Genomic DNA, 1,132,461 nt, shown 5'->3' with positions numbered 1-1,132,461 from the left:
TAAATCTTACAGCTTTTTTTTTTTTTTTAAGGTTTTGATTAATTTCTAAGACTCCTCCCCTTTCCACCTGTGTTATAAACAGCAATGTTGTTCTTACATGGATACTTTATCTTTTCCTCATCTCTGAGGTTATTAGTAATAACTTCAAAGGTTTGTTTGCAAGATGTTAATTACTTTCCTGTTGCTTGGGCTTCTGCCTTTCATATTATCAGTTTCCCTCAAATGTTTGGTGATCTTTGGCTCATATTTAGGAGTGGACAATTTAAAAGCTAATTGGATGTTGTGAATTGGGCTAGGGCTTGTTAACTTTGGGGTTTACTATTGAGTGATTAGACTGTGTCATTTTATTAGGAACGCCTTGATAATCTCTCTCCCCCCTCCCCTTTCCTAAACTGGTCAGATTCACCAGAAGTCTTTGTCCACTTTCCTACCTGAAGGGTAAAAAACCTGGCTGCCAGTGTTTTGAGATTCCAGTGAGGGAAGACAGCTGAAGGTTCTGAATAAGTACTTTGCTCTATGCCTATTGAGTACAAAGACCACCTTTTCTTATCCACTTCAGGTAATCCCTAGTTTTCTGCCAGGAATGTAGGGTTCTCTATCAGTACAGAGGAACTTGGGGTTTAACTGCTTGTCAAACAGACTTTGAACCAAGCCTCTTAGTCCTTTTACCTCTTTTTTTTTTTTTTTTTAAAGATTATATGTATTTTGACAGACATGAGAGAGGGAACACAAGCAAGGGGAGTGGGAGAGGGAGAAGCAGGCTTCCCGCTGAGCAGGGAGCCCAACGCGGGGCTCCGTCCCAGGACCCCGGGATCATGACCTGAGCTGAAGGCAGATGCTTAACAACTGAGCCACCCAAGTACCCCTTTTTACCTCTATTTTTAAAGGTACCTGAGCTGTCAATTGCTGGGCCTTTGGGAGGTTCTGTGGTACAGTGAGATACCCTCATTGCTGATAGCATATTTGGTTTTCTTGTCTGTCGAGCCCATTACCACTTGTTCATAAGCTTTGCAGTTTCCAAGATTCTGTTGCTGTTGTCTCCTCTCCCATTCTTTGTCCTCATGGTTTTTAAATATCCGTGCCGTCCGCCACCCCCCCCCCCCCCCCAGCTTTTTAAAGTACTGGGTTTTATTAGGATTTCAGAAGGGACTAGAAGTGATACGGTCTATTTTTTAACAGCCTTTTTTTATTTGCGTGGGGGTGGATGGTGAAGCAAGGTTTGGGGGAACATAAAAGGGCAGGTAAATTAAAATACAGGTAGTATTCCAGAACGTACCTTCCAGAATTTGGCCAACAAAGTAAATTTCACAAGTTTGCTAGTTTATTATAGAATGAATTTGTTTATTGACGGACAGTGTTAGGTAGCTTTGATTTAAATTCACCAGTTTTGTAGACTTACCAGAGCTATCAATCCCACTTCTTTTCAAGTAATGTGTGAGCTTCCTTGGTTTGATGTTCTAGTTCAAGTTTTAATCTCTTTTGCTTTACTAGATGTATGCTACCAGGTGAGTTATAATCTCTTGGGGTTTTGGGTTTGTCTTTTATTCCTTTCTTCACCTTCAATGAGTTTTATAAGGTTGCAAGTTTTGTTTACTACGTTACTATTTCCACACTGGGTTGGCAGTTGCTTCATTGTTATGTACAAGTTAGAATACATTATGTGGTGCTTCTGTCCAGGTGTCATTCATGCTGAGATAATTTGAAAGGTGGTTTCATTAATACTAGGATCCAAGTTATTAGACCTTTGCATTCTATATGTGCTTCTGTTTTTTTACTGCTTGAAAAAGTTCTTTGAAATTGTTATCTTGTACTTTAAAAAGTACTTTAGGGTCTTGAGGTATTGGGAATTTTGAAAACCAGAACTGAACCCACTATCTACCACAGCATTTGTTTTGGTTCTGAAATGCATAGTTTTATTTGGTTTGGGGTCAGATTAACCTGAAATGTCAAAATTTAGGTCCATATATAATATACTAACACATCTCAGTAAATTTCTTTGGGAGCATTTTACTTAATGTAATTTATCAGCATTTTAACATTTAAGCATGACTCCAAACTATTCATGAAAACTGATATTTACTATCGACTTTTGACAGGCTGAGAGTGCATTCTTTTCCCTTCTTCACTGCTGACCATGTTTGAGAGTCCAGCCTGAAATTTCCACAGCTAAAATGATTCTGGCAAGATTGAATATCCACTTCCGCAAATTGAATCAGCCTGGCTTATTAATTGCGGTTAGTTGCCTATAATCTGGTAAATTGGGGAAGGGTTGATTATAATCCTCCTCATTTCAAAGAGGCCTGCAGCCCATTTATATCAGAATCAGAATTGTTTGGGACTGTTGCCTGGGAACTTGTGTATCACAACCCCCCTCCAAGTGCTCTTAGCTACACTAAAGTTTTACATATTGTCCCTTGAAGATGGTTAAATGCTGTTTCATAAGGATTTTTTGTTTTTACTTTTATCTCGTGTAAAGACAAAGGTGCATGTTCCATAAAAACACCACTCAAGTCTTTGTCATGAACTCCTAAGTCTAGCTTGAAAAAAAAATTGGAAAGACTTTATATCCTAGTGAGTGTACAAGATGACAGTGAGCAGTACTGTACCAAGTGGGGTAAGGGATGCAGGAGTAGCAGTAGCCTGGGAACATGGCCAGTTGGTTTTATGAGTTTTAAATTCTCTACAGGCATTATGCTCTCATTGCATATTGCCCCTTTTTGGTTTGTCACTGATGTCACTCATCTATTCCTTTATGAATTTATAATTAGCAACTCTGAAATTGTCTTGTGGTGTGGTTACATACTGCCCCACTGTCCTTAGTATCTTTTAGGTTCTCCAGTAATTCCAGCAGCCTCCCATTTTGAATGGCTGTAGTATGGTAGCCTTAGGTAATGACTGGTATCCAAGGGACTATGCAATTTAGGAAGACCAAGCAGTGGGTAACTGCTAAGTGTTAATTTTCCCCAGTAAGCCCTGTAAATTTGGGGGGGAAGAAGTGCTCTAAGGGCATGAAAAAAGGACCTTACAAAATTGTGCTACTTTTAAAAGGTGAGGCTTCATAGGAATTAGATCCTAAGTAAGAGCAAGGTGTTAAGAGCAGTTCAAATCCGTTACTTCAGTGGTCACGAGAGGACTTGTTTAAAGTCTTCAGAGAAAGTACAGATAGATAGACGCATTAATTCATTAAACGGTAGAGGTTATTGGATTTTTTAAATTCTATTTTGAGAAACAAGTCACTTGGTAGGAAGATAGTTTACTTCAAGGTTAATTGGTGTACATTTTATTTTGTAATTGGATAGGCTATATTCTGTTTGCACTTTAGAATCTGAATGCAAGGTTACTTTTCTGGATCTTTTATTTCTCTCAGAAATAAAATATTGGAAGAAACTTAAGAGGTCTGTTAATGCCATTACCTAAAAGCGACATTTAACATGTCATGGAAGCTATGGTTGGAATAAGTACTCGAGAAAAAGAATTCTATAATTGCCCTTTTTTTGGTTGTATGGATGGCCTTGGGTTACACAGGGATTAATCAGATTTTAGAAGACACTTGCCAATCTCACTGATGAAGTGGAACCCTTTAAAAAAAAATTGGAAGATGGCTCTATTACAGTATAGTTAAATTGGCTAAGGCAATAAAACTTTGAAATGCTCAGAAATTTGTTGTACTCTGCTTCTACAATCATTGATATATAAAGCATGCTACTACTAGTCAATTAGTTTTATGTATTAAGACCTATCAGCATGTCTTTTTTTAGTACTTGGTTGACTTGATTTTAAACTAACATGATGTTCTCTGTACCACTTAACATTTTCAAGACCTTCCCCAGCAAATTCTGTTAGAACCAAGTGTTTCCATTTCTAGAAGCCTATTTTTAGTCTTCATATTAAGTTTATAGGGGGCTTTAGTGGGGTTTTAATTTGCACTAAATTTTCTTTTCTGGAAGATTATGTTCAAATTATAATGTAGTGCACTTGTCTTACAATTAAACTCTTAAAGCACTCATGCATTTTTTGCACTGTCTTTTTCTTTTCTTTTTTTAAATTTAAGCTTTCCCCTCTTGGGTGAATACCTTGGAATAACAAGTCTTATTTTCTTAGTTGAAAAGGTAAGACAACTGTCATGTTTAAAATGTCATAACAATGTTAAATGTTGGGATTCTTTTGAAAGTTAGAGTAGGCATAAGGGTCAAATAGTGTTTTAAGTTGAAGAGTCACTGAATTTAATGGAACAAAAAGGTAATTTCGAGTTTTCTCCAGAATGTTCATGAGGAAGAATAGTGAGAGTAGGAAGATTCTTTATGGAGATGTTCAGTCTCTCTGGCCTCTACTGGGTTTGCTGTCAAATGTGAGGCCACTGAAAGTGCTGGTAGGCATCTACTATATATGCAGACGTGTATATTTTTCAGAGGATGGCAAATTGAGTTAGATGTGTAAAGTAGCACTAATGTTAGCCAAGGTGTTCATACTCAGTGTAAATACAGAGGAAGCCTAACAAAGCATTGTTTCACTATTCCATTTCCTAGGTGTCCCTTGAGAACTTTTTGAGGAATATGGGTCAAGTCTTATTCCTGGCCTGCCAAAAGAGAGGTTGCCATTATGGCAGGTCATGGTGTGGTGTCGAGCAGGTCTGCTCCGCCACAGATGACCTGTCTATAACCAGCTTGTGATTTGCCTTTTTGTTCTAAAAATCAGGCCAAATTAAATAATGGGCTTTGTTATTTTAATCTCTGCCGTGATTCTGTAATGAGATAATAAATTTTAAAACAAGTTAAAATAATCCTTTTTCAGATTTATTAAAATGTGTGAGACATTCTATCTCGCAGACTTAAAACAATTTCTAGTTTAATATATTGAGTGGAATCAATGATTTCAAATGAATGTTTCTGAGGTCCAGCTCTGTCAGTTGCCCTGTGATGTTGGGCAAATAAAATTTAACTTCTCCAAGCATCAGTTTTTCAACTGAAAATTCTGTCTTCCTCAGGTATGGGTGTTATGATAGGCATGTGAAAGTGCTTGGGGTTAGTGGTTCTCAGCTTTATTGTGAGATTAAGCACACACTTTGAGGCCATATCCCAGCCTTAAGTTGATTCTTCAGGCGGTAGATCCCAGGGATCTATATTACTTAGGTAAATCTGATGATTTAGGGTTGAAAACCAAAGCTTCATATTTATTGCTATGACTGTTGAAGAGTTTCGGAAATCATGTATATGAAAAGGTATCAAGTATTAACACCTATATGTGCTGGGCAGTTATGAGGAGTATATGACCAGTCTTGGGATAGACACAGCTGTCCACCATGATGGGATGAGTGCCCTTTTTAAAGTTTGCCTGGGCATCTGCTAGGACTCCCCACATTTGCTTCTATAACTCTTCTGGGCTTCCTGAGATGAGCAGAAAGTAGGCTAAAACAGTCTGGATTACAGAATAGCGTGATACCCTTTATAGAGATAAGAAATAAGATCACATAAGCGTTTTTGTGGGGAAAGGAGGAAGAATAGTTGAGTTTTGGGATTTAAAATTTAAGGTGTTTGCATGATATCCAAGTGGGGGTATCCAGTAGAGAGTTGGAAAACGGTTTGGAATTCAGAAGAGGTTATTTGCTGGAGAAGGCAATGTCAGGGGAGTAAATAGAAGCACCCTAGAGAGTGTGGGAAACGAAGAGAACCACAGGCTGAGCGCTGCTGCAGGCCATTTGATGGATGAGTGTCTTGGTGTAGTCCCCCTGCACCCCCACAGCAAGTGGTGTCTTCATTTGTTGATCCTGTTTCCTTTTACTAGCCCAGTGGAATCAGGCAAGTGACACTGCTTGTCCTACAGTTTTCTTAACTGTAAAATGGAAATAATAGTCCCTACTTCAGGGTTGTTGTGAGAATTAAATTTAAGAATCTCTCTAAAGGGGCGCCTGGGTGGCTCAGTCGTTAAGCGTCGGCCTTCGGCTCAGGTCATGATCGCAGGGTCCTGGGATCGAGCCCCGCATCAGGCTCCTGCTCCGCGGGAAGCCTGCTTCTCCCTCTCCCACTCCCCCTGCTTGTGTTCCCTCTCTCGCTGTGTCTCTCTGTCAAATAAAATCTTAAAAAAAAAAAAATCTCTATAAAGTACTTAAACAGCTATTGGCACATATTAAGTGCTCAATCATGTAACTTAACTGTTGACTGCCTTTACCTATTGAGATAAATTCAATTTCTAGTAAGATTCAATTACTATCCCACTTACGACCCATGAAATCTTCCTCAGTGACTGGAGCTGGTGTTGACCATTATCTTGAATTTATTGTCTGCCATGCAGTGTACCACTTAAGTAGAAATTGTTGTTTTAATGTGTTTGATTTTTATTGGTCTTGCCTCAACTGTAATGTAAGCTTCCTTTGGGATTAGGTCCATTTCTTATACTTCTGTATATAGCCACTAATTTCTCAAACATCAGTTGTCTCTATCAATGTGGTGACTTACAATAAATCCTAATGTTTTAGAATTGTTTTGGTGCAGAGTAGGAGCTGAACAATATTTGAATGCAGAATTAAATGAAAAGTCTAAGATTGCCTTAATATTTGTCTCTTTCTACTCAGGTATTTTCTGACAAAGGTAGTACAAATAGCAGGTAAACGCTCCTTATTAAACAAGTGCTTTTCTTCTTCCTAACTCTTAAGTTCTAAGACTGCTTAGGAAAACAGGCATTATGTGGAACTTAACTGCCTGGAACCAGGGTGATAGCCTGTGCTTTATTTAAGTGTGCTACAAGTGGAGAGGAGCTTGTCACATGTTCTTCATTTTTTAGGCTCCTGGGTGTTGGCATCCTAATATGTAAAATTGGGGAGGGGGTAGATTAGGTGATCCTTAAGTTCATGTCTTCTAGCAATAAATATGCTAGTACTCACTTGCAATCAGGAAATGTATATATTAAAGATTTCATTTATTTGAGAGAGCATGCATCAGTGGGGGGAGGAGCAGAGGTAGAGGGAGAAGCAGGCTCCCTGACTCGTGGCTCCATCCCAGGACCCTGAGATCATGACCTAAGCTGAAGGCAGACACTTAACCGACTGAGCCACCCAGGCACCCCACAAATACATTGTTTTATACATAACTATAAATCACAGGAATGTTAGGAGACACATTTATATAGTCCTCAAAAATAACAGCAGCAAAATACATGACAATTCCTCTTCTCACATTCCTGTCTCTCCCCACCCTTCCCAGAACAATCTACCAACCTACAAAAAGCAAAAATACTCATGTCTTGTGTTTTATCTGGCCCACAATTAAGGCGTCGATAATATACTTTGAATTAAAGATACGGGTTTCATATATACCACAGCCAGTACTTGAATAAAATTTTCAGCTTTCTAGCTAGGTGACCCTGAACATGTCATTTAGCTTGGCTATTTTCTCATCTGCAAAATAAAGATACTATGAACATTTACATAGCAACTGTTCTTTGTGCTTTACATTATACTTAATAGTTTTTACCTCTTTATGTCATTGTAAAATTAATGCACTCCTTGCTCAAAGCACTTAGTACATTATGTCAGAGTACATACTCAATATATCACCTATTTTTTTCCCTTGGATATAAATTACACAAACTCCAAAGTTTCTAACATTTAAAATCTTTTAAAAAGTATTTTGTGTGAATGGAAAGGTGATACTGTGCTGGAGGAACAAGCTTGGTGCCTAATTAAAATGCTGATACTTGAGGGGCGCCTGGGTGGCTCAGTTAAACGTCTGCCTTCGGTGCAGGTCATGATCCTGGGGCCCTGGGATGGAGCCCTGTGTCAGGCTCCTTGCTTGGCTGGGGGTCTGCTTCTCCCTCTCCCATCTACCTGCCACTTCCCCTGCTTGTGCTCTCTCTGTCAAATAAATAAAAAAAAAACGTGGATACTTGATCATTATCAGAATTAAAATGAGTTATCTAGCAGACAGGAACCCCTGTTCTTTTATTCTTCCCTATGGATCACTAAATTTTATTTTATTTTTAATTTTAATTTTTTAAAGATTTTATTTGAGAGAGAGAAAGAGAGCACATGAGAGGGGGGAGGGTCAGACGGAGAAGCAGACTCTCTGCTGAGCAGGGAGCCTGATGGAAGACTCGATCCTGGGACTCCCAGGATCATGACCTGAGCCGAAGGCAGTCGCTTAACTAACTGAGCCACCTAGGCGCCCCTTTAATTTTATTTTTTTAAAAGATTATTTATCTGAGAGGAGAGAGAGCACTGGGTGGGGCAGAGGGAAAGGGAGAAGCAGAGCCTGATATGGGGCTTGATCCTAGGACCCCAAGATCATGACCTGAGCTGAATGCAGATGCTTAACCAACTAAGCCACCCAGCCACCCCTTTAAATGATTTTTTCTTTTTAAGATTTTATTTGACAGCGAGCACAAGTAGGGGGAGCATCAGACAGAGGGAGAGGGAGAAGCAGGCTCCCTACCGAGCAGGGAGCCGGATGCGGGGGTCTCCATCCCAGGACCCTAGGATCATGACCTGAGCCGAAGGAACTCATGAAGCCTTGTTAACAACTGCAAAGTTGGATGCTTTAGTTATTAGAAATCTTAGTGATTTGAGGTTACTGGATGAAGTGTATCATGTGGAAAAAAAAAAAGGCTGTTAGGGTGGTAAAATAGGACCAGTGATTTATTAGGGAAATAATACAGCTTCCTAATTTAAAATTTTTTACACAATGAAGTGTCTAGTATAAAACAATGGCTTGAGTTGTCATTTCAAATGAAAGAATAGAAGAGGTGAATGTCTATTTCTGTACTGTGTACTCATGTTAAGACTCCTATTTCTAAGGGAATTATAAGTTCACAGTCATTTTTCTTCTAAGGAGCAAGATAATAGAGATTTAATCAATGTCACAAATGCAATAATTTTTTCCTATTAAGTAATAGTTAACACTTAGATAGCACTTACTGTGTGTTAGATATAGTTCTATGCAGTATTATTATTAGCTCCATTTTACAGATGAGGAGACAGGGGCACAGGTTAAATAACTTGTCCAAAGTCACCTAGCTGGTATGTGGCCGAGTGGAGTTAAAACTTCAGTGGTCTGATTCCATGGTTTGTGCTCTTAATCTTAACAAAGGGAAGAGAGGCTGGGGAAGTAGCTGGAGCAGTGGGAAAAAACAAATGGGATTACAGAAATGGAAGAGGTACAAGGACAAGAGTCAATAAGGCACACTGAAGGGACGAGGAAAAATGTCCAACCCCCTCTTCCTCCAGTCTTCTTACCACCAGAGAATGCTTTCATAATTGTTGGTTGTGGAATTCTATGTTTACACATAACCATTTATTGGTAACTGCTGGGCATGGGGAGAAAAAGGGTTAGGTTGGTATTACATTTGTACTTAAAAGAATGATGATAATTGAAAGGAGAATTACCACAGTGAGGATTATGATCTTTCTGAAGTGTTTCCACCATATTCTCCTCCTAAGAATCTTTCTTGTTTTTTGGGATTCTTTGGCCTGAAATAAAAATAAACACAAATGTAATGTTTTCTTTCTGTATCTCGATTAATGGGCACACCCCAATACTTCTCAGAGCTGTCTAAAAGAACAGATTTAGCTTGGTTTTGACCAATCCCAGAGTCTCAATAAGTCTGAACAGCTTTTATAATATGCACCAAGATTCCAGGTGCCTTCCTGTGTTCAGCTGTACTTTTATTAGTTTTATTAACTCCATAACCTTGACCAAGTTACTAACTCTTTGCGCTTCAGCTTCCTCATCTTCACTTGATTTTACTTAAATCCCTTACAACCCTATTTAAAATTGCTACCCCCCATGGGGAGCCTGGGTAGCTCAGTTGGTTAAGCAACCGACTCTTGATTTCAGCTCAGGTCATGATCTCAGGGTCATGAAATGAAGCCCCACGTCGGGCTCTGTGCTCAGCACGGAGTCTGCTTGAGATTCTCCTGCTCCCTCTCCCTCTGCCCCCCCCGGACTCTCTCTAAAAAAAATTAATTAAAAAAATTGCTACCCCCATCTCCATCCCAGAAAAATAATACTCCCCATTATTTTTCTCTGAAGTACTTATCTCTTACCTAGCATTATTTAATTTTTTTTTTTTTTTTTAAGAGAGGGAGAGAGAATCTTAAGCAGGCTCTGCTTTCAGTGTGGAGCCTGACATGGGGCTCGATACCATGACCCTAAGATCATGACCTGAACTGAAATCAAGAGTTGGATGCTTACCGACTGAGTCACCCAGGTGCTCCACGTTATGTAAATTTTACTTTTTGTTTGTCGAGAATGTAAGCTCCATGAAGGCAGGGGTTTTGGTATGTTTCACTCACTGCTATATTATCAACAGTGCTTAACATAGAACATTCTTCTGTTTCTCTTTAGCACCTGTATGTTGCTATTGAGAAATGTGGTGCTATTCTAATTGCCAAGCCTTTGTTTTTTCTCTCTCTGAAAACATTTAAAATCTCTCTTCCTTTTTGATGTTCTTTAATTTCAGGATTACATGCCCTGCTATGGTCCTTGTTTTGTTCATTCAATCTGGAAACTCATGTTACTTAGTTCTAGGAATGTTTCTTGTATGACTCTGATTTTCTTTCCTTTGATGCCTTCGTGTTCTTTTTCTGAAACTCCTGTTATTCATATGTTGGATCTCTTAGACTGAGTCACTGTCTTCCTTATCTGTCCTCTCTCTCTTTTTGCTCTCCTTTCTGAGAGAATATCTCAACTTTATATTAGAATAAGTCCATTGAATTTTAAATTTTTACTATGGTTTTAATTTCCAAAATATCTCTTTTCTATGAATAAGCTTTCATATAGCTTTTTATTCTTGTTTCAGGGATGTATTACTGTTATTTCTCTGTAGACAGATGTTGGAGTGGTCACCGTAGTCAAAATATAGATATTCAGGGTAAGACTTTTCACTTAATCCATCTGATTTTAATATGCTGGTCACTCTGGCCTCAACCGCACCTGGTGTCTGAGTTTAGAGCCTCTCTGATCTATTGTCTTTATTTTTTTAATTAATTAATTCATTATTTTTTAAAGATTTTATTTATTTGACAGAGACACAGCGAGAGAGGGAACACAAGCAGGGGGAGTGGGAGAGGGAGAAGCAGGCCCCCCGCCGAGCAGAGAGCCTGATGCGGGGCTCGATCCCAGGACCCTGGGATCATGACCTGAGCCGAAGGCAGATGCCTAATGACTGAGCCACCCAGGCGCCCCTGATCTATTGTCTTTAGATAATAACATTTATTATCCTTTGTCAGGGATAAGGAGAGGAAGCAACATGGCTGTAAAAAGTAGGGAAAGGGCTCTACAGGTAACATGTTCCTTTTAAAGACTTTATACCCAGTCTCTTCTTCCTAGACTTATACTGCATGCCTACTTTTACAAGTACCATGTATCTCCAATTTCTTTTTTTTTTTTTTTCAAAGATTTTATTTATTTGAGAGAGACACAGCAAGAGAGGGAACACAAGCAGGGGGAGTGGGAGAGGGAGAAGCAGGTTTCCCGCCGAGCAGGGAGCCTGATGCGGGGCTCGATCCCAGGACACTAGGATCATGACCTGAGCCGAAGGCAGACGCCCAACGACTGAGCCACCCAGGCGCCCCTATATCTCCAATTTCTGATCCTTTCCAAGTCTATGGCCCAGATCGGCTTGCATCTTAATGTCTTCTGCTACAAACTTATGTTTTGAGTTTTCTGCTCTACTGAGGCTAACAAGTACTCGTACTCCATTTTGTAGCTTCCAAAATTGTTGACATTTCTTACCTGTTGTCTTTTCTCTTTTTTTATTTTAACTTATTTATTTCATCTTAGAGAGTGTGAGCGCGGGGAGGGGCAGAGGGAGAGAGATAGGGAAAGAATCCCAAGCAAACTCCCAGCAGAGTGGAGTCTGTCGCAGGGCTCAATCCCACCACCCTGAGACCATGACCTGAGCTGAAATCAAGAGAAGCTTAATTGACTGAGCCACCCAGGCGCCCCTCTCTTGTTTTTTATCCTAGTGTTTTATACATTAAAATTCCTAATTATTGCTTTACCTATCATTTTATTAGAGTTTTGAGAGTATACCAAGATAAATGTACCTGTTTAATCTGCCCAATTATAATCCATGACCCATATCTACCTGTAGGCTGACTGAGAGAAAGCTTATTGGCCTAGTTTTTATTAAAAAGCCAAATGTGCTTCCTAAGAACATTCAGTAGAGTCTTTTACATAAAGACCAAGGGAAAAGAGAGAACTAATTTTACTAGGCAAAAAATTGAGGTTTTAGTGAGAATGATTATGTGTTATCTGTGTGAAAATATTGTGAGAAAAACTAAAATACTTCAATCAAATATATTTTATTGAGCTGCTTCTATTCAACTGGCTTCAAAGAGGAAGTCATTTTTTCTTCATGTAATCATGTATGCATAAAAGTGAAATTTGTTTGGAAGGTAAGGCAGTAAAGTGAAATAAAACCTCTTAAAAATTTTTTTTTGCCATATTTTCATGGTATTTAGATGATGCCACTTTCCTCATAAGACAGATATATAATCTGGGACACCTGGGTGGCTCAGATGGTTAAGTGTCTGCCTTTGGCTCAGGTCATGATCTCCAGGTCCTGGGCTCCCTGCTCAGTGGGGGGTCTGCTTCTCCCTCTCCTTCGGCCTCTCCCCCTGCTTGTGCACGCTCTCTCAAATGAATAAATAAAATCTGAAAAAAAAAAAGACATATAATTTAATAAAAATTAATAGATCTAGCAATATGGTGGATTAGGGAACCCTGTAACCCTCCTGCCACTATTACTACTCAGAAGTGCTAGATAAAATATAACAAGCAAACTTAAATTCATACCTGAATTTGGAAGAAAGTAAGAGTAAGGGCTGGTGCAGGAACCTAGGAAAGCAGTGAAAAATTGCACTTATAGTGCAGCTCCTCTGTATTTGGGAGGGTGAGAATGTTGGCTTCTGTTGTCCAGGGCTTGGGGTTTCACTGCTCATAGGCATAGCAGGCTAAGCTCTGGGCTTACATGAGGAGAGCAATGGAACTGTACTGAATTTACATCCTTCCTGTTAACTAAGCTCAAAACTTTGGAGTCTTCCTTAACTCTTTCTCATTACACAATCTGTCGGCAATTCCAATTTGCCCCACCTTCAGAGTATCCAGAATCCAACCACTTCTCACCACTTGTACTGCAGTAAATATTCATTTAATGTTACTTATACCTTTACCACTTTCTTTGCTCTTTAATTTTTTGCTGAAATTCAGACTTTTCCTCTGAGGTAATTTTCTAACTACCAAAAAACTTTTAGAATTCCCTTTAGTGCAGATGGGACAAAGACAGCCAAATATCCCCTGAAGACTTGAGTTCCCCTTCCATAATGTAGAATTGTTGCTAGCAAGAGACTCTCCAATCGCAGGCCACATTTCTTAGGCTCCTCACCCCACCCTATGTTGTGTCCCTCTCTGCCTCTTGCACTTATGCAAAGCTATAAGACTAATTCTTACCAATAGGTTGCGAGTAGAAGTGATGGGGTTCACTTTGGGTCTCAAGTGTATATAAGCAAATGTGCTTCCTCCACTCCCTGTTTAACCATCTGCCACCTGAAATTGAAAGACTCTGAGGCCCAAGGCAATGGCAGAGTCACAAAATGGAAAAAGCTTGGGTTCCTGGATTACCATGTGAAAGTATGCCCACCGAAAAACTGTCTTGGACTGTTATACAACCAGGAAATAAACCTCTATTTAGTTAAAACACTGAAAACCGAGGTATGTTGGTACAGCTAGTGTTTCTCTAATATTTCAATTGGTAGTAGGATGAGATGTTGTTATTACAAGAATCTAAAACATGTGGCATTGGTTTAACCATCAGGATAGGTAAACCTGTGAAGAAACTATTAGGGCAGTATCTTTCACAGAAAGATAAAGACCTATGCTCTTCAGAATAAAATATTTGATAGTTTTACTATCTCCTGTGACAACTTGGAAAGTAAACAAATTGCCTATTGACTCTCACTTTGGAAGAAAATGTTGGAAAACAGAATGATAGTGGTGTGAGTTCTCTTTACTGGCTGCATTTGTCATGGTACCAAATGGCTGATTTGCAAGAAGAAATGAAAAAGGAATAGAGAGGGTGCCGAAATGCGGAACACTGTAGTACAAGTGGTGAGGGTGCTGAAACATTGGATAAGCTGATGTTTTTCTGGTCCAAACAGTAGGAAATGAGATTGAAAAGGTGTGTAATGGCAAATGCCCCTTAAGATTCTACACTCCCTCAATTGCACCCCCCAAACCTATTAAAACATGGGCAAAGGACTTGAATAGACTTTCTTCAAAGAAGATCTATAAATGGCCAATAAGCATGTGAAAAGATGCTCAACATCATTAATCATTGAGGAAATGCAAATCAAAATGAGATGCTAACAGAAAAAGAAAATGAATGCTAGTTCATACCCAGTAGGATGGCTATAATTAAAAAAAAGGAAAAGAACAAGTGTTGGAGAGTATGTGGAGAAATCGGAACCCTCTTACACTACTTGTGGGTACTTGTGGGTACCCTCTTACATTATTAGGTTCAACCACTGTGGAAAATAGTTTGGAAGTTACCTCAAAAAGTTAAACACGGAATTAGCATATGACCTAGCAATTCCATTCCTATGTATACATACAGAGGAATTGAAAAGAAGTTTTCAAACAAAAGTTTGTACACGAATGTTCAGGGCAGCATTACTCACAATAGCCAAAAGGCAGAAATAACCCAAATGTCCACCAACTGATGGATAAACAAGTAGAGGTATATCCATACAATGGAATATTATTCAGCCACAAAAAGGAATGAATTACTGATGCATACTATAACATGGATGAAGCTTGAAAATATCATGCTAAATGAAAGAAGCCAGACACAAAACATCATAGACTGTATGATTCCATTTATATGAGATAGCAAGAATAGGTAAATCCATAGAGACAGAAAGCAAATTAGTGGTTCCTAGGGGCTGGGGAATAATTGATTAATGGGTATGAGGTATGAGGTTTCATTTTGGGGATGAAAATGTTTTGGAACTAGTAAGGTGTTGGGTATACAACAATTAGAAAAAAAAAAAAAGATTCTGGGGCGCCTGGGTGGCTCAGTCAGTTAAGCACCTGCCTTCGGCTCAGGTCATGATCCCAGAGTCCTGGGATCGAGTCCCGCATCCAGCTCCCTGCTCAGCAGGGAGTCTGCTTCTCCCTCTGCTCCTCCCCCAGCTCCTTCTCTCTCTAAAGAAATAAAAAAAATCTTTAAAAAAAAAAAGATTCTTCCCTGCAGTAGAGATCAAATTAAGGGTATAATAAGGTACCTATCCAAGCCTTATGGCCTCAAGGTAGTTGTCTTTAAATTGAGAGGGAGGCATGAGGGCAAGGAAGCAAAGAAATAACCAGGTTTCAGAATATTGTCCAGAAAAGAACTTTATATGTGGCTACAGGCATTGGAAAGAACTAGAGACAAAAAGATTAGAAATCATCAATCATCAATTTTGAACAGAATTATAAATAAACCAAAATCTGGTCCTTTGAAAAGACAAAAAAAAAACTTGATTGAAACATTAAGAGAATTGGGGCGCCTGGGTGGCTCAGATGGTTGAGGGTATGCCTTCGGCTCGGGTTGTGATCTCCAGGTCCTGGGATCGAGTCCCGCATCTGGCTTCCTGCTCAGCGGGGAGTCTGCTTCTCCCTCTCCCTCTGCCCCTCCCCCTGCTTGTGCTCTCTCTGTCTCTCTCTCTCTCAAATGAATAAATAAAATATTTTAAAAAATTAAGAGAATTTAGGAATGAGGAAATTAAACCAACCATAGGCACAAGATAGACTATAAAAATTATATAAGAATACAACCTCACATGGCATGTAGTATACAGCTTTTATACATTGCTAGAGTCAGTCTTTTGAGGCAACAAAGGTAAAATTATAAAACTGAATCCTACAACACACACAAACATTTAATGTGCAATTTATCATATTAACAGGTTTAAGAAGAAAAATCATTATCTCAACGTAAAAATAACATTTGATACAATTCAACCCCCTTTCATGATAAAATTTCTTAGCAAATGAGGAATAGAAAGGAAGTTGTATAACTTGTTAAAAAGTATCAAAATCTGAATGTAAATTTAATACTTAATTGGGAATCATTAGAAATAACCATTTCAAATTGGGAACAAAACAAGTATTTCAGATATCAACATTTCTATTCAACATTTTCCTGGCATTGCTAGCTAACATAGTAAGACAAGCAAAAAAATAATAATAATAAAATAAATTAAATAAATAAATAAATAAATAAAATAAAATAAGTAAAATAGGGGAACCTAGCTGGTTCAGTTGGTAAAGCATATGACTCTTGATCTTGGCATTGTGAGTTCGAGGGCCATGTTGGGTGTAGAAATTACTTAAAAATATCTTTAAAAAAGAAATATATATTGGAAAGGATGAAAAAATACAGTCATTATTTATATATGATAAAATTTCAATGTAGAAAATGCAAAGAAATGCATAGATAAACAATTTTATCATGAAAAAGTTCACTAAGATTTAGGATACAAAATCAGTATGCAAAAATTGATTGTGTTTCTATTAATCAAAAAAAGCTTTTGAAAGAGACCTAGAAAAATGAAGAGACAGCATGTTCAGAGGCGGGAAAACAGTATTTTAAAGATGTCAATCCTCCTCCGATTAATGTAATTCCAACTAACATCCCAACAATTTGTGTGTGTGAGTGTAACTTGAGATGTAGATTCTAAACTTCACTGAAAGAGAAAGTAAGACTTGCCAACACAATTTTCCAAAAGTAGAAAGTATCTTGCACTATAAGATATTAAGGCTTCTTATAAAACCACAGTAACTAAAACAGTATAGTGCTGGTCCAAGGATAAAGAAATAGACCAGTAGAATAGAATACGTATATATAAATTAAAAGAATGAAAACATGAAAACATGATATATGATAGGTTGACATTTCAAACCAAATGGGAAAGGCTGAGCTATTCAATAAATGGTGTTTGGGCAAATCGGTTTTTTGAAAAGAAAATAATAAAATTTTGATTACTATCTCATACTATGTGCAAAAATAAAATTCCAGATGTTTTAAAGATCCATGTTTAAGGGGTGCCTGGGTGGCCTAGTCGGCTAAACACCTGCCTTCAGCTCAGGTCATGATCCCAGGGTCCTGGGATTGAGCCCCAAGTCTTGCTCCCTGCTCCTGCCTTTTCTTGCTATTTCTGTTGCTATCTGTCTCTCTCAAATAAATAAATAAAATCTTAAAAAAAAAATCCATGTTTAAGGAGCAGAATTTAAAAATTTTAGGAAACAATATGAGTATCTTTATAACCTGGGGAGAGGAAGGAGTTCTTCTTTTAACATATTTTTATTCCCTTATTCATTATCTATTCAAACGTTTGGCAACTATTTTTTTTTTTAGAGAGAGAGCTTGCATGCCAGTTGGGGGGGAGGGGCAAAGGGAGAGGGAAAGAGAGAACCTTAAGCAGGCTCCAAGCCCAGCAGTCTGACGTGGGGTTCGACTTCACAATCCTGAGATCATGACCTCAGCTGAAATCAAGAGTCAGATGCTTAACCGACTGAGCCACCCAGGTGCCCCATATTATTTAGTTTAAACTAAAAAGTAGACATGTGGCTTAAAAATTATACCAATAAAGGGGTGCCTAGCTGGCTTAGGCAGAAGAGCATGGAACTCTTGATCTCAGGGGGGTGAGTTTGAGCCCCACGTTGAGTGTAGAGATTACTTAAATAGATAAATAAACTTAAAATTATGCCAATAAGGCAAACGTGAACAACAAAAACATGGCAAAGAGGATATATTTTTGCTTCTAGTTTGAGTACTCCATCTGCCATATTTAGAGATAAATAGTAATTGTAATCTGATCTGACTTTTAATCACAAATTACTATCATTAAAATACATTATTGTTAATATTTTTCTTAATCAGAGAGGAACAGCTTTCATCTTCTTAAAAAACCAAATTAGCTAATATTTTATTTCATCTTCATCCCATTCTTTTAATTTCTATTTTTCTGTGTGCTTTATTAAAATGTTATTATAGAAGAATATATAATATAGATATATATATTTAAATGCATTCTCAAGAATATTTTACAAATAAGTATGCATGATCAAAAAACTTTACAGATCATTGTCTTAGAAATAGTTTTGCAGGGTGCCTGGGTAGCTCAGACAGTTGGGTGTCTGACTTCCGTTGACTCAGTCATTATCTTGGGGTCCCTAAGATCTAGCAGGGTCAGGCCCTGCCATCAGTGGCCAATTTGCTTGTCCCTTCGTCTGCCCCTCCCCTGTGCGCGTATGCTCTCCCTCTCTCTCAAATAAATAAAATCTAAAAAAAAAAATGGTTTTGCAAAAGTGTACCAAGAGACATGAATGAGAGTGTTCAAGGCAGTATTGTTCATAATAAAGTTGGAATCTACATTAATATTTATTAAAAGGAGAAAAGATAAGTACACTGTTTACTTAAATAGTAATGATATGCTGTCAGAAATTAAATTGATAAATTAGAGCTAAGTGTGTCCAAATGAATATATTTCATAAACATAATGTTGAACTAAAAACTCAGGTTTTAGTTCATTATATGTACATTATAAAGTCACAAATATAAAGTTAAAAATGCAAACCAAGAATGTAGATACATATGTACCTACAGATATATACCAGAGGAATCAAAGCATGCATACAAATGATTCATACAAATTCATGAGAGTGGTTCTTCTGGTGCGGGAATGGAATGGGCTTGGGAAAGGTACACAGAGAAGTTATTCATATGTCTTTTAAAAACAAAGGCCCCTATCAAATATGGCAAAATATTAGGTCAGATAAAGTAGGCTGATGATTACAAGGGCATTAGATGTATTATTCTGAAAACTTTTTCATATGCTTGAAATAAATTTTCATAAGAAAATAGTTTTGATTCCCAACTATGGCCTCTGACCATGTAGTATTTAAATACTATAACATGCTTCCTTTTCTTAAAAAAAATTTTATTTAAGTAATCTCTACACCCAAAATGGGGCTCAAACTCACGACCCTGAGATCAAGAGACATATGCTCTTCCGACTGAGCCAGCAGGTGCCCCTGTACATGCTTCCTAATACAACAGAATGAGTTAATATTGATTGTGGAATTTTAGAACTGCCATTTCAAAATGCTTTGTAAGAATGTAATGTCAGTTCTCCACCGTTTGGCTGTTACGCTTTATCCATCTATTGTGACACTTAACCCACACTTAATATTGCAGTTGTTTATATAAATCTGTTTTCTGCAGTAGATTAAACTGTGGCAAACATCTTATATTCTTTTATTCCTGAAGATGACCAACATATTATTTTGTACATAATAGGCCCCTGAAGAACACTTTTTAATAAATATTGAATGAATCTAAATGGCTTGGACAGTATTATCTGAGCTCTTGTGTTATAACTTTCATAAAATACAAATGCAATCTTAGACAATCATTTACTTTATTGATTCTCCTTTGTAGATAATATAAACTGATGTGACCTTATCTTTTTTCTGCTATAAAAATGATGTAAAGGATTGCTTTGCTCAAATAAATAGTATTAATTTAACTAAGGCTGAGGGCTTGTTTGCTAGAGTTGTATGTAACTATTCATCATTATATTCTTAATTCTTCATATAGAGCCTGGTAGACAATAGGTCCTCAAAAGATATTTGTTGAATAAATCAATAAATAAAAGTTGCAGGGATGGCAGAGATGAGAGAGTGATAAACTCAGTCTGGGCAATGGGGAGATGATCCTTGAGTTGGGTTTTGATGAGTGAGTAGAAGTTTTCGAGGGCAAGGAAAAAGAGAGGGAACAGCATGTTTAAAGGTGTGAAATAACGCAGCACGTATTTTGGAGGCCTACAAATAGTTCGGTATTTTTTGAGATTTATAAATCTTAAGATTGTGATCTCTTGGCAATATGACTAGAAATATAGTCCAAAGAAAGCTCATTATGTTAGGGGGGTTGGACTCTACCCTGTGTGGACAAAGGTGAGCCATGGGAGGGTTTAAGGAGGCTATATATAGATAAGGGTGCCTGGGTGGCTCAGTCCCTTAAGCACCCAATTCTTGATTTTGGCTCAGATCATTATCTCATGGTTGTGAGATCGAACCCTGTGTCAGGCTCTGTGCTCAGTCGGGAGTCTGCTTGAGACTTCTCTCCCTCTGCCCCTTCCCCTGCTCTCTTGTGTGCTCTCTCTCTCTAAAAATAAATACAGACATCTTAAAAAAAAATAGAGAAGGCTATATATAATACTCCTAATTGCATTTTACTTTATCTTATTAAATTTTTTTAAATTATTGAAGCATAGTTGGCATGCGATGTCATATTAGTTTCAGGTGTACAACATGGTGATTCTACAATTGTGTACATTATTCAGTGCTCACCATGATAAGTGTAGCCACTATCAATCAGCATACAACATCATCACATTGACTATATTCCCTATGTTGTACTTTTCATCTCTGTGATTTTTTTTTAGAGGGAGGGAGGGGAAGGAGCAAGGGGGAGAGAGAAAGAGAGAATCTTTTTATTTTTTTATTTTTCTTTAAAGATTTTATTTATTCATTTGAGAGAGAATGAGATAGAGAGAGAGCATGAGAGGGGGGAGGGTCAGAGGGAGAAGCAGAGTCCCCGCTGAGCAGGGAGCCCGATGCGGGACTCGATCCCGGGACTCCAGGATCATGACCTGAGCCGAAGGCAGTCGCTTAACCAACTGAGCCACCCAGGCACCCGAGAGAGAGAATCTTAAGCAGGCTCCACCTCACAACCCTAAGATCATGACCGAGCCAAAATCAAGAGTCGGTTGCTTAACGAACTGTCCACCCAGGCACCCCTCTGTGATTTATTTTATAAATGGTAGTTTGTACCTCTTATGCCCTTCACTTATTTTATTTTAAGATCTTATTTATTTATTTATTTGAGAGAAATAGAGAGAGAGAGCAGGGAGAGGAACAGAGGGGGAGGAACAAAGAGGGGGAAAGAATCTCAAGCAGACTCTGCACTAAGCATGAGCCCTACGTGGGGCTTGATTTCACGACCCTGAGATCAAGACCTGAGCCAAAACCAACAGTGGGTTGCTTTAACCAACTGAGCCACCCAGGTGCCCCTCCCCCTCACCTATTTTGTCTGCTCTTCCCAAACCCTCCCCTCTGGCAACGACCAGTTTGTTCTTTGCATTTATGAGTCTGTTTCTGTTTTGTTTGTTTGTTCATTTGTTTTATTTTTTAGATTCCACATATAAGCTATAGTAATCAAAACAGAATGGTATTGGCACAAAAATAGACACATGGATCAATGGAACAGGATAGAGCGCCCAGAAATAAACCCATGCTTATATGGTCAATTAATCTATGACAAAGGAGGCATGAATATACAATGGGGAAAGGACAGTCTCCAATAAACAGTGTTGGGAAAATTAGCTATATTCAAAAGAATGAAATTGAACCACTGTCTTACACCATGCACTCAAAATGGATTAAAGACCTAAATGTGAGACCTGAAACCATAAAACTCCTAAAAAAAAAATGGGAAATAATTTCTTGGATATTGGCTTTAGCAACCTATTTATGGATATGTCTCCTTAGGCAAGGAAAACAAAAGCAAACATAAACTATTGGGACTATGCCAAAGTAAAAAAACTTTGCATAGGAAAGGAAACCATGATACTTGCATTTTTAAAGAATAGTCTAGTTTCAGTGTGGAGGATGACTAGAGTAGACTAGAACTAAAAATAGGGAGAACAATTAAATAGAGGGAAGACAATAGTTAGACAAGAAATAATAGAGTGTGGTGTGACATAGTGAGTGGTACTGGAATGAGCAGAAGGTGGAATTTAGCCATTCTGTGGAATATTATCCAGCAATGAAAAGGAATAAAATACTAACACACACAACAACATGAATATCAAAAAATTATTATAAGTCAAGAAGTCAGACACAATATGTATTGTATAATTTTATTTATATGAAATTCTAGAAAAGGCAACTCTATAGTGACAGAAAACAGATCAGTTGTAGGCTGGGGTCAGGGTAGGGGAAGTCAACTGCAAAGGACAGTAGGAAGATTTTAAGATGAAAGAGCTACTCTATAACTTAATTGTGGTTACACAATTGTACACAAGTACCACAATTCATCAAACTCTATACTTAAAGTGGGTGAATATTATTTTACGTAAATAATATCTTAATAAGTTGTTTCTAAAAGTGAAAAAACAAGGCCAAGAACAAAAAAGATTTAGGAGGTAGAATCAGTAGAACTTGGTGAGTAAAAAGTATGTGCATATTTTGTTTTACATGGTGGCTGTGTTTCTAGAAAAGATTTGTAAAAATAAAATTTAAAATGCTCTAAGGTGGTCTAAGGTAATTAACTATTCAAACCTTACTGATTGCTTTAAAAATATTTTCTAATAGAGAGTTTTGAACATATACAAAAGTTGACAGAATGGTATAATGAACCCCTATATACTCAACATCCAGGTTTTTTTAAAAAAGATTTTATTTATTTATTTGAAAGAGAGAGAGCACAAGCTGGAGGGGGTGCTGAGAGAGAGGGAGAAGCAGACTCCCTGCTGAGCAGGGAGCCCAACTCCGGGTTCTATCCCAGGACCCCAGGATCATGACCTGAGCCAAAGGCAGACGCTCAACTCACTGAGCCACCCAGGCACACTCAACATCCAGTTTTAACAGTTATCAATTTATGGCCAATTTTGTTTCATTTATACCCCATTCTACTCCTGAACTATTCTGAAGCTAATCTCAGACATTATATAAATTCACTCAAAATATTTTAATATGTATCTCTAATAAGTAATGACTCTTTAAAGCATAACTATAATACCACTATCATAACTAGAAATTAGTAATACTCCTTAAGGTCATCTAATATCCAGTCAGAGTTCAAATACCTAATTATCTCATGAAGTTGCAAATTTTCATTTTTATAGTTTGAGTCAAATTCCAAATAAGGGCCACACATTGCAATTGATACACCTTCTAAACCCATGTTTTGGTAAGTTCTCCCTCTTTTTTTTTTTTCCCTTGCAATTTATTTGTTGACTAACCTGTCTGTTTCTTAATGTAAGAAATATATCTGTTATGCAAATAACCACCTACTACTTTAATGGACTTTTAATTTTCATTGTTTTATAATTTAAAAAAATACTTTAGTTGCATTCCAATAATTTTTTGATAAAGCTATAGTTTGGCAACATAGGATTATCTCACAGTATCCTGGTATGTATTTGCTTTTGGCCATTTGTTTTGAGCACTATTTAGATATCAAGACAGGTTAGCATTACTTACAGTTGTTTGGAGGTCATTGGTTCTATCAGTGAAGATATTCAATCTGTTTTCGCTTTCCAAAATTTCATCAATATTTTGGGACATAATCTTTTTTACATCAGTTACTTGACTCCTCAGTGTAGATATTGAGCTATCATCTTGATTTTTATTGTATTTCATCTATATAGAAGTGAAATATAATACAAATATTTTCTATAATTAAAATCTATTACAATATATTGTACAAATTGAACAAAAGTGTCAAAGGTACATTTCACTTGTTTTTCAGCATAAGGAATCAACTAAGCTTCAGATTGTCCCACCTTAATCTTGCTAAGAAAAGGTGGGGGGGATGGAGGGGAGAGTGATATTTCAATGTATTCAATCAGTGGTGGAAGTCTTTTTTTTTTTTTAAGTTGTTTATTTATAGATTTATATAGATTTTTAAAGAGAAGTTTTAGGGTCACAGTAAAATTGAGTGGAAAGTACAGAGTCCTCACATACCCTTATCCCCTCCACCCCCTGACTCCCCAGCTCCCTATCAACATCCCACACTAGAGTGGTACATTGGCTACCATGGATGACCCTCCGTTGATGTATCATTATCACCCAAAGTGCATAGTTTACTTTACGGTTCACTGTTGGTGCTGTACATTCCCTTGGTTTGGACAAATGTATAATGACATGTATTCACCATTACAGTAGCATACAGAACAGTTTCACTGCCCTTAAAATCCTCTGTGCTCCACCTATTCATGCCTCCCTTCTCCCTAAGCCCTAGTAGCAATTGGTCTTTTTACTGTCACCATGGCTTTGTCTTTTCCAGAATGTCATATAGTTGGAATCAAGTAGCCTTTTCATATTGGCTTTTTTCACTTAGTAATATGCATTTAAGATTCCCCCATATCTTTTCATGGCTTGCTTGCTCATTTCTTTTTAGTGTTGAATGACAGTCAATTGTTTGGATGTACCACAGTTTATCCATTTACCTATGGAAAGACATCTTGGTTGCTTCCATGCTTCGGCAATTATCAATAAAGCTGCTATAACACTTGTATGCAGGTTTTTGTGTGGACATAATTTTTCAACTTCTGTGAATACCAAGGGTGTGATTGCTGCATTGTATGTTAAGAGTATGGTTAGTTTTGTAAGAAACTGTCAAACTGTCTTCCAAAGTGACTGTTCCGTTTTGCATTCCCATCAGCAGTGAATATGAGTTCCTATTGCCCCACCTCCTTGTCAGTATTAGGTGTTGTCAGTGTGAATTTTGGCCTTTCTAATAGGTATGTAGGGGGTATCTTATTGCTGTTTTAATTTGCAATTCCCTAATGATGTATGATCATCTTTTCGTGTTTATTTGCCACCTTCTTTGCTCTTCTTTGGTGAGGCATCTATTCAGGTCAGTGGCCCATTTATTTTAAAGACTTTATTTTTTTAAGTAATCTCTACATCCAACATGGGGCTCAAACCTACAACCCCAAGATCAAGAGTCGTGTGCTCTACTGACTGAGCCAGCCAGGTGCCCGTTTGGCCCATTTTTTGATCAGATTGTTTATCATTGAATTGTTGAGTTTTCAGAGTTCTTTGTGTATTTTGGATAACCAATGTGTCTTTTGCAAATATTTTCTCCCGGTCTGTAGTTTTATCAGATGTGTCTTTTGCAAATATTTTTTTCCAGTCCATGGCTTGTCTTCTCATTCTCTTGACAGTTTTTTGATCCAGTCTGACAATCTCTGTCTCTTAATTGCTATATTTAGACCATTAACTTTTAAAATGATTATTGATATAGTTGGACTAATATCTACCATATTTGTTACTGTTTTCCATTCATTGTTCTTGGCCTTTGTTCCTATTTTTGTCTTCTACTTTATCCATATTAACAAAAATGATCTCTACAATAGAGTGTTATATTAAAAAAGTAAGCTGCAGCTGCAGAACAATAGCAAATAATAACTTATTGAACACTTAATATGTGCCAGGTACTGTTTTAAGCACTTCACACATATTAACTCTTTTGATTCCCAAGCCACCATTTTCTAAAGAAGAAAACTGAGGGGTCCCTGACTGGTGCAGTTGCTAGAGTGCTTGACTCTTGATCTCAGGGTCTTGAGTTCAAGCTCCATGTTGGGTGTGGAGCCTACTTAAAATTAAAAAAGAAAAAAAGAAAAGAAAACTGAGACTGAAAGTAATAAGGTACCCAAATTGTTACACAACAAGGACAGACTCAAGCTCCAGAGATTAAGCCTTTACCCACTGCATTAATGACCTCAGTTTTGCGAATTTAAAAGGTATGTATAAACTTATGTTACATATATTATAAACATACATGCATATAAAATGTATATTCACATATATTTATTTATATGCATATTTATATATAAATAATTCTGGGAGGTTATGCACTAGGTTGTCTGTTAAGAGTGCTCACTTCAGGGGTTTGATTGAGATTGTAGGAGATATTCATATTTTGCTTTATATATTTTGTGTTATTTTACTTTATTAATGAGCATTAGTTTTTAAATAAAAATAATATTAAAACCCCCTGCTCTTTGGCAATTGATCAAATCCACCTTTAAAAAAAAATAAGATCTTTTTTTTTTTTTAAGATTTTATTTATTTATTTGAGAGGTTGAGCAAGCGAGAGAGAGAGAGAGAGCACGAGTGGGAGGAAGGGCATAGGGAGAGAGAGAAGCAGACTCCCTCCTGGGCAGCAGCCCGCCACAGGGCTCAATCTCGGGACCCTGGGATCATGACCTGAGCCCAAGGCAGACACTCAACTGGCTGAACCACCCGGGCGCCCCTCAAATCCATCTTAAACAGAACTCTGATCTTGCTGGTTATTGGACCATGCAATTTACAATTGATGTTCTGTGAGGAGCTCACTAGGTAAATGTAGAAAAGAAGAGGTTGCTAGTTGAATTGTGTCCCTCCAAAAAGATATGTTCAATTCCTAACGCCAGATAGTTGTGAATGTGACCTTACCTGGAAATAAGGTCTTTGCAGATATAATCAAGTTAAGATCAATGGTTAATTTTTTATTTTTCTTTTCCTTTTTTTCTCTTTCTCTCCTTTTAAAAAATGCTTAATCTTTTTTAACCTAAGGGAATCATTTAAGTTTTGTTAAGATAATGTATTCATAGTCCATTCATTGGTGTTAAGCTTCTACACACACACACACACACACACACACACACACACAACACGTATTTAAATTTCTCAAAACTATTTTTATTTTGTTAACTAGTGTATAAGAAATTCAATAACTTTTATAAAATTTTCTACAGATTTAATGCTCACCAGGTTAGCTTATAAATGTTAAACAGAAATTTCTTTGATGTCAGATGTGTTAACTGCTTAAAATGTGCATATTTTCATACGGTAACTAGTTTTCAGGGAGCTATGTCAATAATATATTTTGGCTGTGTTGAATATGCAGAATTCTTCACAAGAAAATTTATGAATTTAATATAAAAACATCTATCCTTAATTATTTTTCAGGCATTGTGGTGGACACACCCTATGGTGACCCCCCAATGCATCACATTCTTGAAACAAACCCCCAAGTATGACTTGCTTCTAATTAATAACAAAGGTGATGGGATGTCACTCTTGTGATTATGTCACATTATATAAAATTTAGTAAACTGGGGGAGCCAGGGTGGCTCAGTTGTTAAGCATCTGCCTTCGGCTCAGGTCATGATCTCAGGGTCCTGGGATCGAGGCCCGCATCGGGCTCCCTGCTGGGCGGGAAGCCTGCTTCTCCCTCTCCCACTCCCCCTGCTTGTGTTCCCTCTCTTGCTGTGTCTCTCTCTGTCAAATAAATAAATAAAATCTTAGAAAAAAAAAGAACGGAAATTTATAAAAAAAAAAATTTAGTAAACTGGAGTAGAGAGATTCCTCTGCTGGCCTTGAGAAGCAAGCAGCCATATTGAGGATGGCAAAGTGGCAAGGAACTATTTTCAGTCTCTAGGATTTGAGGTTGTCCCCTGGCCAACAGCCAACAAAAAGCTGCATCCCTGGAACAGCTATAAGGAAATGAATCCTGCAACAGGTTCTAAATGAGCCTGGAAGCCGAATCTTCCCGAGCTTCCAGATGAGAACATAGGCTGGCCTACGACACTCACCGCAGCTTTGTGAGACCTAAGAAGAGAACCTGTTAAGTGGGGCCTGGATTCCTGACCCACACAAACTATGAGACGATAAGTGTGTGCTGTTTTAGGCTGCTAATTTGTAGGATTTGTTAGATACATAATAGAAAACTAAAGCAGGTATACCTTAAAATATTCCATATTTTATTATGGAAAAGTTCAAACATATACAAATGCAAAGTGAATAATATAATCAATCCTTAAGTACTCATCACTTAGTATCAACACATAGCCAATCTTGTTTCATCTGTACTACTACTGATTACCCTTTCCCCAAATGCATTATTTCAAAGCAAATCCCAGACATTATATTATTTTAATCTGTAAATGCCTTAGTTTGTATCTCTAAAAGATATGGCCTCATTTTTCTTAAAAATGAAACCACAACATCATTATCACATCTACAAAAATTCCTTAACATCATCAAACATCCAGTGTGTGTACAAATTTATCAAAAACAAATCATAGTTGGTTTTTTTTTTAACATTTATTTTATTGATCCAGGAACCAAAGTCCACATTTAGTTGATATGTGTAAGTCTCTTTTAATCTATGAGTTCTCCTTAACTTTTCCCCTGTTGCAATTTATTTGTTGAAGAAATTGGATTATTTGTCTTGTAGATTTTCTCATATTCTGGATTTTGCTGATTGCATTGCTGTGGTATCATTTAATTGGTCACTGATCTCTCTATTTCCTGCAAACTGGTAGTTAGATATAAAGGTTTGGTCATATTCAGGTTTGATGTTTTGGGCAAGTATACTTCAGATGTGTGCTGTATACTACTCATTGTGTAACAGTAGGAAACATAACTAATGATTGATCATCTCCTTATTGTGACCTTAGGAATAATCAATGGGTTTAGGTGTTTTGAGCCCCTTTCATCTGTTATGAAGTTCCTCACAGCTTTTCACCTAATTTTTTCAGTCATTGATGATGACTGCTTAGATACATTATTTCATCAGGGATTATAAAATAGTGAAATTTATCACCTCTTCTTTGTTTATTAGCTGGAATACTTCTATAAAGACCAAAAAAACATTTTCTCTATCAACTACTTGTTTTCTTTGAGGTACAGTTCATATGGGAAAGTCAGAATAAATGGTTGAGTCTTTTCTTTATTTATTGGTTTTTGGAGTGTTGAGGTGGATCCTTAGTATCTTCCAGATTGACTGATGAGGGATTATTTTGTCTTTGATAGTATCTAGGAACTCATGGAATTTAACATATTTGATGCGTTACAATCCACTGCAGTTATTATTCTTTTCGATGTTCAAGTTACTCCATTACTGACCAGTGTTAGCCTCTTTAAGTTGGCTCCTGAAGTCTTTTGCCATGAGCACAGTGAACTTTGATAGCTTCCTTGTTTCTGGCATGACAAAATGTTTCTGGCTTCTATGTTTCCTGCCTGATATCTGCAATCAGGCCCGGTTCGTTTTAGTGTAAAATGGTATTTAGAGACTATAATCTAGATGCTAAGGGGGCACACTGCTTGTGGGTTGCTCATTATTTCTAAAGTTTTTCAGTAGATAGGCTAGGAAATACTTTTTTTTTTTTTAAGAGAAAATATATCATGTAATATATTTTTGATGAAAAAATTTTTGGGGTGCCTGGCTGGCTCAGTCAGTGGAGCATGTAACTCTTGATCTCAGGGGGTCATGAATTTGAGCCCCACATTGGGTGTAGAGATTACTTAAAAAAAAATCTTTAAAAAAAAGAAAAAATTTCAATATTTAAGTTTCAATTAAAAATTTCACAATATGATTTTCTCTTAAAAATATTTAATTTTCAATTAAAAGTTAGGATTATAAGGTTTTACTTAATTCTTTGACCTTATATTTGCAACTCTTGCTGAAAATCTTGATGCCTAATGACATTAACTTTCTTACTCAAAGTAATATATCTATATAAACCAATTTTAGAATAGCAACACCAATGTTATCACTAACAATGTGACACTTGAAAATAAATACTTTAAGATTTATTTTTAGTTCTTTTGTCATTAGGGTATAATCTCACTAGGAATATACAATCAGATTATTGTGTTTTAAAGTCACTTGAAAGAAATTTTCACTGTCTTTCAAGTCATCAACTCAATACACAATTAGGTTCTTGTTTTTTTTTTCTTTTGAGTTTTAGGGATTACTTTTTAAAATTAAAAAAATTATTATGGTAAGATATACATAACAAAGTTTATAATTATAATGATTTTTAACTTAATAGTTCAGTGGCATTAAGTATATTCACAATGTTGGGCAATTATCACCACCACCATCTCCAGAACATCTTCCCAAACTGAAACTCTATACTATTAAACACTAATTCCTCCTCATCCCTTTTCCCCAGGCTCTGGCAACAACCCTTCTACTTTTTGTCTTTATAACTCTGACTACTTAGGTATTTCATATACGTGGAATCACACAGTATTTGTCCTCTTCTGACTGTCTTATTTCACTCTATGGACAATTTTTTAAATATTTAATTTTATAATTTTATATAATTTTATTTTTTATTTTATAATTATGTAAAATATTTACATTGTTCCAAAGTCAAATCTGCAAAACAAGTTTCATTCAGAGAGGCCTAGTTTCTATTCCTGTCCCCTATCCCTATATAGGCAACCATTAAAATGTTTTTGGTTTATCCTTTTCTTGCTCCCACCCCCCCTTGTTTTTTACTATAAGCGAACAAATATGTGTATTTGTATTTATTCCCTCTTTCTTAAATGGTTGCAAATAAGAATGGTAAACAATAGTATACCATACATACTTTATCTATCTTGCTTTATTCTCTTATCTGTATATCAAGAATATCATTCTTTATCATTATATAAAAATAGAAGTTCTCTGTTCTCACTCATCTTTTAAGCTCTTATCTCCTAATTCCATACTGTTTTGTCAGCTGTAATACAATGTTTAGGAGTATAGTTGAAGGTTACATACCATATACTTTCCTAATACTTGTTGAAAATCTGCAGCAACTGCATTTGAAGGAGAAAAATGTTCTTGCGACATCAAAGGATTTCTCAGAAAAGTATCACTAACCTGGGGACATTAATGGAAATATTTAACCTATTTAGATAATTTCAACTGGAGAATTACAGAGTTCATTTGAAGCAAAGTCTGGCAGAAATGTGAAATAAAAGAATATTCTATTTCCACACTATTTCTAGCTTTTTGGTGGCAGGGTGTCCTTTCCAATCAAAGATGCAGTATGTAGGACAACTGTGCTTGCCCGTTCTTCTCCACTGCTGTAGTACAGATCACAATCTCATACAGTGAGACCGCAAATAGCACTTTGAGTCTTTGGTATGTCTGAGGACTTGAGGGGAAGAGCAGATGCTCACCTCTGGCGGACAGAGAGAGATGGGATTCCATGATATTTTCTAAATAAGTGTTTTTCATTTTGCCCTCTTCCTCCTCCCTTCAAAATCCATTCAACAATGACGAAACAATCCCAACTGAATGTCATGGTACTATCTTTCAAACCCTTATTTTATTTTTTTCTTTTTCCAAACCCTTATGGTTGTTAGAGGACATTTCAAAGTCTCAAGAAGGAATTCTTGCAATTGTTTGTACTCAATATTGTATTCCCCAGAAATAGTGGTAAAATGTATGTGGTTAGCAATTTGGTATCTGGTTTTGGAAAGGTGGTAAAGTTCGGATGTTTTGTCATAGTAGCAGAGAGGGAGAAAAATTAGAGTATAGTCACTTAAATTGCTAACAGTGTTTAGCGTCTAGACTCTAGCACTTATCAAGGTGTATCTGAAGAGTGAATTTCAATATTAGTCCTTATAATCCTTGATTCTATATGTGGTTACAGTTTGAGTTGTGTTAAGTAAGACAGTACACTAACAAATATATGCATGATTCATGAATATGACTGAAAATAACTGTTAGTCACTATAGTATTGCTGACTGATTTTTCCATTAATATTTTTTACTTATTTATTTATTTAAGAAAAGATCTATTTACTTATTTTAGAGAGAGCATGCACAAATGGGGGGGAGGGGCAGAGAGAGAATCCCAAGAAGACTCCCCACTGAGCAAGGGAGCCTGAGGTGGGGCTTGATCCCATGACCCTGAGATCATGACCTGAGCCAAAATCAGGAATTGGATGCTTAACTGACTGAGCCACCCAGGCACCCCTATTTGTAAATTAAATACACATGCTATTGAAATGGTATACTAAATATTAGTAAAGTTTAATTTCTCTCTTATTTTTAAAGAACAAGATAAATACTGAGAGAGAGTCTAATAGATCTGTGTGGGTAGTCTTTGCAGACCTTGCTTTAGGGTCTGGAGAAGTGTGGAAACAGGGCAGATGAAGGATAGGGGTAAGAAATCTCTGAAGGTCAAAAAAAAAAAAAGAAATCTCTGAAGGTCATTAAGGCTCTGTTTTATAGACAAATGAGTGATCTGCTTTCAGTTAGTGACACAACTACGAACACACTATAAAATAGAGACCTCATAATTTCAATAAGTGAAAAGGTCCTTAAAGTAGTATAAGAAATTACTTACATTTTTAAGAAATGCAGATGGTGTTATGGTATCCAAGGCATTGTCTGTGGCACATAGGTAAGTGATTCCATCAATAAAGAGAGTATGGTAGACAAAGCTTTGAAAAGAATACATTCATTTACATGATAACATTGAAGAAATTAAGTACCCTCACAGAGAATCTACTTTTTTTTTCAAGCTCTCAGTAGTAGTATACAAGCTGTATAGATAACTTTTTATAATGAGAATTAGAAATCTTTCATATATGTGAAAAATTAAATTATGTTAAATAAAGACTATAAAATTAGAATATGTATTTAAAACTTCATCAATAAAAATGAAATACAATAAAGAGAAAACTCTATCCATCTATTTATCTATCTATATTTAAAATGGCTTTGAGGGGCGCCTGGGTGGCTCAGTCGTTAAGCGTCTGCCTTCGGCTCAGGTCATGATCCCAGGGTCCTGGGATCGAGCCCCGCGTCGGGCTCCCTGCTCAGTGGAAAGCCTGCTTCTCCCTCTCCCACTCCCCCTGCTTGTGTTCCCTCTCTCGCTGTGTCTCTCTCTGTCAAATAAATAAATAAAATCTTAAAAAAAAAAAAATAAAATGGCTTTGATAGGGGCACCTGGGTGGCTCAGTCAGTTAAGTGTCTGCCTCCAGCTCTGGTCATGATCCCGGGGTCCTGGGATTGAGCCCCATGACGGGTTCCCTGCTTGGCAGGGAGTCTGCTTCTCCCTCTGCCCCGGCCCCCCACTTGTGCTCTCTCTCTCTCAAATAAATAAATAAAATCTTTAAAAAATGGCTTTGATAGATAATTACTCATTCCAAGACTGAATAAAGATTCTCATCAAATAGAAAATGCTATGTTCACTGATTTTTACTATCCTTATATCTTTAGGTAGACATATTTAATTTTGGTACTTCTTGGCTTTCTAGTATGATAGATTAGAATTTAAAAGTTGTAAACTGCCAATACTAAATATTCTGAGGAACAGGATGAACTGGGGAGGGGGAAATTAAACTCCCCTATAGTATGTGAAAGTGTATCTTAGCTGACCTTTTGTGCCTTCTCAGAGTCACATGTTAGGAAGCTAGAAGATTCTTGGAAAGTGCCTCCATCTTTACTGCACAACAATCCAGAAAATTTAAAAATATGGCAAAAAAAACCACAGTTGCTTGTTGCCTAGACTTTTAATCTAGTCATTCTGAACACTCTATATCCAAATGGTTAGCAGGCAATAGACCTGGTCAAATGCTAAATTGGATATACACAAAAATGACAAATCTCAGAAACAGGGAGAAAAGATAATCCCAGAGGCAGAAAATTTAAAGTATGTGCCCGCCCTTTCCATGTAAATCCTTCATATCATATGAATACATTATGCTACAAATATTTTTAATGATGATATTGATACACATAATCTCTACTTGAAAATATTTTTATTTTGGGAGGAGTCTTTGTTGAAAAAGAGTTGCTAATTCTATCATCTCTCTGAAAGGTATATATGTGATTTGAAGTAAATTGATATTGGATGTGAGGAAAGAAATATTTTAAATTTATGCTTAGTATGTTATTAGTGAGTAACATTCAGAAACCATCTTTAAAAGTTAGAAAACTTGAATACCCGATGTCCAGGATACACTGTAATTAACAAAGGCAAGATGAGGAAAACTGTGTATGAGGTACTACCATTTATCTATCATTCTCATACGCTCCCTGAAGGGAAATGCACATATATGCATGTGTCTCTTACAGAAAAGAAAAGAAAAGAGAAGAAAAAGAAAATGACAAACTGAAAACTTTGTCAAAATGGTTATCTGTCTATGGGGGAAGGGAGAACAGTGTGGAGAGGAAAGGAATGAAAATCAGACTTCTTTTTTTGGGGGGGGGAATTAGACTTCTTAAAAAAAGTTGTTTTCTCATTTTGACTTTGGAACCACATGCATGTTTTGCATAATTATAAAAGCTATTAAATCAAACTCTAAGAGAGAAATTCTTGAAAATTAAAAAAAAATGACAAAAATGAACCTCACTTTGTATGGAGGAACCCAGACAAGAGATGATGGTGGCGTGGTTCCCATGGTAGGGCTGGAGGCGGTCGGATTCTGGATATTTGGAAGGGAAGGCAACAGGATTTGCTGATGGATTGGGTTTGGATGTCAAAGAGACAAAAGTCGAGGATCACAAAGGTTTCAGGCCTGAGGAACTGGAAAAGTGATATGTGCAAGACTGTAGGGGGTGCTTGGTTTTGGACATAAGTTTGAGTTCCCCATCAGACATCCAACAGAGATGCAGAATAGGCAGTTGGATATATGAATCAGGAATTCAGGAAGAGATCTTCAAAAGATTCAAATTAGAATGCATAATATAGGAAAGCAAATAGTAGATGAGAAAAGAATCTCCTTTTGAAATCATGCTGGCTAATAAGTGAGAACAAAACTAGAATATCACCATTTTGCACTCCCCAGTCAATAAATGGCTCTAGGGTATCGGCAAGGAATAGCACTGGCTGCTAGCATGTCAAAAGGAGACAGAAGTAGACACATGTACCATCTGATGGAAAAAAACACCTATAGTCTTGTGGAAGGGATCCAGCCTGTGGATCCTGCTGCATGAAACATGGTGAACTGCATTCTGCAGTCAGCAAAACCAGAGAGTGGGAAACTATACTCTACAGGTTCTTCAATGATAAACTGTAAGGAAAGGAAAGGGATGGAGGGGGAAAATATAGATTAAAGAGATGTAAAAGACACTGAAAGAAAAAAACTGCGTGGGATTAGGCTCTTGTGTCTGAGGTTGCGTATTTAGGTGCTGAGGCAGTGAAGGCCCAGGGTAAGTGACTGCTATAGGGGCTGGAATGGTGGGGAAGAGGGATGAAGCTTGTGGATGGGACAGGACGCATGGTGGGGCGTTTCGGGGATGGCTGGCAGGATTCCATATTTTTGGCTTAGGTGGTAGCTGCAGTTGGTGGGGAGGTTTCCTTGTAAAGCTTCATAAAGCTATACTTTCACTTGATGTGGTTTTTGTATTTTGTTTTATTCTACAATATAAAGGTTAAAACAAACCTGCTCTTAAAAAGAAAAATGATGAGTCTAGAAGTAATAGATGCTCTTATTTCCCACCTGTTCTTTTACTAACAAAATGGTGTCAAGACTGGTGTAGGCCATACCATGTAGTGTCCCAAGTACAGCTTAGAGTGGTCCTATTAAAGATTTTTCAAGTGGAAGTTTCCTTTTTCATTAATGAAATATTTTGGGTATACTAAAGAAGTTTGGAGAATAAGATAACAAGAATACTTCAGACCTACCATCTGGGTAAAATGTTACAGATACAATTCATGTCCCATGGCTACCCTTTCCCAACTTCATTTTTTCTCCCTTCCCTTTGCAGAGGTAACCACTATCTTGAATTTGGTGTTAATTATTCTCATTTGATCTTACCTTTTACATATGGAAGTTCTCCTTTTTGAGGGTTCAACTGAGAGTACGTGCAACTAACCTTGTTTTCCTTCATGTCATTACTATTGTTAAAAAACAAGCAGTCTTTTATGAGAATAGACCTTACCTTCCCATCTGCATTATGGTCTTTGGCTCAGCTCTAAGAAGCACTAGTTTAAGCACTGTTGCCGCTGCTTCCTAAAAATAAATTACCAGCATTTACTTTGTGGAACACTGTAGTGTCTTTACTTAATCCTCTCCCTAAATTTACCAATGGTCTGAATGGTTTATTAAAGAGCAAGTGTTCACTAGGAGAACTAATGGGTAGTTAGTCAATGTGTGGTAAGAGGTAAGTTATGAAATAAGTCATTTGAATCTGAAGAAAAATATGAAAATTACACAAATATACATATACTTGTGTGTATACTTATATGTGTGCAAATCCAGGTTGCACTAATCAGTCTTATTCTTAGAGTCACATCTTACATCTGGCTTTAAGGCTGGGAAGCACTATCTAATCAAACATCTTTTCAGTGACTTCTAGTCACTGAAACTATACCTAAAAATGTTGATGGATTAAAAGTACTCAGCCTTTGGGGCGCCTGGGTGGCTCACGGTTGAGTGTCCAACTCTTGATTTCGGTTCAGGTCATGATCTCAGGGTCACGAGATTGAGCTTTGTGCTGAGCGGTGCGAGTCGGGGTTCCATGCTCAGCGGGGAGTCTGCTTGAGATTTTCTCTCTCCCTTGGTCCCTCCCCTATGTGTGCTCTCTCTCTCTCTAAAATAAAAATAAATCTTAAAAAAAAAGCATTCAGCCCTTATTCTCTGAATATCCTAAGCTTTCTCTTTTTCTTTCTTACTTTCTTTCTCTTTCTTTCTTTTTCATTCTTCATTTTGATTAAGATAACAATTTTTATTCAATATTATTCACTGATTTCTTTCTATGAAACAAATAATTGTCAAGGTCTCTTATTTCTGTTTCTTGTAAGGCTCATCCTCTGGGGAAAAATGTGCAAGGTGTTGACGATTATTCAGAATATCTTAAATATGGTTAATTGTATGGAGTCCTATTAATTTACTTTAGAAGTGTGAAAGGAACCTGAAAGTTACCTAGGAAGACTTGAATAGCCATATTCCTTTTTTTTTTTTTTTTTAAGATTTATTTATTTATTTGAGAGAGAGCAAGAGAGCGAGAGGGAGCGAGCACATGTGTTTGGGGGTGGGTGAAGGGGCAGGGGGAGAGAATCTGAAGCAGATGCCCCACTGAGCACGAGCCCCACGTGGGGCTTGATCTCACAACCCATGAGATTTGATCTCCCTCTCCTTCCTTCTCTGAGAGAGAGTGAGAGCGGAGAGAGATAGAGAAAGCGCATGAGCGGGGAGGGGCAGAGGAAGAGGAGAAAGAATCTGAAGCACACTCTGCATTGAGTGTGGAGCCCGAGGCAGGACTCGATCCCACAACCTCTAGACCTGAGCCGGAACCAAGTCAGACGCTTCCCAATAGCCTACATATGCTGAAAGTCTTCCCTGTTCTGAAAAATGAGACCCCTTCCTGCACCATGCTTCTTCAGCTTTCACCCCATCTCACTCCCTTTCTAAATTCTTAGAATGTCTAACTTCACTCTCCTGACTTCCTCATCTCCCATTCAGTTGGCCTCAAGCAATCTGGTTTCTGCCTCTACCACTTCTTCCAAACTGCTACCTGTAAGGTCACCAATCATCCTTTTTTTCTTTTTTTTTTTTTAAGATTTTAATTTATTTTATTTGAGAGAGAGAGAGTATGAGCAAGACAGAGAGCAGGAGCAGGTGGGAGACGGAGAGGGAGAAGCAGACTCCCCACTGAGCAGGGAGCCCGATGTGGGGCTCGATCCCAGGACCCCAAGATCATAACCTGAGGCGAAGGCAGAGCCACCCAGGTACCCCCACCAATCTTCTAATTGTAGAGTCCAATGAGCACCTTTTAGATCTTGTTCAACTTCTTTGGGGCATGAAACATTCTCGTAACTTTCTTCTCTTGGCTTTCAGGACACCACTGCTCTCATTTGGGGTCCCACTTCTCTAACCTGCTCCTAAACAGTGTTCTGCCTTTTGGTCCTCTTCTCTCCTCACTCTCATACTTTTCTTTTCTACCCTCTTCTACTGGCTTCAACTGTTAGCCATGACCCTCTGAGTGCTACCTATTGGTCCTACCTATTGGACATTTTGTTGACTTAAATCTTTTGGGAATAAGGTGGAGGAAGAAAGACACAGATTGGCCACTTCCAAGAGGCAGCAAAATTCAACCTGTCCCAAACTATACTCTCCTCCCTTGCATTCCCTCTGACTTCCTCCCTCACAGTCCTGCTCCTCCATCTGTAGTTTCAATCTGGTTTAATGCCACCTAAGAAAAAAATTGACAAATTATCATGTCGTACACCTTAAATTTATACACCGTCATATGTGAATTATGTCTTAATAATTCTGGGGAAACAAGATTGAAAAAAAATTGAGAATCATTCTGGGCATGACCCAGTTCCCTTAGTTTTACAATCTCTTTAGGATCTGACCCCTCCTTTCCATCTGCACCCTCACTGCCCTTTGCTCACACCCTTCAATCTCCTACAGAATCTACAACAATGCCATCCTAACTGGTTCTCTCTCCTCCAATTCACCTTCCATATTATAACCAAACCAAGTTTTCCAAAGATGAATCGGATCCTGCTATTCCTCTATTTAATTGCTCTCCAGTTTCCCTACAATAAGAAAACAAACAGTATAGGACTCTTCATTAATTATCCTCTGTCCGCTTTCTTGACCTAATCTTTAGCCCTACATACTGTGACTCTGTGTTCTAGCCACACTGAGGTTCTTGGGGTTCCCCAAACACACTGAGCTGTTCCATCTGAGTGGAGTCCCCATTTCTCTTTCCTGTCTCAGGCTAAGACTAACTCTTATAAGGCTTCCAAGCCAACCACCCTAATGTCACCTCTGCTGTGGTCAGCAAGCAGCCACCATCCTGAATGCTACAGGAGCACTCTCAACGTATCTCCACTGGAAGGCGTTTACACTGTAGGACAAACTGTATACAGCCCTTGGTCATAAAGAGACAACGAGCTCATCAAGGGGCAGCTGCAGGTCCCGTCTTTTCTTCATTGCTGCATCCCCTACACCTTTACCCCGGGATGATGCAACTAACACATGTTCAATAAATGTGTGCTGAACTGAAAGTCATTTCTCCTCAGGGGAGTTAAAATATTTAAGGATCTCCTCCAAAGGGGTCGCGTGCACCACCAACCCTAACCCCTAGGCGGCGCACGTGCGGCCCCGCGGTCGGGATTCACCCGCTCGCAGGCTTCGCGGCTCACAGAAGCTAGCCTCTCGCGGGGCGGGGCCTCTCGCCCCCGCGGCCTGCTCCCGACCGCCCGGCGGCGCCGCGTCCTGAGGGGCGGGCCCGGCAGGCGCCACCGTTGAAGAGGCGGGGCCTGCCGAGGTCGGGGTCAGGACCCCGGGGTACCTGATAGGAGCCGCCGGTCAGGGCCAGCTCCGCTAGGACCGCTCGGCCATTAGCAATACAGCTGTAGGTGATCGTCATGGTGGGCGGGCCAGTGAAGGAAAGGCTTCGGCCGGACTTAACCGCCTGGGACAGCCTCGGGGCAATGGCTGGCGCCGGGCTCTGGGCGGTGCTTGCGCAGGCGCGAGGAGCGATTGATTGGCAGGGAGGGAGGCGGGGCCATCCCTGGCTTGGACTGAGCCTATGATGAGACCGGGCGGGGTTTCGGGAAAAACTGGCTTTGGGTGAGTGAAACCTTTCTCCTTCCTGGTTATTCTTAAAATCCATCGCTAGTTGAATGCCTGCATAAAATGTGCTATGTTCAGCCTTAAAAAGGAAGAAAATTCTGACACATGCTAGACCATGGATGAACCTAGAAGACTTTATGCTAAGTGAATAAGCCAGTCATAAAAGAGCAAATATTATATGATTACACTTACATGAGGTACGTAGAGTAGTCAGATTTATAGAGACAAATTAGAATAGTGATTTTAGGGGTGAGGGGTAGAGGGGGGAGGGGGAGGGAGGAGTGGGGAGTTAGTGTGAAATGGGTACAGAGTTTCAGTTGGGGAAGATGAAAAAGTTCTGGAAATGGATAGTGATAATTATTACACAATGAATATACTTAATACCACAGAATTGTACACTTAAACATGTACAGTTAAAATGGTAAATTTTATGTTATGACTATTTAACCACAATCATAAAAATTAAAAATTTTTAACCCATAAAAAAAGTCATTTGGTGAGAGCCAGTGTACTTCACAGTACTACCTACCTACACTTCATTCATAGCCTAGAATGTGAAAAGTATAGACCTTGATTTAAAATGAAATTCATCCATTAACTCAGCAAGTGTTTGTTGAACTCTCACAGTGCGGGGATGCCAGGATGCAGGCCCTGGGCCCTGGCTCTGAGGGGTTCTTTCTGGAAGTGGTTACAGAGGCATGTGCAGACAGACGCCAATCCCAAGTGGTACGTGTGGGCTGTGGTGGAAAGATAAACTAAGTTGCGGAAGCTGGAGTGGAGGCTGCTAATTCTCCTTGGGGGAGGGAGCAAAGCTTTCAGTTCCCCCTGATGTAGGACGGGTTGGAATTCTTTAAGTGGGGAGGAAGGCTGGGACACTCTAAGCAGAGGGAACAGCTTCTGTAAAGGCTGGAGAGCAGGCAGGTGGGGGTTTAGGGAATGGATGTGAGTGAGTGTGGCAGAGGAAAGGTGTGTGGTAGAGTGGGTAGGAGATGAGAGGGGGAGGGGTGGTCGAATGACTTGTCATCCTGGATCTTGAGTTCCTCGACAAGAATTTTTAAAAATACAAGCTTCGATAAGTGTATATATTCTCATTAGCAGGGTGTCGTGGTAGAGTGAAAAGAAGTCAAACTTGGATTAAATATAGGCATTGCCACGTACTCTGCGCCCTTACTATAACTTAACCTGAGACTCAGTTTCCTAATCTATAAAATGGGGATAGTCGCCAAATTTAAATTAAGTCGTCATGCAAAATACTTAGCATGCCGCAGATAAGCAATTGCACCCTCAGTGTGATAAATACATTAATGAGAATTACTTTCTTGCTCCTGGTGGTATAACTCTAAAGGAAAAACAGTCGATGTCCTTCTGGGGTGATTGGCAGAGGTGAAGACGGGTAGTCAGTGGAGTTTATTTTAACCCAGTGCAATCAAATTGGATTTGACAAGCAAGTAGCAAAACTTGACTGTAGCTCCTGAGAAAAATGCTTTGTTGAATCATGTATCCTCCTGTATAAAGGAAATCTTTAGTGTGCCTTAGCAGCTTAAAGAGACTGTCGTGTGTTACAGGTGGGGTCACTGAATTAAGAGCACTGGTCACATTGTTTATATAATGTGGGAAAGTGAAATATGTTAATTCTGAGGTAATGGGTTGGAATATTCTTGCTCATGATAAAAATAAGCTGAATAAACTTGGCCACATGGCGGCACCCCTTGTGTTTAGTAACTAGTGGAGCCGAAAGAGACTGGGCAATGAAATCCTGAGCTGTAGGAATGACAACAAGCATCTGAGAGTTGGAAGGGTGTATATGGGGCCTCCCCCATCTTGGTCTCACCTTGTCACGTTAAAACAATCCTGTAAAGCAGGCATGATGGGTTCATTCTGCACAGCCCACACATTTAGACCTACAGAAATGTAAAACTTAAGTGATACCACAACTCTCTCTTTGAGTCCCATTTTACCTGATATCTGAGGATTAATCTAGTCAATGCCAGGTTTCCTCAGTTAACTCAGGATTTACCCCTTCCCCTGTTTCTATATGGCGTAGGGGTGGTGTCTGTGTGTGTGGGGAGATCTGACTTGTGATGGTCATCTCTTTAAGGTGGCACCTGCTGCTAATGTTTGTTTTCTGTCTTTGGTCATCAGTTCACACACTCCCCTTGGAAACTCAAGGCCCCTTCGGGCACTCTCGTTCTCTCAGCCACTTTTGTAGCCCTCTTGAGGGGAGGAAAACTTTCCCCTGCCCCCTCATGCCATTCTGAGGCCGTGGAGGCTCGAGAGGCTGTCTCAGGCCTCTGGCCAACACGGCACGCTGCCACCCCTCCTGTCGTGCTGTTACTTTGTTGTCATGTGGGGAGCAGCTCTTAGACCTTACCTACCTGGGCAGCAAGCCCTTGGATTCCCAATTAACTGAGAGTCTTCTCATCACCACATTCTATCACCCCTCCCCTTCCAGCGGGGACTCTGGCTAATTGGCTTGCTTCCTTCAGACTCTGCCCTCCTGCAGCCTGTGGACACTCCAGCAAGTCTAGGAGGGGAACCTCCTACCACCCCGGGCATTCTTCCCAATTTATGGCATTAATGTTGGCTTCTGCGGTCCCAAACCTTTTCTTTTCATATACTCTCTCTTCAGGGACTTGCTAAAACCTCTTTGGAAACTTTTAAGAGGAGAGAATCTTTTCCTTCTTTGCCTGCTCTTCTGCCTCGGTCCCTCCCCGCCCTCTTTGTTGTCTATTTTTATGCAGAGAATAACAATGACAACTGCAGCAGGTAATATAAAACATCGCAGGCATTTTTAGCTCTTCCTTGATAGTTTGACAAAACCTTGAGGGCGGAGCACAATGAGCGGTGAGAAGCTTGATCCGTGGGAAGGAGAAATGGGACTACTGTCCATTTCTTTTAACACAAGCTTTTAGACTTCATGACTACTTTCACTGACTAGCGAATCTACTGTCATTGCTTTATACAGGTTAGCATCACAGACGGGAAAGTCACCAGGATTTGAATCATCCAATTTCTTAGGTCACTGCAGAGTTTGTAAATATTCCACAAGCTGGGGAGCATCAAGCATTCACTGATTCAGAATGCTCCTTCTTTAGTATTGAAGTTCTCCTCTGAAGGACTCCTCTTTTACTCACTGTTGTTCTTCAAAATGAGAATATTTATATATATTTTTCTTATGGCATGTAATTGCTGTAGTAATTCAAACAATACAGCAGTAAAAGTCTCTTTATTTTTACCAACCCATAAAAAACCCACTAATCATCATCATCATCTAATTTATTTTTGACTATTTTGATACATTTTTATATTTAACATTAACGGATACATGCATACTATTTTTTCGGAAATCTGTTGTTTTGTTTTTAAATTAAGATATTGCTTTCTTTGACTATCACATATATTTCAAATAGTTTCCTCTGAGATTTATCATTTTCCTTTTCTTTCTGGTGGCTATTCTTTTTTTTAAAAAAATATTTATTTATTTGACAGAGAGAGAGAACACAAGCAGGCAGAGCGGCAGGCAGAGGGAGAGGGAGAAGCAGGCTTCCTGCTGAGCAGGGAGCCCGGTGCGGGGCTCGATCCCAGGACCCCGGGATCATGACCTGAGCCGAAGGCAGACGCTTAACTGACTGAGCCACCCAAGCACCCCTTTTCTTTTTCTTTTTTCTTTTTTTTCACCCCTTTTCTGGTGGCTATTCTTTTGCAGACATTTTTGTTTCTTACTTAGTGAACCATGTCCCTACTTTTTATTATGATGTTGGAACTTAGTGGCATGTTAGGCAAGGCTTCCTTTCCTATTCCCATATGGAAATACTTCTTTAATGGTCACTTTGGTTTAAATCTTTAATCCAACTGGAAGTTGTTTTTTTTGTCTCTTGTGAGGGAGAAGTATGTGTTTTTCCTAATGTATTGCCAGTTGTTTCAAGCCACGTACTTGAAGTGCCACTTTTGCTATAAACTAAATTCTTCCACAACGTTGTTAATTGGATTTTAGAGTTGATTAACACATCTGTTTCTGTGCTGATATCACAGTGATTCAATAACTGTAGCTTGAATTGCTTTAAGTCGAACAAATGGGAAAGAGTTAATATATTTGCAGTATTGAGTCTTCTCATCCAGGAACATGGGTTGACTTTCTAGTTATTCTTTATTATATCTTCCTATAAAAGCGCTGTAAGTTTCTTCATAAAGGTTTGCCAATTTTTAAAATCTTTATTCTAGGGTATTTTGGCTGTTCTTGTTTATTTATTTATTTATTTATTTTTAAGGATTTTATTTATTAGAGAGAGAGAGAATACCCAGGGGGAGTGGGAGAGGGAGAAGCAGACTCCCTGCTGAGCAGGGAGCCTGATGCGGGGCTCGATCCCAGGACCCTTGGATCATGACCCGAGCCGAAGGCAGACACTTAACCGACTGAGTGACCCAGGCATCCCTTGGCGGTTCTTGTTTATGGATTTTGTTCCGCATTTTGTCTTCAAATTGGCTGTTTCTGGCATATACCAGCCAGGCGCCCCTGTTTCTAGCATACAGAAAATCTGTTGGCTGTGATGTGTGGTTGTCGAGCGCAATGGCCAAGAAAGAATTCTTGAGATGTTGTCTGATGCAACTTAGTAAGTTTATCTAAGTAGCGTGGGGACAGGAAAGGTGGGCAGAAAGGGCTGCACTTTTGCTGTATGAAGCTGGTGGTTATATGCTTAGTGCTCAGGGGGGAAGGGACATGCAGGCGGTATTAGATCAGAAATGTCTTCTTTGAATTTCTACTTGTAAAACTACTTCCACAAGATTTCTCTGGTGCTTATCATTCAGTTCAATATTAACTATCAGTGAGATACCCAAGCAGTCATGAGTCCCTTTCAGGATGTAGCAACCGGCACATATTTGATCCTTATCGGAACTATGCAGGTCAGCCTTGTGGGCTAAAGTTGAACATTTTTCTGCTTCTATCCCTCATCAGCTATATTTAATTTATTTTACATATAGCCCCTGCTCCATAATATTGTAAACTCCTAAAGGCCAGGGGCTTCACGTACAGCACATAGTGCTACCCTCCATGTGACCAGGAGGTAGGATACTATTGTTGGCTCTCATATTAGGCTTTTCCATTATATTCAGAGGCCAAGTGGAGGGGAACCTCAGGTCGCAATATTTGTGAAAACTAGATAATGATTGAAGATAGTGTAGTGGGAGGAGATTGAAGGGACTTTGGAGTCAAGCGGACCTGGACTGTAATGCTGACTTTGCCACTTTTTAGTTGTGTGATCTTGGCATTTCTGAACCTTAGTTTCTTTCTTGGCTCATCTCTGAACTTAATTCAGAAAATGAGCTTGGGGCGCCTGGGTGTCTCAGTCGGTTGAGCGTTTGACTCTTGGTTTCGGCTCACATCATGATCTCAGGGTTGTGAGATCGAGCCCACGTCAGGTTCCATGCTCAGTGCGGAGTCTTCTTGTCCCTCTCCCTCTGCTCCCCCCCCCTCAAATAAATAAGTACGTAAATAAAATATTAAAAGAAAATGAGCTAACATACATAAAGCATATTATGATGGGCCCCCAGTAGGTGTTCCAGTGTGGATGGCCGTTATGATCATTATGAGTCCGTACTGTCATGGAACCAGATGTATCCATTAAGATGCACATTTAAGAAAGCACAGCCTAGCCTATGTGAGCTGCCCCTCTACAGAGTCAGTGAACATATTTGAATCACCATTCAAGGCACATGATACAGAAGTCTTCTAAAATTCTTCCTTTTGAGAAATGTGTTATCTCTTGGGCTCTCCTCTATAATAAGTTTCCCAAGAACAGAGGTCAAATATTACTGATTTTTTTTTTTTTAAGATTTTATTTATTTTTGACACAGAGAGAGTGTACAAGCAGGGGAAGCAGCAGGTAGAGGGAGAGGGAGAAGCAGGCTTCCCAGAGCGGGGAGCTCGACGCAGGGCTTGATCCAAGGACTCTGGGATCATGACCTGAGCCGAAGGCAGACGCCTAACCGTCTGAACCACCCAGGCGCCCCATTACCGATCTTTTTATCTCTAGCACCTCATGCAGTGGTGGACAAATTTTGGTGAATGTATTTCATAGTATGAAGCACAATAATTTATTTAACCATTTGCCTACCTTCATTTTGTTGTTGTTGTTGCTAATACAAAAGATGCTGGAGTCTCATCTTTGCTAGGAAGCGTAGCCAGGTTTAAGAGAGGGTATGTAGAGGCAGACATCTCTGCAGGCCACCCAAACGGAACTGTTCTAGTCTAGTTGGTTTTAAATCTAACTGCTGTGTCGTGGCCAGCAGAGGGAGCACAGAGCACAGCTTTGAAGGAGAAAGCAGGTGCAGTTACTGGGGGAGAATGAAAATGGCCAGTCAGGATTTTACAGAGGAAGGAAGTGAGAGCTAGGAAGAAGGTCATTCCTCATTTTTGTTCTCTTCGCCCTGTTCTCTTTGGTAACTCATTCAGCCCCGCCAGGCCTCTTCTCATCTTTTCTTTTGCCCCTTGCTTAGGAGCTTTTCATAGCCCTTCCCTTTCCTCTGGTTAATTACACAGGAAGACCCACAAGTGCCCTCATGTTCTCCAGGCTAGTTTCTCTTTTAGTCAGCTCAGTTACTTAGCTCAGATTCAGGGGATGGACATTGGTGAGGGTCCCAGAAAAACACGGAGGAACCCAGGTGCCTTGATTCACAATTCCCTCTGAATAAAGCCATTTGGGGGGACTGAAAGGGCTGGGGTTGGATTCCTCTCTGCATGAGGAATTGGAGAGGCAAATGAGGACTGGACAGAATGGTTGTAGGGAGTGGGGTTTCTAGAGAGTGGGGAGAGGGACACTTCCTGCTTTATTGTCTTGCATAAACAGATCTATGGCAGGTGCAGAATCACATGTGACGTAACCGCAACCACAAAGAAGCTAATATAGGCCAGTGTTACAGTTTTTTCTGTGGAATACTAAGATGTTGGTAGATATTAAGTGAGAATAAGTCTGTGATCAAATAAGTGTGTGGAAGCTGTTAAAAAATTGAACAGATTTCTCTACTGTGGGAGTTCTTAGATCCTTTAGCAGGCTAATAAATACGGTTTGTGAATCTCTGGTAAAAGGGGGATATTATATGTATGTGGGATTTCCCAAACTTATGTGAACTGAACATTTTTAACAGATGGCATCTATGGGATGAGTATTTCATGAATCCCATTTTGGAAAGTGCTGAAATAGACTTGTCTAATGTTCAAGAAATTAGGTAATTACTCCATGAGATACAGCCATGAAGGATTTTCAAAAGGACACTGTTTCCTTCAGAGATCTCCTATGACTTCCCATTCTCACTGAAGGAGGTGTGGAGGAATGAGTGGACCGGTTAAGGAAGGAATAGCAGAATCTCAAGTGGGGCTTTCTGAAGTCTCTCATGTCCCTCCCTTCTGCACCCCCACCAGAGATTCTGATACCATTCTCACCACCTCATCCCCATAGTTGAGGATCTCTTGAATTGTGAGCCACTTCTGTGACTGGGAGTGATCGCCTCTCTCAGGTGTATTGGAGGAGGAGATAAAATGGTTGTGAACTGTTGTCTTCCAAGTCAAGTACAAAATTCTCTGCCTGTTGTTTAAGGTTTGCCATTGTCTTCCCCAACCCCATATCTCCCTAACTTTAACCTTCTTCTTCTCCCCACATCAATCACCGCCATAGCCAAGTTAGTCTGCTCACTAATCTGAGATCGTATTATGGTGATTCCAGGCTGGGAGCTTTTGTTCGTATAATTTCCCCCACATTCTCCTAATTCTTCTTCCATCCTTCGAAACCCAGGTGAAGGCCTTCAGAGATCACCAGCTCTCCCACTTATTTTTTTTTACGGTATGCGTTTCAGCCATTAATGACATACAGCTAATTCTTTGTTCACAAGTCTGTTGGGTTTAAAAAGTTTTAACCCAACTGTTTGGAATGTAGAGCACGTTTCTCTGCAGAAATATTGTAACTGAGTCAAGGTGTATTTGAAATAGAAATAGTAGAAAACAATCTTTAGTAATTAAACAAAATAGCAACTCTAGTGATTAAACAAACCTGGAATCAATAAGATTGAATTAGCTCACTCCCATTCATCTTGGTCCTGGTGTTTAAGGAAGAGCAGGTTTAATTAAAGGAGGATAGAGAGGTGTTGGAAATTAGAGGATATTCTGAATGGGCCTTATGGGGCAATTTCACAGAAGACACAAGGCTTTTTGTTACGTCTTTATTACTTCCCAACTCCTCACTCTGCATTTCCATGATGTGGTGTCTGGCTGCTAGTGCTTTTGTACTTAGCCATAGTTTGGGTTATTTGGCTTAAAAAAGGTTATGGGAGAATGTCAGAAAAAATGGGAGAACAAAGGACCTCCAAAAATATTCCCCTTCATAAAAGCAATGAAAAAAAGGCATCTTTTTTTGAATTTATTTTGTAACATACAATTGTTGAATCACTGTGTTGTATAGCGGAAACTAATATATGTCATCTGTACTTTAAAAAAATTCAGAATTAAATGTTTAGAAATCTAGACGTTAACCAAAGGCTTACTAACCTAAGGATCATTTAAGTGGCTGAATCTTAGTAAGAATAGTGAGCTCTGTGGCATTTTAACTTATTCTAATCCCACCCCCCCACTTTCCAGTTATGCAGTAGTCTTTTTTTTTTTTTTTAAAGATTTTATTCATTTATTTGACAGAGAGAGACACAGCAAGAGAGGGAACACAAGCAAGGGGAGCGGGAGGGGAGAAGCAGGCTTCCCGCTGAACAGGAAGCCTGACGCGGGGCTCCATCCCAGGACCCTGGGATCATGACCTGAGCCGAAGGCAGACGCCCAATGACTGAGCCACCCAGGCGCCCCTATGCAGTAGTCTTAATAACAGTTCATATTCCTGGGGGCAACTTGGCAGCCACCCGAGAGGGTAGAATGAATTTGGAACTCTTTCAAAGCCCCATTCTCATAGAATTGTCATTATCTGATCTGTCTAGTGGTTCTTCAGAAGAGTTCACTTACGAGGCTGACTCAGAGCTCACTCAATGCTAAAAACCTTCTCCTCCCACAGGGGACATTGTCAAAACAATTATAGGCAAGGGTTTCAACTTGCAGATGCTATAGGTGATGGGTAACAGTTGGGAAAACAGTAGACTAAACCAAAAGCTTAAAAGGAATAGCTGGTGAATGCACTCTCCGTAAGGACTTTGAAAAGTTCTGACATATTTCTGGTAATCTAGAAGTCCATGTTATATGAAAGAGTTCTGAGCATGCTTGGGAAAGATGTGAGAAGGCTCTAAGCTCTCATGTCTGATTGACCTTGAGATTTTATGCAAGTAGGAAGTGAAGGCTGAGGTGGAATTATAAATTGAGGTTTTTTTTTTTATGATTTATTTATTTATTTTAGAGAGAGAAAGAGCACAAGTGGGGGGGCAGAGAGAGGGAGAGAGAATCTCACGCAGACTCTGCACTGAGCGCAGAGCCTGACTTGGGGCTCGATCCCATGACCCTGAGATCATGACCTGAGCCAAAACCAAGAGTTGGACACTTAACTGACTGCACCACCCAGACATCCCATGGACAGAGTTTTAAAGGCATGCTCTAACACTTACACAGAGCTGCTCACAGCAAAGCCTGGGAGATTGATTAGTTCCAGCTAATATTTAAGGATATTTCTGTCCAGTCATTAGTTGACCAATAAGCTAACTGAGACACTAACATGACAAAGAATGTAGACTTTACAGAATTAGTTCAGAAAAGTCACTGAACAAACTGTTACTATAACAAGTGGCAACAACAATAAACTCTGTAGGTGGGGATGTTGGATCTGATTGTCAGAGTTGTCACAGTATATTATTTTAAATGTCTAGTTCTTAACAAAAAATCATGAGACATACATGGAAACAAGAAAATATGTTCCATAAAAGGAAAAAAGCAATCAATAGAAATTGTTCCTAAGGAACCCCAGATGTTGGACTTACAAGACAAAGACTTTATTTATTTATTTATTTGTTTGTTTATTTATTTTAAGATTTATTTATTTGAGAGAGAGACAGAGAGAGTGCAGGGGGAGGAGCAGAGGGAAAGGAAGAGAATCTCAAGCAGACTCCCCACTGAGCATGGAGCCTGGCGTGGGGCTTGATCTCAGGACCCTGAGATCATAACCTGAGCTGAATCCAAGAGTCAGACACTCAACCAACTGAGCCATCCAGGTGCCTCCCAAGACAAAGAGTTTAAATCAGCTGTTTTAAATATTCCAAAGAACTAAAGCAAACCCTATCTAAAGAATTAATGTGTGATAGTGACATTTCACTAAATAGAGAATATCAATAAAGAGATAGACATTATGAAAAGGAAACAAATATAAATTTTGGCATTTAAAGTACAAAACTGAAATGAAAAAAGAGAATCACTTAGAGGACCTCAACAGCAGTTGAAGATGCAGAAAAAAGAATCAGGGAACTTGAAGACAGATATGCTGATATTATTCAGTCTGGGGAACAGAATGAAAAAAACAATGAACAAAAGTGAACAAAGCCTCACAAACCAGTGGGACACCAACAAATGTTACCAACATAAGCATAATGGAAGTCCCAGAGGAGAGGAGAGCAAGAAAAGGGAGAGAAAGTACATGAAGAAATAATGGCTGCAAACTTCACAAATTTGATGAAAAATATTCATCTACACATCCAGGAAGTTAAAGAAACTCCACATAGGGTAAACTCAAAGAGATCCACTCCTAGACATATGGTAATGAAACTGTTGAAAGTTGAAGGCAAAGATAGAATCTTGAAAATAGCAGGAGAGAAGGGACTCATTACATATATAGGAACTCCAATAACATTAACAGCTGATTTCTTATCAAAAGCCAGAGGAGCCAGAAGACAGTTGAATGACATATTCAAAATGCTGAAGGAAAGAAAGAAAGAAGAAAGAAAAAAAAAAGGAAGAAAAAAACACCACTGTCAACCACAAATTCAGTATCTGGCAAGGAGAAATTAAAACACTGCCAGATAAACAGGAACTGAGAGGGTTCATCATTAGCAGATCTGCCTTGTAAGAAAAACTAAATAAAAGAACATTATATAGTAATTCAAATCCACATGAAGAAATAAAGAACACCAGTAAACACGTAGTTAAATTTAAATGATAATATAAATGTAGTTTTTCTTTGTTACTCCTTCCCCCATATCTGATTTAAAAGACAAACTGCATAAAGCTATAACTATAAATGTATGTTGATGAGCACACAATGTTTACAGATACAGTTTATGATAATAACAGCATAGAGGAGTAGTGAGGAATGGAGTTACTTAGAGCAGTTTTTAAAATATACTATTGAAATCAAGTTGGTATTAATCAGGACCAGATTGCTATAAATTTAGATGTTACTGGTAATCACCAGGGCAACCAGTAAGAAACAAACTAAAAAATATATAATAAAAGAATTGACAAGGGAGTTAAGATGGTACACCAGAAAATATTTAACACAAAAGGCTGTATCAGAGGAATCAAGGAACCAAAAAAGTCAGATATGTAGGAAACAAATAGCAAAATGGGAGATGTAAATCTTATCAGTAATTAAATATAAATGGATTATACTCCAATTAAAAGGCTGATATTGGTAGGATGAATTAAAAAACATGATCCAACTGTATGCTGTCTGCAGGAGACTCACTTTAGATTAAAAGGACACAAATAGTTTGAAAGTAAAAGGATGGAAAAAGATATACTTTGCAAATAGCAATCAAAGAGGTGGTATAGGTATACTAATGTGAGACAAATAGACTCTGAGACAAAAAACGTTACTAGAGACAAAGAGGATGTTTTATAATTCATCAGGAAGACATACACATCTGCACATAATAACAGAGTGTCCCATTATATGAATTTAAAGCTCCCAGAAAGGAGTTTTGAAGGAAAAAAAAAATAAAAAATAATAGTTGGGACTTTACTGCCCCACTTTCAATAATAGGTAGAATAAATAGGCAGATAATCAACAAGGAGATAGAAGAATTGTATAACACTATACACCAACCAGACTAATAGACAACACAGATTCTTCTCAAGTGCACATGGAACATTCTACAGGATAGACCATATATTGGGCCATAGAAAAAGCCTCAGTAAGTTTGAAAGGATTGAAATCGTTACAAAATATGTTCTATAACTACAAATCAATAAAATTAGAAATCCATAACAAAAGGAATTTTGGAAAATTCAAAATATATGAAAATTAAATAACACATTCCTAAATTAACCAGTGGGTCAAAGTAGAAATCACGAGTAATTCATCTATACTTTCAGATAAATCAAAGTGAAAATACAGTGTGCCAAAATGTAGGATATAGCTAAAAAAAGTCCTTAGAGGGAAATTATTTATAGAGGCAAGAATCCCAAATACAAATTCTATAAATTGATTGATAGATAAGTGCAGAAGACTATTTGAGGCATGTGCTCATGTGATAGCAGAGAAGCAGGAATAAATCAACTCAATCAGGCAAGCTCCTTCCAAGCCTCTGCTTGTGTTACATCTGCTAATTTCCTGTTGGCCAAAATAAATTACATGACAGTGTCAAGGGGAGGGCACGATGGTGGGAGGGCCTTGGTGCTCTCACTATTATACTTCCCTATAATGTTGCTTGTTTCTGTTTCCCTCTTTTTGAAGTAGGTATAGAATTATAAAAACCCAAGATAAAAGCAGTGAAAGCCATGTTGCTTTCATTGTTCAAGATCTGTGGTTGTGAATTAATACTTAGCATTAGTTCATATGTTAAAAAACTGCTTTAACTGTGTATTCTAATCATTGTGGTGTCATGGAGGAAATATTTACTTGTTATACATTCCCTAATCAGCAATGTCGGTTCTGTTCAGATGCCATTGTTTAAAAGGTCCTGGAAAATGATTCTTTGATACGGCTTATCTTTTGAGGGTGTCCATCTTGAATTAGAGAGTCCTGCTGGGGCTCTATTAATTAGCCCAGAATTAATAATCAGTCCTTCACTAACCTGTGAAGTTGGAGGGTAGAATTGGAAAAAGCCTGAATATTATATCACATAAACTAATTTTTGTATTGTCCACTTGGTGGTGGAGTTGTTTTTAGAAAGCAGTGTAAAGAGTAATGAATTAAGTAAAAGAGAAACAGAGTCTCATGAATTTCTTACTATGAGAAAAATGCAGCATACATTTTTAGTAGGTATTTTTCTAGGCAGTAGCATTACCTTTATTAAAGTATATAAGAGATAATGTAATCCAGGGTAGGTATGTTCATATAATAGGTTTTTTTTGGTTTTTGTTTTTGTTTTCCTAAAGAGTTGTGATAATTCCAGTTCCCAGTATATCAGATGAAGCTACTTGCTTACTGGTTAGAGTTCAGTGCTCAAAAATATAGATTTTACAAATTGTCTTAATTTGGGTAATCCTAAACACCATCTTTTCTTTCTTTTTTTTTTTAAGATTTTATTTATTTGAGAGACAGAGAGTGAGAGAGAGAGAGTGTGAGCAGGGTGAGGAGTAGAGTGAGAAGCAGACTCTCTGCTGAGCAGGGAGCCTGATGTGGGCTCGATTCTGGGTCTCTGGGATCATGACCTGAGCAGAAGGCAGATGCTTAACTGAGCCACCCACAAACCCTCTTTTTTGTTTTTTAATTTAGAAAAATCCTTGTATAAAGTACTCCTTATATAATGTTATCTAAGTCCCTCCTACTCACTGGCATCACTTGGACTTGGGAGCTTATTAAAAATGCAGAATCTTGGCCCTCACCTCAGACCTCCTGAATCAGACTGCAGTTAGGTTTTTTGCATGCACTGTAAGGTGCACTGTTCTCCCTTGGTCAGATGCCAGCAGTGGATGTGAGGTACAAAGGGAAGAGAAGTAGGACAGGTATCAGGACTGGAATCATTTAACAGATAGTCACAGATTTATTCTGAACCTTTAATTGCTTTTTTGAAGCCGTCCTGAAATGCTCATGCTCTAGTGTTGGAGACTGTAAACATGAAGCTACCTCACGTTCTTTTAGATTCTAAAAGAAAGAAAGCAGAGTTAGGTCAGTCATTCACACACTCCTCAATCCATCATTAAAATATGGGAGATTCCGGAGACTGGTGCTCTAATCTGGCCAAGCCAGTAACTGATGGTGTCATATTTGGCAAGACATGAATCTCTTAGTTTTTAGCTTCTTTATCTGAAAACTGAGGTGGTTGGGCAGGTTTATCCTTTTCAGTTTTTCTAAAAATGCTATGGTTTTGGGTATAGTCAGGGCTGATGTTCAGCTGGTAAACCCAGGTAGCCCTGTACCTGTCTTTAGCCTGGCATCGGTTCTGAGTGGCTGGTGCTGGTGCCCTGCTGGTTGTTACATAGTTTGCTCCTGTTAACTGATGACTGGAGGGGAGCTAAGTACCAGGGACTTTTAGGGACTAAGTGTTATCACTGTAGGTTCCCGAATCCTTGCATGTCATGGATTCAGAGACCTGTAAGTATAGGCCTGAGGTATAAGAAAGCTGAACCCAGCAGTGCAGGGAGTGGGAAGTACACGGGCTTTGGTGTCAGTCTTGGGTTTGAATCCTAGTTTGGCTGTATGGGCTTAAGTACATTACCTAAACTCACTTGGTATCAGTTTTGTTTCTTAGCCGAAAAATAGGATTAATATAATAATATGTACCCCACAGTACAATTATGAGGAATTAATAAGATGATTGATGTAGAGAATCTGGTAAATAATAGATGCTCAAGAAATGTTAGTTTGCTTTTTCACTTATGTATCCATAACAGAATGACTTGTACATACAAGTCTTCTGGAAACCTCTGTAATGTGATATACTGAATGAACAGAAGTACTATGTACCTTTATAATAATAAAAGAAGATGGGGCGCCTGGGTGGTGGCTCAGTTGGTGAAGTGACCGATTCCTAATTTCGGCTCAGGTCATGATCTCAGGGTCGTGAGGTCAAGCCCTGTATCGGGCTTTGCGCTGGGTGTGGAGCCTGCTTGAGATTCTCTCTCTCCCTCTGCCCCTCCCCTGCCCCTCCACACACTCTTGCACTTTCTCTCTCTCTCTTAAAAAAAAAAAATCTTTAAAAAATAATGAAAGAAGATAGCTAACTTTGAGGGCAATTCTAATAATTCCAATTGGGAAGGGGGAGTTTATAACTCCACCTGGGGCTCTTGCTGAAAATCAAAGATGATTTTCTTCTTTAGGCCAGTGGCCTTTAAACTTTTTTGCTTGCATGTCCTCTCTCAAACTTTTGAAACAAACAAACAAAACCAGCCATGTTCTCCACATACATTTTTAAGTTCACATCTAAAATTTTTCATCATAAGTTTAGATAGTTGCCAAAGATGCAATTTCTGGTGTACTATAAATATTACCATTTAAAAATAAAACTGTTGTTTATCTTTCTTAGATTTCACATATTTAAAGTTTGTAAAGAAGCATGCTGGGAAATTCCAACCTGCAAGGAGGACCATTCTGTATTTTTACAATTCTTATTAGTTAATGAGAAACAGCTTGGTGAGGACTTGTTTTCCTTAGTGTCTCATTCTGTGCCCTGGGTGCTTATTTAGTTTCATTTCAAGAAGAGAAGGTGAAAAATTACATATTGCTTCTGACAGTTCAACATTGCATCTTTGAATAAAAGGGAGAGTGGCAAAATTTTTCTTAAAGGGCCCATAGTAAATATTTCAGACTTGGAGGATCACACAGTCTGTGTGACAACTATCCAACTCTCGCTTATAGTACAAAAGCACAGACAATACCCGAACGGACAGGGCTGTGTTCCAGTGAAGTTACTTCCCCAATTTTTTTTTTTTTTAAAGATTTTATTTATTTATTTGAGAGAGAGAGAATGAGAGACAGAGAACATGAGAGGGAGGAGGGTCAGAGGGAGAAGCAGACTCCCCGCCGAGCAGGGAGCCCGATGCGGGACTCGATCCTGGGACTCCAGGATCATGACCCGAGCCGAAGGCAGTTGCTTAACCAACTGAGCCACCCAGGCGCCCAGTTACTTCCCCAATTAACAGTCACTCCCTTCACCCCCACACCAGCCCTAGGAAGTGAGGTGAGGCATCTCTGTAGATTTGCCCAGGGTGATTCTGTAAGAACGTAATTCTTTGTATTAAATTCCTTTCTACTTAAAAGGCCCTGAGGGGCTTCTGTTTCTTTTCTAAAAATTTATTTATTTATTTATTTATTTATTTATTTATTTATTTATTTTAAAGTAATCTCTACACCCAGTGTAGGGCTCGAACTCACAACCCCAAGATCAAGAATCGCATGCTCCACTGACTGAGCCAACCAGGTGCCCCCAGGGGCATCTGTTTCTTTCACTGAACCCTGACTGGTTCAGTCAGAGTTAAAGGAGAAAGATGAAGGATGTAACATTTTTAACTTTTAAAGAGGAGCTTGTTTATTAATGTGTGATAAATGGGTATGAAATTACTATGATATTTAGATTCACTTGTGTACATTTAAAAATATCAATACTTACAGCATACCAAAAATTATTTCCTTTGAAAATATTTATAATTATGGTGATAAAATTAGATATTTCATTTAAAACAGTGCAAGATACATTGTTTACAAAGTTGCTGGGGGGGTGAGGTGCCAGCAAAGGAGTCTGAAGTTTTGTGTTAGGCTGGGCATCATTATCTCTAGGATGTTCTTTTTTTTTTTTTTTAAGGATTTTATTTATTTATTTGACAGAGAGAGACACAGCGAGACAGGGAACACAAGCAGGGGTAGCGGGAGAGGAAGAAGCAGGCTTCCTGCCGAGCAGGGAGCCCAGGACCCTGGGATCATGACCTGAGCCGAAGGCAGACGCTTAATGACTGAGCCACCCAGTCGCCCCTAGGATGTTCTTTGAAACTAAGGCTTTGACTATACTTTTTGGCTTCAGTCTTTAAAAAAAGTTTACCAGCTTTTTCAGATCATTTTGTTTGATTCCTTAGATGACAAAGCAACATGCATTTATTACTTAAAACTTTTGAACAAAACAGATGTGATGGTCCTACTTTTAACCACACTTTCTAGAGGTTAATCATAATTAACAGATTTTTATCCTTTGAGATCTTTCTCTGACACAGGAGCTGTAAGAGAAACTTACTCGGTACATTCGATGATCTCTTGAGGTGCCTCCCAGCATCTAAGACTTAAATACAAATTCAGTGCTTTTCACTGAGTTCTCTTTAAATTCCTAAGACAGTGCCCTACCTCTGATGCTTAATGAATCTTTGTTGATACTGACCTAAATGATTCAAAGCCTGACAAGGAGCTGAAAAGCAGATCATCTAAGATGTGAGTCTGAAGTGCACATCTTTATGTGTGGCAAAGATCCTGTGCAGAATCAGTGTTTTGCTTTTGTTTTTGTAATTGTGAAGATTTTATTCACCTTTTAAACAAGTGGATATCTATTATACAAAAATAACAAATGTCTTTTTTCTCTAGTATGATGTTCTAGGTCTGAACAAAATGAAGTGATTCCTCATGCTGTATCAGTAAAGATTAATACTAATAATACCTGACATTTAGAATTGCTTTGTATTTTTTTAACTGCTTTGTATTTTTTTTAATTGCTTTGTATTTTATGAAGTACTTTGAGATGTATTTTATTTAATTATTTGAGATGTATTTTATTGGACCCTAGTGAGGCAGACTTAGGAGGGATTATACCCATCTTAGAGATGAGTAAATGGAGACTAAGAGAGGTTCATCAGCTTACTCAAGGTCACACAGTTAGTGGTGGAACTTGAACTAAAACATTTTGACTTTAATGTTCTTTTCCCCACACAAAACATTGCCCAACAATTGCCTTTATTAAGTGAGAATTTGAGTTAAGATGACTTTGGGGGGTAATTATGGGATGGCTGGCATATACTTATTTAATTTTCACTTACTGTTGCACAACTTTCTCATCTCGGAAGCTAAGTGACAGTTTAGCACTGTTAATATAACTCGGTAAGTTAGTTGTGGCCTGAGGAGGGTGCTCTTCTTCAATTCAAGGTTTGAGAATTGATGTTAAATTTAGTTTATAACTTTACATATTGATTAAATAAATGAGTGTGAGCTTGATTATATTTATCTTGGATCAAATATACATATATATATATATATATATATATATATATATATATATATATGTATTACCTCTTCAAAGAACTGGAATCTTGTCTTTTTCCCTTACTTTGAATATACCGTAGATATAAAAGAATAAAGAAACTTCCAAAAAGGAGATTGATTTAACTCTGATTCTGGAGGGAGGGTGTGATGGGGGAAATGAGGCTGGATCAAACCAGCACTGAGAAGATGGTCAGCAGCTGGTGAAACTCCTTAAAGGAGCCCTTCTGACTCTTTTCCTCCGACCCAGTCCTCACAGAGCAGACATCACATAAATTGGATTCTCTTGTGTGGGCACTCAGTTTTTGGATTAGCCTATCTAACCATTTGGCTAACACCAAAAATTATGAAGTTTACATTTGTTTTTCTTGATTTACTGGTGGAAAAAATTAATCTTTTTTAATCCAAGCTGCCCATTTATGGACTGACTTGGGTAATACGTTTTCCTGGCCGGGCCAGCTTCCCCTCCCTGCACTTGCCACTGTCATGCATGCACACACATCCTCAGGTCTCTTTTGAGCAGGTGCTGCCCCATCCACCCAAGCCTGGGAGGCCCTAGACAGATAGGAACATCATGTGGTCTGTCGACCCAATGATCACTCTCACTGTCTGGCCCCTAGACAAGACATTAGTTTATTAAAACCCATTATACTGTGGCACATTTAATTCCTTAAATTACATAGTGTCAGGCAGCAGTGACCCTGCCACTTCCTAGCCTAGAAACTCTGAGCGAGTTACCTAACCTTTGGGTTTCAGTTTCCTCACTTGCAGAATGGGGCTAATAATGGTACCTACCTTAGAGTTATGGTTGTGGGGATTTCAAGATGCTGTAGAAAAACTGCTAGCATATGGCCTGATGAATGCTTAGTATTATTAACTACACTTGGGTATATGCCCTAAACTTAGGGGGTAGGGTTTTTTGGGGGGAGGGAGTACAGGACTAGTAATAATAATAATTTTAGGAACAATAAATTGAAATAGGGACCAAAGAAAGATTCCTATAAACTCATAAGCAGGAACTTAACAATAGGAACTTAAGGGGGAAAGATTCAAGGCTCACAAAGGAAATTAGTGGTCATTTTGAGAGATAGTGTCCTGGGTACGAGTGGCGGTAAAGGGGGCTCAGGTTAGAATTAGAGATCTATCAACTCCTTCCCTAGTCATCTAACAGGAAGGATGCCTCAGTGTTAAACATCTCCAGGGTAATGGCTGGAGCAGCTCAAGTAAAGGAATATCAGTACTTGCATTATACCCAGGAAGACAGAGGGAGGAAAAATGTGTAAATTGGCCCTGGAAATGATGAAATTCAACAGTGTTTCATTGCATGTCTATCCCATTTATCCCCTCAGTGTTCAGCTCCTTCAGAGTTTATTTTTATATAGTTGAAATAATGTATGTGCTAATTATTTTTTTTTTAGTCAAGAAATATCTCTTGTTTGGAGATCTCAAATATTTTTGGCTTGGCACACTTTTTATAGCAATGGATTATTGAGTTCTTAACAGAGCATTTGAAGTGATATATTTAGTGTGATATGATTTTTGTTGCTGAAAAATAGAGGATTCTCCCAATATATATACAACATTCAGGTGATTTTCTCTTTCTTATCATCATTTAAATTTGTGTTTTAAACTTACCCTCATCTTCCTTCTCTGTTTTCAACTGCTGCAGAGAAAGGATGAAATGGAATTGATGTGAAGAAGACTTCCCTGAGAAGGGGGCATCTATTAGAGATATAGGATGCCTAGTGGACTCAAGAAAAGATGCCAAAGTGTGTATTTCTGTGTATGTGTGGGAGATAGGCTGAGGATGGTTATGTAAAAGGAAGGGTGTGGTCAACCTAGAAGAATTAAACTTTAGTTATCTATTTTAAATGACATTCTTGATTCCAGAATCTTAATTAAGTAGACTGTAGTAGCCAGGCTAGGCTAAGCTGTTCTGTGGAACAGATAAACCTGAAAATCTCAGGGGCTTACCACAGCAAAGGTTTATTTCTCTTTTATATCACAGGCTGATGTAGGTTGGGTAGCTCCCCTGCTTGGCTCTCCTCCAAAAGGTGACTCAGGAGTCCAAGTTGTTTTTCTTTCACAACTCTGATGTCTTGGAGTACTTGGTTACCACTGCATGGATGGGAGAGAGAATGTGGATAAGGTACATCCTTTTTGGATTAGAAGTGACACATCACTTCAGCTCATATTCCATTGTTAAGAATTAGTGACATGACATGGAACATTCACCAGAATAGATCACATATTAGGCCACAAAACAAGTCTCAACAAATTTAAAGAGATTGAAGTTGTACCATGCATCTTTTCCAACCACAAATAGAAATCAACCACAAGGGGTGCCTGGGTGGCTCAGTCATTAAGCGTCTGTCTTTGGCTCAGGTCATGATCTCAGGGTCCTGGGATTGAGCCCCACATTGGGCTCCCTGCTCAGCGGGAAGCCTGCTTCTCCCTCTCCCACTCCCCCTGCTTCTGTTCTCTCTCTTGCTGTCTCTCTCTCTGTCAAATAAATAAAGAAATAATCTTAAAAAAAAAAAAAAAGAAATCAACCACAAGAAAAAATCTGGAAAGAACACAAATACATGGAGGTTAAATAACATGTTACTAAACAATGAATAGGTCAAGCAAGAAATCAAAGAGGAGAAATATCAACTGACACAGATGATTATCAGGAATGAAATTGAAAAAGTAATTAAAAAAAGTCCCAACAAACAAAAGTCCAGTGAAGTGAAGATAGCTTCACAGGTGAATTCTACCAAACATTTAAAGAAGAGTTAATACCTGTTTTTCTCAATCTATTTCAAAAAATAAAAGAAGGAAAGCTTCCAAATTCATTCTGTGAAACCAGCATCACCCTGATAAAGACAGTACAAAACCAGATAAAGACAGTACAAAAAAAGAGAACTACAGGCCAATATCTCTGATGAACATAGATGCAAAAATCCTCAACACAATATTAGCAAACTGAATCCAACAATACATTAAAAAAACCATTCACCACGCTCAAGTGAGATTTATTCTTGGGATGCAAGTGTGGCTTGATATTTGCAAATCAATCAGTGTGATCACATCAATAAGAGAAAGGATAAAAATTGTATGATCATCTCAATAGATGCAGAAAAAGCATTTGACAAAATATGACATCCATTCATGATAAAAACCCCCAACAAAGAAAGTTTAGAGGTAACAAACCTCAACTAACAAAGGCCAAATATGAAAAATTCACAACTAACATCATACTCAATGGTGAAAAACTGAGAGCTTTTCTTCTAAGATAAGGAACAAGACAAGGATGTCCATGCTCACCACTTTTATTGAACATAGTACTGGAACTATTAGTCACAGCAAAAAGACAAGAAAAAGAAATAAAAGGCATCCAAATTGGTAAGGAACAAGTCAAACTTTCACAATTTGCAGATGACATGATACTGTATGTAGAAAACCCTAAAGGCTCCACCAAAAAACTACTAGAACTGATAAATGAACTCAGTAAAGTTGCAGGATACAAAATCAATATACAGAAATCTGTTGCATTTCTATACACTAATAATGAAGTAGCAGGAAGAGAAATTAAGAAAACAATCCCATTTACAATTGCACCAAAAATGATAAAATACCTAGGAATAAACTTAACCAAGGTAGTGAAAGACCTGTACTCTGAAAACTATAAAATGTTGATGAAAGAAATTAAAGGTGATACAAATGGAAAGATATTCCATGCTCATAGATTGGAAGAACTAATATTGAAGTGTCCATACTACCAAAGCCATCTACAGATTGAATGAAATCCCTATCAAAATACCAACAGCATTTTTCACAGAATTAGAACAAATAATCTTAAAATTTGTATGGAACCACAAAAGACCCTGAATAGCCAAAGCAATCCTGAAAAAGAAGAACAAAAGTGGAAATATCACAATACCAGTTTTTAAAATATACTACAAAGCTGTAGTAATCAAAACAGTATGGTACTGGCACGAAAATAGACACATGGATCAGTGGAACAGAACAGAGAGCCCAGAAATAAACCCATGATTATATGACCAATTAGTTTTTGATAAAGGAGGCAAGAATATGCAATGGGAGAAGACAGTCTCTTCAACAAATGGTGCTGGGAAAACTGGACAGCTACATGCAAAAGAGTAAAACTGAACACCATACAGAAAAATAAACTCAAAATGGATTAAAGACTTAAACAAGAGACCTGAAACCATAACAATCCTAGAAGAGTGCTCAGGCAGTATTTTTTCTGACATTGGCTGTAGCAACATTTTTCTAGATATGTCTCCAGAGGCAAAGGAAACAAAAGCAAAAATAAACCGGGACTACATCAAAATAAAAAGCATCTGCACAGCAAAAGAAACCATCAACAAAACTAAAAGACAACCTATTGAATGGGAGAAGATATTTGTAAATGACATATCTGATAAAGAGTTAGTGTCCAAAACATATAAAGAACTTATACAACTCAACATCAGAAAACCCAAGTAATCCAATTAAAAATGGGCCAAAGACATGAACAGACTTTCTCCAAAGAAGATATCCAGATGGCCAAGAGACATATGAAAAGATGCTCAACATCACTCATCATCAGGAAAATGCAAATCAAAACCACTATGAGATTACCTCACACCTGTCAGAATGGCTAAAATAAAAAACACAAGAAACAATAAGTGTTGGTGAGGATTTAGAGAAAAAGGAACCCCCGTGCATTGTTGGTGGGAATGCAAGTTGGTGGAGTGTGGAAAACATAATGGAGGTTCCTCAAAAAATTAAAAATAGAACTACCATATGATCCAGTAATTCTACTACTGGGTATTTACCTAAAGAATACAAAAACATTAATATGAAAAGATATATACACCCCTATGTTTATTGCAGCATTATTTACAATAACCAAATTATGGAAGCAACCCCTGTATTCATCAATAGATGAATGGATAAAGAAGGTGTGGTGTATATATATGTATAATGGAATATTACTCCGTCATAAAAAAGAATGAAATCTTGCCATTTGCAACAACATGGATGGAAGTAGAGAGTATAATGCCAAATGAAATAAGTCAGAGAAAGACAAATACCATATGACCTTACTCATGTGTGGAATTTAAGAAACAAAACAAATGAACAAAGAAAAAAAGAGACAAACCAAAGAACAGACTCTTAACTATAGAGAACAAACTGATGGTCGCCAGAGGGGAGGTGGTGGGGGTCTGGATGAAATAGGTGAATAGAATTAGGGGTAAACTTACCATGATGAAGACTGAGTAAATGTATAGAATTGTTGAATCACTATATTGTACCCCCTAAACTAATGTAACACCATATGTTAACTGTTAAGTGGAATTAAAAAAAAAAAGAGTAACAACTTGACACAGTTCAGGGACTAAAATATAGTTTTTTTTTAAAGATTTTATTTATTTATTTGAGAGAGAGAGACAGAGAGCACACAAGCAGGGGGAGGGGCAGAGGGAGAAGATGAGGGAGAAGCAGACTCCTGGCTGAGCAGGGAGCCCGATGTGGGGCTCAATCCCAGGACCCTGAGACCATGACCTGAGCCAAAGTGAGATGCTTAACTGATTGAGCCACCCAGGTGCCCTGGGACTAAACGATAGTTTTAAGTAAAGTAGTGGCAGCTACAAATTTTCCCATTTAAAAAAAAAATTAGTGACACAATCCCACTGGGATTTATGGGGGCTGGGAAATAGGAGCACATGGATATTTGGTGAAGCATCAACAATTTTTGTTACAGACACACTGTGCCTCCATTATGTTATTCTGTGTCCTTTATCTTTTCATGGTTAATATCTCATGGAATTAACATCAGGAAAAGGTTTTCTCATTCAGAAGAGTTGGTATACCTTTCTCCCTCTCTCTCTCTCTTTGTAGTTGGGAACTTTAAATTTAATGCTGATGTTTACCTGAGCTCAGATTTTTGGTGGCATCATCTATTCTGTTCCTATGCTGGGTTTCTAAAATCATTTTATGACTTTATTTTTAACTGACCTATTGTATTTGTCTTTATTCTAAGTTGCCACCCTCCTTCCTAGTTATAGCTGTTATATTGATAAGGATGTTTTTGCTGCAACAGAAAAGCCAACTAATAGTTCAAGCAATAAAGTCTTTATTATCTGACATGACAGGCCTGGCAGTTCAAGGCTTGATTAAATTGGATGGTACAACAATATCATAGAGGACCATGTATACTTTATTTTACTCTTCTGCAAACCTCAGTGTTCGGCAGTGTCCCCTCCTTGTTGTGAAGAGCTTAGTAGTTCTAGATGTCACATGCCATGGTAGACCTTGGTCAGGCCTAGGTATTGGGATGCAGGGGACAGATGATGCTCACAGATTGCTTATGATGTGATTGTAGCATAGTGCCGTTAGGCAGGCATCATGCCTACTTATTATATAATAATGTGTTATATAACCTGTGGAAAATGTTGCACACAATGCTGGTGGCAGCATAAGAAATTGTATCCAGAGTTGGACGTTAGATCCGGGCAAATGGCTTGTTGAAAAAAGTCATGTGAAGAAATCATGTTGGTGTATCAGGTGACATGTTTGGCAGGGGGTGGTGGTTATAGAAATGGTGAGGAGTAGCTGGATTCTGGATATAGTTAGAAGGACTTGCTGATGGGTTGGATGGGAGGAGTGAGAGAGACAGAGATGTTGGGAACGGCTCCAAGTTTTTGGCCTGAACAATGGGAGGAATGGAGCTGCCATTTATTGAGATGGGGAATACTGGAAGAGTTTGGTGGTGGTTCATAAAATAAAATGTTAGGTTGTTAGCAACTGGTGGTAGGATGCTAAGGAGTCTGGACTGGGGCAGAGAGAGAGAGCTGGAATCGGAGCAGTGCCCCAGGTCCTAGGCCCTAGACAGGTAGGGAAGATATCTGGCATGAGCAAGGACTCCTGGGTGCTGGAGCCCCTTCTTCATGTTCTAGGCCATGTTCACCTCCAGGTGTCATTGGATACAAGTGTTGAATTTACAAAAAGCTCTATTACCCATTATTCCACTCAGCCCTCAGGAGAGCCCTGTAATGTGGGGACTGCTCTTATGCCCGTGGCCAAAGACTGGAAAACAATCTCAGACAAGTTGTTATTCATGGATTCATGTAACAAACATTTATTATGTGCTGGCTGTATGTCAGGAAATAAACCCCAGCTCTCCTGATTCAAGGCCAGTATTCTTTCCACATATCTACGTCAATATGTTGATTCTGACTTCCTTCTCCTCTGAATTTTGCCTCCCAAATATTCCTCTTCTGTTGTGGTTTTGTAATGTCTACAAATTCTTTAATACTTCTAATTCCCTTCTTCATGAATTTGGGCTGGTTCACTTCTAATGAATTAGAATGAAGCAGAAGTGATGGTGTATAAATAGAGACCATGTTGAGAAAGAGACAGCAACTTCCGTATGAAAAGGGCCACAGAGTGAAGAACTGAATGAAGCCTCTGGCCAAGACACATGTCAGTGAACTTGTAGTCAGATCCTCTAGTCCTTTCCAAGCCTTCAGATGAGTCTGTAGCCCTAGCCTACATCTTGCCTGCAACCTCACAGCTAGAGCCATCTCAATAAGCTGTGCTTGGATTTCTGATTCTTGGACACTGTGTGAGAGAATAAATATTTGTTCTTTTTTTCAATTAGATTTTTGAAAAATACTGAAAAATAAAGAAGGGAATAAAGACAATCTGTAATTTCATAGAATAATATCTATTCCTGGAAAAATTCCAATAGTATAAAAAGGAAAAATTAAAAGAAAACTCTCCTTCTCCCATCCCTGATCTCTATTTCTTTTTTTCCCCAGTTTTATTTAGATGTAAGTGACTTATAACATTGTTATTAGTCCGAGGGATACAATATAATGATTTGATGTATGTATTCATTGTGAAATGTTTGCCACAATAAGTTTAGTTAACATCCGTCACCCCTAATCTCTAGTTCTTCACCCCAAGGTGACCAAGTTCAATCTTTTTTTTTTTTTTTTTATTATTCATGAAAGTCAGAGAGAAAGAGAGAGAGAGGCAGAGGCAGAGGGAGAAGCAGGCTCCCCGCCTAGCAGGTAGCCCAATGCGGGACTCGATCCCAGGACCCTGGGATCATGACCTGAGCCGAAGGCAGACGCTTAACCGTCTGAGCCACCCAGGCGCCCCCCAAGGTGACCAAGTTATTCTTCTAGAAAATTTTCATGCATATGCAATATAATGTGTAAATCCTTTTGAGATGTTCACAAAAAGATCACATTACACTCTTGAAAAACAATATATTTTGAAGATGTCTTCATATTAGTACTTACACATCCATCTTATTCTTAATGGGTTTCCTATTATTTGAATGTACCATATTTCTTTTAATCATCTCTGTATATGGGTATTCAGGATATTTCCCATTTTTTTCTGTTATAAAAATATTGTGATGAATATTTTCATGCTTTTGTTGAGTACCCTCAGGTGAATTCCTAGTGTTCTAATTCTGACATCAAAGGGTATGTGCATTTAAAGTTGATACTGTCCACCTGCTCCACAATCTTTGCCCCCAGTTTACACTGACAAAGTATGAGAATGCAATTTCCCCACAAACCTGTGCATATCTTTGATAGTAAACATCTTGTACTATTTTTTGGCCATTTATTTTTCTTCTTTTGAGAATTGCTAGTGCCTAGTAGAGTATTTATCATATAATCTGTAACATAATAATAGCAATCTCTAGCATTTTCTGAGCCTTCTTATACTTTACATATATTTTAATACTTACAAAGACCCTATGAAGTTGGTATGTTATTAGGATGCTTATGACTGGTGACAAAACCGAGTCAGGGAGGTTAAATAAAGTGCTAAGGCCCAGGAGTGCCTGGCTCACTCACTCGGTAGAGCATGGGACTCTTGATCTCAGGGTCGTGACTTCAAGCCCCATGTTTACTTAAAACAGAAAAAAAAAATGCTAAAAGTCACACAACTAGAAAGGGTGGAGTCAGGATGCAAATTATATTGAATCTAAAAAAATAAATAGTTGTTGAATGATGAATGAATGATCATTTTTCTTCCTTTGGTCATTTTTCTTTTTTTTTAAAGATTTTATTTATTTGACAGAGAGAGACATACCGAGAGAGGGAACACAAGCAGGAGGAGTGGGAGAGGGAGAAGGAGGCTTCCCGCAGAGCAGGGAGCCCAGTGCGGGGCTCGATCCCAGGACCCTGGGACCATGACCTGAGCTGAAGGCAGACACTTAACAACTGAGCCACCCAGGCGGCCCCCTTTGGTCATTTTTCTATTGAGTTGTTTTTCTTTTTTATTGGTAGGAGCTCTTTATATATTATGAATATTAACTCCATTTCTAGTCTATGTATTACAAATATTCTCCTCAGTCTGTTACTTCTCTGTAACCTATTTATTTGCCATATTTTGGTATTCATTTCTTGTTCACATTAGAAAACCCCAAAGCAGTAGTTGAAAATATTACCCCAGGTATTGTTGTTAAAATTTGTACTGGCCATTTGAGAAAAGTAGTAGTAATTTGGGTATACAGAGGAACTATGATGTGGGTAATATAAGGTCTCACTAAGTTAATTTAAATATGAAAAATAACCTCAAGGGAATTAGTTGCTTTGTTCACATTGAGGTACTTTAAATTACAATTCCCCTTTAGGCATACTTATAATTGAAAAAGAAGGAGTTGGGGGTGTTCATGTATATTAGATTGACATTAGGGGAAATGAATTTTTACTTCATCTGCAACAAATGAATCCTAATCAGTTAAGTGGCTCTGGGCTAAAGGAACTATAGTGACTTCCTTCTCTCATTTTGTTTCCACTTTTTGAAGTGCCCTTTTTGGTCCTTCGAAATTCTCCCCATCCTGCTGGCTGATTGACTTGTCATTTCCCTTGAGGCCTTTCTAACCTTTCTCTGATCCCCTGGAGCATTTGACTCGGCGACTAAGTGTCAGATACCTCTCTAGCTGTCAGAGCCCCACATTTGTTTAGGTGTCCTCAGGGATGTGATCATGCTCTAGCTTCCGAGGTCGAATCAGAACTGGTCAAAGCCTAAGTATTCTCAGACTTGAGCATGCATCACTTTCACCTGGGGGTAGGGGGCTTGTTAAACATTGCTGAGACCCATTCCCGGAGTATATGATTCAGTGGGTCTGGGGTGGGGCATTCCTAACAAGCTTTGAGGTAATGCTGATGGTTCAAGGACCGTACTTGGAGAATCACTGGTCTAAGCCAGTCATGACAATCCAAAATCCTTTGTGCATGATTGATTTAGGTATATTATTCTTGATTTTCTCGATTGTGCCATTCCGACTATCACACCTGGAAAGGGACACAAAAGTAATTTTTCGGTGATAGCTCTCAATACGTATTGTGTAAAATATCACTATTATATATGATTTCTGTGCTTTTGTTACTAAAGATTGTGCCCCTAATACAGACCCAAGTATGTAAATATACAAGAGGCATAAACATGTAGTTGTAGCTCTGCAATTCAGGCTCACTGGGTTTGTGGAGGGGTCTGGTACGCCGGCTGGGATATCAGAGTAGCTTGTGTTTGAATTACGCTTTTCCTGTGTTGTGCTGCTTGAACTTGGACAAGTGATTTAATTTCTTGGTCTTTGATTTTCTCATCTGTAAAATAGGGGGATGATCATTCTGGTCTTACGGAGTTGTGAGTATTAATAATAATGTTTGCAATGCGCCTGTCATATAGTAGACACTCAAGAAAAGGTGGTAAGTATTGTTATTGTTATTTGGCCATTTTCCAGGGTTTCTAGGTTAGTAGCAACTCGGTTCTTTGTTACTCAGGCCCTACCAGTAGGCTCCTAGTAGTCACATTCTTAGTTAAGACTGTATGCTTACTGGATTACTCTGGTCCCTTCTGTCATTCCCATGGCACCTAGCTATATAGTGGACCAGCACTGTAACTGGGAGTAGAGCGGATGTAGCTTTGTCCCTCACTTTCTGGGCCTCTGTGTCTCAGTGAATATTGCCACTTCTAAATGGTAAAAATATAACTAAGTGCCAGATAATCCCTGGCTCCTTTTTAGCTGATCAAAAGAAGGATATTCTCTGAATTACTTATTGAAGCCTAACCATTCAATATTATTCCTAGTCACCTGTGAAATTTATTCAAGAATATAGGAAGATGTTGTCAAAGGGTGGCCTTTGTAAATTTTTCTTTTTCTTTTTCAATATAGACTCAATGACGACTGCTGAGCATAAGCCAGAAGCCAAAGGCTATAGAACTTATTATTATTCCTCAAGCCTCTTGGACTTTAACTAAATATTAAGAAAATTGAAAATTGAAATAAGCCATGATGAAGTCACCATTTTTCCTAATGTACTTCTACATTTGGTACATTTAGTCAATAATGTTTGATAATATTCATGTGACTACCTTATGCATTATTACTAGCTATTCATTTAAAATCTAATTTATCTGGAGGGCAAGAGTTTACTCTATTTTTGTGAAAACTCTGACTCCACCAGCCATTAGAACTTTTCAAATGCAGATTTTCGCTGCACTTGTAACTACTTCAAAGTTGACTTCCAAATCTGTGCGAGTGGTACTATGGAAACCTTTTAGACTGTGCATGGGTCACATAATTATAAATTACACCTCTTGCTCATTTTGATGCTTTTAATATTCTTTAACAAAACTTGAAAGGCCAGGGAAAATGCTTCACAGGGGAAAAGCAGTACAGTAATTTTATTTTCTCTTTATTGGATCAATGCAATTTATTTTTATCTTTTAAAGTGTCAGTTCCTCAAATTGTCAACCGCTCCCCCCCACCAAAATCAGTCTTGAAATAAAACAGAATTCCAAAACTGGTCTTTGTTCCAGGTTTTCTAAGGATAATCAGATTGTAAGTATAGTTTCTAATCAATTTTCACATCATTAGAAGCCACACATATTAAACCGGTTTGGATTTTCTGTGATTATCACTCAAACTTATTTACTAATTATTTCTCTAAATAGCAAGATAAATCTCCACTCAGTCTTTCCCCCTGCAATAGTCCCATAAGAAATCATTTTGCCATTAGCCTGGCAGTGTTCCCAAAGCACAACAGTGTGCTGGCAGTCTGCAGCGTGGCCTCAAGGGGGACATCAGATGTTGGTTCAAATGTGACTTTCATGATCTTGATCCCACATCTGAAAGTCAAGATGCAGTGTGTCTCTGTGAAGGTGGTGCTGAAAAGGAGCGTTCTGTCTCTGTCAGCCCATCAGCCTCTGGGGAAGTGCAATCTAAAAGCCATCAGTGGACTCCTGGGCATTTCTTTTAATCTGGGTCTTTCTTAGGGCCTTGAAATATGGTGGGAACAACCAATTTAAAACAAGCAAATGCTAATCATGCAGCAGCCAGCTGTAGGAGCAGCTCTCATCTGGGGATTTAAAAACACTTTGCAAAACATAAGTCATTAATCTTCACAGTGGCCCTCTGGAGTCCTAGACATCCATCACCACCCATCTTTGCCACTAGGAAATCTGAGCTTTCACAGGCACAGTGTAAGGCTGCACCCAGGGTCCCAGGTGGGTCCTGTAATACAAACTGTGATCTGATTATCAAGCTCTGGCATCGATCTGGTGAGAAGGCACAGTGGGCCTGTGGGGAGATGGGGCTGATGTGATGGGGCCCAGTCTGGGGCTGTGGAAATGCTGGCATCATCTGGACCTCACCCCAAGTGAGGCCATGTGTTACCTGAGTTAATGTTAAAGGCAAAAGACTGGGATGTTATGTCTGGCTTTAGTCCTTTCCTTTCACTGATCATTTCTCTTCTTACAGGTTCATCTTTCTTTTTCCTTTCCTTTCCTTTCCTTTCCTTTTCTTTTCTTTTCTTTTCTTTTCTTTCCTTTCCTTTCCTTTCCTTTCCTTTCCTTTCCTTTCCTTTCCTTTCCTTTCCTTTCCTTTCCCTTTTCCTTTTCTTTTCTTTTCTTTTCTTTTCTTTTCTTTTTTTAGAGAGGGAGGTGGGAGGGTGAAGAGGGAGAGCAAGAGAGAGAATCCCATGCAGCTCCATGCCCAGCATGGGGCCCGATGCGGGGCTGGATCTCACTACCCTGAGATCATGACCTGAGCTGAAATCAAGAGTCAGACGCTTAACCGACTGAACCACCCAGACGCCCCAGTCCCTCTTTGTTATATTCACTCTCTTAATTAGATTTCTCATGTCTAAGATCATAGATTCACACCGTTTTAGAACACAAAGATACATCAGAAATAAACCACTTTTAATCTGTCCATAAAATTTTGAAAATCAGGGCAGGGGTATAAAATTATTGGCAGTGAAAGTGTAGGCATTAGGGAAGAGCTCTGTTCCTGTTGCTTTACTTTTCCCCCTGAAAATTTCTGGCCCATGGCAGTTGCTTAGTAAATGTTTTTTGAATGCATGTATGAATGAATAAGACCACATTGCGGGTAAGGGTTGGAAAGAAAGTACTGTGGCAGTGGTAATTGTTCAGATATTACTCAGGTGAGGCTCAGAGATTTACTAGGTCACCTTTTCTGGTTGCTATCCTGGTGGTTGGGAACCTTTAATCTATTTAAGACCCTAATTTATAGAACAAATTTATAGAACAGAAGAGATCACAGAGAATTTAAGTGACATACCTCAACTTTCATAATTCTTAAAAACATAGTCATATAGTAAAATATGAGAAATCTCTGGATTCTTTCCTACTTGTGTAGAACCTAAAAGCAATTGGCATAATGTCTTGATAAGTGAGGTAAAGTCCTGGTCTGTCACTTCTCTGAGACTGGCCAAGGTCAACTTAATTCTAATGACCAGTTGTTTCTTCATCTGTAAAATGCTAATAATGATACTAACCTTACAGGGTCATTGTGAGGATTAGTAAGATAATGAATGTGAGAATACTGAGTAGATGGTGGAGTGTTATATTAAGAAGTAGGTATTTTTTTTTTAAAGATTTTATTTATTTGACAGAGAGAGACGCAGCGAGAGCAGGAACACAAGCAGGGGGAGTGGGAGAGGGAGAAGCAGGCCTCCCGCAGAGCAGGGAGCCCGACCTGGGGCTCCATCCCAGGACCCTGGGATCATGACCTGAGCCAAAGGCAGACGCTTAACGACTGAGCCACCCAGGCACCCCAAGAAGTAGGTATTTTGTCACTGTATTTGAATATAGGGTTCTTATTGCAATTTTTTTTCTGAGTTACTGAATTACATATAGCAACTTATTCATAGTGACTCATTAGACTTCCAGACACATCGGATTGTTGTTAAGCAGAAGGGTTTATTATCTAGAAAGGAATGTTGTAAATAAGTCTGCTAATGTCAACCATTCCAAACAAAGAACAATTAGATATTGCATCACTGACAGTGTTGAAATGAAAATATTAGAAAAGATGTTGCAGGAAGTTTATTGGAGGCTTCTTGTGTGTGAGAGAGACGGGAGTGGGCAAGGAGAGGGTGAGAGAGTGTGTGTGAGTGTTGTAAACCATATGTTGTGATACACAGTTAGGTAGAAACACTGAAGACAACATTTGGGCCTCAAAGCTTTCAAAAAAGGCTTTGTCTTGACATAGATATGTAAACATGCATCTACCCCTCTACTCACCAGCAGCCCCACTCCGTAATCCTGTATATATGGCAGTCACTTGGTTGTCTACTCAATACATATTTTCTTCCACCTCCTCCCTTCTAGGAAGGCCCATCCCTCTTGAATGAAGCTAAAAATGTCAGATTCTCATTTTCTCAGTGTATTTGCAGCTAATGGTATCCAAGTGACCCAGCTCTGGTCAATGAGACACAAGAGAAGTCTCCTGGGATAGGAAGGATTTTTCTCCGCTAGAGAGATTTGTATGTGGAGGCCATTTCTTTCTCTCTTCCGGTGTTCTGCACTGTGGTGTGAGGACATGATAGTTGTAGTTGCTGCAGCCATTACACCACCATGAGGCAACCAACCAGAGGATGAAAATCCAGTGTGTTGAGTTTATCAGAGCAAAAGGGTGGGAAGAACCTGGGCCCTGGATGACATCACTGAGCTGCTGGACCACTTCTTGAACAGTATGCCTTCAGACTTATTACTTGAAATGATTATATGCCTTTGTTGCTTAAAGCACTCTAAGTTGGGCATTCTGTTCATTGCAGTCATTAGTATGCAGATACACTCTTAATTCTGCTCTCTCTTCTTTGTACCAGGAAGAACTGAGGGCACCCGCAATATAGTAGGAGTAAAGAAATTTGAAATAGGTGAAAAATAAAAAATAAAAAAAAGGATGGAAAAGAAAGATGGAATGAGGACAAAAGGTATGCCATGAAATTCCATATATTTTCTAGAAGAGTGCTAACATTTTATTTTGTGGTAAATGAAACATTGTTAGAACACAATATCCAGTGGTTTCTCCTAGACGTTTGTTGAATGACTAAATAAGAGTACAACCCCACCTTGGGAAGGAGCTTCCTCCTGCTCTCCTCCCTTCTTCTGAGTGTGAAGATTTTAGCATGGAGAATCAGGGAAGTCGGTGAACAGGCATTAAGACTGAGGTCCTAAGGTGCCACCATCAATTGGTTTTCTGACTCTTTTGGCCACTCTGACAGAAAGAGAAAAGGAATTTTTTCACAGAGCTGTGTAAGGCTGAGAATATTAGAAATACATCCTCGGATCCCAATTCTGTGACTCTATTAAAAAATTACAAAACATTGGAAGTGTTATCAGTATAAAATTTGTAATGGCAATGACTGGAAAGAACTTAAATGCTAACTTAAAAGGATGGGGGAATAGTATGGTCAATTGTGGCTTATCTCTTTAATGGAATGTTATATAGCTAGTTTTTATTTATACACTTCTACCCATATTTAAATTTTCAAACAACAACAATAACATACTCCTGCCTCAGATGATACAACTATCTCTCAGTCCAGTGGAAACACACTCTCTCTCCCAGAAAAGAGAGATCTAGCATCCCATCAGTCAATGTAACCATTTCTGGGGTATGTTTTTTTCTCCTCCTTGCCTGCTTTGTTGGACTGAGCTTATAGAACTGTATTAATCACCATCCTTGGTTCAGATATACTTTCATCTTTGGTTCTGAGTGATGTTCAGACCTCTCTTAATAAAGTCAGAATCGCAACTTGATATCCTAAAACCTAAAAAACACATTATAAAGTTTATCACATTGGGACACTTAGATGGCTCAGTTGGTTAAGCGTCTGCTTTTGGCTCAGGTCATGATCTCAGGGCCCTGGGACTGAGTCTCACATTGGGCTCCCTGCTCAGTGGGGGGGGGGGGGGGGTCTCCTTCTCCCTCTGCGCCCTCCCCCATGCTCTCTCTCAAATAAATAAATAAAACCTAAAAAATTTTTATCACATCAACATACCTTGTATAAAATAGGGAAAAGGTAGATGGAAAAATGTAGAGATAAAATAAGGAAAATATATAGATGGTTACTACAATTTTCGTTTATGTACCTGACTATAAGATTAGGGTTGGTATTTATAACTTCTTTTTTCTACTACCCATTCTGTATTCCCTTTGCTCTCAGCTAGTACCTCAGTGGGTTGTGGTTTTTTTACCTGGTGGGTGACCCAAGCATTCACTCCTATTGAGTGTGAGCCTTTGTTCTGAGTATATTGGGTGGCTAAGTCTTCTATGAATTTTTACAAACGGACAGAGCGGACAGAGCGGTACTAGGAGCCACCATCTCTCAGGTTCCAGACTTTCTCTCCCTAGCCCCATTGGCTGCTTCTGATCCCAGAGGGTCTACTGTCTTCAGCCCTTGCTTGTCACTAGATTTTTTGTTTCTGAGTCACAGATTTGCTTATTTTACTTATGAGTGTAACTATACTTTAATGGTTGATGACTATGCTTTTGAAAAGGAGGTGGGCGGGGCTTAACTCTGCTCTACCACTCTGACATACTGTGGTGCCCCTCCTGATGCCCTTTTTAGGGCTGTGGCACACCCCTCTGGCCCCCGACTGCTGGGAATATGGGCTGCCAAAGGTTCACCGCTGTGTCCTTCACCTGGCACCTTTGCTGCAGGAAACTGCCTTGCCCAATGTCGTGCCTCGTCTTGGCTGATGTGGGTGTATGAAGGCCTATCCCCTTGCCTTAGCTCGGAGGAACTCTGAAGGGCTGTCTCGGCTCCAGAGCACCCCACAGGGTTAGGCGTCACCTTAATGGCCTCATCTTAATTAGATTACATCTGTAAACACCCTATTTCCAAATAAGGTCATATTCACAGGCATTGCAGGGTTAGGACTTCAACATATCTTTTTGGAGGGACACAATTTAACCTATAACAGATATGGTTGTGTAATATCTTTAATTATATATAAAAAATTAAAAAAAACCTTTATAGGTTTTAAGGCCTTTCATAAGAATTGCTAAATTGATATCTTTTTTAAAAAAGATTTATTTATTTAAGTAATCTCTACACCCAACGTGGGGCTCAAACTCACAACCCCAAGATCAAGAGTCACACGCTCTTCTGACTGAGCCAGCCAGGTGCCCCTAAATTGATTTCTAAAATGATTCTATCACTGTATACAGTTACCAGAAGGGTATGAGAGTATATTTTTCTTTTTTCCTTTCCTTCCTTCCTTTCTTTCTTTCTTCCTTCCTTCCTTCCTTCCTTTCTTCCTTTCTTTCTTTCTTTCTTTCTTTCTTTCTTTCTTTCTTTCTTTCCTTTTTTTCTTTCAGGGAGAGAGAAAGGTGGGGGAAGGGGCAGACTGAGGGAGAGAGAGTCTCAAACAGACTCCACACTCAGTGTGGAGCCCCATGTGGGGCTTGATCTCACAACCCTGAAATCATGACCTGAACTGAAATCAAGAGTTGGATGCTCAGGGCGCCTGGGTGGCTCAGTCATTAAGCGTCTGCCTTCGGCTCAGGTCATGATCCCAGGGTCCTGGGATCGAGCCCCCCATTGGGCTCCCTGCTTGGCGGGAAGCCTGCTTCTCCCTCTCTCACTCCCCCTGCTCGTGTTCCCTCTCTCGCTGTGTCTCTCTGTCAAATAAATAAAATCTTAAAAAAAAAAAAGAGTTGGACACTCAACCGACTGAGCCACCCAGGCGCCCCTGAGAGTGCGTTTTTCTTTTTCTTTTTCTTTTTTTTAAAGATTTTATTTATTTATTTATCAAAGAGAGAGAGAGAGAGCACACAAGCTGGGGGGAGTGGCAGGCAGAGGCAGAGGGAGAAGCAGACTCCCCATGGAGCAGGAAGCCCGACGTGGGGCTCGATCCCAGGACCCCGTGATCATGACTGAGCCAAAGGCAGTCGCTTAAATGACTGAGCCACCTAGGCATCCCAAGAGTGCATTTTTCTAATATTGGGTTGTTTCCTGGAAAGAATTTTGTCAATTTGATAGGCAAAATGATGCTTGCTTTCTTTAATTTGTATTTATTTAATTACCAATGGATGAAAGTATTTTCATATGTTTATCATCTTTCTTTATGTGCGTGTAAATGTGTATGCATATACACACGTATACATCTAGTGTGCTGTGTGTAAATGTGTAAGTTGCCTCTTATGTCCTTTGCCCAAATTTTTCTTGGCATGTTAAAATTTTTCTATATAATATAATTCAAATACTTTATCTCGTTTGTCATTTGCCTTTTAATTTTGTTCATGGAGTCTTTTGATATATTCAGTCAAATTTAATAATTGTTTCTTTTGTGGTTTCTGTTATGCTTGGGGAGGCCTTATCTGACTCTAGGGGAGAGGAACTTTGATGGGAGGTGGGGTCATCTCTGGGGGGAGGCAAAAGGGAGTATACAGAGAGAAAGGTTGATTAAGCCTGCGGCTAACTCCAGCATCCTGACAAAGGCCCTGGAATTGTGTCTTCTACCTCCTTCATTTTACAGATGAAGGAGCAGAGGTCCAGGGAGAATAAGAAATAAGATTGAAGCAGTAGATTACAAAGTCTCCTAATAACAGCATTATCCATAAAGGGATATATTACATTTTCAGAAAAAATAATTAATTTAGTGTTGGTAAAAAGAAAAAAAATCCTTTTGTTTTCTTCTTATATGCTTATGTTGCACACCACATCGAAATAAAGAATTTGAAATGCCCCTGAAAGCTGATTACATCTTTACACATAGAATTGATGGTTCTAATTTCTTTTTATTGATTGTGTAGCATTTTATAAAAGCTGTATGGATGTCATGGTGCTTACCCAAAGCAAACTCACCACAGTGGTCATCATCCGTCCATAACTGTTAACAGCATCTACAAATAAACTGGAGCTTCTGGAAACCAAAGAGGAAGAACAGCCTGCATGGTATTCAATATCTGGTAGTTTGTCTTGTTGGCTCAAGGACTAGAAACAAACAGCAAATAACAGAATATTCCAGAAGCAGGCCTTGCGTCTATGAGGTGGGATGGAGGGCTGCCAGATTTAACAAATAAAAATATAGGACACCCAGTTCAATTTGAGTTTCACATAAACAATGAATGATTTTATAGTTAAGTGTGTCCCAGGTAAAGCATAGGATGTAACTAAAAAAATTATTCATTGTTTATCTGAAATTGAAATTTAATGAGGCATCCTGCATTTTATCTGGCAACCTTAGCAAGCAGGACCTTTTGTTATACATATTAAGTACTAAACCCATTGCATGCATGGATGAGCCTGGTTCTATATCACTGCAATTACAGTGGTTGAATGAAGAAGGTACTTTCAAGGAAAAGTTCACCAGAAATCTCACATTGATGTGAAAATTAGCAATAAGAAGCAAAGATACTGTGTTAGAGTCTCACGGCTGGCATAACAAAATACCACAAACTGGTGACTCAAAATAACAGAAACTTATTGTGTCACAGTTCTGGAGGCTGGAAGTCTAAAATCAGTGTGTTGGCCAGGGCCCTGCTCCCTCTGAAATCTGCAGGGGAATCCTTACTTGCCTCTTCCTAGCTTCTGGTAGCTCGCCAACAATTCCTGGCGTTCCTTGGTTTGCAGCTACATTACCTCTGTCAGTTTCTGCTGCTGTCACGTGGCATTTCCCTGGATGTCTCCATCTTCACATGGCGTTTTCCTTTCATAAGGAAACCAGTCATCTTGGGTTAGGCGTCACCTTAATGACCTCATCTTAATTTGATTACATCTGTAAACACCCTATTTCCAAATAAGGTCATATTCACAGGCGTTGCGGGGTTAGGACTTCAACATATCTTTTTGGAGGGACACAATTTAACCTATAACAGATATGGTTGTGTAATATCTTTAATTATATATAAAAAATAAAAACTAACTGTATTCATCTTATTATTTGCTAATTCTAGGTACAGATACTGACTGGGCAATCAGCTCCTATTCAGTTGTTCTCTACTGGAAAGATTTTCATTTTTAAAAGAACAAATAGAAGTTTTTATGTGAGATCCTAGGATTTAGGCTTACACCTTTGGCCTGTAGCCCAAACTTGTTAGATGTTAGACGGAGGAAGCTCTGGGGATTGCAGAAGTTCATGTTTCCTTGAACATAAGGTGGAATGTGGTTTAAAACAAAAATAATAGTCATTGCCGTGGACTCTCAGGTGTGATGGTCAAGTGGAGACCCCTTCTGCAGTCCCAGAGGGACCCCTCATAGCCACGTCAGTGACTTCTAGTGCAGTTATCCCAAAAAGAGAGGAGGAGATATTATAAAACCTTCAGAAACTTTTGCTTTCAAAACTTGTAAAGCATTTTGATTTTAAAGTGCTTTGGAGGGGTCTTTAGACTACACAATCAGAGCAACTCCTTAGTGGCAGACAAGTTATAAAGGAGAACCTAAATGAGCAGCAGAGATGGCCAAATAATACTTGAGTTTAAGTTATGATATCAGCAACACGGTATAGTTAATCCAAGGCTAGAGCAGTTCAGTTTTCTAATTCAGAGTAAGTCAAGGAAAGGAAGACATTTGAATATATTTATTCTTGGTTAGATGATATGACAGCGTTGAAGAAAAATTAAGAAAATTACTCTAACCTCAGAAACCTTATACAAATATGTTCATTTCTGCACCTTTCTACTCCTTTTGTAATACAGTGACATACTGTTATAACGTTGGTGTTTCCCTATGGTAAAATAAAGCATATTTTTGTAACTTAAAAATATATCCTTTGAAAATGAAGGTCACCCCCCCCTTTAAAAGATTTTATTTATCTATTTGTCAGAAAGAGAGAGCACAAGCAGGGGGAATGGCAGGTAGAGGGAGAAGCAGGCTCCTCGCTGAGCAAGGAGCTCGATGCGGGACTCGATCCCAGGACCTTGGGATCATGACCTGAGCCGAAGGCAGACACTTAACCTACTCAGCCACCCTGGTGTCCCAAGGCCACTCAACTTTAAAAGACATCTTCTACTTGGGCCTGTTATGTAGAAAAAAAGATTACAATAAAAATGTTAGGAAATTGTTTGACATGGTAAATAAGGTTGGTCATGACAGGAGACTTTCTTGTTGGGGACAGTTGCAGACTGAGTGTCTTACCTGTAAACTTGTGATTCAGGTTTACAAATGTTTCACTCCACAAATTTAAGTCTAGATATGAAAGGTTTTATTTCCCATGACTTTCTGGTGCTCATTTGGAATGGGAGGAACTACTTAAAAAAAAAGATTTATTTACCTTTTAGAGAGAGAGCGTGAGGTGGGGAGGGGCAGAAGGAGAGGGAGAGAAATCTTCAAGCAGACTCCATGCTGAATGCAGAGCCCAGTAAGGGGCTAGATCCTAGGACTCTGAGATCATGACCTCAGCCAAAATCAAGAGTCAGACACCCAACTGACTTAGCCAGCCACGCACCTTAGGAGGAACTACTTTTTGAAATAGGTTAATCTCTGATATGTTAATCTTTTTCACTGTGTGTTCTTAGGCAATATCTGTTAGTTGCTAACACAGACTTTCTCTGAAAGCTTTCACTCTGTAACCAGAGTGATGTATTTTCTTGGCAAATCCTGACCCATTAGACCTGTAGATGCTGGGATATTCCAAGATAGGAAGGGCCTTGATTGGGTGTAGGTAGACTTACAGAGTGATTGGGGAGCTTCTTCTGCATTTGTTCTTGGCCACATTTTAAAGATGAACCATTGTTAAGGGAGAAATAAAACTTCCACTATTTGCAGATTACATGACACTATATACAGAAAACCCTAAAGACTCCACCAAGAAACTACTAGAACTGATAAATGAATTCAGCAAAGTTGCAGGATACAAAATTAATAGAAATCTGTTGCATTTCTATACACTAATAATGAAGTAGCAGGAAGAGAAATTAAGAAAACAGTCCCATTTACAATTGCACCAAAAATGATAAAATACCTAGGAATAAACTTAACCTAGGAATAAACTTAACCAGTTGCACCAAAAATGATAAAATACCTAGAAATAAACTTAACAGTACTTAGCTGTACTCTAAAAACTATAAAACATTGGTGAAAGAAATTGAAGATGATACAAAGAAATGGGAAGATAGTCCATGTTCATGGATTGGAAGAACCAATATTGTTAAATTGCCCATACTACGCAAAGCAATCTACAAATTGAATGCAATTGCTATCAAAATACCAACAACATTTTTCACAGAACTAGAACAAATAATCCTAAAATTTGTATGGAACCACAGAAGACCCCAAATGGCCAAAGCAATCTTGAGAAAGAAGAACAAGTTGGAGGTATCAAAATCCCAGATTTTGAAGCTGTAGTCGTCAAGACAGTATGGTACTGGCACAAAAAATAGACACATAGATCAATGGAAAAGAGTAGAGCCCAGAAATAAACCCGTACTTAGATGGTCAATTAATCCATGACAAAGGAAGCAAGAATATATGATGGGGAAAAGACAGTCTCTTCAATAAATGGTGCTGGGAAAACTGGAGAGCTATATGTAAAAGAGTGAAACTGGACCACTTTCTCACACCATACAGAAAAATACACTCAAAATGGATAAAAGACCTAAATATGAGACCTGAAATCATAAAATTCCTACAAGAAAACATAAGCAGTAATTTCTTTGACACTGGTCATAGAAACATTTTTCTAGATATGTCTCCTCAGGAAAGGGAAACAGAAGCAAAATTAAACTGTTGGGACTACATCAAAATAAACAGCTTTTGCACAGCAAAGGGAACAATCAACAAAACAAAAAGGCAATCTACTGAATGGCAGAAGAGATTTGCAAATGATATATCCAATAAAGTGTTAATATCCAAAATATGATAAGAACTTATACAACTCAACACCAAAAAACCCCAAATAATCTGATTAAAAATGGGCAGAGGACCTGAGCGGATTTTTTTTTTTTTAAAGAAAACATATAGATGGCCAACAGACCCATGAAAAGGAGCGCAACATCACTAGTCCTCAGAGAAATGCAAATCAAAAACACAATGAGATATAATCTTACACCTGTCAGAATGGCTAGAATCAAAAAGAGAAGAAATAACAGGTGTTGGTGAAGATGTGGGGAAAAAGGAACCTTTGTGCACTGTTGGTGGGAATGCAAGTTGGTGCAGCCACTATGGAAAACAGTATGGAGTTTCCTCAAAATATTAAAAAGAGAAATACCATATGATCCAGTAATTCCGCTACTGGGTATTTACCCAAAGAAAATGAAAACACTAATTCAAAAAGATATATGCACTTTTATGTTTATTGCAACATTATTTACAGTAGCCAAGATATGGAAGCAACCCATGTATTCATCAACAGATGAATGAATAAAGATGATGTGGTATAAATATACAATGAAATATTACTCAGCTGTAAGGGAGGATGAGATTTTGCCATTTGCAACGATATGGATGGACTTAGAAGGTATAATGCTAAGTGAAATAAGTTAGAGAAAGTCAGATACAATATGATTTCACTCATATGTGGAATTTAAGAAGTAAAACAAGTGAACAAAGAAAAAAATAGACAAAAAACACTTTTTTGCCCCTCAGAACTAGAATTTATTTAAATTCTAGTTAGTTAACATATAGTGTAATACTGGTTTTAGGAGTAGAATTTAGTGATTCATCCCTTACATATAACATTCAGTGCTCAACACAGCAAGTACCCTCCTCAATACCCATCACCCGTTTAGCCCATCCCCTGCCCACCTCCCCTCCAGCAACCCTCAGTTTGTTCTGGGTAGTTAAGAGTCTCTTATGGTTTGCTTCCCTCTCTTTTTCCCCCCTCCCCTTATGTTCATCTGTTTTGTTTCTTAAATTACACATATGAGTGAAGTCTTATGATATTTGTCTTCCTCTGACTGACTTATTTCACTTAACATAATACACTGTAGCTCTATCCATGTTGTTGCAAATGACAAGATTTCATTCTTTTTGATGACTAAGTAATATTCCATCATATATATAGGTACACACACACACACACACACACACACACATATACAGACACACACCACATTTCTTTATCCATTCATCAGTTGATGGACATTTGGGCTCTTTCCGTAATTTGGCTATTGTTGATAATGCTGCTATAAACATTGGGGTGCATGTGCCCCTTTGAATCAGTATTTTTGTATCCTTTGAGTAAATACCTAGTAGTGCAACTGCAAGAACCTAGAATAGTTCTATTTTTAACTTTTTGAGAAACCTTCATATTGTTTTCCACAGTGGTTGCACCAGTTTGCATTCCCACCAACAGTGCTAGAGGGTTCCCCTCTCTCTGCATCCTCACCAACATGTTGTTGCCTGTGTTGTTAATTTTAGCCATTCTGACAGGTGTGAGGTGGTATCTCATCATGGTTTTGATTTGTATTTCCCTGATGATGAGTGCTATTGAGCATCTTTTCATTGTCTGTTGGCCATCTGGTTGTCTTCTTCAGAAAAATGTCTGTTCATGTCTTCTGTCCATTTCTTAATTGGATTATTTGTTTTTGGGGTGTTGAGTTTGATAAGGTCTTTGTAGATTTTAGATATGAACCCTTTACCAGATATGTCATTTGCATATATCTTCTCCCATTCCATAGACTGCCTTTTAGTTTTGTTGATGGTTTCCTTTGCTGTGCAGAAGCTTTTTATCTTGACAAATTCCCAATATTTCATTTCTGCTTTTGTTTCCCTTGCCTTAAGAGACATATCTAGAAAAATGTTGCTATGGTCAGTGTCAGAGACATTACTGCCTGTGCTCTCTTGTAGGATTTTTATGGTTTTATGTCTTACATTTAGGCTTTCATCCATTTTTTAAAAGATTTTATTTATTCATTTATTTATTTATTTTTATTTTTATTATTTTTTTATTAACATATAATGTATTATTTTTTTCAGGGGTACAGGTCTGTGATTCATCAGTCTTACACAATTCACAGTGCTCACCATAACACATACCCTCCCCAATGTCCATCACCCAGCCACCCCATCCCTCCCACCCCCCTCCACTCCAGCAACCCTCCCAGTTTGTTTCCTGAGATTAAGAGTCTCTTATGGTTTGTCTCCCTCTCTAGTTTCATCTTGTTTCATTTTCCCCTCCCTTCCCCTATGATCCTCTATCTTGTTTCTCAAATTCCTCATATCAGTGAGATCATATGATACTTGCCTTTCTCTGAATGACTTATTTCGCTTAGCATAATACCCTCTAGTTCCATCCACGTCATTGCAAATGGCAAGATTTTGTTTTTTTAATGGCTGCATAATATTCCATTGTATATATATACAACATCTTCTTTATCCATTCATCTGTTGATGGACATCTAGGCTCTTTCCATAGTTTGGCTATTGTGGACATTGCTGCTATAAACATTGGGGTGCATGTACCCCTTTGGATCACTTATTTATTCATTCAGAGAGAGAGTGAGAGAGAGCAAGAGAGCAGGTGGGGGAGGGGCAGAGGGAGAGGGCGAGAAAATTTCAAGCAGACTCCACGCTGAGCATGGAGCCCAACATAGGGCTCAATCCCACGACCCTGAGATTATGACCCAAGCTGAAATCAAGAGTTGGACGCTTAATCAACTGAGCCACCCAGTCACCCTGGTCTTTCATCCATTTTGAATTTATTTTTGGGTATGGTGTAAGAAAGTCGTCCAGTTTCATTCTTTTGCACTTCGCTGTTCAGTTTTCCCAACACCATTTGTTGAAGAGACTGTTTTTTTTCCATTATATATTTTTTCCTACTTTGTCAGAGATTAGTTGACCATATAGCTGTGGGTCCATTTCTGGGTTTTCTATTCTGTTCCATTGATCTATTTGTGCCAGTATCATACTGTCTTGGTGACTACAACTTTGTAATATAGCTTGAAGTCTGGAATTGTGATGCCTCCAGCTTTGTTTTTCTTTTTCAAGATTGCTTAGGCTGTTTAGAATATTTTGTGGGTCCATACAAGTTTTAAGATTGTTTGTTATAGCTCTGTGAAAGATGCTGGTGGTATTTTGGTAGGGATTGCATTAAGTGTATAGATTGCTTTGGGTAGTAGAGACATAAAAAACAGACTCTTAAACACAGAGAAAACACTGGTGGTTGCCAGAGGGAAGGTGGGTGGGGGGATGGGTGAAATAGGTGAAGGGGATTAAAGAGTGCACTTATCATGATGAGCACTGGGTAACGTATAGAATTGTTGAATCGTTATACTGAAACTAATACAACACTGTATGTTAATTATACTTCCATTAAAAATGTTAAAAAAAGAAAGTTGAACCCCCTACCATCATTTACTTCCTCTGCTTCATCTTTTCTGGTGCCTGAAATCTAGTACCATACCTCCTGTATGTCTATCTCACCCTGGTCCACGTTCAGAGCCAGTCCTCCCTGAAGCAGGACATGTGTGGTATCAGGTCCCTCACTCTGTACTTAGCACTAGCCATTTTCCTACACCTGAGATTAGGTATACTGGGTTTCATGCTCCAGTGACTCCTGGTCTCCAACACTCTCCCTATGCTTCATCCTCTCCATCCTGTATGTGCCAGCGACCTGTTCTGGCTGTCAGCTCTGGTGCCTATTAACTTGCTTTGTTCCTGCTAAGCCTTCTCCTAGAAGCTACAACCTTGCCTCTGCTTCTGGGGTGGGTAACATGGGCTCTGGTTTGCCTTTGACAAATGTTATCATGTCAGTCCATAATCTTTCTTGACCCTGGATTTACAGCTGCTATTTTCTACCCAGTGATGAGTAGCTTCCCCCAGTCTTCTCTTGGACTTTCTTTGTGGATCTTTGTTTCTCCACTGAAGTTCTTTCCATTGTTCCCAGCCCACATTGTTTTGCTGGCTAGATCTTTTCAGGCAACTGTCCTAACCTGGTTCTGAGGCACATCTGTGGTATCCTACTCCGCTTCCTCTCTACTTGTTCTGTGCTGCTGGGAAACCCCATCTGTCTGATACTGAGTTCTGAGACATAAAAAGATGGGCCCACTATTTCTGAACCATTTGTGGATTTTTGTCTTGAGAATGTTTGCACATCCTAATATTGGGTCTTCCTAAGTTCCCTCCATTTCTGCATTATCTATTCAGAACTGTGGTAAAGACAACTGGTAGGACATGATCAAAAAGTATTTGTTGATTAATGAGTGCATGAATGAATGAATGAATTAAAAAATCCAAAGCTCAGGAAGGATATCTGGTTACTCAGAGTAGATAGTAGAAGAGCTGGAATTCAAAGCCAGTTCTGCTTGACTTCAGTGCCCATAGGAAAACACCCAGTGACAGCTAATTGATGTAGTGGGAGAAATACTCATAATTCTCTCCCTAGGCAGGGAGAGTTAAAGAGGAGACATTGATAGGTTTTAACCTTTTTCCATGGCTTCTAGTTTATTGATTGTGCCTCGGAATGTTGACTGTGAGCTGTTGTACTGCTACAGTGCCTGAGATTATGTTGGAGGAATGGCAGCTGCTTTGTGTGTGAGCCAGGCTACATGTATTGCTTCTCGATAGCAGTGAAACTGAAGCGTTCTCTTGAGAGACCCCTGGGAGGAGAAAAGAGCCAAATGGGGATTTGAGACTTGATCATCCTGTGGTTATGTTGTAACAGGAGGCACCCATATACCCAAACAGTGGGTCTGATGATTTGTGGTCATGTGTCAGGGCAGACTTGGAATAGGGATGTTTTTTCTTATCCTGGGAGGGTTTCAGGAAGGTGTTTGAAGGCTCCTACATAGGCTTCCATGCTTGAGATATTCTGTGCAGATGTGCTTAATCTGTTGTGTGCTTTTTCTTTTTGTGTGTGTGTGTACCGTGGGTCCTTTTGGCATCAGAAGAATGCGTTTGAATGCATAAAATGAAATATATAGGATTACAGGGAAAACACATTTTATTGAAATCCAGTTATCACAACATAAAGGTCTAATAACTGCTTTTGAAGTGGTCATGTGTACAAATGAAATGGCAAGGACTCAGCAGCTAGGAAAATATCTGGGATTTCTGTTGGTGACAAATTCACGGATGCTGCGGATACTGCAGTGGTTGGTGCCCTCCCTGTATTATAATGGAAGGAACCTAAGTTAGAGGTTTGTGGGGGGAGAAAAGGTAATTGTTTTCTAATCCAAGTTCACAATGCCCTAGGTGAAGAACCCTTCCTCTTTGGGCAGGAGGACACACTGGCTGGAAGGCAGCCAAGACAGAGCCAGTCCGCTGGGCCTCCTCATAGGTGGCAGACAGATCTATAAGGCAATTACGGCATGACAATCGAGCCCAGATTCATCACTTCACCTCTTTATGTATCACTTTCTTCTGTGTCACTGAATGCGATACGCTGGCTCCATCTTTACCCAAAGGTTAAATGTAGTGATCTATGTCAAATAAAATATGGCACATGCCTTCAGGTCCCTAGAAGCAAAGTCAATATTTAGTAGGTGTAATTTCATCCAGACAGATGTAGGGAAAATTAAATGGGAGAGATCAGTTTTCATTATTCATGATTCTTTCTTTACCCAGTTTTTTTTTTTTTTTCTCTTTGATGCCCTTCCTAATAAATATTGCCTCTTGATGATAATTTCCAGGACCAAAATGAGAAAAACCTGGATTAATTCCATTTCCTCCTTCAGTAAAATGGTTTACCATATTATTATTAATAATTTAATAAAATTTCTTTGTTAGTTGGAAGATACTGAAAAAAAACCCCAAAAAGTCAAAAAAAAAAAAAAAAGGAAATATCACCTTCAATTCCTCAGCTGTTTTTGGGAGCTGCATAAAGTAAGACATGGTAGTCATCCTGTTCTCTGCACCCCTCCCCACAAGATATGCACAGTTAATAGTGTGGGCTTAAAATTTTTTTTCAACTTTTCCCAGCCTGGTATGTGTGTGTGTGTGTGTGTGTGTGTGTGTGTGTGTGTGTGTGTGTGTGTGTGCATGCTTGTGTTTTTGTGTGTGTTCATATTTATGTGTGTTTGTGTATATGTGTGTATTTTATGGATCATTGGGACCAGCTGTGGTAACTCTCCTGCTTTCTATCTGGGGTCCTTTTCTGTATCATTTCTTTGGCAAGATCAGTGTTTTTAGAGGTGACACTCTCTTCTAGTCCATGTGGTCCTTGGGGTTGGTCACTGAGCACTGCTCTCCCCTGACATAAGGATGAAAACTGGCACCCGAGCCTGGTGAGCTCTAAGGATTGATTAGTTAGGAACAGGGATTTCTAGGATATTCTCTAGGTTGGTTCACTCGACAATCTTTCAACATCTGCTTCCTTTGCTGTCCTTTGCCATGGAGTTTGGAATGCTAAAGTTTCCTAGATCCCTTTGCGGTGGGGGTGGGCATGGGACACGGTTCTGCCAGTAAGAAATAGACAGGTCTACTGAGAGTTTTGGGGGGGCTTTGCTTTTTCCTGATACACACACTGCTGCTGCTTTCTTCTCACACCGTCCCCAGGGGTGTGTTAGTTGGAGCAGCAGGTGCCGCCTTTGGACCACGAGGAAGACTGACAGAACATCAGTGCCTGTGACTTGAAGCCAGCAGGCTGTCTGCTTTGGGGACTTAGTGTGGTGTGAGGGACAAACCTAAAACTCTGACGTGTTGGAACTAATGTTATTTGGGGTTTCTGTCACTTGCCTCTAAATGCAAACCCTAATCAGTTCAGCATGTGTCTCAAGCTGGCACAGTCCGTTCCCTCTCGGACTTTTCATGGGAGCTAAAAGGGAAGACAGCCTCTGTCCTCTAGCATTGCTCCGTTGGAAGGGTGGCAGTCTGGGTGTTCAGGGGCCTCTTCAGCTGCCCTGGAAAAAGCGTTTATCTGAAGAACAAAAGGAGTGACACACTTGGGAGAGGACAGCAGAGCCTGATGACATCCTTTGAGTTCCTAAATCCAGTCATGTCTAAAGCTTGGAGCTCCGGGTTTATAATAACGTTTTTGTTTTGCCCTGTATGTTTAGTTATGTTTCTAATTATTTTTAGATTTTTTTCCTCTCACTTGTGACCAAGAATCTGCAAATGACTCATTCTCCTATACTCCCATGTGTACCTCTATTCCACAGAGACATCCATGCTTAGTAGTTCGATGTATGTCCTCCAAGATACTGTGCACACACACACACACACAGCGTATATACATATAGGTAGTTTTCAAACAGAAATGGCATCATGCTTTATGTATTTTTATGTATCTTAACACATTTTGAATCTTTGCATTTTAGCATATATGGATCTACTTCATTCTTTTTACCAGACACATAATATTTCATGGAATGGTTTTAACAAAAAAAATTTTTAATCGTTATTTCTCTTGATGGACATTTAGATTATTTTCATATTTCTTTGATTATAAACAGTACTGTGTTTATCTTGGGGGGAGGGGTGCAGAGAACAGGATGACTACCATGTCTTACTTTATGCAGCTCCCAAAAACAGCTGAGGAATTGAAGGTGATTTTTCCTCCATCTCCTCACAAGTACTTTCTGTTTTCTGTTGTTGTTGTTGTTTTTTATAATAGCCATCCTTATGGGTGTGAAGTGGTATCTCATAGTACTTTTTAATCAGCTTTTCTACATATAAGGTGGGGTGGTCATTTGTGACATAAATTATAAGGGATTTTTTTTTAAACTCAAAACTACTGATGTTCATAAATGGCTTTCTTTCAAAAACTAGAGTGAATTTAACACAATTTCTTTAATAACATCTGCTTCATTTACTTGCGTTCCACTGTGCTTTCCTGAGCGGGAAAGTAAAAGGTAGAAGTACATTTTGTGCATCAGGAATTAAGTATAACCTGCACAGTGAGTCATCTGAGTCCATTTCACGGGCATGGGACTGAGCCAGATGTTAGCGAAGCAGATGAGTAAAACAAGATCTCTCATCGTCTGTTGTAGGTTTACAGATGGGAAGATTTTTTTTGTTTTTAATGCCATTCATGGAATTTGATGGAATAAAGTGGCCAACTATTTCCAAGACATAGCAAGACATTTATATTGGACATGTCTTTATACTGCTCTCAGAGTCCTTGGAGTCACCTCCTTCTGAAGGAGCTGCCTTCCTCCTGACTCTGCCACCTTTGCTGGTTCCTTTGCTTCCTGGAGTCTGAGGTTAGGTCCTGGATATCTCTGTCTTCACACCCCAAATGCTGAGCCCCACCTGCATGAAGTTAGTCTTTTACTTCTGCGCTTGGATACTCAGACCATGGGATGTGGCCTCTTGAGTGAGTCCTGGGGGCTGGATGGTGGGCCCTGAGGGACCTTGATCGAAAGGGCACCGGAAATAGTAGGGAACTGGGCACATAAGTTCTCCTCCTTTCTCCCTTCCTTGGACTGCTCCGGGGTCGTTACTTCTTGTAATCAGTTACAGAGAAGCCCCACGTGCCAAGTGAACCGTCTGGCGGCCTGACCCGTTGTGTCTCTGCAGATTGTTGTAAGGCGATCGGTGGTCAGCAGGTGGCGCTGTGTTGCATTGCTTGGTTCCTTTCCCCACTTCTCCCTGTCCAATTCCCCTAAACCGTTTTGGACTTGCAACTTCCGAATAAAGTATCAGCACTTTAATTCCCACCGCTGGTTCTGCTTCCTGGAGGAATCGGGCTGAGACGTCACTTAATGGATATTTTGTGCTGAATTGTTCTGAGCTACCAGACCTTTTAACTCTGGATGGTTATAAAACTCAGTGAATTCTGGTATTTTCAAAAATGCTTTTTTTCAAAGCAGTTCAAACTAAGGTCCCGTTTCTCCTTGGTATGAAGCTGTGATTATTGAAGTTTAGTGAAAATTCTTATTAGAAAAATCAGAGGACAACTATTATCATATATGATTATCTTTTACTGATCATACATGTAATACATGTTCATTGCAGATGTATCAGAAGATAAAGGGAAGTGATAGTAATCCTAACACAGAGACTCTAGTTGGTTGATATCTTTCCAGCCTGTTTCCTATATATGTGTATGTACATTTGTATGTATATGTGTGTATGCATCTGTATACCTTTTTACAGAAATGGGACAGTTTAAACAGTCTGTTCTATTTTGAAACCAGTGTTTTGTACTCAGTCTGTTATGAACATAATTCCATGCCATTAGTTCTACAACATTGTTCTTTTTTGCCTGGCTACATAACATAACAGTCCATTAACGTTATAGGATGCTCTAATATTAAGTAGATTCTTGTGGGAATCACATAGAGAAGAATCTTTTTCTTTTTTTTATTTTATTATGTTATGTTAATCACCATACATTACATCATTAGTTTTTGATGTAGTGATCCATGATTCATTGTTTGCGTATAACACCCAGTGCTCCATGCAGAACGTGCCCTCTTTAATACCCATCACCAGGCTAACCCATCCCCCCACCCCCTCCCATCTAGAACCCTCAGTTTGTTTCTCAGAGTCCATAGTCTCTCATGGTTCGTCTCCCCCTCCGATTCCCCCCCTTCATTTTACCCTTCCTACTATCTTCTTTTTTTTTAAATATAATATATTATTTGTTTCAGAGGTACAGATCTGTGATTCAACAGTCTTACACAATTCACAGTGCTCACCACAGCAGAATCTTTTTTTTAAAGATTTTATTTATTTAGGGGCACCTGGGTGGCTCAGTCGGTTAAGCATCTGCCTTCGGCTCAGGTCATGATCCCGGGGTCCTGGGATCGAGCCCCACATCGGGCTCCCTGCTCCTCGGGAAGCCTGCTTCTCCCGCTGCCACTCCCCCTGCTTCTGTTCCCTCTCTTGCTGTGTCTCTCTCTGTCAAATAAATACATAAAATCTTAAAAAAAAAGATCTTATTTATTTAGTTGAGAAGGAGAGCACAGAGGTAGAGGGAAAAACCATGCGGGGCTCGATCCCAGGACCCAGAGATCATGACCTGATCCAAAGGCAGACACTTAACTGACTGAGCCACCCAGGCATCCCTAGAAGAATCTTTTTAAAAGTTCTAGAGGGGAGGAGGGTGGGAGGATGGGTTAGCCTGGTGATGGGTATTAAAGAGGGCACATATTGAATGGAGCACTGGGTGTTATATGCAAACAGTGAATCATGGAACACTACATCAAAAACTAATGATGTAATGTATGGTGATTAACATAACATAATAAAATAAAAACAATTTAAAAAAAGTTCTTAGTGAGCTCTAAACCACTATGCTAATGTAAATTATAATAATTATTATTTGCTGAACTAGAAAGTTGAAGACCTTCCTTTGTGGTTATGTTTTTCTGCTTAATCTCTCACTATAACCTTTGTCTTTTCTGAGTAATCTGTTCAGGAGGGGTTAAAATAATATTAACCGAAGTCAGTGAAACTTTCTGTGCTTTGGGGCAAGGAATTTGAATTCTGTTGTCCTGAAGAAAACTCATGAAAGGCACTCTATGAGTTTTTAAGGCATCATTTCTCTTTCGAGGGCTGGTGAAGCAGATTAAACAATGAGCTTGCTCTGTATGACTTCTTTATGCATGCTCAACTTTTTACATACCTAATAAGAAATGCATGACCACTACATACTATTAGTGGGCAGACGTGCAGTGAAATCTCAGACATGTCAACCCTTTCTGACACCGCCTAGTGACTTTTGCTGTGTAAAGAATAATGGCACCTGGAGGGGTTGTAATAATGAGCAATTTCTTTCTTTTTTTTATTTAAATTCAATTAGCCAACACATCATTAGTTTGAGATGTAGTATTCAACAATTCATCAGTTGCGTATAACACCCAGTGTAATGAGCAACTTCTTTATCAATAATAGATAGAACTGGTCAGTGCCAAGGTCCAAATTGTTAGGTAAATTGGGCACAAATCTCTGGTGTTCACTGGCATTTCTCCATGATTATCAGAGAGTAGTTTCACTTTCTGGATGAATGGAAACCTGGACAGGTAATTTATGAGTGTCTCCTAAGGGATATCCTTTGCCTGGTGGTGGATGTCATCCTTTGCCTGATCGTGGTGTCTGGGTTTGCTTGGGGATTGGTAGGATGTTGGGCCTTGTATGTTGAAATAATTTGTAGTTAGGAAGTTGTTGAACACTTGCATCTTTACATTGCTCAGAAAGAAGCTAAGGCACACACACACACAGGCCAAATAATATAAGACACTTTCCTTTGGCAGCTGGAGACAAGGTTCATTTTATTCAAGTCTTTGGCCGTGGTGTTTGTGATATTCAAGGCATTTTCCAACCTTGAAGATCCTTTGGGGGTTTTACCTGAGTCAGAAAAATTTCAGTAAAAAGAACAAAGCATTTTCTTCAAGTGTAAAAAACTTCTGATTTGGGCCCAGAAAAATGTGGATTGGTCTCTAGCAGAGCATTCTTTTTTCCAGGCAGGTTTAGTAATGATGAATGTTTTATTTATAATGTTTGCCAGAGAAATAAATCCAAGGCTGTTGCTTCAGAAATCTGTCTAAGGAATCAAAGAGAGGGGATCCTTCCCTGATTTGGGAAAGGCACTGTTCATTGTTGTAGCCGAAGGAGACTTAGGAACACCTTTGGGGTGCTTTGGGCCCACTTCACTTTCCAGGCTGCTCACGAAATGGTCTTATCCCTGCTCATCTTTATTGCCCTCCCCACCTTAATTAGATTACATATTGGAGAAATAATGTTTAACTGCAATTAAACGTCTAGAAGTTTACTCTGAAAAATATTTATAATAGTCCTCTAATCAACTTGCAATGTGGTAATAAAGCAAGGGAATCGTGAAACTGACACAAATTGTTTAAATATTTTTAATAGTACTGTTTAGAGTTTTGGATTCTTGTTGCTTGTCAAAATACAGATCTACCTCCTGTGGTGCTTATAATGTTTGCTTTTCTTATTTATCAATTAAGCACTTTTGTGTTTGCCTTATTGGAAGTTTTTTTTTTTTTTTTTTTTTGAGGAAGTGTAGCGCTCTTTGTTTATCATTGGTTAAGATGTTGGACTCGACTCTAGATCTACCTCCCAAAAAATAGATTCTAACTATGATTTGCATTTATTCTTCTGTGACATTTGACAGAGTTCTCATTAGCAAAGCTGGCCTTTGTTTGATTCCAGTAGCTGTTTCTAAGTGATTTCTTGATACTCCTTTTCTTTTGGGTTTTGGAGAATGCCATGTCCCTGCTGTGTGATGTCACTCAGCCCATTAGCATGTGACCTGGAGGAGACATTCCCAGGAGGGGATTTAAAGGGAGGAAGGGCCATGAAGACACAGTATCAACTCTGCCATCATTGCCCCTCATCTTTCATCCAATGAACCCCTCCTATTATTCTCAGAGACTTCATGTTCTTCTCTGTTTCCACCTTGGCTTTCACATAGCTGTTCCCTGGCTACCCTTTTTTGGTCCACCTGTGGACAGGTAAGTAACCCCATCAAGAATCTACTGTTTTTAGGAGACCAAAGGAAAGACATTATTTCTTTTTTCTCTTCAGCAGTGTGGAGATTCTGCCCCCATTTTGTTCTTGATTAAGGAGAAGTGATGGCCCAGGATGTCCTGTTCTTCAGAGCTGTTCTCCTTCAGAGACCTAACTGTGCTTTAATTGTGGTTAGTATCATGCTAGGCACATGGGAGTTGCTCAAAACTATTTCTTAAATTGTTAAAAATAACATTCAATGTTTGTGGGGTAGTTCTATAAGCTGGGCACTATTTTAAGTGATTTCTATGAATTAGTGCATTTAACAAATAAAAGGTGTTCTGAAAGATAACAGAAGAAAATGCTTCTGAATTTGATAGACATTAATCTGGTCCATATTTTTTTGTCTTTGAACTCTATAAGGTTTATGAGAAATGGCATGTAGAAAATTACCTGTGATAGTTATTAAAACAATTTAATACTATATTTATTTAACTAAATGTCTCTAAAATACTACCATTTTAACATGTAATCAACATAAGGTTATTAATTATATGTTTCACACTTTTTATGTGAAATCTTCTAATCTGGTAGATATTTTACTGAAATTTCTGGATATGTTCAAACTCACTTTTGGGTTTACCAAGAAATATTTACTGAATGCAGCTACTCAGCTCTGTAAACTTTTTTTTTTTTTTATTATGTTATGTTAATCACCATACATTACATCATTAGTTTTTGATGTAGTGTTCCATGATTCATTATTTGCATATAACCCCCAGTGCTCCATGCAGAACGTGCCCTCTTTAATACCCATCACCAGGCTAACCCATCCCCCACCCCCCTCCCCTCTAGAACCCTCAGTTTGTTTTTCAGAGTCCATTGTTTCTCATGGTTCATTTCCCCCTCCAATTTCCCCCCCTTCATTCTTCCCCTCCTGCTATCATCTTCTTCTTCTTCTTTTTTTTAACATATAATGTATTATTTGTTTCAGAGGTACAGGCCTGTGATTCAACAGTCTTGCACAATTCACAGCACTCACCATAGCACATACCCTCCCCAATGTCTATCACCCAGCCGCCCCAACCCTCCCACCCCCCACCACTCCAGCAGCCCTCAGTTTGTTTCCTGAGATTAAGAATTCCTCATATCAGTGAGGTCATATGATACATGTCTTCCTGTGATTGACTTATTTCGCACAGCATAACACTCTCCAGTTCTATCCACATTGTTGCAAATGGCAAGATTTCATTCTTTTTGATGGCTGCATATTATTCCACTGTATATATATACCACATCTTCTTTATCCATTCATCTGTAAATGGACATCTTGGCTCTTTCCACAGTTTGGCTATTGTGGACATTGCTGCTATAAACATCGGGGTGCATGTACCCCTTCAGATCCGTACATTTGTATCTTTGGGGTAAATACCCAGTAGTGTAATTGCTGGATCGTATGGTAGCTCTATTTTCAACTTTTTGAAGAACCTCCATACTGTTTTCCAGAGTGGCTGCACCAGCTTGCATTTCCACCAACAGTGTAGGAGGGTTCCCCTTTCTCCACATCCCCGCCAACATCTGTTGTTTCCTGACTTGTTAATTTTAGCCATTCTGACTGGGTGGTATCTCATTGAGGTTTTGATTTGGATTTCCCTGATGCCAAGTGATGTTGAGCACTTATTCATGTGTCTGTTGGCCATTTGGATGTCTTCTTTGGAAAAATGTCTGTTCATGTCTTCTGCCCATTTCTTGATTGGATCATTTGTTCTTTGGGTATTGAGTTTGATAAGTTCTTTATAGATTTTGGATACTAGCCCTTTATCTGATATGTCATTTGCAAATATCTTCTCCCATTCTGTCAGTTGTCTTTTGGTTTTGTTGACTGTTTCTTTTGCTGTGCAAAAGCTTTTTACTTTGATGAGGTCCCAATAGTTCATTTTTGCCCTTGCTTCCGTTGCCTTCAGCGATGTTTCTAGGAAGAAGTTGCTGTGGCTGAGGTCGAAGAGGTTGCTGCCTGTGTTCTCCTTTAGGATTTTGATGGACTCCTGTCTCACATTTAGGTCTTTCAACCATTTTGAGTCTATTTTTCTGTGTGGTGTAAGCAAATGGTCCAGTTTCATTCTTCTGCATGTGGCTGTCCAATTTTCCCAACACCATTTGTTGAAGAGACTGTCTTTTTTCCATTGGACATTCTTTCCTGCTTTTTCGAAGATTAGTTGACCATAGAGTTAAGGGTCCATTTCTGGGCTCTGTATTCTGTTCCATTGATCTATGTGTCTGTTTTTGTGCCAGTACCATACTGTCTTGATGATGACAGCTTTGTAATAGAGCTTGAAGTCCGGAATTGTGATGCCACCAGCTTTGCTTTTCTTTTTCAACATTCCTCTGGCTATTCGGGGTCTTTTCTGGTTCCACACAAATTTTAGAATTATTTGTTTCATTTCTTTGAAAAAAGTGGATGGTATTTTGATGGGGATTGCATTGAATGTGTAGATTGCTCTAGGTAGCTTTGACATCTTCACAATATTTGTTCTTCCAATCCATGAGCATGGAACGTTTTTCCATTTCTTTGTGTCTTCCTCAATTTCTTTCATGAGTATTTTATAGTTTTCTGAGTACAGATTCTTTGCCTCTTTGGTTAGATTTATTCCTAGGTATCTTATGGTTTTGGGTGCAATTATAAATGGGATCAACTCCTTAATTTCTCTTTCTTCTGTCTTGTTGTTGGTGTATAGAAATGCACTGATTTCTGTGCATTGGTTTTATATCCTTCCACTTTACTGAATTCCTGTATGAGTTCTAGCAGTTTTGGGGTGGAGTCTTTTGGGTTTTCCACATAAAGTATCATATCATCTGCAAACAGTGAGAGTTTGACTTCTTTGCGGATTTGGATGCCTTTTATTTCTTTTTGTTGTCTGATTGCTGTGGCTAGGACTTCTAGTACTATGTTGAGTAGCAGTGGTGATAGTGGACATCCCTGCCGTGTTCCTGACCTTAGGGGCAGAGCTCTCAGTTTTTCCCCATTGAGAATGATATTCACTGTGGGTTTTTCATAGATGGCTTTTATGATATTGAGGTATGTACCCTCTATCCCTATACTCTGAAGAGTTTTGATCAAGAAAGGATGCTGTACTTTGTCAAATGCTTTTTCTGCATCTATTGAGAGGATCATATGGTTCTTGTTCTTCCTTTTATTAATGTATTGTATCACATTAATTGATTTGTGGATGTTGAACCAACCTTGCAGCCCAGCCACTTGGTCGTGGTGAATAATCTTTTCATTGTACTGTTGGATCCTATTGGCTAGTATTTTGGTGAGAATTTTTGCATCCATGTTCATCAGGGATATTGGTCTGTAATTCTCCTTTTTGATGGGGTCTTTGGTTTGGGGATCAAGGTAATGGTGACCTCATAAAATGAGTTTGGAAGTTTTCCTTCCATTTCTATTTTTTGGAACAGTTTCAGAAGAATAGGTATTAATTCTTCTTTAAATGTTTGGTAGAATTCCCCTGGGAAGCCATCTGGCCCTGGGCTTTTGTTTGTTGGGAGATTTTTGATTACTGCTTCAATTTCCTTAATGGTTATAGGTCTGTTCAGGTTTTCTATTGCTTCCTGGTTCAGTTTCGGTAGTTGATACTTCTCTAGGAATGCATCCATTTCTTCCAGATTATCTAAGTTGCTGGCATATTGTTGCTCATAATATGTTCTTATAATAGTTTGTATTTCTTTGGTGTTGGTTGTGATTTCTCCCCTTTCATTCATGATTTTATTTATTTAGGTCATTTCTCTTTTCTTTTTGATAAGTCTGGCCTGGGGTTTATCAATCTTATTAATTCTTTCAAAGAACCAGCTCCTAGTTTCGTTGATCTGTTCTACTGTTCTTTTGGTTTCTATTTCATTGATTTCTGCTCTGATCTTTATTATTTCTCTTCTCCTGCTGGGTTTAGGCTTTATTTGCTGTTCTTTCTCCAGCTCCTTTAGGTGTAGGGTTAGGTTGTGTACTTGAGACCTTTCTTGTTTCTTGAGAAAGGCTTGTATTGCTATATACTTTCCTCTTAGGACCGCCTTTACTGTATCCCAAAGATTTTGAACAGTTATGTTTTCATTTTCATTTGTTTCCATGAATTTTTTTAATTCTTCTTTAATTTCCTGGTTGACCCATTCATTCTTTAGTAGGATGCTCTTTAGCCTCCTACTAAAGGCTTGTATTTGAGTTCTTTCTGACTTTCCTCTTGTGATTGAGTTCTAGTTTCAAAGCATTGTGGTCTGAAAATATGCAGGGAATGATCTCAATCTTTTGGTACCAGGTGAGACCTGATTTGTGACCTAGGATGTGATCTATTCTGGAGAATGTTCCATGGGCACTAGAGAAGAATGTGTATTCTGTTGCTTTGGGATGGAATGTTCTGAATATATCTGTGAAGTCCATTTGGTCCAGTGTGTCATTTAAAGTCTTTATTTCCTTGTTGATCTTTTGCTTAGATGATCTGTCCATTTCAGTGAGGGGGGTGTTAAAGTCCTCCACTATTATTGTATTGTTGTCGATGTGTTTCTTTGATTTTGTTATTAATTGGCTTATATAATTGGCTGCTCCCATGTTAGGGGCATAGATATTTACAATTGTTAGGTCTTCTTGTTGGATAGACCCTTTAAGTAGGATATAGTGTCCTTCCTCATCTCTTATTACAGTCTTTGGTTTAAAATCTAATTTGTCTGATATAAGGATTGCCACCCCAGCTTTCTTTTGGTGTCCATTAGCATGGTAAATGGTTTTCCACCCCTTCACTTTCAATCTGGGGGTGTCTTTGGGTCTAAAATGAGTCTCTTGCAGACAGCATATCGATGGGTCTTGTTTTTTCATCCAATCTGATACCCTGTGTCTTTTGATTGGGGCATTTAGCCCATTTACATTCAGGGTAACTATTGAAAGACATGAATTTAGTGCCATTGTATTGCCTGTAAGGTGACTGTTACTGTATATTGTCTGTGTTGGTTTTAGGCTCTCTCTTTGCATAGAGGACCCCTTTCAATATTTCTTGTAGGGCTGGTTTCGTGTTTGCAAATTCTTTTAGTTTTTGTTTGTCCTGGAAGCTTTTTATCTCTCCTTCTATTTTCAGTGACAGCCTAGCTGGATATAGTATTCTTGGCTGCACAGTTTTCTCATTTAGTGCTCTGAATATATCATGCCAGTCCTTTCTGGCCTGCCAGGTCTCTGTGGATAGGTCTGTTGCCAATCTAATGTTTCTACCATTGTAGATTACATATCTCTTCTCCCGAGCTGCTTTCAGGATTTTCTCTTTGTCTCTGAGACTCGTAAGTTTTACTATTAGATGTTGGGGTGTTGACTTATTTTTATTGATTTTGAGGGGGGTTCTCTGTGCCTCTGGATTTTGATGCCTGTTTCCTTCCCCAAATTAGGGAAGTTCTCTGCTATAATTTGCTCCAATATACCTTCTGCCCCTCTCTCTCTTTCTTCTTCTTCTGGGATCCCAATTATTCTAATGTTGTTTCGTCTTATGGTGTCGCTTATCTCTCGAATTCTGCCCTTGTGATCCAGTAGTTGTTTATCTCTCTTTTTCTCAGCTTCTTTATTCTCCATCATTTGGTCTTCTATATCACAAATTCTCTCTTCTGCCTCATTTATCCTAGCAGTTAGAGCCGCCATTTTTGATTGCCCCTCATTAATAGCCTTTTTGATTTCGACTTGGTTAGATTTTAGTTCTTTTATTTCTCCAGAAAGGGTTTCTCTAATAACTTCCATGCTTTTTTCAAGCCCAGCTAGTATCTTTAAAATCATCATTCTGAACTCTAGTTCCGACGTCGTACTAATGTCTGTATTGATTAGGTCCCTGGCAGTCGGTACTGCCTCTTGTTCTTTTTGTTGAGGTGATTTTTTCCATCTTGTCATTTTGTCCAGAGGAGAATAGATGAATGAGAGAACAAAATGCTAACAGGGTAACAACGTACCCAGAAAATATACACTAGACAAATCAGAAAAGACCTGAAACCGGGGGAAAAGAAAGGGAAAGAAAGAAAAAAGAAAAAGAAAAAAAGGAAAGAAAAAGAAAAAGATAAAAACAAACAAAAACAAAACAAAATAAAAAAAACAGAATATGATCAAATATGATCAGGCTGGTGCATAGATCAGTGCCACACACTAGATTTTGGGCGTATTTTGGTCTGTTAGAAGAAAGTACCTCCCAAAATTTTAAAGAAAGAAAAACTTATATATGTACAAAAATAAGGGTTAATACGATGAAGGGATGGAATATGACTGTAAAGATGAAAATTATAAAAGATTTTATAAAAGGAATTGATAAGATAAGAGGTTGGTTGAAAAAAGAAAGAAGAGGATTAAAAAAAAAGGGAGAGAATGTGATCAGGCAGGAGACTAGAACAAAGCCATACACTAGAGATTTAGGGTATATTTTGATCTGTTAGAAGAAAGTGTATCCCAAAATTTTAAAGAGAGAACCAAGTTATATATATATATATATATACCAAAAATAAGGGTAACTACTATGAAGGGATAGAATATGACTCTAAAAATGAAAAATAAAAAATATTTTTTAAAAAAGGGATTGATAAGATGTTCGTTGAAAAAGGGAAAAAGAAAAATTCAAAAAAAAAAAGAAAAGACAGTTAAAAAAAAAATTAACTTTGAAAGACTAAAGAAGCATGGGGAAAAAGCCATGAATTCTATGTGCAGTATTCCGGTAGCGCTGGAGTTCTGCCGTTCTCATTGATTGGTAAACTTGGTCTCGGCTGGATGTTCTTGCTGATCTTCTGGGGGAGGAGCCTGTTGCTGTGGTTCCCAGATGTCTTTGCAGGAGGCGGAATTGCCCCGCCCTTGCCGGTCCGGGCTAAGTAATCTGCTTGGGTTTGCTCTCGGGAGCTTTTGTTCCCTGCAAGCTTTCCATACAGCTTTGGAGGCCGAGAGTGAAAATGGTGGCCTCCCAATCTCTGCCCCAGAGGAGCCGAGAACTCGGGGCCCCAGTCCTCAGTGAACCCCCAGAGAAAAGCAGTCAGTCACTCCCATCTCCCCGGTCTCCGGCCGCAGTCCGTGCTCACCCAGCCTGTGACCGAGTGTTTCTGTCTCTGGCACATGACCCGGTGTGGAGTCTCCAAACCCAGCAGATCCCTGCAGTGCGCTCCTGCGCCGCTCCTCCCAGGGAGGAAGGGGAGTCTCCCCGGATCTGCCGCTTGTTGGGTCCCTGCTGGAGGAGCAGTGGCCCGACTGTGCCGCGGATCACGGTTTATGGAAACCCTGAGCTGAGAGCCCGCGCCTCGGCTCCGTCTCTGCAGCCGGCTTCCCCGCTCCGATACCTGGGAGCTCTGCCGCACTCAGGCACCCACGGTCTTCCTGTGACCCTGAGGGTCCTGGGACCACACTGTCCCGCGAGGGTCCCACCCCCCACTTAGCCACTGGAGCGATGTCCCTCAGCGAAGCCAACTTCTAAAAGTTCCGATTTTGTGCTCCGAGGCTCTATCACTTGCCAGAAGCAGCCAACGGAGGCCCCTCCCCCGCCGTCTATCCTCCCGAATATTGCCTCGGATTCACTTCTCCACATGTCCTACCTTCCAGAAAGTGGTCGCTTTTCTGTTCAGAGAGTTGCTGCTCTTCTTTTCTTCGATCTCCTGTTGAGTTTGTAGGTGTTCAGAATGGTTTGATCCCTATCCAGCTGAATTCCTGGTACCAGGCGAAATCCAGGTCTCCTACTCCTCTGCCATCTTGCTCCGCCTCCCTCTGTAAACTTTTCACTCTTTATTTCTGTGCTTTTGAAACAAGGTGTTTAAATAATCTCAGGGATCTGAGGAAACAGTAAAGAAATTTCTATCTCTCTTTTCTCATATTTTTTTGTTTGTTTTTAGAGGTGGGAGGGGCAGAGGGAGAGGGAGAGAGAATCCTAAGCAGGCTCCACACCCACCAGGCTCCATCTCATGACCCTGAGATTATGACCTGAGCCAAAATGGAGATTCAGACACTTAACTGAGCCACCGAGGCGCCCCTCTCTTTTCTCATATTTGATAGAGTGGTTGGATATTTGGAAGTTTGGAAGTTTTTATTGTAAACCAAAATTATTAAGTCTTAATAGTACTTTCTTATATGTGTTTGAAAAATGGATGTTATAGTTTTATGCCACAGAAGTTTGTATAATAATAAACTCTTAATGGATTGTTTTGTGATGCATTACACTATTTTCCCTGAGAATTCTTTTGCGGGGAGAAAATGTCTATCCTGCATATTATAAAAATAGGTCAGGTGTATTAATAAACAGCATGGCAGTGCCTTTTACATCTTTGTCATAGTTCAGGACCTTTAACTTAAGATCTCAATAAATGTTTGTTGAATAAAGATAATTTGGAAAACAGGCAAAAAATCATCCCATATTCTCATCAATAAACATATCCACTATTAGCATTTATGGGTATTTCATTCCAGATCTTTTTTTCCCCAAGGATAATGAGCAAGCTTCCATGTTATTATTATAATTTTTGTAACCATCATTTCAACTATGTTTTTTCAAAATGGAAATATCTTCATATCTTTCTTCTCATTATAATATGAAAGAAATAAAAAATTCAAACCTTAAGAAATGCATTAAGTGCAAAATAAAAATTCTTTATAGTTTTACTTTCCAGAGATAACGTGTTTAATAGTTTTATCTGTCATTTGAAACACCTACTTATTATTCCATTTAGTGGGTATAATTTACTCAGGATTTTAGTTTACTTAGGTTTTTCATTATTATTGGATATTTAAGGGTTTTCTTCCAATTTTAGCTATTATAAGTAATACTCCAGTGAATATCTTCACACATAAAGCTTTCCCCATATTTATTTCTTGGAGATAAATTTTTCAAAATGGAATTATTGGATCAAAAGCTGTGAATGAACTTAAGGCCTATGAAAAAATATTTTCAAATGCTTTCAAAATGGTTGTGCCAATTTACATTTTCGACAAGGTCAAAAGGTTGAAACCTGGTGTAAAAATACCAGGTTCACAACACCAGTGCCAGAGTAGAATATTATCATTCAGCAAAGTACTTGCTAATATCATGAGAAAAATAGCACTTCCCTGTGGTTTTATTTTGCATTTCTTAAATTTCTATTGGAATGTTTCCCCATATTTGTTTACTAGTTGCATTTTCTTTTGTGGATTGTCTATTTATATTATTAGGCTATCAGAGTTGTGAGTTTCCCCTTGTTGTATATATGAACCCTGTAAATTGTAATGAGAAGGATCATTTATCTACTATATAACCTAATTTTTTTCTTGATGTATGCCTTTTTTTTTTTTAAAGATTTTATTTATTTATTTGACAGAGAGAGACAGCGAGAGAGGGAACACAAGCAGGGGGAGTGGGAGAGGGAGAAGCAGGCTCCCCACTGAGCCGGGAGCCCTATGCGGGGCTCGATCCCAGGACCCTGAGATCATGACCTGAGCTGAAGGCAGACGCTTAACAACTGAGCCACCCAGGTGCCCCACGATGTATGCCTTTTAATGTTGATTTTTTTTTATTAACATGGAGAAATTTCCAAAGTTTTGGGTTATAAAGGTGTTGATCTTTTGTTTCTTCTGTTGCTTTTGAGCTTAGGAATTCTTTCTCCCTCCAAAGGGTTTATAGCTTTTCTCTGCTATGAGTTTTAACTACTTAACTTTTTGACCCATCTGGATATTTTTTAGTTATGGCAAGAAAGGAAGTTCTCTGGTTTGTTTTTCAATTCTTTTTATTAAAAATTTTTTTAAAAAAGATTTTATTTATTCATTTTACTTGAGGGAGAGAGAGAGGAGGGGCAGAGGGAGAAGAAGAGACTCTCAAGCAGACTCCATGCTGCACATGGAGTCCAACATGGGGCTCAGTCCCACAACCCCGAGATCATGACCCAAGCTGAAACCAGGAGTCAGATGCTCAACAGACTGAGCCACCCAGGCGCCCCTTGTTTTTCAATTTTTTATCACATTTCCTCAACATTTATTAAATAATTCTTCCCTCTCTGCTGTTTTATGATTACTCCAATATCATACTTTCAATTTTTAAGTACCAAAAATTGGTACCAAAAATTAGATAAGGTCCAATTCTGAGTTTTTTATTTGAATCTGGGCATGTGTGCCTTTTACTTATTTGCTTATGTATTACATGATTTTACCTACCTTAATTTTATAGTTGATTCAGCACATATTTATTGAGAGCTCACATGTATTAAGATCAGTAACTGACTAATAACATTTCTTTTATGCCTTTTTATTTGATATTCTTACCTGCTTACCCTTTCTGATGAATTTTAGAATATTTAAAGTCTTCATAATCCTGTTGGAATTTTAAATACAAATATAAATTTTGGAAGTTTTGATATTTTTACAATAATTTTCCCATTCTTATTTAAATCTTATTCTATAAGTAAAGATTTGTGTTTTTTCATACTATGCATATTTCTCATGGAAATTTTCCCTTTTTAATTTTTGTTATTTCTATAGTAAACAAAATGTATTTTAAAATTATATTATCTAATGGACTAGTATTAGGAATGTTGTTGATTTAAAGAAATATTTATGTTATATCTGGCCATTTTCCTAAACTCTTTTCTTAGTTCTACTAGTTTTTAGAATTTTCTCTTTGGATATCAAGGTGGTCACTCATCTGCAAAAAATGATAATTTTGTCTTTTTCTTTCCTGCATTTATTATTTTTATTTTTAAAAAACAAATAAGATGAAATATAGGTGATAGAAAGCTTCCTTGCTTTGTGCTTTATTTTTTTAAAGCTTTTATTTATTTGAGAGAGAGAAAGAGAGGGGGGAGAGGGGCAGGAGAGAGTTCCCAAGCCGACTCCCCACTGAGTGCAGAGCCTGGGACCCAGGGCTTGATTCCAGGACTCATGAGATCATGAGCAGAAACCAAGAGTGGGGCACTCAGCTGACTGAGCCACCCAGGAGCCCCTGTGCTTAATTTTAATATTATGCCTGTAGAATTTCTCTTAAGCCTGAAGCTGGTTGATGGTTTGATATAAAAATTAGCTTCTATTTATTGGGTGCTTATCATGTACCAGGTGCTGTGCTTTGTATAGATGAGGTCAGTAGTGGTGTTAGTTGACCCTGGGTCTGTTAAAGTTTCCCCTCTTTTCTTTCTTATTTTTAAGCTATTACAAAATCAGGAATGGAGGTTAATTTCATCAAATGCCTTTCTGGCATCTGGTGATTTTTATTTGTTGATGTAATGATGTTATAAATGTATGTTTGATCCTTTGTATAAATTTGTATTTTTTTCTTATTGAAAGAATTTGAACAGCTTCCAATTATTCATATATGAGGATAAAAAATAGATGACAAGTTGGGGCAGATGATTAAATGGAGCATTATCTTATGGATTTTTTTGTTTAGCTTTTTGTTATATTATATTAATAAATTTCTCAGGATTGGGCCATTCTTACTTTCCCTGTTTAATTCTATTTGGTTGCCTTAGAAGATATTTTGTTGAATTCTATTTGCAAACATTTTATTTGTAATTTCACTTACACTCTTAGTTGAACATTTTCAAAAGTCTCCTTTCTTTCCCTCTCCCCTTCTTTTCCTCTTTTCCTTTAAAAATGTTGTGCTATTTCTGTAAGATTTTGGCATTAGGGCTATATTTGCTTTTCTAGAATTAATTAGGTTGTTTTCCATTTCTTTATGTTTTGGAGCTGGATCTATTTATTTAATATAACACTCTCCATTCCTAAAAATTTGAAAGCCTTCACTTATAGAACAGTGTGAGCTAGGAACATAAGCATTCTGGTAAATAAGACAAGAAAAAGTGTGAGAAGATAGATACATATTTTTATTCCTTGAAAATGTCTGCCTTTCTTTGTAAGTTAATTTCCCTTCTCAAATAAGAATGATAACAAGGACCCTTGTACTTTTGAGATGAATGTAATATTTTAAACTGGAGTTTTCCTGCTGCCATAATTACATTTGCTGCCTGTCAGTTCAGACTTGATGGTCTGTTGACATTAGTGGACCCTGCAAAGCTTCTTGTTTGTTTATTATTCTATTCTTGTTCTGCCCAGGTGACAAATCCACGTATTTTCTTCTTGGTTGGCATCTTGTTTAGAGCATTTTATTGTAATGACCCTCGGGGCTCCTCAGAAGGTGCAATGTCCTTCTCCTTTGTGAGAAAGCGTGGTGCAAATTCTGGGAGCACGGGCTACTTTGGAGATAGACGGATTTGACTTTCCAAGCCCACCCCACCACTTAGTAACTGTTGACTTTCCTAAGCCTCATTTTCTTCATCTGTAAAGTGGGAACAGAAACAAACCTTAAGACATTGGTTTCACTAGAAAATACTTTTAAAATGCTGAGCGTAGATTCTGACACCCAGTAAATAGCCAGTGGTGGCTCTTCTTATTTGATGCTTTATGTTCGTTGCCTCTTTATACCAATAGTGTCAAATGTGTTCAGAGACGTAAAAAGTGCTAACTTTTTAATTTAAAAATGAGCTTTATTGAAATATAATTTACATAAGATGCAATGCTTCCATAAGTTTTGACAAATGTATACATTTCCATCTGCCCGAATGGTCCCCATGAGCTCCTTCCAAATCAGTCCCATCTGCCCACTTCGGTTCTAGGCAACCACTGATCTGCTTTCTATCATTATAGATTAAATTTGTCTTCTGTAGAGTTTCATGAGAATGGACTTATGCAGTAGGCACTCTTTTACACTAGTTTTTTTGTTTTGTTTTGCTTTTTTCCAGAGTAGTGTTTTAGAGATTCAACTATGTTGTTGCATGGAACAGTTTTTTTTTTTTTAAGTTCCATTTGGGTTGTTTTCAGTTTTTGGCTATTATGAATAAAGCTGCTATAAACATCCATGTAACAATTTTTAAAAATGAGTGTGTACCTATGTTTTCTTTTCAAGAGGTTTTTGGGAGAGGAATTCCTGAGTCACATGGTCAGTGTATGTTAAACTTTCTAAGAAATTGTCAGTTTATCAAAGTGGCTGTACATTGTTTTACATTTCTAACAGCAATGTCTGAGAATTCCAGATGTTCCACATCCTAACTTATATTTAATATTGTCAGTTTTAAAAATTTCAGCCATTTGAGTAGGGAAGTAGTGGTATCTCATTGTGGTGTTAATTGCGTTTCCTTTGTGACTAAAGACATGGAGCATCTTTACAAATGGATTTTGGCCTTCCATGCATCTCCTTTTGTGAAATTTCTGTTCAAATATTCTGCCCATTTCAGCTGGCTTATTTATCTTCTTTTTATTGAGTTATAAGAGTTCTTATATATTTTGGAGGTAAGTCCTTTATCTCAGATATATGCATTTTGAATATTTTCTTCTAGAATATTTTGTGTTTTGGTTTATGATCCATTTCAAATTAATTTCTGTGACTAGTGAAGATTAAGGTTCACTTTTTCCCATGTGGGTATCCAAGCACCATTTGTTATTGAACATAGATTGGCCATATATGGATGGGTATTTTTTGGTACTCTCTGTTCTGTTCCATTGATCTGTATGTCTGTATTTTTGCCAGCACTACTCCGATTACTATAACATTATATTAAATTTTTAAATCAGGTAGCATGGATGCTTTGTTCTTCTTTTTCAAAAATTTTTTGGCTATTCTGAGTTCTTTACATTTCCATATACATTTTAGAGCCTGCCTGTCAGTTTATACAGTGAAATCTGCTGGCATTTTGATTGATATTATGAGGAACCTATAGATCAGTTTAGTGAGAATTGACATCTTATCAGTATTGAATCTTCTGACCATGCATGCAGATGATATGTTTCAGGTATTTTGTCTCAGCAATGTTTTATTGTTTTCAGTGTAGGCCTTGCACACATTTTAAAATAATGGTCCATAAGTACTTAATATTTTTGATTCTGTTATAAGTGATATTGCTTTTTAACTCTAATTTCTAATTATTTCTAGGATATAAAAATACAATTGATTTTTCAGTATTGCCATTGTATCCTGCTATCTTCCTAAATTCACTTACTATTTCTAGTAGCTTTTATCTAGATTCCTCAGGATTTTCTATGTATATGAGCATATTATGTCTATTAATAATGGTAATTGCATTTCTTTTTTTCCCAATCTGCATGCTTTTATTTCCTTTTTTAAAAAATTTTTTACCTTATTGCATTGGCTAGGACTTTTAGCAAAATATTTAATAAGTGGTGAGAGAAGGAATTCTTGTTTCTTTTTTTTTCTTTTTAAAGATTTTATTTATTTATTTATTTATTTATTTATTTATTTGGGGGAGAGAGAGAGAGAGTGAGCAGGAGGGAGAGGGAGAGAGAACGTGAAGCAGACTCCGCGCTGAGCACAGAGTGCGACGTAGGGCTTGATTCCATGACCCTGAGATCATGACCTGAGCTGAAACCAAGAGTTGGATGCTTAACTAACTAAGCCCCCTAGGTGCCCTAGGAATTCTTATTTCTGATTTTGGAGGAAAAGTATCCAGTCTTTCGCCAGTAAGTATGTTAACTATAGGTTTTTCTATATCAGCTGAAGAAGTTCCATTCTATTCCTAGCTTGCTGAGGGTTTAACATGAATGGATTTTGATTTTTGTCAAAAAATGAGATGGTCATATTGTATTCATTTATTTTTTTTGCTAATATAGTGAATTACATTGATTGGTTTTCTAATGTTAAACTTCTCATTTCTGGGACAAACAAAAAGCCATTTCTGGGATGCTATTTGATCATGGTATTTTACTCTTTTTACATATTGTTGGATTTAATTCTGCTGAACTAAATACCAATTATTTCATAAAGGTGGGTGCAGATCACATAGGATTTCATGTAGCATTAATTCTGTTAAAAGAGATAATGAGATGCTAGGTATAAGGTAGAGCAAATGTTTCTCTGAAACTAAGACTGTAGCCATCAAGGATAGTAGGTGATGTGTTTTATTGCCGTAGTATTAACTGACACTAAACCAAAGCTTTCTGTTTTACAGAAAAGTCTTTAGAAATGTAGAAAAATTCATGGTGAATAAAGTTTTGTAAGAATTTTCATTCCTTATATTTTTGTTGAGGTTGTCAGTTGATGTTCCTGCTAGTGAGCTATAGAAAGCTTTACAAATGGACTTCAATTATTCTACATGCCTTGAGAGCTGACAAATACGATAGCATAGACATTTTACATGGACTCTGCAGTCCAATGTCAAGGCCTTTGTTCCCAACAGAATTTAAGTAACATAAACAAAGAAAGGGCATGGGGGAATGAAAATATGCAGAACCAAGTCCTTAGGAGTAAATCAGTTTTGAGTGATGGTCCAGGGTTATGCTTGTGATGCTACTGAGGATAATTCTGGATTGTATTATCTGAGGCTATACCTGTAAAGTGATCTTTAAGGTTGTCGTCAGATTTGTCACAAAGGAATCCCTTTCTCTGGTAAAAAATAAAGTTCTTACCGGAGCATCAAGGGCTAATGTATTGGGAGCTCTTAAAAAATATATAAGAAAAACATCCCTTAGATTTACACTGAGGTGTGCACAGTCTTCTTTTGAGAGAACCATAGTCCTTTCTCAAGGACCTCTATATTCTTCTGGTGCCCACTTACAGAAAGAGAGAACCATTCCAAGTATTAATCCAGGAGGCAATCTTGCAATAAAAAATCAGCATGAATATTAGTTCCTTTATGTATGAGATTCAGGAGTTCTGTTCTAGTTTGAGGACTTCTTGAAAACAAGATCTGCACACAGCTCTGTGTCTACTACATTGTAGGGGCTCAGGAAATTTTTGTTTAAAGACTAGGTGGATATTTTGGGAAACCTGGGTGGCTCAGTTGGTTAAGCATCTGCCTTTGGCTCAGGTCATGATCCCAGGGTCCTGGGATCAAGTCCCACATTAGGTTCCTTGCTTAGCAGGGAGCCTGCTTCTCCCTCTGCCTGCCGCTCCCCCTGCTTGTGCACGCTCATTCTCTCTCTCTTTCACAAATAAATAAATAAAATCTTAAAAAAAATATGTGGCTATTTCAATGAAAGAATGTACTTTCTAATACGACCAAAAGTTACAATGTCAAAACTGCCTGTATTCCGTAACTACAATAGTCCAATTCCTGGGTTATAGATTTTTAATATCTGAGGAACATTAACTTTTTATTGATTGAAGAATATTAGGTAAATGAAGACAAGAGGGGTTTGATGCCAGAGGTTTGACTTTGTAAAGAAATCACCATTGGTGTGGACCAGCAGAATCAGCATTTCTTAAAAACTGAGAAATGCAAATTCTCAGGCCCTCATCCTGGCTTCCACTGAATCAGAAACTCTGGAAGTAGGGTGCAATCATTGGTGTTTTAATAAGCCCTCAGGTGAGCCTGATGCATGCCGGGGTTTGAGAACATTGGTAAGGGCAGGGGTTCTCAACCATGGCTGTAAAGGATAGACTCATCTGAGGAGCTTCTAAAATGTACTGATGGTTGGGTCCCACCCTAGATCAATTAAATCAGAATTTCTGAGAATTGAGGTCTGGACATTGATATTTGTTAAAATTCTCAAACTGAGTTTATTGTTCAGTCAGGAATGAGAACCACTGATACAGGACACTGGTTTTATTTTGTTGTTTGTTGTTTGGTTTTTATTTTTTTATTGAAGAAAAATCTTACATACAGAAAAGCACATAAATCAGAAGTGTGCATCTTGATAAATTATCACAAGGTGAACATACCTGTGTAACCAACACCTGGGCTAAGACATAGACCATTACCTGCACCTCTTCAGTCCCCTTGAGCTCCCCCTAATCATTAGCCTCTCCCATGTCCTCTCATGTAACCACTATTCCAACTCCTCACACTACTGATGAGTTTTGTAGGATGTTATTTTTTTTAAACATGGTCTGCATCACTGACATTAGAATCATCTGACATTCTTGTTGAAATACAGATCCCCACCCCACCCACCAGAACTTCTAAATCAAAATCTTTAGGGATGGGAGTATGGATTTTTTTTTAGTGGGGAGAGGGACAGAAGGAGAGGGAGAGAGAGAATCTTAAGCACGCTCTACGCCCAGCACAGAGCCTGACTTGGGGTTCAGTCTCATAACCCTGAGATCATGACCTGAGCCGAAATCAAGAGTTGGACGCTTAACCGACTGAGCCACCCGGGTGCCCTGAGAGTATGGATTTTTAACAAATTCTACATTTGTTCTTTGCACTAAAATTTGAGAAATGTTAAAACAGTCATTGCTATCACTTACTGTGAATCTTCTATGTGCTAAAACTATTCTAAGTGTTCTTCATATATTCATCTCATTTAACTCTTACATCAACACTCTGAGATAGATCCTGTTATCATTCTCATTTTTTCAGATAATTAAACTGAGGCTCATTGAACTAAATGACTTGCCCAAGGTTAGACAGCTGGTGTGAACCAGACTCAGTCTCCAGAGTCTGTATGTGCTACCACTCGCTTATTTTGTTTCTAGTAGGGAAACTAGGTGAAAAACGTAGATGCATCGGAATAACACTGCCCCATCTCTGATATTTTTTTTAAATTATTTTTTATTTATTTTATTATTTATTTTTATTTTTTTAAAAATTTTATTATGTTATGTTAGTCACCATACAATACATCATTAGTTTTTGATGTGGTGATCCACGATCCATTGTTTTCGTATAACACCCAGTGCTCCATGCAGTACGTGCCCTCCTTAATACCCATCACCGGGCTAACCAATCCCCCCACCCCCCTCCCCTCTAAAACCCTGTTTGTTTCTCAGGTCCATAGTCTCTCATGGTTCATCTCTCCCTCCAATTCCCCCGCCCATTTTATTATTTTTTATTTTTAAGTAGGTTTCATGCCCAGCCTGGAGCCCAGTGTGGGGCTTGAACTCACGACCCTGAAATCAAGACCTGAGCTGAGATCAAGAATCGGATGCTTAACTGAGCCACCCAGGTGCTCCTATAATCTTTTTTTAATAACTGATCTGGAATTAGGACACATTCCAAATTTCTTTGAGGACCACTTGTTTATTCCATTTCTTTTGGTATTCTTTCATACATCATTCAAAATTCCCACATGAAGAAAGAGTCATTTGAGAACAGAAATTATTGTTAAAGTTTTAGCGACTTAATGTACTACCTCTCTAAGTGGTTTCTGAAACAATGAATCTATTTAATGCAAAAAAATGAAGTTTGAATGGAGGAATTTTAGGCAATAGTAGATGGGTCATTTTCAGTAGATGGGTCAAAATGGGTATGTTTGAGGGGTTGGGCCCACATTAGAATTCACAGACTATTTCTTTTGTAGGTGAGTGATTGTATAATACACCTGCTGGTCTGTTTGGTGAGATTGTCTGTTAGGTAGGAATTGTATTCTCATTCATATTGAAATTTATAAAGCATACAACAGCTGAAACTCTTAGTTTCATCTTTTTAGTACAAGGGTTGACAAATTACAGACTCTATGCCCAGGTCTAGTCCTTGAGCTATGAGTGGTTTTTACATTTTTAAATGTAAAATTAAAAAAAGAAAGAATTGAGGACGTTGTTTCTTGGCTTGTAAAGCCTAAAAATGTTTCCTTTCTGGGCTTTTATTGAAAGTTTACTGACTCCTGGTTTGGGAGATAATTCTGACATTGCAAGTTATGCCAAAGAAAAGGAGTGCAGTCATATTGTTTAGGACATATAAACTTTATTGAATTAAGATGTATTTGTTGGATGGGTATTGTGTGTGTGTGTGTGTGTGTGTGTGTGTGTGTGTGTATAAGCTGAAGGTCTGGGATCCTCTGCTTAGTTGTGTTTGAGCATAACCCAATGTGGCAGCCCCCAGGTTCTGATGATGTCCTGCTTATTGAAATCAGTAAGCAGGGATGCCTGGGTTGCTCAGTTGGTTAAGCATCTGCCTTCGGCTCAGGTCATGATCCTGGGGTCCTGGGATTGAGTCCCGCATCAGGTTCCTTGCTCAGCGGGAAGCCTGCTTCTCCCTCTCCTTCTGCCTGCCACTCCCCCTGCTTGTGCTCTCTCTCTCTGACAAATAAATAAATAAATCAATCTAAAAAAATGAAATCAATAAGCATTTGATAACTATTATCAAGTGCAGCTTAAGATTTTTTAAAAAAGGTTTTATTTATTTATTTGACAGAGAGAGACACAGTGAGAGAGGGAACACAAGCAGGGGGAGTGGCAGAGGGAGAGGGAGAAGCAGGCTTCCTGCCAAGCAGGGAGCCCGACGTGGGGCTCGATCCCAGGACCCTGGAATCATGACCTGAGCTGAAGGCAGATGCTTAACGACTGAGCCACTCAGGTACCCCAAAGTGCAGCTTAAGATTTAATTATAATCTCTCAGATAAGTTTGGATCTTGTTGGGAGAAATGAACTCCTAAATCTGTTTTCCTAAACTCCCTACATTACTGATTACCTTCTCAACCTCAGACATTGGTTTCTAAGTGCTTTACATTACTTTGTTTAATCCGCCCAGCTTCTCTGTAAGGAATTATTAACTTCCTTTTACAGATGAAGAAATGTGAGACAGACTTTGCTTAGGGCTCTGGCTCTGATTCCTTAAAGTGAGATATAGGGACGAGGGACCAAAACAGGTGTAGCTAGAAACACAGAGGAAATCTCCACACTGAATAATAAGCCAAGAAAGCATTATTATCCAAATGTTGAATTCATCTATAAATAGGAAATCTCTTTTTTTTTTTCCTGGAATGTGCAAGCAAATTAAAAAACATCCTTTATGCACAGCAGGACTTCCGAACAGATGCACACATTGCTGCTTGCTGCTCAGTTTTCAGTGTGTTGTGCAGGCCGCGGCGACGGGCCAGCGCTATATGCAGGTTGGAATAGAAAACTGCCCAAGTGCCTGAATTCTCTATAGCAACAACATGGGATTCAGGAATTTGAGGCAAGAGCCTTCCTTCCATTCTCCACTCCTTTCTGGCTACTCACTGATGCTTGAAATGCATTTAACAAGGGACAAAGGCTCTGAGTCATTAATTTAAGAAATACTTCCTAGCAGCCACTCCTGAGGGCTCTCATACCATTCTGTGTGTCTTAATCCTGGTACTTGTCACGCTGTATAGACGGGGACTGTCAGTTATATTTCTATAGATAGCATCCAGTACAGTCTCAGGCCTAAAACAAGTGGATTATTAAATATCTGTTGAATGAATAAAAGTTACACTTATACTTTGGTATAAATGACTCATATCCGAATCTTTCCTGACAGCTGGTTTTGACAGATCTGGGGGAGGAAGGGGCTCCAGGAGAGGAGGAAAGAACCAGAGGGAGGAGGCTGAGAATGCTAAAGAAACCTCATCTCCTTCAAAATTTCCCAGGCAGCCAACCCAAACTTGGCTAGCTGAGGATGGAGCTGCTTGAGAGACATGGGCGAAAACCTGTACACTTGCTCTCTTTTTTTTAAGATTTTATTTACTTGTCAGAGAGAGAGAGCACAAGCAGGGTGAGGAGCAGAGGGAGAAGCAGGCTTCCCACTGAGCAGGGAGCCCAATGCGGGGCTAGATCCCAGGACCCTGGGACCATGACCTGAGCAGAAGGCAGACGCTTAACTGACTGAGCCACCCAGGTGTCCCTGTATACTTGCTCTAATGCAAAATGAGAACTGGTGGGGACAGTCACTGTGAGCATTTCCTTTCATGCCCAAAGTGCATAGCAAGCGACCTAGAACTATAACCGTGTGATGTAGTGAAGCCATCTTTCGGACATTGAGTCTTAGCACAGTACTTCGGTTTTGTTGTTGGCGAGACTTTTTTCTTCTGTGACATGGTTTTAGGGTTTGACATTAGCGATTATGCACGTCACTAACTTAATCTGCAGTTCCCAGGGGACATGTCGTGGGATAATGCTGTCCCATATTTAGCAGGCTGGAGTTAGTGACATCGTCCAAAGCTGACCAGAAGTGCTGGACCAGAAATGCCAGTACTCACTGTTCCAGGGAGCAGTCCTCAGCCAAAGGCTGGTGGGCTTGCTTCTCTAGTAGGATGACCTGAGCATGTGTATTTTATCCTGTTTCCCAGTTTCCCCATGGGTTGAAACTCCAGTCACCCCCCAGTGGTAGCTAGCTTGCCATAACACCTTTGTTGGCTTCTTTCTCTTCCCTCTCTCATTTCCTGCTCACCCATTGGAGGTAGAGCTTTCTGTGACTCCCAAGGAAACTTCTTGTACACCGGTGGTTGCCACAGGATCTGTTTCTGGGTAACCTATGCGAAGGCAATGGGTTTTGCTCATTCCAAAGTACACTCTAGTATCGCATGGTCATCACTTACAAACTGCTGGGTTTGTTTTATTTTGTGTTGTCTTTGGTGAGGGTTGGGAGAAGTGTGGGGTAGAGGTACAGGGATGAGGATGTATGAGCTTCCGTTGACACTTGATTTCCCTGGCTCAGTGTGGACTGTTAACTCGTCAGTGTTGAGAGGGTGAGAGTCCTTATTGTCTACTCGTAATTGCATCATTTGGGGAAATCTCCTCTGCTTCAAATAGACGTGTTTTTTTGTTGTTGTTGTTGTGTGTTTGTTTGTTTGTTTTAATGATCAGTCTATTCATCAGTTTTTGCAAAGCTGATGTCGATGGCCTTGCTCAGGAGCACTTCCTCAGAAAAGCCCAGATGAGAAAAGCCATTGAGCTTCCGTTTCAATCAGGTACCAACACCCCTTTGCCCTTGTCCTCATGCACTTCATTTTCCTCACCCGGGCAGTGTGGAACACATACCTGCATGTGGCAGAGCATTGAGGTAAGATGTAAGGAGTGATGCTGCTCTGCTCGGTGCCGCGTGTCACCTGGAGCTGCGAGCTTAGGCAGCCTGGGACATAATAAGACAGCAGTGTCGGAGTATTATGAACATGTCAGGATGATGAATTTACTTTAACAATATCACCATTGGCAGTGCATGTAATGCACTGTATCTCAGCCTGTCATTTTCCATGGTCATGTATTGTGTGGAATCAAGGTATTTTTTTTTTTTTTCTTTTGGTATTGAGTGATGCTTGTAATGGTGGTGGTAAGAAAAGCAGAAGTGGATAATGATTTTTGGATAGCCTTGTTTGAGTTAACTGTTGTTGCCAGAAGACAAGGGGCTGGGTGTGTGTGTGTGTGTGAGAGAGAGAGAGAGAGAGAGAGAGAGAGAGAGAAGTGTGGGATTGGAAATTGGGAGAAGGTGAAAAGGGGTGAAAGCAAGATTATTATTAAAGCATTTAAGTCCTGGGGTAAAGTCTTTGTTAGGCCATCCAGGAAAAGTTATGCAACATAAAATTTATCTGTACTCCCCTCTCAGGGTGTACAAACATGGGGTGGGAAATGGGCAGCTTTTATTTGCAGCCCCTACCGGGGTTGGAATATCAACTTGGAAAACGATTTAGCATCTCAGGCTTTTCTCCATTGCTTTCAACTGCGCCATGAGCCCCCACTCACCCTGTGGCTGCTGGTCACTTCCTGGGACTCTGAGACACACGTCATTGAGAGACTGCTGCTTCTCTGCATAGGGACAAGCAGAGAGTTTGATAGAGATGAGGCATCCTTCCCATTTCCTGCCATATTCCCTTCTTCTTCTCTATCTTGCCTGCACCTCACAGAGGGTTGTATTAGTGTACATGACTTTCTTTGCTGGAAGGTTGGGGGACAATTAAATGAAATGAAAAGGTAGGAGTTGCAAATTTAAATCTGTGTGGTAAATATTACCTTTTGGAAGATCTGAGAGGAAGAAATGCAAGAAATGAAATCCTTCACAGGAGAGTGCCTGTAGTAAGCTGAAAAATAGTCACACAAAAATATTAGGTCCTAACCCCTGGAACCTGTGAATGTTACCTTATAAAGAAAAAGTCTTTGCAGATGTGACTGGATTAGGGATTTTGATAAAAGGAGATTATCTGGATTATCCGGGTGGGCCTTAAATCTAGTCACCAGTGTCCTTCTAAGAGAGAAGCCGAAGGAGATTATGCCTATATAGGAGAAGGGGGTGTGAAGGTGGAGGCAGAGACTGGAGGGATGTGGCTCTAAGCGAAGGGATGTTGACAGCCACCAGAAGCTGGAAGAGGCAAGGAAACTGATGGAATTCTTTTATGGGCATGCTCTTGTCCTCAGAATTATTCCTGATTCTTATAGTTCCTTCTTCTAACTCCGCCCCCCCCTCCCCGAATATCTCCAGGCCTTGTTTGGGAAGCCCCATATCTTTCTAGGAACTGTTCCTCTTCCCTCCTTCCTCTGGGAGTCTGTTTCAACAAGTCTGAGTGGTGGGGCCCAAAGTGATGGCACCCCATCATGGGAGATGTCATCATAGATCTGAATGCAATAGAACTATCTAGATGGAGGTCAGATGGGGATGGGGACTGTGGTACCCCGAGTCTCACACTGTGTTCCAGACTGGACAGGGCTCTCCCTTTTGTGTCCTCTTTAAGATCTCACCACCAGAGTTGAGTTGCTCCTATTTCTTCTCCCAAATTTACACACACACACACACACACACACACACACACACACACTCCTTTTATGGTCAAACATGAATTCCAAGAGACAGTGCAGTCTAGACCCATCAGAAGGAAAAATATCCCTAACTGCCTCATAATTTGGAAGGTGTGGTGCTACCCATTGAGTCAGTCCACTACACTTATGCCAAGGAGTGTTGGTTCTTTTCCTTCATTCTCCCTTTTAAATTGTTCCCATTAGGATCTGCTGGGAACAAGTAGAGGGTATAGCGCTGGACCAGTTGGCTCTTGATGGCTGTCTCCTTAATTACCCAAAGATACATATTCATATAATTGCCTTGATAAGGGCTCAAAGTTTTATTCTAGTTTCTCTATGGCAGAAGGGAGGTGAGTAATGTAACACTGTGTATCAACTATACTTCGATAAATAAAAAGAAAGAAAAACAATAAGGGAGGCAAGTGATTTATGTTTCCATTCACTCAGTTGAATGTTGAACTGTGGGAGTCAGTTCAGAGGGGCTGGGAGAGAAGAATTAGTCTCATTAAAGGAACAGAAAGAGGAAGGTCTGGTTTGCTTAGGGGTTGTGTTGACAGTTGGCTGATCATTGGTGAGATTTAAGAGAGGGCTAGAATCTCTCTTACCTTCTCCCCAGGGTGCAATTGTACTAACTTCCCTTTCTCTTTGATTTGAAATTCTTACCACTAACAAGAGCTTATTATACTACAAAGGGAGGTGTTGTCTCCAGAAATCTGGTTTTCTGAAAAGCAAAATGGAGCCCTAGTTGGGCTGTTCTTCTGGAGTTCTCTCCCAGAACATATCAGCTATGCTTGAGAGTTTCTTTCTCTTGACATGTCTGCCAATATTGTTAGACATTTTAAGCTTTTGCCAGACTTTCAAATATGAAATAGTATCTTACTCTGGTTTTAATTTGCTTTGTCCTTGGTTATTAGTGAGCTTAAACATCTTCTCATAGGCTTATCAGCCATTACATTTTTTTCTTCTATAAATTCCTTGCTTAATAGCCTTTGTCTTTTTTCTATTTGTTCAGTTTAGGTTTCTCATGTTGATTTATATGATTCAAGATAATTGATGTTGAAATGTCTTAGATTTGATATTATTATGAGGATGTGTGAGCTTCTGTTCACATGGATGTTCCTGACTGTAGCCCCCCTCACTAGAAGACCAAGTAGCCCCTGCCCATAGATGAGACACCACTGTGAAAATCCTAGAATGTGGGAGTGAGCCTGAAGTACTCCCGTGGGCAAGAGAGACCGAGACAGGCCACATGAGACGTTTAAGAGGAGCAGCTACACTTGACAGCATTGCCCTGCCCCAGGCCGGCACAGCACCACACCAAGAGGGTGCCCCAGGGCCTGTGGTTTCTCCTGTAGGAAAAAGAGAACCCAAGGTGGACTTCCCATTCTCCAGCATTACAAGGTGCATCCTGGGAGGCTCATTGGGCCTACCCTGTCTTACCTCACAGGGATCCCTGGGGTTTGTAGCCCCTCCTGAGCTCAGAGTCCAGCCAGTGGCACAGGCTGAGGCCCTCCCAAGAGATTGTGGAGCATGCCCACAGCCCTGCTCCACTGTGGGATCCAGCCAGAGGCCTGCACTGTTAGAGAACACAGATTAGAGGTGATTGCAGGATCAGCTAGTGTCCCCTGCCCCCCGACCACAGTATGCAGCCAGCAGGCCTGCCCCGCCAGGGAGCCCGCTCAGCAGCCCCCCTTGAATCATGTATGGAACCACCAAAGACCTTTAATAGCCAAAGATATCTTGAGAAAGAACAAAGCATGTGTGTGTGGGGGGGGAAGGGGTAGAGGGAGAGAATCTCTTGAGCAGATTTCCCACTGAGCAGGAGCCCTAGGTGGGGCTCAACCCCACAACCCATGAGATAATGACCTGAGCGGAAACCAAAAGTTGGATGCTCAACCGACTGAGCCATCCAGGCACCCCAATCATTTTTCAATAGGCCTTGCTTTGGATTATCCTTTGGCTTAAGGGAATATTGTAGTTGATTTGATCATCTATCCAGGCCACTCAATTTTTCTCCATATCAGCAATAAGGCTGTTTGCTTTCTGTCATTCATGTGTTCATTGGAATAGCACTTGTAGTTTCCTTCAATAACTTGTCCTTTGCATTTACCATTTGAGTAACTGTTTCAAGAGGTCTAGCTTATGGCTTATCTTGGCTTTTGATATGCCTTCCTCACTAAGCTTAATCATTTCTAGCTTTTGATTTAAAGTTGAGAGACTTGTGACTCTTCCTTTCGCTTGAACACTTAGAGGCCATTGTAGGGTTGTTCATTGGCTTAACACCAATATTGTTGTGTCTCAGGGAATAGGGAGGCCTAAGGGGGTGGGTGGGGAAGGGCAGTTGGTGGAGCAGTCAGAGCACACACAACATTTATCAATTAAGCTTTCTGTCTTATGTCCCCAGTTACAGTAGTAACATCAAAGATCACTGATCACAGATCACCATAACAAATATAATAACGGAAAAGTTTGAAATATTATGAGAATTACCAAAATGTGACCCAGGGACACAAATGGCATTGGAAAAATGGTGTCAATTAGGCATGCTTGAGGCAGGACTGCACAGACCTTTAAATTGTAAAAAACGCAGTATCTGAAGTGCAATAAAAAGAGGTAAGCCTGTATATGTGTGTGTATACATGTGTATATATGTATGTGTGTGTGTGTATATATATAATACCATATATAAAGTGTCCTTTGACCTGTTTATTTCTGCTATAATACTGTTATAATAATTAGAGCTTAACAACACTAAGCCTTGATATAGAAGAGTAAAATTCCCCTCTTCTACCTTCTTCAGAATTGACCTATCTTTGACTCTTCACCATATTTTTGCATGATTTGGCATAACTGAGAACATAGGTGTATAATTTCATAACCTGCCATTTTTCATGTAACTTGATAACAGATTTTAAAATTTTCTTAAGACTTTTGCCAAATTTTGTTTAAGATAGCTCATACTGTTCCCCTGTGTGATGCATCATATTTTATTTAGCCATTCCTGTATTGCTGGACATCTAGTTTATTTCCATGTTTTCTTATAAACGATAACACCGTGCTGAACATTTTTATGCATAAAGGTTTTTCCATCTTCAGGATGATTACATTAGAATATATTCTGGGAAATGGAATACAGTTGGGAGCCCCTGGGGGGCACAGTCGGTTGAGCATCAGACTTTTGGTTTTGGCGCAGGTTGTGATCTTGGGTTCTTGGGATCCGAGCCCTACGTTGACCTCCTCAGAACAGAGTCTGCTTAGGGCTTTCTCTCCCTCTCCCTCTGCCCTTCCCTCCTGCTCTCTCTCTCTTTCTCTCTCCCTCTCAAATAAATAAATCTTAAAAAAAAATAATTTTGCCTCTAGCTGGTCCTGAAGAGGTAATTTTCTAGAGATACTACGCAATATTCCTTAATATTGAAGAAGAAATGGGCTTGCAATAATTGTTTGCATGGAGATGGCATTGAAGGAGGGAAGGAAGAGGGGCTTCAAGAAACTAATCCCAAAGTGGCTCTTTTGATTTGGTGTCAGGAATAAGGATATTTCTGTTGGCTTCACTAATGGTAGCCTCATTTCTTCCTCATATTCCCTGATTTCATATACAGATTTTAGAATATAGTGGCTTTCTGACAGATTATTTAAATCCCAGTGAGGTGAAACAGTATTCGGATTGTTTATAATGACTATCATCAGTGGCAAATTAGTTCAGCCTGTCTCAGTTCATTCTCTCTGACAGCTTCATGTTTATTTCACACCATAGATGCTGAAAAAGAAAACACATATAAAGGAGAACTTGTTTTATTGTCATTTAATTATATGAATAATAACACAATCAAGAATGTGTTTAGGACCCTGACCTAGCCACAAAAGGAAAGTGGACCTGAAAGACCACGCCAGTTAGACCTTTTTAGTAAGTTTGGTTTACTATTTTTGTTTCCTACATAATAGTGTCTTTTTTTATTGAATTCTGTCAAATTGATATTTTTCTAGAAATGGAAATTTAAGAAATAGACAAGTCATGGTAACTGCAAATCATCCATGATTGTTTGACCTTTGGAATGTACTGTATGGGATAACCATGTCTTCTGGCCACAAGTTTGACAAATGATACACTTTTACCAATTATTGCAATTAAAAAGGGTAAGAATACATTGTCTCCAGAACTCATTCATCTTGCATAATTGAAACTTTGTCACCTTTGATCAACATCTCCCATTTCCCCTTCTCCTGGCAACCACCATTCCACTCTCTGCTTCTGTGAGGTTGACTATTTTAGATTCAACATATAAATGAGATCATGCAATATTTGTCCTTCTGTATCTGCCTTATTTCACTTAGCATGATACCTTCTAGGTTCATCCATGTTGTTGCAAATGGCAGGGTTTTCTTCTTTTTTAAAGGCCGAATAACATTTCATTATTATATATACCACATTTTCTTTGTTCATTCATCCATTGGTGGATATTCAGATTTTTTTTTCATATCTTGGCTATTGTGACTGCTGCTGCAATGAACAATGGAGTATGGATATCCTTTCGAGATAGTGATTTCATTTCCTTCAGATATATATCCAGAACTGGGATTGCTGGGCCATATGGTAGTTCTATTTTTATTTTTTTAAGGAACCTCCATATTGTTTTCCATAGTAGTTGCACCAATTTACCTTCCCACCAACAGTGTGCAAGAGTTCCCTTTTCTCCAGATCCTCACCAACACTTGTTATCTCTTGTTCTTTTGATAAAGCCATTCTAACAGGTGTGAGGTGTTGTCTCATTAGAACAGCGTGGTAACTGCCATTAACATACTGTACTTTGTTAAGAAGGTAGATTCTTAAGTGTTCTCACCATTTTAGTTCTCACTAAAAAAAAAGAAAAAGAAGGAAGGAATGAGGTAACTATGAAGTGATGGATATGTTAATTAGCTGGATTGTGGTGATCATTTCACAATGTATACAATGTTTTGATATCAAACCATCAAGTTGTATACCTTAAACGTATACAATTCCTATGTGTCAATTATACCTTGGTAAAGGTGAAAAAATTTTAAAACTCAAAGTAAGAAAAGGTTAATAATTTTAATATACCCACAGATTTGCCTCTTGATGATCTCCTTGGGTACTTCCCTCTCTAGGAGTTATTCCAACAGATGTTTAGTTCTAGGTCTGTCTCACCCTTTCTAGGTGGTATCTTTGATTAATGCAAAGTAATGTTGGTCTTTGTATAAACAGAACACAATAAGAAAGAGAAATCTACTCATAGAAAGCATTGACAGTTTTCTTCCAAAAATCTGGTTCCACTAAGAGAATGTGGGTGTCTACCTGGGGCAAGACATTCACCAACACAGGAAAACAACCATTTACCAAACCCATTTGCACGAGAGGAATCGCAGTGAAGGGCTGCCTACATCAAAGACTGTCTGGGTTTGTCACCTGGCACCACTAGCATACCAGCTGTATGATCTTAATCAAGTTTCTTAATCTTTCTGTCCCTCAGTTTCCTCATCTGTAAAATGAGGTTGTAAAGATGAAATGAGTTAACATGTCTAAATTACTTGCACATGTAAGTACTTAGCAAATGTTGGCTATTATTATGAGTATCTGGAACCCTGAGCAAAGTCCATAGGCAGCGAATACATTGGGTCTCAGGGAGACTTCTTGGTCCTCCGTCTATTCCGAACATTCTAGAATTAGTGCCACAGGTTGCGCTCCCTAGAAGCAGCCTCTGAGATTAGCAGGTTAATTAGGGACTCTTCATGAGATCATCATCTGTGGAAGGGAATAAAATGGAGGTTGGGCAGAGGTGGTTTTTGTTTTCCCAATTAGATCTTGACTGATACATACCTTCTCCCTCCTCCAATTAGCAAGAAAACTCCATGAAGCCAGGGGCTCTGTTTGTTTTTGCTCATGGAGGTATTACTTGGAAGTGGCACAGAGACTGGAAGAAATTTCAACAGCACTGCAACCCTTCTCAGTCCTGGACTCATTGGTAGTCCCTGTCACCATCCAGACTTTTCTGTGAAATCTCAGATGCCAACATAACACATTCTTTTTTTTTTTTAATTATTTTATTATGTTATGTTAGTCACCATACAATACATCATTAGTTTTTGATGTGGTGATCCACGATCCATTGTTTTCATATAACACCCAATGCTCCATGCAGCACATGCCCTCCTTAATACCTATCACCGGGCTAACTCATCCCTCCTACACCCCTCCTCTCTAAAACCCTGTTTGTTTCTCAGAGTCCATAGTCTCTCATGGTTCATCTCTCCCTCTGATTCCCCCCCCTTCATTTTTCACTTCCTTCTCCTAATGTCCTCCATGCTATTCCTTATGTTCCACAAATAAGTGAAACCATATGATAATTGACTTTCTCTGCTTGACTTATTTCACTTAGCATAATCTCCTCCAGTCCCATCCATGTTGATGTAAAAGTTGGGTATTCATCCTTTCTGATGGCTGAGTAATATTCCATTGTATATATGGACCATATCTTCTTTATCCATTCATCTGTTGAAGGGCATCTCGGCTTTTTCCACAGTTTGGCTATTGCCGACATTGCTGCTATGAACATTGGGGCGCATATGGCTCTTCTTTTCACTACATCTGTGTCTTTGGGGTAAATACCCAGGAGTGCAATTGCTGGGTCATAGGGTAGCTCTATTTTTAATTTTTTGAGGAACCTCCACACTTCTCTGAAGAAGACATACAAATGGCTAACAGACACATGAAAAAATGTTCATCATCATTAGCCATCAGGGAAATTCAAATCAAAAGCACACTGAGATACCACCTTACACCAGTTAGAATGGCAAAAATGGACAGGGAAAGTAACAACAAATGTTGTAGAGGTTGTGGAGAAAGGGGAATCCTCTTACACTGTTGGTAGGAATGCAAGTTGGTACAGCCACTTTGGAAAACATAACATATTCTGATGACAATTTCCATCTTTCTAACTCTCACTCCTTTACTTCCGCTGCAGTTCAAAAGCAGATAGGAAATGCAGAAACAGAATTTATAGCTCTGTTTTTTAGTAGTAACCTTTAATTGGAAGTAATATAATACTGTGTATCTCTTCTCTGTTCCTGCCCTCTCTTCCTCCTGCCTTCCTTCCTTGCATCTCCCTCTTCCTCCTCCTTTTCCCCCTCCCCTTTATTTCGCCATGGCTGCCTGGAGGCCTAAAGCCAAATCTTTCACCTGAATACGGTGCTTGTGTTAATCACCCATTTATTTTATTAAATACAGATTTATTTACATGGCTACTAGAGACGCCAAGATGAGTAAGATGTGACACCTGCCCTCCATGAACGCTAATAGAAGAAACAGACATGTGAGTACACATGCTGTAATAAAACCAAGTGTAGGAGTTCTATTGGAATGCAGTAGAAGGTCTGACTAATTCTGTGGGAGCATAGGTAAGCTATCACAGAAGGTTTGCGTCTTGAAGGATGAACAGAATTTTTTCAGGCAGACAGGGAGAGGAAAGGCATTCTCAGTAGAGACAGCAAGAGCAGAAGCATCAAGGACTAGGAGAGTTTCTGGGCCTTTAGATAGGCTGCAAAGCTTGGGCTTAGAGTGCTATGTGGAGTGGGGCCCATCTCAGTGGGTAAGGTGGGCAAACCAGATCATAAGGGCCCTAGAATTTTCCCAAGGAGTTCAGCCATCACACTGTGGTGATGACAAAACCTCTGAAGGGTTGAAGTAGGTGAACACCATGATATAATTTGCATTTTATACAGATAGTGTAAGTGGATCGGAGAGGTCTGAGATCAGAGGCTCTCACAGTTATTTAGGTAAGAAATGATGCCTGGCATAAGGGATGGTTGTGGGCTTGGAGATAAGGATATAGATTAACATATTTAAGAAGATAAAACTGATAGGAGTTGTGGGTAAGAGTGAAGATTCTACCAGGCTGCCTGGGTTTGAATCTTGGATCCTCCTCCTAGTAGCTGTGTGACCTTAAGTTATACTTAAGCTTGGTGTTTCAGTTTTTTCCTCATACCCTATGGTGAAGATTAAATTACTTAATATAGTTAAAACCCCCAACAACCTAGAGAGGTATTGGCATGTAGGAAATTACACTGGGTGAGGCAGGGATGGAATTAGGATGACACCAGCTTTTGGCTTGGATGACAAGATAAATGGTAGTCCTATTAATTTAGGAAAACAGAAGGAATAGCATTTTGGAAGCAGGGCTGCTTGAATTTAGTTATGGATTTCCACATTTCAGAGGACCGCAACTGTAAATTGTGAACTGATCTAAGCCAGTTTGGTTTTGCATACTATTAGGTTCTTTTTGGTTGGTAATAGCAAGGACCCCCAAATCTAAGATGGATGATGGTCAGCTATTCTAAAGACTGATATCAGGTAACATTGATGGCAAGTTTTAGAGCAATTTCTGCCATACACACAGGCTTTTATATTTAAGGTGAGCATTTATTAGCAAGCAGGCACAAAATAATTAACATACACTGTTTTATAAGGTTGATAGAGTCATTGTCCTCTGTCCTATTAGCTGTCACAATGACATCTTCATGAAAGGTTCAGCTGTGGCTGGAGAGAGGACTGTTTAGGTATAAAATCTCAAGAATTATCCATAAAGAGGGGCGCCTGGGTGGCTCAGTCGTTAAGCGTCTGCCTTCGGCTCAGGTCGTGATCCCAGGGTCCTGGGATCGAGCCCCGCGTCGGGCTTCCTGCTCGGTGGGAAGCCTGCTCCTCCCTCTCCCACTCCCCCTGCTTGTGTTCCCTCTCTCGCTGTGTCTCTCTCTGTCAAAGAAATAAATAAAATCTTTAAAAAAAAAAAAAAGAATTATCCATAAAGATTCACACTATAGGTTCTGCTATCTTCCTACACTCTATCCTTGTGAGGGAGGAGAGTGTCTTGAATGTATTTTATTCAACAAATATCAATGAAATACCACTAATTTCTCCATCGAGAGCTTATTTCTACCATCCTCTGGCCTATTCTCTTTACCAGTGAAACTCATTTTTTAAACATTCATGATGTTAATTAGTAAACCTCTGGTGTTGATAGAAGATAAAGATTAATGGAAACACATGTAATAGTTGCACCTGGAGCTGGGCTTCTTGATTAGCGCATGAGCTGACCACCCCTGGGATATGGATTCCTGATTGGGTGAACTGATAATACTGAAGGTATTACTTAAATTTACTAATGCAAATATATGTAGGTAACACTGTCTATACTGAGGCGCTTTAAAGTACAAATATCATAGTTTAAATTCAATAGGCAAGAAGATGTATGTAAGTCTGGGGGTTAGGGGAAAAATCTGAATTGGAAACATATTTTTGGCAGTCTTATGGTTGGCATATTTATTCCCCCTCTCTCTTATTTTTTCAACACTGCTTTCCTCTTCTCATTCCTATTTCATGAACTATTTCTTATGTATCTTTATCCTTCCCTGTAAGTCACTTTAAATCCTTTCTTGAACATTGGGGTGTATAAATACCAATAAATAAGACTCCCCCCCTTCATATCACTTGTTTTAAATTTCTACTAAGAACTATTTCTTCTGCAACTGACTTTTAAAACTATGTGCAAGATATTTATTGTCCCTCTTACTTTTGTCACTTTCTTTAAGTTACCTCAAATTTTAGGTCAATTTCAGATTTGGACATACACACACACAATTTCAGATTTGGACATTTTTTGTTGTTGTTGTTTCAAACCACGTTTATTTTGCTGCTCCTTTTGGAAATACCTCACAGTAATGAAACTGATACACTTTGCCATTCAATAGAGAAAAGCAAGGTTTTACTCTTCATATTTTTAGGCAAGACCATAAACCTTAAATTTTTTATTTCTTCCTTCACATAAATGACTCTCTCCCCAATTGTTAGTCCTCAATTTAAATGTCACCTTGAGTTCCATGGTGATGATATTTTTATATTACATACTGGAAGGAGCAATAAATATTTTGAATTAGTGATATTTTAACGGATATTTTCTTTTATAAGCTTGAAAAATTTTTAGAAATCATTTTATATAACAAACAGAAAAGTGAACAAATCGTAAGTATTTGGCCCCCCAAATTATCACAAAATAAACATAACCATGTCAAAAAATAGAACATCACCAGTACCTCCAAAGCCCCTCTTTTATCTCCTCCATATCAGTAGCTCCCCTTTCTGCTAGAAACATTGTGTACAAGTGTTGGTATGAACATATGCTTTCATTTCTCTTTAGTAAATACCTGGAGTAGAGTGGCTGGGTTATTATTTTAGGTGTATGTTTAACTTGAAGAAAGTGACAAACTGTTTTCCAAAGTGGTTATACCATGTTGTATTCCCACCAGCAGTGTATGAGAATTCCAGTTGCTCTACATTTTCTCCAACACTTGTATTTTGGGTTCCTGGACCCAATTTCAACATGAGATGGGGATAGTTTCCACCAAGCAATTCTTGCACTCTAGCTGGGTGTCCTATGATTCAACTTAATTCTGACACTGTTTACTTGGAGATAGTGTCAGAATCTGCAGGTTCAGTCTTCCAAGACTGCCTCTCTCTGGCTTCAGATGCCATTCACAAGCCCAGGTTGTTACCTGTGCTTCTCACCCACTGGTTATAGACTGGGGGTTTCAACACCTCCCTCCAGGGGCTGGATTAATTTACTATAGGAGCTCCCAGAATTCGGAGAAACATTTTACTTACTAGATTACTGATTTATCATAAAAGGCTAGAACTCGGGAATAGCCAGATGGGAGAGATGCACAGGGCAAGGTGTGGGGAAAGGACACAGAGTGTCCATGTCCTCCCCACGTATGCTTCTCTCCCCATATCTCCACATGTTCACCAGCCTGGAAGATTTCTGAATCCTGTCGTTTTGGGTTCTCACGGAGGCTTCATTGCATAGGTATGATTGATTAAATCATTGGCTATTGGCGGTTGATTCAGTCTCCAGACTCTCTCCCTGCTTCCCTCCATCACAGGGGTGGGGCTGAAAGTTCCAATCCTCTAATTACCTGGTTGGTTCTCCTGACAACCAACCCCCATCCTTAGGTCTAAAAGTCACCTCATTAACATAACGGAAGACACCTTTATTACTTTCATTACTTAGAAATTCTAAGGGTTTTAGAAGCTCTGTGCTACAACAGGGCACAAAGACCAAATATATATTTCTTATAAATCACAGTGTCACAACTTAGTATGGACAGTCTTAAGTTTTTGACATTCTGGTGTATGTGTAGTGGTATTTCAACGTGGTTTTAATCTCATTGTGGTATCTTGTCAGAGCTATCAGCTAAGGAGCTAGCTTAGGAACAAGGGTTTGTAGAGTTTGGGTGCTGCCCTCCAGGGTATTATATACACATGAAATCAACAGCTGATATAGCACAATGACCCTAAATGATGGATTGGTCTTTTTTTTTTTTTTTTTTTTTTGCCATCAGTTCCAGTGACTAGTTTGTGGGATTTGTGCATCTTATCCCCACAGCCTTAGGGTCTGCCACAATTAGGGGTATTATTCCAAGGACTGATTCAGGGTTAGGAACACTTTTGCCAGAGACACAGTATGGGTTCTACTAAATTTTGCAGAACGATGATGCGGGGTCCTTTGTAGTAGAGTAAGTGCTATATTAGTGGGGAATGCCTAGTGCAAGCTTTTGAGACTGTCCCCTTCCCCTTGGTCAAGATGGTAAATCAAAAGCAGTTTCACATCTTGGGCATGAGGGAAAAAATTAATGCCACCATTAAAAACCCTAAAGGATAAAAGGGCGATGGCTCCCATCATATTTCTGTTTAATTCACCAGTTTGTTCTCTACAACAACCAGATGGATCCTGATGGATGACAATAGGCAAACCATCACAAATTAACCAAGTTGTATCTCTAGTTGCAACTGCTGTGCCAGATATTGCATCTTTTCTAGAGCAGGTTAACAGAGCTTTAGATACTTGATATTTGATGACCAGTGATCTGGCCAATGTTCTTTTAGTTTTTCTCAGGGAGAATTAGTAGTAATTTGCATGCACATGGGATAGACATCAGAATGGTCTTGACTCAGGAATACGTTAATTCTCCCAATGTTTAGTCATAATATAATCCAAAGAGATCTGGTCCATCTGGGTACTCGTAGAACATCATATTGATCCACTGTATCAGTGACATCAGTTAGTTTTGCTGGATGAGCAATAAGTGGCAAGAACTTTGAAAGCCTTAGTAAGACATATGTGCACCAGAGGATGGGAGATAAACTTCATGGAGAGTCAGACATCTGCCACATCCGTAAAGTTTTATGGAGTTTTTTTTTTTTTTTTTTTAAGATTTTATTTATTTGAGAGAGAGAGAATGAGAGAGAGCGAGTACATGAGAGGGGGGAGGGTCAGAGGGAGAAGCAGACTCCCTGCCGAGCAGGGAGCCCGATGCGGGACTCGATCCAGGGACTCCAGGATCATGACCTGAGCCGAAGGCAGTCGCTTAACCAACTGAGCCACCCAGGCGCCCAACATCCGTAAAGTTTTAAAAAAGTCTTATGGTCTGTGCCATGCCAGGGAATTCTCTCCAAAGTAAAGGACACGTTATTACAATCTCTACCTTCTACCACTATGCAGCAGCTTAGGTCTTCTTTATGTTGGGGAGGCAGAATATTCTTCACCTAGGAATACTGCTTTGACCCATTTGTTGAGTCACACTGAAGGATTCCAGCTTTGAGTGTGGCCCAGGGCAGAAAAGAGCTCTTCAGAAGGTTCTAGATGTGGTGCAAGGAACCTGACACTTGATGGATTACTGATGAGTCTACCCAACTCATGATTTGGTGGACCTGACAGAATCTAGGTCCAGGATGGGCAACTCTGGCTGCATGCTCACATGACGTAGATGGAACATCTGACTATAGCACATCATATGACCATGAGGTATGAACCGAGTGAGAGGTACCGGTGCAACAGTGGTAGATGACATGGATGTTTGGGCCACCTACTCATGTAGCTTATTTGTGCCCTCTGGCCTGGTTCATGGGCTGATTCCAGATGTACCATTGCCACCTTATGATGGATTATAGTTGGTCCTGACCGACCCAGTGTGTACTTCATGGAGAGTTCATTATGACCAGCTGATGAAGAAGGAAAGAGGCTGAATTTGGTCCATAGATGGTTTAGTTCATTATGTGAGTGTAAGCCAAAAACGGACTGCAGCTAAACCATAGACCCACGTGGGATGACCCAGAAAGATAGCAGTGAGAAGAAATCATCCTAATTGGCAGAGCTTTGGTCAGTGTCTCTGATTATTCAATTTGTGTGGAAAAAAAAGTGACCCGAGGTAAGCCTACAGACTCACAGGCAATGGAGAATGGCTTGGATGATTGGTCAGGGGCCTAGAGAATAAATAATGGAAGACAAGACAAGACTCTCTGGAGAAGAGGCATATAAATGGATCTATGGGACTGGGTGTAAAGTGCTGTCAGAAAGCATCCTCAATGATGAGACACTCAACAGCCCCATAGAATCAGTTGACATCTGCCAATTTCTGCCATTGACTATCCCAGTGCTGGAACAATTGGGATCATGAACAGAGTAGCCAGTGTAGCAGGGATGGAGATTATATGTGAGCCCAACTGCATGGACTCCCACTTAACAAGGCAGACTTAATTACTGTCGCTGATGAATGTCCACTCTTCCATCAGCAGCGATAACATTGAGTCCCCAGTACAGCACCATCCCCTGAGGAAGGCAACCAGCCATTTGGTGAAGAATTGACTACATTGGATGTCTTCTATCTTGACCAAAATTGACATATATTTCAGGCATGAGATTTGAGATTTGAGATTTGAGATTTCTTTCATACATTCAGGTGTTTAGCCAGCACCACTATCTGAGTTCTAAGGAACCTACTCTACAGAACAGGAGGTAAGGCAGTGACCACATGACCCTTGGATCTATTGGTCATTTAAATATTGCATTAGCCAGAAGCTGCCTGTCACACAGTGGGATGAAATGGTCTTTTGAAGGTGCAGTTAATGCACCAGCATGGAAATGATATCCAATGAGAATGGGGTAGACTCTTGAATTTTCTATATATACAATATGTAAATTAGAATCTTCAGTGAAATATTGAACAGAATTGGTAAGATTTAGCATTTCTTCTCTCTCCTAATCTCAGAAGAAAATCTTTTAGAATTTTACTATTAAGTTTGATGTTTGCTGTTTTACTTTATATACATTTATAAAGTTAAGGAAGTTTTTTTATAATTCTAGCTTGCTAAGAGTTAAAAAAATTTAATCATGAATTGGTGTTGAATTTTTTTTTTTAAGATTTTATTTATGTATTTGAGAGAGAGAATGAGAGAGAGAGAGCATGAGAGGGGGGAGGGTCAGAAGGAGAAGCAGACTCCCTGCTGAGCAGGGAGCCTGATGCGGGACTCGATCCTGGGACTCCAGGATCATGACCTGAGCCGAAGGCAGTCGCTTAACCAACTGAGCCACCCAGGTGCCCCATTGGTGTTGAATTTTATCAATGCTTTTGCTGATTAAGAAGATCATATGATTTTTCTCTTTTATGCTGTTAATATAGTGAATTATATTATTGCTTTTTAAATTTAAGCTTACCCTGAATTCTTGAGGTAAACCCTATGCTGTACCTTTCATCTCCATGACTTATTCATTCCATAACTGCAAGCCTGTATCTCCCACTCCCCTTCACCCATTTTGCCCATCATCCTCCCCTCCTTCCCTCTGCCAACCACCATTTTGTTCTCTGTATTTATAGGTCTGATTCTGCTTTTTGTATGTTTATTCATTTGGTTTTTTTTTTTTTTTTAGATTCCACATATAAGTGAAATCATATGGTATTTGTCTTTCTCAGTCTGACTTATTTCACTTAGCTTAATACCTTCTAGGTCTATCCATATTGTTGCAAATGGCAAAATCTTATCCTTTCTTATGGCTGAGTAATATTGTTTTATACCACACCTTCTTTATCCATTCAGCTATCAGTGGACACTTGGGTTGCTTCCCTATCTTGGCTATTGTAAATAATGGTGCAATAAACCTAGGGGTACGTATATATTTTCCAAATTAATGTTTTCATTTTCTTTGGGTAAGTACCCAGTAGTGGAATTATTGGATCATATGGTATTTCTATTTTTAATTTTTTGAGAAACCTCCATACTGTTTTCCACAGTGGCTGCACCAATTTACATTCCCACCAACAGTGCATGAGGGTTCTTTTTTCTCCACATCCTCACCAACACTTGTTTCTTGTCTTTTTGATTCTGGCCATTCTGACAGGTGTAAGGTGATATCTCATTGTGGTTTTAATTTGCATTTCCCTGAGGACTAGTGATGTTGAGCATCTTTTCATGTGTCTGTTAGCCATTTGTATGTCTTCTTTGGAGAAATGTCTGTTCAGGTCTCTGCCCATTTTTAAATTTTATTTTTTTTGAGTGTTTAGTTGTTCTTCACATATTTTGGATATTAGCCCCTTATTGGACATATCGTTTGCAAATATCTTTTGCCATTCAGTAGGTTGCCTTTTCGTTTTGTTGATGATTTCCTCAGCTGTGCAGAAGCTTTTTATTCTGATGTAGTCCCAATAGTTTATTTTTGCTTTGTTTCCTTACCTAGGAGACATATCCAGGAAAATGTTTCTATGGCTAATATCAAAGCAATTACTGCCTATGTTGTTTTCTAAGAATTTTCTGGTTTCAGGTCTCACATTTAGGTCTTTAATCTATTTTGAGTTTATTTTTGTGTATGGTGTAAGAAAGTGGCCAGTTTCATTCTTTTGCATGTAACTGTCCAGTTTTCCCAACACCATTTACTGAAGAGATTGTCTTTTCCCATTGTATATTCTTGCCTCTTTTGCCATGGATTAATTGACCATATAAGTGTGGATTTATAGTTTGGACAATTTTTGACTTATCTTCCAATTCATTAATTCTCTTTTTGACTATGTCTTGGATGCTGTTTAATACATAAAATCTTTTTTCTTAAGTTTGCTTTTTGGGGCAAAATAGTTGTATTAAAGAATCTGATAATGAGGCCCCTATGATCCTGCCTTAAACATCTTCCAGTGTACCAGGTGTGTGATTGTCAAAGATTTTGTAATCATGAGGGGAATAACTAATAAAGATATTTTAAGGAATGGTCTCATTCAGCTTCCATAATAATGCTATTTTTCCTATGTTTAAAATAATTCATCAAATTAATAGCTCCTACTTGAAATATTTTTGCTCACTGGCAGTCAGTTCCAATATTCTTCTGACCCATCCCTCTCTCTCTGTCTTTATCTCTCTTTTATTCTTTTTCTTGCTTACAAAGTTTGCAGCCCAAAATATCTTCACAAGCCTGTAGAAAATCATGAAACAAAGTTTTCATAAAATTGCTTCTGAAAAAAAAAGTTTGTCTTTTATATTTATTTGTTTAATTTCAGTAAAATTAATGTATAATGTTATATACAGTGTTTCAGGTGTACAATATAGTGATTCAACAATTCTATACATCACTCAGTGCTCATCACAATAAGTGTACTCTTAATCCCCTTCACCTATTTCACCCACTTCCCCCCAACCCCACCCTCAACCTCCTTTCTGGTAACTACCAGTTAGTTCTTTATATTTAAGAGTCTGTTTTTTCATTTATCTCCTTTTTTTCTTTGTTCATTTGCTTTGTTTCTTAAATTCCACATATAACACATAAAATCTTTAATTTTAATTATTTTATTTAAAAATTTTATAATTCTCCTTTGGTTCTCTTTCATAAATTCTGGTTCTCTTCCCAAATTAAGAATCTTGTCTTTTATAGCCTTGAACATATTACATATAGTTATATTAAAGTGTGTGTCGGTTAACTCTATGGAGAGTCTGGAGACCCTCTCTAGTAGGTCTGTATTTGATTGCTATTTACTTCTGTTTTTAGTCATATTGTCTTGTCATCTCATGTCCCTTAGCTATTTTGATTAAGTGCCGAAGGTTATGGAAAACTACAGCTAATTTGTAGTTCTGGATATTACCTTCCTCTCAGGGAGAATTTATATTTGCTTTTATGGAGGCTAGGTACACTGGAGATCCCAGATCTTCTTAATTCAATCAGCATTTAAAATGAAAGGAGGTTGAGCTTCAGCCTTTGTCGGGGGTGGTCTGCTTTCAGTTTACCCTTACTCAGAGTGGGTAGGTCCTCAAGGTTCTCAACTCCATGTCTGGAGGGATGGGGGGGGGGCGGATTTATCAATCACCACTCACTTCCCAGTTGGTTCTGAATTCTAGTTTTTGTCCTCTTGGCCCTATGAGTTTGTTAAAACCTCTGATCAGTTTCTCAGCCTCTCAGCTGCTTCTAGTGGAACATTGACACATTTCTCTGGTAGAAAAGTGGCTTCAAATCCAGGCTTTCTTCTTGGGTTTCCTTATTCTTCTGGACCATGGCTATGTAATTCTTTACTGCCCTATTATCTGTGCCTTCAAACATTTAGAAAGTATTTGTTCATCTTTTCAAGTCATTCTTAACAATAAGTTTTGTCTAAATCATCCAATCTGCATCAGTGAAAGTAAAACCCTTTTTAAATATGCCTTTAATACTCAAGGGACTGTATTCTTGCTACTCAAGAATTTCTGTAGGAAGTGCAAGTGAATGCTTTAAATTAAGATGAGATTATTACTTTAAATTGGCTTGAGTTTGATTAAAAAGATATGCCTGTTTATAAAATAATGAATTTTCATGATTGAACTATATATCACCTTTTTATATCCCCAGTTCCCTTTCAAATTTGTGCCAATCATAGGCAAAGTAACCCAAAATACTTTTCCCTAGTCCTTTTTAACACATCTGAGATAGGATGTTAAATGAAATAGGGCTTATGAACTGAGTAAGCTGGGATCAGGACACCATGCTTTGTAAATTTAAATCTTGTATTTTTTCATCTCATTTGGAAATTAGCTCAAACTTCTTTGATCTGGGGATGAACAACGTGGATTTTAGTTTTATATATATTCGAGTCAGAATATTAAGGAGGAAAGAGCATTGCTCTGAAAGTCAGAGTGTTGACAACAAGGTAGAATTGGAGTAAGAGACTCTTTCAGCAAGAGATAGATGGGAAGGAAGAGGAAATAAACAGGCTACCCACACCCTTACCACTCCTCACTCAGAAATGTTCCTTCCAGAGCTTGTTTTTGCTCCCTCATTATAAAGGTTGGTCATTTTTTTTTTTTTAAAGATTTTATTTATTTATTTGACAGAGAGAGAGACAGCGAGAGCAGGAACACAAGCAGGGGGAGTGGGAGAGGGAGAAGCAGGCTTCCCGCCGAACAGGGAGCCCGATGCGGGACTCGATCCCAGGACCCTGGGATCATGACCTGAGCCGAAGGCAGACGCCCAGCGACTGAGCCACCCAGGCGCCCTAAAGGTTGGTCATTTTTGTGCAGTTTCTCTCATTCAGTAGACAGAGCTCACTGTGGATTATAAGATCATTACTTATCATCATTATATCCTATTACTATATTATCATCACTTATTAGTTGTATTATCCTAGCCATGTATTGTACCACAGTGTACTACCAACCCTAGGGAAATTGAGCTGATTTTATTTTTCCCGATTTGCTGTACCTAGCACACTTGGTGTTTGATGACTGGGGAAACAGTTATGTGTAGACAGCATCAATTCCCTGGAGATGTATGAGCAACCCAGAAGTCATTTTTTTTCCCCACATACATAACTAGACTGACAAATGACTGGGTAAATGGCAGGGAAGTAAAATGAAATTTTCGAAGTGGACTCCAATAGAAGAATTTTAATGTCACAGCTTATCACAATATGGATATATCAACTATGATATTTGGACAAATATGGTTAGAAAGAAAAACAACATGATTTCTTCTTTTATGGGGCAGAAAATGCACTCAGTGTTTTTTTTCCATTTAGTAATATCTGTGGTTTCTTTTCGAGGAAGTATTTCTGTATTAATGATGTGTGTGTATGCATGCAGACTTACACATTACTTCTGATTACACTGGTTACTTATGGCTTTTCATATGTAGGTTATTATCATTTTGTAGTTTATATATGCACATTATATTGAATATTTCTTTAGTGTCGATGAGAAAATAAATCATTGGTATGAGAAAACACTGGCATTACAAGGTATTCATCTGGAATTATTCAACCTTTCAGAAGCAAATGAGAAAGATTATAGGATTAGACCAAATCCAGGATTTCTTTTCCTCTCTGCCCATCTGTATTCATTATGGTTGAAAGATAGACAAATGAAACTATTGGTAGCTCAGTCTTTAAAGCTTTATTACAATTTAAAAGCATTAAAAAAGAGAGAAAATGGAAAAATCTTATCAAAGGCTGGAAATGATCATCATACTGAATAGTTGAATTTTCCAGCTTAATGACGGTGAAGAATGAAGATAGGTGTTGTAAAGATATGACTTCATTATTGCTATCACTCAGTACTCCCAATTCCAAAGAATTGAGCACAGAGCTTCTAAAAGCCTCTGTCAGCATATAGAACTGACAGTTGGACACATTACTGGAGGAAATGGAATGGGTCAGTGATTTTCAATTCTATATAAACGGCAAGCCCACAGCCTTGGCTAAAACACCAGAATCCGAGACTTCTCTGGACTGTTGCTGTGGTTATTGTTATGTTTCTTGGACCCTAGGAATTTTGATCAAGAAAAGGGAAAGATATGAGAGCACAAAGCTGCCACGTGAATGCAGAGGATATTGTCAGTTTTCTCCCAGTATCTATTTTTCTGCCCTTTCCCCAAAGTAACTTCCTTTTAGTCAAGGAATCCACCTTGGCCAACACTGCTTATGGACTCCAGGGGCAGCTGAGCCCATTTCCAGTTCCAGGGGGTTCTTGATTAGTGTAAGAGTAATTCTGTCCCTACTGTCATAGTGATTGATTCTGGAATAGACATGTGGCACAATAACAGATGCTTGCTGGGGACCTTGGGTAGAATATTTTCTTTGACTTTAAGAGAGGGCACCAGATATCTTTTCCTCTGGACGTGTTTATGATGTTAGTCTTGGAATTACTGCAGCCAACGTTGAAGCAGAGACATGGAAAGAGAATAAAGAGAATCAAAGAGAAATGGACAAAGACCCTGATCCAGTCATCTCTGGCCACTGCTTGGAGAGCTGTGAGATAAAAATGTCCTTAATTGTTCATGAAATTTAAGTGAGCTTTTTCTGGCAGCCAAGATTATTCCTACTGATAGAGAAAGGAGATCCACTTCAAGCCCTGGTGGTTCCTCATCCAGACGACCACCCACAGGGTCTGTTTCAGGGATCCCTTGGCCAATTTGATCTTATAGGAGGGTCATAGAGATGCTCTCCTCTGGTCCAGAGCTATTTTTAAATTTCACATTTTGTGGTCCTGCTCTCCAAATTCTTTGGTTTGTAAGTCTAGAGCCCTCCTCCAAAGGCCACCCCTGCTGGGATGGATCTTTTGGATGCAGCCTGATCCAGTACCCTCATCTTGGGCCCAGAAGTGCCTGCCATGGTCACTCCAGGCTGTGGAGAACATTTCAAAATGTTCTTCTCTCTGGTAGTCCATCATCTCCAACAAAAAATCTAATGAAAAGATTTGTCTGTGGGAGATGCATCCTTATGCCTGGCTTCTCTAATTTCCCATGCAGCTTTAGTTTTTAGACTAATTTTGGTCCAGGCATGCATCAGTTTTGAGAAGGCCAGTTGAATCCTTATCAGCTAAAAGTGGAAGCTACTGTGATAGAAGCAATTTGGCAATGGAAAGGCTTGGTCAGGTGTGAAAATAAAGCTGGTACCCTATATGATCTCTAACTAAGCCCAGTAAGAATAGCTGGCTTGTATTTCAAGGGTACAATATCTGTTGTGGGGGCCACTACATAATACAGACAGACTTTTACAGTGAGGCATCTGTGATGTGCATGGTGTATAATATCGTGTGTCTGTAATCAGATAGGTAAGTTTTGCACTTCTGTGTAAATAGAACTGTCAAATCAAGACCAGGAGAAAGTGTTTGAGCAGGAGTTGGCGACCCCCCAGTCAGGAATGATGGGGCAGAGATCACTGTCCTAAGAGATTTACCTATTGAGGTAGCTTCTAATTTTAGAAGCCCATGATTCTGTGAAATTGCCTTTCTCTCTATATATTGAGAATATATATATACTCTCAATAAATTGAGAATTTATTTGATGCATATATTGCAGGTCACTATGCATATAGGGCCAGTGTGTCACACAGTGAGCTTAGGGTGACTACAAAGAATGACATTTTATTCTTTGGAGGCTCTAAGTGAAAGTGACATGAATCCCCACCACGTTCATATCTGTACTCATGAAATTTTGTTGAGAATTCCTCTGAGAGAGAACGTCTCAGTATCGAGTCAGTTTTGTGGCCTTGAGCTAAGACAGTTGACGAGACATCTTATAATAAGAATAAAAGGGCAAGATGCCCTAAGGGCTTCACATACATTTATATCAGAATGCTGTGAAGGAAAATCAATGTTTTGCTTCTAGCAGTGAAAATCCAAACCTCGCCAAATTACTAGGGATGAACACTTTATTTTCAAACACCAGAGAGGGGGAACCTCCTCCCCATCCCCACCAAGTTGAATAGATGTTTCACCATGGCTCTGGATGTAACATGGTGTGGTAGGCATGGCCGTGACCCTGGTTTGGAACTACAATGACCTCATTCCTCCTTCCATCCAAATCTTTCTTCGAAATGACCTCAGCGAAGCCTTTCCCGATCACTCCATCTAATATTTCACTCTACTCCATATTTCATTTCCTCTTTCCCTGCATCATGTTTCCTTAACACTTGTCTTGCCCAGAAGCGGGATCATAGAGAAGGATTTGAGCACAAGTGGTTGAAATGGGGGGATGAAGGCCAGTGGGGTGTGGGAGAGTGAAAATGGGAAGGGTAGGAAGCCAGACAGGGTGCAGCAGTGAGCAGGTCACTGCTGTGGGCAGCTGGGACCCAGTCCTGCTGGGGCCTCTGGGAGACTGCACCCACGCGCCTTGGAGGATGTCTGAGGCATCAGCAAGTCAGCCTGTTTACCCACCAGTTCTCATCAGTGGGTGGTTGGGAGCTGCTGTGGGGTGGTGGTGGTGGTTGGGACTCTAACTTCCCAGCGGTTCCTGTCTCTGCGCTTGGGCAGGTGTCCTCCAGCTGCCAGAGAAAGCCCCCAGCTTTGCCGAGGCTTCCAGTAGGAGCACTGGCATCAGGGCAGGTGGGAACAGAGTTCAAGGGAATCTGAGAAGGGCACTGATAACATCCACTGAGAACTTGTTACTCTCTACTGGACTCCATATTTTCCTTGTTTATCTTTTTTTGTCTGTTTCCCACTGTAACGTAAACTTCATGAAGACAGGGACTTTCTCTGTTTTGCTCACTGAATGGCACTGGAAACATGGTTTCTGAGTTGTTCATTGAACATTTAACAACACCAATTAGTGCCTGTCTGAACCCTGTACTGCTCTCATCTCTCTTGACACTCTGATCTCCAAGGGGCTGTGTAGATCCCCACAGTCTTTATGTATACTCCTTTGCCTATGCTGAGTCAAGATTAAGAATTATAAAGGGACGATGATACTTTGACAAACACAGTTGTTGTTGTAATGCATATTTTTGGTAACTAAATGAATAACTGTGACAGCATGAACTGCTAGATTAGAGAAAGATCAACAGGGGGTGGAAGAGAAAATGAGAACAACAGATTAGAGCTTACTCCAACCCCAGCTTCCACAGACAGCCTCCTTGCTAACTGGATCTGGACATGTGGAACCCCAAATCCAAAGCCTATCTCTGGCTGACAGAAGGGTTCAGGTCTCATAATCAAGAAAGATGCTTTTGCTTTGGACTCCATGCTTCAGTCAATACAGACTTAGATCTGCCAAATGGCACAGATGACTCACTGAGTGTGTAATCAGCAACTATTCCAGAGCATTTTTTAAACATGTACAACTGTTAAATTACATCATACCTGCCCTGAACTTTTTTCCTGCCACTCTAAACCTAAGTTTAGAATAGTTACATATATTTTTAAAGATTTTATTTATTTGTGTGACAGAGAGAGAGAGTGAGAGAGCACAAGCAAGGGGGACCAGAGGCAGAGGCAGAGGGAGAAACAGGCTCCCTGCTCAGCAGGGAGCCCAGTGCGGGACTTGATCCCAGGACCCTGGGATCAGGACCTGAGCTGAAGGCAGACGCTTAACTGACTGAGCCACCCAGGTACCCCTAGAATAGTTATCTTAAAATATTTGGCTCATCTTTGTAGCCCATCATTGGGCTCTCTCTGAATCCCAGTTTTATCCCTTCCAGCTTCCTGGTATTTCTCAATTTAACAAACCAGTGTTTAGCTCTCACTTATCTGCTCTGTCCTTTTACTCTTCTCCATCGAATGCTCACTCCCACCCACCCCTGCCCTTTCCAACACACGATACATGTGATTACTATTCTTTTTTTTTTTTATTATGTTATGTTAATCACCATACATTACATCATTGGTTTTTGATGTAGTGTCCCATGATTCATTGTTTGCGTATAACACCCAGTGCTCCATGCAGTAGGTGCCCTCTTTAATACCCATCACCGGGCTAACCCATCCCCCCACTCCCCTCCCCTCTAGAACCCTCAGTTTGTTTCTCAGAGTCCATAGTCTCTCATGGTTCATCTCCCCCTCCGATTTCCCCCCCTTCATTTTTCCCTTCCTGCTATCTTCTTCTTCTTTTTTTTTTTTTTTAACATATAATGTATTATTTGTTTCAGAGGTATGGGTCTGTGATTCAACAGTCTTACACAATTCACAGTGCTCACCATAGCACATACCCTCCCCCCATGACTATCCCCCAGCCACCCCATCCCTCCCACACCCCACCACTCCAGCAACCCTCAGTTTGTTTCCTGAGATTAAGAATTCTTCATATCAGTGAGATCCTATGATACTTGTCTTTCTCTGATTGACTTATTTCCGAGTGAGCAAATCTGCCACGTCTTAAGGTCACTTGTGGGTCTACCAAAAGCCATGTTGGTGTTGCCTAAGACTTTGGCTTTTCCTTCCCTAGAAGTACAAGCCAATGGACAAACCATGTGGTTGTGCAAACACTAAAAAATAGAGAAAAAGCTTTTACATTATGTTAAAAAATTAGGTACAACAAAACGTACATTTTTATCTCTGAGCTCCCTTGGTATTTCATAAAGGTTTTCTCTCAAGTAAAACAATGAGCTTGCTGGTGTGATGAATTAGCAGATGCCTCCTTTGGCGTGAAGTATTCCTGTGTTGCAAATCACTGATTTTATTAGATGGCACCTCTAGCAGCGGTCTAATGCTGCCTCATGAAAAATCCATAACAATTCAATCTAATTTTAATGATTCTGGAAAATAATAGTACGTATTTGAGAACAGCCCACTTGCTCATATTCCCACCTTCCTGTCATGTCTGTTAAAGTGAATGTGATTCATGGACTTTTGTGGCTATTTTTTTTTTTTTTTAACAATGTATGAACCCAACTCAGTTTATCTTTATCTTCACACATCCTTGCTCCCCCTCAGCGTATTTCTCACGTCTTGCATATGTTTACAGCTTGTTTATTTATTCATTTGGTTTCTAAGCTCATCAGAGGAAGATCAAAACTAATTCAGTTAAACATTTAAACCCATTATGACCCTTGTTCACAGAAAAAGTACACATAATGGCTTACTTTTTTGTTTTAGAGAATTACTGAAAATAACCGTACCTAAGACTCTTCAGACATATAATTAGAGAGCAGGAGGGGTTTCTAAGATAAGCAGAAAATTGATGAGGGCCAATCTAGGAGTAGACTGTAACTCTGTCCTATTTGCCTTTTAATTTCATTTGTTTACTTATGTGTAAATCTTTATTCATGTGACACCTTCATTGTGTGAAGTCATGCTGTTTTCCTGTCAGTGCACATCCTCTGGGAATACACAAGAGCTTGATGTGTAGTCTCAAATAGGTCACTCACTCTCTCTCTTTTTTTTTTTTTGAATATGGTTATAGTAATTTATCTTCCAGAGGCACAATATTGGAAAAGAACAGGACACTACTGTATTTTTGTATGTTCTAATTTGTACGTGTTAGCACTACTGTCTATCCATTAGTTAGACTGTACACAACCTTCAAATATCTCAAGGTAAGAGAGAATATGTTATTTCTTGACTTCCACGGTTGTTTAAATTCGTTTTGTGGATATGCATAGTTATCAGATTCTGTTCTTTGCATTATTTTTCCTGTAAAGATCATCATTTACCAACAGCAAAGATTTAGTTTGCTAATAAAATGTTAGTCTGTACCTATGTTTCTATTCCTATTTTCTGGTACGTATGCTTTTAGTATGATATATTTTTATTGGTGTACAATTTCAGCAATATGAGGACTGTTGATATTATTCCTTTGTTTTATTACATTTTAATGGTTTTAACCACCATTTGTTGTCTGCTGCTCTTAAGAAATCTATTCTTTAATAGATACACAATACTTTGAAAATAAGTGGTAACAAGAATTTCCTGAAAGAAAAGCAAAGTACTGAAATAATGTTAGAAGTCTGTTCGGTTGCCCCAGTTTTCCTAGTTAGAATAGAGTAGTCTGGAGAGGTACAGATTGAAATAAATGCAAGGTTTATTTGTTGGCTTTGCTATGTGCGTGTGCACACCCGTGTAGACGCCTTTGCCCGACCCACCATTTGTGGAGGTTAGGGAGGTCACATTCTGTTATCTGACATACTACGTAAATAGTCCTTCTCAGAACATTGGTGATCATCCCTGGAGGTGCTTATCATTTCATGGGTCAGATTCCATCTATATTTCTAGTCCTATATTCCTGAACTTTAAAGCCAAAAATACATGTCTTATCCTATTGTCCCTCAGGTTAGTAGAAAGTTAACATACAAAAAGGTAAGAGAGCCTAGCCTAGACAGCCTGTTTATCTAGAAAACTACTGATTTGGATCATACCATATAAAATCTACCTTCAAAAACCCAAAGGAGAAAGAAATAACTTAATACAAATTTTGGCTGATTTTTCCCTGTGGCAAATGTAAGTGTCAATGAACCATTCACAAATTCTCCAACAGAATCACAGAATGTTTGCTTTTAAGTGGATTTCATTAAGTATAAAATATCTTACTGGAGTCCTTTTTTTCCCCCCTCCAGAAACACCTACTAGTGGGTAGGCTGTGGAATAGCTGACCATTTATCTTTTTCAGACCATGTCAATCTTGATACTCCGGCACATACAACATATAGGTTCGGTGTCTCTAATTACTAAGACAATCCTTGATTGGTCTTGAACAAGGTGGGCTTTATTGTGGTAGGCCTAGACTCATGAACTGGTGGGTGTAGAATTACTGGTGCAGTGGTAGGTTCTGTATCCAGGACGCTTGGAGTAATGCTTGGGTTGTCAAGCAGAGCTGTACTTTGGGTGTACGCATGCTTTAATGCAGACACAGTGCCTTATCGGGACGGTTATTTCTTTTACATCATGACTAATACCAGCATATTGAATTGCCCTCTTCTTGACCACTTTTCCAAATGCTCTCTCTTGGCCTTCCAACCCTACTGCCAAGACACTTAAGTCACCGGGACATAAAAATAAGATAGAAGAAATCCAATTGTCCAGAAAGTATTAAAGAAGATCTCTAGAACATGTGGGGAAGTTTCTCTGGTTTGGCCCAACTCCTCTCCCTTCCCTCTGGACTCTGGCAGTCTTCCTTACAGCTCTGATGGCTCCTACATCATGAGGAGCCCGGCTGGGGAGAGAGTTTGCACCATGTACTCACTGTCTCTTTTTTTTCTCCACTTGTCCTCAGCTTCTGAAGTTCCCCACAGTATCAGAGTAGTGGGTCTATGATGCTACAGTATGGAGAAAACGTTTAACATTGTTCCAAGTGATGTATGACACCACAAGATAAATTTGGTACAGTTCCTCAAAGGTCAACCTATTATTTCTTAAAGCTCTGCAATTTAGGTTGGGTTCACTGGGGTGGCTCTGCTGCTCCACATGTGACTGCTGGAGCTGGAATATTTATTTATTTATTTAATTATTTGAGAGAGAGAGAGAGAGAGAGAGCGTGCAGGCAAGCAGGGGGAGGGGCAAAGGAAGAGAGAATCTGAAGAAGACTCCCCGCTGAGCATGGAGCCCAATGTGGGGCTTGATCTCAGGACCCTGAGATCATGACCTGAGTGGAAACCAAGAGTGGAACACTTAACTGAGTGAGCCACACAGGTGCCCTGAAGCTGGGGTATTTACGGTGACTTCTTTACTCACATGTCTGGTGCCTCAGCTGCAAGGGCTGCAAGAGCTGGGGCAGGCTAGCCAGGCAGCTCTCTTTCTTTCCACACAGTCTCTCCATTAGGGTAGTGAGACCTTTTTATGTGGTGGCTCAGGGCACCAAGAGGACAAACCTCACTGTGGAATCACTTATCAAATTTCTGCTTGCATCATAGTTGCTAATGTCCCATTGAACAAAATAAGTCACATGGCCCAGCTCAGAGTCAAGGAGAAAAGGGCTTGAAGGCCAAAGGCATGATTCATTGAGGGTTGCCAACTTAACAGTCTACCCCATGGAGTAATATGCCAAATTTACATGAATTTTAACGATGAAACTGGTGATTTCAAGATAACATGTCTTTATGGTGGGCCAGCACTCATGCACCCTGGATAATGCATTTACTTTTTTCTGTTGCTGAGAACTGACCCAACCCAGTTTGGTGTGCACAACTATTAGGTTCTTTTTGGTGTATCTTGGGAGATATTAATGGATAGAGGTAAAGAGGGTTAGTTACTATCTCGTAACCTTGTATCAGGTTATTAGGAAAGCAAGTCTCAGAGCAAATTCTGCCACTCACATAGACCTTTCTATAGGCAGGCACAACATCATCCTAAACCACTTCTGCAAATATCATTTAGGGGTCTCACCCAGGGCTCCACTCCTAAGGACAAAGGTTCCAGGGCTCCCTAGAGTCTTCCCTCCTTTTCCTTTTTTGCAGTCATGGAGAGTGTCTATAAAATATTATAGCCAATTCATATTTCTCCACTGCCACTGATTTCCCAAATGAAAGCCTCATTTTTATCAATTAACAAGCCACTAATTCCACCCATGAAGACCCACTCCTAACATGATGCTGATTAGGAAGCCTCTGTCAGTGAAGAGAGAAAACAGTGCCTGAAGACCTTTTAGTCATTACCTCTGGTGCATGACTTTTCTAATAAAATTTAGCTCATCATCTCCAGGCTGTGGATTTCTGATTAGGGCAGCATCCTGCCCCAAGAGTGCAACTGTGACCGACACACGCTCTCTATACTAGAGAATATTGAAGTATAGGTGCCATACATGCACCTTAGAGGGTGCTTCAGTGAAAACATTTGAGAAGCCTTCAGCAGAGTATAGGAAATTAAGCCCTTGAGGATTATACTTTGTCAGTTCATTGCTTCTGGGAACAGCCACATCATACTTCTCAGGTAACTGTTTCTAAAAGTAATCTAAGGGGGCACCGGGTGGCTTCGTCGGATGAGCATTGGACTCTTGATTTTGGCTCAGGTCATGATCTCAGTCAGGGTCATGAGATCAAGCCCCACATCCAGCTCTGTGTATTTTTATTATCTATTTTCAAACATACACAAAAGTAGAAGCTCTACCCATCACACAGATTCAGTGATTATTAATCTACGGCCAAACTGTTATCTCTTCTTCACTTTTCTCCCCTGCTCTCCACCCAGCTGCCTGATTTTAAAGTAAGTCTCAGATATCATGTCATTTCATCTGTAAATACTTCAGCGTATATTTCTAACTACAGATAAGAATTTTCCTGTTAGCATAAGCATAATACTACTAATATACCTAAAAGGTGAACAGTTCCTCAGTATTCACTCAGCGTTCAGATTTCTCTGAATCCTAAATGTCAATCATGGGTTTGTTTGGTTCAGGATTCAAACAAGGCCCACAGATTACATTTGGTTAATATGTGCCTTGGGTCCTATATTTCTTGCGGTAGACCCAGAATAGGGTTTTCCAATGTCAATACATTGACAATTTGGACTGGATAGTTATTTGCAATAGGGGACTGTCGTATGCACTGTAGGGTATCTTAGCATTCTTTACCTCTACCTACTAGATGCCAATAGCACCAGACCCCTGTGTGACAGCCAGAAATGTCTCCAAACATTGCCTCATGTCCTCTAGGTATAAAATTGCCTCAGTTGATATGAGGAATTCTTAATCTCAGGAAACAAACTGAGGGTTGCTGGAGTGGGGGGTGGGTGGGAGGGATGGGGTGGCTGGGGGATAGACGCTGGGGAGGGATGTGCTATGGTGAGCGCTGTGAATTGTGCAAGACTGTTGAATCACAGGCCTGTACTCTGAAACAAATAATGCAATATATGTTAAGAAAAAAAAAAAGAAGAAGATAGCAGGAGGGGAAGAATGAAGGGGGGGAAATCGGAGGAGGAGATGAACCATGAGAGATGATGGACTCTGAAAAACAAACTGAGGGTTCTAGAGGGGAGGGGGTTAGCCCAGTGATGGGTATTAAAGAGGGCACGTTCTGCATGGAGCACTGAGTGTTATATGCAAACAATGAATCATGGAACACTACATCAAAAACTAATGATGTAATGTATGGTGATTAATATAACAATAAAAAAATTAAAAAAAAATTGCCTCAGTTGAGAGCCACCGATCTAGCATTCGTGTTTAACTTTCTGACAAAAATATTTCACAGTTGATATTATATATTTGTTATTGCATCACATCACAAAGCATACAATAATTGGTTATTTCTCTTTTTGATTAGTGGGTCCATGTGTTGTCTACCTGATTTATCCATGTTAAAATTTCTCATTTACTTTCACCCAAGAATTTTAATGGCCATTGATGATCATTACCTAGATCCATTGTTTTATTAGGGATTACAAAATGGGGATTTTATAATTTTATCATTCTCTTTACATTTATTAGTTGGGATTCTAGTATAAAGAAGAATGTTTCCTTATCAATGATTTGATTACCCTATAAATGAAGAAACACTATCCCTCTACTCACAACACTTCTGACACCAAATGTGTGGGTTTTCCACCAAGCAATTCTCCACCTACAGGTTAAGGGTTCAGTCTCACAAGACTGCCCCCTATTTCTAATGCCAGTTGCAAGTCCCATGTTGTCACCTGTGTTTTTGACCCACTGACTATAAATTGGGGATTCCTGTGGCCCCCTCCTTGGGTTCAGTAACTTGCTAGAGCAATGCACAGAACTCAGGGAATCACTTTACTTACTAGATTTATAAAAGGTACACTCAGGGGGCCCTGGGTGGCTCAGTCGTTAAGCGTCTGCCTTCGGCTCAGGTCATGATCCCAGGGTCCTGGGATCGAGCCCCACATCGGGCTCCCTGCTCAGCGGGAAGGTTGCTTCTCCCTCTCCCACTCCCCCTGCTTGTGTTCCTGCTCTTGCTATCTCTCTCTCTGTCAAATAAATAAATAATAAATAAATAAATACATAAATAACATTAAAAAAAAAAAAGGTACACTCAGGAACAGCCAAATGGAAGAGATACATAGGGCAAGGTATTGAGAAGGGGCACAGAGCTTCCATACTCTCTGGGTGCACCACCTGCCTGAGAGCTCTCCAAACCCTGTTGTTTAGGGTTTTTAATGGAGGTTCCATTACATTGATTAAATGATTGGCCATTCGTGATTGAGCTCAACCCCTTGCCCCCCTTCCCTTGTAGGTCTGTGGTTGGGACTGAAGGTTCCAATCCTCTAATTACATGGTTGGTTCCTCTGCCAACCAGCCCCCAACCTCCAGGAGTGACCATTAGCATAAAATCAGGTATGGTTAAAAGGGACTGTAATGAATCACAAAAGATGCTTCTCTCACTCTTTATCACTGAGAAAATTATAAGGGTTTTAGATGCTCTGTGCCAGGAACTGGGGATGAAGACCAATTATATATTTCTCATTATTTTACAACGTTATGCTCCACCCCCTGGTCTTTGGACACATATCTCTTATAGTAAAATGCTCATAAAAGTCAAAAGATACTGGCACATTACTAGAATCTATTTAGTCATTAATAATTGCCCAGTCCATCATCATATGGTATGAAATTGTCTCCCAGGGAGAGGCCACTCAGGTTCGCAGGCTTTCATTCAATCTTGTCAGATTCCAAAAGTGGGAGTGGTCTCAGGAATATATGTTCTTCATTTGCTTTTTTCACTTAACAATGTATCTTGAAGAATATTCTACAGCAGGGTTTATCAATAGCAGCACTATGGATCAGATGATTCTTTGTTTGGGGGACAGTTGTGTGTATTATAGGATGTTTAGCATCCCTAGCCTCTACTCACCTGGCACCAGTCGCACCTCTGTCTGCCATTAGACAGTTGAAAATGTCTCCAGACATTGTCGAATATCCCTTTGGGGTGGGTGGGGGGGAACAAAATCCATAGCTGAGAACCAGTGCTTTTTAACAATATTGAGAGCTTTCTCATTTCTTTTTTTAAATTTTATTATGTTGTGTTAATCACCGTACATTACATCATTAGTTTTTGATGTGGTGTTCCATTTTATGACAACATTATACTCCATTTTGTGAATATACCATAGTTTATTCAAGCAGCATCCTATGGTTGGGCATTTAGGTTGTTTCTAGTCTTTCACTAGTACTAAATGTGCTACAGTGAATGGTGTTATGCCTACATCATTTCATGTTTTTGCTAGTCTATTTTTGATAGTATTCCTAGAAGTGGGATTGCTAGGTCAATGGATAAATGTGTGCATGTAACCTATCTAGATATTGCTCACATTCCCCTCCTTGGGGATTCTACTATTTTTCATTTCCTACAGCAAGGCATGGGAGTGCATGTTTTTCCATAGCCTCACCATAGAGCATGTTACATATTTGGGATTTTGCTCATATGTTTAAGAGACATTTGCTTTTCTTTTTCTGCAAATGTTATCATTTGCCCATTTTTCTATGGGTATTTCCATCCTTTAGAATCATTCAGACTTCTGTATATATGGAAAATAGTAATGCTTTATGAGTGTTATATGTTGCAAATCTGCCTTCCTCCCTCTTTTGATTTTGCTTATGTTTTTTGCATGCAAAATTTTCTATTTTTATGTGGTCAAATTTATCTTTTTTTATTTATTGCTTCTAGATTTTAAGTCAAAGAAAAGTTTTCTCCATTTTCAGGTTATAAAAGAATGACCTATGTTTTCTCTTAATACTTACATATGTCTGTGTTTAACATTTAGATCCATTTGGAGTTTATTCTGGTGTGCCGTATAAGGAATAGTTTCAGTTTTCTATTTTTCCATATAGCTGACCAGCTGTCCGTTAGATAGTCCATTTCTTCCATCCTGATTTGAGATTGTGCCAACAATCTGAATTCCATATTCAGCTTGGCATATTTTTGGATTTTTCATTTCTTTTTCTCTTGGTCTATCTATCAATTCATGTGCCTACACTGAAGGCTTTATAATGTGTTTTAATACCTGGTAGGGCTATCCCCCTACCCTACTGTTTTGTTGTCGTTGTTTTGTTAAATTCACAAAATCACTTAGGGACAACTGACATTTTCATGGTGCTGAGTTTTTCTATCCAAAAATATGGCATGTCTTTCCATTTGTTCAAGCCCACTTCTGTGTCTTTCAGGAATATTTTATAGTCTATAAACATTTTGGCCACCATACAGTGTGAAGAGGAAGGTTGTCCTTCCATCTCACACACAACTCCCAGGGCACATTTATGTTTTGATTTTTTTTTTTTAAAGATTTTATTGATTTATTTAACAGAGAGACACAGCGAGAGAGGGAACACAAGCAGGGGGAGTGGGAGAGGGAGAAGCAGGCTTCTTGCTGAGCAGGGAGCCCGATGCAGGGCTCGATCCCAAGACCCCGGGATCATGACCCAAGCCGAAGGCAGATGCCCAGCGACTGAGCCATCCAGGAGCCCCCACATTTATGTTTTGAGACTCATCCTTTCATTTTTGTTGCCATGATCATTTAAACCTGATTCCACCTTTCTAAAAATTTGGGAGGTCTGGGGCGCCTGGGTGGCTCAGTCGTTAAGCATCTGCCTTCAGCTCAGGTCATGATCCCAGGGTCCTGGGATCGAGCCCCAAGTCAGGCTCCCTGCTCGGCGGGAAGCCTGCTTCTCCCTCTCCCACTCCCCCTGCTTGTGTTCCTGCTCTCGCTACCTCTCTCTCTCTGTCAAATAAATAAAATCTTTAAAAAAAAAAATTGGGGAGGTCTGGAGAAGAATTGCATATAGAAAGAATATAGGCTTTGGAGTTAGACTGCCTTTGGTTTGAATTTGGATCTATCATTCCTCAGTTCTGTGATTGTGAGCAAGTCCTTACTGGCAAAATAGAGATTTTTACCTCTTGTAGTAATAAAGATCGAAAGAGATAACACACGTAAAGCAGCGAGCACAGTGTCTGGCATGAGTAAGAGCTCAATTTCAGGGGTCTCTGTTACTTATTGGGGGGCACTTAATTTTCCCAGTAGCTATCCTGGTCATGAACAATTTTCCAGTATAGAATTGAAAACCGTACTATGGTCTTCTGTGTGTTTGAAACATAGGTGTCTCCTACATTACATATACATTTTAAAAAAAAATCCATCCATCTTCTCTCTATGTTAATTTCATTGGTGCTTGGCAATACCATGCTGTTTGGAGCTTTTCCTCTTTTCCCATGAGTTGGCGTTTTTTTAGACTTGACATTTTGTCTCATTTTTACAAAATGCTGGAATAACCTGCAAGTCGTCATAGAAGTTTCACTCATCTGAACAGTGATGGATCATCTTTTCTAGGAAGCCATCAATCAACAGCAGCTAACAAGAATATGGAGTGGGGCAGGAGTGGGAGGGGGCCTGAAGGTCACTTTACTTGGTTCACTGACTACTTGCTGTGAACCCTTTTGATTGATGTTGTGGAAATTTTTGCTGATTGCATCACTATTTCAGGACAGCATTGACTTGCTTTCCCCGAGCAGATTCCTGATTTTAGTTGAGAATCAGTATTCTGAGCTTTTGAAATTTCATGCAGACGGCAACATTAATTGAGCATTGTGCAACAGAGCTAAAAGTCCGTACAAGGCCCAGTGGTAGCCTATCCCAGGCTGGATATCTGAGTATCTTAGGCCCAGCCACACTCTGAGGACATGTGCCTGACTGGTCCACTTAGCGATTCAAAGAAGATGGGCTGGTGAGTGCTCAGCTACCAAGGAGTGCTGGTTCATTGGGGAAGGGTCATCATGGGGAAACTGAGGAAGGGAGCAAGAGTGAAGTTGGGATCCTTTATTGGAGAATGGGGAATGAAATTTGGTGCTGTGGCCAACAGAGCAAGAAGAGGCAGTCTTGTAGTCCTAAAGCCTTGATTGAAAGCTGTAGAAGCTGAGCAGATGGTGGGGCAGGAGTTAGGCCAAGGTCACAGGCAAATAGCCAGCATTTCTCTTGGGCGACGGGTTGTGCTGACAGAGTGTGAGGTATAGTGCCGCCTTTTTCAAAGGGCAGCCCAGACATCCCTGGGAATCAAGCCAGTGAGCAGTGGCCCCTCATCTTAAAGGGACCCTATCCTTGGGTCGAAGAGTTTCTGTGCCTGCAGCTAACAGGCTCAGCACTCTGTAAGTAAAACTGCTGTACACAGCAGGGACAGAATCATATTAATAATAATAGTACTTTTATTTATTTAGTGCTTTTAATGCTTCAGAGCATTTTCTCCTGTTTTACCACACAAGTATAAATGCTGCCCCTTTCCTATGAAGAGGATGCTAATGGCTTCTAATTAGCTCTTGTCCTTGGCATTTGTTTTCCCAGAAGTGTTTATGGACTTGGGCTGCTTAGACCACAGTTTTTGGTCTTCTGGTAAACCACGGGAGTTAGAAGTGTCAGAGTAAAACTAGGTATTGTCTATATACACATTTCTGTGTGAGATATGCACACACACACACACACACACACACACACTCATTTACTTCTTCAACTATAAATTCCTATTGTGCACCCATTAGGTAGCAGGCACTGCTTTGGTGCTATAGATGTACAAATATTTCTATGTTAAAGATATATCTATGTGTTTATTATGCCATAATATCACCTCTTATCCAGAGTTCAGACTGATGGCAGCCTCAACCATTCAGAACATAAGTTGGAAAAAGACAATGAGAGAGGCTTGAAGCTGCATACTGGTGAGGACTTTATTCTGTAGGAAAGACAGAATTGCCCTCAGGCAGTTGCTCAGAACAACTGTGTGTATAAGGCAGCAGATGATAGCAGCAGGACTCACTGACCTCATGAGAAATGATAGCTGACAGCTGAGGGAGGAGACAGAACTCTCGAAAGCAGAATAATTTCTTTTGAATTCTCCCTAGTTCTTTGGTACAATGGTCCGAGGCTATTTAGTTTAGGAGTAAGCAACCACAAGGGCCACAGTAACTTTTGAGGGCAGTATTGCATTAAATAGCACCGTACTTGATGTTCATAATGCTACTAGTTCATATTTGCATAGCTTTTTTTTTTTTTTTAAAGATTTTATTTATTTGAGAGAGAGAGAGCACGAGCAGGGGAGGGGCAGAGGGAGAGGGACAAGGAGACTCCCTGCTGAAAAGGGAGCCTGATGTGGGGCTCAATCCCAGGACCCTGAGATCATGACTTGAACCAAAGGCAGATCCTTAAGTGACTGAGCCACCAAGGCACCCCAGCTTTTTTTTTTTTTTTAACACCTGTCTTTATATTACATGGTCTTATTGAGTCAAGGCAAACCCCCTATGGCAGCATGTATCAGAATCACCTGGAGGGTTTGTTAAAACAGATTGCTAGACCCCACCCCTAGAGTTTCTGATTCAGTAGGTCTGGGAGGGGGTCCCCAAATCTGCCTAACAAGTTACCATATTTTGGTGCCCCTGGTGGCACAGTTGGTTGAGTGGCCAACTCTTGGTTTTGGCTCAGCTCATAATCTCAGGGTCGTGAGATTGAGCTCCACGTCAGGCTCCACGCCCAGCACAGAGTCTGCGATGTGATCTTCCTCTCCCTCTGCCCCCCCTCAAATATTTGAGAGAGAGGGGGAGAGAGAGAGTGAGTGCACACAAGCGGGGAGGGGCAGAGGGAGAAGGAGAAAGAATCTGAAACAGACTCTGCATTGAGTGCGGAGCCTGAGGTGGGGCTTGATCCCACAACTGGGAGATCACAACCTGAGCCGGAACCAAGAGTCTGTCGCTCGACCAACTGAATCATCCAGGCCCCCCATAAATAAATCTTTTTAAAAAAACAACAGCAAGTCCCCATATGTTGATCATGTTGCTGGTACAAGCCACACTTTGAGAACCACCACCCTATGGGGTATGTTTGGCCTCTTGTATTATTATTGTCTCTATTTTACAAGGGGAGGAAATAGGATTTCAGAGAAGCTGACTTACTTAACCAAGGTCAGAGTTTAATTTAGGTGTTCTGAGAATAAGCCACATATTTTTCAACTATGTGCTATGTTGTCACAGATTTTTTTTCTTAAGAATTAAGAGAGGGTTTAGTACATTTTAGATTTTCATCAAAATGCTTGGAATTATGGGCACCTGGGTGGCTCAGTTGTTTAGACTTCTGCCTTTGGCTCAAGTCATGTCTCGGGGTCCTGGGATCAAGCCCTGAATCAGGCTCCCTGCTCAGTGGGGAGTCTGCATTTTCCTCTCCTTCTGCTGCCCCCCCCCCAATTCATGCGTGCTCTTTTTCTCTCAAATAAATAAATAAAATCTTTAAAAAAATGTTTGGAATTAAAATATTGCTATTCTGGCTATTATTAAAAAGACAAGAATAAGAACTGGTGAATATGCAGAGGAAAGGGAACCTTGGTGTTCTGTTGGTGGGAATGTAAATTAGTACAGTCATTGTGGAAAACCGTGTGGAGGTTCCTCAAAAAATTAAAAATAGAACTATTGTATGATACAGCAGTCCCACTTCTGGGTACGTACCCAAAGGAAATGAAATCAGGATTTCCAAGAGATATCTGCATCCCTATGTTCCTTGCAGCATTATTCCAAGATATGGAAATAATTTAAGTGTCTATCAATGGATGAATGGATAAAGAAGATGTGAGATGTGAGATTATGTGTGTGTGTATATATATATATGTATATATATATATGTTATAGATATATGAGAGGAGATCTGAAATGTTCTCAACACACACACACCCATACACACACACAGAGAATTATGTGATATGATGGATGTGTTATTATTGTGGTAATCACTTTACAGTATATAAGAATCAGTCATCATGTTGTATGCCTTAAACTTACACAATGTTATGTGCTAGTTATATCTCAATAAACCTGGGGGAGAACACTGCCATTCTAGTTTATTAGAAAATTTATGTATTATGGCATATATTGTTTCCTTGACAATGTTGGATGGGGTTTTTGGTGTGTCCAGCCTCCATAACACTTAGAACATTTAAATAAATGCTAAGAAACTAGGATGAGTAGTTGGAAAAGGAATACAAGGAAGTGGGTTTTTGGATTGACTGGGGCAGGTGCACATCCTTTGGAAAAGAGGCGTGAAAGAGTGGGAAAGCATGAGATTTTAGTAGACCAGAAGGAAGTTAGTCTTTTAGGATCATTTCCCTGCATAGATAGTTAACCTGGAATGCTTGTATTAACTTTGACTTGATGTTGTTCTTGGTGTCTGCAATGGTCTTTTCTAACTGAACAAGCATTTTATTTCCAGGCTTGGAATTTCTAAAGAAAAATCTATTCTGTTCATGTTTATGTGCCCATTTTCCTTCTCTGTGAGTGAGTTTTTTTTAAAGTAGGCTCTACACTGGCATGGAGCCCAATATGGGGCTTGAACTCAGGACCCTGAGATAAAGGCCTGAGTTGAGATTGAGAGTTCACTGCTTAATCGATTGAGCCACCCAGGTGCCCTCTGTGAGTGATTTTCTATGAACCTCTTTGTCCCAAGTCCTTTCTGAATCGCAGAATTATGATGAAGCCTCCTAAGAAAGAATCTCTAAAACCACCTTAGGCAAAATTCAGGAATCCTCCACGTCCTTTCATTTCAAGACTAATGCAGAGAATTGACACTAGTCTCTCAGGCCTTCTGGCTGTATCAGCAGGATTCAGTCAGGAAAACAAAGCCACTATAGGTATTTAAAACAGTAAGGGATTTTTTTTGAAAGATTTATTTATTTATTTATGAGAGAGAGTGCGCACACCTGAGGGGAGGAGGGGCAGAGGGGGTGGGAGAGAATCTGAAGCAGACTCTACACTGAGCCCAGAGCAGATGAGGGGCTTGATCTCATGTCCATGAGATCACCGCCCTGAGATCATGACCTGAGCTGAAACCAAGAGTCGGATGCTTAGCCAACTGCACCACCCAGGCGCCCCTAAAACATGAAGAGATTTCATCCTGGGATTGTGGTGCTTAAGAAGCCATGGGAAAAGCTGGAGGAGTGGAAATTGTGGATCCTACCATTCGCTTCAGGTTCACTGCCACGGAGAAGTGGAGAGCTGCTCCCACCCAGAATCAGGAGCCTGCAGACAGTGTGGCTGGTGGCCTCACAGCTTCTCTCAGCTCCGAGTGGCTGAAATGACAGGAAAACTAAGAGGCTTTTGCAAAGACACATCTGGGAAACTCACATAGCCATCTGCCAGTGCTGCCAGAGAAAGAAGAATGTCTGCATCCTCTCTTCTACCTCCTGAATCTTGCGCAATCTCATTGTTGAACCCTAAGACATCGGGTTTAACTTGTTAAACAGGATCCGCTTGGAAAGTAAGGTTTGTGGCACTCCGCAGATGTGGCTGTGGCCTCTTCCTCAAATTACCAACTAGGGGTGGTTACATGGAGTCTTGGTTTCCAAAGAAGTCTTCATATTTTCGAGGAATGCATTATTTAAGCAGGTGAATAATATTTAATTTTTAATAATTAATCTTTTAATAATAATTTTTAAATATTTAATAATATTTAAATATTTAATAATATTTAATTTTTTAATTTAAGGAGGTTAAAGAATGGTTCTACAAGCTAGCCAAATGTTTTCAGAAGCGACAGTAATCAAAACAGTGTTGAATTGACTGCCTTACTAGGAATAGGTAGAATTAGGCAGTCATATCTTTGAAAGTCAATAGGAAAGTTCAGAAAGAGTCCAAATATAAAAAATATTTAATATAGGATAAAGAAGGCCATTATTTTTATTCCAAGTGCTTGATTTACTTTCCATGAAATATCATTCCTTTGTTGGGTTCCCAGTATCCTTCTTTTGCATTAATTACCTCAAGTTTCTTCTCATCATTTTCATTCTTGTCCTTTTATGGTTAGTGCTTTTCACATTTGTCCTCCACAGATACAGCTTCATTATCTCACCCATTGTAATTCCATGAATAAGTGCCACATATGGTTTCCGGCAAGACCCAATGGCATTGTTCAGCATATATTCTTCTCTAAAGAAATCTTGAGCTATCTTCTGGTTTGCCTTTCCAGCTTCGGAGATCGCTCTGATATCACCCCCAGCACAGAAAGCCTTTCCACCAGCTCCTTTTATAATGATCAGGAAAGTTTCAGGATCTTGTTCCCAGTTCTTTAGCTGTGGATAAATGTGCCGAATCATACTAACATTCAGTGCATTTAGGAACTTTGGTCTGTTTAGTGTTATCGCTCCTGCACTTTTATATGAAAAAGAAATGAGAGTGCTGGAGACTTTCTACTTGCAAATAGTCTTTTCAGTTTTCCCTGACCATTAGTATTTGCAATCTGAAATGAATATACTAAGCATCCATACATGTTTGCTAAGGCTGCCATAATGAATACACAGACTGGGGGGTTCAAACAACAAATTTATTTTCTCACAGTCTGGAGGCTACAAGTCTGAGATCAAGGTGTCAGCAGAGTGGGCTCCTTCTGAGGACAATCTTCTCCTTGTGTCTTCACATGTTCCTCCCTTTGTCCAAATTTCCTCTTCTTATAAGGACACTAGTCATATTGGATCAGGGCCCACCCTAATACTTCATTTTAACTTAATTACCTTTGTAAAGATCCTCTCAATGTGGAGTCACATTCTCAGATACCAGGGATTCTTTAACCTATGAATTTTGGAGGGGACACAATTCAGTCCATAAGGGCAGAAGTGTGCCTATCTATTCAGATGTTCTTTGGTTCTGTAACCACACAGTGGCTCATGTAAGTGGTATTTAAGTTCTTCTGAGTTAAGGACTCCTTTGAGAATGAATAGTAGGGGTCCTCTACCCAGAGAAATGCACACTCAATTTCACATCAACTACCTCTTCACCCTACCTATGGACCCTGAAGCTAATAGAATCCTGGGTTCAGATGCTATTAAAACTACGAAATCAGGGAATTCAGTGATCAAATCCATCAGACTAGTTGTCTGGAAGTCACAAATCTTAGGAAGGTTCACCGGTACGAATTACAATTTTAGATTTTTCACCTAACTGTTTATAGTCCATTGGCTATAAACTTGACAATGCAAGGAATTGAAAGTAGCTCCGTAAAATCATCACTGTAGTGACATCAACTCCCAAGTGCATGCCGGGAACTGTCCTGAAAAACAGGGGCAGTTCTCTTGGTTTCCAAAGAAGTCTCCTGATACCAGATTTTAAGCACAGATCCATAGTAAGATTAGCCAGGCCTGCTCTCAGGCAGTCCCTGGGTATGGGTCTGTTAAGAATGAGATGGACTCCACCTGCTCCATGGGGCACTTCCTGCGGAGCTGTGGTCAGCTTTGGCTAATCAGTGGATGGGAGGACCACACACTTATTTTGTTGACTTCCTACTTGGGGACTTCTTCCATCTAGAACCTGAACTCTTCTGGAGATTGAGGCTCAAAAGGAACTTAATTATTCCTTGAAGCTGAGTCTGATTTCCAAGGGTTAGCCCTCTAACCGGCCCTGAAAATGAGTAGGATTATATACCTTTAGTCTTGTTATTGTTTGTAAATAAAGAAAAGGGAAAAATCCAAGCCAGCATTTATAGAAATGAGCTTGAGATGGGCCCTATACCAGGTGCACAGAGCTTTCTATAGAATGCATGGACTTGAATGGATGTTTAGGCCTGGTGCAGAGAATATTTTGATGATCCAGTTTTTTTCTGGTACATTATATAAATATATTAATCTGAGGCCAGTTACTAGTTTTTGTGTTGTTAGCATGGCACTTTGTCAGGGTTTGTGTCAGGAAGAAAATTGATATTTGGGTGCATTCTATTTCTGAAACATTAAATAGTTCTCTCTAGCTTTTGTTTTACAGTTCATTTAGATTTAACTCCATTATCAAAACAAAATTCAAAATGCTTATTCAAGAATACAGTGAAACTGGGAATCACATAAAATTCTACATTATATAGCTACACTAAAACTGTACACAAGCCAAAAATAGAGTGAAGGAAAAAAAGCTTACTTATCTATCAAAAATTCTTTAATTAAATTATAAAATTTTAATGTTTCTTTAGTTTCTCATAAGTGCATTTTTTTGTCCTTTTATGCAGTTTTGAACCTATATTGTTACAAGTATGTTTTTCCTGGAAATTAACTGACATACTAAAAATTATTAACAAAATCTAATTTTACTTAAAACATTGATTCAATAATATGAAATAAGTCTATTAATATATTCAACAAACTTGTTTATTTATTTATTATTTTTTGTGGCAAACTTGTTTAAAGAAAGAAATTTAGAGATCCTATGCTTTGATAAATTAAAGGTCAGTATTAATATTTTTATTTCCTTTCCCAAATATGGAAGCTCTTTTGATGTACCATTTGGTTTTATGTTACTTAATTGACCTTCAATTGTCTGTGCAACATGGGTAAGGAAAATCATGAATATAAAAAACTCATTTTTTTTTTTCCAGAAAGACCCTTGAGGAAAGGTTTATGGGTTAGATATTATATGAAATAAATCTCAAAACAGATACTAAAAAATGGTTTAAATTACTTGTAAACAATGATCAACTTTTGACCTTAGTAATGGTGATAGAATTTACAGTTTTGGCCACAGATGGCAAGAATTCCTTAGAAATGATTTTCTTTTTAACCCAACTCAGATTTTATTCAGATTTCACCAGCTTTTCCACAAATGTTCTTTTTCTGTTCTGGGAGCCAGTTCAAGATAACACATTGCATTTCGAATGCATTTTATTTTATCAAGTGATTTCTGTTGTTCCCATATTGTATAATGATTTCCAAACAGTAGAAATTCTGACCATTCTGTGTGTGTGTTTATGTATCTTTCTTGTCCTCTATGACAGAATGGCAAAAGCAATCTTATGTGACTTGGAATCAAATTGACCTGAGTTTTAATCCTAATTTGGCTACTTAATTTTGGGGCCCTGGTGGCGTCACCCTAAACTCTAAACTTCATCCATGAAATAGAAATAATAATTACCATAACACCTATCTCACTGAGATGGTAAGACTAAATGTGAATATACAATGAACTGTAGTAGTGATTGTTGGTATTTTTATTACTCACCGTCTAATAAAGATACTAAAGAAAAGAGAATTATCTGGTGAGCAGATGGTCAAGGATGATTTTTAAAAAACACGAGGAGGGGCAGTGGCAGAGAAAATCACAACTTGACAAACCAACTCTGAAATAATCAGGAATCAATTGTTCAGTAAAATTAAGAAGATTTTCTGTTTCTTGCCAGCATATTTATATCAAAATGTGTAACATGGGGCCAGTTTTGTTACTTGGCATGTTCCTGGCCATTTGTAAAGAAAATGTTGAACAGCTGTTGATCTGGGAGGCAGATGGATGGATGACATTTATGAATTGTATTTTTCAGATGGAGAAACTGAGGCACCAAGTGTGGTTAATTGTTTTTCCCAAGCTTCCACATCTATGAAACATCAAATTTGAAAGTACAGTTCATGAATATCGTCTGCCTTCCAGCTATCCGCACTGCGGAAAGAAATTGCCAATGGATGAGATGGTAAAAATGGGGGGCTTTCTCTAAGGGGGACCAGCTGAAGAGTCGTGCTTTTGTGTCTGGCACAGATGGTACAGATGGTCCACTGGTAGTGCCTACCAGGGCTTTCCTCCCCTGCAGCCACCCACCCTCAAGTGACAGCTTTCTGCATCTTCTTGTCTAATTAAACCACCAACAGAGAATGCCAGTTATCTGCTTGCATGACACCTCTGAATATTAAGTAGCTTTTGTAATTAATTATTTTTTGAAAGGCTTGATCCTCCATAATTAAGTAAATCTTTGTGAATTAATAATAGGTTAGCATGGTCTCTGGACTAAAAACACCATGAGCAACAACTTGGCAGCGAGGGAAGAAGGTTGCACCTACTACAGTGTGTCTGTTGATCAAACCTTGATGATCTGAATGCTCCCGGTACTCACATCATGATGTGTTTCTTCTTTTCTCTATCTTCTTGTGCACCCAAGTGGAACCAATTGTTTCTGCACAGAGTAAGATATAAAAATGCAGATTCGCTTAAATAACTTATTGCCCAACAAGGCAGTCTGTGTTGTACACGAAAATATGCCGCAAGCAGCTGTCTGCCTCGTGTTGCCCTCTGGGTTATGACTGTGATGCTGTTTAGTAACTCTTGTGTCTTTTTGTGCTGGAGGCGACACTGAGACCCGATAATGGATGCTGGCAAGATCTTGAGAGCAAGGGCGTGGAAGGAACGCCTTTAATCAGGCGGTCAGGTTCTTCCATGATGAGCTGGTGGGGTGTGACCGAGCTGGCCCACCCCAGAGGACAATCCAGTATGCCCCCACTGTTTAGGGGAGGCTGCTCTTTTACCCTTGAGAAGCCAGGCAGCTGGGGAAGCAGGATACCCATTGCTGGGGGATATCCTGCCTCTGGGGTCTGGTGTCATGATTTTGCTTATTCGGTGGAGGCTGTTTAATCTAAGTCTGTAGGGGTCTAGGTTGTTGGCTGGCAAACCTGGATTGGACGGGTGTTCAGCCAGGAGCAATGGGGGGGAAGGGTGACGGGCGGAGTTAGGTGAGCAAAAATGGTCCTGCTCTTTCCTTTCACCGCAGCTCACTCCCTTTACTTCCCCCTTCTTTCCCTGTCTTTCCCCTTATCCACTTGTCCTGCTTGTGCGTTTTTATTGTAGTGGTTGGCACGAGTATTGTCTTGCTTAGATTTCAGCTGTGAGAATAACAGGATCATGCCTCAGCATTATAAAATTTCAGATCTGGAAGCTTGTCTTGGGGGTTCTGGACCAGCCGCGGAGAGTCGTGAATCTAAAAGATTCTGGAAGGATTTCAGGGTTTCTCCTACGGGTTTGACTTTTGATTAGATGAACCTAGCAGTGCTGTTTGGCTTAGATGTAAGGGTAATGGTTCTAATGATAGTTATCATCATCATAATTAATATACATTATATGATGCATACTCTATTGTACCTTGTCTTTGATATTTTAGTTAATTTTTTTCCAAAGATTTATTTATTTATTTTAGAGAGCGAGAGAACATGAGCAAGAGGGGCAGAGGGAGAGGGAGAGAGAATCCCAAGCAGACTCCACACTGAAAGGGGAGCCCGATGTTGGGCTCGACCTCACGACCCTGAGATCACCACCTGAGCTGAAACTGAGTCCGACGCTCAACCAACTGCGTCGCCTAGGCGCCCCTTTAGTTAATTTTTTAATAGGTGATATAGCTGCATAGTTCACGATGCAAAAATTAAAAGAGATGCTTAGTAAAAATTCCCCCTTTCCCCTCCACTGGGTTACCACCAAAGAAATAAATAACGGTTTTCCGTTTATTATATATCCTCCCTGAGGTTCTTATGCATAAGTTAGAAAATATAAATACATATCGTCCCCCCTCCCCGTCTCATGGCACAAGCAAGAACACATTATCGGTACTTCATGTGTTGTCTTTACTTAATCCTCACAGCAGTCCGACCTGGTTTTACAATTAGAATTCAGCTGTAGCTGAGTAACTTGCTCAGGGCAGCGTAGCAGGGCGGTGGAGCTGGGATAACCCTGACCGTCTGGCTTGATCCGCGGTGATCTTCATCACTAGGCCGCCCTGCCTCGCTGCAGCTGCTGTGGACGGGGCAAGCTTCCTGCTGATTTGCGCAGGCTCCCTGGGGGCTCAGGCGGTGCTGCCTCCGACCCACAGACTCCAGGCAACGGTTAGGGAATGCGGCAAAACTTACTCCACTCTGCATCCGGTGGCTTTTCTTTTCCCTTCCTTCCTTCCTTCCTTCCTTCCTTCCTTCCTTCCTTCCTTCCTTCCTTCCTTCCTTCCTTCCTTCCTTCCTTCCTTCCTTCCTTCCTTCCTTCCTTCCTTCCTTCCTTCCTTCCTTCCTTCCTTCCTTCCTTCCTTCCTTCCTTCCTTCCTTCCTTCCTTCCTTCCTTCCTTCCTTCCTTCCTTCCTTCCTTCCTTCCTTCCTTCCTTCCTTCCTTCCTTCCTTCCTTCCTTCCTTCCTTCCTTCCTTCCTTCCTTCCTTCCTTCCTTCCTTCCTTCCTTCCTTCCTTCCTTCCTTCCTTCCCTTTCCTTTCTCTTTCTTTTCTTTTCTTTTCTTTCTCTTTCTTCCTTTTCTTTCCTTTCTTTTCTTTCTTTTCTTTTCTTTCTTTTCTTTCTTTCTTTTCTTTTCTTTCTTTTCTTTCCTTTCCTCTCTTTCTTTCTTTTTCTTTTCTTTTTCTTTCTTTCTTTCCTTCCTTCCTTCCTTTCTTTTTTTCTTTCTTTCTTTCTTTTTCTCTTTCTTTCTTTTTCTTTCTTTCTTTTCTTTCTTTCTTTCTTCTTTCCTTTTCTTTTCTCTTCCTTCTTTCTTTTTCTTTCTTTCTTGCTTGCTTGCTTGCTTTCTAAGATTTTATTTATGTATTTGAGAGAGTGAGAGAGAGAGAGATTGAGAGAATGAGTGGGGGGAGGGGCAGAGGGAGAAGCAGACTCCCTGCTGCAGGGAGCCCCATGCAGGGTTCCATCCCAGGACCCTGGGATCATGACCTCAGCCAAAGGCAGACGCTTAACCGACTGAGCCACCAAGGAACCCTCTTTCTTTTTTTTAAATGAAAGAATCATTTCTAAAAAATTGTAGTCAAATATATATAACATAAAATTTACCATCCTAACCATTTCTAAGTATACAATTCAGTGGCATTAAGTACATTTACATTATTGTGAAACCAATCTCCAGAATTTTTTTCATCTTCGTAAGCTGAAACTCTGTACCCATTAAACCATAACTCCCCACTCCCTGCTTCTGCAGCCCCCGGTAACCTCTCTTCTACTTTCTGTCTCTATGAGTTTGACTACTCTAGTTACCTAATGTAAGTGGAATGGTGCTGTATTTGTCTTTTTGTGATTGGCTTATTTCACTTAGCATAGTGTCATTAAACCTATGTCTGAATTTCATTACTTTTTAAGGCTGAATAACATTCCATTATGTCTATACCGTATCATGTTTATTCATTTGTTTGTTGGTGGACACTGAAGTTGCTTCCACTTTTGGCTATCATGAATAATGCTGCTATGAACACAGGTGTACTAATATCTGTTTGTGAGTCTGCTTCAATTCTTTGGGTACATACCCAAAAGTGGAATTGCTGGATCATATGTAGTTCTATTTTTAATTTTTTGAGGAACTGTCGTACTATTTTCCTAGTGGCTGCATCATTTTACATTCCCACCAGCAATGCACAAAGGTGCACTTTATATCCTCACCAATATTTGTTATTTTTTTAATTTTTAAAAATATTTATTTATTTAAGATTTTATTTATTTATTTGAAACAGAGTGATTTTTTTTAAAGATTTTATTTATTTATTTGACAGAGAGAGACACAGTAATAGAGGGAACACAAGCAGGGGGAGTAGGAGAGGGAGAAGCAGGCTTCCCAAGGAGCAGGGAGCCCGATGCGGGGCTCCATCCCAGGACCCTGGGATCACGACCGGAGCCGAAGGCAGACGCTTAACGACTGAGCCACCCAGGTGCCCCATAAAGAGAGAGAGTGATTGAGAGGGAGAGGGAGAGAGAATCAGAAGCAGATTCTGCACTGAGCACAGCCTGATGCAGGATCTCGATCCCACAACCTTGAGACCATGACCTGAACTGAAACCAGGAGTCAGACACTTAACCGACTAAGCCACCCAGGTGCCCCTGTTTGTTTTTTGTTTGTTTGTTTTTTTAAATGGTAACCATCCTATGGGTGTGAGGTGGCATTTCTTTTATAACATGCCATTAAACGCATTCCTTAATTCTTGGATGGGGCCCATCTGCCACAGAATCCAGAGTTCTTACCTGAGGTCCCTCTTGCTGGGACGGGGGGTGGGGGGGGTGGGAGGGTGGTATGGAAGGAGTGACTAGCCTGGAGGCCAAGAAAAGCTGGTGGCTCAGCTCAGAATACCTGGTCAGACCTCTCCACCCACCTGGGTTCTTGGTGACTTCCCTTTGTGCTTTAGGGTGACTGCATCTTCTTGCTGCTTATCAAGAAAGATTTTCTTGACCTTTGCCAAAAAAGACAGGATGGGCTCCCAGAATGCAGAGAAGCCTTTCCCATCTTGTAAGTTTCTCACATACTTCATTCTTCTTGGATGGCTGCTCGCTTTGTTAAAGTGGAAGACCTTTTAAACCTAGTAACATTTTCATTCAATAAACCAAGTCATTGCAAGACAGGTCCGCCTTTCACATTGACATCAACCTTTGTTTTATCCTCTTTGAGAAGAAGATGGGAATGTTTCTCCCACAGTGTAATATTGCAGGATACATCATATATGGTGCAGACTCCCCAGGTGAGTGATGCAGTTTGGCAATTTAGGTGAGCCATTTTTTCCCATCTCCAATCTTTTTTCCATTTCCAGCCTTGGGCTCTGTGGAGGTATTTCTTGGGAATGATTAGGCACCTTTAATCACTCAGGACCCAGGCGTGGTCTCAGAGCTATACCAGAGTGAGGTATTTGTCTGAGAGTACCACTGTCACCCCTACCTCTAATGAAAGGCTTAACTGCCACTAGGAAGGAGGTGGAACACTTTCATTTCATGCTGTAATCCATTCTCAAACTGTGTACTCTATGTTCCTGAATATAGCCACTTAAAAGAATGGTACTCCAAGGCGTCTGGGTGGTTCAGATGGTTATGTGTCTGCCTTCGGCTCAGGCCATGATCCCAGGGACCTGGGATCGAGCTCCACATTGGGCTCCCTGCTCAGCGGGGAGTCTGCTTCTCCCTCTCCCTCTGCCCCTTTCCCCCATTTGTTCTCGCTCTCTCTGAAATAAATAAATAAAATCTTAAAAAAATAATAAAATTAAAAAAAAGTGATACTCTTTTTAATGACAAAAGCAAATATATCTTCAAAGCAGAAAACTTGGAAAGTGAAGAAAAACACAGCACTATAAACCTTGTAGTGCAAGGGATTATAACATAGATATTATTTTACATACAGCCCACTCATTGGCTTAAAAGATTGTATAATTGTCCTACACTAACAAGTATTTTTTCACTGTATAACTTTTAGTAATAATATTCATGGCATCGTATGGATATGCTGTACTTCATTAAAAATTCCTTTATTGTTGAAAGTTTAGACAATATCCTTTTTGGCTGTTGTGAATTTTCATGAACATCTCGGTACATATATGTGAAAATTACACTATTTTTAAATGCTATTTTTGGAAAGATGTACAGGAAGGTCTGTTTTATTATTGGTGACCCTGATTCCATAGGGAAGTGAGTTGACAGTGTAGAGACAAATATTGATAAAAGGGAGTAGAAAGAGAGTACCTTGCCTCTGAATTAAGTTGAAGCCTATCTGGGCACTGACACCAACTCCAGAGAACTTAGAACAAACTCAACATCATTATTGCCAATTTCATTTGACAGTCAACGTTCTAAGATGTTCAGGATGCTCTTTTTTCTCTCTCTTCTTCCTGTTTGTGGTCCCAATTAGTGGAACCCTTGGCAGTATATCTCTAACAAGCAGCCATACTCTCAAAATGTAGATCTAATGCCTTTTTTTAAAAAGATTTTATTTATTTATTTGACAGAGAGAGAGAGAGAGAGAGCGAACAAGCAGGGGGCGCAGCAGAGGGAGAAGCAGGGTCCCTGCTGAGCAGGGAGCCCGATGCAGGCCTCGATCCCAGGACCCTGGGATCATGACCTGAGCCAGCCAGGTGCCCTGCCAGCACACATATTTCTGGTAATTTTGCAGCATTTCAGTAAGACTTAAATTTGGAAAAGATGTATCTTATTTATTAATTTTTCCCCCCTTCCTTTCACATCCATCAAATTCACAGTCATTATTAATGGGAGAAGAAAATTCCTCAGGTTTTGTGTTTGGGAAAAAGGGAGGGATGACTGGTGAGAATAAGGAGATGAAAGACATTTATGAACTAATTTTATGGAAATTAAATCTGAGGATTTGAAAGAAAAAGAAAAAATCAGAAATAAAATAACAAACGGCCATGTAGCTATTACCCAGAATTAATGTCTGTCGACAAATTCTTAGATTTGATCTTTTGATATATGAAATAAAATCCTACAGACAGAGCACTCAGGATCTCTCTCGACAAGATGGCAGGGCCTCTGGTCCTCCCTGTTCTTGATGCTTGTTTAAATCAGCAATCACACAGCAGCTGATCTTCAACCCAAGCAACACCGAATGGGTGAACGTGGACAGGTGCCATGGGGAAACATCGCTGGGAAGCATCCAACGAGCATGGTGATGAACTAAGTGTCGAAAGCAGAACACACCTTACCTGTGTGTGGACAGTCACCCTAACGGGGTCAGGAAGCTACTAATTGAATTCCAGGTGGTAAAACTTCCGTGAACAAACCCTTAGGGAACATAGATTTTCCTATGATACAGCCCTTAGCATTTAAATGTCTCCAAAATTTGTGGAGATTGAATGGCTTGTGTAAAAAGATTTGGAATTCATGATGAATTCATAAATAACTCCTGATATTCCCAAACAAGTTTCTCCCCCTTCTTCCCTGTTCCAGTAAATCTGCTGAATCACATGAGTTGGAATCTGGAAATCTTGAATTCTCCTTACCTGACACACACAATTGACTTAACCTTTTATGGGATCGTTCCAATCCATGCCTTCCTCTTTATGCTGGCTTCTCCTGTCCATATTTGGAATCTCATCAGTTCTGGGTTGGATTATTATGGAAGTCTCCTAGCTGGCCTTGATACCCTTAATCTTGCTCCATAGCCACTGCCGTACCCCACCTCACATGCACGATTTGCATGAGCATCAGTGCAGGTGTTCCTAAAATGCAAATCTGGCCTTTCCTTCTTAGAAAAAACTCATTGGCAGTTCCTCACTGCTCATAAAATAAGTTCAAGCACCTCCATGGACATTCAAGCTCTCCCCATCCTGGCCTCTGGCTTTTGGCTTCATAGGGCACCTCTCCAGGCTTCATACTTTATATTCCAGTCATGCCGAACTGATTGTATATCCCCATGCCAAATATTTCCCACCGCCATACCTTTGATCATGCCTCTTCCTTGTCTTGAAATATGATCGTTGCTCCTACTATTTCGATTGGCTAACTCCTGCTCATACTTCGAGACTGCACATTGCTGTCTTCTCCTTGAGGAAATCTTCCACAGTTTTTTACAGCAAGGCTGTCTGTCTGTTTTTATGTCTGTCCCTCCTATTCTGGTGTGAACTCCAAATCCTATTAAACTCTGCATTCCAGCGTTGCACGTAGTAGCTGCACTTAGTCAATGCTCATAAAATTTGGTTGAGTACCAGATCAGTTTCACTGGGAAAGAGGTTGACCTACTATTCAGAACACCAGCTGGGTGACCCAACCTAAGCAGTGTGTGGACCACATGTAGCTGGACAGAACCTCGGTGACAATAGCTGGGGCATCTGGAAAACGGGCATGTCACCTTCGTGGTCTTCTCTCTAAGAAAGAGGCAGAGGCCTGGGCACCAGGTTTGTTTTGAGTCTTTGTTGGCTGTCTGAGAGCCTCATGGGCTCACACAAGCTAGATCACTGGAGCTGGGAAAGACTGTGGACTTCATGTCATTGGGCAAGGGGAAGGGAAAGGTGAAGGTGGTCGATGAGACAAGATGTCATTGAGCATTGCAGGAATGCACAAAAACGATAGCAGATTTTGCATGGAAGGGACTGATCAGAAGACATCTTCCTCTTCCTTTTTCTTTTCCATTCTTCTCTCTCATTCACTTTCCTTTTTATTTCTCATTCTGCTTCTTCCTCCGCCTCTTCCCTTTAGTTTTGGCAGACATATATTTTATGTCCCAAATGACCTTTCAAAAGTAGTGGCACGCAAAGAGAAAAAGGTAGAGAAAAACCTGTAGAATTACAAAATAAATTTGGGCTCAAAAGGAGGATTGAAATTAAAGAGATGACAAGTAAAGTGGTTCATTCATTAAGTTGGGCATCACCAGCTTTAAAATCAGTTGTAAATCAAGTACTTGCATTATGCAAGGCATATGGCCTTGGTGCATAAATCTTGTAACATTATTGCTGCTGAAATAAAGTGCAAGCTCAAAATGCTGGGTTATGAACCAAAATCAGAAAATATATGGTGTTCGGTGTTATGGTACAAAGCTTAATCTCCCTCAGTGCTGTCAATCACGCGTAAAGTACTGTGTTTCTTTGGTCATTTGTGGATCAGAATTTGCATACAGTATTTATGACTTCTTATGAATAGTTTGAGAGGCTAAAGACGAATACTACGCTTCAGAGTATTTATATCACAGGTAAAACCACCAGTGCTAGAATAAGACCACAGCAGAATTTCCATGCTACTGGATTTATGGTGTTTTTGCTTGAAGGAGTGATTAGTTGAAAATATGTCTGCAGGTCAGGACATCATTTCAGCCTCTCTACTAGTTGTTTCTCACAATGTGGGCCTTTGACCTGTATTAGAATAAGCTGAGGTGCTTGTTTTGGTCTAGATTCCTGGGCTCCCCGTCAGGTCGACAAGATCAGAATACCAAAGAGGGGGTGCCAGGGTTCTGCAGTTTGGCTAAAAGCCATTAGTCCCCATTTTATGTGGCATGCTATGTCACAAAAGTGATGTTAATCTCCGAGCAGCATGGACTTAAGTGATGAAACATCACGTAAGCTCCCAGTCATGTTGGATGGAAGATGTGGTTAGCTGTCAGAAATTGTGGAATTGGAGTCAGAAATTGTAGGCCACAGTCCTCATGTTACACACATGGCAAAGCTGGTGAACTTTGGGGGGCTGACCTCAATGTGGGGGAGCAAGGGCCCCTGGGTGGTGGTGGGAAACCCTTTGAGATGACAAAGCAGTGGTTGGAACAGTGACCGTGACCTTGGAGGGGCCCCTGCCAGAGGTTATTAACCACAATTGTATTTGGCCGCCTGACTCATGCATGGGAGGTTTTTTTGAGGGTATAATCCAAACCGCGCAGGGAAGTGGTCTGCTTTGGGAGGCTGTGAATTGCATCCAAGCCACAGCCAAGTTCATCTGCTGCTCTGTACAGCTCCTGAGCCTTCAGCCAGCCAGCCCTTCTGGCACTGCGGTGAAGCAGGCCTGCAGGAAAGCTTTGGAGCCAGATGCATGGGCGGCATTTCTACTGTATCTTACTGCATGGAACAGAAAGTCAGATCATGATCCTTCTTAATGGCTTTCAACCCATTTGATGGGATCCCAGAAATTTTAAACATTTTCCTGCCTTGATCCACTCCCACTCTGATAACCTAGAATATCGCTATATCCATTATATTATTTCTGTCTCTAACAATATAATTCCTAATAAAGAATGTCATTGAAAATGGACCCTCCATTTTATTCAATAGAAGCATTAGTGTCAGCAGTATTCTCACATGACATCTTAGAAAAGGATATTAGATTTTTTCCAAGAATTTTTCAGGTTACTCTAGCATCTGGAGTATGTGAACATTCACTACTAATTCTAAAAGCTGTTACTTCTCTATTACACCCCCCAGATTCACCATTATCAGACTGAGGGGGTTGTGACTCACTTGTTTTGGCTCTGAGCATTCCTGTCTGGAGAGACAAGGTAGAACATTTGCAGTGCCTCTAAGGACATGAAAATGTCACCGCTCTGACCTCCCAGAGAGCCCAGCAGCTCTGCCCTGTATCAGTCTAGGTTAGAACCTCCCTACAGACCACAGGATTGTCATGCCTGTCACACATTTCTGTGGACTCTAGCAGGGCTGCCCACACTTTAGCTGAGAGAGAGGAGAGAACAAGAGAGCAAAAGTCCTCTAACTCAAAGTTTCTGATAGTCTTACCCATTGGTTCCTGGCTTCTTTTTTGTTCGTTTATTCATTTTTTTTTAACATTCCACTTATCGGTGGAATCATACAGTATTTGTCTTTCGCAGTCTGACTTATTTCACTTAGCATAGTACCCTTTGGTTCCATCCATGTTTTTGCAGATGGCATGATCTCATATTTTTTTGGCTGCATCATATTCCATTATATATACACACCACGTTTTCCTTATCCATTCGTCTGTTGATGGACACTTAGGTTGCTTCCATATATCTTGGGTATTATAAATAGTGCCACAATAAACATAGCAATGCATATATCTTCCCAAGTTAGTGTTTCCATTTTCTTTGGGTAAATACTGGGCGGGGGGGAGGAGGGGGTGGGGAGAGGAGAAAGAAAGAAAGAGAGCAAAGGTCTTCTAACTTAGAGTTTCTGATAGTCTTACCCCTTGGTTCCTGGCTTCTTGCTTTCATCTCTGACCTTCCAGACTGTAGACCTTGTGTGGCTAGAGCTATGACACCCGCCAGTGGCTCCCAGCCTTAGCTGACCTCTCTGGGACACACCCCTTGTAAGACTGATTCTTATAGCCTCATCTCCTGTGCTTGCCTCTCTCATCAATAGTAGCTGTCAGATCCCCACCTGGCAAAGTAGGCCAAGGGTAACAACTCCTCCTGGCTCTCTGGATTCTTTTCCACCAGAATCTAGAATTTACCCAGGCCGGACCTGAGCTCTGTGTGGGCAGGTACTATGTTGATCTGCTCACTTCTGTATTTCCTGCGTAGCTAGTACTCAATAAATGCTGGCCAAATGTTGAATGATGCTGTATATAGACTTTGACATTTTATTTTATTTTAATTTATTTTTTAAAAAATATTTTATCTATCTATTTATTTATTTATTCATTTATTTATTTAAGTGTAGGGGAGAGCAAGCATGAGCAGGGAGAGGAGCAGAGGGAGAGGTAGAAGCAGACTCTGCACTGGGCGTGGAACCCCACGTGGGCTTGATCTGAAGACCGTTGCTTAACCAGCTGAGCCACGCAGGCAACCCTAGAGTTCAACATTTTTTAAAAGATTTTATTTATTTATTTATTTATTTATTTATTTATTTATTTATTTGAGAGACAGAGTGAGCACAAGTGGGGGAACGGGACAAAGGGAGAAGCAGAATCCCTGCTGAGCAGGGAGCGCGATGTGGGGCTTGATTCCACGCCCCTGGAATCATGACCCGAGCCAAAGGCAGACGCTTAACTGACTGAGCCACCTAGGCACCCCTAGAGTTTGACATTTTAAGAAGTAAATATGTGTTATGGGATTGGGAACCCAGAAGGAAAATTATTTGAATAAAGAACATAAATACTGCAATTCTCCTTCTCATGTTCACAATAATTCCTGTAGTTCTCTCTGTTATCAAGAGATCCTTCCTATATTCTTCTCAGCTCTTAGGAGGAACAGCTAAAAATTGCTTTGCTATTCCGAAATACTGACATAATGGGATTTCTCTCCTGTTATATGAACTGTACACAGTACATAGAAGGGCAAAACCCTTTCCAAATCAGGGGCTAAAATCTAAGAGAGACCACTGTAATTAGTTCCTGACTCTGAAACAAATGTTTTTCTTCTCCTCCCTATTAAATTCAAATATCGTATGAGCCAACTATTCTGCCAAAAAATTCTGTTTTAAAAATTGAGGTGTAACTGACATATAACATTATATTAGCTTTAAAAAAAAAAAAACAACATTATATTAGCTTGAAGTGTACACCATAATGATTCAGTATTTGTATATATTGTGATATGATCACCACAGTAAGTCTAGTTAAAATCCATCACCAACATAGTTAAACAAGTTTTTTTCTTGTTAAGAAGAAAAATCACTTATGATCCTACTACCTTAACTAAATCAACTGCTTACCTCTGTGATTCCTCAAATTGGCATATTAGTGTCTTATCTGAATTAAAGCCTGAGTTGAACCAGCACGATGCTAATTCATCCTTTTATTTATTTTTTTTAAACTCTGACTTGGCTTGCCTTCTTGGAGATCACTGCAGCTTGTCAAATGACCGCCTGGGGCTGATATCACTATGAAAAATTTGCATCGTCCATTCTCTTAGAAAATTTATTTTTCCTAAATGAAGGAACTAGAAAAACAAACAGACTCTTAAAACAAAGGCAAACTCTGGATAAGAACATATGTTTTTGCATAGATTTTAAAAGAGCTGAATGTACTTCGAGATGTAATGAGCCCAGTGAACTCTTAAGTTGGTCCATGGTGTGTGTGTGAGGAGGAAAGATGGACAGAAAGGGGATTCTAATATCTGACCTGAGGACCGCTCCAAGGGGTCAACAGCATGGTAGTGATTAGTACTGGTACAGAGTTGTAAGTTTTCAAGTGTTTCCTCCTCTGAGTCTCTCAGCAATCTTACAATGTAGTTGGATAGGCAAGAGCATTCACTAACTGCCTCTTCTACATAAGAAATGGATGCTCTCTTCAATAAAAAATTAAGGGGAAAAAAATAAAGAAATGGATGTTCAGAATGTGGCTAAACCTCACTCAGCAAGTAAGTGGCAGAGTTGAGAAGCAAACCTAGGTCTTTTGACCATAAATCTTACTCCTTTCCAACACCACCTTCTGGAATAGTTCTTCCGGAGCTAAGAACAGGCCAACTAATCTACTGTGCTCTGCATTGCCTGAAGGCTGGGGTTGATGTGAGATACTTGCTTTTCGTGCAGTTTTATTTTTGGTTTCTTCTCCTAATATTTATTCAGGATGATTTCCCCAGCGTACAGTTGCTAATGAGGTCCAAATTCCTGAATAAATATTGGAATTTTACCTACCTGGAGTTCATTCAAATAAACTAATATCTTTGATATAAACATAAGCCAAAGCTTCGATAAAGAGACATTTGAAACATGCTCAGGGGGTTTGGTTTTCATTCTTTAGTTGCTCTCGACCTGGGTAGTTGGGTTTAAATAGTGCCATAAATTGTACTGTCTCTGACAGAGAGTGGAATGGAAGCTTCATGACATTGCCAAAATATTTGGTCTCCTTTTAAATTTCTCATTGTTTGTTAGTTTTGCTTCTTTTCTGGAGGAAGAGACATTAAAACACATTTACTCCATAGATAATTCTTGATTGTATTTGTCCACAATCCATTACCTGAAATTCTGAATTCCAAAAAACTCTGAAAATCCTATTTTTTAAAAATTAAGTTATGCAAACTTATTTGGTGAAAATACCCAGATCTAAATTGATAGAAGTTTAGGCTTATTTATCCCAGTTAATGTGGATATTGATGTGTTTGCTTCAGGAATAGTAATATAAGGTGCTCCCCAGATCCCATTTGGTGTATTCCTAATAACAGTTGCATAAAATCTGAAAAATTCTGAATTCTGAAATGCGTCTAGCCCCAAGGGTTTCAGATAAGGGACTGTAAATCTCTTTTAAAGAAGAGAAGAAGGACATTCTGTGAATAACCCAGAATAATGGAGAAACACAAGCGGTGATTAGAGTACTTTTCATTCACATTAGTGCCCTCCCTGATGGAAGATTCCATATCTTCATGCTGTTGAATTCATGCACACCCAAGTGATTGATTTTCTTTGGCAAATGAAATGGGAGCAGAAGAAATGAGTCATTTCCAGGCAAAGCTTGAAGAGGCAACGGGTAGCTCTCCATTCTCTCTCTCTTCTTCTTCTTCTTCTTCTTCTTTTTTTTTTTTAAAGATTTTATTTATTTATTTGACAGAGAAAACACGTGCATGTGCAAGCAGGGGGAGAGGCAGACAGAGAGAGAAGGAGGCAGAGGGAGAGGGAGAGGGAGAAGCAGGCTCCTGGCTGAGCAGGGAGCCCGATGTGGGGTTCGATCCCAGGACCCTGGGATCATGACCTGAGCCAAAGGCAGACGCTTCACCAACTGAGCCACCCAAGTGCCCCTCTCTCTTTCTTCTGCTATGAGCTCAGCAATGTTGCAGCTGCTGAAGGCTCAAGGCCATCAGCTTGGGTTCCGGCGAAGCCTAGCACGGAGCTGTGGCAGGACATGCCATCTGGAGATGGAATGTGAAAGAGAAAGAAACCTTCGTGGCTGAAGGCTCTGGGGTATTAACCTAGTCTGTCTCCACCGACATGTGCAAAATCAGTGCCCTCTGGGATGGAACTGTCCATTCCTATAACATCTGTGGGCACCGACCATTAATGACCAACAGTCAGTATCCTGCCGGGGTTCCCAGGTCAGCTATGTGGATGAAGAGTGAAGAAGGAGATACTGAGTCAGGCCTGGCCTGTTAAACTGCTGTGCTTTTCCCCCCACCCCAGTGTTGGTTTCCATGTGTGGACCCAAAGCCAAATATCTGCTGACTTTAAGTATCTAAACACATTCTTGGGCATTAACACACATATTTTCTTACTTCACTGGATATAACAAATGATATCAGTAATTCATCCTTATTAGAATAAATCAACACGAAGTATATAAAGAAAAAGTTTATTCTCTTTTTCTCTCCTTCTAATGGGTGTATCCTTCTATACCTTTTCCTGTGCTAGGCAAATATATATAGATACATAAGGTCACTTTTTTTTTATTTAAAGATTTTATTTATTTATTCATGAGAGACAGAGAGAGAGAGAGAGAGAGGCAGAGGGAGAAGCAGGCTCCCAAGATGCAGGGAGCCCAATGCGGGACTCGATCCCAGGACCCTGGGATCATGACCTGAGCCAAAGGCAGACGCTTAACCATCTGAGCCACCCAGGCTCCCCATAAGGTCACTTTTTAACATTATCTTACTATGAACATTACTCTGCCAAGAACATCCATTCCATTCAGTTATGAGCTCTAACTAGACAAGGAATTCTTTTATTATTAGCTTCTTTTATTGAGTGCTTACTATGTCCAAATCACTCTTGCAGATACTTTATTTAATCCCTTTGTCAACCCTTTGAGGTAGGTGCTGTTATCATTAGCATTTTCCATTTGAGAAAATGGAGGCCTAGATAAATGGAGTAATTTGTGAGAGTCACGCAGATTAGACCTGGTAGAATGAGAAACTCAGGCGGTCTGATTCTACACTCTGTGCTCCTAAATTCTGTGCTATATCACTTCTCTCATTGCAGAATAGTCCATGAATGAATGGACAATAATTTACTCAATCATCCCCCTATTGATGGGGATTGAGAAGATTCCCATTTGCTCCTCCTCTTATTTGGCTACTGCCAACAATGTTGACATAAACAACATTGATATATACATACCGATACTGTTTTTATCTGTTGAAAAATATCCCATGTTAATTTCTTCCTGTGCTAATTTGGGAGAACCCAGCCAACTCTGGCAGTCTCAGTCCTGGTTCCAAAGATCAGTTAGGAATTCTTGCTTCAGGGGCACCTGGGTGGCTCAGTCGTTAAGCGTCTGCCTTCCGCTCAGGTCATGATCCCAGGGTCCTGGGATCCAGCCCCGCGTCGGGCTCCTTGCTCAGTGGGAAGTCTGCTTCTCCCTCTCCCGCTCCCCCTGCTTGTGTTCCCTCTCTCACTGTGTCTCTCTCTGTCAAATAAATAAATAAAATCTAAAAAAGAAAAAAAAAAAGGAATTCTTGCTTCACCCTCCCTCCACATATCTCTCTAACACAGGGCCGACTGGAGAGGCCTGTTTAAGTCAACGCAAGTTAACATTTAGAAACAAGAGGAAGTGAACTGTAAGGGATTATCTTCTCCTAGATGTGTCAGATGCAATCACACGGCATAGATTTATGAAGCGGAGTGAAATATTTGTTTTGATTGCTCACTGATTAAGAATACACTCCGATGCACAATCTTGACAGACATCTAGGGCAACTACCCTTACTTTAAGAATCTGGGTCAGGTTTGCCCAACTTCTTCTAATTCAGCAGTCTCATTTCATTAATGGATTATGCAAAGAAACCTCGGTTGGGTCTACACAATTGGCTGCTTCATCTTTGGTATTTAATGTTGCAGGACCTCAGCAGTCGCCAGTGTTACTGTCCATTGATTTGTGATGACTTCTTCCTCGTTGTTTAGTATAGAGTTGGAAAAGCGCTTAGCTGGGGAGTTTATGGAAAATGGACATACTGTATGAAAAGTGACATATAATTTAATACTAAAATAATTCACTAAGATATTTGAGGTGTCAGACTAACCCCCATATGTTGGAGATGCTTAAAAATGAGGCTTTGCAAAAACCTGAAAATTATTTAAATGGAAATGGTTAAAAATCTCAAGAGGTATGTTGAAAAAATTTAATCTAGAAGCACTGCAGGGCAGGTATTTATCAACAGGTTGCTACAGTGTGCTAACATATGAAATTGAACAGTGAAACAGATAAAGTAAACTATCCAGTGAAATGCAGAGAAGAAACTGGGGGGATCTCATGTTTGTGGCTGAGTAATGTATTTCTGTGTGGGGTAAGGGGTGGGGGTGGATAAGCATTTGGTCTCCTTTAAATTTTTTTTTTTTAAGGACCATGTAGGCTTTAGGGTAACCAATAGTCACTCTATACAGTATGTTATATATATATATATATATATATATATATATATATATATATATTTAAGATTTTATTTATTCATTTGACAGAGAGAGAGACAGCGGGGAGTCGGAGAGAGAGAAGCAGGCTCCCTGCTGAGCAGGGAGTCCAATGTGGGGCTCGATCCCAGCACCCTAGGATCATGACCTGAACCGAAGGCAGATGCTTAACCGACTGAGCCACCCAGGCGCCCAATACAGTATATGTTTGAAAGAAATGCATTCAAGACCTTAAAGATTGATGTTTGTGGGGCACCTGGGTGGCTCAGTAGGTTGAGCCTCCCACTCTTGGTTTCGGCTCTGGTCATGATCTCAGGGTCGTGAAATCGAGCCCTGGGTCTGACTCTACGCTCAGTGGGGAGTATGCTTAAGATTCTCTCCCTCTCTCTCTGCCCCTCCCCTCCCCTCCCCTCCCTCTAAAATAAATAAATCTTTTTTTTTTTTTAAATGAATGTTTGCCTAGGTAAGAACTTCTGCTTCAAAAGGAAAGCCTCACCTCATCTCTGTCCTGAAGTGTTCATTTGTCTTTCTCTCCTTAGCAGCCTTCTCCCTTTCTGCTTGCATTTCTGTGGATGTAGAGAAGGGCACAGGAGCATTTTGGTAGGAAGCCTCACCCTGAAGCTTATGGTTTACAGGCCTCAATCCATTTTTTATGCTGTTCATGCAAGGGTGGGAAATGTGGCAGATATTTTCACCATCCCACATTTTCTTGAATACTACTCTTCACCAGTGAGAGCCTGTTCCTACAACCGTGGTACTGATTAAGATGCTAATTTCACCAGCAGAGCTCTATTTCTGAACTCTATACTCACTAGCAAATGCACAGGTGAGGACCAAGATATGAATACCTGAGTGCGAGTAGCAGAGTCCCTGTGGTATGTGGGCTTTCACCCAAAGACTGGGGGTTCCTGATTAGGACACCTGACTGCCCCTTGAGTAAAGCTTAAGCCAACGAACACATTATTGTGTTCCATCATCTGTACTGAAGATTTTAAAGTAAATCATAGACATTTAACTGTGAAGGACTTATCCAAGGCCTTAAACTCAGCTGCTGTCCATCTTATTTCTATCTCTCTATATTCATTCAGATTTTGCCTTTTGCCACATACTTATTTCCATTTCTGGCTCAGCTCCTGCCCCAGGCTTGCTCGGGATGACGGTTCTCTTTTTATACCCTAAGTGTATGGAAGTGGATCATTACTTTTTTGAGTAACCATGGAGGTTACCTTATTTACTTTCGCCATTGTGCTAGGTGCAGTGTTTTGGCCTTAAAGATGTAAAGCTCTGCTAGAAGAGAAAAAAAGTGGCAAATTTCTCCTTGGTGTGGAATGCTTTACACCTTAGTCCTTTAGGGCTCTGTTTCCTTTCACCTGTCAAGTGCGGGATTTGGACTTTCCCCTTGAGCTCTGTGACTCGGAGATGGTCTTCCTTGACCTAGTAGTTACACCGGAGGCTAAGTCTGCAGCAGCCTTTGTGAGGCAAAGCCTTGGAACAGGGTCTGCATTTTAAAGGGCTTGCTGATTGGGTATAGGTCTTTTTCCTTAGGACTGTGAATCCAAGAACTCTGGGCATTGCTATTTGATAACCCAGCCAGCCCTGTTCCTGTAATGACTAACAGATGTGTATGGTGATAGTGCCAAGATTCTGCCATAGGTGGGGCATCTTTTAGACCAGGGGGTGCATCAGGGGGAGAATCCATGGGATTCGACTGCCTTGCTTCAATTTTTGTGCAATCACTGGCCAAAAACACATGAAGATGTGTCACAATCTTCCCATGTTTGCTTTTAAATTGAGTTCTGCCCTCTGTGTAGGTTGCATAATTTGTTCAAGGCAGTGGACTCTGCCTCTGAATATTGAGAGTTATTTGAGAAGGAATAATGGGCTGGTGTTGGTGTCTGTATTTACTCTCAATTTAAATATTATTTTATAATTTTTTTGTTTCAATGTCCATTTCTTCTTTAATGGTAGTTATTCTTCATTACACAGAAATTCAATATAGTGAAACTTGAAAGAAGAATTTATAGGTATAGGTATCTTTTCAATATATGGTACCTGTTCACTGAATTCAATGAATTGCAGATCTCTTGGCTGGTATTCTAATAAAAGGACTTTGTTATTTGTTCATTTGTTGCTATATTCCACTGTTGGTTTCTCTCTCTGTTCTTTCTTCTTCAGTTCCCATGATTTTATTCACCTCCAAAAGGGAGTTTAGACCATGTGCTTGGGTACTTCCTGAGCCTTCTATTATTCCCTAGGACATATGGGGAAGAAGGATTGGCAGAAATTGGCTGCTTTTCCAGCCCAATTTCTTTTTCCTGGATAGTGTAGTTTAATTCTTTGCTTTTCCTTTAAGCCATCAAGCCATCAGGTCAAGTAAAGAAAAAAATCAAGCATACTTAGAGTCATAGTTGATTTTTCTTAATTTATTAGAAAGTAAAAATTTAAGGACATAATATTATATTTTTCTATAGTCTTAAAGTGTGATTTTTATTGTGTTTTTTGCCGAATTTTCTCTCTCCCCACCTCCTACCATTATCCTTTGGACAAATATACCTTTCTATGCCTCTTCTTGTGACTCTGACGAAATTTCATGATGCAATGATTCTTCTTTAAATTCATGTTTGGTCAGTCTGTTTCCTTTTTCAGAGCCACTCTTCAGCTTTTCCTACCTTGTTCTGTGCCCTGGCAGTTGGACAACTTCAGCAGGCTACCTCATCCTCTGGCTCTAGGTTGATTTGGCCAGTGGAAACGTTGGCGGGGACCAGAGGGAGGGAGGGGCCTGTGCGTTCATCACCCCTCCCTTCTCTTTGTAATGTCCAGTGCATTGGCTGCATTTCTGGACAGACTTATGTTTTCTGTGAACTGTCCCTCTCCACACCGTTTCTTTGTTTCCAAATTCCAGCAGCCCCCTTGCCCTTTCAGGCTTATGGGTATTAACAGAGACCACCAATAACCAACTGCATTGTCCCTTGAGGTTTCCTGCCTCCTGCCCGCCCCACTGTAGACAGGCCCTTTGTTAAACTTTCCTCAAGTTATTCCATTGGAATATACCATCTGTGTCTTGCTGGGGCCCTGGCAGATAGGATAATATAATAAATGCCTGTATTACTAGGAGGCAGTATGGTATAGTGGTCATCTTCCATTTGGCATGAGACTGATTTGGGTTTGAATACATTCCCATCACTTGTTAACTGGGAATTATTTAATCACTCTGAGCCTCAGCTTTCTCAAATTTACAGTGGGGATAGGGGTACCTGGGTGGCACAGTCAGCTAAGTGACTGACTCCTGGTTTTGGCTCAGGTCTGATCTCAGGGTTGTGAGATCGAGCCCCGTGTTGCACTTAGAGTGGCATCTGCTTAAGACTCTCTCTCTAAAATAAATGTTTAAAAAGAAATAAAGTGGGGATAATATTACCTACTTCACAGAATTGTTATAAGAATATGTATGAGTATTCCAAAATGTTAATTGTCATATTAGTTTAAATAAATAAAAATATATATGTATATATATAATGTTTTAGTTTCCCCTCAACTTACACTGAATAACTCCCTCACTGATGAGGTGAGCAGTTACCAAGCAGTGGTGTTTAGTTCCTCTACACTTTGTGTTGCTGATCTTCGAGTTTCAAGTTCTATGGATCTCCTCTTCCCTTGTGCCCCACGAGTTCCTGCTTATCTAAAGGACACTTTGTCTCACACCAATGGTCCTGGCTGCTCTCATCATCTTAACTCCAATCTGTGGAATTTTCAGATCTTTCTTCTTCAAATGGCGAGTGCTAGACACAGGGGGTCCCTGGTGACGTGAAAGTCTTCTGCAGGTGGGCGGGCGGGCGTCTTAGCCCCGAGCTGTAGGCTGCTGACTGCTCAGATGCTATGCATCCTTGGGTTAATCCAACTGCTTTCTAGGGTCATCATTTCTGGTTTCCGTCTGCTTTAAACCATATCTCTAAAATGTTATGAGAGCACCAGCTAAGCCCAGAGAGGTGTTGCAAGGATTAGCTAATTGATTATTTTAAATGCTTTGAAGCTGGCAGAGAGTTTAGTAGGAAGGACAGGCTAAATACTTTTTGCAGGCTCAGTGGGAGGACAAAGTGTACCCAATGACTCTTCTAATTTGTTTTGGTGTCTAGTAACTTGCTTATCGTGTCACATGTCCCATTAAAATGAATTATATATGTTCTTGCATTTAAAACATGACCTGGGGAAATGTTCTAAGATAAAAAGAGGTGTTTGGAAAATACATAAAGCTTTTGTCAAATGGAGTTTCAGTTACTGAAACCACCTGTGTTTTTCTGACTTGAGAGAAGCCCTGTGAAGTGTGTTTTAGTAATGTTTGTTTTTAAGGGCCTGCTGTGTATCAGGGCGGGATATGGTCACCATGGTTCCCAGCCTCAAAGTTCCATAGGCTGGAAGAGGAGACAGACACCCAGTGAGACCCTTTAAAGTGTGCGACAGGGGCTAACATGGATGAAATATACAGGGTACAGAAGGACAAAATCAGGTGGTAATTAGCTCACTCTGGGGGCAATTAGGAAAGGTTCATAAAGGAGGAGAGGCTTGAGTTGGGTTTTAAGGGTAAGAGAAGTTTGCCACATGGCAAAGGGGTGAAGGACATTGCAGGCAGAGGGAACAGCTTGTGAAAAGTCTCTCTTTCTCTCCGGGTTTTATTCAAACATCTTCAAGAGTTTATACTCTCTCTGTATCTAGCTCTATCTTATTCTTCGCACCTAGTAGATACTCAGTTAGTACTTGTAAATGGAGAGTCGGTGGTAGGATTATAGGCAGTGATTTCAATTTTATTCATTAGGATTTTCTTTAATTTTAAAATTTTCTACAGTAAACATGTCTTTCTTTGGTAGGAAGACTATACTAAAATATTCAGAGAATGGCTATCAGAATCTGTGGCTACATTGGAGTTGAAGATTGTTGTAGTCAAAGAGCTCATTGAACTTTGGGCTTTGGGGACTGTTAGCCTGGTGGGGCAAAGGTTTGAGACTGGGGGGGGTGGTGGTTATCACTGGAGATGAAGCTGGAATGCTAGGTTGGGGCTCAGAAATTTGGACTTTATGTTGCAGACAATGGGAAACCATTGAATTTATTAGGCAGGAAAATGCCATATTAAGAACCCTCTGGCAGCCGCTGTAGAGCATGAGCAGGCTATGGAGAGACTGGAGGAAAAGTGACCAATTGTGACACTTTGATAATGCATGTGGAAAGTATTGGAAGTTCCATGTCTGGGTAAGGTTGGGGAGAAGATAATCAATTTGGTTTTAGATAGGATAAGTTTGAATTATCTGTAGGAAGGCCAGTAAGTGGAACTGCCTGCAGGGAGGAGTCGGCACCTAAAATATTCCTGATTCCAGAGACCTCAGAGACTCGGAGGAGACGAGGCTCCTTGGAAGCCCCAGGGAGGCAGTGAGGAGCATGCGCAGCATGGTCAGAAAGGCAAGAGAAAAACAGAAGAAAATGGTGCTGGAAAAATCATGAGGAAAGGAGGGAGAGGTGATTCAGAAATGAGCAAATTATCTAGTCAGGATATTTTCCTTTCTCTTCCTCCCTGCCTTCAGGTTTCTGCTCAAAAGACATCTCTTCAGAGATGCCTTCCAGACCACCTACCTAAAGCAGCATCCTCCTTCTCTCCATATCACCTTCCCAGAGTCCTGGTTTATAATGCAGGTTTTACTATTATTCAGGGGTGATGAGGCCAACAGATCAGGAGATGATTGCCATTGTCAAGACAGTTTGTTACTCACAGTTCCCAAGAAGAGGGGTCACACCATGCCCTGCAGGGCCGCATGGGGAAGCCCTGGGGTCAGTCAGGAGGCAGGGCGAGAGGGGGAATCATGGGCGAGAGACATTGCTGTGGTTTCCATGGCAAGGAAGAGGAAAGGCAGGATAGGCAGGTTTAGGATTGGCCAGTTTCAATAATTTTGGTGGGCTCTCAACATTGGGGCTGTCCCTAGTTGTCTGGTACCTGGCTGTGGGGTGATTAGGGCAGGGGTGGTGACCTGAGTTAGGTGGTTGGGATATGGGCTTGGATTGGTTGGTATGCATATGAGAGATTCACAGGAAGGCAGGTTATTTAGTATCTCTAGGAATTGGCTAGCTATGAAAGGGGTAGTTTCCTTGGAGTCAGTAAGACCTGGGGTTAGGGGTGGGGCTGGGGAGGGAAAGTCCAGAAGGGAAGGGGGTGACTGGTTGGCTCATTAGGTACAGCATGCGACTCTTGATCTTGGGGTCATGAGTTTGATCCCCATGTTGGGGGTAGCATTTACTTAAAAAACAAACAAAAAACATCAGAATAAAAACACAGGCTAATACAAGCACTGCCTGACATTATATGGCATGTTTATTTGTTGGTGGAGCAGTGCCGGGGTTGGGACAAGGGTGAGATGAGTGGGGCATTCACCTTGGGCACAAAATGAAAGAGGGGGTGCCAAAAACACTCAGTAATTAAGGTGAATCATATGTTAATATGTTTAAAAAATCAAAATGAGTGGAGGAGGAGCAAGATGGCGGTGGAGTAGGAGACCTAAATTTCGCCTGGTCCCAGGAATTCAGCTAGATAGGGATCAAACCATTCTGAACACCTACGAACTCAACAGGAGATCAAAGAAAAGAAGAGCAGCAACTCTCTGAACAGAAAAGCGACCACTTTCTGGAAGGTAGGACGTGCGGAGGAGTGAATCCAAGGCGATATTCGGGAGGATAGACGGCGGGGGAGGGGGCCTCCGTTGGCTGCTACTGGCAAGTGATAGAGCCGTGGAGCACAAAATCGGAAATTTTAGAAGTCCGCTCCGCTGAGGGACGTCGCTCCAGTGGCTAAGCGGGGGGGTGGGACCCTCGCTGGGACAGTGTGGTCTCAGGACCCTCGGGGTCACAGAAGGACCGGGGGTGCCTGAGTGTGGCAGAGTTCCCAGGTATCAGAGTGGGGAAGCTGGCTGCAGAGACAGAGTCTAGGCGCGGGCTCTCAGCTCGGGGTTTCCATAAACCGTGATCTGTGGCACAGCCGGGCCACTGCTCCTCCAGCAGGGACCCAACAAGCGGCAGATCCGGGGAGACTCTCCTTCCTCCCCCGGGAGGAGCGGCGCGGGAGCGCACTGTAGGACTCTGCTGGGTTTGGAGACTCCACATGGGGTCGGGTGCCAGAGATAGAAACGCTCGGTCACAGGCCGGTTGAGCACGGAGTGCGGCCGGAGACCAGGGAGACGGGAGTGACTGACTGCTTTTCTCTTGGGGCTCACTGAGGAGCGGGGCCTGAGTTATCGGCTCCTCCAGGGCGGAGACTGGGAGGCCGCCATTTTCACTCTCGGCCTCCAAAGCTGTAGGGACAGCTTGCAGGGAACAAAAGCTCCGGAGAGCAAACCAAGCAGATTACTTAGCCCAGACCCAGCAAGGGCGGGGCAATTCCGCCTCCGGCAAAGACATTTGGGAACCACGGCAACAGGCCCCTCCCCAAGAAGATCAGCAAGAACAGCCAGCCAAGACCAAGTTTACCGATCAATGAGAACGGCAGAACTCCAGCGGTAGGGGAATACTGCACATAGAATTCATGGTTTTTTCCCCAGGATTCTTTAGTCTTTCAAAGTTATTATTTTTTTTTATTTTCTTTTCCTTGTTTTTTTTGAGTTTTTCTTTTTCCCTTTTTCAACCAACATCTTATCAATCCCTTTTTGAAAAATATTTTTTATTTTTCATTTTTAGAGTCATATTCTATCCCTTCATAGTATTAACCTTATTTTTGGTATATATATATATATATACATATATATATAAGTTGTTCTCGCTTTAAAATTTGGGGATACAGTTTCTTCTAACAGACCAAAATATGCCCTAAATCTCTAGTGTATGGCTTTGTTCTAGTCTCCTGCCTGATCACATTCTCTCCCTTTTTTTTTTTTTAATTTCTCTTCTTTCTTTTTTCAACCAACCTCTTATCAATTGCTTTTATAAAATCTTTTATAATTTTCATCTTTACAGTCATATTCCATCCTTTTGTATTTACCTTTATTTTTGTACATATATAAGTTCTTCTTTCTTTAAAATTTTGGGAGGCACTTTCCTCTAAAAGACCAAAATACACCCAAAATCTAGTGTGTGGCACTGATCTATTCACCAGCCTGATCATATTTGATCATATCCTTTTTTTCTTTTTCTTTTCTTTCCCTTTCTTTTCCCCGGGTTTTGGGTCTCTTCTGATTTGTTTAGTGTATATTTTTCTGGGGTCGTTGTTACCCTGTTAGCATTTTGATCTCTCATTCATCTATTCTCCTCTGGACAAAATGACAAGATGGAAAAACTTACCTCAAAAAAAAAGAACAAGAGGCAATACCGACTGCCAGGGACCTAATCTATACGGACATTAGTAAAATGTCGGAACTAGAGTTCAGAATGACGATTATAAAGATACTAGCTGGGCTTGGAAAAAGCATGGAAGATACTAGAGAAATGCTTTCTGGAGAAATAAAAGAACTAAAATCTAACCGAGTTGAAATCAAAAAGGCTATTAATGAGGTGCCATAAAAAATGGAGGCTCTAACTGCTAGGATAAATGAGGCAGAAGAGAGAATTTGTGATATAGAAGACCAAATGATGGAGAATAAAGAAGCTGAGAAAAAGAGAGAGAAACAACTACTAGATCACGAGGGCAGAATTCGAGAGCTAAGTGATACCACAAGATGAAACAATATTAGAATAATTGGGATGCCAGAAAAAGAAGAAAGAGAGAGAGGGGCAGAAGGTATATTGGAGCAAATTATAGCAGAGAACTTCCCTAATTTGGGGAAGGAAACAGGCATCAAAATCCAGGAGGCACAGACCCCCCCCCTCAAAATCAATAAAAATAGGTCAACACCCCAACATGTAATAGTAAAACTTACCAGTCTCAGAGACAAAGAGAAAATCCTGAAAGCAGCTTGGGACAAGAGGTCTGTAACCTACAATGGTAGAAACATCAGATTGGCAACAGACCTATCCACAGAGACCTGGCAGGCCAGAAAGGACTGGCATGATATATTCAGAGCCCTAAATGAGAAAACTGTGCAGCCAAGAATACTATATCCAGCTAGGCTGTCATTGAAAATAGAAGGAGAGATAAAAAGCTTCCAGGACAAACAAAAACTAAAAGAATTTGCAAACACGAAACCAGCCCTACAAGAAATATTGAAAGGGGTCCTCTATGCAAAGAGAGAGCCTAAAACCAACACAGACAATATACAGTAACAGTCACCTTACAGGCAATACAGTGGCACTAAATTCATGTCTTTCAATAGTTACCCTGAATGTAAATGGGCTAAATGCCCCAATCAAAAGACAGAGGGTATCAGATTGGATAAAAAAACAAGACCCATCAATATGCTGTCTGCAAGAGACTCATTTTAGACCCAAAGACACCTCCAGATTGAAAGTGAGGGGGTGGAAAACCATTTACCATGCTAATGGACACCAAAAGAAAGCTGGGGTGGCAATCCTTGTATGAGACAAATTAGATTTTAAACCAAAGATTGTAATAAGAGATGAGGAAGGACACTATATCCTACTTAAAGGGTCTATCCAACAAGAAGATCTAACAATTGTAAATATCTATGCCCCTAACATGGGAGCAGCCAACTATATAAGCTAATTAATAACAAAATCAAAGAAATACATTGATAGCAATACAATAATAGTAGGGGACTTTAACACCCCCCTCCCTGAAATGGACAGATCATCTAAGCAAAAGATCAACAAGGAAATAAAGACTTTAAATGACACACTGGACCAAATGGACTTCACAGATATATTCAGAACATTCCATCCCAAAGCAACAGAATACACATTCTTCTCTAGTGCCCATGGAACATTCTCCAGAATAGATCACATCCTAGGTCATAAATCAGGTCTCACCGGTACCAAAAGATTGGGATCATTCCCTGCATATTTTTGGACTACAATGCTTTGAAACTAAAACTCAATCACAAGAGGAAAGTCAGAAAGAACTCAAATACATGGAGGCTAAAGAGCATCCTACTAAAGAATGAATGGGTCAACCAGGAAATTAAAGAAGAATTAAAAAAATTCATGGAAACAAATGAAAATGAAAACACAACTGTTCCAAATCTTTGGGATACAGCAAAGGCGGTCCTAAGAGGAAAGTATATAGCAATACAAGCCTTTCTCAAGAAACAAGAAAGGTCTCAAATACACAACCTAACCCTACACCTAAAGAAGCTGGAGAAAGAAGAGCAAATAAAGCCTAAACCCAGCAGGAGAAGAGAAATAATAAAGATCAGAGCAGAAATCAATGAAATAGAAACCAAAAGAACAGTAGAACAGATCAACAAAACTAGGAGCTGGTTCTTTGAAAGAATTAATAAGATTGATATACCCGAAGCAGTAATCAAAAATCTCCCAACAGACAAGAGCCCAGGGCCAGATGGCTTCCCAGGGGAATTCTACCAAACATTTCAAGAAGAATTAATACCTATTCTTCTGAAACTGTTCCAAAAAATAGAAATGAAAGGAAAACTCCCAAACTCATTTTATGAGGCCAGCATTACCTTGATCCCAAAATCAGACAAAGACCCCATCAAAAAGGATAATTACAGGCCAATATCCCTGATGAACATGGATGCAAAAATTCTCACCAAAATACTAGCCAATAGGATCCAACAGTACATTAAAAGGATTATTCACCATGACCAAGTGGGATTTATCCTGGGCTTCAAGGTTGGTTCAACATCCACAAATCAATCAATGTGAAACAATACATTAATAAAAGAAAGAACAAGAACCATATGATCCTCTCAATAGATGCAGAAAAAGCATTTGACAAAGTACAGCATCCTTTCTTGATTAAAACTCTTCACAGTGTAGGGATAGAGGGTACATACCTCAATATCATAAAAGCCATCTATGAAAAACCCACAGCGAATATCATTCTCAGTGGGGAAAAACTGAAAGCTTTCCCCCTAAGGTCAGGAATATGGCAGGGATGTCCACTACCACCACTGCTATTCAACATAGTATTAGAAGTCCTAGCCTCAGCAATCAGACAACAAAAAGAAATAAAAGACATCCGAATCGGCAAAGAAGAAGTCAAACTCTCACTGTTTGCAGATGATATGATACTTTATGTGGAAAACCCAAAAGACTCCACCCCAAAACTGCTAGAACTCATACAGGAATTCAGTAAAGTGGCAGGATATAAAATCAAGGCACAGAAATCAGTGGCATTCCTATACACCAACAACAAGACAGAAGAAAGAGAAATTAAGGAGTCGATCCCATTTTAATTGCACCCAAAACCATAAGATACTTAGGAATAAGTCTAACCAAAGAGGCAAAGAATCTGTACTCAGAAAACTATAAGATATTCATGAAAGAAATTGAGGAAGACACAAAGAAATGGAAAAACGTTCCATGCTCATGGATTGGAAGAACAAATATTGTGAAGATGTCAATGCTACCTAGAGTAATCTACACATTTAATGCAATCCCTATCAAAATACCATCCACTTTTTTCAAAGAAATAGAACAAATAATCCTAAAATTTGTATGGAACCCGAAATGTCCCCGAATAGCCAGAGGAATGTTGAGAAAGAAAAGCAAAGCTGGTGGCATCACAATTCCGGACTTCAAGCTCTATTACAAAGCTGTCATCATCAAGACAGTATGGTACTGGCACAAAAACAGACACATAGATCAATGGAACAGAATACAGAGCCCAGAAATGGACCCTCAATTCTATGGTCAACTAATCTTCGACAAAGCAGGAAAGAATGTCCAATGGAAAAAATTCTCTTCAACAAATAGTGTTGGGAATATGGGACAGCCACATGCAGAAGAATGAAACTGGACCATTTGCTTACACCACACACAAAAATAGACTCAAAATGGATGAAAGACCTCAATGTGAGACAGGAGTCCATCAAAATCCTAGAGGAGAACACAGGCAGCAACCTCTTTTACCTCAGCCGCAGCAACTTCTTCCTAGAAACATCACCAAAGGCAAGGGAAGCAAGGGCAAAAATGAACTATTGGGACTTCATCAAGATAAAAAGCTTTTGCACAGCAAAAGAAACAATCAACAAAACCAAAAGATAACCGACAGAATGGGAGAAGATATTTGCAAATGACATATCAGATAAAGGGCTAGTATCCAAAATCTATAAAGAACTTATGAAACTCAACACCCAAAGAACAAATAATCCAATCAAGAAATGGGCAGAAGACATGAACAGACATTTTTCCAAAGAAGACCTCCAAATGGCCAACAGACACATGAAAAAGTGCTCAACATCGCTTGGCATCAGGGAAATCCAAATCAAAACCTCAATGAGATACCACCTCACACCAGTCAGAATGGCTAAAATTAACAAGTCAGGAAACTGACAGATGGTGGTGAGGATGCGGACAAAGGGGAACCCTCCTACACTGTTGGTGGGAATGCAAGCTGGTGCAGCCACTCTGGAAAACAGTATGGAGGTTCCTCAAAAAGTTGAAAATAGAGCTACCCTATGACCCAGCAATTGCACTACTGGGTATTTACCCCAAAGATACATTTGTATCTGATACATTGTATTCAGATACATCTGAAGGGGTACGTGTACCCCAATGTTTATAGCAACAATGTCCACAATAGCCAAACTATGGAAAAAGCCAAGATGTCCATCAACACATGCATGGATAAAGAAGATGTGGTATATATATACAATGGAATATTATGCAGCCATCAAAAAAACCCGAAATCTTGCCATTTGCAACGATGTGGATGGAACTAGAGGGTATTATGCTAAGCGAAATAAGTCAATCAGAGAAAGACATGTATCATATGACCTCACTGATATGAGGAATTCATAATCTCAGGGAACAAACTGAGGGTTGCTGGAGTGGTGGGGGGTGGGAGGGATGGGGTGCCTGGGTGATAGACATTGGGGAGGGTATGTGCTATGGTGAGCGCTGTGAATTGTATAAGACTGTACCTGTACCTCTGAAACAAATAATACACTATATGTTAAAAAAAAAAGAAGAAGATAGTAGGAAGGGAAAAATGAAGGGGGGGAAATTGGAGGGGGAGATGAACCATGAGAGACTATGGACTCTGAGAAACAAACTGAGGGTTCTGTGGGGGGGGGATGGGTCAGCCTGGTGATGGGTCTTGAAGAGGGCATGTATTGAATGGAGCACTAGGTGTTATACGCAAACAATGAGTCATGGAACACTACATCAAAAAAATAAATAGGAAAAAGATCAAAATGAGTGCAAAAATGTACATGATGAACAAAATACCAACATTTTAAGTAAAGACATGATCAGTAACAATGCTTTGCTGAGCCATATTGGAGCCTGAAAAAAAGGACAAATCAGTAATATGGATCCTTTTTGATTTTTAAAACTATTGCATTAAAATTATTAGGCCTTAAAAAGGAAAGAAATTCTGACACATTGCTACAACATGGATGAACCTTGAGGCGAAGTGAAATAAGCTGGTCACAAAAGACAAATATTATATCATTCCATTTACGTAAAATATTTAGAGTAAGAATAGTTGAAATCAGAGACAGAGTAGAATGGTGATTGCCAGGGGCTGGGGGAACACAGGAACAGGAAGTTATTGTTAAATGGGTATAGAGTGTCAGTTGGGAAGATGAAAACACTCTAGAGATGGATGGTGTTAATGGTTAAACAACACTACGAATGCATTTAATACTGCTTACCGTACACTTCAAAATGGTGGAGATGGTAGATATTATGTGTATTTTATCACAGTTAAAAAAAAAAGGAAAACAACCATGATTGCCTTAAAATATTGCTTATCTTTTTTTTAAGATTTTATTTATTTGACAAAGAGAGACAAAGTGAGAGAAGGAACACAAACAGGGGGAGTGAGAGGGGGGAAGCAGACTCTCCACTGAGCAGGGAGCCTGATGCGAGGCTCGATCCCAGGACCCCAGGATCATGACCTGAGCCGAGGGCAGTCGCTTAACCGACTGAGCCACCCAGGCGCCCCCAAAGTATTGCTTATCTTGATCACTGAATTTTTTGGCTGCCCCTCACATTTTGCACCCTCCTCACCCACGTGCTGGCTCTGCGAGCACTGTGGGAGGAGCTGGGCGTACTGAAGAAGGGCAGGGAATCAGGAGCTGAGGTTTGGCTGTCCTCCTTCAGAGGAGATGCGCCTTTTCCATTTACTGGTTTAGAACCATTTAGTTTAAGTGAGAAGAGGAATTGTATCCCTTAAGAACGTTTTTGACTGCAAATAAGAGAATACTATGGCTTAAGCAAATAATGGTTTATTTTTCCCACACTTGAAAAAATCTGGACGTGACCACTGCTGGGGTTGGTTCAGCGATAGTGTGGTTGCATCTAATATGTCTCTGGTTTTTGTTTAAGTTTGTTTGCTTGTTTATTTTAGGGGAAGGAGCAGCACCATATGCATCAGTCCTTTCCATCAAGGAAGAGCAAACCTTTTCAGAAACACACCTTCCAATAACTTCTTAAGCCTTGCTGCTTAATTCTGAGTCAAATGGCACTCTGCCCCCCACCCCCCCAGCTGCAAAGCGGGCTGAGAAAGCAAAGGACGGGACTAGTAAACTAAACTTGTAAGACTGACTAGGACCAATCCTGATCCATTGCCTATGTTTGGGCATAGTGACCTTTGCACAAGATTGGAGTTCTGTTAGCAAGGAAGCAAGAAGGGAAATGAACATTGCATAGGTAGTTAACACAGGGTCCTTGCCTATTGACATCCTTCCACAGAAACAAGGATATTGGTACATTGGCATATTTACATATTTTTCCTTTTTGCAAATATAGTAAGCATTTTCTTCACTGTACTGTGTGGTGTCTAGTCCGTTGGTTTTTATGAGCTTGAAGCCCTGAGCTATTAAAGGGTAAGCCTATGGTACTGCTGGGGGATCCATCCCTCCAACCTGAGGAGTGATTAACACAGAAGCATTAAAAACATAGCCCCTTTTCTTTTTAAATGATATAGGATTGGCTGAGTGTTTAATTCTTTACTCCTGCTGGGCCTTTTGTCCAGTGTCCTCACCTCATCATTGGAGACAGATGACTTTCCTGGGGTGGTGAGCCAGGGAAACAGATCATTACATTTTTCTCTTTAACTATATACTGGATAAGCAATCCATTATTTATCGATTTAGAAAAATTCTTTTTTTTTTTTTTTTAAAGATTTTATTCATTTGAGAGAGCAGAAGCAGAGAGTGGCAGGCAGAGGGAGAGGTAGGCTCTCCACTGAGCCAAGAGCTCGATGTGGGACTTGATCCCAGGACCCTGGGATCATGACCTGAGCTGAAGGCAGCCACTTAACCAACTGAGCCACCCAGGTGCCCTGATTTAGAAAAATTCTTTTTTTTTTTTTAAAGATTTCATTTATTTGACAGAGAGATACACAGCGAGAGGGGAACACAAGCAGGGGGAGTGGGAGAGGGAGAAGCAGGCTTCCTGCGAGCAGCGAGCCTGACGTGGGGCTCGATCCCAGGACCCTGGGATCAGGACCCGAGCCAAAGGCAGACGCTTAACGACTGAGCCACCCAGGCGCCCCTAGAAAAATTCTTGTCTTAGATTTAAGATCCAGCTGAATGGGATAGAGATGTCTGAAGTTCTTATAAGATCTCATTAAAAAACAGATTATACAAATTCCATGGTCTAGATGTCCCAAGCTCAAACTCCCCAAATAATTTAATATGGAAGAAATAGATTCACTAAAACTGGAAGGAAAAAAGGAAAGGAGAAAACGTCCTGAAGAAGTTAACAGGTAAGTTGAGAGGTGTGTGCAGGAAAAGGGGTCCCTGCCTGGGTGATGGTGGAAGGAAGGGTCGATGTTGATGATGCGGAAGCAAGCACCTTGGGTCTCCATATTGGTGTTGATTGCCACTTGCTTCTCCACCTTTTTTCCCTCTGCCTTCTGGAGTCGCAGTAGATCCAGAGCCCCCGTTCCTGGTTCCCATGGTTGCCTTCTCTAATAAGTTTGCAGGGGAGGCTCTTCATTTTATGCACATATCAGAGCTGTAAGGTGTACCATGTTTTACTACAGATCCCTAAAGCTAGATGGGCCCTAAAGAAGCAACTTAGTCTAGAATTTCTTGCTTTCTCCTTTGAAAGATCCGTGCAGAGATGGACGATGTCTTTAGATGAATAAAGACGATTTGGCAGGGCTGATCCTAACTACATTCATTGTAAACTAAACTTGAAAGCCCTGATAAATACATAAATGCATATGGTAGCTTTCTAGGCAATGTACAAAGAAAGAGGCCGAGACCTATCTTCTGTGTACTTAAAATCTAAGATGAAAAATAAAGTGTAGAATAATAGATAGGAGTGGCTGTTCTAGTTCTTGTCTACAGTGCACAGACTTTATGTTGCTGTTATTGTTATTATTGGGAGTGAGAAATGGAACAACCATCTCACCATTTCTGCAGTGACAACCTCAGAAAGGCTTGCCTCTTACTGAGAACCTTTCTTTGCTTCCATTGACCCTCCGATTAAGAAATCAGCCAACTTGGAGCCCCACCTGTAAGTCATAAAAAAATGGACACTCACTTTCCCCAACGAGACACTATTTCAGAATTTGTGTGTTCTCTCTTGCCTCAGTAATTCAATACAACTCAAAATGAAAGCTTGCTTATATCCTTACAAGGGTTTTTCCATTTAGATAAGTTTAAAAAATGGATCTTTTGAGGGTCTGGAGGAGGGTTGTGGTTGAGGGTGAATACCGGAGCAAGTCCACTGAAGTTCATATTCAGTTGGGATCTGCTGACCAGGCAGCATGGTGGGGTGCTTTTGCAGTCCCAGCCTTCCTCCATTGGGGCACCTTCTTCTCCAGGTTCTCCCCAGTGTCCCCAAGGGAGCTTCTTCCAGGACCTTTTTCATAGAGTTTTACAATTCCTTGAAGAAGTACCTGTAGGATGATCAAAGGCCTGGATGCCAAGGTACTCTGAGCTACAGAGGACCCTTAACATATCTGGGGATCGTTCCTAGAGATGTTCAAGAATCCCCAGATTCACAAATATCTCTGTAGCATGTAAGTCCCCTACAAAATGGATATTTTTGTCACTGGCTGGAGCAGTCGCTGAAATAGTTTCAGGATTCCTTTCCCCACTGTTTCCATGTAGAGCATATTGTGGACTCTTTTGAGTCCTAGATCCACGTTCATTGCCAAATTTAACATCCTGCCCTTTAATGTATCCAAAATTCCCATGGGAATGCCAGCCTTGTTCTGATACCTCTGGGGAGTCCTCAGGGAATTTCAAATTATGCTCCAGATACTAGGTGTCTTTCATTCATCTTGCTGTATTTACTCTGATGCTACAAGATGGCCCCTTTCCCATCCCGTGACAACTGTTCTGGCCCACTGGGGCAATGTTCCTTTTGCTGCTTATCCTGAGAGTGGCTCTTATGTGGCCGGTGTCCACTGAGGGCATGCTGAAGCCCCTGTCTCTGTTGCTGACGCTAGCCAATACCAGTGCCTGGGATGCCAATGCCCAGAAGGTATGGGGTCCTGTTAGCCGTCCCAGGAATGTGGGTTTCCAGGCCACAGAGCTGCCAGCACCAATGCGGGAATGCCTTGTTTCAGAGATTACAACTGCGGGTTTTTTCTCCCCCAAGCACCCTTCCTTTTTAAGCCAAGCTAAAGTACAAAGTGAGTCAAGAGAGAAGAAGAGTCAGAAACCCTTGAAACATAAAAATGTATAAGAGGAAAGTTAAGAGGTCAATTTAGGCAATGTGGAAGGTCTGATGGTTTTTATAATTACTATATTTATATTATTACAAACTCGGAGGAGTTTATTGCTTCTTTGATTTAAAAAAGTAATTGTATTTTATACTGTGGTTCAACTCTAAAGCCAGTGTGTAAAAAAAATTTGAACATACCCAAAGTCACTCTGGAAATTCCCTTAAGTTGCTCCTGGACTAAGTATTGGTGGCCATATTTACACGGGACGATGAAGACCGATATATTATCTTTCCATAAATTGGACACAGTCGGTTTTCCCACTGTCATTGAAACAAACCCTTATTTCAGTCGAAAAGTAGTTGACTTGGGTTTAGAGGCCATGTTGTATCAGAAATATAGATCTTTAAATACTAAAATCCTGTGGAATTCAGTAAGATGTTCATGCTATGAGAGGTTAAACGCTGAAGTGGACTAAGGGGAAAATGTGGCGTTCATTATACCCGTTTTTTTAACAAGTGAAGTGGAAATACAGGGAGGTCAGGTGACTTGCACAGTTAGAAAGAGGCAGAGCTGGGATTAGAACTCAGGGAGTCTGGCTCTAGTGCTCTTGCTCTTAATTGCTTTGCTTTACACTTTTAACCATAATTGCACAATTTAAATGATCTTTTCTCTCCCCTTTTTCACTTTGGGCAGGGTGGAATTTATCACTTTAAGTGTTTTTAATGATGTGACTCCATTGTACTTTCTTGCTATAGCAAAAGTTCAAGCTACACTGAAAGGCATAATGTATCCAAAGAGATGATGTTCTGTGCTCTTGCCCTTAGGTAGAACCAGTGTTAACAGTTTGTGCATTTTTCCCCAGGATCTCTTTAGTCCTGTCTCACACACCCCGAATTTCTTTTACGCATGCACTCACACACATATTTTTTGAAACACATACTTTAGTTTAATTTCCTTTTCCACTTATCAATGCCATAGACATCTTCCTATGACAGAATATAAAATCCCACCTCCTCCTTTTAAGAGCTGCTTTAGTAGGTACCTATTATTTCACTTCATGAATAATCCATAATTTATGTTTGTCTATTCCCTTCCTGTTGGATACTCAGGTTTAGAAAAATTTTTGCCGGGTTTTTACGATTAGAAATTCTGTGGCAAACATGCTCGTGTGTTCTCTTAGTATTTTGTGGGTTTATTTTTTAGCTTTAAATCTTTAATCCACATGGAATTTATTTTGTGCAAGAGGTGAGGTGGGGATTATAGTGATCTCTTGACTTTCCTCATTCAAATGATTACCCACCTGAAGAGACTCAGTCTTCAGACACCCAGGTAAACACGTTGCATCTGTTATAGAAATACATTAAAAATTGTAATAAGGGGCATCTCTTTGGTGGGAAGTAGTCAGCAGCATGTTGAGGAGGGTGGCAAGAAGCAGCAGGCTCTACCAGGATGGACTAGAGCACGGAGCTCTGCTTTCAGGTTGGAATGCTGCATTTTAATTAGCAATATTACTCCCAAATGTTTAGCCGCAACAGTGGGGGGAATAGAGATCCCTGCTTGCTCATCATAATTCAGAACCTGCACATCAGAGTGTCTAATTAGATCTTCTCTGTCTTGAAAGGTCAGCCAATAAAATCGTCATGTTGTGTCATTCAAGGTCTAGAAGTTACTCTGCTATAAGCTTGATGGATTTTTTTTTTTTTTAAGTTAAAAATTGCCTGTTCGTGTCTAGTGTCTTTTAGCAATCTTTGCCGGACTGAGATTCTGGCAGGCCATCATGCAAAAGATCTTAGACATCTTTCAGCCACTTAGAACAATTCTTGTCCTTTCTCTTATTTTTCTTTATCACTTTGGACACTATGCTGCTGAAGACCTCTCTATCATAAGCGGTTTGGTGTATTTTCCTATTCCCAAGGAAAACAACATTCAATTAAATTTTTGTTTTGGGACTTGGCTTCTATAATTGAAATTATTTGAAATTCTGTAATTTCAATTAATTCCATGGGAAAAAAAAAACACCCCAAATAAGCTGTGTTCTTCTGGAAATATTATCATCACACAGAAATTAATGGAGCTAGATTGTCTCAGTTTTATTAGTTGGCTGTAAGTGAAGTAAGTTAAGGTGCTACCTTAATTCTTTTAAGCCACTAGGATCTTAATTAGAATTCTGTATGGGGTGACAAGTTCAGGGGGGGAAATGTGAATTATGGGCAACCCTTCTATATGACAGTTGCTGCTATCTCACTCTACTTAGCCCCTATGAGAGGGGCTGCCTCCTCTGGATGCTCAGAGGTACTGGGCTCTCAGCCTAAGGTTCTGAGACTAGGGGAGGGGTGTTCAAAGCTAAAAATGATCATGACTCCTATTTCAGTTATACTATGGGTTAAGTTAGCTTTTGTGGGGGCTCTCAAGAAAATCTTATTATTACAGATAATGATATTTTCCAAAGTGTGGTTGCATCAGAATCACCTGGTATTTAATCAAAACGCTGCTTACTGGATTCCATCCCAGAATCAGAATCTCTGGTGGTAGAGCTCAGGGATCTATTTTTAACAAGCCTCCTCTGTGACTCCTTCGTGCATTAAAGTTTGAGAACAGTTGATTTATAACATTACTTCTATGGGAAAAATGTACTCCCAGATCCAACCAATTGTCTTCAAAGTGTACCTTTGGAATTTAGCGTGGAGATACATTGGGGCTTGCCTGTGTGCGTTATCAGTGGTCTGGATGACAATCATTTTAAAAGTATAGAGCTAACAACTGGTGAGTAGATTATGGATCAGAGTATTCAGATTAATTACGTTCTAATATAATATATATATAAATATAATATATATATAAATATAATATATATAAATACTTATGTATATGATATATAAGTCTCCCTCCCTGGGACTATATGAAGACAGAACTCCTGCAGAGTTAAAGCACAGAACAGGGGTAGTAGGTGAAGGGACAGGAATAGTTTAAGCATCTGTACCCAGACATCAGCTGGTTACTCTGCCCCTGGAGATTTGGAGAAGCAGGGCTCAAACCCTGGAACCATCCCCTGGATGGTTGCCAATACCATTCCCAAGATTCCTGCAAATCCTGGGGGACTTGGCTCCCAGGGTGACTTCTGGGGAATCCCTTTTTTCTGCTCTGCGTCTTGGAATGGTCCTTTATCTCTGTCCCGTATGGCAGGCCCTTTCTTCTTGATCCCTCCAGCCACAAAGTGTTTCATTCACCAGAATCTTTACTAGAGGATTGTGGAACCAAAGGCAGGAGTCACCTCGCCACATCACACATCACAGAATATAACTTAACAATCATGTGTTAAACATTCCTGTCCTTAGAGGGGTTTTTGGCTACACATCACAAGGGTATGTGTTCCTGGTCAAATCACTTCCTGTTGGAAGCCCAGCCTCTCTCCGTCTGGCTGGCTTCTCTGTCTCCTTTGTCTCAGCCATTTCTCCATGCTTGCTCTCAGGAGCTCCAATTCTCCTCACTCTTTTATTCAGAAAATGTCAACACTCTCAGCCTCACACCCCAGGACAACCTTGGCATGTGCAACACCAACCAAGGTGCTTGGCTGAGCAAGAGGGCCCCCCAGTCTTTTCTTTCAAAGAATTCATCCTCCTTCGAATACAATTTTGGGATTAACTAGACTTTCCCTAAGATCTATTATTTATTTCTTCCATAGAAAAATTAATTCTGTCTAGGCTCTCCTGAACGCATAAAAGCTGAGAAAGAATCTTTTCTTCCTACATCATTAAAGAATCTTTTTTGTTGCGAGATTCTCATCCGGAAAACGTTAAGCAGGAATTTTATAAGGTTTTAAAAGCCAGGGCACTCCAGTGTGCTCCCATTAGTTAGCCTCATCAGTCTTTACAACACTTTTGCTAACGTGTTTAGGAAGAGACTGTTCATATTTGTAGCCAAATAAATGAGAGCAGAACCATTTCCCATTTGCCAGCAGAAAGAGTGATACCAACTGCAGGTGAGTGGCATCTGCAAGGCCACTCAGGGCATTCTGCGTCATAAATCCTATTTTGAGACTAAAGCAACAGTCAAATTGTTTACAGGTCAGTGTGCCTTCTTGCTCGCTTGTCTCTTGGATATATCTGAGAGCTTTCTGCTTTGCTTGAAATGGAAATTCATTTCCCAGATGAGAGATCATTTTATTTAGTGCTCTTATTTTCTTGGTAAGTATTCTGAATTTTTTCCCTATTAATTTCTATTTTTATGCGCAGTGATTCTCAATTGGTGAGAAAATTATGATCTCATAATCTCTTTTCCTTGTACTTGCTGAATGATTAGCCTCATTTGCTGAGTGAGTTGCACTTCACGGTGGAGAAATGATGACTCTCCCGACTCTGGCTAAGCATGTCGGCTTGATGGCTTTGACCTTTTCCATGAAAACAAGGGAGGTGAAATGATGTGACATGTGTGTAAATTGTCACTCAGATGGGGTTATTTTGGCGAACAGCTCAAAATACATGCTTTGCCGAACTCATGGAAGGTACAAGTAGAGTGTTTGGTGTTTGGGGTTTTCTAAGGCATCTGAGTGTCTTGTAATGTTTAGGCAACGGGGGACAAATATCCTGATTGGCCATTAAATAGAAACAATAAATTTACAACCTGAGTCACAAGCCGCATGGATGACTGCATTACAGATTTCCCAGAAAAGCCCTGTTCTCGAATGGTGCAGTGAAACCCGCTTCCTCTGCCCCATTGTAGATCTCGCTTCCACTGCACTTAATTGGGATAACTGACAAATTTAGATTCAGAGCATTTCAGGAACTCCAAGGGATATATAAATATCTCACCAAATCCATTTAAATTGTATTATGGATTTGGTCAGGGGGCTCACTGTAGTAATTTGCAGGTGTGACCGATATTAACTTATAAATTTCCCATGACTGGTCCTTTGTTGATTTCAGGCCTCCCCCCCCCCACCCGTTTGGTAATGATAGCTCAGCAAGCATATTTTACCTCCCCTCTCTGCAGGCCTTTTATTGCTTTGAGACATGCCCATCTCTCTCTCTCTCTCTCTCAGTGTTTGTGTGTTTGTGTGCGTGCATGTTTTTAATAGTAATGAATGAGACGGTATTTCCCACTGGAGCATATTCATATGAGCTTGTGGAGCCATTTCTTACTAGGCATATTTCTCTCTTCACTTGGTTGTGCTTTTCGTGAGGGGGATTTGGACTCTGACTGGACAAGCAATGGCAAAACAATAGAGACACATGCTCTAACAATCTGTACAGTATTACACTTGGCCGATGATCCTGTGATATGATTTGTAGTAATCACCATCCGGGTGGGTTTGAAGTCTAGCATAATAATCCTAAGGTGTTGCTGTAATGGAGCTGATAAATTTACATGTGGGTGAAAATGAGTGGTTTTTAAAGTTCTTTTTCTTTTTCATGACTGAAAATGAGATTCTCATTCCCTGACATTAGAACATGATCTTTTTATCATTTTTTTTTTTTTCCTATCACTAAAATAGTTTACTATACTGTGTAGGGTTGAATTTCTCACTGGTTAGTTTTGACTCATTTCAGAGACTTGAAAGAACGAATTGTGCCTGCAAACATGTAAGATTTTTTAAGATAAAACTGCTTGGCTTCTGTTATTAGTAATTATTGTCCTCAGCTAACATATCTCTGTTTGAATGGAGATCTTTAGGGTATTCCTTATTGCAGTTAGATTTAAACCATTTTTAAATTAATTTAAGTTACATTTATTTATAACCAACTTTAATTTTTCACCTTTATTGAGGTATGATTGACAAAGTGTATATATTTAGGTTGTACAATGTGATGTTTTGATGGTATGCAATATGATGATTTAATATATATGTACCTTGTGAAATGGTTATTGCAATCAAGCTAATTAACACATCCATCACCTCACATAGTTACTTTCTTTTTTCTTTTTTCAATTTGGGCCATTTTGGCGGTAAAATGAATCAGCAGTAGCATGGTCCTGTACGTTTGAATGTCTTTTTTGTTAATAATGAAGAAGAAAGACATTTCTAATGTTCAGTATTGTTTTTTGTTTTTTGTTTTTAATAGAGATTTTATTTATTTATTTGACAGAGAGAGACACAGCGAGAGAGGGAACACAAGTGGGGGAGAGGGAGAAGCAGGCTTCCCGCTGAGCAGGGAGCCTGATGCGGGACTCGATCGCAGGACCCTGAGATCATGACCTGAGCCGAAGGCAGACGCTTAATGACTGAGCCACCCAGGCGCCCCCTAATGTTCAGTATTGTTGATGAGCATTAAGATGGGCATAAAACCTATCTTAATGAGATAAGCATTAAAATAAGGATAAAACTTCTCATAATAATAATGGCCATGGGTACCTGGCTGACTCAGTCCGTAAAGCATGCAACTCTTGATCTTAGGGTTGTGAGTTCGAGCCCCATGTTGGGTGTAGAGATTACTCAAAAATAAAAGCTTAAAAAAATAATGGCCATTATGTAGCAAATAGTTAATACTAAGAACTTATTATTTGACAGTCAGTAATCTAAGTGCTTTATGTATGTATGCACTCATTTAATCTGTACAATAACTCTTTGAGGTAGATTTTTATTATCCCAATCTAAAAATGAGAAACCAAAGGACAGAGAGATTAATTAAGTTGTCTGAAGTCACACAGCCAGGAAGCCACAGAATCAAGGTTTGACCCTAGGTAGAATTGTCAGATTCAGAGGGAAACACACACACACACACACACACACGATACCCATGCCATACTTGCCTTCTTTTTGCAATAATTGGGACGTAATTACACTAAAAAATTATTCATTGTTTATCTGAAATTCAAATTTAAATAAATGCTTTGTGTTTTATCTGGCAAACCTAAATCTAAATTGTCTAGTTTCAGAGCCCATGTTCTTAACCTTCATGCTACTTCTGTCTAAAACCCAGGCTTACCTGATGAATGTTGACTTTGCACATCTTAGGTCAATTCTTTTCTATATCTACTCAAGCTTTCATTGTTCAAGAATGTTCGTCTTCCTAGGTAGGACTTACTATCTATAATAGTGAAAATATTTAAGTTAGCAAAAATGTACTTTTCATTTATTCTATGTTCAACATTGTGTCCAAGATTAATGAGACATGGTTTTGCCCCAGAAGAGCTCACAACCCAGGAAATAAGATGGGTATGTAAAAAGTTAGTCCTATTACTGTATCATAGTAGCTTTGTCGGACTATGAGCTGTTTAGTCTCCTAGGAAGTTTGGGGAAAGCGTACAGAGTAGGGAACATCTGAATTGGTCCTTGAAGGATGAACAAGAGTTCATCAGGGAAAGACACTAGGAAGGAAATAACATGAGAAAAGGCAAAGTTACGTGAAAGTGCATGGTGGAATAATTTTCTTTTCAAGTAGGCTCCCCGCCAAGCATGGGGCTTGAACTCATGACCCTGAGATCAAGACCTGAGCTGAGATCAAGGGTTGGATGCTTAACCGATTGAGCCACCCAAGTACCCCTGGAATAATTTTTTTTAATGTAAGGTCCATGTGTTCTGCCTAATTGTGGGTGATAATTGGAGAGCAGGATATGACCACAAGGACTTCAATGCTATATTCAGAAGAAATTTTATCCTGGATAGCTGGGAGCCACTGAAGATTTTGAAATGGAAAAGTGACATGATCAGAGATGTGTTTTAAAAAACATAACTCTGGGGGTGCCTGGGTGGCTCAGTCGTTAAGCGTCTGCCTTCGGCTCAGGTCATGGTCCCAGGGTCCTGGGATCGAGCCCCGCATCGGGCTCCCCGCTTGGCGGGAAACCTGCTTCTCCCTCTCCCACTCCCCCTGCTTGTGTTCCCTATCTCACTGTGTCTCTATCTGTCAAATAAGTAAATAAAATCTTAAAACAAACAAACAAACAAACAAAAAAACATAACTCTGGTAGCAGTGAGACAGACGGACTGGAGAGGAAAGGCTGTGGATCATGCATTTGGAAAGTACAGCTGTGGTGTGGACATGCAGGTGTGTCCTGGAAGTGGGTGAGTTTGCTCAGGAGAGTATGCAGACAAGGGGAAGGGAGGGCAACTACCTGGGGAACACTGACATTTAGTTTGGGGGCAGGACGGGAGAAACCAGAAAAAAGAATAAGAAGAGCAGTCAGAGAGTGAGAAGGAGAAGCAAGAACTAGCAACATTATGAAGACCAAGGCACAAGATAATGTGGGGAGTACGATGGGTTCCTCGACGATGTCAAATAGTATGCCAGTAGAGATGATGCCATTGGATGGGACAACTGGGCCATTTTTATTTCCTTTTTAAAAAATCTCAACTTTAATGGGCCATTTTTGAACGTCATATTGATCACCTCTTCTCTGTGGTGGTCTGAATGTGGTATTTGCTACAGGACTTAAATGCTCTGAGTTGCCTTCAAGCTGACATTCTGTAAGGGTCTATTTTATTTATGTGATGCTCCGGATTCTGAAATTCTGAATTATTGTGCATAAAAGAAGAAAAAAAAATTACTTGGGAAATATTATGGTCTAATACCAATGCAGAATACTTCAAGGTATAAGGACTTTGGCTATTTCTCAGTGACATTAGAGGAGACTTGCCCCCCCCCCCCCCAGTGTTGATGGAATTCAGTTAGCTAATCCACTTTACTGGATCTCTGCCTGTTTGCTCCTCCAGATCCTCTCTTTGTTTTTCTCTGGGCCCAGGAAGTTGGCCAGTAAGTACTGCCTTAAGGAGATCCCCTTGCCTTCTGGCTTCTTGGTTGGGTTTGATGAGTGGGGGGAACTGATAGGACATTTGAGAGAGGGAGGAGAGGGAGTCCTGGTTCCTCCCTGCTGGGTCACCATAGGTTGGCTGCTTCCCTCTCTTGAAGGCCATAGCTCCAGAGTCAGGCATGGCCCTTCCCAGAGCTCTTCTCCCTGGGTTCTGATAAACCCATGCCTTATCCTTGCCTTTTTAGGCCCTGGGTGGTAATCTCTCTCCCCTCAAACTCCTCTCCCTATGTTACTAGCTCCAGTGTATAGTTCTATCCCTTACTGGTTTCCCTAAACTTTAGGTCTGCTCCTAATGGCCCAATATGAGTGTGGCATCTATTTCCTGCTAAGACCCTAACTGATACAAGTATGGACCCTCTTTTCAGAACAGGATGTAGGGCCTGGTACTAACTCTTGAGACCTAAAGAAGGAAACTGCACACTCCCTGATAGAGATGGTGCTTCCTTAGGTCATTCATGTTGAATATTGGTTGTTTTTTCTTTTGGGAGAGGAGAGTAGTTGTCATAAGTCATCAGAGGACCTCTGCTGGATTTAGATACTATACTGGAGAAATGAACAGCTCTATACCTGTGTGTAAGTTCTAGAATGTTTTTAGGGTCTGTGGCCTAACATGGTACTGGGCAGATTAACCAAATGCTTAATCCAGTGCCGTCTGGAGTCTTTGTCAGACTACATTAGCTTGTAAATGTTATTTTGCTACAGGTGAAATGGAATAAGAGAAAAAGTGAAATACAAATGGAAGGCAGTTCAGGATGTTTCAGGGTATGACAAACCTGGGAAGGAAAACAAGTAGCATAAGCATAAGTATGGAAGGAAAAGATCTGGATTTATGTTATCAATAAAATAAAGGTATTGTATGAAACTAGACACCAATTCATTTCATCATGTGATATTAGAATTACAGAGGGATTATATAATGTAGGAAACAAATACATGTGAAAAAATTTCAAACTGTACCATCCTATATAAATGGAATTTATTACAATAATAATTCTACTTTTCAATATTATTCCATTATTAGGATACTCTGTCTCTAGTCCTACTTTCCAACTTTTATTCTTCTAAGGAAAAATGTGAGGACCATTTTTTGATCAGGATGGTTTAAATTTAATCTTATTTGTTGCAAAGACTTTATGATCTCCTTACATTTGTAAGTTGACCTTACAATCATGTGCTTTTGTGAGATGTTGAACATACTACAGGGGAACATCTTTAGCTCTGGAAAGGAATTCTGAAATATATTCTAAACATCGCATTTTGATGATGGTAATGATAATTTTGGAATGTTCTGGATGAGAGTATCGGAACATATTGTGAATAGAATAAGCAACAGAGGTCTGACCTGGGTAGAGAGGGTCAAGTAAAAATGATCCCACTGGCATCTTAAATGCAGGTAGGCCTCAAAGGCATGTCCACTGCTACACGTGTTTTAGTAGAGCTTCGTTACACTTCGTTACCCACCACGTGGTGGAAAAGGAAGTAGAAGCTGTTTTGAGTCTGAGTTCCAGAGCTAGACTGCACAAAACTGCTAGAATCCAGGCCTCCCAACATTCACTTTTGTGATAGGTTACCCAGCTTTCGCTCTGGAATTCTAAAACTCTAATGGGAAACTTTGCAAGCATGTTGAAGGAGAAAGAAGCCAAAGAGCCTGGGGTGCTCTGTAGTCAGTCTCTTAAAATTTTGTGACTTGCTGCTGGTGAGAAAGAGTTAATTTGACTACAAAGCCACCATAAGGTTATAATCATCTGAGAACCATGTAATTGGAATCCAAACCAGTGTTATAATTAACAGATACAGCAGGATCCCTATCCAAGGGGCAGGATAGATGTTGAATTCAGAGAATGTAGGCTGACTTATATAGTGTCCTCTCTCCTTAGCTTGTTTTCTTGATAATTTTTGCCATCAATTCCGCCATCATTGTGTTTGATAAGATGACTCTTACTATTCTAAAATTCTTCAAATGATCAAACCTTTATTTTGACCTTTCTTTGGAAAGTGTTTGTAAACAAACAGCTCCAAGGCCCAGATGAATAATCGTGCTCAATTGTAAAATTTAATGCAGTGAAACTAACAATTATAGCAACACACTGCCATCTGACTCAAGTTAATCAATAGTGTCCTAGTTGCAGTTATACTCGAGAATCATGACAGTGGCAAATTTACTGCTGCAAACTTGAACTGTGAAGAATGAATACCGATGGCATATTGTCCTATTGATGTGGCTCTGGTTACCCAGCTGGAGTAAGGAAGGAGGCTCTAGTGCATTTCTTATGGCTCATGCAAATTAGCAGATAGTTGTGGGAATAAAGTTCTCTTCTTGATCTATGGCAGGAGATAGCTAGTCTGCAAGAGTTCATTTCAGACTGTAATTAGTTTATTCATTAAGGTTGGGGAATTCAGTGACACAGCTGCATGAGGTACCATTGAAAGCTACCTGAACATATGGCAGAAGGATAATGCAAATTTAGTTCCTGAAAGAAAAAGGCAAAATGGTACAGCTTTGTGCTTTTATTTTACATACCACAGTGATTCTCTGAAGGGGGGTGGTGAGTTGATTACACTCCAAACCTCCTCATATACATTGACTTTAGATGGGGGGGTATTTATTTTTCTGCAATGTTACATATAGTACATATAAATATATATAACACATCCCAACACACATCCCTAGACATCTAGATACATACACAGATGACTGAATGCTGCTCTTTGGTCCCTAGCAAGAAGGACTAACACCTATACCTACTGATAATGTTTCTGTCTCCCTTTTTGTGTTTGGAATTAATTATCAATATAACAAAGCTTTAAGTCTGAATAGAGATACACATACAGAGGTGAAATAAAACTATTGCTTATGTCAGACTTCTGTAAGACTTATGTATATACATACATTCATATAAAATTCACCTTTACTTGTGGAATGCAAGCATTTGGATAGAAGAGATTCTCTTAAGTCTGGTTTGTTTTGTTTTGTTTGTTTGGTACCGTAAAGACTAATCTGACTTCAGACATACCCAGGATTATATAAGGTTTAAAATCCATATAGCACTTGACTTACAGAAGCCAATGCCTATAATTCAAGTAGGTTATGAAAGAATCAAATTTGCATTGTTAGGAAGTAAGCCCAGTGGGTTGAAAAAATTGACTGGAGGAAAGCAAAAGTCGATTTGAACCATTACACCAAACCATTCTTACTTACGTCTCTCTCTCTATTCTTCATATGCCACTGATAAGCATTCTAAATGAAAATGTTATTGAAGTCAAAGCATTCAACCAGAGAAACAAGCAGGTGTGGGATTGTGACAGATCCCTCATACCTTTGTTCCTGGCAACTGATTTACTCCACAATTAGTGCCAGAAGCTATTTATTGACTACATCATGGGCTCATAACACTAAGGTCTCTTCTTCTTGTGACTCTCAATCCAAACTGATGGATAACACAGATAACAAAGTTCTTCTGTCAAAACCCTTACATGTTGAATTAGGAAGGAACACACAAGAATGCACAATAAGAGGATACTAGTGATTTTTCCTTGGGTGTCTGATTATAAGGGAGCTTTATGGCCTATTTTGTAGTTTTCTGTATTGTATCAATTTTTTTAAAGTGTGTGTGTGTGTGTGTGTGTGTGTGTGTGTGTGTGTGTGTGTATGTTGCTTTCAGAATAATTGAAAGTCTTTCATTTTCAGGAATATAAATTCACTTCTGTGGAGAACCTAATGTCTGTGGTTTGTGGCTCTGAGAGGTGGTGGAGAGAGGCAGGTGGTTGTGGGTAAGCAGGCAGAAAGGGGCCAACCACAGCTGTAAGTGATAGCTCAGGGAGATGTTAGGGACCAGGGTGAGGACGGGATCTGAAACTCATATGCCCGTCAGCAGCAAATTCAGCCAAGGAATGGGTCGAATTAATTGGACATGTTAAGAATCAAGTGATGATAAAATTGAGGTGTTGGGCTGGTGGCATAATCCAGTATCTAGTCTGATGGTGGCAAATGAGAGCTGAAATGAGATGAATCAGGAATCAGATGGTACAGTGCTGGAATCAGGAGACCCTCCTGCAGAAGGCAGCCTTCCAACTCATCATTCCCCAAAACTTTCGTATCTTTAGGTAAAATAATGCCCATAACAGAGAGAAGCCTCCTCAAATGTACATAAGAAGAGGCAAGTGGAAACACTTGGGTGGATTAGGGAGTATAGACCTTGACCACCCCCCTGCATTCACAGTCCCTGGTGTTAACCTCATGAGAGGAGAAACAGCAGAGTTCTGCACCTCCTGGGTCACAGTAATTTAGCTGGGTTGTGTTGTGGGTTCAGAGTCTAGACTGTTCTGTCTTTCTCACTGGGGGATGGTGGAAGCTCTTCCTCCCCAGAAAATGTTTCTATTGACTGATTCCTGATTACTCAATCCTCTATTGATGTTTTGTCTAGGGAGAAGAAATAAAAGTTACAGTCTCTGCCTTTGGGAATTTTGTAGCCCTTTTGAGGAGACAAGAGATATAATCGTTCATTCGTTTTTACATTCACTCACTCGCTATGCTAGATGCTATGTCTATGACAATAAATGAGGTCCATACATCCTTGCCTTCATGAAGATTATAGTCGAATGAATTACTTAAACGAGGCAAACCTTCTCTTTTACTTGCCTGCTCCAAATGCCCTACCTTCTTGCTTAAATCACTCTTTATTTTGCAAATGCAGAATAGAATAAAATTAAACAAGGCCTGGTAGTATTAAAGCTTTGTTAATTTTCCAAGATGCTTTCAGCACATTTACTAGTGTCTGTTGAAGAATTGTGATAATTAAAATTTAGCTATACTAATTAAAACAAGTGAATAAAGTCTGTTTAATGTCCTTTTCTCACATTTTTAATTTCCTTTTTGCTTACTCCTGACTTCGCAGAATTGTGTAATCCTCACTGGAGTTTTCCTGTCATTAGGGAAATTTATGAAGTTATGTAGTTCAGGAAACCTGAAGGAATTATATAACAGTAATATTTGAATAAATGTAGGCTCCTTTGGGTCAACTCCTTTAAATCAATGAATTTAAGCTGATATGTATTCTGAAAGTCAACCTTTCAGAAGAAAATCTGACCAATGTTTATTATTTTAATATGCTAAGGATAAAACTGAGTGCCCATATGCTTCCCCAAATCTCCTCAGAAATCAAGAGCTGTATTTGTGATGTGAAATCAGCTACATAAAAACTACACAGAAAGCAGATAGGAGGGAGGGAATTATACAAACTACTAATAGGGATTGTCTCTGGGTGCTGAGATCATGAGGTTTTTGTTTATTCGTTTACATCTTTTCTATATTCCTAAGTTTCAATTTTAGCATGTAGGATATTTTGGGAAGAACAATAATGGTCAAGTGGTAACTGCTTTCATGGGTTGAGATTTCTGCCACACCTAGGACTTTTCTTTCAAAGGCAGGTCTCAACTTCCTTTCAAACAACTTGGGATGGAGGCATCTATTGGTTCATTTTGTTTTATAAATTGTTTTATTTGTTTCTTTGGAACACTAACTCGCCAGGTCTTATAGAGTTAGTTTGATTCAATGGAGAGCTCAGCTTCATCTCTTTAATTTAGGTCAACTCGGAAAAATATAGTGCTGCCTTGTGATTTAGTGTAATATCGATGATGATAATAATAAATAATGTCTCTACAAAGTGTGGAATCATAGACATGGCGGAGTTTTAAGGGAAATCAGATTTCCACCTGTCAGTATAATTTCTGGCCGCACTCCCCACTCCCAGAAGAGGAGAAAATTGGTAAGTTGTTCCAAATGAAATGAGAGAAAGGGTTCAGGCCTGGCTTCATGAGAGTGGGATGAAGATTCAGGCTAAAAGTGTATCGGTGAAGAGTCTGGGCTTTAGAATCTAGGAACTGGTTTCAGTTCCTAGCTCCCTCACTGGATAGCTGTGTGACATTTGACAAATTATTTAACCTCTCTGAGCTTCCTCACCTGTGAAACATGGACCTTTCAAGGTTGCTCTGCCCCTGTACTGTGCATAAAATGTTTACCATGGTGCTTGGCACATGTAGCTAGTTTTGGAACAGGAGAAAGATGCCTATAGGTGGAAAAGGCCGCAGGTAGCTTAATATCCCTGACTACCTAATTTAAGAAAATCAACCTTTCTCAAGAACGATTGCCAACTCTGAGAGGAAGTTATGAACTTTTGTAAAACAGGGAGTATTACAAAGCACTACTGGGATTTAGAATTTTGTTAACGACGCCGAATGGCTCCGCAAGCGAGGAATGAGTGCTGTGGCCCACACGCCAATTAACTTCACCCCTCATTAGTAATGTGTGCCTGCAGACATTATTTCTTTTGCTCTATCTTATCTCACTAGGATGCCATCCAAGAGAACACTTAAATAAAAATCCAGTTGTCAAGTCTTGCTGTTAGCTGAGCGAGTGTAGAGTAAACACCATTAAGGTTAAATGTATTACACTAACCCCAGTTGAATGAGCGACAAGAAGACCAAGAAGTACTCCATCTAAGCTGAGGAACAGCCAATGTAAATGACAAAATGGAACCTTCTAAACTTAGACCTGGGCTTAATTAGGGGTGTTGGGCATTCTTACCTGAAATCACAAGAGGAAAACTGTTTCAAAATTGCTTCATTTGGTCCTGTTGATTACTTGTGATTATTCTTCGTACTCAAGATGACGACTGAGGATATTTTATATCCTGTTCTTCCCCCTTCTCCTTTTTCGTTCTCATCAAGAATGATTTACTGAGCATCTATTATGACCAAAACACCAAGCTAGATTTTGAGAGAGCCAAAAGTATAAGATAGAATTGCTGCCTTCCTCATCAGTTTAGGCAGCTTGGTTACAAAGAGGGGGCAGAACAACCACAGTCAAAGGTAGTTTTTGATGATGAATGGCAGATGAGTTTCTATATAAAATATGCTGTGTTGACAGGTTCGTAAAAATAGATTGGGCTTTCAGTTCCCTCCACCTCTAATAGGTGATAACACTTTATTTACCTTCAATTTTCCCAGATCACAGCTGGTACTGCCTTGATCTACCTTTTCTCCAGGCAGTAACATTCCAAGGTATCATCTGGAAGTTGAGAGCCATGCTCCGTTAACACTAATGAGTGACTTATGGTTAAATCCTCATGGATCATGCTGAACATCTCCCTGTAGATATTGGTTCACATTTCATTTCGGTGGGCATCACACCAGCCTGCACTGAAATTGCTTGCATCATTTAACCTGAAAGGGTGTCCAACAAACCTATGATTTATGGTTTGGAAAGTATTCAGCTTAGTCCAGGCTATTATTGAAAATTTCCTGGTTTCTTGGTTACAGTTTCACGTTTAGGCCAAATATAATTATAAATTTCCAGGCCCTCCTTGCTTCCCGTAGGACTTGGGTCAAGATACTTTACATGTGGAATAATAGGACTTTAAAATGACTGTTCTAACAATAATAGAGTTATATAAATTTACTTCTGAAAGCTAGAGGTTTAAGTTAAACATCCATGACAATTGAGTTGCCAGACTATATATTGTTGTCATTGTAATGATTTGTAAAATAACCATCAGATTCACAGGCATGTGGGTGAGCAATTTTTAAAATTTTAAAATTTTAAAATTTAAATTTTCACTTTCCTGAAAAACCCAAGGGAATGACAAAAAAAAAAAAAAAATCAGATTTCTATTTCCTACATATCCCTGACTAGTGTTTATATTGATTGTATCTATCTTGATTGCAAATTTAATGTCAGGAAACATTGTTGAGATGTGTAAGTCAAGGTTAATAAGAAGGTGTTCTGTTACATGATTTAGTCATGAGCCACAGCTTGAGGCCTCACCCTTTCACCACTAATGAGTCTCCTCCAGATTATCCTCTAAAGCTGCAAGATTCTGAACCTTTGAACTTCTCGGGAGGGCGTGGGCGGATTCTTTGTGCTTGTGTGTTTGCCCTTTTGTTTGGGGGAACTGGTCCTCACCAGCATTTCCTAACAAATCGAGTCCCTGTTGTAGTCTGGCTGTTAGATTGGGAGCCATTAATAATTGGCAATTTGTAGCTGTCATAACGATGTGGGGGATTTTCCAGATGGCTTTTCCCTTTCTCTTGAGAGGGACTGAGACTTCTGTTTATTCTCTTTGATGGGGCTTTAATCAAGCCGACAATGGTCTTGGCCCCTGACCCTGGTTGGGACAGGACCCGGTTGTCTCATCTCTGGTCTGGGGACAGGCCTGTGTCTTGTTTTCCCTAGGACAGGCTCATATGCTTTGCAGAGTTCTGGCTTTCTGATAAGGGGCAACTTCGGGAGGGTGGGAGTCGGGCGTGTAAGGATGGAGGTGGTAGAAGTACTGGGGTGTTGTGATTGTAAAGTTGAAAAGAAAAAAAACAAGGGAAGAAATGCCCATGTGATTTTTCAAAATAAGGAAACCAGTTGTTAAGGGAGCAAAAAGTAGGAAGATGAGAATATCATGTTTCCTTTGGGCCTAGCTCTATGCTGCTCACAGGTGACGCACTTAATACAAGTTTAGTAACACAATGGTAGTTTCTGCTCTTAAGTTTTATAGCAGATAATCTTCTTAGCTCTAACTTTGTTCCCCTTCTTGTCCCACCATACCTCCCACCCAACCTTAAGAAAAAAAAGAAAAAAAATGGAATTTGCTGTCAAGTTTTATAGCTGATGTAACCTGAGCAGCATTATGCCTCAGCGTGGGATTGGTGGTAGTTGGGAAGCATTGTTCCCGTGAAACCGAGGAATGTTCCAGCGTCAAGCTTCTTTCCACCTCATAGTTCTTGTGCTTGGACTGCCCTTTGACGCTGAGCCTGTTTTCTGGGCCTCCACTTAACCATGACCTCCTTACATACTTCCCCTGACCTGGTCCAGGTGAATGAGCTCCTCTCCTCCCTGCCCTACCATATAGCCTCTCTTTCCTCCCTCTACTTTCTTCTTCCTCATGGCACTCATCACCCGCTGGGTAACTGCTTATTGTCTGCCTCTCCCATCAGAAGGAAATCTCCATGAGGGCAGAGCCTGTCTCTTAACTGCTCTACACTCCCCGGTGGATTCAGCTTAGGTTCTGCATGTAGAACCCGAGCCTCTATAAAAATGCAGCTCTGCTCCGCTTGTTGAATTCCCATGGATGCTGAATTCTGAGATGTATAGCTGTTCACATTTTAACATTTCTGAAATCAGGATACATATTTAAAATATACGTTTAATTAGATAGTGGTTACCACTCATCAAAGCCGCGACTAAATTAATGTACATCTTATGATGAAATGTGCCTTAGAGTCACGAACATTGTTGTAGACAGAATGCTCCCCTCCGCGCCCCAGAGATGTCCCACAACTTGTGATTATGTCACCTTATATGGCATAAAGGGGACTCCGCAGATGTGATTCAGTGAAGGATTTTAAGATTGGTTATCCTGGATTATTCAGGTTGGCCCAATGTAATCACAAGGGTCTTTGTGAGAGGGAGGCAGGAAGGTCAAAGTCAGAGAGGAAGATTTCATGATGGAAGCAGAAGTCAGAGAGCTACGGGACTGCAGGTGGGAATGCAGACTCTAGAAGCTGGAAAAGGCAAGGAAATGCCTTCTCCTCTAGAGCCTCCAAAAGGAAGACAGCCCTGCCAACCATTTTAGGCTTCCACCTCCAGAACTATACCATAATACAAATTTGTATTGTTCTAAACCACTAAATTTGTGTTGACTTACTCTAGCAGCCCTAGGAAACTAATACAGGTGTGTTATTATAGGCAATGACCTGGATTACATTCTGGAACTTTGTACTGTCCAGCTTTGCAATCCTCCCGGGCTTTGCTAACATATGTCATTGCCTCTGTCTTTCTGGTAAGAAAATATCATTTCAGGAGCTAGACAGGGTGCACTTGTGGGATCTTTCGATGCCATTTCACAGTTGCCAGTGCTCCACACATATCCCTTTGACCTACTCCAGATGTCCCCTGCAGATAGTTCTTCTATTAGAGTGACCAGTCATCTCAGTTTGCCAGGACTTAGGGGGTTCCCAGGATGCAGGAGTTTCCACACTAACACCAGGACATTCGCGGGTGAGGTGGGCGGGTTGTTCACTCTATCTGCATGCGGGACGTCTACCTGCAGGTGATGAGTACGTTCTCTGGCCATAGGCCCCTCCTCATCTTCATACAAGGTGGGAGTTAACACTACAGAAACATCTTGCAAACAACGGGGGTGAGAACTGATGGCTATGTGTCCAACTTCCCTGCCTCTCAGTGGGAACATTCTAAGGCATGTTTCATGCAGTCACCCAGAGGGTCCCCTCCAGGATTGACCCTGATTGTCTCCTGTGCTCATTGGTGACCCTCTTATTGACTTGCCTTGCTACCTTGTCTTCAACCCTCACCAAGCTTCTTTTTTTTTAAATTTTATTTTATTATGTTGTGTTAATCACCATAGATTACATCATTAGTTTTTGATGTAGTGTTCCATGATTCATTGTTTGTGTATAACACCCAGTGCTCCATTCAATACGTGCCCTCTTTAATACCCATCACCAGGCTAACCCATCCTCCCACCCCCTCCCTTCTAGAACCCTCAGTTTGTTTCTCAGAGTCCATAGTCTCTCATGGTTCATCTCCCCCTCCGATTCCCCCCTTCATTTTTCCCTTCCTACTATCTTCTTTTTTTTTAACATGTAATGTATTATTCTTTTCAGAGGTACAGGTCTGTGATTCAATGGTCTTACACAATTCACAGCGCTCACCATAGCACATACCCTCCCCAATGTCTATCACCCAGCCACCCCATCCCTCCCACCCCCCACCACTCCAGCAACCCTCAGTTTGTTTCCTGAGATTAAGAATTCCTCATATCAGTGAGGTCATATGATACATGTCTTTCTCTGATTGACTTATTTCGCTCAGCATAATACCCTCCAGTTCCATCCACGTTGTTGCAAATGGCAAGATTTCATTCCTTTTGATGGCTGCATAATATTCCATTGTATATATATACCACCTCTTCTTCATCCATTCATCTGTTGATGGACATCTTTGCTTTTTCCATAGTTTGGCTATTGTGGACATTGCTGCTATAAACATCGGGGTGCATGTACCCCTTCGGATCCCTACATTTGTATCTTTGGCAACCCTCACCAAGCTTCTTGGATTACTTCCCAAACAAAGTTTTTATACCCAGTCCTTGCCTCAGGATCTGCTTTTGGATGAGCTCAAACTGGGACATCAGCCTACACTCAGTAGTCTAATGTGATAAAAGTCCCAAATCCTTGACATGGTCCCAAACATCTGCACCCTGTCTTCCCCTCTAGCTTCATCCCTGCTTCCCTTTCTCTTGCTCACTAATATCCAACCACACTAGAATCTGATCTGTTCCAAATTCCTTCCTCACATAGGTCCTTTGCACTTGCTCCTCCTGCCTGAATGCTCCTAAGTTGTGTTTGTTCTTTAGGTCCCCAAACAAATGTCACTTCCTCATGGAGGTTTCCCTGGCCCTCCAGGCTATGAATGTTTGCCCTGACCCTCTTGCACTTTTCCTCATGGTGCTTACTACAAATAAAATGAGTTAATTATTTTATTGGAGGATGATTATTTGTTTATATGTGGGTCTTGCAAAGGACTCGAGCACACTAGTATATGGTATGGATGTAAGGTAGGGTTGGTGAGAGGATCACAGACAGAAGTGTCAGTGTCATCATGTGTCCCTGTCCTTTGGCCAGCTCGCTCAGATGTGTGCTGGGTGAAGCACAGCTGGACAAACAGTGGTGAGTGCTCTGGGAGAAGGGCCCTGCTGTATGCCGCTGTACATATTTATAAGGTCACTGGGAGGAGACAGTGGACATCTAGTCAACATGTCATAGTGGAAGCTTCCTGGACAGGGAGATGGCCTAAGTATACCACAGCTTAGCTAGAACCATCAGCCCAATTTTTAAGTGGAAAGCCCTCATCAGTTAAAAAAAAAAAAAGTTGAGGCCATACTTTCCATATATTTATTGATGTTTATACACATATCACTGTCAAGCTAAATGTCAAATAGTAGAGAAGCTGAATTTCTTTTTTGAGATAATCATAAACAAAAATAAAAATAAAGTAAACGAACATAGAGACAGACACTTAAAAATAGAAGCTGTAAGATTTCTTTGCTCACCCTATAGATCATTTTCTGTGGGCCCTGAGGTGCACACACCTCTCAGTCGAGATTACTGCCTGCTTAGAGCAGTGCTTTCCTGAGCAAACAAGTCCGCTCTGGGGAGCTGGTTAAGGCACAGACTCTGATTCAGTAGGTCTGGGTGGGGCCTGGAACGCTGCATTTCTAACTCGCTCCCAGATGAAGTCAATGGAATTGGTTTGTGAACCATACTTTGAGTAACCTGGCTCTAAAGCAGCTTGTCACCCAAATACTCATAAGCCACTGAGCTTTATTTACTTATTTATAGAGAGGGAGAGAGGGTATGGAAGGGCAGAGGGAGAGGGAGAGAGAGAAGCCCAAGCAGGCTCCACAGCTTGCATGGAGCCCGACTTGGGGCTCGATCTCATGACTCTGAGATCGTGACCTGAACCAAGATCAAGAGTCGGCGCTTAACTGACTGAACCAGGCGCCCCGAGCCACTGAGCTTTTGATGCTCAGGTTAAAAGAGGAATACAGCATATTCTATTATTTTGGAATGATTTTCTCATCTCGTGCTTTGCTATTTCCAGGCAGAATCGGAGGAGCATGTGTGACCTTCACCACATTGTTGAATGATTGCCCATCAGAAGATTTAAAGAGTAAAGGACTACTGGGCAAGGTAAAAGTTTGTTGACTTCATTTCTCCTGGCCTTTAAAATCTAATTATCTGTTCTTATTCCTGCAAAGAGATGGCAAAAACATAGCAAGCCCCATAAACAGGCTCTATGCTGGGTGCTTTTCACGTGCCATTTCATTTCATATCTGCCTCCAATGGCAGAAACCAGTCTGAATACAAAGACGTCCACTGTGTGTGCATGTGTGCGTGTGTGAGAGCGAGAGACAGAGAGACACAGATGGAGAGAGAGAGAGAGAGAGAGATGGAGACACAGAGAGAGAGATGGAGAGAGAGAGAGAGAGATGGAGAGAGAGACAGAGAGAGAGACACACAGAGAGAGAGATGGAGAGAGAGACACAGAGAGAGATGGAGAGAACACAGAGAGACAGAGAGACACAGAGAGAGACACAGAGAGAGACAGAGACAGAGAGAAACAGAGATGGAGAGAGAGAGAGAGATGGAGAGAGACACAGAGAGAGAGACAGAGATGGAGAGAGAGATACAGAGAGAGACACAGAGAGACAGAGAGACACAGAGATGGAGAGAGAGAGAGATGGAGATGGAGAGAGAGACACAGAGAGAGAGAGACAAAGAGAAAGATGGAGAGAGAGACACAGAGAGAGATGGAGACACAGAGAGACACAGAGAGAGAGACACAGAGAGAGAGAGACAAAGAGAAAGATGGAGAGAGAGACACAGAGAGAGATGGAGAGAGACACAGAGAGACACAGAGAGAGAGACACAGAGAGAGACAGAGACAGAGAGAAACAGAGAGAGAGAGAGACAGGCAGACAGACAGACTCAGCCTTCTGACCCTCTCTGCCTGAGCTGTAATGAGGGATGGGGCAAACCATTCAAGCTCCCCGTGCTTGAGGATGCAGTGAGGATTTCCCAGCTAGTGACAGAATCTGAGTGATTTGTAGGCAGTTGTGTGCTGATTGTCTTGCCCTCTAGGCATGAGCTGTGTTATATCAGGAGGGTGAGAGGGTTTCAATAGATTTAATATTCCTTGTATGAGCTTCAACCATCTGCCCGCCAGCTCTCAGTGTGAGCATAATATATGTTTCCAGAATCAAACACAAAGCCTGTTTTTTTTTTTTTCCCCCTCTTTTTCAACCCCCTTTCAGAGTTTTTTGGTTTGGATCATTTGTGTTTTCCTTATCTTTTGGGGGAGGTTACTAGGGGCACCCTCTCTACAATTATATTTTCTTTTGTTTGCTGATGCCTCTGGCATGTTTTAATAAATGGTTTCTCCTTTCCTGATCACCATGTACCCTCTACAGACCTATATCCTTGAGATAAATAAGGATCTATGAACACTTTCGATGCACCCATGAGGTGGCTGGGCTTAAACTGCGACCATTTCCAGTGGGTGCCGATTAGACCCTGGACATCTGCAGATTCTTCCCTGGCTAAATCTAAGTCCTGTTTTCCGAAGGGATGAAACTTGAACCTCTTTCCTCTCTCAAGGGAACTCTTGTGACTGTTGCTGGGCCTGTCCTAGTATCTGTAGCTCATTGTAGGACTAAAGTTATTTGGTGTAGGACCAAAGTTATTTGGCTGTTGGGTGTCTTTGACCTGGAACCCTTGTGTCATTTAAGGTAATTGGCATATGGGAATCTTTTTTTAAAAAAAGATTTTATTTATTTATTTGAGAGAGAGAGGACAAGCACAAGCAGGGGGAACAGCAGAGGGAGAGGGAAAAGGCTCCCCACTGAGCGGGGAGCCCGATGCTCCATCCCAGGACCCTGGGATCATGACCTGAGCCGAAGACAGATGCTTAATGGATTGAGCCACCCATGTGCCCCTGCATTTGGGAATCTTAAACTCTGAAATGGATGAAAATAAGTTAAGCCAATCAAGCCAAGTTCTCAACTTAAAATCTCACTTAAGTTGGAGAAATTTAGCAGGAGATTGGGAAAGCTCTTTAAATTATATGCAGTTTGGGTGGGAACCCATTGGGACTCTCCTAGCATTACTCAACAAGCAAGTGTTGGGCATGGGTGACTCACAGAGAGTGAACTTGGAATGTTCTCTCTGGTGTGGGTTTGAGGGCATCGGGGTCAAAATTCTTCAGTTCTGCTCATTTTTATTTAGTCAGAAAAATTTGCATGTTTTTAGATGAGACAGTGTATATTTAAAAACTGCTTCCTTTTAAAACTCATTTCGCATTCAGTTTTCCCTACAGGGGGAGCTGAAAGAGTCCAATCCCTTGCTGCTCTTCTAGTCTAATGATGATGGGATGTAGGGGAAGGTTGTGGGCTCTGGAGGACTGCCTGGATGCCTGGCCAAGCTCCATGTCTTTCTAGCTATGTGACCTTTGGAAGGTAATAAGTATCTCTGTGCTGTATTTTCCTCATTGATAAAGTAGGGATTAGGATTGTGTTCCCCGGAGGAGTGGATAAAATGATCAAATATAATAATGTATAGTAATATATGCAAAGTGCCTAGCACAGAGCCTCTCACCTAGTCATGTTGGCCGTTGTTACTGTCATTAGCCCAGAAACGAAGGGTAGAGAAAAGTGGACATGTGGCTTCTGCATCATGGCTTGTGCTGCTTGGCTGTGGAAAGATGTCTGAAACACACCTCTGCCCATGGAGAGTTGAGAGGTCAAGGCTGATACGGGAAGGAACAGAGAAGATAGAAGCAGTGTTTTTTTCAAAAAGCTTTGGTTTAAGTATGTGGCTGTTATAGATTTGGTCTGACGTTGAGTCATTTTTGAACTGTATTGGTTGTGGGGCTGATGGAGCCCGAGGGGTGACCTTGTCCGGAACTCTTTAATCTTGCTGAGTGTCTAATGCAGAGCAGATCTGGGCCTCTGTGGAGAGTTAGAACTGAAGCAGCCTTTAGTGGGATGGTGTGCTTCTCTCCGAGAGCAGACCGCCTGTCCTCTCCCTTGTCCCCGCTGTCTTTCATCTGGACTTTCACAGACGTAGGCCACACCAGTTGGGATGGTGGACCAGTCCAAGGAGGGTATGAAGCAGTGGAATGCCAAAATAGCATTTGCCTCAAGCCCTTTCGGGGGAAGCTTTTGGATCTTTAGCTTTCTAGCAGATCCCATGGAGGATTCCTTCCTATGGAGGATCCAGGCTCTCACATGGTTAGCTCCATCCCTGCAGCAGCTCTGCATTTTAGGGCTGGCTCCCTTTCTCTGCTCCTTTGAGGCCACCATTGCTTCCTGGCTGGTCCGACTGCCTGGTGGAAGCTACAGTCCTACTCGCTGCCACCCACTGATGCACTTGGCTGACTCAGGGCTCCATATTGATGCCCCACTTTTTTCTGAGGTGAACTTTGGTTCTCTACCCTTGAGCGGAGTGGTTCCTAAGGGTATGGCATAGCCTTGATGCCACCGTGGGTTTTGTCATTGTTATGTAGTATCAGTCCTCTCATTTGTCATTGGTGTTGACCTAGGCACTCCCGCAGTCACCAGCACCATGATGAGCCAGACCCTTTCCCACAAGCACAGTGACTCTTATGTTAAGTCCCAACCTCGGGGGAGGTGTAGCTTATTCTCTTAGCTTCTTATCACACCTATAATATTGCAACTTTCCCATTTATTGATTCAATTTCTCCAGGCTGCACCTCTCTTGAGACTCATAATACTAAGTTCCCTGCAGGGCTGAGTTGGAAGCTGATTGATATCACACTGAATGACTTAACCCCTTAAACAGACTAACTTCCTTTTGTGTTGAGCATCAGCCAATTATACTGACCTAAACCTTGAATCTTTCCCATGTTAGAATAGGTCTCCCTCCCCTCTCAGACAGCCAGGGCAGGGCTGGGAGGGTCAGAGTATTTCTTTGCTCATTAAAGAGCCTCTGGCCATCAGCTTCAAATATCCTGCAAAGACTCTTTCAGGGAGTCCCGTTACAGCTTTTCAAATAAATAAACCTGGGCCACTAATTGTGCCAGGACTGAAACCCCAAATTCCTGCATCAGGAGAGTAAGCTTGGCTGTGATGTGGGAGGGTACCTCAAAGACATGACGCTGGGCTCTTTTCCCTAACCTCCATCCCACAATCTGTCTCTCCCTTCTTGTCTTCTTTTGTTTTATACCTAGCTCAAAGAGTAGTGTTATTTTTCAGGCAAAATCTCATCAGTGATTTAGAGAAGATGTGGCGTTTCACACAATGGGCACCGAGGAAGTGAGTCAGTGGAGCGTGTAGGCTATCCGGAGGTCGAGAATCTGGGCCCTGCTCTGCCAATATGCTAGCTGTGTAAACTAGGGCAAAAGCCTTAACCTCTCGGTGCCTCTGATTCTGTAAGGTGCAGTGAGGGGACAGGGATGTGGTGGATTGGACTAAATTCTTAAAACCACTCTCTCTTTGATGGAAGCGGGCTTGTAGCAACTAGTGATGGAAATGGCCTAGTGCGCATCAGGCTTTCCCTCCGCTTCTTCTCGATAAGGCAGAATGGGGGCCCAGACAGAAGCCACATGCTTGCTTGTTGTACCAAGAAAGAAGTGAGGCAAATATGAAGTTTAAATCAATAACAGTACTTGAACACGGAAGATGGAACTATTTTCCTCCAAATTGTTTTGATTGCTGCCGGTAGCTACTGTTTGGTATAAAATCCATTCAGATCATCAAGAGCCCAAGGAGCATATAGTGCATGAAAAGATGGTGTAATTGGCACCATTGTAACTCTGTACGGTGTGTGATCTTAGCGGGAGGAGGGAGGATTGTAGGAAAACTTGTAATCTAATTTTCTTTGTTGTAAAATAGAATGTTACCATTGTATTCCTGCGGAATAATAATTATAACATCGACAAATAGAGCGCCTTTCTCAGGAGGTGCTTAAAGAGCTCAATAGACATTCATTCAGCCTTGTAAACACAGTGAAACCTGGCTTGCTTGCATTTCTCTCGACTGAAAATTCCTATTAGCCAGCATCTCCCCTCATCCGTCCTACTGGGATAAACGACGTTTATGCTGGTGAGCCTCACGCCGTGAGAGACACGGAAGCGCCTTCTGCCTCATCAAAGAATTAGGAAACCTTCAGGAGAGTTGCAGTGTTAATTGCAATTTGTGACAGCCTAATTTTTTGAAAAGTGGTAATTCATGTGTTGCATAGATGATAATTAGTCAGGATAGTTGATTAATCAGACTGCTCTATTTTTTGACCATACCAAAGTACAGTATTTATAGTAACTGCAATACCGGCTCTCCCTGAGAGCCAAGAAGGAAGCGGGGTAAACTGAAGTAGTATTATTTCTTTGATTATTATTATTTTTTATTGAGGTATAGCTGACACGCAACATTATATTAGTTTCAGGTGTACAACATAATGATTTGATATTTGTCTATATTGCAAAATGATCCCCACAATAAGTCTAGTTAACATCCATCACCACACTAGGTACAGAATATTTTTTTCCTTGTGATGAGAACTTTTAAGACTTACTACTCTTGTAGCAACTTTCAATTATTCAATACAGTATTATCAACTAGAGTTGCCATGCTGTATGTTATATCCTCATGACTTATTTCCTTTATAGATGGAAGTTTGTACATGTTGACCCCTTTCACCGTTTTTTTTAAGATTTTATTTATTTATTTGAGAGAGGGGGCGAGGCGGGGCAGAGGGAGAGGGAGAGAATCCCCAGTAGACTCCACGCTCTGAGCGCAGAGCCCAACGAGGGGCTTGATCTCACAACCCTGAGATCATGACCTGAGCCGAAATCAAGAGTCAGTCACTCAACCAACTGAGCTACAGCTGCCCGTCCCTCTTCACCTTTGCCAACTGCTCCCCCCATGGCCTCTGGCAACTACCAATGTGTTGTGTGTACCTATGAGCTTGTTTTAGTTTTAGTTTTTTTGTTTTTTTAAGATTCCACATGTAAGTGGATCATACAGTATTTGTCTTTCTCTGTCTTATTTCACCTAGCATAATGCCCTCAAGGTACATCCATGTTGTCACAAATGGCAAAATTTCATTCTTTCTTATGGCTGAATAATATTCTTCTGTGTGTGTGTGTGTGTGTGTGTGTGTGTGTGTGTGTGTGTGTATCACATTTTCTTTATCTATTCATCCATCAGTGGAGAAAGTAGTATTCTTTATGGCTTGGCAGGCATACATTATTACTTACTCTGGATAAATGACAATTTCCAGAGCTTTATTCTTCAACTTCTACATTAGTTCCTTTCTTTTTTTAAAACACAAGATTTTATTTATTGATTTAGTTATTTACAGCACAAGTGGGGGGGGCGCAGAGGGAGAGGGAGAGGGAATTTCCAAGTAGACTCTGCACTGAATGCAGGGCCCGATGTAGAGCTCGATCCCACAACCCTGAGATCATGACCTGAGCTGAGACCAGAGTCCAGTGCTTAACCAATGAGCCATGTAGGTGCCCTCAACTTGTACATTAGTTTCTAAACTAAATGAGAAGAGAAAATAGGTAAGCTATAAAAATAGGTTATATGTGCTCCTTATGACTTTGCCATCCTCAGGGTCACGGCTATTATTGATAACCAGCCTGTTAGCTTTTACAATAAAGGTGAGTGTCTTTAAAATTGAATTTTGGATGATATTTAGTAAAGTCTCTTTACAAACAGATTCCTTAAGGAGAGTATCAGTGCAGTATATTTAGCTGTGTTAATTGGTCTATTGCAAATGTTTTACTAAAGGGATAAGATCTTAAATCAGTTAAGATTAACTCGATAACTTTTTTAAATGTCCAAGTTCTCCATGATGAGATTAAGAAAAAAAGTATTAGAATGGATGTTGTGCTCAGGTTCACTGAAAAGAATAGAAAATTCAGGAATGTTTAAAGAAGAAAGAAAATAAAAATTATCTATTATTTTGTCACCCCGAGAGAACTATTATTGCCTTTTGGTATATCTCCTCCCATTTTCTTCTGATGTATGCATGGAAACATTTTACAAAATTAGTGCATACTACACATACTGTATGCTGTCCCCCACCAACATTATATAAAGGACATTTTCGAGGTCAGTGAATAGTCTTTAAAAATACACTTTATGCCGACTATATTTAAGAACCATAATATGTCAAACCAATCTCCTGTTGCTAGATGTTAGAAGATTTACAAATTTTGGCTTTATAATGCTGCAACAAGTATCTTTGCTCATTTATTTGTTTTGTTTTGTTTTGTTTTTTTTTTAAAGATTTTATTTATTTATTTGAGAGAGAGAATGAGATAGAGAGAGCATGAGAGGGGGGAGGGGCAGAGGGAGAAGCAGACTCCCCGCTGAGCAGGGAGCCCGATGTGGGACTCGATCCCAGGACTCCAGGATCATGACCTGAGCCGAAGGCAGTCGCTTAACCAACTGAGCCACCCAGGCGCCCTTGCTCATTTATTTGTCCATCCATCCATTCATTCAATCAGTTTTTATTGAGTACAGAGTGCCAGGTGATGGGCCAGGAATTGAGGATGTATCGTTAATCATAACCCTTCTAATAGTTAACATTTATTACTATTACTATTGACTAGGTACTTTATTAGTATTAGTATATTAATTATTGTATCTAGAGTTTTTGCTGTAAGCCTCTTTGCCGTAGACATCTTTGCTGTAAACATGTTCACGGAAAACATTTTTTGCCATATAACTCATTGGCCGTTAGGCAGTTGTGCCATAAAAGATAAAAAAATAACTGGTTGACAGTTTGATTTGATTTCTCCATTGACACAGTACTGTCATTTTTATATCATATAAACAACCTTCATAACGGTCTATACAGTGGTGTGGGGTTTTGAACCCACATTTCCCATAGAATTTAGGAACATCTATCAGCAGGCATGTGACAATATGTCAAGACCAAATAAACACTGTGATACAAAGCTCAGTTACAATGTACATCCTAGTATTTGGAAACTGATACCTCTCTCAATGAAGGAAGAAATTTTAGCAAATAAAGAAAGAATGTGATGCTGAATGAGAAGATGAAATAAATGTATACTACTATGAATGAAATACTTTAAAGAAGTGCTTAGTTAGGTACAAGCCACAAAGTAAAATCAATTATTTGCACAGTATTGCCATGAATCTACACTATATACATTTTGAATGTATTCAAATATTTTGTATTTTGCAACAAAGTCTTTTTAATTTTGTTATTCTTTTTCATGTTTCCTTATTTCTTGTTTAATGAATACCCCTCTTTTATTTTTCATGATTTTAATCTTTTATGGCAATATTGCCTTATGGCCCCTGGGTCATGCAGCAAAAATGCTGGCGGTAAAGATGCTTATGGTGACACTACCTAGAACCGTTAATTATATGAACGTATGTTAGTATCATCATCATTCTAATAAGTTAGTATAATAGTAGTAACTAATTAAATTCTTATGAGGTAGCTTTATCATCCCTACTTTCCAGATAAGGAGATGGAGGCTTACGGAATCGTCGTGGCTTGCCCAGAGTCACTCACCTGGTACTTGGCAGAGCCAGAGTTCAGCCTTAGGCAGGCCAACTCCAGTCCTGCTCTTTTAACCATGATGATTACTGTGCCAGTAAAAAAGACACTTGCCCCTATGGACATGAAACAATTTTAAGTGCAATACTCTTGAGTGATTCTCTGATTATTTTTTAGGATAAATTCTAGAAATAGAAATACTGAGTCAAAGTATATGAATAACCCTTTTCGTGAACAATGCTATGGTCAAGGTCCTAAATGGGGGAGGACCAGAGATGACAATAATTTATTTATTTCCTTTTTTTTTTCTTCTTGGTCCTGGGTGTCTGCTGTTATGCTTCTAGCTAGGTAGCTAGGTAGACAGCAGAAAATTGGCGTGGTAGTGACTCAGGCCTGGGTAGGCCCTGGAGAGAGTCTGGGCAATGCTCTTGCTATCAAGGCTGGGTCAGTGGGACTGCTCTTCAGAAATGTTTATTTCCTCTTGACACTGCAAGATTCAACATGGCAGAGGGGAGGTGCCACGGGGAGGAAGAGCTCATTAAAGGAATGAGTCTAGACCACAAGTGAAATCTATAGCCCCTTAAGATGAATATCATCACAAGAAAATGCCTCTGCTCACTAAAAATCACCAGTTCAGTTAAAGACTTTCTTAATTTAGTACAGCTTCCCTCACACCTAGACCATAAAGTACTCACCTTCAGCAAGTGACTCTCTGTAACTATTCCTTCTGCCACTCATTATTGGCACAGTCTTCCTCAAGTCCCCCGTCCCCAGATGAACAGTACCTGTCCTTTGTCAGCTTTCTGTGATGCAGTACCACGTCATAGTAAAAGCACACTTGATTGGGTGTGATTCCTGTCTCCTGTCTCCAGGTTTGATTCCTGTCTCTGCTATTAACTTGTTGGTCGTGTGGTGTTGGACAGTCTTTTTTTTTTTTTTATTTAAATTCAATTAGCCAACATATAGAACACCTTTTGTTTCTGATATAATGTTCAATGATTCATTAGTTGTGTATAACACCCAGTGCTCATCCCATCATGTGCCCTCCTTAATGCCCATCACCCAGTTACCCCATCCCCCTACCCACCTCCCTTCTGTAACCCTCAGTATGTTTCCCGGAGTGAAGAGTCTCATATGGTTTTTCTCCCTCTCTTATTTCTTCCCCTTCAGTGAACAATGAGTAAAATGATATGATAACTGACTTTCTCTGATTGACTTATTTCACTTAGCATAATCCCCTCCAGTTCCATCCATGTCGATGCAAACGGTGGGTATTCATCCTTTCTGATGGCTGAGTAATATTCCATTGTATATATGAACCACATCTTCTTTATCCATTCATCTGTTGAAGGGCATCTCGGCTCTTTCCACAGTTTGGCTGTTGCGGACATTGCTGCTATGAACATTGGGGTGCATATGGCCCTTCTTTTCACTACATCTGTGTCTTTGGGGTAAACACCCAGTAGTGCAATTGCTGGGTCGTAGGGTAGCTCTATTTTTAACTTTTTGAGGAACCTCCATACTGTTTTCCAGAGTGGCTGCACCAGCTTGCATTCCCACCAACAGTGTAGGAGGGTTCCCCTTTCCCCACATAGAAGTATAGTTGACACACACTGGTACATTAGTTTCAGGTGTACGACACAGTGATTTGACACGTCTATATGTCATACTATGCTCACCGCTAGTGTAACTGCCATCTGTCACCATGTAACACTATTACAATACCATTGACTATATCCCCTATGCTGTACCTTGTTCCCATGACTTATTTATTCCATAACTGGAAGCCTGTACCTCCCATTCCCTTTCACTCATTTTGCCATCTTCTGGCAACCATCAGTTTGTTCTTGGTTTATTTGTGCTTTTGTTAGTTCATTCATTAGTTTTTTTCCATTCCACATATAAGTGAAATAATATGATATCTGTCTTTCTCTGTCTGACTTATTTTACTTAGTGTAATACCCTCTAGATCCATCCATATTGTCTCAAATGGCAAGATCTTATCCCTTTTTTATGGCTGACTAATATTCCACTGTGTGTGTGTGTGTGTGTGTGTGTGTGTGTGTGTGTGATTTTCTTTATCCATTCAGCTATCAATAGACACTTGGGTTGCTTCCATATCTTGGCTATTGTAAATAATCCTGCAATAAATATAGGGGTGCATATATTTTTTTGAATTGGTGTTTTCATTTTCTTTGGGTAAATACCCAATACTGGATCATTTGGTATTTCTATTTTTAATTTTTTAAGGAACCTGCATACTGTTTTCCACAGAGGCTGCACCAATTTACATTCCCACTAAGAGTGCACAAGGGTTCCTTTCTTCCACATCATCACTGACATGGACAATCTTTCTGATTCACAGTATATTCCCTTAAGATAATACAGAGTTGTAATGACAATCAAATGTAGTGCCATGGGCAGAAAAAAATAACAGCTAGCCTTTATTGAGTTCTTACTGTAAGTATAATGAAACAAAACACTGTTCTAAGGATTTAAAATGCATACATTTACTTATTCTTCAAAATAGTCTGTGGTAATCTGGATTCTAGATACCTCTCATGGCTTTCACCCATGGTGTTACTTCTGTGATTATGTTATTTGATGTGACAAAAGCGACTTAGAAGGCGTGATTACATGATTGATCAGTTGACCTGTTGATAGGAAGATTATCTAGGTGGGCCTGGATATTATAATCATATAATCACATGAACCCCTTTAAAGCCAAAAGTTTTCTCTGGTGTTGGCTAAAGAAGTCAGAGAGATTCGAAGCATGAGAAGGGCTCACCTCAATTGCTGCTTTAAAGATGGGGTCACATGAAAAGAAGCCTGGACAGCCTCTTGGAGCCGAGGATGGGGCCTGGGCTGACAACCAACAAGGAAGCAAGGACCTCAGACCTACAGCTATCAGGAACTGGGTTTGGAAGTGGATTCTTCTCAGGGCCCCTAGGTAAGAGCCCAGGTGGCTGCATATTGGCTTCAGCCTTGTGAGATCCTACATACATAACCTGGTTGAGCCCACCCACAGAACCGTGACATAATAAATGGGTGTTGTTTTAAGATGCTAAGTTGTGACAGCAATAGAAAACAAATACAAACCACATGCAGTAGCTACCTTTATTATTTGCCCAATTTGCAGATGCCCAAACTGAAGCACAGAGAAGCAAAGTCACTTTTCGGAAGTCTCACAGCTATTAAATATCAGAAGTGGGATTTAGGGGCGCCTGGGTGGCTCATTCGGTTAGGCGTTTGCCTTTGGCTCAGGTCATGATCCCAGGGTCCTGGGATCCAGTCCGGCTCTCTGCTCAGTGGGGAGCCTGCTTCTCCCTCTCCTCCGCTTTCATTCTGTCTCTTGCTATCCCTGTCCCTCTCTCTCTCTCAAATAAAATAAAATCTTAAAAAAAAAAAGAAGTGGGATTTAGTAGTCTATCCCCAGAGCCCATGCTCTAACCCAGTGACACAGTGCCTGAGACATTTGTAGGTACTCAGTGCATATTAGTTTCCCTTCTCTTTTCTGTTTAGTGTAGTGCACGAGGCACCTAGCTGCCACATTTCTTGATTTGCTGATGGGGGTTAGCTAGTGCTGTGCCAGTGGGTTCTGGATAAAGATAGAATACTTGAAGCATTAGTTTTACTCATAGGAGTAGGTCTTTTTATACTGTAATGAACCGGAATATTTCATAGGCTAAAATGAAAAAAAGACAAAACCAGAGATTTCATAGATAATTTGTTTTTGATAATCTCTTTACTGTGGAAGATATTTGACTGAAAAACTCGGAGAAGCATTGAGCTGATATATATTCCAACTAATTAGTTTAACACTTTTCCTTCCCATTTTATTTCCTGAATTCACAGTAACTTTGCTGTATCAGCTAGAATTCTGGAATGCGAATCCGGAAATCTAGACCAGCTATGCATCACCATCCATCCAGCTATCCATCTTCTTCTACTCATTCAGTCAAGCAAGATTTACAGAGTGCTTCTCTAATGCCTGGGGTGTCTCTAGTACAAGGTCGCTTGTGAAGTAAGGCAGACTTTTCTAGTTCTGCTCCCTTGCATATAAAATTAGGTGATTTGACAAACTTTCTTTAGGGTCTCTTTCTATGGCCAATCTAACGCTTTCACAGTTCTTGTATGACCTGACTTCTGGATTTGACAAGGTAGGGCAATGTTTCTCCAGATCCGGCCTAGGCACCACCTACATCACAGTCTCCTGGGATGCCTAATAAAAAAGCAGATCCTGAGGTTGCCCCAAACCTTCTGAATCAGAAACACTGGGAATGGGGGCCCAGGACTTCTGATTTTAAACAAGCTCTCCAGGTCTTTCTTATGTACATTAAAGTTTGAGATGTGCCGCTCTAGGGATGCAACGTAGGCCTTGTGTCCTAAAAGTTATCTCCCTCATTAAAAGACAATAGGTCTGGGAAGAAAAACAGGGCCACACCTGTCTGTGTCTGTCTCCGGCTTGACCATCCTTTCCCACCCTAACCCCTCACCCCAGCCAGGGTCAGGGAGGGAGCTGTGACTGTGATTATGGAGCTTATCTGGCCCAGCCTCTGTGCCTACAGAGTCACCTCTCCCCTTCTGGGGCACACTTGTGCCTGCTCCATTCAATAACAGGGGTTAATGTGAGGAGAGGAGTGGGAGTCTCTCCTCCCAGGCTCTGGAGCCTTTTCCCTTTCCCAAAGGGAGGGTGGGGGAAAAGCCGGTGGGGGCGCCCCCTGGGCCGCTCGCGCCTCTCAGCGGCAACTCGCCGGGGTCAGTCCGCGGCCCGAGGCAGCCGCCTTTCCCACCTCGGTTCGCGCCCAGGAGAGGGAAACTGGGGAACTGGGTCATCCTGGCCCGCCTCCCCGAGCGGACCCTCCCCGCCGTCGCCTCCCGCTGTCCAGCCGGGCGGTGTCGCCGGGGTGGCGGTGCCCGCGGCTGGGCCGGGCGGGTGCCTGCGCCGCGGCGCTCTGTCCGCTCGCTGCCCTTGCCCGCGCGCTCCGCCGTCCTGCGGAGCCGTTGGCCCTCCCGCCACCCCCTCGGCGGGGCCCTTCCCTTTACTATGGTAATGGTGACATTCAGCGGGAAAGGCTAGCGCGGACCGCAGCGCCCGGCTCCCGCGGCGCGGGAGGCTGGGTCGGCGGAGCGGGCGGCGGCGGCCCAGCAGCAGGCGCTCGCCCGGGCCCCGGCCCCCCCCGCCCCCTCCCCCTACAGGCCCTCCGCCCCGCCCCCCATCCCCGGTCGCCGCGGGGCAGCCCCCGAGCCCCGGCCTCTCTGGCCCGCGGGCTGCTGCGCGCGAGCCCCGGCCGCCGCTCCGGGTCCCGCGCGGGGCGAGGACGCATCGGGCGCTTCGGGAGGGAGCCTGCCTCAGCGCTCGTATATGGCAAAGTTTCTCGCCGAGCTCCTGGGCTGCACGTTGCCGAGCAAGGGCGCCTCTCCCATGTTTGAGGTAGGTGGAGGGTGTGTCCCCGCAGCCGCGGGCGTCCGCGGTGGCGGGGCGGCGAGCCCCGAGCGGGGCCCTGGGGTCCCCAGGAGTTGACAAGTGGGTGCAGTCTCACTTGCCGGCTTTCCACCTGGAAGTCTGGGGTGGGGCAGGGCGAGGATGGCGAGGAGGAGACCTGAAGCCCGGGAGCCTGAATTCTCGCCTCCTGGACCTCAGTGAATCTGTTTTCTTCTTCCTTGCTTGACGGGCGAGCACGTTTTCTGTCAATCTGGACAGAGTTTTGCGAGTTGCTCTTTACCTAAAATGCCAGGAATGTCTGAAAATGAGCAGTATCCTGCAGTCCCTTTTTGCTGCTTCGTTCTCCCCTCTTTTAATCCGAAAAAACAAACACATAAACCCAAACGGTAAAAATCTTTAGATCAGAAGGTTTCTGTCTTTCTGCCTCCTCCTAGTCCCTTCCCCCAACCTCCAGCACACTCCAAACTCCACTGAAGTTAACTCATTTCTTCTGTGAGCGAGCTACATTGCGGATGGGAAGGGTTACAATGGGATTTGCCGACCCCGGCGGACGCATCCGCAATTCTGAAGGCAGGTACATCTGATTGCTCACACCTGACCGAGGTGGCAGTGATGGGGTACGCATCTCTGCACGCAGTCGTTTACGGGAAGGCTGGCTGGCTTGTCCTACTGAGGAGTGGTGGCAGCAACTGTTTAATGGGAAACCTCTATTGGCTGCTCGGTAGGGACAGCTTCACACGGTGTGCACAGCAACCCCCCTTCCCCTTACCTCTGCAGTGGCAACAGTGTATCCTTTGTCTCTATCTACCCAACAGACTGCCTGACAACTAGGCCTGGACCACAGGGCAGTGGCCCCAGCCGTGGCCAGGTTAACCAGCCTTGCGTGTTCTCGCAGGGCACTCCTCACTCCGTCCTCGAGCCTGACAACTCTTCCTGGCAGCCTCAGGGCTACTCCAGGGGCTACCTGGGCCCTCTCCGTCTGCAGTTTCCTGACTGGCCAGGGAGAGCAGAATTTGAGAGCAAATTCTCTCCCCCATTCTCTCCTGGGTGTGAAAGCTTGTCCTTCAGCAAGACAACTCTTCAGGCTGCAAACTCTCAGGCTCTTCCCTGGCTGCTTGTGAGTCTCTTCTCCGCTTTGCAACTGCAGGCGCTCTTACCTTCTGAGGGCCTGTGGTCACATTGCTTTGATTTTAGATCTCAGATTGCCCAACCCATTATCTCTGCTGTGGGAAAGCAAGGAGATCTCAATAGTAAGTGATGAAGTGCAGCTGGGAAAACGAGAGCAGATTGGGAGAAGCCAGACTGAAATGCCTGGGTGCTTGGGGGCCTGAAATCTAAAAAAATAATGAAAAGCCTGAAAAAGTAAAGTTTTCCAGGCCTGCAGCTAAAATCAGCTGTCTCCTTTGGCCTGTTACATCTCTGCTCATTTCCTTCTCTGTGATGTAAATGTTAGGTAGCATTTGGGGGTCATCCCAGAGAGGTGAGATGCTCGTTTAAAATTTTCTCTCTGGCTTTTTCTTCATTGTATTTGGATTTTTATTTTTATTTATTTTTTTAAAAGATTTTATTTTTAAGTAATTTCTATATCCAACGTAAGGTTTGAACTCACACCCAGAAGATCAAGAGTTGTATGCTCTACCAACAAAGCCAGCCAGGCATCCCCTGGATTTTTGTTTTTAAATTTCAAACCCACACCAAGTCATTTTGTTGTATGTACTGACTTTTGGTGTTCTATTCCTGTCTGTTTTATCCTCCAGCCAGTAGATGCCCCACCTTGATTTCTTAGAATAATTGGCTCTCAATCATTGCTGGTTGGAGGGTGGCTTAAAAAGTAGTCAGAGACATACTTAGACAATTAAGAAAATGGGTGGCTGTTTTGTCTTTGAAGAGCTCCTGGAAAAGGGAATTCCCTCAGTCCTTGGTAACTCCATTTATCTTGCTTTGTGTTATTTTCTACCCATCTGGGGGCAGGAGCCACTGTAGTCTCTGCTTTCTCCTTTCTACAGATGATTGATCCAGTGTTGGCTGAATCACCCCACCAGATATCACTTTTAATCAGTGTTGCTGGAAGAGTTAAGAGATATCCCTTCCCTACCTATGGGGGAAAATCTGCCCAAAGAGGTGAATAACTGAGTCAGGAATGTGTTTTGAGATTGCTTTCTTCTCAGGCAACCCATTCTTACTCATAAATGAAGAGGCATTTGTTGCACTCTCTATATTTGGGAGGGAGAGAAATGTGTAAGAAAGATATTCTTAAACCTTTCTAAATATTCACTTCCCAAAAGTGAAAGTGCTAGGACATGAGAAAATCTAGGCAGCTTTTCATTTCCACCAAATGCTCTAATTCTAACTTTGGAGGCTACCTTTAGTTTCAGGGAGATCAAGAGAAGAGATGGAGATTTTCATCATGAATGGCCTTTGGTTTCATTTTGGTTAGGGGGGTGGCCACGAATGTGCTTTCTTCCGACACAGGCCAGTTTGGTGTGCACAGAGGAGATTCTGCCTGAAAGAATACTGAATCCCGACTGGACCTCTCGCGTGTTTGCAGTTGTCTGACAAGGGAGATCGGGTGACAGGTTGTGGGAGAACACAGGGGCAGAGAGTCACTGTGGTTGGAAAACAGGTCCAGTGCGTACCTTGCTGTGTCATCTTCAGAGACGAAGGACAGATGGTGCACATTTGAAACCCAGAGTGTCTTCATGATCATTTTGTTAATCTTCCCTCTACGTTTTCTTAGTATTTCAGTTTACAAACCAAGTCCTTGAGAAACAATTTTAAAATTTCAAGAAATAATGAAAGGCTAGTAAGTTTACCTCAGTCATGGCAGTGCCCCGAGCATTGGGCTAGATTTTTGGAATATCGTTTGTGCGTCACCAAGGCAGAGCTTCCGCAGGAAGAGTGGGCTTTCTGTATGTTCTGCTGTCTAGAGAAGTAGGACATTCTAAGCATAGAACGGTGGTTTCAGACCTTGCAGGTCCTACTTACATGTGTCCTGTATGCTCAGACGGATGGAGGTCTGGCCCCGACATCCATTCCTGCCCCTGTCAGCTCTGATGTATTATGAACCTGCCCCCCACCTCAGCCTCAGCATTGCTTTGCACTGTGCCTTCCTGAGAGTCAGTGATGGGGTCTGGTTTCACAGCAGAAAGAGGCAGGAGAATTATATAGTCAGAGGCGACTACGTTTTCTCCTTCCAGGCCCCCTTCCCTCAGTCTGCAAACTTGCATTTTTAATGCTGCCATCCTTTATCATCTCACCTGGAGGGGCACATTTCAGGAGCCACATCCACTGGGCAGAACACATCTGGCTGTCCAGAAAAGGGGTGTTCAATTCCATGCCCCTGTTTCTGGACGTGGTCTCCTCTAGAATTGTCACACTTCATTTATGTTCTACTTATTTCCACATTCTGTTTTCTGTCTCTACCACTATTGCTGCCTAACTGTGACTATAGCTTTATTTTAATTTATACATAATACAATAATGTCATTTATTGTCCACTCTGGTAGGCATTGTTCTAAGGGCATAACATATGCAGTCTCAGCTCTCTTCCCAATGGGTTCCCGATATAGGTGTTAACAACCATGCTTCACAGATGAGAAAATCAGGGTTTACAGAGTTTAAGTAATTTGGTTAGGGTCACTCTAGTAATGTGTGCTAGAGTGAGGATACCAAGTTCACCTACCTTCTTCAACTATGGTTACTTGGTATTTGGCGTTTTGTTTTTTTGTTTTCTACCTCAGCTTTATTCCTAGTTATACTCTTTCTCTTTGGAAATAGGAAAGGTAAACACCCGAATTCTTCCATTCTTTCTCCTTCACTGTGTTACCATTGGGATGGCATGAGTACCTTACTCCTGGAATGTTCAATCAAAGGCTGATTGAACTCAGAGGAATTATTAAGGGAAGGATTCAAGTTCAATCACCATGACCCTTTACAGAGAGCTTCCACTTATGAAGCATTTCCTGCATGTTTTCTGTTTTATTCTCCAAGGACACTATGAGGTTAAGTTGTATTGTCAACCCTGTTTTAGAAGTGAGGAAGCCAGGGCTCAGGGTCATTACCTGAATTGTCCAAGGTTATGTCCATCCCTATGATGGATCCAATCTTGGAGGTAAATCCTGGACTCCGATTCCACAGTGCTTTGCCAGCCAGCTGCACTGACTTACCTGATCTTGTCCTGGCCTCTGGTTGCTGCCTCATCTACTCTATCTTTGGGACCATTGCCAAAGCAATTTTCCTTAATAGCCCAACTCACCACAGTGTCCATTTATATACCCCCAATTCTTCGGTGGTTTGCCACTGCATGCAGATGCAGTAGCGGATGTGGTTCCTCTTGACAGTGTGGTCACTACCTAAATTTCTTGTCCAGTCTTTCCTTCCTCTTATTATATTCCTGGTACTCCAGCAACTTTTGTCTATGCCTGTTTCTTGATCATGTCCTCTTACTGTTAAGCTGTTGGCTCTGCCTGGAGTGTTCTTCCCCTAAATCATCTTTTGAGTTTTCCTCTTCCTGCAAGATTCAGCTCAGATCCCCCCTCCAGACCCAGCCCCTTGGACCCAGCCAGCCCTCTACTTCAGGCCCACTGAATACTATTGGTGTGTTTCTATAGGAGACCTATGGTGGCTTTCTCTTGTAACTTCTCTGTGCTTCAGTTTTTGGTCTTCAATGGGGATGATAGCAGTGCCGAACGCAGGGTGACGAGGGTTAAATGAGCTAATGCTTGGAAAGTGCTTAGAATAGTGCTCAGGGCATGGTCATGGCTGAGCTCCTTGCCTGTGTGTCTCTGACCTCTTCAGGCTCAAGAACTAAGTGTTTTTTCTTTCCACAGCACCCAGCAGAGTATTGTATACATCATTTTGCCTCACATAAGTAACTGATGGATCAGATGGATCTTCCAACTCTGAAGGTTCATGATTTTCCTTGCTCTTTAACTATTTGTTGTTTTTCTGAAGTTCCAATTTAACCAGCACTCTGTATTTTTATTTGCTAAATCTGGCAACCCTATCTTATCTTCCCCCGCCCCCTCAGAACCCAGCCCCTAGAGTCCAGTCCTACTCAGTTGTAGAAGCCTTGTCCCCATCTTTCCCGCATAATGGCCCCTATTGTGATAGAGATCCTGTCCCAGGCCAAGGGAACTAGCTATTGGGAATTACAGTCGGGCAACCCTCTGTCCCACTGCCTCACTAGTATGGAAAGGCTAGTGGAAATGTGAGCAAGCTTTCCTCTGCAAGTGTCAGGTCTGTGACTGAGAGAGGTGTATCACTGGCATCCTATTTATTTGTTCTTCATGTGTTCACCAGTTCACGCACTCACTCATTCATTTAACAAGTGTTATTAAACCCTGGCTTTGTGTTAGGCACCCCATGAAAGCCTTGCTAAAAGACATGCAAACTGTTTTAACTGTGACCCACAGTAAGAAATATATTTTACACTGCAATCCTGAATGCACAGAGCTATTTATACCTATAATATTGAAATTAAGTTTCAAGAATAATACTTTTACTTATGACAGGGGATGTTCTTTGATCTTTGCAATTCTGTTCTTTCCGTTCCATTTCTTCCATTCTATTAAGAATTAACCAGGGAAAGACCCATTGAATTGATTTCATGAGTTGTGACTCATAATTTGAAAAGCACTGCTATATAGGATGGTAAGATTCTATTTTTACAGAACAATTGGCATTACCTCATTATCCCAGTACTATACTTACACATTATTACACCATACTCTAGGAGATTTTTTGTGGTCTACATGGGAAGCCAATCACCATGAATAACATTATTTTTTGGGAGAAAATATTTTCAGGGTGTCAAACAACTAACTTACCAAATAACCTTTGATAAATATTCTGCCTCTAAATTGGGTAAAAGTTTTGACATGTTACCTGAGCCCATTTTATGATACGCTTTTTATTTAGAACATTGTAGTTGGATTTCAATTTATTTCTCTTTGCATCTACTAACAACAAATGTGCTCCATGGGCTGAATGACTCCTCAGGCTACATTTGTGGATCTTTCCAGCTTTATATTTTAATTGACCCCAACTCTGCTCTCTTGAAAGAACTTATACTTTCAAGCAGTTTTTTCCCCCTTCTAATTTGCCTGGTAGAGATCTTGATTTTGTCTATTACAGTGAGCCCCTTTGTTTAAATGAATCTTACATGCTCTCATCCACTTGGTCATTCTGATGGGCTTCAAGCATCTAAAGAAAGAGCCGAGTGGTCAGGCTGTTTTGAAAGCAAATAATTTGGATGAGGAAGGCTGTAGCTTCAGTGATTGGATGTCGGTGCATGATCAGAAGGGAGAAGTTTACTTTGAGAATAATAGCTCCTGTTGCCACAGCTGGGCTTTCGATGAGGGTCATTTGAATTTTAAGCTAATGGATACTGAGTTTGTCTTGTAAATTCACAATTCAGTTTGTTTGAGGGCCAATTGGATTGCTCTCTCACATCTGAGCCATTGTATACGCACAGGCAACTCTACTTACCTTTTGTGTTGGCTGCTTTTAAACTCTGCTTGTGGTCCTAAATGCATGCATTTCATTTATAGGAATATTTGGTCCCATTATGATTACATCTGTCTAATGGCTTCTTGCTGAGAAACCATTACATGATTTTTTCCTTTTTGTATTTTGGTAAGTAAAGGCTGGTGTTTCCTATCTGTCAAATGGCCAGTGCTGGCTGCATGTCACAAGGAACAGGAAAAGAGCTTCACTCTTTGATTTATTTCCTTCGGTTTAGTTCTTTGCAATTTGTGATAGTATTCTTGTACATTATGAATTTCTCTACTTCACAGGTCTTTGATAAAATACAGTAGGTCTAGTAGTGACACTTATATTTAAGAAGTTCTACCTGCTTGGGGTTACCTATAGAAGTAGCCCATAAATAAAATGACAACTTTTGTTTACCTGAATTTCGTGATGAGTAAGGACTGTGTTTTCTACCCTTGGAGAATCTTAAATGTATTTTAGGCCTGTTTCTCCAAATGCCTATAATATAGTAAGTATTCTGTATCCCTTTCAAACCTCTACATTTTCAAAGCGAAATAGAGGACTCCTCACCCTCCCTGGGCCCACCTGGAACCTCCTCCTTTCCAACTCCATTGTCAGCCAAAAGCACCACACACCTTTTTACCTAGAGTAGCTCTTTGGTACCATTTTTACTTTCTTCCTTTTCTTTTTTCTTCATGAACAATCTGTCAGTGACTCCCGCAGATTCTTTCTTGGACTTAGACCTTTCTTTTTATCCCTATTAGTTTTTGTCCACTGATCTGACAAACATTTATTGAATATGTACCATGACCAAGGAGCAGTAGGGTCTGGAGGGGATTTCACCATAAGTAATAATTGGTTTGCTTCTTTCAAGTCTTCCTCTTTTCCCCTTTTCCTGAATATGCTGCTAGTGTACTACAATGGCTTTTCATTGTCACCTTCCCACGCAAGAGTCTGTCTATGTCACTTTCTATTTCCAAAGGCTCAAGTCTTTAAATTCTGTCTGGGTTATTTCTAAGGTATTCTCTTAAATGTCTTACTCTGCCTAGCTAACTTTATTTCCTGCCATTAATTTTCTTCAGGGATCCTCACAGGTCACATACAAATTCTTGCCCCATGCCTTTGTTTATGCTACTTGCTTATCCTTTAATATGATGACCTTTCTTCATTTTTTCCATTCTTCCTAACTAAACCCTGCCAGAGCCATGGTAAAGATCCAGCCCATCATGAAGGCTTCTCCAATTATGGGAAAGAGGCTAAGAGTACACAGGCTGGAGATTCAGATATTTGGCTTCCAATCCTGGCTCTTTCAATTCGTATCTATATGACCTTAAATAAAATAGTTCTTTGTGTCTCGCTTTTATTTTCTGTAAAATTGGAATGATAATAGTAACTATGTCATTGAGTTGTTATGAAGATTAAATAAGATAATTCAAATAAAATACTAAGCCTAGTGTTTGGCATGTAGTTAATTGACAAATAGTATAATGATGATGATGATAATGATGATAATTATATACTTTCACCTTGATCCCGATACCCTGGGGTGTCTCTCTTCTTTGACTATCTTAGGACATACCTTTTACTTTTCTGAATTCTCCACAGTGCTGAGCACAACATAGGTGCTCAATCAGTGCTCATTAACTTTGAAAACATGCCATATGCTGTTTTAGCAAAATCTGGGAACCAATTTATTTCTGAATATATTTACTTGTATTTTATGGAAATGCGACAGCCACTGTCCTTTAGTGACTTGTCCCCCAATCGATGGGATGTGTCTTGATGCTAGCTAACTTGGGCTGCGGTTGTACAAATGTTGATAATGTACTTTTACATACAACTCTGGCAGAAGTAGTACTTGACAAATGTGCCAATTATAAATTCCATTTAAATGAAATTCAACCATAGATTGCAATATAATTAAACACAGAGTATTTTTTATTTTTCAGTTGGTTTGCAAACATGCGTCCTCAAAATAAGTCAAGTGAAGCAAATCCATGCTATAAGTCAAGATTTTATTCATCAGACTTTTATGTTGCATGCTGTTGGTGGAGAATTCTGGCTGGAAGTCAGATTAGATTATTCCAAAATTAATTTACTCCAAAGAACACTTACCCAGTGGGCTTTCTTATCATATTTCCAGTGGGAAAGAGGGAGTAATGATGCCCTGCTTCTCTGGAAACTCTGTTGGATGGCCTGAAAGCATGGAAATTTACTTTCATGGAGATTATTTGAACTTGGCTGGAAGCCAAGTGAGGGAGCCTACAGAGAGGTGCATGGGGCTGAAAGCTAGAGGGTGGCAGCATTATGAATTGCAAAGAACCTACACCAGGAGTCTTAAGATCTGGATTCTGAGCCTGGCTCATCTCCTCACTGGCTGAATGCTATTAGGGGAAATCTCCTTACCTTTCTGAGCGTCAATTTTTGTAGCTTTAAAATGAAAGTAACAATATTCGATTTGCTTTATTCACAGAAATGATGTGAGGCTCCAGAATGGTAATAAATGTGAAAGTCCTTTATAAAATGTCAAGCATTATACAAATGTGAATTGCTATTTCTGATACTGTGATGGAGAGCACAGAAACATAAGGTGCATACTTGGCATCCCAGGCATGCGAGGATCTGTTGGTGAATGGACTGTCGAGGACGGTATGGATGGTAAGGAATAGAAATGCTTCCATTTGAAAGCTAGAGAAGGAAATAGGAAGCAGTCATAATTTACAACTAGAGCTTTAACCCCTGGGCAGTAAGTCCTGGAATCTACTTGTATCTAGAGATTTCCTTAAAGAAAAAAGCACTTGCTCAGGACGAAACTTAACTGAGTTTATGAGGGAAATTCTATCAAGATGTGGGGAGGGTGGGAGCAGATAGCAGTGGCAGGAGGCAAATTGCAAGGAGGGTTTGCTGGGCTCTGAAGAGGGTCTGAGAGTCTAGGATTATAGATTGCAGAAACATACAGTGGCTGTTGCTTGAACTCCCTCCCCTTTCCTTCTGTCCCCTGAGCCTGGCTACTACGTGTCAGAAAAAAGAACTTGGCCCCACAGCAGGATCATCCTATATTGTTTCAGAGAGTAGAACTCAGAGAAGGGAACCCTTTCCATGCAAGGGGAGCACTGATGGCCTGGGCAGAGCAATAATGGGTAGTCTCCTAGAGGAGCCTTTCAGGCTTATGGGCAACCTGGAGCCAGCAGGTCCTATGGTTGCCTGGACTGGTTTGAGAGCTCACATGATGTAATTTCCCCCCGAGGACACCTACCAATACCAAAGAAGGAGGGATCTTTGGAAGAGAATCTGATGTTCTCAGGGTGGAGTTGGGTTTATGTGGCCAGCAAAATTTGGGTATGTGATAAGATGATTTCATTTGAAACCATATTTAGGTACAGAATATTGGTCCACATACTCCTTCTTAATCAGTGTCCTTCTTTCCTATTCCATTCTTCAATTAATATAGGCCTTTTGTGAAATCTAATTCCCCAGGCCTTTTTTTTTTTGGTCCAACAATCTATTCTTGGTGTTCATTTTAACCAAATTTCATATGTGTTAAAATGTGTTGTATGTCCGTTAGGAGAAAGAAGGGTGGTGTGGGAGAGCTCAGATGCACATACAGAGCCACACATAGACAGGAAGACACACGGACAGACTGACACACAGCAATTTGCTTCTGCAATGGCCATGATGATTAAACCACATGACCAGTGGTTAAAATGCATCCAGAAATCTCATTGATTTTATTTACCACCTATGCTCCAAAACCTTAAATGTGCTATGTACGTACATGAGACTGAGGGTGTGGGACACTTTTCAGGGGCTCACAAATCAAACTTCCTTTTCTTTTGAGTTTCTCTTTTGCCTCCTTCCTCTCTTCTAGTTTAGGAAGGTCCTTTCTAAGAATCTGTGACATAGCTGTGTGCGATTTTCATTTTCTCTATCTCACTCTGCAAATAGAAACTGATTTCATTTTTTCTCATGTATAAAGAAATAGTGCATCTGATTTTACAGGCCAGAAAGAAATGATTGGAAAGCATCCAGCCAGGCCCTGGGGAACCCCCTAAAATTATCCTCTACCTTATGGACTGTCCAGATTGTTTGTATGTGTGGCTAGGGAAGAGGGGACAGGGAAGTGGGATTTGGGAAATAAAATTTTCTCATGCCCAGATGCTGTGAGTGAGTCAGATGGCTGGGTGAGTACCCTGATGCCTCCAGTGATTTTAGGAGTTCATTTGCTCAGTGCCAGGTTTGGATGTCCAAGCAGCTGGGCGGACCCTCTGGGGTTCCTAGTTAATTCATCTCCCTCTCTGCACGTTGTATGGACTTCCCTTATGTGCGAATACTTCCTAGATAAATAAAGGAATTTCTTTAGGGTTGCATCCTTGATTTGGAATTGCTGTGGGTTAGAGTGGCTAAGAAATATACTCTCACTTAGCAGAGTTGATGGATAATGGACAATAAAAACAGTTCTTTTGAATTTGCCAAAACACCTTACATACGTAATTTTATTAGAAATGGAAAAACAGTAGGGGATTATTTTACTCTATTTACAGATGGAAAAACTAGGGAACAGGGAATTAAGAAATACTAGCTCTGGAAAACAGCTTGGGTCTAAAAATTGTCTAACCAAACTTTCACATCATAAAAATAATTTATCACCTTTCCTATGTATGATTTCCTCCTTCAAAGAATTAAGAAGATAGCACTCTAAAAAATACCACCAATTTAAGGGCATCTGGGTGGCTCAGTTAAATGTCTGCCTTTGGCTAGGTCATGATCTCAGAGTCCTGGGATGGAGCCCCACGGTGGGCTCCCTGCTCAGTGGGGAGTCTGTTTCTCCCTCCCCCTCTGCTCCTCTCCCCTGCTCATGCTCTCTCTCTCTCTCTCTCAAATAAATAAATAAATAAATAAATAAATAAATAAATACAATCTTTAAAAAAATACCACCAATTGAAATCATTACTATGAAATTCTTTGCAAAATCACAAAGTGGTACCAAAAACTATAATGTATCTTACCTCAAATACAGTTTGGAACAATGTAGAGTATGCCTAAATACCATAAAATATTATTATTTAAATGGAAAATTAGGGGCTCAGTGGGTAGAGCATGGGACTCTTGATCTCAGGGTCGTGAGTTTGAGCCCCATGTTGGGCATAGAGTTTACTTAAAAAATAATAATAAAATAAAATAAATGAAAAACTAATTCCATCATTAGTAAAGTTTCTTCCCATTTCTGGCCTTGAAGATGAATATGATAACAAATGGGAGCAACTTTATCTCTTTCCAAAATCATTTTCAAGCCCTTCCTTGTCCCACAAAATTAGCATAAATCCCACCTGCTATTTCTAACTATCCCCATCTCTTCCTTCAATTTCCTTAGATCACTGGATGAAGAGTAACCCAAGCTGTGAGCTATAAAGAATAATTAGATTTTTCTCTCTCAACAAACCATTCCCACGGTACAGCATGTTGGGGTGATGGCCCAGGATTTTATGTTATGGGGTCTCCTATCCTGCTGGTGGCAGAGAGTGTTATCAGTAGAAGCGAATAATCAACAAATTTTGTGGCACAGTGCTTTCTAGATTTGGAAGCACCTTGATTGAATCCTCTGAATGGTTCTTAAAGTATTATCATCCCCACTTGACAGACTTAGAAGCTGAGGTTCAGAGAGGAAAAGTGAATGCCCCCAGATAACCACAGCCAGAGAACAATGGAACTAGGACTTCAGCTCTAGGTCTTCTGTTCCCAAGCTCCCCCACTCTTTCTAGGGCAACCTGGGTGTGAGCTGTGATGCCCTCACCAATGTAAGGGAGCAAGCAAACCTCATATGCATTAGTCATCTCAATAATGACTCCAGTGTGACCAAGGCAAAAGTTGGTGTCCACTCCCTGTATCTTTAGTGATATTAAAGGCTGCCTTTTTTTTTTTTTAAATGAGATACATACAACATTATATTAGTTTCAGGTGTACAACGAAGTGATTTGATATTTTTCTATATTGTGAAATGATCACCACAATAAGTCTAGTTAACATCTGTCATGCAAAGTTACAGAATGTATTTTTTCCTTGTTATGAGAAATTGTAAGATTTATTCTTTTAGTAACTTTCAGGTATGCATTACAATTATTAGCTATGGTCACCACACTATGGACAGTACATCCCAGGGTTTATTTATTTTATAACTGAAAGTTTGTATTTGTTTGACCACTTTTATCCATTTTGTCCACCCCGACCTCCCATCTCTGGCAATCACCCATCTGTTCTCTGTATCTATGAATCCATGAGCTTCTTGCTTCTTTCTTTTTCTTTTTCTTCTTCTCCTTCTCCTCCTCCTCCTCCTCCTTCTTCTTTTTGTTTCCACACGTAAGTGGGATGATATGGTATTTGTCTTTCTCTGTCTCTGACCTATTTCACTTAGTATAGTGTCTCCAAGGTCCATCTATGTTGGACAAATAGCACAATTTCATTCTTTTATATGGCTGAATATACATCACATTGTCTTTGTCCATTTGACTGTCGATGGACACTTAAGTTGTTTCCGTATTTTGGCTATTGTAAATAATGTTGTGGTGAACATGGGAGTGCAAATGTTTTTTTGAGTTAGTGTTTTTGTTTTTTTTTGTTTTTTTTGATAAGTACCCCAAACTGGAATTGCTGGGTCATTTGGTAGTTCTACTTTAAATTTTTTGAGGAACCTCCATACTGTTTCCTGTAGTGGCTGCACCTATTTCTTGTCTTTTGGATAATATGCTGCCCTTTAATGATTATCTTCTAGAGTGTAAGCTGAATCTTTACTCTGTCACTCATCATTTATTATTTGTGTGACCATAGGCAAGTTACTTAACTTCTCTAAGCTCAGTGTCTTCATCTATAAAGTGAAGACAGTAATTGTTATAAGGGTTAAATGAGAAAATACGTGTAAAATGTTAAGTACTATGCCTGACACATAATTAACATTAGATGTCACCTTTCTTCTTATTTTTCCACTTCGTAACATTTTAGCATCATTGCTCTTGTATTAATTATTTGGAGGTGGGGTCAATTTTGAGTAGACGTGATGCGTGTGGGGAAGCCTCCACTACAGAAAGCACCGGTAGTGTACTTGGTCTCTGGCCCACAGGAAAAGCAAATTAGATGCCACAGCACTAGTGAGGATAAAAGATTGGTTCAATTTCTATCTTTCTTGGGTAGATAAACCAGTGTGTACTTTTCTTTCTGAAGTCTCTTGCCCATAACATACTGTGCTATGCTGATTACTCATTAAACAAGTATTTATTTAATCCCAGTTATGTGTCCTATATGTGTGCTTGGTGCTGTAAGGATTACAAAAGGAAGAAGGCGTAGTCTCTGCCCCGAGTGTACTTGAGGAGGCTTGATTTCTAAGCACAAAAACAGAGGACTATTCTGAACTGGGTGTGTGGTGGAAAACCAGTGTGCCTATTCTAGGGAAAAGATTTCACAGACTAACTCTTCCCAGCATGCTTCCAAGTGCTGTGACAACCCCTTAAAATATTTGTCAAAAGAAGTAGTCAATTTCAGAAGAAATTCTGCTTTTCCAGATTGATGCTATAAATAGGCAGAATAAGTTATCTGTGTCTTACAACTTTTTAAGACACAGCAATGATTAAAAATGGTAAAAAGTTGGCATTATGTCTGGGTCTGGGGTCACATCAAAACCTTTTAGAATTTGTGTCTCATTATTGGATTTTTTTGATTTTTGTTTTGTAGTGGCTTAGGCAAGTTACTTTCTGCATGTGTAAAATGCTCTAAATAAAAATATCTCACTAGGCTGTTCTGCAGATTACATGAGATATGATGTAAAAGCACTAGGCATAGCACATGGTAGCAAGTATCCAATTAGCAGTAGTTTTCTTTCTACATTGATGGATATGCTCCTTGCCTTTTCTAAACTAGAGGTTTAAATGAAGTCCTCCTTTTGAAGCTCCTCCTCCTGTTAGCCACTTTTATTCTCCTATCCCCTGGAGCCTTTCGATATTGTGTGCAGCTCAGCACGGCTTTACATGCACAGCCCATGAAAGAGTTAATAATGCTGTGCTCCAACCTTTCTAGTTTGCTGGAGCTACTTAATCAGAGAAATCATTGTGGCTCTTTTCATGCAACTCATTGATGTCCAAAGCTACTAATTAGAGAGAAGGAGTATAGAAAATCAATCTTTACTAACATTGACATTTCTTCCAATTTAAGCAATTGGTTTGCTTGCATTCTTTGTGAAAACCTGTTGAGATCTAAAATTATCCCAGATGACTACATTAGAGAGTTCTAATAGGTTTAGTATTAGAATAAAGATTATTTGAACATTAAATACATAGAATTTGGAAGGGATCCAGCATATTACATGAGCTCACTAGACAAGTAGTTTGTATTCATGACACCATTAAAGAAGTCTCCTGTCAAGTTGGGGGGCAGTATAACTCTTTGAGAATGTAGCCTAATTAGAGGGAAGAGGTTTGTGTTCAGTATTTCCCTTCACACCTCTAGTTCTTGATCTTTCTCCACTCTACTCTAGGAAGCCAACCTGTATGAAATACATCCACAGGGTTCTCTTGGCCTCAGCTTCTAATTGGGTTTAGTCAATGGGAGACATTGGTCAGAGACTGGAAGGAGTGGAGATTGTGAGGGCAAGGCATTTATTACCTCAACTCCCTATTTGCAAGGTCACCTTGGGCTGGCTGTGTCCTTCTACCTAAGATCACATCTCCTGTGATTCTCTCCCTATAGCCTGTCTGTCTTCAACTTCCTGCAACTCTCCCTTCTCTTGCTACTTTGTGTGTGTGGGGTGGGTGGGTAATGGGGCATGTTACCAGTCCCAAGATACTGTATCATGCCTTGTGGTTTTTCTTATACCCTTCTTGTATCTTTGCAAATAGTCAAAATTTTACTGAGCTTTCCTTAAATTACCCAATTTGAATATGTCATCTGTTTCCTATTAGAACTTCAAATGATAGAGAACAATAGCAACTTCTTGAAAGATCAGAGTGACCGCTTGAATTACTGGTTTGTAACAAATTCTGCCAATTCATAAAAATGCTGTGTGCCTCATTACATATTCAGGTAAAAGTGGATGAATTCACAAGAATGGTGTATAATGATGTGGCTTGTGTTGGTTGTGTTTTGTGGTTAAATAGAACGTCATTTGGCTCGAATGAGGATAGTATTAGAAGTTTAGTAAATGCCAGTGTCTTCAAAGAGTTAGAGATGGAGTGGGATGCTGAATGAATTGCATCTTAACTTCTTAACTTGCACGTGAGGAATCTGAATCACCAAGAAGTTAGATGAGTTACCCAAGGTCAGAAAATTAGTATGTGGCAAAGCTGGGTCTTGAGCCACGTCTTGCGACTCTAAGGTTGTTTTAGTGCTTCAAATGGTGGAAAGAGTTAAATTTAGTTTTCGTTATGCAAAATACATGGATTTGACTTTAATTGGTCAGCTTGCAATGAACTGGAAATGTACTCTGGTGTGGTGGTGTGGGTTTGATTTGTTTTTAAATAGGAAATTAAGTGCAAGTAAGGAATTTCAGTTTACAATAACCCATCTGTCACATCGACTTAGCCAAATAGAACAATGTTATGAAGATGTTAACATTGTTTTAGAACTTGTTTATTCATAAGGGATTTTTTTTTTTGCTGTATAGTACTTTTAATTTCAGAAAATATGATTTATACTATTGCTGAGTGATGAATTATAAAAATACTCAGAAAAAAATGCTAAACTCTTTTAGTATTTTATTATTAAAAGAGTTTTGGGGAAACTGGTCTCTCACTGTTTTATACTAGAAAAATATTTTATTTTCTATTGTGTATGTGGTGTATGTACCCTGAGAATTGGAATAGTTGTTACATGGAAGGTGTCAGTGTTTCTGCCCTTAAGATAGTAACAGCCTAATGCAAGAGATATGGGATAGAGAGTATATCCAAATTGGAAAATAAACAGTGTAAAATTTCTGTCTAAGCCAACTGTTAGGAGGACCTACAAGATAATACCTTCAATTAAAGTATAAATCCCTGAAGTCCAGGGTAAAAACTTAACATTTCTTTCATAGCATCTTCTACCTATTTACATGGTAGGCAGGGAAAATGATACTTAGTAAATATTTGACAAATAAATAAATGAAATCACAAAAGGTGTTCTTGTAGTATTTAAGGAGTAAGAAGGGAGTTTGGTCTAATCTGTTTTTTTATCCAGTTCATAGTTGCAAGGCTAGATGGTTGGGAGTATTACTTTACTATATATGTTGTGTGTGAGTGTGGCGACGTTTTTTTCTATTTAGGTTTGCATATAGAAAAATTAGATCGTCAACTCAATATTATCCCTTTAATAAATTAAGAAGTGGAACTGTTTAGGTAAACAAATCAATGACAGGTTGATTTAAATCAATTTTACTATGAAACATCATCAATTTTCTCGCACATAAAATCTTGAAAATTAAGAAATATAAGCAGTTTATTGGCTTCAGTTTTTGCGCTTTGATACTGATCCATGAAAACAGTGACTAACACCAGCCAAATGTATTAGTTTTCCTTGCACTTTTGAAATGCAGTAAGGTGGTCTTTGCTCTAATTATGTTTTCCTTGATAATGCTGCACATTACTGTATTACCTGCATATTTTAGAATTTTGAACTATCAAATTTGCCTCTGTGTAATGCAAATATGTGCCATTCCCTTTAAAAACATAAATGGGTCCTTGTTTTTTTAATATCAAGATAGGCTCAGTTATCTTTTGAAAGGTGGAGCTCTCAGAGAGGCAGATCTGTTGGAAAGGTAATGGTCAACTCTGTGCTTATCCAGACGGAAGATTGTATTTTGATACTGACATTTCCTCCAAAAAGGAAGTTAAATAGGAAGTTACACCGTGGTCCTCTAGAGAGAGTACGCAGTGCTCCTTTATTACTTATTCTATCAAATTAGTTTTCTTCCTCATTCGACCCCAAGGTGGAGGAATACAAACATGAGAGGCTGCAGGACTCACACTGAGCCGTATCTCTGAGTGGGTGGATCCTTAGTACGCATGTGTCTGTCCCTTTTTCCTTCTTCCTTCCTTCGAGCATGCTAAGGCAGGGAAAACTCCTACTTGTGAAAACACACGGCTAACTCTCTCTTTTCTCTTTTTCTCTATTTCCCTTCTATATTGTGAGAGTAGAAAGCTGTTCCTCAGATGAGGTTCAACAAGCTATTTTGCTGTCTCTAGATTCACTCTTCATTCCACAATGCAACAAATGTGGAGTTACTGTCCTAACAAGAAGATCAGTATTAGACAGTGAGAAGAACTATGTTTATTTCTTCACTGTTGTATCCCCAGAACATAGAGATAGCAGTCTTGTAGAACTAAAACACAAATGAATAAATGCATAAAACCACACTCTACCTTTTCCGTAAATCTTCCTCTTCCCCCATAATCAGGGAAACTTGAAAAACATTTTACTCCATGAGTGTACATACCAAAGGATGTAAAATACTTCTTTGATGGATTTCTTTCTCCTTTCCCTTTGGTCTTGAAGGCTTGCAGATTTGACTTTCATATTAACCTGACTTCATTTGCTTTCAAATATTGAGGGTGGATAGAAAGGATGTTAGCATCACCTAATATGATTTGTCCTTCTTTGTGGAAGGCCCTGGACCCTAAAATATTTTAGGATAACATTGGTTGTAAATTCTAAGATCTGTTATGATAGAAACTTTAACATTGTTTAAATTGGTTAAAAATATTGGTATGTGTCTGGCATTTTTAATTTAAATAGTTGAAACTTTATTGTTTTTAAGTTACAGTATCATTCAATTGAAGAACACAGAAGTGTAAAATGTAATGTAGTTTTATTTACTTTTTTGGTAATTGTTTTGTTTGTCCATTTAGATTTTTTGATTTTTTAAAATAAATCTTCAACCACAATTAATTGGAACATTTAGATAATAAGTATAGAGATTTTCTTCACAAGGCAAATTGTTTCCGTTATATTCTATGATGTTATAATTTTGAAGGGTGGTTACAAAAAATGAAAATGGAAAATGTACTTATTAACTTTATCTTATCATTAACTTTAAATATTAAACTATCCATGAACTTTTGCTACAATTTTTAAAACAACATAATTGGCTTTTGTGCTTGAGTCAGTGTCTTTTTCCTACTGGTTGTGACTTTCCAAAGCTTTCAGTAAAGCTTTCTGTCTTGTTTTAGACATAGTTGCAAAATGATGGTGATGTGAGAAATTTCTAGACTCATCCCTCCATTTTCAATGAAAAATTATAGAGAGTTGAACTCATTTACCTAATTTGCTACAGCTTGTAATGACTTATCCGGACAAGTATCCATGTGTTTTTTCCACTTTCCTGGAAAACCAGGCTTCAAATCTAGAGAACCCCAGTAGAGTTAAATGCATAAAACTCTGGAGTTCAGTTTGAAAAAGCAGTTTCTGTATTGTGAGTCTTCATAAACCCTTTGGATGCAGGGACGTATGTAAGTATTTTTTTTTCCTTGTTGGGTACACTGATGAGATTTCATCAGCTTGTAACAACCCTACTGGTGAGGGCCATACATCCTATTTGGAAAAACAAAACAAAACAACAAAACATTCTGAATTATTCCTCGGCTTTGAGTCTTTTGAAGGCCTTCTTAAAAATCTGATTTTGGAGTACTTTCCAAATGTGAACAGCTACCTCATTATCTTAGCATAATGAGATAATGTTAATTTAACTATTTAAATTCAGTGTCCTTGCATGGTCTTAAAAAAAAAAAATTTGGGAAAGGCAGCAAGATTTGGAGGAATAAATCTTGAGACAACTAGGAAAAAAAATTCAAGATAAAATATGAGCCACCCTTGAAAATTATTCCTAGAAGAATTTTATCTGGTAAGGCTTTATTTCCCTTCCTAGTAGTTTGAGATGCTACTTTCTTTGTTCTTGCATGTTGGATTGCTAATTTTATTTTCTCCATAACTTTTGTCTTGGTTTTACTGTCTTTAGGAAACATTTGAAATCTGTTTTGGTACTTCCTTCGAAAAAATTAATAAGATTATTATTATTTTTTTAATTTTATTATGTTATGTTAGTCACCATACAATACATCATTAGTTTTTGATGTGGTGATCCACGATCCATTGTTTTCGTATAACACCCAGTGCTCCATGCAGTACGTGCCGTCCTTAATACCCATCACCGGGCTGACCAATCCCCCCTTGCCCCTCCTCTCTAAAACCCTGTTTGTTTCTCAGAATCCATAGTCTCTCATGGTTCATCTCTCCCTCCAATTCCCCCCCCCCCATTTTTCCCTTCCTTCTCCTAATGTCCTCCATGCTATTCCTTATGTTCCACAAATAAGTGAAACCATATGATAATTGACTTTCTCTGCTTGACTTATTTCACTTAGCATAATCTCCTCCAGTCCCATCCATGTTGATGTAAAAGTTGGGTATTCATCCTTTCTGATGGCTGAGTAATATTCCATTGTATATATGGACCATATCTTCTTTATCCATTCATCTGTTGAAGGGCATCTTGGCTCTTTCCACAGTTTGGCTATTGCGGACATTGCTGCTATGAACATTGGGGTGCATATGGCCCTTCTTTTCACTACATCTGTGTCTTTGGGGTAAATACCCAGGAGTGCAATTGCTGGGTCATAGGGTAGCTCTATTTTTAAATTTTTGAGGACCCTTCACACTGTTTTCCAAAGTGGCTGTACCAACTTGCATTCCCACCAACAATGTAAGAAGGTTCCCCTTTCTCCACAACCTCTCCAACATTTGTTGTTTCTTTCCCTGTCCATTTTTGCCATTCTAACTGGTGTAAGGTGGTATCTCAGTGTGGTTTTGATTTGAATTTCCCTGATGGCTGATGATGATGAACATTTTTCCATGTGTCTGTTAGCCATTTGTATGTCTTCTTCAGAGAAGTGTCTTTTCATATCTTCTGCCCACTTTTTGACTTGATTATTTGTCATTTGCAAATATCTTCTCCCATTCCGTGGGTTGCCTCTTTGTTTTGTTGACTGTTTCCTTTGCTATGCAGAAGCTTTTTATCTTGATGAAGTCCCAAAAGTTCATTTTTGCTTTTGTTTCACTAGCTTTTGGAGATGTATCTTGAAAGAAGTTGCTGTGGCCGATGTCAAAGAGGTTACTGCCTATGTTCTCCTCTAGGGTTTTGATGAATTCCTGTCTCACATTGAGGTCTTTCATCCACTTTGAGTTTATCTTTGTGAATGGTGTTAGAGAATGGTCGAGTTTCATTCTTCTGCATGTGGCTGTCCAATTTTCCCAGCACCATTTATTGAAGAGACTGTCTTTTTTCCATTGCATGTTTTTTCCTGCTTTGTCAAAGATTATTTGACCTTAGAGTTGAGGGTCCGTATCTGGGTTCTCTATTCTGTTCCATTGGTCTGTATGTCTGTTTTTGTGCCAGTACCATGCTGTCTTGGTGATCACAGCTTTGTAATATAGCTTGAAATCGGGCAACATGATGCTCCCAGCTTTGTTTTTCTTTTTCAACATTTTCTTGGCGATTCGGGGTCTTTTCTGATTCCATACAAATTTTAAGGTTGTTTGTTCCAGCACTTTGAAAAATGTCATTGGAATTTTGATCAGGATGGCATTGAAGGTATAGATTGCTCTGGGTAGCATAGACATTTTAACAATGTTTATTCTTCCGATCCATGAGCATGGAATATTTTTCCATGTTTTTGTGTCTTCTTCAATTTCTTTCATGAGTGTTCTGTAGTTCCTAGAGTATAGATCCTTTACCTCTTTGGTTAGGTTTATTCCGAGGTATCTTATGGTTTTTGGTGCTATTGTAAATGGAATCGTTTCTCTAATTTCTCTTTCTACAGTTGCATTGTTAGTATATAAGAAAGCAACTGATTTCTGTGCATTGATTTTGTATCCTGCCACATTACTGAATTGCTGTATGAGTTCTAGTAATTTGGGTGGAGTCTTTTGGGTTTTCCACATAAAGTATCATGTTGTCTGCGAAAAGAGAGAGAGTTTGACTTCTTCTTTGCCAATTTGAATACCTTTTATTTCTTTTTGTTGTCTGATTGCTGTTGCTAGGACTTCTAGTACTATGTTGAACAATAGTGGTGAGAGTAGGCATCCTTGACGTGTTCCTGATCTTAAGGGAAAGGCTCTCAGCTTTTCCGCATTGAGGATGATATTCGCTGTGGGTTTTTCATAGATGGATTTTATGAACTTGAGGAATGTTCCCTCTATCCCTATACTCTGAAGAGTTTTAATCAGGAAAAGATGTTGTATTTTGTCGAATGCTTTTTCTGCATCAATTGAGAGGACCATATGGTTCTTCTCCCTCCTCTTATTAATGTGTTCTATCACATTGATTGATTTGCGAATGTTGAACCACCCTTGCATCCCAGGGATAAATCCCACTTGGTCGTGGTGGATGATCCTTTTAATGTATTGTTGGATCCTATTAGCTAGGATTTTGTTGAGGATTTTGGAATCCATATTCATCAGGGATATCGGTCTGAAATTCTCCTTTTTGATGGGGTCTTTACCTGGTTTGGGGATTAAGGTAATGCTGGCCTCATAGAATGAGTTTGGAAGTTTTCCTTCTGTTTCTATTTTTTGAAACAGCTTCAGTAGAATAAGTATTACTTCTTCTTTGAATGTTTGGTAGAATTCCCCAGGGAATCCATCAGGCCCTGGACTCTTGTTTTTTGGGAGGTTTTTGATCACTGCTTCGATCTCGTTACTGGTTGTTGGCCTATTCAGGTTGTCAATTTCTTCCTGTTTCAGTCTTGGCAGCTTATAGGTTTCCAGGAAGGCCTCCATTTCATCCAGATTGCTCAGTTTATTGGCATATAGTGTTGATCATAATTTCTAATAATTGTTTCTATTTCCTTGGTGTTAGTCATGATCTCTCCCCTTTCATTCATAATTTTATTAATTTGGGTCCTTTCTCTTTTCTTTTGGATAAGTCTGGCCAGTGGTTTATCGATCTTATTAATTCTTTCAAAGAACCAACTTCTAGTTTTGTTGATCTGATCTACTGTGTTTCTGGTTTCTAATTCATTGATTTCTGCTCTAATTTTAATTATTTCTCTTCTAATGCGTGGCTTAGGCATCATTTGTTGCTTTTTCTCTAGTTCTTTAAGGTGTAGAGTTAGTTGGTGAATTTGGGACTTTTCTATTTTTTTGAGTGAGGCTTGGATGGCTATGTATTTCCCCCTTAGGACCGCCTTTGCAGTATCCCATAGGTTTTGGACTGATGTGTTTTCATTCTCATTGATTTCTATGAATTGTTTAAGTTCTTTGATTTCCTGGTTGACCCAAACATTCTTGAGCAGAGTGGTCTTTAGCTTCCAAGTGTTTGAATTGCTGCCAAATTTTTTCTTGTGATTGAGTTCCAGTTTTAAAGCATTGTGGTCTGAGAATATGCAGGGAATAATCTCAGTCTTTTGGTATCTGTTGAGACCTGATTTGTGACCCAGTATGTGGTCTATTCTGGAGAAAGTTCCATGTGCGCTCGAGAAGAATGAGTATTCTGTTGTTTTAGGGTGGAATGTTCTGTCAATATCTATGAGGTCCAGGGCGCCTGGGTGGCTCAGTTGGTTAAGCGACTGCCTTCGGCTCAGGTCATGATCCTGGAGTCCTGGGATCGAGTCCCGCATCGGGCTACCTGCCCAGCAGGGAGTCTGCTTCTCCCTCTCCCGCTCCCCGCTCTTGTGCTCTTTCTCTCTCTCACTCTCTCTCTCAAATAAATAAATAAAATCTTTAAAAAAAAAAAAATCTATGAGGTCCATCTGGTCCAATGTATCATTCAAAGCTCTTGTTTCCTTGTTGATTTTCTGCTTAGATGATCTGTCCATTGCTGAGAGTGGAGTAGTGAGGTCTCCTACAATTAACGTATTGTTATCAGTATGACTCTTTATTTTGGTTAACAGTTGGCTTATGTAGACGGCTGCTCCCATGTTGGGGGCATAGATATTTACAATTGTTAGATCTTGTTGGATAGACCCTTTAAGAATGATATAGTGTCCTTCTGTGTCTCTAATTACAGACTTTAGTGTAAAATCTAATTTGTCTGATATAAGAATTGCTACCCCAGCTTTCTTTTGAGGTCCGCTGGCATGGAAGATGGATCTCCATCCCTTCACTTTCAGTCTGGATGTATCTTTAGGTGCAAAATGAGTCTCTTGTAAGCAGCATATGGATGGGTCCTGTCTTTTTATCCAATCTGCAACCCTGTGCCGTTTTATGGGAGCATTTAGGCCATTCACGTTGAGAGTGATTATTGAAAGATATGAATTAATTGTCATCATGTTGCCTGTGAAGACGTTGTTTTTATAGATTGTCCCTGTAAATTTCTGTTGTATATCACTCTTGGGGTCTTTCTCCTTTTATAGAACCCCCCTTAATATTTCTTGCAGGGCCAGCTTAGTGGTCACATACTCTTTCAGTTTCTGCCAGTCGTGGAAGCTCTGCAGCTCTCCATCCATTCTAAATGAAAGCCTTGCCAGATAAAGTATTCTTGACTGCATGTTCTTCTCGTTTAGTACCCTGAATATGTCTTGCCAGGTCTCTGTGGATAGGTCTGACGTTATTCTGATGTTCCTCCCTCTGTACATAAGGAATCTCTTCCCCCAACTGCCCTTAAGATGGTTTCCTTGGTTCTAAGATTTGCAAGTTTTACTATTACATGCTGGAGTGTTGGCCTGTTTTCCTTGATCTTGGGAGGGGTCCTCTCTGCCTCTAGGACAGGAATGTTTGTTTCATTCCCCAGATTAGGGAAGTTCTCAGCTACGATTCTCAAATACATCTTCTAGTCCTCTCTCTCTCTCCACTCCCTCCAGGATTCCAATTATTCTGACATTGGAATGCTTCACGGTGTCACTTATTTCTCTGATTCTATTTTCATGGATTCTGAGTTGTTTTTCCCTGGCCTCCTCTTTTCCCTTTTTATCTATTATATTGTCTTCCAGGTCGCTTATTCGTTCTTCTGCCTCACTTACCTTAGCTGTTAGATTATCTAGATTGGATTGGATCTCATTGATAGCATTTTAGAGTTCTGCCAATTCACCTTTCATTTCTGCCCTTAGAGACTCTATGTTGCCATTAATTGATTTCTCCATTCTAGCCATTGTCTTCACAATTGCTAGCCTGAATTCCATCTCCGACATCTTGGTTATATCTGCATCCATTTGTAAATCTGCAGCATAAGTCATAATCCCTGAGTCTTTTCTATTTTGGGGGTTCCTTCTCCTAGTCATTCTGTTGATGGGTGTTTGAGGGAATGTATAGAGTCCTAATTATTGACCAGAACCCAAGCAAGATGCACCTGTTTTCTTGGGACCTTAGGGTTGCTGGCTTCTTGTTTTCCCAGCCTGTCTTCTGCGGGAGGGGCCTGCCCTGCTGTTACTCAGGCAACCCTGTTTGGGCGGAGTTGCCCTACCCCCCTGTGGCGGGGGATGGGCTCAGCGGGAATCAGTTTTTGGGGCTTTTGTTCTCTGGCGGCTTTCCCTGTCGGCTTTCCATGTCTCTTCCGCGAGTCAGAGCAGAAGAGACTGTTTCCAACCCTCTGCCTCAGAGCAGAGAGACCGCAGTCTGTTCTTCAGTGAGCTCTCCAGGTCACACCGTCTCCATTTCTGTCCGTGCAGCTATAAACTGCAGCGTCCTGGGTTGTGCGCCCCTCTGCAGTGCTCCCAGTCCTGCCTCCACGTCGGAGCGCGTCTCTGCCCTTTGTGCTTCTAAAACCGCCAGCCGCTCCCAGTTCACCCACACGACCCGGCCACTCTGGCTTTCTGCCCTAGGGGCTACAGTTCGCAGGCACGACCCTGCCACTCCAGGTGTCCGTCCTGGGGGCTGCAGTTCACAGGCGCGACCCCGCCGCTCCGGGTTCCCGCCCCAGGGGCTGCCCTAAAGTCCTTTCCCCGCCGCTACCGGTCTGCGAGTCTGTGCCCTGTCTGCAGCACGCGAGGCTGTTGCTCACCGGCGGTGTAGGATCCCCACGGCCAGGCACCCTCCTGCTGCTGTTTATCCTCCGATATCTGCCGGCGGAATCACGGCTCTCCGCGTCGTACCTCAAAACCAACCGCCTGCGGAATTCTGTTTGTAGAGATCCAGATCTTCTTACATCTCAGGCTGGTTTCGTGGGTGCTCAGAGTGGTCTGGTAGATATCCAGCTCAATTCCAGGGACCAGTTAAAATAGGGTCCCCTACTCCTCCGCCATCTTTCCTTCTCCCCAATAAGATTATTTTTAGAATATAAGGAAATTAAAAGAAATGTAAACCTTTGTCTTCCAAATGTATCTGTTGGGAAAAGAGCAACCCCCTCAAGAAAACCCCACAAAAATATCCCCCAAAACCAAAAAAACCCGTCTTTTAAGCTACACCTGTATATTCATTGTATGTGCATACTATTTACTCCTAACTGTATTAGGAAAAAATGAATTCATGACATTCTCCTGGCTTGTCCTTTTTATCTTGTACTATGGATTGTTTAAAAATGAACACTCATTTTTATAAAGCATTATTGTGCTACAATTGACATACAGTAATTTGCTATTAATGTGTACAGTTGCTCTAAGTATATAACTTGATAGGTTTTGACATATGCATATACATATGAAATGGTCATAATCGGGATAATGAACATATCCATCACTCCCAAAAGCTTTCTTGTATTCTTTTATAATCTTCCCACTTGTCCCCAGCAACCACTGATTTGTCTTCTGTCTTTAAGTGTTAGTTTGCATTTTCTGGAGTTTTGCATCAAAGAAAAATATTTACATCTTTTTTTTTTTAATTTTCTTTGATCTCTGTGTTGGTTTCTATGCATTATGTAAAACAGCCAACTCTCCATCTTGAAGGAATGGCCTCATGTAGGAGATGGAACCTTACTATCAACTCTGTAGCTCTTGGTTGTCTCTCAAACCTTGGTGATGGTCCAAGCAGCCTACTTTATTTTTAGTGGCTCCCAGTAGTTAAACATGTGCCAAGACTTGTTATTTTCCTAAAGGGGAGGATCTCCATCAGCACCTAGATTTAGGCTGACTGGAAGCTAGACCCTTAGGCAGCAGCTTTTAAAGTATGCAAATATACCTCTTTCGGGGGAAAACACCCAGAGATTGGTGTTTCTGTGTATTCTTTCTGTGTTGAGAGTTTTACTCATTTTTGTCTTGCTTGTCTATCATTATTTTGTGATCAATCCATGTTATTGTGTGTATCAATAGTTCATTCTGTATTTTTTTGAGAGTATTTTATTGTATGGATATGCTGAAACTGGTTTATTCATTCACCTGTCAGTGGGCATTTAGATTGTTTATAGTTTTTTGGCTCTTAAAATAAAGTTGCTGTGAATATTCATGGACAAGTAGACATACACTTTTATTTCTCTTGGGTTATGCTTAGAAGTGGAATCGCTGGATCATTTGGTAGGTGTATGCTTATTGTTTAAGAAACTGCCAAACTGTTCTCCAAAGTGGTTGGCTGGTTTTACATTTCCATTAGCAGTGTATGAGTGTTTCAGTTCCTCTATATTTTCATTAGCACTTGGTATGTTAGCCCTTGTAATTTTATCCACTCTAATAGGTGTGTAGAGGTATCTCATGTGGCTTTAATTTATATTTTGCTAATGACTAATGATGTTGAACATCCTATCATGGGCTTATTTGCCATTCATATATCTTCTTTGGTGAAATGTCTGTTTAAATCATTTGCCCATTTTGATATTTTTCTTAATAAGTTTTGAGAGTTCTTTATTTATTTTTGATACAGTTATTTTATCAGATAAATGATTTGCAAGTATTTTCTCCCACTCTGTGGCTTATCTTTTCCTCCTCTTAGCGGTTCTTTTGACAAGAAGAAGTTTTTAATTTTTATGAAGTTCAATTTACCGTTTTCCCTTTTATTGATCATGCATTTGGTGTATCTAGGAAATATTTAATCCAAGGTCACAAAGACTTTTCTCCTATATTTTCTTGTAGAATTTCTGTTTTACATTTTACATTTAGGTCATTGATCCATTTTGAGTTACTTTTTGCACATAGTGTGAGGCATAGACCAAAGTTCTTTTTTTTTTTATGTACAGATATGCAATTATTCCCACCATTTGTTGAAAGATGATCCTTTCTCCACCAAATTGCTTTAAAAATTTTTTTTAAAGATTTATTTATTCCCTTTTTTTTAGAGAGAGTGAGAGAGAGAGAGAGAGCATGAGCAGGAGGGGCAGAGGGAGAGGGAGAGAGAATCCCAAGCGGACTCCACACTGAGCATAGAGCCTGACATTGGGCTTGATCTCATGACCCTGAGATCATGACCTGAGCTGAAAACAGGAGTAGGGCACTTAATTGACTGTGCCACCTACGTGCCCCCAAATTGCTTTTTTATCTTTGTTAAAAATCAGTTGTCTATGAAAACACTCTGTACTTCCTTTTTTTTTTTTTAATTTAAGATTTTATTTATTTATTTGACAGAGAGAGAGCACAAGCAGGGGAAGTGGCAGAGGGATAGGGAGAAACAAACTCCCCACTGAGCAGGGAGCCTGACACGGGGCTCGATCCCAGGACGCTGGGATCATGACTGGAGCCGAAGGCAGACACCTAACCAACTGAGCCACCCAGGTGCCCCAACACTCTGTACTTTCTACTCAATTTTACTGTAAACCTATATCTGCTCTAAAAAATAAACTCTTTAAAAGAAGAAGAGGCATCTGGGGTCATCTTTCATCAGATTTATCCCTGAGTATTTAATATTTTTAATGTTACTGTAAATTGCATTGTTTTTTGAATTTTAATTTCTTTTTTTTCTTTTTTTTTTTTTTAAGTAGGCTCCATGCCCAGTGTGGAGCCCAACATGGGGCTTGAACTCATGACTCTGAGATCAAGGCTTGAGCTGAAATCAAGAGTCAGATGCTCAACCAACTGAGCCACCAGGCACCCCTTGAATTTTAATTTCTAATTGTTCATTGGGAATATATAAAAATACAGTTGGTTTTGTATGTTGATCTTTGATCCTGCAACATTGTAAACCTTACTTTTTAGTTCCAGTTGCTTTTCTGTAGATTCTATTTTATTTTCTATGTAAGCAATCATATTGACATATTTTTCTTTTATTACTTTAAAGATATTGCTTCATTGTCTTCTCCTGTACCTTGTTGCCCATGGGAAATCTGCTGTCACCCTTATATTTGTTCCTGTCTATGTAATGTGTCTTTGTTTCCCTGGCTGCTTTAAATTTTTTTCTTTTTATCATTGTTTAGAATAATTTGATTATGGTGTGTATTGGTGTCATTTTCTTATATTTCTTGTGCTTGAGGTTAATGAGCTTTTTGGTTCTGTGGGTTAATATTTTCATCAAATATTTATTCAAAAAATTTTTTAATTTCCTGCCTCCTCGTCTTCAGGACTCCAATATATGCATGGTAGTCCTCTCAAAATTGTTCCACAGCTCATTGATTTTCCATTTATTTCTAAAATTCTTTTTTCCCTTTATGTTTCATTTTGGAAAGTTTCTATTAGTATGTCTTCAATTTAATAATATTTTCTTCTATATACTTAATCTACCATTAATCACTTCTAGTGAATTTTTCCTTTTAGACATTGCAGTTTTCATTTCTAAAAGTTTAGTTTGGGTCTTTTTCATGTCTTCCCTGTCTCTACTAAGTTATTGAAAATATGAAATATAATTGTAACTACTATAATGTCCTTCTAACATTTGTGTCAGTTCTGGGCCAGTTTTCATTGATTGATTTTTTTCCCCATTAAGATTTGTATTTTCCTGCTTCCTTGCATGCTTGATAATCTTTGACTGGATGCCAGACATTGCCTTTTTGAGTGCTGGACATTTTTGGATTTCCATAACTATTTTTGTGCTTTATTATTTAAAAAAATTTGTTAGGGTGACCTCGAAGTGTGTTTAGTCTCGGGCTAATTATTCCTCACTTCTGAGGCAACACTCTTCCAAGCACCCTACTCAGTGACTCATGCATTATGATGTCTCCTCACCTGCTTTGTGGGAACAGGCACTATTCCCAGTCCTAGGTGAGCTCTATGTACTGTTCTTTCTAATCCTCTCAGGTTGTTCTTTCCCCAGCTTCAGCTCATTTTCTCACATTCATGTTCAAATCAGTTCCCTGCTGAATTTTTTTAGAGAGATCCTCTGAGGATCTCTGGAGTTCTATTTCTGTGCAAGTTTTTCCTTTTTGGTACTCTGTTGTACAAATTTCAGTAGCCTTGGTCTCCCCAGACTCTCAGCTCTGTCCTTTCATCTCAGGGAGTCAGCTGGATTTCCCCTGGATTCCCTCTCTCTGGGCTGCAGCCTGGAAACTCTCTCAAGGCAGGTATGTATACTGGCACAAATGGGGGCTTCACCTTATTTCTTGTTTCCCAGGGAGCACTGTGCTTTATTGCTTGCTATCCAGTGTGTTGAAAACCATTGTTTTTATGTATTTTGTTGGTTGGTTGGTTGGTTTTTGGTGGTTTCAGGTAGGAGGGTAAATCTGGTCTCTGTTACTTCAAATACTCTTGAAGAAATAATTATATGCTAAACAATGTGCTGCATGCAATAAGTATAGCTGTAGGAATTAAGTAAAAGTAGAAGTAATTTCCAGAGTGATAGGAGAAAAGTGCATGGAAAAAGGGAATGAACTGGTATTCGAAGGTTAAGTAGGATTTGGATATATACAGTGGGAGTATCCTGTCCCTGCGGTCAGAAAGAGTCCTTCTTTTGTCACAAAAGACCTATGGAGACGTGAATGAACAAAACCTCTGTTGTTGGCTATTTTAAGGTACCAGTCTACCTATTTACCTCAAGGAATTCTTTTTGCTTATCTGTATCTTTTAGATGGAAACTATTAAGAGATACAGTGAAATACAAAGCTTGGTCATTTTAGAATGTGTTGTTTGTTAATATAATACCAGGTTTTAATTTTCAACATCATCTTATTTTACTATATGAGTTTTTATTGTAAATAATAAACAGATGTTACATAAATAGGCTTTGAATCAAGCAGATCTGGATTTGAATTCTGGCTCTGTCATTTATTAACTGTGTCCTTAGACCGGTTACTTCTCTTAGTTTCAGTTTCTTCATCTTTTTTTTTTTTTTTTAAGATTTTGTTTATTTATTTGACGGAGACACAGTGAGAGAGGGAACACAAGCAGGAGGAGTGGGAGAGGGAGAAGCAGGCTTCCCCCTGAGCAGGGAGCGTGATGCAGAGCTTGATTCCAGGACCCTGGGATCATGACCTGAGCTGAAGGCAGACGCTTAACGACTGAGCCACCCAGGTGCCCCTCAGTTTCTTCATCTTGAAAATGGGGATAATGGTGGTTGTTGTTGGGATTAAGTGAGATCATTCATATAAAGTACCTGGAACAAAGCCTGGCAATGACTGAACCCTCAATAAATGATTGGTGCCATTATGTTATATTATGAAGCAGAATGGCAGTCACATGAAGCTATTTTGTGGCATTCAGCCTTCTGACATAAAATTGTTTTTTTCCTCGTCAACTCTTATAGCTTAAAAAACTATATTTAAGTGTACCATTCCTCTGTTCATTTCTTAAGCTTCATTTTATTTAGTATTCTCAGTCTTTGCCTACATGATAATAGACATCTGAGTAAAATTTGAAAAAGCATTAGATTTGGATGACTGGGTTCATCTTAATAGCCATGCTGGATTGACCAGATGACCTTGACCAAGTTAACTCTATTTATGTGTGTTTCTCTTCCCCACTTTTTACCTGGATTGTTTCTTTTTTCGTCTCTGTTATCCCTGTCCTGTTCAAGTTGGCATCTTTTTCCAACAGTTTATCCTCTGTGGGTTTCATTCTGGGAGGGAGCTTTGGCTGGTTGATTTTGAGAGTTTGTAGGGACCCAGCTCCCTCAGCCCCTTCAGACCTTACTGAAAACCTCTTGCACTATAAATAGGAATGCCCTGAGTTCTGAGTTTCAGCCACTGTCCTCACACTGATCCACTGTGCTTTCCAGTAAGCACTTGTTGACAATTTTTGGGTTTTCCTATTCTCAGATTCATCAGATATACCCTTTGCTTTTTTCTCTCTCCTCCTACATGGCATAACAAATGGGTCTTGTGGCTGCTCGTGGTTTACCCCCATCCACTCAAATTTTCAGGTTCCTGGGGAAATCTTATCATTTAATTGTCACCATTTGATGTTAATATTGCTCATGAGTTTTTGGTTTTGTTCTCCTAGTTGCTCTGTTTTTATGGGGGGCCTTTGGGGGAGATTTAAAAACTACATCGTGGCTGCCATCATAGTCCCAGAATTCCTCCCCATCAGTCTATTTTTCACATTTATCTCTTCATTTGAGATATAGCCAACAGTTTTCTGGAAGCTTTGACCTAAAGGTTAATGAAATGGAAACTAGATTGTGATAAAAGAAACTAGCTTAGCTGGAGGTAGCTTGCTGGTGGGATTCTTTTAATGCAGACATTTAATTTTTCTGGATATGTCTATCTGTGGCTTAGGATACATTACCTCCTTATTATTTAATTTGCAAATATGATGACAGTGTATATATATCATTTTTATGCATTTCAGATATGCCACATGTCAATTTCTGTTCTTCTGCCCTATAAACATGAGAATTGCTCAAAAATTTCTGATATAGCACCATTACTTAAAATTCAGGTATTGGTTTTATTCAATATCACCAGAATTATAAAGGAATTTTACTTTTGCCGTGTTGAACACTTTTTAAAAAAGTCTTCTTGGTGAGCTGAGTTTGCTTTCTTTTCTTTCCCTGATCTCTTATTCTTCTTTGTCTTAAAAATCATTTGGGTTGGAAATGTAGGAGGTAAAAAGATTTTTTTTTTAGTGTTTTTATTGGTTTCATATGTAGAGAGTGTCAATTAAACCAATCCAATTTCTTTTGGAACTTTGCCCTCTTTTTTTTTGAGGAAATTAATCACTGCAGAAATAAACATGTCATCTGGTCATTTCCAACCTTATGGATTTTTGTTCAAGTTTAAAATTGATTAGAAGTAGTGCTGGTAGTGGTCTGGGGTGACTGAGAGAGGAAGGAAGCAGAATTAATTATCCCCCCAAATCTATCCCACTCCAAGGGCATTTTCTGCAGAATCATTATTGTGAGTGTATTGTTAGACCATGAAATGTGAATGTATTAGCAATTTTACCTGATTCACAGGAGAGGAAAATAGGAATCTGAGAAATTTTTTAAAGTCCTGGCAAATATAATTAATCCCCAAAGTTCCTTCTTGTGTTCTATGTTCTGCTGTAGAGAAAGCTGAACTTTTAACAGCAGTAATCACTAATGACTTATATTTGCCTTACAATAACCATTTTCACTTAATCTTCAGAGAGATTCAGAAAGTCCTCATTTTGGAAACTGTAGAAGTTACTATTGATCACATACATTTTTGTGTATAAGCACACTTCAATGTAGTCGGATGATTTGCAGCAAGAAGAGGTATTCTCCTCATCTGACCTCACCTCTTTGTCCCCAGTACAGCCCATCTGCTCCTCTCTTGAGTCTTGCTGAGTGTGGTACCCAGTTTAGGACTGTTTAATCCCTAGTTACCCACTGTTGCCAGGCTATTGTCTCCTGTCTGAAAGACCTCTCAACATTAGCTGTGTTAGTAAGAATTAATCTTTCCATTCTTATCTTGCTCAAAACTCAAATTCTGCAGGAAGTCTTCTATTAAATGCTATTTATTCCCTCTGATGGTAGCCATTGGGCAACATCCCCTCAGCACATATATATTTTATTTGAATGGTAATGCTTCTCACTGCACTTAATATAGCTTCCAATCCAAACTGAGCTCTTAATAAACAACTATTAACCAACTAACCTATCACCTTTCCTTGTAGCAGAACCAGTAAGTAAGCCTCATATATCAAAATTCTGTATTTATTCAGGTTTTGAGTATTTGAGGGTAATACAAATGATTTATGGAAACAAAAGAGGATGAGTTTAGATGAATTGGGTGTTATACTAGAATTTGGTTATTTGCATACCACCTCTTAAATATAGTATGTAGTAATAACTCTATAAATGTATTTTGAATGATAAAACCAGCTACTAGTTAGCTAATTTAGCTACTAGCTATTTTTACTAAAAACTGCTACTATGGATTACTGTGTACCAGGCACTCTGCTAAAGAAACTGGATTATTTTGTCTAGTCTTACCAATATTTGGAGGTTTGTACTACTCTTATACTTATTTCATGGGTGGTGACCTTGGTGCTTAAAGAAGCTAGATAACTTGCCCAAGATCACCTGGGTAATAAATGGCAGAGATGTGGTTTTATTACAGGCGGTCTGCACCTAGAAATTTTGTTTTTAACCACTCCATTCAACTCTTAATGCCAAGAATAAGAACACCATGATGAATCATCTTTTTTCCTTGTCCATTTTATCATACCTGGGCAGATTTAAATGGTCCAGAGCAGTGTTTTACAAAAACTTTTTCCAGACAATCTGCCTCAGAATCATTGTATCATATAACCAGTTCATTGATTAAGCATGGCATGTGGGATGCAGATTACAGCTTTAGTTTTTTCTCCCACTCTTCTGGTTTTATTCAGAGGTCTGCTCCATAGCAATTCTTGCTTTAGGACTGCTTATTATTTCCTTGTACAGATGAAGCATTCAATGTCATGGAACTGGTTTGAAACATTTCTTTTGTAAATTCTGCACATGGAAGGGGAGGGTAAATGGGTGTGTTTTACACTCACTTTGATATCTGTCATATTGGTGCCTGTGCAGAATATCTTCATTTTGCCCCTCTAGACCCACTCCCCATTTCTATCCATCCTCTTGTGTGGCCCCGGAGAGTGATATATAATGACTTCACAAAGGGGCTCCCTTGCCTTCTGGCTCCCTCTTGAGTTTGGACAATGAGGAGTTTGGGAAGAAGCCAGGAAGAAGGGGGGAACATGGGGTTGGGTTAGTAATTCCTTGGCTCCCTCTCTACTGGATTTTTTGGGGGCTGCCTGCATCCTTCAACAAAGGCCATAGCTTTTGTCAAGCAGTTCTCTCTACCTGACTCTTCCTTCTGGTTCTGGTGACAGCTCTCTTCCCTTGTCTTTCTGGGTCTAATGACGTTGACTGGTGCCTTACTGCGGTGAGACCTGAGGCTCTGCATTACCCCTTGTCATTTCACTGCACTCTGCCCTCACCTTTCGTAAATACTCCCTTTATTAAACTTTCCTCACGTTACCCAGCTTCAGTGTGCCGTCTGTTTCCTGCTGGTATCCTATTTGATATGACACCCTAGTTGAAACTGATATAGAGATGCTGTCATTTTAACATCCTGTTACATGCATTAAAAATAGAGATTCCTTGGACCCTTACTTGACTTACTGAATCACAGTCTCTGGTGGTGGGAGCATCTGGGATTCTTGTTTTTAACAAGCATCTCTGATGATTCTACTGCTCACTAAAGATTCAGATTTAACAGAAGTCTAACATCAATTCAGGAAGTAGAAATCAAGTTTTAGTGAGTCCCAACCATGGAGATTTAACCATTTTGCCAGCCTAGAAGGCTTACTGAGTTCAAATTGACAAGGTTCTTTGAGATTCAGTAATCGAGAAATACTGTGTTCATACAATCCATGGAGCATTTGTGTGGGTTTTTTTTTAAATTTTCTCTAAAATTTGGCTTAATTCTTTTAAGTGAATTGATTGATATTTTTGACTGTCATACATAGCTCCTGTGCATGGTTATTTTTTATACTTTTCTTGAGATTATAGACATGGACTACTAGTATCTGTACAAGTTAATTGTTGGCCTAATACCATTTTTTTGTTACTACTTCAACAAACAGTGTTTGAAATAACTACTACTGCTACTTGCTTTCTAGGACATCTTTTTAAAGGGAGAGTTTTGGAATTACTCTTAATAGAGATGTGGCAGGCATAATAATGGCCCGCCAAAAATGTCCATGTCCTAATCCCTGGAACCTATGAATGTGTTAGGTTACCTGGCAAAGAGGAATTAAAATTGTAGATGAAATTAAATTTGCTAATCACATGACCTAGAGATGCTGAGATTGTCCTGGAATATCCAGCTGGTCTTAATGTAATCACAAGGGTCCTTCATGGTAGAAGAGGGAACAGAAATCAGAGCAATGTGATCAGAGAAGGACTAGACTTGTTGGCTTTGAAGATGAAAAGGAACTAGGAGCCAAGGATTGAAGACTTCCTCTAGAAGCTGGAAAAGAAAGGAAATGGATTCTCCCCTAAAGCTTCTGGGAAGGAGCACAGCTCTTCTGACACCTGAATTTTAGCTTCAGTGAGACCCATGTTGGACTTCCAACCTACAGAAATGTAGGTAATACATTTATATTGTTTTAAGCCACTAAATTGGTGGTATTTTATCACAACAATAGAAAACTGATACAAAGGGTTAAGGGAATAGTAAATCAATACTTTAACTGGGGTCATTTACCCTGCAAACCCTTGAAGTATGGAAAGGCTGTAATTGCCATGTTTGAATGTTTGAAAATTTAATTCAGTCCTTTGGAGCTTTAGTGGGTGACATCATGACTTTTTGATATTTTAATTATGAGGTTGGCATGGGAGCAAATTGCACACCGAGAGTGAGAACTGGGAACCTGTGGTGCATTATTGGACCCATTCTAAGCCAGGCTTGACTGTGTAGAATGTAGCTGACTTTCTGTGAATAGCAGGCCAGCCCCCAGGGATGATAGTTCCATAGAGACCCTGTTTTTTTGTGTCTCTGGGAACCTGTTAGCCCATCACTGAGCTGGTAGAGAGGCTGGGCAAGGAGCAAGAGCACTTGTGTCTGATTTTCTTTCTTATCTTTTCCATTTTCTATTGTATTTTTTATTTTACTTATTATCTTCCAATTCTCATATTGAAAATTTTTTATTTTCTATCATTTTTAATTCCCAAGAACTAATTTTTGATTTCTGAATGATGATAAGGACTCCCTCCTTGACCAAACTTTAGTTGGGCTCTGCTGAAATCTCTTTTTGGGGATGGCTTTCTTTGGCCTGCCAGCTCAGTTTTAGCAGGAATCCTGCTAAACCAGTTTAGCGAGAATTCCTCCCACCCCCAATGCTTGATATCCAGTGAAGTTCCTCAGCCTCCTGTCTTCCATACCTAACAAATTTCCTTTTAGTATTCCATCTGAAATTTCCATCTGATGACTCCCTCAATTCAGCCTGTTGGCTACAAATCCCCAGCAGTCCCTACTGTATTCAGAGTTGAGCTCAGTCTCTCTCCCTTACTTGAAATAGTCTTGAATCCCTATTGCAATCATCTTGAATAAAGTCTTCCTTGCCTGTTTAATTTGTCCAGTGCAGTTTCTCTTGGATAATCCTTCTTTTATATAGACTCTTTCTCTTATTTCTTTCAGTTCAGTATCTTCTTTTATCAATCAGAGAACATTAGTGATGGTTTTTTTTAAAACCTTTTCTCTGCATTTTTTTCTATAAATTTTGAGTTTTTTTTTTTTTGAAAAAATTTTTCTGTTTTTCACATTGAAGAATGAGGCACTAAAATTCTGATTGGAAGTCCTGTGTGTGATTTGTGAACTGAATGGCTTTAGTGTAGGATGAATGGGCCAGGCCCTTTCATTGCCCCTGCCCCGTCCTGCAATTCCCCATGGACACCATGGCTCCTTTCTCTGGGGCTGGTGTTCGTCCAGAGAGAAATTTCCCAAACTCTTGCCTGTTGGGAGAGAGAGAAGTATAAAGCTAGCTATGTGAGTTCTGGCAGCAAAAGTGAACGAGAAGCTGAGAATCTCATCTTTCAATATATGGTTTTTATGTACCCCACCTATTTTTGTGTCATATCCCTTATTCTCTGTGTCCCTGGTGGCCCCTAGTTCACAACCTCCCAGATCGAGTCTCCTCAGGGTAGGGAGCTTATCGAGAGATCTCATACAATCTTAGGCAGACTCCTAGCCAATCTTCCTGTTTAACCCTGCCCAATTTCCCACTCTTTTGGAGGTACTTAGTAACTCTAATTACCAAGTCTTTTCAACATTCTGAGGAAGTAATTGGTTGGTTCCTTGGTTTCTTTCACTACCAGTTTAGGGTTAAATTTTCCTCAGGTCTGCTAAGTCAGTAGCACTTGTCTGTCTGCTTTCCATTCTCCAATATTTTGTTTTTGTCTTTTCCTAAATTTTTTTTTCCACTTTCCTAAAAGTGGAGTATGAGAAGGTGTTCAGTGCATCATGTTTAACTGGAAGTAAATGCGTACATTTTAGAAAGGTTTTCAAGATATTAGCTAATTATCTCCTGGTTTCTTCTCAGTCAGTGAGAAATTCAATTCACATTAACATTCCAGTCCCTCCCAGCAAACTCAGAATTAATAAATGGTGATGGAACTATTGATTTATTATGTAAATAGGTACACTATGTTTGCTTGACACTTTTTAAAGGGTATAAAGCAGCACTGTATTAAATAAATCCAACTGAAGGAAAATAATTCACAATGGAGAATAAATTACATAAGTGGAAACTACCTCACCCACCATATTGCATTAGAGCTGAGGATTATCTCAGTAATCACTTAACAATAGGGGTCCGTATTGATTTTAACTGCTAATTATGTCAGGGATGTGCCCCCAAGTTAGAATTTTAAATTTAATTCTGTGTAATCTGAAAGTACTCCCTGAACTCTGAGTTGTAATTTAAACAGAAAAAAATTATAGAACACAGCAGAACAACAAATCTGACTAGCTTATCCCACATGCACTGATTAAGAACTTTTCATCATCTTTTATCATGGCAGGGTCTGGCCTTGTATTTTCAACCAAGGAGTTATAAACTGGGATATTTATGGCTAATCCTAGTGGAATAAAGCTCCCAACAAACTCAGAATTAATAAATGACAATAGAACTATTCCATGGAACTAAGCCATTAAGATTGGATATTTCCCTTGTTTGTCCAGGGCATTTGAGTGAAAAATAAAAACCTGATTAGAATTTAAGGAGATGTAAACAAAATAAAGAATCAGGCATAAATATGGAAGATATAATGAATTCCTATTTGGTAAAATCCAGGACTCCTCTTTCTGTGGAATAATGCCTCAAATCTCTGCCCTCCTTTTAAAGGATATAGAAGCAAACACTGATGACAGCTTTTTCTCAAAGCCAGGAATGATTCTTGGATCAATCTTCATCGGTTCTTCATTTACATAAATTAAGTTTGGTAGTGGCTGAGGTTTTTGAGAAATGTTTTAGGTCATTATTGATCAGCTCAGCTACCCAAAGGACTCTGTTTAGAGTAGGGTCTTGAAGTGTCATATGAATAGTACATTTTCTTGGATGTTTGAATCCAGCACAGGGTTTAAAATATCTTGTGAGTAGATAGATATGAATTTTTGGCTGTCAAGGAGATGTGGAAGATTAGCTGAATTGATTCCCACTTCACTTCATTCCAAACTCATGTTATAATGTTCCAGAACCTTCCCAAATTTTAAAAAATGCTTCTTATTGAAAGCATAGTTCAATGACTTGATGCCAGGTGGTAAGGAGATTCAATTTCTAAAGAATCCTCTGGCACAGTTATGTTTTGATGACTAAGGTAACCTTTAAAAATATTTTTTCGGTAAGCCTCTTTTACCTGTAAAAGATTTATGTTCAGATACTCTTTTAACAAAGCCAAAAAGTTTTCCATACAAGGAAAGATAGGTTTTCATGCTATGTCTTTAGTTTCAATTTACAATGAAAGAGACTTAAAATTTTTTTTCTCAGACTACCTTTGCCAAATATCCAGCTAGACTATTGTATTATTAATATTTCAGTCTGCAAGTATGTATTAATTGAATGTCTTAACATGTCCTGGGCTACAGAAAACATGTTTTCTTGTTTAATTTTATGAAAGCACCTACCACAGTGCCTATCACTTGGGAGATGCCTAATGAACATTTTCTGGACTTCAGTACCTGTTAAATTTGTTGACCGCCCACTTAAAATAAAAGGTCTTCAGAAATAAAATATTAAACAGGACTTAAGCCTTTTAGGCAATTGAAGATGAAGAAATGTTCAAATCATAATGTTAAAGTAAATAAATTACCTATGACTTACCCATAGGCAGAGTTGATATTTAATTAGTATCAGACAAAAATATAAACTATACCAGTTGGTGTATTGCCACTGCTCTGAGCACCTCTCCTCTGGGTGCCTTCAGCACCCTGGACCTCCCTACAATGCAGCAATTAAAGAGTCAAAGCCTGGAAGACTGGATGTCCGGGGGTCGGGTGTCAAGTTGGGGGGTATCTTCAGGGTTTGCAGTTGATTCTGATTGGTCCATGTGTAGGATACATTGTTATTAAATATCTTGGCTATCACCCTTCTCCACTCACCAGGTGATTTTTGCTTAGGGAATGCAAATAAATTTTAATATTAGCTGGATGCAGATTTTGTCAGTAAGCAAATCAGTTTTTTTTGTGGGGACGGGTTAGAACACAGCATTTCTCAAGCTCTCTTTGATGGAAATATTTTTCATTCACTTGCAAAATACTGCATTGGACAAAGTTGTGCCTATTTCTTTGGGGTAGGACTTTTCAGAGCCTTTAATATATGGCTTTCCATGTTAAATCTCTCGGAAAGGGATATCTCTCTTTCCCATACTTATTTTAGTAAGGAACCCTTTTTTCCTCTATGGAACACTGATTGAGTTCCATTGATACAATGTGTACTAAACTCAATATTTAGAATAGCCCTTGCTTCTCCTCATAGATGTTAAAAAAATTAGCACTGTTCACTCTTTGAATGATCAACTTTCTTTTTTTTTTTTTAAAGATTTTATTTATTTGACACAGAGAGACACAATGAGAGAGGGAACACAAGCAGGGGGAGTGGGAGAGAGAGAAGCAGGCTTCCCGCGGAGCAGGGGAGCCCGATGAGGGGCTCGATCCCAGGACCCTGGGATCATGACCTGAGCCGAAGGCAGACGCTAAATGACTGAGCCACCCAGGCGCCCTGAATTATCAATTTTCTGGCAAGGCAGAAGAAAAGTTAGATTTGACTATTGTTTCAGTCAGGCCAGGCTAGGTTAGGTCATATTGAAGGAACACATAACTCCCAAATCTCAGTGGTTTAACAGAGTAGTTGCTCATGAAAAAGCTGCTGTGGTTTGAGACACTGTCCTTCTTCTGGTCGTGGCCCAGGCTTTGGGCTGCTTTTTCCTTATGTCAGGGAGCAGATGGGATATTTGGTGAATTCTACTGTCTTTACCAAAACTATACTGCAAAAGTCAGGATTATGTAGTTTCATATGTGAATTGTCCTTCATTTTTATTTTAATAAACAAATAATAATAAGAAGCTACATGTTTTTTACCTTCCTCCAAAAGTTGATTTTACTACTCTGCAGATTTGCCATTAACAAGTATCAGTAGGCTTTCTTATCTCATCCTTAGAGTGTATACCATTTTTACCATTACGTGTTCAGGTATTTAGCTCAAGTTTTAAAATATTCAACCTACGCTGTAAATATACCGAATTGAGAGTTTGGTTATCAGATTTCTCTGCTTTTTGGCATCTTGTTTACATATCGACGTTCATTTTAGTGTTTCTTATTCTTGTGTCTCTTTGGTTAATTTGCGTGTAGATACTCAAATAAGAACTCAACATTTTTTCTTAAACATCAAAATTACTGCCTTTTACCATGATTATTTCCTAAAAGACACTTGCCAGATGAGAAATCTTCCCTGATTTTGTCACATCTGCTAGTCTCAGTTGAAGAGATATTCTGGTCTTTGTTGTCAAGAGGATAGTGCAAAAAATATTAACACCACAGAACTTCACAAGAGCAGCTCAACATGGTGTCCTGTGGCGCCTGGTCTAAATCAATTGTTATTAATTTTTCAGTTTTGTGAGTAGCACATCCACTCACATTTGTTCAGATGTTAATAAAGCCTCCAGTGTTACCTTGACCTCTCAAGACTCTGCATGACATGACAGCCTTGATAACGAAATGAAAACCTGGACTCAGGTTAACCCTGAGTGCTTTTACGCGAGGATTGACAGAGTGAAAAGTTGCAGAAAAGCATGAGAAGACAAAAAAGGGTATGAACTAGGTGTAGTAAACTGGGAGGAAACAAGCCCTGTTTGTTCAGATTCCTCTGACGTCCCTCCATCTTAGAAATAAAGATGTTCTTTCCCTTCCAGTAGAGTGAACCTACCACCCACATGAAGGTTTTATGACCTTCTTCAGGGGAAAGAAAGTCCTTCCTGCACACGACGTTTGTCAACTTTCTTCAGCCTAAAATATTTTGAGGTGCCATGTCTTGAACTGTATCAATGTTCTGTGTAAATGTGCTAGAAAGTTCAGTGGGTCCAGCTGTACCTGATACTTTCCTTTCTTGGGTGCTCTTACTTTTTCTTCCCAAGTTTTCCCAAGCAGGTATGGCCTTTGCTAATTTAAGAAATTCATGATGAGCAAACACTGGGCAGCAGATATACTCATACCCAATCAGTAGTATTTTCTTCAGGTCTTTGAATCCTGTGCTTTGAGAAAATAATTTTTCCTACAGAAAAGTTGGAGATGGAGTTTAGAGTCTTCAGCCTTTTCGATCTTTAAAATAAAAACATTTAAAAAAATTTAAATTAAAAAGCAATATGTGCTTGCTGTAATAATATTAGAAATGACAGATAAAGAAACCATCTTCTCTTAACGCTACCACTCTCCTACACAAAAGTAACTATTGTCATCAGATCTGTATATATTATAGTGCTTTATGACCTTTTTAATAAAGGTATAAATAATTTTTCAAGGTTGTAATAATAGCATAGGCACAATTCCATGTTTTCTTTTGCTTTTATGTTTTATGGATTCTTTTCCATGCTTTTTACATAATTTTTATTTGCTGTCGAACATTTTACTGAGTTGACATACCATTATTCGAAATTAAATTATTGTTAGGAGAAACAGATTTTTTGAGACTCACTTTCCCGTCTATCCTTTTGGTTTGAGCAGAGTTCTAGAATATTACAGGTCATCCTCCTTTCCACCTGGGGCATGTGCTCACCATCCTTAATGTTCCTGTTTTCCCTTGAATACTCGAAATATATATTTTTTAAGGATTTTATTTATTTGAGAGAGAGAGAGAGTACAAGCAGGGGGAGGGGCAGAGGGAGAGGGAGAAGCAGGCTTCCGCTGAGCAGGGAGCCCGATGTGGGGCTTGATCCCAGGACCCTGGGATCATGACCTGAACTGAAGGCAGACGCTTAACTGACTGAGCCACCCAGACACCCTTTGAAATATATTTTTTTCATCTAGGCATATGAGTAATATTAGAATTTTATTTGGAAAGAAATAGTAAGGAAAAGAAGTATTCTCTGAGGAAGCTCTTTTTGGATAGGGTTGAAGGCAGGGTTTTTCATTTTATCTGACATTTGATTCCAAATGAGAATCGAAGGAACTGCACTGTATTTTAACTGCAGAGTTGTGCATATATATGTCTGAGGAACTTTTTGAAACAGAAAATGATCACCAAAGCCTTGAACCAATTCATTAGAGTGTGTGTACTTATTTAAGCATGTTCTTGGGCCCTCTGCATTCAGACAGCCTGATTTGTACTATATGCCATTCTTTTCCATGCTTTGCCTATCAGAGATGATGCCTTCCCCCTCCTCCCCCCCCACTGTTGCTGCCGCCTCTGCCTGGGATTATGCAGATTCTGGCTTAAACCTCTTTATTCTTTTCTGCAAGTGCACAGCACGATGGGCTTCATTTCTGCGAGTAAATGATAATGGATTTCAGCTTTCACCAATGACGTTTGGAAACTACATGTCTTACATAAGATGTGTGCCACACAATAAAAATGGTCACCCTGTTCCAACGATGTGAAATGTAAATAAAAAAGGAGTCCTGTAAATCTTAAAACAAATCTTAAAACAAAGGTGTGTGTGGGGGTCCTAATTATTTTAATGGAGCCAATTTTATGATTTTTCAAGCTGGATATAAAGGACAATCTTACCGATAATGGGTACTTGGGATAATCAAGGGAAGGCTCTTGGAAAGGGTTTAATTTATTCTGTCAGATATTCAAGGCTATAAAACATTGCAACAAATCAAAGCCATCATTTGAGAAATAACAAAGATTAAAAGCCAGCATTGGCTACCATAAGCTTGTGTCCTTCTTGCCCTTTAATTTGAGTACCACATAAAGCATACTTATCATTGATTAGCATTTATTTCTATCTCATTGGGTGTACAGTCCTTTTTCATGCGTTAGATGTAAGGGGACACAACTTCTTGTCTAAAATAACTGAGTATCTATCTTTTGTTTACAGAGATGAACAAAATGTGTGAAGGGTGTGAAGAAAGAGTTTTGATAAATTGGTCAGGCCTGGGCTTTATGGCTGCAGTCCATGGAGGAAGGAGAGGCAAGGCCACAGAAAAGGGCCCATGGGGCCAGGGCACTTGAAAAGAGCGGAGGTATTTCACTAAAGAGCAATGACCTTGAGGATAGGGTTACTGAAACCTCAAATCCCAGTTTTCGTTCTTGAGGCCAAGAAAGCTTTGCCTTATTGCTTTATTCTCATTTTCCTTATTCCCACTAAAGGGAATTTGCTCATTCCCTACCATCAGAGAATGGGCATCAGTTTCCTGCCTTTATGAAAACACCTTTTATTGAGCTTCTCACTCCCATGCTATTTATTTTGCAAGAGAAAGAGGGGGCTTTTCTGCTCCAAATGCCCAGGGAGGACCCTTCCTCATTTCATATTCCTGAATCATCTGGGCCCTTGCTCTTGGAGTATTGACCTGTGCAGTGACACCTCCACCTCTGTGTAATACGTCTTTCAAGTGAGAAGGCTCTTCTGGTCAATACTGAATCAGTTTGCTCTGGCAGTCTAATTGAATGCCTCCCTCAGACAAATGGGTCACCGGGGGAAAGGGTAAAACCTTGATATGCAGATCAGAATTGAAGCCCCAGAGAAAGCGGTTTTAAAAATGTATACTCCTCTTGAGAAGTAGCCTCTGTAACGAAAGCAGTGCTAGTTATTTGCTCAGCAAAATGAACATAAATCAATCTGTTTGCATCCTTCTTTTTATTTGTACTACTTTTTACTTTAACTTGATCCCTGCAGAGAGAGAGAGATTGAGAGAGAGAGAGAGAGAGAGAGAAAGACCCAAAATCCAGAATGAGACTAGGATGAGAAATTTCTTGCCTTAAAATTTTGGTTATGTAGATTTCTTTTTCAGAATGACACACCATTTCCATTTGACAAATTACACTGATGTTTAAATTATTTGATATCCTTAGTATTCATAACATACAGCTTTTTCCTAAGATGAGCTTGTTTTTTCTCTGTGTTCCCTTGGGCGTTTAAGGGAAGAAATGGGCAGGAAACTGCAGTGAGAGCTCAGCATTGTTTTAGCTTCTTTCTAATAACTTTCTCCTAGTCCTTACTCCTGCCCTATGAGAAGTAATGATCCCTGATTTACAGAGGAGGAAACTCGGAGAGTCTGGGTAACTTGCCCCAGGTAATTTAGTTGCTTATCTGTGTGAACCAGACTCTGGTGTCTCCAAGGCCAATGCTTCTTTTCCTATGGGGTTAGATTTTGATACCACTTTTTAAAGTGGTATATTGGGGATAGCTCCTTTTATTCATCTTTCTACCTGAATGATGCAAAAATGTACACATACTCTGTGTATTAGTTTCCTGTTGCCGTTGTAACAAATTCCCGTAAACTTAGTGGCTTTAAACAAAACAGATTTATTATATTTCAGTTCTGGAGATCAGAAGTCCCAAAATGTGTCTCACTGGGCTAACATCAAGGTGCCAGCAGGCTTGCATTCCTTTCTGGACTCTGTAAGAGAGGATATGCTTTCTTGACTCTTCCAGGTCTAGAAGCTGCCCTTATGCCTTGGCGCATGGCTCCTTCCTTCATCTTCACCACCAGCAATGGCCAGTTGAGTCTTTGTCATGTTGCATCACTCTGACTTCTGCTTCTGTCATTGCTGTGATTGTACTGGGCCCTACTGGATAATCCAGGATAATCTTCACATCTCGAGGTCAACTGATTAGCAATCTTAATTCCATCAGCAACTTTAATTCCCCTTTGCTGTGTAACCTGACGGTAGTCCCAGGTTCAGGAGAGTAGAACATGGACATCTTTGGGGGACCATTATTCTGACTACCATATGAAATCTTTTAACACACTAATACACTTGTGAGAGACCCAGGATTTGAAGTCAGCTTGCCTGATTTAAGTCGTAACCCCTCGCTTTCTCACTGTATGATTCGGGTCAAGTCAATTACATTCTCTATGCCTTGGCATCCTCATCTGTAAAACAAGAGCAATAATTTGTTGTGGAGATTGAGATGATGTATACAAAGTGCTCAGTGTGTGCCAGCATACTGCATACAGTAGACATCCAATAAATGTTGGCTATTATTATTTACAAAACATTACATGCATGCATGGTGCTTTGTGTTGCACAAAGGTTTCACAGATATTATTTTGTTAGATTTCAAACCATGCTGTGGCACGTATTGTTAATATATTTCGTTTATTGTGAACTTACTTTATTGTTTTTTAAAGATTTATTTATTTTAGAGAGAGAGATTTGGGGGGAGGGGCAAAGGGAGAGGGAGAGAGAGAATCTCAAGCAGACTCTGTGCTGAGTGAGAAGTTGGATGCGGGGCTCTATCTCTTGACCCTGAGATCATGACCTGAGCATAAATCAAGAGCTGGGCACTTAACTGACTGAGCCACCCAGGTGCCTCTATTGTGAACTTATTTTAAAATCAAAGCTGTAATTGGTTTAAAAAAATGTGGTCTTTAAAGGCAACTTATGGCGGAAATCCACCATATTAATACTTTGTCATAATTATTTAATTTTTAAATACTTCTAAATTTTTACCTTTATACATTCTATAGTTATCTGTAAACTTCTAGAGAGTAGGGACAGTGTTTTTGTTCCTTCTGTAGACACTGGCTTGAACATAATTAACATATAAGGAGTGCAAGTAAATGCCTGAAGGAATCCAAGTAGGCTGACATGGCTAGAGGTGAGGGCATAGGCTGGGAAATGGTGAGGCTTTGCATTCTCTCACTTCTTTTACTACATTGAAACTCTCCTAGTGGGTCTCTTAACCTTGATGTGTTTAAATCTTTTCAACTCAGTGAGGACACGGCAACTTATTAAGAGCTGACTTGATCAATTCAGTGAATTTGGCTTTAGCCATGTGCAAGTAACAGAAAACTGGTCTCAACTTGCCTAAATCAATGAGGTGTTTATTAGCTCATGTAACTGAGAAGTCACAGAGTTAGGTCAGGCTCCAGGTCAGGCTGGAGCCAGTGGTTCACTGATACCATCATTTTGTCTCAACCTTTCTCTTCTCTGTTTTTGTTAGGACTGCTTTAGCCTAAGACTGGCCTCCCTTGTGGTTGTAAGACAGCTGCTAGCCGTTTCTAGGGGCTCCTTGCTTCCTTATGTCCTGCAGGAGGAGACAGTACAACTCTCAGTAGTAGGCACAGAAGAGTAAAGAACTATCTTTCTTAGAAGCCTTCAGGAAGCAGTTCTCACATCTCATTGGCTTAGATGGAATCTCAGCCTCTTGCATCATCCCTGAACCAATCCTAGCGGCCATGGGAGAGTTGCATGGTGAGGAGAGTTGCATGGTGAGGAGAGAGGTGGATTCTGAGTAGCCAAACACAGCAAATATGAAAACAGCTCAGCACATCTGGGGGCATAAAAGAAGAAACTCTTCTTCTTTTCACTTTCTTCCCTCATTTTCATTCAGGGAATGAAATCTGGCTAAGTTGGGGGTCCCAGTCCCTTATACCTTTATAAGCAGGTCTCTTTAATCATCCTTCTTGGTCATCGTCTTGTTAATTTATGGAGCATTTCCTAACGGTTTTGTTGTAGAGATTTGCTTTTAAAGTGCTTAATACCTCGTTTATTTATTTACAAGGATTTATCATACATCAAAATCATGCCAGCTGCCCTTCTAAGCCCTGGGGATTCAGAAGTGAACAAAACGCAACCCCAAACTTTAAGGATATTACCACCAAATAGAACCTCTGAACCGCCAGGATCCTTGGTTAGCTTCAAGGGTTAATTCGCATCAGATTCTCAGTATGTTTATTATTGTGTCAAGAAAGTTGAGTCTTTGTATTTGTACACGAGTAGAAAGAACCCACTCACTTATCTCAGAGGGAGCAATTTTGGAAAGGACTCAAGTAATCTGGATGAAAGGTGCATAACCAGTAACGGAGATTGACACAATTTAAACTTCTCGTATTAAAGTCATAAACATAGGGTGGCTGGGAGGTGGGACAGAGTGATTGGGAGTGGAATGTAGAATGAGGTGGTGGCCTGAAGTGCATTCCATGGGGGCCTGGTGTGAACTGAATTGAAAATGGTTTGAAACCATGCAGTTACATCACAGTTCATGACCTCTATTGGGAGGCCCTAGAGAGGAAACTGGGATCGAATCTGTCAATTAAAGTCCTATTTTCTCTGCAAGAAGTAGGTCCTTTGGGTCATCCTGAGAGCTTCCACTGATGATGAACTTCACGTTTTAACTGCTTTTTCTCTAAATAACTACCTCCCTAGGGTGGAAGGTGCAGATCCCTTGGTGCATACAAAACTTACTTAAGCCATGAATTGACTTCCTGTAGGTCAGTACAGGAAATCCCACAGGGCAAGGGTCTAGGCTGGGGGCAAGGACTGGAGTTAAACCAAGTTGCTTAAACCGTATCCACTCATGTGGTTGCCATTTTCTCTCCCTTTTGTAATGTTTCAGTGCTAGACGAACAGAGGAAGCCTAATTATATGGAAACACATTTGGGTGTTACAATCAAATAAATTTCAAAGAAAAATAAGATGACTGACATTAATGGTATTTTTAGTAGTTATTATACATGTGACAATTAGTCATGATGCTATTTTCTGCCATTTATTCTAATTAGTATTACTTTGACATAGTTGGACCAGTTTTGCATTTTCCCTTTGCTTTGTTAGTTTTTCAGTATCCATAATTAGCAGTAGGGCTTGTTGGGATCCTTGAAGGGGGTCTCTGAGATAACATCCTCCATCTTGCCTGAGGGCTAAGAAAGGTGAGAAGTAAGACAACAGAATAAAACAGATGAGAGTTCAAAATACTACCTTTATCATTCATAAATGCTCAGTTGGAGGATATATTTAATCATACTTTCCCACTCGGTTGTCGGCTGTGCTGGACCAAGGCTGACTCTCTGTGAGTGGGGGAGGGGATTCGAGATAGGGAGTTTTAGGGGATGACTTGGGGCTGCCCTGGAGAAACAGCCAAAAAAAAAACACCCGATGAAATAAAAGGGAAGAATTGAACTGAGCATGTCCAGTTTATTCTTCCAAATTCATCCATCAGACAGGTCACTCCCACAGACAGGTCATGGGTGTTAACACTAAATGAGCTCCCTTCATCAAGAGTAAGAGAAGTGTTCCCTTTAACTGAATGAACAGTTTTTGTAGATGTTTTATGCAGTTTAATTCTCTATTTATATACTGACTCAATTCTACTCTCAACCAGAGACAAGTTCTTGGATTCAAAACAACCACAGGACTTCTTTTCTTCTGTCATCCCCTCTTCTGCCTCATCCTTATCCTAATAGACTAAATCTGGCCCCTGGGCTCAGGCTTCTTGAGGTCCTCCTCTATATTTATTTAAATTATTTAATTATATTAAATCTCATGTTTAATCGTACTCAGTAGGCTTGTAGCTTGTCATGTACCTGTCATTTTATATTCATTATCCCATTTAATCTACAACAAACCTGGGGAAGAAGATATTCTCATTTCTAGATGCAGAAACTCTCAGAGAGGGTAATTCATCTAAGGCTAAAGAGAGAATAAGTAGTGAAAATAGGATCCAAACCTGCATCTCTGCACTCTAAAGCTGAGAGAAACTGATAACTCCAAGTCTTAGCGCATAGTGATGAATAGGTTTGAATTGGAGATGAAATGTATCCGCCCTGACCTGTGAAATGAGCAAGTTCACATAGGTCTTTGATAGAGGTGAGTATGGGAAAGAGCGTAGTTGGGAAACTGACTCTCTGAAAAGCTGGAGAGAAGGTAAGAGAAAACTAACTTACAATTTTTTTTTTAAAAGATTTTAAGTAATCTCGGGGCGCCTGGGTGGCTCAGTTGGTTAAGCGACTGCCTTCGGCTCAGGTCATGATCCTGGAGTCCCTGGATCGAGTCCCGCATCGGGCTCCCTGCTCAGCAGGGAGTCTGCTTCTCCCTCTGACCCTCCCCCCTCTCATGTGCTTGCTCTCTCACATTCTCTCTCTCTCAAATAAATAAATAAAATCTTTAAAAAAAAAAAAAAAAAAGATTTTAAGTAATCTCTACACCTGATGTGGAGCTTGAACTCACAACCCCTAGATTAAGAGTTGCACGCTCCACTGACTGAGCCAGCCAGGTGCCCCACTTACATTTTTAGTTTGATTCTACATGGAGAGAAGTTAAAGCTGGGCAGGCTTCAGGATTAGTTTTTCTAGCTTTCCTGCACACATGGACTTGGGAAAGGCTTGATTTCCCTTTGGGTGGGAGCCCAGGGGCGGAGAGATGGTCAGATGTGTATACAGTTGAGCTGTTTGTTGACCTACTGTTCTCAGACAGGCACCTGTTCTCAGCTGTTGGCTCCCAAAGGTGTCCTTTCTCCTAAGACGCCTCTTCCCCTTCCTCCTCACTTTCTTCAGTCCAGGAAGCTGGCAGAAGTGGAGTGCATGGCAACCTGCACTGTTGAGAACTCTTATGGCTCCATGGACAACAAGAGCTTCTCTGTTGTTGATGGAGGAGAAAGAAAAGAAAGTGTGTATTCTATTTTTTTTTTCTTGGGGGGTGTGGGCAGTTATGCCCATGCATTCCTGTTTCTGAGGATCCATGGTTTCTTGACCATCTTTGACTCTGGAGCAGGATGTTTTCCTTCATTTTCTTCTTGGTGGATAATGCCATAAACCTGTCTTATTTTCTTCTTTGGAAGTGGTGTGTGCCCCCACCCCCAAACCACTAATCTAAATATTAAGACAACCGGTCATTCACACTCCATCTACCTATAGCAGTGCACTAGAAATAGTCCTCAGGTTTACTGTACCATGTGCACAACAACTTGCTTTTTGATTCAGGAGAAACTTGCAAGCATAAAAACCAGGGATGGTGTGCTGGTACATTTCTAATGACTAGTTTTCTTTTTTCTCACTTTTTGGATACATAATAAGAATAATGAACATCTCACCCAGAATGATGGGCAAAACCCTAAGCCTGTGGTGTGTGACTGACTATTTGGCTGAGACTTGTAGGATCTAGCTGTGATTTATTGGCCTATTATGTGGTGTGGGATTGAGTTACATTGCCAAATCCTTAATTCTAAGAGGGGTGGCAAAAAGAGATTTGAGAACATTATTAGTAATGTTTCTGAAATATTTAGGGTTTCTCATAGCAGGGTATCATATTGCCAGATTCTGGTACATTGGTAATTCTAATTGGCCTTTGTAGATTTACTCATTTCTCCTACTAATACTAAAAAACAAAATAAGTGGAAAAAAAAAAGCAATAAAAATCCATTCTCTTCATTTCCACACTGCTGAAGGAGACTATACAGTAAGTACTCTAGGAAATTTAACTTGATTTTAAATTCTATCAATAAATGTGAAAAAGAAAAGAAAACACGTTTGATTGATTTCTCTCACTTTGCATCCATCTCCTTTACAAACAAACTGGAAACAATGACACGATTCTATTCCGTCGATTTCCTTCTTGGTTGGGATGATGAAGGAGTTCATCAGTCATTTCTTTAAATTGTGTCTTTGAGATATCTGTGTTGTTCATGGAGTACTTAAGAGTTTTGTCCTTGAATTGATTGCCAAGCAGGGACTCATTTAAAGACTTCAATAGAAATATGTAACCCACATATCCTTGAGTTTGGCAAGACCACTGAAAAAGTGCTCACAGGTTATATACAATCTATTTTCCTATAAGGCACCTTAATGCCATGTCATAGATTGAAATGGGCAAGGTGATTCTGGCCAAGAACATATAGATTGTTAAAGCTAGCCAGGGATGGAGAAATTTGGTTTATGTTTAGCTTGAAGGTGTCACCAAAGAGTAGTTTGTCTCAATTTTCTTTGTGGAATTGCAAAGAGTTATATGTGGTTAGCAAAAGTTGAGGGAGAATCCTTTAGCTTGGCAAAAGGTACACTCATCACCTTTTCTATTAATAATAGCTCATTTTTTTTTTTTAAGATTTTATTTATTTGACAGAGAGAGACACAGCAAGAGAGGGAACACAAGCAGGGGGAGTGGGAGAGGGAGAAGCAGGCTTCCTGCTGAGCAGGGAGCCCGATGCAGGGCTCAATCCCAGGACTCTGGGATCATGACCTGAGCCGAAGGCAGACGCTTAATGACTGAGCCACCCAGGTGCCCCAATAGCTCATATTTTTTGAGAGCTAACTATAGGCTAGCCCTTGTGCTAAATGCAGTTATGGTATACTGGGAAATGTTAAACAATCCCTCTCAAAAAAACCTCCAAAACCAAAAAAAAAAAAAAAACCAACAACAACAACGAACAAACAGTTTTCATGTTTGGCATCTGCCAATTTGGCGTAAATATTCTCACTATGGCCAGTTGCAAGCCATAATGTGATGTTATTGAAAGGGGAATTGGGAAGAAATGCTACTAATTGGCTCTCATGAACCAATAAGAGTGAACTTCAGCATATCACTGGCTAAATATTTTATTTGTACTGAACTCTCACAACGTCTCTATGGTTTAGGTGTTGTAACAGTCTCATTTCAAAGTTGAGAACACTGAAGCACTGAGAGGTGAGTTAACTCACCCATGTTACATGGCTAGTAAGTAGGGTAGCCAGGATGTGCGCAGGGCAGTCTGGCTCCAGAACATGTGCTCTTCACCGCAGTTCCATATTACCTGCCACCCATGTAGTGGTTTTACCTCCAGGTCAGAAACTTGGTAGGAGGAGTATTGTTTAGGAATACATGGTTGTTGAGTGTAAAAATTATAAAGTGGAAAATACTGCATTAATCTGTAAGTTTATATCTATGTAAGTTCATCTCTATGAATTACTTACAATAATGGCAATGAGAGGCCATCAGTTGGGGGCTAAAATAGTGCCCACATGGGGAAATATCTTTAAGAGTCAGTGAAAACCATCCCACAGCAGGGTGTTTGAGTAGAAAGATGAAGGATGGGGAGACCATGTGGATGGATGATGACAACAGGTTAAGGCTCTGTCAGCAGGGCCTGATAATGTCGGCCCCACTGGCTGGGCACAGGATGTTTGCAGATTAGGTTACAATTACAGTGCTGATTGTATCATTTTACTGGTTTCACATACTTGTAGGAGAGTGTCTCAGTCTTCCTATTTTTGAATATATTTAATTTCACCGATGGTAACCCATTTCTAGCATCTGTTATGCCAATTAAAAGCTGCTAATTTCACCAATGAAAACCATTTTCAACATTTATTAAGCCAATTGTGAAAACCTCTGGTGTTGATCAGAGGCAAGGATAGCTGAAGGTTTGTAGTAGTTGCCTCTGGTTAAGTAAATAGTGGTTGACAACCCCTGGAGTATGAATTTCCATTTAGGGCAACTGTAGTTACAGTGTAGTTTAAACTAACAATATATAATACCATACTGAAACCAAATAGGATTTGTGAGGGGCATATCCTTTGTCCCAAGATATTTAAGTATTTTGAATGTTCTTTCTAATCCCAGGGCATCGTTACTCCTTCCCTCTCAAGAGTGTCTCCAAGATTACAGAGACAAAACTACAGCTTTTTTTCTCTGTGGTGCAAGATTACAAACAAGGGCAGAATGTACTGTTGTAAATAGACAGGAATGGAGACCGTCTGGTTTGATAGAAATACACTTGCAGTCATTGTGATGGGTTAAACCATAGAACTTTCTAAAGGGATAGATACCCATTTTTCTGGCATGTAAACTTTGTTTCCCTAAGAAATGAACTGAAAGAAATACTAGAAAAATGTAGAAAATAAATTCCCAGAAACCTCTATGTAGTTCCTTGTTTTTCATTTCTTTGAAATTCAGTGTGGTAAATATTGCTTATGACTTGAAGACCAAATGAAATGCATGGTAACTTGAAACTCTACCTACCATTGAGTCTGTTTTGTTTTTTTTTCCTGGTAATTTCGTGTGTCAATTTCAGACAAATTGATGGCTTGTCCCATTAAGGTGAAAAAGATAAATAAAGAGAATAGACAATTACCCTTCCTAACCAACCTGCAAAATAAAATATTTATGGAAACTAGAGCTCTTAATTAGTCAGGGGCCATGGAAAAATGAGTTTATGAAAGGCCACTTGAAAATTAGGATTGCAAACACATCTGAATTTTTACATTGTTCAGGGTAGATCCTAATTGGGATCTCAAATAACTCAATGATAAAAATCAGTTCCTTAGGAGGGATTAGATATGAGGTGATGATTTTGTTGATACCTGTGTCCTAGAGAAGAGGGCTCAAAATCTGATGTGCAATATTTTAAAGACAGATTTGAATGGATGGGTTGTTATCTTTCATGGTGGGCCACTTATGCCTAGAATAATTCTATACTTTCCGGCTGTTACATCTTTGAATATATTTCTCCTATCTGCATTGTCTTATCCTTGCTCTCTCCCTGACTTCTCCAATTTGAACTATGGTGTGTGTGTGTGTGTGTGTGTGTGTGTGTGTGTGTGTGTAGGTATGTGTGTGTTAAGTCTGGGATTTCTTCAATGGTAGGTAAGGGAAGTCAGGGAGGAGACTTGGATTTGGATCTGGATCCATTCCAGGTCTTTGTGGTGGGTTTAGAAGGACAGATCCAACTGTAAAGTGCTGGGAAGTAGGTAGGTGTGACACGTTAAAATGGTACCTGGTGACGAAGGTAATTAAAAGGTAATGGCCCATGAAACATGGATAAGAAGGATGCAGCCCTTGTACCCACCAGGCCTCCCCTTCGATGCCAAGGATAGCCGTCACTAACTGATTGTGACATCCTTTCCTCTAGAAACTGGACGTGGCCTTGGACTTCTTTTAAACAAAGTGTTCTAGGCAGCCAGTACACTTAAATGAATGATATTTGTGCTCTAACTGGGTGACTCATCGGGGGGATAACAAATCACAGATCAGGCAGTATCTGGAACAGACGTCAGACAGGCCACAGACATTTAGGAACAGGCTGTTAGCTACTAACCAGGATGGAACTCCAGTCCTTTGAAGAGTGACGAGCAAAGCACTTTGTGAAGGGACTGGGATGTGGGCAGGTCACCAAAATGGGGAACATGACAGAATCCTAGAACTAGATCATCAAGTGGGGACCAGGGTTCAGGAAGAAAGAAAAGTCCTGTTATCAGGACTGGGGGAACAAGGTTGAAGCTGCGTTAACTGCCAGGACAGCTTTCTGTTGTTCCCCGGAACACTGGGACAGAAAGGGGAGGCTGGAAAACAATCCGGCCTGCTTACTGGGCACCTGTACTTCATGTTTTTGGATTTACACATTGGGCACCTGCTGTGTACCTGGGACTATCTGATGCTTTACAGACCTGATCTTATTTCAGAGGCATTCTATAATTCCTTCTGCCTAAGAGTAGATTTATTCCTGGGCTGGCTCCAGGCCAAGCTGCAGAGGCCTAGGGTCAGGCCAGAGCCATCACCTGCCACCTACTCTCATTACTTGTCTTTTAAAATCCCCAGCTAAATTTTAAGCTCTTGAGGGAAGACACGGGACCTACTGCTTCTTTGTATTCTCCCCAGGGTCCTACTTGCCTTAGGTACTCAGTAAATATTTATTAATTGATTGCTATGTCCTGGTACGTGCAGCATCTGCTTTAGAAGGAACATATTTCTGGGGACTGTGTCTCAAAGCAGATCTCTTTGAGACCAAATCCTAACTGTCCTTGCACCATGTGGTCTTGTGTGGTCGCTGAATGAGCAAGTAACAGCAGTAAGCAATGACGTCTGGGTCTAAATATGCTGTAAGTGACTGGTCAGAATTCACTCAGTGGGATGCTCTCCACATTGAACCTCTATGTGAGGAAGAGTCTGGGCTGAAAACTGTGAAAGCCAGAAAGGAAACACAGTCCTGAATTCTTACAGCCTCTCTAAATTGGGACTTCACAAGTCCCAGGGTATGTCCTCCAACCCCCTGTTCACCTCAGCATGCCTTTTGAGCTGAGATTCCCGTAATACTTACCTGTGACTCTGAGTCAAGCCCAAGAGAGTTTATGTTAAAATACAGCCAGTGTCTGGAAGATTTAAATTAAACCAGTTCAGTCCTCTGTTTTGCAAAATGAAGATTATGACACTCCTGGGCATCTGGGTGATGCAGTCTGTTAAGCATCTGACTCTTGATATTACCTGAGGTCTTGATCTCAGGGTTGTGAGTTCAAGCCCTGTGTTGTGTGAAGCCTACTTAAAAAAAAAAAAAAAAAGATTATGACACTCTTTCTGTTAGGGCAGTCAGGTTAAGCTCGGTATGGCAAAATAGTTTGAGAAGAAACTTGTGTCCAAGTAAAAAGTAGCTAATCCTAAAGACAGGCCCAATCAGCCTTTCTTAATATGGGCCACCCTTCTTTAGATATTTGTGGTGGATGCTGAGACATGCAGGGGAAACTACATGGGCTTTGGGGGTAGGTTGTATTTTTATTTTGTCATTTACATATTTGGGTAAGTTAATAAACCTCTCTGATTCCTGGTTTCTTCATCTCTAAAATGAGGATAACAATGCCTGCGTGCACAACTTTTATAAGGATTTAAGAGAATGCTCACAGACTGTGCAGCATGTAGTAGATGCCCAATAAAGTGTGGATGTTATTACTAAACTTTTGATCGGTTTTTGGAAAGTAGGAGATGAACCCATTCTTACATGTTTTTATTCTTTACTGATTTCTCCTTTATCCAATAAACAGACCAACAAACCAACAAAATACAGAATCATGGTGATGTATCGCTCTTTTTGGTATCTTTATTCATTGGACATGGAAATATTTGTCATTTATTATTTTATCACTCAGGTAACACATACCATAATGTATGTGTAAATGCAAAAACATGAAGTACATGCTTATAGTTAGAGCATTTAATACAGACCATTAGGAAATTCAGGATAGAGAGACGAGGGCAAGGTGAATCTTTGATGTACAGATGCTATTGAAAGAAGCAAATATGAATTCCAAAATGCAGATATTGAGGATGTCTCCCTACTACAACCCCATCTCTGTCACATTCTTCCTTCAAAATTATACTTTTGGGTATGTAGTTGTAGCTGTCAGTCATCGTTCAGTCATAAGTGATATACTTATTTAGGAGTGGTCTCTTACATCTGTTAGGCAGCCAAGGCAGATCAGTGAGAGGTACTGAGGCAGTTCTAACCCATTAACATCTTGGTACACATTCTTTTTTTTTAGAGAGAGAGAGAGAGAGAGAGAGAGAGGGCATGCACACTGGGGTGGGGGGTAGGGGGGATGGGCAGACAGAGAGGGAGAGAGAATCCCAGGCAGGCTCCACACCCAGCATGGAGCCCAGTGCAGGGCTTGATCTCATGACCCTGAGATCATAACCTGAGCTGAAATCAAGAGTTGGACACTTAACTGACTGAGCCATCCAGGCACCCCCACATTTTTAATTTAAAGAAAAACATAAATGCAGGATAAAAGGGGGCTTGCTATGTTGCATGTATGTGTGTGTGGCCCTAGTCACTATAGAACTGTTTAATATTCTGTGAAAATATTTTTACAAGCTCAGTTCCAGTTACTATAATCATGACAATAATTTTTCACACCCTGGCACCTATTAAATTAGCAACCACGTTCTTTTCTTGAGCCATTATTCAAATGGATTCTGTCTGCATTCAAATTAATCTCAAGATCATAGAAATTAACAATGGGAAAGGTACATTAAATCACCTAGTCCATTTGTTTGCTAGGGGAGAGGAGAATTGATCTTTACATCATAATCTCTAGTGCTTTGTCCAGTCTGTTTTAAATGCCTTGAATAAGTGTTATTCTGATTCTGGGTGGTCATCTCATCAAATTCCAGGGGAAATTCTTTTTCACAGTCTACTGGAATATATATGGATTTTCTGATGCTTTGCAATTTGCCAGTGCTCAGAGCTGCCAGGAATCAGGCAATGAATTTTCTAGAGTATGAGCGTGCACGTGTGTGTGTGTGTGTGTGTGCGTGCACGCGCATGTGCGCATTGAAGAGAGTTGGGTAGATCATGTGAGAGGGAGAGAAAGACAAAAAGAGGGCAACTTGAGAAGGATGATACATTTGATAATATTTGAAATCTGACAGTTGTTTGCCTTTACTTAGTAATGCCGTGTGGCTTGGGGAATTGAAGGGAGAAGTAGGCATAGTCACTAAGCCAGGGGAGGCAATGAAAAATGTGGGTGGGTCTGATACCAATTTGCGTGGTAATTAATGAAATTTTGTGAGGTCAGTCATCTAAAAGCCAATGAAAAAATTCTTTATCTTAAGGTTATACTTTATTAATCTTACATGTGGATAGTTTAACTTATAGGCTCTAAAGTAGAAAGTCTGATTTTGGGCATTCTAATGTTAGCTATTTTTCTTTCTTTACAAATTCAGTTGCAGCATTCTGATTAGAAGATAGATAGATAGATGACAGACAGAAAGACGACAGATAGGTAAAATAGGCATCTATATTTGCCATCCAGCTCAGGAAACAGAACATTGTTAGTGCAATGAATCCTTCCTTGATTGTTGTTTTATTTAACTCAAATGAGACGGAAGGCCTGAATCAAACACTTTGTAAATGTTAGGGCACAACAAAACTAAACCAAATTTTATGATCTTATTACAACATATTCATTATTCAAATTAAGCACGCTTAGTAGAAGCCAGAGAGGGAGTTGGTACACTAGAACGGACATGAAAAGCATGAGGGTCCCTTCTTCCAGAGTCTCGTGGGAATATAAGGATCATCAAGGGCTTTAAATTCATTCACCCTCTGTTGTGCTGCCTGAATTTCCACTTGAACATCCAGGACAAGTATTTGTTCAACTCCTGCTTGAATACCTTCTGTGGTGAAAAAAATCATTAGCATGCCCGGCTTCAGTAATAATGGCTTGAAGTTCTTATTTCCTTTAGGCCCAAACCCTGCATCCTCAACATGGCCCCCCATGGATCCTACACTTAAGGGCCCATACAGAACTAATCTCTTACAACAGCTCCTCACACATTTTAACACCATTGTCATTCCCCTTCATTCAACCCTCTGGTGTTTCCACCCCAGTTTCTTAAGCTAATTCACTCCTTCCCAGACACTGTCACCCCCTCTGCTTGGTTTGCACCTGTCTTTTTTTTTTTTTTTTTTTAAGATTTTATTTATTTATTTGACAGAGAGAGACACAGCGAGAGAGGGAACACAAGCAGGGGGAGTGGGAGAGGGAGAAGCAGGCTTCCTATGGAGCAGGGAGCCCGATGCGGGGCTCGATCCCAGGACCCTGGGATCATGACCTGAGCGGAAGGCAGACGCTTAGCGACTGAGCCACCCAGGCGCCCCTGCACTTGACTGTCTTAAGTGGTGGCTCCAGGCAAATCCATTCTGCACAATCTTCCTGAAATATGTGCCTTCAGTGCCTGAGACATAATGGGGGCTTAATATGTACCTGGTAAATGGATGAACATAGCCTAGTCAGTCCTGCAGCACATTTATCTAGTACTGTAAACCTCAGCCTACAAAAACAAATTCTCTTCACTATCTCCCATCTCGTTCTCTTCTTGAATCTCAGTCCTCATTAGAAGAAAAGGTGAAAACACCACCTTTGCTTCCAAGTCCTTCAGCCTCTCAGGAACTGATCCATCTTTTTTGATAAGCCAAACACACAGCAAGAACTACTTCAAGCCTTCCTCTCTTCCACCTGGTCTTCGAAAAAAGGAAACCAGCTTGTATTTAACAGATACAGAATTCTCTCAATGCCAGCTAAAATGTATTGAATCTGCACTATGCACCAACTACGGAGCCCTCCTATGGCCTTTAGAGGACATGGAATCGGAATCACAGCCCCGGGGTGGTGGTTCTACTCAGGCTACTGGTTTAAGAGAGGTCCTTGTGCAAAGTAGGAAAACGGGCCCCCCGCTGGTGGGCTCACAGACAAGCCCTCTTAGTCCCTGTCCTCTTGGCGGCCCTATTCCCTCCTCCACTGACCACCTTTGTGGGCTCACACTCAGACAAGCCAGCAAATCAGATGCCTGATAATAGATAAAACTCTTGGAAACTCTTGCTGGTTAAAGGATGATTTTAGGAAAAGAAAGAAACCAAATGCTCAGAATTATTTTAAGGGGAACGAGCCAAATGAATTTGTTTAAATTTGGCCCTGCCTGCCAGCCAAACCCCCTTTGCTCAGACACGTGCGATTTTACACAGAAACATCTTACCAGAGCCCTTAAAGGACGAGGCAGGCTTATAATTTGAAAGTGGACTGGCTGTAGCTCCTGAGGCTGGGGAGTCCACCAGGACACCAAGACGGGATCACCAGTCCTGCCCCTGAAGTGGCGCTGCTCAGACAGAAGGTGGAGGAGCCAGCCCAGCAGGCTGCCTGCTGCTTGAGGATCCCAGATACTTGTCTGGAGATGAAAAGCTGAGCTCCTAAGGAAGTGGAGAGTGCTGGAAGAAAGAATTAGCACATCCCTCCCAGGGAGGCCAAATGTTAGATCAATCACGCCTTCTAGCCACTGCGGGGACTGCGGAGAATGAGATGTTAATTTATGCACATTGCCATCAGGAGACTGGGAAGCAAGTTTTGTAATCTGCCTGATTCTCAAGCTGACAGAGCTGCCGCTCCGTCATCTTTGGGCTCCAGTCAGGGGCAAAGCCCACTGGAGTGGCTGCCTATGGGATCAGCAGACCAGGCCCTGTTTCCTATCTTTCTTTCTTCCCCTCACTCCCCGCTATTTCTTTCTTCTTTCTCCCTGTACAAGCCTGACATGCTCTGGTGGTAGGATAATAAGGAAAACTTTGCGTCCATATAGAACAATTCGTGACTGACCGGAAATGCTTTTCTACAATTGCAAGGAAACAGTGAGTGAGTGAAGAAGAAATAGGTTTATTTCATGTGGTTTTGAAGAGGCCATTTGGAACCATGGAAAATAACACCCAGCTCTGCAAAACCGGAAAGTTGACCTTACAGTTTGTTTATGACTTTTTTTTTTTCCTCAAGAAAAGCCTACAATCTGTCTTTTTTGGGGAGGGTGTTGGAGAAGAGGTAATGCAACCATCAGCCAGAAAACCAGAGTTCACCCCCAGCAATATGAGTAATTGGAAGTTCTTAAGTGGAAATTGGCATGGTTACAGATGACATAACATTTGTTGTTGTACAGTGGGATGTCCCCAGAGGCATAGATAGCTTTAATGGTTCCCATCCCAGAGCTTTTATGAGCCCAGGAATAAACTGTATTTTGTAGTATCTTTGTGGAAGGTGCCCCGGATAGCAACAGAGATATGTTTAATAAAGTTCTCTTTCCAGACAGAGCCGGAAGGCTCACGGAGCAATGCTTTATACTGCATTACAAGTGTGATATGCCAAAGTTAATTTCCATTTGCTTTTTGTTTGTGTTCTGTCACATACAGGACACCCTGTAGGATTTAGCTGTGTGCTTGACCTTGATGAAGTTCTCTCTTCAATTTCTGATTTATTTCCTCATCTCTGTGAGTGTTTCTTACTCAGAGGTGCTGGGAGAGAAGATTACATGGCTGGACTTTTGAAGAGGAGAATGGGAAGTGTTCTTGGTCTAGTGTGTGGCAAGGTCAGACCGAGCAGACCAAGTGAGGGGACTCCTTCCAGTGGAGTCTCTGAGGCTGAGGGCTCCTGCCGACCTTGAAGAGCTTGGACAAATGTTATGGCTGTGGGTCATGGAGGAGAGGTTTGCATCATTCTTTCTGAGGCTGGTTGGTTCTTGATGTCCATCTGCCGTGGTTCACTGATTATTCGCGGAATCACAGATGAAAAGCCCATTCTCAAGGGGCTGTCTTTGCACCATGTGCAAATTCGTATTTGCTGACTTCTAAGCCTTCTACAGCCCATGTTTCAGTAGAAATCATCTTTGAGTGTACTGTATCCATTTTTAACGTGCACTTGTTTTCTCAGTAAGGTGTTTTACACAGTGCGCTGGCACAGCCGTGAAAACGTTCCTGGATTTTGAGGAGAGCCACCTCCTTCCATGGCTCCACCCTGGGCACAGGCTTCGGCAAGGACGGGTCCCTCTGTGAGTCCAGACACCGTGCCTTTCACTTTTCCCCACTCTCTCTGCATTGCTGCAGCCATCACCATATTGGCTTTTTTATCTCACCGAGATGGCTACGCTCTGGGCTTTCTGCCACTCTGGTCTCCACGGCTTCATCTGTCCCGGCTACATTTCATGACTTATCCTTCGCTCAGCATTCTGCTAAAAACAGGCAAAGAGATCTCTGTTCTTACTGAGCTCATATTCTAGCTGGGAGAGAAAGAGTTAAAAAAAATAAGTAAAAAAGAAAAGCAAGCAACATATATGTATGTGAACATATATGGGTGTGCGAGTGCAAGGTTTGATCTTGTGATCCTGTGCTGCCCTTCTGAAGAGCTCTGCCAGGAAGCCGCAGAACCAGGCTTCCTTATCTTTCTGGGAGTTCTATTACTAACCCCCATAGAAATTGAGTAAAGGGGGAAATTGTGCTGAAGATGGACAGCTGGTTCAGTAATGGCGCAGAAACAGACCCAGTATAGTAACCTGAGAATCTGGGCCTTTGACTTCATCCAAATCCCTGTATTTGATTTGAGTTGATTGACCTAATTAATGGTAGCACTGAAATGTTGCACTCATTACTACTTACTTCCAAAAGAAATGGACGTACAGATAAAAAAATCTATGTGGTACTTTGCCATTTAAACAAAATGTTCGTAAACGTAATCTCATTTTACCCTCATAAGGGTCTTGGGTGACAGACACAGCAGATGGCATCCTCACCGTGATAATATCGTACCCATAAATTCCAGTCCTGCTGTGTTTCCCTGAGCAAGTTACTTAAATCCTCAAAGCCCGTTTCTTCATCTCTAAGATGGGGACACTACTACTTATCTTGCACAGTTCTGGTGAGGTTTTAATGAAAAAATGTAGATGAGGTACCTTGGTAATGCCCGACGTGTCGTGAGAATGCTACGTGACAGCTATTGTTATAATATTGCTGTTTGCAGTTGAGAACAGGTTCACAGAGCCAGCTGCCTGACAGAAACTGGTCAACCTGAGTCGCTGGCACAGCGTCCTCTTAATAAAAAGATATCGCTTTTGAGAAATCTCTTCATTATTTAAAAGGTAAAGTAAAAAAAAAAAAGTAAAGGCTGAGCGCCTTTTTCAGGGCCCCCAGCTGGCTCCCCAAGCGAGGGCAAGGCTGGGGGCTGGAAGTGAGGACCTCCTCCAGCAGCAGGAGAACACTTAGGTAGCAGGAATGGAGGCGGTGGCCCTGGGAGGGGTCATGTTTCTCTTTTTGGAAGGAAATGTGATGAGAGGTAAAATGGATATATAGCCTCAGGTTAATTTGCATATCTTCCATATCTGTTTCCTCTCGAATCAAATTTTCCACTTTGTTTTTTAAATAAATACATAAAAATGGTTCCGCCACTTATTTGCTGTAGTTAGGGCTGTGGTCTAATCTCCCTGTGGCTGTTTCCCCACTGTAATGAGAGACCCACATCAGGAATAATGTAAGGGGGCTCCTGGCTGGCTCAGTCAGTAGAGCATGGGACTCTTGATCTCAGGGTCCTGAGTTCAAGCCCCATTTGGGTGTAGACCTTACTTAAAAAAAAAAAGGAATAGCGTGAGGAATAAATGAGTGTATGCCAAGCATTTAGCATAGTTCTTGACGTATCCATTTTAAAGGCTCAAAAAGTGTTAGCTATCATCATCATCATCATTGTTTTAAAAAGTGATGGTAAAATCTTATGGCTAGGATATTTCAATATATTCCAAGTTAGAAACACATGAGCTGATCACTTGGGTTAGAGATTTATTTCATTCCAATTTAAAGATAGAAACAAAACATTTATTGAGCCTCTCTGTACATCAGGCCCTCTGCTGAGAGTTCACCTATGCATCGCTGACTTGATCCTGGTGGGAAGCCCATGTACTGCTAAGGCAGAAACTAATATTATTCCCATTTGTTGTGTGTGGAAACTGAGGCTCAGAGAGAATAAAGGATTCTCAAAGTCATTCAGCTAATAAAAGGCAAATGAGACTAAAATCCAGGTTTTCTGACTTAATGCCTAATGCTTTCTCTACAGTCATTCTCCCCTGACCTGCTTTTGCCCATCTCTGCTGATGACCGTGCTTTCCCCGAATTCTGGCTTGGCGTAATGGCAACCCAAATTCCCGTGCTTGGAGTCTTCAGGATCGGCTTTCACTCTCTTGCCTTACAAAGACTTTTAATGCTTGAAAAGTTTTTTTTTTCCTTTACATTTAAAATTTCCTGTCTTGTAGTGTCCCAAATCCACAAATTCAGTGTTTTACATCCTATATCTCATTAAAGAATTGGATGATGGCTATATTGAGTAATCTTCAGGGTTTATGCTGAGTAACTTGAACAAGGTCATATTAAGAAGATAAATTCAGAGCTGGTGGCTGTACCTACCATCTGTGGGAAAGACTCGGAGCATCATAGTGTTTATGTGTGTTTCAGTCAATGAATGAAAATTTGCCAAGTTGCTCAGTTGATTGTAGCCAAAGAGTCAGTAGGATAATGTTTCTTTACAAAATGAAAACTTAGTTTCGTTTGACTTTTGGCCTGGTTTTAGCGTCATTCTTGCCTTTTCCCCTTTGCGGGGGCACTGCTTCATCTGCTCTAATCTCCATTGCCCTGGTGTTTCTGACGATCCACTTGAATGAATATTGCAGAGCCCCAAACAGGTCCAGCAGCAGTCAAGGCTTGCATGCACTAGGCTGCATGGTTACATGGGCTGCAGAAATGCAGTAGCCTAAAGGGGGCTCCATGTCACTTGTGTCCTGAGAGGGATGGGGTTAACCCCTCCCTTCCCCTAGTCATAGACTGAAGGCAGACAACTACTTAGTAATCTGGACATGTCTAGTCTGTTCCCATGGAGAGAAAATGCGAAGGGTTAGATATATAAGTGAGTCTTTAATATATTCACCCATTCATCAAAAATTTATTAAGGCCTCTTGTGTGTTTCTCTCCAGAATGTAAGCTCCCAATATCCAGCATGGTGCCTTACATGATGATTTTCTGTTGAATGAATGACTCAATGAGTAGAGGACAAACACTGTGCCGTGGGAGCATGTAAAAGGCAGACTCAATTCCTCAGAGATGAGTCTGGGAGGAAGAGATATGCAAGAAGAGATGAAGGGCAAGGAGACATTGGCCATGAAGTAAAGAAATGTGCTTTTGCAGATCTGAATCCAGCAGTGCCATTTTGTCCAGAGTCCTCATCATAAGAGAGGACAGAAGGTGGCAAGGATGGGCACAGCCAAGCACAGAGAGACATTTCAGAGTAAGAGGTATTAGCAACACAGGGATAGAACTGGGCGTGGGGAAACAGGGAGCTTGGTCTATTTTTTATTTTTTTATTCAACAAATATTTAACTAACACTAACTATGTGCTGGCGCTTGTTTAGCACTTACTATTCTGTGTGCTTTATAAATTCATCTTTGGGGCGCCTGGGTGGTTTAGTTGGTGAAGCGTCTGCCTTTGGCCCAGGTCATGATCTCAGGGTCCTGGGATAGAGTCCCAAGCCCGCAGGAGTCTGCTTCTCCCTCTCCCTCTGTCCCTCCCACCCCTGCTCGTGCTCTTCCTCTCTCTCTCAAATAAATAAAATCTTAAAAAAATAATAAAGTCATCTTCATAACAAAACTATTATTCCCATTTTACACATGGGACACTGAGGCACAAAGAAATTAAATAACTTACCCAAGGTAAGTGGTAGATAGATAGAGCCAGGATCCAAACCCAGACAGCCCAGTGACAGGGCTCATTTTCTTAATCTCATCACCATACTAACTCTTGTTGATAAGCAAAAAAGCTGATCAGAGATCTGGTCTTTCAGGACAGGAAAGGTACAGCTAACAGCTGCCCTCCTAGAGGCTGTCTTAATACAAGGGGAAGGAGGCTTTCTGTACTGAAACAGATAGATACTTGGCTTGGTGATAATACGGGAACTTATATTTCTGTTGCATTTAAAAGAGGAAAAGGTTCTTCTTCACCTTTCTGACCTTTGCTATTGTGTGTGAAGAGGAGGAATTGGGGTGGGTGTTGGGGAGAGGGAGGGAGAGACAAAGAGAATGGGAATATAAATGGGGGGAATTCTAGTTCAGCATTTTGGGTATTCAGCCAGACTCTGTTCATTCCCAGAAGGTGATCACTGCCAAAGCTGGCTCCTATGTGCCCAAATCCACTTATTACCAAGTCTGGACTGTTAACTTTTGTTCTACATTGCCTCAGACACAACCAGAATCTCCAAATAAATTATTTTTCATTGTATTGTGGTAAGGACACTTAACACGAGATCTGTCCTCTTAATTAATCTTTAAGTGTATGGTGCAGTATTGTTAATTACAGGCACAGTGCCGTGCAGCAGGCAGGTTTCTAGAACTTGCTCAACTTGTGTAATTGAAACTTCATGCCCGTCGAACAGAATCTCCCTGTTTCTCCCTCCTCCAGCCCCTGGCAGCCACTACCCAAATAATATTAAGGTGTCTGAAATGGTAGTGAGCAGAGTCTGGTGCAGAGATAATTTGAGGTTTCCTTCTCCAAATTACCTGGACAAAACTTTGATGCAAAGTTTCAGCAGACATAGTTGTAATTAGTACCCAAAAGAAAGTGTTTGTGTATTTCTGATACTTCTAGAAAGACATTAAAACAATTTCTATGTTTAGATTTAAAAAAAAACTGATGGCGGATTTTTCTTATGAACTTTTCCACATGGCGCTCTTCTGGTGTCCTACGTTTGCCAGTGAATATAATGCCTCTAATTGGGGTCAGGAGGAATTCCATGAAAGGCCAGTATCGATAAGATTCATGATATGAGACAGTTGATGGGGCACTGGTAATTCAGATTTGCTAGGCTGGATTGACAGAAATGACTTGGTGAAAACAGCATGTAGCTATTGTTTCCAATAGATTTTGCTTCTAAGCAGTATTTAGTGAGTAGTCCCTACAGCCAATTGTATATTGGCTTCTGGACCCAGGAGCTCAGGCTCATTTTTCTCTCCCTAAAAGCACTATCATTTTCAGAGGGCGGAGCACGTTAGAAACCTGTTCCTGGGGCTGCTTTGTCAGGAGAGGGAGATAGAGTAAGAGGCTGTCGGGAACAAAGACATCCTTGACAATGGTGATTTATCTTGCTACCTGCAACATGCCCTTTGGTTTGATAGCTGCCTGGGCTGGCTGGGATTATTTATCTTGAGCACACACTGATATATGGAAGTGTGCTCCTGGCAGGCTTCCTTCCTTTCTTCCCTTCCTGCCTGGCTGGTCTCCTCCATTCATTCTTCCATATCAGAGGGCTGTCAGCCAGCGTGGTCCTGGGGAACTAGAGGGGAGGGCAAGTGCCTAGAAATATCTTAGGAGAAATGATCTTCTTTGCAAGCAGAACTTGATCTGGTTTCTTTTTTTCCTGTCAGTGAAGCCTTGGGAAATCAGATGCCTGGGAGCTCAAGCTCCTAGCAGGTGCAAGGAATGTGGGACTGTGCGTCTCTCCAGCAGTGATCTTATTTAAGCAGACCCTCTCTCATCTTCTGCCTTCTTAAAGAAAGGCTTCCTTCCTTTCACTCTGCTGCTTGGGCTTGTTCCGGGTGATGCTAACACGTGACAGTGGCAGAAGAACCTCTAGCAGCAGCTCTCCTCCATTTGTGCCTCAGAAAATGCTGCTCCCTCTGTTAAGAATCTTGCCTCCCCTTTACCCTTGACTTCTCCCGCTGGTTGTTTACACATTCAGCTCAGGCGTGACCTTTTCTCAGCATCGCCTGCCCAGTTTCCCATCTTAGATGGTGCAGGGAGTTTTTTAGGGCACTGAGAAGCTGGAGAAAGAGTTATTATCCAAGGTTTCTGGGCATTGCCTCGGATATCTTCCCCGGCTCCCAACACAAGTCTACAGCACGTGTAACACACACACACACACACACACACACACACGCTCTGCTCCCCCAAAGAGAATGTGGTCATATCCTATTGGTTTAGTTCACAAATCAGGCAAGCCTTGTGCCTGCGAGTGGAATCAGACTCGCAAGAAATGGAAGTTGTTCTCAAAAGACTTTTAGCTGCGAAGAGTTTAATGAAGCCACTATTTCCTGTATGGTGGGTGAGTGAAAGAGCCAACACAGGGTAAAATACTGAAGGACTAATGACAGCAGGAAGGGGCGAGGCTCAGGAATAAAGCTAGTGGGGCACGGAGAGAGATGGTGCTGACCCATGGGAGCTGGGGCCGCAGAGAAATGCAGCCTCTACTGGAAGCCTAGTGAGGCAGGGACGAGGTGGGAGAAATTCATCTGTCCTCTAAGACAGAAGAGGCAGAAGGAAGCGTGGATGTTGAATCCATTGAGGGCACCCTTGTGGGGCACAGACCAAGGCAGAGAAGCTGTGGAGAGTACAGGATCGGGGTGGGGGGAGGAATACAGGGGAGGCTGTGGTGGGGCATACGTGGAAAATAGCCAGCATATGAACATTCCTTTTGTTCTTTGAGCCCCTTTGGCAGTCTGGAAAGCTCACAGATCCCTTTTCAAAATAATGTTCCTAAATACAAAAGTATAGACATAGGATGACAAAGGAAACCAATTATATTGAAATAAATATCAATACAATAATATATATGCTGATTAACACATGAGACTAAGAAAATCTAGTGGCCGATCTAACGATTGCCGAACTTTCTAAATAACGATAAATGTAAATGATATTTTAAGACAACTGTAACAGTTGAAATGAATATGGAAATATCTGTGATGTTTTTAATGGATGATAAATTCTTAGGTTCTTCTAACCCTTCCATACTTTGTTGTTTACATTTCTAATTGAGGGAAATGCTAGATTTCAGTTGAATAGAGTTTAGTGATATCGATCAATACATAATTTTCCCTATCTAAGTTTACAGACCTCTGAATTCTATCCAAGGGTTCCTTAGGGGTCTGAAGATCCCGGGTTAAGAACACTTGCCTTAGATATAAGGGCTGGAATGTTAAGTTCTAGTGGAGTGGTGTAAGCCTGAGTTTGAGAGGACAGCGGTAGAGCCAGGATCCAGCTTCTTAACAGGAACAAGATCTTCCCCGTGCAGTGTCCCAGGGCCCTAAAATTCCATGCTAAGACTGATGCATTTGCTCATTTCTCTGGTCAGCAGAGACCTCTGTAAGTAGTATATCCTTGGCTATGCTAGAATGTAAACTTCATGAGCACATGAATTTTTAGTAACTTCTTAATGAAGTATTATATGTGTGTGTGTGTATTCATGAAGTGTATGGCTTGATGAATTTTCATAAACTGAACATACTGGTATAAGCAGAACCTGGATCATTACCAGCATCCCAGAAGCCTCCCTCAGGTCCCCTTCCTGGCACCCCATTTCCCCTAAAGGTAGCCATTATCCCGCTTCCTAACAACATAGTTTTGCCTGTTTTTGTTCTTTTTATAAGCAGAATAATGCTCTATATACTCTTTTGTGTCTGGCTTCTTTCTCACAACATTTTACTTGTAAGATTCACCCATATTGTTCCATGTAGGTGTAGATTATTCATTCTCGTTGCTGTATAGTATCCCATTGTGTGAATATACCATAATTCATCCATTCTGCTGTTAACGGGGATTTGGATAATTTTGTGTTTTTGGCTTACGTGGATAATATTTGTTATAGACATTCTAATACATGCCTTTGGTGAACATACTGAACTATTTCTGTTGTGTATATAATTAGGAGTGGAATTGCAAGGTTATGGATCTGAGTATGTTCAGCTTCAGTAGATATTGTCGGTTTTCAAAGTGATTGTGATGGTTTATGCTTCTACCAGTTCCCATTGCTCCAAATCCTTACCAACCTATAGCATTCTCTTTTTCATTTTAGTCATTCTGGTGGTTGTATAGTGATAGCCCATTGTGATTTTAATTGGCATTTTCCTGGTGACTAAGGAAGAGTGTACCTTTTCACTCAGGTATTAGCCATTTGGATATCCTCTTAATGAAGTATCTGTGCAAGTTTTTGTCCATTTTTCTAATAATGTCTGTCTTTAGACATCTTGAGCAAATTAGTTAATCACTCTCAGTTTCCTCATTTGCCAAATTAGGATATTAATAGAACCAACTCATTGGTGGTGGCATGAGGATTAAGAGAGATAGGCATATAAAATTTTTAGCCTAGTGCCTGCTGCCTGGCCTGTGGTAAGTGCTCAATACTTTGTGATGGTTATTATTAGTTAATCACTAATACACTGCACATCATGGATACTCCATCTATGTTTCTTGCATAACTGAATTTTAAACATATCACTGTAACAGCATTGTAATCTGTTAATACTGGCTGCATCTGAGTGGGAAGCTCAGTGGCTTGGGGATGGGATGAAGGAAACTTATGTTTATTCTCTTTGATCTTTGTACTACGTGAATGTATTTCTTATTAAAAACATAAAGGTAATGTCCAAAAAGCATAGCTGGAATAGAAATGGAAGTAATCTGGCGTTAGGTTGAACTATGAGTTCTATTACCTGTGTTGCCACAGGTATGCCCAGAAAGTGTGTGGAGAATGGGCATGTTGTGTGGGTGGTAGAAGGGGGAAACCTTTCAAAGAAACAGATTTGGTTAGGAAGGTGTGATGTCAATATATTAATGTAAAAGTTATGGATAGGAAGGAGAAGTAAATTATTCACATAGTATTAGTATTTGAGGATTCCCAGAGTTTAATGAGATGGGTTATAAATTTAATGTTGGGAAATAAAAACATTTCAGAAGACAGAAGTGAAATGAATAGAATGCTTTAGTCATGTCCAGTCCAGCCTCTCAAAGTCCCAGGAAGTTTGAAAGGAAATATTTTGGTCCAGGTTTCCTGAGGATGGAGGTACACATCTATGAGTCTCTTGGGGCTTTGTTATGTAAAAAAAGGCACTTGTCTCTCTTAGTGAATTTTATGTTGCATTTATCCAAGATAAGTCACCTTTGATTGATCTAGAAGTAGCAAAACTCTGTGTATGTTTTACAATTATTATTGTTAATACTGATAATGTCTTAATTTGCATAATGTACTATTAAATACATGTTCTTATCTGCTCTCCACACTAACTCCTGAGGAGGATAGCTCCATTTTATGGAAGAACTGAGTCGCAGAGGGGCTAATGGGAATGTGGGAGCCAGGACTAAAAGCTAGTTTAGTAATGGAAAAAACCCAAAGTATAATCCACATGGTGAGGAAGAGCATTGATGAGATGTGTGAATGGAGAATAGTGACTGGAGAATAATGAGAATAATGAATGGAGATGTTTGAAGTGGAGAGTTCAGTGACTGCCACCATGTGGGGGAGGATTGTCATGTCCTGTCATGTGCTATTCCTCTAGACTGTGTCAATTCTGAGCTTTGATGATGTCCCAGAACAATGGCTTTGAACCAATATTCAGTTTAGTGACTTTTCACATGGTTCTTCTTTCTGTTTAGATGGTATAAGTCCAGGTATTTGGATTTACCTAGACTTACTGAATAGACCTGGGAAACAGCTTCAGTGTCACCTAGAACAACCTCCTTGTAATTTTATAAGTGAGGAAACTAAGACCCAGAGAGGCAAAGTGACTTGTCCAATATCACAAAGCTGGCTGATGTAGAGGATTGCATGAAATAAACTGGAGGAGAATAAGAGGGCACAGTTGACTTTCATCAGGGAAGATTTTCTATAGAAGTTGATTAAGCTGAGTTTTAAGGGAGGTGAAAATTCTAGTAGGACTGTGGAAAGAGAAGGATTGCTTTCTGGACCAGCAAGAATTGTACCTATCTAGCTGTTGGATAATGATGGCAGATAGTGGCCACAGGGTTCTTGTAGCTATGGACCCATAAGGTCTTCAGACATAGCACTCACTGATACACCTTCAACTTCATACCTTAATCCTGAACCAGTGCCGAAAATAGAAACTCATTCTAAAAGGACATGGCATATATAGCAGGCAGAATACTAAGATGCCCCCCAAGATTCCTGCCCCTCCCTTTTATATATTCTTTTTATACAGTCTTTATAATCTCCTCCCGTTTGAGTATGGACAGGTCTGTGAATGTGATGGAATTCACTCCTATGATTGGGTTGCATTACATGACAAAGATGAAAGAATTTTGCAGGTATAATCTCATATCAGCTGATTTTGAGTGAATCAAAAGGGATATTATCCTGGATAGCCCTGTCTTAATCAATGAGAGTTATTCAGAGGACTTGGAGATTCAAAGTAATAGAGATTCTCCTTCTAGCTCTGAAGTAAGCCTCTGTGTTGTGAGAGACCTACATGGCTAGGGCCTGGGACAGCTCCCTTAGGAGCTGAGAGCAACCTCTGGCTGCAGCCAGCAAGAAAACAGGGACTTCAGTCCTACAATTATAAGGAAGTGAATTTTGCTCACCACCTGAATGAACTTGGAATAAGACCCCAAGCTCCTGATGAGACCACAAGCCCAGCTGACGCCCTAAGACCTGGTGAGACTCTGAGCAGAGGACCCAGTTAGGCTGTGCCTAGACTTCGAACATAAACTGTGAGATGATACATTTTTGTTGTTTAAAAAAAAATTTCCTATCTAGGTAGGTACCACTTTTTGGAATGTCTCCAAGTCCAGGAGCATAAATTCAGGCAAGAACATCTCTTTGGGGGATACTTTATTTATTCTTGGGTGTCAGGGCTGATGCGTTTTCATAGTATAACCTATTAATTATACAGGCCAGTAGCGATTCAGAGAACTGGCTTATAATTTTTGTGAATCATTCTGCAGAGAAATAGTTTTCTAGGGAGTCAAATCAAGCTTTGTTATGAAGCTTTACTTTAGAGAAGATAATATTCCTGGAAGCCTACCAGAGATTCCAAATAGGTCTTATCCTCCTGGATATAGGATTTCTTTATATTGAGCAAAATCTTTGCTTGCTTGAAGAAAAGAGTCTTTCTGATGTATGAGGAAGCACACTGGTGTTTTTCTTCTCTGTTGCTTTATTTTCTAGACTACCTCTTAATTCTTTCCTGATGAAACAGGGAAGACCAAACAGCATTCATTTCTATTTGGTGCAAAGCTTCCCAGCAGAAGAGGACTTAGACCTTTGGAAGGGACTGGCCTCTTTCTTCCCATGAGACAAAACATCTTTGTTGCATGGGGCTCTCTTAATCACCTGCATTTCTGGTGGTTCCCTTGCTGCACGGCTTCTGTTCCACAGTTTTGGGCCCATCTGTCATGAGGGGAAAGAGTAGGGTTGGCAAAGTTCTTGCTCAGGAAGAGCCACTTGGTGGAATTTACTTGCGACACTTCTAGTACACAAATTCTTTATTTCAACTCTCAGTCATGGCTGAATACTTGTAAAGAAAAGATTGTTCTAATAATTTCCAGCTGTATCCTCCAGATTACTCTAGATTTTGTGACTCTTCAGCCCAAATCAAATGGCTGAAAGGGGTGCATGTGTGGCTCAGTTAGTTAAGCATCTGACTCTTGATTTCGGCTCAGGTCATGGTCTCAGGGTCGTGAGATTGAGCCCGTGTGGGGCTTCACACTCAGCGTGGAGTCTGCTGGAGGCTCTCTCTCCCTCTTCCTCTGCCCCTCTCCCTGCTCCCATGTACGTACACTCTCTCTCTAAAATAAATAAATAAAATCTTAAAAAAAATGGCTGACAAACTTCCTACTTTGTGTGTAGCACAGAAGGAGGCTTTAAGAAATCATGTCTATTATCAAGGGAGCCCTAAAATGTGGGGGTGCTATTTGTTTCTACAGCACAGACTGTCCAGGTTCCCCTAAGAGTAGCAAGCAATGAGGGGCAAAGGGAGAAGCGAGAACATCACATCACCTCTGAGGAAAAATGCCAGATCAGTTCAAATGCCTTTGAAATTCAGAAATAAGTCTCTGACTGGGAGTCCTTGTAAAGTGACTCAGGAAAGCAGAAAGAATGCTGGACCAGGATTCCATTCTTTGCTGTTACCAACTGATTGTGTAACCTTGGCCAATTCATAGAATTGTTCTAAGCCTCAGTGTCCTTAGGTTTAAGAGTGGGTCTTTCTGTTAGAGTTCTTGGTCTACAAGGAGCAGAAACTAGCTGTCACCACCTTAAGCAGAAAAAGATTGTTTGGAAGGTGCTGGGTGGCTCATGGAACCTGCAGAGGCTTGAGATCCAGGCTGGGAAAGGGCAGGAAACAGAGCAGGTCTGACTGAAGTCTGTGGAGCAGGACCACCTGCTGCAGTGGTGAACGTGCTCAGCCCTGGCGGGTTCCTGAGGCATAGTTCTTTCCCATGTTATTACAGACAGTCCTGGGCTGGTTTAGAGGCTTCACAATCATTGCAGACCCTCCTGGGGAGTCCCTAGCTTTTGGTTTCTCACTTAGTGCAGAACTTGGGATTCATAATATGAATATTTAGTTTAAAAGAAAAAAAGTGATTGGCATTCCTAGTCTTTCTCTTTCTCTTCTGGAACAGTTTCTCTTCTGGAATATATGCTTTATTCAACAGAGTTTTGATTTGATTGAAATTAATATACTTGCTACCAACCCAAAGCTTGAAATGTTTAATACAGTTTTAATTTTATCATTTAATAATGTAAGTAAGGTGAAGCAGACTCTAGGCTTGACATACTTGATATTTCAATCTAACTTTGCAAAACAATTTACTAGGCAAGAAAATCATTTGCTATGCTTTCTCAGGTCTATCTGGATATGTTGTAAGGCAGTAATGAGCATTCCTAAAAGGGGCAAAATACATGTTTGAAATTGCATTTTTATTTTCTATTTTATTGAAATAGATTCTCTAGGTCAAAGACCTTTCAACTTATGTTTTCACTGTACTGGCCATATATTTAGCCATAGTTACCATAGGAATTATGATTTAGAAAATATTTATATGGAAATACACTGCCACTGAATATATCAGAGCCTTTTCCTTGCTATTCTGAAAGTCAGATGGAACTCAATTTAGAGAAGTACCGTTTTAAGGAACCAAATTTCATGCCATTCATTCAGTTCAGTGCATTTTAATCACTTGGAAGTTTAACCATTTCAGATCTTTCTTTCTTTCTTTCTTTCTTTCTTTCTTTCTTTCTTTCTTTCTTTCTTTCTTTCTTTCTTTCTTTCTTTCTTTCTTTCTTTCTTTCTTTCTTTCTTTCTTTCTTTCTTTCTTTCTTTCTTTCTTTCTTTCTTTCTTTCTTTCTTTTTTGTGTGTGTGTGAGAGAGAGAGAGCGTGAGCATGCACATGTTGCTGGGGTTGGGGGGGTAATGTGGAGGGGAAGGAGCAGAGGGAGAGTGAGAGAGAATCTCAAGCAGGCTCCACACTGAGCTCGGAGTCTGATGTGGGACTCAATCCCACGACTCTGAGATCATTACCTGAGTTGAAATCAAGAGTCAAATGCTTAACTGACTGAGCCACCCAGGTGCCCACAGATCTTTTTCTTAATCTAAAAATGACTAAGAATATTTGTGTGCTGCTGCAGGGATATTTTTCATCCACATAATCAGATATTTTAATCAGCAAATATTAAGTAAACACCAAGTACTGAACTTGCGTGGGTTTTTTTCATGCTAGGAGATGGGTGAGGATCGCAAGAAAGAGTCTCAATCTTGATTTTACAGCCAAGTTTAGGAGACCATGCTTTATCTGTGTTTCTCTGTATCTAGCACTCTCAAGGAGCACTACCCTTCCAATTACCAGTGACAAGGGTGAGCTGTGGAAATGGGGTTCTGTTGTTTTCCCATCAGATCCTCCAGGGAGTGTCTCCCATAGGCACATACTGCCATATGATGGAGAGCCCACAAAATCCCCATGGGAAGAATGCGTCAGAGGTGGCTAGCTGTACCCCAAAGTTCATGCTCCCCTTTCTACAGTACATACTTGTCTCTAAGTAGCTACCCAGCTGGGGCTAAGTTTCCCAGCCCTTCTTGCATATAAAGGTGGCCAAGTAACTATTTCTCACTAATAGAACATGAATGGAAATGATGTGTGTTACTTCCTGGCCACAGTGTTTAAGAAGTAGGGATGCTTCCTCCATGTTTCTTTCCTCCTCTGCTAGCTGGTTGCAGATGACTACACTTGGGCATGGTGGAGCCGAAGGATGGAACCACTGTGAGGAGTGCCACCTGTCAGGAGCATCTACCTTGTATTCTTACCTGAGCAAGAAATAAATTTTTATTGTGCTTGAATTTTTGCACATCTGTACATCTATTTGTTATATCAACCAGCGTTATCCTATTATAGGAAATGGATTCCGGTGGGTAATCTTTGATTCCTACTATTTTCTGTTTATTGTATCTTTGAAACGCTTTGTCAGTCTGAACTTAGAGTGGAAAGAGACCAGTCTCATTTCCTGTGCTTGTCATATCTACAGGAGGACACAACTATATGATTAAAATATTGACATACTGCAGATTTACAAATCACCTTCCTAAATTCTTCTCCCCAAATGTTCACCCGCTGAGAGACAGTATGGCATAGTGGTTAAGTGTGTAGGCTGTGGAACCAGAACACCTGGGTATCAATATTGCCTCTGTTGCTTACAATTTTTGTGAACTTAGGCAAATTGCTTAACCTTTCTGTGTCCCTGTCTCTGCATCTGAAAGATAGGAGTAATAATACTACCTATCTCAGAGGGTTATGAGAATTCAGTGAATTACAGTAATCCCTTTTTATCCATATGTTCCAAGACCTCCACTAGATGCCTGAAACTGCAGATAGTCCTGAACCCTATATATATATTTTTCCTATATAGACGTACATATGATAAAGTTTAATTTATAAGTTTGGCACAGTAAGAGATTCACAATAATAACCAATAATAAAATAGAATAATTATAACAATATACTGTAATAAAAGTTATGTGACTGTGGCCTTTCTCCTTTTCTTTCTCTCAAAATCTTATCGCACTGTACTCACGCTTCTTCTTGTGATGATGTGAGATGATAAAATGCCTACATGACGCGATGAAGTGAGGTGGATGATGTAGGCATCGTGACGTAGCTTTACGCTGCTGCTGACCTTCTGTTGATATGTCGGAAGGAGGATCATCTGCTTCCAGATCGTGGTTGACAGCAGGTGACTGAAACTGCGGATAAAGGCCGGGTTGGGGGCAGTGGGGAGTACTGTGGTACGGCTGAGCGCTCACGGTGTTTTCCGGCTTGTAGTAAGCACACAATAAATGTAATTTCTTGTAATTTTTCAAGGACTTATAGTTGTGGTTTAGCCTAGGACGTCTAAGGACATTTGCATTTGTGTTTAGTTCTTTCATGTTAACATCAGGAGAATCCAGGAGGCTTTTACATGAATGGGTGATGTCATTGTTAATGGGACAGAGGCAAATCTAACATTAAATAATGAGCTGCAAACACTAGCGAACTTGTGGATTAGAAGATCTAAAAACATGATGATGATGATAGTTTACACTTTATAGTGCTTATATGTGTCAGGTGTTGTTTTAACTTCACATATATTAGCTTATTTAATCATCACAATGACCCTGTGAAGCAGGTATAATCATTTTCCCTATTTTACACATGGGGAAGTTGAGGCACAGCAGGGTTAAATTACCCCAGGTCACACAACTAGTAAGTGGCAGAGTTGTTGCTTCCAATTCTAGTAGTCTGGCTGCAGAAGCCATATGTGAGAAACTCCTGCTCATCTTTAGCACCTAGTCAAGGGGCCCCTCTTTTGTGAGTCTTCCCTGGTCTCTTCACGGGGGTTGTTCACTGCTTTCTATGCCAGCTAACAATATCTTGGACTGTTTTGATTGCAGCTAGAACCATGCTGTGTTGTAGTTATTTGTTCATGTTTCTCTGAAGTCCTTGTGCACATAGACTAGACTAATGCTTCTCAAACATCAATGTGCCAATAAATTGCCTGGGGTTACTTTTAAAACACAGATTCCAATATAGTAGGTGTGATAGTTAATTTTGTGTGTCAACTTGACTGGGCCATGGGCTATCTGAATATGTGGTCAGGCACCATTTCTGGGTGTGTCTGTGAGGGTGTGATGAACATTTAATTAATTAATTAATTAATTATTTTATTTTTGTTATTATGTTCAGTTAGCCAGCATATAGTACATCATAAGTTTTTGATGTAGTGTTCAACGATTCATTAGTTGCATATAGGGTGTGATTAACATTTAAATCGGTAGACTGAGTGAAGCAGAATGCCCTCCCTAATGCAGGTGGGCCTCACCCAATCAGTTGAAGGCCTAAATAGAACAAAAAGGCTGACCCTTCCCTAAGCAACAGAGAATTCTTCCTGTCTAACTGCCTTTAAACTTGGCTTCTTCCTGCCTCTGACTTGAACTGAAACATCAGCTCTTCTTGGATCTCAAGCCTGCCACCCTTGGACTAGAACTAAACCATTGGCTCTCCAGTTTGCCAACTCATGTTGTAGATATTGGGACTTGTCAGTGTCCATAACTCTGTTAGCCAATTCCTTATAAGTTTCTTTATGTGCGTGTCTATATATTTATATCCCTATCACCTATATTTGTATCTATCTCCTATTGGATCTGTTTTTCTGAAGAACCCTAACTAAGACAGTAGGTCTGGGGTGGGAACTGAGATTCTGCATTTCTAAGAAGTTTCCAGATGATGCTGTTGCTCCTAGGTAGTGGACCACATTTTGAGAACCAAAGACAAGACTGTCATGCTCACCTTTCTATCCTTGGTTTCTAATACAGAGTGGGCACCCAGAAAATTTCTTTTGAATATTTTGAATGAAGTTTTCTTACCAGGTGGAAGATTCTCTAAAAGGAAATTCAAGGAAATGGTGATAAGAAGTGATTTCGAAAACTGTAACTTCAACTTTAATAAAGTCCAAACTTGACCTAAATTAAGAGAAAAGAGAAAGGAAAATCAGAAAAATGACAAATTGTAAGAGCTAACATCAAGAAATGGAAAGTAAGATTAATGAGACTGATTGGGACCAATGGAATCTATCAGGGGTTATGCATAGAAATGATGAAATTAGTTTTAGCACTTGTGGTTTTAATAGCATGGATTTGAAACTATGCACTGCCTGTGTATCTTAATGTTATATAAAATTTAGTTCCACACATTCATGCATCAAAAGTCATTATAATCATCTGTAAGGATGATAATGTATCCATGAAGTTTGAGCCTGATAACCTTCAGTTAGTTTCATGGGTCATTATTTTCTGCTCTGGAGATGGTGTGGCTCATTGGCTGTGTTTCCTCTTGAAACTTTGCTCCTGAAGTTTGGTTACACTATAATCAACTCAACAATTCAGAGTTTAATTTTTGTATGGTGAGTGTTGACAACATGTTTCATCACTGACTTTGCTTGTTTTCTCTTAGTAACTAAGGCGTATGTACCAGATTTGTAAACCTGTGACTCTTAAGATTAAAATTAACTCAGGAGGCAGATATAAAATAAAAATGCTAAAACAACAACAAAGGAAGACAGTAGGAGTAAGACACACACACACAGACATATACATACAATCTAAGATGCTGTTAATTATAAGATATATCACTAAGGTACATACTGGTAAAATTGAAAAAAAAAGCACTATAATATATTATTATGTTATAATGTCACATTATTAGATAATAATATGCATCCTCATTTCAGAGGTGTTAATTTGTGAAAATCTACATTTTAGTATTTCTGAAATACATTGTGTATTTATGTATACATGTGTATATTGTGGATATATAAACAAATACATATATTTATTTATACATACCCACTTAGATGTTGAAGACCAAACTCTGTATGGGAGGCTGCAGATACTCTGTACAGAATGTGCAGAAAATGTGTTTTCTCTGGTTCTCTAAAGCTAGAATATGAGATCACTAGTGATATTTTTAAGCCCATTCATTCATTCATTCATTCAAAGTAGGCTCCATGTCCAATGCGGGGCTCAAAATCACAACCCTGAGATCAGGAGTTGCATGCTCACTGAATGAGCCAGCCAGGCACCCCTTAAGCTTATTTTAGATGTTGGGAATGATTGAAATAGAATCCCACTGTAATGTTCCTAGGGCTTAAGCTATTTCAAGCTTTAAAAATAATACTTACTTTGACCTGTGAAATTAGTTAGTAAAGAGAATTTTAATTCAGATAAAAGCTATTTGGTTATCCATATGAAATATATGCTCTATGATAGGTCTTCATGCTATCTTGTTTTTTTTTTTTTTTTTTTTTTTGCCAGATATTTTAGTACAGATTTGCTGCTTTTTAAAATCTTATTTGATCTGAGGTCTCCCTCTGACTGACCCTGTTAATCAAACCAAATTGCCAAGGCTTTCACTGGTGTGACCTTGGTTAAAATTGCAGGGCAGGTTCAGAATTGCTTCATACATACAGAACTCCCAAAAGTTCAATAATGATCTTTAGGGTATGTGGACTTTGTGACAAGTGGCATGGAGTTTATGTGAGAAACAATTAAAACTGCATCAATACTCACTAATGTCTTGCACCGGGGGATCAGAATTGTGAAAAAGCTATGAACCCCAGGAGCATGATGGATACTGTAGGGCAACCACAGTTGTCATGGAAAAACTAATGATCGTTATTTTTCGTGGATGAAACTTTCCCACTGCCAATAAAACCTTTCAAATGCGTGGACGTGTGTCCCTCAGGAAACATGTTTGGGCATTGCTAAAATCTGTTTTCTCTCTTTCCTCTCCCCGAAGTCCCTTTAAGATATTGATTATTTAATGTTGAGCCTTGTTTTATTTCATGTTGATTTCTGTTGATATCTTACATTTGAACTAAGAAAGCTAGCTCACTGCTAAAGCAGGAGATAGAAGAGGATCATTAAGGAACTACCAAGTTGGCAAGACTATAGGGGGTTCATTTTCAGGACCGTGGGCATTCTTCAAGATACTATGATGTGAAGTAAAGTGGTTTTTTTTTTTTTTTTTTGTCTTGAAAAAAGAACCAATACGATTTCCATAATGATAGAGATGTAATATGCTTGCAGTTAACAGTGATTGAATGTTTCCTGTGAGCGGGGCACTGGCAACAATCCTATGAGGTAGATTCTGTTACCAGACTGGTTTTACAGATGAAGACACTGAAGCAGAGAGGTGTTGATAACTTTTCTGAGGATCAGTCAAGGTCCTGGAAAGAAACAGATTCAAATTGGGTAACTGGAGGAGAGTTTATTACAAGGATTATTTACAAGAGTATTGGCAGGGTTTAGAGAAAACTACACAGAGTTAGCAACATCAGAAGCCATTTCCACCCCTAGAATTGAGGGGATGGGGGAATGGAGCAGTTCCTGGATCCAAAGCTATATGGAGAGGATTGCCTGAAAGGACTGTAGATTTAGGGAGATATGTGTTATCAGGCTCAAAGACTCCGCAGGAAAGGAGCTGGGGAATAGATACTCAACCTCACTCTCCTGCTCTTGGATATCCTTCTGGTGCCTTCCATGTCTGAATCCCTCCGGAAAGCCAGAGGGCAGAAAAGCGCACTGATACAGTCCTTAAGGTTCAGCCTTCTGGGGCACAGGGGAAGAAGGACTATGGTCTAATTCCAGCACCAAGGCTCCTAACCCCTGCCTCATGCCAGGTGCCCTCAGCTTGCCTTCAGAATGAATCTAGGATTTAAAAAAACTCCATAGAGATGTCTTAGCAGCCCCGAACATCATTTACTCATTCTTTACTGTTCACTTAAAATTTCATTAAACTTCCATTTCTAGTATTACAGAGTTCTGGAAGAACATCTTATCTCTCTTTTCCTGGATTGCATGAAGTTCAGATTTATCTTTGGTTCTTAGTGACTATGTGTTTTGTTATTTCACTATCTCTGTGTGGAGTGTTCTTTTATTGATGGAAGTGATTCTCCAATAATTATTTTAGTTGAGAAGAATAAGTTCTTATCTTAAAGTGATCTTTAAGCCAGGTAGATTTGGAAGTATTTTGCTGTGTCAAGAAAGTATCTGTTTCCAAAAAAGACAAGAAAATTGCCTTTTAGTGTATGTGTCAAAAAGCCAAATTGTCTGGAGAAAATAATCCTCCTTGTGAACAGGCAGATAAATGAATAAATGGTTATGTTTTTATACTGAAATGTAGTTATTTCCAGATACCTGATTCATAAGGATTAATTATATACTTGTATTTTCCAAAGTCTCTTTGAATTATACATAACAATGGTATAATAAACTTCTAACTTCTTATTTAAATATTTCACAGTTTCTTTCAAAAATCATTGATGTGCTATAGTGCCTTAAATAGAAATTAACAGATTCCATTTCCCATTTTTATTTTCACTTGCTACAAGATATATTTTGGAAATATATTAGACTCTAATCAGCTACAGTGATTTTTATTTTTATTTTTTTATTGTTGAAAAAAATATAATGAGGAATTTATATGTTAAAATGGGTTGGTATTGTGGTATTGTGGTATGATGTTTTGATCAGAGCAAGCTATTCTTTGTAGGGAGTAGGGAGCCCCAGGTTAATCAGGAGTCTACATCCATGGGGTATGTGGTAGTCACAGAGCTTAACATGGCTACTCTTGACCCTGGTGGACAGTCAGTTTAATGAATATCCTGCTTAATGGTAGTGATAACTAATATTTGTATATGGCTTTAAAACTTAGAGTACTTTTACACATGTACATTATTTGGTCAAATCTTCATTCTTATGAAGAAGTTATTTCTTTATCAACAAAATACAAACAAGGAAACTCAGGATTAGTTTCACAGTTGTGAATGGTAAAATAAGAATCCAAACAAGTTTTCTGACTTCTGAGTTTGAATCTTTTTCTGATTGTCTAATGCTGGCTTGTAAAGTATCACCAGCCCAACCAATTGACCAGACAGAGCTGAAGTTATTGCTTACCGTGGTGAAAGAGAACACTACCTTGGCAGCACCTTGGCAGTGTCTTGGAGGGGGAAAACAAGGTGGGATTTCATTGGGAATTGGAAGTTTGGTTTAAAATGAGTGAACTTGGTTAGGATTGAGAAAGGGTGGCAGTATAACAGTTTAGGATTGGTGAAAACAGCAATGTGATGGCGTCCAAGAATGTTGATATTTATTTTTTATAATTTTAATTTTTTTTTAGAGAGAGAGTATGCACATACATGTGGTGAGGGAGGGGCAAAGAGAGAGAGGGAGAGAGAGAATCTTAAGCAGCTCTGTGCAGGGTTTGATCTCACAACCCTGAGATCATGACCTGAGCTGAAATGAAGAGTTGGACGCTTAACTGACTGAGCCACCCAGCATCCCAAGAATGATGATACTTATTGAAGAGTTGATGATCTTTTGGGAAATTCTTGTGATTAACAATCAAGTTACTTGCTGCCTAAGTAGTTGTCTCCTGGGACAGTAAAGTAATACTAATGAAAATGATGGTATAGTAGTCATGTTAGTGTGGATGGCTCTGTGTGTGTGTGTGTGTGTTTGTAAGTAACTTCAAAGTAGTACTTTGGTGTCCAAACTGTGAATGGAGGTAGATGATTTAGGTTCCCAGTGTTCCCCTTGAATCGGAATGCAGTTATTTCCACAGATACCTGATTCCATAGATTAGCTTCAGCCTGAACTGAAGGAGAGATCACTTATGTCTGAGGGTGTGATCAGTCCAGATCTTCCCCAGTGTTTGAGGTGTCACAATTGTATATCAAGTATCTGGGGGTATTACCTTTGTAAATATCAAGTTTTCCTACTCTTTTGCTCAGTGATCATTTGTTAGAACATTTGATGGGACAGAATGCACAGCAGCACTTAAGACTCTGGAGATCACATATCTGAATACCTTGGCACAAATACTAAGAGAAGGATTATGATCAGAGTTTGCAGTCTGCTTCTCAGCCAGAAGTCCACGATGCCCAGATTAAACCAAGAGATTAGATCCCATACCAAATATGAAGAGCCCGCAGAACTGGGTGTGGTTATTCGCCACATTAACTATTTTCTTTGCTTCCTGGATTTTTTAGTGCTATTAAAGATTTAAGAGTGGTCTGTGGGGGATATAAATACAAAATTCTTCCTCTAGAATAGCACAAGTCCCCTCCAGAGGCCAATAATATATCTCAGGCAGCTCTATTCTAAACCACTGACCACTCTGTTCAATTTGTTCCAAATTCTTGGTACTATTGTCTAACTTTCCTGCAAGTCTCTGAACCATGGCATCTAGGATGCTTCTTACTTTTTTTTTTTTTTAAGATTTTATTTATTTATTTGGGAGAGAGAGAGAGCGAGCGAGCACGAGTGGGATGAGGGGCAGAGGGAGAAGCAGGCTCCCCGACGAGCAGGGAGCTCAATGCGGGGCACGATCCCAGGACCCTGGGATCATGACCTGAGCCAACGGCAGACGCCTAACTGACTGAGCCACCCAGGCACCCCTGGATTTTCATATACATGTTGATAATTATTTGGGAAATGGAATTGGCAGTTGGGGAGGTGTTAGAAGGGGCAGTAAAGTACCCTCCAGACTGAGAAGGCACTTTGAAACCAAAAGATGAAGCAGGCCACTCTATACTGTTTACACAGAGTTTTGTTCAAGGTACTGATGGGGGGATTGGCTGGCGATGATCCAGGTGCTATGCATCTATTCTCTGCACAGTTCAGACCTTAATCCACAGCTTTTACAGAGTGAGGGGCATTGTGGTAAAGTCAAAGGGTAGTTACCTTAAGTGGCACCGTCTATGTGCCAGAGGGAAGCCCAGAACAAGCCTTTCTGTGTTCCAGTTAGTGCATACATTAACCTCCAAGGCCCTGAGGGAGGTTATTGCACGGACATAAACAAGATGGAGTCAGTGTTGTCAGCACTCCTATGTTCCACCCCTGACATCTTTATGACTCATACAGTCTTTATACACCATTCTTCTGCAATGACCCTAGAGCCAGATATCAGGAGGGGACTTGCATCCTTATGCCACAGCAACAATATAAACAGCAACATGAGATTAACATACCTACAAGACAAAAGACTTAGAACTATGGTTCCTCAGTGAGCTGGTAAAGAGGTCCTTTCTGCAGACCTGGCCATCAGAGCAACTGTGAACTTCAGTATAAGTGGTGGGCTGTGACAGGAAGATGTTTCCTGATGCAGCAGGAAGGAACATCAGCAATGTGAGGCTAGGAGTGATAAGATAAATATTTTATGGGCAATAAATATGGCAAATCTTCATTTAGCAACAACATGGTAGTGGTTTGGTTCCCATGAGCCAGTGCCAACCCTGGACTGTCACCATTCCTCATTCTTGAAGGATAGGGGCAGCGACTGCTCTAGCTATTTCTAGCTGAAAAGGGGCATAGATCAGGATTTGAGGAATGAAACTGCCTTGCATCTAATTGCACATATTCTCTAGTACCAAGTTGAGCCCCCATCCTTTAGAGGCTTTATTTTATTTTATTTTTTTATTTTTAAAGATTTATTTATTTGAGAGAGTGTGTGCACGGTGAGGGGGCGGGGCAGAGGGAGAGAGAGAAAATCTCAAGCAAACACCCCACTGAATGCAGAGCCTGACATGGGGCTCGATCTGACAACCCTGAGATCATGACCTGAGTCGAAATTAAGAGTCAGGCACTTAACCAACTGAGCCCCGCAGGCGCCCCCAGAGCCATTGTTTTAGAACTCCCATGTATAGTCATAGACAGCAGCTTTTCCACATTTCACAATGAGGTAAATTAGATCAGTTCAGTTTAACAGTGGTCTCAGGAGCTGGTCCTGCAGGAGAGCATTCAGTCAGGCTTATAGTGTGAAAACCATCAGGCAGAAAGTTAGCCAGATATGCAAGGAAACCAGAAGAATTCAGGATCCAGCCTGGTTTTATACGTAAACAATAAACATTCAAGGACAATTAATCAGAACTAGAATCTAACACCCATAAAGGTGTGTCACTGAAACATTTTTTTTTTCCTCTCTGAAGCCACCCTCATTTCTGTCAAAAGGAACCAAATTAAGACTACGTTGTTTGTAAAACAAGTCCAGTTTTAACAAACTTGGCCTAATTATTTACCTAAATGCAGGAAGAATAGTGACTGGCCATGTAGGTTCTTTTAAATCTGCTTTGCTGGAACTTTTCATAATGAATTTCAGATTGAGCCTTTAACAGCCTTTCAAGGTTAAGAGCCAAGCCGAACACTTGCCATTAGACTCATCTGCAATACCTGCATATTTGGGTTATTTCCTCTCTTCTCAAGGTCCCCAAAGTATCCTGAGCTTCCTGAGCCTGCCAGGAGGTGATCTTCTTTACTCACCTGGTAAGGCTCCTGGCAACCCTGTGAGCAAGACGCCAGGCCAGTTTTTTTCCAAGGGGCTTCGCTGGCCTCATAAAGTAAATCTTAGCTCCTTAAAGCTGTCTGGTCATATTTGAGTCTATGTACATTTCTCTTCAGTATGACATTTCAGTCAAAGCCTTGGTAATATAACCAGTGTTTTTATTTATTTATTTTTATTTTTATTTTTATTTTTTTTATTTGCGAGAGAGAGAATGAGAGAGAGCACGAGAGGGAGGAGGGTCAGAGGGAGAAGCAGACTCCCCGCTGAGCAGGGAGCCCGAAGCGGGACTCGATCCCGGGACTCCAGGATCATGACCTGAGCCGAAGGCAGTCGCCCAACCAACTGAGCCACCCAGGCGCCCATAACCAGTGTTTTTAATGATGTCATGTTACAAGGAGAAGAGATTCTTACTGAACTTACACAAATAACTATAATTGATTTCCCTTTTGACGGATTCTTTTGGTTTCTCTTAAGTCAGCCATTATAGCAGCTGCTGTAGCAATGGGTTGATTAATCATAGGTGCAAGAACAGATACTTAAGTCCTGTACCATGCCCTGGGGGCTGACTGTAAGAAAGGGTCTTTAATCCCTTGGCTTCCTACAATTATAACACCCAAGTTGCTGTATCTTTTTAGCCCTTTTGCTTCCCTACAGTTTTGGATAGGATATCTAACAATTTCTTAGGCATGTGGGGGGCATCCTCATACTCACGCACCGGTCTGAAATGCTCAAGAAACCTGGCCATCGGGGCGCCTGGGTGGCTCAGTCGGTTAAGTATCTGCCTTTGGCTCAGGTCATGATCCTTGGGTCCCGGGATCAAGCCCTGAGCCCTGCATCAGGCTTTCTGCTCAGCGGGGAGTCTGCTTGTCCCTCTCCCACTACCCCTCCCCCTTGCTCATGCTCTCTCTCCCTCTTTCTTTCTCTCAAATGAAGAATAAAATCTTAAAAAAAAAAAAAAAAAAAAAGAAAGAAACCTGGCTGAGTCTCCCCTCACAGAGGTAGCCAGCCAGCTGAGGATTTCTTCTACAGACAATGGGCTTCACCCCATGGACAATGAGATTTCCCCCAAGGATGGTGGGCTTTCCCCTAACATGGCCCTTTTACGCATGCTTGTTTCATTTCGGTCTCCTGGCTGGCTCACCAGTTGTTAGAAAGTGGAAGAGGGATAGTAAAGTATCCTCCAGACTGAGAAGGCACTTTGAGACTAAAAATCAAAGCAAGCCACTCCATGCCATTTACACAGAATTTTATTCAGGGTAACTTACTGATAGGAGGGATCCAATAGACGATGATCCAGGGGCTATACAGCTATTCTCTGCAAAGTCTGGACCTTCATCCACAGCTTTTATACCGCAAGGGGCATTATGGTGAGGTCAAGGGTAGTTATCTGAAGTGGCACCATCTATGTGTTAGAGGAAAGCTCAGAACAAGCCTTCCTGCATTCTGGTTAGGGCATCGACTAACCTCCAAGGGTCCCGGGACACATAGCCCTGAGGGAGGACATTGCATGGACATGAACACGATGGAGGACCAAAGATGGAGTCAGTGTTGTCAGCACTCCCACAGGAGGGAAAAGAGAGATCAAATGAAGGGCATAGGAAGGTATAAGATGTTTTCATAATGCAGCACTGAATCATAGAAAGGAAACTGAGGCCTTCGGACAGCATCTCTATCATTTAGGACATAGCCCATATAAAGCAATCTTTTGAGCCACATCAGAGTATCTTGCTATATTTTGATGTGATCTTAGATGAAAGTATCTTGGCTGAGTTATAGCTGGAGAACCTTGTGTATTTAAGAGTTGGCTGAAGAAATATCATGAGGGCGTATGAAGATTACATCCTAGCTAACAGTCACCACCACCACCACTACTACCACCACCTTGACAACTACCATTTCTTGTCTGCTTGCTCTATGCCAGGAAATGTGCTAAATGATTATGGCATTTTCTCATTTAACCCTTATAACAACCCTAGGAAGTAGCTATTAATAGTACTCTCCTTTTCCAGATGAAGAAATCAAGGCTGAGAACTTAAAAGCTGGGCTTGGAAAGCTTAGGTAGCATGGTCAAGGACGTGCAAACAGAAATATGGTGGTGCTCATGCTTGAAGACAGGTCTCTCTGACTCAGCAAGATATTTTAATAGAATTCCAATTTGAGCATCTAAGTAATTGTGGGAGTAATTGTGAGAGTAGCCTCTATGAGACTTGAAAGTGAATGTCAATAATTTGGCATGGTCAACAGGATCCCTAAACTCCTAGCATGTCTGCCATGGTGTCATAGGCAGACCTTATGGGAAAAGGGAGGTTTTAAATATATAATTGGGAATTTCCATTCAGTGGCTAAAATTCCTCTGGGAGTCCTTTATTTTATTTATTTATTTTTTTTAAAAGATTATTTATTTATTTATTTGACAGAGAGAGACACAGTGAAAGAGGGAACACAAGCAGAGGGAGTGGGAGAGGGAGAAGCAGGCTTCCCGTGGAGCAGGGAGCCCGATGCGGGGCTTGATCCCAGGACCCTGAGATCACGACCTGAGCTGAAAGCAGACGCTTAACGACTGAGCCACCCAGGCGCTCCTCTCTGGGAGTCCTTTAAAGAGCTGATGTCTAAATGGAGAGGAATGAAGGACAGTTGTGACCCCAGAGCCAAGTCAAAGTATTTTTAATCCAGGAAAAGTAGAATCATCTTTTAGGCCTTTGGAATAGATCCACAAGCAGAATTTGTAGGCAGTGATGGACGTGTATCAGTCCTAAGAAACTGCAGGGAGGTGGAAGTAGAGGTCTCCTGATACTGAGCTTTATACGGTTGGAGGAACCCAAATTGAAGTTTTATAAGGGTAAGTAGCAGAGCAGGGGATATATTTCACACCATCAGGAATTTATTCTATCTCAGGGGTCTGTGAGCTCTTTTTCTGAACTATATGGGAATGACTCTTAGGAAAAGACCCTCTTGTGAAGAACATAAGGTTGTTTTTACCAGATACTTTTAGAGTCTACACTTCCTGTGTATTTCTATCATCTTGAGAGTTAGAAGGGGAAACTGAAGTAGTGGGAGCACTACTGGCCATAGCATTTTATGTCATCTGTCGTTTTAAGGAAACATAGGTTTTATTATTTGGTACTCATCTTATATTCTCCAACTAATTAAACAGGATAATTAGAAGATCAATATCTGCATTCCAAAGAATCCTGTAATTTAAAGAAAAGATTCACAGTATAATTTTTTTACATAGAGTTAATCTCTGGGCATTAAAGTACACATTTGTATGGCATTAATTAATTCAAAATGACTAGGGAGAAAGGAACATAAATGTGAAGAGTTAGGAGCCATTCTAGTTGGAGATCAGTCAGAAATGAAGGTACACATCTCTTAAGGCAAAATGTGAGACAATAGGGAAACCAGATTTGATTTACAAAAATTCTATTCACAGACATATCTTCTTAAGCATACTTGGGCTGGTTTTGCTGGTAATGCTGTTGCTGACCACCCCTCTTCATCTTGGTGTTTTTATGTGGCTGATTCCACAAACTGTTGTCAGGAATGGGAAGTCAGCTTTCAGTGACAGTACTACAAGGATCCCTTCCTTGGATAGGAAGGCTGCCCCTAAGAAAGTCACAGATTTGTTATATCCTTTTATAATTTCAAGTCAGCATTCAGTATTGACAACCTGTATGGTAGAAAAATAATGGTGCCCCACTTATATATAATCCGTATGTGGGAAATTTCTGCATAGGGTTCTCTATAGAGAAGTTCAGTGTTGTATTTGTAACTTTGTATTTCTTATATTTTATTCATTTATAAGTAATACAGAGGCTATCCATGACCTCATTTCTTTTTACTACAATCACCCCATTTAGATCATTAAAATATATGACCATAGAATGAGAAATGGAATTGACCCCCACATTTTTGAACCTCCTTTGCTTAGTGTCACAAAGGAAGACATTAAAAACAAAAAGATAAAGGTGGAAATATTTTTCACTGTTTAAAAATTAGGTGAAATAACTCACCATTAAAGTAGGTAGTCATTGATTTACCAAACATTGTATTCAAAAGACAATCTGCCTATTTGACTCCCCCCTGAGATGCCTCATAAACATACCCTAAATGGAACTCTACATTTTCTTCTCTGAACCTATCCCCCCATTTCCACAAGCGGTGCCCCTATTCACCCAACTGTTCATGCTGGAACTCTATGAATTGTTCCTGATACACCTCACACACATTCTACAAGCAAGTCCTGTTGACACATACACATAAGCAAGTCTTACTGATTTCAAAATGTCTTGAATCCGTCTGCTTTATCCATGGACATTGCCATTTTCTTAGTTTTGTTCACCTGAACTACTGCATTAGTATACTAACTGGCCTCTTGTCTTTGACTTGTGTCTCCTGTCATCCATTATCCACCCAGAGATAAGAATGATTTAAAAAAATACTTATCAGACCATTTCTGCCCGTGGGTTATAATTCATCAATAGCTTCCCATTGTACTTGGGGCAAAGTCCAGAATCCTTATAATGGGCTACAAAGTTTGCATGATATGACTTCTGCCTCCCTCTTCAACCACTCAGTTTTTTCTTCAGTTTTTATTCTTTAGCCAACACTGATCAGTTTGTTGAACACACTGTGTATTCTTTGACTTAGGGCTCTGCTGCATCTCTGCATGCCTAGTATTCACATGGCTCTCTGCTTTCCATCCTGTAGGTCTTGGCTCAAATGTCACCTCTTCATAAGAGCCTTGTCTCAAAGGTTTCTCTTGTTATTCTCTGTCTCAGTTTCTTGCTTGTTTCATTTATAACACATAATACAAATTTGTAATTTTTAAATATTTATTTGTCTGTTTGCTTATGTATTTCTCTCTTCTCATCCTGTATATAAACTCCATGAGAACAGAGACAGTTACTCTTAAACGAGTTCCTTGCTCAGTGTCTTGTACACAGTAGGTAACAGAAAATAGTTGTTGAGTGAATCATCTTAGGAATCACTGTCTCACAGAAATGTTAGAAATAATAGTTGATTTTCTAGGCACCCCATAAAAGCTTACTTATTTCAAGGATGTAATTCATCCATGGCTCTAGGATTAGCAGCTTGAGTTATGGGTTCTATAGATTCATAGAAGGGCCTATGAAGTGGGATTCAGGAAAAGGAGAAGGAATACTTTGCTCTTATTTTCTTACATATAGATTTAGCTGTAGGCAAATTATGAAACTGAGAGTTTGTCTTCAGCATCTTTATACTTCCTTTCCTGCAGCCTTTTTAATTTTATTTCAGCTGTTGTAAGGGACAGAGGTCCATTCAGGAAAAGCCAAGAAAAGGGAGATCAGATAAAGGGTAACCAGGGACAGGAACTAGATTTCACAGAAATAGGAACCGGGAAGCCGCTGAGACATATAAGATATCCCCAGATGGTATGACTGACAAAGTGAGAGGAGAGTAAGGGCAGAGTAGAGATAGAGGACAAGGGAAGAGATTCAGGAGAACAGAAGTGGTTAGCAGTGTCAGGAGCTGCAGAATGGTAAGGTAAGATGAAGACTGCAATTTGGAATTTATGGATTAGGAATCCCAGGAAGAGAGAGTGAAAAAGTGTGAGGCTATGGGTCTGTGGCTGCACGTGGATGCTATGTCTGAAAGGTAGAGCTTGATGGGCAAGAGGTACCTACATTGGACCAGACAAATAAGGAGGGTTCTGGCTATTATTCAAAGAAGTCTGGACTTTGCCCCACAGGCAGTGGGGAGCCATTGAAGACAATTTGGCATTATGAGTGGGGTATAGAGTTAGGTGGCAGTGGGGAGCCATTGAAGACAATTTGGCATTATGAGTGGGATATAGACTTAGGTGGCTGTGGGGGGTTCTGGGATACAGAGTAGCAGGAAATCACCTTCCAGTTTCACCTAGAGCTGACACTGCACAAAGTAGTCTCATTTAAGTCAGTTTGAATACTTTGTTAGCAGCTCTTGGAAAAGGTTTATTGAAGGAGATTGAAACTCTTGGCTTAAATGAAGGTTCTGGATTATTTATGGATTTAATTTATCCCTGTGATCCATGTCCCCAGTTGACACAGGCTATCAAGAGTTAGCTGCATTCTTTTCTCCTTGAAAAAGTGGGAAGAATATTTAATCATAACTGAGTTGCACTAATACAGATTTTAATAAAACTGGGCTGAGCCAGGACTGGGAAGTTGCATAAGCGATTGGAGAGTGAATGGTCCTCTGGGTGCACTCTGTGCACTGGCATAATTCTTAGGACTGAAATATAGTATTTAATCCAAAGAGCTCACAGGGTTTTCATAAATGCAGTTTAATTTAAAGTCCATGCAAACACATGCAGTACATAAGCAGGATTTTCTGAGAATTTTAAGCCTCCCTATGACTTGGATAAAACTTAAAAGAAAATTTGTGATAAATTTGATAGCATGCTCATTTAAATTAGTTTACCTTCCGTGGAAATCAAGGTCAAGACTCTTGACTGAATCCCTCTCTCACTTTTACATACTCAACCTTTCTTTGAGGATAAGTGAGAGGGCCTGAAGAATATTGCCATCTGGAGCTTAAAGATCATGTTGTATAGCTTCTCCATTTTGCAACAAGGAAACTGAGGGTCAAAGAGGAGATATGACTTGTCCAAGGTGCCTAACTGTTTCATGCCAGAGCTAGGAAAAGAACTGAGGTTAGGGTACTTGCTATAGGGCAGAACGTACATTACTACTAATGCTAGCAATAAAAAAGCAGCACGAGTAAAATCCTACCAACTCTCCTAACTCCGCTCTAGATATATTTAACCCTGCCAGAGTTTTCTTTCCAAAAACGCCATTCCTACCATGTAAAAGTCTTCAATGGCTCCCCACTGCCTATGGGGCAAAGTCCAGACTTCTTTGAATAATAGCCAGAACCCTCCCTATTTCTCTGGTCCAGTGTAGCCACCTCTTGCCTCTCAAGCTCTACCTTTCAGATATAGCATCCACATGCAGTCGCAGACTCATGTTCTTATACTTTTTCACTCTCTTCTTGGGATTCCTAACCTTCTCCCAGTGCTTAACAATGCTCATTTATCTTCTAGACTCAGCCTGGGCACCACCACCTCACAGAAGCCTCCCTACACCTTCTCCTTTTGTGCTCCCATTTGAGGAGGTTGCATTTCTGTTAGAACATGTGCCACATTGGTGGTCATTTATTTGTATGTATGACCATTCCACTAGGGGATCCTTGAGTTCAGAGAAAATATCTTACCATTTTTACATCCTGAGTGCTCAGTGCTTGGAATGTATAGGTGCTCAGTAAATGCTTATGGGATTGAACAACCACAACAAAAAGTTCAGATAGTTGTGAGCCCCTAGTAGGAAATTTAGGTACGATTATCCTTGAGCCCTTACCAGTTTGAAATTGCCCCCTACTCTGTCCACTGCTTTCATCTGTTCTCTATTAACTTTATGGAGAATTTGGTTGACTTGCTATTCCCTGGGGATACTGTCTGCATTTATTGCTCCCATTGTGTCCTGGTCAGTGACATTGTCCTTGCTTGGCAAGCCCATCCTCCTTGTTTCTTTAGAAGTTACTGACTACCTATATGTTGATATTGTACTGAGCTCTTTACCTGTCTAAATAGGACGCCACTCTTCAGGCTCCCCAAGTCTTACTCACACTCGTGTCTTCTTCTGACCAATGGTCTCAGCCCTCTGTACTGTTAGCACTTCCCATAGGTACTGCGTAGTTGATATGTAATAATATATACTACTTTCTATGGCTTTTTCATTCTAGGCATATTGTGCACCCACCCAACTAAAGTGTAGGACTCATGAGGGTAGGAACTGTATCTTCAGCTCCTAACTCTAGGAAGTACCTTAATAAATGTTAGCCAAGGATTGAGAGGACTAGGGGAAATATTTTCTAGTGAAACTCTGTAATTTTTTTCAATGTAGCTTTTATTTTATATTTTAAGTATTTTGCTTAAATGTTTCTTTTGCTACATAGATTCCAGCAGAGGATGGTCTAGTATCAGTTAATATTAAGTTTTTCACTGAGTACCCACCACTGTCTAGGAGCTGTGTTTATTTTTATTTTTTATTGAGATATAATTGACAAACAACATTATATTTGTTTCAGGTGTACAGTATAATGATTTGATATTTGTATATATTTTGAAATAATCACTACCATAAGTCCAGTTAACATATATCACCATACATCGAGAGGGGAGGAGCAAGATGGCGGAGGAGTAGGAGACCTAAATTTCATCTGGTCCCAGGAATTCAGCTAGATAGGGATCAAACCATTCTGAACACCTACGAACTCAACAAGAGATCGAAGAAAAGAATAGCAGCAACTCTCTGGACAGAAAAGCGACCACTTTCTGGAAGGTCTCTTCTGATTTTTTAGTGTATGTTTTTCTGGGGTAGTTGTTACCCTGTTAGCATTTTGTTCTCTCATTCATCTATTCTTCTCTGGACAAAATGACAAGATGGAAAAAATCACCTCAAAAAAAAAGATCAAGAGGCAGTACTGACTGCCAGGGACCTAATCAATACAGACATTAGTACAATGTTGGAACTAGAGTTCAGAATGACGATTTTAAAGATATTAGCTGGGCTTGGAAAAAGCATGGAAGATATTAGAGAAACCCTTACTGGAGAAATAAAAGAACTAAAATCTAACCAAGTCGAACTCAAAAAGGCTATTAATGAGGTGCAATTAAAAATGGAGGCTCTAAGTGCTAGGATAAATGAGGCAGAAGAGAAAATTAGTGATATAGAAGACCAAATGATGGAAAATATAGAAGCTGAGAAAAAGAGATAAACAACTACTGGATCATGAAGGCAGAATTCGAGAGATAAGTGATACCATAAGATGAAACAATATTAGAATAATTGGGATCCCAGAAGAAGAAGAAAGAGAGAGAGGGGCAGAAGGTGTATTGGAGCAAATTATAGCGAGAACTTCCCTAATTTGGGGAAGGAAACAGGCATCAAAATCCAGGAGGCACAGAGAACCCCTGTCAAAATCAATAAAAATAGGTCAACACCCCGACATCTAATAGTAAAACTTATGAGTCTCAGAGACAAAGAGAAAATCCTGAAAGCAGCTCGGGACAAGAGATCTGTAACCTACAATGGTAGAAACATCAGATTGGCAACAGACCTATCCACAGAGACCTGGCAGGCCAGAAAGGACTGGCATGATATATTCAGAGCACTAAATGAGAAAAATATGCAGCCAAAAATACTATATCCAGCTAGGCTATCATTGAAAATAGGAGAGATAAAAAGCTTCCAGGACAAACAAAAACTAAAGGAATTAGCAAACACGAAACCAGCCCCACAAGAAATATTGAAAGGGGTCCTCTAAGCAAAGAGAGAGCCTAAAAGTAACATAGACCAGAAAGGAACACAGACAATATACAGTAACAGTCACCTTACAGGCAATACAGTGGCACTAAATTCCTATCTTTCAGTAGTTACCCTGAATGTAAATGGGCTAAATGCCCCAATCAAAAGACACAGGGTATCAGATTGGATTAAAAAAACAAGACCCATCGATATGCTGTCTGCAAGAGACTCATTTTAGACCCAAAGACACCCCCAGATTGAAAGTGAGGGGGTGGAAAACCATTTACCATGCTAATGGACACCAAAAGAAAGCTGGGGTGGCAATCCTTGTATCAGACAAATTAGATTTTAAACCAAAGACTATAATAAGAGATGAGGAAGGGCACTATATCATACTTAAAGGGTCTATCCAACAAGAAGATCTAACAATTGTAAATATCTATGCCACTAAATTGGGAGCAGCCAATTATATAAGCCAATTAATAACAAAAGCAAAGAAACACATCGACAACAATACAATAATAGTGGGGGACTTCAACACCCCCCCCTCATGAAATGGACAGATCATCTAAGCAAAAGATCAGCAAGGAAATAAAGATTTTAAATGACACACAGGGTATCAGATCGGATTAAAAAAACAAGACCCATCGATATGCTGTCTGCAAGAGACTCATTTTAGACCCAAAGACACCCCAGATTGAAAGTGAGGGTGTGGAAAACCATTTACCATGCTAATGGACACCAAAAGAAAACTGGGGTGGCAATCCTTATATCAGACAAATTAGATTTTAAACCAAAGACTATAATAAGAGATGATACTTTATGTGGAAAACCCAAAAGACTCCACCCAAAAACTGCTAGAACTCATACAGGAATTCATTAAAGTGGCAGGATATAAAATCAATGCACAGAAATCAGTGGCATACCTATACACCAACAACAGGACAGAAGAAAGAGAAATTAAGCAGTTGATGCCATTTACAATTGCACCCAAACCATAAGACACCTAGGAATAAATCTATACTTTATACTTTATAGATTTTATAGAGAAAATAAATCTATAATATATATAATAAATCTAACCAAAGAGGCAAAGAATCTGTACTCAGAAAACTATAAAATACTCATGAAAGAAATTGAGGAAGACACAAAGAAATGGAAAAACGTTCCATGCTCATGGATTGGAAGAACAAATATTGTGAAGATGTCAATGCTACCTAGAGCAATCTACACATTCAGTGCAATCCCTATCAAAATACCATCCACTTTTTTCAAAGAAATGGAACAAATAATCCTAAAATTTGTATGGAACCAGAAAAGACCCCGAATAGCCAGAGGAATGTTGAAAAAGAAAAGCAAAGCCCGTGGCATCACAATTCCGGACTTTAAGCTCTCTTACAAAGCTGTCATCATCAAGACAGTATGGGACTGGCACAAAAACAGACACATAGATCAGTGGAACAGAATAGAGAGCCCAGAAATGGACCCTCAACTCTATGGTCAACTAATCTTCGACAAAGCAGGAAAGAATATCCAATGGAAAAAAGTCAGTCTCTTCAACAAATGGTGTTGGGAAAATTGGACAGCCACATGCAGAAGAATGAAACTGGACCATTTCCTTACACCACACACAAAAATAGACTCAAACTGGTTGAAAGATGTAAATGTGGGACAGGAGTCCATCAAAATCCTAGAGGAGAACACAGGCAGCAACCTCTTCGACCTCAGCCACAGCAACTTCTTCCTAGAAACATCACCGAAGGCAAGGGAAGCAAGGGCCAAAATGAACTATTGGGACTTCATCAAGATAAAAAGCTTTTGCACAACAAAAGAAACAGTCAACAAAACCAAGAGACAACCGACAGAATGGGAGAAGATGTTTGCAAATGACATATCAGATAAAGGGCTAGTATCCAAAATCTATAAAGAACTTATCAAACTCAACACCCAAAGAACAAACGATCCAATCAAGAAATGGGCAGATGACATGAACAGACATTTTTCCAAAGAAGACATCCAAATGGCCAACAGACACATGAAAAAGTGCTCAACATCGCTCGACATCAGGGAAATCCAAATCAAAACCTCATTGAGATACCACCTCACACCAGTCAGAATGGCTAAAATTAACAAGTCAGGAAACGATGGATGTTGGCGGGGATGCGGAGAAAGGGGAACTCTCCTACACTGTTGGTGGGAATGCAAGCTTGTGCAGCCACTCTGGAAAACAGTATGGAGGTTCCTCAAAAAGTGAAAATAGAGCTACCATACGACCCAGCAATTACATTACTCGGTATTTACCTCAAAGATACAAATGTAGGGATCCGAAGGAGTATGTGCACCCCGATGTTTATAGCAGCAATGTCCACAATAGCCAAACTATGGAAAGAGCCAAGATGTCCATTTACAGATGAATGGATAAAGAAGAGGTGGTATATATATACAATGGAGTATTATGCAGCCATCAAAAGGAATGAAATCTTGCCATTTGCAACGACGTGGTTGGAACTGGAGGGTATTATGCTGAGCGAAATAAGTCAATCAGAGAAAGACTTGTATCATATGACCTTACTGATATGAGGAATTCTTAATCTCAGGAAACAAACTGAGTGTTGCTGGAGTGGTGGGAGGGATGGGGTGGCTGGGTGATAGACATTGGGGAGGGTATGTGCTATGGTGAGCGCTGTGAATTGTATAAGACTGTTGAATCACAGACCTGTACCTCTGAAACAAATAATACATTATATGTTAAAAAAAAAAAAAAAAAAGAAGAAGATAGCAGGTAGGGAAAAATGAAGGGGGGGAAATCGGAGGGGGAGACTAACCATGAGAGACTATGGACTCTGAGAAACAAACTGAGGGTTCTAGAGGGGTGGGGGGATTGGTTAACCTGGTGATGGGTATTAAAGAGGGCACGTACTGAATGGAACACTGGGTGTTACATGGAAACAATGAATCATGGAACACTACATCAAAAACTAATGATGTAATGTATGGTGATTAACGTAACATAATAAAAAAAACACACACACAAAAAACAACATATATCACCATACATCGTTACAGTTTTTTTTCTTGTAATGAAAACTTTTCAAGATCTACTCTCTTAGCATCTTTCAAATATGCAGTACATTATTATTAACTATAGTCATTATGTTGTACATTACATCCCATGAGTTATTTTATAGTTGGAAGTTTGTATTTTTTAACCACCTTCACCCATTCTCCCCATCGACTCTGGCAACCATTAATCTGTTCTCTGTATTTGTGAGCTCTGGGTTTTATTTATTTATTTTTTGTTTCCTTTTGTTTAGATTCCACATATAATAGTGAGATCATGCAGTATTTATCTTTCTGTGTTTGACTTATTTCACTTAGTGTAATACCCTCAAGGTCCATCCATGTTGTTACAAATGGCAGGGTTTCCTTCTTTTTTATCGCTGAATAATATTACTATATATCTATATATATGACATTTTCTTTATTCATTTAGACTCTGTGATTTTGCTACTGGAACCAGCTCAGTGTGTTTGTGATGATGCTATGTGTGGAGGCAGGTCAGGCTGGCTGTGCTCAGGGATTCTGGAATTGAAGAGTGACTTTTGGAAGCCTTATTGCCTGAGTTCATTAAAAGTAAATATCTCCCAGGTGGGAAGACTAGATCATGTAAAGATTTCCTCAAATTGCAGTGATTTATAGACTTAATACAAGAGCAATTAAAATCTGATTGGGATAGAGAAAAGAGTTTTTCTGAAAGAATAAATAGAATTTACAAAGGAGATTCTGTAAAAGTATATTTGAGAGTCTATTTCTATCAGATTTTAAAGCAAAAAGAGCTATAATAGTTAAAATATTTTAGTACTCATCCACAGATTGAGAAATACATTATTCTTTTGTGGTTTTATGTATGTGTGTATATTTCATATGATGCATATGTAAAAAATGCCTATAAGTAGTATCATCCTGCTGTCAGTCTTTGCTGGAGCTAGGGGTGGAAAAGCCTTAAATATGCCTTTCCCTGTTCCTTCCCCAGGGACAGCAGGAAAAGAAACTGGATTATCCTGAAAGAAAGGCATTGGGAAGTATTTCACAAAACCTTGGCCCTTTCACATAAAAATTTTTTTAACTGTATGATTCCAGAGATAACATAAAAACAGTGACAAAGGGCAGATTTTTTTCCCCTATAAATATTGTTGAAATGACTAGTTAGCAATTTGGAGGAAAAATCAGTCTAAACCATCTAATAAGATAAATACCAAGTGAAAAGCATAAAGATCAAAGCATAGTCCCGCATGAAGAAAACAATTTCAAGATTTATCATACTCTAGAGGGGATATACTTCACAATGCTTGGGGTTTAGGCAGGGCTTAATGGTGACTTCATAGCCCATGAAGGCCTATAGTAATTGTAGTGATTCTGTCCAGTACCGTGTCCCTAACAGCATCTGGCACAGAGTAGGTTCAGTAACTACTTGTAGAATGTGGGGATGCATGGATGTTTGAGTGAATGTGTAGACTCTTCGGTCTGATAAGCTGTGAGAGTTCTCTGTGTTCTTGTTCATGCTTTGGCTCCCTGAACCCTGGAGAGAAGAAATTGAAAAGACCTCCCAGGGCCATCAGGCACTATTTCTGACACTTGAGGGCTGTGCTATTCTTTATGTTCAGTGGGATGAAGGTACAGACAAGGATGAGAGCCTGGAACCATAGAGAAAAAATAAAGCTCTTTCAAGGATGTAGGATGGGGGATGGGTTGATGGGGACAGGAGGTGAATTTCTAAATGCTCTTTAAGTAATCACAATCCTGTCTTGTGGTGGCAAATAAAATGATGGCCTCTCCTGCACCATGTCACTTTCTCTAGCTACAAAGTAGCTAATAGAGAGTTGCAAACTGAAAAAGGAGTTCCTTCTTTTGGAGTTTTGTTAATTTTATAACTGCTTGATTACCGGGATCAATAGACCGGCTGCACTATAGTAATGGCTTGTTTACTTGTCTGACTTCCTTCCTGAAGGCTGGCCTTTGTCTGATTCACCACTGTATCCTCAGCATTAAGCCTATGCCTGTTTTAGAATAGAAACTTGAAAACGTGTCAAATGAATGAATAAGTGCCTACTGTGTGCTTTCAGGGAGCTGTAAATGAAGACCTGTAAGACACAACCCTTGCCTTGGAATTTATCATGTGAAAATATCTGGTCTTTATTAGTGTTTTCCTTGTGGCATTGCGTTTTTAGAGAATGTTCAGTATTAGGCTTCTACACGTTAATTAGCTTTGGAGACATACGGATCCAGAATACATTATTGTCATTTGTCTCGGCCTTATTCGTTCACTGAGTTCATCGTTGTTTTATCTTGAGCACAGCTCCTTTTTCCCTTCTCTACTGTAGAGTTATTAATAGTAATCGGAGCTTCCCAGCGTCAGTCAGCAGGATGCCTGAAAGGGATGTTCAAAAGAGATAGGAAGGATTCATCTCCCAAGTAATTTGTATGCCAGGGAGTACCACTCCTTAGAAATCCTGTTCTTTGTAGCTGACATGGTTCACGAGAGGGCTGGCGTGGAGCAGTGAGCCACGGCAGACAGGGTAGACAGGAAGAAACTGGAGCGTACAGCTACAGCCCTTCTCCCCTACCCCGGGGCTGAACAGGTGCTAAGGGGCCAGGTAGAGGCAAGAGCTCTCTGTGGGAAGAAAGAACAAGGCAGGTAGGCAGACCAGAGCACCCAGGTGGTGACAGGGCAGTCCTGGAAGAGGGTCTAAATGCAGAAAGCAGACAGCAAAGCGTATGGGAGATGATTAAATGTCGTGGTTGAGAAGGGCAGCTTTTGAAAGCAACCCAGGTGTCCAACAATGGATGAATGGATAAGCAAAATGTGGTGTATGCATACAGCAGAATATTACTCAGCCTTAAAAAGGAAGGCAGTCCTGACACGTGCCGCAGCATAGATGAACCCCGCCGACATTACGGCAAACGAGATGAGGCAGTCACAAAAGGACGGATGCTGCATGACTCCACTTATATGAGGTTCCTAGATCAGTCAAATTCAGAGACAGAGTAGAATGATGGTTGCCAGGGGCTGGGGGGAGTGGGGAATGGGGACTTGTTTAATGGGGACAGAGTTTCAGATTTGCAAGATGAAAAGTTCCAGAGACTGGTTGAGTAACAATGTGAATGCAGTTAACATTACTGAACTGTACACTTAAAAATGGGTGATATGGTCAATTTTATGTTATGTGTATTTTGCCACAATTGAAAATTAAAAAAAAAAAAATCAGAGATGATGTGAAAGGAAAAGAGAAAGGCATCTTTGAAGACAGGCTGGTCTGAGTTCAAATCCTGGCACAGACACTGACCAGATGGGTGTCTTTGGCAAATCAGGTAACCTCTTTGAGCTTTGGTTTTCTTTCTAATATGGGAGTGACAATTATAGTACCTATACTCTTGGCTTCTTGTGAGGATTAAGTGAGATACTGTATGTAAAGCGCACGGCACTTAGAAGAGCACAGTAGTGTGAGTTTTCACCACGATTGTCGGGAGAATACGTAACACTTCCAAATATGCAAGCAGGTGGCTTGCCTTAGGATGTCTGTGTGCATTCTAAGGTCATAGAGTTCCAGATATCCAGCTTCAGATTGAAGGACATGACCTCAGTGTGTAGTGGGGCCTGTAAAGAGCAAGGTATAGCCTCATGCCAGCGTCAGCAAGTGTTTATGGAGTACATGCAAGTAGCCAGGGGCTGCTTAAAGCATAGGAATACAAAGATGTGATCCTGCGCACAGTATGGTGGATATGTTGTTATTAAGGTGAGAATCCAGTTATTTGAGTTGGGATACAGGATAGGGACTTAGTATTAGGTGTATTTCTGATGCCCAGTCAGTCATTGGAATTATGGCACACAATGTAAGAATTGGATTAACAGCTAGAGTAACTCTATGTATTAAGACTTTTCCAATTGCCAGTGACAGAAATCCCAACTCAACCTAGCTTGAGCATAAAATTTAATTGATTGCTTTACAAATGAAAAGGTAGTAGTATACATGACTTAAGGCATGGTTGGACCCAGATGTTCTAATGATGTTGGAAATCTGTCTCTGGGCAACTCTTGACTCTGCTTTCCCCTGTATTGGTGTCATCCTTAGACAGTTCTCCATGATGGTAGTGATATAGCCACTAAGGCTCCTTGGTTTATATTCTATCAACTTAACGCTCCTTCTTCCTCTTTCTTTTCCTTCCCCCCCCCTTCTTTTCCTCTCTCTTCCTGAACTGTTTCATCCAAAAAGCCAGTAAGTGGAATTTAGCAAGCTAGGGGTCTTTGCTGGGGGCAGGGTGGGAAGCTGTGGTGGCACAGAGCAGAGTGTTCGAGCCCATTGAGGGTGAGAAGGGTGTCCACGTGGGAGTGATGAATCCCATGTGGGGTAAGGAGGACATTCCAGCAGGAGGGTGGGCTTTGCAGGGCATCAGAGTCCAAGGTTGGGGGTAACCAGAGCATCCAGGGAGAAGGGCTGCTCAGTGTATTGTGTCAAAGCCTGTGTGAGGTGAGGAGAGTATTCATCCAGTACAGGTTGTTGGAGACCAGGCAGGATGAGGAGAATGCCCACAGTGGAGGGCCTGACACGGAGTGCAAGTGGGGTGAGGAGGGTGCCCATGAAAGAAGATATCTCAGAACGAGGTGTCAGAGCCTGAAAAAGGTGAGGAGGCTCTTCCTGTGGGGTGGAGGGCTTGGGAAGAGGTGTCCGAGCCCAGATGTGGTGTGGAGGGCTTTCACAGGGGAGCCAGGTTCTCAATGTGAGAGATATGTGTTACAGATAGGCAAGGGAGAAAAATAAAAGCAACCCTGTCAGACTGGATTGGAATTTGACTGTTGCTGTCTTTCTCTATGATAAGTAGGTAGTTATAGATAGATAGATGGAGAAATAAATATAAATGTAAATGTGTATGTATACGCAGTAGTGGTGTGTGTGTATGTATATACGTATATATATTTTTATCAGTATCTACCTACCTACCCACCTACCTACCTACCTATGTTTCTAGATACCATTCTTCACTAAAAGAAGCCTGGGGAAATGGATGATTGTGGGGCTGGGGCAGGGAAGGCACAAGATGAGCCTGGAATATTTTGTACATGAAAGCAAGGAAGGGCTAGAGAATGAGAGGGATCTGCCAGAAGGACTCAGGGGCAGTGTAAAGGGCTCCCCCTGGCCACACATGGGACGATGTGAGCTTCAAAATAAACAATGATAATAACAGGTTAATGCCCACTAAATTAAACCAGGGAACCGTGAGTTCCAAGTGACACAAACTGAAAGTTGATGACTATGAAGAATGGATATATGTGTAGTGTCACTGCAAAATACTAATTACAGAGAGAAAGGAATGGGGGGTGATATCTGCTAACGGAAGACTGAAGTGCTGGTGCTGGAGATGTCCCACAGTCCCTCCAGATCCACTCTCTACTTTCTTCTTCCTGCTATTCACCGGGAGGCTGATCTCTACAGACCCTCACTCCCTTGTGTTCTGGTTTCCACTTGGGTTTGCAATGATCAGCGGCAGCAGGTGATGGGAAGGTGAAGGGCTAAGTTGTCTGGCTCCTTGCTGGCTGGGCTGTAGTCTGGCAGTGGTGGGCTTCAGCACAGCCCTCTCTGATGTCTGCAGCTCTCCCTGATGGTGCAAAACCCTCCCCTGGGCCCTGTGGGGCCAGTGGTGATAATCACTTGCTACTGCTGTTAGCCTGGGGTGAGTCCCCATCCCTTACTAGTTTCCCTTAATCCTGTCTACACCTCTGTACAACATCCCTTCGTTAAACCCTCTTCAGGGTGCTCCCTGTTTCCTCCCTGAGCCTGACTGATACGGGGTTATAGCACTAATAGCAGAAAGAAGGGCAAAACAGTAACGGCAGATGTCCACAGCAACTGATGCTGATCGGCCACTGCTCCCCGATTAGAACATCCAGTCATCTCCCCCACAGGCAGGATTGGGTCCACAGCTGTCAAATGACCCAAGGTGTGGAAAGAGAATAAAATCAGAGTGGCAGTTCATTGACCAGAGAGGCATTTCGTCCCAGTCTTTTACACAGATACTCCTCTAAAAAGGAAGGACTCCTTACATTTATGTTGGAGAGTCAGATACTTTTCCTCACCTTCAGTCAAGGAGGTGGTAGCCCTATGTTATGAAAGAGTCACCGTTCAGAATGTCCTAGGCCTTTTGAATTAAACTGGCTTTGTGATTTCTTCCAAAGATGATCGAGTAAAAAAACAACCCAGAGGTCAGGGGATTATCTTCTTTCAAGACCGTGCAGTCTTGACTGCACCATTATCACTAGAAAAGTCATAAGTGGCAAACATTCTTATTTCTGGAAACTTTCCATTTCAGCCACTTCTTCTTGTGTTGTTCTGGAAAGCAAGCACAGACGAGGACACGAAGTAGACTTTCCTCATGTCACATCAGCTCAGAGGTGTCCCTTGTTCCAGTCTCTGAACATGGGGTGACACTTCTGAGTACAGCCTGCTAAAAGAGCAGGCAAGTACTCCCATGAATTATTGGGTTGCTAAGCACCCCATTTGCAGAGTGATCCCGTTAAATTACCCTGCAGCTCCAATTACAGGAACTCAGACCAGAGTCCATATTTAAGAGTGCTCCCTTGTCGGTTTCATCCTGGGGCTTAAATTGAATTCTTAATGTTAGTAGAGCAAATTAAAACATTTCCTAATTCTGCTAGAGGTAGCAGAAGAATCATATACTGGGGCCCCCTTCCCAATGTGGGCAGGGAAAATAGGTCATATTTGCTAAGAAGGGTCACTTAAATTCCCTTTTGGTTTCCATTAAAGTCCCGCATGCAATGTCCTCAGTCACAGCTGCAAACTTAGATGCCAGAGTGCTCATTTTCATAAATAGTCACATTCACCCCTCACTGTTTTCAACTTTGCAGTAACTTTCTAGAACACACTGTTTTAATTAACACTGACTTATCCGAGTTAAGGTCAGAATTCCAGATAGGCTGGAATAATTTGATTGTAGAAGAAGATTCTGGATTTCTTTTATAAAGCTTTTTCCTGCTGTTGCCTCTTTTTTAGTGTATGGGTATGTGTGTGGGGGTGGAGGGTTAGCCTTATTAGGTAGGCTATTTTCATTTAAGTGTCTTGAAGTTTATAATAAAATACCATGCAGGTGGTCCCCAAGTTAGGCACGCCTAATGTGCCTAACTTGTGAATCTGTTTTGCATTTGTAGTGCCCATTGCATAATAACCTTTCCCCAACCCACCTCACCGCAAAACTCCTCTCCTCTTCTTCCCTTCTTGCCATTTGCTGGCTCCAAAGAACAATCCTGGGGTTCTTGGCCACTGATGCCAGCTCAAGTACGAGTTGGATAAATTTCTGATCTACCATGTCTTTTCCTTGACATCCTTTCTTCCTCTTGAAGCAATTACTCATGCAATACAGTTTCTGTGTGTCCTGTGATTTTCATTGCTCTGAACTCTGCTAATGCTTTCTCAGGCAATTTTCTCATATAAATGGTATAGTGTTTAAGACCATGAATCAGACCGACAAGTTCAGGAGTTGGTTCTACCACATATCAGCAATATGACTTTGCTTTCTATGCCTCAGTCTTCTGACCTATAAAATTGAGATAATAATATAATTATACTTATTTCTTAGCCCTGTTATGAGTATCTTGTAAAACATAAGTTGGACAGTATGGTGGGGACACATTGTAAGTGCTCAAAAACGTGATTTGTTGCTGTGTGTTATTTTTATTTTAGTTTCTTCTTTATTTTTCTTTCTTGCTCTATTCTCTCTTTTCTGATTTTTACTCAGGTGTTTGAGAAAAACAAGTTTTTCCCCCTTTTGGTTATCTCCCCCCATTTCTGTGTTTTTCAAGCTGGGGCACAGGCAACAACAAGCAATAGTCCCTAAAGAGGGCTGGCCTGGGCGAACTCTACTTTGTTCTTCTGCTACTCTTCACCACTTACTAGTCCTGAGTGAGCCCCATTCATAGCTGCTGAAGATCAGAGAAATGCCGGGGATGCACTTAAATCAAGAAAAGCGAAACAATCTGCTTGGGTGGGGAAGGTGAGGGCATCAGATATATTAGCAGTGAATACCGTATCTTAAAATTTCTAACAAGGCTCTTCAGAATTCTGGGATTTCTACCTTAGTCCCCATCCTCTTCAAATTAAATCTGCTTTTGGATTCATACAATTTTTCAAGATAATGTTAATGGAAAAAACAAAATGGTTTCTTAATTGATTTTATTATTTTTCTTATTTGTATAATTGTTACTATTGTGATAGTATATTTTTTTATTGAAATTGCATAGCATCTTAGTTATATTCAACATTAAATAGGCCTTTGTGTTGTAGTCTATAAAATTATTTCTATGGGGAAAATGAGTTTTAAGTCCTTAATACCTAACTAATGAAAGAAATTTTTAGAAGGTTACAAGTTTGTAAATGGAGGACCGCATGTATAGTATAATATGTGTAATGCAGGTGATCTTTTACTAGGCCCAACCACCATTCTGTCTAGATAAGACATTTACCAGGGGAGATGCAAGAACTCATTTAATGTCAAATGAAAATGTTATTTCTCTGGAATTGGATTGGCTTTTATATTAGTCAGGGTTCTCCAGAGAAGTAGAACCAATAGGATATAAACACACACACACACACACACAGACAGAGAGAGAGAGAGAGAGAGAGAGAGAGAGAGATTGACTTATTAAAGAAATTGGCTCATGCAGTTTTGGAATCCAAAAAATCCCACGATCTGCTATCTGCAAGATGGAAAACCAGGAAAGCTGGTGATAGAGGTGAGTTCAGGTTTGAAGGCCCAAGAACTGGGGGACCACTGGTGGAAGGTCTGAGAACCATGGCTCCAGTGTCTGAGGACACAAAACGATGGATATCCCAGCTCACGAAAAGAGACATAATTTGTCCTTCCTTCTCCTTTTTGTTTTATTTGGGTGCCCAAAGGATTGGAAGATGCCCCCTCCCCCTCCCACTGGTGAGGGTGGATCTCTTCTCAGTCAACTGAATGAAATGCTAATCTCTTCTACAAATACCCACACAGATACACCCAGAAATAATATTTTACCAGCTATCTGGACATCTCCTAGCCCTGTCAAATTGACACGTAAAATTAAACATCACAACTTTTAATCAATCCCCTTTGTAAGTGGAAGTCTTATCCTTTAGTTCAGGTTTACTCTCATGACTGAGTTGAGTATGAAGGCTATAATCATGGAGGTGTATTGCATTGAATATGATATTGAAACCCAATTTCTAAATTCCTAAAAATATAAACAAACACAGAATTTGTTTGCTCATGTTTTTAAATTGGAGAGGTTGAAGAACTGTTGCAGATTTACTTTTGGACTAGTTTGAGTAATTTACCAACATTCAGCCTGTTTCCATTATCCTTGCCCACCCACTGGTTCAATCAAATTAAGAATTTTAACACCAGGCATTTAAAAGGGAAAGGAAAAAGAGATTCATGCATTTGGATTCTTCAAAGAGAAAATGAGAGAGAATTCATGCCAATTTCTGTATTTTCTTACTTCTCATCCCAAGTTACTGCTGTCCTTGGCAGGCAAGTCATCCTCAAATTGTAGATTGTGTACCATATATCTATTTGAATTCCCTGGGGTGCTCATTAACATGCACAGTCCTGGGGGCCACCCAGACTTTCTGAGTTGGAATTTCTGGAGTTGGGGTTTGGCAAATTGCATGGTTAACAGTCCCCAAAATGGTCTTTATGAACTCTGAGGTTTGAGAACCACTGATGCAGACATTCTGCCTTAGGATGTATATGGTTGACAATGAATGTGATGTTAATGACCCCTTTTGAGTCAGGATTTGGTTTTGCTGGACCTCCATTTTTTAGATTTTTGTCATCTTCCTTGTCTTTACATGGTTTGCTCTGTTCATGAGTGTTGTCTGTGTCTTAATCTATTCTTCTTATAAGTACCTCAGTCATATAGGATTAGGGCCCACCCACTGAACGTCATTTTATCTGATTTACCTCTTTAAAGGCCCTGTCTCCAAATACAGTCACATTCTAAGGCACTGAGAGTTGGGACTTCAACATGTGAATTTGGAGGGAGGCAATTCAGCCCATAATAGTCTAGATGGATTTCAAAACACTATATAAATAAGTGTAAGATGAACACTACCGATTTATGATCAAGTTCCCTCCCCATTCTGGCTCCTGGCCATTGGAAGGAAGCTTATTGCTGATTAGTCTCTATGTCTCCCTCCTCTAAGGCAGCAGGAAGAAGGTGGGGACAATGACAACTTGCTTTTCCTTGGCTCTCTTCCTCTGAAGCTCCATTTCCTTGACTGTAGGAGAGTCTAATTACTATTGACTCAGCTGCTTTAATGACTGAGAATGGTGGTTTTTGAAGGAAATATGAAGCCAAAAGTCTCTTCATAAGTAATTCTAAGATGGCCTTTCCTTTTATTTTTTTTTTTTTTAACTGGACGACATCTGCACTGATCGTGCAAGAGCAGTGGTGGCTGAAACTGTGGGTGCCTCAGCAGGAATTGAGGCGGTGGCACCAAGCTGTACCTGTAGTCATTATATGCCTGCCCCACTGTGCATTTCACCGAAGGAAAGAAAATGCCAGTTCCCCTTAAAAATGCCCTTGCTGGTAAAAATGATTAGGTTTGCTAAATTTCAACCTTTGAGTATCCCTTTTTTTAGTAATATAGATGACAAATGGGAGGTATGCATAAAAGCACTTCTGCACACAAACTTGTGGTGGCTATTTTGAAGAAAAGCAGGATTATAGGATTGAATTGTGAGCCAAATTAGCCTCTTTTTTTTACCCCCATGAAATACCATTTTAACTTCAAAGAACAAGTGATAGATGAACTGTGGTTATTCAGACTCATGTAGCTGGCAGACGTGTTCACAGAAATGAATGAAGTGAGCCTGTCACTTTGTGAAAAGCGACTGACAGTGTTTGTTGCCCATGATAGAATTCAAGCTTTCAAGTGAAAATTGGAATTTTGGAAAACTTCTATCTGTTACTGTGAACGTGATAGCTTACCAACATTTGAAGATTTTTCTAGTGAGGTTGGTGATTAACAAATGTGATTTTTTTTCATATTATGTAATGAAATGTGTCAATATTTGGGAAGCCAGCATAATTCATGGAACCACTATTTGCCAAATGACCAATGCATGATGCTACAAAATCATGTGTGTGTGTGGGGGGGGAAGATCTATTCAAAGTGTGAGGTAGACCAACACATTTTTATGTAGCAGTTTATTATGATTTCAGATTCTCATTGCAACCAACATTTAAGAAACTCTAATTGTCAAGTTTTGCCATATTATCAGAGAAGAACATTCACAATTATCTGAAAGGATTATTACAAATGCTCTTTCCCTTTTCAACCACATATCTCAGTGAGGCTGAGTTTTCATTTACTTCAACCAAAATATATCGAAGTAGATTAAATGCAGAAGCAAATATGAGGATCTAGCTGTCTTCTATATAAACTAAACATTAGAGATTTGCAAAAATATAAAAACATGCCATTTTCTGACTAATTTTTTGTGTTTAGGGATATATATGAAAAACATAAATGTATTTTATGTAACATGGAATGGGTTTATCATTGCTATTTTAAAATGAATTGATAAATACCTATTTAGAAAAATTTCTCAGTTCCAATTTCTAATACAACGTATACCTATGCATATAACCCAATTAAAAAAGGCTTTTTGGGAGCCCCAGTAATTTTTAAGAGTGTAAAGGGATCCTGAGATCCAATAGTTTGAGGATACCGAATTAGACATTTTTCTAGCTGTGTTGTGGTAATTGGTTTAGAGTTAACTTTGATTCATGGTACACTTGGAAACAAATATATTCACTATCTGAATGCTAAACATAGTTTGACTTTTGCTTTTTTCTCATTGGGAGAAAAATCATATTGGTATTCTATACCAAACTATGCTCATGCATAGAGTAATGCCTGTTTTACCTTTCCTAATTCCAAATAAGGTTAGATAATCATGAACAAATTGGAAAACAAAAAGCCTTCTATATAAACTAATGTTTTTGAGAGCTTTGTTTCAGTCTAATGAAGATGTATTGAAATTAGCAGAGATTAAATTCTGCCCTATAGAAATGCAGTGGGAAATCTTGCCATAAATGTGCTTTTTTCCTCATTCTGCTCCTATTTTGTCTTTTTCCATTTTACAGAGCCTTTGTTTCCCTCTTCTCCTTCTCATCTTTCTTTCAGACCTTTTCTTTTATTCATTTCTCCCCCTTTTCCCTCTGTCTTATTATAGCTGGAGGTAATTTCTCCTGTGCTGCAGTGTGTGGTTTCTGCGGTGTCCTCTAAGAAAGCTGCTGAATCAGTAAGTATGAGCAAGGCATTGACAAAGCGTAGGTGCGTCTTTACATTCTCAGCTCTAGGACTTCAGCAGTCTTCTGTTCCGTATGTAAAATTCAACACTGGAGTCTATAGCTGTGCTTCCATTCTTAGATTTCTGGAGGCTGTGAAGGAAAGATAGGGAAAAGGATTTTAACTTAAGACTTCCGCCTTCTAGAAGAAATGACTTCAAAATAGGTCCTACTGTATACTGTGTTCTTCATAGATTTCTTTCTCATTTTTCCTCTAGTCCAAAAGTCACTCCCGAGTTGGCCTGAAATCAAGCACGAAGCAAAAGGTATGTTTTCTTCCCCTCTACATTGTTCCTTTAAAATATCATTATTTTGGCGGATGCTTTTATTTTTTTCAAAGAGAATGACTTGTTTTGGGAAGGTAAGGATACTCCCAGAAATAAGGCATTTTGGGATTTTCATTTACTTTGCTTCTACAATAGCAAAACTGAAATGGGAGAAGAAATCCTTGAAATGAAATGGAACGAGAGAGATTCTGGAAACCCAGTGACAGAAGCTGAGAATTTCCCAGGGCTTACGAGCAATTCTGAAAGCAAGGTCAGAAGATAATGTACCAGATTCAGTTCTCTTATTTTTTAAGCCCTTTACTTTTTAAGTAAAGGAATTTGCTTCTATCTCAGTTCCTGTTTTCACTAAACTTTATTCTCTCAGGATCTGCTATGGAGAATGACCCTCACCTATGACCCATGGTGAATTGGCTAAAACATGAGCTCTGAGTTAGAAAGAATTGGTTTCAATTCCTGGTTCTGTTACTTTACTAGCTATGTGACCTTGGACATATTTGTACCAAGAAGTTGATTGTACCTACTAGAGTAGTATATTTTAAGGATAAAATGGGATGAGATAACATTTGTGACAACACTTATATCCTAATGCCTAGCACAAAATAGGCACTTCATTTTTAAAATCCTATATTATTTCATTGGTCCTTTAGATACACAGAACAATAGAAAATTTGAAATTCCAAAATCTTAATCCCCAGATAGACACAGACACACACGCACACATTTACATATATTTAAATTATGTTAATTCCTGGTGACACACAGGGCAGTGATATAAATAGATTTATTAGAATTTGGAGAAGCTCCTGTTAAAAAATTATTATTCTTTTTTTTTTTTAAAGATTTTATTTATTTATTTGACAGAGAGAGACACAGCGAGAGAGGAAACACAAGCAGGGGGAGTGGGAGAGGGAGAAGCAGGCTTCCCGCTGAGGAGGGAGCCCAATGCAGGGCTCGATCCCAGGACCCTGGGACCATGACCTGAACCGAGGGCAGACGCTTAACGACTGAGCCACCCAGGCGCCCCAAAAAATTATTATTCTAATGTCGATGTTTGAGCCTGTTGGAGTACTTGCCTAACCTTTTAGGATAATGGACGTATTAACTAGGAATACCTTTCTTGATGTCAATTGTTAGAGAAAAAAACACTTCAAGAATGCAAAGCATCTAAGAGGTGCTTAAGGAGTTTAAAAGAGGTAACATCTGTGAAAGCTCTAAGCCCAGTGCCTAAGAACATAGGAGCTATTTTTATTAGCGGAACATCATATTGTTTGGGAAGAAGATGGGCAGACACGGGTTCCAGCCCCGCTTCAAACTTACCAGCTCATAACAGCGAACACCCGTAGAGCAAACACTGCTCCAGGAACAGTTATGAGCACTTATTTATTTATTTTATTTTTTTTTTTTTAAAAGATTTTTATTTACTTAACACAGAGAGAGAGAGGGAGAGAGCAAGCACAAGCAGGGGGAGCAGCAGAGGGAGAGGGAGAAGCAGGCTTCCCGCTGAGCAGGGAGCCCGATGTGGGGCTCAATCCCAGGACCCCGGGATCATGACCTGAGCCGAAGGCAGATGCTTAACCGACTGAGCCATCCAGGCGCCCCTATGAGCACTTATTTAATCCTCTCTATAGCCCTCTGACATAGGTGTGCCTGTGTCCCCAGGGTCTGTCGGCAGAATGAAATTACACCAATAATTTAAACAGAGGCAATTTAATGTGAAGAACTGTTAACTAGTTGTAAAGTTAACTAGGTAACGGAAAGAGTCAGAAGCATATGGGCGGGTGTAGCAATTACCAGGAAGCAGGTCTCACCCCCAGGGCTGAGGGATCAAGGGAAAGAGATGGGATTATGAAAACTTCTTAGATACTTCGAGGAAGGGCCCCAACTGAGGCGTTGAAATTCAGACGTCTGAAGAGAGGGTGCCGGCCAGCACGCTGTGAGGCAGATTCTGCACGTGCCCGCGATGTACAGCTTGGATTTGGGGGCTCTGCAGGAAGGAGAGAAGGGTGGTGGTGCTGAGGTGAGGCCCAGAGGAAGCACGCCTGGAGGAACAAGTTCCTTCTTGTTCCCCCGGCTCTGCAGCCCCTCTAGCGCTTCACAACTAAGCAGAAGCCAGCTGACTACGCAGGAATGTGTCTCTCAGAGTCCCAGGCCTAGATCACAGAGCAGGTGACAGAAAGATGGGTTTGGAGATGAGAGATAGTAATTTAGCAACTGGTACAATTCTTAGCTCCCTTTCTAGATGAGGAAACTGAGACAGATGTGTTAAGCTCTGTTTGCCCAGTGCTATGGTCTGACTATTTGTGTGCCCTCAAATTCAAATCCTAGCTCTTACAGGTGATGGTATTAGGAGGTGGGACCTTTGGGAGGTTCTTGGGTCCTGAGGGCAGAGCCCTCATGAATAGGATTAATGCTTTTATGGAAGAGACCCCACGGAGCTTCCTTAGTCCGTGACAGTGAGATGTGTGCAACCCCCACCTGACCATGTTGGCACCCTGATGTGAGGCTTCCGGCCTCCAGAACCGTGAGAAATAAATTCTGTTGTTCATAAGCTACTTGGTCTGTTGTTTTTTGTTATAGCCACCCGAATGTACTAAGACACCCATCTAGGGTGAGGCAGGGTCAGAAATGAAGCCCAGCCAACCTGGCTCCAAAGTTTATGCTCTTAACCTCTTGAACAAGTGACCAGACACAGGGACTGAGTGGGAGAGATTGGGAGGCAGCAGCACTGGGAAGTTCCTAGGCCCCTGGCGGGAGGTCATAAGATGTTTGTGTGCAGGGATGTGAGAGTTAAGGGCTCCAGGCCGGGTGCTCTCATGCTCTATGGGCCCTTTTGCTCTTGCATGGTCGATAGATTGGGAGACAGGACCTGGCACAGGCAGGGCCTTAGAGCCTTAGAAATCGCTAACCGAGAAAGGATCAGGACCCTCCCGTGTAAATCAGGCTGTTTTTATGCTTTATTTCCTCTCTGTGTTTACTTTCTGTTTGCTTAAAAGTGCCAAGTATCCTGGTATTCCCAAAGAACTGAGGGAATGGCTTTATATATGAGTTTTGGTCAGAACTTTAAGGGGAAGCTGACCTGCAGGCTAGCATGGTAGCTGTTCATTTGGCAAATGAATATTCTATTGCCCCAGTGTAGAATTTCAGTGAGCGAGTCTGAAATAAATAGAAAGCTCTTTTGTCCCCTTTCCACAAAACTTACCTTCTACTCCCCAAGTATCTTTTCAAGATTCATAATCATATTGGTAGTAAAAATAACATACAATCAATGTTCTGGTTGCTTTGCAAATATTCAGTGGTTGCACTGCTTTCATTCGATTTTATTTATTTATTTATTTATTTATTTATTTTTAAATATTTTATTAATTTATTTGACAGAGAGAGAGGTAGCGAGAGCAGGAACACAAGCAGGGGGAGTGGGAGCGGGAGAAGCAGGCTTCCTGCTGGGCAGGGAGCCTGATGTGGGGCTTGATCCCAGGGCCCTGGGATCATGACCTGAGCCGAAGGCAGACGCTTAACGACTGAGCCACCCAGGTGCCCCTTCATTCGATTTTAATCAGAAAGAAAATTGAACTGCCAAAGCCTACAGTAACGGAGTGTTTTAAGTATTCTGTCTCCTGCCCAAACATTTCTCTGGTGTTCAGAGATCTTAAGTTTACAACGTATATCCTTTCTTCTATTAAAACCATCTTTTCAGATCTGATAAATAAATTCACAGTAAGTTACACTTGAATTATATGGCTTAAAGTCTAATCTCTCCTAAGAGTGTTTGCATTTTAATAGGTGACAGAGCTAATGAAAGGGTGGAATTTCTGGCATTAGCAAGCAGGGGACAATTTTGGGTTGGTAGAAAGATCTTATCCTTTCTCCTAAAATGATATCGTTTACCTGTAAGATCGATTCTGGAGGAAATATTAACTGATTAGATGACCTAGGGTCACGAATGTATCTAGTGGGTAGGGAGTCAGTGCTCCAATTTGAAGCACCGAGGTTGGCATTTTGCTACTCAGCCCATGATCATCTCCTTCCTCCCACTCCATTCCCTGCCAACTTCCTTATTAATGAGTGTAATATCCCTTTTTCCCATGCAACTATAAGCTCTCCTCCAAACAAAAATTGTGTTTTGTTAATATTTGTGCCTTTCCTCTACCCCCTTCTTTGTGGCACCTAATATCTGAGAGCTTCCTAAATGTTGATAAGTGTATTGAAAAAACAGCCCATACTCTAAACCGTGTTATGGACAATAATAGAGCCCAGTATTAGTCTCAGGTCCCTGGAGAAGTAGCTTATAGTTTTTCCTGCTAAAGACTAAAAAAGGCTCTTGCACATTTCCTGTGGTATTATTTTCATTTTCTAACTCTACCGTTAGTCTCCATCAGCAGTGTTCTTTTGCCCTTCTGCACCCTCCATTCAATTCCCGCCCCCCATGCACAGCCTCTGCCACTATCAGCATCCTGCCCCAGACTGGTACATCTGTTACACTGATGAACCTACACTGATGCTTCATTATCACCTGAAGTCCATAGTTTACATTAGGGTTTACTCTTGGTGTTTAACATTCTGTGGGTTTCAAACAGTGTATGACATGCATCTGCCATTATAGTATTATACCCAATAGTTTCACTGTCCTAAAAGTCCTCTGTGCTTCCCCTGTTCTAGTCTCTGCTCCCAACCTCTGGCAGCTACTGATCTTTTCAGTCTCCACTGTTTTGCCCTGTCCAGAATGTCCCATTGTTGGAATCATACAATATGTAGCCTTTTCAGACTGGCTTCTTTCACTTTATAATATGCATTTAATGTTCTTCCATGTCTTTTCATGTCCTGATAGCTTATTTGATTTTAGCGCTGAACACCAGTAGTCCATTGTCTGGATGTACCACAGTTTGTTTATCCATTCATCTACTGAAGGACACTTGGTTGCTTCCAAGGTTTGGCAATTACGAATAAAGCTGCTATGAACATTCATGTGTGGGTTTTTGCATGAACAAATTGTCTTCCATTCATTTGGATAAATACCGAGGAGTGTGATTGCTGGATCAGTTTTTCTTTTTTCTTTTCTTCCTCCCAAATGACTCACAGCCTTTGCTTGATTGTCTTCAAATTTCTATATCAATTTGTGTGTTTTCTCAAGTGTCCTTCCTGTTCTTGGCTGTGTATTTCCTGCATGGAGCCTCCTGAGTCCCTGAGAATGATCTATGCCCCACTTGGAAGAATGTAAGGAAAGAGACACACTATGTAACAATAGTACAAAGAAGTTTTTAATGGAATAGCTAGATTTGGGCAAGTTAAGAAGTAAAAACCAGAAGATGAGCGTCTTAAGAGTTAAAATTCTGTCTGCTCATGTGTTTCCGCTGGCATCAGAGAGAGTCATTTGGGCCCTTTACATAGCTGTGAGGATCTGAACAATGAATCTAGCTTAAGGGACATTAAAAGTCACTGCTTTCTAGTAGTGGCAATTCCCCTTGAAGGTCCTGGCAGGAGATGGAAAGGAAATCAGACTCCTTGAAGTGGAGTCCATATTATCTTTCATCTGTGTTATCTTTTCATGGCCTATGAAAGATGCCCAGTGGCTTTCTGGAAGATGCAGCCCAAATGAAAAATGACAAAACAAGCAAGATGAATTTAAAAGAGATGGAGATCATCTCTATAGAGTACAACAATAGGGATTCTAAGAGAGCCTACTATTTTTTCCAGAAAAACAAAAACAAAAGTAAAAGACACCTGAATTAGCATTTCTATGTTTTGCTTTTTAAAAATGCTATTTTACTTTTCTAGAAAGAGGGAAGTTTTTCAGACAAATATTGTTCAAAGGATCAATGGCTGTGAATCACACACACTGACAGTAACTTTTACAGTTATCTCATTTCTGAATTGTATCCTTAAAAGACCCGGAAGGACAAACTGGGCATTTCAGCAATGTAGGTCAAATTCTATTGCCATGAGCTCCAGGGGACTGTCTGTCCAGTGCTTTTTCCCCCTCTTGGACTTTTGTTATATTGAATAGTATTTGGAAAATAGGAGCCTTAGGCTGTGGCTCTGAAAGTGTGTCATGGACTTTTAATGTGATGGCATTTATTAAATGGGTATTAGAGTCATTTCACTTTTCATCTTATTCCTTTTTTCCCCCCTTGCCTTGGTTGAGAGCAATCTAAGTCTAACCAAAGTTTGTAGTCCCTCCATGTCTCAGTCCTCTGTGGCTCAGGCCAAAGGTCTCCTTCATTCCTGTCTTCTCTCCCTTAATTTTCCAATACCCTGAGACATTCCAAAGATAGAATGCATGCTCAGACTTGCTAAAGTTATAGCCTAGTATCTCTAACTCAAAAGAGTTGGCTTTAAGGGTGGTTTAGGCCTATAATTTTAAGCATTCATTTAATCAAAGAACAAATGTATTTGTATAAAGGCTATGGGAGATGAGGCCCGACCTGGATTGCTCAAAGCCTCTGCCATATATTTCTGGAGCAAATGAGAAATAATAATGCCTCCAAGTACAGCTCTCCTTGTTAAATGTTAAATATGGTCACTGCCCAATTCCTCTGTGGTTCTCTGAATTTCAGTAGGTCTCTTCAAGCTGGTCCTCTAATGGGCTTTTCTAGCCTGAATTCAACCCAGTGTTTCAGGATGACAGTCTCTCTACAAGGGACTACCAATGAGCTTAAACCTGGAAGCAGGAGGAGACTATGTGGGGGTTATACTGGGAAATGTCATAAAGGGTCCATAAAGCAATCCAAATGCAATGCAATTTCTTCTCTTAATTGAAGGGAATATGACCTCTGAAAAATTCATGGCACTTCATCTCAGAATTGGTCTGGATACCCTTGTGTCCAGACTGTTCTGGAGTAAAAACTTTGATTTTGTATCCACAGCTTTCTCTAAGTGGTCTTTTATTTTAGATTAACTGAAACAAAGAAGGTATTTTGATTTGTATAAATTTAAAATCTTCCATGGTCCAGAAATGCTCTAGATAGGATTTCAGAAGGAAAAAATGAAGATGTATCTCTGTTTCCTCTTTTCTTATAACAAAGACAATTCTCTATGCAGAGATTGGGTATTCACAGTTCTGTATGTTTTGTTTTGTCCATTTAAGTGATTTTTTTTATTTGAGCATAGTTAGCACACAATGTTACATTAGTTTCAGGTGTACGACTCAGTGATCTGACAAGTTTATACCTGATGCTATGTTCACTACGAGTGTAGCTACCATCTGTACCGTTAACATCGCTATCACAATGTTATTTACTGTATTCCTTATGTTCTGCTTTTTATTCCCATGACTTATTCATTCCAAACCTGGACTCCTGTACCTCCCAATCCCCTTCACCCATTTTTCTCAACCCTCTACCCACCTCACCTCTGGAAACCATCAGTTTTTTTCTCTGTATTTATAGCTCTGATTCTGCTTTTTGTTTGCTTATTCATTTTTTTTTTTAAGATTCCATTTGTGAGTGGAATCATATGGTATTTGTCTTTCTCGATCTGACTTATTTCACTTAGCATTATACCCTCTAGGTCCATCATGTTTTGTCTGGGAAACTCTCTCCTTCAAATCTGAATGATAACCTTCTGAGTATGTTTGGTTGTAGGTTTTTCCCTTTCAGCACTTTGAATATATCATGCCACTCTCTTCTGGCTTGCAAAGTTTCTGCTAAAAAGTCACCTGGTAGCCTTACAGGTTTTCCCTTCTAGGTAACTTTTTGTCTTTTGATGCTTTTAAGATTCTCCCTTTATCTTAATCTTTGACATTTTAATTCTTATGTGCCATGGTGTACCACCTTGGGTTTATCCTGTTTGGAACTCTCTGTGCTTCTTGGACTTGGACGTCTATTTTCCTTCCTAGGTTAGGGAAGTTTTCAGTTATTTTTTCATCAAATAAATTTCCTACACATCTCTCTCTCCTTCTTATCCTGGGACCCCTATAATGCAAATGTTTGTTTGCTTGATGTTGTTCAAGAGATCTCTTAATCTAGCCTCATTTTAAAAAATTCTTTTCTCTTTTTGCTGTTCAGCTTGTGTGCTTTCCATTACCCTGTCTTCCAGATCACTGATATGTTCTTCTGAATCCTCTAATCTACTGTTGATTCCCTCTAGTGTTGTTTTTTAATTTCAGTTATTGTATTCTTCAACTCTGATTCTTTTTTTTTAGTATTTTCTGTCTCTTTATTGACGTTCTCACTGAGTTCTTTCATTCTTTTCTCCAGCCCAGTGAGTATCTTTACGATCATTACTTTAAATTCTTTATCAGGCATATTGCTTATCTCTGTTTCATTTCATTCTTTTACTGAGGTTTTCTTCTTTCTTTTGGTTCATAGTCTTCTGTCTCCTCATTTTGCTTGATTTTCTGTGTTTGTTTCTATGGGTTAGGCAAAACTGCTACTTCTCCTCAAGTTGAAGGAATGGTCTTACATATGGTGACCTTATGCAGACTGTGGTTGCTTGGTGACTTGCTGGCTGGCTGCAGCTTGGCTGTATTTGCTAGTTACTTTTTTAAACCATGACTTTTTACAGGGAGAATAAAGAAAAAAAATAATAAAAGTAAAAAGATAATAAAAGAAGAAAAAAGAGAACAAGAAAGAAAAGAACAAAACCAAAAAGAAAAAAAATTAAAAATTAAAAAGATAAATTAAAAAGTAAAAATAAAAAAAACCCCACAAAAAATCCCATAAAACCATGGCTTGTTTCTGTGCCCCAGCACCACAGGATGGCTGGTGGGCCTTGTGCTTGCTGAGGTTGCAAACTTTCTGTGACAATTTGACCCACAAGTTATAGCCTCAGGACCCTGCAATTATGGCATCTGAATGCCCCCCTTATGATGGCCAGACCCTGACCAGTCTGGGCTTTTGAGGTAGAGGCAGAGAGAGTGTTCCTGCAGTTCCTTGGCCCTTTTAAACTGTGACTTTTTTCTGTGCCTCAGCACGTCTAGGGCTGGGTGGGCTTGTGAATAAAATTGCAAGCTAACTGAGAGGACTAGACTCCCCTGTTATGGTGTCTGGACCCTGCTCCAGTCTAGCTTTTTTTTTTTTTTTTTAATATTTTATTTCTTTATTTCTTTATTAGAGAGAGAGACCATGTGTATGAGAGCTGGGAGGGAGGCAGAGGGAGAGAGAGGATGAGAGAGAGAGAGAAAGAGAGAAGCAGACTTCCTGCTGAGTGCAGAGCCTGAAGCAGGGCTTGATCCCATGACCCTGAGATCATGACCTGAGGTGAAATTGAGAGTCAGACGCTTAACTGACTGAGCCACCCAGGCACCCGCTTTGGTCTAGGCTTTTAAATCAGGGTGGGAATATAAACCATGTCATTCTCCCTCTGACCTAGAGAGCTTTCCTGCAGCTCCTCCATTTCTTGGCAGAGTTTGTGTTGTCTCTTTTATGTGCTAGTTGCTATTTTAAATCATGGGTTTTTTTTTTCTGTGCCCAAGGACAGAGGGATCTATGCCTGGTCCCTCAATACTATCTCCCCCACTGCTGTTGGTAGCATTGGGAGTGGGGGTTCCCTTTTTTACTGTCTCTATCTCTCTTGCTATTCTCTTGTTGTTCTCCTTGTCTTTGGCTTGTTTAGTAGCTGTTTAGTCAGCCCTCAGTTCTTCTTCAAAAGGAATTGTTCTATTAATAGGTGTAATTTGGTGTGTTCTGCAGAGGAGGTGAGTTCAGGTTCTTTCTATGTTGCCATCTTGGACTGGAACTCCATTTGAGTGACTTTTAAAAATACTGAACCAATATTTTTAAATATGTTTTTACATAAATACCTGGATTTGGGGTTTGTTTTAAAATATTGGAATATCTGGAAAGTTAGCATGGATTTCCAAATGACAGTAATCAACCCTAGCTGAACAACCACCCTCCTCTGAACAGGGCAAGGCACCTCCAGTTCACCACATTCCTCACTTTTCCCCATTGTCTTCCTGATACTCTACACCTTATGCCTGTTATCGTTTTCATGGCCCTGAGAGATATTTGAGTTTTTGACCTCTATTCTATGGGATATTATACTACTTCTATTTTTGAGGCATTTTAAGTCCTTATATAGATATTTTAGCTGAGATCAACCCCAGCTGTCTTCTTATGAACACATTCTATTTAGCAAATTTATTAATTGGGGTTCAAGTTCTCTTAGTAACATGTTAGACTTTAGCAAAGAATTATTTTAAACTGTTTTTTTTTTTTTCAGTTTAAACAGAATTTTTTCTAATGTATTATGATATTTAAGACTTTTTGGTAAAAGATAATTCAGTTTCATAAATCTTGCATTTCCTATCAGACCCTTGACTTACAGAATAGTAGTTCTGCATTCTGTTTAAGCTAAGAATAATTATCCTTAAAAATGGAACTAAAGACAGGAATCTGATACATGAATATCCTAGCTTCCTACATAATGATGTAATTCAAAGTCCAGACATTATTCGAAACATGAATATTGCAAACAAATATATTCTCAAACATCAATAACCTGATCACAAGACAAACCAATATAGGGATAAAATAGGAGGGAGAAATACAATAGGCAACAAAAAGAGGAGTCGCAAGGAAAATCTGGACATTAAAATGCAAATGATCAGATTCTGGGAGGCTGCTGCCTGAGCTGATGGTTCCAGAATCACAGCATCACTGTCATGACCAGGTCTAGATCTAGGAAGTGATGAGCAAGGTAGATACAAAGTTTAAGAGGGTGCTAAAAAACTTAGTAATCATGATAAATACTTTAAGGCATGATTTTAAAAAATTTACTGCAATATTTTATAAATAAAATTAATGCCAAAAAATCGATGATGTATAAAATGATCTTGTTGGCCAATAGGCTAAAATTTGGCCAGCATTTAGGAATACTTAGCCTATGCCAGGTATGGAGCTAAGTACTTTTCAAGCTTTTTTTTTTTTTTAAATTTTATTATGTTATGTTAGTCACCATACAATATATCATCAGTTTTTGATGTAGTGATCCAAGATCCATTGTTTTCGTATAACACCCAGTGCTCCATGCAGTACGTGCCCTCCTTAATACCCATCACCGGGCCAACCAACCCCCCCTCCCCCCTCCCCTCTAAAACCCCGTTTGTTTCTCAGGTCCATAGTCTCTCATGGTTCATCTCTCCCTCCAATTCCCCCCCCCCCACATTTTTCCCTTCCTTCTCCTAATGTCCTCCATGTTATTCCTTATGTTCCACAAATAAGTGAAACCATATGATAATTGACTTTCTCTGCTTGACTTATTTCACTTAGCATAATCTCCTCCAGTCCCATCCATGTTGATGTAAAAGTTGGGTATTCATCTTTTCTGATGGCTGAGTAATATTCCATTGTATATATGGACCACATCTTCTTTATCCATTCATCTGTTGAAGGGCATCTCGGCTCTTCCCACAGTTTGGCTATTGCAGACATTGCTGCTATGAACATTGGGGTGCATATGGCCCTTCTTTTCACTACATCTGTGTCTTTGGGGTAAATACCCAGCAGTGCAATTGCTGGGTCATAGGGTAACTCTATTTTTAAATTTTTGAGGAACCTCCACACTGTTTTCCAAAGTGGCTGTACCAACTTGCATTCCCACCAACAGTGTAAGAAGGTTCCCCTTTCTCCACAACCTCTCCAACATTTGTTGTTTCTTTCCCTGTCCATTTTCCCCATTCTAACTGGTGTAAGGTGGTATCTCAGTGTGGTTTTGATTTGGATTTCCCTGATGGCTAATGATGATGAACATTTTTCCATGTGTCTGTTAGCCATTTGTAGGTCTTCTTCAGAGAAGTGTCTTTTCATATCTTCTGCCCACTTTTTGACTTGATTATTTGTTTTTTGGGTGTTGAGTTTGAGAAGTTCTCTATAGATCTTGGATACCAGCCCTTCATCTGTAGTGTCATTTGCAAATATCTTCTCCCATTCTGTGGGTTGCCTCTTTGTTTTGTTGACCGTTTCCTTTGCTGTGCAGAAGCTTTTTATCTTGATGAAGTCCCAAGAGTTCATTTTTGCTTTTGTTTCACTAGCTTTTGGAGATGTATCTTGAAGGAAGTTGCTGTGGCCGATGTCAAAGAGGTTACTGCTTATGTTCTCCTCTAGGATTTAGATGGATTCCTGTCTCACACTGAGGTCTTTCATCCACCTTTTCAAGCTTTTTAAAAAAGTTTGATATACAGAACAACTTCATGAAATAAATTCTATTATTTCCCATCCTTCTTTCCATTTTGCATCTGAGAAAACTGAGGCTTAAAGATGTTGAGTGACTTGCCCAGGTCAGAGCTAATAACTGATGGAGCCAGGATTCAGGTAGCTTGACTCCAGAAACTGCTTGTGTCCATGGTACTATGGGATGGCTCAGCCCACAGTTAGATCATTAAGTTCTGCAGATATTGAAGTGAGTCCACTATCCTGGTATTCTTACTGGATTAGGGATAGGTTCATGACCTCAGAGCAGTCGTGTATAGACTGGCCTGGAGGAGCTGAATTTAATTTGATGGGAAGACACAGATTATTGGTTTTCCTATACTAGATGGTTTCTGTTCCACCCAGTGTTAGGAGAGGTGGGGGAGAGTGAGAAGGAGGAAGAGAGGTGGCAGGGGAAAGAGAGAGAGAGAATCAGGAAATACTTATGCACACACAGAGAGAAAGAAACCTAAAGACAGTGAGACCAGGCCAATGAACAAATAACTATTGTTGGTAGAGGCAAGAGTAAAAGGAAGAGACTGTTTCACCATAAAGCTCAAGCCCAGAATGGAGAGCAAGGGTTCCCTGGCACTGAAAATGCGCCCATGTAACTCAGCCCCAGAGCTGAGTGAAATGGTGCTTCAGTCTCTGGGAGCATGTCTGAAGTCACTCCAGCCTATTTTCGGTTTCCTTACTGTGTCTTCTTCCCCTGTCCTCTACGTATCAATAGTTTAGTAGATATCCAAAGGTATTCACCATAACCCGAAATAGCAGGCCCTCGTTCCCAGTTTCACAGGTCTCTCTTCCCAGTCTGAATTGCCCTGTCCTCTGGTCCTTTTGCTGCCTTCACCCTGTTCCTGGCCATCTCTTGCTGGCTTTACACTACACTATAAGAGTGCTCATCAGTGGAGCCTCGTTTCTCCTCTTGTGATCCTTCATGAAACTGTGAAGAGCCCAGTTGTCTGCGATCCTTTGCCGACTCTCCAAGTGCTCCCTTACGTGTCACTTTGCCCGGGTCCACAGGGCAGGAGGCAGCGGGCCAGGAGCTGAGAGGGCTGGCCAAGAAGGGTACGGTATCTGAGGGGTAAGAAAGAAGTTCAGTTAAATTTCTGGTACGCTACAAGCACATCTGTTGACTATAGTGGCATAATTCTGATGGAATATTTACCTTCAACTGTAGACTTGCTGCTGATGCCGCAGCCAGATTTCAAAGACATATGGTAGATTTTCCAGGAGCACTGCATTCACTAAAAATAATAATTAACCCTCTAAATCAGGGGTTCTCAGTCCTCCCAAATCCAACAACCCCTTTGGCAGTAAATATATAACAAACATTTTGTAATGATTCCTTTAGTATTTGTATGGACAATATAACCTATTTACACATACTTTAAAAATGCTATAATTGTATAAGAAGAAATAAAAGAAAAGTGAATTAAGTTAATAAATGAAGTAAATATAAATTCTTGGGCAGGACCATGCCAGACACATAGAAAGCTGTCAGATATTTTTACCTCTTTTTAGAATCATTGAGAATGGGACGGTGAATAACACAGTCTGATTGCTTTTATATTAGCCACTCAAGCCCCATGAACAATGTTATAGTCAGTGACATGATTTCCCAAAATGGTAACTGTGGTAAACAGAATAATGGCCTTTCCAAGGATGTTCAGGTCTCAGTTTCTAGAAACTGAATATGTTAGCTTACATGGCATATTTTGCAGATATGATTAAGTTAAGGATCTTGAGATAGAGTGGTTATATCCTTGTAGGCCCAATGTGTTTGCCATGGTCCTTATAAGAGAGAGACAGGAGTGTCAGAGTCAGAGAAGATGTGACAATGGAAAAAGAGGTTGGAGTGGTGCAGGGCCATGAGCCAGGGAGTGTGGGCAGCCTCTAGAAGTCAGAAAAGGCAAGGAAAGGGATTCTCCCCAAAACCTTCAGAAGGAACATAGACTTGATGACCCATTTCAGACTTCCGACCTCTAAAATGATCAGATAATAAATACGTATTGTTTTAAGCCACTAAGTTTGTGGTGATTTCTTACAGCAGCAAAAGGAAACTAATATAGTGATGAACTCTTGCAAAATTCCAAATTATCGAAGTTTAATCTTTATAAAATTTATATGATAGCTTTCTTCCTGGGAAATTTACTGAATAGTCAAAGTGTACAAAAATATTTTGTGATTACATGTAAAATGGAGCTCGACTGTAGACGGAAATAATTATAAATCGGGTTTTTACTGTTTTGCCAGGCTTTCTGTTTTCTCACTCTTCAGTTTTGTCTCTGCTCTCATCCACTTGCAGTTCTGGCTCACTTTTTGTTTAGTTTCCACCTTGTTTTGAGTCTCTTTGCCTTGTGACTTCACCTTCCCTTTGCAGAATAGCCCTTCAAGATGTTTCCACAAACATGGTTCCCTCTCTAAGACTGCCAGCTCTTAAAATTCTTGTTTGAGGAACATACTTTTTCTTCAACCTAGAATGACCTTCTGCCTGCAGTCTCTAGGTTTGACTGATGCCTAGTGATCCTTCAGAATTTGATACCATCATTTCCAAGCAGCTTTTTTGTCTTCCACTGTCATGGGTAGATCATTCTCTTGGGTTTTCATTGGTCCCTGAACTTATTTATCTTTTATCTATCATCTATTTTTTAAATTTTAATAACCAGATATTGTGCTAAGCACTTTAGATATCTTTTGTCATTTATATCATGTATCAATCCTATAGGTTAGTTATTTTTTAAATTTCTATTTTGCAGGTGGGAAAACAGACTCAGAGAGTAAATATTTAAAATCTAAATATTAAAGTTCTTGTTCATAGAGTCCTTTATATTCACAGAAGATTAAATTTCAGTGGATTATATTTGAAAGGATTAAAAGTTTACAACTTTTTACTCATTAGTTATCATTTATTATACCTGTATATATACAGAGAAGTTTCCAGGCTATGCCCCAGGCTTTTCAGGATGCTTGCCTTTGAAGTGAGTGAATGGTTTGTTTTATACATTTGTGGTATTTGGATTTTTTACAGTGGTCAGTTAGTTGCGTCAAATTTATTTGGCTTTCATATATAAAATCTAAATAAAAATTTAAAAAATAAAAGTTTGTATTGGTAGTTTAAAACTTCACTAGGTCAATTACACACACACACATATATATTTTTCATGTGTAAATACAAATTTAATTCATTCAAAAATTAATTTGTTCTATACTTGCTTATTGAGTGTCACTATGAACCAGGTTCTGTTATAGGCACTGGGGATAAGGCAGTGAGTAAGAAAGACTGTGGAACTCATATTCTAGTGGGGAGTATATTCAACACTACATCAGGTCCACAGTACTAAGAAGAGAAAAAAAGTAGCATAAGGTGATAGAAAGTGGTAGGAAGTTCTCTATTACATAGTCAAAGAAGGCTTCTCTGAGGAGCTGTTTTATAAGCTTGGGCCTGAATGAAATAAGGGAGAAAGCCATGTCAATATCTGGTGAAATGTGTTCCAGAATGTAATTTGCAATTTTTATCTAATAGTTTGGGTTTTATTTTGAAATTAGACTTAATTATATGAGAAGTGTTTTTTTTAAAGATTTATTTACTTGAGAGAGAGGGTGGGGGAGCAGCAGAAGGAGAGAGAGAGAGAGAGAGTCCCAAGCAGACTCTCTGCTGAGCATGGAGGCTGCCATGGGGCTTGATCCCAGGACCCTGAGACCATGACCGCAGCCGAAACCAAGAATCTGGTGCTTAACTGATTGTGCCACCCAGGTGCCCCAAGACTTCTTTTTTTATGGTGAAAAAATTTAGTCACTGGACTCAGTTTGGATGATCCCAATTTTGTTGGCAACATCCAAAGCATCATAATCAGGAACCAGGTGAACACAGGCCTTCTCTCCATGGGCCTAATCAGGGTGTTGACCTTGGCCATGTCAGTGTCATAGAGCTTCTGCACAGACTGATCTGGTACTTGTTGGCCTTGATATCCACAATGAACACAAGTGTATTGCTGTCTTCTATTTTCTTCATGGCTGACTCGGTAGTCAGGGGGAACTTGATGATGATGATGGCATAGTGGTCAAGCTTGTTTCTCCCGGGGGCACTCTTTCCAGGACATTTGGGCTGCCTTTGGAGATGCAATGTCTTGGGCCATTGGAATATGGGTGATGTGTGGATCTTCTTCTTCTTTTTTTTTTTTTTTTGTGACTGTGGACACTTTTCAGCACTGCTTTCTTGGCCTTCAAAGTCTTTGCTTTGGCTTTGGGAGTGGCAGGGGCTTCCTTCTTTGCCTTTGGCACCATCTTTGTGAAAAGGCTGTATGAAAAGTAGTTATTGAGCATGTGCTAAATGCTTGGTGGGTGAGGTGGACTGCTGGATAACAGGGAAATGTGAGGTCTGACCTTGGCCACCTAGGTGATGACCTTGATGGGAACTGAGAACAACATATATAAAAATATCAAATGGAAACAGTATACAATTATTTGGTGTTAAATTGTGTGACACAGATTCTAGGTTTGGGGGGACCCTGTTGGGTCTTACACTTCCCGAAGTAAGAGTATAATTTTGCTAGATTTAAAGATTTTAAAGACAAGTCCATAGACTGAAGCAAGAAGGTGAAAAAAATGTTCTTTAATGGAACTTTGGTTCTCATTCCTTTGGGATTTACTTCTTTTAGGAGCTATTTATGGAGTCTGTGAAATATGATTCTAACTGGGGATAGGAAATGATCAGGAATCCAGAAAATCGGTTTGCAGTCTGTGGTATCCTGAATAGTGGGAGCTTTCCGTGGACCCAGACTCCTGAGTCACTGAAGTATGGTAGGAAGGGTGACATGCATTCTTTTTTTCCTACTTCTCTTCCCCATCACTCCTCTGTGCTATGAACAAGTGAAAGTTGTTCTCTTGATTTAGACTTATAATCAAATTGATACCATCCATTCTCTAGCACAGAGCTCTTGATAATACCCCTCATTTGGGGCTCTCAAGAAATGATTTGTGACTCAAATAGGAATATGCTAATAGTATTTATGCTAGTGGGATTATGACATTTTTGGTATTTTCCAAGTTTTCTGCTTTCCACAAATCCCACTCATTCATAGTATGGTTTCTGATTATACTTGAGTTTCTGATTACATTACCTTTGAAATTAAAAAAAAAAAACATGAAAAAAATAATTCAAAGAAATCATTTGGATTTATTACATTAATGAGTGCTTGTTCAGTTTGCACAATAGATTTTCTTTGTTAAATTTAATTTTTTGCTTCAAAGATTTTATGCTTGAATCAACTTTTTCTTTTGTTTTAATGATGAGTATTATTACAAGCAGGAATTATAATACCTAGTGTGTACACTATGATTCTCACCCCAATGTGTTGAATCACAGATCTGTACCTCTGAAACAAATAATACAATATATGTTAAAAAAAAAAAAAAAGAAAGAAAGAAGATAGCAGGAGGGGAAGAATGAAGGGGGGGGAATCGGAGGGGGAGACAAACCATGAGAGACAATGGACTCTGAAAAACAAACTGAGGGTTCTAGAGGGGAGGGGGTGGGAGGAGGGGTTAGCCTGGTGATGGGTATTAAAGAGGGCACATTCTGCATGGAGCACTGGGTGTTATATGCAAACAATGAATCATGGAACGCTACATCAAAAACTAATGATGTAATGTATGGTGATTAACATAACATAATAATAAAAAAATGCTAATACCTAAAAAAAATAAAAATAAAAATAAAAATAAAATAAAAAGATTCTCACCCCAAAATATATAAGCATATTTTTAAATTCAGTAACCCCTTAAGCTTAAGCCTACATTGAAGAGAGGCATCAAATATTTACATTTTATAGAAAGGCTTGGAGGCTAGGTGACTAAAACAACAACAACAAACCAGTTACATTTGCAAAGCTGCCTGGTCTCTTCCTAAAGCTGTTCCAAAGGATGCTAGTGAGAAGGTTTTCTGAGATATATGTAAGCACTGCTACAAACCTGAGTTGGAAGGCTTTCCCTGTGGTTTTGATTAATAATTTCATTAGCTGAAAAATCAAAAACTATATTCCCCCTTGTTTTGTTCTCTGGTGTTAGAATTCCAGGCAATGATCTTGACGAGCTGCCTCTCACATGGGGGCCTTTGATTGTTTAGGAAGAGCTTTGTTGCTCTGTGTGCATGTCAATGCGCTGGCTCTGGTCCTGTTATCTGCGTGTGCCTTCCTTGCTCATCTTCTGCTCTGCTCCCTGTGACAGGGGATCAAAACTGCCAGGCTCCTTCTTGTCCGTTGGTCAACCAATGGTTGGCAAGAGGGTTAGAGGGTGGAAGGATCAGGACCCCAAGGGGACTTTCAGGGGACCTGAAAGCTCCTGCCTCCTTTCATGATCCCTCCAGCTTAGGGTTGGTCGTGGCTTTCTGCTGTTGCCAATCTCTGTGCTGTCTTGCTTTTCTGTTGGGTTTCTCAACCCCTCTTCCATTACCTGTGCCGCCAATTTTCTGTTACTGAAGTCTCTGTTTTAGGTATGTAAAGTGGTTTCTGATTTCCTAGTGAGACTCTGAGTTATACAGCTCTCAGTTCTCAGGGATGATTGCCAACAGAACAAACCATTGTCTTTGTGAGAATTTTCAGAAAATTCAGGTTTATAAAATTTACCTTATTTTAGATCTTAAGAAGGAGAATAATATGGGAAAACTGAGATAATAGCTTCATCATTTTATAGGCAGGTACTTCTGAGCTGATGAATTATTTTATATACTGCTATAAAATGAGACATGTTAATTGCATTGACCTGTGAGTTTCTTTATTGTCCACCTTAGATTAGTAACATTTCATAATTAGCAAATGATATAATGTGGTATAAAGTGAAGCCACCAAAATATATTGATTGAATTATTTAAAAGTTTATACCTAAAAATACAATATCTGTGTCCTTATTTGAGGCAGACACTCTCCTTAGTAGCATACTATAAGATAGACTGGGAAATAAGTTTATATGATTTTTCTAAGATGGAGGGGAAATGTCTATCCAACATTAACAAGTAAGGGGCTAGTATGTAGTGATGAGTAAGGGGCTAGCATTTTTTTAACCGTGCAGAGTCTGCAATGGGGAATCCACTGGAGTAGGAATCATAAAACACAGATTTTACCTTAGGTGGGGGTCACTAGAGACGGGATGGGCAAGTGATTTATTGAGCAAGGGCTCTATAAGAAGTGAGGGAACAGGACAGGGCAGGGGAAGAAGATAAGCATAGATGTGTTTCAGCTCATGTCTAGCCTTGATCTGATTGCATGGGGAACTCGGGAGGATGAATGACTCCACAGAGAAGTCTCACGTTGAGACGGGGTGGCTGAACTTTGGTTCGTTCAGTCATTCACTGTGGTGGCTCCTGGGTGGGGTGTAAGTACATAAATTCCACAGAGGGCAGTTCTCTGGAGGAAGGTGTAGCTATGAGCTCTTAGCGGCAACACCTGCAGCTGCTGAGGGATAGGAAAACTGACCTAATAAAGGAGCTATATATGGATGCCCCCAGCATCTACTGTAAGTATCAATACACAGCACCCTGTTTCCACCACTTATAAAGCCTTTGGCACCAGACAAGACATATAACCTCTCCAAGCCTCAGGTTCCTTATCTGTTTAAAAAATGAGGGGTGCCTGGGTGGCTCATTCCTTAAGCATCTGCCTTTGTCTCAGGTCATGATCCCAGGGTCCTGGATTGAGCCCCACATGGGGCTCTCTGCTCCATGGGAAGCCTGCTTCTCCCTCTCCCACTCCCCCTGCTTGTGTTCCCTCTCTCGCTGTGTCTCTCTCTGTCAAATAAATAAATAAAATCTTTAAAAAAAATGAAAAGACAGGGAACAACAACAATCCCATCACTTTCCCTCATAAATGTGCTTTGAAAGAAATAAAGTGCTCTGGAATATTTTCTTAAGTAGCTAGTCTATTGCGGAGACAGCAATGCAGGGTTATAAAGCTAGTTTAAAATGCCAGTTTAAACATGATCGTAGTCTTCCCTTGGATGCCTCTGAAAACATAGCCTGCAATGAGGACTTGGGTGAAGGTCGTTTATTTTGGAGATGATCCTAGCAGGCAGGAGTGAGGGAGTGGGGAGGGAGAGACAGAGATGGAGAAAAAGCTAATATACAGGGTGCCGCCGAGGTCCCTGCAGCAGAGTGAGGCAGGCTCAGTCATGCACGCTAGGGGCAAGTTGTTATCAGCAGGCAGCAAGTGAAGGCATGAGTGGCACTGTTCACCCCAGCGCCAAAAATGTTCTGTCTGCTATACCACGCTCTTGGTGCTGCTCAGATCCACAGATCTTCTGCATTAATTCTCTTCTGTCACTGATTCTTCAAAGACTAGGCTGACCCCTGCCTCTATCAATGCAACCAGCTTTAGTCCCTTTTGCTGCAGCTGATTTTGAGGCCAGCAATTGATATCCATCATCTCTCTCTTCCACTATCCATTCTAGACTTCCCTTATCCTCAACCAGCATTTCCGAGGATGCCTGCTCAGTAGGTGACCCAGACCCTCACCCCTGGGGGCATCTAAACCTGGGTTGACTGGCTTCCTTCAATTGCCTGTTCCCTGTGATCAGTGGACACAGAAACACCAGGAGATACCTCAATGCATCCCCAGATATCCAGACTTAGTCATCCTTTTATCCATTGTGTAGCAGTGACTCTATCTCCTCAGGATTATCCCCATCAGTTTCTCTGCCAATACAGAAACTCCATTCTTTGCCTTGATCCTCTGGCATGAAGAGCCTGAGTGATGAGGTGGATTTACAGCTTTAGGCTCAGTGTCTCATGGAGAAGTATTGTCCTCCAGGAACCAGGACCTCTATTCTAGAAAAGATTAAAGTTGTGGAAACAAGAAATCCAAGTTAAGCAGCTGTATCACTGGGAGTGATGATGAGAGGAGTCAACCAAAGCTTGTACCTGTTGGTACCCTGACCTTTGTTTTCTAGCTTTGGGGTACACAGCACATGTAATGGCTATTGTTTCAAAGCATATAATGAATCCTGGAGAATAGTATCTCAACCCTGCAGGTTGTAGACATGAATTGATGCCATATTTGAGCAAATATGAGGCTATTCTAATATTCTAATAGGCAGGGTCCTTCTGGGTGATGCAAAGTACAATAGGACCTGTGGATCCTGGGGTTATGCATCCACTGTTGCATCTTCTCTAGGAGAGTGGTGGTCACCACAAAGTGAATCTAATTCACACAAATGTTTACCCCAGCCATGGCTGAGATCAGAGGTAAGCCTAGAATAATGTCAGTCAGGGCACCAGGTGTTTGCTACAGTTACTATCACAGATCTTTTGTGACGTTCCTCCTTGCATGGGCTAAGGACTGTATTCCCAGGAAGTGCACAAACACTAGCTCTGCTCTCCTTATCTTCTCTCCTGTTCACCTAGTCACTCAGGAAACAGTGCATAACTGTTCCAGAACTGTGCCAGGTTCTATGTTAGAGACACAAATATGAGTAAGTTTCTGTCCTTTGGAAACTCACTACCTAGCACAGGAAATTGATATATAAATAGTGAACTATATTGTGTAATGGATGCTTTTTAATCTAGTGAGTACAAAAAAAGAGAGTAATTCATTTTGCCTGGAGAAGTCAAGAAAGACTTCATAGAGGAGGTGATATTTGTGTTGACCATTATAAGATGGATATGAGTTTTCAAAAGAGGCATTGGTAGACCGAAGTGATGCTGGGTAGAGAAAGGGCACAAGCGAAGGTACCAAGACACAAGGAAACACGCACAATTAGGGAATGACAGGAGCTTTAGGGACTAAAGCAAAGGGTATGATGTTGGGGTGGGAAGGAGGGAGCTAGAGAGGGGCAGAATGTGAGGAGAAAGCAAAGATTGAACCAGGTCAAATGGAAAGGCCCTGAATTACATTCTAAGGAAGTTGGACCTGACATCTCCAACATAGATGATATGGGTGTATAGGCCATGCAGTCAGCACAGTGGAAATGTTAAATTGGGATGTGAATGGGTAGACAAGACAGTGTTGTGGTGAAGCTCTCAAAGGCTGTGCCATAGCACTGCCAGAAGGCTGGAGCTGGAAGGAGCCTTACTCGCTATTGTAGAAAGTGTTTCAGATGAAATCCTACAATGGAAGTCATCATGGCCTAGTAACTAAGTCAGAGCTACTCTGAAGCAATGAAGATGGTGGGGTCAGGAGAATCTGAAGGGAAGGGGCCCACAGACCTAACTAAATGTTCCCTTGCTCTTTTTGTTTACCAGGTAAAAAGATGAATAGTTATGTGAAATCATGTGTGATTTATCCTGGGTTAGAACACAAATCTTTGAGAATCTGAAACCCTTTCTCCTTATGGTTATATTCTTCAGATGTCAAAATGTTATGGACATAATCTCAAATGACATGTGTGAAATTTTGTTTCATAAAATATTGAGTGTTAATAAGAGTCTAGTCAATGTGGGCTCTTCTTACTATTTCAATTAACTAAGCATGCAAACAAGTATGTTTTAGAAGCAGGTACGGGGAATTGTGAGTGAGAAATGGAACAAGAATGTGCTGAGTCCCTGCTTGGATGGGGCCTGGGGAAGGGAAAGGGGAATCCCTAGTGGTGGGAAATTTGTCAGAAGTTGTCTATGACATGCTACATTCCCTTTTTCTGATTTTATTCCAATGTCAAAATTAAGCCTGGAAAATCAGCAAAGACTTGGAACAGTGGGTGGGAGTGGGGTTGGAGGCAAATTATAAATATCTCCTTGTTGTTCTGAGCTCTCATCTTTTGCCCTATGGTGACATCTATCTTCTTAATTTGATCCCTAAACTAGTTGTCTCCATTGGATGAGAGGAGCAAAGTGGGGAGGAGAAAGAGAGAAGAGGAAACATGCCCATGAGTGGGGATAGTAAGACACACGGGCCTGCTAGAATTACCTATCGGATTTTTTCAAACTACCCATGGCTCTTCTTCCACTAGTAGGAATGTTAATAATCCTCCTCTGTGGAAGAGGGGAGATGATTAGTGAGCCTAAGTTACAACAGAGCATGTCCTATCCTTTAGGCATGCTAGGGAGAAAAGAGGTTCAGAACTCTTGATTTAACCATTGCTTTTGCTTTATCCTTCTGATCAATTCTGGGAGAATCCTTTCTAATTTCATATTCTTCATGATATCAGAAAATTGGTAGCTCCTGGTATTTATTTATTATGGTCCTTAGAGTTTATAATTAATCCTAATTAATGATAGCATGATAAAAACATAAATATCACTGCTAAGAGTCTTAGGCTCATATGCTAGAGAGTGCAGGACAAATGTCTGCATTTCTTTCATGTTTTAGCAATGGGGAATGGAGTAAGAGGGAGGAAGTTTCCTATGTGTTTATTGTGATACCCTGTCATAAAGACATTCGCAGTGTTCTGAGTCACTTTTAAACACAATTATGAGTACTAATGATGTGAAAAAAAGAGACAGACCACAAAGAGCTTTGTATTTTGGTAATTTGTGGGCCATAAGGATGGATGAGGGGAGAAGATTTAATACTTTAGAACCAAATCTTTTAAATAAAATAAGTTTAGTACAAATACATAGCTTGGTTCCATTAATAGAAAAGGTTTTTTATTTCCTCAGTGTATTTTAGAAATATTTAAGTCATGAAAAGAAAGGGCACAGGGTTAACTGTATTGTAATTTTATTCTTTTTTTTTTTTTTTGCTTTAAAAAATTTATCACACAAATACATGCACGTGGTTTTAAAAGTCAAATGATGGTGAAAGGCTTATGTAGAAAAAAATAGCAGTCATCTGTGCCCTCCCTCAGTGCCATTCTCCAGAGGCAGTTAACTGCTTGCAACTCATTCCTGTGCCACAGCTTCCTATTTCATGAATTTCAGAATTTTCAGTCTCATACCCTATCTTCTCACCTCCTATATCCTTTCACAAAAGCTATTTCACAAGTTTTGGTTAACTTCATGTTCATCTTTTTTATTATTTTTTCCAGGTAAATACTATTTTTCACTGAGCCGAATAGGCTATGATACATTTACTTTATTTTATAACCCGTTTTCTTTTTTCTTTCTTTCTTTCTTTCTTTTTTTTTTTTTAAATAGGCTTCATGCCAGCATGGAGCCCATTGTGGTGCCTGAACTCCCGACCTGAGATCAAGACCTGAGCTGAGATCAAGAGTCGGATGCTTAACCGACTGAGCCACCCAGGCGCCCCTTTTTCTCTTTTTTAAAAAATTGAAGTATCATTAACATGCAGCATTATATTAGCTCCAGGTGTACAGTATAATGATTCAACACTTCTCTACATTACTCAGTGCTCGACAAGATAAGTGTACTTTCAATTCCCTTTGTCTATTTGTTTTATAACCTTTTATTTTTCCTGGAATTTACGATTGCCTCATTCATTGTTTTTATCTGCTTCACTGCCTTCAGACCTTTGGCCCAACTCTTCCCATACCCTCCAGCAGCTTTCTAAAATGTCATTCTTAAGTTTTTTTCTCAGAGTCAAGCCTATCAAACAATCTGTCATATCCTGCTCTCTTTTTAAAAAGACATCTTGGGTAGCCTCAGTCACTCTGCTCCACCCTGGAGTGGTTGCTCCCTGGACCTGCTGCATATTTGCCATCCTTTGCCTAATTCACTTTGCTTCTCTCTCCTGTGACAAGGATTTATGTCATTTTCTTTCTTGTTTTTTTTTTTTCTTAGTCCTCCTTGGCTTCCTGAAAAGCCATTGGAGGTAAATTTTCTGAGACTTTACATATTTGAAAATATTTACTCTACTTTGACACTTGATAGTTTGGCTAAATCTAGAATCCTTGGTTGCAAATTATTTTCTTTGGAAATTGGGAAGCTGTTACTCTGTTGACTTCTAGCTTATACTGTTGCTTTTGAGAAGATGGATGCTTTTCTTACTTCTGTTCCTTTGCCCTCGACCAGTTTTTCCTTGCTGGAAACTTTAAGATCTCTTTATCTCTGGTGTTCTCAAATTTTACAATGCTATCTTCAGTATGGGTTTCTTTTTCACTCATTTTGCTATGTCTTTTAAGCAAGAAATTCATGTCCTTCAGTTCTAGCAAATTTCCTTGAATTGTTTATTTGAGAATTTCTTCATCAATGATTTCTCTGCTCTCTCTTTTTGGAACCCTTATTGGCTGGATTGAACCTCTACCTTCTGAAGATTTTGTCCTATTTTCCATCTTTTTGTCCTTTTGTCCTACTTTCTGGGTGAATTCCCTGACCTAATCTTGCTGTTCTCTCACTGTTTCTTATTTTTAAATTTTAGCAATATTTTTAATATCTAGAAGAATTTTCTTTTTTATGTTTATTTTTATAATATGCTTTCAGTGCATCGCTGTAGTCTCTTCCTCCACCAGTAGAGATGCTAATAAGCACCTTTGAGGAGAGAAAGGGGCTTTTAAACCTCTTTGCCCTGAGTATGTCATGTCCCTTGGGCACATTGGGAGAAAAGCTTATAACCCCTGAGAATACTGAATAGAGTGCCTTTGTAGTTTTTTTTATTTTCTTACCACATTTTATCTGTTTCTTCTGAGTTTTTAAAAATTTTCTCATCATTTGTTTGCTTGTTTAACTTAGTATTGCAGACTTTCCTCAAATGCCTGGAGTCTGTACCTGTCCATTCATGTTTATGAGTGAATCTTTAGAAAGCTGATTGGAAGTTCTGTGTCTGTTCATTGGACTTTTCAACTGATGGCTTCACTGTGGGGTCATTATGATGACATGGGTCTTTCATTGTGGACCTTCAAATGTCAGAATCTGTAGTATTTTGTCTGGGGGTGGTTCAGTTTTTCTAGAGAAGTTTCCTTCAATTTTCTGGATGTTGTCTCTGTTCAGTCTGCAGAATTTCACTTAATCTCCCTGTTTTCATTTGCATGCCTCACCTCTGCTTTCCCTTTTACCTCTTGTCTTTGAGTCTGGACCCTCATTTTCTCCTGCAGCAGTGGAAGAGGAGTAGTCAGATGCAGCTTTATCCCACCTTCTGAGGAACTTGCGCTCCTAGCCTGTGGATTCTGTAGGTATTTTTAATTTGCTTCTCATCATTATCTTCCTTTATAAGCACTTAGATGTATTCTTCCTTCTCTCTGGCAAGTCATTTACTTCTCTGTTGCTTTCTGCCATCTTATAATTTAGTTCAGGATTAAAATTGTCTCATAGTCTGATCAGAGATTCAATTCCTATTTCTGATTTTTACTTCCTTGAGTATTAGGGTGATTTTTAAAATGAGAGAGGTCGAACCATCTTGAAACTGAAACTCCAGCAGTAATCACTTTAATTATAATGGAGAATAATTGGGGGTGGCTAAATAAGTTGCTGAATGGAAAGACTTTTTTTTCTCTTAAATTTCTCTTTCGCTAAAAGCTGAAACACTGGTCTTATGAGAACTTCTTTTTCTTAAATTTGTGAAAGTGGATGGGGAATCAATGAAAGTGATTGATTATGCCTGAAAATCACATTGCAGCATCTTTGCCATCATTGATAGTGTGAGAATTTCTTCCTTTTCATACAAATTCATGTTTTCAGATCACACCAAGGTTAGAATACAATGGGAGGAAATTGCAAATTTTCCAGGTGGTCTGTAGTACTCTGCATTTTTGCACAGAAATCCCAAGTATAATCTTAACCTGTGGGAAAAATGCTCAGTATTCTGGTGTCATCAAACTGATGCATCATGTTTAAAGTAACAGAGAGAATAGGAAGAAGAGTCTAATGGCTCGATCAGTTTGGGAGAAAGATGTGAAATTGTTTCCTGAGAAGAGTGGTTTTGTGGGAGTGATACAAACAGGAACTAGGTTATGGTTCATCAGAGAAGACAGTTGATGATAATTGATACTGAACATTCACTGCGTGGCAGGGCCTATGCTTGGAAATGCTTTCCATTGAATCCTCATGATGACCCTTGTGGAAAATACAGTTACCTTTACTTCACAGGTTGGGAAGCAGAGATTGAAGTGGCTTGCCTAAATTTACACAGACCCAGGATTCAATCCCTGGCAGTCTGCCCCTGGAGCCTCTGCTACTACCGTAGTTTGTAGTGGTGAAGAGGCCATAATGACAATATAAAAAAGGGGCGCAGTGGGTATAGACAAAGGAGACCTCCAGTGTGGACAAGGGAGGCAGCCTGTATTGATGACATTGAAGGAAACTGTGCCCCAGGGTCTTGCGAGTATTGCTGGGATGAGGGCGTGAGGAAAGGAACTGGGTAAACATTTGCTTTTGTTTGAGCGTGTACCTCCCAGCACCCCTCCACCAATTAGGAGAGTTGTCTTGAAGGATGCTGCCTCAGCTTCTGAAAAGAAGACCCCAGGACACGCATTAATGAGAAGAGGGGAGTCGCAGCTGACAGAAAAATAAAGCTCTCAGTGGGAAACCTGAGCCCCCAGTAAGGCCTGGAGCTTGTTGACTGAGCAGCGAGAGATCCCCCTCTCCCCACTAGTGGGCTCCCCCCCTCACTCGATAGCCTCCCTGCTGCATCTTGGAAGAGCCCTCTCTCCCCTTATGACTTGCCTTATATGGGACAGTTAATGAGCATTGCGATGACAGGAGACACCTCTCCATATTGTTCAAGCTTGGGTTTGTGACCAGACAGTTTGCCATTGCCCTCCTGGTTCCATTAGAGGAGAAGTGCCTTTTCAGCAGTTTGCAAAATTAGGTTGTGAAAGCAAAGGGCACAGAGTTAACTGCGTCACATCTTTCATTTATTTAGTCAATTGCTTTTGGGAGAAGCATGGATTTAGAAGGGAGGGCTGTTTTGTTCTAAGATGTAATCCCTCTCTAGTCAGTATTAAGATACTCATTAGAATTACTTGGGACAAGAGTGCCAGGATTCTGTTACCTACTAATTTAATACAAAAGGAAATCCCTTAGAGTTTTCTTCTATGTAACCTATTTTGATTCTAAGAGGAAGGTGTTATTATTCCCTTTTTGAAGATCAGGAGACTGAGGCTCAGGGATGTCTTTGCAAGCGCTATGCCCAAGGCTGTGTAGGGTTGAAACAGATGTGGAGCTAAGATTGACTTGTTCATGATCCTGGCTCTTTCCTCAGCACCATGTTGAGTTGCCTGTTGCTTAAAGTTTGCTAAAGCCAATAACTCCTTAAGGCTTTAAAAGACTTCCTCTCACAAGGCTCCAGGAGATCATCTGGGAAGTCAGTCAGTTGCTCATTAGACATTTCTTTTTTGATTATAAAAGTGCTCACTGCCTTTCTAGGCATATGGAGAAAAAAATCAGGTCATGTTTTCTGTCTTCAAGACATTTTCAGTCACATTGGAAGATAGTAAACAAAATACTTAGGGAACAATTAAATTCTTAACTGCTACTAAATGGTAAATGCGGAGCTGCTCAAAAAAGGGGAGGAGATGGTGTAGGCTGGAATACTTGGGGAATGGAGAGGGTGGTATGTGAGTGGATGTGGAGGGGTGGGTAAGGATGGAAGGAGGGATGAGGCATAGAAAGGCAAGAAAAGGTTTCTCCTACCAATGGAAACAAAATTAGAATATTCAAGGGACTATTCTGGGTTAGCTTTAGAGTCTGGGGTAATGGTGTAATGGTGGAGGGAGTGAGGAATATACAAATGTGCAGATACCCATTTGTTTGATCTCTTTTGCTCTACTTGGTTTTCTTCCTCTCACAAGACTGCATAATTTAAAGTGAGACCAAGAAAGAAAAAAACCCACTTTTTCTTGCACCTATATTTATTGTATTTCTTAATGTATCCATTTTACCAAATAGTTTTTGAAGGCAGAGGACAAAAGTGGCCAGCACTCGAAAAATTATTTTTAGGAGAGTTACTAGTAATTGCTAAATATATTATCTGACTTTAAATTCTAGCCACCTCATTCCACAAAATTGATTTCAGAGATTTTATTTTTTTTTCTAAAACAGGTCTCTATGTTTATCAGAATATCTACCTGGGAAGAATTTGTATTAATGTAATAAATTTAGAAAAGATAAATAAAAATAAGACTGCCATGTAAATGTCAGTGCCTACACAGGGGAGAAACTCCAGAAATGAGGCAAGCAGAGCCAGTCACTCCCCCCTCAGTATTTCCATAGTGTTAATGAATCATCTCTCTTCTTCACTACACCATGAGCCCCTAGAAAGAAGAGACTATGTCACATGCATCTTTACATCCCCAGCCTCTAGTATGTACCCAGCTAGGAGAGGTTACTTAAACTTTACATTCATTTAGTTGAATGAATAAATGAATATATAAAGGGAAATCTGGCTTTCATCCTATGTACTAATTAGGGTAATGCTAGCTGCTACAATAAGTAGGCCCCTAAACTTCATTGGCTTTGTGCAACAGAACTGTAGTTATTATTCATAAAAGTCTAATGTGGTACCCATGATTGATGGGTGACTTTCCTTTATTTGGTGATTCAGAAGTCTGGGCTCCTTCTAGCTCATGACTCTGCTTTCCACTGGGGCCTCAGAGCCCACTATAAATGCTGGGCAGAAGGGAAGAGAGCATAGGAGGGTACAAACAACATACATCACTTGTGTTGACATTCATTTAACTAGAACTAGCCACATGACCTTACCTAGGAACAAGGAGGGCAGGAACATGTGGTCCCTGGCTGGGCAGCTTTCTCAAAGAGACTCAACACCCATCATCATGGATGAGAAAAATATGAATTTTAGTGGAGAGTTGGCCATCTCTACCACATTGGACCTTTAGCACTTCCTGCTTTATGTTCTCAGGCAAGTTTATAGCCTCTCTAGGTCTCAGTTCCTTACTTGCAAATGGGTATAATAGATTTATCCTGTATGATTGCTGTAAATATTAAATGACACATGTATTTGATGTAGCTGGTAGTAGTGCTTAATATATAGGGGCTATTATAATATTGTTACTTCAATTCAATGAAGATATTGTGTTAACATTTTCCTTTAACCATGATCAGGGCACATACGGATCTAGGGCAACCCAAGGAGAACATGTAGTCTCATGTCTTAAGGTAGAGGAAGAGGTGGAGACTTTTAGATTAATAACTCCTACAGGGGCCATGGCATACACTAAGGCTAGGGTAACATATGGTATCTGTTTGGTAGTGTGGACTTTAGATATAAAGGGGAATTTTTTTTCTTGAAAACCTACTGCAGATGTGCTAAGAGAAGTTAGATATTGTCAGTGTGAAAGGTGATTGTCTTGCAGATTCTCACCCCATCCTAGTAGAGCTAGATGGAATGGGATTATTACAGGCTTATCCCACAGACCAAGGAGAATAAGAGGCAGGACCCTGGGGAAAAGAGAACAAGGGAGTGTAAGGACTCAGGGCAATGGGGAGACAAGAGAAGGGAAGTGGAGCTGGGGTGGGCCCCTTAGATCTCGCCTCATTTCCTAGTTGCTGGGAGTGTATTGGCTGCTGAGGGCTCACAGCTGAGTCCTCTCCCAGAGATTGCCCTTGGTTGTAGGAAGTGCCTAGTCTCAGGTTACAACCCCTCATACTCAAGGTGGCACTACCAAGACCCATTGCAGAGTCTCTGAAGGGCCATCCCAGGCTTCTACTTCACAGCAGGGTCAGCTGAAGCCTTGGTTGCAACCGAGTTCAACTTCTCCTTCTGCTCAGTTCTGCCCAGTTCCCACACCCTTAACAGCTATGGTTCCCAGCCTGCTGCTAGGAAGGTTCCTACACAGGGCTTGCCATCTCAGAATCTGTTTCCCGGGAACTGGACTTAGGAGAGAAGAGAAGGAAAGGGAAGGGAAAGGAAGAAGAGCAAAGGAAGGGGAGAGGACCCACAGGAGAGGGAATTTTTGCTTGTGGATCCGTCTTAGGCAGCACTTCCTGAAGGTGTCAATATAAAAAGCCTCCTTCCTGTTTACTTCTGGGAAAACTCAATGTTGTTAAACAATATGACTCCAACTTCAAGTAAAGGACTCTATACATTCTTTTAGACTCCCTCCGTATGCTTGCCCAGATATCAGTGAGTTTGTTTAATAATGGATTGCTCTGCTTACCTTCCACTGTCAATGGCCAGTACTGGTGTTATATAGTAATTCTGCATGCAGAATGTGCTTTTTACAAAATCTGTTTTCTCCCTCCCTCCCTGCTCCCCACCAAACATAGACTAACTTACCAAATTCCGCTCTGAACAGAACAATAGCGTACCTTCTATATTCATGTGTTAGCAGAAAGGAGGAAAAATTTACTTATGGCTTCTATAGTGAAGGGCTTTCACCAAGAGGGCTTATGCTGCTTTTTATTCCTGCCAATAGGCTATAGAAGTGGGTTTTATGGACTTCTGTGCCAAGCACACAGTGGGCCTGCAAAATGGATTTTATTTTTATTTATTTATTTAGACAGAGAACACCTGAGGGGGGAGGGGCAGAGGGAGGGGGGAGAGAGACTCTCAAGCAGACTCCCCACTGAGTGTGGAACTGACGTGGGGCTCCATCTCACAACGCGGAGATCATGACTGAGCCGAAATCAAGAGTCAGACACTTAACCCATTGAGCCACACAGGCGCCCTGCAAAATATGTTTTAAAATGAATTGCACAGAGTCTGTAATCAGTGTGACCTCACTAGGTGGGGTGAAAAGAATTCTCTGGAATGCTCACCCCCTGAGGCTGCCATTCACCTTTGGGCATTCTCAGCCTTTATCTATTTGCTGGCTTTTCATGTACTTACTCCATAACAGAGCTCCCACTTCAAGGATACTGTGAATATTCTAAAATTTTCCTCAATTGTAATGAGTTTTGTTTCCTTTATGGGTGGGTTTGCCACCATGAGATTCAATTTCCCCGGTAGAAGTGTGTGCTCTGGGCTCCCTTGTGTGATTAATTCAGAGGAAGCATTTATCTGTTGTGATCTAAATGTGTATTTGTTTTACCCTTAGCCAACAAGACAATTACAAATGTTGTCTTTCCTGGAACTATAGGCTTGGAAATGCGGTTGTCACAGTGAAAGCTGCAAAGCATATGAGTTCCAGGCTCTGTGCTGACACTTGACTAGCCGAATACATGCAGGAGCCAGAAAGTGGAAAATTTTTTTCCTGGAGATGATGAATGCTTTTCTGCCCCACAGAATTGGCAATGGGCTTTACTTGGGCCTGAATCTGACCCAGAGTTGTCCCTGGAAGCGTGCAGAATGACATGTACACTTGCCTAACTTCCCTACCACACAACATGCCTGTGGGCACTCTGAGAATATTGTGTGGAAGTGCCTTCTTCCTCCTGCCATAGGGTCCTTGTTGACTCCAAAAGCTCTGATGGGTCCCAGCATTTGGGACAGACTCTGAGTGGAACTTGAACAAGTGGCTCATTCTCTATTCCAGAGCTAGGTTAGGGCTGATGCTCACATGGGGAAAACTCAAGGATGGAGCATCTGCATTGCAATCCTGGAGAAGGTGGAGCCCACTGGACCATAAATCCATCTCTCGCACCTATTTGTCTAAAACCCATTAGTCTTCTGCTGTCACACGCTGAACATTCATTCATAATAAATACTTTTCTGCCCATAGTTCTAAAGACGGAGATGATGATGAAAATATGCTGATAACTGTGCCATCTTTGTTATTAAAACTGAAAAAAAATATGACTTAGGTGGTGCCCTTCCTAGTGACAAGCCTGAGTATCTGATGCTATCTTGTGATGGTTCCTTAGGGAGCAGTTATATGTCATTATCTTATAACTGTCACTCTAATGTGCTGAAGGGAAGCTTTATTGTCATTTGCATATTCTGAAAGTTTATTGAATTTTAAGAGATGTGTGCCTGCGAAATAACTTGTCTGGATATATTTAGGAATTTGGATTTTTTTTTTTTTCCGTTTGGAACTGCCAAGTCTGGCTGCTATCTAATCATTTATTTAGTATAGCTTTATGTGGATTTAGTCCAAGTGCTTGAGATTTAAAAAGGTATGAGCCATGATTCCTGTACATAGTAAAATGAGGGAGTCATACCTGTAAGCAAGTAGTTGGAGCCCTGAACCCTCCGTGGAGCTAGGTATCAAGTGCTCTGAGAGTAGTGAGGAAGGAAGAAGGAGGAGCCAACCAAGTCAAGCTGGGATACATTCACAGTGGAAATGGCATTGGAACTGGGTTTTAAAGAAGTAGGAGTTTGGAAGACAGGGAAGGTAGTGAAGATCACCCCAGACAAAGGGCAAAGCAGGAAGAGGCAAGGTGATACAACTCAGTGGGGAATGCTTGTGGATTTGAAAATTGTCTGGGGGCAAAAAGGCACATAGAAATTGTGAAAAGCTCTGTGTGATAGTCTGAAGGATTTGAAATTTAGGTGGAGCCTTGGAGGCTTTCAGGCAGGAGAATGAGGATGAGAGTGAGCAGCAGGCAAATACTGCACAGAGGGTGAGTAAGATGAGAATTGAGGTGAGGCAGAAAATGGATGAGCCAAGGGCCCTGGTAACCTTGGAGGGAGCAGCTTCAGTGGCGTGGTGCCGGTGGAACCCGGCCGCAAGAAATTACAGAGTAGGTTGCAGGTCAGGGATGGTAGCCATAAAGGGAAGGGGAGAGTGTGGGATGGTGGGTAGAGGATAAAGGATGGTGAGGGAAGATGTATTTTTTAGAATGTTGAAGATTTGGGGAGACAGTTCACCATTTTTATGAACTATTTGCTATTTGTATGTTCTTCTGGACTTCAACATGTTTGACTCCCCTGAAATCCCCAGGGAGAAATGAGTGTTGCTTAGACTTTCTTCTTGGCTTCCAAAATACTCTAGAAAACTTGGCTGCTTACGTATTTGCTTTCCCTTATTAGACCGTAAGTGGTTTGAAGGCAGGGATTGTGTTTTATTAATATTTGTATTCCTCATACCTTATACTTAGTAGGTTTTCAGTTGGGGCTTATTGAAGAGAGACTGAATGATGACCTAAATGTGACAGGTTGAAGGGAAGGAAACCATGGACATGGAGAGGTTGAAGATAACAGAGAGAAAGGAGATATTGGTAAGAGGAATTTTCAGAAGGTAGGCAGGGATAGATTCCCCCAGAACAGAGGTCAGCAAACTTTTCTGTACAGGGCTGGAGAGTAAGTATTTTAGGTTTTGTGAGCCAGGTACTGTTACTCAACTCTGCCATCATAGTATGAGAGGAAGCATACACAATAGGTAAAAGAATGGGTGTGGCTGTGTTCCAGTAAGGGTTTGCTTATAAAAACAGGCCTTGACCCATGCTCTAGGAGAGCTAGAAGGGGAGAGAGACTGGCACTAGCTTGCAAGGTAGAGGAAACTTACACAGAGAAGATGGGGGAAGGGATAGAAGTTGAAGTAGTTGATATAAGAAAGGCTATGTTAAGAGAGGAATGGGGCAGAAGTGGGTACAGAGTTTTAAGATGAATGGAAGGCATTCCAAAACAGTTCTCTGAAGAATGTTACTGGAAATACACTGGGAAAATCTTCGGGCAGCAGTGGAACCAGGTATAGAGTTGATACCATGGTCTCAATAAGCGTGGTTATGTGAATTTTGCCACTTTAATAGGAGTGTTCACTTTACTTTTCCCTCAGCTTAGTGTGCACCTGAGTGCTATGCCCTAATAAGGGTAGAGACTTCCTTCCAGGTTTTGGAACATTAGCACTGATCCGTGTGTCATGTAAAGGCCAGGGGAATTAATGAATGGCATCTCCTGCTGCGGGCAGGATGCTGAGTGCTGACAGCAAAGTAGTAGCTTGCTTGGGTTTGTCATTTCTTATGCTGGGGTTAGGAACCCACCATTTTATGAACCCAGAGTTCTTCTTTTCCAGGCGATCTGGGACCTCCAATTTTTTGACCCTTAGACATAAAGATTTTTCTATATCCCATCTCAGGGAATAGAACATTCCACTCGCCCACCTTATCAAGAGAAGCTACTAGGATAATCTTCAAGTCATCCCTATACCTTCTCTTTTTTTGACCTATAAATGTCCATTACATTTGCAATACCAGATATTTGCACTAACTGACTATTTTTCTACTGGTGATTACCCTGATTTTCTCTTCAGAGATATGAAGTTTTTCACCAAAACAAAAATAAAAACAAAAACAAAAAACCCAAATACCAAAAAACAAAACCCGGTAATTATAATAAGAACCACAGAAGCATAATCCCTGGCAGGTAATCTGTGGTGTTTGCTGTGAACTGCTATTTGGGGCCTCTATTCAAAGCTCCCTCTAGTATGCTCTCCACTATAGGAGAGGCCAGAAGGTTAAAACCTTTGGAGATTATCTTCCAGGTATGATCTGGGTTCCTCCTCTGGGACCACAGATAAGTGACTTGATGTAGAAAAGGGAGCAAGAGGCAAGGTGTGAGGGTCCCCCTTCCTGATTACATTGGCTTTTGCAGCCGTTGGGCTCGCCCGTGCTGGTGGAGGAGGCTTGGTTCCATCAGCAGGTCTCTGATGGGCTGTGTTTCAGCACGGGCAACAGAAGCTCTTTAGGTCACAACAGAGGCTGTGTGATTATGGGAGCTGTTCTTGGAAGCCTAGTCTATCTCTCCATTGCTTCTACTGAATTTGCTAAGAACCTAATACCTGGCAATAAAACATATATATATATATATATATGTATATGTATGTATGTATGTGTATGTATGTATATATATGTGTATATATGTGTATGTATATATACATGTGTATATATGTATGTATATATATATGTAATACTATATACATATACAATATACATATACAATATATGTAAACCAGCTGTAGTAGTGTCTGTTGTCCGCAACTGGACCTAAACTGATGCAGCCTCCCAACAGGCCTGCAGGCTGGGCTAGGAAGTCAAGGAAGAGATGGCTGCATTTTGTTAGGCTTGATGGTGAGGGAATAGATTGAGCACAGAGCAGGAGCCAGGACCCAAACGCATATTGAGACAGGGAAGCCAGGTGGAGACTGAGAACTTGGAGGGCAGGGAAGCCTCCCGGTACTGGGGGTCTTCATGAAGGTAAGGGCTGCTTTCACTGCTGTAAACAGGTGAGGTACATCTTGGCATCCATGAGGAAAATGCCAATATTTGTATGGATCTCCCGATATACTGTGAATGCAGTGACATTTAAATTTGATCACAGTGTAGTAACGCATGACTGAAAAATTAAATGAACCTCTCTTGGACATTTAGTAAAGATTTTTGTGTGTGATGATGATGCACAGAGAACAGTAAAACTGCAGTGAGATGCACACACTAGGCTATTGCTGAGTTCACTCACCAAGTTCACTGTCAAGGAGCTGGTAGATCTCTGCATGTCATGGCCCTTTAGGGGTTACTTGCAAATAGTGAAACCACAAATACTTACATGTTTTATGTGTTAGTTGTAGGCTTGTTTCTTAGTCAAACTAATAGATTAGTAGTAAGTAGGCCAGCTAAATCTTTACTTTGCTTTTTAAGCACTTCATATGTTGATAAAAATCTTGTGATTATTTAAAAAAATTTTTTTTAATTAACATATAATGTATTATTTGTTTCAGGGGTACAGATCTGTGATTCATCAGTCTTACACAATTCACAGTGCTCACTATAGCACATACCCTCCCCAGTGTCCATCACCCAGCCACCGCATCCCTCCCAGCCCCTCCACTCCAGGAACCCTGGTTGAGACCCTCCACTCCAGGAACCCTCAGTTTGTTTCCTGAGATTAAGAGTCTCTTATGGTTTGTCTCCCTCTCTGGTTTCATCTTGTTTCATTTTTCCCTCCCTTCCCCTATGATCCTCTGTCTTGTTTCTCAAATTCCTCATATCAGTGACATCATATGATACTTGCCTTTCTCTGATTGACTTATTTCACTTAGCATAATACCCTCTAGTTCCATCCATGTCATTGCAAATGGCAAGATTTCATTTTTTTGATGGCTGCATAATATTCCATTGTATATATATACCACTTCTTCTTTATCCATTCATCTGTTGATGGACATCTAGGCTCTTTCCATAGTTTGGCTCTTGCGGACATTGCTGCTATAAACATTGGGGTGCATGTGACCCTTTGGATCACTACATTTGTATCTTTAGGGTAAATACCCAGTAGTGCAATTGCTGGGTCGTAGGGTAGCTCTATTTTCAACTTTTTGAGGAACATCCATACTGTTTTCCAGAGTGGCTGCACCAGCTTGCATTCCCACCAACAGTGTAGGAGGGTTCCCCTTTCTCCACATTTTTGCCAACATCTGTCATTTCCTGACTTGTTAATTTTAGCCATTCTGACTGGTGTGAGGTGGTATCTCATTGAGGTTTTGGTTTGATTTCCTTGATGCTGAGTGATGTTGAGCACTTTTTCATGTGTCTGTTGGCCATTTGGATGTCTTCTTTGCAGAAATGTCTGTTCATGTCTTCTGCCCATTTCTTGATTGGATTCTTTGTTCTTTGGGTGTTGAGTTTGATAAGTTCTTTATAGATTTTGGATACTAGCCCTTTATCTGATATGTCATTTGCAAATATCTTCTCCCATTCTGTCAGTTGTCTTTTGGTTTTATTGACTGTTTCCTTTGCTGTGCAAAAGCTTTTTATCTTGCTGAAGTTCCAATAGTTCATTTTTGCCCTTGCTTTCCTTGCCTTTGGCGATGTTTCTAGGAAGAAGTTGCTGCGGCTGAGGTCGAAGAGGTTGCTGCCTGTGTTCTCCTCAGGATTTTGATGGACTCCTGTCTCACATTTAGGGCTTTCATCCATTTTGAGTCTATTTTTGTGTGTGGTGTAAGGAAATGGTCCAGTTTCATTCTTCTGCATGTGGCTGTCCCATTTTCCCAACACCATTTGTTGAAGAGACTGTCTTTTTGCCATTGGACATTCTTTCCTGCTTTGTCGAAGATTAGTTGACTAAAGAGTTAAGGGTCCATTTCTGAGCTCTCTATTCTGTTCCACTGATCTATGTGTCTGTTTTTGTGCCAGTACCATATGTCTTGATGATGACAGCTTTGTAAAGAGCTTGAAGTCCCGAATTGTGATGCTACCGGCTTTTCTTTTTCAACATTCCTCTGGCTATTTGGTATCTTTTCTGGTTCCATACAAATTTTAGGATTATTTGTTCCATTTCTTTGAAAAAAGTTGATGGTATCTACACATTTAATGTGTTTACTAATTAACACATTAAATGTGTAGATTGCTGTAGGTAGCATAGACATTTTCACAATATTTGTTCTTCCAATCCATGATCATGGAACGTTTTTCCATTTCTTTGTGTCTTCATCAATTTCTTTCATGAGTATTTCATAGTTTTCTGAGTACAGATCCTTTGCCTCTTTGGTTAGATTTATTCCTAGGTGTCTTATGGTTTTGGGTGCAATTGTAAATGGGATCGACTCCTTAATTTCTCTTTCTTATGTTTTGTTGTTGGTGTATAGAAATGCAACTGATTTCTGTGCATTGATTTTATATCCTGCCACTTTACTGAATTCCTGTATGAGTTCTAGCAGTTTTGGGGTGGAGTCTTTTGGGTTTTCCACATAAAGTATATCATCTGCAAAAAGTGAGAGTTTCACTTCTTCTTTGCCAATTTGGATGCCTTTTATTTCTTTTTGTTGTCTGATTGCTGAGGCTAGGACTTCTAATACTATGTTGAACAGCAGTGGTGATAGTGGACATCCTTGCCGTGTTCCTGACCTTAGGGGAAAAGCTCTCAGTTTTCCCCTATTGTGTATGATATTTGCTGTGGGTTTTTCGTAGATGGCTTTTATGATATTGAGGTATGTGCCCTCTATCCCTACACTCTGAGGAGTTTTAGTCAAGAAAGGATGCTATACTTTGTCAAATGCTTTTTCTCCATCTATTGAGAGGATCATATGGTTCTTGTTTTTTCTTTTATTAATGTATTGTATCACATTGATTGATTTGCGGATGTTGGACCAACCTTGCAGCCCAGGAATAAATCCCACTTGGTCATGGTGAATAATCCTTTTAATGTACTGTTGGATCCTATCGGCTAGTATTTTGGTGAAAATTTTTGCATCCATGTTCATAGGGATATTGGTCTGTAATTCTCCTTTTTGATGGGGTCTTTGTCTGGTTTTGGGATCAAGGTAATGCTGGCCTCATAAAATGAGTTTGGAAGTTTTCCTTCCATTTCTATTCTTTGAAACAGCTTCAGAAGAGAAGGTGTTACTTCTTTAAATATTTGGTAGAATTCTGCTGGGAAGCCATCTGGCCCTGGGCTCTTGTTTGTTGGGAGATTTTTGATTACTGCTTCAATTTCCTTAGTGGTTATGTGTCTGTTCAGGTTTTCTATTTCTTCCTGGTTCAGTTTTGGTAGTTTATATGTCTCTAGGAATGCATCCATTTCTTCCAGATTATCTAATTTGCTGGCATAGAGTTGCTCATAATATGTTCTTATAATTGTTTGTATTTCTTTGGTGTTGGTTGTGATCTCTCCTCTTTCATTCTTTATTTTATTTTTTTGCATCCTTTCTCTTTTCTTTTTGATAAGTCTGGCCAGGGGTTTGTCAATCTTATTAATTGTTTCAAAGAACCAGCTCCTAGTTTCGTTGATCTGTTCTACTGTTCTTTTGGTTTCTATTTTACTGATTTCTGCTCTGATCTTTATTATTTCTCATCTCCTGCTGGGTTTAGGGTTTATTTGCTGTTCTTTCTCCAGCTCCTTTAGGTGTAGGGTTAGGTTGTATATTTGAGACCTTTCTTGTTTCTTGAGAAAGGCTGTATTGCTATATACTTTCCTCTTAGGACCGCCTTTGCTGCATCCCAAAGATTTTGAACAGTTCGGTTTTCATTTTCATTTGTTTCCATGAATTTTTTTTAATTCTTCTTTAATTTCCTGGTTGACCCATTCATTCTTTAGTAGGATGCTCTTTAGCCTCCATGTATTTGAGTTCTTTCTGACTTTCCTCTTGTGATTGAGTTCTAGTTTCAAAGATGTGGTCCAAAAATATGCAGGGAATGATCCTAATCTTTTGGTAGTGGTTGAGACCTGATTTGTGACCCAGGATGTGATGTATTCTGGAAAATGTTCCATGTGCACTAGGGAAGAATGTGTATTCTGTTGCCTTGGGATCAAATGTTCTGAATGCTCTTGGTAGCTTTTGTTTCCTGCAAGCCCTCCGTACAGCTTTGGAGGATGAGAGTGAAAATGGCAGCCTCCCAGTCTCTGCCCCAGAGGAACCAAGAACTCGGGGCCCCACTCCTCAGTGAGCCCCCAGAGAAAAGCAGTCAATCACTCCTGTCTCCCCCGTCTCCGGCTGCACTCCGTGCTCACCTGGCCCATGACCAAGCATTTCTACCTCTGGCACATGACTCTGTTTGGAGTCTCCAAATCCAGCAGATTCCTGCAGTATGCTCCTGTGCCACTCCTCTTGGAGGGAGGAAGGGGAGTCTCCCCGGATCTGCCGCTTGTTGGGTCCCTGCTGGAAGAGCAGTGGCCTGACTGTGCCGCGGATCATGGTTTATGGCAACCCCGAGCTGAGAGCCCACTCCTCGGCTGTCATTGCAGCCAGCTTCCATGCTCCATACCTGGGAGCCCTGCCGCACTCAGGCACCCCGGTCTTTCTGTGACCCCGAGGGTTCTGAGACCACACTGTCCCAGCGAGTGTTCCACCCCCTGCTTAGCCACGAGAGCCACATCCCTCAGTATAGCAGACTTCTAAAAGTTCCGATTTTGTGCTCCGCTGCTCTATCACTTGCCGGTAGCCAGCTAACAGAGGCTCCCTCCCCCTGAGGTCTGTCTTTCCGTATATCGCCTCAGATTCACTTCTCTGCACATTCTACCTTCCAGAAAGTGGTCGCTTTTCTGTTCATAGAGGTGCTGCTATTCTTTTCTTCGATTTCCTGTTGAGTTTGTAGGTGTTCTGAATGGTTTGATAACTTTCTAGCTGAATTCCTGGGACCAGATGAAATTTAGGTCTCCTACTCCTCTGCCATCTTGCTCCTCCCCCTCGAATCTTGTGATTATTTAATGAATACCTGATAACTGAATTATCAGCCATTCAAATGTGATTGAGAACTTAAGAGTCTGTAGATAAAAAATGAAATCATCTTATCATTAATGTCTCATTTATAAATCCCTTACCTGGTATCTCATGCGAGATTCTCTGATTTCCCTTAAAGTTTCCCTCATTTATAACTAACAAAGACCTGGGTTTTTTTGACAGCAAATATTTTAATGGAGTTTGGTCAGATGGCTGGAAAGCAGATATATTGTTTCTGTCCTTCCAGTTGTTTTTCATATTTGGATAATTTGTTAGAGATCACAAACCAAAGGCTGATGGTGGCTGCAAATGTGTTTTGTTTGCATGACTGTCATAAAATGTTTGAATTCGTTGCCAACAATAAAGCTCAAGAAATCTTACCAGAAAACCCAGGTCTCCCAGCGACATGGATGCTCATCTTGGCTGGAGCAGAGTAGCTGCTCTCCTGACAGGAGGCACATGGCCGGCCCCCTCCAGGCAGTCCCAGCCAGACTTCCCTCATTTGTATTGGCAGCCCAACTCCTGTGAGCATTTAAGTTTATGACCGTGTAATCGCTTATGATTGAATAAATAAAAGTTGTCACCTAGAACTGGAATGTGGGGTCTTCTGGGAAAAAAAATCAATGATGTTAAGAATATTTAGCCATTGGTCATAAAAATTGTATTTGTAGTATAAATTTCCTTGTGAAAAAAATTATTTGGATTATGAAGATTGACCAAGTAATTCCTATACTACACTGTCATTAGCCTCCTTATCTAGCATCCATTGAGTACTCCTCTTGCTAAGTTCTTATTTACACAACTTGGAAGATATTTTTGCAACCATGGTATTTATCTGTCTGGTCCCTCTTTGTGATCCTCTTAGATAGCTCATTTATTCTATTGTTTAGGATTATCTATCTTTGCCATATTCCTGGGGGAGCTGGTTCTGCTCTGTTTCGTTCTCTTTCCTCCAGTGCCTTGTTCTGTGCACTAACACCTATATCATCTTTTTTCTCCTTTAGTGTGAAAAATGTATCACTCAGTAATGAAGTGTATGCCTAGAGAATGAACATAGACCCATAGTCACTGCTTTGATAAAACATACACAGAAAGCCCTATAGCTACTTTAGTATATATCAAGGAGTTAAATTTATTCATTTATTCATTCAGTTATTCACTCAGCAGATACTTCTTGAACACCTAATGTGTGCCTGATGTTTCTAGATCTTAAGGATGCTATCGAAGCAATATCGAGCCACATTCTAGGGGGGAGACAGGCACTAAACAAATATCTGATAGTGTCTTGTGCCAGAGCCATGAAGAACAATGATGGAGGGGAGTGATGGAGTCCTGGGGATGCTATCCTTGATAGTCAGGCAAGTACAGCCTCTCTGAAGAGGTGACATTTGAGCAGAGATGGCAATGGAGCAAAGGGACGAGTCCTGTGGATGTTTGTTGGAAGCTTTGCTGGCTGTTAGAACAGGCCTTGCAAAGGCCCTGAGAAAGGAGTGTTCTTGATTTGCTGCTGGGAGAGCCTGAGGCTGCTGGGATGGAGTACCTGAGGGAAAAGGTAGGAAAGGTCCAGGTTCAGGTCAAGTGGGCTTCTGAGGCTATGGAAAGGAATTTGGGTTTTATTTTAATTGTGATGGGAAATGTATGGAAGTTCTGTTGCTTGTTTTTAAGATGGGAGACTCTTGAGCATCCATCTATACTCCGATGAAAGGAGCTGGCCTGGGATAGTGCCTGATCAGCAGTGGGTTCATTCCGGCATCAAGTTCAGGTTCCACACAGCTGAGGTGGTACACAGAACTTGGCTGTAACTATGGCCACCTGTTGCTTGGCCAGTGCCCCTGGGCTCCTCCTTCTCTCCCCAACCCTCTCCTATTGGTGCAAGGAATTCTCTGCAGAGTGTAGCACAATGCAAAAGCGGTGCGTGCAGGCTTGTACATTCCTGATTTGTGGTGTACCCGCATCGGTGTTCATTTGAGTCTTCTGGGAGAACATGGATTCCAGGAACAATGATCCCCATACTTTCTGACTACGTGATCTCCCCAATATGAATATCTGAATGTTCACTCAGGGACGCATTTGTGCTTATTGGAACTGGCAGCAGAAGCCCTGGGTGCGCGGCAGCTTGCTGTTCGAAATCCTCCAGGTGCACGTTTGGATGGATGTGCGTTTAGTCAGGTGCATCCGTTAGAAGGGATAATTTTGATAGACAAACTAATTTGTAATACCCCATTGACCAAATGACAAAAGCACTCACTTTCCCATACTCCAAAGTACCTCAGTAATTACTTAACTGTTTGGCATTATCATTCTCATGTTAAAGACCTTATTACTTTTCCTCTTGTAGCCACTGCTGGAAGGGCACTGATTTATCTGTTTTTCTAGTAGAGAGGGTGATCCACCATTGAGTTCTAACTAAAGCCCACTGATAATAAGTGTTCTTCTTGTCAAAAGTTAATTTTTATCCTAGGTTAGAAAAACTATTTTCTAACTTAGTTACATTATTATGTAACTATTATTACATTATTATGTAACTATTATTACATTATTACAGTATTATCTTGTCCCTGTTTTCGCTTTGGTGTGATTTTAACTCAAAGTAATAAATACTACAGCACGACTCAAAATAGTACATCATCTACTGCTCTGCCCCTTGCTCTCTATACCCCAGGACCCTGGCTCTTTTGTTGCCAGCTTCAGTTTTTGAACTTGCTGTTCTCTGCCTTGAACACTCTTCAGAGGAGATCTTCTAGAACTTGGTCACTTAATTTAGTTTTGGAAATCATCATTAGTAAAGGGGCCATTTTAAGTACTTCATTTTTTTTTTTTTCTTTTTAAGTTGAAGCAAATAGTGAATTTGAGTTGGTCACTTAATTTCTCTGTCCTCAAGTGCTTTCTCTCTAGGAGGAGGTGGTTGGTCTAAATGTATTTGTGTGTGTGTGTGTGTGTGTGTGTGTGTGTATGTGTGTGAAAGAGGGGGGGAGATTGGGATATACCTTCCAGTCAGAGCAGATCTGCGGATATCTTCAGTTTCACTTTCCCTCCCCCGCTTCCTACTTCTATCCTTTTAGTGATCTGTAGAGCATCAGATGGAGAACTTGACTTTCTGAGGAGAATGATGACCACATTCTGTTTGAAGAGAGCAGTCCAATGTTCTGGTCCACAGAAAGAATACCAACTGATGTGTTAGTTAGATTGAAAAAAATAGCGTGTGAACTCTTACACTGGGTCAGGCTGTCTGTGCTTTACCTCATCAACTCACATAATCCTAACAACAACTTGATAAGATGAAAGTGGTGCAATTGTCCCCATTTAAAGTCGTGAAAACCAAGGCCCGAAGGGGGTAACTGCTTTGTCAAGTTCTCATTTACAGAGTGGAGGAGCTGAGCTTCCAACGCAGGCAGTCTGGCCTCAGGACCTGAGCACTTCATGATTTCTGAGGGAGAACCTTGCCAACTTACTAATATCGATTAGAGAGAAATATGTATTAAATGTGGGTGAAAGGCAGTTGTAGATGCTTCCGTGGGACTCATTTGAAAGGCAAAAGTGTGACATACTGAATTTTGAGCTGAGTGATCAACCTTTATTTATTTATTTCAAGGCTCCTATTAAACCTTTTGTTATGCAAAGCTGCTAATGTGATTTTCCAATGCAAGAACTGTCTGGATGATGAACAAGTTGTATATATTATTCACTGTAACTACTACTAACAAGTAGAATAACTTGAGACTGTTAAAATTGTTCTCAAGCCCCCTTCAGGCGGTCATTAGCATGCAAGCGCAGGCGGCTCAACTGCCTTTCCACAGCTTGGTGAGGGCAAGGGAAGGAGGGAGTGAGAAGGAACCAGATGTGTGCTTAACACCCTCTACATGTGAGGCCTGCGCTGGATGTCTTACATACATTATCTTATTTAATCTTCACAACACGACCATGAGGTAGTATCGGTCCCTTCCATTTCACAAAAGAGGAAAACCCAGGTTCGGAACCTTTAAGTACTTGCTTGCTCTGAATCTCCCAACTAACTGCTAACTGACAGAGGCAGGATTGAAACCTGGTTTAGTTGATCTCAAAACTCACTCCCATTTTGCACTTTGGGGAGTAACTGGGAGGTGCATGTGGTGATATGTTTAAAATATTAGAAATATGGATTTCAGGTCAACCTATTTACTTAAAAAATAGATATTTCCCCATCTTATTAAAATGATGCTGTTCTCACTGACTTCCAGCTCAGATTTGTTGACAACCTTAATATAAGTAAATTAAAAAAAAATGGTTTCCAAAGACATTACTGATTAAAAACAAAAGTAGTGAACAGTTGGTTTATGTGTAGTCAGGCACCTTATCTACTGCATCTCCAGTCCTGGTAAATCATCCGTTTGTTCACTTTATGTGGGGGAGAGGTTGGCTTTGCTCTGGAGGTAGTTAAAGTTATAACTACATACATATGTCTCCAGCCATCTCCTTAACAGCCTTAACACGGCTGGTGTGCATTGATCTGTGCTGTAAACACGCTTGGCAGGAAATCCACCCAAGTCTTCATTCTAGTGATTTGCTTCACTGGATGCAGTTGCCCTAATGCTGGCGGATTCTCCCAATTAAAAAACCCATGCCGATTTTACCTATCCTTGCTCTTGGCTTCTACAAAGACCTAAGAGACTGATCCAAACAGGTCAGCCTAGCCATCCCTGTGAAGTGGAATTTCTTGACATATTTCTAGATGTGTTGAAGGCAAAGCCTGCAAAGGAGAGGTCAATCCCTTTTTTACTAAAAATGCATAATATTTTTCACATTCCAAAAGGAAGGCAGCTGAACCTCTCAGTCACTATGGAAGCATGTGGCTTTCTGCATTTTGCAAAGTGGCTTTTGTAGCCTTTAATGAGGCAGCAGCCCCAGAAATTGCTAGGGAATCAGCATATTTCCCACATTCCCAGTTTAAGTGGTTTCTCCTTTTTAAAATTAAGGGCCTTCTGGAAGTCCTCAAAACAACCCATTATTATGCTGCAACTTCTGGTGGCCTTTCTTAAATAGGTAATCTGAAAGTTAGTAACTGGAGGACTCATTTTTGAATGTAGAGTCATCAAAGCTTACGGGGTGATCATTCTAATTTGAATAACCCTTGCAGTGTCTGGTGCAGAATCAGAAGGGAGGCCAGTAGTGTCTCCCGCACCTCTCCCTAGCCAGACCTTCTTAAAATCCTCCAGTTATTCTCCAGTGACAGTATTTTTCAGCTTCCTGAGGCAGCCAGCAAAACTCTGATGTAAAAGGATTTGTCATTTTGATTCTAGTCGAAATGAAGCGTTTTGTACAGTACACGAAAAAATATAGAAGTCTTTTCAGTGGATGAACAGCCTATTATCCCTAGCCAAACTACTGTGTTTTATGTCTGTCTGAGAATTACTGATTACAGCGACAGCACAGGCAGGAAGCCACGAAGCCGCTGCTGAATTGTCATGGCCTGGAAATGGATGGGAGCTTTATTTTTTTAAGTACTTCCACTCGGTGCCATAGTCTCCATTTTTGGAAGTACAAATGAGCTCTTTGGTTAGAAATCCTGAGGGTAAAAGGCAGCTACATAAATGGAGGAGACATTCTCGGACTGCGAGGTTGGTTTTGGAGCTGGCCGGGAGTGATGGATAACCGATCCATTCCACTGGTGACAAAGCCTGCCTCTTTGAAACCTGTTTACTTCTGTAGGATGATCCATCAGCCTTTTCCCAGCAGCATCTGTGATGGCCAGTTTGAGAGGAAGATCAGTATCTTTGATGGCAAATGTGTCTACATTTTGGCAAGAACATAGAACAGTCTTTTGTGGAGCCTTACTCTAGCGTCAGTATTCAGATACCGCGACCACCGAGGTTTGAACTTGCCTTTTCTGCCTTTTGGGTATAAAAACCCTCCGGGAGAGGGAGAGAGGAGAAATGTAATCACAGAAAGGGTTGTTGGCTGTGTTGAGGGATTTGTAGTCATCCTAAGCCACGTCAAGCACTTTTTGTTCTTGGACTCAGTGCCCAAGGCTTGGGCGTGTGGCTCGTGTGGTCACACAGGATGGGGTCTCAGAAGAGCCCCATGCTTGCTTCAGTGCTCTGCTCTTACCTTCTTGAAGTTCTTAATGATTTCTGAGCAAGGAGTACTTCATCTTTATTTTGCACTAAGCTCCACAAATTATGTAGCTGGTCCTACTTGTAGTTTAGTCTTAAAAAGAGGCAAATAGGGACTTTGACCAAATATTTCTATCTCTTGTTTATTACCAATTGAGATTGTTTTCCTTTTTGATTTTTTGTTCTGTTTTTTTTTTTTCTTTTTTTTTCCCTTCTGTTTCTTCCACACAGGGAGGAAATTTGTATGATGTATAGTTAAGAGATAGACTGAGCTGAGGTCGTTCTTCATTTACTTGCTGTGTGACCTTGGGCAAGTAATTTTATTTCTTTAAGCCTTAGTTTAATTACTCGTAAAATGGAAGTGATAACAGCATCTAACTCATAGGATGGTTGTAAGGATTAAATCAGATAATGCCTATAAAGCTTTTAGCATAGCACCTGGCAATGGTAAGCACTCTGTAAATAAGAACTGTCAATTTTATCTTTTATTGATTTTCTCCAACATTTTATTATGAAAATTTTCAAATATATAGAACAGTTAAAGAATTTTATGGTGAACACCCATACCCACATCTTAGATTCTCCCATTAACATTTCATTATATTTGCTTCATCTTCCATCTCTCCATCTCTCTATCCATCCACCGATCTGTCTTATTTTTGTGATGAATTTCTAAGTAAGTTGCAGACATGAGTACACTTCCCCTAAACATTTCAGCAAGTAAATCATAAACTAGAATCTATTATTTGTTTACATTTTTTTTCTTTTGAGGTAATACACATAGAGTGAAATGCTCAAATCTTAAGTATATATTCACTGAGTGTTGACAAATATTTGTACTTGTTTAACCCAAATCCCTATTAAATTATAGAACATATCATTACCCAAAAAGTACCCTCATGCTCCTTCCTCATCAATCCCTACTCCCATCCTCCACCTCCAGAGGCAACTATTGTTTTTTTTAAAACTTAGATTAGTTTTGCCTGTTATGTAACTTTATATAAATGCAATCACACAGCATATATTCTTGTATAAGGCTTTTTGCACTCAACATAATGTTTTGGAGATTTATTCATGTTAGTGTTTATTTGTTTGTCTTGTTGAGAACTATTCCATGTATGACTATACCCTAGTTTGTTTAACCATTCTCCTACTAAGGGACATCTGGGCTGTTTATAGGTTTTGGCTATTATGATAAAGCTACTATGAATATTCCTATAGAAATTTTTTTTTTTTGTGGAATTACTAGGTCAGAGAGGAGTTATACATTTAGTTTTAAAAGAAACTGCCATAAATTATCCCCAAATGGCTGTACCCAGTAGTGTGCTTTATCAACTGGCTCTCCAAGAAAGAAGAAAAATGAAAGAGGAGGAGGAGGAGAAAGAGAGGAGGGAGAAGAGGAAAAAGAAGGAGGAGGAGGAGAGAGAGAGGGGGAGGAGGAGAGGGAGGGAGAGGAGGAGGAGGAGGAGGAGGAGGAGAGGACCACCCATAACAATGAGCACAAAGCTGCCAATTCCATGGTGTAAATACTACCATGGCCAATTTCAAGCTACCAGTGTGAAATCATTGAAGGCTAAATGGCAAGAGACGTGCACGATTGGTTCTCATGGGCCAGTGCAAGCTAGCTCCTGCATACCACTGGATGTACTCTTTTATATTCCCACCGACACAGTACATGACTTTCAGTTGTTCAACATCCTTGTCAACATTTGGTATTTTCAGTCTTTTTAGTTTCAGTCATCTTGATGGATATAAAATGTCATCTCATTGGGCTTTTTAATTGGCATTTCTCTGATGAGAGTGCAGATGTGTTTACTGGCCTTCCATAAAACTGCTTTAATGATGGATCTGTTGAAATCTTACCCATTTTTTATTGGGAAGATTTGTCTAAGAAACATTAATCTACCTCCAAATGTTGAAGATATTTCCTACCTTTTGTTGTAAAAGCTTTATTATTTAACTTTTTTGATAAGCATGCAATCCATTTCAAATTAATTTTTGTATTTGGTGTGAATTAGAGGTCAAAGTTCACTTTTTTGTGTATGGATATCCAGTCATTATAGCAACATTTACTCTGACTTTTCTTTCCCAATTAAATTGTATTCATCAAAAATTAAAGGAGTGTTTCTGTTTCTTGTCTCTATTCTGTTACAGTGATTAGTTTGTTGATTACCATGCCAGTGAGGTGTCTTGATTGCCTGAGCTTAATAATAGTCTTAAAGTCAGGTAGTGTAAATCCTCCAACTTTATTCTTTTTAAGATTGCTTTGGATATTCTAGATCCATTACATGCATCATATTTTCCACAAATTTTAGTCTGAGAACATAGCAAATAACTTTTTTATAACAACCTGTCCACTTCTAGAAGTTAAAAATTCCTTTTAAGCATTTAACGTTTTATATTTTATATTTTATAAATACTAAGCACCCAATCAGCAGTTCTCCAACACTATAGTAAAACGTTGTCATTATTACTTTATTTCATGCAAAGAGTAACTGGGGCAAAGGGTTACTTAATAAATGCCATATGGCTGTTCGGTAAGATAGGAATCAGTGTTTCTGCCTTTAGAGACAGTGAATTCCGTTAAATCATGCTGCCTGAAGCAAACAGTGTCAGTTCTTAATAAAAGACGGATGCTAGATTTTCTAGTGGTCTGCCATCAGGTAGAAGTTTCAGACTATTTCTGAAGAATAAATATGTGCCATTAATATTGGCTATTTTCAGTGACCTTTTTTGATTTATATAAGATCAGAAGGAATTCTGATTCCAAACACCATTCCTAGTCCATGTTGGAATCCCTATTGAGAAATGTTAGAATTTAAGGGAGCCAATTAATCACACTCCCCTTCCTTTTAAATTCTGAACCACTTGAGGAAGATATATAGAAGTTAGGTAAGAATCAAACATTAACTCTAATGCTTGCAAAGTTAGTTAGAGTCACGTGGTCAAAGTAGGCTTCCTGTTTCTTTTCTCCTGGGTTCAGCCCACTGCCCAGATACAGACTATGAGCTGGATAATGGGAGTTTTTTCCACCCCATAGAGTCCGCATCTGTCCTGGGAGCATTCCTACACAGAGGAGGCAGGAGTGAGGAGAAGAATGCATACGATCTGTGGATCTGTGTACAGGCAGCTCTGAAAGGGAGAGTCTGGAGAGAGCCTTGGCTAAACATGGGTGTTGAATCTCTCCTCTGCACATGGGGGAGAACATAAAAGGGTGAGAAGAGAAGGCAGAGCAGATGATTTCCCCTAAAAGGAGAGAGATGGGCCCAAGGCAGGAGTGTTGGAGGAAGAATCTCTGCTTGGCCCTTTCAGCATGGGAAACCCACTTCTCAGGGCAGCCTCCTTATTTTTAAACATCTCCTCTTGTGATAGAGTTCTTCCTTATTTTAAGTTGAAGCTGCCTCTTTGAAGTGTTACCTTTTGGTCCTAGTTCAGTTCTCCTGACACTCATGGAATACATCTACATGTTGTTTCAGCAGAGTTGAAGTACTCTGAGATGCTTGTTGTTCTATCTTTGTTCCTTGGCCCATGTCTAGTAGTTCTGAACTTTCTCAAATTGTGAAATGTACACCGTGTGTTTTTATCTGCCCAGCATCCTTTCCTCCATTCTCTCTTCTTCTGGTAACAGCCCTACAGTTTTTCTTTAGGGAACCCCCCTTTTTTCTGCCTGAGCTATTTAAATGGGATGGGTTTGAACACTGTCTCTCTCCAGTCCAATTGTCTCTAGTTCCAGGAGTGGGTAATTGATTCCATGGCCGGTCAGTGGATTTGAAATCACCAAAGTCAAGAACTCGTAAGAACTTTCACTTCTAAGGGAATAGTTGCATGCCTAGAATATTTATCTTCTGGTATACTGCAACATCAAAGCATTATGGATATTTAACAAATATTTTATTGATGCCAAGGTTAGCATCCCATCCATTTTCAGGAAGAAATGAACACTAACTAAATATTTCTTTAGCTTCATTGACTTGCTATCATTGGAGTGACCTCCAGAATGGCTGGAGAGTTGTTGGCAAATTATATCTGGATCCTCTGCCCCTTGATTGCGTGCAGATCTCTATGAATATGCAGGCAGGGCCCTTTCTGCTGGGCGAGGTTGCCTCTGTGAAACTGTTCTATTCCATAAAATAAAATGAAGTCATCTATACTTCCCTTTGGATTTCTATAATGTACAATGAATGATGAAGTTTTTTATTTTACCCTTTTTATTTTCCATAATTAAGAATGAAATTTATTTGGTGAACTGTACTGGCTACTTAGTGTTCCTACATTACCCACGGTAATTGTTACTCAGAGCTAGTTCTTTATTGCCTGCATTTAAAGGTCTATTTTTCTTTTCTTGTGGTTTCTTGGCTTTGCTCTTGGCAGGGATGACAAATTAATAGGCATCAGGTACTAAAAGTATTTGCAATTAAAGCAAAGTGGTAATAAAGGTCACCTGTTCCAAGAAAACTTTTCTTTAAAAAAAAAAAACTGCTTAAATCAATGCACATTATGTATAGATGGTTGTCTTTGCTGCAACCCCTTTTCCACAATCAGGTTTTAAATATTTTTTTCTGCTAATTTAAAATGGATAAGAATTGCAAATGTTCATCTTTACCTTGATTGTTGTCATTTGTATTTTGAACTAGATCTCTCTGTTATAAACAAAATGAGACAGAAATAATGACACCTGTTTTAGCTTCATCCCATTCATTTATTCAAGAAATATTAATTGAGTACTTCTTATGTACTTGTAGCTGGGGATGTAAAGACTCAAGGCTACAGACTGTCCCCTTGAGGTGTCATGGTCTAGTAGAGAGAGATGGAGAGAGGGTAATTGCCAAGCAATGTGATTAATTCAACAACAGAGGAATGTTGGAAATACAAGGGAGGCTATGATTAATTCCATCTTTAAAGGTAGAATGGATAGTCTTTAGGAAAGAGATGTAATTTAAGGGATGAGTAGAAGTTCTTTCTGAAAGTATGGGAGAAGTGGGAGAAGACCGTGTCAGGTGGAGGGAGGAGCCTGTGCAAAGCAAGGCAGAGTCAAACAATCTTTCTCATTTTGAGAATACAAGCAATTTTATGTTTCTGAAATATAAAGTCTGAGGTAGGAGATCTGGAAGTCTAGGCTGGGGTATTATGCATGAAAGAACCTATATTTTTCCTGTTTTGAATTTTATCCTTTGGGGATAAGAGGATTTTTTTAAAGCAGGATAATGGCATGATTACCATTATATTTGATAAGATCTCTCTGGAAGCCATCTATGAGTAGATGTTCCTTGCTAATTTTAATGGAGCATACAGTCAGCAGCCAAACATTTTTGATAATTTGGGTCTAGGAAAGCATAAATAATTGAAATCCTTGAGTGAAAATTATTTGGCATAAGTAAAAAATAGGTATCAGTCCCATTCCACTGTCACTAAGTAACTGTGTGACTTTGAGAAAGTCATTTAACTTCTCTTGGTCTTGGTTTCCTTTTGTTCCCTCATCTGACTGATGAATAGATTCTCTAAAGTCCCTTCCACTGCTAATATTTTATGGGTGTCACCCAGTGGATTTAGTTTGCTTCCTAACCTTACCATGTAAGAGAGCTTAAGTGTCTTATTCTACCAACACAGGATAGGGCCTGTTATATTTTCTAGGGATAGTTTACTTTTATTAATGAACACTTGCTGGGCTTCTTTTAGGATGGTTTGCACTTTGATTAATATGAAACTTCATATCCTGGGTTCCAGATAAAAGTTTAAAAATCTGAGAAGATTGAAGGCAGAAATCATGTTTTATTTATCCTTGTATGTCTGCTCTCCTGTCGTGGATTTTCTTTCTAAAGAATTACCTGGCAGAAATTTTGGGGGGCCCTTTTAATTGGCTTTCTCCTTGCTTATTGTATTTTCTATGCATCTACTTTTCTTAGTTTGAGGCATTCTTTTTCATTTATCTCAAAGGTTATAGATTCCACAGAAAAGGCAGGAAAATAGCTGTTTTGTGTCACTGGAATGGGTTGAAGAGTAGGCATTTCCTTGTAATGTTTTTCATCCAAAGTCAGAATAATATGGTGTCAAAATAGTTGTCTCTAAGTATAGGAATTAGCCAGTGCAAATGATCTCAGAGAACCTAATCTTGGAAATATTTTATCCTATGCTTTAGAGTTTGTGATAATTCAGTTATCAGCACAAGGATTAGAATATATTCATGGTCAGATTGAGTCTTTTCGCCTTTATGATACCAATTCTGATGTAAAATACTTGACTTTTGATGTAAGTGATACTTCTGCTTTTCAGTACCAATGCAGAAGGGAAATGATTTGCTGTATGAAGGCAGAAAATTGAGAGTCCTAGAAGGTACTTAAATACCATTTTAAAATGACCACAATGATAAAAGAATTACAACATTTTCTATCACATTTATACTTTTTGAGTATGTGGTTAATTCAGTTTTCTGAGAGCTTGACGTTAAAATACCTAGAAAATCATACTATTGTGAAGTTCACATTCAGTACCCTCACTGTTCATTTCAGAAGGTGTTTACATAAAGCTTAAAGAAAGAAAACAACCACGACTTCTCTCTCCCTGTCTTCATGCAGATTTGCATGGTTTGCATATTATTTGCATAATTTAATGTTAACATGAACAGAATCTTCAATCTTTGCAACTTTCTCACCAGTGTCTTTAAGTCTTTTCTTTTTCCTCTCATTATTTAAACTGTGTTTCTTGATTACATTTACTTGCTCTTTAGTTTCTTGGATAAAATACCTGTAGTTGCAGGAAATTCAATCCTTACTTTGTCTGATAGTATTCTTTTTATCTGTGGAAGTTTCAGTGATCAGTTTGCTTTGGAGTGGCTGGTTTTCTCATTGTCATAGGCATTTGGGTATATATCTGCTAACTGAAGTATAAGACACAGTGTGATTGGCTTCATTCATGTAGAAGAATAATGGCTTCCATTTAGGAAAGACATGTACTGTATCTTAACAGCATGAGTCAGCAGAATATGGCAGTTAACAACATGGGTACCAGATCCCAACTGCCTGGATGTGAACCTAAACTCTGCCACTTATTTGCTATATAAGCTTATTTAATCCTCCTTTGCCTCACGAGTGATAAGAAACTGTTATCTATCTAAATAGGTATTTGTTTAGATAATAAACTATATCAAATAGAGTTTGTTGTGAAAATTAAATTAATTCATTTAGAAAACATAGATCAAAGTGTTAAGAAATTTAGCTATTATTATTATTTGAGGTCCTGCTCATTCCTTTTCAACTTGGTACCAGAAAGGGGTATAGGAAGAGAAATCTGAAAAGTCTGTATTTTTTAATGTTAAGAAGGGCCCTATACAGTTAAATGTAACTCTGTAAAGTTGAGCTGCTTTTTAAGTTAATCTCTGCACTTTGTCAATTAAAAATAAGCAAAACAAAAACAAAAAACTAACTCAACAAAGCAAAAAACTGCCCGAATACCTGCATTGAAAAGTGCCAAAACAATTTAAAATTTTAACTTTCTCAAAAATGCTTTAAAAATGCCCATAGCCGGGCGCCTGGGTGGCTCAGTTGGTTAAGCGACTGCCTTCGGCTCAGGTCATGATCCTGGAGACCCAGGATCGAGTCCAGCATCAGGCTCCCTGCTCAGCGGGGAGTCTGCTTCTCCCTCTGACCCTCCCCCCTCTCATGTGCTCTCTCTCTCTCAAATAAATAAATAAAATCTTTAAAAAAGAAAAAATGCCCATAGCCTCCTTTATACAATGGAAAGCAGGAAATAAATAAGAAGTTTGGTTTATGTGAAGCACAGGGCTCAAGGAGAAGGCAGGGCTCATGGGGAAAAGTGATGTTTAATTTAGGCGTGCTGAGTTTGTATGTCTGTAAATCATCCAGATGAAGAGATCTAAGAGGATTTTATATGAGTTTGGAATAGTAGTAAGTCTATGAATTGAAATAAAGATTTAGGAGTTTTGGGCAACTGAAAGAACAGAAGTTGTTTGGAGAAATGGAATAATATAAACGGATGGGCAGATGATTATTGTCATAGAGCATGATATAACAGTTTAGGATTTTAGAAGTAGAGCAGTTCTGACTTATGAAAACCTTTAGGGTGAGAAAATTGAAATTAAGAGGATTCAAAAGAATGTAAATTTTCACTTTTATAATCACATTTGAAATGATTTGCTGTTTGCAGAATTCTTACTATTTATTTAAAGATTTTATTTATTTATTTGAGAGAGAGAGAGAGAGTGTGTGTGAGAGAGAGAGCACAAGCAGGGGGAGCTGCAGAGGGAGAGGGAGAAGCAGATTCCCCTGCCGAACAGGGAGCCTGAAGCGGGGCTCGATCCCAGGACTGTGGGATCATGACCTGGGCCAAAGGCAGACGCTTAACAGACTGAGCCACCCAGGTGCCCCTGCATAAAAATAATGAAGGCTATTATAAGGGAACTGGATTAGAGGTCTGAATATCATCTTTTCTAGCTGCCCTGCCTAGTTTCTCATACAACTTAGTCTCTGGTAGAAAGTAGCTATTCTTAGGCTCATATAAGCTTTGGCTTTTTAAAAAAACTTCTCTAAAGGTGGGAATGAGGTTCAATAATTTGGCACCTTTAAACTTCTCTATGTGCAAAATAAGTTGCCAGCAGCGATATAATGAAAATATTTGATATTAGCTATCAAAAGTGAATGTTAAGGGGTGCCTGGGTGGCTCAGTTGGTTAAGTGTCTGCCTTTGGCTCAGGTCATGGTCCCAGGGTCTTGGGATCGAGCCCCACATCGGGCTCCTTGCTCAGCGGGGAGTCTGCTTTTGCCTCTCCTTCTGCCTCGCTGCTCATGCTCTCTCTCTCGTGCTCTCTTGCTCTCTCTCAAATATTATTTCTCAAATAAAAAATAAAATCTAAAAAAAAGTAAATGTTAAGTGTCCCAATGTAGGGAAGGTAATTGACCAAGACAGGTGTGAACATGGCTTAACTATAAATGAGACTAAGGTCTTCTGAGGGCTTCTTCTAAGTTCTGCTTCTACTCATGGTGAAGTTCGCTTGGGTTATATATAGATAACTTGGGTACCTGATTGTTATCCCCTTGAGGATGTGAAGGGACTTTATGCTACTTGGATTCTTCATAGACTCTATGTGCTGTTTTGTTCTCAGGCCTCCCAGAGGGTCTGGCTTTCACCCACTCCCCTACTTCACTTTGCACAGTTTTACAGTGATGCCCTATAGGTGTTATATTGTATTCACCTCTCTGAAGTCTTTTGGAGCAGTAATGGTTTAATGCTATTTTTTAAAAAGATTTTATTTATTTGAGAGAGAGAGAGCAAGAGCACGAGTGGGGGGAGTTGCAGAGGGAGAGGGAGAAGTAGACTTCCCTCTGAGCAGGGAGCCTGACATGGGGCTTGATCCCAGGACCCCGAGATCATGACCTGAACCAAAGGCAGACGTATAACCGACTGAGCCACCCAGGCGCCCCTAACCCTATTTTTGAAAGTAGTTCTTACTGATCTGTAAATTTATGTGTTGATTATATCAAGATGATTTTGACCATGATCAACTATTTTAAATCCTTAACCAGCCATTTCTCCAAAGTTAAGGAGCGTAAAGATACATATATACATACACAAAAATGCTAGACAAATGCATTCTCCTTGTTACTCTCTGAGGTTTTAGGTCACAAACCATCCTGTTGTCCCCAGATCTTCCGGATGGGAGTAAATATGATACCTTTTTCCAAAGCAGGTCTGACTGAAAACATGGTCTATTACTTCCCCAGCCTCCTTCTTGGGTTTTACTCTGTACTATTGTATCCATCTTGGTGGTCAGGGGAAGCAAGGAAAGAGGAGGACATGCCTCTAGCCGGCTTAGCACAGAAGGACTAAGGCAGTTTTTATGGAACTCATTTATCTTGGGTTTAACCCTACTTTCTGCTTGCCTTTCTAAAGAAGAGATGTGAAGGTGATGAAGGAAGATGAGTAAAAGAAGGAGGTGAAGAATGGTACTCCTGCTGTGGGGCATCCAACAGGAAGAAGACAGGAGAGATAATCCTAAAAGAAGTTAGGATTCTAAATTACCACATCAGCCTGAAGGCAGACCTTTAACCTTTGTCATACCCCAAACTTCACCTTTTATAACCCAACAGTATCCTTGTCTCTACCATCCCCATTACATGCTCTTCTTGGGAGTGGAAGTAGGAAAATGGAGGAGAGCCTTGGGCTCCTTCTAGAGATCAGCATTTCTTTATTTGTTCATTCAACACATATTAATGTACATTGAGTAGTTTTTTGTGTAGTCATTATTCTAGACACTGTGTGCAAATATGTGGCGAAAGAGAGATTGAGAGAAATTGAAATTTTGATTGTCTCTGTATTTATACAGAATAAAAAATCTGAGTCACTCTGATATAGTTAATCTTCCCTATGCACAAGTGTAATATATTTTGGGTAGTTTCTATACCACCAGCCTAGGAGATTTTAGAGTCTTTTACTCTTTTCCTCCTATATATTTTGAAAGAATTTATTAATATATTGTATTTGATTACTAAAGATTGGGAAATTATCCAGGTCTATTTTCATTCCAAGTTAAGAAGTTGTTTGGGAGATATACCAATTTATTGTCTTGGCAGATTGTTTAAACTGGCTCTATGGTTTTTAGTCTTCTGAAAGCCAGGGTGAAGAGTGCCAGGTTATTTGGCAAGAATTCTGTCCCACTGTGCAGTCAGACAGACATATGTTGAGCTGTGGAATAAACCCAAACCTTTTCTTGGACTAGGGACTTATGGACCCTCTGAGGATGTAGGTCATGGTCACTATCATATATTGAAGAACTTGATATTGAAAATCTTCCAGTGCATAGCAAAGATGGTAAACCTGTGGCTTTCTGTTGGGAGTAGACAAGAGCCATTCTGACTGAATGTGGAGTTTCTGGACTGCTGGTAAATTAGCTAGAGATTACCAACACAGGGATGTCCCCATGCTGATATTTGGCCAGAGAAGCTTGGCACCAAAGAAGGCCTTCTTGGCCAGCCCCTGTGAACAAACTGGCCTAGAGTCTGACAATGGGAGTTGATAATAATCCAAGGCTAAGGTAAGGTACATCTTTTGGAGAACATATGAAGTCCTGTTTTTACTTCTTTTCATAATTAATTTTTCTATAGTTATAATTGAATAATAATTTCTTTATTCATTTCTCTCTTAATACATTTGTATTCAACTGATCTGTTCTATTATACTTTCTAAGTGAAATTATCAGTTATTTCTAAAGAGAGAATTGGTATAGTGTTCCGTTTGTTTTCAGTTAAGTTTAAGAAGTTAAACTGTATCTTTGGACAGTTTAGGAGGTTACATACAGAAGTGTATGTACGGTGGGGTTTGGAAACCTCTTCCTAAGTACTAGGAGTAAAGAATCTCATAGGAATAACTGAATGTAAAAACATGAAATTAGTGACCAAATCTGCCATCTTATAACAAGTTTCTTGCCCCTGTAGTGAACTTCTCTGTAAAGATGGAGAACTTGAACAGCAACAGGTTGCTCCCTTTACTTAACTAATTAAAAATTCTTGATCCCTCCTTGGTGAAGTGGGGAGATTTCCAACAAGAGAGCAAAGTTTGCAATGTTGGCATGGAATGTGGGAAGCTGGACAGCTCCATCACCCAGATCAACCTGGTTCAATCTTTTTGCTACCTGTTCCATGTTTTAATAGATTAGTGTCTCTCTTGAGTACATATTTATTTAATCATTCACTCACATTTGGCTTTCTTTCTCTGGGTCTTCATTTTTGTCTTGTTTATCTCAGGTTTTCATGGTATTGAATTATATAGAGACATGACTCTCATGTGTCTTGTTTAATTTTTTCTCGTTATAAATTCTGTTCTCTCTAGTAGAGATCAATGAATTTTGCTCTACATTTCAAATGACAATAGCTTTTATTTCTTATTAACTAGCCATGAGCTTTATGACACAGGTGTACTCTTGTAAATTATGTCCTCGTTTCAATATCTGCCTATACTACTATGTTGAAATACGATTAACTCTGAATTAGTATGATTGCCTATTTTCAGGCAATGCATTCTTGAAAATGTGCATGAAAGATGATCCGTGGACTTCAAAATTTCAAGATGTCATGGGGTGGGGTGAGGAGCTAGTGCTAGAGAGCTGAAATATATTCTAAAATCCTAATCACTCCTACCCTTTTAGATACTATTTCATTTATTTCTATTTATTTATTTATTTATTCCATTTGTTTATTTCTATTTATCTTATTTCATGTTACGTTCTTTATTTTTTCCCCATTGAACATACAACTGACAAGCTTAAGTCTTTTTTTTTTTTTTTTTTAAGATTTTATTTATTTATTTGACAGAGAGAGACATAGCAAGAGAGGGAACACAAGCAGGGAGAGTGGAAGAGGGAGAAGCAGGTTTCCTGCTGAGCAGGGAGCCCGATGCGGGGCTCGATCCCAGGACCCTGGGATCATGACCTGAGCTGAAGGCAGGTGCTTAACGACTGAGCCACCCAGGTGCCCCGAGAAGCTTAAGTCTTATCATTTCCTGATTGAAGTTGGGATTTGTCTCTTTTGATAAAGCTAAAGTTTGCTTTTTTTTAAATCCAAAAACATGATATTTATCTCCATTGATTCTTCTTTTATGAATTTCATTGAAGTTCAGTAGTTTAATTTATATGGGTCAGACATATTTCTTGTTAAGTTTATTCTTAGAAATTTATCTATTCATGTAATTTTTGGAATATAAGAAATCTATTGACTTTTCTACTTTGCTAAATTCTTTTATGAGTTCCTAGAACTATTTTTCCTAAGCAGACATGTGATCAGCAAACAATGATATTTTTGTCTTTGTTTCCAATATTTATTGTTTTCATATTGCATTGGCTTTTAGTATAACATTAAACAGTAGTTACAGTGGGCATTTTACCTTTGTTTTTTGTATCATGATTTGATTTCTTGTTATTAATTTTAGCATATGAGTGAATTGGTTTTTGTTGCATTTTGGTTAAAAATGGGGCAAAAAATAGAAATGAAATACTTAAATAATTGCACATAAAAGATACTACAACAGAGGCAAAGATAGTGTCACTGCTGGAATTGAACTGGTGGTCAGCTAGCAGCTTTGTCATACAATGGGCTGAAGTTGTCCCTGGGCAGTTTATGTTCAAAAGTCTACTTTAGGATAGGAAAGATTTTTTTTTGGATATATTTGTGAAAGTGTGGGTTGTATCAAAGTTCAAAGTTACAAATATGACATCTTCATATAATAAATACGGCTGTGATTGTTAAAAACATGGTCCAAAATTAAAAAAAAAAAAAAACATTGATTGCTGGGATTAGACCACTGATGATCAGAAATCATAGAGGGTACAACTCCCCTCCTCAATACCTCATAAACCATGGTTGGACCATGGTTTTCTGGTAGTCTATGAATTTAGACCAAAGTATGTAGAAGTATAAAATAAGGAAGGCATTGAATAAGAAGAATATGCATCCCCGGAGAATTAAACTGCTTTTGTGCAATTAAATTATGGGGATCTTTAAATTAGATGCAATTACTTAGAAATACAGATAACCAAGCATCAAAGTACTCTCTATTACAAAAAAAAAAAAGCATCTCATGATAGTAAAAAAGCAAAATCTAGAAATACTAACAGATAATTTTGTAGAAATTTAGTTGTAGTTTTAAACCTTTTTCTCCCTCAAATGGATATAGGTTTTGTTTTTGTTTTTGTTTTTTTGGCAAACTGTAATGCAAAAGTAACTCTTTGGAAGAGGTTTGACTGAAAAATCCCTCTGAGATGTCTTTAGTGGATCAATGGAAAAACAAATGCGTCTGTAGTAGGTCTGGGCATCATGGCTCCTAGCTAGCCTGGTGCCCAAACGGCAGTCATCAGCATTCCTTATGACATCTCCAAAGATGTGTGATGACCTCTGGCTTGGTCAAAGCCACTGTTCTTCTCTTAGGGTGTCTGATTTGGAGGGTGTGACAGAACAAGAAGATATGTTTCCGGGTAGGTTCCCCCCCAACCTTTGACCCCATTAATTCTTTTTGTACATTTGGTGCTCCGGTCAAACTAGATTAGTAGCTGTTCCCCAACACCAGCACCATTCTTCACACCTCTGAGCCTTTGCTCTTGTCTGTTACATCTGTCCGAAATTTCTTTTCTAACTTTTTCATCTGTCTTACTCCAAACCAGTATTGAAAGGCTAGTTGATTTTGAGTAGATGAAGCAGGAAATTGTAACATTTCCTCACTTGTCTCCTCTTCTCTCTTTCCACTCCTTTGCCACCAACCAAACACAAAACCAACAAAATCAAATTGTCTCTGAGTTTCCGTAGAGCTGTTTGCTTCTTTGTTACATTCTAGTTTGTACAGCAATTATTGTACACTTTGATATCTCTAGCAAATTATAAACTCATCAAGGAAGAAAAAAAAGTATCTTATTCATTCATTTATTCATTGTGTATTCTCTGCCTTCTCCCTCTTCACTTTTCACTGTAATGTGCATATAGTAAATATTCAAATAAATATTATTTTGAAGATAAATTTCATCATTACAATGAAATAAGATCAATGTACATGGCATGCATCATTTAAAACTCTCTGAAAAGGGAAGTTAAATAAAAGAAGGTAAAAGAGTCAAGGGACTTTTTCTTTTTTTTTTTTTTTTTTAAAGTTTTTAATTTTAATTCCAATATAATTAACGTATAGTATTATATTAGTTTCAGGGGTACAATATAGTGATTCAAGAATTCTATACATTACTCAGTGCTCATCATGGTAAGTACACTCTTTGATCTCCATCACCCATTTCCCCCCTCCCCCACCCACCTTTCCTCTGCTAACCACCAGTTTGTTCTCTATAGTTAAGAGTCTGTTTCCTGATTTCTCTCCATCTCTCTCTTTTTCCCCTTTGCTCATTTGTTTTGTTTCTTAAATTCCACATGAGTGAAATCATATGGTATTTATCTTTTTCTGGCTGACTTATTTTGCCTAGCATTATATTCTCTAGTTCCATCCATGTTGTTGAAATGGCAAGATTTCATTCTTTTTTTTATAGCTGAATAATATTCTATTACACACACACACACACACACCCTTTACCTTCTTTATCCTTTCATCTGTTGATGGATACTTGGGCTGCTTCCATAATTTGGCTATTGTAAATAATGCTACAATTTGCAGGGGTGCATATATATCTTTTTGAATTTGTGTTTTTGTATTGTTTGGGTAAATACCCAATAATGGAATTACTGGATCATATAGTAATTCAGTATTTAATGTTCAGAGGAACCTCCATACTGTTTCCCACACTAGCTGCACCAGTTTGCAATCCACCATCAGTGCATGAGGGTTCCTTTTTCTCCACATCCTAGCCAACACTTGTTGTTTCTTGTAGTTTTGGTTTTAGCCATTCTGGTAGGCATGAGGTGATATTTCATTGTAGTTTTGATTTGCATTTCCCTGATGATTAGTGTTGTTGAGCATCTTGCATCTTTTTATGTGTCTGTTGGACATCTGTATGTCTTTTTTGGAGAAATGTCTGTTCATGTCTTCTGTCCATTTTTAAATTGGATTCTTTGTTTTTTGGGTGTTGAGAGGGACTCTTTCTTGAAAGTCTTTTAAACCAAAATTATGATGGTAGTATACTTAGTAGAATAGTAAAATGACTCTTCTTTGGCTATCTTATGTCAGATTTCCTGGAAACACACTCTGACATGGAGATTTGTGTACAAGGAATTTACGGGGGAATGTGAGATGGGACTAGCACCCGTGGAAGGAAGGCAGGAAGGAAGCAGGACTGGGCAGTTCCAACATAGGCCTCAGATGGTCCCCTGGAGAGCTCTGGAGTGAGCTCTTGAGTCAAAAGTGCCAAGTCTTTATACCACCATGTTGACCCTTATTGGAAAAGGGTTGGCGACCTTGGCCTAGATGACATTTTTTGGCTGAAGGTAATGACTAGAGAGTGACTCAGCTGAGAGCTATTGCTGCCAACATTCCCAGCAGCTGGGGGAGTGAGTGCCTCAGTTCTGAAGAGGGAATCTGGATGACATACCATGGCACTGATTATTTCTGTACCAACAGGATTGGGATACTGGTTAGATTAATTTAAAAACTCAGTTAAAGAGGGGAATTATAAAAAACAATACATATATCCACAAATACTTTGTTTCAACTTAAAATATATCAATGTGTATTTATTTGCCCATCTTTTAATTACAGGAATAAAGCCTTTATTTGAGCACAGACTCTCTGTGCTCAAACATCTGGTTGATGTTTTATATCTTTCACAAATGACATAAAATCATTGTGTAAAAAATTTAGAGATACTTGTGAATTGTCTTTTTATACATAATTTGAAAGCAATATTTTTAGTGATATGCCTTTATTATGTCTTAGTTTTAAAATTTGATTTTATATTTTATCATAGTCTAAATGCACATATATTTCAAAGTATCACATAGTTCTATAAACCTTATAATTAAAAACAGCACCCCTCCCCACCTTTGAGTCTACTTTCCATAGGCAACCACTTTAACTCTTTTTTTAATCTGGATTTACCTCCACACACCTACCTCTATGTTTATATTGTTATTTTTGTCTTGATTTTTCAGTTTAGATAGTTTCCATTGATGTTTGCTGTAGAAACTGATGATTTAGTTTTCTTATATCCTTACTATATCTGACTCCCTGGCCCCATTCTTCAACAAACACTCTCCACCTTGTCTCCCAAGTGTGGTTATATTCTAAAAATTGTGGTTTATATTACTGAGCCTATGCTATTATCATTATACCTGTGGTTTATGTTACTCAGCCTGTGTTACTATTATAGCTAAACCATATGGTATGTTATGATTGCATTTACTTTTCTATGTAACTTTTATGGTTTTTTTTTTTTTTTGAGTTAGTAATTAGTACCAGAAGCTCTCTATGCTTCAATCTTTTCAGCTGTAAAATGGGGAAAATAACTGTACCCACCTCATTGGGTAGTCACAACTATATAAGTGTTAATTACTAGTTTTCATTGACTTTTTTTAAATGTATCAGTCCCTAATTCATGTCAAACTGACAACTGTAAATATCCTTTTAATACACTTCACCACGTATTAAGTGCTCAATGAATAACTGTTGAAAGATATGCATAGCTAATACTTTAATCTGCACTTTATGGACAGCAAAATAATTTAATTGAGGGAACAATACTTTCAGAATTGGGAGGCCTTGTTCAAGGCCTGGATCTGCCTCTACCTAGCTGTATGACCTTGGGCTAGCATATTTGATCACGGTTTTATAATCTGCAAATGAGAGAATTGGATTAGATAATCCCTAGGGTATATTCTAACTCTATAATTCTATTAATGAAATAAAGGATATGCAGAGAATACCAAACTCTGTACAATATAAGATTGCAATGATATTAACTGCTACTACTTCTAGAAGAAAACCTCCAGAAGAGATTTTAATAACCTGTCAGGCAAGATTATGGAGGCATCACGCACACTGTGGATAAAGGAGAATTTTGCTTAGTCATTCTGTCCCAGCAATTGTCCTACCCCTTTGGGACACCTGGTTGTAATTTGAGGGAGCCACCACTAAATGTCGCTATAGGTTACATAACAGTGGTCAGGAGAGCTCTAAGTGTCCCTCTACAAGCCACAGAGCTACTACCATGTAGTCTCCGTGCAGATTTAGAATTACGTACTTAATACTTAAACTCAAACATAAGGAAACCCTAAGATGGAAATTAACTATGATTTTAAAAAGCAGATGGTTAAACCTTCTCAAATGCCCTTTACTTCTTCCATTTGCCTTTTCCCTCAGAGGCGGTTTCTGTATATCTAGTTACTGGTGTAAATTGGGTAAGCTGGTATTTAAAGGAACTCCCAACTGAACAATTGCTTGACACTTTGGCCTATACATTCATGATTTTTTTCTCTTCAAGATAAAGGCAGTAAGCCACAGAAGGAAATATGGAATTTTCTGTTTCCTGGTTCTTGCTTCTGTTGTATCTCCGAGCTTATCTGGAATCCTAGGCACTTAACTGTATTTCATTGATTTTATGAAAATATGTGCATATTTTAACATTAATATTTTCATATTTTAACATTTCTGAAATTTTAACGCTTTAATCAATGGCAACATATAATTAGTGGCATTTTTTCTTTTTTAGTGATGTCTTATGTAATAAAATACTGTATCTGCTATTATGGTATACCCATCTTAATTTATTAGTTTAGTGCTATGTCAAAAATTGTTTGATAGATAAACTTCCTTTTCTATTCTAAATTTTTAAAAAAGGCTCAGAGTGGGGGCGCCTTGGTGGCTCAGTCGGTTAAGTGTTTGCCTTCAGCTCAGGTCACCATCTGATCTCAGGGTCCTGGGATGGAGCCCTGCATTGGGCTCCCTGCTCAGTGGGGAGTCTGCTTCTCCCTCTCCCTTTACCCCTCCTCCCCTGCTCATGTTCTCTCTCTCTCACGCTCTCTGTCTTTCTCTCTCTCAAATAAATAAATAAAATCTTTAGAAAAAAAAAAGGCTCAGAGTAGAAGAGAAAACAATATTTACTGAATATCCACCAGGTGTCTGAGCTAAGTGCATATATGATCATATTTAATCCTCACCATGCTGTGAAGTGGGTTTTTTTTTTTTTTGTTTTCGTTATACAGTCAGGGAAACTTTACATTTTAGAGTGAAGGAGGCCCAGAAAGTTCAGTAACTTGTACAGAGTCATGCTGTTACAATGGGTCACTATTCAAGGCAGTGTATTTATGTATTTTGACTACAAGTCTTATACTTCTACTACCATATTAATTACACTGATATTTTGCGGTACACTGCTTCTCTTTAACAGCCCATAGCACCCAGCTCTCTTTGAACAATGTACAGTTGTCCTTTCGTAGCCCTTTAAAAATGTTGAGATGTCCAGTTAAACAGTATAGAAATGGTATTGCTGAACTCCAGCCTTAATTCTTTGTGATCAAAAGGATGGAGTGAGACTTGATGTCCCTGAGATGTGAATCGTTTCTCTGTTGTGCCATGGGCTTCCTAGAGTAAACAGTGTCCCTGCAGCTTGGGGTACAGCACAACTCACTCAGGGCATTTGGATTTCCTTCATCTTCTGGCAGACCACTCTAGGAAATGGTTTTCAAAATGCCTTGGGGGGGGAAAAAAAAGGCTTCTAACTTAGAGGAAGCTGGTTTATCTGTTTTAGAATATGGTTTCAATCAGATTTCACAAGTGTCCTGGAGATCCAGTCTGTATGTGTGGTTGATGGGAAGGATTTAATTGGTCTTCCTTAACTTCCCAAGGGGCAAGGCTGAGGAACCAAGCAAATTTCTTTCAAAGGTCTTTGTTGTAATAGTCCCTTGTATGCAAATGACACTCACTGGTAAAGTCAGAAAGGACAAGAGAACAAAGGCAGTTTATTGGTCATCATTGTGTTTGCACAGGCCCGGGGTGGCTAATTTTTCAATTTCCTGCAGCTCTTAGAAAATGCTGAAATACATTCTCTTCTAATTCCTCACCTCATGTCCTGAAGGCCATTTGTTGTCTATAGCCTGTACTTATGTTTCCCATTTCTAATCCTCTTTATTTCAAGTTCTCCTCATTTGTGAATCTAAAAACAAAACATTAGCAATCTGTTGGAAGTACTGTTCCATTCATTTGTCTAGGAATTTGTCATTAAAATATTCCTTTTATATCAGCAACTTGGGGTCTTACGATGATAAATAATCTTTTGTCCTATTTTGCAATGATTTCCCAAATAGAGGGCATATGACTATAGTATGTACAGGATGTAGGAGCCAAAAATTCAAGATTGCTAAGAGATGAGTTGATCACAATTTGCTTAAAGTTTCCGTGGCTTAAAGAGATTACTATTTGCTGAAGCAATTTTGAAATGTTGTGTTTAACTTTCCATCTCTTAAAGGAGGTAATGACTCATATGCTATCTGGGTGAAACCCATTGGATAAAACCCATTTTCACCCATTCAGAGCCATCCATCCATCCATCTTTCTAGTGATGGCTCTGGGAAGGAAGGCCAAGTGACAGCCATGAGGCTTTTCATTTTGTTTCACGTTCTTGAATCTTCCCTTGAAACCAATGAGTTATATGGGTATATGTGGCAAAAGACGAGAAACAAACTGAGGGTTCTAGAGGGGAGGGGGGTGGGGGGATGGGTTAGCCTGGTGATGGGTATTAAAGAGGGCATGTACTGCATGGAGGACAGGGTGTTATACGCAAACAATGAATCATGGAACACTACATCAAAAACTAATGATGATGGTGATTAATATAAAAAAAAAAAAAAGAATAGAAGTTACCCAGTATCTTCCTAAATACTAAAGTCAGGGGCATATTTCAAACCTATGTGCTCTCTTGACTGAATTTCACTCATTTATTTAATCATTGATCTCTTCAGTTATTCAACAAATATTTATTGAGCACTACCTATGTTTCATGCACTGTGCCATATGCTGTCACTGACATAGTTCCTGCCTTTGGGGAAGTAATATTCTGTGAGGGGTGCAGACAAGTAGACAGTTAAAGTGTACTGTGATAAGCAGTCTCACAGGGATTAGTATGGTATGAGGTGGGAGTATAGAGAATGGGATTCTAGTTCTGATTTGGAAGATCAGGGAGAGTTTCTTTGAGGAAGTGCTCTCCTAGGTTTCTTTTAGGAAGTGCTATTCTATGATAACACTCTGGCTCTTCTCCTCCTCTGACTGCTTTTTCTTAATTTCTTTAGTTGGTTCTTCTTTCTCTTCATCTTAATAAATATCAAAAATTGTCCCAATTCCTTATTTCTTATAATCACACATTTTCCTAGGCACTCTCAATTATAACTTGGTTTCAACTATTATAAACGGTTGGTGCCTAACTATAACTAGTCTTAGACTATTAAGAAGAAAGCTTTATGACTTGAGAGTTTCCTGTAGATGAATCAATAGAATGTGATGGGTAAGGAAGAGAGACGAGTCAAAAAGACATTGAGATTTGTGGTTGAAAGAGGGAATATGATGGTCTCACCATTAAGCAATATATGAACAATTAGTGACAGTTTTTCAGGAGGGGAATACAATGTGTTCAGTTTTGGACAACTCAAGTTGGAGATGCCTGTGGGACATTCCAGTGCAGATATTTAATACACAGTAGATATTTAATAAAATAATGAATTTGAAGCTTGGGGGGGATCAGGGATGAACACACACATTTAGAATGATCATCATATACTACTAGTTGAAGCCATAGAAGTAGATGGATTATGTTCATATTCAATAAATTAAAAAAAAAATCTCCATACCAGCCATTGTGACATTTAGAATAGGAATATGAATATGGCATGGCCTCTGCTTCCAAAGAAGGGGCAGGGGCATAATCAGATAAGTGCAATATAGTGGGGTGAAGGTTATTGTAGAAATATGTACAAAGTTCAGAAGTGGCACAAAGTAAAAAGAGATCACACAGGAAGAAAAGAAGACATATAGAAGAGAAGAAAACTAGGGTCAGAACTCAGTAGAACTTCTCCAAAGAATATGGAAGCTTCACAGATTTGCTTATCATCTCTCAAGGCCCATGTCACATCTCATTCATCAATATCCTCCCAGCAGAACCCAGCCTAATGCCTGCAACATAAGTGCTCAGTAATGTTTGTTGAATAAATGGGCCCAGGGCAGTTGGAAAGAACTGAAAATAAAAATGAAGCATGGGATTTCCCCAAGCCCTGGGGAACACTTTAATCATCTCTTATTAGCCTTTCACTTGGAGAGCTTGTGCAGGTGGAACTCAAAATAAACTCTCTGAAGAAATGAAGATGCAGCAATTTAGAACGAGGACAAGGACTGCATCTGGCAGTGCTCTAATTATGAAATGTGCTTATGGCAAGCTAGATCTTTTTACTTCTGGTGTACAGTAAAATTGTGTAGCCATTGGTTTTTTGGTCAAACCATCACTTACAGTGTCTGAGATAATGGTGCATCACCTTTCATTTATTAATGACAGTGTTGGGCTTTTAAACAGGAACCCATCACATTGGGCCTTGCACCCTCTATTATTGTTGTGTGTCCATTTAAGTGATTTGTAATAGTCAGTGATTATGAAAATGTCTTTCTTTTTTGACCTTCTTCCTCCCTTCCTCCCCACCCTCAAATTTACACATCAGTAATTCATCAGCTTGGATTACAAATTAACATAGTTGGTTTCCTTTTCTTTTTCTTTTTTTAAAGATGGATATATTTAGGTATATATTAGTACACGGAATTACCATGAAAAAGAGAAAGAATAACATTGTGTTAAAGCCTTATGATAAAAGATATCCCCACCACTCTGCTAGTCAGAACCCCTCCAAAGATTGAGCACCTTCAACTTCATTGCCCGAGGCTGGTACCAATTTAATCCCCATCTTTCCTGAGAAGTTTGAAGGAGGGAATCTTATCATTAAGCACCTACAACTAGGCTTGAGACTAATATACTTCATAGCATAAGTCATTATCCATCTAGTTTAACCAGGAGCATGAAGATTTGCCAGTTTATAATAACCCAAAGATTATTCAAGGGTGGAAAGGCCAATCCCTCCTCCCTGCTCCCAGCCACTTGCTATTGTAGAGTCCAGGCTTCAAGTAACTTTGTAGCTTTTTCCTTCTTTCCCATTCACCATTATTGGCTTAGTGGCACAGAGATAGCCCTATAAATGGGTATTTGTGAAGTCTGTAGAATAAGTGTGGCTGGAGACAGAGCTGGAGAAGAAGTCCTGAGTTCTCAGAAATAATAATAATAGTACTCTTTATTGAGCACATATCCTCTTAAATTCTTACAAAATACTCTAGGGTAAATGGTCTCATTCCCATTTTACAGATAAGGAATTTAGGCTCAGAGAACTTAAGTGATGAGCCCCAATCCCTATACAATGGGCAGAGCTAGGATTTGGGCCCATTCCCTTTCCATTAAGCTGCCCTGCTCCCAAGAGGGACATCTCTGGCCTCATCATGCTTTTATGTAAGAGTCTTTTAGAAGGTGTCACGTTGCTAAGAGATGTGTAATAACCATGGTTTTCTTCTCTGTTCTTAGGAAGGCAGGTGGTGATGTTCCAGGGTGGAGGTGGGAATGGGGAGGAATGCAACAGGGAGGATGAGAGTATGAATATTGGTAGCAGCCAGTAGTCGGCTGAGGATGTGGATTCTCTTCTGTTCACTTCATTCATGAGTATGAGGAGTCAGGAACTGAGAATAAGTTTAGTGACAACACTTATCCCTACATCCAGGAAATACACAGTCTTAGGAATGAAGGATATTGGAATAATTAATTTGGAGTAAAAAATCCTTTCTAAGGATTTATGACCATGGTGAATTATGTTAGTAATTTGGAAAGGTATGCTCTCGGCTCCTCAAGGGCATAACTCAGTTCCAGGGAAGTCTACAGCCCTATGCAGTGTGAGAAAATGTATTTCCTCCTGTGAACTATTTTCTTTGTTCTTTGGTGCTCTCTTTGGCTTTACCTTGTGCCAGACCTGAAAATCTGGAGCTGTCAGCTCAAGTCCAGTCCCCGCAGAGCACAGTGGCAATGTTCCAATTCCTTATGGTAGATGATTCTGCATGGAGGGTAATATTTATGGCTTTGTTAACTGTTGGCACTATAGAAATGGGCTCAAGATGGCCAGAGGAGCTTTAGTGGATGATGAATGTTTGTTTAGAGTGATAATCTAGGGAACCGAGTTACAGTACAGCCTCCCAGCAGCAAACTGTCCTAGTCCAGAACGTTCCCTAGAAGAAGAAATTCATGGTTCAGCGGTAGCCCAGGGTCAAATATGACCAAAGATGATGACCATTTGCCTTGGACTTGCTGTTTACCTCAGAAAGTCCATTTTCTGACAGCTTTGTGTGTGGTATGCATCTCCTTGTCCACTTCCCTGATATATCTGAAGATGTGGGTGATTGAAGGGGCTTATATCTTTGCTTCCACCCTGCCCTGGCCCCATGACTCAGTCAGTTGATCATCACCCTGACCTTAGTGTTAATATTTATTTCTGAAGAGTAAGACAGAGTAAATATATCCAAGTATCAATACCATTATATATACAAAGTATTTTGAAGTATACGATTTTCATCTTATTCTCATAATAACCTTCTATGTGGGTAGGGAAAAGTCTATTATGTTCTCTTTTTTAAAATTTATTTTTAGGGGCGCCTGGGTGGCGTTAAGTGTCTGCCTTCAGCTCAGGTCATGATCTCAGGGTCCTGGGATCGAGCTCCGCGTCGGGCTCCTGGCTCAGTGGGGAGCCTGCTTCTCCCTCTCCCTCTGCCTCTCCCCCTGCTCATGCTCTCTCTCTCTCTGTATCTCTGTATCTCAAATGAATAAATAAAAAAATCTTAAAAAAAATTATCTTTATTTTTTTTAGAGATTTATTTATTTATTTGAGAGAGAGAGAGAGAGCGTGTGCAAGTGGGGGAAGAGACAGAGGGAGAGAATACCTAAGCAGCCTCCCGCTGAGTGCAGAGCCTGACATGGGGCTTGATCTCATGACCCATGAGATCAGGACCTGAGCTGAAATCAAGAGTTAGATGCTTAACCGACTGAGCCACCCAGGTGCCCTATTATATTCTCTTGAAGATGGAAGCCAGTGATTTAATCACAGTTATGAAAATAGTAATCAGTGGAATCAGGACTAGAGTCAGGTGTTTTTGATTCCTAGATCTGTGCCCAGAGGCAGACAAACTATTGCTTGCAGGATAAATCTGGCCCACTGCCTGTTTTTGAACAGCCTGCAAGCTAAGAGTGGTTTTCACATTTTTAAGTAGTTGAAAAAAAAGCAAAAGAAGAATATTTCATGACACATGAAAATTCTATGTAATTCAAATTTCAGTGTCTGTAAAATAAAGTTATTTTGTAACACAGCCATCCTTATTCATTTATATATTTTCTATGACTTCCTTCATGCTACATTGATGCAGTTGAGTTGTGACAGAGACTTTTTGGCTCCCAAAGTCTAAAATATTTACTATCTGCCCCTCCATAGGAATGGCTTGTCAATCACTGTTACAGTTGATTAGTACGGAGAGATACTGGTTATGTACTATGGTATTAAAATGCTAGGGCTACTATAAAAAGCATAAACTGGGTGGCTTAAAACAACAGAAGTTTATTGCGTCACAGTTCTAGAGGCTAGAAGTTCAAAATCGACGGGTCAGCAGGGCTGTGTTCTCTCCGAGACTGTGGGTAGAATCCTTCCTTGCCTGTCCCTAGCTTCGGGTGGTGGCCAGCAATCCTCAGGGTTCCCTTGTTTGCATCTTCATCCATCCAGTCTCTGCCTCCATCATCACATGGCCGTCTTTACCTCATCATCCCTCTGTGTCCAAATATCCCCCCCTTTTTAAAAAAAGATTTATTTATTTCTTTGACAGAGAGAGAGCACACAAGCAGAGGGAGCAGCAGGGAGAAGTAGGCTCCCTGAAAAGCAGGGAACCCGATGTGGGGCTCAATCCCAGGACCCTGGGATCATGACCTGAGCCAAAGGCAGACACTTAACTGACTGAGCCACCCAGGTGCTCCTGAATTTCCCCACTTTTTATAAGAACACCAGTCATATTGGATTAGGACTCACCCTAATGGCTTCATCTTAACTGGATCATCTATAAAGGCCGTATTTCCAAATACGGTCACATTCACAGGTACCAGGGGTTAGGACATCAGCATCTCTTTTTGGGGGACACAATTCAACTCATAACACTTTTCCTACTCTAGAATATTGTCCCCACGTTAGGATTACTCTTCCTTCTTTCCCTGTCTAAATCCCTTTGTTCCTCCTTCCCCACTTCTTCCTTTTTCCTCCCCCTTGCCTCCCTCACCTTATTCACTATACATTCAACAAACATTTACGAAGTCCCTACTGAGTCCTCATTCTTATGCCCATTACTGTGCTAAAGTATAGGGTACAAAGATGATAAAGAGTTGGCCTCTGGCCTCGATGAGCTTACACTACAGTATGGATCAAGTTCTATCAAGGTGTTTATCATAAGGGACAGTAGAGATTACAGTCAAGATTTAGAGGGATCTTAAGGATCTAAATTCCCAAATACTGAGTAATAATCTTTCAAAACAATTGATGTACTCCTGGTATTTAAAGTATCATAGCTACTGACATGAAAATTATAGAGGCTAATAGACGTAGAATTTTAGTGTAGCGTTTCTTTATTATTCTTTTAAAGTCAAAATGTTCAGAAATATTCTGCTCCTCTCATTTGTCTCAGTTCCTTCAATCCCTCTTCCCTTTAGCTCCTACCAGGTCAGATTAGGATATTCTGCGCTGGGAAGAACAATGGGATGACCCTGATTAGGGGCATCTAGCCTTGTTATATTAAGTTGATGGCTTTAAGGAGACCTGGTCTGCAGCTTTGAGAGAGGAAGCTTGACACCACTCAGTGGGTGTCATTTGTCCCAAAATGTTGTATTTTGTTGTGTCTTCATTGAGGCTCTTTGTTCCTCTGCTCTCTCCTCCTGGCACTGATTGGCCATGTTCATATATTGTCATGAAGCGCATGATGTCCCAGAGTGCACCATCTCCCTCCATCTCATAGAATCCTCCTGGTTAGGGTCAGGGGCGTGAGGGTGCAGCCAAGGGAGAGAGTCTGTCCTCTTCATGGCAATTCTGGTGGGGGATGTTTGTGGCAGCAGCCTTGGGTCCCATCATTTTTTACTTCTGTGCTCTTTGTAAGCTGTGGAATTCCTTCTGCTCTCTGCACAGTCAGAGCTTCCGACTGGTTATCTGCCCCAAAGATGCTAACCTGGTGAAACATCGAAGATCCACTCCCTGCAGGAAAGGGAACTGGTACTAAAAAGTAACACCTTTTCTCCAGTGTCATTCTCTTCCTAGAGTTGGCGGTTGCTGCCAACCTTATCTTTGTATTTGGACTTTATATATACATTTCTCAGCTTCTCTTCCACCTAGCCCTTTTAAGGGAGATCTAAAAAAATATCTTTTATATAATTCAGAATGAATGCAAAGGCTCATTAGCTTTTATAAAGGGTGCTGAGTAAGAAAAAAATTAGTGTTTATTAGTAAAGAAACTTTGACATTGATATTGTCAGACTAGAGCAACCTCACTTTGTCAGTTTTTAAATGAATTTCTTACTGTACTTTGATGATCCCAGAGTACAGTTCCCATAGCACAGTTCTACCCCAGAAATACTTCTGAAGACCAGTGACCGGAGTCTCGGTTTGACTACTTTCTAGTTAAGAAAACTTAGGCAAGTCACTTAACCTTTCTGTTTCTTGGTGTCCTACAATGAGATTAATAACACTACATTATAGTTTTGTTTGGAAGTTGAAGTGAAACAATGTATGTCAAGGGGCTTTAGAGATTGGAAGTTTTATGTAAGTATCAGAAGGCATTAGTATTGTCACTAATTAAAATTATACTTATGGAAATTCAAAGACACTTTTTCCTTTCTTGTGAGGTCATAAAAGGAATAGTTATCAGTGCTGTTAACTTCCTTTGGGTATAGATGAGACCACTGATTTTTTTTTTTTTGACCTTTTTATTGTTATGTTAATCACCATACATTACATCGTTTTTGATGTAGTGTTCCATGATTCATTGTTTGTGCATAACACCCAGTGCTCCATGCAGAACATGCCCTCTTTAATACCCATCACCAGGCTAACCCATCCTCCCACCCCCCTCCCCTCTAGAACCCTCAGTTTGTTTTTCAGAGTCCATCGTCTCTCATGGTTCATCTCCCCCTCCGATTTCCCCCCCTTCATTCTTCCCCTCCTACTATCTTTTTTTTTTCTTAACATATATTGCATTATTTGTTTCAGAGGTACAGATCTATGATTCAACAGTCTTGCACAATTCACAGCGCTCACCATAGCACATACCCTCCCCAATGTCTATCACCCAGCCACCCCATCCCTCCCACCCCACCCCCCACTCCAGCAACCCTCAGTTTGTTGAGACCACTGATTCTTAAGGGATGGTTCCCAGATCAGGAGCATCAACCTTACCTGAGAATGTGTTAGAAATGCAAATTGTTGGGCCCCACCCCGTACCCTCTACATGAGAAACTCTGGGAGGTGGGGCCCAGCAACCTGTTTAACAAGACCTTCAGGTGATTCTCATGCCACTAATGTTTGAGACCCACTGGCTTAGATAAAGTTATGCCCAGCTGGCTATGTGTAAGCTCTGATTTTGCTGATTTTTTTTAAAATCTGGCTTTCCTTTCAGACATGGAAGGGATTCTGAAAAAACATAAATGTGTGCACCTAAGATTGAGTTGCCACCATTAGTTGACTTCCCACAACATGCCTACCAGCTAGGTGTCCCATTTTCAGCATTGACATAGATCTTAGGATTGGAGGTTCCTGAAGCATCACCTTTGTTAGACACAAATTTGTCAGATCTTGGCAGGGACCCAGTGAGGGGTTTTTAAGGTGCTCCCTCTCATGTGGGATAATAAAAATGGAATGAAATGCCTATAAACTATTTAGGGAAATTCAATAGAGCTGCACTGAGTGTGATTCCTATTTTTGCTATCCCTGAATATCAGGTGTTATCTTCCTTTAAGCAGTCTTTAGTCTTCCACACATGAACACCCACCTATTAATGAGCCTGGGCCCCACTCCTGAGGTGCTCTGCCAGGTGTCAGAAAAAGCCAAGTGCCCTATTGTACACCTGTATTTTCCCGTCCTGTCCTACAACTGCAGCTATATGCCGTAGCTGTCACGACAGACAGGTGGTCGGTAGTTACTTGGGTAAAGTGAAAACCAGAGCTGTAAACTTAATTAAGCTGGAGGAGGGAAGGTGGTGGGGAAAACATTAGGGAAATCATGGTGCTATTGTGTTGAGCCACAAGGGCAGAGGCACATGGAAGGTGTTTAAATAGTATTGAATGAATGAATGAGGAATGAATGAATGAGGAATGAATTTTGTGTTTTGGGAGCTAACCTGCCTATTTAACTTAAGAGCATCTATCTTATCCCAAATGAGCAGACATTATGCCTTGATTGAATGAACTATTAGATATGTTTAGTTTTAAATGCAGACATAAATAGATTTGATCTTTCCATGGTTCGAATTTCCTCCCATCAGCTTTCCCTTAATTATCCACAAGTGTTCCAAACCTTCATTAGCTAAATAGGATGCAGATGATGGTCATTAGTCTGGGATATAAATCCTGCTGGCACATTCAATGGCTTTTCACTTGGTTAATTGAAATTTGCAGTATTCATGGACTACAAGAAAACACTGTAATTTTATCATTTATTCAGGGGTATAATTTTTTTCCTTTAGCTTGTTGTGTTTTATAATCATGCACTTAAAAAATATGAATGCCACACTTTGCCTGGAGGGATGCCACTATTTTCAGTGTACATGTATCAATACTAGCTTGCTAAAGCATGAAGACCAAATGGAAATTTATACTTTGTCTAGAAATCCTAAAATTGGCCGACTGTAATGTCTAAGAAAGCATCCAAGTAGTGTGCACTTTTGGGACCCATCGATTCATGTGTAAATGACTTCCAAATTGTTAGTAATATGAATAAGTCTAGTTCTGACATCTACCAATGAGTAAGAAGTCATCCACTGTGTCTGTGTGGTACAAATGGTGGGTATCAGATGGAGATGCCTTATGCAGGCATCATTCCTTTAAATGGTGCTTAGCTTTCAACTGTATTTGACCATTTATCAAAACTAGCTGGCCTGTTTGGTGGTGTCTGGCTGGGCGTGAAACACACACATACACATATACAGACATACACACACATAAAGGAACAACTGATGCTTGAAATAAAATTTTGTAACATTACCATCTATCTCAGAGATTCAGTTTCTGAATTCCTTAATTTTTATAATCCAGTACTTAAGCAATTCTCTTGCACCTGACTTTGTTCCAATTTAATCAAGTAAGCATCATAGGTTTGCTGTTTTTAAAATATAAATCTTAGTTGTAGACATTACATGGACGAAATAAGCTCAGTAGAGTTAGAATCTATCTGTTTCTGTTTTTTTTTTCTAAACCTAATTTAGTGGGACTGAGACAACATTGTAATCACTCTCAGAGGTAAACTCTCTCTTAAAAAGGAGTGTAGAACATATGGAGTCTCTTTTCAGTGCTCATTTTGCAAACCACTCCCACCAGTGAGAATGGGATAAGCAGCTGCCCTTCTGGAATCTGTTTCTGTAGGCTGGACTAGTTGAGCAGTCAATTGCTGATCCTCCATTTAGGTTCTCAGACCAAGGCCTTATCATTGCCAGTTTTTCATCCCAAGTCACTCTTCCTTCTGGGTTGCTTTTGCCTTTCTGCCCACTTGGAATATTTCTATAAATGATCATTAATGTTAATTTAAGGACGTTGTGTTTAACCACCTCATCTTCTAAATAGACCATTATTTAGTATCTCTCAAAATCAGATGTAGAGACATTTTATAAGTTATGCTTTTGTGGATCACCTGTAAAGCTCTCTCTAGCTCTGGAGGTAATCAAGAGCTGACCATGTTACTCAGTCAAATGTTCTTTCCTCAGAGGATGGAGGGAAGAAGTAGGCAGTATACTCATTGATTTCTAAAAGATGTGTCTGATAAAATCAGGCCAATTTTCTTCAAATTAGCCAGGTTATCATGACCTAAAAGGACATGAATATGGGTTTCTTCATTTCATAATGAAGAATTCAAGACCTTATGGCCAGTTACCCATCTTAAGCTCACAAGAGGTCTGTTAAAAAGGGACATTAGACCCAAGCACCTAGACTCCTGAGCAAGTGGCCCATTTGTTTATCTGTTTAGAGATTCTATCATAAAAGACCAGCAAACTTCTAAGTTCTAATAAGAGATCATGTTCAACTAGAGTTAAGTCGGTCACAACCAGTATCTGCCCTTGGCAAAGTGTGTCAAAGTAAAGTATATTGTAGTGGCCACAGCAGTGCTCCACACAGATGTCCCTGTTTCTAGGAGTGCAGCTGGCTGTCTACTCTCAGCTGTCCACCCTCTCAGGAAATTGCCCTTGGCTGAAAATAGTCATCTTGCCCAGGGTCATGCCCCCCTTCCAGGGCAGCTCTTAGCTCCACCCCAGCTGGGGACAAGTCTACCCCAGTTCAGGGCTCCCTGTTTGGTGGACTGAGACCTTTGTTGAGTTTTACCAGGGCCCACCTTCTTCCTGTGCTTGGTCCTGAACGCTTCCCTTTCCTTCCACAAGTGGAGTTCCTGAGAGCAGTCCCTAATAAACCTCCTGTATGCTAACCTCCATCTCACAGTCTGCTTTTTAGGGAGCCTGATGTGACCTATGTTTTTAGATCTTTTCCCATCACCATGAGTGTCCAGTGTCTTTTTTATGTAAGTCTTCATTTCTCTCCCATCAAAATCTGTTTTTGAAATTTTTAGAAAACTTAAAAAACCCAAAGTCAAAAATCTGCTTGTAGAAAAAGATCTGATACACTCATTCCTTCTAAGGTGTAACAGACCAATAATTATAATACATGAAATTTTCAATTGCCCCCTTTGCATTGACTCTTATACCCTAGCATCCCTTGAGGTTTTGTCTATGATGATTCAAAGCCTGTTGTGAAAAGCAGGGCTCTAATAAGTGAAATTTCAGGTATCAGTATATAAATGGACAACAGTAGGGCCTCACCTTTCTAGATTCATTTGGCAAATTGCTACAACTTCTATGTATAATACTGTTCACCCCATGCTGGTCACCTTGCCAACAGAGTTAGAAGTCAGTGCTCTAAAAAGTCATTGTGCACCATTGTACTTGCACTCCTTTGACAAATGCAGCATCACGCAAACTTTGGTGGAGGAGACTCATTAGGGGTTTCCTCTTTAGTAGAAAAATATTGATGCAACAGTCAAGAAGGTCACAGTGTGGGTAAGTCACCATGTTTTGAGCCTTTCATTTCCAGTAATTAAAGTGAACATGTTATTGGAAGGTTTAGAAAGCCCACCCAAAGTCATTTACAATAGCTCTAATTAGGAAACTGGAATGCCAGTTTCTTTCGATGGGAACGAAATGAGACCAACGGAGCGTATAAGTAAAATCCCCTTAGAAAATGGCCAAATTAAGGATACAGACTCTCATTGACCCATGCCATACTTCTTTCATACTCATTCCAGGTACTGAGATTTCACTGTACATTTGTCCTTTAGCTCAAGTGAGTGGTTCCTTTCTACAAATATAACATTTAGAGCTACTTGTATTAATTTTTTAGTGAAGCCAGTTTCACCCATCTCTGACTCATTTCTCCTCCAAACATATTTCTCAGGTCACCTGAGATTATTCTTGAAGGTTGAATGGTATTGTTTAATCTCGAAGATCATTTCCCCTGGGGCTAGAGCACTAATATCTGAATTCTTAGACATGTTCCTTAATTTACTGTCCCTAGTGGTATATCTTAAACTTACTTAAAAATGCAATTAGTGTCTCTCAAGTTGCCCCCACATGGAATCTTCAGTAGCTAGAATTTGGGTCCTCTCCAGATTTTGACTTTTCAACTTCTGTTCCCTGTTAAAAATTTAGTTACACTGGTCAAGGAATCAGGGTCATTTCCATGACTAGCTCTTCTTGAGTTTAGACCAGTGCTTCTCAATGGGGGGTGAATTGCCCCCTCCAGGGGACTCCTGGAAATATCTGGAGACATTTTTGGTTGTCAGGACTGGGGTCAGGGGGTGGAGCGTACTACTGAAATCTGGTAGGTAGAGGTCAGGGATGCCGCACAGCACAGCACACTCCCATCCCCACAGCAAAGAATCATCCAGTCCAAAATGTTCATAGGTGACATTGAAAAATCGATAACCAAACCAAGCAGATAATAGACAACAGAAATATACTGAATAGAAACTGTATTTTACTACTTTTTGGGCGTCTTTTATTTCTCATTCTCCTCTCTCCCTAGGCTTTACTTTGTAATGTTATTATATGTGAGGCTGCTTTTCTGGCACTGCGCTTCCAAAGCAGTGTTTTGGGACAAGGACTGCAATTTCACCTGATGCCGTTTCTTTTCTTTTCTTTTTTTTGCATCTGTTTAGTGCATATTTATTGGATACCTTTTTTCATGGAAGGCACTGGGCTAGATAATGGGGCTACAGGAATGACCAAGTCTTGTGGGGTCTGTATCTTCACGGATCAGGAATCTGAGTGTGAACATTGAGGCCTCTCTCATAACATGGTGCTCATGTATATAAATACATAAATACAAAGAAAGATCATAAGGAAGGCATTTGATGGAAAGATTGCAGGTGGGGTGGTTCAGTAGCACGTTGAGAGCTACTGTTTCTCTTTCTTTGGCTTTTCTCTCTCCTTACTGGTTCAGTCTTTGAATAGCAAGCAAGAATCTGTCCTTCTAGTCACAAGGAATATGGAAACAAGAGAACCTAAGATATACCTGGCAACAGCAAAGAACAAGACAGCATGGAACTTCAAGAATATATCCACTCCTGTCAACACGGGCTGTTATTTGTCAGGGTTGAAATTAGGTCAGTGGGTTTAATTATGGTAAGAAGAATGAGTCACAGGCCCTCATTCTCTTTGAGCAAAGATGGCTGTTTTTTTATGGGAGCCATTTTTTTTCTTTTTCCTGATAATTCTGTTATGTTTGATTTTGTGAACTTTTTATCTTGCCCTTCTTTTTTCACTTTTGCTTTTCCTCTTTTCTTCTACCACTTAAAATTCTTCCCTTCTTTCACTTTTCCACTTTTTTTTAGAGGTTTTATTTATTCATTTGAGAGAAGAGAAAGAGATTGAGAGAGAATGCACACAAGCTGGGGGGGGGGGAAGAGCAGAGGGAGAAGCAGGCTCTCTGCTGAGCAGGGAGCCTGATGCAGGCCTCCATCCCAGGACTGTGGGGTCATGACCTGAGCAGAAGGCAGATACTTAAACCAACTGAGCCACCCACGCGTCCCATCCCTTTTCTACTTTTAATTCAAACTTTCTAGATAACTTTTAAACCTTCTCTCACAAACAAAATAAAAACACAAAAACTGCCGGCAAACCGTATTTCAAGATCACACCAATCTAAACCTTGAATTTATTTTTTTCATTAAATATGCTTTTTTGTATGTATATCCACATCTGTGTTTTCTGTCCTTTAATGCTGCATATTACTTTGGATCAGAATATATGCTGGCTCAGATTTTTAACTATCTCTAGTGCTTGTCCCAAAACAAAACAAAATCCTGGGAGGGGGGTAGACATTTTTATGTTATGCAAGGAGAGAGTGTGAGAAAATTTATGTAGATTACATCTTCAAGCCATACCAATATCTTTATTTATTTTACATTTCTTTTGTTTTTTGACCCTATTCAACCAAAATAAAATTATCAGTATAAATATGTATATGTGTATGTACACACATACATAATATATATGTATATATTGCATATATATTTACATATACATACAAATGTTTATTGCAGCATAGTTTGTAATGGCAGACAAGAATAAACAAACAAAAAGCAATAATAAAAGAACCCAAACGTGGAAACTACCAAATGTCCATCCATAAAGGAAAGCATACATATAAATATGGTATATCTCTATTATGGAATGTCATGTGGCTATTGAGAAGAATGAGCCAATCTATATGAGCTGACCTGGAAAGGTGCCGATACTATATTCTTAAATAGGATGATATGATCTCAAGAAGAAAAGAAATTTCTATATGTGCATATGCAATATAATGCAGATAATATATGTCATGTAATTACATATAATGTGATATGTATTTGAATAAACAGAGAAAGTGTGGAAAGATGAACACAGAATTTTTTTTGAGGGTGAGTGAGAGAGAGCGCACACATATGCGTGCGAGCAGAGGGGATGGGGGAGAGGGAGAAAGAGAATCTTAAGCAGGCTCCGTGCCCAGGGCAGAGCCCAACGCGGGGCTCCATCTCATGACCCTGAGATCATGACCTGAGCTGAAATTAAGAGTTAGGTGCTTAACCGACTGAGCCACCCAGGCATCCCGGATGAACACAAATTTTTATTATTGATTACCTCAAGAGGATAAGTTAGAAAGGAGATTGTCTCATTAAGAATATATATTTTGTAATTAAAGAAAAAGTAGACAGGTTTACTGAAAAAAAAATGTCAATACCATTTATGTGGTTGATCGTAGACATTTAACTCTTCATAGGATAGTCCAAAAGGAGCAAACTTGCATATAAATCCCAACTGGCCTTGCATGCTAAAGTGCCTTTTTAGTCGTTCATGAGGCCAGGAAAATAAACAAAAAAATATATAAAAAGTAAATCGTGTGGAGAGCAAGTGTGTTAAAGAAAATAGGGATCAGATGACAAGATCTGGTACCGCTGTTCAGACTCACAAATCTCTTAAATGGGGAGAAGCTCCCCTTCATCACTCAGGCTCATAATAGGTTTCATTTGAATGGTTTGGCATTTGACATTATGCACATATCTCTTCAAGTGAAAGAGAGAGTGTACCATGTGTGGGTGAGAAGGTGGGTTCTAAGGTCAGACTTCTTGGCTTTGATTACTCACCTCTTTCCAAGGTATGTGATTTTTGACAATTAACCGAATTGTGCTGTAGGTACCTAGTTCGTGAAACAAAGATAAGTAAGAGTCCTTATGTCACTCTGTCGTTGTTGGCCCATAATGAATATTCCAACTTGGGTAGGGTGGTTGGTAGTGGGAGTACTGAAGGGCAGGCATTTTTTAAAATCCAGGGAAATCAATGGGGTCATAAGAAGTGTTGCCCACCATGGATTAGAAATTAACAAGGCAGAGTCAATATCATTACACTTTGATGATTCTAATGTGTCACCCACTTTCTGTTTCGTAGACCACCATTTTCAGCACATTGGCCAGCGAAAAGTCCTTATCTGACTGCAAAAAGGTAAGTCAGCCTCCAAAATTTCCAACTTGTTGTCAGAGTACTAAATGGCTTCAGAGTTGATGACATGCAGTTGAAAAGCTACGGATCAATGAGAATGTTCCGGTGACATGTTGTAGCTCTCTTTCTTCAGAGATGGAAATTTGAATGGTTTTCTTTAAGGATGTGGAAAACTCTGTTATCATTTGACAGCATTTTGTTATCAAGCAGCTCTGGTTGCATATATTTATTTCTATCTCACTATCATCTGACATTTTATTCTGCAAGATGAGCATCAAGGGAGTCTGGGACAAGCTGCATTGCAGGCATCTATATCCTTGTTTCCAAATTTAAATGTAATAAACCTAAACTCAACACAATATAAAAATGATTTTGTATTTTGAAAGCTGATCATATAGCATAAAAATCTGGTTTGGATTCACTACAGTCCAGTTTGAGAAGCTGTCATGCTTTGCAAAAGGATTAGCCTCGCTAGCATCTGATGGCAGACGTCCCTGTAATGGATCTTGTCTGGAGACTGACTGCTATAGCCGTAGCTGCATGTCTAATTCCTGGCCTTCGCAGTCCAGGAGACTCTTTTATCTGCCTCTTTAATCTCAGGTTTAACTAGGTCTTCTCCTTTTTGAGGGGAAAGAAGCGATTTCACAGTCTGAACAACGCAAATAAATTCTTTGACACTATCTATTGATATGGAAAACCAGGTGCATAAAGAGTTGACCCGTGCCTCATATATTAGTAACTTGGCATTTCTTAGGGTTTTATAGCATGGCATTGTTTTGCTGTGCTGTTTCCATTTCTGAATTTGCTTGATATGGAAAAAGGTAGCTGGGATCTTCATCTTTAAAGGTGATGTGAGGGTCCACTATTCTGAATGCCATCCATTTCATTATCTTGGTAGTTTTTTATTGCCTATTAAATCCCCATCTTGACTGAGTTCTGGTCTGCGCTGTCTGAGATTGAGGTGCATGTTGTATTCTTAACATTACAGATCCTAGAAAATGGACTTCAGGGGTTCTCTATTCTCACCTTTTTCCCAGAGTGGGACTGCTCTTGATACCATGTATAGAAGGACTTCTAGCCTCTACCTGGATACTCTATTAACAGGGAACCCAATGACCCTGACTGTTCACTAGTGAGACAAATCAAAGCATTAGAAAGTTCTTCATTTTATTGAGCCAGGATCTGTTTCCTTTTGATTTCTGCCTGATGTTTAAAGTATGAAGCCAGTTAATATGCTTTCTTCTGAATCTTCTCCCCAGCTCACTCCTGGGCTAATGATTTTCCTTCTTTATTTCTAGTAGAATATTGTTATAATTGATTTCCAGAAGTGTGGGCTGCTGGTTGCTGGCTATTTGGTTTCAATACTTGGCTCTCCCACTTACTACTTATGTGACTCTGGTCACATAAGCTATCTGTGCCTCACTTTTATCACTGTAGAATGGGGATAGTAATTGTACCTACTTCATATGATAGATGAGTTAATATATATAAAGTGCTTAGAACAGTGCTCAATACATAATCAATGCTATGTTAGGTATTATTATTCCTTCTAGACTAGGTTATACTTTTTTTTTTTTTGCATACTCTTTGTTACCAATGTCAAAAATTATGTATTGTTCTTCAGGTGGTCAGTTTGGCAAAAACACTTCAAGACTTTACTCTTCATTCAGGAGCTTTCTTTACATACTTGGTGTATGCCAGGTACAACGTAAGAATGGGCTATGATGAAAGGACAAGCTGTAGGCTTTCTTCAGTGTAACACTAATATTCTACTAATACAGTGTAAGATGGCATCAGTTTCTCTTTATCAGCCATGTTCCTCTGTGGGCCCTGTGAAATTTGAAGTACTTGCACATGCTCTTAAGACATTTTCACATGACCTGCTATTAAAACATGATTTTCTTTTATATTTATGTAAATGAGTCTTTGAGTATGAATATAGGCCATTATATTTATTTTATTCATTTTTACAATTTGATCAATTGAGATAATTTATAAACCCAGTTCTGTTATCCAACTTATTTACTACCTCTCTCAGTTCTTGTCATGCACAAAGTAGAGTAGCATAGTCAGTCTCTATGACTCAATTTGATTCATCCAGCACAGTTACCAAGTGATCACTGAGCACCTGCTATGTGACATGAACTGAAATATTATGGTGAACAAGTCACATATGACCTTTTCCCTCATAGAACATATGGGTAGTCATTGGACAAGTAAAATTGTGATGGATGATATGATTCTTTTTTTAAGTTGGGAGGTTATAAGATCTTACATGAAGGGAACCTAACCTAATCTAGGGGTCAGAAAAACTTTCCTGAAGAAGTGGCCTTGGGGCGCCTGGGTGGCTCAGTCGGTTAAGCAGCTGCCTTCGGCTCGGGTCATGATCCCAGGGTACTGGGATCGAGCCCCGCTTCGGGCTCCCTGCTCGGCGGAGAGCCTGCTTCTCCCTCTCCCTCTGTCTGCCGCTCTGCCTACTTGTGCTCTCTCTCCCTCTCTGTTAAATAAATAAAAATCTTAAAAAAAAAAAAAAGAAGTGGCCTTCACGCAGATATCCAAAGAATGAATGGGGTTTGGCCACATGAAGACAAGGTGGAGGCAGGGAAACACCAAGTATGAAAATCTGGAGAGGTAGAGAACTATAAAATGTTCAGAATGTCTGAAAATTGCAACTTGAAATAGAGAATGATAAACAGTGAGACAAAAAAGAAAAAAAAAAAGCCTGATCATGGAGGGGCTTGTAAAACCAGAATTTGGATTTATTTTAAGGGTAACAAGAAATTTTTACTTGGGAAGGTAGGTGTATGTGACTTGATATGATTTTTATTTTAAAATCATTTGGTTGCTGAAGAACAGAAGAAGCAAGATATCAGACACGAAGTCTAGGTCTAAGGCTATAATCTAGACAAGAGATGGTAGTGGCCAGGATTAGAATAATAGCATTGAAGATCAAGAGATATTTGAGTGATAAGATCAACACAATATGACAATAGTTTGGATATATGGTAGAGGAAATAGCTAAGGATGATTCCTTGATTTCTGGCATGGGCAACTGGCAGAATAGGGTGCCTTTTTCTTTCTTTTCTTTTTTTAAAATTTTTTATTGTTATGTTAATCACCATACATTACATCATTAGTTTTAGATGCAGTGTTCCATGATTCATTGTTTGGGCATAACACCCAGTGTTCCATTAGCGTGCAATTTTCTTAGGTAATAGGGTCAGGGAGGAAGTTGATGAGTTCAGATTGGTACATGTTAGGTTTGTAGTGTTTGTAAGATCTCCCAGCAAAGATGACTAGCAGGGATCTGGGCATGTTGATTTATAACTCAGGATAGCGTTCTAGGATAGAAATATGAATATGGGAGAAATACACATATAGAGAATGGTTGACAGAGTGTGAATGGACAAGATTGCCCAGGGAATGTGTGGAGTGGAAATGAAGAGTGTTTATAAGAATCTGAGAGTATTGGTATATAAGGCCTGGGAGAAGACTATTTCCTGTGAAGGAAAGTGAGAAGATAGGGCCATAGATGTTGGAAGAAATCAGAAGGATGTAGTGTCACAGAAATCAAATCAATAAAAAAGTGAGTCATTAAAAAGGAGGTTGTCACTTGTATCAAAACTTTTGCTGGGAGGTTAAGTAAAATTAGGACTGAAAAGCATCCACTCGGTTTATCAATATTGTAGGTCATTATTGGTTTTAGTGAGATACAAGTGATGGGTGCAGAAGCCAGGTTACAGTGGGTTTAAGATTGAGTGAGGAAGGAAATAGAAATGGTAGGCTAGTCTTTAAAGGAATGTGTTGCAAAAGGAAGGAAAGAAATGAGTAGTTAGTGGGGGCTATTGGGTTGAGGGAGGGTCTCTTAAGTTGGGGTAGATTTGGGCAAGTGTGTTTAAATGCTAGAAAGAAGACAATAGAAAGGCAAGGAGATGCCAAAGCACAGCATTAACCTTAGATAGATGGAGGGACACATCTTGCTATAGAATATCAGGGAAGGAAGAAAGGATAGAACTCATATTATATGAAAGCAGGGTAGACAACTCTGGTCAACTCATCCACTTTTTTTGTTTAATTTTTTGATGGGGAGGTAGGATTATTATTCAACCAGCTTTGAGTCTATATAGCTATACTATTTCAACAATATTTATTTAACCTACAGACATTCCCCTACAATATTTTGCATAGATAGTACCATGTACATAATCAACAATCTCTGGGCAGTCTTGCCTATTCAGATGGGGTCTATTTTAAGAAAATTACTCTCAAATCTGTGTCTCAAGTAATGAAATCTCTTCTGAACCCTAGATCTGTGTTGCTGATTAACTAGAGGTCTTTTCCACTTTGTTGTCCCACAGACCATGTCTTAGTGTAAATAAAGATATGTATTCTCTTTTACACATATTCTCTCCCATCCTGAGCCTTCTTCTCTTATATTCACCACTCCAGTCAATGGCTTTACCATTCCAAGCTAGAAATGTCAGTGTCATCCTTGATTTCTCTTGTTTCTTTACTTCCCACATCCAACTAGCTATCAAATTCTGTAAATTCCATTTTGAGATGTCCCTAGAATCTCTCCATCATCTTTTTCCTTACCTTCTTATTCCTCCTTTGGAAGGTTGTAACAACTCCCTCCTTGCTCTTTTCTTATACCAAGTCTTTTCTTCTTCATTCCATTTTCCAAAACACTACCAGAGTTACTTTCCAGAAAACAAACAACAAACACAACTGTTCATGTCAAATCTTATTTAAAAGCATCTAAGGGATTCAAGTTTTATTCAGAATAGACCCCATACTCCTCTGCATAACTCAACAAGTCATTCCCATTATCTTCAGCCTTATCTTCTGGTATTTTACTAGGTGCTGGAGTCTAGAGGTCTTGAGCAGACTGCTCCTGAATGCAAAACTTTTTGATAACTTTGTGCCCCTGTACAAACTGTTTCTTCTTCTTGAATGTTATCTTCCCTTTCTGTCTGCTTGAAAGCTTAGTCTTCTACGGAGAGACCCCTCACATTGTCGTTTCCTTTTCAAAGACTTTCTTGGTTTCTCCAGGAAAGATGAGTGGTTTCACCTGGAGTTCATAATGTTTTGTACTTACACCAAGGTATAACACCTAACAACAACCACAAAACTTGTCAAGTGTTTACTGTATTCTCAGCCCTGTGAAAAGTACTTTACGTGGATCCCCTTATTCAATTTTTATAACAGCCCTCTGAGGTAAGTAAAATTATTACTACCATTTACAGATAAAGAATTTGAGGCCTAGTGACATTAAAGAACTTGCTCGAGGATACACCAGTAGTAGGTGTTGGAGCCAGGATGTGAATCCAGGCAGTCTGACATACCATTGCTTTAGTGTTTTGCTACTTCTTTCTGCCATTGGATTCTAAATACTTATTTATCGGTTCAGCTTTCCCTTAAACTATTATCTCTTGGAGGGGAAGAACAATAATGGATTCTGTTAGGAATAATAATACCTCCCTGGTAGTAAGGGCTCATAGAAGTTTATTGAATGGATTTGCTGAATACATGATTGTCCATTAATGTAATATCATTCTGGGGCCATTTTGTTAAAAAAAGCAGGGTTTTTTTTTTTTTTTTTTTCTTTTCCTGGGAGTTGAGAAAAGGATACTTATATTCAGGGTTTATTTTTGAAGGCAATTTCTGCAATAAAATAAGGTGTTAATGGATAGCTGGGTGGGAGGGGGGCATGGATTGAAGTGTTTAGTTTAGTGAAAGATAGCAAATATCCTACTTCCTAAACACTACTTTACAGAGTTGTAAGAATCCCTGTTCTTATTTTCAGCCAAAGACCAGTTCACTTTTTAATTTGCAGAACCTAAAAGCATCTAGGAGATATGTGTGAATTCATTCATTCATTCATGATTATTTATTGGGTGCCTCTTATTGCAAGGCAGTTATTACTGTTAATATGTTATAGAGGAAAAATGGATATGCCAAGATATGAAGTGACTTACTCTAGGGCACATATTAAACTCCAAGTAGACTCTTAGAAGATAGGCCTAATTCATGTCTTCTCATTTCTTTCCTCTATAACCTCTCCACCCTACATTATTTAACTTAAGTTGACTCATGGGGAGATGTGTACTGAGGGATGAGCAGCAGAGAAAGATCTTCAAGCATGTTCCATGTCTCCTGCTACCTGTTTTATGCTCATTGATATTTATATCTTTGTGTCTTGATACTTTTAAATCTCTCAGTGCAAGATATTCAGATCCAGATGTGTCAACTCAGCTTTTTTTGTGTAGGGACATTCTGTCATAGCACTATTGGACTTCCAGTACTTTAATTTGAAGTAATGGACAAAACATATATCCTTGCCCCTTCTCGGAGGCTCTTGGCTCTGACCCTGACTCCCACCCCTGGGGCACAGGTCAGAGATAGGTTAGGGGTGATGGACAGGTGAGGGTGATGGATGGGGCAAGGGTAAGGGATAAAATGAATCCCAGGGATGGGTTAAAGGTCAGAGATTTCTGTTTCACAAATTACTTGGAAATGAAAAATAGGCATTTTTCGGTTTGGTGTCAAAATGACCTGCTTTATCCTGTTGTAACTTTCATCTGTATATGGTAACCTAGAATCTCAGCCCAAATCCCTGTCTGTTGTCATAAAAATAGGTTCCTCAGGTTGGAGAGTTTATTTTAAAAATTTAGCCATTTTGATGGTTTATTGTAACATTTTGGTTGGGAGGTGCTCCATTTCTCTCTCTGTATGTCCCTCTGTTCTCTCTCCCTGGACTTCTGATATCTTAACTCATGTCAATGACAACTTCTTTCTTTTTTAAAATATTTATTTATTTATTTGAGAGAGAGACACACAGAGGGGGAGGAGAGGAAAAGGAATCCCAGTCAGACTCTGCACTGAGTGCAGAGCCCCACACGAGGCTTGGTCTTAGGACCCATGAGACCTTGACCTGAGCTAAAAGCAAGAGTCAGATGCTCAACTGACTGAGCCACACAGGCAGCCCTCAGTGACAACTTTTAAAAATAGTATCTTTAGGAAATGTATCCCTATCATATAGAAAGTATTGGTTTTAGAGGCGCCTGGGTGGCTCAGTCGGTTAAGCATCTGCCTTTGGCTCAGGTCATGATCCCAGGGTCCTGGGATCGAGCCCCACGTTGGGCTCCCTGCTGAGGGCTTCTCCCTGTCCCTCTGCCCCCCACTCATGCTTGCTCTCTCTCTCTAGTGCTCTCCCTCTCTCAAATAAATAAATAAAATCTTTTAAAAAAAAGTATTGGTTTTAGAATATATGGAAACCTAAAGGAAATCTATCTGTTGGTGGCAGTAATTTATAGGATTATTTGTGGTTGTGTTGACGGTGCTACCTATTCTACCCACCCTTGGCTTTGACTTGGGTGCTCTCCACTATTACCAATGATGTATCAGTGTGCAGAGCATGTGCCCACATCATCTCTGAGCCTACTGTGTGGTATTTTTATTTTTAATAGACATAGGTGATGCTTCACTACCTTCATTCTTCCTTTAGGAAGAGATGATTAAGAATCTAGAATGTAATGGGCTATTGGAAAATTTAAGTTTTTCATCAGGGTTGATGAATAGGTCTCTGGGTAAACACAGCCCAAGATAGTAATATCAGCAGTTAAGATATTTACTCACAGTTGGTTCCTCAGCCTTTTGAAGCTATATTGTATCTGGCTTCCTCTTTCAAAGATTAAGACTTAATGTCTAGACGTGTTCACTGACCTACACAAAGCTGGCTGGGCAGAGTCCCATGACTCTCAGCTTCTTGGCAGAATTTCTGGGCTGGTAGGTCATGGTGGCTTCTTCCCATGCCCTGAGAAAGGACGTAAAGACCAGACCAACCCTGTCAGCATTGAAGACATTCCTCTGACTTCCCCTCCCCACCCCTGAAAGACAGAAACCCATGTTCTGGAGCAGTCACAGTGAAGGGTATTATTTCAAGTAAATTTGAACACTGTTCACTTTTTAAATAGATTTTTTTGGAAGCTAGGAAGGTTCGTTTTTGGCAGAGTGCTGTTTTTGCTGACTTGATGTAGTGCTCTCTGCTGGATAAAGGGTGATATATATATTTGCAAATTTCTATCCTTTTTTTCATATGTGCCAACACAGGCCACTAATTTATGGGAGGGACAATTGTTTCTCTTTGAACACAGGGGAAGCACTTCAGCCCTTCCTCTTTCCTTGCCTTCCTGCCTCGCCCTGCCTCACTCTCCCAGCCAAGAAAGAGCTCTTAGCACTGATTTGCAATATTTGGGATAAGATAGATGTTTCTGGATTCCATACACTCTTCTTTCATCTCTTATTGTCTGGTTTTGATTTTTATTGTTACATTTTTTCCAATCCTACTCTCCTGAGATGCATTATGGGGCAGGGGTTAAGAGCACAGGCTCTGGAGACCAATTTCTGTGACTGGAGTCCACGCTCCACTACCCATCAGCTCTACAACTTTGTCCAAATTACTCAGCTTCTCTGTGCCTCACTTGTCTCGTGTATAAAATGAGACAAGTCATGGTATCAACCTATAGAACTGCTGTTAAGGATGAATAGATGGATCCATGTAAAATTCTTAGAGCAGTGTCTCAGTAAGAGATGTTCATTATTCCATCCCTGTGCAGAGAATAAATTTGAACCTTGGTAGCTTGAGTCTCACTTTATTTTTTTCTCTAAAAGAGCAACAACACCAAGGAAAGTACATCAGTGGACTTGGGCTAAAATGCACATTTGCAAAAATGTAAGCTGTTTGCCCTGGAGAAATACCCTGGTATGGGTCTCTAATTCTTAGTAATTCTAATTTCTAATAATGAGAATGCACTCAAGTTCAATATTGTTATGGGTTTCAGCTCTGTAAGAGCAAAACATTTCTTAATAAATGAAACATAACACCTTCCTAATAGTACGGTGAGTATACTTTTCTGTACCTCCAGCACCTGACACAATTTTAAGCCCATGGTAGACATTTAATAGTGTTTGTTAATTCATAAACTTGGCGTAGGATCATTCCACCAAAAGCTTCCAGCAGAAGGCTCAAAATGAAAAAGAAAGGAAGGTGGAGAACCTACTCTTTGTATGTCTTCTTATGCCAGCACCTAGAATATACACAGGCAGGTAAAAATACCTTATTACTTGCTTGGAGGTACAGAATAAAATATAAAATATCCTGTCCCTCAAATAAATGTATATCCATTGCCTTTTCTAAATGTTAATATATGGGTTTCTTTTGCCCATTAGCCTATATTTGCCTCTTTTTTTTTTTATAGATACAACCTAACATCGGGCATTTTTGCAACCATAATTTCTAGCCTGTGCATCTCAATAACTTTCATAAATTTCTATTTCTTTTTTATTCTTCTTTTTTCATTTTCTTCATTTCCCTATTTAACTTTCTCTACTCCCTCCTTCCTTCCTTCCTTTTTTCTTTCCTTGACCTAATATATCAGGTAACAAGGTATAAGTTATAAGTTGTGTCCATTTCCCCTAGACCCAATTAATTTACTATTTAATACATATTGAAAGCCTCCCATGATTATTTGGAGGATAAAGGACAGAAGAATCCTTGTCATGAATGAGCTCATAGTTTAGGGGGTGGGCAATACTATACTTGGATAAATCACAATAGGGCAAGTTCTGTATGCTTTGGTAGCAGAGAAAAGGCTGTGAGTAACCTTACCTGGGAGAGCCACTAATCTGGTCAGTGTCCCCATCTCATTCTTCTCTCATCAGGACAACACTGAAATGCACCTCTGGGTTCTATCTGCTTGGTGGCCAGGACTATTTATGTTTTGAGTCAGAGGTTGAAGGATGGTCTTTTCAAAGACTTGCCTGCCCCATGGAAATTAGTGGGATAAGTCTCCAATGTTGCTTGCATTTTAAATATTGTTGCAGGAGATCATGTGCTCTGTCCTGCTTCTGGGGTTGAGCCTAAATTTAATGATCTTTAAAATCACAGACCGTGCAGGCTTGTGGAACTGCCTACATATGTTGAAAAAAAATGATGCTTCTGGTGTGGAATTGCAAGATAAGCAGAGAACCCAGTAAATGACTCAGTGGGAGTTTTCCCCAAGGGAAGGATAAAGAAAAGAGTGTACTGTTTTTTGGCAAAGGAAACTGGCACTTAACATGATTATTGCAACTCTGGGCACTTGGGTTTTCCCACTGGGGAGATCAAACGTGATAACAGCAGAGCTGTTCTTCCAAAGCCGAACCTTCATGAGCTCTAATCTCCAGCTGAGATGTCAAATGGCCAATGTCCCTGGCAAGAAGAGCCTTTTAATTAATTAGAGCCTTGAGCTGGCAGCTTGCTGCAAAAGCACCTGAACATGGTTGCCGGTGAAAAGAGCTGCGGAGGGCTGCTTCCAGTGACTTGTTGCTCTCCCGAAGCCTGCCTCAAGTGTCTCCCTGTCTCCATAGGAAAGACAGGTGCTATGTCCTCCTGAGGAGGGGTCTCTTTCCACTTGGTGTTCTTTAGAGAGAGGTTTCTGGCCAAGTCTTTCCTCTCCTGCAGTCCCAGAGGTGGGACAAAGACAAAAAGGAAAGTGTTGTTTCCCATTTCTGTTTGGAGAGTCACAAAGGCCGGCATCTGGAGGAAGCAGAAGATGTCTAATGAAAGGTTGCACTGTGGCTGAATCAGAGCTTGTCATCTTGCATAATGGAAATCTGGAAATCCCAAGGTTATTCAAGCAGGAAAAGGTCTTGAGGCTGGTCTGGTGTCATCAAAGGTAATCTGGCTGTTTGAGAGCACCCTGTTATCTCTTAAGGGGCTTTGAGTCTTAGTCGTCAAAAGCAGTGCTGCCAGGTGTCTCAGAGGAAGCATCCTGCAGGTTTGCAAATGTTTTGTGTGCCCCTGTTGTGCGGCCAGGCAGCACCTTCTGCTCAGGTTGCTACAGGGCTGCCCTTTGGAAAACTCTTTTCGGTTTACTTATAAAAGGCAGAGATATGCTGGAGGACAGAGCTCTGTTCACCGTTCCTTGCAGAGATGTGCTGAGGTACAAATCACATGGTCATAATGAGGACCACTGACTGTGTAGCTTTCTGTCCTGCTCCAACCTGAGCATCTGGCTTTCTTCCTTTGGTTTTAGTCTTAATCGTGATAGGGGAAATGCTTTGTGTGAACATTTCCTCAGTGCTCTTCCAGGCTCTCTAAAGCTTTTAAAAAATCTTTTGGTCCTCTGAAAGAATGTGACAATGTACTTTTACACATCAAATGGAGTTATTATTTATTTATTGGTAAACGTAGGCTAGGTAACATGTAGAATATTTATAGCATCACATGATATAATTTCTAGTTTTATGTAAGTACTAAATGACTCTGGAGCCAAACTGCCCAAATAAAAGGCTGCCTGCAGCATTAACTCTGTGATGCTCAAGTTATTAAGCCCCTCTGTGCCACACTTTGCTCTTTTCTTTTTTCTTTTTTTTTTGGAGAAATTATTTGTACTTTAATAGTTTAGAAAGGTCTAGTGAGCGAAAGTCAATGACAAGCTTCCACACTGTGCTCAAGGACAGCCAGAAAAGCATTTCATGCAACATATTACTATTATAAGTCAGACTGAAATCCAGAGTTAACATGGGCTTTGTTTTCAAACTAGAAAACATAAAAACATAAATGCAAAATTAAAATATTATGTTCCTGAGTGCCTCAGTTAGCAAAGTATAGTATTACTTAAGATTTAGATGGGGGAGTGATCAACTAAGGACATGGTTATTAAAGCCTTGAGAGTAAATATAAAGCCTTGGACAGACTGAAAAGAGCAAGGTGAGAAACCAGGTGAAAAGAGAAATTTTGGGAGCACTGCTTTTTTAGGGATCAAACAAAACAACAGACACAAAAGGAGACAAAGCTAATGAGCCAGTAGAGAGGGTTCCGAGAGTTTGACGATGTTGAGAAAGGAGGAATCAATTGGTGCAGGAATGTCTTGGAGATGGAGAGGAAAGGGTGCTGGCCACGGGAGCCAGAGCACAAAGTGCAGAAATAAACCTTGACTAGAAGGAGAAGCACCTCACCTGCACAGAGAACATTTCAGTATGAATGGATTTGGGTGTAGCAGTTCTTCATTTTTAAAATGAAGATAATAAAAGTACCCACCTCAAGAAGTTACTGCCCCGTGATGACATCAAACTCAAATCCCATCAGAGTCTACATCATTTCTGGAACTAGTTTCTCTTGATCTAGAGACAAATCTGTCTACCCCCTCCACAGCAAATTATCTCCCCGTCTGCGCACACACGCAACAGATCATGGTGAGACAGAAGGGAGATAACCACATTGCTTCCTACCACCAGAAAGGGGAAACAGACTCAGCAGCTGCTGGTTGTGTGATCCTGACATCTCTGTGGCCCCTTATCTTGAAGGGTGGGCCTTGCTTCTCTTTCTAGGGGATGATTTCCCAGGCCTCTGGCTCTGCCTCTGAGAGGCTATTCTTTTATTGTTATCTTCTTTGGCCACAAGTGCAGGTGGCATTACAGAAAATGCCCTCACCAAGCTGTGAGCACAGACACCAACATTGAATACTGTATCTTGCCTGATCTTAGCACCCACCTGCTGACATAGACAACTTAATTCTTGGCCATGTTTCTCTCACCATGTGTTTTTGGAAGTTCCTAAGAGTTTTTCACATGGATTTCTCAGGTTTCCTAATGGAGGCCGGCTAACTGGTCACCTGAGGGAAGTTTGTCTTTGCTCTGGCTGTCAGCTTTCCATGAAAACACTGCTCACCTGTCAGCCTGGTCCACAGGCGGGCACCACTGCTGCGTAGCTCTGCTCCATAACCCTGCAGGGTGCTGCTCTTCTTCAGTGATAAAATTGGAGAGCGCCCCTTTCCACAGGTCTGCAAAGAACTTGGGCTCTCAGGCCTCAGAGCAGCACTCCTTGTTTTTAGAGTTCCACAGAGTCTTTCATGGACACAGTGTCTTCAACTTCAGATCTTACCACTCCCCACTGAGGCACAGGACCTGTTCCTAAATCTAGGAGGAAAGGTATAGGCCATAGCATATCCTCCACTGTGCTCATTCACCCCTTTCTTGTCTATATCTTTCCTTTCTCCTGAAAGGAAAAATTTGCACCAAATTTTCTGCCTCCCCATTTACCCAAATACAGCTCCTGTGTCTTAGTCCATTAACGTATGTGCTCAGATGGTCCCAGCTCAGTTTCATAAATAGGGGATCTTAGAATCCTAATCTGGACAGCTAGGATGTGCTGATAGTCTACTTCTCCAAGCTGGTGGGTAGCTCAAAGTCTTTGCTCACAAGACTTCTAGTTCTAGAAAAGTGTGAAGGTTAATTAACCAAAATGTTCGTCTTTTTGTTCCTCCAGACACCAATCAGTTGCTAGAGGAAATCCATGTTTATGTTTCTAATGCGCTCTATCTCTGTAATGTGCATTTCAGCAGTGTCTGGATTTAAAGGATTGAGAAAGCCAGAGTGTCTGTAGATTCTTATCTTGACCTCCATTCATAAACAGAGGAAGCTAGATCACTTATTGAACCACCCATTCAACATCCTTAGAACCAAGCTTGCTACCTCATCATTTTAAAAGTTAAATCACTATGTTGTACACCTGAAGCTAATGTAACAAATGTGTCTAGTATACTCAAAACAACAAATAATAAACAAACAAACAGATAAAAGTTGGCTTTTGTTTGCAGACAAACTATTTCTAGTGGAATCAGTGACTATCAGGCAAAGTCATGACCTGGTCAGAAAACCTGCTGGTTTGGCTTCAACTTAATGTTATTTTATTGCCATTTGTAACTGTGAAGTAAAAAGACAAAACAAAACAAAACAAAACAATTATATTTTCTTTTTAAATCAATCTTTTCTTTTCCTTTCTTTTCTTCTCTTTCAATTCTAGTATAGTTAATATACAGTGTCATATTAGTTTCAGATGTACAATCTGGTGATTTAACAATTTTTTACATTAGTTAGTGCTCTTCATGACAAGTGTACTCTTTTTTTTTTAAGTATTCTTTTTTTTATTATGTTATGTTAATCACCATACATTACATCATTAGTTTTTGATGTAGTGTTCCATGATTTATTTTTTGCGTATAACACCCAGTGCTCCATGCAGTACGTGCCGTCTTTAATACCTATCACCAGGCTAACCCATCCCCCGACCCCCCTCCCCTCTAGAACCCTCAGTTTGTTTCTCAGAATCCATAGTCTCTCGTGGTTCATCTCCCCCTCTGATTTCCTCCCCTTCATTCTTCTCTTCCTGCTATCTTCTTCTTCTTCTTCTTTTTTTTTTTTAACATATAATGTATTATTTGTTTCAGAGGTACAGGTCTGTGATTCATCAGTCTTACACAATTCACAGCACTCACCATAGCACATATCCTCCCCAGTGTCTATCCCCCAGCCACCCCACCCCTCCCATCCCCCACCACTCCAGCAACCCTCAGTTTGTTTCCTGAGATTAAGAATTCCTCATATCAGTGAGGTCATATGATACATGTCTTTCTCTGATTGACTTATTTCGCTCAGCATAATACCCTCCAGTTCCATCCATGTTGTTGCAAACGGCAAGATTTCATTCCTTTTGATGGCTGCATAATATTCCATGGTATATATATACCACTTCTTCTTTAACCATTCATCTGTCGATGGACATCTTGGCTCTTTCCATAGTTTGGCTATTGTGGACATTGCTGCTATAAACATTGGGGTGCATGTACCCCTTCGGATCCCTACATTTGTATCTTTGGGATAAATACCCATTAGTGCAATTGCTGGATCGTATGGTAGCTCTAATTTCAACTTTTTGAGGAACATCCATACTGTTTTCCAGAGTGGCTGCACCAGCTTGCGTTCCCATCAACAGTGTAGGAGGGATCCCCTTTCTCTGCATCCTCTCCAACATCTGTCATTTCCTGACTTGTTAATTTTAGCCATTCTGACTGGTATGAGGTGGTATCTCACTGAGGTTTTGATTTGGATTTCCCTGATGCCGAGCGATGTTGAGCACTTTTTCATGTGTCTGTTGGCCATTTGGATGTCTTCTTTGGAAAAATGTCTGTTCATGTCATCTGCCCATTTCTTGATTGGATCATTTGTTCTTTGGGTGTTGAGTTTAATAAGTTCTTTATAGATTTTGGATACTAGCCCTTTATCTGATATATCATTTGCAAATATCTTCTCCCATTCTGTCGGTTATCTTTTGGTTTTGTTGATTGTTTCTTTTGCTGCCAAAGCTTTTTATCTTGATGAAGTCCCATAGTTCATTTTTGCCCTTGCTTTCCTTGCCTTTGGCGATGTTTCTAGGAAGAAGTTGCTGCGGCTGAGGTCGAAGAGGTTGCTGCCTGTGTTCTCCTCAGGATTTTGATGGACTCCTGTCTCACATATAGGTCTTTCAACCATTTGGAGTCTATTTTTGTGTGTGGTGTAAGGAAATGGTCCAGTTTCATTCTTCTGCATGTGGCTGTCCCATTTTCCCAACACCATTTGTTGAAGAGACTGTCTTTTTTCCATTGGACATTCTTTCCTGCTTTGTCGAAGATTAGTTGACCAAAGAGTTGAGGGTCCATTTCTGAGCTCTCTATTCTGTTCCACTGATCTATGTGTCTGTTTTTGTGCCAGTCCCATACTGTCTTGATGATGACAGCTTTGTAATAGAGCTTGAAGTCCAGAATTGTGATGCCACCAGCTTTGCTTTTCTTTTTCAACATTCCTCTGGCTATTCGGGGTCTTTTCTGGTTCCACACAAATTTTAGGATTATTTGCTCCATTTCTTTGAAAACAATGGATGGTATTTTGATAGGGATTGCATTGAATGTGTAGATTGGTCTAGGTAGCATTGACATCTTCACAGTATTTGTTCTTCCAATCCATGAGCATGGAACGTTTTTCCATTTCTTTGTGTCTTCCTCAATTTCTTTCATGAGTATTCTATAGTTTTCTGAGTACAGATTCTTTGCCTCTTTGGTTAGATTTATTCCTAGGTATCTTATGGTTTTGGGTGCAATTGTAAATGGGATCGACTCCTTAATTTTTCTTTCTTCTGTCTTGTGTTGGTGTGTAGGTATGCCACTGATTTCTGTGCATTGATTTTATATCCTGCCACTTTACTGAATTCCTGTATGAGTTCTAGCAGTTTTGGGGTGGAGTCTTTTGGGTTTTCCACATAAAGTATCATATCATCTGCAAAGAGTGAGAGTTTGACTTCTTCTTTGCCAATTTGGATGCCTTTTATTTCTTTTTGTTGTCTGATTGCTGTGGCTAGGACTTCTAATACTATGTTGAATAGCAGTGGTGATAGTGGACATCCCTGCCGTGTTCCTGACCTTAGGGGGAAAGCTTTCAGTTTTTCCCCATTGAGATGATATTTGCTGTGGGTTTTTCATAGATGGCTTTTATGATATTGAGGTATGTACCCTCTATGCCTACACTGTGAAGAGTTTTGATCAAGAAAGGATGCTGTACTTTGTCAAATGCTTTTTCTCCATCTATTGAGAGGATCATATGGTTCTTGTTCTTTCTTTTATTAATGTATTATATCACATTGATTGATTTGCAGATGTTGAACCAATCTTGCAGCCTAGGGATAAATCCCACTTGGTGGTGGTGAATAATCCTTTTAATGTACTCTTGGATCCTATTGGCTAGTATTTTGGTGAGAATTTTTGCATCCATCTTCATAGGGATATTGGTCTGTAATTCTCCTTTTTGATGGGGTCTTTGTCTGGTTTTGGGATCAAGGTAATGGTGGCCTCATAAAATGAGTTTGGAAGTTTTTCTTCCATTTCTATTTTTTAGAACAGTTTCAGAAGAATAGGTATTAATTCTTCTTTAAATGTTTGGTAGAGGGGCGCCTGGGTGGCTCAGATGGTTAAGCGTCTGCCTTTGGCTCAGGTCATGATCCCAGGGTCCTGGGATCGAGTCCCGCATCGGGCTCCCTGCTAGGCGGGGAGCCTGCTTCTCCCTCTGCCGCTGCCTCTCTCTATCTCTCTCTCTGACTCTCATGAATAAATAAATAAAACAAAAAAAATTTTTAAATGTTTGGTAGAATTCCACTGGGAAGTTATCTGGCCCTGGGCTCTTGTTTGTTGGGAGATTTTTGATTACTGCTTCAATATCCTTAGTGGTTATAGGTCTGTTCAGGTTTTCTATTTCTTCCTGGTTCAGTTTTGGTAGTTGATACATCTCTAGGAATGCATCCATTTCTTCCAGATTATCTAATTTGCTGGCATAGAGTTGCTCATAATATGTTCTTATAATTGTTTGTATTTCTTTGGTGTTGGTTGTGATCTCTCCTCTTTCATTCATGATTTTATTTATTTGGGTCCTTTCTCTTTTGTTTTTGATAAGTCTGGCCAGGGGTTTATCAATCTTATTAATTCTCTCAAAGAACCAGCTCCTAGTTTCGTTGATCTGTTCTACTGTTCTTTTGGTTTCTATTTCATTGATTTCTGCTCTGATTTTTATTATTTCTCATCTCCTGCTGGGTTTAGGCTTTATTTGCTGTTCTTTCTCCAGCTCGTTTAGGTGTAGGGTTAGGTTGTGTATTTGAGACCTTTCTTGTTTCTTGAGAAAGGCTTGTATTGCTATATAGTTCCCTCTTAGGACTGCCTTTGCTGCATCCCAAAGATTTTGAACAGTTGTGTTTTCATTTTCATTTGTTTCCATGAACTTTTTAAATTCTTCTTTAATTTCCTGGTTGACCCATTCATTCTTTAGTAGGATGCTCTTTAGCCTCCATGTATTTGAGTTCTTTCTGACTTTCCTCTTGTGACTGAGTTCTACTTTCAAAGCATTGTGGTCTGAAAATATACAGGGAATGATCCCAATCTTTTGGTACTGGTTGAGACCTAATTTGTAACCTAGGATGTGATCTATTCTGGAGAATGTTCCATGGGCACTAGAGAAGAATGTGTATTCTGTTGCTTTGGGATGGAATGTTCTGAATATATCTGTGAAGTCCATTTGGTCCAATATGTCATTTAAAGACTTTATTTCCTTGCTGATCTTTTGCTTAGATGCTCTGTCCATTTCAGTGAGGAGGGTGTTAAAGTCCCCCACTACTATTGTATTGTTGTTGATGTGTTTCTTTGATTTTGTTATTAATTGGCTTATATAATTGGCTGCTCCCAATTTAGGGGCATAGATATTTACAATTGTTAGATCTTCTTGTTGGATAGACCCTTTAAGTTGGATATAGTGTCCTTCCTCATCTCTTATTACAGTCTTTGGTTTAAAATCTAATTTGTCTGATATAAGGATTGCCACCCAGCTTTCTTTTGGTGTCCATTAGCATGGTAAATGGTTTTCCACCCCCTCACTTTCAATCTGGGGGTATCTTTGGATCTAAAATGAGTCTCTTGCAGACAGCATATCGATGGGTCTTGTTTTTTTATCCAATCTGATAGCCTGTGTCTTTTGATTGGGGCATTTAGCCCATTTACATTCAGGGTAACTATCAAAAAATATGAATTTAGTGCCATTGTATTGCCTGTAAGGTAACTGTTAATCTGTATTATCTCTGTTCCTTTCTGGTCTATGTTACTTTTAGGCTCTCTCTTTGCTTAGAGGACCCCTTTCAATATTTCACGTAGGGCTGGTTTCGTGTTTGCAAATTCTTTTAGTTTTTGTTTGTCCTGGAAGCTTTTTATTTCTCCTTCTATTTTCAATGACAGCCTAGCTGGATATAGTATTCTTGGCTGCATATTTTTCTCATTTAGTGCTCTGAATATATCATGCCAGTCCTTTCTGGCCTGCCAGGATAGGTCTGTTGCCAATCTAATGTTTCTGCCATTGTAGGTTACAGATACCTTGTCCCGAGCTGCTTTCAGGATTTTCTCTTTGTCTCTGAGACTCGTAAGTTTTACTATTAGATGTCGGGGTGTTGACCTATTTTTATTGATTTTGACGGGGGTTCTCTGTGCCTCCTGGATTTTGATGCCTGTTTCCTTTCTCAAATTAGGGAGGTTCTCTGCTATAATTTGCTCCAATATACCTTCTGCCCCCCTCTCTTTTTCTTATTCTTCTGGGATACCAATTATTGTAATATTGTTTCGTCTTTTGGTATCACTTAGCTCTCGAATTCTGCCCTCGCAATCCAGTAGTTGTTTATCTCTCTTTTTCTCAGCTTCTTTATTTTCCATCATTTGGTCCTCTATATCACAAATTCTATCTTCTGCCTCATTTATCCTAGCAGTTAGTGCCCCCATTTTTGATTGCACCTCATTAATAGCCTTTTTCATTTCGACTTGTTTAGATTTTAGTTCTTTTATTTCTCCATAAAGGGTTTCTCTAATATCTTCCATGCTTTTTTCAAGCCCAGCTAGTATCTTTAAAATCATCATTCTGAACTCTAGTTCCGACATCTTACTAATGTCTGTATTGATTAGGTCCCTGGCAGTCAGTACTGCCTGTTCTTCTCTTTTTTGAGGTGATTTTTTCCATCTTGTCATTTTGTCCAGCGGAGAATAGATGAATGAGAGGACAAAATGCTAACAGGGTAATAACGTCCCCAGAAAATATACACTAAACAAATCAGAACACACCTGAAACTGGGGGAAAAGAAAGGGAAAGAAAGAAAAAAGAAAAAAAAGAAAAAGAAAAAGATAAAAACAAACAAACAAAAAAACAGAATATGATCAAATATGATCAGGCTGGTGCATAGATCAGTGGCACATACTGGATTTTGGGCGTATTTTGGCCTGTAGAAGAAAGTGCCTCCCAAAATTTTAAAGAAAGAAAAACTTATATATGTAGAAAAATAAGGGTTAATATGATGAAGGGATGGAATATGACTGTAAAGATGAAAATTATAAACGATTTTATAAAAGGAATTGATAAGATAAGAAGTTGGTTGGAAAAAGAAAGAAGAGGATTTAAAAAAAAAAAAGCAAGAGAATGTGATAAGGCAGGAGACTAGAACAAAGCCATACACTAGAGATTTAGGGTGTATTTTGGTCTGTTAGAAGAAACTGTATCCCAAAATTTTAAAGAGAGAACAACTTATATATATATATATATATACCAAAAATAAGGTTAATACTATGAAGGGATAGAATATGACTCTAAAAATGAAAAATAAAAAATATTTTTAAAAAAAGGGATTGATAAGATGTTGGTTGAAAAAGGGAAAAAGAAAAATTCAAAAAAAAAAGAAAAAAAAAGAAAGTTAAAAAAAAATTAACTTTGAAAGACTAAAGAATCATGGGAAAAAAGCCATGAATTCTATGTGCAGTATTCCCCTAGCACTGGAGTTCTGCCATTCTCATTGATTGGTAAGGCAAGTGTACTCTTAATCCCATTTACCTATTTACCCATCCCCCACCCACCTTCCCTCTGGTAACCCACCTCCCCTCTGGTAACCATCAGTTTGTTCTCTATAGTTAAGAGTCTGTTTTTTGGTTTGTCGCTTTTTTTTCTTTGTTCTTTTGTTTCTTAATTCTGCATATGAATGAAATCATATGCTATTAGTCTTTCTCTGACTTATTTCACTTGGCATTATATCCTTTAGATCCACACATGTTGTTGCAAATGGCAAGATTTCATTCTTTTTTATGGCTGAGTAGTATTCAATTGTGTGAATTCAATTGTATTCAATAGTATTCAATTCCTCAATTCAAAGTAGTATACCACATCTTTATCCATTCATCTATGGATGGAAACTTGAGCTGTTTCCCTAATTTGGCTACTGTAAATAATGCTGCAATAAACAAGGGTACATATATCTTTTCCAATTAGTGTTTTTGTATTTTTTGGGTAAATATCCAGTAGTGTGATTACTGGATCATAGGGTAGTTGCATTTTTAATTTTTTGAGGAACTTCCATACTATTTTCCACAGTGGCTGTACCAGTTTGCATTCTCACCAACTATGCAAGAGGGTTCCATTTTTTCTACATCCTCACCAACACTTGTTTCTTGTCTTTTTGATTTTAGCCATTCTGACAGGTGTAAGGTGATATCTCATTGTGGTTTTGATTTACATTTCCCTGATTAGTGATATTGAACATCTTTTTATGTGTCTGTTGGCCATCTGTATGTCTGCTTTGGAGAGATGGTTGTTCATGTTTTCTGCCCATTTTAATCAGATTAGTTTTTAAATTTTTTAAAAAGATTTTATTTATTTGAGAAAGAGAGAGCATGAGTTGGGGGGAGGAGCAGAGAGAGAGGGACAAGCAGACTTCCTGCTGAGCATGGAGCCTGACGGGGGCTCCATCTCAGGACCCCAAGATCATGACCTGAGCTGAAGTCAGACACTTAACTGATTGAGTCACCCAGGCACCCCTGGTTTTTCTTTTTCTTTTTTCTTATTCTCTCTTTTTCTTTCCTTCCACTTTATTTCTTCTTCTTCTTCTTCTTCTTCTTCTTCTTCTTCTTCTTCTTCTTCTTCTTCTTCCTTCTTCTTCTTCTTCTTCTCCTTCTTCTCCTTCTTCTTCTCGTGTTGAGATTTATCAGTTCTTTATATATTTTGGATACTAACCCTTTATTGGATGCCATTTGCAAATATCTTCTCCCATTCCATAAATGGCCTGTTAGTTTCGTTGATTGTTTACTTTGCTGTGCAGAAGCTTTTTATTTTGATGTAGTTCCAATAGTTTATTTTTGCTTTTGTTTCCCTTGCCGCAGGAGACATATTTAGGAAAACGTTGCTATGGCTGATGTCAGAGAAGTTAATGCCTGTGCTCTCTTTGAGGATTGTTATGGTTTCAGGTCTCACATTTAGGTCTCACATTAGGTCCATTTTGAGTTTATTTTTGTGTATGGTGTAAGAAAGTGGTCCAGTTTCATTCTTTTGCACGTAGCTGTCCAGTTTTCCCTCCACTATTTGTTGAAGAGACTCTTTTTCCCATTGCATGTTCTTGCCTCCTTTGTAGTAATTGACCATATAATCATGGATTTATTTCTTGGCTCTCTAGTCTTGTCCTTTGATCTATGTGTCTGTTTTTGTGCCAGTACCATACTGTCTTGATTACTACACCTCTGTAGTATATTTTGAAATCTGAGATTGTGATACCTCCAACTTTGTTCTTTTTCAAGATTGCTTTGGCTAGTTAGAGTTTTTTGTGGTTCCATATAAATTTTAGGATTTATTTATTTATTTAATTTTTTGTTCTGTGAGAAATGCTTTTGGTATTTTGATAGGGACTGCATTAAATCTGTAGATTGCTTTGGGTAATATAGATTCTTTAACAATATTTGTTCTTTCTATCCATACATGTGGAATATCTTTCCATTTGTGTCATCATCAGTTTCTTTCATCAATATTTTATAGTTTTCATAGTACAGGTCTTTCACCTCTTAGTTAAGTTTATTCCTAGATATGTTATTATTTTCAGTGTAATTGTAAATGGTATTGTTGTCTTAATTTCTTTTTCTGGTCCTTCATTATTAGCGTATAGAAATGCAACAGATTTCTGTATAGTGATTTCGTATCCTGTGACCTTACTGAATTCATATATCAGTTCTAATAGTTTTTTGGTGTAACCTGTAGGGTAGTATCATGTCATCTGCAAATAGTGAAAGTTTTACTTGTTCCTTACCAATTTGGATGCCTTTTATTTCTTTTTCTTGTCTTTTTGTTCTGGCTAGGATTTCCAGTACTATGTTGAATAAAAGTGGTGATAGTGGGCATCCTTTTCTGTTCCTGATCTTAGAGGAAAAGCTCAGTTTTTCACCATTGAGGATGATATTAGCTGTGGGTTTTTCATATATGGCCTTTATTATGTTAAGGTATGTTTTCTCTAAACCTACTTTGTTGATGGTTTTTATCATGAATGGATGTTGTGCTTTTTCAAATGTTTTTCTGCATCTATTGAAATGATCATATGGTTGTTATACTTTTTCTTGTTGATATGATGTATCACAGTGATTGATTTATGAATTTTGAACCATCCTTGCATCCCAGGAATAAATCCCACTTGATTATGGTGAATTATTTTTTTAGTGTATTGTTGGATTTGATTTCTTAATATTTTGCTGAGGATTTTTGCATATGTTCATCAGAGATATTGGCCTGTAGTTCTCTCTTTTTTCTTTATCTGGTTTTGGTATCAGGGTGATGCTGGTTTCATAGAATGAATTTAGAAGCTTTCTTTCCTCTTATATCTTTTGGAAAACTTTGAGGAGAATAGGTATTAACTTTTCTTCAAATGTTTGGTAGAATTCACCTGTGAAACTGTCTGGTCCTGGACTTTTGTTTGTCAGGACTTTTTTGATTACTGATTCAATTTTATTCCTGCTAATCAGTCTGTTCAAATTTTCTCTTTCTTCCTGATTCAATTTTGGGAGGTTATATGTTTCTAGGAGTTTATCCATTTCTTCTAGATTGTCCAGTTTGTTAGCATAGAATTTTTTCTTAATATTCTCTTATAATCCTTTGTACTTCTGTGGTGTTCATATTAGTTGATAGTTCTCTTCTTTCATTTTGATTTTGTTTATTTGAGTTCTCTCTCTTTTTTTTTCTTTGATGAATCTGGCTAAAGGTTTATTGATTTTATTGATCTTTTCAAAGAACCAGCTCCTGGTTTCATTGATCAGTTCTATCGTTTCTTTCTTTCTTTCTTTCCTTCCTTCCTTCCTTCCTTCAGTTTCTATTTCATTTATTTCTGCTCTAATCTTTATTATTTCCTTCCTTTTACTGGTTGGGATTTTGTTTGTTCTTTTCTTAGCTTCTTTAGGTGTAAGTTTAGGTTGTTTATTTGAGATTTTTCTTGCTTCTTGAGGTAGGCCAGCTATAAACTTCCATCTTAGGACAGCTTCTGCTGCATCCCAAAACTTTCAGACAATTGTGTATTCATTTTATTTTGTCTCCATATATTTTTTGTTTTCCTCTTTTATGTCTTGGTTGACCCACTCATTGTTTAGTAGCATGTTACTTAACCTCCATGTATTTGTGGTTTTCCAGATTTTTCCTTGTGGTTGATTTCTATTTTCATAAAGTTGTGGTCAGAAAAGTTGTATGATATGACTTCAGTCTTTTTGAATTTGTTGAGACTTGTTCTGTGGCCTAATATGTGATCTATTCTGAAGAATATTCCCTGTGCACCTGGAAAGAATATGTATTCTACTGTGTTAGGATAGAGTATTCTGAATATATCTGTTAGGTCCATCTGGTCCAATGTGTCATTCAAAGCCACTCTTTCCTTGTTGATTTTCTGTTTAGATGATCTGTCCATTAATGTAAGGGGGGTGTTAAAGTCCCCTATTGTTGTTCTGTTGCTACTGATTATTTCCTTTATGTTTGTAATTAGCTGCTTTATGTATTTGGGTGCTCCCATGTAGGGTGCATAAATATTTATAATTATTATATCTATTTGTGAGATTGTCCTCTTTATGATTATATAGTGTTCTTCTTTGTCATTTGTTACAGTCTTTGTTTTAATGTTTATTTTGTCTGATATAAGCATTGCTACCTTGGCTTTCTTTTCACAGCCATTTGCATGATAAGTGTTTCTCCATCCCTTCACTTTCTTTTTTTTAATTATTTTTTAAAATTTTTAAAAGATTTTATTTATTTATTTGACAGAGAGAGATAGAGAGAGCACAAGCAGGGGGAGTGGCAGGCAGAGGGAGAGGGAGAAGCAGGCTTCGCGCAGAGCAGGGGAGCCCAATGTGGGAATCAATCCCAGGACCCTGGGATCATGACCTGAGCTGAAGGCAGCCACTTAACCAACTGAGCCACCCAGGCGCCCCCATCCCTTCACTTTCAGTCTGCATGTGTGCAAGCGTCTTTAGGTCTGAAATGAGTCTCTTGTAGGCAGCATATTATTTTTTTTATGCATTCCATCTCCCTATGTCTTTTGATTGGAGCATTTAGTCTATTTACATTCAAAGTAATTATTGATAGGTATTTATAGCCATTTTGTTACTTGTCTTATAGTTGTTTTGTCGTTCTTCTTTCTTCCTTTCTTCCTGTGCTGTCTTCTCTCACAATAAATTGGCTTTCTTTAGTGATATACTTGGATTCCTCTCTCTTTATTTATTTATTTGTTTTTCATTTAAAAGACAGTTTTATTATAAAATAAAACATAGATACAGAAAAAGCAAAAGCTCGATGAATTAAGTTGAATATTCTTGTAACTAACATGCAGATCAAGAAATAGAACCCTACCAAGCACTCAGGAGCTTCTCTTTGTGTCTTGACCAATCATTACCCTTCTCTGTTCCTCAAAGTATCCACTATCCTGATGGTTATAGTAATCACCTACTTGTATTTTATAACGTGATTACCCAAATGTGCATCTCTAGACAATATTGTTTAGTTTGGCTCACTAAAATTTTTATATTTGTTTTGAGTTTCCTTTAATATTAGAAGCTATTATCAACTATACTCTTAGCTTTATGTTCCCATACTAAGTGCTTGGTGGTTGTCAGCTCTTCCTTTTTTTTTTTTTTTTTAATTATTTTATGTTAGTCACCATACAGTACATCATTAGTTTTTGATGTACTGTTCCATGATTCATTGTTTGTGTATAATACCTCCAAAAATTAAAAATAGAGCTACCCTATGACCCAGCAATTGCACTACTGGGTATTTACCCCAAAGATACAGATGTAGTAAAAAGAAGGGTCATATGCATCCCAATGTTCATAGCAGCAATGTCCACAATAACCAAACTGTGGAAAGAGCCGAGATGCCCTTCAGTAGACGAATGGATAAAGAAGATGTGGTCCATATATACAATGGAATATTACTCAGCCATCAGAAAGGATGAATACCCAACTTTTGCATCAACATGGATGGGACTGGAGGAGATTATGCTAAGTGAAATAAGTCAAGCAGAGAAAGTCAATTATCATATGGTTTCACTTATTTGTGGAACATAAGTAATAACATGGAGGACATTAGGAGAAGGAAGGGAAAAATGAAGGGGGGGGAATTAGAGGGGGAGACAAACCATGAGAGACTATGGACTCCAAGAAACAAACTGAGGGTTTTAGAGGGGGGTTGTGGGGGGATGGGTTAGTCCAGTGAGGGGTATTAAGGAGGGCATGTATTGCATGGAGCACTGGGTGTTATACATAAACAGTGAATCATGGAACACTACATCTCTTTATTTTTTACATATCTAGTACTGGTTTTAGATTTGTCATTACCATTAGGTTTGTATATAACATCTTCTGCATATAGCAGTGTATATTAAGTTGATGGTCATTTAAGTTTGAACCCATTCTTTAATTTTAATTTTCTCCTCCCCCATGTTTTAGGTATTTAGTGTCATATATTACATCCTTTTTTTTTTTATGAAGCCCTTGACTGATTTTTATAGATATAATTTTACTGCTTTTGTACTTCCTACTTTTCTTATTCCTACTTACGGTCTTTCCTTTCCACTCAAAGAGTCTCCTTTAACATTCCTGTAGGGCTGGTTTAGGAGTGATGAATTCCTTTAACTTTTGTCTGGGAAACTCTTTATTTCTCCTTCTATTCTGAATAATAACCTTGCTGGATAGAGTATTCATGACTACAGATTTTTTTTCTTTCAGCACTTTGTATGTATCATGCCCCACTCTCTTCTGGCCTGCAAAGTTTCTGCTGAAAAATCAGCCTTATAGGATTTCCCTTTGTATGTAACTTTTTTTTTCTCTTGTTGTTTTTAAAATTCTTTTTTTATTACTACTTTTTGCCATTTTAATTATTACATATCTTGGTGTGGACTTCCTTGTGTTGATTTTGTTGGGGGCTCTCTGTGCCTCCTGGATCTGGATTTCTGTTTCCTTACCCAGATTCAGGAGGTTTTCAGCAATATTTCTGCCCCCTTTCCTCTCTTTTCCCCTGGGATCCCTATAATGTGAATGTTATTGCATTTTATGGTGGTGTTGAGTTCCCTTAGTCTATTTTCATTTATTATTATTATTTTTTCTCTCTCTTGTTCAGCTTGAATGCTTACTCATCCTTCAGGTTACTGATTCATTCTTCTGCTTCCTCTTGTCTACTATTTATTCTACCTAGTATATTTTTAATTTTAGTTATTGAGTTCTTCATCTCTAATTGTTTCTTATTTTCTATCTCTTTGTTGAAGGTCTCACTGAGGTCCTCCACTCTTTTCTCAAGTCCACTGAGCATCTTTATGACCATTACTTTAGATTCTCTTTCAGACATATCACTTATCTCTGTTTCATTTAGGTCTTTTGCTGTGATTTTGTCCTGTTTTTTAATTTGGGACATATTCCTCTGTCCTCATTTTGTCTATTTGTCTGTGTCTGTTTTGTGTGTGTTAGGAAAGTCATCTACATCTTCTGCTCTTGAGAGTAGTGGCTTTATGAAGAAGAGTTCCTGTAGTGCCCTGAAGTGCAGTGTTCCTTGTTCACCAGAGTCTGGCACTTCAGGGGATTCTCCTATGTATGTTGCATGCACCCTACTGTTGTGGCTGAGCCACTTTTGCCTTTGGTCCAGTTGTCTGCAGTGGCTCTCTTTGCCTGTTGTGGGCAGTATTTGGTCCCTGTGTTGTTAGTGGGCTAGTCTCCGGCTGCCTTGGGTTTGAGTTGAGTCAGATCAGGTATTTGCCAGAGATGCAGTAGCACCAAACTGTAGGGCCCTTTCCCTATTTTGTCCCCTGAGAAGCTTTTGTTGGTGTGTAGGGCCTGTAGTCAGACCAGATGTCTGCCCCCAGCCCACTGCTGGGGCTGCAGTCAGACTGGTATCTGTGGCTGTCTTCCGTTCTCCCTGGGACAGGATTGGTACTGTCCTTGTCAGGGCTGCTTGCACACTGCCAGACTTGTGACACTGCTTTGGATGTGCTCCAGCCAAAGGCATATTAGAGGGAGCAGGACCTCAGGAGAACACAGAGGCCAGGTGTGTGGTGCCAGCAAGGTCCATGCTGGTCTGCTGTGGGAGGGAACCTTCAGCTACCTGGGAAAACTCCTGCAGAGGCTAGCTGGGTTGGAGTGGGTGGATGTGTGGAAGTGTGTGGGGGCAGGGAAGACGTTAGCAAGCCAGGTGGAGAGTGTTGGCATTGGTTCCTACCGGTGTCCATGTATCTAGGCTGTTTTGTTCTTAGAGAAATCTCCCAAAGATCCCTCCCTTCCAGCATATGCTCCGAGATTAGTAAATAAATCTCCTTCTTGTATATCCCATGTGTTTTTTAAACTGCTGCTTCTATGCTGTATCTCTGTGGGGTTGTTTGTTGTGGTGTCTCTTTAAAGGCAGGACTCAGTTTCCATCACCCTCCCAGTTCTCCAGGAGCTGAGCCCACTGATTTTTAAAGTTCTAGGTGTTAAGTTCCTCTGATTGTAAGAACTTGTGAAGTTTTCAAACTCTGGTTTTCAAAGCCGAATGTTATGGGGATTTGTCATCCCTGTGTGCATTCCCCATGCCTGGGGTGCTTGGTGAGGGGGTCTATTCCTCTGCACTCTCTGTGCCCACCATGTTCTTCCCTCCTGTGGACAGTCCCAGGAGTCTGTTTAGCTCCCAACCTTGTCTCCACCCTTCCTACCCTCTTTGACATGGCCTCTTCTCTACATTTAGCTATGGAGAATCTGTTCTGCCAGTCTTTGGGCCATTTTCTAGGTTATTTACACTAATGTGGATGTTATCTAGTTCTATCTCTTGGGTGGAGGTGAGTTTAGGATCCTCCTACTCTGCCATCTTCCCCATAAAAGAAGAAAAAAGTATTTTAAGATGAAAGAATAGGTGTAAGTCCAGGAATAAAGGAAACTGAAATAGGATTGATTCTACAAAAATTAGCTGTATGTGCTCTTGGAAAATAATATTGATTGATTCGAGGGAGATTATTCGAGTTAGCATGATATTGTGAAAAGACCTAGATCTTAGATTTGGTTTCATCATGGATTTGTGTGGTTTGGGGGCAATATCTTAATTTCAGCATCTATTTCCTCATTTGACGAATGGTTATAATAGCATTTAGGCCCAATATAAAAAGTGTTTTTGTGGATTAACTGCACCTGCTGGAATGGCATGAATGTGGTTCTCTGGCATGAGGGTAGAGAAGAGAAAAAGAAGAAGGGGTGGAAAAAGAAGACCATGTTTGATTTTTGTAAAGTCCATGGGAGGACAGAAGGAGATTTAAAAAATTACAGTTTTTGTGAAGGGAAGAAGAGAGAGGAAAGGTTCAATTGGGGGAAATTTGTTGTGCTGTTTCATGCTCTACTAATGAGAAAAGCTGGGGGCGGGGTGCCCCTCTTCATGAATCAAACTGTGACAAACCCTGTGTACTGTTGGCTCTTCAAAGGCAGGGAACCACAATGATGTTTCTGTTCTTCCTAACACATCCAGACTGGACTCTAGAACAGAGCTAGTTTTTAATAAATACCTGTTGATTGATGGATAAATGAATGAATGGATCCAAGGTATAAATTAACCACATGAGGATACAAAGCAATCTCCAGATAAATGCTTTTTGCATGAATGAATAAGTGAACACACAACTCATACTCGATGATTGTATAATTAGGTTAATTTGAAAACTATAAAGTATACAAATAGGTGGGTACAAAATAGTTTAAGTGCAAAACTCCAGTGAAACAGCAGGTAGACTGTTTTTAACCCTTGCCACTAGTGCCGCTGCTAATAGGGATGGTTAGGAGTGTGTTCATATGATAAAGGAAGTGACCATGTAGATGCAGTTTGGGGACTTCCAAGTAAAAAAGGAATTTCTTTTGTATTTTCAGTATGAAGATTTGTCTTCCAAAACCTAGAGCAATTTTTAAAACCCCTATGGCCACAGTGATACAGACAGTGTTTGCAACTTATACGTTGGAAAAGAACAGTGGCCCCTGTAAAATTGGGTGAATTTGTAGACATGTTCAGAGCTGTGTTAATAAGGTATTTAAAAGACTGACCGTGAAGCATTTGCCAAAAATTTAGACTTTAAAGAACTGTAAACCCACCAGGGCCTTCTTTTTTCACTGTTGATGCTCTGTTTACATTTGATGCATGAGTGAGTGAATCAAGGGAAATTTGATCAAAACCTCTTGAACCTTCTTTTCTTCTGTTTAGCTTGCTAAAACACTAACTCCTAGAAAAACTGGGCAAATAGCAGATTGAGTAGGTGGAAGATTGTGATATATAACAGCTCCATTCACAGATATGTTTAGGACTTGGCATGGAAGGATGTGGTTATCTTCAGGCCTGGACAAGTTTTTCCCTGCTAGCTGAAGGTTCATGTTATGCCATTTTGCTTTTATGAAGGATCTACATTAGTGTCTTTCTTTTTGCTAAGCAAAGGAAATTAGAAGAGGATTTTCACTTTTACAAAATGGTAATTGCTTCTTCTCTTTATACCATTTTGGGCTTAGAATAGGTTTTAGAGTAACACTCTACTTTTGATAGTGGAGGAAAATTATTTTCATTTAAGAACAAAGAAGAATTTTAGCTAGTATAGGGAACAACCAAAGATAAGCAGCATATTATAGATATGAGTCAGGAAATCATTTCAGTAAGAATATGCAGTCATGAGATGTGTTTTTAGGGGTAAAGAATGAGAATATTTGAATTTCTTGGGTGACCTCAGGGGAAGGGTATTTTTAATGCAAATTGACAAGAGTTTGCCAACATCAGGTAGAGACAAGTACCAAAAGCCTTGCTGGCCTTAGGGTCTTAGAATAAGAGAGAAAGAGGAGCAATAACACTGGTAATGCCACACCACTTGAATTGGTTGAGCTCTCTTACACTTCTGTGTCCTTAGATATGCTTCTGTTCCTTTTACTTTTCCCCCCTCCTCTGCCAGGAAAGCTCTTCGTTAGGACTCTGGTCACCTGTTACCTCTGTGTCAGAGCTTTCGGTGACTCTCCAAGCTGTTTCTGTTCTTCATTCCCAGCACATTGGACATTTGTTTTGTTTTTACAGTACTCATTCATATATGTTTATTGAGCACCTACAATGTGCCAAGCACTGGGATGAACAAGGTGAAATTGTTTGTCAGGGGTTCACAGTCCAGTAAAGGAAATAACATTTGCAGTAGACTAACTAGAAGAACGCTATGGAAGATGTGCTGTGGAAGACAACTTGGTGGGGAGTGGGGCATAATCAGACCGTTTCAGAAAAACTTAGGTAAATATGGGGAGGCTAGAGGTGCCTGTGGGTACATTTCTAGTGTTGTCAGTAGTTCAGTATGTAACTACCCCATGTTCAATTCTTCGAATTAAACTGACACACCTGACACATGACAGATGGCATTAAAGAAAACTGCATGGAACCCTGGCCAACCCCATCCCATTTGCTTCCATGTTTGATCCAGACATGTTTGCTTTATTGCTCACTGTCATCTTCCAGATTCTAAATTCCTGACTCCGTAACTCCACTGAGATAGAAATCCACCTCTAGGGCCCTCCTTGGCTTGCCAACACTTCCTGGTCCTTCTTTCCTACACTGCTGCTAGTTCAACTTTCTCACCCAGCCCTGGTCTCTTCCAAGTCTTTCACTCCTCTTTTGGCCCGAACACCACAGGTGGACACCCCCTCCTGGTTCCTCAGCTGGTACCACAATCCTCCTGGGAGGTTGGGCTTTCTGTCACCCATCACCCAGTTACTGCTGCTACCTTTTTCTGTCTGCACCTGGGAAACAGGCCTGGGTGAGAAGACATGGATGTGGGCACAGGGGGAGCAGATGGCTGTGCTGAGGGGCACAGAGCCCAAAGAGGTAAATTAAGGAGGCAGAGTGGTTGTATGCTCCTGCTCTTGAGGTTAGAAGCTAAGGCAGAGGTTATACATACTCCCTGTGCCTTAGAAACACCTGAGGACAATGAGTAAAACTAGAGATTCCTAAGCGCATTTCCCCTCCCTGAGATTCTGAATCAATTGTTCTGGCAGATGGCCTGGGCACTGACAAATTTTGAAGCTCTCTGGAGGATTCTAGTGTGCAGCCAGAGTTGAAAACCACCGAGCTAAGGGTGTGAGTGGGTTTCCATCTCCAAGTTCTTTTTCTTGTGAATTGGCCCTGGTTAAGTGGACTGAGTTTGCTACCTAACCCAATCTCCCCCAAGCTATGGATACTGCTCCCAGGTCCCCACTGCTGGAGGTCTAGAAAGCGGTGGCACTTCCCTCACTGATCTTTGTTTTACACCACCCCTAATGTGGCCTCAGTGCTGTCATTGGTTGTAGAACTAGAGCTTGAACTAGACTTGGATGTCTTTGATATGCCCTACGCTCAAGTCATGAGCTGTTTCTTGAAAACCATCCTCACGTGGGTTTTAGAGATTGACGACTAGAAATCACCTATCTAAATACTTGGAAATTCCTGAATAGGTGCTGCCATTTTCTTTGTGCAGTGCCTCATTATTTTTTTATGTAGTGCTTCTCAACACAGGCACATGTCAGAGTCACTCTGGGGGAATTGGTCTAGATACACATACCCAACCTGACCAGCTCTCCCAAGCAGAATATTTGGTCTGTGAGTAGATCCATAATAGCATTTTTGCATACTTGGTCAGGAAAAACTTCTTAGATTCCCAGATAACTCTAATAGTCCAGACTCTGATTGATTTTCTGCTAAAAGTGATTGAGTTGGAACCAACATGATTTGAACGTTACCTGGAAGACATCATCATATATTTGAACTTTCAATATGAAAAGTGTATCCATTTATGATGGCAACTGCTAGGCTAGCTGCCCACCAAATCTATTCATCCCTTCTTCCAAGGGGAGACTAGATCTATTCTTAATCCACAAGGACTGATAGACTGCTATTTTGAAGGGTTTCATCATGGATCTGCCCCCCTCCCATGGCCACAATGAAGACTGTTACCCTTTCCGAGATGGCAGAACACAGAGCACATAACAGTTAGCTGTACTCTGTTCATTAGGGAAATTCCTGCCTTTGTAATTAATATAAAACTTGACCCTTTAATTCCACATATCAGTTTATGTCATGAATCTAGAAGACACAGTTCAAAATCCTGCTTGTTCAGAACCATCCATCTTCTGATCTTTGTCCTTACACTAATAGTCCAATGAAATATAATGTGGCTCCTTCTATATAGAACCTTACATTCCATGTATCTCAACACTGCTCAATTTATGTATAATTATTTACAAATTTCCTCCATACAGAAAACCCTACAGATTCTCCCCCTATTTTTTTTTACTGCACCTCCATTATTACCACAACCTCAATATCTGGCAGGTATCTAGAAAAGTTATCAGTTACTTAAGATATGTAAGACACCCTTTTCTATGTCAAGAAGTAATTCAGTGCTAATTCTTATAGGCTCTGAGCATCAGAAAAACAAACTGAAAGAAAGAAACCTTATATTCCCAGTACAAATACAGAACCTGTCCCAGACAAAATATGGAGGACTATTCTTTAGAACTATTTAAAATCAACAGAAATAATGGCATTCCGTTTTCACTGTCCTGTGCCTGTGGACCCACCCTGGCTTTCACTGTTTCCTGTAACATTTGCCCCTCAGAAATTCTGCTCCCACCTCCACCTCCAGCCCCTACCACCCATTCTTGATGTAGCTCTCAGAGCCTAAGGTAGAGAAGCAGAATATATGCGCATGGACTTCACCACCACAGAGACCAAGAGTGTCTTCCAGTACCTGATTCCAGGGATTGCTATGGGCCTCAACCCACAACTCATCTCACCATTTCCTTAGTCATGCTAGTGTGTGCAACCCAGCAAATCCAGGGTGGCCTCAAGACCTACTGCCATGTAAGCAGTAGTTGTAGTTGGCATGTATCAACTTTCACCTAACCTTTAAAAATGGAACCAACTATGAGCAAAATCTGCAAAGGCTACTTGGTAGTGTTCAGGACTTCCACTGGCACCCTCCTCTTTGATTCTGACCACTTGTCCTCACTCTATTTCCAAAGTCAGCCTCATATCTGATTTCAACAACCACCTGCACCCCTTTCCAGATTGGTCATGCTTTTTACCTCTCCCATCAGGATTTTGGACTTCTACTCTCCTCTATGTCTTTTGGTTTAGCTTACCCGCACCCCCCACTTGCCTTAGTCATCCAGGCTGCAATAATGAAAATATCAAAGACTGGGTGGCTTAATAAAAAACATTTATTTCTCACAGTTCTGGAGGCTGGGAAATCTAAGATCAAGGCACTGGCAGATTTGGTGCCTAGTGCAGGCTGCTTCCTGGTTCAGAGACAGCCATCTTCATGCATTTCTTCCTCAAAATATATCTAAAATAGAAAAATTATTTAAGGGCATATATCTTTTTGCCTTATAAGAATGACAGTTTGGGGGAAGAATTTAATCTACATCTTGAGAAAAAAATGGTAGGGCTCAAAGCAACCAATGTCTGATATATGAAGCTGACTGTTTATAAACTGGCCAGAATATGGGATCGAAGCACAACGTTCAAATGGAGTTTATAATGTGGTCATAAAATGATGAAGCTGATTAATGGAATTAGTAATAGTTACACGCTACAACAAATAACAATAGCTATGAAATCTAAGTTGAATACCTTTTGAAACTGCAGCCACAGCAACAACTAATTATTTTTTCCCAAAAACCTGGGGAAAGTTGACAGGTAAAATTTTGAATATATTAGAATCCCTATTAGAATGATGAAGAGAAGGGGTAATCAGCTTATAAAATGAAAGTGGACAAGTCAGGTGACACTGAGGAAAAGCTGTGAAGCTAGAAAGTTTCATTGTGGAGCTCTCTCATGGGTAAGAAAAGTGATTAAAAATGGGAAAAGTGCAAACAAAGCTAAGGCATCAAAAATGAAGAAACAAAATGTTTAACGGCAGACATGGTAGCTCAGGGAGTGAATAGCTCAATCAAGTTTTGAAGAGTATAAGCATTCTAAGGCTTACAGATTCACTGTTGTGCCATACAAAACTTTTTGAAGACTGTGTGGGAGAACCTTTGGCAAATAAGATGAAGGAGGGAAGAAAAGAATATCAAAGACTAAAAGAGATACTAGAAATTGGAGGCCACCACCATTACTGAAAATATATTATAGTAGATTTTCCCTGTAGGACTACCTGCATTGGTCAGCTAGGTCAACAAAGGGCATGTCACAGTGTGTTGTAATATAGCATATGGGGTAGGGAGAACATGAAGGAAAATCCCAGAACATTCCAAAGGAAAAGGTAAATAGGATGTATGTTATATTTGAATTAATGATAAGCTTTTGTTTGATCCAACAAACTATGATTATTTTTCTTTAAGACCATGCAAAAATATACAATGCTAATAAGATGTGTTGAAAGGTCTTTAAATTATTCTAAGGCCATGTGGCCAGCATATGTGACTATTTCTAAAATCATTGATTAGAAAGGGTAGGAAATGAAAGCACTAGGGAAATGAAAAATGGTACCCCATACATGGCTTTATTCTGTGCATAGTCTGTTAATAATCTCTGTATTAGTAGGGTTCACCCAGAGAAGCAGAACAAGTAGGACACATATATTAAGAGATATATTTCAAGGAATTGGTTGCACAATTGTGGGGCTGGCCAGGCAAGTCCAAAATTACTATGGCAAGCTCTCAGGAAAGGAAGCTAGAACTCCCAGGCAGGGGCTGAAGCTGCCATCCACGGGTAGAATTTCTTCGTCTGGGAAGCCTTTAGTTCTGCTCTTAAGGCCTTTCAACTGATTGATTCAGGCCCACACAGATGATCTAGGATGAACTGCCTTAAAGTCAACTGATTATAGACTTTAATGACATCTACAAAATACCTCCATGGTAATAGCTAGATTACTGTTTGATTGAATGACTGGATTTTTTTTAAATTTATTTTTTTATTAAAAAAATTTTTTTTATTATTATATTATGTTAATCACTATACATTACATCATTAGTTTTTGATGTAGTGTTCCATGATTCATTGTTTGCGCACAACACCCAGTGCTCCATGCAGAACATGCCCTCCTTAATACCCATCACCAGGCTAACCCATCCCCCCACCCCCCTCCCCTCTAGAACCCTCAGTTTGTTAGCCTGGCCAAGTTGACACATCAAGAGACTATCAAACTCTCTTAAGAAAATTTGGCATGAATGAGCTGTTAAGTGAAAAGGGATAAAATTGTAGGAGCTCAGTCAGGGAGCATGCTGGTCACTTATTCTGACAATAAAAGAAAGGGAGAATGCATTTAAAATATATGACTGGAATATGAGAAATGCTGGATGGTGCAAAGTCATTAAATCACTCACTTCATCATTCACTTACCCACGTACTTCATTAAACAGTTGTTTCTAGCTAATGTACGAGACACTGAGTTTATAACAATATGGCACAACTTCTTCCAATAAGTAGGTCCCAGGCTGGTGAGAGAGATACAAAAGTAGAAAGACATTTATAAGATGTGTGTTCTTCAGATTATAGAAGTGTGTATATGCTATGGGAACAAGCAAGGTGAGCGATGAGGATGGGTAGACAAATCAAAATGAGCTTGCATTGAAGGTGTAAATGGTGATAGACTAGTGAGAATTCTAGACATATATGAGGAGAGGATGAATAAAGAAAATGGGAATAGAATAAAGAGAGTAAAAAAGTTACAAGCACGGAGGGTAGCATTTCTTATGCTAATTTTCCTCTTACATATTCATGATGTATATCTCCCTGAAAGAGTATGTGTGATCCCACCAGCAATAATGAAGATCCTTTTATGGCCTGTGGAAAAGTAGCACAATCTCAGAGGGCAGCTGTGTATCTGCTACACTAGGGGGAAAAGAACATGCTGTATAGAATTTTTTCTCACCTCAGGTTTACTGAATTTCAACTTTAAGAAACCTGAAGATAAGAGTGATGGTTGAGTGTATGGGTAACTGAAATACCAGATGTCTGAGTCGGCTCAAAAGCCTTCACTGGAGAGAAGTGATTTTTATAGTGAATATATCTATCCCCAAATGTACCAGTTTATGTTTCCTCCTTTTCCCCTCTGCCCTTCCAAAATAGATCCCCACTGTATTAATTTGGACTCTTGGTTGCAAGTAACAGAAATTAATTCAAACAGACTGAACAAAAAATGATTATTTGTGAGAATGCAGGAGTAAATCATAGAACCAAGGGTGGGCAGGTAGTCAGATCTCAGAAAGGGACTGGACCTGGAATTTTCACCCTGTCTCTCCTTCTATTTTTTCTGCTCATTAACTTCATTCTCTTTGGGGACCAGTGGTCTTTGGTCTCTGGTCCACAAGGTGGAATATCTGCTACATCGAGGATTATCTGCTCCAGAGTTAACAATTATAGCTGAAACACCACACACAGACACTTTCCCACTTCCACATCTGATTGGCTGAGTTTGGATCAGGTATCTGACCTGTTTAATCAGGTATGGCTCAGGGCTGCACCTAGAGAGACCATGAGGTCTATAATAGGAGAGATGGGTCATGCACTAGTTAAACCTCTCCAGGGAAGCACATGAAAAGAGAAAGGAGATGTGGAGGACATTTTACCCTTCTAGTATCCCTGTGAACTTGATTCCTATCCTTATTCTTTTTCATCCTGACCTATGGGTGGGTCTTATTTTCATAGCCGTAGAAAATTATGATGCCCGAGATCCATAGTGAAATAAATCTTCAGGAAACAACAGCCAGTGTGCTTCATTCATTTTTCCATTTTAGTAAAACCACAGTAACACACTGAATTAAACAGCTACCCTTCCTTTTCTTCGCTTCAGTCCACCTATGCCAGGAATTAAGAAACAAAAACCCAGTAGATCATTCTGTCTTCACTTAACTCCTTCTATGTGCTTAGTTTTGTGGGGATCAATATCAGGGATACAGAGGAAGCATAAGACATGGATCTTGCAAAAAAAAAAAGAAAGAAAAAAGGCTTATTATCTATTGGAAGAATAGAAGGGAAGTTTGAGAATAAAGCTGCATTATATCAGATATGTTTTCTAATATAACATGTTACTATGATATATATAATATCACAAAGTACTAGAGGAATAAAATACTTGGTCACTGTCCTCCCTGGGCCTCATGTTACCTGCCAGGGCAGCTCGGCTCAGAGAGGGGAAAAGCACCCCCTGCCCCTTTGCACCCTGTCTCCTTCTTGAGGGAGAGAAGAGAAAGGCTGGTGTTACAAGCCCTGAGAAATGCCTAGCTGGGGAGAAGGTGAACATGAATACTGAAATATTTCTGAACCTGTCTAGTGGTTTTTGAAATCAAATTTATTACACTTCTCTCTCCATTATGCCATACTGCCTCTCCATAGATGTATAAGTGATTGTAATTGCTCTATTTTTCTGAGCTTTAGCCCTAGTAATAGTCTTACAATGATAATATATTTTACATGGTAATACCCTAATAAGAATACTCCATGTAAGATTAGGTGAATTGTATTTAACAAATTTAATTTTAAAAAGCCAACAGGAAAAACTACATCCCAATGAGATTAAACACTGACTTAAGTCCTCAAAGGGGGAAATTGCTAGGTTAATTTTGCCTTTTATCACTGCTCCACTCCCTATTCCCAGAGGGCTTTGCAGCTGCTGTCAGGGCCTGCACCCCAGAGCCTCTGAAGCACCTGTTGGCTCCTGGGTGATCGGCAGTGAACTTCAAAGGGAGTTTTTCCACTGTTATTACCTATCTGTCAAGGAACCTTATAAAGATCAGTTAAGTTAACCTGGTGATGGGTATTAAAGCGGGCATGTACTGAATGGAGCACTGGGTGTTATACGCAAACCATGAATCATGGAACACTACATCAAAAACTAATGATGTAATGTATGGTGATTAACATAACATAATAAAATTAAAAAAAAAAATAAGCCAGAAAAAAAAAAAAAAGATCAGTTAAAATTTAAGTGAATGAATTTAGAGGTTTGTGGGGGAAAGGCTATCTAAAGGTTTAAAAATAATGTAGTATCTCCTGACCCTGGATAATTTTCTCCGTCTTTAATAAATAGTCCAATGGAGCAAAATCTCTATTTGTTTTTGACAGGAAGGGGCTGTGTAATTTTTCAGTGTATCAGCAGTTTCAGAAGCTTGGTTTTATAAAAAAAATTGTCTCAAAAATACCATGAAATTCTTAAAGCTAGATTTGAATTTTGAAAGCAAACCTGTCACATCATACTTTTAGGGAGATGGAATGGAATCTCCTTCAGAAATTGTACCACAAAGGGATATGCCTCTGATTGTGGTTGCTTCAAGGTGTGAAGGAAGAAACTTCTGTTGCAAGGACTCACTGGGAAGACAGCCACAGTTTGATTATAACAAATACAAATAGGAAATATAATTCCCCTCTTGTCTGTAATTGTACTCAGTGTAGTACATAGGATATTCTGCTTGAGGTTACAATGGTTAAATTTTTTAAAAAGATTTATTTATTTATTTGAGAGAGAGAGAGTGAGAGAGAGAGTGTGGGAGGGGGAGGGGCTGAGGGAGAGGGAGAGAGTCTTAAGCAGACTTGCAGGGCTCGATCTCATGACCTTGAGATCACAACCTGAGCTAAAACCAAGAGTAGGATGCTTAACTAATTGTGCCATCCAGGCATGATGGTTAATTTTATTTGTCAACTTGTTGGGCCCAGCTGCCCAGATATGTGGTCAAACATGATCCTGAATGTCTCTGTGAGGGTGGTTTTGAATAAGATTAACATTTAAATTGGTAGACTCTGAGTAAAGCAGATTGCCCTCCATAATGTGGGTGAGACTCATCTAATCATCTGAAGGCCTGGACAGAAATGGACTGGCCTAGCCCTAGCAACAGGGAATTCTGGAGCAGATGGCCTTTGGACTTGAATTGCAATGTGGCTCTTCCTCGAGTCTCTAGCCTGCAAACACCCGCTGCAGATTTTGGACTTAGCAGCCTTCATTATTGCATGAACCAAATCCTTAAAATAAATCTCTCTCTCTCCCTCTCTTTCTCACACACACATGCACACACATACACCTCCTGTTGGTCTATTTCTCTGGGGAACCCATTAATACGGAGATTGAGTTCCATTATTTAAAAAAAAAGGAAAAAAAAAGCTCCCTTTAAGAGTAATTCCCTTTAAGAATTTATTTAAATGATATAGACCCTATTACTTCCTTTAAAACACTACCTCTTGAATGTACAAGTTTATAAATCATTTAAAAGGTGCCTTATTTAAGCAAGCACTTAATGAATTGGAACAAAAGCTGTAATAAGAAGTAAATTATGTGGGACACATTTTAACAAGTATTAGATTGTGAACTCATGGAAGACAAGGTCATTTGCATCGTATTGAGTTCAATCTCTGATCTATCGTATTGAACCTTACAAAATTGCCGATATTTGAGTGTGTCTGACCTATTAAAAAAAGTAATTGGGTATGGCTCAATCCAGTACAATTATATCATATATTTTTATATGATAATGGCCAGAAAAGAGTACATCCAGATTCTTTCCCCATATAAATAGTTTCCTTCATTTAGAATCAGTTTTTGTTTGTTTGTTTATTTGTTTTAGGGCCAGTAAAGTAAGTATAAGATGGAGGTAATCAAATACCTTATGTGAAGAATACACAAACTTGGGCACTATGATTGCTTCTTCTAAATATTTTTCACCAAATCCTGAGAGTTCAGCTCTTTCTTGAGTATCCTGCTACACTCCTGGAACCATAGATACAATCATAGATACATAGATACATAGATTGTATCTATGGAATTATCAGATTGTATCTATAAGTCACAATTCCAAGCAAGTGAACTGGCTACATGCCAAGTGTTCATGCTGATGCTACTGAAGTGCTAGTTGATGTGCAGTGTATCTCTTAAATGGTATTGATAAATCTGCACAAGAAGAATTTATGACATCTCTAGTGAGCCCTAGTAGGGCAAGACCCATAGCTGTATAATACCTTACCAGTTTAGAAAGCTCATTTTCCTTTCATCTTCACACAAACATTGTAGAATGCATTGTCTTCCCCATATTTATATGGAGAAGATGCAGCCTAGAGAGCCAAACTCACTTGCTGAGGTTACGTAACTTAATGGAAGGAGCTGGAACTCTAAATTACTCCAGACACTGTTGCTTTACCACCTAGAGATTGATTTCCAGCTTTCCTGCAACTTACTTTTCTCCTTCCAATTCCGTTCTGCCCATTTTGTGTATTAGCTCAGTACTGGACTTCACGCTGCTTATGCAGCAGGATTCTATGAACATTTTCAAGGCTGTTTCCAAGGAAAATCTTAGCAGTTCCCTGCTGCATTCTGGTGAATGGTCTCGACTGTGTTTGGGCTTGCTCTTGTTCCAAAATGCAGTGCTGTCTTAGGAAACTGTCCATAAAGTGTGTGCACTTTGAAAGCATAGCCATCTACATGCAGTAGAGCTGAAAACGTGGCGTCAGAGCGTTGGCTGGTTAAAATACAACCTCACTTGCTGAGTGCATTCAAAGAAAAGACAGCATCAGGACACCCATGTAGCTGCTGTATAGTAAGCTGAGTTTAGAAACCGTGGAAAATGTGGGAGGAAAATTTTTTGAGGGATTTTTAAAGGCTCTGCCTCAACTGCTGGAGAACAAAAGGGAATACGTGGGAAATATGCAGCCATAGACCAGCCTGGCTGTTAACTACTGTGAACGGAAGAGTCCTTTACCAGCGAAGGTGCAGAGGGATGATTAGTTTCAGAGAACACGCCCTGGAGGGGCGAGAGCTATACCTACTCTGATTTGTGTCTACCTGAGGACAGTGCATTGGACCCAGACACTTGGATTAGGAGAGAAAAATGGTCAAAATGAGCAGAATGTTCTTTGTGGTCACAGAATAACACTGACTCTCTAGTTAAGGCAAAATTATCCATCTCTTTCAATATGTGTTAGCATCCTTGCTTGTGTCTTCTTCTCTTTGGAGGGAGAAAATTGTAGTTCTCTTTTGCTATTCTATCTGAATAGAAGACTGACTTCACCACCGCATAAACTCATAGGGTTTGTGACTATATCTTCAAGTTTAGTTTACAATTTCCCTCATCATAGATTTTCTTTCTTGTGAATTTATTTTTCAGTCTTTTGCCTAGATATTTATAGTTGCTTCCTACTTTCTGGCTTAGCGCCACAGGGGCAATCCTGGCACGAAACAGACATTAGCAGATGAGAATACAAGATCAATCTCTTATCTTACTAATTACCACCCGTTCCTGCTGACAAAAGCTTCAGGTCTTAAAGAGAAAACAAACAACTTACCTGAAAAGCTGAGGTAAGATATGGGTGTAATTTCACTTGGCTGCGTGCACTCTGTCAGAGGAATTATCAGTGCTGACTTTCTGGTTGGTATAACTTAACCAGCAGCCAAGGTAAAAAGTCGCTTCTGGCCTTAAATCATAGCTAGTAAATTGAGCCTCAGTATCCCCATCTGTAAAATTGGGATAATGAAAGCTACTTTATTGTGTTTGAAGATCAAATGAGATAATGAATGAAAAATGCTTTGTGAGCTGTAAAGTACTATAAGAGCTTTAGCTATGTTGATGATGATGGATATGATTCTGGGAAGTTAGTCTCTACACTGTCAATTTTAAGTTGCCCTTTTATTTTTTTGTTCTCTTTAGATGAATGAACTTGTTTATAGGTATTGCGATAAGAACACACACACACACACACACACACACACACACACACACACCCCACACACAATTCTCTGTATATTTCTTTCTGAGAATTGCCAAGAGATTGGTTTTAAAAATGACTGCGTAGAATTTTGAGAGAGGTTGGCAAACTATGGCCCACAGATGAAATCTGGCCAGCTGCCTGTTTTTGTAAATAAAGTTTTATTGGAACACAGTCTGCCCATTTGTTTACAAATTGGCTATGGCTTCTTTTAAGCTATAGCAGCAGAGTTGGTTTCTTGCGATAGACTGTATGGCCCGAGAAGCCTAAAATATTCAGTCTGGTCCTTTACAGAAAATGTTTGGTGACACCTGAATTAGATAAAAGGATTTGGCAAAATAAAAGAAATTTTAATATCTTAGTATGAACATATCCTTTAATATCCCCAGTGGCTCATTGAAATGGACATTTTGATACACTGATGGTGACAAAGTAAATTGGGGTAGCCTTTCTAAAGGGCAGTTTGGCAATATGTATCAAGAGTTTGAAAAATTCTCACCTAATTTTAGTCACTGAATGCCAATACAGTGAATATTAACAGTATTTACTTTTGAGATGTGAAACTTCAAATGATTTTAAAAGCAAACAAAAAGCTCTTCTAATTTAAAAATTCCCTGCTGTCATTTGAGAATCTTCATAAGAACCAAATAAAAATATAAACATACCAATTTACATGATGTTTTGGGGAAAATAAGCTCTTAGTTCAATGCCATTTTAGTAGTTATTGCTTATGGAGCTAGGGCAAGAAGCATTTTGGTATGTGGATAGGCAGCTTGCATTTTATTTTGCAAATTTAGAAACTTTTTAGGTTTCCTTTAAGTCAAGCAGGTCCTGAGTTCCAAGTCCCTCTATGTACCTTCCTATCCAATGTTTCTTCTCCTCTTGTTATTGATAAACACACACACTCACATAAACACACAAACTCGTAAGGAAAATCCAATGTTAGTAAGAAAAATATTGTTATTTCAACTTCTCTTTTGCTAGGTCAATTAATTTCATGTGGAAAGTTCTTGTGTTTAGCCAGCAGTCTCTTCCTTGGTAGAGAAGAATTACAGTGGCTGAATATATTTTTGTAAAGATTCAGTAAAAAAATGTTTCTGGTAGAACAGTGAAAGTTGCAATAGCAAAATTTTGCCCTCAGAAGGAAAATGTAAAAGAAATGAAATACAAGTTTAGTGCCCTTGCTATGGTTTAAAAATGATTTTATCCCAGAATCTATTTGCATTTATTATTCTTTTATGTCTTCATTTGTGTCTTACATTCTTCCTCCAGGGATGAATGCATCAGAGAAAGTGGTAACTCCTGGCAACCAGGCACTGTGTAAGAGGAGCAAACTAATTGGAGGTGTACTTAATATATATATATATGTATATATATATATTTTTTTTTGGTGAGAAAACCTTGTGGAAATGATTTCCCTTTTCCCTATTTCCATAATTCACAAGTAATGCACTGTGGAATGTCAAAATGAAAGTGCTGTGAGATATACTACTAGTGGATGGAACCTAGTTAACAACTTTGGAGGTTCAGTTTCAAGGCTGTGTAACTGTAGTAGAAGGTCTGGGGTCTTCTACTTACATAACGCAAAAGCTGGATGAGTGCTTATTAAAAGGGTGTGTTTTCTGACACTTAGAGGTGCAGTTTTGGTGATTACAAAGTGACTTTTGCTTTAAGAAAGAGTCAATAACCAAGCTCATGGAAAAAAATAGACTGTGTATTCTGTATATCTATTGATTGAGATAAGCATGCATGCACAAATATGATTTATAGGTAGACATGCTGCTGGGTATTGATGGAGTGCTACTTTTTTGGAAGGACTAGATGCCCTGATGAAAAATTCTAAAAGAGACCTGTTTTTTCCCCCCCATTTAAATACACAAACATGCTACAAGGTGTGTTTCAGTATGGAAATGGAATGAGTGTTGTTTCTACTTCTACTGTTAAATATTTTCTTCTGAAAAATAGAAAAGCTTGACAAACTGATTACTAAATCTAAGAATATAGACAAAAGCATGAAAAAGTTAGGACATAGGGGAAAGGGCTCATTGTACTTCTCTCCCAAGAACAAGACTTGGTGACAACTCCTCTCAAAGAAAAAGAAACCATTAAATCTTTCAGGATTAGACTTAATGGTGATTCTCTGCATTTGTAGAATGTACTGCCTTCATTCCAAAGACTTAGCACATGGTGGCTTTGTTGATTGCACTTTGCCCTGTGAATTACTAGCAGACCAGATTTTACCACAGGGGGGGAAATATTATATTTGGAAGGGTGTATTTGTGATGTGTGTGTGTATGTATTATGATACATATGTACATGTGTATACATATGCATGTATATATAGCGTACATATATATGTTCACATACATGCTGCAGAATTATTTGCAATAGCAGAAAACCTGAGAAACAAGCAACTCCAATGTGTATCTATGTTTGTGTAATAATGTTCTCATTTCAAAGTGTCAAGGTTTATCCAAGAGATAGTTTTGTTTTGTTCTATATGCTTCTCTGCATTTGAAAATACCCACATTATTTTTTTTCACATTTTTTTATGTTATGTTAATCACTATACATTACATCATTAGTTTCTGATGTAGTGTTCCATGATTCATTTTTTGTGTATAACACTCAGTGCTCCATGTAGTATGTGCCCTCCTTAATACCCATCACTGGGCTAACCCATCCCCCCACCCCCCCTCCCCTCTAGAACCCTCAGTTTGTTTCTCAGAGTCCATAGTCTCTCATGGTTTGTCTCCCCCTTCGATTCCCCCCCTTCATTCTTCCCCTCCTGCTATCTTCTTCTTTTTTTTTTTTTTTACATATAATGTATTATTTATTTCAGAGGTACCTGTACATCATTAGTTTTTGATGTAGTGTTCCATGATTCATTGTTTGCACTTGAAAATACCCACATTATTAAAAACAGTATTTGTTAGCTATAATGTCAGCTGACAGCCTTTTTAGCTATCCAGAATAGTAAGGGAATTTTAAGATTTAAAATTTATGTTGCTTTTTGTTCTACAGTTAATAATGAAGTCAGGTGGCACCTAGCGCCATCCCCAGCCCGTTAGTCATTTCCAGTACCCACGCCGCCCCCTGCAGAGAGGAAGCCAGGCGAGGATGCTCTCTGCGGCTGTGTGCGACACACGCGTACTTCCCCACCGCAGTCGCAGTTATAATTTCACTTCCTGACAATGCACACAGCGGACCCGATCTAACAGCCAGTAGTTTGATAATTGAAAACATCGGGACTCCTAGTTCAGGGTTTAAATTTCTAGTGGCTTCAAATTCCATGCTCAAGAAAGCCCAGATATCACCCCTCTCACACAGAAGAAACCAGAAAAAAGTGAAGAGATCGAGAAACATCCAGGGGGATCCAGATATCTGTATTATCACCTGTAGTATCTGATTTTTAAATTTGATGTAGATGGGATGTCTTCAGTAAGTACATAAGTATAGCTTTCATCAGTATATAAACATTTATTTGAAATAATGTGAGACAAATCAGGGGGATATCAGTAATACCACTAACTTAGAGGCTTGTGATTTAGATTACTTTGGAGTTAGCCCTCTTTTGGTTCATCCCTGGAATTAATATTGTCAGACAGAGTAACCCCAAATCCACTTACATTAGATAAAAGGAGGGAATTATTGTTGGAAAAAAAAAATGAGATTGAATGCATTGGAGGGGATAACAGATGCGTTTGAATTTACTAGCGTCCCCCTCCCCCAAGGCGGCACATTTCAGTGCCAAGAGAGATCTTCTCAGCCATGATTTCTTCTGCTGGGGGAAAGTGAGAGTGTGTCACTGGGTGCCTAGCTTCTCCAGCTGTGTAGGATGTTGCCAAAGAGGCTCATTTCTCTCTCGCCTCATCCAGAATACTAGGTCATGTGCTGAATGACTGGGGGGTGGGAAGAGGCTGGAAGAGTGGCAGATAGGATTCTCAGAGGGCATTAAAGGGATGTGGATCCTACTAATTGCATCATGGACTCCATCAAGAAGCCCTCCCACAAGCTGCTGGGCATATCTCGCCCACAAATCTCTCCAGTTGGCCCAGAGGCACTCCCCAGCATGCTATGTGCCCCATTCCCACACCCCCTCACCCTGTGGCTGCCTTTCTGTGCACACTCCTGATGGTGGTGAGCGTGAGCTATGGCAGATGGCTAGTGAGCATGCATAGACATAGATGCCCAACAGGTACACGAAAACATCACTAATCATCAGGGAAATGCAAATCAAGATCAAAATGAGTTATCTATCACCTCACACCTGTTAGATTGGCTATAAATCAAAAGAGATGAAAGATAAGTGTTGGCAGGGATGTGGAGAAAAGGAAACCTTTGTGCATTGTTGATGGGAATGTAAATTAATACAGCCACTATGGAAAAATTAAAAATAGAACTATTATGTGATACAGCAGTCATACTTTTGGATATTTATCTAAAGGAAGTGAAATCAGGATGTTGAAGACATATCTGAACCCCTATGTTCATTGCAGCGCATTATTTACCATATCCAAGATATGGAAACAACCGAAGAATCCATTGATGGATGAATGGATAAAGAAAATGTGGCGTATATAATGAATGGAATATTATTTAGCCACGGGAAAGAAGGAAACCCTACCATTGCAACAACATGGATGGACCTTGAGGGCATTATACATTTTTACAGACAGAGAAAGATAAATACTGTATGGTATTACTTATTTGTGGCATCTAAAAAAGCCAAACACATAGAAATGGAGAGTAGAATGGTGGTTGCCAGGGCTGGAGGGTGGGTGAAATGGGGAGATACCGGTCAAAGAGTACAAACTTCCAGTTATAAGATAAGTCCTGGAGATCTAATGTGCAGCATGGTAATTATAATTAATAATACTGTGTTATATACTTGAAAGTTGTTAATAGCATAGATCTTAAATGTGCTCACCACTAAAAAGCAATGGTAATCATTTAAGTTAATGGTTTTGTTAGCTAACCCTCCTATGGTAACCATTTCACAACAGAGAAGTGTATCAAATCAACACATTGGACACCTTAAACTTATACATTATACATCAGTTATATTTCAATAAAGCTGGAAAAAAGAAAGTCAGAAGAAGTTAATTATGAACATAGAGATTATATCTTACTATGCATATTCATTACTTTGAGGAAGGGAAGAAACCCCCAACTATAGTATAGTTAATCCCAGTGGGATATTTGGCTTTTAAGACCAATAGTGATGTAATCAGGGGCTCAACATTACTTTAAAGCATGGTACGGACTATGGACTCTGAGAAACAAACTGAGGGTTCTTTTGTGTGTGTGTGTGTGTGTGTGTGTGTGTGTGTGTACTTTCCTTCCAGATGATAATTTATTGTGACGCTAGAGAATTCAAGGTTGCAGTAAATGGTGTACACAGCCTGGAGTACAAACACAGGTTTAAAGAGCTTAGCGATATTGACATGCTGGAAATTGATGGAGATACTCACTTACTGGAAGTAAGGGGCTGGTAGCTGATATGCTTGCTACAAAAACTGAAATACAAAATGGCTTATGTAACACTGGCCTTGTTAAAATGCATCTATTATATTTGTGTATATATATATTGTTAAAATGAGCTTGCATAACATGAAGTCCTACTAGGTGTTCTCAGTCCTTGCCACTCAGTGTGGCTTTGTCTAGCACAGAATAAGGACATTTGAGGCAACAGGTAACTTAGTCATTATTCAGGACTTTCTGTTCTCTCTCCCACTCTGAGGGGGTGGGGAGATGGGTTAGCCTGGTGATGGGTATTAAAGAGGGCATGTTCTGCATGGAGCACTGGGTGTTATACGCAAACAATGAATCATGGAACACTACATCAAAACCTAATGATGGGGGGGCGGAGCAAGATGGTGGAGGAGTAGGAGACCTGGATTTCGTCTCCTCCCAGGAATTCAGCTGGATAGGGATCAAACCATTCTGAATACCTACAAACTCAACAGGAGATCGAAGAAAAGAATAGCAACAACTCTCTGAACAGAAAAGCGACCACTTTCTGGAAGGTAGGACGTGCGGAGAAGTGAATCCGAGGCAATATTCGGGAGGATAGATGGCGGGAGAGGGGCCCCCGTCAGCTGCTTCTGGCAAGTGATAGAGCCGCGGAGCACAAAATCGGAACTTTTAGAAGTTGGCTCCGCTGAGGGACGTCACTCCGGTGGCAAAGACATTTGGGAACCACGGCAACAGGCCCCTCCCCCAGAAGATCAGCGAGAACAGCCAGCCAAGACCAAGTTTACCGATCAATGAGAACGGCAGAACTCCAGCGCTAGGGGAATACTGCACATAGAATCCATGGCTTTTTTACCATGATTCTTTAGTCTTTCAAAGTTAATTTTTTTTTTAACTGTCTTTTTTCCTTTTTCTTCTTTTTTTTTAATTTTTCTTTTTCCCTTTTTCAACCAACATCTTATCAATCCCTTTTTTAAAAAACATTTTTATTTTTCATTTTTAGAGTCATATTCTATCTCTTCATAGTAGTTACCTGTATTTTTGGCATATAGATATAAGTTGTTCTCTCTTTAAAATTTTGAGATAGTTTCTTCTAACAGATCAAAATATACCCTAAATCTCTAGTGTATGGTTTTTTTCTACTCCCCTGCCTGATCACATTCTCTCCCTTTTTTTTTCTTTTTTTTTAAATCCTCTTCTTTCTTTTTTCAAACAACTTATCAATTCTTTTTATAAAATTTTTTATAATTTCCATCTTTACATTCATATTCCATCCCTTCATCATATCAACCCTTATTTTTGTACATATATAAGTTTTTCTTTCTTTAAAATTTTGGGAGGCACTTTCTTCTAACAGACCAAAATACACCCAAAATCTAGTGTGTGGCACTGATCTATATACCAGCCTGATCATATTTGATCACATTCTGTTTTTTTTTGTTTTGTTTTGTTCTGTTTTTGTTTGTTTTTATCTTTATCTTTTTCTTTTTCTTTTTCTTTTTTCTCTCTTTCCCTTTCTTTTCCCACTGCTTCAGGTCTTTTCTGATTTGTTTAGAGTATATTTTCTGGGGATGTTGTTACCCTGCTAGCATTTTGTTCTCTCATTCATCTATTCTCCTCTGCACAAAATGACAAGACGGAAAAAATCACCTCAACAAAAAGAACCAGAGGTAGTACCGACTGCCAGGGACCTACTCAATACGGACATTAGTACGATGTCAGATCTAGAGTTCAGAATCATCACTTTAAAGATACTAGCTGGGCTTGAAAAAAGCATGGAAATTATTAGAGAAACCCTTTCTGGAGAAGTAAAAGAACTAAAATCTAACCAAGTAGAAATCAAAAAGGCTATTAATGAGGTGCAATCAAATATGGGGGCGCTAACTGCTAGGATAAATGAGGCAGAAGAGAGAATCAGTGATATAGAAGACCAAATGATGGAAAATAAAGAAGCTGAGAAAAAGAGAGATAAACAACTACTGGATCACGAGGGCAGAATTCGAGAGATAAGCGATACCATAATGTCCACAATAGCCAAACTGTGGAAAGAGCCATGATGTCCATTGACAGATGAATGGATAAAGAAGAGGTGGTATATATATACAATGGAATATTATGCAGCCATCAAAAGGAATGAGATCTTGCCATTTGCAACGATGTGGATGGAACTGGAGGGTATTATGCTGAGCGAAATAAGTCAAACAGAGAGACATGTATCATATGACCTCACTGATATGAGGAATTCTTAATCTCAGGAAACAAACTGAGGGTTGCTGGAGTGGGGAGTGGGGTGGGAGGGATGGGGTGACTGGGTGATGGACACTGGGGAGGGTATGTGCTCTGGTGAGTGCTGTGAATTGTGCAGGACTGTTGAATCTCAGATCTGTACCTCTGAAACGATGCAATATATGTTAAAAAAAAAAAAGAAGAAGGTAGCAGGAGGGGAAGAATGAAGGGGGGGAAATCGGAGGGGTAGACAAACCATGAGAGACGATGGACTCTGAAAAACAAACTGAGGGTTCTAGAGGGGAGGGGGGTGGGAGGATGGGTTAGCCTGGTGATGGGTATTGAGGAGGGCACGTTCTGCATGGAGCGCTGGGTGTTATACGCAAATAATGAATCATGGAACACTACATCTAAAACTAATGATGTAATGTATGGGGATTAACATAACAATAAAGAAATTAAAAAAAAAGACTATATGGGATGCACTGGAACAGAATATGTCTATTTCCCTGAGTAAGTGAAACAACCAGGAAAGAAAAAAAAACAACAACAACAACAAAACAAAACAAAAGAAAACCTAATGATGTAATGTATGCTGATTAACATAACATAATAAAAAAAATAAAGGATGGTATTGGTTAGAGATTGGAGGACATATGTAAAGTTTATTTTTATCAGAGAAATGATTAAAATTTTATAGACACTGGATCCTTTTCTGAATGGAACTTTGTAATCAGCCCTTTGCATAACAGTTCAACTAATAAGCTGCCTAGGGTTCTAGGTGAATTTCTTTTTTCTTTTCCAGAATTATTTCAAAGCTCATTCTAACTAGGAAGCTCCGATCTATGACAAATTCCGTTAAGTAATTTTTTCAGGTATGAGGTCCTCTAAATGGACTCAAAGTATAGTTTAGACAGTAAATGATAGAATATTAAAGCTATAGAATCATCACTTTTCTAAATATACTTTCCAAATATTATTCCATGTTCCCTCTTAAAAAATGCATATTTGAGTTTTTTGGTCCAGTATTTTACATGAAGAAACAAGTGGGTTTCAGGCTTAACTTTGTTACTAAGGGAAGCAGAAAGGTACAGAAGTTATGATTACAATAGTTTGGGGTCAGAGAATCTTGAGATTTAATTCTGACTTTGCTGCATGACAATTTCTTTACCTTTCTGAGTCTCGATTTTCTTCTTACTGAACATCGGAAATACTTTCTAGATAGTGTTATTGCAAATGCTAATGAGATAATATTGGTAAAGGACTTATTCCGGAATCAGGTGTATAGCAAATGTGTATAAATGTGTGTTTGTTTAAATTGTTGTTACTTTTAACTATTATTATACATTTTTACTATTATACAGAAAAAAATATCAAATTCTATGCAAGATTGTTGCATAGAACAATCTTATTGATTTCTGATTCTGTGTATTTATTTATGGACCAAGCTATGTGAACCTAGTTTTTTTCTTGGTAAGTTAAGTGACTGTTTTAACTGTTGCTTGAACCTCATCAGGTGCCATCTTTTCAGATGTTTCTGCATTTACCCTGAAATTGTAAAGATATTGTCCATTAAATCACTGAGTGATCCCTGCTCCCTCCTTACATGGGAATTTTCTATCCAAGTTTGGTTCTAGGAAAAGCTTTATCTCCCTTGGGAAAGTAGTGTGTTTCCTCTTCTCAGATCAAAATGATTTATGTGACTTATCACTTTTTCTCTTAGTCTTGTTTGTCAGGAAGATTATAGTTGTTCTTTTCACTCAATCACAGCCACTTGACTTCTTGTTATAATTTGAATATTTACTTTTCTTCTCCTGTTTACCATTAAAAATGTTAGCTAATTAATTTATTTTGTCTTCCTTTTATCAACTGTTTCATATCCTTTCAGGAAAGAGGTGAAGCAGAAATGTATATATTTATATGTGTATATATGTATATGCAGATATATGTATATATACATATCTTCATACAGAAATATTTTCTTGTTAACTTTTATTTGAAAGTTTGACACCTAAGTTTAAATTTTGTTATTAGCAACTTCTTTAATCTGACTAGTGCTTTCTTTCCCCTTTGTTCACTTCCTTCACATGTTTGTCCAACACATATTTCTTGGTGCCCAGTATGCTGCATTTTTAAGTGGGGAAGACTCTAGGGAGATGAATAAAATGGTCATTGATGAGCTATGTCTTACTAGGGGGTATGAACTCTTGAAAGGAAGAGTGGGCCTAATGAGATCAGAGTTGCTTTCCATAAAAAAAAAAAAAAAAATTGAAGTTTGAGTAACTTGCTAATTCTGATGTAAAATAATAGGTAGGCTAAGGCCTGGGCTTTTTTCTGATATTATCACTGAATCTAATGCAATTCCACTAGTTTGCCCACAGCCTCAGGTGAAATTGGTTTTGCTGTTCTTTATCTTGGTGTCTTTTCTGCCATAGCTACACATAAGATCCTTTCATATCTGCAGGGAGAGAGAATGAGTTTTGTTTTGTCACGTCCCTGACTGTGCTCTTAGAGACAGGGAGAAAATATGGCTTAAGAGCCCCTGGTTGTTGAATCCCATTTTCTTGTCATTTTGTAGTACACGCTTGGGGTATTTCTCAGGACAACTTAACTATCCTTGCTTAATGTTGTCATATTTTCCTCCTTGTGGTTGTTTAAGGCAACAAGAGGCCTTTTATCCTATTTCATGAGGAAGTGCAATGTATTATTAATCATGATTACTTTATTCATAAGTCAACACTGCCTTAGCAGAGCCTGGATCACACCAAGGATAACTCTTCCTGTGTGAAAGGATGCTTTCATGTCATGGGCCTCTTTAGGGATGTTTCTTTTCATCTCAGAGAATGTTTTTTGACTTTAACATAATGGTACATTTTATTTAGGAAAGCTGCTCCCCTGTGTTAGGGATAATGTTACTCATTTTGGACTTATTTTCTCAATGCCTATTAAACTGCCATTATGAGTTTTATACCATGTTGGGATCTGGACTGAATGTAACCAGTATTTAGTACCTTAAAACTGTAGTGAAGTCTGGAAGTAAGAATATAAGGTAGTTTGTAGGTATATAATTTTTTTGGTCATCTTTCAAGCTTTGATTCTAACACTGGATTTGGGAGGGGTTTTATGAATTTGGTATAGACTCTGTTATTGAAGTTGTGGTGGCCAATGGTCCCAGTTTTTAGCACTAAAATTCCTAGGTCCCAGAAGCTTCTCAGTCTCAGGCAAACTAGGAGCGTTGGTCACACTAAATTTGAAGCTCAGACAGAAATGATACCATAATATGACCATAAAGTGGTTTGGACTCTAGGATCTTAATTTCTAGTAAGGCTATCTTAAACACAGCATTCTGTTTGCATGGAAATTACACCTACTTATTAGCTTAATTGAAGATGGTTTGTTTTAAGGAGTGTTATGAAAATCAAAGAAAAAATGAGCAACCAGCTCCAGGAGAGGTGAGACTTGGGTGGCTCTGAGGACTTCAGCAACTTAAGTTCAAGGAATTTTAATCTGGTATTCTGCCATTAATATAAGCTAGCTCTCAACTCCCTTAGACTCTGTGCCCCATACTTCAAATATTTGAGAACAAGAATCTCAATGGCTCAACAGTGTCTAAGGATTGGTTCCTCTTAGTTCTTGTGTCCAGATGTGGTCTATTTAGCAGTGGCTCAGGGCCCCAGTAGAGATCATTGCAACTGACTATCTAGCATCCATCCCACCCCAGCTGATCACTGTACTTCCATTCCCCTCACCTGTAGTTTGGTTAGGAATGGACATGTTACCCAATTCTGGTCAATGATACCTAAAGGAATATTCTGGAGCACTTCTGGAAATGATTCATAAATCCTCAGAATGAGGTACAATGTCCTCTGCATACTGTTCTGTCTACCTGTGTTGCCTGGAATGATGGCAGCCATCTTGTTGGTGGCCTGATTATGAGAGGAATACAAGAAGGGCAGAAAAAAAGAGACAAGTCCTGAGTCTTTGATGACATCTTTTTTTTTTTTTTTTAAAGATTTTATTTATTTATTTGAGAGAGAGCGAGTACATGAGAGGGGGGAGGGTCAGAGGGAGAAGCAGACTCCCTGCCGAGCAGGGAGCCCGATGCGGGACTCGATCCAGGGACTCCAGGATCATGACCTGAGCCGAAGGCAGTCGCTTAACCAACTGAGCCACCCAGGCGCCCTTTGATGACATCTTTGAGTCAGTGAATTAACCCAGAGTGTGCCCTAACTCTGGACTTCCTTTAATTAGAAAGTTAAGAAATTCTTCGTTTAAGTCATTTGACAAGTGTATAATGTAGCATGTATTCTAGGGTGTATAATGTATCCTGTATTCTAGGGTGTATAATGTGTCCCAGGGTAATAATAATGCATCATCATCAATCATCCTTCTCTTCCTCATCATACATCCTAACACACACCAACTGGGTCAGGTGGTAGGAGCTGGTAGGGCTGCTCCTTTGGGTGGAATATATTCTTTAAGAAAGCATGAGAGGAAAGAAAATGAGGGATATTACTTCCACATGCATAAACCATAGATATGCTGCATCTTCTCTTCTTTTGAACCTCTGCCTTAATAACTTGATTCCTGTTTTGAGTGTGCTAGATACATCTTCCCTCTTACCTTAAAGAGAATAAAAGATCCTACATCCTTTTACTTACAAATGCAGTGGCTCTAGTCATAATCTAAGAAGGACCCCAATAAGCAATGAGCTCTGCTATCTATTAGTTCCCAGAAGGAAGGAATGAAAGATAACTCAAAAATAGAGTCATCATAGGAGAGTAGACATCTAATATTGACTGGATTATAATTAACTTATTCAGGAAAGTATCTTGTTTGGTTATTCAGGATATACTTTAGAAGCAGTTCATTTTGTTATTTTTGAATTTTTAAAAAAATTTTATTATGTTATGTTAGTCATCATGTTATGTTAGTCATCATTAGTTTTTGACATAGTGATCCACAGAAGCAATCCATTTTGGAGTATGTACAAGAAAGCTTCATTGTTCAAGGTAAACATTTTACAGGTCTGTGTATATATATATATATATACACACATTTTACAGATTATATATATATATACACACACACACACACATATATAAATAAAATGGCCAAGCTAGGCATTTGAATAATATCTATTTTTATAATTGTTCAGGCTTAAAATTTTGCCATGTTTGTGTTAGTGAGCTCTGCATGTTATGATTGTTGATACATCTGTGAGTTAAACTGGAAGAATCTTGGGTTTTCCCATGGGAAGAGGGAAGCTCCTTGAGAAGGAAGGTTTAAGCATATGGACAGAGCTGGCTTCACAGATATGTGACCTATACAATTACATAGGACCCCACCTTCAGAAGGGCCTTGTACTTAATTTAATATTCTGCTATATAGTAATCTGGAAGTTCTTAATAACTATTTTTTTCATTTTTTCCACCTGTTTTTTACCTACCATTTTTTCTATTTTATTTTTATTTTTTTCATCATGGTGAGTGTACTTTTTAATTCCTATCACCTATTTTACCCATCCCCCCACTCACCTCCCCTCTGGTAACCATCAGTTTGTTCTCTATAGTTAAGAGTGTGTTTCTTGGTGTGTGTGTGTGTGTGTGTGTGTTTCCTTTTTTTTCCTTTGCTTGTTTGTTTTGTTTCTTAAATTCCACATATGAGTGAGATCATCTGATATTTGTCTTTCTCTGACTTATTTCACTTAGCATTATATTCTCTAGCTCCATCCATGTCATAGCAAATGGCAAGACTTCATTCTTTTTTATGGCTGAGTAATATTCCATTGTATATATATACCACTTCTTTATCCATTCCTCTATTGACGGTCACTTGTGCTAATTCCATAGTTTGGTTGTTGTAAATACTGCTGCAGTAAACATAGGGGTGCATGTATCCCTTTGAATTAATGTTTTTGTAGGGTAAATGCTGATTTACCCTACACACACCAGTAGTATGATTCCTGGATCACAGAGTGTTCTATTTTTAATGTTTTGAGGAACCTCCATACTATTTTCCACAGTGGCTGCACAAATTTGCATTCCTACCAATAGTGCGTGAGGGTTCCTTTTTCTCCACAACCTCACCAACACTTGTTTCTTGTGTTTTTGATTTTAGTCATTCTGACAGGTGTGAGATGATATCTCATTGTGGTTTTTATTTGCATTTCCCTGGTGATGAGTGATGCTGAGCATCTTTTCATGTGTCTGTTGGCCAGCTGGATGTCTTCTTTGGAGAAATATCTATTCATTTGTTCTGCTATTATTAGTCAGATTATTTGTTTTTTGGTGTTGAGTTTTATAAGTTCTTCATATATTTTGGATACTAACCCTTTATTAGATATGCCATTTGCAAATATCTTCTCCCAATCAGTGGGTAGCCTGTTAGTTTTGTTGATTGTTTCCTTTACTGTGCAGAAGCTTTTTTATTTTGATGTAGTCCCAATAGTTTATTTTTGCTTTTGTTTCCCTTGTCTCTGGAAATATGTCTAGTAAGAAGTTGCTATGGCTGATGTCAAAGAAGTTACTGCCTGTGTTCTCTTCTAGGATTTTTATGGTTTCAGGTCTCACATTTAGGTCTTTAATCCATTTTGAGTTTATTTTTGTGTGTGGTGTAAGAAAGTGGTCCAGTTTCATTCTTTTGCACGTAGCTGTCCAGTTTTTCCAACGCTGTTTGTTGAAAAGACTGTCTTTTTCCTGTTGCACGTTCTTGCTTCCTTTGTCGAAGATTAATTGACCATGTAATCATGGGTTTATTTCTGGAGTCTCTATTCTATTCTATTCATTTATGTGTCTATTTTTGTGTCAGTACTGTTTTGACTACTACAGCTTTGTAATATGACTTGAAGTCCAGAATTGTGTTGCCTTCAGCTTTGCTTTTCTTTTTAAAGATTGCTTTGGCTAATCATGGAACACTACATCAAAAACTAATGATGTAATGTATGGTGATTAACATAGCATAATAAAAAATAAAATGGTTAAAAGTTGGAAAAATGCTTGCTAAAAAACAAAACAAAACAAAACAAAAAGATTGCTTTGGCTATTTGATCTTTTGTGGTTCCATACAGATTTTAGAATTGTTTGTTCTAGTTCTGTGAAGAATGCTGTTTATATTTTGATAGAAATTGCATTAAATGTGTAGATTGCTTTGGGTCATATTGACATTTTAACAATATTTGTTCTTCCAATCCATGAGTATGGAATGTCTTTCCATTGCCTTGTATTTATTTTATCAGTATTTTATAGTTTTCAGAGTACAGATCTTTCACCACTTTAAGTTTATTTCTAGATATTTTATTAGTTTTGGTGAATTGTTTTCCTAATTTCACAGATTTCCGCACATTGTGTATCCTGCGATTTTACTGAATTCATTTATTAGTTCTAGCAGTTTTTTGGTGGAGTCATTAGGGTTTTCTATATATAATGTCATGCCATCTGCAAATAGTGAGTTTTACTTCTTCCTTACCAGTTTGGATACCTTTATTTCTTTATGTTGTCTAATTACTGTGGCTAGGACTTCCAGTACTGTTGAATATAAGTGGGAGAGTGGACATCTTTGTCTACTTCCTGACAGGGGGTAAAAGCTCTCAGTTTTTCGTCATTGAGTATGATGTTGGCTGTAGGTTTTTCATATAAGGCCTTTATTGTGTTCCCTCTAGATCTACTTAGCAGAGGGTTTGTTTTTTTTTTTAAATCATGAATGGATGTTGTATGTGGTCAAATGCTTTTTCAGCATCTATTCAAATGATCATACAGGTTTTATCCTTTCTCTTATTGATGTGACATATCACATTGATTGTTTTATGAATATTAAACCACTCCTGCACCCTAGGAATAAATCCCACTTGACCATGTGTATGCTTTTTTTTTTTTTTTTTTAAGATTTTATTTATTTATTTGAGAGAGAGAGAGAGAAAACACAAGCAGGGGGAGGGGCAGAAGGAGAGGGAGAAGCAGGCTCCTTGCTGAGCAGGGAGCCTGATATGGGGCTTGATCCGAGGACCTTGGGATCAAGACCTGAACCAAAGGCAGACACTTAACCAACTGAGCCACCCAGGTGCCCCAGTTTTTTTTTTTAACCTATTGTTGCATTCAGTTTGCTAATGTTTTGTTGAGGATATTTGCATCTATATTCATGAGCGATATTGGCCTCTAGTTCTCTTTTTTGTGGTGTCTTTATCTGGTTTTGGTATCAGGGTGATACTGGACTCAGAATGAATTTGGAAGTTTTCCTTCCTCTTGTATATTTTGGAATTGTTTAAGAAGAATGGGTATTAACTCTTATTTAAATGTTTGGTAGAATTTTCCTGTGAAGCTGTCTGGTCCTGGACTTTTGTTTTTTGGGAATTTTTTATTACTGATTCAGAAATTCTTAATAATTGTAAACAAGGGGCTTCACAGTTTATTTTGTCTGGATTTCTGCATATGACACTACACTTATCTAGATCTGGTAGCACTAAATAGTTCTGATCAAGGAATAGAATATTGAACACACAGCCCTTTGTTCTTATCAAAAGCTCATAAGACAGCATTTGTAGAGATTGGTTGAAAAATCTGTGGCCTTTCCACTTCTCTAAATATGCTAAAATCAATTTCTGGATTAGGCCACTGATCTCAGTGCCTGGACTTCATCATTTGTTGCTCTCACCACCCCTCACCCTCTGGCCCCAATTGCTTTATTGAATTGTTCTTTAGTGGTGAACCCTCATATTGAAGGATGTCTTTTAAAAGTCCACATGGCACTCATTATTGTATTTACTGGAAAGATATTGTTGAAGATGTTGTTTATAACATTATGCACTATCTATATTATGGGGATCAATGAAAGATGTTTCTTTTTGTTCTCAGTACCAAGAAAGCTTTTCGTGGCCCATTTAACTGGTTTATCTCCAGGATATGAAATGATATGGTTGTGTTTTCCTGTTGTCTTGGTTGCTAGAAAGCTTAGAAACAAGTAGCAAATGACTAAATGCACAAACCTCATCATTTGCATATTGTCTGGTAATTTCATCTTTGCTTTCATCTTATCTTCCACACCTCATTCTCTCTCTACCTTCATTCTCTCACCCACTTACTTTTTTTTCAATAGCAATCCATTTTTGTCAAAGCATGTGCAATATGCTTTAAATTCCTCTGAAATATGGTGAATAATAGCTATATAACAAAAATTATTTCTTGTATATGTTTCCTCTGTTGTATATGCACTATTTTTTCACCTGGGAACATATAAGGAAAACATTTTCAAAGGGTGGCAGGTTTTGAGAGGTAAAGAACAATGACAGAGTTTTGTGTTTTGTTTTTTTTGTTGTTGTTTTGTTTTCACTACTTGAGATACAAAGAAGTCATTTTAAAATGGTGTTAATGAAAGAAATTATAAGGAAAATATTTGGTGAAAATAAAATATGACTTTGAAATAGACTCTTTGTCTGAAATTCAGTTGTATTTGAGTTTTATTTCATGGTGACTCTTGACAGATCTCTCCATCTCCTCATGCCTCATTCTCATCTCTGAAAAGTAGATAAAAACATACCATATATTTCCAAATATTTAGAAGTATTTATTATTACCAGAGTTAAAAGAAAGCAGAATTGCCTTTACTATAGGTATTTCTGTAAGCACAAAGAATTCATTATTGTTGGTATTTTTCATAAAGCTACTTTCATTTCAGTCTATTTTTTATAGGGCTTTTTTTTTTGGCAGAGAGTGGAAGATTGCTAATATACTGGATGTAAAGTAAGTTTAGGAAGAAATATGTGAAATTATGTAGCTTTGTTTTCTCATTTCAAACTTGCATTGTCATGTTTTTCCTATGACATTTTTGACCCAATAATTAATTTAATATTCATTTACAATTGTTTATCAAGGACCTACTATGTACCAGTTATTGTTCTAGATGATGAGACTACAGCAGTGAACAAAAAGAACCCTTATTCCCCGGTGCTTATGTTCTAGTGATTTACTACAAATCATCTTCATGTATTTTTCAAGTAAATGTCCCTTTTCCAGTACTATATTTTATTTTCTTATTGGCATGTTAAAATCACATCTGCCTGAGATATAACATCTACCAGTGTTCTGGGTTTTCCTCCTCTTTCTATTTTTACTGATCAAATAGCTGGAAGTTTCACTTGATTTGCTAGTGAACTACATATTTTACTGATTATAGGGGTTATGTGATGTGCTTGATTTGGGCTAATTTACATAATTTCCTGATTAAGCTACATATTAGCCTTTTGACCTTTGCACTCCTTCGAAGTGCAGAGAATAATTAGGCTGCACAATTTGATAGAAAGAATTCACATCTGCTAAAAAAAAATTGTTTTCCTCAATTAGCAGACATTTCTGATAATATATAGATTTTCTTTCAGGCTAATTATGAATAAGTTATTTTCATTCTGTCAGGAACTGCACCATTGAGAACATTGCCCATATTTGAACAAACAAACAAACACCTATGCCACTTCTTCCAAGCAAGTAGAAAAAAAAATCAAGGCATTTGACAATGGAGGGCAGCAACTTTTTCGTCCCGATAATGTCCTTGCTTTACCACTTAGAAGGAAACAAAAAGGGTGAAGCTATTTGCAAAAGCATATGAGTTTGCAGTTAGCACTCAAATGAAAATGAAGTACAAGGCCTAGTTAGGTGAAGATTTGAAATTTCTTTTCTGGAAGGAATAACATTTAAATATTCAAGTCACTTCTCAGACTAGATGGAGAAAAGCCACCTCGAACTAGCTTTGTCCTGAGGATAATTATCCTGGAGGAAAGGAATAACATGACCTTTTTTGGTAAGGCTCCTCTGTCAAGGAGACTTTAAGCTATGATCCTGTGTTTTTTTGAGGCTCACTGTTATTAGCAGCTTTCTGGTGGTTACGATAGCTCTAAGATGTCACTCTCCCTTCCTAGCTCAAAGAAACTCATCATGAGGAAAAGAGAAATCTCGACTTCTCATTGCTGCTTCAACATCAGGACATTTAAGTCTAAGTTGGCATTGTTTTAGGAACAAAGGCAACAGCTATGTTACTGTAGCTAAAGAACAAAAACATTGGCAGTCAAGGGGGGTTAACCTTGAGGAAACAGAATCTCGTTTCCTTGGTAGATCAGCTTGGCCTGCACAAGGATCTGAGCCAGCTCAGGAGCCACAAAACAATGGGCAAAATCCTTTGGGGCTATGTGTGAATTTTTAGCAGTGATTTTGTGTGGCAGTTACAAGAGCAACAACAGAAATGAAAATCACTGGTGAGCTGAACAGACTCCAATTTTCTCAATGCTAAGAATCTGCAATAAGGGTTTTTAGGAAGCTTCCAAGGATCTTGAACAACTCTGAGGTGAGGGGGAAACCTCTTAAAAGGGGAAACTCTCTCTTAATTTGCACACTGGAGTGAGTGGTGGATGCTAGAGGTGGATATTTTTAAATATGAAAAATAAGAGAAATGAAGTGGAATAATCTAATTACATACATAATGTTAGTCCATGTCAAGATGTTTGCAAGTGGATTGACTGTGACTGCTTTTCTAAAGCAACACAAGACAGTTGTGGACCCTCTAACAAGGAGCATTTCATTTAAGCAGCCCTTGTGGATCCCTTGGTGAAATAACTAGTCGGTCTTTCCAGTAGTTAATGTGAGTGGTATCATTTCAATTTAAAGTGTTCCCCCTTGACTATGTCTATGAATCTTTGAGTAGGCCTCTTACTGTTGGAGAAAGTCTATGCATAGTTTTAAATTCAAGACTGTTCTATAATCTTACAATTCCTCTTGAGCCAGGGAAAAAGGAGTGAATTTTGTCTCCTTTCAAAAACTACCTCAAATCACTTCAGTCACTTTTCTATTCTTTACGCATAGAAATAGTTTTCTTACAACCTGAGAGGGACTTTATTTGGTTCTCTTGGCCAAAGAAGTGTCATCATAGGGCTTTAGAACGGAGTTTAGTTTTTATCCTCCCAACATTCCAGTAGACGCTCTGATTATTCTTCCTGTGTTAAGACTGGTTATAATGCCCATGGGCCCCTGCAAAGCTCTCCATGGGCACATTGCACTACAGTGTTTCGGCAGAGTGTAAGAATGGGTTTCTCATATATCTAAAATATGTCCTAGGGCGCCTGGGTGGCTCAGTTGGTTAAGCGACTGCCTTCGGCTCAGGTCATGATCCTGGAGTCCCAGGATCGAGTCCCGCATCGGGCTCCCTGCTCAGCGGGGAGTCTGCTTCTCCCTCTGGCCCTCCCCCTCTCATGTGCTCTCTCTCTCTCTCAAATAAATAAATAAAATCTTTAAAAAAATAAAAAAAAAAAAATAAAATATGTCCTAGAGCATTTTATCTTTTCCAGTTCAGGAACTGTATGTAGTATTTTAAATGTTCAACATTTAATGGCCATGAAAATCTATGGCAGGAGTAACAGGTCTGACATTGCCCTAGCACAGTACCTGGCACATGACAGATACACAATCCACACCTGTTGAGAAAAATGAATGAAAAACTGCTCGCTTATTAAGAACATATGATCTATTTGGAAGGGAAGGGACAGATTAGCAATAAACTGGTAAGTCACTGTCACATTTGCTAACTTACAAAGAATCTGCATAAAATCCCATGGAATAACTAAAAGAATCCCAGTTAGTGATACTTAGACCAAGCATGTGGTCCGTTAACATCCCTGCAGTCTGTCTGATTTGTGAACATAAGGCAAGGTTATCTAATCACAGAAACTAATCACAGCCATTGCTCAGGAAGAAGGATTTTACTCCTTTGGACTTCTAGTAAATTTTGAAGGCTCTCAAGTCAGGGGGCAGCAGAAACCTGAAATTTATATTGCACTTTCTGTAACCCCAATGTGCAAGATTAAATTAAATGATCTCAGTAGGCCCTAAAAAACCCCAGGTTACCCATACACATTATTCATATAACTACTTTTTTTTTTTTCATATAACCACTTTAATGATGTCTAAGAGGATAGAAAGAGAATTTCTCAAGGCACCAGCTAATTATAAGCACAATAACTTTGGTTTGAAAGTGGTAATGTTGAGCCAGAGATAACAAATGTACAAGCATTTAATGCCTTCAAAACAGGTTTAGACTCTACTTACTGTTTAACACCTTCTGTATAAAAAAAGCATGACTAAGCTTTCTCCTTAAATTAGAAGCTTCGCCATGAATAAAAAGGCACCCAACTCAGGTAATGATTCCAAACCACCAGTTGGTGAACCGGCTGCCTTAAAATAAGCTGGTGGAAGTTGCCAAAAAATTTATTTTGGGGCCACACTTTTGGAATTATGACTTGGTAGGGCCCACCTATGTGTGTGTCTTCAAAGGTTTTTAATTCTGGTGACATTATTGGTTCAGATGATTAGAGAAACCTTTCCTGATATACATCTAAAAAATGCCCAGTAAGATGGTTAAAATAAAAAATCTCACTCTCTCTCTCATACATTTTATAAGTAGCTGAGTTGGAGGCAGAATAATGGAATTCTTTGGGTTCAGGTGTGATAGGAAGTTTGACTTCATAGAATTAAGCAACGTGCCAAACCTGGCACTGACCTGGGGTATCTACAGATTGCAGGTTGTCTATAGAGTGGGTTTTAATAGACCACATGTGTACTGAAGGAGGAAGCAAAGCCTAGAGCCCCAAGCAGATTGGGAAGTCAGAACAGAGTTCTCATGCAAACACAGAAAAATATGCTCAGTGGATATGCCAGAAAATTGCCTCCAAGGTGATGTGGATATGCACCTGTTTTAACTTTGTCTCTGAGTGGCACAAAGAAATAAAGAAAATTGCCTCCTCTGATAATCTCTGAGCACAAGCTCACACTCATGCTGGATCTTTCTTGAATTCACACTATTATGTTGGTGCCAAAACATTCCAAGCTGTATATTTAATGTGAGACGGCCCTGATTGGTGTAGTCTGTAAGTGGCAGGTAAAAGCCAAACAAATCCTCTCTGAAGGTATACACTTTAAACAGGGTCTCCAAAAATCCCACAGATGATGTTCCAAGTCAAATGAACTCATAATTTAAAAAATTCCTATAGACATGAGGAAATAAGCCACTATAAGTGAGAAATAGCAATAACAAAGAACTACAGAAACAGATATCCAAAAGCTGCATTCATTAGAATGATCAGATATTAAATATAATATGTAATAATAAAAAGTTGAAGATCTTCATTTCACTGTCAAGAATAAGAAGAAGATGTCCACTGTCATTGCTCTATATTCTCTACTGGGACAGGAATGAATCAATGACCTGTGGTTTATGTTTGTATTTTTCTGACTAATAAATGAATAAAATTATTATATGTCTATATTACTTTGCTGGGGTACCATAACAAAGAACCACAGAATGGGTGGCTTAAACAACATAAATTTATTTCTTCACAGTTCTAAAGGCCTAAAGTCTGGGATCAAGCTGTGAGCAGGGTTGGTTTCTTCTGAGGCAGTTTTCCTTGGCTTGTAGGCAGCCATTTTCTCCCTGTGTCTTTACATAGTTGTCCTCTGTACATCTCTGTGTCCGAATTTCTTATGAGGACCTCACTCATATTGGATTAGGGCCCATATTGGATTAACTGTCTCTTTAAAGACCTTGTTTCTAAATACAGTCACATTCTACAGTATGGGAGGGTTAGGACTTCAGCATATGAATTTTGTGGGGACATAATACAGCTCACAACAGTGTACAGTGTATCTAGAGGCTGCAGTTTTAAATTGGGTTGTCAGGGAAAATCTCACTGAGAAAGCGACATAAGCTAAGACGTCAAGGAGGTGTGGTAGCAGGCCGTACATATTCCTGGGAGTATCTGGTGTATTCCGGCAAAAGCAACAACATACCATTTTATACCTATGTTATCAGCAGTAACTAACAGGTCTGAGGATACCAGTTTTTGGCAAGGATGTAGAGAAATGGGAACTCTAATATACTGCTGGTGGTAGGGATATAAATTGCTATAAACACTTTGGGAGACATTTAGTCATTTCCAAATAAGACCAAAGGAGCCTACGTCCTATGGCTTGGCTATTCCATTCCTAGGTATACTCACAAAGAAACTTGTACCTGAATAATAGCACAGAAGTATAAGAATGTTCATGGCAACATGGCAGTATTCATAGCAGCAAAAAATTGGAAACAACACAATGCCCATCTAACAAAGAAGAAGTAAATTTGATGTATAAATAAATGAAATAATATATGGCAGTGGATAAAATATAGCTATGTGTGTCAACATGGATGACTATCAGAAGATGTGAAGCATGTATACAGTATGCTTCTGCATAAATAAAGTTCAAAAACAAGCAAAACTGAATGATTTCTTTTAAGAACACACACACACACACACACACACACACACACACTTGTGGTAAAACCACAAAGAAAAGCAAGGGAATGGTTAAGGGGATGATTAGGTAGGATGGACATAACTGGTGGATAGATTGGATATGGGTTCAGAGGAAAAGGATAATCCAAGACAACACCAGTGGTTGGTCTTGAGCATATGGTAACATTTATAAAGGTGGGGAAGCAGATTTGGCAGGGAAAGGGCTAATTGGGAGCTCTTTTTTGGACAAGTTAGTTTTGTCTGACTATTATATATCCAGGTGGAGATGTCAAGTAGGCAGTTATATCTATGAATCTGGATCACAGGACAGATATGATGGCTGAGATAAAAATTTCAGAGTTACAAGCATGTAGATGATTATATCAATTAGAATACTTCCTGCTACAAGTGACAGGAAACCCAAATAGAACTAGGTTAATTGATAATTATACATAAGAGGAAGCCCACATATCGATATAGTTTGGTTTATACAACACTTTGATGATCTCTTCAAAGATCCAAATATTTCTTTCTCTCTATTGTACTGCACTAGTGTCTTCTGCATCCCAAAGTTGGTTTTTGTATAGTTGACATGAGAGCAATGCACTTTCTCATTCATATTTGAAAGGGGAAAGAGAAAGACAAAGAGACAGAGAGAGAAACACACACACTGACTGACCAACTGTGGCTCTTAAGAATTAAAAAAACAGGTTCTGGCCAAGGATCCCCCAGCAAACCTTTGCCCACATCTTATTGGTCCAAACTGGCTAAGGTTCGGCCATCCCTCAACCAGTCACTGGCAGAGGTTATGCGATTTCTACTATTGACTTGGACAGAGTGTCTGGAGTGCGGCCAATCTGTGAAGTCAACCTCAATTGAAATCAATTATTTGAACCCAGGAGCTTGTGTAGGGAAAAGGTAGAGATACCGGTTAGAAGAGAATCCAGGCCTATGCCTGCTGGAATTCTAATATTCAGAAGCTGACCTGAGGAGGAGACAGCAAAGTAGATAAACAAGCCTTGGCCAATGAGGGAATGGGAAAACCAGGAGAATGTCACATCACAAGGTTGACAGAAGGAAGTGGGGAACTATGCAAAATGTTTCTGAGGGATAATACAATGCGGCAGAAATCTTTGGATTTTATTCGAGTCTATTGTCCTGTAAAGCATTCATTCTCCATTGCGTTGGGGCTGGAGGAAGGGTACTAACTCCAAAATTCATAAAATCCCAATACTGATAAGTTACTGTTTCTGGAGGAAGAGTGGGAATGGGAAGAGCTTATGGTTCTTTTTTCTAATTGTGAATTGATAATCATTAGGAATAGTAGTTGTCCATAATTGGCCTTGTTATGCAGGTAAAAATGTCCATTTTTCAGAACTTACAGATAGACCAAAGATCAGGTTTCACACATATCTAGGTTTTTGATCCTTTAGCATGCTATAAGCTGAAAAATAAAGCAAAATGAAGATGAAAATGTTAAAATCTGATCTCTTCATCCTCCTTCTTGGATTTTTATACATTCTTCTTTTATTTGTACATGTCTGAGTAGACCACAGCTGTGCAGAGGGCAAGTGCATCAAAATTACCTGTGACTACCCGTGTGAAATTTGCACGGATGTCAGTGACAATTCCATGTTCCCTTATGCTGAGAAATAAAATCATGGATGGAATGTTGGAATGTTCAAAATTTCTTAAGCAATCTCAGGGTGAGACCAAGTCAAAAGTCATGTAGAGGGGGTAGGGCCAAAAGAAAAGGGGATATGGAAGAATGATAATAAGCAAGTTTTGTAGGTCATTTGGACTTTCTTGTATCATTTGTTCACTCTGTTTCTCCCTCAAATTCTGAACTCCTTCAGGGAAAGGACTGTATGTTTTTACTTTCATGTTTTCAGGGCTTAGATAGAGTGCTTTGCCTATAAAGATGCTAAATAAATGTAAGGAGGAAGGTTGGATGGAATGGGATAAGATGGCATAAGACTTAAGTTACCTAAAGGAAACCAAGAGTTTTGCATCTTTGTGTGAAGCTATTAGTTATGTTGTAAAACCTGACAAGAGGACCCCATGTTAAGAAAATAAATGTTTCCGGGGCGCCTGGGTGGCTCAGTCGTTAAGCGTCTGCCTTCGGCTCAGGTCAGGATCCCAGGGTCCTGGGATCGAGCCCCGCATCGGGCTCCCTGCTCCGCGGGAAGCCTGCTTCTCCCTCTCCCACTCCCCCTGCTTGTGTTCCCTCTCTCGCTGTGTCTCTCTGTCAAATAAATAAATAAAATCTTTAAAAAAAAAAAAAAAAAAAAAGAAAATAAATGTTTCCTAAAAGGCCCCATTAATTCTATTAAGCCAGTGGTTCAACCAGGGACAGTTTTGCTCCCCAAGGAACATTTGGGAACATCTGGAGCATTCAGTACAGTTTTCTACACAGTAAACTGTGCATTTACTTCCTGTTTCCTTGTAGAATGGAGCCTATAGTTATTCAGGTAATGATACCTGGAGAAGAGCAGAATCAATGCTTGATTTGATGGTTATGTGGAGCTTTAAAAAATATTCCATGTGGTGTGTTTGTGTAGAATTTACAGACAGACACCTTGGTTGTAAAGAAGTTGAACTTCACCTGTTTATATCATTTCTCTGGATAGAAACGTTATCATTCTTCACACGAGGATGTAATCTAGCACACCTGGAGTGCACAACAAAGATGAAACAGTGATCAAACAAATGGCAGGGTGTGTAATGAAATGTGCCGTTTTGCATCTCTCCATGCCCCGCACTGTACTCGAATGGCACTCAAATGGCACAGCACTTGAACATGTAACAATGCTGCTGTGTCCACTCGAGTTTCCCATTTGGAAAAGAACAGCAGGTGGTGTCTGACAAGCTGAAGGATGTTGAATAAAGTTTTCACACAGCTGTAAGTGGTAGGGAGCTCCCCGGGATAAGGCAGGGAGTGTTTGGATCATTCCAAATTTGCCAGGCTTCTGTGCAATCGCTTCTGTGTGCATAGTTGTAATGTCTCTCATTGCAATTTTAAATGCTGAGCTTATTTTTTAATGCACATAAATTGCCTTCAGTAGACTTGGTGATTGAACACAGTAAATATTTTTCTGTGACACTAAAAATAGTAAGAACTCTGGAAGGCATTTTTCTTTCCTTTTCTGCAAAGGCTTATCTTCCTGTAGAGTATGAGCTCTTGAACATGATCATTTACACCCACCCTTCTCACTGCATCTTTTGCCATCTCTTTACTAGGGTGAGCTCTGTCTGTCAGGGTTTGGTCAGACCCCACTGCCCTTAATGAGGCTGAGGTGAGCTGGGCAATCTGTTGCCCTTGTACCTGTAGTGGTAGTGGGACAATGCCTTTGAGAAAAGCTGCTGGATTCGGAACAGAAAGGGCCCTCCCAGCCAGCTTCCTTGTCACATATCTGGGCTGCTGCACCTCTGTTCCTTATGGCAAAAAATCAGCTTGCTCTTTTTGCACATTTTCAAGGACCTGCCATCCCCTGAGGATCTACTCATGCAAATTATATATGGCAAAGCTTGTCCTTCTCTATCTATGTTTTCTGTGAGCACTCACCTTTACATTGCTGTGTTAGCAGTCTGGTGTCAGACTAAGGGGCCCCACCATCTGGGCCCCAAGAATGCATCGCTGTAAAATGATCTTGGGGCGTGGTGGAGGGAATTCATATTTAAAAAAAAATCTATGTTTATGGTTCTAAGCATGATGGTCTAGCATTGCACTAATAAAATAGCTTTTCTTCAAATTCATATGAAGGAAAAGTGGATTGAAAATGAGAAATAAAAATGTATAGCCCAGGATAAAGATCACAGATATTCAGAGGAATAACCTTCAGACATTTCACTTTAATGTCCCTCTGAATTTTCAGAAGCTGGTACATTTCTATGTTGCCTAATAGTTTCATAAAAATAAGGTAAGTTATTGTGCAGGAAGAATGGGGTTCTAATGATTCTGCCATTTTGTTTTCTCACATTATTGCCTTAAAGTCAATGTTTTTGTATTCCAGTAATCTTATAGAGAAAATGTGGAAAATATTGCTAATGTGTTCCCTTAACATTTGGGAAAGTTCTCATTACATCGATAAATCTCCTTTTGGGGGGCTAGAAGCCAGCCACTTGGATGAGTCATGCCAGGTCAACAGCAAGAATTCAGTACAGGAATTGGGTACCAGCTCTGCCTTCACTCTCTGTGTGTCAGTCTCTCTTTTGACCCCTAGTACTCTGCTCAGATTTTTTTCAGCTGTAAAACAAGGGAAGTATGATCTGTTTTGCTACCTCTCCTACTTCTAGGTCCAGGATCCCTGGGCTGTTCACTGGCAAAGATATAGTAGGCATGTGTTCTTGATAACACTGTGATTGTTTGCCCTAGCTGACTCCATACAAAAATGAGAAGGAAGATGCTTTTAAAATCCCAGAGAAATTGAGTGTCTGTTCTTTGGGGGCAAAACACTGGCTGAGTGTCCTTTCTGGTCTGGTGTGTGAGTGTGTGTGTGTGTGTGTGTGTGTGTGTGTGTGTTGTGTGTGTGTGTAGAGGTCCCTGCTGCTGATAGGGACCAGATCCTGGGCTTAAATGCCAAGTGGACCATAGGAGCAGGCAAAGGGCTTTTGGGCTTTGCAGCCCACTGTTTTTACAATGCCGGCAGGAAGTGATAGCCTCAAATATGCTGCTCAGAGACCAAAGAGGCTTCTTGCCAGAGAGGCTGCTGCTTGGCAAGGTGAGAAGAAGAGCTGTGAATCTATCACCCAGTTGGCAACAGGCCTGGTGGTTACAAAGGGTTGAATGCACAAAGCAAAGGGGCTCCGGCTGTGATTTTTGAGTAGACCCCTTCTGGCAGCTCTTCCCTGGAGCTCAATCTGCAGGAATGAATAGATGACATAAACTCTCAAGTCTTTTGTAAAAACAGGCCTATCATCACTACATTCAAAAATAAAATAAATTTACTAATAAGATTGCTAAAAATAGTTCTCTTTTATTTTTCAGTAAATGTGTAAGATATCTCATGTTTTTTAAAAAATTTTAGGACTTTGTATAATGTTAAATTAAGACCTCAGGTTTAGAAGCTAGCTCACTTGAAATGCATTCTTCAGGCATTATTGTGAGGAATGCAAATGAGGGTGCTTCTCAAGAAAAGGAAAAGGATGGAAAATGCTGAATCCTAGCATAAAACTCTACATATTTACCTCTGTTGTGGGCTGAAGTGTGTACCCCCCAGTTCATATGTTGAAGTCCTAACCCTCAGTACCTTAGAATGTACCTATGTTTGGAGACAGGGTCTTAAAGAGGTAATTAAGTAAAAATGAAGTTATCAGGGTGGGTCCTAATCCAATATGAGTGGTGTCCTTAGAAGAAGAGGAAATTTGGACAGAGATGCACTGGGGGAGGATCATGTGAAGACACAGGGAAAAGACAGTCATCCACAAGCCAAGGAGACAGGCTTCAGAAGAAACCAACCCTGCCAACACCTTGATCATGGACTCCTGGCCTCCAGAACTGTGAGAAAATAAACTTCTATAGATTCAGCCCTTCGGTCTGTGGTATTTTGTTAAGGCAGCCATTAGCACACTAATATACCTACCAATTTAACTGAGAGTCATGTGAAATGGGCTACAAATCTTAGCTCAAAGAGTCTTCCTTCATGTGATATGTAAAAAAAATGATTAGAATATATTCTTTCCAACTCAGTCCACACAGTGAAACAAAGAAGCAGGTTGAGAAATACTAGCCAAAAGAGAGTATTACTCTTAGTAGAGAAGAGCAACCAAACTGTCATCTGTTAGCTAGTCCTCTGATCATTTCCTTCTCCCTCTCCCTCCTTTTCTATTCTTCTCTCTCTCCCCTTCATACCACCCACATACAACCATATCCATGATCTTTAGCCTGTGTGAGAGGTATCGCTCCATATTCATCAGAGAACTGAAGGTGGCCTTTGTGGCTGGAGTGCTGAGAGCAAGGGAAAGTGACATGCAATGAGGTTGGAGAGGTGGGCAGGGACTAGATGACTATAAGCTATGATAAGAATTTTTATCTTAATCGTAACAGCAACAAGAATCCATCACAGGGTTTTAACTCAGCAGATAACATAATCAAATTTGTTTTTGAAAGACTTGCTCTATCTGTAATATGGATAATGCATTGAAGGATGCCTAGAGTGGATCTAGGAATATCAGCTTCCATTGTATTCCTATAGCTTAGGCTTGTGGCAGTGGAGATGGAAAAAAATGGATTTAAGAATTAAGAGGTTCACCTAATACCCATTAGGATGGCTACTACCAAATAACTAGAAAATTGCAAATGTTGGAGAGGATATGAAGAAATTAGAGCCCTGTGCACTATTGATGGGAATGTAAAATGGGGCAGTTACTGTGGAAAACAATATAGTGATTCTTCAAAAAATTGAAAATAGAATTACTATATGATTTAGCAATTCTACTTCTGGGTATATACCTCAAAGAATTGAAAGCTGGGACTCAAAGAGATATTTGTGCACCCATGTACATAGCAGCATTATTCTCAATAGCCAAAAGGTAGAAGCAACCCATGCATCCATCAACAGATGAATGGAATGGTATATACACATGATGGATATTATTCAGCCTTAAAAAGGAAGGAAATTCTGACACATGCTACAATACAGTTGAACCATGAGAATGTTATGCTAAGTGAAATAAGCCAGTCACAAAAGGACAAATATTGTATGATTCTGCTTATATGAGGTACCTAGAGTAGTCAAATTCATAGAGACAGTAGAATAGTGGTTGCCAGTGCTGGGGGAGTTATTGTTTAATGGGAACAGAGTTTAGTTTGGCAAGATGAAAATGTTCTGGAGATTGGTTGCATAACAATGTGAATATCCTTATTACTGAACTTAAAAGGACAGTTAAGATGGCAAATTTTATGTTATGTGTTCTTGACCACAATTTTAAAAATTCATTAAAAAAAAGAATTAAGAGATATGATGGAAATAATCTGATCATGGGTTGAATATGAGGTGGTGAAGGAGGAGTATCAAGAATAGCTCTTAGGTTTCTGACTTGCAAAATGGCTAAACAGTGGTGTTATTCACTGATATCACAAACAAGATTATGGGACACAAATAATAAGTTCCATCTTGGACATTTTGACTTTGAGATAGATTTGAAACATTCAAATCTATCTCTCTACCACAAACGTGGTAACATGGATTAGGCATCTGGATATATGAATATGGAGCTTAGAGGAGTAGCATAGGGTTGAGCTATAAAAGTCACCATATTACATGTGAATGGGGTTTATCTCCTGATTAAAGGAAAGGAAGCCAATCAGAATCAATTAATCTGGAGGTTATTTAAAGGTTGGGTGGGAGAAGATGAAGGATGAACTAAGTAGATAGAAAAGGATTCCAGAGATATTTGTGAGGTAGAATTACACAAATAAAGGGACTGATTGGAGTGGAAGGGGGGGGATCCATTAGAGGGTCATTGTTAACCCCTTCAGGTTTTTAATTTTGGGAATTGGATAGATGGTGATGTCATTAACTAAACCCAGATATTTAGGAGGTGTAAGGAGGTAGAAAGACATCGTAAGTTTTGAACCTGTTGAACATGAGGTATTTGTGGGAAAAAATCAAAGTTGAGACATGTAATAGTCAGCCAGATAATTAGTCTGGGTTTCTGTCACAAGCCCTGACCTAGGGAGCCAGATCTGGAAATCAACTGTGTATAGGTGGTAGTGGAAGCTGTGAGAATGAGCAGAACAGACCAAGAGAACAGGCACAGTAGAAAATAAGAAAGCTGAATACAGATCAGGCAGAGAAAGAGGGAACCCAAAAGGAACATCAAAGTAGAGAAGAATGGGTAGAAAATATTGTTACAGAATCCAAGTTTAAGAAGGAAGGAAGTGCAAACTATGACACTGAGTACATAGTACATAGTAGCTAGGCTACTGAAATCAGGACTGAGAAATATTACTGGATTGGTCAGTAAAGAGGCCCTTGATTGACCTGAGGAGGAATAGTCTCTGGAAAGTGGCTGAAGGAGAGGAAGAATTTTGAGTGGATGGAGAAGTGAATTTGCAGTAAAGAAATGGAGATACTGTTCATGTATTATAGTTTCTAGAGGTTGGCCAGAAGAAGAGGGGGGGGAGTGAAGGAATTGGCTAAAGGAAGACACTGAACTGAAGGAAGGTTTTTATTAATTGGAAGGTGGTAAGAAAATTTGTAGACTGAAAGGAATGAACAAAGGTTAAAAAAAAAATACAGGAGGAAGAGGCATGGGGAAGCCCAAAGAATGGAAGCAAGACAAAAATTGATGCACAGAAAAAGGGATGTTTAGTTCTCAAGTGTGTTAGGGAGTGAGGTCAGGAGAAGCTTGACTATGGATACATTTGGCAATGGTGAGGAGGAGGGGGAAGTTGAGGAGATTCATGCCTGACTGCCTCTCTTTTTCTGTAAAATGAGAGACAAGCTCATTTCCTGAGAGCAGCAAATAGGGAATGGAGTCAGGGGCTCCAAGATAGGGATGAAATATTGAAATATGAAGTACAAGAGAAGTTCCCTAGCTTTGGCTAAGAAAGTGCTGGGTGGTACTAACAGAGCTTGGAAACCATAAAGTATCAGGTGATATGATAGTGTAATCTCTTTTGAGAGTGAGCCATGGTCTGGATAGAATCATGGAAGGCAGGTGGTGCATAAATTAAGGAATTTGAAGGGCAGGTGCAAGGAAAAAGGTTAAGTGGGCAAATGTGGTAGTCAATGAGGAGTTGAAGTAATGGCTTGTTGAATCAATCCTGTAAGAAGGAAATGAAGCTAAGAGGAGAAAAAGGAGAAGTCAAGCCACATGAAATCTGAATGAAATCTAAAAGCAAAGATATTCAGAGTTAGAGATTTGACAGCTGGAGGGATAGTATTTTGTGGTTAGAAAGTAAAATTTTGGAGTATAAGATTTTGGAGGTGGAGCAGTATCAGACAAAGAGAAGATCATGGCTAGGAGAAGGGATTGGGTAAACCATGGTTAAAAGTCATTGAAAGTTAAAAAAAAAAAGGCATGGGTTTATTTTTATCACACTTTACCATGAAAAATAAAATGAGGTGAAATCTTTGTGAGTAGTGACCAACCAGGGCTGGGGTTGCAAAAGATGTGCTTGATGATGATTGATTATGAGAAAATTTCCCCTTAGGAAAGAACATTTGCTTGCTCATTTATTTTTGTGCATGTTTATTTAAATAAAGGGAATGGGTGGTCTAGGTTTTTCCATTTCCAAAGTCAAATAAATTCCTAGGAGCTGGAGAAAAAGCAACACAGATGTGATTGCTGCTTTAAATAATGAATTCTCCCTCAATGCCACCAAATTGCAGACGAGTCATGATATAGTTGTGATTATTTCTTTAATGAAAATGTGACCTTAAGACATTCTTAGAAACATAGTAAACTTCTGTTTGCTGATACACTCGGTCTTTCATTAACTTTTTCACACATGCCATTTTCTGTTCATCAAAGCTTTATATTTAGACCCCTCATTAAGTGTTTTATAAATATAAATTGCAGTCTTGGATGACAGTTGTCATGGAAAGTTTAAAATCCCTATAAAGTTCTCTTAGTGAAATGCTATTACCTAACTAGCTCGGTTAGTCTATATTTTGTATCATTCCTCTTTGCTTGCATTGAGAACAAAGTTGATAGAGACAGAGAGTAGAGGTAAGATGACTTGAAAAAAGTTTATGTAGGTTAAGTAAAGTCCAGGAGGCTGATTTCCTAGTTTCTATGACTCACTTCTTTCACTTTTAAGTGATTTGTTAAGCATATCAGGTGTTGGGCTGTACCCTGTAAGTTATCCATCAAGAGCGTTCCAGATTATTTATGGTGCAGTTTTATTCTTCATAGCTGTGTCTCAAAAGGCTACATAGAAAAAGCCACAGCACATTTACCTGAGCATGACTTCTATCACCTGGTGAGGCACTGAGATGGCCATGGTACTGTGAAACATGCCTTTCTCAGGCTTCACTTTAAAGGGCTGGAAAAGAATCTGCTCTTGTTTTCCTTGATTTGGTTTCATGTTATACATTGTCAATGATGCTGCTGGCAGAAAGCTAATTGTGCTGGTCTGGATCACAGAGGTTAGTCAAACAGTGTGGGCAAAAGAGACACCGGACAATCACTGAAATGTTATTCCACAGAGCCAGAAATGGGTGATGGGCAGCAAGCAAGGTTGTTCAGTTGACTCAGGGGCTGCCAAGGGGATGGGTTAGCCCAGCACAGTCTGAGCAGAACTGTCCTCCCTTCATGTCTCTCCAGGTTATCTGTGGATCTTGAATCTTTTCAAATGGATTCATATTCCTTATGGACATACCAGCATTTCCTAAAGCTGGCTGTTATTCTTACCCCACCCCAGGCCACTGTTCAATGTCAAAGCATATGGATCTACTTTGAACCAACAACACAGATTGTCTAAACCTGAGTACCTGACCTTTGTCCAGTCCAATCCCTATCAAAATCTCTGTTGTGGGAAATCATAATTGCAAAGGAACATTTGCAGATGTTACAAGTCCACCCACTCCTCCAGATATAAAAAGTTTTTCCCTTGGTTGAAGAAGATCATCAGAGGACTGTCTACCTCGATCCTTATTATTGGTCCCTTGTCAAAATGTTTTAACTGAATTGCACTTTGGGATTTGAACTGCTCTTGGCTCACAGTGCAGGTTTTCATCAGCAACAGCTATTCACTATTGCTTTTACCATGGGATGTGTTTGAGGGCGTTGCTCACCACATCCCACAATGTCCCCTTTATGAGATACCACAGGAGACATTGCTTTTAGGTCTCAGTACCAGGAAAAACCATGTTACTTCTGGGTAATTGGTTTGCTTTCCTCTTAAAGACACGATTCAACTTGTAACATTATGGTTTTTTCCTCTTTGCTTTAGCCATTAGAAAGAGCGAAATTTGGGACATAGCTCTAAAAAGTATAATGCTAATTTTATCCTTAGCTTTATTATATTCCCATCCAGTTTACCTTTTATACTAACTCCTTCAAGCGTTTTATATTCTTTTGTGATTGATGTATTAAGAACTAAATGAAATTCTCTCTCATGTGAAGAAATTATGGTACACAATATCAAGTATTTGCAAATAAAGTAGTAGAAAAGTAAAGAACAGCTCCTGATACTCAAAGAAAATGAAAGTAAAGAGTGCACAAATGGAACTGGCTTAGTTCAAAGTGTATGTATGTTGTAAAGAAGGTCTATTGTGCAGCTTTGTGTCATTTATTTTAAGTTGAGAAAACATGGCTAGAGTCAGTGTTCCCCATAGTGTGTTCTATAGGACATTCATTCTTAAAGGATTCTATGTTCAAATACATTTGGAACCGTCAAGGAATGTAACTTTTTTAAAAACCTAAACTGCAGAACTTCTAGAAGTTCTTAATATACATTCATTGTGGATCTTCAGGAGGCAGACTATGTGGTGCAGAGTTTCTAAATTTATTTGACCATTTGTTTCTCTTGGAACATCTCCAAGAGCTAATCTTCTTTGAGAAATGCTAGGGTAGAATCATGCCATTATTATTATTATATTATTATTATTATTATTAATTATTAGAAAGGACTTTCTGTTGTCTCTTAAAAAGTATAGGGCAAAGGCTTAGATATTCATTGCATTGTATTCTTAATTTCTTGTTTAAAATTTAAAGTGACAATGCACTAAGAACATAAGAAATACAAACCTTTATAAGCCATGTATGGTGTTTTTCTGGATTTATTTATCTGGGTCTTTCATATTTAGGTTATTTCTTCTTAATTTAATGAATTTAATGTTTAAGTTTCTTAACTAATAATGTGATTTTCAGGTGGAATCCTTGGCAACATTCTGATTTGATGACATAGTTACCCTTTCAGGAAGGCACAGTAGTAAAGTAGTTGGAATTTGGAATGAGACACAGTTTCATTTTATATCTCTGTTACTTAATAGATATGTGACTTACTAGATCTGTGACCTTGGGAAAGTTCCTTAAATTCTATAAACCTCAGTAATGTGGAGGTTATAGTGTATCCATCTCATAGACTTGTTGTGAGGATTAAATTAATTCATATGTATGTGTATAGTGCTTAGCACAGTGATTTTCATGTAGTAAGTACCTAATAAACAGTAACTATCATAATTTTTATTTAGCAAACATTTATTGAGCAACTGCCAGGTAATGGCTACTGTGCTATATATATGGATGTAAATATGAATGAGTCACAGTCCCTGCCCTTGAAGAACATAGTCAAGTAGACAAATAACGGTTATATGAAGGTATAAAGTGAAGAGTTTATGAATTAATGATAAATACAAGTATAGAAAGGAGCGGAATCATAGAGGAGAGAATTGTCAGTTCTTTTGGGACAAGGTGGAAAGGTGGCTTACGTGAAGGACCCTAGTGAATGCTACATTAGAAATTAAAAGGTGATTAGATGTTTTCCAGGGAGAGGACAGGGAGGCCAGGGCTGCTTGGGAGAGGGATTCCAAGCTGACTTATGAGAATGAACAAAGGAAGAGTAAATTCAGGAAGCTACAGGGAGCTCAGAATAGCTGTAAATAGTACCTGTAGGCAGAGCTATGAAACAGGGTGGCTGAGGTTGGCTAGATCATGAAGGTCTTAAATCCTAAAGTGAAGTGTTTGCAAATTATACTGTAAGCAGTGGAGAGGCACTGAGGGATTTCAGCAGTGGAGTAACCTTATCAGATTTGTTTTAGGTCAGTACTATTCCATTTGTGGTCCGTGTACTTGCTGCATTAACAGCACCTGGGAGCTTTACTAGAAACATAAATTCTCAGGCCCCATGCAAAGCTACTGAATCAGTCTCAGCAATTTATGTTTTGGCAAGCTCTCTAGATTATTATTATTATTTTTTTTGTAACATTAAAGTTGGACATTGTTTTAGTTGGATCACTCTATGTACTTCATAGTGGATAGGCTGGATACTCTCCAATTAGAAGCAGAGAGATTAATGAGTGAAGAGCCATCGTCCAGGCAAGGAATGATGGCAGGGTCTGAACTTAATCAGATGTGGAGAAAAAGGAGGAAGAGACAAATAGCGGAAGTATTAATGATGTTTATTTTATGGAACCTTACTCATTGCCTGGATATTATATTAAGAAAAGGGATGATTCAGGGATAACTCTCAGGTTTCTTGCTTTATTTAGGATTTTAGATATTATGCATTGAGAGAGAGAGTATAGGAAGAGTATAAGGTTTTTTGTTTTGTTTTATTTCTTGGCAGTGAGAGGGCTAAATTATAATGAGTTTTGTTTCCAGCGTATTAGAAGTGCCTGTAAGATATCCAGATGAAGGTGTACTATTGGCTTTTGGACATAAGGGCCCAGTGCTGAAGGATGACATCCTGATCAGTGTTATGGATTTAGGACTCATAAACATCAAAGGGTGGCTGAAGAAGCAGGAATGAATGAAATTGGAAAGTATAGAAGTTTGGGTAACAGCAGATGTATTAGTGGGCCTTTATTATCAGGGCACTGTTTATCTCTCTAACCTCATCTCACACCATTTGCTCTTAGCAATGTACACACCAATCAAGCGAAAGCACTTAACATTCACTGAACACACATGATATCTTAACCGTGAGGCATTTGCACATACTGTTCCCTCTGTCAAGAACATTCCCTGCCTCATTCCCTTGATCAGCTCTCTGCATCTAGCAAATTCCTATTGATTCTTCAAGACCCACCTCCAAAATAATCCCCTATCCACGAAAAGTACCCCTTCTAGATGTTTGCTTAGGGTTACTACATTAAGTACAATGGACTCTTTGCTTCTTTGTTTCTTTTGTGCTTAGGTCCTGATTTAAGGTCTATGTCTGTTAAACATTTCACCCATCCCTGGCAGGATACCTGACACATAGTGGGTGCTCAATAACTAATTGTTAGATGAATAATGAAAGAATGGTCAGAAGGAGAAAAGTTTTCAAAGGGCTAAGAAAGCATAGTATTAGAAGTAGAAGGAGTGCAGGGAGGCAGTGACAGCGTAGAAACCAATGACAGAAAGGAGTGGTCAGTAGTGTTAAAAACTCCCAAGCAATCATGTAACATTAAGATGGAAAATGTCCATGGGATTTAACAATCAGGCCAGTGGTGCCCTTTTCCAGGATGGTTTGAGGGGGTGAGCTCTTATAAGAAATCAGATTGTAGTATTTGAAGAACAGCTAGTACATAAGGGTGGAGACTGAAACTATAAGTACCTGGCCCAGGATAGAAAAGATGGAAGAAGGAGACATGGGGTCAAAAAGAAGGTTCTTTGAAATGAGAGATGATTTAATATATATGTGCTGTTGAAGAAGAGTCTGGTATAATGAGAGAATCTGAAGTAAAGGAGGAGTGATAAGTGAACCAGATTCCAGCTTAGCAGAAGGGATCAAGCTTCATAAAAAAAGGATTAATCTTAAACTGGAAGAGGGCCTGGAAGGGAGTGGAGATGGGTGTGGACATAGACAAGTTTATAGGGGTGGGGAAGGGAGTTTAGAGAGTTGAGGATTGATAGCTTAATTTTCTCAGTGGAATAGGAGACGAACTAGAAGTTCCCATTTATGAACTTGTGTGTGTGTGTGTGTGTGTATGTGTGTGTGTTTAGGGGTGGTTTGGACAGGCTGGGGTGTGCTCATGGAAAGGAATGAAAGGTTCTAAGATGAACCATGAGAGACTATGGAATCTGAGAAACAATCTAAGGGTTTCAGAGGGAAGGGGGTGGGGGGATTGGTTAGCCCGGTGATGGGTATTAAGGAGGGCATGTACTGCATGGAGCACTGGGTGTTATACGAAAACAGTGAATCGTGGATCACTACATCAAAAACTAATGATGTATTGTATGGTGACTAACGTAACATAATAAAATAAAATTAAAAAAAAATAAAGATTCTTCACCCCCCCCCCAAAAAAAGAAATGTTCTAAGTAGTCATGTAAGAACTGGCAGAGAGCCCTGACCAGAAGCACATTATTTTTTTCGCAGAAAAGGAAGTCCTATCATTTTAAGGGTAATGCCCCTTATGAATTCTAAGAGTTTATTGCTTTTGATAAGAACTTTTTATTGAGTGTGTAGGGAGTGCCATAAGGTCATTATTGATTTATGCTATTATGCTTGAGAGACTATCACTGAGGAAAAATTAAAGGGCTATCCTTCCATATTTCAAAGAATGTTATTTGTCTCACCATCAAGATATTTATACACTATGTAAATGACCTGAACATTTAGTAACAATGTGATCCATGTGAGTCTCCCACATTACAAGAGGAAGAGGGAAGAACCCAACCATGTTATTGCTTTGGTTGAGTTTATCATATCCCTTAGTTAAATGCATGAGCAATCCATGCTGTGCTGCGTTGAAAAAACTATTACTCAGTATAAAAATATAAAGATACGCACCTTGAAATCATGGTTTTATGTCCTAAGTGGCATCATAATATTAATCATTAACATCTTACATAATGCCATATATTATGCTGCAAGTTTTCTTAGGGTAATTTCATTGAAACATCATAATAATTCCAGGAGGCAGGAAATATTTAAGTCATATTTTATAGATGAAGAAACCAAGTCTCAGAAATAGGTAGCTTGCTTCTCTTTTGGCTAGCTGTTTAACAGAGGAGATGTAAAATTCAGAGTGCTTGATATTTAGTAAGCTTAGAGTTCTGCATTTTAGTTGCAGTTTTACAACTTTTCCAGTTTTCCAATTTTATAACAATGAATAACCTAGGTAGGGAAGTTCAAATGTCCAGGCTAGCCCAGACTAGCCCCTATGCTCATGTTGGACAAATACATGGCATATGTGCTTTCCCATCCCTCTCTATGCCCATTGCAGACATTGATAACCAGTCATAGCACACTTTTCTTGGAGTCCAGACTTGGCCTCAGAGATCTTCATGAGATAGTGCTCCAAGCAACCACTACTAAGTGATTTATCATCTGGAGGCTAAAATACCCAAATATTTTGAATCACAGCTGGTGGACAGGAGTATCAGTTTGGATCCTCTGAGAAACAGCCAAGACAAGATGAGACCAACGGGAGGAAATGCCTGTGAAGATAAAGGGGATGGGAGAAGTTGTAGGCAGGGAGAGTCTTCAGACCACAGTGCAGGTTTAACATCTGTGAAAGGACAGAGGGAATGAAGGATTGGATAGGCAGGGTCTCAGATTGTAGCACAGTTCTGAGAAGGTCTCAGGCAGGATGATGGGTTTCTTGACAAAGGGTGTCTCTTAGAAGGCTCCCACATTGGGCAGGAATGGGCTGGCTCTCATACTTGTTCTCCTTACCATACTCAGTTACTGGCTGTGAGGCTGGGGTAATTGTGGCCTTGGAGCTAGAAGCCACAAATCAACTATGCTCTGTAAGACAGGGCCCCTTGATGAAGATCTGACTGCACACTTCTCTGGCAGCATGACAAGTATGTCTAGAAATGTCTTAGCTGATTCTTTATAGATCTGCTAGGAACTGTGATTTGCTACCAAAGCTGATAATTAACAAAGCCACTGAAAATATCTTCGCAGTTAGAAGATGAGAAGTCTATTTCTTTCTTGAAGCTGTGGCTCATCTCTCTGAGTTTTAACGAGTTGTAATGTAGAAGAAGTTCCTGTGTGTTTGTGAAGTCCTAGGCTCCTCCTTTCCCTTCAAACTCTGAGGAAGAAGAGTGCCAGCCACTATTTTTTTTTTTTTCCATCTGCCAACTAATCCTTGATCTTACCACTGCATTCAGTTGGAAATTATGTTTCACTTCCACTTAGCCAAAGCCATCCTCTTTGTTACAAGGATTGTAAAATAATAACATGATTTGTAAAGCAAAACATTGGTATCTACAGGGAATATGTTTAAGATCTCCAAATATTCCCTGAAATTACAAATATAGAAATGTTTATACTGCTCATTGGCTTTCTCCCAAGTTATATTTTCACTGAAAGACACAAGCATTTATCTTTCTTATGTGATAGACATTTTTTTCCTTAACAAGGAAACAAAGATTCTGCCACATCAAGAGTCACTAAAAATTAAGTAGCAACTCAGCAGAGCTGCTTGGCTGGTAAGTAAGTTTATTCACTAGCTGAGGGAGTTGGTCCTGCACACCACTCTCAGAGCACGTGGGATTCAATGTACTCTGGTCAGATTATATGTTACCACATGTTTAATACCACATGTAACCATGGCAACAGTCAGAGCTAATACCTACCATTTATTTATTGCTCATTGCCAAAGCACTGCATCTGAAATACATTAATATCAGTTATTTACAACAACCCTGTGAGATAGTTGGTACTATCCCCTTTTATAGAGAAGAAGGGGGAAAAAAAAGGATCAGAGAGATTAATAAGTTTACCAAAATCAAACAGTTAGTGAGTGGTGGAGCTGACATTTAATGCCACACACCCTTTGGCTCCAAATCCCAGCCCTTAATTACTATTTAGGGTTATTCATAATGAGACAGAAGTTGTAGGTCAAATCAATTTACACCAGGGGTCTGCTACATATAATACTATGTCACCCCAATTTGATCTGATTTGCCTTTAGAGCTGGATGCAAATATCATGGAGTACACACATACTTAGTAAGAGACACACATACTCTGTCTAAATATTGTAATTGTGCCTTACGGCTTAAGGTTAACCTAAGAAAAAGGAGCTTTGTAAAGGGACTTTCCTAAGGCACATTAAAAATAGAGAACAATTTTTGTTTATCTCTTCTCATAGTTATCTTGGGGCCAAGGATCGTGATATAAACTATAAGTGAGTAGAGGCCATGTTTGGCTTATCCCCAGCTCCTAGTACCATGCCTGGAATATAAAGGAAGCTCCATACAGATAATGCACAAAGAATTACTGGCACACTGCTGAGAAAATTGATGTTCATTTAATAGAAGATCATAGGCAGGAAAAGAACATTGTAAGTTCACTTAAATGAAGATGGAAAAAATATCTAGAGTGTTGTGTGCCCCGAGTCTGATCAGTGGTCTCTTCTTCTTTGAGTTTGAGGGTGGTTCTTTGCGGATCTTATTTTCCTAAAGGACACAAAAAGGGGCAATTGGCTTAGCCATTGAGAAGGGAAAATGAAAAGAAACATCTGACCACTATTTTTTTAAATGCCTTATTACAAGTCCTGGAAAAATGTGTACAGCAGATCAAAACAGCCAGGTGTTTGGATAGCAGCCCCCTGGGGCCAGGTGGCAGGGGCCAACTGGTCATCAGAGTAAATGGAAAGAACATCTCCTGAAAAATGAAGAGTTAGCCCAAGAGAGGGCACAGGAAAGTGCCCAGTGTGGGGGAGGCTATAAACAGATCATAAATTATGTGGAGGAAAGAGGATTAAAGGAGCACATTTCAGAAGGTGCGGGGTCTAATAAAAGGTCTCTAATCAACAGAGGCAACCGTCCATCTAGGACTGTCAGTTGAGCCTTCAGATGTTGGTGGGTCAGAAGACATGCAAAACATTCAACTTACTTCGGTGCGTGCTCCGGTGACACTGGGCACCTCCAGCAAATGAACCACCAAGCTCAGGGCTCTAAATTACAGGGCAGGTCTCTCCACCTTCAATGCTGGGGCTGAAAAACTGCTAAAATTTCAACAAATACAGTGTAACTAATGGCCTTATGGGGAAGTAATTCCACATCTATGTCTTGGATTTTGAACCTGTCATCCAGTAAAATTATGGACTTTATGTGTAAGGGAGAAATTCAGATTATCGCCATGGTTTCCTTCTTCTCCACCCCTTCACTCGTCTCTGACCCCACTTATGTTTCCAAGCCAACAACATACCATAGGAAACAACTAACATTAAAAAAAAAAAAGAAAACAACTAACATTGCCTGGCACTTGCTAGTTATAGACACTATTCTAAGTGTTTTGCGTAAATTAACTAGTTCCTCCTCACAGTAGCCCTCTAAGGTGACACTGTTGTTATGCATATTTTATAGATGAGGAAACTGAGTCACAGAGAGGCAACTGATAAAGAAAAAAAAGGGCCACCTGACACCCAATAGGGCAAGAGTATAACATAGTCCCGCCATTGTTAAAATAAGCTGCTGGTGACCAGAACTGACAGCTGGAGATGAAAGGTAAGGATGGCACCCGGAAAGATGGGCAAGAAACTGGAGAAAAAACCTTTTTAAGGGGGAAGAAAAGACTAGTCTTAAAGGAAGAAAGGTAAGAACTAGGCTGAAAGTCTATAAAATTAGACTGGTATTTGCTCACTAAAGGGACTTGAAAGCTAAAGGACAATTTCTAAATCTTGAAAAGAAAGCACATCTGGTCATGCTCAAGTCGGCCCAATAATTACAAACCTCGAAGAGGCATTGGGGAAAACGGGAGCGCATGAGAGGGGGAGAGAGCCCAGCCTCCAGGGTGAGGAGGGGGCGTAGGAGGCTGAGGAGCCATGCTGTCGCCTGTCCGGGGCTAGCCATTTGTCATGGTCCTAAAACCCCCAGGGCTTTGGCTCCCACACCCCAAAACTCTCTTGTCTTCTGTGGGGTCCATGGGGAGAAGCTAACCAGCCTCGCACTCCGTTGTAACAACAGAGTGCTACGCAGATGTTCACATGGAGGCCCTGTCTTCTACTAGAAGCTGTTTTTCATTTACGCACGTGTAAGCTGAATCAGCTTAAACAACCGCTAGAGGTCCAAGGTCATTCCTAGCAGGTGTCTTTCTCTGTCCCTGCCCTCACCTGGGCTCCTCCCTGGCTTCTGCTATCGCCTTCGATGCAGGTACCCTATCCTGAGTCTTATGAAAGGAAAGGGTCCACATTCCAGGGTGCTCTCTGCCTCACAATTCTCACCCCTGGTCTCAGCAAGAGGCGCTGTGGCCAAGACCTGGGCCAGCAAAAATACAGAGATGCTTTTCAACCAGGCAGAAATGTGCAAACCCACTGGTTTGAAGGGAGGTGCAAGGCAAATCCAGAGTCTTAGCTCTTGACCTGGAGCAGAGGGAGAGAACTCAGAAGTGAACATGCATGTGGCTCAGAAGGAGAAATGTAGGGACTCCATTGTTTTCAGTACCCTCGTCGAGTCTGAAAGCTGAAAAATCCAACATGAATACTCCAAACGTTATCAAGTTGAAGTCCTCAAAATACAAGTTTGGGTTAAAATTTCTCTCCTCCCGTTTCATAAACTGTCTGCTGTGGCTTATTTGAAGTCTTCACTGTAACAAATATGGAAGAAGTTCTCTCTCCTTCTGATTTCCTCTGCACTGGTTGGGACTTTGGGAGTGCCTGGCTCCTGGCTATGCAGCCCCTCCCTGCCTATTTTTCTGTATCTCAAAGCTTACTGTGTCTTTTGTGAGGAGTTAATCTCCTAAACCATCATGCTGAGGGTATGAGGTGGCTGCAGATAGTAAACTTCCTGAGAGGAGAGAGGGGCAGAAATACCTCGCCCAGCTGGAAATCATAGCAAGTTGAGGCAGGCAGAAGGTGGTGTATGTGCCTGTGCGTGTGCGTGTGTGCGTGCACGTGCATGTGTGCGTGCGAGTGCTTATGTGTGTGCGCACACGCGTGTATCTGCACCTGTGTGTAGTTTATGCACGTGCACATCAATTTGATTGCCGGCAACATCTGTCTTGTCAGTTTATCAGGTAAATATGCAGGATTAACTGATTATAGACTGATCTTTAGGCTTACTTCTTTGTTTTCTTAATGTATTGGTAGACATAGGTGTATGTAGAGTGTTGAGTCCAACACTGGTTCTCAGCATTGCCATTACCTGGGAAGCTTTAAAACACCAGGATGTGTGGGAAAGTCGGCTTCAGTTGGTTTGGGTGTGGCTTGTACATCAGAACTTTTAAAAGCTTTCCAGATGATTCTAATTTGCAGACAAGACTGAGCACCAAAAGTGTACAGTTACTTCCTAATGAGAAACTTAAGAGGATTCCTTAGGCTACGGGGCTGGATGAAAGGACATGTTATGGTGACACCATTAGTTACAAGGAGGAAAAGATACTGCAAGTAAATATCTAAATGCAGGTCTTTCTGTTTACAAAACAGCAGGACCAAAAGCCATGAGTCAGTTGGGGGGAGGCCACAGAAAACACTCGATCTCTTCCAAATTTTATTCTTGTCGTTAATGCATTTACATCAAGGTATATTATGGTCCCCTGCTCTTAAACACGAAGAGATGCTCAGGAAGCCCGGAGTCCAAAGGTACAGCTTTATTAGCATCGTGCCCACTTGTTCTCCCTGGAGTTCAAGCAACAGAATAATCTCTACAGACAAAACCACTGCTTTCAATGCACATCAAGATAGACACCGAAGCCAGGTTGTCTATATCTGTCACCCCCAATTTCCAGGTGAATAGACTGTGAAGCCAGAAAATTATGCCACAGGGGGTTTGGAGAAGTGAAGGTCAGTCAGATTTGCATTGTCTTTCTGCATCTTGGACACTTGGGCAACTTTCAAGGCATGACTGGATTCTAGTCAAGGAATTCCCTTCCTTATAATTTTATGAAACACTATCAATGATAACATGCCACCTTTGCTGAGCACAGCTCTGTAGCAGGCATTCTGCTAAGAGCATGATACGGATTATCTATCTCATTTCATTCACATGCTTTACAGGAAGTAGATGCTGTTTTCCTCATTTTGTGGGTGAAGAAATTGAGACTTAATGTGCCTTATGACATAGTTATTATCTCGTGTCTAGTAAATGATAGAGTGAGGATTTAAATCTAGATCCGTGACTTTAAAATCCATGCTTTTATCACTGAGTTACTGCCCTTGGTTTATAGACTTCCAGGATAAAACAATTCAATTTTGCTTGTTTCTCAGTCCCTTGGTTTATCCCTTCCTAGAAGCTGAATCCTAGTAATTGTAGAGATGAGAAATTTTTTTGTTGTTAGTTTATTTAAAAACGAGCCTTTCTCTAAGAGTTTGCCAATGCATACGTGAACTTCAAACAACAGCTGACTTTATCACTGAGCATTGAGATGTTTCTTTATGTAATCTGATGAATCACAAGAAGAAAACAACAATAAAAATTAAATGAAGAGTTGCTGAATATGCTCATGTGCCGACTTATACCATTGGTACTGGTATTTTGTCAACACTGAAACTGGATTTTATACTTTATCCCATTCCTTTTCTGTTTTAGCTAATGGTTGTGATAACATTTTGCTCAATCTGCCAGAGATACTTGAAGATCTTCCCAAAGCTGTCATTAGCAAGTAATGCAAAACAGAGCTAGCCAGAGTTTCTCTGTCTACCAATACATGGATTTATTGAATGAAGATATGAGGCATGAGGATGCCTGAGGTTTTCTAACATGTACTGTTTTACTACGAAGTAATTTAGAGGACAGGAGGATAGCAAATGAAGGTTGTGTTAATTGCATTTAATGTGTGTATATATAAGGGTCCCCATCTACATGTCTTCCACTAACTTCTGTCCTGCACATTAATATGTTGTCTAGCCTCTGAGAAATCCTATCATTTTAGCACAGGCTGCACAAATGCCTCGGGTTTACTGCCTGAGCTTGCTGTGCTTTCTGAGGGCCTAGGTGGGATGACTCTTCTCAGACAGGGGTGTTTATCTGGCCATTATAGAATGGTCAGGGACTCTTGCCTGGGGCTCTGCACTTGAATTCATAGTGTCAGTGGGTGAAGCTGTCCATATGAATTTTATGGAATTTCCAACATATCTAAAATCTGTTTTAACCTTCTCAGATTCCTCTGAGGTCAGAAAACCTAGAATAAATAAATCTTAAAGATCAGTTTATTTCCTTTTGAAGTTTTTATTCCTCTGATGCCAAGACCAATTTTTTTTTTTTTACCTCCTCAAATAAAGCAGGTAGCAGCGTGTCTTTTTATGCTGTTGGGCTCCTCTAACTTCTGGGCTCAAGGTTAGAATGGACTTGAGAAGGTGATGGGAAGGGGCGATGCTCCTTCTCGTTCATTGGCAGAGTACCCGTGCATGGCTGTCCTTGAACTGTGGGAAGGAAGCATGTGTGGAATGCTGGAGATGTCCTTTGATGGGGAGACCAGGTTTTGTTTCTTTCTGATTATTATATATATCATAATTTATATAATTATATGAGTATAATTGTATATGTTATGTTATAATATAAATTATCACTAAACTGAATTTTGGAAATAATGCAAAGATTTTTGCAAAACCTAGAGAGGGGCTACAGTGGTCCGAGGTACCGTGTAGCGTTCGCAAGGGCACTCCAGTCTGCTCACCCTCCAGTCCTGTGGCGGCATTGCACTTTCCGCACTGTTCCCTTGAATTAGGTGTGGCCTTATGACTGCTTTGGCCAACCAGGTGTGCATGGAAGGAAAGCAGAAGCTCTAAAGCCAGAGTGTGCTTTGCAATGCTCGCCTTCCTACTAGTGTGGTGGAGCCTGCTCCAGCAATCCTGGTCCCTGATGAAATCTTCTTATGGACCCACTTTGAATATGTAGAGAGAACAAGAAATAATCCTTTGTTATTTGAGACTACTGAATTTTGGGGTTATTTGGATTGGCAACATAGTTCGATTGATAAGGAAATAATCCCATTAAAATCCCCATATTGAGGGGTAGTAGAAATATGACAATTTATAAGACCTTCCCGCTCAAGCAGAAAGGTCTTATAAATTTCTTATTTGTTTGTTTTAACCTTAGGAATTGCTGACCAGAAAATGTAGGAAAGGATTGAAAAGATATTAAAATGCCCAGGCCAAGCCCTATAAAACCACTGTTTAAAAAAAAAAAATTGGAGTAAAATATGTAGAACCTAAAATTTGCCATTTTAGCCATTTTGTATGTGTACAGTTCAGTGACATTAAGGCCATTCACACTGTTGTGCAGCTATAACCACCATCTATCTCTAGAACTTTTCATCATTCCAAATGGAAACTTTGTATTCATTAGAAATAACTCCCTGTTTCCCCTTCTTACCCCCTGGCAACCCCCATTTTACTTTCTGTCTCTTTGAATTTGACTATTCTAGGTACTTCATATAAGTAGAATCATACAGTGTGATTTTTGTATCTGGATTAGTTAAAGGCTCTTTTTTTTTTTTTGTAAAAAGATTGCATTCTAGTTTTTGCTAGCAGTTCCTATTATCTTCCTAGCTATTTCTGAGACAATCTTGGCTCAAAGAAGAGAGGGAGGACAGGAATCTGCTATAATCACTGACTCTGGCATGCTTTCCAGGCCAGAGGTCAGTAACCTTTCCAAACTGGAATGCCAGAGTTCCAAGCCCTGTGCTTCCCTTGGGTCAGGAGTCAGGGGTGGTTTCCAACCCTGGGCAACCAGGTTTTGCCTCCTGCTGATATAGGGAAGGCAGATTGCCATAGCCTACAAATTGAGGTGGAGAGACAGCTTTGATTTCTTTTTCTTTCTTTCCTTTTTTTTTTCTTCCTGGTTCTTACTCTTTTATTGCCTTTGGCATCTCTGGACCTGGCCTTGTACGCCTTGGAGAGAACTTTCTTTCTTTTTTTTTTTTTTTAAATTTTATTTTATTATGTTATGTTAGTCACCATACAAATACATCATTAGTTTTTGATGTAGTGATCCACGATTCATTGTTTTCATATAACACCCAGTGCTCCATGCAGTACTTGCCCTCCTTAATACCCATCACCGGGCTAACCCATCCCCCACCCCCTCCCCTCTAAAACCCTCAGTTTGTTTCTCAGAGTCCATGGTCTCTCATGGTTCATCTCTCCCTCCAATTTCCCCCCCTTCATTTTTCCCTTCTTTCTCCTAATGTCCTCCATGCTATTCCTTATGTTCCACAAATAAGTGAAACCATATGATAATTGACTTTCTCTGCTTGACTTATTTCACTTAGCATGATTTCTTTCATTTGTAAAGACTGAGCCCAGCGACAGCAGGTGGTTATAGCTTTCAGAAGGGGCTGTGACAATGGTGATGGGTCCCAAAGCCATAGAAAACCATCTTATGGACCATCCAGAGAAAGAGGGCAGGAGGCTTCTTTATCATTTTTTCACTTAAAGAAAAGTTAAGTTGTCAGGGTAAGTCTTTTTGCTTTTTGGTACTTGCTCTCCCCCCTCCCCAAATTATACTTGTTAGAAGTACGTGGATAGTCCAAGGTGAACATTGGAGGGGTGAGGGATGGCAGTGGGAGTGGGGTCAGAGCACTGTAAGTTGGAGGATGTAGCCTCAGTGGCATTGATGTGGTGCTCTCTGAGCTCCCATCCAGGGAGGTGGGCCAGCCTTAGAGGAGATGGGAGAGCCCTGGGGGCCACCTCAGAAATCTAGCTTCTGCACACTCCATTACATTTGAGGTCACATGGGCAGAGTGGCGAAATCTCGGTCTTCTGTTCATATTGAAGTTTGGAAATGAGCATAATCAAAGGTTTATTTTTTTAAAAAAGGGTCACAGGAAATTTCAATAAGTGCCATAGAGATAATAAAACTACTCCAGTTTTATGTATTTGCTCAATAGGTATCATCTATGTGCCAGGAATTTAACTGGCTGCTGAAGATTCCACAGAAGCGTAGACACATGTGGCTTCCTCCTTCATGGAGCTCCCAAACTAGGGAGCAGACAATTATTAATCAATAAGTCAGTCAATAAGTATTTATTGAACATGCATTATGTTCCAGACACTGGGGATACTCCAGGAAGCTAAGCAGACACAAATCATGTAAACAAAATGTCAAATTGTAACTCTAAGTGGGGCTAGGAAAGAGAGGTGTTCTCTACTGTGAGAGCCTGTAATCTGAGTTTCAAGTAGCAAGGGAGAGCTTGTTTGGAGATCCAGGGGACAGAAGGGCTTCACCAGCCAAAAGGGGACAACTGAGCATTTTGGGCAGACGGAATAGCACTGCAAGGGTCCTGTGGGTGGGAGCTTGGTAGGAATGAGAACAAATGGAGGGCATTTGTGGTTGGAGTGGGGAGAAGGGATTGGTGGACAAGTTAAGCTGGGCAGGGTGGGTGGGAGCCAGTCCAGAAAGGCATCCTTATAAATGTGAGAGGAGAATGACTTGTCATTTTCCTTGTTAGAATGTGGGTCTCCTTTCTTTTCCTCCTCAATATAGTACCATGGTTAAGAACATAGTTTCTAGAGCCAGACTGCCAGGGTTGGATCTCTGCTTTCCCACTTATAAGCTTTGTGACCACAGCAAGTTATAACATCTCTGTGCCTCAGTTTCCTTATCTGTAAAATGGCAAATATGATATTACCTAACTCATAAATTTTTTAGGGAAATTAAATGAGTTTATATATGTAAAGTATTTAGAACAATACCAGGCATGAATTAAAAGTACCACATGAACAAGACCTATTATTATTGCCCTATATGATAGGGAACATCACTAATCACCAGCTGTTCCCCAATTAGTTTGTGAATAAGAAACCCAAACTGAATTATATCCAAAACACATACATGTTTGCATGATGAACAGAGAAAACCTAAAACAAACTGTAGGTCTCTTCAGTGTCCGTTTATTATATGAAAAAATGCATTTCTCAAGTAAATCATCTTGGAAAAGTGCTCTTTCAAAGCTGAGAGAATTAAAATGCCTTCTCCTTTGCCCGATGTGTATTTTAGATTTTTGGAAGAATGTGTATTACTGATACTGATTCAGGTGATACTTGGAACTAAGGGCAGAACTTGCCTCAAATCCTTTCATCATTTTGCCATTGATGCAATTGAGCAATCTTAGATGGTAGAGTCAGAAACAACTTTATTTTTATTTATTTATTTATTTTTAAGATTTTATTTATTTATTTGACAGAGAGAGACAGAGAGAGAGGGAACACAAGCAGGGGGAGTGGGAGAGGGAGAAGCAGGCCTCCCGCGGAGCAGGGAGCCCAATGCGGGGCTTGATCCCAGGACCCTGAAGGCAGATACTTAACGACTGAGCCACCCAGGCGCCCCAGAAACAACTTTAGAGATCAGCTAGTCATTTGTTCTTATTTAATTGGCTGTTGGTTTCTGCATGAAGTGATCACATTAGACAATAAGAGCTGCCAGTTTAAGAATTTAATAGACAAGTAATTAATTTAACTGAGACGCTTCGGTGAAAATCATAAATACCATCTGCAGCTTCTCCTTTGGAAGGCGGTGACACATTTTTGCTGAAGTTTTCTTTTTTTTTTTTTAACTATTTCTGAAAAATAAAAATAATAAGCAGCCTTTGTACCTATCGATTTGGTAACATTGTGAGTCATCGGGCCTTCCGTGTGGATGATACTGTACGATTAAACAAACTTTTATTGAAAGCTCACTATGTATGAGGCCTTGTGATGGATGCTTTTATACGATGCCTCATTTAATCCTCACAGTAATTATATGGAGTCCTGGGTAAGTCTTGGGCCCATTGGCCTTGGATCCCACCTCACCCTTCCTGTGCTCTGTTCTTTGTTGCAGGAGACTGACTCCAGCAGCTGCTTTTCTTAGCTTCTCCTGTCCACTAGTTTGGGCATTGGGAGGCACTGGTGGAGACGTTGGGTAGGGATGGAGAGAGAGCCCAGGGTATTTCTTCCGTCTCTCTGCCTAGGGCTGCACCTTCTCTATGGCTCCAGCTCCTAAGGGACTGTCAGGCCATGGTTCTAGCTTCTACTTGGTGGTTCTGCCCCTTAGTTCCGGTAACATTTTCCCCTCCCTTGGTCTCTCCAGCTAGGAGATGGTAGAACTTTCTGCTCTTACTCATCTCTGGATTACCCCATTGTCTGCTCTTTGGCTTCCGGATTCCATCACCTGTTTAATCAATTCTTTGCATTAAATTCCCCCTATTAGAAATAGTTGAAGTAATTTCTTCTTTCTTGTTTAGGCCCTAACTTATAGAGTTCAGTATAAATATACACACTTTTCTTCTTCTTTTTTTTAATATATGAGGAAACTAAGGACCATATAGGGTATATATCACAATATTAAGCCCAATATTATAAATCTACTAATTAAGTCAAAGTCCTAGCACTTCTAAGTTCATATGTACTTTTTCTACTATTATGTTATGGTGTCTTCATAACTCTCTAGGAAAGGTAAACCCCTTTTTATAAGGGTGATCCCTCTTGGATCACCAGTATCATGATGGGTTTTACCACAGAAATGTTTTAGTTCAAATGGACTTGTTCAGTTCAAAGTTGAATTGATGATTTATTGCAGGATGAATCTGAGGGTCAATATTATACATGTGTCCAGAGACAGAATTATTAGGCTCTCCAGCAGCGAATCAGAAAGATGACCTTTTGTATGACTATAAAACTTGGTTCCTTTGGAAACCCTCCACAGATCTGTGGAGCCACCAAACTCTGGCCACTCTTCTGAGCCAGATGATGAATTCCCTTTGTTTCAGTTCAAACAAAAAATCAAGATCTTTGTTCCTCATCTTTTTTTTTTTTTTAAGATTTTATTTATTTATTTGACAGAGAGAGAGAGAGAGCACAAGCAGGGGGAGTAGCAGGCAGAGGGAAAACCAGGCTTCCCGCTGAGCAGGGAGCCTGATGTGAGACTCGATCCCAGGACCCCAGGATCATGACCTGAGCTGAAGGCAGACACTTAACCAACTGAGTCACCCAGGCGCCCCTTTATTCCTCATCTTGATTTTAACTCAGAATCAGGATAGGGATACTCTTTTTTTTTTTTTTAAGATTTTATTTATTTATGTATTAGAGAGCGAGAGAGAGGAAACAGCATGAGAGGGGAGAAGGTCAGAGGGAGAAGCAGGCTCGCCGCTGAGCTGGGAGCCCGATGTGGGACTCGATCCCAGGACTCCAGGATCATGACCTGAGCCGAAGGCAGTCGCTTAACCAACTGAGCCACCCAGGCGCCCCAGGATAGGGATACTCTTAAATTATTGTTAAGTCCCACATAAGATCAAAGACTTTGGACTTTACCGTAATTTTGGACTTAATTTTTAGACTCTTCATAAGAATAAATCACAGGCTAAAATGTATGTGGTCTGAAAAGGACTGAAGGACTCTTAGGATAGCAAAAATCAATAGGGTTCGACCGTATTTTTAGATTTCTAGGACATCCTTATAAGGTAAGAGTTTTGTACAGGGCCAGGCAAGGGGTGAGGTAATCAACCACCTCAGATTTGCCTGGGGTCAGAAGCAAGCCTTGAGCAGGGTGGTTCTCATACCTAGCATACCCCTCTGCTCCAGTCGGGCTGGTCTGTATGCTTCCCTGAGGGCAGATCACACCTTTTCTCACCTCTGTGTCCTCGCTTCCTTCAAGTGAGAGGACCCACTCCTCCATTCATACCCTCTCCATCCATCCTTCAGAGCCTGAGTGCCACCTGCTGCCCAACCCTTCCTAAGTGGCTTCTTTCCCTTTAAACCATTATGGTGTGCACATTTCCCGTTATTTTGTTCTTCTTCATTTATTGTGTTTCATTACCGTTTCATTTCTCCAGTTGTGTTAGTCTTGTCTTTCCAAGTAGATCACTAACTCCTTGAGAGAAGAACTGTTTCTTACTCTATCATCCGCCACAACACCTCATACAGAACGAATGCATGTTGAATAATTGACTTAGTGTGAAAACTGCCCTGCTCTTCTAGCTCCTAGCCATTTAGTCTATTTAGTTACCTTATTGCTTTCTTCTGTAGCCATCAGGCTGTCACCACGCAGTACAAGGTCTGAGCACTAAAATATTTCTTCCAGTCAAAAGAGTCCTGTGATGTGCAGGACTCCAGACACGGTGATGAGGAGAGAGGGAGAAAGAAAAAAAATGCATCTAGAAACATAGTTTGTTCTTTGACCTGGGAGAACTTGTTTGCTGGAAGTTGCTGATAAACAACGCTGCTCCGAGCAATGATCAGTCCATCTCCAGACTCTGGTATGTCTTAAAACAACAATATGGTAGGGAATGACATATGCCAAGAAATTCTTGGTGGGACATTTGGGTAAAAAGGATTTTCTGCTTTAAGAACATTAATTTGTACATTCGTATGAGAGACCAGCAGGTTATGTCTCAGTAACTATTATTTATTGAACCAAGAATATTATGGTAACTTGAATCTATATGCTGAATTTTTTTTTTTTTTACCACAAATGTAGATCTAGGTATTCTAAATTGCACTAAAAATGAGAAAACTGAGACCCAGAGTCCAAGTAACTTAAACATCAGTAAATCACCTTCTCCAAGAGGCCTTCCCTCGACTTTCAGGATGGGTTAAGCACTGTTAGATCTCCCATAGCAACCCATGGCTATCTTTATCGTAGCCCTACTTATTGTTTTATATAGTAAGTAGAGAGTAATATAATAATCTGTTTTCTCTGTTTCCTCTGTTAGATTGCAGCCTCCTTGAGGATAAAGTTCAGTTTCTAAGTTTTCTCTATGTTACATTTATGCTGCTCTTTTCACACATGTCATAGACCTTGGGGTTTTCTACCACAGAATGCCCTTCAGTTACTGAGAATAATTACTAGCTTTATTATACAGTCAGGGTTATTCAATGTATCCTCCTTCTCTATGGAAGAGAGTACTTAGGACATTTTCTTTCTTATGAGACACCCACCCCACTGCATTTTAGTGGCCAGAAAGGCTCTGTTTCCACAAGTTAACGTCAAAAGAGGATAGCTTATAGTCATAATTGCTCCCTGGCAGAAGGGTTGCCACGGACACTGGAGAACATTCACGGTTAATTTTATAGAACCATGGCTAATGGGACAAATCATTCAGCCATGGAGTCTCCTCAAGCTCAAAGAGCATAAAGAAATGCAAAGAGGGAAGCAGGTCATGGGCTCTGCCCTGGGCTCCTGAGGGGCTCCATGGCAAGGGGAAAGCAAGCAGATGTGACTTACCGGGTCAGCCATGGGTGGCGTTGGACTCAGCTGTCACAGCTGGGCTGACATCAGCAGCAGGGGATTGACATCTGTGCAAAGCCAGTGCCAACCGGCCAGGGCTGTGTGGCAGGGACAAGCAGGGTTTGAATCCCCAGAGAAGAAAACCTTCTGTAGGGGGGCACCAGATAGCAGCAGTGAGCCATCTTTTGCCCTCCGAAGTCTAAGTAGGCACAGCTGACTGGGAGCTCATCTAAGGAGGTACCATGACATGTCCTAGACAGAATGTTAGAGGCTGGGCTGGGACCAGCAATGCAGGGCTGTTCCCCCCGCCCCCATGTACCACAGAGAAAAGGAGCCAAGAACAGATTTTGAAGAAGTTGGGATATCAGGTTAGGAATAACCTGACCCTTGGGCAGCTTGCTTCTTCAGAGCACAAAAGGTTTTTGGGGGTGTTTAGTGACTGCAGTGATTTGACACAATGGCTTGTCATTGTTTGCTGGAGGTGATTTTTATAAATTGAGTCAGAAAAACATTGCAGTAGTGCAGTCGTCATGCATGTGCTGATCCTTATTGATGTACAAGAAGCAACAAAGGGGTGCATACAAGAAAGATATAAGCGGGAGCCCGTCCTGTGCTGGCCACACTCTGCCTTTCAAACAGGAAGTAATAGTGCATAATTAAAACTATAATAATCTTGGGACCCCTGGGTGGCTCAGTCGGTTAAGTGTCTGCCCTTGGCTCGGGTCATGATCCCAGGATCCTGGGATCGAGCCCCACATCGGGCTCCTTGCTCAGCGGGGAGCCTGCTTCTCCCTCTGCCTGCCACTCCCCCTGCTTGTGCTCTGTCTTTCCCTGTGTCAAATAAATAAATAAAATCTTCTAAAAAAATTAAAAAAATAAAACTATAATAATCTTTAAAATGATTTTTAAAAGATAATATACAGCTTGGATTTGCCAAACACTTCACTTTTTCAGGATGCTTTGATGAATCCTATCTCATTTGATCTTCATCGCTACTTCTGCAGAACTTGGGAGGCAGTGGTAATCACCCATTTTGTAGAGGACTCTGAAACCACAGAGGTTTGGTGATTTGCCCAAGAGCACAGCGCAGTTACTGTCAGAACTGGGACTAACATTTTGCTTCTTTATCTAGCGTTCTTGTGTAGTAAAGGTCACAATCCCTTATCTGAAATTCTGAAACCCAAACGAAAACAACAGAAGTCTATTTTTTCTTTCCTAACTCATTTGATGGCAGAATTTTTACCTATCCTGATCTACTTTTGGCAATAAAATGTTTCTTGAGATGATGTGAAGCTCTTTTTGTCCTCTTTGGGAAGAATATTTATGTATTTTATTGCTGAAACTTTAATGTGTTTAATTACAGGATGCTGCTCCAAACCAGTGTGTTATATTTATTATATTAGTTGTATTATTTTTCTAAAGTCCAAAAAATTCTGACTTCAAAAGCACGTCAGAACATAGGAGTTTGGGATGATAATTGTAACTCTGAAGAAGACTGTCTTTGTCATCTAACAGAGTCAGGCGATGAGGTGATTCCATTAACCCGATATTCTGCTTACTAGTCACTAGAGGTGGTGTACATGTATTGCTAATGTTGAGTGAATTAGACTATAATGAATGTCAACTCAGCAATTGTTGTGAGGGTTAAATAAGATGATAATTCAGGTAAATCATTTATCACCATGTCTGGTTCATGGGACACATTTTGTAACCAGAGCATTAGCTATTACCTTTTTTTTTTTTTAATTTATTTATTTGAGAGAGAGAGAGACAGCGAGAGAGGGAACACAAGCAGGGGGAGTGGGAGAGGGAGAAGCAGGCTTCCCGCCGAGCAGGGAGCCCGATGCAGGGCTTGATCCCAGGACGCCAGGACCACGACCCGAGCCGAGGGCAGACGCCCAACCAACTGAGCCACCCAGGTGCCCCTAGCTATTACCTTTCTTAATAAACTTTGTATCTCCATGTTATCGATGAGGAAATGGTGACAGGCAGAGAGGTTAAATAACCTGCCAAGGTCACATGGCTACTAAGTGGCATTGCCAGGACTGGACACCCAGACTGACTGTTCCACCCAAAGCATATGCACACCCAGTAGGGAGAGATAATTCTGGGATCTTCCAGGGGACTCTAGAAATCCTTCCAGATCATCATTATGAAAATTAATTACTGAATCATTGGACTGTAGCATGTGGAAGTGTTGTTTAATAGCCTGCTGGTTAAGCCAGGTTTGGCCGGCTACAGAGAGAGGGAAAGAGTAGGAGAGGGAGGGAAGGAGGGGGAGACAGAGAGAGAGAGAGAGATGGAGAGCATAAACTACTAGAGAATGTCTAATAAATTAAAAATGACTTTATGGAACAATTGGCAAACCTCTATTTCAGAGAATTATTGCAAGAATATGAACTCCTTTGGATGGACTGGATGAGGTCTTCCTGGGAATTAGAGCAAAGAAAAGACACTCCTAGGACTTTCCCCAAAGTTCTGTTGGACTAGGCCAGTGGGGGGAAAATAATCACAGTTCGTGTTTGTGTGTGTAATGAGAATTCCTTCCACTCCCCTCCCCCCCGCCCCCAGCTTCCCTGGTGATGGCTTTTTTGCCTTCTCGATTTCCTTACTTTGAACCTAGGACTTTTCAATTTCTGAGCACGCTTTGGTGGGGAAGGTGGGTGGGCTGAGAGAGAAGGGGCAAAGACAGGAGTGTGGGATGCAGATACTTGGGAGAGGAGAGGAGATTGGTGCTTGCTTTTCAAAAACCAATTCTATCCCGGCTTCCTTCCTGCAAAACGCCCATCCCAGATGGCAAGAGGAGAGCCCCGGTGCCTGTGCTTGTGGTCCGGCAGGGCAGCCTGGCAAGACGGAGAGCCCCTCGGTGGCTAAGCCTGAGATTAAGGGGACCTCGGAGCCGTTGTGCTGGCAGCTGCTGTGGCTCATCCGTGAGCTGTGCCGCATCGGCGCATGTCTGCTCCTATTTGCTATTTGGGACGCGGCACTTGAAAGGTGCCCCCTCCCCCAGACTCCCTGACATTTGTCCAGAGATTAATTGGGCTAATCCCCTTCTTGGAAGAATAGGCTGGAGAGTACGTATTCAGGGAGGGTGAGGAGGCAGGCCAGGATTGAAGAGGCAAGCATTAATGAAGGCGCTGGGGCTTGCTGGAACCTTTGATGGAAGAAAAGAGCAAATTTCTCTGCTGTTCCTGGACAAGGCTGACAGGTGGGCAGGGAGACTGCGGTTCTTCTGTTCCGCCTGGCTTTGCCAGAAGGTCTGTGCACACCAGCAGTGACAACTTTTGACAGCACCAGCTGTCACTCAGGGAGGGAGCGCTCCCACACACCTTGGCCTGCCATTCTCGTTTCTTGTACGGAGGGCAGAAGGTGAGAGCCCCAGGGTAGGCCCTCCTGACTGTGGAGAACACATCGCTTGGACTCTTGTCTGGGATTCTCACAAAAGTATATTTAAATTTTGTTCTGAATCAGGCGTTCAAAACAAACATCATTTATTATTTGAGATTTATGGTCGCGGGAAGGCAGGGGGCCGTGAACAGTGTTCTCTTGAGCTGTAGGCAGCTTCCATATTTGAGAGGGGATGCAAAGCTCTTCACCTTATTGTCTAATAAGGATAACGAGCATTTATTGGGAGCTGCTTGTGTGCCAAGGCACTGTTCTAAACATTTTAGCGATGTTAACAATTAATTTATTCTTCTTAACAACCCCAAGGAAGTAGATGCTAATATTGTCTCCATTTTCCAGAGTTAAGAACATGCCCAGGGTCATTTGTAAATGGTGGCACCAAGACTCACATTCTGACAGTCCGGTTTGTGGCCTCCCCTTCACCACCGCACTAGCTGCGTTGCCAACAGAGAAAAGGGAATAAGCATTTTGCCTTGGCTAGTCTTGGTTTGGAACATGACTTCAGTGAGATCGAACAGTTAATTGAGGATAATGCATCCCGGGAGAACTGAGGATAAAGAGCCACGGAAATACTTTGAGGTCCCTGGGAACCTCTGAGAGATACGTGCCTAATTGTACTATAGGTAGAAAATTTCTTCCAGCTAACAGGGTTCCACTCATGTGCTGTGTTTCTCTGTCAATTACTGTAGACACTGGCATTAACAAGTATGAAAGGACTGGTGGTTAATCAAATGATCTTAAGAGTTCTTTAAATGGAATTTATATTGATGTCCATTATAAAAACTATTAATAATGAGGAACTTTAAAAATGTCATTGCAAGGTGAAAGGAAATCTGCAAAGGTATGAATATCTGTTCATCTTTGATCAGAAGTAAGATAACCAGGTCACAAAATTTGCTTTGGGCGGGTGGGAATAGAAATGGCAGGTGCTAATGTCAGAACAACAATGGGGCATATCTTTGTGGTCTTTTGAGCACAGCGAGAGATTCTTTGAGTTAGGAGCATCTAACGTCAATCTGTTTGTTTCTTCTGTGTAACCACTGTCCACTCAGCAGGTAGCACACACTCAGCCTCTTTTGCCAGCCATATTTTCTCCTGCTTTGAGGATTGGTTTCCTGGCACCAGGGACCAGTACAGATTCTCAAGTGGGGTAAGGAAGAGAAGGGAAAGTAGATGCAGAGTCAACTCATCTCCTCTTTGATCTTCAAAACCACCTAAGAAGGAGTACTGTCTTCATTTTATGATGAGGAAACTAAAGATCAAAGAAGTTGCTAACTCAAGACTATACAATGAATGAGTAGCCAAACTGGGTTCGTGCACAGGCTGTGATGTCCAGAGTGGTCCTTTCCGCACTCTGTCTACTCCTGCTTGTCACCAGGTCCCCAGCACTAGGCAGTAAAGATGGTGAAGGAAGGGAAGGGAAAACCTGGTTTCACCAGCTTGGCGCCAGACCCTTCTCTCTGCTTTGCTGCCAGACTGTTTTGCCACACCCAGGGTCAGTCTCCTTGCTACAGCAGGGGATGTGAGGAGGGAAAGGAGGTAGACATCCTTGCTTCCTAATTTCCTATTTGTATTCTTCTCCCCGTTCAACCACAAGCCCCCCTCTCACCTCCTAACTGCTCTAATCCATGCGGATGCTCACTGCTCACTTGGACCTGAGAGCAATACACTGCTGTTGACTCCCTAATATGGAAAATGGCTTTGGTCATCTTCAGTAAACTCCTGGGCTTGACGAATTTGATCTGGCAAATCAGGATCTAGGTAGATCTTTCCGTGTACTCAAGAAGGTTTCTTTTCAACATTCATCACCAGGATAGCGTTATAGTTGGAAGTTCATTATACCCAGGGGGAAAAAAAAAAAAAAACTCGATGCTAGCATTTATCAGAAGAGAACCTATTCCAAACCAAAGATTTCCAGATAAGCTGTTGAAACAGCCTCTTTTTACAAGTTGGGGATCACTAGCAAAATCTCTTGTTTCTCCATATATAGAGTCTTCAGTATCTGATAAAGTGCCCAGTGGTTTTCAAGTTGTACTTTTTGCATAAAGATCAATGCCTTAATTATGCAAGGTCATATCATTTATATCTATCTGACTTTATGTTAACATGGCTCGATTTGATAGGTGACAGGATCAAGCCCAATTTTTCCCTCTTGGTACTGCTCTGGTGCCCTGGGTGCATGGACCCCACTGTACGGACCATGCTGGTCACATGAACACTTAGTTGCACAGCCCATTTTTTTTTAAGATTTATTTATTTATTGTGGGGGGAGGAGAGGGAGAGGGAGAGAGAATCCAAGCAGACTCCTCGCTGAACGAGGTGCCTGATGCAGAGCTCGATCTCAGGACCCTGAGATCACAACCTGAGCTGAAACCAAGAGTCAGATGCTTAACCAGCTGCACCACCCAGGCACCCTGCACAGACCATGTTTTAACTTATTTAGCATCTTAGCATAAAATCCTTCCGCTCTTACCCTGTCCAATCCATTTTCCACGCAGTAGCCAAAGAGAGCTTTTGAAAACATACATCAGATTGTATCATTTTCTTGCTTAAAACCCTTCAAGGTTTTTCCCATTGCCTGAAAATACAAGGTGCATGCCTGACTGGGGCTCACCACTCACTGCAGGTTCTGGCTCTTATCTCCTCTTCAGGCTTGCTCAGGCCTTCCGGTTTTGGCTCAGCGCTCTGCTGCCTCAGGGCCTTGGAACATGCTCTTCTTTCTGTCTGAAGGCTCTTCCCCTGGCTTTTGCAGTTGGCTCCTTCTCAAGTCTCAAGTCTTAAATTCTTAAATGTCACCTTAAATGTGAGAGAGACCTTTCCCTGAACTCTTCATCTGAAGTAGGTCTTCTCTGTTACTTTCTATCTCTGCACCCTGTTTAATTTCCTTATCCTATATATCACACTCAGCAATGACTTTGTTTATTGACTCACTCTGAGTTCTCTATTTCTTTTATTAGAATGTAGGCATCAGGAGGACAGGGTCCTCATCTGTTCACAGATGGATCTTCAGCACAAAGAGTAGTGCTTGGCATGGAGCAGTGCTCCATGCACGTGTACTTCATAAATGAATGCATGAATGAGCAAATGAACAATCACAGAGATTTTCCTGCAGTCATCACCCAATAGGAATTACATGTAGAGATTCTATCAATGGTTTGTAACTTGTATTTACCCAAGTGGATTGTGTGACCCCTTGTACTTTCAAATACACACCAACCACAAGGAGCTAAGAGCAAGGCAGCTCTTACAAGAGAGCACTGCCTAAGAGCAGAGATGGTGTCCAGGGCCCCAGTGCTACTCTGTTTGCCTGTTGCTCCCACACAGCCTGCCCACCTCCTTCTGCTGAACCCTGCATCTTTCCAAGCCTGAGATGGCCAAACTGCCTTTGGACTTTTTTTTTTTTAATTTATTTATCAGAGAGAGCGCGCGCACAAGCAGGGGGAGCGGCAGGCAAAGGGAGAAGCAAACTCCCCACTGAGCAAGGAGCCCGATGTGGGGCTCGATCCCAGGACCCTGGGATCATGACCTGAGCCAAAGGCAGACGCTTAACAAACTGAGCCACCCAGGCGTCCCACCTTCGGACACTGTTAAGTACAAATAAGAATGAATTGGGAGATTCTCACTCCTGAATTGGAAGATTTTTATTCATAGCTCTTTAAATAAAGTATCTGCTTTTATAAGAAGCTTTAAAATAAATGGAAGTGGATAATTTAGGATCTAACCCCTCGTAGGGCAGCTGCCCTGATGACAGCCTTACTCCCTCCAGAAGCTGACCATCTTCAGAAACAGGTTATTTATACTGTTATATCCAAAGCCCTATGTCTCTTTTTCAGATCTTGTGTTAGCATGCTGAGAAGCAAAGAAGTGAGTCTCACCAACTCTACAATCACTGAGGGTGACTTATTTTTGGCTCAGCTGGAAAATTTCCAAATTTATCTTAAAGGAAAGGAAGAATGACCCCATCCCAACAGACAAGGATGTCCTCAGTACTTCTGTTGCTTCTCAGTTATGCACTAGGGCCCTGGGAGCGTACTGTGGAAAAGAACTTCTCCGAAACCTCACGTTATCTAGGACGTTTGAAATGTATTTTCTTGGACAAAGATGCTAGTTTGTTTAAAATTTTATTGTTTTTATTTATAATGCTTACTAGAATTTCCAGCGTGACATTTCGGTTAAGTTCCTAGAAAGCTATTAATGATAGCTACTGTGGACTCAAAATAGAAAATGACAAAGATTGTTCTAATAATATTCAGGAAAAATGTCATCCCTTCCTTTATCAGCTCTTTTAAGTTTGAAAAATAATTTCCTAAATTGTGGCCTAAGGCGATAATCGCCTAAATACTGTCTCCTCTTTCAATCCTTATTTTGTTTATTGCCTTTGAATCATTTATGGATTTAAAGCCACCCCACTGAGTGCCAACTCATCTCTGCCAGGTGCAGTGGGCCTCAATGGGTTGGAAGTGAAATGTGGGGTCCCAAGCAGGGAGAGGGATGGAAACCACACTCGCAGTTTATTTGCTCACAGATGTTCACATAATAGAAGCTGAAATTTAAGAAGTAGTTTCTTTCTCTTCGTATGTGAGAGGAGACAAAGAAAAACAGTTGTGTGGGGGTTGGGAAGGCAAGGGGCAGTGAAACTTGGAGAAGAATTGAGAGTATCCATGTTCATCAGCCCTGGCAAGAGAATAAACTCATTGACAAGGGTATTGATTTTTATTCCCAGGAACTTAGACTTGGGCATTTGGCTCTTGATAAATCATCAGCAAATGACTTTTATGTGAGGAAGGAATGAGGGCTTGATCCAGGGTGAGGACTCCAAGCCCCGACCATTGATTTCTCCCCTCTCCTGGTACCCTGAAGGGCTGTGGAGGAATCATTATGCAGGGTCAGGGTCATGACAACTCCCAGTGCTTCGCGATCCTGCTAAGACAACAACAGATCTGCCCTCTGCCCGTGTCAGCACAGGCAGTTTGGGTCTGTGTTGATGACCTCCTGGTATTGAATTCTTTGTTCTCTCATGCCAGGAAAGGTAGGACACTGTGAATGAAAGAGAGACGTTTGCTGTGACTTTCCAGGTTAGGACTTCCTCGGCTGGAAGTTAGAAGCTACTGTTTCCTCCTGTGTGCAGTGCTTCTGTAGTCATGGTCAGTCACCAAATGAAGAATTGCTTCTGAATTATGATTTTGTTATGGAGGGAACAGCTGGATTTTTATTTTTTATTTTTTGGATTTGATTAAGTGGTCAGTGTTTAAGATGCTCTTCCAATATGTTATAATTCTTCTAAAATTGCACTTGTCGTGATGAGCCCCGGGTGTTTATGGGAGTGTTGACACTAAATTCTATACCTGAAACTAATATTACACTGTATATTGTCTAGCTGGAATTTAAACAAAAACTTGGAGAAAAATTATACTTATTACATATTTTAAAGTTAATGTTACCCTGAGTTCTCAGATGAGGGACTATCGCCTCTCCCTTGCCCTAGCAACCGGGCCTTATCTCTACTGAAGCAGCAGAACAGACTGGATCATGCTAGGTTTTGCAGGCCAGTAGACATTATTCCAATCCTATCGCCAAGGATCTTATTTAAGAAGAACATCCTTGATTATGCTTACTTAATCAGGACATTCTTTTATTTTCCAATCTCATTTACTAATTATGCAAATAATTGTTTTTATCTCATTCAGCCAATACATTTCCACATGACATTTAAACTTGTCACTCAGTTGCTCTCATAAACTAATCAGATGATGTTGGGTCCCTAAACTTTTAACAAATTGGTTCAACTCCCCATTTGGGAGACTGAAAATAGATGCAAATCTTTAAAAAGAGCAGATAAGAGAATATTTTAAGTGAAACATAGTGTTTTCAGGCAACAGGATCACATAATCATGGAAGTATTTCCAGACATCTGTTTTCAAAATGTTCTCTTTTTTAACAAGCAATTTTTAAATTCATTGTAAAAATACTCCTCCATTACGGAGGGGCAGATTTTAAAGCAAAAGAGAATTAAACTTTTTGAAAGTGAATTAGTGGATTTATTATTTTGAGAAGATATCTTCTAGATGCCTTCCGGGGTTAGCAATCTCTTATATTACAGAAAATATCAGAAGATTTGTATTTTTGTAAAAGAGGAATATGAAATTTAACTGTAAGTTTCTGTCCTGCTCTGAGATGGCCAACAGACCTCTGTGGAGTACAGGAGTTTCATGGATACCGCCATCCCATTGCAAAATACGCTAGGCAATTAATGAAGAGTAACTGGGGGGAGGGTAGGTGGTGCTCTGAGTATTTTAAATAAAATACTTAGAATGCAGGCCAGGAAAGACGTATGCAAGAAGAGAAGAGAGAGTCCTCCTTTCCCCACAGAAAACCAAGAGATCTTAAAAGAAAAGCCATTTTTCTCCGATAAGTTTTAGGTCCTTTCTAACTCCTGGGATTCTGAAGGAACGCCTGAATCTTCACTCTGCTTCTGGTGATCAGTCTTAAAAGGGGCAGGTGGCCCCTTGTTTACTGTAGCCCTGGGGTAGGGCTATCAATTACCTATTAAGGAGAAGGAACTCAGGGCCCAGAGGAGATACTCAATCCACCAAAGGTCACATGAGTCAATGACAGTTTAGGACCTAGAACATTAACTGGAGCTTTATTCACTTGAACACCCAATTTTCCAGGACAGAAAGCAAGCTGGTTTCCCTTCAAAGATGGATACTTTTTCTGTGGCATCTGACACTCCATTTTTCTTAATTACCTAGTTGTGGTGCTCAAGAAGATGTGACTGTGTCTTTGTGGGACTAACAGGGAAAATCAGACTGTTCAAATATGAAGCATTGTGTGAACTGAAAGGGACACATTATGATCGACAAACTGTCAGAAGAAATAACAATGAAAAATTTCATTCAAAGATAACTAATTTCTTTATCGAGAGGAATCAGTTTTCCGTACTATGCCACACCATACAGGAATGAACCCAAGCCTTAACCTCTGCCTTCCCCAGGAGTGTAAACAACACCCCCTTGAACTGTCCAGCGCAGAGGTCCTCGTCCCCTGTGAGGGCGGTGCCAAGTCCACAGTGAGTATTCAGTAGGTATTTGCTGGATGGATAAGTGCCCTGGATGCTCCCCTCAACCCGCTAGACTCTAGCAAACCCTCCTCTAGTCTTCCTGGTTGGGAGGTTGAAACACTGGTGTGTGGTGTGACCTACTGTGTTACAAGGCAGGTAACATGATCATCTTCCTATTACAGGTGTGTGTGTGCGTGGCTAGTGCATGAGAGTTTACAAACCAGATTGCCTCTGGTTTACCCTTTATCCTGTACTCCTGACTTGCACTAGCGTCAAATACTAGTGAATCGGCCCAGACCTACGGAATCGTGGTCATCCAACTAGCCATTAAACAAGCATTTTTTTGAAAACTTGTTATGGCCAGGCTCTACTGAGAAGTACAAAGATAAATGGTATAAACTCTGCTCTCAGTTCTCATTACTTACTACCTGGCACCCCCTAGGAAGCTGGGGGCTGTGGGGAAGGGGGGAGTACACCAGGACAGAGGCTACCCAAGCTATTTGCGTTTGAAAGAAGACTGTGCGCTGTGAATTGTGTAAGACTGATGAATCACAGGCCTGTACCCCTGAAGCAAATAATAAATTATATGTTAATAAAAAAATTTAAAAAAGAAAGAAAGAAGGCTGTGCTGTTGGCATATTTTGTGGGCCTCTTGGGATAGAGTTTAAAATGGAGATGTCAACATTGAATTTTAATGAAATATTCAGAAAAGCGGAGAAAGATGAAGCTTCTGTGGCTCATCTTACCCCCACCATCTGCCCCAAGCGTAGGCCTGGGCAGCACTCAGTTTTCCCTACCCATGGATGGGCCCAGGAAGATCAGTGTGGCAGCAACGTGAGAACAAGGAAAGCGCAGTGGAGGTTTGAAGAAAGCAAGACTGGTTCGGAGGCTGGGAGGCGCGAGGGGAAGGCTGTGTATGAAACGTGTGCCGTGTAGAAAGATGTCATTACTAGTAGCTAATATCTCCTGAGGGCTCTCCATTTGTCAGGGATTGTTCGGAGCACTCTGCATTCATGTACTTCACTGAACCTCCACAACCATATGTGGCTGATATGAAGATGATGATGCTGATGATGCTGATGCTGTTTCTCAGATGAAGAAACTGAGGCATGGGGTCGTTAAGTTACTTGCTCAAGGACACACAGCTAGGAAGTGCTAGAGGCAGGTTTTGAACTCTTGCCCGCCACACTATGCTGCACAATCCAGGAGGCCCCCCCGTTATCTGCGGGTTCAGTTAGCACAGTTTGAAAGCAGATGACCCTCCTTCTGGCACCAGAAGGTCATAGTAGCCTAACACTGAACCACAGTGTCTGCGTCATTCACCTCGCTTCATCTTCTTCATCATCTTCATTAGGCATTTTATCATCTTACAGCCTCACAAGAAGAAGGATGAGTACAGTACGATAAGGTATTTTTTAAGAGAGAGAGGGAGACCACATTCACATAGCTTTGATTACAGTATATTGTTATAATTGTCCTACTTCATTAGTTATTGTTAATTTCTTACTGTGCCTGATTTGTAAATTAAACTTTATCACAGGTGTGTACGCATAGGAAAAAAACATAGTATATATAGTGTTCCCTGCTATCTATGGTTTAAGGCATCCACTGGGGGTCTTAGAACACATTCCTCCCTGGATAATGGGGCACAGCATTGATACTTGATAGATTGGATGTGAGATGTGCATTGAAGGGAAGGCCTAAGGTGGACACCCAGTTTTCTGGTGTAGAAACCAGTCCCCATGATGTCATCATTATGATGGGGGAGCACCAGAGGAACAGCAGATTCGGGAGGCCAGCAAGGACAATTTGAGATGGCTTGGGACAATTTGGGATGAAGACATTTTTGGGACCTGCCAGTGGAGATACTCAGTTAGCCGACGGTAGATACATGGTTCTGGGATTCAGGCGAGAAATCTGAGCTTAAAACTATTTGAGATAGAGCTAAACAAACAAAAACAAAGTAACAAAAAGCACACATAGCAGGACACCGAAGATTTTTATAATACTTGAAATTTTGACCTTATATTTTGAGCAGCTGATATTCAGAGTCACTAGATACCTCAATCCCTTGCATTTATACAAAATAGGCCTTCACACATAAAGTTTATTTCCCTGGCTCTTCTATTAGGAGGCCAAACTGGGAGTGATAATGCTTTTTTCTTTTGTAGCCTTGATGGATTTGCAACCACGCATCCAGAGTCTTCCACTCACTCAGCCTTTGTGACACCATTAGTTAGCATTACTGGTGTGGTTTGTGTCCCTGGGACTGATTGCCATATGCAGACATCTAGGGCCCAGTATTGGTCCCACCGACACTGTGTACCCACGAGAGGAGCTGCCTGAGAGCAATACTGAGAAAGGGGAGATGCTGCTGATGTTTTTAGGAGTCTGTCAAAATAACATTTGGGGGCTTATATAATCAATAAATCTACTTGCAAAACCGATGGAACATTCTATATTGTAGGGAAGATAAATTGGCCTCATGCCTGCGCAGTTCTTTGTTCCTCTTCAACAAAAGAGGGCTGCCCACATGCAGCTCTTGCCCACAGAAAACTGTGTTTCAATCTTTTAATAAAAGATGCCCTTCAAGGGCAACAAGCGCACCCTCTCCAACGCCAGATCAGAACGTGCCCCTATTTTTGGACCTGTGTTGAGTGCCTATCAGAGAATCAGTTTCATGGAGATTTTGGGTGATGGGTGGTTGAAAACCAAAGGTCTTCAGTGTTAGATTAGTGGTGGCTTTCTGGGGCCGGAAGTCATTCCCCATAAACTCACAAAGCATCTTCTGTCTGTCCTTCAGCAGGGGTGGAGGGGTGGACATTCTCCGCATGAGAACCTGGAGCCTGCTGGGGCTGTTCTAGTCAGAAAGTGGACAGAAAATTGCAAAGAGAAAGAAAAATGGCAATCAATACATTAAGCAGTGCAAAGTCACTCGGAAGAAAAGCTGGGCCTGCAGATTTCTGAATAAGCAAGATGATAGGTGCCCCAGGACATGCCTCTAATTTTCTCTCTCTAATAGGAATTGCCTAAAGGGCCATTCCTTCTATTTTCTGTGTAGCCAGGATAGCTGTTGCTATGTGAGTCACCTCTGAGAGAAACCCATGTTTTCTTGAAAGAGGCTTTTGCATTATTCTCCCTTCTCTCTTTAAACTACCAGTGTTTAAACTTTTTAAATCGTCTTCCCCTATTGATAGAAAAAACTTGAGTCAAGACTCTCAATAAATATTTGTATTCTTAAAATGGATGTGTGTGTGTGTGTGTGTGTGCGCGCGCCCATGTGTGTGTGCGTGCCACGGGCTATTATATTATGAACATTATAAAATTCTATCCCTCGCCTATTCAAGTTAAGCATACTGGCATGCACATGGGTGAGAATGGCATTATTTTGGTTATTTGTTAGTAGTAGTTGTTAGTGAAAAAGAAAAAAATTGTAATGCAATATGTCCATATATATCTCGATATCTCACATTGAGAAATCTTAGATTGAAGAGAGAAAAGACTGGAAGAGACTTCTGCTAGCATCCAGCAGAGAAGCAATTATGGAAGTCAGCACTTTCCTCTGCTCAATCGTTGTGCACTGAACACCTACATTGTGCCTTCAGATGAAGCAAGTCCCCGCCTGAATGAGCCTCCGTTCTCCTGAGGAAGCCCAGCTGCCCTGTGACACGACTCAAGTGGGTGCCATTTACACAGGTTCCACGGAAGCCCTGGGAGGGTGGTGTGGGCGAGGAAACTAAGCTTAACACCTGCTGGGTCAGGTAGAGATCAACGCCATGAGGAAGAATAACGCAGAGTGAGGGGATAGATGGTGAGGGGAGCTGCTCCTTCTGTTGGGATTGAGACCTGACGCAGAGGCTGGGAGGCAGCTAGTCCTATGGATAGCAAAGGGGGAGCATTCTGGGTGTTGATGTGAGGTCCCATCCGCGCACATGGACACAGCCCAGCAGGCCTGAGAATGACCTCCGGAGTGGCTTGCCAGTGCCCGGGGAACAGGAGGCCCATCCTCAGCAGCTGTGAGCTGCCACATAAATAAGGCACCAGAGCTTTGTTACACTCAGTCTGCTCCCTGTCAGGCCTGACAAGGCAGCACCCTTTGTGCTCCCTGATAATGGATTTCTTTCTGAGGCACCATCAGGTTCTGAAACGTGAACCGTGAACTGGTAAGCCCAGCTCCTCTCTTCCCACTTCTCTTTCTACGAGGCCGGGTCCTCAGAAGCTTTTAAAGACTTTTATGAACGTAGATTGTCATTGTCTTGCATAAAATGAATGTCCAAGCTATGCATGCAGTTTAATCACCAGCTGGCTAGACCTTAGCCTGTGGTGACTGAATCTTTAAAAAAAAATGGGCTTCTCTGCTTGTGAGGAGGGGCGGAGGTAGGAAGTATATGTACTTTTGTTGTAAGGACAGTTGGGAGTCTTTGGAGTCTCACTCCCCTTCTGTTCCTAGTGAGCTTTTTTTCAATTATAGAAATAACACATTTCTTAATAAGTCCAATAATACAATGGTAGAAAAAAATAATGATCTCCAACCCTTTTCTAATAATTTGTATAGTAGAATAGAGCAGAGGTCAAGCTTAGCTACACCGCCTGATGTAAACCCTGCCTGCCACTTGCTAGCCGTGTGGCCCTGCACAAATTAATGTGTTTGGGCCTCAGTTTCCTTATCTGTGAAACGGAAGCCATAACAATCTTTTACCTACTTTATGAGGTTATAGTATTAAATGAGTAGCACATTAATACATTTACAATAATGTCTGATAAAAAGTAAGCACAATATTTATATTAATTATTACTAGCATAGCTTTTATGAATGTCACTTTTTTCTTTGTTTTCTCTTAAATCATCACATAGAATTTGGCAACTCAGGTTTTTCTTAATTAATCTTAGTTAATCTATCACAAGCATCTTTCTAGATCCAAATCTAAACATGTATGGGTATTACTATTAATTTTTAACAGCTGCATTACTGTTACTTAATGTGGATTGCCATTTATTTGTTTGAACATTACATTTTTAGTAGGCATTCCGTTGTTTCTAAGTTCTTGCTCTTACAAACACGGTAGCAATAAGGACTATTGTACATATATCCTTTTGTACCATTGCTTTTGTTTCTAAAAGATTCTTAAAAGTGTGATAGCTAGATCCAAAGTTATGAGATTTTATTTAATTTTGTTTTATGGTTTGTAATTCTGTCTTAAAATTTTTTTTTATTTGGGTATAGTTGACACAATGCTACATTAGTTTCAGGTGTACAACACAGTGATTCACCTTCTCTGTACATTATGCTCTGCTCCCCACAAGTGTAGCTACCATCTGTCACCTGAATTTAGGAGAGTTTGAAATGGTAATAGATGTCCCAAAATATCATAGCAATTTGCACTCCTACCAGAAATGTATGAGTGCTCATTTCCCCATGTGCTTACCAGCAGTGGATATTATCAATCTTTAATTTTTTCCAGCCCAGCAGGCAAAAAATAGAATCTCATTGTCCTTTCAATTGACATTCCTCTGACTACCAGTGAGATTGGCTGCATGGAAGGGTTCCTAAACTGAGGCATTAAATAGTAAGCCTTCTGGTTTGAAAGATCACTGGGGCTGCAGTATGGACAGTTGATTAGATGGGAGTGGGGAAGGCTGATCTGGAATTAGGGAGAATGGTGAGGGGGCTGTTTTTGTTCTCCTACTTTTACCTGTTATTTTGACAAGAGTCTCCACTCCCAGATGTCATCCTCCAACCCTGATCTTTGTCCTGGCTGCCAGGATCACACTTCTTTCTCTGTAATAGACATCACTGTCTCGATGCTCATGCAGAGGCCGCTCAAACTCCAAATGTCCACAATGAGTTCCTATCTTCTGTTTTCCCTCTGCCCAAATCTATCTTTTCTTGTAGTTTTCTTGACTTAATTAATGGCCTCACTGTCCCCCTAACTAAATCGAGGATTAGGTTTAGTTAGTCTTTCCTACACTACAAAACTCGGAGTCACTCTTCAGTCCTTGTCCTCTACAGCCAGTCTTGTCACTGAGTCCTGTAGATTTTACCTCTGTCTGGTCATTCAAGTCCTCCTTGCCTGTCATTCTCTTTGCGGCTGCCATATGATCATACCTCCATCATCTCTTTCTTGCTCATTACAGACCTCCCTGGGTTCCCAGCCTGATCATGTTCTTTAGTTCTATTCTCTCTGCTTGGAATTTTCTTCTGTCATTTACCCCCAGTGAAATGAAACTTTCTCCTAAGCTCAACTTGAGAGTTCCTTTTCCTATGAAATCCTCTGTTACACTGTAGTCTAGGCAGAACCTCTTGTGCCCCTGTTGTACCCCTACATTAACCTGTATTACCAGCACTTGAATCCATGCCACTCTTTTTCTCCCTCAGAGATCTCTGACCTCCTTGAGAACACAGGCATGGCTTTCTCATCTTTTTATCCAGCATACTACTTGGCAAAAAGTAGCAGTTAACAGTTTGTTGAAACAAGGAAGGCACACTGGTTTAAACTTTTGTGGTTAAGGATTAGATTATTAGCGAACCATGAGAGACTATGGACTCTGAGAAACAAAGTTTTAGAGGGGAGGGGGGATGGGAGGATGGGCTAGCTCAGTGATGGGTATTAAGGAGGGCACGTATTGAATGGAGCACTGGGTGTTACACGCAAACAATGAATCATGGAACCCTACATCAAAAACTGATGATGGTAATGTATGATGACTAACATAACATAATAAAAGAAAAGAAAAGAAAAGAAAAGAATTAGATTATTAGCAAGATGTCTTCCCTTTAATTTTTTCATTTAAAATTGTAAAACAGCACTTCTTCCTCATAAGAAATTTGGAAAACAGTTGAAAAGTAGAAATAAGAAAGTGATAGCAAGTCATCCATATTCCTATTTATAATTTTATCTTGCCTTCTCCCATCTTAGTTGAATGAGTATATAATAATTGATGGTGGGATGAGTTCCCCCCCCCGCCCGCCGTCTCCATTCCTAGAGTCTGGAAACTCTAGAATAAACTAAAAAGAAGGGAGCCTGCCATGATGTCACTTATTACTGGGAAAAGTCCATCTGTTAATATAATAAGAGATAAGAAATATGTCACCAGAATGTTATCCTTCACAGTGTTTTGATAAATGTAATATTTTCCAGTGTGGTGCCGTGGAGTTTAGAGTTAAAATCTTGTGGGAACTGAGCTTGGGATGAATTGAGTGGGTAATAGGTGCTCATCTTGAAACCGTACCACCCACTGTATGCTTTATCACTCATCATCATTTTTTTTTTCCCTTAAAGTAAAATTTCTCAGATGAGATTCTTCTTTCCCTTATTCATTTTCATTGACCAATGTCAGTAATGAGCAAACTAGTATTTGTTGTCTACTTTATGGTAGGGCTTGAAAAAGACAAGGGAGATGGGCCATATCTCATCCCACCAGACCTTTATATCATTAGACTCAGAAACAAACAAAGCAGTTGGACTTCCTTTGGGGTTTCTGGTGTGTGCTTCATCAGCTATGACAGTAAATCTGTTTTGTAACTGACTCTTCACCTTCCCTCTTCCATGTTGGGGGACGTGGTTTCAATTTCCACTTGTTCGTTGTTCATACTCAATCCTGTGGTGTTGGACATTTAAGTTTTTCCCTTTTTTACTATTGTAATAATTATAATTAAGAAATATTTTAGGCATTAAACATTTTTTTTTCTGTATTTCAGCTTTTATATCCTTAAGCCATTTCTATATACAGAATTACTGAATCAAAGGATTAGAACAGTTTGAGGCTCTTGATACATTTTGCCCAATTTTTTTTTCAAGAGTTTTTCAAATTTACACGCTCCCCCATAATGTATGAAAGTGGCCATTTTGTCACACCATTTCCAAGAGTGAGTGTTGACCATTAAAAAATAAATCCCAGCTAATTTGCCAGGTGGTAGGTTGTTAAAGAATTTTTACAGATTGTGTCCTCACTTCTTCAGGAAATCTTCAGACTGACCAAGACTGTTCATCTGTTTGTAAAGGTTTTAACTGGACTACAAGTCTGTTATAAATAATTTTAAATGTTCTGATAGCCGTATAATTCTAGGCTACTCTGAACATTATTCCCATTTACAAGGTGCAGAGTTACACTTCAAAAATGGACTATTATGAGTAGTATGGGCTATGTCATCTTTGTGTGGGAGGAATGACTCCTGTAAGAGATGGCAGATGGAGGCCCCAGGCAGAAAGGAAAGGGAAGATGTTTGATCAGGGGTAAGTTGCGTAATGGGGGGAAGCATGAGCTCACTAAACTTTGCTAACCGTAAATCATAGTTTTATGACCAAAGGACTGTTAGAGAATGTAACCAGTGGCTTGCTTTTTTTGTAGCTTACAAAAAAAAAAAAAAAACAACTATATCACACACATTTCTCCAGATAATGGCAGGGGAGGGGAAAGGAGAAAAAGACAGCAAAAAACCTTGCGAGTCTCCACTACCTTTAAATCTAGACACTCTGATTACTCACGGGGACTCACTGAGAGTCCGTCTTTCATGACACTTGGTTGCCTCTGTGTAGCCATCTGCCCTTTCTGAGCTAATAACATGCAAAATGCGAGGTTTGGATATCAAGTCACCATTTGGAAACCATAATTTCAAAGTTCCCCAGAGCAGGAAGTTGGTATTTGTGGCAAATGCTTCTCAAACTATTTCTAACACTTCACAGATATTTTCTCACTAATCACCACATATTTTTGTTGTTCCTTAATGGGAAAGTTGTTCTGATGAGATGAGATTCTGCTGCTCTCCCTTATTTGTTTTCAGGACCCAACTAAAGCAACTGGCAAATGTGTATTGTTGTCTACTTTGTGGTGGGCCTTGAAAAGGACCGAGAAGGCTGGCCTAAGCTCATCCCCCTAACCTCTTCTGGCTAGGAAAAAGCTCAAGGTGATTCGTGACAAAATGAAGTTCTGCTTCCAAATAGATTATAGCCAAGTTTGGTAGAGACGCACATGTACCAATAGTGGAATTGTTCTGGGGGATGATATGTGCTAAGTGTGTTGGGGTACAACTGTGAAGGCAGACCAAGGTTAATAAAGAGCTGAACTTTTCTAGAGCCTAACAATTTAGAAAAACTTGCAAATAAATTATTCTTATTTAAGGTTTTCTAAAACCCTGCCGTGTATTGTAGTCTCACTTTATAGCTAAAGAAACTGAGGCTCAGAGATATTACATAAATGGCTTATCAAATAGAATACCATGAGTCAGGACATAGAAAGGAACAAGCATCTCAAGTTCATGACTCAGTGAGGAGATTCGCCTTCCTGGATTAGAAGATTCCACAAAGTGACTTGCAGGGCATATGATTCTAGAGGTATAGGAGGGTTTGGAACTAGATTAGATATCTTTGATTTTTTTTTTAAAGTTGTGAGTAGGAATATGTATTAAAGGTGATGCTTGCCTCGGTGTACAGGTTCAATTGGGATGAAGAAAAGTTGATTTATAGGGATTGGCTAACTAATATTGTAATAGCCACTGTATGATCCACTTGAACTTACATTTAGATGGGAGGATGGTGTAGGATGGAGAGTAGAAGATCCAAATGAAGGACATATCAAAAGTAAAACATGGAGGTCTTGGTAATAAAACAGACATGGTTGATGACAAAGAAGGGGAGAATAAAAGGTGATTCGGTTTTGAGGCTGGGAAGAAGAAGAATGGCAATTCAACTGACATGGACCTGGCTCCTTGAATTCTCAGGCAGACAGTTCTCTGAAAGCATTTCCGGTGCTAGTGGAACACAGGGTTGGAGGGTTCTCACACAGCAGTTTTCTGGTTTGTTTATAATCGGCAGAGAAAGAGGGAGAAGTAAGCTTCCCGCTGAGCAAGGAGCCCAATGTGGGACTCTATCCCAGGACCCTGAGAGCATGACCTGAGCCGAAGTCAGATGATAACTGACTGAGCCATCCAGGCATCCCAGAGTCAGAATTTTTAAATGGCCTTTTATTTTACCAGAATCAATGTGTGTGGGAGGCAAGGAAGCAAAATGTGAGGAAGCAAAATGTTAATAGGATTTTTAAAGTCCTTTTGTTCCAGATCTTTTTCAAGTAGATGAGACCTTGAGTCAATAGCTGTAATCAGTGGCTTCCAGAGGCAGACTCTGATCTGAAATGAAATAAAGGTATCTGATCAATGACCTTCCAGTGTCTGGGGCCCAAGAGAAGCTGACGGTTCTGCCTCCCTCTTCCTTCTCCTCCCCCATAGACTCCTCCTCCTCCATCCCGTGAATGTTTCCAGCATTCTCCTAACTTTGCTAGGCTATCTGTGTGGACTTTCTACTCTGGAAATTATCATCCGTTGTGTCATGAAAATGTATTCCAGGTTCTTCACGGCAAGTGGACAAACATTTCCTGAAAACCTTCCATATACTCTGTGCTAGTTCCTGGGCAAAAAATGTTCTTTATGTTGACTGAGTCTGGCTCTTTGTCTCTATGGAAACCTTGATAGAAAGCTAAGTAACACTTCCAGGAACATGCCATTCATTTGGGATTTGGATAATGCTGGAACAAGAGTTCCTTAGTGAATTAGTATCATATCTTACTGAGACTTCTCAATGCTAGGTTCCTTTCAGCAAGTCTGAGCCTTCCCTGAGATATAGACATATTACATATATAATGTACACACACATATATATAGGTCATAGGATACTGTGAAAGAGACAGGGACTAAATGTAGTGACAAGAGACTTGAACTAAGGAGGATTTCTAGACTGGAATTTTCCCATCTGCTATGAGGCTTTGTCCTGGTTGTCCGACTTTGGGAAAATCCTTTGGTTTCTCTATATCTCAGTTTCCCCATCTGGATAATAAATGGTTGGTCTAGAGGCTGCTTATAATCCCTGCCCTTTCCCTAGCTCTAACATCCCATTATCATATCTTATTTAACTTTTGTTAGGAAAAATTCTACCTTCTATACCCTCAGAGTGCTCTGTAAACTGATATAAACTATATTAAAGTGATAATATTATTAAGAGTTGCTTTGTTTGTCATTCAGAAACACATTTCCATCATTGGGAAATAAATCCACTTGTACGGATAATTTGTGTGATGTTACTGTCATGCCTCTTTAACTGGATGTTTCATGTACGGAAAATAAGTGTAACTTTTTTCAAGAGAAAGCCTCAGAGTTTAATCAGACCGTTTTTACTGCATCTGCTATCTGGAGGCAATTTTCTGTTGTTGTTGTTTTATAGAAAAATGATTTTTTTCAGTAGATGAATACGGGCACAACATATTTCCATGGTGGGAACAAGGAGGGAGATGAGGATATAGGGTTGGGAGAATATAGAGGGTAGAGAACTAGGTAGAAACAAAACAGATCCTAATTAAGTCTGTGTGTCCTTTAGAAAAGAGAAAAAGGCACAGCTGCTCCTGTGAATCTAAAATAAATAAATAAAGATTTATTGTTTAATTATTCAGTTACATAGGCCCTGTTAGTGATGAGGGTGAAGAGAACTGAATAATCTATTTAAATTGAACTGTCACAGGACATTCTTTTGGGCCCTGGCTATTTCTCTGACTCGCTGTGGGAGGTTTGCTTTCTGGGTTGGCATCAGCTCAGTCAGGATGGTCTGGTGTCCTTGACAGCAGAATTTAAGGGGTGGGGAGTGAGTGGGGCACAGGGAGGGAAGGAGACTTGGGACACCTGTGCCTACCCTCCCAGGCTCACTCAGGGAAACACACTCCCTATGAGAGCACAAACCCATGCCTGCCCCTGTGATATATTCAACCCTGTAATTCTAGGGCAAATCATCATTCCTTTGGTTGCTTTTGAGATCTTTTCTTTTGAACCAAAGTTGGACTTTTCCACAAGATTCCCTACCCAGAGTTTAAAACTTGCTCTGATCTATCCCTATTACTTTTGTTCCATTGCCAAGGTTCTATAGCCCTCAGTTACAGGACCCAGGTGCGATTTTGCTAGCAGCTAAATCTGGTCCCTTGATAACTACCAAAAGCAATGGCTTCCTGCAGAGGCTGCTCTGGCCTTGGGCTTGTTGCGTGGTCAGACTACTAATTGCTGCTTCTGATGTTTGTCACAAATGTCCAGGAATGAAAATATTCTAGTCTAAGAGTCTTTTTCTCTTGTGAATTTGAAGTTGCATATGGCTGGTTGTAAAGGGGGGAGGGGCAAGGTGCCTGAGGTCGTAGTTCTTCTGTGGGTCTCACCTTCCTCACCAGATAAAGGAGAGGGTTGGCTGAGGTCACTGTCAGCTCTAACACAGCAAGATATCACAATGTCCACGTCTTTATCACTGTTTTCCTACCAAGTTCCTGCTCAAATCCCATCTACTCTGTGAAGCCTCTTTGTCCAGACTACCCTGTCTCCATCAAAATTAACCTCGCTTTTTGCAGTATCATCTCACCATGTTCCATTATAAGCCTCATCACAGCCCGCTTTGTATTTTAGGCTTTGGATGTGTGTCTGTCTCCCTGACTAGACTGTTAACTCCCGGGTATCAGGGCTGCTCATGTCTTATTTATCTTTCCATTTCTCATAGTGTTTTCTGCATTGCAGACAGGCATTCAAGAAATGTCTGAGTTGAACAGAACTACTCACTTGCTGTCACAGGGAAATGATCTGTAAGCAAGTCCTTAGGAATACAACAGGTAAAATCTCAGCTCTTATTAACCTCTTTAGAAGCACAGCAATTGAGGAGGTAGTTAGCTCCTTGCTACCAGACCAAAGTTAATTAAAAGGACAGCTGGCTCCAAGAATTCTAGTTCCCTAATGTACTTTTAAAGTTCTATAGCAAACAACATTATTTCAATTCCCACCAGATTAATGACCCCACAAAGAAGTGGCCTCTACAAATATTCCAGAAATAGAAAGTCTTGGAATCCACTGAAAACAGAGACCAATCAGAGCTCTTTTTCACTTTGCTGGGAGAGAAAATTCAAAATGGTATCATTTCAGCATATTCTTCAAAGATTTATTGAGTCCATACTATGCTCAACGTGTTGGGGGACACACAAAGCTGAAAACAGCCTCCACAATTCTGGAGCCTAGAGATCTAGGATTAAGGTGTCAGTAGGGTTGATTTAATTCTGGGACCTCTCTCCTTGGCTTGTAGATGGCTGTCTCCTCCCGCTATCTTCACATGGTCCTTCCTCTGTGTGCCCACATTTTCTCTGTGTCCTAATCTTCCCTCTTCTTATAAGGGCCCCAGTCATATTGGATTAGAGTCCACCCTAATGACCGTCTTTTACTTTAATCATCTATTTAAAGACTCTGTCTCCAAATACAGTCACATTCTGAATTACTGAAGGCTAGCACTTCAATATATGAATTGGGGGGGTGGGGAGCATAGTGTTTCTCCTTTATTTTCCCTATAAGGGAGAACTTTCCCCCTCAAGTAGAATATGAGTAGCAGAGGTGTGTTCCCCAGCTAACATTTATGTAATAAGTGAAAAAGCTCATAACAAAAATATGTAATTATAACTGAATATATAATGTGTGTGTTATGTATAGTTTTGTATAGTTATGTTTGTATAGTATAGTTATGTGTAGTTATGTATAGTATTCTCTCTCTCTGTCTCTCTGTTTCTCTCTGTCTCTCTCTCTCTATATATTATATATATATTACACTTGATAATAAAAATATATAGCTATATATAACATACATGTGCACATATGTACACACATATGTTTGTTTATTTTTTTCTCACACATATGTTTAAACCCTATGTATAAAAACAGGAGACTGAAAGAAAATACACCAGAATAATAATATTAGTTATCTTCTGGTTGTGGGGCTATGGATGCCTTTTTTCTTTTCTCCATGTTTTAGTATTATCAAATTGTCTACAATTAATATGAATTACTCTTTAAAGAAAAAATTGCACTTACTAAAACTTAGAAAGAAATAATGAAATCATTCATCCCTAGACAAATCATTCATAACAAAACAGTTGATATTTCCCTCTATCTCTTTTGGAATAAGTCCTGCCATAGAATTACTGCAAGAATTAGTGAAGCACTCTGAAAAGGAATATTCTAAGAACAAATTACTCTTTCTGGAAACCAGAAAAAAAAAAAAAAGTCAAATCTAAAACTTGACTAGTCTATGAAGAAGTGAAAAACTATCTAATAAGAAAAAATTAGAATACCAAACAAGTAAAAATACAAAGTTCTAAACATAAGTGTATCCTAAACTTTATTATCAGAAGGATTACGCTAAGATGGCAACACTGATTATCTTTGGATCTTGGACCTATGAGTACCTCTTGTTCTCTTATTGATACTTTGCTGTATTTTAGTCATAATCATGTATTACTTTAATAATCAGGAGAAAAAAAAGAGTGAATTCAGAAGCTAGCCAGCCAGTGGGACCAACAGACAGGTGAAATACTGACTTGGACTTGGGTTTGGTTAGCATAGCTTTTGCTAGCAAGATAAGGAAATTTCTCCCAATAATAAAGGTAGCAGAATTGAACATTTGTTTTGTTTTGTTTTGTTTTTTTTCCAAATTGAGCTTGGTCGCTGGCCTGGGTTTGGGTTTAACAATCTGGGGCTTCTTGAAATTGGATAATGGCCATTGTCCCCACAAAGACATAACACAAGGTTCAGCTGCAGATGCCTATGGAATGCAGACAGGGGACCTGAGTGATGAATGCAGTCCACTCATGTTTTCTTTAGCCTGGGTAATTTTTAAGGAAAATCAGAGATTTAGAATAAAAATCTAAGATTCTGGCCTTAAAAAAGAAAAAAGTAATATTTGGTATGCATTCCTGTATGGACACCAGCTCTTGGAAGGAGATTGTAGCTGCTACCGGTCCCTGTTATTTCCCCAACACTGGCATAGATTGTGGCTGCAATTCATCATCACACCTGGACTGCTCCTTTGAACAGTTAAGCCAGGCCATGAGTACCTCATGTTTCAAGAAAAGAGTTTTCTTGAGGGAGCGGTAGGATTAATGAGTGTTTGATGTGAACACATTGGTGTGTTTAGTCATTTACTCACCTGTCTGTCCCTGTAGTGATTTGTGGTGATGACCCTCCTGTGGACATTGGGGAAGTAGTGCTGAGAGTCTCTCCATGGGTAATAGAAGCCAAAGGAAACAGGTGTCAGGGCCCAGGACCAGGCTGGATGAGACTGAGGGCAAAATTGTTGGAATACTACATGCATCCCCCCAGTCATCGTCCCAGAAGTCCTAAGGTCTTTACCTCGGTGAAAAGCTGAGTCAGTCAGAGAGGCTTGGTGACGGTATGGAAACAAAGTACTCCCACATCTCAGTGTCTTCGGAAGCAGGTTTTTTCCCTCATACCATTTTTCCCTCATACCATTTATGTCCATTGTGTGTGACTAGGGACTTTGCATTGTGTTCTTTTCACTTTGTTGCCTCAGCTGACAAAGAAGACCACACCTGGAACATTGCCAATAGCTGCGGTAGAGGGAATGAGAGCTATGGACAATTGCTCACTGGTTCTTGAAACTCCTGCTTAGAAATAATACATGTTATTTCTGCTCACATTTCATTGGTCAGATTAAGTCACATGGCCATGCCTAACTACAAAGATTATACCTCATACAATCCTACCAAACCCAGAAGTCAGAGAGTTGGAAATGGTTGGTGGATAGCATCAAGGACTATGACATAAACCTCTGGAGTCTCTCAGTTTATTCGTCCTCCAGAAAGAATTTGAATCGTTCTCCCTTAAATTGAACTTTAGAAAGGAATGACTGATGAATATTCACATGACTCGTCATGTTGACGGCCAAGGAATCAGAGACCATGTACTTGGACGTGAACTTTGTGGAGGTGGGCCCTCTTTGTCCAGGAGGAGTTGCTCTTTGGCACACTCAGTATAGTGAGCTTTTTATGGGTTCCTCACCCACAGCATTAAAAACCATTCCCACTGTGACAGCACAGCAGAAGAGCTGAAGTTTTGTTTTCTTCCAGAAATAAAAAATAAATGGAATGAAACTATTATTTTAGCCCTTCATTGCTGTCTTTCTCATCCCACCCTCAAAAATGACTTTTAGCATTATGTGCTTTTTGGACATGGCATGATTTGAATGTATAGACAATTTAGTGTATTCTTTTAAAATTCCACAAAATCTACACAGATATCCCCCAGGTATGTTTGTATAGGAGTAGTGAGTATCTTGCTAAGCATTTAAAATTAGATCATCAAATAGCCAAGTATGATTTCAGAAAACTCTCAGGACTTTTATTTACTAAGTCGGTGCACATAACTGGTTTGTATTTTCCTAAGGAAATGCATCAGTATTATTCCCTGAAAGGTTTTGGTGGGTGTACAGAGGTATTCAGACAGACAACTTAATCTTTCAGGGGGAATTTTAGCTACTGAAAAGTCACATCTACTGTCATCAAGATTTATACTGCTTTTTTATTTTTAAAGTACGTCCATGTGATTTGTCTTTATAGAGGGAGGAAGAAGAAAGTTAATTATTGAAAGATTTCATACAGAAATAGAAGTATATTGCCCAAAAGTATGACTTAAAACTGGGAGAAGTCTCTTCTGACTGGACATTTATTTTCTTTAATCAAGAAGGGGGGGAATAAGGAATATTTCTATATATTAACTAAATAGAAGACAGAGAAGACACATTTAGTTCTATATAGTAGGGGTAATTAATGCCAGAAAAGCTCTCTGTTGTTCACGTATGAAGTTCTTTCATTTTCATCAAGGACTCTAAGACCTTTTTTGTGGGTCTCTTTACGTTTTACCTAGCCTATTAGAAAGGAGAAATGAAAAATATAGTTAGAGTTTCTTCTTATAAAGATCTTCTAAAATACGTAAGCCTCCAATGACATAATTATTTGATCTCCCCAAGTCAAGATCTGTGAAAGACCCAGTGTCAGGGCTCAGAAAAGAAGATCATTTGGTTCAATTTGGTTGGTCAGTACATGAAAGGTCATAGTTTGAGTTGTATGTATCAATGGATTTCTAATGCTGGTTTTGTGGAAGTTTAAACCCTTTGGATTAAGAATAGGAATGATGGTGGCCTCAATGAAAGGGACAGTAGAATCAACAGTCCCTTTGGGAGAGTGGAAGTCACCACCCGGAATGCCAACAAACAAACCCCCAAAAGTTCTCATCTAGTAGCCTGGTTTCCTGCACACTGGCTGTTCTCAGACTTTCCTTCAGCAGAGCCAGTTCCCCAGTGGCCTTTCTACAAGGCATCTGACCCTCTAGTTTCCCCCAGAAAAAGCAAGTCCATTCATCCCAGGCAGCAGGAGGTTGCATTTCTTCTTTTCACAGCAACATGTGGCTTCTTTCATCTAAGGACCACTGAAGGGCTTTTGCAAAGAATAAAGACATACTTGCAAATCCTGGAAAGCCTGTTACCCCATTTTACAGGTAGAGAAGCTGAGCAGAAAGACTTGCAAAATTTTAAAGGCCATTTTCTCAAGTTTAGCAGAAGCCACAAGGCATATGTCATGACAGTGATTCTAATGGAGTGATCTGATTAAATCACAATTCATAGGCACTTTTTTTTTCTTTGCATCTTCAAAATCAGCCCTGCAATTAAAACATAATTATGCTTTGCTCTTTTGTGGTACCTTTCACCCAGGGAACAGAAAGTGCTTTACAAACATTAATTAAGCAGCGCAACACCCCTGTGAGGATGGTAGGAATTATCCTGCTCTTAGATGTGGTGACATGGAAACTGAAGAATTTAGTAATTTATCCATGATTACAGTGGGAATTGTTGTCCAAGTTTCCATATGGTTGAAGTCTTTCTGTAGTCTTATCCTTCAGTGAAATAGTCTTTGAAATGCATTAATAATCTTTTGTGGAAAGTATTTTTCGACTGCTTTATTGTTATTAGCATTTTGCCATTTTTTTATCTGTACTTTTGTAAATTCTTTTCATTGTATACCTACTTTAAATACTAAGTCAGAGCTTAAGTTATAGGGAACATTTTGGTATTTTCATTGATTAGAGTACTCTAATATCTAAGGTCTCACCTAAATCTGAAAGTCATTTTAAGTATTTTTATCTTTCAGTAAATTTTTTTATTGAACTATATTAAAGTAATACATAGATACAGAAAAGTGCAAAAATCATAAATATATGGTTTGATGAATTTTCACAAAGTGAATACACTGGTATACCAGCAGAGAGCATTAGTAGCACCCAGAACCCCCTCACCTGTGTGCCTGATCCAGCCATTGCCCTCCCCAAAATAACCAGCGGTCTGCATTCTCACAGCAGAGATTAGTTTTGCCTATTTTTGTACTTTAGATACATGAATCATACTGTAGGTACTCATTTGTGTCTATTTCTTTTTCTTTCTTTATTTCTTTCTTAAGATTTTATTTATTTATTTATTAGAGAGAGAAAGAGGGAGAGCACAAGCAGGGGGAGCAGCAGAGGGAGAGGGAGAAGCAGGGTCCTCGCTGAGCAGGGAGCCTGACGTGGGGCTCGATCCCAGGACCCTGGGATCATGACCTGAGCTGAAGGCAGATGCTTAACCGACTGAGCCACCCAGGTGCCCCTGTTTCTTTCCTTTTTTGTAAAAAAATTTGAGGTAAAAATGATACACAACATTGTGTTAGCTTCAGATGTATATGGCATAATGATTTGATATTGTGAAATGATCACCATAATAAGTCTAGTTAACATCTGTCACCATACAATGTCAATTATACTTCAATACAAAACAAACAAACAAAAAACCAAAACCAAATCACTATGTAGTTACAGATTTTCAAAGTTTCGAGGCACTGGGGTGGCTCAGTTGGTTAAGCAGCTGACTCTTGATTTTGGCTCAGGTCATGATCTCAGGGTCCTGGGATCGAGCCCTGTCTCGGGCTCCACACTCAGCGGGGAGTCTGATATATGAGGATTCTCTCTCTCCCTCTCACTTTGCCTGCCCCCCTTCTCTAAAATAAATAAATCTTTAAAAAAATGAGAACTTTTATGATTTACTCTTAGCAACTTTCAAATATGCAATGTGTATTTAATAATATGTATAATTAATTATAGTCTCCATGTTGTACATTACATTCCATGACTTATTTATTTTATAACTGGACATCTGTATCTTTCGACTCCCTTCACCCATTTGGCCCACCCTTCACCTCCTGCCTTTGGCAACCATCCATCTGTTCTCTATATCTATGAGCTTGGTTTTTTGGTTTTTGTTTTTGTTTTAGATTCCACATATAAGCAAGATCATAATACATTTCTCTTTCTCTGTCTGACTTTTTTCACCTAGCATAATGTCCTCAAGGGCCATTCATGTTACTGCAAATGGCAAGATTTCCTTTTTTATGGCTGAATAATAGTTCATTGTTTATGTGTGTGTGTGTGTGTTTTATATAACATTTTCTTTTTCCATTCATCTATCAATGGACACTTATGTTGTTTCCATATCTTGGCTGTTATAAAATAATGCTGCACTGAACATGGAGGTCCATATATCTTTTTGAGTTAGTGTTTTTGTTTTCTTTGTATAATTACCCAGAAGTGGAATTGTTAGATCATATGTCTTCTTTTATTAGGCATTATGTTTGTGAGATTCATCCATGTTGTTGCCTGCAGTTATAGTGAGTTCATTTCCATTGCTGTAGAGTAATTCAATTATTTAAATACACCACAATTTCTTTATCTATTCTCCTGTTGATGAACAATTGGGTTCTTTTCCAGTTTAGGATGATTTGAGTATTATTTTTAAAGGTATGTTTTTATGTACATTCTTCTTGAATTAGGTTGAAATAAGTCAAGATCTTTTTATTTACCATGAAGGCATTGAGACAAATGAATGATGTATACTAAGGAGTTACTAATTGTTATTCATATGAAGAGGATTGAGAGACTTAAGAACCTGTTTCCCAGTTGTGTAGCAGGAGTAATTAACATTTTTCTTTAAACCTGAAAATATCAGCTGCCTTATTGGTTGGTTGAGTTCACAAGAGACAGCTTAGAGAAGTAAAACGAGCTCAGATGGCAGGTAGACCTGGGTGTGAATTCTCGCTCTACCACTTACTATGTGACCTTGGCCAGGTCAGTAATTCAACTCCACGTTTCTTAGCCATTAAATGGTCTCTAGCTGGGGCGCCTGGCTGGCTTAGTTGGTGGAGCATGTAACTCTTGATCTCAGGGTTGTAAGTTTGAGCCCCACATTGGGTTAAAAAATAAAATTAAAAAATAATTATTAAATATTTTAATATTTAATTAATCAATTTAATTAAATTAATTAAATTTAACCAATTAATTAAATATTTAGTATTTAATTAATATTTAATATTTAATAAATAAAATTATCATTAAATAATAATAATAAATAAAATCTTTAAAAAAGATCTCTAGGTTTGTTGAAAGATTTGAAACTAAATACAAAACGCTAAGTAGGAACTGAGTGAATGGCATATATTATTAGATATTTTCTGACCCAGTATGACTCTAAGAGCTACCAAGTGGTAGTCTGACTGACTTGGATTATAGTTTTGGATTATTAAGAATACTTACTTGAAAAATTCAATAAGTATACAGTGAGTATAGAGACATCTATTTTCAAAGAGACCTCTAACACTAAAGGGACCTCCAACATTAAGGATTTCTGTATTTCTTTTTGAACTACATCAATGATGAATATACTGTGGCCAATTGATTCATTCTTGGTCTCTAAAAGAGTTTATCATAGTTTATCATATAATAAAAGAGAAGATCAAATATCATTACAGACATACTCTGTGAACAGCTTGATTTAATATATGATTTAGGTTTAGAAAATTATTGGCTTTAAGGTCAGAATTCTGTGGAAGTGGAAGCTGGGGCAGAAAATTGCTATGGGATTTTGTGTTTGTTGGATCCTAGATCGAGGATCCTCATGTTAAATATTTTAGAAATGATAATAGCTGGAACAAATCGAATGGGAGGGGTGGAATTTTTTTTTTTTTTTTTTTTTTGCCTGATTCTCCTGTGGCTGGCTGCCAATTAAACACATTTTACATATTTTTGAGTTTCTACTGGAGAGTCATTTATCTGAATCACTACTTCATCCTATTCTACCTTTTCCCATATGAAGAAATGGTACCCAGTTGCTCAAGCTAGAGCCTGAATGTCCTTGACTTCTCATTCTACCCAGATCCATCTAAATCAACAATTCCTGCCCATTCCCCCTCCTTAATATTTTGTGAATCCACCCACTTCCCTCTATCTTCTTGCCACTACCATAGTCTAGTCTGCCAACATCACCCACCTGGATCATTTCAGGAACCTTATACCTCATCTTCCAGCATCCATTTTCCTTCCTTTACAGAACTATCCCCATGTTGCAACCAGAAATGATCTTTTCAAACAACAAACCAGATCAGTCCTGTCTTCTGCTTCAAACCCTTTAATAGTTCCATACTGAATTTTGGGTAAAGTCCATAATTCTTAACTCAGTCTAAAAACGGCCCATCTCTCCTTTGCTAACCTGCCCCAGAGATTTCACGCTACAGCCACACAGGCCTTTTTCCTGGTCCTTGAATACCTTGTGTTCTTCCTTCACATGCTTCTCTCTGTATCCTTTCTTTCCCTTGCAAACCCTTACTCATTCTTTTTTTTTTTTTTTTTAAAGATTTTATTCATTTATTTGAGACAGAGAGAATGAGAGAGAGAGAGCACATGAGAGGGGGGAGGGTCAGAGGGAGAAGCAGGCTCCCCGCTGAGCAGGGAGCCCGATGCAGGACTCGATCCAGGGACTCCAGGATCATGACCTGAGCCGAAGGCAGTCGCTTAACCAACTGAGCCACCCAGGCGCCCAACCCTTACTCATTCTTGAGGTCTCAGATTTAGTATGTTTTTTCAGGAAAACATCCCATGATCCCATGCATTAAATTATTGGTTGCTTCCATTGTATACTTTCATAGCATCTTCTACTTGCATTTATAATATTGTTCATACTTAAAATTTTGCATTTAATGCTTACTAATAGTCTATAGAGTTTATGAGAGTAGGGATTCTATCTACTTTGTTTACTTATGTGTCCCTATTACTAAGTGCTCAATAAACATTATTGACTGATTGAGTCATGTATTTCTATAGGGTAGGATTAGATTGTTAATATCGCAAAAGGAAACTGTGGACAAATTTTATCTCTTTACAAATGTGGAAATGATTATTTTAAGACAGTTAAGAAAATTGTCAGTTTGTGAAACAAAAGATAGAAAACTCTTCTAGAGGAATCATAAAGGCTTTATGCTGATACTTATTTTTACCATTTTTCTTGATTTATCTTGTTATCAATAGATAGCATTAATGTCACAATATAATTTAAAGAGCAACAACAAAATACAACATATATGGTCTTTGGTATCTCAGTAATAGCATGCAGCAGCAACATATATCCCAAAGGAACTCCCTTTCCAGTCTACTTTTTCTAAACTTTTAACTACTCTTCTTTTTTTTTTTTTTTTTTTAAGATTTTATTTATTTATTTGTCAGAGAGAAAGAGAGGGAGCAGAAGCAGGGGGAATGGGAGAGGGAGAAGCAGGTTCCCCACGGAGCAGGGAGCCAGATACAGAACTTGATCCCAGGACCCTGGGATTAGGACCTGAGCCGGAGGCAGACGCTCAACAACTGAGCCACCCATGCGCCCCTTAACTACTCTTCTCCATGTGTATCAAGGCCCTGTGCCAGCTCAGAGAGGATGCCTCTTCCTGTCATCTGCTACATCAGCTGAGCACAGGGTTAGCTCCTCAGAGTGGAACATGGGAACCATTTCACTTAGATCACCCGAAGTTTTTACTACAAGTGCAAATTCCTGCTCCTGTCAGAAACCCTGGAAATTAAAATCTCTGGCAGATGAGGCCCAGGGAACTACATCTTTAATAAGAAGCCAGGGCTTCAAAATTATTGGCCTAGTGCCTTGTCATTACAGGTTAGGAACTGACAGCAGGCATGTCTGATGCTAACTTTGGGGAACACAGAAATATAATTTATGCACGCCTTTGTCACTAAGGCTCCCCGTGTTAGCTTTAACCTTCAAATAAGCCTGAATCTCTAGCCATAGAGGCACAAAGCTAAAGGGACCTTAAGAGACCATTTGGTTAGGTTTTGTGCTTCAAACATATTTATAACCAAACCACCTGGGATTGTTAATGGTCTTTTTCCTTACTGGAGCTGTTTAAGGGCAGAGAACCCATTATTATATCTTGGGTTTTTCACTGAGAGAATCAGATAATCTTAGGTGATCTTCTTTTAACTCTAAAACCTTTTGGCTGTACCTAACTAAGGTCTGTTTCTTCTTGTTTGGTACTTTGTAAACGTGGAGAACAACTGACATAGTCACATTCTTTTTTTTTTTTTTTTTTTTTTTTAAGATTTTATTTATTTTTTTGACAGAGACACAGAGAGAGAGGGAACACAAGCAGGGGGAGTGGGAGAGGGAGAAGCAGGCTCTCCGCTGAGCAGGGAGCCCGATGTGGGGCTCGATCCCAGGACCCTGGGATCATGACCTGAGCCGAAGGCAGACGCTTAACGACTGAGCCACCCAGGCGCCCCGACATAGTCACATTCTTAAAATTCTTGCATATAGACATCCCATTATCCGCCAGGGCTAATGCTGAAGAGTACCCCAAACACAGACTCATCGAGCTGGAAGCAATCGTAAACACTAGTTAAGCTGAACCTTCTAATTTTACAGACATGTAAACAAATGCAGAGATTAGATGTCATTCAGTTATAAATCTGACAGACTGATGAATATATTTCAACACCTCAAATTCATTTCTATCTTGAATTATATTTTCCCATGGTGCAGTAAATTCGGATCTGTTTCAAATCCTTCTCTATCACCTACTACCTATATGATTTCAGCACATTATTTGACACACTTGAGCTTTGTTTTCATAATATTGTACCATATATGAAGATAAAATTTACTTTTGTATAATCATATGGAGAGCCAAATGAGATAAGCATAGTGCCTGTCACATAGTGAATGCTCAGTTGAAAATTCATATTTGTTGTTGTTGCAGTTTTTTGGAAGACAGTTTGGCAATATGTATCAAAAGATAAGATATGCATACCCTCTGACTTGGCAATTCTAGTCAGCGTAGTAAAATCAGGCACCACATGCAATGTTCAGAAATCTATAATGTAGCTCACTGTTACAGGACTTTAATTACATAGTTGGTCAGAGTAAAATCTTGATACAACCCAAACAGACTCGTACAGTGATGCTGTCTTCTGACAACCTTCTAGAAGAACTTAACTACATCTACTTTAGCCATAAGAAGAAAAAATAATCATGATAAAAATAAGTTAGCAGTTTATTTAGTGTATGTTTTGGCCAACTCTGTTCATTCACTTAATCCTCACCATAACTCTGATGTAGATACAATATTATCCATATTTTATTTTATTTTTTATTTTATTTATTTTATTTTTAAAATATTTTATTTATTTATTTGACAGAGAGAGAGCACAAGCAGGGTGAGCGGCAGGCAGAGGGAGAAGCAGACTCCCCGCTGAGCAAGGAGCCTGATGTGGGACTTCATCCCAGGACCCTGGGACAATGACCTGAGCCGAAGGCAGACACCCAACTGACTGAGCCACCCAGGCATCCAATATTATCCATATTTTAGAGAGATTAAGTAATGTATGCATCTTGTGGGGGAGCAGTGGAGTGGAAGCATGGTCACACAGTTAGTGATTCATTGAATCAAGATGAGACATAAGTTTGTTTGATTCCAGAGCCAAGCACTTAAATCTGTAATTCTTATTTGTAGGGATTTAACAAAAATTAGCTGCAAAGGTGTAAGGCAGGCAGAGTTAAGAACAACTGTCAAAACCATTATAATTTCCTGTCTCTTCATGCCCCTTGTATGTGGTCTCCTTATTAAAAAGAAAATATACTACCATACATGTGATTCCCTTAATAACAATAATCAATTATTTGTGGCCCTATTTTTACCCACCAAACACTGTACCTGGTGTCTGAATTGCCTCAGGGACTGGGGTCCCCATTTGAAAGACCTTGATAAAGAAATCTAATTAGGTACAGATGCCCTTGAATACTTGTTTTACTTACTAATGTTTGGGTGTAGATTTCCTTCTTTTCCCTCATCAAGGAAGCTGAGGTTCTGAGGCAGCCACAGACTACGACATAAATTTGGGGAGGAAGGGAGGGAAAGTCTTGAAAAACTCAAAGACCCGATATTTCCCAGACATGCCCTAATCTGCTTTTGACCTTGCTCCAAAAGGAGTCATTTCCATAACAGAGTGGAGGTGATGTAATGTGACCCTCCTAGAGCAGTTCCACCTGAGATGGTAGCCTTTCCTTTCTTATAACCTGGGATTCTATTCTTTGGTTCTAGATGCTAAGTGCTAGGAGAGGGACTGGTGCCTGGGCCCCACACTCTAGCAGCATACCTCCTTTCTTCTTGGCAGCTCTGGTCTCAACTCTGCTTCCTTCTCCACCAACATCACCTGGTTGGGTGGGAACAGTTTTGCCCCAGGTGATATGTGCAGTTTATAAGTGTTCACTAATTATATCCTCCTACTTCTAACCAGCCTTGCCTGGTAAATAATCTGAGAGCTAAAACAGTTTCTCTTTACATTTGGCTGCAGAAAAGACTGAGAAAGATTTGGGAGGTGAGAGAATCTGCCCAAAGCAGCGTGGGGGTGCACTCAGAGCCAGCCAGAACTCAACTCCTAGTGTTTCCAATCTATTAGGCAAGATGACCTCCCAGTCTGCTGTGTGGGCTGCCTCGTTCTCCTGGTATCTTCTGACCTGAGTTTTTCTTTTGGGACTAACAAAAAGGTTAGAGGAGGGGTCAGCCGTCTGGGTGACTTGGCAATGGCTTCCCTTAACACGGCTTCTTTCTCCATAATGATGAGATTCAGGCTCACAGTTTCAATGCTTGTCCCAAAATATTTCGAAATGTGAAATGCATGCGAGCCAAATGACAAAAATGTTTTTTTTAAAAAACAAAAACATGGGCTTCTTGTCATCCACCACACTGGCTGTTTCAATGTCTGTTCAGTCAGTAAATTATTCTGTCTGATCTTCATTTCTGATGATATCCAGATGGTCTAAAAGTCAATCTTTTCTGCAAAAGAGAAATTCTCTGTGAAAAGTGAGTAGCCTTTATGTTCAGTTGGTGTGAATAGGAATTAAATGGATTGACATAGGATTGTGTGTACCCAATTAATACTAATTGATATTTAAATAATTACAGTGCCTATATAGTCAATCTGGGGCTGGATTTAATTATTGTTCTTAGCTCTTAAAAGGCAAGTATATCTTTCTCCCAAATTATAGAACATTTTGTGAAAACCCAAATTGCTAATGTTACCTTTTCTTCCTTTCTATTTCTCTCAAATCTTCTAGAATTACAATGCTGTTTTGATGGGTTCAAAGACATTCTGTAGTCAGCCTACCACAGGTAGATTCTGAAAGCTTGAAATGGGTCATGGTGCGGATTATGGTGTTGAAGGCTTATTCTGTTTGTTTTTAAATGTAACCTTAAAATGGTTGATAATAACACAATATTAATATAATTTTGAAGTCACTATCATTTATCAAACTTTTAAAAGAAAATGGTTATCTTTTTCAGAATGAAAATATCAATATTAGCTTCTATTTATTGAGTCTCTATCCTATTAACTAAGCATTATAGTAGATGTTTTCATTTGTTATCTCATTTAGTTCTTTTTAGAAACCAGAAGGTAGACATAATTATCTATGTTTTATGGACATAGAAACAAAGGCTCAAAGAATATCAGTAATTTCCCCAAATTGCAAAGGTTATAAGGACAGGAACCCAGGTGTTAGACTCAAAATCCAGGCACTCTCCACTCTAGCGAGATAGCTTACCAAATTAAAACCCTCACAGACTGTGTTCATATTCAATGAATGGAAGGTAAGCTTTGTTACACAGTTGCTTGTTACTGCAAGAAGCCAGTGGAAGTAGATGCTACTTCACTTTCCCTTTCCCACACACAGATACACTCATACCAGGATCTAGAATACCACTTAGTAGTTACTGATTTTCTTATTGGCTGGATTTGGGAAGAGAACCCCACATAATTGTACATTATATGGCAGGTACTTAGATATAGAACTTCAGAAGTGCATTTAGTTGTGAAAATCAAATAACAAAGTATTAGGATTTGAGAAATACTCTGGGGAGTGGGGAGAACACCACAAAATCAATGTTACTACCATACAGAGGCTGAATATTCAAAGAATATTGAATATTTTGAGACCTCAAAACTCCCACTTTGCTGCTTTTTTTTTTTTCCTCCATCATTCCCTCTCCCCCTCAGTCCATATCTCTTCGCTTTTGTTTTTATTCTCACTCTCATGCTTTCTGATTATAAACAGTTTTCTTCTCTAACTCACCAGAAGGGTATAACCGCCCTGCCACTAGTGTGAGAGCTCACCATGGGTGTAAGTGAAGGTGGCCCTGGTCACCAATGTGGAGTTGGAAGTGGCCGCCTAGATACTTGCTCCTCAGAGTGTGGTTTGTACGCCGGCAGCATTTGGCATTACCTGGGAGTCTGGTTGAAACACGGAATCTCAGACACCATCCCAGACCTAAAGAATCAGAATGTACCTTTTAACAAGATCCTCAGATTTGTATACATAGTAAGTCTGAGAAGCACAGGTCTAGACAAGTCAGATAAGTCTTTCCGTCTGGAGTCGATTCACTGCTCTGAAGTGGAAAGGGATCATCAGAGAACATGGGTTCCAGGCTCCTTCTCAGATTAGCTCTAGTTGTCCTGTGGGTGGGGAGACATGTGTCACTGCAGGGAGCAGAATAGGACAAGCCTGCACAGGTGAAGCGTCTAGTGCCAATTCTGGTTACCATTTGACTACACCATTAGTAAGGTGGTCACAAAGTAAGTCCTCTGGAGTCTGAGTTCTTGTGGCAGCTACTTTAATTCCCTACTAATAGATACACACACAGACGCACCTGCACACAACATGCACTGCCACCCACATCAGAATAGCCACGTATGCACCTAAAGGAGAGGGAAGAGAGAAACTCAAATCTACTATACATCTACTATTTGCCAGACATTACGGTAGGTGCTTTCATCCTAAAGACTAGACAGCATGCAGGAGAAAATCTGGTCTTTGTGAGCACACATTCAATTACTAGCCAAACTTCATTAACCAGAAAACCTCTGCACGTTAAAGAGATCTATAACTGGTATTTTTAATGATGACCTCATTAAATGATTAAATTAAATGATAAGATCCTAAAAATCTAAATCATAAAAGAGTAATTATATTAATTAGAGTTCTCATGTTTATAATATCATCTTAAAAGTCTGTTTCCAAGGGACTTCAAATGAAAAAAATATATTCTAGCATAAATATTATACACTTAACCCAGATGTTAGTGACTTGAAAGTGATCCTCTTTCCCAAGAGTGGTTTTCTGGAGTTGGAGACTATGTGTGAATACTGTAATTTATCCAGTTGTAGACTTGCCAATCTCTGGGAAGGCTGTCTTTTACAACATTTTTTTGTTTTATAACATGTAAATATTCCCCAGAGTTTACCCTCCACATGGACCGCTAAAAGTTACTCATGCTTACCTTCCTAGCATGGGATTCTACAAAGAATCCTTGGATGGGATTCTAGTCCTGTCACTGAGCTGACTAGCTGGAAGATTGATTTGGGGCTGTCACTGAATCCCTTTGGACTTCAGGTTTGTCTTCTGTGAAATGTTAAAGTAGTAGTTTAAGTTGTGAGCTTGACTGGACTCTAAGATCCCTTCCATCCTGCATGAATATTCTAGAGTCTATGAACAGAATAATTTAAAATAGAATGTGTCAACAAAGACTTAAATGGATTCAGTTGGGTCTCATCATATGCTTTGAGCATTTCCAGGCATCCCAAAGTCTGTTCCCCGATGCCTGTTTGTGAATCAGCATGATCTTGACATCATTTTCACTGTTCCATGACAGTGTAAAATAATTACAGTACAAGTAGTTTTCCACAAATTTAAATTTATATGGTGTTTATTTTTATGAAATGATAGTGACAGTAGATGGTAATTATTGTTTTTAACTTATGTGGCAAAATAAGAAGCCAGTAATTCTAAGACATCTGTCCATATTTTGCTTGTCTAATTTGTCTGATCTATAAATCCAGAAGACGGGACTCACCAAATTAAGATATCCTAATCGCATAGACTATTGAGTTCTATTGAATCAAATGATTTTCACTTTGAAATAATTTCAGTGGGGGCAATGGGATTCTGGGCCTTCCACTTCATGCTACAGCCAGTTACTATCTCCTGAATTTCTTCTATAATACCAATCATTCAGATAACTCAGTTCACACCCACTGTGTATGTGTGTGTGCGCTCCTGTGTGTGCCCCTGCACGCGCGTGTGTGTGTGCGCGGCATGTGCTTGACACCAGTACTCAGCAGGGTCTCAGTGTGTCTTGTTTGTTCCCCAAGAGATTTTGGAGTTAGACACAACAATGCAGAGGGTATGTGCTGTTCTGACAGTCTGTGCCCTGCAGCCAAACTGCCTGCGTGCCCGCCCTGGATCCACTACTGGGTAGCTGTATAACCTCAAGCAAGTGACTTACTTTTCTATACCTCAGTTCCCTCATTTATCAAATTTCAAAATTTACATTTACTACCTAATAGAGTTATTCTGAAGATTTACTGAGATAATCCATTGTTTAGTATAATGCCTGATGCATTGCAAGGGCTCAATAAATAATAGGAAAAACAACAAAGAACAAGCAAACAAAAAACCCTTAAGAGTCAGAGCAGTGTGCGACCTGACACACCCCCCTCCATCACCATTCCCTCCTCCTCCATTTTATTGTATACCCTTAGACAAGTTACTCGGAATCTCTGTGTCTTATTTTCCTCACCTATGTAATGCCCAGCTCACACATTTGTTGGTCTTACCATTTGTTGTCAGTATCAATTGTTATCTGTCAAGTACTGAAAATTGTGCTTGACTCACTGTAGTTGCACAATGAATGTTTTATATCCTTACCCTTTCTCAAATCTGTGTTCCACACAGCTCACCTTTGTACGTGGCACATACAAATATTTGTATTTATTGCAGCCCTGTACCATCTCTTTGTCTCATTCCTCTTGCCTCCATTGTTAATTTCTCTACAAGGAAGAGCAGAGACCAAGTGTCCTCTAAACACAGACCAGGAATCTTACTGGTTGAGACTTAGGTTACTTAGACCTGTTGGCCATTCCTCTGCTTTGGCCAATACTGATCCTGATAGGCTTCTCTGCTGACCAGACAGCTTCTCAGGAAGGACACTGGATTGGGACATTTTGTGATGTCTTGTCACAGTTGGAAGATTTATGGGCCCAGCACATTGTTTTGAAGACATGCTATATTTTAAGAAGTTTGTGGCTTGATGTCTCTCTTTCCTGAGAGCTCCAACCTCAGCCTCTTCCTTTTTGCAATTCTCACTTGGTCAGTTCATGAGGCAAAGGTGGACTGCTTTGTTGAACTTTACCACAGAGCCTGGCATGCATGGGGAAAACTTGTAAGACATATTTTGGGGTTTATACTGATACGTCTCCCAAGTTAAATATATTTCATTGCTCTTGAAAAGAAAAGGCACAGTACAGGGAATATAGACACTTGTGGTAAGCATAGCATAACATATAGACTTGTCTAATCACTATATTGTACACTTAAAACTAATGTAACATTGTATGTCTTCAGTCAAAAAAAAAGGAAAAGGAAAAAGGGCAGCACCCTTTTAAGAGCCATTTTGGAGTGAGATAATGTTTATTTTCAAAACTGTTGGGGTGAGGGAATGAAGGAATGAGCGATTACAGAATAAATCACTAAAACAGTTTTAAATATTAAAAAATAATCCTGCCTTGACATTACTGCTTTAGTATAAAAGAATGCAATGCTCCTTGCACTAAACCCTGCTCCCCTGACTTTTCTTTTTCTGAACTTCTTGTAATCTGGAACATGTTCCTTTCCCTTTATCTTTTTAACATTGTTTTAAAAAATTAATGCATCATTTTAGGAGAGATACCTTCAAAATGTGAGAATTTAGAAGGAATGGTCTGACTTTTGAAGACTTGAAGATGTATTCTAAAATTTATGGGGTTATAAAGTGGAGGGTGTGTTCTGCAATGCTGAACTTCCCATCAGGCAGCAGATGGCACCTTGCCAGGAACAGGAAAGGAAGGAGCGCCATAACTGGAATGTTCACTTTGAGCACATTTGTTGCATTGTGTTGCTCCTCGGGTGTCTGCCATTTCCACTTCTCAGAATAGAACATTTTTTCTTCACTTTTTAAAAAAATTTATTTTATTTAAATTCAATTAATTAACATATAGTGTATTATTAGTTTCAGAGGTAGAGTTCAGGGATTCATCAGTTGCAAGAACAGAACATTCTTTTACTATAATTCATGTGCCTACCCCAGTTGCAGAAACAGTACTGTTTGCAACTCTTGGAGAAGAGACTGTAAAAATCTCATTAAATATTTACCCTGTTGCTAAAGATCTGTTCGAAAGAATGAATTTAGACTTGTTTTGGTGCCTTTTCCCGAGGACCCTTTTTAATCTACCTTTTTGTTACTGTGTGACACTGTGTCTTGACTAAAATGGGATTAGAGTCTAGAAGAGCATCACCACCTATTGGGGAGACAGAGGGGGCAAGTAAATAAAATATTTATTGACATTTGTCAGATTATATCAGTTTTTCCCAAACTTAAGTTTTTCAGAGACTAGTCACAATTTTTTTGCCTTATCTATATATCACCTCACTTAATACACCATAGTTTTTTTCTTTAAATCAATGTGCTTTTAAAACCATAGTTTTGTCCTAAGAAATAATACCTAAGAAATTATTGGTTTTATGTTCTAGTTTCCTAACATATATAAAAAGAAAACCATGACAACTAAAATTAAATTTTAAAATGTGGTATTTCTTAAAATCATCATTTGTAACACTAGTGATAAGCACTCTAACCTTTGGGAAACATTGAACTGGGTTGTCCCACTGTTGGAGTTGCAATCAGGTCAAGACCACATTCCTAATATGGGATTGGGAATGTAGGAATTAATTTGCATAGCCAAGGTTGGTAGAAATACCTGTAGGTATGCCCAGGTATTTAAGGCCTTCTTCCCCTTCTGTCTGCTCTATTCAACCTGCTCTATATTTATAAATCTGTGTGTCTGAATGTTAGGACCCCTCCTTTTCTTTTGCGTTCTTGACCTCCATTCTTAATTGCTACCTCTGCCTCTCCATTGATGGTGATCTATGGGTTGTCAACCTCAGACTGAAGACTTGGTGCTCACACATAGAGGCCTCTTTGCATTGGTTTCCTTTGGCCTTTTTGACTGTGGGCTTTCCCCCAATTTCTATTATTATGAAATTAGTAACAGCAAATTAGTACAAAACAACAAATTACAGCATAAACTGCTTAGGAAAGAATGATCTGGAAGGACTTCATGTGACTAGGAATGGGGCCATTATCAATTAAAAAATAAGATCTTGTGAGAAGCTTAATGTAAAAACAGTATGCCTGCCTATATCTCTCATAATCATTTTATATCTTAACTGTGAAAATGTGGACCACCCTCACTGGTACTTTCATTATCTCCTACGCCAAAGTAGTTTTCAGTGCTTCAAGAGAATGATTTCCAAATATTCTTAAACATTTCACCATGCTTCACACGCATCCCCAGAGAGTTTTAGGGCTGGAGAAAAGGAAATTGAAAGACAGGAAATTTACTGGTCTAAAACGCAGCTTTCTGCCTCTGGTTTTAGGACTCTCTTCACTGATCTTTGTTTCCTCATCTTTTTTTTTTTGAGCTGAGAGCGACATGTATCATTTGGCATCAAATAAAAAATACCTAAGACTTTTCCTTTAACAACATATTCTCTGAATAAGATGTGGATTTTTTTTTAAGGGACAAAGTTTGAAAATAGCCCTGCTAAGCAACAACTAATAAGTACTTGGTTAGCTAAATTCACAAGAACTCCTTTGATAATAATACCAATGGAATGCTATACTTCTGATAAATGGGATCAAATTCGGGGGCCATGAGATTCTACTGTAGCATTAATAGTTTTCACCTATAGTCTTATTTATACCGATACAATTTTGTAAGTCATCTTTTGGGCAAAGAACAGTCATACCATCTGCTCAAGCATTAAAATAGAGGAACGTGCAGAGAAGACCTACGCTTTTGGATTCTCCTTTCTCTAAAATGTCTGAATTTTAACTGGATTTTGGAAATATGAAATTCCTGAGTCGTACTAACCAATGAAGCGAATCTGAAACCAAAGTGGCACATTGAAATGGACCTATTGCTGAGGGTGGAGGTAGAAAACATGTTCATGTCTTTGAGGCCAGGACAGGATGTTATTCATGTTGTGTGGGCAGCTGTTACGTTGGGAGTCTTCTGAGAGAGCAGAATCTGCTGTGCCTGCGATACTAACTCCTCTCCTCTGTCCCAACCACATAGTTGAATGCGTGTGATAGGTGCAAGCGATGGTATCTGCAAATTACTGCTCTTGGTTTTGCTGGATGCATGGAACTAGTTCCTCCTCATCACATATGAATATCTTTAAACCTAACACAGGCTAAAAAGCATGGTTAAGGAGAAGCAAAATTGGATAGTTCTCACCTAGTGTTTTATTGATTTATTTATTTTAGAGAGAGAGAGAGCACAAGCAGGAGGGGCAGAGGGAGAGGGAGAGGAAGAGAGAATCTCAAGTAGACTCTGCCCTGAGCACGGAGCCCTACACGGGGCTCGATCCCAGGACCCTGAGATCATGACCTGAGCCGAAACCAAGAGTCGTGCGCTTAACTGACTGCGCCACCTAGATGCCCCTCACCTGGCTGGCGTTTTAAATGGTGGTTTGAAAATTGTTAGCAATACTGAAAATGTTTACTAACATAGCAGAATCAAAAATGGTACTGTAGACTAAGAATATCAGAATAATAGAGGCTTGGGTTTGAAAGATGAGACCCACTTGAAAATGAACAAAGAGAGTACTTGCAAGAAAAGCTAGGCCAAATTTCCCTCTTTAATAGTCTGCATTTCTGTCTCAGCTCTTTTTTCCAAATTCTCCCCACACATACCTTGTGTCCCCACAGTTTTTAAGGCAAAGATGAGGCCCTTTAAGATTAAAATAACTTGTTCATTCACAATTCATAATTCTGCTTAAGTAAATAAACTAATAAATAATTGCAAAGTTCCTTAATCCTAGAGCTCTATTTTGGCCCATTTGATTTCTTCACTTGACTTTGATACCATAAACACTGATAATTCATATATGGAGAGAAAAACATATTGAATGACTAGAGTTTTTTCTGAGTGGTAACTCATAAGCAGCTCCATCTACAGGATTTCTGTAGCTGCCTTTCACAGTCTGCCCTGGTGCATCTATTAACTGAATCCTTAGACCTATTGATGGAAATTTATGTTGCATCAGCCCACAGACCAAAACCCTCAGTGGTTTAAGTAAGGTAATATATTACAGTGGAAAGAACGCTGAAAACCTGGTTTCAAATTCTGAAACTAGTTTTGTGACTTTAACAAGTAACCTCTCTGACCATCTCTTTCAATGAAATAAAAATGTTGAATCAGATCTGGGCTTGTCTCAAATGCAAATTCAGATTCATTGGGAGTGGTGTGCTGGAGAATGTTGAGAACCATTAAGACTACATCCACTCTCAGAGGGAATGAGCATCCTCTTTGATTGAGATTTAGGCCAATCCTGATAGATTAGCTCTGTCTATCCTGGGCAGGTAAAGGCAAGAATGCCTTGTATATGCTAACCCCAGCTAGAGTTGTGCTCTCTTGTGCATTTCATCTTTATTTGAAAGAGATATAACCCATTTCAGAAGAAGCAAGATTATTTTATAATTTTCAGAGCCAGAAGTAGAAAATTCTCTCGAACAAGACAAGTTTTTAGAGACTTGATTCTAACTCCTTGGCTGAACCTCTCGTGCTTTCTTTCTATTAATAACCAGTTGGAACAAATGGCCAGGTGATGCACCTTGTCTGGGGAATGAATGGAAGCACCTAGAAATTCCTTGTTCACTCACACTCATTAGGTGGGACTTGGAAGGTTTACTTTGCTTACCAGTCAATCAATTTATAATTTGTTAGTATGAAGTGCATAGAGCTACTTGTAAACTGGAGACTTTATATAATCTTCATTTGATGGAATCAGCTCTGAGAGGTCTTTAAATCAGGCAGAAATCATAAAATTATTTAAGCCTACATAATCTTAAGAAGAAAGTTTGCCATAAAATTGTAATGTTGACTTCTACACTTCAGGATTTATGATAAGTGCCCTGGACAGCTTGAGATACACAAGTCTGTCTTTTGTTAGTTTATTTAATAAAGGTTTTCCTAGATCCTAAAAACTAGTTCCTACTTCCTAAAACTTTGAAGGAGATTCAGGCCACTGTTTATTTATCCATTAGAATAATTTGCTTGACTTAAAGCTGAGGTTTTGGAATCACTATTCATTACCATCTGGCAGTGTACTCTGCCTATGACTAAGAGTCAGAGTTTGGGGGTTCCAGTCCTTTTTTTGTTGTTGTTTTTACTTGATCTATTCCTAAATTTAGGAAAATTGTTAAGGCACTGTTTGTCTGCTTCCCTCCCCAAACAATTGGTTACTTGCTTTTTCCCCCTGACTGTACCTCAAGGATATTTGAAGAATCAAAAAAGCTCTAGGAGGTCCCTCTAGTGAAAGTCACTTATGACATCACCATTGTCATTGTCTGCTAGGCTGTTACTTCTCCTGGGCCTTTATGTTAAATAGCCCTGCATATTCTCTTGAGCACAAAGATGCCATTTACATGACATTTACAGCACCCAGAAACTGCAGAAGCTCAGAAGAAATCATTTTGACTGTGAAATATTAATACAACTTTTATCTTAATTCACAAAACAAGTTCATCTACTTCATGATTTCTCAAATGTCTGGGAGAACTTATGCAACCAAGGCTGCTACCAGGGCATGAGAGTGTGTTGGGAGGTGCCCTAAACAGGTTTTATATACTCTAGACTCTCATAGTTTCTTCTCCTACAGTCACTTGTTCTGCTAAAGGCAAAAAGGAACAGGAGTAACATGTCATGACTTCATTGTCCTTAAAAATTTATTAACTTCAAGAGGACAGATGCATACAATTTCAGAGAATATGATTTTACTTCAACTGATCCTCTCCTAGACTATAATTTTAATAGATTTTATTCATAGTATTAGAACTGGCTATTTTTCTGCCAATATCCATCCTTTCTCCTTTCCAACCAGTCTTCTCATTCTTTATTCCATATGAGCAGTGGTACATGAGTCAAGGGTTAACAAATTCTTGACCTCTGAAGGAAAAAAAAAAAAAATGAGTCCTGATTTATCCCATTTGCTAGTTTTGTGGTACAAATACTCCCATCATGGCCATTTTCAAGTTACCAACATGTCATCACTGAATTCAGAGTTGGGAAGAGATGCACAGTAGCGCAGCATTATATAATAATATTACCACCACCCAAAACAATAGGCATAAATGCACTTAAGAGCATAGATAATAGTGAAAGGTAGTAAAGTAACTGGTAAGTGATTGGGGTTGAGTATATATTACTCTTGTTTTAAGCATAATTTGTTTGTTAGTACATATAATTTGATTTTTAACCAACAACCAGTGTTTAACAATCAGCTCACAAAGTTCCTGAAAAGTTTAATCATCGGTTCTCGTGAGCTCCTATGGACTGGTTCCAACACACCAATACAAATGAGATATTTAGAAACTAAAGTTTATTAATTTCCTGGGAGAATGCTTGAAAAACCAGGCAGGCAAATATAAGTGATTCTAAACTCCCGTCCTAAGCAAAGTAAATTAAAGAGCAGGGATATGTCCCATCTAGCGTGCTTTATTTGCTGTCAGTATGAAGCCCTGGCATTTGTGAACTTAATGCACAGATCATATCAACAGCAGAGTGGGGAGACCAGGCTTGCCAGGTAGGCCACTCCTAAAAACATCAAAAAGACTCTTTAGAATTTTGAAAGGAATATAAACACAACTGAACGTGAAACCAGAAGAACTTGGAGAGATACATTTTTTTACAAAGTTAGTTTAATCTAGACAATATAAACACACAGAGATAGTATTAAGTCTGTCTGGAAAGGCAATACTGCAGATATCATTGTTCATTGTGTATGAAATGAAGGAAGTAAAGAAGACAGGCCAAAAGGAAACAGAGCCTTAGAGTTTGATGTATGTAGGTAGATTAAGAAAATATATTTTGTATTTACTTTGGCTACAAGTGAATGGATCTGAGACCACCATGAGTCAGTCTTCAAAGCTTGGCTGCTTGGTTAGAATAGCTTAAGGTACCAGAAGGGAATAAGGATTCCTCTATGTCTAGAAATTGTGGGCAAAGAAAGTGAAAAACTTTTCACAAATCTTTCTTCTTCTCCTCCAGAAATTGCCTCCAAGCAACATACTTCCTCACTGCCCACTTCCTGTTGATTCTCCCTCCTCTACTGTTGCCAGGCACTTACCTGGAAGGCTCCTTATCCATTTCTCGCCTAGTCTCCCTCACTGTCTCCTCCCAGCTTTTGCTGTTCTTGGAATTGCTGTTTGAGTATCTGTTCCGGAAGTCTATCTTGACCCCCCAGGTCCTAGCTGGAAGACACACTGAGTTGAAATGACTTGCTTATTGGTATGTTTCTCCCATTAGACTTAAAGCCACTTGAGCACAGAAATGAATCTTATTTTATTGTATCCTATGTGCCTAGAGCAAATCCTAATTATGTAGTATGTGCTCAATAAGTACTTTTTCTGAATGAGTAAAATAAATGAATCAATGTCCCCAGAGAAGACAGAACCCAAAGGAACCTGGAAGGCTTCCCATTGCTTAGTACACATAGTAACATCTATATTACTAGATGATAATACTGCCTTACCACCCTCTCTGAAAAAAAGAACAGAACAAAGTCAATTAAGAATTTTCCTTCAATGATCATGCCTCCTGTTTGCCCTTCTTCATGCCACTCCTGTTATTCTCCCATTAGTTACATTGATATCTTTTCCCCTCTTTCCCCTAATTGCCTTCCTGGGCTCCTTGCTTACCGTACCAAGTACAATAGATGGTCTATAATTACCTGGGATGAAATGAAGGAGAAGGACAGTCAGTTCCAATGCTAGGGACTCACCATCACTGAGCACCTGTGTTACTACTCTCCTCCCTTTACCTCTACCTGAATAATTAAATGCATGCTCTTTGTATTGCACTTTAGCACTCTGGCAACCTCTGCTATCTACATATTCATGGAGACGAAATAAAATGGAGTAAGGAAATATTACAGGTTAGACAGGTGTCTGGTGATAGCCTAAATTATTATCTTTGCAAGAAGCAAAAAGTTGACGTAGGCCTTTTCACACCTCTAAAGACATGAAATTCAGGTTCTAAATTAGAGGTAGAATTACATTATGGAACTTGATATTTTATTCTCAGGTGTATGGGAGATGTCTGGAAGTAAAATAGCTTTAGAACCTACAGACTGGGACTGTTTAAGTTGGAAGATATGTCACATGCATGATTTTTAATAGGCAGAAATGCCTTGCACTTTGACTTTTCAGAGTTTTCTCCCTTCAGTCTACTAGAGACTAACCATGGATTTTATTCACTGCTCTCAAAGCCTTTTAGGCACAACTCATGACAGTCCATCAGCAGTGAGAAGAACTCTTATTTCCTTTGTGACCACAGCGTATGGAATGTCCCATTAACGTGGATGACATGATCAGTCTTTACCTGCACTTTTTTCTGCTTGTTAAGTCGGAATCACACTATCTGGGGATGGGACCCAGGAATCTGCATATTTAGCAGGTTCCCAGATGATATTGATATACTTTACAGACTAACGTCTATCAATTTAGACCATTAAAAATAAATAAAATGCGAGAAATACACTGTCATTTCTCTGTAAGCACAGTGGAAACAGAACATTCCTTATTGCTGCCCTGAGTTGATAATTATATTATTGGAGAGCCATGTTGGATGTATACCTGAACCATGGCATGGTGGGTAGAAGTTTGGAGTAAGCTCTAAAAATTGGTAGCCTTATGAACTAATAGCAGAATGGCCTATCATTGAACATTGTACATTGTGTATGAAGTTGCTTATTGTCAGACTCACTAATACAGGTAGGACTGAACAAGTAATTTTCCTGGGCCCCAGATAACAAGTACCTTTCTTGGCATGATGTCTGTAGATTAGGTGAGATAAGGACTAAGATTTTTTAGGACTATTTATTTATTCATTCATTCATTTGACAGATAATTTGGGGGCACTTACTTTGTCTCAGGCACTATGCTATATTCTGGGAATACAGATGTGAGCAACACTGATGTGTTCCCTATCCTCATGGGGCTTATAGCAATGTGGGAAGGAAGATATTAAATAAATATTCCTGGAGTCACAGAAATAAGCAGATAGTTACAGTTGGTGGTAAATGCCATGAAGACAAATGACATGGTACCAAAAGAGTATGGTAAAAGGATCTAACACATACCGGAATATAACATTTAGATTTATAGTGCAACTGATAACTCAGCAGAACAACCTGAGTGCTATTTATTATTATATATGTAATAAATATCATCAAAATAATAGCTACCATAATTGAGTGCCAACAATCTATCTTGGCACCATGGTGGATTTTTACAAATATTTTCTCGTTTAACCTTCTCAGTGACCTGATGAGGTATATTTTATTTCACACACAGGAAAGCAAGGCTCTCACAGCAATTAAATGCCTCAACTAGGATTCAGATTCTGGTCTATCTGATCCCAATGCCTATATTCTATTCACTGCAATACATTAGACAGATTCCATAGAGTGAATATAGAGTGAACTCTTCATAGGTATATCAGAAGTCATCTAGCCCACTATTCAACACCTCGTTTTATAGACTCAAATGCAGGAGCCAAGCACCTATCAAAACTCATGTGGAAACTTGCTGATAGTAGAGCTGAGTCTAGAACCCAGGTCTTGAGCCCTCGCCCAAAGCTCTTCTCACTCTACCATGTTGCCTCTGTGTATCACAATTATGTGTGCTCTAGTAGGAATTTAGGATTTAATTGATTCTCTGTGCTAAGCTTTAAAACTGATTGGTTTAGGCTGTACAAATAATTCCCACTTTTCAAAAATTACGCTATACTGTTCTTGTATATTATTATCCCCATAGTCCCCTACTGAGTATTCAAAATCCATCTTATGATCATTAGTAGTAATGTGATGTTCTTTTGTATGCAAATAGTATGTGCAAATAGTATGCTGTTGGCACATTCTTTGTAAGAAATGTACTTCTCAGTTGTACTTTCAGTAATAGAGATGGACTTATTTTTTTCTACCTTTTACCCTGGGTTACATTAATCCCAAAAGCACCAATGGCATAGACCTGCAGGATAAATTTAGCCAATGACAAGTATTATTTTTTAACCCTTTTCTTTAACATTGTAGCAAACATGAATATACTGAGGAATAGAATGCAAAATTAGAGTATGTTTTTTAAATAAATAGAAGACTTAAAAGAAATTATGTGGATGCAGCCAGGCACTTCAAACTAACATCCTCACAAGCATACTGTATCCCTTCACATATCCCCTCCCCACCTTGCAAAACATGCTCATATCCCCTCACCCACATACATTCACTCTTTTATGCCATTAGGGATAATTTGCTGAAAAAAAAAATAGTGCAAATGTGCCTTAAATTCATTGCACAGTCAGACCTTTGTCTATTTCTGAAGGTGTAATGTAGAGGAAAATTTTGTACTTTGGAATCAGTAAGGCTTGAGTTTGAATCTTGAAACCAAAACTTCCTGGCTTTGTGACTCTATATTCTGAGTCTCGGGTTGTTTAGTTGTGTATTGGAGATGTATTGTGTACACCATAAGCCTGTTTTGATAATTAAATGAGGTAAATTAACGTGCCAATACCTGGCACTCAAGAAATGACAACTGATCATGATCGCATGTATCATGATCACATATTTGTTAGATGGTAAGCAGAGGGTAGGGGCATGGAATGTGGCCAGGGAAATGAGAAAGATACTGATCCAAAAGAATTTCCACTACATCTTGGCTTCTAGAGCTTTGAAACAAGATGTAAGAGCAAAGTACACACACACACACACACACACACACACACACACCACACTCACATACCTGCACTTACAAGAAGAGGGGACAAGCAAATAGCAGGTAAGAAAGATTGGACCATGGGAGAGAGACTTACTTACTTCCTCTTACTTGGAGCTTTTGAAATGTGAGGAGAATGAATTGAACTGTCACAGGAAAACCAAACTTTTCCATCTTGTTTCCTCTCAAACACTAATTTATGAAAAGTTAAGGAAACAATTGGGATATGTTTTTTTTTTTTTCTCCTGCAAACATTTTGTTTTAAATCTAGTCTTTATTTACTTCACACCTATTGTAAGGCTGATATTTGTGACATCAGGATTAGAAATTACATTGTACCAGAACTAGTGTGACTCAGGTTTTGCCTTAAATTTGAACTTTTTGATTTTCCGGTTTATTTTCCCACTTCCTGTTTCCAAAGCCAAGAGCTTTAAAAAGATCAGAAAATAATTATCACACAACATTAGGCTGGAAAAAGTGTTTTTATAAGTCAAGTGCAAATTCATCAGAATTATATAGCTTAAAATATCTTTGGCAGGCTATATATGTTTATAGGCAAAAAAACCCCAAACAAATCAAAACAAAAAAACCTTGGATTCAATTCATCCACGCTATGAAAACTCTACTGTCAGTTGACAAAGCCAGCTCATAAATTCCTGTACACCTTATGCATTATGTTTCTAAGTGCCCTCCCCACACAGCCATAGTATATGGAAGCCTAAACAACAGCTCTGTATAGATCCATCTTTAGTCTGGTTCCTATAGGGAAGAAGTGAAGAGAGGGCAATTGCTCTGAAGATCAAAGTGTTAAGCTTGTCTGCTGGCCTGGGGGAGGTAGATAGAATGAATTCCATACCCTCCTCCAGAGAAGATATTCTACCCACCTCTGCTCTGTCTCAGCTGCCACCTGCATCTCACTACACTGACTCTCACCACACTCTTTGGGAATGAGAAGATAAGGGTCCTCATATGACATTCTCTAGCTATAGAGAAGACAACTTCCTGGTCTTTATCTTCAAACCAGCAGCATCTCCATGTTGTTTCTTGATTAAGCATATGAGGAGTTTTAACATCTTCTTACTTTAAAAAGTTTTAATGTTACTTCTAAAAATAAAAATATCTGAGAGAAATAAGAATCTCCCAGAACCACATTCCCCCATAGATCTGTCATACCTCCTGCTCAGATATACTTCTCAGGGCCTCTCTTCATTATGCCTTTTGAGGATATTCAGATAGACCTATCCCATTGAAGAATCAGAAATAGGTGGAGGTGACAAAGCTCTTAGAAATGCTTACATTTTTTTCTTCTCGGCAAATATCTCTGAACATTGCATCACACAAAGCTCTACTGTGGTAAATTCTTGCCTAGCTTGACAGGTATTATTGGCTGGCTGGCTTTGGAGAGAAGATCTCCTGGTCATCTCAATAGTGTATGACTAAAGCATAAAGGAAGGGAAATGCTGACAGGTTTGATCAAAGACAGAGATGGTCTGCACCGGATGCAGACAATTGTCAGGACTAAAAGCTTAGGCCCAATGAATCATTCTTGTTCAAAGAGATGTCGTGAGGCATAGGGGCCTTGAAACTTGTTCTGCCTTGTGACACCAGGATAAGGTGAAAAGAGAAGGTATTGAAAGGATCCTAACAAGTACCTTCTGAGCATCAGCTTCCAAAGAAACTCCTGGATATTTTATTTTCACATAGTAAACAGCTTAGACAAATTTCCTTGACCACTGAGTTGACTGTCATTTTATAGACACAACCATAATTAGGAATGTTTGTTTTCATAGTATGTACTTCGAGATGACAACCATCAGTGTGGAGGGTCAATGCTGTAAATTAACCGAGGTCAAGAGCAACCTGGCATGTGGAATGAATTATTGTTACCTATCTCCCTTTTTATGGAAGAAGCAAGTTTAGAACTTGAGGCTAAATTCAGGTTTTCCTAAGACTTTTCCTAGCCATGGGCAGTTACCTACAGAATGCGATATGTGGAACATCCCTTCATTCCACAAATATTTTTTGAGTCAGGCACTATGCTAGATGGTAGGAGAAAACAGAAGAAGCAAGTGCCTACCCTCACAGAGTATATAGACCAACAGGAGAGAGGCACATCAAATACTTCTTGGTCTGGAACTCCAGACCTCCCACGGACCCCCACCAGCTTCAGTAAGTACTTTGGTTTCTCAGCTCTTCATCAAGAGTCCTCAAAGTCTGGCCCACGGACCTGCTACACCATTGTCTCCTGGGGAACTTGTTTACAATGCATATTTCTGGGACTCACCCCAGTCCTACAGAATAAAAATCTTTGCCCTTTTAACAAATGTCCCCAAATATTTCTGATGCCATAAATTCTCTCTGCACATTTTAACTGTGATAAACCTTTACAGTGTTTGTGAAAGAGGGAACACACGAGCAAGAATGTTGATTTGTGGTGGAGTTAGGACTGGATTTATGGCTTTCAGACAGGACTTCAAATGTTGGTTTCTTCAGTTGCTTCTTTGCTTTTGAGTCTCAGTTACTTCATCGCCAGTCCATTGAAGGATTGTGTGTGATAGTGCCAAGTCTGGTCTGCGATCGCTTCTGTTGGCTTCCTTATCTAATTAGTAATAAGTTACTCATAAACAGTGTTAAAACACAAGCCATGGACAGGGAGAAGATATTTGCAATATTTGTATATAAGGCATAAATTACTATTTATATATAAATAATTATTTATTTATATATAAGAATTCCTACAAAACAGTAGACAAAAGACAGATAATCACATAGAAAAACAGGCAAAGGGTGTGAATATACAATTCACAGAGAGGAAAACTGAATCAGAAAAAACTCAATCCATCACAAGGAAATATGAATTACAACTATCACCTAGTCTAACATTAGCAAAAATTAAGATCTGACAGCATCAGGAGTTGTCATCATGTGGGTGAGATGATACTTACTGCGTTTGTCTTGGGAATATAATTTGATGGACCCACTTTCAAGATAGTATTGACAGCATCTAGTAAAATTCAAGATGCTGTACCTAGGTCTCAAACATTCCACGCTATGTATATATCCAACAAAAACTCTTGTGTACACAGAGTCATGTAATGGGACGAGTATTTCAGCCTTGCTTGTAAGAGTAAAGAAATGGGAAACAATCTAAATGTCCATTTAAAGAGGTATGGGTAAGTAAAATGAGCAGTTAAAAGTGATCATCTAAATCAACTGATTAGATCTCAAGAATTTTATGTGGGGTGAAAAGAACCAAATACTCAGCATGAATCATTTATATAAACAAAATATATTTCCACTGGTAATAAACACAAAGAACAAAAATAAATTATATGTTGTTCTATAATGCATGTTTATGTTGGTAAAAGTTTTTTAAATGAAATAAAAGAAATCAAAATTTGCATTTGTTGTCCAAGAAGAAAAATAAGAAAGGGAGAGGTGGCATCAAAAGATGTTTGATTCTATCTGTCATTTAACTACATAATAGCAAAATATTAAAACCTAGAAGAGAGGGGCGCCTGGGTGGCTCAGTCGTTAAGCGTCTGCCTTCGGCTCAGGTCATGGTCCCAGGGTCCTGGGATCGAGCCCCGCATCGGGCTCCCCGCTCAGCGGGGAGTCTGCTTCTCCCTCTCCCACTCCCCCTGCTTGTGTTCCCTCTCTGGCTGTCTTTCTCTCTGTCAAATAAATAAAATCTTTTTTTTTTTTTTTAAGATTTTATTTATTTGCGAGAGAGAGAATGAGAGACAGAGAGCATGAGAGGGGGGAGGGTCAGAGGGAGAAGCAGACTCCCTGCTGAGCAGGGAGCCTGATGTGGGACTCGATCCCTGGACTCCAGGATCATGACCTGAGCCGAAGGCAGTCGCTTAACCAACTGAGCCACCCAGGCGCCCATAAATAAAATCTTTAAAAAAAAAAAACAACAACAAACCTAGAAGAGATACAACCAAACATTAACAGTTGCTAAATCTGGATCATAGGGCTGTGAGCATTTGTGGTTATGTTATTCTATGTAGTTTTCCACAACATTAATGTTTTAGAAAATTAAAAAATGAAACCGATTACTCTTCGTTTTCTCATAGCTGGAGAAACTATTTGGATAGACAAGAGGTTGTTGCTAACCTGGAATGCAGTGAAGGGTCCTGGTATACCTACTGGCTGGGGGATCTGGGGTTGGTTGGGGAGTGTTAGAGGTCCCCAGAAGACTTTCAGGACTCAGGACCCATGGAGGGAAGCCCCAAGAATGTGAACCATGTTTGTAGTATATTTATATTTGTTTTTAATGCTTTTAGCTACTATATATGTAGACAGTGAAATTATCACTCAGAGACTCAGAGAATAAATAGCTCTTTCTTCTCTTCCATGTCCCCACTTCTCACCGCGCCCCCCCCCCCACCTGCGGTTTGGCAGCTGCACTGACTGCCTTAAAATTGGCCGCTCCTCTCCATTTCTATTTTATCTTCCTGTCTGGTAGGTAGTTGCTGTGGGAGTATGAAGGAGACAAGGAAAGTAGAGAAGAGGGAGAATGTAATTGACTCTGGATAAATGAAGGACATCTCTTGGCTTATCATCCAAAGGGTCAAGTTTCATGTCCTGACCCACACATGATTTTAGAGGTGAGGCTATTGGGGATTCTAACTTCCAGGCTCCTCAGAGTTTTGTAGTGACCCTTAAATTTCATGCAGCCTGTCCTCCAGAAATGTGGCGCATGCACACACACACACACACACACACACCACATACTTCCACATTTTAGTAAAACCTACAGCTTCTTTGGGCAGCGTCTACACCCATGAATAAAAACTAGTGTTCAAGAAACTGGAAAATAAGGCATCACATTTATATTAACATGCTTCCCCATGTATGCATTTAACTTTCAAGCTCCAAATGATACAAGTCAAAGAAAAAGAGGGCTTGTTTTTCTTTGCAATAGTGTGTTATCATTGGGCTTTGATATACTATTATCTAGGTTTTTTTCTTCTTGGAAAGAAATTAAATGTTGTTGATTCTGTCCACCTAGAAAAGAGCTGTCTTGGTGTCATATAAAGCAGTGGTTTCCAAAAAGTGTGGTCCCAATACCAGCAACATCAGCATCACTCGGAAACTTGTTAGAAATGCGCATTCTTGAACCCTCTCCAGAACTGAGTAAAGGCCCTGGACAATCTGTTTTAACAAGCCCTCCAGTTGATTCTGCTGCACAGTCAAGTCTGACAGCCTGTGTTGCAAAGAAACGGCACTGAACCAGGCATCTGTAGATGAGAGTTCAGATCTCAGCTCCTTTACCCTCTGTGCCACCTTGGGCAAATAACTCATTAAGATCAAGTGGTTTTTTAAATATATATAGTGTAAACAACAACTATCTAATGAATGAGTAATGTCTGAAAGTTCTCTGAAAACTGAAGGATCGTATAATTTAAGTTGTTATTATTGCTGTTATCTCATTCAGGGAGTGGTTTTGTTTGGTAAATTGGATGTTCTGATTTAAGAATCTCTTCTGCTTCTCTTAGAAGCTGCTTATTACTATCCATAAAGAGTTGCCAGATTTAGCAAATAAAGATCCAGGGCACACAGTTAAATTTGAATTTCTAATAAGCCACAAGTATTTTTTTGAAAGATTTATTTATTTATTTGAGAGAGAGATAACAAGAGAGTGGGGGAAGGGGCAGAGGGAGACAGTTGCAAGCAGACTCCCACTGAGCGCAGAGCCCGACGTGGGGCTTGATCTCGTGAGCCATGAGATCAGGACCTGAGCCGAAACTGAGTTGGACGTTAACTGACTGAGCCACCCAGGTGCCCCCACAAGTATTTTTTTTTAATATAGGTGTATCCCAAATATTGAATGGACATACTTACATTGAAAAGTAATTCATTGTTTTTTAAAAAGTCCTATATTTAAAAATTTAATCTGGTGTCCTGTTTTTACTGTGGCAACACTATGTCTATTGGGTCTTTTTTTAAGATTAGGGGCCAGGTCTTACTGATTTCAAAATGTTCATGGATAAGAAGGAATGCTTTAAGCTTCAAGTAAAAGTAACTCTCAGTGTTTTTAACAAAAGGAGTTTATTTTTCTTATATAGGAGGTAGTCTTAGAGAGAGAGAATCCTAGGAAAGGTTCAGCGGCTCAGAGACATCAAGGATCTGGTTCTGGGTTCCTGTGATTCTCTTGGTCTTTCCCTCATCATCACAAAAAGGCTACCAAAGCTCTAAGTATCCTCACAGAGCTTTCTTGTCAGACAACTTCATAGTGTCAGGAAGAGGAATGTTTTTTTCAGAATCTTCTGGAAAACTGGAAAATTACCTAGCTTTCCCACTCTCTAGAGTGGAGGGATGAACTGGGGAAGCATTTAGGGTAGCTAAGTCAAAGTATCTGCCAGTGTTGAGCAAATATTTATTGAGTGCCTACTATATACCAATCCTTATGTCTCGTGTTAGAGACACAGAATAGGTAAGACAAAGTTCCTGCCCTCCAGGAGCTTATACTGTGTTCAGGAAGGTAGAGATAACTCACAAGAATTGATATTATTAGCTGCATGCTTTGTTAGAGATGTGTGCTAGGTGTAATGAGAGCTCATAGGGGCCACCTCTCTCAGGCTGGAGTTGAGAAAGGGCCTCCTGAAGAGATGCTACTTAGCAGCTAGTAGATGCTTGGGATTGCATGAGGATTAAATCAGTGCATGTATATACAAATCTTTATTGTAGTTTCTGCACATAATAAGGGTACAATAAATGTTAGTTCTTATAATGATTACTATCATAGTGGGGGTCAGTGGTTTGCCTGTCACATGGATGCCCATCTTTTATTGGCTGATCTAAATTAGGTGGTATGAACTGCCTTAACTTACACAAGGAGTGGTGGAAGTAAGCAGAAACCAAGCAGATAGCAAAACCAGGGATTGGATTAGAGCCCACCCTAAAGGCCTCATTGAACTTAATCAGCTCTTTAAAGGCCCTGCCTTCAAATACAGTCACATTCTGAGGTATGGGGTGGGGGGCTAGGACTTCAACATATGAATTTGGGGGGGAGGGGACACAATTTAGCACGTAACAGTAGATAACCAACTGTACCTGGCACATTGCCAGTGACAGATTTCTTTCTGCCTATCCCTGAGCCTTTGCTTGTTCCTTCTGATCCAGAACCACTTTCTTCTCTCCAGATACCCAAAGACGCTCACTTTCCAAAACAAATCCTAAGTTCTCCCTTCCACAAATTCTATTCCTGCACCTTTCCTCATCTTCCCAGCCCACTTTGATTGAATTCTGCCTCAATTCATATGCCTGCATCTTCACTGTTGAAGATTTTTCAGCCTGGGAATAACTTGATTAGAGCTGAGGAAATATTATAGACAAGTCATGACATCACACAGTGTGAATTCTTGTTTAGACAAAACCTGGGTTTTAATGAACTTTGGCTGAAGCTGGGAAAGAATCATCATGCGGAGATAGGAATGTGATCTGAATTGAAACCTTTCCTAAAATCTGCAGGTGAGTTCATCATTGTCACATGTTAAAGTGGGGACTTGAGAGGATTTGGGGTTCAATCTGGGATCTTTTGAGGGGACTTTAGAATAAGAAACTGGAATATGAGTGTTTAGTTACGAAAGGGAAATTGGTTGGGCACAATTTTATATACATTGAATTCCCGGTGAGGAGATTCTCCACAGAATTATAGTCTCATGCTATATGCTTTCTCCTTGGTACCTATTATCCTTATTATAATGTGTTAGTATGGAGATGGGAGAATGGCAATTTCAAGATTAAGAAACTAAGCTCACAGACTTTTATAGCAGCAGCCATGTTTCAGCTTTATTTTGAAATGTGCAATTAACTCCCTAGTCCTCTATAAAAAGAGTGTATTTCTTGGAGGAGGATCTAGAGTCGCTTATTGATAAGATCCTCCTGGATATGGAATTCTTATTTGTCGTAGCTACGCTTGGGGACTCTTTAAAATGGACTATTTCAAGGTTATTTTGAATCTGGAGTTTTTAAAAAACGAACTGTTACTACGTGGGCCTGCTTAAGGCACTGTGATTTCAAGTTTGCTTCCCTGTCGGTGCAAAGATCTTTTTATCTCTGATCAGTGATGGACTTCAAAGAGAAGGACACGTTTGCACATCTTGCTTCTCCACCAGTTCCTTTCTTTGCAGCTTTTGTTGAAGGAAGCCAGTGCATATCTCCACACGTGACACGCACACAACACAGCAGGTGTCCTGGGCCAGAACCTTCCAAAGGTCAGCCCCCCAGTGATGTGATAAGCCATGAAAATGGTCTTTCAAGTCAACAGCACTTTGTTGTTAGGCTTATAAGGAAAATACAGTGTCAGAATTTTGACTTTGTGTTTAAATGAGCCTCTATTTTGTCACATGTGCATCCACTGTGCTTTCTTATTTAAAATCAGCAGAGTTCTACCAACTTTGACCCATTGTGGTAAGTTCTAAATTACTGATATAAGTAAAGTGCAATAGGAACATGAAGGAAGGCACCATTAGCTCTGTCTGACAAGGGGAGAAGCATAGATGAGTTGAGCCAGAAGGAAGCCGTGAAAATGAATTTTGCCAGATTGGAGAGTACTGAATTCTGGGCAAAGGCAACTTCATGGAGGAGTGAAAATGCAGGGTCTGGCGAAGAAATGTAGAATAGTTACAGAGAAGTCAAGGCACTGGGACAAGGGTGGGTAGTCAAGATTTTAGGGAGAGGAGACAAATGCACACGTTAGGTCTTAAAGGGTACCAGGCTATGAAATCAGACAAAGGAAGCTCAGTGGAATAACAGAGTATACAGAAGAAGATATTGGCACTAACGTTTTCCACAATTGTAGGGACCACAGACTAATAGTTGTAAAGTAGTTGGGAAGCAAGCAAAAGTATTGTATTATCAGGTTCTTAACTAAATTATCTGGACAGTAAATGCATATTTAGATAGAGGTTTGTGCAGAGGTCAGCATATTCAGGGACGCCTTCCTGGAGTGGGTGGGGTTGGGCCAAGGTCTGGCAGGTGAGAGAGACTTGACGTGTCGGAGATGAGAAAGGAAAGCGTTCTCCCTGAGCAAATGAGTAGGACTGTGGGAGTAGAGGTGGTAGATATGAAGGACAATAAAGAAATAAACCTAGCAATTAGGAGGGAGGTTTAAACTGTGGAGCCAATTGGTTTATTTAAGTACCTCTCAATATTGACTGCACATTGGAATCACCTAGGGAGATTTAAAAAATATTGTTGCCTGGGTCCCACACCCAGGAGTTCTAACCAAATTGGTCTGGAGTGTGGCCTGAGCAACAGGATTTTTAAAAGCTCCCAATTGATCGATTGTAGTATACAGCCACATTTATTTTTTAAAAAAGATTTTATTTACTCACTTGAGAGAGAGAGAGCACAAACAAGGGGAGAGGCAGAGGGAGAAGGAGAAGCAGACTCCCCCTGAGCTGGGAGCCCCACGTGGGGCTCAATCCCAGGATCCTGAGATCATGACCTGAGCTGAAAGCAGGAGCTCCCCACATGCCCCTACAGCCACATTTATTATGGAGACCGATGCATTCCAAGCTGAGGACTTTGGATTTGGTTTCACAGGCGTTGTGTGTTCTTAAGTGATGGAGAAATAGAAGTGATCTGCTAGAGGAAGCTGGGGGTTGAAAAATGGATTGGAGAGAGAGTAAAGTTCATGGAAATGAGCCCAACCAGAAATTCATAGAGAAATCAGAGAGGGAGATGAACCATGAGAGACTATGGACCCCAGGAAATGAATTGAGGGTCTCAGAAGGGAGGGGGGTGGGGGGGAGGAGGTAACAGGGTGATGGGTATTAAGGAGGGCACGTGTTGTTATGTGCACGGGGTGTTATATGTAACTAATGAATCACTGAACACTACATCAAAAACTAATGATGTACTATATGTTGGCTAACTGAACATAATAATAAAAAAAAGAAATTCATAGAGAAATCTTGGTGTGAATTGTCAGAGCATCAGGCTAGCCTTGTGTCCTTGAAAAAAGAAGGAATAGGGCAGACCCCAGAGATGCATTAAAGAATCATCCCGAGAACCTGATGACAGGGACAGCAAGATTTAGCAGAAAGAATGCTGATTCTGGGAGTGGATGGACCTGGGTTCAAATTGCAGCTCTGCCCGATTTCCAGGATTATGACCTGGGCAAGGCCTTTAACTTCTCCTTTTGATCATCTCTCTGCTGTAGAGATAATAACCCTGACCTAGCAGAGGTGTTGTGAGGAACAGTGAGATAATGTATACAAAGTACCTAGCATAGAGCCAGTATTTAATAAAAGCAGTCTATGGTATCATTTCCATAGGGAATTACAAAAGCTGACTAGTTAAGAGCATCCACTTTAGAGACAGACCAGTGATCTAAACCTAGCTCAGCCCCTTGAAAATCATGTGGCTTTGGATAAGGGACGAAATCTTTCCAAACAAATTTTCCCATCTGTAAAATCAGTACTTCCCTTTTGTGGTCAGTAATATTCCATTGAACAAATATACCACACTTTATTTGTCCATTCCTCAGCTGATGGACATTTGGGTTGTTTTCGCTTTTTGGCTATTATGAGTAATGCTGCTATGAACATTTGTTTACATTTTTTTTAATGTATATATGTTTTCATTTCTCCTGAGTATATACCCAGGAATGGAGTTGCTAACTCATCTGGTGACTCTGTGTTTAACAATTTGTTTTCCACAGCGTCTGTACGATTTTACATTCTTACTGTCAATATATAAGGGACCCAATATCTCTACTTCCTTGCCAGTGTTTGTTATTTTTTGTGTTTTTTATTATAGTCATTTTAGTGGGTGTGAGGTAGTATCTTATCATGGTTTTGATGTGCATGGTTTTGATTTTCTAATAGCTAATTATGTTGAGCATTTTTTGCACATTTTTCATATTCCTTTTTTTTATGTTTAGTTAGCCAACATACAGTATATCATTAGTTTTTGATGTAGTGATCAACAATTCATTAGTTGCGTATAACACCCAGTGCTCATCACAACACGTGCCCTCCTTAATAAACCATTACCCGTGAAGATGTGGTTCATATATACAATGGAATATTACTCAGCCATCAGAAAAGATGAATACTTACCATTTGCATCGACATGGATGGAACTGGAGGGGATTATGCTAAGTCAAATAAGTCAAGCAGAGAAAGACAGTTATCATATGGTTTCACTCATATGTGGAACATTTTTTCATATTCTTATTGGCTATTTGTAAATCTTTGGGGAATTTTTTTTTAATTCTATGCCATTTTTAAATTGGGTTATTTGTCTTTTTATTACTGAGTTACAAGAGTTCTTTATAGATTCTGGATGCAAATCTCTTATCAGATATGTAATTAGCAATTATTTTCTTCCATTCTGTGGGTCATCTTTTCACTTTCTTGATGGTGTTCTTTGAAGCACAAAAGTTTTTAATTTTGACGAAGTTCGATGTACCTGTTTTTTCTTCAGTTCCTCATGTTTTTGGTGTTGTATTTGAGAAGATTCTGCTCATCTCAAGGTCATGAAGATTAACTCCTATGCTTACTTCTAGGAGTTTTATAGTTTTAGTTCTTACATTTAGGTGTGTGAACCATTTTGAGTTAATTTTTGTCTATGGTGTGAGGAAGAAGTCTAAGTTCATTCTTTTGCAAATGTATATGTACCATTTGTTGAAAGACCATTCTTTTTCCATTGAATTGTTTTGGCACCCATTCCAATAATGTATATGTCTAGCCATATGCTGCCTTATCTTTTCAATGAGAAATCATCCAAGTTTAGGAAATCTTATAGGACACACTGTTACTATTCTTTATTAGACTTATTTCATGTCATTGAAACATTTTAAATGATCTATCATTGCCTTTTATTTTTTAAAATTGTTTTAAAGATTTATTCATTTGAGAGAGAGAGAGAGAGAGAGAGAGAGAGAGAGAGAGTGGGGGTGGGGCAGAGGGAGAGGGAGTGAGAATCTTAAGCAGACACCATGCTGAGCACGGGAGCCCGATGTGGGGTTTGATCTCATGACCCTGAGATCACAACTGAGCTGAAACCAGGAGCCCAATGCTTAACCGACTGCACCATCCAGGTGCCCCTATATCATTGCCTTTTAAAAAATTGATTTGATTTAGACTTTATTCTTTATTTCACATTAAAAAATTGGTGGTGAGAAAATTATTTTTTTCTTTCACTTTTCCGAAAGAAAGAAAGAAGGAGAGAAAGAAGAGAAAAGAAAAGAAAAAAGAAACCATGCACCCTTGGCTTGAGGCTCCAGCTGTGGTACACACACTGTTCACTGTTACACATTCTCCTGAACATCTCTCCCTCTCAGCATACTTTCCCTTAATGCATAACCCGGCTGCACCAACAATAGGTTTCGTGGTTGGATAACCATGCTTAATTCTTTCTTTATGTTCATCACTGTGGATTTTCAATACAACTCTAGCAGTCTTGTTTATCTACCCCAAATATCTCAAAAATCCTTTTGAAAATGTGCATTGTTTCTCTGCCCTGAAGGTAAAACACCACAACCTTGTTTAATAGTAAATCTCATGTGACTAGTAGTTTAGGAACAGAAAGATTGATTGTCCTCCCTCTGGGTCTCGTCCTCATTTGTTCAGCCAAAGGATGAGGAGCAGAGCTAAAAAAGAGCCAGCAGGGTGGATAGCTAGTGCTACTTTCTGTTGAAGGGTAAAGCAGCATATGGGGCTGCCTTTCATGGGACATTCTGCCTGCAGAGCCCGTGAGAGGCAGACAGTGGGCATCAGGCCTTGGAGCAGAGTTAATCCCTATTCTCAAGGGCGCAATTGATTTCTAAGTCTTCAAGCTGCCCCAGTTGTGATCTTGGCACACCAGACTAACAGAGCAGAGGATAATTTGAGCCCAAAAAGGACAGTAGAACGTGATTCTGGAATGGAATTTGGTATCTATTAATCCGTCCTCTGGCCTGGACTCTCAGTGATTATCTCCTAATGACATATGCTATGGTATTTTATGTTATCTTTGTAGAGACAAGCAAGGTGGACATATGGGAAATGGAGTTTCAGTGCATCCAGTAATAGCACTGGAAAGACCAATAAAATCTGATCAGCCTTGATCACTTCATTTTTGTGAAGTAATCTAAGGAATTATTGCTAGATTTTGTTTTCTCTAAAATTAATGCCTGGATAATTCTTTAAAATAGCCCAAGAAATTAACTTGTTGACAAAGTTCTGAAAGACAGCTGTAATTGTGCCGTTCATATAATTTGTGCCAATTTCTGCTTTGTTCTCTATGGGTGCTTGCCGGAGATATAGAATGAGCCTATTCCACATCAGAAATAGAAACTTACTATCCCTACTGGAGTATTTCTTCTTTGTGGGTGAATATAGGATAGAAAGGCACAAGTTATGTGAATGTCACTCATTTAAATTGGATTTCCCTCTGAAGAACTCTGTATTTATCAGTGTAGCTTGTAACGTGGATATATTCTGAAGCACTTACCTTCACTAGAGCCTATTACTTTGAAGTTCTAAATCCTTATCTAAACTTTTTCTAGGCTAAGAGTTTCTAATCTTTCTTGACTAAGGGATGATTTCAAATTCAAAATACCCATGGTTAAAAAGCTGGTTCTCAGTGGTGGACAGTCTAACCTGGAGGGTGTTTAGAAAAAGTGTGGTTGTCACAGAGACTGAGGGACTACTGGATACAGTGGATGGAGCAAGAGATGCTACAGGTCTTGCAATGGGAGGGACAGTCCCGCACAACAAAGAATTTTCCCACCTAGAATTGTGAACAGAGACCCCTGCACTGAGAAAATCATCCATTCACCTGCTCCTGAGTCTTGTCCCTGTGCTTTTGAGGGGACTGACATATATTTGTCTGCGCATCCGAGGCCTGATAACCAGAAAGAGCAGTCACATGATGGTCTGAGGCAGTTATAGCATCACCTAGGTCCGTGGTGCTCATTTTCCTTACTTCTTCTCCTGTGATCTGAACTCAGCTGAACTACCTCCAGGTACCATCTTCCCTCGCCCGCCCCCCAACAGCCTCATTCCTGCCACGTGAATCTAAATGTTCATCTTGGTGTTCTTATTAATACTAATAGTGACTAACAGACCGAATGCTTACTTTATGGCAGGGAAGGTGTAAGGTGATTTTCATATATTATTTTGTCACCATAATAATCCCCAGAGGCGGACATTATACTATCTTTCACAAAAATGAAACTGATACTTTGAGGGGTTAAATAACTTCCTTCAAGTTGTATAGAGGGAACAGAGAGCTTGTAGAGCTGGAATTTCATCCCAGGTCTGTCCACGTACAAACCCCTTTCCTTGGATTCACTACGTTGCCTCCCAGCCTTTGTCTCTTGGCTAATGGACTCTGCACTGGTTCCCCTGCCAGCTTGTTAACCATATATGCTAGAACCCCTGCTAGAACCTCCTCCTTTCTTCATCCTCATCCTAGCCTCCGTTGCCTGGCCGATTTCTACCTACATGTCAATCTTATTTCCTTGGGGAAACTTTTGGTGACTTCCCCACTTCGGAGGCAGGGACCTCCTTTTTGTGTGCCCTCAATTTCCCCAATCATGGGCAATAATGGCATTAAGTACAGTTCACGTGTCTGTACCCCTTACTAGACACTAAGGGATCATGGCTTGTTTATCACTCTCTTCCTGATGCCCAGGTGAGGGCCTGGCACAGATCAGGTGCTACACAGATGTTTGTAGATGTGGAGAGGGTGGCCTGGGCTCACCCTTCTGGCTCTTGCCATTCCAAGAGTGGCTCAGATAGGTACCTCTCCCTAGGTCCAACCTTCTGGTCACAACCAGACTTCATGATTGGAACCCTCTGCTAGGCCAGCTCTAAGTGGGGGGCATGAACGGAGCTTGGGTGGGGAGACCGGCAGTGATGGAGTATGGTGGTAGGGATTTTCATGAGACAGCTGGCAGGGAATTTGTGGTCCTGTAGCAGGATCTATAGGACAAGTGGGACAAACTATCATAATGTAGATTCCTTGGGCCACATAAGGAATTAGAAAGGGCTTCCTGAGCTGCTAATTTCCTCTAACCTCAGTGCAATTAAACTAGAAGGGGGGTCCCCATCCCCAAACCCTCCAAGTGACTCGATAGGAAAAAAGTTGTGGGTTTCCTGAGAAAAACATTGGAGAAGGAACATTTCTTTAGTAATGCTTTTGGCATTTAACATTAAAGAAAACTGGTTTGTTACACAGTCAACAACTCAGGCATTTTTTTTATAAGATGATGTAGATTCTCAATATAATTGTGACACTGTGATGGTCCCTACTATGTGCCAGTGGCATTAAACATGTGGATGTGTGGGTTCATTTATTTGTCTGTTTATTTATTTTTCTCTCTAATATTTACCATACTTCTAAGACTTGGGTATTATTTTCCCTACTTTACACGTAGGAAACAAACGTTATGTAACTTGCCCAAGGTCGTGCACCTTATAAATGACAGAGATGGAATTTGAACTCGGGTCTGTCTGAATCCACAGTCTGATGAGCTGCTGGTCACCTCATGCAAAAGCATCACTGCTGTTCCTCCCCACAGTCCTGTCACTTCCTCATTCTTACAGAGACAGTGTTCTCTGTCACCTGGGATGAGCTACGTGGCCCAAGAAAGCATGAGGAAAAGAAGACTCAGGCATGACAAGGGTGGGTATGTGCTGAGGAGAACACTTGTCCTTTCTTTGCCAAAAAGCGGGTTAAGACCTCTGCCAAGTTGCATGTGTAAGGGATCTGTGATATGATGGGAAGCCTTTCTTTTCCACTAGCACTGCTCGTCATCAAGCAGAAATGATTGAAAATGCCCTGGGTCAAAGAATTTACCTTTGTTTATTCTTATCCAAATTTTATTTCTTAAACCCAGAAAAATATTCAGTCTGACTCAACCAGGAAACCTGTACTCATAAATAGATCCTCCTGAACATAATCAAAATGATAATTTCCTCCTCTGGGCTAGACCAACCCTGGTCGCCCGACTGCAATTATCATCTATCTGCCAGTCTACTGTGCCATTTCGTTTCGTCAATCCATACTCATTTCCAGGCAGCGCAAAGAGCTGTTTTTTTTTTTTTTTTCTTTCCTACAGCTCAAATCCTCCCAGTCTCCAGGGGCAAGCGTGACTGCTGTAAGTCAAATCGAATTTGCAATTCCCAAGGTAGCCTTTATCACTGTTGTGCAAACACCGTCCTCCTAAAAACCTGTCTGAGGAGCAGCATTTGATACCCCTGTGTCCCCTGACTCCATGAGGTCAGAGTTGAAAATCTCGCTTTCCTCCACACATACTCCTGTCAGGCCAGCACGGATATGGCCTCGTAATATTATGAAATGGCTGTTCTCTTCTGAAGTGTCCCCCGCATATGTGGCTCCATTAACAGGGTGGGTCATTACTAAATAAAGGAAATGAGTGGGTGGGGAGGGGTTGTAAGTGTTCCCAGGCGGTTAAATATTTTAAGTGTGGATATGTGTGCCCATTTATGACAAGGCCACTTCCTGTCCTGAATCCTCTCTGCAAACGTAGGACAATGTCACGCGGTATATGCCATAGATAATTACACAGCGTGCTGCAGAGACATCTTTAGAGGTTGTCATCAGGAGGACTTTTGATGATAGGCAGGTGAGGACTCTATTTCCATTGTCCGGAGAGAGAAGCTGATGACAGCGAGATTTCGGCATTGTAGCCTGTGTCTGTCAGCACGATGTAATCAGCTTCTGATAATTTAGAGGCAGTTTTTCTGCTCAGTGAATGATTTAGGGCCTTTTATTCTGTGATTGCCAGCACTTCTCTCACAAAGAGGGCACAGGGAGGGGAAACGAGATGAAACTCAAACACGTCCATTTTTCCAACTCATTGGCAGCTTTGCTGAAGGACGTCCTGTAGGCTGGGGAGAATAACACCAATAGCCGGGATGCCTGCGATGGTTTTTGGAGGAAAGTATATTTAATGGATCTGTATCACTCTCTTCCTAAGAATTGACACAGATGAAATTAAAAAAATAAAAATCAGGAAGTGGAACTCCCATGTCTATGCCCCAACTATAAGGGTGCAAGAAGAGAATGTCCAGGTCACTACGGTTGAAGATCTCATCCAGCTTTGGGTACCAGAGCCCCCACCCTGTTTCTTGAAACTGTCAGCTGTCTCTCTCCTGTTTCCTTAGTCTGCACTCTTTATGCTTCTGTCCTCTCTGTTGGCAAATCCTCAGCCTCCTTTGCTAATTCCTAGGTTTTCCACTCAGCTCTGTGATGGGGGGGACTATGTTAGAATCTACAGTCACCCTCTTCTCTGCTGCACTCTCTTCCCCAGACTGGTTCCATCCACTCCTATGGCCTCACTCACACTTGGATCTTTTAGAGCCAGCACTAAGCATCCCACTGCCTGCTGGGTATCAACATAGAGTACAGCAGGCATGTCAAAAATCAAATAAAACTATGCTTCCCTTCCATTCCCAGCACCTGCCAGGCCCCCAGTTCTCACAATTGCTCATCATCACTAAAAATGTCCATTTATTGTTGCTACAGCAAAAATTGCTTCACATTCTTTGAAAGAAAATCGGAAGACTCAGTTACAATGGAAAATATGTATACTCTTTAACCCAGCAACCCCACTTTGGGTTCCATCTTATTGAAATCATAGTACATCTCATGTTATATAAGAGTACATCTGTAAGGATGTTTATTTTTTGTAGTGGTGGGAACTTGGCAATCACCTGAATGTCCATTAGGGGAGAATAGATGACAATGAATTATAGCTATTATGCAGCTATTTGATGTGAAACGTAGTCCATGTATTCTGAAGTCAAAAAGCAACTTGCAAAGTAATATATATATAATATTATTTGATTATTTTATGAACAAAATGAAAATTTAAAAAAAACAACCCTATATATGTCTGTGTGTTTGTGTGCTTAAATGGACATGAGGAAAGAAGTGGAAGGATATTCAGCAGACTATTAGTATTGTATCCCTGGTTGGGGCAGTGGCCAGGAGGAGTATGTACATGTTTCTTTTATAATATTTGAAAAAAAGATTTTAGTTGTTCATCCTCCCATATTTCTTGCTAGTCATTCAAATAAGAATCTTATCATCATTTTAGGCACCTCCTTCTCCCTTCCTCTTTCTAAGGATTTATTGTTTTTATGTTTGTGTCCTCCACTAGACTATAAAATCATTGTCATCAAGGACCTTCTGCATAATACCTTGCATATATTTCTCAATATAAGATTATTAACTTAAAATGAAGATTTTAGTGTGTCTTTGCTCCATAGTTCATATATACATATATGTGTGTGTGTGTGTGTGTGTGTGTGTGTATGCTTTCATTTCTAATTCAGAGGGATGCTGATGGTTTTACCAAAACCCTCAAACACACATTGCCTTCCCCTGCCCTGCTTTGGAAAAATGCCCTTGGAGTATAAAGTATTACATCATATACTTTTCCATCCCAGGTTTACTTATTTAGTCTTCGCTTATACATATTTTTACTTACCTCTGCATCCTGCTTTCAGTATCATTTAGAGTCCTCTGAACACGAGGCAGGTAAACAGGAGATAAACAACCCCCTGCAGAACCTTGTACATATTTGCACTGAAAACAGCAAATGGTAGCACATGTGTCAAACATAGTGATGAAGAATTTGGTCAATTGGGTGTCTCATGATATCAAATGTTTGGCAACATGAAACCACAACATTCAGGCATTTAAAAGCCAATTCTTTTTTTTTTAATTTAATTTTATTATGTTATCTTAATCACCATACATTACACCATTAGTTTTTGATGTAGTGTTCCATGATTCATCGTTTGCATATAACACCCAGTGCTCCATGCAGAACGTGCCCTCTTTAATACACATCACCAGGCTAACCCATCCCCCCACCCCCCTCCCCTCTAGAACCCTCAGTTTGTTTCTCAGAGTCCACAGTCTCTGATGGTTCGTCTCCCCCTCCAATTTTGCCCCCTTCATTTCTCCCTTCCTACTATCTTCTTCTTTTTTTTTTTTTAAACATATAATGTATTATTTGTTTCAGAGGTACAGGTCTGTGATTCAGCAGTCTTACACAATTCACAGTGCTCACCATAGCACATACCCTCCCCAATGTCTATCACCCAGTCACCCCATCCCTCCCACCCCCCACCACTAAAAGCCAATTCTTAAAGCCTAACCTCTATACTAAAGGTTGGGTAGGGAACATTTTGCTGCACCAAAGGGAACCTTTCAGCACACCCATGACCTTCGTACACCCACATCCAAACACACACACACACACACACACACACACACTCATGGCATTGAACTTCACCTGAATCCCAACTTGCTGAATCATTATTTCACTGGCTTTGCTCCAGTGGCTTTCCAGGACTGATGGTTAATGTCTGAATCGCCTGAAAGGGGAGTGGTAAATGTTCAGTCAGATCTGATGAGTGAATTCCTCTACCGACCTTTCTACCAGTTCTGCATGCACTGTTCCAGTCTGCATTCCATAGCCTTGAACAAATTCTGATGCAAAGACCTGCAATGGATCATCCTCACAGTTTGTGGGATTGCAACAGCACATTGAATGACCAGGCATGATGCCATTTTTATGCAAATAAACAAGAACACAGGATCTCTGAAAGCAGATTGAGTTAAATCATTAGCATGCTATTTATATCCCCAACACTTTTCAGGCCAAGAGTTCAACATAACAGCAGATATTAATCACAATGCTCCTTTGTTCCTGGAAGTTGCCATATATCACTATTGCCATTTTACCAATAGGGGAAGTGGTGACACTGTGACTTATCCACAGATGTACTGCTCATAGGAGACAGAATTTGACATTCCATTAAAGAATGTAAACTCTGCAAATAGTGAGACCCAAGTATTTAAAAATAATCGACATGAAACAAATCTAGGTTCCTAAAGAATGCCACCCTTTGTGATGATATCTACATATAGTTATATTAATAGGTTCTAGGCTGAACATAGCCAATAGATAGAATCTCATGCAGGAGTTCTGTTTCTCGAGCCCTGCTGTCTGTGTGTTCTGCATATTTTAAGGGTTGATATCAAGCTAGTAGCTATTAGGGGCCTGTATTTTCCTCTATTGGAAGTGAATTCTGAATATGGCCCCCTCACTCCAATTACTTGACTATTCTGATTGGAGTCAACTCTTTGGAAAGATATTCTTATACATCTTGGTATGTATGTATCTGCAACCCCCCCTCCCCAAATAAATAGGAAATACTACCGCAAGCAGAAAAATGTCCTTTGAATGAGTATAATCACCTAGCATCAGAAGTTAGTGGGAGCTTTGCCCAGGGAGAGGAATTAGAAATCAGCCCATAAAAATAAATGAATCTGTTTCCATAGTGACGGGAATCTTTCTCTCCATAGTTTTTATCTTGTGTTCCCCCACAGATCCCTTAGGCAGAATAACAATAAACTCGAAGAAAACATTTTATTATCTTAATGGATTCTTAATTTAAAGCCAAAAGCCTTTAAATTATCTTCCCAAGGATACCATTGGCCATAACTTTTGGAAGTGAATACCTGAACAGAGTTGCGGGAGGAATATTACCTCCCAGAACCCAGCCAAGTGGGAGGAGCAGAGTGGGGAAGACCTAGTGGGTTACACAGGCATTTTGTATGCAGCCTTCCTGATGGGTAACACACCTGTCATGTTTAATATTTCATTGGTGAAGGAAATGTGCATCTGTCTGTGTTCATCTGCCGAATGAAATTTTGCACTGATGAAGCCTGCATGTGGTGAACACGACAGGGCTTCCTCATTATGCCCCAAAATCGTATTCCGCAGCAACCCGGAGGAATCCGTGCTAGCAGCAAAGTCTGAGCCCCTGCTCTTTGCCCACCAGCCAGCTCCAGGGGGCCTTTACCTTTGTCTCCGCAGCTGTGACTGGGCCTGCCTCTGCCAGTCACACTGAGGAGGCTGAGGGAGGTCCAGCTGCTGTTGTGAGAAACGTAGTGGCAGAGACAAAGGAGCCAGCGGAGCAAATTCCTGGGCAGAAATGTCCTAGGGTGCAGGTGAGAAACTGGGGACCTCCCCAGGAAGGCAGAGCAAGTGGAAATATCCTGGTATAAACATGGCAAACTCATTATATTAGTGGTCCGTGTGTGGAATGATGCAAACCACATGAATGGAAATTATTTCAGCATTGTCAAAAAACCAGATGTGAAAGGTCTGAGTAAATACCCTTGATTTTCTGAAGTCATCTCAATAGAAAAAAAGTCTTGACTCCCTTCCTCAATGAGGGTGAACATACGTCCCAATTTTCTTGGATGGTTTTGGTTTTATGCCTGTTGTCCCAAGATAACTATTAATGCCACCCCTCTCCATTCTCAAAAATATCTCAAAAGTTAGAACAATAAATGCTAAGGTCACCCTACCTATAGTCAACAAATTTAAGTCCAGTCTTCCACTACTGGCATTTTCTCTATCTCTTCCCATAAATATTACATGCTGTTTCTAGATAGATTTTTACAACTTTCCCATAATGTAGCAGCTGCCAGGTGTAGACTCTTTCAAGATAAGTGGAGCCATGAAGACATTTTTCTCAGGTTGAAAATTGGAGAAGGAAAGAGTTGCTTCTTTCTTATATTGTAATACTTGAGTTGTGTAATAATAACCCATTAATTAGTTTTCCACTCTAGATGCAAGTTTCTTGAACAAAGAGAAAATATTACTTACCCTTCTATTGCCATGGACAGTTTATAGGTATTTAGTAGATGTGTGTAGGTGCGATCATAAAGGAAAGAACATAGCAATAGTAAGGGGACAGTTTATTTGGACCTAATACCAAATAAACTTTGGAGGGGAGGGGTTGGGAACTAATACGTGACAGTGCGATAGATAAGGCAGAAAAAAAGAAGGAATTTTGAAGACTATCATTTTCTTTCTCCTCATCTGTTAACTTTTTTCCTAATTACAAAATATTACATGTTCATGTTCATTTATGAAATTTAGATAGAGAAATAGGCAAAAATAAAAAAAGGAAAGGAAAGAAAAGAAAAAAAATCACAATAACCAGGATGAACTTTGTGGGGTTTGGACGTCTTGTGTTTCCCACTTACATTCACAGACATGTAAATATGTGCCTGTACATTCATATGGTTTTTGTCATACAGTCTCTTATCAGGATCACTGCTCTTGTAGGGACTGCATGGTTGCCATTAGCAAGATTTCTTATAAAGTAGTCTGTACTATTTGTTCAGGTGGCAAATGGGAGCTTGGAACCATCTGCAGAATTGACGTGAATACTCCAAGTAGTGGAGGAGAAATGTGAAAAAAAATAGTGGGGATTGTTTTTATTGTTTTATTTGGACTTGAGTCTTCCATCCTTTTCAAGGATATTGTACCTTTTTTCAGAGTCTAAGGTTCAAGTGAGAACCGTCAGGAATACTGGACTTGGAATCAGAAGGTTGGTACATAATTAATCACATAATAGTAGTCTGAATCTGGGCTGAACCTCAGTTTTAGGTTCACATAACAGCATTGTAAAGATCAAATGCAATCAGAAGCATGCATGACAACGCAGGTGGTTAGGTGATGGCTGATACAGGGAGTGGTAATATGTTCTTTATCGTTCCTTATGGAACGGTGTTGGTGTGGACAACACAGCATTTGGGACATGGAGACGGCTTTGAGATTGTGCTCAGCCCACAGTAACTTTGTGATTTTAAGGCAATTTGTTTAATTTTTTTGAGTCTGTTTCCTCATCAACTACCTGAAATCATTTTTATAACAAAGTGTCAATTTAACAAATAAAATTTTACATTATCATCATGATAATAATGATGATGAGAAGATGATGATGATGATGATCGTTTCCTTATTGGTAGAGTGGGAAAGAGGAGAGAAGAGGAGGAAGGAGAAGATTTCATAATACTATTATAATGATAGATGAGAGAATGGTATTTTGCTACTATGTCATAAGCCCCACACATCAAATTGAGTCATATTTTATTTCAGCTGTTTTCAACCTTGGCTGTGCTTTAGAAGCACAGGGAAAGTAGAGAAAAAAAGCAAAAACAATACCTGCGACTAGTAAAGTGAGAATCTGTGAGGGGTTACATTGGATATCATATTTTACAAAGCTCCTTAGATCATTTTCATAGGCTGTCAGGGTTGAGAACGACTGCTGTATTTCCCTGCCTCCAGAAGGAAGCCGCTGGTAAAAAGCATTACTGATTTTCATAATTCAGGGGACTCGAACAACAAACTTGTTGGGACCCAATACGCCATGTTGGCAGGAAGATGAGGAAACTGGGACTAGACCCACTGGAGCTGGGGGAGCCAGCCCATCCAGGGAAAGGAGCTCCCTCCCAAGTTGCTGGGTGCTTTAAAGCACAGAGTTCAAAGGCAGTGGTGAGCTCAGATCAGCAGGGCAGACCTCATTGAGATTCCAGGCCTTCACCCTTCATCTGGAAGACTGTGTCAACCCCCTCGCTGTCTCCCTGTCTCTAGCCTTAACCCTCTGCAAGCTGTTTTCCACACGGTCCAGATGAAACCTATATTTATTTTCCATTGCTGCAGAGCAAATCACCGTGAACATGGCAGCATAAAACCACACCCATTTCTTAGCTCACGTTTACGGAGTATGGGGTAGCTGGATTCCCTGCTCAGGATCTCACCAGGCTAAAATCAAGGTGTTGGTTTGGCTGTGCTCTCATCTGGAACTCAAAATTGTCTTCCAAGCTCATTCAGGTCACAGATAGAATTGAGTTCCTTTCTGTTGAAGGGCTGCGATTCTTGTTTCCCGGCTATCAGCCAGGGACCACTCTCAGCAACTACAGACCATTCCCATTTCTTGTCACATGGCCCCCTCCAGCAATGGAGAATCTCCCTCATATCATATTTATCTCATGCTTTCAATCTCTTTTGCCAGGAAGAAATCAGTTCCTTTCAAGGGCCCATCTGATTAGGTCAGGTTCACCTAGGATAATCTCCCTATCTTAAAGTCAACTAACTTGGGACCTTAATCACATTTGCAAAATCCCTGCATGGTGTTCCACCTAAATTAGTGTTTAATTCAATAACTGAGAGAAGATATGTGTACACAATGGGCTAGAAATTTGAGGGACTGCCTTAGAATTCTGCCTACTGTAGGGTCTAAATATATGCTTAAAACTTTTCAATGGGCACTTATTTTACCTACTGAATAAAGCCCATGCTTCTTAGTATTGCATATAAGGCTCTATATAATCTGGCCTATCTATCCAGACTTGCCTCTGGTTACTCTATGCTCTGTGCCTTACTCCAGTTACATTATATATATCTGCACCAATTTGTTCCTACTTTTGTGACTTTGTACACCATTTTGTTTCTCACTTTTGCTCTTTAGCTAATGCTGTTCCCAGTGCTTAGAATGCCTTTTCCATCTGTATTTACGTGAAAACGCTTTATGATCCATCACAAACTTTATCCTCTAGGAGACTCCCTAGATTCATTCATTTGCCTAACGATATTTGTTGAGCACCTACTATGTACCAATCATGTCTCAGATACTGGAAATATAGTAGTGAATCTGTCAATGTCTTCTCTCTCACAGAGCTTACCTACCAGTGGGGGAAACAGGAAAAACACAAAAATAATTACAAAATCTGTCAAATGGTGATAGTGCTATGAAAAAGATTAAAGCAAAAAGAAAGAGTGATGGGCAAATTGTCATTTTATATACCATTAACCTGTAATCCTTCTGTCATAGGTGACATTTAAGCAAAGACCTAAAGAAAATAAGGGAGTGAACAATGGTGAAATGTGAGGAAGAGCCCTAAGGTTTTTCCCTTCTGTTTGTTTTGACTCCATGATTTGCTGAATGGATGAATGGGAAAAAAAAGAAAAAGAAAAAAAAAAAGAAAGAAAAGAGTGTTTTAGGCAGATGGAACAGCAAGTACAAGGCTCTGAGGTAGGAAGTCCTTTGATGCTCAGTTAATATTTGCCCGGCCTGATGTACGCAATTAGACTTTTCAGAGAAGAACTCTAGGCATTGGAAGCTGAACAGGGAAGAGGAAAAAATAGATGTCATGGTCCAATTCCTGGGCAGGGACACTAGGGAGCAAGACAGGGCATCATCAAGTACCAACTAAGCAGTCTGGGCTCATGGCAGAGTACTAACCCCCGTGGGGCTCCTAGGCCCCAAACAAAGAAACTGAGGCTGGAAGGACAAACTTAAAACATTGAGGGTAAGGAACTTAGAGACAGTGGGCTAATCCCTGCCTGTGGCTGCTGATTTGAGTTTTCGTCCTCAGTACTTGCTTTGCATTTTGAAAATCTCTATTGCCATTTATCTCGTTTCATTGAAAATAATGGTTTACAGGCCTGTCTCGTGGCCTTCTGGAGGAATTAGTAAAGGTCTCTCTTGTGTCCTTAGTGTCTAGCACAGTTGCCGTGAAACTGGCATGATTGTTGGTTTGCAACTTTGGGAGTTCCCTGGGTGAAATTTGAAACTGGTCCCCATACTTGGAGGGTGGGGAGAAACCAAAAAAAGAGGCAGGCCACTCCAGATTGGTGGGTGGTAGGTTTCATAAACAAAGGAATTTACATATGAGGTTGTCTCAGGCAACTGCAAAATGAATAGATCTCTGCACCTCCTGTCAGAATCTTCAAAGTTTATGTAGAGGCCTTAATCAGGTTCAGTCACAGTCCACAGTCCACAGCTCAAATGGTCTCAAGGTTGTGTCCTTGAAATGTCTCCAGCTATGGGAACAGTGGGCAGAACATTCTGAGGACAAGGGAGAGGGTGAGGAGCCTCCCAATTGTCCAGGTCCAGCTCTTTGGTCAACCAGTGGTCCCATCCTCTTGATAACCTCCTTCAACAATGGTCAAGTTGCCAAATGTGGTGGGGCGAAGCATGAAAGCTGACAGGACCTATAGGGTTTGGTTCATTGACTAGGCTTTTCTGATTGACATTTTCAAGGTGGCTTGGATAACATACTGTTTGTTGCAAGGATATATATTGATTTAGTACTCTAATTAGAACTATAACTAGAAAGCTTTCATGATACAGCTCTAGGGGATGATGAAATACACTCACTCACCTTCTTTCGCTTTCTCCTTCTCTTTCTGGGCCCATCTCCAGGTGGTAGCTTTGTTTTGTTTTCTTTGCTGTGAGGTTTTTCTGCTTATTCATAGTTTCTACTGCCTCATAATTTTGGACTGCACGTGCTTTTGGCTTGCCATGAACCCAACTCTGCTTTATGGCATTTTTTTGGCTTCAATGCATACCACCAACTGGTACACTCTGACTGCATGACTTAATTCAAATTTAGGAGACAGAGAACTTAGTTGTCCCACCTCATCTTTTTTTAATACCAGAAAGCCAAAGGATTAGCTTAGCTCAGGTGCTCACCATTAGCTTAATTATCTGAAGCTTGGATGGGAGTAGGAGGAAGGAAATAAAGAAAAGGGATGGTGCTGTATAAAATGTAGCTGCTTAGATACCAGGGGCTGAGGGGGGTGGTTCCTTCAAAAGACAGTATAGGTGAGCAGACATTACTTGACATCTCTAATTTGGGGAATGACGTGTGCCCTTGTGGAGGAATTGAGAGTTAACTGGGGAATTTAAATATCACCACTAAGTACCGAGAGTCAAGAGTAGGTTTGTAAGGGAAAAATGAAACCAATATTCAGTAAATTCAGCAAAACCCAGTTGGGAATAGAAGGCAGTGAGCAATCAGAGTAGGAGTTTAAGGAACATCTCTAATGGAGGCTGTTCTATTTCTTTTCAGAGGTTAGCATCTGCCACTCCTACTTTATTAGGCAATGGAGGAATAGGGCAAGTCCTCAAGGCCATCCACATATAGAGTGGTGTTAAACTACTCTAAGACAAGAACTGAAGGGGTGCTGAGAGTTCATATAATTATAGCTGGTATGCTCCTATGCTCTGGTCCTCATTCACTGAAGACTTACTTGGTGTCATAAATACTGGGAGTATGGCAGCCCTTCACCACCCTTGATGCTCCCTATCCCCCCTTGCCTGATTGATTTTTGTTCATAGCATTTTTTAAAAAAGAAATATATTTTTTATTATGTAATATTGTCAAATATATCCATAATTCTTTTTTCTTGATTTCTTTTTTAAATTTTTTTATTATGTTCAGTTAGCCAGCATATAGTACATCATAAATTTTTGTTGTAGTGTTCAATGATTCATTAGTTGCATGTAACAACCAATGCTCATCCCAACACGTGCCCTACTTAATACCCATCACCCGGTTACCCCATCCCTCCAACCCCCTCACTTCTGTAACCCTCAGTTTGTTTCCCAGAGTCCAGAGTCTCTCATGGTTTGTCTCCCTCTCTGATTTCTTCGCATTCAGTTTTACCTTCCCTTCCCTATGGTCCTCCATGCTGTTCCTTATATTCCACATATGAGTGAAACCATATGATAATTGTCTTTCTCTGCTTGACTTATTTCACTTAGCATAATCCCCTCCAGTTCCATCCATGTTCATGCAAATGGTGCATATTCGTCCTTTTGGATGGCTGAGTAATATTCCATTGTATATATGTACCACATCTTTATCCATTCTTCTGTTGAAGGGCATCTTGGTTCCTTCCACAGTTTGGCTATCGTGGACATTGCTGCTATGAACATTGTGGTGCATGTGCCCCTTCTTTTTACTACATCTGTATCTTTGGGGTAAATACCTAGTAGTGCAATTGCTGGGTTGTAGGGTAGCTCTATTTTTAACGTCTTGAGGAACCTCCATACTATTTTCCAGAGTGGCTGCACCAGCTTGCATTCCCACCAATAGTGTAAGAGTGTTCCCCTTTCTCCACAGGCTCACCAACACTTGTTGTTCCCTGTCTTGTTAATTTTAGCATTTTTAACTTTCTAAAATACTACTATTTCACCCCTTTACTTTTTATTTCATCCCTGGAATCTAAGATCCATGGAATCTCAGCTCTATGAGAGCAGGGATGTTCTCTGTTTTGCTCAATGTTATATTTGCAGCATATAAAAAGTGCCTTGCTCAAAAATAACTTATTGAATAAATTAATGAATTTCATCATTGATCTAGGTTACTTGCACAGGAAAAAAGAGAGATCATATTCGTAAGTCAGAAACTATCTGGGTGTTCCCTAGAAACACTGACGAGGCATGTATACATTTCTACATTTGAGTATTTGCTTCTCTTATTTGGCATAAATATGTCTTCAACATGTTAACCAATATAATAGTCAGTATTAGTTACATTATACTGTGGTAACAAATTGACCTCTAAATTTCAGTGGTTTAACTCAACACAACATGTGCAGTGCTGGGTAGCAGGAGGTCCTGCTCCATCTAGTGACTCAGGAACCCAGACTGACAAAGTCTCCATCATCCTTTGATGCCATTGCCTCAACATGATATTCCAGAGTTTGCTGCTACAAGAGAGAAGAAGGATAATTTATAACTTTCTTCACATTTGCTTAGAGCTTGCTCCTTTCTCCAGTAAGACAGCTCTTTTTCCAACATGACCTCATGGAGACTGGGAAGGCTTCTGATGTATCCAGGAAGGAAAGGAGAACCAGGTGTAGTAAGCACACTCAACGCTATCAGAGCCAGTGACCAATGCTGTGGAAATATCACTTCCATTTAGAATGAAAAGCTCTTGGAGAACACAGAATTGACTTTTGGGTTAAGTTGTTCAGTTTAACAAGGTTTGAAATACAGGGCTAGAAGTGAATAATGATAATTACATGAATGTTATTCCATATGTATGAGCGACACTTGCAGCAAATTTTTTTTCAGTAAATTAAAGGAAAAAAAAAATCACACAAGGACGCCAAGAAGTGGTCACTGACCTATTCAAGTGATTCAGTGAAGACTCTGACCTGTCATGAAAATCTATATCTGAACCACCATTCTCAGTACTCATTCCCTTTTCCCTCATGGAGAGGGAATTTGTTTTTGCCTCCTATTAGTGTGAAATTGCCACAACAGAATCCATCTTTCTGAATAGAGATGTCTGTTTGGACCTGACCTCTGAGGTCCCATTAAACAGGAAAAGCAAGTGCTTACTTTCTTCTAAAGACAACATATTCTGGCTTTTTATCTTATTATGAAGGAAATTCCATCATACCAGCTCAGTCACTGACCTCGAACACTCAGGCTTGGAAGGACGAGTTGTGCATAATCTCAACAAGCCCAGTTTTCATAAACTCACCCTGCTCCCAGTGGGAAACATTTGCAGAAAGCAATTGTATGAGCGGGCAAGGAGCAATGTCCTCTTCCACTTACATTCTTTTCATTTTAATTTCTGGATAGACTAATTGCCAAAGTGGCTCATGTAAGTAAAAGAAGTAGAATATTAAGCAATGTAAAAATAACATTCTCATTCATTATTATCAAGGTATTTTCATTGTAAAAAATGAGAAAATACAGAAATACCCACAGAATGCAGCTTAGCAATAAGGGCTCAAAACTATATTCATTGTCACCTATTTTGTGCAAGGTGGAATGGAAGGTGCTAGGGATAAACCAGTGAATAAAACAGATAGAACCCCTGCCCCCATGGAATACTGTTCATAATCACCGTTAAATATTTAAATGTCAAACTAATCGCCTTCCAGTCATTTTTATTTATTGATTGTATTTTATTCTTTAATACTTTATTTTTTCTAGAGCAATTTTAGGTTCACAGAAAAATTTAGAGTAAATTGCAGAGATTTCCCATAAACCCTCTGCCCTCACACGTGCACAGCCTCCCCCATTATTCACATCCACCCCCAGAATGGTACATTTGGTAGAACTGATGAACCTATACTGGCACATGATAATCACCCAAAGTCCGTTTACCTTAGGGCTCACTATTGGTGTTGTACCTTCCATGGGTTTGGACAAGTACAGAATAACATGATAATATGTGTCCATCATCACATAGAATCATGCAGAGTAGTTTTACTGCCCTGAAAATTTTCTGTGCCGTGTCTATTCATCCTCCTCCCCCAGCACCTGGCAGCCATTGATCTTTCTACTATCTCCATATTTTGCCTTTACCAGAATGTCATACAGTTGGGATCTTACAGTATGTGGTCTTTTCAGATTGGCTTCTTTCACTTAGTAATATACATTTAAGTTTCATCCATGTCTTTTCATTGGTTTATAGTTTAATTATTTTTAGCACTGAATAATATTCCAGTGTCCCGATGTACCTGTTTATTTATCTGTTCACCTACTGAAGGACATCTTGGTTGCTTCAGATTTTGGCAATTTTGAATAAAGTTGCTATAAACATCTGTGTGCAGGATTTTCTGTGGATATAAGTTTTCAGATCCTTTGGGTAAATACCAAAGAGTGTGATTGCTGAATTATATGGTAAGAGTATGTTTTGTAATAAATTGCCAAACTATATTCCAAAGGAGATGTACCATTTTCTATTCCCACAATCAATGAATGAGAGTTCCTGTTGCTCACATCTTTGCCAGCATTTGGTCTCATCAGTGTTCTGGATTTGGGGCATTCTAATAGGTGTGTAGTGGTATATCTCATTGTTGTGTTAATTACATTTCTCTAATGGCATATAATGTGGAACATATTTTCATATACTTGCTTGCCATCTGTATATCTTCTTTGGTAAGGTGTCTGTTAAGGTGTTTGGCCCATTTTTTAAACTGGTCATTTGTTTTCTTATTGTTGAGTTTTAGGAGTTCTTTGTATATTTTGGATAGCAATCCTGTATCAGATGTGTCTTTTGTAAATATATTCTGCCAGTCTGCGGCTTGTCTTCTCATTCTCTTGACGTTGTCTTCCACAGAACAGAAGTTTTTAATTTTAATGAAGTCCAGCTTATCAATTATTTCTTTCATGGATCATGCCTTCAGTGTCATATCTAAAAAGTCCTCTCCACACCAAAGATCATCCAGGTTTCCTCTTATGTTATCTTCCAGGAAATTTATAGTTTTGCATTTTACATTTAGGTCCGTGATCCATCCTGAGTTAATTTTTGTGAAGGGTGTAAGGTCTGTCTAGATTCATTTTTCTGTATGTGGAGATCCACTGGTTCCAGCACTATTTGTTGAAGAGACTATCTTTGCTCCATTGTATAACCTTTGCTCTTTTGTCAAAGATTAGTTGACTATATTTATGTGGATCTATTTCTGGCTCTCTATTCTGTTCCATTGATTTATTTTTTCTATTCGTTTGCCAATACCACACTGTCTTGATTACTATTGCTTACTTCTAGTCATTTTCATTTTTACTTGTACACACACACATTTCAGGAGATTGAAGCAAATGGGTATGGCTGTAGTTTACAGATGCTTTGAGTATAGCTTATTTTCAAATCAAAGTCATTCTCAGAGTGGATGAGATTCCCAGACTCTCCAAGTCAGGACACGTGCATTGGACTTCTATTAAAAATTACATAAAGAAACATCTGCAACTGCCACATAATTTTCATAAATACAACAATTGAGAGCTATATTTCAAGCGTGTGGATGGCACCCTTAAAAAGTAATCAAGCAAGTGAATCCTCTCAATCTATTACAAGTTTTAATATTAAGCCAAATTCTCAATGTTAAGATTAATACTGACCTTAGCTAGATTCCAAATTTCAGCCAAAACAAATAGATTTCATAGAGACCAGAGTTTAAATTGAGGGGGAGCCTCCTGGATAAAAACTGATAAAACAACTCTTCCTTACTCTGAATTCTGTTATGTTTTCTGTTACACCATCATTTATTTGGTAGTCTGTTACTAAAAGTTCTTAATTCTTATCATGCCAGCTCAAGTAGAGTCCAGGTATACATCAAATGTAATGATGAATTAAGGTGCATCAAATTTTTTTGTTGTTACTCTTAGTTGTTTTTTTTTGTTTGTTTGTGTTACTATTTGTATACATACATTAATATTAGAGGGTAAATCCTGAAGTTAAAAAGAGAATGCTAGGAAGAATATAGTGGCTGTGTTGTTATGTTTTATCCATATTTTTAACTTCCCATAAGACTTTAAGTAATAAAAATCCATTAAAATAAGGGGAATAAGGAATTAGAAAGGTGAGTCAGAGAAACTAAACACCGGGTTGTGAAGTGAAGCACCTAAATACCAGGTTCCAAACAAGCAGTGGTGGTTCATCCTCTGAGTTTCTTAGATGGATTTTTTTTTTTTTAATTCAGAGCCTAAATGGATTGTTCTCCATCAAGAGCTTAATTCTACCCCAATCTGTCTTTAACTGTCAAGTACATTTTCAAGGTTCAGAATCATCTCTTTTTTATGATTATTAAATTAAATGGTGGAGACACGCAGAAAGAATAAACTGTCCATTCAGAGTGTTGAGGATTGGAAAGAGAGTGTTACTTGAATACTATTACTGGGGTTTACGTGTATTGCCCAGTTGGGCTTAGCATCTGCTGTGTCTGTTCTTCACTAGAGGAAGCTGCCTTTTCCTGACAATGGAAAGGCATTTCCCTGCCCTTGAATATGACTGAAGATGAAGTACATGAAGATGTTCAGGCCCACCTGGTGTAATGTATGACGGAGTCAGCTGTCCGCATTCTGAAGGCTGAAGTGGCCCCAGTGGGAGTAGCAGCTGGTATGCATGTGCTCACATCAGCCCCTGCTGCAAAAATAGACCAGACTAACACCAAAAACTAGCTTTGCATTTGGATGGAAGACACAGTTTTCACTTTTCTTCAAGGCTGATTAATTACACAATTTGCATCTAGCAATCACTTGTCAATTATAAGCAGCAGGCTGCAGATGATACTGTAACTGTCTGCTCAACAGTAATTTTTAGAGAGAAGTGTTCAAAATAGAATTGGTTCAGGAAACAGTGTAATTAAATAAGCAGCCAAGAGAAAATATTTCATCTCTTCTTATTGCTTTACTCTACCCTTCTCTATTGGGCTAATGGAAGTATTTTCTTGGGGTTGATTGTTACTACTGATTTCTGAGTGGATTCCAATGTTGCCTTTTGATGTGACTTGATTTTATAACTTCAGCTGCATAAAATGAAGAAATGCCCCTAGTATGTGCCAAATCTATTCAATTTAAAATTTTTCTGTTAATGTTATCTATGTTTTAGAATAATAGAAATTTAAAAATAGAATTGAGGGAAATTCCACCCAAGGAAGAAATACTCTTTAATTTGACAAAATGTCCTTGAAGCCTTTATCAGGAGCCATGCATCAGTAACACTTTAGGCCAATCAAACATCAAAAAACTACCACCAACATAACAATAGCAACAAGGTCAACCAACCAATCAAAACACATCAGTCTTATAAGCTGTAAAATTCTTACAGGTTAAATCAGTTCATATTTTGATAAGTTTATTGTAAAAATGAAATGAAATGTAGCAGAAAATAGAATTATATTCCTTTTCTACTCTGTACTCATCCTGAAAAACTGGCTAATTTTAGAGAAAGACTTGAATGTAGATGGTAAAGAAACATATCACTCCTTGTGTCCTAGCAGTGTTCTGACCTGTAAAATTTTAGGGTGCAAAAAATTGTATGAATATCAGTTATTTTTATTACCTAAGACTCTCTGTTTACCAGAGTTGGAATGCAGCATCAGTAGCTGCTAGTAACTGAAGAATATTGGCAAACAATTTGTCATGCTCTCCATTCCATGGAGTGTTCCATCCTTTCCATGACATATCTACCATCTTGCCTAAGATGCTCCACACAGATACTGGGAAAAATAAAAAACCCTGGACGATGGTTGGTGTTGATTAATGTTATTTAGAGTTAACAGAATTTGTTCTAAATACTCATCATAAATTAATCAACTCTTTTCTTAGACTTTTTTTGTGTGGCATATTGATAAACAGCATAGCTTTTAGAGACAGACAACCTTGTGTTCAAATCCTGCTTTGTCATTATATAGAGATTATCTTAACCAATTTATCTCAATGTATTAAATGTTGGTTTCTTGATCTGAATAAATATTAATCATCCTTTATAGGGTTTACTTAACATAGTTCCTAGCATACAAATTCAAGTAAGAACAATTAACTGAGATTATTTCTGGCTGGCTATCTATCTATCTATCTATCTATCTATCTATCTATCTATCTATCTAAATGTGTGTGTGTGTGTGTAAATGCTTAGGCACAGTATTTGCTTAGTAAATAGTCAATATAAGGTAGTTATATAATGGCTTCAGGGCCTTTCTCCTTGCTATTCTCAACTGCAATATTCCTTTCCATGTGTGTTGTGAAGTTCTTAGTTGCAAGCACTAGAAACCAGCTCTGGCTAATATAAGCAGAAAAACAAATGTCTTAAAAGATACTGCTGGACCACTCTGGAAAACAGTATGGAGGTTCCTCAAAAAGTTGAAAATAGAGCTACCATACAATCCAGCAATTACACTACTGGGTATTTACCCCAAAGATACAAATGTAGGGATCTGAAGGGGTACGTGCACCCCAATGTTTATAGCAGCAATGTCCACAATAGCCAAACTGTGGAAAGAGCCAAGATGTCCATCGACAGATGAATGGATAAAGAAGATGTGGTATATATATACAATGGAATATTATGCAGCCATCAAAAGGAATGAGATCTTGCCATTTGCAACAACGTGGATGGAACTGGAGGGTGTTATGCTGAGCAAAATAAGTCAATCAGAGAAAGACATGTATCATATGACCTCACTGATATGAGGAATTCTTAATCTCAGGAAACAAACTGAGGGTTGCTGGAGTGGGGGGGGTGGGAGGGATGGGGTGACTGGGTGATAGACATTGGGGAGGGTATGTGCTATGGTGAGCGCTGTGAATTGTGTAAGACTGTTGAATCACAGATCTGTACCTCTGAAACAAATAATGCAATATATGTTAAGAAAAAAAAAAAAGAAGAAGATAGCAGGAGAGGAAGAATGAAGGGGGGAATCGGAGGGGGAGGTGAACCATGAGAGACGATGGACTCTGAAAAACAAACTGAGGGTTCTAGAGGGGAGGAGGGTGGGAGGATGGGTTAGCCTGGTGATGGGTATTAAAGAGGGCACGTTCTGCATGGAGCACTGGATTATTATGCACAAACAATGAATCATGGAACACTACATCAAAAAATAATGATGTAATGTATGGTGATTAACATAACAATAAAAAATTTGAAAAAAAAAAGATACTGCTGGAAGAAACAAATTTGATGGAGTGCCTACTGGTACAACCACTTTGGGAAACTATTTGGTATTGTCTACTGAATTTGAATATATACAGACTTTATGATCTAGTAATTCTACTCCCAGCTATATACCACATAGAAAATATATGTATAGATGTACCAAAGGGCATGAAGTAAGGATGTTCATAGCATTATTGTGTATAATAACCCCAAACTGGAAACAGTACAATGCCCATCAGCAGTGAGATGGATAAACTGTTATATATTCATAGAATGGAATACTACACAGCAATGAAAGTAAACCAATTATAAGCATATACAATGACATGATGAATCTCAAAAATATAACATTAAAGAAAAGAATGTAGATCCAAAAGAATACATTTTGCATAATTTCATTTGTATAAAGTTCAAGAACAGTGGAGAAGGAGGGAACCTATGGTGTTGTTAGAAATTAGGATAGTGGCTTCCTTCACAGCAATGACAGGGAGGAGTTTCTACCTGGATGGAGCTTAACTGGCCTCCAGGTTGCTGAGCAGGAGACCATATATCCCAGAGGAAGGAGAGAAAACTATCCTCTTTGACCTGAGAGGAAAGTCAGACCCACTAAGGGACAAGGGGGCAGAGGTGACTCCATGTCCTGAAACATAACTACTTTTTTTATTTTCACCTTTCGTAATAAAATTTCAGATAAAAATGTCATTGGCATGCATCCTCTCTACTAATCTACTCACTATCACTGTAAATTCTATTTCTTTTTTTTGTTTGAGAGAAACAAACATTTGTGTGGTATTATACATTCTAGTTTGTAAGTCATGCTCATATGTTTTATCTCATGTGGAGTATTACTCTGAGAATTAAAGACAATGTCAAAATGCCTCTATCATTTTGTCTGACTAGAGTGACCATTCATTACAAAACTATGAAGTGGGTAGGGCAGGTAAAAAGTGTCTTTACTTTCTTTTTGAGGAATCAAAAAGAAAAAAAGTCTCAAACTCAGCTCCTCTTTTTTAAAAAAAAAACTTTAACATATAGTGTATTATTAGTTTCAGAGGTAGAGTTCAGTGATTCATCAGTCTTATATAATACCCAGTGCTCATTATATCACGTGCCCTCCTTAATGTCCATCATCCAGTTACCCCAACCTCCCACCCCCCTCTTCTTTAGCAACCTTCAGTTTGTTTCCTATGATTAAGAGTCTCTTATGGTTTGTCTCCCTCTCTGATGTCGTCTTGTTTTATTTTTCCCTCTCTTCCCCATGATCCTCTGTTTGGTTTCTTAAATTCCACATATGAGTGAGATTGTATGATACGTGTCTTTCTCTGTTTGACTTATTTTATTTAGCATGATACCTCTAGTTCCATCCATGTCATTGCAAATGGCTAGATATCATTTTTTTGATGGCTGAGTAGTATTCCATTGTATACGTATACCACATCTTCTTTATCCATTCATCTGTCGATGGACATCTGGACTTGTTCCATAGTTTGGCTATTGTGGACATTGCTGCTATAAACATTGGGGTGCAGGTGCCCCTTTGGATCACTACATTTGCATCTTTGGGGTAAATACCTAGTAGTGCAATTGCTGGGTCATAGGGTAGCTCTATTTTTAACGTCTTGAGGAACCTCTGTACTGTTTTCCAGAGTGGCTGCACCAGCTTGCATTCCCACCTACAGTCCACATCCTCGCCAACATCTGTCATTTCCTGACTTGTTAATTTTAGCCATTCTGACCAGTGTGAGGTAGTATCTTATTGTGGTTTTGATTTGTAGTTCCCTGATGCTGAGTGATGTGGAGCATTTTTTCATGTGTCTGTTGGCCATTTGTATGTCTTTTTTGGAGAAAGGGCTGTTCATGTCTTCTGCCCATTTCTTGACTGGATTATTTGTTCTTTGGGTGTTGAGTTTGATAAGTTCTTTATAGATTTTGGATACTAGCCCTTTATCTGATAAGACATTTGCTATTCTGAACACCTGTGAACTCAACCGGTGTCAAACTCAGCTCTTTTTTTTTTTTTTAATTTTTTTATTGTTATGTTAATCCCCATACATTACATCATTAGTTTTAGATATAGTGTTCCATGATTCATTGTTTGTGCATAACACCCAGTGCTCCATGCAGAACGTGCCCTCCTCAATACCCATCACCAGGCTAACCCATCCTCCCAACCCCCTCCCCTCTAGAACCCTCAGTTTGTTTTTCAGAGTCCATCGTCTCTCATGGTTCTTCTCCCCCTCCGATTTCCCCCCCTTCATTCTTCCCCTCCTGCTACATTCTTCTTCTTCTTTTTTTCTTTCTTAACATATATTGCATTATTTGTTTCAGAGGTACAGATCTGAGATTCAACAGTCTTGCACAATTCACAGCGCTTACCAGAACACATACCCTCCCCAGTGTCCATCACCCAGTCACCCCATCCCTCCCACCCCACCCCCCACTCCAGCAACCCTCAGTTTGTTTCCTGAGATTAAGAATTCCTCATATCAGTGAGGTCATATGATACATGTCTTTCTCTGTTTGACTTATTTCGCTCAGCATAATACCCTCCAGTTCCATCCACGTCGTTGCAAATGGCAAGATCTCATTCCTTTTGATGGCTGCATAATATTCCATTGTATATATATACCACATCTTCTTTATCCATTCATCTGTTGATGGACATCTTGGCTCTTTCCACAGTTTGGCTATTGTGGACATTGCTGCTATAAACATCGGGGTGCACGTAGCCTTTTGGGTCCCTACTTTTGTATCTTTGGGGTAAATACCCAGTAGTGCAATTGCTGGATCATATGGTAGCTCTATTTTCAACTTTTTGAGGAACCTCCATACTGTTTTCCAGAGTGGCTGCACCAGCTTGCATTCCCACCAACAGTGTAGGAGGGTTCCCCTTTCTCCGCATCCCCGCCAACATCTGTCATTTCCTGACTTGTTAATTTTAGCCATTCTGACTGGTGTGAGGTGGTATCTCATTGAGGTTTTGATTTGGATTTCCCTGATGCCGAGCGATATTGAACACTTTTTCATGTGTCTGTTGGCCATTTGGATGTCTTCTTTGGAAAAATGTCTGTTCATGTCTTCTGCCCATTTCTTGATTGGATTCTTTGTTCTTTTGGTGTTGAGTTTGATGAGTTCTTTATAGATTTTGGATACTAGCCCTTTATCTGATATGTCATTTGCAAATATCTTCTCCCATTCTGTCAGTTGTCTTTTGGTTTTGTTGACTGTTTCCTTTGCTTTGCAAAAGCTTTTTATCTTGATGAAGTCCCAATAGTTCATTTTTGCCCTTGCTTCCCTTGCCTTTGGCGATGTTTCTAGGAAGAAGTTGCTGCGGCTGAGGTCGAAGAGGTTGCTGCCTGTGTTCTCCTTTAGGATTTTGATGGACTCCTGTCTCACATTGAGGTCTTTCAACCATTTGGAGTCTATTTTTGTGTGCGGTGTAAGGAAATGGTCCAGTTTCATTCTTCTGCATGTGGCTGTCCAATTTTCCCAACACCATTTGTTGAAGAGACTGTCTTTTTTCCATTGGACATTCTTTCCTGCTTTGTCAAAGATGAGTTGACCATAGAGTTGAGGGTCCATTTCTGGGCTCTCTATTCTGTTCCATTGATCTATGTGTCTGTTTTTGTGCCAGTACCATACTGTCTTGATGATGACAGCTTTGTAGTAGAGCTGGAAGTCTGGAATTGTGATGCCGCCAGCTTTGCTTTTCTTTTTCAACATTCCTCTGGCTATGCGGGGTCTTTTCTGGTTCCATACAAATTTGAGGATTATTTGTTCCATTTCTTTGAAGAAAGTGGATGGTATTTTGATGGGGATTGCATTGAATGTGTAGATTGCTCTAGGTAGGATTGACATCTTCACAATATTTGTTCTTCCAATCCATGAGCATGGAACGTTTTTCCATTTCTTTGTGTCTTCCTCAATTTCTTTCATGAGTATTTTATAGTTTTCTGAGTACAGATCCTTTGCCTCTTTGGTTAGATTTATTCCTAGGTATCTGATGGTTTTGGGTGCAATTGTAAATGGGATCGACTCCTTAATTTCTCTTTCTTCTGTCTTGTTGTTGGTGTATAGGAATGCCACTGACTTCTGTGCATTGATTTTATATCCTGCCACTTTACTGAATTCCTGTATGAGTTCTAGCAGTTTTGGGGTGGAGTCTTTGGGATTTTCCACATAAAGTATCATATCATCTGCAAAGAGTGAGAGTTTGACTTCTTCTTTGCCAATTTGGATGCCTTTGATTTCTTTTTGTTGTCTGATTGCTGTGGCTAGGACTTCCAATACTATGTTGAATAGCAGTGGTGATAGTGGACATCCCTGCCGCGTTCCTGACCTTAGGGGGAAAGCTCTCAGTTTTTCCCCATTGAGAATGATATTCGCTGTAGGTTTTTCATAGATGGCTTTTATGATATTGAGGTATGTACCCTCTATCCCTATACTCTGAAGAGTTTTGATCAAGAAAGGATGCTGTACTTTGTCAAATGCTTTTTCTGCATCTATTGAGAGGATCATGTGATTCTTGTTTTTTCTTTTGTTAATGTATTGTATCACGTTGATTGATTTGCGGATGTTGAACCAACCTTGCAGCCCAGGGATAAATCCGACTTGGTCGTGGTGAATAATCCTTTTAATGTACTGTTGGATCCTATTGGCTAGTATTTTGGTGAGAATTTTTGCATCCATGTTCATCAGGGATATTGGTCTGTAATTCTCCTTTTTGATGGGGTCTTTGTCTGGTTTTGGGATCAAGGTAATGCTGGCCTCATAAAACGAGTTTGGAAGTTTTCCTTCCATTTCTATTTTTTGGAACAGTTTCAGAAGGATAGGTATTAATTCTTCTTGAAATGTTTGGTAGAATTCCCCTGGGAAGCCATCTGGCCCTGGGCTTTTGTGTTTTGGGAGATTTTTGATGACTGCTTCTATTTCCTTAGTGGTTATAGGTCTGTTCAGGTGTTCTATTTCTTCCTGGTTCAGTTTTGGTAGTTGATACATCTCTAGGAATGCATCCATTACTTCCAGGTTATCTAATTTGTTGGCATAGAGTTGCTCATAATATGTTCTTATAATTGTTTGTATTTCTTTGGTGTTGGTTGTGATTTCTCCTCTTTCATTCATGATTTTGTTGATTTGGGTCATTTCTCTTTTCTTTTTGATAAGTCTGGCCAGGGGCTTATCAATCTTGTTAATTCTTTCAAAGAACCAGCTCCTAGTTTCGTTGATCTGTTCTACTGTTCTTTTGGTTTCTATTTCATTGATTTCTGCTCTGATCTTTATTATTTCTCTTCTCCTGCTGGGTTTAGGCTTTATTTGCTGTTCTTTCTCCAGCTCCTTTAGGTGTAGGGTTAGGTTGTGTACTTGAGACCTTTCTTGTTTCTTGAGAAAGGCTTGTATTGCTATATACTTTCCTCTTAGGACTGCCTTTGCTGTATCCCAAAGATTTTGAATAGTTGTGTTTTCATTTTCATTGGTTTCCATGAATTTTTTTAATTCTTCTTTAATTTCCTGGTTGACCCATTCATTCTTTAGTAGGATGCTCTTTAGCCTCCATGTATTTGAGTTCTTTCTGACTTTCCTCTTGTGATTGAGTTCTAGTTTCAAAGCATTGTGGTCTGAAAATAGGCAGGGGATGATCCCAATCTTCTGGTACCGGTTGAGACCTGATTTATGATCTAGGATGTGATCTATTCTGGAGAATGTTCCATGGGCACTAGAGAAGAATGTGTATTCCGTTGCTTTGGGATGGAATGTTCTGAATATGTCTGTGAAGTCCATTTGGTCCAGTGTGTCATTTAAAGTCTTTATTTCCTTGTTGATCTTTTGCTTAGACGATCTGTCCATTTCAGTGAGGGGGGTGTTAAAGTCCCCCACTATTATTGTATTGTTGTCGATGTGTTTCTTTGCTTTTGTTATTAATTGCCTTATATAATTGGCTGCTCCCATGTTAGGGGCATAGATATTTACAATTGTTAGATCTTCTTGTTGGATAGACCCTTTAAGTATGATATAGTGTCCTTCCTCATCTCTTATTACAGTCTTTGGTTTAAAATCTAATTTGTCTGATATAAGGATTGCCACCCCAGCTTTCTTTTGGTGTCCATTAGCATGGTAAATGGTTTTCCACCCCCTCACTTTCAATCTGGGGGTGTCTTTGGGTCTAAAATGAGTCTCTTGCAGACAGCATATCGATGGGTCTTGTTTTTTAATCCAATCTGATAGCCTGTGTCTTTTGATTGGGGCATTTAGCCCATTTACATTCAGGGTAACTATTGAAAGATAGGAGTTCAGTGCCATTGTATTGCCTGTAAAGTGACTGTTACTGTATATTGTTTGTGTTCCTTTCTAATCTATGTTGCTTTTAGGCTCTCTCTTTGCTTAGAGGACCCCTTTCAATATTTGTTGTAGGGCTGGTTTCGTGTTTGCAAATTCCTTTAGTTTTTGTTTGTCCTGGAAGCTTTTTATCTCTCCTTCAATTTTCAATGACAGCCTAGCTGGATATAGTATTCTTGGCTGCATATTTTTCTCATTTAGTGCTCTGAATATGTCCTGCCAGTCCTTTCTGGCCTGCCAGGTCTCTGTGGATAAGTCTGTTGCCAATCTAATGTTTCTACCATTGTAGGTTACATATCTCTTCTCCCGAGCTGCTTTCAGGATTTTCTCTTTGTCTCTGAGACTCGTAAGTTTTACTATTAGATGTCGGGGTGTTGACCTATTTTTATTGATTTTGAGAGGGGTTCTCTGTGCTTCCTGGATTTTGATGCCTGTTTCCTTCCCCAAATTAGGGAAGTTCTCTGCTATAATTTGCTCCATTATACCTTCTGCACCTCTCTCTCTTTCTTCTTCTGGGATCCCAATTATTCTAATGTTGTTTCGTCTTATGGTATCGTTTATCTCTCGAATTCTGCCCTCGTGATCCAGTAGTTGTTTATCTCTCTTTTTCTCAGCTTCTTTATTTTCCATCATTTGGTCTTCTATCTCACTGATTCTTTCTTCTGCCTCATTTATCCTAGCAGTTAGCGCCCCCATATTTGATTGCACCTCATTAATAGCCTTTTTGATTTCTACTTCGTTCGATTTTAGTTCTTTTACTTCTCCAGAAAGGGTTTCTCTAATAACTTCCATGTTTTTTTCAAGCCCAGCTAGTATCTTTAAAGTGATGATTCTGAACTCTAGATCTGACATCGTACTAATGTCCGTATTGAGTAGGTCCCTGGCAGTCGGTACTACCTCTTGTTCTTTTTGTTGAGGTGATTTTTTCCGTCTTGTCATTTTGTGCAGAGGAGAATAGATTAATGAGAGAACAAAATGCTAGCAGGGTAACAACGTCCCCAGAAAATATACTCTAAACAAATCAGAAAAGACCTGAAGCAGTGGGAAAAGAAAGGGAAAGAGAGAAAAAAGAAAAGGAAAGAAAAAAAGAAAAAAGAAAAAGATAAAGATAAAAACAAACAAAAGCAGAACAAAACAAAACAAAACAAAACAAAAACAGAATGTGATCAAATATGATCAGGCTGGATTATAGATCAGTGCCACACACTAGATTTTGGGTGTATTTTGGTCTGTTAAAAGAAAGTCCCTCCCAAAATTTTAAAGAAAGAAAAACTTATATATGTACAAAAATAAGGGTTGATATGATGAAGGGATGGAATATGACTGTAAAGATGGAAATTATAAAAAATTTTAAAAAAGGATTTGATAAGTTGTTTGAAAAAAGAAAGAAGAGGATTAAAAAAAAAAAGAAAGAAAAAAGGGAGAGAATGTGATCAGGCAGGGGAGTAGAAAAAAACCATACACTAGAGATTTAGAGTATATTTTGATCTGTTAGAAGAAACTATCTCAAGATTTTAAAGAGAGAACAACTTATATATATATGCCAAAAATACGGGTAACTACTATGAAGGGATAGAATATGACTTTAAAAATGAAAAATAAAAATGTTTTTTTTTTAAAAAGGGATTGATAAGATGTTGGTTGAAAAAGGGAAAAAGAAAAATTCAAAAAAAAAGAAAAAAGGAAAAAAGAAAAAAAGACAGTTAAAAAAAATAATTAACTTTGAAAGACTAAAGAATCATGGTAAAAAAGCCATGAATTCTATGTGCAGTATTCCCCTAGCGCTGGAGTTCTGCCGTTCTCATTAATCGGTAAACTTGGTCTTGGCTGGCTGTTCTTGCTGATCTTCTGGGGGAGGGGCCTGTTGCCGTGGTTCCCAAATGTCTTTGCCGGAGGCAAAATTGCCCCGCCCTTGCCGGTCCGGGCTAAGTAATCTGCTCGGGTTTGCTCTCCGGAGCTTTTGTTCCCTGCAAGCTCTCCGTACAGCTTTGGAGGCGGAGAGTGAAAATGGCGGCCTCCCAGTCTCCGCCCCGGCGGAGCCGAGAACTCGGGGTCCCGCTCCTCAGCGAGCCCCCAGAGAAAAGCCGTCAGTCACTCCCGTCTCCCTGGTCTCCGGCCACACTCCGCGCTCACCCGGCCTGTGACCGCGCCTTTCTATCTGGCACCCGACCCCGGGTGGAGTCTCCAAACCCAGCAGATCCCCGCGGTGCGCTCCCGCACCTCTCCTCCGGGGGGAAGAAGGTGAGTCTCCCCGGATCTGCCGCTTGTTGGGTCCCTGCTGGAGGAGCAGTGGCCCGACTGTGCCGCGGATCACGGTTTATAGCAACCCCGAGCTGAGAGCCCGCGCCTGGGCTCCGTCTCTGCAGCCGGCTTCCCTGCTCCGGTACCTGGGAGCTCTGCCGCACTCAGGCACCCCCGGTCTTTCTGTGACCCTGAGGATCTGAGACCACACTGTCCCGCGAGGGTTCCACCCCCCACTTCGCCACCAGAGTGACGTCCCTCAGCGGAGCAGACTTCTAAAAGTTCCGATTTTGTGCTCCGCGGCTCTATCACTTGCCAGAAGCGGCCGATGGAGGCCCCTCCCCCGCCGTCTATCCTCCCGAATATCGCCACGGATTCACTTCTCCGTACGTCCTACCTTCCAGAAAGTGGTCGCTTTTCTGTTCAGAGAGTTGTTGCTCTTCTTTTCTTTGATCTCCTGTTGAGTTTGTAGGTGTTCAGAATGGTTTGATCCCTATCCAGCTGAATTCCTGAGAGGAGACGAAATCCAGGTCTCCTACTCCTCCGCCATCTTGCTCCCAAACTCAGCTCTTTTGACACTAAATTCTGTGTTCTTCAATCTGAAAGCAGTTTGGATAATGTATCATATATAATAAAGAAAACCAAACAGCTGATTTAACAATTGAAATATAAAATGAGCAGACAATGCTGTACCATAAACCCCACATCAGATGCATCCCTGGGCATGTCCAAGTAAGAGTCATCTTTGGTCTTGTTCTAAAGTCCAGCTCAGAGGGCTTTCCTGTGATTAGGAGGAGCTTATCTATTGGTGGGTCAATAACTGCTTCCATAAAACACCATTCCTGTTTCCTGAGAATTATAGCCATAATCATATGTAAATACCTAAAATGATGTAAATTACATGGTGTAGAATCTGCAATGAGGATAACATTTTTAGCATTTTTTTTCTTGCCCTATTAAAATGGGAGGGCTGCTTTTGGCTTATAAATCACTGTAGCATAGAAATGCAATCAGGGAACCCAAAAATCCAGTGATGGGGCAGATGCAGTGTTGGGTACCCCACTGTACCTGCCCCCACAAATGCAGTTATTGGTTATTTCTCTTTGTTCTATTTTCTATCAAAACCTGATCTTATTCTCCCTCAGTCATTTTTCCCCTTACTGTGAATTAAAACCAACACACCATCTTTCCCAGGGAATTTTACACACTAAAACTTTTGCCAATTATTAATTACAGAATGAATGTCTTTTCTGTATAAAAGAAATTTCAGGTGCAGATAATCAATGGGTGGGGCATCCTTAACTTTTGCACTTGAATTTGCACTGACTGTCTGTGTTTTGGAAGAATTATGCCCATGAGTTATGGCTCCATTTGTGAACTGCCAACTGACCTCACTTAATTTTTAGTAGCACAAGAAAATTTTAGGATGACTAGTTAAGGGCTATACTATTTGGAAATGTTACTGCCATACTTCTTAAAATATTAGAGTAACTCTGAGCAATCTTTTAGCTTCAAGGAGGGAAGATTGATTATGACATCTTTTACTTTACTATGTCCATATCTGAAAAATGAATCCAAGAGTCACTACAAGAAAGATATGAGTACCGTCAAAATGCATCTGCTTGGGGAACAGAGAAAGGCTTGAAAGTGTGAAAAAAAAGGATTATTTCCTTTTCCTTAGAAGTTGTGTTTGAGTATAAAGTATGCATTGATATTTTCATTTTTTATTAATTTAGCATTGTATAAAATTTGTATTAATTGATTTAATCTTTCAAAACCAAAATTTTGTCTATATGGTTTCAGAATCCAAAGCTTAGCTTGAGCCTATAGTTAAAGAGTATTTAGAAGTGCCTGGACTGGATGAGGTTCATACATTTTCAGACCGATCAAGTTTAGTGATTTTAGAATCTGATTTGACTATCTCTATTGTTTGTATTTTACCTGAGCTCCCGATTTGGGAAAAGCGCTGGAATGTATATTAAGTACAGTTTATCATAGTCTTCTAACATCATATCAAGATAAATTTGCCTAAGAGTGTAGGTTTTACCATCAGGCCATGCACACTGTGGTAGTTTATGTAGACAAATTAGTTTTTTAAGTACAGTTGAATTTTATTAGCTATTTTTTAACTGCTTGCCAACAGGATTGGTGATTATCTTGCCTCTACTTGAGTCCATGGCAATGCTACTTTAGTACCTGGCCACCTTTAGACTTTTAGGTGGGCTCCTGGCTTCATTAATTGCAGCACCCTCCACAGAATGGAAATGCAGGAACCTTGGTTCAAAAAACAGGAAAAACGAATTTCATTAAATGTACTAAAACATATGGTGTTCTGCAGTCTCTCTCTCTGTCATGCTGTTTTTTATTTGCTGTTTGTTGTCATTCCAAGTAAGGAAATATTAAATCAAATTATTAGTATGAATTTTATCATTTCTATCTAGGTTGTGCAATGTCAACTTTAAAGGTAAATATAAGAGCATTTAACTTGTATACAGACTCACTGAAATTAAACACTTAGTAGCTTGTTTAAGCATTTGTATTTTACTCTTGCCAGAACAGTAGACACACTGCACAATTAACTCAAGTGTTTTAATTCCACTTCTTGATACACACATATTCTACCAACACTTTCCACTTCTGGTTTATGGTGGAGTCAGGAAGGACTAAAAGGAAAAAGAACTATGGATTGCCACATCTTTTCCTTCCTTTTTCTATCATCATTTTTAGCCCAAGTGGCTGGCTTACAGGAGAGTAAAGGATATGATAGGGTTCCTTGGTTGTTCATGTTTCTTAAGACACTATTGCCTTCATGTTATGCTTGAAGCAAGTTCAAGTCCAAATGGAAAGCATGGTCTGTCAGGGCTCTCAGCATCTCTGTTTACTCAGTTGTGGACATACACACTTACACCTTGTACTTGGCACTAAGTCTCTCTGAAATCCCACCCATCGTGGTTTCACTGGCATTTTATGCTCATGGGACATCGCTAATGCTGTATGTAAATGGGATGGCAAGGAGCAGCACACAGACTGTGTGTATCTCCTCTATACATGTGTATCCTCCATCATCCTATCAGATTTCACTTACAAAACAGTGTGGTTTTTTTTTTTTTAAGATTTATTTATTTATTTGAGAGAGAGAGAGAGCTAGTGCGTGCAAGCTATGAAAGGTGCAGAGGGAGAGGAAGACAAGCAGGCTCCCTGCTGATCATAGAGCCAGTTATGGGGCTCAATCCCAGGACCCTGAGATCACAACTTGAGCCAAAACCAAGAGTTGGATGCTTAACCGACTGAGCCACCAGACACCCCCAAAATAATGTTTAAAGATAAATTATTAAGAACTTTGAGGTGGCAATAACAGAGCATGATATCAAGCATGCAGCTCTTGTAAGCACTGAGTTCTGTGCTGTTGTACAGGTCACACACCCAGGGAGCTGGCTCTGAATGTGATAGGGGAACTATAATGAAGGTGATTTGTTGCCAAAATGTCATTCAGAAGGGTATCTGCTATAATTTGCTTATATATTGATGATTTATTCCCATCAGGTGTACACATTTTTTCCTTTGCTGTGGAACAAAAGCACGCCTTAGTTTGAAAGTTAAGGTGAGACTCAGCATCCCCAATCAAAATGCACAGGTTTCTGTACTTTGAATTGATGCCCATACTCTAGAGGCACCTCCACTCTCTTCTTCTTTTATTTAGGAACACAAAAATATAATACTAATTCAATATCAGGATATATTTACAAGATGGAGTGAGGGCATTCACTAAGCACAGGCGAAGAGCCAAATCATATAAAAGAAAACTTTTAATGTTGTTCAAAAATTAGCTCTGATGAGGGTCATAGACTGATTCCTTTGAATCCAGTTTCTTCTCTATATCCTGAAATGTCACTGCCTATTTTAGCTCCCAGGATCCTGCCTGACCTGTGGGCCTTCAGACTCAACCTCTAGTATGTTCTTCACCATGACACCGAAGTGATTTCTGTAGAAAATACAGCCAATCTAGGTGTTCCATGCCTAAAATATTTTGCTGGATTTTTCATATCTTCACGATAATCAATGTCCTTAATGGTTTGACCCTACCTACTTCTCCTGCCTCCGAGGTAGCCTATCACCCTTCAGACAATATACAATTATTTAAATACATTTGCTCTCTCATCTCTCTATATCTCTCTCTACTGCCTGGAAAACTCTACCCAATTTTTTTTCTTTTTTTTTTAAATTTTATTTATTATGTCATGTTGATCACCATACATTACATCATTAGTTTTTGATGTAGTGTTCCATGATTCATTGTTTGTGTATAACACCCAGTACTCCATTTAATACGTGCCCTCTTTAATACCCATCACCAGGCTAACCCATCGCCCCACCCCCCTCCCCTCTAGAACCCTCAGTTTGTTTCTCAGAGTCTATAGTCTCTCATGGTTCATCTCCCCCTCCGATTTCCTCCCCTTCATTTTTCCTTTCCTACTATCTTCTTTTTTTTTTTTTAAAATATAATGTATTATTGGTTTCAGAGGTAAAGGTCTGTGATTCAACAGTCTTACACAATTCACAGCACTCACCATAGCACATACCCTCCCCCATGACTATCACCCAGCCACCCCATCCCTCCCACCTCCCACCACTCCAGCAACCCTCAGTTTGTTTCCTGAGATTAAGAATTCCTCATATCAGTGAGATCATATGATACATGTCTTTCTCTGATTGACTAATTTCGCTTAGCATAATACCCTCTAGTTCTAACCACGTCGTTGCAAATGGCAAGATTTCATTCTTTTGATGGCTGCATAATACTCCATTGGAGATATATATATATATATATATATATATATATATATATATATATACCATATTGTCTTTATCCATTCCTCTGTTGATGGACATCTTGGCTCTTTCCATAGTTTGGCTATTGTGGACATTGCTGCTATAAACATCAGGGTGAACGTACCCCTTTGGATCCCTACATTTGTATCTTTGGGGTAAATACCCAGTAGTGCAATTGCTGGGTCATAGGGTAGCTCTATTTTCAACTTTTTGAGGAACCTCCATACTGTTTTCCAGAGTGGCTGCACCAGCTTGCATTTCCACCAACAGTGTGGGAGGATTCCCCTTTCTCTGCAACCTCGCCAACATCTCTCATTTCCTGACTTGTTAATTTTAGCCATTCTGACTGATATGAGGTGGTATCTCATTGAGGTTTTGATTTGGATCTCCCTGATGCCGAGTGATGTTGAGCACTTTTTCATGTGTCTGTTGGCCATTTGGATGTCTTCTTTGGAAAAAGGTCTGTTCATGTCTTCTGACCATTTCTTGACTGGATTATTTGTTCTTTGGGTGTTGAGTTTGTAAGTTCTTTATAGATTTTGGATACTAGCCCTTTATCTGATATGTCATTTGCAAATATTTTCTCCCATTCTGTCAGTTGTCTTTTGGTTTTGTTGACTGTTTCCTTTGCTGCCCAAAAGCTTATCTTGCTGAAGTCCCAATAGTTCATTTTTGCCCTTGCTTCCCTTGCCTTTGACAATGTTTCTAGGAAGAAGTTGCTGTGGCTGAGGTCGAAGAGGTTGCTGCCTTGTTCTCCTCTAGGATTTTGAGGGACTCCTGGCTCACATTTAGGTCTTTCAACCATTTGGAGTCTATTTTTGTGTGTGGTGTAAGGAAATGGTCCAGTTTTATTCTTCTGCATGTGGCTGTCCCATTTTCCCAACACCATTTGTTGAAGAGACTGTCTTTTTTCCATTGGACATTCTTTCCTGTTTTGTCAAAGATTAGTTGACCATAGCATTGAAGGTCCATTTCTGGGCTCTCTATTCTGTTCCACTGATCTATGTGTCTGTTTTTGTGCCAGTCCCATACTGTCTTGATGATGACAGCTTTGTAATAGAGCTTGAAGTCCGGAATTGTGATGCTGCCAGCTTTGCTTTTCTTTTTCAACATTCCTCTGGCTATTTGGTGTCTTTTCTGGTTCCATACAAATTTTAGGATTATTTGTTTCATTTCTTTGAAAAAAGTGGAAGGTATTTTGATAGGGATTGCATTAAATGTGTAGATTGCTCTAGGTAGCATTGACATCTGCACAATATTTGTTCTTCCAGTCCATGAGCATGGAATGTTTTTCCATTTCTTTGTGTCTTCCTCAATTTCTTTCATGAGTATTCTATAGTTTTCTGAGTACAGATTCTTTGCCTCTTTGGTTAGATTTATTCCTAGGTATCTTATGGTTTTGGGTGCAATTGTAAATGGGATCGACTCCTTAATTTCTCTTTCTTCTGTCTTGTTGTTGGTGTATAGGTATGCCACTGATTTCTGTGCATTGATTTTATATCCTGCCACTTTACTGAATTCCTGTATGAGTTCTAGCAGTTTTGGGGTGGAGTCTTTTTGGTTTTCCACATAAAGTATCATATCATCTGCAAAGAGTGAGAGTTTGACTTCTTTGCTGATTCAGATGCCTTTTATTTCTTTTTGTTGTCTGACTGTGTGGCTAGGACTTCTAGTACTATGTTGAGTAGCAGTGGTGATAGTGGACATCCCTGCCGTGTTCCTGACCTTAGGGGAAAACTCTCAGTTTTTCCCCATTGAGAATGATATTCGCCGGGGGGTTTTCATAGATGGCTTTTATGATATTGAGATATGTACCCTCTATCCCTATACTGTGAAGAGTTTTGATCAAGAAAGGATGCTGTACTTTGTCAAATGCTTTTTCTGCATCTATTGAGAGGATCAGAGGGTTCTTGTTCTTTCTTTTATTAATGTATTATATCACATTGATTGATTTGCAGATGTTGAACCAATCTTGCAGCCCAGGGATAAATCCGACTTGGTTGTAGTGAATAATCCTTTTAATGTACTGGTGGATCCTATTGGCTAGTATTTTGGTGAGAATTTTTGCATCCATGTTCATCAGGGATATTGGTCTGTAATTCTCCTTTTTGATGGGGTCTTTGTCTGGTTTTGGGATCAAGGTAATGCTGGCCTCATAAAATGAGTTTGGAAGTTTTCCTTCCATTTCTATTTTTTGGAACAGTTTCAGAAGAAGAGGTATTAATTCTTCTTTAAATGTTTGGTAGAATTCCCCTGTGAAGCCATCTGGCCCTGGGCTCTTGTTTTTTGCGAGATTTTTGATTACTGCTTCAATTTCCTTGGTGGTTATAGATTTGTTCAGGTTTTCTGTTTCTTCCTAGTTCAGTTTTGGTAGTTATATGTCTCTAGGAATGCATCCATTTCTTCCAGATTATCTAATTTGCTGGCATATAGTTGCTCATAATACGTTCTTATAATTGTTTGTATTTCTTTGGTATTGGTTGTGATCTCTCCTCTTTCATTCATGATTTTATTTATTTGGGTCATTTCTCTTTTCTTTTTGATAAGTCTGGCCAGGGGTTTATCAATCTTGTTAATTCTCTCAAAGAACCAGCTCCTAGTTTTGTTGATCTGTTCTACTGTTCTTTTGGTTTCTATTTCATTGATTTCTGCTCTGATCTTTATTATTTCTCATCTCCTGCTGGGTTTAGGCTTTATTTGCTGTTCTTTCTCCAGCTCGTTTAGGTGTAGGGTTAGGCTGTGTATTTGAGACTTTTCTTGTTTCTTGAGAAAGGCTTGTATTGCTATATACTTTCCTCTTAGGACCACCTTTGCTGCATCCCAAAGATTTGGAACAGTTGTGTTTTCATTTTCATTTGTTTCCATGAATTTTTTTAATTCTTCTTTAATTTCCTTGTTGACCCATTCATTCTTTAGTAGGATGCTCTTTAGCCTCCATGTATTTGAGTTCTTTCCAACTTTCCTCTTGTGATTGAGTTCTAGTTTCAAAGCATTGTGGTCCAAAAATATGAAGGGAATGATCCCAATCTTTTGGTACCAGGTGAGACCTGATTTGTGACCTAGGATGTGATCTATTCTGGAGAATGTTCCATGGGCACTAGAGAAGAATGTGTATTCTGTTGCTTTGGGATGGAATGTTCTGAATATATCTGTGAAGTCCATTTGGTCCAATATGTCATTTAAAGACTTTATTTCCTTGCTGATCTTTTGCTTAGATGATCTGTCCATTTCAGTGAGGGGGGTACTGAAGTCCCCCACTATTATTGTATTGTCAATGTGTTTCTTTGCTTTTGTTATTAATTAGTTTATATAATTGGCTGCTCCCATGTTAGGGGCATAGATATTTAAACTTGTTAGATCTTCTTGTTGCATAGACCCTTTAAGTATGATGTAGTGTCCTTCCTCATCTCTTATTATAGTCTTTGGTTTAAAATGTAATTTGTCTGATATAAGGATTGCCACCCCAGCTTTCTTTTGGTGTCCATTAGTATGGTAAATGATTTTCCACCCCCTCACTTTCAATCTGGAGGTGTCTTTGGATCTAAAATGAGTCTCTTGCAGACAACATATCGATGGGTCTTGTTTTTTTATCCAATCTGATACCCTATGTCTTTTGATTGGGGCATTTAGGCCATTTACATTCAGGGTAACTATTCAAAGATATGAATTTAGTGCCATTGTATTGCCGGTAAGGTGACTGTTACTGTATATTGTCTCTGTTCCTTTCTGGTCTATGTTACTTTTAGGCTCTCTCTTTGCTTAGAGGACCCCTTTCAATATTTCTTGTAGGGCTGGTTTCGTGTTTGCATATTCCTTTAGTTTTTGTTTGTCCTGGAAGCTTTTTATCTCTCCTTTTATTTTCAATGAGAACCTAGCTGGATATAGTATTCTTGGCTGCATATTTTTCTCATTTAGTGCTCTGAATATATCATGCCAGTCCTTTCTGGCCTGCCAGGTCTCCATGGATAGGTCTGTTGCCAATCTAGTGTTTCTACCATTGTAGGTTACAGACCTCTTTTCCTGAGCTGCTTTCAGGATTTTCTCTTTGTCTTTGAGACTCGTAAGTTTTACTATTAGATGTCGGGGTGTTGACCTATTTTTATTGATTTTGAGGGGGGGGTTCTCTGTGCCTCCTGGATTTTGATACCTGTTTCCTTCCCCAAATTAGGGAAGTTCTCTGCTATAATTTGCTCCAATATACCTTCTGCCCCCCTCTCTCTTTCTTCTTCTTCTGGGATCCCAACTATTCTAATATTGTTTCATCTTATGGTATCACTTATCTCTCGAATTCTGCCCTTGTGAATCAGTAATTGTTTATCTCTCTTTTTCTCAGCTTCTTTATTTTCCATCATTTGGTCTTCTATGTCACTAATTCTTTCTTCTGCCTCATTTATCCTAGCAGTTAGAGCCTCCATTTTTGATTGCACCTCATTAATAGCTTTTTTGATTTCGACTCTGTTAGATTTTAGTTCTTTTATTTCTCCAGAAAGGGTTTCTCTAGTATCTTCCATGCTTTTTTCAAGCCCAGCTAGTATCTTTATAATCGTCATTCTGAACTCTAGTTTTGACATCATACTAATGTCTGTATTGATTAGGTCCCTGGCAGTCAGCACTGCCTCTTCTTTTTTTTTGAGGTGATTTTTTCCTTCCTGTCATTTTGTCCAGAGGAGAATAGATGAATGAGAGAACAAAATGCTAACAGGGTAACAACAACCCCAGAAAAATATACACTAAACAAATCAGAAGAGACCTGAAACTGGGGGGAAAGAAAGGGAAAGAAAGAAAAAAGAGAAAAAAAAAAGAAAAAGAAAAAAAAAGAATATGATCAAATATGATCAGGCTGGTGAATAGATCAGTGCCACACACTAGATTTTGGACGTATTTTGGTCTGTTAGAAGAAACTGCCTCCCAAAATTTTAAAGAAAGAAAAACTTATATGTACAAAAATAAGGGTAAATATGATGAAGGGATAGAATATGAATATAAAGATGAAAATTATAAAAGATTTTATAAAAGGAATTGATAAGATAAGAAGTTGGTTGAAAAAGAAGAGAAATTAAAAAAAAGGGGGGGAGAGAATGTGATCAGGCAGGAGACTAGAACAAAGCCATACACTAGAGATTTAGGGTATATTTTGGTCTGTTAGAAGAAACTGTATCCCAAAATTTTAGGAGAACAACTTATATATATACCAAAAATAAGGTTAACTACTATGAAGGGATAGAATATGACTCTAAAACTGAAAAATAAAAAAGATTTTTTAAAAAGGGATTGATAAGATGTTGGTTGAAAAAGGGAAAAAGAAAAATTCGAAAAAAAAAAGACAGTTAAAAAAAATTAACTTTGAAAGACTAAAGAATCATGGGAAAAAAGCCATGAATTCTATGTGCAGTATTCCCCTAGCACTGGAGTTCTGCCATTCTCATTGATCTGTAAACTTGGTCTTGGCTGGCTGTTTTGCTAATCTTCTGGGGGAGGGGCCTGTTGCTGTGGTTCCCAAATGTCTTTGCAGGAGGGGGAATTGCGGGGCCCTTGCTGGTCCGGGCTAAGTAATCTGCTTGGGTTTGCTCTTGGGAGCTTTTGTTCCCTGCGAGCTTTCCGTACAGCTTTGGAGGACAAAAGTGAAATGGCGGCCTCCCAATCTCTGCCCCGGAGGAGCCGAGAACTCGGGGCCCCGCTCCTCAGTGCACCCCGAGAGAAAAGCAGTCACTCACTCCCGTCTCCCCGGTCTCTGGTGGCACTCCGTGCTCACCTGGCCTGTGACCGAGCATTTCTATCTCTGGCACCCGACCCCGTGTGGAGTCTCCAAACCCAGCAGATCCCTGTGGTGCACTCCCGTGCCGCTCCTCCTGGGGGAGGAAGGGGAGTCTCCCCGGATCTGCCGCTTGTTGGGTCCCTGCTGGAGGAGCAGTGGCCCGACTCTGCCGCAGACCACGGTTTATGGAAACCCCGAGCTCAGAGCCCGCGCCTCGGCTCCGTCTCTGCAGCCAGCTTCCCCGCTCCAATACCTGGGAGCTCTGCCGCACTCAGGCACCCCTGGTCTTCCTGTGACCCCAAGGGTCCTGAGACCACACTGTCCCAACGAGGGTCCCAACCCCCCTCACCCCCCCCCGCTTAGCCACTGGAGTGATGTCCCTCAGCGGAGCCGACTTCTAAAAGTTCCGATTTTGTGCTCCACGGCTCTATCACTTGCCAGAAGCGCCCGACGGATGCCCCTCCCCCGCCGTCTATCTTCCCGAATATCGCCTCGGATTCACTTCTCCGCATGTCCTACCTTCCAGAAAGTGGTCGCTTTTCTGTTCAGAGAGTTGCTGCTCTTCTTTTCTTCCATCTCCTGTTGAGTTCGTAGGTGTTCAGAATGGTTTGATCCCTATCCAGCTGAATTCCTGGGACCAGACAATATCCAGGTCTCCTACTCCCCCGCCATCTTGCTCTGCCTCCCTCTACCCAGTTTTCTTTGCCTGTTCTTCTCTTACTTGTCTTTTAAGAATTGTCTTAAGAGTTCATCCATTTGTTCATTTACCTATTCATTTATTTACTCAATAAATACTTGTTGAGTGCCTATGACGTGCCAGGTGCTGTGCTAGAGTTTGGGGACACAGTGATGGATAAGAATAGAGAAAGCCCTGACATGGGGGATGCTTAGTCATGGGGAGTGGAGGCAGATAATACATGTCCAGTATTTTTGCCATAAGCATGTGTGCCACAAGCATTTTCATCACAAACATTTTCACTGAATAACTAATTAGCCATAAAATAATTTTGGTGTAAAAGATAAAATCATGAAAAATGACATGGACATTCATTAAAAAGGGCATAATGAAACATGAAAAATGAGTAACAAAATTTAAAAGACCTTATTGTAAAATATGAAATATTTGAACACATTTAAAATATATATAGATTTATAGCAATATTGTACAAATAACTTTTATTTTCTGAATTATATCTAAGCACTTACCTTCAAAGTCTTTCATTTATAGTATTATACATTTGTGGGGTTTTTTGCTTATTAATTTGTCTCATTTAGCATCTTGCTTTTCCTTTTTTCACTGAAATTTCATCATTCATTAAGAGAGGTATCAGTTTCCAGACCCTGGAATGCATATTTGCAACTAAGTTTTGTGTTGTGTTTTGAAAGCCATCTACACTGTTGTTTGTTCTGAGCATATTGTCACACATCCAGTGATAGGCATTCCTAAGTCCTATGGGAAATGTGGGTCCAAAGCTCTGCACCACTGAATGGACCATTTTCAGGGCTAAGATTTATATAATATAAAAAGGGGAGTACTGTGTCCATGAAGAAATCAAACCAAACTGTCAACCAGTTTTTTTTTTATCTTTTATGGCAAAATTGACTTATGGCCAATTAGTAATGTGGTGAACATATTTGCAAAGATGTTTATGGTGAAAACACTACCTACAACCCAAATAATATGTGCTTTCTTATTAAAAGCCATTTAATATAGGTACAGAAAGTGCCCAAATCAATAACAACTTTGATAAGAGCTACCAAGGAGAAATGCTGTATGGGATGAGAACACAGAAGGAGGGAAATATAACCCAGTGGAAATAAGCATTGAGCTGTGCACTTAGGGGAGAATTGGAGTGACTTGGAAAGCGAAGTGAGGAGGTTGAATGGGATGCATGGAGCAGGGAGAGTTTTTCCAGAGGAGAGAAGAGCATAAGCAAAGGTCCTGTGGCAGAAGATATCTGACATTCAAGACACCAAAAGGAGGAAAATGGTACAATATGAGTCAGGATAGGTAGGAGGAGGTTTTGCCAGGAAAGACCTTGTAGGGCAAGATAAAATTTTAGTTTGCATCTAAGAGCAGTAGGAAACCTCTGGAGTGTTTGGCTTAAGGGGGAAGGCAGTAGAGCAGGAGGATTGCAATTCCATTTATTCTTTTTTTTAATTCCATTTCTTCTTCTTCTTTTTTTTTTTTAAACATCACTTTGACCTTTAATTGATTAAAAGTTAGTCTGGAGGAATGAATATCAAATATGTTCTCATAGTATATGTATGCCATAATAGTGATAAATTATAAAGAAATGATGTGAAATGAATTAAAATAGTTACAAAGTGCAAGGTTATCCACAAAATTTTTGTTAAAAAATGAGAAAAATCTAAATGAGTGATGGCAACATCTTAAATACTGCTATCTTCTTACTTATGTTAAAAATAACAAACTTGTTATTATAAATTAATGTTGCAATACAAATAAAGTTGCTTGTCCTTTCTAAATGAGTATATTAGTCAGCATTCACCAATGAAATAGAATCAGTAGAATATCTAAATCTAGATCTATCTATCTATCTATCTATCTATCTATCTATCTATCTATCTATCATCTATCTATCATCTATCTATCTAAGAGATTTATTTATTTGAAGGAATTGACTCATGCAGTTGTCGGAGCTGACAATTTCAAAATCCATAGGGCAAGTCAAAAGGCTGGAAACTCAGGCAGATGTCAATGCTGCAGTTTTGAAGAATTTCTTTTTTTTTTTTAGAAAACTCAGTTTTGCTCTTACAGCCTTCTAAATGACTAGATGAGGGCTACCCACATTATCAAAGGATAACTTCTTTTTTTTTCCTCTTAATATATTTTATTTTTTTTAAATTTTTAAAATTAATTAATTAATTTATTTTCTGATGTAGTGTTCCATGATTCATTGTTTGCGTATAACACCCAGTGCTCCATGCAGAACGTGCCCTCTTTAATACCCATCACCAGGCTAACCCATCCCATTTATTCTTAAAAAGACTTCCCAGTCTCAGGTATGGTACGGAGAGCAGATCTGGGGAGAAGAGTGGAGAACCTTCCACAAGTCCAAGGAAGAGATGTTTATGAGTGAAAGTAGGTAGAAGTGAGGTTAACACTTGTGGGAAGATTTCTTGATTTCCCTAAACCTCACCATCTCCACCATCATGGATTAGAACTTCTTTCCCTGTGCTCCTCTGAAACTGTGTGTTTTTGTTTTTGTTTTTGTTTTGTTTTGTTTTGTTTTAAAGATTTTATTTATTTATTTGCGAGAGAGAGAATGAGAGACAGACAGCACGAGAGGGAGGAGGGTCAGAGGGAGAAGCAGACTCCCCGCCGAGCAGGGAGCCCGATGTGGGACTCGATCCTGGGACTCCAGGATCATGACTTGAGCCGAAGGCAGTCACTTAACCGACTGAGCCACCCAGGCGCCCTGAAACTGTGTGTTTTTGTTGTGGTTGTTGTTGTTTTCATTTAGTCTATGAAACGAACTTGTGTGATGGGCATTATCGTTATCCTCATTTTCTGTGCAAGGAAGTATAAGATTTGAAAGGTGAGGCAACTTGCCTATATGTCCAGAGCTAGTAGCTGGTGGAGCCAGCATCTATGAGAAGGGGAGGCGAAGGTGTGAGAAAGAATGGGGAATTAATAACCCAAGTGTTTGCATGGGAGGAAGCAGAAAATTTTGACTGCACAAGAAAGTTCAAGTTGAGACAGGAAGACAGGTTAAGGTCAAAATGTAGTACAATATTTACATCAAATAATGGTACGTTTAAAATCAGAACTCCAAAGTGGTAAGTGCTTTTGCACCTTTTGGTGCCTAAGGCATACACGGATGCAGACCCACAGTCCCTCCATGTGCCTCACCTGCACCCTTACTATGTCATTCCCTCTTCTTGGAATCCTATCAAGAGTGTGTACTCCTGGTCTTTACTTCCTTACTCCCTCCAAACCTGCATGTAATCCTTCCTAGCCCAACCTCCACTTCCAAGCAATGTTTAAGCTCTGATGATTTTAATTCCAAACCCTTTTCTTACGTCTCTCCACTGTATAGCCCTTCTGCTACTTTGCTAGTCCAGGTTTTCAGGCATTAGCCTATCTTTCCTGATTTGTTCCAACAGCAGCCTGAATAGTTAAGAGTCTTTCATCCTTGAGGTTGCGTGCTCCTGTCTGCTGGCCAAGTAATCCATTCAAGCATTGTTATGAAAGAATCCTGGGCTTCCTGCCTACTTTCCTGTGCCATCTCTCACCACCTCTGTCTCACTCTAAGATCTAACAGCTTCAAATTATTTGTGGCTCACATAAAAAGTCAACATTTGTTTTTTTTCCTTACCTCTTGCCCTCATGATATTTCCTCTTCCTGAAACACCATAAACCTCTTTTCATATCCCTAGACCCTCCTGCCCCTCCCTAGCTCACACCACTGCTTTGTCTACCTAACTTCTGTTCTGATCTCCTGTACTCAGCTCCTCTTGGAAGCCTCCTGGCCACAGGAGCTGCTCTCCTGGCTGGGCTGGATGCTCTTCCTCCTCTATCTTTAATATGCACTCCTCCTTTTGAACATTATTTGTTTACTTCTCTCCCTCATTAGCCTTGAGTGAGATCTTTGAGGGTAAAACAGCCTCTTATTTACCTGAGTATCCCCAGGGCCTACTCAGTACTGATGTACATACAGAACACCACCCATTCAAACTTCTGCATCTGCTTTATCACTGGTCACTAAAGCACCCTTTCCCCAATTCATTTGGAAACCTTTCCTACACTGACTACCTAAAAGTCCCCAAAGGTTTCTGTTCTAAAAGCCCTTCCCCCTGATATTTATTGTCTTTTTTGCTAAGATGCCTTGTGTTAGTTTTCTACAGCTGCCAAAACCAAGCACCACAGACTGGGTGGCTTAAACAATTTATTTTCTCAGAGTTCTGGAGGTTAGAAGTTTGAAGTCAAGATGTTAGCAGGCTTAGTTTCTCCTGAGACTTTTTTCCTTGGCTTGTAGATGGCCCTCTTCTCTCTGATTTCACATGATCTTCCTTCTATGTGTGTCTGTGTATAAATTCCTTCTTCTTGTAAAGACCAGAGTCATTTGGATTGGCGCCCACCCTAATGACATCATTTTAAATATTTAATCACCCCTTTAAAAGGCCCTAGCTCCAAATATGATTATATTCTGAGGTACTAGGAGTTAGGACTTCAACATATGAATTTTGGGAGACACAACTCAGCCTATAAGATACCTCTTACCCATTGATACCTTTCCCCGAATTTACTGCCAGTCTCTAAGCAGCCCCATCTGCATAGATGCAGGTTACAGCATCGCTGGCTTCCTCCCTCCCTCCTGTTCATAGCTCCATGGTCATCACTTTAGATTTGGATCTTTCAGAGCCTAAACTTTTAGGATCATTTCGGGTATGAAGTTGACCATCAGTGACATAGGAACTGGAAGAACTATTTCTTCTTTGTGATGTTTTCTCATGCTTGAAAAGATGACTTCTCATTTTCATTTTCTTTCCTATCTTTTCTCAACTCCTAGAGAACTCAGGGTTCATATCCTACAAGTAAGTGGGCCATTGTGTGGTATAATTGTACATCTTGGTTTTGACATTCCAAAGAGGTGTATAATTTTTTGGTAGTGCTGATTGTTTTCAAATACATTGCCTTTTTTGGATCTTCTTTAAAAAAAATACAAATTATATACTATACTTTTCATTGCTGAAGAAATAGAACCCCAAAAGGTCACACAACATGTAAGTGTCACGGCTGTTCTCAAATTTAAGTCTTTACAATAGGAGGCCAGGGCTCTTTTCACTATATCATTGTTATCTTATTCACAAGGTCCTTAGAGCTAGACATATATTTATTTTATAAGCATTTACTTTTATGAGCCTATGCTTATTTTATTAACTCATAATTGATTACTTTTTTAAAATGTTGCTTATTTTATAGACTTTAATTATGTTTTATTTTAAATAAATTTAAAATTTATAATTATTTATAATGTAAACTTTTGAATATTTTTTAAGTTAAAAAGTAAATGTACCTATTTAAACTTATTTAATAAACATGTATTGTAGCTCTTCTATTGTATTTGTAGCTTTTATAATTGTAATAATCTATAATTGTTATAATTTTTATTGAAAACTTTACATTTATATTACTTATTAATATTTCTATACAAAAATTCTTATAAACTTACCACAAAGCTAAGTTACAGTACTCAGAGGATAATTTGATGACCAACAAAGGGGAGGAAATATATTTATTAAATCATAATAGAGATGCATAGGTCACTGATATTTTACTCTGATGAGGGCATCAAGAAAGCATAAAATAAGACATTTGTTATTCACATGAAAAATAATATTAACACTTTCTATGTACATTTCTTTGGCTGAGCCAAAATTTAAGTTAAATCCTCCAGGTGAGCCTGGTGTAGGTATCATCCTGTTTTATGTTTGGAGAAACTGAGGCTTATCATGATTCAGCTGCTTACTTAGATCTCAAAGTTAGCAAGTTATGGAACTAGAATTTGATCCCATGCCTCTGACTCCATGCTTCTTGTTTCACTGTGTCACAAGCTGAAGAAATTACAGGATAGAGACATAGTCAGCAATTACTCATTGAAACCGGTGACATACTGGGTACAGACACTTGAAGCCAATGAAGCCCATAAAAGGGGCATTGCATTGCTTTGGTTGGTCATCTGACACTGAGTTACTAACCCCCGTGGGCCTTAATGTCTTCATCTATAAATATGTGGTTAATTGTGGCATCTTTCTCATAAGTTTGCTGTATAGAAAAAAAGAGTTGTGGGTGTGTGTATATACATGCGTACATTCATGATAAATATGAATGGTAGCTGTGTAAGCCAGTCTAATCCTTTTGAAAAACAATAATTGGATGGTATAGAATGAATAAGAGCCATAAAAATGTCCATATCTTTGGCTCAGGAACCCTACTCCTAGAAATATATTCTGAAGAAATGATTCAAAAAACAAAAAAAAATGTATATTTGCATAGGTATTAATTATAGGAAAAAATAGTTTGGTTGTTCCTCAAGAAGTGAAACATAGAATTACATTATGATCTAGTATTTCCACCCCTGTGTGTATAACCAAGAGAAATGAGAACATATATCCCAAACAAAAACTTGTTCATAGATGACTTATTCATAATAGCCACAAGGTAGAAACAACGCAAATGGATGAATAGATAAATAAAATGTGGTATATCCACTCAATGGAATACTTTTGGGAATGGAAAAGGATGAAGTAGTGATACATGCTACAACATGGATGAACTTTGAAAATATTATGCTAAATGAAAGTCCTGAAAGACTGTGTATTATATGATTCCATTTATATAAAATTTCCAGAATAGGCAAAAATACAGAGATAGAGACTAGTGGTTGCCTAGGGCAGGAGGCAGGGAGGAGAGCAACAGGAGGGATGCTGACTGACTGCTAAGAGGTAAAGGGTTTCTTTTGGCAGGGGACAAAAATATTCTAAAATTACATTGTGGTGTTGGCTGTACAATTCTGTGAGTATACTAAAAAATATGAAGTTGTGCACTTTAGATGGGTGAATTGTATGTTATGTGAATTGTTTCAATACAACTGTTTTTTAAATTTAAAAAAAATAGAGGGAAAAATGGAAATAATAAAAATATCCACCAAGATATCTAATACATTATACTCTACTTTGTTGATGGAACATTATGTAGTCAGTAAATATTGTAAGTCCAAAGACTATGTAACAACACAGAAAATAAGTAATGTGATGTTAGGTGGAAAATGTATAAGAGTGTGATGCAAAGTGGTGTTGTAGCTAAATATACATGCATTTGGATAAAGGCTGGCAGGAAACTCATAGACACAAGCATATGGTGAAGGGAATGTGCCTCTTTCTTTCAGGAGTCCCGTTAATGTTGTTGAATGTCTCAAAAGCACTTGTTTTAATGTTCTTTGTAATGGTAGCCTTGTGGTAGGTACAGGTGCTACTGAAGACGCATAAAACATAGGAAAGGAAGGAAAAAGCACTAGGGACGTTTTAAAAATCAGCATGCGAAACATCCAAGAAATTGAAATTTAAATGCAAAAATTTAGCAGAGCATTTAAGGGAAATGGCTACTGAGGGAGGGCAGCCTCTAAGAGAATTCTGCCCAGAAAACTTAAAAACTGGACTGCTTCTGAGTATGTTTGCCTGCAAGTTTTGAAGGGAGGGGATTTTCATATGCTGGAGCTGGTGTAGATCTGTGATAATAACCCAAAAGGAAATAGGAAAACTTAGCAGTATGCACAGTTTACTTAAGTTCACCAAAATTGTACTGGAGTGTGGAAAAAGGGAGGAAGTCTGGTTAAGCCTAAGTGAGTCAACATTTAATGGCTCTCCACCCAGTTCTCCTCCTTTCCCAAGGCCACCTCACCTCTGCATCTGTGTGCTTGACCCTTGCAAGGAAGGAACTCCAGCTGGGATGGGTGGGGTGAACACAAATCTCTGTTGGTTGGCCTCAGTTATCAGGTTGGGGGGGACAGAGAAAACAGGGCCAGAGCAATGGTGATGACCTAAATCATGTCCTTTTCCCGGAACTTTCTCCTTCCTGGGTTCCCACTGAATGTTTGCAATGTCACAGTTCTTTCAATATCCTAGGTCCCAGAAACAACTCATGACTTTTGTGAGAAGCAACTAAAGTGCCGTGTTGGCAGTTCTTTAAAAGCACTCTAAGTTATATTTACTCCAGATAAATAATAGTGACAGGGTAAGGCTGGACAGAGGCATGACAATCTTTAAATTAAGTTCTGCTTCCACCTCAAAACAGAACACATTGTTCCTAGCCCCAAGGTGTGGGGAGGAGGAGTGAGATGCCCGTATTTTCTGTGGAGTATAAAATCAAGATTTCTGAGGGAGAACACATTCTTTCCTTCTAAGGTAATTAGGTTCGTTCGAGCTGCCCAACGATGCACCCTTAAATAGATGCCATCTGGACTGATCCCACTGTTCAATCAACTAGCTGAGCCTACCAGGTGATCCTTGTGGCCTTCTTTAAAATCCTAGATTATTTCTATCCTTTAGCACCAGGAGTTGCTCTTATATTTCAGGCACCAGGATAAACACTGAAGGTTGTAATTACAGTTCAAGTCCTTAACCATTTCTTTCATCTCCTTTAGGAATTCAGTCTTAGAACAAAAACACCAGGTATCTTTCCTGTGGGGATCTCTGAGCAGTTCTGTAGCTTCTCAGGGGTGCTCTGAAGTTATGTAAAGAAGGTGAGGGGCAGTAATTGCCTTCTTTTTGCAGAGAGCTGCCTGAGGCTTCGACTACTTTTCTCTAATTCTCTATTATTCTACTTTGTTCAAGTCCATTCTCAGCACCCCTGTCCCTGCATTTAGCTGATGTTGAGTTCCTTGTGGAACAGCAGTTATACCAGCCACCCAGCCACTCAGCCACCCAAACAACAACAACAAAACCCCATGTGGAAATCCTGAAATGAGAAAGGGATATAGAAAAAGGGAGACACTAGTTAATAATAACTGTATCGCCATCATTACTCTGTTTTGCATATGAACCCATGATTTCAGAAATTCCCTTGTATGTATGGCCCAGAGTCATCACATATTTTCTCATCAAACCAATAATTTCTAGGTAAGAAATCTATGTTTTGCAACTGCTGGGTTGTTTTAGTCTTAACTATACCCAGTGCAAATGTATCAAGGGAATCTTTAGTCTAAAGAAAATCAGGCTGTACAACAACCTAAGAAAACTAGTTACACGTTGCCATAGCAACCGGACCAGTATCACAGTGAAGGGCAGAGTTCTTCAGATTCATCTACTGCGTCTGCAGATTGACTTCCTTGAAACAGAATCATGTGTCTTGATCATCAACACTGAGCCAGTTATTTTCATTAAAAAAAAAAAAGTTGTAGTCTCAAGTAGATATATTTTGGCCTTTTCCCTGGTGCCATTCAGTGTCTTTTTATCTTTGGAAAGTGGGGTTTGGTAACGGGATCCTTTGGAAATTTCATTCATGGATTCATTAATACGGTTGGGACCTGAGCCAACAGGGTTTGATAGTAATTAAACTTTGATGGCTGGAATATGACCTGTGAAGTGAGTTGCTTGCTAGTCTCAGTTTAACTCCTGAAGGAGAGGAATCCGAATCCCTTGGAATCCAACCATAATCCCTGTTTACAGACCCAGGGAAGAAAGCACAGGTTTGAATGACTTCTCCTAAGGGTGAACTGCAGGGCTTCTTCCCCAGGAATTATGCTCCACCTTTCTAGGTCACAGATATCTCCACAATTAGTTTCAAAATACCCTGCAAGATGTGTGTAAATAATGCAAACCACATTCGCAGGCAGGGCCACCCTGGAACAAGTAGTTTGCCCAGGGTAAGATAATTAGTAACAGCAGGGGTGGAGATTCCAGAGGGCCATACTCTATCCTTTGCTAAGACCACTGAAAAATCTTCCTTTCACTCAAGAAACATGGCCAATTAATGGACAGCAGGAGGTAGGGATGGGTCAATACCTGCTAATTAATTTTTATAGGTCATTTTTATTTTATGGGGTTATTGGTTCCTATAGTTAAGTTTTTTTCTTCAATATAATCCTCTTGATGTCTCCTCTAAAAAGACTGAAAAGAGAGTGAAAAATGTATGTTATAGGAATGAGATCTGGGAGTTGGAGAGAGCTGGATCTGGAGGGTGCTTTGGAAATTAGTGACTACATAAAGAAAAAGATTCAGCTGGCAAAAAGGAAGATTACTCTAATAGAAAGCACCTGCAGTATATCCTAGCCTGTACTGACTGCTATGACAAAATACCATGGACTGGGTGTCTTATAAACAACAGAAATTTGGATCTCACATTTCTGGAGGCTAAAGTCTGAGATCAGGGTTCTAGCACTGTTGGCTGAGGGCCCTTTTCTGGGTTGTAGACTTCTCGTTGTATCTTCACACAGCAAAGAAGCTCTCTTCGGGCTCTTTTATAAGGACACTAATCCCACCTATGAGGGCTCTGCCTTCATGACCCAGTCAGTTCCCAAAGGTCCCATATCCTAATACCATCCCTTAGGGATTAGGATTTCAACATAGGGACTTTTGCAGGGACACAAACATTGAGACCACAGCAATATATAAGACCTGTGCTAGACTGTGAAGGATGCACAGATAACTATGACATGAGTCTTGTCCTTGGTAGTCCACATTCCCAGCAGATAGTGACAAGCACTCTAATAATAGTACATGGACTCTGTGGTAGAGAGAAATTTATTCTGACTCTAGTCAGTAGTAGAGGAAAAGGCAATCTACAGATTTAATGCAATCTCTATCAAAATATCAACAGCATTTTTCACAGAACTAGAACAAATAATACTAAATTTGTATGGAACCATGAAAGACCCCGAATAGCCAAAGCAATCTTGGAAAAGAAAAGCAAAGCTGGAGGCATCACAATTCTGTACTTCAAGTTATATTACAAAGCTGTAGTCATCAAAACAGTATGGTACTGGCACAAAAATAGACACATAGATCAATAGAACAGAAAAGAAAGCCCAGAAATAAACCCATGATTATATGGTCAATTAATCTTTGACAAAGGAGGCAAGAACATGCAATGGGAAAAAGTCTTTTCAACAAATGGTGTTGGGACAATTGGACAAGTACATGCAAAATAATGAAACTGGACCACTTTCTTACACCATATACAAAAATAAACTCAAAATGGATTAAAGACCTAAATGTGAGACCTGAAACCATAAAAATCCTAGAAGAGAACGTAGGCAGTAACTTCTTTGACATCGGCCATAGCAACTTTTTTCTAGATATGTCTCCTGAGGCAAGGGAAACAAAAGCAAAAATAAACTGTTGGGACTATATCAAAATAAAAAGCTTGTGCACAGCAAAGGAAACCATCCAAACTATAAAAGACAACCTACAGAATAGGAGAAGATATTTGCAAATGACATATCCGATAAAGGGTTAATATCCAAAATATATGAAGAACTGATACAACTCAACACCAAAAAACAAATGATCCAATTAAAAATGAGCAGAAGACATGAACAGACATTTCTCCAGAGAAGACATACAGATGGCCAACGACACATGAAAAGGTGCTCAATATCACTCATCACAGGGAAATGCAAACCAAAACCACAATGAGATATCAACTCACACCTATCAGAATGGCTAAAATCAGAACACAAGAAATAACAAGTGTTGGCAAGAATGTGGAGAAAAGGGAACTCTCATGCACTGTTGGGGAGAATGCAAACTTGTGCAGCCAGTGTGGGAAAGAGTATGGAGGTTCCTCAAAAATTAAAAATAGAATTATCATATGATCCAGTAATTCCACTACTGGATATTTACCCAAAGAAAATAAAAACACTAACTTGAAAAGTTATATGCATCCCTGTGTTTATTGAAGCATTATTTATAATAGCCGAGGTATGGAAGCAAACCAAGTTTCCATCAATAAATGAATAGATTAGGTTGTATATACATACATGTATGTGTGTGTGGGTGTGTGTGTATATATATATATATATATATATATATATATATATATATAATGTAATATTACTGAACCTTAAAAAAGAATGAAATCTTGCCATTTGCAAAGACATGGATGGATCTAGAGGGTATAATGCTAAGTGAGTAAGTCACTCAGAGAAAGGCAAATAGCATATGATTTAACTAATACGTGGAATTTAAGAAACAAAACAAAGGAACAAAGAAAAAAAGAGACAAACCAAAAAACGGACTCTGAACTATAGAGAACAAACTGATGGTTATCAGAGGGGTGGTGAGTGGGGGATGGGTGAAATAGGTGGAGGGGACTAAGAGTTCACTTATTGTAATGAGCACTGAATAATGTGTAGAATTGTTGAATCACTATATTGTACACATGAAACTAATGTAATACTGCATGTTAACTATACTGGAATTAAAATTTAAAAATAAAGAAAAGAAATAGAGAAAAATAGTGAAATGTTCCTTAGGGAATCTGAGCTGGGCTTAATGGGACAGGTAAGAAATCATAGGCAGATACTGAGGAAAGGCTATTTTGGGAACCAGAAACAGTATAAACAAAGGCATAGGATGGAGTCTGTTTAAGGAGAACACATTCACTAATGTGGCTTGAGTTTTAGTTTAAATTGTGAGACAGATTGGAGCTCAGGCAGAAAAAGTAAAAAAAAAAAAAAAAAGAACCACATTTTGGCATATTCTGAAAAGCAGCTAGAGAACTTTGGACCTTATCCCACATAGAATTAAAGATTTGAAAATTGGAAGTTTATTTTTGTTTTAAAAGATTTTTAAGTTATTTTTGTTTTAAAAAGATTCACATAGTTTGATTTATGTTCTACGAAAATACCTTAACAGATTAAGCTGAAAATATTTTGCATTTATGTCAACATGTATGCGTGAATTCCTTCAAAATGTCATAAATACTTTTGTAATATGTCCTTGTGCAAGGTTAACTGAGTTTGCACAGACTGCAAACTGAAGATGCTCATGCAAAAATGCTGACTCAGGTATTTCAAGTGACAACCCTTACATTTAAGTGCTTGAGGCACTATTGTGAGAAACTGGAAAATGGTTCTATGCAGCAGAAAAGCCAGCCAAGTCCCTGAAATCAATCTCTCTCTCTCTCTTTCTCTGTGTTTCCTTTCTTTCAGGAACAGCAATGGAAACTTTCGATGTACAACAGCATAACTCCAGTCTGCTTTACAAGCCCTCTGATTGAGAAGCCAATTGGCAAAGTAAGAATGACTCCATTTCTTATTGAACAGTATGATTTGAACTTGTTGGCTGTTAATTTCTTTTTGTCTTGAGCTATTTGGGTGAAATAATCAAACTGATCTCATCAAAGTGGCTGATAAAATCCAAATTTTGAACTGTTTGGTTGGCCCTAGTGTGCCCTTGCCCTTGGCCAAATGTTGAACTGAGAGATGTTGACCTGAGATGCCTATGCTTCAGCTTCTACCTCCACTCCTATCCCAGTGATGTCCTCCCCACTCCTTCCAGTGTCCTGGTTTCTGAGCTCTTGGATTTATCTTCCCCTGTGTATCAGAACTTGTTAGAAGGAAAGAGGATATTTTTAGTAATTTACATTGTAGAGGAGGAAAAATAAAACCTTTTTTCTCTACTCCCTTAGGTTCAAAACCTGGGGTTATGCAAATTAAACTGAAAAGAAAAAGATAAACAAGAGAAAATGTTTATTACTATGAATAAGGAGGCCTTCATAGAAAAGAAGTGGAGACCCAAAGAAGCAATTCTATTCAGGGCTTACACTATTTTAACAAAAAGCAATAAAATGTGGAGAAGTGACAAGGGAAAGGAAAAGGGGTTTGGGCTTCTCACCATAGACTTGGGTAAATTGTGAGAAGATAAACATATGGGGGAAATGAATGGCCGTAGAATTACTTATTAAGTTTGTTATACAGACTCAAGTTGGTGCCTTTGCCATTGATAAGAATCATGTCTGGTGATTAAGAGTCATCTTCTTACTGGTATGGGAGAGGAGGACACATTTACAAATTTATGTAATCTTTAGAAAGGGAAATTTATGTCCTGCTTTTAGATAGAAAGTGATGGGGGAGGGGGGCAGAGTGTTTTTCTGGCTAGTCTGCTGTTTCTCAATTGTCTTCCACTCAAAATAATTCTTACACCAAACTGGGATATTTGGGGGTGGTGTATTCTGATCCCCTTCAACATGTTAGCGTGAAATCCAGCCACAATACTCCCTCTTTCCAATGTAATTGTTATTTAAACTATCTTGTGGAATAAAAGACTTTGCTTCTAGAAGAGAGATGATAGGTTTTGCTTGAAGTGCTACTGTTCTGAACCTGAAATCATACCCATCAATCCCACCAGGGAGTGTAGAGCCTGATGGTGAAGCGTGGGCTCTCTAGAGCCAGCCTGCCTGGGTTCCAATCCCAGCTCTGTTATTCCCTTGCTGTGTGACTTTGAGCAAGTCACCTGTAGAAAGGGCATCATCATCATCATCATAATAATACCTGCCTCATAGGACCATCACGAGATTAAATCATTAAACATAAATCCATGGCAGCAAGTTTTTATTTTTACCTATTTTTTTCACTCTGTCTCCAAGCACTCAACAAATTATGCAAGTGAATTGAATGAATGAATAAATGAAAAGCAATACACACGGTAAGCTTAGAGGAGGCACATCTTCAATTTGCTTATGTCAGGAAATTGAAGCTGGAGAAGGGGATGGAAGAGAAGCAGATGTTAGGAAGAGAAGCATAACTCTGGTGAGTATATCAGAGACACTTTCCAAGCACACGTTACCAGGAGGATTGCAGTCTAGCTGAGAAGCCTGCCACCTTCCTGTCCTTTGCTCCAGCAGCGCATCATTGGGCCACATGCAATCCGGTGACGATGATGAAACATAGCTACTGTTGGCACAAGTCAAAAACAAACAAAAATTCTTTTCATAGGGCTTTTCTTTCCAACTTATAGATACGTGTGGGCAGAGCAAGAGCTTTTTGCACTTTTTCATAGGAAATGAGTCTCTTTGCCTGGCAATTCCTGGTAATTTTGCCTTGGCGGCAAGTCCCGCCCAGGGCAGCTGTCCACAGGGTGTGAAATCCTGGCCAAGCCGGAAGCCTCTTCCTCCTGCTGTCAGCAAGCCTGATGTTTTGTAGGCATAGCAGGGGAGCAACCCAAGCTTCTTGAGACTGAGTTTCTGTACTTTGTGTTCAGTGGGGTCTGTACTTCCCCTCTGCTGACTTTAGTTCCCAGTGAGAGAAGTATCATTTGGCCCAAGGAGTAAAACAACAAACAAACAAAACACAGCATACACATCTCAAAATGTGTTGGCAACTGCCCCTGCATTCACTCAGCCTTGCCTCTGCTTCTGTCCCCTCCAGCCCCACCTGTTTTGACTTTGTTTATATAGGTTCGAAAAAGACCACCACTTTGTCTGTGGGGACAGAAAGAACCCATTTCAAAGGCTAAGGTCAGAAGTCAATGACTCTTGGAGGGGTCTCTTTTGACAAAGTTTCACTTCATCCAATGGACAGTCCTGAGTTTCTTCAGTGTTTTCCTAGACCTGATCAGGAACACTAACAGCAGTATAAAAATGGTAAGGAGTAACTTTCTGGAATGCTTTTCAGAGAGCAGAAGGAAATTAAGGGAAGTATAACCATTCTTGGTTTGGTGGTATTTCACTGTGTGATTCTCAGGTCTCCCTCCCGCAGCAGGGCAGAATTAGCAGGCAGGTGTCTGTACCGTGACACCAGGACTATCTTGGGTTGAGTGGAATTGCTCTTAAGGATTCTCTTTCTCCTTCTTCTCTCCATAGCTCTGGCTTCTGGGCTCAAAACACTTGCTGTAAAATACTCTAATGAATTCATTTTGCATTCAGCTCTGTTTCCCATTCACCTGAAGGGGGGAAATGATGCCAAAATGTAAGCTTTAATTATAGGGGTTGATGGAAAGTAGTGTTTGGTGTGAATAATTGAAATCTATGGTTACTCTGCCCAGAATCCAAACTCTCTTCCTCACTATCAAGAAACTTTCTGTCGGGTGAAAGCCTGTGTGCTGGACCCAGATGCAGTTTCTACCACCCAAATTATGGTGCCCTGAGCTGAACCAAGGAAAATGTTTCCTTGCTATGGGGGAAGGAAAGGTGTTATGAAAACCCCAATTGGATAACAAAGAATTCCAGTGTGAGCTCAGAATAGAAAAAAAGACTATTATGGAACCAACTCCAGTCTTACAATTAAATGATAACTCTTCATTAATGGTGATGATTAGAGGGTAGGAATAAAGGAGGAAAACTTCTAGGAGCAGAGAGGGAGAAGCCAAAGAAATCACTGTGGGCAGCAGGAAAGCAAGCCTGGAATGTGTGATTATCCACTCTCAGATCAAGAGGAGTTGCGTGTTTTATTTTACATAATTGGAGTCAGCGCCTTTTGAATGGAGCATACAAATTTATGTAAATAAAAATGCAAATGTTAAAAATATGCGTCTTGGGATTTCCAGGGGATGACCTGGCAGCTCTGTCTCCCTTGCCTTCACAGCTGCTAAATACCGTGTTGTGAAAGCTCAAGATGAACTTATTTCCCCAAATCCCACAATGTTATAACTAGAGGACTTTCTTTGTAATTTATAGGAGATAGATACTCTGGAGAATGAATTAGACTACTTTTTAATGTATTTGACCGTAAACATGTTGCCCCCAAGAGGTTGCACAGGCTAACAATAAACGCAAAAGGGGTTTCGGGATTTCAATAAATTAATGGCTTATCCAAAGTGGACTGTTGAAAGGTAATAAGACAATGATGATGGAGACAAAAGCAGGGATTTGGGGAGATAAGTAACATTAGAGGATGACATAAAATTTAACTTACCAAGCTCTCCCACAAAATTCTCATTGGTGCTACTGGCAAGACAAGAGACTGGGCTGAAAGAGGCATTATTTCAGCTCAGCAAGCATTGTGGAGATCATGCCAAGTCAAAACAACCTAGTAAAGTGCCATGACCTTGGCAAACTGAACAGAATACATAAGCAGACAGAACTGTTTTTAGATTAAGGAACTGCCCATAACCGTGGCTATGCCAACCTGCCTTTCTCAAAAGGAATTTAGGTGACAGGTAAATGTGTCCCCAGTCAAAAGGAAAGTAACTTTAACACATTGCTTGATTTGACCAGAGGGAATGGAGAGAGACACCGCCTTGAAGGATAGCAGTGTTATTAAATGGAAGGGTGGCTAAGAAAGCAAACAAAGCTCCCTGGGCCTCTGTATTTCCGGGTGAGGGAAGGGGAGACTGGAGGAGCTAGGTGGAAGTAACTGGATAAACAAGAGATAAAGAGAAAGGAACTGGTGAACTCAGAATCAACAAAATCTAGAGCTGCTTTATTTCAAATTTGGAAGGCATCTGTGGGAAGAAAAGAAATAGCGGTGTCCCTTTAAATCTTTAGCTCCCTTTAGCACTGGAGAATTTTTCTTACCAAGGGAAAGTTTAGTGTAGCAAACAGGGGCCATTTTATTTATTTATTTATTTATTTATTTATTTATTTATTTATTTATTGTTTTTATTTTTTGGATCTTTTAAAATTTTTTAATTTTTTATTATATTCAGTTAGCCGGTATATAGTACATCATTAGTTTTTGAGGTAGTGTTCAACGATTCATTAGTTGTGTATAACACCCAGTGCTCATTACAACACGTGCCCTCCTTAATACCCATCACCTGGCTACCCCATCCCCCACCCCCCTTCCTTCTGTAACCCTGTTTGTTTCCCGGAGTCCGGAGTCTCTCAGGTTTGTCTCCCTCTCTGATTTCTTCCCATTCTGTTTTCTCTCCCTTCCCCTATGGTCCTCTGCACTATTCCTATGTTCCACATATGAGGGAAACCATATGATAATTGTCTTTCTCTGCTTGACTTATTTCACTTAGCATAATTCCCTCCAGTTCCATCCATGTCGATGCAAATGGTGGATATTCATCCTTTCTGACGGCTGAGTAATATTCCATTGTATATATGAACCACATCTCCTTTATCCATTCGTCTGTTGAAGGACATCTTGGCTCCTTCCACAGTTTGGCTGTTGTGGACATTGCTGCTATGAACCAGAAAAGACCCTGAATCACCAGGGGAATGTTGAAAAAGAAAACCAAAGCTGGGGGTATCACGATGCCTGACTTCAAGCTATATTACAAAGCTGTGATCATTTTAAAAATATTCTTCTAAGTCATGGCCCATTGGGAATCATTGAATGTTACATCATGATATGGTAGCTGGGTCTGAATAGACAGCACCTGTTCTGTGAGAAGCATCTTGGGATTAATACTCAATATTTAGGGCTCTCAGTGACCCAAGAGGATGGAGAAGCCAACCCACAAGCTAGTCTGTGGCCTACTGCTGCTTTCAAAAAAATACCAAAAATCAAGAACAGAATAATCAGAAGATAATAATAATGGTGAGCAAAGCAAGCCATTGCAATTAGTACAGTTGTAGATAAACATGATTTTAATTCTTTGGGCATGAGCTGATTTGACTGGATCTCTTTCTCTCTACATTTAGCTTCTGGTCAGGGAGGCAAAATTCATTAAGCTAAGTATTTCACTTCTAGAGCTTTTTGTAACAAGGTGAAAGAGACTTTCAAGTTAAGGGGTCAATGTTCTTCTTCTAAGATAATGGGAATTTTAGTTGGGATATGTCCAGCCAGCTAAAAAGCATATTTTTCAGCTTCCCTTGCAGCTAGATGTGGCAATATGATGAGATTATAGGCAATGGGAATATGAGTGGAAGTGATGTATGCAACTTCTGAGTTATGCCTTTCATAGGAAAGGCATGCCCCTCTTTCTGTCTGGAAGACAGATGTGGTAGCAAAAGCAAGAATAGCCACTTCAGACCAAGAGAGGAAGGCAGAGAAACAAAATTAAGAGTCAGGGTCTCTGACTCCATAGAACTGTTGACTGCTTGAATTCAGCCTGCTATTGCCTGAGACAGAAATCAACTTCCATCTTGTCTACACCACTACTATTTTGGCCATGTTGTCCTAGTGTACAATTAGACCAGGGGGCAAAGTGGCTGCATTCTCTATGGGAAGTCACTTAGAATCTAGTGAAGGTAGAAAGCAGAGCCTGGTACAGTAAATATCAGTTAAAGGAGTGAAAATGCCTAGTTGCTAAGACCTATCTCCCAGATTGAGCCTGAACGGGGAAGGTGAGATACACACATTAAGTTCTATCTCTGCGAATAAGGAGATGAGCAGAATTCTGTTCAACCGAGAACCCTGTCTTTGAATTCTGAACATAATAAACCCAGATATCTATCATACACTGAATTTGGGAAAATTTCTCCATAGACCTGAGGCAAACCATGTTCCAGTGAAAATACTCCAACTTGAGGTACTGCAATGGAACCCATTATCTGATCAAACAACATTTCTATTGATACTTATTATATGTCGGAGCTGTCATTAATCTGAAAATATTCATAAGTATCTTCATGCATGGATTTGGAATAATATTCTATTCTTTCATCATCTGAAGCAGGTTTGGATTCCCTGGGGGCAAACATTTTGGACTCCAGCTTTTGCTATAACTCTATCACACAGGATTTTATGGGTAGAGTGGATTGTTCCCTCAGATCTCATTCTAAAGTCATTCTCCTTTTATTTAACATAAAGTAACACTGTTTTGATTTAATAAATTAACCTTCTAAAACATCAACTGTTACTGCTGCCGCACCTTGGAGTCCATGTCATTTCTTCCCATTCCTCAAAATTCCTGACACCATGCCAAGCACATAGTAGGCAGGTAGTGCTCGGCTACTGCTGGGTAAGTGAATACAGAATTGTAGTTTATGCTTCAGCCAGCTATTTTCATCTTCTGTCCTTGTTCATCATGGTTGAGCATGTGAATGACCTACTACATCTAAAGACAAAGAATTTGAAAAGTCAGTATCACTGCCACTGTCCCGTCTTAGGCACACCTCAGAGATACACGAGTTCGGTTCCAGACCACCACAACAAAGCGAGTATTGTAATAAAATGAGTCAAATGAATTTACTTTTGTTTCCTAGTGCATGTAAAAGTTATGTTTATACTATGCTGGAGTCTTTTAAGTGGGCAGTAGCACTGTGTCTAAAAAACAAGTACATACCTTAATTAAAAAATACTTTATTGCTAAAAATTGCTAACCATCACCTGAGCTTTTAGCGAGTTGTAATCTTTTTGCTGATGGAGGGTCTTGCCTTGATATTGAGCTGCTGACTGATCAGGGTCACCACCTGAAGGTTGGGGTGGCTGTGGCAATTTCTTAAAATGAGACAGTGACAGAGTTTGCTACATCAGTTGGCTTTTTTTTTTTTTTTTTTTACAAATGATTTCTCTGTAGCATGCCATGCTATTTGATAGCATTTACCCACAGTAGAACTTCCTTCAAAACTGAAGTCAGTTCTCTCAAACCCCGCTGCTGCTTCCTCAACTAAGTTTATATAATGTTCTAAATCCTTTGTTGTCATTTCAACAGTCTTCCCCGCATCATCACCAGAAGTAGATTTGGTCTCAGGAAACCATTTTCTTTGTTCATCCATAAGCAGCAACTCCTCATCTGTTAAAGTTTCATCATGAGATTGCAGCAATTTAGTCACATCTTTAGGCCCCACTTCTGATCCTAATTCTCTTGCTATTTCCACCACATCTGCAGTGACTTCCTCCACTGAAGTCTTGAAACTTTAGTTTGTAAAAAACAAACAACACAATATCTGTGAAGCACAATAAAGTGAAGCACAATAAAATGAGGTATGCCTGCAAATATTAAATAACCAGAGGTGAGAATATATATCCCTTAAATTCAGATTCTTGGATTCTCACTATCACACCAGCACAGCCTAGGCTGAAGTTTGGGTTCATTGGTAGGAGTTCACTTGGGTAAGAAATGCAGCCTGATGCACAAGGACAAGAAGTCTTTCCATCCCCCATATTCCTAACAGACAAAATGGCTCCATAAACAGGTTTGATAAGCTCCAAAGAATTGTAATAAGAGTTAACAAATATGCTTAAGCCAATGGCTGTTCAACTTATGTTCTCCTATAAACATATAAAAATATTCAATGTCAGCTCCCAAAACCTACAGAAAATAAATGAAATATGAACAATTAATATCTGTAGAATTCTTGCTTTTAAAGATTTTATATTTATTTGAGATAGAGAGAGAATGCATGAGCTGGGGGGATGGGTAGAGGGAGAGGGAGAAGTAGGCTCCCTGCTGAGCAGGGAGCCTGAAACAACATGGGGCTTGATCCCAGGACCCTGGGATCAGGACCTGAGCCAAAGGCAGATGCTTAACTGACTGAGCCACACAGGCACCCCTGTAGAATATATTTTATTAGATTTACAAAATTCATCAATTCAGAAACAGGTAGATGCCTATACACTATAAAAATGGGAAACAACAGAGTTAACAAAAACCATTCTTGTTCTGATCTTTCTTTACAACTTATCTTTAAAGGCTGAAATATATGGTACAACATGTACGGACTAAATGTACAGCAACATTATGATGTACTTGATGTTTAAATATGAGGTAAGTGTTTTGTTAACACCACACATACACACGCCCATGCGTACAGATCACCAGACCCTTGCTACTGGGGACTATGCCGTTATCAAAGGTCACGGAGTCATATTTGTATTACAGAACTACTCTTTATTCTTTTCTTGTTTCAATGTGCTGACACTTTCCCATTAACACTGCCCCGATTTCTCTCCCAGAACCCAACTGAAAAATATCAAATGGAACTTCTGATAGAAAATGCTTGGTAGACTGCCTGGTCTGTTATTGACAGAAAAAGAAACTTTAATTTGTCCCACCTGGAAATAGGGAAAAAAGATGATCTAAGACTGTCATAGGATACATATACTCTCTATTCACATAGATCAGAAAAAAAAAAATACCACTAAATTCTGAGAAATAGCCTATAGAATTATCAGCAGAATTAATGTAGAATTTATGCAGTTTTGCTATCTTCCCAATACTGTGGGTACCCTCGAGAAAGCCACAGGAAGCCCTTCTTGAAAATATTACATTCTAAGTATTCTATGCCAGCCAAGCATCCACTAAGAAATAAACAGATATTGAATGCCTTCCTTGTGTGAGGCAGTCTGCTATAAACAGTAATCCAGGTCAGTTGAATATAAGTGATAATAGCAATAATAATTATCATAATAGCCACCATTGTCTGAGGACTCAGCCAAACACTAACATAAGTTCATATCCAATCTCCCATTTAATCATTTTACAGATGAAGCCTAGAGAGGATAAAGAACTTGTGCAAGGTCACGGAGCTAATAAATGGTAGAGTTGGCATCCAAAACCAGGCATGCCATGCCTAACCACCTGCGGGAGAGAGGGGGTTTTTATTTGGACGATCTCTTTTCTGTTCCTAGTTGAAATACAATCAAAGTTTCCTGAGAGGACACAGAAGGATGCCAAAAAAGTGTGACCTGGCTTATATTATGGGTCACTCTGGCTACAGCTAGCCAACCTTAGATTTTTATTTTCCAAAGGCCCCAGTTATAAATAGCAACCCTGCACAAATGGGAAAAAAATGTGTGAGCATGCAGCGTTTGGTTGTCTCTTTAAAGGCAGTTGCTTTACAAAGAACTTTAAAAGGGGTATGAAGTGCAAAGATATCACCATGAGGTTACTCAGATCAAAATAGTATTCTTCAGAAACCTTTCCATATATTTTGGTGTCCCAGTTTGTCTCCTCTGGGAGAAAGGAGTCTAGTGTTCACCTAATTCATGAGGCTATGCATTTAATTTTAAGAACTTTAACACTTTCAGTGAAGAATCAAAGTGGTATTATTAAATATCATTAAAGTTCAATATAACAAAAGAATCACAATAAAGCCAAGGATAGAGCTGGAATCTCCACTTGCCACTAATGCCTGTTAAGTTTTTCATATAGACAATTTGGATGCCTGGTGAAGTAAGAGCACAAATGAAGTGAACAGAGAGTAGATTGCATAAAAGTTTATGGTCTGAAGAGTAAGGGAGGTAATTAGTGGTGCGATGAACTCCCCAATTGTGTCTACATTTTTAAAGGTCATTTCCTGCATTTTATGAGAGATGGGGAATTATATTCAGGCCCCCATAGAACTTTGCTTTTACCATTATGAACATTTATTTCACCCGATCTTACTTTAGGGTTGGTTGATTGCATGTCTGTCTTTTGCAGGGTTTGTAATCTCTGTGGCTGGGGGCTTAGGCGGGGCAGGATTTGTGCCTTACTCATTATTTATGTCAAATCACCAGGCCTAATTCTTTCCACATTGTAGCTGCTTGTTAAGAAGGGGAGGGAAGTGGTAGAAAAAGAAAGGGAAAGAAGTTCTCATATTGGTGTATCTGAGATTACTGTTTTCTTGATTACTTGGGCTCAGGCTGCTTTTCATTCAATGCCTTCTGAAACCTCTCTAACATAAACAGCTTAGTGAAAAATTCAACCTTACCTTAAAAGACATTTGCTTACAGAATAACTCTTAAAAGACATTATTCATTTGCAAAAGGCAGAAACTGTGATTTTTACACCAAGAACTTTGAAAAAGGAAATCAGCATTTGGAGACATGTTGAGATTACAATAAAGTAGAAAAAGAGAGAGGGGGGAGCGAAATGTTCTCATGCTTTGTGGCATGGAAGATTCTTCCCTTCCTTGCACCAGAGAAAGTAATCTTGCCAAGGTCAGTACTGCTAAACCCAGAGTACGTTTCAGTTCTTCTCTCACTTGATTCAATTGACCTTTATTGAAAGTTGTTCCTCTCTTGTTTTTTTTGAGAACTAACCATTCTAATTCCCATCTGACCTCAGTCTCTTTTGCTGTTTCATTCATCTTCCCTCAATGATGACTCCAATATTATTCTCCAGTGTTTCATTCCTGGCACACCTTTAAAAAAAAAATCAATTCTCGTTCCTTGAGAACTTTTCAGTGTTTCTCAATATGTTCATAAGACCAGTTGGCTTCTCATTCCCTTCTTTTGATCCCCCTGCTCTACCAGTATTCTGTACCTCTCCCAGTGAACGTTCCTACCTTCTTCTACCCAACAATTCAAATCTGGTACTTGGGCATCATCCCTCTTTCTTCTTTCTCTTCCATTTAGTCAGCCACTCATTTCAGATGGCTCTACATCCTTGACATTCATCCTCTCCTTGCCCGTTGTGATTGCTGTAATTAAAGCCTTTGTCATCTCTCCTCTGGTTCCTGATGAACTCTCTAACTGGTTCCTCTCTCTTTCCACTCTCACCTTCTTTCAGCAATTTATCAATACCACTACAGAGTTATCGTTTCAAAGTGCAAATGTGATCAATTTCCTTATTTGACTGAGAGGTGGAGTGACTTCTCCTTACTACTGAGTTAGTCCGAATGTCTGAATGACAGAATGAGGCATATGTGATGACGTATCTCCTCGCCACCCCAGCCTCAGCTCCGCTGTTCATTCCCTCAACTCCTGTACACGACTTCACAACTCTGTGCCACTGTGTAGGCTGTTCCTGCCTTTTCCAAAGTCTGTCTTACAGTTCACTTCCACTTTTCTTCTACTCCTCCTTCATCCTCTATTCTGAGTTAAAACTGTGCTTTGTTTTCTATTACTGCATTGCTCTCACTTTGTGGAAATTGTTTGCTTGGATTTCTGTCCCTCTTAGTAATGGACCATGTTTCTTTTCTTTGTATTCCTCGATGAGTGGCACAGTGTATGGCATCCCCTAAGCACTGAATGGTCTGGAAATCCTGTTTGTGCTTGTGAAGTCCTTGTCTGTTTATTTCACCACATACTCAGAATCCAGAGCTTGTTCAAACCCAGAATTCAGAACTTTTCTTCCCACTTACACATTTTAGGATTCTCTTGGCCAGAGTACCTGACTCTAAACTTTCATTAATTAAAGTAAGACACTTCTCACAGATGATTAATGCCCACTGTTATGCTGAAACTCATTGTAAGAAAAGGAAATATTTTTATCAATTAGACACCATTCAGACATGCCGAGGCCAACATAAATTCCTCCCTATTAACTGATAGCAATGAGATAATTGAGGAAGATAGGTATATTACCTTGTTTAGGTAATTCTACCATATCTGTTCTATTAACTAGGATTGCAGTGGGAGTTAGAACTGCCTGCTATGCCTATAGAAGGCAAGAGTGATCATGGTCATTTCCAGATGCTGCCAATACAAAGAGAAGGAAAAATGGTTACTGGCTTCAGCTTCAACTATTGATAGGAAGTTGGTCATGAAAGAAAATTTGGCCTTTTGTACCTTGAAAATATCTGACCAGTTTAAAATGAGGCATTCTGATAGAGAAGCGCCAAGTGAGAGAAGATAAGAGCTTTGTATATATGAATTTAAACATCCCACAAAGAGGAGTTTGTAGCACTAAAATTTACACTCTTTCATTTTAGTCAATACTAGTAATTATAAAAATAAAATTTTGTGGTATCTTTTTAGAGTAAATGAGAGACAGAAAAATCAAAAATCCTCATATGTCTTCATTTCAGCATGAAACAACTCTTACCATGAGAATAGTATAAATTTATAATTATATTATCAAACAATTTTATTAAATATAGTAGGTGAATATCATTTGATACGCAGTGCTAAGTATTCTGGGAGATACTAACGTTATTCCTGTCTTAAGGGATATAGAATGGCTTATTCCGCATTGGAAGGTAATTTAAATGTCATCTAGTCCATCTTCTCATCTGGTGCTTAAATCTGTCCTACAAACAGCTGCCAAACCTCCTGTGGCTATCTCTAGTTAGAGGGAGATTTCTACCACCTGAGGCAGTTCATTTCATATTCATATAGCTCTTATTATCAATGGTAATAAATAAAATGTATTGCATTCTTACTATGTGTTAGGCACTGGGCGAAGCATTTTATCTTCAAAAATCCTTTTTAATCTTTATCACAACCTTATGGAATGATACTGTTAGTATTTCTATTTTATAGATAAAAGGGAAACTGAGGCTTAGTGAGGTTGGGCAGCTGCCCAACATCACCCAGCTGTAAGTAGAGGACCTGGCCTTGATTACATAGTCTACATTCTCTTTTATTTTTTTTTCAGGTAGGCTCCACACCCAGCGTGGAGCCCAACATGGGACTTGAACTCACGACCCTGAGATCAAGATCTTAGCTGAGATCAAGAGTAGGATGCTTAACTGACTGAGCCGCCCAGGCGCCCCTACATTCTTAAACAGTATACACATGCAGCCTCTCTAATGCAAATTCTTCCCTTTGTTGACTTGAAATATACTTTCTTACAGCTTCTATTCATGGGTCCTAATTTTTAATGAGGTGGCACTAACCATGTCCAGTCTCTTTTCCACATGATAGCTCTTTAAATAGTTGAACACAGTTATCTTATCCACTTTACACCCTCAATATTTCTACTCAATACACAAGTGCATTGTCTTCCATTTTTCCTTGTGTAACATGGTTTCTAGGCTCTTCAACATCATGGTCACTGCCCTCTGGACAAACCACACTTTGGGGTCTTATACATTTAACACAGCATAAAGTCATAAAATCACAGCTTACAAAAAAGCTCAACTTTGTTGGAAGAGTGGAAACACAAGGTTGAGTCATATACTTGTGGTCAACCAAAGCCACTAAATGTTTTGGATATATGTTGGTAAGCTAGCTGTCTGGTATCCTGTATTCTTTACACAGTTAGCTTTCTGAACATGAATTTAGAGCTTTGTACTTATCTCAGTTATATTTTACCTTAATAGTTTATTGTTCTAGAATGTTATTGTCTTTTAGAATCAAATGCTGTGATTTGATATTTTTAGTACTTTTAAATATTTAATATTTTCCTTATATTTTTATTTTATTTTATTTCATTAAAAATTGTTTTCCCTTTGTATTTATTAATGGTGGATTTGGCTCCTAATTCTATGTGTCAGAAGTTATGTTAGGCTCAGCTTAGTGTTTTTTTCGGCTCATGCATCTCTGCTCAGCTGCTAGGTCACTTGGAGGCTGGTGGGTCTAAAAGAACCTCAGCTGGGATGGCTAGTCTCTGTTTTACATGGTTTCTCATTCTTCAACAGGCTAGCCTAGACTTGTTCACATGTGAAGAGGGATCCCAAGGCAGTAAATGAAGCCAAGAAAGAATGCATGAGTCCTAATAAGCTCAGGATAGACATACCATCATTTTCCCTGTAGTCAATTGGCCAAAGCAAATCCCAAGGCCAGGAACGTTCAAAAGCTGGGAAAACGGCCTCCATCTCTTGATGGGAGGAGCTTCAAAGTCACTTTATAAAAGACTACATTATCAGAAGACATGAAAATTGTGGCCATTTTTTAAATCTACCAAATCTACCATACTCTTGGGGTCATGCCATTTGTGGATTTGATAAGCATATCATCAATTATCCTTAAAAAAATTCATAGGAATTTCAATTTAAAAAGGTCCAAAAATAAAGTCCTAATTAGTATACTACTTTGGTTATTATGATCTATTTAGACAACCATAAAAACATACTATAAACAGTAAAAGAAAAAAAAACTTACATGCTAAATAAACTATACCATTCTGTTTCTAAAGACACATAATGAAGAAAGTGATCTTTAAGGCTACTACCAGGAAAATGAATGTAGATGAGTTTAAACTTGATTTGGATTTGAAAAAGAAAAGTCTAGAATCTGTATTGGGAAAGAGAAATGAGAAAGATGTTCAGATTAGGAATTAGCATGTGCAAAACCACACAGACTCAGAGAATAGACCAGAATGACAAATTGAAGAATTCCTCTGAGGGATAAGTGGTAAGAGAAAGGAAAGCTAGGTTGTGGGGGATCCATAATAAGAGAACTTGAAGGTGGAAACTTGAATTTGAATTTGACTTTGTAAGCAATGGGGAACTACGGATGGTTTTGAGCAAAAAGATAATGTGATTAAAATTTTTGCACAGCTAACCTAGCATTAGTTTAAATGGGACATTTTTTGAGTCAAAAACCATTGAGAAAGCCTTATAGCTTTTTTATTCTTGATTTAAACCAAGTACCTGATAACTTTTTCTTAAGGTAGTAAAAAAAAAAAATGACCTAAATAATTACCCTGTCAATAAGTATTATTTCTGTCAAATTTAAGGAAAAGACAGAAGGTGCCAACATCTGGAAGGAGGTGACTATGTTCTTTTTCTTAAAGAAGAAGAAAAGGAAATGTAACTACTTCTGCTTATATTTGAGTCATTATGTCATGTGTACAGATTTTTCAAGGTTATTTCCCTCAATGGCAAAGTGATAGTTTGCAGAAATAAAAAGCTGACATTTTCAAGATTCAAAACTTAGTGATTGAACAAAACCCTGAGTAATCAAAAAAGTATTAGTTTTCCGTTCTGGTATAGAAGTTCTCCTTATTGTAAGAGGTCATGACAGACACCCCAGCCTTCTCGGATTCTCTCAGTCTGAGTCTTACTGTGAGGTCTTTGTAAGTAACAAAATCTCTCTCTAATCAATATTCCAATGCCAGGACACAGAAAGTGCTGGAAAAATTATTGAATGTTTGGAAAATAGTTTGGGATTCCCCTGAGAAAACCCTATGGCTGGCCAGAATTCCATCACTAGGTGCATGGTATAATAAAGGCCATCTTGACTACTTGTCTGGAGACATTCTTGGAATACACACTTTCTAAAAGAAGTCAATTTAAATCCTCATCTCCTTTATACATTGAAGTGAATTCCAGACTGATCCAAGATTTAATGTTAAAAAGAAAAAAAAATAAAGTCCTGGGAAAATATTTAATGATCTGATATTTTAATAGAGAAGACTTCCTAAGCTAAAAAGTGAAACCTTAATGCACTAATGGATCTAGGAAACAATTATCAGTGACCATTAAACTGAGAGCTCAAACACTGATTGCCTGCAACTAATTAATTTTAACATCACTAAAAGTGAGACCCTCAGACCTTATGCATCTCATGACATGATACAGAAAGAGGTCCACCACGTCACCTATGAAGTATTCTGTCTCTCCAAAATTAAACCTGGAGCTTACCAAATCTGTAGCTCTATCACTTGATAGAAAATGCACAGGATAGAGGAATGTAGTAAATGACATCACATGGATACAATCATCCAAATCTAGAAAGAGGGTTATTCCTTAGGACAAATGACTCCATTTCTTCAACAAACAAAGGGCATAAAATATAAAAGGGAAGGGAAACCTTTGAGACATATCACTAAATACAGCACCTGAGTCCTATTTGAATCTAGATTCAAAAAAACAATTCTGAAATGACATTTATAAAAATCAGAGAAAACCAAGCCTGACTGAATATTAGAAATTTAAAAATTATTGTAAATATTGATGGGTGTGTTGGTTGTTCTTTGAAAAGCTGTTATCAGCTAGAGATATATTCTGAAGTACTTATATGTGACATGATATTATGTCTGAGATTTACTTTAGAATACTTCAGCAAAGGGGCGCCTGGGTGGCTCAGTCGTTAAGTGCGGCTCAGGTCATGATCCCGGGGTCCTGGGATCGAGCCCCACATCGGGCTCTCTGCTCAGCGGGAAGCCTTCTTCTCCCTCTCCCACTCCCCCTGCTTGTGTTCCCTCTCTCTCTGTGTCTCTCTCTGTTCAATAAATAAAATCTTTAAAAAATAAATAAAATAAAATACTTCAACAAAAAAAACAGTGAGGGAAGGGGAAAGAATAGATTATGATAGATGGGAATAGATAATTTTTGTGCTTGATAATGAGTACATGTGGATTCATTATAATATTTTTTCTGCTTTTATATAAGTTTGGAAACATCTGTTCAAATTATTTGAAAGTTGTTGGAAAAAATATCACAAAGGAAAAGGTCAATATAATCTACAACAGAAAATTAAGAATTTTTGTTTTCTTAAACAACAGCCTGGGGAAAATGTTCGTTACAAATCTGGCAAAGAATTAACATCCATTTTGAAACACATGCATGCACATACACATACACATAAAAGCTGATAGGAAAAATGCTAAGAACCCAATAGGTAAATGATACAAACATAGAATTCAAAAGGGGAAATACAAATTGCTTAAAATATCCCTTTAGAAATAATCATAAAAAAGCAAGTTAAATTCTTTGGAACTACTAAAGCAAGCTATTCTCCAGAATATATATGCCTTTTATGTCCTGGAAGACAGTCATTTCCTACGATCAATAGAGAATTTTTTTTTTTAAATAGAAGCAGTTTTTTTATTAAATGCCAAAAAAGTGTCAGTACTGTACAGTAAGGACTATTTTGGGAAAGTCTAACACTTCACCAGTGCTGATAAAATCCTGGCCAAGAATCCATGCTGGGGCTGAAGAGGGAGTGCATCCCAAAAAATGAACTCGGGGAGAGGGTTGTGACATGGAAGGGCTTCACAGGGTGCTCTTTGGGGATGTTGACAGTGTTCTTAACTTGGTTGGTAACTATGTGGGTGGCCCTTCATAACTATTTCTTAAATTGTACATATAGATTTCATGCCCTTTTGATACATGCATTATATTTTATAATAAAAGTTTGTTTTAAAGTAAACTGTAGCCAGTATGGTCACCCACATGCCTTGAGTTGCCTTAGGTGGTGGTTGGCCTGAAATTGCCCTGAGTGAGCACAGAGGGGTCTAACTGCCTTAGAATGGAGATTGAGATTTTATAATGGTAGAAGCTGTGTCCCAAGAGGAATTCTTAACTTATGTTTGGTTCCAGGGGCTCCCAGAAGCATTGTTGGCTGTTGGAGAACTGTTCATCTCTGGAAGTACCCTAAAACTAGAATACCCTAGGAAAACCCAAGAATTCCCTGAGAATTTTCTTTTTTTTCCCCAGTTTTATTGAGAAATAGTTGACATACTTTATCATATAAGTTTAAGGCATACGGCATGATGATTTGATTTACACATATCGTGAAATGATGACTGCAAAAGGTTCAGCTAACATCCATGTTCTCTTATAGATACAATAAAAAGAAAGAAAAAAAGAAAAGAATAAAGGAAAAAAAAATGTTCTCCTTGTGATGAGAACTCAGGATTTACACTCTTAACAACCTTCCTATATATCACACAGCAGAGTTAGCTATAGTCATCATGCTGTACATTATATCCCTAATATTTATTTGTCTTATAATGGGAGTTTGTACATTTTGACCACCTTCCTCCAATTCCCTCTCTATACCTTGCCTCTGGCAACCACAGGCTTGATCTTTTTCTCTGAGTTCTTTTTGTTGTTGTTCTTGCTATTGTTTGTTTGTTTGTTTTTAAGATTCCACATATAATTGAGATCATACAGTATTTGTCTTTCTCTGACTTATTTCCCTTAGCATAAATGACTTCAAGTTCCATTCTTGTCATAAATGGTAGGATTTCCTCATTTTTTATGCTAAATAATATTCCATCATGTGTATATACCACAACTTCTTTATCCATTCATCCATCGATGAACTCTTAGGTTGTTTCCACATCTTGGCTATTGTAAATAATGCTGCAGTGACCATGGGGGCACAAATATCTTTTCCAGTAAATGTTTTTGTTAGCTTTGGATATATTCTCAGAAGTGGAGTTGCTAGATCATGTGGTAGTTCTATTTTTAATTTTTTGAGGAACCTCCATACTGTTTGCCATAGTGACTGGCCCTGTTTCTTTTTTTTAATCCCATCCATATGGGATGTTTTAATGACTAGAAGAGCTCCATAGACATTACACATAAAGCTAGCATCAAGACTTTCTAAGAATGGACAAACTCTAAAATGGTTTTCTAATAGTGAAGATGGATTTCTTCTTAATTTTTTTCATCTTTTTACCTAGTTCCCCCCAGTGATTAATACCATGTGTTTGCAAGATGGAAGGTGAGGGTAAAGGAATAGATGATTTGGTTAAGCTATGATCTTGTAAAATTCACCAAGTTTGTTCTCCAACATTAACTCTCAGCTCTAAGATGCTGTTTGCAGTTTGTAATTGGGGTGTCCAGAGGGCTTGTGTGTTAAGCAGTCATATCTGGTCAATATCAAATCCTGTTCTTAGCATCAGGTCAGGTGTTCAACCATGATTTGTCCATGGTCATGTAGTTTAAAAAAATTGATAAATGATAAAACAACCAAAAAATGTCAAAGAAAGATGTGACCATTTGTTGATACAACTGTGGAGATAATCAATTTAAAAAGTCATTTAGAACAAGAAATTAAGGCTTTTCCTGAAACCATACAACTCACATTATGCTCTATAATTCTCTCTCCTCACTTGTCTTCCCAATTGCCTCCCATTTTATCAAATTACCTGGAACCTGAGTATTATACTCTCTTCTCAAGAAAGTCTTTCCTGGAGGAAAAGGATTTAGTCTTTAAGTTTCTCACATGAATTTGAAAATGTTAATTAATGACAACTTGGAATGGCATTTGATTATCTGAAATAGAATTTGGTTGTCTTTTCTTAGTTCTAAAAAAAGAACCCTTTTTTTGATTATGGAAGTAATACTCTCCTTATTCTTCATTATGGTTAATTTGGAAAATTCAGGGAAGGTCAGAAAGAAACAAAAATTTCCACAACCAAAGATAACTACAATCCAAAGGTAACACTTTTTTTTTTGTATTTTCTTCCTACTTATGCATACATTTGTATTATATAACTAAGATTATAAAACGTTTGCAGTTTTTTATTCAAACAGTTTTAACTTCACATTATTGTATGAGTGCTTTACAATGTCATTACATAGATTTCAAAAACATCAAATTTTTTATTAAGGCATACATTGACATACAACATTATATTAGTTTCAGGTCTATAACATAATGTCAAAAAATTCCAATTTTAATAAATAATATTTGAGTTATCACTATATAAGTTATTTTTAAACTTTGTATATTTTGTTAGTTATTATCAATAATGCTAAAATTTAAAAAAATGAACATATGTATGCATAGATCTGTGTATGTTTCTCTATTTTTTTTCTTTTTTTTCTTACGTTAATCACTATACATTACATCATTTTTTAAATAATTTTTCCTAGATATGGCAAAGGCTGGAAACTTTTAAAATTTCACAAGTGTACTGCCTAGTTGCATTTCAGAAGGTTATTCAGTATGTAGTTCTAGCATTATATCAGAATGCCAATCTCACTATACCTCTATCAGCACTAAATATTATAACTTTTAATCTTTGCCAGGTTAAATCATGATATTTCATTGTTTTCATTTGCTATTGTTTAATAGAGGGGTTGATTTTTTTCCCTTTGTCTATTTGGTTCTTTATACTTCTGTATAGTATATGTTCATATCTTTGATCCATTTTTCTATGGGAACTTCAGTTTTTTATACTGATTTTTTTAAATATGTGTGATAGGGATAAAAGGAAACTATATTAAACCATGAGTGCTTGTGATCCCTCCCCCTTTCCCTTCTCTTTCCCATTCCTCATTTCTCTTCTCATAAGAAGGAATGTTGAGCCTTCAGCTCTGCTAATTGGAGAGAGGTGTGGTTGGGAGAATACAGACTAAATTATGTACATAAAAAAAGGCATGGCAATATATAAAAGAATAAGATGTGGACATATGGAGGTAGCTGATTGGGGGGAATAGTTATGGAAATAGCAAGAAGTTGGAGATACTGGACGGGAGGGAGAAGGAGAAGATACGATAAAAAAGGATATGAGCAGTTGCTTTGATTGATGAGGCTTTGACAGGGATAGGCAAAGAGAATTTTTAGTAAATGTCACTGTGTTTTATATAGAGAAATCTCATATATGCTGCTACCTCTGCTCCTCATGGCAAAATAAAGCCTTGTTCCATAATTAAGTATCTATATTACTCTTCAAGGTTGTGGAGTTGGATTTGTGTTTCTTTTGGATGTGTCATTGAGCTAGAATGGACCATAAGAAAGGATAAGATAGCCCAGGTTTATCATTAAGGTTGAACTCACATAATAAATATAAATGATGCTGTCGGGTTTTTTTGTTTGTTTGTTTGTTTTTGTTTTTGTTTTTGTTTTTGAGAGAGAGAGAGAAAACAAGAGAGCATGAGGTGGGGGACAGAGGGAGAGGGAGGGAAAGCATCTCAAACAGATTCCCCGCTGAGCACAGAGCCCATTGCGGGGCTTGATCCCATAACCCTGAGGTCATGACCTGAGCAGAAATCAAGAGTTAGACACCTAACTGACTGAGCCACCCAGGTGCCCCAATGGTGTCATATTTTTAAACAAATATTTTCCCCCTATTGACTGTTTAATTTTTTCTCTAAGATTTTATTTATTTATTTGACAGAGAGAGACAGTGAGAGAGGGAGCACAAGCAGGGGGAGTGGGAGAGGGAGAAGCAGGCTTCCCGCTCAGCGGGAAGCCCAATGCGGGGCTCGATCCCAGGATCCTGGGATCACGACTGGAGCCGAAGGCAGATGCTTAACGACTGAGCCATCCAGGTGCTCCTTGACTGTTTAATTTTGTTTAAGAGAATTTGCATAGGGGGCTTCTGGGTGGCTCAGTTGGTTGAGTGCCTGCCTTCAGCTCGGGTCATGATCCCGGAGTCCTGGGATCGGGCCGCATCAGGCTCCCTGCTTGGAGGGGAGCCTGCTTCTCCCTCTCCTCCCTGCTTGTGCTCTCTCTTGCTATCTCTGTTGCTATCTCTGTCTCCCTCTCTCTCAAATAAATAAATAAAATCTTAAAAAAAAAGAATTTCCACAGACATTCTAGAAGGTGGATATAGCAACTTAGAAAAGTTAGACTGCAAAATGGTCCTCTCTTATCTGTGAAAGATGCTTCCTTCCTTCCTTCTATCCATGCTTCCCTTCTCTCTCTCTCTCTTCCTTCCTTTCTTCCTCTTTTTTTTTTTTGGCCAAATGTGTGATATTACACATGCATATAATACAGTGAAGTTTGAGAGAACACCCTCCTGACCAAGCAGATCACTTGGATCAGCCCAGGTGATTAATTGTTACAACCAGGGACTCTGCTCACATTCAATTGTATTATTTGTAGCTATATATCTGTCTTTATATGGTTATGTTTACAAATGTGTGTGTGTGTGTGTGTGTGTGTGTGTGTGTGTGGGAGTTACCCAATATCATTACTTTGCTTTTCTTCCAGTTTTTCTGTGGCATCAGTATTTGTATTTAACACATAAATAATTATAGGATAATGACTTTTGATATAGGATGAGTTGAGGATCTAGGTTGATTATTTTTTAAATTATCCAGTTTGATCTAATGTCATCATTGGAGAGTTAATTCTGTCTCTGTTAGTATGTGACACTTTATTATATATCAAATTCTTAGAGTCATTGGACTTTGTCCTTTCTCTTCCAGGAGCATGCTGTATTGATTTTTGCAGATTTATAGTACCTTTTGATATTCCCTCATTACTTTTTTGAAATTATTTTGGGTATATTCTAAAAATTTTTTGAAACTTTATCGAAAGTACACTAAATCTATAAATTACTTTGCAAAGAATTGACATCTTTACCATATTTGTCCAGCACATTTAGAATAAAGAATATCTCCCTGTTCCAATATTTTCTCTGTTCATTAGAAAAATTTTATAATTTTTCTTTATGAAAGGTACCACATAATTTTTAATCAAAGTTATTGTTATATATTTTATATAGTTTATTGCTGTTATAAATGAGATTTTTTCCTCATAATATTTCCAAACTGGTTACTGCTAATACATAGAACAAATTTTGAATTTTAATTTGAATCTGGTCACCATACTGAACTTTAAAAAATTAATTCTAATGTTTTATTAGTTGATTCTCCTGGGGATTTTCTTTTTTCTTTCTTCTTTCTTTCTTTCTTTCTTTCTTTCTTTCTTTCTTTCTTTCTTTCTTTCTTTCTTTCTTTCTTTCAAGATTTTATTTATTTGAGAGAGAAAGAGAGAGCACAAGCAGGGGCAATGGGAGAGGGAGAAGCAGGCTCCCCACTGAGCAGGGAGCCCGATGCGGGGCTCAATGCCAGGACCCCAGAATCATGACCTGAGTTGAAGGCAGATGCTTAACTACTGAGACACCCAGGTGCCCCATCTCCTGGAGTTTTCTAAACAGATTTATGCTATCTATAACTAGAAATAAAATATCAGAAAGGACATAAAATTGATTCCATTTCTTATACTTTGATTGGAAGATTTTTCTAGGAAAATTTTTACCTAATATTGAAAAACAATAGCAAGATCATAGCTAGCAATGGAACACCAGAGACATTACTATTTAACTCAGACAAGGATATCCATTAAGACCACATTACAAATGTTATTTAACCTTTTCATTAACTTAATGGGGAAGGTATTATTGATACAGAATACATTTAAGCTTGATGGAATACATAACACATCAATAATACCATATTTTAGATGAAGAAACCAAAATGCAGAGTGATGAGGAACTTGCCCAGGGTCAAGTAGATAGGATTTGAGCCCAAGACTGTGATACGCCAGTCTATTCTGTTCACTAGAACTTTTTACTTACTTGACCTTTTCAGCAAAAGGGAAGAATTTTATTTGTAAATTGCTTAAAATTTAATAAAACTTTTATACACTTCATCTCATTTTTTCAGAATGAATCTTTGAGTTAAGTGAGCCCATGATCATTCTTAAATAGTACTAAATAAACATTAAAATTTTGTCTCTTATCTCATAGGTGGTTTAGATACATCACAGTATCATCTATTCCCTGAAAAAAATAAAATAAGGCACAGCACTTAAGAGAATGGCTATTCTTCCGATTCAGATATGCCCCTGCTGCTTTAATTACACCTGTGGGTTTTCTCTTTCATATATATTTGATAATATTGAATTGGTGTAATTTTGTAAGAGGATTGGTGTGAGTTTAGGGGTTTGGGAGAAACCCAGATAGAAAGACTAATTTTTCTATTATGTTGAAAAGGAGAGCTACAAGAGAATTTTCAAGTTACCAATTTGTATGAAGGAAGGAAATTTGTATGAAGGAAGGTGATAAACGTTTTTTTCCCCCAGAAAATTTCCAAATCCACAAAGAGCAGCATTTGATATATTTTGAAACAGAGAAAGGAGCCCAGATTCCTCACAGCTTGTCTGAGGTTTTACCAAGCATTGATGCCAATCTGTGAACTGATACAGTTTCTGCTTTCCTTTCAAAAACAATTGTGGCATTATATATTCTTTCAATCTTTCCATTACAAAGAAAATGTAGATTTAGGGTTTAGGTGCCTGTGTTGTTTCTGTGTGCCTAACCTGCTCATCTGGACTTCACAGTGGCCTTTATCCCAGATTTTCTTGCCCCATGACTAAGATCAAGTTAGGGTGGGGCTATGCCTGCCTTATTCTGAGTTACAATGGCATGGGGAAGCTGGAAAATACCCACTGTGTCCTCATAAATGCATGTGTAATAGGTTCAGTTAGGAAAACAGTACTGAAGGAATTATCTGAAGGAAGGCTAAATGTCTCCACACTAAGCTGGTGTGTGTGTGTGTGTGTGTGTGTGTGTGTGTGTGTGTGTGTGTTGCCACTTATAGTAGGAAAAGGATTCTTAAAGAATATTGGAGCTCTTCCAGAATATTTGGGCAACAGGTTCTTAATACTTTGAATAATTTTAATAGCATTAAGAGTAATCAACTTTGTCATTTAGCTTTCTTATACAGTGTATCCATACTATGAAATATTATCTATCCATTAAAAACTATTTAAAAAATATGTAATAACTTAGGGAAGCTATTTTATAAGTCAATAAAAAATGTCAGTGCAAACTTAAATTGAGTCAGTTCTCTTTTGGTTGTCGGCAACATTGAACCACTTCAGATAAAAGGGGCTTTAAGTATGTTTTAGAAGTCTCATGAGAGGGGTGCCTGGGTGGCTCAGTTGTTAAGCATCTGCCTTTGGCTCAGGTCATGATCCCAGGGTCCTGGGATCGAGCCCCACATTGGGCTCCCTGCTCCACGAGAAGCCTGCTTCTCCCTCTCCCACTCCCCCTGCTTGTGTTCCCTCTCTCGCGCTCTCTCTCTCTCTCTCTGTCTAAATAAATAAAATCTTTTTTTAAAAAAAGAAGTCTCATGAGAATCAAATTATAGGAATCAAGGATGGAGGGATCTCTTGGAATTTGAATGTGGAAAATCACTGAGCATAAAGCTCCTTTCTTGGGTACTGAATTTCCCTGTCAAATTTTCTCTCTACATGCCTTCTCCATACTTCTCGCTCTACCGGGACTACTTTCTTTCCTTAAACATAGATTTTCCTGTCTCATAACTTCAGTTTGCACAAATCCAAATGTTTTCCTTACTTTCTATTGTATCTCACATGTGTTCATCTTAGCTTATTCGTCTTTGCTTTGCTCACTGGCTTCACCTCTGAGTCTCCCAATTCCAAATTCCTAAACTGATTGGATCAGCTCATCTTTTTGAGTCAGACCACAGGTAGGTCTGACTTTGTAGGTCCTTAGTCAGTCTAAGAATGGGCCACCCTTGATTCTGATGACCAGAAAGATCACTTTGGTATAAGATATGTATCCTTAGGCTGGAGGAACCCTAGGTAAGAAGCATCATAAATGTGTCTAGTATTTAAATGCTATGTAGAAATATGCAGGGATAGAAAGTAGAATTAGGGCAATAAACCAAAATATTAATAGCTGTTGTCTCTGTTCAATGATATCACAAAAATTTTTTCCTTCATTTTGTCTAATTTTTCTTCAATGAACACATTATTTTATAATTACAAACATAATAAACTTCAAAATACTAAAAAAAATTATTTTAAAGGATAATGGTGTTAAAACTAAAAGAGACCTCAGGATGATATAATTCAACATCACTTCCATTTACAAAGGTTGAAGCAAGCCCATGTAATTAAGTGACTTACCTAAAGTCACAGAACAAGGGAGGGGCTAAGCTCCAAGGCTCCTGACTTATTCCTGAATAAGCTCAGCCATACACAATACTGCTTTGCCTGAACCAAATCAGATAAATGCCCCTGATTGCAAGTCAGAGCCTGTAGGTAGTGGATCTCTGAGTGTGAGATCTAACTGTAAACCATGCTCTAAATTTTTAGGACTTGGGCAAGTTTGTTAAAATAATACCCAGTTGACTTGAAACAGAACTCTAATACCCAGGTTTCATTAAACCATCATTTTGCTATGAGCTGTGTTTTGCTTCTACTTACACACTTCAAATTGTCAGCTGTGCTTTATGTTAAAAAAATACCAACAGTAGAGATGCAGAGGAGGAATTAAGGAATTTCCAGACATGAAGTAAAATCTCCCTTTACACTTGCATCTTTCTCTCCACTTTGGTGGTTTTGGCTTCCTTCCCTCCCATTTCTTTTCTCTCGATGAATTAACATGAATCTCTTAAGAAAAAATAGTCTTTTGGGGTGAGAGTGAAGTAGAGGCTGGGAGAGGAATAAAATCAGATCTACGCTAAGGGAGAAAGGAAAAGTTAGAAGACTCTTAAGGTTTTATTCAAAAATAAGACATTAGACTAACATGAAATACCATGCCTAGCAGGAAAAGATTCCCACACAGTTTGAAACTGGCTCCTGCTGAACCTGGAGGAAACAAAAGCCCTGAGGGATTTAGTCAGTTCTGGACATCAAAATGATCAGAGATAATCTTAGCTCTAACACATTTACAGTATATAAATTCCTCTTGCATAGAGCCTCAGAGAAGCTTGAGATATGGTTCAGGTAGAAGTCCCTGGGCTGTTTAGAATTTATTTCACTGTTGGCTTAGGAGAGGATGAGCTAATATGATATATGTCACAAGAATGACAGACACAAGATTCGAAAAGTCTCAGTAGCCTGTAATGGTAGCTTGAAAAATCATTCCAAAACCAGTACAATGAAAAATTTTAAAATATAAATAAATATAAATTCTAAAAAAACAAAAAATTAATCATGAAAATAAAAGATAGGGCAATTCTGCTTACTAGTAGTTGACATAAAAACATCTCTGAGGTGTTAATTTCAAGCAAAATATGAGTTAAGCATGTCCAAGACAATGAATATAGGCAAGGCAAGTCCAAAATAATTTTTTTAGGTTTTAGTATTTCATGTTGGAAAAACACAGCAGACTGGAACATGCCCAGAGTAGAAAAGACTGTACACAAACCATGTCTTAGGGAATCAGAAATATTTATCTTGGATAAGGGTATTCACTTTGGGGTAGGGAGGAAAAAGATTATATAATAATGGTTTTTGAATGCTTGAAGCCTTCCTCAAGAAATAAGAAAAATTTCAAATAAACAATCTAACTTTACACCTAGAGGAACTAGAAAAAGAACAAACAAAACCCAAAGTTAGTAGAAGGAAATAATAAAGATCATAGTGAAAATAAATGAAATAGAGACCAAAAAATAGAAAAGATCAATGAAACTTAAGAGCTACTTCATTGAGAGGATAAACAAAATTGGTAAACCTTTAACCAGACTCATCAAAAAAAAAAAAAAAAGTGAAGAGATTCAAACACATAAAATCAGAAATGAAAGATGAAAAATTATAACTAACACCACAGAAATACAAAGGATTAAGAGACTACTGTGAAATATTATATGTCAACAAATTGGACAATCTAGAAGAAATGGAAAAATTCCTAGAAACATATAATCTTCCAAGACTGAATCAGAAAGAAATAGAAAATCTGAACAAATTACTAGTAGCAAAATTGAATCAGTAATCAAAAAACTCCCATAAAACAAAAAGCCAAGATGAGATGACTTCAAAGATAAATTTTACCAGATATTTAAAGAAGAATTAATATTGATTCTTTACAAACTATTCAAAAAATAGAAGAAAAATAGGAGGGTGCCAGCTGTCTCAGTTGATAGACTCAGGGTCATGAGTTCCAGCCCCATTTGTGGCATAGAGTTTACTTTCAAAATAAGAAAAAGAAAAACAGAAGGAATGCTTCCAAATTTATTTTATGAAGCCAGCATTACCCTGATAGCAAAACCAAACAAAGACACTATTTAAAAAAAAGGAAATTAAAGACCAATGTCCTTGATGAAGATAGATGCAAAAATCCTCAACAAAATATTAGCAAACCAAATTCAAAAATACATTAAAAGGATCATTCACTGTGATCAAGTGGGATTTATTCCAGGGATGCAAGGATGGTTCAATATATGTAAGTCAATCAGCATGATACAGCACTTTAATAAAATGAAGGATGAAGATCATATGATCATCTCTGTTGGGAAGGATAGAGAGATAGGGAAATCCTTCTGCACTGTTGGTGAGAATGCAAACTGGTGCACCTACTCTGGAAAGCAGTATGGAGGTTCCTAAAGAAGTTGAAAATAGAACTACCCTATGACCCAGCAATTACACTACTAGGTATTTATCCAAAGGATACAAAAATGCTGATTAGAAGGGGCACATGCACCCCAATGTTTATAACAGCGCTATCAACAAGAGCCAAATTATGGAAAGAGCCAAATGTCTATCGACTGAAAAATGGATAAAGAAGATGTGGAATATCACAATGGAATATTACTCAGCAATCAAAAAGAATGAAATCTTGCCATTTATAACAATGTGGATGGAACTAGAGTGTTACACTAAGCAAAATAAGTCAGTCAGGGAAACAGAGATAGATACCATATGATTTCACTCATACGTGGAATTTAAGAAACAAAACAGATGAACATAGGGGAAGGGAAGGAAAAATAAAATAAAATAAAAACAGAGAGGGTGACAAACCATAATAGACTCTTAACTATAGAGAACAAACTGAGGGTTGCTGGAGGGAAGGTAGGCGGGGGAGGGGGATGACTAAATGGGTGATGGGCATTAAAGTGGGCACTTGTTGGGATGAGCACTGGGTATTATATGTAAGTGATGAACCTCTAAATTCTCCTGAAACCAATATTACACTATATGTTAACTAATTTGAATTTAAATGAATAAAAAAAGATTATATGATCATCTCAGTAGATGAAGAAAAAAACATTTGACAAAATTTAACATCCATTCATGATAAAAACTCCCAACAAAGTGGGTATAGAAGGAACATACCTAAACATAATAAAGGCCATTTATGACAAACCCTTAGTTAACATTATACTCAATAGTAAAAAGTTAAAAGCTTTTCCTCTAAGATTAGGAGCAAGACAAAGATGTCCACTCCTATCACTTTTAATAACATTGTAGTGGAAGTGCAAGCACAGAAATCAGACAAGAAAAAGAAATAAAAGGCATCCAAATGGGAGAAGAAGAACTAAAATTATCACTACTTGTAGATGACATGCTTTATATATAGAAAACCCTAAAGACTCCACCAAAAAACTATTAGAACTAATAAATGAATTCAATAAAGTTGCAGGATACAAAATCAACATATAGAAATTTGTTACATATCTGTACAATAACAAAAGAGCAGAAAGAAATTAAGAAAACAATCTCATTTATAATTGTATCAAAAAGAATAAAATACCTAAGAATAAATTTAATAAGTAAAAGACCTGTATTTGGAAAACTATAAGGCATTGATGAAATAAACTGAAGATGACACAAATAAATGGAAAGATATACCATGCTCATGGATTGGAAGAATTAATGTTGTTAAAATGTCCATGCTACCCAAAGTGATCTACAGATTCAATGCAAAACCTATCAAAAAAGCAATAGTATTTTTCACAGAACTAGAACAAACTAGCCTAAAATTTGTATGGAACCACAAAAGACCTTGAACAGCCACAGCAATCTTGAGAAAGAACAAAGCTGGCAGTATCACAATCCCAGATTTCAAACTATAATAATCAAAACAGCATGGTACTGGCACCAAAATAGACATATAGATCAATGGAACAGAATGGGGAGCCCAGGTGAATCACAGATCTGTATCTCTGAAACAAATAATGCAATATATGTTAAGAAAAAAAAAAAAAGAAGAAGATAGCGGGAGGGGAAGAATGAAGGGGGGGCAATCGGAGGGGGAGACGAACCATGAGAAACGATGGACTCTGAAAAACAAACTGAGGGTTCTAGAGGGGAGGAGGGTGGGAGGATGGGTTAGCCTGGTGATGGGTATTAAAGAGGGCACGTTCTGCATGGAGCACTGGGTGTTATGCACAAACAATGAATCATAGAACACTACATCAAAAACTAATGATGTAATGTATGGTGATTAACATAACAATAAAAAAATTTAAAAGAACAAAGAAAAAAAAAGAATGGGGAGCCCAGAAATAAACTCATGCTTATGTGGTCAATTAATCTATGACAAAGGAGACAAGAATATATACAATGGGGAAAAGAGTCTCTTTTGGAGCGCCTGGGTGGCTCAGTCGTTAAGCGTCTGCCTTTGGCTCAGGTAATGATCCCCGGGATCCTGGGATCGAGTCCTGCATCGGGCTCCCTGCTCGACGGGAAGCCCGCTTCTCCCTCTCCCACTCCCCCTGCTTTGTTCCCTCTCTAGCTGTGTCTCCCTCTGTCAAATAAATAAATAAAATCTTAAAAAAAAAAAAAGACAGTCTCTTTAATAAATGGTGTTAGAAAACCTGGACAGCTACATGCAGCCCACACCATATGCAAAAGTAAACTTAAAATGGATTAAAACCTAAATGTAAGACCTGAAACCATAAGACTCCTAAAAGAAGACATAGCAGTAAATTCATGGTATATAGGTATATATACATAATGGAATATTACTCAGCCATAAAAAGAATGAAATGTTGCCATCATGGATAGACCTGGAGGGTGTTATGCTAAGTGAAATAAGTCAGAGAAAGACAGATACCGTATGATTTCACTTATATGTGAAATCTAAGAAACAAAACAAACAAATAAAATAGAAGCAGACTCAGAACAAACTGGTGATTGCTGAAGGAGAGGAGATTGGGGGGTTAGGTGTAATGGGTGAAGGGAATCATGAGGTACAAACTTCCAGTTATAAAATGAAGAAGTGACAGGGATGAAAAGTGTAGCATAAGGAATATAGTCAGTAATATCATAATAACTTTGTATGGTGACAGAAGGTAGTAACTGCACTTATCATGGTAAGTGTTTGGTAATGGATGTAATTGTCAAATCACTATGTTGTACAGCTGATACTACTATAATATTATGTGTCAACTATACTAAAATAACAATTATTAAAAATTTAAAAATATATGAAAAATTTAAAAAATAAAATTTTTAAAAATGCTCAAAGGATCCTCATGGTGTTAGAAGTCTTTGATAAAGGACCAAAGGGCTGAATTTACAGGAGGCAAATTCCAGTTCAAAGTGAGGAGGATCTTTATAATGATCAGAGCTATGCCCAGATTGCAATGAACTGCCTTGTGAGGTGCAGTGTTTTATGTTATTTAGAAGGGTTTAAGCAGAGGTTTAAAAATGTACTAGATGATGGTAGAGGTTCTCGTAAGATTCATGATGTGAATCTGTGCATTAAAAACTTAACACTCACTTAAAACATTGTTTCTTTTTTTTACACTATTCTCTGCATTAGCTTATGGTATCACCGCCCTTGTTATTTTAGGGTAAACATTGAGAAAATTAGGATATTAAAATAACAGCAAAACCCCAGCAGTCAGGGCTACCCCATGCATTCCTCAAGTAATGAGTTTACTTACACTCGTGGGGGTGGTGCTGTGAGACCTCTATCATATTTACTTACGGTTCCCTCCATAAGCATTGATTGCACGTCTGCCATGTGCTAGGCAGGCACTGTGCCAGGGCCTGGGATCCAACCATGAAAAAGACATGGGTCCTCAGGATGCAGTTTTATTTGAGGTTATAACCCATATAGTGTGATATTTTCTTAATGCTAAAATGAATTTCTGTTGTAAACTTTCTTGATTTAATGCTGCCCCATGTTGTCAGATGCTTTGATGTCCTTAGATGAGAGTTGTTCAAGTATATATACCTTGATGAACCACCTGTAATGTATGACTTTCAGTTCAAATCTTTCAGTGTATTCAAGTTAAGAAAGTGGCTTTATTGCATTCTGTTTCAGTGAGGTAGAAAACAAATAAGCATGTATTTGTTATAAGCATCTTCCCCCATGCTGCTGTCTTTGAATATCTAGCAGGTTTATTCAGTACTTATTCTAAGGTATCTTTTTATCTTACAAGTTGAACTGGTGAAATTTAAGTTCTGAAGAAATCTCTGATAATCAGAGGCCCTTTGATCTGGAGTATTCCACAGTTAATGTGTGAGCAGATGTTGGCCTGCATTAAGCATTAAGATCAAAAAAAGAGATAAATGGAGGTTAATTTTGCAGGAGGCTTTAGTGGTATCCAACCAGTTCTTTGGACTTCTGCTTGGACATGAGGCAACTGGCAAATTAAGTGCCAGTTTTATTTGCTCCTCGACTACTTTGCAACTACCTACTTTCTTTGTATTTTTTAGAAATTAAATCAAGTCTTTTAAAAAAAAGCAATCTCTAAAGTTGCTTTTAATTTGCTAAAACCACCGAAGTCCATCTGTGTTTAGGAAGGGCAGGGCCAAGCGGGGGGAGTCCTTGACCAAGCCCGTACTACTACTTTTGGGACTGAAGTGTGATCCTTTTGAACAGAAGAACAGGGAGATTAATTCCCTGATGGAGAACAGCATGGCCCTTTAGCAAGGTGACCACATCTTCATTGTTGCTTGTTGCTTAGGTTTGGCTGTCTAATCTGTATTTTGAGGATTCAAGGATACGAGTCATGTTCTTAGAAAGATTCATATCCACTTTTTTGGAATACTCATCTCCTTAAACAGATAGGACAGCACAGTTGACTGTAGATTACTTTACTTCAGGATGTCCAACAACTGTTTTAAAACAATGATGAGAGCCTCTGACTACTTTCTTGTCAAGTGTGTTAGTACTGAGGCAGGGCTGCTCTCGGTAAAACCCACACTCACTCATGAAAGATACAACTACAGGAAATCAGACAGAGCGGTCCAGCTTAACAATTAAACAGCAAAGTTTATCAAGCAGCAAATGAGTTTGTTTTATTTATTTTTGAGACATTGATTCATTTATTGGTGCACTGCAGAGGAGGTAAGAGGGATTGGGAGACCCCCTAGAGCAGCAGAGGGGTCGAAGTCTGTCCTCAGAGCTACTGCTCAGTCAGAACACAGGACATGATGGACCTGGTCAGCTGCCCGGAAAATCTCAGGGAAGTACAAGGTGACCATGACTAGCAGACAGTGCGACAGGAGCTCAATGTTGATTGGGTCCAGCTGCGGGATATAGGCATGCAGCTCTCTCAGCTCGAATAGGACACATGCCATGTTGGCATGCTGGTGTCCCTGTTGCCCCTGGCGGCCCCCACCCTGGAATCCTCTGTGCACAGCTGTGCACAGCTGGCTGCAGGTCAAAGTGCCTGGAGCAGGCATAGCTGGGGAGGAACATCTCCAGGACCTCAGCACCCCCGGGGCCCTCCTGTGTGTAGACCTCACTCCACAGGATGATGATCCTCTCAGCCTCTGTCAGAGACATGGTGGTGACTGACTTGGAGGCAGAGCAGCAAACGAGTTTACTCAGAATAATAGCAGAGGAATTACAATTCGGGACATGCAAACTATGGCAAACCATAGGCAAGGGCGGAGGACAAAGGAGGAGAGGATCCTTTTATAGAGAGGAAAGGAGAAGGTTGGCAGGGGTTGTTTTGAGCAAAAGTTCATCGGAGGAAAACGAAAGCTGGAAGTGGTGGTAGCTTGTCATTGGCTATAGGCTAGGCCAGCTTGCTATTTCCCAGCTGTGAGGAAATCTTCCTTCTTCCTGCTGGACTGTTAAGTTGTCAGGACTGGTAGCTTGAGAGCTTTCTCTTCATGGTTTCCTGACTCCATTTTGTTTTTTATTTTTTATTTTTATTTATTTATTTTTTTAAATTTCTTAGAGAGTGTGTGAGAGTGGGGGCGGTGGGGGGGCAGAGGGAGAGGGAGAGAGAGAATCTTCAGCAGGCTCCTTACTCAGCATGGAGCCCCAAGACGCGGGGCTCGATCTCACGACCCTGACATCATGACCTGAGCCAAAATCAAAAGTGGGACACTCAACTGACTGAGCCACCCAGGCACCCCCTGATTCCATTTTGAATGAGGTTTCCTTTATTCATTTTCACAGAATATAGTAACAACAGTGAGCCGGTATCACTAGATTATATGATACCCTCCTTCCTGCTTAGTTAACGCAATCTTATGAAATTCAGGAAGAATGTTTTCTTCAAAGCTGTGTCTGTCTATATTAGTGGGTACAGAAATATCAGATGCCTTCGGCAGTTGCTGGGATTCAAGAAGAATCACGAATCCCTATTTTTCCAGTCCTGGTGACCCTGAGGTAGGGGTGGCTGAAATATCCATACCTGGTGGCTTGAGAGGAGTTCCTTCTAATGATACTCTTGCCTGGTGTGTGGTATTTTCTTAATGCTAAAATGAACTTCTGTTGTAAACTTTCTTGATTTAATGCTGCCCCATGTTGTCGGATGCTTTGCCTGGTGTGTGATATTTTCTTAATGGGAAGCACCTTCACTGTCCTCCCTACTGTCACATCTGGATCCTGGCTCTTGGAGAAGACAGACCTGTGGCTTTACTCACAATAGCAGGAGCTCACATTGCTGTATTTAATAATTTTGTGCAGTATTTAACAGTTTTGTCCAAAATGAGCAGAGAGTAAGAGCAGACTCGAAAGGATCCATTTTACCTTTGGTGTAATATATATATATATACACATATATGTTACATGTTGTATGTATGTATATGTGTGTATAAGTTTTCATCTAAGGCAGGACAGAGAGGGGCCATGCACATAAGTCTCCAAGACTGACTTCAGTATGTAATGAAGCATGTTCAGTACTGGTGTCCTTACCAGGCGGCCTCATACTTTCAGCATCCTTTTCTGCTCACATCACACAGCACTGTACTGTCAACCCAGGTCAGTTTCAATGCCACACATTTCTGAAGGCCAACTGAGACTACAGAATCATTGCCAGGAATCTCCAAGTGCCATTCCTGTATGTAAAGAGTCATGAACTGTTAATGTGAAGGATGGAGCCAGAAACACTGATGCTATTTTGCATCATAATTAAGAAAATTCTCCAGTCCTGCAAAGTCAGTATAGTTTCCTGTCTAATGATTCTTAATCACTTTCTATGGCCTTATTATAGCCCTGTACCTTTGTATTTTTCTCAAATTCTACTTCAGACTGTTGGAAATCGAATCTGGCCAAAATATTTTCTTCTTTTAATAGTTTTCAGATGTCCTGCATATGATGTGGCCAAGATAAAATATGAATGTGTCAAGAATAAAAACTGTTCACAAGCCATCAGTATAAATGCCTTGCTCATAAGTAATGAATTCTAGGGAGGAAATCATGCTATTATTTCAAGAGGCTCTGACTGTTCTGTTCTCCCAGTTTGACAGGAATCAATCTGGACTCCTGTAAAACAAATATACATTCTTATTCTAATAACGAAGTGAATCAGAGAAGCTTTAAAACATCAAAATACCAATTGGAGCTGGCATGCAATAAATTAAGGTCCCCATCTACAGGTGGTTCAAGATATCACCTTTGGGTATAATAACTCTTGTAGCTTCAGTAAAGCATTCAACAAAAGACTCTCATTTAACATCCTTGATGATGAATCTAAGTAAGACATTGATAATGGCTTATGAAAAAAGCACCAGCCAAGAGACTATATTAAAATACACAAATGAATTAATGGCTATTAATGGTAGTGTTACCTCTAAACTCAGACCAACCAAGGCACCAGGCCAATGAGAGCCAGAGGGCTGCTCATTAGTGAGTGGGGTCTGGAAGCAGTGTTTCTTCCATACCTCTGATTACACTGAACCTTAATGCCCTTGTGAGCCCCAAGCCACAGCCTTCCTTAAACTGTATGAGCATGGCAACTCTGCTTGCCTGGCCCGACTCCTAGGTTCTGGTGCCTAGCTACCTTCTTTAACTCTTTATTCCTAGATGACTTTCTTACCCAGTTTCTGTGTAACCATTTTCCGTTCAGCTGGACCTTACTTCTTGCCTCCCTTGCTGGTCTCCTCCTGGGCTTCCAGCATTAACTGGACATTCATACCATTGCCAGCTAGAGCCAAATACCTTAAAACCCAGATAAGATGACCCCCTAAAACCCCTCAGATCTGTCTTCTCTTTGACCATTGAGTCTGACCCAGATGGGGTTGACGTTCCTTACCCTCCCTAAACATTTGTTTTGATCTAGCAACTCTTCCCAGCTTTAATGTGGAGCCTGACTTGGTACTAGATTAGTCTTTTCTCCTGGGCAAGAGCTTCTATCACAGCATGGTCTTGGTTAACCCATGCAATGAGACCTAGAAGTGGATTGCATAACACAAAGGGAGGTTTCCAAGTGATCTAGTACATTTCAAATGTTCTTACAGATGAGAAACTCCAGAAGGTAACCACTAACATTCTGTTTGCAGATTCAAGACTGTGGCAAACTTAAGAAGATATGCCTTTCAAATCCATTAAATTATAAACCGGGAGTGTGTTATAGAAGTCATAGCATGTAGGGGGCCCAAGTCCTTCTGACCAAGAAAAAGAAGTCACGTCATGTGGAATTAGTTAATCTTTATTATTCTCTACTATTTTTTATGAAAGGGGTGGGGAGAGGCAGAGGGAGAGAGAGAGAGAAGCTTAAGCAGGTTCCATGCCCAGTATGGAGCGTGTCAGGGCTCCATCCCATAACCCTGAGATCATGACCTGAGCTGAAGTCAAGAGTCGGCTGCCTAACCGACTGAGCCACCAGGCACCCCTATTCTCTTAATAAAATATGTGAATTGGATGTATTCAGCTCGCATTGAGCAATGCATCTCAGATAAATTTAGCAATAGCCATTTAATGATTCTATTGCAATGAATGCCAGATGAATTTGATTCTAGTCATAGTTTATCAATAATCAGAAAAATAATTCATCCCAAGGCATTTTGTTAAAGTTCATAAAGTTCTATATAACCGCAGATGACATTGCCAAAATTGCAATGTGAATGTACAGAATGGTTTTTTCACAGAAAAACTCCCACCTAATCCTGTGAGAGGCCCAGGTAAACTTCTCAGAAAGGGAAGCAGTTCATAGAGAGAATGAATGGTCAACTTAATCACCCTAAGGGATCAAGTGTATAAAGTAGCCAACATATATACCTGGTTATTAATTAAGGAAATTGGAGCTTACAAGTAGGATCTATGCTATGACTTTTGGACCCCACTAATTCATGACTTTATTTGAATATTAGAAAAGTATCTTTTTAAAAAATATTTTATTTAGTTATGAGAGAGAGAGAGAGAGAGCACATGAGCATGCAAGCTGGGGAGAGGGGCAGATGGAGCAGGAGAAGTAGGCTCCCCACCGAGCAGGGAGCCGAACTGGGGACTCAGTCCCTGGACCTCGGGATCGTGACCTGAGTCGAAGGCAGATGCTTAACCAACTGAGCCACCTAGACGCCCCTAGAAAAGTATCTTTTGTTTAAAGAAAGAATTGATGGCTCAGCTCTGAAGGTGGTATAATGTAAAACAGTGGTCCTTCAGTGTTCCAATGCATGACAATCACCTAGAGAGCTTATTTAAAGAGCAGCTATCCAGGCCCTACTGTGGGAGATTCCAGCTAGGGAGCTTTGGGGTGAGGCTCAGTAATCCACATTCTAAATGATCACCCAGATGATTTTAGTGCTGGTTTCATGAAACCCACTTTGAAAAACTGGGGGAAGAACATAGATTTTGAAATCAGACAGAAGGTGTCAAGTCCTAGTTGAAGCACTTACTTGTTTGTAGTCTTAGTCAACTTAGGACACTTTCTGAGTTTCAGTTTCCTCATCTGTAAAATGAGGATGTAATACTCTCATGGGATTGTTGCACATATAGAATGAAATGTGTATAAAAAGCACACGGAACATACAGTAGGTGCTCCACAAATGTTAGTTTTCTCCCTGAGGTCCTTGGTGGCTTATAGCAGAGATGTCATGATAGGACGAAAGTTTGAGGGTAACTCTAAGTCCACTATTATACCTGACTACGTCATCTATTGCTCAAACACACACACTACTGAGAGTGAAAGGAGATGCGGTTAATCATCGTGCTGAGACAACCAGGATAACCCCAGGACTGTAGTTACCCTCATTATTAGTAACATGAAAGGCCACATAATTGCACTGCCTTACCCCACTCTATTCTATATTCTTAAACTGAGAGAACAGGGTATGGTCTTTGCAGTTGTTCACTTGACAAAAGCTTTTCAACCACTGTTGGTAATCTTGCATTCGGAATCTGTCCTTAATGCACTTTTACTGTCTCTGCAGTGCCTAGTATTAGTACTATGTACTAAATAAACAGTAGGTTCCTCAGAAAATAATTTTGAATGCTTAAGTGATTTAGGTTCCATGTTAATCCAATTATTCCCAGATAAAAAACATTCTAAGTCAATTCCCATTTTCTGTTATATCTGAAAATTTCCAAAGAACCCAAATAATAAGGAACAGCACAATTCTATTCAAATTCCTTTTTTTTTTTTTTAACTTTTATAGAGAATTTATAGACTGAAATCTTCTCAGCCCATGAATCTCAGAATGCAGGTCAACTTGCATCTTCATATGCTTGAGAGTCTTATTTTAAAAGTAAGAGCTGGTTGATCTTCATTTTAACAGGATCTCATACTTGTTGTCAAAATAAGAGAGCCAGAAAATAAGGGATTTTTAGCTCTTTAATACCCTTGAAGCTTAAATCGTTTTACAAATAGGAAATCCAGAAATATTGATTTGAAGATATTGTACAAAAAAAGTTTGTATTAGCATAGGACCAGAAACAATCTGAATGTTCAGCAAGGTGGCTAAATAAGTAATAATAGCAGTTCTCAAAATGTGATCCACACACCACTGGGACTGACTGTGAGGTCAAAACTATTTTCTTAATAATGCTAAGACATTATTCATCGTTTTCATTGTTTTGACATTTGCATTGATAGTACAAAAGCAATGGTGGGTAAAACCGATGGTACCTTAGCATGAATCAAGACAGTGGCACCAAGATATGCTGGTAGTCATTATATTCTTCACCACTGCACATGCCCATTAAAAAAAAAAAAAAAAAGCTAGTTTTACTTAAGAATGTCCTTGATGAGATAGTGCGAATTACCAATTTCATTAAATCTTGTCCCTTGAGTTCTTGTCTTCTAATATTCTGTGTGACAAAATGAGAAGCATGCAAAAAGCATTGTATGAAGTATGGGGGTCATCGCAAGGAAAAGCACTTATCCCATTGTTTGAGTTGCAAGTTGAACTATAATGGAACAATTTATTTGAAAAACTGACAGGCAAACTGTAGTTATTCAGAATTCAAACTGTAGTTATTGGGCAGATACTTCCTCAAAAATAAGTGGACTTATCACTTCAAGGAAAATAATAGACCACATTTCTTACCAATGTTAAAATTTGAGCTTTCAAGAGAAAATTAGAATTTTGGAGAGCCTCCAGGAACTTGACAAGTTCTCAGTACTTAAGGACTTTTGGGGGAGATTGGTGGTGATATTAATAAATATTATTTTGTGATATGACATAATAAAATAGGCCAACCTTTGGGAGATCTGCATAACTCAGTAAATCCTATTTTCCAAATGATTATTGCATGATACTACAACACATGCAGAGATAAATGATCCATTCAAAGTGTAAGATAGACCAATAGATTTTAATGTAACAAAGTAGGAAAAGTTTATTTATGTGATTTCAGATTCTGTATTATAACTAATCTTTAAGAAATTACCACCTCTTTGATTTTTTTTATGTAGAGAAGAATATTCACAATTATCTGAAAAAACGATCAAAATACTCCTCTCTTTTCCAACTACATATCTGTGTGAGGCCAGATTTTCTTTACATATTTCAACCAAAACAAAATTTTGTAACAGATTGAATACAAAAGCAAATATGAGAATCCATTTGTCTTCAATTAGGCCAAACATTAAAGAGATTTACAAAATTATAAAAACAATGCCATTTTTTACACTAAGTCTAGAAAATATAATTAATTTCACAAAATATATTTATGTTAATATGCAGTGGGCTTACAGTTATCATCTTACTATATATTATAAATTTTTCAGAATTGATTTCTAATACATAGACATTTATATAGAGTAAATATTATGTAAGTATCAATATAACTAAGAAGAAATCTTTGGACTCTTAAGTGATTTTTAAGAGTGTAAAGGTTTGATTAGAGACCAAAAAAATTTGAGAACTGCTGAGTTATAGAGTATTAATAAAATGGAGTTCTATGCAACAGTGAAAAAGAATAAAATAGATTTATAAGTACTTACTGGAATTCACTCTATTATGTATTATTTAGTGAATGAAATAAGTTATGTTGTAATTGTATATCCTAAACTGTAGTTACATCTGGGAAAGTGACCTGGGGTTTTGGCAGATGGGAGAATAACTTTTCATGATACATCCTTTTACATTTAAAAACATTACAATAGATTTATGCTATTAAGAAAACTAATAATCAGAAAGACAAAAATCACATATAGAAATGATAAACTGAGTACCATTAGATAAAAATACTCAATAGGACAGACTTGGCAATAGACCCTAGGTATATTAACACTGAGTTTGCCAATCCTGGCTCCTGAACTTTTGAAAGAAATGTCTCCTTTTGAGTTCACAGTATCAATTTTTAACTTCCACTATAGTAAATAAGTACTTTTTGTCCTGCTTCCTATCTTTCTGCAAATATTTATTTTTCATTAATGTTAAGCAAGTCTCCTGGCAGCGCTTGTTTTTGTTAAAGTAGAATGGCAAAATTTCACAGGCAAGAAATATCTTTTCTTCGTGCCGGGTTTGGTTTATCAGAAGAGGGAAAGCAAGACAAACAGGACAGAAAAGATAAGGATCAGGAGCAGAAATTACTAAAAGGAACAAGGGAGAGAATTGGGATGAGGAAGGGAATGGGTGACAATGGGAGGGGAATGAGGCAAGAGAAAGCGGAACAGGGGAAAGACTAAAGGATAGTAGGGAAAGAAACCAGGAGAGGAGAAGGCAGAATTAGTGTATGGTCAGAGAGCAAGCACTTAGAGATAGGTAGACGGGAGAAAAGAAAAAAATAGAAATCAGAACAAAGGAAAGCCAAGTTGAAAACAAGAAATGGTCTGTTGGAGAGAAATGGCCCCCTTAGCAAGTAACTGAGGCCCAGCTGAGTTTGGCTTCAAGAGAGATGGGAGTGGAAATCACTAGACTAAAAGCCAGTGGAAATTCACTGGGATGTCACCCTGGGACGGGAGGATATGCAGAGTATTTTGATTTAGGTGAGACTTTTTCTTAGATGTAAATTCTGAGGAGTTTCCAGGCACAAATGATAGGTCCCCTAAATTTTCTATGTTCCATCTGGAAAGCTGAAAGCATAGGGAAGGCAACATTGAGCTGTGATGGGTGCATAAAAGGCAAAGACAGAGAAAGAAACTTCTGTGAGCCCTTATCCTGTGAGGAAAAAGAGAGGGGGCGCTGAAAGAGTCCTTTATCCACTGGCCACGCAGCTGGAGCCTGAGTCTGTCTCAGCAGCTGAGCCTCAGCCCCGTCACTCTGACCCAGACCGTCCCTGACACACAGCGTTCTGCCCACCCGCCTTGGGCTGCGGCCAAGGGCTGTGGGAGGCAGGAGTGAGCAGAAGCACCTCTAAACTAAAATATTAGGGAAATGGAAATTTTGAGAAAAGGGGAAAAAGGGGATTGGCATCAGCAAAAGTGAAACTTTCACAATAGAAAAACTTGAGTACTTAAATTGGGCAACAGAGGTAGGAAGACGAGCACTCAATCAAACAAACAAGGGTAGAATACACCCAACTGAATTATTCCTTTTAAGGGATATTTATTCTGTGATAATGAAGAATTTGGGCATTCTGAGTCAGCAATTTGTCGGTGTTGTTATCATCTCCTAGACTCCAGAGTCCCCTAATTTTATCATTTAAGGCTGAGCTCTGGCAACCAGCTTATGTCAACCATGATCTGCTCTTTGTAAGCAGCTGGTTGTACCAAAGGGAGTCACACGCCCGGTTACACAGGGCACCAAAAGAAGTAGTTGCACAAGAAAAATTTACTGATTTGCTAGTGTAAGGCATTTAGTAGCTTACAGTGAATACTGGGATGAACACCCATATAAAGCAAGGACGGCACAACTTAGCCACATTCTTGTCTTTCCGTGCTATTACCTCCCGTCTATATGGTTTCAGTCTATAGAGGGACTTTTAATGTCATGGCCCTAACATCAGGCTAACCCTAACCAAGAAGCAAGTGTTCTCAAGTGATGAGAAAAGGGAGCAAAAGGTTAAAAGATTACAGTACAATTATCCTGAAACATCTGGGAGTGAGTCATTCAATATAGTTGGCAATTTATTCCCTGAAATACAAGAATATTTTTGTTGTAATTGTTTTCTGTGGAAATCATATTAAACAAACATAGTTTATCCTTCTCTTTCTTTAAGAGTGTATTCTGGTTACAATTCTGCCTTTCCTTTATTACTCAGTGTTAACTAAGTTATTTTTCTCTACAGCTATATAAGGATGATCTGGGTCCTACAGGAGGATATAAATTCGCTTGCCCCCTTTGCTCGATCTCTCGATCAACTGAATGTTTAAAGGTTTTCTCCTTCATTTTCTTTTTATAGCTTTCTGTCACTTTCCTTGTTGCCAGGCAGCCAGCTGCGGCTCCACACCCCCAGCCTCCTTCAGACTTGCCTCTAATCTGCTAGGCTTGGAAGTCAAATAGCTGTGCGTACAAAAATTATGGATACGTTACCAGTAAGTAGGCTCTGAATCAGTACAGGAGCAAAACGCCTGGACTTCAGGGTGCCCAATTTGTCAGTCTGTTGTGAACTCTGTGAACTCTGACATCCTCTGGATGCTCACAGTTGTTTTTATTTTATTTTATATTCTCAGCTATGATCTTGTTTACAGAGACTGCCAGATGAATTCAGGAAACATGAAGTGGTTTAAACATAAATTGGGGAAATCCTAGGCAGTTGTGAAGGCTTTACCGAATACAAATTTGACAGTGAAAATAATATGGGGGGGGCAGAGTCTCCCCGCCAAAGCAAAACACATTTATTTATCACTCTCAAAGCTCAAATTCATGCTTATTTTATGAAATTTTAAAAATAAAGAAAAAGGAAACAAGTATCTCAAAAATATTACCAAAGATACCTGCTATTAAAATCTTTCAGGAACCACTATTTAAATAACTGGTGTGTGTGTGTGTGTGTGTGTGTGTGTGTGTGTGTGTGTGTTTATATAGAGTAATAAGATGGAGGAGTTACATAACTCTAGTCATTTTGTATACCCAAGTTTGTAGCCTCTCTACTTCATATAGCATAAATATTTTTTATTTTACTATATAATCTCCATTGACAGTTCAATTATTACATAATACATTGAATGGATGTCCTTCAGTGTTCATACTTATGGATCATTATACATACAGGTATATTCATATTTTTCCACTTATTTTATGAATTTATCTACTTTGGTATTTTGAACATAATTGTTCTTTTATCAGATTGTTGTAAAAGTTTTCCTTAATATTTTGTTGGTTAGTTTTAACCATACTACTTAAAATAAATTCATTTTTCTAGCAAAAACATGTTTTACAAAGATATGAACTAAAAAACAGAATTCATTTAGATGGAAATTTTCCTGACAGCAAATTCTGTGAAAACACACTAGTCAAAGACATCTGAGGTTGTTTTGCTTACTCTGATGTCAGAAGGTTCTTTCTCTCATGCTCATCTTGCTTATTTTAAACTCTGTCTTCTTTTTCTCATTCAAAATGCAGTTGGCTTCTGACCAACTCAGGAGTTAGGGGTGCTGAACCCCTGGCACAGTCAAAAATTTATATATAACTTTTGCCTCCCCCAAAACCACTGGCTTTTTTTTTTTTACTACCATTTGCTTACTATTGACCAGAAACCTTACTGATAATATAAACAGTATATGTATTATATACTGTATTCTTACAATAAAGGAAGCTAGAGAAAAGCAAATGTTATTAAGAAAATCATAAGGAAGAGAAAATACATTTACAGTTCTATACTCTGTTTATCGGGAAAATCTGCGTATAAGTGGACCCCCACAGTTAAATCTATGCTGTTCAAGGGACAACTGTAGTAATTTTTTTAACTTAATTTAATTTTATTATGTTATGTTAGTCACCATACAATACATCATTAGTTTTTGATGTAGTGATCCATGATTCATTGTTTCCGTATAACACCCAGTGCTCCATGCAGTACGTGCCCTCCTTAATACCCATCACTGGGCTAACCCATCCCCCCACCCCAAATATAGTAATTTTTAAAAGGCACTCGTTTTCTGAATCTTCTGTATTCTCCAACTTATAAATAAAATTCTTTGGCTTCTTTGGAAGTAGCGGTGACTCAATTCTTATATTTAAACCATGTGTATTGTTTTTGTATTCATTGGAAATAGAAGATGAAATTACTTCACAGCATCCCAATGGACAAAGAAAATTGCTATTATAGAATGTATATGCTGTAGGGAAATCTGCTCACTATTGATCTTCCTCACAGATATCTTGAGAAAGAAAACACAGCTTTTATTTTTCTGCTTCTGAAGTACATGAAAAAAATAGCAAAGGAATTTAAAATCAGATCATATGACTCACAAAATTTATCAGAATTTATTAATTTTAACTGTCTAGCATGAATTTTTATAAGAGGAGAAACTTCCCTTGGGAGACTCAATAATAGATTTAAAATGCTTAAGCCAGATATTGCACCTCTCCCAAAGATTTAAGGTAATTTTGAGAAAGAGTCTAAATACAATAAGTTAAAGTAACAGAACTAATTCACTGAGGGACAATTTAGCCATCTCAGATCTGCCAGGAACAGGCTTTCTGAGCATGGGCTAGCCACTGTCTTGTCTCAGCCTCAGTTTCCTTATTTGTAAAATGAAATGGTTGCAGGAAGAGTCTGAGGGACTCACAGGACGCTCCACCTGGATGGACTCTCAAAGAGTTGTGAGCATTGGAATGTCGATCCATCTGTAAAGAAGATGTGGTATATATATACAATGGAATATTATGCAGCCATCAAAAAATGAAATCTTGCCATTTGCAATGACGTGGATGGAACTAGAGGGTATTATGCTAAGCGAAATAAGTCAATCAGAGAAAGACAATTATCATATGATCTCACTGATAATGTGGAATTTGAGAAACAAGACAGAGCATCATAGGGGAAGGGAGGAAAAATGAAACAAGACAAAACCACAGAGAGAGACAAACCATAAGAGACTCTTAATCTCAGGAAACAAACTGAGGGTTGCTGGAGTGGAGGGGGGTGGGGGGATGGGGTAACTGGGTGATTGACATTGGGGAGGGTATGTGCTATGATGAGCACTGCTAAGACTGATGAATCATAGACCTGTACCCCTGAAACAGATAATACATTATATGTTAATAATAAAAAAAAAAGAATGTCGATCCAACTGAAAAGTTAAGCTAAGTATATCCTTCAGGAAGACACTGATTGAACTACTGATAGAGATTGTAGGGGAAAAACCAATCCTTTCCCACTTTCATTATTGCAGCTGCTGGTTTCACTTCCTACTTTGTAGGAACCCCCTGCTGTGACGTACAGGAAGGATGCTTGAAGTGGAAGAAAAGCAGAAACTCGGGGCACTATAGGAAACACAATGAATCTATATGCCTGTAAGGGGGTCCTGGCTATTTATAGTTGTGAGTAATTTGGAAGGAAAGGTAGTTAATAGTATCTGCTTCCTCAAATAATACCTTCCTCATGTGAATGTACTGCCTAAAAGATAATAAACATATGAATCAAAATTCCAAGGTAAAACCTCCCTTAGGAAATTTTCTTAGAAATAAATGTTGTGACCAAATGTGAAATGTCAAAGGGAATTTTTTTTTTGGTCATAAATACCTATAATTGTACCAATCAAATAAAAAGCAGTTAGGGAGCCATCAAGTAGAAACGCTCTTGAACAATGCTGGTAATAGAGAGGTCTTGTAAAGAGGATAGATTCATCAAAGATTTATTTATGAGTGTCTAGTTCAAGCCCATCCAAAGTACCGTTTTATCTTGCCAAGTAGGTAATTGGTGGGAGTACAGACGTGCTGCTCCTGAGGGCCAAAACCACTGCCCCAAATTCAGCATCTCTCTGCTTGGCTGCTCATGCTGCAAGCTATTTACAATAGCCATGACCACCTCTAAAGCTGGGTGTAGAATAGCATTTTTAGATCTTTTCTAACCACAACCCACAATAGAAATACATCTTAAACTATGTACCAGCAGTCACATATGTGAATGATGTATGTATGTATGAATATATGTATGAAATATGTATGAATACAAGTAAATACATCTGAAAAAAGTCTCAGGAAATGATACACTCACCATATGGGACGTACTATGAGACTCTATTTTAGTCTATGCTGCTTTATTTATTAAGATGCTATGGCAACCCACTGTATTGACTACATAATCCACAAATAGGTCGTAGGCTACAGTTTGGAAAACACTGGCCTAGATTAATAATAAGGATGATGATAAATATAATAATAGTACATATTAATAATACAATAAAAAGCATCAACCAACAGAACCCTGAGCCTTATTTAGAATAATCAGAAGACTGACCTAGGGTAGAAGATGTGGAGGAACTGTCTTATAGTCCAGGAGGATTTTCTGAGATAATAATTGACAATCACTTTGAAGACTCTGTCCCCATTCCACCTGTGTTCCTGATTCATCTAAATAGTGTTGCATTAGGTCTTTGAAAGATCTGCTTCTATATATACCCTGACCTTAACCGGATTTGAGAGTTAAAGGAAAATTCAATTGTATAACACACCATTACTTTATGAACTGCTAAGAAGGAAAATATGCTGTCAGTTATGATGGTATAATGCCATTGGTTATATGACACATCTCTACATCAGAGATGTTAAAATATGAAAAAAAAAATTAAATCAACACTGAACTAATCACTTGGAGAGTTCTCTTCAAGCCTTCTAGCTCCCCTGTTCTCCCCTAGGTAAAACAAAAGGGTTTTCTTATCCATGGGGAAAGTTACGTAAGATTGTCCTTCATTAATCTAATGCAATTTCATAGAATTCTAAATCTGAAAGGCACCCTCAGTGATAATCTGGATTGTTGCATGTTAACAGGTGAAGAATCCGAGAACCAGGGAGATGATGTGGCTTGTCCCAGAAAACATATGAAAATGAAGATAAAAAGAAGTTAAAAACAAATAAACAAAAAGATCTAGGTTGTCAGATTGAAAGAAGAAATAAATAGTAGCACGTAGAAAATCAAGGTTGGAACCAAAGCCTTGGTCTATTTAGTCTGTCTCCTCAGTTTGTAATATGGAATTGGTCGTTTCAAAACAAGGTCATGAAAAGGGGGACCATCATTGCCTTGTATGTTTTGGATCCAGTATCTCCATTCTGTGAAGAAAGAGAAATTGTTGCAAGACCTTGCCTCTCTCAAATATCTTTTTAGTCATAATATTTTTCCCTCCTCAAGAACTCACAAGCTACCTTATCTTGGTTTCAGTCCAATTCTTTGTTTTCTGTTGAACTATCAGGACCTTTCACTATCAACTCAATTTGTTTATTTATTATTTATATCCCACTCATTCTCCATAAGGAGTAGTTGGGTCAGCCTTTCTATCTAGTTAACATCATCCCTTGTACCACCCTCATTCTCACTGATTCTTGACAAAGTCCCAATCTACCACGTATGTAAATCCACCTGCTATCATCCACATGTGGTCTGAGGCTTCCCACTTCCATTGCTTTACAAATGCTCCTCATGCCAATTCCTATTCATCTTTTCGTTTAAGTCCAGCAGTTAACCCCCTCTTTTTATTATTAATAAAACATTCTTTTATTAATGGTGTTTTGTGGCCCCTGTATACTTGAAACATATTCTATATTCCTTTCATTTGACTCAGCAGTTTACCTGAAAGATGCTTCCTAACTGATCTCCAGTTTGTACATATTGTGTTCCTCCAAGGGTACCACTTTTGCACTGCCCGTAACTTTGAGGATGGTGCCTAATCTGAAACGTTCTTTGGTGCATATGGCCCCTGTCTTCAGAGCTAACCACTTAGTGGGAAGGAATATTCAAGTACATGCATACACATTCCACACTGAAACATAGGAAGGAGCACATGAACAAAACAGCAAAGCTCTATCATGTTTACTCATAAGAGGCTAGTTCATCACCCAATGAACAGCCAAAGGTACAGAGTATTTGACTAAGTTAGAGACTGACCTACCATCCCAACATTCACTATCTGCATCTTAACACATAATCCATACTTAACTGTTTCTAGTTCCTCAAGGTTGCTTTGTCATACCTCTGTGCCTTTATTTGTATACCTTCCAGCCTAGAGCATCCTTATCACTTCTTCCACCTGGATTGCACCTGTCCTATCTGAAATCTCTCAAAAGAAATGCTTTTTTACCACTGCTCTGTCCATGTTCCCCTTCACTGTGCATGCATAGAGCCCTGAGCAACTATGGCCCATCATAGCCCTTGTCATAGTATCCTAACTGTCTGCTCACAGGTTTCCTTTCTCAATGTGCCTGAGAGGTACCTGAGTTAAGGTGCCAAAGATCCTCTTGGAAATTGTGGCAATTACAGTGGTTCTGGCAGCTATAATTTGTGGTCAATCTATATTGTCCGCCCCCCCCCAAAAAAAGAAAAAATAAATAAATTTGAGAAAAATACTGTATCCACCACTGGATGGAAGAACTCTTTGTGGAGCTAGTGAGCAAACAGAACCACAGTTAATCCCCCTAAGTATTAGAAGTTATTCTTAGAGTCAGGTTGCTCTTTCGAATTTATCTTTGGTGTGGAATGAGTCATATAAGCTTGTTAGCAATATCATAGAAAAAATATCATCTAAAATGTTAGAGCCAGTTGGACTTCTGTTGCAATGACTCATCAGACAGCCTTAGAAACATTTCCTTCTTTAATGCTACAGCAGTTTCATCATTGCCATAACATTGTCTAGGTTGGATAGCACATGTTATATCAGTTTGCTAATTTTCTCTTGAATTGTGGTTTACTTAAAAAATGAGTTTTATATATATTAGCTTTAATACAGTTCTATTAATTCATTTCACTTCACTTTATTCTTTACTATTGCTAATGCCCCATTGACAGTATTTTCAGAGCCAGAGAAGGGATCCTCCTTAAGGAAGGAGAAGTCAATTGAAGTCTATTTTCAAGTAACCAATGATAAACCTGAATATCAGTCAATTTGCATCCTGGAATTCATAATCTGAGAGGTATTCCTTTTACCTTAAAGAAGGACATCTCTGGACAGACCAAAACTCACATTAGAGTTTCCAACTTTCCTGTCTTGCTAGGGTCAGCAGAGTTCCTTGTATGTGAAGTCCTTGGTAAAGCTCTCTGGTGATTTCTTTTGGCAATGGAATGAACTCTGTAGTCATATTCCAGTATCTGTGGAATGCCACATGCATTTTAAGGATGATGCAGAGGGCATCTGAGTTACACACAGCTTGATTTAACTTCTGCCATTTGCTACATGGATGATGTAGAGCAGTTTACTCTACCTCTGTGCCTGTTACCTGTAAAATGAGATTTGAAACACCTGCCTCATAGAGTTGTTCTGAAACATGTATGTAAAAGAGTATATGTATAGACTCATATGTGTTAATGTCAGGTACATATTAAATCTTAAAAATGTTTATTTTTAATAATATTATCTCTTCTTGGGGCACCTGGGTGGCTCAGGCGGTTAAGCATCTACCTTTGGCTCAGGTCATGATCCCAGAGTCCTGGGATCGGGTCCCATGTTGGGCTCCCTCCTCAGTGGGGAGTCTGTTTCTCTGCCCTCCCCTGGCTGGTGCTTTCTCTCTCTCTCTCTCTCTCTTGCTCACTCTCTCTCTCTCAAATAAATAAATAAAATCTTTAAAAAATAATAATATTATCACTTCTAGGCTATTTTATAAAATTGTTACCTCATTAAATAGTTTTTCATTCATATATCACATTATTTAAATTTCAAAAACATGGTCAATAATAGCCTTGGGGCTTTGGCACCACCATTGACATTGTAGATTTAGAATTTCTTTTTTTTTTTTTTACTTTTCTTTTTTTAAAAATTATTTTTGTATTATTATGTTCAATTAGCCAGCATATAGTACATCATTAGTTTTTGATGTAGTGTTCAGTGATTCATTAACTATGTAGAATTTCTTATGTAACTTGTTTTATTTTTCATCACTCAGGATTTATTGCTGGCTTACCCTGTGCCAGGCACAAGTATTATTACAAAGCTGAGTCACTGATAGATCCAGAATACCATTATTGGTATTCGACAGAGTTCGTTGTATGTGAAGTCCTTGGTAAAGCTCTCTGGTGATTTCTTTTGGCTGAATCAATTACTTTGGAAAATTTTATTGATCTAGGCAGAGCCTGATTTGAGGAGACAGCATTATAAAATGACTCATAAATTCAAAGAACAGCTTCGAAATTATTTTGTTCCTGATATGTAGGAAGACAGATCTTGATAAATCAGCAGAAAACAAGAGACTTAATCCAAAAAATATAGACATGCCTACTTAGGCCATGAGGGATTACCTCAAGATTCTGCTTATAGATTCAGGTTGTGGGGAAGATTCTGTAGGCAGCAAATCCATTTAAATGAATACTGCATTTTGGAAAGTTGTCCACAATTTGTTTTAAGTGAAAAGACAATTTTAAAATACAGAAAATCTAGCTATATAAGCATTAAAATGTGGACAGGGAGTGGTGGGATTGCAGGTGGATTTCTTTATTTGTGCATCTTTCTAATTTTTAATGAATAAGCATATACATCTTATAAGATAAAAGTCACATAAAAAAGAAAGTGAATGCTGTTCAAAATTTGATCTGAATAAAGTTCAAGGACTTCTATAGCAGTTCATATCACCTGGTTACAAGTCATTTTAGTACTGATATAACAGTGAAAGGAGAGGTGGATTATATTTAAAGTACCCAAACTGAGAGGTCCCTAGAAATTGCAGTGCTTGCAGGAATACTCAGCAATATCCAGGAGTACAACATTTATTTCCTATTCATATGGGCAAGAGCATCTTCCACAAAATATTTTAAGTTACTTTTGCCAGGATCATTGAGACCAATATGCATCCAACAATATTTCAGTAAAAACAGTTGTTATCGGGACATCTGGGTGGCTCAGTTGGTTAAGCATCTGACTCTTGGTTTCGGCCCAGGTCATGATCTCAGGGTCCTAGGATCAAGCCCCGCATTGGGCTCTGTGCTCAGCAAGGAGTCTGCTGGAGATTCTCTCTCCCTCCCTCTCCCTCTGCTCCTTCCCCTGCTCTCTTTCTCTCTCTAAAATAAATAAATAAAATCTTAAAAAAAACAGTTGTCATAAAGTGTGTTATTTGTTAAAATTATAATTCTATCATAAAAAAAGAAGAGTCTGCATGCCATTGCAAGAGAGTGACACAGAAACCTCTTGGTAAAGAACTGGTTTATCCTACTAGTAATAAGCTTGCAGAGCTTATTAAGAAGAACTAAAAAACAAATAGAATTTTACCAAAAAACTTTTATGTTCATAAAAATGGCCATATGAAGCAGAAACTTTCAAAGAAAGTGAGCTTGTCTTGCCTTCCAAAGTTAAAATCTTAGTAATTAGAATTCAAAAAACAATACAGAGAATCGCTGTATAACTGCTTACCACAAAAGAACAAAGCATGCCAAGTGTCAGACCACAAAATATCACAGAACTCAACTTCTTTCTAAACCAGGAAGGATAGAGGCAGTCAAAAAATAAAGAATGCTTTGTGTTGTAAATTTTGGTTTAGATTTACAGAAGCAGGTTTAAAAGAGTCTTTAGTAAAAAGAAGCCAAGCCATCTTGAAGGTGAACCCTTTTGGCAAGAAACCATTAGACATTGAACTTTCAGTTACATGTCAGTTAAAGTAGAGCTCCAAGTCAGAGAAAGAAAAGCCAGAGGCAGCTACCTTGAAAGAGACATCCAATAATGCCACACTTACTAGTGAGTGAGTCTCACCCTCTTTTCGATTAAAAGCTGTTGTTGGTTGAGGGCAAGGGGATCTAAGGGAGAGGAAAGATACTGGGTATGCCAGAGAAGTATGGTATGATATTGGTTTGTTCATTTTTGCGTGGATGTTCCTTTCAGATATGAATCTCTCACGATTGAAGAAGTAGAGTGTAGGTTAATTATATAATTCTTCATTCTAATAATGTTTTGTGATTAGCCTCTACCTTTTCCTGCCACTCTAAACACAGCTTGTCTCAAATGACAAATTTTATGTGCTGTGAGTCATTGATCTTTCTTCGTTATTAATTCTTATTTATCCAGAATTCCATGGATAAAGAGACCCTTCCAGTAGGCAGTTCAAGCAGAAACAGGTAGTAATATTTCTAGTCTTCCATTTGTAGATCTTTCAGGAGGGGGAACATAGGGGAAATCTCAAATTGCTAAACACATATTTAGTTAAATAACGGATGATTTTTATTATTGTAGCTTACCCATTCTAAGAGAGTTAGGAGAGCAAAGTGAAACTGTATCGGGATTATCACATATTACATAACTTTGCAAATAATTTATTAGGGAAGGCATGGTAGGAACTAGATTGTGGTACTCTACGTAGGTGTCTAGTCAATCTGTGCTTATAATACCAGTAACTTTAAGTATAATAGAAAGTATCATTTCTCTGCATATATCTATTTTTTTTTGCAATTCCATAAACAGAACTTGTATTGGTGCAAATTATTTCCCAAATAGTTTTAAACCGAGTACTATCCCATTTCCTGCCCAGAAACATGGTAATTTGATGATAAAATCTGGCCTTTATAAAAAGAAAGGAATGTTAACATATATAAAAATTAAAAAAATATATAAAAGAAATATTAACATGTGTTATCAATGTTGCTAAATATGTAGGTGTGTGATTTTTGTTTCAAGGATAGATTCTGGATTGTTCATTTGAAGAAATATTTATTGAGCATCTGTTAGCCAGGTAGTAGGGAATTCTGATCTCCAGACATTTACAGTTTAGTGGAGGAAACAGATAAGAGACAATAAGAATTCACGTGATAAATGTGAACTTTAGGCAGAAGGACAATATGCTATAATAAATTTAGTAATTTATTGACTCATTTTTCTGAAATGTATAGGGTTCCACTAGACTTAGGACTAGCTAGATCTAGGGCCTCAAACAATATTATCAGGACCAGGGTCTCTTTCTCTCCTTCCATCTCTGAGCTTTGCCTTCTTTGTGATAGTGTCATTCGTAGGCAGCAGACTGGCTCCAACAGCTCCAAGCTTATTCCCACCAAAACAGAAACCCCATCCCATTAGTTTCTGCAAAGTTTCCAGTGCTGGCTCTAATCAACCCTTCCTAAGTCACATGTCCACTTCCGATGCAAGCAGTATGGTCCTGTGATACACACTCTCATTACCCTGTGGTCATATGGACTGAGTTAGCTACGGGTGAATATCCGAGGAAAAAATCAGGGTGCTACTAGCAGAAGAAACAAGAGATGTCCACCATATATGATCACTGATCCTATTAAATAGTATGAGATTTAATGACTCTATGCTGTATCAATTTCTATGTTATATCAAATATATCTCTTCTATACTTGAATATAATCTGTAAGGAGAGCTCGAGACTGGGCTATTCAAGACGAACATGCAGAATCACTCACTCAAACTCAAAGAGCTAGGCAGCATTCACATATACCACTGAGAAGCCTGAGGTGTGAGGTGGCAAGATGGGAAACAAGAGACTGCTTTGGAAATGGAAAGAGAAGGAAAGGAAAACAATGTAAAAATAGAAGAAATTTTTCTATGGTGGACTCAGTATACTCCTAAATCCTTCAATCTGCTGATATTTAGGAGCAACCTCTATGAATGGTTTTAGAAATTTGTCCTACTAGCCCAGAGAGAAATAGTATAGATCAAATGAACTACAATGACTTCCAAGTAATTTTAAAATTCCAAACTAAAAGAAATGTTTTTAAACGCTTTAATTTTTTTATCTCAGATAAACTGAACAAAAGCAAGAAACAAAAAAATTTAAAAACTTGAACTCAACCCTTTGTTTTCAGAGAAGGATATTTGTTTGATTTTTCCAAAATATTGCTTGAATGATGCTTTAACATGGCAGGTCAGCTACATAAGCAGGAAATTTATCAGTAATTTATCAGTAAACACATAACTGTGTTTTTCCACAGGACCAAGATGTTCCAATGGCTTCCCAGTAAATGTGTTTACTTCATTAAAGATCTATTTTCATAAGCCAGAGGTCATTACTAGTCATGGCTGCCATGAATATGTCATAAATAAAGCAAAAGCTAAGCACATTAAACAATTACCACAGCAGAAATCCAGGCTTAGGAATAGTTGTGTATTAAAAAATTAAGCCAAGGTCCTTATCCTCTTTAATTAATATGTTCTCAAATCTTTCCAACTTAGAGAATGCCTAATGTTATCTTAAAAATTACTTGTTCCCCACTCTGTACCTCACAGAACTTTGTGTCTATTATTATAGCATGTATCATGTTACATTTTTATAAAACTTGTTGTATCTGCCTTTTTGTGGAAAAGGATTTATGACAGTTGTCATTTGCTTCTTTACATGTCTGCCTTTATACCTGGACCATGAGCTCCTTAAGGACAGGGATTAAATCTATCTTTTTATCCCCATAAACTGTGCTTGGTGCCTACAGATATTTACTCAGATAAATGCTGAGTAAAATAAAGAATGGATAAATGTTTTAATGGACCATTCCATTTAAATGAATTCCTGAACTCCTGTTTATTATCATCTTAATTAGTTTTCATGTTTTAATTGCTTCAAAGCTCAAGACTACATACGTTAACCAGCTCCTAGGTATATACCTGCTTATAAAATTAGATTATGACTTACGCCAAGAGTGGGGAATGACACATTAGTCCTGGGCCAGGTCCCCTGCTGGAGGCATGATTGGCAGTGTCTGGTTAACTCACAAGACAGACCCCCAGTTCCCTTTTTGTGTTGAGTGAAGAAGAGACTCTGGTGAAAACACTCTAACTATGTTTACTGCTGGGATTAGACGCATGTGGGTATGTTTGGCAAATTCTTGAGTCTGCTCCAAAGCAGATTTTCAGGTTAGGGGACTGTGATTTCTTCTGGAAGAGAATGAATTTTAAAGGCAAATAGGCAAGCATGGCAGGCCAAGCCAATGGCGCATCCTTCCTTACTTTGGACGGAATGAGAATTCTGTGCCCAAGCAGGTGTGTTGCTTGGATTGTCTCCTCTGCCCACCATTCGACCCAGGGAAGGCAGAAGGATGATAAACCAAAGCTGGAAAAACTCTCAATAAACTCTCTAACGTTTCAGGTTCTGTTTTATAGTCCTCCGGGATCCTTCAAATAAAGTGTAACACCAAGTAGGGTGGCCGTTCTGCCTCTGCCGCTTCCTCATCAGCACTTTATCATGTTCTACTACATAGTCTTCAGGGAAGAAGTTTAGTCTCCTATCTTCATGTTTTCACAGAGGAAGGGAACTTGTTCTCCTCCTCTCAGGACTGTGGTCTTTGAAAGTAAACTTCTAGTTTCTCTACCAGCCCCACATCTGCTTCCCCACAAAGGAGGAACAGGAACTCATTTTGGAGAGGATGTCCCTGTGTTGAAAGTGACTGTTCCTGCATAGATCTCTTGCTCTGCAGGACCCACATGAGAGCAGTCAGTTTCTCTGGCTTGCTTTGTTTCTTTCTTTCTTTTTTTTTATTATGTTATGTTAATCACCATCCATTACATCATTAGTTTTTGATGTAGTGTTCCATGATTCATTGTTTGCGTATAACACCCAGTGCTCCATGCAGAACATGCCCTCTTTAATACCCATCACCAGGCTAACCCATCCCCCCACCCCTCTCCCCTCTAGAACCCTCAGTTTGTTTCTCAGAGTCCATAGTCTCTCATGGTTCGTCTCCTCCTCCGATTTCCCCCCCTTGCTTTGTTTCTGTACGAGAAAGCACAAAGGGAGAGAATCAACCTCTTACCCTTCCCTCTCTGTTCTCTAGTCAACCAGTAACAGGGTTGATGAGGCAGGCCTGTGATCTTCCAAGCATTGCCTAGGTGCTGAGTTTGCTCTAAAAGATCCATTTCTCCCTCACCTTCCCAACTCACCCCAGGCTCCAGATGGCCCCAAGGTCTGCATTTGGGTGGGGATGGGATGAAACACTTTGGTTTTAGGTCCAAATTGCATTCTCCAATCCAAAATTTACCAAAGTTTGCAAGACATGTTGGGCACTTGCCCAGTTCACTCATAATTTGGTTCATTAATAAATGCAATTAATAGAATTATTTCAGATAATTTTTTGTGCATTTCTGAGTGAGTTTGGAATATGAGTGAAAACTAAGCCTGCAAACTAGAAATGAAGGCTTATTCCTTAAAAAATGTTTTCAAACCCGATGTCATTATCCAAAGCTGGTTCTCTGTATCCTCAAGAAATTCTCTTTCTTGCCACCTCAAAACCACATTGCAGATCAAAACTGTTTGTTCTCAAAGTGAATTTCTTTCAGTTAAGTTATTATTTCAAAAGATAATGCCAGATCTGCATACACAGTTTACATTTGAAAGCTGTTCTAACAAGTAGATGCTACTTAATGCAATTTTTAAATTTGACTTTTGACTCACCATCTAAATATACACATGCATACACAAATTTTTATTTTGCTATAAAATGCATCTTTTCAGCTATAAATATTATGGTTACAATTTTAGACATTCCCTTTTTGCTCATAAGCAATTACTTATTCTCTTCCAGATAGTGGCAATATTTGTTTCCCATTTTCAATGAAACGAAAGCTAATATAATTCTGAAATCTCGGAAACATTTTTATTTGCATATACTTTTATTTATTTATAATAAATCCTTCTATTTATTTATGATATTCATATGGTTTCTATTCTTTTTCCTCCCAAGAATAATGTTTATATCAGTTACTTTCTGTTTCCTAGATCAGTATCAGAGTTCGAGGTTTTTTTAAACATCAAATTCACATCTAAATTGAGTTTGATAAACTTTCATGTCATTAATCTATTATGTGTATTTAAGGGTTTAGTTACAAAATGACATATTTTCTATATTCAATATTTTCAATATTCTAAACAATTAGGCAGTCTTTAGAATGTTTTTCCAGCTGTGTTGACAAATTGACCAGTAGGTATTTTTATCTGCAGTCCTGCCCCTGCTTTATCTCGAAGTTAATAATAATGTTCTGATCATGGAAAGGTAGTTTGGTGTGGTGGAGGAAAGGAGTGGACTTTTGAGAAAATGAGACCTGGGCTCAAACTACTTACTAGCTGTGTGATGTTGAGTAAGTTACTGCACCCCTCGGGAGCTCAGGTTCTGCATATGTGGAATAGGAATCATGCACACTGATGGGCAGATTCAACAAGACCATGTTTGTGAGTACTTGTCACATGGTAGGCACTGAAAAATGCCAGTTTTATTATCTAATAACATACTTCTCCCTGGAAGCTAGGCTATTTCTTTCTCTTTTTTTTAAGATTTTATTTATTTGACAGAGAGAGACACAGTGAGAGAGGGAACACAAGCAGGGGGAGTGGGAGAGGGAGAAGCAGGCTTCCCGCGGAACAGGGAGCCTGATGCAGGGCTCGATCCCAGTACCCTGGGATCATGACCTGAGCTGAAGGCAGACGCTTAACGACTGAGCCACACAGGCGCCCCAAAGCTAGGCTATTTCTATGGATTTAATATACCATTCATCTTTTTAATGGCTATAAAGCCATGGGACTTCGGGGCTATAAGTTACCTTAGAGATCATTTAATTAATGGAATTTCACAGATAAGGAAACCAGGGCACTGGAAAGTTAAATGATGTAGAGTCCTTTTCTATGTTTTGTATAATAAGGAAATTGGAGGCAGAATCATTACTTGCTCACATTTCCATCTAAAAACGGTAGGCAAAACCAACCCTCAGAAAAGTGGCAACAGGTCCGAGCAAAACTTCCTAACAGTTTATGGTTCATACCTCGAGTAAGATAAACCCAACCTATTTTGAGAGAGGGATTTTTCACTTAACTAGTATGATGCATCTGAATGCTTTGTAAAATCCTGAAAATTATGAACTGAATGAATATAATCAGTTGTCTAATATCTAAAGAAGTAGACATTCACTGTGATTGATAATTCTACATCCCAAAGATATTTCAGATGCACTTAAGATATTTTCATCTGAGACTATTACTTTCACTATCAACTGGAACCTGAGAAGTAAGAAACTCTATGCCCTAATTCCCATGAACTTACACATAGAGAGGGCTTCATATTCCTCAACAGAACAAAAGGGTTGGATTAGGGTAGGATTTCTCATGTTGTAATCCTTTACATTACCACATCATAATTTTTATTGTATACATATCTGTAATGTTATTTACTTTTTCAAATGGCTTCACTTTTTAAACTTAACCTCATCCTAAATGATAGTATCTACCACATTTGCTTTACTGACTTCAGTTTTCTAATACAAAGATCATTTCATGCTATTAAAATGAAAGATGTCTAAATACCACCTAAAATCATCTCTGGCTTCCTACATCCTGGCAGAATCTCAGTCTTACTCCCACTCATCCCCAAGGCTGGTCAGAATAAAGTACAACTTGCAATGACAAAGCCCTTTCTATTCTCAAGTGTTTAGTCCCTGGGATAAAAAAGCCACCATCCTGGATCTATGTGCCTTTTTCGGGGGTGAGGGTTTGTGGTAGCATCCATGTACTTTTGGATAAGCACTAAAAGAACACAAAGCCAAATCCAATAAAATGTCCTGTTTATAATATTGTTTAAAGGATCTAATTACCACCATGAGAAAGTGTATTTTCAGATTACTTCCAATAGCATCAAATTAAGTCCAAATCTTTCATATCTATTTGTACTTATCCAAGGAGACTTCATCTAAAAACTAACATTCTTTAATAACGTTCCTAAAAGACTATGGAAATTTTAACAGCCCCCCAAACAACAGTCTTTCAAAAATAAAATATTTGAATAGGAACAAGTGGGAGAAAGCACATTAAAAAATTAACCCTCATTAGCGAAAAATGTATATTTTGTAAAAGATCTTGGAGAGTAAAAGAAAATCCCAGCCCCACATAAACGTTCCCTAGTAAACCTCTTGATTCAACTGGTTCATTTTCATAAAATTCCTTCTGTTCACCAAGAACTTAAAATTGCATTCCACCATTTCTCTCAAATATAACAAGTCTATTTTCTTTTTGTTTTTACTAAATGCATAAATAATCATGGTTATTTTCTATTAGATAGACGATACATAAATGCACGGATGTAGCTAAATATATGGACCCACATATACAGATATATGTATATGTATATCTATATAATTAACATATACTTAGAATGCTTTATTTGGGAGGACTTTAGGGTTCATCGAGCCTAGCATCACCCAAACCGTGTTCTACAATTTCCATGCAATGTTAAATGGGTGTTCCCAGTATTTTATAAAAAGAAATCCATGATTAAATAACTCTGGTAAACATTGGATCTAACAAAACTTAACTTATAACACTACATACATTTTGAATTTCCAAGAAGAGCATATAGCAATGCTTCTTAAACTTTAATGCATATAAAATTGCATATTGAGTAGGTCTGGGATGGGATCTGAGATTCTACATTTCTAGCAAGCTCCCAGGTGATGCTGATGCTCCTGGTCCAAGGGCCAGACTTTGAATAGCAAGGGTATAAGGTTTCCTAAAACTTATTTTACTAGTGAAACTAGTAAATACTAGTGCCTTCCTTATACATAATTGGGTTTTTGAGATTTTTGGTTGGTTGGCTGGTTTGTTTGTTGGTATCTGTTGGTTTTCAAAATAAACCTCAGTGTTTTGTAATTTTTGAAACTATTAATATAACTGAATCCTCTCACTTTATAGGATGGTGAATGTCATTTTTAAAAATCACCCTAAATTTACCTAATTGACTTTTACCTTTTCAGTGGCTTTGCCTTGATTCACTCAAATTGTACTTGGGAAAACTTCAAGTCCTATACCATTATGGGAAGGGATGAAGGAAATAAAAAGACATGTCTTTCGAGTTCTCTTTCAATGGGCAATGAAGAATGTGCACTTTACAAGTATAATAAAAAATGTACTTGACTCCTATAGCCGATTAAAACTTTACTAGCAAACAGTTGTTTGGATTTATATTATTGACATTTTTTAGTCGGCTATTGAACACTTAATCATGGGATCATAGAGCAAATCACCCAAGTGCTTTAGGTAGCCAGTGGGTCAGCCACCCAACCCTCTTCCATCTACTCATCCACCCACTACCATTCACCTCTCTATCCACCTAACTATACACTCCTCCACTCACATATCCAGTCTCCACCCACCCATTCAGTCATACAACCCCCACGTGTCCACCTGCCTACAAAACCACCCACCCATTCATCCACACACTCATCCCTTTACATTAATTTGTTCAACAGTATTTTTGTGACATGGTTTCTTTGCAAACATAGAGTAAAGGCAAAATGAATCTGCGAGTTTAGGGTAGATGAAAGAGTAAATTACATGTTATTTTACAGTCTCCTAATATACTTCCTTATGCACTAAACTCTCAATCTATAAATAAAAGTCCTTTCAATGGTAGATTTTGAACAGTGGCTGGGATGGTGTTCCTGTAGGGAGAGAAACAGGCTGCCGGTGAGCTGAGATCTGAGTTGTCTAAGATACTCGCTTAACCTCACATTCCTAATCCTTCATTCCATTAAGGATTCATTCAGTCCATTAAGGATTCATTCAGTCCTTTCCTGCCACATTTCCTGCCATTCCCCTTTATGCTGCTCTCTAGCCAGCTAAACTAAGCTACTTGAAATTGCCCAAACCATGCCTGTAATTGAACTTTTCCCTCCATCTGGACTGCCCTTCCTGTCCATCCTGTATGTCTAGTTCACGGTCTAGTACATCTCAAAAGTTTCCCCAAATCTGCTCTCCCTGGTTTGTCATCCACACTTCTCCTGTGGTAACCACCACTTTTGACCTTGTATTCTAGTTATTTATGGGTATGCTGATCTCACCTATTAGGCACAAAACTCCCTAGAAAATGAGGTCTGTGCCTGATTTTCTTTGCGTCCTTCATAGAATCTCAAACAGGGCCACTCACTAAATTCCTTCATTTCTGGAATGAATGAAATCCAGCTAAACCTCTGATTGAATGAATACTTTGAGTGTGCTGATTTCATGAGTAACTAAAGAGTTTGAAGCTAAGAAATATCTCAGCGCCTATAAAATTTTAGTTAACTGTATTGGTGGATTATTATTGCTGAATCTTTTTTTTTTTTTTAATTTTTTTTTTTAAGATTTTATTTATTTGACAGAGAGATAGACAGAAGAGCACAAGCAAGGGAATGGCAGAGGGAGAGGGAGAAGCAGGCTCTGCACTGAGCAGGGAACCCGATGCGGGACTTGATCCCAGGAACCTGAGATCATGACCTGAGCCGAAGGCAGACGCTTAACCATCTGAGCCACCCAGGCGCCCTATTGCTGAATCTTTTGTAAAGTACTTTGCCATGTCCTTGCCTGAGGATGCTAATATGTTTCAAAGTGATATTCTAGGGGCGCCTCGTGGCTCAGTTGATTAAGCATCTGCCTTCGGCTCAGGTCATGGTCCCAGGGTTCCGGGATCGAGCCCTGCATCAGGCTCCCTACCTGGCGGGGAGTCGCTTCTCTCTCTACCTCATTCCTCTGCTCGTGCTCTCTCAAATAAATGAATAAAATCTTTAAAAAGAAAAAGTGATGTTATCATCTTGATTGATTTAAAGTATTGACCTTCTGGAGCATAAGCTATGAAAATTACACATCCTTACTTCCTGATGTATTACTTCTTACACTATTTTCCCCTCTAAAAGTTTCCTTCTATTAATAGTCAATTCAATGTCACACTTGTAAAGAATCCCATAGAGTTATAGTTTGGGACTTACTATCCAGTGATAATTTCTACCGCTACCTTTGGCTTTCAGGACACGTTGGGGATACAAAGTCCTTTTACCATCAGCAAAATTCTTCCCTACCCTTTTTCCATTTAAGAAAATGATGATAGCTTTTGTTGTTGCTATTCATTCCTTTACAGTGTCTCAAACACTATATGAATTCTCAATAATTATTATATGAAAGCGAGAGAGAAAGAAGAAAAAAAAAAACTCAGCTGATAGCTCAAAATAATATCCTACAGATTTGTCCTAAGGCTGGAGACAAGAGTGCATTTATGTTAAAATCCTTATTTTCTTAAAAATGCATTTCTCTTAGATGTAGCCCAACAACTCCAGGTGCTAGTTTTGGTATCTTTGCTAATTTGTGTAATTGTATTGCAGTAGACCTACATTATGTCTTTGGTGTTTCTTCCCCTTTATCATCAAAATCTTCTAACTTTAAAATGACTAATGAATGGTTGAACACGACATCAAAAACTAATGATGTACTCTATATTGGCTAACTGAACATAATAAAAAAATGACAATATGTGCTAGGGCTTGGGTCGTGGAGAGGTGAGGCCCACCGTCTAGCAGTGTGGACTTCTCCGCATCCATCTGCCCGGCTGCCCTGGCTGCCCGAGGCTGCAGAGCTGGTCTGTGTGGCCAGCCGGGTGCCCCGAGGCTCCCCAACCCGCCACAGGCCCCAGGTCATGCCAGCCGCACCACGGTCCAGCTCCCCTGTGCACCGCAAGGCCTGACACGGAGGCCACTTAGCCATCTGCCTTGCCCTGAGTGGCTGTGCCATCCGGCCTTTTGCCACATCGGGGCTGCTCACAACAGGTGTCCCAGGGATTGGCTGTTTCGTGGAGCAGCTGGGCTCCTATGATCCGCCGTGCAACCATCATGGAGAGAAAATCATTGCTCTCCACCTGGACTGGATTCGGCCCTGAGTCGGCTCTGGGGCCCACCTCTCTAAGCATGAAGAGAAGCTTCTGGGTCTTTCTGGCTTTTTCCCTGTGCATCCCATGATGATCACAAAGGCTGAGAGACCCTAAAGGAAACAGGAGTGTGAAGTCCTCTTAGCAGCTCAGAAAACAGATCCAGAGGCTCCAGAAACAAAAACAAGCTCATTTCAGGGAGCAGAGCATTGGGGAAAAAGTCAAAGTCCTCTTAAAGCACTTGTGCAGAGCTCTTAGTTTTATCAGATTTGGAGGTCAATAAGTGGAGTTTTCTAAGTAAAAATAAATAAAATGACAATTTTGAAAATTAGCTAATATACGTATTTTTACTCTGAACAGTGACAGGAAAATATGAAAAGTGTTGCATCAGCATTGATTCAGTTGTTTATATAAATTTACCTGGACCTTGGCCGATGCTCAGTGGACCCGGCAAGTTCTGTGGGACAGAGCTGCTTCCACAATTGCCCAGGATCCCCTGCCTGCCTTACTCAGTGACCAGACTTCATCAGCCCTGTCAACTGAACGGGCTCGTTACATTCAGAAGACATCATTTTATTCTGGTGACCGTGAATGATCATATTTAACGCATGTATCAAATGTTGCCGTGACCCACAGGTCTTCTCTCGCATGTCCCCAGGCCAGGATGACTCTTGTCTGTCTGCCACTGCTGTGCGTCCATTTGCCCTTGGGTCCGGGCTGCGGCCTTGGGCTATCTGACCACCAAGAATGGAGTGAGTGTGGTTTAGGCACCTGGGGTTATTGGCTTTTCATTAAAGAGGAACAAAAGAAAAAAGGACAAGAAAACTATGTCAGCCCAGCAGTTTTTCTTCTCTCTGAGCTTTGAATAGTTTAGCAGACCAATGTTTGGACATACTTTTTTTTTTTCCTTTTTCTTTTCTATCTATCTATTTATTTATTTATTTATTTATTTATTTAAACTCCCAACAGTCCCGAAGGGCACATTTTCTTCAGTACTTACACATGGGTCCTCTGGCACTTACTGGAAGTCCCATGTGGCCTGCCTGTCTTTGAAAGCCTGCCTTGACATTGGCCTCCTCCACGGAAAAGCCGTCTCCCACTCCCCTGCCTCACTGTCGGCTGCCCGGGAGAGAGCGCCACGGAGAAGGAGCCCCCAAGGGCCACTCCCCGACCTGGCCTGTAACAGCTTCCCTTTGTTGGATGTGTTTGCTTAGTCAACAGCCCTGCCCCTCAGTCTTCCCCACCAAGCCTTTGCCCTGGGAAGCCTTGGAGGCAAGAGGGACCAGGGGAACTGTCAGTCCTTTCTCCTTCAGAGACCTGGAGACAGGCATTTCATCATTTCTAGCATGGTCTGCTTCAGAAGGGGTAAATTCCAAATGACCAAATTTCCAGTGAATTTGGAACACAGAGTGTTTGATTTGGGGACTGTGCGTACTTATACTGAGGAAGTGAGGTTGTATATACAAACTACTGTCTGGCTACTGACTGAGCACTTACATTTTTTTCTTAATTTAATTCTCCGAAGACAGGAAACTGTAGGCAGCTTCTCTTCTACCCACACAAGAAGCACTTTGCTCCTTTACAGCCAAAGCAATGAACTGTGCTGTCTGTAAGGGGGCGAGGGATTTTGGCAGCCATTCAGAAGTCTTTTTTGATGGGACGTCCATCAAATAGCAAGTTTCTGAAGAACTGCTTAGAAATGCTTGGTCTTATTTCTCTGAAGATTAGAGCAGGATAGGGAGGGAACGGGAATCCAGAGTTACACATGATTTTTTTCTTTGCAGCTGGAGAAACTGAGGCAACGAAAAGAAGAACATTATGCAGGGTCACAGAGGGGAGCCTGCAATTTTGAGAAAATGATCTTCATTTACTCTGTCATTGCCACACAGCTGGTTAAAAGCTAATCTTATTTTTAGATAAGTGGAGTTGTCTGGGCTATTATTGGCTACTCCATCAGAGGGAAAGGTGGTGTGTTTTAGGAATAAAGTTAGTTACCAGACCTCTATCAAATACAATATTTTTTTAAAAAAATAGATGTATTTCCTTATAAAACTGTTTTTAACAAGTTCACTTTTTATTGTTGAATGCCAGCAAAAAATTAATGTGACACAAATTGAGGAATATATTAAAGTCATGAAACATAATAAAACCTATCCCCCACCTTAAGAACTAGAATACTGGGGCGCCTGGGTGGCTCAGTCATTAAGCGTCTGCCTTCGGCTCAGGTCATGATCCCGGAGTCCTGGGATCAAGTCCCACATCGGGCTCCCTGCTCAGCAGGGACCCTGCTTCTCCCTCTGACACTCCCCCCTCTTATGCTCTCGCTCTGTCTCATTCTTTCTCTCTCAAATAAATAAATAAAATCTTAAAAAAAAAAGAACTAGAATATTAACACTGTAGAAACTTCTTTTCTGCTCTCCTCCAATCTCCTCCACTTCCCCCCAGCCCACCCTCCACCCAGAGGTAACCATGCTTTTGGATTTTAGGTTTGGCTGCTCTGTGGCTTTATTTTAATACTTTTATCACATAAGCATATATCATTAGACAATACAATATTAAGTTTGTTTTGAGTTTTACAGAAATAGTATCATATCGTATGCAGTTCTCTGCATCTTAGTTTTTCATTCCAATATCACATTTCTAAGGTTGATCTATATTGTTGCCTAAAGCTGTTGTTTACTCCTTTTCATTGCTGTATAATATTCATTATGGGACTATATAAAAATTTAGTCACTCTTGACTGTGGATTTTTGGGTTTATGACTAAAGAATTAACAATCTGCACTGGGCTGAGGTAGTTGTAACAATCTCTCCAGGTCAGTGGTTTTCACTATTTTTCTTTGTACTCTTATCAAAAACAAATATTTTATATTACACCCCAGTATACATACACATATAAATAATTGAAACAAAGTTTAATGAAATAATGCTATTTTTACCGTGTTTGGTGTACTCTAGTATTTCTAATCCAGTCCATTCTATTTCATTCTTATTTTGTAACATATGACGCTTAACTTTTTTATTTTCACCAAATTGTTTTCATTATCCTTGGTGTTGCAGATCACAATTTGAAAAACACTGCTCTAAGTCTTTCAGTGAAGAATGAATTAGGAGGTCAAAAAGTATAGCATGCTTATTTTTAATAGTATGAATTTGATTGGGGTCAAGAAAAACAGTATAACAAAATCCCTATAATGCACAGTGTTCTTTATTATGATCACTATGATTATGAGCTCTTGTCCCTCATATCTCCCTTAGTGAGATTTAAAAAAAAAGTTCCACAAACTTAAACACTTCTAGAAGTCTTTTTTATCTAAACTAAATTTTGAAATAGTTCAGCACAATATGTATCAGAGGTTTTAATAGGATAATTTTTCATACCACTTTAAGAAATTTAATTTTGTCATGAGACAAGGCAAAACACTTTTTCCTTTCTTTTGCATAGGAAATAATAATAGGTAGATTTCCAGATTAGGAGTCAAAAAGCTAAGTCTTACACTTGGCATCTCCCCTGTGGGTTTCCATCTCTAAGCAGTAGGCAAGACATACTGATACCATGAGGTCTACACCTGTCTTTATCTACTGCATAAAGACACTAGGAAAAATTCTCTATTTTAGCCTCCTGAGGAGAACCTTGGAGAAGAGTCTCTTCCATCTATCCCGAAGTGCAAAGCAGCCCTAACAGTTCCTATCAGAGATGATGGGGAGTTATTCTTTTCCATCCCAATTACAAACATCTCCAAACTTCAAGGGACAAAGTTCTTTTCTTGTCACAAGAGAATTCTGGAATGCTGAGTAGATCTGTGTGCCGGGTATCCTCACCCCAAAAAGGACAGAGTTAGAACAGATTCTGTTGCCACTTTCCCCTTTATGCCTCTCACACCCAGTGTGGGGAATGGGTTAAGGAGTTTGGGGTCCTCAGGGAGGTACCCATGATTTTAGAATGTTCTATTTGTCTCTAGACTCTCTCTCTTGCTTGGGAATGGAGTTATTCTATATTAGAAGAACTGCTAATGTGCTCTCCAAGTAAAGCAGGAAATATTTTTTGGAAGGACTAAAAACATATTTTTATAATTATGATAACATTGGGTTATTCTTGGATCATAAATTAGTCTCTTCCTTTTTAACCTTCCTTTCTCTTTTTTCAGAGAGAGCCAAAAAGTTAGAAATATTTCAATTTCAAATTCTTTAAGCAGATTTTTTATTTTTAATGATCTTTCTTCCTTTCTATGTGGTTTTATTAAGGAGTCCCGATTAGCATTCACAATAGTGTCTATTCCTTTTTCCCTTTATGTTTCATTTGTAAATCATTGGCTGTTTTACAATTTTTATTTAAGAAATTGTTTATATAAGAGACAATTTACATTTTGGAAAAAGTCCTTAGTGATAAAGAGTGAGCGCTCTGGAGCCAGACTTCTTGAGTCCAAGGCCCAGCTCTTCTACCTACTAGTTTTGTGAACTTGGCAAGTTACTTAAATACTTGCGCCTCAGTTTCCTCATCAGTAATATGGAAATAATATCTTTTTCAAGGTTTTTTTGTAGGATTAAACAAGTTAATACATATAAATGCAGAGACCAGTTTCATACATACAGCAAAGGCTCAATCCATTTTATTCTTACAACTATCATCATTACTGCATTATTAGACAGTTGTTATATGACAACATGTGAGCTCCCTCTTTTTTTAAAATTTTATTTTATTATGTTATGTTAGTCACCATACATTACATCATTAGTTTTTGATGTAGTGTTCCATGATTTATTGTTTGAATATAACACCCAGTGCTCCATGAAATATGTGCCCTCTTTAATACCCATCACTGGGCTAACCCATCCCCCCACACCCCTCCCCTCTAAAACCCTCAGTTTGTTTCTCAGAGTCCATAGTCTCTCATGGTTCGTCTCCCCTTCCGATTTCCCCCCCTGCATTTTTCTTTTCCTACTATCTTCTTCTTTTTTTTTTTTAACATATAATGTATTATTTGTTTCAGAGGTACAGGTCTGTGATTCATCAGTCTTACACAATTCACAGCACTCACCATAGCACATACCCTCCCCAGTGTCCATCACCCGGCCACCCCATCCCTCCCACACCCCTCCCCTACAGCAACCCTCAGTTTGTTTCCTGAGATTAAGAGTCTCTTATGGTTTGTCTCCCTCTCTGGTTTCGTCTGGTTTCATTTTTCCTCCTTTCCCCTATGATCCTCTGTCTTGTTTCTCATATTCCTCATATCAGTGAGATCATATGATACTTGTCTTTCTCTGACTGACTTATTTCACTTAGCATAATATCCTCTAGTTCCATCCACGTTGTTGCAAATGGCAAGATTTCGTTTTTTGATGGCTGCATAATATTCCATTGTATATATATACCACATCTTCTTTATCCATTCATCTGTTGAGGGACATCTTGGCTCTTTCCATAGTTTGGCTCTTGTGGACATTGCTGCTACAAAAAAATTGGGGTGCACATGCCCCTTCAGATCATTACATTTGTATCTTTGGGGTAAATACCCAGTAGTGCAATTACTGGGTCATAGGGTAGCTCTATTTTTAACTTTTTGAGGAACCTCCATACTGTTTTCCAGAGTGGCTGCACCAGCTTGCATTCCCACCAAAGTGCACAAGGGTTCCCCTTTCTCCGCATCCTCGCCAACATCTGTCGTTTCCTGACTTAAGTTTAGCCTTTCTGACTGGTGTGAGGTGGTATCTCATTGAAGTTTTGATTTGGAGTTCCCTGATGCCGAGTGATGTTGAACACTTTTTCATGTGTCTGTTGGCTATTTGGATGCCCATGACCTCCCTCTTAATGCCTAAAGAACTAAGACTGATTTTTTTGTTTCTAAATTGGTTAAAACCAACACATTTTTTTTTTCCTCTCCGGAGAACAATTTGTCCAACATAACTTTCTGATGAAAGTTTAGCTTTGTTTAGTTATCAAATAACATGAAGTATATAAAGTAGTCTGCAAATCATAAGGTACTATAAAAAAATGCCAGTTATTACAATGCCTACCACTAAGAAAATTTCAATTTTCCAGATGCCATTATTTAAGAGAGGTCTTATCTTTCCTTCTGGAAAGAAATTTGAGGTGATTTTCCCATAAAGAATAATCTTTACGGAGCCTCAAAGATCTTAGAGTAAGATTTGTTGATGACATTTTTCATTATTGGGATAAGGATTTAGATTGTATCAGATTTAAACACATTTGCAATTTCAGCTTTCCTTCAACAAAGATATGAACAGATTGCTGTCCCTTGTCTATAAAAAAACAAAACAAAACAAAGCACTCTTGGTTACAGGAATTGCAACAATTAATTTAAATAAAATAGGTTTCCAGAAACTTCAACTCGCAGCCCATTTGATGCGTACTTCACCTAGCTAACTGTAATTAATTGTGTATCTTACGAAATTTCCTGAGAAGGAGACATCCAATCTGCAGACCAACACTCAACTGCTGATATTTCTTAGTCATCACACAATATTCTGTCCTCCTTCAATTTCCTTTTGTGCACACAATGCAAGTCTCCCCTAAATAAGACCTTATCATGGTATATATTATCCTTTCCTCAGACTGTCGGCCCTACACAATCTGGCATTTTGTTATCAGCATATAATGTTATCATATGTAAAATTATTTCTGGAGTGTATTTGCCTCGTTGGCTAAATTTTAAGCCCTTGAAATCAAGGTTCATGCTTTATACTATTCATAATCTTTTTATATGACCAGCCAAGTCCTAAGCATATAATGATTGCCCAGGGAGTGCTGATTGATTGATTAATCGAAACTCATGTGAGCCTCCTCTAGCATCTAATGAGCCAAAACCCACATTTTCTCCAAATGAAACAAGACCTCATAACAGTTTTTTCACTTTTGCTCAGCCTTCTCTGATGCCTCAGTGACTTGCAGATAAAGTAGTAGAGGAGAAAGAGCTCCAGTTGGAGTTTAAAATGTTGGGATTTCAGGGCGCCTGGGTGGCTCAGTTGGTTAAGCGACTGCCTTCGGCTCAGGTCATGATCCTGGAGTCCCTGGATTGAGTCCCGCATCGGGCTCCCTGCTCGGCAGGGAGTCTGCTTCTCCCTCTGACCCTCCCCCCTCTCATGTGCTTGCTCTCTCTCATTCTCTCTCTCTCAAATAAATTAAAAAAAAAAAATGTCGGGATTTCAGTACTGAATGCAAGCAGAATATTTAACCTGGAGCCTCAGTTTTCTCATCAGTAAGATGGGAAAAATAATATCTGCCTCCACATTTGAGGATTGGAGAAAATATTTTATATAAAATGCCTTGCAGAATGTCTTTGGGGGTACAATAAAAGTAGGCTGGTAAATACCTACTAAAGTGGAGGTGCTGATTTGACATTTATAGTGGTCTTCTCAAAGACTCAGTATGTCCAAAACCAAGCTCATGGTCTTCCCCAAACCTGATCCTCCTTCGAAGAATGGCACCATCACCTATCCACTTATGCAACCCCAAATCTGGAATTCATCTCTAACACCTGTCATACCTTCTCCCATCCATCCCACGCCCAAACCAACACACTCATTACGTCTTGAGTCTTCCCACACCTCCCCACCTTCTACAACTGCCAGACAGTAGAAACTACCTTCATCTCTCACAGGGCCCACCAAAACACCTCCAACTGAGCTTCCTTCATCCACAAGTAGCTCCAATCTCCTCATAGGACACGAATGAGCTTCCTTTATAAATGCAAACCAGATCACATCTTTTCCTTGCTGCCTACCACTTTTAGAAAAACAAATACTTGGGCCATAAGATCTGGTATGATCTGGCCCAGACTCTGCAGGACATTTTCTGTTTGCCCCTCCACATCCACTTTATCCTCCTCCACCCCATTCGGTGCCCTAGGAGCTGACTTTTATATTCTGCATCAAGGGGCTCCCTCACTGTCTGATTTACAGCTCATTTGACTAAAGAAAGATGGTAGATGGGAAGGCAGATGGAAATTGCAGCACGGTATTTATTCCCCTGGATCTCTCCATGCTGTGTAGCCTCAGACTGGCTGCGTCTCCTTCAACTCTCAGTCCATTTGGTGCATACTTCACCTAGCTAACTAGGTGACGTAGCACTTTCCTGCAGCTCTTGTCTTTCGTAAATACCCCTGCCTTCCACTACAGTGCCCAGGCATAGTGGCAGCTTTTCATTCCTTCCAACTTTGCATTCATAGCAGGTGCTGCACGTCCCTTGTGGATTCCCCTTAACCATTCAGACACCATTGTAAAGAGTGCCTTTATGCACCTGTCCTCTGTGGCCCTGTTTGAGTGTGCCCTGTCTTCTGCTAGACCCCTGACTGAATCATTCGTCCCTCCTCAAGCCATTGGTCTTTCAGGGCTTCAAACATGCCATGCTTCCTTCCACCTCTGTCTAGATGAATCTCTTTCCCTAGTTAACCCTAATGCATCCCTCAAGTCTCAGCTCAAATATGGCTTCCTAGTGGAAGCTTCTCCTGACTCCCAAAGTTGGTCATGTAACTATCACATGCTTTCCTGATTATGTGAGATTTTCCACAGCACTTATAATAAGATAACAAGCGCATCATTTATATAAAGTACGTCTTTGCCATGAATGTAAGAACTGCGTCTGTTTTGCTCATCGCTGTGCCCCAGTTCCTAACACAGTGTCTGGTGCATGCGGTTCTCAGAAAGTAAATGGTAAAACAATGAATGCGCTCAGTTTGGTGGCTGCTACCAAGAAAACTTCTAGTCTTTAGGTGTGTATAAGTGGATCCCATTTATGTATTTATTTTATAGATCCGTGTTCCATATGCTATCAGGGACAACGATTATTTTTTGCTATCTCTTCTAATCATTTCCAAAGCCAAGCATTTCAAAGTTACGTTATATTAAGAATTCCCTGACTGCCTGCTTGCCTCAAATGACTGTAGCTCTCTTCTTCTTCCCATGCTCTTTCTCCTTTCATCACTGAATATTTTCCCCTTTCCATTTTCCCATTCGTTCTTAGTTGTAGCCTGGGATGCCCTCCCCTCTCCACCTACCCATATCCATGTGACTAATTTCTTTACCTCCTTCAAGGCTTGCTCAAAAGTTTCCTCGATGAAGCCTACCCTGCCCACACTATTTAAAATTTCAGAAGCAACCCCCTCTCCGAATCTCCCCTGCCCTGCTCTATTTTTTGATAACTTTTAGCATCATCTAGCACCATTGATATTTTTATAACACTTAACATTTATTGTCTCCTCTATTAAGATTATGTATCTCAAGTGCCTCCAACAGCACCTGGAGCATGGTAGGCCTTCAGAAATGTCTGTTGATGAGTTTAATTCATGTCTTTTTCTCAACCTTTTACAGACCCATATGTCTTTGTTCACATCTATTCTTTGCCACAAACCAAAAGGCAATTATAGATTTCAAGATTGTCTCTTGCCCCTTCCTCTACCTACACAAAACTTTACCTAGACAAAAATGGGTGAAGGGGAGTGGGAGGCTTCCCGCTGGGAATGAATAAGTCACAGGAATAAAAGGCACAGCATAGGGAATATCATCAATGGCATTGAAGTAGCGTTATATGGTGACAGATGGTAACTGCCCTAGTGGTGAGCATAGCATAACAGAGAGAGAAGTGGAGTCACTATGTTGTACCCCTGAACCTAATGTAACATTGTGTGTCAAGTACATGCACAAATTTTTAATTAAAAAATAAAGATTAAAAAAAACTTAACCTACACAAAACTTTTTTGATGAAAAATTTTAAAAGAAATCTCATGTGATTTAAAGGAAATGCCCTTACCATAAATACTTCTTAAACTATTAATTAAGCAATGTGAACACAGGAATCATGTTTTTGGATTAAATGTGCCACCCTCAGTAAATATTTTGTTATGAGAGCCATAAAAATGAAAATAAGTGTTAATGAAAGTCCATAAAGGCATAAATAAAATGCCTAATCTCCATTTGCTAAACAGTTAATCCCAATCTCCATTTTACCTTCAAGTCACTTTAGAAATATTGCCTAAAAAACAAATTTGTCATATAATCTAGCAATAGAAACTTCTTACACATTCGTACTTATGCAAGTCTGTGTTATATTCATCACTGATGTTCAGAATAATTAGTCAAGGCTCTGCATACTCCCAGAGTGCCTTCTAAATCATCAAACATTACATTTTCCGTAGCATTTTAGGCCCCATCTTATTTACTGAAGCTCGGTTATCCATGCCCTGTGAATGCGGTTACCCTCCAGTAACCAGCATAGTTCAACCAATCTGTCCTACAAGAAGTCCCTATTAAATGACTAGTATATGCTCATCCTACCATTGTTTTATTAACCGGAACAGTGTGCCTCTGAGGATGCTAAATGCTGAGCATTTCCTGTATCACTAACAACTACAAATATCTGTTAGTCTGAAATGACTTTCATCCAGATGCCGCTAAACAGCTGAGGAAAAGGAGAGGTGAAGTCTGGTTAACATTCGTGTCAGTTCTCCTCCCTTCACCATGCAGCCTCTTCTCTGAGGCATTTACCTCCTTTCTCCTCATGATTAATCATGTTGAAACTCTAATTGTTTTTTTTTTTTTTTCTCCTTTAAGGGAAGCGTGGTAGAAAATTTTATCAGAAATATTTTATGCGTCTTTTTTTTTCTCCCTTTACATTACATGATAATAAATGAGTAATTAGGAGGTACAGAGGGGGAAATAAAAGAAAAATTAATTCCCAATTCTCCCACATATTTCATCACTGAAGGTAACTGCTGTTAATTTTGGAATTTATTTGTTCTCATGGTTTTTACACGCACACACACAGCAGTGATCTGAAACATGTCAATAGTGGTAAGCTAGAAAAAGAACAGCCCAACCTTATAAAAGTGACACGTATAAAAAAACATACCTAAAAGAGAAAAAAAAAAAGAAAAGAAAGGATGAAAACCTAGCCTCTAGGGTAAAGGTTAACAACTGAACTGTCATTTAGAGTTGATGATTTGCTTTCCGCTAAGCTTAGGACTTTCAGGGAATTAGTTTATGATCCCAGACAGCTTTCTTGGCAGGGGGAGGGTGCCCAGTTAGCCCTAATTATTACATTTTGTTTCACATTCTCACTTAAACAGCTAACCTTTTTTTCTAATGGGTCTGGACTCTGGCAGCCATAGCAGCTTGAACTGACGGCGCTGTTCTTTCTCTAAATGGCCTTTTGTGTGTGGATAATGACCCCACTCTCTTGAATAGGTTTTTTCTCTACTTGCTGTAGCTAAATGCATCATTGGAAAAAACAAAGCAAAGAGAAATTGCAGGAAAATGGTACATAATGGCCCCCTGGGATGGCGAGTAGGCTTGGCTCTCAGACTTCACACTCTTCTTTTTCTAAAGTTTCATACAGAATAATATTTTACCTGGGGGTGGTGGGAGGTGGAGACTTGCACTCTGTGCTATTTGGGCTATGATCTGGGCTGTGATTTGAGGAGACAAACTGCCACTGAGTTAAGGGGTGCCTGGGTCTTATCAGTAGAAATAGTGCTTCTTGACCCAGAGCCTGGGTCAGGATAAGTGCTCAGAAATATGAATGTCTTCCTGGTCAACCTCAGGCTTCTGAGGGACACCGGTCATTCTTGTCCTTGTGCTACAATTCTGTTGTGATACTTGAATTTAGCACGTCCATGGCACGGGGGTGGGGGTGGGGGGCTTGTGCAACAGATGAATGGAAGCTCTCGGAAACCCACTCTTATACGTTAAAATCTAGAACTATATTAAAAATTCCATAAAATAGAAGGAGTAATGGTATCAAAGTTCACAAAATATTAAAGCAGATTTTGATCCACCTGTTTTACATTTAAAGTTAAATAAGGGAATATCTAGATTGCTTTTGTAGTCCCAGTATATTTCATTACCTCGATGTAACTTAAAGTCACAATAGGGCAATTTTAAGGTCTAAAGACTTTATGTGTTAGAGAAGACTCCTTACCTATACTAATTCACTATACTCTTCTGTTTACTCTCTTCCTGTATGTAAAAAGCACTTTGTAAATTACTAGACATTATATAAATATGTGGCCAGTGTGATCTAATTACTCACCCTTTTCTCCTGTAGTGAATTCGCTCCATTGCTCCTTATTTACTGGGTACTTACTAATTACAGCCAATCCATGTCTCCCACTTCATCCCTTGGGTATGTTAATAGTTTCATTTAATAAAGTAATAACCCATAATGGGTTAATAAGGGGCAGTTAAGGATGCTGGGGTCCAGCCCTTTGAAGATCTGCAGGGTACTCCCAGAAGTGAGTCATTCTCCCCTACTTTCTGGGTGCCTTGGGAGCCTCATCTTAGAGGGGGAAATAATAGTACATATCTTCTTTTCTCAAACAAGATATAGGTGTGGCACGTGTATGTGTGTTTAATATTTTTTATGTTTGGCCTCTGCCTCAGCAAGAGAGCAAGAACTAGGACTGAAACATGGACAGAAGGAAGCTGAGGAGATCATTTCCTCCCAACACCTAACTTTGCAGGGAGAGACAAATACTAGGAATTACATATATATTAGTTGAACATGATCATTTTTGTTTCATCACAAGAGACTCTGAAGAGGTCTTAAGCAAGTTACACTTTTGTAAAATAAGATTAGTTTTAAAAATCTAGTGAGGTTTGGAGAAAATTCAAGCAATCAAACTCATTCTCTATGAAGGTGTAGTCCAGACATTCACGTGGCTTCCTACACTTCCTGGGACTTTTCTGAGGCAAGTGCAGCTTTGCCCAGTAGTTTTGGGCTGCAGCTGCTGAAGAGAAGCATGGCACTAACGAGACATACTGATTGGTTTATAAACCCTGCCTTTACACGTGGACTAAGTGCCCTTTGACTCTTTCAAACTTACACTTTAGGTGTGACCTCGTCTTTATAACCCATATGAGAATCTGAAAGGTAACTAACCCATATGAGAATCGGAAATGTTTCTAACACTAGGAAGGCTGGTATGTCTTAGAGTAATACTCCTAATTTTTTTTAAGATTTTATTTATTTATTTTAAAGGGAGAGAGAGCATGGGGAGGAGAAGAGGGAGTCTTAAGCAGACTCCATGCTGAGCACGGAGCCTGCCACGGGGCTCCATCTCACAACCCTGAGATCATGACCTGAGCCAAAACCAAGAGTCTGACGCTTAACCGACCACACCACCCAGGCGCCCCTAGAGTAACACTCCTCTTAAGTGCTCTTTATTGGCCTATACATGTGTCATCATGAATTAAACCATTTACTAGTGATCTGGATCAGTGCGGACAGGCTTGGAACACTTTCAGAGCAGATGGTAAACAGTGACAGCTGAAATAAAGAAAGACCATAGACTAGGGATAGGACAATTACAATTAGATCATCACTGATGAAATAGTGACATTCTATGTCACTTTATCCTACATGTAGAATTCATTCATTCACGTAGTCACACATCTTTACTGAGTTATCTCTTATCTGCTAGTCATTGTATTAGGGTCCAGGAATACAAAAGATAAATAAAACAGGATTATCACTTCTCTCAGGAGGTCACATTCTACTGGAAAAGATTGAATGTAAATAACAAAATAATAGCTCCTCTCATCTATTTATCCCAAGTGAGTTCCTGTTACGGTTATAAGTGATTCACACATACTCGCTCACTTAGTCTCACAACTGTACAGGGTAAATATTACTATTATCCCTTTTGTATAGATGACTGAACTGAGTCCCAGAGATGTTCAAACTGGTACAAGGTCACCCAGTAGTAAGCAGTGCAGCCAGGATTGAAACCCAGACCTGATGTTCTTCACCACTCTACCGTATTTGACAAGAAAGCTGTAAAAGGGCGATCAGGAATCCCTAGAAATGGATTAGCACTGTTTTTTGCCACTTTGTTTTATTCCTATGTCCCATATATAACTACTGTTAAGAGTGTGGTGCATTTCCTTTCATCTTTTTATGCAACTGGTTTTGGCACATTTTTTTTAGATGTAGGTGTGATTATATTGTATGTACAATGTCCAACATGTGATTCTGAAGTCTGTGTGGAGGCCCTGAATATTATTAAGCAATATTGGGGAAGTCCTTGAAAATCATTGTTTAAGGGCTGTCATGGCCCAAGACATACTATTTTTTAATACTACATTTTAAAAACATAATTCACTGGGAAAATGGTCATTACTCGTAAGAAGTGTATATTATAATAATAAGCAATATATCTTTAAGAATCATCACGAAGGTTCACCTGCATGTTGACCTAACTAGAAGTCTCAGGTGTCAAAATGATATTTAAATACTTTTACATCCTCTTGTGATTTAACCTAAAAAAGTGTAATTGGTGCATCAGGCATCGGAATTATAAATGCATTTATAGTTTTAGAAATTCCCACAAATATTTGTCAAGAACTCAGTACGAGTAATGTTTCTTTTATAGTGCTAAAAACTGGAGGTGGGGGAAGGGATTTAAAAATCATAATTATGGCCAGTCTTTCTATAAAGTATATGTCTGCTTAAACTTTAATGATGGTATAAACAGGAGTACATCACACGCCATAAATACACATCTATTAAGAAGGCACATGAAACTCTCATTAGAAAAATAAGGAAGTGGGTGGGGAAGGGGAAGAAAATTTGCTGCAGACTTTTAAACTGTAGCTACTGACTTTCAGAAGCCAATTCTGAAACTTGAAACCCCAACTGATCTAAGCAAATTTTTAGTTTGCCAGCTAATGAGTTTAAAAACGAAGCCCTCCTGTTGTTGCTTGATTTTCTTTCTGCTTCAGTTGTTTTTTCGAATAAAATGTTGAAATGCCAAGGAAGCAATTTTCAGAAATGCATTGGTAGCTAAACTGTGGCTGTATATTGAGATCACATGTAGGTGGACTTCACTGGTATTACCTCAAGCCTCTATAACATTCCAATGTTATTTAAAGGCAGAAAAAAATCAATGCTTAAGGATGGGAACTTCTTAGCTTGGGTAGACAAAAGCAGAATAAAATTGCACGGTCATGAAGTCATAAAAAAGACTCTCGTCTTTTAGTTATGATTGCCAAATTCACTACAACCTCGCCCTAACATTGATTTGAGAGTAAATTTTTCAATATAAGACAAATTTGCTTAAATCTGATCCAAGATAAGCTTTTAAAAAGCAATCATATCAGACCCAAGCATTTTACTTAGATGATTTCATTTGGTCCTCGTAACAACCTTATGAGATAGCTACCATAATTTCCTTCATCGGACAGATAAGGAAATTGAGATTTTAAGCAACACAGAGGTTTAAGTAACTAGCCCACGTTTACAGTTAAGGAGTGGCGGGGGCTGGAATGTGAACATAGATAAGGCTTCCCAAAGCCTTATTTTTTTGCCACTGCCCTATTCAAAATCTCCAATGGCAGCTAATAGCCTATCAGTCCAATTGATAAGAGATTAGTGGGCCAGGATATATCTTTGGAGAGCAGAGAATGGACGAAAGCATCGGGAAGCAAAGGCACACAATTTTTTTTAAAACCAGCTTTCACAAAAGTTGCTAAGAGAGTGAATTTTAAAAGTTCTCACTAGAAGAAAAAGAATTGTAACTTACGCATGGTGACAGATGTTGCAACATATACATGCATCAAATCATTATGTTGTACAGCTGAAACTAATATAATGCTATATGTCATTTGCATATCAATTAAAAAAACCAGCTTTGCAGCTTCAGTTCACCCCACAGACTGTTGCTTTGCCCCCATTCTCAGATCCGTTCTCCAACCTTCTCTGCCCTGCTTTCACACCCTCTGGCTTCTGGTTGGATTTGGCCAGTGGGAGGCACGGGCAGAATTGGAGGGCTGGAGGGGAGAGAGGTTAGGGTATGTCTCGCTCACGTCCTCCCTACTTCGTGCTTGTCTCTGGTAGCAACTGCATCTTTTAGGTCAAACGGCTGCTGGGGCCCTGTACAGGTGCTCTCAGCTGAAGAGGTACTATCAGCCTCCTCTTACTAGTTTCCACGTGCTTCCACATTCCTTATTTCTTCCCTTAACCATACCTTATTTTTTTTTAAATTTTATTTATTTATTTGAGAGAGAGAGAAAGTGAGCGTGAGAGAGCAAGCCGGGGGGGGGGGGGCGGGGAAGGAGGGGAGGGGCAGAGGGAGAGAGAGAAGCAGACTACCTGGGGAGCAGGGAGCCCGATGCGGGGCTTGATCGATCCCAGGACCCTGGGTGCAGATGCTTTAACCATCTGAGCCGCCCAGGCGCCCCTGTACCATACCTTGTTTTTTTTGGGGGGGGGGGTTGAGGAATCACTGGATTTTATTAGGGCAAACAAGATAAATGGGAAACATGAGGCTTATTGTTATTCTAACAAAAAAGCAAAAACGGCTCATGTCACAAGTTAGCCTTGTAAAGAAGAATGACATTTAACATAGCCATGCCTTTTAAAGTCATTTCTTCATTAAAATGGTACTTGAATTATCTGGGGGAAATTCTGTTTCCTGCCGAGATCTGACTGATAGACTTTGTCTTTTTTTTTTTTTAATTTATTTATTTGAGAAAGAGAGACACAGAGAAAGAGCAAGAGTGGGGGGAGAAGCAGACTCCCCACTGAGCTGAGAGCCCAGGACCCTGGGATCATGACCTGAGCTGAAGGCAGACGCTTAACTGACTGAGCCTCCCAGGTGCCCCAGACTTTGTCTTTCTGGTCTTATTCCTTCCTCCTCCCTATATAAATCCATTTACTCTTTCATTCATTCAACAAATACTCACTGAGCCAGGTACTCCTCCAAGGGCTAATGGTAAAGGACATCAAGGTGAATAAGACAGACAAGCTCCTTGCTTTCCTGCAGCTTAAAATAGCTCATGCCTTCATTTCCCCATGCTTTTGTTCATTACCTGCTCCCCACTCATCTCCTGACAATTATAATTTTTTAAGCCCTAGTTCTAACATTTCTTTAAAATTTCCACATCTAGATTCCCTCTGAAGCACTGTGCTAACAATAATTCAAAAAAGAATTCTAGAAGTTTCACTAGTCACACCAGCATTTCAGATCTTCTTTCCAAGAATTCGTAAGTCTGAAAAATCCACAGGAACAGATGGAATTTTCCTGAGTGGACTGCAGCTGACTATTTGCCCCTTTGAAATGCTTGGTTCCCCCAGATGATAAAGAAATGCTTGTGTCAAGGATAATTTATAGGACTATTAAAGTATTTTTCCCTAACCATTTCTAACCAGTTAGCAAGGGTTTTGTGCTCCTTTTGCCTCAGGATGGGGGTCTGTTGAGGAAAGAAGTTTTCCACAGACAACCTGCATTCTGTTTTGATAGAGAGGGGAGAGATGACGGTGCATGGAGGCAGGAGACAGAGAAGTAACTGCCGAAGCCTCAAGGAGGAGCATAGGCTGTGGGGCAGCCTTCCAGAGAGGGGTCCCCAGCAAGTCTGACTTCTAGTCTCTCAGCCAGAACAAAGACCCAGGGAGGCTAGACGGGGGCCTTTCTGAGCTCCCTGCATCCCCTGGCCAAATAGCCTCTGCCTTCAAAGTACACGAGTAGCAAGATGCAAGAATACCATTAATCTTCTCTGAAGTTTGGTTTCCAAATAAAGTAATTACAGACCATCAGATGCCGATGTTGCTCAATTTCCCAGCAGCTGGACATACTGTCTTCTACTGTGTTTTCCAGCATTGAGGTCATGATGCTTAGCTGATATCAACTCAAACCTGTATCTAAACTTGTATATGAATCATTAAATTGTATTTACAAAACCTTAAGCTGCTTATGAGGAATAAAACTGTAGCTCCCTGGGTAAGTAGGAATATTTCTTCCAGAAGGGCCTTTTGTTTTCCTGTCTGCTTGTTTATGAAAGTGGGGTGGTGGGAGAGAAAAATTAAGAGAGAGAGAGAGATGGAGAGAGAATTGGCCGGTTCAAGAGGTGTCTTATCAAATCTTATAATTTAGGGTAGAAGTTGGTAAACGATGCCAACTTCGGTATGAGCCATGAGCTAAGGGTAGTTTTTACAAAAAGAAAAGCAAAAGAAAAGCAAAAGAAAAATATATTGAAACACATGTAAATTCAAATTAAACACTAGTATCTATTAATAGTAAATGTAAATTCAAATGTCACTGTCCATAATAAAGTTTTACTGGAGCATCGCTATGCTTATTTTTGTGGCTGTTTTTATGCTACAGTGCAGAGTTGAACTGTTGTGACAAAGACCCAAAAAGCCAAAAATATTGACTACCTGGCCCTTGACAGAAGTTTGCTGACCCTTGATGCAGAGTGAATATGGTCATTCTTGTTCCCAGGCTTCAACTTGGCTGTCCAAGAGAGCATCTAGTGACGTAATATCTAGATCTATTTTTATTTTTGTAAGGAGTAGACAAAGGTTATTACTCACTGAGGAGTAAGTTTAGCATCAAAATAGACTGAATCCAAAAATGGGACCATCTCTATGAGTCAAACAGAAATCAATACATTTTGAATGAACCTAGCTTGACACAGGAAGTTCTCTTAGAGACATTGTAATAGCTGCCATTTATAGAACTCTCACTGAATGCCGCATACTTCGTTAACAACTCAATGTAATCCTGAAAACCACCCTGAAAAATGGGTATTTTAAAGATGTTACTTAGGTAAAGCAATGAGTTGAAGTATAAAAACCATGTGGACTTCGATCCACATGAAACTCTAGTTTGGAGAGCGAAGAGCAAGTACTTGTAGGGGCGCCTGGGTGGCTCAGTCGTTAAGTGTCTGCCTTCGGCTCAGGTCATGATCCCAGGGTCCTGGGATTGAGCCCCACATCGGGCTCCCTGCTCAGCAGCATGTCTGCTTCTCCCTCTGCCTCTGTCTCTTCCCTGGCTTGTGCTCTGTCTCTCTCACTCTCTCTCTCAAATAAATAAATAAAATCTTAAAAAAAAAAAAAAAAAAAGGAAAGTAGTTCTAAAGTACATTGCAAAGGGCTGGGGTTTCTGCCCACCTGACATGAGGTCTGGTCTTGTGGCAGATAGAAAGACCAACTTAACAGAGCTGTTTTAAGGAATCAGTGACCTAACTTATAGAAAAACACCTAACAGTGTCTGACAAGTAGTGGTTGCCCAATAAAGGTTGGGTTATTTCCTTCCTCTTTTTTTTTTCTAATTAAATTTCATACTTACTAACATGTATGTGGGCTATGCATAAAGGAAGATTGGATGAACACAGCGGTATAATTAATAAAGATGGCTATCCACAGGGACTCGGCAGTGAGTATGGGCTAGACAGGGATAGGAGTGGGAATGTAGCTTCTGTCCATATTATTTTTTATTGTTTTGATTTTGAAACATGTAAATATATTAGCTATCAAAAATTAAATTAAAAATCTGTAATGAGGCTTAATTTGGGATCTATACATTTTAGAGCTTCTCTGGTAGAGGCCTACCGAATTTTATGATAGTGGTTTTCCCCTTACATTGATTTTATTCCATTCTGTTCTTTTTTTTTTTTTTTTTAGATTTTGTAATTTTTTAAAAAGTAATCTCGGTGCGCCTGGGTGGCTCAGTCGTTAAGCGTCTGCCTTCGGCTCAGGTCATGATCCCAGGGTCCTGGGATCGAGCCCCGCATCGGGCTCCCTCCTCACCGGGAAGCCTGCTTCTCCCTCTCCCACTCCCCCTGCTTGTGTTCCCTCTCTCGCTGTGTCTCCCTCTGTCAAATAAACAAAATCTTTAAAAAAATAATAAAAAATAAAAAGTAATCTCTACACCCAATGTGGGGCTTGACCTCATAACCCCAAGATCCAGAGTCACATGCTCCACTGATTGAGCCAGCCAGGCACCCCCCCCATTCTTTTTTTTTTTTTTTAAGATTTATTTATTTATTTGAGAGAGAGAGAGAGAAAGGACAAGCGGGAGGGGCAGAGGGAGAGGGAGAGAGAAACTGAAGCAGACTCCACTGAGCACGGAGCCTGATGTGGGGCTCGATCTCACGACCCTGAGATCATGACCTGAGCCAAAACCAAGAGTTGGACACTTAACCGACTACAACACTCAGCGCCCCCTCCCCCAATTCTATTCTTTTTTAAAATGTGCTTTGGACTTAACTTATTCCTTGATTTGGACACATAATACATACCCAATTTCTTTGTTTATACAAATAACTCCCATGGATAATAGTGATTCTTCAGCCAGTGGTTCATTTTTATACCTGAAACTTAGCTTCTGAGAGCTTGTTATATCTGGTTTTCATGTACTTTTCATATACACAACTACTATTGTTTCAGTGCGGTAGCTTTATTGATACAAACACATGTACTCTGTAGGAGGTAAAATACTATTTATTGATGCTATACCCAAATAAATAATAATATACATTGAAGTTCAACAACTTGTTTCTAAACAAGTTTAGAAGAGCAAGTAACTAAACAAGTTACCAGAACATTTCAGTGGCTTGTGATTGTAGAGAGAATCAAGTCCTAGCTCCTGGACCTTGCCTTCCAGTCTGCCCATGTCCTGATGCCCCTGCTTCACCCTCTGACATCACACACCATGCGCAGTTCTCAGTATCCTCATGCTGCTTCTCACCCATGTGGCCGTCACTCAGTGGAGGCTGAGTAAATATTTGATTAATTGATGAATGAATGACCAGTAAACTTTTTGATATTGATTTAATTTTTCAGAATGATGTTTCTCTTAGAGGGGATCTAGTTAGGCTAAATTATTTATATAAACCCCATTCTTCTTAGTAATTCTCAGTCACGTTCTACATTGTTTAAACTGTCTCTTTCTGAGCCAGCTCTCCTGAGTTTAGTTCATATGGATCCAACCTCCATATTGGTAAACTGGTGAAAACAAGTTTCAAGGCCCACTGAGCCTATGGCTTGGAACAGACACCAGAAGGAAGCATTTGGGAAGCACAGACAACCTGGTCGCCCCCACGCACACAAGTGCTCAACTCTAGCAGAGTTTCTGGGCATAAAGCAGGTGCACGGTCCACCCTGAATAGCAGTAACCACTCCAGAGTCTGCTTTCATTCTCCTTCTGAAGACCTCATGGTTCAGATTCAGTAAGGATAATATGCAAGGCTGTTTACCATTTGATCCCAGTTTCCTCTTTTTGAGCTATTTCCCCCAATGAAGCTCTCTGTTCCAGGTCGGTCAGTTTCCTGAAGATATACGCTCTGTTCATTTCTACCCTCTTAAATCTTACAAATTTTACTGTATCTTAAATCATATTCTTCTCATTGAAAAAAGTTCCCTAGGTTTGTTTGTTTTTAAAGTAGTTTGTTTTGCTTATGCCAATTAAAATTCTCTTTGCCACAAAAGCCTAAATAAAACCCATCCCTTTCCCATAATCTTTCTTGGCACCTGCTGTTTATACCATAACCTCTAATACTTGTCCATATGTGCCCTAATGGCTTCCCAGTTGCATTTCTTTCATATATCTTGTTTCCTCAAAAGAAGGAATGTTCTTCTGAGACATAATTTGGGTTTTCTCCTTCTTTATCATTTCTCAATTATGCCTACCACAGAGCTCACTGGACTGCTAGGTGTTCTAAGGATACCAATTAAGTCAAATCTCCAGAAAGCATTTTTGAATTGGGAGGAAGAGAATGAACAGAATGAATACATAATATCTGCCATGAGAGGTGTTCATGCTTGGTTATCTGATGTAATTTCAACAAAACGATGCCAAGTATGTGTTATTAGCCTTATCTCTCAGAGGCTAAGAAACAGATGTTCACAAACATTTAGTGACTTATCCAGTGTCACACAGATAGTATGTGGCAGAGCTGGATTTGAAAACACGTTTGCTTGATGTCATAGTTTTTTCCCCCACTCTCTCTTTCCACTCTGTATTTTAACAGTGGTAACAATCTTTAAGATTGAAGAACATAAAATTTTATAACGCATTCTCCGTGGGTAATTTGATGAAAAAAATTAGTTTTGCCTCTAAAATGGCACTTGTATCTTTTTTGAAAAATTAAATTAAAATTGCATAGGGGACAGCTTCTCTTTATCAAATAAAATATGGAAACAAGGGGGAATCACTAGGGAAATAAAGTCAATAGTTAAAGAAATAAAGTTTTGCTCATCTTAGTTAACTATCAAAAACCCCCAAGGTTAGGCCAACTTTAGGCTTCTCAATTTCTTGGAGAGCAGCAAGAACATCAAGGTATATTTTCTACGGCCTGCAAAAGGATCTTTCAAAGACCAAGATTTTTTCTTCCTTTCTCTCTTGTTTTAACTTGAAAAGACAAACTAACATAGTAGTACAAGTGTAATTCTGAATACTTTCCAAAATAAAATTTAGACCCGAAATGCCGAGAAGGCAAAATGGCAAAAAAGATCTCATAAAATTCTTTCTTGAAACCCAGATCCTCTTTCCACCTCCAAAGCACATTACCTGCTCTCCCTGTGTCTGAGCCTCCGTCCTACCCTGGAAACAGAGTGTGTGTTTGTCTTATCATTTCTTCTCTATTGGACTTTTTGTTTTTCACTGACTGGGAGACACTTGAGTGCGTAGTGGGCATGCTAGGTGTAGGCCGACTGTCTGGGGAAGCTGCCTGAGGCGGGCAGGATGGTGGAGGCAGAGGGAAGGAAGGATTCAGCCGTCTTACAGCAGGGCCACGCCCCCTGAGCAACTTCCCAGCTCCCCTTGGGAGATGACTACAGAAAAATACTTTTTATTGACATCTTCCTTTCCCATAGTTCCCACAGCCTTCCCTTCCAGTGAGCTCTGGAAACTCACATGATAAGTCATATCCCTGTATGTCCTCTAGCTGACAGATAGCATTCTGAGGCTGGATAATAAGAGGAAGGCAAAGCATGAGGGGGAGGGAAGGGGCTTTTCGGAGGAGGTGGAAGCTTTCCTTACGTAGAAAAACCATTTCCCTTTATTCTAACCCCAGGCTTGTTTTAATTTTAAGCTATTAATTTGAAATAGCTAATCGGTTGCCACAGGCATACACACATTGCCAAGACTGCAAAATACCTGCCCTTTTCTAATCAACCCCAAAGTGATAATGATTTATATGTATAATGTGCACTTAGCCTGAAAAGCCCCGGCACTTTCTACCAGATGATTTGCTGAGATTATTCAGTAGGACTTTTTAATTCATACTAATGGCTGAGAGGCCCACGGAGGATTACAACATTTTCATGACTGAACAGTAGCGTGAACACACACTTTAAAAACAACAACAACAAACAACAACCCCCCCCCCCCAAAACTCAAGGAAGAGACTCCACAGAGCTTCTTTTACCCATTTATTTGGACAAGTGTCATTTTGCTTTGAATGTTTATCATTCTCAATGGGGTACAAGTGGAAATGTCCTAGGAGCCCCCAAAGAGAAGTAAGGTTTACATAGCATGAGCTTTCATTGCTACTCTGATACCAAATATTTACTGGGAAGCAGGATGGGTTTCTTCATTTAAATGAGAATTATTTGGTTTGGCTTAATGAAGCAAGAATTAATTGTTAGCTGTATCACTTAACCCACTGCTGTGATGTATTTATCTTTATTAAGGAAACCTAATCCATTCTTGGCAGGTCACAGCAACACTTCACATCTGAGGGGATTGGTAGGAAAGGAGACCATTGGTTCTAATTGAAATGACAGCAGGAACTTGAGCAGCACACAGTAAGAGTATGGAAATGTTACCGCCATCCCGATCAGAGTTTGTGTCCCGTCTTCTACCCAAATGCCAACCCTATCTTCACTAACCTCGCAAAACAGTGTCTTGACCATCCCCTTGAGTCCCACTCCGGGAATGCCATTCCCATCATGGGGTGCTCTCTCGAGGGAAAGCACAACTCAGCATCGTTAAGTGCCAAACCTGGCGTAGCAACTTCTCTTGGCATTCTGCCATTCCAGTCAACTGCAGTGTTGACCCAAGTGAGATTATGAAATTATCGTGGGAACATCATAATCCTAGGGAATGGGGTTGCAAAAAGATTGGCTTCCACTTGCTTGAATTTGACTTACCTTTTCCAAAAAGCCTTTCTCAAACTAAGGTGTCTTTAATATCATGATTAAAATATACTCAACATTCAAATGAGATTTCCGAGGCAAAATACTTTTATTATTGGGTCATTATAGTATTAGAGATAAGGAGTCATGAGAAAAAAGGGGGGTGAGAAACAAGAGGAGTAACTGAGGGTTAGTTTTTCAAATAGAAATTCTATTCGATATGCTACTTTACAATAGGGCTATTTCAGTGCTTGTCTCTCCAAGATCTCAATATATTTTACCAAAAGAATCCTTTTATTATTGGCGTCTTAGGTTCTAAATTTTGTAACTTCAAAAATATGTTTTTTTCTCAGTAATGAGAGAATTTTTTTTATTTTTATAGCAGATCCCTGAAACATCATTTTGGTAGAATGATTACATTTGTCCCTCTCCATGGATCCTTATTGCTGTTTCCTACCCTAACATTTCAAGAGAGAAAGAAACCCTACACTGGCTTGGAATGGATAAGGAACATGAACATCTTCAGGCCACATTCTCTTTATGGAATTTGTTTTCCCTTTGGTGTTGGAAACATGGAAAAATAGGCAGAAGAATACGGAATTAACTTGTTATATTGCATATCACTGCAGTTACCAGTGTGTAAAGTGAATCAGTTGGACCTCACATGCAATCCTTGCCAATACTATTTGGATGGTTATAGACTGAGCAATTGTTTGGTGAAGACATGTCCGCAGAACACATAGATGTCCTGAGAAGAAGTATTGGTAATTCAGTTTCTCAAAGCCAATACCTAACAAATCCCTGGTTGTGTTGTTAAGGGGACTCAACATGTTCCTTAAAGATGTCCGGTAGTTCTTCTGGTCCAAGGTTTCTCTCTTCTTGTTATCACAGTCATATACTAACTGAGGAAATTCCATCCTAATGTGCCTGTTACCTATCAAAAGGGATGTCATGGTACATTTCCCCCCCAGGGAGATGGCTTCTGTGGGTAAGCCATCCACACATATCTGGACTGTCACATACTCTAGAAATCTGTTGGGTTTTACCGTAAATCCTCTAAAGGTATAGTTGCTAGTTTTAGAGTGTGTGAGTGTGTGGGAAACTGTCAATCAAAAATGGAGCTTAACTTTTGCTGTGCCTCTTGATATTGAAATACAACTTTTTTTTCCTCTGCTGTAAGCTCAGAAGTGGAGTGGAACAAGTTAATGAACACACTGGTGGCTTAATACTTTTCAGCCACTGTTATGCAAACAATCAGCGCTTTGTTGCCAATCAGCACCTTCTCTGGAGCGTTGTTTTTGTGAGGCTCATCTGGAGCCAATAGAAAGATTCTTTAAAAAACAAAATAATTTCTCCTAAGCTCTTTCTGCACTCTCTTTTAAGATGTGAAGGCAACAATTTCGTGGACTATTCATTAATAATTTAACCCCTCTATGATACCGTGGAAAGTGTCAGGGAACATCACATTTTATAAGGACATATCTAGAAAATAGCGTTATCAGCAGGCATCAGCTCTGTGTGTTTACCTATACACAGACATTGGACAGTGCCCGCCAGCAATCTCCGAATCCTGAGGAATAAATAACAACAAAATCCTTCATAGGTTTTTTTAGGTTATTTTTGGCCCTTGATGTCCTAGATATAGAAATATGCAGGAAGAGATTTATTTGTACATTGAACTCTTTGCTCTGCGTGGAATTATTCAAAGAATTATTTTAAAACTAAAATATTTTACTATACAAGGAGTGAGAGGGCAATCATGGAATGTTCCTCTTCCAGAAGTTGCTAACTGGCAATCCCTGCTAACTGCAGGCCACATCCAGCCTGCAAACATGTTTTTTGTGGTCTCTGTGGTTTTTGTTTGTTTGTTTGTTTTTTTATTAATTGACCTAGGAGCCATTTTATGTGAACTGGAGATTTCACATAAAAATGGATTTAGGGGTTAAAAAAAATCTGTCAATAGCGGGTCTGCACTACTCTTAGGTAGGAGCTAAGTAGCAACTGCCCCCTTTAGGTGGGGCTTAGGCCCTCCAGTAGAGGAGGGGTGCACCCCCTCATATCAGGCATACATCTTTTAGTTGCCCCTTCAGAGCAGCATGGGCTGCTATTTTGCCATAGTTCTCTGCAAACCACAAATCAAATCCTACTGTAGGTTTGCCAAAGACATTTGCTTTTGTGATCACTGCTCTTGACAAAGACTTTTTGATGCCATAACATTTATTAGAAATCATAAAGAGAAAGTATGGTAATGCTTTCTGAGCTCCTTAGGGACCTTCCTTTCCAGAAAGATGAACCATCATTCATTAAACACCTATCCTGCGCCAGGCACCTTTCTTCCCCTGTCTCATGGGATCATCTCAACTCTCTCAAGTGAGTATTTTACAGACAAGGGAAGTGGAGCTCAGAGAGATTGAGTAATTTGCTGAAGATCACACAGCTCTTAGCTGGCAGAACTAAGTCACATTTCTAGGCCTGCCCGGTTCCAAAGCCCAGACTCCTCCACTAAACCTCCCAGAGACTTCAAATGACTCCATAAAAATCTCATACCTTTCACCACATCCCTGTTGAGAATGAGGAATTGAATCAGAGAGGTGGAAGAGGGAAAGGGAAATATTTCAGCTTTTTTTATTTCTCAATGGCTACGTCATTTCCTTATTAGGACGGCAATAAAATTACCTATTTTGGTTTCTGTAATTCCTCAGGAGCTGTGAAACTTAAACTTATGTGTGGCCCCTGTAGGCAGCTAGAAGGTTGGCATCCACACGACTTCTGTTTTTTTTTCCCTGGCTGTGTAGACTCACTCCTCAATTGATGCACAGCTGTACGGAGCTCAAATTGTAATAAAAGTGGTTTAGTGCAAACCATACATACATAATGGTCTTTGATTTCCCCCTAGGCTTTGAAAATCTCTCTTAATTATCTGCCCGTACGCTTGGACTTTCTTTGCCAAGTCTATCTTCATTTACTGAAGAGTCTCCAGAGCACCACTTTTAGAGAAATTTCTTCAGAAGTGGAAACTGGCCCCAAGCCCTCATGTTGGGGAAGGTCAATGCAAGCGATAAAGTTGACTTGAAAACTTACTCCAGTGAGGCAGTCACTTAAGGAGAGGGAGTCAGGGCCCACTCTGTAAGAAATGCTATAGAAATAGGAGTCAGGGAGGCAAAGAAAAACAGACCAGAGCCAGGGGAAATAACAATTTAGTTGTCGATTCTCTGGGTAGAAGAGGAAGCCTTCCTTCTGCTCTGTATAACTCCAAATTCCTGCTCATCCCAACACACTTATACCACCTTCCCGACACCTCCCTTCAGAGTCTTTCATCCATCAGTTACCCATTCAGGACATCTTTGAACACCTATATAAAGTGACACCTCTCCATTCCTCTCTATCCCCTTGCCCACTTTACTCTTTCCTTTTCACACTGATCATGGCACACATTATATTATATATTCAATTGTTTGATATATTATTTGTCTCTCTCACCTTCATGTAGGCTGTCTGAGCACAAGAGCCTGGGCTCTTTTGTTTACTGCTATACCCTTAGCACTTTGCTTGTGTAGGACACATAGTAGGAATTCAAGTTATTGAATTTTCAATACGTACTTTGGATCTAAAAATAAATAAGACATGGTTTTTACCTTCAGGCATTTACAGATCTTTTTTTATTCATGGGTTTTTTTAGCGAGACAGACATAAACATAAGTGCAACTCATACTATACCTTGACTTGTATTCAGGACTTTAGCAGAAGCCCTTTAACTGATTAGCATTGGATTCCATGGGTGTGATGGTTAATTCTATGTGTCGACTTGACTGGGTCACAGAGTACACAGATATTTGGTCAAACATTATTCTGGGTATGTCTGTGAGGGTGTTTCTGGATGAGATTAACATTTGAATCAGTAGATGGAGTAAATTGTCTTCACTAATGTGGGTGGGCCTCATCCAATCAGTTGAAGACTTGACTAGAACAAAAAGACTGACGCCATATTGCTGCCATCACACCAGCCCCTCATTCCATAGGAATAAGAGGGGACTCCTCCTGCCTGACTGCTTTGACATTGGTCTGTTCGGTTCTTCAGACTCAGATTGAACCATCAGCTCTTCTTGGGTCTCAAGCCTGTCAGCTTTCAGACTAGAACTTACACCACTGGCTCTGAGGCTTCAGATTCTGGCTAGAACTACACACTGGCTCTCCTGAGTCTCCAGCTTGCCAACTGTAGAGTCCCAAGACTCTGTAATCACATGAGCCAATTCCTTATCATATGGATGGTAGATAGATAGATAGATAGATGATAATAGATAGATAGATAATAGATAGATAGATGATAATAGATAGATAGATGATAGATAGATAATAGATAGATAGATGATAGACAGACAGATGATAGATCTCCTATTGGCTCTGTTTCTCTGGAGAACCCTAACTAATATAGTGAGCCAGACACGCTAGCTTTTGAAGGCGTCATGCCGGCTTCTCTTAGAAGCAGATGCCCAAAGGAAGGCATTATGCAGGAGGTTTAGTGAGGAAAGTGCCTGGGAAGGATGAGGAATAAAGTGGGGAGAAGGAGCAGGCAGGGGGAATCTTCACCTTATGGTGCAGGTCTGAGGCCTAGGAAAGGGAAGAGGGAAGGAAGGATTGAGTAGGAAGTGTTTCAGACCACGGCAGAATTCTGAGAAAGTTTTGACCATCCTGCTGGAAAGTCCCCACGCCAAAAGTGCCCATATGAGGAATCCCCCCTTGAGACAGGAAGGGCCCAGTTCTAATCCCCGCACTGTTCTCAGTTTTTGCCCGGGAGCAGCCCCAGGGGAAGTGTGGCCTCTGAGTGAATGCTCAGCAAATCCAAAATATGGCAGCTGGAGGCAATGATCCACCACAGGTTCTCTCAGAGGGGGAATCTCAGCAGGGCACCCTCATGCCCTTTCTTCTAGAATGCCTTTCTGAGGCTGAGGGTGGGCTTTTGTAAGTTTTAGTAATCACAGAAGCTCTGTGAGGAGGACAGTATATTTTTAAGGGGGGATCCTAGGGACTTCTCTTGGAGCATATGATCTTACTGAGATTGTATATTTACCAAAGCTGTCTCTGCCCACAACCAAGAATAGGATATGGTGGTGGGAATCTAAGGAAAGCAGGGTGTGGAAGCTGGACTGTCAACCCTGCCAAGGCCAGTGGCATGGGGACAGCAAGCACCTGCCATCCCAAGTGATGGGAGGAGGACCTGGTTTTGGAAACCAATCAATGCATGGACCAGCTTTGGTGCCCACACTCAACTTGACAGACCTCTGGCTGAGACTTTGAGGATCTGGATACATTTCAATAGCGCTAGGAGGAATATGGCAGAGATCAGCTTTCCTTAGTTGGAACAGAAAATCTCCTGTGAGTGGGCAGGAAAAGATACTAGGCCACCTGTTCTTCTGGCAAACAAAATAGTGCTTGTTTTCATTTAATGATTATAAATCAAGTTCTTTCTTTTATTTCTCCTTTAGGATCAAAATTTATTAGCAACTCAGAAGATTTGTGTGGGCTGGGCTTTCCCTGTCAACATTTCCCTCCGTTAATGTATTTCCCCAACTCTGCAAATTAAGAGAACTGACACCTGAAACTTGTAAAAAAAAAAAAAACAAACCACCTTTGTCAATTAATTTTGATGGAATCATAGTGATAAAACATTAGCACTGGACAGGAATTTGGCGATCCTTTATTCCTGTTACACGTAGGGAAATGGGAACCCAGAGTAATGAGTGATGTCCCAAGATCACCTGGCTGATAATGGCGGGAAGAAGGCTGGAACCCAAAGCTTTCCTTTTTAGGCCAGACCTCTGCCCACCAAGGCAGCCTCATTTTCTTCTCTGATTGTACCTTGCTTTTTATTTTAAGTCCTTTAAGTTAAACACATCCTTGGTGAGCCAAAGATTTTTTTGTAACTTGTTTTCTAGGACATCGCTTTTTTCTCTGGCTAAGAGTTTAGTGACAATATGAGAAAGAAAACAAAAAATAGTGCTGTGCCCCAGGAGCCTATGCAAATTCCATCGCCTGGAAACCCGACAGTGGCCAAAGCCTAACATAAATCCTGTGAGGGTAAAGACGAAGAAGCTGAGGGCCTGAAATCACCCCGCTTTGTAAGTGGTACATCCGACATTTGTTTACTGAATGAATGCAAGACTCTGGCAGCTGCTTGCCCGTGGACTCCGAAATTTCTCTGAGCTGGAAACAACCTTGACAATTAGCTATGAGGAAACAGAGCCCCAGAAAAAGCAAGTCAGGACTGGAACGTACACACCTTCCAGCTCTTCGCCAGATGATTGTCTACAACAAAACACTTTGAGGAGTCCAAAGAAGAGGCTTTTAATTGAAGACAAGTGAGTGCAAATTAGGAAGTCGTGTCAAAAGTCAGAGCACATTGGCAGTGATAATCACTATGGAGCCCCTCATATGTTCCAGGCACCACTGCAAATCTTTCCATGGCTGGGGTCCTTCTTTCACTGGGCCATGCGTCAGCTTCACCACGTTGTGTCCCAGCAACAATTCCTAAATCCCAGGGGCCTACAAAGGCAGAGGCTTGTTTCTCACGTGTCGTATGTTGGTTGTGATGGCTGAGGTTCTGCTCCATGTGGCTTTTCCACGCAGGATCCAGCACGAAGGAGATGACCCTCCATGAGATGTGTCAGTCTTGGGGCAGAGGAAAAAGGGAGCAGTGGCCCCAAAGCCTCTGCTCAGTCATGGCATATGTCACTTCTACTTAAATTCCACATGTCAAAGCAAGTCACATGGCTAAGCCCGATGCCGATGAAAGGAACACAGCAAGTCATGTGACAGTGAGCAGAGATATTTTATATATATATATAATTTAGATATATTTAATATATATTATACATTAAAAAATTATTTTAACACGAAAGGCAGCAAAATATTTGAAACAATATCACAATCTACCACAGTGGGAATCACCACTTTACATTAATTAGCTTTTTTAGTCTTCACAACAAAACCTATGAAATAGGGAAAAATGCCATCTGATGCCCCACCTTCACACAGTGAAGCTACAGAGCTGGTATTTGAACCCAAGCAGCCTGGCTCAAGAGCCTGCACTTAATCAGTAGGCTATGTCACTTTTCAGAATATGCTGCCTTTAATCGGATAACCCTCTGACACAGTTCCTCTCTCCCCCTCCCCCTCTGCCAACTAGTAAAGCCTGCCCGTGCCTCACGCCGAGACTTCAGCCATCTGTTATTTTTACCTGCATTGCCACATTCACTTATTTATTCAAAAAATATATCCTAAGCATCTGTGAGCATGACAAGATACAAAACAGTAGGTGGAGAGCGGTTAGAAAGGTAATTCGGAGAGGGATGACGGGCCTTGCTCTCACAAACCGAGTCAGGACACCCACAGTTCAAGTACATGGAATAAAGTGATAAATCGTTACACGTATGAACCCACATGAAATTGCTGTGGTGAAGTAGTAAGAGATTTCTTCTGAGGAGGGAGGCTAGAAAAAGATGAGAGAAGGGTATTTAGCCTCTGAAGGAGAAGTTGGGTGTGAAGACGTGCGGGTGAGGGGAAGGAAGGGGTTGCGCGAAGAAAGGCCTGAGGGGTGATATGGGGCAGCAGAGACATTATTAGGCCCACACTCAGCTGGGGCATCAGGAGCCTTTATGCCTTGTCTCAGCAACACATACGCTGGCAAGAGTAAAGATGACCTTTGTCACTTGATTTGAAACTGCTGTCCCAATACTGGGTCATACTGCCTGTCATGACTAATAATGACTATTTCTAGAACTCCCGTAATTTTCCTTGCATAACACAATTATATTGCATTCTGTTGAATAAGCATCAAAGCATTACCCTGATAAACATTATTTTCTACAATACATCAAATATTTAAAGATCCTGTGTTGGCTTTTCTTCATCTTTAAAAACGGTACCGGCAGCTTTAAAACATGAAAGCAGATTTCCTGTCTTTAAATGACTAATAGGCTCTGCAGTAAAACACGGTGGAAAGTATCATCATTCATTCAACCAACAAATATTTAGTGAGCACTGAATGTAAACAAACAACTATTCTAGGTATCAGGGGCCGCAATGGACAAGAGGCACAGATTTCTGCCCCCATGGATTGTGTGTTTTGCTGAGTATGCAAAGAGATATAATGAGAACCAAAAAGCTAAATTGCACATTTATGGAGGAAGCAGACATTGATTGTCAAGTTGACTAGTATCATTTTTCTTCTGCAGAATGTGGGAAGTCATTGAACATCTTCTGCAGGGAAGCTGTCATGAGAGCTAGGCTTTGGGGGGTTAAGCAGGCGCCCTTGTGCATGTGTGTGTTGTGGGGGGGTGAATTAGAAAGGGACTTGAAATGATAAAGGGACATCTAGAGAGCATCTGATATCCAGCAGATAGAAAAGAAGTCCTGAAGCAGGGTAGTCAGAGTGAATGCAAAGCCTGGACAAGACGTGAAAGATTCCCATGAGGCGGAATAGCAGGAAAGGAATTCCCGATTGTGTAGATGGGAGACCGAGACAGAAGAAAGAATCAAAGTTCCTGTGGTTTACAGCCTCGTCTCTGGTAGGGGAAGGTGGTTTAGCTATGGAGTGGGCCCTGACACCACATGACCCCAGCTGCGAAGTTTGGCCTGATAGTTAACAGCTATGAAGCTTTGGGTAGGTTACTTAACCTCTGAGTGTCATTTGCCCAATCTGTAAAAGTGAAATGTAATCCCTAACTTGCAGGATTAAATAAAATAATAATGTTCAGAACACAGACTATGCTCTCAGTAGCTTTCTGTGGTGATTATTATGGTTATATGGAAGGTGCACTGGCTTGCATTTAAAGTAACTGTAGGACATCCAAAAAGAGAGATGTCAGGTGGTCAATCACATAGGTGGGAGCCTTAGATGAGGCCCTATACCAATTAATAATAGTAGTATTTTATTATAGGAACTCCAAAGGGAGATGTTAAGTCGATAGTCAGAAAGATAGGAGCCTCACATGAGTCCCTATATTAATTAATGATAACAACGTATTAACATTTATTTTTGAGCATTTACTGTGCTAAACATTTGACAGGCTTTAGCTCCGTTAGCCCTCACAGCAAGCCTATAAGGAAGATATGGTTGTCATCACTGTTTTATAAATGAAAAAAACTGAGATTTATTTGGCTAAATTTAGCCAGCTAGTGAGAGTCTGAACTTGAATTCAGGTCCCCTTGACTCCGAAGCCCATACCCTTCCCATTCAAGGTTTGGAGTGGCAAACTGGAGGTGGCATGGAATTTGGTTTGAGAACTCTAACTCCCCCTGCCCAAGCACCTGCAGACACACCCATGCCGCCAGGGTGGCTGGTGCTGATTCTCCTGCTGTGCTCATGAAGAAATGAGGTCAGTCTGAAGGGAACCACCCTACCCACCTGAGCACCCCCCTTTTGTGGAGTGGAGCAGATTTTGTTGATTCCACTCGGATCCCAGTCAGTCAGCCTAATCATGACCACCGACAGCTCTCTGGGCTCTGGAAAGGTAGTCACAGTCCTTCCAGGGTGACGATCTCCTTTCTCTGGTCATTTTGGCCAAGCCCCCTGAGGCTGGGAGCCAATGCCGTGGAAATACACCAACCCAGGAGACAAGACCCAGGTTCACCATGGGCCTCCACCATTTACTACCTGTGTGATTTGGGGCAAGCCCCTATTCTTCTGGGGCCTCTTTTCCTTCCTCTTTTGCAAAGCAGAGATAATGACTCAGGCTCAGATCAAACAACTAGGAAATGAAGGCATCTGCAGAAGGAATCACTATGTAAAGATCAGCTGTTCTCTGTGGCATTGCTGGGTCCTAACAGTGGCCAACTGGGGGAATGAGAAAAATCAGGGCTCTTGGCCCCCAGAAGATGTCAAAGTCTTGAGCCCCAGAATGCTTCCAAGGGAAACATCTTGCCTGACCCTGTCATCAGACTACCTTGAACTTTGGTAAAAACCTATCTTAACTCCTCTTTTGTTTCTCAAGTGCAGCCATAGTGAGTCATTTTTCACTCAAGAAAAAGTGTCACATTCGCAGTTCTGCCCCTTCTATTTTGATGTTAATTTTAGCTTTACCTGGTTGGATTGCTGGGTTTTGATCCAAAACAAGCCCTGCTTGCAACAGAACAGAGGCAGCTCTCTGACTCACTTAACAGTTTAAAAACCAAGCATGTTAATAGCTTTGCCATTTCTCAGTGAACAGATTCGGGCAACAAAGCCTACTGTGGTGGTGTTCTGTCCTCATAATTTTCTGTATGAGGATCTGACAAATTGATTTTCAAAAAATCCATGGCACAAAGCTGGCATTTGCCATCTAGTCTTTGGGAAGAATTTGGTATTATCAGAAGAAAGCATGATGCTAATTGTCCTATATGTAAGTCAGGGGAGCTTGACTTTGCTTTTTATTCTAAGTCAATCCCTTTAAAATATTAACTCATCCCGGTGAGCAAAGACCTGCCTTTTTCTGAACATTCCACTTCTCACTTACACCGTCACACAAGCAGGCATTTTCTTGTTTTTCTTGTTCTTTTCTTTTAACGTACGGCCTGGCCTGTCTAAGGAGACACCAAAATGCTAGAGCAGTGGAGCGAATAATCGGCATTTACTCTGGGCTCTGCCACATTTTCGAACCAGAAGGACGACAGAGTTGAATGAGTGGGGGTCTCTCTGCATGTGGCTTTGTGCAGCAGGCCTGCCAAGCATTACTATTCCAGCCCTTAAACCTGTGCCAGACTGTTAATGTCTTAATGCTTATTCAAGTGTCAGGGAGTGCTGACAGATGTCAGGGAGAATGGGAGGCTGTCAATAAGGAAATTACTTACATTCACAGGGTGATTGCGGCAGTCTGTCAGGTAGCGTTTGAAAAGAAGGAAGCAGAGGGGAAAAAAAGAAGGTGGCAGCAAACAGCGTTGGGGGAGGGTCCTTTTTAGGTCTATAAATTGTTTAAAGATACCTTATTTTCCTTCCATTTCTAGAGCTAAACTCCAGATACAGCAGTCATAGGTCAATCAATAAACAAGAAGTTGTTTTCTATTTCTGGAGACTTTCAACAAGAGCCGTGGGACTGGGGCCTTTTGTGTTTGACACATGACAAATAATTCAGGTTCTTTCCCGAGCAGCAGGAGTCCGTTCTCTGGTCATCGGGGAAACACACATGGTTTTCCATGCTTTATGGATTTCACTCAACAACTACTTACTACCTGCTATGTGCTAGGGGTGGTAAATAACCCAATGACTAAATGTACACAGGAAATATGTTTTAAAACTCTACGGTCGAGAGAGGAAAAGGCATCCTCTTTGCTGTGCCTTTTTAAGATTAAGAATTTGAACTCAGTAGAATCCCACCCATGCAGATCTAACAGTGCCTACCTGCATCCTCGCCTGTGTGACAGAGCGGGGTTGAGGATTGGAGCTTCTGGAGAAAGGCTTGTGGGCGATCTTGCCTTTGAAAGCTTCTCTTAGTTCTGGATTTGCCACGGTCGTTCTATTTATTGCCTCCTTATGCCTGTAAAGCTCTTTTCCCATCTTGTTTCTTTACTGGTCTTTCCACCCTCCCCTACCCCATTCCTCCATGTACCTATGTGTGTGTGCTTGGAGGTGGGGGGGGGGGGGGACAGAAATACCGTTGGCATTAGTCGGTGCTCAGATACACGGGAAAAAGCCCACATGTAGTTACACAACTTGCCTTTTCGATGAAAGGTCAGGACCCCCAGAATCACCCTGGAAACATGAGATATCTCCAGTGTTTGTCCCTGATGATGAGAAAAACACCATTGCTTTTAAAGGGAACATGGCAATCCCATTTGTAGTTAATGGTGGCTTATGGGGGCTGCCTGCACTTAATGTCCCATATCTCCTATTTAACATAGTCCCCTCTACTTTTTAGAATTTCTCCCAGAAGGAAGAGAAGAAAGGAAGTCAGACACATGTGTTAGTTGCTTCTAGACTACCTAAGGAAAAGCAAATATTTTACTGATGGAAACTCCAGGGCTAAAGGTGCCCAGGAGTAGAGGAATTGAGGACAGACAACTAACTTTTCCCCAGAGCGCCTGAGTCAACTGAACTGAAAGATACCGCCGCCAAGGGGACTGGACTCCGTGGGAACCAAACCGGGGGCTGAAAGGGCGGGGCAGCGACAGTCTAGACCTCGCTTGGCCAGGGAGGTGGCCCTGGTCGATCCCCCCGGGCCCCCCCCCCCCCCGCCACCGCCCTTCCTGGCCGCCCCAGCTTCCTGTCCCTGCCCCCAGCTGAAGTGGTGTGGAGTTGGGATTCGGGGTAAGAGTGTGCTCATGTCCACGTCGGCACAGCCCCCCACGAGCGCCCCGCCTCCCTGCTGGTCTGGCGGTGGATTCACCGACTGTCAGGGTATATACGGACTTCCAGCCCTTGAACACTAGTCGCGCACGGGGCTCCCGGCCCTTTGAACTGTCCCGTGACCCTTTGAAGTGCTCTCTTCAAGGGGGCAGAGGCAGATTTCTGTCTGAAAAATGTGGGATCACTGAACTCATCCCCGAGGGATTCTTCCAGGGACACCTCACATTGCAGGAAGGAGTCAATACGTTTCTATCAACTTACCTCGCAGCTTTCCTTCTTTTCTGAAGCAGAGAGTCATCGGGCTGGAAGCTCTCTGTGGCCCACATATTAGCTCTGAAACATCTTTCCTCAGGAGAGCTAGAGGTTCTCCACCCCCCCCCCCCCCACCGTCCTTGTCCTAACCCACCCAGGTGAAGTCAGTCCAGCCCTCTCTCCTACATGCTGCAATAGTAAGCGCTGGGTGAAAGAGCGTGCAAATCAATCAATCCAATGACTAATGCTGGAAGAAATATTTAAAACCACAGAAAAATATGCTATCAGCCAGACATAAGCAATTTCATGACAAAATCCTGAGGTGTCAGAAAAAACATGAACAAAGCATTAGGTTTCCTGTATGCGTTTATTTTCCCATTTGGTTACTTACAATATACTGCTCATTTTACTGAAGAACTCTATTTTTTAATAATTAAAATCCATAGCATTTTCAAATTATTTTCTTTTTCTCCCCTCTCCTTTCCACATTTATGATTGCTAAAGTCATTATTCTAAATCTTTATATTTCCTATCTCCTATTCTCTAAGTGGATATGGATCACAGAGTAATGAGAAAATTAAAAATAACAAAGCCAATAACTATCATTAATTAAGTAGTTACTAATTGCTGGGATAATGCCTCGAACCCTTGCCCCTATGTTACAGGTGAGGATTAAGGCTTAGAAATGTTAAACAACTCAAGGTCTCTTGTTTTGCAATCCCAGCTCAAAGGCCAAAGTTCCTCAGGACCTGCCCTGGACTAGGACAGATGCCTCTTTAAATATTCATAGAATCTTATAACATCTTGTACATTTCCTTCATCCTTCTTATGAAAGTTTGTAATTTCACATTTTTTGTGTCATTATTTGATAAGTATTTCTCCCCTGCCCCCAGACTCTCAGTTGGAGCGTAGCAGAAACCACATCCAATTTTGCTATTACTGAGCCTGATATATAGTAGGATTATAATATTGAATGAATGAATATCGGAATGACTTACTTAATGAATAAATGAGTTCTTACCTGTCCAACCCCAGAAATCCAGGGTTTTAGTGTAGGCAGCAAGATTGCTATTTTAATGAGGGTCTAGGCGACAGAATATGCAAAGTGCCATATAATATACAACATTAAGTCCTGCTAGCTGAACTGCCTGGGTTTAAGCCCCAGCTCCAATGGTGGCTTTTTCAGGCTGTTTGATCTTTGATCAGCAGATCATTACTTGATCTCTCTGTGTCTCAGCTTCCTAATTTGCAAAATGGAGGTAATAATAGAACTCACCTTATGTATTTATGAGCATTAAATGAATGCGTAACCTCTCAGAAGAGTACACAGTACTTAGAAAGTTCTGTATATGTGTTAGATATTATCACTACTCAGGAATTTATTAAGCACGGAAAAAAAATACCCCAGGCTAATTTTATTCAAAGAGTCCTATGTGATAGTATTTATTCATTGATTCAAACCCCCTGCTCTGGTCCTTCTTAAAAGAGGATCCTGATGGTGTTACTCTCAAAGAAGTTGGCCCCAGGTTTTTTCACTCTCAAGCAGAAAACACCCAGCGTGAGTCCATCTGGAAGTTTCTACTAATATTTCACCCCAAAGGTTCAGAAAGAAAATATTTAGCAAAGATAAGTTATTTTTAAATTTTGAGCATACATTATAAATATATATTTTTAAATATCTACTACCCTCCCGTTGGGCCCACATCCTCCATGATAGTTATCAGTAACTGTGGAATGAGGCAGCATGCTCAAGGGTCTGACCCAGAGGCCCTCAGTCCCAGATTTCATCACTGCCCTGTGTCTTATTGGCCAGTAGTCCTTAACTACTTCTTGTCTTGTTTCCTCAACTGGAAGATAGAGAGAACTTTAGATCGTTGTAATGGTTAAATGAGATCAAGTTCTTAAGACCCTTTTAAGTCAGAAATGCTTAGTACAAGTGGGTTTCCTGTTACCTCCTGCCTTCTTATTTTCCTTTTTATGACTCCACACCCAGAACTTAACCAATACTCTGTTATCCTTCTGTGCCTTCTCTGATCATTTTTTCATTGTTTCTCCAGCCTTCCTATGACCAGGGTCATCAAGTGGCCCTTTGCCCTTTCCCATTTTCCAGGTATTCTCAAGGCTCAAAGTAATAGTAGTAGAGTCGTAGAAGAGTGAGGCATTCAGTCAAAACACTGAGTGGGAATTTGTCTCCAGTTCTGCTTCCAACTGGCTACTTGCCTTGGAGCAAGTTATTTAAACTTTCTGGCTTTCTTTGTGCTCATCTGTAAAAGTGAGACTGATTCTCCATGATGTGTATTTTGGAATCATGTTCTCCTTCCTCTGCCCTATCTGTTCATATCTGTGTCATAACAGCGGTCACAATAGTACTATTTTCAATTTACAATTTTCCAAGTCTTTCCTATTTATTGTATTATTTGGTCACCATATCAAAATGGTGAGGTATTCCAGTTAGGCTCTCACCCCATTTCCAGATAAGGAAATTGGCCAAGACAGAGGAGGATATATGACTTGGCAACATGACAGAGACCCTAGAACCCAGACGTATTTTACTGTGGCCTGTCAGGCTTTCCTGGTCCACATGCTGTATGCATGGCATGGGGCAAAGCGCTAGCCATACAGCAGCAGTCCCACAGGTTTTTGTAATAGAACACACACACAGACACAACTGATAACTGAAAGTCATAGAGGGAGGAACCTAATGAATAAACCACAATTCCCTTTCATCTTGTTGTCTGTGAAGAAAGAATCCCTTTTTCCTGGATGGAATTCCCCATCACTGTGGGAGATAGCCCCATCTCTCGTGGATCCCATGAAGAGCTCCATGAGGGAAAGAGATTCATTTTACTTTGACATCATTACTTCAACTTTATGTAAGCACTAGCCTTGGGATGGATGTCTCTCAACTTTGGTCTGTTTGGACTTTAAATAGTGCATGTTTTAATGTATCTAAAATGTTGACCTTCTGCAGAGCGACAAAAATCAAAATTGGAAATTATCTTGGTAAGTTTTCTTCTGAATCCATGGTTTAGGTCTGGGTGTATGAGAAGTACGCAGAGTTTCAGTTTCATTTTTAGTGAAATTGAGACATAATAGGATTTACTCTGAGACTTCACAACAAGACTAAGAGCTATAAGAATATCTGGATTATTTTCTATTTTTTTTTAAACTACATTTTCCTAGGACTTTTGACAAGGCTTTTAAGGAATATTTAAGTTTTTGAATATGTCACGCATTCACACAGTTTAAACACGATAAAGTGTGAAAAGGTGCCTGTCGTGTGAGAAGTTTCCTTCCTGTCTGTCCCTCTTGCTGTGTTCCGCCTACTAGTTCCCATCTCCTCCCCAAATAGCTAACCACCTATCAGTTCCTTGTTTATCTGCTCACAGAGTTTTTTCACACAAGAAATAATACAGTACAAATATATATGCCTTCTTGTTTTATCCTTTTATATACATTATGGCATACGCTACAGAACAACCTGTACCTTCTTTCACTAAGCATTAGGTATCAGTACATAGTTTCCTTATTATTTTCTATTATGCTTGCAAACTGTTTGATTCTGTGAATGTGTCAGAACTTATTTATCCAGTTCTCTAATGATGGACAGTTAGTTACTTCTGATCTTTTACTCGAGGAAACCGAATAGCTTGGTTCGTATGTTATTTCACGTAACGAATGGAGTGTATCTTTAGGATGATTTTCCTTAGCCACTATGGTAGATCCAAAGGTATGTGCATTTGTAATCTTCCACAACAGTGGATTTTTATTAATCTGATGAGTTAAAGAAAAAGATATCTCGTGTAGTTTTAATTTACATTTTTGTAAATATGAGTCAGATTGAGCATTTTTCCTCGGGGTAAAAGCCTTTTCAGATGCAAACTTGTGTGTTCAATCCTTTGCTGAGTTTCTCTTGGTTGTTGATGATTTTCATTTAGTGCAAGTACAATAAATAAGTGTATATTTACTATTTTCCAAGTTTGCTATGGGATAGGCTTTTCTTTTAGGAAAAAGTGACCATTCTTCTCTCCTTTGTATTTAAAGTCACAGATGGTTAGTTTTGGCAAACCCTAACAAGTCATGCATCTTTTTATTCTGTTTTTAAGATTTGGCCAAAGTTGAATTTGAACAGATAGAAGTATAACTATACCCAAAGTCCTTCGCTTTCTGCTGCATATGGTTGAAATTTGCTCAATATATTTTGAAAAAAACAATTACAACCCAGACAAAATCCCAGTCTTTCTTCCTCCGTAAGTAATTTTAGAATCATTTCACCAGTCCTTATAATAAGAACTGGAAGAACTGATATTGTGAAAAGAAAAAAAATGGAATTGTCTGCAACAGAACCAATCTAACAGTATAGCTAAATGATTGTTCTTGTTTCCTCTCTTAGATGTTTGAAAATGATTCTTTTTCTAATGATATATAGTTTTCAGAGATTTGAAAAATAGTGGCATGTTCTGATATGGCTGAACATGCTCTAAAATTAACCTCTTGACTTCATAGTGCACTAATTAGAAGAAAAGGAAAAGCTAGAGTATGAAAGGGGGATGAGGTTGCCTATGCACTGAATATTAATGAACTGATTGATGCAGAATGTATTATTGAGCAGCTGTTACGAGCCAGGCATTCTACTAGACACCGAGAATGTGTATTAGTAAATAAGAAGGGCATGCCCCTTGCCTTCTCAGAGCTGGTATTCTAAACCAGTTCCTCTTTATCCTGATTACAATGAGAATCACTTGGGGAAGCTTCGCAACAATCTAATGAATGGGCCTGTGACAAGAAACTCTAAGGATGCAAGTCGGGAACAAATATTTTTTGAAACTCCCCAGATGACTCTAAGTGAAGCTAGAGTGGAAAACCACTGGTGTAGCCATACCCTGGAGATGCCTACAAAACCACAAAGTATTTTGAAGAGGAAGTGGTCATGGAAATTTTGATATGATGTAATATGAACTACGTAGCGTCGACTTTGAAGCATTTTTGGCACAATGTTTATTTAACTTAAAAAGCAGTAAAGCCTTAAGACCAGCATTCCAATTTAAAGATAACTTGGAAGATAGAAGAACAGGTTAAATAGCACCTCCAGGAAAAACATTGGCCAAATCCAGACTGTTGTACTTTCTCTAAGATGAATGGCCTGGTTTCTTCCAAAAAGGCAATGTCAAGAAAAGCAGAGAGGGCTGGGAGTGAGGTGGAGACGGATATGGATTAACAGAGAATAAAGGAACAACAACTCAATATAACACCTTGATTACATCCTCGTTCAAAAAATCTTTGGGAATAATTTTTGTGGACAATTTAGGAAACTTAAATATATACTAGAAATTAGATGATATTAGTTAATATGGTTGATTTTTGATAGGTGCTAGATATATCATTATCTATGTACAAGAATGTCCTTATTTTTAGGAGATGCATGCTAAAGTATGTAAGGGTATCAGCAACTTTCAAGTGGTTTTTCAACAACAGAAAATGAAAGCACACGTATAGATAAGCAAATACAGTCCTACTTTTTAAAGGAGTTTGAAAGAGGCTGAGGTATTAAAGATGAGAGAGGCTGCTGCATAGTGATGATAATTATATTTAATTAACTACCATTTATTGAGTTTTATGTGCCAGATACTGTACTAATGACTTTATATGCAGGATATTAGTTGCTTTTTAAAACAAGCATTGTTATTATTTTAATTTTACAAATGAGAAAACCGAAGCTTGTAATAAGTAAACAACTTAAGTTCACACTGAGCCAGAATTTGAACCAAGTTCTTCCCGTTTCCATTATGGGTGATCTTGATCATTAGGCAGCATAGCCCCGCCTCCAGATGGTACTGTAACCACTTACGTGGGCATGGAAAACACACAAGCTATGGACTTACTTCCAGTACAAGAGTCATTACACTGCAAATCCATCTGATGTTTATATGTCTGCTTTGTGGACTGTGTCCTCCTTGTCATACAGAGACCACAGTTAGGCCGACCTGGGTCTAAATCTTGAAACTGTCATTTATTGGACGTTTGTTCTCAGGCAACTTTTTAAAAAACTTCCCTCACTTTCAGTTCCTTTTCTAGGAACTGAAGCCTCTTTATAGGATGTTATGCAGATTAAATAAATATATAGAGAAAGCACTTAGCACAATCCCTGGCATATAGTAAATGCTTAATAAATGTTAGTCACCCATCCCCCAGCTTTTTAAAAATTTAATTTGAATGGCTATAAATGACTCCTGCTTATGCAGAAGAACACCTGCTGCTCAAAGTGATTGCCAGTGCTGGATCCTGCAATCATTAACTATCGACTTGGCATCAGGGACCATGGCTTTGATTCCCTAAAACTTACAACAGGAGAACTCAGCTAGTATGCACAAATATGTGTTTGTTATCAGTATGATAGTCATTATGATTCATGTATTAAGGCTGTGAGTTTATTAGACCTCTGCCTTCTTTTAATTAGTAACACCACAACCCACCGATAGAAGCAGGTCATCATAAAGCCGAAGACAAAACCATGAGCTACATCCGTCCTCAACTTAGGTGACTGAGTACCTAACTTCTTCTGAGCTAAAGCGTGGGCACAGAACAAAAGAAAGTGCTTCAAAAATCTCTCTTGGTGGGGGCGCCTGGGTGGCTCAGTCGTTAAGTGTCTGCCTTCAGCTCAGGTCATGATCCCAGGGTCCTGGGATTGAGCCCCGCATCGGGCTCCCTGCTCCGCGGGAAGCCTGCTTCTTCCTCTCCCACTCCCCCTGCTTGTGTTCCCTCTCTCGCTGTGTCTCTCTCTGTCAAATAAATAAAATCTTTAAAAAAAAAATCTCTCTTGGAGCCAGCAGGCAAACACTGGTTCAGAATAGCCCTAGCTTGAAACTTAAAGGTGTTCCATGGCCCATGGGATCTGCAACTCCATCTACTTTATGGACAGGCCAGTTGAAAAACGGGGAAATTTCAGGGAAAGTGAGTTTGGGGAACTACATAGTAGATCAAGAGGTAGCAATATTCTCACTTATTTATTCAATAGATATCGAACACCTACTATACACCAAGTATTGCTGTGGGCATTGATTGGTGTTATAGATAAGGTGTTTGTTTACATGTACTTTTTATTCTAATTATTCTATTAAAATGTTTATTCCAAATTTAATTCTAGTAGTAATTACATAAATGGATAAATAAGGTGATTTTAGAGAGCGCCAATATGATCCTAAGGGTTCCTTGAAGGGCCTCTTCATTCTTAGAAATGACCTAGAACTAACCTATACTGACAATATTCATGACTGACTCCTTGTCCTACAGGTCTTGCTTCCAGAGAAGGCTTCCTTGACCACCTCTGAGAAGGCCCCCACAGCTGTTCTCCATCCCAGTAATGACCACCATCTGTGATGATTGGTTGTTTATTTATTTCCTTGTTTTAAGTCTGTCTTGCCCACCTGGAGGGAGGCCCCATGACAGACAGAGGGAACCTTGTCTGTTTTGTTCTCATTGGGTTCCCAATACGTTTTCCAGGGCCTGGCCCATGGAAGTTTCTCTTTTCAGTAAATATCTGTGGAATTAGGGCAACTGCCCATCCCAATTTGTCCGGAGCTGAAGATCTGCCCAAAACATGTGGTTTTCAGTGCTAAAACCAGCACAATCCCAAGTGAATTGGAGTGGTCAGATCACCCTACATGGAATGCATATCCTTTGGATAAGAAATTAGTCCCAGACCTGCCATTATTGAAGTTGAATCTCAGATCTCATAAACCAGACCCAGAGCAGAGCTGTCACTGTGCCATGATATAGTTACTGGTAGTCACTGCCTCTAGTGTAGGCCAAGCCTCAGGGAAAAATGAAAGTAGATGCCCAGGGACTCTTTCAAACATCACGATCACTAATAATGCAGACATTGAACTCCAGGGAAAGTATATGCCCACAGTCATAAGGTCAGTGGGGTTAGGTCAAGTCTATCACTTCTGGTCCTCTTCAAGCCTCTTGCCTGGCTGCTGAGTTATCCAGTTGGAACTAGTCTAAAAACTAACAAAAACTTAATATGAAGTAGCATTTGACAGTGGGAAAACACCTCTGAAATCATGTCATCCAATCCCCTCATTTTACAGTTGAGGAAACTCAGAATCTGAGTGTCAGCTTCCTTAGTGGAGAGTCAAGTTTTATAGGATCTTCTTTATTTGTTCCCACACAGACCAGGGTCCCTTTGAAATATTGGTCACTGCTCTTGCTCTCTAGGTGAGAAAATGTGTCCCTTCCATTGTTTGCTCTCAACTAGCTGTCCTGTTTTGCATTTCTTTCCTCATTGTGTGTGCTCTGGAACAAGTTCTGCTAGCCTTTTTTGCAAATGACTTATTTCAATATACTGGTTGTTTCTTCTCAAAAGAATTCCTGTTTAACAGGTTCAAATATTCCCTCATGCCCTAAAAACTTCTGTAAAAATTTCTAGGGCCTAATCGGCATCTTACTTGTCAGGTGAGATGTTCCTGGAGTTTATGTCATTGAGATACACTTTAAAGGACTGGTTCCAGCATTATATATGGGTTTTTCCTTACCAAAGGAAAGACACAGATAAAAATTCACATTCATTTTTATTTTTTTTGTGTTGTGAATCAAAAAATGACAATATGTCTGCCATTAGCCTTCATGTGAGAGTGGGGGCAGGGCTAACCCAAATCGCATCTATTTAGAGATATTTTCAAAACAGTATGTCCTAGTTCAACTATTTTGGGAAAAAATACAACTTGTTAGTATTTTAGAAGTTAGAAAGTTTGGATTCACAACTGCCTTTTATAATATCTGGTGTTTAACTTTTAACTTAGGAAGGAAGAGCATTTCAAAGTTTATGAGTTCTGAAAAAACACAACAAAACAGAACAACTTAAGACAAATGTTTTATTTATCTGGGGAAACTTTATTCAAACTGAGGCATTTTATTTGGCCCTCTGTTATAAATTTCTTGCTGTGAGAGGTATGAAGTTCATACTTCCATAAAGAAGGCCTTGGTCTTTCTCAGGCTTATTTCCTTACAAGCTTTCTCTTAGGAGATAATCTCTTTGAAATCACTGAGCAATAGTCTGGGCCAGAGAATTCCTCTTTTCTTCCAATCTCCCCAAACTCCACCTCTACAAGCAACAGCTATGTCCTTCCGCCCCACTGACTCATCCGAACACATCTCCAAACATATACTTTGACTCTCTTAACAGACCTGACGTAAATGGACCATTCCATGAATAGGGAGACATGTCCATATATTCAACCTCCATTTTCCTTTAGTTCTTGACCACTCTTCAGAGACAGCTAATAGGAGACAATTATGTGAATAATTGTAGATTCTAAAATTATCACTAGTTAATTCCGGGCCCTGGAAATGTTAATCATATGCTAGTGGTGTTAGTCTGGGGGAGATTTGACTTTAAAGCAGGTCTCAGTCAAGAATCAAAGCTCTTTTTTGTGTATACTCACAATATGCACCACTGTCTGAGAGGGGATACATGCGACCACACCAAAGAGCAAGAGGAAGCTAATTTTGATAAACTATGTGAGATGTATAATATTCTTTAACAAACCTTTCACACATTATACTTTTGTATGGTGAGACCAAATAAAACTCTCTGCACTTTTGATTGACAGTCATACTTTGTGATTAATCTGTGAGCAGAACAAGGTAAAACAGTAATGTCACCAGTATAGATTGCCTTAAAACGTAAGCTTTAAATATAGAAGTTTAAGGTTATGCAGGATAGCTATATGAAACTACCCAGCTGTAATTATAAAAATTTGGGTTTTTTTTTTAGAAATTTACAAAATTTTAAAAAAGTATAAACACTTGTGCACCCACCACCCACAAATGATAATAATGTTTTGTCATATCTGCTCTCTTTCTTTATGAAAGATATCAAACACTACACAAAAAATTGAAGCCCCCTTTGCCTCCATCCTAGTCCCACCTCCACCCCTTCTCAGAGACAACTGTTCTAATTTGCTAATGAAATACAGTTAAACTATATGATCTGCTCCATTTGTTTTTGTGCAGAAAATGTATTTAACATTGTTTTCCGTAGCAATATATAAACATATACACAGAAATGCTGGTTTTCCAATGGAAATATTATTTAAGTGTCAAAATAAATATTTGGATATTTTACCAAATTAAACTTCACAGAATTATCTAGAAATCACAACAATGCTGTAATACTTTTTAAAAACGATATCATCTTATTAAAATCAATTATTTTGGGACGCCTGGGTGGCTCAGTTGGTTAAGCGTCTGCCTTCGGCTCAGGTCATGATCCCAGGGTCCTGGGATCGAGTCCCGCATCGGGCTCCCTGCTCCGCGGGGAGCCTGCTTCTCCCTCTGCCTCTGCCTCTCTCTCTCTCTCTCTCTCATGAATAAATAAATAAAATCTTTAAAAAAATAAAAAAAATAAAATAAAATCAATTATTTTAGTAGATGAAAGAGAAAATATGCTAGGTATATGTTTTCATGGTGATAACAGTAAATGTTTATTAGAGAAGCTTTTTTGATCAACATAATTTCTTGAATATACTTTATGATGTCTGATGAATAGTTGATGCCATGGTTACTTTAATGATAAAGCAACTGAGAGTTTACTATTTTACTATCTTGAATATTAAATAAGATAAATGGTATTAGCAATATTTAGAGAATTCTAATGAAAAGTACTAGCAGCATCTAGAGAATTCTCCTTTATCATTTCATCAAGAAATATTTACTATCTTGAGAATATTTGTCATCAGTATTTGAAAACAAATTGTACCTTCTACAGTGTCCTAGTAGCTCCATAGATGTCAGCCCTGCAGAAATAATTAGGAAATAAAATCATGTAGTTTTTGAAGTTTTGGGCTTATCATCCAGGCTCTTTGACTTACATAACTTTGCTATTATCTTGTTGGATGGCCTTGGAAAGATCATTTAATCTCTCTAGAATTCAATTTCCTTTCAAAAATGCTTTGGTTGGTGGCATGGGGGTGGGGAAAGATTAAAAGAGATGGTCATTAATATTTCTACCGGTTCTAAAATTTTATTATTCTATTATTCATTTTTTCCCTTCCCACTCAATGTTCTAGGACATAGATTGGTAATTAGTCAAAACTGAGGGGATCTTCTAGCAAAGTAATCAGACTTAACATTAAAGGCTATAAGAATTTGAAACAGAAAACCTTATCTTAATTCATTTTAAGATCAATTTATTCACAAGAAAGCAGACAAAAACCGCTAGAAAGAGAAAGCAGAAATAGAGAAATACATTTATATTTACTATTCGCTATAAAGATTTTATAGGATGAATACTTACGTACACAAACTCATGTTAAACAATGTTGGACTTACACTCAAAACAGCATTACATTTTGTCAAAATGATGCATGTTTAAGGTTATAAAATATTTCTTTGTGCAGAAAAAAATAAGTCACTATGCAATATATAACCAATGAAGATGATGAGATTGTCTCATAACCTTATGATCAGGCCAAGTTATATTATTTCTCAATATCAATATCCCTCCTGAGGATATTACAAATAATTACGTTGTATGAGTAAATAAGAATTGGCAAATGAGTGAAACAGTAATGCTGGTGAAAAATAATAACTTTGCCTTTCAGCAGTTCTTATCTAGCATAAACGAGATCCATTAATTTTTTACATCTCCCTGGGGGATTTTGAAAACCTACTATATCTGTTGTGGAATTTCCCATGGGGTCATTACATTCTTCTGTACAACTTAAGGTCTGAGAGATAAAAAGTGGCAGTGATAGAGAATCACATGGGTCTGTGGAAGAGACTTCCCTGGAGTTATCTTTTTTAGTCAGTTCCTTTGTCCTTAGGAGTATCTTCTTAGCAAGTTTAAATGAATAACTATCTGTAATATTTTTAGTGATCCCAGGAAAGAGAAATATATGCCTCTGTAATGAAACCATCAGGATTAAATGACCCTCACAGACCCAATGCTCTCCCCAAATGAGATAGTGGCTGTGAAAAAACATTGTAAACTATAATAAATGTTGGGAATTACTATTGAGATGATCATTCCAAGACTGACCCAAGCATGTGTTTCATCACAAAAATTCCTTCTAAATGGCAGGTCTATAAAAGTGTTCATGCAGTTGGGCAGGGACTCAAGATCTTCAATATCTAAATCTTCATGTCCGGCCTTCATCATCCTTCCCTCAGGTTCCAGGGAAATGCAGGTACACAGGTCAATGCCAAACACATAAACACTTTTCATTACTATGAAATTCTAGTGTGGTCCCCTAGTGAGCTAGGTTGGCCCATAGACAGAATTCCTTTCATTCAGGGTAGAAGCAGGAAGAGGGCATGGCACCAAAGCATGCAAAGCAGCCTCCTTCGGCCTTTCAGTCTAGGCTCTCAGGTGCTAAGGAAAGGGAAGCCCAGGAGAAGCCCACTGAATAGCAAGGGGAAGTCAAGGAGTTTTCTCTAAGGTCTAGAGCTGGGCTGATCTAACTGGCCTGTCCAACATCTTGCACAGTAATCAACATAACCATTGCAGCCCTGTGGGAAAGAGTCCAAAGAGAGGGGATCCCAAAAAATGAGTCCTGTGGCTCCAAAATATTTTTGTCTTGACTTAGCCATATCACCATAGTATTTCCTCATCCCATGTGAAAGGGGTGGGGCCGGAAGTGGAATAGCTATATTTCATATTAACAGACCTTGCTTAGGAACTGTTACGCGATTTTCCCAAAATTGCATTTGGTCATTCTTCGTGTTTTTGCTTTATAAAATTCTCATGAATCTTTTGTTAAAATACAAGACAGGCAATGTACATCATACTTAGTCGGTTTGTCTTCCTTGGCTTTGAAAGTGAGAAGGCCATGGTTGTGGTCTAGATTAACTGTTGATAAGTAGGGTGATTAGTGCCTTTGTTTTCTTACCTGTATAAGCTTGGACTAAAATGCCTTATGCTTAAACTGTTCATCTCCATATTCCAGAGTGACACCGAGAAAATAAATGAAAGAGAAAATGTTGAAGTGTTTTGGAGAGTTACTTGGCCATTTCACAAGGCCTTTTAAGATCCAGAGAGAGGGAATTCAATGCTGAAAAAAGGCTGCTATTCCACCTTGGATATCTTTAATGTTTTTCTTACACTGAAGCTGTGATCCATTCCCTTATTCTTTTCTCTCTTTAGTCCTATTTTGTGCTCTGGAGCCTCATTCGTCTTTCACAGGGCAAGTTTTACATATTTGAAGGCAGTTATGCTTTGTGAGATTTTCATTTAAAGTTCAAGTGTTTTAAGAAAATCTTAAACTGGGGCTCCTGTGTGGCTCAGTTGGCTGAGCATCTGACTTTTGATTTTGGCCCAGGTCATGATCTCAGGGTCCTGAGATCAAGCCCCGCGTTGGGCTCCATGCTCAGTGCAGAGTCTGCTTGAGTTTTTCACCCTTTGCTCCTCCCCCTGCTCTTTCTCTCTCTCTCTCAAATAAAAAAATAAATCCTTAAAAAAAAGAAAATCATAAATCACAAATTAATATTGAACTTGTGTCTCGGACAAATAATAAACATTGCTTTCCAATGAAAACAACTCTAGCTTAAATACATATATCTACTAGTTTTAACAACAATATCTTAGACATGTAAAATGAGTCAAATTAATGGTATATTTTTTCAGACATTATTTCATAAATCTTACAGTCAGTAATTAAATCCATTTTATAGAGTAGAAAGACCAGAGCACTGGAATCAGAGAGACACAGGTTTAATTTATGGCTTCTTCAGCTATATGGCCGTGGCAAGTTACATACCTTCCTAAGCATCATTCCTTCATCTCAGAAGTGGAGAAAATAGTACCTATCTCTCAGAGTTTTGTCAAGTATCAAAGATAATGTAAGTAAAAAAAGTAACACCAATACAGTGAAATACTCAACAGAAGGTAAAAGGAGTGAACAACATCAACATATATCAACATGGATAGATGAGCAAAGTCAAAAGTTGGAGGGAACACATTGAGAAACAGAATAAGATGGATTGTACAATAACATTTAGGTAAATTTACTCATGTGGTACTCACATAAAACAATACCATCATTGTGCATGAAAGGCGGATTGGAAAACACACTAAATACATTGTGAAAGAGTAAGTGCCTTTGGAATGGTGAAAACTAGAACTTTAGAGGGGAAATGAAAGAGACTAATAATATAAAATAAATATATTAAAATAATACAATTTGAAAAAGAGTGTTAGACATGGATTAGTCATGATGATTGCTCTAATTTTGTGCACTTGAAGTCCAAGAGGAAAATAAGAGAAAAATATGTTTAGTACAGGGCCTGCCATATACTTGAAGCTCCATACAAGTGGCTATTATTGAGTATCCTACTCAGCAGGGCTTTATTTGCATCAATGTGACTGGTTTTATAGAGCTCACCAACATCTGTAGGGATAAAAATTGAGGCAATGGAGTCAAAAGACCAGAAAGAAACTATGGGAAGCAGAACACCGAAGAAATATCTTTTCATGATAGAGAATAATTGATACCTAATCATCACAGCTTTTATGGAGTACTTACCATTTACTAGGCATTAATTAAGTCAGCCAATACCTATTTATCGAGTGACTATTGTGTTAGACATTGTTCTAGACACTGGAAATACAGCAGGAAATCAACAACTACAATGACAACAACAAACCCTGATGTTTTGGAGCTTATATTCTAGCAAGGGGAGAGAGCAATAATAAGTAAAATATACAATATGTTAAATGGTGGTAAATCCTATAGAGGAAACAACAATGAAAGGAGGGAAGGACGCTGTGGAGAGGGGGTCAGGGAAGGCTTCTCTGAGGGACATTGCTCCAAACCCACTTCATTTATTAACTCTTTTAATGGATCTTCTCAATATGCTGTGAAGAAGTTACTTTTATAAACTATGACTGCTGTTTTCATATGAGCAAACTGGGGCCCAGGGTCTCTTGTAAGGTTTGATAACTGGCTAAGCCATAGGACAGGATCAAAATTTGGGCCACCCAGCTCTGGAGCTGTCCCCGTATGTATCACCTCTCATACAGGGAGCTGGAAGGGGCCGTGAGGGATCCACCAGAATGGGGAACAGGAACGTGGTTTGGTAAAACATTAAATCAATGCTATCACTGTGTCCATTTTATATTTTGAGAATCTAAAATAAACATCTTTTGTTTCGGTGAGAAAACACTTAAGAAAGTAAAACAGGGCAAAATCTTCTGGGGTGGTGGGTGGGTGTATCCAGAGGTTATAAAGGATATGCTAAACATTTCCACTAAGAAATCCTGATTTACTCCAACCCTTTTAATTAATTGCCACAGACTCAGGAACCTCAGTATTGCACATGGCTTGCACAACCTCAGATGGCTTGTTTGTTACAGAACCAGGATGGAAAACTGAGCTTGAAAGACGAAACAACCAGCACAACCGCAGCTAGGCTGGGCAGCCAGAACCTCTGTGCCTCTCTGAATGGCCGACTCCCACCAAGCCTTTTGGGCTGCATGGTTTCTCCTTTAACCTGCAGAGAGGCTGAGTGAATTACTGAGTTGGAGAGACCCATTTGCAGGAGAAAAGGAAAGAGTATAATTAGAGGAAGAGAAGTGAAAGGAGGCACAGATGAAGAAAATGAGGGGAAGAATCAGCTAAGAATAGGCAAGGTGAACTTGAAGATGACCATTTCCAGGCTAGGAAGGAGGAGGGAGAGAAGGAGGATGGAGCCAGGACAAAAAGGGTTCCTCTAGCTCAGTAATCCTAATTATAGTCCTATAAGACAGGTATGAATAGTGTTGTTTTTTATATATGGGAAAACTGAAGCTCAGAAAAGCTACTTTACTTACTCAAGGTCATGTAGCTAGCAAGAGAGTCTCTGGATGCTTCAATTTTTTTCTTTCCATGCGTCCCTTTCTTCCCTTGTTTCCATCGTTTCTTCCCTTCAGTCTCTTTTATTTGTACAAGGTGAAGTATTGAGGTTTTTGCCTTTTTTCTAAAATAGTTATCAAGTATCCAATGATAGAGTATGTGGTTACCATGACAACACAGCCTTTACTGAGGACTGGCCTCCCCGTCTTGCCTCCAGAGTCATATTTCACAGCACAGATTCCCTTCCTTCGTGGAACTTGTAAGAGCCGCAATTTTATATTTTGTTTGGGTGACCATTTGCTTAACGTTTGTCGTCCACCAGACGGGCTGTAAGCTTCAGAATAGCAGCGACCTGCCTACTTTTGCCTAGAGCATGCCCTCAGCGTTTTGCACAATGCCTAGCCGTCGGGCTCTGCGTAAATATTTGCTAAGCAAATGTTCTTGTGGTTTCTCTCAGCTCTCTTCTGAAAGTACATGGACAGTAACCTTTAGCTCATAATTATGTTAATAGATACTGTATAACGAGTCGGGCCGGTATTTACAGGTAGTACACAGGTAAATGAACACGCACACATACACACACACATACACATGACTTCACAAACAGCCCCGGGCAGGCGGACTCAGAAAGAAACACACGCCATCTGAGCGGGCCGAACCCACTCAGGTAAACACCGCTGCGCCGGGCTCGGCCGGCCTCCGCAGCGTGGGAGGGCACCCGGGCGACGGTGGCGGGGCCGGAGTCCCGGGCGCCCTGCGACGCGTGGGCGGGTCCCGGGCTCCGGAGGCGGTGGCGGCGTGGGCGGTGAGCTGCGCCGCGATTGGCTCGCGCCTGCCGGGGCGGGGCGGGGCTGGCGGCGGGAGGCGGGCACTCGGAGCGAAGGGGGTGTGCGCCGCGGCTGAGGCCGTAGTTTCAGTATAAACAAGGCACCCGACTGGTCGGGCGGATTTTTTTTTTTTTTTTTCCCTCTTCGCGCGCGCTTTAGCTCCCTGTTCTCTGGTCGCGCTTGTGGGTGCGCGGCAAACAGCGGGGGAGCCGAGGACCCGGGGTCCATCTGCAGGTGGGTTGTTCCCTGGCCAGGCATTCTCCCGGAGGGACCGGAGCCTGGCGGCGGGAATGTGCGGCCGTGCTGCCCTCTGCGCTCTCCCAGACGGCCGGCCCGGGAGCTGCGCTCCGAGCAAGCCTGGCTCTCAGGCGCCCCAGCTGCCGGGTGCGCCTCGAAGAGGCGGGAGAATCGGGGCGACCAAATGCTCTCTGGCACAAAGCACCTGGCAAAAGCTAGAGACCGAGGGAGTCCCCTGCCTGGCCGCCGAGGGCGCCTGGGGCTGCCCCGGGAGCGGACCCGGTGCCAACAGGTGCGGGGCCGAGCCGCTGGGGCCCGGGCAGGGACAAGCTTGCGTTTTGCTTTGCTGCTCTCGCCCCGATCCCGCAGCCAGGCCTTATGCTTGAAATCTTGGTAGTTTTTGAGGATTTGTCTGAGTTCTAGTCGCGTTCATCCTTTCATCTCCTTTCCAGAGCGCTGCTAGGCTGTTTCCTTCTACTACTTGGCTAGTTTCGTGTGTGTTGGGGATGGGGGGGAGGATTGTTTATTTTTGGTGTGGGTGCCCTATAATCTAAGCTCTGATTCTTAGGAAAGGACAGGAAACAGAAGTCATGTGCTTGCCACTGACGAGGCGATAGTTGTTCATTCCTCCGTTCACCTGGCGAATTTGGGACACACCGAGTCTCCTGGGTTTTGCCCGAGCTCAGGTGAGTCGCCTCGAGACACCTGGCTAGATTATAATAACGTCAGCCGAAGTACCTAGGAGGCTTGCGGCAGCCAGCATAAGAAAAGCTCCACTTTCTAGGGGAACCGTGGGAACAACTTCAGTGCTGTACAAGAGCAAAGGGGGAGACGGGGGTGGGGGTGGGGGGGTCTGGTGTGTACACACCTGTGCGTGTGTGTGTGTGTGTGTCCGCATCCGCGTACCACTTGAGCATTGTTTGAGTATTGTTTCGCACCTTACCCCAATCGAATTGACGCAGTTCAGGCTAAAGCAAGGTAGCTAAGTCCTCTGACAGTGCAGAGGGTGGTCCAAGTGATGTAAATAGCAGGAGGAAATCTCTAGGGCGCGCCGTTCTCTTGTGAATGTGGAGGTGCCCATCTTTGCCAATGAATTCGGTGGGTATAGATGAATATGCGCACAAATTTGTGTATGTGTGTTTGGGCCCAGCATGTCTCCAAGGAGTCCATCGTCAGCAGCACCATGTGACAGCGGCCAGGAACTGCTGGTGTGCGTAGATCTATATTTAGCCCTGGATGATCTCCAAAGGCCGAGGGAGGGTCTCTGAACTGGGTGCATAAAGGGGAAGAGTCTAGGGATCAGGGTGTTGCACTCTTGAATAATGTCTGGTACAGTCAGACTCAGATGGGGTGAATAATTATTCTTTCCTCTTGGAGACAGCAGCCAGAGCTTGGCATGTGATAGCTATGTCTCAATTTAAAGCATAGTTGGACCACTGTGATAAAACCTACGCTAATAAACAAGGAGGTTACAATTAACCAGAGTGTATGCCTCATTGGAGATTTGGGAGGAATATAGCTGATCAGGTGAGGTTTGGGGTAAATATAGAATTGATTTTCAAAAAGAAATACAAATAAAATTTTTTGGCTGTTGAGATTTTCATAACAGAATAAAAGAATGGCAGCTTGTTAGATCCTATCATTAGTGGTTATTTTAATTTTGGGGGGACAGTTGTTGGGCCACTTTTGACAGAAATCAGGGTTCACAAGCATTGCTGTATTATTCCTTTAAGCAGATTTTCTGGCAAAGATGAGAAGATCAGCTACTGACTAGCAAGTTTCTTGTTGGCATTATTCTACTACATGTCGGTCAATCCTTTGTTTTCCTGGAGGTGGCAACATTTCTGGCGACTAAGCATACTGGCCTTGTACTTTCCAGTTGTCTAATGGAGTGTTAAATTCTTAGAATTTATTTCTCCCATGGTTCACTTTCAGTCTTGCTCCATTTTATGTGGTCCACAAGACATTTTCTCTGATATTACCACACCTGATACCTGAGATCACACTGTCTTTTGGAATAGAAAATCACCAGAAAGCATTTACGATTGTTTTCTTTTTTATCCCAGCTTAGCATCTAATCTAATATAGTCTTAGGTCTATATTACTTAATGTTTCTAAAAATGTATTATTTATCATAATACATATTTCTTATATTATTAGTAACATTACATTCTGATAATCTAAAATTAACCACCGGCTAATAAAGTACAATAGACCCTTTCAAAAAAATAACAAATAACTCCTATCTAGGAAGAAGAAATGAAGGGGAGAAGCTGGGTGAGTGTCTCTACAGGGTAAGGTACCCAATAATGGCACAGGAAATGAGGGAATCGAGATTAGCAATCTCCAAAGGCTACCTGGAAGAAGTGGACTTTGGAGAAGCAATTTGGATGGCCCCAGCAAGTCTCCCTGAGACAGGAGGTGGGGAAAAGAAGGTATTCCCCCTTACTTAGAGAAGAATTTGGAATTCCTGAAGCAGGGATTGAGAATCTTGATTCTGATGCCACAAATAATAAATGGAAAAGACATTATAACGTATTGTGAAGTCTTAAAGAGACAAATTGTACTGTTGAAAATACTGCTTAAGATTTGTGGCATTTTTGATGTTCGTGGTTGAATTTAGGTGTTGCCTCCTCACCCCCTTCACTTTTCTAGAACGACAGTTGTCCTTTTTTTGGTTCTCCAGTTAAACCTACTAAAAAAAAATAGATCTATACAGCCCTTGATTATCTTAAAATAACAGATATTGTAGCCTAGTGCTCTGGACAGATTTCTGCCCTGGGATTAGGGAGATGAGTCCTGGGGCCGTCACAAGCTGTTTGTTCTCTCCCTCTACCTGCAATATCTATAAAGTTGGTCGGGTGTTGAACTAGACGATCTGAGTCCCTTTTAGTTCTGTGACAACTGCTTGATTTTGCTATATTATCCCTTCATGCATTTGTACCCTAGATGAGGTGGAAGATGAAAGATGAAGTGTCTGCAATTAGATGTTCAGCTACTTTCTGGGTGTAGGGAAATGAAGAGAAGAGAGTGAAGTTTCTTTGTATTGATAACAACTATGTAGAGATTTAATATTTTCTTGACCTCCTTTTTGCTTTTGTTTTTCTCCTATAAGTGTATTAAAAAATACTAATTATCAAGAAAGTTGAGTCAGAAATTTTTTTTGACTTAAGTCAGTGTTACCGTTTATGAAATTTTTAAAAAAGATTTTATTTATTTATTTGAGAGCCAGAGCCCAAGCGTAAGGGGCAGAGGGAGCGGGAGAGACTCTCAAGCAGACTCCCCGCTGAGCACGGAGTCTGATGCAGGGCTGTGTCTCATGACCCTGAGATCATGACCTGAGCCGAAACCAAGAGAGTCAGATGCTTAACTGACTGAGCCACGCGGGTATCCCACCATTTATGAAATTTTTAACTGGCCTCTGACCTAGGTTTTTTCCTTAGGTTTATATATTTACTATTCCATTTCAAGATATGTCTATATCTAGAAGTCATTCATTTGATTCAAATTTTATTAGGAAGCCCTCGTATGAAAATCAGTTTCACACAGAGAAAATACAAATTAGCCTTGTAGGGAAGGAAAACACTTTACAGACCGCCAGGATCGTTCTATTTATCAAAAAGAGAAGAATGGAGGGGGAGGAATAAGCATAGTTTTTCAAGGACTTGCAGCCAAAAAATAAAATTATCCTAGGAACCATGTTACATAATAAAATGTAAATAGAAAATTCTGCTTGTTTACTAAATGTCCTCACTAAGTATCAGATCATTTTCCTGCTGAAATTAATTGGGTTTAGAAAAATAAACCCTTTTAGTAAAGGATGCTCCCCATATGATATTCTATAATTTGGCTTGAGAGCTATCTATAGATGATCCAACACCTTATATCTGTGCCATCCGGTATGGTAGCCACTAGGCACATGGGGATATTTAAACTTATGTTTAAATTAAACAAAATTAAGAATTGAGTTTCTTAGTTGCGCCAGCCACATTTTAAGTGCTTAATAGCTACTTGCAGCTAATAGCGACTGACTGGACAGTGTAGAAGAGGACCATTTCCAATATCCCAGAAAGTTCAAAGTTCTTTTTGACAGCATGTAATTAGATCAGGATGATTTTGATTGTCCAGAAGATCACTTTTGTCCCCCTGGGAATATGAAATAATTAATTCTCATTGTATTTGGGCACCTAAGACCTACAAAATAAGACCGACTGACTTTTTCAGCCAGTATTTGTTTTCAACTGTACAGCACGAACAGTGCCACTTTCCGAAGCTCAATAATATGCCAAGATCACAAACACCAATTTCTTAGGTTTTTTTCACCCAGAACTCCAGTTGTCCTACATTTCTAAACCAGCACCTGCTGTTAAAGCTGGAAAGCACCAATCTTTTCACAGACCAGGAACGTGGAGCCATCTACTGTTCAGCTCAGGAACTACATGGACGTTGTAGATTCAAAACAATGCATAAAGAATATCAAAGTGTTCTGTGATCTGTTCCCACGCAGTAAAGATTTATCTTGTAGAAAAGTTTTAAATGACTCTCCAGGCCCATTTAGAGTTGCCATGTAGTGAAATGTTGTTTTGTGTTTTAATAAATAAACTGCTAACAAGATATCTCCAAGATAAAAGATGACACATTTTTTAAAGCTTTAATTTCTTCCAAGGAAACCAAAGATAGTAATTATTTGAGTCACAATCCTCTTCCTCCATCAATTAGGAATTAGTAAGGATTTCTTAAGTAGCATCCAGGGTAAATCAAGAAAAATGCAAGTTCTTTTTTTTTTTTTTTAATGAAAGCCTGTAACATTGGTAAATAATACCACCAATTTCATCATTATGGAGAGAAATAAGACCTTCTTTAATAAAAAATACTCACTTTTCCCTCCTTGAGTATGAAATTTACTAAGCACTTGGGGCTCAGTTCCAAAGAATGTACCTATCTGGGAGTGAGTTCCTTTCTGTTCACGTGCCAAAGAAGTGAGTTGATTTAGAGTTGTCTACTCTGCATTGTTTGTACTCACAGGAACTGTACCTCTTTTCTCAAGGAGGTCAGCAGAAGTGTAGCGTTTCTAGAGTTTCCAGAGCTGTTGCTAGAAATCTCTGCCTTTAGGACTTTCCCTGGCTCAGGAAAATGTGAGAAGATAATCTTCTAGACATTTTCAAGCTCAAAAGAAGCCGTGTTTTAGATAGTGTCAGAAACGTGACTTTTACTTTCACCCTGAGTCAAATCCATAGTTCGTTACCCTCTATGAGCGTGCAGTCCATCCTTGTATCCTGAGATCCAGTGGTGCCAAAAGGAGGCTAGAAGTGCTTGAGAAAACCAGCTGGAGTAAAGCTGAAATATGTGAATCTTTCTCATTCAGCTTTCTGGAACCTCAAATGAGAAAAGGAAGAAGGTGCATCTCACCAAAGTGCAAAGTTCCTTTGGAATCTAGATGGGAATGGGGAAACCGGTAATTCCAGGATATTAAATTAAGCCTCTCCTCACTAAACAAATATACTTTCAAAGTTCAGCTGTGATAGGGAGGCCTTCCTCTACTTCAGTGGGTTTGTTTTTTTAAATTGGGACACATGCCCAGCACTTGAACAGAAACGAAAAGATAGTGATCAATATAAGGGCATTGGATTTGTTAAATATTTCACCAAAGTACTCTATGATGAAATATGGATCGAAAGCTCCCCATGCTTTTTTTTTTTTTTTTTTTTTTTTGAGTCCTACTTTTTCTAGCTCATTCTCTTAAGTGTAAAGGAAATGCTGACTTGACATTCTGGTAGAGATTTACAAAGCACCTACAGCAGATGTTGAAGGATAGCTTTGGATTTAGTTCCCACACCCGTCTTTTCCTCAACCTCTTTTCCAATTTGAAATGTCACCTGAAACCACCTTATCCTGGTGCACCTGCCCCATCATAAATAACATTGTGCAAAAGCAGTCGCTAATTCAAACACAGTCTGCTGTTTAGAAAAAGGCAGCTTTTCATCTGGTGCTTTCGTTGGTTTGAAACCATTAGGCATGCCTTTCAAATCCATTCATCCCTTAAATCACCCAGACCTTGCTTCCTTGCTTCTGGATCAATGTCAGGCTGAACTTTTTCAGAGTCCTTGGAAGAACATGATATATCTTCGTGACTGAATTAGCTGCCCCTGTAACGTATCTAGTCTGTCAACCAACTTTTCAGCTTACCAAGTTAATTTTAAGAAAGAACATTCATCTTGTACACCTGAGTTGGATATATCTTTTACTTCCTTTTGGGAAGTTTTCCAACAGAACCTATGATCTGTATGCTAATTTCATGGCTCTAAGCTTTCTTTCTTTTTTTTTTTTTTAAAGATTTTATTTATTTATTTGAGAGAGAGAGAATGAGAGAGAGCGAGTACATGAGAGGGGGGAGGGTCAGAGGGAGAAGCAGACTCCCCGCTGAGCAGGGAGCCCGATGCGGGACTCGATCCAGGGACTCCAGGATCATGACCTGAGCCGAAGGCAGTCGCCCAACCAACTGAGCCACCCAGGCGCCCGGCTCTAAGCTTTCTTTTAGCCTGGTTCATTTTTTTAAAACCCAAAGTCTGTTTCCCACTGTCTCATCGCATCTTTCCCCACCCCAAAGTGCCATCTCAATTTTGGGGGGGAATACCTGTTTAAATATCTCTACCCAAACCAAAAGTAGTATCATTTTTTTTTTTTTTTAAAGATTTTATTTATTTATTTGAGACAGAGAGAGAGAGCACATGAGAGGGGTGAGGGTCATAGGGAGAAGCAGGCTCCCCGCCGAGCAGGGAGCCCGATGCGGGACTCGATCCAGGGACTCCAGGATCATGACCTGAGCCGAAGGCAGTCGCTTAACCAACTGAGCCACCCAGGCGCCCAAAAGTAGTATCATTTTAAAAGCCTCTTTAGCTCCATTTGATTGGCACTACCGGAGAATACAAGTATTCCTTGATTTCTAAGGAGCCAGGCTTGGATGTGCTAGACCAAGCTTCCCTTCAGAACCGCCACGTTCTTCTTCTTTGAAGATGATTAGATAAATCATATGTAGGCTCTGTACAGGTCTGCTCATAATGTTTCTTAAACTGGGGTCTGAACTCTCCGAGGGTATATGCAAACTTGTTGGTACATTTCTCTCAGGGCAGTGTGGGGAGAGGTTTGTGATCTCCCGAGAAGTTAAGAGCCATTGGCCACATTGAATATATTGTTTCCCAGGAAATGATTTTAAGGTGAGAATTGCTTGCGAGGTGAGCCTGTCCTCTGCCTTATCTTATTGGTAGTGATTTGAATAAAGTCAGCAGTTTTGTTTTTTTTTTTCAAGTATCTCATATAAATCTCTTTTTTTTCCCAAAGGAATTAACTACTTTGAAGTTTGACTTAATAGTAAATTAATGCCAGCATTTACGCTAATGCTGTCGCACATTCTAATTTTGGAAAAGTCAGGTTCTCCTGAACAAGATTTTTGGTTAGCCGATAGGTCTATTGGATTGGGCAAAATCTGCGCTAAGGAAGGGTGGTAGACAGTGGAGAAGTTGGTTTTGAGATTATATTGGAAACGGTGGAGGGGAGTGGATTGAGAGTTTAAAGGACCTTAGAGACAGATAATATTAATTGTGGGAGCTGTAAAAGAAGGTTAGCTGCAGATGAGAAATCAGAACTACCCTGAGATGAAAACAAATAAATAAATGGGATTTCTGGGATAAGAGCAGCCTCACCCTTTGCCCTTCTTCTACTACAGAAATCATTAGCAAATTATTCCTGGCATTAATAGCGCCTGGGGATAAATGCTGTTCTGGATTCTCATATCCAGTACTTGGATATTTTCTCTGTTTTTTAAAACAAGAACCAAGCTAATACTTAATCTTCTGAGCCTTGTTTTTCAACTCCAGAACTGAAGCAAGAGAATTCAAGTCTTGGATGACAAATCTGAGTAATACTGAACAAACAATAGTTCTTGATGTGGGTAATAACAGGGAAGATACTTGAAGGAAAAAAACTACTATGTTTATCTTCTTAGGTATTTAAGGTACACTTCAAAGACAGTACTTTCTGTACCATACTGTTCACCTCCCCTTGTTTGTCAAATGCATTTCTTACACAAGGCAGTTGATCTTTCTAGAAAATGGCTAGACTGGCCACTTGTTAGAGATTGTCCAGAAATGGGTGATGAATACTCTGATCCATGATCTTTATTTTGGTCATTTGTCTCAGTAAGATTTTTTTACTGGAGATCTATAAAGTAAACACAAGCAAATATTACTCTATTTAATTGAATCTGAGATGCCATCCATTGTAAGATGCTCTTTTTTTTCATATTGCTAAGGACAAAAAAGACTGTCACACATGCCTTTTTAGCACTATATGCATGCCAATTACAAAGATACTAAAATGTAAAGAAGTATATGTTAAAATCCGAAATCTCTGTCTAGATGGGACTGTGCCTTGATTGCAAAGGTCAGTAGTGTAAATACTTCTGTTATCGTGGGAGTATTGCTTCTTTGTAAGAGTAATTAGTGTCACTAATGCATCTTTGGAGCAATGACTTACATAAAACATACAAAGCATATAAATTGTTCTGATAGCCTACAATTTGGGATAGACTGACAGACTTTTCATTTTATGGTGAAATATTACAGGTTCAAGGAAGTCCATTTGTAGTACAACATGATGTAGTATAATAAATTTGGACCCTGGAACCTGAAGATCGAGGTTTGAAACACTGTCCTATCTGTCCCTTATCTGCTGTGTAACCCCAGTCAGTTACGACAGGTTTTCTGAACCTCAGCTTATGCAGTCCAAACAATGAAAGGATGTCTGCCAAACAGGGTAGCTCTAAGAATCCCAAAAGGCATTTGTAGGCAGTAAACTTTACACAAACGGGAGCTGCTGATCTTCTCAGAGCCTTCTGTGCCATGCATCTAGGCATTTCTCAGGTGAGCGGCCTTGAAGGGGAATCAGAGAAGTAAAGGAAGGTGGAATGTAGAGACCTTTCCCTTGCACAAAGGATCTCATAGTAGCAGAATGGGGAGGGAGGGAGGGGGCCTAAGGAATGGGAAAGATGCTGTCGTGAGTATAAGGCAACATAGGAAAGATATGACCAACGTGCGTAAATAAGGGGCTGGAGTCTCTTGGACTGACTCAGATCTCAGCAGTTGATTGTTGCTATGTGCAAGTTCACAGTCAAGATGGATCATAGGAGAATGAAATCAGCTGATGAGCAATAGAACTTAGGGCTGATTAGAAGGCAGAAAATGACCTGTGACATACCCTCTTCTTAAAATTGATTTGTAGGTGTAATAAGCTATAACCCCAATTCATTTGCCTCAGTTTGGTTTCCATTGCTATTTGCAGTATTTTCTTTGGTGCTTGGTTGGAGGGGATTTTCTAAGTGTAGATATTTTCTACCTCGTCAAAGAAATCCCATGAGTGAAACATTTCCAAGGAACAATGCAGAAGCTTTTTGCCATCACTCTAAGAATGCTCTCAGAAGAACTCTGCTATAAAAGAACTTAATAGTTTTGTTATAATTTAGGATTTGAGAAGGAGTGAACAAAATTGAGAATAATTTTCTAAATAAAAAACATGTGTTGGGGGGATGGTGATGGTATATTACCTTTTGAAGTTCTTGCCGCCGTGAAGCACCAGGTTAGGTTTTCATTAGATCTGAGTCCTTGGTCAGATCTGAGTCCTTGTCTGCTTCATGGGAGTAAATAATTGAGAAGTACAAATACTTGTGGCTTTTGGTGCTGATTCCTTGAAAGGGAACTGGGTGACCCTTGACTATCACGGGCTAATGGTTACTGGTAGTAAACAGAAGGCAGCAGGGGTGCAAGATTCACGGGGTGGGGGGCTTCCATTGGGTTCATTTGGTGGTGTAGCCACAGCACTGTGAGATCTTAGCCTGGTCACTTCGTTCCACCTTCCAGGGTTTGCACATTTATAAAAATAGGAGCTTGGAGCAGACTGGGCTTTGACCTCTTCCATGACTGTTTTTGCAGTCATTGCTAATCACTTAGGACACACATTCTCCCACCTAGTTACAGCCTTTAAATTCTTCTCACTCACCCTCAGGCCGCTAGGCACCCACTTCTAATTGATTGCAGTTGGAAAGTGAAATGAAATCTATTTTTCATCCCGGAGCAGATGATTTCTATGATCCTTTTGAACTTTCAACATTTTCTGATTTTTCTGAAATTCCCAAGTTTTTGGCCAGCCATCTCCCCAAATCACTTTATTAGGATGGTTTCAGTAGTGATGAATAGGTGGAGAAATCAAAGAAAACTCATGGTTCTTGGCAGAAAAAATAAAAAAAACCTCAACTCCCAGGGCATGATAGAGTTCCACCTGTGATCCTGCTCACAAAGGACACTGTGTGGTTTTTAACCATCTAAAGCTTTTTTAAGCCAGAAGTAGGTAACCAAGTTCAGATGGACAGTTCCCTCCAAGCTATCAGGCAAAACTTTGAGGTGCTTCTCATCTCGGGTCCCAGAGTCTCGGTTTATGGACATTTTGAGTTTCTCAGGGCAAGGGTAGATGGGCTCTTTTTTCACCTTCCCACCCAGGACGACTCATTTGCAAAGATTATATTGCACAAGAATTGTACTCATAGAAAACCGGCAATTTGAAGAGGACAGAAACACCCTTTGTCCACTGTCTTATAAAATGTTAACATGGAGTTATTTATTTAACAATGATTTCAACTAAGCGTGGAGCATTTGTGTTAATGCTTACATCCCATAGTTCCTGATCCTTTGGCTGTTCTGACCTTGTCCTGCCTCAGCGAGAGGCATGGCAGTGATGATGCAGGTAGTGACAGATCTCCCAGAGTGATCCTCAGTAATCAATTTCTTCCCATTGGTGGCTGTTTTTTCCCTTTTGCATTCTCCCTCGGCATTGGTTTGTGGATGGGATAGAGGACAAAATGCTGAAGCTTGTCTTCTGTTTCTTTTTCTTGATGCTTCCTTCCCTAAATGCTGTTTTCATCTGCCAGGTTGTCCTAAGAGTAGATTTCTTTTCCCCAACACCCCACCCCGTGGCCACCCTTGCCGAGGCACGCGCACATGTTATGAAGCCGTGGTCCCTATTAGCTGGAGTTGGAGCAGATGCACAGGGCTCCACACCCCTCCCCCATCCGGATGCAAATATCTTTTGGCATCTCAAAAAGAAGGATTAGCCCAGGTTGTGTCCTCCTGCAGCCTCCATACACCCTGTCCCCGTCAGTCCAAACCCTGGAGTTGGCTTCCCGCACTGTTTGCCTTCTGAAACTCTCAGTCTGGCAGCTCCTGAATGCCTCCATTGTCCAGACATGCTGCCAGAAACCGAGAGTCTGTTCTCAGGGTCCCGAGCTCTGTCCCTAGGAATCCGAGTAATAACTTAATAGCCTCTAGCCTCTACTGAGCACCCTCTAACAAGGGCTGTGTGAGTTGCAAAGCATACAAATGGAGAGAACCAGCACTCTCCTTTCTGTTGCCCAAATCAGGGGCCCCTCAGCCCACATGTTTGCTGACAACAGAGGCTTTATAGAGCCCCCACCCCAAAAGAATTTGACACAAAGGGGTGAAAATCGACAGCTTTGGATCTCCCAATAGAAGCTGGAGAGTCAGCGTTATATTTCTGGATTTACATACATACATCTGTAAACACGCACACACGCACACAATGTACTTTAATTCTAGGCCTCTCTTACAATTTTACTTTTTCAACATCTGTTTTGATTATCTCCTGTTAAACCCATCGTTAGTCCAATATTTCTCGTATGTGATGTAATTCTCCCAGCCAACTTTGAAGGCTTGCCCATTTCTACCTTAGGATGACTGACACTTGACTCAGTGAGATAAAGCAATCGGAAGCTCAGTTCTCTTCCCCACATGTGAAGGAGTGATCTCTCAGTATGGCAGCTGGAGACTTGGATTCAAATCCGAACTGGATCCTTTGATCTAAGCATTTTATGGTGTTCAACGGAATGAGATTGGTACTCACCCGTATGCATACATGTGTTACTCAAAGAGCAATTTGCTTTCTTGATGGGTTCTGATATTCTATCAGAACCTCACCTATTTTTAAAATAACCTATTCCCTTGTTGCTATTAAAGCTTACTTTTCTTCTGGACGGCATATTACTGACACTGTGTTTTCTCCTTTTAAAATTCATTTTAGGAAAGCATGCCTCAGACTCCTCCCTTTTCAGCAATGTTTGACAGCAGTGGTTACAACCGAAACCTCTATCAGGCTGCGGACGACAGCTGCGGAGGGCTGTATTACCATGACAACAACCTCCTCTCCGGCTCTCTGGAAGCACTCATCCAGCACTTAGTACCTAATGTGGATTATTATCCAGATGTATGTATCCCTATTCCTCTGAAACACATCCTTGTTATTCTTCAGAATATCTGGGTTGCTAAGAATTTCTCCCAAATAAGAAAATGCGTATTGATCATTGAGTATTTTGAGATCAAGTTGAGCCTGCTTATGATTCAGATTTTGGTTATTGTCTGCATATCAGTTTCTTTTCAGGGCTGGTACCACACTGTAGACGGTCAGATACCATCTAAGTGAAGTATCTGTACGTTTAATTCATGCATATACATTGGTCATTACATAGAAACGCCAGAGGACATTGGATACTCCTAGAATATTTAATGCCTTGTTTTGTTTCCAAGACCATCACTATGCTGAGAAAAGTGAAGTTTGACAGGAAAACTTCATAGAAAGGAGATCAACAGTCATATTCAAGATGCAGTTCTTTATAGGTTGCTTATGTTTTACTTTGATAGCTGGCATTTATATAGATGATATTTTCTTTTTTTTTTAATTTTTTAAAAAGATTTTATTTATTTATTTGACAGAGAGAGATATAGCGAGAGAGGAAACACAAGCAGGGGGAGTGGGAGAGAGAGAAGCAGGCTTCCCGCGGAGCAGGGAGCCCGATGCGGGGCTTGATCCCAGCACCCCGGCATCATGACCTGAGCCGAAGGCAGATGCTTAACGACTGAGCCACCCAGGCGCCCCTAGATGATACTTTCTAATCTAAGGAATTCATTTACATTTTCTCTACGGCAATTCCAAGAGGCCAGAGAGGAGAGCACTGAAATTCAGAATGTTGAGTAATCCACACACGGTCTCACCCCCAGCATCAGCAATCAAACTTAGGTTTTTCTGTTTCTGGGCAAGTGGTGTTTTTCTCCCCCTTTGCTTGTGCCACAGCTGCCCCTGTTACTCAACAGCAGCTGGTTGTTGATAAGGACTTCATGAAATGATCTAGACACTAGATTCATGTGTTTTTATAAATATAATAATGACCTTGGTGTGCGAAGGATAGTTTGTGCTTGCCACTGTAATTCACCATAGTGTTTCTTCCTGAGTTATCTCTCTGTGTGATTTGTTACATAGCATTTTGAAATATGTTGCCACACAGGGAAAACTTGTAATCAAAAGTAAAAGGAATCCCTTGTTCAGCCCTGTAAGTGTTTATGAGCTAGTAAAGATGCCTGGGGGGGGGGGGGGGCTTAAAAAAAACACAAAAACCCTGGAATTTCTCTTTTCACTGGGAGTCTGAAACTATTATAACAAATAAACCCTACTTCGTTACTGGCTTCTTGGGAGACAATGTAGTTAAAGAAAAGTGTATAGTGTGATACTGTGTTTCATCAAATTGCTTAGCCTTTGAGCAAGGAAACAGATTACTTGAAAGCCCGCGTTTGAATGTTCCAGCACAAGCTTACAGACACGGCTGCGTGCCACGCTGGACACACTGGAGACTTCTTGAGCTCTTGTGGTTGGGTGTTTTTTTGGTTTCCACTGAGTTATCATAATATTTGGACCCAGAACAAGATTCTGTATGGGTGGTATATTTAAGTTAGATCTATTTCTCTGGGCTGAATTTCATTCTTCTTACCTAGAATGAGTTATGTGTCCTGGTGTCCTGGCTCCCAGAGGAAAGATGTGAAAGTGTGCTTTGAATAATTTCAGTAGATAAACTAATCTTGTAACTTCTGTAATTTTTAGTATGGTTTAAGGGAAGAGATACATCAGAAGGCAAAGGAAAAATCCATCTTAAGGTGTTTTACTATGAAGCATTACTTTTGAAACTGCAGCGTATTAACTTTGATCAACAGAACTTAATGAAATAAGATGTATAAACTATAGGAAAGATATTAGTTTCGGAGAGAATGTAACCGTAATGATTTTTTTTTTCTCTTGCCACAGAGAACGTACATATTTACCTTCCTACTCAGTTCTCGGTTATTTATGCATCCGTATGAGTTAATGGCCAAAGTTTGCCACTTATGTGTTGAGCACCAGAGACTAAGTGATCCTAATAGCGATAAGGTAATGATGGGTTTTGAAATTTACCATTTTGTCTATTAGGCATGGTTACTCTGCCGCTTAGATTTTGTGAAGTTGGTTTCCTTCCCCCCAGGCTGAAGGGCATTAATGGTATCATGGCTGTGCAAAGGGCACTGGGAATGGGCTACAGAACTCAAGATAGGGTTGGACACCGGAATTATTAGTGTTCACTTTCATCTAAGATCTTTATTTCTCTAACATTCTTGGTCCTACTGAAACATTTCAGTATATAAAAATACTGCAATGTTAATACCCAAGAGAAAAGTCTTCGAAATGTGTATGCTGGTCATTATGATCAGTGTGGTTGGATTTTTTAAAATAAACTATCATGTCCTTCATGCCAAACAAACAAATGCCCATAATATAAATTTAAGGCCATGGAAGATCCCTAGGTCCTGCCTTAAGCTGGTGGTACTTGGCATTGACTTGGGGAAGGGGAACTAGACTTCTTCGTCAACCCCAAAGACTTTGTACTAGAAGTTTTCCAGTGACTCTGTTCGCAGTTATTGATTTGTTGCAGTCCATGGTGATAGAGATCACTGAATGAGATTTGCTTTTTCTCCCCAGAACCAGATAAGAAAAATTGCACCCAAAATCCTTCAACTCCTGACAGAATGGACGGAAACGTTTCCTTATGATTTTCGGGATGAAAGAATGATGAGAAACTTAAAAGATCTGGCTCACCGAATAGCTAGTGGCGAGGAGGTTGGTATCCTGAATTTTAGCAAAAGCACTTGAATTTCCAGGGCCGAGCCTTGGTGGGAACTGGTGCTGAATTATGTATCACAATCTTCACTTCTTCCTTTCTGTGTTGCCTTTGGGCAAGTCTTCGACATAGCATAGTGGCCTGTTTGGTGTGTCGAATGGGAATGATTATACAATCCCACTTCTAAGGGCTATCATCTGGAGTTTTATGTGATTAATTTGGGGGTATGTTCATGTCAATCCATGCATAGGATTCACATTGCAAGTGTGTTTCAATTTTACTTATACTCTTCTTCCTTCTAAGAAGATTTCACATAGAAAGTTACATATCATGTATGATAATACATATCATATTAATAGATCTAAACACAAATAGATATCAAATAAATAACACAGTAACATATTAACAGATAACAAGTTGTACATTGATACATAGTACTTTGTACTATGGAAGGGAGAAAACAAATAGGCTCATGTTGAGAAGCAGTCTAGTAGGACAGGACTGCTGTGATTTGAGCATAAACTCCAGGTAAAAGAGAAATACAGATGGTTATGTGATTTTCACCATCAGGAAAGAGAAAACCTACTAATTCTTCAGGGCATTAAATTAAATGAAATTTTAAAAATTTTCTTACGGAGGACTTTATCTAGGGGGCGTAGAATGAGATTGGGGAAACTGCTCTGTATAGTTTTTATAACAAATGCTCCTTGATAAAAAAAACTGAGGCTACACAATTAATGTGTCATTAGCTAAGGTCATTCTTCTGGAGAGAAGACAGAAAAAGATCCAAGTCTCTTGGTGCTTGGAAGTTGGTTCAAGGCTAGCACCTAGGATAGGTGGAGAAAGAAAGTGAGTCTCTTGGATACTCTTTCATAAATATCATTTCCCTCATTCGAGCCTTTGATAAGAATTAACTAGCTGTAACAAATTCAAGGTGATCCTCTTTGAAGCAGGCCTGGAGGGCTGATATTTTGTGTTGAGGCTTGTTGGGCAAGGGTGTCTTTGTAGTTTCTGTGCTGCCAGTGAGCCCCTGGGAACAAGTTTCTTAGGCGCAGATACAACACTTTCATGCAGGAAAAGACTGATGAAGCATTTGGCAGATTTTCATTCATCTTAAAATGAATTTTCGCATTACGAGTACCGTCCTTGAGAACTCACTCTTTCAGTGGTGTGCTGTAAAGATGTAACAAGATACCCTATCTATTGTGTCTACCTCTGGTGAATGTATTTTAATACGATTTCTCCCCCACCTTAAAAAATTATATAAGATTTGCAATTAAAAAACTTTACTTGCTTCCCTACAGTTATGTCCTCCTGAAAATGGATTTAACCCTTTTACTGCTCCCTTATGACATTCTATTGAACCCTGGTGCTCAAGACAGCCATGATTTATATCTGTAAGGCTGAATGCGTGGTTTCCTGAGTCATTTTGCAAGTTATGACTGTTAAAATTATTTTGCCAGTTTGCCTGTGACAGGTTCTAGCCAGGTATGAATTGGCAGGTCCCTCACTCACAAACGCAAAAGTCGAGTATCCCGGGGCAGTTTTGTAGTCAATCTTACATTAGAGGAGTTATATCTATTGGGTTGCTTGGCAGGGTCAATCCTGGCTCAGTGAACTTAGTTTAGGACAAGATGCTCAAAAGATTAGTGGCATCATAAGGACTTTTTCTTATATGAAGGCTGAGTCTGGAGTCAGTCAGTACTGCATTTTAGTTAAGTTGTATTTAGGTGCTTAACCTGATAGTCAGTCAACTGCCCTTCCCTCTATTGCCTTTTTAAAAAGTAGGAATGGTCCCTTGATCCTTTCCAAAGGAACACCTTAAAAATCTTTTTCAGATAAAAAGTTAGCGTTCTGAAAGTGCCAGATGGGTGGCCTTTTGTTTTTCTTGTCGTGGTAGTCAATGAGGGAGATCCTTTCTATCTGTGTCAGCCAGATTGGATCCAGTCCGCTTTTTTTTTTTTTTTTTTGTCAGACTCAAGCCACTCTAGGGTTGGGGGGAAATACAAAGGGCCACACCACCTTCTAACCTGGCTTCCTGTCAGCACTCCTCTGTTAATAGCAAATCCTTGATAAACCTTAAGATTTTCAGATGGTTTTGAGTGTGAAAAGAGGAGATGAGAAGGTAAGCCAGGTCGAACCAAGGAATTGATTAACCTAGGGATCGAACAGCCGAGAGTCGCCTACCTTGATCAGGTTGGGTTTTACCGGGAGAGACTGTTCCTTTGGCTCCTTCAGTCCAGTATTCAGAATCATGGCCACACTTGGCATCTGGTTGATCTGAGTGTTCTTCAGCAGGTTCCCTCAATTCCTTGCCTCTTCTCCGATTCCTGTAAATTGTAGAGGTAACTGCTCTGTGTTAACATCCCTGTCAGCTCTAAAATTCTGCGATGGATGCTCTTTCCTCAGTTCTGTGCTTGGCAGGCCACGTATCTGTGATGTGCTCAAGTGTCTCTCCTCAGAGAGACCTTCCCTCACCACCCCAGCCACAGTCACCCTGCAACTCTCTCATTGTTGGCTTTCACCACTGTTTTCTTCATAGCACTCTGTGGTTAGTAATTACTTGCTTTTTTTTTTATGACTTGTTTTTCCCCCGACTCCTTGCTGTGCCCCTTTTGTTCATCATATCATCCTTAACTACTAGCTCAGTGCCTGGCATTTCACAGGTATTCAGTAGTGTTTGAATGACTGACTGAATGAATGAATGAACGAACTAATCAGTTACTGGAAGAGGAAAAAAATATTTCCCTCCACAGGAAGGAGTATGGACTTGGGTTGAGACTTGTTGCTTCTTGCCCGAGACTTTAGGAATTTTTTTGGCAGTCAATGAATCCAGGTGCTCCCTATATATAATTTTGTCGGGTTCTGCTGAATCTGCTAGGACAGTTCTGCATAATTTGGCTTAATATGTTTCCCCTCTGGGGATTTGCCCAAAATGAAGTGGTTTATTAGGACTTGCCTGCAAGAAACATGAAATGGAGCTAATGATTGAATTACATGACAAATGACTACAGTGGGTAAAATGCAATTTTCTCTTCCTTAAGGGGCTGGTCTTTATTCTATCTTTATTTGCCAGGTAATTACTGTCACTGGCATTTTAAGTTATAAAAAAGAATAAGTGCATATTTAGCAATTCATGACTCAGTAAGGAAGCATGCTTAACAACACAAAGCTTGGAATGAAATCAAATGGCAGCAGGAAACTTTTAAAAGAGGTCATACATACATACTCTCTTTCTCTGTGTGTCTCTTTGTCTCTGTCTCTGTCACACACACACACGCACACACACGCACACACACACTAGTTCTTTATTATTGAATAGCTTTACCCTACACCCTGTTGTATACATTTTCCCCATATAGCTTCCTGCCTTTTGCTCACTAGCTGAATCCTTGACTGTACATCCCTCAACCTCTTCCCTTAAAAAAGCATATTTTAAAGTGTAGAATAAGAATCTTTCACCAGATATGCCAGTAGAGCATAGATTGTGACACTTTGCTACATACCAGAGTCACCTGGGAATATTTATTATGACATTTGGGACGGGGGCTGAAGAAACCATTTAAGTTCATAGATTTTTAGTGTAACTCAAGATGATGAAAGCAGAAGAGCAAGGGAAATAGGGACAAGGGATTTATTTTATTTTGTTTTATTTCTATTTATTGTTTTTATTGAGGTGTAATTGACATATATTATATTAGTTTCAGGTGTACAACATGATGATTCGATATTTGCATATATTGTGAAGTGATTACAATAAGTATTACTAACATCCATCACCACACAAAAAATTACAGAATTTTTTTCCTTCTGATGAGAACTTTAAGATCCATTCTCTTAGCAAATTTCAAAGATGCAGTACAGTATTATTAACTATAGTCACCATGCTGTACATTGCATCCCCATGATTATTTATTTTATAACTATAAGTTTGTACCTTTTGACCAGCTTTACCTGTTTTGCTTTACCCATCCCCTGTCCCCTACTTCACCCCACCATGAGGGATTTAAAATAGCCCTTAATTCAATCTTGAACTCCTTCAAATTCCAAAGAAAAAGACATTTTCTTTGAGTGACAAGCATATTACCAAATAGATAGCATCTTCTAAATTGATAACCTTAACGCTAGCTGGAAGATAGGTTTTTTTGAAGGTTCAACTTTTTAAACACTTAGGTATTTCATTGATGATTTAGGGTGGTCTGTGAATAATAGAGAAAAAAAAAAGGTCATCTAATGGACCAGTTTAAAGAACTAAGTGGAATATACGCCAGATAAGTAGAGAGAAAGAAAAGAAAAAGAAGGCTGTGTATGCTCTTTTGCCTTGACTAAATAAGAATTGATCATTTCCAGATGCATTTGTAATTTTCCTTAAGTATGCAAATATCTATTCATTTGAGTTTTCGTAATTTGCTCTAGTAAACCAAATTGCCTCTGTAAAATAATATGGTTTTTGTAGGTAAGATTGCCATTCAGTTTTCAAATAATTCATCTCAGAAAGTAATACTGTGTAGTACCTTTTAAAAAGGGTCTGACTACGCAGAGGAGCATAGCCATAGGCCTTTCCACATCTCAGTTCACCGGTGCTGCCCTCCTTTGGAGCTGTTAACTTAAGGACCATGTTAGCGCATGTGCCTTTCTCAGGTAATTTACCTACAAGGATGAATGTTGTTTGTTTGGCAGTCTGGGACTAGAAAAGGAAGAATAAAAGAACGCTGTAAATTCTATCATGATAACAGTACCCTGGGGATGGATCAATTGTGAAGTTATTTCTTTGACTTAACAAGTGTTGTAAAAAGTCGAGAGATTGACATTTATCTCTAATACGTGAATTGCTTTTGAAACCAGCTGATCTTAAGTGTTATGGCTCTAGCATGATGCAGCAGCAGACAGGTGGCAACTGGTAACAGGGAGAACTGCCCCGTGGAAGAGTCTGGTTGGTTGCGAATGTTAGCACTGACTCATGAATGTGAGAGAAATGGACATGAGTCAAAGGGAGGTCAGATACCAAAAATGAATAGCCACTGCTTCGTCGTGGTAACCCATGTCCTATGTGGAAGTCAGGAAGGTGGTTGGGGGGGTGGGGAGTGGGGAGTCCGGTTGGCGTCCGTGCTTGCAGACTAATGAGACTGGGCATGAGAGGAGTGGGGAAATCAAGAAGGTGACCCAACAGAAAAAGTGTTAGGAAGAGGATGCTCTGAGTGGAGATCAACGTATTTTAGCCTACCAGAAGTAAAGCAGGACATTCCTATGCCAGCCCAAAGAGCAGTGATTTCTATGTAGTAGCTAATCTAAAATGTCATTGTGGGGTTTTCCTGGCTCAACCTGAATTGTACTCTCAAGAGCAGCCTGAGGAAAGAGCTAAATTTTACAGGTCTGAAAAGACACCTTATGTGTGATGTACCTCTCTCAAACTATGAGAGCCAGGCTGAATCGTCCTGTACCTGCCCTGGTGGTTCTCCAGCATCTGGGTAAAAGCACTTAAGAACACAGTCTCTGAGTTTGCATGGTGGCAAAAGTCGACACGCAGAGCCAGGATGTAATCCTTTGCTTATCCCCCGGCAGACGTACAGGAAGAATGTCCAGCAGATGATCCAGTGTCTAATCCGCAAACTGGCCACACTCAGCCAGTATGAGGAAGTCCTGGCAAAAATCAGCTCCACGTCCACAGATCGGCTCACGGTTCTCAAGACCAAGCCGCAGTCCATACAAAGGGACATCATCACTGTCTGCAGTGACCCTTACACTCTGGCTCAGCAGCTGACTCACATAGAGCTGGTAAGTTCCTTGCCACCCTTTGCTGTGGCAACCACACAAGTTGTTTATCCACTGTCATGTTATGGGAGATGATATTAGAATAATCCAAATGGGAAATAATAGGTATAATAGCTAGAATTCGTTTTCCTTAGACATTCAAATATGAATGTTTTTGACATTCTGGGAATTCACTTCATTTCTTTTAAGATTTATTTATTTATTTATTTATTTATTTATTTATTTGAGAGAGCAAGAGAGAGAAAGAGAGAGAGAGAGCACAGAGGGAGAGGGAGAAGCAGGCTCCCACAGAGCAGGGAGCCCGATGTGGGGCTTGATCCCCGGAGCCGAAGGCAGACGCTTAACAGCTGAGCCACCCAGGTGCCCCTGGAATTCACTTTAAATACTGTGAGAACAAGACTGAAGAGCGTATTTACTGACCTACCTCATCTACCCCCTCTACTTTTCCATAACTTGCCCAGCATTTCCCTATGTCCTGTAGCATTGACTTACACAGAAAATTGCCTCTGCTCAGATCTTGATGATGATGACAATATTTAGGGTTAAAGGCTTATTTATAAAAAGTAGGGGTCATGCCAAAAGTCAACAGAAGGAGTTAACAGTCCATTTCTTCTCATTTTCTTTAAGAACGTTGACCTGCTGGTTTTGTGTTTCAGGAGAGGCTCCATTATATTGGGCCAGAAGAATTTGTTCAGGCGTTTGTACAGAAGGACCCTCTGGACAATGACAAGGTAAATCAGGCTACCTAGAGGTCAGCTCTGAAACTGGAAATGGAATTTCTTTGTCTGTGAGAGTAGGTACAAGAGGCGGAAATTTGAATTATTTTGTCGTAGGTTTTACAATCAGAAAGTTTTTTTTTCATTAGCCACGTCTGATTCATTGCAGTTTTCTTAAGCCAGATCTTCAAGTGCCTTCATCCTATTCTTACCCTATCACAAACGTTTAACCTCTTCTTCCTCCTTATCGGGAAATTTAATAAGCAAGTAGATGCAGGATTTGTGGTGATGAAGGTAGGAGATAAAAGCGTAATGGCTTTAGCAGATTAAGTCAGAAAGAAAATACAAGAGAATGCTATGCTCATGATTCAACAATAACAGGGCATTAAAGACAGGATGCACATCCAGCATGCTGAGTAAGGGTCTCTGCCGCTTTGCCTCTTGTTTTACGGTGAACCTCTCATGACAGGTTTATTGCCCGAGTGAAGCCCACATGTAAAGCAAATAACACTGGGCATGGACTATAAAACACACATAAGAAATCCCCCCACCCACCCAGTGACCTCCAGAAACATCTCAAGTTGTTAAGCAAAGACTGTATCACCCACTAATGAAAGCCCCCCTTTGGAACTTAGGGGTAACAGCTGTTTTCCGGCCTTAGAATAGCGTCCCTCGGTACAGGAAGCGAGGATTAGGTTTTGCAGAAGGCTAGTGGACTTTTTTGTTTGTTAGGTTTTTTTGAAGGAAGGAAAGAGGGGTGTAATTAACCTGTTTAGGCTTGGCCTTGAGCTCCGAGATGAGCTGAACTCCCTTCACTTTTGAATAATGTGTCATTCACCCTACTAAAGACCATGATGGCCTAGACTTCCATTTACCTACCTTGGAAGATGTTTAGTTTCTTGCTACATGATGCTCCAAAATTTTGTCCTAGACTGAATTTTAAGAGAAAATGTTCTAGTCCCCTGCTCTCTCAGCTTCTTCTTGCTGTGTTGCTAGCAATTGGCAGTCACACCTCATTAATCAGTCAAGATTGTTTTAGAATGCAGCCAAAACCCTTTGAATTGTGCTTCTGAGGACAGTTCCCACGGAGAGTAACTTAGTTTCCGGGGAGGGAGGGACACCATTTTGAATGCGTCAGAGTACCTTTCTAGATCTTACGGGATTCACTGGACTGTATGAAGAGATTGTGATATTTCTGTAAAGGGAGTCAAGAATGTTAGTGATTTTCTCTCTCTCTGTCCCCATCCCCTTGTCTTAGAAAGCTGTCTTGCTCCATAAACTGGAATAAAGGCCCATATCTGACAAAAATGAGAGCCTAATCCACTCTTTTTTTTTTTTTTTTTGTCTCCAACTCATCTGCTCACTTTGCCCTCTCTGTAGAGTTGCTACAGTGAACGGAAGAAAACACGAAACTTAGAGGCTTACGTGGAATGGTTCAATCGCCTCAGCTACCTGGTTGCCACAGAAATCTGCATGGTGAGGAAATGAATTTTCTCTTTCTCCTCACTTTATTATTTTTTTATACTTATTTTACATCTGTTGGGTCTACATGTTGGATCACTGCCCTCTCCCCCCCTCCCTTTTCTATACAGCCTGTAAAGAAGAAGCACCGAGCAAGAATGATCGAGTATTTCATTGACGTAGCTCGGGAGTGTTTTAACATTGGCAACTTCAATTCCCTGATGGCGATAATCTGTGAGTGTTTTCTGGAAGATACGTGTCCTTTATTTGTATAGGTCCTGTGAAATGTGTCCACTAGAAATATACATGTAGTACAGTTTTATTAATGAAAACTCTGCTTTTTAATCCTGAATTATTTTAGAATGTTCAGAATGCTTTAAATATCACCGTCGTACAAGTGTGTACACTCTTTTTGACGTGTATGAGACTTCATGGAATACATCCAGTCAGTTTGTCCTCATCTGAATATTTATCGATAGAGGCTCATAAATGAGAGATTTGCCCAAATGAAGGATTTTAAAAAGTGTTTGGGCATTATAAGTGGGTCAAGCATTATAGAAATGTATGATCTGAGATTACACTGTATGATTCTATCAGCATGGATCGGAGGGTGGCCTGAGAAACTGGAATGTCTCCTGACTGCCCATGCTCCTAGTTCTTACCACCCGCAGCACCTTATTATCCTGGTGTACGCACTCTGCTCCTCCTTTGTAACATGGGGATTTTAACACCAGGGACCGTGTTTCTTTTCATTCATCCTATAAACATAGTGCATGGGGTCATGCCACAGTTATTGACAGTGACTCTTTCATTTAAAAATACCCTAATTTATACGATAAATCATATGTTTATCCTACACATTGTAGGTATTTAGTAAATAGTTGAGTATTTACCTGACCCTTTAGAGTCAGAGTCAATTTGAAGTCAGAGAATCTACCAAATGAAATTCAATGCTTTTGATCCTGATAACTCCCCACCCCTCACCAATTCTGTTTTCCATTTTCTTTTTGACATAATTTTCCTTATTTTCTCCCTAAAAATACTCACCAAATTTTGGCTCTTTGGTTTACTTCTTGAAAATAGTGAACAGAAAGATCATCTAAATCAGGGACCTGAATGAAAGTCCACAGTCTGGGTAATAAAAGATTACTTAATTTTCCCCCTTATACCATTAAGAAAATGTCAAGACAAGGCATGTCATGGGAGAAAGTATTTATAATACATTATAGCTGAAAAAGAACTTGTATCCAGACTCTATAAAGGACCCTATGAATCAATAAGAAGAAGACAAATAACCCAATGAAAAATGGGGCAGATACTTAGATATGTCACAAAAGTATGCTTTCATCTACTTATTGTTGTATTATAGATGATAAGTATATGAAAACGTGTTCCATATCATTAGTCATCAGAGAAATACAAATTAAAATCACAGTGTAAAACCATTTCACACACTGAAATGACTGAAATTAAAAGGACTGGGTGAACCAAATATTGTTGAGGATGAGGACCAAGAGGAATTCTCATATATTATTGGTGGGAGTATGAAATGGTATTTCTACTGTGGAAAACTGGCAGTTTGTTGTTGTTGTTTTTTTTTAATCAAGTTAACTTACACTTAGTAATGAACACTTTTTAAAGAGGATAACTTCAAATGACTTCTCTTATTTGTCTGTTTCAACTTTTTCTCCCCCTGCCCCCGACTCCATTTTAAACGGGAAGCTGGCATGAACATGAGCCCAGTGTCTCGACTGAAAAAAACATGGGCCAAAGTGAAGACTGCAAAGTTTGATGTTCTTGAGGTATGTGAGGCTGATGCCTTGCTGTTAACATTTTACACCCAGAAAGTGAAATTCTTCTATGTGAGCTTGCTCTTGATCAGGGAGTACTACAGAGAAGAAAGCCCATCTTTCCTTAGAGATGTAGGGAATGGAAGGGGGTTAGAATTGGCAGAGGGGGGAATAAATCAGGTTGTAGACCAGCCCTTTCATAGATAGAGGTGTCCATTTTGGGGTGAGCTGACTGGAGAAATGGTGACCTGTCAGTTACATCCCATTGTTTGCCAGGATGGAATTTGGATCCTGAACCATTGGGAGTTCTACTTCAGGGTGGGCTAACTTCATTTATTTACAGTGTCCCAGGGGAAGAGTTCCCATCCCTGTAGAAATACTCATTCACCATCCTTTCAGCAAATTTAGCTAACCTATGCAAAAGCTCTTCCAGGATAATTCTGAGGATAGTAAGAATTATACATAAAGTCATTTGTGTTTGGGTCATACTAATGTCATTATCACCTTGGCATGTTGGTGCTTTGAATCAGCGGTCTTTGGAGATAATAAAAAAATGTTCTTTCCTAAGTTTTCCTCCAAATTGGGAAGTATCATTGGATATATTGCTTTTTTTCATATTATCTAATAAATGTCTTTTCCTTCTTATAAGATAGTATGCTTCAATTATTTGTGAATGATTTGTTAACAAATGCAAAGAACAAGTTCACTACAAAGGGTTGGATCCCTATGCATGGCCAACCATCAACTGACCCATTAACATTCAAATGAAACCTGGAAATGGTTTCTTACGCTGGTGTTTGATTCTTTGTTATCAGTTTTAAGTTTAGTGTCCACAGTGAACCTGGAAAGAATTTGGTCTAGGTTTGACATTATTGAAGCTGACATCAGCTTATCTAAATGAACCAAACCTCAGCAAAGAAAACATTTGTGTTATGATGTGTTTTATGCCTACGTGTGTGTATGAGAGGGGTAGATCCTATCCTTAATGAGTTCTCTCACCTATTGCAATCTTTTTTTTAAAGATCTATTTATTTATTATAGAGAGAAAGAGAGAGCTAACAGGGGTGGGGAGGAGGAAGAGGGAGAGAGAAATCCAAGCAGACTGCACTGAGCATAGAGCCCTATACGGGGCTTGATCTCAGGACTCTGAGGTCAGGGCCTGAGCTGAAACCAAGAGTCAGGCACTTAACCAACTATGCTACCTAGGCACCCCTCGCCTATTGCAATTTTTTATGTAGGGTTAAAAGTATGATCTTGCAAACTTTCTGCTGGTGAGAAGTAAATGATTAATACTCTTCTCTCTTTTGTGGACAGCATCAGATGGACCCTTCAAGCAATTTCTACAATTACCGAACAGCTCTTCGTGGGGCAGCACAAAGGTCTTTAACTGCTCACAGCAGCAGAGAGAAGGTATGTGCTTAAAGGAGTTTTATTCATGGTAGAATTGCCATGTGTTGCATAAATGCCACGTGAACTAATGTCCCAAGCTTCCTTTACCTGTTCAGATCTAAAAGAGAAGTTGATATACTATAGAAATTTTTATGCTTTGCCACAGAGAGAAGGGGAATACTAAAGGAAGGTACCATGTTATTATCCATTATAAATGGATATTACTATGTCATTATTGCATTATTTAAATGATCATTTTGTAATATGTCTTAGTTGTTTTTCAAGCAATAAATTAAGTCATATGTTAAGATGACTGATAACATTAGAGTAATTTGATTTAATGGAAAATAGACATTTCAGCTCTGCACAAGGTAGCTGATTTAGTGTAACCTTTCTTCTTAAAAGAATTAGCTTACCTCCCATGGTTAAGTCATTTATTTTCAGAAAGTAGGTTAGTTGCTGTAGCATTAGGCCTGCTGTTACTAATTGGGTACGTGGGTGGCAGAAAAAGTACAGGGATGATGTCTGAGAAATTAATGGTCCTTGCTCTATCTACTCTCCCCTTAAACAATTTAATACTATCCTGGATCTATCATACTCTTGACTCTGAGGGTCCTTTCTTGGCCCATGTCATTGTCCTGTTTCCTTAGGTGGAAAGGAACAGTCATTTCGACATTTAGAGATCATGTTATTTGCAAAATAAATACCTGGTTACGGTAAATGGGCTGATGAAGTTTGATGAAAGTTATGTTTTGCTTAGATTCTATCCATCTTTTAAGTTAAACTGTATCTTCAACAAATTTTTAGAAATGAGGGTAAAAAACATTTCAGGGCATCTCAATCCCTTCTGCAAAAAAACTTCAGCCTCAGTGATCTAAAATAAAAACAAATCACAAAAAGAAACACCACCTTTTGAAAATGTTAAATTGGTTCTCAACAAAATCCAGAATATCAGTTCTGATAACATTTGAGAGACACTGTGAATACATTATTTTTTTAAAGAGACAAGGTCAGAGAGGAGATGAAGCTGGGAAAACTATCTCAATTTAGCCTGACAGAGTGTACCAGCTTTTAAGTTTTACTTGCCCAAATCTCAGCACCCCTGTGACAAGACTGAGAAAAAATCGAATCAGAAGTTTCTTCGGCTTCAGGAAATCAGCACATGGGGGGCTGTCTACATCCTGTCATTCCCCCTCCCAGATAGATGCAAGGCTCTCTCTGCAGGACCCTCCAGGAGAGCCAGGAGGCTATAGAATCCTATCTGTAACAGGGAGCCCTGGCCAAAGTCATTCTGAAGTCCAGCCCCCCAGAGAGACTAGACTTGTGGGACTCTCATAGCTTTTTCCAGAGAACAGTCCAAAGTATTTACCCTTTACATCATTTAATAAATTCTGTCCACTTTAGTTTTGTTGTTCTTTTAAACCAGTTCTGTGTGAGCATATGAACTATACTCTCTAGTTCATAAAACAAATGAAATCACCACCATAAAAAAAAAAAATGCCATTGCTTTTTCACAATTGGTCTCAAAGGCTATGAATGAAAACATTTTCGGGTAAAACACATCTTTTATTCAGGAGAGTTGGGGTTTATTTTTCCTTTTTTGAAGTGAGGAGAAACTCTCTTTATTCCTAAGTAATTTAAAAATCTTTCTAGCAACATGGTTTGGGATAATAGCATCTTTAATATTCTTTCAAATTGTAAGTTTATGTGGCCAGGGTGGCATTTCTCTAGGTACCATATCATAGAACAAATCAATTCTGTCTTCCTCACAGAGGCCCTTAAATGATCTTTAAACAGCTATTTTTCCTATGGGTACTCATGCCTCCAGGTTTTTAACCATTCCTCATATGATTACATGGTTTTAAATCCTTTTACCGTTCCATTTATGTTTGTGGGAACTTGTTCCTGCTCAACAGCATTCATTTCTAGGTATGAAACCGATAATGCCTCTAAGGTATATTTGCCAAGTCATTGAATTAAGAATATATTTTTTAAAGATTTTATTTATTTATTTGACAGAGAGAGACACAGCGAAAGAGGGAACACAAGCAGAGGGAGTGGGAGAGGGAGAAGCAGGCTTCCCAGGGAGCAGGGAGCCCGATGCGGGGCTCGATCCCAGGACCCTGGGATCATGACCTGAGCCGAAGGCAGACGCTTAACGACTGAGCCACTCAGGCGCCCCTGAATTAAGAATATTTTGAAAGAGGGGTGCCTGGCTGGCTCAGCTGGTGAAGCGTGCATATGACACTTGATCTCAGAGTCGTGGGTTCAGGCCCCACGTTGGAGGCAGAGATTACTTAAACGAATAAAATCTAAAAAAAGAAAAAGAATATTTTGAAAGGGAATTAGAAAACATTATTACTTGAGAAGTTCTCCCATTAAAGACATTATTGGCAGGACCTCCCAGAAACCAGGCTCGTGTTCCCTCCTATTGGTAACCCATACATCTACCTTAGTGCCTGGAAATCCAAAGTCCTTATAATCTCCTGATTCTTATTATGTTAGATTTGTTATAGGGGCTGCAGATATGAAGAAAACTATCAATGAATAAATTAGAAGTTGAAGAGCCTATGAGACTTCTTTCTGGCATATGGGCATAAGGAACAGAACAGTGAAGGGAGATTACTTATATTTCTATATTCTTGGAAGAGTGATTCAAACCATTAATAGTGGATCAGTCCAGCAATTCCACTTCTGGATATTAATCCAAAGAAAACCAAAAGATCTCTGTACCCCTATGTTTATTGCAGCATGATTTACAATAGCCAAGATATGTAAACAACCTGAGTATCCACTGATGGATGAATGGATGAAGAGATTGTGGTATATATACACAATGGAATATTATTCACCCATAAAAAAAAAAAAGAAATCTTGCCATTTGTGACAACATAGATGAACCTCAAGGACATTATGCTAAGTTAAATAAGTTAGACAAAGACAAATACTAGATGATCTCCCTTATATGTGAAGTCTCTCTCTCTCTCTCTATATATATATATGTATATATATATATGATCATCTTGCAGGCACCATAAATGTGAATATTACATAAAGTATAGCCTCTGTGTCTCAGCTAGAGGCACATGACATGGAGTTATGAAAAGTTTAAAGATCAATGTGAGACAGAATGGTCAACACCACATGAATCTCACAGCCCAGCGCTGAGAATAAAATTCTTGCTTAAAAGCTATTATACTATGCAAGTACCACATCTTGATTATAACTTAGTCTTCATTTCCCTTGGGATGACATATGCTTATTATCTTATAAGTGTATCAATAGTATTTTTCCCTTTTTATGGGCCCCATTGGTTTTTTGGGAGTGCTTAACTGAGGTCAGACCTGTATTATTTAATCCTCACCACAACTCAGTGAGGTAGTTACTATTGTTCCCATTTTAAGGTGAGGAAACTAGGCTTTCTTAGTATGTTACGCTTACATCAGGGGTTGGCAAACTTTTTCCATCAAGGGCCAGATCATAAATATTTTAGGCTTTGTAGGCCATACGGCCTCTCTTGCAACTACTTGACTCTGACGTGCAGGCATAAAAGCAGACAGACAATATGTAGATGAATGAGCGAGTATGGCTTTTTTCCAGTAAAGCTCTCTGGCCACTGTAAGTTGAATTTCCTTTAATTTTCATGCTCATGAAATATTATTTTGATGTGTGGCTCCTGGGCTATACCAAAACAGGTGGTGGGCCTGGGCTGGGCTGTGGGCCACCATTTGTCGACTCCGGGCTTGTACTGCCAATAAATTGTGGGGCCACATTTTAAGCCGAGGTCCAACGGAGTCCAAAACCCAGGCTTCCCCATTAGAGGTGGTCTTTCAAAGAAGCGAGGTCCAGGGTATGCTTTTTCATTGTTACGATGGCTGTTTAGTCCTAAAATAATAGAGGATTAGCCAGTATTATTTGAAGGGGAAGGTAATGAGGGGATCTTTCCTAATTCGGCTTAAGAGACTTCCATAGACAATAGCAAATGATTACAAGAATACTCAAAGATGCTGTCAAAACCACAGATTCACTTTGGCTGTTCCAGCAACCAGTGAAATAAAAAATAACCAAAGCTTGTTTTTTAAAATGACTTTAGGGGGGGAAATCTGAATTTATCTCTAGAAGTGAAAATTGTTACGTCATATTTTTGCGTATGAACCCAAATGTATGTTTTCCAGGGCTCCCATTCATCTAGTGTAGATGTACCCTATGAGTCATGGGCTTTGGGAGACTTCTAAAACCTGCTCTTGGGTAAACAACAGAGGCCCACAACTTGTGTTTGGAGCATTGTTCGCACTGTAGCAAATTTAGAATCTTCAAAAACTTGTTGGCATTTGAGAAAAGGTGGAAGTTACCATGTCTGAGCTTTGTTCTTTGTTCCTTATGGGCTTAGTAGGATTTAGGATAGTTTCTTAGAGATTATTATTTTAGGTTAATTAATTAAATACCACCTCATCAAATCAAAGACCCGTGGCAGGAGAGTCTTACTAGAGGTTTAGTGTTTTTCCAACAGCCATTAATTCTAATGTACACATTTATATTCCTCCTTCACTTGGACGTATCTCACAACATATTGTGCAAGGTACTGCTTAGGTGATTTCCCATGAGAACAGGTGCCTACTTGTTCTCTTCTGAAGGCCAGGTTTACCCAATAGGAAGTTTGCAGCAACTATTACCTAAAACCCTGAGCTCTCACATTATCTTGAGCGATGTCTTCAAGGGTAAAATGTTCATCTAAAAAGAAATTCATCTAAAATGTAGAAGTCTAAATGATACAACAGTACAGATCTCTAGCAGGGACAGGGGTCACACATCTTAAAAATCTTAAAATGCCTGCAGTGACAGGTGTTCTGTTAATATTTTGCTCCAACTAAGGGATTGCTAAGTGAAAAGCAAGAGTTCTTTTAGATCTTCTTCCATTGATTAGAGCTAGATCTTTTAGATTTATGATATGCTGTTGCAGTGGGGAAGACTGCAAAAGCTACATGAAGCCATCCGCCTCCTAATGCTTGTTGTCTTTGCTGGGGTTTGGTTATTAATAGCATTTGCATCTTTAGCAAAATTATGCAAGGGAGGAAACTGCTGTCATGGGCCGTAAACAAAACACTGTATCTTAATTCATCGTAGCCTATTATGTAAGCCAGCACTAATGTCCTTCATGAATTTCTTGTATTGTTTGATGAGACGCTGAATATCTATTTGCCCAAGCAAACCAAAATTTTTTCTTTTCTCTAGATTGTGATACCATTCTTCAGTCTTTTAATCAAAGATATTTATTTCCTCAATGAGGGCTGTGCCAACCGCCTTCCAAACGGCCACGTCAACTTTGAGGTAAGGGTGGGCCGCAGAATCTGAGCATGGGGAGGGGCCGGCCTCTCTGACGTTCCATCCCGGGCCAGGCAGCCTAAGCAGATTCTGAAGTTCTAGAACACAGTTTTCTCTTTCTCTGTTGTTTTGAAAGGAAATAACGCTACTGAGTAGAATAAATTAGCTGCAACGTTATTATTATCATCCGGAAGTATGTGAGTAAGTGTTTACCTGTTCCTCACAAATACCTATAGCTAGTTTTTATTAAATTAAGCAAATCATGTAGTTCAGTTGATTCGAAGCCAGAAGGGAAACATTAAATGGAATGCTCATGATTTTTGATGACCGCTTTTCAACTCTTTTCTTTTTTCTTAGAAATTTTGGGAACTGGCCAAACAAGTGAGTGAATTCATGACGTGGAAACAGGTAGAGTGTCCATTTGAGAGGGACCGGAAGATCTTGCAGTATCTGCTCACGGTGCCAGTCTTCAGTGAAGATGGTGAGTAAGCCTCGTAGCTGGAGCTCCTACCAGCGTCCTCAAGCCCTACCATTAGGGAATGGGTGCATACATGCCTCGTGTCTGGTTCCTCATACAACATGAGGCCTGTCTTCTGACCTCTTCCATCTTAAGAGTTTTCTGTTGCACAGGAAACCATATGATTTATCCCTAAAATATTTGCGAGGCACTCACTCTTCACCCATAAACAGATTGTTTCCATGTTTAAACATTCTTTATAATACTAGAGCTGCAGAGCTTTGGGCACAAATGGAAAGGTTTTGAAGGACTTTTTTCCCCCTTGTTTGGACTTGCTTCATTGGACCAAAAATGTTGACATTAAAAGTAATTTGAAAAAACAAAAATAAAAAAAAACAGGTAGTTGCTCCCTGCTGCTATTTGAAAAAGTAGTGGAAAATCTTGACCTGTTAAGACATTAAGGAATTTGAGGCAGAAACAGTGATTGTCTGTACTGAAAAAAATTGATGAGAAGAGAATTAAAGTTTGTAAAAGACTTAGGGATTTATTCTTTTGATCTTTTATATTCTGATATTCTCGAAATCACTAGTATTATTAACAATTTCTCACAGATTGATAGTGTTTGTGATAATGACTGAAGTGCATTTTGCATTAATATTTTACCCACTCCAGACGGGACTTGGTTGCTATTAACCTCTACAAATAAGATCAATACCAAGCTTTTAAATCTTTGAATGAGATACTTTTTGATTTAAAAATAAAGAAAAAAATATTAGAAGAATGAAAAAGTGGCCTGGAAATTCTGGCTTTTTAGCTATGAAAGGTGTTTTAAAAATCAAGGCTACCAGGAAAGGATCCCCCTCCCATCCCCTTCTTCATAAAGAACATAACTGTGAGCGTGTGATAGCATCATGTGGCTTGCATTTGTAAGCTGTTTCCCCCCATAAACTGTCAGTTAATTAAGTGCCTTTTTGGCCTAGAGGCCCTTGGGTTTTTGTTGAGATGGTCAATCAGGCAAAGTGATATTTTGTGTTCTTAATGAAACTATGATGCTTCTCAGTTGTAATTGGATATGTTAAAGAGTTTTGCTTTAGGGTTTAGCTCACCTTAAACAGGAGGCGGATGGTGGTGGGTAATATACCAGGAGAAGGCCTCGGTGTTCATGCATTCTTACTTTTTGTTGATTGTAGCACTCTACTTGGCTTCCTATGAGAGTGAAGGACCTGAAAATCATATAGAGAAGGACAGATGGAAGTCCTTAAGGTGAGTCTCTGTGCTTCTCATTGCTGTGCGGCTCGATAGGCCATGTTGGACTTACTTGAGGAAAGCCACATGCTTTCTGTAGGAAGTCCCTCCCTGTGTGTTCCGAGTCCTCTCTGCTCCTTATCTCTTGTCACCTGAATCTTTGCGGATGAGAATCCTCATTGCCATCACTCAGTTTTATTGCCTTTCACTTTTTTTATACTGTGACACATGCGGTGACTCTGCTCTCCTTTCTTTCTCGCATTATTTACCCCATAGTATGTATGGTAGAAAGAGCACTGACTCGTTCCCTTCATCTAAAAGATAACAAGTTCAGACTCTATTTCTGAATAGTTCTAACACTAAAAGTTTATTTGACCTGAGATAAAAGAGACCCAAGCACCAGTTGGTTCAGTAAATCTGAGTGTGTCACTCTCTCAGCGACTGGATTTTGGTCCCCATTTTGGTTTGAGAGAAAGAGGAAGCTGGGACTTTATTTACTTATCTTTTAAAGATTTACTTATTTGAGAGGATGGGAAGGGATAGAGGGAGAAGGAGAGACTCCCAAGCAGAGCACAGAGCCTGATGCAGGGCTTGATCTCAGGACCCTCAGATCATGACCTTAGCAGAAATCAAGAGTCGGACACTCAACCGACTGAGCCACCCAGGCGCCCCAGAAATTGGGACTTGAAACATAATTCAGAATCTATTCAAATTGAAGAATTGTGTTAATCTATTGATATTTTCAAGCAAATGTATTTTCAAAAAAACAAGGATGGGTAATAGGGAAATGTATATTTTAACCATTTGAGATATTTTAATAGGTAAAATAGCCCAGAATTCAGTAATCGTATAATCAAAATTGCTCTATTTGTATTTCTAATAAGAGACTCTGGGAACATGTGCCTTTTTGTACCAGGGTGGACAAGCACATTTCTCTTCTTCCCAAAGGCATTTGGGAGTCTTCATTATACTTGATATTGGGCTGTGTTTCATGAACTAGGGTATCCTAGATATATTTGCTTTGTGTGATTTCATTTGTTTCAAAGGAAAATTTAGGTTTTCTGTGTACCTCTCAGTGAAGAGGGAGGGATGCAGAGGCAATGGAATCATTAGCCTTAGAACATGTCATGGTGATAGGTAAAGGATTGGAGATGTTTCTTTTATCCCAGACACAAACGTAAAGAAGGTGTGGCCAACACCTGGAATCAAGGGAATGTAACAGGCTTGCTGGGCTGGTGCTCAAGACTACTTTCATGAAATTGTGTGCCTGCCAGTGGCATATTTATATTAAAATTTCGTATTGCTCTGTTGGGGTTAAAGGATATTTACGGCACTCTTCAGTGTTATTCATGTGTAAAACACGAGCCTCAGAGCCCATATCTTGCTGGATAAGAGCTTTAGGAATGACTCCTTGTTGTTCTTTGCCTTCCATGTTTCTCCTCATTTTAATTCCCTTTCTGTTTTTTTTTAAGAGCCTGAAGTTGATATGGCCCCTGAGTATAGCTTAACTCTTGTGACTTTTATAGATTTTTTAAAAACTGGTAAGCAGGGAAATTGGCTATACTTAAATGATACCTGGTATCGGCATTTTACCTGTGAAATCCAGACACATTAAATAGTCCACACCTCCCACATACTTTTTTTCCCAGGATTTTCTGATTGTTATTCTTTTATGCCATATTCCTAGTGGTTAGTGGTTAGTTTGGAAGGGTTCGTAAAGTCAAAGAGTTGATAGTAAAAACTAAAGATCAAATTACACAATCTCTTCCCATATCTATATGTACCGTACACACAATATACAATAACAGTTAACATTCTCTTGGTTGAAATATGACCAGAGAATTTAGTGGAGAATTTAGAAATAGGAAGTGAAAAAGAGGGTGCCCTGTACTGGCTTAAATTCAGACACAAATCCATGAATCTGTCCGCAGTTGTACTCAACTCAGAAGTGTTCAGTAATAATGCTTCTGATAAGCATTCATTGAGGGGCTAGCCCCAGCACAAATAGAGAGGATGGTGTATGGGGAAATATGTATCTAAACACAGTGAAGATGTATTCTTGGTATAACAGACGAGTTTCTACATGAAAATTGTTTTTAAGGAGACTTGAAGAACAAACTCTCCTTTGAGTCTGGGTAACAGCTGTGCACTCTGCCCTTTCCACATCCTGTGTCATCTCAAGGCCCCGCTCCAATGCCTCCCCCTCTCTGATTCATATCTCCCCAGAAGGAGTCTAAGGCAGTCTTCTCCTGTTACAAGCCAACGGGTTGTCTTGTAGTGCATTGCTTCTTATCCCTACTACAATGTAAGCCCCTCGAGGGCAAGCACGGGGTCTTTCATGCCTGCTGCAGCGCTGGGCCCGTGCTCCTGCCATGTTGGGGAATGACGCTGGGTTAAGGCAGGTGTTGGCCCAATCATAGCAACCACCAAGAGGATAAAGAAGAGAAAATAGGCTATGATGGTTTGCAAAGCTGCATGTGTTAAGTGGATACAAAGACTATTCTAGGATGATAATACCTAGCTGAAACTTACATCGCATTAACTTTGAAGGCAATTAGATAATTTCCCGTAGATGCTTTTCCTGCTGACCCTAGTGCCGTTCAGTCGGACACGTAGGCTCAGCAGTGGCAATGACAAATATACCTCTGATGGTAGGCACCTTTCTTGTCACTGTCTATTTACATGCTCTCAATGGACATTGGAATGTGAAGATGCTTATATTTACTGAGTAAGCCCATCTGTGATAAGACCAGTGCAGATGTAAACGCTTTTAATAATTAATGACTTGTCTTTTTGTTTTTGTTTTAATATAAAGCCACTCAAAATAAAGATTTACCTATAAACAAAGCTTTTGCCAACTCCATTAATAAATATTTATTTGAAGTGACTAGCAGTCACTAGCACAAAAACCAGAAGGACTTCAATGCTTAATATTTTTTTCTTCCTCTTTTTTTTTTTAAGAGAGTGAGAGAGCATGCACGTGGGCGGGGGGGCGGGGAGCGGCAGAGGGAGGGGGAGAGAATCTCAAGCAGACTCCCCGCCGAGCGGGGCTCGATCTCACAACCCTAAGATCATGCCCTGAGCCAAAAATCAAGAGTCCGAAGCTTAACCGACTGAGCCACCCAGCTGCCCTTCTTCCTCTTTTTAACTATGTGTAATCAAACTTAAAGCCTAGGAGAGGTGAAACTAGTATTAGGCAAGACCTTTTAATCCTAACTGAAATCATCTGCCACATTCGTTCTCACACTGTCTTCTTTATTACTCAGGTCCAGCCTCTTAGGCAGAGTTTAAGGAACGGGATGCTGACCGTCACCACTGCTGTGTCACTCAGATCACTGAGGGGCTGGCCTTTGTTATTTGGCATCTAGTTCTACAAAATAGCCTGCTAAGTCCCTGTAAGCAAGCTCGCCCAAGAGCAGATGGGGAACTTATTTCCCACAGCTGACAGATTGACTCGGATTTGGGGAGAACTGACATGTTCACTGAAGACACTTGAGAAAGAATCCTCTACCGATCCGGCTCTGCACATGATTCATCTTCTGGAATTTCCATGTGAATCACAGCTCTGCATCTGGATGGAGCTTTCTTTTGTGTGTGTGTGTTTTTTTTTTTATTTGGTTGAACATTTGCTGCTAATGGGACTTGCCCAGCTGAGTGCTGGCTCTTAGGAAGCCCATGTTTCTTTGTTAACTTAAATGAGAAAGGGAGAGGAGGGAGGGGAGAGAAACTTCCATGTAGATCCCAACTTCAGCTCCACGGTATTGCCAGGAGGGGTAAGATGGTTCACTGCTGACTCTGGACTTTGTTTCCCCTTAGTGTGTGCTGTATTTTGAATTCCTCTCCTCCCTCTTCCTGCAAGATTTTGAGTTGGCTGCTGGTTAGCAAACTCCTTTTTACCCATATAAGTTATTTAATATAATGAAGCTCAACACTGTGGTAGGAAAATAGCCACTAGGAAAAAAAAAAAAAAAAGCAGAGTTTGTCGTTGGACGCTTAACGTTCTAGAAGGACTTTTTGTTTTCTCTGCCCTTCTGAGCAGTTTACAACTGACCACTGTGTTCTACAGATGTATTTTTCAGTAGTTTTTTGTTACTTAGTTTTCCATCATGCCTGTGTTTTTCCTCTTGTAAATTTAAATTATCTGACTTTAAGGGTCTTGGAAAAAACCCATGGCCTAATTACAATTTAATTTTTTGAACAGACTGTTATTTTTCATTATGTTTGGGAGTCTGTTGGTGACTAAACATGTGAACAAAGAATAAATTGGAAGAGTTAATCCCTCCTCCCCTCCACTGCAGCAGTGAACGAAAACAAATGAAAAACATCTTGCTGTTAACTCAAAGGTCGATCTAATTGTGAAATAGTTCACCTTGTTAAACATCTCAATAAGTCTGTGGCTGCTCTGCAAACGGCCGTTATATTTATTTACTCTAGGAGAAACTGTAGAGTAGTAAACCGTGCTAATGAAAAAAACAAAACATCATGTTCAAAACAGAGATGTATTTGAGAACTGAATGACATGGTTTCCAAAACCAGAGCATGTGTGTATGCTGCACGCCATCTCAGCAGACCCACAATGTCTCCAAGTTGTCCCTGTACAACCATCAATATATTTTAAACTCTGCGGCCAGGAGCTGTGGCGTCTCTCTTTTCTTTTATGGGTGGGGTTGTTGGGGTGGGGGGCTGTCGTCAAAGCAAGTCAACTCAAGTGACTGGCTAGGAGGGTGTCTGTCCTTGAGGAAGTGGCCTTGAGGAGTACGTGTGCGGATATTTATTTTCTAAAAATGGATCAGAGCAAGCATTTAATAAATAGCACTTGCCAGGCATTCTCCAAGTGGATCGCCATCCCCGCTTTTTAGGTGGGGGAACGGCATATTAATAATAGTAATAATAATGATAATAACAATAATTTGTCCACGGCCACATAGCTATTGAAAGGCCCCCAAATTTGAAGGAGGCCGAGCTTTGAACCGTGCCGCCAAGCCTTCTCCAACTTCGATATAACCTTTCAAACTTGCAAACTGCCCAGGGATCGTGCTTCGGTGCAGATTTGGATTCTGCAGGTCTGGGGTGGGGCCCAGAGGTTGCTAATGCTATTGGTCCTGGAATCTGCTTAGAGTAGGAGGGCGCCCCACAATACTGCTGTTTTTCCCTGAGGAAGGCCTCTCCCTGAGCTCCGTGCCCCTTTCCTTGTTGCCGTGACAACTGTGCTGTTTCTCTCTCAACCATCCACATCCAGGGTCAGCTAACCACGGGCTGCTGGCCAAATCTGCCACAATGGTTGAAAAAAATCAAAAGAATAAAATTTGATGGTTTGCGAAAATCATATGAAATTTAAATTTCAGTGTCCATAAATAAAGTAGAACACAGCCACACTCATCCGCTCAGGCATTGTCTTGTGGCTGCTTTCTGCTGTAGAATCTTCTAGTTGTGGCAGAAACAGCGTGGCCCGCAAAGCCTCAAATAGTCACCCTCTGGCCCTTTACAGAAAGTTTGCTGACCGGCCCCTGATCTCAAGTGGTCGTTTTGAGCATTACATAAATGAGTTTGCAAAGATGCTATACGGTCTCTATTAGAGCATTAGATACATACATGTGGCTGCTGGAAAAATTTTACTGAAGTGGAATGAGGCTTAAAACGTGATGCTAAGGCTATTTAAACAATTTTCATGGAAAGGGTTGCCATTCTCACACATAGCCTCTTGTCTTAATATCTAGCTAAACCGGGGGTTTAAAGCATGTAGTTGACTGATCTGTGGCAATCATTTACTCTTCTCCTCTTCATGCCGTGTATCTGGACTCCCCAGCAGGTTAATGGATCCATGTCCAATTTACGTGGCTGGACGGAAGCCTCGGTAAACACAGTGTAAGCAGCACGGGGCCATGTCAGTCAGTAGATTTCGGTTCAGGAGGTACTCTGTCCAGGCGCGCCAGACATTCCAAAGTGGGCTCCGCGCTGAGCCCTGGAGGGAGCCTCCGAACAACCGGGGTTGGGTAGGGAAGGAAGAATGTACCTTTCTCCGTGGCAAGGGTCTCATGTGTTTGCCGACACAGGCTTGAGCTCCCCAGGGGCGGCCTGCCTTTCATCTCATAAAGAACATCCTTGCATATGGTCGTCTTACCTTTGCTTTGAAGGTCTTCAGCTTTGCCTCTCCACTCGACCTGGCTCTGGCACCCCGGCCCGATGCCTCACCCATCTTGTGCTTTTCTCCTAGCACACTTTTCTTTCTGTGCTTTTCTTTTTCTAACTGCCGCCCATATGCCTCCTGCACTTAGAATCTCAAGAAACCACAGCCTACCACTGGCAGCTGAGTCACTGGACGATATAGGAAGGTTGAGCTGTGGATTATTAACATCCTCTACCTGCTGCTGGGGTAGATTTTGTTTACTTTGTGACTTGTCTCAACAAAAGACAGTGCCTGCCTCTTTTCCAAACATATCTTACTATCCTGACCAACGGTGCACAACTGGGGGTAATTTTCTTTTGGAGCTAAGGGTTCAAAGGAATTCCTAAATTTGTTGCCTGGGAAAAAAAATGTGAGTTACCTGGAAACTAGTAACCAAACATAAAAAAAGATATTCTGATAGCAACTCTGTCAGTTTTACCCTTGAGACATTTTTTTTTTTTAAGATTTTATTTTTAAGTAATCTCTACCCCTACAATGGGGCTCAACTTACAACCCCGGGATCAAGAGTTACACACTCGACCCCCTGAGCCGGCCAGCTGCCCCACCCTGGAGACATTTGAAAAGGAAAGACGTTTGCCAGATTTGGGCTTCGAGAGTTTTCCTAAAAAATTAAAACTTCCTGGATAAGTCAAGCCATGGTTTTTTTTCCGGATTTGAATGATCAGATCATCCCCTCAACTGTCTGCTTCACGTAATCGAGATCACTGGCTCCACTAAATGCCAACAAAAGAGATGTTGGGGTTTGAGGTTTATGCATCCGAACCTAACAGGTTAGGGACCTATCATTCAAAACTAGCAAATAAGGCTCCATGCAAAAAAGACCACTGCCCTAATTCTACATTAAAAAATCAACTCCTCCTAAAGGATGTATACATACTTTTTTTAAACTTAGTGCAATAAGGAGGTTCCCAGGCAGCTAATTCCCTTTTTAGTGCTAGCAGCCTTCAACAGGCTTAATTCCCACTCTGAAAACCTAAAACCCTGCTTCATTTCTCTATGATTTGATCTATTAAGAGAAGAAAAATTCCAAATGTGTGTGATCACACTCTGGACAGTATGAGAGATCTATCTTAGAATACTGTTAACTGTTAGCACACTTAAGTTTAAATATGCACAGAATCCAACCTTTTTTACTTCTAGGCAATGGTTTTGTAGGTCATAATTTAGGGAATTAAAGAGGAAGAAGGGAACTGATATTTCTTAGAGTCAAGAAGAAAATGATGTACTTCTCGAAGGGTGCCAAACCAATGGGTTTTCTACCATGAAACAAAGTTTGCATTCTTTCCCTCTTTCCACCCTACACTGCTTGGAGAAAATGATAGTTAGCTTGAAATCATCTTTCTCTGGATGAACTGCTGTGGGAAAGTAAGTTCAGCACAGTGTATTGTCAACTTGGTTGAAACATGGACTTGGAGGACCATGGGCATTGTTAAATTTTTTGCAAAGCAATTATGAAATCTCCTAAGGGCATGTGAGTGGTGTGGGGAGTTAACGTGTGCTCAGTAAGTGTGTTGAATGCACGAGCAAGCCAATTAATCCGTCTGGTTATTGGAGATTCACAGGTTTTTGCTTTCTTTGGGTTGACTAAATAGCAAAAGTACCTCTAAGACATTTGGATTTTGGAAATAAGTATAACTTTAAGTAATTCTGGTCCATGCTCATCAGTGCCCAGAGATCAACAAGGTAAATCCAAGGCACTGAGGTTTGTTTTTACTATGATGATGCTTAATTAGACTGCTAACATCCCCCTGTGTTTACTGGTACCAACAATCGTAACAAGAAACCCATCTTTAAAAATAATATTAATTGGGACCAAGATTGCTCAGGGTTCTGGGATAAGTTGGAAAGCCACTCTGTGAGAGTATTAGATGAGTCACATGAGAACAGAGTGCTAAACTGCACCGTGCTGAGATTTGTGGGACTTTGGGGAAGTCTCCCCACCTCTCTGAACCTCAGTGTCCTCCTCTGTAAGTAATGGGTCTGGACTAATTGATGTGGGACGGCCATTCCAGAGCTAAGAGTCTGTGGTTTGGGAAAGCCCTTCTCAGCCTGCCCCACTGAAAGGTGAATTAGCAAGTAAATACAGCATCCTGCATCTCTGCCTGCAACCTTTTCTTCCCCCCTGCCTCTTCTGTGTTTTGTGTCCTTGTGTTTGAAGACAGAAGAGATCAGAGGCTAATTGCTACTCAGAGGAGACAAAGGAGTACTAGAGGCTCAAGTCACCCCCCCAGTGGTTCCCCACACCGGGGAAAGAGTTCTCTATAGTGAAAAGTGCCCGTTAGACCAGAAATCAGAAAATACCCTTTGTGCAAGGCCAGCGGAATGATTTCAAAGCTGCTAGATTAAGAAAGCACAGTGTCTGAAGATGACAAGAATAGCTTTGTTGTGTAGACTAATCTTTGCCACAGCAGCTGTTGTAATTGTGCTTGTTTATGTAGATAAAATCATATAGAAATTGCCTGTTCACACCTAGTCATTTACAAATGAGTCATGCTTTGGCTCAAAAGACCCAGATTCACACAAGTGATGATCAGAGCCCGCTTCTGCATTTTGTCAACTTTCGTGTCTTGGGCCAGAGGGGCCCTCCTCAGTGGTAAGCAGCAGAATCTGACTTACCTGTTAGAGGAAGTCCCACACTGAAGGAGACCAGGAGTACACGCCAGTCCTCTGAGGATGGACACCTTCTTTCCTGAAGCTACCCATGTTCCAGGAATCCTAATCCAGGAAGACCTCTGCCATGGAGAAAAGATCAAAGGAAGAACACAACAGGCAAGAACTCAGAAGAGGGAGAAAAAAATGTAGGGAGCGGGGGCGGGGATCTGTACATAGCAAAGCTTTTGACAAGTTTAAGAAGAGGTGTGATATGAGCAGCGTCAGAGTTTCTGAGACGCTCAGAAGATGTAAACTCTAATAAAACAGTGAAGCTAGGCAATATGTGGGGAAATTACAAACTACTTGCTATCAAAATAGGTATTCGATAAATGAATAGACCTAGATATGTAGGAGGATTGCTTTTAATTATAGTCACTTACTTTACTGATTCCATACAATTTTATGAAATTCTGGAAAATGGGCGTCATCGTTCCCTCTCCCCTTATCCAAAAATGATCAAGCCCTTTGTCGCAGGGCAAAGAGAAGCTGGCTGGAGTGCTTGCCTCTCAGCCAGTTCGGACCTAGGAAGTAAGGATAACCCGCGGGGTTTTTGGGTGCCCCCCAAAGGCTCAAGCATTGTGAAATGCTTTCTCTCCTTCAGACTATTCTCTTGGCTCACACATCAATCCAGCCCTGCTGTGTGTCAGGTGCACAGTGGAATAAAGGAGATCCCTTATCTCTGCCCTCAAATTTTATAAGGCGGTGAGGGTGCAGGCTAATTACCAAAATATTCTTACACATGGAATGTCCTAGGATCGGAGAGTTTAGGATATGATACAAACAGTTCTTTGGTTTTTCTCTTCAAGTTATTTTTTCAACCCATAGCTGTCAATCTGGAACAAGTCCGAAGGGAGTTTTAGTCTGCCTCATCCAGCCCTGTGTGGCCTTCAATTTCCAGAGTCTGTCCTCAGTGGAACTCTGGGTTCTAGCAGAGATGGAAGGAATGAAGGAAAGTAGTGTTACTGCTAAGATCGGCCACCTCTTCTAATACAATTCCCAGGTGCTTTTGTATGCATAGAGCTTCTCTTTTCTTTGCCTTCACAAAGAGTCCTGTCAAGTATCTCTGCTTGGAATGAGCCTGGGCCCCAGAAGGTCGGTGGTCACATGGCTCAGCAGATTGGGGGATGAATGGAGGAACCTCAGCCTTGCCCATGACAGACAACACTGTTCCCAATAAGGCTGGTAAATTCCCAGCTCCCATCCTACCTCCTGAACTTGCTCTGTGTCCTGGAGCTTCCACTCACCCCTCTCTCCAAAGCAAGGCATCACTTTCATTAGGGTTTACTGATCTAAGCTAGCAATTGGAAGGTTTAAATTTGTTAATCTAATTCATTCTATTAAGTGATTGACTAAGAATCATTCTATGTTAGCATTCTAACTGGGAGAATGTTAGGGCATCCAGTAGAGCGAAATTTAAGAATTTAGGCAGCGAGGGGAGACATGAGGACGAGGAGAACTAAAGCCATAAAATATAAGAGCTTTAAAGGTTTTACCAAGCAATTGATTAATTTAGCCATCAAGCTGGTTGGTGAGTGGCCCGGGACCCGAGCCACAATCTGGGACTCTTCCCTTGCACTAAGCAGATGCCCGCTTAAGGCAGGCCAGCCTGCCTGGGACTCCGCCCAGGTTCCCGTCCTTAGCAATTCGTGCTGTTTTCAGCTATCCCAGCACTTTGGAAGTTACAGATTCTCTAACTGTCAAGAAAACAAAGGGAAGATCTCATCCAAGATTTGGTGAGTCCCTAGGCACGCTTCACACTATGCAAAATGCCAGAGATACCGAGGTGTGAGTGAGACCCAGCACCTGCGCTGTTGCTTTAAAATCCTCTACCAGCTCAGGAGGGCTCCGCTTCTCCTGAGAAAATCAGCCTCTATAGTGGAACTGATGTCGGGAGCTCATCTCTCCTGGACCCTGCACCTGAACGTTTTATTTTTGTCTAATTAGTTTGGGAGATCAGAGCCCTTTGCAGGGCGGATGCAAACCTGAGATTTTACAAATGTCTGCCTGGGGAGCTCCTACTCCGTGTAGGTCCAGGGCCACGTGTATCCTTGTATTCCGCACAGGCAGAGGAGAACAGCTCCGGACTGAAATCCAACCAGCACCCACCCACCAAGCTGTGTGGAGCCTCCGTGGAGGCAGCCTCCATCTGGAGGACGGGATGCTGAGGCGCCTGTTCCTAACTGGCACCGAGGCTCTCGATACACTGCCAGCATCCCTGCTAAAGGGCGCGGATGAAATGCTCTAGTCAAAGAACCAACTTGTGTTTGTGATGGTTGAGGTAGGGTTTAAGTTGTGGCCTGAGAGGTAGGCAGGAGCCACCTGGACGAAAGATTTGGGCTCTGTATTGAGAAATATCACTTTTCCCTAAATGTCTATGTAGAGCCACTGAAGGATTTTCGGCCGTGAGGTGTCGGGCAGCATTTTTCTTAAAGGTGGATTCACCTTGAAGCTTCAAGCCCTCTCACTGGTACAACCGCTTTGAAGACCCTGGCCCTAATTTTATACTGAGTCTCAAAGTCCTTGATCTTAAAGAATTTTCCCCTAAAATTATATGAACTCTAGTTTCCTACAAGCCTGGATCCACATCTTACTGTCCCCCGGACTGCAGACCTGTACATTATACCTCTACTTGGATGGCTGTGTCCAAATACAAAAGCAAAAAATTGGCAATTTCTCACCAGTGGTAGTCATCGGTGCTAGTCACTGAGTCTTTCCAACTCTGATTTCCAGGCATGTGGTAGGATTGCACTCCCATCATCCCCTCTGAAGTGAGGCAGAGCTCTGTGATTGCTTTGATAAAATGTGAGTAGAAGTGACTTCGCTTCCCAGCAGGAGATTTCAAAGCCAGAGTTCAATTCATGGCGCTCCCTTCCAACTGCTGTGGTTATGGAGGAAAGGTGTCAGGAGGAAGCCTCAGCCCTTCTGGGTCCCCGAGCGAATGCTCTGAGCTGAGCTCCCTGCCAACAGGCAACAGACATGTACTATGAGTGGGAGAAAGATGCGTGTGGATTAAGCCAGGGAAACCTGGGGTCTGTTTGTTACTACAGCATTGCCTAGTCTGTCCTGATTGATGTATTTCCCAGATATGTCCTTCTTCCTGTTTTTCCATCTCTGTAAACATCAGTTCAGTCCTCTGGGTTGCTCAGACCAGATCACTGGGTCTCATCCTTGCTCTCTCTTTCTTCGAATGCACATCAATTGTCCTGTGGCCTGCACCTTCAAACATATCTAGAAACTGACTACTTACCACTGCTATCCCTTCCACCAGGTCAAGACACCATCATCAACAGCCTCCCAAACCCTGTGGCCTATGTACCACATCTCAGCTAGGGTGGTGGTTTAGGACACAAGTCCATTTATGTCACTCATCCCATTGCCCATACTACCACAGTGGTCTCACATCTCACTCAAAGTGAAATCTGAGGTCCTGTAAGATTTAACCCTGTTGCCTTTCTGGCCTCACCTCCTACCCTCCTCCCCCTCGCTCATGCAGATCCAGGCACACACTCCTTACTAATCCATACACACATTGAGCCTTGTCCCAACCATCCCCTTGGCCTGGAGCCCTCTTCCCCATCAGCTTTATGGCTCATTCCTTCTTCACCAGCTCTGCTCAGATGTCTCCTTCTCAGTGAGGCCTTCTGGTTGATGCCCTCTTGTGATATTGTGAATTATAACAAGAAATATATACTTGGTTTTCTTCCCTTCCTGGTTTCTGACACAGAGGTCCTAAACCCTTGGAATTTCCTAAGTGAGGAGAGTGAGAAAGGTGTCTTTTGTTATGTTAATGAGGTCATTTTTGGAAAGCACCTAAGGAAGGAGGCTGGTTGCCTAGAGAACCAAACTTGTGGTTAGAGAGTTGGAACTTTCAGTTTCACCTCCTCTGACCTGGGGGAGGGGAGAAAAGCTGGAAGCAGAACCAATCGCCAATAACCAAATGATCTGATCAAGTATGCCTAAGTAACGAAGCCTCCATAAAAACTGAAAAGGAAGTGTTCAGAGACCATCCAGGTCGGTGAGCACATGGGGAAGCAGAGAAAGTGGTGTGCTCTGAGAGGGCATGGAGGTTCTCTGACCCCCGGCCCTACACCCTGCCCTACATTTCTCTTCCAGCTGGCTGAGTTATATTCTTTTATATTTATATTCTTTTATAATATATTATTATATTCTTTTATAACAAACCGGTGATCTATTAACTGAAATGTTTCTCTGAACCCAACAAAGAGGTAGTGGAAACTTCAGATCTATAGCCAATAGGTCAGGAGTTCAAGTTACAACCTGGACTTGTGATTGGCATCTGAAGTGGGAGCGGTGGGCAGTCTTGCAGGGCCTAGCCCTTAACCTATGTGATCTGACCTAGAATTCACTGAATCATAGGACATCCAGCTGGTTTTGGAGAATTGTTTGGTGGTGTGCCACCCACATGTTGGAATTAGTGATCAGAATTATTTTCCCTAAATCAGCAGCCCCCTCCCAACGTGTCTTTAAGTTGGGAATAACACATAATCAAGCTTACCACTACATGCTGGGTTCTCTGTTAAACTCCTGATAGACATAAACTAAGTTACTTACAAATATCCTATGGCATGGAAACCATTCTTATTCTTACTTAAGGAGTTGAGAAACCGTGGCACAGAAACGTTCGCAAGTTGCTCAACATCACAAAACTGGTAAGTGACACAACTTAGATTTATCTGTGTCAGACTAGAAAAGTCATGCTCTTCATTGCCATGTCATTTTGCTTCTTCGATTAGGAAAATTCCAAAGACATAAGAAAATTTGATTTTAGCAATTTTTAAAATAAGTATTTCTGTCATCCATATATCAGTGCACAAATGGAGACCCTGTCACAGCACAGTCCAGCAGAATTCAGAGCTTGCTGGGCAGGGGCTCCCGGCGCACAGCGTGAGGTCGATGCCTGCTCACATACAGTTGCTCAGGCAGTGACGGTGCTCCGACTCTGTCCTTGTTTTGTTCTCATTTTTGTCATTGACCAGCATGACGCTGGAAACATTCACAATACTGATGGAGTTTTCATTTTGTTGCGATGACAAATTAAACCAAACCAGATGAAGCTTGACTGACGTTAGGTTTAAAACTCACTCTTGTAAATTCAGGTGGAGGAAGATGGGTCTTAACAAAAGTTCATGTAAAGGGCGCTAGTGATTTTAACTGACATATATCTTCATTGGACCAAAATAGGTATTTGTAGTAGCCACTTCAGTCTTATTAAGACAAATCCTGCATCCAGATGGAGGAAGACTAGAGGTCTATAGTCAAGGGCCTGCTAATCCACGTCTGTTTTAGGTCATCTTGTTGTTTTGTCATCCTAATAGGGCTTTTAATTTTTAATTTTTTTTAAACATTTATTTTATTTTAGAGGGGAGGAGGGGCAGAGGGAGAGGGAGAGAGAATATCTCCAGCAGACTCCACACTGAGCACGGAGCCCCATGTGGGTTTCCATCTCACAACCCTGAGATCATGACCTGAGCCGAAACCAAGAGTCGGCCACTTAAATGACTGAACCACCCAGGTGCCCCTGTCATCCTATTGTTTTTAGTTCTGAGTGCCAGGTTTGATGAGGGACATTGACAAACTCAGGAGCACCAAGAAGGCTTTGATGAGGGACATTGATAAACTCGGGAGCACCAAGAAGGCAGTGATAAGGACGGTGAAGTTTTAGAAATCAAAGCCATGTGAGACCCAGAGTTATTGAGCCAGAAGGGAAGACTTGGTGGAAAGGAACCACTGTCAGAAGTCTCCCTCTATTGTGTAAAAGGGAGGAATTAGGGTTCAAAAGGGAAAATCGCCAGGAGGCAGATTTCAAGTCAATGCGAAGAATTTTTTAATCAACAACTATGCCCTGTGTCTCTCAGGGTTACGAGAGATAGTTCAGTGAATAGTATTGTGACCATACCCCTGCCTTCAAAGGGCTCACTGACCAGTAAGAGAACCAGTCTGCGACTTGTAAATGTTGACTTTGCTCAATTGCAACCATTGAAGCTGCTGGGGTCTGTAGGGCACAGAGAGAAGTGGTTGATTCCCTCCCCGTAAGTGGTCAGGGACACAACAGAAGCAATTATTAAGCATAACGTAGAAGCACAAGGATGCGTTCTGCAGGGGGATATGTGCTAGGGGCATGCTCCCAGGAGAAAGCAGTAAGGGGGTTAGGGATATCATAAAAGGATCGGAAGAAGCCAAGCAAAAGGGCAATTTCAGGTGAAGTCCCAGATTTAGCCTGATCCCCACGCCCATGAGGAGCTCTGGAACATAAATGACACTCAGAGTTTGTCCTTCTAGAGTGGAAATAGTGAGCCTTTTGTACTTCTACAGTAGTCTGTCACTGGTACCCTGATGGAGGAGCAGGGGGTGGGGGTATAAAACTCCCAGCATATGGGGAAGAGGCAGGGCATCTCCAAGGCCATCCTCTGAGGGCATAGATGCTGGGTGTGGGCCATTAGCAGAATGTGCTGAAGTTGAAGGAAGGGTGCAAGATATGGTTAAAGGATCCCATATAACCAGGGGATCTGATTCCATACCAGCACTGTCTGCCATCAAAGATCTGGAAGGGAGGGCCTTCTAAGCAAAAGAACTCGCTGAGCAAAGGCCCCACAACTTAGGTGTGCTTAGAGAAATAGATGCAGCATCACTCAACATAAAGGGTGACTAGAACATAAGGAGGAAAAATGCTGAAGTACTTTGCAGTACTAAGGAAAAAAATCCAGCAAGTTAGCTCACGAGAGGCAGGAATCTCAAGGAAATCTAGGGGGAAAAAATCCTGTAATATATTGACACTTCACTGACGCTGATTCGGGAAGGGGATTCAGGATTCAGGATGCTCTGGGGATCTCACATGCAGGAGATAATATCCAAGGTCGAGAATCTCTTGGCCTAGATAAACATCACTGACCTTTTCTGAGCAGAACTTTTTGAATCAGCACACTTCTTAATCTGCTGTAAGCTTTGGGCAGGTACCAGCCCCTGGTGCCCAGCGGCTGTCACTGGGAGGACAGGGAGAAATATCACAGGGCACATTTTGAGGGGATGAAAGCAGTGGTCCATGGTATCGACGCTGTGACTCACCAGAATAAAGCCTCAGGAGCCGGGTCAAGAAGAACCTTGTGCCAGTCAGCCATTAACACCTACAAAGGGCCAGGACTAGGGCCAGGTGAGGGAGGCCAGCATGACATGTGGGGTATAAGATGGCGCTCCCTCTCAGTGTTGTAAGGTAAGGGAGAGCCTCCTTACAGTTTGCACTATAGCTACCTCACTTACTTTACCCTAGTTCTGATCTTCAGCCACCCCAACATTTCGTGGTTTGACTCAGGAACCTATGGGTCAGTAATTTGGAGTGAGCCGAGCCGGGCAGTTCTGCTGGTCTGGGCTAGGCTTGTTTACGTGTCTGTGGTCAGCCGGATTTGACTGGTTGGTGACGGCCCTGGCTGGAATGTCTAGAACGACTGGACACTCTCTCCAGGTGGTCTCTGGTCCACCAACGCACTGGCTTGAGCTCGTTCACATGGACTTCCAAAGGTCCCCAAGAAGAGTAAGGAGAGGGCACCAGTGCTTTTCACATCTCTGCGTGTAGCAACTTGGCAGCTGTTCCATTGCTCAAAGCCAATCCTGTGCCCAAACCCAGACTGAAGGGGTGGAGAAATGGACTCCATCTCTTGACTTTGCAGAAGGGCATCCATACAGGGAAAGGAAAAATCCGTGGCTATTTTTCAATTTACCAGAGCCTCATGTGCCAAGGAAAGGAACTCGGTTTCTAATCAATAGTCAAGGGAGCCATTGAAGACTTTCAAGCCACAGAGTCCTATGATCAGATCGGGTGGTGAGAAATGTCACTCCAGCAGCGGTGAGAAAGAAGGAAGGTTGGCAGAGAGAGATGGGAGGTAATGAGACTAATTGGGTGCAGGTGAAAAGTGACAAAAATCTAGAGAGCCACAGTGAGGAGAAAAGGCAGGATCAGGAAGATCTAACCAATAGAATGATACCATTGGCATGCTGGAAGAGAAAATGGTAGGGCTGTAGATGAAAGCCATTCCCAGGTCAGGGTTTCCCTGTTCAGCCCAGCTCTCAACGCTTCCTTCTTCCTGGGGTCCTTCCAGCCTTTGGTTTCAAAACTCCTTCCCCCCCCACTCCTGCTCACACTCTGCTGCCCGTCTTGCTTCCTGATTCATCAAGAAAATTGAGGTCGATGGGAAAATCAACCCAATTTCCACCTCACTCCACCGACCACCCACCCTCCTTTCTGACTGGTCTGTGTGTTTGTACCCAGCGTGACCATCTGCCAGGGCTCTCTGGGGACAGCCTCTTCCTGCCCAAGCTTCAGGCCTCTTCCTGAAACCTCCTCCCCTCTTCCCCACTTGCCTTGGGTTTTGCTCCATCTCCTTTTATGAAAAGTTATTGTCCCTGGTCTAAAGTTTCAGTACTGGGGGACAAAGGACATTAAATGTATTAATAACGTATTATAGAGGCCTGCTTTCAAAATTTCCTTATGGGTACAGCCAGTAAATAGTAAGCCCTTCAAAACCAGTTTGGGCATTTCATCCCAATAAGGCGGCCAATCAGGAAGTTCCTTTGTGCCCGGTTCCCACTTTGAAACCGTACGCAAGAGGGTTAACTCTCCCCTGAGTCCACACAACCCTATTTTTCTTCTGGGTAGCTCCAGTATTTTACCTGAGACCATAAATTGTCAGTGAGGTGCTCTGGGGCCCCAAAGAGATGGAAATGCTGGAAGAAGATCAGAGAATAAGGACAGACAAGACTGAGGGAGTGGGCGGGATTCATTTATGTGGAAACATGAAAGCAGAGCTAAGCAGGCAATGACTAATGATACGATAACTGTCTACAAACACCAAGTGCATATGATGTGGATGCCAAGAAGTCATTTCCTCACTCAGCACAAAGATACAATCTGGGCAGCAACACGGTACACAAAAGAGATAGGGCATCCTCATTTACAGTCACAGAAAAATAAAGAAGAATAGAGATCAAAATGATTTCCTGAAGACTACTTCCTTTCTGTGAGGACAACTACTCTTCATTCATTCATTTCTTTCTTCACTAAACTTTAAGTACTCAAGGAGCTATAAAGAATCCATCTCCCCAGCTTTCCCGATTCCCACCTCAGAGGGCCTCGCCTCTAGCCTTTCCTTCATTTACCTCACAGCATGGCCTTCCTGAATCCTCTCCATTGTTTCTTTCCAACAGCGTTCAGTCAAGAAATTATTGCGAAGAGGGCCAAAGCAATAGCATCTTGATGTATAACTTAACTCGTCTCAGAAAAAAACTACACCAGGTTGACATTGCATTCGAGCCCACCAGTGATCCTGGAGGTACCCCAGCCTAGAGAGATGAAGGTGCGGTGCGGGCTCTCACCGCTCCTGAAAGCTCACCAAGAGTTGTGTCATAGACTCTGGAGTCAGCACACTGCTCACAGTGTTCTCCCCTCACTCACTAATTCTCCCCTTCTTCTTTCTGACATGGACTCCCCCCTACTGTCCTCATCTTCATGGATGCTCACATCAGAGCAGAGGCACTCCAAGGAAATTTATCATCAGCATCCCTGAAGCCAAGGAAATCACAGTTTCACAATTACCCGTTCTGCAGACACGGCACTAGGCTCTTTGCTGACAGCTTAAAGCTGGCCTCACAAAGAGTGCCTAAGACATGGTCTCAGCTGCAAGGAGCAATCTGAGGGCTGCTTCTACCATTAGATACATGAGTTAGGACCTACATTCCACAGAGTGTCCATGTCTAGGGCTGTGTGCGCTGTGACAGGTGGTGGAGGATCATGGGAGTTGCATGTGTAGATGGGACAGAGCTGAACAGGAAGAAGTTGGTTGTTTCAGAAGCTATTTGAAGGAGCAACCCAAATTGTGGCAGGCTGAAGCTTAGAGGTGGAAAATTATGAAACTTATTAGACCCACCACAGAGAAAATGTGAGTCCGTGAATCCCGTACTAGTAGGAGCTCTGAGAGAGGCCATGGGCCTAATGAATGGTCAGGGCATCCCACTCATAGCATCTTGAACACCACACCACACCACACCACACCACACCACACCACACCACACCACACTACACCTGGGGATTACAGATAAAGGCCTAGGCTGCTGCACTTTCCAAACAGGATTCCCAACTTCCAAGAAAAAGAATGGGTTTTAGATATTCTCGGGGTCTTGATTGCCATCAGGTGGTGGAAACAAGGATAGCTCTAAAATAATTGTCACAGGACCTCATTTTCCTAGGTAGCAGGGGGGCTGGAAGTTCTTCAGTTTGAAAGTTACGATTGGGTTTAAAGCTTTTACTTCGTTAGGGTGCCATCACAGTTTGGGAACTTTTCCTCTTTTTGTATGTCCTGTATTGGTTGTCTCTTGATTTGCACTTCTGGCTCCATCGTCGGATTCCTCCCGTTTTAGGTGCTTGGCCGCGGTATCGTTGGGGAAATGCTGCCACCCTGTGGCAGATATGAAAAGAAGCACGGAGGGCTCCAAGAAATGGTTGAACCTTGCGAGGAGAAATCTGGACCCGTTCAAGCGGGAACTTAGCCTTAAGCAAAAGTGTGAAGCCAGCAGGATAGACCTTTGACATTTCTATCCTCCCTTTTGTAGGGAAAGGATGTAGACTATTTTTGAATTATAGATTTGTCACTTTTGTATGGCCATAAGTAAATGAATTCCTTAGCCTCAGTTTCCTTCTCTGTAAAGTGGACACCATAACACTTACAGAACACAATACATATTGTTTCCCTTGATTATTTGCCTCCATTATCACAGGGGCTTCTTGTATTTTTCTATCCCCCCTCCCCCAGGTAGAAAATAAATGCCCTGCTTACATTAATTCACACAGAAGTATCTGTAACCGCTGTGCTGTTTTGGGGTTGTATCAGTCCATGAAATGTAGGATGGCAGAAATAAATCTTTATTTTTATAACTGAACATAAATTTCTAGCTTTTCAAGGGCAACTCGGTAGAACTCCAGCAGAGCTGAAGATTCATTTCGCTGAGTTTCTGCTTCAAGCCTCTGGTGCCTCCCGCGGGTTCCACTGTATGGGTTAGCACTTACTCCGGTATTCGTCCTATACAAAAGGCAGATCCTGATGCAGGGGAGCCCACAGGACCCACAAAACACAGGATTCCCAGAAAAGAGTCCAAGGACATTGTTTAAATCGTATCTCCTTAAGGATACGGAACCCCTGCTTGTCTATTACATTTCTTCCTGTTTCTTTACAATGGCAAGGGGAGAAATAGATAATAAAACTGGGGAAATGCTTCTTATGAAATCATGTTTTTAACGATTAAAAAGAAATAGGGCTACTGATTTTCATTTTCCAGAGTAAACAACTTGAAAAATGGTAACCCCATACATTGGAAAGCTAGGAAGTTCCTATACGACTTAGATTTCCCGGAAGATTTTGCTCATTTCCTGCAGGTGCTGCCCGCCCTCTTTAATGGTCCTGGAGTTAAGGAGAAACACAGATCCCCAAACTCGCCCTGCCTGGCGGATCACGGATCACGAGGGCTCTGGATTTTCTGGGGAAATGCTCCCCACCTCACACATGGCCGGCAGAGGGAGTCCTGGAGCTTTCTGGGCGACAACGCTTTGCCTCTACCAGGGATCGCCTTAGACCCGCTCCCTTTCCATCGGCCCAGGCCCTTTCTCCCTGCATGGTTCTCTCTTTACTTATCTTCAATTCACAACAGGTAGGAACTCCTTTTCAGCTTGAGAGGGATCAGTCGTATTTATAAATATATCTCTTAGGAAACAGAAGGCCCCCGCCTTGAGTTTTGGTAAATGTAGAAGAAAGACCAATTACATACTAGAGCCATTTCTGTGTCAAGTGTGGTCCTTACTGAGAGGCGAGGAATGTGTTTAGATGGAATTTTCAAAGAGCCTCTGCAAATGACCTTGCAAAGTCTAGAGCAGTAGGTAAGGTGGGTGGATATCATGGGAGTGTGTTGCTACCTGTTACCTCGTAGTGTTTTGTTAGCACACGTAAGGGTATCACCTTCAGGGAAGGGAGACCTGGTCTCCATTATTGCCTTGGATTCCTTCTTGTTTGCAAAAGATGTTTCCAAATATCTCAGCGGGCCCGCTCCTGGGTGCTGCTCACCTTCAGCCTGTTACTCACAAGTCATATGGAGGAGTGTTCCTTACATGATCCTCTTTCTTAGTGACAAATGTGGTTTGCCTCCCCCTCAATGCTATCTCTGCACTCAAAGGGTCTTCCAGCTCCTTGGAAACATTTCAGTCAGATGGTCATTCATGCAGGTGGTATGGACAATTCCTTTTTTATGATGCTGGGGTAATGAAAAGTCAACCTAAATGAGCAAGGTACGTAAAACGTGTACATATGTGTTCACATGGATCCCAGATTTTCGTCCCATGATCTGGCTCTGGGTCTGAGTCTATCACCATGAACATGAGGGACCAATTCCCATGGCACTTCTCTTTTCCAGTGCTTTGTAACAAAATTATCATAAACGAGGGACCCTGCCCTGAAGTTCATGGATAAGTTTCAGACGACCTATGACCTTCTGAAATGGAATGTAAACTGTATGTGTGTGTATATTTTGTGTGTTGTTATATACACTTTTCTGAGGAGAAAGTCCATGTGTTTTCAAGAGTTCTCCAAAGGATTCATAATTCCTCAGTGGCCCTTCTAAATGGCGTTCCAGAGTATAAGAATGTGGTCCCTTAAACCAATGAGTTATCCTCTTGGGACCCAACTATTCCCTCTGCTGACAGGAAAAAATAAAAAAAGTTCACAACATCCATGGACCATCAACTACATGCCAGGCATGTCCAGACAGAGCAGCTCACCTAATCCTCTCCACACCCACGCAAGGTCAGTGTCGTTCTCCTGTTCGTGACCAGGGCAGCGGAAGCTCCCCGAAGTCCAATAACTTGCTCAGAGACACCTGGCACTCAAACAGGCATTCCAGGCGCCAAGATGCACATCCCAGCTGCTACCCCAGGGCACTGATTATCCAGCGTCCTGCCTGGCTCGGCCAACTCTCTCTCCTTATTCTTGTTTTTAGCCACCCTCCTGTTCTGTGAAAATCAACCCATTCTTATCTGATAGGTGTCTGGCCCTTTCCTCACCTGTTCTTTGCTTACACTCTGGTCACACACAGTAGCTCTTGCATCAAATCTGCCCTACAATTATTTTTTATGATGAACAATGTCTTACCAATATATAGAAACTGGAATGGTTCATATGGAAGTTTGGATTTCTGGGCGCCTGGGTGGCTCAGTCGGTTAAGCGTCTGCCTTCGGCTCAGGTCATGGTCCTGGGGTCCTGGGATGGAGCCCCACATCGGGCTCTCCCTGGTCAGCGGGGAGCCTCCTTCTGCTTTTGCCTCTCCCTCTGCCTGCCTGCTGCTCCCCCTGCTTGTGCTCTCTCTCTCTCTGTCAAATAAATAAAATCTTAAAAAAAAGAAAAGAAAGTTTGGATTTCAAACCGCTTTGGAAAAATCAGAAGATCTAGCATTACCAAGCCCACATTCTCTCTTGATAAATGCAAGCTGGAGGAGAGTAGCGGGGACATGCATTCTCCATTCACAAAGGTCCTCACCACTCCCTCTGAGCTCTCCTCCCTGGCCTGAGCATCACTCTCCTGGGTCACCTGCTGGGGGCCTTCGGCATCTGAGTGTTCAACTCCTGGCCCCTCCACCCTCTTCCCTTCCTCCTCTCCCTCCCTCCACCTTCCATACTTGCCCAGCTAGGGGCTCTCCCTCCCCACAATACATACCTTTCTATTCTCCCTGGTTTCTACACCCTCTTTCTCAGCTCATCTCTTCCCTCCTTCCCCCTCTATCCTGATAAAGAACCAGAGACAGACAGAAACAAATGGAGACATGGAGCTAAGGTACTAAGAGGGACGAAGATGGCCCATGGCTCCCCTTCAGTCGATTAGTCTCTTTCTTCTAGTTCCCCTTTAAAAAGAAAAGGAACAACCTGACATACATAAGTATTTTAGATGGCAGTTTTATCTCAACTGTCTTGCCTCACAAAGACAAACAAATAAACAAAAAAGAACAAACTGGTCAAGTTGGAGGTACTGAGGAAAGAGCTGTGTGGGTGTGGATGGCACCTGTGCCCCGCCCCCTCGAGGACGCTGTGTGCCACCAGGACACGGCTGGCTTGTTCTGGGACACTGTGCGTGCGACACTTTGATTTCCAACATTCCACTCTCTGAGTTCAGCTTTCCAAATATGATTGGATATTCCGCTGTGTGGATGCATTTAGGGATATTTTATGTAGTATAAGGTGTGCTGGAGTCCCGACACGTTGCCCTTTCTCCTTTGCAAGTCTGGGAGCAGGAGATGAAGGAGAAGATGATCCGAGGCAGATGGAGACGTAGTGGTACTAAGGGTTCCCCTCCTTGATGGCAAGAGTGCATTGATCAAGTTCTCCAGGATCAACATTCCCACCCAGTTCAGTGATGTTGAAATGAAAAGGTCAAGTCCTACAGGGGGGAGGGTGGCACATATTCCTTGGGAAGAAACCCACAAGGCCCCACAGGCGGCCACCATCCCTGCATTGTCAACTTCACACAGTGTGTGGCCTTCAGCATGCCCCTCTTTGTTCAATGAACTCGTCCTAAGTAGTATTTCATTCTGGTGGGTTTGGTGAATGGAAACATATTTTCTCATTGGACACAAGCACCCCACTTCAGAGACGGTTAATCAGAACGCCTGGTTGGTCTTTGGCAGATCGTGGCTCTTACCCCTAAGGTTATTTATCCATAACAATTTCTTCACTTCCTTTCCCATCACTGATACTCATCATACATTTAAAGAGATCAGCTAGTCCAGTGACTTCCAACGTTAGGACAGAGGACAGCTAAGTGAATGCACAAGGCCAGAGGACTAGCACTGCCGGTCCTAATAGGCACTGACGATGTAATGGATAATATTTTAGATTTCAATGGGCTTGAGAATCACTTGGTTTGACCCAATGTATCTTTTCACAAGTTTGAGCTCTTGGGTGGGCTCATTGTGTGCAAGAACACAGCTGGGGAGCAGCGGGGCCCACGGCTCCCAGGCCTGAGCTCCTCGTGCATAGCCTGCCACCTGAACCAGGAGGGAGCCCTTGGGGAATCCCTCGGCAGTAGTCCCTTTACTACGTCTGCAGCAATAGCGATTGTGGTATTTGTCTAAAAGCAGTTCTTGTTTTCTTTCTCTTTATTTTCCCGTGTGTTCTGAAAACGGAAGACAAAGGCAGAGAGGAGTTGGTGGGGGTGGGAACGTATCCATACTGTGGTTTCTTCTTCTCTGTCTTAACTCCCTTCCCTGTCCTTGGAGGCCACAGAATGGACATTATCCTGCTAGTTAATAAAATGTACCTTTCAGGTTTTGTGGAGTCTGTCTCTGTTCTTATAAAGGCTTTGACTAAGGCCACGGGGCTGCGCTTTGGGGCCGTCAAGAATGGCATTAGCGGGCGCCTGGGTGGCTCAGTCGTTAAGCGTCTGCCTTCGGCTCAGGTCATGATCCCAGGGTCCTGGGATCGAGCCCCGCATCGGGCTCCCTGCTCAGTGGAAAGCCTGCTTCTCCCTCTCCCACTCCCCCTGCTTGTGTTCTCTCTCTCGCTGTGTCTCTCTCTGTCAGATAAATAAATAAAATCTTTAAAAAAAAAAAAAAAAAAAGAATGGCATTAGCGCTGGTAAGATTTCCGGCCCTGCCACCTCCTTGCTCTGTCTTGTCTCCTCATGGACTGTTGCTCACTGTGAAATCATGCGTTTATGGAAGACTTAGATGACCTTGAAGAGCTCATCTGAGATCCAGGAGTCTTGATTTTTATCCTGGGACCTGCCACCAATGCTTTCTAGGGTCTTGGGCAGTTTATTGAGCTTCTCTGGTTCTCTCTTTCACTCATTCATATATAGGATTGTTAAATAAAACATTTTCCCCTTTTAAAAATGTTAGCTGCTTATTGTAAGGAATTCAGTTCACATATTTAAAATATCTACTGCATGCATGTAAAACATTCTAATAGACACTGGGTGAGGGTGAAGGCAATGGAAAGTCAAGAAAGGAACTAAGAACTTTATGAGGAGGGTGCTATCCCCATTTTACACACAAGGAAACGGAGGCTCGTAGAAGTTAATTAAATCACACAAGGCCAACCTAGGAAGATTGGCATTCAAACACAAGTCAATTTAATATCAAAGGCTATGTCCTTTTCATTGTCCTATTTTTGCCACAAAGATGGTTGGAATATGGCTTCTGTCCCCGAGGGGCTTTCCGTGTAGAATGAGTGATAATATATACACAGTAACAATTTAAAGAATAGTCTTTAAATTCCTCATCATGGCAAAAACACAGGTCTATGGGAGAATGATAAATGCAAAAACTACTTAGGGTTATGTTTGGGTCTTTGTTATTGGTGATGTTACCATAGTTACAGCCTGAGCCTCTTATAATTCTGAATTAAAAGCTGCACCGATGTATAGGAGGGTACCCTGACATTAACGGGTAAATCCATGCCACGGATGACAGCAGATGCTGGTCATAGATACTCAGGGAGCTGTACGCATTCCAACAGCTGTGAGGATCAGGCACGGGGGCAATTCACTGACTGTACCCCATCCTCTCTACCCAGGGTTCACAATTTAGCCCTCTTATGGCTCAGAGACATAGCCACCTCCTCTAGGAATTGGTGCTGATCTGGGCTTGTCCTGCTTATGCTACCTAAGGACAAGTTAACCCCATTCCCAAATGTGGGAATGAAGGACGTCCCACTGCAGCATTCTGGAAGGAAGCAAACATTTAGGCTCGGCAAAGATTAAACCCCAGGCCAGATTCCAGATTTTTATCCTCTGAAGCTCTATGGGAGAGTTATTACTGTGTTCAGAGAATAAGAATCTGGCCCAATAAAAACAAACCAATTTATAACTGTTACAGACACATTCCACTTGTAACTCTCCACTAAGCGGCATTACATGCTAGATAGGCGTGCAACCCAGTGTCCATCGTTAACTGCCAGACCCAAAGCAGGTTCAGCTGAGTTTTAGATACGGCTTTCTTGGGATCAGACCCACCGGGTTCTGGGTAACCAGAACACTGGGGATTAAGAAACATGTGTCCCAGCTATAAGCCTCGCCAAATGTCTCCACAGCACAGACTTGGGATCCGGCTTGTGCGGAGGGCAGGGGGCCCCCAGCTTGCATCACATTCTTCCAGGCTTAATCTACTCAGCAGCCAAAGTGGAAACAACTTTCTCCCCAGTCGTGGCCAACGGAGTGTGCCATATGGTCTCATGCCATCGTATAGCAAGCAGGCTTCGCAGTAACAAACTCTGCCCCATGTTCCTCCTGACAGCCATTTAGGACCTTGCTGAGGGCATGGGTTGGGGGACAACGGTTCTCTAAAAGGAAGGAGAACCTAATATGCGCCTGGGAAAAGGTGATGCTTTGAATGGCAACGACAGTTTAGTTAATATTTATGTTGAAATTGCTTCCTTTATTCAGCCGAATAGGGTAGAAGTTATAAATGTGGCCCAATAATATAGTACACAGGGTTCTGGAGATTTTATTTAAGACTATGATCTTGTCCCTTCAAGTGTGGCCCAATTTGATGGATAGACACAGGCCTCTTCTCTGTCTCTCTCCATGATTTTATTCCCTGGAGCAAGGACTGGGAAAGGCAGCTTGGGCTGCCTTCACGAAGCTTGACAACGTGAGGTCTCTAAGTCAGTTCCAGGGATGCTGGGGCCCGGATTGTGGTCTGCGATGCTCATGCTTTCTTGACTCTCTCAGCCAGCCCTAGAGGAGGTTTCTTCAAAGATGAGTGGCAAGTGTCAACTAGTGTTTGTTTAGTAGTTTTGACACTAAACCCATGGTTTCAAAAATTATTTCTAACAGGGGCCCCTTTGGCCATCTAACTGTAACTTCTTATATCCTAGCTCTTCTTTCTTCAGAGGTAATATAATGGCATATCCTGGAAGATACTTGGACTTAATTGTTTTTCTAAATTCTAAGGAGAAACCAAGCAAAATGTCATTTAACATTTTTAAAAAATATTTTATTTATTCATTTGACAGAGAGAGAGAAAGAGAGCACAAGCAGGGGGAGCAGCAGAGGGAGAGGGAGAAGCAGGCTCCCCGCTGAGCAGGAAGCCCATCTCAGGACCCTGGGATCATGACCTGAGCCCAAGGCAGACGCTTACCTGACTGAGCCACCCAGGCGCCCCATCATTTCACATTTTTAAAAAGTATTCTCTGCTTTATTAGAAATGGCAGGTTGAATTTACCTTTGGAGCATACTCTCCTTTTGTTTTGGACAAAACTAAAACAAAACCGAAATCGTTTGTAGGTAGACCAGTTTCCTTATGTAAAAGTATCCATCACTGTTTTGGATGAAAAAATAAATGCAGGGCATCAGCCCAAAACTGAGGAATTAGATGTTCTGTCGCTAATGCAGCCAGGGAACTTGAGGTTAGTAGCATTGTCTCTCTGATTTCCTGCTGTCTCCGAACCATGGAGAATGATAAGTGTCCGGCACAGAAAAGCACTCAGCATACCCCTGTTGACCAATGGACTGACCTGTTGCTACCACTTTGGAAGTTGTTTGGCTCCTTTGCTCCAGATCGGGGTGGTCTCTCATCTTGAACCGCAGTAGGGTGGGCTTTACCTTAATTAAATGGTATGTGTTCCTCAAGTCATGTGCAACATTAATTCTTATAAGATAATCATTTAAAACACGCCAAGGAAAAACCTTTTAGAGAATCCCACTGAGGAACTTTTGTGGTGATTATCTTAGAAAGATGAAGGTGGAATATACTTTATTTGTTTTTGCTTTTGTTTTTTTAAAGCAGGCTGTTTTTACAATTAGGAAGGGCTACTACCACTGATGTGATCCGTAGTCTCTTCCCTCCCCAAAGTCTTGTTTTCTTCTTACGTGTGTATTGTTAGAAATGACTATCTCACCATACCAATTTCCCTGAATATCTCTGCTGAGTTCTGCAGGAGAATCTGTTCTGCACGTATGCAACTTTTGTTCACATTGGGGAGCAATCTCTCTCCAGCCCCTCTGGAACATTGAGAGGAAAAGGTCCTGCAAAGAGACTATGAGTTTTGGGCTGTTCTGTTCTCTAATAGCCTCTATATGAAGGTAGTGAGAAACAGAGGGCAAGCAGGTAGAAAACAATTGTAAATTGGAAAAAAAAAATCATTCACACCCCTAAGGAAGAGAGCCCAAGTAAATATAAAGCCTCAGAACAACTGAAGTCACTGTCTAGATTTCATTAATTATTGCATTCAGTGAAATCTTGCCTTTTGCAATGACATGGATAGAACTACAGAGTATATTGTTAAGTGAAATAAGTCAGTCAGAGAAAGACAAATACTATAAGATTTCACACATATGTGGAATTTAAAAAACAAACAAACAAAACGAGCAAAGGGAAAAAAGAGAGTGAGAGAAAGAAGAGACAAACCAAGAAACAGACTCTTAACTGTAGAGAACAAACTGACGTTACCAGAGGGGAGGTGGGTGGGGGATGGGTTATCTAGGTGATGGGGATTAAGGAGTGCACTTGGCATGATGAGCACAGGATGATATATGGAAATGTTGAATCACTATATTGTACGCCTGAAACTAATATTACATGGTATGTTAACTAAACTGGAACTTAAAATTAAATTAAATTATATTAAAAAAACCATTGTAGGGGTGCCTGGGTGGCTCAGTAGGTTAAGCATCCGACTTTGGATTTCGGCTCAAGTCTTGATCTCAGGGTCGTGAGTTCAAGCCCCATGTTGGGCTCCATGCTGGACATGGAGCCTACTTTTAGCATACTCATGCCTAAGAGATATAATGCATTATTGGGGGAATGTACTGCAGTCAAATATATGGCATCTCAATTAAAAAGAAGGAGGAGGAGGAGGAGAGGAAGAAGAAGAAATCTTAGAAGCCAAAATCAATAAAATTGTTTGGTTACATAGTACTCATGGTTGCCTAAATGTGTTTGTTTTTAAGCACTGTTCTTTTTTTCAACTACAAAAGAATCTTCTCATAACAGCTATTGATTACATGGATTTGATACCCTGTAGGTCTAATGTTTCCGGAATCACTACAACTATGGATGATAATAGCCTAATGGATCACAATTGTTGAGCTCCTAAGTTAAGTGTGAATCCAGTTCCTTTTCCTGTGGTATAAAGGGTTTCTACTGTTTCTGCTGCTTAAAAATATTCAGCTCACAAAAGGCGGTAGCTAATGAAAAGTCGAACAAGATAGATAAAAAATGGATCTGTACCTCTGAAACAAATAATACATTATATGTTTTTTTTTTAAAAAGAAGATAGTAGGAAGGGAAAAATGAAGGGGGGAGAATCGGAGGGGGAGACGAACCATGACAGACTATGGACTCTGAGAAACAAACTGAGGGTTCCAGAGAGGAAGGGGGTGGGGGGATGGGTTAGCCCGGTGATGGGTATTAAAGAGGGCATGTTCTGCATGGAGCACTGGGTGTTACACGCAAACAATGAATTATGGAACACTACACCAAACACTAATGATGTAATGTATGGTGACTAACATAACATAATAAAATTAAATTTAAAAAAATGGATCAATTTAATTCCTCTGGGCTCAACATCAACATGTTTTGGGCTGACAGGTAAATATTGACTAGAACAGACCTGAGAGCTAAGACAAGTCAGACATGCTGAAAAATCTGCCTTATTCCCAGGGCAAACGCCACAGTTTTTCTTTTTCTTAATGATAACACGAGGCTGTTGGAAGTCAAGCATCACATGGCAACAGTGTCATGCTCCCTTTCCCTCTGTAGGATGCGGGGATAGTCCGGTCACCTGCCCGAGACAATGACCCGAACTCATGAAAACGGGCAGAGAGAAAACTCAGGGAGGGTGGCGTTGTGGTTAAATAACATGCTATAAACAAGGACTGGGGCTGAATAACTATCCAGAGGTAACTTTTATCAGTAGGGTACATTTTTAAGCCAGGAATATGGGAAGTTAGTTCCAAGATGACTATCCTATACTCACTTTTAACAAATTTGGTTTTACAAATTCTGCCGCAGTGTAGCGAATTATCCCTCGTCTGTCCCTGAATATGAATTAATGTATGTGGTCTGTCGAATGGATGCAGTAAGTGGAAGGTAACATTTTGCAGCCAATTGCTCTGTGCTCCTTCTCCAAATGAAGACCCGATTCCCTGACTGAAGAATGAATACCAGTAATAGAGAGCCCTATTCAGCAACAAAGGCAAACTCCAGCGTATCCAACTAATGAAAACAACAGCTAACATTTATTGCACACTTCTTATGTAACAGGCACTATTCTAAGTGTGTTACGCACGTTGTCTCACTTCATCCTCATTCGATCCTAGAAGGGAGAGGGGCCAAGGGGAATTAGTCTTCTATGCTATTGCTCACTGTCTCTCACTGGTCTGGGGCTAGACCGTACCCACTGACCCCAGCCTCGTTCTGGAACACTTGGGGTGCCATCTACCTGGTCTGCTTGCCTTCACTGAAAATGCTGTGTCCGGGTTGATTTTTCTGAAGCCCGCACAGGTCTTAGCTGGATTGGAAGTGAAGGCTCACTTAGAGCAGATGAAGCAACTGAGCTTGTCCAGAGAGTAGAATCGGCTAGGGCAGATATTTGATTTTAGGCAAATGAGCAGGACTCAACAAAAAAAGATTCATGAGCAAAATTGGGGGCCAGAGTCAGAGCTCCTTCTGAGGAATGAAGATGGTGGTTTCATAGGCAATTCAGGAGGACTGTGTAGACTAGATCAAAAAGTGCCTTTCTCACCCAGGAGATAAAAAGGGGGATATGGCTCTAAGGCTTGAGGTCTCACCTGAGGAAGAGCAAGTCTGAGGTGGGGAAAGAGGGACAGTGTAAGGAGAAACGGCCTGCCCTTGATGCCCTTGGCTTACATGTCTTACTTGTACTTCTCTTATATCTTTTTCTCATGTCCACACATTTCCTCAAAGCATTTTTTTGGACAAATATGCCTCTCCGCCTCTCCCATCGTACCCTATACCTTCAATTCTGATGCCCAGAACCAAGCCAGAGAAAGCAGCTTCACGAATGGTCTGAGAACCTGCCCTCGCCTAGCGCTGTGTGAATGCAAACCACCTGGCCCTGATGGGGAGCTGATAAGAAGAAACTAGAATCTGTGCTTGAAAGGACTGTGAGCTAAAAACCACTTAGGGTCTGTGAACTTACCATTTCTCTGCTTTGGGGCTGGCTTTCCTTCCTTCCCTCCTTCCTTCCTTCCTCTCTTTCCTCCTTCCTTCCTTTTCTTTTTTTTCTTTTTTTAAGATCTGTTTATTTATTTGAGAGAGAGAGTGAGCAGGGGTGGGGACAGAAGGAGAGGGGTGACAGAATCTTCAAGCAGACTCCCCGCTGAGTGCGGAGCCCCAACACGACACAGGGTTCCATCTCATGACCTTGAGATCATGACCTGAGCCGAAATCAGGAGTCAAACGCTTAAGCGACTGAACCACCCAGGTGCCCCTGGGGTTTTCCTTTCTTAGCTCTGGTCATTCTCCCACGGTTGTTTTGTAGTGAAATTCTTTCACAGACATTCTAATCTTACCTCAGTTGAACTGAGGCACTGGGCTCCGGTGAGGGGAGGTCACAGAAAGGGAGCTGCTTCTGTGACCCCCGCCCTCCTCCCATTGTAGTGGGTGCTCCTATACAAATAGGGGCTTGATGTTTATGGTCTAGGGAGTCCCCTGCTGGAATCTAATGTCTTTCAGGACAATTTTATTAAATAGTCATGGAGGTTAAATGTTGGTAGCATCAATTAGAAAAGGTGAGGTCAAGGAAAATTGAATTAGCTGACTCTTGACTAGTTCCTGGGTCGGAGGTCACAGGGAACTGCCTGAATCTAAAGCCAGACCTAAGGAGTCTGAGTTCAAATTCTGGATTCCTCAACCAGTGCACTAGACACAAGCAGGAGAGGAGAGTATGACAAAGGAGGTAAGAGCCCAAGCTTAGAGTCGGACTGGTGTCATCGGAACCCTGCCCTTTAATAGCTATATGGCCCTGAAAAAAATCCCTTAATCCCCCTGCCTCAGTTTCTTCAATGGAAAATGAGGATAAAAAGTTACTATAGAAGCATCATAACAATTAAATGAGATAATATAGGTCAAATGCTCAGCCCAGACTGTGGTCCATAATAAAAGCTCAGAAATGGAAATATTTATTTATCGTGTACCTAATAGAGATGTATTGGGATATACAATGGTTACTTGTTGAATTTAACTGAATCCTGGTTTTTTAGTGGACATATTCAGCCAGCTTTGTGAAGTGGTGAAAATTTAATACAAGTTTCTAGACGTGTTTAGAATTAGTCTAGAGTAATGAGAAGCCATTAAATAAGCTCACTAACAGCCCATGAGTCATCATCAGGGTTTAATGTTTGCGTTTTACATAGACAAATGGAACTGCAAACCAAAAGGCAGAGTAAGCCGAGGCCTTGATGGCCACAGTCGGTTTCCAGGCGCTTTGTGCTGCTCAGGATGTGCCGGCTCCCACCTTCGCTCTACGCGTGTCCTTCTGGAGAGCAACTGCCAGCTCCAGGCTTTAATGGCAGGAGGGCAAAAACCACACAGCCAGGCTAGGGTCACACAGGCCTCGGCCCCTCACCCAGACACCTCTCTGCTCTTTCAGAAATAGTCCCTCCTTGCCTTTAAAGTAGTAACATAACCTGTTCAGAAATAGGGAAATCACTTCTTCTTAGGTAAACTCAACAATCCAAAAGGACACAAATAAACTGCCAGTAAAAGAAAAAAAATAAAAAACACTTAAAAGGGGTTTTCTTAAGAAAAAGAGACAGCTCAATCATCCAATTAATATTATTGTCTTCTGTGTGCTAGGAGCTCTGAATATGCAAATCTAGGTTAAGTGACAAAGGACTAAATAGACAATACATTCTATGAATTTAGAGGAGGGAGGAATGGTGGAGCAGGCAATGGCTTGAAAATGGCCCTACTTCAGCTCTGTTTTCCTGCCTCCCCGCTCCTTCAGTGTCCCAGTCAGTACACACTCTGGCCCAAAGAGCCAGGATGGTTGGGGAACACCTCTACACCACAGCCAGTGATCGATGATTGCCGCGGACCCTTAGTCCTGAGCTTGCAGTCCTGGAGGCCTCCCCAGTTCCTTGGGTGGGGCAGGGCTGATTTGTACAGGCTCCTTGAGCAAGAGAGGACTTGATGTGGGTTTTGAAGGATGATGGACTTTGGGAAAGGAGGAAGATGGGAAAAGTTATTCCAGCTGGGAGAAATGATCAAAGTAAGCAAAGTTGGAAAAGTGGAAATGATACATTCTGGGAACACTGAATAAGTAAGATTTTTTTTTTAAAGATTTTATTTATTTATTTGACCAGAGAGGCAGAGAGCACGAGTGGGGACAGAGGGAGAGGGAGAAGCAGACTCCCCGCTGAGCTGGGAGCCCAATGTGGGGCTTGATCCCAGGACCCTGGGATTATGACCTGAGCTGAAGGCAGATGCTTAACAACTGAGCCACCCCGGAACCCCTGAATAAGCAAGTTTTATCCATGGTAGGTTCCAGTTAGGGAAGTAGTCTTGGTCTTTGCCCTCAAGATGTGACATATGAGGGGCATATGAGAGATTTGCACCACCTGCTTTCCTCTGGGATCCATGCTTCTTGCTTTCTCAGTTTAGGGAACCCCTGATCATAAGGTGTCCTTGGTCTCAGTCTGGCCAGGCCATTCATGTGGGAGCAAAGAATGCAGAGAGCTTACTATGCAGAAGGAAAGAAAAAGGGGGTTATGGGAAGAAGAGCATATTCATCTATAGAGTTCTGTTGGTAATCCCCTTTTGCTCCCACTAACATATCCATCCTCTAGTTGATGCCTTTGTGTTTTAACGAGATTCTGACTTTGGTATTGGTGAGTAGACTCAGGAAAAGCTTAATGTGTCCATGTCATACACACAATGATTTCATGAACTAAGAAATAAATTACTCCCCAAATTATTTTATTATGCCTTATTTGGTCATCATGAAGCTGTTGATGAGCTTCCTTCTATGTGGGTGAGAGCAGAATGTTTGAGCCACAGGTGGCCACAAAACCCAGAAGTGCAAAATTATCTACAAGGGGATCTTATTTATTTCTTAAATGGTGGTTCTTTCTTTTAAAAGCAATGCATTTATAGGATTAAACATTCAAAAGATATGAACGGGTATGAAAAATCCCCTTCATTTCTTGATCCTACACCACCCAGTGTTCCTCCTCAAAGATAACAATGTTTCCATTTTTTTGGTTCATGCTTCCAGATCCATTTTATATGTGTGTGTGTGTGCAGAATTTCTATCAAAATGATATTTAAGTGTTTTTCAAATATTTAAAATAAATTTTAAGAATATACCACTTAAAGGATGAAGAATTATTAGTTTTAGAAACTTGCACTAAGCAGATCTGCAATAGTGAAGGAAAATCATCAATATGAAACCAAATTAGATGAATTATGAGATAAGATTTTCAGCCTAACGGGGGAAAATGTCAAAAAAAAAAAAAAAAAGCAGCTATAACTTATTTCTGCCCTGACAACTTCTTGACAAGTTAACCTGAGGAAACCCAGATAATGCAGAGAACATTACTTTTTTTGTATACTGTATGTAATAAAGTTTATAAGGAGAAAATGTAGTGTATGGGATTTTGGAAGATGCGGCTCAGCACTTCTCAAAAATAACTGAACATTATAATTGCCTGGAGAGGTTTTCTGTTTGTTTGGTTGGTTGCTTATCTTTTTTTAATTCAGAACTTCTGATTTAATTGGGGTAGGATAATTTTAAAAACTGCCAGGTGATTCTAGCGTGCAGTCAACTTTAGTTGGAACAAAAGACAGGCAAAAGACCCCAGAGAAGGGCCATCTCCCCTGGGCTTAGACCCCAGGTATGGAGTCTACACCTGAGAGCCTACTGATCATATTTCAGTGACTCTAAGATGTACTCCACAGCCTCTACCCATCTCTGCCAAACTTATAGTCTCTGAAATTGGGATGCGATGCCGTCAGCAAGCCAGGTGCCTGGCCAGCCTGAACGTGTCCATCACCGCCTGTGGCCAGGGTGAGAGCAGCTTGGAGACAGATGCTCAGACCGGTATTGTACTCCTTTAAAAAATGCAGCAATATTGTGTGTAACACAGACTTTGACGACTCTCAATCAAAAAGTGATTCAAAAAAGTCAGTTCTGAAAGAGAAGGAAATTTGCAAATTATGTCACCTGTTTCTTTTGCATAGCTATTTCTGTACAAGAGTAATATATGATAAAATCTGTTTAAACAAACCAGAAAGAACTTTTTAAAAAATATAAAGAGAAAAATTCCAAATAAAAGTTTGAGTCATAATTTAATTGGTAGCAATTTTATCTCCTTTCTTAGTGGTATATAATGCGATGGTATGTTTTGTAACCAATGGTAACTTAGATTAAATGAAATATGGTAACAATCCAATGTTGGAATAACTATGTTTTCAAAAGAAAAAGATTATTGATTATAAGATGGACAACACCCAAGAAACAACTTTATTTCTGTACTCTTCCCCCTATGATAACAAGATCTTTATTTAAAAATTAGCTTCTCTCTTTTGTCTCGACAAGACTGTTTCTGCCTGCCAATTGACAGAGGACTCTCTATCCAGTCCAGAGGACTCTCTATTCCCCCACTCTGCCTTCATCATCCTTTGTCAACACTTGTTTTTGTTTTTTGTTTTTTTAAGATTTTATTTATTTGAGAGAGAGAGAGTACAAGAGGGGGAGAAGGTGAGAGGGGGGAAGGGACAGAGGGAGAGGGAGAAGCAGGCTTCCTGCCAAGCAGGGAGCCCGATGCGGGGCTCGATCCCAGGACCCCGAGATCATGAACTGAGTGCAAGGCAGATGCTTAACTGACCGAGCCACCCAGATGCGTAATGTTAACACTTGCTTTATGCAGAGTCACTAGCTGCCTTTATGGTATGACTTGAAGAATGCTGAGACGTTTGTCCTAAACAAAAGCACTATCTCTCATCAATACTCAGACCTCAATGATATAAACTCTTTGCTTTAGGTGAAGCCATTACCATTGAATGCTGTTCAACATATGCTTGACAGTGGTAGTACATTAAATATTTCTTTCCCCACTAATAACGGAGCAAATTAGTTTATTGGAGTATTTCAAGTGTGTGGTTATTTGCGGATGGGGTTTGATCCGGGAGAAGGGGAGAGAGAAAGAGCAGAGATGTGTCCAGGGCACTGGTGTGCTGGTATATGTTTAACAACTGGTTACATCTCCAGAGAGAAAAACAACCCTGATCTATAGCATTTGCCAATTTCCATGATGTAAATTCCTCTCACCATGACTAATCTCTAGCTACAGTGTGATGTCATTGAACATGGAATTGAGAAGAGGTCCACAGATTTGGCTCACATGAGCAGATAGAAGGTGGTCCCAGCACATCCCTAGAACGCCTGGGGAAAGCTTCTCTGATTATCTGGGAGATAGAAGAAACACAGGGAAACTGGGAAAGCTCTTCAAGTGGACAGAAAGATATAGAGGGCAGGTAGGAGAAGAGAAGGTTCTGTGGCTTCCTCAGATGAGTGGAGGGGAGCCATGTTTAAGGGATGTGCTTTCTGCCTCAGGAGACCTCCTCAGCCTATTCTTCGTCCCAGCTCTTCAAGTGTAATGGACACAGAGTTGGAGTCTCACCATTACTTTTTTAAAATTAAAAAAATTTATGGGGTGTTCTCATGAATTCATAGTTCAATGGAGAGTGGTTTATTTCTCCAGCTAACATCTGTAGAATTGAATCGTAAATCTGTGTATCTGCAGTATTCAGTTACCTCCACACACACGGCAGACATGCAAGTATTTTTGGCTTCTGATCAAATAAATTAGAAGATTCTCATATTTATGGTCCTTTTGAACATATGATTCCTTCTTATTTATTTGTGGGGGAAAAGGCAGATTACAATTAAATTCAAAGAAAAAATATTCTGCCCTTTTTATCTTACTGATGGTTATTCCTTAAAAGATAACGTGTGTAACGCTCTGCTCTTCGAAAGAGAAGCCATCTTTGGGAAACTTAGGAGGGGCCAAACATTTCAGACTTTTGAAAAAAGTAATGAAATAGTACTTGAAATAGGCCTTCTAGACTTTAAAGAAAGAATAAAATTTTCCTAGAAAGAGACTAAGGTTAAAGCTGCGTCAGAGATTTTGTCTTCCTAATTATTTCTAATTAGTTATGTGTCGATGTCATGTGTATCCTATGTCAACCACTTAATTCTTCCCCTGAGATCAGGCCCCCAGTCACCCGAAGTCAGGATCCTCTGCTCAGGAAGAAACAATCTTATTGATAATGATGTGATGGATTAAAAAAAAAAAAGAGTAATAAAAAAGGGTTTAAGTAAGAGATGTAGAGAAGTAATTATACTCTCTTTACCATTTTTAAGCAGAAAAGGAAATTTTAAGTCTATAAATTTGTGATTCCACATGAAACTTACATGTGGGCTCAGATTTAAAGAGTAATTTTTGTCAGGTTCTTCTCATTTTATGCTTTTCCCTGTCCTTCCCATGTTTTTTCTCTCCCAGTAGATAAGGACCGCTGGCCCAGGAGAGCCTCCTGGATGGTCAGTAAATGAATGTTTCTGCACCTTTGTCTTAAGAGTAATGATTTATTCATTTAGATGTCATTAGGGCTGTTCGCCCACCAAAAATTATTTGTTGAACTTGGAAAAGTGTTAGGATTTTGATGGGTCTCAAAAATATTTGTAATAGTTTTCCCCCCTTGGTTTTGTTTTTTAACAAAAATGTCATGCCCCAGCAGCCATTTGATGGAAAAAACAAACAAATAACAACAACAAAACTCTGAAATATAAATTCTGGTGGAATCTCTAATTTGCAGATTGTATGTCTGGGTTGAGTAAATCTTTGTTTAGCTAATCAAGTAGAAAATATTAGACTAGCAGTTTTCTGGAGATAAAATTCATTAATCTATGAATAAATAAGAAAAATCATTTCTAGTAACAGAGCCAGATGACTATTTAAATACATATATGTATATATATATATATTTCATCATATGCGTTTTTTTTTTCTGTGAAACCTTCTTGTTGGCTAGTTGCATTGGTGAGCACTCCGTAGCCCTGATTTGCTAGGATGACCTCCTTGTCCTCCACTTGGTAATTTTTGTCAATACTTTTGAAATACAAATATAGTTACTTGTAACTACATGAGCATGCCTGCCTTCTGACAACAAAGCAAAACTTTCCCCGTGATGGCTGACTTCCTAATTCCCCAGGTTTGCTAGCACAATGAGTGGATGAGGGATGTACAGATTCACAGAAGGGCAGGGTTGACGAGTCTGGTTTGCATTTTTGAGCTGAGGTCAGTGTTTCATGTTTCGCCATCTTCCCAGGCCACCTCTTACTCCCTTCTCAAGTTACGACCCACTTCAGCCATGAGGTCCGTTTGCCTCCAAAGTGTTTATGGGGCACCTGCGCCTGAGAATTTGATAAGGAGTTCCTGCTGTGATAAAAAGTGCTCTTAGGTCAAATGTGTAGTGGTAAAATTAATTGTTCTGAGACTGTATGTCTCAAGCCATCTATAAAAGCCATATTATTTACTGCCTAGGATACCACCTGTAATGCAGCTGTCTCAACCATTTTACACACACACACACACACACACACACACACACACACACAGAGATTGCGAGAGAGAGTAAGAGAGGGAAGGGGAGAGAGAGGGAGATTATATTCAAGGGGAGATTTTATTTGGGTTAAAGCCATACTCTGTGGAGGTTTTGTTTTTCACCTAATTGAAAACATCTACAACACATCGGCCAAGGAACCCCGAACAACCTGGAGATGGGGGCCTCTTGTCTCTAAACCATGAATCACTGATGATCTTGCCTCAAATCTAGGCCCACGTAGAAGGTTCTGCTTATCAAATGAAAATAGTAGCAAACAGCAGGAACACTGAAGTGACAGCTACTTGATTCTCAGCCAGAAAATTGTCATTAGGCTTTTAGTCCCAAAATGTTTCATGGAAGTAGCTGAAGTGAGGCTAATTTTAAATATCTCAGGGAGCTCAGTGAAAGGTCTTTCCTACTTGTACTCCCCGGTGCATGGTTTACATTGCTATTTGTAATTTCCTTGCCCTCTATACCCCACCTTCATTCCTTCTTATAGATTTGAAAAGCAACAAGGACTTGTTCCGTTAATTTATCTCTATTAATTTTTAAATCTTAATTGATCTTTGATATCTAGTTTCTTTCATAAGACACAAATAGATCAAAGATCATTCTGAAGCCAAAAGAACAGAGGCTGAGGAGGTTACCATTTTTTCAGCCCACTTCAGGGCTTGGCAAACTGTGGACCACAGGGCATATCTGTCCCTTTGCCTATTTTTGTAAATAAAGTTTTATTGGAACACAGCCATGCTTATTCATTTACATGGTATCTCTGGCTGCTTTTAAGTTATAACTGCAAAGTCAAGAAGTCATGACAGTACACAAAACTGAAGATATTAGCTTTCTGCTCTTTACTTTTTGTTTGTTTGTTTTTTAAGGTTTTCTTTTTTAGTAATCTCTACACCCAACGTGGGGCTCAAACTCACAACTCCAGGATTGAGAGTTGCATGCTCCACTGACTGAGCCCTCCAGGCGTCCCAACTTTCTGCTCTTTATAGATAACATTTGCTGACCCATGGTCACTATGGGTTAGTATTTGAGGACTTTCCTGGGTGTTGGAAACAAGCAAGCAAATGGTCAAGACTCCTGAGCCTCTGAAATAAAGTATAAGAGAAATCTTCTGGAAATAATGGCATCAGGACAAATCTGGCCTTATACATCAGTGGTGAGCTGTCTGTGAGAACTCACCCACCTGGGTATATTTAAATGTGGAGAGGAGGTTTTGGATGATATTTCCCAAACGTTGTAGTGTAGAACATTAACCTCCTTCAAAAGCTAAATCATTTCATGACAAAGGGATCCCCTCAGGGAAACAAGTTTATTAAATACTTGGGCTGAACAGACTTCAGGCGTTTTCTACACCCAAGGACTTGTAATTCACTAATGTATTACGGGATATAAGAGGAGTGTCATGTGCACGGTATTTCTGAATCTTACCTGACCTTAGCAACTCTCTTGGAACATCTAGAAATATCGTACGGGCTACATTTTCTCATGGAATACATTTTAAGAATCCCTGCTAGGGTCTTAGCACACATGAAATCTGAGCGTTTTCTTTTCTCAATGTTGTTCCCGTGCTCTTCTCCAGCTGGCAGAGCTGAGGTTCACTGGGTACACAATGGTACAGCCTGTCCAGTGGTTAAATGTCTTGCAATACTTCTGTGCGGGTGGGCAAATGACAGCTTCTCTGAGCCCTCAAGCAGCCCCCGTGGCCCTGGCTGTCTGGCTTCTTCTTTAAGATCTTCCAGACTTCTGCTCATTCTAATAAATAAAGGTTATTATTTAGCACAGGGGCTCCAGGGAAGAGACTCTAGGATCATGCTTCTGCAATACCAGTGTGTGTTCTGACTGGTCACTGCCCACACCTCATGGGTTGTTCAAGATTTTGAATATCACTATCCAAATTCCGGCATGAGTGCGTCTATTTCCTACTCCACTAAGAAATGTCTTGCCTGGGGCACCTGGGTGGCTCAGTCGTTAAGCATCTGCCTTCGGCTCAGGTCATGATCCCGGGGTCCTGGGATCGAGCCCCGCGTCGGGCTCCCTGCTCGGCGGGAAGCCTGCTTCTCCCTCTCCCACTCCCCCTGCTTGTGTTCCCTCTCTCGCTGTGTCTCTCTCTGTCAAAAAAAAAAAAAAAAAAAAAAAGTTCAGCAACATCAGAAGCACGGTATAAATGGGGTATTGGGAGGTTTGAACAATGGTCTAAATCCTCACGTAGGTTCCTTTTCTCTCCCAGCCAAGTAAACACAGCGTGAGATAAGTGGTGAGGGAAGTTATCGTGGGACTACTTGGAATATTCTCTAAAACGCCGAAAAAGGGGGAAAGTTTGGGATTTTAATGAGTATTAGCAACAAATTGGTGACACTGAGAAGATGACTGAGAAGTCATTGATCCATGTCGGGATGTTAAGGAGCATTGTTGGCCCAGTGAGGGACTCGGATGAACAAATGGTCATTGTAATGTGAGGGATACCTGCTGCGTTGGGAGAAGCACCTGGGCAAGACCTGCTGAGGGACTGATCATAAGACATCTTCTTGAGGAGGAGCCTGGTGAGGATGGGAAGGGGGATGGGAGAGGAAGCTATGGGGGGAGGGTACAGGGTATTCTGAGCTCAGTCCTGCTTCTCATGCTCTTTTCTCTCACACTTCTGCCTCAGAACCCACCTGCTGTCCAAGGCCCAGCTCAAATGCTATGTTTGGCTTTATGTCCATATGCCCTCAATCCAGCGTGTGGCTTTCTGCTTTCTGCTGCTGTAGATCTTGGTATTGTAAGGGAGCAAAAATAATTGTCCCTCTCCCTTCTGAGTTCTTAGCTGAGATCCCTGTAATAAAATACAAGTTAACAAGAGAAAAACAGACATTTATTAACATATATGATGCTTGTAAACATCATGGGCAATACCCAGAGAAAAATGAGTTAACTCCCCGAGGAGGCTTAGAATTTAGTTTTAAATACCGTCTTAATAGGGTAAAGGGCAGGATATATAGACCTCTTAGGGGAGAGTAAATGATCTTAGGGAAAGATGAGTGATCCCTTCAAGGAATAGATGGGAGGTAGATGGGAGGTAGGACAGTTTGTTATGAGGTTTGTGTGGGTGTAGTGTCAATGTCTAGTCTCCTTTTTTGGGACAAAAACTAATCCCCCCGGTTGATGAAAGTCGCCAGGAGGAGATCTGTGACAATTGAGTTCCTTTTGGAGGATCTGTCTCTAGGCAGTTAAAGGAAGTTCAGAGAAAGCCTCTCCCTGCATTTGCTCTTTTTCAAGTGCCTACAGCTCAAAATAATCAGTTTACCAAGCAGCATATCTTGGGTTGGTATGTTCTGCTACCCTTCAGTGCTTCCTTTGTAGTACACTCCCATAGACTTCTTAGAATTATTATATTTCTATCCCTGTCTTCTCTTTCCTATTAAACTACAATGTCTTTGAGGATAGAGTCTTACCATCTTCTTACATACTCACCTAATGCTTTGTGTGTTGTATGAACTCTAAAAAAGTTTGTAAAACTGAGTTGGGAAAAGTCCTCATTCATTTGATCTTCTGCTTTTCATTTCCTTCTTCATTATCTGCTGGATTCTCTTGCCATATTCCTTTTGAAACTCTTTGAGAGAGCTAGGCAATGCCCTTTACGTGTTGGGCACAATGTATCATGCCTTTTAATTGAAAATAAATGTGTTCTTGAAAGAGAAGTACTGTAATCATCTGCATCTCAAGAATCTGGTGTAATTTCACAGACTAAAAATAATTTGGGGTAATTTTATCATTGATTTGTTATATTTTATCCATGTTTGGCTAAACATCTTTGGCAAAATATGAATTTGGAACACAAGGAAGAGATAAATCCCAAGTTGGATGAGTCTTGTTTGTTTTTTATCATCTGAAAGATGTATCTCCATCACTTGTTTGGCAACCCACCCTTATACCAGTAAAAGTGATGTTTCAGTTCTTTCTTTGGACTTCTTAAGAAGCTTCTTAAAAGATTCCCAAGGATTTCTCACTCAAAGCATATAAAGTGGTTACCAAAAGAGTTCATTACCACTCTTTAGGTGTTATGTGCTGGCCTAAAGAGATTAAGACATGGTTTTAGTTAAATCTCATTTGACTGCCAGGTGATAGAAATCCATTTCCAACTATGTCATCTGTAAAGGGAATTCCATGTGAGCCCAGGAATTAACTGATGAATCTTAAGTTCAGGAAATTAGCTAAATATCACCAAGAACAGGGACTAGGAACTGGACAAGGACCAGGAACCCAGGTAAGAAGCTTTCATTTTCTTCTTCCTTCTCTTTCCCTCTCTCTCTTCGTCTTCAGGCAGCTTCTTTTGCCTTGGCATGCCCTGTTTCGGCATTTAATGGGGGCTAAATACCATTGCCAACTTTTATCTCCTCAGGTCAAGTAACCAACCTAGATTTCCTGGGGTTTCTTACTTTCAGGCCACGATTGTGGAAAGATTTGTTTGTGTAAGTTACTTTCCATTCAGCAATAGAGTCGGGACTAATGTCACCCAGGACACATGTGGCCACTTTGCGACTCTTTGCTCCTCTGTGTGGGTGGCATTGGCAGGAAAGTGCAAACCTTGTCTCTTACACTTATGCCGTTTAGTGTAATAGCAATCCTACGAGGCAGGTGTTATTATTTCTATTTTTATTGAGGAGGTAACTGAGGTTCAGAGGGACTAAATGACTTCCTCCAGATCACAAGGTCGAGGTCCTAAATCAAGCCTGTCTGACTCCAAACCTGTTCCCCTCACCTGTTTCCTCTCAATTCCTGACTTCTAAACAATGAGCTTCAGACAGGAGACAAGAACATACTTGGACAAATAGACTGAATACTCATCTGATACTATAGGGGTTGTGATGGTAAGATCACCATTCCCCACTTTTACCCCCCTTTTCAACCAAAAGTAGAACCAAGGAAAAACAAAGAGCATTTTCTGGGATTTGTCTCAAAGGAAAGTGGCAGAGCCCTTGGTCCAGAGTGGCATGGACTTGGGTTATGCTTCTGAGGCGTCCACAGCACCTTCTCATTTCAGAAGCTGGTTGTAACTCTCAGACACTGGCTGAATCATGAATCTATTCAGGAGCATGTCAAAAACAAAAAAGAAAAAGAAAAAAATATATAATAAATTTAAAAAGATATTATCTGGAAGTGATTTTTTTTTCTCATCCACGTTTACCACTATACCTTCGTAGGTAGAAAAAGTAGAACTGCTTCATATGGCTTATGAATGCAAGTAGGTTCCTCAGATTGTCCTGATAGTACACACACTCTTTGGTCCCTGAAAGCCTGACAGTAGGGTTACATGTGGTCTCAATCATGGGTCTCACTCACTTGAATGTTTTGCTCCCTTTCACATAAACAGGATTTCGGCCAGTTTGTGATACTCAGCTAGATAAAGAACTACCCCTTCTTGCTTGCCTTCACCTGGCCCTCAGTTCCCTCTCTTTTCCCATATTTCCCCCACAGGAATTTCTCATGATTTTCTCCTCTCTCAACCGACAATTTTCTCATATTTCTTTCTCGTCTGCCATGTTTTGTTCTTCATTCATTTTTTTTTTAATCCAAGGGGTCCTAAGGCATGAGCTTCCCCATAAATGTTACCCTTAGTTATTTATCCTCATTTAATTAGAGTTTGTATAAAGCGACTCAGGGATGTAATTTGGCCAAGCTGTTATTAGGCATGTTTCTGTCATTCCCGACTAAGCTCCCGGCCTCCCTAGAGAGGCGTTTTTTTAAACATGTGTCTGGAAGTTCACATTGGGGAATCCTCCAATGGCACCTCACCACTGCTGTGATAGCTCCAGACCCCTCAACTGCCTTGCAAAGCATATAGGCAGCAAATCACAATCACCCAACTATTGCAAAATACAGACTTTTCATTTGTGTGGTCTGGGAATTATCAATCGACAACTGTTGGTTGAACACTTACCTATGTTGTCCTCAGAACTGTGTGGAAAGCCCCTGGTGACCAAAGGGTGGGGGGTGGAGAATAAAACACAGGTCTTGTTCTGAGGAAAATTATAATCTAATAAGGACACTACTAAAGGGACACAGAAAGACAACTCACGATATAAGGCAGCAAACAGCAGGTGCCAAAAGAGAGGTGTGGGTCATTAGATGTTTTCAGAGACCAGAGCAGGAGAGAACTTCTGGTCAGGGTGGGCGGGCAGGGCACTGGAGGACATCAGTAAGAGTGAGGATTGAAGACAGAAAAGCATGGATCTTGTTCAATAGAATGTGCTAAGCGCTTTCTCTAAAATGGATGGATCTGGTGGAAATGAGTGTGAGAGGAACCTATGAAAGTATTTGGGATAACTTGGGAATAGAATTGAAGTTAAAAAAAGATAAAATCAGGATTTATCCTAAAGGCCACCTTAAATTTAAATTCATGAATATTTTATGATATGATCTCTTATTCTCCTTCTCTCTGCTACCTCTCTCTTTTTTTCTCTCCCTTGCATTTATTCTATATATGTACAAAGATCTGGAAAAATATTCACCAAATATTAAAAATGTTTATTTTCGGGTGGTAAGATTTGGGATCATCTGTGGGATTTCTTTGTACTTTCCTTTTCTGCTTAAAATTATCATGAATGTGTATCGTTTTTATAAAAACAATGAAATCATCACTCTAAAAAAATCCTAGATGAAGTCACCTGCAAGGAAGTTGCCAAATAACATTCTGAGTCAAATATGCCACATAGAGTGCGGGCCACAGATAGATAATGCACTCTGATTACATAAGCACAATGACCCCAGGTGGCAGTGGAAAAGTCTTCAGGCTGAATTCTTTGTAAGGGTTTTTACATTTCATCTCTGAAGCCAAGTCAAATGACTGAACAAGCTGGCCAAAAAGTGAAAACTGAAGTGTAATTCTTTAACATTGGGAAGTTAGGTAGGTGTCAATCGTCTTACTAATTTTCTCAGCTTTTAAAAACAGATCTTGGATTCACCCATCTAAAAACTTTCCACTGGGACACCTGGGTGGCACAGCCAGTTAAGCATCTGCCTTCGGCTCAGGTCATGATCCCAGGGTCCTGGGATGGAGTCCCACATCGGGTTCCTTGCTCAGTGGGGAGCCTGCTTCTTCCTCTCCTTCTGCCCCTCTCCCTGCTCCTTCTCTCTGTCTCTCTCAAATAGATAAAATCTTTAAAAAAAAAAAATAAAAACTTTCCACTTGGCCTCTTTCTCTGCAGGGGAAAAATAAAACAATTGATGGGTAAACATTAAATGACATGCAAATTTAAAACATTTTTAACTACACTGCCTTACATGGGACTTCTCCACCTGCGCACTCACAGTAGTTTGCAAATATGCTTGAGAGGTCCTGGGAACCCCGATAGGGTGGTTGATGCAGATTTTGATTTCATGCCTAACTTCAGGGAAAGTGAAAAAATGTGAAAGCATTCAGCCCCAAACTAACAAATACTGCAGACATTCTACTGTGTGTTGACTGTTTCAGGTCAAAGGGAGAGAGAGACTGACATAGATTCATATATATTTTAAGTCAGAAGGCATCTTAAGATTTTCTTCTTTGTCCTAAGGCATTTGTCATTCAATTGGTTTTTGAGAAAATGTATGTTCGTAACAAAGTTTATTATTGCACAGTTTCAGTTACATTGTCAGTTAAACATTTCGCAAAAACCTGCCTTCAGAGATTACTAAGTAGGTAAAAGCCTGACACGCATACCACTTGACCATAGTTTAATCTGTTCTATACCTCAGTGCCAGTGTAGACTTTAACACTTGAGATTTGTACTGCTTTCTGATCAATATTAAATTTGCATTAGCCAAACAACACTTAGGTGATTACAAGACTAAGAAAGGAAAAAAATGGAGACACTTTAGAGCACGTACAGGATTGTCATATTTAATTCCCAAAAGATCAATATATAGAAGATTGAGTTAGTGGAATCAGTGGGTATTACATAAGCTTCACTGAAAACTTAATATAAACAAAAACTCTGAATACTAAATGATGATCTGAATAGTTTTTTTCAATTCTTTGATTTGCTTTGTTAGTAAAAAGGGTCCCATCTATAAAATAATTGCATTTTAGACCTGGAAAGGACCTAAGAAATGATTTCATTCAACTTTTCAAGGACAACAGGAAATGACACATTATCTATGATGATTTCCCAATTCTCCAGTGAGAATTAATCTAAAAAAAACCTCATTGTTGATTATAAAACTATTAGATGCTTACTAAAGAAAATCAGGTAAATACAAACTCTTATTTAAATCTGGTTGATTTCCTTTCAGAAGTTTTCCATGTGCCTATTACATAACATCTTACCACAAAATCCTTAAAAAATGTTTTTTAGGAGCTCTTGGGTGCTTAAGGTCTGACTCTTGGTTTGAGCTCAGGTCATGATCTTACGGGTCATGAGATGGAGTCCCACATCAGGCTCCTTGCTCAGTGGGGAGTCTGCTTGAAGATTCTTTCCCTCTGCCCCTCCCTCCACTTGTGCAAGTGTGTGTATGCGCTTTCTCTCTCTCTCTCTCTCTCTTTCTCTCTCTCAAATAAATAAATAAATCTTTTAAAAATCCTTCTAAAATTTTAACATGGCATTTCATTAGTTGGATGAATCATAATCAATTTAATAATTTCATTACATTTTTAGACATTTAGATCTTTTCTGAATTTTTATTATGAAAAATGAAGCTGTACTTACCTCTCTTTGTATGCACCTTTGATTGCATTTCAAGGTTAATTTCTAGAAGTGGCATTCTTTTCAGAAGGTAGGGATTGTTATTCTGCTTTTCAGAAAATACACTCAATAGCCGCATCAAGGAGGTTTAGCTCTCTTGACTACAGAACTTTGTACTTTCCTGAACTTTCTTAATCGTGCTGTTTCAGGTTCTATAATCAGCTGAGGACCTGCCTACATTATTGTAGAGACAAGGAAACCAAGATCCAGTCTGTGCAATTGTGTGAAACCAAGATCCACTGTGTAGTTGAATTGCCCAAGTTCACAGAATTAGTGGCAGAGCTAAAGTTAGAACCAGACTCTTCGACTTCCAATCTGGTGCTCTTTTGCTATAATTCTTTACCTATACTTTAACCAGCTATGTTTATCATTATGGCTCTAACTACATTTTTTATTCATTTTTCTCTTTTCTTTCTTTTTTTTTCATTTATTTATTTAAACAATCTCTATACTCAACACGGGGCTGGAATTCACAACCCCAAGATCAAGAGCTGCATGCTCCACCAACTGGGCCAGCCAGGCACTCCTAGCCATTTTCTTTTAAGATATTTCTAGATGGCCACTAAGATGCCATGGTGCTCACTGTTTTATGCTGTCCCTTTCCTTTATATAGGAACTTTCCTTTCCCCCTACTCATCCAAGTACCAGGGGTTTTAATAGCTTGCAACATCAGTATCATCTTGTTAGCTTGTTAGAAAGGCAGAATCTCAGGCCTTAGCTGAGTCTAATGAATCAGAATCTGCCTTTTAATTAGAACCCAGGGTGGTTTGCAAACACACTAAAATTTGAGAACTATTGTCCTAAAACATTTGGGTCATCCTTCCTGCAACATGGCAGCCATTTTTCAAAACTCTTATAATAGAGGGAAATGAAAACATGTATTAACACCCTGAGTTGAATTGATGGGTGATAATACTTTTCCCCAAAAATACAACTAAATAGTTCCTGGACAATCATTATAAGTTGGGTCAGATGTAAAACATTTATTTCTTATAGGACGATAATATGCTCTAGGATTTTTTTTTTTTTTTTTTTTTGTCTCTGGAAACCCATTTCTATTACAAAAGCAGCACATTTGATCACAAAATAAAGGAACATGACACAAAACAGAAATAAAAATTTTTAGTTTATTAGGAAAATATTTTTTTTTGGTAAAACCAAGCATCTTCTGCTGTCTTTTGAGGATATTTCTGTAGGAGCTGAGTTGACAATGTATCTTAAAATATACATTTGGTGAAGTTAGGAACATATTTGCCCCCTGGCAAACCTTTGTATTACAAGCAGAAGTATTCTTTAATGTTCCAGATCCTAAATTTTATTCAAAATTATGGCAATTGCTCTTTAAAAAGTTGTTGTCAATTTGATGATATGAATGAAGGAGAAAATCTTTGAATGGAGAGCTGCTGTCCTTTGTTATCTTGCTGGGGCCTCCTTTGTTCCACTCAGTGATCACTCTTTAAGATGCATTTTATTTTTCCTTTGCATGGCTTGTGTGTGGTAGGGACACTTATAAATGGTTCATGGGTTTTTAATAGATCCAGATCTCTGTTTGACCTATTTCTAGGGGGAGGTCTAATGCTCATTGACCTCCTAGACAGTTCTCTGAGAAACGCTGATCTGCCAGCTGAGGTAGAGAGAAAGGGAGGCAACTGCAGAGCGTACCAAGCCATCGACTAAAGTCTTTTCAAGACTTTCAAGGAGTCGGAAGAAGTTCTAAGTTCAAAGCTTTTGACTTTTAAAGAGTTGGTGAAAAAGGATCCTTGAAATTTCAATCATAAAACAAAACCTTGTAGAACAGAAATTATAGCAACTCCCAACACTTAAGAAAAGTTTTTTCTGTTTTTTTTTAAGTATAAAGTCACTTAATAGGATTTAATGAAAATTTGCTGTACAAAAAAACAACAAAAAACCCATAGTTGAAAAAAGAAGTTGTTTTCCAAGTATGAGCTCCACTAATTTGGACTTATGAAATCAAATAAGTCATGTGATGAACATCAGTTTATCCCCTCCCCCCGTTGCCCCATTCCCACCCCCAACAAATGTACCCTGGACTCAATCTTAGTTGCCTTTCTAGAGAAAAGCAAGTTAAACGGTTTACTCACAAAAACTAACTTTTCCATTGCAGCCCAAACTTCTTTAACGTATAGAATAGTATTTCTGGTTCACAAAATACAGAGAAAAAAAATAATTCTAACATAAGTTTTTTTTTTTTTTTAATTAAAGCCAAAGGGAATTTTTATCCCTCAATTCCACTCTTTGTAAAAATTGATTTCTTCTTTACAATGTTGATAATCAATAAAAGCCTTTACTCAAACTCCCCAGAGTGCCCACAGTAACCCAGCCCTTTGATAAATCTAGGGACTCTCTCAGGGGTTTCTAGGCAAAACCACCCCACCACTTTTATGATGATATATGAGGGTCATATACGGGGACTTACCCGACATCCTCTAAATTAAAAGTCACTGGAGCAGGTAGTTTAAGGAACAGATTTATAACAAGTTTCAAATGAAACAAAGGTATTCCTCACAGCTGTGAGCCATCTGCAACCAATTTGCTCATACTTAGAGTATATTGAAGATAAATATTATCCCCATACCCCCCCTCACCCCCTCAGCACATACAGAGACTCATATAATATGCCACCCAGAGGAACCTTAACGTTTCCAAAGCATACAGCTGTTCAGCCTCTCTTTGGCCTTTCTCTTGTAGTTCATATCAATTTCAAATTATTACTACACTTATTATGTAGACCCTCACATTGTTGTTTAACCTGAAAATGCTGGCTAGAAAATTAAGGATAATTTAATTGCCCTGAGTTTCACGACTATGACTGATTATTCAAGGTGGTCACAAGTAATATTAGAATCGTAGTCTGGATAATTTCCCGTAAGGATGCAGAGAGAAATGTGAATACAGAGCAATATATCCTAGTGGTCCAGAGCAGGGCTTGGGTCTGACAGACAAGGCTTTCTTCTGGCTCTGCAACTTTGGCCTCCATTTCCTCAACTATAACCTGAGGGTATAAATACAGTTGACCCTTGAACAACATGGCTTTGAACTGCTCAGGTCCACTTCTACACAGACTTTTTTCAATAAATATAGTGAAAAATTTGGGGAAGATTTGAAAAAACTTGCAGATGAACCACTGTAGCTTAGAAATACTAAAAATATTGAATAAAATGTATTATAAGAATACAATATGCAATACATATAATATGTAAAATATGTATTAGTTGACTGTTTATGTTGTCGATAAGGCTTCAGGTCAACAGGAGGCTATTAAGTCCTGGGGAGTCAGAAGTTATGTGGGTTTTTGACTGTATAGGCGCTGGTGCCCTGCACCTGTGTTGTTCAGGGATTAACTGTAGTGCCTACTTCGCAGCGTTCTTGGAAAGATTCAATTGTGATAGTGCATGGAAAATCTTTAGTAAAATCTCCAGAAGGTATTTAGCACTCAATAAAGATTAGTTATTATTATTATTTTATGAATGCTAATATATTCAAAGTTACTTTTATTTTATTTATTTATTTATTTATTTATTTTTAAAGATTTTATTTATTTATTTGAGAGAGAGAATGAGAGAGAGAGAGCATGAGAGGGGGGAGGGTCAGAGGGAGAAGCAGACTCCCTGCCGAGCAGGGAGCCCGATGCGGGACTCGATCCCGGGACTCCAGGATCATGACCTGAGCCGAAGGCAGTCGCTTAACCAACTGAGCCACCCAGGCGCCCTCAAAGTTACTTTTATTAACCCTGGTGATCACATAACAAAATATTAAGATGTGAATAGGTTTTGATCTATCACCTCAGAGCACTGCACAAACTAACATTTATTCCAGCATGCATTTCCCATGTTGTCCTTCCATAGAACATTGGCATCCTGTAAGATGCAACAGGACACACACACACACACACACACACACACACACGCACGCACACACACACACACACACACACCCCTGTCTCTCTTGTTCTCTCTGAATAAACAAGATAGAAATATGCTAGGTTGAATATAATTAAAAAGTCTTTCCTGCAAAACTTCCCAGAGTCTTTAGTGTACTGACTGTCACCGTTAGATTCAGCAGGATAGGGGTGGTGACGGCCGTGGCAGGGGTGGTATTGATGGGAGATTAGTTTACGTTATTTCTCAATCTTATTAGCCAAAGAACACTTTTTTTTTCTTCACGAAAATACCTATATATGTGGTTTATTAAATGGTCTGAAGTTAGTCAGTTTGGGCTGCTATAACAAAAATAACCACAGCCTGGGGTGGTTTAAACCGCAGAAATTTATTTCTGACAGTTCTAGAGGCCAGGACTCCAAGATGAAGGCACCAGCAGATTCACTGCCTGGTAAAGATTCATTTTCTGGTTTATAGAAGGCCACCTTCTTGCTGTGTCAGGAATTCTCTGAAGTCTCTTTGATAAGGGCATTTCTCCCACTCATGAGGGTGCCAGCCTCATGACCTAATCACCTCCAAAAGGCCCACCTTCAAGTACCATTGCCCTGGAGATTGGGTTTCAATGTATGAATTCTGGGAGAACACAAACATTCAGCTTATATCAGTGCTGTATAAACATGGAATACTTATTTTTTTTAGTTCCCTCCTTCAATCGCATACTCCAGGCCATAATGATATAGTGAGATCCCACAGCCTTCTGGTCATTCTAGTTTAATCTGGTCCAGTTTAAAACTTCAATCTCATACCCAGTGCAGCACCATTCTCTTCCCCAGCACAGGCATTCTGGTGGTCTGCCTTTTCACCTCTCCTTCTAGGTTCTATTTTATCTGCGTTGGGATAGGAAAAAAATTGAAGGTTACAAAGTGCAATTTGGTGGCAGGGGTCGGGGTGGGGGAGACCTGGTTAACTGTAAAGCCCTATCAGTGAACTGGCATGATAGGCATTCAACTGTGAATTCTCTCATAAAGCTCTAGTTTACATTCTCTGAGATGTGGATCTTCACTACCTGATGCATCGATGAGCTCTTGGATTGATCTCTTCCAATGTTCCTAAGTTCCCTGCTGCATGGCAGACCCTACAGCCTCTCGCTTCTGGGGACTCCTCATCAACCAGCTGCCCTCTTAGATGGGGCACTATGGCTCAATCTAGTGATCTTCCGCAGAAGTGAAAGTTGTCCCACTGCCCCCCTCTCCACCATGGCTCCTCTCAGATAGCCACAGCTGGCTGACCAGCAATTTCACTGCTTAAGTAGACATTTCACTGGGGAATTAGAAGTCCATCTTTCCTTCTTAAAAGCACTGCCAATCTCAAGGGAATCTTAACTAGTACTTCCTTTACTTGGTTTTTGTGCTGAGGAGGCAACTGCTGTCTTGACAGGGAGGAGAGTGAAGAGCTATGGTACTGTGGGAAGAACTTGATACTTTAGGCTCTTGAACCTATGCCTTCCCTCTCCGTCCCCTTCCCTCCCTATTCTTCATGCATAGAAAATGGGTTTGGGCTTGGATGATGATGCCAGTTATTGGAGGTGGTTCAGCGGCCACTTACTAAACCCTAGAGATGATGAGAATCTGCTTAAAATTCTCTTTATTCTTTAGAATGTGGATTATTTCTGGCTTTGGGTCCTGTTCAGCAGAGAAGTCTGCTCAATGTTCTGTAACAATTGTGCAATTCTTACAGGACACTGGGGGTCTGTGAGACACCGTTAGTAAATGTTAAATTCGAAGTTTCATGAAGACAGGGTGATTGTCTTGTTTCTGTTTGTATCTCTGAGTACTTAACAGTAAATGTTTGTTGAATAAACAAATAAATGAATAAAGGATCAAACTTAGCCATTCTTTAGATTTTAATATGGATAAGAACTACTTAGGGATTTGTTTTTAATACAGATACCCAGGCTTCCGTGGCAGAGATTCTCATTTAATAGATCTGGAGAGGTAGAATTTATACTTTGAGAAATACTGGCTAGCCCCTGGGTAGGTTAACCTTGTATGGTTCTACACTACTGGGTAATGATTGCTTAAATGCACCTTTGTAATGCTCCTTTCAGCCACTCTCTCTTGACTGCATGTGAAAAAAATATATATACAGACATGCAGGAACAAATACACACATCACACATAGGTAAGAGGGAGAGGAAATAAAGTACAGGACTGATGCCCAAATCAACACTCTGGGACTCGTGAATGTATAACTTCATGGAAAATGTCATTGGGAAACCCTATAACCATTTCTGACTTTTACATACGGGTTAAAGTTCCTTTCCTTACTGTGATTAAATCACAGGTTCGAATGCTACAAATCAAGATTCTTTAATTCCCAGGGTCCTTGTCTGTGGTGAAACCCAGGAAGGAGTCATGGGTGGGGCTGGGGTGCTTCCACTTTGCAGGTGGTACCAGTTATAAGAATGAATTACAGATTTGACTCTCTAGAGTTTTCAGTACAATATATTTCATAAGCATGAAATAAAAATTGCAACCCCAATACTTCCAAGAAGTGGTCATCATCCCTGCAGATAAAGAAAAATCTATTTAAACAATACACTAAGGGTATGTAACCCCAAAGATCCCGACTTAATTTGGAAAGATTTGAATAACAAGGGTAATATTTTTAACAGAAATGAACTCAATAGCTACAACTTGTCTTATTTCATATATTTCTTTTAAAGATGTTTTTATTGAAATACACATATAGCAAAATACACTTCCCATACTTGTTTTTATTCTCAGTTGCATAACTGAAATTCTTTTAGAAACAGAATAAATAATCTAAAAATACATTTGTTGTTTGAAACAGTTGCCACCAAAACCACGTAATATGTAGTCGTGGAGGCTAATTTCACCAGATTCGGTTATTATGTTGTAAGTCATGCTGTTTTCGGGTGTTCTCCAGAAAGTGAGGGGACATACAGTATTTTACTATCAGATAAAACTCAGTATTAGGGAACAATCAGGCAAAATATAAGTAGAGGAGGGTATGATTTCAAGGGTTTAAAGTTATGAACTTTCCAGAGCAGGAGGCAGGAAGAACCTACAGTCTTCAAGCTTATGAGTTATGAAAGAGCCCCAATAGCCCTTTTGCCTCAAAGCTACTGCTTAGAATAAAAGCTATGACGATAAGAAATAAATTCAGAGGGGTTGATACCAAATCTTTCATAGATACAAAGAGAGATGCAAAAATTTATAGCATGATGTAAATTATGGGATTAAAAATACGTCTTCTTACACCAAAATAAAAAGCCTTTGCACAGCAAAGAAAAAGACTAACAAAACTAAAAGACAACTAGTGAAGATGGGGAGAAGGTATTTGCAAATGACAAATCTAATAAAGGGTTAGCAGCCAAACTATAAAAAGAACTTATACAACTCAACACCAAAAAAACAAATAATCCAGTTAAAAAATGGGCAGAAGACATGAATAGACATTTCTCCAGAGAAGACATCCAGATGGTCAACAGATACGTGAAAAGATGCTCAACATCACTCATCATCAGGGAAATGCAAATCAAAACCACAATGAGATATCACCTCACACCTGTCAGAATGGCTATAATCAAAAACAAGAAATAACAAGTGTTGGCGAGGATCTGGAGAACAAGGAACCCTCATGCACTATTGGTGGGAATGCAAACTGGTGCAGCCCTTGTGGAAGACAGTATGGAGGTTCCTCAAAAAATTAAATTACTCCACGATCCAGTAATCATACTACTGGGTTTTTACCCAAAGAATATGAAAACACTAATTCAGAGGGATATATGTAGGCCTATATTTATAGCAGCATTATCTACAATAGCCACATTATGGAAGCAGCCCAAGTGTCCATCGAGAGATGAATGGATAAAGAAGATATGGTATCATCTCGTATATATCATGGAATATTATTCAGCCATAAAAAGAATAAAATCTTGCCATTTGCATCAATATGGATGGATCCAGAGAGTATTATGCTAAGCAAAATAAGTTACTCAGGGCAAGACAAATACCATATGATTTCACTCATATGTGGAATTTAAGTAACAAACAAATGAACAAAAGAAGAGAGAGACACAAACCAAAAACCAGTCTCTTAACTATAGAGAACAAACAGATGGTTACCAGAGGGGAGGTGAGTGGGGGGATGGGTGAAATAGGTGATGGGGATTAAGAGTACACTTATCTTGATGTGAATTGAGTAATATATGGAAATGTTGAATCACTATATTGCACACCAGAAACTAACATAACACTGTATGTTAGCTATTATTAACTCAACTGGAATTAAAATTAAAAATTTTTTTAAATAAAAATATTTTACATTAAAAATATTTTTCTACCAAGAAATAAATTGACAAAATTAAAATCTTCTATTGTAAAATGAAATAAGTCACTCGTAGTTGGATATTCTCCTGTGTCCCCTCACCCCTCAACCTCTCTCTTTCCCTCTTCCCTCCTCTCGTCCTTCCTTTCTTTTTCTTTCTTTTTTTTTTTTTGCAATATCAGACTATTAATTGCTATTCGGACAGACTTAAACTTAAAAAGTGTAAAGGAGAGACTATAATCTGGATAATCAAAATAAACCACTACTTCATCTCTAAGTCCCTAAGTCCTATAAAAGAGGTATTTTTCTGTGGAGAGTCTATATTAATACTTCCCGTCTCCTGGGGATGTGTGGGAGTGGGCAGGGAGAGAGAGAATTTGGGCAAAGGGATGAGGCCAGGCATTTTCAATCACTTCTGAAATCTACCTAGGGTGGGTATGTTTATATGTTTATTTGTTTAAAGGGTTCCTGAACTTTTAATTCTTTTCAACATAGAGCTCCAAATTATTCTAGAGTGACTATAAAACCTAGTTTCATCTAGACTCCAAGGTTAGCCTTCAAACATCAGCAAGATATTTCGATTATCTCTCTAATGTTTCAGATAAAGAGCTGGGGCAAAGGAGAGGTATCAGAATCCCCATAGGGCAGGACATAACTTCTAGAGCCTTTTCTCTCGGACTGTAAACCCCAATGGCTTGTTAGCATTGTCCAAAGCTTGGCATTATTTATTGGCTGTAGGGGGTGGCATTTGGCACACCTCTGTTGTATATTTTATATTTTGACCCAACTGCTTCCCGAAAATGTTATGATAAAAATTGGTGGGGTTTTTTTGTTTTGCTTCATTTTTTACTTTTTCAAAAAGAATGCAACATAAATGTCAATCTCAAAAAAAACAAACAAAAACAAAACCCATCTCTCTGCCTGGGCATAATTTCTAACACTGAAACTAGACATATTCCCCACTTCATTACCTTACGCTGTGTTCAAATCCTTGCCAGGATCCCAGCTGGAACTACAGAAAGGTGCTAGCTTATTGAGTAAGGAAAAAACCAACCTCTTGTGGGCTATAAAGCCATAGTTTACAAACCTCGGGGATTCTTATATAATGCTGAGTGATTTATGAATGTGAAAGGGAAATTTTAAAGTGTATTCTATCTCTAGAGCTCTCTGTAACTGTTAGAATGAAAAAAATTCAGGAGCCCAAAGAAATGTTTCAAATGTTCACACTGCTTTTTTTTTTCTTTGACTCGTTAATAGAAGTATTCATACAACAGAAAACATAAAAACACATAATAGTGGAAGGCATAATTATGACCCAAAATTACAATTGTGAATCACTATTAGGCATACGTTTATGTGTCCCATATGATGCTAATAGCTTTCTCTCGAAGGTAACCAGATACTTTTCTGCTGAATTAACACAAAGACATCTTTTCTTTTACTGCCAAATTTCTTTTTCAAGTGTACTACCCCAATCCATTCCTTTCTAACTTTTCATTAATTCACAGTTTTAGGTCAGTTCCTAATGATCCAGTATAGAATGACGACTTAATAAGTATTCACAGCCTGGATTGTTCTTCTTTCTGATTCCTCAGATGAGTCTGTCAATAAGAAATAGAAAGGAGCTAGAATTAGGCTGGATACTAAAATGAAATTGGCAAATAAAGATTTTAAAAGTCTGCCTATGTGTGTCTTTTTTTAAACTGATATATGTCTCTAAAGTTGATAGCCAAATATAAATAATTTTTTGGTTATTCAAAACCTGAATCCAACAAAGAGACAAAGTTAAATCTTATAATTTAATCAAATAATCAAATAAATACACTTTAATCAAATACACTTTAATCAAATAATTAAATAAATACACTTTATCAAACTGTTTTCTATCTCTTCAAGTGGACACAGCTTAGTAAGATAACTTATACCAAATTTTCAAATGAGTCAAATGCTAACCTTTGATTCTTGGCTCCAAGTATAGCCTTACCTTTGTACGTGCTCTGGATGACTTAGAGGACAGCTTTGTATAACTCAAGTGAAAGCACAGGGCAGTTAAGGGAATATTGGTAAACTTCTATAATTTATATTTTGGTTTATAGATGTATCTGTGTTATGGACTGAATGTATGTATTCCCTCCAAAATTTGTATGTTGAATTCTTAGCCCCATAGTGATCATATTTGAAGGTGGGGCCTTTGGAGGTGATTAGGTTTAGATTATGTCATGAGGGTAGGACCGTCATGATGGAATTGGTGACCTTATTAAGAAGAGGAAAAGAGAGAAATCTCATTTTCTTTCCTATACCCTGAGGGAAGGTCACGTGAGGACACAGAAAGAAGGTGGCCTTCTGCAAGCCAGGAAGAGGGCCCTCACCAAACACCAAATCTGGTGGTGCCTTGATCTCGGACTTTCCGGCCTCCAGAACTGTTTAAGCCACCCAGTCTACGGTATCTTGTTATGGCAGCCGGAGCAGACTAAGACAATCTGTTAGGAATGTATGATTCAGTTATAACTAACTAGGAGAGTGATGTAGTCTAAGTGTTTGACAGTAAGGTTTTGATTGCCTTGCTGGGGCATCCATTTCAGAGACAGGCATTTTGAAAAAACACATTGCCATCTGTAAGACACAGCTCTTAGCAAAGCAATCAGGTAAGGAACTGGGCCAATCACACTCATGGAGCTCCCCTTTCAGAAAACCCTGGGTGATGGAGACAACGAGCTGCTTGGGTTACTCTGCCTCTACTCTCCTCTGCACGAATTTCCCACTCTTGTTCTTCAAATTAGCCAATAACAGGTGACCTGGGGAAAATCCCAGACACCCCACCCTTGACCCTCATGAAGGCAGACTCCCATGTCCATGCTCCCTCTCCCACTCCCACAAGACGTCTCTCTGTGGCCCTTGGGTGTGCTGTGTACCCTCCAGCACTTGTGAGTAATAAATCTTGTTCCATAAAGTACCCAGATGGTTTTTGCTGTAGTGAATCCTGCGATCATTATGAGCCACGGGGTCAGCCTAGCCACAACATCAGCCCCTGTCAGGGCTCTCTAAGAGTAATACAGGCCCAGGTGAGTGCATCAGGCATTCTTAGCTGAGAGTGTTACATCAACAGCCTGAAACTCATAATAAGTGGCTTCAACATTAGGGTTTATTTGTCTTACAAGAAAAAAAAAAAAGGCCATCAGTGAGTCACTTCACCATCTCTAACATTTAAGTCTTCATTTCCATGCTTGTTACCTCACAGTCACAGGATGGCTGCCACACCGCCAAGCCTCTTCTTTGTGTTCCAGGTGTGAGCAAAGGGATAAAAAGATGGTTGCGGTCTATCCTGTCTTCCTGAGGAGGCCTTGCCTTTTTCCTTGAGAAAGGTTGCCCTCACCAGGGATTTCTAGCTCTCATTGGCTAGAACTATGACACGTGACCACTTCGCGCTTAAAAAAAAAAAAGCTGTGTTCACTTATAGATTCAGGAATCTTTTAGTAGGAAAAATATATTTTACCCAAGTACCCCTTGGACAATCTGCATCCATCCATGCCCTTCTACACATAAATATACTCTATACTGAGTGCATTTATACCCTCTCCAAAAGAAACAACCACAGGACCCCCGCTACCGCATTCCTTTTGAAGTCCGTGATCCTCAGGCAACACGTAGATCCGTCAGATCTATTTGCGACTCCACCGTCCGGGGAGGTTCCTCACCCCGCTTGGGCCCTGTTGACGCCCTGAACTTCGGATGTGCCTTGGAGATGAATATGTGAGGTGTCCGCAAGCTACACCTACCCATTTGTATCCTTGATGTCATCTACAACCTTTGCACTGTTGTCGGCTGCTCTGGTAATAAAACTGAAGTGAAAGCAACCTTGAACTGGGTCCAAGTCAGAATTCTTGCAAACTTAGACCAGACTTTGTGGTCTGGCCTAACTCGCTGGCTTGGTTTTGCTGTGTCTATGAACTGTCAAAACAACTGGTGGATTCAGTGAAGAAAATAATCAGTGAAACCTGCTTGACTGAACCGTGGGTAACTTCAGTCAGCCTGGCCCATCTTGCAACGTCGCATAGACGCAACTTCGGAGTTCTTGTTGTTCTGATACACAAACTCTGGAAAAGCCACAACAAACAAGTAAACAGGTAGATAGTATCTCGAATCACTTACAGCTTTCACTCCTACTTCCTTCTAACATGGGACTATTTAAAGGACTGTTACCAGCCTCTCTATTCCTCTGGCAAAGCCCCCACTTCTTCCCTTAGACTCAGAAGAATTCCAAAGTAGTGGGCTGCATTCCACATTTATATTTCATGTAGAAACAACGGTGCCATCTAACTCACGCTCCCTCTGTGACCCGTAAAAGGAAGGCCCTGCCTATTGAGCACACATTCATTACCACCACTGTCTTCTCTGCATCCTTTACTGCCTCTACCTAGTTCCTCATCAATGGCAAGAGAAGCAGTAAGAAATGCTTCTGCACCCGAAGCTGATGGAATGAACCCTGTTTCATCTGGAAAGGTCTCTCGGTCATTTTGAACCCATAGCCCAATCCTGGGTCACGAGGCAGAGACAGTGTATGGCAGCCCATGTGCCGCTCAATAAATGCAGGAAAATTATTCTTAAAGGATCCACTGAGTGGAGGTTTGGCCCTACATTTGTATGTCTCTGGGCACTGGAAGAAGATGAGGCTTCTGGGTTCTCAGGAAGTGCGGCTTGAGGAGAGGCTGCACTTACTTGAACCACTAGGGGGCAGCACGGCATAGAAAGTGTGGAGCAAGTAGAGGACACTTGTCTGGTGTCAGGGACGTCAGGAAGCTTTCTGGGGGCCTAGGGCCGACAAGGAAGGAGTCCTCGAAAAGCAAACAATCAAAAAATAACCTCTACAATTAGACCCGTGAAAAAAGTTAAACAGATATGCAAAGATTGCCACATTTCTTTGGAATTCATGTGGCTAGCTAGAGAAAAGTAGACGACCGTATTTAGATACTCATCCCCCATACCAGTAATGGAAGAAGAAAGAATCAACCACTCATTAAACTGAGAGCAAGATACCAAAGACAGGAAGAAAGTTTAAAATATAACTTTACTCATTTGGACACTTAAAAGCATTTAGAAACTTTTGAGCTAGGTTTATACGCTGATTCTATCATTTATGAGTTTTTTGACGCCGGGCAGTTTAATTCTCTAAGCTTTAGTTAGTTTGTTCATCTGAGAAATGGGGATAATAGTAAGAGCTACCTCATTGAAGGGCTGAGCATTTAAATGCAATAATGCATCAACTCAGCTAGTTAGCCCCCATAAATGCAGGCTCTGTGACTAAGGTGATCCCACAGCTCATTGTGGGGAATACACTTGGCCCTTCCAAAGTCTGTTAAGTTCTGCATTCAGGATCCTACGGAAGATACAGGCAGGAATAAATGGGCTCAGCAGGAGAAGGAAGGAGAGTTGACAGCACAAGTTCTGAGGCCAACAGTCTTGTCTTCCGGGGAGTTGCGGGGGGAGCCTCCGGCAAGCTGCCATGCTCTGGGAAGGACCCTGCTGCCGACGCTGGTTGGTTGGCTCTGTCCTCCAGGCTCCTTGCCGGGAATGGGCAGGCTGGGCGCACAGTGCAGCGGCGGCCGGAGGGAGACGTAGCTGCTGACTGTACTTCTCATCCCTTTGCCTATATAACGTTCTGCTGAAAAAAATACCCATTTAGTTCTTCTGCTTACTTTTTAAATTGGATTGTTTGTTGTTTTTGCTCTTGAATGGTATGAGTTCTTTATAAGTTTTGGCTATTAACCCCTTATAGAATACATGGTTTGCAAATATTCTCTCCCATCCTATAGGTTGCCTTTTAATTTTGTTAGTTGTTTCTTTTGCAGTGCAGAAAGTTTTGAAGTTTGACGTAAAGGGGGGATAAGCCAGACAGAGAAAGACAAATACTGTATGATGGTCCTTATACGTTGAATAAAGAAAACACACAAACTCAAAAAAAAAAACAAAACCCAGAGACTGGAATGGTCATCTCCAAAGGCAGGGAGAGTGGGATGGATGTAGTTGAAGGGCTCATACTTGCAACTAGTAAATAAATAAGTCCTGGAGACCCAATACGCAGGACAGTGATTATGGACAAAACCATATTATAAACATTAAGCTTGCTAAGAGAATAGATCTTAATTGTTCCCACCACTGGAAGAAATTATAATTACGTGATGATGGGGGTGTTAGCTATTGCTACAGCGGCAATCCGATTGCAATATAAGTGTATCAAATCAATATGCTGTGCACCTTGCATTTATACAATGTTTTGTCAATTTTATCACAGTTTTTTAAAAAGGAAAAAAAAAAGCCTGTTCTGCTGAGCGTGAAGCTGCAATGACAGGAAAGGGAGAGCTGGCAGCTGTTTTTAGTCTCACTTCCCTTGGGACTCTTCTTCCTAACTCCTTTCTCTCTTGCTACTTTTAGTCTTGCTTCCAAGCTCGTCAAATTCCTCATTCTGCTGACAAGACTTTCTTATTTATTTATTCATCCATCCAACAAATATTTGGGAATAGAGTGATGAATGGAGGTCAGAGCCCTGTTCTACTGAAACATACTTTCTAGTGGTTACATTGCGGGTAAAGGTGGAAGTTGAGGACGCCTGGGTGGCTCAGTCGGTTGAGCGTCTGCCTTCGGCTCAGGTCATGATCCCAGGGCCCTGGGATCGAGCCCCACATTGGGCTCCCTGCTCAGAGGGGAGCCTGCTTCTCCCTCTGCCCCTCCCCCACCTGTTCTTTCTCTCTCTCTCTCAAATAAATAAATAAATAAATAAAATCTTAAGAAAAAAAGGTGGAAGTTGAGTGCATAAGATGGGGCCATCTGGGAAGGCATCTCTGAGAAGGTGACATTAATGCCAAGACCTGAATGATGACAAGCCATCCTCATGCAGGTCACAGCACTCCAGGTGAGTGTAGAGCCCCAAAGTGGGCTTGCTGCATTTGGGGGGCAGAAACAAGGCCCAGGGGGGTGGGGAGGTAGGCAAGAGATGACCTCAGAGGCTGGCTCATCGTGTCAGGCTTTAGAGGCCAGGATAATGAGTTTGAATTTGCTTCTAAAGAGAAAGACGAGTGCTTTTCATGCCTTAGGAAATGTTTCCTCTTTCAGTGTCATAGATAGTATCTTATGCTTTCTATCAGTTTTGCAGTTTGGCTTTCTACTGGCTAAGCTTCCTTTCTCTCCTGTTGTGCTGAACCCTGCAAGAGGCAGGACTCCGGTGGGTGGAGCCCATGCTCGGCAGTTGGATCATCAGGGTCAGGAGCTCCCTGATGTCAGCATGGCCGGGCTGAAGCCCTGGCAGACACGTTTTCCTGCTTGTTGGGGGCTCCTGGGATCCCACTCTGAGCACAAGGAAACATAAGAAAGCAAGGACCTTCTGTAAAAATCGAGCAAAGCCACCTACTTTCTCTGTGACCAGTAAGATTTATTTCAAAAACAATTAAATTAACTATTTATTATTAGTTGAGCAGTACTAATAGCTAACACAGGGGCTGCAAGAGGAAGATAGAGAGAGATATCTGAGTTTCCTGGCATCTGGAGCCACAACAAATGACTTGCTCAAATCTCAAGTGGCTATATTTTTCTTTTATAAGGTGCAGAAGGTCACTTTTCCCTTATTAATAATGTATTATGTGCCCTGGAAGGGGGAAGATTTCCAGACTCTCTGACAATAAACTCAGCCCTTAGTCACTCTGGTTCCCTGCTGCCCCCCCCCCCCCAAGCATGTAGCTGGTAGCTTTCGTCCAGAGTCAAGGCAGGGGCTGCGAGTGATGCAACGTTACTGGTGACTGGGGCAAAAAAGCCTCCCATTCTAGCAGAAATAGAATTCTTATAGCCAAGTATCTTATCTTGCAAAAGACTAGGCTTCTCTTTCCTTTCATTCATTTAATCATCTTCATTGAGCACTTACCATATGACAGGTACCGAATGAACAAGTGTAGACAAACATATTTTCTGTCTTTGTGAAACTTCCAGCCTATATAGGGACTTCAGCAGTCAGGGACTAGGCACCTCATACAAATGCATGTGAGTGGTTGAGTGCTATTTTAAGGATGGTGGTAATGACACTGGGACCCAGTGCTGGGGATCAATAGAGTGTTGGGGTCTGTGGCAAACTGTGGAGTACTTACCCAGTCTGAAAGAGTAGATGTTACTTGCTCTAGCACATGCTTGCTGTGTAATGAGGGCCCGACGTTGCCGAATCTTTAACCTGCAAAGAAGTAGGAAATCCATGTTGTTACACAAAACATGTTATTTTAAAAATGTAGGCAGTTAATTTAAGTTTCTGTGAGGAGCAAACAAAACAATTTTAATTAGTTGCTTATCTTAAAAATTAGTAGAGTTTACATAATAACATGGATTTCCTACCTATATCTATATACATAATTCAGATTTTTGTCAGGACCCAATAAAACATATCTATATGTATATATGTATAGCTATAGACAGATATAAAGATATATATTTTTATTTATATATTTTTTATTTTTATATATCTTTTTAAATATACATTTATATCAATATCTATATCTGTATAGTAAATTTGACCGTTGAGCTTCTAGTTGCATCCTCCGACTAGGAGGAATAAATTTTTTTTCTGATATATATATTATATATATATATATTTTAGAGACTATATAGATAGAGGATATATATATATAAATATATACATATATATTTAGTTTAGAGGAATAACATTTAATATTACAGTCTACTTCAATGAAAACACACTTTAATTCATCTTTGACTTACTGATTGCCGATATGAACTTGCAGGGGTCTGATGAAAAGTGCAGGGCAAGATGTGGCAAAGCAAGAAAAGAACAGCTAAATAGGCACATTCATTAAGAAGCACGTGGGATGCGTCTCTAGTGTGAAAAGGCCGTAAGGAGAAAAAAAATCCCACCTATTTGAGTCATTATGTGCATGAGACCGTCACAAATATGCCTCTCAATAGCATGGCCTTACCTTCTCTATATAGAAATGGCCTAGCCACAAAAACAGACACATAGATCAGTGGAACAGAATAGAGAGCCCAGAAATGGACCCTCAACTCTATGGTCAACTAATCTTCGACAAAGCAGAAAAGAATGTCTAATGGAAAAAAGACAGTCTGTTCAACAAATGGTGTTGGGAAAATTGGACAGCCACATGCAGAAGAATGAAACTGGACCATTTCCTTACACCACACACAAAAATAGACTCAAAATGGTTGAAAGACCTAAATGTGAGACAGGAGGCCATCAAAATCCTAAAGGAGAACACAGGCAGCAACCTCTTCGACCTCAGCCGCAGCAACTTCTTCCTAGAAACATCGCCAAAGGCAAGGAAAGCAAGGGCAAAAATGAACTATTGGGACTTCATCAAGATAAAAAGCTTTTGCACAACAAAGGAAACAGTCAACAAAACCAAAAGACAACTGACAGAATGGGAGAAGATATTTGCAAATGACATCTCAGATAAAGGGCTAGTATCCAAAATCTATAAAGAACTTCTTAAACTCAACACCCAAAGAACAAATGATCCAATCAAGAAATGGGCAGAAGACATGAACAGACATTTGTCCAAAGAAGACATCCAAATGGCCAACAGACACATGAAAAAGTGCTCAACATCCCTCGGCATCAGGGAAATCCAAATCAAAACCTCAATGAGATACCACCTCACACCAGTCAGAATGGCTAAAATTAACAAGTCAGGAAACGACAAATGTTGGCAAGGATGTGGAGAAAGTGGAACCCTCCTACATTGTTGGTGGGAATGCAAGCTGGTGCAGCCACTCTGGAAAACAGTATGGAGGTTCCTCAAAAAGTTGAAAATAGAGCCACCATATGACCAAGCAATTGCACTACTGGGTATTTACCCCAAAGATACAAATGTAGGGATCCAAAGGGGTATGTGCACCCTGATGTTTATAGCAGCAATGTCCACAATAGCCAAACTATGGAAAGAGCCAAGATGTCCATCAACAGATGAATGGATAAAGAAGAAGTGGTATATATATACAATGGAATATTATGCAGCCATCAAAAGGAATGAGAGCTTGCCATTTGCAAGTGTGGATGGAACTAGAGGGTATTATGCTGAGGGAAATAAGTCAATCAGAGAAAGACATGTATCATATGATCTCACCGATATGAGGAATTCTTAATCTCAGGAAACAAACAGGGTTGCTGGAGTGGTAGGGGGTGGGAGGGATGGGGTGGCTGGGTGACAGACATTGGGGAGGGTATGTGCTATGGTGAGCGCTGTGAATTGCGTAAGACTGTTGAATCACAGACCTGTACCTCTGAAACAAATAATACATTATATGTTAAAAAAAAAAAAGAAGAAGATAGCAGGAAGGGAAAAATGAAGGGGGGGAAATCGGAGGGGGAGAGGAACCATGAGAGACTACGGACTCTGAGAAACAAACTGAGGGTTCTAGAGGGGAGGGTGTTGGGGGAATGGCTTAGCCTGGTGATAGGTATTAAAGAGGGCATGTACTGCGTGGAGCACTGGGTGTTATATGCAAACAATGAATCATGGAACACTACATCAAAAACTAATGATGTAATGTATGGTGATTAACATAACGTAATTAAAAAAAAAAAAAAAGAAATGGTCTAGCAAGAAGACCGGCTCCTGTGGGGGAGGAATGATATGCATTTAGTAAACCAGATAGATGGATAAATCAAAGAACGTAGCCAAAATAATTGGGACCTCCCTCCAGGCCACCTCCAGAGTGAATAATGATTAGATGGTTGCTTTCACTCTAGTCTAGAGCATCTTTATTGGCAGTCATTAGCTGCCTGGCAATTTCCTCACCTCCTAAAGAGACTGGACCTGCAGACTAGCATCCGAAGGGTCATCTGGGCGGCACTGGGGCTGCCTTGGATATGAGGTGGAGCAACTCAAAAGAACCTGAGCAGTACATATGTAATCATTGCAGTGTCCAGGTCTCTGAATGGAATCAAAGATGTCCCTAAAGCTCTCATACGTGAGCTCTGCACCGAGGCATGGGCTCCTCTGGATTGGGTGGGTAATGTCAGGAAAGTACACATCTGGAAATAACATCATGAATGCTCCAAAAGTTAATTCTTTCAACGGTAAGAGGTTGCTTTCTTTGGTAAAAGATGAAATAGTGCAGGCTTCTCAGGCAGACTCTTCACCTCCAAGAAAGGTAAGGAGTATCCTTGTATAATCTCAAACAACAAAACAGGCAGAGAATAATCATAAAGAATGCGTTGGAAATTCTCATATGCTGAAGTCCTTAGTCTGATCTATTTTGATTAAACCAGAGCACAGATGTGAGATGGGACATGTTGTGAGTGTGTTCTCCTATGCCTTCTTGGGTCCCTTACCACTTCCATGCAACTAGCCTGATTTACAATGGCCGATACCTGCTCTTGGACTGCTAGAACCCACTTTGCCTAACGAAATGCCTAGGAATTAATGAGCCCATCGGGCATCCCTACTTAATTACTGAATTACTTCAGAGGGTGGGAATAGAGCTATCTCGGCTCCCTCACCTCTTGGCAGGATAATTCTGATGTATATGTGTTTATGCCTTTCCTGGAGTCTCTCCATTGGATTAAACTCTGGTTTCCCCTTGAGGCAGCTAGCTAACGATAAGCTCCTGTTCCCTGCCTTATTTCTTCTACCTCATCTATCCCTGAACCTCACAAAGAAACTGTGTGCATTCAGCCTGCAGTTCAGGGTATATGCTTTGCAGAGGAACCCAATGGATACACACCCCTACTGAAAAAATTTCCCTCTCCTTAACATTTATAGGGGAAGGAAGCACCTTTTCTCACAAGTGAGGGGTACCACAGATAAAAGTCAGCTGAAGTTTCCTAACAGCTGGGCAGCTGCATGCTGGATGCCTACCTATGATGACTTCAGGATTATCGACCCTACCCTTACTTACTTTCCTGCACTTTCTTTTGTGCTCTGCTCTGCTAGCATTGTAGGAGGAATTCAAGTTTAGAACAGACCGCTTAATACTGCCCCTTCCCATCTAATGAAGCATGGTGTTGTGGATATTACAAAATACTCTCAGCTAGAGGAACATAAGGGAAATGGAAGTTTTACGTTAAAATGAGAGGTTCCAAAATGATGTAGAAATCAAATTTTGGTCTGCTTAAGAAAAATTTGGGATGTTTATTAAAAATACATTCCTAGTCTCAAGCCTCCGAAATACTGATTCGGAGAGTCTAGGGTGAAATCCAAGTATTCACTTTTTTAATAAGTGTAGCAGTTTTAAAAACATGGCCCCAGGTTTTTTTGACACTTCTTGCATTGAGAGCCGCGTTCTATGTCCCCTCTGTTTGACTCGGCATGGTCACTGCTTGACCAATAGAATACAGTGAAAGGGATGCTGTGCAGTTAGTTTTCTGGGCCCGGGACTTCAGAAACCAGTAGCTTTCACTTCCTGTGTCTTGGGATGCTCATTGTGGAAACCAAGCCACTGTGCTGTAAGGAAGCCAAGCAGCTGTATGATGAGGCCCTTTATAGGCGTTCCAGCCAACAGCCGCCGCTGAGGGCCCCGTCCACACCCAGCCGCCAGCCCAATACACGTGAGTGAGCCAGTGTCCCGAAGGTTCCAGTCCCTGCACGTGGACCACCTACTGACATCTCATGGAGCAGAGATGAACCAAGCCTGCCATGTCCTGTCCAGACTGACGAATGATGGTTGTTGTTTTAAGTCACCGTGTGGGGGTGGTTTGCTAAATGCCAGTGCTAACCAAAACAGTAAATTCTCCAGGGGACGCGTAAGTAAAATGGCTCACGTACTTTGAAAAATATTTTTTCTGATAATCAGGTGTGTACAGAGACTGTGCAAAAGTGAATGGGGTAAAAACTGTTAAAATAAGGTGGTCAGTAGTTAAACACAGAGGAAAAATAGTTTTATGTGAGGTCTCTATTAATAGCATGGAGATCATGGATCTCAGTCTACATATTCAGATACACTAGAAAAAAGAACTTTTTATTTTATTTTTATTTTTTATTTTTTAAAGATTTTATTTATTTATTTGATAGAGAGACACAGCAATAGAGGGAACACAAGCAGGGGGAGTGGGAGAGGGAGAAGAGGCTTCCCGCTGAGCAGGGAGCCCGATGCGGGGCTTGATCCCAGGACCCTGGGATCATGACCTGAGCCGAAGGCAGATGCTTAACCGACTGAGCCATGCAGAGGCCCCAAAAAAGAACTTTTTAAATTGTGAAAACACAACTTCATCTGTTTCCTTTCCTCATTCCGTTCCTTTGTGAGGCTGAGGCACTGGGGCTTGTGATCTTGCCCATGGTATATCTGTTCTTTGGCATCCACTCACGCCTCCTCAGTAGCACGTCTGAAAACACGACCCACTGCTTCGGGTTTCTAGTGATGACAACCTCAAGGCCGATTCATGTCCAGCCTTCTGAGCTACTTCTGTCCTTCCCTAGGGATGGCGTGGCAGCATCCCGTCTGAGGCCTTGTGGTCACACTTTGCAGCAATTCCTACTCTGCATTTTGCTGCCTTCCTGGGGCTCTAGTAAAGGCAAGTGGACCAGTTTTAAGATGGAAGAGGCAGCTGCTACTTGGCTCGAGCTCATGGCTGCCACGAGGGAATCTGTGGGGTACCAGACACCCTGATATTTCAAGAGGCTCCCAAAGTGAGACTTGTTAGGTAGAATCTCCTGATATTAACTGTGCATAACAAAGACAAAATTTTAAAATATATTGCAAAGGTCAAGCAGGACATGTCCGCAGGCTGGCCTTACAGCCTGCCAGTTTGTATGTCCTGACTTAGTTAATTTTAGGTGTGTGGGGAGTGTGGGGAACAGGAAGGGAAAGCCAAGCAAAGAACTTAAAAAAAAAAAAAATGATTGAAATCAAAACCTGTCTGTGAGGCTTTTTTTTTTTTTTAAAATACTATCCCAGTAAAAAAAAGAAGGAATAAGGAGCAATATAAAACTTGAAGAAAAAGAGATTTCAATCTAGTGTAAAAGAGGGAAGTTTCTCTCTGTGTGGAAAATAATCAGCCACGCAATGAACAATGCCCTCCCCAGAGTTCAGAGTCCAGATCCCAGGGCTTAGAGCATCAAGCCTGAAATGGAAAGGGAACTGGAGAAAGAACTCAGTAAGAGAGGTCTGTGATGCTCACATAAGTCAATTTACAGAGATCTAGGCAAGCAGGCTTTCTGATGGCCATTTTGAATTTTAAGTTCATCCTCAGACTCAAAAGCAGAAGCAACTGCAATTCGCAATCAGCTCTTCACTTTGAATATGATTCCATTGCCGGGTAATCATGAACCCTCCCACTCAGACATAATCACAGCTCTCTAAGACTTCAGCTCCTAAAATGATAATTAAAACAATATATTAAAATTAGGGGTACAAAAAATGGACAAGGGACAGAGAAATGCAAAAGCTTGCTAGATGAATATAGGTCGACAGGGATCCAATGAGGAAGAATTCAATGCAGATGTCCTGTGTGCGGTCAGGTCCCTAGATCAATGCTGTTGCTTTATTAGGAAAGGCCCAGAGGGAAGACCACTTACAAGTTGGGAAATAGACCAGACAATTGGTCTGAAGTTTCCCATAATACAATATATACCTTTCCTTTTGGAAGGTACAAATGAGGGCAGAATGCATTAGAGTGCATAAGAATATAAGAATGCATAAGGGTATTTATAGTTAGGACTTCCGTTGAAGGTGACAAAACAAAAACCAGCTCTAACTGGTCTGAAGTAAATAGAGAAATATTTGCTCATGGAACCTACCAGTCCAGTGATAGGACCGGCATAGCTCTCTCCAGGGCCTCAGATGATGTTATCAGGACTCAATTACCTTTCTCTCTTGGCTCTGGCTAGGCGCCAGCCCAGTAGCTCCAGGTTGGAGTCCAGTGGAAAAGAAATCATCTCATTCTGGTTCCCGAAGCCCACGCTCCAGGATTAGCCCCGCTTGCACCAACCTGAGTCCCATGCTAGCTCTTGAGCTAATCATGTGGCCGTGGGAAAATGAGCGCTCTGATTGGTTGGCACTGGGACAGGTCACATGATCCAACGTGGGAGCTTTTCAGTTTTGTTTTGTTTTCCCCAGTCCTTTTCCTCTTCTGCTTCTCTCTTGTCTCCGGTTGTGTCCCATCTGCTGCTTAACCAGTATGTTTTTGTTCTTTAGTATATTACATTTTTCCATTGTAGATTGTCCACTGGATTCTTGTTTGTGGCGAGTCACCCAAAGACATGTAGAAGTATGTTCAAAGAAGCATTCCTTGTAATCAATCGCCAAAACCGGAACCAAAATAAATTCTATCAAAAGCCAATGGATAAATAGTGTTACATTCATAGAACGGGATACCATATAGTAATGAAATTAATGAACTCCAACTATATCCAACATCATGAGGTATAAAAGTTGAAAACAAAATTAAGACAAAGAAGTTAGATGTAAAATAATGTGGGGTTACGTTTATATAAAGTCCGAAGACAGACTACCCTACAGTAGCTATGGGTTAGTATTTGGGCAGTAAAAGTATAAAGAAAAGCAAGGAAATAATTACTAACAAAGCCAGTATATGTATATGTACATTCTATTTTGCAATAAAGTATAAGATAAAAGAGAGAACCATAGGTTTTGGCAAACTCAGGAGAACATAAGCAGTTTTCTTATGCCTTTGACCTTTATACTCATCCTCTCCTGCTGCCTCTTTTAAATACCATCACAAACTTTCCACAGTGATGACCTGAACTTCTGTCCTAGGAAAGTGGTAAATAACATTATCCCCAGAAGTCCTCTGTTACATTTTATGTTATCTAGTGAGTTAGAAAAGAAGTTTACAGCGTGTACTCTATAAAGAGTTACATCACCTGTCTCTGTCATCAATAGGATAGGTTGTAGGTTCCAAGAGCAAACATGAGCTAAACCTCAGCTGCAGGGAAGGTAGGAAATAAGTGGCATGAGACTGCACCCTGAGAGTTTAAATTATAAAATCCAATAACGGACTAAAGCAGAGGTTTGCAAATTTCCACCTAATAACAGTTAAGATTTATTTAGTATTTTATTAAGGCTAACGTGCTAAAAGCATTACACGCATAATCTTTACAACAACCTTGCAAATTAAATGGGATTATTTTCTCTTTTCAGGTTTTAAAGTTTTTAATTTACATTTTGAAAAATTGTGCATTCCAATAATTTAAATCATTTGAACAACAACAAAAAATGGCACTCTGATTAAATTGCATTTTACAGCCTGCTGGACACCTTGGACCAAGCTTGGTTTTTACTCTCGATTTCACTGTCATCCCACCTAGCTTCTTCCTTCACTGAGATGCCAGCTCTTTTCCTTCCCTGCCAGCCAGACAGGCAGATGGGAGAGGCAGCGCCGGCCTTCATTGTCAGTGGTTCTCAATTCTTTGATGATAAGTGGCAGCGCAGTCGCTTAGACTTGATCCAACCCCTTTGTATCTTACAGTTAACAGCCAAAAGAAGTAAAATAAGAAGGCAATGCTTGTGGAATGAGCAGAACATACTGGTGGCGTGCGCCTCTGTAGGATGCGTCTGCTTGCTTCTCTTGTTCTATTGTTTCTTTTGAAGGCAGTGGATTTTTCTTGTGTGTTTCTCTCTTCTTCAATATCGACTTACCCAGTTTTTTAATCTCAGCCATATAGGGTTTGTCAGACATGGTGGCAGAGGAAGCAGGGCGAGGCTCGCAAATGAACGAAGTCCAGGCTTCGCGGTGGCCCCGGCCGAGCGCCTAAATGGGATGATTTTCTTCATATTGCAACGTTGGAATGATGTGTACAGCATTTTCAATCAAGCCCTCCAGCTCACATGGCCAAGAAGTGGCAGAACTAAGATTCAAAATGAGATCATCTGGCTCTCGTGCTCTTGTTCTGAACTCCCGCATTATAATCTCTATACAAAGAGGTACAGTGGCTCCCCGACCTGAGCAAGTCTGGAGGGTTCCACTGTACACGGTGTTATATAGCAGCAGAAGAGTAGAAAATCAGCCTCACTTGGGAGGGCCAATTTGGGCACTTCTCAGGGAGAGGAAGTCCTACTGATAGATTCTGGTTTTCATGGTCCCTTTGGTTTAAGGCTATTTCTACACTGAGGCTGGATGTATTGGGTTTTCTTAGCCTCATGATATTAAACATTTTAATCATGCAAATAATCTCTTGTCTTTTGAATTCTTGGTTAGCGAGCAGCTTTCTGATTAAAACTTGGCTTTCCAAAAAAACCTCCTTAGAATTTGTAGTCTGTGCCAATTTGAGTATTCTAGTGTGTGTGTGACAGCTTTTATTTCTCATTGTCTACTGATGTATTGGCATTCTTATTTATACACTAGCTTCTTGAGCTATGTGCATGTAAATTTTTTGATTCAAAATTGAGCTTTAAAAGGTGCATCTACAAAAATCTGATTTCTGAGTCTGAAAGACTGAGGACCAATCTGTGAATATTGGCAAATTCATCAAGGTAAAGTTTTCATATGAAATCTTTTGGGCAATAAAGCATTGACCTTTTCCTTTTCAGATCTGAAAGCTAGTATGGGGTTTAACTTTTTTGCTTAACGTCTATAAGCATATCAGTTCACTTTATCTGGTGACTAATTGTCACACTGTAAGGCCAAATAAACCACGAAGCTGTTAAGTTTTAGTGAAGTGATACAGTAAGAGGTTTAGAGGAGAGCTGTGGACTGAGTTGTGTCCCCCCTCCCCCAAATTCCTATGTTGAGGCCCTAACCCCCAATGAGATGGTATTTGGAGATGGGATTTTGGGGAGGTAAATAGATGGGGTCATGAGGGTAGGGCTCTCATGATGGGATTCATGCCCTAATAAGAGGAGACACAAGAGAGCTTTCTGTCAATGTCTCTTTCTCAGTCTCTCCTTCTTGCTCTCTCTCTCTCTCTCTCTCTGTACACAAAGAGGTCATGTGAGCACACAGAAAGATGGCAGCTGTCAAGAAGCCAGGAAGAGAGCTCTCACCAGAACTAGATCACACTGGCATCCTGATCCTGGACTTTTAGATTCCAGATTGTAAGAAAATAAATTTCTGTTTAAGCCACCCAGCCTATGGTATGTGGTTGTGGCAGCCTGAGCAGACTAATACAAGGAGGCAATGGAAAATAGGGAGGCAGCCCCTCTCTGAGTGAGTGAGAGATGCCTTGGCTGGGGTGGACAGGCTCAAGAAAACTGACAGGCTATCCCAGGATAATGAACAATCCACAGAACATCATCTTAAGGGGAAGAAATCTGAAACACTACCTTTGTTTCTTTTAGGACTGTCTTATACCTGGCATTCCTTATTAGACTTTTTGTATTAGATTTTTGGGGTTTGTTTTCTGCATCTGTTTTATTCAGTGAAAGGGTTGCACTAGTATCATCAGCAGTTAGAAGACATTTAGAAAGTAAAAAATTCGACTCACTAAAAATGTTTCATTACATAGTATTCCTTTCATAGATCATTCTTTCCTTTCTGGAAAAGGATCAGGTTATAAAACCTTGGGAATGCAGTTAGCAGGACTTTTAAATGGTGTTTGATTTTTTTTTTTTTTTTAAAGCCTAAGCATCTGACCATGGTTTTTCCAAGTCAAACAGCAGTTTAAAATCTAAGAGGCTTTGAAGTCAGAGGCCTGTAATGCTGTGGGCTACTTCTTTCTCTCCTGAAATAGTAGGTGAGATCAGATGAGAAAATTGGTACAGATACTGTTTGTGTTTCTCTACATTTCTTAAGAGTCTGCCCTACAAATCTTACTGAGGTTCTATAATACTCTGAGCCACTTTTTTGAAATGTGTAAGAAAAATGTGTGTGTGCTGAGGAAAACTTACTTAACCACACTGTTACTACTTTTGAACATGAAAAAGTGTCATTTTCCTTTTGCTTTTCAAATAATGAACAGAAAGACCCAGTTTCAGAAGGCCACACAGTAAGCCACGACCCAACTCACGATGATAGAGGTCTTGTTAAAGGATGCAAAAGTCTCAATAACAATAGCTATTCTTTACGCTGTACTTAAAACATGTCAGTCACAATCTTTGTTGTGTTGCATTATTTTTTTGTTATTGCAGGACACCAGTAATGAAGATATTCGCAATGGATGAAGAAAGTGAGTTCCGAGTGGTTGAGTAACTGGACCAAGATATATTACTACTAAGAGGCTGGGTCAGAACCCTTCAACTCCCTGACTCCAAAATCCACATTCTTTCCACTATTATGCCAGATGACACCTGTAAGGATATCTACATTTCTGGAGAGACCGGATGAATATATTAATAATTAATTTTTCATTCTAGAGGAGTACAAAACTCTCATTTCTCTATTATCAAAATTCTTTCAAAGCAAAGCTGATTTTAAAAAAATGGTGGTCAGTGTGTGCAGGAAAGGAAGGAAGGCCAGAGGGACTGAGGACTATTTTTACCAGCAGGTTCTAATCATGCCATGATGACCAAACATGAAGGTTTTGATCTCCAGGGCTTACAGTAATCACAATAATTTACATTTATAGAGGACTCTACTTTTTAGGTCAGATATAAATTGTTTGGAAGAAGACAAGATAACCAACTGGATCAGAAAAGGAGCCATACCATGTAAGTTAGGTTAGCTTTTTCTGGTCAGCTTTGATTGGACCAAAGTTTCTGTAGAGTGTGGAGCCTTGTATGTCACAAATAGTCACCATGGAAGCAGTCAACCTGCAAAATACAATGAATACAAAGGAAGTTTGAAATTGGGAATTGATTTATTATAACAATGCATGAAATACAGAATGGTGATGAATTTGAAGTGGTTATAAATACCTGAATAGGAGGAGGATTACCCGAAAAACTAAGGGTGAAAGTCATGTCTGTGAGCAGTTTCTCGCTCTAAAGAAGGGAGGATGTTAGTCTGCTTGACAAATCTATCCCTGTAGTAGAGAAGCAAGGGGACTCATTAGTTTGCCGTAACTTCATGATAATGCTCCCAGGATAATCCAACTCCCTGAGGTCTGATTCTGTACTCTCTAACCAACCTCCCAAAGGTAATTGAGTTTCTCAAATAGATTTCTCTCCTGGGAAGGAAATGAGTGGACAGACTGACATGCCTATCCAATCTGCTTGCCAGTGTGATTTCTCACTGTTAATTAAGACCCTGGCTCCTGCATATGATATATTTCGTGATGTGATCAGGTCTCTCTGGGCCTGGCTTCTTGTGGGAAAAGAGAGATCAAGGCCTTGGGTCTGGAGAACTGATGACAGGAATCACTTATGTTTGTACAGGATTTACGGTTTAGAAAGTCTTTTGACTCATGCCATCTCATTTAGCTCTCACAGTGCCTGTGATTATTTTTGATCTCTATTTCATTAAGATTTGGAAAGGTTAAGTGAATTTTTCAAGGTCATATAGTTAGAGGAGTATGGGACACAAAGCCTTGGGCTTGTGACATTGAATCTAGAACTCCTGCACAGCCAGGGGCAGGTGAGTAAACAAATGCATAGGGACTCATCAGATGGAATTTCCAACAGCTTACAGCTTACTGGCACCTTGGTACAGCAGAACCTGGAGGATAAAAGATGGACCTTTTTTTTAAGCTTTTTTAGCCATCACCCCCAATCTGCCCATCACCTCCAGCCCTGGGAAACCACAAATCTACTTTTTACCTCCATAGATTCGACTATTCTTGGTATTCCACGCAAATAGAATCATACAGCATGTAGTCCTTTGTGACTGGCTTCTTTTTTTTAAAATGTTTTCAACTTCATCCATGTTGTAGCATGTATCAGTACTTCATTCTTTTTTATTGCCAAATAATATTCCATCACCTGGATATACCACATTTTGGTTATCCATTTATCCGTTGATGGGCATTTTGGGTTGTTTACACTTTTTGACTATTGTGAACTGTGCTGCCATGAACTTTTGTGTCCAAGTTTTTGTGTGAACATAGGTTTATTTTCCTCATGGGTATATAACTATGAGCGGAATTGCTGGATCATATGCTAACTGTATGTCTAACTATTCGAAAGCTGACAGATTATTTTTCAAAGGAACTGCATCAGTTGATATTCTTACTAGCAGTATGTGACTGCTCCAATTTCTCTCCGTCCTTCCCGGCACTTGTTTTATCTGACTTTTTGAAGACAGTCACCCTACTGGGTATGAAGTAGTGTGTCACTGTGGTCTTGGCTTACAGTTCCCTGATGACTGATGATGTTGAACACTTTTTCATGTGTTTATTAGTCATTTGTATATCCTCTCTGGAGAAATATCTATTCAAATCCTTTGTCTATTTTTTAAATTGGGTTATTTGTCTCTCTATTATTGAGTTATAATAGTTCTTTATATATTCTAGATGCAAGCCCCTTACTGATAATCATATATAATTATATAATTTTAAAATTGTGTAATTTGAAAAAAATGTTCTGTTTTGTGGGTTGTCTTTTCTCTCTCCTGATAGTGTCCTTTCCAACACAAAAGTTTTCAATTTTGATGATATCTACTGTATCTAGTTTTTGTTTTGTAGCTTGTGTTCTCAGTGTACAGATAAATCTTTTTGAACAACAGGAAAATCTGATTAGATGTCCAAATGATACTGTTAATGTCAGGAGATAAAGTATAAGAGTATCAGAGGATAAGTGTCTGCTTTCATGAAATTTACATCGTGATGAAAAGGAAAACTAAAAAAGTAGAAAACAAAGGAAGGCTAGATCAGGGGTTGGTAAGGGGTAAATATTGAAACTGAAACTTCAGCAGAACAATAGCTTGTAACTAGCAATGTTTATCGTCCTTTGTCTTTGTAGTACAAACATTATATCAGCCAAGTACATCCATCAGACAATATATTTTACATTTAATTTTTATGATTCTTTTTCTAGGTGGAAACAACCATCACTGTATTATACATTTGCTTTCAAAACTACTGTAGGCCAAATGAGTTGTCCATATATATTTGTATAAGATTTAACTGTTTATTTTAAACTAATTTACTTTTGTTTATATACCATTACTAAAATAACACCCTATTTTATACATAAGTCTTGAACTTCCTCTGAAATTTTCATTTAGCATAATATAGTCTCTTTATACCAACCAAGATATCTGTAGCTTCTACGTATTACACAATTAGATTTCCTTTCTGGTCTGCTGACAGGTATTTTATGAATAACATCAGCAATATCCAGTAATCTGCTGCAAGAAATAGTGCTGGTTTCATTAGAAAATAATTTGCCTTTCAAAACATTTTTTTAATATACTCTAAGCACTCCCTAATAATATAACTTAATAATAGAGCATTAAGGAAAATTCTGGTTACAGTAAAGAAGTAAGTCAGTTCAGTGCTAAAAGGAAAGTGAGTGGAGAGGCTCGCCTCACCTGGGCTTTTGCAAATACACAGCCCTATGATGTTGCTGGCTGCTTTGTACTTAGCTTTATATCTGGGTGTAGGTTTGTTTACTCATCAAAATTAAATTTAAAGTGCTGGTGGGCTTCAGACTCCAGGAATACTGCTCTGGTCATAGAATTCAAACAACAAGTGCTTAATTAAAGACCTGACTAAACTGTTATTTTGAAAAAAAGAAATCTCTTTATTAAATCATTTAAACCTAGGTAATATTAAGCAGACACTCTATTTAAGAGTGAGGTTCAAGTTTAACTTTGAAATAAATTAAGTGCAGGTTAGGATTTCTTGCCTTCCCCATTTACTCTCAGTTTTTCTCTTTCAACTAATTCCAATTGTATTCTTATGCACAAATGTTTACCAGAAAGTTCTCTTATGGTTGACCTGTTTGTCTAATATGAAATCCAAATCTTCTTAGGATTTGGGCCACTTTCCCAGATTTTAGGATATTTTTGTAACAAAGTGACTTTAGGGTTTTTTTTTCTTTCACATCTAACTGATTTATTTATTTTTTTAATGTAACTTTGCTGCCAGAAACACACACACACACACACACACACACACACACACACACACACACGCACACTGCACAGAAGGTTCAGCTTCTTCTGTTTATTGCTTTTCAGTGTTTTCTTTTGCTTTTGAAGAGCAGGAGCAAAGCTTATGATGCAGAAGAGGGCCGTCAGGCCTTCAAAAGCATCCTGCAGGCAAACTAAGCCTGATGCAAGGAAGTCAGAACTCTCTTAAGCAACCTTCACTTAAGCTCGCTGGCTCCTTGCTCAGGTTTTCTGAAAAAGCACACTGACTAATGTCCCCTGCATGATGAATGCTTACTGCCCTTGGGCCACTTTCTAGTTCACCCCCTCACTTCTGCTTCCACTGTTGAGTTGAATGCTTCCCCATAGTATATCTTTTTTTTTTTTTTTTAAGATTTTACTTATTTATCTATTTAAGAGGGAGAGAGCGAGAGAGCACATGTGTGAGACCTGCAGGGAAGAGCAGAACCATAGGGAAAGGGAAGGGGAAAGAATCTCCAGCAGACTCTGTGCTGAGATGAGCCCAATTCAGGGCTCCATCTTATGACCCTGAGATCCTGACCTCAGCTGAAACCAAGACTGAGCCACCCAGGCGGCACCCCAGGAAATCATTTTTAAATTTAAGCCTATCCATGCCACTTGCACTTGTTCTTGTAACTAAGTGATTTAATTGAATACTAGGTAAACCAAAGACAGAGGAGTACAAAAAGAAAAAAGGGTTTTGGTGTTTTTTTATGAAAATAAAATGAAATATTTTGGAAAAAGTCTAAAGCAAAATCACTTAAAATATTGCTGTTGAATTAGTGCGTAAGATGAACTATAAAATTTTTTAGAAAAGGGTAACAAAAGTTGAGTTATTTAACTAATGTCTGAACTAGAAAGTGTCCTGATTGCGTTCATTCATAAATTCACCCATTTATCCTATGAACAATTATTACTAACTATGTGTGCTAGATAGCTGAGTAGCCAGGAATATAAAAACAAATAAGTCACAGATCTTAAGAAAATAAAGTCTAGTAGGGAAAGGAGCTTTGAAAACACATTTATTGCAAGAAAATGTGAAGACCATATATAGGAGTGTGTTGTAAGCCTAGAAATGTTTAAAGAAACATGTGCGATCTTATTGGTTGCCAAAGGACATTTAAAAATAATTTTCTCCCTTGATAATATGAAATGTGTTATCAATGTAGAACAGTTGGAAAACAGAAAAAATGTAAAGAAGAAAATGAAAATCATCCTTAATGCTACTACTCAGAGAATTATTGCAAATTTTTTGGTGAAAGTTTTTCAAATCTTTCTCTGTCTCTCTTTATACACATGTACGTACACACACATTTAATATTATTTTCATTATATTATTAACATTAATATTATATAATAATATATACATACTCATATATAAGGTATACCTTTTTTTAAAAAAATAAGGTTTAAAAACATATTAGTGTCAACACAGTATTCAACATTAAAGTATCTTTTCTGATGTATCAAATATCTATCCTGAGAATAATTAAGTAAGCAATAGTAGACTGAACCAAAGGGGCCAGTCTAGGAGAAAATAAAGAAAAAAACGGGTTGTCATGTTTTACATTCTCAGTGATAAGTGCCAAGTGTTTGATAGAGAGGATTCTGATCTTTTTCACATCCATTTACCCTTTTGAAGTCATCTGAGCCACAATGACATGGCAGGATAATGTAGATGGAGACAACTGATAGCATTTTAGGATTTGGGAGGGCGTTTTCACTTTCACAAAATAGATAAAATCTCCTAGGGAGGGAAGGTCCTGTGAGTCCCGCAGATGAGTGGCATCCCCTTCTCACACTTTCTCTCCCATCCCGAAAGGAAGGGCCGCAAACGGAGGAGAGGGAAGCTGCTCCCGCCTCCCACTTGCCCATGAAGTTATGGTGACCGATGGCCAGGCTTCTCACCTCTTGTCTCCCAGAAAGGGGGCTCTGGATGTGCCCATGTGCAAGCGGCATTTTAACTGAAACACGGCCTTGTGATTCTGTGGGCACAGATACCGCGACCGTGAAATCACGACGCAGACTTGCTGGGAAAAGTCTGAAGCCCTATGTGTTTTGCTCATGTTGGCGCACTGGGGACCTTCCCATCCCTGCTTCTTCATCAGTCTGTGGGCAGTCCTTGTCCCTTTTTCACATTGCTTTCCTCCACGCACAGGATTCACCGGGGCTTTGACCAGGAACCCGGGCCCTGCAGGGAAACTCGGGCAAGTGTTGTGGGAAGGCCGCTGCTCACTGTGCACCTGCTTGCCCCGGAGCTCGCCTCAGACCGCCGCGCGGGCCTTAGGGTACTGTGATGAATGAATGGTTTTACTAACCAGCAGGGTCCTTCGAGTCTGTTTTTTTCGGTAATCCTCAGCCGTTCCTCCTAAAGGGCCTCCTTTCATCTTCTCTGTTCTGGACTTTGTTCTTAGCCTCCGCCCTTGCCTGGAAACAGAAGCTTTAGTTCTCTTAATTTCCTGTCACACTTCATCCTGGGTTTGTTCTGTGATGGGAGCCAGCTTCATGGGCGTGTGATGGGTGCAGTCACTCGTCCGTGTGCTCAGAAGAGCCCTGCTCTTGATGCAATGTTCTGCTCTCACTGTCTTCAAATTCTTAATTTTTGAACCAGGATCCTGCATTTTCATTTTGCACAGGACCCCACGAATTAGGCAGCCTGTCCTGTCCGTGACACGTGGTGATGAGCCAACATAGCCCGCTCCCCTGCTTTCCCCTCATACACTAGAATGGTCTCAGACCTTGTGCAGGGGGAGGCCAGACCCTTGGGGGTGAGGCTCCCACCCTGTCTCTTCTTGCCAGAATGGACACAGCCGCACCCATAGCTGAGGGTATCAGTCCAGCTGAGGCTGCCACCGGGAAGGCAGGATTTGAGAACGAATTCAATAAACGACTTTGAATGGAGATGTTGGGAGCTAGGACTGGCTTAATCTTTTCTTCTCCCAATGTTTAATTAAGAACAGGGACAGAAATAGAGAAGCAGGCAGTGGGCATCCTCTACCTCCGCAGTCCTGCAAACCTAAAGCAGACCGAAGCTGGTTACAGGGGAGATTTAAATTGAAGGTGAGTTTGGAGTTACGTGGTTAGTGGATAAGATTAAGTTTTCACTTATTTGATAGTGACTTAGTATTTCATAGGGACCTGGAAACCTATGAGACCTGCCCAGCATTCATCCAGGGTAGAGAAAGAACAAGTTGAAAGAGTGGGTTCAAAGATACAGTGGCAAAAATGAAAGAGCTGTCTTTTGCTTGTACTCTCTTGAATCCAGCATATTTAATAAATTAGTCATAAAAGCCTTATTGCCTTAAGGCCGGTGGGAGGATGAGCAAATGAGTGGATCATGAAGGCATAACTCATATTAAATCATGAGGCCTACTCTTTTTATTCATGAGTTTAGCCCCAAAATCATGTAGGGACTTACCTTGTCCCTACTAAGGTAACAACTGCCAATTTGTACCAAGCAAAGTGCTTGGATTTTGCTTTAATAATCATCACTTACATTGATAGAGAAACATACATGAAATGGGCATTTGGTAGTTCACTCATTATATTTTCCACCCCCAGAGACTAGGCCTGTGTTTTCCTTACTCTGGTCCCTTCTACAAAGTTTCCTTGGCTCTTAGCATCCTGTATAAAGCTGTGGAGGGCCACGCCCTCTCTGCCTGCTACTCCACCCCACCCACCGCCCCCCAGGAGTCTGAGGGCTCCTGGGAATCTGAGTTTGGGCAATGTCACTTCCTACTCACCCTGAAAAGTGTTCCCTTTTGAGAAACACGTGGGTGGGGAGAGAACAAGCAAAAAGTTGAAGGATGATCCCCCTCAGCTCCGATTCCAATACCAGCCCCCTCCTCCCCGCCACACCACCTCTGCCTCTGTAGTGTCAGCCCTCTTTCTCCCCGGGCTGCCGGTTAGAGACATACGATGATGGCCTAACTCTGTCCAATCACACATGAAAGACTGAAAGCCACAGAGGAAAGGAGATTTGTGAAAATTGATGTAGCATGTGGGAAAGTGCAAGGTATATGAACACCAAACATATAATGGTTCAAAATTGATTTGAAAACAGAGGACATTCCCTGAGAACGTATCCTGGGATAACACCGATTCACCCAACACCCAACTAGCATCCACTTGTCCTGGATCAACCCTACCCTCATCTCATTAACCTTGTTGTAATAACACTCACATTTTACATGTTTGAAAGTTTTACAGGGTTGAAAGTTTTGGGAGCTCATTTCTCAAGACCATCACTGGAGTTTTGTAGTATTTGTTGATCTATCGGTTAATTTTGTGGCCACCAAGTAATATTCCTATAGCATTATTGTGTTGGCCCTGACCTAACACAATTCTGAGCAATGTGTTTAAATTTAGAGATTGTTTTTCCCAGAGACCTCCAAATACGAAGGTTGGAATGAAGCGAAGGGGAAAAGCCTATTGCCATGAGCCGGGCAGCTAGGTTTTGTGCTCTGCTTGGCCCAGAGCCAGCTGTGTGATCTTGGATCAGCCAAGTAATCTTTTGGGATTTTTATGTCCTTACTTGTAAAATAGGAGGATTAAACTATGATCTAAGATTCTTTTACTACACTCATTTCATTACCATGGCCATGTGCTTTTTTCAGATGGTTTGGCTGGCGTCTGGCAACTTGCATTTGGGGAGGGTTCATGCCATTCTGATGGGTAAGAGTAGCTCGCTGTGTTCACATTGTCTGCACCAATAATTTGGTTTATGCTGAAGTGGAGGATTTCTTCTCCAAGCCTGGAATTTTGGTAAGCATGAGGCAGATGACACCGGTGTAACTGTCCCCTCAACAAAAATCCTGGACACTGAGTTTCTAATGAGCTTTCCTGGTAGACAACATTTCACACGTGTTGTCATAGCTTGTTGCTCTGGGACCCCGTTGGGAGAGGACTCTTGAGAACGTGCTCCTGGTTTCCTGCAGGTTCTGTTCCATGGGTCTTTCTCCTTTGTTGATTTTGCTTTGTATCTTTTAGCTGTAATCATTATAACCACGTGTATGCCCATGTGCTGATCCCGAGAGTCCTCCTCTCTAGTCCTCCTCCCTCATCAAACTTGAGGATGGTCTTGGGAACCCTCAACCTTGTATCCTTAAAATGTTTCCTTCTCCTCTATCATTTCAGGGGCTGGTTCATGTCAGAGACATTTCTGGTAGGAACAGTTCCTATATTATATACCAGTTTCCATCCCTGCATGGACTAAATGGATGGAGTGGCCCTATTAATTGACCCAGGTTGTAAAAGTGTTGTTGTCTTTTTCTTCAAGTGTTTTGATGAGCATAAATATTATAGAAAAGTGGTTTTTCAGACTTAATTTTTCAGTTACGGAATCCTTTGCAGATAGGCAGAACTTATGAGAAAGCCAATGTGGGAACCATTTCAGAGTAAGGCTGCTCTGCCTGAGGGAAGTTCTCAGAGCTTTGCCTACTTGTCCTCTTTCCCCCTTCCTGACATCGAGGTAGAAAATATGACTTTTTTTTTTTAAAGTACCATAACTATGAGCATTCTACGTGTTTACTTCCTTATGGAGGGAGGGAGATAGATGGTAAAGTACTTGCATTATTCACCAGTGAACTCATAAATGACATAAATGGAATGACAAAATTTGGTTCTGATAGCATCATGTTTATCCCTTTGACCAGTAAGCGAAACAAGAGCGCTGTGTGGAGTCACAGACGCCGTAGCTTAAGGCACAGCTGAAATCCCCCTTCTGTGCCTGACTGTTTTCCCTCAGTACATCGAAGAGAGTAGCGAACTATTTTTAAAACACCTGTCATGAGCACACTGTGTTATTTAATTTAACTTTTAGAAAACCATAAGAAAGACTTTCTCTCCATTTTATAGACCGGGAAGCAAATTCTCATATTGTCGCAGAGCTGGGATTTGAATCTACCCTTGACTCTTTTTTTGCCATAGCACATCCCATCCCCAGGTGTCAGCCTGTCAGGTCATGGACCTAGTGACCCAACAGCCCGGCTCACTGGCCTCATGTGCTATATTCCTTTCTCTTGTGGCTGCTGACGTCCTTTTATCTGACTGAAGAGCGGCTGGGAGGCCTTACTTCTAGATGCCCTGTGAAACGGGGATTAGGAGAGAGGCATGTGGTCACCCTTCTCTGAGAGGCAGCACCAAAATTTGGATGAACATGTAGCCAGAGATATCCTCACTGGTCCGGCAGTCTTTGCTAAACTGGGTGCACAGGAAATGTGCTTTAATTACCACTGGTTACAGCTATCAGAACGAGACTTTGCTGTTTGTGACTGTTTCCTGGTCGGCCAACTGCCTTTGTTTAAAAAGAAAAGCTGTGTTTCTGATAGCTGCGTGTCAGCCTGACGTTCCTAATTATCTCCAGTTTTTCTGTTTCTTGAAGTTGCGCTTCAGTGAATCCATAAGGCATTTCCTTTTCCTTCCCAGCTCGTGATTATCCCACTTCAGCCTGCCATACAACAGCTGACTGGGATGCAGCTGTCACCCTCAATGCACGTGAGCAGTCCAGCAGAACGACATTACTGTGTACCCTGGCTTCGCTCCAAGACTGTGCGAGGACATCGGTTCCCGTGGAGGGTGGAGGATTGAAGAATGAAGGAGGTTAGGACAAAATTCATGGACCTAAACGCCCAATCCATCAGCAAGGTGTGGTCACAACAGGTGATACATAATTTGAACAGGGGAGAGAACTTGCATCCTTATTTTTATTCATTCACTCCCCCAGGGTGTAAAGACAACAGTGAGATAGGACATGCTTCTCAACACTAGCTATGAAGTGTGCTGGGATTACGGGGATTCAGCTCTAGATTGAAGGGGGACACTAGGAAACCAGCCAGCATGGCAGGAAAGATGGGGTTGTAGGCAACAGAAGGAAGGGCACCACCCTTTGGCAAAGACTAAAAGGAAGCAGAAGCAAATGGATCTAGTTTGGGTTCAGATTGGGCGCAGGGAGGTGTGTGGAGAGATTATTAAAAGAATGACACATTTAGTTACCATTGCACATTTTAATCCTTACCGTTTATGAAGTATGTATCATCAATTTTATTTTACAGACAGGTAAGTCATAGTTCTAAGAGTTTAAGAAATTTGCCCACGGTAACATCATTAGTGCCAGCATCATCGGAGTCAGGATATGAGCCTGGTTCTGCTGAAGTGGAAGTCAATATCTATCAACTACGCCACGCTGCTCAAAACCAGGACAGCAAAATCAAGGTGAAATTCCAAAACTGAACTCTTTATCTTCTCCCAAATAGGAGTCCTCCTTGTTTCATTCCCTATCTTGGTTAATGAGACCATGATTCCTGAACTTGCCAAGTGTGAAACCCACCGTTAGTATCCTATAACACATTATGTGCCTATCTTTCTCCTCTGCTGCTGTAACTGGGCATCTCTAGAGCTTAGGCATTGTGCTCCACACATTTGTATACCCCCAGTGCCCAGCAAATGACTGTCACATAGTTGGTCCTTTAAATGAGTAATGGGATGAACAAATGAATGGAAACCGGAATATCAAGGGAAATGTGTTCTTTTTATTTGTAACTTTCCCCCCCTTTTAGAACTAACCAGTGGAGAATTCTTCACTCAGTTTTACAAGATGTGCAGGAGGGAAATGTCAAGTGCACAATATGTTGATGGTCTTAATAATCACTAATTAAGCACTCTGGATGAACAAAAGTCACCAGATATTATTAAAGAAAATCACTTCTCCAAGATACTTAAAGAAGCGTTTGATTATGGAAAGCTACTTTAGGCATTAAAACAGGATGCCAAGATTCATTCTGAACATCCTCTGGACATGATCTTTTTTTTTTTTCCCTGACATAGGCACTGGGTAAGTGTGCATCCTGGCTCCTCTCCCTTCATCTTTACATAGATTAGCAGAAATGAACAGGCAAGTTTAGAGCTGTGTGGCTGATCCGTTCCACCTGTTGGATCACAGCACCATACCTGGGGCCCATGCAAATGTTGCTAACCATTCCACAAGCCTCGGGGATCAATATGGGCACAGCTCCTGCGTTTCTCCAAACGGTCTTTTGAGAAGACCCCTTCTCTGATTAACGGGAGGTCCAGTTAATGCTTTAATGCTTTAATCCTCTTAATGCTTTCTCCACCCCCATTAAATTGTCCAGCAACCACGAAGGTTTAATTACTTTGGGCAGAGGGGCTGGGATTCACCATGCTTCCAAAAGCCAAGTACACAGAAAATCGGAAAAGTAGATCAGTTCACTGCTGACGCTGCTTCTGGCTGCCGCGGTCCAGTGTCAGATGCTTGGTGAGTGGCTTGCTGTCTGGACGGGACCCCCTGGTGCCCTCTGCTTAGACTCCTAGGCTAATGCTCTCTCAGTTTATACACACATGGCCAGTGGCTGTTACTCCAAGCACAGCCACTGGGCTAAGCTACAGAGTGATTTCTGACTTCGATTCCCTCTATGTTGGAACCAGTCCTCTCCTCAATTTCTAAGACCTCCGGTAGAGTGAAGGTCATTAAAATGAACTTCCCTTGAACGATGTGGAGTCTTTGGTGATATTTGCTGCCAATAAACCATAGTCGAAGCCACTCGGACCACTGGTTTCTCTAACTGACACTCTCAGATAACTACAGATTCAATCTTCCTCCCTTCTTGCCCCCAAATCCTTAGGCTCAATATGCAAGCAAATTCCACCTCTTTCTCAAAAATCTATCAAGCTTTTCAGAATATTTTGAGGAGGAGTTGGCCTTGATCCCTTCTCCCAGAGCAGTGGGTGTTTAGAAATGAGAAGACTAACTCCAGTGCTATAAATAAATATATATTTAAAAATCATTCTGTTTTCCTCCCTGTCTTTCTCTCTCAGATATCACCTCATACAAACAATCCTCCATGACTCACAGTGAGGGAAATCACTGGATGCATCCATTAGCACCACTGTTCTTTGTCACAGCCTCGATTACCAGTTTCAACGACCACAGAAGGAATGGTGCCAGGTGTCTGAGGATGGACTGAACCATGTTCTTGTGCTTACTAGAAAAGCCTATTGAACTAATTAAACTCCAGGTCTGCTGTTGATGAGCTGAGCATCCATGAGAAGAAAATCTCCTAGATATTTTTATATGGCACGAACTACATTTCCCCTCAACAGGTTATTATTTATCTTACAGACTTTATGAATGTAGAGTTTGATTATACCCTCTTGGCTTGAAAATTCAGAAATGAATGGATAGGACTTTACAATATGCATGTATTTCTTTTAATATATCCCCTGATTTACCAGAAATAGTTTACCTATACCTAACAAATTGACTCTGCATTCTTTATTCTATTGAGTGGATACATTTGCTGAATGTAACTTTAAACCTTTAAACGTATTTGGATAGAGATTATATTAAAAAACTGAGGATGGGTTTGTAGTATCTTCTCTCTATACAAGGGCAATTGTTAGTATTATCTAGTTCAGAAGCATTTCAGAAAAATAATCCATGTGATTTACAACCTATGCTGATTTTTATTATATGGGATAATAATATATCTTAATGGACAAAATTCCACTGACAAGAAAGGTAATAAACTTTATTTATTTATTTATTTATTTATTTATTTATTTTACATCTCAGAAGGAAACAGACAAGGCCATTTGGATTTAAATATGGAAATATCTTTTGCATCCATTAAAGAATATATTTTGAGGCTATTTAAAATATATTCATGCATTCATCAGAAGATGACACCTTGTATGTAATGAAGTTCATTTGCTTAAGCATTTCTTAGAACTGGTCATGAAGTCATGTCTATGACTTAAGCAATGTTAAATAAAGAATTGAGAAATTGCCCAGATAATTCAATACCGATATCCCTCCCAATCCATATATTAGAGTTTGGCTAGCTTGTTTGTTAGAATATGGTTCATTTAATGTCAAAACAAGGCTCGATCACTTTAAGGGCCAGATAACTTTATAAAAAGAAACATTTGAAGAAACAGCCTCAGCCATGGGCTATCTCCCGGAAGCCAACAAGCAATCTCCCAAATTCGTGGCCTCAAATCTGGAATGAGGAGAGCAGGCTCAAATTTCCCTGGTGTGGGCCTGTGTTAACCGGATCGTGTTTGAAGGACGGGATGTTCCCTATGCTGATCATTTAAGTGCACAGCCAAGAACCTGAGTTTGCTTATCCTACATCCAAATTTCATTTTGTTTCTTGAGGGCTTCATCTGACCAGCCTAATGAGGTCTCTTGTTCTTTCTCTTAGGTGCATTATTTGTCATTCCCCATACAAAAATGCAAGGAGCTGATCTCCTGTGTCTTCCCTTACGTCAGATGGCCAAACAGCCCGGGGCCAAGTAGAAATCTGTATGCCCAGCCCTAGGTATCTCCCTCTGGATCGACGAGGCAATCTCCCCCTTAGCTATAAATCCTCCTTTCTCCATCTACTTCGCAAATGTATCTTGCATGGGAAGAACATACGAGGCCTTCTCGCTTTCCCCGCTGCCCCTACTCCAGCCTAACCTGCTGTCACACGTAGCCTTTCTCCTTACTATTGTACTGGCCACCTCATTTTTGACAATTTTCTAGATGAGGGAATTCTCTAAAACAGTGTGTGTGGGGATGGTCATCTTTATGGGGATCGGGGTCCCAGTGAAAGAGTAGGCCTCAGCCTGGTCATAACGAGCGATGTAAACACATTAGGCACTGGAGAAATAGGGCACATGTTAGCCCTAGGGATTGCATCTCCAGGCCTCCTTTTTTCCAAAGGGAACTTCATGGAGGGTGGTTATTCCCCTGAGGAGGGAGGGCTGGCCAGGGGGATTGTTGTATTCCAACAGCAGTACAACACAGGGATTCTGGGGCCAGAATCCCAATGGTATTCTCATATGTTAGTGCTATAATCATAATTGTTACTACCTATATTGAGCACCGATCCTAGGTGCAGGGCACTGCACTAGGAACTTTATATATACATTATCGTATCCATTCATGGACTCAGAAGGGAAGGACTAGAGGCCGGGGAGGGACGAACAATGCAAACTATAGGAACTTTTATGAACTTTTGTAACTTGCTCGTGTGCTCACCTGATTTCTGTTTACCTCTATAATAACCTTAATCCTTTAACCGCGGAAAGATTTTTTAAATTTTTGTTTTATTGTTTTTTGTTTGTTTGTGTTTTATGTTTAGGGGCCACAGAAAGACAGATGAGCCTTCCTTTCACTGCAGAGCCTGCTCTGTGGAGAAGAGCGCTGGGCGGGGAAAGATCATGGCGGTGAGGCAAGCCCGGAGGCAGAGGTGTGCTGGAAGATGGGTGCAAACTCGCTGTGGGGGTGGCACGTTCCAGCGCCTCCCGTGTAGGTTTTCCCACCGCTGCCAATTTCAGTACATCCACATGACGTCACTGGGTGTGGGCCTGGGAAGACATGCATGCACGTGGCTCCCGCGAGCTGGTTGAGAGCCAGCTTCTGCACCAGCCTGTGAAGAAAAGTTCCAGGAGCTCCCTTGGGCCTGGAGATGAGATAGCAGCCGTCTGGGGTCCATTTACCGTCCCTGACTTAGCTCTGAGCTTCTAAAGCGAGGCTGTGAATCTTCATCTCTGTGTCCTCAACCTGAGGCACAGATTCTGACATTGCAGGTTTGTGAATGGTCTGAGAGACGAGACCCCTGATTTCAAGTTAAGTCTCTGTAGCTGATTGAGTGCTTGACCTTGAGGATGTCACAATCTCTCAGAGCCTCAGTTGCCTCATTCGAAATACTGGAATTTAAGGTAATTCTTCTCTCCTGCCATTTCTGGCTCTGAGATGTTGTGAGGAAAAACAGTATTAATTTTCTTCAATCAAGATTTCATATTTATAGTTTTCCCCGGATTTCTTGGATTTCTTTTAAACTTAAAAAAAATGGTGGTTAGTTTAATAGAAGTTACTATTTGTAAACTCATGTGGGCTCTTAGTGATAAATGCTTCCTTTTTCAGGTGCTTAAAAGACAGTGGTAAATTTATCAGGTATGAATTTTTAGATCATTGTACAAAACCAGAACATTAGTTTTTTGAAAACTAAGCTTCACTTCGTCTTTTAACTCCCATTCTGCTCTCTAAGAGAAGATGTGAAATCAAGGAAAACGCCGTTGACTTCTGCAATTTCTCAGGCAATTCAGGACATCTTCCCTCATCTTGGCACAGTACAGGCTGCGACCTCTCATTTTTACCTCTGCAAAAGGAAGATCACTCAGAATTCATCGAAGCAGCATGAATTTGCTCTGAAGGCTGTTTACAAACACGTATCGGAACGGAGCAGGTTATCCTGAAATAACCAAGTTAGCAATGCATGTGGTCTCTCTGCAAAGAGCCGCTGGGCCTTGGGCTTATCTCAGGCTGACATTGACTCTGTGGACACTCCAGTGGCAGCCTATCCCAGTCCATGTGCACAACCAGGCTGCTACTGGGGGGTGTGTGGTGTCCATTATTTGCCCCTGAGGCTCTTCTGGAATGATGTATATGTGGAGCAGGAAGCTCACACCGGAAGATGGCGGATAGAGCAAATTCAAAATATAATGCCTCCCTCCCTACTAGGAAGGAGACAACATAGCCATTTTTAAAGGCCCTCTAGGGCTTAGGATCAACCTCAAGGAGGAAAGGGAAAGAAAAAAACAAAAAACAAAAAACAAAAAACACCCTGAGAGAGGGTCTTAACCGTTCTTGAACTGTAAATCCAAATGATTGAGAAAATAGCTGAGTTGCATGGAATTTAAGTTAGACATGAACAGATTGTTTTCTTTATCAACTAGGATCATGGCTGATAACCAGAAATCAAATTTGATTATTGAGCTAGTAATTGTTAAATTCCTACTTAATAAAATAGTAATCTATTTTAGTATTTTGCTAGGAATTGACACTAAGATCCTCAGTCTTGTGTTTTTCAAATACATCTATCTCCTCTTTTTGGAGTGGACATCTTTTCCACTTTTAGATTCTCAGCATCTCTGTTTTCTGTAATTATGCAAAAGTTACAAAAATGAGCAGTGTTCACATTTGCAAATCCTCTCAGTACTTTGGGAAGGAATTAATGTCTGTCTGGAGACTTGTGTTTATTTAAAACCACTAAGAGCTTTATTTCCAACTGCTTTCCACTTATGCTGGGTCTCTATTCCCTTGTCATCGTGTTTGTTCAAGCCTTTCCAGCTTGAGGATGACTTCTCCTTGTGGATTATGATGGCTTTATTCTGGATAGATAGATAACCCTTATTTACCGTTAGTGTCGGTTGTGGTTGATAAATGAAGGGTTGTGTTATAATTAAATGCAGCCCTTTAGATCATATGATACAAATAAAGTGGAGAATTAATATAAATATGCAAATGAAGTTAGCCAAGAACACTTTTTAATTGCTCTAGATGAAGTGGTTCTGCAGCTTAAATTATTTGGATACTCTAAGTGCTCCAGTTAGTCCCTTTACAGCCCACTGTAGATCAAGTTCTTCCGAGAGATGAAAGCACTGTGGGCAGATCCTTAGATAATTAGAATTTTTTTTGAAGATTTTATTTATTCATTTGAGAGAGAGAGAAAGAGAGCATGAGCAGGGGGAGGGGCAGCGGGAGAGGGAGAAGCAGACTCCCCTCTGAGCAGGGAGCCCCATGTGGAGCTCGATCCCGTGGGATTATGACCTGAGCCGAAGGCAGACACTTAACTGACTGGGCCACCCAAGTGCTACTCGATAATTAGAATTTTGATTGTCTCCTGACTGGCCAAAGAAAGTCCAAGTGGAAGAAGAAATGGAAGTTTTTAAAAGCCAAATTGTTTAATCTTCCTGCAGCTCTCTTCTCTACCATCCTTTTCACGAAGATAGAGATGGTTTACCATGACGCTAATGAAGCTTACCCTTGCAGGCCCCTCAGTAGGACCAGCTCTTTCCAAAGCCCTGGAGGGATCCAAGTCTTGTCTTCGTATAGATGTGTTATTATACAATTTGGTAAAGTGTATGACGTTTAACTTCAATCTGTTCAGACCTCTGTCTTGTTCCTTTCTGTCTTCCTCTCTGTCATATTTACTCTCCTGTCCGGAGACCTAGGAACAGCTGTGAACATTTTGGGATCTTGAGATAAGAGTAGATTTAGGGTGGTAGGCAGCTACAGTCAGTTACATTACTGCTGGGTTTTCCTCTATGCTGTTGTTTTCAGGTTCTGGTGGGTGGCATGGAGGTGCTGGGCCAGGGGTATGCTGCGATGCACCAGTGCCCAGCACTGGAAGCAGGTGGGTCACAGAGGAGAAACGAGGCTTGAAGTATGTAGACTCAAAGCTAATTTACAGACAATTATTTCAACCCTTGGACATGCACAATCGCAAGAGAGGACTCAGTTCTTGTTGATTCCTGGTCAAAATAGAAGTCCTCTCATGTCTGGAATATATTCAATAATGCAGGATGCACAATTATCATCGCCCCCCAATGCTGTTGATAGGAACTGCTGAAATAACATTTTCTGAGATTGTATGCTTGTAGGACATAAACCTGCAGTCGTTTTACAGATAGGGAGAAGTCCTGTGTATGAGGTCATGTGTTTTAGGCAACTCAACTGCCAATAATAAAAGACAGATTGCAATCAGGCATTTTAAAAGAAAGAATAAATTATCTTTCTATTCTCTCTTTAGAATATTATTTTTAAAAATCATTGTCATATAAAGATGTGATACAGGAGCATGCAACCGAAAATTTGGCGAAAAGCTATTACAGAGCTATGTAAATTTTTTCATAAAAATCTTTTTGTTATTTTCTGGATTTTTGCAATGTCAGAGGTATTTTTTAGCTTTTTTTATCAAAGATTTTGTTTATTTATTTGAGAGAGAGGGAGAGATCGAGGATGAGAAGGGGGAGAGGGGCAAAAGGAGAGGAAGAAGCAGATTCCCCACTGAACAGGGAGCCCCATGCGAGACTCAATCCCAGGACCCTGAGATCATGACCTGAGCAGAAGGCAGATACTTAACTGACTGGGCCACCCAAGTGCCCCATATTTTTCAGCTTCTTAAAATTAGTAATTTATGGTGATCTGTTCTCTCATTCTGAACAAATATTCACTTTGGTGCCAATTTTATATCTGTAGTCATTCATTTCTTTTTCTTAAAAATATTTCTCACAAAACTAAGATGTCTCCTCACAAGGTACCATATTTCCAACTGATACATCCTTTATTGTTCTCACAGAACACGTTTAAAGTATTACTTATTGAGAGGTTGTGATGTACAAAAGTGTTTCATAGCTATGGTTTGACCTGGGGAAATTTGCTCTGCCTTCCTGAGCTGAAGATTCTTTACCTATAAAATAAAAACCACAGGCTGACTCACAGCATGGCTTTCCAGATCCAGTGAGGTTAAACGATGCACTTGGAGGTATGTTTTAAATTATCAAGTGCAACTTAGATAGTTGGCCTGACAGGCTTTGAATAGGGCCCCCACACCCTGTTTTATTCTGGACCCATCTTACTAGTGATGTGTCCTTGGGTGTGTTCCTTTCTTCAGCTGTAAAATGGGGGAAAATGTACTCAGCTCATAGGGTTGTAAGCATTACATGTGTAATTACCATTTTTATTATTGAATTATAGCTGTTATTCATTACCAAGATCTGTGCTAAATAATACCTCTAAAGAACTATGGGGAATTACAGAGACCTTTTAAAATTAGCCTATTGTTTTTAATTAAAAGGTACTAATTATTATTTTTGTACTTTTATTTGTATGAGATTTACTTATTTTGCAGCCATGAGTATTATATGGCTTTTAGTTTTGTAATGGATAGTGTTTTGATTTTTTAGCTTAGGTAATACGAATAAAAAATACAGCAGGTAGTCAAGTCTTAAATATTTTGTCACCTGACTAATATTGTGATGAAAAGTCAGGTCAAGGTTATAATAGCAGGAACTAGTAAATATCCAGGACCTTGTAGGAATCATAGGATGTTGTGCATGATTTAGTGAGACAAATTAATAAAGCATCTTTGTTTTCTTCCAGTTTTAAGAAAAATCTTGTTTTTCTTTTTCCTTTCATGCCTCTATCATTTGTTTCAAAAGAATGGAATTCAAGAGTAACCTTCAGAAAAAGAGCTTTCTCCAATTTATGCTCTTTTCTTTCCTTACCCCAGCAGGAGTGATTTCTCCTCTCAGATTTAAAAAATTTCTTCCCACATATAGCTGCATCTCCCATATAGTTCATCAGGGAAAGTGTCTTGGCATCTATGTTTTGGGGGGGTCTAGTGTAGCAAGATGGAGGCAGAAGATTAGGATGAAGATGAAGACATTCGCTAGCACTGAACAGACAAAGATAGGAGATGCTGTATACCTATACATTAAGTGCTTGAGTCTATTTCCCAACAATATTTCTCAAATGATGGTTGTTTTTATTCCCCTCCCCCTGTGAATTTTCACCTCTACAGCTTCCCTTGTGGTTCATGGTAAATGTCCCAGTTACTACTGCTGCATAGCAAACCATCTTCAACTGAGTGATATAGAACAACAACCATCATATTATGCTCACAGATTCTGGGGGCCAGGAATTCTGACACAGCACAGCAGATATCCTTTTCTCTGCCCCATAAATCTGAGGTCTCCAGGTGCCTGGGTGCCTCCATTGGTTAAGAGTCAGCCTTTGGCTCAGGGTTCTGAGTTTGAGCCCAGAGTTGGGCTCCCTGCTCAGCAGGGAGTCTGCTTCTCTCTCAAATAAATAAATAAAATCTGTTTTGAAAAAATCTGAACCTCAGTTGGGAAGAGTAGAACAGCTAGCGGCAGCTTGAATGGCTGAGAGCTGGAATCATCTGGAAGCTTCTCCACTCACACGTTTGACTCCTGGACTGGGTTTAGTCAAGTTTGGCTTCACCTAGAACCATTGACCAGAATGTCTATTTCTGGCCTCTGCATACAGCTTGGGTCCTCTCTTAACAAGGCATTCCCTGGCAGTTCAAGACTCCATGAGGGAGTTCTCCAGGGAACAAGGTGGAAGATTTTATGTACTAGCTTCAGGAGTAACATAGTGTCACTTCTGTCATACTCTATTAGTTAAAGTAGTTAAAAGCTCACCCAAATTCCAAGAAAGTAAAAAGAGACCCTGCTTCTCAATTGAAAAGGTGCCAAAGAGTCTTCAGCTACTTTTTAAAACTACCGTCAACAACTAAGGATCAGGAGTGAATGTATGTAATTGATTTCCCCGGACCACATATCTCAAGATAGAAATCTTGGTGAAGAAAAGTGAGATGAAATGTTCTGTAATCTAAGCAAGGCAAGATTCTGTAATAGGAAGGGCTTTGGGTGGTGAGGACTGAGGAGTCAAAATCCTGTAATTTATGCTTGAGCTTTCTGACTTTAAGCATCAGCTTTCCTGTCAGGGTAAATAAATAAAACTTGTTAACCTCCATGGTTGGCATGAGAACTACTCAGATAAGAAGACCAAGAATATGGCTTCTATTAGCATGGCAGATCTCCAAGGTAAACCCAAGGCAGAAAAAAGATCAAAATTCAATAATCTTTTAATACTCAATCTTGATTCAGATTAATGAATCACAGGTTACATCTAGGAGGGAAAATATAACAATCTGCTGGACGTTACAAATTTAATTTTATGAGAAGCCTTGTGGCTGACAATTGGGAATATGTTTCACTGTTTAAACACCTTTGCTACCCCTTTAGGCCAATCATGCATTATGACCACATATCAGATTTATCTATGAGATAAAGGCATAATAATATAGCAGCAAACCTTTATTAAAAGCTTACTATGTGTCAGATATTACGTTAAGCACTTTACATGGGTTTAATCCTAACAATTGTATTATTATTAGCTACATGATAGTATAGAGAAACTGAGGTTTATTGGGATTATATACTTGATGAAGTTCTGGAAGCTTGTAAGAGATGAAGCTAGAATTTGAATTCAACTACTATATATTATACTGATTAATGATACAAAGACTTGCCTATTTAATAGCCTTTTTTGGATTGTGCCAACAAGACATTAAATTGAGTTCTGAATAAATCTAGTTAATTTAACTCAATGATTAATTATTAGGCAACTCTTCAATCTAACTGAACTAATATTTAGTAAGTGGTTAATATAACCCAGGCACTGTCATACAGAGTTGACAAGATAAAACTTCATTTTCAAGGAGAGTCTACAGTCTATTAGAAAAGAACACATAAATAGGTCATTGCAATACTGGCTGGTAAATTCCAAACTAGTTGTAAACATTGTGTGAGTGTTATGGAGGCTAGAAAGATAAGCCAGACACAATATCTGCCTTCAAATACTTGTAATTTCCTTGAAGAATTGAATTCCGTTAACACAGCCTCATCAGATAATCCAGGCAAATATCCACTCTGGGTCCTGATACATGGTTTCTGATGATTATTGATAGTTTCTTTAGATTTCAAGATGGTGCTACTTGATGAAACATTCCAATTTTTTTATGAATGTAGCTAAAACTGTCAGATAATAAGCAATGATGCTCTTAATAACAGAGCAACTAACAGTGCTTGTATAAATAACTACAGCTATCACACAGCATGACTGTCATTGTGGATACATTGCCTTCAATTTTCAAAGTGTTTATTATAAAAGAGGAAAGCTCTCCCTGAGAATTGCCTCTTGGATGGTTAGTGTTTTCAGTTAGTTATGTTTTGATCCATCCATCTGTCCATCCATTTATCTGTCCATCTAACAACCATCCAACTCCACAGGAGTATGATGGCATGTTAATGCTGAGTGTCAGTTGTGCCCTCAAGCGGGTTCAAACAGGTTTACAAATGTGACAATTGTTAAATTTCTGGAAATTTGCATGCTTTAAATACAGCCATTTAAAAAAATTAACTGATATAAACCCACAATTAAATGAATTAAAATAAAGGAACTAAATGAGTTAAAAATAAGGTTAATAAATACTTAAAATTCATCATTTCCTAATTATTTTACTACACTTAGGTACTATCTTTGTTTTTAAGGTTATTTAAAATTTTTGTTTCTGTGTAGTGGAAATACTACGTAATGGTGAGTTAATTTGCATCTCTTCCCAATTCTACATTCAGTAACATCATGTTGGTAGTTTGCAGTCAACCATAATGGTGATATTTGCACTTTGGGAATTAGAAAAAGTACCTTGGTATATGTCATAGAGTAAAGATGGGTGTGGTCAGTGTTTTAAGTAATGGTAAGTTCTGAAGGTGTTTGTTCTTCATTTGTTTTGTAATGGATATCTTTTATTTTATTAAACATTTAAAACAAAACACATTTGGTAGTTTTAAAAAACCGAACCATCCTAGGAGGCTTTATAATTTTAAAAAACCCCACAAAACCAGTCTAATACAGAGTCCCACTGTAAGTGGCAACCATTTTTAACTCTTAAGTATTTCTTCTGGTAAGTTATTTTCATATTTAGAAACAACATTTTTTAAGCCTAAGGTGTAAAATGTAACCAAATTGAGATATAATTGTTATATATCATTGTGTAAGTTGAAGGTACACAGTTGATTTGATACATTTATATGTTGCCTTGTGATTACCACCTGTGTTAGCTAATACCTCCATCATTAAGTAACGTAATTACAATTTCTTTTTTGTGGTAAGGACATTTAAAATCCAGTCTCTTAGCCATTTTGAAGTATACAACACCGTCTTGCTCAACTGTAATCACCATGCTGTGCACTGGATCTCCAGAACTGACATTCATCTTCTAACTGCAAGTTTGTGCCCTTTAACCAACAATCCATATAAGAAACAATATTCTTAAAATTCTTAATATGGTAATATGATTGCTTTCAGACACCAAGATGCCAATATTGTATTGTACTTTGACTGCTTTAAACAATTTCCACTTAAAATTTTTTTTCAAATAGAAAATAACTTATTTTAACTTAATTTTACCTAATATTTGTAACTAATCATGATTTTGTGGACTTGCTTTTAAAAGTATATCCCTTCAAATCTACAGAGCGAAGGTTTACTACAACGAGCGCTTGAAATTCCACGAGCCACCTCCATCCACATTTGATTCTAGAATTTGAAGTTGGTGTTATTTTCTCTTGGAATTTTGAAGGCACCTCTCCATTGTCTTCTAGTAGACAGTTGCTGTTGGGATGTCTGCTCTCTTGTACCTTTGCATTTGACCTTCTCTTCCTCCTTAGAAGCTTTTCAGATCTTCTCTTTATTTTTGAGTTCTAAAATTTCAAAGTAATACTCCTTTGTGTGTTTGTTTTCAATTCTGTGGGCTGGGCATTCATTAACCTTTCATTTTCCTTTAGCTTTGGTGTAACAGAGTTCTTCAACTTTACCTTCCAACCATATTGTTTGTTATTATTATTTTTAAATTTCAGGAACCATATTTTAAACTTTCCAAAGTGTGTTCGCAAATCACTTTGTATTAAATGTGCCATGTGCAACATTACATGGGTTTTATTCTATATCCAGTCTGAGGATCTTTTTGTCATAATAGATGCCTTTCATACCATTTGTTCATTGATATGACATATATATATTAAATCTTAAATTTGCCCTTTTATGTTAAGCTCTTTGTTTTTCATTCATTTTGCTAGGCACTTGATGGGATTCTTCAAGCTGCAAATCAGTGCCTCATAGAAAAATACAGCATGATATTGAAGTTTGTTAATTTCATAACCTAAGGACTAAATCATCTTTTATTTCTATGTACCTTTTCTGCCAGCCCTACAGTCCTAGAATAATGCTGAGTTTATATTGTGTATTTAATGGATCTTGTTTATTTGACATTCCACTGTGTGTTTGCTGTACAGAGACTATCAGGGACTTAATTTATTCAATTCCTTCCAGTGCTTGGTGTTATTAGACATTACCGAATGAATGAGTGGTAAGATTAACCCACGTAGAAAATAGTTTTTAAAAAATAAATTGTTGCCCTAAGTTAATTTTTATTCATGCAATATATGGTGCAAACACATCAGAAAACTCAAGTTCTTAGCTTGTAACACCATGAGCTATAGGATATGAGAAAGGCATTTGTGGGCATCTCTTGGGTTACATTTTTTTGAGGAAGGGGCTACTATTCTCACTATTATACTGTTATTTTTTCTCTGGGAATACTCCAATATATAATAGAAGTCAGTAGGGGGCATTTCCTTTATAAAAACTTACTCTCGGAGCTAATATTATGCAACCATCAAAAGGAATGAAATCTTGCCATTTGCAACGACGTGGATAGAACTGGAAAGTGTTATGCTGAGCAAAATAAGTCAATCAGAGAAAGACATGTATCATATGGCCTCACCGATATGAGGAATTCTTAATTTCAGGAAACAAACTGACGGTTGCTGGAATGGTGGAGGGTGGGAGGCATGGGGTGGCTGGGTGCTAGACATTGGGGAGGGTATGTGCTATGGTGAGCACTGTGAATTGTGCAAGACTGTTGAATCACAGATCTGTACCTCTGAAACAAATAATACATTATATGTTAAAAAAAAAGAAGAAGAAGAAGATAGCAGGAGGGGAAGAATGAGGGGGGGAAATCGGAGGGGGAGATGAACCATGAGAGACGATGGACTCTGAGAAACAAACTGAGGGTTCTGGGGGGGGTGGGAGGATGGGTTAGCCTGGTGATGGGTATTAAAGAGGGCACGTTCTGCATGGAGCACTGGGTGTTATATGCAAACAATGAATCATGAACACTATATCAAAAACTAATGATGTAATGTATGGTGATTAACATAACATAATAATAAAAAAATACAAAAAAACTTACTCTCTGATCTAAGTCAATAGAGCCTATCTGTTCCATAAATAACATGATGCCTATAAAAAACAATACCAAAAATATCGATTACACAATTTTCATACTTATAACATTATTAGATCTCTTTTAAACAAGAGAGACATTTACATAGTTAAATGACACAGCTTGAAGTATAGCCTAAGATTTTCCCAATTTAGTCCGATTTCATTTTTTTTTTTTTTCTGGCTCTCCTTAATTAGCCTAGTTTCAGTCTCAATGTGAACCTAAACTAAGTTTCTAGGTCATTAATGTCTCAGTACTTCCAATTTCTCATAATTTTCTTTTTAAAAGTAATGCATATCAAACTCTTTAGAAGAAGAGATCTAAGATGATTCAGATTTGACTTTGGTGGATCCAAAATGATATGCTCTGTGGAGTTCATAGAGGCTTCTTATGTGAAAGTTGATTTGCACTTGTAACTAGGCAGATTCTGGGCAAATTTCTGCTCAGTTGCCTCCGGTGGATCTAGAGAATTTCCTCAGTAGTCTATTTTGTATTGCTTCTTTCACATTGCCTTTTTTCCTTCATGCTTAGATAAGAAAGGACAAATTAACTCCTCTTAGTCTTTGACAATATTTCCATAGCCTTTCCTGGTTCTCTTGACATTTGCATTGTCTGATGGAGAAATAAGGAGAAGCAAGGAAGTTGGCCAGTGTGTAAGAATGAGGTGAGGGGGTTGTTTGTATGCCAGTCCTCAAAAGAATCATCATTAGCCCATGTCAGTCCTGGCACACAGTTATTAGGAATTGGAGTGGACATTTCAGTGTTGGGATTACCAGCAGACCCAACACTAGACTGAAAGGGTTTTGAAAAGATCATACAGCTAATCACCCCATGTACCTTCCCTTCTTCTCTTCCAACACCAATCTGTGCCAGACAAAACACATGGGGGGAGATTGACAAAGAGAAAATATACACTCTAGATAATTTACTTATTGTGTATCTTAGCAGGTGATAAGTGTTGTGAAGAAAAGTAAAGCAGGGAAGGTGATAAACCATGCTGGAAACAGGGAATAGACTATAGGCTCTATCCAAACCTACTGAATCAGAATATACAAGGGTGTGAGGAGCCAATATCTGAATTATGAACAAACTTCCGAAGGGCTCCTGATGCAGTCCAAAATGTGATCTAAATAAAATTCCTTGTGCTGCCCTGCATCTCCTAAGTAAAGAAAGATTGTTACCATTCTTCTCCAAAAGTTTCACAGATTTTGTTTTTCATTGAAGCTGTCTTTCTCCATTTGCATTTCTTCTGAACAAATATTGAAAATTTCTTAGCATCTTTGTGCTCTATTTTATGGCTTTTATGCTGATATCTGCAAGTTGGCCTTCAGAGGAGATGGTAAAGGCAAGAATACCAGAAATCTCAGTCTGTAAGGAAGATGCACTGGTTGGTTTCAATAAAATAACCCAGAGAAGATGATACTTAGACAATGAGTTATCATAACAAAATAATTAACTGTCATATTATTTTATTCAATTACATTGCAGTGCTTTTGTTTGGATTTGAGGATGCAATTCAATTTCCTTTTGCTAAAAACATGCATGGTCGTAAATTTTTATTATCTTTATCTATAGAAACAGACTACTCAGGATGACTCTAACATCATATGACCTGTTGTCTAAACATTTGGACAGAGCAATAAATCTTGATGAACTTTGTCCAGTGCTCTTACGAGTGAAAGATTAGAAACTGAGATGTAAAGCAAATGACTTCATGAGTAACCCGTACTCTTCAGAGTCAGTGGGATTGTGGCTCGCGCTACGGAAACACAATGGAAGCACAATTCTTTCCTTTTAGCTTCCCTTAGAAACCTCAGGTTTCTGTCCTAGTGGATCCTAGAGTCCTCACAGGAGCTAGATGTTTGTACAGGGCCCTAGAATATGCTTTTCTTCTGACCTTTATCTGAGCCATGGGAAATAGGATAGAAATGAGGGCAGGAAATGAGTAGGACATTCCCCATTACTTTCACAGTACGAGTGGGTTATTAGTTTAACTATCTTTAAAAAAGACACCTTAAAAGACATATTAAATAAAAAGAACTTGCAAAAGCCCAGGAGTAGTGTTAGCATATAGAACCAGCTCAATGACGCTAATTAATATAATGGGTTATGACATGGCATGACATTTCATCCGAGAATCAATGCATATTATTCGGTTGTTGAAGCTTCCTATGCCTGTAAGAGGGCTTTCATATGGGAAACAACAGACAATTTGTTATCAATGATTTTAGTAGACATTTTACACTTACTGGGAACTTGTGTATGCTGCATTTGTTGGAGATAACCACCAACCAAATGCCAAGACCTCTGGGGCAACATGCCATAAAATAGCATCCATGCATTTAAAAATGCTCTTCATAAAATGAAAATCTGCTTCAAAAGACAATCTAAGGCTTTGTATGCTTGATTCTGTTGGGTCTCAGGATAAAAGAAAATGTTGGTCAGTGTGTGTGGGTAGATAGTGAAAAAGGGGTGTGTGTGTGTGTGTGTGTGTGTGTGTGTGTGTGTGTGTGTAAGGGGTGGAGTATTTATCAGAACTCTGGGCTTAAGTATGTGTATAAATACGTGAAGAACTAGAGCAAGATCACATGCTGACAATGAGAACGTAATTGCTTTTTGTTAACTTACATCTTCAAGCATGGGAGGCTGTCACTTGGGGCAGACTGGAAGTCTGGAAGTCAGGACTTCCAGAGAACGTAGGCCAGACATGCTCTCTTGCTTCTCCTCACGGTTCAGGAATGTACTCATTCCTGGGGCAGAGCATCCGCTTGCTTGTGTGGCTTACGTTCCAGACCAACAGCACCTAGGTGTCCCCGTGACCCCCCAGCTGTGATGCATGCCCTTCCTTGCTACACATCACTAAGCTTGGCACCACACACGAAACTAAGAAGACAGAGAGTTTGTAGTATGAAGTTAATTTACAAATTGTTTTCTTATAAAAAGGGCAGTCTCAGAGGGTCTTTCATAAAATATAATTCTTTTTTTTAAGCCTTATTTTTACAGAGAACTGAGCCAGCAAATTTCTTTCAAAATTAGTCTTTACTTATTAAACGTTTCATCAACCCTTTTCAATATGGGGGATATAAACTCTAAATGATTAAAAGTGGCAAATGAAGTAATATGATCTTAAAACAATAATGTTATTCCCAAGTCAAATAATTTCAGAAATATCACCCTGGTATTTTCTGTAGTCCATTAATGAGACAGTATTGTCCACTCAGATTTGGTTTTTAATTGCTCCTGGAAGGAACTTTGTGTTACAGTGTGGCACCTTTTAGAAAAATTTGCCCATGGGGCTAGGATATAAGCTTCTAGTGTCACAGAACCAGTTAGTCTATAGGCATTTTTCCCTATAAAGGAATATAGTCTTATTCAATAAAGTGGTTTGTTTCAAGGCAATGGACTCAAAATGTAGTGGGGAGGGAGGGGAAAAGTACCAACATAATCCAAGGGAAGGCATAAATGAGATACAATTAAACAGTCAAGAAAGGCAGTGGGGCAGCACTCTGTGCTAGATGAACTGTGTAGACGGAGGTTTAGGAACGGAAGTCCGGCCAGCCAGATCAGAATCATGTGTGAGCTGGGTTTCAATACCTTTTCCTGAGGCCTTAAAAATACAGAAGGATGGAATGAAAAGCAAGTGGAAAGTGGTGAGTTTTATAGACTTGGCACAGCAATAGTTCTAGGACTCATAGACCCAAAATGCTATGGCAGAAGTTTTTCTTTTCCTTCTTTCTTTTTTTAAAAAGATTTCTTTATTTATCTGAGAGTTGGGGGGAAGGGCAGAGGGAGAGGGAGAGGAAAGAGAATCTCAAGCAGACTCTCCGCTGATCACGGAGCCCCTATCGGGGCTCGATCTCCGGACTCCGAGATCACAACCTGAGCTGAGATCAAGAGTCAGAGCCTTAACTGACTGAGCCACCCAGGTACCCCAGAAACTTTTCGTGAGCTATGCTTAATGCTCCTGAGTCTCCCAGGTGTCTGACATAGTCCCTTCATATGCCTAAGTGAAGATCTTTTTTTCTTTAAAGTCAAATTTGTATCAGTAGTGAACTGAATAGTACCGTGACTTTGTTTTTCTGCCTCATACTACTAAAAAAGGTGAAATTAACTCTGAGTCCAAGTCATGAAAGCACGCTCTATCAGGTCAGACCGACTTTATTTACTATCCCAGTGAGGATTTTGGATGTCATGTAGACTCTGCCATTGATTATTTCAGTCTGCAATACAATCTGTATTTTCTCTTTACAGAGATAATATTCATTACTGGAACCAAAGCCCATACTGGAGAATTGTTTCTGGCCCTGGGACTCATTATAATAAAATATGGTAGTGTTTGGGGTAGATATTGGGTTAGATCTAAGGATGACCCAAGTTAAAGAGTAATCTTAGAGCAAGCAGGGCAAATAAAATATTTTAATCTTAACCCCTTTCACTAAGGCTCCCTTCACCTTCAAGTCCCCTTTTTAAAAAACCAGGTTTAATTACGAAGTATGGGAATGATTCCTTGGTGTGTTCCTCCTGATGCCAGCCATCTGGCAGGACTATTATTGGTAATAGAAGCATATTTTAGCTATTATTGGTTAATGTTGGGACCACATGTCACTATCTTCCAGCATTCTAGGGAATGCCAGAGCAAGATAACAGGGCTGATTCTCATTTTCTCCCACCACAGGCCTAAAAGCAAGCATGTGAAGGCTTACACGGCAACACAATGTGAACCAGGAAAATTGATGTTCTGACAGAACCCTTTAAAAATAACAGAGTAACCTGAAGTATTATCAAGGTAAAATTGAAACCTCACTCACTTCTTCTCATATGAAAAGATGTTTCCTCAGACCAAACCTGGAAGAAATACTTCATTTTCTTCAACTCTGGAGTTAGTAAAAGATCTATTGTTAAATCAATTTCAGACATTGTGAGAAGTTAAAAAAAAAAATCTATAAAGCACAGAGGATCTGAACAAATTCAAGATTGTATGGTTTGAACACCTGGGTCCTATAGGCTGTTGTGGCATGTGCCCTTCATCAGGTTAGATTGATTTTTGAAGCTGTTGGGAGTTCATTCCTCTTAGCGTGACTGCCTACATCTCAGCCCAGGAAGAAAACCACAGGACCCCAAATATTTCGTCAGCTGGAGTCAGGTCAGATTATATGTCTTTCCATGTGACTGAGCCATTCTATATGGAGGTTGATGGCCATTTCTTTCTTTTTTAATATTTTATTTATTTATTTGAAGAGAGAGACACAGCAAGAGAGGGAACACAAGCAGGGGGAGTGGGAGAGAGAGAAGCAGTCTCCCCGTGGAGCAGGGACCCTGATGCGGGGCTCGATTCCAGGACCCTGGGACCATGACCCAAGCCAAAGGCAGAAGTTTAATCACTGAGCCACCCAGGCGCCCCCTGATGGCCATTTCATAGATGAGATGTGAGCATGCCATGCAGCCCATGCTCAGTCATCTGGAGGTTCCATTTTTATTTAACCCCTCCTGACTTTCTTCTCACTAATTCTTAGTCCATGGCCTGTGTTCCATGAGACGGCCAGCCATCTTACCTGGTGTTTTTGATAAGAGAACGTATTGATTATTTATATCTCATCTACTTCGAAAAATTTTTGAAATGGTTTTGCGACTCTTTCGATCTTTATAAAGACGGTTTCAGGGGCGCCTGGGTGGCTCAGTTGGTTGAGCGACTGCCTTCGGCTCAGGTCATGGTCCCGGAGTCCTGGGATCGAGTCCCACATCGGGCTCCCGGCTCGGCGGGGAGCCTGCTTCTCCCTCTGACCCTCTCCCCTCTCATGCTGTTTCTCTCTCTCTCTCTCTCTCTCAAATAAATAAATAAATAAAATCTTTAAAAAAAAATATAAAGACGGTTTCAGCTGAAAGAAATGGGCAGTGATCCTTTTTTCCCCCTAAACTGATGTGGTTTGCCTTGACCTTGATTCAGGAAAAAGGCCACAGGTTTTGTTGTTGTTGTTGTTTGTTTCTTTTTTAAAGTAAGGGAACAGGCAGCAACATCCTTCTGGAATAAAAAACGAGGTGATCATACTCATAGTCATTAGATACTAACTGAAAGTAATAGAAAGTCCTTTTTAATAAGCTGTTTTCTACATTAACACACAACTTTTATACACAGAGGTCACTATCCTTCTAACAGCCTAAAATGCTTTGCTGTTGTTTTGCATTCAGAACTTTCTTTCAAGCCTTCCTTCTTTCAGACATGGTTTCTGCTATTACAAAAATAGCCATCTCCAATTTATATTTATGTAGTACTTAGTATGTAGTAAAGAAAAAGTATTGCACTCCTGTGTTTAAAGAGATTTCCCCCCAAAGAAGAAAACTGAAAGGAATTTAGTGTTCTATTAGGTTGAAATGAAAAAAATATATATATTGGAGTTTAGAAAGAGGTTGCCTGCAAGTAAGTTCCATTGCCAAGTTGTAGACATTGTATTTTGTTCACAAGATTTTGGGTAACCATGAGAGATTTGGAACAAGAAAAAACAAAGGTGGGGGGCAGGGAGAATATGTCACTCAGTAAATTGCCGAAAGAAAAATCCATATTGCATATCTAGTTATGTGAGAAAACACCTATTCTCCCCTGTGGCCCATTGAAACAAATTGTTGGAAACAGGACCTTTCCTTTGTATGAGGAAAATATGCATTCCACACTTCAGGTAGAAACTGAGCATGATAAACAATGTGTCTGGGGAAGAAGTGGGAAAGATTTGCTGGTGAATAGGAAGTGAATGCACATCCATGCTGTGACAGATTGGAGTTGGGGGAGGGGAAGACACAAGAGAAAATGAATTCTCCTAGTATCAGGGGCAAGACAGCACAAAGGGTCCGGGCATTCCTTGGGTCTCTCTCTAAAGATGCCTATCGACACATATAATGAAGATGACTATGTTGACTCCATAAACTATGCTTTTTGTTGAGAGCAGTAAGTGTAGGTTTTTTTTCCCCGTGCATTTGTCCCTAAATTTCTGGAAAGTTTATATCCAGACATTAATGCTCTATCACATAATCTGTCAGCTCAGTAGATTTATTTTGTAAAGACTTACTAGTTGATGCTGATTTAAGTCATCTACCTAAAAACCTGGTTCACAGCCTTAGTTTTATGATTAGGATATACCCACTGCATTCCAAATGGCTTCACTGGCAGCCTCCACAGAGAAGGCCTGTAGGATCTTTTGCCCTTTCTTTACTTCTGTGTCTACCGATACCTCTTGAGTGTTCCAGCCAGGTCTACCAAGGATTGATTCTCTCTTTCAATGATATATATTTCAAGGGGCTGTGGCTCCTCCCTGTGAACCCTGTGATACTTCAAACCCCTACCTGTCTTTTTATATTAAACACATATTACACTGTTGATGGGAATGCAAGCTGGCAGAGCCACTCTGGAAAATAGTATGGAGGTTCCTCAAGACGTTAAAAATAGAGCTACCCTATGACCCAGGAATTGCACTACTAGATATTTACCCCAAAGATACAGATGTAGTGAAAAGAAGGGGCACATGCACCCCAATGTTCATAGCAGCAAAGTCCGCAGTAGCTAAACTGTGGAAGGAGCCGAGATGCCCTTCAACAGATGAATGGATAGAGAAGATGTGGTTCATATATGCAATGGAATATTACTCAGCCATCAGAAAGGATGACTACCCACCATTTGCATTGACATGAATGGAACTAGAGGGGATTATGCAAAGTGAAATAAGTCAAGCAGAGAAAGACAATTATCATATGGTTTCATTTATATGTGTAATATAAGGAATAGTGAGGAGGACCACAGGAGAAGGGAGGGAAACTGAATGGGAATAAATCAGAAAGGGAGACAAACCATGAAAGAGTCTGGACTCCAGGAAACAAACAGGGTTACAGAAGGGAGGGGGGTGGGGGGGAAGGGGTAACCAGGTGATGGGTATTAAGGAGGGCACGTGTTGTGATGAGCACTGGGTCTTATATGCAACTAATGAATAGTTGAACACTACATCAAAAACTAATGATGTATTATGTGTTGGTTAATTGAACATAATAAAAAATAAAGTAATAGAATTATTAGGATATTAAAATTACAAGTAATTCTATATTATAGTAATAATATAATAATTCTATTAATAATTCTAGTAATTACTAATGTTACTAGTAACTATCATAGTAGGTTAGAATTAAAGGTGGTAGACATATTAGAATTAGTAGTGATATATTACTAACATATTAATGTATAATATATAACATAACATTTTTATTTAAATTCAATTAGCCAACATATAGTACATCATTAGTCTCAGATGCAGTGCTCAACAATTTATCAGTTACATATAACACCCTATATAATATAATATTAATATATTTATATAGATTAGTAATAGATTAGTCAATCACTCAGTAAATGATCTTTGAATGCTCATTATTTGCCAGATACTCTTAGATCTAAGAATAAAACTGTTAATAAAACCAACACAAATCCTTGTGAATGTAGAAAGTTATGTTCTACTGGGGGGAAAACAAAATGGGCAAGAACCATCCTAAATAAGTAAATTAAATAGTTGATAACTACTGTGGAAAAATTAAAAAGTAGAGCAAGACAATGAAAATCAGTAGTGCTGGAGGGGAATGGGAGGTAGGTTGCAATTTTATTTTTTTATTATTTTTAAGTTTTTTAAAAATTCCAGTTAGTTATCATACAGTGTCATATTAGTTGCAGGTGTACCATATAGAGAGTCAACACTTCCATACGTCACCCTGTGCTCATCACAGTACACTCCTTAGTCCCCATCACCTATTTCATCCATCCCGACACCCCCCATCAGGTTGTTCTCTATAGTTAAGAGTCTGTTTCTTGGTTTGCCTCTCATTCTCTTTCTCTGTCTCTGTATCTCTCTCTCTGTGTCTCTTTCTCTCCTTTTCCCCTTTGTTCATTTGTTTTGTTCCTTAAATTCCACATATGAGTGAAATCATATGGTATTTCTTTCTCTGACTTACTTATTTTGCTTAGCATTATACCCTCTAACTCCATCCATGTTGTTGCAAATGGCAACTTCTTCTTTATCAATCTATGGACACTTGGGCTGTTTCCATAATGTGGCTATTGTAGATAATGCTAATAAAAACATAGGGGTGCAAGTGTCCTTTTGAATGGGTATTTTTGTGTTCTTTGGGTAAATACCTAGTAGTGCGATTGCTGGATCATAGGGTAGCTCTATTTTTAACTTTTTGAGGAACCCCCATATGGTTCTCCAGAGTGGCTGCACCAGTTTGCATTCCCACCAACGGTGCACAAGGGCTCCCTTTTCTCCACATCCTCACCGACACCTGTTGTTTCCTGTGTTGTTGATATTAGCCATTCTGACAGGTGTGAGGTGATATCTCATTGTAGTTTTGATTTGCATTTCCCTGATGATGAGTGATGTTGAACATCTTTTCATGTGTCTGTTGTCCATCTGTATGTCTTCTTTGGAAAAATGTCTATTCATATCTTCTGTCCATTTTTTAACTAGATTATTTGTTTTTTGGGGTGTTGAGTTTCATAAATTCTTTTTATAGTTTGGATACTAACCCTTTATTGCATATGTCGTTTGCAAATATCTTCTTCCATTCTGTAGGTTGCCTTTTAGTTTCATTGATTGTTTTCTTTGCTGTTCAGAAGCTTTTGATATGGTCCCAATAGTTTATTTTTGCTTTTGTTTAGATACGTTGCAATTTTAAATGTGGTGAGCGTCATTGAGAAGTTGAGTTTTGAGCAAGGGCTTGAAGGAGAAGAGGGAGTTATCTGCGGGACAATAGATCCAGGTTGAGGGAACAGCCAGTGCAAAAGCCTTAAGGCAAAGAGCTACGTGCATGTTCAACAAACAGCAAGGAGGCTACTGGAGCTGCCACAGAGGGAAAGAGTGGAAGGAGATGAGGTCAGGGACCAGAAAATAAGGGGTGCAGGGCCAGGGAGCTGATTATAAGTGCCTGTAAGACATTACAAGGAGATCAGCTCTTACTAGGAGTGAAATTGAGAGTTGTGATAAGGTTGTAATCAGGAGAGTGACATGATCTGACGAGCATGATAAAAGGATTACTCCTATTACCTGGGCATAGAGTATAAAGGGGCAAGGGGAGAGGCTGTGAAACCAGCTGCTTCAGTAATCCAGTACAAGACGAGGTGGCTTGGACCTGGTGGTAGCAGTGATGGTGGGCAGAGGTATTCTATTCTGGTTCCCAACAATAGGATTTCCTTCTGGGATCAGTCACATTAGACCCTGCAAGACTCCTGAGTGGCATCCTTTGGAGACCACTCCTCTAGTGCTATTTGGCTTTGGGTATGTCTGCCTGTAGCTCAGGTTAGAGAAGATGATAGCTCTATTCCTTTGCTTTCCCTCATTCCTCTTTCTGATTACACATTTGGTATGCATGTTATTTCTTGTTGATGATCTTCCTTTGACACTTGAGGAAAAAATAAAAATTAATATTTGTTTAACAACTGCACAGATCAGGCCCTGTGTTGGGTACTTAAAATGTGTATAATGAGTTAAAGTAACATCTATCGAGTGCTTAATAACTGCCAGCATTGTGTCACTTTTATACAGGTGATCTTATTCAATCCTCTCCATAATCATGTGAAGCTACAATTATCATCCCTTCTTACAGATATTATATCTGCACAAGATTATCTCATAAGCAGCAGAGGAGGGAATCAAACCCAAGCCTGTCTGGAGCTCTAAAATGTTTTGCTTTCCACTTAGTCCTCACTCATGATCCCTGAAAGGCTGTGACATAAGAATTATTGTCTTCATGTAAGTTTAACGAATTTCCAGTCAACATATTGTTATTTTCTATTACTAATATGTATGTATGTGCAGACTTTCTTCAATTGGCTTATTAGTTCCTTGCATTTAGAAAAATTGAGCATATGCCATAGCATCAAGTGTGATGCCTCGAGCATAGTTAGGGTTGAGTAAATACAAGTTGATTGATTTTGTGCTGTGTTATTTCATGACATCACCTTACACCACATGCAGGGTCAGATTCTACTTCGTTATGCTCCCCAGAGTACACATAGCATAGTGTGTGTTCCAGAAAAGTTATTCACAGCATATGTTTGTTACTTAATCTATTTCTATCTTTGTGATTCTGCAATGACTCTTTCAGCTCTCACTCAGCTATTTTGTCTGCCATGACTCTTACGAGAAGAAACAAACAACATTTTTTTTTTCTAGAACATTTTTTATTGTACTCCCACTTGGACAGATAAAAATGAAACTGACATCAGGCCTCAAACAACAGCAGTGTTCACATGGACTTACTTTTCCTATCTTTACTAATCTCATGAGATCTGTAGATTTATAGTGTTCTTAACTCCTTCAGTAGGTCCTAAAGGGAAGTTGGAAAGAGATGGATAGTCATTCTAGTGAGGTCAAGAAAACATGGTATCACTGGCTGATGTAAAGAAGAGAATAAGCCTATTTGCTAATCTAGGGGTCAGAAACTTGGGCTCCTGAAGAAACATTGGCGATCCTATAAAGGATTATATGTCAAGATCACCCTAGCTTCTTGCCCTTCATTACTAATCTGTTCTCAGACCATGTTGGGGATCTCCACTTCTGAAAAACAAACAAACAAACAGTAACTGCAAGAAAACTCTAAAAAGCACATTCACCCACCACCTAATGAAGTATTCTTTCCTTATCCTACTTTAAAAACATTGATTTTCTTCTCCCATCATAGGTCTAAGTTAGTCAGCACTGGCTGCCATAACAAAATACCATAGATTTGATGGCTTAAACAATAAAATGTATTTCATACAGTTCTGCAGGCTGGAAGTCCAAGATCAAGGTGCTGCTCGATTCAGTTCTTGGTGAGAACTCTTTTCCTGGCCGATGGCCACCTTCTTCCTGTGTCTTCACATGGCAGAGAGAGAGAGAGAGAGATCTGGTTTCTCTTCCTCTTCAACAAGTATGCTAATCCTATGCGATCACAACGCTACTCTTATGACCACGTTTAACTATACTAACTTCAGTAAAGGCCCTACCTCCAAACAGAGTCTCATTGGAGGTTAGGACTTCAAGATATGAATTTTGGGAGTGGGGGCAGAATTTAGTTCATAGTAGGATCTTTGTGATTTATCTTAAGACTGGGATCTAGGGGCACCTGGGTGGCTCAGTTGGTTAAGCCACTGCCTTCGGCTCAGGTCATGATCCTGGAGTCCCTGGATCGAGTCCTGCATCGGGCTCCCTGCTCAGCGGGGAGCCTGCTTCTCCCTCTGACCCTCCCCTCCTCTCATGCTCTCTCTCTCTATCTCATTCTCTCTCTCAAATAAATAAATAAAATCTTTAAAAAAAAAAAAGACTGGGATCTATTTATCGAATTGTTGAACATAAATTCTCTTTATAGTACTCTCACAAGTGATTGCTTAGGAGTGACCTATTCCTGGAATAGCTGAGTGCTACTTATTTTAAGATGAAATGCACAATAACTTTAACAGTGAAAACACATACTTAAAACCAGCTTGGGGGGCCAACTGCTATGTTATTAGTGTGTCATCGGAAAATCTCATTAATGATTTAGAAAGCCCCCCAAATTATGAGACAAATCTATTCTACTATTAGCTCTAGGACACAGATCATCCTTTCCAGGCATACTAATTTCCTTCATTGAGCACAAATCATATAATAATAATATTCCAAGCTAACTTTTAGTATCCTTATTTTTCAAAACCATCATATCTTTGTTTTATAATTTAGTCAGAAAAAAATCATGTCATTAAACCAGCAGTGGTAGGAGGAAAAAGAATATTGTTGATTTTCACCTAATCTATATATTCCTGACTTTCTAAATGACAGGTTTTGGTTAGTTTATGGAAATAGCCGGCCAATTAAATAAAAGAGAATAAGAGTAGTCAAACTAGGTTTTTTTTTTTTGATCAAATATAACTAATAGTGACTGTGCTGTTTATTATTCTTCTTGAGTCAAACATATAAATTGATTTTAAGGCACATTTAGAATATGGGCTGCCAAATGCAGATCCTTTTGCTAGAACTCGGAAAAAGAAAGGAATTTTAGAGATCTTTCAGCTCAACCCCTTTTTGGTGGCTGAAGCAATTATTGCAGAAGGAGGTAGGAAGGTAGAACACGCAGCACACCCAGCAGAACCTGGACTAGAATTGGGAGCCAGGTTTCATCAAGTTGTATTAAGCTTCTTACCAATATCACCCCGTTCTAAATTTAGATTATTTCCAAACTATACCTCCATGTTCTTTCTGTACCCGATAAAACATCCCTAAACCAGTAATACCCGAAACATTTCCTGATGAAAAGTATTCTTAAAAAAGCATGAGAAGTGACCTTTCCTTGATATCCTAAGAACTGTGTGGTCACGATGTCTGTAAATTATTATATCAAGTTTTTTTCTTAAACTTACAGGCTTTTTTTTTTGAAACTTTTAATTTTTTAGATTTAAAGAATTTTCCTGAAAGATTGTTTTAAGTTTTTGTTTACTAGTTCTGTTCCTCCAACTCAACTATTTTGCTTTAAATTCCTTTCTTGAATTTGTGAAACTTGCCTCCTTTGCTCACTAGCCCTCAAGAATCTATTCTTGTTAGGAAGATTTGGTGACTAGCATAGGTGAGACTATGTACATATCTTCAGCAAAGAGTTGGTGAACTGTCACCATTTTTTTTGAAGGCTATAGAAGTACAAGAATATATCTGCATATCATATTTTTAAAAACATATTGCAATCATTTCCTATTTCTAAGTGGCATGTGATGTGAAACAGCTGAAATGTTTCAAAAATGTGGCAGATATATTAGAAAACACATGTACATGAAAGACTTAAATTTGTATTGGGTTTGATAAATAGCATGAGACTCTCAGAAAGTTTGAATATTTTCCAATGTGTGATATACTGAGAGTGCTGTCATATTTATGTGGCTGTATGGTCAAACTCAAGCATGAGAAGTGGCTTGGTTTTCTCATGCAGAGTGGACAGAGTCAGATCATGGTGCTGCTGAATTGAATTCAGATAAGGTAGATACTATATATATATATATATATATAATATTCATATATGTGCATTATATAACTATAAATACAAGTATAAACACAGATCCACATATAAATATATAAATGATCAGGGCTCTGACAAGAGATGAGCAGACTTCAGACTTCAGGTGACGGAGTCTTAGAAAAGGGAAAAGAGGCACTGAGATCAGTTTCCAAACCAACAAATAAACAAACCCTGCAAACAAAACAAAACAAAACAAAACGAAGATAAATCCGCTTTGCCTCCTTCATAGCCGTCTTCTAGGACCCTGGACGCACCTAGGTAAGTACATCTGCTAGGAGTCTTGAATTCCAGAACCAGGTTGCATAAGTTCCATCTCTTACTAACTGTGACCTGGGAAAAATTATTTAACTTCTTTGTGTCTTTGTTTCTTCATCTATAAAATGGAGATGATGACATTGTATACCACATGGATTGTCATGAGGACTGAGCGAGTAAAGGTATGTAAAATACTCAGAAACCTGGAAGTGACCTATCTCAGAGAGTGGGCCTGGGCAAGGGGGAGAGGAAGTGTTTTCTCTTGTTATTCCCTAAGTCAGTATATCTTTTAGTTTTAAAGCCTGTAAAAAAAAAAAAAAGAATACAGTGGAAAATATTACATTGGTGAAACGTCAAGCTTGCAACTTCAAAATGAAAAGGCTCTAAGAAATGGGAGCTCCACGGATCTCATTGTCATAGTCATTTCACAGAGGCTCCAAGGTTGCTTTAAGGAAGATGGAAATTCAATCATTTCCCAATCAAATTACAGAGGACCAGATGAATTAACATTGTTTTGTAGACCTTTCACTTCCTGACATTTGGGTCAGAAAAGAGATAACACTCAGCCTTTACTTTCTATGTTATTTTCTCCCCTTTATCTGAGAATGACTATTCCTTCTCAAATCAGTAGGGATCTCTGAGAGTGCAAACAGCTTCCTGTGCTATTGGGTACTTTTGGAAGAGCATTTAGGCCATTACAGCAAGACACAAAGAGATGAAAACAAAACAAAACAAACAAACAAAAACGAATATGCTTTATAAGTAACTGTCAGAGAAGTTGTATTAAAATACTTTCTCTTTAAGACATCTTGGACTGTTTTCCTTTCAAGATTTTTCTACAGAGTACTTTAAAAGATATAACAAAAACAACCACAAAACCCTCTCAATAATTTCCAGATAAATGCCTCCAATAATGTATATATTTAGGCTTTTGAGGCTGCATCTTTATACTGGGAACTCTTTTCTCCTTCAAAGATGCTAGAGTTTTGTTTCTCCCTCTCTCTCATTAACATTTCAGAGTAAAGCAGTAGATAGCTTTATGCCCTTAAGGTACTTGAAAAGGGCATAGATTGTTTCTTTCCCTAAAAGCACATATTTTCATATTTTGTTTTTCATTGATTAACATTTCCCTGGAAGAAGTCTTGGAGGAAAGCAAGATTGGGTGGACATTTATACATATTGACCGAAATGTAATAGTTAATGTGAATAAGCAGTGTAATCTCTCTAAAGTCATAGGACCCATAAAATCTTTGATCTCTCCAGCAAAAAACAAAAACAAAAACAAAAACAAAAAAACACCAAGATTTGAAGCAATGGTTTCAACTTTTAGTTATGAATGAAGAAATGGGAATTCAGAGGTTTTACATATCAGACTTAGGAAAGTCTGATTACCTGATGTTTAATAGCAAAAAAGTGATTTATAGTTAAAGCCAATATGAAAAGAAAAATCATGTACATTCTTAGGTGGCTCATATACCTTTCCTTTTTGATTAATTACCAAATGTTTGGTTAATGCAACCAAGTGACTGAAATTGAATAGCCCATCAAGCAGTTAGCAATGATTGTTTTCAGAGTGGTTATCTAATTGCTACCAAAGGTTATTCAAATATATAGGTTTGTGAAGGAACTAAATTTCTACCAGCAATCTTCCATAACATCATTCCAGAATCCTAAGAGTCCAATGAGGGTAACAAAGTACTCTGGAGGGGAGTGACCTGATGAAGCAGCAGCGCAGGAAAATTTGCCTGAGAGAGCAGGCAGACGGGTGAGCCTCTGGCTCTTCTAGAAAGAGCTACTCATGGGGCACCTGGGTGGCTCAGTGGGTTAAGTGTCTGCCTTCAGCTCAGGTCATGATCCTAGAGTCCCGGGATCAAGCCCCTAGGCGGAGAGTCTGCTTCTCCCTCTGATCCTCCCCCCTCTCTTCTCTCTTTCTCTCAAATAAATAAAATTAAAAAAAAAATTTTTTTTAAAGAAAGAGGTCCTCAGTGTTTTAGAGGGACTCTACGGGTCAGGGAAAGAGTGCTTGCATAAATAAAGGTGAAAGAGAGAGTCATATGGAAGACAGAAAGTGAGTTTGTAGTAGCCAAGTCACCATTTCTATACTTCCAGACCTGACTTCTAACTGTTAGCATCAAGATTCTTTGCCTGAAGGCTCTCTGACTGCCAGGGGAGGCTGGAAGTAAAGGGAAATCGCTGCCGTGGGAAAGGGTAATTATTGCCCTCCATCAGTCACTGATGAAAGTTGGTGGAAAAAACAGCAATTTCCAGGGCCCCCAGTGGGAATAAGCCCCAGGTGCTCACCGTGGAGACTGGCTTGATCATGCCCCTGCAACTGGCTTTCTTCTCTTCCTGGTCTCTCTGCTCTGCACTCTGCCAGGGCTTCCTGGTACCCTCTCCTAACTGAACAATTTACCCTTGAATATTGGCTCAGCGTCAGCTTCACGAGGAACCTCACACTAGGACAACTCAACCCAGTAAAGTACTTGGAGAAGAGGAAGACATTTTTTTTGTCGGAAGATAGAAAATGGCAATGCCCATACATTTCCTTCTTCTCCACAAAGGCCACCCATGTATACAGATGGGAGGAAATTGATGCCATAACAATTCTTTTGAGCCGTAGTAACTCTTCCCAGTCTCTCTCTTTGGAACAAAAGGACCAACGGTCTCAGGTGTCATTCAACTTGTCCTCCTGCATTTAGTTGGTGGAGGTATGACTCAGGAGAGATAGCCAGCCACTAGGCAGGATCCATAAAGGGTTGTGCAGCCCTCCTTCTCACAGCCAGGCCCACCACTGCTCAAGAGATACCCACTGATGTCCAGCAAGCTGGAGATGGCTTCTGTTGCTGGAGTCCAATAGCAGAGACCTCACAGTCCTTCCTCTCAGAGCTCTGAGAAATCTGCTGTGTGGCGGGCAGGTCTTCACCTACATGCTCTCAGGCCACAGTCAGCCGTAGCCTCCTCACAGGCCTGTATGAAAGTTTCCTCCCTCTGTGTCTCCCTGAGGTACCCGCTGCCTGGCCATGAGCAGAGCACGGTGACGCTGGAAGATGCCGATGGTCCACGTGATGTCAATTGGTCCCATCATTTCACTGGGTATTGACATTGTCACAGCCTAGAACTACTATGTACTCAATTACTTTCTTTTTTTTTTTTTTTTTAAGATTTATTTAACTCAGTCATTAAGCATCTGCCTTCGGCTCAGGTCATGATCCCAAGGTCCTGGGATGGAGCCCCGCATCAGGCTCCCTGCTCCATGGAAAGCCTGCTTCTCCCTCTCCCACTCCCCTTGCTTGTGTTCCCTCTCTAGTGGTCTCTCTCTCTGTCAAATAAATAAATAAAATCTTTTTTAAAAAAAGATTGCTTCATTTATTTGAAAGAAGGAGCGTGCATGTGAGCGGGGGAGGAGCAGAGAGAGAAGGAGAAGGAGAGAAACAGACTCCCCACTGAGCGTGGAGCCAGATGTGGGCCTGATCCCACAACCCTGGGACCATGACTAGAGTCAGAATCAAGAGTCGGATGCTCAACCCACTAAGCCACCCAGGTGCCCTATCCCCAATTTCATGTAACTTGACAATTTTGTCTTCTTTTGATCAGGTGAAGAAACATTTCCCTTCTTTTGGAACTCTGGGTGGGCAGGGGTGAAGGAGGCTATGCTCTTTCCCCTTCATTTTACTGAAGTCACAAGCCATGCACAATTTCCTTCTGGAGTCCTTGGCAAGGGGGAGATCTCCTAGCCAAGTATGATGCTCAGAAGTATGAAGACTCCCCAAGAGTGAGAGGACAGTCATTCCAAAGTGTTGAGTCTGTAAGGGGTCCTAGGAAATATCACCTCTGTTTCCTGCATCCTAAACAAGTACAGAAATAAAAGAGAAATGAGAGAGACCAAAATATTACTTTTATTTCTGATAGAATTAGATGACCATCTTCCCTGCCATGTGGGAATCTGGCTACCTTAAAGCCTCCACAATGGAGAGCCCATGTGGAGACATATAGGGATAGAGAAAGATGCTGGCCCCAGATGTGTGAATGAGCCAAACTATAGTTTATTCCAGTCTTAGAAATTACCTGACTGTAGCAGGGCAAGTTGCTAAGATAGAACCACCTAGCCAAGCCCTGTCCATATTCTTGACCTGCAGAAACTGACTGATGTTAAATAATTATTGTTTTAACCCACCAAATTTTGCAAGTTTTTTTGTTATTTTTGTTGATAAATAAGTGGAATCCTACTTTCTTATTTTGAAAAACAATTTGAGGGGCACCTGGGTGGCCCAGTCAGTTAAGCATCTGCTTTTGGCTCCGGTCATGATCCCAGGGTCCTGGGATCAAGCCCCGCATCGGGCTCCCTGCTCAGGTGGGAGTGTGCTTCTCTCTCTCTCCCTCTGCCCCTCCCCCTGCTTGGGCTCTCTAGCTTTCTCTCTGTCAAATAAATGAATAAAATCTTTTTAAAAAAAGAAAGAAAAACAATTTGATAACATCACTAATGGACAATACCTGATACAATTGCTATTAGCAGCCGTGATTGTATGTGTGCATGTGTGTGTTTAGATATTCCCCAGCTTGGTACATCTTTATGAATTACCACTATTATATGCTTCATCATCCAGCTAATCAACAGCACTCACCAAGGGCCTGAACCAAGAAATGCAGAAGCATTTCTATCAATCTCCCAGGAGATGCCAAGGCTGATGGGCCAGGGACGACACTCTGAACAGCAAGGCACTAACCTGTATTGTTTCTCATACCGGTTGCTGGCCTGGATTTTGCCAGTAGGTTGTGGTTGTAGTACTCTGGGGATAATGAATTCTCACTCCCTCATTGGACTACACTACTGGATTTACAATGGCATCAGAACCTACCAGTAACCAAGTGGCTGGCCCTGCACTGGTGGGCTTTTCAGATCCTGCTTCCTCCAGGTCTATCTGCTCTTTAGGCCAGGCCCAGTTATAAGGAATGAATTTCTAATGTGACATGGCTCTGAATTGTGGCCAGTATGTTCTCTTGTCCTTATAGATGGCATATATTTAAAATAAATAGAAGGGTTCATGTTTATTAGAGTATTTTCAGGCTTCTGGTAATTCTCAGAAATCTCCATCAGATGAAAGCTTTTAGGGAACTATAGTTAGGTTTTCCATACCCCTTATTAATGGGGGAAGAACTATGTTACCAATATCCAAGTAGCCAATAACCACATTAGGTTGACATCCATTCTTTTTTTTTCTTGTTTGATTTTAATTTTTTTGTTGTTGTTGTTTTCTTAAAACTAACATCTAAATAATCATGCATTCCTGTTTTAGGTGTCAGCTAATAGTGGGGGAAAGCTGGACAAGATTTAAAAATATGGTAGCAATTTAATGCTTAAAGAATGACTTCCCTATGCAGGCAGGTTTGCAATGGATTATAGTAAAAAGGTAGGCTAGGCAAATTTCTAGGACACTGGATCAGGAAAGGCTCTAGATATTGACTCAAATGTAGAAAAAAGCCACGACTCTAATTCATCTCTCTATTAGTGCATCATGGATGATGTTGCAAACCTCTCGATTTGAGCAGCCCTGAAGTGCAATTGGAACAGCATTTCTTGAAGTGTTCCAAGGTATGATGAGAGCTATTACGCAATAAAGGATGGAAGGAATGAAGGAAGAAAGGTAACTAAATTTGGGGAAATACTAAAGAAAGTTAAGCAGAATTCTTTCCCAAAGGACATCCTATAGCCTTCAAGATCGCAATGTGCAGTGAGTCTTCAAGTGGGAGTTAGCTACTCTATGCCTTTCCCAAACATTTTTTAAATAGCAAAACCTCTTTTTGGGGGCAGGAGTTAGAAAAACATATGGCTTGGGGCAACTCTTTAAAATATACAACTTCCTTTGAATATCTGGTGAGAGTCTTACAGGTGTTTTCAACTCAAATGTCTTTATGAACTGCAGGAAAGCCTGAGGCAGGTAGTGGTAGAGTCTGTGACAAATTGGAAGATATTTTCCCAATCTAAAAACATTTCTCTATTTTTTTAAAGATTTTATTTATTTATTTATTTATTTATTTTTAAATTTATTATTATTTTTTTAAAGTAGGCTCCATGCTGGGTGTGGAGCCCAATGCCAGGCTTGATCTCACAACCCTTAGATCAAGACCTGAGCTGAGATCGAGTTGGATGCTTAACTGACTGAGCCATGCACGTGCCACAATTTTATTTTTTTAACTAATCTCTACACCCAATGTGGGGCTTGAACTTATAACCCCTAGATCAAGAGTCACTTGCTCTATCGATTGAGTTAGGCAGGTGCCCCCCTAAAAACACTTTAATTCAAATTTCTAAAAGCATCCTTCTTCTTTTTTTAATTTAAATTCAATTAGCCAACATATAGTACATTATTAGTTTTTGATGTAGTATTCAATGATTCATTAGTTGCATATAACACCCAGTGCTTAAAAGCATTCTTCTGGTCAGGTATACTAGTTGGCTACTGCTGCATAACAAATTGTCCTAAAGAAACTAGCATTTTAAAACAAACATATATTAGCTCACAGTTTTTGTGGTTCAGGAACTTGGGAATAGCTTAGCTAGGTATTCTGGCTCAGGGTCTCTCGTAGGATTGTAGTCACAGGGTTGATGTTACAGGGCTACAGGATCCCTTCCAGCTCTATTTATATGGCTGTTGGCTAGAGGCCTCAGTTCCTTGCCACAAGGGCCTTTCCATATGACTGCTCACAGCATGGCATCTGGCTTTCTCCATAATGAGTGATCTTATAGAGACAAAGAGTAAGCAGGAAACTGGTGCCTTTATGTTGTTTCTAATTTTTTGCAATTATAAAATAGATTGCAGCTAACATCTTTACAATTAAATACTTCAGACATGCACATATGTTTTATATATTATTTTATATTTTTCGAGGTACGATTGTGTTCATCCTGCCATCATGACTCAGATGTCATGTCATCTCTTCTGAGATGCCTTCCCCAATCTGTCTGAAATAGATCTCTCTCTTGTCACTGGTTATCCAACTATCCTGTTTTACTTTCTATAGGATTATCACTGTCTGAAATGGTTTAATCATTTATGAGTTTCTCTCCTGTTATAGAATATAAGCTCCACGAAGACAAAGATTTTGCTTCATTTGATAATTACTATATTTCTGGCATCTGAAATAGTGCTTGGCATGTGTTACGTGCTCAATAAATATTTAGTGCATAAATTAATGCACATAAGTCTTGTTTTCCCGTCATTGGCCTTACACTATCATTAAGGAAAAAAAAATCTTCAAATAGGTGAAAACTGACATCTTGTTAATGGTATCTTTTATGCCTTTGTTGACTGTTTAGGTTGACCTTTATTTTTTTCAAATGTTTACTGATGACTGTGGTTCTACTTTTAAAAACTGCTCTTTCACATTCTCTTGTGGTAAACATAGCATAGCGTAGAGTTATCGAATCATGATGTTGTACACCTGAAACTAGTGTAACATTGTATGTCAACTACACTTCAATAAAAGAACTGCTCTTTCACATTCTTTTCCCAGTTAAAAAAATCATCCAGGGCATTTGTTCCTTTTCCTATAGATCTGTATCAGTTCTTGATATATTGACTCATCGCCTGCCACTAACGTTGCTGAGGCAAGTTGTGCCAAATTAATTTCTCTCTGCAGGCCAGATCACTTGCAGGCATAGACTTTTCAATTCCAAGATGACAGTGACAGACTGATAGTTTGAATAAGAATGGCTGAAAGGACTCTGTTCCTAGAAGTGTGCTTGCAGCTGCTATTCGCGGAATCCAAGCCTTTGGTTTGCTCTGCCTGGGTTTCTGGCATTAGCCTAAGGTCTTTGAAAGTACTTCTTCATCAGACCAGTGCGACAAAGCTGGGCCTCATCATTTGAAGCTGTGCTTCAGGGAGTCCTTAAAATAGTCCTCCTGCCCCATCCTGCTTGGGGCTGCCCTACTTCAGCTCACAATTATGAAAGTCCCTTGAGCGTCTGGTGGTCATCCATTTCCCAAATGGAGTCAGTTCCATAAAGCTATGCCAAGATGAAGGCCACTTTACTGTTGGAGTCCCTGGCTGCTCATTTGCTGATGGATAGGTTCACACAGAACGCTGTTGGAAATGTTCGAGCAAGAAGTGACTTCCAAGGAAACACAACTCTCAACACGTTCGGAGTTGGGCTTTAAGTTTTGAAGTCCCCCTCTGCCTGCTGGCTGAGATCTCAAAGGGGTTAGCCTCCCTGGTCCAGGTTTCTTCTTCGTCCATCTGTGCAATATTGGATTAACAATTTGAGGACCCACTTTGGGTATTGCTTCCTCCCCCTTCTGTGTGCCTGAAGAAATTCTTTAAATAGGAGTATATTCTCCTAGCCAGTGTAGGGTATCTTCATCCTCTTTTTCTCTGTCTCTATTTCTTTCTCTCTCCCTTTCTATGAAAAAAAGAAGAATGGATTAGGACAAGTGACAAAATATGAATAGCTATGGTTCTCTAATTCCGACCTATCCCTTTAGTGATGAGGGACTATATTATACTATATAAACCTAGAATGGGTTTTAAATGAAACCATTATAACAGCCTCTTCCTCTATTTAATATAGCAGGAAAATAGTAAGACCTTTAAATCTCAGCTCTCTACTAAGTTTCTAGTTATTATAAAATGGGATGATTGGAGGGGGGCAGGGCAGGGATGGACCCCAGAGAGTGAAAGAAGGCCTTCATGTTGCCAGTTAGTTGGGTTGACCTCATGCTGCTCCCTGAACTTGATACGGGTGTCATTGGAACGTGTAAATGTAGCACCTCAAAATCAAAGTGAGTCTTCTATAAAACTTCTGTGTGAAAAATCAGAAACTCTTTGCTATGCTTTTTTTTTTTAATTGACCTGACCTCTATTCAACATGTAATTGAATTAGGCCAGTGATAGAATCTCCTACTAATAGATGATTGCAAAATTGTTCTTCTTGGACTGTTAATGCAGATATGAAATTGAGGTCATGCTGTTAATTCTTGTTTTTGTTTTTGATTGAAAACTATGATTTTTGGATGTTTTTTCTCTATGAAAGAGCAGTGCTAGTCATAATCTTTTTATTTCATTTTCTGAGAGAGCACCTCAACTGGGCCATGGTCATTTTCATCTCCACTTGGGCTACAGCTGAGGATCTGAGTGGATGCAGAGTATAAGTTCAGAGGCCCTGGTAGAAAACTTGTTTTGGAAACTCTAGCAGTAGAGGATCCCTGGGCTACTGCGGCTTGCTGCTAGGACACCCTTCTATCAGCTTGAGGGACACAATTCCTTCTTCTTTAGAAAATAAACTCTACCAACTTCGCAACTCTGGTTTTTTTCTCCTTGGCTGAGGGTAAAGAACTGTGTCTCTCAGTGGGGCTGGGGAGCTAACTTCTAGTACGAAGGAAGAGCAAGAGGTACTTTATAAGCCACAGTGGCAAATGCGCTCAAAGGCCTGTGCTTTAAGATATGCTATGGTAGGGGCCCTTACAGCAAGAATCCAAAACAAGTGGGACTTTTTGTCTTCTTAAATACGGACATGGCACCTACCATGCTATGCCTAATGAGCTCCTTCATCTGTCAGGACTTCTCTGAAAAGCTAACATTTTTCATTTTCTTTACTTCCTTTTCATCCCCATGCTTGCTTGTACTTGAGTACTATATTTGTTCTTTGTATACCATTTGCAATTGTTTGAGGAAGGACACTTAAAATAAAAATTAATAGGGGGCGCCTGGGTGGCTCAGTCAGTTAAGAGTCTGACTCTTGATCTCAACTCAGGTCTTGATCTCAGGGTCGAGAGTTCAAGTCCCATGTTGGGCTCCACACTGGGTGTGGAGCCTATTTTTTTTCAATTAGTAGTATAATAACATTTTAAGTGAACTAGTGGTACGGATTGAGTAGATCTTACTATCACATTTACCAGTTCAGGGATGTGCTAGAGATGGCTTGTTAGCTGATCTGTTCATCTCTTCCCAACCCCACATTTGTGGTGTCACATTGGTAGCTTGAAATTAGCCATGGAAGCTAATCAAGTATGTTTACACATTTACAAATCAGTTGTATCCCCTGTCCCCCAAACATCACTGCCTATGGTCAACAAATGAACGCAAGAGGGCAAAAGTGAGTCATGCGAATCCACATTGGAAGACTTCATGGCTGGTGGAACTGTTATATATACAGCTACTTTGGTCACATGAAAATCCATGTAAACTGAGACTATAAAGGACTGAGATCCATTCTTTTAAACAAGTGCAACAAAATAGGTATATCTAAATGTGTTTTTTTTTTCAAAATTACCTCCATGAAAAATGATGCATTTATTCTACTTAGTTGTCATTACTCAAGTTAGTTTTGAAATTGCCTCTTCTTGAAACCAGTTCTAGAGGAAAGTTTATGAAGCATGTACATGCTTTAGTACTTCATAGTCTAATGTGTAAGATACAAAATGCTAAAATATCTTAATCCTTACCATAGTCTGACACGCAGCAGGTGACATCAGCTAGCATTCCTCTTTTAGCTCCTCTTTGGCCTGATGCTGCTGTGGTTCCCAGCAAGACTCCCAGTGTTCCATTTTCCCAGCTTGAGTGGCATTGGGCAGATAAGCCAGCCCAGTTCCTAAGCGGCTATGCAACCAAAAAAATGAAACATCAATCTCCACTTCCAGCAATCGCCCTAAACCTTACCAGAACTGTTGTGGGGCTCCCTCCCTTGGATTCAGGGAAGAAAAATCCTCTCTTCCCAGTAGGGGGAGCTGAAGGAAGGGAGGAAATAGTTCTTTTTCCTAACATACTGTAATCCCCTAAAAGATGGTCTTTCTGGCTCTCATTTCTCCTCTTACATTGTTGAGGGGTGAGAAGATGGGGTCAGCAATGACTTGCCCTGACACCTCAGGCCTTGGAGAGGTGATTGGACCCAACTTCTGATAGTTCTCTTAGGAACTTGTCACCTTTCTCCTCAGTCAGGGCCATAATTGTTTTAAAACACAGAGTCTCACCCAGCAACTAATACAGGAATCCTGTTGCAAAAATAGATTTTTTTTACAGCTTTTATGCTTGGGAATTCAGTGTGTGAAAATATGGAGGCCATGCAACACATTCAGTTTTTAAGTGCTATGACAGAAGGGTAAACAGGGATGTGTGTGTGTGTGTGTGTGTGTGTGTGCGTGCGCACAAGCTTGCACACAGAGGAATCAGGACTTTACCCTGTTTTAGCAGCTCACAGAAGTCTCCTCAGGGCTGTTTATACTACTATTCATTCATTTTTTGATCTCTGATTTTATCTTTACTTCCTAATCTTTTGAGGAACACTCTATCATATTTTAGAAACTTATCTTTTAGTAGTCCTCTTGCCACTTGGAAAGAAAATGTGTAAGGTCAAGTAGAGAAGAAAAGCCTTGAGGAATTGTGTGATAAGTAACATCTACTCATTTTTATCCTGTTGGGAGAATCACATTCACTTAACATATGCCACTGATTCAAAACAGATGGACACAGTTTTAGAAAAATGGTAGGAATGTTCAAAATTCGGTTCTCATCACTATTTCTCCCTCCCTCTCTGTGGGGTCAGTATCAGCATGTGAGGAGATAGATGCATTTTACTCAGAACTGCCTTGAACTTGGGGGTTGGGATCAGAGCTTCACCGCAGAAAGACTGGAGTCGGGAAAGAATTAGGTGAGCAGGGAGATGGGACCTGGGGCAGATTCTGAGGACGGCCATGGTGAAAGCAAGGGCAGGTGAGGTGGACTTGAGAGTCACCTGGATCAAAAAGCAGAATGAGTGGGAGAAAGCCACTGGTAGGAGGAAGGTATTTAATTAAACAGAATTTGCCCGTAGCCAGCCTCTGGAAAGTGCTGACGCAGACGGAAGGATGATTGGCTGGGGGCTGCAAACCACTGTATAAATTATATTAAATGAATAACACATGGGAAAGGGCTTAGACGCGTACCTGCCACATAATGGAAATTCAATTAGTATTAGCTTTCCTTCCCTTCCGGCTCTTGATGATGCTACCAGGTGGCACATAAAACACACTGTGTGAGTTGGGTCAAAGCCTCACTGTGACAATATGGTTTCGGCAGCATTTCCAGTGTAGGTAAAAGTGTGCAATGGCTGAGTGAGAAAAATAGCAGTCACAGATCAGGAGAGAAATAAAACTCTGCCCTTAGCAGGAGTTGAGAAAGAAATAATAGGGGTCTGGTTTCCCTTGGGGAAAGCAGAAGTATCTGGAGGCTCAAGGCCCATATCCCGTGGGGCCAGTCCGTGAGCCAGTGACCGTGACAATGAGATGCACACTAAGGTTCAGGGAGAATATTAGGAAGTCATAAAAAAAAATCAGGTGATGTGGGAGTCCGTGGAAAATGAACCTTAGCATTCAGAAATTAAGTCCAATTTCTATCTAAGGAGGTCAGGATGCATAGAGCAATAAAAAGGGCAGAGATAGGCAGCGGCTTCTGTGGGTCCTCTGCGTAGGGCTTGCAAGTAGAGGTTGGGCTTTTGAAATCTTCTGCTCACTAACTGGGGTCTATTGTGTTTCCGTTGTTTGCATTGTCTTTAGGGTTTCCTCCCAGTTACAGTATTTACACCTATTTGAGAAAAACTAAAAAAACAAAACTTTCCCTTTTACTATTTAATCAATCCCTCAGTCTTTATTTAGATACTGCACCCTCCCCATACACAATAAAAATTAAATTAAATTAATAAATGTAATTTCTTAAATAATCAATTATAATTAAATTATTAATTTCCCACTACCTAGAAAGCCCTTCCTATCTACTTGAGCCTTTAGACCTGAATCAGGTGTCACTTTATGAGGCCTTGTCTGGCTCCTTCCCTCCAGAAAGTTACGCTTTCCTAATGCACCGTAACATTTCAAGACTACGGAAAACTTTGGTTTGTGTAGTGAGTCTGCAATACACTCTTGAACAATGTTGATTTGATTTTCTTTGTATTTATTTTCAGGAGGTTGTTTGTTTTCTGCCACCCTCAATCCATCACTCCCCCCCAACTCCTTTGTGTGACAGGGTAACTTATTTTCTTTTGGGAGAATTCTTCCTCTTGTGTATATAATTTTGTTGAAGATGCCACTCAACATGTCCTGCCTTCCCCTAGCCCAGAGGCAGGTGTATGAACCACCACGGCCAACTGGACTCTAATGGAACGCTCTCTGGCTATTTAAGCTATTTAAGCGGGAGGGGATTTATGGGAGAGAACTGTACTTCCAGAAATTACTGGCAGTACAAAACTGGTCTACAAATGAATGACTACCATCAGAAAGCCAAGGAATGAGGAAGCCAGGATGCCAACTGTTGGCTCCAGGAACATGCCGGCTTAGCTGTTACCTGGAGATTAGAAGCCATTGCTAGATTATTGTCTCCAGAGCCATCGTGATATATCTGCACCAACAAAATGATCACATCATGCCTCTCAACACCTATTAGGCTAGTGGCTGGATATTGGGACCTTGGCTAGAGCTTTTGCAGTAAAATGAAACACCCTGACATCCATGCTCTGGAACAGAAATCACAGAAGCAACACACATGTGTATCCACCTCACTGCTGCCTTTCCCACCTCACACAAATGCATGTGACTAGCTGCATAGTTAAGTATCTTCTAGAACACTCTTCAGGAGACTGGCGAATATAGTTTTTAGCTGTTGAGCCTTTAGAGTGAGCGAAGGGACCCAGGAATAGGGTGGAATGGGTAGTGAACATCAATCCATCATCTAAACAATGGTCTTTTCCAGATGCTTTGACCCTTGAGCCTAGTGACTACAGGGCAGAAGAATGGTTGGAGCCAATTGATCCCAGTGCAATGTCCTGCAGGTCTGCCACTTAGATCCCTAAGAGGTCCTGCTTCTTGTCCTTTAAGGCTTCTGCTTCTTCAAGTTTCTCCTTTTGGGTCTGTGAGCCCCACCATAATCTTATGATGATTTCCCCTTTATGTGTCCTTAGCCAGAGTTGAATTCTGTTATTTACAATCAAACACCTTAACCAATACATTTATAATCACGGTTTCACAATGTCAGCACTCCTCAGAATCTAACCGAATGAATGCATTGACTCTGCATTTAGAGCTGGCTGCTACTCACTGGTTTGAGGAGCACTCTTAGAATTCTAGTTTCCTGGAACTCAAAACCAAAGAAGTCCTCAGAGAGCATCTAATCGAACCCCCATCATCCCTTTTTAAGATGAAGAATTTGAAGCACAGAGAACAGCTAAATTCATTTCTTTTCTTGTCAGACACATTCCTTTATTACTGACATTATAAGAATTCTTCCTGAAATAGTTCACCCATATAACACCCATATAACAAGTTCAGCCATATAACAGTCCTTTTAACAACATGGAAATATCCTTGGAAGAAAAGGTAGATAAAAAATTCAATAAAGAAAAAAAGTAACAGCTTTTTTGTTTTGTTTTTTCTTTTAGAGAGACAGAGCAAGCAGAAAAGGGCAGAGGGGGAGAGAGAATCTTTTTTTTTCCCCCTAAGATTTATTTATTTATTTGAGAGAGAATGAGACAGAGCATGAGTGGGAGGGACAGAGGGAAAGGGAGAATCTCAGACTCCTAGCTGAGGAGGGAGCCTGACTTGGGGCTCAATCTCATGACCCTGAGATCATGACCTGAGCAGAAACCAAGATTCGGATGCTTAACTGACACTTAACTGAATGAATCACCCAGGCACCCCCCAAATAGTAACAGGTTTTAAGTTGTTCTTGTAATTAGTTAATAATTTTACTGTAGAATTTGTACTCAGACTTGTGAAAATCCATAAACATCTTATAGAAGTTTCTTTGATAAGGAAAATCGTGCCCAGTGGAATGCTTTGGGGGTTTTTAATCCTCAGTGGAAAGGCCTTTGGGGTTTTTAATGCAGCCATTGATTCTCTACTTCTTAAATTTTAAAACTACAATGAGCCCGTCTGTCAAGGCCTACTGAAATATAAACTTGGAAATGGTCCAGCCACAATCTTATAGCCTATGAACATTTCAAAATACCACTCCATGTCCTCCCCACAAAAATACTTTCTGATGAATAATGTTTAACTAGATTTTTTTTTTATAGTAGTGGCCCGAAGACTTTGAAAAACATCCTCAAGAAGCTACTACAGGAACTTCTAACTTAATGAATTTTAACAGCTGTTTCTGCCTCTGGGCCCATAAGTGGAATTTGATTTCCCTTGAGGCAATTCCATTAATTTGTTTTTATTATTTTAGGATGGCTAATATGCTTTAGCTGGCTGGGTCCTGACACTGGGAACAGTGTGGGTGGCATGGCAATTCTGATCCTAATCAGTACTCCTCTGAGGGCTTCCGAGAAAGACCACCCTGATGAGGGGGTGGTGTGTGGGGTGCCATGCACTGCCCCTCGGTGCACTCAGTGGTGGAGCATTTCTGCCAAGAACCTTGGAGAAATTCTCAGAACAGGAGGACACTTGGCAGTTTCCTGAAGTGATAGAGAAATATTAGTTCCTCTCAGCTTTTAATCTACAGACCATCCCTCAGGTGTTCAAGGTCATGCCTGTTGGAATGCCCTTGCAATATGAGTCAGGACTGCTGTGTTCACAAGGCAGCTGGGCTTTTAAAAGAACATAATTGTGGCTTCAGATTCTACATCAGAAAAATAAAGATAATAGTGTCTGCCCTCTGAGTTCTCAGTGCTCTTATATGTATAAGATGTGGAAATAAAGATGAACACATTTTAAAAATATATAGTGTAGGGGCCAAGGGTAGCCCCCTCCCCAAAATATTCTGCTTTGGCATAAAGATTATTTCAAGTTGAAAAGCAGTCAAAACTCAGCAGATTCAGGAAAAGCTCTTTTCCAATCCCTGCAACTGCCTAAAAAGAATTAGGACCTGCTCCAGGAAGAGAGCTATCACCGTAGATAACTACAGTATGATATGAACTAGGCACGGTAGACAGGGAGGAGCCTAGCAAGGCCTGTTTGATGGAAGTCCTCTATGTCCCATTATTTCTCAGTGGCCCAGCAAGCATTTAACAAACATTTACTCTTTATCAACTTCCTGTGAGCTGCATCCCTTCCCTTCGAATTCCCACCCCCCTAGCCCTTTCTCCTCCGTTCAGGAAGACATATATATACACACCTCATGTTGCCTGACTGTCTTTGGAATTTCCATGTCTGTGTGGATTCCCTGTATATATGCCATTAAATTTGATTTTCTCCTGTTAATCTCTCTTGTGTTAGTTTGATTCTTAGTCTGGCTGAAAGGACCTTGGGGGACAGAATATTCTTGCTCCCTGACAACTGCTATGCACTTAACAAAAGTTTTCTTTTAGACAGGAATCTAATATACTTACTTAAAAACTTTGTGCCTTGTGGATCATCTTCCTCTCCATACAGTGAGGTTAAGATCAGGTTTCTTTTTTATAATTTCGCTGCCAAAGAAGAATTTCAAAGGGAAAAATTAGGATATTTCCTTGAAGAATCTGAGCAGTTTGGTCAATAGGAATTCTCTGAGTGATTTATTTCTGATTTAATAATTTTAGTCCATTTAAAAGATAGTTCCATAATGCATAGTATGGTCAGTTAAGTTCTTTTAGCCAAATTAACTTGTTACTTTCCAACATAATCATACTAACGATGATGCATCTGAATTGTTAACAAAATGTTCAAATGGTTGAATTGGTGCATTTTGTCACAAGGACATGGGCTCTGCATGTAAACTACATACCCACATGAAAGTGCTTAAGGAAAGGATCAAATTGTACAATTGAATGGCTCCCTGTGGTTTGTGTTGGGTTATATCTCTATCATAACAAGTCATTCTGTGAGTTTGCCTGACTCAGAGGATCCAGCTTTCAGAAGCAGATTACTCTGGAATTGACTGAATTGTAAATGATTCTCAATGAACAAAACCAGTGTTATTATCATTTTTATTCCTCTGTATGTAAACCTACATTTTTATTTGATTATTGTTGTTGATTTTTGGAGTAGGCAACACTGGAAAGATGTGAATATAACTAGGGGCTTTTAAAAATACATTTGTTTTCTTATTTCAAAATTGTACATATTCACTGTAGAAAATGTGGAAAATTGGGTTGCCTGGCTGGCTCAGTTGGTAGAGCATACAACTCTGATCTTGGGGTTGTGAGTTCGAGCCCCACATTGGGTGTGGAGATTATTTAACAAATAAATAAACTAAAAAAAAAAAAAAGAAAGAAAGAAAATATGGAAGAATCAACAAATAGTGAAGAAAGAAAAAGAAACCATCTTAAATGGCACTATTCAGAGCCAACCATTTCTAACATTTTGGTACAATTTTTTCTGTTTTTTTATTTCGTATATGCATATATATTTCACTTTTAGAAATATATACTACTCTGTGATCTACTTTTCTTCAGCATTAAACATTATTTGTTTGTCCATTTGATAAATCTTATTGAGTATCTTCAGTTATATGTTTTAAATAGCTACAAGATATTCAACTTGGTCCATGTTTTATTAACTTATAATCATCAAAAGATGGGAAAGATGTGGCTTTTTCTTTCTATTGTGTGTGTTGCCCTGATTTGGCTCAGTGATATATCTGAATCATTCCCAGTTGAATTTCTGAAGACTTGAAAGTTTGAAGAACTCATAAAAATCAGGAAGTATTGTCACTGTAAATGAGTATATGAGCTGGTTTTTGGTAAGCCATTTTTTTATGTTAATCTCTTTCAAATTAAAGAAGTGCTAGCCATCATCACTGAATATGGAAAAAATCTATAGTACATTCAATAAATACCTTCTGGCAACAAACTCTCTTTTCTACAATTTTAATAACCTTACATAATTAAATATTTTTATTAAAAATGATGAAAAAGTCATGATGTCCACATTTTCCTTTATATTCAAGTAAATTCAATAAATATTTTATAGAACTTATAACACACAAGACATTGAAAAAGAGGATATGAGGATGAATGTGACATGATCCCTACCCACGAATAGCTCACATTCTGGTTGGGGACCCTGTTATGAATGTAATTAACATTTATTTGGTGTTATACTAGAAAATTAAATAAAGTGCCATGGCAGCTTATAGGACTTTGAGATTAATTTTAATTGGGGAACTGGGGAAAGCTTCACAGAGGAATCAGCATTTCCATTAGAATTCCCTAGACACAGATCCTGATATAAGGATTCATGTGCAAGTGATGTATTAAGGAAGTGTTCCCAGGAGGAACTAGTAAGGAAGCAGAAAAGGAAGGGAAAGCAACCAAGCATAAGGGCAAGATTTCCAAGTCCTGCAGAAGTAACTTCAACCTAATACTGGGGAAAACTTGGGAGTGTGACTTTTACTTTGGAATTGGCCTGATCTAAAGAAAACTGGGTTTTCATGCTCTTGCACTGGTCACTCAGGGACTGAAGGCTGCCCTTACCTGAGGGTAAATAAATGGGGCAGGACCTAAACTCCCCAGCTCTCCAACCTCTTCCTCCGCATGCACAATAGCTCCAGTACTTTCAGGACAATCTCTTAAGAGTCATAGGATTAGGCTATTAGAGGCAAAAACTGAGAAGCCAAGAGAGGAACACAGAAGCAATAAAAGGGATCTGAGAGGCTCTGCGTGAAACACTGACTGTATTCACTACAGTGTTAGATATGGAAAGGAAGAGAGTAGAGCTGCAACAGATTTGGTAAAAGGGAAGAACATTCTAGACCTATGACATCCAATAGATCAGTCTCTAGTCCCATGTGGCTAGTGGCTACTCTACTGGACCATGAGATATAGAACATTTCTATCAACAGAAAAAGTTCTTTTGGAAACGTTGTATCTAGACAGAGAGCAGTATTCATAAAATCATGGAAACATGAAGGGGTAAAGAGTTCAGTAGAGCTATAATGAAGATAGATGGCTGGAATACAGGCTGGGCTAAAATTATAAAAAACATTGATCCATTGATTGTAACATTGAAAACAAGGCTGTTGTTGGATGGGATCCTCCTATGATAAGGATGCATCCTGGAAACATATATAAAAGTTTGGCAGTATCCATGTTTGCATCCTGTTTTGACTGCCTCCAAAGCTGGTCTTCTGTTAGGTCAATTTGTGCTGTTAGCTGAGGACCTTGTCTCTAATTTTGTCTTCTGGCCTCTCTTTTCCTTTGGCTCCTGGTCCAGCCATCTCACCATCATGTGGTCCACTGCCTCTTCTCTCAGAGCCAGACTTGAATCTTTAATCCCAATTCAATAGTTTAGACTTCCTAACTAGCATTTTGAATTGCCTACCTTCTCTTATCAACTACTTCCCAGTTAGCCCCAACTTGTATGTAAATCCAAAATTGTCTATATTTAAAGAACTAAGAAAAGGTAAGAAGTGGATGGAGGCCAATCAGGCGAATGGATTTCAGGAGTCCTGAGCATACTGAGTAGACTACGGGTAAAGAGTCGGTGGGGATGGAGAAATGAAAGAAACAAAACAGAGTGGAGAAAGTTAACGGAATAAGAAAGTTTTAAGGAACAACAAACTTTTAGGAAAATAATCTCTTCCTCGACTTCTGGTAGAAAGAATGTATTCCCCATCAACACTATGTGGTATAAAAGGGAAACCAAGGCTACTGTATAGTTAAGTTCTTGTTGTTCTACATGCTTCCTGTAGAGTGAAATCTTAAATCCATCCTCTCATCAACCTACATTTTTTTCTACATATGAATCTATAAGAGAAGAAAATGACAAAATTGCAAGCTTAGATCATAGAATTTATAATTTAAAAAGTTTTAAATTGTGGTAAGATACACGTAACAAAATGTACCCTCTTGACCATTTTTGTTTTTAATTTGTATTTCATGCTCACTATTTTTTTAAATTTTATTATGTTATGTTAATCACCATACATTACATCTTTAGTTTTTGATGTAGTGTTCCATGATTCATTGTTTGCGTATAACACCCAGTGCTCCATTCAGTACGTGCCCTCTTTAATACCCATCACCAGGCTAACCCATCCTCCCACCCCCCTCCCCTCTAGAACCCTCAGTTTGTTTCTCAGGGTCCATAGTCTCTCATGGTTTATCTCCCCCTCCAATTTCCCCCCATTTTTAAGTGTACATATGGTTCAGTTGTGTTAAATACAGTCCCATTGTTGTGTGACCAATTTCCTAAAAATCTATCCATTAAGCAGTAATTCCTCATCAGCCCCTTGCCCCCACTCTTGTCAATTATCATTCTACTTTCTCTTTCTATGAATTTGACTACTCTAGGTTTTCCTGGAAGTAGAATTATGCAGTATTTGTGTCCTCGTGAGTGGGGTTTATTTCACTTAGCTTAATATACTCATGGTTTATCTATGTTGTAGCATGTGACAGGATTTCCTTCCTTTTTAAATCTGGATAATCTTCCATTGTATGAGTAAGCTGAGTATTATTCCCTTGTATGCATATACCACATTTCGTTTATCCGGTCATCCGTTGATAGATACTTAGGTTGCTTCCATCTTCCAGCTATTACGAATAATACTGCTATGGACATAAATCATGCCATTTTTACAAGTAGATCTTTTAGAATATAGACTTGGCTTGGTATAAGTCATTATCCTCTTCAACATCACTTAGGGTATATATATTTAATAATCATAGTGGAACCTGAGAGCATATTTAGATATTTAAAACCATCGAAAGCATTTCTTTGGAGGCAGGATTCCTTAGTCAGATATTTCCTTATTTATATTCTATTTCTTGGACCCTGGAGTCCTAGTGATTACAGATGCAGGAGGATCTTTTTAAAGATAGTTAATATAGTACTCTGCTTTCAGGTTACCATTATTTAAGAAATAATCGAATTACATTCAGTATACTATGATTTCTAAAGTGGAGATAACCAATCAAACACATATTAGCATGGTTTCCAAGAAATAAGCACTGAAAAAAATTGGTTGTGGGTAACATTTTATCTAAGCAGAATATTTCCTTCATCAGAACACAGTGAGTGTTCTGATGCTTATTGACTCTCTCGCAACTATAAAGAATTGTGCTTCAAAGGATGGGAACCCTTGTCTGCACCAAACGTTGAGAGACTAAAAATAGCATTTGTGCATGGTTAATTTGGGGTAGAATGTCCTCAGCCAGATGCAAGAACAGCATGATTTCAAATAGGCCCTTTCAGGGCTGAACTTAACCCCAATACACGGGGCAAATCTTTTTAGAAAGATGAAGAATTCTTCAGCCAATTCAGCCAAGTTTCACCAACCATAATTTTTACTGTTATGAATGCCTTCTCTCAGGATTTTTGTTCCTTTTTTGGGAATCTGTTAAATTGCATGGTGAGGTCTTTTTTGCACCACACACTCACTCGTGGTCCCCGAGCCTACGAAAGGCCTCGCAGTGCATCTGCGTAGCTGATAAACAAGCTCTCAAAACAGTCACAGTGAACAGCAGAAAAAGTCCCAACTTTCTAAGTTACAGGGGTCTCTTCAGTGTGGGAGGAGGAATGTGTGATATCGGACGAAATAGCAAATATCCAGTCACTTAGCTGCATCGTTTGGGGAAAGACATTTAGTCAATCCTGTTAGTTTCATTAACCAAAAATCAATCTCTGTATCCTTGATACATAATTTTATTTCTTCAGTCCTTTTTGGCTTGTTAAGGGATTTCTATTTGACCTTTACCTCCCCCTTATTTGTTCTCCATCAAGGAGTAAGTGGTTATTATAACATCCTGATCTTCTACCTCTCTGTTTAAACTTCTCCCTGTGAACATCAGCAGAACTGCCTTCCTAGATAAAAAGACTTGGTTTTTCTGCTTTCTGTATCTCGGCACTCTTTAAAAAGGAGCATGACAGATACAAGAGACCAAAATGCAAAAATCCGAGCCTGCTGGCAAAGCTGGTGAGCATGGCCCGCGGGCGTCCTTGGTTTCCTACACTAAACCCCATCCCTGAGTGGGTAATATCTGTTCTCTTTCATTCCGGCTCCTTTCCGAGGGATATAATTTTGTCACATGGGCACTGTCCACTAAACCAGCCTGAACAGACGATGAGTTGTCCGATTGTGTACATGGGCAAAGGCCTCAGGTGGAATTTGAGGCTGTGGTAGACAGTGACCCCAAATGGGGAGAGATTTCCTGGAAACTGAACTTCAGCCGAAACCCAGGAGTTTAAAAAAGGTAAGAAAGTAAATGTCAGCTTCTACCACTGGAATAAGTTATTGACAGTGGATTAGGGCAAAAAAGAAAAAAAATCATAGTAATTATCTACACATCCCTATCAACTGTCTTTTTTGTAATTTAATAATATTTCTACTGAGTTTTAAAATGATTTCTCAAGGTTCATCTTTGCATGTGTATGAAAACAATACACTTTAAAAAATAAATGAAAACATAAAATACAAAAACTTTGATTGTCTGCTCATTTGATTTTCTTGCCTACCTTTTTTGGGCTCACAAGTCTCAGTGGGAACTCTGTAAACTGATTCTTAGTGACTGGAGAACTGCAAATGAAAGATATTTACAAAAGATGAAGCACATCATCATGTTTCTTTCTTCTTTACTCTGAAACGATCTACTTGCTTTTAGGAAAGACTTTATTTCTTTGCTTTGCTTTGATCGATGTAACGTATTTGGTGGGAGCATATATAACTCCTGGCCTACATATCCTGAGGACATTCAGAAGAAAGAAGGAGAACATGAAAAACTAGACCAGAAGACTTTACTCAGGAGAAGAATGGGATTCAAGTTCTAGCTCAATTGCTTAGCAACTTTGTTAGCCTGGGTAAATCTCTGCTTTTCTCTGCAATCTAAGGGTAGTGACACCTGTCTTGAAAAGTTGTTGTATGAATGAAATGGATGTGAAGCACTGACTGAGTAAACTGAAACACACCACACAAACATAAGACATTATCAATAGAAGATCTGAGCAGATGAACTCAAAAGACACCAAGCAAAGGAATTCCTATTCTGTGAGGTAGTTAGTATTCTCCCATTATACAGATATGGAAAAATGCCCACCTGGGTTACCCTGGCTCTATTTTTACTAGGTGGTAGGATCAGGGTTTCAACACTGGTCCGTAGGAACAAATGGCTTGATGGCCTGCTGTCTCAACCACTGCTTCATACTGGCTTTCTACTCGCTATTTCTGATACAGATTGTGTTCCTGGGAACCCTATGAAATATCTCAGGAACTCCAAAGACAGTCTAATGATACTCCCATCAGTTCTGATAGCTAATGTTATGACAAGGATTTATAGGATTTTTGAGATTCAAAACACAAGAAAATGAGAGGCAGCATGCTTTAAGTGCTTACTGTTTTTGTGTTGCTCATTTAATTCCTTTAACCCCACAAGATAAGCTGTTCTTTGAAGCCATCCCCATCTTATGAATGAGGAAACTCTCGCACGAGGAGGCTAAGTAACTGGCCTACAGCTGCACCTCTGGTGAGAGGTAGATGGGGACTTGACCACAGGCTCAGAGGCCCGTGTTCTTACCCACTCTACTGTGTTTCTGTCTACCCACATCTACTGTGCAAATGAAAGCAGATGCCCAGGGTCCTTGATTCATATTGCTTGATCCTAAGCAACAGACTTCAATTTTGATGTTATTCTTCCCAGTCATCATCTACATGTGTGGAAAACATACATTCAGTGTCTCCACGTTCATGCTTTGCTGTCTTACACAACACGTACGTTGTTTTCCTAGGGCCCTCCCTAGTCTACACGGACTATAAATCATGGAAGTATGATTAAGATAGACCAGTCCTACCTCCTTGCCTTTTCTCTTTACTTCTGCTGCTTGGGAAGGCATGTGAGTAGAGGGGATAAGCAGGATCTTTGGAGCAAGAGTTGGTTGCTGTCCTGGCTCTCACATACCCGCGTACTAGCCAGGGCATAACGTGGCCTTTGGCAGGTAGCTTAACATCTTGAGGCCTTGGTTTTCTCATTTTTAAAATAGAGATATAATACTTACTTAAAAGACTACGGTGAGGAACAAAGAGATCATTTTGTAAAGTGCCTCGCCTAAAGTAAATGCCTAATAAATATTGATTCCTTCCATTTTTGTTTCGAGGAATACATCCCAGTCATCGAAGTATTTTTACTTTCTGCCTGTTAAAAACCCTAAAACCACCCATTTGTCTGAATTTCTTGGAATATCTGATACCTAAAAAGGTTTTTAGGATAGTCAAATATTTAGTGTTCTTCACATATCTAGCAATACAGGCGGTCCCAGGTGGTATCTGATGCCCCAGAGGATGGTCCCCTAACAAAGCCTGCTTCAAGATTGTTCTGCCCATCTCAATGGCTGATTAGTTTAGCTGACATGAGTTACATTTATCATTAAAAAACTGTCAAAATCATTTGTTTGGATTAACGTTCTGTGTTCTGGTCTCTGAAGTCACAGTGATCACAAACTCAGAAGGCTATTTTTGAAATAGCAAAGCAGAGGAATGTAAAGGAAAATTCTGGCTACTGTTTCTGGATGTGGGTTTTATTTGATTGTCTGTTTTTTAACAAGCTGATATTCCTGGACAGAGAAACACTTCTCTGCAGATCTCTGGAAAATTTGTTGAGGGTGAAGTGTTTTATGAATATGAGAGGCTGTCAGAAGCCTGAAGAAGAGGAATTCCCATGGTAATTTTTGCAAGAATATGGACATCAGTGTCTCTTCAAGTTAGAAAAATCTGGAGATAAAAAAATTATCTTATATGGTCTGGCACATAGACTTTCTGTTTAGGAAATACTTCCTTGTTTGTTCTGGCAAAGTCAAGGAAATTAAATTATGAAAGAGATGCCTGAGGGAACTAGAACATGTCCAGAGTGGGGAAGAAAACAAAGGGAACTGAAGAACTCCCAGGCCCTCCAACATGTGAAGATTAAAAGACAATTAGGAAGGAGGGAAGGAAGGAAGGAAGGAAAGGAAGGAAGGAAGGAAAAGAAGGAAGGAAGGAAAGGAAGGAAGGAAGGGAGGAAAGGAAGGAAGGAAGGAAGGAAATGGTAGAGAGGTTGTTATACTGCCAGAGATGAAAGATAGAAAGAAGCCCTGAACCAAAGAAGTGATGATTAGATGCCAAACCAACATTCCCCACCTACAGACTATGGAAATGAAATGTCAGAGCACGAAAGGGTTTCTGGGCAGCCTACTGTGGAGGTTAGGCTTTTATGTGGTATAGTCAATTTGCAAATAGAGATGAAATTGTCTAAGACTTAATCGATGCCCATAAATCAGATAAATTTTGCACATTAACAAACTGAAATAGAGACCAGTAAAAGCAGCAGGCTTCCTGGAACATAGGAAATGGCAGATGCCCAGTCACAGCCAATGCAAAAAGGAATGCAGTGTGAATTTTAAGGAGTGGCAAAACCTAACCATCTCCCCAGACAACCACAGGGAAAATGTTGACACTTTGAAGCAAAACAGTAACTAGCCCTCAGTACAGTGAGAACCTGTGGTAGTGAGAGCACAGTGGTACTTTTTTTTTTGTTGTTGTTGTTTTAAGTAGGCTCCACACCCCAGTTTGGAGCCCAATGCAGCGCTTGAATTCACAACCCTGAGATCAAGACCTGAGCTGAGATCAAGAGTCCAACGCTTGACCAATTGAGCCACCCTGGTGCCTCACAGTGGTACTTCTGAGACTAGGATTACCCATGATTTTTGGTGAAAAATCCCAAAGAAACTAAATTTTCTAAAAAATTTTCAAAATAAAAATTAAATTGACTTGGGTTTAAACTGCATTTTAGACAATGAGTAATGGTCCTTCAAAAGCAAAACATCTCAATTCTCAGCATTTTCCACATACTGTTGTTAAATTCTTCATAAAATTGCTCAATAAGATGGGTAATATACATGGTAGGATTTTAACCCAGTTAAAATTAGAATAATAAATTATCAGTTTCCCAACGTGAGAGTAATAAGGCTACTTAAACAGGTAGGACTTTTAGAACATCCCTTGGTAACAAATTAGCTGTGCTTAAATATGTAGGAAAAAATTAAAAGAGGTCAATATGGGATTCTAAGATGAGGTAACTAGAAAAACATCTTGCTAGGTGAAGAAACTGCCCTCCTAAGCAATAGTTGGCTGGGAGATTCATAAGAGTTTTGAGACATTGCCAAAAACATTAGGATATCCTTTGGAATATGAAGTCAATTTGATGACCAAACACATTTAACACTCTGTCAAAAGGTAGAATTGCTCATTTTAATATTTATTCAATTGGTGAAATGTTTCTGACATGCATGAAATTTAACTCTTCAAGACTAAATTTATTCTGGTAAAAATACTGCTATTTAGAGATGCAACATTAGACATAAAAGTAAATAAACTGTGATTTCTACCTATGTGAGGGTGCTATGAGGTGTACTTGATTTGATTTTTCAGAAAATAGATCAGATTAAACTTGGACAAGGACATACTTCGAAGAACATAACTTTGACAGAGATATTGACTGGGAAGTACTAAATCTGAGTGTGATCTGAGTACTAAATTTGAGGTGATAGTGTGATCACTGCTATTGGACTTCCCAAAGGATCAACTGAAAGCAAAAAAGCTAAATAGTTGTAGTAAATGACATCTAGCTCATCCTTGGAGGGTTAGAGAGACTATGTATGTTTTCAGTGAATGTTTGTCACAGCAAGTTTTCCATGGAACCAGCAAAGCTCTTGTAATTCACTTAGTAATATCTAGAAAGTCTGCTGCTAGAGACTGAAAGTTTGTGTCCCTCCCCAAATCTACATGTTGAAACCTAATCTCCAAGTCATGTTATTAGGAGATAGGATCTTTGGGACATGAATAGATTAGAGAGGGGAGCCCTCATGAATGGGACTGGTTCCCTTATAAAAGACACCACAGAGAGCTCTCTCAGCTTTTTGTCATGTGAGGACACAGGGAGAAGACAGTCATCTTATGAACCAGGAAGCAGGCTCTCATTAGACATCAAAACTGCCAGTGTCTGGCTCTTGGACTTCCCAGCCTCCAGAAAGTTGAGAAATAAATGTTTGCTATTTAAGCCACCCATCTATGGTATTTTATTAGAGCAGCCCAAATGGACTATGAGAGTCTACGGTCATAAAACCAAGTAGCAAACACACTAAAATTCAATTAAGTCTGGCTGTATCAGTTAACCTTTGCTGTGTAACAAGCTACTTTAGAACTTAGTAACTTAAAACAACGGTAGCTCTCTGCTTTGTAGGTCTGCAGTTTGGGCTAGGCAGATTTGAGCTATGCAGTTCTCCTTGTCTTTGCTGATTTGGGTTGGTGTTACGAGCTGAATTGTGTCACCACACCCCCGCCCCTGACTTCATCCCCTCAAATTCATACGTTGAAGTCTTAACCCCCAGTACCTCAGAATGTTACTATATTTGGAGATAGGATCTTTACAGATGTAATTAAGGTAAAATGAAGTCATTAGGATGGGCCCTAATCTAATATGATCGGTGTCCTTGTAAGAAGAGGAAATTTGGACACAGCCATGTGCAGAGAGATGATGCAGAGATGGAGAACATAGTGTGACTATGAAGACAGCTGTCTATCAGCCAAGGAGGGAAGCCTGGGATGACAGATCCTTCCCTTATAGCCCTCAGAAGGAGCTAACCCTGCTAACACTTTGATCTCAGACTTTTAGCCTCCAGAACTTTGAGCACATAAATTTCTGTTGTTTAACTCAGCCAGTCTGTGGTATTTTGTTACAGCAGCCCTAGCAAACTAATACAGTTGGGCTCTCTTATGTATCTGAGGGCAACTTGCAGTTCGGCCAGGCTGGCTGGTTATGATGGATTCAGCTGGGATATCTTAAAGAACTGGGGTCTCTCTCCGTGTGTTCTTTCAACCTCCAGCAGGCTAGCCAAGCTAGTTCACATGGCATTTGCAGGTTTCTAAGAAGCAAGAGCAGAAGGTGTAAGGGTTTTTGAGGCTGAGACTTAGAACTGGCACAGTATTGCTTTTGCCGTATTCTGTTGATCAAAACAAGTCCCAGGGCCAACAGAGACTCAACAATTAGGAAAGTAGACTCCCCCTCTCAGTGGAAGGAGATACAGGGTATTGTGGCCGTTTTTGTCACCTACCTACCACAATAGCCATTTGACGCTATGGAACGAAAAATTCCACACAGCAGAAGTATGGGTCAAGATTATGCCTCAATATCAACTCTGGAAACCTCTTCACTGGAACTTTTTATCAAAATTACACTGAGGCCAATAGCCAAATAATAAGGACTAGGTTGTTATACATCATAGATGCTTTTGAGTACATTCTATCCCCATAAACAAATAGTTTGTTCCAAGCAGATGCTAACATACAAGACTGGATCACTCATTTGAAAAAGAAAGTGAAATATCTATCAAACAGGCTGGTTATTAGATTTTAACTTTTAAGGTTATTATTGAGAGCAGAGTTCATTTGTGTTGTTTTAACACAGTGGATGGTCTGGATCTGGACACTTTTTTTTTTAAAGATTTTATTTATTTGACAGAGAGAGACACAGCGAGAGAGGGAACACAAGCATGGGGAGTGGGAGAAGGAGAAGCAGGCTTCCCGCTGAGCAGGGAGCCGGTGGACACTTTTTTTTTTTTTGGATATTTGAGTATTACCATTTTAAGTGTCTTCCATTGGTTAATAATTATTTAATACATTCACTTGTTGAATAAATAGATATTAAGGACCTTATTACTTTCAAGGTTCTAGTAAACAAAATGGACTTGATCTTTACTTTCCTCAAACTTTAGTAAAGAAGAAGATATAAAGTCAATACAAAGCACCCATAAAAATATAATTAAAACAGTAAAAATTTCTATGAATATAACATAAAATGAATGCTAAAGGATCACTCATTCAATAAACATGTATTGAGTGGCTTATTATGAGCCAGTTAAAGTGTTAGGCACTGGAAATACCAGAATGAATGAGTCAGAGATGTCCCTTTCTTTATGGAGCTCCATTTCTAGCATGAGAGAGAGCCCAAAGACCAATTAGCTAATTAATTAAAAATAAACAAAGACTAATTAAAGATTAAACAAAATTAATGCTATAAAAACAAATGAACAGAGGAAAGGACAAAAGTAGGGCCATCTTTAGAGGCCGAGAGCTGATAAGGTCTCCAAGAGAAGGTAATATTTAAGCTGAGATCTAAAGATGAAAGAAGTTGTCATTTTGAGAAGTGGTAGAAAATTTCCAGGCAAAGGAAACAGGAAGAACAAAGCCCTGGGGGTGGAAAGATCTTGACATGACAGGGCAGACGTCTTAATGGAAGTCCATTGACTTGTGCTGCGGCAGGTTCATGAGCCCCATGATATAGGAGCCAGATCATGCAGGCCTTCACGACCAGGAGAGAAGTCTGGGTTTCATTCTAAAGAAGTGGGAAGCCATTGAAGGATTTTAAGCAGAAAGTAAAACACCAATTCTAAGAATAGTCCACTGTTGTGTGGAAAACAGAGTCCGAAGGTTATACTTTCCTGGAGAGCAAGAGGGGAGTAGGGGAGTTCACTTTGGACCTCACCGCACTAACACCAGTGAGAAATGAATGTGGGTGGATTGCTAGGGTGGTTGGCAGTGGAAAAAGGTTTGCCATTAGTCCCAAATCAAGTCAGATGTTCCTAGAGGTTAATTCTGATCAGGAAATGGATAGCTTACCTACTCTACTATTTTTTAAAATACATTGATTTTTATACCACTTCTCTATTTTGACTGGAGAAAAGCAGAGTTGAGAGTTACTTTAGTTGGTGCAAATAAAATGTCAAAAGCAATATATCGGTCTACTGACTTCTTCAAAAGAACTAAAAAATGTCATCATTTTTATATTTGGAAATTCACTCTCACTTTGTTCTGTTTTGATCTGTATGGTTTGCTTTAAAGATAATACTGTAGCTACTCTGGCCTGTGTGTCTTGCAGTAGCTTTTAACCAAACACATTAAAATTCTGACTTGTAATAATTCATTTTTGAGTGTACCAACTTATTTTTTCTTTTTACATTTTCATTTACCTTGACTCTCTTATTAGGCTGTAAGCTCCTTTTCAATGTCTGAATAATCCAATTCTTTGGTCCACAGGTTTCATAAACTTGAGAAGAGTAACCCATTCATCTTTGGATCTTGAGCAAAAAAAAAAAAAAAAATAGTGCATGAAATAAAATAGATACTCTGTCTGTTTATGGGATGGAATTTGGGTGTCCTGCCCTCAAGGAGGTTGCTGGTGACTTGGGGGGTCAGCTGCATCAAAAATGACACATAGTGTTAATAAGTGTAACAGGGGAAGTGTGTCCTGATACAGAGGTGGGAGAGAGAAAGGAGGATGATTTGTGCACAGAAGTGTCAGGGAGAACATGAAAGGGGCCGTGAGTCCAGGGGAGCAATTGGAGGAAACATCATAAAAAGAAGAAACGAGGGGTATTCAGAAGTTATAAAGTTCCAAAATCCTTAAATGTGCTAAAATGTACTGAGAAGATGGGCCAAATAGAAAGAGACAAAGTCTAGAGATAAGCAGGGGCCAAAGACGCTGACTCTTATCTAAATAGGCAATGAGGCAGGAGGCAGGGACAGGTCTTAGCATGGATAAGCTATCTCATAGCAATATGATCAGACTTGCATTGTGCAAAGAACACTTTGACTGCATAATTGGAATGAGTTCAAGTGCACTGGGGGGTGGGCTTGGTAAGGTGCTCTGGTAATAGAACAGATGAGAGAAGGCTAGAACCTTCAATAAAGCAGAGACCATGGAAATGGAGAAGCAGCGTCGATTCAAGAGATTTACAAGATGGAATGGACAAGACTTGATGACTACATAATGAGAATTTGGGAAGAGAGAGGCATCGGGAAGATTCCAGATTTATAACTCTAAAGACAGGTAAATCATGGTGTCACCTACCAACGTAGAGAAGACAGGACTGGCTGTGGGGGAGTGGAGCAAGTTGGCAGTAAAAAGGAAAAATCAGTCCTCTGGGACAGTTTGAGCGTGTGGTCATTGCAAGCCTTTAGAGCAGAGGACGCCGCATCTTAGGTCCTTACATAACAGACAAACGCAGTTTTTCCTAAATCTTTTTAATAACACTTACGCCTTTGTTGTCCCTGCATAGCATCATACTGTAATTTCTTCACCCCTTAGAAAAATCTACATTTTTTCCTGAGCTCTCTGTCTCAATTAATGGTGACACATCCCACCCACTTAACCAAGCTCATCACGCCAGAGTTAATATCAATTCCTCTGTCTTTCTTACTTGTCAGATATAATAGGTCACTCAGAATGTTCCTAACCCTTCTCCTTCCCTCCTCTTTAGGGTCACTGTTTTGTCCAGCATACCTGTCTACTGCCCTATATGCACATATCCCCAGCCCTTGCCAGCCAGCTTCTTTCTCCAGACCCTTGTGGTGATATCCTAACTGCTCTTTCTGCCTTTACATTTTCCTGGACCATTTGTCACTCACACTATTGACAGATCAACTTCTCTATAACACAGGCTGAGTCTTACTACTTCGTGAGTTAGAAACATCAATAACACCTCATTGCTTAAATGGTCATGTACAAATATCTTCATGATTCATAATTTGGCCCAAACTTATTCTCTAGATATAGCAAATTACTTCTCCCTTCACAAATTATACCTAAATTGTGATTCAAAGCCACTCTGATATCTTGGTTTTATGACCTTGTGTAAATTCAGGTAGGTTTTGGACAGGTGGGAAGAGGGACTGTGCCTCATTTCCATCACCACCAGCACACACCCACTGTGAGATTCTGTTCCAAAATTCATTAGCCAAGGATACTGTTAGGGGCTGAATTATGTTTCACCAAAAATATGTTAAAGTCCTAACCCCTCGTACCTATGAATGTGACCTTATTTGCAAATTGGTCTTTGCAGACGGGATTAAGTTAAAATGAGGTCGTTAGGGTGGGCTCTAATCCAGTGATTGGCATCCTTATGAAGAGGGGACATTTGGACAACAGTCACACAGGAAGAATGCTATGTGATACTGGAGGCAGAGATTAAGAGCTGTAGCTACAAGACAAGGAATGCCAAGGATCGATGGCCACCCCCAGAAGGGGCAAAGAAGGATTCTACCTTGCAGGTTTCAGAGGGAGCATGGAACTGCTGACATTTTGACTTCAGACCTCTAGCCTCCTGGAGGGTGAGACAACCCATTTCTGTTGTTTTAAACACTGGGTCTGTGGTAGTTTGTTACGGCAGCCCTTGGAAGCTAATACAGATACTATACATCATGAGATTCAGAGTGGCCACAGAGCCCAGCTTCTCGAATCCTCCAGCATTTCTGGCGGGTACAGCTGCTCTGATAACATTACACCTGTGTGACAGAGATGCCTCAGATCTGGAGAAAGGGCCACCACCACACTTTTATGGATAAACTTACAATTCCTCTCTGAAGAATTTATAATCTATGGCCTTCTTTTTATTTTTTTAAAGATTTTATTTATTTATTTGACAGAGAAAGACACAGCAAGAGAGGGAACACAAGCAGAGGGGAATGGGAGAGGGAGAAGCAGGCTTCCTGCTGAGCAGGGGGCCCGATGTGGGGCTCGATCCCAGGACCCCGGGATCGTGACCTGAGCCAGAGGCAGATGCTTAACGACTGAGCCACCCAGGCGCCCCATACAGTCTATGGCCTTCTGTCCAAGAGAATGTTTACAAATGTATTTTTCTGGTTCTTGATCCCAATTCAGTTCAAATTGACAAAGCCACATCTTCATGCCAAGGGAGAACGGCAGTGGGTCGGGCATCTCTGAAGCATGTCTTCGCCTCCAGCTCACTGCAATGCCCATTTCCATGCAGACTCACTTTTTGATATCAACTATGAAAAGTTATCTAGGCTTATTCTCAGAAAATCACTCCTCTTTGTCTTTTTTCAGCTTTCTGACGTACTTTGTCAACGTTCTTATATCTTACTTTTTTCTCTGCAGGTGTGGCAGGGAGTGATATTTGAACAAAAGCAATAGAATTCTGATCTTACCTCAGTAAGGACCTTGTGATATTTTACTCTTCCAACTTTATCAATTTTGTTTAATTTCATTCGTTTCTAGGATAACGCACGCTCTTTCACGTTTCCTTGCTTTTGCATGTGTGGGTTTTCTCACCTAGAATGTATGCCTGATTCACTTCCTCCTAAAGAATGCCATCACTTCTCTAATGATGATAGTCAACACTGTCCTGGGCACTGCAGAGACGTGATCACATTTGTATTCATGGCCCCGTGATTTAGGCTTAAGAGGTCAAAAACAGGTGGAGATGGTATTAGAACTTGGCTCTTTCAGATCACAGAATGTGATCTATTTTTTGGTCTCTTCTCAAGCTAGAAACCTCCCTTAACTTCCTTAGCCAAATATTCATTTTTCTCCTCCAGACTCCTATAGAGTTTTGCACCTACTTTTATTGTGATTTAGCGTATCTTAACTACTTATTCAGGTTTGTGGCCCCAGTTGGTTGAATTCCACAAGGGAAGAAATGGTTCTTCTTTCCACCTGCTTCAATGATGGCACATAGTACGTGCCCAATAAATATTTATTGAATGGATTAGTGCATGCTGAATGAATGCATGCATGGATTATAGAATTATAGCATATTCTATTTGACTGTGAATTTGTAGAAGACAGAGACCTTGCCTTTTGAAATTTTGAATCCCTGGGGTTGAATAAAAGTCCGTTGGTTGAAAGAACAATTGGTCAATGAATGAATACTTGAATGGATTATTGTAGCTGACTAGAAGTCCAACATGTGGCAGTTTTCCCTCCATATTTTACAAGGTTTGGGAGAGTGATAAAGGATCATACAAAAAGCCAAAAGTTTGTCTAATCTCTGTTAACCTCAGATTGAATGCAGCTAATCCAGCTTTATGGTAGGGACTATAGTCTAATTTCAAGATCAAGTAAATGAAAATATTAAAATTGAGGAGCAGTTTAATTTTTTTCATTCATTTGTGTATTCATTCACTTACTTACTTATACTTGGGAGTTTAGAAAGCACACCAGAGCTGAATGATTTGCAATCCTCCTTTTTTTTTTTGCCGTTGTTGGAAGCCAATGGTTGGGGTTGCCAATTAGGCTGGTCACTGGGCTAAATGTCAAAGGCAGCCACTGTGGTAGATGGAACTACCAGTGACATATAAAGTAGCATGGGGCTCATAAATTAAAGTAGTGCTTCTCAAAGTGTGGTTCAGGGACCCATAGGGGTCCCCAAGATCTTTTCAGGGAGTCACAGATGGGAACAGTTATTATGACAATACTGAGACCTTATTTGCCTTTTTGTTCTCATTCAGTGGACTTTCCAGGCATTATGTGATATGTAATATAATAGCAGATAGAATGCAAAAGTCAATATGCAAATCCAGCTATCTTCAATTAAGCCAAACATTAAAAAGATTTGCAAAAACATAAAACAATGCTTCTCTTCTGTATTTTTTGGGAAAGAGTTATTTTTCATAAGATGATATCTTTTATGTTAATATTTAATGGTTTTATAGTAGTTATTTTCAAATAAATAAATATTTATAAAATTTCTCAGTTTTAATTTTGAATATGATATTGATGGATATAACCCACATAAACAAAATATGTTGGGTTCCTCAAGAATTTTAAGACTATAAAAGTCTTCTGAGACCAAAAGAAAAAAAAATGTGAGAACCACTGAATTAGCCAAACATGGGCTAACAAAAAGTCTCAAAACACACTGCCCTCTTAGTTTGTGCGTAAGTTGGGTGTAGAGTCAGAAAGTGCTTCACTTACATAGTTTAGGATCTCCACCCTCCTCCTTACCTTATTCCTCTGAACGTACTTCCTCCACAAGGCCAACTCTAGTCTGCTTCTCTGGGAATCTGTACTTGGAACCGGATATTTCTGGCCTGAGCCCAAACTCTGGTGTCCATTCTCCCTACTGCAAATCTCTCAAAACATTCTTCTCTCAACACTGTGGAGCCTCAACTCCTACATAAAACCTGTTAAGGAAAACTAATTACAATCAGCTACTGGAGAGCATGCTAATTATGTAGTTTCTAAAATGTTCTCTCAGTACAGGAGCCATTCACTGGTGGAGAAAATACAATAACTCAATCACAGTTGCAGAATCTCTAATAAAATATTTTTATTAAATTTTACATTTTTATTAATAAAAAATTGATCCTCAAACATTTTAACTTTTATTAACTTGTTAAAAACAATGTGGTGTTCACCTCTCTTCTTATGGCTAAGTAGCCAGCAACATTTGTACATCTACTCAAGAAATATTTATTATCACCCACTCTGTATTAGGTACACTCTGTGAATGTTTGTAAATACCCAGCCTAGGAGATGTTGTATATCTTGTGGCCAGCTTCTGATGAATAGTCCTTGCACCTTGGCTTTTATAACATGAACTGACTAGAGATCAGAACAAACTATGCATAAAATTTTTATTACACTTCATTAACATAGGTACCTGTTCTAAATGGACCACACTGACAATTAAATTGGTAACTCCCAATTAGGGAAGGTGAATGTATAAACTGCAAGGCAGTAACAAAGTGGTCAGAGAAAAGGAGAAGACCATGTAGTTTAGGTTAATTAATGGTTATCCCATTGGCAAGATCATGATATGGAAATAAATAGGGGCATCTGACAATGTGCTAAGACAGAAGACCATGTAGTTGTGTTTTACTGGCTCCTTCATGCAACACTCTGGCTAGATACAGGACCAGATTTGATTTATTATTTGATGTCTTTGAGCAGATGGTTCTGCCTGGCATTGTGGCATTAAATGGGCTCACTTAGTGGTACACTGTTTACATAGACTGAGCAAAGTCTGAAAAACAATTTGCCCCATTGAAGTACTGAAACTAAACAGGATTTTCAATTACTCTTATTTCAGGGAAATATCATTGCTGACTGACTAAATGAAATCTTTGGAGGACTTTCTGGGAGGAAGAATCCATTATAGACAGTCTGGGTTTGCGAAATAGACAACTTTATATCTCCAGAGAGGTCCTAATGGATTTAGTTTCCCTTAAATGGTTATGTGAAAAGATAAATGTTAATATAGTTCAAGCCAGGTTTCTGCTGTTTAAATGCCAGGATGGGCAAATAATAGCCCACATCTACATGGCATAGTACTCGAAAAGCGTCAAGTGAAAAAAAAAATAGTAACACCCAAGTTATTTTCATTTATCTTTCATTACTTTGGAGGTAAAGTTGTCACTACTTATAATACAAATTATTATATAACAACAACATAAACAACAGGCAAAACAAACCAATAAGCAAAAACCAGCCACCATTAACAAACAGCTTATGTTACCCTAGCTATTGCTAGATAGGCATGGGTGTTCTTTTAAAATTTATAGCTCGGGCTGCCGTTTATAGAGCTGTTGCTATGTGCTATTTCCATTTGTTGGGTACACGGCATCTGAGTGCCAAAACAGCTAACCCATCTCTAGTTACTGTACACAGGTTGTCCTGTGGGATGGATTATTTCCTGGCATTCCAGAACAATGTTGCCTTCTGGCTGGAAGTTATACTTGAATAGGTATTAACATCACTCTTTTATTCATTGTTATCCACTGAATGATTACCATGGAGAAGAAGAGCTCATCTTGGCCACCTAGGAATTTATAGTTTAATCCTAAAACAGGTACATGAGCCCATGATTATAAAACTGCTTGATAAAAGCTGTGATATAGGCAAAGTCTCAGCCAGATTCCGACATTAGGGAAATAGACTTGGGGGCAGCCCGAGGCTGTGTGAGCATATGTCCAGACTGTGAGCACATATAAAGGTAAGTGTTTTCATTTGCCTTTCCTGCTTTCCCACCCCGTGTACTCAGTTTCAATACTGCATATACTAAGTCTCTCATCTTCCAATCCTCAAAATCATCCTTTTCCTCTCATGAAGATTTTCCATCAGACTACAAGTACGTCCTAGTCGTTGAAACTCCAAGCCAACTTAGACCCCATGGAGCTCTTAGCATTACTCTAGTAGCCAATGGAAAGAGGTAGGGCTGCCCTCTGGGTTCTTGCCACCAAATTTGTGGACCAGCAGCAGCACTATCACCTGGGAGCTTGTGAAAAACACATTGCAGCAGCTCAGTCCCCTCCCAGGCCTGTTGAATCAGAATCTGCATTGTAACAAGCTTCCCAGGTGTTCAGATGGACATTACAATTTGAAAAGTACTGGTCTGGGGCCTCCTAGGAGGCCAGTGTATTCCTCCAACATGGACACATCCCAAGGCAAGCTACAAAATGTAGCTCTGACATGCTGGAAAGTCACATTAAAGATTTGGGACTTTATTGTAAGAGCAGCAAGAAGGCCTTGGAGGACAAACTGTTTAAGGATTTTTATAGGCCCTACACACTCTGACCTTCAGAAGCTCCACCCCCATAACATAGTAAGCACATTCAAATATATTGGCATCCCATTCAACATGCAGACGTAAATTTTTTTAAAGAATGAATATTTTTTATTATGTTATGTTAATCACCATATATTACATCATTAGTTTTTGATGTAGTGTTCCATGATTCATTGTTTGCGTATAACACCCAGTGCTCCATGCAGTACGTGCCCTCTTTAATACCCATCACCAGGCTAACCCATCCCCCCACCCTCCTCTCCTCTAGAACCCTCAGTTTGTTTCTCAGAGTCCATAGTCTCTCATGGTTTATCTCCCCCTCCAATTCCCTCCCTTCATTTTTCCCTCCCTACTATCTTCTTTTTTTTTTTAACATATAATGTATTATTTGTTTCAGAGGTACAGGTCTGTGATTCAACAGTCTTACACAATTCAGAATGAATATTTTTTATAATTTAAAAAGTTGGGTTTTATATGACAAAATTATTCCTTTTTCTCTGATTTAAAATTGGGTATATATATATATATATATAATACACACACTTGAATTACTAGTTGGCATATCACCCTTTATAGATTTCAGTCAAACATTTTGTAACTTTTTCTTTTGTAGCATGGAGGCAATAATTTTTTTCCAGGTCCCATGTAATTTCACAGGTCCTTGGTAATGATGGCCCAAAGCACCATGGCTATATGCTTGTTAGATTAATGGCCTTTGAGCAGAGAAGTGAAAAAGTCAGCTTTCTGTTCTAAAAAGATCACTCAAACAGCAGTGTGGAGAATGCACTGGGGCTGGATGGGAACCAAAGTGGCTGTAGGGACACAGGGAGGGGACTCTCAGCGCAGCTCAGGCAAGAGATGAGGCCAGTGGTGGTGACGGAGAGAATCTCGTGGATATTAGAGATACATATGTGGCAGATTTGACAGGACTTTGAGATGAAGTTCATATGGAGAGTGAGGGAGAGGAGGAGATAAGGATGACTCCCCGAATTCCAACCAGAAATCTAACTGGAAAATGGCTTATGCATACGAGTGACGCTGAAGGAACAGTTTGTTCTTGGGGAAAAAGATGTTCCTTTACTTTTGGACATGTTGTTATTGAGTGGCTCACATCTTGGTCCCTGAGTGGAAATACTAAAAAGGCAGACAAACAATCTGTTCTGGGATCACAGAAGAGAACTTTCCAAGTCTCTCTCACACAGAGACTTGGAAATGTCAACTTGGGGGCCACCATCATGCAGATGGTTGTTGAAACAAGGATGTCTCTACGCGCCTCCTTCTTTATTGTGGGACCAAAAGGGAGCACTACTTTCAAGAGGATGGTCACTCTCAGCAACAAAGAACAACCTTGCCAGGACTTTGAATACTTATGGTTAGAGGCAGACCCATTGGCAAAGGAGCTTGAGAAGGCGCAGTTAGTGAAGAAGCAGAGAAACTCTGGAGAATATGTGCTCACGGAGGCTGCTCTCTTGTGAAGAAGGGAAGTGGCTGCACGCGGTGCTGCTGAGAGGTCAACCCAAACAGACATATTCTAAGGACACTAGAAATACGGAGGTCGTCAGTGACCTCAGGGAAAGTATTTTTGGTAGAGTAGTGGGAAACCAGATTACTGAGTGTGGTAGACAGCCTCCCCAAACATTCATGTCCTAATTTCCAGAGCCTGTGAAGTTGTTACCTAAACGGCAAAAAGGACTCTGCAGATGGATCAAGTTAAGGGTTTTGAGGTGAGGAGATATCCAGGAATATCTGGGTGGGCCAAGTGTAGTCACAAGAGTCCTTATAAGTAAAAGAGGGAGGTAGGAGGGTCAGAGTCAAAGTGAGCTTTGAAGATGCTAGGCTGTTCCGTTTGAAGTCAACAGGGGACCATGAGCCAAGAAATGTGGACAACCTCCCCAAGCTGGAAAAGGCAACAACAGATTCTCCCTTAGAGCCTCCAGAAGGGACACAGCCCTGAGGACACTTCGATTTTAGTTCAGCGAGACTGGTCTTAGAGTTCTGACCTCAAGAATGCTAAGAAAGTAAGTGTGTGTTGTTAGTTGCTTTAAGCCCCTCAGTTTGTGATTTGTTACAGCAGCATGAAGAAATTGATACATTGGAAATCAAAGAAATGACAGAGGAAATGAAGACAGTAAGTGTAGATGCTGGGAAATTTGAGGAGGCACTATATAAGATACAATGGAAGAAGCCCTTGCTTAAGGTGGGAGAAACGTAAATATAAATATAAATGTGTGTGTGTGTGTATATATATATATATATATATATATATATATATATATATATATATGCTATAAGGTGGGAGAAACTTAAATTTCTTTTTTTAAAGGTTTTATTTATTTATGAGAGAGAGAAAGAGCACAAGCAGGGGCAGTGGGAGAGGGAGAGGGAGAAGCAGGCTCCCCACTGAGCAGGGAGCTCAATGCAGGGCTCAATCCCAGGACCCCAGGATCATGACCTGAGCCGAAGGCAGACGCTTAACCGACTGAGCCACCCAGGTGCCCTGAAACATAAGTTTCTAATATACATATTAGCACACACACATACACATATATATGCTAATGGGAAGATATCAGTAAAAACAGGAAGATGAAAGATTCAGAAAGAGAATCAGGAGGTTAAGGAGGAAAGCGGGGCAGGGAGGGATAGAAAGCACAGATGGAAGCACTGACAGGATGAGGGACACAGCATCGTGTGGGGAATGAAGGAGGTAAGAACACATACTGGTGCAGATGGGTTCCTAGATTTGGTGTGGGGGTGCTGAGGTAGTTCCTTACAGATGAGTTGTACCTACTTTCTCTGTGTTCCAGTTTCCTAAGTTAAAATAAAAATAATACTAGCAATAATATTACCTCATAGGGTCAAGGGAATTAACTGCATTCATGCATGTCAGGAACAGGGCTCACATGTGTTGTATGAGCTCAATACATGTCACTATCATTATTATTATATTAGTTTTCTAGGGCTGTTGTAACAAAGTACCATGAACTGGGTGGCTTGCCAACTGAGATTTACTGTCTCCAGAGTTCTGGAGGCCAGAAATCTGAAATCGAGGCATTGGCAGGGTTGGTTCCTGTCAGGGCTATGAGGGGAATATCTGTCCCAGGCTCCTGTCTTTGGCTTATAGGTGGCCATCTCCCTGTGTCACTTCACATCACCTCTCCTCTATGTGTGTCTGTCTTCATGTCCAAATTTCCCCTTTTTATAAAGACATCAGCCATATTGGATCAGGGCCCACGCTATTGGCCTCCTCTTAATTACATCTGCAGTAACCCTAGATCCAGATGAGGTCATATTCTGAGGTACTGGGAGTTAGGACTTGACCGTATGAATTTGGAGGGGGTAGACACAATTCAGTCCATAGCCACTGTTACAATTTTCCTTTCTCTGAAGAGTCAGTAAGGCCAACTACCATGAGTTAAGGGTGGTGAGATAAAAATTTGAAGAAAGGGGAGAAGATAAACTATTTTTACTGTAGTAGAAAGAAGGCTCACCAGGTAAATTCAGCAGGATTATCAGGGAGTCTTTAGTACCCAGATGAGATTGGTATCAAGAATTGATGGTGGCATAAAACCCAACTCTTCATTATTGCTTATGGGGCCCTGTGTAATCTGACCATTTTGTAATGGGATTGTTTGTATTTTTTTTTTTTTTTTTTTGCTTTTGAGTTGCATGAGTTCTTTATATATTTTGGATATTAGCCCCTTACCAGATATATGATTTGCAAATATTTTCTCCCATTAGGTATGTGGACTTTCCATTTTGTTGATGGCTTTCCTTTGCTCTGCAGAAGCTTTTTAATATGATGTAGTCCCACTTATTTATTTTTGCTTTTGTTGCTTTTGTTTTTGGTGTCTGATTCAAAAACCATTGCCAAGACCAATGTCAAGGACTTTATTGCCTATGTTTTCTTCTAGCAGTTTTACGTTTCAGGACTTCTATTCAAACTTTTAATCCATTTTGAGTTAATTTTGGTGTATGGTGTAAAATAGTGTTTGAGTTTCATTCTTTTGCCTGTTGTTGTCCAGTTTTCCCCAGCGTCATTTACTGAAGAGACTATTCTTTCCCCATTGTACATTCTTGGCTCCTTTGTCATAAATTAATTGATCCTATATGGATGGGTTTATTTCTGTGCTCTCAATTTGTTTCATTGATCTATGTGTCTGTTTTATGTCAATACTGTACTGCTTTAATTACTAGAACTTTATGATACAGTTTGAAATACTACATTTAGTAATATTTAGCATATATTCAGTATATAGCCCTGCATAGTAAACAGAGTAAGAAGTTGGGTAAAGAGAGAAAGAAAGGAAATAGAGAGCCAAGGAATTGGAGGTCACTTTAAAGTCAAAAATGAAGAGAAAGTAATTGGGCAAATAAACTTGAAGGATGGAAGGCTGTGGTCATAGAGTATACCATCTTATCTTAGCCCAAACACTACATCTGAAACTAATGATGTACTATAAGTTGGCTAATTGAATTAAAGAAAAAGAAAATCGAGCCTGAGGCAAAGCTCACATGCTAATTCTTAATTAGGGGGTGCCATCCTAAGGAAGCAGGAGTAATGGAAAAAGGGAAATGAGGGAGAGAAGGAGAAAAAGCAGATTCAAGGTGGTATGTTACCACTTTGTGCACAGGTTCTTTAGAAAACAAAGTTGGTTGCTGAGTCATACTAGAGCAGCCAAAAGTACAGAACCACTGCGTCTTTGAACAGCTCCTGGATGGGCAGGAAGGACGAGCAATTATCTGCTGGCTTCTTCTTGGCTCCTGTCTCTCAACGGTCGAAGTTGACTCCATAGGGAATTAATTCTACTATATTTCTAGGATATGTCTTGGGCCCCCTCCAGGTAGTAGCTAGGGAAGCTGGAGCTTCTGTGGGTCCAGACAGGTCAGACCTGGGAGTTGGAATAGCTTAGGCTACCTCGATGGTGGGTGTCACAGAAGCCATGCTGGTCTGTTCCTCACTCTAGAGGAGACTGAGGTCAGCGGCCGTGTTAGCCCAGGCTTTACAGCTATGGGATCAGCATGAGGCACTGTGATGACCATTGTGTCTGAGAAGCAAGGCAAAGGGCTGAAGCCTTGGGGGCAGGCAGGGCTGAGCTGATCTGGGGTGGACATATGCCCCCTGAATCAGTGATTTTAGAGGAGATTCCAGATGTGACTCTGGGAGTGGATAGCTGAAGCTGACTGGAGATGAAGAGTATTTGATATGAGGAATAAGGAGTTGCAAGGTCAAAGCATTGGATGGATGGTCTACATTGACTTTGAAATAGCACAGGATGGTGGGATTCCAAACACTGAGTTTAGTGCATAGTTGATATATATTGGCTGTATTGTTTAATGAGCACCCATAACTAGAAAAAAAATCACTATTTAGGAAAGTCAACACACTAAGGATTGAAATTCAGTATGTGCAGAAAAGCAAAATGAAATATATTTATATGTTAGTCTTTTATAGTAAAATTTACTATTATCTGATTGCTAACTAGGCAGATTATGAATTTGTAAATTAATTGTGCCATTATTCCAAACAATTGTTTTTATTCCAGAAGGAAAATCAAGAACATATTTCAAATTCTTTCTGAAGAATTGTGGAAACAGGGCGCCTGGGTGGCTCAGTCAGTTAAGTGGCTGCTCAGCCAGGAGCCTGCTTCTTCCTCTTCACCTGCCTGCCGTTCCCCCTGCTTGTTCTCTCTCTCTCTCTCTCTGTCAAATAAAGAAATAAGATCTTAAAAAAAAAAAAAAAGAATTGTGGAAACATAGGTATAATTCTTCTGGGTAGTAAGTCATAGCTGACTCTGTCCCTAGGATTTGGGCCTGCTGTGGGTGCTATGAGAGATACAGCAAAGATGAATCAGATGAACTATGCCCTCCAGGTATTTACAGTGAATCTGGGGTGATAAGGAATGTCAAGAGATAACAATAATACAAAGTAGAGAGTGACAAACAGCATAAAAAGGGCTGACATAAAGTGCAGTCTTGTGGGAGTTATGAAGGCATACACCTAGAAGTAATGAGTGAAGCTATGAGGAGAAAGAGAAAGAGCTGGGGAGAGGGAGGGAAGCAGGGAGTAAGGACAGAATCCCGGGCAAATTGAGAATGAGTGGAAGTGGGATGGAGGAGGGAGGACTTTCAAGGAGAGCATGGGCAAGAGACTGGTCAGTTCCAAGTGCGGGACACATGTAGGCTCTGGCAGCTGCCTGGTGGACTGGAAAACCAGACAAATATGCTCCGGTTCATGCCCACAGGGTTTACTCTCCTCTCCATCAGGAATCAGCAGGGAGGGGTTTGGCAAATGAGAGGCCACTGTCCCCTTGAGGACACGAGAGTGGAATGGAGAATGGTGCCCCCAGAGCTGGGCTTGGAAGATTGTGTGATATTAGTAATGAGCTTCCACCGAGGAAGGAGAGACTCTAAGTACAGGGTTCCTTCTCAAGTCTCTAGTATCTTGGGAAGCAATAAAAAAAAAAAAAAAAAAAAAAAAAATCGATTGATTTAGAAAATCGAGGCAGTAGATTGAAAAGTGGAATGTTCTGATTGTTTGCTACATATTAAAGATTTGAGCTATGTATGTTCTGAAGATGTATGAATTGAAACTGCCAAGTCCCTGCGCTAAAGTCCAGTAAGAGAGGCCGACAGTTAACAGGTATTTGTGACTTGGGGCAGCACGCTGCTGTGGGATCCTAGAGGAGAGAGCCACTATCCTGCAGCCTCCGTGAGACATCATGGGAGAAATAAATGGCTTTGAGGTGAGGAGAGGGATTGTTGGCTGCAGGGAGGTTGGAGACAAAAACTGCAATGCAATCAGTTGGTCCCATTTCATTACCATATCTAGTGATGCTGGCACTCTGGAGGGCAGGAACACCAAAGGCCAACAGTAGTTTGGTCCAGGGTCAGGGTTTGGCAAAGCTAAATTGAATGAATAGCACAGCGACCTAAGGTTCTAGCCTTAGCAACAGAAATGACTGCCTAGGGGGTCAGCACAGTAAGATAAACAAGCCAGCAGACAAATGACAGAGGAAAGGAGGGAGGGGGGCAAAACCAGAGAGGTGGTGAGAAACTGGACGGTGGTTTTGACCCTCTCACATCCTCAGGAGATCTTCTGGTGATTCATAGCAGAGAGCTCAGCTTGAGCCTGGGCAGGCGCGGAGCTGGGGCTTACACGCAGTGAGCACCAAGGCTGGTGTGATGGGGCGGCCCGACAGAAAGTCCGTGTGCCAGCACAACTATGGAGCCTCCAGGCAGGCACATGATCCCAAGCAAACAGGGATTCAGGCTGGGTGAGCTGGTCACACAGGGGCTTGGGAGCCTGTGTTTGGTACTACTGTGATCTGTTTCCAGCTCAGTCCCTTGGGTGCAGTGAGAAAATAGGAAAAATCAGGAGAATTTTGTAAAATTCAGGGCCGCTTGGATACTTCCCCAAACTGCATGTAATGCAAAGACTTGCATTTCACCCTGCACATCTCCACAGGCTACCTCTGGGCTTGACACCACGATAACCCTCGTGTTCTGGTGACAGTGTTTGGCAGAGACCATGACACCCAGTGGAACAGAGGCATACCCAATGGGAGAGGGTTTATTCATGAATACACGTCCCCCACCACCAGTAGACCCAGAGAAACCTTGCAGAGGAGTCCTGGAGGGGGCTGTGTTCCTCAGTCCATGACCAGAAAGGCCAGGGGAATCTGGCTTCTCCCTCTCTCAGTAGAAGGAGAAGTCAAGGTTTAGGCTCTGGAATTAGATAGATTGGCTCTGCAATTTAGTAGTTCTGTGAATTTGATCAAGTTATTTAACTCTCTGAGCTTGCTTCCTGAGGTTGGTTTACCTCTTCGATATGGTAAATGAGAAATTCTATGTATGCCTTTAACACGTGGCAGTGAGACCACACCTGCAATTCCTTCTGCCCGAAGCCTCCTCCTCCTTGCTGACTCTTACTCAGCCTACAATGAAATGTTATTTTTTATCAGAGGAGTCATCCCCGAGCCCCTCTAGCAGACTCTAGATTGCCTACCCAACATCCATTGCCACTTTCTCCTTTTTGTTTGGGTATCAACCCCTCAAAGAATGCAATTCTGAAAAGTTCCAGGGCAAATTCTGAAGAGCCTAAGTCAATTTTGGTAGTCCTCCCTCCATGCCCAACATTTAGGTGTGGGCATGAGACTCAGTCTGGACTAGGGACAGGTGAGAGGAGGTCAGCTGGGAGCTTCCATGAACTCTTGAGAAGAGACACACTCCGATACTATTGGGCATTGTCAGGATTATCTGTCGTAACAGCAGCTGCTCCAGCCATCCTGGGACCACGATGGGGTGGAGGCAGACCCAGGTACAAGTTGGCATGTTGGAGCCGGCAGGGGGAATAAGAGAACAGCCCAGGCCTACTCTGACATCACTGAGGTGCTGAATTTACAAGCGAGAGCCTCTCAACCTTGGGACTTCAAGCCATATGAAACAGTAAATTTCCTTATCACTTAAGACATTTTAAACTAGGTTAATTATTAATTGCAGCCTCCTGCATCTAGATTATAACCCCATGTTTTTTTTCCTCTCCTATCATATTTTCTTTCATGGCACTTTTTACATATATATTACTTCTGTGTTTATGGGTTTGATGTCTGTTTCCCCCACTGGATTGTAGATTCTGAGTTGCCAAGATCATATGTTGATTTTGTTCACCACTGAATTTCCGGATTGTGCCTGAGGCATAAGAGCTGCTTAAGCACAGCTGTTGAAAGAATGAATAAAGGCTCAAAGAATGGTCACTTTTCTCCTTCTCCTCCTCACCATCCTCCTTGTTTTTTTTTTTTGTTTTTTGTTTTTTTGTTTTTTTACAGCTCAGCATGGTATTGTTGCCAGAAGACAGGATCTCTGGGAAGGAGCTTACGTTCCCCTTCAAACTCTGACTAGATGGGTGACCCCAGGTGTCAGGAGTACATCCGTGGTTTTCAAGCTTTTGCCTAGAGGAACAGTAAGAAAATACATATTACATGGTTGACCCAATATACACATATTTAACTGAAATGAAAGATATACAGAGCATATTTACTTACTATGCATGATGTACTCTGATATTTTTATTCTATTTCATTAAAAATGTGGACCCATTAATTAGCAATCCACTATCCACCCCCCGCACCATGGACTAAATGAATGAAAGGACTTTGAAAATCTGATTTCCTTCTTGTTGTTACACTGTTCATAAAAATCCATTCTATTGACTTAGAAGTCCATGATTACAGTGACTTAACAATGACTTAATTATTTTTCCTTTCCCTGTGGAATTCTTCCCCAGACCATCTCCTCTAGTTGGGCTATTTTGAGGGCCTGCATAAAATGGAAAGACTCTAGCATATGTTCATGAAAAAGTATTTTGTACTTTTGCTTATTTTTTTTTTCAGTTAGCACAAAAACAAACAGGACTACATTCTTCCTCCTCTGAAATGTAATGGCCCCATTCAACATATCTTCCATGGGCCTCATTTCTATATAAGTTTATGTATGTACTAGTGCAGACCAGTGTTACATGAGTCCCACTGCCACCATGTGGTTTAAAACCCCCGAGACTTGGGTCCCGACATTCTCTAGAGGCACCGGGAAGAATAAAACCTCACTGTACTTCCCATTCCTCAACACACAAACTGCCCTTGTCCTTGGTGGACTTGCCAGTGAAATTCCTCTGGGGCAGGAGGAAAGGGGGAAAGCCACAGGAAGGTCTCACAACTCCAGAGCACAGCAAATAATGCGGTGGGGGTATATATATTTGGAAAACCATAATGCAAGCCTCAGGGGGGTAAAAAAAAAAAAAAAAAAAAAACATGTAATCAAAAGGCGACTGGGAGAGCAACACCAGCCTGGGTGATCAAGAAAGCTCCCTGCTCAAGGACCTACAGATTCCGAAGGTATAATCTCTGTCCCTTAAAACCCGGTTCAAACCACTGCCCCGGCATCATGTGAATTGGAAACTAGATGCAAGTTACGGCTCCAGAGTCCGGGAAGAGTGCGTCTCCTAGCTCCTCCGGGGTCACATGTCTTCTAGAAGGGCATTGGTGTGACCGAGGAGAACACGTCCAGGATGTGTGCCCCTGTTTGCGCTCTGGGAGGGAAGGCGAGGTGGGAGAGAGCTTGCAGGGAAAACAGACTGGAGGGGTGGGGGGAGAGGGAGGGGAAGGAAAAGATGAACACGTCCCTGAACTTTCCTCTCCCCTCGTCCCACACACTTGAAATAGAAATAATAACAACATAAAAAAAAATGCTTTACAACCACGATGTTATCTCCCTACATAAGTTGCCTCACTCTGGAGGGTATGGGGTATAAAGTGCAGCCTGCGGCTATCTCCCGATAGCTTGTCTCGGGAGCAAAGGTTCGGGCCAGCGTGGGCGCGCGCGGGTGACCCCACCTTTTGGGAAGCCGGCTCCCTGCTCTTCCACGCAGTAGCCCCGCTGACCCTCCCCCCTCCTTCTCCTCCTCTCCTCCCTCTTTCCCTCCCTCCCTCCTTGCGTGTCTGCTCTGCACCGGCCCCCGCCGAGGAGCCAGGCGGCAGCACCCAAGCCGCCGCAGCTCCTGCCCGCAGCGCGCTCGCCCGCGCCTCCGGAGCCCACGTAGCCCGAGCAGCGGCGGCGGCAGCCCCGGGCCCGCGCTGCGCGCCCTGCGCACGGCCCGGGCTCGCAGAGCTGCCCTGCGCTCGGCTGGGGCGCCGCAGGCGGCTGGGGAGGGCGGCGCGGGAGAGGACGCGGAGACGCAGGGGCGGCGGCGCCAAGGTGACAAGCTGCGCACCTGGAAAGTTACCCGGCTGTCTGGTGAGGTTCGAGGGAGGGAGGCTTGGGCGCCGGGGGAGCGCAGGGAGGGACGGGGTCGGGGTGCGCGCGTGTGTATGCTGTGCGTGCACTGCGCGCTGTGCGCCTCCGTTCCACACCCCGCGGGTGTCGTGCATGTACTGTGTGTGGACGTGTGCTCGCGTTGCGTTCGCTTGGTGTGGCAGCCTTTTGTGAGCTCCTGGAAGCGAGGGAAGGCTACTCGATTTTAAGAAGCTTGGCTAGGGGCGGGAGGGGAGAGCTCGGCCCCAGCGGGGCTTCCTCGGGGCTGCCACTCCTTGAGCCCCGAGCAGAGCAGCCTTGAAGACTGTCGCTCCGGGCTGGGGGCTTGGCGGTGCTGTCAGGGCGTGCGCTCCTGGCTTCGGCCAGCCCGGGGTAGCTGCTACTCGCGCGAGGACTTCATGAGTTCGTGTAAACTTGTGTGGGTGTTCTGTGGCACTCCCAGCACCGTGAGGCGCTTTGACGTTGCTTGCTCTGTGTTTCCTAGTGATGAAGAAACAAGAGCAAGCAAACAAAAACAATAAATCATCTACTTAAGGGATGAGAGAGAAAGCAATGGGTTCAAGTTTGAGAAGAACTAGGTTGCAAATGGATGGCAGTTGAGGCCAGAGATGAGAATAGAGAGAAACAACTCAGGCAGAATTAACAGGTAGAAATGTCTGATAGTAGCTTTGGTGCCCTGATCTTCACCTTGTTCTGGAAGTTCCTAGGGGCTTTTTTTCATAAAGGAAGGGAGCAACATACAGCTTCTGACCCCCCTCCCCTCCCGAGTTCTTTAGAAATTATTGTCTCTTTTCTTTGCAAGTTTCTGTTTTACTCCCGGACAAGGTGATCATCCCGCATAGCATACAGTATCTGTTGCCAGCACTCCTGTTTAGTTCACAGGAGAGTATGAGCTAATATGGTGGAGAATTCTCTTTGGAGAATTAGAGGCCCTTCTGTCTGCACTGAGACACTGTGTAACTGAGAATAAACGACTTAAACGATGGTGCACAGAGATCCCCCTGTTCCATGTGAAATACTTAACTATAGTCCTCTGGAATCCTTACAAGTGAGGCTAATTCACCACACAGTGAAGGCATATGTTGCTTGGATATTGCCCAAGCCTTTTGATCCCATATTGTCTTGCTTCCTCTAGGCCATTTTCCTATCAATTATTCCCTCTTCTCCTACGTTTTCATTTTCTCTGTCTTCGCTGGTTCAGTATTCTGGGCTTACAAATACTCTCAAGTTTCCACTGTTCTAAAAATCCATTTCATGACAAGATACCATCTTGAAGTCCCTACTCTCAACGTCAGCTCTTCCCACGGTCCTTTGTAATCAGATTTCTATCCCAACTCTTGTGTGAAAGGCTAAATTCCGCGCTTTTCCCTCTGATTTAATTTGCTTTGATGTATCTGTGGGATGTGAATAGCAGCCTGATCATTTCTTGAAAATCTTATCTTCCTGGTCTCTATGATACTCTTCCTAGATCTCTTATTTGTACAACTATATCTTCCCCATTTTGTTGTTTGCTTCTCCTCCTCCTCTTCTTCTATAAATAAGATCCATAGGTATTATCTAGATGTACATATACAATGATGGAGGCATTCCTTTCTTTTCTCCCAGTGATCTCATCTACTAATGGGACTTCAAATTCTTACCTCTGTAAAGCAGTCTCTTGCCTTGACCTTTCTTTTTTGCTACTATCTTCTAGACATTTCTAACTTGATGACATGTAGGCACCTCATACTCAACTTAGATAAATTCAGCTTCATTACTGTCTCCATTAAGCACACTCATTCCCCTGACTTTAATCAGTGTCACAGTATCCAGACCATAGATGGTGCTCTCTTCATTTTTGAATGAATGAATGAGTTAATAGAACTACCTTCTTCCAAGCCTTCTAAGATCAAAATATTGGAATCATTCTTTTTTTTTTTTTTACTTCCCTCTGTGTACACCCATTTATTCACCACATTGAGGGATTTAGCCCCTGCAGGATTCCTCCCACCATTCTCATTTTTTACTATGAACCCATTCATACCTCCTCTCACTTTTACCAAAGCAATAGCTTCTTCTTACTGTATCTCTAGTTTTTCTTTCACATGTCATATAGGCCTAGACACTTTTCCTCTCCTCATTGCCAGTCTCCTGAGCACTTTCATCTACTACTTCAGCTTCAGCCTCTACTTAGGCTATCAAAGACGTATTTTCAGCTCCCTGCTCCTGATTTTCTAGTCCCTCATGTCTTACTGCCTACTGAGCTCCTCCATATTAATTTCCACAGGTCCTTCAAACTGAGCATGTCCAAAATTAAACTCACCGTCTCATCCCTCCAATCTGCTCCTCCTTTTGGTTAATGACATCACTTCTTACCCAGTTGCCACAATGGAAATTTCCAAATCTTTGTTCTCTTTCTTCTTATCACCACTCAAATTCCATCAGCTATAATCTACTGACCTACACTTATAAAATTACATTTCTCTCTCTTGGCCTGTCTCTCTGATACTCAAGCACCCAAAAATAGCTGACTGGAATGCTACCACATTTGATAGTGAAAATATAGGATATGTGTCATTTGTAAAATTCACTATGAACATTCTGTTGGGTGGAGAGGCACTTCAAAGAGATAGTCAACCTCTGGAGTAGCTGAAACTGAAGCTCATATGACTGCCTGACAAAGAAGATTACTCTCCAAGCTAATATGCTGTGGATAGAGAAAACACGCAGTAGATTCAAAACTGAGCCCCAGGTCATCAGTCACAAGATGGGCAGTGCTTTTAACTGTGGCTTTGATAGGGAATTGAATTGTTCTCACAATGGCAGCTCTGTGTGTTTTGCTTCAGGGAGAAGAAGCAGGGATTTATATATTTAGTGATGGTTAATTATTTTATAAAAGAACTTTGGTGAAACAAATTAAGGATAGCACCAAATACATCAGTTACGTATAGACTTAGAAGACTATTTATAAAAATCTGTGTAATTCACTCCTTTGATTTCATGGCAAACTACCCATATCATAAAAAAAGAATCGATTATACTTTTCATGATTTATTGAAGGGAAGGAAATTGCAGAGTTACCTATAGCCATAGCTTTTGCCAAATCCCTGATGATCATGGTTTTCTCTTCTGGCTACCATGGAGTTGGTCCATGTAAACAGATTTATCTTGAGTTCAAGAAGTTCAAGACATGAGAATGGGGTTGGGACTTTGGCCTTATCTTGTCCTCATCACCTTTTACTTGGATTGGTGCAATAACCTCTTACTTTGTGTCTCTCCCTCTAAGCTCTTTTCACTCCATTCCATATTTATGGCCAAGGAAATTATTTTTCTCAAGGACAAATCTGACCATATAACTTGAAAAAAACTTGACCTACACTAAAATGCAGATACCATAACATGGCATATGACATTCTTCAGCATCTTATTCCTGCACTACACTTTTCTATGCTCATCACTCTCTTTCTCCCATCATGCGTTTCAGCCTGTTTCCTGAATACGCTGTCAGCTTTTTTGCATACACTCCTTAATACATGTTCTTTTTTTTTTAATTAATGGACTTCAGTTTTTAGGACAATTTTAGGTTTATAGAAAAATTAGGTGAAAATTACAGAGAGTTTCCATATGCTCACCTGCCCCCTCCTCCTGTCCCCTATTCTTAACATCTTGCAACAGTGCGGCACATTTGTTATAATTGATGAATACATGATTATTAACTAACGTACCTAGTTTACAATCGGGTTCATTCTTTGTATTGTACATTCTGTGGGTTTGGACAAATATATATAAGATGTGTATCCACCATTACAGCATCACACAGTAGGTACACTGCCCTAAAATTCTCCTGTGCTCCTCCTATTCATTCCTCTCTCCCTCTCCCCAAGTCCCTGCAACCACTGATCTTTTTAATGTTTCTAAGTTTTGTCTTTTCCAGCACAACATATAGTTGGGATCATGCAGTATGTAGATTTTCCAGATTGACTTCTTTCACTTAGCAATATGTATTTAAAATTCCTCCATGTCTTTCCATGGCTCGATCGTTATTACTTTTCAACCCTGAATAATATTTCATTGTCTAGGTTTACAACAGTTTGTTTATCTGTCTTTCCATTGAAGGACATCCTGATTGCTTCCAGGTTGTGGCAGTTATGAATAAAGCTACTGCAAATATCCATGTGCAGGTTTTGGTGTGGATATACATATTCATATCAGTTGAATTTTGTAGCTTTATAAGCAACTCCCAAACCATCTTCCAAAGTGGCTGGATGATTTCACACTCTCATCAGCAATGAATGAGAATTCTTGCTGCTCCACATCCTTTCCGGCATTTGGTGTTGTCAGTGTTTGGATTTTGGTCATTCTGATAGGTATATGGTGGTATCTCACTATTGATTTAATTTGAGATTCTCAAATGACATATAATGTTGAGCATCTTTTCATATCCTTATTTTCCACATGTGTATCTTCTGTGGTGAGATATCTGTTTATATTTTTGCCCTTTTTTAAAAAAGATTTTATTAATTTATTTGGCACAGAGAGAGTGAGAGAACACAGCAGGCATGGCGGCGGGGAGAGGGAGAGGGAGAAGCAGACTCTTCGCTGAGCGGGGAGCCTGACACGGGGCTTGATCCCAGGACCCTGGGATCATGACCTGAGCCGAAGGCAACCGCTTAACTGACTGAGCCACCCAGGCACCCCCTATTTTTGCCAACTTTTCAACCGGGTTGTTTGTTTTCCTACTGTTGAGCGTTAAGAGTTCTTTGTATATTTTGGATACTAGTCCTTTATTAGATATGTGCTTTGCAAATGCTTTCTCCTAGTCTGTGGCTTTTTGTTGCATTCTCTCAACGGTGTCTTTGCAGAGCAGATGTTTTAAATGTTAATGAAGTCCACCTTATCAATTTTTTTCCTTTCATGGATTGTGCTTTTGGTGTTTTATCTAAAAAGTCATCACCAAACCCTAGATCACTTAGATTTTGGCCTCTATTGTCTACTAGCAATTTTATAGTTTTGTGTTTTATGTTTAGGTTTTTGATACATTTGAGGATAATTTTTGTGAAAGATAGAAGATCTGTGTCTAGATTAATGTGTGTGTGTATGTCCAGTGTGTTAAAAAAACTATCCTTTCCCGATTGAACTGCTTTTGTTCCTTTGTCAAAAGTCAGTTAACTATATTTGTGTGAGTCTATTTCTGAGCTCCATTATGTGCCATTGATCTATTTGTCTATTCTTTCACTAATACCACTGTCTTGTTTATTGCAGCTTTTTAGTAAGTCTTTTTTTTTTTTTTATAGTAAGTCTTGAAGTCTGGTTGTATCACCACTGACTTTGTTCTCTTATAATATTGTGTTCATTTAGTACAAGTTTTTCTACTAAGATGAGTTATTTTGTTGAGTAAATGAATGATTACAGTAATAATAATAATAATGTTTAATACAGCTTATCTCATTTGACCCTCTAACAACTCTACATGATATGCAATGTGATTTTATCTGCCCATGGCTCTATCTATGGGTCCGTCCATCTATTCTATTATTGACACTCAAGCCCAAAATCATACCCAAGGGCAGATATATACTAAGTGAAATGCTCGGATTGAGACTCTGGCTCTGTCACCTTAGCCAACACCATACCATCTCCCGTATTTACAGATAAATGTATTTATATAAGACTCCAGATGGGGGAGAGAGAGAAATAGATATTATTTAGATCAGAGCCAAGATTTTGGTTTCAAACTACTTTAGGGCTGGAGGAAAAACAGACAACAAAGCCTAATTCCTCCCACGTTGTCTGCCAGGTGTTCATCCACCTGCAAGAGCCTTCACAGGCAGTTCTGCTTCTCCTGTGTCTTTTCTAGTTACTTCTTGTATATGACGTTTCCAAAGTGGTGATCAAATTAATGTAATAATAATTTAAAATTGTGTGTAGTTTTCTTCTCTTCTTGCTCAATGCCACAACTCATTCTATTCCACTTGCCTGTTTCTGGAGACAGAAGAATACTGCCTTCACAGTGAGCCATGTTTTTTTTTTTTATTGTCTTCCAAGATACTTAGGTGGGCCCTTTTGGTTGAAGGCTTACACTGCAATATGTGAAAACAGGTAGAGGCAGCATGAGGGAATTACTAAGCTTGCAGAGTCCTTCAGTCCTGGAACCTGGGCTGGGTCATTTATGAAGTTTTCTGGTCTCCATTTTTAGGTGGAGCTTCCCTTATCAGAGAAGGTTGCCCAGGCTGTTCTAGAATCATTTCATTTCTTTTTTTTTTTTAAGATTTTATTTATTTATTTGACAGAGAGACAGAGAGAGAGCACAAGTAGGCAGAGCGGCAGGCAGAGGGAGAGGGAGAGGGAGAGGCAGGCTCTCGCTGAGCAGGGAACCTGACACGGGGCTCAATCTCAGGACCCTGGGATCATGACCTGAGCCGCAGGCAGACGCTTAGCCGACTGAGCCACCCAGGCGCCCCTGAATCATTTCTTTTCTTAATGGAAGAGATAAGCCAGGCAGAGTAAGTTTCTCCTCACCCCAGGGAATAATTGGCATCATTAGAGACCTCTTGTCTGGAAGACATCCAACATGTTAGACTTTGTCCCACCCAGCAGTGATCTCCTCTGGGAGTGTCCTCCCACCCAGATGCTCACTGCCTGTCTCCAGCTGCACGTTGTAAGGGCTCCTGGTGCCTGCCGTGTGTCAGACATTGTACAGGATACCTTATAAACATAATCTTCATAATAGCCCTATGAGCTGGATATAATTATACCTGTTTGCTAGATTGGAAAACAGGATTCTAAGTTATTTGTAGAAGGTCACATAGCCGGGAAAGGGCAGGTTGTCTTCCTACCCTGGCTGGCCTGACTCCTTTGCTCACGTTAAATTCTGATCTTCGTCTCCAAGCTCATTTCTTACTACATCATGTCTTGCCCTCTGATTCTAAGAAAGACTCTAATAACCTATAGTTGCTAGATCGATGGAGCAACATCCTATGTTTCTAGCAATATATTCTCCTTGTGGCTAGTGTTACATTTTTGAGAAATAGCTTATCTATCTTAGTGACTAATATAGGAAACAGAGTGAATTTAATTAGGTTTGGTGAAGCCAGGCACTTGAAGCCTTGGCTTGAGGGACAACAAAATTTAAATGAGTGAACTAACTAAGAAATCAGACTTAGTATTGAGCCATTCAGTAACTTACTTACATATCTTAAATTAGTTACTTGAAAGATGAGTTAATTTCACCCCTTTAGAATTCTAAATAGCTTGAAAGATTTACACAGCTTCTAAGCTGTATTCATTAAAACCAGAGAAGAGTTGGTGTTTTGGGAGAATTTAACACCTGCCTAACTGTGTTTCAAGTTTGTAAAATTATTGGGTTGAAACAGGATATTTTGAATACCATACATAGAGCAAAAATGATTCTAAGCCTTTTCATATTTAGAATGCTGGAACTGTTTTCTCTGTCAAATTTGATTGCAAATTCATGGAGTTGTGCCCCTGATATAGTACACGACACTGAGTTAGGTCTTAGTAAACAGTTGTTCTTTGAATAAAGAATAAATTAATGTTATATTTAAAGTTTTTATGTTCACTTTTCTTTATAAGGCAATCCCTTTTCCTCTGACCATGCCCCTCCCTCCATCCTGCCTTGGTTGGAAATGCTTGTCCATGGACCTAAAAAGCATGTCTAGGAGATGGCTCAATGCTGGATGTTAAAAACTTGTGCACACATTAATTTAAGATACCTCTCTCTGGGAGCACCCATCTCATGCCTACCATGCAGAATTGCATTCAAGTTTATTCTTAGGTCCCAGTCTAACATCTTCTGAATTGCTTATTGGATACAAGGGTGTCCAGGGCCACCTCTTTGAATTCTACTCTCTTCAACCTTTTTATATATTCTTAATATATAAGAATAGTAAATGCTACCAAGTCAAGAGAAACTTAAAGGTTAAACCTGCCACATCTCTGCACCAGAGCAAGGCAGTTCTCTGGAGGCTAATGTTTATTAATGACTACTTTGAACCTGAATTCTACCAGGAATATCTGGGTATTGCAAGACTTCTTCTATAAGTACATTTATTTTCTGTTTGCGCCATCCATCTTAGGCGATGTGCCTTGGCTATTTGGTTGCATCTGCTTGAGACTTAGAGGCTGTTTTACATATTTCCGTCTATGCCTTTATTGCTGTAGAGGTCATGATTATTCTGGGGGAGCTAGTGAAATCAGTCTGAGCATTTCATTTCTCCTTGAGTTTGAAATTTGGAGGGAGAGGGGGCAAGAGTGTGTGGTTTATGTAACTACAAAGTGTCATCTAGCTCTTTGGGTATTACATAACAAGAGATAATTTAAACTTAGTTTACAGGTGTTGTAATGCTTCTTGAGTTATGGCTGTTAAGAAGTACACACGCAGAAGTATGAAGTTTAAATAGGTAGCCTAAAAAGACTTAAACCTTACGGGAATTAATCAAAGCAGTATTTTCCAAACTCACCCTTTCAAGTTCTCTTTTTTGGTTTTGCTCATGTGCACTTATTATCTGCAGGTGATTTTTAAAAAATTTTCATTGAATTGATTCAGTAAACCTGATACCTAATTTATCTTCCACTTAAGCAATAATATCAACAAAATCACAATTTGTGGGGCCAATTATTTGTATTTATAAGGAATGTTAAAATAGCACATAGCTTTGGACAACAACAACAAAAAATTCTGAATCAACTAAAATCACTCTGATAATCCTGATTTATGTATCACAGCCTGAGATCTGCTCTGCTGGATTAGGGACTCACTTTGGGGCCTACATTGAGCATATTCTTTTTTTTTTAGATTTTGTTTATTTATTTGTCAGAGAGAGCATAAGCAGGGGGAACGGCAGGCAGAGAGAGAAGCAGGCTCCCCACGGAGCAGGGAGCCCAATGTGGGACTGGATCCCAGGACCCTGGGATCACAGCCCAAGCTGAAGGCAGATGGTTAACCAACTGGGCCACCCAGTCGTCCCTACATTGAGCATATTCTTAATAGGAAAAGAATGGAGCCTTGTACCATACATCATCATTTTCGTACAACCTTGGCTTTAGGATATAAAGTAAAGGATGTCAAAGAATCCCCATACCTCTGTTTTACTTTCTAGGAACTGCCACCCAGAACTTTTTAACAGTGAGCACTATCAGAAATACAAAACATAGTAGGTACACAGAGCAGGAGGAAAGCGTTAAATAGCAAGGCTCAGTCTTGTCAGGCGGAGGAATGCAGGTGGGCTGTTTTCTAAATCAGGGAATGGTTTCTTGCTGTAGCTGCACGGGGAGTTGGGAGAGTGGTGACATGTCCGAGCCTCTGCCTCTGAAGCTGCTCCTTTGTGTGGCATCTTGGTCCTGCTGACATCCAGATCGCAGTTTTGTTGTGAGGCTTTTGACAGCTGTCCAGGGAGAATGACCAGAGAGAAGAGCAGGTAACTCGGGCCACTTGTGCGAAATGCTTAGGTGTGACACCTGTGCCATCAAAGAGACAGGGAACAATGAAACCAAGTGCCAACTCATGGAGAGAGAAAGGAACTCAGTCGATAGCTTTCCTTCTGCAAGCAGGGGAATGCATTACTTATCAAATAGTGATGACCTGCTGTGTTTCTATTTATGAAACAGATCGGAATGAGGAGTGGTGGGGGCTGTGAGGTGGTGAAGCTCCACCAGGTAACTCCCGATTGTCTGCCTTCTCTCAGGTCCTCAAGCAAAATGGGAAATGGTTCGGTGAAACCCAAGCATTCCAAGCACTCGGATGGCCACTCCGGGAACCTCAGTACGCATGCGCTGCGGAGCAAGGTGACAGAGCTGGAGCGAGAGCTGAGGCGGAAGGAGGCCGAGATCCAGGAGCGGGAATACCATCTGAAGGAGCTGCGGGAACAGCTGTCCAAGCAGACCGTGGCCATTGCTGAGCTCACGGAGGAGCTCCAGAACAAGTGCATCCAGCTGAACAAGCTCCAGGATGTGGTGCACATGCAGGGAGGAAGCCCGCTGCTGGCCTCTCCAGAGAAAGTGCCGCTTGAGGTCCACCGCAAGGCCTCGGGATTGGTCTCCCTCCACAGCAGGAGGGGAGCGAAAGCTGGGGTGTCTGCGGAGCCAACGACCCGAACCTATGACCTCAATAAACCTCCGGAGTTTTCGTTCGAGAAAGCACGAGTCAGAAAGGACTCCAGGTAAGAGGTTCCCACACTCTCTGACTCCAAGAGCTTTAATATTGTGCCAGACTAGGGTGATATTTTTTTTAGGCCGCTCCCGGGGAAAAGAGATAATAACCCTTTCAGATCTGGAGACACAGGAACTTCTAAAATGGGTTTGTTTCGGAAGAGGGGCTCCCTCGCAGCGGAACTTTTCTTTAGATCCGGAGTTGCGCTCTACCCGGACTTTGGATTGTGAATCGTGTAACGGAGGAGCTGAGTTAATGAAAGTCATTGTCCCTTATCTTGAAAACCCTAGGGGAGTGCAGAGGGAGTCTTAGGAAGTCTGCCCTTCTCTCGGTCTATAGGAGTGGATTGAAATGTGTACACAAAGCACAGTGAATGATGAATATGTGTAGCAAAAACTGCTTGCTAGCACTTAGAAAGGAAGAAGTTGGATCCTCAAAGGGGGACGAATTCATTCATTCATCCCACAGTTTAGGTTGAGCGCCACCGCCGACCAGGCACCGTGCTAGATGCTAAGTGGGTAGTAGTGAGTAAATAAGCACAGAGCCTTTCTCGGGGGCAGACAGAGAGTCTACACAAAAACAAGTAGACGTTGTGTAATTATTAACTGGGATAAATGATATGATGGAAACCAACGGTACAGTGGTGGTGTCCGCGATTAGGGGGAGAGAGAGGCAGGAGACAACAGAATTGGGATTGTCCTGGAGGCCTGGCTGAGGAGGTGACATTTACCTGAGGCCAGAAGGAGGAAAAGACGCATAGATGAGGTGGAAAGGGCGTTTCAGGCAGAGGGAACAATGAAAAATTAGAATTAATTTTGAAACTTTAATTAATTAAATTAATTAAATTAATTAATTATTCAAAATTAATTTTGATTTTTACAAGAAATTATGTGTTTGTGAGAGCATTCTTGTACCTGCATGCATGTCCACGTGTATGTGTGTGTACATTTCTTTTCTTTTTTTTTTTTTTTTTTTTTAAAGATTTTATTTATTTATTTGAGAGAGAGAGAATGAGAGAGACAGCACATGAGAGGGGGGAGGGTCAGAGGGAGAAGCAGACTCCCTGCAGAGCAGGGAGCCCGATGCGGGACTCGATCCAGGGACTCCAGGATCATGACCTGAGCCGAAGGCAGTCGCTTAACCAACTGAGCCACCCAGGCGCCCTGTACATTTCTTTTCTAACTGAACGTTGAATTTCCTAACCAGGAAAGATTGACTAGAAACATACCAAGTTAGGGTCTCTTTTCTGCATTATTTTTAAATGAATGAATATTTATTAGTTGAAATTAGATCTTTTGCCTTGATAATGTCTTGGCTGAGCCTGGATCTCTCATGCAAAATGCAAGATTTGTGAATTTAAAACAAATTTTAACTTACTCATAAACACAAGTCATATAAATCAACATAAAACATCTGACTTAAACAAATAAGTGATTAATTTTGACAACAGAATTACAAAGGGAGGTTTAATTCATCAATTTGTTGACAGTCACATAGTGCGTGATCAATAAATATTTGCCAAGGAAACAAGTCATGCTGGGTTATTAATCATAATACTCTGTGGGTGAAAGAAATCTGATTAATATTAGAGTTCAGAAGTTTGTTGTAAAAAACAAAAAGAAGAGTTTGTTATAAGCCGAGAGTTTTATTAGTTGGTTTAGAAAGGTCTTATCTATTCTCTTTGCAAAAGTAATATTTATTTTTAATGGTGTGGATTTGTGCTTGTTTTACAAAAATTGGAAATCATCTAGTCTTCTCTTTTGATATAACAGAGATATATGCATATATAGTAATACTACATATTACGTAGTATATTATTTTATGTATGTAAGCACAGTGTATTATTTACCCACAAAAAAATCTTTCAAATAGGAATGTTCTTGTATATCTGAGAGAAGCATCAGAGAATTTAATAGCAATTCATCTTCTTTGACCCTCCCTACATATTCCACCAGATTTCTCTTGAGCAAAAGTTATGTTCAATTATTTTATTCCAAAGACTTGCCCATCTTGAGGCAGAACACCATTCTCCTGGTGTTAGGGAACTGAACCATCCAAGATAAACATATTCCTTTGTATAAAAATTGTTTTCTTTGTATTTCTTCACTAGCTGTATTATAATCAGGAAAAGAAAATCAGTAGTTAGGTACAGTCAATTTCTGGGCCAAACCACCTATCTATAGTGAGTGGGACACAGGAGGGAGGACATTAGAGCTCTTCAATAAGGATTAGCAATGACTCCCCTCATCATAAAGGCAAGTCAGATGGGTACAAGTCTACATTGAGGTTGTGATGAAGAAATAGGCTAATGGGTTGTTGTTGTTGTTTTTTAATGAATAAGTCCTGAAGAGACCAAACTAGATCATTCCTGCCCTAGTATTCCCCCATATATTTTCATAAAGCCTTTTGGTTCTAAATTGAAAAAAAATTAATTAGAATTTGGGGACTACTCATTTTTCATTGATTAGTTTGTACCTCAGGTTCCCTTGCGGGAGTTTTTGCCTCAACTTTTCTTGCAATCTCCCTTGCAGATGTCTTTCTTCTTAAGTTTGGAATAACTGGCTAAACATAGATAGCTAACATCATCAAGTCAGAGATTTTAAATTTTCCAGTTTTTTTTAAAGTAGTCAGCATTACAAATCATTTTCCAGTTTCAAATAGTTCTAGTTTTAGAGAAAAGCCCCAAGTAAGCTTTGGATATTATTATATATCTTTTATATAGTCTATCAAAAATTTTGCAAGAAACAATCTTCTAGAAGTTAGAGTGTTAGAAAAGATGGGAGCATCATTAACTGCTGATAAAAAGGATGACGTATAGCACTCATTGGTTTAGCTACTTTTCCAAGCAGTTACTGTGAGATATTAGAGAATTTAAGGTATCCATCAAAATGGTTCCTTCATTTATTATTAGGTTCTCATGACTTATTTGTTGAACTTCATTTATAAAGTTTCCTGGCTGAATTTATGACTAAATTTGTTCCTACTGATACAACAGCATTTTGGAGTCCCTCCCTCCGCACTGAGTCAGAAAGCCATTGAATGGCTTTTCAGTCTTTTTGTCAAAAAGGATGTCTCAGTACAGCACTTAACAGTGAGCAAGAAAGTGGGGGGAGATTCCCAGCCCTCTTGCAATCAACAACATTAGGGATATATGATGTACTGACAGAAACCATAAAATAACATTGGGAGATTGATAGATTTCGAATTTGAAGATTCAGATCCAGTAATTCATGAGAAACTGTAAAACCCTTCCACAGTACTCTGTGAGCTTGCTGGGGCCCCGTGCTCAAAGGTGTTGTAAATGGCAAGTAAACTTCATCAACTGCCAGGCAGCTCACTCATGCCAACTTTGTTGTCCTGTATCTATCAAGTATTCTCGTAGGGTTTGTATAGCTGTACCTCCCTGGTTTATGTGGAAGAACATATATACTCTAATGGCATTGGGAAACTCATAATCCAGTGCTGTTCAATAGAACTTTCCACAGTGATGGACATGTTCTATAATCTATGTTGTTTAGCGTGGTAACCAATAGCAAAATGGGGCTGTGAGCACAGGAAATATGGCTATTGTCACTGAGGAATGGAATTTTTATTTTAATTAACTTTAAAATTAAATAGCCACATGTGTCTCGTGGCCACTGTATTGGATATTGCAGTTCTAGATTATGTGTTATGCTTTAACTGAAGTAGAGTTGACACACAATGTTACATTAGTTTTAGATGTACAACATAGTGATTTGACAACTCTGTAAGTAATGCCATGCTCCTCAGAAGTGTAGCTTCCGTCTGTCGGTTCTATAGGATTATTACAATACCATTGACTATATCCCTGTGCTGTACCTTTCATCCCTGTGACTTACTGTTTCCAGAACTGGAAGCCTGTACCTCCCACTCCCCTTCATCCATCCCCCACCCTCCTCCTTTTTGGCAACTACCAGTTTGTTCTTTGTGTTTATGGGTCTGTTTCTTTGTTTGTTCTGCTTTGTTTTTTAGATTCTACGTATAAGTGAAATTATGTGGTATTTGTCTTTCTCCATTGACTTATTTCACTTGGCACAATACCCTGTAGTTCCATCTATGTTGTCACAAGTGACAAAATCTCATTCTTTTTTACGGCTGAGTAATGTTCCACTGCATTCATATATACCACATCTTCTTTATGCATTCATCCATTGATGGACACTTAGGTTGCGTCCATATATTGGCTATTGTAAATAATGCTGCAGTAAACATAGAGGTGTTCATATCTTTTCAAATTAGTGTTTTCATTTTCTTTGGGTAAATACCCAGTAGTGCAATTACTGGATTGTATTTAATAATTTGAGGAACCTCCATACTGTTTTCCATACTGGTTGCACCAGTTTACATTCCCACCAATAGTGTACAGGGTTCCCTTTTCTCCGCATCGTCGCCAACACTTGTCATATCCCGTCTTTTTGATACTAGCCATCTGACAGGTGCAAGGTGATATATCATTGTGGCTTTGATTTGTATTTCCCTAATGATTAGCGATTTTGAACATCTTTTCTTGTGTCTGTTGGCCATTTGCAAGTCTTCTTTGGAAATAGATTATGTGTTTTTGACTGGAACTGCTATTTCCTGAGATGGGAATTATGACCTAGAGAAGTTTGGGAAAACTATGCAGACAACATAGGACCTGTGTTTGGTTCTAGGACAAAGCCACAGCAAATGAGAATATACATGAGGTGGGCACAGTGTGGGATTACTCTTAAACGGCACTGAACCTGCAGTATGTCATAGCCTTTTGTAGTGACTTGGCTTTGTATCACTGACCAGTTTGGATCTTCAGAGGCATAGAGCTATGTGGGCACATAGCCCGTTTCTATTACAGGTACTTAGCCTTACTGAAGTGTCATAAATCATGATGAGTCAGAGCACTACAGTGTATCAAGTGCTCTGATTTCTGATTTAAATTTATTATGGCAAACAGCCAAGGATTTAGAGCTAGAAGAACCTTTACTGGAGAAGGGGGAAAACAGGTGCAGGGGAGTTGCAGAATATGTCATGGTAAGTGGCAGAGCTAAGATTAGGATCCAAGATTCTTGACCTTGAAACCAGTTCTTTTTCTCTACAATCCTAATGTTCTTAGAATTCCCCACAAAATCAAAGTCCTCAAGTCAGACAGTGTGGGCACCAGTCTGCTTTATTTTGACATGCCTTATTGATTAGTAGGAAGAACAATGGTGCTTCCTGGCTTCTTACAAGCAGAGTTGAGCAGAGCTTACCCACTGCATCAATGTTCACCAAGTGCTGGATCCTCAGAGCTCAGGTCTGTGTGATACAGGGAATGTGTTGGATCCACCTGATAGCACAGACTGTGATATCTATGGAGAGGCATAAATGGGTTCCCAAATGAGTACAGTGCTTCTCAAGGCTGAGAACTGAATATCAGTGACAAAGGAGGGCGAGGAAGAGTTCAGATAGCATTTCTGACCATGTCTGACCTGCCTTGAGCACCAAGACAACCATGGATTCAGAGGTCAGACCTTTCACTGAAATTAAATTTTCTGTTTATGTAGACACTGTTTAGCAAACTTCAGCATTGGCAGAGCAAAATTACAAGCTCATGCTGAATGTCTGGTGGAACACAGGCAAATTAATCAGAGCCATCTGGCAAGTTGCTAGTATGACTGCCTTTCGCTAAGAACGCAAAAACTATCATTTGAAACTATTGTTCTTCCCTGAAAAGGAAGGATAAAACAAAGACTTGCCATCTGACTTCAGATGTTGACTCTAGTTTTAGGAAGGACAATTAGTTTCATTTGTCACTCCCACCCCAGGAGCAGAATAGGTAAAAGTGGAAAATGCTAGTGAGTCATCCATGTAAATAAGATCTACATCAAGGGGTCGAGAAAGAGTATGATTGTTATCATTTGTGTTTCCTTTCTAAAGCAGGGCCGAGCATTCGAATGTGCATTACAGAAATGTAGCTCCTTTATTGGACAGAAGTGTTTGTATGGAATAACTAGTAAAAGTAAAAATAATAGCATTTATATATCGCTAAATATGTGCCGGACACCGTTCTGAATGCTTCACAAATACTGAATTATTTAATTCTTACAACAAACCTATACACAGATAGTATTATTTTCACCCCCATTCTATAGATGAGGAAACTGAGGCATGCAAAGTTAAATAACTTGCCCACGATTACACAGCTCTTAATATCAGAACCAGGATTCAAAACCAGAAACTCTGCTATCTCAAGTCTGTTCTAACAACTCCTATATACCACTTTTCCAAGATGAAAATTACATTTTAGTTGGGAAGCCTTTTAAAAAATTAAATATATAATTAGAAATGGACACTTTTCTAATGCCTTGGTTTTGTATGATTACAAACAGCTCCCGGCTGTTATTTCTCCCTGAAAATTATGCTTCCAGAAAGTGCTGCCCTGCTGTCAGTTTGCAGTAGAGGAACATTTGCTGGGGATGGGAGGGAAAGAAACTTTTTTTTTTCTTTTTTTTACACTTCCATGAAATCATGACTTAGATATTGCTGTTTGAGAGATTCTATATCTAGATTTCATGTAATAGATTATTAAAGATTTGAAGGAGTATATGTACAGACTTTTAATAATCAGTTGGATAGTTAAAAAATTTGTATTACAATTGCCTTCACTTGAGTCTTCCAAAAAGCAGGAAATGAAACTCCCTCTATAAGGAAAGAAAGAAGAGAAAGTCCAATTGTGTGGTGATCTGATAGCCAGAAGCTATGGGTGAAGGCAGCTGGGTGATGTGTCTGGTGTACGTGGTCAGAATGTTTGAGAACAGCGGTTATGTTTTATAGCAATGGTGTGCATTGAGACACCCCGATCAGACCCAGCTACACCGGGATGTGTGAGAAAACCATTACCGGTTAACTGCTGGATTCTTTTCTGAACATTACCTCATGGAGGCCAGAGACTTGCCTGATGAGGTGGGAGTTGCTTTTCCATGGCACCAGAGAAGGTGAAATGAAAGCTCAGTCGTTCAACAATTTGCTCAAGGTCGTGGTGTTGGTATTTCCCTAAACCAGGATTCAAATCTCTATCTGCCTGACGCCAAGTGCGTGTTCTCCACCATGGTGTGTGCGGGCAGCTCCTATAGGAGGTACAGTCTGCAATGGGAATGGCTCGCCTTGGAGGTGTGCATGGAAGGGAAGATGTTTAAAAAAATGGGGTGCGGAAGTCAGGAGCACAGACAAGTTGAGGAACCTGCCTAAAATTATGTGGCGGCTGCCGGGACATCTTGGTGACGTTAAAGAGGTTTAGGCAGACTTTCTGATGCCTGGCCCCAGTCCCTCTCACTTCTGTCCTCTGACTTGTCTTCTTTCTCTCCAGGAGACAAAGGCCCTGGGCTCCCCCTCACCGTGCACCCACCCCCAGGTCCTCTCTCACTTTCTCAGATGGTCTTCTGCTTGGTTCATTGCCGCCCTTTTCTCCTTCTCACTTTATCCTCAAGTCTTCCGGGCTGCCAGTTGCCAGGTGTTAGGAAAAATGTTTCATTAAGCCTCGGAAAACACTTGGCACCCGAGGCCTTACTGCTGCGAACAGTCCAGAGTCCAAGTGCGGGTGGACGTGCCCAGCTGCCTCGGAGCCGCACCTCCGCGGGTGGTCTACACGCCGAGAGTCCTAGCACGCACTGTGCTGTTCTTAGACTCCACGAAAACCAGTAGCCTTGGCTAGCGGCTGTGTAGTGGCCAAGATTTCCTTCAGTCCTCACGTCAACAGCTTCCATTCAACAACTCGTTATCGAATATTGAATTTCTTAATCAGCCAAGCTCAATCTTTAATTTTGTTTTCTTCCTCTTTTGCTTCCCCTTTCTGTATGTCTGTCTCCTCTCTCCCATTTCTATCACGTGTACTTTTCTTTGGTTCCCTCCTCATTTTCCTCCGTTCTCAGTCAGTGGCCACCAGTACCAATTTCAAGTACCTATTACAGGCCAGGCACACTGCCGTATGACCTAGGTTAGAGTTATCTCATTTAGTTTCACAACTAACGTGCCGGCTAAGTATTATTGTCTGAGGCTCAGCAGGCAGAAATAACTAGCCCGGGTCACCATTTGCTGTGCCTCGAGCTCTGTGACCTCCCCTGGATGTCAAGACACCGGCCACCCTCCGAAACCTATACCCGTTTTATCTTACTTGCTGTGATACTAATGTATACGATATTTATCGCAGTTTGTGGGTCTGCTGGACTGCAGATAGGTTCCTCCAGATGAATTTAGCAGTGCTGTCTTTGAACCACCGTCCTGGAGGCCTGAGCAGGAACCTCCAGCTCCCGTCACTCACATCTTCTACGTGTCTTCTGAAATGGGCTACTCTGTTCTGACCCAGTTTTTTCTTACAGACATTGCATGCTTTCCTGGACACTGCCCATTTCCTTGCTAGATTCACAGGAAAGAGGGTAGTAGAAACAGTATAGTCCAGAAAACAGTGACTTTTCTGTCTGTGCTTGTTGGGTCAGAGGGAAGCATCACCGCTGACTTTGCATCCTAAGAAGCAGCGCAGTCGGCTTGCAGGGAAGCCTCCCTTTTCTTTCTGGAAGCTTGAGCAGCTCCGCTCCTGTCACCTGACTTTTTCTAGGTTTTAAACTGCAATGGAATTCTCAAGAAAGGGAACATATTTGAAACCAAGGATAAAGCTTTTCAGTTTTTAGACTCTTTTTGGAAGTACCTTCTCTGTGAAAGATACGTTTCTTGTATTTATCCTTTGATTAAAACTGTTTCCTTTTCTTCAAGTCTCATTTTAAAATAATTTGTCTTCTCCCCTCCATGTTGACTGTCCTTCAAACAACTTGCTAGTCGTAGATATTTTAGTGCAGTCTTGTTCGACAGGTTTTTGTGAGGTTGGTTTTTTTTTGTTTTTTTTTTTTGTTTTGTTTTGTTTTGTTTTTTTGAGATATATAGCCAGGAATGGCCAGAGGGTATCTTGTATATAATTCAGACTAAAATGTGAGCAATCAGGAACTCTCAATGTCCATTTAATCCTTCCAGGAATATATGTTTATCGTGTCCAATTAATTTTAACTAGTAAACTTCAAGCAGCAGTTTTGATCATCTTTTTGAGGTTTATAGATCAAGCTCTGGGAAATATGAAAGAAAGAAAGATCTGTAGCTTCCAGTCCCTTCTTTCCAGATCAGATGAGAAGGTAGGTAAAAAGTGAACAAGATTACTACCTGAAATTTCTTGGAAATAGAAACTCAGGGAAACCCAGGTGTATTAGCTTCTCTTGCTATGTGATAAGCCACCACAAACCCAGCAGCTTAGAACAACACATATTTGTCATCTCAGAGTTTCCGTGGGTCAGGAGTTTAGGCACAACAATTAGGTCATCTGCTCAGGGTTTCCACAAGACTGTAGTCAAAGAGTCAGCTGGCTGTGTCCCTTCCTAGAGCTTTTAGTGGGAGAAGGCCTCCTCCAAGCTCATGTGATTGTTGGCAGAATTCAGTTCCTTGTGGTTGTAGGACTGGGGTCTCCATTTTCTTGCTGGCTGTCAGCAGAGGCTACTCTTAGCTCCTAATGGCTGCCCAGAGTTCCTAGCCATATTCTTGCTCCCAGGCCCGTTCACAACACAGCAGCTTACTTCTTCAAGGCCAGTGGGAGAATCTCTTTACAGTGGATTAAGCGGAAATCTTATATTACACACTCCTATCACTGTTACCATATTGTGTTGGCAAGGAGCAAATCATAGGATCCATCTCTCTCAAGGGTTGGGGATTATACAAGAGCTTGACACCAGAGGTTGGAGATCATGGGGCCATCTTAGAATTCTGCACACTACACCAGGCCCTTTTGCTTTTCTGTTGTGAGATTCCCTGGCTAAGAATGTTGGCCATGCTGGAGATGTAAAGCCATACATAAAAAGTCCAGAGGCTTGTACATGCGTGTTTGTACCAGCATGTTGTGAGCTATTTATCATAGCCCAAATGTGGAAACAATCCAAATGTCCGCTGGGATGGGATGAATGGGTAAACAAAATACAGTATATACATACAATGAGATATTATTCAGTCTTAAGAAGGGAAGGAAATTCCTTCCTTTTACATGCTACAACATGAATGAACCTTGAGGACATCATGCCAAATGAAAAAGTCAGACCCAAAAGGACAAATATTGTATTAATCCACTTATATGGCATACCTAATCAAATTTGTAGAGACATAAAGCAGAATTGGAGGTTGCCAGGAGCTGGGAAGAGCAGAGAATGGGAGTTACTGTTTAATGGGTAGAGTTTTAGTTCGGGAAGATGAAAAATGTTCTGTAGATGAATGGTGGTGATAGTTGAAAAACAGTGAGAATATACTTAATGCTACTACACTATACCCTTAAAAATGGTTAAAATGGTATAGTTTGTATAATGTATATTTCACCACAATTAAAAAAAAAATCCAGAGTCCTGGGGCTTACTTGACAGCATTCCCCCAATGTGCTAGGTCATGTTTCAGGTTCTCTATGGTTTCCTGGGAGGGGGGAGAGACGAGTAATGATTTTCTTATTTCTGTGTTTATTTGTAATATTGCAGAGGAGAATAAGATATGGAAAACTGCAACAGACATTAATTGATTATTGTTAATTAATCAATCACTGTTAATTACTTGATAGTAATTGATTGCTCCATGAGCCTTCAATGGAGGCTTGTTTCCAGTGCAGTGGGAATAAAGAGGAAAAGGGCAACTTCAAGCTCCCTTGCATTTTCTTGTTTACAGCTGTAATTCTTAACCTTAAATGCGCATTGTAATCAGCTGGGGAGTATTTAAAAATACTGATGCTTGAGGTTTAACTACCAGGGAGTCTTACTAAATTGGTTTGAGGTGAGTGCCCTGGGCATCAAGATTTATAAAATCTCCCCAGAGGATCATAATACGCAGTGATGATTGGGAGCCAGTATTTTGTTATAGGAACAGGCTTCCCTATAGCTGACTCCAGAAATGTTCAGTTTGACAATTTAAGAGCAAAACTCATTACAGATTTTTAAGGGAACTATTTACCGTTTCTACCTAATTACCATGCAGCACAATGATGATTATGCATATCACTGAGTGTGTCAGATTAACCTCCTTGTAAATTTTGGTTGTTTTCAACATTTCATTATTAAACTCTGTTCTTGGACGCTCATGGGAATAGGATCATCTGCACATATTTAAGAAAGGGAGAGAGAAGTCTTTGTTGTGAGCATGAAGTAACAGTAAACATGATTAAATTACAACCGTATTTAATTACATGAGCAATAGGGTGATAGAGCTGACAGGAGAAAGTCATGCTCATTTTCTGATTACGCATGGAATGATCTCATCGTTCTCATGCTAGTTTCTCAAATTATAAACTTGTGCATTTATTAGGTTTTTTCCTTGTTGGTTTATCGCTCAAAAGATATTTGGGAGGAGGAAATAAAGAGATGCTTATTTAGCTTATTATCTGTGGCTTGTTTACCAAGTGGCTGACATTTCTCATTTCCATTCTTGTCTCTGTACCCATAATTTTTAAACTTGGAGAAAGAATTTGAATGTCCATTAGCATTCTTAATCTTGTTGAGTTCCTCCTGGGTGCCAGGTGCACTCCTAGATTTTAGGTCCTAAAAGGATGGAGAAAGCATGGCCACACAGTTGGAGATCACAGTCTCTTTGAGGAAACTAAAATGTATTGCAGTCTTGTGTGATTCGTATCCTAAGAGGTAGGTATACAGAGGAAGGAGGGAGCATACTTTGCTTGGTGGGATCGGGGAAGGCTCCATGGAAAAGATGATCTCGAGCTGGGTTTTGAAGGAGGAATAGCTCGCAGGGAGACAAGGTGTCCTGGTATGTTTGGGGACTTGTAAGTAGTTCAGTGGGCTGTGGTGCTCTGAGCACCGGGAGGCCGAACAGGCAGGGAGGCTGAATTGCCAAAAAAGTTTTACCACCATTGGGAGGGGGGTCTCCCTAAATAAAATCAAGGCAGGTCTTAAGTATAGTTTTTAGGGCTGTTTTGACTGAGAGGTTTCTAAGTGGCTGGTAACTTGCTGACTTATAAGAATGATAGCTATCCCTTAGGTGTAATATATTTTACATGCAGGGCGCTGTTCTTAGAGGTTTATACTGTGAACTCAATAAATTGTCATAGAAATCCTATGACCTGTGGACTGTGTTTATTGTAATTTTACAGCTGAGGAAACTCGAGATTAAGTGACTTGCCCAGGGTTCCACAGTTCATAAGGGACAGGATTAGGAATCAAACCCTGCGGCATTGCGGCTCCAGATTGCGTGCCCTTGACAAATATGCTTTACAATATGCTTTCTATCTGTATATATAATTAAGCTGTGAAATGCCATGCAAGTTGCATGGCCTCAACCTCTATGCTCACAAGAAATCCTTGAGAGATAAGAAAGAAGGCAGAGGCCACTGGCCCCTGCTTTGCGCAGAGCGTTATGCAAAGAAGGTCGCAAGATACCTGCTGTTGCTCAACAAAAGGGAACAATGGGAACAGAGGCCTCTAAAATTCAGGACCAGAGAAAGAAGATGGAGGACTCTAACATAACAAGAACTGTTGGTGAACTTCAACCAGTTAAACTTCCTGAAGCAAATTAGAGGACAGAAATTTATTGCTTCCAAGAAAGTTGATTATGCAAGCGGAGGATGTAAAAGGATTATAGGATCAGCGATGCTGCCACCAATGGGCATGAATTCGAGATCCAGCCCTGCGGGAGGAACTTTGAGCTGAGCTGAGTGTCGTGGCAGTACTTCTTTATTTCTCCCTGGTCTCTAGAACTTTTCCCATTCTACTCTCTCACCCCCCCCAAAAAGCATGCTGTGACTACCCCCATTGCCAACTACTACTAATGCCATTTTTAAAGTATATACTGGCACCTTATCTTAGTTAATGTGCATAATATTCCTGTGTAGTAGATATGATTACTATGCTCTATTCACAGAGAAGTCTGAGATTCAGAAAGGTTCAGTGACTTGTCCAAGGTGACACCACTAGGATGTGGCAGAGCTGAGATTTGAACCTAGGATTTTCTGACTCCAAACCCATTTACACATTTTCTTTTTTTAAATTAACTTTTCATTGAAGTACACAAATCATAAAGTGAACAAGCCCATGTAAACAGACCAGATAATAGAAATTCCCAGTTCCTCAGCCCCTCTTTCTCTCCTCTAGTCTCTATTCATTATCTACCTCAAAGGTAGCCAGTGTCTAGGATTATCAAAGATTACTTTTTGCCTATTTTTGAATTCTTTTTAAGATTTTATTTATTTATTTGAGAGAGAGAGAGAGAGAGAGCATGCACGAGTGGGAGGAGGGGCAGAGGCAGAGGGAGAAGTAGACTCCCCGCTGAGCAGGGAGCTGGACATGGGGCTCGATTCCAGGACCCCAACATCATGACCTGAGCCCAAGGCAGACGCTTAATTGAGCCACCCAGGCGCCCCAATTTTTTTTTTGAATTTTATCTTAATGGATTTATAGAGTATCTATTCTACATAAGTCTAGCTTGTTTGTTTTATATGGTGAGATTCACTTATGTTATTGTATGTGGCAGTAATATATTATTAATTACTAATAATTAGTAACATTAATTATCATTGCTATGTAGTATTTATTGGGTGGTTATACCACAGCTTATCAATTCTACTATTGTTGGGCATTTGGTTGATTTTGGTATTTGGCAATTTTGAGTAAGGCTGCCACGAACATTTTTGCATGTCTTTCTCTCGCTCTCTGTATATATTTATCTGTATCTATATCTATCTCTACATACACACTATGTCATATATATATGATTTATGATGGTTATATACCTAGGAGAGGAATTGCTGGGTAGTACATTTTATCTAAGTTCACATTTAATATAGATTGCCCCGAAATTTTCCATAGTAATTGAACAAATATATACTCCCACTAGTAACCTATGAGTATTAAGTTGCTCTCCATGTTCAGGGGCTCTTGGCATTGTCATTTTTTTTTTTTTTTCATTTTAGCCATTCTGGTGTGTACGTTGTGATATCTGGTTATGGTTTTGGTTATCTTTTCCTTGATAATTAACAAGGGTGACCCATTTTAGAAGTATGTATTTTCCATTGATGTCTGTTTTTCCCTTTTCCCTATAGCTCTGTAGTACAACTATTGTCCTAAATTAAGTCTCTATGTATGTATAGGTGGATTTTAGACCTTCTACTCTGTTCCAAAGGTCTTTTTGTTCATTCTTGTGCCATGAGTATATTCTCTTAATTATTTTGATGTATAATAATTCCTGATATCCATTACTTTAAGTCTTCCAACTGTGTTATTGTTCTTCAATGTGAAGGCTATTCTTGGGACTTTTTATGACCAAGAATTTTAGAAGCAGCTTGTTAATTTTCATAAATTTTTTTTCAGAATATTGATTGGGATTTCATTGAACCTGATCGATCTGAGTAGCACTGACATCATTAAAAATTTTAGTCTTCTCATCCACAACTGTGGTATATGCTTCCATTTCTTTCTTTCATTTCTCTTAAAATTCTGTACTTCCATCTGTAGAGGTCTTACACATTTTTATTAGATATAATCCTGTATAGTTGATGTTTTGTTATCTTTTTAAAGTGATGTAATTTAAAAATTTTCATTTTTAATTATTTGATGCTGGGATATAGAAATATAATTGTATTTGTTTGGAGACCTTGTATCCAGTTGTCAAAATCACTTGTTAATTTTGATAGTTTACCTGTACATCCGTTTGAATCCTTTACTTACCCAATATGTCTTTAGAAAGAATGGCAGGTTTATTTCTTCTTTTCCTATGTTTACATCTTTGATATTTTTTCTTTTTTTCTCTTTGTGTTTATTTTTTTCTTACCTTATTACATTTGCTCAGACTCCTGGTTCAGGGTCAGATTGAAAAGTCTCATTTCTGATACCTGGAGGAAAGCTTTCAATATTTTACCATGTGATATAATGCTTTCTGTTTTTGTTTTGTTTAAGATTAATGAAATTCCACTCCAGTCTATTCCTAATTTGCTGTGAGCTTTTTTAAAATTTAGAAATCATATACAGGTGTTTAATTTTATCAAATACTTCTTCTGCATCCAATAAGATTTTGCTATTTTTTTAATCTTTTATTTGTTTCATGTGGTTAATCACATTAATTTTTCTTTCTTGTGATGTGAGTTATCAGGCTATTCTTATACTCTAAAGTAAGTTGGGAAGAATTCTTCTTTTTTTATTTTTGGAAAAAAATTATGTAAGATTAATGTTATTTTTTCCTTAAGTGTCTGGAAAACCTAATGGTAGGATCCAGAATTCCTTTTGTGAGACTGTTTTTATTTTTTGTTCAATTTTTCTAATTGCTAATCACTTTTTTACTTCTTCTTTTGTCGTATATGGTTTGTTGTATTTTTCTTTTTTTTTTTTTAAAGATTTTATTTATTCACTTGACAGAGAGAGCGAGAGAGAACAAGCAGGAGGAGTAGCAGACAGAAGGAGAGGGAGAAGGAGGCTCCCCGTGGAGCAGGGAGCCCGACACGGGGCTCGATCCCAGGACCCTGGGATCATGACCCGAGCCGGAGACAGTGGCTCAACCAGCTGAGCCACCCAGGCGCCCCGGTTTGTTGTATTTTTCTAGGAAGTTTTTCATTTCATCTAAATTTTCAAGAGTGGTTATACTACATCCACTCATTTCTTTTTGTATCTGTAATATCTACAGTGATGTCTCCCTTCTTATTTTTAATATTGATAATTATTCTCTCTGTCTCCTTGTCTTGCCATGAATTCCTCAGTTTTATGTCTTTCTAAAGAAACTATTTAAGACTGTGTTGATTCTCTTCATTGTACTTTTTCCCCCTATTTTACTATTTTCTGCTTTCATTTTGTTTATTTCCTTCTCCCTTTTTTGAGCTCACTCTGCTTTTTTCTAGCACTTATTTGATTTTATCTTCTTCTTTCCTAATAGATCTATTTAATACTGTAAGTTTCCCTCTTAGCATGATTTATGTACATCTCACAAGTTTTGGTATGTCACAGTTTTATCACTTATTTCAAAATACTATTTGATTTTCCTTATGATTTGATCGTTGATAATGGGCTATTTAGAAATGTATTGCTTGGGGCACCTGGGTGGCTGAGTTGGTTAAGTGTCCAACTCTTGATTTTGGCTCAGGTCATGATCTCAGGGTCGTGAGATCAAGCCCTGCATTGGGCTCCATGCTGAGTGTGGAGCCTGCTTGAGATTCTCTCTCTCCCTCTCTCTCTGCACCCCCCCCCAACGCCCCAGCTCATGCACACAAACTTTTTCTCTAAAAATAAAAATAAAAAAATAAAATAAAAAATATATATATTGCTCAAAAAAATGTGTTGCTCAATTCTCAAACATTTGAGAATTTTTTTTATTATTTTTTGTTATTGATTTCTAGCTTAATTCTACTGTTCAAAGAACATACTCTGTATTGTTGAGACACGCTTTATGGCTCACCATATCATTGATATTCATGAAGGTTTTTGTGTACTTGAAAAGAATGTGTATTCTGAATTTGTTGAATGCAATCATTTATTTTATTTTACTTTATTTTATTTTTAGAGAGGGAGGGGGGGAGGGGCAAAGGGAGAGGGAGAAAGAGAATCCAAAGCAGGCTCCATGCCCAGTGCAGAGCCTGATACCAGGGTCAGTCTTACAGTCCTGAGATCATGACCTGAGCCAAAAGCAAGAGTAGGACACTTAACCAACTGAGCCACCCAGGTGCCCCAAATGCAATCTTTTAAAATATCAGTGAGGTCAAGGAATTAAGTTTGATAGTCAATTGTTTAAAAATATGTTCTAACTAATTTTTGTCTGCTTGTTCTGTTAGTTACTTAAAGGGATGAATTAAAATCTCCCAAAAACAATTGTGGATTAGTTTATTCTTTTATTGTTGTCAATTTTATTTTCATATTTTGATGCTATCTAATTAATTGCATATACATTTAGAATACTTATATTTTCTGATCATATCAATATGAAATATCTCTCTTTATTTCTAGAAATGTGTTTTTCATTAAAGTCTACTTTCCTCTATCAAGAAACATTTTCTTTATAATTGGTGTTTATATAGTATAAATATCTTTCTACCTTCTTACTTACAACCTTTCTATATCCTTATCTTTAAGGAATGCTTCTTATAAGTAACACACATTTCGTATTTCCTTTTTATTTTATTTTTCAATCTGACAGTCTTTTTTGTAATTGCAGTATTTAGTATATTTATCTTTAATGTAAATACAAATATTTTCATATTAACATATTACTGTTTGTTTCTTATTTGTTATACTTCTTTGGTTTCTTTTTCTCTACTTTCTTGACATTTTCCAGGATTAATTAAATGCATATTATTATTCCATTTTCTTTTCCGTTAGCTTTCTAGTTAAACATTCTTTAGCTCATCTTATAAAGGCTACCCTAAATTATAACATGCTTCCTTAATTTATTAGGTTTCTAATATAGATTAGTGCTTTATGTTTACTGCCATCCTCCCGCTCCTACAACTTGACTGTTGTTCTCAAACATTTTATTTATCATACATTTTAAAAATCCACAAGGTATTGCTATTACTCTTTTATAAAGATAAGCTTCCTTTAGTCATCCACTTATTTACTTTTTCCATTGCCCTTTCTTCCTTCTAACATCTATTAGTTTCCATATGGGATCATTTTCTGTTTGTCTGGAGCTCTCCACTATTATGAGTCTGTTGCCAATGGAGTGACATTTTGAAATGTATTCATTTTGCTTTTATTTTTGAAGGCTATTTTCACTGGGTAAAGATAGTGGAAATAGGCATTTTAAAGCTCTTTGGAGATATCCCATTGTCTTCTGGCTTCTGTTATTTCAGTTGAGGTGTAAGTCAGTCATATTGTTGGTCATTTGAGGTAATGTGTTTCTTCTCCAGCTGCATTGTAGATTTTTCCCTTTCTATTTGGTTTTCAGTAATTTGACTGTGATGGTCCTCGATATGCTTTTTTTTGGATAAGGTTATATGAAAGTCTATGTCTAAAACCTACAATATATTGATCTATTAGGTCTGTTTCTATTATTTTTTTCTCTTGGTCTTCACTCATTTGGTCTTTTCTCTTCGTATGTCTGATGTCATACCAGATACTTTTTAGGGAAAAGCTCTAGAGAAAATTTGAGTCTCTAGATTTTGTGAACATCCTAGAGAAAACACTTACCTTTGCTTGTGGCAGGCAGTCAGGCTAGGAGCAAATAATTTTAACCAAAATAGGAATTTGTCATTTTGAAGTTAATGTTCAGTCTTTTCCAGAGCTAGCCTTTTTTGGGCTGGTGCTTATTCATGGGTTGTAGCTGTCCCATCTGAAATCCTGGGTTTTTACCAGGATTCTTCCTTCACGGTGTGCCTTGAATATTAACTTTGGTCTTTCTAGTCCTTTGAGACTGCCAAAACTCTGCTCAGTGCTGGGTACAAATCAGCAAATGCGTTGAAGGGAAAAGCAGAGGTGAATGTCAAGCTCATATTCTCTTGTTGATCACGGCTTTTCAAGCTGTGGTTATGTTGATAGGTCTCCAGTGCTTTCAAACAGATCTGTAAATATACACTTTAATTAGCTTTTGAAGTTGTATTGTGTGAGCAGGGAGAGTTGTTTTGGTAATAGCTGGTCTATTATAGTTGTAGAAGGAGTGGCAAAGTTCATACTCTTAGTCACTGTTGTGCATTACCTCTTAGACAATTCAAGAGAAGACCCAGTCCTTCAAGAACTTATATCTAGTTTGGAGAAAAAGTCATAGAGAGAACTCTTTTCCAATAGTAGAATATTATAATAGGGTTATACACTCAATTAAGTTAAAAAGATTTGGGAACTCTTTGAGACCGTGGACCATGCTTAATTTTTATGTCCTAAGTAAATGTTTGATAAAATTTGTTGAATTGAATAGACGTGAATACAATAATCTAGGAGTTTAGAATAGACTTAAAGGATTGTGTGAGCTACAGCATCTGGACAGGGTTGACTAGATCATAAAGGGAGAATTATAAGGTTTGAGCTGATTGAGGGAAGAAGAAATTAAGTTAGAGGAGAAAACAAGGACTAAGCCTAAAGATAAAGCTGGCAGGCATAGGAGACAATGAGGATACCAGGCTATCTGAAGCAAAGGATTTGTTTTAGCAAGTAGGTACTGTATGGATGGAGTGGAGTCATGTGGTGGGAAATGGTGAATACCAGATTGTGGGATGTTGCTTTTCTTCTATGGGCAAAAGGGTTTTCAGACTACTTCCATGGAATGTTCATGGAAGTTAAGCCAAAAGAAGAAATAAATAAAAAAGACATTGAGGTTTGGAAACATTGGTTTAAGAGATTTGTTTACTGAAAGATTTCTTTGAACTCTGAAAGTATGCATTGTGAATTTCCAAAATTGTTCAAACTCAGCACACTTTTGCTTATAAAGGAAGAGCACTTCTTGGAACATATTTTGGGAAATTAGGCTATGTGGGCATTGATGAAACACTGGCTGGAATGTTAGGAGAGCATGAAAGGCCCATGAAAGCTGGGGATTTTTGGCATTGTTCACAGTTCTACTGCTTGCTCTGAGAAGAACATGTAACCAAAGTATCTTCTCGGTATATATTAACTGAATGAATTATTGGCTTTAGCAGATGAGTGGAAAATGAGATCAGGATGAAGTCAGTTTTTTAGCAAGAATAATCTGATAATAAAATATAAAGTAGACTACAGGGGAAAGAGGCTAGAAGCTGAAATGCTGAAAAGAAGATATTAACGTTGTCCAGACCTAAGTTTTTTTCTTGGACTGTGGTGACATCCTTGAAAATAGAAACTGAAATGAGTAACAGTGATTTTTTTGTAAAGAGAAATGACAAGATTTGGTGATAGTTGCAGGAGGAAGTAAGTTCTCAAGGTACTCAAAGAGTTTGTGTGGCTCTGAGGATGATGGAGTCACTGTAGGGCAGAAGGAATTTCTTCATTCTGTTTTCTTCACATAACCTAATGATCTGATGGATGGTGTCATGAAGGAAGTATCCAATCCATGAAATTTTACTTTACATTTGAAAACTTTCTGTGTAGAAAAATATCACAAGTTTTGAAACAGTAAAGGTAGTGATGGGAAAGAGTTTGAATGAAAGATACAGAGAAAAAACCCTATTTTTAGAAATCACACTGAATTTGACTGAAAACAAATATGTTGTGCAGAGATTCTGACTTAGCCCACAAGGCCACTTTTCTGCCAGCTCATAAAACTTTTGAAATTTATGGTAATGAAGATTGGGTAATTATTTTGAGCTACTTCTTTTCCAAAAGAAAACAGAATGTTTGAGGACTATCAACAAGAGGGCCTTGGATTTGGGGCATGAATAGGTTATGAGATTGGAAATACATGTTCTGTCTAGTCTAGACATACTGAGGGTCAAAACCTAGGTGAACCCAGTCTACCACCATCACCCTCTGTTTCTGATCAAATCTAGCGAGTCCCAACGGAGCTGACTTTGTTAGCTCAGAGGAGGCAATAGATGTACAGTCTTCAGACTCATAGACTTAGATTTAAATCCTAGGGGGATTAAGTTGCTTCTTACATTTTAGTCTGTTTGTCCAGAAAGTAAGAATAGTAATTATCTCGGAGGATAGTGGTGAAGACTAAATAAAATATAAAATAACTTCTGTAGGCATTATGCATGCAAGTATACATGAATAAATGAGTACTGTGTGGTAGTCTCTTAAATACACCTTCTACCAACCAACCAGATTTTCTTTCCATCTAAAAAATCATATATCCATTACAATTACTAATATTAATATTATTTATGTTAACCTAGAGATCTTGAGAGATGCTACATTTGTAATGATGACAGCTAGGAGTGATAATAAAATTGTTGTAATACCAATTACAGAAAACTATTCAAAGATATTTTCAAAGGTTTTACATGAGAAGTATGGTAATTATAAGGGTCAGTGCTGGTGGGGCTGGAAAAAAATTTGTCCCTCCTGGGAAAGTTGTTAAGTACATAGGTGGTAATATCAGGAATCTAAATGAAGTAAATCTAAATAGCAAAACACAGTTTTCGTTCATGTAACTTAACATCTCTTTTCCATTACGCCAGTGAGAAGAAGCTCATTACGGAAGCCCTTAATAAAAATCAGTTTCTAAAGAGACTGGATCCTCAGCAGATCAAAGACATGGTGGAATGCATGTATGGGAGGAACTACCAGCAAGGGAGTTACATTATTAAGCAAGGAGAACCAGGAAACCATATCTTTGTGCTAGCAGGTGGGTTTCACGGATTTTTCCAGTTATCCTATAACAAATATTCTGCCTATTGTCTTACTATTTTTTTCAAACATTTATAAAAATGCAAAACCAGCTGCTCTGTTTATACAAAACAGAATTTGAGTTCATGAAATAGTAACATTGTTGATCTAATCATACTGGTGATAATATTTACTGAATGCTTTTTATGCACTTTAATAAAGAGATCTCATTTCATCGTCTCACCAACTCTGTTAGGCAAGTGCTATTTTCTCCATATTCCTAACGTGGACTCTGTCACAGAGAGGTTAAGTAACCTAAGAAAGGCCACAAAGCTCCTAAGTGGTGGAGGTAGAATGCAAACGTAGGCAATCTGACTAGAGTCAGTACTTTTAATCACAGTGCCACTAAGTCAACAACTGCAAAAAGGTGTTTCTATTCAAAATATCGCTGCTTCTGTTGACATTTTTAGGTTGTTGTAGCAGGATAAAGAAAACAGTTATTTTTGTGGTTCTGTGAAATATTTTGGTTATATACGAATGACTTCAAAAGATAATTTAGGTACATGTAAGCACATAGGAATCAAATGGAATGCCTTAAGATTAACACTGGTGTTTTTAGAACCATTTAAATGGTTTTCTACGGGGCGCCTGGGTGGCTCAGTCGTTAAGCGTCTGCCTTCGGCTCAGGTCATGATCCCAGGGTCCTGGGATCGAGCCCCGCATCAGGCTCCCTGCTACGTGGGAAGCCTGCTTCTCCCTCTCCCACTCCCCCTGCTTGTGTTCCCTCTCTTGCTGTGTCTCTCTCTGTCAAATGAATAAATCTTTTAAAAAAAAATAAAAATAAATGGTTTTCTACATATATGCTTATAAGGAACATGTTTATATGCTGGATAGATTTTAAAAATTAGATAGGCAAATGATTTCTTAAAGCACATCAAGTGCATGCCTTATAGTGGTACTCAAAAAATTATTTTAGATATAGAAGCAATAAATGATCTGAACAGGGCATATGCTTATTGAACCCTTGTCAAATTCTGAATCCCCTACTTTTTTGAGTTATAGGAAGAAAGTTAAAGTGGCTTACCCTGATGGAGTGGTAAATTCAGATTTGCTGTGGCCTTTTATTTTCTACTACTAATTCCTGGCAATCTAAGAATGCTTTTATGATCCTTTTTTCCTTAGGGCCTTAGGTGTGGGGCAGAAGTTGCCTATCTAAGCAAATTAATAAACATGTATTATTCTATTTATAACCATATGAAAGATTGTTTTCATACACTTTGATTCTTCAGACATGCTAGTTTCATAAATATTGATGCTTATATGCCATAAACATCTTTGTAGACACCCTTAAAATTATACAGTCATTCTCAAGTAATTATTCTACCCAGGAAGTGAATTATAGTCTGAATTTAGCCAGCCTTCAAGTTTTTAGGGACAGACAATCCAGAGCAATTTCCCCCTCTTTCAGCTTTTCTCTTGGCCATTTCACTTCTGCTTTAGCAACACCAGAAATTCTGACAAGAAAAGATACATCATTAACCCAACAAATTTTTATGGAATCTGCTAGGAAAGGATGAGAAACTCATGTCAGCCCATCATGTTCCTTGCCAGTGACTCTGATGAAAGGCTAAGGCAGATAAGAATTAGAACAGAAACCAGTATCAATAACAGTCATAGAAATCAGGGCTAGAGCACACATGGCAATGAAAATTGGACAGTTTCTTAATTGAATTAATTACGGTGTTATCTAAGGACTGACTTGCCTGATGTAATCGGTTGAGCAAATTAATTAAAAATCTCCCCTTTATAATATACGGCATGAATAGCCCATAATAAAAGCATATTTAGCTTAAACTTCTGATATTCCATATAATTCTTCAGTATTGCTCAAGTACCATGAGTCATAATCAATTAGAAAAAAAACTTGAAATGCATGACAATCCATGGTATCAACTCAGCAGTACCACTAAGTGGTTTCAATGGAATAGAATTTAGTTGTAATGAGAAATTATTAAATTTCATATTGTATCTGTAGGATTTGGAGCCAAAACAGAGTTTATTTCTTACTACAATTTAAGTTCTATCAGAATAAGTATTTTTTGTGTTTTGTCCACGCTGTCTCTCTGGCCGCTGGACCAGTTCCTAGTATAACCCGGGTACTCAAATCCGATTTGGGGAATGGATGGCTGGAGAGAGCTGCTTAGCAGTGAATTAGGAGAAGGAAAGAATAATTCTTCAAGGGAAAGAGACTAACCCCACCATTTTTCTTCCTCAAGAATGTGGGTCTTTTTAGCATATGACTGTTTGCTAGGTAAGGTTTTATTTGCCCTTGTTCGAAGGGAAAGGAGAAGAGAATCGCCAGGCCAAAAGAATTGTGAGGAGTCTGCTTCTCTCCCTTCCCCCAGCTGTTGCCTAGATAAAGAGTAGTGTCGGGCACTCTTTCTCATTTTTATAAGACATAACTTTTTTAGAGCAGTTTTAGGTTTACAACAAAATTGAGAGGGAGTTACAGAGATTTTCCATACTCTCCTGTCCCCACACATGCATAGCTTCCACCATTATCAACATCACTCACCAGAATGGTACTTTTTTTTTTTTTTTTAACCACGGGTGAACCTATATTGATAAAGCATCAAAGTCCATAATTTACCATAGGGTCACTCTTGGTGTTGCACCTTCTATGGGTTTAGGCAAATGTATAATGACATATATCCATCGTTATAATACCATGCAGAGTGTTTTTCACTGCCCTAAAAATTCTCTGTGCTCTACCTGTTCATCTCCCCCAACCCCGTCCCTGACAACCACTAATCTTTTTATTTTCTCCATCATTTTCCCTTTTCCAGAATGTCATATTGCTGGAATCATAGAGTATGTCAGCCCTTTCAGATTGACTTCTTTCACTTAGTAGTATGCACTTAAGGTGCCTCCTTGTCTTTTCATGGCTTGATAGCTCATTTCATTATAAGCACTGAATAATATCCCATTGGAGGTACCACAGTTTATTGTTCATCCACTGAAGGACATCTTGGTCATTTCTAAGTGTTGGCAGTTATAAATAAAACTGCTATAAACATCTGTGTTCAGGTTTTTGTATGGATCTGAGTTTTGAACTCCTTTGGGTAAATACTAAAGAGGGCAATTGCTGCATTTAATTTTGTAAGAAATTGCCACACCATCTTCCAAAGTGACTGTCCCATTTTGTGTTTCCATCAGCAATGTAGGAGAGTTCCTGTTGCTCCACATCTTCACTAACATTTGGTGTTATCAGTGTTCCAGATTTTTGTCATTCTACTAGGTGTGTGGTGGCATTTTATTGTTGTTCTAATTTGCATTTCTCTGATGACATACGATGTGGAGCATCATTTCGTATGTTAATTTGCCATCTGTATATCTTCCTTGGTGAGTGTCTGTTAAGCTCTTTGGCCCATTTTTAAATCAGATTGTTTGTTTTCTTTTTGTTGAGTTGTAAGAGTTCTTTGTATATTTTGGAAAACGTTCTTTTATCAGATGTGTCTTTTGCAAAAATATTTTCTCCCAGTCTGTGGCTTGTCTTCTAATTCTCTTGATACTGTTTTTCTCAAGCACTTTTCTTAGCAACTTCCGTTTATTAATTCATTTCATGATTGAGGTGTTAGACCACAGTGGAGGTGTGGTGAATTACTTACCCAAGGTTACACAGCCAGTGATTGGTCAGAGCCAGGCAGTCAGACTCCAGGGCCGGTGCATTTCCCACTTAGGACAAGTTAGTCCTTCTGTTAGTGTGAACAGCTGGGCTGTGTTTTCAGGACATACAGGGATTGTTGTGTTCCTTGCACAAGATATAGTTTTGTGTGCTACATTTTCATGGGGTAGAATGAATTTTAAATATAACACTTGCCATCCACCGCTTCAGGGAAAGAACTTTGTAATAATGATAATAATATTAACAATAGCTAACACTAATATAGCATTTCCTATGTGTTAACCATTATTCTAAGTTCCCTACCTATATTAACGTATTTAATTCTCACAACAACTCTATGAAGTAAATATTATTAGTAGTATTCCTATTACTGACAAAAAACCTCAGGCAGAGTAGGTAACTCTTTCTTTCAAGGTGATCAGCTGATATGGCCAAGTTGCTTTCAGTCTACACTCTCGACCACAATATTATAATGAGAATCATAAGACATCTTGCCGGTATGCTTTGTGTACTTTCTGATTGTCTTATTTTTGTAATTTATGGAATCCAGATGGGTTTTGATTGTTTGTGTTTTTCTTTAACTCTGACTGATAGAGGGCCGACTAGAGGTGTTCCAAGGGGAGAAATTTCTATCATCCATCCCTATGTGGACCACGTTTGGGGAGCTAGCCATTTTATACAACTGTACAAGAACTGCCTCCGTGAAAGGTAACAGGGGATGAAATGTTGTATTTTTGAATTATTAGCCAGTGTTTATGACAATCTGAGTCACTAGTGTCTGCTGAGTATTTTTGTCTCCCAGTGTGCCCCATGTGTAATAGAAATGCTATGCTTACAGGATTTATATTGAAAGTCCTTGTCTAAATAATTCAAATTAAGATAACATTTCTATCAGGTACCTGCATATAAAATATGAGAATGGCTTCATATTATTGAATTATTGCAATATTTGCTTTAATTGCCACTTCACTTTTTTTTTTTTTTTACTGTGTAAACATCTGCCTTTGGCTCATCCAGAATGTTTGCTTTTCATTCTCCATGATGTTCTGATCATATTATAAACCAGAAAAATTAATGAAACCAAGGAGAGTATATAAATATCAAAAGGGATGTGAATTAATTGAGGAGAGTTTTCCTGAGTGACTTTTGGGATTAGTTTAAGGGTTCCTGTTTTTATGGACTTTATTCATGGTAATCTTGGGCAGAAATTAATTAGATGTGTTTCTCAGTGTTTAGGACTGGCTGAAGCATCTCAAAATTGCTGCAGGATTTGATAAAAATGCAGATTCTGGGGCTTCACTCCAAACCTGAATCAGAATCTTTGGCAATGGAGCCTAGGCATCTGTATTTTTAACAACTATGTCAAGATAAATCTAATTCACTCTAAAGTTTGGTAAACCAAAGCTTTGGAGCTTGATTTATTTTATAGGCTCTCATTACTTCTTTTTTTTAAAAAAAATTACAATTGTAATTTCATCTACATCTTTTAGAGCTGCAACTTCTGCTCTTCTTCCTTTTTAGATTTTATTCTTGCTTTCCATGTCTTTCCTATAAAAAAATTGCCTCAAAAGCTGTCTTGCATAATCTCTACGAAAATGATTTGTATGCACTTTATACAAAAGTAACCATAGAGATCCTTAAAATATATTAGCTCTCATTAGCTACAATGTCTGAACAACATAAAAAGACATAAAAACATACTCATACACTGAGAGATCTTTAACTTCCAGTTATCAACTTGTGAATTCTTCACTCTCTGATCTAGCTACAAGCTGCTGGTTTTCTCTTGTATCACAGCACAAATCTGAAATACATCCTGATGATGTAGTATGTAATTAGGAATTGCAAACTAATTTTGATATCATCCTAAGCAAAACATAATTAGAGAGGAAATCTTTTGCTACTCACTTCCAAATCATGGTTCATTTCAAAGCCAAAGATGATTTTATAAAATTACCCACTATTTATGTCACCACTTCCTTCCATTTGCATGTTAAATAATGCATTTTCCAAGAAATATCATTTTATGAGAATATATGAAAAATTTATTGATTAATATTTTGGAATGTTTTCTTAATGTGGGGCTAAACAATATTTTATTATTTTCTTGATTTTTCTAAAGCTATTACCAATGTTAAAACTTGGGCACTAGATCGAGAGGTATTCCAGAATATAATGAGAAGGACAGCTCAAGCTAGAGATGAACAGTACAGAAACTTCCTCAGAAGGTAAGAATAACACATTGGTGGAAAGAGTAGAAGATGGTGTAGTGTTATTGTGGATATGTTGGTTTTATCACAATAATTATTTTACTATAGCTTTTCTCATTTAAGCATTTTCCACATGACTAAACCACAGGAACAAAAGTATTCCCTTGCAGTAAATTCCACTATGTAAAAAAATTACATTTAATTCCAGTTAGTCTTGCACACTGATTTATTCCTTTCACTGATTTTGCCCTTGTATTGACAGAGTCATTGTATGCAGTGTAGAAGAATGTGCAAAAAAATCCTAAAATATTCACCTGAGTTGCTCAGTTGACTTTGAAAGACATCCTATAATTTGGAAGTGGATAGCAAAAGATAATCTTCCTAATAATGCCTTGATTAGAATAATATTAAAATTAATTTATTTTACTATCTTTAATTGCTTTACCTGAGACATTTTGTCTCATTTGTATAACCACCTCATCTTCTAAATTATTATTATTTGTACCAATTAACTTGCCAGAAATGTTACTATGCTTGTCATGATGACACGGATCCTTGGAACAAATTTTGTGAGCTATTTTGTACCCCTGCCCAAAATTTGGATGCATCAATTCATAGAGAAACAAATACCTATCTCACTGAAAAATCCAGTTATGAATATAAAAAGATATTTTTTGGGGAATGTAAGTTCTTTAAACTATTTCTGTGTTTCTTTGTGAGAGATTTGACAATCTTAAAGCCGTAGAACATACTGTAATGAAATGTTACCTAAGGTAAGTGATAATAATAACAATAATAATAATTGTAAGCTCTTTTTAGATATAGTGAGTTTATCTTGCATAACTAGCCTGCAAAGTCAATGATTTCAGAGCTGTACAGTGCCTCGTATATACTAAGGACTCAATAAATAGTGAATAAACACATTGTTAATCAATAGAACATTGTAGGTATTAAGGGTTTTCCTATAGAATCTTGCTGATTTGCCCTCCCAGAGATAACAGTGACTCCTGGCAAAAAGCTACCATAGCGATAAGCAAGTGCCTTACTGAAATGCAAACCAGCACCTCAGCTAACGTGCTGTGGGGCCTACCCGGGTCTAGGTAGTCTAAAAATCCAACAACTGAGCAACACAGACCAGCACTAAAAGCGAATGAACTACACTCATGCAAGGACCAAGAGGGGATAAATAAATCAACCAGTGCTTGTGAATTGCATCTGAATGCGTGAGATAAAACTTGAGCCACTAGATATTGCATTTCATTCCCTTGGAGTCTAGAGTGTTCTGTCTTAGTAGAAGGAGCTCAGAGAATTTACTAGTACATAAACCTTCTTTCCTTTCTTCTTCCTTTTGTTATCTCATTCATGCATTCATTTAACAAGTTCTTTTTTTAAAATTTTTTATTGTTATGTTAATCCCCATACATTACATCATTAGTTTTTGATGTAGTGTTCCATGATTCATTGTTTGTGTATAACACCCAGTGCTCCATTCAGTACGTGCCCTCTTTAATACCCATCACCAGGCTAACCCATCCTCCCACCCCCCTCTCCTCTAGAACCCTCAGTTTGTTTTTCAGAGTCCATCTTCTCTCATGGTTCGTCTCCCCCTCCTTATTGCCAGGCCCTAAACATCGTGGGTTCAGTGGCAACCCAGAAAAAACTTATCTCTTTCTTTATGGAAGGGAAACAGACTAAAGATTTTTCCTCTTATCAATTTACTCACTAATCCCCAAGGGTGACAGGTTTATAGGAGAGAATTTTCACCAACATTATAGATCCCAGTTTGGACCAGAAGCAGAACTTTCACAATGAGCGTATGTTAATGACAAGTTTTGGTTACCTTTTACCTTTTCATTCATAGGAAGGTAGATTAGAGAAAGACATTTCTCTTTGTTTCATAATACACAGTAAGCTCTTTTTCCATTTATCTTTTTATTCTGAAGTATGTAATATATGTATAAAAAGTATATAGTACATATGTAAATTATAAAACGTAATAACAAAATGAGCGTCATCAAGCTACTTACTGCCCAGCCTAACAATTGGAACATTAACAACTTTGATTGTTGTTCTCACATGCTCCCCATTCATTTCCCAGCCTCCCACGTGCCTCTTCTTGGGAGTGGTCTATATACTGAAGCTTATATAGCTTCTATACTATACTTTGATTTAACCTATTTTTGAACTTAAAAAAAAAAGCAAATGGTGTTACTTTTGTGACTCAGTTTTTTACTCAGTATTTTTTACTATTTCATCCATCTGGTTAGTTCAGCCATTTCTCCTGTTGTAGAGTTTGGTTATCTGACTCTACTACAGTGTGTTTAGCTGTTCTCCAATTGGGGCGTGCTCTAGTGTTCCGCAATTACAGATGATTCTGTTATGAACATTCTCATCTATGTCTCCTGGCTATGTGCCTCCTTGTGTGCACATGCAAGAGTCAGTGTAGAGCTGGCTATCTTTTCAAAAATTAGATCCAACCATGTATTTTTGGAGTAGCATCATTTTTTTCCTTAGAAGTGTCAAATTTTAGATGGTACGAAAGAAGTATTTATCTTATAGAAATTATATCAACAGTCCTGAGTAAAAGTGGGTAAGGTAGAAGAGAAATTTCTCTAAAAGAATAATTTAATCATTTGGTTAATCATACTGAGTGGAATTTCTGATTTTTATTATTATTTTTTTAAATTTTATTTTATTATGTTATGTTAGTCACCATACAATACATCATTAGTTTTCGATGTAGTGATCCACGACTCATTGTTCCGTACAACACCCAGTGCTCCATGTAGTATGTGCCCTCCTCAATACCCATCACCGGGCTAACCCATCCCCCCCAACCCTCTCCCCTCCAGAACCCTCAGTTTGTTTCTCAGAGTCCATAGTGATTTTTTTTTAAAGATTTTATTTATTTGAGAGAGTGTGAACATGAGCGGGGTCGGGGGGAAGGGCAGAGGGAGAGGGAGAAGCCAACACCCCGCTGAGCAGGGAGCTGGATAGATGGGGATGGATGAAGACCTGGGGTTCAATCCCAGCACCCTGGGATCATGACCTGAGCTGAAGCCAGACACTTAACTGACTGAGCCACCCAGGCGCCCCTGATTTTTTTTTTCAAATAATAATTTCCTGTATTCTATTTCATTCTTTGCGTGTCATTATTATCTGTAAAAATGTTCCAATTACATGCCCCTGGCTACCATTAATTTTAAAAGTCAGTATAGTATGACTAATAATCAAAGATAATTTCCATGCTAATTCCTACATTCCCCCCTGGATTCAGCCTTTACTTAATTACAAGGATTTAGATGAAAATCTGATCCTCCTCTGGAAGCAGAGCTCCTCACTCATGTTAAAAAAAGAGATAGTGAGATGTGGAGGGAAACACATTTCTGGATGTGATTCACTCTGAAAACCAACAACAAATATAAAATGTTTTTTTTTTTCCCCAAACCGAAAAAATTTGGTTTTTTTCTCTTTATGGCATCTTACTATCTTTATGTATTTGCCTATGATAAATATCTGTGATTACATGTGGTTTTATAATTTCAGTGCATTTGAAATTCAGTTGTTTATGTGTTACATATTTTGGAGGTTTACTTTGGAAAAATTAAGTGCATTATATTTTTTTAGATGAAGGTAAAGTTTTTTTGAACTACATATAGGTGCATATTTATAGTTTAATTCAGGACGATAACTAAAGGTTTCTTTTTAATTTTGAAGTGTATCCTTGCTGAAGAATTTACCTGAAGATAAACTAACCAAGATCATTGACTGCTTGGAAGTGGTAAGAAATTATAAAGGAAAAAATACATTTCATTAAAAGACTGTAGCATCTAGTTGTTATTAGCACTGTAAATGAATAACAAGGAAAAGAGGGTAGGTCGCCAGTTTACAGAGACCAGGAGCCTTTTTCTGTTGTGAAAAACCTTAGACCACCTCACATGGACTTGGGGAGACCGCATATTGGAATGTGTTCAAAAACTCATACGAGGCTGATCACCCAGATGGTTGGTTCTAGTCCAAGACTAGTCAAGTCTTTTTGTGAATAAAGCTTTTATAACATGTACCTTAGATTCTAATGATATGCATTATATGAAAACCTCTTCAGATTTCAGAGATTAAAATTCAACGTAAGTAATTTCTCTCTGATTTTTGTTGGGGGGAAACCAAAATGGCTTTTATGGAATTTGAAGGAGGTAAGGAATAGTAAAGAAGTTACATGCCAACTTTAAGCTTTTATAAAGCTATTCTCGGTGGGAGATATAAAAATCCCTCCAAGACTGATTGTTGACAGATTCATGCCTCTGTCAATCACAATATACAATGTAAACTAATATCTGTTGAGAAGGAGCACTGACCATTTTATCCTTAAGTGTAAGTGACACCAGTAATGTTTCCATTTACAATTCATGGAACCTATCCAGCAGTTTATCAAGGACAGGCCATGATGACACAGTGCCTGGCCTTGTGTCCCCAGAGTGTTCAGATATGAAGTCATTTTCAAGAGGACTGCTTGCCCTGCATCTCTTGGGATTTTCCCAACGTAACATAACCCAGTCACAGATGTTACAAATTAATAATTCATCCTAATTTCTGAGAGTGTGTGTGTGTGTGTTTTAAAGCTGGGGTAGCCCTATATTTTTTTTTGTTAACTGAGGAAATCTGTTTTTAATATAATACTAATGGAGTAGATTCACCAGAGGGGAATTCCATGCTGACAGCAAATATTAAAATTTAGTATCATTAAAAATAAATGGTAAATTAGACATATTTATTGCAGCCACAGGCAATAGCTACAGAATATGTAGATGGAGGCTCAAATCCAGTATTAATTAACACACAGTTTGAGTTTGGAAGTTCTCATCTTTTAAAACACCCTAGAAAGGCTTTATTATATCTCAGCATTTGCAGACAGCAGCACAGTTTATAAAGGGCCCTTTATTCAAACCTGGCAAACAAATGTGTCTCTATAGCACGTGAAAAGTCTCCAATGCAAAAGTGATTAGCAAGGGAGTAATGGGATCTATGTAGCGCTAAGAAAAGCACATAATTTACCAGCATAGCTTGGACTAATGACCCATCAACAGGGTCCTGACAACAGCCAATCACTAATGCATTGGAGTTACAACAGAACGCCCGCTGAGTTCCAGGACCAGCTGTCCCATCCCGCAAACTGGCTCCATAGTCTTTGAGAAAAACAGGCTGAATCTGGCATGCTGCTTAGGAACTGATTTGGGAGGTTTTTAATTTTTGTGCGGGGGCGGGGAAGGGATACCGGAATTTCCCGTCACCAAGCCGTTGATCTGGAGTGTTTTGTGAAGACTCTGACTCCTGAACATCTAGACCCATGGCTCCAATTGCTCAGTATTCTGATAGCATTTCTTGCTTTAGCTTAGATCACCCAGCACATGCAGTTCTAGAGGCAGAGACATCCCCTTTAAGCCTTTTCTTGTGTTCTGATGGGAAAGCAGTACCAACACATTCAAGGGTTAACTAGTGAACATCACGAAGCATGATACAGATTCCGAATGTAGTGTAAGTGTTAATGGTAATGAAAATGATCATGTGAATTCTGCAGTTGTGCAGTATGGAGCACAAAGTGGGTAGAGTTTCTGTTCCCACACACAGGAAGCACGGGATTTGACGGTGGTTGACCAAAACGTCACCTCACTCTTTGTTACAGAGCTTTGGTACGTGACCCAGTGACTCTCTGCCCTATGACTCTGACATGCCATCTTTCATGAAACTGGAGGCATAGTAGGAATGGGGTAGGGGTGGGGTCCTGTGGAAGGTTGTTGCCCTTACCCACATCACCTGTGGTGCTGCTTGAAAGGCAGATGCCCAGGTACCACCTCGCACTTACTGAATCAGAAACTCTGGGGTATCGGCCCAGAAATGCACACTTCAACACTTGATGCGATTGTTACGCTTATTAGAATTTGAGAAGCACTAGTTTAAAGTTATGAATAGAATACATATATTTAGAGTTTGCTATAGTCTGTCTCTTTATTCAGGAATTTTCCATTTTTCATAATTTTTTAAAAATCTAGTTCTCTTTCTTATAGTTCCTGCTAACACCTGCATAAGCCAGAGTGTTTTCTCATTTTAATGATTACATCCAAAGTCATAAGAAAGTTGAGATAATTGTGGATTTTGCCTATGGACCAGTTAGCTAAAGGTGGGGCAGCTAGGTGTCATAGAAAGTTCACTAGTCCAAAGTGTGGAGATCAGTGTTTATGGTCAAGCTCTGTCACTAGCAGCTGTCAATTAATTATGGTAGACATCAGGGTTTCCTCATCTACAAAATAAGGGTGTGTAGGCCAGATCTCCACAGGCTCTTTCAACGTTTCAGTTGCAGAATTCTAAACAGTTGGCTCACCCAAGTTAGAGGGATTTCTGTTGGTTTTCATTTTGTAGGCTCTAGTTCCTTGGAAATAAGCAATCAGATACTAAATTTTGCCTGAATGGTTGATGAGGGTCCACCTGATCCAGATGTATTTGCTTTAAAATTTCTAAGGTGTTTAACTACCATACTTGGTCAAACAAAAAATTGTTGGTAACAACCCAAATAATTGTATACAGTTTTTTAAACAACCAACTTAGGTGCATAGTCACATGATTCCAGGAGTGTGTGTGCGTGCACGCGCACATGTGTGTGTATCACACATCTGATTGTGTATCATCAATACTTCTTTGTAATGAAGATTTCTAGCCACACACTAAAGACTTTAAGGAAGCTGTGGGCTTGCTTCTTGGTCTTTGTTCTCCATCACCTTGGGGTTTTCTTCTGGTTTTATACATACTATTTATAGGCATTCAGGCTCTAGCATTTTCTAGATATCACAGACTGAGCATTTTCTTTACAGCTCTTTGTATCTTTAGCTACTGCTGTTTGTATAGTTTTCTTCTGACCTCTACCTCTTAGTCTGCCCTGGGATCGATTCCCTTAGTTTTCCCTTTTGCTATATACCAAGTAACTACTCTCAGGGTTTCCACACATCTTCTTTTAAAATATCTTTTTCAGACTCTGGGTCACAATTCATTAGTAGATCAGGAAATTAATTTGGAGGAACATTTTTTAAAATATCAGAGTAGTAAGTATAAGTATTATTTAAATATGTTTCAGTTTTATAAAATGTTTATATGTGTGCATGCTTGAGTAGGTATATTTGGGTGTACGTGTAAAATGCATTTTTTACTCTCAGAGTAAAAAATGCTTGAAAATCATTGCTCCAGAGGATAGGGTCTATGGCTTCTTGGTCCTATAAGGGACTCCTTTGCAGTGTAACCACAGGACAATAACCACACTGTTTGCATTTCTCTTTTTGGTCTTGGTGACCACCCTGGCTAGACTGGCTTCACTCCCCAGTTGACAAACACTGGCCAGTCTAGCATCATAGCCTGTACTTACCACTATATATTTTTGGTCTGACCTACATCCACAGCCTTTTCTGATCTGTGAAGTTACTGTCAACCCACTGGGAGGTATTATTTATCTTCCTCCCATGGTTTTGGGTGACAAAGAACCATCCCTAGGAAAAATACCACTAGGAAGTTTGCCCCTTAAGAAACAATAAAGCTCTTTCTCAGTGTTCCCTTTCAAGCTTCCCTTTAGCCTCTCTGACTGACAGGAATTAAAGCCACGCATCTGCACACACCGAAGGCTTTATAATAACTGAAGAACAGCCTACCAGCGCTTCGGAAATTCTCCATGTTCTTTCTGTTCCATGTAGGTAGTGGGGACTGAGATTGGGGTGGGAACAGGAGAGACTATAGAACAGACTGTAACAGGGACATCTAACAGGACACCAGCAGTCCCAGTGAAAGAGAATTGAATGGTAGCTACATAATGAAAATGCTGAACTGTGTAGTGGGGTCACTCAAACACCAAGGCTCATAGTCATCTCAACTGTAAAATTAAGCTTCTATGTGGCGAATGTTTGTGATAAAGATAAAACAGGAGAGAATAGAGAGTTGGAGTAAGCAAACTGGGATAAAAGAAACTAAAAATATCATTTTCCAAATAAAGTAGAGGTTTGTCTCTTGCTTACATAACAGTCCAGGGAAGGTAGTCCCAGGTGGCTACATGGAGTCATTCAGGAACTCAAGCTAAGGTCTAGATGATCCCTCTCCCAAGATCTCTCTATGAAGACACATGCCTGAAACAGCTCATGGACCTTGCCTGGAGAAGGCACCCATCACTTCAGCTCAGGTTCTTTTAGCTAGAATTTAATCACATGCTACAACTAACAGGGAGGCTGGGGAGTGCAATCAACCTGGACAGCCATGTATAATGTGGAAGTCTTTGATGACCAGCTTACAGTCTCTTTCACAGGAATTCAGAGTCACCAGGTGCCCAGTGTTTATCAAATGTGCTATCAGATGCTTTAGATACACTATCTCAACATTAGGTGTGGTAGGTCGCCATTTTAATTCAATAGAAAAGTAAACTGAGGCATAGAAAATTTAAGTAATAGTTAAGCAAACCATAATCATCTTCCTCCTCAACATGGCAATCATTAATTGAGTATTTACTGTGTTTCAGGTGCTTTTAATGCATCAAAACATGGTCTTTAATTGGCTTATTGTGGTAGGCAGAATGGACCCCCCAAAAATGTCCTAATCCCTGGAATGTTGTGAATATGTTATGTTACATGGCCAAAGAGACTGGGCAGATATAATTAAGGTTCAGGACCTTAAAATAAGGAGCCTATTCTGGATTATCTAGGTGGGATGAATATAATTACATGAGCCCTTAAAAGCAGAGAATTTTCTCTGGCTGGAGTCAGAGAGATGCAGGAGAAGTGGAAGTCAGGGAGCTTTCAAGTCTAAGCAGAATTTGATGAGCCATTATTGGTTATGAAGCACAGGGGCTCTGTGCAAGGACCTCAGAGAGGTCTCTAGGAACTAAGGGGCTGACAGCCAGCATGGAAATGAGACCTTATCCTAGAAACTGAAATCTGCCAACAGCCTGATTAAGCTTGAAAGTAGCTTTTCCCCCAGAGCCTCCAGAAGGGAACACAGCCTGCCTGACACTTTGAGTTCAGTCTTGGGAGACCCTTGAGAAAAATCCAGGTGACCCTGGACTTTGACACACAGAAACTGTGAGATAATAAATGGGTGTTGTTGGAAGCCACTAAGAAATGTGTGGTTATTTGCTACAGCAGCAATAGAAAACTAATATGCTTCTCTAAATCTTTGAAGGTAAATGTTCTTATTTGAACTTTATGGGTTGATGGATGTGAAATTCAAAGCAGAATTGGGATTTGAATCTACATCTGTTTGGCTTCAAAGGACTTTCTCCCCTAAGATATTATGCTCCTTTCCATGAGATGTTGAAATGTCTTACAAAATGTACATAGTGCTCTGTAAATAAAGGGTATGTTTATTTGTATTAGGAGTCATATTTATTTCAAAAATGTAAATAGGTTTTAAGCATAAATGACCAAAAAGGGTATTGGAATACAGCAGACACAAAAGTAGTTTTGTTTGGATTTTATTTTCAAATCTAAAAGAAAAATAAGAGAGAGCTATTATGTTGTTAATTATGCCTTTTTAAATAAATTAAACAGGCCCATTTTTATTTGTATAAATAATTAAGAGATCCATTTTGGTTCTCTGACTTTGAGATAATGTTAAAGTGAAGTAGAGGTGGACAGTTTAATCCATCTTTTGTTTTCTAAGAGACTGAATTGCTCTTTTGGTCTGACAAATGTATGAATTACTTTTCCCTTCCCAAGAATTCTCTGATTACAGACACATATATGAGGGAAACAAAGAAATAAGTGACAATTTGAGATTTCATGAGGATAAACCTACGTGGAAGAACGGAATTTACATGTGAAAAGTTCTAATGTTGATCTTTTATGATGATAAATTTTTTAAAAGAATCCATATGCAAGAGCTACTTACTATGTAGGTAGGATTTTCCCAGCATTTGCTCTTCAGGGAATTAGAAATTGAGGCTGATATTCCTACTGTCCACTAGGGCTAATATTTTCAATGTATTAGATAATCTTTTTCTAAACTCTAGACCCGGTTTCAGACTGTTACAGATCACTGAACAGCTTGTATTTAGATTATTTAGGTGAAAGCTCCCCTGTATATCAGTGATTATTGTTTTGCTCTCATTTCTCTTCATGTTCTTTAGTTTCCATGCCTGAAAGTCAGTCTTTCAGGTGAATTTTCTCTGGGAAAGATAAATGTAAATGCACGTAATAAAACAAAAGTCTCCGTACTTTTTCTACAGCTTATGACTGCAATGTTCAAGAAGATTACAGTGACAGTAAACAACAAATAAAAGAAAGAGGCATGGAATGCTCATTTCAGAGACAAGAAGAGTTCAATTTCATTTATGCTTTCATCTATATGTCTCCACTGGATTTAACCTTTTCTTTCTCTCTCATCCCAATAGGAATACTATGACAAAGGAGATTACATTATTAGAGAGGGCGAGGAAGGAAGTACTTTCTTCATCTTAGCAAAAGGAAAGGTAAATATTAATTACAGCTTACTTAAAGTAAATCAAAAGGTCAGTTCCCATTAGTTTGGAAACTAATGCTATGGAAAATCTCTGCATTGAACAGGTGAAGGAGCTTCTGTTCAGAAGAGTCCTGTGAGGTTTGGTCTGAACACCGAGTTTGGGGGTGCAAGAGACCTGTGATGGGTACTAGCTGAGACAGTAACTTTCTTAGTGATCCTAGGCATGTTGCTTGACTTTCTTTGGACCTCTCTTCATTGTGCATAAAATAACTAGATTCTTTCTAAGATCCCTTTTATCTGAGATTCTCAATCAGCCCAAGGGTCCAAGATCAGGCTGGAAAATATTTCCATCCAATGGATGTGACAAGTGTGGGGAGAATGAACTTGGCAGTTGAGGACAACAGTGGCCAGCCATGAAGCTATAGAACGATATGGTTCCAAACTTCAATTCATATATCATAGCGCAAGTTGGTTTAGATGCTGAGGAAAATATTATGCCAGTATATATACAGTAGATCTTTTTCTTTACTTAGGTACTGAGTGGATAACATGTTACCAGTTGTTGCTATGTTGACTGTCTACAATGTTCCTCAGAGATAAAAGGCATTAGTGGAATATTGAATGACAGAGTGAAACTTGAGCACCTGCATCCATAACCTGCCTGGATTTTACAGATGTTCTTTCTTCCATGGAAAAGTTTGTCATCAGAGTCAGGCACTACCCTTTGTAAATTGACTTGTGGTTGAACTTTGACCTGGGCACCCAGTGAAGGAAAACAAGATTAACAAAATAGTTTCAAACCTCAGAAACTCTTCAACACTCAGAAACACTTTTTATCATTTCTCCCCAACCTGGACCCCATGCTTTGAAAGCATTCTGACTAATAAACAAATTACATTTATTGTTTTTTAAAATTTTAATTCATTGCAACTTCTGTAAATGCTAATCAGAATGTCTAACCAACACAAAGCAACCCTCGTTATCATGTTGAATTGGCGTAATTCTAGCCACAAACAGAAATATTGAAGTTTTTGTTCGGTTCTGCCGTGGGAATTCTTAAACTCTCCTGGGCCATGGGTCACACTGAGACACCCATGAAAGTTATGACCCTTCTCCAAATCCATATTTTGCATCCAGTTTTAGAGGGTAAAGGGATTTAACAAGTCAATCATGGACACCAGATTCAAAACTCCTGATACTTAGCCTTATTCTTTTTTTTTTTTTTTAAAGATTTTATTTATTTATTTGAGAGAGAGAGAATGAGAGAGAGAACACCTGAGAGGGGATAGGGTCAGAGGACGAAGCAGACTCCCTGCCGAGCAGGAAGCCCGATGCGGGACTCGATCCAGGGACTCCAGGATCATGACCTGAGCCGAAGGCAGTCGCTTAACCAACTGAGCCACCCAGGCGCCCACTTAGTCTTATTCTTGATTAATTTGTCAACTCTCCTTGGATTTTGAAATAATGGAAGTTCCTACAAGACCATTATTATCTGTCTCGAATATCTCTAGGAAGGAATCACTGGGTTCACATAAAAAATTTTAACTTTGAAAGGTAGGATTTGAATGGAGAATCTTTCTCTTAACAGATGGGGAGTCATTTGGTTGTGTTAAATCACAGGATTTCTTGGTCCCTCCAAATGAGTTGGCTGTAGCAAGATTGTCCTAACTACTACAAAGTTAAAGCAAAGGCTTGTCTATTTCCTTATTTCAGTCAAATTTTTATAGATCCAAAGGGTCTGGTTGAATGGATATGTGTTCAGATTCTCATTTTTTTCTTTTTTCCCCTCTCTTTTTAATTGTTTAACATCATTTAGGTAAAAGTCACCCAGAGCACAGAGGGCCATGATCAACCACAACTGATAAAAACACTGCAGAAAGGAGAATACTTTGGAGAAAAAGCTCTTATCAGGTAAATGTGTGATTTCTGTACCATACTTAAATAATTCTTTGAATGCTTTGCATGTGCAACTACTCCTTTAGAGATGTCAAATTGAGCTACCAAATTAATGTCAGCTAATATTCAGGAATTAAACAAAAATTTTAAACTGGATACTAAAAATTTCATTTTTTTAAAAGAAAGTTTTGTTCTCCTTTATTCTTTTTTTTTTTTTTTTAAAGATTTTATTTATCTGACAGAGAGAGAGCACAAGTAGGCAGAGAGGCAGGCAGAGGGAGAGGGAGAAGCAGGCTCCCCGCTGAGCAGGGAGCCCAATGTGGGACTCGATCCCAGGACCCTGGGATCATGATCTGAGCCAGTCAGATGCTGGTTAAGGCAGATGCTTAACCAATTGAGCCACCCAGGTGCCCCTAAAAATTTCATTGTTATGCATGAAATAAGTGGACTAATTTTGAACGAAAAGAAATGGGGAAAGCTTAAATTTGCTAGTGAAAATAAAATTGGTGTTCTATTAGAATCTTTAGTTGAAAAGAGTGTCAAAGAAAGAGACTAAAAACACTACATCAAAAACTAATGGTGTAATGTATGGTGATTAACATAACATAATAAAAAAAAAGAAAGACTAAAGACATGAGAATTATAATTTTCCTTTAAGAATAAGTTTTTTATATTTCCAAGGTTTGAAATATTGCCATTTTCCCCTTCTTAAAAAATTATTGAATAATGACTACATATTTTGTGTGCTTTAAAATCATTATGCCAAAAGCAATATTTCCTTAAGAATTTTTATCAGCTCATTTTACAAGTTTTAGAAACAACTCAAAATAGTGTGTATGTTGGGGAGGGGGAAAGATGGCGGAGGAGTAGGGGACCCTATTTCAACTGGTCCCCGGAATTGACCTGGATGTCTACCAGACCACTCTGAGCACCCACGAAACCAGCCTGAGATGTAAGAAGATCTGGATCTCTACAACAGAATATCGCAGGCGGTTGGTTTTGAGGTACCAAGCGGGGAGCTGTGATTCCGCGGGCAGATATCGGAGGATAAACGGCAGCGGGAGGGTGCCTGGCCGTGGGGATCCTACACCACCGTTGAGCGACAGCCTTGCGCCCTGCGGATGGGGCGCAGACTTGCAGACCGGTAGTGGCGGGGAAAGGACTTTAGGGCAGCCCCCGGGGTGGAAACCCAGAGCGGCGGGGTCACGCCTGCGAACTGCAGCCCCCGGGACGGAAACCCGGAGCGGCGGGGTTGCGTGCGCGCAAACTGGGAGCGGCTGGCGGTTTTAGAAGCACAAAGGGCAGAGACGTGCTCCGACCTGGAGGCGGGACTGGGAGCGCTGCAGAGGGGCGCACAACCCAGGACACTGCAGTTTATAGCAGCACGGACAGAAACGGAGACGGTGTGACCTGGAGAGCTCACCGAAGAATAAGACTGCGATCTCTCTGCTCTGAGGCAGAGGGTTGGAAACGGTCTCTTCTGCTCTGACTCGCAGAGGAGACGTGGAAAGCCGCCAGGGAAAGCTGCCAGATAAAAAAGCCCCCAAAACTGATTCCCACTGAGCCCATCCCCTGCCACAGGGGCACAGGGCAACTCCGCCCAAACAGGGTTGCCTGAGTAACAGCGCGGCAGGCCCCTCCCACAGAAGACAGGCTGGGAAAACAAGAGGCCAGCATCCCTAAGGTCCCAAGAAAACAGGGGCATCTTGCTTGGGTTCTGGTCAATAATCTGGACTCTATACATTCCCTCAAACACCCATCAACAGAATGACTAGGAGGAGGAGCCCCCAAAATAGAAAAAACTCAGAGATTATGACTTATGCTGCAGATTTACAAATGGATGCAGATATAACCAAGATGTCGGAGATGGAATTCAGGCTAGCAATTGTGAAGACAATGGCTAGAATGGAGAAATCAATTAATGGCAACATAGAGTCTCTGAGGGCAGAAATGAAAGGTGAATTGGCAGAACTTAAAAATGCTATCAATGAGATCCAACCCAATCTAGATAATCTAACAGCTAGGGTAACTGAGGCAGAAGAGAGAATAAGCGACCTGGAAGACAATATAATAGATAAAAAGGGAAAAGAGGAGGCCAGGGAAAAACAACTCAGAATCCATGAAAATAGAATCAGAGAAATAAGTGACACCATGAAGCGTTCCAATGTCAGAATAATTGGAATCCCGGAGGGAGTGGAGAGAGAGAGAGGACTAGAAGATGTATTTGAGCAAATCGTAGCTGAGAACTTCCCTAATCTGGGGAATGAAACAAACATTCGAGTCCTAGAGGCAGAGAGGACCCCTTCTAAGATCAAGGAAAACAGGCCAACACCCTGGCATGTAATAGTAAAACTTGCAAATCTTAGAACCAAGGAAACCATCTTAAGGGCAGTTAGGGGGAAGAGATTCCTTACGTACAGAGGGAGGAACATCAGAATAATGTCAGACCTATCCACAGAGACCTGGCTAGCCAGAAAGGCCTGGCAAGACACATTCAGGGTACAAAATGAGAAGAACATGCAGCCAAGAATACTTTATCCAGCAAGGCTTTCATTTAGAATGGATGGAGAGATGCAGAGCTTCCACGACTGGCAGAAACTGAAAGAATATGTGACCACTAAGCCGGCCCTGCAAGAAATATTAAGGGGGATTCTATAAAAGGAGAAAGACCCCAAGAGTGATATACAACAGAAATTTACAGGAACAATCTATAAAAACAACGCCTTCACAGGCAACATGATGACAATTAATTCATATCTTTCAATAATCACTCTCAACGTGAATGGCCTAAATGCTCCCATAAAACGGCACAGGGTTGCAGATTGGATAGAAAGACAGTACCCATCTATAGGCTGTGTACAAGAGACTCATTTTGAACCTAAAGATACATCCAGACTGAAAGTGAAGGGATGGAGATCCATCTTCCATGCCAGCGGACCTCAAAAGAAAGCTGGGGTAGCAATTCTTATATCAGACAAATTAGATTTTAAACTAAAGTCTGTAAGTAGAGACACAGAAGGACACTATATCATTCTTACAGGGTCTATCCAACAAGAAGATCTAACAACTGTAAATATCTATGCCCCCAACATGGGAGCAGCCATCTATATAAGCCAACTGTTAACCAAAATAGAGTCATATTGATAACAATACGTTAATTGTAGGAGACCTCAATACTCCACTCTCAGCAATGGACAGATCATCTAAGCAGAAAATCAACAAGGAAACAAGAGCTTTGAATGATACATTGGACCAGATGGACCTCATAGATATTTACAGAACATTCCACCCCAGAACAACAGAATACTCATTCTTCTCGAGAGCACATGGAACTTTCTCCAGAATAGACCATATACTGGGTCACAAATCAGGTCTCAACCAATACCAGAAGATTGAGATTATTCCCTGCATATTCTCAGACCACAATGCTCTAAAACTGGAACTCAATCACAAGAAAAAATTTGGCAGCAATTCAAACACTTGGAAGCTAAAGACCACTCTGCTCAAGAATGTTTGGGTCAACCAAGAAATCAAAGAAGAACTTAAACAATTCATGGAAATCAATGAGAATGAAAACATATCGGTCCAAAACCTATGGGATACTGCAAAGGCAGTCCTAAGGGGGAAATACATAGCCATCCAAGCCTCACTCAAAAAAATAGAAAAATCCAGAATTCACCAACTAACTCTACACCTTAAAGAACTAGAGAAAAAGCAACAAATGAAGCCTAAGCCATGCATTAGAAGAGAAATAATTAAAATTAGAGCAGAAATCAATGAATTAGAAACCAGAAACACAGTAGATCAGATCAACGAAACTAGAAGTTGGTTCTTTGAAAGAATTAATAAGATTGATAAACCATTGGCCAGACTTATCCAAAAGAAAAGAGAAAGGACCCAAATTAATAAAATATGAATGAAAGGGGAGAGATCATGACTAACACCAAGGAAATAGAAACAATTATTAGAAATTATTATCAACAACTATATGCCAATAAACTGAGCAATCTGGATGAAATGGAGGCCTTCCTGGAAACCTATAAGCTGCCAAGACTGAAACAGGAAGAAACTGACAACCTGAATAGGCCAATAACCAGTAACGAGATGGAAGCAGTGATCAAAAACCTCCCAAAAAACAAGAGTCCAGGGCCTGATGGATTCCCTGGGGAATTCTACCAAACATTCAAAGAAGAAATAATACCTATTCTCCTGAAGCTGTTTCAAAAAATAGAAACAGAAGGAAAACTTCCAAACTCATTCTATGAAGCCAGCATTACCTTAATCCCCAAACCAGGCAAAGACCCCATCAAAAAGGAGAATTTCAGACCGATATCCCTGATGAATATGGATTCCAAAATCCTCAACAAAATCCTAGCTAATAGGATCCAACAATACATTAAAAGGATCATCCACCACGACCAAGTGGGATTTATCCCCGGGATGCAAGGGTGGTTCAACATTCGCAAATCAATCAGTGTGATAGAACACATTAATAAGAAGAGGGAGAAGAACCATATGGTCCTCTCAATTGATGCAGAAAAAGCATTTGACAAAATACAACATTCTTTCCTGATTAAAACTCTCCAGAGTATAGGGATAGAGGGAACATTCCTCAAGCTCATAAAATCCATCTATGAAAAACCCACAGTGAATATCATCCTCAATGGGAAAAAGCTGAGAGCCTTTCCCTTAAGATCAGGAACACATCAAGGATGCCCACTCTCGCCACTATTGTTCAACATAGTAGTAGAAGTCCTAGCAACAGCAGTCAGACAACAAAAAGAAATAAAAGGTATTCAAATTGGCAAAGAAGAAGTCAAACTCTCTCTTTTCGCAGACGACATGATACTTTATGTGGAAAACCCAAAAGACTCCGCTCCCAAATTACTGGAACTCATCCAGCAATTCAGTAATGTGGCAGGATACAAAATCAATGCACAGAAATCAGTTGCTTTCTTATACACTAACAATGCAATTGTAGAAAGAGAAATTAGAGAAACGATTCCATTTACAATAGCACCAAAAACCATAAGATAACTCGGAATAAACCTAACCAAAGAGGTAAAGGATCTATACTCTAGGAACTACAGAACACTCATGAAAGAAATTGAAGAAGACACAAAAAGATGGAAAAATATTCCATGCTCATGGATCAGAAGAATAAACATTGTTGAAATGTCTATGCTACCCAGAGCAATCTATACCTTCAATGCCATCCCAATCAAAATTCCAATGACAGTTTTCAAAGTGCTGGAACAAGCAATCCTAAAATTTGTATGGAATCAGAAAAGACCCCGAATCGCCAAGGAAATGTTGAAAAAGAAAAACAAAGCTGGGGGCATCACGTTGCCCGATTTCAAGCTATATTACAAAGCTGTGATCACCAAGACAGCATGGTACTGGCACAAAAACAAACATATAGACCAATGGAACAGAATAGAGAACCCGGATATGGACCCTCAACTCTATGGTCAAATAATCTTTGACAAAGCAGGAAAAAACATGCAATGGAAAAAAGACAGTCTCTTCAATAAATGGTGCTGGGAAAATTGGACAGCCACATGCAGAAGAATGAAACTCGACCATTCTCTAACACCATTCACAAAGATAAACTCAAAGTGGATGAAAGACCTCAATGTGAGACAGGAATCCATCAAAATCCTAGAAGAGAACATAGGCAGTAACCTCTTTGACATCGCCCACAGCAACTTCTTTCAAGATACATCTCCAAAAGCTAGTGAAACAAAAGCAAAAATGAACTTTTGGGACTTCATCAAGATAAAAAGCTTCTGCACAGCAAAGGAAACAGTCAACAAAACAAAGAGGCAACCGACAGAATGGGAGAAGATATTTGCAAATGACACTACAGATAAAGGGCTGGTATCCAAGATCTATAAAGAACTTCTCAAACTCAACACCCAAAAAACAAATAATCAAGTCAAAAAGTGGGCAGAAGATATGAAAAGACACTTCTCTGAAGAAGACCTACAAATGGCTAACAGACACATGAAAAAATGTTCATCATCATCAGCTATCAGGAAATCCAAATCAAAACCACACTGAGATACCACCTTACACCAGTTAGAATGGCAAAAATGGACAGGGAAAGAAACAACAAATGTTGGAGAGGTTGTGGAGAGAGGGCAACCCTCTTACACTGTTGGTGGGAATGCAAGTTGGTACAGCCACTTTGGAAAACAGTGTGGAGGGTCCTCAAAAATTTAAAAATAGAGCTACTCTATGACGCAGCAATTGCACTCCTGGGTATTTATCCCAAAGACACAGATGTAGTGAAAAGAAGGGCCATATGCACCCCAATGTTCATAGCAGCAATGTCCACAATAGCCAAACTGTGGAAAGAGCCGAGATGGCCTTCAACAGATGAATGGATAAAGAAGATGTGGTCCATATACACAATGGAATATTACTCAGCCATCGGGAAAGATGAATACCCAACTTTTACATCAACATGGATGGGACTGGAGGAGTTTATGCTAAGTGAAATAAGTCAAGCAGAGAAAGTCAATTATCATATGGTTTCACTTATTTGTGGAACATAAGGAATAGCATGGAGGACATTAGGAGAAGGAAGGGAAAAATGGGGGGGGGGATTGGAGGGAGAGATGAACCATGAAGGACTATGGACTCTGAGAAACAAACAGGGTTTTAAAGGGGATGGGGGAGGGGGGATTGGTTAGCCCGGTGATGAGTATTAAGGAGGGCACGTACTGCATGGAACACTGGGTGTTATACGAAAACAATGGATCGTGGATCACCACATCAAAAACCAATGATGTATTGTATGGTGACTAACATAACATAATAAAATTAAAAAAAATAAATTAATTAAAAAAAATAGTGTGTATGAAACTTCTACCTGAACCTTACGTCTTTTGATGGATGAGGTTATCTACTCTTAATCTAACTTATGGAAGAAATATTTATAAAGATCAAAAAATGTCTCAGGAGACACTGTGTACTTCCTGGGACTCAGAAAACAACCTCAAGTAAAAAAAACAACAACACATTTTCTTAAATATAAATGACTTTAGGGGCACCTGGGTGGCTCAGTCATTGGGCATCTGCCTTCGGCTCAGGTCGTGATCCCAGGGTACTGGGATCGAGTCCCACATTGGGCTCCCCGCTCTGCGGGAAGCCTGCTTCTCCCTCCCCCACTCCCCCTGCTTGTGTTCCCTCTCTTGCTGTGTCTCTCTCTCTGTCAAATAAATAAATAAAAATCTTTAAAAAAAATAAATAACTTTATAAAAGATCAAATTAGAGTTTTGAATTGCTTCTCATCCTTTTGACTAAGATCAAGTGTAGAGTTTTGAGCAATACTTTTTTTGGAGTTACGTATGTTTTTAAAGGACTATTTGAAATTAGTTGAGACATCACTTAAACTTTATGTTATTACTAAATGGTTTTTATTTCCAATTTGTGCTTATAGAAATGAGTATTATTTCTGTTCACTTTCTTCCTTTTAAATTTTTGTCATGACATGCCAGTTTTCTGATTTGTATGTGATGATAATATTAAGTATAGAGCAAAGAAAAGGTGTTCATAAATTACTGGGAGACAAATTTGATTATTTAAAAATTATGAAGCTCTTATTTTTAATGGAAAAACTGTTTAAACTTAGTAAGTTAGATTATGGTTATTTTGTAAACAATTTAAAAATGGAATTTAAAGACAAGCTAAAATGTTTTTTTCCCATTTTCTAGCTCATAATTAACTTGTTTCAACAACAGGGAAATTGTCCTTTTTAATTTTTTTGGTTGTGACAATATGAATAGGTTCATGTAATATAATTATGTAATATTGTTATTCAAAACTTCAATGTATTTGTTCTTAACATTACTAGATTCTTTTTCTCATACCTCCAAAAAAAAACAACTAAAGTTTGAAAGTGCAGAGAACTTTATAAATGCACCGTAAGAGTCAAAGAGCTCTTGAAAGAAATACGCTGTCTGATTTTGCTGGACCTGAAATAATTTATGCTATATGTTGCAGCCAGCCAATTTTAGTGTTTTCCCATGAGAAACATGGGAATTTGTATTTAATATAGATACCCAACTCCCCAGGCATTTGGAAGCATAAAGCTAAAATCAAGGAAAAGGAGCATTGGATACAAATATTTTTACATTTTTGTTCATTTCTTTGCTATCACTTTCTAGGGCCACTGATGGTGACTCAATATTCCTTATAGTCTGTGTATTTCAGGGACTTGACATTAATTAGTCCCAGGAGTTCTTGCAACATTTTATGGGCAAAAATTTATCCATGGCACTTACACAGTTATTATGAAAGAAACATATGTGTATTTATAAACCCTAATATTTATAAAGTGTTTGCAGAGAATATTCCTAGTCAGTCTTGACACTGACAAGTGAAAGGGATGCCATACCTTTGTTTTTCTGAACTCACAAATCAAATTGGCTCATATCTAAGATCATATGTATATGCATATGTATGTGTATATGTATATCTATCTCTACATACAGATATAGATGTCTACACACATACAAGTTGAGTACAGGCTACCCAGCTCTCAGCTCAAAAGCTCATCAAGCTGGAATGTTTTCACTAATGTCTTCTAGCAAGGACCCTATAAATTTGGGAGGAACTATGGGTTATATCAGAAGGACCCTGGATATTAGCTATGTGGATAAGGGACTTCTTTGGAATGAGAAATGGGTCACCAAGTTTTTCCTATTCCATCACTAAGGGAAGAAGAAGGCACTATATATATACTTTGTGTGATGCCATTTTTGATGAAGATGCTTAGAGCAGTCTCAGTCTCCTTGTTCCTCCCAGTTACCTTAAATGAATCTCACAGCACTGGGTACCATCTGGGTGTACCATTTTTCGGTGTCTTTAGTTTGTAACTTATAGAGGAGGAAACTAATACAAATAAAGGTCTCTCAAGAAATACTTTACCCAGTGCTTGGCCTATTGGTATCCTTTAGGTCATTAAGTTTACAGTCATTAGGTCATATGTCATAATTCATTGTATCTAGGATATCAATTGTGAGATGCACCAATTATATTATGTACCCTTGAGAAAGAAAGACAGTGCTATTAATTACAATATGATTCATCATCAATTGTAGGACATGCTCTGATTTCAGAGATTTTAGTGGAAAATGTACATCTTAGGCTTTATGAAATTAAAGTATTTTCGTGTTTATTTAAATCATTGGGTGATATGGTACTCAAAACACTTTCTTTGGGCTTTATTCTTGATTGTTTTTTTTTTATTCTATGTTAATTACTTGAATGTTTTCCCAGTAAATTTTTTTGATCTGTTAATTTCAGTTTTGGCTGCTTATAATTAGCAATTCCCACTTGATCACAGGAGAGGTATTTTATTTTGTCTGAAACAAAGCCCAGAAGGAGATTCCATAGACAGTCACAGTCACTGATTCCTCTCTGTTCCCAGTGCAGTTATCTTGTCTGAATTCCTTGCATACGTAACCTTTATTGGGACACATTTCCAGTCCTTTTTTGGAAAGGGATGGAGTATACGTTATGATGTTAAAAAAAAAAAAAAAGCAGTCTTTGGAAGGTTTAAGTGATGGTGTTTCATAAAAAAGTAGATTCTCTAATAAAAATGGATGTTTAATTTCTAACGGTGGAAAATTGACTTCCCTGTTTCTGTCTGCAGTGAGGATGTCAGATCAGCTAACATTATTGCTGAAGAAAATGATGTGGCATGCCTAGTTATAGATCGAGAGTGAGTATGCTGATGTTGTCGGAGAAGGTAGGCTGCGGCCACCTTTGAAGACTTGGCCTTCTGTTACTCCAAGGGCCCATCTGTCTTCTCATTCATCATCACTTAGAAATGCTGGCCAATCCTCAGCTGCGAGTGCATTCTATTAAAATTCATGGGGAGGAACTGGGCCTTCTGATCTGAATCTGTCTGGGGTAGTGGTAGATGCTTGCAGGCTAAATATTTTGTGTGCAAAGTTTGTACATAAATATCAATGATAGACTGATTTAAATTCTTCATCTTCCAGAGGAATAAGCTTATTAGTACTCTTGGATTTTTTTCCCAACACAATATAGTGAACAATTCCATAATTTATTTCTAAAATGCTCTAAGCAGTCAAAAATTTTTTTGAATAAAACCTATCTCTCTTGAACATAATATAAAATAGCCATTAGCTCTACATATTTCCAGAGAAGGTTTAATTTAACATTTGTAGTAAGTTGCAAGTGGTGTGTGTTAATATTAATCTCTAAATGTCTCAGGTTGTTTTTCAGAAAAAGTCTTACCTTGTGTCCTTAATTCATTTCAAATCATATTTGAATCTGGCCCTTCGGGTCTCTCATTAATCAGTTGTAGGTTTACTGATTTTCTAGATATAATAAAGGAAATTCAAATATACCAAAGCTAGGCCATTGTCTAAGAAATGTCTTAGTGTAGTCAAAGAAATAGGGCATACTCATATGAAATATTAGCAAAAAATAGTAAAATGATAAGAAATATCACAAGGGAGTATGTAGTTGATTGCTAATTGAACATAGCATTCATATTGAACATAGAATTATGGAGATTTAGAACTGGAAAGAACTTTAGAATATTTAAAAAATCTTTGTATTATGGAAAATTTCACATATATTAAAAAGCAGACAGGATAGTATTATGAACCCCATAATGCAAGTTCAAAAATTATCAATTAATGCCTTATCTGTATCACTTTGCTACCCCCTCCCTGCCTTCTCCATACTATTTTCAAGCAAATTCCAAACATAAAATTATTTCATCTATAGATTTTAGTAGCATCTCTAAAAGATAAATGTTACTTAAAATACATGACCACAATAACATTAACACACCCAGTTAGCAATAATTCTTTTTTATTTATTATTTGTAATCAAGATATAATTGATACATAACTTTAAATTACTTTTAGGTGTGCAACATAATGATTTGAAAGATGTATATATTGCAAAATGACCACTGCAGTCAGTCTAGTTAGCATCCATCACCACACATAGAACAATAATTCTTAATATCACTTCAAATTATTTTAATCTCTCTCTCATGGATAAGAAGAGGAAGTCCCGGATCGGTAAAGAGTTGCCCCAGCATTGCCATCTGTGATGGAGCACAGATTTCTCTCAGAGTTCTTTCCACTGTGCCATTTGGCTCCCATAGCATGTGTTCAGAAAGAGGAGTGGGCAAGGTTTTTTTTTTTAGGTGAGGAAATGGTGCTTAAAAATTAATAGGAATTTTTCAGGCAAATGGGAAATGTAGAAGTCTCTCCAGGTGAAGTATAACTTAAAAACAAAGGCATGGGGGCCAGAAAGTGCAAAATATGTTCAGATAAAGGTAATCTTTGGATGCCAGCTCACAAATGGAAAATATATTGGTACAGTATTGTCCTGATAATGCATTGTTTTGTGTATGAGTTCATTAAAATTATATGCATGCACTAAATAGCATTAGCTGTGCAGTAGAATCTTATAAATTGCTTTGAAACTCTGGGACTAAAAATATGACAAAAAGGAAGAACTCCTTTCCTTTTTCTTCATTGTAACCACACAAGCAAGTTTTTATACAATATCTCATGTATTCATAATCCCCAAAAAGGATGCAAGGATTTTGTAGAGTTTATATATTATTTGGAAGTTTATGATTTTAAAATGTTCCATTTACATGTATACAGCTGAGATTCTGTAGTGTACAGAGTATTGTATTAGGCTCGAGACTTAAAAAATTACATGAATTTATTCTATGGGTGAGAAAAGCTGAATATCAGGTATGACCAGGTTGACCTACATCCTGGATTTCCTGGATAGTTCTTGTTGTCCCAGCATATTTGTTATTGGCACCACCTTTCACTCTGAAAAGTATTCAGCTTGAATGGCGAATTATATCATCATCATAGTTATGACTAATAGACTAGGTTAAGATCCCATGATAATTCTCCCACAGTATCCTATATACCCTTATATCATCATTCACATTATACTTAATTGCTTTATTTAACATCTGTCTTCCCAGTCTTCTGTAAGCTTCATGAGAACAGAAACATTTTCTTGTTCACTGCTTTTGCAAGGCCAGCAAATGACCTAGTCCTTGGCAGACGGGAAGGGCTCCACATGTTGGCTGAATAAAGGGCACCATCCTTGCAATGAAATGTAGTGACTGAAAGCCTTTGGCTCTTTATTTCTTCTTTCCTAATGCATTGTTTTCAAAATGCATAGAATGAATACATTGCAAGGAGGAGAGTTAGTTTTCCTATTTTTAGAATGTAATAAAATGTGCAAAATGGCAGTAGCTCTGAATATGTGGGGAGTGTTATTTGTGACATCTCCATCATTGGTTGTTGGGATAGCTCTCAAAGGAAGTGATTACATCTCATGCTGTACCATCAAAGTGATTATAGGCTGTTTGTTACAGCTAGCATGTTGTAGCCATTTAAATTTGCTTTAACTTGAGTTTGTGAAGAATTTCTAGGGACCTGGGATGCCCGTGTAAGCCTACATTTTAAACATGAGATTTGTTTACGGTACTTTAATTAGTTTAACAGCAGGCCAATAATGGTGACATAGAATAAATAAAAGCAAAATAAAGTACAAGAAGTATTTCTCTTTTACTTGAAAATTTCAACTATTGGAAATTTGAAATTTCATGGCAATACTCTTGTTTCTCACTACTCTACAGTCAATGAAGGACAGTCCACAGAGGAGGATAGAAAAGAGGGCAGAGTAGATCTGAAGGGAAAAATGGAAAATACCCAGCATGGTATATAAGATCTGCTTAATAATGGAAATGTAGGTTGGTGGCCAGTTCAATGTGGGTAGAGGTCTTCAGGGCTAGGCAGGCAACAGATGGCAACAGTACAGTAATGAGACGGGTCTGGTTTATTAGTTCTAGGTGTTTTGAGGTCAATTTTCATTCCTTTCATTTTGCTATGCTCAGGTGCTTAAGATTCAGCAAGATTAAAGCATAGTTTCTAGAAGGATACTATTTTGCAGTAAGGAAGAGAACTACTCTAAAAATCACAAATTGAGGTAGATTGTCTAGTGTAGGGATGGGGAAGCATTGAAAAGATAATCAAGAAAATATATTTCACTTGGTGAGGAAGGCGATTCTTTATTTCTCATGGGCAAGGCTGTGATTAAGAATTCCCACAAACAATGTAGTGAAATTAGATGACACCACACACGTCTGATTTGTGGAGGCGAGAGTGGTCAAGGGAAGATGTTGGCTGAGCCTCAGAGAACCACTGAGATAAAGTAAAAAAAAATGGATTTAATTATGAAGGAATGTAAAATGAGGAGTATTATCAAGGGAAAAGAAAAGAAAAATTTTCTCCTTGAGGAGCAAGATGGCGGAGGAGTAGGAGACCTTAATTTCGTCTGGTCCCAGGAATTCAGCTAGATATGGATCAAACCATTCTGAACACCTACGAACTCAACAGGAGATCGAAGAAAAGAATAGCAGCAACTCTCTGAACAGAGAAGCGACCACTTTCTGGAAGGTAGGACGTGCAGAGAAGTGAATCCGAGGCGATATTCGGGAGGATAGATGGCGGGGGAGGGAGCCTCCATCAGCCACTACCAGCAAGTGATAGAGCTGCGGAGCACAAAATCGGAACTTTTAGAAGTCAGCTCCGCTGAGGGACGTTGCTCCGGTGGCTAATCGGGGGGTTGGAACCCTCGCTGGGACAGTGTGGTCTCAGGACCCTCGGGGTCACAGAAAGACCGGGGGTGCCTGAGTGCGGCAGAGCTCCCAGGTATCAGAGCGGGGAAGCTGGCTGCGGAAACGGAGCCAAGGAGTGGGCTCTAGCTCGGGGTTGCCATAAACCGTGGTCCACGGCACAGTCAGGCCACTGCTCTTCCAGCAGGGGACCCAACAAGCGACAGATCCGGGGAAACTCCCCTTCCTTCTCGGGGAGGAGCAGTGCGGGAGTGCACCACAGGGATCGGCTGGGTTTGGAGACTCCACACGGGGTCGTGTGCCAGAGATAGAAACGCTCGGTCACAGGCTGGGTGAGCACGGAGTGCAGCTGGAGACCGGGGAGATGGGAGTGAGTGACTGCTTTTCTCTGGAGGCGCACTGAGGAGCGGGGCCCTGAGTTCTCGGCTCCTCCAGGGCAGAGATTGGGAGGCCGCCATTTTCACGCTCGTCCTCCAAAGCTGTATGGAAAGCTTGCAGGGAACAAAAGCTCCCGAGAGCAAACCCGAGCAGATTACTTAGCCCGGGACCGGCAAGGGCAGGGCAATTCCGCCTCCGGCAAAAACATTTGGGAACCACGGCAACAGGCCCCTCCCCCAGAAGATCAGCAAGAACAGCCAGCCAAGACCAAGTTTACTGATTAATGAGAACGGCAGAACTCCAGCACTAGGGGAATACTGCACATAGAATTCATGGCTTTTTCCCCATGATTCTTTAGTCTTTCAAAGTAAATTTTCTTAATTTTCTTTTTTTCTTTTCTTTTTTTTTTTTTTGGATTTTTCTTTTTCCCTTTTTCAAACAACATCTTATCACTCCCCTTTTTAAAAAATCTTTTTTTATTTTTCATTTTTAGAGTCATATTCTATTCCCTTCATAGTAGTTAACCTTACTTTTGGTATATATATATAAGTTGTTCTCTCTTTAAAATTTGGGGATTTAGTTTCTTCTAATAGACCAAAATATACCCTAAATCTCTAGTGTATGGCTTTGTTCTAGTCTCCTGCCTGATCACATTCTCTCCCTTTTTTTTTAATCCTCTTTTTTCTTTTTTCAACCAACTTCTTATCAATTCCTTTTATAAAATCTTTTATAATTTTCATCTTTAAAGTCATAGTCCATCCCTTCATCGTATTTACCCTTATTTTTGTACATTATATTATGTAAGTTTCTCTTTCTTTAAAATTTTGGGAGGCACTTTCTTCTAACAGACCAAAATACGCCCCAAATCTAGTGTGTGGCACTGATCTATGCACCAGCCTGATCATATTTGATCATATTCTGGTTTTTTTGTTGTTGTTCTTTTTTATTTATCCTTTTCTTTTTCTTTTTTTTTTTTTCTTTTTTCTTTCTTTCCCTTTCTTTTCCCCCGGTTTCAGGTCTCTTCTGATTTGTTTAGTGTATATTTTTCTGGGGTCATTATTACCCTGTTCACATTTTGTTCTCTCATTCATCTATTCTCCTCTGGACAAAATGACAAGATGGAAAAAAATCACCTCAAAAAAAAGAACAAGAGGCAGTACCTACTGCCAGGACCTAATCAATATGGACATTAGTAAGATGTCAGAACTAGAGTTCAGAATGACGATTTTAAAGATACTAGCTGGGCTTGAAAAAGCATGGAAGTTATTAGAGAAACCCTTTCTGGAGAAATAAAAGAACTAAAATCTAACCAAGTTGAAATCAAAAAGGTTATTAATGAGGTGCAATAAAAAATGGAAGCTCTAACTGCTAGGATAAATGAGGCAGAAGAGAGAATTAGTGATATAGAAGATCAAATGATGGAAAATAAAGAAGCTGAGAAAAAGAGAGATAAACAACTATTGGATCACGAGGGCAGAATTCGAGAGATAAGTGATACCATAAGAAGAAACAATATTAGCATAATTGGGATCCCAGAAGAAGAAGAAAGAGGGTCAGAAGGTATATTGGAGGAAATCATATCAGAGAACTTCCCTAATTTGGGGAAGGAAACAGGCATCAAAATCCAGCAGGCACAGACCCCCCCTCAAAATCAATAAAAATAGGTCAACACCCTGACATCTAATAGTAAAACTTAGGAGTCTCAGAGACAAAGAGAAAATCCTGAAAGCAGCTCAGGACAAGAGATCTGTAACCTACAATGGTAGAAACATTAGATTGGCAACAGACCTATCCACAGAGACCTGGCATGCCAGAAAGGACTGGCATGATATATTCAGAGCACTAAATGAGAAAACTGTGCAGCCAAGAATACTATATCCAGCTAGGCTGTCACTGAAAATAGAAGGAGAGATAAAAAGCTTCCAGGACAAACAAAAACTAAAGGAATTTGCAAACACGAAACCAGCCCTACAAGAAATATTGAAAGGGGTCCTCTAAGCAAAGAGAGAGCCTAAAAGTAACATAGACCAGAAAGGAACACAGACAATATACAGTAACAGTCACCTTACAGGCAATACAGTGACACTAAATTCATATCTTTCAGTAGTTACCCTGAATGTAAATGGGCTAAATGCCCCAATCAAAAGACACAGGGTATCAGATTGGATGAAAAAATAAGACCCATCGATATGCTGTCTGCAAGAGACTCATTTTAGACCCAAAGACACCTCCAGATTGAAAGTGAGGGGGTGGAAAACCATTTACCATGCTAATGGACACCAAAAGAAAGCTGGGGTGGCAATCCTTGTATCAGACAAATTAGAAATAAAAGACATCCGAATCAGCAAAGAAGAAGTCAAACTCTCACTCTTTGCAGATGATATGATACTTTATGTGGAAAACCCAAATGATTCCACCCCAAAACTGCTAGAACTCATACAGGAATTCAGTAAAATGGCAGGATATAAAATCAATGCACAGAAATCAGTGGCATTCCTATACACCAACAAGACAGAAAAAAGAGAAATTAAGGAGTCGATCCCATTTACAATTGCACCCCAAACCATAAGATACCTAGGAATAAATCTAACCAAAGAGGCAAAGAATCTGTACTCAGAAAACTATAAAATACTCATGAAAGAAATTGAGGAAGACACAAAGAAATGGAAAAACGTTCCATGCTTATGGATTGGAATAACAAATATTGTGAAGTTGTCAATGCTACCTAGAGCAATCTACACATTTAATGCAATCCCTATCAAAATACCATCCACTTTTTTCAAAGAAATGGAACAAATAATCCTAAAATTTGTATGGAACCAGAAAAGACCCCTAATAGCCAGAGGAATGTTGAAAAAGAAAAGTAAAGCTGGTGGCATCACAATTCCAGACTTCAAGCTCTATTACAAAGCTGTCATCATTAAGACAGTATGGGACTGGCACAAAAACAGACACATAGATCAGTGGAACAGAATAGAGAGCCCAGAAATGGACCCTCAACTCTATGGTCAACTAATCTTTGACAAAGCAGGAAAGAATGTCCAATGGAAAAAAGACAGTCTCTTCAACAAATGGTGTTGGGAAAATTGGACAGCCACGTGCAGAAGAATGAAACTGGACCATTTCCTTACACCACACACAAAAATAGACTCAAAATGTTTGAAAGACCTGAATGTGAGACAGGAGTCCATCAAAATCCTAAAGGAGAACACAGGCAGCAACCTCTTCGACCTCAGCCACAGCAACTTCTTCCTAGAAACATCGCCAAAGGCAAGGGAAGCAAGGACAAAAATGAGCTATTGGGACTTCATCAAGATAAAAAGCTTTTGCACAGCAGAGGAAACAGTCAACAAAACCAAAAGACAACTGACAGAATGGGAGAAGATATTTGCAAATGACATCTCAGATAAAGGGCTAGTATCCAAAATCTATAAAGAACTTCTTAAACTCAATACCCAAAAAACAAATGATCCAATCAAGAAATGGGCAGAAGACATGAACAGACATTTGTCCAAAGAAGACATCCAAATGGCCAACAGACACATGAAAAAGTGCTCAACATCCCTCGGCATCAGGGAAATCCAAATCAAAACCTCAGTGAGATACCACCTCACACCAGTCAGAATGGCTAAAATTAACAAGTCAGGAAACGACAGATGTTGGCGAGAATGTAGAGAAAGGGGAACCCTCCTACACTGTTGGTGGGAATGCAAGCTGGTGCAGCCACTCTGGAAAACAGTATGGAAGTTCCTCAAAAAGTTGAAAATAGAGCTACCATACGACCCAGCAATTGAACTACTGGGTATTTACCCCAAAGATACAAATGTAGGGATCCGAAAGGGTACATGCACCCTGATGTTTATAGCAGCAATGTCCACAATAGCCAAACTATGGAAAGAGCCAAGATGTCCATCGATAGATGAATGGATAAAGAAGATGTGGCATATATATATACATATATGTATATGTGTGTGTGTGTGTGTGTGTGTATATATATATATATATATATATATATATATAATGGAATATTATGCAGCCATCAAAAGGAATATAATCTTGGCATTTGCAACGACATGGATGGAACTGGAGGGTATTATGCTGAGCGAAATAAGTCAATCAGAGAAAGACATGTATCATATGACCTCACTGATATGAGGAATTCTTAATCTCGGGAAACAATTGTGTGAATTGTGTAAGACTGTTGAATCACAGACCTTTACCTCTGAAACAAATAATACATTATATGTTTAAAAAAAAAAGAAGAAAGTAGGAAGGGAAAAATGAAGGGGGGGAATCAGAGGGGGAGATGAACCATGAGAGACTATGGACTCTGAGAAACAAACTGAGGGTTCTAGAGGGGAGGGTGGTGGGGGGATGGGTTAGCCTGGTGATGGGTATTAAAGAGGGCACTATTGAATGGAACACTGGGTGCTATACGCAAACAATGAATCATGGAACACTACATCAAAAACTAATGATGTAATGTATGGTGATTAACATAATAAAATAAAAGAAAAAAGAAAAATTTTTATCCTTGATTTTTAAAATAAATAGCTTAATTTGATGAAGTTAGGAAAATCTGCAACCCGTGTAACCTGTTGATTCAGTAAACAGATTATATAGACTATTTTCTTTCCACTATCTTCTTGAAAAAAATTGCTGGTTAACCTGAACCACAAGGCAGAAAACTACAGAAAGTTTTTCTCTTCTTTGCTTTCACAGACTTGAAGGATTAATTATATAACTTCTAATAGCTATTCTACATTTTTTGGCAACTTTACTGTAACCTGAATTATTGAAAAACCATTTCCAAAGCCATCAAAAATCATACACAAAGTCTTCTAAGAGCTTGAGGAAATGTCAAATTGCAAAGATAACTATTTATTTTATTCACTTAGAACATTCAACCAAACAGTCGGGACTTTTGAAGAACTCCAAAAATACCTTGAAGGGTATGTGGCAAACCTGAACCGTGATGATGAGAAAAGACATGCGAAGTAAGTGAAGCAGTATTTTCCTCAGCTGCATGTGACTTCTGGCAAGTGTGTGTGATTCGCTCTGTGGTAACTTCCAGTGTGCCGCCACTAGAAAACTGGGGGCAGTTCTTTTAAATTGTTCTTGCACAAAGAAGATGCCACTTACCACTAGTATGGATGTTACTTTAGTCTGGAAGTAGTCAGCTTCTTATTTTGGGTTGATGAGTAGTAATGTGAGGGAGACATTTCCTGAGAGGGGGCATTGGGAAATGGTTGCTTGACATTGTCTTTCCAATGTCAAAAGGATGTTATTCAGAAATGAAGCCTATATTGCCCCTGGAAATCAAACAGGAATGCCAAGGCACTAGAGTAACCCGTTCATTCTGATTCCAGGTAAAGAGCTAGGAGGAGAGGCAGAATTATTTCAGAATATAAGGGAGCTGTTGCCCCGGGCTGTGTGTGTGTGTGTGTGTGTGTGTGTGTGTGTGTGTAGGAAGGAATTGGGTTGGACTAAATACAGTAATATTGATGAAAAATGTTGTGCTTAAGAGAAAAACTACTTTGTAAAATTAAAATTGTTTGAAAATCCTTTACAGTTTGTAGAGTAAATACTTAAGCATATATTCACCAGGTAGTACTAATGAAGCTAGAGTCAAAAGTTCTAGAAAACTGACATTTGAGTTAAATTAGAACATTCAGTCAGGACCTCCTAAGTTTTTTGTTTTTGTCTTTTTATGCAAGGAATATATTTGCAGTTTTTATGTTCTTAAAGACCTTTTGTAGTAAGAACAATTTATGAATATATATATATACATATACATATATATATATATATATATATATATATATAAAATATAGGTCAGAGCAGTATATCTTAATTAAAAGAGAAAAATGAGTATTTCCAAACAATGATACTTAGACATAAAGTAAGAAATGTATCTTTCATGTTTTACTAAGCAGTCATTCTGGTTCAGCCATGGAAAGCTTCAAAATCTGACAAAAATAGCAAAACAGCAAAAATTCTGTGTGGCATTCTCCTGTGTACATAGTCAAAGGAATGGCTCACTGGTTTTACTTCCTCTCACTGACTCTTAAAAAAAACACACACATATTTATTGAGATATACTTTAAATACTACACAATTCAGCTCTTTTTACCTCTCATTGATTCAGTTTGACATTTATCTATTATTGTGTATGTGTGAGAATTTTTTTGTTTGTTTATTCTATTGTTTTCCTCCCCAGATGTAACTAAATCTGATCCTATAAAAGTTGAGATAGCCTTTGTAGCAATTACGGGCAGTAATCCTGGCAGAAATAAGACTATTGCACGAGTGGAATTTATGTGTCATGACCCTGGCTTGACTAAGGGGGTGTATGCAAAGTTTCACTTTTCTTATACAGGAGATCCATGTCTAACTGGAAGCTGTCCAAAGCACTCTCTCTGGAGATGATTCAGCTGAAGGAGAAGGTGGCCAGATTTTCCTCATCATCCCCATTCCAGAACCTTGAGATTATCGCAACACTGGGCGTTGGTGGGTTCGGAAGAGTTGAGCTTGTAAGGGGTTTACGTTTCAAGCATCTGAGAGAAGCCTTTTGACTTTTTTTGTTTTATATTCCAGTGTATCTTGGAGGAACATATGAATTGTTATTGCTGTCTTAAATGTTGCTTTGAACTGAAATTAAGAAAGTACATTTTTCACTGTGTGTGTTGTATAGTAGCAGGTCTATGCTAATAAGTCGCTTGTAATAATATAGCTGCGATTTCAAGCTTCTGTGTCACATCCTTTTGTGAATCCTTTTCTTGATTATAATTATTGGAGAATGTACCAAGTAAGCATTCCCAGAGGCTCTAAATCATTAAAAATGTATTTTCTAAGAGGAAAATGTGTATACGCACACACTCATGACATGTTAACTATATACTAAAGAAAAGAAGATGTGTCCAGTGGAAGTTTATTTATTAGAAATAAAATCTTTAATATTATAGTTGACACAACTCCACTGCCATGTCCGTATTTGGCTGTCATTATCCCATCTTGGGTTGCTCAAGATTTTCTATCAGGAAGAAAAGAAAAGAAGATGACTGTAAGGGAGTATTTGAGGAGCAGCCTTCTGTAGTGTTGATCAGGACAGCTGGGAACTTACGGCCTGATTTTGGCTGTATTTTCCACATCACCACCTCTCTGAGCTTTATAACTAGATTCCAAGGAGTAACAGAGCAGTCCTGTCAGATCAAGTGCTCCAGGGAAACCGTAGAATGGAGATCTGTGACCTTACTGGAGACAGATGGCTCTGAACCCTTGGCTATTCCCAAGCCCTTCTTCGCCCAGCAGATTTTTAACGATTCACTGTACATTAACCTTCGGGAAGTATGCTGACACCTTCATTTGCTGGATGGCCCTGGACATGAGCAGATCAGAAGTGCTGCCAGGAGACTCTGGATAATACACTTCACACCCAGTCAATACCTCCTCTCTGATGGGTGGGGGGGGGGGTGAAAAACAATTTCTTCATAAGAAATAAGTCACGTTTTTTATGCCATATGGAGAGACAAGGGCAATATCTATCTGCAGTGGTATTTTTCACCAAAGATCCTGGCAAAAGGATTGAATTAGCAATGCTGAGATCTGTTTTATATATATATAGTTAGATAATAATAATTGAAACAATAATTCCACCATTGATTTAAAAATCCTAGGCAGAGCTAATGGCAAATGTGAGAAAAATGTGGGGTGCAGCCAAATATACAGTTTCATTATTTACCAAATATAGTCTGCTTATGGAGTTATAAGCCTATCTGAGTACATATCTATCAAAATTTTTTATTTCCTTTCAAGGGAAAATTTTGTTTGTCCATCTAAAGCAGCAGGCTGCGAAAGAACTTTCTGCACTTCAGGAACTGTTCTATCTGTCTGCAATCCGGGAGGGTAGCTAGCAACTCACCAGCTTTTGAAATGTGGCCAGTGCAGCTGAGGAACTGAATTTCTTATTTAAATTAACTTAAAATTAAATAACCTCATGTGACTAGTTGCTGTCATGTTGGATAGTGCAGCTATGGATTTTGATTTAATATGTTTTATTTTGAAAATCAAAGAAGTGCATATTAAGAAAGAATAATATTTTTGGCAACTCTGGTCAAAGTTTTTCATATCACACACTCAAAAGTGAATAGATTTATAAACATTAAATCTAACTAGAGTTGGTTTTTCTTGTTATAATGCAAACGTTTTAAGAGCATGTTCCAGATATGTGAACTTTTTTGGAAATTACAATGAAAGGGAAGGGTGTGCACTTGAATAAAACTTAGTTCCAGAAGGATACGTGGTTAAAAGGTTACATACTGTTTAAATGTGAAAGAAGTTCAACTCTTCATTGGTTAACATGTTTTCTATAGGTATTATAAATCTTTCCAGTAAGTTAATTTTGAGGGATCTTTTTCTTCTTACATAGGTTAAAGTGAAAAATGAGAATGTTGCTTTTGCTATGAAGTGTATAAGGAAGAAGCACATAGTTGACACAAAACAACAGGAGCATGTCTACTCAGAAAAGAGGATTCTAGAAGAGTTGTGTTCTCCCTTCATTGTGAAGTAAGTGAGCATTTGGCTCCCAGAATTTAGGATTGTAGACCCTTTTGAATGTTTCCATGCAAGATAACAGAAGAGGAAAAGGAGGCCGTACTCTGAATTCTCCCTCCCTGTCACAGCAACAATACATAAAATGTTAGAAGTTTGAAGTCTGGAGTCAAGAGTTCAGATTTTTTATTCTTGAGTAAATCTCAGGAAGTGTGTGTGTGTGTGTGTGTGTGTGTGAGAGAGAGAGAGAGAGAATATAAAATTATTGTGGAATAACTTGAACTGATTATTTAATCCATACCTACTACAGAATTTGGGAAGCAAATAATTCATTTGAAACCCTCAGGGGACAGAGTGCTGTTGAATTTCTGCAAGAAGTGGCATTTGGGCTCATGTCGGCTGGCAGGGACCTGTAGAGCCTGGTCCTAGCAATGCCCAGATCCTGAAAGATCCATCTCCTAATAGTCACTATTCATCCTTTCCCAGAGTTTGGGAGAGAATTGTGTTATTCTAGGCCACCGCTGTCTTTACTTGTGAATTCATGAGTTAGTGATGTAGGCCAGTTAAGACATATATTTTCATACAGGTCATAGCCCTAGAGTATAGTTTCAGTGATTTCCAGGTGAAGTAAAGTGCCCTTATAGTGGATAGAATTTGTTTTTGGATCAAATGCCTTGAGAGAATCTTCCTGCCTATCCATATTCCCACACCCTTTTTTTTTTCAACATTAAAAAAGTTGAACCCAGGCAATGCTAACAATAGAGTCATCCAATTATTTTTATATTAATTGTGTTCCCAGAATTTCCCCCCTTTCATCAATAATTCATTAACAAACTATCAGGAGCAGCTTCAGGGCATGAATTAGGTTTTATTCCTATTCTCATTTCCAGCTGTCTGCAAAGTGCCTGGCATATAAGGAAATGATAATGTAATAATAAATGTTAATGACATTTATTGAGAAATTAGCATGTGCCAGACACTATTCTAAGCAAAATATATATGTGATATATCATATATAATGTTTAATATATATTTAAAATATGTTATATTTATATTTATTTTATATATTATGTATACAGATATATAGCATATATTAAATTAATATATAATTAATATAAAATCAAATGAATACTATATATTCCTCTGATCTTTATGATATAACAGTGAAGTAAATGTTATGATTGTCCTCAAGAGCAATAAGAAAACTAGGCTGCATAGCTCATAAATGGCCGATCAGGGATTCAAGCCTAAGCAGCTTGGATTCAGAGCCCACACTAAGCTGCTTGGAACCAGAGCCCACTCTGAGCTACTTTGCTAGATTGCTTCTGCTGTCTGCGCACGGTCTGGGTGCCCTGTTGTCACCCAGTGTTAACATAAGGTACCCTGCCCAGGTCCCTCCCACATCAGGATTGAGGCTGTCATTCCTACAGCTTCTGGGAGTGTTGCCAGCTGACGACTCTAGCTCGGTCCTTTCCTGGTCATTGCTCTCAGGCGAAGAGAGCCACCTTGCCCAAGATCATATTCTGTTTCCAGGTACAGCCTGCAGCCAATGATGGCAGAGCTCCTTGAGGCTGAGGCTTTCGCTGAAACTCGAAACTCGATCATAAGCAACTCTCCTGCTGCCCAAGTGTGTCTGTGTGTCTTATTCCTCCCCTGGGGTGGGGGGTTGTTCCCAAGTACACTACCCGCTAAACTTACTGCTGATAGGTCTCCGTCTCACAGTCTAGTTTTTGAGACCAACCAGAGGATATAAGACATGGGCATGAAGGGAGCTCATAAAGGAGACGTATGAGGAGATCTCTGGGCTTTTCGAGGGAAAAGAGGCCATATTTAGTAGGGGGGAAGATGAGCTGCTGTATCAGGCTCCTGAGCTTCGTCTTGAGGAATGGATAACACTGTTACTGAAACTGAGATGAAGAAGGTCAGTCTGTGTGTACAGGGAGGGCAGTCTAAGGAGGGCAGTCTAACATGTGCAAAAGCAAGGCAGGAAGAAAGATCAAAGAGCATTCGGTGAGAGGTCCCATGTAGCTGGAGGATGTTTGGAATGAGATGAGCACCAGTATTCCAAATGATATTGATGATGTTCTTAAGCAACTTTAAAAAGCTTTTAAAACTAGATTTTTAATAATAACCATGTTTTTATGTGTCTTCACAGATTATATCGTACTTTCAAGGACAATAAGTATGTATACATGCTTTTGGAAGCCTGCTTAGGTGGGGAGCTATGGAGTATATTAAGGGACAGGTAATGAAAAAGGATTATAAGCATTAAGCTGTGTTCTCACATCTGGTCTAAAGGATGCTTTATTCACGATCATTTAAAGAGACATAATGAAAGTCATTAAGAAACGGTCCTAAGAAAATATTATCATCTGATAAAATAGTAATGGTGGTATTTTCTTAGCTAACATTGTACTTAGGCAATAGACACCCTATAAGGCAATCTGTCATTTCCATATTAGGGATCACAGAATCCCAGGCCTCGAAAGAGAGTCACATGGTTAGTGCGAGGCAGAGCAGCTGGAAACCCAGATGTTACTGATTCTGAATCTCTACAAGGGAAATGAAGAAAGGGGCGCGGAGTGGTGAAGTAGAGTGAGACTCCTGCAAAGATTTAGTTTTACAAAAGGGGTGGTTTCTGCATAATCGAAGCCACAGATGTTTACTGAGTACCACCAGTATGCAAGACTCCATCGTAGACAGTTGCAGGGGATAGGGGTTCTAGACAATGTAAACTTTCCTAACCAGAAGGGTAAAAAGAGTAAACTTTTCCTCCAGTGAGTTTAGATTTTATTTGGGTAGATAACATAATGTGCAGTTTTAAAACATTTTATTATTTAGTGTGTAAACTAAATATGACAGAGAAGTTGGCAGTTTGTAATTAAATGCCAAATGAGTGTTGCAGATTGTAAATTCGGAGGAGAGGAAAGATATAAAACTGTGATGAAAGAGGGGAAGACCGGGCCTAACTTCTAAAGATGACCAAAATTTGGAAAGGCAGAGAGGAAGGGAAAGGGATGTAAGATACAACAGGAAAGTTGAGATAGGATTATGTGTCTTTGGGGGTGTTTCACATCAGGATTTGAGTAGAAGACAAGGCCAGTGAAAGAGGTGAGAAGTTAGGTTTGCATGAGGTTATGGAGGTTAATGCCAGGCAAACATTTGGACAGTGTTACCTGGGCCAGTGGCCCTCAACCTTGGCTTCTCATTACAGTCACGTGGAGAGCTTTACAAAGTAAAAATGCCTAGCCCTAATGCCAGAGGTTATGATTTGGTTCACCTTTGATGGGGTCTAGTAAATGACCTCTCCGGCAATTCTAATGTGCATTCGTGGTGGAGAATCCCAGACCTAGGTAATGGCAGACCTTTGAGCATCTGCCAAGAGATGGATGCGTTGTGTTAGGAATGTGTTGTTGGATGGAGCTGAATGGGGAAAACCCAGCGGGGTGCAAAGACTTGCATGATACCTACAGAAACATTTGCTTCCTCCACCTTTGCTTCAACATGCTGATCTGTTAGAAAGGGGAGTTGGTACTCTCTGTTAGGCACTGTGTCTGACTCTCGAAACAACACATTCAGGAAGTAGTAAACCCATTTTACAGATAGGGAACTGAGGCTCAAAACAGCCACACAACTTGCCCGAGGATACGATGATGGAAGAAGCAGCAGTCAAAGCCAGTTTCTTTCACTCCAAAGCCATACGCTTCCACAACTTCATGGCACAAACCACCACCACTTTTTAATAACTCAGTGTGGAAACCCACATGCAATGCCCTCACAGGGCAAGTCTAATACCATCAAGGTGCCCCAAACAGGAAAGAGTTATGACCCCATTTCTACATGGGTTATTGTTACATGCTATACCAACAGGAAATGAAAATGATCACTTGAGTCATTTTTTAGTCAAGCAATAAATTACAGAAGTCTGCTTTAAGCTCTCCATTAAAATAGTTGCATTTTCTCCAGAGTTTGCCATAAATATCTTAAAAAGTCTTATTTTCTTATGTTTCTATTTTATGTATCCATATACGGATTACCAGAAACTATTGTTGGGATGGAGACATTTTAACTTGAGTGAAGTACTTCTCATTTGCCTCAAGTATCCCCCTAAATTTCTTTACCATCATCGGTCTAATTCATGGGCGGTACGAAATACTTTTTGTGTTGATGCCCTCCAAAACATTTATATTGTGTAAATGTACCAATGCAATAACTGACACCTGGAATAGACAATAAATATGTGTGTCTGGAGTATTAAGAGAGAAAATTATTTCATTGCAGAGGCAGCTTCGACGAACCCACCTCCAAGTTCTGCGTGGCTTGTGTGACAGAAGCGTTTGATTACCTGCATCGACTAGGTATTATCTACAGAGACCTGAAACCAGAAAACTTAATTCTAGATGCTGAAGGTTATCTTAAATTGGTAAGAAAAAAATCTGTAACAGTATCATAAGAGATATTTCTGAATACAAAGTTGTGTCATATTTGCATATTGCTTTTAATTTGGGGGGACCTGCTATTTTCACCATGGGGGGGTACTACCTGTGACATTGGCACCTTTAACACGGGGAAGTGTTGCGAGCATATTCTTTTTGGCGTAGGAATTTAATATTTCAACCATATTGGTGACTGCAACTAAGGACTCACCTAATAGAATGCCTTTAATATTGGATTTTGTTAATATTTTTGTTTAATATATTTAAATAGGTTTTAATACATTACTGCTACATATAGGGACTGGCTATAATAAAGAATAAGGAAAGATGATAGTCTGTCTCCTGTCCCAAGATAGCCACTGTCTGTATAGGGAGGAAAATACACATGTGAATGTTGGTAAGCTTTTTTTTTTTTTTTTTTAATCTTTCTAGGTGATTCTAAAGTACAACCAGGGCTGAGAATCACAACACTAGACTAGAAGCTCTTTGAGGACAGAGACTTTCCTTGCTATCCATCTTTGTAATCCTCTGATGCCTAACATGCATCCCTTTGCGGTTATACTACCAGTCACATAAATTTACTTTCAGTGTGGAACTCTAAGAGAACTGGGCAGTCATGGTGGGGAGAAACCAAGGCACTTTCGACGGAACCCCATCTGCATGGGGTGCTCAAGCTGAGTTTTCTTGAGTTTATCTTGTCAGTATGTCAAGGACATGAAACCATCTCTGAATGTAACATTTACAAAGATATTAAAAGTTTCTCACATCAGGACTTTCATACATGGAAATAATACTAGCTATCACTTCATAAGTAGTTTAGTATGTTATGTGTCAAGATCTGTGCTAAACATTTTGCAATTAATATATATAACAATTGATGAGGTAGGTTTTATCATCCACATGTTACAGTGAGTAATTTAACCTTAGGAATTAAACTTATGTGTAATTGCCAAGCGATTTCTCTCCACAGTAAAGGAGTAAAATAAGTCCTTTCATGTGAAATCTAGTGAACTTCCAAGAAACATTTTGATCCATTCAAGCTTTATTTTATCTGTGAAAGGTAGCTTTGAGAACTGGGGAGGTAGTAACACAGGCCTCAATCTCTCCTCTTCTTCACAATTCCTTCATTGGCTATGCCTCTTACAGCTATTTAGGGAAACCCTTTGGAATTTTCTAGAACTAAAACCATCATGAGGGATGCAGACTATCCATTAGGTTCATTCCTTTTTTTTTCAGAACTGTTTTTTAAAAATTGGATAGCATATTTATTATTAATAGCCATGGGGGTCCATAAATATCTCCCGTTAGCCAGTGTTATCCATCCAGCTAACTCATTTGCCAACTATCTAAATGAAGAATGACAACTAAAGCCTTTAGAGATTAAAACGTAAATGTTGAATCTTTCCATTTCTAGCTATATATCAGAGTATATCAAACTAGATATACTGAAATTCTCTCACTACCAAATGTCTAAAAATACTGAATGAAACATGAAAAAGCTGTATTACATGCATGGCTGACTTTATAAGACAACACTGGTACTCCTCCGTGGTTGGGAACCACACTTGAGGAGGAGTATAGCCTAGAACTCAAACAATGAAGCTGCTGTCTTGTGGGCACCCAGCGATCCAAGATGGCTCAGAGGTCTGATTTTAGTAGCTGCACCTAGTTTTGGACCTGGGCAGTGTGGGAAGTTGAACCAGAGAACATTTCCCAGAGCCAGGAATCACACAGATCACACTCTCGGAAAAATGGAAAGCAAGAAAAAAGATCTAATTTATGAAGACAGAGTGCTTGCAAGAAAACATGCTTTTCTCATTATTGGGCTCTTGGTAGAGGAGCAAAAGAGTCTCCTTTAAGAATTCTTGGCCATAGGCTTGTCTTCATGGAGATTGAGTGTTCAGTCTTCAAAGATGGAAAACCCCATGCAAGAACTTGAAAATGGATTCATGTTGATAGCATGCCCAACTTTTCAAGAATCAATGTATATTCTGTCTGGACGAAGGTACTCTTAACTCAGGATACAAAGAACTCCCAGGGATGAAGTCCCAGAGAACATGAGCTCACATTTTTAAAAAATTTTTTATTGTTACGTTAATCACCATACATTACATCATTAGTTTTTGATGTAGTGTTCCATGATTCATTGTTTGTACATAACACCCAGTGCTCCATGCAGAATGTGCCCTCTTTAATACCCATCACCAGGCTAACCCATCCTCCCACCCCCCTCCCCTCTAGAACCCTCAGTTTGCTTTTCAGAGTCCATCATCTCTCATGGTTCGTCTCCCCCTCCGATTTCCCCCCCTTCATTCTTCCCCTCTTGCTATCTTCTTCCTTTTTTTTTTTCTTCTTAACATATATTGCATTATTTGTTTCAGAGGTACAGATCTGTGATTCACCAGTCTTGCACAATTCACAGATCTCACCATAGCACATACCCTCCCCAATGTCTATCACCCAGCCACCCCATCCCTCCCACCCCACCCCACTCCAGCAACCCTCTATTTGTTTCCTGAGATTAAGAATTCCTCATATCAGTGAGGTCATATGATACATGTCTTTCTCTGATTGACTTATTTCGATGAGCTCACATTTCAAAAAAATAAAACAAAAAATATATATGAGGGAAAAAAAGGTACCATGAGCATTATTTGGCAGGCAAATAAGTGCTTCATTATTGGAGTAATCAGATACAAAATGTAAAATAAATCCATCTAACACGCCTTTTAAAAATAAGAGAGGGAATGACAAACGAGTAATGAACAGAGGAAAAAATCTAGTAGGTTTAGAAAATAATAAATAAAACTTCTATTAAGGACTTAAGAATATAATAATTGAAATTATATATTTAAGGAAGTGTCATTAATGGTGGAGCAGCTTCCATTGGACTAATCTTCTTGCTGAGATTAATTATAATATATGTGTAAGAGAGCAACAAAAAGTAGACATTTAAATCTTGAAAAAAGGGAACGATGCTGGATGAAAAATCCACATTGCTACAGCTGTTTAAACTGTTCATTTCAGGACACACCTTACTGTATAAGGCATGGGGATAAATCTTTAGTTAACATCATACCTAACAGTGAAATACTGAACATTTTCCCATTAGATTGTGAACAAGCTAAGAATATTTTCTTTCCACTTTTTTTCAACATTATAACAGAAGTCTTAGCCAATAAAATAAACCAAGAAAAAAAAATGAAAGATGAGATGAGAAGATGAGAAATGGAGAGGTTACCTGTCTTTATTTTCAGACAACATGATTGTTTATGTAGAAAAACCTAAAGGATCTACCAAAGAAGTACTAGAAGGAATAAGCATGATTACCAGTACAAAGTTAATATATAAATAAAATTATAAGTCACTTAAGTCAATATATAAATAAAAACTATTTTTCTATACTAGCCGTAAATATTTATAAATGAAATAAAAATACTATTTATGATAACATCAAAAATTATAAAATAAATTTGAATACATTTAACGTGTAAAAATGTGTAAGACCTCCACACTGAAAACCACAAAATATTACTGAGTAAAAATATATAACTAAATGGTAAGGCATACTATGTTCGCATATTGGATAACTCAATATTTGATAAGATGTCCATTCTTCCCAGATTAATTACAGATTTAAGGTCATTGTAATATAAATTAGAGCAGGTACATTTTTAGAAACTGAGGCATTTACTCTAAAATTTACACAGAAACTCAGAGTTTAGAAAAGTTAATAACCACTTTGAAAAAAGAAGAACAAAACTGAGGAATTTATAGTATCTGATACTATAAACTACAGTAATCAAGGCAGTGTCATAACAGGACAAATAGCATAATCTAACAGAATAAAGTCCAGAGATAGACATAGAATCAACTGATTTTTCGCAAAAAGAGAAAAGCCAGTCTTCTCAATAGACGATGCTGAAACTACTGGATATGCATATGTGGGGGAAAAAATGAACCTGCTCCCACCTCACACAATATAGAAAAATTAACTCAACATGGTAATATGGTAATATTTTCACAACATGGGGTAGGCAGAGGTTTCTTAGAATACAAATAGTATTAATTTGTATTAATTATAAAAATTTCAAGCTACTATAATAAAAATATCATAGACTGGGTGACTTAAATAATAAACATTTATTTCTTACAGTTTTAAAGCCATGAAGTCCAAGATCAAGGTGCTGGCAGGTCTGGTATCTGTCTGGTCAGGACCCGCTGCTGGGCTGGCAGAGAGCTGCCTTTTCATTCCTTCACATGAGAGAGAAAGACACACACACACACACACACACACACACACACACACACAGAGTTTGGGGGGAGCTCTTTTCTTATAAGGGTTCTAATCGCATCATGAGGGCTTGACACAAACATGCAGTCCATAATAATTAGACTTCATCAAAATTAAAAACTTCTGATAATTAAAATACATTAGGAAATGAATTGTCATGCCATAGACTGGGAGAAAATATTTGCAATACATATTTATATGACAGAGGACTTGATTGTATTGGGAAATATACAAATAACTCCTACAGCTCAATAATAAAAAGACAACCCATTTAAAAAAATGGTCAAAGATCTTGAAAAATCACTTCACAAAAGAAGACATAGGAATGATTAATAAGCCATTAATAAGTCATTATCAAGGAAATGCAGATTAAAACCACAAAGAGGAACCATTTCATAGCCACTAAAATGACTACAATTTAAAAGACTGACAATACCAAGTGTTGGTGAGGACTTTCTCCTAAATTACTAGTGGAGAAAGAAAACTGAAAAATAGTCGGTCCGTTTTATATTGAGTCAAACATACACCTAATCTAAGACAAAAAAAATTCAACTTCCAGGTAGAAACTTCACTCCTTAGTATTTATTTAGGAAAACTGAAATCATGTCTTCCAAAATCTTGTTTATCACAGCTTTATTTCTAAAAGTCCCCAAATCAGAAACAGCCCAAATATCCGTCAGCAACTAAATGTATAAACGTGGTGGCAGTATGTTCAGCAATGGAATGCTGCTCAGCAGTAGAAAGGAATGAATTACAATAAGCAGCAATGTGAGTGAATTCTAAAAACTATGTTGAGCAAAGGAAGCCAGATACAAGAGTATATTCTGTATGATTACGTTTATTCACATTCTGGAATCCATGGTAGAAATCAATACAATGGCTGCTCCTGGGAGAGGCATTCGACTGGAAAGGGGCATGAGGGAACTTTCTGATGGAATGAGTGTGTCTGTATCTTGACTATATGGTCGTTGTGGTTACATGGATAATCTGCATCAAAACTCAACTGTACGCCAAAAACCTATGCACACTATTGTGTGTAAATTACACATCAATTTGAAAAATGTAATAGGTTCAATGTCAGATGATTCACAAATGAAGAGAAAATCAGTTCACCAAAAGATAAATTTAAGTAATTTACACAGAATGTAGCATAGAGACACCAAAAAAAGATGAAAAATAAGAGAACAGAGTGAGAAGTTCTTAAAATTATAAATCGGAGTCCAGGATAAAAATAATATAGAAAATGAGGGAAAAGCAGTATTTAAAGAACACTGGCTGAGAATTTTTTGGGAATTACAAGAAACAACAATCATCAGATAAAGGAACCCAAATAAATCCCATCTGGGACAAATTGTATTTGTTGTGGCTCCTATCTTTGGGTAACAGATCACTCCAAAATGTAATGGCTTAGAACAACAAGAATCATTTATGATCTCTCACCATTTCTGTGGGTCAGAATTTGGGGAGTGGTTCAGCTGGGTGGTTCTGACTTGAGGTCTCTCATGAATTTTCAGTCAGATGTTGGCTGGGGCTTCAGTCACTTGGAAGCTTGTCTGGGGCTTGACCAGGACATCCGAATCCAAAGTCACTTACTCGTATGGCTGGGAAGTTGATGCTGGCTGTTATTTGGGGGCACAATGGGCCTCTTTAGAGGTTGACTATTTTCATGGCATGGCAGCTGGCTTCCCTCAGAATGAGTCATCCAAGGGAAAGCTACAATGCCTTTTAAGACCTCAGAGTCGCATCTCAGTGCTTCCACTATATTCTGTTGGTCACATAGGGCCAGCCCTGATTTACTGTGAGATTTATTGTGGGAGGGGACAACAAAAACAAAGTATTAAAAGCTATCAAAGAGAAAAGACAGTTTACGTATAAAGGAGTAAAACTTAGGCTTTCAGTTGACATCACAATAGCAACAAGAGAATCCAGAATGCAGTGGAGGAGTATTTTTAAAATTCTGACAGAAAATAACTAATAAGCTTGATTTGTAAACCCAGGGAAACTATCTTTCAAAAGGGCGAAACAAAGGCGTTTTCAAACAAGGATGAAGGGTGTTTACCACCTTCATACAAAGGATGTGCTTAAGGGAGTTGAAAAATGATCCTCTGAGATGCAACCTTAGAAAGATGGTAAACATGTTAAATCTCTTCAAATGATGGGGTACAGGGATCATTCTCATTCTGCTATCTAGTACTGAAAATGAGAAAACACTAAATAACTGAACAGCAGCGACATGAAAACTGGGAGTTGGTATAATTGGAATTAAAGTAGGAGAAAATGTCAGTCATCTTCAAAGGAGGCAGCAAGAGAGAAACAGAAAACCTAGGAAACAATCCAAGAGAAAGCAAACGCACCGAGAACAGAAAGAAATCTAACATGCGTAGACAGCTCTCCAGATCAAAACCAAAGATTGTCAAATATTTATTTTATTTAAAAAATAAAAACCAGCTATATGTGTTTACAAGAGACATACCTAAAGCACGAGGCTGCAGAAAGGTGGAAGTGAAAAAGGACAGAAAAAATATGTCTGGGAAATAGTCAACAAATTGAAATACTGGTTTCATTATCAGGGAAGGGGTGTTGCTAGAGATACAAAGTGTTATCCTTTCATTCTACCAACATGATATAAAAATCCTGATCTTTTATTTACCTACGAAAATGCTTCAAAAATAAGCAGAATTTGAAAGAACTAATAAGGAGAAATGAACCACTGTAGGAAATTTTAATACACCTCTCCCAGAAATTGATGGAACATTCAGACCAAAAAGCACTAAAGCTTTAGAAGATGTGCGCAACACAATTAATAAACTTGATCTAATGGGCTTATAGAATATTGTTCCCAAGAGTCGAAGAATACAAATTAATGATATGTGATCATCCATTAGGGCCATTAAGCAAGTTTCAGCAAATATGAGAAATAGGAATTGGGTTGCCGGCTGGCGGCCTGGCCAAGCTGTTCCCCTGAGAGTTCCTGAGGGGATTGCAGTAAGGATGGGGGTGGTGGAGGTGCCTGGTGACAGCACAGCAAGAATGCACATCTGGGTGATGGACACTGGGCTGTCCAGCCTCGGATGTCAAGTCTTCGAGGATGAAAGACTTCATGTAAGGCTGAACTTGGCCTCATTCACCGATTTTGATTAAATGGTGTTTTTCATCTTCCTACGTCATTTCTTGGCAATATCTGTGAGGGATCAGATATCTAAGGACAGAAAGAAAGGAACAGTGTTTTTTTGTTTGTTTGTTTTGTTCTGTTTTATTTTACCAGCAAAGCATGACCAGTGAAACCATGGGGAAAAAGACTCATGTAAGAGAAAGGTCTGGGTTTTGGAAATGTCTCTCTAGAGGCTGTAGAGATGTGCCTTTCTATGATAATTACAGAGGATGAGTTTGTAGTGTGGGGTGAAGACTTCATTCTACAATTCTTCCCCAATTCACAATTGAGATGGCCAGCCAGATTTGTTTCCAAATGAATTCTGGCTGGTCCAAGGTGTCTCTAATCAGTAAACACACTGAGAGGAGATCAAGGATTAGCAGATATTACTAAAAGAACGTCACATCACCATCTCTCACCCGCCCATCCAATAATTTCCTGAATCTTTCTCCACTTTCAAGGCCGAGAAAAGCTGATGTAGGCAATAATGGTTAAGAGTGTTTCTTTTGGTTATCATGAATGAATCAAGGAAAATAATAAGGTGTAGGACAGTACTTAAAGAGTTTAAAGAAGAATCCACCTTGTTCTCAACCCAAGCAGAATTAATGTAGTAGTTTCCCTTCTTGGGTTTGCTCAGCAGAAAACTTGGTAATAATCCAATAAATCAATACACATTCTATATGGTCATGCTATTAACTCATCACTCATCAGTAAATATTCTATATGGTTGTTCTATTAACTCATGGGAGTAATACTTCTCATGTGGTAATAGAGGAACTTTTAATCCTATAGTGAGCATTATGTAAGAAAATACAATGTAGAACATATTAAATGTTGATACTATTGCCTGCTTCTTCATGATCTGTCTTCCCCTCTATGCTAATAGCCCCATGAGGGCAGAAACCATGCTATATGGTGTTTACTGCCAGACTTAGAAATTTGCTTAGCATATAAGAATGAATGAAAGGTCAGAGGGGCATCTTCCTCCTCGCTCCCAAAATAGGAGCATAAAGGTTTTGTTCACTGATGTCAGTGTATTTAAGTTAGAAATTAAAAACAAAATTTGAAAGAAAAAAAAACAGGAAGAAACCACTAAAAAAATCATAACTCATCTCACTGGAATTTTAAGGATATTTCAAAATAAATCAAGAATCAGTGAAGAAGAAATTTCATATTATAAAACTGAGCTGCAGAACAGACACTACATATGAACACGTGTGGTTACAACTAAAATGATAGAGTAACATTTATAGTCTTAAATGTTTCAACTAGGAAATAAGAAAGGCTAAAAATTAAGGAGCTAAGCATTTAACTTAAGAAGATGGAAATGGGAGAAACAATAAAACCAAAGAAAAGATGGGAAAAAAAGTTGAGAATATTAATTAATAAAATATGATGAAATAAAAGGAATACAGAGCCAAAGGTTGATGTTTTGAAAAGACTAATAAAAGTAACAAACTGGAAATGTTGTTCAAATAGTATTTACAGATAAATACTATTATGAAGGAACATCATTTCAGTTAAAGTAGAGATTTATGTGGATTAGAAAGTATTTGGGCAACTTTACTACTTACTATATGTGAAATATCTATTTATTTATGTATATACTATACATGTTATATATATATGTGACATCATATATATAGTTAGGTTCCAGTGAGGGCTCTTTCTGGTTTGCAGATGGCTGTCTTCTCACACTGTCCTCACCTGGCAGACAGAGATCATCTTTCTTGCGTCTCTTTACATAAGGACACTAATCCTATTCATGAGGATGTCACCTTTGTGGCCTAACTGCCTCCCAAAGGCGCCACCTCCAGATATCATTATATTGGGGATTAGAGCTTCGACATAGGAATCTTGTACAGACAGTCTATAGCTGAACATCCAGAGAATTCACTTCAACGACTTACAATACTAATCAGCTGTGAATTCCTTCAGAAAGCAGTAAGAGATAATTCCCATCTTAGTCTGTGAGGCTACTGTAAACTTGGTTCTCCAAAGGAAACTCCTAGGGAAGGCCAATTAATGTCCCATCCAGCTCATAAATTTAGTGTAAAAATCATAAGTAAAATATTAGCAAACTGACTATAAATTATAACAAGACATCATAACAAAATTGGATCTATCTCAGGAATTCAAGCATAGTTTAACATTAATTCTATTAAACCAAATCACCATTTTAATAGATTAAAAAAGAAAAACAATTCTTTAATCGATGCAATGGATGCAAAGAAAATTTTGATATGTTTCTACATTCAGTTATGATAAAAATCTTAGCAAACCAGGAATAGAAATAAATTTTATTAACCCAATGAAAGATACCTAACAAGGATTTGGAGCAAACACTGTACAACATGATGAAACATTAGAAGTATGCTTTTAGAAGTCAGTGAAATAAGCACTTCTATATTTTGTTGGAGGTTCTAACCCAATGCAGGAAGATATAAAGAAAATTAAAAGAAAGATTGAGACATAAACAACAAAACCTATTTTCCTATGTGATATGATTATGTAGAAATCCAAAATATAACAACAAATTATTAAAATTAAGTGAAGAGTTTAGTATGATTGCTGGATATAAGATTAATAATATAAGAACTCAGTGTATTTTTAAATATCAGAAACGTAGTTGATAAATAGGAATACAAATACCCTTTTAAATACAAATATATATATGTTTACATAATAGAAATAAAAATATAATGTATCTAGGAATAAATCTAACAAAAATGTGTAAGAGCTTTATTGAGAAACATAGACGAATTTATAGAAAGACATTAAAAACATGTAGATTAATAAGCTCATTCTCTTTCTTCTGGGCACAGAGCTAGACAACATAACCCATTCTTCCTTGTGGCTGGCTGATTGTGGCCCTGTGGCGCAGTTCTAGCTAGTGAAGTTTGAGCTGACATGCTTGTGCACCATGATCAGGCCTGGGTGATAGCGACCTCTGCAGATGATCTCCACCCAGTCTTTATGACTTGCGGCTTACAAATACTGAGATTTAAAGTTGGCAGAGCCATAAAGTGGAAGGAGCCCGGCAAGGGTGCCTGGGTCACTCAGTCGGGTGAGTGTCTGGCTCTTGATTTCGGCCCAGGTCATGATCTCAGCTCAGGTTATGATCTCAGGTTCCTGGGATTGAGCCCCATGTTGAGCTCTGTGCTCAGCAGGGACTCTGCTTGGGATTCATCTCTAGTTCTCTTTCTCCCTCTGCCCCTCCCCCTGAAAATGCACTCTCTCTCTCTCTCTCTCTCTCTCTCTCTCTCAATCTCTCAAATCTTTAAAAAAAGAAAATGGAAGGAGCCTGTGTCCCTGACCCACTGCTTAGAGATCCCCCTACTGCTCAAGAAAATTCATTATGAGAAGAGAGGTAAATTAATGTAGAGTTTAAGCTTTTATACTTTCTTAGATATGTTTGTTCAACAGTCACTCTAGCATAACCCTAAATCAGAAAGATGTAGAGGTTTCAAAATAGCAAGACTCAACATCAAAAAGATATGAAGTCTCCAAAATCATATACAGATTAGATACACTTCAGTGGAATTCCAGCAAAGCTTTTCATGAAGTTTGGCAAACCGATTTTAAAGTTTATATAGACTAACCAAGGGCCAAGAATAGCAAGAGACATTTCTGAAAGCAAACAAGAAGAGGGTGGGAGGAAATTCTCTCAGATATCCAAATTATAATGCTATCCTTCAAATTAATTACTAATGCGGGGGGAATGTAAATTAAAACCGCAGTGATTTAGTACTTACAAATGGCAAAAATAAAAGTTGTTATCACTAAAGGATAGTAAGGATGTAGAGCAACTGGAACTCTGTGCATTACTGCTGGGGAAGGAGGTGGGTAATGCAGTCTGATCCCTAATGAAAGTAATTTGACAACATGTAGTAAAATTGAAGACACTGCATCTTTGATCTTGTAATTCTACCATCTTACATAAACCTCCGCTAGGTAATATGGAAAATGATATTAATAGAAGCATTTTTGTGATAGCACACAATTAGATATTAGGCAAATGCCCATCAGTAGCATAAGGGACAGAAAAAATCATTTCATGTTAATTCAGTGGTGTATGATACAGCAGTGAAAATAAATGTACCCCAATATCAATTAAATTCACAAAGATAATTTTAAATGAAAATAGGCAGTTTGCCTGAGAACAGATGTAAGATTTATCTAAAGTTTTTAAAAACGAGAACTTATTTTACTTAAGGATCTGAAATATGTGGTAATATTAGAAAGGAATGCGAGTACCCAATGAACACCAAAGTCAGGGGAGTGGTGACCTCTTGGCAATGTGCAGTAGGATGCCGGGGAAGGAACACACAGGGCTTCTGCACTGGCTCTGCTCCGTTAACCTGGTGGTAGCTATGGGGGTGCTTTATAACCTGCATATGGGTCACATTAGTTTATGTTTCAGGTTTTTTTTCTAATTTGACAAATAAAAGTAATTATCAGCTCCCACTATATTCTTTCTGCTAGACCATTATTAGCTGTACTTATTAAGTAGTGATTAAGCTTTTCCCACCAATGTGCTGAATATATGTTGCTTCTTTTCTCTTAAAAATCTACTTCCTCATCGATTTATATATAATGGGAAGGTTCCCTTTGGAACCTGGTTCAAGTCTCACCTCCCATATCCATGACCTTCCTAGACTTTAATTTTCTCCTCTTTAACATCAGGATAACAGTTGCTCGTTCCCCAAGCTGTTGTGAAGATCATACATATACATGTGCATTTACATATCTTACCGAAACTGATGTTAACAGTTATCTCTTCATTCAGATTTTTTTCACCAAACAGGTGTTGAACATCTGCTGTGTTACAAATGCAGTAGGGGTTACAGAATGAATAGGATATAACGCTTCTCCTCAAGGAGCTAGATTTATTCACACACAACTAGAGGATGCTGCCCCGAGGAATGTAACTGTGGAAGATAAACAGTGTTAAACACCTCAGAGGAGAAAGGAATTGGTTCTATAAATCCAAGGAAGCCTTCAGAGAGGTGGCGGCGTAGGAGATGAGCGTCCAAAACTTTTTTTCAGTTTGTGCTCATGCATGCAGAGCTCCCCTTCAACTTGCCCACTTTCGAGTAAACACACTAAGTATTTGGGGTGAGTCACCACACCCCCATAAAGAATGGGTTGTTGCCACGAAAGACGCATACCTTAGCCTCCCTCACTCCCATCCAGTGGAAGCCATCCACTGTTGCCCGTTTTAGTGGATGGACATCAGTATCACAAGGACATGAAATCATCATTGGTTGTTGCAGACAGGATCAACAGATTCCTTTGTACCCTTGTCTAGACTTGGGCAAAGTAGGTGCCCTGAAAATTCCACATAAATATTTTTTTGGAATGTTATGTCCCCATGACTCATTTGGTTTAATTAGACTGGTCATTTTGTATCCATTTCTTTATGTGACCAAGAGAACCAATAGCTGACAAATTTACTGACCCAGAGAGAAACTTCTGGGAAAAAGCTAATACTAACTGGACACGGGCTCCAGCAAGCCACAATGCTAATTTTTCTATTTCTGAGTGATGCAATCACCACTGCAGATTTAGAAGCATCTTAAAAACCTTCTAATTCATTAAAATCTTTGGAGACTTGATGTGTTTAAACTCTCAACATCATGTAAGCTGCCTTTCATAATGGAAATTTAATAGAGACAAGAGAAAACCTGTGTGTAGCTTCTCTGGATATTCTTCCTGAAAGCTCAGTTTTGTGAGTAGAATTTAAAAAAAAAAGTGTGGGAATATTTTCTTGCCTTCTAGAATGATCCTTTAAAACATTAGTCAGGACATGTATAACCTCTTAATCCTCCAGTGGCCTCTTAGACAAAAAAAAACAAAAACAAAAACAAAACTGAAGTTCTTTCTGGGGTTTACCAGACCAGTACCTAATCTGCCTTCGCTTCCTGTCTCTCTTCCCCTCATGCATAGTGGCCCAGCCACACTGGCCTTCTTGCGGAGCCTTGAACTTACCATGCACGTTCCCAAAGGCTAGGGCTTTCGCGCTGCTCCTTCTCTGTCAGAATCACTCTTGCTCAGAGCCTTTTTCTTATTTCAGTCAGATTGCTGCTGAAATCTGCTCAAATGCTACCTCCTCAGAGAGCCCTTTCCTGGTCACCCTATTGAAAATAAAATTCCTATTGATTGCCGTACCCCACTCTGCCATGTGTTTCTGCAAGCATATGTCACTCTCTGGCATTATTATATATGATCTTCTATTTTTATGCTAGTTCTCCTCTTTCTCTCGAATGCCATCTCTGAGAGGACTGGTGCTTGGTACATACTGGTATTCAATAGCTATTCAGTGAGTGAACGAAGGAACTTACATTTCTGTCGCCTAGAAGAGATAGTGTTAAAAAGGCTGAAGCTTGGGGCGCCTGGGTGGCTCAGTCGTTAAGCGTCTGCATTCGGCTCAGGTCATGATCCCCGGGTCCCCGGGTCCTGGGATCGAGCCCCACATCGGGTTCCTTGCTCAGCAGCGAGCGTGCTTCTCCTTCCACTCCCCCTGCTTGTGTTCCCTCTCTCTCTCTATGTCTTTCTGTCAAATAAATAAATAAAATCTTAAAAGAAAACAAAAGGCTGAAACTTTGTGGTGGAATCCACGGGTGGTATAAGACAGAGGTGATGTGAATGGTTATAGAAAATACACAGAACTTGACATCAGAAGATCTGGGTCTTTCTTGATTAGGCATTTGACTTTGGATAGGTCTGAGTGTCAATTTCCTCTGACCAAATGGATTAGACTAAAGTTGATAAGATCAAAGAAAAGTGGTAAGTTCTCATAAATCTTAAAATCTTAGTATAATTATGGCCATCTCTGTGGGTCAATATTTAAATACTACAAAAGCAAAACCAGCTATTCAAATTAAAATTCACCATTTTCAGAGCTAGAAAAACTCTCCTAAGCATCTAATGAACACCCAATCAGTTTTAAAAGGAAAACTTAAATGCAATGAAAAAAAATGTGTTGAAAGGCTATTATAAAACAACAAAATATAATATTTCCATATGTGCATACACACAAATGCAATTATAAGCATTGCTTTCTTGTCTCTTAAATTTCAGTCTTTATAAAATTAGCTAGGATTTTCATATTGGTTCTTCCTCTGAGGAATAAGTATATAAGCTAATCTCAGGTGGTTACAAATTTTAATTTCATAGTATCCCCAGCCATCCCTTAGATAAAATCTTTATGAGTCATTTTCTATAGATAAAAGAAAACAGTAAAATCCCACTTCAAATTAGGCTGCTTAAATTCCTTTTTTCTAATAAGGAAATCCTTGCTGTTGCATGATAAGTACTAAAAAGCACTAGTGGAAAGCTAAATTTCTAAGAGATTTATTTAAGATAAAACAAAGAATTTAAATATTAGTATTCGAATAAATAAATGAGGGCTGGATTTTATAGTTCATTGACATACTCTTTCAGGTGAGGGCCTATTTTGATATGTTAACCTTATTTATTTATTCTTTTACTCAATATTATTGCCATGTTATTGCGATAGCCCATGTGCATAATGAAACTCTTAAAATGTGAACCTTGAGGCTCAGGTATAATTTGTGTGTCTGTTTACTTCAGGGAGGTGAAGGGCGGTTTTATTAAAATAATACCTGTATGTACTGGAGATGAAGAGTACATGCTAAATAACGCCTGTGGACAGAAACCAACTGTTTGTTTTGCAGGGCAGGATGTCAGTCATGTACACTGCTCCCATTCAGTGAGCGAGTCTTCCTGTTGCTCCAGACTTCTCGCTCATCTCTGTTCTGTGCACAGAGTTGGTTCATTGAATAGAGTCTCAGAGAAGTGGAGGGGCCTATTCTGAAAAGACAGATGAGGGTAGCACCAACTTATTCCCCGAGGAGAGTTCCTGATCCTCGTTCAGGGCCAAGCTCAGATATCAGCCTCCTAATGACATCTTCCCCAGTGGTCTTTTCCCTAATGTTCCAGAAGTATATGTTTTTTGGCCCTCTGCATAATCTACTCTATCATGTATCACATGAAATAATATTAATCGCATATGTGTAAGTATTCCCACCACTCTGAGTTTCCCCTAGGCAGCTCTGTATCTGTAAGCCTAGCACAGAGCCTGGCCAATGGTGGGTGCTGACTGTGTCTTTTCAGGGCAAACAAGTTCATTCAGGTGCTATTCACAGCTGACCTGCGGGAGAAGGATTCAAAGTGTCCATAGTCTGGCCAAAGTTGAGAAGAGGTGATCCTGGCTTTTTCTATGGAATGTCAGAATGTAGAGGTTGCAGACATTGTGTATCATGGTTTTTAAAGATGGATCAGAATTTTAAGACTCCCTTTCTCTCAACAATGGTCCCTTTCCCAAACTCTCAATTTTGCTATTACTTTTCATTTTATGATGGAACTTAAAGTGCACCAGGGCCGATCACTTCCCCTTTCTCTCCTCTTCCTAATGAATGCCACCATTGATTAGAAAATTATTTGTCTGCTTGCTCTGAGCTTTACATTTGTTGTAATGGTCTACGCTAGCCATTCCTCTCATCTTCTAGGTGTCATGGGCATAGAGGTGTGTGCATGGAACTTTCTCCATTGTAACTAGATTTATACCTGGTTCTGCAAAAGAATAAATGAGAGTGTCAGTGGTGTGTATGTGTGTGTGTGTGTGTGTGTGTGTGTTTGTGTGTGTGTGAGAAAGGAAGGGCGGAGGTATAGACAGAAGGTAGGAGAAGTTAGAGGGACACGTAAAGAAGAACATGAGTTTTATGGTCTCTGAAAATGTCTTTGACATTGTCTTCCAGGTTGACTTTGGATTTGCTAAGAAAATAGGATCTGGACAGAAAACATGGACATTCTGCGGAACTCCAGAGTATGTAGCTCCTGAAGTCATTCTCAACAAAGGACATGACTTCAGTGTGGATTTTTGGTCTCTGGGAATTCTAGTGTATGAGCTCCTAACCGGCAAGTAAGTACCTTCAAGTTCACAGAAGTATTAAAATAATTTACTAATGATAAAAAATATATAATTTAAGAGTTTAATTTTTAGAAATATTTTTGATTAAGTGTGATGACTTTTCCCCTTTGTATATTTTACATATAGCATGCTTGCTGGTTTGTAACATGGAGAAAACATTCCAGAAGGTACAGGAAAGAAGTACAGAATTGCTTTGGTTTACCTAAAATGGCAAGGCCTGTTATTATAGATAACATGTTAACTGTGTGAAGGTTTTGGTAATTCCGTTGTAAGAATAAGGAGAGGAATTGAGGCTGTGGGCTGTTATTATTTCCTCTCATATATATTTTTTGTAATGGAGAAAATTGTAATCATGTTCCGATTAAATCCATTAAACAATGAAACTAAATTTAGCTGCGTTCTTCCATCTTCCCAATAAATCATTAGCCAGAAAACTTAAGAGAAAGGAACATTGCTGGATTTAAATTTTAATGTCCTTGTCAACCGTCTTGTAGAGGTGCTAATGAACAGAGACCAGACACAGCAGGAGGTTTAGCAGTTCAAATTGAATTGCCGCCCCTGGAGGGATTAAAGGGCTATATTAATGAATCCAGGATCCCAAATATTCATCATGCGTGCATGCATACACATACGTGCACATGCATTTACACCCACGCATGCATACACACATACATAGGCTCTATGTAATATTACCTCACATTGTAAAGCACTTTACAGTTTACAGAGCTCTTACATGTGTATCCTCTAGTTTAATTTTTATGAATTTGTGTGGAAGTTAAAGAAGGAATTTTTTTATTTTATGACTTAAATGTTATGGATTAGACAGCCAGAACAGAGAGCTACCTGCTACCTGCTTAAGGTCAGGGATTTGATCCCAGATCTTCTAACCCTAAATATGACACACTTTCCATTACACACCTATGCCTTATAACATATGCATTTTTAATGTAATGCATGGACATCCCCACAGGATACAGTTCAGTTTTTTTCCCTCTGTTTTTCATCAACTGTTTTGATCATCCTTACAAACCTTTATAAGCAAATATTCTCAGTCTTATTTTCAGAGCAGATTTGCTTATGGAATGGCATATGAAATACTGAAATGAGCCCTTTGATGGGGATTCAAGTCTCAACACATACTTAAAAAGAGTTTCATAAAACCTGGAACTTTTATACTGCAAATTTCTAACGTTAGATTGATTACCTGTGGCTGTCTATTCGACTTCTTTGTCCACGTGCATTGAGCAAACAGATATGAAAGATTATTTTATATTATCTGTATTTATTTTCAAATAGTCATTGCTTAAGATTTTGATGGATAGAAGAGAAAATTCTCCAGACTGTCCTTCAGAGAGAAAGATGTTTACTGTCTTGGGACACAAGGAGTTCTGTTTCAAGAATGTGTTCCTCATCCCTGTGAAATTTGTCAGCTGCATTTGTAAGAAATACATGATGGTTCGTGTGGTAGCTAGGGAATATAGAACTCAGTCTTTATCAGCTGGAATAAGCTTCTACAAGGAATAAGGAAATAAAGTGAGGGAATAAGGAAAGGGGATCCCCAATAACTTGGAGTTGTTAAAGTGGCTTTGAACTGTCAAGAACTTGAGAAATTGTTCTTAAAAAGGTTTTCAGGGTAGGGCATGAAAAAAGTTAATTTTAAATGCCCTGAACTCTAGAGAGTCAGGAGGTAAAGGAAAATGAGAAAAAGAACTAAAACACAGCACAACACAACAAACACAACATAACTGTAAATACAAAAGTATTGAAAATAGAGCAGTGCTTTTTGTTTCATACCTCATTTTCTTTTTTTATTTTTTCGTATCTTATTTTCTTTACAAGCAAGACATAGATTGTTGCACCAACCTTATTTCATGTTTATTCCTGAGAGTGGGAACTCACTAGCAAAAGGTCTCAAGCATGGCCAAGATATAGCAGAGTAGTTCATGAAAGTCATCTTCAAATTAAATGACACAATAGAATAAAGTATTTTTAATAGCAAAGCATGTGAGTTAAAATGTTATCCAAATTCAGTGGTCAATTCCCAATGCTTTCTTATTCACCCTAGCAGTGCTTCCCTTGAAGTACTCTCTTCACATGCCTTCTAGGACCTCCCTTTCTCTCATTTATTTGGCTCCATCTTTGTCTTCATTGCTGAATCCTTCTTATCCTCCTGACCTCTCCACATTGGGCCACTTTAGTCCTTGATCTCTTTTCTATCTACTCACTCCTTGGCAGATATCAAGTTCCTGGCCAGAAATCCTGTCTGATGACACCCCACAATCACACCTCCAGCTCTCTTTCCTGAATGCCAGCCTCACAAATTCAGCTGCCTGCATAGCATCTCTGTTTGGACATTTAAAACCTAACTCCATTTGGACATTTCATAACATGCTCTGGACCTCTGGACCCCCACTTTTGGCCCCCACTCCAGCCTTTCTTCTCTTAGTAAGCAATAGCTCTATTCCATAAGTCAAAACACTTCAGCATCATTCTTGAATCTTTTCTTTCTCCTACACACCACATTCACAACATTGGCAAATCCTATTGGCTTTACCATCTAAATAGATCCAGAATCCAACCACATCTCACCACCTTCACTTCTACCATCATAGTTCAGGCCACCAGGCCTTCCTTCCCCCATTGCTAGCACTGTCAAAGGTCATTTTTGACACATTTTTTCTTAAAAAGCTTACTCTGACTGCTGTAAACTCCGCCATCTGACTCAGAGTACATTCCTAGGCCATTAGCATCACCCACTAGCTTCACATGATAAGACCCTCATCTCTTCTACCCCTCTTCTGCTTCCTTACTCATTCCCCCAGCAACCCAGCCCTCCTCACCGTTGGCAGAGCAACCCATGCCACTCCTGACTCATGGCCTTTGTACCTGCTGTCTCTGAATCTTTTGCTTACAGATAACAATGCGGCTCATTCCCCCCTTCTCTTCATTGATACCACTGCTCAACTGTCAACTTATGAAAGAGGCTTTTCCCATCTACCGGGTTTAAGAAGATCACACCTCTCTCTGTCACTCTGTCCCCTCCTTGAGTTTTCTTTTTAGTGATTATCACCAACTGACAAATCACCTGTATGTGTACATGTGTCATTTGTTAAGTGATATGAAATCAATGAAATTATTTTCTAGCATATATCCAGATTTTTTAATACAATGACTAATGAGAAAGGAGGAGGGAGGAAGAGAAGAAAAGGTAAGAAAGTCAGTTGTAAATGTGTCTGACACGTTGGTCCTAGTGTCCTATTTTGGCTTTTCTCCAGCCCTCCCTTTTCTGGGATTGACCAAATGATGACCTACAATTTGATTCTCAAAGGAATTGAAAAAATAGATTTTCCCAGAAAGATCACAAGACGACCTGAGGATTTGATTCGGAGACTTTGCAGGTGAGAATGAAAATTAAAACTCCTACTTCTTGGGGAATGTGTGAAGTCTTCTCATTTCTGTGTCCACACAATTTAAAATTAGGTATGCATTTACTTTTTGTACTTTTCTATGTAGCTAAATTATATTTAAAGGAAATCATTTCTTCACTAGGAGTTTGAGTTTACTTCATGTTACAGAATCACAGTAACTGCTTACAGTTTAAAAGAGATCTACAGTTATCAATCAGCTTATCTTTGGGAATCATCTTTATCTGTATTAAGGCAAAAGAACATTAGTTTAATAAAGGAGTAATTAATTAACAACCTTGTTATTTTGAGAGAAAACCAGTGGTGGTGACAAAGTGTCACTGCTTGCCCTCTGACAGTCTTCATTTTAAAAAACAGTACCTCTCTGGCCTTATTTTAAATTATTCCTAATTTCTATTTACCCTTAAAAATAATATATTAGAGAACAGAAGACTTCTGGAATTTGTGTTTAAACTTTGCTTTGTCACTGTTTTCTTTTTTTTTTTTTGCACATTTGAACTGTTTTTTAAAGCATTAGCATTTAGTAAATTTAGAACATGAAACCTAGTTGTGGGTTGCCAACAGAAATCTCTGCATGTTTCTAAGATTCCAGCTCAGATGTAAATGATTCTTTAAAGATTTCCGTTTTTTCTCAGCAAAGTTGGTAAGATAACATCCTTATTCATAGCTCATTTAAAGCACCGGGGTGTGTGTGTGTGTGTGTGTGTGTGTGTGTGTATACTGGAGAGGGGCATGTGTTTTTCATTTCCCTGTACTCAGCTGCTTGGCCTATGAATATTGTTGAATAAATGAATGAATAAATACATAAAGAAAAAATGTTAAATTTTAATTTAAAATTCACCAAAGCATAATTATTATAAATTGCCCTTCAAAAAATTTTTATTTTAGGCAAAATCCAACAGAAAGACTTGGAAATCTGAAGAATGGAATCAATGACATTAAGAAACACAGGTACATAGCTATTGCTTGGCCCAGAAAATAATAGAAATTTATAGAAAAATGTAATCTTGAAGCTTTTGTTGTAGGTCACAAGAGCCCCTTTACAGATGCTCAATTTTTCCTTTTTGGTGTTTTATTTTTAATTTGTGTTTTACTAGGTGCAGTTACAATAATCAGTCTCAAGGTGATTTCTCTAATGCTGAAAATTCACATCAAGAATGGATGAAATTCTAAAACAAGTGAAAAAATCACATCTTTAAGTTATAGCAACTTAGCTTTTTATACACTGCTATTTTTATTTTATGTTTATTTTTTAAGTAGGTTCCACACTGGGTGTGGAGCTCAATGAATGACTCCAAGATCAAGACCTGAGCTGAGATCAAGGGTTGGATGCTTAACCCACTGAGCCACCCAGGAGCCCCTTATTATTTTTTAAAAATATCAACTTGGATTCTATAGAGAAATTAAGTTCTAATTTTGACCTTTGATTTGTGATTAAAGTACGATATAGTCACTGTTGTCAACATTAAAGAGAAATCAACTGTTAAATAGTATTATATTTCAGTTTTAGTTAATAGTATATATTTATTTTAAATACAATTTTCCTTTGACTAGCTCTCCAAATTTTGAAGCCTAGTATTGTATTTTACATTTGGGATAAAGTACATTGATTTCCACAAAACCTCAAACACTGTTTCAGCCTTATACAATAATGTAACATACATCTTTGCACTTCTGTGGATTTCTGAAGCTGGCCTTCAGAACCAGTGATAACTTCCATGAATTATCCTCTTTGATTTGGTTTATATATGTAGAGTTCAAGCCTTTCAGATTTTTAAAACAACTGATGCCTAGCTAAATCCTGCAATCCTCAAAATGTTTTAATTTTGCTCACGATATACAAAAAATATCACCAACTGATAGTACTATTGATAACAGAAAAACTAAATTGGAGAATTTCATCATTGACAACCTGTGAACACACTGAAGTGTTTATGTTCAGAAATGAAAACACCTCTCAGTATTTCATTCCTATCTGGGTATTTTTTCCTGAAGAATTAGAGGCACAGAACACAGTGTGGAAATAAAGGGAGAAAAGCTTCTGAATAGAAACACTATTCATTTTGCTTAACAGTAGTGGTGCAGCTTCAAAAAAAAAAAAAAAAAAATTCCCCAGGCTGCCAACCCTGCTCTATCTATTCATGAACTCACTTGAAATAAAGCCATGTATTCAACATTGTAAATTCATATTGGGCTTTGCCTTAAGGGTGTGTTAGGAGGGAGGGAGGATGAAAGAGACAGACTCAGCTGTGCATTTTATAGACATGAAAATGCCTATAGTATTTTTATTATTCTTTGTCATCCTTTGGATTGCCTTCAGTGTAAAGCTCATTATTTGTCTTAGATTCCAATTTATCTTTCTTTCTCCATGCACTTATTACAATTTCTTTTCTCATTATAAAATGACACATAAACACACTATTCATATTGAGCAAACAAGTGTCCCATCAATTAAAGTCATCCCTTCAATGTATTTTCCTCCTTTTGCTCATTAAGGAAGAGTCTTCACGTTTTGCACCCAGGTGGTCAGGGTTAATAGGCTCTGGTTTTATCTTTTCTTTCTTATTTACCTGAGGCTCATTTAAATGTAGCTGTCAAACTGTGATTGGGTGCGCATGCAAACTGAGGCTAAAGGATTTTCTCACCTCAGCATGGTAGTGAAGAATTTTGAATTTCCTTCCCTGTAGGGATTAATTGGCCCACTCTTCTTACAGGCGGGATGTTCTTGGCCACGTAAGGGTAGATTTGGAGTGCAGTGCATGGGGTCGAGTTCAGTAATAAGATGGACCAGATTTACACAGTGCGTTTCAGTGAGCCCAGAGAGCTCAAAGACATTATTTCATCTGATTTACCTAGTGTTTCTTAAAATATAAAGCTGGGGGGGTGGTGGTTAGGAACCTGCTTTTAAGTAGGAATGCTCTAAAACCTTCCATAAGTCTTCAAGGCTTATAGTTTCTCTACTCTGTGTACTCTTGGAATTAAAAAGAAAATCTTTCTGAAATTTGCCATCAGATTTTCTCACTCTTCTCTAAAGTAAAATGTATGCTTTTTTCTCAGGGAACCATTCATTTTAACTTTGTATTTAAAAACAATGCAATTTAACATGGCATATTGTTATGTTTGTCCATTCTGAGTTAAATCATCTTAACTAAACATAATCAGAGCTCCTCCCTCCCCTATTTCTGAACTAACGTATGAACTAGGCATCGATCATGTCTCCCAACACCAATCTGAAAAGAGGGATAATATATTTGTAGGGTGCAATTAAATCTTTCCTGCTAGATAGAGGAATAATTTGTTTCAAGTGCCTTAATGTTACCTGTAATATTTCTAGGTGCTAAAATTACTTTCCAGAATAGCTTCTACCAGTCTTCTAAAAATGAAGAAGCAGTTTATGTGCCATTGCTGCTAATATTTCTTTGGTGAATATTTTTTACACATGAATGCATGCTGGCACTTGTGTTACTTAAAATGTGGTTAGTGTCAAAAGGCCAAGTGTTAAGTGAATGGCCACTCATGTTAAGTAAATATTGCCGTAAGTCAAATTGTAGCAAGTACTCAGCAAGAAATGTATAGGCTCTTTGATTCAGTAGGGTAACAGTAATGATTTTTATTAATATTTATGGAGTAGCTTCTGGGTAGAGAGCAGTGTAAAATATGTTAAAAGAAATTGTGGCAGTATTTGGTGGCAAAAGAAAAGAATCCACATGACTGTGCACCTAGAAATCCCTAAAAATGAGCTTCAGTCTATGCCAAGAAGCTGATGGGTGGATCAAGGAGAGGACTCTTTGGTTTTGTAGCAAGGACAGGGAAGCCTTACAGCTGGGTTACTGTCTGACTTTCACTCTTTGATTAGTGTCTCAGCAGCTTATACTAAAATGGCCCCTTGGGTTAAGAATGGCACCTGAAATGGAATGTACTAGAGCCTTCCCTCTGTTTATAGTACTTTTACTCTTGCTAAGCTTAGACTTGGAATGGGGAATCCAGTCAAGGACTGAATGAAAACCAACTCCAGTGGTGAGAAGAGATTAGAAAAGATGGAAGAGCATCATTTTTGGCGTGGCTGACAGACAGGAGTGTGACAGCCACCCAAATTCCCCAGCCCTCAGCCTCACACCTCTACCACCACCCTGCCTCCTTACAGCCCCCTCTGGTCATGCTCCACATAGCAGCCAGAATTATCTTTTGGAAGGGTGCTTAGATTCCATCATTTCCTTAGAACTTTCTAATGGCTTCCCATTAAGCATAAAATCCTGATTCCGTACTGTGTTCTACAAGACCTGCACGGTCTGGCCCCTAGCCAGTTTTCAGATACCCTGGAGCACACCAGCGTCCTATGGAAATAGCAGTGGGAAACGAGGGAAAGCACCCAAGTAGGTAGGATAACATGTCCTGGAAGCCAAGTGAAAAAAGTATTTCAGGAAGTGTGAGTAATGAATGGTGGCAAATTCTCCTAGGAGAAGTAATACAAAAACTGAGAATTGAGGAGATTCACAGGAGTGGAGGGGGTGGGTGCTGATTGTAGTGTGGTCAGGAGAAAATGGGTAAGTAGAGTGATTGGATAACTTCCAAGGAGTTTTCCTCCTGTGGGAGGAGAGAAACAAAGTGAAAACTGGATGGGAGCTCAGGTCAAGGGAGGGTGTTTTGTGGTTGGAAGAAATAAAATGTCTCCAAACTGATGGGGATGATCTAGCAGGTGGGCATTGAAGATTCAATAGAGAGGAGAATGACAGGAGCATGCCTTTGAATAGAGGAGTCCACAGGATCAAGTACACAGTGCAGGAGCTGAGCTGACCTTCCCTAGAAGCAAAGGCAGTGAACTCATGGTGCACGAGAAAAGGGATCCACAGATGTGAACAGACAGGCAGATAGACTGGTGGAAGCTTGTGACAGCTCAGTTTTCTCAGTGAAATAGTAAGTCAGGTCATCATTCAGGGAGTGAGGACGGGGGCAGTTTCTGGAAGTTTGAGGAGAGAGGACAAAGTATGAATTATGAGTCTAAGGGAGCGTGACAGTGAGTGGGACAACAGGGAAATCTAGACCAATTGCTGGGCAGCATGAACTACCCCCTTGAGGTTAGTGGGCATGGATTTAACGTGAGACCAGACAACCAGCATGGTTATGCATTCCCCCCCGCCCCTTCCAGCTGCACTGTAGCGGGCAGGGAGAGGGCAACAAAACGGACTGACAGATAACTCGACGGCTGATAGTTTATCGGGCAAGTAATATTCTTCTGTACTGTTTCTACTTCTCAGATGGTTAAATGGTTTTAATTGGGAGGGACTGAAAGCACGGAACCTTCCATCACCTTTACAGAGAGAGGTATGGTATCTGCTATATTACTTTCTTAATTTTTTTCTAGTTTTTGTTTTCATAAACAGAATAGGGGTGTGTACCACATTTTAAGATTTTTTTTAATACTTTTTAAAAATTAAGTGAAAATGTCATAGCAATTTGTGATTATGGGGACTAAATAGTATTTCTTGTTTGATGGAGATCAGCTCAGTTCTCAGGAACCAATTACATATAAATCTAAGTCCCCAGGTAGTCAATGTTGGTCAGGCTAACAGAGGGCTCTAGAAGTAAAATATGAATCATACCGTGATTTAAAATTTTCTGGTTAGCCACAGGTAAAATGAAACAGGTGAAATTAATTTTAATTATTACAATATATCAAAAATTGTCATTTTGATATGCAATCAACATAAAATATTAATGAGATGTCACATTTATTTTCCCATACTGTTTTTGAAATCCCAAATGTGGATTTTACAGCAGTCTCAATTTGGACTAGCCACCTTTGGGGTGCTCAGTCACCACCTGTGGCTGGTGGGACAGCATGGCTCGAGAGGAAACAGAACATCTGCTAACAGGGTGGGGAAGGGTGGGGGCGCGGAGAATGACTCAGGAATGATCTCAGTCAACACCCTATAGACTCTATGCTGTGTTCTCCTTAAAGGAATTTTAAAACCATTTTTAGATTGACATCTCAGTTCTTTCATTGTATGTTTAAATTGTGGAGGATGTGATTTCCAGTATGTTGTAAATATTGACATTTTAAAGTAAAACGTTACTCCTTTAAATATATGTAATGTAATCTAAATACCAGTGAGATTAGATGCCCATTAGTCATTTAAAATCTACAGACAGCAATATTACATAATTCCTTTTCCTCTCTGAATTTATATTTTTATATTTCCATCCCATTTTCCCTAAAAAGTTTCATCTTATGTAAAAATATTTTTATGCCTGCTAGTATTTGATTATTCTTTAAATGGCTTTCAACTATAGTTTTCTAAATTTTAAAATTCCTGTGACAAACAGGAATTTCTGTGACAACACACATATTTCTTCTGGATTCAGTTGTAATTACATTTTTATAACATGGAGTATCAAACAACAGAAATATGTTGCGAACTTTTAAAGCAAGTATTTAACAAATATTTCTTGAGAAGAAATTACTTATGTACCGGGGCGGGGGAAATGTTACTTATTAAAAAAAATAGGATCAGGCTCCACATCAATTCTATTCGTTTTTAAAATTATATGGCTCTTAAGTGCTGAGAATTGTGTTCACATAAATAAGTAACTGGGAGTGGAGGGTTTTATAATAGCAATGTCACTTTGAATGCCTTCTGAGTGATCTCCCCACTCTCCCAAAAAACACATTATGATTTATCATAAATAGTATTTTTACTGATCTTTCAGCTGAGAATTCAATCAGGTACTTTTAAAATTTGTTTGAAAGCAAAGAATTGAAAACCACCTGCTTTGTAAAATAGTTTAATTCCAGAATCATTTCACTCTTTCAACAGGGACAATAATATTTTGAACTGACCCTTTGTTTGGCATTCTGGAAACTTTATATGGGTCAATTAACCATATAGAAATTCAAGGTTGGTGAGAAATTTTTATAAAGTGGAAAAAGGATTTAAAAGTGGCAAATTTTGACTTTTATCAAAGATTTTATTTATTAATTTGAGAGAGGGAGAGAGCAAGCGCACAGGAGCAAGGAGAGGGAGAAGCAGATTCCCTGCTGAGCAGGGAGCCTGATGCGGGGCTCCATCCCAGGACCCAGGGATCATGACCTGAGCTGAAGGCAGATGCTTAACCGACTGAGCCACCCTGGTGCCCCAAATTTTGATTTTTTTTTAAATATTTACTTTTAAAATGTTTTTCAATCTGAAAAAAAAGAATAGATGCCATTTCTGTCACCTTTTCTTTTGGACATACTTCCTCAAGCCAGGTAGCTTCTGTTGAATGTAATGCAGTGACTGGATCCATTTGGACTAAAGGGGAGATCTCAGAGGCTGAGAGTGTGACTCAAAAATGATAGTTGGTCATCTTGTCCCCTTACATGTAACTTACCAGTGGTTGCAGTATAAAAGCAGTGTTCAGATATAAAAAGCATTAACCCGTATATAACATGCTTAGTCAGCATTATCCTCACCTTTGGTTTAATTCCTCCTCTATTAGCTCAGTGGACCCACAGACCACAGCTACTTCGACAAGTATCCCCCTGAAAAAGGAGTGCCTCCAGATGAGCTGTCAGGCTGGGATAAAGACTTTTGACAGAAGAAAAGATGATTATTGCCTCTACATCCAGAAGAGGACTATAAGGACCAATAATCCAATAGTGATCATTTCTCTCTTTGGAGTATTATTATGTCTTTGGGGAGACCATTAAGGAAGAGAACTCCCTGCCCATGAGCTGGGTGGACACTGCGAATATGAAGGTGGTTCTGAGTTATAATGTCTCATTTAGATGCTCTGAATTATTCATGTATTCTATTCTTTGCTCTTCTCAAATGTTGGAGGCAATTCTCTTCCCCTCGCCATAGTCAGAATAATTTTTGTTGAGGGGGCATAATTTTCTCTGCAATCTATTGCTCCATCCCAATCATACATGTCTCCTTTGAGTCTTAATAAGTTTTAAAAAGTGTCTTGCCTTTGAGCAACTAAGTCATGCACATGGAAGGAAGAACACGGGTGAACTCTGGAAGACTTCCCCTACTCTCAACAATTCCATGTAAGCATATGGCATCTCAAACCCATGGTTTGCAGAAATCTTCGTAGTGGATAGAAGCTCTTGATTTTCACCTGCATTCAACCTAGAAACATATTAACATGCATCTGATACTAGTCTGGGGAAAGGCAAGTTTAAGTATTAGCCAATGGTACCGCTTCCTAGCATAAATGAGTTAATTCACCCAGCCAGTAATTATATTCCATTGGGGAACTTTGAAAAAATAAAGCAAAAAATATTTTTGTTCTCCTGTGACCAGCTGTGATACCTCAGAGACTTTTCAAAAGCCTTGTTAAAGGTAGTTATAATGTGTGGTCAAGTGATGGGCCTTTGGTAGGGTTTTATCTTATATACTAAATATTTTCACAAAGTAGAAAACATGCAGGCACAAAATTGTGAAGGCTTTTCCTTCCGATTAAATATGGAAGAGAATAATTTCTTATAGGTTAAGGTTGCTGACTCTTTACAACTGAGATATTTTGGCCAGTTTTGTGTTTGTTGCCATTAATAAATCAAGAGTATAGAATAACCACAGTTAATTTTTAATGAAAATCTCGTTGGCTCATGTTGATGCCCTGCAATCACTATTGCATCAATAACTCTTTTTAAAGAGATTTGAGTCATGGATGTGTTTATAATTTTAGATTTGTAAGGTAGACAAGCCACTGAGGAAGTGATGGGACTTAAGTAAAAGGGACATCCAGAATGTGCCCTCCTGTCTCCTCCTCACAATCTTTCAGATGATGAATAGACTAGTTTCAATGGCACTGGATACCAGCGCCGAAGAACTTTACTAGAGAATGTTGTCATGCATCCACCACAATCCCACCAAATGGATGGGAAGCAGACTTTCTCTGTATCTTTTTGATCTGGCAGAGTAAAAATAACATCTAAGTTCCTGCATTATTCAAGCTTCTGGTTATATTTTCACATGCTAATGTTCTATGGGAAAAGCAACCTCTACCCACTCTCCACCCATATTTTCAGCATTCAGAAAGAGTCAGCTATATGCTTCCTGAAGAGTCAAACCAGTTAAGTGAGGCCCAACCCAAGAGGGTGCATCCTTAACAAATTGAATTTCCACATTTAGAGAATCCTTTTGCTGAACCAAAGAATTTTTGTTTCCTGGAGTAGTATTTTTAAAGATTATGTATTGTACATAGACAAACCATTTTTAATAGGATCAACATAACCTGCTTAATGAATTTCTAAGATTTTTAAAGATTTTTATTTGCATTTGGTTTGTAAGCATTGTATGTTTTTCCATGTATATATTTTTAAATTACCCACCTATAAATGTAGAAAATTTATGCATTGGATGGATATTAGAACTATACAGATAATAGCAATGATATTCTCAAAGGAAATCAATAGTTGTAATTCAAAAAAGACATATATACAAATAAAAACCAACTTAGAGTACTGCAGTTTTATTTTGCCTGTGATTGGCCATATCAGTATGTCATCTCCACATGTGATTTTATTTTGTTTCCTTTAGAGTACTTTATAAAGATGAAGAAATGAGGGATTGAACCATCATATAATCCCAACTCCGCTCTTTCCTAGCTGAGTGACCTTGGGAAACTGAGTTCATTTCTTTGAGTAAAGTACTAGCTTTCTCATCTGTAGAAGAAGTCATAGTAGAGTAGTACCTACTTTAGAGACCTGTTTCAGGGATTAAGAAGGATACCTAAAGAGTCCTTTGCTGACATCTGTGAAATAATGCTGCATGGGTGGGAGCTACTGTTACTGTCTCTATTAGAATTAAAGGGGACTAAATAACCATTTAGCCCTGAACCTATGTATCATCGGTATCTGTATGTACAGTTACTCCAATTAAATCCAGTATTTATCTTTTTCTTTTAAATCATGAAGTGAAGATGGTGGATCAAACTTTACTATGTAAGATGAAGACTTAATCCTCGCCAAAATGAAGCGCTTTATTAAGAGCTCACCTACTTTTCTAAATTCTAATTTTTTATGAACTAAGGTTATATATGTAAATATATTCTTCGAAAATACAGAACCCATCATATTCCTAATCCCCCAGTATAGAAACCCATCATATTCCTAATCATCAAATCATTCCTGTTCTGTCTTTTCCAAGTGCAAAGTTAAGTTTTCGTTCTTGAGCCTCTTCTCTGTGGGGCCAACTTTTCATAATTGTAGTTTCTTAATCTTTTCTCTAAATATGAAAATGTCTGGAGGGAGAGGAATGTAAAAAAAAAAAAAAAAAGTGAGAGATTTGGAGTTAAAGAGACCTGGGTTTGAATTCTAGCTCTGCCCAGATTTGTGTGAACGACAAACCCCATCTTTACCCATCTGTAACTTGGAGATGTACATGTAAAGCTTTGGAGCATAGGGCCAGAGTATTATTACTTGTAGGTCATTGACAATAGCCATTTGGAAATAAATACATACATATATTTCTTTTGGCATGATAATAAACCCTTGTTCTTTATTGCTATAGGCATTGTGCTAGGAGTAATTACGTCCATTATCTCATTCACACAAGATTCTAAAATAATTATAAACATACGCACTGTTGATTGCCCTCAAAGCTAAACACTGGCTTCGAATAAGCATTTCCTTCACAATTTTGCTGTTATGGTTTTTCATGGCTTCATCCCAGTTCCTAGGACTATATAACAAATTACCCTGCAACTCAGTTGCTTAGAACAATCATTATCATAGATTCTGTGGGTCAGGATTTCAGACTTATGGTGAAGATGACTTGTCTCTCTACCACAATATCTGGGGCATCATGTGGAAAGACTCACAGCCCCGGCTGACTCAGTAGCTGGGGGTTAGAATCACCTACAGCCTTGTCGCCCACTCTCCGGAGCCCAGGCTGAGACCACTCAAAGACTAGGACATCTGACCAGAGTGCCTACACATGTCCTCTCCACAGCTGGGATTCTTCCTTAAACTAGTCAGACTCCTTCCATAGAAGCTTAGGATTCCAAAAACAAGTATTCCAGGAAACAAGGGAGAAGTTTTAATCCTTTACTAACCAGCCTTAAATCACATGACATCACTTCCACCATATTCTATTGGTGGAAACATTTAAAGCCCACCCAGATTTGAGGAAAAGGAGCATAGACTTAAGGAAGAGAGTTTCATAAAACTTACAAGCAATTTTAAAACCTGCCACAATCCACTTCCTGGTCATAGATGAATCATATTACTGCATATGCAAAATAAACACATTCCCTCCCAAGAGCCTCCCTAAAAATATTATTTTATTACAGCATCAGGCTCAAGCTTAAGATCTAAGATTTTGTCCATCTAAATCCATTTGAGTGTAGATAAGGATCCTCAGTTGTAATTCTGTGGATATATTCTTTTAGTTCTGGAAGCCTGTGAACTAACTAAGTCATCTATTAGCACACTTCCAACATTGAATGGTAATAACCACAACGGATACTTGCATTCAGAGAGGGAGAAGATAGGAGGCATGAAGCAGTCACTAGTCCATCAAATTCTGAAATCTGGTCTGACACACAGTACCTTTTCTCTGCTTTGGGCTCAGTCATACTCCCCATCAGTTGTTCTCCATAGCTCTTGGCCTCATTGTGTAGAATCCTGGTTCTGCCTTTCAAGTCATCCTTCCTTTTCTATGGGATATGGCTGGTATTTGCAGCTGGGTAGACTTCTTAACCTGTTTCCTGCCTGCAACTGTTTGGTGGTAGAAATGACTTTTTTCAATTTGTCTATCTCTCTCTTCATTCCAAGCTGAGATGTTTTCTTTAAAAACTTTGTGAGCTTCCTATGTATAAATCTATGATTCACTCCATTAGACAAAATCTATACTCCACATCTTCCTGTGAAGATGCTATAGGGAAAATGATTCTTAAAAGTTCTTTTTTTAAAAGAGAGGGTGTGCACAGCACATACTTAAGATGCTCAGAGGCCTTTTGATCTGAAAAGGTATGGTAGACAACTTCAAAGATGGCTTTCAGTTATCCCTGTTTATGGCATTCATGCCCTTTTATAATCTTCCCCCTTGCATGTTGACTGAGCCTAGTGACTTCCTTCTAACAAACATTATAATCAAAATCATGGGATGTCACTTCTAAGAGTAGGTTACAAAGTGACTCTGCTTCTCTCCTGTTTACCCCCTTGCCCTCTCATTTGCTTGCTCTAATGGAAACCAGCTTCTCTATGGAAAGGCCCATGTGGCAAATAACTGAAGGAGCCTCTGGCCTATAGCCAGTGACGAAGTGAGGCCCTCAGTCCCACAACCCGTGATGAGCTGAATCCTGCCAATGACCACGGACTTGAGATTGGAAGCAGATGCTCCTCCAGATAAGCCTCCAGATGAGACTGGAACCTTAGCCTATACCTTGATTGTACCTAGTGACAGTGCATGAGCCAGAGTAGCCACATAAACAATTCCCCAGTTCCCAACTCAGAATCTGTGGATGCAAGAAGACACACTGGGATCCTTGAGGAAAAACTACAATTTGCGATGACAAACCAGGACTCGGGAGGACAAACTGGAACCAGTTTCTGTCTTTCATGGTTGCCAACTTGGTCATATGGGTGACCTGCGGAATAAGCTGGCACCCTGCATGTCTACCTGGCTTGGGATTTGCGGATGCCGACGGGGCAATCTGGCTAGAGCTGGAGGAACCCCAGACCTGGCTGCTAGGTGACCAGTGATCAGCAAGAGTGTGTGAGCCGCCACAGTAGCTTGGTCTTGCATGACCTCCAGAGCAGAAATACGGCTGCTCCTCATTTCCGCATTTCAGATCTTATGAGGATTTCTTCTGCGGCCAGAGCCTAACTCAGAACCATACAGAGAAGGGACTCCTGGGAGACATTCTATTTCTGGCTTAGCTAAATTGACAAAGTGTAAAGTCACTCAATTTCAAAACTAGTAAAATATATAATATACAATTATTCTTGTATGATTTATTTAGTTTGGATTTTTAAGTAATGAGATTTTCTTCCTCTCTTTCTACCCGCTAGTTATCAAAGTGGACATAGAGACAGGCCACACAACTCAGTTGAAACCAGCAATAACAATTTGTCTCGGGTGATTTATAGGCAAGTTCTGAATTGAATAAGAGCTGGAGCATTTTCAATTTTGAAAGATATAAAACCAAGATATTTTTGTTTATTGTTGGTTACTACATTAAAAATGGTATAATGAAAAGTAACATGAAATTTGTTTCGAGGAAGGAGATGTGCATTGAGAAAAGGGAAAAAAAAAGGCAGACGAAAATCTGATGTAATAAAGGAAAAACACCAGCAATGCATCAATCCCGGAAACCGAGTAGAGCAAATGGAGCTTCTCTCAAGGGGGATGGGAGAAAGCCAGGTGTCACACCAGAACACAAGCTGACTGTGAGTCAACTATCCAGTCCTGCTATTTAAAATTCAGGAGGATGCTCAGATTGCTAAATGGATCATAAAATGCAAGATTTGGAAAGTTGCCCTCTTCTATATTCTGCTTGGCCTGTCTCTTATAAAGTCTGTGCTCAGTTTTGCATTTAGGAAGGAGAGTCAAAAGATTACAAAGTGTGTCTAGAAATATTTAAAAATACAATCCACGAATCAAAGCCAAAGAAAGTAAAGAAGGGCTAATAAAAACATATAAACATATATTTTTCTTTTTGAGGGCCTATAAAGATCAAAGGGAGTAAGGGGAATCCTCTTATTCTAATGGATAATGACTGTGAAGAAAACTATTTAATGCGTGTCTTACTGAATTCACTCAACAGTTATTTACTGAGTGCTGTTCCAATCACTCAAGATGCTGAGGGTGCAGCAGAGGGACGAAAATCACAGTCCTAATGAACACTCCTATTTATTAGATCACTAGGTTAATAGTGATGATAATATCCAGGTAATAAGATCATGGATATTTTTCTAAGTTTTATACATTAGATTTATATCTTATAATAAGGAACAGATTTACTTTTAAAAAAATTTGAATCAAATAAGCTAGATATCAGAAAGGTCAATGAACCAAAGGACTGCTGAACGCCAACGACACGTGTCACTCTGTCACATCACTTTCCAGGCAGGTGACAGACCGTAGCAGAGTCTCTCCAGTACTCAGCACCTACTTACTTAAATCTTCAAGTCAAATTTTTACAGACTCTGTTTGTTCCTTACTTCTCGATTCTGATAAAAGGATGCAAAGTAAGCCTTTCACTTGATAGGGACAGGTAATTTACTTCTTTAAACATTTTTGAGCTGTTTTTGAAAAATATTTGGTTCTGCCTCTGCCAGAGTTTCAATGCCTTGTTTCTCTACTTCTTCCTTACCCATAGAGTGTCTCCTGACACCAAATTCTCTCTACTAAATGCCTATGCATGAATTAATTAGTTAATTAATCAACTGATTGATTGATTTCCTCATCAAATATTTGAGTGAATACTCTGTTCCAGACACTAGTGTGCAGCAGTAAACAACATAGACAGGATCCCTCCCATCATGAACCATATATTCTAATTGCAAGAGGATAATGGTAAGTTATTAAACAAACGGAGTGCATTACATAATTGAACTCAACATAAAAGTTGAATGTACATAGAAAAAAATATAAATTAAAAAATATGTATCTGTAGTTTATCTCATCTCCTTTGAGCTTCCACCTACTGGGTAATGGGAGGGACATTAAAAGTCTCCTCTAGTTTAAAGTTAATCCAAACAAATAATGGGAACAGTCCCTCCAGGGCAGTGGTTCTCAAATTTTAGTGGGTATCAGATTGTAATAGGGAATGAAATGGGTATCAAGGCCTAGGCCCCATTCCACTTCTAGAAGTCTGGGCCTCGGTGGGCTTTCTTAACTCCCCAGGTGGTTCTGATAAGCCACGGAGTATGAGAACCATTGTCTAGAAAATGTCCAGTCTCTCTTAGACAAAAATGCTCAGATTCTCATTTAGCCTCTTCTAGTTATATCCCTGACTAAAATGGAGGATGAGTCAAAGCTCTAGGGCCAGGTAACTACTTGCTAATTGTTTGATGTTTGGAGCAGAAGTTTATGGTGAAGGAAGCTCATCATCTGTTGTCTCTGGGCCGAGACAGGGCCCAAGGTGTCCCTTGATGACTTGGGTTCCTCTCGGTTACCGTGGTACTAGAGGCTTTTGGGGTTTGACCGTGATCCCTTCCAGCTCTAGCTGAGACCTGCTTTTCAGAACTCACTACAAAGCCACCTGCTTCCTATGAAGATTAATTTCCTCTGATAAGCTTCCCTAGCCAGACCTTCAGAGTTACAGGTCCTGTTTTTACACTGTAGAAGGCAAGGGGACTCAGGATAACTCTAGCTCGTGGCCTCATACTGCGGGCTATGCTGGGCCCCCAAGGTTACTATCTGTGCTTTGCTTGAGGGCAGCTTGTGATGAGACCCAAGTGTGGGAAGGAGGGGCTACCTCTCCTCCCTCTTCCTTCCACAGTTTCCGGGGGTACAAAAGGACAGGCTTCCTGGTCTTTCTTTTCTGTCTGGATTTCCCTTATATACATAAAATTCTCTGATCTCTTCCACAAAAGTCTGATCTTTTAGAAGCTAAAGGAGATAGAGGAATTTAGATAATCCTTTTTCAGGACCAAAGGTGGCTTTTGAATTTCAAAAGCTTGATGTTACCTAAGACTTTCTCAGTACAACCCTACTGGAATTAATCCTAATCAGCAGGTGAATGATTCTAGAAAAGAACCAAGATTTATTCTCAGGAAGGCAAAAAACAAAATCGCATTAATATTTTTTTTTTAAGATTTGTATTTATTTATTTATTTGAGAGAGAGAGAGAAAGAAACAGCATGAGAGGGGAGAGGGTCAGAGGGAGAAGCAGGCTCCCCGCTGAGCCGGGAGCCCGATGCGGGACTTGATCCCAGGACTCTGGGATCATGACCTGAGCCGAAGGCAGTCGCTTAACCAACTGAGCCACCCAGGTGCCCCGCATTAATAATTTAAAAGGAGAATTCATTTCCCTTTGCGAAAATAAACAGTAAACTTTCGTCACAGTGATAAACTCTATTAATATAATTAAACAGGCTAATGTGACAGAGCGGGGCTGAGAAGAGGGGAGAGTGACTTTGAGTAAGTGGTAAGGAAATGCTTTCCTGAGTAGGTGACATTTGAGCCGAGACTTGAGTGGTGAAAGGAAACAGGCTTGAGACAGTCTGGGAAAGAGTGTTCCGGGCAGAAAAATCAAACGCACAAGCCGTGGGGCTATTCGTGAATTTGGCATGTTTGAGAAAAGAAAGAGGTCTTGTAAGTTTCCCATAGAGTGAGCCCTCAGGGAGGTAGGCAGGACCAGATCGGGAGAACCTCATAGGCCACAGTAAAGAGTTCGGTTTTTCTCCCAAATGAAATATGAAGCCATTTGATTTCCCCCCCGCCCTTTTGGAGCAGGGGAATGACTTGATCTGATTTATGTTTTCCAAAGATCACTTTGGTGGCTGCACCATGATGGAGCGTAGATTGGGGAATAAAGGAAGCAGGCAGACCTGGTGAGCAGGCAGTTGAATTATTTAATTCGGGGGGAAAACTAATGGAAGCTGGCTCAGACAAGAATGTCAAATGGGTCATGTACAAAGAGCCATGGGTGGGGCAGTGTCTGGAGAGAGGTGACAGGATTGGATGTGAGGAATGAGAGAAAGAGAGGAAGCCAGCAAGGATGATTCTTGGGGTTTCCCTGGTTCTAGGTGAGTAAATATATGTATGCAGGTATATGTATGTGTGCATATATGTATATGTAAATGTAAGGATATGTACGTGTCTAGATAGATAACGTCATCTTTAAAATATATATATCCTTTATTTTAAAAACAGTTTGCAGCCTGTGGTCTCCATTATTTTTTAAGTAGGGTTGCTACATATTGCTGATTACACTGTCCAAGGTAGAAAAAGAAAGGATTAACATTTTAATCACTTACGTGAAAGGTGGTGTGCTAAATACTTTGTACATGTTATCCCTCTTGAAATGTATGCCTCAGCTTTATGAAGTTACTGTTTCTACTATTTTATAGGTGAGGAAACTTTACCCTGGAGGGAAAAGAACAGACTAACTGACTTCGAACATTTATTCAACCCACATTTTTAAAGGACCTACTGTGTGTGTTATATTCATAGTCGAGGCTAAGAATGGGCACTTTCATTACCATATAGTATGGCACTCTGACCATTTCCTGGGAAAAGAAGTTTGAAATTCTCCTTGTTGGGTGATTTGTTTTCTGGGTGCCAAATCAGTTAAAACGGAAGACCTTGCCTTTCATTCACTAACTTGAATGAGACAGAGCACCTGTGGTCAAAAATATTCTCAAGCATACACCGGAGCAGGGTGTCAGTTGGAATATGTATATCTTATACAAAACAATGCTGTTATGGTTTTAGATGGTGGAGTGTGACCAGGGTGGGAGTGTTTAAACTTAGTTGTGTTGTTGTTGTTGTTTTGGGGGTTTTTTGGTTTTTATCTCTCTTCATGCCAAGTTCAACTTCTGCTGCCTTTGTATTTTCCCTGTAACAAAGCAACACTGGGGATGCCGGCTCCTCGATGTGGCTGCTCCAGTAATTGTCCGCAGTTGCTACTGACATCATGTCTTTCTTCTGCACAGTCCACAACACCTCCCTTCTATGGAATAGACCCAACCCGCAGACGCCAATGTAGTTTCCATAGCACTCCTCCGTTAGCTTTTCTGCACTTTTTTCAAACTTAAACCCGCTTCTGGTTATCCCCAGCAGGATTGGGCCATCAAATTTATCTCCTCTTTTCATGTAGAACTTTTTGGCTTTTTTTGGTTTTGCATTTGTTTTGTTTTGTTTTGTTTTGTTTTGTTGCTTCTATGCCTTGCATTCATGGTGTGCAAGTATGAAAATAAACAAGGTTATTTTTAAATGGTAGCAAAGATATATTCGAAAGATTGTTGGCCATTCAGGGAAGTTGCCTACAGAATCATGTAATGAATCCGTTCATCCTTTACTCCAACTTCTCTCTAGATGGAAAGGGCAACCTAAGGATGTATGGAAACAACTTGGAAATCCACATGAGAAAAGTCTGAAAATATAGACCAGGAGGAATGATAAGCAATATACTATTTTGGTTCAAAATAATATACTGTTATTAAGAGAAGAAATTTACTTTCTCATAAACTAGGAGGGGGGGTAGGATGCCAAACATTTTGGACTAAGTGTATAGCCTCCCAAAGAAATTACTTCAGCCATTGAGGGCAGCATTCATATAAGAGAGTAAATTCTAGTATGCTCGCTAGATACTGGGTCATACTACCCTCACACCTTACTCTTCCACTGGCCAGATTTTATTTATCTGTTATGTTTTTTACTACCTGAATTAAAGCTCAGTACTACTACAACTCTTTAATCAAACTCTGGGCATTCATATTTTCTTTTTTTTTTTTTTTCAGATTTATTTATTTATTTTAGAGGGATTGAGAGAGAGCGAGAGTGCAGGTGAGCAGCAGGGAGGAGCAGAGGGAGAGGAATAGAAAGAATCTCAAGCAGACTCCCCACCTGAGAGTCAAGTCTGATGGGGGGGGGGGGCGGCGCTTGATCTCACGACCCTGAGATCATGACCTGAGCCAGAATCAAGTGTCATGTCGGACACCCAGACGCCCCTGGGCATTCAGATTTTCAGCTTCTACGATATTAGAAGTTTTAGTACTTTCTGCTAAACATGTCTAAAACACAAGTCCTCATCTTTCATCCTCCAAATCTTGCTTCTCTTGTCATTTCTCTACGGAGGAAGCTAAAGAGCTGTTAAACTCAGCCTCCACGGCAATACAGGCCAACTAGCTTACGTAAAGATTCAACACTTCCAATTTAATACTCTGTTCGAGACTCCAGGATTCTCTCTCTTCATTCTTACAGCTGCTCCATATGATCAAACCTTCACCACTCTCCTCAATTCCTTTGGCCCATCCCTCCCTACAGATGACTTTGCCTCCTAGCTGGTTTTTCATATCACCTGTATAACTGACTGCAAGTCCCTACCCTCAGACCAGACCTTACTGCCGAGCCCCCAACCAGCAGACCTCTGATCGTATTCACCTAAATTTTCTAGTAACCAAAAACTCAGTTCAGAACTGAACTTGTCCTCCTGCATCTCCATCTCTGTTCAAGTTAACACCATCTCTTGCCAGGATTGTTTGAACTCTTTAGGATTGCTCTCCTTGCATCCAGCCTAGATTTCTGTCAGTTAGCATGTGTATTTCTGTTTTGTCTAAATTTGTCTAATTTCATTTTGCTTAAAAGAGCTTCATCCAAATTAAAACTAACTTTTATGTTAAATTAAATTTTGGATAAAGGATCTTGAGAGTCATCAAAGAAATGCTTATTGTGTTCAAAAGGACATTAGAAAAAAAAATCAAGCACTCAATGCAATAAAGCTAGAACCAATAGTAGGGTAATCCCCAAACAACTGTTCAGTAGGAAATGAGATACTTTGTTTTTCAAAATGACTCTGAGTTTTAAAGATGACTTTAAAATATAAGATTTCATGGTAGAAATTAATAAGAACATGAGCAATACATTTCAAACACCTGTGGGATATAGTGAAATAGTACCCAGAGGAAAATGGTTATTCTTCCATGAACTTATTAAAACACTGTAAGAACTGAAAATAAGTGAACTTTATATTCACTTCAAGAGGCTAGAAAACTAAAAAAAATTAATCCTAGGGAATTATAAGAAACTATTTTATTGATTAAAGCATTACTTGACAAAAGAAAAAAAAAACCCTTAGATCTTTATTACAGACAAAAGGTGATTTTTTTGAAAAGATCATCATAACAGAAAAAAAAAATGTACGTGTGACCCAGGAGAGAAAGCATAAATAATGATGCCAGGACTAAGAAAAGGACTAATGACAGATTTGAGTTCACGTAAATGAGAAAATAAATTACAAAGGTAGATAAAAAAAATAATTTCCAAGAGCATGTAAATCACTAAAGATCAATTCTTGTAGAGGTAGAATATCTGAATAGTCCAAAATGAAATGATAACCACCTCTCTCCACAAGGCAATCAGCTCAGATAATTTAATAGTGTTCAATAGATAATTCTATGATAGTTAAACTCTGTACAAAGAAAGAAAAGTACTTCCCAATTCATTCTCTATAGCTAGTATAACCATGATATCCAACTATCCAATTGTTTTTTATATAGCAACAAAAACATGCACCAATCTTATTTATAGAAATGAATATGAAGTCCTAAATAAGATATCACAAATCATATCCAAAAACAACATTATAGACTCACTGTACCAGCTAGAGTTTGGCTCTAAACTATTTGGAAACATATTAATGTAATTTGTAAGATAAATGGATTAATGGAAAAATATATAATCATATTGACAGGTAATTTTTAAAAGATAAGATTTAAGATCCAATTGGGAAAAATCTCTGTAGAAAAAGCTAGGTATTTTTCAAATGAAACTCACAAATTGTTTCTAAAGTTGATCTGGAATAGCATATGCAAAAGAATAGTCAAAAATTTTATAAATAAGAACATTATTACTATCTCATATTTGTGAAGAATGTACAACTTCCAAAATATTCTCATGTGAATTATTAAATTTGATTTGAAATATAGATAGGACCCATACTACCGCTCTCTCTAGATAAAGTCACCTTATCTTTTTACCTTGATTATTGAAATCATTGCCTTGCTGGTCTCATAGCTTCTGCTTCTGGCCCCATTTCATCTATTCTCAATACAGTAGCCCAAGTGATCTGTTAAATATAAGCCAGGAAATATTATGTCTCTCTACAAAACCTTATGATACCTTCCCATCTCTTTCAGAGAAAAAGCCAAAATCATTCCTTCCCTATAGCCAACCCACCCCACCTCCACCTCCGTTCCCTCCCTCACTTCCTGTCCCACTTATTTCTCTCGCTCTCCTCCAATCACATTGGCTTCCTCACACTTCCTCACATATGAGGGTTATACTCCCACCTCAGGGTCTTTGCACTGACTCTTGCCTCTGACACATGCTTTTCCTGATACATTTGCCTTCTTTAGATTTTGACTCAAACCTCACCTTCTCAGTGTGGTTTTTCTTGATGACCCTACTTAGAATTTCAAGTGCCTTCTTTCTCTTTATCCCTCTTCTCCTTGTTACTTAATTCCATAGCCTTTCCTGATCCCTAATACAATACACATTTTATATATTTGACTTGCATACATTGTTTATCTTCTGTCTTCCTCCAGTACAGTGTAACCTTGATGAAGACAGGGTCTTCTATGCCCAGTGTCCAGAACAGTGCTAAGCAGTTGTGAGCACTCGACAAGAATTCCTTGGATGAATGCATGAGTTACAGATGGAGTAACCGATCCCAGAATAGTTAAATAACCTACCTCTGTTAGCAAGACTTCATTAGGACCTCCATCTTCCGATTCTCTAATCCACTCTATTTTTCCAGCATACTCTTTTATCACTATGATATCCATATCATAAATTTGAATTTGTATCTATTTTGGTTGTCTGTTACTTTTAAGTACTTCCAAGTGAATAAATTTTGTTTCCTAACACAAGAACCACAGAATTTAGAGTATAGCTTGAATCTGTTCATTTCTCAAATATTTCCTTTTAAGAATGTGATTGCTTTGTTTTTTTATAGCCTAATAAAGACCCTAGGTTGTTCAAATTAGTATGTTAAATAGAAGAGCACATTAGACCAAGTTGTGTATAGATACACAAAATGCTATTTTTTATGAATGTGATGTGATGTAGATAAGTTCTCTAGAGATGCCTTGATTTGCAGAAAATTCAGGGGATGACATCTTTACATTTTTATATAAAACCATCAATATTATGCAACATTCTGACTTTCACATCAAGCTGCAAGACCCAAGCTGTCCTTGTATATTTTTGCCTGAGGATCTTAGTATTTATCAGGGAACTAGAGGGAGAATAAAGGTGTTAGATTATTTTTCAGCCTGAACTGTATACATTAAAAGAAAACCTACAGGAATAGGTGATAATATATATTTTGTGAAGCATTGAAAATATACCAGGGGACTTTTGTTTTAACCTGGAAGTTTCCTCTGTCTTGGAGGTCACACATAAGGCACTCCTCTACTGTCCAGCTAAATAATTGATTATGTTCTCAAGTTTGTCTTTAAATGTCTCAATCATTCTCAAGCTTAGTAACATAAAGGTTGATGCAGGGAGCTCTGTAATCGTTGTTATGAGCTGGAGCTGTTTAGAGGGGAAAGATTTAGACATAGTAGTTAGAAATCTGTAAGGGGATATTTTCTCTATTTCTAAATGAGGGTTAAGTTAACTTGACTCATGGTAAGCCTCCTGGGGAAGCTGGGGTGATTCATTTTTGTACAAGTGAAGCGAATGATCTTGAATTTTAAAAAATGGGAGTGCTCGGGTTATAATTGCCATTCCTTGTTCTATTTGTCTTACTTTCATCCATATCTCATTTGTGTTTATATCTGATGGTTCAGGGAAATGCAGGTGACTGCCAAAAACTGTGAATTTAAGAAATAAGGCATAGAATAGGATGGCAATTGCAAAATGTGCCATGTTCTCTGTGAAAACTGACAGAAAAATAAAGAGTGTGACAAAAGCATTCCTGAATAATATTTCCTGAAAAGGTTTTAATTGAACATACGAGATCAAGAGGAATTCCATTCTGGGTCCACCCAGCATTTCATCCTTTAGATAAAATTAAGATGTGAACCCATTTCTTGATTTTTTTTCCCCCTATTTCAGGGCAGCAACATTTCCTCATCAGGTGAATCTATAGCTCAGAATACTTTTGGGGCAGAAATTTCTGACTGAGGACAGAGATGCAGAGAATATTCTTTGTCTTTAAAGATAATACAGATTAAGGGGAGAGAGAGAATAGGAGGGGGAGAGGGAAAGAGGTCTAGGAACACCTAAAATGCAATTGCAAATTTTCACTGAGGAGCCTCACAAATGGATAATTAGCTCACAACGGAAAGTCAGATAAAACCTTTTGATCTCCAGCTTTAACTAGAATTGTCCCCATTGGAAGAGCCATTTCTGCAGAGTGGCGGGGTCACGTTCTGGTTAACCCGAGGGTCACTGGGGACACTTGGAGGCTGGGACGCTTGTAAGCACGCCTCTTGTCTCTTCAGGCTAATAACTGGACTCCATCTAGTGGTCAGAATAACAAACTGGGATTTAGCTGCTTACATAAAGAGACTAAACCAAAGCAAATAGATGGATGCTGTTCTTGAGATCTGACTGCTGCTGTCGTCAGAGGGTCTGAGGGGACTAAATAAAGCAACAAACGAAGCACAGAGCCTCTAGGTCCTGGAATCGGATACCCTGATACCTCCTTTTATAGGTAGGAGCCTGTTGTGGCTGAGGCCCTGTAGGCCATGCAGTGTGTTAGCTCACTCTGATGGCTTTGTGAGATGCATTTTATTGTTATGTGACACAAGGGAAGACGGTGGAAAGAATAGTGGGTAGAGTGTCAGGAGAATTGTCTCTGCTCTGTGACTTTGGGCAGATCCCTGGGGCTAAACGTCTGTGAGACAGTTTCCTTGTATCTGAGAGGAGGTGAGACACAAAGCTTTCCTCCACTCGTCTATTTAATACCTGCCAGGTACTCTGCTGGGCGCTTTGTGGGGCTCAAGGAGTTTCCAGTTGAAGAGAAGAGATGAAAGTTTAATGTATGTAACAAAAATACATCATAGGAGGTGCAAAGTTCCATACCAGAAGACCACGAGAGAGTTCCATGCGGAAATGTGAGGGTCAGGTAACTACTCAGAGGTGGCAGGAGTGAGAGGTGGCAGAGAATGTTGAATGTCTGTGACTGTCTTTGGCTATTTCCATGTCCATACCTATTCTCTGTGTGTGCATGCATATAAAAAATATATACATACTTGCAAAGCCAATTTTAAAATTTCACAATCAATAAAAAGACAGATGACCACCTGGCGAAAACATTTGAAACATGAACAACAGATCAAAATTTTATATTGTTCACATATAAAGAATTTTTACAAATGAATAATAATAATAATAACTCCTTTTAGTGACTAAATGAGCAAAGGATATGAACAGGTCACTCTCAAAAAAGGACGACACATGTTTAAAAATCCATGAAAACTATATTAAGCTTACCAGCAATTAGATAATTTTGAAATAATTATATTTGAAATAATTAAATTGGTGTGAATTCCTGATTATTCAATTAACTAAGGTTAATTATTAATAACAATAAATTTCTTGTTAGAGCAGCAAAGTTTAAAAGGGTTGAGAGCCCCAATATTCAATGTACTGTGGAGAGTACAGGCTTTTGTGCACTGATGATGGGACCGTAATCCATCTGAGTAAAGTTTAGTGACGTGAAATCAACACAGAAAAGATTCAGTTGTTAGGAGTGAATCTAAAAGAAACAACTGAATGGACAACTACACAGAAATATATTTGTAATAATCAGCATTGTAGGATTTTATATAACAGCAAAAAAAACACAAAAAACAAAAAAAAAAACACCCTGAAAACAAAACACAGCAAACAACAACCAACTGACCCGAAATATTTTGCTATTTGGGAATGATAAACATAATTGGGGTGTAGCCACATAGTATACTATTACAGTGGAATGAAAATTTGGATAGATCTACATTTACACCCTAAAAATATTTATAATATGCTAAGGAGAACATAGCTTACAAAAATATGCCACTGTTTTATTGAAATAATAAATTGCGTATGTACATGAATTAGCATGGAAAAATATCCGGAAAGATATACAATAAACATTACTAGTGGTTATCTCTCCGTGGTGAGATTACAATTTCCACTTTCTTTTTATACCTTTCTCTATTGTCTGTATTGCCCACAATTATGGTAGATTACTTTTATTATCAGATAAACCAATTAAGCAATTTTTACTGAAGATGGGAATAAAGCCTGAGCAACTGGGACAAATGTCCATGAAATGCTCTAACTGTGCCTTCTACAATGTTTCCTAATCTGAAAGTATAATTTCCTGCTTCGGTTTATAGTACTGCAAAGGTAAATAAAGGGACTAACAAAAGAGATGTATCTTTCACAGACCATAAAAATTCCATTTCACTGGTGAAAAATTCTCTGTTCTCATATCCCTGAGGCACTATATTAAGTCTCCATCTGGAAGGAGGTAAAAAGGAAACTTGCAAAGACACAAAGACTGTCTCTGAAGGAGGCAGGCCAGCGCAGAGCTTGCCTGGTCGGACACAGTCCCACCCCCTTCGCCCCGCCCCCACCCCCTTCTGCAGTCAGCTGCCCGTGCGCTGGTGCATGCGCTGTGGTCAGAATCCAGGTGTCTGAGTTGAAGAAGTGGTGATCAAGAGCTCAGCCTCGACAAGGAGAGGGTGGGGATGGGTGAGGATCCAGGCCTTTCATGGGCTCAGTGACGTCTGTAGACCTCCTGTCTCTACAGTGAAAGTCCAGGTCCTGAGTGTCTCGCACCTGATCAACTAGTATGTTTACCACAGCCTCTCTGAGATTAGCCTTCTTCTCCGGTCCTTAATATTGTTGTCAAACTCAGTCCATCTGTGGCTGCAAGGAGCGAGACACACTTGTGTTTGAATCCTGGCTACCCTTTAACATCTTGTGACCCCTGGGCAAGTAACTGAACTCTCTAAAATTTTGCTTACCTCATCAGTGGAGCAGGTCTAATACCATCGCCACTGACTCTTGGGAAGGGTGAGGTGGCGATAGCACCCAGCACTAGGCTTGGCACATAGTCAGGGTTCCAGAAATGAACAGGAAGCCATTTCCTGTATGTTAAAGCCAAGCAGGTGTTAACCTCCGTTAGACCTAAGTTGGATGACTGTATCATTTATCAAACAAGCAAGATCATTTTTGAGAGTGAGAGGGGGGCACTTTGGTTATGCCGATGCAAGATGTGATCTGGGGACTGACTTGGGCAAATTAAGACAGAAGACCATTCTGGTTCTTAATTTGATTCTCTTGAACTGTACAACATTCATGATGGTTGGTGCATGATTATCAGCCCTGAATCTGAGTGACTGCCTCATGGGATGTGGGGCAGGAGAATCTGATGATGCCCTGAGCACATATCTGTGGTGCACTTATGTTACATTACTGTTATTCGCTTGCATGTCAGTGTCCCCATGGTGTGCTGTGTGACTTTACATCCTTGGTGCCTGGCACATTGTACATGCTCAATAAATGTCTATTGAATTTATGACCAGATGCTCTGGAACTATTAGTCTCAGATGCCAGGAAATGGCTCCTACACTATCCAGGTGGTTCCTGGCTGTAAGCCCAGCCTCCTAGCAGTTGGATAATTGCACCCTGATGGTCAGCCAGAGGCAGCAGCAGTCATCTCTACTACCTGTTGGGTCAAGAATAGAGTTGCTGACCTCTGCTCTCTAGATGATGTATTGGGACTTTCTGAAGGGGGTTAGGACCCTACCTGGCTTTCCTGACATCCTGTTGTGTCACTCTCCTTTACCTGCTGAATCACCTCTTGAATCCATAAGACTGTGAGCCCTCGGAGAGCAAGCAGCAAGATTGTTTTTACATGTGTATTCCCAGTTCTTATAGAGTGTCCGCACAGATCTCAATTAAGTATTCATGGGATGAAAAATAAAAAATGGTAATAATTAGTTAGGAAATAAAGATCAAAAGATAAAAATTGGAAAGAGTATTGTAACTTGCCATATAAATTTGGAAAGTTCACTTATCTTTGGGCCTCATTTCCAATATCTATAGAATGGCAATAAAAATATCTCACAGTGTGAAAAAATACCTCACGGTGTGGCATTGGGTATGCCAATTATCACCAAAAGGTATAGGTATAAGTAATATTAATACATTAAGTCTGTAAATCGTAGTGGCAATGCTAATAGCTTTGGGTTCAGAGTTCCAATGAAATCTATCTACATTTTATTAACGGTTAGAATTTGAACATTAACTTAGCTTATCCAAGTCTCAGTTTCCACCACTAGACTAAGCCAGGGGCCACTCTGGAAAACAGTATAGAGGTTTGAACTAGAGGGTATTATGCTAAGCGAAATAAGTCAATCAGAGAAAGACAATTATCATATGATTTCACTCATATGTGGAATTTAAGAAACAAAACAGAGGAGCATAGAGGAAGGGAGGGAAAAATAAAACCAGATGAAATCAGAGAGGAAGACAAACCAAAAGAGACTCTTAACCATAGGAAACAAACTGAGGGTTGCTGGAGGGGAGGAGGTGGGGGATGGGGTAACTGGCTGATGGGCATTAAGGAGGGCACGTGATGGAAGGAGCCCATGATGGGTATTATATAAGACTGATGAATAACTGAACTCTATCTCTGAAACTAATAATACACTGTATGTTAATTAATTGAATATAAATTAAATTTAATTTAATCTAAAAAAAGAATAAAGCTTTCCCATATCAAAAGTAAAAAAAAAAAAAGAAGAAGAAGAAGAAGACTAAGCTAGGGGCACCTGGGTGGCTCAGTTGGTTAAGCGTCCAACTCTTGATTTTGGCTCAGGTCAGGGTTGTGAGATTGAGCCCCACATCAGGGTCTGCACTGGATGTGGACCCTGCTTAAGATTCTTTCTCTCCTTCTGCCCCTCCCAACCTCTCCGCTCTCCCTGTAAAAAAAAAAAAAAAAAAGTGCATTTATCAAATATAAATCTTTAGAAGAAAAGAGTAAGTTAGACATTGTGAAAAGAAACGAGTATTTTATGGGGCGCCTGGGTGACTCAGTCGTTGGGCGTCTGCCTTTGGCTCGGGTCGTGATCCCAGGGTCCTGGGATTGAGCCCCGCGCCGGGCTTCCTGCTCTCCCTGGGAGGCCTGCTTCTCCCTCTCCCACTCCCCCTGCTTGTGTTCCCTCTCTCGCTGTCTCTCTCTCTGTCAAATAATAAGTAAAATCTTAAAAAAAATGAATATTTTCTATTGCTTAACAAATAAAAGATATTATTATCGATATTATTATTCATATCAAAGGTTACTGTAAGGTCTTAGAATTTTATGAACTTGTTTCTATTATCTACATGTCTATTATATGTAAAATGAAAGTGTATTTTTTTGTTTATAAAATAAATATTAACATTCTTACTCACAGAAAGCCAGGAAGGTTTATTTGGCTTGGATTATTGGGAATTGAGGATGAATGGATAGATACAATGCACAGAATCTGATAAATACTGAAAGTTCTATGGTATTATAAGGTACACAAAATATTGCCACAAGATTCACAATGTTGGAGTAAACTATGAACCGTGGGCAGGTTTTCATGCGTTACTGTGGAGTGTATTTATTCCTCAGCATAGTATTTGGGAGTTCCCATGAACACTAAAAACCATATGCAACTCATTTACCTGGCTGATTTAAGAGGAGTTTGATAGCTTCCAAACGTTTCCACTCTCTCTTTCCTAGCCAGAAAATCAAAACGCAGGTGCATCAGAGAGACTGGAAGGAGTTTAATGTAGATTTGTTGGGTGGGGGAGAATACTGGTAGAAACACTTTCTGTAAATGTGTGTGTATGTGTGTGGGTGCATGAACACACGAGTATCTCTGTCTACACACCACACATAAGAAAGAGGTAAAAGAGTGGAGAGAGCCCTTCCCACATTCAACGAAAGAGACAAAGAATCTTAAAAACTTATTCTGAGCCCTGGAAGAGTTTCAAAGCAGGTGCTTAGAACTCTTTACTCTCTGGTCCTTAGGGTCTCTCATTTGCTAGTAAGTCCACTTACTTACTAGTGTCTCAGTCAGAACTTGTGAACACTTCTCAACCTTAACACTTTATATATCCACATGGTATTGTATTACCATCTTGATTACTTATCGTTGCTCACAGTTTCCATTTAAAAACATCCTACTTCAGATATTAATTGTTTTACTCAAAACTGGCTTATAAGCAAGAAGGAATAATTCAGTACTCGTTTTCGTTTATCCATTCATGTCTGTAGATAGGATACAGAGAAAAAAACCCTAGAGCTACACACACATTCTGAAAACAAACTAAGATGTATTTCACACATATAATCCCACTCTAAGTCCAGAAACATTAACACGTTCAGTCAGTTGACCCAAACTCTTGTACCCTGGAAAGTTAAAAAATACTTTCTGAAAAGGGTTTTAGAGGAGCGTAAGTCCTTCAGAAAACAGAAAGCAAGTGTGTTCTCTGGATTATAGAGACTGAAGTTTCCCCTAAAATGAAGGCTTCTCTGGGCCTTGAAACTGACTGCTTTCATCTAATTTATACCCACAACTTTCTATTTTAGCCTTGAAAATGGCTGCCTTTCTGACATAATTATTTTTAACTGTTTATTCCTTATTTTGATAGCCATCTATCTCAAAGGAAGGAGGGCTGGTGGTATATTTGGGGAACACTTCACCTTTTTATAAGATACAAATATATAATATAATTTTTTTTAAAGATTTTATTTATTCATTTCAGAGAGAGAGACAGAGAGAGCACAAGCAGGGGGAGAGGCAGGGGGAGAGGGAGAGGCAGACTCCCAGCTGAGCTGGGAGCCCGACATGGGGCTTGATCCCAGGACCTGGAGATCATGACGTGAGCTGAAGGTAGACTTGTGATTTTTTCCTATAACATTTCCATGTTTTAACTAATGCCTTTTATTTGTCAAGTCATTTGCTTGTAGAAAACTTATTGAACAGAGTTATTATCAAAAAGGAATTGAAATAACTGTTGATGAAAAACAGGATAGGGCGCCTGGGTGGCTCAGTCGGTTAAGCGTCTGCCTTCGGCTCAGGTCATGATCCCAGGTCCTGGGATTGAGTCCCATGTCGGGCTCCCTGCTCAGCGGGATTCTGCTTCTCCCTCTCCCTCTGCCTGCCACTCTCCCTGCTTGTGCTCTCTCTCTCACTCTCTCTCTCTCTCAAATAAATAAAATCTAAAAAAAAAACAAACAAAAGAAAAACAGGATAAAATGCTTTAACAGTATTTAACTTCATTTACCTATCTACCTCTCATCACCATCTATTATGTATACGTATTCCGAATGTTCAGAAAGGGCAAAAGGGCAGAAGGGCAGTTACATGTAAAAGTGGACTTAATGAATTAGGAACCACTGTGGACAGATGTAATGTTATCACACAAAGTTGTTTAGAGTCCATGGAAAGGTGTGTTGGGAGTGTTCTGCCATGTGTAATGTAATGCCGGTTAAGAGCAGTCCAGCTGCGTTTGAGTGGTAATTAACATCTGTATTTTAAATAGCAGGTGAGTAAAAACTGGACCTTGTGCCAGGACAAATGACCTGAGGCAGCTTTTAGGTCAGAGAGTGATTAATATATAATCTTAAAGAAGTATGGATTAAATTACATTTTATAATAATTTTTCGATTTTAGTTAGCCATGAGGGCACTCACATCTTTTGTCAATTTTTAGAGGCTTGCAAATTGGCCAAGAACCTCCCTATTTGATAGTGTGCTTGTTCAGACGAGGGACATAAAATAGACAACATTTTCCTGAAGAGTCAAAGTGAAGCTACTTCTTGTTTATTCCTTAGATCAGCACTGTCCAGGAGAAGCTTTTGTGATGATGGAAATGTCCTACATCTGCATTGTCCAATCAGATAGCCACTAGCCATGTTTGGCTATTGAGCGTTTGAAATGTGGTTTGTTGGACTGAGGAACCGAATTTTTATCTTTATCCAATTTTAATTAATTTAAAGTTAAATAGTTACATCTGGTCAATGGCTACAGTATTCATGCAGCTTTAGATTCAAGCTCTCCTAACTCTTTTGATGGTGAGGGAATTTTTCTGGATGGTTTAGTGTTATGCTATGCTAGATCTTTAAAACCTTGGCCAAAACTAAAACTCAAGCTGCCTGTCATCCAAGAACCTAAAGAACCTCTTATTTAGGGTCCCTCCACTTTCAGCCACTGGTGTTTGTGTCGATTAATGAATAAATTACTATATAGGATCTTGTGTTTCTAGCAGTGGTCATGGTAACAGTCTTCAGATTCCCAGAGATTCAAAACAAATATTTTCCTTTCCTTTCCTTTCCTTTCCTTTCCTTTCCTTTCCTTTCCTTTCCTTTCCTTTCCTTTCCTTTCCTTTCCTTCCCTTCCCTTCCCTTCCCTTCCCTTCTCTTCTCTTTTCTTTTCTTCTTTCTTCTCTTCCCTTCCCTTCTATTCTCTTTTCTCTTTTCTTTTTTGAGTAAGTGGCTTTACAATCAAAATAATTATTTTTCATCAGTTATAAATACCCAGGACTTGGCTCTGACATTTTCCATAAAGTCAATAAACTTAAGAGAAGACCCTTTCAGTAAGTAAATGTTCAATGTGTAGATTCAATCATTTCATTCTTCTTTGTATCCTAATGTCCATCATCTATATGTGCCTGATAACCATGGTAGAGGCTATTCGGCCTTCTCACAAATTCAAACTTTATTCCAGAAAGCTATAAGAGACTTGAGAAAGGATAATAATGAAGTCTAAGATTCATTAAGATTTTTTACTTTAAAATATGACATTTTAGTTTAACTCAAAATACTCATGTTTTTGTGATTTCTCCCTTGTTCTCAAAGCATTGGGTCATTTTCTTACGTGTCTCACCGGTGATTCAAAGCAGAATGCACTAGAGGAGTCTGCCTGCTACAAGGCAGAAATATCTCATCTTGATGATGAACCCTAGGTCTCCGTTTCATAACTAGAGAGAGTGGAGTAAAACTTAAATGTAACTTCTAGAATGTTCTGCTAGGAGAAATGGGAGCTGCTGATGACATTACAGGCAACTATAACTTCAAAATGCTCCCAGCCCAACCTATCACAGCTGAAATTTCTCTCTGCAACATGTTGCTATCCCTTGGAAGTATTACAAAGTGAGCTTCTAATGAAAGGCAGTAGAAAGCCCAGCTCCAAAGGGCTCAGTGATCTCCTGATGCACACCCCAAACCAGGCAGGCCATGTACTTCCGCATTATTAAATCATCCAAACATTACTAACAGCTCTGGGTTTTCTAATCCACGTTATTGACGCCGGAATACAGGCTCCAGATTCCACACAGCATTTGTCTGTTTCAACTGGCAAGATTTTGATATCGTGTCATTAACTTCTCCCATTTCTAGCAAGATTATTTAATGAAACTACATATGTTGGACCCAGTTTTAAGTCTATGCTCATGTGTATGTATACCAGTGTTTTTAGTGATGGAAAATCTCCAGAAAGCAGGACTGAAGTCCTGAAAACACCAAAATGTTTCTCTGAAGTTAGTCCATTTTGGGAAAAGCTCTGTCACATGGTTCTTGCACATAATCGCCTCACCTTTGGACTGCTGCGTTTACATCTGGCCTGGGCCCTCACGAGGTGGGAGTTGGTTTTCACTGTAACTTGATGGCATTTTGCCCATGTTTCGAGTTTGAAATGTAGTTGGCTATTATTTTGAGCTAAGGGGTTGGAACATAACCATACCTCACTCTCTGCTTCAGTGACATTGCAGGGGAACCAACGTGTGTGTGTGTGTGTGAGAGAGAGAGAGAGAGAAGGAGAGAGAGAGATTGGTTATGGGGCTGGGATGAAGGTATTGTGGGGGAGGAAAACACCTGCTACTCTCTGATTTTAACTTCTTCTAGGACTGGATTTCTTATTGCCCTCAGAGCAGCATTTCAATGTCCCAGAAGGAAATGAGGACAAAATGAAAACCAAGTAGTTGGAAACTAAAGTGGACAACATTAAGGGCAAGGGGAGGAGTGTGCTTCATACTCTAACCTCGTTAATTAGAACAACTTCCAACTGTTTCACAGAATAGATTTCTTTCTCCTACAGGCTGCAGCTCACATACCAAGACTGCTCTGGCCTTGAACTCAAGGCTACCAAAGTTGGATTATTTTTTCCATGTCTTTTGATGGTCCTGGAGAAAATAGGAATAATAAACAGGGCAGAGGAATTCTTACAAAACCAAATCCCAACTGCTAACTGAAATGATTACCATATACCATATTTTCTCCTTTTAGATTAATAATAAATGTTCATTATAATTTAAAAAAGTGATAGGAGATGGTTCATATCATAGTGTATGTTAGGGGAGTCACTTTGATCCCATTCCTCACCTTTCCATAAATGGGGTTCAATTTTACCCTGCTTGCCAAGGGGACACAGTGGTAGAAGACACGTCCTGCTTCTCCCTCCTGTCCTGGCTCTTCCTCATGGGAAGGGAGCAGTGGATCCAGATGTGAAAGAGTGGAAATTGGCCATCCACCATGGTCCATGTGGGGCCATCCATTGGGGCCAAGGTAAGATTTAAGATTACAATAAAATATTATAAACTTGTTCTTTCTGGTTCTTCATGCTTAATGGGATGTAAGGAAGGACATAATTTCCCATTGGGATAGCACTGTAGGAATTGGAGGACGAGGCTCTTACTAATACTGGACTTCCAGTTTCCCCATACCGAGAACAAGAGTCCTGTGTATTCTCTTCCAGGAAAGTAATGAAGCAATATTTTCAGTTCCTATCTCTATCCTTTCTTTTATAAGGGGGGCAAATTATCTGATTGATAATGGGGAAAAATGGCAACTGGAAGTACACAGTTCAGCCCCCTTTGACTTTTCCCTTTTCAGAATTATCTACTCAAAACACACCTTGTCCATCTTTCAGGACCTTAGCTCAGCAGACAGTCTCCACACCTGCTGGGGCTGGCCAACAATTGGGCAGGAAATTCAATTCAAGCAAACAGCCTCAGATCCAAACACTAATCAAATATTGCCCTTATTAAAGCTTATTTTTTGCTCCCTATCTGATGCCTTTGTCTATTTCCTCCATATTTCCCTGAACTCTGAGGGAATATTTACTCTGATGGCTTTCTTTAGGAAGAGGCATCAGAAGCAAAGTGGAAAAGGACAATCAGAGCAAGTCCACTACTACTTGAACCCCAGCTCTGACACCAACATGGCTTTTACGGTTAAGTCAATTATTCTCCTTGATAAATAAACTGGGAATAATACCTGAGATCCTACTTCCCAGGTCAATGGAGGACTCATTCATGGAAATACATAAAGTACATTTAATACATCAAAAAGCTAATATAACAGAACATTTTACTTTGCACTGTGAATATCTGTAAGTGCTTCATATGTAACAACCCAAGCAATCCTTCCAACTTTGCAAGGGAGTTTCTGTGTTTTGTTCTTATTTTACACATGAGGAACATGGAAGCAGAGCGAGGTTTTATGACTTTCACAAGGTCACATGGCTAGTAAGTGACAGAGTCGAGATTCTGATGCAAATAGTCTGACTCCAAGCCTGAGCTCCTAACTCCCATGCTGTACTCTCTTTACAAAGAGTGTTAGATAAATCTAGTTTTTGTATGTTCTTTTAATTTTATTTGAGTATGGTTGACACACAATGTTACATTACTTTCAGGTGTACAATGTAGCCATTCGACAAGTCTGCACATTAGGCTGTGCTCACCACCAGTGTAGCTCCCATCTGTCACCATACAAGGCTCTTAAAGTACCACTGACTATATTCCCTCTGCTGTAAAACCACCTAAGAGAAAGTTGAGGCCACGAGGAGGTGAAGGAACATAGCAAAACACACAAGCCCAGAGTTTAGCAATGCCAGGGCTAGAATCCAGGATTACAGCAAATGCAACTGAAAAATACGAGTATTAGAACCAAAAAAAATCAATTTAAAAACTCAAGCTATGAGAACATCTATTTCTGAACAAAAGAGCATGAAGAAAAGTTTCATGGATTCTTAATTTTGTGTGTTGCGGATCTAAATGCATAAAACCCTGTGGCCTTGGGCTTTTTCCTATTGTATGTTTTAGTTTTACTGGTTGATACTCACTTGATAATAGTTACATAGAGCTAATCTGCAGTTCTGAGACCGTGGACAATTTAGACATTGCATGCCTGATGCAAGAGAGTTACAACCCTCCTGGGCAGCATTGCTGCTATATCTCCTCCCAGCTTTACCAACATTGGTCCAGCTTTTGTCCGATGCCCATGTTTGTCATGTGTCAAGGAAACCGTCTCTGTCTGTGGAAGTTTTTAGAGGAGGGCATAACCAGTAGACATCCAAATAGGTGTAAACTATAACATGTCTACGTGTCCTTATTGGGGAAATGGGAAGACAGAATTAGATAATAATAATAATAATAACAATTGATAGTAACTAAGTTTTTATTCTGTTTCAAGCACTTGGCAAAGTAATTTGCATGTATTATCTTATTAAACCTTGTAACAACCTTATGAAGCAGGAAATTTATTGCCTCATTTTATAGGTGAGTTAAATGTGGCCCAGAGAGGTGGAGAAACTCGCTCAAGATGATCTCTAAAGTGCCTTATAATTCCAAAACGCTATAGATTTTAATTAAACTTCACAGTCTGAATAAATCTGAGATAGACGAAATGAGTGAAAATAATATGAAATTATGTTTTACTTCTTGACCTCGGGTCATTCTTTTTCTTAAAGGGAAGGCTAGAGCTTAAAAATAGAGCAACATACCTCGATGATCAGATTAATTACACTTAAATGCTTATCATCTAAAATGAACCTAGAATATGGTAACAACAAGTGATGAAATAATGTTATTGTCAAAATAGGGAGTCAGATTCCCAGAAAAAAAAAAAATCTCCAATTAAGAAATGGGGACTTTGTGGTTAAACAAGAAATACAAAACCAAACAAACACAAAAGAATTCAAGTTGCGTTCCTCCAGTTTGGAAGACAAGTGTTCCCCTTCCGGGTGTATTTCAGTATTGTTCTGTGTCGTAATCTTGCTTTGTTGATAGTAGCTTATGATGGCCCCTCATGGCACCATGTGAAATGTTCAACTCTGCGCCCAACCCTTATAACCTCTTTTCAAATGCAGCACAGTGTAGTAGAGAAGAATGGGGAAGCGTTCAATTAAGCAATTTTTATTTTCATACTGTATAATGAAAAGCTCTCCGTTACTGGAGGAAAATGATACAAAGTCAGCAAAGCTTATCCATCAGTAGTGACTTGTCTTACACAGTTTCACTGAGACATGCCCCGTTAGTGGGTTTGACTAAAGAACCAAATTTCATTTTGCATGTAAAAACTATAGTAAAAAGAATTTCCTCTCACCATCTAAGGATGAAAATTACCATTATAGAAAAGCAACAGTCATTAAATAAATTAAAAGCATCTTTAAAGTTTTCCCATATATATATATATATAATATATATTTTTTAAATTGCCGCCAACTGTACAAGCATTAAATTCTGGTCTAAAACATGTACAGAAACTAGTGTGAAAAGCTGAGGGAAGGCTTGGGTTTTAGAAAAGGGGGGTCACTTCATCACCTATAAACTACATTAAAATATGATTGTCAAGGGGAAACAAGCATTCTTATTTAATTTTATACCTAATCTTGCACATCACGTGTGCATAGCTATTCTTTAACCCAACCTTGATTCAACAAGAAGTCAATATCCAGATATTAGTTACTTGTTAGCACAGAGAAAAGTGAAAGCAGAAAGACTAAACTGAATCATGTAATTATAAAAAGAAATTTTTATGGGAGACTGATAATAGTATTATACACATATGATTGTCTATAAAAACATTAAACAGATGACGAGAGTTGTTCCAGAAATATTAATGCAAAAAATCTTATCTCAATGAATAAATGATCATCAGTCAATATATAGCTAGGTGAATGTAAAAATGTATCTGGAGTATCGTAGTCCTGAGATCTGGGGAATCCAATCTTCCAGTTTAAATTCCACAATCCCAAATCCTATAAATTGTATATTATCACACCGTTTACAATAAGATACTTTGAAAATACTATATTGACCTCAGCAGCCCCTGAATTTGAATTTAAGAGAACAGTTATTGGAAAAAAATTCATTTTTTAAGTGACTCTGTGTGTGTGTGCGTGTCACATCTAGAAACTGGGGTGGAGTGGCATTTGGGAAAGAGAAGGGGGCAACAGGAGAGAGAGAAGAGGGAGAGACAGACAGAGATGCATGATTTAGGAAATGGCATTTCTAAACATAATTTCTCTTCTCACACCATTGCCATTTTTATACCAGGAGATTTGTAAACAGTCTATGTAAAACTTATGCATACACTAGTACCTAAGGAATTGTGAAATAGTCACTCAGTTTTCCAACTATTTCAAGTAAATTTTTATGAGTTAAAACGTCATTTCATTTATTTCAATCCCTTTGACTGAAAAGAAATCTTCCTTTATTTTGGGGGGAATAAAACTTTTCCTGTTTATAGCTTAACATGTCTTCAATATGGAGTGAAATAATGGTTACAAGGCCACCCAGAAATAACTAGCTACTGGTCAAAAAGTATTTTGATTGCTGAAAGACTACCAAGCTCTTTAATTGTGTTGTAATGCTACTTAAAATAAAATCTTACTTAGTTTGTACTCATAAATTTTTATTATTTAGAGGCTTTTCTGGCCATTGTGGGATTTAATCTGTAGTAAGTGGTCATCAATTAAAATTAAGAAAGGTAACAAACAGACATCTGGAAAGAAGGCTGAAAAGTAATGCTGGGAACTGCTAGAGGAAAAAACTAAATGTAGAATTGCATCATTTCTACCAACGAGAAAGAAGTTTCCTTTATTGAAAGATGGTATGCCCAAGATAAGGTGGTCACATACCAGCTCACTTCTATTATATAATTTTGCTTTCAAATTTTTGATAAAGTGTATTAAAAGTAATCCTATCACCTATCTCATTTCAAATATTTAACATAGTGCTGCCAGAATTTTTAAAAAAATGAACTATGAGGAACCACAGTAACTCAAGCACCAGAGCTTAACTTATTATTCAGAATGAGTGTGTCTCATTCAGAGTTAATATACACTCATGCCAACCTCTGTGTATTCCAAAAGTGTCAAAGAGCTTCTGTTCATGGTAATCTTCTTTAAATGCATTTCTAATAAGTTAGAAAGCTAGAAATACGACTGAAACCACAGAGAATTCCATACTCGCTCCCAAATACTGAAGATGAGCCTGTTCTTGCCTTTGGTTTATGAACAGAGATACTTGCAGCATTGTTATATCTATCGATATCATCCATTCAACTAGCTCAATTAGTCAACCTCTTCATTTTACCAGTGAAGATGCTAAGGACATGCAGTTAACACAGTGCCTTTTACAAAATAAATGCTCAATAAATATTTATTAATTGGTGAACCAAGATAGGTAGCTATAGGTAGAGAGAGAACAAAACCCCATGTCTTCTGGTAGTTCACGGCCTCTGAAACAGCTTAGTTGTCTCTAATCAGGTGAGATTCAATTCAGAGGACTACTAACCACAGGTATGACATCATCACCAACCCATGGTCTGAAAATGTTTTTGTCACACATGTGAATATAGCAAGAGAGATTTTTGAAACAAGTTTTCAAGGGCAAAGTATAAGAGGATATTTATGACAAATGGAAGTGGGAAAAAACAAAGTGTCTATATTTGACTTCCATTTTTTTTTGGTGGATAACTTTTAGTGAGCTTTGCTGAAGTATAGATTTCATGGCTGAACCATCCTTGGATGTGGCTGAAGTATGATATTCAACATGTGATTGTGATTATTCTGGTCATTTAAAGAAATTTCCAATATTCCATCAGTTTTTGAGCCTCAGTATCTATGGATTACTTCACAGGAAGTCAAGGCATATCAAGAGAACTAAAATTTTAATCAAATTTTAAAAATTTAGTTGAATTTTTGAATTCAATTTAAAAGAACAAATGAAGGTACTTGTGACAAAGAAGTACAGAAGGGAATTCCATCTGGGTTTTTGAAAACTGGGCTGCTGGTTCCCTTTTCTAGGAGGCAATGAAATGAAAACAACTGTATTTCAAAACTGAATGGCTGGGCCAAGTGGTAACTCTCTGCATATGCTCTTGGATCACTCTCTCCTTTTTGGTAAAGTTCTCATAATTGAATGGTGCTTGCCAGAATATGAAATGAAAAAAACCAAAGAATCCTGCATAGACTGAATTATAAAACCATGCTAAGCAAACCTTCCTACAGAGTGGCACGGGCACCCGGCAACATACACACATACATACACCACCACTCAGCGCACACTCTCCGCTCATCAATTCACTCAAGTACACATGGAGGAAAAACACAGGTAAACAAGAGTCTTAAACATTTCTAAGATAAACATAAATGTTGATTGGATTATTTTGCACTTGCTGAGTCGCTCAGGAATCTATGGCAATAAGCCTACTTCAGAATATGAAATGTTTCTATTCTCTATGAGTAGAGATAAGTGATAAGCTGTTGGTACTTTCCCAACTTATTTTCAAAGCCCATTACAAAAATAAATCAGTGTGTCCTCTAATAGCTCTAAAAACAGTTTGAGTGATCATTTTTCTTTTGTGTTTTTTTTTAAAAAGAAATAAATGTCCATATTTACTAAAATCTTGCATTGAGTTCCATTCAGAAACAAACACAGTCCAGTTCTCCTTGATGGAAATCATCAGTCTATTTGCTCATTCTCTTTGACTATAAAAAAAATCTTTTGGGGTGAAATGCATTGGCAGTGCAAAAAAAAAAAAAAAAAGAAAAGGAGGGGGGAAGTCCATTAAATAAAGTACTGATTGAATTAAGCATTCATATGAGTTCTCTGCCAGGTTATCTGCAAGCACAAGACTCTACTGTCATGTTAGGATACACTTTAAGTACCACGTTCTTATTTTCATCAAAGAATAAGATACTGAGTGAAGACATCTTTTCTGGCACACAGCAAGGCTCAGGAATTCCGGGCACGACCCCCACGGCTCGCACTATACTCTGGATGGTAGCATGATTTGATGGCTTCAAAGACTAGAAAAGAAATGGGAGAAGAACATGGAAGTTACGTGAAGCTGCTTTTCTACTCTTCACCGTCCATCGTTAAAATACATAGACAATGAATTCGTTTCAACAACTTACTAACACCGGCCTCGTCAGCCGCCCGGCACAACCTCCTATCCCACCACCACCGTAATGGTTATCGTGTACTGAGCAGCTGCTATGCACCAGATGTGTTAGATGCAGTATCTCTAATCCTTACAACCACAACTACCATGTCTTATATTTTTCAAGTAAAGAAATAGTCTCAAAAATCTCAAATGACATGTCTAAAGTCAAATAACTAGGAAGTGATAGAGTGAAGATTTGAATACAGTTACCTAAACCAGAATCACTTAATTAAAAACAACTTAGCCCCCAAACAGGGGATTAATACTTCCTAGGATGTCTTCAACAACAGGATTGCAACAAAAACCATTTGTTCTAAATTCTATGCGAATCATAATGAACCCTAACAAACACCCTATTTACTATAGATATATTATCGCCACTGCTATGGTGATATTTACACTTTGCTGTTAAAATAAAACCAAGCACACCAAGGAACACTGATTTATTAATAGTTGGCACCAAGATGGACTGGATGGTAATTACTCCGCTGTGTAAATTATTCACCCCTCAGAAGCACTAACGGAGGTTAAGAAGACCACCCCGTTGGCCACTGGGGGGCACTGTTGCTCCTGGGTTCAGACTTCAATGTGGTCGTGTAAAAGTGTAAGAGGTGGCCAAATCCTCTGGGAAAAGGGGGCCTGAAGTTTTTCCATGGGTATCAGAAGTTTGACCAAAGGAGCCTGGGTAAAATCCTTTCCTGAGAAAATGCCAAGTGGAACCACTGACACCCACGTGACCCACGGGATTTTTATTTAGAGCGACACACGACTCTGCTCAGCTTTGAAGAACAGCGGCCTCTTTTCCAAGCCCAGAATATTCAGGTATTAGCGCTACAGAATTCTTCAGGAGAGATGCCATGCTGCGCAGCATCAGTTTTCCCTAACGTCTCTTTTAGGCAGGTGAAACCAGTTTGGTTTTAAATATATTTAGAAACAGAAATTTGGCAACTTGCCAGAGATCACATGTCAATTCAGAAGTGGGATTTAGGCCAAAACTCTGGGTTTTTACTTTCAAGACTTCAAGCCATGTTTCTAATGGCTCTGAGTTGGTATTTTAATTTCATACTCCTAAAAACTCCCAGTATGGGAAATGGGAACAAGTTAAATAAGGTTAAGGTACATACAAACCATGGGAGAAGCAAATAATATAGAAAGCTAGCATACTACTTAAAAAAAAAAAAAGAAAGAAAAGAAAAAGGATTACTTTGGCAGAGAAAGGGCAAATCGATTTGTCTCATCCCATCTTTCAACTTTAATGAAAGAAATTATCCATATATTAGACTTTTAACTTTATTGTGAATGGGCATAAATTATTTAAAATATGGTCTTAAGGATGGGCAACTGGTTTCTTCCTCTTTCTTCCTAGAAACTTTAAGTATGTGTTGGAAAGGATTGTTAACTTTCAATCAATTAGCTTTGCAAAGCAAGGTACTCTCCCTTTAAGGAAAGGAAGTGTATGTTCTATTTTGCATACCATTTGCCTTGCAGCATCAATAAAATCTGTGTAACTGATACAAACTGTAATCGGTATTATTCAATAGAGATCAATAGCCACTGTTCTTTATTTCATCAGTATTAGTAATTTCCAAAGAACATTTTTGCGGCCATCCACTCTTCTCTATTGATTTATTCTTAAGATTCAGCGATCCAAACAGCCTATAATAATGCCACGAAGGACTTTTTAAACCATAGATTTTCTGACATTATTCTGTTATTCTTAATGTTTTAATGACTCCTATAATATTTAAATTTCATATGAAATGGATCTATTTAAGTAGATGAAGTCTCAATTGATCAATACTGCTGTGCATTGCTATTCTCCAGAGCCTAGGACAGGGCATGCTCTGGGTACTGAATAAATACTTGCTAAATGGACGAAATACTTACAAGAAATAGCATACTCTCCATTTTACCTATTTCTGTGGAAATAATTCCCATCAACAAAAATAAAAGTTTCTGTACAAATGACCCAGAGTTGATATGGAAAATATTCGTGGGTGTTTCCTAGGAAAATTCCTGTCTTTTTTTTTTTTTTTAAGCTCTAACTCACAAATGATAGATTCAGAAATTATGAGCAGTCTCTGGTGGGCTCACTGGAATTCAGGCACGGGCCCTTGATTCTGGGTTGGTGTGTCTTATCAGGAACCTTCAATTTAACATCAACCTAGGGAATTTCTGCTTGGGTAACTTGGTGCATCAAGGTTTAGGATTTTTAGGTCATTTTTTTATGACCAGAGGTTGGAATTGGAAACTCAGGAAATTAATTGAGGGTGTATCATTTTGAACTCATTAAATGTGAATTTCTTCTTTATATAGGCTATTTGGTTCCAAGTGTTTAGGTCTTTGCTGCCTAATTCTGTGTCTTTGCTATTCTTAGGGTTCACACCATTCCATGAAAAAATAACTCCATCCTCTAATCCTTATTGGTTCTCTCACATCTCAGTCAGCAACAATGGCTCAATCATTTTCATTCCATTTGCAATCTCTGTTTTCCATCTCCACTAAGGTGGTGAGGAGGAAGCAAAGGCAAAGGACTTGGCTTGAGCTCTATGGGTATTTTTCATCTCATGGCAGAATTCCAGAGTTCTCTCCCTGGGAGAACAGATTGGCTGTAGGGGCTAGAAATCAGAAAAATCCACACGGCCGTGTCTGTGAATGAGATCTGCCGTGGTGGGGCCCGCACCTGCCAAGCTGCGCATGATGTCCTCGAGTTGAATTTGATTACGAATGCATTAGCAAGCGAGAGTGTGTCATCAGCTAAGAGCCCTCATTCCTGACCCGGACCATGGGGTTTTGCTCCACACTCTTCCAGTCCAGCCCACATGGGTGTGATAGCCCAGAAACTATCTAATTGGAATCAGTGAAAGGGCAAAGCCTGGAATTTGGGAAAGGCAGAACACAGCTGTTCTGAATTACAGAACAGGTTGTCGACTTGTGCAGACGAAGAGCCCCGCCATGGAGAGCAGGCTTTTGCTCACGAGGCCAAAGGGAAGGAGGGCCAGCAGAGGAGTCTGGCCTGGGAGAACTTCTCTCTGGGGCAAAATGTATATCTAAAGTCTGAAAGTTCTTTGGCACCTCCGTGACTCCACATGTGTTCGTGCTGATCTGGTCAGAGACCTTATTTCTTCCTCTGTTGTGTGGACTCTATTTTTCTTTAAATAGTTCTCTCTGGTTACCATGTTGGAAGCTGTGCTGATAGCAGTGATGCTTATTAATTACCCCTTATGTAGCAGCTTCGTATTGGTTCCCGTGTTCCATCCTTTTGGTTATTATACCACCTGAAAGCCACAAAGCCTGGCAGGCCAAAAGGGAACCCCTGGAAAGCCTTAAAAGGGAAGCTGATCCACACAAGGTGATGAGAGACGGAGAACTCCATGTAACAGCCAAACTTCCACTCTCCACTTGGCAAAGGGAAATCTCAAGCTTGGAGAGAAAACTCCACACTTCTCTCTGTTATGTCTCCCTGGAGATCTGATGCCCTTCCAAGTTTTGACAAATATTAGGATGAGTTCAGTTGTTGCAACCAGTGCTGTCCTGATTCTATGACTTTCCAAAGAACTGTTACAGGCTGTTGAACCTGCAGGGAGAATCCTATTTTAGGCTTTGTGATGTTTGAAAAGGGACTAGGAACATTTAAGAAACTTTTTCTTGTCTTAACATCTTTTATTCTCTTGATCCCTTTTCCTATTTGGGCTTTCTTCAGCCCCCTGCATTTAATTTTCTGTTCTCCTCAGTCTCAACAATGACCATTAATAATAATAATATCAAGAGCAAATATTTATTGAGTGCCTACTATGTTCAAGGTGTTTCATTTCCCCACTGTTGTTATTATGTAGATACTATTGTTTTTATTATGTACTGTTGTACCCATTTCAAAGATGAGAAAACTAACATACAGTTGACCCTTATACAACATGGGTTTGAACTGCATGGTCCACTTATATGTGAATTTTTCGATAAATATACTACTGTAAATGTATTTTCTCTTCTTAAGATTTTCTAAACATTTTCTTTTTTCTAACTTACTTTATTGTCAAGAATACAGTATAGAATACATACAACATAGAAAATACATGTTAATCTACTGTTTGTGTTATCGATAAGGTTTCCAATCAACAGTAGGCTATTAGTGGTTATGTTATGGATCAAAACTTATCCGTAGATTTCCGACCATGCAGGGCATCAGTGCCCCTACCCCCCACGTTGTTCAAGGGTCAACTGTGTAGAGTATGAGTAACTTCTCCCAAAAACCATAGCTGGTAAGAGGTAGAACCAAGATCTGAGCCAAAAGGTTTTAACTCGCCATGTGGCTACTCAAAGTGGGCTTTGTGGACCAGCAGCATCAGCAACACCTAGGAACTCTACTAGATACACAGAATCTTAGGCTCTATGCCCAGAGCCACTAGATCAGAACCTACATACCCCAGGCAATCTGTAGCCACATTAAGGTTAAGAAGCCCAGCGATGAGCATGTCCATTTAATCATTCTGCTGCACTAACACACTTCTCTTCCTAAACCTATCTCTGTTATTCTTAACTTATCCCTTTGAAATAATTATGCTTTGGATCTTGGAGAACTGTCATGAAGATCTACTGAAGCAACAGCAGGATTTTGAATAGTCAAGGCAGGCATAACCAACAGGAGATGGGGGGCAAGTTGGGGTAACTAGAGTGGAGTGGAGACCAGACCAGGTCTCCAGAGGGAGGAGTTGAAAACTCACTGAATAGCTCCACATGGTCAGGGATCCCTGGGTCCTAAAATCTGGAGTCGAGAAGGAAAACTCCTTCCCCAGGCTTCATGGAAGAAGTTACAGTTTATGAGTGTGAGAGATTATTTGGAAAACTCAGTCATCCTGAGTTTAGGGACAGATTTTGAATTCATTTTGCCTCTCAATGCCACAAAGCAACCCACACTACAAAAATTCATCACTGTTACATTCTGCATCTTTGTGGTGTGTTTTTAAATGCTACCCTAGCTGGAACAAGTTTTGTTTGATTAGTGATCTACCCTTTATGAATATTTAGACAAGATAAGGCTGTTTATATCATAGTAAATGTACATAATCCTTACTTAGTGTTCAGATTTACAAAACTTGGAATTGGCAAAAATCCTTGGGAAAGACAAGTCTTAGAAGATGTAGAAAGCTTGTCCTTCTGAGATATTCTAGTAAGAAAACGGAAACTTCAATCAAGTTCCTTGCCCTGAGACTGACCTGGCTTTGTTCAGTCAGACCTTATGCCTGTGTTCCATTTAACATCCCAATGATCGTGGGACTAGTAGGACAAGAATATGAAACTTTAAAGAGCTATAAACAGAAGTTGCTCACTCTTGGAGGCAAAAGATTTTTTTTTCTCCATTATTATATAGCAGCAAAAGTTGATTCACTTCAAGTTTTGGTAAAAAGAACAACAACAAAAAAACCCCCAACTCTATTGTGTCTCCAAATTCTATTCCTACAGCCCCATTTCACTGTATGTCAGAGGTTCAAACTGTTATAAGCTAAGAATAGAATTTCAGCAATAAGCTTAACTGAATGCCAGAGGGCACCACTCTATTTTACTAACTTAAAATTCAAAGAGAACAGTCACTTGGATTTGCCGTGCAAGGCAGAGGTGGGATTGGGGAAGCTTCCGAGAGTATATTTCTTAGGATACTGAGTGCTGATATGATAAAGTACAGTCTCTGTTGATTTTGGAAGAGACACAGGTAAGCTCTGATTGGTTGGAGTAAGTTTTGGAAGAAACTTAGAGAGTCAAAGTATCCTTTTTTGCATTCCTTTTTTGATGTTTATTAGGGAAGCAAATGAAAGAAGCATTTGGTGGATTTCATGAGGCGAGTTTACCTGGCCCAACCCTGATCCTGACCCTGGTGGGGCCAGTTCAGCTCATGAGAAACTATTCATCAAAAAATATTCTGCATGGGCATCAATCCAATTAGTCCTTCTCCCTCCTTTTTCCCACGACATCTAGTCATTCTCTGACTATCCCCTCCAAAATCAGCCTTCTGATCATTTGGGGCTTGCTGATTGTGGGCAGGTGTAGATTCACACATAGCAGAACAGACCACATCACTGAATACACACTGTGTTTGGAAGCAACACAAAAAACATATACGTTTTTCCTCATATCCTTCTTCATACCAATACTGACTTCATATTAACTTAACAACTATTAAAGAAAAACCAAGCATAACCATTATTGCCTAGTACATGTCAGAATGCAATAAATAAGTGTCCAGATGGATTTTGTAAATGAAAACACACATTCAGTCCATGTGTCTTTCTACTCTACAGAAGTAGGAAGGATAGGACAGAGAATAAGGGCTACCTTTGGCATGGGGAACTGGCAGGCTCCGGAGCAATAATAGGCATCAAAGGACTTGGGGGAGATAATCCATTCACTCCAGCCAATATCTGCAAAGTCCACTTTAAGGTATCGCCTGGCACAATTCCGAGGTTCAATCCATTGCTTTCTTCTGGCCTTCTTCAGGGTCTGTTCATCAAACTGGAGCATCTGGCTCTTCTGGTGAGGTCCCTTTCTCTGTTTCTTTTTGTTTTTAGTCTTCTCAGGGGCCTGAGTCTGAAGGGTCTTGTAAGGCTTTCTCTCCTCCCATACCCCATCCTCCCTATACTGATACTCTGCCCCAGGAAGCTCATTGTTCTGCAAAGGTAACAGGACCCCGGCAGAGCGCTTCTTCCTCCGCTCAACAGAAAGGGCAGCCCTGATGTGGCTATCCAGTTTAGGCACAGCTCCGGTGGGGAAATTCCGGTGTCCTTGAAAGCTTGACACCACACTCTCCGGCTCAGAAATGGCAGCATCATTAGCATACACCAAGATATAAGGCTCGGGGAAGGGGAACATCTTCTTTGGCAGCTGGTGTCCTTTGGAGGTAATGGTAAATCCTATGAGGAACTCCTCATTTTCCTTGGCCTTCCTCAGGAGTTGAGTGATGTCTTTAGACAGCCAGGATCCAAAGTCTCGATGAGATTTGGCTACATCTACTGAAAGATGACCCAGGAGTTGACTTTGGTTTCTGTCATATTTAAGGATCCATGCAGAGAGATCCATCTGTATGTGTTTCCTCTGAGCATGATGTGAGCATCCTCGGGACACTGGACAACTCAGGCTGATGTTTATTAGCTCCCCAACATAGAAATACAGTGTGGCAGATAAAATGTTTTCAGACTTGGTTAGAGAAGTCAGGTTAAAAATGTGCAGTCCCTTGCTTCCAAGAGTTCCTAGGAAGGAAAAAAAAAAAAAAAAAAAAGGATTAACGGGAGTAAACAAGACCCCTACCTGACACCACATAAAAAAAGTAACTCAAAATGAATTAATGACCTAAATATAAGAACTAGAGCCATTAAATTCTTAGAAGAAAACACACAAGCAAAATCTTCACAGCCTTAGATTTGGTGACGGATTCTTAGATAATGACACCCAAAATATGAGCAGCAAAAGAAAAAAAATAAATAAATTGAGATGGTGGATAAGCTGGATTTCATCACAGTTAAAGAACTTTTTTGCATCAAAAGACATTATCAAGAAAGTCTATACAACCTACAGGATGAAGAAAATATTTTCAAATCATGTACCTGACAAAATGCGGTATCCAGGACATATAACTAACTCTTACGACTCAACATCAGAGGGTCAAAGAAATCAGTAAAATATGGGCAAAAGCACCAAATAGACACTTCTCTGCAGAAGACATATAAAGGGCCAACATACACATGAAGAGACACTCAGCATTAATAATCATTAGGGAAATGTAAATCCAAACCACGCTGTGGTACCATCTGACATACACTAGCCTGGCTATAGTAATAAAAAACAAAGTAAGTGTTAGCAAGGATGTGGAGAAACAGGAACACTTTTACATTGCTGGTTGGAATGTAAAATGCTTCAGCTGACGTGCAAATGTTTGGCAGGCCCTCCAAAAGTTAAACACAGAAATATTATGTGACCCCACAATTCTACTCCTCTGTAGCCCAAAGAATAAAAAACAGATACTCATACAAGTACATGCATATGCTTAGTTGCAGTTACACTATTCACAATAGCTGAAGGTTGAGACAGCATAGAAGTCCATCAACGAGTGAGTAGCTGAACAAATAGCGCTATGTCTATGCAGTGGAATATGATTTAGCCATAAAAAGTAATGAAGAAATGATACATGCTACAATGTGGAGGAACTTTGACAACATTATGTTAAATGAAAGAAGGCAGATAAAAAAGGTCACAGATTGTATGATTCCATTTACACGAAACATTCAGAGCAGGTAAATCCATAGAGACAGAATGCAGATTGATGTTTTCCAGGGAATGGAGGCATGCAGAATGGGGAGAAACCTCTTCTTGGGTGGGAGGCTTTATTCTGGAATTATAGAAATATTTTGGAATTAGGTAGACTTGGTGGTTGTACAACATGGTGAAGGTACAAAATGCTGTGGAATTGTCCATTTAAAAATAGTTAATTTTATGTTATGTGAAGTTCACCTCAATTAGACAAACAAACAAAGAAAGATAACAGGAGTAATTTTAAAAGCTAGAGAAGGATTAAAGCAAGGATCAGCCATGTTTATTAGTTTGCTTTTTCCTTTGCTGAAGCACTACGGATGTGTAGAAGTTGTAACACAACAGTGAACTTACTGGTGTGAGAGCTGAGAGTTCTGGCCTTTCATAAGACTACCAAGAACCAGTCCTATAAATCTGGCACAGGATTGTAATAGCTTCTTATCCCTGGCAGTGGATAGCCTACCGGTTATAAGCGTCAGTAGGATTAGACTCACCTTGATTCAAGCCCTGGCTCAGCCACTTGGGGCAAGCTAGTGTTCTCATTCATAACACGGAGACCATACCTACCTCTCCTGCCATCAGAATTAAATGAGATGTGTGTAAAGCAGCTCATAAGGCGCCCAGCAAGTGGCTCTTACATAAAAATTATTATTGTTATTAGTGCTAGCAATGACCATATTACGGGATTATATCTTCTACCTGCCTCACAAAGTTTATGGTGCAGGATGAGGGTAGGTAAGCAAGACCATATAGCTCAGTATTCAGGTAATTTATGTGAAATGATGAGCCACACATTCAAATTATCTTAAAGAATTAATGCCCTTGTAGAGTTTGCCTGGAGTTCATCACATCCCAAGAACTTAAGAGTTGAATTTCTTCCACGTCGTTTGATGAAATTATTGAAACTGGTCAATTGTGTCTCAATTCTTCGAAAATGAGAGAGAGCAACAGAACAAACAGAACAAGAGATTGATTAGTAAAGGGCAGAGGTTGGCTCCTTCTCTTAAGATCCTCTACCAAGTTAGTGGCAAGGCTGAGGTTAGACTCAAGAATGCCCAGTCCCAGGATCCATCACCAGAGCCCGGGCCCTCCTCCATGCACTTGTTCCATATACATATTGGTTTCAGAAACATACACGCAATTGTGAAATTATGTTCTTGATCAAAAACATATTTCAGTAAAAACAAAACATTTTTATAAAGACGTGGAAACTTAGAATGAGTTCATTGAGTCCCCAAGCACAAGGGAAGTGCAATGGGAAACATATTTTACTCATTTTTAACACTATGTGAAGGCAAAGGAGGAAACTGCCATTTGTGCACATTTGTATAATCCATGACACCAGGATAATATTTTACAGACCTTTATAACAAAGCCATGGCATCAGAGTTGTTCAGAGACTCTAGCCTTAATTCATACCAGTCACCATAACATATACTTTTACCCAAACTTCTTGTAGCAGATGCAAGTTTAAAATGGAAGGAAGGGAAGTCTCTGTTCTAAGTATGTGGCAAGTGAATGGTTGCCAAACAGACATCCTGGCAGGGAAAAACATGAACGACAAGGGATCTGGGTGGTAGCGTCTTAATTGGTAAAGTAATAGTGCTCTTGCCCCCATTTTTGTTTCAAAATATTTCCTCCTCCTCCTCCTCAAAAAAAAAGTTTCCTTCTTTCTTTCAAACATGTTTCCAGACACCTTGTGACCTGCTGTTAAGCAGGCTCCACCCCTGTGTCTAATCTTCAATATCCTCTCGTAAATGCTTCAGAATCTGCCATACTGCCTCTTGTGATGGCTTTCATTTTAGCTCAGTACACTATTTTGAAGTCCCAGCCCTGTGGCCCAGGCCCAGATCCACCACACCCACCAACTGTCCTTGGGCAAATAACCCAAGCTCTTTAAGTCTGTTTGCTCCTTTGTAAAAAGAGCCCAATAGCATCAACTGCAGGGTTGTGAGAATTAATTGAGAGGGCGCAAGTAAAGCACATCGCACATAGAAAAAACTCCGGGAATGTTAGCTAACTAGCACCGTGCTGTCCAAAATGAGCGGCCATTTAAGGCTGAACTGAAATGTGCTGTTAAGTGTAAAATACACGCTGGATTTCAAAGACTTAGTCCAAAAAAGAATGTAAAGTATTACATGAACAGAAGTTTACACTGATCGCATGCTAAAATGATATTTGGATGTCTTGGGTTAAATATTATGATAGTGTGATTTTATAATAAATATAAATATATATATATATTTGGTCTTTGTCCCATGTCTGGCACAGAGCTCCTAAAACCCTTGGTATTTCCTAAGAGATCCATACAGGTGCCTTTTGTTACGTTAATGAGGTGAATTTAGAGGACCAATAGGGAAAGGGGTTGGTTGCCAGGGGAACCAACCCACTGATTAGAGGGTTGGAACTTTTAGCCCCACCCCTGATCAGGGAGGAAAGAGGAGCTGGAGATTGAAGCCATCACCAGTGATTTAATCCATCATGCCTATATTATGAAGCCTAAAAAAACCCAAAAGAATGGGGTTCAGAGTGCTTCCAGGTTGGTGAATACATGATGATTTGGGGAAGGCAATACCTGGGGAGGACATGGAATCTCCACACCCTTGCTGTTTCTGAGTTATATCCTTTCATAATAAACTGGTAATCTAGTAAGCAAATGGGTTTCCTGAGTTCTGTGAGCTGCTCTAGCAAATTAATGGAAACCCAAGGAGGGGTGGTTCATGGGAACCTCTAATCTGTAGCTCCCCTCCAGGTGACAGCCTGGGCTGGTAATTGGCTTCTGACGTGGAGGCTGGTCCTGTGGGACTGAGCCCTCTGCCTGTAGGATCTGACACTATCTCTGGGGACACTGAGTTGAATTCTCAGATACCCTGCTGGTGTCTGAGAATTGCTTGTTGGTGTGGGGAACTTCGGGCCCACTTCACCCACATCAGAATTGGGCGCAGAACATTTTCAGTATAATAATATATGATTAAAATTAATTTCACTTGTTGCTTTTCATATTTTTAAATGTGGCCACTAAAAATTTTAAATTACATATGTGGCTCACGTTTGTGGCTCAAATTACATTTCTACTGGACAGTGGTAATCTAGGATAACCACCACTTTTGTAGTCATATAGTCCAAAAGGAAAGAAAAAAAAGGCATTTTTTTTTTTTTTTCCCCAAGTGCAGAGAAGAATTAGGATTTTTGCTAAACGTGAGTACTCAAACCAAAAAGTAAGTTGGGGGAAAGATTCCCTTCTTGGAATGCAACAGACTTTCCTTTACCAAGAACATTAGATAAAGATAATTTTGGTAATTGCGTTCTCATTTTCCCTCCAGCTGTGGCTAATCGGTTCAGTCTGCAGTCCGAAGTCCAAGATTAACACACTGCTCGGCGATAGAGTTGACAGAGTTAAATGGGCAGGTTAGCAGCCGTGCTTTATGGCGTAGCGATTCTCTTCATAGCTTCAGTTGTGTTATTTGTGTAGGACACAAATACATCCCCACTACAGCCAACAAAGAACCAGAACCAAAGCAAAACAAATGTTTCACTTTAACAAATATGAGTTGAACACTACTAGGGGCTGGCCCCTGGGCTGGGTCTCGGGGCTGCACAAATAGCCACTGAGGTCCACACTGTTGAGGGGGGTGGGGGGGAGGACTGAGAAGCAACATGCAGGTAGATATGCCATGACGTGACGATGCAACTTGCTGTCAAAGGTGTGAACTGTGTTCTTGGAGCAGCAGCGAAGGGGGCATTTAACTGCCCGAGTAAGGGGAAGAAGGATACACAGGGAAGAGTTAACCTTTGAGCCAGACATTTAAGAATGAAGGGGAAAAGGGATGTTGGGGGTGGGGGAAGGAGCCCATTCTGGCAGTCGGCAATGCTGCATATCCGGAGGCTTTTGCATAGCGATATTTCCAATATTTTAAAGAGAAATTTATTAAAATGTCCTAAATTAATCTAATCCTAGCAGACATCTAAGCTGCCTAAATTCAGAAAAGCAATGGCCAACTCACATTTAGCTCCTAACTCGAGGTCCTGTATTATGCCCAGCACTTGACCCTTTGCCATTTCTACCCAGACCAGGGAGCGTGTTATCCAGGCTGTTCTGGATGACCTCCTCTCCCGCTCTGTTTTAACAATAAGCTAGAAGTCTCAACCATTTTGCAAAAACATTTCTTGACTTCTCTAACCCGTATTGTATTTTTGCCTTCTTCTACCTTAAAATATTTAATTTTTGTGCAAGTTAATGCTCTTTCCCCCCAAAGGACTCAACAAATACTTAGTATTTACAAGGATGAAAACAGGAATAAGGGAGTTGCGAGCAGTTGAGCAAATGAGTACAGAGGACTAAATAAGGAGATCGATACCTCCCTGCAAGTGGAAATAAGTGATAATATCTATTCAATTACTCTCATGCTTTTTATTTGATAGATTTTTAGAATTAATTTAACTTTTCAAATGAGAGTCTTCACATACGTAAGAACAGGAGTTTGCAGTAGGCTTCTCTCTTCTTTTATCTACAAAGATATATATGTTTATATGTTCTAATATGGGTGCACAAAAAATGCTATCGTGCTCACCTTTTTTTTTTTTTTCTTCTGAAATATTCTGATACTTACCTATTTGGAATTATTGAATTAGAAAACTGAAGTATACCTTCTGATTAATAAGAACAAACTGACATAATAATAATATAAAAACAATGGTGGGTTTTATCAGGTTAAAAACAATCGCTTATGCATTATCAGGCTGTTTGTAGTCTTCAGGTACTAGGAGACATTAACCGCCACACTAATCGGATTACATCTACAGTTGCATGATTCATTCTGGGTGCCCTCATTTTAACCAGTTCATTGATACAAGAGAGAGTAGTAACCAACATGTTGAAGGATCTGGAAACTATGTCTTACAAGTTTGAATTGAATAAATGGAGAATACATGGCCTGAAGGAAGAAAAAAAATGGTTTACCGATGACATGAAAATTGTTGACAAATACTTGGAGGGCTGAAGAGGGCTCACAGGGTTTTTCTTTCCAGCGTCAGAGACGAGACTGAGGTCTAAAAGTGATAGTTGAACAGAGGCAGAATCCAGACCGATATGTGTAAAGAATTACTTTCTAAGTGTCTGGTATGATAGTGAGACCCGTCTGGGGGACTGGGCAAACCTAAGATAGTCCTAATTCAAGACGGTTACGGGAGGATGTCTTTATGGAGGGTAGGAGAGATGCACTAGGTAAACTCTCAGATCCCTTGCAAGGAACTGCACCAGGCTTTATTTTCAGCTCTTCCTAAGGAAATGTTTTGATGCTAAAATATAACTACCAATAGGTGGTGCTGTTTTCTTACTGTTCGCTGGCACTAGCACACGCTTGGATTTTCCTTGCTGGGAATACATCAACTGCAGCCTAGTTAGGTTTTGCCATTGGCATTATCATCTTATTTTGAGTTTTCTAGAGTCAAAAGATCTGTGAATTTAAAGAGGCTTCAGACATCAGGTGAGTTTCAAACTACACTTCTCTTTGCACACCTGTCAGGATGGGGCACCTGCGCCGCTTCTCCCTGCAATGTCTTCATCCGCCTGTTCTCCTTGATAATCCAGACTTACTTTTTTAAGGCAAAGCGAAGGCCCCACCTGAGGCACGTTTGTCATGCCAACGCACTCCTTCAGTTGGAGCCCTGCCTCTAATATGATTCTCATCATATTAGTCCTCCTTCCTAAGACCATAAACTCCGTTAAGGAAGATCCTATAGGAACTTTATCGGACTCTTCAGCCCCAAGCATAGGGCTTAACTCTAGCGCCGTGCTCAGTAAATGCTGCTTTCATGAATAAACAGAAGGAGTCGAACCTGTTCATTGTAGAAATGCAAAAATGAGGCACCAGCGAGTTAACACTGATTTCGGAGAGGAGCCCAGCTCTTCTATTAACTGTATAGACTTTTTTGGGAGCTTGATTCATAGCTAAGGCAGAAGATTTATTTCTGTTTTCATTTGAAAACAAAGCACCTGCACCTAATGAAAGCAAGGACGCAGTGGTGCCATCGCAAGGGTTTAGCTCCCGCCCCGAGCCGCTGAGGGGGTGCCCAGGGAGTGCTAAGTGGAAGTTCACCTTCGTGCTGGCCCACACAGAATGTTTTCAAAGGGAATTAGAACACACAATGAAAAGCTTTCTATGTAAAGTATGATTTTAAAACAAATAGACTAAATGAAATCTTGATGATTAGTTAAATCCCCAGAAAGCAGGGAAAACATTTTAGTCATAGAGAAAATATGTAACTTGGGACAACATTTTTTTTTTTACCCCTACTTCTCTCTCCAAAGTACAGCTGTGAGAAATGCCAGGGGTGCCTAGGAAAGAGCCACGTGCACCCCGAGTCACTGGCTGAATGCTTGCGGATTACCGAGTCTAGAAGGCAGGGTCTCTCAGCCACCTTGAGCTCTCAGGCAAGCAAGATGGAGACTTTCTAAATTAGAATGCAAAGTCACAGAATTTCGTTTTTCTTGCAGAGTGCCAGTCAAACGACTGAGTTTTATGGGATTTCAAAACAACCATTCTCTATGTCCAAAGTAAAACGTGGCCAGGGATGATTTAATGTATGTTTTTCTAGAATAGCAACATGTTCAGTAATCAGTTAATCTACTCTTAGCCTCTGCCTAAGGGCATTCCTAGACTGTGAGCTCTCAGAGGGCAGACCCATGTCTCAATAAATCTTTGAGCTCCTAGTACTTGCACAGCCTGGAGTATTTATGTCCTAAAAAATATCTGTCAAATTTGTTGAATGAACAACTGTGTAAACTTACCAGATTCAAAAATGTTTCACACTTAATACCAAAGTGAAAAGACTTTCAAGTTGTTTCAACTTCCCAAAGTCAGCAGAAGCCCTTCTTGGGTAGAGGTACTGTATGGCGTTTCCTTTCAGTTCATCAGAAAAGAAGCATTATTAGAACAGTTGTATATAGAGTAGACTAGCACTGCGATCTAACATACACATGGTAAAATGCCTCATGGGAACTTCATTCACGGCAAGTTTATTTTTAAAGGATCCTTTGGCTGGCTGATAGCTTTTCCACTATCTCTTCTTATCTAGTCCCCTGGACATCTAATTCAGCTCAACTGAAATATTTACTGAGTGCCTGCTACGTGGCAAACTACGCCAGGTCCTCAGAACACAAGAATGAAATAAGATAGGCTTTTCGCGCTTCAGACTTGCTTTATAGATCTCTGTCCCATATCCTCCTTCTACCAAATCTGTGAGGCCCCAAACTCTCTGCAGCTATGGAAGGAGGTTAAGAAGTCTTTATTAACTTCCTTTGAAGTCCACTCCAGAGAAAGAAACTGCCATAAAGATGGTGGTGTGCCTTCTACAGTGAAAGAAGCTTACCATTATATAAATTAATAAACCATCTGTCCACAGAAAGGCCCACGAAAAGTGCCAGATGAGACCAAGATTTACACATTAGTCAATCCTAAATTTCAGGCGCTGGTTATAAGATCCTCAAAACTTGAGGGACATGAGCTTGACAAGTGTATCTCAAACATGCGTCAGAATCACCTTGATGGCTTGTTAAAACAGAGATTTCTGTGTCCTGCCCCCAGAGTTTAATTCAGATGGTCTTGGGTGGGCTGGAGAATCCCCAGCAAGTTCCCTGGTGACGCTGATTCTGCTAATCTAGAGGTTGTACTTTAGAACAATTCACCTCAAGAAATCACTATAAAAAGGTGCAACTCTGCTCCATTCAGCCACCAAAGTCAGGACAGAAAGAGTAACTTCTTGAATGTGGGCTTGGGATATCACAGATTGTATTACAAGAGGACTATCACCTCCTTATATTTACATTGCTGCTGAAATATTATCCTTTGTGTTACAAACAATTGCACTTGATCAACAGTTTAGGTATGTTTAAGGCTTGTGGGAAGCTAGAAAGGGATACCTTTTAAGATATTGAGAATATCTCATTTATATAGAGCTTCTAACCATTTAATGCTTTTCACATTTATTTTCTCAATTGAGTTTTACCATCTTTCTTCAATACTGGCACAGTAGTATGACTTAATCATTTGATAGATGAAGAAACTGAGTCTAGCACTATTAGATATGTTTATTAGTTAGTAATTCAGCCAAGATTAGCCATTAGATCTCTTAACTCAGCCTCAGGTAATAGAAAAATTAAAATACCAGGAATCTCTTCTTTACTTGAAAACCATTTTCCTTAACCCATGCCTAAGTGTAGCAGTTACACTTAATTCAAATAGTCTTTAGCTTAATTCCATGCACGATTTTAATTTTAAAATACGCTTTGAAGGAAAAGCAAATAAGATCATGCTGGGTCTCAGTTGTTTTAACTGTAAAATCAGAGGATTAGACAAAGGATCTTGCATTTCTACAACTATTAGATGCATTTATTTTATAAAAGGAATATTTAATAGAATTCACTCAGTAAAGTAAGAAGTACTTACTGATGATGGTAATACGATAGCATCAGTTTGTCCAAAAATTTTATTCATAGTGTGCCCAAATAAAATCTAGGCACTGCATTTACTGTGGTTCTGTTGCCAAGAAATGATGGTCTTAAAGGTAGGTCCGTCACTGAAGGAGTCAATAAACACACCATGCTCAGTGGGCTCTATGACTTAGGCGCATAGGTGTTTTAAATGAATAGAGACATCTATGCCTTTAAACACACCATCCCTGAAAAGTGTGTCCCCGGAAGTACTGCTTCAGGTGCCAATAGGCTGGGACCCAGCCACTACCAGCATGTGAAAAGACTAGCGACCTTATGCATTTCTAAATATATTCCCTAGATGAGAGCTCTTCAGTTACACTGTCATCATTTACTACTGTCCAAGGGACATATTATCCTGGTATACTTGTGTCACTTGATTAATACTATGTCAGTGTTTCCATTACATAATTCTGTGTTCATGGATTCGTAACATAATCATAACAATGCACTCTGAATTGAAACTTGGCATAGGAAAGTTCAAGCTGAGACTATTTGTGATGATGCCAAACTTATTTCCACTACTCCCACCAAAATCAAGTTATTAGGATACTGATTACTAGGATATACAAATTGAATAGATGGGAAAACCTTCCAAATTTGGGGAGGAAAGTTCTGATGTAGCAAAAAAAAATCCTGAGTAGCAACTAGAAAGTGTATGCAAACTTGCTCAATAATTTTCACTAGGCTTTTTGACAGGTATGGTTTTTATTATGTCTCATAAATACAACAAACATCGGTGATTATAGAAGGGAGTTGATAGCTGTCTCGAGTGTGTCTTTCATCAAGATATTAATGGTGATAAAACAAAGTGATGTGTATGATCTCCAGTGAAGTTTTCCACAAATAAAGCAGCTTTTCTTTTAAAAGCATAATACTAGCTGTGAAATAATGAATATTAACCCTATAGAAGAAAACAGTGACAGAGAATTCATAAAGAAACAGGAAAAATGGAAATCTAATGACAGAGAGACTCTACAATTACAGTCAGAGGAGTTTAAAACATGAAAGCAGGAAGGTGGTACAGTGCCAATTGGACCCGAGTCCACACAGTAACAATGTAAGTAAACATCCTGAGATAGGTACTCAGTGGGAAATGAGAAATAAGACAGTTTTCTGTTGTGATATTTACTTGAATTTTGTATATCTTCCTTTTCTGAGAAATTAGGAAGGCTCTGAACCAGCGTTTCCCAACCAGATATCTTAGAACCACAATTCTCTAAAATGCTCTCTCAGGGAGAAAATGATCCACTCTTCGGGGGACTCGCTAGCATTTAAAGGCCCTGAAAGTTCCCACAGCAAGTAAAAATGATCATTTTTTCCAAACCTATTTGACATGGGACCCAATTTTACATAACACCTGTTAACATCTTCCAAAGACCCGCTTCTACAAAATTTTCTCCTAGAAAATTAGACTATTAGAAATAATAGGTTTTGAGATGAGCTCAGTATGTTTGAAAAATTGTCTGGTAAATACATCATGACATCCATTTCTTCTCCCGTATAAGGAGGGTGGAGCTTGCTTTCCATAAAGCCTCTTCTAAATACAAATTTGTAGAACTCCAAAACACCTGAGAGCAGATTTGACACTCTTGTCTCTATTTAATTTTTAGAGATATCTGAACTGGATCAGTCAAGTGCTTATAAACTTCCATGGCTTAGATAAAATGTATGTTACCCTCTTAATATATTCTTAATTACATAAATATTTTTAATGCATAAATATTTCCTGAGTGAATTATCTCTTTAGGGGATTTTTTTTCATTGACCCTCATGGTCTCTTGGTCTCTTGGAGTGTGGCTAACTATACTAAAAAGCTAGATTTAGGGACGCTTGGGTGGCTCAGTCGTTAAGCGTCTGCCTTCGACTCAGGTCATGATCCCAGGGTCCTGGGATCGAGCCCCGCATCGGGCTCCCTGCTCAGCGGGAAGCCTGCTTCTCCCTCTCCCACTCCCCTTGCTTGTGTTCCCTCTCTCGCTGTCTCTCTCTCTCTGTCAAATAAATAAATAAAATCTTTAAAAAAAAAAAAGCTAGATTTAAATAGTTTTTTCATGTAACTCATTCTCTTTCTCTTTTCCATTAGTATGGAAAATCAAGAATTCATGGTATTATGGATTTTTAAATGTCAGAGATTGTAAAGCTGTCTTGCCTATTACAGTAAAAACTTCATTAAGGGTTATCATGTATTCAAAGCAGTGTGTAATTCAAAGCAGCCGCACACCCAGCTCCCCTTCTCCATAAGCATGATTGTCCTTTGAATGAAAACGTTAGATTACCTGGGTACTCATTAATTTCAAGCATAGTTTCTAGGTGCCAGAGATTTTAAGGTAACTATGTTTTAATAAAGTCATTATATTCCCTTGCCATTAAACCCATCAAAAACGATGTTCGCTCACTGGCCCATGTATTTTATAGGAATGCTCATTCTGCCCTTAACTCTATCTTTCCCAAAGCCTTATATTTTCGCCTTGCCCTTCAGAAACACATCAAATGATAATCCTTTATTTTCAAAGAGTTTTGTTCATCATAGGAAAGACTCACCCTTCCTCATTGAAGGACAAGATTTGGGGTCCCAATTACCTCAATTTTCTTTTATCTATGAAGTCTGTGTGTTTTTTTTTTTTTTTTTTAAGGAAAAGGCGATAAATTTCACTGAAATACAATCTTTTTGTAGTTATATGTCATAAATTAAAATAATGATACTTTCCTAGTAAGAACATGTGTGCTTTAATCACTTTTCCTAAAGAAGTTAAATTTATGAGTAAGAAAAATAAGAGTAAGTGACTATGGGAATGATGAGAAACTAATGAACACAAAGTATGTATCTTCAAGGATCAGGCCAGGAGAAAACCTCATGTAAAATACTCTTCTTTTATTACGTAGTAGCCAAGGACAACTTAAACTGAGATTAAAATAAAAGCTGATTTCATAGGCCTCTTGTCTTCCTTCAAGATGGTGTATTTTTATAGAGCTAAACTTCTCTGTCGTCGATAGTTTTGTAAATCACCTTTTACAAAGGGAAAGATAAAACCTATCTTTACGTAAACCCTCACACATCACAAAAAGACTTAGGAGTGTTCCACACTTAGGGTTTTGGCACACCCACTGCATGGCGTGGAGGGAGGAGAAAAGGGGTTAGCGGAAAGTGTATTTAGGATGGATGCCACCCACCATCAAGTAATGGTTTAAGTAGAAAGTAATCAGAGGGATACCACAGCAGCTAAATTTCAACCAAAGATATTCTAGGTTTAGAACAATAAATAATTTTAATCAGGTATGTTCCAAGGAGCAAATAGGGCTCTAAGGCTATAACTCAGCCCGAATAAGCACTTGGAAAGTCTGCCGGGTCAGCAGCCATCCCATATAAATACAGCACACCACCTGACGGTCCACTAACACTTGTAACATCATTGCTACAGAGAAGCCCATATGTTGTGAAACCTAAACACCATGGCCTAGAAAACGTATCTGATTTATTAAAGCAGACAGCATCTTTCACCTACATCGGAACATACGTCACAAGACAAAGAGTGTTATGGAAACGCTGATACGGATAAAGGAGAGGGACACACGTGAAAGCCTTAGCACCTTCCTGAAGTCGTGCCTTCTTAGAGCCAGACCTGCCTTATAATAAGGTCTTTTGAGTGTGCTAGTAACTAAACACTCTTGGAAAGGGTCCAACACGAACCACCTCTCCAGGAGTCTCCGTCCGATGCAGTAACATGACACTTAAGCTTCCACAAAAACCGATGTCTACGTTTGATGAATAAGTCATTAAGACAGTCTCTAGGATGCTAAAGGGATTACTTTTCTTATCAGGGCACACAGCCTTGTATATATGCTTCAAGCTGCAATTCATCATTTCCAGGGAACTTCTGGCCTCTCTATCAGAGTTTATCATTTGCTGGTATAAGACCCGTGAGGCTGATAAGGGACACTAGAAATTATAATGCACAGAATAAGCTGAAGCCCCAAAGAACATGGGGCCCGCCTTTCTCAAATCCTTATCCATCTCCCACGCATGGTTCGCTCAGCCTAAGACAAACATACAAACAACCAGGCAATGGGTGTGAGTGAAACAAACTGACATTCCACCTCCCAACCTTGTGATTCATACTAAAAATGAAACTTGTTGATACAAAAAATACTATTCATCTCTTGGGTGCTTTAGCTTTTCCCTAGGAATATCACCAAGAAAATGACCATCAGGGTAAGAGTCATCTGAGTATCTTCATTACTGCCACCTGCCTTGCCCACCCAACTTCTTTCCAATTCCTGTGGCTCCCACATTGCTCCTTCCTTGAGCTCTGCCCTCAGAGTTGCACGGAAATAAACAGGGCATTCACTGGTGTGGTCAGCTGTCGGGACAGCCTCCTCAAGTGGCTGGCACACTGTGCATAACCCAGAGCAGGTTTCTGTTTCCTTAGCAGAGGGCGGCAGCCCCTTACAGATTATGCTCATGGTTTTAAGAAGAAAGTGAAATCTGGTTCAGCTCAGATGCTAGCTAAAGATTTCTGCATTAGAAAGCATAATTCACATTTATTGTAAATGTCATCATGCCTACGAGCTCTAGAGTGTATTTACAGTGTCAACCTAGGGCTTTCCTTGATGGATGCTTTGGTTTTCCTTTTTTCCAGGAGTCCTACATATCAAAGCTCTGCGAGATTTCTTTCTAGTGATTCTGACAGAATTGATAGAGCATGAGGCAAGGCCTCCCCACTTGAAGATTGTTGGCTATTTTTCAACGGTTCACTGAAGACAGGCTTTGCAGTTACATTTCCCTTTATCATGAATGTAGTGAACAAAAAAGCCTGATGCGTCTTCAAAGCATATAAACCGAGTCAGTGTCCAGGAAACTTTCCCTCAAGCTGTTAGCACAAGGGAGGCAGGCTGTTAGCATAAGTTATTCCTTCACCACAGGGAACAGGAGAAACCTTGTTAAGCCATGAATTTCAGTCCGCAGTGATCTGTGTGTTGAAAAATGGGATGAGCAGATTTTCATCGGCAGATTCCAAGAGGTGTTTACATCCACCGCTGTCCCCCCCCCCTCAGCTCCTCCCAGGGTGGAATAGGTACACCCCTATTTGCCCAGATGGGTTTTAAATAATCGAAACACCGACTTCCTGGTTTAGTTTGTGTGTTTGTCACCAAGGGACTATCAAATAGAAAGTGTCAAATACAGTAACACAGAGGACGGGAGTTAAGAGGGGTGCAAGGTCTGGAGAGCCACAGTCTAAAAGGCGAGGGGAAGGCGTCTCGTTCAAGTATGACTTTTCCCTCTGGTGCCTCAGGGTTGGCATAAAATGACATCTGCCTTTAGGTAAACATGGCTAAAGCCCAGTCCAAGGGAATTTCCGCTGGCTGGCTTAAGAAACACCAGCATGAGGTACCCCTGGGGTGCTCCAGACACCCAGCGCAGGACGGCTCTGCTGGGCATGGGGGTAGCCCCTTCCCCCTTTCCAGGCAGTTCCTCCAGACCTACTCGGTTGCTCGGCCCCCTTCTTCTCTCCAGATCTCCCTCCCAATTCGGGCTCTAAAACTGGGGTTACTCGCTGGCAAAATGCGGGGTGTGACGGGACCGAGGGGGCTCGGTGGGCAACTGCAGAGGGTGAGAGAAGGTCTCTAGGTAGCATTAGAGAGCGGAGGGCAGACGAGGAAGCTGCGGGTGGGGGGTGTCCCTGGAGAAACCTGGGGCGGGACCGCGGAAAGGGGGCGCCTCGGGCACTCACCTGCTGCTCCGGCTCGAAAGCTGCGAACCGTGTTGCCTTCGCGCAGGGGCTGGGGGCGCAGGGGCCGCGAGCCCCGCTCAGAGGACCCCGGTGTCCGTTCCGCCTCGGCCTTGCCGCCGCCGCTGTACCTGTCATAGAGCCGCAGCATGTGCTCGGACACCTTGTCGTGCGGCGGCAGCACGGGGCCCGAGTCACCACCTGCCGTGCGGTCGCCTGACACGGCCTTGTGGAGCTCGGGCAGATCCGGCTTCAGTCTCTCTCCCCGCGCCAGGCTCACGCAGAAGCAGCCCAGCCACAGATAGAGCAGCCTGCGCGCCCCAGCCATAGCGAGGTCCCGGCGCCGCGCGTCCGCTCCCCGCGTGGCGGGGGGACACTCCGAGGCCGCGAGGGGCCCGCGACAGAGCGGAGGGTTGAACTTCGAATCGGCGGGGGGCGAGGGCGCCGGGAGCCCCAGGCACTGCTTGCGCAGGACGCCGGCAAGCCGCACTTTTTGCGCTGGCTGATCGCAGACCGGCAGGTGGGCTCTTCCCCGGCCGCCGCGCGGACCTCAGCAGGGCAGGGCGCTGCAGGCGCCGTCCTCACTTGTACGCCGAGAAAGAGCTTAAGTCGCGGCGTGTGTGGCCGGGGAGTTTTCAGGATCTGTCTCTGTCCTCCCTCCCCTCTTTATCTTCCAGAACAGCCGGCCGCAGCGGCCGCGCTCGGGAAAGGCACTAGCTATGCGTCGGGCGCAGTGCCGGAGCCGGGGTGCGCGCAGCGGTCCGGAGGGCGCTCGCTTGCCTTTTCCAGGGTTTGGAGCAGCAGTGGTGCTGCAGGTCCGAGTTTTGAGAGAGAGAGAGAGAGAGAGAGAGAGAGAGAGAGAGAGAGTGTGTGTGTGTGAGAGAGAGAGAGAGAGAGAGAGACTGACTACTTCGTTCTTTGGCTGATCTGTACAGCCCACAGCCAATCTCGCCCTGTCCCTCGCAGGGAGCCTGGACCCTGCTATAGCCGGGACAGAAGGGAAGGGGGAAGTAACCAGCAAACCAGCAGGGGGAGAGAGAGAAGAGGAAGTAGGGGTGGGGTGGTTGGGAGAGGAGGGGGAAAGGAGAAGATCGAGGAAGAAAGGGTAGGAGCGACGGCGTATTTTTTTAAATCCCGTCAAGAATATTGGTTGTGTCCCGGCCTTCAAGAGGACAGAGGAAAATAAACTTCCTCCTAGTTTCTTTCTCCTCTGATACCAGACAAAATCAAGATGTGAACAGCATCCTTGCTTCCTTGCCCGAGTCTCTCCTTATCTAAGCTGTGGACCCGGCTGCACCTGTGCCTGGTTACCACCCCTTCCTGTCTCTCCGAGGGCTCACCCATCGCAGCTCCTTCTCTTCCGCATCTTCACTTTGCATCTCCCCCCAGGAGAAAAATATGTGTGAGTCAATCCTTCTTAAGAACAAACAAACAAGCAAACACACCACAACACCCACTCCACCACTTCATTCCCCTTTAAGGGGTTTCTCTGCAGGAGGGTGGGTGGCGATGAAACACAAGGGCTTCTGGGAGATCCAGGAGTCCAGAGCAAGCTCTTAGGGTTGCTAATTCTGAGATCTTTACTCGCTTTCTCATTTTTTGGCTGTAAAATGGAGGTTAAACTATTAGTTAACATTTCACCCCACACGTCTCATGCCCTAAGCACTCTTTGTGCTTATATTTCACATGTATTTTTTTAAAGCAACCTTCACCCCCAAGGTGGAGCTCGAACGCACAACCCCGAGATCAAGCGCTATAAGCTATACCAACCTAGCCAGCCAGGCGCCCCTCACCTGTATTATCTTTAAAGAATTTTCACAAGGAAGCTCATTTTACAGATGAGGAAACTGAGGGAAAAGGACACTCCTGGATGTCACAACTGAGCTCCAAGTTCAGGGAGTCTGACTCCTGGCCCATACTAATCATAATGAAATTAGCATTTAAACTGACTTTTCAATGTGACAGTTATGTAAATGTTCTTAGCAGGGAGCCTGGCCTGGTGCAGTAAAGCCCTTAGTGACCCTCTGTTGCAGCTATCTGTCCCCTCTGTGGGAGCAGAGTGGGGCTCATTGAAAGGAAGTTAGGCTCCGGGGTCACCTTGGGCTTCCAAATCCCACTTTTTTCTTTGAAGGAGAATAAGGACACATCTCTTTGAGAATTTTGTTTGGATGAGACTAGAAAGCAGTGCTGAAATGACTGGCACCCTGACTAGCCTTTTATAGGGGCTCAGTCCCTTCTTATCCCAAACTTATCCCAAAGGCAGACTACATTCTCCCTACTCTGTCACTTCCCAACCCCTTGTGGTTTGGATTGTGCCCCCAGCCACCGCCAGAACTGTTCTGCAGATAATAATGTATACTTCTAGGGTGGTTGTGAGGACTAAATGGGATCATGTGTGTGATCTTTGCTTGGCATAAAGAACATAATAGCTTTTGTGATTAATAATGAAGACCCAATTGCCAAATTCAATAGGCCCTGGAAACTCTCTCCCTCTGATTTTTCCTTGTGAATCGTTGGTTCTTTCCCCTCTCCTTTCTGCTTTGTTTCAGCTCTGTGAGCTACCTCCTCTTTCCAGGCCTGCCTCCAATATTCCTCACATCTTTATATTCAGCCCCGAAAGATGCCAAATCGAGAAGAAAAATCTTCTGCTTTGGTGGTCACCTCTGACCTTTAAATTTATATAGTCCTGGGTCTCTACCAGCCCCTCTCTGCATTGCCAAAATTTCGCCCTTCTCCCTGTTGTCACCATCCCTGAGACCTCTCTTCCTTCCGCTCTAGTGTATATCTCTATGGCAGCATTTGCTACTCTGCATTCCATGTAATTCTTCATTTGGGGAAGCTTCGCTGTGGCCGCTGGGGTTGGCTGCGTGTTTTCAATGTCTACCTTCACTTCTTCCTAGAAGTACACACTCCCCCTCTTTTTAAAGATTTGTTTATTTATTTGAGAGAGAAAGAGAGAGTGCAGGTGAGCAGGTGGGAGAGGCAGAGGGACCCAGATTCCCCACTGAGCATGGAGCAGGACTCCGGACTCAATCCCAGGACGCTGAGATCATGATCTGAGCCGAAATCAAGAGGCAGACGCTTAACCAACTGAGCCACCCAGGCGCTCCTTGCACTTTCCCTTTCTTGTGCTTCCATTTCCTTATTTGAGCCGTAAGTACAAAATAATAGTTCCTGTCTCACAGAGTTGTTGTAGAGAATCACTGGGCAGTCCACGTCAGGAGATGGGGACAGTGCCTACCACATAGCAAATGCTTAAGAAGAGTCAGCTATGAGCTAAGATAATTGATTGAATGTTTTTGTGTAAAGCAGAAGTCAAGCCATATCCACCTTTATATTTCAGTGACCAGCCATCACATTCAGAATAAACAAAATAACTAGGAGGTGAGAAGCAGGTAGAATAATCCCTAGCGGGGACTCTCAGCTCTAAGAGCAAGGTTGGAAAGGAAAGTGTAAATGAAAGCCGGCAAGCTAAGGAACACTGGTGGCAACCTAATCCTGGACCAAAGAAGGCAATTAGCCTACACCCAAGAAGATGGAGCAGGGATGAAACAGATGAAGCCAGCAGCATCATGTCCAGCAATGACAAGTAAACGGCACCCGTGCCAGACCCTCTGAGTACCTGCTGGGGAACTGAGAGCAAATTGAATTGGACTGAGTAGTTCCTTCATCAGAACATCTGGAGATACCATCTTGTGATCCTTCAAGACCATAGCACAGTGTTTCTTTAATCAAAGGCCACAGAAGCTTAGATCTGGATGGATCAACTAGTCTCTGAACGCTGGCAGCTTTAGATGCCTCCCGCCCCCCACCAAGGAATAAATCACTCATAATTCTGGCTGAGCATCTGGCTTACTTGATGTATGGAAGATTTTGAGCTATTCAGAAAGAAGAACTTCAGAATTGAATATAATGGTGGTACAAGTGCCTGTGTCTGATTTCTTCTTGAGTCTGGTCAATTTAAATTTGCTTTATATTTTAATAACAGGAATTTCCAATTTTATATGCTAGAGAATAAGGGTTACCATTCCAGCCAATCAGTGAATCAAAGGATACTTATCAGTCTCTTTTCCTAAAAGGGAAGAGAGTTAAAGAAAGACATTTTTATTTTTAATTTTTTTTAAAGATTTTATTTATTTATTTGACACAGAGAGAGAGAGAGAGACAGTGAGAGAGGGAACACAAACAGGGGGAGGGTCAGAGGGAGAAGCAGGCGTCCCGCCGAGCAGGGAGCCCAATGCGGGGCTTGATCCCAGGACCCTGGAGATCATGACCTGAGCTGAAGACAGTCACTTAACCAACTGAGCCACCCAGGCGCGCCAAAGAAAGACATTTTTATAAAGCAAACACTAATTTGGAGTTTTAGTGGATTCTGTTGAATTGAGCTCTACTTTGACCACAAAATCCTGTGTGTTTAATGTGTATTCTGTGTGTCTTTATTAGTTCCCTTAAACACTATATACCTTTATTTCCTAAAAACTCCATCAAATTATTGAGTATGTACGTAAGCCTACATTAGTGGTTGTGGGGAGAATATGTGAGGAGAATGTGTCTTAGGCTTGGAGGAGTTTACCTTCTAGTAGGTGAGCTAAAGAAATTCACACGGGACAATGAACAAATAGTGGGAGAAGGATTAGTTTGGTGTTCAACTGTTTTGTAGACTATGTCACAATTTACTGTGTCAGTAATACGAGGAGATCAGTGGGAGATAGGATAGCCAGGGAAGATTCCCTGGAATAGGTGGGGCTTTATTTAGCCTTGAAAAATGGGTAACATTTTAGAGTCAAATATAAAGGACTTGTAATTTAGGAAAGAATAGCAGTAAGAGAGAAGGTACAGAAGTGAGCATGAGCTTACCATGTTACTGAGGCCGTGTCCCTTGGGACAAAGGCTGACCTGACTTTAGAGTATATATGCTGGAGAGCACAGGAGAAATAGAGATGGGATGCAGGGTGGAATAAGTTTATGGAGGACCTGGAATGCTAGATCAGGGGAAAAGAGGCAACTTTAGAAAGTTTTTGAGAAGAGAAGGCTTTCTAATGGTCAAAACTCTCCAAAATGGTCTGGAAAGTTTTAGTAACTAATAAATGTCCTGCCTTTGGAAGTATATACACATAAGGTAGATGACAACTTAAAACAGTTGAGGGTTGATTCAAGTATCGGCAGACTGACTGAAGATATTTAACACCTTTTTAGTTGCACACTTATTTGGGGACAATAAATATATATCTGTATACAAAGTCTGTACCTATAGCTGTCTATCTATTTGCGTGTATCTAATTCACAGTGGCTTAAATACATAGGGGTTTATTTTTCCTCCTGTTGTAGGAAGTCTGCAGTTAAGGAGCTGTTGGTATCTGCTCAGTGGCTTGATGAATGTCATTACTAGTGTTTATGGGACTCACTTACATTTCCCTCTTTCTTGCTGCCTTAGGGTCACCAGATGCCTCTTGCAACTTCAGCCATTGGGTGCTTTTTCAAAGGAGAAAGAAGGAGAGGGGAGGCACCGGCTACATCTCTTCCTTTTCATCCGGAAAAGCAAAAGGTCTCTCAGAGCTCTGGCAGGCATCTCTTCTATCTCACTGGTCAAAATTTTGTCACTCTGGTCACCTCTACCTGCAAGGGGGACTGGGAAATCACGTGTCTTGTCTGGGCCTCAGCACACTGCCATTGCAAGAAGAATCTGAGTTCAGTTGTCAAGGAAGAAGGAGCAGTGAAAATGTAAAGTAACTAACAGGGTCTTGTATAAGGACACGTCCAACATGAACAGTCTATGAATCTTCAACCCATTTATGGGTTACTTTCTATTCTGCTTGTGAACTTGTTTAGCTTTTCTCCTGTCCCAAACCAAAGATACATATCAAAAAACTCTTTTCCTTATCTATTTCACAAACTCATCCTGTCACTTTCCTTTCTTTGATCTTTGAACTTCTTTAAAAAGTTCACCTAACATTTCACTTTCTCACTACCTCTAAGTCACATCACTTCATTTTATTTCTAACCATCTATAATGTGATCTTGGTGCTCAGACTGTTCTTGTGTGAGGCATTACACTTCTAATCACCAAACCAACAGCTCCCCACCACCGAGTCTTCATCCTTCTTTATCTTGAAGCGTTTGACATTATTTACCACCCTCTTTTGGAAACTCTCTCCCTTTTTATCTTATGTATGTGGCACTACTCTGGTTCCTTCCTATCTTTTTGATTATTCCAATCTTTGTTTCATTCACTCAACAAATACTTAGTGTCTGTTGTGTTCTTGACACTTGGTTTGGTGTTGAGAATGCAAAGATGAAATACGATGGCCCCTGTCTCCTGAAGACTTAGTCTACTGGGGAGATAGGAATATTGTCACTTAAGAAACCTTAAGATAATTTTGAATGGTGGTGTAAGGCAGGGAGTGCGACAAGGAAGAGATGATGCTTGAAGTAGGTGGTTTTCCAAGATGATTTCAGATAGGATATTCCAGGCAGAGGAAGTTTCAAGAGCACAGAAGTGAGAGGGGCCTTTCCTCTGGGATCCTCGTCCAACTTCATACCAATTATTTTCTCCAGTGATTTCCTCAGTTAACTCACTGTAGCTATGCATTCTTATTTATTTATTAGGAACTCCAAAAATGGCATTCCTAATCTAAGCTTCTCTATAGAATTTGACTCCCATTTTTTATAAACTTGTGGATATGCTGTTGGCATCACACATTCTGTGCATCTGAAATGAAACTGATCACCCCCGCCATATTATTCTTGGTTTCCATTCTTCTATGAATGGCACCATTATCCTTTCAGCCATCCAGGTTCCCCATCTCAGACTCACATTCCCCCTCTCCCTCTCTCTGACCACTACGGCTAATCCATCACTAAGTCACATAGAGACTATCTTTTTGACCTCTCTTCCATCTGTCCTCTTTATTTTTATTGCAACCTCTTTCATTAAGTTACTAGTTTATTCTAACCTAGACTAGTTTTATAGTCTCCCAAATGATTCTCAGTTCCTCTTCACTCCAACTGTATTTGACTTCTATTGCTATATAACAAGTTACCACAAACTTAGGGGCTCACAGAACTCACAGTTCTATGAGTCAGAAGTCCAGGTGGGCTCATCTGGCTTCTTCGTTCAGGGTCTCACATTCAAGATGTTAGGTAGGTGGTGTTCCTATTGGAAAGCTCTGAGTAAGAATTCTCTTCCAAGCTCATTCACCTTTTGGCAGACTCCAGTTCATTACAGTTTTAGGATTGAGGTCTTATCATCTTGCTAGGTATTACCAGGGCTTGTTATCAGCTTCCGGAGGCCCCCTGCCATTTCTCCATCTTCAGGCCACCAGCATCTTACATGTTAAATATAGTACTTCTAATCTCTTTCTCCCGAAAGAGTTCCCATTCTTTTAAGGGACTTGCTTGAGTTCAGGCCCACTGAGGATAACCTCCCTTTCTTAAACTCAGTTTTGCCATATAACAGAAGCTAATCACCAAAGTGGTACTCCATCATATCCACAGCTCCCTCTTATGCTGAAGATGGAGATGATTATGCAAATGACCGAGAGTCATTTTAGAATCCTGCCTAGCCTAGTAATCATCTAAATACTGCCACTAGATTGATCTTCCTAAAACTTAGTTCAGTTGTATTTTAAGCTTTCTCAAAAAAGCAATAAATAGTTGCTCATTACAAACTAAATTTGAACAAAACCAAACCTCAGTTTGGTATTCATAGCCTTTCATAATCTGTCCTCGACCTAATTTTCGTGTGTATCTGTCTTCTTTCCCACATATTCCCTATGCTCCGGTCATACAAGATGGTCCTTTTCAGCTTTCCTCACTTACCATTTCCATATGCCTGGTTTGTGCTCCTCAAGACCCATCTGAAAATGCTACCTTTTCCATGAAGTGATTCCTAATCAGTCTAATGGCTTATGAGCTCTTAATCTTTTGAATCTTCATAGCATTTAGGACCTCTCCTAGCACTTAAGAGACTGTCATATGCTGCTATTGTTTACTTTTATAAAGAAATGGCTCCTTCTCTAATAAAACTGGGCTCCCCCAGGGTTGGCAGTAATGGGAGAACATCCACCTGGGAAGAAGGGCTGGACCTCTTGTCTCACTCTCCATCCTCAGAGATTTTCCATCTGTACTATCCTTCTCTGGCTGATTCCAACTTTTACTATTGCACTGCACTAAAGGATTCTGCTGCTCCTCTCTCAATTACTCTGGCTATGTTTTTGCACACAGCTCAACCTTAATGTTTGATTTTTTCACACAACTGAGGCAAGCCATTAGAGGGACTTTTTCTTCCTGGCTCCTATCCTATCATTATTTTGCTAACAATTTTTTTTTAACTAAACATCCATTATGTACTAGTAATTCTTTCAGGTGCTGGAGATGCAGCTGGGAACAAAGTGAATGTTTGTTTTTTTAAAAGAAAATCTAGGGTCAAGACAGTAAGACCCAGAAAGGCAGGTGTTTTCTCTCTCATTTGTTGATAAATATTCATTGAGTATACATCATAAGCCATATACTATTCTGGAAGCTGGCAACACAGCCATACAAAAGACTTTGAAATCCCTACCCTCATGGAGTTGATATTCCAAGAGAAATGGGCAATAAACCCAAACAAAAATATATAAGGATTTCACAGAATTACCATGGAGACAATAAAACAAAGTAATAGGATCAAGAATGGTGTGGATATGGGGAAGAGAATGTTGGCAGGGGTGCTGTTCCAGGATGGTGAGGTGGTCAAGAGAGGCCTCTCTGAGGACCCAGCATTTGAACTGAGACCTGAATGATGGCAAAGTCAGCCTTAGAATGGTCTGGAAGAAAAGTGTTCCAGATCCTAGGAAAAAATTGGAAAGAAGAGCCTGCTGAGTGCTGTCCAGTGGTCGAGAATCTCCCATTTTCTTAATGGTTTACACTGAGAACAATTAGTCACTCAGAGGGTTTTACCCCAGGCTTGGCCCTGTTTTCTATCCTAAATAAGAAAATCAGACAAGAATCGAAGGCATAGACCTGGGGTTAAGAAGAGCTGGAAGTAACATACTGATCTTACTTCTTATTGGATGCAAGAACCTTGAAGGCAGAGACAGTCATTCATCTCTTACCCCCATTGCCTTCCCCTAATATCCTTATACTTTGTTATGTGTTAAACATGTATTTGTGGAACTGAATTCAACTGAATAGTGATAAGCTGAAGGCATGTTATATCAAATATCTCCCACTAGCAAATTTGTTGTCCTATATAAATATATAGAATAAAAAATATGTTTATCTTCTTATTTGGTCTTAGCCTTTGCTTATTTCCTTCCTTTTCTGTATTCATTTTAATTGTTTTTCAACTAAGACATTCCTTAAAACTTTAATGATATTAAAATTAAAGATGACTAAACAAATATAATAAGGAATAAGAATTAGTCAGCTCCTTGAGGGCAGAAACTGTATTTTACGTATTTTCATATCACCTGTAGTCATGACAAGCAAACAAACAAAACCAAAATTAGTATCTTGGGATATATCTTCTCAGTCTCCCTTTTTCTATGCCTAGAACATAGAATATTTCCATGTGTTAATTATATCCTTATGACCATACAGTATTTTGACCTTTCCTGTTTAATTACAAAGGAATTATATTGTGAGCTGACTGGATCCATTTTTTATGCTATTTTATATTCTGCTTCATGATTAACATATCAGAACAACACACACACTAAGATTATATAACTCATTGACATGCCTAGTCCTATTTCTCCTTGTATTATTCAACTCCAACTATACTGAAAATTTCTACCAATAATGCTGCTGTGAGCATTTACCATGATACCTACCCCACTCCCCTCTAAAAAATGGAAAGAATTTTACTCGTAACAACTGCTGTTTTTCTCCTCGGTAGAATGTTTTGTGTCACACTTGCATCACAGCATGAGAAATTTTGCAAGCCCACCTTGAAGGTTGTTCTTCCACTGGCTGTTAATTTAGTCCTTGGGATTTGATCTTTGGGAGTGTCTCCTTAGGTGCTGTTTGGATTGCTGTCTGTAGGATCTGCATGTGGAACTCTACGCGCCATCTTAATCAGTTTCTTCCTGCAGGCAGTTCAGGTGGCATCCTTCTCCTGTAATTCGTATTTAAATTCTTATGGCCTCCCAAAGCCTTCTTTTTTACCAGCAGATTTCTTTCTCTTGGACTTAGCCCTTTCTGTACATGGCAGTTTATTGAGTCTGACTCTTGTGCTTTGGGAAAAATGGTTACTTTAAAAAAGTCTTTTCTTCTTAGAATTCATCTCTCTTTTCTGCCTCATCATTTTGGTGATGGTTTCCTAAGTTGGATTTCTCCTTCCTTTCTTTCTTTTTCTTTCTTTCTTTTTCTTTCTTTCTTTCTTTCTTTCTTTCTTTCTTTCTTTCTTTCTTTCTTTCTTTCTTTCTCTTTCTTTCTTTCTTTCTTTCTTTTCTTTCTTTCTTTCTTTCTTTCTTTCTTTCTTTCTTTCTTTCTTTTTCTTTCTTTCTTTCTTTTCTTTTTTTTCTTTCTCTCTTTCTTTCTTCTTTTTTCTTTCTTTTTTAAGTAGGCTCCTTACCCAGCATGGAGCCCAATGCAGGGCTTGAACTCATGACCCTGAGATCAAGGCCTGAGCTGAGATCAAGAATCAGATGCCCAGGGCCCCTGGGTAGCTCAGTCAGTTAATCATCTGCCTTCAGCTCAGGTCATGTCTCAGGGTCCTGGGATCAAGCCCTGCGTTGGGCTCTCTGCTCGGTGGGGAGCCTGCTTCTCCCTCTCCCTCTGTGCTCTCTTGTGCTCTCTCTCAAGCAAATCAATAAAATCTTAAAAAATAAAAGAGTCAGACATCCAACCGACCGAGATACCCAGGCACCCCTAAATTGGGTTTCTAAAAGCATAACACTTAGATGATTTTGTGACCAAGCAATGGTACCATACACAGTTCAATGAACATTTCCCTTCCTATCTCCATAGCATTTTCCCAGGTACTCCTGTCTCCAAACTCCCTCAGCTGGCAATGCTGAAATATATGTGGCTTCCTCTCTCTATCTCCTGCTCTCAAGCTCAAACCCCTCTCTACCTTCTCCCAATTTCCTTTTGTCCCTCTTCCTTCCCACCAACATTTCCCCTAAATACAGCCCAGGAGATGGTTGGCAATGGGACACTGGATGGAAGAGGTTACTGACCCTCTAGTAACCTGGAGCTGAAAGGCACTGGCGGGAGGTGATCTCATTTGTCACCTCTGCAATCCAGGGATCCAATGACTGTCATGCTTGCAAGCATCTGCCTTTTCACCCTGTAGATTTCCAGGTGTAGCTGCTCAGATGGCCCATGTAAAACCTTAACAGGATCAATTAAAGTTGTTTAGGTATGGTGACGAATGCTCTAAAAATATGGACAGATGGGGTGAGGAAATGATAAATCTCACCACTGGGAACTAATTTTATTCTTTACTTTTGCTTCAGGATTTCCAGGTGTTTTTCTGGTATTTCTTCCTTGAGGGAAGTCATTTTAAACTGCCCCTGGATATCTGCCCACAGAAAAGCAAACAACTTTCTTTGACCACAAATGATCACCACCACCAACTCCTCCACCCTGTTTTTCAATTTTTGAACTCTAGGGTAAATTCTTGCCTTATAAAATTAAGATCTAGATAACTCTGGCAAGGAGCCAGATCCTGCAAACCAATTCTTTCACTGGGCAACGAAGAGTGATTGCATAAACGCTATATAAATATTTCAAGTATCCATGTTGTCAATCATAGTAACTATTGCTGAGCCATAAACAGAGCAGGAGTGCCTGGACAGTGCTGGGTGAGCTGAGTCGAATTTGGCTGGGCAGGAATTAAGATAGAATGGAAGCGGACAGATCCTAAGCTCTGTGAGACCAATGGTTGCTGCTTTTCCATTTTTGTAATTCCCACATTTATACTAAGTATGCAACACATTTTTCTTGAAGTACATATTTTGCAGGAAGGGTAAATATTAAAAAAGGGATTGATGATGACCTTTAGAGCTAGGTCAGTATGTCTTTTTGAATTCTGAGGAATCGGCCAAGAATGCTGTCCTGTAGCAGTTTTTCTTGCTTGAAAAGACTCTGCCGCAGATTTCCTCCTCACAGGACACAGAACCAAAACCAAAATGTTTATTCTTTCCCGATCAGCAAACTTCAGATTTTGGTGTTTTCACAAAGTGTTCTTAGATGAATCAAGGCTTTATTATTTGATACATAAACACATGAGAAGTTAACTGAGCATAGAAAATGGGCATTTGTGTACATTCGCATCTCCACTTAAAATGCAGCTTCTTAAGGATAAGAATCATGCATAGCACCTGGGATAGCATGTTGCCTACAGTAGGTATTCATTAAATATCCTTTAGAAGAGCAGCTGAAAGAAGAACACACAGGCAAAATCAGTGACATCCTAATGCTGTCACCAGAATGGCAGAAAAATGAAAAGAGGGGCTTCCTTTTTTTTTTTTTTTTTTAACCTGGGCATAGTCCATTACGTCTCTGCAGCCTCAACAGAGCTATACAGAGGAACTTCAAGCTGATAGAAATTTGTCTCCTTTTTGGATAGCAAAACACACTACTACTTCTCTTTCAATGGTGTAACAATTGGGAGGGAAAGAAATGTTCAGTATTTTTCTCTGTGCATTCATCCCTTGTACATAACGTGTGGTTGCCTTCCCCAGAGCTTTGAAATGATGCATGTCATAGAAGATATGCAAGTGATCATATAGCAAACTTCATGTCCTAAGTTCCTAGTTCCCACTTTCCTCTTCAATCATGTGGAACAGAGTGGCTCTGTAAAGTTACAGAAAATTGGATATAAGTCCTAACAAAGGGCAATGGCAACCAGGCATTTCCCGCTGGTTTCAAATTGTTCCATTCACCCCTCTTCACGTAAGGAGAGATCTTAAATGTTGTTGAACTTGGAAATGCTGTGAAAATGTCTCTCCTGCTAGCTGAAAGAGATCCCACCTGGTGGCAGTGTTTGGATTGTATTCCCAGCACACTTCAAGAGACAATACACTTGCTAACAATATTTGGACACAAAGAATGTAGTTACAAAATGCTCAGGCAGGACCAGGTGGGTCCTGATATCAGGTAGTTCTGTCCCTGGTGGTCTAGTGGTTAGGATTCGGCGCTCTCAGGTAGTTCTGGGCAGAAAGATGACTTTCATTTCTATTTCTGTCCTTAAGACAAAGCAAAACCTCAGTGTACTGGTTGATGTAATAAGAAGGGAGGCTTCTCTCTGGGGATGCAGAGTACTCTCTGGGTGGCAGAGTTCAGGGGTTAATAACCCCAGGATAGTACACTTTGTGAGCTCTGAGGAGAGAGCAGACTCTCCATCAGCAAGTCAGAGAGCTCCTTTTGTGGGTTCTTGAAATTCAGACAGCTTCCCAGAGCCCCTTGATAAAAGGTAGGTATTCTTGGGAAGGCTAGCACCTTGAGTATTATCAACTGGTGCCAGTTAACACTTTGAGGGAGACTTAGGAGAGTTGCCGGTGTGGGTAGGGAAAGAAAGAGGAAGAGGAAATGGTACCTGGGATGAAGTATCACCTCCCTCACTCACTCATTGAGGATCAGCCCTGCTTTAGTCTCTAGAACAAGTGGACTTCTGTCTTACCTCAGTGGCCTTGGGCAAGTCATTTAGCCAAGCTAGTTTCTAGTTGAACTGTTAATTGGAGAGAGTGATTATTCTTTATCTCATGAAGGATGTTGGGAGAATTTATGGTCTATAAAACACTTGAGATTTTCAGTGTGAAGCAGTTCATAAGTACAAAGTGTCATTATTGGTTTTATTATAGGATTGTAAAGGAGATCCAAGTAGCATCTTATGGTAATATTCTATGGAAGTACTTACCTCTACTTCTGCAGAGAGGTGGACCTATTTATATCTATTTACCAGGCCATGGTAGAAGTCCTGCTAAATATTGATGAGTATAGATTAAGTCCTGATCATGAGGAGATATTGTTGGCCTATATTACCTAACACAGGTGTTTTATGGTGTTTCTTATCAGAGAGTAGTAATCGCCGAATGTGTAACTAAGCCCTGCTCAAAGTCAGACTAGAGAGGAGTTTTTAAAAATCCTGTGAAACAGTGGGAAGGCCTTCTTTTCCATCTCCACAGTCATACTATTATCCCCCTGTGCAGTGACAGACTGCACGCATATTCCTGCCACTTTAGAACAATCTAATTGCTTGCTTACATTCCCTATCTCTTTCCACACACAGAAAAAAGCCAGGAATAGCCAAGTATGGCTTGGCGTCTTTATGCTCCAGGAGCCTAGAGTGATTGTCTGGGGCCTAACATATTTAACATTTGAACTCCTCAGTCCAGAGTTCAAGGGCCTGTATCTTTCATCAGCTTCTCCTCTGCTTCCATTTTTCCATAAGCTCAATACACCTAACCATTTTGCTGCTAATGGCCTGCCCCCTGTGTAAACGCTATGACTGGAGGGACAGTAATGGCCTCAGAACCATGAAAAGCATCTGGTTCATAGTAACTGTTCACTAAAGAGTTGCTGAACGCATGAATAAATGATTTAAATCCTGAAACACTTTTCCTCATTCTCTCTCATAATCTGTGTTCCTTGAGTTGTCAAAGTCTGGCTCAAAACTTAATTCCTTCAGGCAAACTTTTAATTCAAAGTGATACATCATCAGGCATACACTACATGCTTAACACTATGACCTCCTTAACTGAGCCCACCTGATTGCATTTGTCCTTCTTTTTAGACTCTGTACTTAAGTTTGAATTTAATTCCCCTGAGTTGCTATTTTATAAAAGTGAGTGGTCATGGTTTATTCTATTTTTTATCTGTAAGAGAATGGGCACAGGTGGCAGAACCAAGCCCTATCCAATTGGGATTTTGGGGTAATTTACTGAACCTCCTTAAGCCTTAGTTCCTCTATATATTACACATACACACATTTGTATATAATATTACTAAAATATTTGGAGGATTGAATTAATAAAACCATTCTCTCAAATCTCTAATCTTCTTTGGTAGTGGAAGAGAGTTGCTAAGTGATTTCTGCAAAGATTTGTGCATGGGTGGCAAAGTATTATAGGGGAGCAACACGGTTAGGAGAGGATGTAGTCCTGAATGTGGTCCTAAATGGAAACTTCAAAAAATGTCTTAATTTTTTTCTTTTTGTTTTAATTCTTGTTTTGTGTACTCTTTCATAAGACCTAGTATATGCAGTAGTGTTTTCAAGGCATATACATGTCATAGCATATATTCAGTACTTCATTCGTTTTTATTGCCAAATAAGATTCCTTAAATCGATACACCACATTTTGTTTATCCAGTCACCTGCTGATGGGCGTTTGGGTCGTTTTTATGTTTCCGTTATTGTGAAATAGAACTGCTATGAACATTTCTGTACAAGTTTTACCTTGTGCTGTATGATTCCATTTATATGAAATATCTAGAATAGGCACATCCATAGAGTCAGAAAACAGATTAACGCTTGCCAGGAGCCTTGGGAAGAGTGACTGCTTAACGGGTATGGGATTCTGTTTGGGGTGAGGCAACGATTCTGTAAGTAGATAGTGGTGATGGTTGCACATTGGTGTGTAGCTATTTTTTTTAAAGATTTTGTTTATTTGGCAGAGAGAGACACAGTGAGAAAGGGAGCACAAGCAGGGGAAGTGGGAGAGGGAGAAGCAGGCTTCCCATGGAGCAGGGAGCCCGATGTGGGGCTCGATCCCAGGACCCTGGGATCATGACCTGAGCCGAAGGCAGACGCTTAACGACTGAGCCACCCAGGCTCCCCGGTGTGTAACTTGAAATTGGTTTAAATGGTAAATTTTATGTTATGTGTGCTTTACCATGCACAAACACAACCTAGTGCTTTGCAAAGTCAACATAATTTGACTTTGTTATTGGTTGGATAACTTGTGCTAAAAGTAATTGGAAGGATTCTGCAAATCTGTGTGACAATAATGTTCCCTTTCACCATGCAATTTGCTGCAGGGGAGAGATATTTTAATGTAGGGTGGCCAACTTGTCCTGGTTGGCTCAAGTCCATTCTGACTTTAGGACTGAAATGTCCATGTTCCACACAACCTCTCTATCCTGGGCAAACTAGGATAGTTGGTCACTGGATTACTCAGAGTTCTCTGGAGAAAAAGAACCAATAGAACACACACACACACACACACACACACAGATCTATCATCTATCTATCTATGTCATCTATCATCTATCTATCTATCTATCTATCTATCTATCTATCTATCTATCATCTATCAAAAGATTTCTCTTAAGGATTTGGTTCACATGATTGTAGGGCAGGCCAGCAGGCTGGAAATCCAGGTAAGAGTTGATGCTGCAGTCTTGAATCTCAGATCCTTAGAATAGGGCTGGCTGGGAAGTCAGGCAGAATTTTTATATAGTCTCCAGGCAGAATTCCTTCTTCCTCGGGAACTCTCAGCCTTTGTTCTTAAAACCTTCAATTGACTGGATGAGGCTCTCACATAGAGAATAATCTGGTCTACTTAAAGTCAACTGATTGTAAGTGTTAATCACATCCACAAATACCTTCACAGCAACATCTAGATTGGTGCTTGATGAAACAATTAGGCAGCCTAGTCTGGCCAAGTTGACATAAAATCAATCATCACAATCATCTTTCTTTAAATGCCTCTTGAAAACTTCGATGTCTACAGCATTACAGTCTTGAGGAAGCAATGGAGATAAGATATTTCAAAAAGAAATCAAGGAAAAATATGGATATTATTGGTATACTTTTCAGGTCACAAAATATGAAGATGAGCTATTTTTTATCCAAATAACATAGAAATATGAATAATACTTCAGAATGCTGACATGAATGTATTCGCAATTAGAGAATTTTTGATTCATCTGAAATTGTATATAAAAGCACAAAGCAGGGCGCCTGGGTGGCTCAGTTGGTTAAGCGACTGCCTTCGGCTCAGGTCATGATCCTGGAGTCCCGGGATCGAGTCCCGCATCGGGCTCCTTGCTCGGCGGGGAGTCTGCTTCTCCCTCTGACCCTCCTCTCTCTCATGCTCTCTCTCTCTCTCTCAATAAATAAATAAAAATCTTAAAAAAAAAAAAAAGCACAAAGCAGATGAAAGAGGGTTGTATTTCAGACTATGGTGGATGTAATCACTATTAAATAATTATTCTTCAAATACAGATCCTGCAATGATGGATCAAAGAGGCAGTGGAGAAGGCATTAGGAAAAAACTGGCTGGAGTCAGAGTTGAGTTCAAATCTGGGTTTCTCTAATAAGCTTAGCAGTAAGTTTAAGCTTAGCTTAAACCTCTATGAGCCTCAGTTTACTCATCTATAAATTGTGTTTTAACCTTTGTCATAGGTTGTCAGAAGGAGTACATAAATACCATGTTCCTGGTTCAATGTATGACTCAGTTGGCATTCAATATATGGTGGCTACAGAGTAATAGAGTCTAAGAAGTTAATAGTCACTAAGCACTTTCACAGGCTAAGAACTGTGCTAGTCATTTTAATCTGCACAACCACCCAGTTAATAACAATTGTTGTCTCCACTTCTTTAGTGAGATCATCAGGCTTTGTGGGGGGTGGGGTGGGTAACCAAGATTCGAAGGTCAAACAACTAGTAAATGGAAGAAGTAGGATTTGAGCCCAGCCACTATGTTCCTAATCCTTCTAGAACATTGACTATATGGAAAAATTAGTTGAGGTTAAAGTCTCTAGATGAGGCCAATTTTGAACAATTATTGAGCCAGTTATTCCCCTACTGGATGACCTTGGGCAAATTTTTAAGTTCTCTAGGTCTCTATTTCCCTATTAAATAGGAGTAACAGTCATTACAATCAATCTTCATTATTTGCAGAGTCTATATGTGCAAATTCACCTACTTGTAATATTTATTTGTATCCTCAAAAATCAATATTTGGTACCTTTGCTGTCATTCATGGACATGTGCAGAATGGTGAAAAATGTGAGTTGTCCAATGAGTACATTCCTAGCTGAAGTTGGACAAAGCAACACTCTGCCTTCTTATTCCAGCTCTCAGACTATAAACAGGTGTCCTTTTCATAGTCTACTGGATGCCATGTTTTTTTCACATTTTTGTGCTTTTTTGCTCATGACTTTGCCTCCACGATAGTCCCCAAGCATGGTGCTCAAGTGCTGTCTAGTGTTCTTATGCATAAGAATGCTTGTGTGCCTAATGGAGAAAACACATGAGTTATATAAACTTTACCAGGCATGAGTTATGCTTGAATGTTGGCCAAGAGTTCAACGTTAATAAATCAACAATATATAATAGATAAGGTGTCTTTAAACAGAAACACACATAAAACAAGACTATGTATTGATCGGTTAATGAAAATAACTGTGATCAGAGGCTTGCAGGAACCTAAACCTATATTTCTTTCCCCAGAAACATTGGTTCCATATCCTCCAATACAGTGTTTACAGTGACTTTATAGAAGGTCACTATTGTGAATAACAAAGAATTCACTCTATTTCTTTTTTTTAATATTTTATTTATTTATTTGACACAGAGAGAGAGAGAGAGAGCTAGAGAGACAAGTGGAAACAGCAGAGGGAGAGGGAGAAGCAGACTCCCCACTGAGCAAGGAGGCCGATGCAGGGCTTGATCCCAGGACCCTGAAATCACGACCTGAGCTGAAAGCAGACGCTTAACTAACTGAGCCACCCAGGGGCCCCGAATTCACTCTATTTCTTAAGACTATTACATAGATTAAATAAAATAATCTAATGTACTTGTCACAAAGAAACTCAGCAAATTGTAGATCTTTTTCTCTTTCAAGATACTGTATCACTTCATTCTATTTTAAAGGTCATTTAATGCAAATCTTACTATGTTGTTCCTATACACTATTTCTAAAAGGTACATTTCCAAATATTATGTTATAACGGAATACATTAAATAAGTGAAGGGTATTAAGAGGTACAAGCTTCCAGTTATAACATAACTAAGTCATGGGAATGAAAAGCACAGCAAAGGGAATTTGGTCAATAATAGTGTAATAACTTTGTATGGTGATAGATGGTAGCTACATTTATGGTGGTAAGCATTGCATAGTGTATAGAATTGTCAAATCACTATGCTGTACACCTGAAACTAATACATTTTATGTCAACTATACTTCAATAAAAATAAAAATTAAAAGAAAAATGCATGTTATATACTATATCTCAAAGAAAGAACAGGAAACATTTCTAGAATGTTAACATTGGAGGATATATGGCAAAAACTGTTGCCTGTTAGATCTACTGTGAATCCTCATGTGTATATAAATAAAATTATGGAACAGGATCGATTAATTACAATTTCAAAAGACAAACTCTTATTGCCCTGATTCTCCCAATCATAGGAGCAAAACATTGATTTCAAAAAAAAAAAAAAAATTAAGAAGCTTCTAAATACTCATACAATTGAACAGAATCCTTTACTTGGTGGGGTTTTGTGTTTTTTTTTTTAAGTCATTAGGTCTTTTCAGTAGAAGAAAAAAAGAATGAAACACACTGAAAAAACCTGTAAGAACTTAATATATTTTGTAAAAACATTGAATTAATAAGTCACTATTTTAAAGCATCCCTTATCTGTCTGTGTTACTCAGATAATATGAGAATGTGAATCTTGTTCACCTCTTTTTAAGGCTTTCATAAAATTTCTTAATAATTTCCCTCAAAGAGGGGAGTTTTTCACATGCTCTTAGTCCTTCTCAAAAGAATATGTATTATTCTCTGGAACAAAATACTTTAAAGTTTAAGATTTTTAAGATTCCTTTCAAAATGTAACATTTAAATGCCAATCCAGTGGGTTTTAGTTCGCTGAATTCTAGTCAGATCTTTCTTCTAGAAAAGTCATCCTCAGCAGGGTACATGGGGCAAACTCCTGCTCAACCCTTGAGAGAGTTCAGATTTTACTTCCTTCGTGAGGTCCCTCCATAGCCAAGAGGAGCCTGACTGTCCTCTCTGGTCGTACTCCCAATAAATTGTATTGTCTTGTGTTTCACTGTTAGCGCCTTGTTTTCTTCTCAGTCATTCCCAAGAGTCATGGACCGTGCTTAGTACACAAAGGATGTTTAATAAAAGCCTGTTAAATGAATGAATGAATGAATGAATGAATGAGTCTTACCCAAGTTCTCGTGTGTGCGTGTGTGTGTGTGTGTGTGTGTGTGTGTGTGTGTGTGTGTATTTAGCCATAATGCTCGGCTTTTTTTATTCAAGGCACATAGCTAGTAGGTGGGGCAGGGTTAGGAAAAAAAATTGTTCTTTCTGATCCAAGGTTATTTACACTTTATCCTTAATCTTTACTCTCTAACATTACATTTGGGATCCTTAAGACCTAGTGTGTTCTGACAAGGAGATCCTCTGCTTTGTGAAAGGTGGTGAATCTGTCAGTATGTCCTTAAGTCCTTAAGAATAAATAAGGGGTCATTCTCAAATGTGTTTTTCTTCCTCCAACACTTACTTTTTTTGGTGTAATGAAGGGTATCTCCACGAATTGTAAAACAAACCATTGGCTCTAATGCAGCATATGTTAACATTAAGGATCTTACTGATGAATTTAAGATAAGTAACATCGAAGCCTAAGAACTACTCTTGACCCCAGCGCCTGGAAAGCTGTGAACATTCTGACATGTCTTATCAGTTACCACCGGTTTGAGGAAAATTACTGATTTCTTGGTTTTCTATGGTTCTTAGAATGACTTAGGTCATTTACATTCAGAAATTATTCTCTATCATGTGGACTCTCATAACTGAAAAGTCTCATCATTTTGCAATCTTCCTTTCTTCTTGTATCCTCTGTCTCTAATTATTTCCAACATTTGCCAGTTCTTCTGTTAAAGATCTGATCCATTTAAAAATATTCTCATTGACACCACTCTGATTTACATTTCTATGTCCTGAGAATTAAGTTAATGCAGCAACCTCATGAAACCGTTTTCCAACATTTCAAATTCTTGGTTTTTCCTCCCCTCCATCCATTTTGCATACACCTGATCCACAGTCTCTCTGAAGTATAAATTGATTCTGCCTTTCCTCTGATAAAAATACATTTAATGGTTCCTTGTTGTCCATCTGATTAAGGATAAAAGGCCTGACTAACTCAAGTATGAACTTTAGGGGGGTGTCTCATCAACACTCTCACATTTCTATGATGTGGCTATAAAGTTTATGCTCTCTCCCATTATGGCTCTATTCCAGGACCCAGTAGGGCACGGGGCATAAGGAAGCACTCATGCATCATTTCTGATTGAACAAATCAATTAAAAAATGGATTGTTAAATTCCATCTGACTTGGGTTTAACTTCTAAATGAAATATGTAGTTCTAGGACACTTCATGTCACCGTACTGAAGTCACATATGGAGGTGCTTTGAGTCTAAAGGAGACATGAAGGTACGAATTTAGTTCCAGCCCTGCTTCCCAGCCAACCTATAATGGATTCAAGTTTCCTGAACATTTTGCCTTTATATATTAAGTTGTCCGGAAATAACAATGGTGTTTGGTAGACTGAGAGTGCCTCTACGTCCACGAATATAGCTAGTTGTTTGCTCATTTGTTTTTAGTTGTTGTTTTTATTTATATTCCAGTATGGCTAAAGCTGAAACAATGGGAGTTTGATTCTTTGAAATAGGGAGAAATCCCTATTTCTTCCAGGCCTGTTCCTATTGAGTCTCTGGTTTTCTCTCCTTCCACCATTCAGTGGGCAAAAAAGGTGAGTGGAAAAGCTCTCCACTAAGTATTTCATCAACTCAGCTTTTTCTGTCTCATCTCTATTGCATCTCTAATTGATTCTGCTATTCTGCTCTACTTGGGTGCTCTAAGGCTATTTTATTTCTAAGCCAACTTTTACTATTAGGGGAAGGAATAGCTGGTCCCTATCTCACCAGATGCAGTATCATTTCCCATTATGAAGGCAGAATAGATCAGCTTTACCATATTTGCTTCTATTGGGAAGAGTTTTTCAATCCTCACCAGTTGACTACTCTACCCATTAAATCTTGTGAATCCTTCCTTGGATTTGACAAAGACTGGGCTCAGCTGTGACTTTTTAATCAGCTCTTGTGGGATGTCCGTGCTGGTCTTTTCTACTTCTTTCTGACCTTTTTTTTCCCCTGCCCCTCCTCCTTTCTTCCTGTCCTCTCTGCGTGTTTGTGCTCTTGCCCAACGTCTGCACTTGGCCCAGGGGGCAATTTCCAGCTCTGGGTTTTGTCTATTTTTTTTTTTTTACAACATCTCCCTCAGGGCAATAAACACACATTTGCATTTCAATAGCAACTCCTGGCTGTTTAAAAAGTACCACCCACAAATAATTAATATTTTAACACAGGAAACTCTGTGGTTCCCCTTTCTGATCAGTCTTCCCTCTGCATTCAGAAGGGGGTGGGCTACATTTCTCACACATTGCTTGCTAGGAGTGCAAGTGAAGCTTGAAATAGCCCTGTTTGACTAATAGTGCTTTTCACACCTTGAACTTGTGATGACTGTTCTTCAACTTACTGTTGCAACTGCTATCTCTCACCTTTCTCCTCCAGGACCACACCTTGTTCCATACAAATCATCCAGTGCTTGGAGGAAAGCAATGCTGACTTCCTTCTCTCACTTCACAGCTTCTGCAGACAATCCCTCAAAACCATCACAGGGAAAGATAATTGAAGATTCTCCACCTTCCTTCCATAGGAATACTTCTCTCTCCCTTTTCCATTCTACCCTGAACTTCATCCCCACACCTCTAGATACGTAAAGGTAGATTGAGAGGAACAAAATCTGTGTAAGCACACCAGTGGCTTTTCACTTTTTTCAAGGAAGTGAAATAAAAATTACTTAATTGTGTATAACATTCATAAATTCCAGAGTATTGTCACTTGAAATTTACAATAGCCCTTTGGGGTAGGAAGGAGCATTAATTTATAATATTATTACTATATATATATTTTCCTAAAGAAGGAACTGAGGTTTAGAGAGGTAGGTTAATTGATTGGCATTATGCCAAAAACCAAACAAATAAAAAACACATATAACACATTATTTTGCATTTTCTACCTTCTTATACCTTCAGGATGAAACTCATTCATTACTTCCTCATCCAGCTCAGATTTCTTTAATTCCTACTATGAGTGAGGCTTGTGGGTTGTATGACTGGGATGTGCTTATATTAGACTGTGTGGTTTACAGTTGTTCTTCATATGTTTGAATAAACCTTTCTTTCCCCCCTCTTAATGCTTTGACTCTACTTCAGCATACACAGTTGGTTCCCGCATGTTATACCATCTGTCCTTCCATAGTGGACCCATGAGAACCGGTTTTCTACAAGCATCGGTTAGGACCTTTGTAGTTGTTTACTATGACAATTACTTCTCAAGAATTAATGGATTCTTATTTGTTGGACTCAGATTTTCTTGCTCAAACACTTTTCCAGATTATTCCTTCTATTTAGATCGTCTTTGGGGGGAAAAAGTCATGTGTAAATATTTCCTATCCCAAGTTAAAAATATGCCATATTGACATTTAACCTTTTACTAGACATTAAAAATAGAATATCTGATATTAAATATGTATCAATACTTAATAGACGGACCAAAGAAGAAAAAAGCAAACAAACATATCTTTGATGTAATATTTGAAATAATTTGGTCCTGGTGTAAGAGGCAGTTCCATTCATTTAAAAATATATGGAGACAGATAACAGAGCAGATGTTATAATGCCATCCTGAAGGGTTTTCCTTTAATGAGCAATTAAAGTAATAAAATATTGGCAACAAGAAATTGACACGAATGTCTTCTCAAATTGTTAAGGTACTTATACAACAATATAGTATATATATAGTTATATATTATAAAGTAAAAGCAAGGTAGAAGGTAAGATAATTTTCCAGGAATGGGTTAAATTATATCAACAAATCCATAGTTTGAGTACAAACTGTATACCCTTCTTATAGTATGAAGCCATTTTTAAAAAAATTTTATTCATTTATTTATTTGAGAGAG

At 39.8% G+C, this 1,132,461-nt stretch overlaps 4 protein-coding genes across 13 annotated transcripts; 2 read left to right on the top strand and 2 right to left on the bottom strand.

Moving 5' to 3' along the window:
* Positions 1 to 5,371: 5,371 nt before the first annotated feature.
* On the bottom strand, positions 5,372 to 39,066 carry LOC118520160 (uncharacterized). 3 transcript variants are annotated; one of them, XM_078068831.1, is made up of 5 exons: positions 38,857 to 39,066; positions 35,491 to 35,561; positions 31,946 to 32,042; positions 23,301 to 23,459; positions 5,372 to 5,829 (listed from the first exon to the last, which is right to left on the bottom strand). In XM_078068831.1, the coding sequence occupies exons 1-5, from the start codon at positions 38,932 to 38,934 to the stop codon at positions 5,815 to 5,817; spliced, it is 420 nt and encodes a 139-aa protein (XP_077924957.1). In that variant the 5' UTR covers positions 38,935 to 39,066; the 3' UTR covers positions 5,372 to 5,814. The 3 variants fall into 3 exon arrangements, 2 of the variants coding, with proteins under 2 accessions (XP_077924957.1, XP_077924958.1); XR_013446398.1 differs by lacking the exons at positions 5,372 to 5,829; positions 35,491 to 35,561 and adding an exon at positions 8,526 to 9,457; XM_078068832.1 differs by lacking the exons at positions 5,372 to 5,829; positions 31,946 to 32,042; positions 35,491 to 35,561 and adding an exon at positions 8,526 to 9,457.
* A 119,898-nt stretch (positions 39,067 to 158,964) lies between these two features.
* Positions 158,965 to 791,865, top strand: RASGEF1B (RasGEF domain family member 1B). Of its 7 annotated transcripts, XM_078068829.1 has the most exons (18): positions 158,965 to 159,096; positions 214,940 to 215,028; positions 339,575 to 339,622; positions 422,414 to 422,467; positions 638,022 to 638,105; positions 766,185 to 766,367; positions 768,234 to 768,356; positions 768,942 to 769,079; positions 774,643 to 774,855; positions 775,509 to 775,583; positions 776,949 to 777,044; positions 777,161 to 777,263; positions 778,752 to 778,831; positions 780,134 to 780,229; positions 785,441 to 785,536; positions 785,888 to 786,011; positions 787,178 to 787,250; positions 790,499 to 791,865. In XM_078068829.1, exons 5-18 carry the CDS (start codon positions 638,043 to 638,045, stop codon positions 790,521 to 790,523), a joined length of 1,488 nt encoding a protein of 495 aa, XP_077924955.1. In that variant the 5' UTR covers positions 158,965 to 159,096; positions 214,940 to 215,028; positions 339,575 to 339,622; positions 422,414 to 422,467; positions 638,022 to 638,042; the 3' UTR covers positions 790,524 to 791,865. The 7 variants fall into 7 exon arrangements, with proteins under 7 accessions (XP_077924955.1, XP_035926443.1, XP_035926442.1 ...); XM_036070550.2 differs by lacking the exons at positions 158,965 to 159,096; positions 214,940 to 215,028 and adding an exon at positions 228,674 to 228,835; XM_036070549.2 differs by lacking the exons at positions 158,965 to 159,096; positions 214,940 to 215,028 and adding an exon at positions 258,510 to 258,625.
* Positions 791,866 to 949,427: 157,562 nt separating this feature from the next.
* On the top strand, positions 949,428 to 1,056,517 carry PRKG2 (protein kinase cGMP-dependent 2). 2 transcript variants are annotated; one of them, XM_036070545.2, is made up of 19 exons: positions 949,428 to 949,611; positions 959,313 to 959,786; positions 980,826 to 980,992; positions 985,253 to 985,366; positions 986,781 to 986,886; positions 990,586 to 990,649; positions 997,280 to 997,357; positions 999,164 to 999,258; positions 1,008,908 to 1,008,976; positions 1,018,192 to 1,018,290; positions 1,019,673 to 1,019,826; positions 1,021,722 to 1,021,858; positions 1,023,999 to 1,024,088; positions 1,026,125 to 1,026,266; positions 1,042,508 to 1,042,671; positions 1,045,956 to 1,046,078; positions 1,046,994 to 1,047,056; positions 1,051,361 to 1,051,427; positions 1,053,582 to 1,056,517. In XM_036070545.2, exons 2-19 carry the CDS (start codon positions 959,326 to 959,328, stop codon positions 1,053,675 to 1,053,677), a joined length of 2,289 nt encoding a protein of 762 aa, XP_035926438.1. In that variant the 5' UTR covers positions 949,428 to 949,611; positions 959,313 to 959,325; the 3' UTR covers positions 1,053,678 to 1,056,517. The 2 variants fall into 2 exon arrangements, with proteins under 2 accessions (XP_035926438.1, XP_035926439.1); XM_036070546.2 differs by lacking the exon at positions 1,008,908 to 1,008,976.
* A 25,441-nt stretch (positions 1,056,518 to 1,081,958) lies between these two features.
* On the bottom strand, positions 1,081,959 to 1,109,287 carry BMP3 (bone morphogenetic protein 3). The gene is made up of 3 exons (XM_036070543.2): positions 1,108,493 to 1,109,287; positions 1,092,305 to 1,093,215; positions 1,081,959 to 1,085,840 (listed from the first exon to the last, which is right to left on the bottom strand). Exons 1-3 carry the CDS (start codon positions 1,108,815 to 1,108,817, stop codon positions 1,085,649 to 1,085,651), a joined length of 1,428 nt encoding a protein of 475 aa, XP_035926436.1. The 5' UTR covers positions 1,108,818 to 1,109,287; the 3' UTR covers positions 1,081,959 to 1,085,648.
* Positions 1,109,288 to 1,132,461: the final 23,174 nt, after the last annotated feature.

Source organism: Halichoerus grypus, chromosome 3 (assembly GCF_964656455.1).
Source record: "Halichoerus grypus chromosome 3, mHalGry1.hap1.1, whole genome shotgun sequence".
NCBI lineage: Eukaryota > Metazoa > Chordata > Mammalia > Carnivora > Phocidae > Halichoerus > Halichoerus grypus.
This window is presented reverse-complemented; position numbering and strand designations above follow the sequence as displayed.

What these genes read in the sequence shown, in the direction of transcription:
- LOC118520160 (XM_078068831.1), bottom strand. Translation starts at nt 38,934, where the DNA reads ATGACGATCACCTACAGCTGTATTGCTAATGGCCGAGCGGTCCTAGCG. An exon ending in TGACCGGCGGCTCCTATCAG is followed by an intron (nt 35,562 to 38,856) that starts GTACCCCGGGGT and finishes ATTTATTTTTAG; the next exon opens with GAAGCAGCGGCAACAGTGCT. An exon ending in ACCATAATGCAGATGGGAAG is followed by an intron (nt 32,043 to 35,490) that starts GTAAGGTCTATT and finishes TTCTTTTCAAAG; the next exon opens with CTTTGTCTACCATACTCTCT.
- PRKG2 (XM_036070545.2), top strand. Translation starts at nt 959,326, where the DNA reads ATGGGAAATGGTTCGGTGAAACCCAAGCATTCCAAGCACTCGGATGGC. An exon ending in TCATTGACTGCTTGGAAGTG is followed by an intron (nt 990,650 to 997,279) that starts GTAAGAAATTAT and finishes TCATCCCAATAG; the next exon opens with GAATACTATGACAAAGGAGA. An exon ending in CTGAAGGTTATCTTAAATTG is followed by an intron (nt 1,026,267 to 1,042,507) that starts GTAAGAAAAAAA and finishes ATTGTCTTCCAG; the next exon opens with GTTGACTTTGGATTTGCTAA.
- RASGEF1B (XM_036070550.2), top strand. Translation starts at nt 228,767, where the DNA reads ATGGCAAAGTTTCTCGCCGAGCTCCTGGGCTGCACGTTGCCGAGCAAG. An exon ending in ATGTGGATTATTATCCAGAT is followed by an intron (nt 766,368 to 768,233) that starts GTATGTATCCCT and finishes CTCTTGCCACAG; the next exon opens with AGAACGTACATATTTACCTT. An exon ending in TTCCCTGATGGCGATAATCT is followed by an intron (nt 777,264 to 778,751) that starts GTGAGTGTTTTC and finishes TTAAACGGGAAG; the next exon opens with CTGGCATGAACATGAGCCCA.
- BMP3 (XM_036070543.2), bottom strand. Translation starts at nt 1,108,817, where the DNA reads ATGGCTGGGGCGCGCAGGCTGCTCTATCTGTGGCTGGGCTGCTTCTGC. An exon ending in CTTTCGAGCCGGAGCAGCAG is followed by an intron (nt 1,093,216 to 1,108,492) that starts GTGAGTGCCCGA and finishes TTTCCTTCCTAG; the next exon opens with GAACTCTTGGAAGCAAGGGA. An exon ending in GCCAGTTCCCCATGCCAAAG is followed by an intron (nt 1,085,841 to 1,092,304) that starts GTAGCCCTTATT and finishes TTTCTTTTCTAG; the next exon opens with TCTTTGAAGCCATCAAATCA.